The 1,153,433-nt window shown below is 47.0% G+C and overlaps 1 protein-coding gene across 1 annotated transcript; it reads right to left on the minus strand.

Annotated features, from left to right (window-relative positions):
* Positions 1-154,437: 154,437 nt before the first annotated feature.
* NALF2 (NALCN channel auxiliary factor 2) lies at positions 154,438-848,736 on the minus strand. Its single transcript, XM_086918334.1, has 3 exons — positions 847,589-848,736; positions 343,260-343,431; positions 154,438-155,791 (listed from the first exon to the last, which is right to left on the minus strand). The coding sequence occupies exons 1-3, from the start codon at positions 848,360-848,362 to the stop codon at positions 155,406-155,408; spliced, it is 1,332 nt and encodes a 443-aa protein (XP_086774460.1). The 5' UTR covers positions 848,363-848,736; the 3' UTR covers positions 154,438-155,405.
* Positions 848,737-1,153,433: the final 304,697 nt, after the last annotated feature.

Consider the following 1,153,433-nt stretch of genomic DNA (forward strand, 5'->3'; position numbering starts at 1 on the left):
TTTGCACGCTCTTCCTGATGCAGAGAAGAGCTGAGCCCCGCTGTCTATATTTGAACGCTCTCCCTGACACAGAGAGGAGCTGAGCCCCGCCGTCTGTGTTTGAACGCTCTCCCTGATACAGAGAGAGCTGAGCCCCGCTGCTTGTGTTTGAACGCTCTTCCGGATACAGAGAAGAGCTGAGCCCGCTGTCTGTGTTTGAACGCTCTCACTGATGCAGAGAAGAGCTGAGCCCCACTGTCTGTGTTTAAACGCTCTCCCTGATGCAGAGAAGAGCTGAGCCCCCCTGTCTGTGTTTGAAGGCTCTCCTTGACGCAGAGAAGAGCTGAGTCCAGCTGCATGTGTTTGAACACTCTCCCTGATGCAGAGGAGAGCTGAGCCCGCTGTCTGTGTTTGAACACTCTCCCTGATGCAGAGAAGAGCTGAGCCTCCTGTCTATGTTTGAACGCTCCCCCTGATGCAGAGAAGAGCTGAGTCCAGCTGCATGTGTTTGAACATTCTCCCTGATGCAGAGGAGAGCTGAGCCCGCTGTCTGTGTTTGAACACTCTCCCTGATGCAGAGAAGAGCTGAGCCCGCTGTCTGTGTTTGAACACTCTCCCTGACGCAGAGAAGAGCTGAGCCCCGCTGTCTGTGCTTGAACACTCTGCCTGATACAGGGTGTAGCTGAGCCTCGCAGTCTGTGTTTGAACGCTCTCCCTGATACAGAGAAGAGCTGAGCCCCGCCGTCTGTGTTTGAACGCTCTCCCTGATACAGAGAAGAGCTGAGTCCCACTGTCTGTGTTTGAACGCTCTCCCTGATGCAGAGAGGAGCTGAGCTCCGCTGTCTGTGTTTGAACGCTCTCCCGGATACAGAGAAGAGCCCCGCTGTCTGTGTTTGAACGCTCTCCCTGATCCAGAGAAGAGCTGAGCCCCCTGTCTATGTTTGAAGGCTCTCCTTGACACAGAGAAGAGCTGAGCCCGCTGTCTGTGTTTGAACGCTCCCCTTGATGCAGCGAGGAGCTGAGCCCCGCAGTCTGTGTTTGAACGCTCTCCCGGATACAGAGAAGAGCTGAGCCCCGCTGTCTGTGTTTGAACGCTCCCCCTGATGCAGAGAGGAGCTGAGACCCGCCGTCTGTGTTTGAACGCTCTCCCTGATACAGCGAGAAGCTGAGTCCAGCTGCATGTGTTGGAACACTCTCCCTGATGCAGAAGAGAGTTGAGCCCCGCTATCTGTGTCTGAACGCTCTCCCTGATACAGAGAGGTGCTGAGCCCCGCTGTCTGTGTTTGAACGCTCTCCCTGATGCAGAGAAGAGCTGAGTCCAGCTGCATGTGTTTGAACACTCTCCCTGATGCAGAGGAGAGCTGAGCCCGCTGTCTGTGTTTGAACACTCTCCCTGATGCAGAGGAGAGCTGAGCCCGCTGTCTGTGTTTGAACGCTCTCCCTGATGCAGAGAGGAGCTGAGCTCCGCTGTCTGTGTTTGAATGCTCTCCCTGATACAGAGAGGTGCTGAGCCCCGCTGTCTGTGTTTGAACGCTCTCCCTGATGCAGAGAAGAGCTGAGTCCAGCTGCATGTGTTTGAACACTCTCCCTGATGCAGAGGAGAGCTGAGCCCGCTGTCTGTGTTTGAACACTCTCCCTGATGCAAGGAGAGCTGAGCCCGCTGTCTGCGTTTGAACACTCTCCCTGACGCAGAGAAGAGCTGAGCCCCGCTGTCTGTGCTTGAACACTCTGCCTGATACAGGGTGTAGCTGAGCCTCGCAGTCTGTGTTTGAACGCTCTCCCTGATACAGAGAAGAGCTGAGCCCCGCCGTCTGTGTTTGAACGCTCTCCCTGATACAGAGAAGAGCTGAGCCCCACTGTCTGTGTTTGAACGCTCTCCCGGATACAGAGAAGAGCCCCGCTGTCTGTGTTTGAACGCTCTCCTTGATGCAGAGGAGAGCTGAGCCCGCTGTCTGTGTTTGAACACTCTCCCTGATGCAGAGGAGAGCTGAGCCCGCTGTCTGTGTTTGAACGCTCTCCCTGATGCAGAGAGCAGCTGAGCTCCGCTGTCTGTGTTTGAATGCTCTCCCTGATGCAGAGGAGAGCTGAGCCCTCTGTCTGTGTTTGAACACTCTCCCTGATGCAAGGAGAGCTGAGCCCGCTGTCTGTGTTTGAACACTCTCCCTGACGCAGAGAAGAGCTGAGCCCCGCTGTCTGTGCTTGAACACTCTGCCTGATACAGGGTGTAGCTGAGCCTCGCAGTCTGTGTTTGAACGCTCTCCCTGATACAGAGAAGAGCTGAGCCCCGCCGTCTGTGTTTGAATGCTCTCCCTGATACAGAGAAGAGCTGAGCCCCACTGTCTGTGTTTGAACGCTCTCCCTGATGCAGAGAGGAGCTGAGCTCCGCTGTCTGTGTTTGAACGCTCTCCCGGATACAGAGAAGAGCCCCGCTGTCTGTGTTTGAACGCTCTCCCTAATGCAGAGAAGAGCTGAGCCCGCTGTCTGTGTTTGAACGCTCTCCCGGATACAGAGAAGAGCTGAGCCCCGCTGTCTGTGTTTGAACGCTCCCCCTGATGCATTGAGGAGCTGAGACCCGCTGTCTGTGTTTGAACGCTCTCCCTGATGCAGAAGAGAGTTGAGCCCCGCTATCTGTGTCTGAACGCTCTCCCTGATGCAGAGAAGAGCTGAGCCCCGCTGTCTGTGTTTGAATGCTCTCCCTGATACAGAGAGGTGCTGAGCCCCGCTGTCTGTGTTTGAACGCTCTCCCTGATGCAGAGAAGAGCTGAGTCCAGCTGCATGTGTTTGAACACTCTCCCTGATGCAGAGGAGAGCTGAGCCCGCTGTCTGTGTTTGAACGCTCTCCCTGATGCAGAGAGGAGCTGAGCTCCGCTGTCTGTGTTTGAATGCTCTCCCTGATACAGAGAGGTGCTGAGCCCCGCTGTCTGTGTTTGAACGCTCTCCCTGATGCAGAGAATAGCTGAGTCCAGCTGCATGTGTTTGAACACTCTCCCTGATGCAAGGAGAGCTGAGCCCGCTGTCTGTGTTTGAACACTCTCCCTGACGCAGAGAAGAGCTGAGCCCCGCTGTCTGTGCTTGAACACTCTGCCTGATACAGGGTGTAGCTGAGCCTCACAGTCTGTGTTTGAACGCTCTCCCTGATACAGAGAAGAGCTGAGCCCCGCTGTCTATGTTTGAACACTCTCCCTGATGCAGAGAAGAGCTGAGTCCAGCTGCATGTGTTTGAACACTCTCCCTGATGCAGAGGAGAGCTGAGTCCAGCTGTCTGTGTTTGAATGCTCTCCCTGATACAGAGAGGGGCTGAGCCCCGCTGTCTGTGTTTGAACACTCTCCCTGATGCAGAGAAGAGCTGAGCCCCGCTGTCTGTGTTTGAACGCTCTCCCTGATGCAGAGAAGAGCTGAGCCCCGCTGTCTTTGTTTGCACGCTCTTCCTGATGCAGAGAAGAGCTGAGCCCCGCTGTCTATATTTGAACGCTCTCCCTGACACAGAGAAGAGCTGAGCCCGCTGTCTGTGTTTGAACGCTCTTCCGGATACAGAGAAGAGCTGAGCCCGCTGTCTGTGTTTGAACACTCTCCCTAATACAGCGAGAAGCTGAATCTAGCTGCATGTGTTTGAACACTCTCCCTGATGCAGAGGAGAGCTGAGCCCCGCTGTCTGTGTTTGAACGCTCTCCCTGATGCAGAGAAGAGCTGTGCCCTGCTGTCTGTGTTTGAACGCTCTCCCTGATACAGAGAAGAGCTGAGCCCCGCTGTCTGTGTTTGAATGCTCTCCCTGATGCAGAGAAGAGCTGAGCCCCGCTGTCTGTGTTTGAACGCTCTCCCTGATACAGAGAAGAGCTGAGCCTGCTGTCTGTGTTTTAACGCTCTCCCTGACACAGAGAGGAGCTGAGCCCCGCCGTCTGTGTTTGAACGCTCTCCCTGATACAGGGAGAGCTGAGCCCCGCTGTCTGTGTTTGAACACTCTCCCTGATGCAGAGAAGAGCTGAGCCCCGCTGTCTGTGTTTCGCTGAAGTCTGATAACCACAACTGATCCACTGTAAACAGGTATGCAGTGAGCTGAGCCCAAGAATCTCTACAGGCAGGTTAGCTACTCCATGTGCTCATAGTATGGCACATAGAAGTAGTCTTCAGGGCGTTAGACAGCTAGGAACATTCTAACAATGTAAGAATTTTTCATATTTTTTTCGTTGCTAGCAATATGCATTTTTACTGTTTTAATTGCACTAGAAATAGGATGTGACTGTTGACATAAATACTTTTAAACATATATAGTGCCTTTTGTTAGTACAGTGCTTGAGTGTGCTATTCTAAAGAAGGGAATTGAGTTTGAATTACCTCTTTATCCCTGACCTTTTACAGGACTTTTGGTAAGCCGGAAAGCACAGACACCACACCCGCATGTATGCTCAATGGGGTTGACCTGGTCTTCTCCGCTCAAGAGATGATGCAATGATCTCTGTCCAGGCAACCGTAGGTGGGAAAGCCAAACCTTTTAGACCTGGGTGAGTGTCCTAGGTGACGCAACCCACAGCAGTGAAGCTGATTGATTTATGCATTCGAACTGCTGTGAAGTTGATTGATATCTGCAGTTCCGCAGCCATGAGACCACACAGTGTAGATTCATTTGCATGATACAGGGAAAGGTTGTTTCTCATCCAGATTTAGGGGAAAACATTGTATCTGGATCAGCTGCCCCAGCACCTGGGAAACATAAAGATGAAATAATAGCATGGTGAGGACATTTGCCTAATTCACACTTGCGTGGCAGACCATGCTATATGCAATGTACGCAGCATCCACCATCAATCACTTCTTTCTCCAGAATATCAAAAGAAAATCAGCATTACCTCAATAAAGACCTTTAGCTCCCACAGCCTCATTACATATTCTTGTATTCTTTCCCACAAAGTGTCAGACATAGGATTTTAGGGTTCCATTTTTTAGAGTAACTAGTGGACCAGCACTTCAGAGTTGTTCTTGTAGGTAAAGTCATTCCTTCTTGTAATGCAACTCCACCATTAGACGGGGGGAAGCAGCACCTATCTTTTCTCTTACAGTAGTCAGCAAAGAAATTTGAAGACTTTTGCTTCAGGTGCCTCAGTGTCACTAAAGGGTCAGGACCCAAAGGTTGTGGTGATCCACATGATTTCACTTTTCCAGCCATATGCTGCTCAGAGATTCTTCCCTACCAGTTTATTCCCAGAATCTGGCTTAACATAATAGCTGGAAGCAGCCTGATTAAGCAGAGCATGCTCTGCATGCTTTGATGTTACTTTCCTCTGCAGCATCTGCTAACAATAGGCAACTGACAAACAGCATAAGAGCAAGGCACTTGTCTTGATGCCTGCACCGCTGCTGCGATACAGCTGTGCAACTTGGCTGTTCTGGCAGCTGGTTAGGATGTAAGACATATGCTGAGGCCTACAATGCACCCCGAATGCTGTACAAATGCCACTCTCCTGCCGTTCAAAGTAAGCTGCTCATGAAAAATAGCTTGGCAGAAACACAAAAATTCAAAACAAAGTTCCACAACATCATGTTAGCATGGATTAAATGACTTGTATGACATAGGATATGTCAAAAGCCTAAAGATGATCAGGGCCAGATAAATATTTGAAAGATGTGTTATTATCCCTGCTGCCCAAACCTCTAATGGAGGCCAGCTTGGGGGGCCTGTCTTGGGATAAATATGTTATTAAATGGTTTGGGGAAAGGCCAGACTTTTGAACTTTCCTTGTGAAATGCAGAAGAAATAAGAGACCACGCGTTATCACCTGCTATGCCAAAAATAATTATGAACAATAAATGAAATCACTAGTGCTGTCTGTTGTAATGGAAGTCATGTCAACTCCACATCAGTTTGCTGGGGTTGAGGGTGATTCGCTTGGCGTTGAAGGTTTTCATCCCCCGCATGAGAGGATCGCTGGTGCAGGTGCTCATGGGCGACACCACTGCCATGTGGTACTGCAACAAGCAGGGCAAGCTAGGGTCCTGGGTCCTGTGCCAGGAGGTTTTATAGCTCTGGAGGAGGTTGGATTGCTGGGAAGACTCCACATGACACAAACTGGTGACTTCAGGTGCATTCACAGTTATGTTATGTTATGTTATGTTAAAATAGTTTTATATAGCGCACAGCTACTCCGGAGAGTGTCCCGGCGCTTTAATAGAAACTAAGAAACAGACATCGGGGGCGAAAAGGGACCGAGCATAGGACCTACTGGACAAAGAGCCAGGACTTTAGCTCCCTCCTGAAACCCAGTAGACTCGCGTTGAGTCTCATGGACACTGGCAGGGTGTTCCAGAGCTTGGGAGCCAGAGAGCGGAAAGAACGTCCACCAATCCTGGCCCGTCTAATTGATGGAACTTGAGCCAGAGCCAAGGAAGCTGACCTTAACATCCTCGAAGGCAAATAGAAAGCCAAACGGGTTCTAACATATTTAGCTCCTGTGCCACGGAGCGCCTTGAAGGTCAGTGTGAGAGGCTTAAAGGCTACTCGTTTTTTATTAATGGGGAGCCAATGAAGATTTTTTAATAAGATAGCCGCACTGGTTCTGCGATGAAGCCCGTAAATGGCTCTAGCAGCAGCATTCTGCACGACCTGCAGGCGAGAAAGAAGAAACTACGGCAGGCCCAGGTAGAGGACGTTGGAATAGTCCAAACGTGAACCAATGAGATCCTGGACAGTAAGAAAAGGTACACAGGAAAACAGTAAGGTTGCAGCAAGTGGAGGCGAATTAATTGATATCTTGCCATGATCAGTTACCCATCACAGGTTTCACCACTCTCATCCATGCCACCTCTCCATCCAGCCACCAGCTTTAGCAACTACTGTTATAGCAGAGCACTCAGAAGTAGAGAAGCATGTCCCAAGACCCACTGCCCCCATTTAATGACTTGCAGAAGGAGGGGCACCACCCCTCAGCACCCGTAGTAAAATATATGCCAAAGCGGGTACCACAAGATACAGAGGGAAATGACTACCAGGAAGTTGTGGTAACGCACATTCATCCTCCTTCCCTCTACTTGAATCATACCACCCTAAACCACTCAAGGTATGCCACATGCCAACAATATTGTTGACATCCTTATGTCTTACTAAATCACTATGAATTGATTATGTGCAAAAAATGTAATGTGCTACTGTGTGTCACACTCTTTTAATCAGGGCATCTTGTGTGTCAGTTGGTAGCATGCATCCCTGCACCACACTCTGCCTCCCTGGTAAGTGCTAGCTCACAGGAGGAGGCCTCACCCTTCTGCGGTAAACCCATGTGATTACGCTCGCTTTACTGTTTCTTTCCTTGTATGCACGAGTGTGCAGGTTTGGGAGGTGCCTGACTCCCCGGTAACCATACTTGGGTGGCTCGACTTCACAGTATTTTAAATGGTTTTATGCCTTATCAGGATTTCTCACATTTCTTTTAATCTGTGTTTGGTTACCAGTAGTTGTTTCCTTACAGGGGAGCCTGTGAGGGACAGCAGGAGTTGCTGGACCCCAGTTTGTGTATTTCTTTGGCCGCATGTTATTTAGTTAACCATAGCCCTCGCGCTCTAGTGTGCTTCCTGACACACCCCTATGTCGGGCTTTATTGCCGGCTTCACAACACACCCGCACATAGTGGGCATGCCACTGGTGAGCTGAACGCAAGCCCGTCTGCACCTGTCCATAATCGGACCGCATCCGCGACAGTCCTCCTACTCTTTTTTACTCCTGTCCGCTACTCACCCACTGAGCTGCTAACTTTGAGAACTACAGGTAGGAGCTGCCCTGGGCCCATCTTCTCTCTGCCTGATTTAAGGAAGGCAAGTGTTTTTCATACATGTCAACTTCCTCTATTGTGGTAAAAGGTTCACATGATCAGTTCTTCAGAGCCCTCACACCTCCCACTCCCTATAGGGAGTTTAATTGTGGTTTGGTAAATGCAAGGTCCCTTTCTAAGAACACAATGGATTTCAGAATCTTTTTAGAAACCCAAATGGTTAGACTTGGCATTTGTGACTGAAACTTGGGCAAATGCGGAGGGCAATCGTGACATTAAATGGGCTACCCGATTGTGTTATGCAACTTCCAGACTTGTCAGACCTGGAAGAAGAAGTGGAGACCTTGCTATCTTTTATCTTGAGCATCTTAAGGTCTCTTACGCACCGATCTTGGTGACTCTAGATCACAAAGCTCTCACTTTAAAATTCTAATTACTCGCCAGTACTCCTTCAACGGAGTCCTGATCTTCAGGCCACCGGGCCTAGGTCATCCTTTATACAAAATAGTGAGCAGACCTGGGATAGTAAAGCTAACCAATGCGATTTCACCATTCTCAGTGATTTTAATTTTCATCTTGAGAACTTCTTAGGCAAGGATTCTTCTCAGCTTCTGGGCAACTAGGCCTGACCCAATTGGTCCTTTTCAGATAATCCATATCTTCAATTTTACCTCTCTGCTTCCACTACTCTGGTCTGACCTTTTTGCGATCATGTTGCACCTGAAACTGGAAGAGAAAGTTTCTCCCTCCCTCCAGCTTTTGGATTCGGCTTCTTCACATCCTTGGCACAAAATTAATGCTGATTGCCCCAATATATGTTTAGGGGAATGTAGGCCAGAAATCACTTCTGACTTAGACTTGGATATTGAAAACTATCATAGTTGGATTGACTCCGTATTTCTTCTCTGGCCCGACCTAAAAAAAAGGACAAACCGCAGAAATTACCTCTCTGAACAACGTGCGTGCATAGTGAATTAAGACTGACAAGGGGTAACCTATAAACGGCTATATTGATGCAGTAACCCTCTTGGCAGAATAAAAACTCTTAATTAGAGTATAATCCCCAATGGCGCATTAAGCCTAGGTTTCATAAAAATGGTCAACATGTTTCGCGCCTCTGTTGCCGCTAAGGGCAATGGGGCTTCTTCAGGACCAGGATATAAGAAGAATAGTGAAGTGCATGTGAATAGGGAGATAGAAAATAAATACCCAAAATACTTGTCAGGGTGGGCCATTGTAAATTAGATTTAGGAACAGCCATACGAGATGTGCCTAGGTTTCCAGATGATCGGTCAGGCGATGGAGCCGAGATTGGGCTCCAGTCGCCTCTTTCAAAGACTTCAACTCAGCTTCCATATAAGGTAGCACAGGATAGACGATGTCGGTGATGGAACGTGCGCCCCCCCCCCCCGCTTCGGTATGCATTTGGAGCGGGGCAACCAGGCTTGATCCAACATGTTTGGCTCAGCACCCAGTGATTAGGAGCGAATCACGTAATCACCCACGGGACTAACACTAAGGAAGGTGCCCCGTTCTATAATGCTGCTGTGCGCGTAAAAAAAAATGCTTTCATACCCGCGGGCTGAGTCCACACCAGATATAGCTGTGCACTCCTACGCATTGGAGGTAAGACTACAATGCAAAAAAAAAAATAAGAATAGGAGTGGAAAGATTCATGCTAATCTCCTGAGTGTCGGGTATAACCACTTAATCTCCTGGTGAGGGGGATTTGATAGGCAGAAGGGAGCCTCAAAGACTTTTACCATGTCCTGAGTGCGACAGGATAGAGTTAAATGAAAAGAGCGTGGGAGAGGTGTGGCGCATGCCCAGAGTTGCTGAGTCCGGAGTGCAAGGCTCGCGGTTCAATCCCCACATATGCTGATCTGATGTACTAAAGGTGCAGTCAAATTCAGTGATATCGAAAGGGAGGCACAGTAAAATAAAATAATTGCCTAGGAGCTCACAGGCCGGTCAGGGGTGACAAAGCCGGGACCGCGCAGAGGTTTCTGCATTACATCTACATCAGTCAGCTGGTCTGGTTAGGGCTGTACGTAAAGACATGAAAGGTGAGGGACTGCAAATGGACGGAATGAGGTAAACAAAGAACAAGAGCGGCAACGTATGAATAATTAGGGGAGGAGAAGCCGCAGAGCACACGCTGGGAGAAGCCCTTTGATGTGGTGGCGGCCGTGAAAAAATGCAATTAGGAGGGAGGGAGGGAGGCTGATGCGCGTGCTTGTTTGGTCACGTGATTCACGTGAACTCGAAGAAAACCGCACGAAAAAACCCATGGTTTCACGAGTATTTTGAGCACTTGAATTTTCGCCATTTCCCATTCCTTCGGAATGAAAAGGCGAGACCTAAAAAGCAGCCCAAAGCAGGCACTCGGACACCGGCCCCTCGGGGATAGCCCACATGCCCGCGTTACCAATCCCACGCTGTCTGTGCCCCCGTTACATCCCGTAAATGCTGCAGCGTCACGTAAGGCCGTGTATTTTAAGGGAAGATACACTCTTGCGTACACGTGACCAGGGGGCCACAGTTTGTAACAAGTGCTGCCAGACACCGAGTCACACGCTGCGTGCGAGTTTCGGGCAGCTGTTTTTTTTTTGTGGAGAGCTTCCGGTTAAACAAACAGTGCCGCTTTGAGCAATTCCAAAGCATCGGATTCATCTGGCCCACACAGCTGTTTGTTTTCCGTCTCCTCTCTCCCTTTTCCTGTCCCGTCCCCGTTTGTGTTTTTTAAGTGGACCGCGGCACCGTGTGGAAGTCAGGCATGTTTGAATGGATGGTCGAAGGAACACTGACAACAATTTAGAGGAAAAACCTTATATTGTAAAAGCATCAGAACTGAGAGGTCCATCCCTTTGCTTTAAAAAAACAGAAGCAGCACCTGACGTTTTACCCATGCTTCTCTCGCAAAACATGTGAAAGAAAATATTTTTAGCACGTCAGTGGGACGTTTGTGGTATTTAATTCACAGCGCTTCATGTTGGCTTCTAAGCACTCGACGGTGTGGAGATATCGAGAGTTATGGCACAGCCTTCATTCCGCTCGGACTATATCAACTCTATAACTCGGCCATGACCTTCGACTTGTTTATCATCGGGCTATGTGTTCAGAAGTGGCAGATAACATCATAGCGCTCTACAAAGCACCCATAGTAAAGAGACATCAATATAAACTTGCCTCTGGTTTATTACACCTCTGTAGTTGTATCGTGCTGGAGGACGCTGGGATCAAAACTGTTTTTAGTTTGATTGGATTGAACAGAGGAGAATGTGCTGCACACGTTGCGTCGTAATTGAAACCCACATCAAACTATATTGAATCAGCAGGTTTAAGAAAGCTGATTTTTATGTTAAACAGTCCTGAGAAGAATAGCAAGCACTCTTTTCTCACATCCTCCCACAGTAACATTAATTGATGCATTGTAGGGATTGCTTGTTATGGGGATTTTTCCCACGTGAGAAGCACATTTCCTCATAGTCTTGTGCTGTTGACGTTTTCCTCTACTCATCAGACTCGCAACGAGCTACGTTTATTTGCTCCGTAAGGTGCAGTCTCACGGCCACCAGAAGATGTCGCTGTGGTCATGGCACGGAGGAGACGAGTGCAGGGAAATGAAACCCGCAAGATGTAAACCACAAGAGACCCTGTTGTTTGGGATGGTCACGAGCTGAGTGCAGGGAAATGAAACCCGCAAGATGTAAACCACAAGAGACCCTGTTGTTTGGGATGGTCACGAGCTGTGGTTGGACTTGAACATGCAGCAAGCAAGAGCATGTTAGAGAGCATATTGCTTATAATGCAAATACCGCTTTTAATAATGCAAACCGTTACTCGGTGAACATCATGTAGGATTACCACCTTCTTAGAACAAAATGTGTTTACCTTTTGATGTCAAGTAACGCATAATAAGAACTGTTATGTAGAAAAAAATCGAACAAAGAACAAGAGCGGCAGGGAAACTGAAAGTACGGCCGGCCACCGGCCAGCCATGAATAATTAGGGGAGGAGAAGCCGCAGAGCACACGCTGGGAGAAGCCCTTTGATGTGGTGGCGGCCGTGAAAAAATGCAATTAGGAGGGAGGGAGGGAGGCTGATGCGCGTGCTTGTTTGGTCACGTGATTCACGTGAACTCGAAGAAAACCGCACGAAAAAACCCGTGGTTTCACGAGTATATTGAGCACTTGAATTCTTGCCATTTCCCATTCCTTCGGAATTGAAAAGGCGAGACCTAAAAAGGATCAAGCAGATGGCCTAATTTGTGAGTGGGGCCAGTCACAATTTGCTTAAATTTAAAACTTTCCAAGCCTATTGTAAGGTCCTGTGCAGGGGAAGAGTCAGGATCATCAAAGTGGCAACATGTGAACACATTGTTAAACTGGATCTCCCCTTCACATTGCAGAGGGACAATCAACACCTCCTGCAGAGCAGCCCGACCCTGCCCTCTCTGATGATGAAGAGAACCACCACAGCTTCGACTCCGACGCCCTCCAAGAGTTCATTGACAGCCTCCGCAGCCCACCTCCAGGAGCAGGGCAGTCCAGCTGCAACGAGGACACCCCACCCCCTGCACAGATCACACAGCAGGCAGCACCCACCACCACGGCTGCCTCCCAGGACTCCCACAAAGAACACATGGCCTTCCAACACGGTATGTTGGGCTGCCAGGAGCAGCTGCCTGAACAGGTGCGGTTGGGCTTCGACCGCATGGCAGACAAACTAGATGCTATACGTAGGTGTCTAAGTCCCATCAGGGACCACTCACAGTCCCTAACGGACACACACAGTCCGCTCCATGGTCTCCAACGAACCATGGCTGACATCACCCGAGTCCTGACTCAGTGACAAGAACAACTGACTAGTCAGAGTGGCTCCATCAAACTCGCCCGTGGGAAACATGCGGAGGCTCATTGAGACCATGGAGCGGGTCAATGCAAAAAAGAGCAGCTGCCACGGCTGCACACCAGCGAATGGTAGCTGCGTTCCTCAATTACCTCAAAACCATCCTTATGGCATTGCTGCCACAAGGCCTGGCGCTGATGCATGCTGTTGCTACCACTACATCCACATCTCCGCCCCCTGAAGTGTCAGTGCCACACAGTGCGGCTGCCATTCCATCTCCAGCCCCCGAGGTGTCACTGTCACGCAGTGCTGGAGAAAGGCCAGCACCACCCACACGTAAGGCACATGGAACAGCAGAGGATGAAGAGGCGGATGAAAGCGCCATTGTGGTAAGAAGGACGCAGTAGGATTCATCTCCGCAAAATGGCCGGTTTCAGCTTGGTTCTGCCCTCTGCATCATCACCTTCCACTGTCCCCCGATACGCTCTGCGACACTCACCTTGGACCTCGCAATGGACTGCAATATTCTATTTGATCGCCAATGACACAGCAAACAGACTGAACTCTTCCTCATCCTTTGGACTTGTCCTTCCCTGAAGGATTCTGGCTGGCCCTCCACAGGCCAACATTGTAAAATGGGGTTTGCATGGCCCTGTACTGCTCCAGATGCAACACTCCTCTGAATGTGCATTAAACATTCCGACTCACACAGATGTGTCGTGTCTATGGTCTTTCATGTGTGGTAGTATTGTTTGATGTAGGATCAGTCAATTCCCTCTTCGTCCATGTGGCTCATGTCGTTGGACTTGGGCCACAGGGTGACACATTGCCGAATGTAGTCCGAGCGGCGCCGACGCAACAACAGCGACACGCGCATTTGTTACTTCCTTGTCCAGCCCCGTACGTAACCACGCCCAGAGCACAGGGTCATTGTTCAAACCCTTACGCCGGGCTGGACTGGCATACGCCAGGCCAGCCCACTACGCTTACGCTCTAGGGGGGGACAACAACGCCACATGTGCCAGGACTCCCCTGTAGTGATCTGCTGCTCACAGGTCTAGTTGTCAGCATGCCATGGCCACTCCGTCATGGCTGGTTTACACCCACACCACACCCATCCAGCACACGCGTCACAGCATATGTGACCCTGCCAATAAAAGGGCCGGGCGCACATGCAGGACGCCATTTCCAACCTCTTTTGGGTGTATCCGTGTGGTGTGCATGTAGGCATGGGGGCACAGGGGCCTGCGACATCACATTCCGCCGGCCCGGAGGTGACATGATGGTGTCCACACCACGATACCCAATCATAGAGGTTCCTTGACTAGCGGGGCACAGACTTGGTAGCACCGGATACACTGTGGCCAGCACAGGTACACCGCCACCGGACGGTGACTTTCGGTGCACTGAGGTAGGGGCACCTTAAGTACAGAGCGGGTGTGCAGCCTGCGATGATGCCCCGTCCCAGTGGTTCGGACGGCTCAGGTTTTGTGTGCCCTGCTGGACCACGATGTAGGCCTGAACTAGCGGGCTGCGTGGGCATACCACCACATGGAGTCGCCTCTTGGATCACAGAGTTAGTGGCACCTCGAAGGCTGAGCGGGTGTGCAGCCTGCGATGATGCCGGGTGCACTGATATGTCCTCTTCCATTGAGAAATCATGAACCAGCACCAAATGTGAGACCTGGGGGCCTGCGGAGCGGAGCTGCATGATGTGGAGGGTGCCATGTTTGCGGGCCCCGGGCTTGGGGCTTGCACAGGTACATTGGGGGCCCTCAGTTAAACACACCGGTGGCGGAAGGTGAGCAGTGAGGCCTGGGTGCGCAGGGGCGGGCATGCACCGCTGGGCGGCGGGAGGGGCTGAGGTGCAGCTGCCTGGGTGCTCAGGGGCGGGCATGCACCGCTGGGCGGCGGGAGGGTTTGGGCTGCAGCAGCCTGGGTGCGCAGTGGCGGACAGGCGATGATGTCGCGTGCAATTGTATGTACTTTGCCATTCAGGTATCTGGACTCTGTTTCAGATGACAGGTCTGTTTCAGATGAGGGACCTGGTGAACTGCACTACACACCCGCACATGGTCTTAGACACAATGGTGGCACCAGGTGAGCAGTGTGGCCTGGGTGCGCAGTATCGGCACTCTCTCTCCCTGTCCTTCTCTTCTTTTCTCTGTGTCTCTCTCCCCCTCTCTGTCCATCTATCTCTCTTCCCCTCTCTGTCCATCTATCTCTCTCTCCCTCCCTCTTTTCGTCTAGCTCTCTCTCTCTCTCCTTCGCTCTCTCTCTGTCCCTTGATGTGTGCAGGACACACCTTCTCATCATGATTTTTGTCTTGTAGGCTGTGACCTACGGAGTGTCCCGAGGGGTGCCGCCATGTGTCTTCCGTTTGTGGTGCAGGCTGTGGTCCGACTTTACACCAGGTCAGAGCAAGTGTTAGTTTCTTGCTGCTAACGCGCCTTATCACATGTTTTGTGATCTTATCGCTGATCTGGCTGGTCGGTGAGAATGTTGGGGAGTGGTGTTGTTGCAGCTTTTTGCTCTGGAACGCCTACTCTGCATCTCATTAGCGATAGTTGCGGGGGTCATCTGTGGCGTATTTTTTTACGGCTGCTATCGCAGGTAAACTGGTGATATGGGCTGTTAGCACCAGCTTGTGACAGGGGTAATACATTTATCGTGACTTTGGCTGTGATAAAGTGCTCGGCGATAGCTCCTTGAGAATATTCCCCTTCGTATCTTGTGTGGTAGTTTTATTCTGTAGGCTTACTTCACCCTCAATCATTCATTATCCCATGACCCAATTTTTATTATGCATGCCGAACCACACTCCACCATTCTGGGTATCTTGAATGCTAATTTGCAACGTGAATCCTTGTAACACACTCATCTATGCTAAGTATTTTGCATTCCAGAAGCTGTGCCACTCGCTTAATGCTACCCCACTGTAGGCATCTTGAATGCACAGAACATAATGTGCCACCTACTCATTTATTAAACCAAAACTTCATGCCACAATAGACACTACCTAATAGGTGATTCATGCACTAACAGACCCATGTTACAATCAGAAATATTATGTAAGTCATATGTGCTGTCTATGGTCTAGACACTTGCACATGAACTGCAATGAATTGTGCCTCCTTCCCCTACTAATCAGGATGCCCTTTGCATACAACCATAAACATGCACAGTAACTACCCTCAACTGAAGAAATAAGATAATGTACATATGTAGTTTGTGTACAGTGAACACTTCGCCAAAGAACAGTGGAATACTGTACAGCGTCAAAGGCAAGTATACAGTAAACAAGTGATTGGAAAGGTAGCTAGATTCTGGAAGCAGAGTATCCTGATCCTGCTCTTTAAAGATGTGTGTCTTCATATCTCCTAAACAGCAGCAGGGCTCAGGTCATCCTGTCCAGTTCATAGGCCGCTGGGTTGAGTGTCTCCACAATTTAATGCAAAAGTACAGGGTTTGAACAGCAGTTCTGCAATTGCTTTGTGGGAGGAATTATCTCACTTTCTTGAGAGGGGTGGGTCAGGCCATCTATGATTTTTTGACAATGAATTTCTGGAGAGTAATGCTGATGACCAGGCTAAATTCAAGTGACTTACCATTAGGAGAACGTTGGAGTTTGAAGCTATCATGTTTCATGCAATTGAGCAGGTTTGGACTATTTCTTTCTTGTCTTGGCAGATAACAGGAATTCTGCCTTGGGGGCATTGAGGTCCTGGAAATGTAGGACTGGATGAGGTGCAGGCAGTGTTGGAGACACCGGATGTCTGCAATGGGGGATATTTTCAAGTCGAGGAGTGTGTTATTGGCATACTTTGATTCTACTATCAGTGAGTAAAACCACGAGTTCCATGTTGAAGCTGGAGATGATAGGGACATGGTGGGACCCTGCGAGACTTCACAGATGATAATGACAAAGCCTTATGTGCTTGATCTGAAGACCCCTACTTATCAGTACATGTCAATGCTCTGTTTCACAAGAATTTACATGCCCTGCACACTCCTGTTATGGACAGATAACAAAGTACACCCAGTACCACCTGTGACCCCCTTTGGTTTGTGTGGTACAAACACAGCAGAGTATCTAGCAATAGATGTTAAATAACTATGGAGTGACCTTGTGTGCCTCAAGCTCTGGGTATTGTATACTGCACATCCAAAAACAAATTCTGTCAGAGCTGTACAACTTATACTTTACAAAGTTTCTTACATGGTTAAATTCCCTGCTTTAGTTGAGGAAAAAGCAGTGAGGTTGAGATAATTCAATTACTGAGAATACAATGTATTTGGTAAATTACAAAGAAGTCAATTCTATAAATCAAACATTAAGGTGCTCTGATTGGTGATAAGTGCAAAAAAAAGTGATGAAACATTTTTACATTAACCAATGCAAATCTTGACTGAGCCAATCTGATAAGTATAAACCTCTAGTTTCCCATTGATGCGCTAAGTTCATTAGTCCTTATTTTGCCCACGGTCCAGAATGTATTAGTACAGGCTGAATATAGAACCGTTGACGTTTCAACCCTCTTAAGAAGCATGTGGTATCTTTACGTCATGGTGAGTCTTCATCAGGACTGTGTATGGAACAACCTGTGTGTTAGAATGTGTCATGTAAGACCTCATGAATAGTAAAATCAGCAAATAACAGTAATGGACTCAGGATGTGACTAACCTGGAGTCATATATGGGTTGGATGTGACCTTATCTCCTTTTAAAAAGGTTCCCCTATATGTGGAAAACAGAGTGTTTTAATGGGTCTAGCTCATGTAGCAATCAAGGCGGTAAATATATAAGAAAATATAAAAAACCATCTATATATTTATGTTTGTAATTTCTCACATTTTCCCGAAGTGATGGGGTCTACTGCTCATCAAGCGCATTCTTATAACCTTTAAATATTGGAAGGGTGAGACAAAATATCAATAAATGCCCCCACCCTCCCCGACGGCACTCACCAGATTCAAAAGGATTGTGTACTGTTGTATTGATCACCATTTTTCCTTGATGCACTGCACAAGCCCTTTTTTCACCTATCACCAAGGGAGTACCTCAATATTTGATTATTGGGCTTGTCATCTTTGTTACTTTCCGAATACATTGTATTCTCAGTAATTACGTTGTTTGTACCTCTGTGCTTTTTTCTCTCCCTATGTAGCAAATTTGTTTAGTATAAATTGTACAACTAATCCGACAGAACCAATGTTTTGTCTGTACAGAATCTCTAGAAATAAGCAGTCAGACCACACTCACTATCATTGCCTCTAATGGTCTGGCTCCAAGAGGTATTCGTTGGGGCTCTTGTGAATACCGCTCTGACTGATCATGGTACATGCTTCTTCATTCAGCTCCAAGCAGCCATGCATGTGGTTTTGGGCAGAGACAGCCCTGCGTTACTCTGGACCCCTCTACCCTAGATGCCTGCTCAGCGCCCTTCCTCCGGTGCAGGGTGTAGTTTGAGTTGGACCCACCCAGGCAGCCCAGGTTTTTTTTAACTGACCTAAACAATATGATATAAGAATTTTTTTTCAGGTATATTGAAAACACAATCCGTCAGAAATTATGGTACTATTGAGTCATTAGGAGCCTTGGCTGGCTGGTTGGATGAATCAGTCTTTACACTGGCCTCACATACTGTTCTGTTATTCATTTACAGGTGTCAGAAAAGGCTGTAGTTCTGCTTATGGTTCATTAAAACATGTACATGCTCAGAAGTCCATTAAAAAACCTCCTTCAGTGGGCCCCACCTGTAGTTAAAGGTCAGCTGCCTGAACATTCTTGTGCACTTTGCTTCTGCCTCTGGTCTGTCCTACTGTCAGTAGCAGTCACGGACAGGGTTCCCTTTTTAGGTCTCGGCCAGCATAGACTGCGCTTGCGCAGTCTCGCCGGCGAGATTTTATGTTTTCCAGAGTGGGGGCTTGAACCCGCCCCTCTTCTCCTTTTGCTGGCTTCCTAAACGGAGGCCAGCCATTGGAGAAGAGGGGCGTCTGTCCATTTAAGCCCTGTATTTTTCGGATTGAGGGGCGTGTTTTTTTAGGTTCTATCACTCCTCTTCCCATTGGCTGGAATTTTACATTCCAGCCAATGGGAAGAGGAGAGAAAGAAAAACACCCCCTCCCAGTAGGAAAATGACGGCGCGTTTCTCCGAGGCATTTCTGCTTGACCTCGGAGAAACATGGTGGTGTTTGACTGCCCTCCTGACGGCTTCTTTACTTTTCTCTATCACGGGGGCTGTCGGTCAGCTAGAAAGCCTCATCCTTCAAGCCTATTGCGCCCTTGCTTTGTAAGTGCACAGTAAAGGCATGCAGGGAGCCTCCTTGACGATGAAAGGAAAAGGAGCGACATGGTAAGCACTGCAGGGTGTTCAGAGCAGCTACCTCAGCCTGGCTAATATCGGACACGGCGCTGTAAGTGTAAACTCAGTGCATTCCTGGCATAGACCATACCTCGCCCCATGCCAGCTCGCACCTGGCACAGACCATGGCTGCCCCCTGGCACCCTTGCACCCGAGCCCCAGCAGCTTACCTGGGCCACGCTTGGTGGAGTGGATCATTTCCGCGGGTGAAACAGGCGCCTCCCGGACCGCCGGAGCAGCGGTCAGGACCCCGTGGGCCTCATGCAGAGGTGGGCAGATCAGGAGCCATGCACCGTCAGTCCCAGGCCGTCGTCACTGTGCAGCACTTTGGACCTGCACACGGCGGACGCTGCCAACACTTCTCAAAACACCCCGCCGGAAGTGACAGGAGAGCGCTCTGCTCCCACAACCTTGGCGCAGGATGCCAGGGCTGGGAAAACAGGTTCAAAGACGACCAGAAACCAGTGTGCCCATTCATGTGCGCGTTGCCAGGGTGAACGAGGCCTTCCTAAAACAAACGCGGGCCTGTGCCTGCTGACACGATTGTTTCATATCACTCCGTGCGGTCCAGCTAAACTTGACCCGCGCCCGTCAATTATTAACTCTCCTCTCCTGGTACCTTCAAAGTTCGAAAGTTTTTTTTATCTGCTAAAAACATATTTGATTGACGTAGTGAACATTCTTAATTTAAGCAGTAGCCACGACGACGTAATCCTAATCAATGGCGCAGTTCTTCTCCTGGTCCTTTTTGCACATGCGTACTGCACTTCTTAAAAGTTTGTTTGGGATCGCTTTTTTATGGTTCTGTTCCCCAGCGGCTCACCCGTGTTCTCGCAACAACGACAAAGTCTTCGAGGGAGGAGGTCAGGAGCCCATCCCGCCTCCTCGAGTGCCGCTAGGAAAAGTCCCGGGTCCCAGGAGGGGGCTGGGTGAAGGCAGGGAAGCAGCGTGATTGTTCCGTGGGCTCCCATGCACTGGAGAGAGCCCCGGAAGAAGAGAGAGCCCTGCCGCCTATTGCTGCAGAGGGGGCGCGTATGTGTGTTTTGGGCTGTGTGTGTGTGTGTGTGTGTGTGTTGGGCTCTGTGTGTGTGTGTGTGTGTGTTGGGCTCTGTCTGTGTGTGTGTGTTGGGCTCTGTGTGTGTGTGTGTTGGGCTCTGTGTGTGTGTGTGTTGGGCTCTGTGTGTGTGTGTGTGTGTTGGGCTCTGTGTGTGTGTGTGTGTGTGTGTGTGTGTGTTGGGCTCTGTGTGTGTGTGTTGGGCTCTGTGTGTGTGTGTGTGTTTGGCTCTGTGTGTGTGTGTGTTGGGCTGTGTGTGTGTGTGGCTCTGTGTGTGTGTGGGGCTATGTGTGTGTGGGGGTCTCTGTGTGTCTGTGTGGCTCTGTGTGTGTGTGTGGCTCTGTGTGTGTGTGGCTCTGTGTGTGTGGCTCCGTGTGCTCTGTGTGTGTGGCTGTGACTCTGTATGTGTGGCTGTGGCTCTGTGTGTGTGGCTCTGTGTGTGTGGCTCTGTGTGTGTGGCTGTGTGTGGCTCTGTGTGTGTGTGTGGGTGGGTGCGTGTGGCTCTGTGTATGTGTGGGTGCGTGTGGCTCTGTTTGTGGCTCTGTGTGTGTGGGTGCAAATGCAATAGGTCTCGCATTTGTGAGCGATTAAGCTATTGGCATTGTAAATGACAATGCCATTTATTTATATGTTTTAAAAACAAAAATAATGTCATGAGCAATGCCAATAGCTCTAACTTTAACAAAGACGAGACCATTGCATTGTGAATGCTTGTGCTGACATTTACTGTCAGTAGCTTGGGAGACTGTAAAATGGTCAGTAGGGGTGGGCAGCAAACTCTGCTCTGCTGGAGGAGTTTTCAGCGTTTTCGCATGTTGTTCTGCCACCCAACTCTCAATTCACTCCTTTCCAAGGCCTTTACCTGGACATGGACTTTGGTGTTTTGTGGGGCCTTGGTCACCCTTTCATGTGCATCTTTTTCTTGTCTGTGTCTGGTGTTGATTAGGGGCTGTCTCTTTTTGGGGCTGCTTGTTGACTTCTTCGGGATTCTTTGTGGGTCTATGTTCAGGCCCGCCTAGGTCTGACTCCCAGGTTGAGGGGTTCTGGGATGTCTTTTTCTGATTGTTCAATGTGTGGGTCTTCTTGTGCGCCCCTTGGGATTATGGATGGCACCAGAGGTCCTCCATTGGGTTTGCCTACACCTGGGCTGTTGCTCCTCCTTCAGGTTTTTGTTTACAGGGTCGCTGGGCACTGTCCTATTGGAGCAACTCATCTTGGAGTGGGGCCTCCCCGAGCTCCTGTGGTGTAGGTTGCTGTTGTTTGCTTATCAGATTGGGGCACATTTTGGGCCATTCTTGGTTTTGGCAGGTAATAGTCATTCTTAACGTATATTGAATTAATAATTAACTGTTGTTGAGCCTTTCTCTAAATTTAGCCAGACAGCGCCACGAGAGAGACTGTCAGAAGTGCCGGTGTTGACAATTAAGTGCCGATGCCGAACACCAGAAACCACTGGCTCAAATTAAGCACTGTGAAGGGGTTTCTGTGGGGAAACATATCTAACCTATGGAGAAAAAAAGAAAAGAAAGCTATGTGCCTTTGCATTTTGGGAATCATTTCCTCAGTGGTTAAGTCTGTGCTATGCAGGTTTATGCACTTAGCAGTGGGAGCCTGTGGATTATGCTCCTGGTGCAGCTTTCTAGGTGTACTGCTGAAAATGCTTGTGAATCCCACAAATGTGTAATGCTGCTCCCATTTATAGGACTACTGTAAAGGGTGCAGATTCACTACTGTTTTTTTTAAAAGTCACCTCCTCAGTGTATTTCAACCATGTCCATGCCTGAATTAGCAAAATAAAAGCAGAATTTCACTGTGCAAAAGAGCGGGAGACCAAAAGTTCCCAAATGATATTCATTCATTGCAATATAGTGTGTGGTGTTGATCTGGTAAAAATTCCATCTACGGCTTATTTCTACTCATTTTTCTCGCATTCTGAGGTAGCCAAAGGGGCAATGACATTTGTATGTTAATCAATCCATCAATCAATTAATCCATCAATCAATATTTGTAAAGAGCTGCTAATCACCTGTGAGGGTATCCAGGCACTAGGTTGCTGGGCTCTGTCAAAAAGCCAGGGCTTGAGTCTCTTCCTGAATTCCACCAGCGGGGATGATGTCTGTAGGTGGGTGGGGGGGGGGGGGGTTAGGGGGAAGGTTCGTGGACTTGACGGCGAGTTTGGAGAAGGATCAGCCTCCGCTGTGGCGTCCGCGGATCTGTGGTGTCGGTGCGAGGGAGGCGGAACGAAGGTCTCTGGATGGTTAGTGGAAGTTCATGCATGTGCTCATCTGCTCCTTTGAAATGCTAAAACAACAATTGATGGACAGAATGTTGCACAATGGCAAAACATTCACCCCCAGTCACAGATCTGGGTTTAATCCATCGTTATTTTGCTCACCACCCCACCCCAGTTCAGACATGGTCATATGCAAATCAGTCTTGACCCTGTGCCTCATGGGAACAGTCCAGCCCGAACTGCCAAGCCATGTCTTCCCTGGACTGGAATCAAGCATCCTAGGACCGGTTTCTGGCTATCAGCCGTCATCCGCCAGGAGAGCTTGATTCCAGTGGCATGGAGATCACCGGACTCGTGTCAGAGCATACCCGTTCCACTCAGGGTGACAAATGCAAAAACAACAATTGATGGACGGTATGTTGCACAATGGCAAAACATTCACCCCCAGTCACAGATCTGGGTTTAATCCATCGTTATTTTGCTCACCACCCCACCCCAGTTCAGACATGGTCATATGCAAATCAGTCTTGACCCTGTGCCTCATGGGAACAGTCCAGCCCGAACTGCCAAGCCATGTATTCCCTGGACTGGAATCAAGCATCCTAGGACCGGTTTCTGGCTATCAGCCTTCATCCGCCAGGAGAGCTTGATTCCAGTGGCATGGAGATCACCGGACTCGTGTCTGAGCATACCCGTTCCACTCGGGGTGACAAATGCAAAAACAACAATTGATGGACGGTATGTTGCACAATGGCAAAACATTCACCCCCAGTCACAGATCTGGGTTTAATCCATCGTTATTTTGCTCACCACACCATCCCAGTTCAGACACGGCCATATGCAAATCAGTCTTGACTCTGTGCCTAGGGTGACCAACCGTCCGTAAATTTCACGGACTGTCCGTAAATTGGGGCGTATGTCCGTTGTCCGTGATGAATGTTTTAACGGACGGCATTTGTCCATAATTTTAGCTTGCCAGATAATTAGAATACATTATTTTCCACAGTTTAGATTCCCCAGCTGAAGTGCAGGCGATCTCCCATGCTGCATTCCGGAGGGAGGGGCAGCCGGCTGAAAGAAATAAGCCCAGGGTGTCTGCTTCTCCAAAGAAATACACATTTTGGTTAATGGTTACTTCGCAAAGGTAAAGGCTGCTTGATAGGTGCTAACTGCTGGAATCCTTGGAGCTTCCTGATGACAAGACATTTACAGAGTTCATGAACTAGAAAAACTATTGAAAGACCAAGAGATTAGGTCAAAGCAAGCCAAGGAAGATGAGTTCAAGACACACAGAGAGGCACACTGCAAAGTTGAAACAGAAAAGAAAGGGCACTGAGATCGAACATCTTAAAACCGGTGATGCATCATTTATTTTCAACTGCTGTATGGCAAGCAGTGGGCAGCCACTTAGAAGTTTGGCAAAGAGCAGTTAGTATGCATAAGTGTTTAATAGCACCGTAAAGGTTTGAGTAAGCACAGTTTTGTGTCACTTCAGCGTACGTTATTTCTTGGATATTCTGATGATTTCCTCTGTTTGATTAGGAACTTCAACAATTAGTTTAGAAACATAAACTTTCTTCTGCAGTTTTGTTAACAGCTTTTTTGTTTCTCCTGTGATTCCTACATCTGGAATTGCCACCCTTTGATATGCAGGTGTAAATTTTAAATGTATGTACCACAGGACCTTTTAATTTTGGTCATCTCGTATAGTGCCACCTGAAAGCAGAAGCATTTGATTTTTTTTCCCTAAGACCTGAGGGGCCATATTGTCCATCAAGTTCTGACCTGCTACTTAGACCTCACATTTGTTTGATTGTGTTCTCATGTGCTTTCTTTGTTGCTCTTTGCTGTAGTTGTTGAAGTGGTTGACACACCAGATTTTATGGGGGCAGGACTGCAAGCTTCAGCTCCCACCAGCACACTTGCGGCCAGAAAGCAGGGTCCTGAAACTTTAACCAGTTGGGCACATAAACAACGGATCTTTCACCCAATGTGCAGGATACTCCCAGGCAAAGACCGGGCTTGTTTGCGCCCAGAAGAGATTGGGCTTGGCCATCGCCCTTGTTTTACGGCTAGGGGAATTGTCATTTCGGACTACAAGCCTGTAATGAGCTTGACCTGCGACTTTAATCAGTTGTAATTGTCTATTAAAAGCACCTTAGCTTATCTTGTTTTCCCTCCGCTAGCATTGTTGGATGGCTAAGCGAAGCTAGGTCCTAACATGGAGGGAGCCACTTCCAAAAAAAAAGATCAGTACACTAGATTTGTATATTAAAAAGGAATGACGATTCCCTGACTTAAATATATCAAGCTGGAACTGACGATTCTGGGAAGGCCGGCCCTCTTCTCTAATCCAACAGCCATGACTAAATCAGATATAGTCTGGCCTAAAATATTTTTTTACAGCATTGTGGCACTGCCAAAGGGAGGAACCCAAAAACTACCATTGGGGAGTATGTTATGTTACAAACCTCACCAACCTTGGAGCCGTATCTTGAGTGGGTGGATAAACTGAGACAGATTGCTCTTAATTTGGTTTAGACTGGGCTTTGTGAGATGGCACCCCGGTTTCCCCCTATTTTGCTCAAATTTTTTTTTTATATATCATTGATGTGATTTTCGACACAATTTATAGTTACTTTTGAGCCGAAATAAAGTTTTTTGACTGACTAACTGGCTAAACATGTGACTATTTGTTAGCGTTAACAAAATATGTTTGCTTTTGAGAAGGAGTGTAGTGGCTGAATGGTGTGTAGCCTGTCGGTGTGGAATCTGAGGTGCTTTTTGAGGTGTTAACCCCTTCCATGCTCATGACGAGCCCAGCTGGTCATGAGTCACAGTGGAGCTGTGCTCGTCATAAGGGCCGCGGCCCGCCCACGCGCAATTGATTCCCCGCCTGTGTGGGAGAATTAATCAGTGGGCGGGGTCGTTACGAGCCCAGCTCGTCATGAGCACAGGTCCACTGTGATTCACGACGAGCACTGCGGCGCCGCGGGCCCACCCCCGTGCCATGTTATGTTATGTTAAGTAATTTTATAGAGTGCGTAGCTGCCCCAGCAAAGGGGCGTCCCGGCGCTGAAAGCGGGCTCAAAAAGGCAGCGGGACTAGCCCACAGGGAACAAATAGGTTTTAATTGCCTTACGGAAAGAAAGTAGGCCATCCAGGAGGCGGGTCTGAGCGGGGAGAGAATTCCACAGCTTAGCGGCTAGATAGCGGAAAGGCCGGCCCGGCTCTAGTCCGTTTTACACGGGGGACCACCGCCAACAGATGCTCATCAGAACGTAACTGACGCTTGGGGACATAAGGGGTCAACAGAGTGGATAGAATCTCGGGGGTCGAGAGTTTGAGGATTTTAAAAGCAAGACAGAGTGCTTTAAATTCGATCCTTTTAGGAACAGGTAGCCAGTGAAGGTGCCTAACGGCACCCGACGTGGAACAAGTTCTAGAGAGCCTGAGCAGGACTCGTGCAGCAGCATTTTGGACTCGCTGCAGGCGGTTCACCTCAGCCTTTTTGGTGCCTAGCAACAAAGAGTTGGCGTAGTCTATTCGCGACAGAATAGTCGCCTGGATGATTAGTTGACGCGTGGCAGGAATGGGGGATTTACCCCCACGGAGAAGGGGTTAAGGGTTAGAAACACTGTACAACAGAAAATTAAGTGCGCTAAAAAAATAGAACTTTTATTGGGAGACAGGTGAACAAACCTATTGTATAAGTAAACATGAACATCCTAGCCTTTTCTGGTGCAAAATAAGACCACAAAGGTTTTTATAACTCTTTAGCACTTGGTGCAATACTTTTCTATGAGTTTGGCAGGCCATTGTTAGTAGAGTTGACTTCTTTGGGTGGATTTAGGTTCTCTACACTAATCAGGCCGTACCTACTGCAAGTGTTTGTCCTTGCAGTTGATACAGTTTTCTGGTATGTGTGCAGGAAGCACTGCCAATAACCAGGCCCTTGCATTGGTCCTTCTCATGTTCTTCTAACCCATGTAGGCAAATCTGTGCTTAACATACTGTCGAAACAAGCAGGCCTAAAGCAAGTGACTAGTTCTAAAATTACACACCAAGCAAAACTGGAACAGAATTCTACTCAATGTTATTTTATTGTTTGGTACTACAGGGCACCCTCCGTTTTTAGTTTAGTTAACTGGTCACTGATATTTAATGAACCACTGTCTCACAGTGAGTTCACCTGAGCTTCCAAACTGGGCCCTCCAATGTCTTTGAGTTTCTTTTTTGGCAAAGGTATTTTAATTATTTTAATCAACTATATGATCATGGAAATACCATAAAGCAATAGAATAAAATGTAAATATCATTATTGGATGCGGACAGAAGCGTTAATATGTATGTAAAATATATGGGATAAAGATTGAAAAGGGCATCCTGTTCAGGTTTGTGAAACACAAGAGGTCTGTAACCCAACTAATATCTCCTTTATTTTCGAGTGGTTATCAGACATCTCTGATTTAATGCGCTTCTGATATATTTCTTATACGCTTCCCTGAATAGCACTGTTGTAAAGAGTTTTTATTCTGCAACTTATGGTTCTTAATGGTTATAATGTTGAAACACCTCTGTAAAGCGCTCTGATACCCCTCGCAGGGTCATGTTTGCGCTATAGAAAACACGAAATAAATAAATAAAATATCTCGCACTACTCTTATAAGTCATTGTGTACTTTTATCATCTGTCTGCAACATTCTCACCGGGATCTCCTCAGCTAGTAGTCACTCAGATGTCCTGGTACCACTACCGCAAGGAGGGGCTCTGTGGTCATCCAGTGGATTATTATAATCCTGCAATTGGCTAGTAATAATAACAATAAGAACATGTAGAAAATATTCCCTTTCTTAAACTTTGGACGTAATATTAATATGCAATAGTGTGTGAATTTATCCACTGCACTACCGGTGCTGAGGTCAGTGCCTCTACCACCCCTCACCAGTGTTCGCTGACCACCGGGCAAGCCCAAATCTAATGGAGATGGTCGCCCCATTCTGTCAACATTGGGGACATTAATCCATCCATGTTGAATATATTTTGCTGAGTGTTTGTGGTGTAATGTAGGGCCAATGTGGTATCTTAAATGGACTAGACTGAAGTGGACGTCACTGGATACTGTTTTATGATACGTGAATACTTTGTCCCAATCTGAATCGGTTTAGTGGGGTAGCCAGGTAACATTCCCTCCTACCTTGGATGGCTAATGGTCCTGTCACTCTGATTTGTAACAGAGCCCTATTATAATAGACACCTGCCTACCACCCTCTAAGTTTGGTGTTTGTTTGAAGTGCAGTCGATTCCAGGTGGTTGTACCAGGAAACTCACCCAACACAGCTCAAACATGGTTGGCCATAAACCATTTGAAACTAAACTCTGTCAAAACAGAATTCTTCTTAATCACCCTCCCCCTTCCCACGCCCCCCCCACCAAATCGTCCAGCATCCTAGGCTGGATGAAGCACCCAACCGCACTCAAAGGGCAACCTCTCATTGTCGTATCAGCGAAATCGCTGGGTGTGACACTGGTCAGAAACCTAAAGATGCAGAAACATATCAGCGCCTCCACAAAAGGAGCACATTTCCATATGAAAACCCTGGGAAGACTGAACCCCTTCCTGCCAGCAAACAACTTCAAACAAGCAGTTCAAGCCCTTGTAATCCCAAGAGTGGAATATGGGGCGGTAGCCCTATGCAGCCTCCCCAGATAGACGACATCCCTGCTAAGAGCCTCTATCAACTCAGCTGCGAGACTCATCACAGGTTAAAAACAGAAACTCCACATTTCTCCAGACCGTAAAGCCCTCAACTGGCTACCATTGGAAGCTAGAATTCATCTGAAAATCGCATGTATGATGCACAAGGCCTTGCATCACAACACTCTGAACTATCTAGCTCAGAAACTGGTACTCTCGTCTGGTAATAGAGCCTTCAGGAGCTCCAGGAATCTTCTACTGAAACCACAACGATTTGTCAAGAAGAAAACGTACAACCGGACCTTCTCTGGAATGGCTCCCAGGATCTGGAATGCTTTGCCCACAGAAACAAGACTGAACCCTTCTACTGTCTCTGTCAAAAAGAAGTGAAAGTGATTCTCATGGCTAAATTCACTTGAATTACTTACTTATTACTGTAATGTAATGACTAGTCTGTATTAGTGATCACCATGTATCGGAATCAACTATATTTTTATTTTTCTATACTTGTACCTCTTTTTAACATCTTCCATGCAAAGTGCTCTGATACCTGCAAGGGTCTTGTTCGCGCTATATAAAGCCTTCAAATAAATAAGATGACTCAGTGAGCCAAAGTCCGGTTGCTGACTTCCATATATCCTGCAGCACACAGGTCTGAATACTGTCAGAGCTTGTTCAGCTATTCATCCTTCCAAGTCCAATAAACTGATTACAACTCAGTTCGGCTAAAATAAACCATGTAAATAAGAAGTTATTCTTGTTATATGTTCTTCTGTCTTTATCCACACTGTTGATAGAGAAACACTTGGTTTGATGCTAATGCCTCCTTCCGCCCAAGAAAAGAAGACTATAACAACTTCATGGCATTTGCATAATGGGGACATAAGGTGCTTCGTTTCAAAAAGATTATACTTTCTGCATCTTGCCTTGCCTCCTATAATAAGATTCCAGTACTTAAAATGTAGACTAATGGGTCTTTCTCGAAGTAGATGCTAAAAGTCTTAGAATGTAAGTCACCGAAAAGCGGAATAAGTGAACATGATGATCGGATCCAGCAAAGAATCCCTAACCCATTTTGCCTTTTGTGTCCATTTAATTTTTGTTTTGTGTCGGACCTTATGCCATGTATCAGAGGTATGTGCTAATGTCATGTCGAGGCACTTTTGACCTGAAGGTAGTATGAGTTGCCAGATTTATAGGGAACCCCTGGCCCAGAAGGGGATCCCAATTAAATAACTTTGGATTATCATATACAAAATGCTCATTGAAGATATTGTGGGTTATGATAAAAATTCAACAGCGACATTGTTGCCCGGTAGCATTTATTGCTGAATGCATGTTGCTATAATTTGATAATAGCTGGTTGCCACATTGTGTGGGTAATGAAATTTAGTTAATGTGGGCCCGCTGGTGGCAGAATTATCACAGCGTCAACACTTCATCCCCACAGGTTTTTGTCTCTGATGTTATATAATCATTGACAACCTGACATACTTTAAAGAGAGTTCATGTATATTCCATACAATGAAATACAATCTCATATATAATGATATGCCCTCTGTGGTGAGAGGCGATATGTCCTTTTTGTTGAAGGGTCATAAGAGGCACACACATCCTAGCCCTTTGCAGTGCATTGCCGCTGACTTAGGGTGGCTCTCATCCTGAAAGGCTGCTATGGTCTCGCAGCACTCTCAGGCCTTTTCCGAATATGTCCTCTTTTGTATCCCACCCCTGGCATAGTGAGTCCGGGTCCGACAGAAGTTCACACTAGTTCACACAGCTTTTCTCTCCTTCAGTCGGAATCCATGGGCTGATAATGCCATTCTGGAGTTCATCCTCATCTGAATTATATACTATTGTGTGACCTCCTCTGATGTGTCTGTAAAACGTACTTTTAGTCCCAAATTTTTTGTCCTGAATTTTGACCTTCTGTTCTGAATTTCTGTCCTGAATTTTGACCCTTTGTCCTGAATTTTTACACTCACCGTCCTGAATTTGCACCCATGCCAGTTGGTCACCCTACCTGTGTCTCATGAGAATAGTCCAGTCCGAACTGCCAAGCCATGTCTTCCCTGGACCGGAATGAAGCATCCTAGCACCAGTTTCTGGCTATCAGCCGCCATCAGCCAGGATAGCTTGATTCCAGTGGCATGGAGAGCACGAGACTGAAGTCTGATCATATCCGTCCCATTGGGGTGACAAATGCAACAACAACAATTGATGGACTGAATGTTGCACAATGGCAAAACATTCACCCCCAGTCACAGATCTGGGTTTAATCCTTCGTTATTTTGCTCACCACACCACCCCAGTTCAGACATGGCCGTATGCAAATCAGTCTTGATCCTGTGCCTCATGGGAACAGTCCAGCCCGAACTGCCAAGCCATGTCTTCTCTGGACCGGAATCAAGCATCCTAGGACCGGTTTCTGGCTATCAGCCGTCATCAGCAAGGATAGCTTGATTCTAGTGGCATGAAGAGCACGGGACTCACGTCTGAGCATACCCGTCCCACTCGGGGTGACAAATGCAAAAACAACAATTGATGGACGGAATGTTGCACAATGGCATGTGATCAGTGATGTCATGAGTGATGACACTGACCATGTCATGAGTGATGTAATATGTGATGTCATCAGCAGTGCATTGCGGGCGCGCGAGTTATAGTTAGCTGAACTAACTATAACGGGGGAATTTCAATGGTTTTGTACAAGTGAAATGTCCAGCTAACTATAACGCCCCTGAAGACTATGGTTTTTTCAGTGAATTTCTAAGTATTTTTAAATGCTAATTCCTAACTATAACGTGCCTCAAACCTATGTTTTTTTCAGTGAATGTCAAAGGTTTTTTAAATGCTAATGTGTAACTGTGCCAACAGAGATAGGACATGTGAAGATAAAAGAAAAAACGCACAGAAAGGAAAAAAAAAGAAATGCTGAAAGAAGCAACAGAAGTCCTCAAAGACGAACAAAAGAGCAGGAAGATGGAAAACGTGCAGAAAGAACAAACAGAAGAGAAGAAAGAACCCTTATTGCAAAATCATGCTGTACACTCAGATGGATACTAGTGGTAACTGAGTCTGACTAACCAATCCTAGAGCCTGTACTATGTTAAAAGACACTTATAATACAGTGAAAACACCTACATACACTAGGGAACACTATGCGCTGGGGTCCCCCTGTGATTAGCATGACCTCCTCTGTAAGCCCCTAGTATATAATAGGGCAGGGGGATTAAAATTACCTCTTAAAACGCGCCACAAGGCGTTTGCATACGTCACCTCAGACCCCGTCCGCTCCCTACACCACTGTGTAAACACGCTCTGTGGCCGTTTTAAGCTGGGAGATTAAGTCTCCTTGAATCCTGAGGGTCCCTAGGGTCCAACTAGCCCACTAGGTACCTCCAGTAAGCGCCACAGAGCTGTGTTGCAGAGAGGTGTAAAAAGTGTCACGGCCTGGACCACCTCTCTGCAACCCAGCACACTGGCGCTTACTGGAAGCACCTGGTGGGCTAGTTGTCCCTCAGGGTCCCTCAGGATTCAAGAGGAATTATTTCCCCAACTTAAAACTCACCACAGGGCGTGTTTGCGCACGTCACCTCAGGCCCCATCCCCTCTCTTCACCACTGTGTAAACGCGGCCTGTGACCGTTCTAAGTTGAGAGATTAAGTCTCCTTGAATCCTAAGGGTCCCTAGGGTCAAACTAGCCCACTAGGTACCTCCAGTAAGCGCCACAGAGCTGCGTTGCAGAGAGGTGTAAAAAGGGGTGTGGGCTCTGAACACCTGTCTGCAATGCAGCTCCCTGGCGCATACTGGAGATACCTGTTTCGTGAAGATCCGTCAACCGGCGCCAAAATTATTGGGAATAGAATGTTGCTGATTTCCTATGGAAAATAGGTCCTAACTATAACTACTTACTGGCGACCGCCAGTCGGTTATATATATATATATATATATATATATATATATATATAACTACCTACTGGCGACCGCACATGTGACCAAGGGCCCACGGGCCCGAAACGCGTCGTGCAGTTGTTGCCTCACCTGCACATTAAAACTTAACCCGAAGTCAGATCCTGTGGTCCGTCTTTCTCTTTGTGCTTCGTCAATCCTGGGTGATTGTAAGTAGCGTGTGTGGAGACACTTGGTGCATATATATATTTATATATATATATATATATATATATTTTTTTTTTTTTTTTTTTTTCAATTTCACACAATGTGGTCTGCTCACAGGATCGCTCCACAGCGGGTACTGGCGTTGGGCCAGACCAATGGCCAAAAGACAATTTTTTGCAGTACGCCGTACACAGCAACTTCTTTTTTACTGATTTATTTCAGTGCTCAGTCTAACACCAACGCGTTTCATCCTGACGGCCTTGCTCACGGTAAGTGCAACTACTTTCTTGCAACTGTTTATACTCTTTTTTGATTTCTACTATCCCCATAGACTTCAAGGATATGTAGTCCATGTTAACATACAAGAATACACTTTCTGTTAGACATTGATTTCATGGGATATTTTTGTCGCAATGCATTTAAAAAAACAAGTGTGCATTAGGTCAGACATTTTTGCATGCATGTCAAAAAACGTTAGTATGTCAATGCTGTTGAATACATGTAGCATTGTCGCATTTACGTATTTTCAAAGCATTTTTTGTGAGTATCTGAGACCAGCTCATTGCAACTTATATCTATGTATATGTCCTACATTATGGTATAGTACCCATATCAGATTACTTATACATGATATTTCCATGCTTAATGTCCTTTATCTCTTATGAAGGTAGATATTTTTAGGGCCTCCTGTCTCTGCTTGTTACTCCAAATGCACATAGAGCTCCTCGTCGAAGTTCATGCCTCCAGGTATTTTAGTTCTTAGTCTTATATTGTACCTTGATTCCAACTGTCGGAGTTTCTTTTTCCGATCTCCCATCCTCTTGTGTTCCTCCACAGAGTCAATTGCAAAGTAAGACATTTTTCTCCAGTCTCCTCCTTGGCAAGTTGAAAGATGTTTCGCTGTGGCGTATGCCATATCTTTATTTTTGACTGCCCTGATGTGCTCCAGGATCCGTTTTTCAAATTACAGATTGTACTTCCTATATAGAGCATTCCGCTGTTACACTGGATGGCATATACCACAAATTGCGTCGAGCATGTGATTTTTTTCTGGTTTTCAATCAGTCTTCCTTCTGGATCTCTGATGTTTTTCTTATTTATGCCGATTTTGCATGCTTTGCAGACTTGACATTTGGTAAAGCCGTTTTGTTGTTTCTCCAGCCAGTTTGGATTTTTGCTCTTTTGTTGTTTTCTTTGGTTGAAGTGGCTCTGAACTATTGTGTCTTTTATAGATGGTACTTTTTTTAAAGTAATCAGAGGATTCGGCCCCATTAACTTAGCCATGTCTGTGTCCTGTTTGAGGATGTGCCAGTATTTTTGTACTGCCTGACGTATTTTGTGAGACTCTTTACTGTATGTTAATATCAGTCTTGGAATTTGTTGAGTTTTTTCCTCTGCTTTTTGTTTCATGGTTTTGTTTATTAGGATTTCTGTGCGTGATATTCTCTCAATCTTATTTGTACATTTTTTTAGGACACGTTCTCGGTATCTTCTTCCTCTTAGTCTTTTTGTGCTTTCTGCAATTTCTTTTTTCACATTCTTGTCATCTGAGCAGTTTCGTTTCATCCTCACGAATTCCCCATATGGAATATTTTGAATCACTGATTGGGGGTGAAAGCTCTTAGCATGTAAAATGCTGTTTGTTGCAGTATTTTTCCTATATAGGGTTGTTTGAAGCTGATCATTTTCTATGTATACACAGATGTCCAGGAAGTCAATTTTTTGGCGACTCATTTTGTAGGTAAAAGACAGCCCAATGTCATTGTTGTTTAGCTGATCAAAGTATTTGACAAAGTCTTCCTTAGTTCCATTCCAGATTAGGAACAGATCGTCTATGTATCTGGTCCATAGTACGATTTTTTCTAAAGTGTCGCTGTGCTCTGTGTTCCAGGCTATCTCCTTCTCCCACCAACCCATGGTTAAATTGGCGTAGTTGGGGGAGAACGCCATGCCCATGGCACATCCGCATATTTGATGGTACATTTCATGGTTAAATAGAAAGATGTTATTATTTAAGCACATTTTTATCATGGTTAACAACATCGCAGAATGTTCCAATTCATTGATGCTCCTCTGTTACAAAAAATACGCACATGCATTTAGGCCGATTGAATGTTCAATGGACGTATATAGAGAGACCACGTCAATTGTGACCATTAGATACGATGAGTTCCATGACATGTTTGAAAGAGTTCGTAGGAAGTCTCCCGTGTCTTGGATATATGAGCTAAGTGTAGCTACCATGGGAGCTAGGTAGTGATCCACATAGGATGCGATATTTTCATATGCAGAATCGCATGAGGACAGGATTGGTCTTCCTGGTGGGTTTATCATAGTCTTATGCACTTTAGGCAAAAAATAGATTGTTGGAATAGTATGATTCTCTTTTAGTAGAAATTTATGTTCATCCGTATTGAGCAGTTTGTGATTGTGCCATTCGTCAAGATTTTTCCGAATATCAAAAAGCATCTTATGTATCGGATTAGATGTCAATTTCCTATATTTTGTTTCATCTTGAAGTTGACGATAGGCCTCTTTTTTTGTAATTTTCAATGTTTTGTATCACAATGTTGCCGCCTTTGTCCGCGGGCTTAATTATTATTTTCGTGTTATTTGCAAGATCTTGAAGCGCTTTATTCTCAGCGTTTGACAGATTTTCTCTTGTTTTGTTCGAGTTCCTTACTTTTTCAATTTTGCTTATCTCATCCATGATGGCATTGAGAAGGAGTCAATTTTATTTCCAGGGTTTAGCTGTGGACAATATTTGGATTTCTTTTTATATCGGCTGCTTGTGTGCTTTTTGATGTTTATTTCTTCATTTTCCAATATAGAAATCGATGTGCTTTTATCGTCTGATAAGTCATTTGCCAGGTCATACAGATTCTTCAAGTGTAGTATCATCTCTATTGTTAGACCTTCATTTTCATTTGTAGATGTTCCTTCAGTTATGGCAGCTTCTGTACTCGATATTTGTTTATTTTGTTGGTTTGCAAAGATCTTAGCAAGCTTTAATTTGCGAACATATTTATAAATGTCTATTTTGGTGTCCACGTGATTGAAGTGTTTTTGTGGGCAGAAGTAGAGGCCCTTATTTAGTACTTGATGTTCTGTTGTTGTTAGATTATGGTCTGATAAATTTATTACCAGATCCTCCACCATTATGTTCTCTTGGTGCGGTTCCTCAGAGGGTATGATCTTTTTATGGTTTGATCTTCTGGTTTTCCGGTGGCTTCTGAAGATTTTGTAGCGTTTGTTCCAAACCCTCTGCCTCTGCCTCTTCCTCGGCCCCTGTTTTGTCCCCGGTTCCGTGACATGCTCTGGTCCAAATTGACCAGTTCCATCTCCTCTAAAAAAGAACGAGAAAAAGTAGATGCTGCAGTTGATATTCCTCCTTTTTGGCTTCTGCCAGTATCACCATTTGTTACGCTTACATCCGATTCGCTACCAGATTCAGGTTGGCACAATCCCTTTACATAGTTTCTTTTTAAAGCATCGAATCTCCTCGCAAAGGTTAAAATTTGACCGTTTTTATAGTCTGATTCGTCTCTCAGGAATTTTCGCTGCTTACGTTGCTGGATTTCGTCCTCATATTTTTCCAAACGTTCTTCCATTTCTTTGCGTAGCTTGTCTGAATCGTTTTTTTCTTTTTTTGAAATTATTTTCTCTTCTATTTCTTTTATTAGAGTGTGTATTTCCTCTAAGTCCTTCTCAGAATGCTTTATTAAGATGCGCATCATGTTTTTGCTGCATTCCATGTTATTTATTCCCCATTCCTCTAACAGATCCCTTCGTGTGTCTGGGTGTGTTGGCATTATGAATATCCGTAGCCCCCGTGGGATTCTATCCACTTCTAAGTACTTTTGTAACGTTAGGATTTCCCAGCTCTTATTTATTTCCCGTTTATATTGTTTTTCTGCTTGAAAATACAATTGTTTTAAATTGGGATCTAGAGTTGTTTGCTCCGCACCTTCCGTGTTTCTTACTGCCCGGCTCTCATTTCCAGGCATGAAAATCGCTGCAGCCTTCTGTGCACGTTTCACTTTGCGAGCCTCCATTATTTCAAAAACACACACAGCCCTTATTTCCTCGTGTTCACATTCTAGTTAGAAACTCCGACAGTTGGAATCAAGGTACATTATAAGACTAAGAACCAAAATACCTGGAGGCATGAACTTCGACGAGGAGTTCTATGTGCATTTGGAGTAACAAGCAGAGTAACAAGCAGAGACAGGAGGCCCTAAACATATCTACCTTCATAAGAGATAAAGGACATTAAGCATGGAAATATCATGTATAAGTAATCTGATATGGGTACTATACCATAATGTAGGACATATACATAGATATAAGTTGCAATGAGCTGGTCTCAGATACTCACAAAAAAATGCTTTGAAAATACGTAAATGCGACAATGCTACATGTATTCAACAGCATTGACATACTAAAGTTTTTTGACATGCATGCAAAAATGTCTGACCTAATGCACACTTGTTTTTTTAAATGCATTGCGACAAAAATATCCCATGAAATCAATTTGAGAACAATGTCTAACAGAAAGTGTATTCTTGTATGTTAACATGGACTACATATCCCAGAAGTCTATGAGAATAGTAGAAATCAAAAAAGAGTATAAACAGTTGCAAGAAAGTAGTTGCACTTACCGTGAGCAAGGCCGTCAGGCTGAAACGCGTTGGTGTTAGACTGGGTACTGAAATAAATCAGTAAAAAAGAAGTTGCTGTGTGCGGCGTCCTTTGTGCAAAAAAAAAAAAAATTATATATATATATTTATATATATATATGTATCCAACTGGCGGTAGGTTTTATATATATATATATATATATATATATATATATATATATATATATATATATATATATATATATATATATATATATATATATATATTCCAAAACAAAAGTTCACTTGCTTCGAGAACGCCAGGACACAGTGGAAGCATATTCATTCTTTATTGCAGGTAAGCGGAAAGCGCGTTACTCCCTCCATATTCAAAAGTACGCCATACATGTTTCGGGCCAATGCCCTTGATCACTGGTCTTTAATACAGACGCCCACAGCTGCGCTTTACAAGTCACTCTCTCTGCCCTTCTAACGACAGTGCATTCTGGGCCACCGAGTTCTTTACCTTAGTGGAATTCTTGTTCAAAGTGATGGCAGCCGGTTCTGTATTATTGTTGTGCATTCCCCATAGTGGGCTGAACTGGGGAAAAAACCGCAGTGTTTCGCTCAATCACCATGCCTACAATGAAACTTCCAACTCCACGAAACCTTTGGTAAGTGGGTCCGTGACCACCAAAGTAGAGGGGGGCGTTCTCGCAACGAGGAGCGCCGCATTTCATACTCCAAAACAAAAGTTCACTTGCTTCGAGAACGCCAGGACACAGTGGAAGCATATTCATTCTTTATTGCAGGTAAGCGGAATGCGCGTTACTCCCTCCATATTCAAAAGTACGCCATACACGTTTCGGGCCAATACCCTTGATCATTGTTCCTGGATTGTCCAATGTGAATTATGCCAACACATCGTTTTCAAAATTGATATCCACGTGCTATTTTTTGTATTTTAAGAGGACTACATTACTTGGGATCAAATCTTTTAAATTGTCTAACAATGTGTTATCTGCCATAGAACTACTTTTTTAAAAAAGAAATATGAATATGGGTTACAACAATACCTTTGAGGAAATTCATTTTATTTTTGTATATAGATATAATAAGAGTATCTGTTTACAAGCGTATTTGCACAAGTTGAATTTTGCGTATTTGCACAGTAAAATATTTGCACTGTTATAATATTCATGCATTTGCACTTTACAATTGAAATTTCCCTATATTTAAGTACCCATTTCAATAATGCCTTTGTGAAACCTAGAGTTCCAGTCACATTATGTATTGGGCAGTAACAACAGCTTTTGATGCGAATTATCACCATTCCAATATGGCAGACAAAAATGTAAGGTGTATACTCACCTAGCGATCAATGCAGTCCTCTGTTTATGTCATTTAGCCTTTGGTGGAGTTTTGGCGTGATGTGGCAATTAAGCAATGTATTATTTAAACTGACATCTAACCGCTTACCCGCTGACAGTGAGCAAGGGCGTTCACGCCCGAAACGCGTCTGTTTGGCAGTGTGTTGCACCTCTGCACTTTGAAATGCAATAAAGGAAGAAGAATATCCAAGTAAGACTGGCTGTGGATTCATTCACCTGTGTCTGCGCACTGGGTTTCGTGCGAAGGCGCTGCACGGATTTTCTGGTTGGAGTGTATATATATATATATATATATATATATCAGCTCCACTCGCACCAGCCTGTCGCACTCACAGGCGGGTGCCTGCCAGTCGGGGGTGCACCCGACTCGAATATCTGCTCCAACAGTCCCTCCCCAAATCCTTGGGAATCAGGAGGCAGCACTCCAAAGGCAGGTACACAAATTAAGTTTATTCTCTCAAAGCGCTTTCGGCACTCGGCCTTCGTCAGTGATGAGACGCTGACCAACTACATTAACGTGTATTTTAAACACCCGCGTTGCTCGGGTAATCAACACAAAGATAGGACTTTCATATCTCAAAATTAAAGAGAATACACAATGCGCAAATGCAAAGCAAATCATAATCGCGCCCTGAATGGGCCAATGCAGTGACTGTCCAGCCACAATGAATACAGTTATCGTATGTAAGAAAACGGGAAATCAAGATAAATCCCATGCGCCAATTAGCAGTATCTTAGCATAGACAATAGTCCCATGTTCATCTTTATGTTATCAAGCCCTGGATGGGCAAAAGTTCATAGTCATATATGCAACAAAACATAATCACCATAGAAAAGGTTCAGTGGTTATTCATCAAACTTATATACACAAATTCATGAACGTGAAGCAATGTTACTATCAATTCAAATCATCCCAAGTGCACTGCTAGATCCTCATGCATGTTCAGACCTGTTGGTGTTTTGCTCAATAAGTCTATATATATAAGAATATATATATATATATATATATATTCCAAAACAAAAGTTAACTTGCTTCGAGAACGCCAGGACACAGTGGAAGCATATTCATTCTTTATTGCAGGTAAGCGGAAAGCGCGTTACTCCCTCCATATTCAAAAGTACGCCATACATGTTTCGGGCCAATGCCCTTGATCACTGGTCTTTAATACAGACGCCCACAGCTGCGCTTTACAAGTCACTCTCTCCGCCCTTCTAACGACAGTGCATTCTGGGCCACCGAGTTCTTTACCTTGGTGGAATTCTTGTTCAAAGTGATGGCAGCCGGTTCTGTATTATTGTTGTGCATTCCCCATAGTGGGCTGAACTGGGGAAAAAACCGCAGTGTTTGGCTTAATCACCATGCCTACAATGAAACTTCCAACTCCACGAAACCTTTGGTAAGTGGGTCCGTGGCCACCAAAGTAGAGGGGGGCGTTCTCGCAACGAGGAGCGCCGCATTTCATACTCCAAAACAAAAGTTCACTTGCTTCGAGAACGCCAGGACACAGTGGAAGCATATTCATTCTTTATTGCAGGTAAGCGGAAAGCGCGTTACTCCCTCCATATTCAAAAGTACGCCATACATGTTTTGGGCCAATGCCCTTGATCACTGGTCTTTAATACAGACGCCCACAGCTGCGCTTTACAAGTCACTCTCTCCGCCCTTCTAAGGACAGTGCATTCTGGGCCACAGAGCTCTTTACCTTGGTGGAATTCTTGTTCAAAGTGATGGCAGCCGGTTCTGTATTATTGTTGTGCATTCCCCATAGTGGGCTGAACTGGGGAAAAAACCGCAGTGTTTCGCTTAATCACCATGCCTGCAATGAAACTTCCAACTCCACGAAACACTTGGTAAGTGGGTCCGTGGCCACCAAAGTAGAGGGGGGCGTTCTCGCGACGAGGAGCGCCGCATTTCATAGTCCAAAACAAAAGTTCACTTGCTTCGAGAATGCCAGGACACAGTGGAAGCATATTCATTCTTTATTGCAGGTAAGCGGAAAGCGCGTTACTCCCTCCATATTCAAAAGTACGCCATACATGTTTCGGGCCAATGTCCTTGATCACTGGTCTTTAAAACAGACGCCCACAGCTGCGCTTTACAAGTCACTCTCTCCGCCCTTCTAACGACAGTGCATTCTGGGCCACAGAGTTCTTTACCTTGGTGGAATTCTTGTTCAAAGTGATGGCAGCCGGTTCTGTATTATTGTTGTGCATTCCCCATAGTGGGCTGAACTGGGGAAAAAAATGCAGCGTTTCGCTTAATCACCATGCCTGCAATGAAACTTCCAACTCCACGAAAGCCTTGGTAAGTGGGTCCGTGGCCACCAAAGTAGAGGGGGGCGTTCTCGCGATGAGGAGCGCCGCATTTCATAGTCCAAAACAAAAGTTCACTTGCTTCGAGAACGCCAGGAGACAGTGGAAGCATATTCATTCTTTATTGCAGGTAAGCTCAAAGCGCGTTACTCCCTCCATATTTAAAAGTACGCCATACATGTTTCGGGCCAATGCCCTTGATCACTGGTCTTTAATACAGACGCCCACAGCTGCGCTTTACAAGTCACTCTCTCCGCCCTTCTAACGACAGTGCATTCTGGGCCACAGAGTTCTTTACCTTGGTGGAATTCTTGTTCAAAGTGATGGCAGCCGGTTCTGTATTATTGTTGTGCATTCCCCATAGTGGGCTGAAGTGGGGAAAAAAACGCAGCGTTTCGCTTAATCACCATGCCTGCAATGAAACCAATATGATTCTTGCCATGGAGTGTCCAGCAGTGTTCGTAGTAGGTCACTTGTGTCCTGTATGTAGGAATTCAATTTTACAACAGAAGGTTTTAGGAAGTGATCGATATATTCCGCCATCGGCTCCAGTAATGATCCCTTTGCGGATATTATCGGTCTTCCAGGTGGATTTTTTTGGTCCTTATGAATCTTAGGCAAGAAGTAAATGGTTGCCATTATTGGATGAGTCACAGTCAGAAATTTTTGTTCCATCTAGTCAATTAATCCTTTAGTCCATGCAGTTAATTTGTCATCAATTTTTGTCTTTATCTCCATGATTGGGTTCTGTTTCAACTTTTCATAGTGCATATGGTTTCTTAGTTGTCGGTTAGCTTCTTTTGCATATGCCCTCCGATCCATGATTATCACGTTGCCGCCCTTATCAGCAACTTTTATTTCTATTTTGTCATCCTCTGATAGATTCTTTAGTGCCAATCGTTCCTCTTTTGTTAGATTGTCTTGGCCATAATTCCACTTCAATTTATACAAGTCCTGTATTACAGCTTCCTGAAACAAGTCAACTTTATTGCCAGGTGTCAGTTGTGGGTAGAATTTTGATTTTGGTTTTTTCCCACTCAATCCTGCCCCACCTTGTTTTACGGCCTGTGATAGAGTCACTTCTTGCATAGGGTCTTGAGTTAGGTTCATTAGAGTCAGAAAGCCTTCTGCATCTTTAAGTTGTAGGTTTTCCTCAGTTGTTTCAGATTGGATGGTATTTATCTCTTTCAATGTTTTTTCTCTGAAAGCTTTTGCTAATTTGATTTTCCTGATGTACAGGTATAGATCTATTCTCACCTGTGCCAGGTTCATGTGGCTTTTAGGACAAAAGTTTATTACCCTCTTAAGTAGGGATGTTTCCGTTGTTGTCAATTGTCTGCCTGATAAGTTTATTACTTGCAATTCATCTGTCATTTCCGTTTCTGCCTCATGGTTCGTGTTTCCACTCCTGTTCTTTCTGTTCCACCACTTGCTCCTTTTTCCTCTTCTGTTACATGTCTTCCCGGCCATTGCCTGCCTCTTCCCCTTCCTCTGCGTGGTTGGAATTGTGGAGTTGGGCGATTCCGCTCCCAATACCGTTGTTGTAAGATGAGGCGCATGTCCCCTAAAAAAGGAATCCTCCTGTTGGTCTCATTTTCATCACTAGGTGTTTGTTCATTGGATACTGTCGAGGATGCTGAGCTCGACATGCTTGACATACTTGTCCAGGCCATTTGTTCTTTTAGTCCATCAAATTTTCTAGCAAACGAGAATATGCGGCCTTCTGCATAATCATTCGTATCTCTAATGAATTTAGAGTGTTTCTGGTCCATCACCGTTTCTTCATGTTTATCTATTTCTGTTTCCAGATCCTCTTTGAATTTTGTCATTTCAGATGTTAACTTCAGGGTGGTTATGTCTTTTTCCACTTCCTGCAATTCTTCCTTGAGTTTTTCCAGAGCTATTTCGATGTGTTTAATTAGAATCACAAACCCAGCTGGTTGTGCGACCCGTTGTTTTCCCCTTTGGGGAATAGTTGTGGAGATATATATATATATATATATATATACATATATATATATATATATATATATATATATATATATATTTTCATACAAAGGAGGCGGCACAGCCAGGGTACTTTGTCAAGCCTTATTTATTTTCCACTTCACCCCACCAACGTGTTTCAGCCACAACTGGCCTTGCTCACGGTCGGTTAGTCCCTCCACAGTGTTTCTTTTTGTACTATCCCATACATGGCAATTAGGAAGCATTCTGGGAATCGTAGTTACAAACATTTTGAAATAATAAAAAAAGAAAAGAAAGACATTGTGTGTGTTTCTTCGTTACACCATTCGTATGACGTGACTTATTGCCCACTGTGGCATGTAGATTAGTGTTTATCATTGTCATTTATTGGGTATAGTACCCTTTTCATGATCAGTTTTTGAACATTTATTCCAGATGAACATGGAGGTCCTCCCGAAAGTTCATGCCTCTGGGGTGTTTTGTTCTGAGTCTGACTATCATTCGAGACTCCATTTGACGGAGTTTTCGAACTGTATCACCACCTCGTTCCATTTTGTCCAGCATCTTTGCTCCGTAGAAGTGCATTTGTCTCCAATCTCCATTTTGGCAACTACTCAGATGTTTCGCGGTAGCATATTGCATGTTTGAGTTTTTTACCGCACGGATATGTTCCAATATCCTCTTTCTCAGCATACATGTGGTGCACCCAACATACTTCATGCCACATTTACACTCCACAATGTATACCACATTTTTTGAGGTACAAGTAATCTGTTGATCGATTTTTATTTGTTTGCCATCTGGTTCTTGAATCACTTTCATATTTTTGCCGATCTTACAGGCTTTGCATGTGTTGCATGGTTGAAAACCTTTCCGCTGATTTTGCAGCCAGTTCGATTTTGGTTCTACCTGAAAGTAACTCTTGACCAGCAAATCTTTCAGAGATGTATTTTTCTTGTACGTTATAGAAGGTACTTCACCAAGTGTTGCTCCAATATCAGGATCCCCTGATAGGAGATGCCAGTATTTCCTCATTATACGGGCAATGTTCCCACTTTCTTTGCTGAAGGTTGTTATGAATCTGGGTGGGGCATTTGTTTCAGTTTTTTTCGGTTGTTCAATTAATGTCTGTGTCCTGGTTTTTTTATCTATTTTTCTCTTGCATTTGTTCAGAACACGTTCCTCATATCCTCTTGCTTTGAATCTTCGCTTGCTTTCTTGAATTACTTTTTCCGCATCTTCGTGTATGGAACAATTTCTCTTTAACCGTGTAAATTCTCCGTATGGTATACTGTGTAGGAGGGATTTGGGATGAAAACTGGTCCCGTGTAGCACACTGTTTGTTGCAGTCTTTTTGCGAAATAGAGTAGATTCCAATTTGCCATCAGACACATATATTTTAGTGTCTAGGAAATCTATTTCTTTTGTGCTTGTTGTGCATGTGAATTGTAGACCTAGATCATTTTCATTCAGCTTTCTGAAATAGTTTTGAAACTGAGAGTTTGTGCCATTCCGAATAATAAACAGGTCGTCGATATAACGTACCCACAATATTATTCGATCCAGATCCAGTTGATTGTCTTGATTCCATGCTATAGTCTTTTCCCACCACCCCATGGTGACGTTTGCATAATTGGGAGATAGAGAAATGCCCATGGCAGTACCGCATACTTGTTTATACAGTTGCTTGATGAAGAGAAATATATTGTTCGTCAGTCATAGATCAATCATCTTTATCAACATTCTTGAGTGATCTAGTTGTGTGATGCTACGCTGTTTGAGATAGTATTCACATGCGTTCATCCCGACCTCATGGCGAATCGATGTGTAAAGTGAGACCACATCAATAGTGGCTAAAAGATATTCAGAGTTCCAGGTTACATTCATCAGGATTCTTAGGAAATCCCCGGTGTCTTTGATGTAGGAGGGTAGACTTTGGGCGATGGGAGCCAAGAATGTGTCCACATAATTGGAGATGTTTTCATACAATGAGCCGCAGGAGGAGACAATTGGTCTACCTGGAGGGTTTATTAAAGTCTTGTGAATTTTAGGTAGAAAATATATACAAGGTGTTATAGGATGATCAATGGTTAAGTATCTTTTTTCATCATCATCGATCAAACCTTTTGTGTGCCACATTTCTAGGTATTCTTGCAATTCCTTTTTCATATTCACATAAGGATTTGTCTCCAATTTTTTATAGTTATTTTCTTGATTCAATTGTCTTGCAGCTTCCGACATGTAGTCTGATGTTTTCATAAGCACAATGTTGTCCCCCTTGTCCGCCAGTTTTATGGTGATTTTGTCATTTTCAATCAATGTTTTGATGGCATTGCATTCTGTTTTTGAGAGATTTTCGTGTGAATTGTTTCTTACTTTAGAAAGATTGTCTAATTCTTTTGTTATCGCATCCAAGAACAAATCTATTTTGTTTCCTGGTGATAAAATAGGATAATATCTTGATTTTCTTTTCAATCCAGTGCTTGGTCTCTCATTCGTTTGAATATTCAATTCTTCCAAAATTTCTGAATCCGATAATGAAGTGCCATTTGAATCGAACAGCGTTTCAAAACTGTGCTTCAGATCTGGTAGCTCTGCTATCGTAGTGAACATGATATCATCCATGTTTACATTCACTGTGTTCTCAGATTCCATTGGTTTTCCAGCATGCACTTTTGCTAGTTTTAGCTTTCTGACGTACTTGTAAAAGTCTATTTGTGTTTCCGTGTAATCAAAATGTGACTCAGGACAGAATGATAATCCTTTGTTTAAAACGCTTTGTTCGGTTTCTGTTAATTGATGGTCTGAAAGATTAACGATTAGGTTTGTTTCCGATTGCGATTGCGAAGGGGGTACTGTCTTCTTTCTCCGCTTGGACCTGCGGGTTTTTCTGGTGCTGGTGAGGGGGTTGTTTGATTCTGTGTCCCCCTTCCTCTTCCTCTGTATCCTCTGTTGGAGTATGGTCGCATTCCCCTTCCCCTTCCTCCGCTTCTCGCAATGCTTTTCTCCAGATTGATTAATTCGACTTCCTCTAAAACAGACCAGTTTTTTGCCTGGTAAGCGCTGCGTGTTGATTCATTGTCACTTATGCTTGATTCACTAGCACTGGATGCCAGTTTGTGCATTGGGTAATTCTTTTTCAAATTATCATAACGTCTGGCAAACGTGAGAATCCTGCCATGAAGATAATCTTGTTCATCCCTTTGAAATTTGCGCTCTTATCGCTCTTCAATTTCTTTTTCATAGGAATCTAATCGTGCTTCCATTTCTTGGCGTAGTTTAGTAACTTCTTCTTGGTTGCTTTCATCTGATAATTTTTCTTCCAATTCCTTGATCTTTTGAGTGATGTCATCCACATCAATTCGCGCATGTTTGACCAGAATGCGCATCATATTTAGCGAGCATTGTGTGTTATTTTCGATCCATTCATCTATTAAGTCTTTTTTCACTTCTGTATGCGTAGGCATAGTGAAAATCCTCAAGCCTCAAGGAATGCGCTTAACTTCCACGTATTTTTCAAGCGCTATTGCTTCCCAACTTTTGTTTATTTCTTTTCTGTACAATTTCTCTAAAGCATTTATTCGTTGCTTTAAGGTATTGTCAGTTGTTGTCGGTGTTTTTGAAGCTGTTGGTGTTTCATCTGGTTTCGCCCCAGTTTGGAACATTGTTGTCACTTTTGAAGCTCTTGAAATAAAGAGAGAGCCCAAACCTTTGAGGCGGGTAATCTCAGGAACCACAGCACCAATCACAACACCCAATACAGCGTTGAAAAGGGCAGTTGCAGCAGAAGGAAATAGTCTATGCAGACGCCCACCATATACATTTAAAAGGTAAAAGAACCGTGCCAGCAAAGTAGTCCCTTGTGGGCGTGTCTGCGTTGTGCTGTGGGCGTGTGCTGGGGGCGTGACAAATGCTGGGGGAATGTGGTATGTTCCGCCCTTCATGCCATGTCTCAAATCGTGTGCTAATCCCACCCTGCCCCTTTAAATACCCCTGCACCCCATAATCATAACCCACCCTTACTCCTTAAAATACCCCAACACCCTTAAACACTAACCCATCTTATACCTATAAATATACCCTGCACCCCAAAACCCAAACCTATCCCTAAATCCTAAAAATACCCCTGTACCCCAAAACCCAAACCTAGCCCTGAACCTAAAATTACCCATGTACCCCAAAAACCAAACCTAGCCCCGAACCCTAAAAATACCACTGTACCCCAAAACCCAAACCTACCCCTGAACCCTAAAATACCCCAAAACCCAAACCTAGCCCTGAACCCTTAAAATACCCCTGTACCCCAAAAGCCAAACCTACCCCTAAACTCTAAAAATACCCCTGTACCCCAAAACCCAATCCTAGCCCTGAACCCTAAAAATACCCTGTTCCCCGAAACCCAAACCTACCCCTGAACCCTAAAATACTCCTGTACACCAAATACCAAACCTAGCCCTGAACCCTACAAATACCCCGGTACCCCAAAACCCAAACCTAGCCCTGAACCCTTAAAATACCCCTGTACCCCAAAACCCAAACCTACCCCTGAATCCTAAAAATACCCCTATACCCCAAAACCCAAACCTAGCCCTGAACCCTAAAAATACCCCTGTACCCCATAACACAACACTATATCTGAACCTTTAAAATACCCAAACACCCCAAAACATATACCTCAGTACCCCCAAACATATACCTTTACGTACCTTATCCAAACATTGAAAAAAACATGCTTTTACCATTCATGCATTTACATTGAATGTCGTTGTAAATGTATGCGCGGTAAAAGCATATAAAGTGTAACGCCATGCGTTATAATGGCATTGCGGAGTCATGGTACTTTCGTAATGAAAGTATGCGGAGTGATGGTATGCGGAAAGAAAGTTGCGGAATAATGTGTGTTAACCCTCCCCCCGTAAGTACATTGGTGACACGGCGGCCCACATCTCCGGCAACTTTCTCATATTTTTTCACCACCCATTTGAAAAATGCACAGGTCTCTCTTATTGATGACCAGCACCGACATACACTTTTAGACACACCTCCCGCCACAAGTTCTAGAATTGCGAACTTTAGAGCTGGGGAGCTACGTTCGAATCTCAGCATCAGCTTAACATCCTGTGATTCCAGGCAAATCGCTTTGTCTCCCCGTGCTTACCACAAATGAATGTGTTCTTCTGTAATGTAAATTGTGTTCATGCCATGTTGTCGAGTTCACGCTATATAATATTGCAAGGAAAAATAAAGTAGGGAAATTCGAGTTCACACACTTCTGAACGCGCACTCTTAAGTGCATCAGCAGTGCACTGTGAATCGGAGCGTTTCACAGGCCTGTCACAGATAAGAAATGCTATCAAAACGAAATCCTACAAAAGAATATACTACTGTCCGGCAGCAATTCATACCCGGGCAACGTCGGGCCGGGCTGCTAGTATATATATATAAATAATATCCAACAAAAGAAATGTACTTGTATCTTTGTTGCACTTTATTAAAGCACAATTATCACCACCACCATCACCGAAGTTTCGACCAAGAAATGGACTTGTTCACGGTTTTCATGAGTCCATGCTCACTTTCACCTATTTATAGTTCAGCCATATTAGCCCATTATGAGGCGGTATGGGACTTGTATTTCCTTCTGATCACGAAAGTCTTTCTTGTGAATGATCATCTGTTTATTTTATTATTCCGTCTTTTTGATCATTGCCAAATAAGTCTGAAGCACATCCTGTCTTGTCCAAGAGTTTCCTTGATCATATTTTTTTCAAGTTTGACGTGTATGCGCTCCTTTAGCGCCCCGTTCCTTTGGCGCAATATGAAAACATCGCAAGAAAGTGACACATGGAATGCTGTTTTTCGTTAAGATGGATTAATGGGCACATGGGATTGTGGGTGTTGTAGTTGTTTAGTGAAACTGAGGGTGGCACGTTATGTTTTCTTTTTTCTTAAAGGCACGTTTTGAATCTCTGGAGAGGTGGGGCACGTGAACCACGGGACACGGGTTGAATAGAGGGAGGGACGCCAAAGTTTCGAATAAAATGAGTGATAGAGGGAGATCATGTTCAGTATAACACGCTGGTTCATGGGGACAGGATGTCGTGGGTGAAACTGCAAGTTTTTACAGGTATATATTGGGGATTGCAATGTCTCTTTATTGAAGATTTGAGTGAAATCGGGCAACTTGTTAGATGAAAAGGAGAGAAGAAGGGTTATGGGAGGTTTAATCTTTAGATGGTTTAAGGGAGATAATTAGGTTCACTATGGTGGAGTCCGTAGTATTTGAGTCAATGTGGTTGCAGGTTTGTTTTTGCGGGGGACGTGGGTGATGAGGTATCGTGCTGATATCATTCATTTATTTAGTTTAGAGGGGAGGGCCAAGATACATCATGTTTTAAGAGTCAAAAATGTGCGCTTTTGCAGCTGGTATGCTAATTGCGTGTGATTAACCCATGTTTTTTAAACTATTTCAGATACTCCTGACGAAGGTTTTTATATAACCGAAATGCATTGGGTGAACTGTATTAGAGGGAGCAATGAAGTTGATATGTGCCTGTGAATAGGCCCGGATGGGCAATTCCTGTGCAAATAAAACGCATGAAAAGAGAAAACTTTATTTCTTTGACGTGACGGACAAACATGGAAAAACATTGAGAATAAAATGGATGAACTTTGAGACTACCATAGAGAATGTTGTTATTTTGTTCACAAAAGTGTATCAGGCTGTGCAGCTCTTCTGTGACAGGCAAAGTTGCGTGTCACTTTCTTGCGATGTTTTCCGATCATTGCTGCAGTATCGTACCAAAGTAGATATTGTTCTGCAAACAGAGTTTGATGATATTGTAATTAGATAGTAGTTTCAATTCCATTAGTGGATTTTCATCAATATAATGGTTATATTTTAACTTTATTCGTGAGTTTGTCTCAATATGTGGCAGGCAGTTCCATATTTTACTGAATATGCCCAAAGGCTCAATTTCATTTCCTAGTTATCCCAGTCCCTGGCCAGATGGTACATTTGCCGCCTATGTATCCTATTTTGAATTTCTCAGTGGTACAGTTCGGGTTTGTACCCTTTTGGAGTTTCGGAACTCTGGCCGGAAAGAAACTTCACCTCCTGTTTTGCCTGTTGTTAATTCCTCAGATGTTCGATTTGGGTCCGTACGCTGATTCTCATGTCTTTTCCACTCCCTTCCCGTGATGCAATTTCTTGTTTTTGCAGAACAATTAGGATACTTCTATTTCTGTTATAGATGAATGTGTAGCTCTTCGTCTCCGTTCAAGCCATACGGAGTCTTGGTCTTGAATCTGTTGATCAAACGCGACTCTAATCTTCTTAGGATTCACATTTCAAGAACTGACTAGAGCAAATTGTCAGACGGATGAAAGATACCTACCTGAAATTAAACTCTGATAACACTGAGGTATTCCTATTCAGCAAAGATATGTCCTTTTTGATTGTCTACTGTTGGCCTCGAAACCTCGGCCTACTTCTTTCTCCATTAATAAAAATCTAAAAACCTAGGTGTCCTCTTTGACTGAAAATTAGCTTTCTCTTATCAAATCAATCAGGTCACTTCATCTCGGCTGCCAGCGAATAACCCTTTCCATATCTGTGCATAATCTGCATAGAGCCAGCATACACTAGCCTGCCTGGACGGTACTGTGCCTGCAGAGTGCTTTGCGGCTAATTCTGGTGCCAAACTAAGCCCACAAAGCATGACACTGGCAGGGACCTGGGAGCCTCGTGGGGATGTGGACATGGCCAACTGGACCGCAGAGGCCTGATCAGGACTGGCGGGGCTGAGTCATGGCACCACTGGTGGTAAACTATGTAAGAAAAGGCTGCTGGAAGTGGAAGAAGGGCCAGTGCAGAGGTGACACTGCAAATGAGCGGTAAGTGGAGACAGACTGAGGCCATGCTGACAGACCTGTGACGAGGCCGGAGGGCAGCGGGAAAGAGCGATGGCCTGGCATGGGCCCTTCTGCTCCGTGGAACGAAGATGTCTACACCCCCAATATGAGTCAGTGATGCAGCAAGGTCCGGCGGCGCAGTGGAAATGTCGGAGGCACAAGTGCGCTGTAGGTCATGTACTGTTTTGACGGCACCAGAGAAACTGGGGAGATTCGACGGCCCGCATTTCTTGCAGTGGTGCCCAGGGAGGAAGCTAGATGGCGGATGACTGGGGGACAGCCTAACTCCACTGTTGGTCATGTGATTTGCGTTTGCTAATGTGAAGAGTGAGCCCCAGTGACAATGTGAGCTGTGAGAGACTGGAGAATAGCAGCTGGTGAGGGACATGGACACTCACCTTGTTGGATGACCAGCGAATTGTGAAGGAGTGGGGTCTGCTTTAGCCATGTCCTGAGAAGGATAGAACTTGGTCCATGATAGTATCCGTCTGATTATATTCTAGTTCGTCAATCCCTGCACCAGACATGAATATATGCAGGGTCCTCGCTGGTAGGAGGTGAGCAGGACCACGGAGGTGGGGGCTCTGATCTAGGCCACTTGGGTCTGCTGAGGAGGAAAATATCTTTGCTGTCGGCCCCTCCAATAAATGCACCTGTCTCCTAAGAAAAGTTGAGTGCTCAATATTAGTAGACAAGGATTATTAAATAATAAACATCCTCAATGAAAAGCCTGACATATTGGGCACTCAGTAGTCCTGTAAGCAGCCAATACAGGAAGTTGCAACAACAACAGCAACTACTGTAGCTTCTTGAGGGGAGAGGCATTGGGGGACATGGTCTGGAACCGTGGTCCTAAACCCTCACAATCAAACAACTTGGATGAATACTCTGTAGTAGTGTCCACCACAGCTGGAACCTTGCAGAATATAATTGGGCATGACAGACAAATAAGTGAGCCTACTGAGGAACCATCCCTCATAGAGATAATGGCCATGATCCAAGCCCTACAGAACACAATCAAGCCAAAATTGGATGTAGTCACTATAGAGGTCAACCTCCTGAGGATGGATTTGGTAATATATCAGAATTGGTCAAGATTGAGGAGTCCAGGATCAGCGGACGGCAATCCACAACAAAAAGACTTGAAGAACAGGTCCAAACTTTTACAAACAAAATGCAGTCATCATGGGAAACTGAAGAATCTGGAAGGACAGTCCAGAAGAAATAACATTAGAGTGGTGGGGGTTCCCGAAGGGGCAGAGGGGCCCAGTATCGAACTCTACTTGGAAGGCTTGAGCCTCAATACCCTCTGTCCCAAAAGGTTGTCTAAGTTCTTCTCAATTGGTGGTCGCCACCGAGCGCTGGTCTCCAGCTTAAACCAGGGGCACCCCTGTGCACTATTATAGCCAGAGTTGTTAACTATAGAGATTGAGACACAATCCTCCAAGCAGCTCGAGTACATGGAGACCTACGCATAAACAAAGCAAATATAAGATTTTTCACAGACTTCACCCTGCAAGTGCAGAGGCATAGACATCATTTTGAAGAGGTCAACAGAGAGATGAGAGGATGCAGCCTTACGGCTAGAGCGGTCGACCTCGAAGCTGGTGTACCGGGTTCAAGTCTCGTCAGGGGCGCTCAACATCCTGTGATTCTGGACAAATCACTTAATCTCCCCACGCCTAACAAAAATGAATGTGTCCTTGTGTAATGAAAATGGTGTTCATGTAAAGTGCTCTGATACCTGATATCTCCGGGTCGAGTTTACGCTATATAAAACTTAAATTAAATATATGATGCTCTACCCAGCCAAGCTACGTGTCATTTTGGATGGCAAGACATGGCACTTTACCTCTCCTGAGGAGGTGTGGAGCTGGATTGAGCGTTGGTGCACCATGCGATGCAAAGTGGCAAAGGTGAACAAAACTGGATACTAGGAGGCAGAGCAAGATTTAAGTCACCCTGCATCCCCAGGATGACGGCAACTCCAAGCGTCTGATCTGGACACGTGAGCACAATGGTGAGGGTGGACCTTATAGTATTATTGCTAAGGAGGGTGATGATGGACTAAATACTATACCTGCAATACAACCTGGGTGGGAATGGTTCTGATGGGGAGGGTGGAAAGGATATATATCGAAATGAGCTGGGCTTTAGATATCACTCATTGAGATTTTGGTATTGAACATTTAGGATGCATTTATTTGGTAAGGGTTCTATAGAAAGGATAACGCCACTTCCAGCAGGCTGAGCGGGCTGAGCAGATCGTAGCTGCGGGAGAAAACAGCCTGACAAAACAGCCTGACCGGCCATTAGCCAACCCTTGCCTCAGCTGTGGAGAGCCCCTCCCGGGGCCACTTGAAGCCGCATAAGGCCCTGCAGACCGCCCTGAAGCCCCTTGACCCTCCGTGGCCCACCGAAATGTGCCGCTGCCTCTTCCGTCCTCGGTCCGGGAGATGGAGCAGCCGTGAGGGCCGCGTGGAGAAGAGGTTACGGCCCCGCCCTGGTGCCTGTAACCGTGGGGGGCCCTGAGCTGGACAGGTGAAAGCTGGACTGGACTGTCACCGTGACTGCCTGGATCCCCTGGTCCGCCTGCCCGTTGGAGTAGTGGCCGCAGCAGGGGCGATCCTAGCGGTATGCGGAGTGTGGAGTGCAAAGGGTGGATTGCTCCTAGCGGCGGACTGCATTGGACCGGAACTAGGGGCGAGCATAGCAGTTTGTCAGCAGCGGCAACAGTAGCTGGTGACCAGTAACAAGCAACCAGCAACCATGCTCCCGTGGTGGCGCTGAGGAATTGCGCGTCCGGCCAAACAGAAACAGTAACAGAGGGAATTGAACCACTGCTCGCGGCTCACCATCCACCGGCCCGACTGAGAACCGTGAGCCGTGTCCCCACCCTGAGCCCAGGAGCCCAGGCGCCCGGAGCCCAGGAGACCAGGTGGATCGGCGTAGGCTGCAGGGAGCAGCAGGCGCTGCGCGTATAACACAAGCGCAGAAGGAAGCGCAGGAGGTAAAGGGAGTGATTCAACAGGCGGTCTCGAAGGAGAGGGTGGAAGGAGAGGGTGTGAGCCCCCACTGCATGCTGCAAACTGTAACAGCCCCCTCCCCCTCACCTAGCTCTTACAAACTTCACTTTCACCAGCAGTCGTAGGGAAAAGGGGAGAGGCGGGGTCTCACTCAGCAGCCTCCATCGCCACTAACACCTCAGAGCAAAGCCCAAGTAACTTCATAAGCAGCCAATAACTAGTTAACATCTACTCCGCGTGGGCACGGGTAATCACCCCTCCCAACCTTTAACAAACCTGAAGACAAAGGACCTCTTTTGTTGTGTAGCTCATACTGCTTCCGGCCCTGACCAAGGAACAAAAGGAAAAAAGGGAAGAGGGGAAAAATAAATATACGCAATCAGCCATACCCACATAACTACTTCAAAACACAACAGAATGAGATCTGGAACAAAGCGGAAAACAACTCTAAGCAAGAAGCAGAAAAAATCTAATCCAAAACCCGGGTGACCCACCAATGACGCCTCTAATCCTTCAACAGACGGTGAGTCTGTGGCACAGGGAGAAATGGAGGGGTTGGACACAGGAAGTTTGGTTCCACTACCTGAGAATCCCGGCCCAGCGACAGGAAAACAACAGCAGCAAAAAATAAACAAATTCTTTTTTCTAAAAGACCCGGTCTGTGCGATTTTTGCACCGACAAAGGAGGTGCAATATCTCCCGAGCCCAATTCAGACGGATATGACTAAAACGTTACTCCCCCTAGGGACACTCTATAAAGACAAAAAGCAAATGGACCCCCCTCCCATTGGGAGTTCAACTAATCCGTCCAGCCTAAAGGGTCAGACAGAAAAAATCAGCATCTCGAAAAAAACAAACGGAAATTGTGTTGGCCCAAGTTCACAAAACACCTGGTAACCTCAAGAACACAGATCCTAAAACGGACACGGATACTAAAACACTAAGCCCACTAAGAAGACAAGACATAAAGGGCATGCACACATCTGCATCACATCTCACGGCATCACAAGGCCAGGAGTCGCTTGAAAATATTTTTGCAATCACAGGGTCCCAAAACCTTAGCAATATTGACCACTCTAAGTTGAACAAAACAATTCAAGGGAACGAACCAGGTGGCATGTTTAACCATACATACAAAAGGGCGGATGGAAATGCAGACCCTCCATTACCTTCAAAACAGATATCAACAACTAATAAAAAAACAAGGAGAGCATTACAACTCGGGCAGCCTACAATGGAACAGTCCACCATAAAGGAATACAGGCAAGAGCCACTGGCGTCAACTCCGCGAAATTTAGAGGTTCGCAGCAGCAGCCACAGAATCCTAATCGACGACACTGCTAGCCAAGGTAGCGACGTAAAGGAGAACCCCGCCTTGTAACCTATTTTAACACAAAATGGGGGAAGGCCCTAATAAGCAGGTTAGACCAGGCAATAAGAGCATTAAACTTCCAATCCGACAAAATGGAGGTTCAAATAGCCTTAATAAACATCATCGCTGAGCATATATCTAAAATAAGTCTCAAGACCGACACAATAATGATCCTACTGGTCAAAAAGGAAAATGCTGACAAAATAAAATCCACAAATATAGACCGGCTAAGCCAAGGAAACAGACTTCTAACCCAAAACAATGCAAAACAAAACATCTGTAACTGTGGGAGCATAATTGTAAAATTGGCATCCCTCCCAGATATTCTAAACGACATTCTAGGAGTGGTGAAATCTTCATGTGATCTAAAGGGAAATCGGGAACATACCGACAACTCCTTGAATAAAGAAATTTCAATAGCTCCTAATGGCCAATCAAAAAGGAACTCTCCAAAAAAAGGGGCTCGAAGGTCACAAGTACAGAGTCCGAAGAAGGGGTAATGGAAAACCAAGTTGAACAAATAAACGACGGTCCGCCATCCCCTCCATCTGTACATTAGGACAACCTAACAAAACGGCAAACGAAGAGAGCCAAGAAGGGAAGGCCAAAACAAAAAATATATATAACGCAATCTTCATAAAGAACGTAAGTCAAGGACACGAAATAAACAAAGACACGTCGAAATCCCCCAACAACAGACAGGATCAATGGCTCTCGGAAAGGGTGAGTTTCTCGTTTGAGAACTCAATAACGTGGAATCCACACATAAATTAGATTCAATATCCTCCGACGGGCCAAGGCCGACCAACCAACTAACAGTAGGCCCACACAAATCCAGTCAGACAACTAAGCAAACAGTACAGCCAAGAAAACCTGTGGACAAGCACTCAAATGAATGCGTAAAGGTACCGGCTCTTCAAGACGCATCCCGCTACACAGAGGTTAGCCCTCCCTCACTACAAACAAATGAAAGAGAGAAAGTACAAAAAAGAACCAATGGGCCCGTGAGCGAAAAAACAAATCAAAACAGGAAACCAAAAACCTCTCACTTGGGAAAAGACCAGATGGCACTAAAGATCACCACAAACGGTCTAAGTAGGAGTGTTACAATAAAGAGTGGTTCCCAAGAATACAAACAACAACCACAACACATATCACCCAGATTTGTGAAGACATTAGAAAAGAGTACCGTGACAAGTAAAGACCAAGCAAAAGACACCAATACAGATAAAGGGTCCACACGTACAAAAGACTTCCCAACGAACCGGGAAGGAAAACACATACCAGAACTGGACGAGATCGAACCAGTTGTGACATTTATCCCGGAATATGCAACAAAGGGAAGACAAGACATCCTTAACAGAGGAAACATTCTAAAACTAGTTAAGGAAATTCCGGAACTAAATGGAATAGTCTCTCAAGACATGGAAGTGGTAGAGTTCAAGCAAAACAAAGCTAGGCCGGATACCGAAAACTCTGTCACCACCTGGAAATCAAAAGAACTAGCAGTAAACAATTTACTCTCACAGAGCAACATTCGAGAGTTGGGGAATCACATTGCTGCAACATAAAAAACCAAGATACCCCTACCCCCTCTACAACAATTCAGACCATCAAATAGACGTAGAATCACAAAGTCCCAAGGTAAAAAAGTGCCTACACGCAGCCCGAGCAACATCTCTGGACAAAAGAACAGACATTAAAACCATCTCAAAAAGCCAAACTGTCAATTACCGGCTTCACTGTAGCAATCAAGACTGGTCATGGATCCCGTCAGCACTAAGCAAAAAGAGTTCGTAGAAAAGACACAAACACCACTGTCAGAGAACAAACAAAAGGACAGCACATGGAAGATTCATACTCGGAAACAATCAAACTATGTTTTTGGAATGTGCATGGGTTAGTAGCATGGAGCAGGACCGTGAAACCCAATTATTTTTTGAGGGACAAGACATAATACTTTTACAAGAGACCTGGAACTCGTCCCATCTAGGAATTCCTGGCTACACAGATTACCACATACTCACAGAGAGGCATTCAAAATACGGGAACCCACGAGGAGGCCTGACAACCCTGATTTCACAAAAATATAAGTGGGACCAAGAGGAACTGGACGCTGGGCTAAACTGGGTCCAAGCTATAAAAATTACAATAAAGCCCCAGCACCAATTACTACTATTAAATATTTATATACACCCAGAACGAAAAGCAAAAAAGGAAAAATTGGGAACACTAATCCAACTTATTAAAACTCTTCAAAAACTAACAAACTCAGCTCTATGATCATCTCGGGAGATTTCAATTGTAACTTACTCAGCCCCGACAAGGGTAGACCAAACAGGGAAAAAAGGCCAGTACAAGGGTCCTACCAAGCACAATGGGGCAATTTAATCTCAATGAGCCTAACAATTTTAAACAGTAAGAAAAAAGGTCACTCCCTGCCATGCCCCACTTACATGAGCGGCAAGGTCAAATCGACCATTGACTTCAAAATTGTAAGCGCAAGCATGATAAAATCTATATTAGAATACTCAATAGTTCGGCGTTTGGAAAGTGACCACTTCCCGCACATTTTATGGATGACCATCGCAGTTCCAAGAGCAGAAACGTTATGTTCACTACAGTTACATCCAGAAAAATGTAACCTACGGAAAATAAAATGGAGGGGAGGAGAAACAAAGAAAATCATGACAAAAGCTAGCAATTTTGTGGCAAATCTAGGGAGCCTTGAAGACGGAGATCCTGTAAATAACTGGGAAAACTTAATGGAGGAACTTAAAGAAAAACCCTCAGTTAAGTCGAGGGCGATTAGAGACGGAAAAGGAATGGCAGCACCATGGTTAAACGCGGAACTTAAACAAGAAAAAAGAAAATTAGCCAGGACCCAAAGATCGGCCGCCAAGGGATACATCTCAAACAACATAGAAATTAGATCCATGAGAAAAAAAAAAAAAAAATTATGGACGGCGAAGGAACAATACAAAGCACAGACTTGGGAGAAAGTACTGATTACAAGCAAAAAAGCATCTTCCAGAGAGTTCTGGGCCCTCATTAATTAATTAAACTCAGGAGCAACACTACAACAGGACCCTGGGATTAGTGATGAGGCTTGGGGAAATCATGTAAAGAATTTATACTTAAAAAAAGGAACCCAACAAAAACAAAAACAAACAAGGCTCACCAAACAACATTGAAGATGACCGTTTTAAACATACACACATTAGTTCAAGACTGCATGACAATGCAAACTTAGAAATAAATTCCCCTTACCAAGACGTTTTGACCACCCGTGCCCAAATAAAAAATGCAAATTCAAAAATTAAAGCCAGAGGGGGCACCCGGACCAAATGGCCTTCCAACAGCAGTTTACAAAACAGACGAAGACTTTGGGCTGATCACTTAACAGAGCTATTCAACCACATTTTCACAAAGGGAATCCTTCCGGCCACCTTGAAAGGGAACATTATCCATCCAATCTACAAGAAAGGAGATCGAAAAAATCCAGGGAATTATCGACTGATCTCCCTAATTGACGTCGAAGCCTAGTTATAAGCTTCGTGCCTACTGGAAGAGCTGTAGGACTGGGAAAAATCAACCAATAAAATTCCTAGGTTCCAAACCGGTTTCAGATCAGGGATGGGGACATCCACAAATTTGACCATCTTGGGCCTGCTAATGGAAAACGCCCCCCAAAAAAATCAACAGCTATACGGATGTTTCGTAGACATAAAATCAGCCTTTGACCACGTAAGCAGGTCAAGGCTTTGGAGCAAGCTAAGAAAATGGGGGAGGCCAGAAAATCTAATAAATGCTTTATCCGGCTTGCACAGCGAAACATGGGCAAAGGTCAAATAAGGGAACGGGACCAGCCTCACAAAAAAAATTGAGACACAGGACGGCTTAAAACAAGGCTGTGTCCTTGCCCCCAGCCTCTTTAACCTATATCTAGCAGATATCGGACATAACATAGACGTATTGGAGAGCCACGCCCCGAAACTCGGCAACACCCCGGTCCCTATCATGCAGTACTCCGATGATATAGTACTACTAAGTAAAACCCCAATTGGTCTGCAACGCCTGGTAAATACATTATCGTCCTACCTTTCACAAGAAAAATTGGAACTCAATAAAGAAAAAACAAAAGTGCTCCGGCTTGTGGAGGGGAAGAAACTGAATTTCAGATGGTCAATTAACAACTCAGTCCTTGAAGAGCAGGTCTCATACAAATACCTGGGGATGACCATTGAGCAGGGCAACACAAAAAAAGGCACATTCTGGTATTAATAGGGAAGGCGCAATCTCTAATTTACGCATACAGGCAACTGCAAAAAACAGTGGGTGGCCCAAATTACACGCACTTACTCAAAGTAATGGCCTCACAAATAATACCCACCTTATCATACGGGTTAACTGCTTGGCTAGGAGGGGAATCAACAATCCTAAACAAGTTACAAAACAAAATATATAAGGTAGTGTTTAATTTGCCACTCTCAGCTGCGCCCGCCCAAGTTCGTTTAGAATTTGGTTTGCAGAACCAAGAAATCCGGTCTATGTCCACGTTTGCAAAACTGTGTCATAAGCTCCGCTCTGCCCAAAGCGAGTCAATGGACAACATTTGCTGGAAGGAAATAAACTACCAGGAATTCCAGTCCAACACCACTCAATGGGGAAAATATCTTAGCAAAAGTCTGACTACACTGGCCCTACACGAAGTATGGAAAAAAAATATCGACCATGTGCAATTTTGTAAAGTTGCAAACGGACTTGCAAAAAGGATTTCTTTGCTAAAAGACAAAACAATCTTAACTAAACGGCGACACGCCTGGACAGTAATTAACTCATACATCAACCAAAAACCACAAGGATACTTAGCTTCGCATTATAGCCAACACCTAAAAAAAGCTTTCATAGCATACCGAATGGGGATGCACCACTCAAAAGATCTACGGCCCTCGTGGAAATCGCAACTTGAAAGTGCCAACTGTAGACTATGCGGATATCAAAAGGAAACACTGATCCATTTGTTATGTGCATGTCCGGCCCTACTGGCTTTAAGAAGAAGGCATCTACGGGCAATTTTTATCACATTAAAGATTCGCACATGCAGGCAAGCAGTGATAAGCTGGCTAGGAGGTGCCTCACCCATTCTGTCAAGCCGGGGAGTTAAATTTATGGCGAGGTAATAAAACTGACACAAGAAACTGAACAGACACCCACCACTTAGCATACACAGTGGTCATGGGAAGGAAGAACGCGGTGGTAGACCGGTCATGCTGTGAAAACTCCGCCACGGACACACACATTGTGTTTTAATGAATGAAACACGTACAGAGAGGTCCTTTCCTGGGACAGAACTTTTAGACTCTATTTAGTCCTGAAAACAGGTTATTTTACTTTTTCCTTCTTTTCTGTTTTCTTCTTTTGTTTTTATCCTATTCGAATATTGTAAAGATTTTTACTAATGAAACAATAAAAAAATGATGATGATGATGATGATGATGGTGATGATGATGATATGGATCTGTATATTCTAGGTGGCGACGGTGTAGCCTGCCTGCATTTCTAGTTGTTTATCATGGGGCGACAGGGACTCTGTGAGTTGGGCTGGTGGGCGGTTCTAGGCTCACGATGCAGGGATGCAAGGCGGAAGAAGTTAGGGGATTTTTTGTATATTATGTGGTTTATTGACCACCACCCATCCCTCTAAAGGGAAGCTATGAAGATTTATGCTTCTACATTTTTATTATTGTTCTGTTAATTGTACAAGTTTATTTGATGATCTGCGGGAGAATTGAATGCATTGAGACAGCTTCTTGAAGTGTGGGAGGGAGTGGAGGGGCTAGTCAGACAATGGGTGTATGGAGGGCCTTACAGAGACAGAACCTTCACTAATGGTTGGTTATAGTAAGAATAAGCTAAATAACTGGATCTAGAACATTAACGGTTTGGGGTATAAGATTAAGTGAGCACTAGTGCTTCAGCACCTATGACGGCACACCCCAGACCTCATCCTACTCTAGGAGACACACCTTTGGAGGAATAAATACAGAGCTCTTGATAGATTTGGCTATAAACTAATTTTGCATGCAGGAATTCTACTTGAGCAATCAGTTCCCACAGTGGTCCACCTTATAAGACAAAGACCCCGGAGGCCGTACCATCGCTGTGTATGGAGCAAGGGAAGGGAATATCTTAAACATTTGTCACTGTACATCCCGCTGCGTCTTCACGGTGCTTCACTCCCAGAAGTGAATGCCATGCTGTTGGACATGCCAGACGGGATTTGGATCCTGGGAGGTGATATGAATGTGGTGTTGTATTTCTATCTAGGACCCTAATTCGATATTCCCGATTCATGCTCTTATGTGGTTATAGTAAATAGTATCCTTATAAAGGCATAAGAATCATATCCATATTTACTAATAGCCCATGCAGTCCAATGCACGGCAAGGCTACTCCCATAGACTCCTAGAAAGCACAACGTGTTCTTTAAACAAACCAAGCCTCCAGCAGCCCGGGAATGCCCCCTGCTTTTGTTTTGATTTGCACAAGAACTCCTGTAGTCCAGAAAGAACTGTTAGTTCTTAGTGACGTCTTATGTCCAACCTTACGTCAAACCCGGCACCTTTCAGGTATAAATATACCAACGTTGCCTTAAGCAAACACACGGTGGTGGGGAGCAGAGCGACGTTCTACTTGTCCGAGAGCCCTGCTGTTGCCAGAGCCGAAGGAAGCCGCCCCTCTCTTTTTTGACGCGCTGGAGAAGCTGCCTTTTCTCACGCAGAGAAATCCAGCTCCGGTGTTCCCGAGTCACCCTCGCGGGTTGCTGGGAGATCGAGTCCTGAGAAACGAGATACAAGACCTCCTTCATTCTATAACCAAGGTACGGAGCTGATTAAAACTTTAGAGAGAATTCTTGATTCCGGTACTTGTCAAAAACCTAACTTAACTTAAAACTGCAACTCCCTTACTCCTTCCCACGTATTAGGCTTAGGTCAGGTACACCGGGGTAGGCGTATCTTAGAAGCACCAGTTAAGTTCATTAGTCAATGTTTTTATGTATGTATATATTTTATCCATTTTAAAGTATCATATGGCTAAGAAACCATATCAATGCTTTTACAGTAATATTTCATAATACTACTTTTACTGTACACACTTTACTTTATGATAAGTATTGCAATTGTGGCAATTCATTTCTCTTGCATGAGAAAGAAGACTGCTCAATAAAATAACAACTTTTATTGAAAACGCTGTCTTTCTATTTCTCTGCACTCTGGTGAAATTAAGCATGCACGATTGACTGAGTGAAATAGTTGTCTATTGTTTTCACACGACTCTAGAGATACACTCTTTATTCTGAGGGAGCAAAGTTGTCATGTTTATGCGGTTGTCAGAAACTAATCCCTTCTTGTCTAAATCAGGACGGTTACCCCTTTCCTGAACATTCAAGAAAGTTTCTAGTGACCTCTGAGCTAGCTGGCAAAACTAATTAAGTCTAACATAGTCAGTAGAGACCTAGATGATCTCAGTCCTACGTCTACACTGCTGTTTATGTTATTCCAATGCGCAGAGCCTATTGGGAATGTAGGAACTACACTAGAGTGGTAATGGACTTCAGCTTAGATAGGGACACTAGGGTGACTACACTAGTTGATGAGGGATCCCTGACACCTTTCTTAGAGGCAATGGGGATGGTAGACCTCTGGCAATTACACCACCCAAAGCTGAGCCAATAGCAATATTTCTTCCCTACCCATGGAGGTTTCTCTCGGTTAGACTATATATGCATTCATCTCAGAAATGCAGGTACATTTCAAGCAGTCACACCTTATGCAATGGATATATCAGATCATTCACTGGTTGGAGTGATCCTGGAGGGACCTAAAAGGGAATGTGTACTGCCCCCAAGGATACACCCAGGGTATTTGAAAGATAAGGGGCTTAAAGAAAAACTGAGATAGAGAATAGAACAATACTTTACTGAGAACATTGGGACAGTGGATTCTGTGTGTGGCCTATGGGAAGCTTTAACAGTGGTTCTGCGGGGTTAGGCCCTGACGCTGATTGGGGGGTGGGGTGAAAAAGGAGCATCGACTTAGCTGCTCTGCTATTGAGGAGGAGATCGCAAAACTGGAAGCCAGAATGGTGACTGAAAGGGCTCTGCAATTATAACCCCAGTTGCGTCTCTGACCGTGTGATCTAAGACCTTAGCGGAGCATGCAGCCCGGAGTAATGTACTGGTGGCACAATGTTGCTTATATGATATTGACGATAAAGCAAATAAGTTACTAGATTGGCTTGAGAAAAGAGACGGGGCAGATCTTGAGTCCTAGAAATAATAGATTGGGACAACAAATTCTAAACCACTAGTGCTGCCATTGCGGACACGTGTGCAGCTTACTATGTGCAGCCCTATAGCTCCGCTGAGTTCAGGTCCCAAGGTGATTGTGCAGGCCGGCTTAGAGACTTGCCTTTAGATACACTCACTAGGGACAACAGGAAGGCACTAGAGGCACCGACCTAACAGAGGACAAGCTAGTGGCTAAGGGAGCTCCAATCTGGGAAGGCAGTTGGGCCTAATGGCCTTCAAAAGGAATTGTATGAAGGGATGGTAGACAAGATAGCCCCACATATGTTGGCTATGTCTCAAGGGGCGTGTGAATAGGGGTGTATGTCACCAGACCAAAAGACAGCCATGATTGTAGTCATTCATAAAAAGGGAAACTTTCAAAGGAATGTAGTTCGTATAGGCTAATATCATTGCTAAATATAGAAGTTATGGTACTGGCAACAATATTAGCGTCCAGATTACCTACAGTCTTAACAGCTAGTGTACATCCGGACCAATCAGGCTTTATATCCATAGGAGTACTCTCTTAGCTCTGCATCGCCTGTTTGGTGTGATGCAAATGACTGGACGCTCGGATGCAGACCCGGCTGTGGGGATGTCCTCAGATGCCAGAATGTCGATTGATGATATTGAATGGAACTACCTCTTTGCCACTCCGACAAGACTGGGCTTTGGACCGAAGTTCTGTGGTTTGGTCCGAGTTCTTTATCAAAAACCATAATCAAGGGTGCGAGTTAATGGAGCGATTTCACAAGGCTTTTCCCTACAGAGGGGTACTAGGCAGGGTTGCACCCTTTCCATGAACTTTGCCCTGGCCCTTGAACACCTTGCCGCCTGGATCCGGCAAGACTCGCTGCTGCGTGGATTGAGACGCGATGGAGACTGAGAGGAGCGTATGACATTATAACCCAATGACATTATATTGTATTTCTCCAATCCTACTTGTTCTATAGAAAGTTGGCAGTATGGCAGTTACTCAGGTATTGCATTATTTGTTAATTGGTCCAAATCACTGATCACCCCGCTGGCTGGAGAGAATGTGAGACTCACCCAATCCTGTATGGCCCCTTTGGTGACAGGTAGTTTTCGATTCCTGGGGAGCCATGTAACTAGAGACCCCTCAGAAATGTTTAATAAAAATCTCCTACTGCAGCTGGAGAGATTGGGAGGGGATGTCAAACTTTGAGACACGCTACCGCTCTCCCTCATGGGTAAAGCGGCGTTAGACAAAATGGTGACACTCCCACGGTTGATCTATGTGCTCCAAAATACTCATATAGAGTTCCACAGGAGTTTTCCCAGAAATTTTAATGTGAAGTCGGTACAGTGTTGTGGCAAGAAGGAGCACTGCCTATAGCACTTGCTAAGCTTCAGAGAGGGGTCTATGAGTGCAGATTGGCAATTCCAAATATTACTAAATACTCCTGGGCACCCAGCTGCTGGTAGTAAATGATTGGGACTTTGCAGATGGCCAAGAACCGGCGTATGGAGTGGATAGACAGGTGACGGGATGCAGAGGTCACAAAGTGCTCCTCTACCAGAAGGGAAGAGAGAAAGGGCCAACACTTCACACCCAAAGAGTAGTTAGAGTATGGAGAGAGGCCCCGAGATTCCTGGGTTGGAACAGGAGACTTACAAATATGACACCATTATGGAACAGTGACTTTCATAGTGAGGTGGGTGGCCTGCAGTGCTTCTCAAATTCGGAACTATTAGGCATAGAACATTTGGGAGATATTTGGCGGGACCATGTCCACATAACATTTGCAACCTAAGCCAAGAATTTGAGCTGAAGGAAACAGAAAGGCCAAGATATCTGCAGTTGTGGCAGGCCCTACAAAGGCATATATGAGAGGGGAAAAAAAGGTTGGAGGCTTCTCCCCTGGAGAACCAGCTCCTAACTGAACATATCCCAGATAAGGTGATCTCGATCATATATCGGAAAGTGTTTAATAATTCCCCTGACCCGTTGGTGGTGTTTCTGGCGGTCTGGGTTGAGGCTCTCTGTAACTTAGAGGATGATGACTTGCAAGAGGCCATTCAAAGCCCACGTGAGATTGCAATACGAGCCAGATTTCCCCTAGTCCAGCTTGGAATTTTGTATCGCTCCTATTAGGCAAGAACCAGGCTAGTGAACATTGGGAAATTGTCCTCACCGGAGAATCTCCCGGGATGTGGTTAGGAGGGTATGTTTTTCACATTCTTTGAGAGTGCCTGACAATACAGGCGTACTGGAGAGGAGTCACAGAGGTTACGTCCTGGGTGCTGCCGTTAGAGGTCCCGATGGATACGAATTAATAATGATATGAGGGAAGGGAAACAGGCCAAATATCAGAGCATCTGGTTGTTGCTGGCAGCAGGGGTAACCAAGCGAAACATAGCAAGATCATGGGGCAGTGTGGATCCACCCATAATAACCAACTGGAAATCCGATCTAGATTCTGGATCCTAGTTCATGCCTGAGGGCGTAAAAGGTGGTCTATCAAAGCTGAGGCTGTCCCAGGACATGGTAGAAAGTAAGGGGAGCCTGGAAAACCTACAGGGGAAACTGAGAGAAAAGTTTAGGAATGTGAGGGTTCATGACTTTGAATGTGAGAGGAGGGCAGATAACTGGCCGGCTCAAATTGATGGGTCGTAATAGCTCCCCTATGGTTTTGATTGATGTTCTGCTTTGCAATACTGCCTTCTTCCACATATCATATGTATTGAGATATACGTCATGTCCTGAATTGAGAAAAATATTTTCCCTTCATCTCTCCTGAGCTTCAAAAAATGGTCATCATGGCCTTAGTCATCTCTAGGATTGACTATTGCAACGCTCTTTATGTGGGTACCCAACAGCGTCTGTCGAGCAAACTCCAGACTCTCCAAAATGCGGCAGCTCCTCTACTTATGAAAATTCCTAAATTCAGTCTGTGTTTCTAGCTCTAATTAAGCTTCATTGGCTTCCAGTTCGTGAGCGAGTCCATTTTAAAATTCTAATGCTTGGCACATAAAGCCCTTCTCAATGCTTCCAAAGGATCTTCCATTGGTATGCTCCCAATCGTATGCTTCGATCCGCTTCAGCCAAAAAGGTGGCTATCTCCAGAATCAATAAGGCTCGCTGGGGCAGTCAAAGTTTCTCTTTCTTCACCTGCAAATTGTGGAACTCCTTACCATTCAGCTTAGAGCCCAATCCAACCAAATATAATTTAGTTTGCTTAAAACCTGGCTTTTTTCGTGCTATCTTTTCTAATAGGTTTTCTCAGATGGTTTCATGTTGTTCACTAGCCGCGTCTTGGTGCTAGCGTCTGACATAAAACCATCTGCGCCATGACTTCCTCAAGCATATGCATGCTCTACAAGACTTTTACTTACATATACTTACCCACTTACTTTCTTCCTCCTTCTGTCTTTCTGGCCTTTTTTCTTGCCTCCCTTATTTCTTGTTGCCCCCCTTGTTGCCTACTTTCTTTATTGCCTGCTTTCTTTCTTTCTTTCTTTCTTTCCTTCTTTTCTTTCTTTCTTTCTTTCTTTCTTTCTTTCTTTCTTTCTTTCTCTCTTTCTTTCTTTCTCTCTTTCTTTCTTTCTCTCTTTCTTTCTTTCTTTCTTTCTTTCTTTCTTTCTTTCTTTCTTACTTTCTTTCTTTCTTATTTCTTGCCTTTTTTCCTGCCTTTTTATTTCTTCATGTCTTTCTTTCCTGTCTTCTTTCTTGTGTACCTCCTTTCTTTCCTGCTTTCTTTCTTTTCTGTTTCCCTCTTTCTTTCTTTCCTTTTTTCTTGACTTCTTTCTTTCTTGCCTCCCTTCTTTTTTGCCTCCTTTGTTACTCCCTTTCTTGAAGCTTCCTGCCAATGCCAGACTGATTGCCTTTTTTTCAGATCTGTTAGCAAAGACCTTGTGAGTTAACTAATATTGCGTGTACAACATAGTTACTTAGAGGGGTTTCAGGCAGACATCATCCATTGGTTTGTGGTTGGTTTCATTCACATTTGTCGTCCACCCACTCCAGCATGCATTACGTGGCAATGTACCAGCCCCCTTCAGCCATTGGCTGACTTCACTATGAGGAACAGCATGTCACCCTTCCACAAGGGATACATCCACACGCAAAGTAGTTCTCTTCAGTGCCACGGAGTACTACGGTAACGGGTATGGTTTTTTTTTTAGACAAAACATCGTTTGTTGCGTGCGTCAAATGCTTATTTTTTTTTATATTGATGCGGGCCTGAATATTCCCAAATATTAAAGTTTTGCAGAAACAATGACAAAAGACAACAAATTTGCCAAAAGGCAGGTGGACTTTATCATATCGGCTTTACCAACACTTGTTCTATTTGTGGTTCCACTCTGCCGTCCCCATCTCCATCGCCTTCGACCAGCGATTACTCCATTATTATGCGAGACAAGTTGCATCTGGTTGCCACAGAATGCAGTGTGAAGCAAAACGTGCAACACAACACAACGATGCAACAGATCATTTCTGGAAAAACAACAGTTGATGGACAGAATGCAGAACAATGTCATACATTCACCCCAGTACAGAGATCTGGGCCCAAATCCATCGATTTTTTGCACTCCACACCACCCCAGTTCAGACATGGTCATATGCAAATCAGCCTTGACCCTGTGCCTCATGGGAACAGTCCAGCCCGAACTGCCAAGCCATGTCTTTCCTGGACCGGAGTCAAGCATCCTAGGACCGGTTTCTGGCTATCAGCCGTCTTCAGCCAGAATAGCTTGACTCCAGTGGTGTGGAAAGCATGGGACTCATGTCTGAGCATGCCCATCCCACTCGGGTGACAAATGCAAAAACAACAGTTGATGGACAGAATGCAGAACAATGTCATAAATTCACCCCAGCACAAAGATCTGGGCCTAAATCCATCGTTTTTTTGCACTCCACACCACACTGGAGACAAACATTGAAATGGGCTTTTATCAACACAAAGGTTCTTTCATTGTTATTCCTCATTTTAAATGGACTCTGTTGTATAATCCTGATCTTTGTGGAGTCATAGAGAGGCCCCGTCACCTGTATGGGAAAGGTAAGCAATTCTTATTAAGGTGCACCTGCATTGTGATGCAACAACCACGTCATTGTGAGCCGTAGCAGGAAACCCCAAATGAATGGAGTGGCAGGGGTGTCTGAAACATATCACTGCCACATTCAGATGCATGGGATAGGATTCCACACTGGGAGCATACATGTACCTCCCCCACTCGGGAGCTGCTCTGCTGCACGCCTCTTGCAGGAGTGGAACTCTGCTGCTCCGTAGAACATGTGTCACGCGAGGACCCTGGAAACCTCGCCGAGCAGTCGAATAGAACAAGCGTTGGCACCGACACTGTGGCGTTCTCTGTCGGCCTTTTGGCAATTCTTGCTTCCTTTTGTCACGGTTTTTGCAAAACTTTATTGTTTGGGAATATGCCAGGCCCTCATCAATCTAAAAAAAGCATCTTCTGCATTCAAACAAGCTTTTTAGTGATGATTAACTCTGAATCACAAATCAATTGCACATTCAAAGATTATTTTACTTTCCTGTTGCGAAACGTTTGTTTTTTTTGCTTTTAAAGGGATGACCTAGATGAGGAAATGAAGCCCAGGCGTAGAAAGCTGCTTTTGACAGCCCTCTGCTCATCTTTGCCTGTGGATGATGAGGACTGTGCTGTAGGAGAGCTCTGCATGTCTCTTCTTTAGTTTTCACCCCCTGGAGGATGTCTACTTTGGACTGTTTCATCAGATTTCATATTCTAACTCTATCTTCCTTTCTCCTCCTCTGTCTACTGCTGGCACCGGGTGTCTGCTCTTCGAAGTCGGTCGCCTTGTGTCCTCTCATGTAGTATACAAGAATTGGCAAAGCCAATAGGTCTCGCCAAGGTAAGAGCTATTTGCTTTGACAATGAGTTTTAGCAATGTTGTACCCCAGTGTGATTGCTGTTCAGCATGGCTTACAGTTAGTGGCAAAGAGTAGAGCGGCGTGAAGTGTCGTAGAGTGGAAAGACAAAGAGTGGAGTAGAGTAGCTGAGTGTGTGTTAAAAAAAAAAAAACTAAATCAGAACAAAACCCAGATTATAATTAATAGCAAATGTAACTTTCAAGATGATAGGGTGATGGATAAGGCGATGTATCTTGGTGTTAATTTCACTTCTAACCTAAACAATCTGGTAAAACTTAACGTGAATCCACTAATTAAACAAACAGAAAAAAGTTTAAGAAAGTTGCATAACCTACACTTAACAATCATAGAAGATGCAATCTAATTAAAATGTTATTTTTTCCAAAATTTTTATATTTTTTCCGTACAATCTGTTTAAACTTTGACCCACTGATATTTAAAGAAATAGATGGTATTTTTGCCCGTTTTATATGGGCGTACAGAAGAACCCGCAGAGCCAATAGATTTATTACCCTACCGACAGACAGAGTAGGTCTTGCGCTACCTAATCGAGAGAGACTGACAGAGAGAGAGAGAGACTGACTGAGAGGGGGACTGACAGGGAGAGAGAGAGACTGACTGAGGTAGAGAGAGAATGACTGACTGAGAGAGACTGACTGACTCGGAGAGAGAGAGACTGACTGGGAGAGAGCGAGACTGGCTGACAGAGAGAGAGACTAAGAGAGAGAGAGAGAGACTGGGAGACTTACTGGCTGAGAGAGAGACTGTCAGAGAGAGATAGACTGACAGAGAGAGAGATTGACTGACAGAGACTGACAGAGAGAGAGAGACTGACTGACAGAGAGAGACTGACTGAGAGAGACTCACAGAGAGAGACTGATTGACAGAGAGACTGACTGACACAGAGAGAGACTGACAGAGAGAGTCACTGACTAAGAGAGAGATAGACAGACTGAGAGAGACTGGCTGACTGCGAGAGAGAGAATACCTAACTGAGAGAGACTGACAGAGGGAGAGAGAGACTGTCTGGAAGACTGACTGACTGAGAGAGAGAGAGACTAAGAGAGAGACTGACAGACAGAGAGACTGGCTGAGAGAGAGACTGACTCACTGAGAGAGACTGACAGAAAGAGAGAGATAGAAAGACTGACAGAGAGAGAGAGAGACTGCGAGAGAGACTGACAGACAGAGGGACTGACAGGGAGAGAGACTGAGAGAGAGACTGACAGAGAGCGGGACTGACTGAGATAGACTGACAGAGAGTGAGAGAGAGACCGACTGACTGACAGACTGACAGAGAGAGAGAGACGGACTGACTGACAGACTGACTGACTGACAGAGACTGACTGACTGAGAGAGACTAAATGACAGAGAGAGATAGACTGACTGACTGAGAGAGAGAGAGACTGACTGACTGAGAGACTGACAGAAAGAGAGAGATAGAGAGACTGACAGAGAGAGAGAGAGAGACCGACTGACGGACAGACTGACAGAGAGAGACTGAATGACAGAGAGAGATAGACTGACTGACTGAGAGAGAGAGACTGACTGACTGAGAGAGAGAGAGAGAGACTGAAAGAGAGAGACTGACTGACTGAGCGAGAGAGAGAGAGAGAGAGAGAGACTGTGATGGAATTGAGGTCACAGTGTGTATGAAGCTATGCAATGGCTCCTAAGATTACTATTGTCTACTAATAAAAATGTATTATCAAAATGTGCTCTTTATAGTTACATCTGCTTTTGAAATACTGCATTGTCGCTTTGTCTAATGATTTAAAACAGAAATGAGAAGGAGCAGTGGATGCACTTTTTTCAAAACTGAGTGATGAGTGAGCCCGGTGTTGTATATCATGACTGGAGTCTGCATCAGGAAACCCACCTAAAATTGGGCAAACTTCCCCGGCCTACTGATGGCAGGGACCCTGTAATGAATGGACCACCACCTATGATAGCCTGCGGGCAGACTAAGCCCAACCTTTAACTCCACCATCTAGTGTTACTTATAACGGCTGTATTGGTGACAGTGGCGTAACAATCGCCCCGCATCCCCTGCAGTATGGCGGGTCGCTGGCCTGAGAGCTCTAGACTGGCACGGAGAATGGGGGGCCCCCTCCATGAAGTTTGCAGGGGGGCCCCCTCAAGTTTCGTTACGCCACTGACTGTGATCCGGGTAATGCATCCTGCTTTAGTGTCCAGAATCTGCTAAATGCCAGAGCCCCGGCTGCTTGAATAAATTGTGTGATTGTGGGCAATAGTTCAAAGTCTGGTAAATACTGTGAAAGCTGAGAGGCCTGGCTAAGTTTGCACTGCCCGTCATACAAGAAACACTGCTCTCCACTGATGTGGCTCCTTTTTTTAATGCTTAGCCAAGGGATACGTAGCCCCCCCCACACATACAAACCCCTTTCTTTGCATAACGCTGGCACACACTTGGACAAAACTCTAGCCTTTCCACACTCTGGTATAGTATCAAGCCATGGCACGTAAAGGAGTGTTTGTCATTAAGTCGAGGGAACCTACAATAAATCAAATATTTGAAATAGAGGATGAATCATTTCCTTTTACTATTTATTGACTGTTCAGGTATCTTAGTTCACAGGATTCCACCATAAAAGGGCACCAGGTTGCACCCAGAGTACTCCAAAATTGGGGCGCTGCTAGGCGAGAGGGGAGAGGCAAATTGGCTAAATTAAATTTTATCTGTGGCTCTGAAAACCTTTCCACCAAAGATGGGAATAGCCAGAATGCTACGGCAAGGAATATTCTAAATCTCTGGATATTTGACTCATGTTCTCAATATTTTTCATATTGTTTTCCAATTCACTGCCGCATTATAGTTAAGTTCGCCGTGCAGTGTTTGGCATTGCGCCCTAATTTTCCCCAAAAGAAGCTTTGGCTATTTTCCAACCCATTTTCTGCATTTCTAGAAACTTGCAACTACTATGTGTTCATGTACAGGACCTGGTGGAAGACCCTTATCGCTCCTTCTGCATGAAATACTCGGCTCCCCCACCCACCCCACGACCCTTTTAACCTCTCTTTCAGTAAAAAAATGAAAACATTTTCCTTCATTTGTCAGCGTAGGTAAATCCACAGTTTGATATCTCCACGCCACCAAACCCTTAGTGTTACACATTTTGCCAAGAAACTCTAAATTGAATAATAGAAAACAAAATAATAATACAAAGCAACATTTAGGCTTGGATAACTATTCAGAGATAGACCTCCTTTAACATTTCTATAGAAATCTGAGCTAATGGCCCTAGATTTTTTCTCTTTTGCATTACATGTTTCAAATCATGTACAGAAAAGCTCTGTGATGCAATATCAATGGGAAACTGCGCGCTATAAAAAAACAAGCATTTGCAATGCAATAGGTATCGCATTATTAAAGTTTGAGCTATTGGTGTTCCATTCTTTAGCAATGCCAATAGCTAAAACTTTAATAATGCGAGACCTATTGAATTGCAAATGCTTGTTACCAATTGCCTCTATTGTGTGCATGCCTTCTGTGGCCTCTTTTTATAAGTTTTAATACACAATGGGATTGTGCAGCAGAAGAACACTACGAGCTGTGAAGTGCTTATGCAGAACCGTTTATTGCAGCGAGCAGTGCCCGCTCTTTTCAGGGAACGTTGTCACCAATGCAGTGCAGGGAGCAGTGCTCATGCACGGCAGGCAATGGTCACTACAAGAACACTGCCCCTTAACTGCGTAGTCGGGTGTCTACTCTCTTTAGGAAGCCAGGCCAAATCACTACTGGTGGCAGTGCACGTGCACTGATGATGTGAGCTCAAATGCACCTCGTGGTCTTGTATCGATTTACTGCTGGGACGGCTTTATTTCACTTAAGGAAATACTGGCCATAGCAGTGCAGGGCTGAGTGTTCCTTCACAACAGGGGGCAGTGCCTGTTTACTACGAGGGGCAGTGTGAATTTATGCAGGGTGTAGTTCCAGATTTACCGTATGCATTGTCCTAAATTGTTGACATAATACAGAATATTGACTTATACGGCCAGAAGGTGATTGCTCGGTGTCGTTGGGGTGCCAGTCCCACAGAACGTTAGAGCAGTGCCAGCGATGGTTTTTCAGTGCCAGGGGTTTTCTGTGCTATTTGGAGATGTTTCAGCCTGGTGCTCTGTCAGAAGCTGCCTAAACGCAGCAAGGTATTTTCGTCAGAAGTTACGCTTTATCTTGCCTACAGAACTTCGCAGTTTTTATGTGAAATGCCAGATTTATTTTTACTCCATAAGCACCAACCCATTTTTTTCAGTGTATACAGAATCCCGTTTGTACACAGATAATAAGATGCTTTCGAGGTTCAACAACGCAGCCAACGCTGTTGGCGCATTTCGAATGTCAAAATCGATGCATATCCCATTGTAACTTTTTTTTGCAGAACGTGTTGTATGTTATTGTTCGTATGTTGCCATTTTCATGTTTTAATGCCCCATTAAAGTTGTTGAACAGAGTGGGCCTGTGGTATGCTCACTACTACCTCTTCTTGTTTTCTCTGCCATTTGTCTCATTGTTTGTCTGTAAGTGAATGTCATCACCCCGAGCAACACACGCACGGCTTCAGTTGTGCTGTAAACGTGTAATCACATAGGGCCCTATTCACAGAACTAACTTAAGACAAAATCCTAAACTTACTACTTTTGTAAGACAAACTTAAGACAGACTTAAGACAGACTTAAGTTAGGATTTTGTCTTAAGTCTGTCTTAAGACAAACTTAAGACAAATTTCTAACTTCTGTGAATACCAAAAGTAGTAAGTTTAGGATTTTGTCTTAAGTTAGTTCTGTGAATCGCCCCCATAGTGCACACCTTGGTCTGAGGCTTCTCTTGAGCCAGACATAGCAGGAACCCGGAGCGTCGCTGCCATTACCTGATCCAGACTGCACTGAATACGCGCTGCATTTACAACTCTACAGGTCGAAGTGCAGAGCAGTAAGCATGAGCGCAGGGGCGGGGGTAAAAGGTGAGGATATCGGGCGACCACTAAATTGCATTAGAACACCTGTTCTGTTGCACCGCCTGCCCTTCGCGCACTTGCGCATGCGTCGGCTGTACACTTGTATACGTCAGGGCAATTTATGATTAACGAGTCTGAAAAGAGACTTTACTATCGAGAGCAGTGTTGGTTTCCTGACAAAGAGATTGGGAGAGAGTGGAAGCGAGAGATAGACATGGATGACATTTTGGGGGTGCCCAGAGAAAGCACCTGCTACAGTGTGTTGCCTTTTGACCTCCACCTTGCCCTTTGGTGACCGGTCTCCTTAGCAAAGTCCTTCCCCCGTCCCCTACGTTTACCGCTCCCCCAACCACACACACACACACACCACACACATTCAGCTCATGAAGAGAGAGAGATAAGAACAGAAACTAAAGAGGGCCCATGGAGCTTTGTTTACTTTTCTGTTGTCTCCATTTCTTGCTCTTTCCATAACACCTCAAGCAGTAAATAAGAGGACGTCGAAAGTTCAAGGTTAGACACGCCTGTGATGTCACTGGGTGTGAAAGGGAGTGACATGTCGCTTTTGTCACCCATAACATTTTGGCGAATCGATGTCCATGAGGGTCCGGACCCCCTCTTCCGGGGCCCCCACCTACGCTCCCTGCACAGGGCAACCATGAGCCTAGAGCCGGCCCTGCTTAAAGCCTACTGGTGGGCGTCAATCCTTAAATATAGTAGATTGCTGTTAATTTCAAACCAAGAGGATATTTTAGAAAGATCCATCCCAACCCCTCAGGATCTTATTCTTGGCAAAGCAGCGGGTGATCATCTGTGGCGACTGACCTATGACTGTCATTTTAAGATAGTGCGCTTCAAAACCCTTAAAGGAATCTACTCTGCCTGGAATCAGGTTCGCAAACATTTGGGGATAGGCCGGTTCTCGTATTATACTACCTACATCTGTAATAAAAGTCTCCCCGAGATTTTCTCTGACACTTGTATGAAGCGGTGGATCAGGTTAGGAATATCCCAATTTGGCTCTCTGTATGAACCAGTAGACTTTAGCTCATTTGAATTCTTAAAAAATAAATTTGGTTTAGAACACCGGGACCTTTTTAATTATCTACAGGTTAGGGACTTTATATTGAAAAAGGGGGGTGGTAGGGTAGTATTTCAGAGGATTGAGCTAATCGAAACATTGATTCATTGTAGCAGAGTAAAAATCGGGGCATTATATAACAATTTAATCACTGGTTTTCACGACGACCTGGATAAACATATATATAATTGGCAGAACAAACTCGGTACCCCAGTTATCTCTATCCAGAAGGCATTTCAATTTTCTCAGTCGCTATTAATGTCTCCTAAATTGCAAGCTCAGTTCTACAAAACCTTTTTTCATTTATATTACACCCCCTATAAGTTAGCAAATTGGAGTACAGGCAAAGGGACATCATGCCCAAGATGCGCGATGCCAGAAGCAGATTTAATACATATGTTTGCTACATGCGGGGCACTTGGCACCCTTAGACGAGAAATCTCTACTTTTCTTTCAGAAATATTTGAGACACAGATAGAGATTACAACCGCAGAAATAATATTGGGGGTAGATATGGATATTCAAGTAGATAATAGAAAGGGACTTTTGTTTGTTTCAATGGCAGTGCTTAGAATCTGTCTGGCCTCGTCTTGGCTAGACCCAGATCCCACGACCTTCCAGCAATGGCGGGCGCGATTGCTATCAAGCTATAGCCTGGAAATAGCTATATACAGTAGGAAGGGTATTAATAAGAAAAAGAAAGGATTAGAAATTTGGTACCCGCTTAACCGCATGCGCGCTATTTCAATTCCGCTCCTGTGCTGAGTTTTTTAAAACCGCACTTTACGTGACGAGCTGGGCTCGTCATCAGCGTGCGAGGAGGCTACGCCATGATGAGCCCAGCTCGTCATGAGCGTGGAAGGGGTTAAGCATTGGATAGAATGTCTAGAACAGTAATGTCTCTAATTGCCAAGATGGTATTATCAGTATGGTTTTTCTTGTTACAGTTTTTCATTTTGTTTGTATACTCAAATGTAAGCTGATCTTGATATTAGTTCGATGTAAACTTGCCTGTATTGGGGTGGGTGGGGAGAACAAATTTTCAAGAAAATTTCCTTCAATAAAGAATGGTTTAAAAAAAATAAATAAAAAAAGCACCCTTTCCTACCCCCGGTATCAAGCAAGATTGTCTCATAAATCCTCTCACTTTTAAGTCAGAGAAAGATAAGTAAACATGGAGCATAGAGTCAGACATTTTACCCCTGTCTCTGAATGTACAACTAATGTTACAAGATTAGAACAAGATTTACAGGCCTGTTTACAAATTACAAAAAGGCGCATGGAAGAATACAAGGAGAGGTAGTGTGAAAATGCTTTATTCCTTGCTAGGAGAGAAATCACACTGGACAGCCAAAAACAAATAATGCCAGCAAACAGAAAGCCAGAAAATGTGAGTTACAAACCACAAAGCCAATGGTAACCTGACATTAGACCCCTGTCTTTGAATGCCCAGAATAGTTGGCAAGATTAGAACAGGATTTACAGGCCTGTTTACAGAAAGGAGCACTCATGGAAGTATACCTCAGGTAGTGTGAAGACCTTACACTGGACAGCCACAAACAAATAATGCCAGCAAACAGAAAGCCAGAAAATCTGAGTTACAAACCACAAAGCCAATGGTCAGCAATGGACGAATGCATTCCTGAACATCCCCAAGCTGTCTTTAGCACACCAGCCAGCAGCACTGTCTTTTATGCTTCGACCTAAAAACTGCTGCAGTGTTCTCACGGGCCAAGAAAGTATTGTTATAAATCAGATGCGGTGCCTGTGTGTAGTCCCATATGAGAGGGGAAGTGTATCAATACTTCTTCTTTGATGACGGCCTGGTTAGATCAACTTCGGTGCAGGTTAGAGACAGCCAGAACCAATCCTGCTGAACCACAAATGACTTGCAATCTGTGTGTAAAACGTATATGAAATAAAGAATATTATAGTAAGTTAAAACATGAATATATCTTTAAAAAACAAATGTGCAGACAGAGAGTTTGACGGGGAAACATCATACATCACCACAATGCTGAATCTTAAATCTGGGCCTAAGTACATCAAACTTATTGCTTATCCGGCCTCTGTGAGTCGGTTGACAGTTTTCTGTGCCATTTAGAACTTTACATGCCAGTCAAAAACCTGTGAATCGAGCAACAGTCTTACATTTTGTTGATCATTTAGCGCCCTCTTGTGGTGACTATTTTCTAGTTAACCGAACTTTTTTTTATAATAGCCACCCTTATTTTCTGCATGAAGCACTTTTTTTATTTTTTATGTCCATAAGTCCTTTTTATTGCCTCTGTTGTTTATGACTAATGATTATCACAAGTTTGTTCTACCATGAGTAACGCATCTGTCTTTTAAGTTGCCAAGTGAAGCAATTTTATAGCATGCATTTTATATATGATTTTGTGTAGAATCTTTGTGGTCTAATCATACTGTATTTTTTATTCAAAGTGTAATACATTTCTACAAACAGAAAGAAACATGCCAGTATGTACCTGTGGAACAGAGTGGAATCGATACCACTCCTGAAAGAGAGAAACTGTCAGACCTCCAACTCAATCAGAGTTTTTCATTGATGAAACCGACCAGCAAATCGCTTTCTATGTTTTCAAGAATTACACAAGGCGGCTTATTTACAAGCCCCTTGCATCGCTGGTGCGTCACTTTTCAAATGGTAAAAAGTGACGCACCGGCGGTGCAAGGACCTTGTAAATATACCCCAAGCTTACGCACAAGGCCGGCTTTAGGGCAGTGCGACTGGTGCGGCTGCACTGGGTGCTGACCTGTGGAGGGGGCGCCGACTTCAGGGGGCGTTGGGTTTAGCAATATCTTATGATTGGAGAGAGGAGGGGCACTTTTGACCAGTGGTAGTGAGAGACTCTGAGGAGGCGGTCTTGGGGGGGGGGGGGGGGGGGGGGCGCCAAAAGTAATTGTCGCACCTGCCGCCACCAGCGCTAAAGCCGGCCCTGCTTACGCACATGACAGAAGAGGGTTGCGTTAGCAAGAGAGAAGTACTGAGAGATGTTTTACGTATATTTAGGGCCTCATTTATAGGGGATTGGCATCGGGCAGTGCTGCAAGACTTCTTGATGCGCTGCCCTACGCCAATGTGTAAGGGCAGGAAATGAATGCACTGTATTTATGAACTATGATGCATTTCTGTCCTTTCCCCCTGCTCTGGTGCACAATATGCTACCCAAGGCCAGCACAGACACCCTTGCACCATGATGCAAGAGTCTCTACATTGCATGCAGGATTGTTTTTGTGCAGGACCGGCCTCCTTCCTGCACAAAAACAATTCCGAGAGGCGTTTCCCTCTTTCTATTTGTGCTGCAGGATGTAGCACACATGGGAGGAGGATACAAATATTTCTCCTCGTTACGCCGGCTCTGGGGAGGTGTAATGTTTAGGCGCTGCCCCAGGTTTACGGGATCAAGTAAATCTGGAGCAATGTCAAAATCCGTGGGTGCTGCATGGGTACACCCACCACAACACCCATGGATGCCTCCCTGGTGCAGAGTAAGGCAACACAGTGACTTACGCTGCTTTGTCTTACTCCATATCTATGAAGCCATGCAGAGCCACGCAGAGTTGCTTTGCGTCTACTCATGGATATGACTGAGAGGCTTATGCCGCTGGAGAGTAAAAAAAAGCGTCGCTCTGGCAGCGTACGCCTCTCATAAGTAAGTCCTTAGTGTAAACTAAGCTGTGCCGCAGCAGGTTGCTGTTCATAGCTGGGTTGCAATAGGAGGAGGATGGGAACAGACCTGGTCACTGCAGATTTTATGATAGATATTTGATACGGGCTGGACCCGGCACTAAGAACAGTGGGCCCTTTACAGTAAACGTTTCTATTGGAGTCGACACATCTCGATCAAGGGGTGCTGCACATCGAACAGTAGGTTATGGTAAACTCTCTTGCTTAGTGCAGTGTTTGCCAGTTGCTTTCCCTCTTGGCACGGATGGTTACAGCTGTCTCCTGCAAGTGGTGGTCTGCCCACTGGTGCAGCCTCCGCAGTGTCTTTCACCTACCCACACCCCCTGAGGCCAGTTTCGGATTGCCAAATAGGCAAAGTAGGCACCGGCCTATGAGCCCCACCCCTTTTAGGGGCCCCGACAACGGATCAAAATTCAAGTTAAAGTACACAAACCCGGGACATCAGGGGGCACATGTAAAAGCCCCCATCGCCATCACAACGTCACTCTTACCAACGTTGGTGTTCCACCACAATACCCATTGCTTGTGATGCTGCCCCTATGTACAAGGGTGGCATAGATTGGAGGCAGCGCCAAAATTAAGACCAGGAAAAACCTGCTCTTAAGTTGGTGAAACAAGGAGAAATGCAGTATTTCTCCTAGTTTTTGCTTTTTCCATGTGTGCTGCTTTGTACAGCATCACATGGAAAAAGCAACATGAGAGGGATTGTCTATGTGCAGAAGCTCCCCCTTCCCGTACATAAATAATCTTTTTTTTAAAATGCCATTTTGTGACTTTCATGTGTGCTGCATTAAGCAGCACATATGAAAGTGACAAAATGGCATTTCAGGAGTGTTTATGTACAGGAAGGGACTTCTTCCTACACATAAACAATCCTCCCCTGCACTATTGTGCAAGGGTGCCTGCGTTGGTGCTGCACTGCTAAGTGTTGTGCCTTCACAGGGAAATGCAAGGCTGCACCATATCGTTGTAAATATGGTGCTGCCTTGCGTTTCAGAAGTGGCGGAGTGAGGTGTTAAGCCATGACGGCTAATACCTCTCTCCATCACTTCCTTGTGAATATCCCCTCCCGGTTCACATAAGAGTTTGTCTCTTAAAAGCTCATCTTTGGGGGAGGAGCCTAACCAGTGACCAAGATGGCCGCTTAGAGAGTCGGCTCCGCCGATCTCCTTCACCCCCGGCATAATCCTGTTCCTCAACCCCACTCCCCGGTGTCGGATTCGAAGTGAACTCGGCCATGCTTCGAACGACTCTCCTCCGATGTACTGGGGCGAAGTAACATCGACGGACATATTGGGGCCTACTCCCATGGTCGGACCGGGACCTGTGGCTCTTGGCTAACTGGAAGGTAAATGCAACAACATCGGCTGCCGGAGACCGGACGTTCCCGATGCCCCCCGACTCAATTTTGAAAATTGCCCCCGGTTTTTAGACGTTTCACTGTGGTGCACGGTGGTCGTCCCCGGATCGTGGGAGTTGTTGGGAGAGGCCTACCGAGACGCATGCATGCGACTGGACCCTCAGTATCGAGCGGCGGAGCAGAGATGTGGCAGACATGGGATGTTCTGAGTCTTCCCTACCCACTCCCTGGAGCCCACGGACTTGCGGATGAGGGTCGTCCTAACCATTTGAGTCATTTCGGTGCTGGTGAATGGCCTACTGGAGTGGCGGGAGCGGTGTTGAGTGTTCGATCGCCCCGATGAAGGCCTGACCGATAGTCTTGGTGCACATCGCCTAGAAAAATCTGGTGAGAGGTGGTGATAAAGTGTGTGAGTCCCGATGGCGTCGGAATCGGATCAGGATAAGACCTTGCCGCGGTCCTCTAGGACGCCCAGACACGTGCAGACTAACACTCTGGAGAGATACACTCAACCAAAAGGATCGCCAGCGGATCCTAAGAAATCGCAAGTGGAGGTGGAAAGAGGAGCCTCTATGGCAGAGGCACCCAACTTATCAGATCTTATGGTGGCCATCACTGGTGTACAGACGACATTGGGCCAGAAAATGGAGGCCCTCAACCATAAGATCGACACTGTAACAGTCGAGGTTGGGCTAATAAGAGCAGATCTCAATAAGGCGAGCGAGAAGGTGAAAACGCTTGAGATCAAAACCGCTAGCCTTGTCTATGATGTACATCTTCTGCAGCAAGAGGTGCGTGACCTCAAAACATCGACTGACTGATCAGAAGCTGGACGAATTTGAAGGGAGAGCACGGCGCAATAATATCCGCATACTGGGGGTGCCTGAGCGGTCAGAGGGTCCCACACCGGACCTGTTCGTGGAAAACATTGTTCTTAAACATCTGCAGCCCAAAGGCCTCAGTAACATTTTTACGATTGAACGTGCCCATAGAGTTCCGGGGGGTAGGCCTCGAGTCGGGGCTCCCCCTCGTCCTATGATCGCAAGGGTTCTCAAATTTCGAGACCGTGATGTGATATTGCAGGCGGCCCACTCTGGGCCCCCGTTACAATTTGAAAATGTGAAACTGTCCTTGTATCCGGACTTCACTCAATCTGTACAGAAACAGAGGCAGAGATTGCTTGCAGTGAAGAAGAGATTGCGGTACAAAGGCATGAAGTATGCCATGATGTTTCCGGGCCGGCTACGAGTGGAACATAATGGCAGTGCTGTGTTCTTTGATAATTCTGAAGTAGCAGCGGACTTGTTGGGCAATACTTGCGAGGCTGAAGCTGAGGCCCAAAACAATGATGCGTCGGAGGAGCAGTAATCGTCCAGGTATTATTTTGTGGGGGTGGGGTGAAGCAACGATAAAACATTATAACGTATGTCAGTAACATTTCGTATAGGGGTTAGTCCATTAAGAAATGCCGTGGTGGAGGGGGCGAACTTGGCTTGAGGTCCTCCTCCATTTACTACTTTTAGTTAGCTGTAGTGTAGTTTTGGGGCGACAGGCACACTGCTGGTTGGGGATGCGCGCTGGCTGCAGGCAGGGGTTCAGGGTGGGGGGTGGAGTAAGAGGATGTTCGGGGAGATTTGAAAATTCGCTTTTGTGTAAAATGATTGTTATGTTGCCGATTGTTGTTTGTTTTTGTTGTGTTTCACAAGCATCGGGAGACTTTGATAGGAGTTACCACCAAATTACGCCTGTTAAACAGGGTATGGGGATTACCGCACTCAGCTGGAACGTTAATGGAGTGGGTGACAAGATAAAGCGAGGAATGGTCAACCAACTGGTTAGGAGACACGCAACGGATGTTGTATTATTACAGGAAACGCATCTTGTTGGGAATCGTTGTATGACGTTGCATAGGGGAGGTTATAAAATGGTCTCTCATGCTGGATTCACCTCGGGATCCAGAGGGGTAGGGATTTTAATGAGAAAGTCTTTTCCAATGACGATTCAGGCTACCTGGACAGATTGCCGTGGTAGATATGTTGGGGTATCAGGGCTGTGGGAGGGAAAAACGGGGACTTTATTGTCTGTATATGTCCTGCCCGCCCTCCGAACTGAAACCTTTAGAGATCTGTCTAGGATTTTTCTGACTTCGCCCCTTGGGATTTTAATTGTCGGGGGTGACTACAATGCAGTTATGAATGGTGGGATGGATAGATTTTCTTCCCGGGTGTTGCCACTTTCTAGACGATGGTTGAGTGATTTTGTGGAGACGACTGGTTTGATTGATGGTTGGAGGCTACGGAATCCACTTGAGGTACACTTCACCCACTCCTTGGCCACCCATGGCTCACTCTCTAGAATAGATTACGTCCTAGTTCCTGTGTCGCAGTCAGATGGAGTCAGGGAGGTGCAACACTTGGGCAGAGGGATCTCCGATCACTCGCCAGTCTGGATTCGCATAGAAACGGGTCAAGGGGACGTGGGTAGAGTAGCCCCCATAAACTCGTGGCATTTAAAAGACCCGGCCATTGAGAAAGCGATCGGCAAAGCTACAGATTGGTATTTTCAATCTAATGTAGGGACAGTATAATCGGGAAGTATCCTGTGGGAGGCATATAAGGCGGTGATCCGGGGGGAGGCGCTGTCTCTGCTTTCAGCAAAGAAGAAAAAAAGTTGAGCGGATGTAGACAGAGTAGAGGCGGAACTAGCTAGAATGGAGGGAGAGGAGTAGTCAAATGAGGTGACGGAGAGGAGCCACAGACTGAAACTACTTAGGGATGAATATAAGGGCTTGGCAAGGGGGAAGGCAAAGGAGCAATGCGTAGACACCCAAAGTAGGATCTATGAACATGGGGATAAGGCGGGGAAGTTGATTTCCTGGTTCGAAATTGGGGAGAGGTCAACCAGACTGGTGCCGGAATTACACACGGAGGATCTGGGCAAAATCATGAACCCTCAAGAAATTGCGGAGGTGTTCTCATCCTACTATAGTCGGGTTTATACAGCAGCGAATACGTACACGGAGAATGAGAATGCGGATATGCTGCGAGATATCCAAATGCCGTCGCTGTCCGAGGAAGACAGGAAATTCTTAGATTCTCCCCTGACTAATGATGAAGTCGCTCAGGCAGTCAGAGGGATGAAGTCGGGTAAAGCCACCGGCCCTAACGGGATCCCCATTGAGCTATACAAACCATATGCCAACAAGTTGGCACCTTTCCTGCGTGATATGTATCAGGAAAGCAGGGAGGAAGGCCAACTTCCGTATGACCAGCGCATAGCCAACATTGTGGTTATTCACAAAGAGGGTGAGCCCTGGGAGGTCTGCTCCTCCTATCGGCGATTTCGCTACTTAACGCAGAGCCTAAAATCCTGGCCAAACTGCTGGCTAACAGATTGGTTAAAGTCATAACGGCCCTGATACATTCAGATCAGTCAGGCTTCATGCCTCGCCGGAATACAGCATCGAACATACGGAGACTCCACGGAATTATGGCTAGTGCCTCTTATATTCATGAGCCAGCTGTCATTTTGTCATTGGATGCCGCGATGGCCTTTGATAGAGTTGAGTGGCCGTATTTGTTCGCAGCTCTTAGTAAATTGGGCTTTGGGACAAGATTTATTGGATGGGTTCGCCTAATATACTCGAACCCCTCGCCCGAGTCGTAGTAAACAATCACAGATCTGCTGATTTCCCATTGGGACGTGGTACGAGGCAGGGATGCCCACTTTCCCCACTGTTGTTTGAATTGGCGCTAGAGCCGCTTGCGGCTTGGGTTAGATGGGATCGATCAGTTAGAGGTTTGAGATGGTCGCCAGACTGGGAGGACAAGATATCGTTGCACGCTGATGATATACTGCTCTATTTTACTGCCCCAGTGCTTCCCTGATTGAATTCTTGGACATCCTCTCAATATTTGGGAGATATTTGGGATTCGCCATTAATTGGACGACGTCGGTTCTCTTCGCTCTCACCGGAGATCCACCCATTGTCCCGAGTTCACGGCCCCTGCGGATAGAGACTGCGGGCTTTAGATATCTGGGGATATACATTACATTGGACCCTACAGTGCAATACGACAATAATCTGGGTCCCCCACTGGCCTGGCTCCGCTGAGATGTGGACAAATGGAAAGAGTTGCCACCTTCTCTGCTGGGTCGTGCCACATTGTTCAAAGTATTGCCGCTTCCCAGATTTTTGTATGCACTTCAAAATAGTATAGACCCTCCTTCATGCTTCAGAGAGATAGAGTCGCTCCAGCGACGGCTCCTTTGGGAGGGAAGGCCACGTATTGCATTCTCCAAACTTACATTGCCCTGGTATGACGGGGGAATCGGTCTGCCGGATCTCCGTAAATATTACTGGGCCTCCCAACTTGCGTCGATTAACCATGCAATATATGGATCACCCCTTGACCCCGGATATGCGATGGACAGTGGCCAGATGCCCGGGCGAGATTATATGAGATATCTATATGCCAAACCGGGTGGGGTTCCTCTCATTGGACCGGCGGCACACGCGGTCGGGGTATGGCACGCAGCTAATCGACATCTCAAGTGGGCTGGAAGGATTATATTGGCCACCCCCCTGTGGAGCTCAGAGGCTCTGGGGAACCTATGGGGATCGAAGGGCTTTGACCGGTGTGATCTCATTGGGATCTCGCGGGTTAAAGATGTTTGGGGGAAGGACGGGGTCCTTTCATTTGAGGTGATGCAGCAAAATTACCAATTAAATGAGAGTGAAAAATTCAGATATCTCCAGATGAGACACGCTTTAATGGCCACCATCCCCCGGGGTACCGAGCCGCCTGAGGCTTCCCCGCTGGAAGACAAAATATTAGATGGACACCTCCCTGCTAAAATCATATCACTGATCTACAGAAAATTAATTAATCATATGGAGGATCCGTTGGTGGTGCTTAGAGAACAGTGGAGCGCGGATGGTCTGGTCATTGATGATGAGGACTGGAGAGAGGCTGTGCCATTCCCCAAGATAGTGGCTATCCCCATGAGGTTGTGATTGGTGCAATTGAAAATCCTACACAGATACTGTATGACAGGTCCAAGATTGGTGCGAATGGGTCTGGCTGAAGATGAAAGGTGTCAAAGAGGATGTGGAGAGATAGGATCATTCCTACATATATTGTGGCACTGCCCCGAAATACAGCAATACTGGGTCAAGATCCATGAGAAGTTGCGGGAGGTGTTGGGAGTGGAAGTACACATAGAGGCTAGACGTTGTCTTCTGAATGTCTGGGCGCCCTCTGACCTCACTACACACGGGAAACAATGGGTGACTCTGGCATGCATGATCGCAAAACGTAATATTGCACAATTATAGGGTGCTACTCAGGTGCCTCAAATAGGGAAATGGATGGAGGACCTTGACTGGAACATGTTTAGAGAAAGATCGGTGCATGTGGCTAGGGGTCGTCCCGGGAAGTGGGGGAAGATCTGGGGTCAATGGAATAGTTACAGAGGAGATATCTGTGCCCCTCCTACTGTGTGGACCAAAGTTGAAGTGTTGGAATCTCCGTAGTTACCTTTAACATCAGCAATGAATAACGTGTTGGTTGGTAATGCATATATAATGTATGTATTTTTACTCATGTATCAAAGTGTACAGTCACCAGATGCTTGTGTTATTATTTTTGTTTATAAATAAAAAGATAGTTAAAAAAAAAAGCTCATCTTCTGGCAGCTGGCAGTTTGTAATCAAATGGGTATTAAGAGATTATTTGCGAAGGGCCCCCGGAAATTTTGACTGCCTAGGGGGGCCTCCCCTGGGTTTAATCTGGCACTGCCTGAGGAAGTGTTGTTGTGATCACACTGATTGTGTGCTTGGGTGGCCCTAGTAGAACTGCGTCATAGAGTGTCTGATCTTGCAGCTTTCTCCTGAAAACATGTGTATGGATTATAAAGCAAGGGTGTCCCATCAACAGATTAAGTTTATTTAACATTTCTCGACTATATGGACTCACATGGTTAACTTTAATACATTAGAAATTCAGAGGAAGAGAAGAGAGTTGTAGGGTGGAAAGTCCCTGGTGCAGTTGACTTTTGTCATCCTGCTCTTTATTTTCTCATACTGGTCAACTTGGTAAGTTTTTCAGTGCTCTCTTGATATAGAAATGTTGTTTACAGAGGACTGGCATTAAGCAGCACATATGAAAGTGACAAAATGGCATTTTAGGATTGTTTATGTGCAGGAAGGGACACCTTTCTAGACATAAACAATCCTCCCCTGCACGCAGACACCCTTGCACTATGGTGAAAGGGTGTCTGCGTTGATGCTACACTGCTAAGTGTAGCACCATTCCAGGGGGAAACGCAAGGCTGCACATTATCATTGTAAATATGATGCAGCCTTGTGTTTCAGAAGTGGCGGAGAGAGGAGTTAAGCCAGGAAGGCTAACGCCTCTCTCCGCCACTTCCTAGTATATATCCCCTCAGGTTCACATAACAGTTTGCCTCTTAAAAGCTCATCTTCTGATTAAGTTTATTTAACATTTCTAGACTTGATGGCTGATAGGGGCTCACCCAAACTCTCACTCCATTTACAAGGCATTACTGGCATTCACGTGACCAAGCCATAACATGACGAACAATTGGTGGTGGCTGATTGAAAGCATGGGGGTGTAGACCTTTATTGAGTACAGTGCTTTGCACCCCAGGCTGCTTACGTGCTCTCTCTGTTCAAATCCATGTCCTCTGTCATGACTGGGCCTTGTGTATGTGTGTGGTGTTTGTGCAGCTAACATCCAGCAGCACACACTACAGAGCTGAAGGTGCAGCCTGACTATATGCCAGGTGTAAGAGGTGTTTAACTTCAAATTGTGTGGGGGTGTCCCTTGGTTAAGGTCAAACCTGTAACTTCTTAGCCTTGAAGCTTGTAGACTCCTCCATAAGGTCTGGTGGTGGTCCAGCTCTCTTGTGTGAGGCTGCCCACTGGCTGTCCTCTTCCCTGTAACTTCTTAGCCCCTAAGCCTGTAGATTGCTCCATAAGATGTAGTTATGGTCCAGCTCTCTTGTGTGAGGCTGCCCACTGGCTATGCCCTTCCCTGCAAGTTCTTAGGCCCTAAGCTGGTAGATTGCTCCATAAGGTCCAGTGGTGGTCCATCTCTCTTGTGCCAAGACCCATTGGCTATAGCTTCTTAGCCCCTAAGCTTGTAGATTGATCCTTAAGAACTAGTGGTGGTCCACCTCTCTTGTGAGGGGTGCCCATTGGTCAAGACCTTCCCTATAACTTTCTTCTCCTAAGCTTGTAGATTTCTCCGTGAGGTCTAGTGCTCGTCCATCTCTCTCAGTCCATTCCTTTCCTTCTACGCTCCTCTTGAATGGCAAATTAATCAATCTCAGTAATCCTACGCCCTGGATGAAGCCATTTCCAACTGATTAACCTATAGTTTGAGCGGTGCAGACCCAGATCACAGAACTGTGGCCATGTGTGACCGAGAAGATGGCCACAGCTGCAAACTGGTGAACAGACAAGGTCTGCAGACACAGCCCCGGCATCCTGGGTCTACCCTGCTCAAGAAGCCAAGCACAACCAGGCCACCTGATGATAGAGGTGTTGTCTGGCCCCAATCTAAGAAATCAGAGTGACATTTCAAGAGACAGTTCATCGTGGAACCATATCAAACAGGCGTGAGATTCCCCTCTTCATGCTTGCAGGGTTGGGAGGAAGTTTAAACTGGACTGGTCAGTTGGCTGGAGCCTAGCTACCAGTGCTTCTGAGTGTCAGGTGGCCTGTTTGGCTGATTCAGAGTTCATATTTTGGCTGGAAAGCACTTAGCACACACTTGGTTAGAAAGGCTGGTTGGAGGGAAATTAAACTTTGGCTGTTTATTGAAGACATCAGCGGGGGAGCGTTGCCCCCCCCCCCCAACTACTGTGAGGGTAGGGCAGGACCATTGCGTCACTGATGCCAATCATTGGCAGCAGTGAGGAGGGGCCACTAAATTTAAGCCATTGCTGCAGTACCCCAGGCACCAAGGCAATGCTATTACTAATAAGACTTCCCAATGCCGCATGCACTAACACCTTTGAGTCTCATGACGAGCTGAGCTTGTCATGACCGTTAGAACACTCGCATGCTGGGCAAATTCCCCAGCTGTGCGAGCGTTCTAAAGAAACGGGTGTGGTTTATGACGAGCTCACACGACCACCGTGGCTCATGACGAGCTGAGCTCATCATGAGCACGGGTCGCTGTGTGCGCCCCCCACCCCCCAGCACAGCAGGGTAATTTGCCCAGCTTTGAAGGGGTTAAATATATTTTGGAAATACATTTTTCTCTGAACATCATTTTATGAGTTCTAAAACTGCATTCATTTTCATCTCAAATACCAATTTTCCAGTTTTGGAACACATGTATTAATTCAACCAAGCAAAAGCTTCTAATTTATTAATCTGGATTGCTTACTGTAGAGCTGCTTACAGGTAGCTGGAGAGCTACCATCGGCTCACAAGCTGCTCGTTGGAGTAGCCTGCTCTAGAATCTGATAAATCCTTTCAGTCTCTTTGTCTGTCTCTGGGTGAGAACTAGCAGAAGGTTTTGTGCTAATGGCCAGTTGTTCATTGAAGGAATTTCGGAAACAATACAAATTGTGAGCGAAACCCCATGTAACTTAAGTAGTTTTCCCACAAATAGCCCTATTTGTCAGATTGTTGGAATGAAGTGACTGAGTCTGGTAAGTGTCTGGACAACAGCTAATATAGTTCTGGAACCTTGGCTGGATTTAATAGAGTCAGCAAAATACACACCAACAGTGATGGCTTGTTGCCATATGTGCTAAGCATAGGAATAGGGAGTCCTTAATAGCAAATCTTAACAAATTGCAAATGTGGATACCAACCAGAGTCTTGACTAATAACAAACTGGTATGATTTACATTTCAAAATATTAAATCCCTATTGAGAAATTTTGAAGAGTGATTGCCGCACAATGGCAGTGACTGATCACCTTACAAACAGGAAATGCACCTTTACGTGCTGCGTAGATGGCTGAAGGGTAGAGACGAAGACAGCCCACCCGAGAGGAACACACTCTGGGTCATATTTATGGGATACATGGGAATTGTGGCGCAGAGCAGCACAGCAGGTTACCTTGCTGCGCTGCCCTGCGTCACAGGGAAAGGGCAGGACTGCGCTGTATTTATCCAGTACGGTGCATTCCTGTCCTTTCCTCCTGCGCTGTTGCCTTTCTGGCAGCCTAGCGCCAGCGCAGGCACCCGTGCACTATTGTGCAAGGATGCCTGTGTGGTGTGCAGGGAGGGGCACCTTCCTGAATAAAAACAACCCATAGCGGTGTTTGCCCCTTTCTGTGCGTGCTGCAGAATGCATAAAGAAAACAAAGCAAAATAAAGATATTTCTCCTCGTTACTCCTCACCTGGGGGTGGCGTATCTTTTTGGCGCATTCCCAGGATTACCTGGTTTGGTAAATCTGGGAATGCGTCAAAAACCATGGGATTTGGGTGGTAACACCCACTGCAATGCCCATGAACCCTCCCCCCCCCCTTTGCACAGAGTAATGCTGCGCAGCGGTGTGAGCGGTGTCGCTTTACTCCATATTTACGAAGCCGTTCCAAGCCATGCAACGAGACCTTGTGTGGCTTCATAAATATGACTTGTCGCTTTACTGTGCACCATGGAGGCATTCCATGGGTGTTGCAGTGGGTTTTCCCATGCACCACCCACAGCATTTGATGTTGGCCCGGATTTACAAAGGGATGTATACTTGGGAAAGCATCATGTCCGTATGCCTACAACGCATACATTCACAACGCATACCATTACAACAAACTTTTACAACACAGGATCCATTACAATGCATTCCATTACAACGCATGCCATGGATCTATGACAGAATTTCGACAGACAGAATTTCGACCTACACAAATATCGGCGTAATTATATCGATAGCAAAAATATCGACGCCCTATGTACAACATGGTAAGTACCAAAATATCGAAAAAATAATATCGATCTTGAAAATATCGTTGTTAAATATATCGATTTTTTTAAAATTTAAAATAACATAAAAAATACTATAAATAATACTTATTAATTACTTAAACATATTTAAATATATGTAATAATGGTAAAAAAAATAATAATACATATTTAATTTAAAAAAAATAATTAAAAATCATATATAATATATAATTACTTAACAATAATTACTATTCCCACTCCAGTGGGTGCAACAGTAGGGAAAACTGACCCTGAACCCTAAAAATACCCCTTTACCCAAAAACTGACCCTGAACCCTAAAAATACCCCTTTACCCAAAAACTGAAAACTGACCCTGAACCCAAAAAATACCCCTTTACCCAAGAACTGAAAATTGAACCTGAACCCAAAAAATACCCCTTTACCCAAAAACTGAAAACTGACCCTGAACCCTAAAAATACCCCTTTACCCAAAAACTGAAAACTGACCCTGAACCCTAAAAACACCCCTTTACCCAAAAACTGAAAACTGACCCTGAACCCTAAAAATACCCCTTTACCCAAAAACTGAAAACTGACCCTGAATCCTAAAAATACCTCTTTACCCCAAAAACCAAAACTGACCCAGAACACTAAAAATACCCCTTTACCCAAAAACCCAAAACTGACCCTGAACCCTAAAAATACTCCTTTACCCAAAATTAATTAATATTACAATTAAATTACTTCCCACCCTATTCCCCTATAAACCCACAACCCGCTCCAAAAAATAATTCATTGCCAATTAATATTGAATTGCAAAATAAATTAATCATTGAAAAATAATTATTTAATTACAAATAAATTACTTCCCACCCTATTCCCCTATAAACCCACAACCCGCTCCAGTAGTAAAACATATAATTTACTTAAAAATATACATAAATTATCAATTAATTAATTAATTAATCAATTAAAATAATTCATTGCCAATTAATATTTAATTGCAAAATAAATTAATCATTGAAAAATAATTATTTAATTACAAATAAATTACTTCTCACCCTATTCCCCTAAAAACCCACAACCCGCTCCAGTAGTAAAACATATAATTTACTTAAAAATATACATAAATTATCAATTAATTAATCAATTAAAATAATTCATTGCCAATTAATATTTAATTGCAAAATAAATTAATCATTAAAAAATAATTATTTAATTACAAATAAATTACTTCCTACCCTATTCCCCTAAAAACCCACAGCCCGCTCTGGTAGTAAAACATATTATTTATTTTTATATATTTTTTATTTATAAAAACATATTAAACACATATTATAACAATTAATTTAAATACTTAACTAAAATTTCTAACACATATTAGTAAATCGAAATTACTTACATCGATATATATGCTATCGATATAAGTAATTTCGATATTACTTACCTTAGGGTCGATATTCTGGCCATCGATATTCTGGACATCGATATTCTGTCCCATCGATATTAGCAACTCGATATAAGTGTAAGTCGAAATTAAAAAATCGATATTTTGACTGTTTACCGCATGCCATTACAACGCAGATGCTATTACAAAGCATGCCATTACAACATAAGTATGGGTAAGTATTTTTTTTATATTAAATAGTGGGAATGTAATAGTAGGGTAAGTGTTGGATAGTGAAGCGGTTAAAATTACTATTCTAACTCCAGGGGGGTGTAATAGTAGGGTAAGTGTTGGATAGTGAAGCGGTTAAAATTAAATTAAATACTTACCCATACTTACGTTGTAATGGCATGCGTTGTAATAGCATCTGCGTCCTCCCTGAATTGCTGGAGCAATGGTGATGCTCTGAGGTGATGGGGGAGGGCGTTCCAGGTCTTGGCCACCAAATGAGAGAAGGAGCTTTCTCCGCTGTTTGCCCAGTGGATGCAACGGGGGAGGGATCCAGATCTGATATTCACAGTTGGCTGGTGAAAAGTCACACGTTGGTTGAGGTATGTGGGTGCTTCGTTGTGTAGCGCCGTGTGTGTGTGGATGAGTAGCTTGTACTGGCATCTCTTCATGACTGGAAGCCAGTAGAGTTTCCTGAGGTGAGGAGTCAATCTGGGTAGGTTGAGGATGAGCCTGGTCGATGTGTTCTGCATCATCTGGAGTTTCTTCATGAGTTGGGCTGTTATTTTTACCTAGTGGGAGCTGCCGTAGTTGAGTCTGCTTGTGGTGAGAGGCTGCGTGACAGTTAACCTGTTGTAGGTCGGGAGCCATCTGAAAACCTACGTGAGAATGCGGAGCATGAGATAGCAGGCGGTGGTGACGGCACATACTTGCTTCTTCATGGAAAGCTGTTTGTCGTGGATGATGCTGGGGTTGCGGGCATGTTCTGTGGGTATCGGGGTTGGGGCCAGCTCTGGGGGCCACCATTTGGTGTTCCAGTGTGCATCCTTGCCTTTCTTGAAGATGAGTATATCTTTCTTGTCAGTGTTGAGTTTGAGACAGATGTTGTTCATCCAGCTGGCAACATCTTTCATACATCTTTGGAATTTTTGAAGATATGTGTCCTGGAACTGTAAAGCTGAAGCTTTTCACTGCTGTTTCCACCCTGCCCCAGTCTTTCAACCTGCTTGTATTTCTGTCAGTACACACCCAGTTAGGACCCAGTCAGAGAGCTCTTCTTTGCAGAAGCATTAACAGGCAAACCGAAGCAGAAAGCAGGGGACCCATGTGCAACCACAGAGATGCCTGAAGTCATGTTAGAATCCTTCATGAAGGAACTCACAATTACCTATTGGCAAAGTGGACTCAAATATCCCAAACATTGGTATGGTCATACCATCTGTCAGGGAAGACACTGAGACATTCAACAAACAACTAGTTTTGGCAGTACAGAGACTAACAACAATGGAAGATACTCTGAAGAGCTCACATGATGAGGGCACCAATGTCTAGCACCAGCGTAAGAAGACTGAGTGAAGGTGTAGAATACTGTAGTAGAAGGGACAACGTATGAATTTTAAGAAGACCAGGAATAACTGAGGTATTACCTTCAATCCACTTTGGAATTCCAGAGAACACATATAGTCTGTAGCCGACTTACCTCCAAGCAAATCACTCTGCGCCAAATGAGAACAGCCCCACTTGGGCATCAGCAGGACATATGCGTCCACTGTAGGGGCCTTTGTTCGACCTCATGGTGACAGCTTCAATTCCTGATGGGTACATTCAGTCTTTTATCCTTCTGAGGCCGATAAAATGAGTACCATTGAGTAGGGTAACAATAAACATCTGTTATTCAGCGCCATGATACCCTTGGGTGAACATGCGCTTCACAAATACACATTATTTTATGTTATGTTATGTTAAGAAGCATTGCTCATTCCAGTTTGGATAACACGGTCGAGATGCTAAGAGACAGATGTAAAGAGGATGCGCTTGCTGACTCCAAGACTGAGACTTTGGACATGGTGCTACGCTTTGGCCTCCTTGATCCAGCATGGATGGAAAGCCATAGAAATACTGTGACTAGGAGGAGCTGGGGCGATTCTGGAACGGTTGGAGATGGAAGTCGCTCATGCGGTTTGCAGTCGTGACACCTCACACACGACAGATGTGCTACCTGACTCCAGGTAGGTGAATAGAGGAAGCAACACTTGAGTCAGAAACAAGACTCTTGGGGTCCAAGACCCAGAACAATGGGAAGCTGACCCTTTGACCCGGAGACAAATCCAAACCTCTCCTAAGGACTTCTAGATGACCCCGATTGGATGTCCACCAGTGGGACGCCATGCAGGGTATGACATCCATCCCCAAGGGAGGGCGGTGAACTCTTTCTAACACAGGTGATCCTGTGGACTCAAGCAAGAGAAGTGCACTCAAGCGGCATGTGTTCTATCACAAGCATCAGGGGGATACCCCACCCTCTCAGGGTTGCCCATATGATCAGATGTGAACATTTACAGTAGTGAGGGGCTCTTGTGAGGGTTGTTCTTGTTAAGCTGACGGGGTCTTGCATATGTAAGTCTTTCTATCAGATCTATCGGGCTGCAGATGGGGGGCCCAAGGGCCCTCTGTGGTTTGAATTCCTACGTGTGTCTTGGTATAATTGATCACTCGCACTCCTGGACAGGGGGGCCGGGGATGGCTAGAGGCCCCCAAAGGCTTGCACGTTGCATACATGCTGACATTTTTTTATTAAAAGTGGGAGATTTTGGAAATAAATCAGGGAATGCATTTTCTCCATTGACATATTGAAGCAAAGCCAATTTTAGGCGGGAAACAGCTAAAATGATTCCGTTTTTGGCTAAAACAATTGTGAAGCTGACACCGGAATTGGTTCTGTTGGCATGTATGCAGTTGGCTTACCAGCTTAAAGTTTGCTGGTCTACCATTAGGTGTGAGTGATGGTTTGTCTCAAGTCTTTAATAGCCACTTTCTCTGCCTCCTTCATAGCTTAAGGAGCATTAATATTACATATGGTAGAGCACAACTCCTTCAGCAAACTACTGTTTGCCAAACCTGACTGCTTGGTGCACTGCACTAGAACTCACCTTGACTAAGTTCCTGTATTCTCACTGAAGGGAGAATTGTAAAGATCTTCCCTTTAAGGGCTACCGGCTCCCTCTGAGCACGACTCTTGCTGCCTCAGTTCTTCTGTCACCTTCACAACCTTCCCCAAGCCATCAACCTTTCATGCAGTGCACGACCCCTTGACCCCTTTCATCGTCACAGCCATCACACCCAGGCAGGTCCTGGCCTCACTCCTGTCTCTCTTCAGGTCAATGGGCTGAGACTAGATCAGCAGAAAAGCGGTCCTTAATTGTTTAAGAAACAAACGCCCAGATGTAGCCCCAGTATAGTGAGCCCAGCTGCCATCGCTTGCATGTGAAATGCTGACGTGGCAGTGGGTAAGCAGAGTGGTATTGCTTGCATATCTCAGCCTTCCAACCCAGGTCCATCAACTTCACCCTCTAGGAGAGAAAGGGGGAGATTTACAAACATTTTGTGCTGGATTAGCATGACAAAAGTGACACCAACCAATGCAAAATGTATTTTTGCTATTTACTTTCCAGCACAAAACTTGCACCTTCAAAGCAGCGCGAAGCAACGCTTTGCGTTAGCGCCCCAGGAGGCGTTACATGGGTGGAACATAAGCGTTCCCAGGCTGCCACCCATGTCTTTTGACGCAAAACTAGATTTGTGGACATGGTTTTGTGTCAAAAGTGAACGCCCCTTCAAGGGAGGCGCTAACAGGAGAAATGCTTTCATTTCTCGTGCTGTTCCGACATTGCATGCCCGCTGCGCTGTGAGGCTCACATACAAAGTGGGAAAAGCTTTCCATCGAGTCAAGGCATAGTATTTTGTACAAGAAGGGGACCCTTCCCCCACAAAACCTATGCTAGACTTATGCACACACCCTAGCGCTATGGGGCTAAAGTGCGTGCATGGCGCACGGCTGCTGAAATCAGCGCCGGCGCAAGGGAAAGGGGAGGAGGGAGCCATATCTTTAAAAATAAGAGCTCTCCTGCTCCTTCCCTGTCACGCAACGCAGCGCAGGCTCTCGGGAGGCGCAGCGCAGGCTCTCAGGGGCGCAGCGCAGGCTCTCGGGAGGCGCAGCGCAGGCTCTCGGGAGGCGCAGCGCAGGCTCTCGGAGGCGCAGCGCAGGCTCTCGGAGGCGCAGCGCAGGCTCTCAGGGGCGCAGCGCAGGCTCTCGGGAGGCGCAGCGCAGGCTCTCGGGAGGCGCAGCGCAGGCTCTCGGAGGCGCAGCGCAGGCTCTCGGAGGCGCAGCGCAGGCTCTTGGAAGCTGCGTTGTGTTGTGTTGCCTGACTTCTTTGTACATCTCCCCCGAGGTGTTTAAGAGGTCATTTCCAATCTTGAAATCCAGGTCAGATCCAGCGGGTCACTATGTCTTTGTCAAATTCGAACTACAAGACACAATGTTGATCCTGGGATCTGTCCACACCCCAGGAGGGGACAAAAGAGAAATCCTTACTGATATTTATAGACAATTTCTAGCTTTTGTGATACCTGGAGTACTCTTGGGGGGGGGGGGGGGGTGGTGGTGGGGGTAAGGGGTGACTAGACTCTTACAATTGACCCTATCCTTGATGCTTTGATAATAATAGAGTTAGACACCTCCTGATGGTCTTATGGCACACCAGGCCTTAATTGAGCCATGCTGTGGTTTTTATCTCATTGAAAGGAATGATACCTATACTGCTTGTGCCCATGGAACTCACTCCCGCATTGAAGTCTGTATTTCATTAAGTTCTTAGCTTATAAAAAGATCAGTGCCAGGGCCCTCGTCAGGAGGCCACTGCAGCTTGCACCACACATTGCCCCTGCCAGCGCTGCCAATGATAGTACCAACACAACTATTAACCATCACACTTCTACAAGTTTGACAATTCTATCTATTCCAGACTCCCAAAGCTATACGATTGGCTTAGGCATTAGTTATTTGTAATTGATAGTGAATTAATAAACAACTATTGTGGTGCACATCTCGAAATTAGTTAGACAGCTCCACAATTTGACAAACCATCATAAGTGTCGGTGTTGACAATTAAGCGCCAGCGCCACGCACCGGACACCACTGGCTCAAATTAAGCACCACATGATCTGCCTCCCTGCTTCAAAGATCTCCTGAACTAGAACACCGACAGGTAATGTGCCACACCATGACCTCGTAGAAAGATGTTTACATCTCTGACGAAGCCTCCATTAACCAAGTGTTGATTGATCATGTTGACATACACTGCCTGAGCATAAAACAAAAGTAATGCCAATTCCTGCGATCATTTTTAGACCCCCAATGAAGGTTCAGGTGGATAAGCTCAAGTTCTGTGGGTAGCTGGTAAGGCATAAATAGGTGGTGAGATAATGCGGAGCGCAGCCATGGCTAAGAAGAAATTATTAGCTTCCCAGCTTCCTGTTGAAGACGCAATTCAATTACTTCTCTCCACTTACAACTCAAACCGATCCCCAATGTCTCTGAGCACCCTTATGAAACCCCCATAGGACCTCAACATCTTATGCATTATCCATGCAGGACACACACTTGTAATCTACAAGATGTAGATATGACCTTGTGGGAAAACCAGCAGACTGTTATCAACACAACTCAACTAGAGGGATTCCCACCACCTTATTCTATGACACACCCATGTGGGACCACCTCAGAGTTCACCTCCTACCTCAGAACCCTTGATGACTCTCCGCATGCCGACACGGCAACCGCAGAAGAAAACTTCATGCCAAAGGCCAACCTTCTATCCTTGATACAGGGTTGCGTTCCAGGTGGCTCATGTAGTCACCATTTGTGAATCTGCTCACATTTGTTGGGGCAGGTCAAGGATGATGCAGGTGACAAGCTTGACATCTCTTTAGATATGGAAAAAGCATAGGACAGGATGGACTGGGGGTGCTAGGGTGATGGGTAGATTGGGCCCGGGTGTCGCCTGACAGAGTCAGATGGTGTAACAGTGCTCCTTCGGTGCAGATCAACTGTGGGCGATTTCTCTCCCAGTCATTCCCTGTACTGAGAGGGTTTGGACAGGATGACCCTGCCCCTGTTTCTACTGGTATTAGGGCCTCTATCAACAGCATTATGACAAAACCAACAGTTCCCTACTCCTGCAGGATAACCTCAATTACTACATTATTCAGAAAACATACTGGTTACATGGATGGCCCTCAAAGTCTCGACACTGGCGTTGATTTGACAACATCCCTCAGTCTCTGAGGTTTCAGGATAAACATGTCTAAAGGTGAGGCCGTGCAAGTGACCAAGGCCATGGCTCTGGCCTCATTCGGGAGGACCCCCCTTCCGCTGGGTACCATACCGCGTGCAATATCCTTGCATTTATAGGATTTATGTCCGAGAGGATCTGATCAAAAATAATCCGACTCCATTGTTGGAAAACAGCTTGGTAACTCTGTATTCTGGTCCACATTACGCTATATATACGTGGCAAGGATCGAGACTCTGACATGACGACAGCGCCAGAGTTTAATTACGTCTTTAGCATGATCCCTCCTGAAGAAAACACTAGCTCTAATGCAATTGATCAATGGGAAAATCAAATTGTAAATATGAGGAAATGCCAGGGCTGGACTGGGGTTGTCAAACTCTAGGCAACCACCGGGGCCGGTGGACCTCGACTAGCGGATATGGCCTCATACCGTCTGGCCCACCAGCTTGCCTTTGCCAGATACATGCTTCTTTTATCACTGCAAGGGGTAAGTGAGACTCCTTCAATTTTTTTAATTTCAAAACCCTTCATGCATGATGTTGGTCACCAGGCAGTCTGAAGGCTGACCGCATCCTCAGAATCCCTGCAATGTCTGCAGCCTGAGGTGACACAGGGCACATTCTATGGAATGTCAAACTTTGCCAGAGTCCAGGGCATGGGTCTTGGCGGCCACTGTGCCATGTTTCGGGTACGATACATCACTCACTGTGCAAGCTGCAGCGCCCATGACATCAGTGACTCAATGAACCTCCCATTTCAGACCTGGAGATGGTTCACCTCATTGGCAGCAGCCAAACTAGGCTCATTGAGACACAGGGAGACAAACCATCTACCCACGCATGAGACATGTTTGAAAGACACGTGAGACATGCATCCTATGAACAGATCATATACACAACTAATGGCAATCTGGCCACATTTGACGCAGTGTGTACTGAATGCATTGAAGCCCTTTGGTACTCCTCTTCTCTGCTGAGACGTTATACTCTGTACGTCGTGGGCCTCATCAGATGAATATGTAGTCCTTTCTTGGTGACGACTGCATTGTCAGGTTCAATGAACCAACCCTGAAGGAAGGGCAGGAAAGGCACCCCAGAGGGAGGTGGAAGGGAAAGGTCCCGATGAATAGTGGGGTGCTGTCAGGGTGGGGAGTTGCTCAACCTTTAGCTTCGTCTGTCTTCTGTCTAATTTTGCTCTAGCTCGAATATCTCGCTATCTGTTGTTCCAGAGGAAGTTTACCTGAGTCTGTGACAACAGCAAACCTTTATGATGCGCAGTTGGAGCTATTCCTGCTGACAAGGGTCCTAAAAACGGGCCAGTTGAATGCATTGCCGTCTTCCTTGTTGTCTGTCCGTGCCTGCAACTGAAAGCATTTAAAGGCCAAAGTAAGTGGGTTGAGGCATACAGAGCACGTATGGACCGATCCCGGGCAGAGCAGAGGAGGGGAACCAGTCCCTGGAGGATAAGATGGAGGCGATAACGGAGACACTGAGACACCCTGTGCTGCAGAAGGAGTCAATCCTTCCTGCTTGGATGCATCTGGTGGATTCTGCAGCTGCCTGGAGATGCTGCTGCTTTACTCAAGGTGTGCAGGTATAGATGGGCTATCAAAGGGGCGCTTGAGCTCTGGCCCTGGTTCAGGTGACCGCTGTCTTTGAAGAGCTGCAGACCAGACAGCAAGGGGGAGTCAAGGGTCAAAGCCAGAGAGTGAAGAGACTTCCAGCCTCAATAGCCTTTCTGTCCAAGAACAACAAGCGGACAACTCGTGGGAGCTCTGGTGGTGGGGATGATGGCTCAGATGCCTGCGGAGGGGGCAACGACTCAGAGGGCCTTGCATCCCAAGAGAAGAAAAGGGATGGAAAAATATTAAGTTATTGTAACTTTGGTATTGTATCATCTCTTTATTTTTTGTATATTGGGCATCCTTGGTCGATGACATTATAGATCACGTGCAAGGAACGCAAATGCTATGTTTCCTTTTTAGGTCTTGGCTCGTGGGCTGCGCACATGCGCAGTCTCGCTGGCGAGATTTAATGATTTAGAGGGCTTTCAGTATCGGGCTTTAAGCCCTGCCCCTCTTTCCCATTATGCTAATAATTTTCCTGATGTGGACTTTTCTCTCTTTCAGACGGCCCACTTGGACGGGCTCATCTGATTTCCGTTCGTCGCAAAAGGTTTCTTATCTTTATGGGGCCCTGTGTTTCAAACACATGGCCCCATAAAGACAAGAAATCGCTTTGCAACGCACGGAAGTGAAAGCGGACCGTGCATGTTTATTTTAGTTTCTTTCTTATTTTAAACTGCGTTTTTCTAGTCTGAACCTTGAAATTTGCTATTTAGCGCCCCCTACATTGATTTTTTACCTGAACAGATTTGATCTAAATACCTAGCGCACTTTTTACCTTAACCATTTGTTAAAGACACTTCTCTAGGAAATGTCTTCGGTCGTTGTCTGTGTTTTTGAGGTGAAACGTCCATCTTGAAATGACAGGTCCTGCTCATGATACGACCTCGGTGTGTGTTGGATGCTCACCCAATGTTTTCCGTTCTCCAACTGTGAGCAGAGGGCTTTTGAAGGACAAACGTCTGAATCACACGCAGTGATCCGAACAATGTGTTAGATTTGCATGTTGTGGTTTATTTTTACTACTGCTGAGCCTGTGCGCCTCACCACCTCTTTGTGCGCAGCTTCGAGAGTGCAGCCTGGAAGCTGCCATATTTAAACAGCTGGTGCTGCCCTCACAAAAGGCTCTAGGGGCAAGACAATGCCATCAAAATCCAAGCCATACTGTTTGTTGCAGTGTGTACACACCCCTATGTGCAGTTTGTAACCGGGAGGCCCTCAGCGACCTCTGTTCCTGTTATTGTAGTGAAATTTAGATGCCAGAATTGTTGAACATGTGATGGTTTATTTTGAATCTCAAACAATGAGTCGAACACAAAATGGCTATTAAGAGAACTCGTTTGTGTCCCGGTGGTAGACATTATGTGCAACTTGTATGTCAGTTTCACATGCAGGTGGGGGGGGCATGCAAGCATGCGTAATGCCGCACTCGTCCCTTCAAAGCTATGTAAATAAAAGGCATTTCCTTTAACCAGTTGTAATGGTCCTAAGTTTAGTTACTTTGGAAGGCTGGGTCGACCCTCCAGAGTTTGAAATCGTTGCCCTCAGACGCTTCATTTTTCAGTGGAGAGCACGATTTAACTCACTGAGCCATCCTGCAGCCCATTGTTTTCCTGCGGTTGACTTTTTCTGCGCTTGCTACTCATCGACTTCCCATTAGTTGCTGAAGCTGCATGGAGAAGATAAGAAGGGAATATAAATTTACCATTTTAAATCTCTGCCTGTTTTATGTTCACTCAGCGAGTAATCCTAGCGAAGTGTATGTACCAAAGGGCAAGAAAGGTGTAGCATGCTGCTCCGTTATGGACGTATGTGATGGAAAAGTGTCCCCCCGAGTTTGGTCGTACATGCCACGCTCGTCCAATATTATGGAGAGCTCTGTGCTTTTCAGAAGCAGTTTCTAAATACTAAGGAGTATGCTTTTGTGTGGTTTGAAAATGAGTTTAGTTCGTGCCTCAACTGGGATCCTGTCCCTTCTTTGGTAACATGATTTCCTCCCCCGAGGCCTCCTGCCAGACGTACCACACCTTTATGTCCCAATTGCAGTGTTAAAGATATGTTTTAGCCATGTCTATTAGATTGTGCATTCGTGTCATCTATTCTGGGATTCACCGCGGAGCCTGTAATCGTAGCTGAATGTGCAAATCAGTAAACTTTTTTTTGACGACGGATATAGTACATGTTTTTTAGAAACAAGTTTATCTCTGGTGAGGGGAGCTCAGAAAGTCTCATCAAAACACAGCTACAAGGGGCCAGCTTAGAAAATGTTTTCTTTTAGAAACTGTTTTTGTGCACATCATAGGCGCAACGTTCCCCTGAAGTTCAGGATTCATCATAGGAACGCGCTTTTTCTCATCTTCCGAGAAGGAGGACTGTAGGACATGGCTTCAATCTTTGGCTCATTCAGTACCAGCCAGCTGATTGCTTCAGCAGCTTTTTAGTAGCAGGCAGTTCTAAAAGTGAGTGGCCAACCTTCTATTTTAATTTTTAAAAATTTTTTTTAGCACTTGTGTTTCTGGATAGTCTCCTGACATTGACCATGCAAGGGCAAATTGTTTTTGAAGCGCTGCACGTTTTAAAAGTGAGTGTAGTGTCCGTTGTAGCCCTTTGTAGCCTGTTTTGTCAAAAAGATTAATAAAATGCCATTTCAACATGATCTACTTGTTGAAATGAAGTTTGGACCCGGAAGCACTATCAGGTGTTTGGTATCCTTCAGCTGTTATATTAATATAGGTAGACGTAACCACCTCCATCGGTCATCACAATCTATGTATTTTATGTACATTTAGATTGGCACTAGCCAACACCTTTTGATTCTTACTACAATTATATTTATAATGTACTTGTCTAATGATAGGTAATTTCATCCAGCCCTGTTCATCTGTTTGTCTGTTGTTGTCTCATTCACGTGCCACTCCCCCTCTCCCCCCCTCACAGCTTGCAGCATGGTGCAAAGGGTCTGCCCTTTCCAACTATTGGCTAATCTCACTGAAAGTGACTGGATCCTGCCCTCGTCTACACAAAATAGTTTAAGTTAAAGCCATTTGCTTTTCTATACAATACCAATAGCAAAGCAAATGGCTTTAACTTAATCACAGGCGAGACGTATTGCATTTTCAATGCTTGTTTGTTTTGCTCCTGGAAAAAAAGCAGCAAATCATTGTAAAAAAGTCATTGTTACTGTGGTCACACTAACCACAAAAGCCACTTCTTGTGATAAGTCTCCGTTGTGCTCTACCTTCTGCCACCTCAGCTGCCTCCTGCCTCTGCTGTGGTGGGGGAGGGGGAGGCGTGGGTGAGGTGGGGGGGTTAAGGGTCAGAGTCTTGAGGCAATGTCGTTTCAATGTTGTATAAAACAGCACAAGTGGCAGCAATCATGCATAAGGGTCCAGCTGTGTACCGCAGTGCACCACAAAAGGCACACGCCACCAGGGCCGGACTGGGAACCAAGATCGACCCTGGCAAAGAGCTCGGCCGCCCCCCCCCCCCTTCTCCTCCCCGGGGGTTGTGGGTGCAGCCGAGCTCTTTGCCAGGGCCGGTTTTCGGCCGATTTTGTTACAGGACCGATTTTGCAGCTATGCTGCAAAAATGGCCCTGTAAGAAAAACGGCCCCCAGGGGCCCCAAACCGGCCTCCAGCTGTGTGGCGCACCGGGGAATTGCCCGGTGCCCGCTACGGCAAGTCCGGGCCTGCACGCCACATCAGGGTGGGTTCTGTGTTGTCAAGGGCGGCCTTAGGCATGTGCAAGCTGTGCACCTGCACAGGGCCACCAAACCCCAGGGGCCACCACACCGATATATTTCCCTAATATAATAATCCTCTGAGGATGGATACATATTTGCGTGGCTGCCCCTGGCAGGGATTTGGCGGCCTCTGGCTCTGTTCCACTTCCAAACACCTTCTTGAGCTCCGGGGAAGGGGGGGGGTGCTCTGCCCCGCCATGACTTCCTATTCCGGGGCCCCCTACCTATGCTCCCTGCCCAGGGTCTCCATGAGCCTAGAGCAGCCCCTGGTGGTGTGCATTATTGCACCCGTGTTCACCTACGGTGTGACTACAAATGTATGTAGGGTATAGGCACTGTTACCTACAGCCGATGAAGCTGCACATGGCACATGTAATAGTTGCGCGATTAACCTGCCTCCTCAAGGCCTCCCTTGCTCGGTGGTTGTAGAGTCCACTGTGCCTAAACAGGTAGGAGTCATGGCCCTGCCTGGAAACCTGCTGCAAGGGCTATAGACAGACAGACACCCTGCATCATACAAACCCTGCATGTTGAGTGGGTGTTGATTTCTGTGGTCATGGCACATGTCTTTCACTGATGGTGGGTGTATTAGAACATATGTCTCACCAACACATTCTATCACAAGGGAGAATTATTGAATTTTACAAAATCACAATTTGGTGTTCTGCTATTCCTGTGAGGACTTGGGAAATACTATGTGTGGACAACATGTGTCAGACCATACTATTCCAGGGTAGGAGGTGGCCCTATGTGGCATCTACTGTGGTGGTGGCTTGATTTGCCTCTGTATCCTAGGGTCCCCCTGCTACGGATCTGCAAACTGGGCCAAGTACACCCCTTCTGATTTTCTAGGTAGCGAGGGCTAGCAGTCCAAGGAGTCTCTGCAAGGTAGTGTGGGAGGAAGAAAGTCAGAAATCAAACAGACAAAGAAAAACACAATAGGGCTTATTTACGAGTTCTGGCGCATCTCTGGATATCAGCAGAGATACGCCAGAACAAATGCGTTACGCAAAACTACCCTTGCGTCACGGCAGATGCGCCACATTTACAATGCGGTGCGCCGTGGCGCAAGGGTAGGCAGATGCGTGACGCATCTCGTGGCGTAAGGGCGGCGCATTGCTGGAGTCGCGTCGCAAGCGCCACGCCAATACTTAACATGCTGCGTCAGTCCTTACGCCTGCTTCAAGCAGGCGTAAGGAATTGACGTAGCAGCGTCGCGGAAGTGCCTGCGTGAAATCTTGTAGATTTCACGCAGGCACTTTTGCGAGGCGAACAGGTGCTGGAATGCCCACCCTGCGTGGGAACGCCCCCATTGTGGCGCTGGGCTTTATAACGTGACGCATCTCCCTAGATGCGTCACGTTGTAAATGCCTTGCAGGGATGCACCACGTTTACGCCGCTGTTGCGTCACGTAAGGCGGCATAAACGTGGCGCGGGGGCTTGTAAATCTGCCCCAATAAGTAAACATCCAGCCCAGTGTTTGTTGTGAGAAAACAGAAGTGCTTTAATCACACCACAATTCAACCTTATACATGAGGATATGCAGCACTAAAGGGAAGGCTGTCTATGGATGCTGTTAATACACAAAAAAGATGAACTTTAGATTTGAGCACAGGTGACCGTGGTGAAATGAAACATCTTTTCTGGGTTCTGTGGCTTGTAGTTTTTACTAGGCAGTTCTTGTAAATGGGTTGCAATCTCAACACCCCCCCCCCCACTAAACTTGTGGTCTCCAAGTGTGGCTATGCAGACCTGAATTTTATGGTGCGAGCAATTGCACTCGCAGGGGCTTGGTCGAAAAGCTGTCGCGAGCTCCTCTCCTCATGGGGCCACTGGAGCAGCAGCACAGGCAAATTCACTGCGATTAGGTAGATCCAGCACCGTTGCTCGGGCATTCCTTCCTCTGGTCAGGGGCGCAGCTTGCTTTCTTTGGGGTGCAACAAAGACAGAGTCACCACCACTAACATTACATGTCCCAAATGACGTAGATGCTTGTCGCATGTTGTTGGAAATGGGGGACTCGGGTTGGCGCAGGTAAGTACCAGCGATAAGCAGGGACTCTCACCTCCAGTCAGGGTGGGAGATTACCCCTGGGAATAACCCTTGCTCACCCTCTATGTGAGTGACGCGAGCAGACAGGGCTAAACTTCGGGGCGCTACAGTTAAGCATTTATGATTATCCACAGTAAGAATAATGACCCACCACAAATTGACACTAGGCTGTAATTTATGTAAAAATACTGGTACTTTATGTGAAAATATAGAATTCAAGGCAGTTACTACTATAAGACGAATAACGCTATCACAATATGGCCACAGTGCTTAGTTATTAATAAGAGTTCCTTCGTGGGTTTTACCAAGGCTTGTTGATGGGTCTCGTGTGCTCCGCAGGCACTGGCGATTTAACCCGCTGATTCATGTATGCACAAACAGGGAAACAAAACGGTGCGGACCCTGGATCCGGTGGTTGTGTACTGTTCCGTTGTGGATGATGCTCCGGGCGCTCCAGGCGCGAGCCTTACTCTTCAGGTACACCGGAATAGGACAAACGTACAGTTGCGATGGAATGCGCCCAGCGGACGCGGCGTCTCCTGGTGTACGCGCTGAGGATACAAGCGTACTGTAGGGGATGGAAGGCGCCCAGCGGACATAGCGTACTCCTGGTGTACGCACTGAGGATACAAGCATACAGCGGCTGCTGAATGACAAGTGTACAGCGGCGGGTGTAGACAAGCGTACTCTTTGGCGTATGCGCTGGCAAGATCAAGCGCCCAGCGGATGTGGCATATGGGGGAGAGCACGATTCTTTAAGGTTGGAGGTCAAGCCTAGGCGTCCAACACAGGCACCTAGGCCGCGGGTACTCGGCCAGTACCGGCGGCGGAATCAGGTGCGGTGCAGACGCTATTTTCTACGCGCCGTACCTTCCGTCGTATTTACAGGGGATCAAAAAGCGGGTGACCTCTCAGTATCCCGGAGTGGTGCGGCCGGTAGTCTACAGGCGTACGGGCAGGCTGCGCCTCACACGAGACTCCGGCTTCCAGCGGCGGGGGCGGCCAAAGGCAGTGCGGCCCGAGGGGAACAAAGGGTGCAGGATGCGGGCGGCCCAGCGGAGCGGGACACGGCTCAGCGAGGAGCGGTGCAGCTCGAGGCGGGGGTGGCGAGGCACGAGCTGCCAAGGGGAGTCGAGGCGCACTTCAGGCGAGGCCCCGGCGGCAAGGAGAGGTCAGGCTGATCGTAGTAAATCGTCAGGGAAGGCAGGATGAGCCCAATGGTCCCGGGGCTCAGGTCAGGGGGCAGGCTCTGGTTCCAGCCCTTGGAGATCAGATCCAGGCACAAATCTGCAAAGTCCCTTTGGGTCTTATCCTCTGCTTCAGTGTCGCAAGGCACCAGCTGCAGTCCAAGTCCCCAGGTTAGGGACAGTCCTTCTTCTTTTAGCTTCTCAGGGTCCTTCTCGTCAGGCAGAGGTTTGTCGTAGTTAGTACAGGATCTGAGTTCTTAGGAGCAGGGCTCCTACATTCTGAGGTTCCGTGAATTCTGAACCTGGGTCATAAAGGTTATGGTTCCGTTACGATTTTGGTAACATTGAATCGTAAACAGTGAGCTCAGCAAGCATGAGTGTTTTCGTCATGTTACACCAATGGATTCTCTGTGTATTTGACGATTTCGTTCTGAAACCCTTGGGTTCCATTTTGTGCACGGCAGCCATTTTGTGGATTGCCCTCACATAGGCTTATGACTGTAGCTGAACAAGTCTCTGGGACACGTGCACCTTAGCTTGAGTTTGTGCTGACTTCTGTTTGACCTGAGTGAACTGACCCTGTTGCCTGAAGCCAAACCTGCCAAACCAGTTCTTGCCCTTTAGCTGATCAAGATTACGATCAAAGAGCAGGACATTGTTGAGTTTATTGTACACGCACACACCCCTTTATCTTGCTTCTCATCTGTTTCTGTTTCCATCTTTATGGTCTATTTATGACGTGGGCTGCGGGCCTTTTATTATGGATTTTGTCCAGAAAAGAATGTTTATCTTGGGTTTGTTTGATGGTTAATTATGGGCTGGACAAACTGGAAAATGGGTTTGTCATCATGCAAATGCTTTTGTCGTGGAAACATGTGAGTGGTCAAACTGTAAATAAGGAATGTTTGCCTGAAGCAGAATTTTTGGTATAAAAAGGGACGACCTGCTTTGTAAAGTTGATCAGTCTCCTGAGAACATACACCGTGTTGTACTTCTAGGACCTCTGTTACTGGCTGCAGCTAATAAATTTGATCTTTGACGCCACCAAGAAGTATCCCGTGTCTCTGTTTGCCAAGACAGGAGAATCCGAAGACTTTGGGCGTGCCCCTGGTGCCGCTGGGTTTAAATCCCGGTTCCTCAATTTCTAGTCACTTTCTTTTGTCTTCTCAGGCCAGGGGGGCCTTCGCATAGTCCTTTTCAGCTCTGGAGCACTTTGTTGTGCAGTCTCTGCCTTCTCCTTTCGGTGTGTGGGGCAGGGACAGCAGACGCTCCGCAGGAGGTGGAGCCAGCATTGTAGTGGCAGAGCACAGCCCGATTCAGAGTCAAGGGGCACTCCCATCACCTACCTTGGTGTAATCCCTCCATTCACCACCTGTCATCCCCAGCCCTGTCACTCACAGAACCCAGACAGCAGATACACATCCTGGCAGAGGCGGGCTGAAATGGTTAGGCCAGCAAATGCTAACTTTCTAAAAGTAGCATTTACACACAGGATATTATAATAAACTTTACTAAAAGAAGTATTTTATTATTCTGAGTTCAGGCATACCTAACTTGACTTTCTACCATGCTCCCTGAGTCTGTTGGGATTATATAGTGTAATTATTCCAGCAGCCCATTCTGGCCTATGGAGAGTAGGTAGCCTTACAATAGTGAAAAACGAAAATGGCTGTAATTCACTATTAGGACATGCCACACACATCAGGGCATGTCCTACCTTATGCTACAATGCACCCTGCCCTTGGGCCTACCATAGGGGTGACTAACATGAAGTTAAGGGAAGGTTTAGGGACTGGCAAGTAGGTGTACATGCACAGTTAGCATGACAGTACCAGACTGCACGCAGGTCTTGCAATGGCAGACCTCAGACACATTTTAAAGGGCTGCTTCTGTGGGTAGCGCCACCAGCGCTGCAGGCCCACTAGCAGTATTGGTATTTACAAGCCCTGGCACTCCTGGTGCACTTTACTGGGGACTGACAGTAAATCCAATGAGCCAATCATGGAAATCAATCACATATACACTTTACAGTAGGGAGAGCATATGCACTTTAGCACTGGTCAGCACTGGTAAAGATCCCAGAGTCCTGATACCAACAAAAACAGGTCAGAGAGAATATTGGAGGAAGGTAAAAAGTTCAGGGATGACCCTGCCAAGAGGGCCAAGTCCAGCACAACCCCCTTCAAGTCAAAACGCAGGGTAGACCAATCACTATTGTGATGGGCTTCCCTGCTTAGCGCGACAGAACATGGACCTGGCCTGCACAGCAGGGGCATATTCCAGTTCTAAGCCAATCTGAACCTATTTCAAATCCTCTGTCCATACTCTCAGGGTCCACCAAGCCACTCCATGGGAAATCCTTCTCTACACCTGTGGACACCACCTGTGTAGCACCTAACCTTAACTTACTCACAGGTGTGTCCCAACAGACAGACATCAAGGCATAGCGGCCACTGACAGTAGTCAGGGATGAGACCCAGGCCTCATGCCTCTCAGGGCTCTCAAACCTCTGTGGTGTTAGGGAACAGAGGGGCAGTATCCCCAGGTGCCTGGCACCTTTTATCCACTCTCCCTCCTGTCAGGTCAGGTATGACATCCTGGCACTGACCCACCAGCCCCAGGCCTGTACCCGGCGGCGGGACTAAAGATGGGGGTGGGCTCTCCCACACCCGGTCCTCCTCCTTGGGGCTCTGTACCCTCCCACTTGGAGTGGTACCCCCTTCCAGAATTGTCAGGGCACCTGTGGCAGGTGATCTGCACACATCGTCCACCAGTTCAGGGGTGCTATCCTGCAACTGGGGTACCAGGTCACAGGGGACACCCTGCACCTGGCCCTCAAACCTAGGGTCTAAACCCTCAAGCTGCACCAGGGTCAGAGGCGAGGACTCCCTCCCTCTGCATCCTCTTCCAGTTGGCTGTACCCTCCTACCTGGAGTGGTGCACCAAAAAGACAGACTGATAGGGACACTGATTACAGATGTCCCTCCCTCAAGGTCAGGCAATCCCTTCCCCTAGCTTCCCAACTCAGGGACCCAACCCTGCAGTTGCACACTTGCCTGGCACACCAGGACTTCCTTGGGAGCACGCATGCCCCCCTGAGGGTAACACATACTTCCTGTGTTGTGTGACAGTCTGCCTGGTGCAGATCTCCCGTCCCCTCTCCATCCGACAGTGCGCGAAGATACCCTAGGACAGAAGGGGTTTCACCATGGTCATTCCCTGGGGACGCAGCCCTTCTGGCTGGCCTCTGACCCACTGGTTCTTCCACTGGGGACTCTCTCCCCCTCTCACCCATCCATCTGGACCTCTGCACCCTCCCAACTGGAGCGGTACTTATAGCCTCTCCACGTTCCCTAGCCACTGGGAGATCCTCCTCAAATGGCCTACAAGTACAGCCTAGGCCCCCGGCCTGATGTCCCTTAAGAAACCAACCAGGCCCTGAGACTGGGTTTTGGGTACCTTGGGACAGAACCCACACTCACTCCTTCTCCTCAGAGACAGGACGTGAGCCCCTACACCCCTCCAACTACACTGAGACCTAGCTGGGCAACACTGAACCTCTTCCATCACACAGGACTGGAAGTTACCTGAGCCACTCTTGTTGGAATCACTCCTAAGCATGGGCGGAAAATCCGTTCCGCTCGCGGATTTTGCGGATTTTCTGTAAATTCGCGATCCGCGAACGCTCGCGAATTTACCGAAAATCCGCAAATTCGCACGCAGTGGATATTTTTTTCTTGGTGATACAATTTTGCGGCGTATGGCGTAAGTTCGCAATTGCGAACATGTAGGTGCGGCGGGCAGCAACAATCTCGCACTCGCGAAATTACAAAATTTGCAATTCTGCACAAGAAATCCACTAGCAAGCAGCATAGACCTTCTGAAAATGATGATTTTTATCAGAATAACTCCTCAGGTTGACATTTGCCTGCCCTTTTTGGGATTTGAGGCCTTTTGACTTTCTTTGAATCACTTTTGGATTAGAAATCAACTTTCACAAGTAAGTTTGTTTGGGGCATTACATTTGCTGTTCTGCAGAAAAACGAGTTTTGCTAAACTGTAAGCACTCAGCAGGTGCAAAAGTTCAAATTCATCATTAGTAACCATTCCCTGTAGTGCTTCCTGACTGGGGGCCCTCCAGAGTTCAGTTGCTAGTTGCAACAATTGTATGACCCTGCTCTGACCCTCACAGACGGATCATAGAATAGCTACAAGTAGGCCACAAAGGTCCTGGATAAAAAATTGCACTGCAACAGAAAGCAAATTACAGATAAGGAAGCAAGTGCCAGACTGGAATTTTAAAACAGTGACACATTAATAAATCAACCCCAAATTAATTCATGTCAGTTGAAGCAGGGCAGGTGTGCTTGCTTTTTCCCCCCATAATCTGCAGTGATGATGATGAACCAGAGGGTGGCATTGATGTACCAGAGGGTGGCATGGGTGAAACAGAGGGTGGCAGTGTTGAAACAGAGGGTGCTGTGAACCTGTGATGATGAACCAGACGTAGAAACAACATAGTCGCGACCGTTGCGTGCCGACAAGTAAGTTCGCAATTGCGAACTGGTACAAAATCCTCGCGAACTGGCAGAAACCCTTGCGAACACTATAAAAACAAAAAAATCCGCAGATTCGTACGAATTCGCAGATTTTGCGGATTGCGAGTTCGCAAATACGCAAATTCGCGAACGCCAGATTCGCAAAATTCGCCCATGCTTAATCACTCCCCAATGCTGCTTCAGACCCTCTGGAATCCGCCAAAGGGTCAGCCTCCAATGTGAGCTCCCTGGGGTCAGAGAACAAACTCTCAAACAGGTGTTAGCATAGCTCTGGAAAACAGGGACTTAAAATATGCTCTCCCAGAATTGGATCTCACAGCCCCCTACAAGGGTCAATCAAACTATCCTTCCCCTCACCATCCAGTGCCTCACACACATACTCCACATCACTCTCTTGAGACTGGCAAGACAGTATCTGACTGTCTTTGTCCCACAACCCACACTCTTCTGGGCGGTCTCCATACTCACATTCCAGGACCTCAACTTTGGGGGATCCCCTCTCCCTGTACCTCTCATCTAGAGTCAGTAGAGTGTGCCTCCTACTACTAGGACCATGAACCCCTACGCCAGCTACCCTATTTCCTTCAGGGACGCTGCACACTACTGGAGCTACCTCATGCCCTTGAATCTCCTGGTGTATGTTAACCCCCTCCAAGTCAGATGCCACATATCTGGGTGTGTGTACTACTCTCTCAGCACTAGATACCTGAATGTTGCTGTCACCATCTGAGCTGGACTCCACCTCCAAAACAGCAAAGCTCAATCTCAGAGCTACACACATTTCTTGTTGCTGGGCTGAAACACTTATGGCCTCAAGCCCCTTGAGCTCCAAAGCAATTTTCCTCATTTTCAAGTCATGCTCAAGCTGAATTTTCTTTTCTTTCAGGGCCAATTTCCTAGCTTCTAGCTCCAGTTGTATATTGAGTTTGGCCATCTTCATTTCATGTCTCCTGGTCTCCTCCCTGTCTGCCAACTCCTCTGGCGACAAACCTCTGGATGCTGCCTTTTCCATTCTCACTGACCAGGCATGACTTTTCAAAACATATGTAGATTTCCAGCAAAAATAACAATCAATAAAACTGTGGCTTCGTTATAGGTCTGCTCTCACTATGTGGTGATCAATAATTTACTGTACATAAAGCACAAATGCAAATTCGAAAATCCTCACCGCTGCCTCCAACGTTGGAAATGGGGGGCTCTGGTTGGTGCAGGTAAGTACCAGCAACAAGCAGGGACCCTCACCTTCAGTCAGGGTGGGAGATTACCCCTGGGAATAACCCTTGCTCACCCTCTAGGTGCTTGGCGCGAGCAGACAAGGCTAAACTTCGGGGCGCTACAGTTAAGCATTTATGATTATCCACAGTAAGAATAATGACCCACCACAAATGGACACTAGGCTGTAATGTATGCAAAAATACTGGTACTTTATGTGAAAATATAGAATTCAAGGCAGTTACGACTACAAGACGAATAACGCTATCACAATATGGCCACAGTGCTTACAGCCTGATTCATCATAGTGCCGTTTTGCGAGTTGGAAATAGCGATTCATAAGGAATCGCTATTCCAGACTCGCAAAACGGCATTCATGTAGGAATCGCAAAAACAAATGCGATTCCTACATATTCCTTATTTGCGATTAGCAAATTGCTAATCGCAAATAAGGAATAACTCCCTATTCATTCCTATGGGCCAAAAGGCCCATAGGAATGAATGGGGAGTATTCCTTATTTGCGATTAGCAATTTGCTAAACGCAAATAAGATAGCGATTTAAAGGGTGCCAGGGGTGTCCAAAGGACACCCTGTAGCACCCCTTAAAAGTAAATATGAACAGGTGTTGCGCACACACATGTCCAAAGGACATGTGTCTGTGTAACATGCAACTTAGAAAAATGCTTTTAAAAGCATTTTTCTAAGTTTTCGCTATTTACTACGAGGTTTGACCTCGCGGTAAATAGCGGGCCGAAATTGCGAATTCGCAATTTTAAAAAGGATGATGAATTGCATTTAAGGAATCTCAAATAGAGATTCCTTAAATGTAATTCCTCGCAAAATTGCGAAATCGCTATTACCGTTTTTTGCATTTGGGATGATGAATCCCAAATGCAAAAATAGCGCTCGCAAAGGGCCAGATTCTAGAATCTGGCCCTTTGCGAGCCCATTTCGGCTTCATGAATTAGGCTGCAAGTTATTAATAGGAGTTCCTTCGTGGGTTTTACCAAGGTTTGTTGATGGGTCTCGTGTGCTCCACAGGCACTGGCGATTTGACCCGCTGGTTCGTGTGTGCACAAACAGGGAAACAAAATGGTGCGGACCCTGGATCCGGTGGTTGTGCCCTGTTCTGTTGTGGATGATGCTCCGGGTGCTCCAGGCGCGGGGCGTATGCTTCAGGTACACCGGAATAGGACAAACGTACGGTTGCGATGGAATGCGCCCAGCAGACGCGGCGTACTCCTGGTGCACGCGCTGAGGATACAAGCGTACTGTAGGGGATGGAAGGCGCCCAGCGGACGCGGCGTACTCCTGGTGTACGCGCTGAGGATACAAGTGTACAGCGGCTACTGAATGACAAGCATACAGCGGCGGGTGAAGACAAGCGTACTCTTTGGCGTGCTCTCGGTGTACGCGCTGGCAAGATCAAGCGCCCAGTGGACATGGCGTATGGGGGGAGAGCACGATTCTTTAAGGTTGGAGGACAAGCATAGGCGTCCAACACAGGCACCTAAGCGGCGGGTACCGGCGGCGGAATCAGGTGCGGTGCGGACGCTTTTCAGGCATACCAAACTTGACTTTCTACCATGCTCCCTGAGTCTGTTGGGATTATATAGTGTAATTATTCCAGCAGCCCATTCTGGCCTATGGAGAGTAGGTAGCCTTACAATAGTGAAAAACGAAAATGGCTGTAATTCACTATTAGGACATGCCACACACATCAGGGCATGTCCTACCTTATGCTACAATGCACCCTGCCCTTGGGCCTACCATAGGGGTGACTAACATGAAGTTAAGGGAAGGTTTAGGAACTGGCAAGTAGGTGTACTTGCGCAGTTAGCATGACAGTACCAGACTGCACGCAGGTCTTGCAATGGCAGACCTCAGACACATTTTAAAGGGCTGCTTCTGTGGGTGGCACAACCAGCGCTGCAGGCCCACTAGCAGTATTGGTATTTACAAGCCCTGGCACTCCTGGTGCACTTTACTGGGGACTGACAGTAAATCCAATGAACCAATCATGGAAATCAATCACATACACACTTTACAGTAGGGAGAGCATATGCACTTTAGCACTAGCCAGCGGTGGTAAAAGTGTCCAGAGTCCTTATACCAACAAAAACAGGTCAGAAAGAATATTGGAGGAAGGCAAAAGGTTCAGGGACGACCCTGCCAAGAGGGCCAAGTCCAACACATCTATATCTATCTATATCAATCTATACTATTATAATAAAGAGAGAGACCAAACCTTTGAGGCGGGTAATCTCAGGAACCACATCACCAATCACAGCACTCAATACAGCGTTGGAAAGGGCAGTTGCAGCAGAAGGACAAAGGCTATGCAGACGCCCACCATATACATTTAGAATGTAAAAGAACAGTGCCAGCAAAGTAGTCCCTTGTGTGCGTGTCTGCGTTGTGCTGTGGGCGTGTGCTGGGGGCGTGACAAACGCTGGGGGCGTGTGGTACGTTCCGCCCTTCATGCCATGTCTCATATTGTGTGCTGTGGGCGTGTGCGAGGCGCGGGATTACGGAAAAAAAAGCGAGCGTTGTGCCCAATATTTCATAGTTTTTTCTTCCCAGGTTCTGTACATTCCAGCTCCGGATGTCCACCCTGCTCCCTTTAAATACCCCTGCACCCCTTAATCATAACCCACCCTTACTCCTTAAAATACCCCAACACCCTTAAACACTAACCCATCTTAACCCTATAGATATACCCTGTACCCCAAAACCCAAACCTATCCCTGAACCCTAAAAATACCCCTGTACCCCAAAACCCAAACCTAGCCTGAACCCTATAAATACCACTGTACCTCAACACCCAAACCTACCCCTCAACCCTAAAAATACCCCTGTACCCCAAAACCCAAACCTAGCCCTGAACCCTAAAAAAATACCCCTGTACCCCAAAACCCAAACCTACCCCTGAACCCTAAAATACCCCTGTACCCCAAAACCCAAACCTTGCCCTGAACCATTAAAATACCCCTGTACCCCAATCCCAAACCTACCACTGAACCATAAAAATATCACTGTACCCCAAAACCCAAACCTAGCCCTGAACCATAAAAAAATAACCCTGTACCCCAAAACCCAAACCTACCCCTGAACCCTAAAATACCCCTGTACCACAAAACCCAAACCTAGCCCTGAACCCTTAAAATACCCCTGTACCCCAAAACCCAAATCTACCCCTGAACCCCAAAAAATACCCCTATACCCCAAAACCCAAACCTAGCACTGAACCCTAAATATACCCCTGTACCCCAAAACCCATACCTATCCCTAAACCCTAAAACTACCCCTGTACCCAATAACCCAAAACTATATCTGAACCCTTAAAATACGAATTTCGTTGTAAATGTTTGCGTGGTAAAAGCATATAAAGTGTAATGCCATGCGTTATAATGGCTTTGCGGAGTCATGATACTTTCATAATGAAAGTATGCGGAGTGATGGTATGCGGAAAGAAAGTTGCGGAATAATGGGTGTTTACCCTCCCCCGGTAAGTACATTGGTGGCACGGAGGCCCACATCTCCAGCAACATACTCATATTTTTTCACTACCGATTTGAAAAATACACAGGTCTCTCTCATTGATGGCCAGCACCGACATACACTTTTAGACACACCTCCCGCCACAAGTTCTAGAATTGCAAATTTTAGAGCTGGGGAGCTACGTTCGAATCTCGGCATCAGCTCAACATCCTGTGATTCCAGGCAAATCGCTTTGTCTCCCTGTGCCTACCACAAATGAATGTGTTCTTCTGAAATGTAAATTGTGCTCATGCCATGTTGTCGAGTTTGTGCTATATAATATTGCAAGGAAAAATAAAGAAGGGAAACTCGAGTTCACACACTACTGAAGTTCACTCTTAAGTGCATTAGCAGTGCACTGTGAATCGGAGCGTTTTACAGGCCTGTCACAGATAAGAAATGCTATCAAAACGAAATCCTACAAAACAATATACTACTGGCTGGCAGCAATTCATACCCGGACAACGTCGGGACGGGCTGCTAGTGTCTAATAAAGAGTGTGCTCTTGGAGTCTGTTAGACCTGTCAGCCTTAGGGTGGTCTCCCCTACATTTTTTACCTTGTTGCCTCGCATTTTTACCTTACATTTTGTTGGACTTAAGACTCTGGGTGCCTCACCACTGCTAAACAGTGCTGAGGTGCGTGTGATCTCCCCTAAAACCTTGTGAGGCTGGCATATCTGCCACAAGCCACTGCTAACGCAGTAAGGCTTAACACCTTAAATGCGGCGCAAATATCCCTCCCCTGTGCTGCGCTGTCCATTGGAACTAGTGCTGAATGGACGTCCAATGGTCGTGCGCAGCACTGCGGAGGTAGTTCTGCCGTCGGCCAACGCCCCGACGCAGCACTTAAGAGGTTAATCCTCCATAGGCTAACATTGGAAACTCACCCTTATGGGATAACTTCTGACAGGGACCTAATAAGTCTGTCATGTTTGGTCTTGTTGGACTCGGGGCGGGGAACCCTTTCCAATGATATATGGGGTTTGGGCACTACTACGCTAGGGATCCCACTTTTATAAAGTGGGCCTTTTCCTGCCTACACTTAGATTAGGCTCTGCAGACACCCCGCTCCCCTCTGCATACTGATAGCCTGCCTGGGTTGGGAGGTGGGAGTGGTGATTCACACCTTCTTACCTGGAATGAGCTTTGATGGGCTGCCCACTGTAGCCTTAACGGCCTGTCTCTCGTCACTGTGACAGCTAGGTCAGGGAAGGCAGAGAACATACCAGAACTCCCTGGACTCTTCCAGAAGCCCCTGCCCCCAGACCCTTCCAGAGACTTCTACCACGTTATAGCCCTTAGACTGAAATATATATAAGGGAGGGTCCTGGCCTCATTTCTTTTGTACACTGCTGGACTTGGAAGAATCCCTGCTGGAGTGAGGTATGCTGCGCAAGAGGATTGCCACTGGGAAGGAGGCTGACTGCTCCAAGGAACTGATGCCCCACAACCTGCTGAGCTGCCCTACTGTCTGCTGATCCTGCCCTGCATGGGAGACTGCAACATCACCACCAGAGTGTCTCCACAACATTCCAAAGGAACTACTTTTCTGTGAACCACATTTTAAAGAGTCTTCAACCTTTTAAAGATTGCCTTTTTGGGACTGCACCCTTTTTAAGCTAAAGGAAACTACCTGTCCTTGGACCACAGCGTTTTAAAGACTGCCCTTTGGAACAGCAGAACAGCACTCTCAAGATTTGCTCTGCAACGCTGTGCCTGCCCTCAGCACTGCTTGCCCCGTGATCTTCCCGAGGGCTCTGTGATTGCCTCTGCTTCTGGCGCAAGCAGACTAAAACTGGCCCTGAGGTCACCGCCACTGGAACCGGAGCGCGCAGTGTACCGCTGAGAAGCGAAGCGCGGCGTGGCAGGAGGCTCCATCGTTGCCCCGGACTTGAAGGCACTGTTAAGCACTGTGCTAAAGGAGCGCTGTGTGGCCGTGACCCCCACCCGTGCAGCACCTGCTGAGCCCGAGGCCCCAGGGGGAGAGGAGCCTCGCACCCGCGCCCGCAACCACCATCCCAGGTAATGCCTCAGTGCAACCAGGCTGCTGCGAGGGGGCGGGGTGCAGGTTGGCCGGGTACCTGGAGTATGAGCTTTGTGCTTGGCTGGGAACCGTCCTTCACTGACCGGCTTACGGAGGCATAATTACTTGGTAATTGACACTGGGGCATTTTTTAGCATTACCAGCAGCGCCTGGGCAGCCGCACTTCCTACGCTGGGAGCATCATTTCTATGAGAGGCACACTTATTACGCTACAAGGGAACTTTGGCCTAAGAACCTTCCCCCAGTGAATTTTGACCATAAGAACCTACCTCAAGTGAACTTTTGCCATCCAAGGACACTGTGAGAAAGACATTACCAGCAGGAGCTCTTGGCACACCTGAGCTTTTGGTGATTTGATCAGGCCTGGGAACTGGATTCATTCTTATTGGTTATTGATCTTGCTTGGAAACTGGAATCCTTTTTATTATTGATCAGGCCTGGGAACTGGATTCCTTCTTATTGATTATTGATCTTGCTTGGAAACTGGAATCCTTTTTATTATTGATCTTGCCTGGAGCTGGATTTACCTGCTTTTGGTTCTCGCATATCTTTTAGATAAAGAAATTCTTATTCTTATACAAAACTGGTGTGGTGTTCCTTTTGTAAGTGTTTTTACAGTCTCATCACCGTTGTGTGTTGCACAAATACTTTACACATTTCCTCTGAGGTTACGCCTTTGCTGCTCTGCGCCAAGCTACCAGGTCGGAAGCGGTGGTCCCTACTTGGACTAGGGTGCATACCCCTGCCAACTAGAGACCCCGGTTCTAACAGAGTCCCTCTTAGCCTCAGAGTCAGGCCAAGTCTACCATGGTCAGTTTTGGGCCTTGGCCTCAGTGGGCTTGCAGAAGTTCAGCTCTGTTGGGGCCACCAGAAAATAAGAATACCAGGTTCACGTGTAGTAAGGTTACTCAGGGTAGCAGTGGGCGTAAGTTTACCATGTAGGAGACATTCTCATCCCAATCAATCAGTCAATCAATCACGGAAGTGTAAGTGCAGCACTCAGCGGTGAGGGTCTCAAGGCGCTGGGGGAAGGCTGGCCCCTGATCTGTTTAGCCGTAGAGCCAGGTCTTGAGGGTCTTCCTGAAGGCGCTCAGGGAGGGGGTGCATCTGGTGTCTGCCGGTAGCTCAATCCAGGTCTTGGCTGCAATGTGAGAGAGGATCTTCAACCTGCTCTGGCTCTGTGGATGCGCGGGATTTCGGCCAGTGCGGGGTTGGAAGATCGGAGGGTTCTTTTGGGTATGTGGAAGTTGATTTGTTCATTGAGGTATTTGGGTCCGTTGTCGTGTAGGCATTTGTAGGTGTGAGTGAGGATTTTGAAAGTGACTCTTTTCTCCATGGGGAGCCAGTGGAGACTTCCTAGGTGTTGAATGGTGTGTTCGTGTCAGGGGATGCCAACGATGAGTCTGGCGATGGTGTTCTGTATTGTCTGGAGTTTACGGAGTAGGGACTTGTTGATGCTAGCATAGAGCGCGTTTCCATAGTCCAGTCTTCTGGTGATGAGTGCGTGGGTGACTGTCTTCCTTGACTCAGGGGATCCCCTTGAAGGTCTTGCGGAGGATGCAGATGGTGTTGAAGCAGCTGGAGGTGACAGCGTTGACCTGTTGGTTCATGGTGAGTGATGAGTTGAGTACAATGCAGACGTTCTTGGCGTGGTCTGAGGGGGTAGGATGGCTTCAGAGGGCAGTTGTCCACCAGGTGCTGGACGAGGACTTCTGTCTTCTCAGCGTTGAGCTTCAGGCAGCTGTTGGTGAGCCAGCCTGCGACGTCTTGCATTCCTTTCTGGAAGTTGAGTTTGGCAGTGTTGGGGTCTTTAGTGAAGGAGAGAATGAGCTGGGTGTTGTCGGCGTAGGATACGATGTTGAGGCTGTGTTGTCGGGCGATGGCTGGGAGGGGGCCAAATAGATGTTGAAGAGGGTGGGGCTCAGAGATGAACCCTATGGGACTCCGCAGGGGATATTTATGGGGTCGGAGAGGAAGGGTGGGAGTCTGATCCTTTGGCCTCTTCCGGTGAGGAATGATCGGATCCAGCCCAGGGCTGTTCCTTGTATGCCTGTGTCGTGTAGTTTTGTGACTAGTGTGCGGTGGGAGACGGTATTGAAGGCCGCTGATAGGTCGAGTAGGATGAGGGCTGTGGAGTGGCCTTGGTCCAGGAGGGTGCGGATGTCATCTGTGACGGCGAGTAGGGCGGTCTCTGTGCTGTGGTTGCTTCGGTATCCGGATTGAGACGGGTCGAGGATGGCGTTCTCTTCAATGAATCGTCTCAGTTTCCTGTTGACTGTTTTCTCTGCAACTTTGGCTGTGAAGGGGAGTAGCGAGATGGGCCGATAGTTCTTGAGGTCGGTGGGGTTAGCTGTAGGCTTCTTGAGCAGAGGTATGACTTCTGCATGCTTCCAGTCATCTGGGAAGGTGCATGTTTTGAAGGTGGTGTTGATGGTGCGTTGTAGATCGGGTGCGATGGCGGCCGTGGCTCTGTGGTAGATGTGAGGGGGCAGGGGTTGGTGGGGGCCCCCGAGTGGATGCTTTTCATGGTCGAGGCGGTGTCTTCGGCCGTGATCGGTGTCCAGTTGGAGATGGTGGCCTGGCTGGTGTTCTGGGGGAGGGTGGCCATCTGTGGCATCTGGTGGATGGTCGATGAAGTTGTTGTAGAGGTTTTTGATCTTGAGGTGGAAATAGGTTCCAAGCTTGTCGCAGAGGTCTTGGGATGGGGTAATGTCTGTTGCTTCGCTGCATGGGTTGGTGAATTCTTGAATGACACTGAACAGTTCCTGGGAGTTGGCCAGGATTTTGTTGTGGATGAAGTTCCTCTTGGTGGCTCTGGTCTGGTTGTGGTAGTCTGTCATCGTTCCCCTGTAGGTGGTGTAGTTTTCGGTTGTCTTGGTGCTTCTCCAGGCATCTGCAGGTGCGTCTGGCTTCTTGGAGAGAGGTGGTGAACCAGGCGGCTTTCCTCGGGCGTTGTTTTTCGGGGTTGCGGGGCGAACTCGTCTGCACAGTCAGAGATCCAGGTGTGGAGCTCTCTAGCTGCGTCGTTTGCGTCGGGGGCCCAGGTGTGGTTGTCTCGGGTGAGGGTGGAGTTAAGATGCTCGTCGGTAACCTTGCTCCAGTTCCTTTGTGGGGGACGTGGGGCTGGTTTGGGTGCCTTGGGTTTGTTGATGGCGAAGTGTATGCAGTGGTGGTCGGTCCATGGCGGCTGCATTATGTGACTGAATTGGGCGCTGTTTCCTGCCGCGAAGATGGGCCGAGGGTGTGTCCTGCTCTGTGGGTGGGTGTGTTGACGAATTGTTTAAGTCCGATGCTGACGAGGTTGTCACGAAGGATAGTGGAGTTGGGGCCACTGGGGTTGTCGAGGTGGAAGCTCAGGTCTCCAATGCGTACATAGTTTGTTGATGCGATGGCGTGGGGTGCAATGAAGCCGGTGATGGTATGTGGCGAAGGGTGTTCGGGCTCTGTGGGGGGTCTGTAGATGAACGTTCCTCGGAGTGTGGCTTTGGGGGTGGTCTGGATCTGCAAGTGCAAATGTTTGGTGGAGGGGAAGGTTTCGCTGGAGGTGGTGAGGCAGAGGGTGCTCTTGTGGGCGATGGCGATGGCCCCCTCCTGGGTGGTTGGGGCAGTCTTTTCTCTGGATCTTGTATCCATCTGGGATGGTGGTGCTGATGTCGGGGGCGGAGGATGCATTGGTCCAGGTCTCTGTGAAGAAGGCGATGTTGGGCGAGAGAGAGTTGAGCAGGTTCCAGATTTCCATGGCGTGTTTGTGTACGGAGCGTACATTGAGGAGTATGCATTTTAGTTTGTCGCCGGTGCTGGCGTCGGCGGTGTTGGAGGCTGGGGTGGCGGTGAGGGTCTGGTGGCAGTGGAGGCAGGAGAACTGCCTGTGGGTCGTGTTCGGCGAGGCCTGTGGCATTTTCTTAGTCTTCCAGGGTTGAGTGCGAGGAGGTTAGTGGTGTTGTAGCAATGGGTAGAGGGAGGTCCAGGGTTCCTGGCGCTGGCTGCGGATGGGTGCAGACAAGCTTACCTATGGCGAGCCTTCAGCACGCCTGCGGCATGCCCGCTGCTCAACCGCTCAGTGGCTGCCATTAATTAGGTGGGGTGGGAGGGAGGAGAGGCTGGGAGGCGGGAGCAGGAGGATTCCGGGGGGGAATTCTGGGGGGGAGGGACCGCAGGGGCAGCAGCGGCAGAAGGAACAGGCAGGCACGAGAAAATAAAAAGAGTGGTGGAATTAGAGCAACAAGGGGTGGTGAGGGACAGAGTCTCTGAATTAAACAGAATACTCTCACCCAGTCAAGAGATCAGGGCTAGATCCAACACCGTTTTTTAGCTCACTGCACCATCCCAGTTTCAGAACCTGGCTGTATGCAAATTAGTCTGTTCCTGTCCCAGTGCATGATGGGAACAGGGCAAACCAAACTACAAAAGCCAATTCTTACACTGGGAAGGAAACAAGCTACCGGGGACCGGTTTCTGGCATTTCAGCCTCTTCGGCCCGGCTTGCTTGAATCCTGATGGTGCAATGAGCAAGGGACTCACATCTGAGTATACCCTTCCACGCTTAGGGTGGACAAAAATATTTACAACAAGGGGTGGTGAGGGACAGAGTCTCTGAATTAAACAGAATACTCTCACCCAGTCAAGAGATCAGGGCTAGATCCAACACCGTTTTTTAGCTCACTGCACCATCCCAGTTTCAGAACCTGGCTGTATGCAAATTAGTCTGTTCCTGTCCCAGTGCATGATGGGAACAGGGCAAACCAAACTACAAAAGCCAATTCTTACACTGGGAAGGAAACAAGCTACCGGGGACCGGTTTCTGGCATTTCAGCCTCTTCGGCCCGGCTTGCTTGAATCCTGATGGTGCAATGAGCAAGGGACTCACATCTGAGTATACCCTTCCACGCTTAGGGTGGACAAAAATATTTACAACAGTGGCACAACAGGGAAATATTAAGAAGCAAAACGGCTGAGAAAGGTTACGGTGGTTGCAGGCAGTCTGGTCCCATTTGGAGCAGGCAACAGGCATAGGAGCGGATAGTAGCCTCGGACCTTCCAAGGAGGAGGTCGGGGTCTGGAGGCAAGAGACGGCACAGCAGAGCGGGGAAATGCGGGGAGAGAGTGGACCTAGACTGTGGGCATTAAGGTAATTAGAAGAAACCATGCATGTCAGTTTCAAGAAGAGTTTTAGGGGATATTCAACAGAAGTCGAATAGTCCAGTCAATTGGCGACAACTAGTTTGAGTTAATTCATAAAAGAATGAGTGTCGGTGCCCAAAGCTGTGCTCACAAGCCCGCAGACAGCGCTATTAAAAGTTGGGCCTCCTTAATTCACTACCAGACACTGCCTGCCCTCTAACCTCTCAATTGGTGACTCCTTGCACTTACAATGAGCCCATTGTGACTCCTGTACAGAGGAGTATAAATCCAAGAAACAAAATACTAGACATGATAGCTTTGAGGATAGATGTCCATACTGTTTTAGCCTCATAAGTTTGATCCTAAAAGTTATCAGTAGTACCAGAATCGGTCAGAATAGATACGATGGACAACTCCTATTCCCTGAACTACAAGGCCATGGGTGGGATCAACTGTGAAGCACAAGACTGCAAGGGACTCGCAACACTTTGAGTTTCTGGACTTTTTAGTGTTTTCGTATGCACTTGTCTGAACAACTCCTACGCCTTACCATCTGACGCAGTGTCACCATCATTTATTTGTGCTTAATGAAAAGCTAATCTGTAATCCGCATAACCACCACTCACATGATTTGCCTATTATATACACATGACTTATTCATTTCCATATATTATTTCATGCATTGTTTTACACGGTGCTGTATATTTAGGTTCAGTAAACTAAATGTACAACATATTTTAATTAACTTTAGTTTAGCATAGGTACATCTTCACATTTTCGTGAGTAGGTTTATGTGTTTTACTCTATTCTGAAATAAAAATATTTCTGCTTAATGTGTATAACACTCTTTTCGGTTTCAAGCACACAAGTCACAGTGTTCTCATTTAGAAATGTTGGTCTTCGTTACCTTACATTTTGAAGGTCGTAAGTTAGCAATTAGTTAGGTTTTACTAAGATTCCCAGCACCAGGAGGAGAGGAGGTGAATACTCCTTTGTGACAAATCGTGAAGGCCATGATCGAATAAGTTGGGATTGGCGAGAACCTGATGAATGCATCTAAAGTTTCATGCTGTGTCCAAGTGAATTTGAATTTAAATCTAATTGATCTGATTGGAGATTGTAACTTTACTAATTTGTCAATAAACCCTTATAGTTTGCAGACTTACTCCTCTCTTCGTTTATGTGGGGTGAAATCTGCTTCACTGTCATTGAAATGTTATTGAATTTGGTATTTCCGCTTTAGTTTGAGAAAAAGATCCATCTAAGTGGACATAGCGGAGTTCCGGGTTTGTGCCTAGTTAGCATGATGCAAATACCATCCTTTTCTACCCCACTATAAGTCTCTTTCCTTTAGAAGGTCCTCTGGGTTTATTTGGGCATTCTTTAATAGGTGCTCACCCCCTCCGCCATAGACAATCTTGTCTTTCGTTAAAGGGCCCTTGCCCCTTTGAGGTTCTGTAAATTCTGAACCTGGGTCATAAAGGTCGTGGTTCTGTTACGATTTTGGTAACAGCGAACCATAAACAGTGAGTTTAGCAAGTATGAGTGTTTTCGTTATGTTACAGACATGGATTCACTATGTATTTGAAGATTTCGTTCTGAGCCCTTGGGTTGCATTTTGTGCAAGGCATCCATTTTGTGGTTGCCCTCACATAGGCCGATGACTTTAGCTGACTTTTGAATGACCTGAGTGAACTGACCCTGTTGCCTAAAGCTGACCTTGTTAGACAAGTTCCTTGCCCAGTAGTTGATCAAGATTAAGGATCAGAGCACAGGAGATTGTAAAGTTTGGTATGCACATACACACCCCTTATCCTACTTCTCATCTGTTTCTGTTCCTTCTTTTACGGCTTGTTTACGATATGGGTTGTGGTCTTTTATTATGGGTTTGTCCGGCTTGTGTAAGAAGGAATGTGGGGTTTTTTGCATGCTTGCAAAAGCTAGGATTGCCCCTTATTTTTATGCTGAGTTTTGTAACCCTAAGCATATAAAAGGCCTCTGTTCTCTGTATTCCTCAGACTGCCTCATTCCATTGCTAAGGCAGCTGGGTGACGTAGCCTCACTTAATTAAGTTTATTAAAGATGTATTTTTCATATTTCAGCTTCTGTGCCAAGTTCTTTATTGATATTAGTAAGACCCCTGAGTATGAAGATGTTTGGATTTCCTCAAATGGCGCAGCCAACGCGGGGCTCATCAGAGAAGTGACTTTCTGTGGGAGTGATCTTGTCAGGAGACTGAAATCTACTGAGGAGGACAGAACAGGATTCTACTAAGAAGGTACTCTGTGCACAGGGATTCTGGAGATTCTTTGTTTCCGCAGCCCAGTATATTTCTGATCTTCCTGATTTTGATCCTCCTTTCCTGACTGAGAACCTTTTTGGCGTGAGTATTCTAAAAAGACCGTTAGGTCATGTAGAACTTGACAGTTAGAATTTGAATAACCTTTTAATTAGTAAAAGTTAAGTATAAGTGGGTCGCTCCCAGTCCTTAATTTTTGGTCTTTGATTTGGTTATTGCAATTACCAAAGCCCAGGGATTGGTTTCTTGGTTTTTGATTTGGTTATTGCAATTACCATAGCCGAGGGGCTCGTATATTTGCGAGTGTATTGGTAGAGATAACCCCTTGAAGTTTGAAGCTAGATTAGTGAGCTATAAGATGCCTGATCTTAGCAAATTTGGAAATGTAGCTTTGGAACTTTGGAATTTGTGTTGGCCAACTTTTGGTTTGTATAGGTTTGGATATGCGAATTGCAATTTGTGTAGACAGGTAATGAGGAGAATTTTCTCTATTTGGTCCTTAGGAACGGTGCACGTACGAAAAGTACCTTAAGCACTACTTTGATTATAATACTTGCGTATTCCGCAGTATTTTTGGCATGCCTGTTTTAAGCTCACATGAAAAATGTGTTGCTTTTTTTGAAAGGTACCATAGTATGATGTGAAGTACATTAGCCGGCTTCCCCTAAAGGGAATATCTAAATAGGTTAGATGTAAAAACATATTTCTTCCTTGGTGATTTTGTATCCCCAGGGAATTAAAATATGACATAATACAAAGCAAGGATTCTTTGTTCTACGCAGTCTTATGAATGAAGATATGCAGAACGAATTTGTTTAGGTGTTCTGCTAGCCAAAGCTAGTGAATTGAGTGTATTTTTGCTTTTTGGACATACATCAGTCTGTTGGGATGTTTTTGCAGTCTTTTGGAACACTATTGAGAAGCGTTTCTTGTAAACATGACTTACAACTAGTACTTGCAAATGGTTTGGTTCAAGTACAGTCTGTGGGCTGTTCTTTGTTTTTGTTCTGAGTATTAATTTGTGGGTCAAATGTGTGTTTAAATGTCTATGTGGTTTTCCCATTAGTGCAACTTCTGTACGTGAATAGTGATGGCGCAATTCATGAAATGCAAGGCTAAAGCGCGCTGTATTGTGTGTCCTGAGTGTTTTTGACCCCTTTTCTGTTTATGTCTGAAACAAGCTCAAATGTGTGTTTGTGGTTTTTTATGTTTTCAGTCTATTAAGCAAAATTTTGTAAGCATATTCTTGGGTCTGTTGCTAATTAAAAATTGTCCTTTTAAAGTGGTGCAAACATTTTGTCATGTTATAAATTAGGCTTCCGTGCTTAGGCTTATAAATGAATGCGTCTAAAATGATAGGCAAGGGATGCAGCTCGCTTTTATATGTGGAATTATCAAAAATGATTGGGTTTATTAAAAATAAGTGCTACAAAATTCGTTTTTTACTATTCATAAAGCTTAATGCTCATACTGTGACCTCCTAGCATTATAATTTAATTTAAGTTGTGTTACACTGCATAATAAGAACATTAGCATATGGAATTTCACTTAGCGCAGGTGTACAAAACTCATTTTTCTAAGGATTTACATGAGATTTGTCTAATGTCCAATCTCTGCAGTTTGTAAAGAACATTCTGAGGATGATTAATATGTAACACAATTATAGAATATTTATTTTTAAGTGCCCCTAATATCAAAGTCGAATTTGGGTAAAATAGACCATTTAAAACAGCATTCTTGCCATTTTTAATAGCTTTAAAGTGCTTTAGGCTTCAGTAAATGCATACATTTAGGTATAATACAAATTTGCAGGTTGCCCCCATTTGGGTTTACTTTTAAATAGCCCAGTGAGATCCATTTAATGAGTACCATTGCAACAAGCATTTGTTCTAAAAACTGGTATGTGTGTTATTGGGTTCTGTGAATTATTCACAGTAAATGTGGTTTAATAATCTGGGAACAGAGATAATTTTTTTAGCGCCTAAAAAGGAGAAATTATTTTTTTCAAAATAGAGTGAATTATTGCAGGTTAAAAAAATTAGAAAGGCTTTTTGACTTTGTCAGCCTCACAGTGAACAGAAGCTGGGGGCTGGGAGAAGCTGCAGAGGCCAGCTCAAGTCACGCTGAGATGCTATCTTTAGTTTTCCTGTAAACAATGGAAGGAGGCTCTCATGTTGACATTTGTGTCCTTTTAAATTAGGGCCTTGTCTCTGTGGAATGCAGAATGACTTTGCTAAACAGGCCTCTGAAAGGTGGGATTTCTGGTTTCTCCACAAGAACATCAATACAATTAAAGAACTTAATTCCAAAGGGAAAATATAAAACATGGTTTCTTTGAAAGTCCCAACATCATGTTAAATGCTCTGCAGAACTGATACATTTGTGTCTCTGCTCTAAAAAAAATGTCTGCTAGTTGCTTTTATTTGACAGAAAATGAAGTGTTGCATTAAGTCTTAGACAAAAAAATAAGATACAGCCCTTTACTAAAATTTTGAAGGCTACATGCCTAAGTGAGAACGATTTGCCAATTAAGAATTATTTTTTACAGTGGGAAATTGTAGGTGCCAAATTAATCTGGGGTGTCAGTGTAACAATTTTACTTTTAAAAAGGCAAAACTAAGTTGACTTGATGTTGCAAGCTGACTGACAAGATGGTAACAGTTAAGTAATGGAAATTTATTTTTGTGTTTGTTAATATGTATCAGGTTTTGCCTTCTGATTAAAAGTTATAATTGATATTTGTTTGTTATGAGACATGTCTCTCTTTTGTGTGTTGTGTATGTTTTTTTTGTTTCTGCCTACAGATCATTCATGGATTGTTCTGGGTGATTTTAAGGAAGTCAAGACACGTGAGTTTGGTTGGTTGAAAGGAGTTGTGTTTTTGCGTAACTCCTTTGGAAAGAAATGTTCATGTATTTTTTATGTTTGTGTATGTGGTCCTATCATAAATTGTTCTTGCTGGTCCTGTATGTTAGAAAGTTGTATTTGACAGCAGATGTCCGCTAACTGGTGATCTACTGTCAAAAGGAGGGTAAGGATTTTAAACCTGACAAATTAAGCAGGCCCAAATTTCACAGTAACATAAAGTACATGACATGGTGTTGTGTGTCACCGCTCATTCACATATGTTATTGTTTTGTCTATGCTTTTTGTGCTTGATATACAGCAAGTAAATCTGTCATCCACATATGTTATTGTTTTGTCTATGCTTTTTGTGCTTGATATACAGCAAGTATATCTGGTGGCTGTTTTATGTTGCTGCTTTTGATACTATTACAAGTTTACCTGTGTTGTGAATGGATATACATGACGATGCGTATCGCTGGACAACAGTTGGGTTGATTTGCTAAATTTCACAAATATGATATTTTCATTTTTGTGAACGCGACACAGACAACACTTCATCAGTGTATGTCAATATTGGCTATGAATAGTATTAAAAAAATAAATAAAAAAGATATACAGGATCAAAGTGTGTCACAGTCATTTTCCGCCTCTTCCCTTAAAGGAACAGGCAGCCCTAAATTTATGTATCCTGATTGGACGTAAGGATAAATTATAGATTTGTGACTCTTGTACATGGTGACCTAATTTCTATATTGCATTAGTCAGTTTTGTTCTGCTTCCTAAGTAGTGTATGGCTTTGTACCATAAAGGAAACCAGGTTTAATTTTTTTCCCTGAAGAAGGAACTGGAACATTAGCTGAGGTTACTGTATATGGTGTCGCGGCCAGCGGTAGAGTTAAATTTTTAAACTATTGTGATTTTTTTTTTGTATCACTCACACTCTTGGTATTGTTTCACATGCTTGACTATTACCCAAGTGATTTCTTGTTCTTCCTATACATTTTTCTTTTGTCACTTCTCCCCTGACCGATGTCGCATCATGCCTAGTTATTGGGGATTTTAGCTGTGACCTAGTCCCATTTCTCTTTTCCATATTTCTTTCACTAGTCAGCTTTTATTATTTGTTGATGTATTGTTCAGGTTCACACTTCCAGATTGCAGTAATGTACCAGAGACCCCCATATTATGTATAATCCCCTTTTGTATGACGAGACTGGTTTTTAAAGAATTTTCTTTAGTCAAGTCAAGTCAAGTCAAGAGATTTATATAGCGCGCTACATACCCATAGGGTCTCAAGGCGCTTGAGGAAGGGTGGGGAATTACTTGTCGAATATCCAAGTTTTGAGTTGCTTTCTGAATGCTAGGTGGTTCTGAGTAATGCGAAGGTGAGTGGGAAGAGAGTTCCAAGTTTTAGCTGCCAGGTAGGAGAAGGATCTACCTCCCATGGTGGTTTTGTTGATGCGAGGTACAGTGGCAAGGGCTTGGTTGGAGGAGGATCGTAGCTGACGGGAGGGGGTGTAGAAGGACAGTCGTGTGTTGAGGCATTCGGGTCCAAGTTCGTAAAGTGCTTTGTGTGCGTGGGTTAGGAGGCGGAAAGTAATCCTCTTGTTTACGGGGAGCCAGTGGAGGTTGTTCAGGTGACCAGAGATGTGTTCTTTACGTGGGATGTCTAGTATGAGCCTGGCTGAAGCGTTCTGGATGCGTTGGAGTTTTTTCTGGAGTTTTGCGGTGGTACCGGCGTATAGGGTGTTTCCGTAGTCCAGGCGGCTCGTGATTAGTGCGTTGGTGACCGTTTTTCTAGTTTCGGTGGGGATCCATAGAAATGTTTTTTTGAGCATGCGAAGAATGTTGAAGCAAGATGATGAGACGGCGTTGACTTGTCTGGTCATCGAGAGTGAGGAGTCCAGGATGACGCCCAGGTTCCGTGCGTGGTCTGTTGGGATGGGTGCTTTACCATGGGTCTCTGGCCACCAAGAGTCATCCCAGGCGGAGGGGGAGGTGCCTAAGATGAGGACTTCTGTTTTGTCAGAGTTCAGTTTCAGACGGCTGTGTTTCATCCACTCGGCTACTTTTTTCATTCCTTCGTGTAAGTTGGTTTTGGGGGTGTTAGGGTCTTTGGTGAGTGAGAGGATCAGTTGAGTGTCGTCAGCGTAGGAGATGATGTTGAGGTTGTGTTGGCGAGCGATGGCCGCAAGGGGGCTCATGTATACATTGAAGAGGGTGGGGCTGAGTGAAGATCCTTGTGGCACGCCACAAATGACTTCCGTGGCTTCTGACTTGAATGGTGGGAGGCGGACTCTCTGGGTTCTTCCGGTGAGGAACGAGGGGATCCATTCCAGTGCTTTTCCTTGGATTCCGACGTTTCTGAGGCGCTGTAGAAGGGTGCTATGACAGACTGTGTCGAAGGCAGCGGAGAGGTCGAGGAGGATGAGGGCGACTGTGTCTCCGTTGTCCAGTAGAGTTCGAATGTCGTCTGTTGCAGCTATGAGTGCGGTCTCAGTGCTGTGTTTGGCTCGGAATCCGGACTGTGAGGTGTCGAGGGATTTTTTGGTTTCGAGGAAGGCTGTGAGCTGGTTGTTGACAGCTTTCTCGATGACTTTGGCCGGGAATGGAAGGAGCGAGATGGGGCGGTAGTTTTTGAGTTCGGTGGGGTCAGCTGTGGGTTTTTTCAGAAGGGCGCTGAGTTCTGCGTGTTTCCAGCTTTCCGGAAAGGTGGCAGAGTTGAGGGAGCAGTTGATGACATCTCGGAGGTGTGGTGCTATGGTGGAGTCTGCTTTGTTGAAGATGTGGTGAGGGCATGGGTCAGTTGGGGATCCTGAGTGGATGGAGTTCATCAGGCGGATGGTGTCCTCAGTGGAGATTGGGTTCCAGTCTTTAAGGATGTTCAAGGGGGGTGAAGGTCCTGCAGAAGGTTGGGTGGGTTGGTCTCCGGGTCGGTTGTCGAAGCTGTTGTGGATTTCTGCGATTTTGTTGTGGAAGAAGGAAGCAAGGGAGTCGCAGAGGGCTTGGGAGGGGGTGATGTCGTTGGAGTTGGCTGATGGGTTTGTAAATTCTTTGACGATGTTGAATAATTCCTTGCTGTTGATGGCGTTGTTGTCTAGTCGGTCTTTGAATGCGGCTTTCTTGGCAGATCGGATTAGTTGGTGGTGTATGCGGGTGGCGTTTTTGAAGGCGTCCCTGGTGCTGGTGTTTGGGTCTTTTTTCCAAGTCTTCTCGAGGGAGCGACAGAGTTTTTTCGATTTCTTAAGATCATCGTTGAACCAGGAGGCGTTTTTGCTGCCTAGTTTGATTTGACGTTTTTTCAACGGTGCTAGGATGTCGGCGCTGTTGGATAGCCATTGGGTGAGGTTAGTGGCTGCTTGGTCGGGGTTTGAGGAGTGGGCGGGGGGGTTTAGAAGAAGCGATGAGGAGATCTGGTCGATGGTGATTTTGTTCCAATTGCTTCGCAGGGTGGGTTGAAGATGGTTGTGGATTGTGGTCTTATTGTAGATAAAGTGAACACAGCTGTGGTCCGTCCAATGAAGAGCTGTGGTGTGACTGAATGAGACATGTTTGCTGGAGGTGAAGATAGGGTCGAGTGTGTGACCTGCGATGTGGGTGGGCGTAGAGACAAGTTGTTTGAGTCCGAGGTCGGCGAGATTGTCCAGAAGGGTAGTGGCGCTGCTGTCATAGCTCTTTTCCAGGTGAAAATTGAGGTCTCCCAGTAGAATGTAGTCCTCGGAGGGGAGGGCGTGTGGGGTGATAAAGTCAATGATGTCGTCACTGAATTGTGCACGGGGTCCTGGGGGCCGGTAGAGGAGGGTGCCTCTGAGTGTGGTTTTGGGGTCGGTGTGGATCTGGAAGTGGAGGTGTTCTGCGCTGGCAAGGTTGACGTCAGAGTTGGTTGAGATGCGGATGGAGTTCTTATGGACGATAGCGATGCCTCCTCCTGTTTGCTTGATGCGGTCCTTACGGATGATCTTGTATCCTTCCGGGATGGCAATGGTGATGTCTGGGGCTGAGGAAGCATTCATCCATGTTTCAGTTAGGAAGGCGACGTCCGGAGAAATGGTGTCTAGTAGATTCCAGAGGTCGATGGCGTGTCTGTGGACCGAGCGGGTGTTGAGCAGGATGCATTTTAGGTGGTTGGGGTTAGGTCTCTGTTTGGTGTTGGTGGATGAGGAGAAGGTTTTGGTGCCGTCGAACTTGCAGGAGTTGCAAGAGAAGGGTCCATGGGTGTGTCCAGGAGCGGCTTGGACGCAGTTGGGGGAACGGCCGGGGTTAAGGGCTAGGAGGGTGGTGGCATCGTAAGTGATGCGAGTGGGCTGGGCATTGCGGGAACCAGGGGGTCTGGCGCTGGGGGCGCGGTCCAGGCGCTGACGGGCGTAGACGGGCTTACCTTTGGCGCACCTTCGGCGCGGCCGTAGCGCGTGGACGCTGCACGTTGGGACGTCTATCTTAAATGGATAGTGGAGGGGGCGGAGCGTGGGAGGAGCCGCTGGGAGGCGGGAGCGAGGTCGAGGGAGGGCTCTGGTCAACTAGGAAAATGGCCGCAACAACAACAACAAGGAGCAATGGGGCGCTATGAGGTCCAAAATATGTTACAGATACTGTTGTGGTGGGAGCAGGTTCGAGCGCGGAGACAGAGCAAATAGTGAGGCAGTCCAGAGTTAAACACAGCCAGAGTAATCACGGACAATGAGCAGCCAATGATATCACAGGTAATGCACAGCAAATATAAAACAATGCACAGTCAGCCAAAGCGCTTTGAAAATATTTAAACAAACGTGCGCGTTAGCTGAAAGGCAGATGCAGAGGTCAGCGCTACAGTCAGCCAAAGCGCTATGATAATGTTTAAGCAAACGTGCGCGCTAGCTGAAAGGCAGATGCAGAGGTCAGCGCTACAGTCAGCCAAAGCACTATGATAATATTTAAACAAACAAACGAGCGCGCCAGCTGAAAGGCAGATGCAGAGGTCAGCGCTACGATACCACAGGTGAGGGTGAGGGAGGAAGCGAGGGGAGCGACCATTCGCGTTGGAGGCAAGATGGTCACAGCTCTCTGTGTGGGTGAGGACGGACTGTAGCTCTCGTGGGTGGGAGGGGCCGCTGGGAGGCGGGAGCGAGGTCGAGGGAGGGCTCTGGTCAACCAGGAAAATCGCCGCAACAACAACAACAAGGAGCAATGGGGCGCTATGAGGTCCAAAATATGTTACAGATACTGTTGTGGTGGGAGCAGGTTCGAGCGCGAGACAGAGCAAATAGTGAGGCAGTCTCGAGTTAAACACAGCCAGAGTAATCACGGACAATGACCAGCCAATGATATCACAGGTAATGCACAGCAAATATAAAACAATGCACAGTCAGCCAAAGCGCTATGAAAATATTTAAACAAACGTGCACGCTAGCTGAAAGGCAGATGCAGAGGTCAGCGCTACAGTCAGCCAAAGCGCTATGATAATGTTTAAGCAAACGTGCGCGCTAGCTGAAAGGCAGATGCAGAGGTCAGCGCTACAGTCAGCCAAAGCGCTATGATAATATTTAAACAAACAAACGAGCGCGCCAGCTGAAAGGCAGATGCAGAGGTCAGCGCTACGATACCACAGGTGAGGGTGAGGGAGGAAGCGAGGGGAGCGACCACTCGCGTTGGAGGCAAGATGGTCTTGCCTTAATCATGTCGCTATCTACCCTTAGATGATGGAGGATATGCTCTCACATGGAAACCCAATTGAAAAGCCTAGAGGCACTGTTTTGCCTACTGCCTTTTTATTTGTATTGCTTTTTGAAAATGACAGTGTATTCTAGACCAGAATTGTCCCATGGCGTGTGGCCACTCCTTTGAAGATCGCAGGCTACCTGTTTGCAGTCCCCTTGTTATACAATGAACTGTTTAAAGCATCGCACTTGCTCCATCAGACGGCATTGGACATCACAGAACCAGAATTTCAGTGCAAAAGAGCGCCTGTCATGTGCTGGTAACCTCTGACAGTGTGCAGTCCCTTGAGCCCCTTGGCCTGAGTTTTGGCCACAGGCACCCTCCTTTTCATTTGCTCCAATGGAAGTGCAGTGCACCGGCGGATCCAAGATTGGCAAAAGGCACTACATTCTGGTGCCCATGAAAGAGCAGCCTGAGCGTCCTCAGACACTGAATGATGAGTGTTGGAGCCTGAGAATGTTCCCGGGTCTGAACGAGATGATCTGTGCCCATGACCAATGAAGAGCACAATATCTGTAGTGTCTGCCGCAGAGGAGAGATACTGGTGCACTGCATTGAGACATTGAGACTTTTAAGTGAGCTATGAGTGTTTGCAAGGAGGGCACTCCAACGGATAGTGAGAAGCACCATTTACATGAAAGGCCTGAATGAAGAGGCCCATCCAAAAGAAAACAACAAAAGAAGATTTGATGGACAATAGAAGCCTGCCAGAGAGGCTTTTGAACGGACTCTGGGCATAGTTTGTTTCACAAGAGGTTTCTGTGTGATTGATTAGACTAGGTGTTACCAGGGTTCAATTCCCTGCCTCGGCGGGTCTTGGGCTCAAAAATTCCACGGACTTGATAATTCTCGCTCCGGTGCCTTCTCAACTCATGGGTTCACACTCTGTGACTCTGGGCAATAGCTTGCTTAATCTCCACAACGGCCCCTCGCGGCGGGATGCCTGGCTTTCACCTTGTGGATACCCTGCCGGGGTTATCTCACAGGGGAATACCAGGACGGGTTCCCTAAGCAAGCGCCGGGAAACCCTTTGTGGGTAGCTGTGCGCTATATAAGCTCAAATACATTTACATTTACATTGTTTTGCTGGCATTATTTTAAAGTAGTATTCTGTTTAGTAAAAGCAGAATAAAGTCCATTTTCTGTGGGAAAGTATCCCCTTTTTCACCTCAGAGCATTGATGAGGATCACCACTATTTCACCTGAACATAGAATAAGTTACTGAAATGCATAGGAGCCATAAAACGTTACTAGATAATTTTAGGATTTGCTTTCTGCTTAGGGTTGTGAAAAATTATAATTTCGTTTGTAATAGAGGTCATTACTTTCTCCTATTGTCTATCTGTTCTTAATGAAGTGTTTTCTAGTGTTTTTTTTTAACATGACGTTGTCATTTATGGGTGGGATTGTTTTTTCTACTCAATTGACTTCTGCACCCACTTCCCAACCTATGTCTTTTCCTACTACTGCTTCTTTGCATTCCTTTCACCCTTTTCCTGAACATGAGCAGGTTAGAAGATCAGAATTCGTAAACAATTCTTTTGTACAGCTTCTGCATCAACAACAGTTAGTAGTGAACATCACTAATTGTTGGGTGTGTGGTCTTATGCCACATACTACAGATAGAGGTATTCTCTATTTGGTCCTGCCATATGTGGCCTTTGTGCTACCACGTGTGTAAGGAGACCTGTCCCAAGAGAGTTGCTAAGTAATAGGATTATGCTCCAGCAACATCTTGATAATCTGATGAATATAGACCTGGATTCAGATTGACGCGAGTTTAGGTTATTGCCTAAGTAAGGGCAAAAGGAGGGTCTGAGGTTCTGTAAATTCTGAACCTGGGTCATAAAGGTCGTGGTTCTGTTACGATTTTGGTAACAGCGAACCGTAAACAGTGAGTTCAGCAAGTATGAGTGTTTTTGTTATGTTACACACATGGATTCACTATGTATTTGAAGATTTCGTTCTGAACCCTTGGGTTCCATTTTGTGCATGGCAGCCATTTTGTGGTTGCCTTTACATAGGCCGATGACTTTAGCTGACTTTTGGATGACCTGAGGGAACTGACCCTGTTGCCTGAAGCTGACCTTGTTAGACCAGTTCCTTGCCCAGTAGCTGATCAAGATTAAGGATCAGAGCACAGGAGATTGTAATGTTTGGTATGCACATACACACCCCTTATCCTACTTCTCATCTGTTTCTGTTCCTTCCTTTTATGGCTTGTTTACGATATGGGTTGTGGTCTTTTGTTATGGGTTTGTCCTGCTTGTGTAAGAAGGAATGTTGGGTTTTTTGCATGCTTGCAAAAGCTAGGACTGCCCCTTATTTTTATGCTGAGTTTTGTAACCCTAAGCATATAAAAGGCCTTTGTTCTCTGTATTCCTCAGACTGCCTCATTCAATTGCTAAGGCAGCTGGGTGACGTAGCCTCACTTAATTAAGTTTAATAAAGATGTCTTTTTCATATTTCAGCTTCTCTGCCAAGTTCTTTATTGATATTAGTAAGACCCCTGAGAATGAAGATTTTTGGATTTCCTCACCTTCCTAAGAATTAAGGGACTCTGATACTAACTATTTTCTTGGGTTCTGTTCATTATGTTGTTGTTGTTAGATGGCCCCTCACCACAAGCTTTGTGGAAATAATGCACTGAATACCCAACTCAAACCTTCGCTTCCCCCTACGCATTGATGGTCAAATTGCAATACTAAGTCGATTAAGGCTAAGACATCAGTTAAATGATTTGTGATATGTGCAAGAGCATCTTTTATTGTGTCCCACAGTCCATTGTAAAAGAGGGCAGGCTGCACGTTTCACCTTTTGCCACCCAGTATCCACTATGAATTAATATAAACGGTTACGCAAGTTACCAATTCCCTACTCCCAGGTTTTAAGTTGATCAAGCTGTCGTCAATTGACCGGGCCACTGTACTTCTGTCAAATATCCCTGGAAACTCCCCTTGAAAGTGACATGTTTTTGCAGTTTGGGACCAGGAAGGCACATTTTCCTTTGGGTATAGGAGAATAAATGCCACCTTAGACTATTCACCAGGAAATCCCAGAGCTCAACAAAGAATATTCAGAGTGCATTGCATCAAAGATATCTGAATTTAGTCAGGGTCTCCAAATAAGTACTCTAGTGGTGCCGGAGCAGTGTCATTACACTGTGTCTGTGTTACTTGAGTGCTAGTCTGATTGGTGCAGTGGAATGGAGGTGCTGCTGTGATGCCCCAAGATGTGGTGCCCTGACACAAGGATGCTGCTCTTACTTCCAAGCTTTGTACTTTGTCAGCCTGTGAGCCTGTTGGTAATCTGAAAGCCGCCGCCCCTTTACCTTCTGCATTCGAAGCGATGATTTCCCACAGCCAGATGAGAACATTTAGTGATGCATTCTGCATCACGCATAGAAAGAGGAAGATTTCTTACAAGATTGTTTTTGTGCAGGAAGATGTAACTTCCTCCTCAAAAACAATCCTGCCCGTAATGCAGGCGCCCATGCACCATAGTACAAGGTGGCCTGCGTTGGCGCTTCATAAGCCACAAGTGCGCCAACACAGGGAGAGATCTGAAGAGCACCGCAGCTCAGCATATACAGCGCTTTATGGCTCTCGCCTTCATGCAAAGCAGCTTGAGGTCCAGGCTGCTCATTGCAGAACAACCATACACGTACTCTGAGTTTCACTTTTCCAATGCCCAATCAATGCTTGTTTGCCTCGTCCTCAGACTTGTGATTCCACACTTGTCTTGTGGACTGTTACGTGAGCTACACAAGTGTCCCACTTCTTTCACTTACCTTTTCTTTTCAACATGGAGAAACCAACCCGCAGGTGCAGGTCAGGGTGCTAATTGTCTGGGAGCAGTTGACTTACTTATGTGGATTGTTGCGTGACGAAGAAGACTGGAAACCTTTTGCGAACTTAGCCAAATCTTTCATCCCTTGCAGATGAAGCTGGCAGTTCAAGGATGCTTTGAGGCATGTGCTGATTTTGGCTGCATCCTTGCTTTCATGCTTGCCATGGCTGCTGCTTTGATCTTCTTCCACCCATGCCGTCCAGATCTCCGTGCCTCGATTGATGTACCCACCAGGGACTTGGATTTATTGTTTTGTCTGCATTGAGGTGCGTCTTTGGGTCATGTTTTACTATTTGCCACAGGCAGGAGTGGTGTCACCAAAGAAAACTACATTTTGCTTTCCTCAGACCCAAGTAAGGCTGTATCAAGCTGTATACGGACCGGGCCCCTATCTCCTCCAGACACTGACAATACAGTTTTAAGCTCTCTCCAAGTCCCTTAAATTCTATACTAATCACTTTCGAGATCTAAACTCTTTCCAGACCCAGTAATAAGTGTTATAATAGGCTCTTTCCCATCCAGAATATTGCTTTATTGTGTTCTCTCCATCACAGAGCATCCGTAATCCTTAATGGAGAAGGTTTTCTTTTTGTGTTTTAAGAAAAAAAATTCCAGACCCAGATTCCATTTCTGTGCGGCTTGGGTCCCCCCTGCTCTAAACATCTCGGTATAAACCATGTGAGGCCAACCTGGACGCGTTGCAACACTAGCAGCGATAATTCCACCAGAAGCTTGAGACACGTCCAAGGTTCCTCTTCAGGAATGACGCGGCCTTGCAGCCCCAGCTGGACCAACCATCTTGGCTTGGGTCAAAGATTGACTTCAATCAATCAATCAATCAAAACATTTGTATAGCGCGCTACTCACCCGGAAGTGTCTCAAGGCGCTTGGGGGAGGGGACCCGCTACTGCTCGAACAGCCAGGTCTTGAGTTGTCTCCTGAAGGCGAGGTGGTCCTGGGTCAGCCGAAGGTGGATGGGGAGGGAGTTCCATGTCTTGCCGCCAAGTAAGAGAAGGATCTGCCTCCGGCGGTGGCTCTTCGGATGCGTGGTACGGCGGCGAGGCTAGCGGATCGTAGCTGGCGGGTGGGCGTGTGGAAGGTCAGGCGGTCGTTGAGGTACTTGGGGCCCAGGTTGTGGAGAGACTTGTGTGCGTGGGTGAGAAGTCTGAACATGATCCTCTTGTTGACGGGGAGCCAGTGCAGGTTCCTCAGGTGGCTGGAGATGTGGCTGCGTCGAGGGATGTCCAGGATGAGTCGGGCGGAGGCGTTCTGGATTCGTTGTAGTCTTTTCTGTAGCTTGGCTGTGGTTCCGGCGTAGAGGGTGTTTCCTTAGTCCAGCCGGCTGGTGACGAGGGTCTGGGTGACCGTCTTCCTGGTTTCGATCGGGATCCATCGGAAGATCTTGAGGAGCACGCGGAGGGTGTGAAAGCATGAAGAGGAAACGGCGTTGACTTGTCTGGTCATCGAGAGGGAGGAGTCCAGGATGAACCCCAGGTTGCGTGCGTGGTCTGTCAGCTTGGGGGCGGTGCCCAGGGCTGGGGGCCACCAGGAGTCGTCCCAGGCGGAGGGTGATGGTCCAAGGATGAGGACTTCCGTCTTGTCTGAGTTCAGTTTCAAGCGGCTGTTCTTCATCCACTCGGCGACGTCTTTCATCCCTTCGTGGAGGCTGGCTCTGGTGGTTTCGGGGTCTCTGGTGAGGGAGAGGATCAGCTGGGTGTCGTCGGCGTAGGAGATGATGTTGAGGTTGTGTTGGCGTGCAATGGCTGCGAGAGGTCTCATGTAGACGTTGAAGAGGGTGGGGCTGAGTGATGATCCTTGCGGGACGCCACAGATGACTCCGGTGGCTTCGGAACGAAACGGGGGGAGGCGGACTCTCTGTGTTCTTCCAGCAAGGAACGAGATGATCCACTTCAATGCCTTCTCTTGGATGCCGGTGTTGCTGAGGCGTTGGACTAGGGTGCGGTGGCAGACAGTGTCGAACGCGGCGGAGAGGTCCAGGAGGATGAGTGCCACTGTTTCCCCGTTGTCGAGAAGGGCTCGGATGTCGTTGGTGGCTGCGATGAGGGCGGTCTCGGTGCTGTGGTTGGCTCTGAAACCGGACTGCGAGGGGTTGAGGGATCCATTCGTCTCGAGGAAGGCGGCAAGCTGTCTGTTGGCGATCTTCTCGATGACTTTGGCAGGAAAAGGGAGGAGCGAGATGGGGCGGAAGTTTTTGGGGTCGGTGGGGTCCGCTGTTGGTTTCTTCAGTAGGGCGCTGAGCTCGGCATGCTTCCAGCTCTCCGGGAAGGTGGCGGTGTAGAAGGAGGTGTTGTTGACGTCTCGGAGTTGGGGTGCGATGGTGGAGTCGGCCTTGTTGTAGACGTGTTGGGGGCAGGGGTCAGTCGGAGAACCGGAGTGGATAGTGTTCATCGTGTGGGCTGTGTCTTCGGTGGTCACTGCGGTCCAGGTGCGGAGGGTCATTGTGGGGTGCGTTGGTTTGACGGTTGGGTGCGAGGATGGTGTGCCAAAGCTGTTGTGGATATCGGCAATCTTGCGGTGGAAGAACGAGGCGAGGGAGTCGCAGAGGTCTTGTGAGGGGGTGAAGTCGTTGTTGCCAGTGCTGGGGTTGGAGAACTCCTTGACGATGCTGAAGAGTTCCTTGCTGTCATGGGCGTTGTTGTCCAGTCGCTCCTTCAGTGATTTCTTCTTGGTGGTGCGGATGAGCTGGTGGTGCTTGCAGGTCGCGTGTTTGAGGGCGGTCAATTTGTCAGTGGTCCGGTCGAGTAGCCACGCTTTCTCGAGGGTGCGGCAGGTCTTTTTGGAGTCCTTGAGATCGTCGGTGAACTAGGGGGCCTTCTTGCCTCTGGGTTTGCTGGGAGGGTTCTTCAGTGGTGCGAGGTCGTCGGCGCAGGCTGTCAGCCATAGCGTGAAGTTGCAGGCAGCTTCTATGGGGTCCGGTGTGCTGCAGGTGGGTTCGGGCTGAGGGAGGTGGTGAGCTGGTCGGCGGTGATCTTGCTCTAGCTTCTGTGGGGAAACTGTTGCGGGTGGTGGTGGGTGGTGGTTTTTCTGAAGCTGAAGTGGACGCAGCTGTGGTCGGTCCAGTGAAGTCTGGTAGAGTGGTTGAAGGCGATGTGCTTGCTGGATGAGAAGACGGGGTCAAGCGTGTGGCCGGCATAGTGGGTGGGGGTGTTGACCAGTTGCTTGAGTCCGAGGTTGACGAGGTTGTCCAGCAGGGCGACGGTGTTGCGGTCCTTGTTGTTCTCCAGGTGTAAGTTGAGGTCCCCTAGGAGGATTTGTCGGCGGAGGGGAGGGCGCGTGGGCTGATGAAGTCCGTGATGTCTTCGCTGAATTGTGTGCGTGGTCCCGGGGGTCTGTAGATGAGGGTGCCTCTGAGGGTTGTCTTTGGGTCGGTGTGGATCTGGAAGTGGAGGTAGTCGGCGGCGGTGAAGGTGGCGTCGGCGTCGGTCGTGATGCGTATGGTGTTCTTGTGGACGATGGCGATGCCTCCTCCGGTCTGGTTGACGCGGTCCCTCCTGATGATCTTGTATCCATCCGGGATGGCGATGGCGATGTCTGGGGCTGAGGAGGCGTTCATCCAAGTTTCAGTGAGGAACGCGACGTCTGGTGATGTTGTGTCGAGCAGGTTCCAGAGTTCGACGGCGTGTCTGTGGACGGAGCGGGTGTTGAGCGGGATGCACTTGAGGTGATTATTGCTGGTGCTTGGCTTGGCGGGTGCGGTGCAGGTTCGGAGGCAGGTGAACTTGCAGGTAGTGCAGGTGAAGGGTCCGTGGAAGCGTTTGGGGGCGGCTCGGCAGCAGGCGGGGTTCCGGCCGGTGTTGAGTGCGTTGAGGGCGGCGGCGTCGTAGGTCCTTTGGTTCGTCTTGCGTCGGTGGGGGCCAGGGGTCCTGGCGCTGGGCGCGGTCCAGGTGCGGGTGGGCGCAGACTGGCCTACCTTTGGCGTGCCTTCGGCGCACAATCGGCGTGCCCGCTGCTCGTGACCGCTGCGCGTACGCGCGGTCGCCATTTATGCGAAGTGGGAGGGAGGGAGGAGCAGCTGGGAGGTGGGAGCGGGAAGGGCACAGGGGGATGAACAACAATGAAGTGAAAAAACACACGCACGAGGAAGGAAACAGCTGAAAACAAATCTAGGTTAAAAACAGAAGGCAGTGATACACGCACGAGGATGTGGTTGGTCCATGGAAGATGCCCAGAGCAATTCTCATGGCTCATATTGATTGGATCATGTCCACCCATCACTTGTGCTCTGAGGGCGTCATCTGAACGATGTTGGGTAAGTGTAGACTGGGGTCTGAGATCGCGTGCCCTGGGACCTAAAAATATGCCTCACTTATGATGCGAGAGAAGGAAAAACGTGTTTGAAGTTGCTTGTGCTCCCGGTTAGAAGAGGCAAATGTGAGAAGTGTTTGCTAAGGCCAGGGCTGGTTTTCATATGGTTGGTCCATTTCTACAATGGCACAGACTAGGAAAAAAACACAGTTAAAGCAACAATCCGAGTCATTTCCAGCACTTCTGAATGCCTGCAGTCACTCCCTGGTTTAGGGATTTAGGGGAAAGGATAATGCTCTGATTGTTCCCTTCCACACTTTACTCAGGCGAACAAAACCTCAGAACAACGTGCAGAGTTATCATCAATTAGTAACATTTTAATTTCTTAACTGGGTTAAAGAGGGAGCCGAGAACACCTCTGTCCCAAAATACAACAGAACATAAAGCATTACAGGTACAAGAAGGACTAGTGAAACACAGAGAGAGCATTAGTATCCGAGTCTTTTTCAATACAACTGAATGACAGCATGTTTTTTTCAATTTCAAACCATCCTGGAAAACGAAAGTAATAGGAACTAGTGCAAAAAAGTTCTAAACATTAAGCACAGTGTATAAAACAGCAAAAGGTGCCTGGCCCCTCTCGAGGACGAGGGTGCAGGCACCTCATGATGGAGAGGAGGAGAGAGCAAAGAACAGAGGGAGAGAGAGGTGGTGGGGTGGACCAGAGGAAAGAAGGCTGGAAGGAGAGGATGGTGGAAACTCAGGAGTAAACGTAAAATAGGAATGAAAGAACTAAGGAGAGAATGAAATGCTGCAGGAAAGAGGAGATGATCAGAAGAAAGAAAAATGGCAGTGGGAATGGAGGGAAAAGGAGAAAATAGGAACATAAGAGGGGTGAAGAGGTCAGCATGAAAATCAAGGTGAAAAGAGAGAACGAAAAAAGGAAGGTGAAAGACGAAGAACTGGCAAGAGAAAGATAAGGTAGAGTAGAAAGACTTCTGAAGGCTGAGTTCAGCATCGCTCTTTTTTTTAACTCTTCACTTTGTGAAAACAACTTTTGTAAGTGTGGTCAGCCGCGAGTGACCACTGGTGTCCTGCGGGCACTTAGGAAGGGTTTGGTCACAAGCAGCCACTCAAAATGTACGCAGGAACGCACACGAGGCATAGTGGTGTGTGTGCACGCGACTGCACACATGTGAGGGGGTAGATGGCCATCTGACCGATTAGCGCCACGCCCCAACATTGCTGCCCTAAACATGTGAAATGTGGTTGCATTTCTCTGGACAGATAACTTATCAATATGAAAATACAGGTTAAGTATCTGAAAACAAGGCCTCTACTCTGGCAGATTCCCTCTCTCGACCCTCATAGTAAAGCTACTTCTTTCCCATGATGACATTAAGCGCACATGCTGTCTCGCAATCCTGCGACATTCTTACTTCCATGAATGGTTTTGCTAGTAACATTACTCTTAAATAGTTATTTCTCAGCCAAGTGACTTGCTTGAAAAATACCACAACATGGAGTAATGACACAGAGAGACAGAAGCACTTGTAGTTTTTCTCCAAAGTGAGCCAATGTCATTATAAAGATGTGGACAGGTTAAACAATGTAGGGTGCCTGAATAACAATATCCCACGTGGTGGCAGTGTTGAGCTCACAGGCAGCATGCAACATTCAGACCTCAATCAACCAGGAAATGTACACACAGGGAACTCCAACCAGAATCCTATTAACGAGGGTGCCACATGGTAACCTGTACAGGGTGAGAGGTGAAAGTTCACATGGATGGATTCAGAACAGCAGGGTCAAATTGCATGCACAATCGGAATACCCACACCATGTTTTAATGTTGTGAGTGGGGCAGGACCTCATGTATGGGCCACAATAGGGTGAGAAGTTTGAATGTAGTCTCATATTAATTTTGATATGTGGAGAGCTCTGAGGATAATGCCTTAAACAGGCCTCCTGATGATGTTTTGGAAAATGAGAGTTAAATGATTTTTAGGGACTAAAAAGTAATTTTCATTCCAAATGGGAATATTTTTAAGCAGGCACATCATTCTAAACCTAATTTAATTTTAAACCATGGGTATTTATTTTATTGTAGTTAGTCATTGCTTTCTTTGTAGCAGAAATGATTATTTTAGGGTGTAGCATTGTGTGTCCCTTGTTGCCTATTATGTTTTGTGCCTCTTCATATTGAGTAAAAAGAACCAATATGTCGTCTATCTGGATGGCTTGACAACATATTGAGGAAGTGTGAAGGCACTATCTTCTATTTATGCCAGAATTGGTCTTTATGGGTTGATTTTAGGGATGTATGGCCCTTATTTCTGCAAGGATAGGAGTACAGGTGGGAGGGCAGATTCCAACTTATATTTCAGGATAGGGGGAGGTTTTATATGGCAGGCTGGTGGGGCGGGGTCTGCCCAGTGCCACAGTGGTCTTCAACCCTGCGAACTGCTCACACACATACATTTCCTGTCCTGTAATATTCACCCAGAGCTCAGTGTATCGTATCACAGCATCTTGCAATATTTGTCTTGGATCCTTGTGATTAGAAGAGTAAAAAAGTACAAGCCATGGGAAGATCATCAAATAAGACAACCTTCTCCTTCTGTGCCACTCAAGTGCACCAGTCAGAGAGCTACACATCTGGAAACTGTAAACATCTTCAGCCCTTATGTAGGTTACTGTGGAACCTCAGGAGATAGGGAGTTTTTATCGAAGTGATGGGCATAGTGGGACAGCACAAACTATTGTCTCTGGTCTGTGTCGGGATGGATAGGGCCCCTCCCCCGGATCTACGGGAACCTTGTCTTCTTGCTGGCCCACTCACATGTTAGGGATCTGATCCATCAATGTTCTAGGGTGACTAGTGTATGTTAGATACAATAAGCTTCTTTCTACATGTCGTCATATGGTCTATGTTCTTCATTCAGACTGGAAATTTCTGTATTTTGAGTTTATTTCTCAAGGTAAACCCATTACTCTCTAGTTATGGCACCGGCACAGATGCTGACCTCAGTGGGGCATATTGCACAAAAACACCCTTATGGATGCCAGATGTGGGGTAGGATGACCATGTTAATTGGGCAGAATGAAGGTGGACTCTGCCCACAATATTGGAAACCAATAGCTGTATCAATGCAAGAATAATAGGTGAGTGCAAAGTTATTTGTTGCAACAGTTACAAAGACCTATGGAGAATGTTGCAAATTTGCTAGTTTTGCAAGTTTTTTTACTTAGGGATGTCCATGTGCAGATCATGTGCCGATGTATGCCACAGAATTAAATGGTTAATTACCGGTAGTAGAAGTTTTGCAGATTCAAGAATTTTCTGGATTCACATGCTGTGCATTATTCTGCCATCTAGGGGTTGGGTCTGGAACTTTTTGTATATATTAGTTATTTTTTTTGTTTTTTTGCTGGGCGTCAACAGTCCCCACCATTTAGTGCTTGTTCCATCTTATTCTGGTGTCAGACGCCCTCCTCGGAAGTCTCACTCTTGGTTGCCATCTTCAGATTCTTTTTTGTGAACTTCCTGTTAGTGTTTTGTATGATTGTGCTCTGTTTACTCGTGTCACCTCTTTTCTTGGGGAGGTGGGTGGGTCACTTGTGAATCCAGCAAAATTCTTCATGCTGCAAAACTACTCTTACTGGTAAGTAACCATTTTGTTTTGCAGAGTGAATCTTTTCTGGATTCACATGCTGTGTAATGATTTTGTAGCGGTTTTATTCATTGTGGTGGTTGGGTTTAAGATGAGGTTGGGCTTGTAAATAGATATTTCAGAACCATTTGTCCCATTGGTGCTTCTCTGTTTACTTGATCATCAATGCAATAGTGTTTTGTGAATGTGTGCATTGATGACCATGTGGCCACCATGCAAATGCTATTAAGCGGAATGTTCGATAGAAAGGCTGTTATTGCTCCTGTCGTCCTTGTTGAGTGTGCTGTTGGTTTTGAATGCCACATTTTTGGGACATCTTTCAATTGTCTGTTTTATCCATCTTGCAATGGGATTCTTTGTAACTAGTTCTCATGTGTTTGGTATTTCTGATTGATATGAAGAGTTGTTTTCCTTTCCTGGTGGACTGAGGGTATGGATGTCTGGATGCAAAGTACTGGCATTTTGCGTTTAGTGGTGTTGTGAACAAGTCTATTTTTGGAGTTCCCCTCTTTTGGAATACTCTATCAATGTTTGGTTCAGTTCTCACTCGTGTGAGATGGATGCTTGTCTGCTCAGTTTGATTCCTACCACATTGTTTACTCCTGGTAGGTATATCACTGTTATTGTTATCCTTCTTTGAATGGCCCATCTCCATGTCTGCTGTGCCAACTATGAGAGGAGAAATGGTTTTGTTCCTCCCTGCTTGTTGAGGTAAAACATTGTTGTTGTATTGTCTGTTCGTATTTTTATTGACTTGTTCCACAGTTGATGTTGAAAGACTTTTAGAGCTACGAACACTGCTTTCCACTCCAGTAGATTTATATGTTGGACTCATTCTTGTGGTTTCCATATTCCTCTGACATTGAGTTTCCCCGTGTGAGCTTCCTACCTGATATCTGAGGTGTCTGTGATAATGATCACTCTTGGAGCTGTAGCCATTAAGGGTCTACCTGCTGTAACATTTGTCTTGTTCCACCAATTCATTCAATCTGTATTTTGATGGGTGACAACCACTAGCTCCCCGTCGCTTGTGCCATCAGCTCTGTATCCATTCTTGGATTTGTTCTCTTGTGAAGCCTTGCATGTGGTATTAATGGAAGCAATCATTCCTAACAATTCCCCCACAGTCCTCACTGTCAGAGACTGACACTTCCATTACCGGGGAGCTTCTTGTGTTATGGCTTGGACTCTTTTCTCGCATGGAAAACCGTTTCCCTGAATTGTGTTTATTTTCACTCCCAAGAAGAATTTCTGTTGTTCTGGCGTTAGTTCTTTGCACTTATGTGCTGAGCTTGCTCTTACCATCCAGTCATCTAAGTATGAGTAACATGTATTCCCTCACTTCTTAGATGCTTGGCTACAGCCACCAAGCACTATGTGAATACCCTTGGAGCTGATTTTATGCCAAAGGGTGGTTCTTTGAATTGGTAATGTGTCTTCTTTATTACAACCCATAAGAACTTCTTGTGTCTTGGATTCATTGGATTGTGTAGGAAGGCATCCTTTAGGTCTATGATTGGCGTAAAATCCCCCTGTTGGAGTTGAGGTATGACTTCCTGTAGTGCTGTCATTTTGTGTTCTTATAAACTTGTTTACAAAATGGAGGTCTAGTATTGCCTGCAGTGTCTTGTCTGGTTTTGGAATTAGGAAGTATGTTGAACAGACAGCCCGATTTTTCTCCTTGGAGGATACTTTTTCTGCTTCCTATTTTTGAAGCAGTTCCTTTATTTTCCTTTTGAAGACATCTCTCCCTGTGTGTGTGTTTTTCATCTTGGGTTGCGTGTTGGTGGTTGCTTTTCTAACTCTATGCAGTATCTGTGTTGGATTATATTGAGAACCCCTTTGTCTGATATTACCATCCTCGACTCTTGGAGGAAGTCTCTTATTCTTCCCCCCACAGGTGTTGTGTGTCGGTGGAAGTCCTTGACGGCAGGCTTCTTTCTCATGTTCGACCACAAAAGGTATGTCTTTATAATGTTTGAATTGTCACGAATGTGATGTTGATAGTGGCTGTATCGTGCTTTGAAAACTTTGTTGAGATGTCCCTGTCTGACCCCTAAACTGTAGGGCATCCTTCGACTTGGCCGTATCATTCGCAAGCAAGTGTTCACCATCAAATGGGCTGTTGACTCTGTTGGCTTGCACCTCATTCTTGAAGCCTGACACCATTTGCCGTGCATGGCGTCTTAATATTATTCCTGTCACCAACTGTCTTGCTGCCGTATCTGCAGCATCCAATGCTGAGTTTATGCATTTGTTGGTGATACCTTTTTCTTCTTCAGCTAGGGCTTTTGCTCTTTTTTGATAGGGTTCTGGCAGGTGCTTCATTAACTCTTTCATCTCTTCCCAGTTTTGATGGGCATAGCTATCTATTCAGCAATGCGCTAGAGTTTGCTATTATCCAGTGAGTTGCTGTCCTCTTTCAAATTTTCTTCCCACCATTTCTATCCTCTTGCTTTCTGTATCTAGAGGAGGTCCAGTGGTGGTTGGAATATTTGCTCACTTTCTGGCTGTGGCTACGATGATGGAGTCTGCCGCCAAATTACTCCGAATGTATAGAGGGTCTTAAGAGGCGTGCCTATATTTTTTCTCCGGCGTGGGAGTCACTGCCATGCAGGTTGCTGGCTCCTTAAATGCCCCTCTCCCCTGATACGTGATACTTGGGAGCATTGGAAAGAACTGGCTTTTGTTTTATGAAGGCCTCAGTGTCTCCAGTAAGAATCAGGATTGAGCCTTTTCCTCGTCCAGCTGTACTCCATACCATTCAGCTGCCTTTTGACCTACTGATTGTACATGCGCACATCATCTGGAGGCGATGGACTCGAAGGGTATATGTCTATGGTTTCTGCTTCAAGATAATGCCACTGGTCTTCTATGCCTTCTGATTCTTCAATGTCCTGGTACAGACTCTACGGCATATTTAGAATAAACTGGCATAGGGCAGGGCCGCAAGTCTTCTTGCTGTGCTGTCCTATGTTAATTCAAAAGGACAGAAATGCACTGTATTTACAAGATACAGTGCATTCCTTTACTTTCAACCAGCGCCCTCGCAATAATTGCAGCCGTGCGCCAATGCAAGCACCCTTGCACCATAGTGCAATGGTGGATGTGTTGTTGGCAGGGTTGTTTTTGTGCAGGAAGGGACGCCTTCCTGCACAAAAACAATCATGAGAGGTGTTTTCCTCATTATGTGTCCTGCAGAATGCAGCAAATATGGGAAGAGGAAAAAATTAACAGAAATGTAAACATTTCTCTTCGTATGCCTGCCTTGGGGAGGAGTGCTGCCCCAGATTCACACTATGTTTTTAAATTTGGGGCAGTGTCGAAATTCATGGGTTTTGCGTGGGAACACCCACAGGAACACCCATGGCATACCTCCCTATGCAATCTAAAGCAACGCAGCAACTTGCACTGTGAGGTCTTAAACCTTATCAACGAAGCCATGAAAAGCCACGCAATGTGGCTTTGCATGATAGCCCTGCTCTGTGCACATTGTAGCATTAAAAGAAAGTGATGCTCTGGTGGCACAAGGGGCTTGTAAATACGCCCCTCTGTCCTTCTGTCTCTTCTTCTTCAAACAAGAATTCCTTTTCCTCTTCTTCCTGAGGCTGAGGTGTTACTAGGGTTTCTAATTCCCCTGATTCCTTCTCCTCTCTTGAGCCTTTTGCCAAACGTTTTGATGGAATCCTAAAAGCCTGTAGAGTTTGTGTCAAATTCCTTTTCTTTGTAAGATAGCCACCATTTCAGCCTCAAGCCATCTTTCCTTGCACTCTATTTTGAGGGTTCGTTCCTCTGCATCGAGTGCAGACGTTGTTCTCTTTTTCGGCTGCTGTTGGTATGGCCGCCATTTTATTCTCTGTGTCTCGACTGCGAATATCTTTCTATGTCGGGGTTATTTCATCAGTTTTCCCACCTGCTGGTATCCTGTGTATGGGACTCAAGGGGATCTTTGTGCCTGGTCTTGCCATCAGCCAGCAAGGTTTTACAGCACTGAGGCAGACTTATCTTTTCTGGAGTCTGCAGTTTTCAACTCAACCACTATTTTCTTTTTCACAGTTACCTGTCTGTGCATTTCTTCCGCCTTCCTATGTTCTTTTTTTAATCTGATGATGTTCCTTTCAACATCAGAGTCTTCTCCTTCTGCATCTTTGGCAGCACTAGCTTCTTTTTTACTCGACAACCTCTCTGAGTGAGTTTGGTTCCTTTTGCCCCTGCATAGCATATGTGTGCACCTCTGTTTCTCTAGAGCCTGCAGTGTCTTAACCTTAAACTCGGCACAGGCCTTGCAGGATGTGAATTGTGGGTACTTGCCTAACAAAGGCTCCCATTAGGGTGGCGGGCGGACTTTGCCCGCCCGCCATCCTCACGGTACTAGGGACCGCCCGCCGTAAGGGTGGGGGTCCCGTGCATGGGATTAGGATGCGCCCGCCACAGTGGCGGGCGCATCCTGTATGTTTACCATTGCGGCGGGCGGTGCTGAAAGCACGCCCGCCGCAATGGTAAAGATACATGTCGTGCATTTCAAAACACAACGTGACAGGCACCGCGCGGTGCCTGCCACGTTGATCTTTGAAATGCTGAGTACCCTCCATGTGCACCCCCCCGGAGTCCCTGGGGGCCCGCAACGGGCCCCCGCAGGGAGTCTCTGCATGCCTTTTCGTGGCGGCATTGCCCCAAAGAGTGCAGACCTGATGGCTGTCCATCTGTGCGAATATATGGTGGCACTCGGGGTGAAAAATGGCTGTCCTTATGTGCAAATTTCATGGTGGCACTCTGGGCGAAAACACGATGATGTCTTCTTCATTTCACGACCAGCAGGGATCTCCCTGTCCACGCATTCTCCCTTGATTAAAAAACTCAACTTACTTTGAGTTTTGCTTGGAGTTCACTAAGTTCTTCCTATAACACTTCTTTCAAAATCCTGAAGTTTTTATTCTTTTTTCTTTGACAATTCAAAAAAAACTTTACTCCTTCTTATTACTCCTTTAGCTTGGAGATCTTCCTGATGTTTCCAGACCCAACGGCGGATAAAGGAATCTGAAGATGTCGACTAAGAGTGAGACAACCGGGGATGTCAGACTAAGAGTCTGACATCAGAAAAGGATGGAACAAGCTTCATTTGGTGTAGACCGTTGCTGCCCAGCAAAAAAAAAAACAAAAAAAAAACTACCATATACAAAAAGTTCCAGACCCAACCACTAGACGGCGCAATAATACACACCATGAGAATCAGAAACAATTCATGCTGCAAATATTTATCTTCCAGTAGAAAATATTATTCTTAGGTACAGTTTAATACTTTTCTAAGTTTGTATGTGTGCTTTACAGGGCAGCACACATGCAAAGATGGAAAAGTTTGCGAACAGAAAACTTTTCCGCAATATTACACCTACCTGGGAGAGGTGTAAATTGTTAACACAAATCTGTCTACATTGTTAGTAGGTCGGGATTTGTGGGAGGTTTTATGGGAGTGACCATGTACCCCCTCGGCCCACCGCCTGGAGTTGGACTACTTTTCCGCGCAAAACACATACATCGCATTTCTACGCAAACTTGGCGCAGCTGCCTTAACTCCTATACACGATGGGGCGTATTTACAAGCGCCTTGCGCCGCCAGTGCGCCTGTTTTTTGCTATAATAAAAGTGACGCACCGGTGGCGCAAGGGGCTTGTGATTAAGCCCCTATGGGCCTTATTTATGAAGGCCTTGTGCCACTGGTGTGTCACTTTTTCCCATTTTAAAAGTGACGCACCGCCGGCGCAAGACCTTCATAAGTAAGGCCCCATATGTATATTTATCTCGTATAAAGGGTGCGCTATATCTCCCACCGTCCGCCTCTGTAGGTTTACAGACGCACATCTGCCGCCCCCACCCTCGCCAAAAGCTGATTAACTCACATCATATGTTGGTGAAACAGAATGTAGTAATTACCTCCGAATGGCGGGGGTGCTGCAGGCAGCATTAATCCCGCATTACCTCGACATTAGGGCCTGATTAGGCCGTCAAAGGCTGTCAGGGCCGAGCTGTGTTCAAAGCCAGGCGCCGAGAGATTAAAATGCGATTACGCCGTGATCAGAGGCAGCCCTGGCGCCTGTGTTGTGGTCAGAGGCGCGGCGCGGACGGCACGTCTGATCCTGGGCCCGGCAGAGGGGGGGCTCCAAGGCCAGGAGCCCTCTGCAGGACGCCCGCCAAGGTCGTGTCAGCGGTGGGCGGGCCACCGGCCTCAGGGGGTCACCCCCTGATAAAAGAGCTCACCTCGGTCGATGGCCCACGTGCAGGGACAGGTGTGAGGTGAATCTCTGCAAGTGTGCGTGAGGTTGTGCATGTGTGTGCAAGATGTGGGCTTGAATGGGTGTCTGTGTGTGCACTTTCATTTACATACGTGTGGGTGTGCGTATGTCTCTGTCCAGGTGTGGGCTGAATGTGTGCGTACATCCATGTGGACCGATGTATGTGTACATGCATTTATGTTAATATGAGGATGCGCTGCGCATGCATGTGTACATGTCTGTCTACAAGTGTCAGAATGTGTTAGCTCGTGTATGCACGCATGTAAATGAACGTCGAAGTGCATTGATGTGCTTGCATGGTGTGTGCGTGGTGTGCCTGCGTGGGTTTATGGATGTGTGGATGGCTCTCCTTGTGTGTGCGCTCATGCATGCATGCGTACGAGTGGATGGTGTGCTTTCTTCCTTGTACACACTACAGTGAGTGGTCATTAGCCCTTGCATAAGAATCAACAGGCTGACTTTACCATCTACTGGGGTGTGAGGTGAAATCACCTCTCAGGGGTGTGTGAGGCAACGTCACGTCTGGGCTAGTGTGTGGACACGTCGCCAGATGTGTAGAACGAGAAGTCGGAACTCGCGTAATGGACACGGCACCAGATGCGTGGAACGTGAAGTCTTGACTCGTGCATGGACACGGCACCAGATGCGTGGAATGAGAAGTCTGGACTCGTGCATGGACACGGCACCAGATGCGTGGAATGTGTTGTCTGGACTAGTGTATTGTCACGGCACCAGATGCGTGGAACGTGTAGTCTGGACTAGTGTATGGACACGGCACCAGATGCGTGGAACGTGAAGTCTTGATTCGTGCATGGACACGGCGCCAAATGCGTGGAACAAAAAGTCTGGACTAGTGTATGGACACGGCACCAGATGCTTGGAACGAGAAGTCTGGACTAGTGTATGGACACGGCACCAGATGCTTGGAACGAGAAGTCTGGTCACGGCGCCAGATGCGTGGAACGAGAAGTCGGGACTAGGGTATGGACATTGCACCAGATGCGTGGAACGAGAAGTCTGGACTAGTGTATGGACACATGGCCAGATGGGTAGAACGTGAAGTCTGGACTAGTGTATGGACATGGCGCCAAATGCGTGGAACAAGAAGTCTGGACTAGTGTATGGCCACGGCGCCAGATGTGTGGAATGTTTAGTCTGGACTAGTGTACGGACACGGTGCCAGATGTGTGGAACGTGTAGTCTGGACTAGTGTATGGACACGGCACCAGATGCGTGGAACGAGATGTCTGGACTAGTATATGGACCCGGCGCCAGATGCGTGGAACGTGTAGTCTGGACTAGTGCATGGACACTGCGCCAGATGTGTGGAGCGTGTAGTCTGGACTAGTGTATGGACACGGCACCATTTGCGTGGAACGAGAAGTCTGGACTAGTATATGGACCTGGCGCCAGATGCGTGGAACGTGTAGTCTGGACTAGTGCATGGACACTGCGCCAGATGTGTGGAGAGTGTAGTCTGGACTAGTGTATGGACACGGCACCAGATGCGTGGAACGAGAAGTCTGGACTAGTATATGGACCCGGCGCCAGATGCGTGGAACGTGTAGTCTGGACAAGTGTATGGACACGGTGCCAGATGTGTGGAATGAGAAGTCTGGACTCGTGCATGGACACGGCCCCAGATGCGTGGAAGGAGACACGTCACACACCTGCGGTACGGTGGAGGAAGGTACGCCGGCACCTCGCTGTATTCAGACCTTGGGTATAAGGCACTATATGCATTGTTCTACTCAGCTACAAGAGCTTGTGACCACGTGACGTCCTCGTACTAGTGACATCCTTTTCACAGGTAGCAATGAAGCCCACTGACGTTGGTCAAGACTGTGTGCCCACTGCACTGCGGGTCCTTGGTCAGGCTTGGCCCAGTTTTAATGTAGAATTTATGAGCCCGCTTCGAGGCACTTTCACTGTTGGCAGAAAAGCCTGGCCTAGGGCAGAGGGCTGACTGACAGCGGGTTGGACACATTGCACGGTACTTCGCAGATGCACTTTTTAGAGGCGGCTGTGCAGTAAATTGAAGGATGCCACACTTGCAAGATAATCGCCAACTGGGCGAGCTGGCTTGAGATGCATTGTGTGACATTCCTCTCATCTAGCAGCTCTGAGGCACCATGGTTGATCAGTCCCTGCATTGGACACCGCTGCCTGGCAATGTCTACCTTCGGGTGAGATGAGGGGCATTAACGTGTGATTGTATTGTGACGAAGGAGAGGGGTGGCAGGGTTGGCGTGCACACCAACCCTGCCACCATGTGACTGGTGGAGCTTGTGCTACAGTAGCGTCTGCACACCTGTCCATCACCTTTGCTCACTGTTGTCCTCCATCTGAATGTGTTGACTGGGAAGGCTGCTCCAGTGTTTGAGGTACCCACAGGCTTGACTGCCAAATATAGGTCATTTGATTGTATTTCTGGCACCAGACCGAGAATTTCAATGAAGAATCTGCCTTCAAACCTCTTCACACCTAAACATGGGCACTGTCCACACAGCTCACACCCTGGCCGTCCTTGACTCCATCTGTAGATTTGAACCTAGGCATCCAGACATAATTAACAAACTAAGCCTCAACTTCCTCCTGCTTTAGGTCCCATGACTTCCAGCTGTGGGAATACTGTGAAATCTGAAATCTTATTTTGTTTGTGTTAGTTTTATACTGACTTCCTGTTTTAAGTTCCTAGTAGTAACATCACTTCCTGTTTAATATCATATGTCATGAGACCTTAGCAAAGGCGGCAGGGGTTGAATATTTTTACTGGGCAGTTTGCACAATGATCCCTTTTCCCATTAACAGGAACACTCATGGCGGGCACCACGGTTTAACTCTTGAAGTCACGTGTGCAATTGAAGCAAATTCGGGTAAACACATCATTCGGGGAGCGCATACCGTCTTACTCTTCAGTGATGTCACTCTCGCAACCACCAGACTCTTGCTTTGATAAACATGTCATTTCCTATGATTTACGACTTTCTGCAAACAATTATACCTAGTTGTGTTCTTCTTGTCATTATTAACAAGATTTTTTTAGCTGTCACTCATCATTCCTGCTCCAAATACCAACACACTACATCACTTCCTGTCATAATTGACACATTTCCGCTTCCTGCCACTTCCTGTCATATGCTATGGTACTTCCTGTTTTTAGAAACAGTCAGCCATTTCTCCTCCGGCCCTCTGTGATAACTCATACTTGGCTGTTCTACTCCACGTGCAGCAAATGGTATCACAAATGATTTTGTTGATTAGCTTTCTTTGTGTGGTTCACAGTTGCTAATACTTTATGACACCAAGGTAAACAGTATTTCTCAGCCAACATTTGTCAACTGTTGAGACCGAAAATTACAATAACATGTCAGGAAGTGGCAGGAAGCCTTGTGCCTGTGAGCTCTTGGTAAAATTTAATTTAATTAAATTTTCTCCCTGTGATATTACATTACTCTACCCTTCCCCAACTGCTGTGTGTCACAAACACTTTGATGACCATTTGCAATGAACCCTTCTTGAAACAGTGTCCCGCGGCCCCTCAGTCAGAGAGGGTGTTTTTGTTCCCACCAGGTTGCCCAGTGGCGGGCTGCTCCCGGCAGTTCCATCCTCAACATCTTGGCTTCTGGTGAGGAATGCGCATGCCGTGTGGAGCGACGCTTCACGGTGCTCCGCTGGGAGCCATCTTTCCTCCCCACCTCTATTGTCACTCTTCCCTCGCCGTGTTCTCGTCCAGGGCAGGCAAGGCCTCCAGGCTCATCCCGTTGTTGCTTTGCACAGTTGAAAAGGAGGTCATGGTGTGCAGTAGCACCAGCACCAACACGCACAGTCTGAGCTTGCTATGGCCCAGGCGGGAGCCCGCCGAGACCGGTAGCAAGGAAGGGTGGTGGTGGTGGTGGTAAGGGTGGAGGTGATCGTGGCGGTGGTGGTGGTGCTGCTGACGGTGGCGGGAGCGGTGTTGGTAGTAAAACGACTCTGAGTCCTTGGGTTTGGCCGTTGTGTTGAACTCCCCTTCTGCCGCCATGTTGCATGAGCGCCACCGGACATCACAGCACTGCGGCTCCGCATTGGGCAATTGGTTTTCTAGCAACCCTGCCAAAACAAAAGGAAAAATACTCATAAGTCATAAAATCAAAAGAAACATACGAGTTGATTACATTATTCATACTTAATAATTCTAGTCACAGTAGGCACGCGGGGAACAAGACTGCAAAAATTGAACTACTAGTTTCTTTGATGCTAATGCTGCATGATGGCATTAATAAAGTCCTTCCAGCGGCATCATGCTTATCCCAATGCCCCTCGCTTGGATGGACTACTCAGGTTTACATACAACATACCCCAAAACCAAGTCTTGGAACAGCCCTATGTATAAACAGTTGCTCTACTCTCTTTGCAGTTATGTTCTGGTGCAAGCTGTTATCAAATAGAGAAAATAAATTATTTTTAGTTTTTTTGTTTTTATGGAGAAATATTGATATGTACGACCGCACGGACTGTCTATTGCTGTAAAGCACATAAGTACAATCGGAAGAGGGGCCTGAAAACCCCTGCACAGTTACGGATGTGTACTATATATAAACTGTGAAAAGCAATAAACAAATGTAAAAAAGGTATAAACAGTTGCTCTGACGATAATGCGCATCTTTTGCATCTCACTCTCTTACTACCCGCTCCCCCAGGATAACTCTCTGGTTATCGTTAAAGAATCTGGTGATGTGACTCTCTGGAGGTGGTGCCTAGAACCATCGTTTGAAGAATCAGGTTTAGATGGAAGACCCTTCATGAAGGAGTTCACCGCCTCTACTATTAGTCCTAATAGTCACTTTACAAGAGAAGGTATACGTTCTTCCGCCTCTTGGGGGCCATTGCCATTCTTTTGCACAGCTCAGTGGGGTAGACATCACCTGACAACCCAAAATCTGCATATTTAAATCTAGCAGCGAGAGAAAGAAGAGCATTTTAACTCCTGGGTACAAAATCAGAGGGCAGAGCGATCTTCAATGCATCAGAACCTCCTACATGTTGGACTTGGCTATGCACCTTCGATGTGTCCGAAACGCCCTCCCGCCAACTTTACTCTAAGCGAGAAACTTAGGGCCACATGTACAAAACCGTTTTTGAGGTCACAAATGGCCAGATTAACAGAATCGGTCCGCTTGAGACAGCAAAAAAGTTTTTTTAAATATAAAAAGCCAAATTGCGATTCAGTAACCTGTTACCAAATGGCAATTCAAGTTTGCGACTCAGTATCTGGAAGGAGCGTGTTTAGGGAATCCCTTTCAAGCACCAATATGTAGTGGTCTGTATGAATGTTATGCAATCATATTATGGCCGTAAAAGATAAATGTTTTTACCGACATCTCAAGGGTGGTGGTAACCATTTGCAAATGGGAAGGGGTCCTAATGGGATCCCCTTCCCCTTCATGAATGTTGATACAACTTTTTTTAGAGCAGGCAGTGACCCCACGGATCACTGCCTACTCCTAAAAAATCAAACTTAAACTTTTTATTTTTTTGTTTTTACACACATCTCGTTTTCCTTTAAAGAAAAATGGCTGCATAAAATAAAAATAAAAGAATGCAATCACAGACATGGTGGTCTGCTGACCCCAGCAGGCTGCCATTCTTGTGATGACTGCAATTCCTAATGGGATGTAAATTGCGACCTACCTCATTAATATTCATGACGGAGGTCTATTAGCCCCCCATTAGGAATCGCTATTACTAACTTGTACATTTTTGTACATTAGGAATTATGATTTCCTAACTGCAATTGGAAAACAATCGCAATTAGGAAGTTACAATCCCTAAATTCTGTACTTATGGACCTTAAAGTGGGTGTGAGAGAAATAGGGTTTTCGGAGGTGATGTGCGACTTTCACAAACTACTATGCCAAGAACTCAACTTTAAAACATACCACATTCCTGTAATAATAAAATAACTCATGTAATAAAATGGTCTGAATCGCAACATAATCCCATTTGCACTCTGTTTAAACCCATATGGTGTGTAAGTGTAAGAATTAAGATGCAGAAACCAGATATTTCTCAGTAAATACTAAATCACAGTGCATTGTATTGCAATTTAGGGAAACCTTAAGCTCACTGGGCCATAGGTGTCTTTTGCTTGCAGAAAATGCCTGATGCAGAAAAAAAAGTGCCTGTGCCTCCCCACTTGCAACCACTGGCTCAAATTAAGCACTGCGTGAATGTAACTCGTAAGCAGGGAATGTTTCCACAACAGTCCATGCTCTGAAAGTAAATCCGCAGCAAAATGGTAGATACTTCCTGCTAGGAGCCTGTTGCACGTGTCAGCCATATTGCAATTTGGGAACTCTGAATTCTTTGTGACGTGAGCGCTGACTGAGGAATGTTACTAGAAACTGTCGTGCCTACCAAGTGAGGGGTAGAAGTAACAGTAATACATTGGAAGGGGAGGGGCCTCTGAAAGCACTCTACTTCCTTGTGTGTTATTTACATTTAATGTATACCCTCAGCAGAATTCAATGCCCCTTTGAGTGCTCTGGAAAAGTGAAATGTTGATTGGTATCATTGTCTGTTGTATGATACACTTCACATTACCAACCCTTTGCCTCCACTGGGACCAGACGGAGTTGGTGGTTCTCCATAGGCCTCCATACCCCAAAGTTGATACGAGTTAGCTTCTTCCTGGTACCACCCTTCTAAGCTTTACACGTGGCAAACTTTAGTCTGGATCCGATCCCAGCTGTGTCATTCAAGAGTATTGTTTCATTGGTGAACTTGTCTGAACCCAACAACGTCACCAGAGGTTTTCTCGAGGAAGACTTCTTAACCAAGCGACAGTGTGTTTACAACCCAATATTTTGTCCAAACTCCATCTAAAGGCAATAAACCAGGCCCTCTGCAGCCGGGTTCTCAAAAGAACTAAACATGAAAGAAGACCATTTCAACACACTGAATGAAAATGCAGGAAACCCCATCATCTACTATTCTGACTATACTAAGATCAATTAGAGGAATCGATAAGCAACACATCTTTGAAGCCAAACACAAGTTTAACAACAAACAACTAGGCAGAGCAAAGAACTGACACAGGAATTGAGATAGTGGAAGATCCATGTGACCACCCAACTTAACAATAACTAATGCATCCAAAGGAAAGAGGAAAGAATTCCCCATATTTTTCCTGGTAAAAAAAAAAGTCTAGAAAACTCCTAAGACAACTTGCACAAAGTCCAAGACAGCTTTGGACTTGATTATGACTTTGGTGCAGTTGCGCCGGCTCTCTGCCGGCACGGCTGCGCCAAAGCCACGCGAGCACCGCCCGCCTTATTACGAGTTTAACTCATGTAAGGCAGCCGGTCCTTTGCCTTTCCCATGGCAGTGCGAGAAAAACAGCCACAGCAATGAGAATGGAAAAAATGTCCCAGCATGGCATGGACGATGACATTCTGCCATGCTGGAACTGGGGGTGCATGTTGTACCCCCCTAAATGCATTCCCATGGCGGTGTTCCTGCACCGCTAGCCTTTTCCTGGTAGGGCTCCCACCAAGAAATAGCTGGCGGTGCAGGAATTCGTAATATGCTAAGCAGGACTGCGCCAGTCCCACTGAGCATGTTACATTGTGGCGCAGTTCCACCGCCGCCAGGGAAAAACTGTTTCCTGGCGCAGGCGGCAGTCCACCACCGGTATGACTTTCAAAGTTGTAATTGGCAGACGGTGGACTGCCACTGCTGTGATGACCACCGCACTCATAATCAGACCCTTTATACTGACCAGAAAGCCCAACAAAATTGGAGAAGCTTCTAATAAACCAGACAATCATCCCACTCCTCGGAAACCATTCCCTCCTCCTTTCTGAAAAAAGTCAAATGACCAATACCTCCAACCAAGCTGAACATCATCAACTAACTCAAATTTGGAAACGTCAAAGACATCCTCCAATTCTTGGATGAAGGGGTAGCCTGTCCAAGTGCTCTTACTTATGTCACCAAATCATAACTCTAGTCTGACTATTTGTGTAGACAGGATAGACGTCAATGGTCTAGTTCTTAAATGGTTCACATAATTTCTGGAAAAACGTACCCAACAATTCTAGATAAACAACTGCTTCTCTGAAAAAAGAAGCTCTGTAAAAAGGAGTTCCCCAAGGCTCAATTTTGTCTCTCACCCTTTTCAATATCTACTTGGAACTGTTAGTCTACATCCTGAGCCTATCCAACTTCAACTACCATTTCAATGCCTGTGTTACACAGTAATGATTGTGAAAATATCAGGAGCAAAAATATAGCAATATATAGAAATATTTACAAAGAAAATATTAGGAACCAAAATATTGGGCCTCATTACAATGTCGGGCAGACTACACCGTTGCGTTTTGGAACCGCCTGACGTTAGGTCGGCGGTTCTGACTGCAATATTAGGATGCGACTGCCCATAAGGCGGTCGCAAACATCCATTTTCCAATGGAAGCTTGTGCGGTGGGCGGAAAAGGCCCGCAGCACAGGCTTCCATTGGAAAATGGATGTTTGTAAACACAATTTAATAAACATGTATATAAAAAAATAAAAACATCCATCACAATTTATAAAAATAATAAAACAAATACCAAATTTAACATATCAAATTAAAAATTTTAAATTTTAAAATATAAATAATTTAAAATACATATTTAAAAAATGAAGAAAACAATCTAAATAATTATTTCCAATCCTAAGTAAGCAATAGTAAGGTAAGTGCTGGATATTTCAGGGACCAGATTTACTATTCCAACTCCAATTTAGGGGCTCATTGCGATGGCGGTCAGTGAGACCACCATTGTTTCGGGCAGGAATGTCCGACAAGGAGTCGGCGGTCTCGCCCGCCATATCAGGATAGGACTGCTGTGGAGGCGGTCCTAAAATGCTTTTTCATACTGTTGGTTGTGCTGTGGCCCAGGAAAAGGGCCGCAGCACAAGCCGCTGTAGAAAAAGGCACTTTGTGTACATCCATGCACCATGTGTCAGGAATGTGTGTGTGGGAGAGGGCACTACATGTGCCCCCCAAGCACTTAACAGTAGCCCATGGGGAATGGGGGCCCTGATTGGGGCCCCTAAAGTCCTTTTCCATCTGCCTATTCATGGCAGTCGGACCGCCATGAACAGGGAGTCTGAAAGGGATACGCTAATCCCTACGGTGGTGCCTGTGCATTTCCTCCATTGTAGGGTTAGGAATCTTTTATCCTGTTGGAGGCATCGGTCTTTCCCCCTGACATTATCTCTCCAACCACCTTCATCGTAATGCGGCAGTCAGAGTGATGCCCTGGATGTCAGGCGGACTGCCATCGACAGCATGTCAGCGGCGGTCCATCTGGCATTCATAAAGAGGGCCTTAGCAGATTTATAATTCCCACTCCAACATAAATGAATGAATGAAATGAAATTTGATTTGTAGAGCGCATGGCTGCCCGGAAGCGCCCCAGTGCTTGCTTAGGGAACCCGTCCTGGTATTCCCCTGCGAGATAACCCATTACTGGGCATCCCCAAGGTGAAAGCCAGGTATCCCGCTGCGAGGGGCCATTGTGGAGATTAAGCAAGCTATTGCCCAGAGTTACAGAGTGGGACTCCATGATTGGAATAGGCACCGAGGCGAGAATTGTCAGGTCCGGGGAAATTTGAGCCCAAGACCCGCCGAGGTGGGGAATTGAACCCTGGTCCGGGCCAGATCTCTGCATCAGGGTCTGCCGCTCCATCCACTTGAGCCACACTTCTCCATAACATCAGGAGGAACATTATTGGATTCTGGAGGTGTAGATTTACTATTCCTTCCCCCAATGTAAGCAAAAGCAAGGAAGCATTTGGACTTTTGAGGGTTTGAATTTACTATTCCCACTCCAACATAAGCAAAAGTATGAAAATTGTTGAATTTTGGAGAGGCCAGATTTACTATCACTACTCAAACGAAATCAGCAGTAGGGAAAGTGTTGGACTTTGGAGGGGTCAAATTTACTGAATCCCTCCAACAAAAACAAAGGTAGGGAAAGCTTTGGATTTCTGTGTAGGTAGATTTACAATTCCTACTCCAACATAAGCAAAAGTAGGGAAAATGTTGACTTTGGAGGTGTAAGGTTTACTAGTCTCACTCCAAAGTAAGCAAAAGTAGGGAAAGTGTTGGACTTTCAAGGTGCCATATTTACTATTCCCACTCCAAAATTAGCAAAAGTGAGAAAAGTATTGGACTTTGAAAGAGTTAGATTTACTATTCCCACACCAATCTAAGCAAACAGATTAAAAGTGTTGGACTTTGGAACGGGTCAGATTTACTATTCCCGGTTGTTTTTTGTTGTTATTTTTTTTAAAATAAATATGAACCAAAAATATAATTTTAAATAATAAATGTATACATTAAATATAAAAAATAACATTACATTTTTTAAAATACACATCTCAATTTTCAAATAAAAAAATCAAATTACGAAAAATATAAAAAATATTCAGAGTTCTCTCCTTTCCTCCCTTAAAAAATGAACACCAACTATTAAAATTAACAACATAAAAATATTATTAAAATGAAAAAGTAGTGCTATTAAATTGATTCTTAATAAAATAATTAAAATGACCACAATTCAATAATACAATTGCTCAACCAATTAACAATTGCAAACTATGCTAAAGCAAATTAAGCAGAAATAATATTATTATATTACTAATAACCTATGATATTTAAATACCTTATCTTTATCAAACTAATAAAAAAAAAGATATAGCATTTTATTAAATCAAACAAAATTCTATACAATTGCATTTACAAACATTATATTAAATACCTAAAAACAAAATTCTTGCGATCATTATTAAGTCCCAGGATATTTTTGGCATCACTCTATTCTGGTGGTATGTTGGAGACTATATTTTGATAAAACACACACAGCAATACAGTAAAAATCTCCTCCCCCGAAGATATGAGAAACCTATCAGAAACCTTCAATATATTGTATGCCTGGACCACTGCACATGACGTGAAAGTTAACCCTCCCTCGTTCCCGGCGAAACAGAAAATACGGCCGATAGATTCAAAAACTGCATGCTTGAAGTTGGCCGCTGGATGGCACAAAGCTGCCTTAAGCTGAATTCCTCGAAGACTGAGGTTCTGCTCTTTGGTAACAGGGACAACTTCTGGTCCCCGAGATGGTGGCCAGACGAAATGGGACCTCTCCCAGAACCAGTGGACAAAGTGAAAAATCTTGGTATACTGGTGGATACCACCCTGAACTTCAAATCCCAGGTGAGCGCCCTCTCCTCCTCCCTTCATTTTATACTCAAGACCATCAGAAAAATTCTACCTTATCTGGAAAAGAAACACAGGAAAACTATAGTCACTGGTCTAGTGCTCTCACGCCTAGATTATTGCAACAGCCTGATGTTAAACGCCCAGCAGAGCGTACTTAATAAACTCCAACTTCTGCAAAACGCAGCCGCTCGCCTAATCACTGACACTCCTAAATTTGCCTCGGTATCTCAGGAACTGGTTAAGTTACATTGGCTACCCATTCGTAAAAGAATCACTTTCAAGGCAGTATGCATGGTCTTCAAGGCCCTCCACGACTCAGGTCCTAGGCACTTGAAGTCTCTATTCTGCTGGCATAAACCAACAAGAACACTGAGATCAGGACAACTGGCCCTGGTTGCGGTCCCCAGAATTAAAAAAGTCCGCTGGGGAGGCAGGAGCTTCTCTCTTGGGGCGGCCGAGGCTTGGAACAAACTTCCTCTCGCGCTCAGACAAACCCAGAATCTGATGGCCTTTAGAAGAGGTCTAAAAACATGGCTCTTCACCCAGTAAGCTCGCTCCCTCACACCAGTCTATCCTCCAGCGCCAGGACACCTCCGGGTATTAGAGCGCTCTATAAATTTGCAAATAAATAAATAAATAAACCCCACAAAATTGAATTCCTCTTTATGTCGTCCCACGGCTGTAATCTCCTAACTCATGCATAGCTCAAAGATGTCTCTCTTCTGAGCACCACTCCAAACATCTCAACCTGCCGAATCACATTGTCTACAGAGCAAAGTGCGTCCAACTCTATCTCTGATTTCGAAGAGGTATTAACACTACGTCCCAGAACAAGACTTTACATAAATCACACAGACCTGGTCCTCTCAAGATTGGGCTACTCTTACTCCATCCTAGTTCAGTTTCCAAAAACCCAACAGGTACCCGTCAAAGCTGCTCTGCATGCTGCTCCCAAACCGTTCTTGGGCACCCAGAAATGTGAACTTATCGCCCCCATCCTACTTTCCCTGAACTGACTTCCAACTGAATCAAGAGCTGGTTTCATTTGGTTTGCATCATGCTCAGAACTGTTTGGAGGGCCCTCCCAGCGATCGAGCAGGAAACTGCGGGGCTTCTTAATGAGAGGGTTGCACCGCTGGTGCGTCACTTCTTCTGATGTTCAGGCAATGTAAACTTCCCAAGGATATCTAGTTAGCCACTCAAAGCCACTTTGCTTGGCCTCATAGATATGGAGTAAGACAAAGCAGCGCGAGCCGCTGCCTCGCCTTACTCTGTGCCATGGAGGTGTTCCATGAGCGCTGCAGTGGGTTTTCCCACGCAACGCCCATGGATTTTGATACTGCCCCAGATTTACTAAACCACGTAAACCTGGAGCAGGGCCAAAACCTTACACCTCCCCAGAGCAGGTGTAACAACGAGAAATATGTTAATTTCTCCTCGTTGTTTGCCTCTTTCCATGTGTGCTGTCAGAAAGAAGAAAACGCCTCTGTGGATTGTTTTTGCGTAGGAAGGTGCCCCTTGCTGCACAAAATCAATCCTGCATGCACCAGAGACACCCTTGCACCAGGGTGCAAAGGTGCCCGTGTAGTACGAGGCAGCAAATTGTGCACCAGCACAGAGGTAAAGGACAGGAATACACTGTATTTCATTAATACGGGGGCTTATTTATGGGAACCCTGCATCTCTTTTGTACCACTTACATTGGAACATGCAGGGCTCTCATAAAGTTTTTTTAAGCCACACAAAGCCACACGGCATGGCTCTGAGTGGCCTCATGAATCATGTGTAAGGCAAAGCATCACATTGGTGTCTCCAGAGGTGAGACGTAACAAGGAGAAATATGTGCATTTCTCCTCATTGTTCCCTCTTTCATGTGTGCTGCATTCTGCAGCACACATTGAAAGGAAAATACCTTGTACAATTGTTTTTGTGCAGCAAGGTACCCCTTCCTGCATAAATAAAAACAGGAATGTGCCCCTTCCTGCACAAAACAATTCTGTATGCAACGGAGGCACCCTTGCAGCGTATGGTGCAAGGACGCCTGCATTGGCGCTAGCTGCCGAAAGTATGCCAGTGCAGGCAGGAAGGACAGGAATGCGCCGTATTGATTCAGTCGGGTGCATTCCTGCCCATTCTCTTTGGTGTTGGGAAGTGCGCCTACATACCTCAGGAGGGCAAAGACACTGAAGGAGTGCAAAACACCTTCTGCTTGAAACTCAAGAGGGTGAAATAAAACTGAAACGACAAAGCAATCCTCCTCAGGAAAATGCCCCAGTCTCATACCCCTACAGATGAAAACAATTACCTCCATAAGGCTGTGAAAAAAAGCTAAAAACCCTTATATTTAAAGACCAACTTTCACTGAGGGGCCAATCCACCCCCAACGACAGGACAAACTGACTGTTATGAATCTCACGTTGACATGTTTATCGTAACCTTCATTTTTTCAGATTTTAATCCGTGTGTTTACTTATCTTTAAACTGCTGTTCACCTTCTTTCAATTATAAAGAGCTCTGGTGCCCTAGGGTCTTGTAAGAAACGAAATAAATAAAAACCAGAAAACTGACTCTACCGGGAAGCGCAAGATGCAGGGATAAGTGCCAATGCAAGGATGAGTGGATGCAAGGATGAGTGTCGATGCAAGGATGAGTGCGCCAATGCAAGGATGAGTGGATGCAAGGATGAGTGTCGATGCAAGTATGAGTGCGCCAATGCAAGGATGAGTGGATGCAAGGATGAGTGTCAATGCAAGGATGAGTGCGCCAATGCAAGGATGAGTGTCGATGCAAGGATGAGTGGATGCAAGGATGAGTGTCGATGCAAGGATGAGTGCGCCAATGCAAGGATGAGTGTCGATGCAAGGATGAGTGGATGCAAGGATGAGTGTCGATGCAAGGATGAGTGCGCCAATGCATTGATGAGTGGATGCAAGGATAAGTGTTGATGCAAGGATGAGTGCGCCAATGCAAGGATGAGTGGATGCAAGGATGCGTGCCAATGCAAGGATGAGTGGATTCAAGGATGAGTGTCGATGCAAGGATGAGTGTCAATGCAAGGATGAGTACGCCAATGCAAGTATGAGTACGCCAATGCAAGGATGAGTGGATGCATGGATGAGTGCGCCAATGCAAGGATGAGTGGATGCAAGGATGAGTGTTGATGCAAGGATGAGTGCGCCAATGCAAGGATGAGTGGATGCAAGGATGAGTGTCGATGCAAGGATGAGTGCGCCAATGCAAGGATGAGTGTCGATGCAAGGATGAGTGGATGCAAGGATGAGTGTCGATGCAAGGATGAGTGCGCCAATGCAAGGATGAGTGGATGCAAGGATGAGTGTTGATGCAAGGATGAGTGCGCCAATGCAAGGATGAGTGGATGCAAGGATGCGTGCCAATGCAAGGATGAGTGGATTCAAGGATGAGTGTCGATGCAAGGATGAGTGTCAATGCAAGGATGAGTACGCCAATGCAAGTATGAGTACGCCAATGCAAGGATGAGTGGATGCAAGGATGAGTGCGCCAATGCAAGGATGAGTGGATACAAGGATGAGTGTTGATGCAAGGATTAGTGTCAATGCATGGATGAGTGTCGATGCAAGGATGAGTGTGCTGATGCAAGGATGAGTGGATGCAAGGATGAGTGTCGATGCAAGGATGAGTGCGCCAATGCAAGGATGAGTGGATGCAAGAATGAGTGTCAATGCATGAATGAGTGTCAATGCAAGGATGAGTGCACCGATGCATGGATGAGTGGATGCAAGGATGCGTGCCTATGCAAGGATGAGTGGATGCAAGGATGAGTGTCGATGCAAGGATGAGTGTCAATGCAAGGATGAGTACGCCAATGCAAGTATGAGTACGCCAATGCAAGGATGAGTGGATGCAAGGATGAGTGTCGATGCAAGGATGAGTGCGCCAATGCAAGGATGAGTGGATGCAAGAATGAGTGTCAATGCATGGATGAATGCCAATGCAAGGATGAGTGTTGATGCATTGATGAGTGGGCCGACGCAAGGATGAGTGCCAATGCAAGGATGAGTACCAACTCAAGGATGAGTGCCGATGCAGGGATTAGTGCCGATACAAGGATGAGGGTCGATGCAAGGATGAGTGCCAATGCAAGGATGAGTGTGCCGATGCATGGATGAGTGCGCCGATGCAAGGATTATTATTATTATTATTATTATTATTGCATTTATTACACGCGACAGCTACCCGCTAATGGTTTCCCGGCGCGAAATAATTTGTAAAGAGATCATAACACTGATAGTACACGGTCTAGATGTTAAATAGCCAGGTTTTTAGGCTTTTGCAAAATCTGCCGTATTTGTCTTCCAAACGAATTGCAATGGGCATTGAGTTCCACAGCGTAGGGCCTTGATACTAAAAAGATTTCCCTCCCACGCGGGAAAGCTTAAATCTGGGAATCGCAAATTTCTTTTGGGTCGAGGACCGCAATGATCGTGACGGCTGGTAAGGGAGGACCAATGACATCAGATATTTAGGGGCTTTAGCAGCATTTATTTTATGCATAATGCAGAATGGGATGCATAAGGATGAGTGCCAATGCAAGGATGAGTACCGATGCAAGGATGAGTGGATGCAAGGATGAGTGCCGATGCAAGGTTGAGTACCGATGCAAGGATGAGTGGATGCAAGGATGAGTGCCGATGCAAGGAAGAGTGCCGATGCAAGGATGAGTGTCGATGGAAGGATGAGTGCCGATGGAAGGATGAGTGCCGATGCATGGATGACTGTCGATGCAAGGATGAGTGCGCCAATGCAAGGATGAGTGCCAATGCAAGTATGAGTGCCGATGCAAGGATGAGTGGATGCAAGGATGAGTGCCAATACAAGGATGAGTGGATGCAAGGATGAGTGGATACAAGGATGAGTGTCAATACAAGGATGAGTGCCAATGCAAGGATGAGTGTCGATGCAAGGATGAGTGGATGCGAGGGTGAGTGTCGATGCAAGGATGAGTGCGCCAGTTCAAGGATGCGTGCCAACTCAAGGATGAGTGCCAATGCACGGATGAATGTCGATGCATGGATGAGTGCCAATGCAAGGATGAGTGCGAATGAAAGGATGAATGGATGCAAGGATGAGTGCGCCAATGCAAGGATGAGTGCCAATGCAAGGATGAGTACCGATGCAAGGATGAGTGCAAATGCAAGGATGAGTGTCGATGCATGGAGGAGTGCGCTGATGCAAGGATGAGTGCCAATGCAAGGATGAGTACCGATGCAAGGATGAGTGCCGATGCAAGGATGAGTGTCGATGCATGGATGAGTGCACTGATGCAAGGATGAGTGCCAATGCAAGGATGAGTGGATGCAAGGATGAGTGTCGATGCAAGGATGAGTGTCGATGCAAGAATGAGTGCCGATGCAAGGATGTGTGCCGATGCAAAGATGAGTGGATGCAAGGATGAGTGCCGATGCAAGGATGAGTACCAATGCAAGGATGAGTGGATGCAAGGATGAGTGGATGCAAGGATGAGTGCCGATGCAAGGACGAGTACCAATGCAAGGATGAGTGGATGCAAGGATGAGTGCTGATGCAAGGATGAGTGCCAATGCAAGGATGAGTGCCGATGGAAAAATGAGTGCCAATGCAAAGATGTGTGCCGATGCAAGGATGAGTGATTGCAAGGATGAGTGCCAATGCAAGGATGAGTGTTGATGCATGGATGAGTGCGCCGATGCAAGGATGAGTGCCAATGCAAGGATGAGTCTAGATGCAAGGATGAGTGCTGATGCAAGGATGAGTGTTGATGCATGGATGAGTGCGCCAATGCAAGGATGACAGCCAATGCAGGGATGAGTGTTGATGCATGGATGAGAGCCAATGCAGGGATGAGTACCAATGCAAGCATGAGTGCTGATGCATGGATGAGTGTCAATGCAGGGATGAGTACCAATGCAAGGATGAGTGTTGATGCAAGAATGAGTGGATGCAAGGATGAGTGTCGATGCAAGGATGAGTGCGCCAATGCAAGGATGAGTGCGCCAATGCAAGGATGCGTGCCAATGCAAGGATGAGTGCCAATGCAAGGCTGAGTGTCGATGCATGGATAAGTGCCAATGCAAGGATGAGTGGATGCAACGATGAGTGTTGATGCAAGGATGAGTGTGCCAATGCAAGGATGGGTGCCAATGCAAGGATGAGTACCAATGCAAAGATGAGTGCCAATGCAAGGATAAGTGTTGATGCATGGATGAGTGCGCTGATGCAAGGATGAGGGCCAATGCAAGGATGAGTTCCGATGCAAGGATGAGTGCCAATGCTTGGATGAGTGTCGTTGTAAGAATGAGTGCCGATGCAAGGATGTGTGCAGATGCAAGGATGAGTGGATGCAAGGATGAGTGCCAATGCAAGGATGAGTGCCGCTGCAGGGATGAGTGCCAATGCAAAGATGTGTGCCGATGCAAGGATGAGTGGATGCAAGGATGAGTGCCAATGCAAGCATGAGTGTCGATGCATGGATGAGTGCGCCGATGCAAGGATGAGTGCCAATGCAAAGATGAGTACTGATGCAAGGATGAGTGCTGATGCTAGGATGAGTGTCGATGCATGGATGAGTGCGCCAATGCAAGGATGAGAGCCAATGCAAGGATGAGTGTCGATGCATGGATGAGTGTCAATGCAGGGATGAGTACCAATGCAAGGATGAGTCCCGATGCAAGGATGAGTGCCAATGCAAGGATGAGTGGATGTAAGGATGAGTGTTGAGGCAAGGATGAGTGGCCAATGCAGGGATGAGTGCCAATGCAAGGATGAGTGTTGAGGCAAGGATGAGTGGCCAATGCAAGGATGAGTGCCAATGCAAGGATGAGTGTTGATGCATGGATAGTACACCGATGCAAGGATGAGTGTCAATGAAAGGATGAGTGTTGATGTATGGATGTGTGTGCCAATGCATGGATGAGTGCGACAATGCATGGATCAGTGCACCAATGCATGGATGAGTGCCAATGCAAGTATGAGTGGATGCAAGGATGAGTGTTGATGCAAGATGAGTGCCGATTCAAGGATGAGTGTCGATGCAAGTCTTTGTGTCGATGCAAGGATGAGTTTCAATGCAACGATGAGTGTCAATGCATGGATGAGTGCCAATGCAAGGATGAGTGTTGATGAATGGATGAGTGCACCGGTGCAAGGATGAGTGCCAATGCAAGGATGAGTACCGATGCAAGGATGAGGGCTGATGCAAGGTTAAGTGCCAATGCAAGGATGAGTGTCGTTGCAAGGATTAGTACCAATGCAAGGATGAGTGTCGATGCATATATGAGTGCGCCGATGCAAGGATGAGTGGCGATACAAGGATGAGTGCTAATGCAAGGATGAGTGGATGCAAGGATGTGGGTCGATGCAAGGATGAGTGCCAATGCAAGGATGAGTGTCAATGCATGCATGAGTGCGTAGATTCAAGGATGAGTGCGCCAGATGAAAGGATGAGTGATGATGCAAGGATGAGTGCTGATGCATGGATAGTACACCGATGCAAGGATGAGTGTCAATGAAAGGATGAGTGTTGATGCATGGATGTGTGCGCCAATGCATGGATGAGTGCGCCAATGCATGGATGAGTGCACCAATGCATGGCTGAGTGCCAATGCAAGTATGAGTGGATGCAAGGATGAGTGTTGATGCAAGATTAGTGCCGATTCAAGGATGAGTGTCAATGCAAGTCTTTGTGTCAATGCAAGGATGAGTTTCAATGCAACGATGAGTGTCAATGCATGGATGAGTGCCAATGCAAGGATGAGTGTTGATGAATGGATGAGTGCACCGGTGCAAGGATGAGTGCCAATGCAAGGATGAGTACCGATGCAAGGATGAGGGCTGATGCAAGGTTAAGTGCCAATGCAAGGATGAGTATCGTTGCAAGGATTAGTGCCAATGCAAGGATGAGTGTCGATGCATGTATGAGTGCGCCGATGCAAGGATGAGTGTCGATACAAGGATGAGTGCTAATGCAAGGATGAGTGGATGCAAGGATGTGGGTCGATGCAAGGATGAGTGCAAATGCAAGGATGAGTGTCAATGCATGGATGAGTGCATCGATGCAAGGATGAGTGTTGATTCAAGGATGAGTGCTGATGCAAGGATGAGTGCTGATGCAAGGATGAGTGCCAATGCAAGGATGAGTGCCGATGCAAGGATGAGTGTTGATGCAAGGATGAGTGTTCATGCAAGCAATAGTGCCCATGAATGGATGATTGCCGATGCAAGGATGAGTGTCGATGAAAGGATGAGTGCCGGTACAAGGATGAGTTTTGATTCAAGGATGAGTGGGCCGTCGCAAGGATGAGTGCAGATACAAGGTTGAGTGAGCCAGATGCAAGGATGAGTGCGCTGATGCAAGGATGAGTGCAGATGTAAGAATGAGTGTTGATGCAAGGATGAGGGCCGATGCAAGGATGTGTGTTGATACAAAGATGAGTACACCGATGCAAAGATGAGTGCACCGATGCAAAGATGAGTGAAGATGCAAGGATGAGTGCCGATGCAAGAATGAGTGTGCCAGATGCAAGGATGAGTGCGCCGATGCAAAGATGAGTGCAGATACAAGGATGAAAGCTGATGCAAGGATGAGTGTTGATGCAAGGATGAGTGCCAATAAGAGGATGGGTGTCGATGCAAGAATGAGTGTTGATGCAAGGATGAGTGCAGATGCCAGGATGAGTGCTAATGCAAGGATGAGTGTGCCAGATGCAAGGATGAGTGCCGATGTAAGGATGAGTGCAGATGCCAGGATGAGTGCAGATGCAAGGATGAGTGGATGGAAGGATGAGTGTCGATGCAAGGATGAGTGTGCCGATGCAAGTATAAGTGTGCCAATGCAAGGATGAGTGCAGATGCAAGGATGAGTGGATGCAAGGATGAGTGCCAATTCAAGGATGGGTGCGAATGCAATGACGAGCGCGTCATTGCAAGGATGAAAGCGCCAAAACAAGGATGAGTGGATGCAAGGATGAGTGTCGATACATGGATGAGTGCGCAGATGCAAGGATGAGTGCGCCTATGCATGGATGAGTGACAATGCAAGGATGAGTGGAGGCAAGAATGAGTGGAAGCAAGGGTGAGTGGATGCAAGGATGAGTGGAAATGCAAGGATGAGTGGATGCAAGGATGAGTGTTGATGCAAGGATGAGTGCAGATGCAAGGATGAGTGGATGGAAGATTGAGTGGAGGAAAGGGTGAGTGGAAGCAAGGGTGAGTGGATGCAAGGATGAGTGCGAATGCAAGGATGAGTGGATGCAAGGATGAGTGTTGATGCAAGGATGAGTGCAGATGCAAGGAGAGGAGACGTGTGGCTCACTGGTTAGAGGCGGCAGACCTGTAAGCAGAGAACGGCCTGGGACCAGGGTTCAATTCTCGACGCGGCAGGGTTGTGGACCAGGGGTCGTCCACAACCCTGCCGCGCCTCAGTGCCTACTCTAACCTGGGAACACACTCGGTAACTCTGGGCATTAAGCTTGCCTCATCTCTACAACGGCCCCCCACAGACGCCAGGGATGCCTGGTTTCGCCCTGGAGATACCCAGTAAGGGACCATCTCACAGGGAAAACCAGGACGGGTTCCCCAGCGGTCTACAGCACCAGGACACTCGGGTAGAGTAACAGTGCGCTTTACAAATATCCCACATTTACATTTACATTTACAAGGATGAGTGGATGGAAGGATGAGTGTCGATGCAAGGATGAGTGTCGATGCAAGTATAAGTGTGCCAATTCAAGGATGGGTGCGAATGCAATGATGAGTGCGCCATTGCAAAGATGAAAGCGCCAAAGCAAGGATGAGTGTTGATACAAGGATGAGTGCGCATTTGCATGGATCAGTCAGTGCGCCTATGCATGGATGAGTGACAATGCAAGGATGAGTGGAGGCAAGAATGAGTGGAAGCAAGGGTGAGTGGATGCAAGGATGAGTGCGAATGCAAGGATGAGTGGATGCAAGGATGAGTGTGAATACAAGGATGAGTGTTGATGCAAAGGTGAGTGCTGATGCAAGGATGAATGGATGCAAGGATGAGTGCGAATGCAAGGATGAGTGGATGCATGGATGAGTGTGAATACAATGATGAGTGTCGCTGCAAGGATGAGTGCTGATGCAAAGATGAGTGCCGATGTAAGGATGAGCGTCAATGTAAGGATGAGTGCCAATGCAAGGATGAGTGTCGATTCAAGGATGAATGTATCGTTGCAATGAAGAGCGATGGTGCAAGGATGAGCGCCTGTGCAAGGATGAGCATCGAAGTAAGGATGAGTGGATGCAAGGATGAGTGCGCTGATGCAAGGATGAGTGTTGGTGCAAGGATGAGCGCTGATGCAAGTATGAGCGCCAAATACAAGGATGAGTGTGCAGATGCAAGGATGAGCACTGGTTCAATGATGAGTGCCGATGGAAGGACGAGTGTGCTGAGGCAAGGATGAGTGCCGGTGGAAGGCGTCAGTGCAAGGATGAGCGCATGTGCAAGGATGAACGCCGGTGCAATGCTGAACGCCTGTGCAAGGATGGGCGCCGGTGCAAGGCGTCGATGCAAGGATGAGCGCCGGTGCAATGCTGAATGCCTGTGCAAGGATGAGCGCCGGTGCAATGCTGAACGTCTGTGCAAGGATGAACGCCGGTGCAATGCTGAGCGCCTGTGCAAGGATGGGCGCCGGTGCAAGGCGTCGATGCAAGGATGAGCGCCGGTGCAATGCTGAACGTCTGTGCAAGGATGAACGCCGGTGCAATGCTGAGCGCCTGTGCAAGGATAAGCATCGGTGCAATGATAAGCATCGATGCAAGGGAGCAGACATGGGCAACAGGAGACAGGGAGATATATTAATCAAAAAGGATGTAAGCCGTAAGGAAGGGCGCGCAGATAATAAGGAGGGGCGCGGTGCACAGGGGATGGCAGTGTGCGGAGGCACCGAACTGTGGGAGGGGGAGGAGCAATCCACTGTCTGAGAGCACATTGCGCAGAAGGGGAGGGCATGGGAAGTACACACTAAGAGGGAGTGGGCATCTGCTGCAAAGAGGAGTGCTGGGGGCTGGGGGATGGGGGCTGGGAGGAGTAGCAGGGGGGAGTGCAGTGCTTGGGTGGGAATAGCAGGGGCAGTGCTTGGGCCTGGGAGGAGTAGAGGGGGAGGTGCTGGGGCCTGGGAGGAGAGGGGGTGCTGGGGCCTGGGAGGAGTAGAGAGGGAGGTGCTAGGGACTGGGAGTAGTAGCAGGGTGAGGGCTGAGGCCTGGGCGTGAGTAGCAGGGGGCAGTGCTGGGGCATGGCAGGAGTAGAGAGGGAGGTGCTAGGGACTGGGAGTAGTAGCAGGGGGAGTGCTGAGGCCTGGGCGTGAGTAGCAGGGGGCAATGCTGGGGCATGGCAGGAGTAGAGGGGGAGGTGCTAGGGCCTGGGACTAGTAGCAGGGGGAGTTCTGAGGCCTGGGCGTGAGTAGAAGGGGGCAGTGCTGGGGCCTGGGAGGAGAACTGGAGGGAGAAGAGGGGAGCTGGGGGCAATGAAGCAGAGGGGAGTGCTGGGGGCTGGGAGGCGTAGCAAGGAGGAGAGCCGCAGGCTGGTGGCGCATCAAGGAGGAGTACTGGGGCCTGGGAGGAGAAGCAAGTGAGCAGGGGGTAGTTCTGGGGCCTGGGCAGAGTAGCAGGGAATTGTGCCCGGGCTAGGGAGGAGTAGCAGAGTGGAGGGCTGGGGCCTGGTAGAAGTTGCAGGGGGGAGTGCTGGCTCTGGGAGAAGTAGCAGGGAGAAGTGCTGGGACCTGGGAGGAAAGGCAGGAGGAGGGCTGTTGGAGCCTGGAAGGAGTAGAAGGGAGGAGTGCTGGGGCCTGGGAGGAGTAGAAGGTCCTGGGGCCTGGGAGGAGTAGCAGGGAGGAGTGATGGGGCCTGGGAGGAGTAGCAGGGAGGAGTGCTGGGGCCTGGGAGGAGTAGCAGGGTGAGTGCTGGGGCCTAGGAGGAGTAGCAGGGAGGAGTGATGGGGCCTGGGAGGAGTAGCAGGGAGGAGTGCTGGGACCTGGGAGGAGTAGCAAGGTGAGTGCTGTGGCGTGCTGGGGCGTAGGAGGAGTAGCAGGGGGCAGTGCTGGGGCTGGGAGGAGTTCTGGAGGGGTGCTGGGGCCTGGGGGGGGGGGGGTATCAGGGCCTGGGAGGATTAGCAGGGAGTACTGGGGCTTGGGAGGGAAAGCAGGAGGACGTGCTTGGAGGAGTAGCCTGGAGGAGGTCTGGGGCCTGGAGGGGGTAGTAGGGTGGAGTGCTGGGGCCTGAGATGACTAGCAGGGGCAGTGCTGGGGCCTGTGAAAAGTAGCAGGGAGGAGTGCTGGGTCATGGGAAGAGTAGCAGGGAGGACTGTAGGGCCTGGGAAAAGAAGCAGGGAAGCAGAGGGGAGTTTAAAGAGGAGTACCAGAGAGAACAGTGCTGGGGCCTGCAAGGAGAAGCAGGGTGGAGTTCTGGGGCCTGGGAGGAGTAGCAGGGATGGTGTGTGGCCCGGTTGGAGTAGCAAAGGGGAGTGCAGGGGCCTTGGGAGAAAAAGCAGTGGTGCAGGGGGTAGTTCTCGGGCCTGGGCAGAGTAGCAAGGAATAGTGCTGGGGCCAGAGAGGAGTAGCAGAGTGGAGGGCTATGGCCTGGTAGAAGTAGTGGGGTGCTGGGGCCTGGTAGAAGTAGCAGGAAAGCAGGGGGAGTGCTGGGGCCTGGTAGAAATAGCAAGGGGCCTGTCCTTGGTTGTTAGCGCAAAATCCGTTCCGCTCGCGGATTTTCGGTAAATCCGCAATCCGCGAACTCCCGCGAATTTACCGAAAATCCGCGAATCCGCGAGCGGCGGATTCGGGGGGGCAAAAGTTCAAGCCTTCAAGCTTGAAGTTGTAACTATTTTAGGATGGCGCCGGCAAGCTGCCAGCGCCATCCTAAAATAGTTACTAAGTTAGCTTCAACAGGAAGCACTAATAGATAAAATAAAGCAGGTGCTCGAGCAGTTCTGGGGCCCGGGCAGAGTAGCAGGGAGTAGTGCCCGGGCTAGGGAGGAGTAGCAGAGTGGAGGGCTGGGGCCTGGTAGAAGTAGCAGGGAGAAGTGCTGGGACCTGGGAGGAGAAGCAGGAGGGGGGGGGTGTTGGAGCCTGGAATGAGTAGAAGGGAGGAGTGCTGGGGCCTGGGATGAGTGTGCAGATGCAAGGATGAGCACTGGTGCAACGATGAGTGCCGATGGAAGGACGAGTCTGCCGATGCAAGGATGAGCGCCGGTGCAATGCTGAATGCCTGTGCAAGGATGAGCGTTGGTGCAATGCTGAACGCCTGTGCAAGGATGAGCGCCGGTGCAATGCTGAATGCCTGTGCAAGGATGATCGTCGGTGCAATGCTGAACGCCTGTGCAAGGATGAGCGCCGGTGCAATGCTGAGCACCTGTGCAAGGATAAGCATTGGTGCAATGATGAGCATCGATGCAAGGGAGCAGACATCGGCAACAGATGACAGGGAGATATTTTAATAAGAAAGGATGTAAGCCGTAGGTCAGGGGCACGCAGATAGTAAGGAGGGCGCGGTGCGCAGGGGATGGCAGTGTGCGGAGGCACAGGAATTGTGGGATGCTGGGGCCTGAGATGACTAGCAGGGGCAGTGCTGGGGCCTGTGAGAAGTAGCAGGGAGAACTGCGGGGCCTGGGAAAAGAAGCAGGGAAGCAGAGGGGAGTTCAAAGAGGAGATATGGGAAAGGGAGGAGCAAGCCATTGTCTGAGAGCCCATTGTGCAGAAGGGGAGGGCACAGAGCATGAGAAGTACACACTGAGAGGGAGTGGGCATGTGCTGCAAAGAGGAGTGCTGAAGGCTGGGAGGAGTAGCCGGGGGAGTGCAGGGGCTTGGGTGGGAATAGCAGGGGTTAGTGCTGGGGCCTGGGAGGAGTAGAGGGGGGGTGCTGGGGCCTGGGAGGAGTAGAAGGGGAAGTGCTGGGGCCAGGCAGGAGTAGAGGGGGCAGGGCTGGGGCCTGGGAGGAGCAGAGGGTCGGGTGCTGGGGCCTGGGAGGAGTAGATGGGGCAGGGCTGGGGCCTGGGAGTAGTAGAGGGGGGGGTGCTGGGGCCTGGGAGGAGTAGAGGGGGCAGGGCTGGGGCCCGGGAGGAGTAGAGGGTCGGGTGCAGGGGCCTGGGAGGAGTAGAGGGGAGGTGCTGGGGCCTGGGAGGAGTAGAGGGGAGGTGCTGGGGCCTGGGAGTAGTAGCAGGGGGAGTGCTGAGGCCTGGGCGTGAGTAGCAGGGGGCAGTGCTGGGGCATGGGAGGAGTAGAGGGGGAGGTACTGGGGCCTGGTAGGAGTAGAGGTGGCAGGGCTGGGGCCTGGGAGGAGAAGCAAGAGAGCAGGGGGTAGTTCTGGGGCCCGGGCAGAGTAGCAGGGAGTAGTGCCCGGGCTAGGGAGGAGTAGCAGAGTGGAGGGCTGGGGCCTGGTAGAAGTAGCAGGGAGAAGTGCTGGGACCTGGGAGGAGAAGCAGGAGGGGGGGGGTGTTGGAGCCTGGAATGAGTAGAAGGGAGGAGTGCTGGGGCCTGGGAGGAGTTGAAGGACCTGGGGCCTGGGAGGAGTAGCAGGGTGAGTGCTGGGGCCTGGGAGGATTAGCAGTGAGGAGTGCTGGGGCCTGGGAGGAGTAGCAGGGTGAGTGCTGGGGCCTAGGAGGAGTAGCAGGGTGAGTGCTGGGGCCTAGGAGGAGTAGCAGGGTAAGTGATGTGGCCTGGGAGGAGAAGCAGGGAGGAGTGCTGGGGCCTGGGAGGAGTAGCATGGTGAGTGCTGGGACCTAGGAGGAGTAGCAGGGTGAGTGCTGGGGCCTAGGAGGAGTAGCAGGGTGAGTGATGTGGCTTGGGAGGAGTAGCAGGGAAGAGTGCTGGGGCCTGTGAGGAGTAGCAGGGTGAGTGCTGAGGCCAGGGAGGCGTAGCGGGGAGGAGTGCTGGGACCTGGGAGGAGTAGCAGGGTGGGTGATGTGGCTTGGGAGGAGTAGCGGGGAGGATTGCTGGGGCCTGGGAGGAGTAGCAGGGAGGAGTGCTGGGGCCTGAGAGGAGTAGCAGGGTGAGTGCTGGGACCTAGGAGGAGTAGCAGGGTGAGTGCTGGGGCCTGGGAGGAGTAGCAGGGTGAGTGCTAGGGCCTAGGAGGAGTAGCAGGGTGAGTGCTGGGGCCTGGGAGGAGTAGCAGGGTGGGTGCTGGGGCCTAGGAGGAGTAGCAGGGGGCAGTGCTGGGGGCTGGGAGGAGTTCTGGAGGGGGGTGCTGGGGCCTGGGGGGGGAGTAGCAGGGAGTAGTGCTGGGGCCTGGGAGGATTAGCAGGGAGTACTGGGGCTTGGGAGGAAAAGCAGGGGGACGTGCTGGGAGGAGTAGCCTGGAGGAGTTCTGGGGCCTGGAGGGGGTAGTAGGGTGGAGTGCTGGGGCCTGAGATGACTAGCAGGGGCAGGGCTGGGGCCTGTGAGAAGTAGCAGGGAGGAGTGCTGGGTCATTGGAGGAGGAGCAGGGAGGACTGGGGGGCCTGGGAAAAGAAGCAGGGAAGCAGAGGGGAGTTCAAAGAGGAGTACCAGAGATCAGTGCTGGTGCCTGCAAGGAGAAGCAGGGTGGAGTTCTGGGGCCTGGGAGGAGTAGCAGGGAGGGTGCGGGCCCGGTTGGAGTAGCAAAGGGGAGTGCAGGGGCCTTGGGAGAAGAAGAAGTGGAACAGGGGGTAATTCTGGGGCCTGGGCAGAGTAGCAGGGAATAGTGCTGGGGCCAGGGAGGAGTAGCAGAGTGGAGGGCTGGGGCCTGGCAGAAGTATGATGGGATATAAATACGATAAATACATGTTATTGGCCTAATATATATAATATAACCCTATAACCGCACGTCAGCTTTGCATTATTCACACTGTATTTTTAAAGTTAGGAACGATTCACTTTAATGTAGCCTAAACCTATTGGTGTGACCGGAGCCATTTTGTTTCGTTTCTCCATGTCAAGCACAGTTTCCCTGAAACCACGTGATTGGGCTTTCTGCATGAAACCACGATGCCAGACTTAGCTGTCTGCTCTGATTGCTAGTTTGCAGCTCAGGGAAACCCAAGGTCACACCTTCCCTTCTTGTGGGATGCGCACATTATAGCAGAGTCCGTTCCTGTACTCCCCGAGCTACAGATAGAAAGGGTGGCACCTCACTGACCTGCCCCCGGAAAAGCTTAGGTCTAGCTGCTAGCAATCAATTGTGCCTTATATGGGTCTTCCTGTTGGCTCACTGACAAGTTGTATCTTTCCTAGTAAGGTGACATGGTGCTGTGTGTGAAATGTATATATGCTTTGCTCTGTTTGTATGTAATCAGTCTCCTCTGCGCACCTCCAAGGGTCGTGTAGACTAAGGCTCCCCTGTCAGGGCTTGTATCTGCAGAATAAACGATTGAACCTTCTCCATTGCCGACTGACTTATTATTCACGAATGAGGTATATGGCCTATTGGTGAGTATAGTCCAGTAGTATAATATTGTGGTTCCTTCAAGTAGTGGTGCTGGGGCCTGCGAGAAGTAGCAGGGAAGCAGGGGAGTGCTGGGGCCTGGTAGAAGTAGCAAGGGGTGTGTGCTGAGGCTTAGGAGGAGTTCTGGGTCCTGGGAGGAGAAGCAGGGAAGCGGGGAGGAGTGCTGGAGCCCGGGAGCAGTAGCGGGGACGAGTCCCGGGGCCTGGTGGGAGTGGCCAGGGGGCAGTGCTGTGACCTGGGAGGAGTAGCATGGAGGAGTTCTGGGGCCTGGGAGGTGATGTAGGGAGGAGTGCTGGGGCCGGGGACGGGAGTGCTGGGGCCGGGGAGGAGAAGCAGGAAACCGGGGGGAGTGCTGGGGCCTGGAAGGAGTAGCAGGGAAGCAGGGGAGTGCTGGAGACTTGGAGGAGTTACAGGAAGGAGTGCTGGGACTTGGAAGGAGTAGCAGGGAGGAGTGCTGGGTCCTGAGAGGAGTACTGGAGGGGGTGCTGGGGCTTGGGAGGGGTAGCAGGGAGGAGTGCTGGAGCCAGGGAGGATAAGCAGGGAAGTGGGGGAGTGCTGGAGACTTGGAGGAGTTGCAGCAAGGAGTGCTGGGGCCTGGGAGGAGTAGTGGGGAGGAGTGCTGGGGCATGGGAAGAGTAGCGGGGGAGTGCTGGGGCCTGGGAGGAGTAGCGGGGAGGAGTGCTGGGGCCTGGGAGGTGATGTAGGGAGGAGTGCTGGGGCCGGGGACGGGAGTGCTGGGGCCGGGGAGGAGAAGCAGGAAACCGGGGGGAGTGCTGGGGCCTGGAAGGAGTAGCAGGGAAGCAGGGGAGTGCTGGAGACTTGGAGGAGTTACAGGAAGGAGTGCTGGGACTTGGAAGGAGTAGCAGGGAGGAGTGCTGGGTCCTGAGAGGAGTACTGGAGGGGGTGCTGGGGCTTGGGAGGGGTAGCAGGGAGGAGTGCTGGAGCCAGGGAGGATAAGCAGGGAAGTGGGGGAGTGCTGGAGACTTGGAGGAGTTGCAGCAAGGAGTGCTGGGGCCTGGGAGGAGTAGTGGGGAGGAGTGCTGGGGCATGGGAAGAGTAGCGGGGGAGTGCTGGGGCCTGGGAGGAGTAGAAGGGAGGAGTGCTGGGGCCTGGGCCTGGGAGGAGTATCGGGGAGGAGTGCTGGGGCCTGGGCCTGGGAGGCGTAGTGGGTGGAGTGCTGGGGCCTGGGAGGAGAAGCGGGGAGGAGTGCTGGAGCCTGGGCCTGGGAGGAGTAGCGGGAGGAGTGCTGGCGCCTGGGAGGAGTAGCGCTGAGAGTGCTGGGGCCTGGGAGGAGTAGCGGGGAGGAGTCCTGGGGCCGGGGAGGAGTGCTGGGGCCTGGGAGGAGGAGCGGGAGGAGTGCTGGGGCCTGGGAGGAGTAGCCGGTAGGAGTGCTGGGGCCTGGGAGGTGATGTAGGGAGGAGTGCTGGGGCCGGGGACGGGAGTGCTGGGGCCGGGGAGGAGAAGCACGAAACCGGGGGGAGTGCTGGGGCCTGGAAGGAGTAGCAGGGAAGCAGGGGAGTGCTGGAGACTTGGAGGAGTTACAGGAAGGAGTGCTGGGACTTGGAAGGAGTAGCAGGGAGGAGTGCTGGGTCCTGAGAGGAGTACTGGAGGGGGTGCTGGGGCTTGGGAGGGGTAGCAGGGAGGAGTGCTGGAGCCAGGGAGGATAAGCAGGGAAGTGGGGGAGTGCTGGAGACTTGGAGGAGTTGTAGCAAGGAGTGCTGGGGCCTGGGAGGAGTAGTGGGGAGGAGTGCTGGGGCATGGGAAGAGTAGCGGGGGGAGTGCTGGGGCCTGGGAGGAGTAGAAGGGAGGAGTGCTGGGGCCTGGGCCTGGGAGGAGTATCGGGGAGGAGTGCTGGGGCCTGGGCCTGGGAGGCGTAGCGGGGGGAGTGCTGGGGCCTGGGAGGAGTAGCGGGGAGGAGTGCTGGAGCCCAGGCCTGGGAGGAGTAGCGGGGAGGAGTGCTGGGGCCTGGGTCTGGGAGGAGTAGCAGGAGGAGTGCTGGCGCCTGGGAGGAGTAGCGCGGAGAGTGCTGGGGCCTGGGAGGAGTAGCGGGGAGGAGTCCTGGGGCCTGGGAGGAGTAGCGGGGAGGAGTGCTGGGGCCTGGGTCTGGGAAGAGTAGCAGGAGGAGTGCTGGGGCCTGGGAGGAGGAGCGGGAGGAGTGCTGGGCCTGGGAGGAGTAGCAGGTAGGAGTGCTGGGGCCTGGGAGGAGTAGCGGGGAGGAGTGCTGGAGCCAGGGCCCGGGAGGGAGCCTGGGCCTGGGAGGAGTAGCGGGGAGGAGTGCTGGGGCCTGGGTCTGGGAGGAGTAGCAGAAGAAGTGCTGGGGCCTGGGAGGAGTAGCGCGGAGAGTGCTGGAGCCTGGGAGGAGTAGCGGGGAGGAGTGTTGGGGCCTGGGAGGAGTAGCGGGAGGAGTGCTTGGGCCTGGGAGGAGTAGCAGGAGGAGTGCAGGGGCCTGGGAGGAGTAGCAGGGAGGAGTGCTGGGGCCTAGGAGGAGTACCGGGGAGGAGTGCTGGGGCCTGGGAGGAGTAGCAGGAGGAGTGCTGGGGCCTAGGAGGTGTACCAGGGAGGAGTGCTGGGGCCTGGGAGGATTAGCGAGGAAGAGTGCTGGGGCCTAGGAGGAGTACCGGGGAGGAGTGCTGGGGCCTGGGAGGAGTAGCAGGAGGAATGGTGGGGCCTGGGAGGAGTAGCGGGAGGAGTGCTGGGGCCTGGGAGTAGTAGCGGGAGGAGTGCTGGGGCTTGGGAGACGTAGCGGGAGGAGTGCTGGGGCCTGGGAGGAGTAGCGGGGAGGAGTGCTGAGGCCTGGGAGGAGTAGCGGGGAGGATTGCTGGGGCCTGGGAGGAGTAGCGGGAAGGAGTGCTGAGGCCTGGGAGGAGTAGCGGGGAGGAGTGCTGGGGTCTGGGAGGCGTAGCGGAGAAGTGTGGCTCAGGTGGAGAAGTGTGGCTCAAGTGGTTGGAGCGGCAGACCCTGATGCAGAGGTCTGGCCCGGACCAGGGTTCAATTCCCCGCCCCGGCGGGTCTTGGGCTCAAATTTCCCCGGACCTGACAATTCTCGCCTCGGTGCCTATTCCAATCATGGAGTCCCACTCTGTAACTCTGGGCAATAGCTTGCTTAATCTCCACAACGGCCCCTCGCAGCGGGATGCCTGGCTTTCACCTTGGGGATGCCCAGTAATGGGTTATCTCGCAGGGGAATACCAGGACGGGTTCCCTAAGCAAGCACTGGGACGCTTTTGGGCAGCCATGCGCTCTACAAATCAAATTTCATTTCATTTCATTTCATTTGTAGCGGGAGGAGTGCTGGGGCCTGGGAGGCGTAGCGGGGAGGAGTGCTGGGGCTTGGGGGGTGTAGCGGGGAGGAGTGCTGGGGCTTGGGAGGCGTAGCGCGGAGGAGTGCTGGGGCCTGAGAGGAGTAGCGGGAGGAGTGTTGGGGCCTGGGAGGAGTAGCGCGGAGGAGTGCTGGGGCCTGGGACGAATAGCGCGGAGGAGTGCTGGGGCCTGAGAGGAGTAGCGGGGAGGAATGCTGGGGCCTGGGAGGAGTAGCGGTAGGAGTGCTGGGGCCTGGGAGGCATAGCGGGGAGGAATGCTGGGGCCTGGGAGGAGTAGCGGGGAGGAATGCTGGGGCCTGGGAGGAGAAGCAGGAGGGGGGTGTTGGGGCCTGGAAGGAGTAGTAGGTGAAAGGGGAGTGCTGGATGTGAGGAGCACCTCAAGGTGCAAGGGGGGCTCGTGGTGAAAGAGTGAATGAAGACTGCAAAGGGAGGGGCATGGAATAGTGCAGAGACCAGGTCAAATAGGCAGGGGAGAGCAGGTGAAATTGGAGAGTGCAGTGTAGAAGAGACATTTCAGGTCTGAATATGCTAACATTTTGTTACTGCAGATCAGAACAAGCATTTACAATGCAATGGTTTCGCCTTTGGAAAAGTTAGAGTTATTGGCATTGCTCATGACATTTCTTTTTTTTTTAACTTATAAATAAATGGCATTGTTATTTACATTGCCAACAGCTCTCACAGCCCACACAGCCCACACAGCTCTCTCAGCCCACACAGCTCTCTCAGCCCACACAGCCCTCTCAGCCCACACAGTTCTCACAGCCCACACAGCCCACACAGCCCACACAGCCCACACAGCCCACACAGCCCACACAGCTCTCACAGCTCTCACAGCTCTCACAGCTCTCACAGCCCTCACAGCCCACACAGCCCACACAGCCACACAGCTCTCACAGCCCACACAGCCACACAGCCCACACAGCTCTCACAGCCCACACAGCTCTCACAGCCCACACAGCCCACACAGCCCACACAGCCCTCACAGCCCACACAGCTCTCACAGCCCACAGCTCTCACAGCCATCCGCCCACACAGCTGTCACAGCACAGCAGTTGCTCTCAGTGCAAGTGTGCACTGAAGCAGGTACTGTAGTATAATTGGCCTATACCATGTACTGCACTGTGACATGTGTTTTGGAGATGTGTCGTGCTCGTGGGTGGTGGTCCACAGTGGATGCCCCTGCCAGAATCACCCTCGTTTGTCATCTTCCTTGCAGGAACTGGAATATGGTTGTGGTGCTTTAACATGCTTTGTGCAGACTGTGCCTTTAGCGGTGGTGGAGGCCTTGGAAACACAATGGTTAAACACTCCCGCCATTACCTGTTCCCCACATCCATGGAAACAACAATCCACAGACAGGATTCATGGAGCAGACTGAACAGGTATTGTGTGCGAAAGCTCAGCTTCCCGCCTCTGGCTGGCGTCCATGCTCACTGCTCGGAACAATGAGTCTCTCTAACCGTGGGGACCCAGGTTGGGCATTTTTGCATCATGCTATTTTACGAGAGGCACAAAGAAGGCCTGTGTGCGCGGGCTCCACTACAGAAAGAGCAGTACCACACACAGGCGCATAGTGCACAAATACATTCTTCCATATCTTCCACTGTATCTCTTCACCAGGCAGCATGAAACATTTTTTTTAAAGGTAGAGGTACAATATTCTGCATGGTCTTTTGCCTCCTTCGCTTACAAACATTAATTACACAAAAAGAAATTTAACCAACAGTGAAATAGAAACAAAAATGATATCATTTAACATCGTCCACAGTACACCAGTGACAACTCCAAGGCTTCGTAAAACAAATGCAAGAAAAATACTAGAAAATGCGCAATAAACAGAAAGAAACAAAATAAGTCTATGCGCTCACTGGATACATCCAGCACGTGTCAAATGTACCTTTTGTTACATGCACACCTGTGCATTCTAGTGTTGAGAAAGCAGACAATGCCAAGGGCCAGTGAGACACCACAGTTTACTTAGACGTGCACATCTGTGTCGCAATCAATGGCAGTCGCCGTGGTTAGCTATGCACGTCAGCAGGACAGGGTAGAATGTGGACTGGTTTATTGTGAATATCTCTTCTTCCCCTTGATGGGTCCATACATCTGTCAGTCCCAAACACACAGGGTGCAGCAGGGGCTCAAACTCTGTATTATTTCACCCAATTAAAGAGCATGTTCCTGTGGTTGCATCACAGAGGAATACGTTTAAGTCAAGGAACCCATCTTCCCACGCGGGACTAGTTACCTGTCTGCACTGATTCAACATGTGTTCTGATACTGCACAAGATTTTTAAAGTCCGCTGTCTTTGAAGGATGCTCTAAATACAAAACGAACATAATGATTCTTTACTCGTAGCCTGATATGTGTATAGGGTACTGATAGTGGCGGCTGCTATCGAACGGCGGATGTGGGGAGGGCAAGTGGGTGGATTTGGGGGCAGGAATAAACAAGCATTTACAAGTACAGCCCCCCCCCCCCATCCCCCCTCTTTGAAAGCACCCGCACTCACCGGCTGTCTTCTGGCGGGCGGGGCTAACCTCCTCACACGGGAGCCTTGCTCCCTGCAGCACTCCTCCGGCGGTCGTTTTGGGGCCGCGGGCGGGGTTCCTCTCCTCCTGGGCTCTCCTAGATGCAGCAGGGCTCCCTCGCATCACGGGAGCCCTGCAAACCGGCCGCCAGGCTTCTTCTTTCTTCCCCCCGGGCTGCGGGGGCGGGCACTTCCGGCCAACCACTTCCGGGTCACTGCGGGCAGCCCAGCGGCCCTTCTCCTTAGGCAGGCAGGCGGGGGCTTATTTTATCGGGCAAATGCCGGGTGGGCACCGAAGCTGGCGCCATGATGACAAAATAACATTAAAGCAGTGGCGGACGGCGGTTCTTCCCCCCGGGCTGCGGGGGCGGGCACTTCCGGCCAACCACTTCCGGGTCGCTGCGGGCAGCGCAGCGGCCCTTCTCCTTAGGCAGGCAGGAGGGGACTGATTTTATCGGGCAAATGCCGGGTGGGCACCGAAGCTGGCGCCATGATGACAAAATAACATTAAAGCAGTGGCGGACGGCGGGAGGGGGCGGGAGAGGACACAGGGGGCGTGAGGGGGGCGGGAGAGAACACGAACGGCGGGAGAACGTGCCGGGGAAAAACACTCACGATGCCCAGGACAGCAGCAAGCACGGCCCGGCCGGAGGAGACTCAGGGGCGTTCCCGGCTTTTGGCTGACGTATCATGACGTAGCCAAAAGCCAAAGAATCTCGGGAACGCCCCCGAGTCTCCTCCGGCCATGACGGACGCCTCTCTGTTCCAATGGCTAGCCTCCATTTATGGAGCTAGCCAATGGGACGGGGGGCGTGTTCCAGAGTGCTTACTGTAATCAATAGATTTCTCTGGAGGCGGAGCCTAACGGCTCCGTTCCCCAGCGAAACCTAAAAAGGAAAGACATATGTGTCTTTAAACGGTCCTCCTCGGTTATTTTAATGTTTACGTGCATCTCTCCTTTACTTTTGATCGAGGAAGTGTCCTTTCAACGCACTCCCTTTTCAACGCGAGTTGAAGGCAGGTGGGGTGTCCCCTGGCTGCCACAGAGAGGACATTCACCCATATCTGACCCTCAGGCCCCTCGATCTGTAATTTGAATTGGTCGGTAACGCCCTGCCCTCCCTGAATCTCTCCACGCTGCCCACTGGCATCCGATGCCCCTCATGGCATGGTTCTGTCTGGCCTCTCCCTAAGGCCCATGCCTTATAACTAACTCCCCAGCCGCCAGGGACCTTAGACCAGTGCCAGCTCAAGGGGCAGGTGGGAACCCGCCTGGAATGGGAAGGTTAAACTACAAGTCCCAGCATGCAATGGGCACTTGACGGTTCGGTAATTTGCTGCTCTGTATGCGAACTCCGACAAAGTACCAAAGCGCCACCACTCCAATATGTACAAAGTTGGGAGTAATACCCAGTGGCACATTTCTTTAAAAAAAATGTGGCACCAAGGTCTTTTATCACCCACCAAACAATGCCACATCCTGGATCCGTGAAAGGTTGGCACTCTGGGGCTGTGGCTCCCACAGACCATGCTTTCCAGCTGATGCCATTTGTAAACATTCTGGTGGCTGCTGTCACTCTGATAACACCCCAGGCGTCCTTATGCACATGTGATGCTGCATTCTGCTGGTGCACAGCCTCTGAGTATCTCAGGCCTGAGCAATGCATGTACGAGGAGTGTCTGACACTGTTGCATGCCTCTGACGTGCAATGCATTCAGGGCAGAATAGCAGGTCAAAGTTAGTTCCACCTGTCTGGACAGCTTCTTCAACCCACTGTCTCATTTGTTCAGATTTCACAGACATGTACACTATGGTATGGGGCCTTACTAATGGCAATAAGGCGCTGGACGAACCTCTGTTAACTAAATATAACATATCGAACCTGCTACAGATTCATTGATTAAAATCAGCCTTCCTCGGTCTGTGTAAGTCACTCCGAGAGCTGAAGCAGCCGTGGACACATCTGGGAGACTCATGTGCAGAGGATCACAAGTGCATATTCCGATTATTGGGGACGCCAGCACCTCGGAGTCAACCCCTAGGGGTTCATAGGCCCCTGTGGCGGGGGCTTTATTACATGATTTACTTCAAGCAGAAGTTACATATGTATTGTTAACAAACACGTGTTTTTGAACTGAAGCAGGTGGTTTTGATTGGATGTTCCCTCGAAATGTGGCCACGAGCATATTTTGCACATTTTCTGCCACATTTGAATGTACAGATTTTTTAAATCTTGTGATGTGTGATAAAAAGTGCTGTGATAAACTTTTTTGGAAATGTTCTTCGGATTTTATCGTGGATGATGTCGATATATTGTTTTGTCTATTATGAATTTTGTGTGACTATAAATAATATATATAAGTGTGTGTTGATGTTTTCCGTATACATTTCTGCACAGTTGCACTTTTATAGCTGTCTTGGCTTCGCGGAGCTCTATTTTGTTCTTAGCTCGAGGACGCCCAGGGATACACTTTACTAGAACGCCTTTGATGCCGACATTAATCAAAGCCAGAAACAAAGACAACGATGGCATTATAAGAGTTTACAAATGGTGTAAACACATGGATTCGCTCTGCCCCAATCTGCGGCCCTGCGTTCCTGTTACATGCACAGATGCTATGCATTAACACCTAACCCTTCCTTTTGAGCCATGGACGCAGAACTGCTTGGATTCAACCTGGAGAGTCCACAGTCCACCGGAATCAGTGTTACACGGAATGCGGTAAAACACGTGGAATTCTTGTACCTTTCCCTGGACATATTTCATTAGATAAAAGCTTTCAGCATTCAGATCTTCCAGACAATAGACCAGAAATAGGAATGCAGCTGAGGAAAGTGGTGCCACAGGGGGTTGAGCAATGCTAAGGTCTTCTGGCCACCAGTTCGAGCCCACCGGTTCGAGGCCTTCCCAAATACATCAACTCACAAATAAATATATTTTATTTATTTTATAGTCACTCAAAATTCATAAACGACAAAAAAAATACATCAACATCATCCAACTTTCTGTTACTAGGTTGGAATCTCAGTCAAAGGAAATCAAAACGCTGGGTATCAACCGCGTAAGAGTACAGATCCACTCTCCGGGCTAGAGGTGCCACATATATATAACACAGTGTGGGGCTCAACCAGGAGCCCTGGGAACACCTTTATCCAACAAAACAGTGCAAGGTCTGTAAGATCCCAGAGAAATGGGGTGAGCTCTATTAGTGAGGGAATCCTCAAACCAACTCCAAGGTGGACCACAAATGCCACTCTCTGAGCCGCCCGAAAGGGCAAGAGTGTGACACTGTGTCAAATGCTGCAGTTAAAATCCAGAAAAACCAACATAATCGGGTTGTTGATGTCTTAGCACATCTAATGTGATCTGTAACAGCCACCAGAATAGATCTATGATAAGGCCCAAACCCAAATTGAGAGGGATCTAGACGCTGATTGGTCTCCAATTAGGTCATAAGTTGACGATTTCCCTGGCCTTCGAGTAGCTTACCCAACTGGGGGCGCAATGAGATGGGGCGATAGTTGATTAAATCATTAAACGGCACAGTGGGTTCTTCTGGATAGGAATCACCTGTGCAGCTTTCCCAGCTGAAGGGATTTTCCTCCTGTGATAGATGGGTTGAACAGGGAACATACTGCAGGAGCAAGAATTTCCAAAGAGAGGCTAAGATCCTAGGTAGACAGATGTCTAAAGGAGACTCTGATTTGGCCAAGGCTAGGGCTCGCTGAGTGGCTTCAACCATCAAACTAGTAAAGTGATAAAGACTGCATGTACATCTGCTGTTGAAACTATCGGGAACTGAATTTTCCACAGTCTGAGGCTTTACATCTGAGAAGTTCTCATATATCATGCTCATTTTTTCCACAAGGTGATTGGCTCGTGAATTGCACAAGGCTTGAGATGCATGAAAACTTTAAAGCAGATTTACATGGCTCTTGTAACACTTTTGCACCGGTGTTGCATCACTTTTGTGACTCAGCTGTGGTGTAAACAATGCGCCACGTTGCGACACATTTACAACGTGACGCATCTAGAGTGATGTGTCTAGTTGTAAAGCCCTGCGCCACATTATAACTGTGTCAGGTATATTGTATGCAGGGTGGGCGGTCGGATGCAAGAAAGCCTTGTAAAAGTGATGCAGTGAAATCTACAAGATTTCACTGCACCACTTCTACAATGCCACTGCGTCAAAACCTTACGCCTGCTTCAAGCAGGGGTATGGAGTGATGCAACACAATAGGTATAGGCCTTCCTGAGCATTGCTGGAGTTGCGTCGTGCTCGCAAAACGACTCCAGCACTGACCTTTGTGCCAACTGATGCATGATGCATCTGTCAATCCTTGCACCTTGGTGCGTCGTATTGTAAATGAGACGCATCCGTGGTGGTATAAGTGTTTTTTTGAGTAACACAAGTAAACTGTCGCATCTACACTGTGATGCAGAGATGCACCAGTTTCTTGATAATCTGCCCCTTTGAGTGCAAGCTGAGGGGTTACTAAAGCACTTTAGAACTGGAAGCAGTTCTTTCGAGGAATTACCTGCATTAGTAATTAGATTCGATATATGCAGCTTTCTTGCCATTTCAAATTATGGTGATAACTGGTCAAAGTCGTCCTATGCTGTCCTTTGGAAGCTGTGTTTTTTGCTTGACGCCATCACCCTATCCTAAGGTTTGCATAGTGTTTTCTCCATGTGCAATTCTGTTGTGAATCATCGGGCATAAGCGTTGCAGGTCTATTTTTTTAAAAGGTGCCATTTTATCCATTGCAAGCATTGATGCACTCTCATGTTCAGGCAGCCTCCTTCACTGTCAGTTACCTTAACCAATGAGGGAGGATTGTACAAGCCGGCAAAATCTTCCTCCATTGTCCAGTGATTTTTGACTCAGTGCAATTTGCTATATTGGGTCTCAGTTTCTAGGTGTGGAATCTGAAAGTGAATGATGGCAGAATCTGACCAGAGAAGCTGTTTCGGACTGTCACACGTCAAAAAAGTAGAGTTGGTAAAAATCAAATCCAAGGTATTGCCAGCAGTATGAGTAGGGCCAATGACTTTTTGAGTTAAGCCAATAATGGCTAAATCAGCCATAAGCTGCGAGACCACTAAGCCTTAAAGATTTTCCCCATGATAATTAAACACCCAGCTCTAAAAACTGCTGGGAAGACAGAACATGGGGGGAAATAAACTCCATAAACCGATGACTGAAGTTTTGTTTTAGGCCAGGCGGCTGGTAAATTAAGGCCCCATGCCCACATTAGTTGGGGAAAGCTGAAATTTGAAAACACAAGTCTCCATCCAATCAGAGACAAAAGAGTCAAATAGTGACATTTTAACTGTATCTTTTAAAACAACTGAGATCCCCCCCACTGGCCTGTCTTCTCTATTCAGCCTTAACCCTTTCGCTGCGGCGGAATAGCTAAGGGCTAAGGGGCGCGGGAGCCGCGCGGCGCTCCAACGCTGGTGACGGAACCGCTCCGTCACGCCCCTTGGGTGAGCTGTGCTTGTGACGGAACGGTTCCGTCACCACCCCACCCACTCAATAGAACACGCCGCGCAGGCGTGGCGAGCGGGCCGTGACGGAACTGTTCCGTCACCAGCACAGCCCACCCGAGGGGAATGACGGAGCGGTTCCGTCACCAGCGTGGGAGGGTTTAACATACAATAGTCTTCAGGAAGAGCAGTGGCAACGGCAGGTAACACAGTTGAGTTTAGCAATGCTTCATTAAAAATCCAATTTCTGGTAACAAGGAATCTAGCAAGTCCCACAATTCAGTTACATGTTTGGGCAATGACCTAACATTTAACAAACAAGCATTTGCAATACAATAGGTCTCACATTAGGAAAGTTTGCGCTATTGGTATTGTAAATAACACATTTTATATTTATGTGTTGGTTTTGAAAATAGCGAAATTAATAGCTTTGTCATTTACAATGCCAATAGTTATAACCTTCGCAAATGTGACACCTATAGCATTTGTAATGCAATATGCATTGTATTTACGTGACTTAGATGTATTGATATTACAAATAACAATGCTTTCTATTTTTTTAAATAATTAATACCTAAATAAAAGTTATTGTAATTTAGAATTGCAATAGCTTAAACTTTTGTAAATAATTTTTGTGAAGATTATGTTCAGTGTATTTTATTGTGATGAAAATCCAAGAACAGAAGTGAAATATTAACATCTTTTTGTGACATTTGTAATAAAGCTTGAAACATTGAGAGAACATATTTGAACCAGTTGTTGTTGAATGGTTGCACAGATTGATGCTGTGGTGGAGCTGAGTGATGTTGTGGTGGCGACGAATGATGCTGTGGCGTTCAGAGATGCTGTGGTAGCGCATAGTGATGTTGTGGTGCCCCTGAGTGAGGCTGTGGTGGTGCTGAGTAATGCTGTGGTGATGTGATAGATAGAGTGAGTTCGATAGATAGAGTGAGTGCAATAGATAGATAGAGTGAGAGCAATAGATAGATAGATAGATAGATAGATAGATAGATAGATAGATAGATAGATAGATAGACAGATAGATAGGGTGATGGCGATAGATAGAGTCAGGGCGATAGATAGATAGAGAGATAGAGATTTAGAGTCAGGGCAATAGAGAGATAGAGTCAGGGCGATAGATAGATAGAGAGATAGAGATTTAGAGTCAGGGCAATAGAGAGATAGAGTCAGGGCGATAGATAGATAGATAGATAGATAGATAGATAGATAGATAGATAGATAGATAGATAGATAGATAGATAGATAGATACATAGATAGATAGATAGATAGATAGATAGATAGATAGATAGATAGATAGATAGATAGATAGATAGATAGATAGATAGATAGATAGATAGAGTCAGGGCAATAGATAGAGAGATGGAGTGAGGGCAATAGATAGAGAGATAGAGTGAGGGCAATAGATAGATAGAGAGATAGAGTGAGGGCGATAGATAGATTGAGAGATAGATAGATAGATAGATAGATACATAGATAGATAGATAGATAGATAGATAGATAGAGTGTGGGAGATAGACAGATAGACAGACAGACAGACAGACAGACAGACAGATAGATAGAGTGCGGGCGATAGATAGAGTGAGGGCGATAGATAGATAGATAGAGTGAGGGCGATAGATAGATAGATAGACAGACTGAATGTGATAGATAGAGTGCGGGCGATAGATAGATAGAGTGAGGGCGATAGATAGAGTGAGGGCAATAGATAGATAGAATGAGGGCGATAGATATATAGAGTGAGGGCGATAGATAGAGTGAGGGCGATAGATAGAGTGAGGGCAATAGATAGAGTGAGGGCGATAGATAGATAGATAGAGTGAGGGCGATAGATAGATAGACAGACTGAATGTGATAGATAGATAGAGTGCGGTCGATAGATAGATAGAGTGAGGGCGATAGATAGAGTGAGGGCGATAGGTAGAGAGATAGAGTGAGTGCGATAGACATATAGATAGATAGATAGATAACTAGATAGATAGATAGATAGATAGATAAATAGATAGATGGTTGTGTGTGTGGTTGTGTGTGTGGTTGTGTGAGTGGTTGTGTGTTTATGGTTGTGGTTGTGTGTGTGGTTGTGTGTGTGGATGTGGTTGTGTGTGTGGTTGTGTGTTGTTATGGTTGTGTGTGTGTTGTGTGTAGTTGTGTGTGTGTGCTTGTGTGTGTGGGGTTGTGTGTATTGTGTGTGTGGTTGTATGTGGTTGTGTGTTTATGGGTGTGGTTGTGTGTCTGGTTGTGTGTGCGGTTTTGTGTGGTTGTGTGTGTGTTGTGTGTGGTTGTGTGTGCGTGCTTGTGTGTATGGGGTTGTGTGTGTGGGGTTGTGTGTGTTGTTGTGTCTGTTGTGTTTGGGGTTATGTGTGGTTGTGTGTTGTGTTTGGAGTTGTGTGTGTGGTTGTGTGTTGTGTTTGGGGTTGTGTGTGTGGTTGTGTGATTGAGTGTGTTGTGTGTGGTTGTGCGTGCTTGTGGTTGTGTGCTTGTGGTTGTGCGTGTGGTTGTGTGTGTGGTTGTGTGTGTGGTTGTGTGTGTGTAGTGTGTGTGGTTGTGTGTGTGGTTGTGTGTGTGTGGTTGTGTGTGTGGGGGCTGTGTGTGTGGTTGTGTGTGTGTGTGGTTATGTGCTTGTAGTTGTGTGTGTGGAGGTTGTGTTTGTGGGGTTGTGTGTGGGGGGGTTGTGTGTGGGGGGGGTTGTGTGTGTGTGGTTGTGTGTGGGGGGGGTTGTGTGTGTGGAGGGGTTGTGTGTGGGGGGTTGTGTGTGTGCAGGGTTGTGTGTGTGGGGTTGTGTGTGTGGTATGTGTGTGTGGGGGTGTGTGGGATTGTGTGTGTGGGGTTGTCTGTGTGGGGTTGTGTGTGTGGGGTTGTGTGTGTGCGGGGTTGTGTGTGGAGGTTTGTGTGTGGGGGGCTGTGTCTGTAGAGTTGTGTTTGTGGGGGGAGTGTGTGTGGGGGGAGTGTCTGTGTGTGGGTGTGTGTGTGGGGGGTGTCTATGTGTAGGGTGTGTGTCTGTGTGTGGGGTTGTGTCTGTGTGGGGTTGTGTGTGTGGAGTTGCGTGTGTGTAGGGATGTGTGTGTGGGGTTGTGTGTGTGTGGGGTGTGTGTGTGTGAGGATGTGTGTGGGGGGTTGTATGTTTGGGGGGGTTGTGTGTGGGGCTGTGTGTGTGGGTGGTTGTGTGTGGAGGGGTTTGTGTGTGGGGGGATTGTGTGTCTGGGGGGTTGTGTGTGTGTGGGTGTGTGGGGGTTATGTGTGTGTGTGTTGGGGTGTGTGTGGGTGGTTGTGTGTGTGTGTGTGGGGTGTGTGTGTGTGGGGCTGTGTGTGTGGGGGTGGAGCTTGGCTAGCACAGGGCACAAGATGCAAACAGTCGGAACCTGTGTGTGCGGGGTTGTGTGTGTGGGGGTTTGTGTGTGTGGGGGGAGTGTCGGTGTGTGTGTGCGTGGGGGGTGTCTGTGAGTGGGGTTGTGTCTGTGTGGGGTTGTGTGTGTGTGGAGTTGTGTGTGTGTGTGGGGTTGTGTGGGTGGGGTTGTGTGTGTGTGTGGGGTTGTGTGGGTGGGGTTGTGTGTGTGTGGGTGTGTGTGTGGGGGGGTTGTGTGTGGGGTTTGTGTGTGTGGAGGGTTGTGTGTAGGGGTTGTGTGTGGGGGTTTTGTGTGTTGGGGGTTTGTGTTTGTGGGGTTGTGTGTGTGTGTGGGGGGGGGTTGTGTGTGGGGGGTTTGTGTGTGGGGGGTTGTGTGTGTGGGGGGGTGTGGGGGGTGGTTGTGTGTGTGTGTGGGTGTGTGTGTGTGTGTGTGTGGGGTGGTGTGTGTGGGGGGAGTGTGTGCGTGGGGTTGTGTGTGTGGGGGAGTGAGCTTGGCTAGCACAGGGCATAAGATGCAAACAGTCGGAACCTGTTCTAACACATTTCCTAGAGTGACAAGACTGGTGACGGGACAGTTGTCGTCACGCACGCATGTAAAGAAGCAACCTCCATCCTGCCTCTGTGCGAGCCAAGTATTTTCATGGAATGAGTCCCTCTGAATATGCCAGCAGTTATTCAGTAAAAAAACAAATGTTTATATGCATGTGTTATATATGCATGTGTTTATGGTATTTGCATAGCGCGAACCTCGCCAAAAGGCAGCATGACAATTAGCAGAATAGCTTGTGAAACTATTGAGGTATCAGCATAAGACTTTTGAAGGGATTACTAAGAAACGGGAGGGGAAGGGATCCCCACGGCGGTCTGCTCTGGTGATTTGCTGGACCTTGCCACAGTGCCATCCAACCCGGCGATAAGCACCTGCAGAGAGCATTTTTCCGTGAAGCCCAACAGCGAGAAAAAAAAAGGTCTCCAGCATTGGTGCTATTGGAGGAGGAATTCTATCAGCATTACCGCGCAAGAGCAGCAAAGGCATCCATCGCACCTGTAAAGATAAATTTTTTTGAGAGAAAAATACAAAATAGTATTTTGGATTCCAGATTTATTCACGCTCAACTTGTATGTTGCCATGAGCAGAAATATTTCCTTTTGTGGTTGTGGAACTGTGTTAGTTAGCCACACGAGCAGGAAAGATCCGGAAATGCGCATAGGCTGACAGAAACAGATACTAGCACGAAGCGATGGGCACGGTGTGCATTATGGACGTACAGGCCCGATGTGGAGGTAAATAGGATGTCCTTCATTATGCCACCTGCAATAACAATATCGCCGGAGCCCTCGTGGGACCAGATCAAAGGGCTCAAAGTGATCATTTAAACGGAGCGTTTCCCAAAACCATGGAAAAGATATAACAGTGTGTTCGCTCCATTTTAGAGTAACCACTAGGTGGCGTGCCCCCCCCCTTGGTAATGAAGACAGCAACAAATTGCGGTCTGGATTTTGTGCAGTCTGTGAGGTGACTTTGTGGTGTAAGAGGCTATTGTATTAGTGCTCAAACTGTACCTCTGGGTTTTTCAAATACACCAAGTTCCTTCCGTCTAAGACTTCAGCAGTGCCCAGACTCCGGAAGTCGAGGAGGCTGCTGGTGAAATCTTGCAGCAGATGCCCCACAATGGCAGATCGTGTACCGGTGAGCTTGCAGACTAGAAGCGAGAGAAGCCGTGCAGGAGTGAATAACTCAATATGATTTGATAAGCGCGCGCGCTGTAAGGGTGTCCGCAAGCAATGCATACGGCATGAGAGCTGTAACTGAAAGAAAACATTGCCTCAAGCGAAATGCAAAAGTAAACAAGCTCTCGGCATTGCTGTGGCGGGGGGCGGGGAGCGAATTCCTATGAAGTCTGATGGGGTGGGAGCTTGTGACGTGATGCGAGGCACAGACAAATGGTGGAATGTTGGTGTGCGAGTGACTTCCTTTGAAGTCAGATAGGGGGGAGGGGGAGCAACAGGCGAGCGCGCGCACGAAGCACATGCACTGTCCATAATCCGCATTCAAAAGCCCTCTTGGTAAGCTTTCCCGGAGCAGCTCTCTATATCTCTCACATAGTGATTGCTTACCCAATACGCTAGGCGAGACCTAAAAACACTTTAAATCAGCTGACGCTACAGACCCAAGGTAACTGGAGCTGCATTTTGAGAAGTCGTATCAGCAGAAAAATATGTTATCATCTGGCAAACCGCTGAAGGCGACTCACCTGATTCCATCTTAAAATCATTACCCAAGCTTTGCCAACTATAACACAAACAAACAATTGGATCTTCCAAGTTTTTAGGAAGCACGTTCATCAGTTAAAGGATGGCAGGGTTAAAAGACCATTAATCCAGGTGAACTTGTACATAAAATATTTACTCTTTTTGTGGAAACGAGGGAGAAAGACGAAAAGGGTCTTCTGGAGATGTTATACTTGCACTTTTTGGGTCTGGCTTGAAAGTGCAGATGTCTGATAGCTGGCCTTGGCTCCACCCAGAGCAATACTGCTCTTGTACCTCATGCTATTGGCTGTAGGATATATCATTCCGCCTTCTACAGAGTGCTTGCTCTACAATGCATGAGGGACTATTTTATATTTCAAAGGTTCTTTATTTCACACGCCTCATATTCAAAGAGAAATCATTTGCATTTTCACTGCAAGGAACAGTCAGGATGTGTGTGTGAGTCACACATACATGTACATATATGTTTACTGACTCTTACACCTGCATAAGGGCTCACAAAGCAGCTGCTTAGAGCACAACAAGCATTGACAATATCTCTGGCTTTAAAGTGGTAACACATGAAGACATAGGTATAAAAAGGGCCAGACTTGGGCATTTTCAAAACTAGTTAGTCAGTCATTTCAGCGGCTGGCTGGAAAGTTCCACTGTGATCAGTCAGTTGGAGGTGGTGAAAAAGGGGTGTCTCAAAACGCGTTTCCCCAATACAATTTTGCCATAGGGATTTTAGACACGACTACAGCACAAACCGTCGGATTAAATTAAGCCAAATTTGGTAGAAAGCTAGATCACGGTCCAGAAAGAGTGCTTCTAGTAATTTGAGTAGTTTTGGAGTCATTAAAGTAAAAATGTTTATGCGGACCTACCACAGCAGATCCGCGGATCCATGCACCAACGGAATTGCCAAGATTGGCTGGCTGCAACCTGAGAGGAAAGTTGCGTCCACTGTTTTGTGCATGAGGACTCAGGTCCGGGGGAGAATAAAATGTAAAGGTGATATAAGGGGTCAGGGTAGAGGTACCTTGACCCCATGGGATTGATGGAGGGGTCTGTGAGTGACCACTCATAAGCAAGAAATTGTCCAAAAATGTTTTGTTTTAACGCATGAGGGTCAGCGGATCCACCGCAGCACCCAGTGCAACCCCCTGGGTACCCTCCCGGCAGATCCGAGGATACAGACCCCAATTAAAAAACACATACACCTCCTCAAGGCCCACATAACTAGTCACACACTCACTCACAAATCCACTTACACACTCACACAACCATACAGCCACTCACCGGCCCATAAAACTACTCAGACACCCTCTTACAGGCCCATACAGCCACTCTAAAACTCACACAACCACTTACAAACCTACTCACGCACCCATCTAGCCATTCACACACCCACTCACAGACCCCAAAACCACTCACACAGGATATCACCTCTTTTGATTTTTTTTTTTCAGGAAGGTGTCCCTTCCTACACAAAAACAATCATCCCCGCAAGGCAGGCAACCTTGCACCATGGTGCAAGGGTGCCTGCGTCGGCGCATGGCAGCCCATTGTGTGCCAACTTAGAAGGGAGCTAAGGGACCTGTAATATCGTTGTAAATATGACGCATCACTTTGCTTCCAAAGTAACACATCATGGCTCAGCAAAATGGCTTGCGCCACCGTGCTGCATTACTTTGTTGTAGATAAGGCCCCAAGTTCAAGTCGTTTTGATTGAAAGCTGTACCTGACCTTGCAGTTTGATGTGAAAGCAGTCTGCGGCATGAGTCCAGGCCTGCTGTTAGAACAATTTTGCATCTACTGCACACGCAGTGAGCTCCGTTATTTACCATTTCTTGACTTTCACAATAAGAAAAGCAGGTTTGCTTAACAAGGTGTCTATGGGCCCAATTCACAGAACTAACTTAAGACAAAATCCTAAACTTACTACCATTTTGGTATTCACAGAAGGCACATACTCATTTTGGTATTCACAGAAGGCACTTACTAGTTTCGGTATTCACAGAAGTTAGGAGTTCTAACCTTACTACCTCTAAACTGAGAAAAATCCTAACTTTAAGACTTTCGGCAGTCACAGAAGGCATTTAGGACTCCTAAAGTTAGGACTACTAACTTCTGTGAATATTAAAATAAGTAAGTGCCTTCTGTGAATACCAAAATGAGTAAGTGCCTTCTGTGAATACCAAAATGGTAGTAAGTTTAGGATTTTGTCTTAAGTTAGTTCTGTGAATCGGGCCCATTGTTTCCCATTAGCTAGAAATCTGTGAGGAGACTAGTGTGTAATGGAAGAATTCATTACATTTCCAGATTGGTTTCCCTTTCGAATCGTATTTCATTAGGGGAGAGGAACCTTTTACTCCTTGTCTGTCAGTGTCTAGAGAGGTCTGAACTCTTTTCTAATGCGCATTGTGTCCCTTTGTTGATGAAGACTTCTAAAGGCCAGCAACACTGCAATCGAAGCAGAGCGCCTCAGATCTCGACGCGACATATAACATGGGCAGAGCCTAATTCCTTAATCCCTTTCTCCCGGCAGGCTCCCAAAGGGTAATCCCATCAACAATGACAATAAGCTCTGACGCCTCCTCGCACAGAAGCTACAACACCTTAACTGGTTTGTGGAAGGATGGCAAAGGAGGACGGGAGGGGCAGTGAATGGGAAGGCCATTTTGGAGCACTTTTAATAGGACAGCCATGTTTAACAAAACACGCATTGGCAAAGTGGAGAAGTGTGGCTCACTAGTTAGAGGAGGCAGAGTGGAGAAGTGTGGCTCACTGGTTAGAGGAGGCAGACCTGGAAGCAGAGGTCAGCCCGGGACCAGGGTTCAATTCTTGGCTCCGTGGGGTCTTGAGTCCTAAAAATGTCCATGGACTCGACAATTCTCGCTCCGGTGCCTACTCGATTCACGGGTTCACACTCTGCGACTCTGGGCAATAGCTTGCTTAATCTCCACAACGGCCCTTCGCGGCGGGATGCCTGGCTTTCACCTTGCGGATACCCTGCCGGGGTTATCTCACAGGGGAATACCGGGACGGGTTCCCTAAGCAAGCGCTTAGAAACCGCTGGGTGATTTGCGCTATATAAATTCCTGTACATTTACATTTACATTTACATTTACGAAGCCTATAGGTCTCGCCTATGCAAGATCTAGTGTCTTTGCATATAGGTTTTAGCCATGTTCTACACCAGTGCAGCTGATGTTCAGCATGGCTAAAAGTTAGTGGGGTAAAGGACAGTGGTGTGCAGTGGAGTTTCGTAAAGTGGAGTACAGTGGAATGTTATGGAGTGGGTAGAGTTGAGTAGGGTGGAGTTGAGTGGAGAGAAGTGGAGTGGCTATGAGTGGTGTAGAGTGTTGTAGAGTGTTGTGGTGGGAGTAGAGTGTTGAAGAGTAAAAGGGTTTAGAGTGCAGTAGAGTTAAGTAGCATTGAGTGGAGTAGAGTGTCCTAGAATGGAGTGGCATAGAGTGTTGTGGAGTGGTACAGAGAAGAGTGGAGTGTTGTGTAGTGGAACAGAGTGCTGAAGTGTAGAGTGGTATAGAGTGGAGTAGATTGTTGTAGAGTGGATTGGGACAGAGTAGATAAGTGAAGTAGAGTGGAGTAGTGTGTCACAGAATAGAGTGGGGTAAAGTGGCATAAAAGGAGTTGCGTAGAGTGGCACAGAGTGGAGTAGAGTGTTGTAGAGTGGAGTGTCATAGAGTGAGTAGCGTATCATAAAGTGAAGTAGAGTTTAATGGAGTAGGGCGCCATAGAGTGAAGTATCGCAGAGTGTAGTGTGATAAAGTGGGGTGTCATAGTGTGGCCTAGAGAGAAGTGGCATGAAACTATAGTGGTGTGGAGTAGATTAGGTAGAGTGCAGTGGCAAAGAGTGCACTGGATTTGAGTGAAGTGGTTTAGAGTGCATTGGCATAGAGTGCAATGAAGCAGAGTAGTGTTGCATGGAGTGCTATGGCTTAGAGTGATGACGAGTAGATTTCAGTGTCGTAGAGTAGATTGTGTCAGAGTAGAGTGGAGTGGTGCAGGGTAGAGTACAATGGTGTGGAGCAAAGTGATGTAGAGTACTGTGGTGTAGAGTGCAGCAGCGTGCAGTGCGGTGGTTCAGAATTGATTAAAGTGGCATGGAATGATGCAGAGTGTAATGGTGTAGCGTGCATTGGTGTAGAGTTCGGTTGAGTGGTGTAGAATACAGCTGAGTGTCATAGAGTGCAGTGATATAGAGTGCAATGGTGCAGAGTAGAGTGGTGAAGAAAACAGTTGTGCAGAGAGCAGTGGCATAGAGTACAGTGGTGCAGAGTAGAACAGTAACTTAGAGTGCAGTTACAGAGTGCAATGTTGTAGGATGCTGTTGCGTGCAGTGGTGCAGAGTAGTGTGATGTTGAGTTCAGTGATGGAGAGTGCAGTCTTTTGGAGTAGAGAGCCATAGAGTGCAGCGACGTAGAGTAGAGTGCTGCCGAGTAGAGTGCTGCAGAGAGCAGTGGCCTTGAGTACAATGGTGCAGAGTAGAATAGAGTGGCATGGAGTGCAGTGATGTAGAGCACAATGGTGTAGAGTGGTGTAGAATGCAGTGGAATGGAGAGCAGTGGTGTAGAGTGTTGCATAGTAGAATACAGTGCCATAGAGTCTATTGGTGCAGAATAGTTGATGTAGAGTGCAGTGGCATAGAGAGCATTGGTTTTGAGTAAAGTGGTGTTGACTGCATTGGCCTAGGGTGCAGAGGTTTAGAGTAAAGTGGCGTAGACCGCAGTGCCATAGAGTCGAGTGGTGCAGAGTAGAGTAGCATAGGGTGGCACAGCTTAGAGTGGAGGGGCATAGAGTGGAGTAGTGCAGAGTGGAATAGAGTGCAAGTGCATAGAGTAGATTGTTTCAGAGTAAAGTGGAGTGGCGCAGGGTAGAGTGGAGTGGTGTAGGGCAGAGTACAGTGCATAGACTAGTGGCATAAAATGCAGTGGCGTAGAGTAGATTGTTTCAGAGCAGAGTGAAGTGTTGTGGAGTGGTACAGGGTACAGCGAGGTGGCGTAGAGTGGAGTAGAGCAGGGTAGAGTGGAGTGGAGTGGTCTAGGGTAGAGTGCAGTGGCATAGAGTACAGTGTTGCAGAGTAGATTGGCATAGAGCAAAGTGGTGTAGAGTAGAGTGGTGCAGAGTAGAGTAAAGTAAGAAGAGTGCAATGGGGTAGAGATGTGGCGCAGCTGAGTAGAGGTGAGGCGCAACGGCCAGGGAAGCTGACTCTGGAGCACAGGGCTCACCGTTCGATCCCTATCTCCGGCGGCAGCTCAGCTCTGGGCAATAGCTCACTTATTCTCCACGACAGCCCCCAGCGCCTTGAGACCCCTAGGAGTGAGTAGTTCACACTTTACAAATACCGGATTGACAGATTTTACAGATTTACAGATAGAGTTGCATAGAGTAGAGTGTTACAGTGTACAGTATAGTGGTGTACAGTGTAGTAGTGCAGAGTAGATTAGTGTACAGTTCAATGACATAGAGTGTATTAATTTTGAATAAAGTGGTGTAGACAGCATTGGCGTTGAGTGCAGTGACAGAGTGCAACGGCGTAGAATACAGTGGCTCAGAATGGGATGGTGACGGGTAGATTGCAGTGGCATAGCGTGGAGTGGCATAGAGTGGAATAGTGCAGAGTGGAGTAGAGTGCAGTGGCATACAGTACATTGTTTCAGAGTATAGTGCAATGTCGTAGAGAGCAGTTGCGTAGAGTGAAGTGGAATAAAACAGATTTGAGTGGCTTGGAGTGGATTGGTGTAGAGTGCAGTGGCATAGAGTGGAGCAATGCAGAGTATAGTAGCTTAGAGTGTAGTGGCGTACAGTGCATTGGGTAGGGTGCAGTAAAGTGGCATAGTGCAGAGTGCTGGGGTGCAGAGAAGAGTGGTGTAGAGTTCAGTGGTGGAGAGTGTGGAGTTATAGAGTAGACTTGTTTAGAGGGCATTCTTTTTGAGTAAAGTAGTGTAGAGTGCATTGGCATAGAGTACACTGGTGTGGAATAGAGTGCTACAGAGCAGAGTAGCACAGGGTAGAGTGTAGTGGCATAGAGTGGAGTGGTGCAGAGTAGAGTGCAGTGGAATAGAGTGGTGTAGAGTTCAGAGGCACAGAGTGCAGTATTGCAGAGTAGATTGCTGCACAGTGGAGTGGTGTACAGTAGAGTGGCGTGGAGTGCATTGGTGTGGGGCCTACTGGAGTAGATTGGTGTCGAGTAATGTGGTATAGAGGGCAGTGGTATAGGGTGCAGCGATGCTGACTAGAATGGAGTTGCGTAGAGTGCAGTGACATAGAGTACAATGCCATAGGGTGCAGTGGTATAAAATGTTGCAGATTAGAGTGGCGTAGAGTGCAGTAGTGGAGAGTAGATTGGTGGAGAGTGAATTGGTTTTGAGTAAATTGGTGTAGAGTGAACTGGCACATAATGCAGTGATACAGGGTAGAGTTCACAGACACAGATTGGAGTGGTGCTGAGTGAAGAGGCTACGAGTGCAGTGGCGCTAAGTAGATTGTTTCAGAGTAGAGTGGAGTGGTGCATGGTGGAGTTCAGTGGCTTAGAGTAGAGTGGTGAAGAGTGCAGACTGGATTGGAGTGCCTTAGAGTGGATTGGCATAGAGTGCACTGGCATAGAATACAATGCTATACAGTAGAGTGCAATAGCAGAGTCCAGTGTTGTAGAGTAGAGTGGCATACATTGGAGTGGCACAGAGTTAAGTGGAATAGAGTACAGTGGCAGAGAGCGCAGTGGAGCATAGTAGAGTAGTGTAGGGTAGAGTGCATTGGAATAGAGTAGAGTGGTGTAGAGTAGAGAGGTGTAGAGTGAAGTGGCTTAGGGTGGAGTGGTGCAGAGTAGAGTGCAGTGGTGTGGAGTTGTGCAGAGAAGAGTGAAATGGGGTAAAGTTGAGAATGCATGGTGTGGTAGCGCATTTCCATTACAGACAATTCATCTTCAATTGAAATGACCATTGCATTTGCACATACATATAGCTTTACTGATAAAAGTATACAGTGCACAAACAATGTGCGTAAACGTCATAGCCTCAGGCATTGATTGACTTTGATCATAATAAAATATTTGTTTCCACCATTCTTCAGAATTACCAACAATGTGCTTCACTTGTGTTTTAATAACTCCAATATATACTGAAATATCTACACAGTTAATTTACAAACATTTAAATGTTGTTGTGTACTAGAAAAAAAAGAACATCGTACAGCTTTCCTCAAGCACACCCTTAGTAGCCAGCATGATTGTAACAAAAATCCCCTAACTTTGAAGCCAGAGAAAGAAAAGTAAACACAAAGGGGCATATTATCAACAAATAGCGATATTTATCGCTAAGTAGAGTTAGCGGCAATTTTTTTTTCGCTGCGCATCACCGGATTCTATCGCTGAGATAACGTGCTATTAGCAACGTTTATCTCAAAAGCGATAAAATTTCCGGCGATAGCGGCGAAATCCGTGAATATCGCTGAGAATACAGCAATGTTCACGCATTATCGCTAACAGGGACATAGCCATTATATCCACCTCCCATTGGATATATCAGCTAAGAACTGGTCAGGGCAGGCGTTAGTTTTTGGGGATATTCGCGCTTAGCGCGAATATTTCCATCGCTACGCCTGTGTTGGTAATAGGCGATAGCGATGTTAGCGACTGCTATCAGTCGCTAACAGGTTGGGTACGTCCACTTTGCATGTCATTAGCGATAAATATCGCTGACATGAAAAGCGGGCCCCAAACCGCTCGCTATCGCATATAAGCTGTCGCTAAGTGCTGTTAGCGACAGCTTGCTAATAGGGCGATAGAATTATCGCCCCCCTTGATAATGTGCCCCAAAGTTCCTTGGAAGACACTGTGTGACATTAGATCTTTGAATGCACAGCAAATGTTACAAGATAAGAACAAGATTTAAATTGAGCTATGGTGCAAGAATACAGTAAACAGGGTTTGGGCAACGGAAGGGGCAAACTCAAACTAGACAGCCTCAAACAAACAGAGCCCGCAAATAGAAAGCAAGCAAATGCGGTTACAAACCACAACGTTAATGGTAAGGAATGGGTGGAATGCATTCCCATGGAAGCTTTTCGAGTGTCCCCAAGATGCCGGTATCTAAGCAGACAGCTGAGCTTTCTGGTAGGCATCGACCTAAAATAGCGCTATGAAGGGAGCAGCAGGCAGGAGAAAAGGGGGAAGGGGGAAGAAATAGTACCTCAATCATGTCAGGAGCAGCGGATGGGCACTGATTAACTTAAATAAATTTGTGCTTGGTCCGTGCTCAACAGAAAGGATCACATAAGACGTTTGGCCTGCACTGGCCAATTAAGGAAACTGCAAAGAAGAGGGACACTGAAGCCAACAGAAGGTAAGCAACGGGCAGACTCCAAAACCTCTCCGTAAACAATAGTGTGTCGCATGCGAGAGCACATGCGCAAGCGCATGCTCCCGCAGGCTCGGCTCGGATGAATTTTTTGGGGGTTGAGCACGTGACTCAGCATCCAGCAGCAGTTTACCTGTTGTTAAATATTAAATTCTGGAGCAAAATGGTAAATAAAAATTTTATGACCATACAATATTAAAATTGACAATCATGATGTTGTTCAATGACAGTGGTGCTAGGAATGTAAAACAAGCATTGGCAAAGCCAATAGGTCGGGCCATGACAAGATCAGAATTATTTCTAGTCATTCATATGTCTAGAATTGATACAAATATAAATGTATTCGTGCTTAAATGCACTATAATATATATAACCCTTATCACCAGGAATAAGTATTCTTCGTTTACCAACAATGGTGCACGAAAAACATAGGGCCATAATTAACAGTACAAAACGTTAAAGACTGCTGTAGGAAATACTACACATGAAAGGGTTCCTCATGGCTGAGAGGTGCCTTTCATACAGTGAATATAAAAGGGCATCCCAAAGAATATATGTAAGAAGTGCAACTTGAATTATGCGGTATAGAAGGGCTAATTTATGTAGCGGGGTTCACTCCTCTGTGCAGCAAGATTAGGTGACATAATGTGGCACGTTCTTTGGCAGTCTTTTGTCACTATTTTGTAATTTTAGCAAAAATTGTTGCTGAATTCTGCAAATTATCCAATAGATGATGTATTATGTGGCAAGTGCTTTAAATCCAGAACAATGCGAAAAATTGCATAATTCCAGTGGCCTTGGCAATACGATTAAACAAGAAGTGTGCAGGTTCTTAACTCCATCTTTATTGTTAAATGTGTGCTCACAGCAAGCTGCTAGAGAGGTCAATCATTGCTTAAACACCAATCTTTGCATGAAATGTTATATACCATTGATGGAGGACATGGTTCGATTTTCAGATCAAATTATTGACTCTGGGGCATATATACCCGAAAGTGATACAGCGCAACGCTGCAAACGCCGTAAAGTGCAGGAATGCAGTGTATTTACAGCAATACCATGCATCGCTGTGCTTTCCTCTGTCACACAATTGGGTGCCTAGCGCCAACGCAGGCACCCTTGGTGCAAAGGTGCCTGCGATGCAGGGATGATTGTTTTTCCCCCTTCTATGAGTGCTTCAGAATGCAGCTCACATAGAAAGAGCAAAAAACGAGGAGAAATAAAGGTATTTCTCCTCATTAGGCCACTTTAACACCTCCCCTGGAGAAGAGTTAGAATCTGATGCATTCCCAGGTGTATGAAACCTTGTAAATCTGGGAATAAATCGGAATCCATGGGTGTTGCGTTGAAACACCCACTGCAACAACCATGGAACGCCCCTTTCCCGCAGAGTAATCCGTGAAAGGGGGCCATATTTACAAGGCAATGAAAAGCCACACAGGGTGGCTTTGCTTGTCCGTGTAAATATGGCTCAGCATTGTGCGCCACCGGAGCGTCATAAAAAGTGACTCTCCAGTGGCGCAGGGGCCTTGTAAATATACCTTTTTGGGGCATATTTACAAGAACTGACACATCGGCATCGATGGATCAGATTTCTTGCGCCTGCCACAAATGCCCTAACGATGTCATGGATGCGCTGTATTTACAATACAGTGCTCCATGGCATAAGGATTCACGGATGCATAAGAAATTCACCGCATCCTTTGCTACTAAAGTGACGGATTGCTGGAGTTGGCCGTAAGACTGACGCAACTCCAGCAATGCATCAGAACACAGAGTCGAGTCCCATGTTAATAGTCCTGCTTCAATCCTTATGCCTGGTTTGAGAAGGCGTACGGATTTTGACGCAGTCAAGTCGTAGAGAAAAGTTGTAAATTTCACTGCGTCAGTTCTATGTGGCTTTTAACATGGGGACGCCAACCCTCCATACATTATCTAGAATACCGGGGCAGACTTTGTTGAAAGCCCAAGGGAGTGGGGAGATAAACCAAGACTTACCAACTTTGCTACCCCTCCCACGGAAGATCTTCTAAAAATCTGTAGGTCGGTGAAGTCGGGCTCTCCTCGAGACCCAACCACACCCAAACGCCTGATTGATAGTCTAAGGGTACTAGAACCATACATCAGACATCTACTCGATGTATCTTTTAGCACCAAGACAGTACCTAGGGATTGGAAAAAGGCGGTTGTTCTGCCCCTAAGGAAGAAACCTACCATCAGTTTTGAGAAACTTGACAATCTCCGCCCAATTTCACTCCTGCCCTACCTGGCCAAGGTGGCTGAAAAAACAGTCAATATACAACTAATGGACTTCGTGGAAAAGGCTGCCCTATTGCACGACACCCAATTCGGATTCCGCCCCGCCACTCTACAGAGCCCGCACTGCTTACTGCAGTTGAGACCCTACGTCAGGGGGTGGATGAGGGACACACCATGGCCCTCATCCTATTGGACCTGAGTGCAGCTTTCGACACTGTGGCGCACGACAACTTGCTACAGTGTCTGAACAACGGAGGAATATCTGAAGCTGCACTCCAATGGTTACAATCCTTCCTGACAGGGAGAAGCTTCCAGGTTCGCCAGGGCGACCACTACTCGAGAGACATAGGTTTGGGACAGGGCGTTCCCCAGGGTTCGTCCCTGAGCCCAACCTTGTTTAATCTCTATGTCTCTCCAGTGGCTTCAATTGCCGTGAGTCACGGATTGAGCATCGTGTCATACGCCGATGACACGCAGCTGGCTATCTCCCTATCGCGTGCACCCGGTCTTGCGATGGACAGTTTCAGGGATTGCATGCAAGAACTTGCAACCTGGATGTCCACCAACTGCCTTAAATTAAACGGCAACAAGACCGAGGTGCTCGTTGTGGGGAGGAACCCATCTGTTTGGTCATCGGCGTGGTGGCCTCCATGCCTGGGTGAAGCTCCCATACCCCGCCAGGGAGTAAAAAACCTTGGCGTATGGCTCGACGCTGACCTATCTTTTAGACCCCAAATAGACTGAGTTGCAGGTGTCTGTTTTGGTGTCCTAAAAACCATAAGGAAGGTCCTTGACCTCCTTCCTATGAAAACACTGGTACACGCCCTTGTGACATCACGCCTAGACTACGGCAACCTACTTTATCTGGGTACCACCTGCAAAGCTATGAATCGCCTTCAGGTAATACAGAACACGGCAGCCCGTCTCATCCTAAAAATCCCTTAACGATCAGACACCAAAGCCGCTCTCAAAACCCTCCACTGGTTGCCAGTAAAAAGCAGAGTGGAATTCAAAGCCCTCTGTACATGCCACCGCATCCTGGCTAAGAAATCACCTATCCCACTCCAGAACTTAGTGACAAGGTATACACCTGCACGCGATCTGCGCTCCTCATATGGGGGCCTACTTCAGGTTCCTAGGGTCAAAAGGGCCCGTATGGGCGGACGCTCCTTCCGTCATCTGGCAGCGAAAAGCTGGAATTCCCTCCCTCTTCATCTTCGTCTGAATCCATCCGAATCCAGCTTCCGCAAGAACCTAAAAACATACCTGTTCTCCAGATAACTGATCACTGGTCTCCACCTCGCACAGAGTTCTTCAGTAGCAGCGCGGGGACACGCTTCTGCGTAACCAAGCGCTTTATAAGCTACCCTTATATATTATTTATTTATATACCTGGCGCAGGTATAATGTGCTACAGGCCTCCACAAACTGACGCTTTGGGCCCAATGCGTCAGGTTAAAAATAAGGGTTAGTGTGGAGCACTGATTGCGCTGCCGCAGCGTCAAACAATTGATGCTGAGACAGTGCTAGTTTCTTGTAAATATGCCCCCCAGTCTGTTAAAAATATTAGAATAAAATGAATAAACTGGGTGAGACTGAAGTGGGGTCCTCGTAGACTGCAAACATACATGCCATGAAGGTCCATGCTAATATTTAGTTCACATAGTGAAACACAGTTAAAGAACGTGAATTATTTTAGGTGAATTATTTGGATTCTTTGTGGCAGTTGGGTAAAATCTAACAGTGACGTCGATAGCAAGGCTGCCGCAGTGAAGCCTTGCTGGGCCTAAAAATCAGGACTTTACAGAAAGTTACACATGTTTTGCAAATGTCACTTACAGAATGTAAAAATGAAACTAAAATTCAGCAGCAGAGTTCTTTCATGCGGCATAGGAGTGTCAACATTGAGGGGGTGGGTCAAGTGGTCAATTTTGTCCTAACCTTCAAGCTGGAACTTACACCCCACATTGTGCTGTTGGGTTTCATGGAGAAGGTGGCGCCAGGGCTGAGGGAATCTTTTTAGGGGTGGCCTGTTTGGTCGCCAAGTGGGACGTAGCTTGTGCCTGGAAACAGCCAAAAACACGACTGTCTGTTGGTGGTGCATGGGGATGGACTGGTGCTAGAAACACAAAAGAAGGGGTGAGGGTTCAGTGCAGTGATAAATGAGTTAAAACGCGCTCTGAAGTGTCGCTGTGACTGTGGGGCAGATTTATGATAACTGGCGCATCCCCAGGGATGCGCCAGTTATTTTGCCCCGCTGCTCCGCCACCCATGGTGCGCCGCATTTACAATGCGGCGCATCATGGGGCAAAAACGGCACAGATGCGTGACGCATCTGTGCCGTAAAGGTGGCGCATTGCTGGAGTTGCGTCGCAAGCGCAACGCAGCTCCAGCAAGGCTCGGGGGTGCCCCATCTTTACAATGCTGCGTCAAGACCTACGCCTGCTTCAAGCAGGCGCAGGGTTTTGACGCAGCATTGGCCTGAAAGTGACTGAGTGCAATCTTATAAATTTCACTCAGCCACTTTTGCGAGGCGCAGCTGCCCCGGAACGCCCACCCTGCGCCGGAACGCCACAAGTGGCGCAGGGCTTTACAACGTGACGCATCTGCCTAGATGCGTCACGTTGTAAATGGGTCGTAGGGATGCGCCACGTTTACGCCGCAGTTGCGTGACGCAAACGTGGCGCATTCCCAACATAAATCTGCCCCTAAGACTTTTATTCCTGAACCCTTTGGCTAGAGTTAAAAATGTAAGGATGGTGGTGCGTGGGCGATGTTATGAACTCCTAACACCCCTCCTTTACTGCCAGGTAGTCAACATGTTTCGGCCGTGTGTGTGTGTGCCATGTGTAGGGTCACGCCAGTCTTCCTCAGGACCCTACCTGTCCCAGTTTATCAATAAATACTCACACCTCCTGTTGAGATACGAGAGTATGATAAAAGCCAGATAATCTGTGTAGAGGTATTTCCTCTAGTAAGTAGTAGGATTACGAGTTCACCCCTATTTCAAGTTAGAACTGGCGGCGGGCAAGAAGAGACACCCTCTAGTCACACTTACTCCAAGGGTGGTGCTCCTCTGAAGCTGCTCGCCTTCATTCGGCCTGGGGCTGCGCCTAGAAGCATAGCTGAATATGGGGGAAATGGTGTAGCTGTTATGGCTTGTCGATTTGACATTGTAATGCTTTGAATTACTGGGCTTGTTCTACAATAATGCATGTACATCGAACGTTCTTGAACTGTGATAATATGTGCCTTGCCACAAAATCTTTTCTAAAGTAGGGGAAAAAATGATGTACTTAGTTGGGTGTCTGGCGAACATTTAAATGCCCTCTGACTTGCGGAAAGAACTGTGTTTACATTAATATGGCAAACTGATCGCAGATCCTTTTCAGAATTATTACATGGAGAAATATACATATATATATATATTTGAAGGAATGAATGGACAAAAGACGAAACCAATGTATATATAAATATATACAATAGTGTGGCGAAACAACCAAACTCGTCTCTAAGGGCAGACCCCAAAAATGCCAGTTAATGAATGCTGTTCTTGCAAACAACGAACACCTGTGACGCATAACGCTTGGCTTGCAAGACTGACAAAGAGCCTTCCCGCCGCCACATTATAAGCAAGCCTGGGTGGCGCCTATTACGTTCGAACCTGCGGGTTTAAAATACATTTCTACAGTTCATTTTCCGTTTATTCGTGAGACAGGGTGGTCCATTCGCTGTAAAGTGATCTGGATGTAAGATGTCTGGGCAACAGTGACATCTTGCGTTCGTATTTGAATTCTGCAACTTTTTAAGATCGTTTACTTAAAAGGAATATTTCAGTTTACTTCTATTATTTTATTTTATTTATTTTATTTTATTTAATGCGATTTTATATAGCGCTAACATTACCCGAAGGTGTCAGAGCGCTTTACATAAGAACTAGTTGTGCACAACATAAGGACTTAGGATTACATGCGTTACATAAAAGATACAAACAGAAAAAAATTGAAAATGTACAAGATGTAAAGCCACACAAAGAAGAGGCTAGTGATTAGAGTTATCCCTATATACATAGGGAAGGGATACGAATGGATATACTCTAAGAGCCACATAGTAATGGTAGAGTACAAAGGTCTACTGCATATACTAGTGATTAAAGTTATCTCTATATACATAGGGAAGCGATACGAATGGATATACTCTAAGAGTCACATAGGAATGGTAGAGAGTACAAAGGTCCACCGCATATACTAGTGATTAGAATTATCTCTATATACATAGGGAAGCGATACGAATGGATATACTCTAAGAGTCACATAGGAATGGTAGAGAGTACAAAGGTCTACTGCATATACTAGTGATTAGAGTTATCTCTATATACATAGGGAAGCGATACGAATGGATATACTCTAAGAGTCACATAGGAATGGTAGAGAGTACAAAGGTCCACCGCATATACTAGTGATTAGAATTATCTCTATATACATAGGGAAGGGATACGGATGGATATACTCCAAGAGTCACATAGGAATGGTAGAGAGAACGAAGGTCTACTGCATATACCAGTGATTCGTCAGAGCAAAACGTACTCCCATCCACCGACCTCCTGGTCAACATGGGGACTCCAGGAACTCGACTCCTTTCTTATCACAAAGCTGATACTTCTTCAACTTAACACTGAGACACAATTCAAAACAACCCTCTTCACACAACTTGACCCTACTCACCTGCCAGGATGATCTCACACTCATTTCTCATTTCGTTTCCCCCTCCAGATGCTCTCTCTCTGCTTCTCTATGAAACAAAGACCTTCTTCAACTCCCTGCCTACTCTCCCTACTCTTCCTGAAGACTCTGTCTCCAGAAGGAAACACCTCCAGCAATCCTACGTGTCCCCCACACTGACCCGCGTCCAATCCCATATAACTCCCTCTCGGCTGTTTCTATGATGCGTTCAGATGGTTCATAACTTACATTCCCCTTAAGGCACTTCCACTGTACCTACACCTAACCCTCTACCTTGGGTAACACCTGATATTAGGATCCTTAAAATTATAGCGGCAGATTTACAAAAAAGACATCTAGCTGTGCCGCACTGCATTAGTTTCGAAATTCAGGAATGCGACATATTTACAACAGTATGTCGCATATCTGTGCTCCCCCCTGCGCTGGTGCACAAACCACTGCCATGCGCCGACGCAGGCACCCTTGCACCATGGTGCAAGGATGCCTGCGTCGTGGGGAGATTGTTTATGTACAGGAAAGGTTCCCATTTTGCACATAAACAATCACCAGAGGTGATTTCCTCGTTCTATGTGTACTGCAGGATTGCAGCATGCATAGAAAGAGGAAAACAATGAGGAGAAATGAACACATTTCTCCTCGTTGCGCCTCCCTACACCTCCCCTGGAGAGGCGTAGCATTCAGATGCATTTCCAAAGTTACAACTTCTTGTAAATCTGGAAACGTGTCAGGTTCCGTGGGTGTTGCGTGAGAACACCCACAGCAACAACCATGGAACGCCCCTTTCACGCAACGTGCTGCATGTAAAGGGGCTGTATTTACAAAGACAGAAAAAGTAATACAGGGTGACTTTTCCTGTTCTTGTAAATATGGGTCAGCAAAATGCGCTGCTGGTGCGTCACAAAAAGTGGAGCACTGGTGGCGCAAGGGGCTTGTAAATCTGCCCAGGGCCGGCTTTAGTGCTGGAGGCGCCCTGTGCCACGATGTTTGTTGGCACCCCCAATAATTACCTCCAGTTCGGATTTTGTCACTCGCACCCTTTAACAGTGACCAAGTCTCCATAACCACTCTCTCGAATGCATTGAATGGTTATATAGCGCCACTCATACCAGTGTAGGGTGTCTGAGCACTTTGCATCACACACACATTACACAGAGACAATCAATCATACGTGTGTAAATCAGTGAATAGGAAATGATACATAAGCCAAAGGAGTAAAAGTGTAGGAGTCACATGTCATCCATACTGGAAGGCAGTATAGTTTGAGTGCTTGGTGTAGAGAAGCACAAACTCAGAGTCGAAAAAGAAACAGCATAGTTGGGACTTTTCTTTCATAATAAGAATCAATTTCTAGCCAAATTAACCCTTTTTGAAACATTAATACATGTTCTAATGTATACTTTGCAGTGTGTATGAGTTCTATGATGGAAGCTAATAGCTCACTGTTCTATTTAGGACTTTACGTTCTAAATTGCAAGTAACAAAAGGCTGTCTCTTTTAAAAGCAGTAACCTGCTGATCTGTTTACATTATATGCACTCTGCAATCTACTTGGTACACGTTTTTTGCAGCAGGCATTTTAACCCTCTGCATTAACTTCCCATAAGCCAAAACCTCAACTATACAAAACGCTGATCTCTTGCCAGGAAGATAATTAATCACACCAGTTATCTTGACATTTTTGTGGGGGCTGGTAATTGCCGGAGGAAAGGGACACTGCAGCAGGTGCTTTAAAAACATAATAAACTTGCAAACACTGTGCCCCCAGGAGGCCAGCACCCGGTGCTGTGGCACCGGTTGCACCGCCCTAGAGCCGGCCCTGAATCTGCCCCATAATGAGGGCAATGCTGTCCAAGAAGCACATAAACAAGACCTCCACCAACCGGTAGGACCACAAACAACCCCCAGACTCTCTCTGTGATACCCTGTAAAGTCTTGAATTTATCCCTCACTCCACCCTACTCTCCTCTCTGGACTCTGTAGCCCTGAAGGGCAGACCCTCAGCTGGTGTGAGTCCGACCTCTCCCGTTGCTCCTACATGGTCTCATTCAAGAATGAGCGCTCACTGAACTCCAGGGAGGCGAACCCCAGCGATCATCCCTGGACTCATTTCTCCTCTGTCACACTACTGCCCCTGCTCTCCCAATGCTGCTGCATAGCGCTTGCCTTTTCCCCACTTCTAGAGTGCCTTCTCCTTTTTTCCCGCTCATTTTCACTGCTTTCTCCTTATTTTCCCCACATTTGTTGAGTGCCTTCTCCTTGCTTTCTCATCATTTTCATACAACAATGAATAAAATAAAAAACAGTTAGCAACTCCAGCACCTTGAGACCCCACAGGTGTTTTGCCGCACTTTATAAATCCTGATTGATTGGTGACATTCCCTCTACCATGGATTTTTCCAAATAGCTTATCCCTCTCTGGTGTCCAGTAGAATTCATCAATGAAAAAACCTACTAGTGGGCCTACATAACAACTCTAATGCTCAACTGGAGAAAGTTATTTACTTCAACAAGCGTAGTGTCCTTGTTATGTTATGTTATGTTAATATGACTTTTAAAGCACACGAATACCCGAAGGTGTCTTGGCACTGGACCCAGGTAGCCATGACAGAAGGAGAAGAAAATAGCATAGATTCAATGGATTTTATTAAGTGAAGTAGTGTGGCTCACTGGTTAGAGGCGGCAGACCCGAGAGCAGAGGACGGCCCGGGACCAGGGTTCAATTCCCGGCGCGGCAGGTTTCTGGACCAGGGTCAGCGGACTCGATAATTCTCCCGCCTCGGTGCCCACTCTGATCAGCGATCACACTCGGCAACTCTGGGCATTAGCTTGCCTCATCTTCACTAACGGCCCCACCAGACCGCCGGGGATGCCTGGTCTCACCCTGGAGATACCCATTAAGGGACCATCTCTCAGGGAAGCCAGGAAGGGTTTCGCAGCGGTCGAAGCGCCTTGGGACCCTCCGGGTAAGTAGTGCGCTATATAAATGCCTATACATACATTAAACAACCAGGTTTTCAAACTTTTTCTGAAGGTAATGAGAGAGTTGGCTGCTCGAATATCAACTGGGAGAGTGTTCCAGAGTTTAGCTGTACTGTAGCTTATACTTCGGCCTCCCAAGTTTGTCGCATGAATTTTAGGTACCAGCATCAACCTGGCGTTAGTAGACCGTAAACATCTACCTGGGTGGTACCATGTGAACAAACTTTTTAGTGGCTCAGGCCCAATATTGTTCAACGCCTTGTTCGCAAGGCAAAGTACTTTAAACTTGATACGCTGAGTTACTGGTAACCAGTGGAGTTTCCACACGTCATTGGAAACAGATTGAAATTTTGGTACATCCAGCAAAAGCCGCCTAGCAGCGGCATTCTGTACCATTTGTAGTTTTTTCAAATGTTGCTTCTGTAACCCGGGATAAAGGCCATTGCAATATTGTAATTTCGATAGCACTAACATTGTTACCACCGTCCTCCTAAGGTCTGAAGGGATGAAGGGTATAATCTTCCTCAGTTTTCTTATCAGGTAAAAAGCATTTTACTCTGTTGCGTCAGTTTGATGAAAAAATCTTCCTTGGCACCGTGCCACCTCTACACCCCATCAGAAAGTCAGCTGGCTCGATGCCAAGACAAGATGCTAAAACTGATGTTTAGATACATAAACAACCTGGGCCTCTGACACACTCTCTCACCACAGTCCAACCCACAGCCTGAGATCATTACACCACAGCTCCTGTCATCACCCAAAACACCATGTGACCCTCCAAAGTTTCAGGCAGTCTACCTTGCGCACCCCTCTACTGGAACTCCCTTCCTCGCAGTGGGAGTGCCTGCCCCTCCTCCATGGGCTTTTAAGCAGCATTGAAAAGTCACCTGTGCAATGAGTAATAGGATCATTCACCTGCAATAAGTATGTATGTTCTTATCCCGTGTGTGTGTGTCCTCTTCTTCTTATTACCTCCAAGATCCATGTTCATTTGTTTGCCTGTCCACGCCCCCCCTCCCACCGATTCCTTCATTGGAATACTTTTTCAAGCATGTACTGATTTTGCCCTTCACTGTGTTACTACTAATTAACCACTTCTTATGTATCAACGTTGTTGCTATGTAAAACATGTCTATTCAAAATGTTTTCCTGTGAACTGATGAATATATTGCACGTCTAAACAGACTTCCACCTGGATAATCCAGGCTCTGATGGCACTTGTAATCTAGACAACATATATAATAACCCAACATTTAGGTTTGTGCTTGAGAAGACAAGAAATATGAAATTATGAAATATACAAAAACATCTTACATTTGAAAAGTGCCTAAGGCGAGGTCCTGATTCAAGGTTAATATAGGCACTGTCTCCAGTCCTGAACATTCTACCTACAAATCACTGATTTCAGATGTCTTAGTCCAATTGCTGCAAGGGAAACAAACAAAACTACAACACCCAGAAGGCTTTAGACTATGACACTAAAGTCAAAGAATGGAAACGGTGGGGCATATTTACAAGGGGTTATTGCCACCAGAACGTCACTTTTTTTGATGTTCTGGTGGCAATAACCCCTTCGCCTTATTTACAAGGAGGCGTTAAACCACTTAACGTGTCTTAATGCCGCCTTGTAAATAATGCCTCTATTCATGCAGCACTTAGCGTGAAAGGGGCAGGCAATGGGTGTTGCAGTGGGTGTTCCGCCACAACACCCATTGCTTTTTTACACTGCTCCCTATTTACAAGGGTGGCGTAAATATGGGGCAGCACCAAAAATAAGACCAGGGAAAACCTGGTCGTAAACTGGCGCAATGATTAATTTCTCCTTGTGTTTGCTGTTTCTTTGTGTGCTGCATTGTGCAGCACACTAAGAAAGAGCAAATCGCCAATAGTGATTTTTTATGTGCAGGAAGGGACACCTCCCTGCACATGAACAATCATTCCCTGCAATGCAGGCACCCTTGCACTATGGTGCAAGGGTACCTGCGTTGGCACTAGGCAGCTAAATTTAGCGCCAGCATTTGGGCAAACGTAGGGGTGCACCGTATTATTGAAAATACAGAGCCTCCATGCATTTTCAGAATAATAGAGCGCCCCGTAACCAATTATGGCATGACACCGTGCTCCACCATTCTGTTGTAAATATACCCCAGTGTCTGTGATGACCTGGAGGGAGGTGGCTGTCCTACTTGTACTCTAACTCTGCATTTGCGTATTTTAATTGACTTATGCCTTGATTTTGTGTGATTAGGAGATGGTTGTAGGCATACACTTGCTCATGCTCTTCCACCAACATACAATCGGCGAGATTAACAACTTCTTTGTGAATCTGACCCATTGATATTAATAAGTAGGTATAACATTGTGGCTGTCCGTGAGGTGAGAACATGAGTGAGCTCCTGGCACTTGTGTGAATGAACTCACAACTCCTCCGTGAATGGCGACTTGCTGGTGATTTTACATGACATGAAATGTTTTGCTTTACCTCTATCATAGAGGGAAAATTTAACTTTGGGGCCCTTTCACAAACTGCATTTTGGAATATGTTTTGTAGTAATGCAATCATACTACTAAGAAACTACAAAAGGCTATTCAGCCATCTAGGAGTGGGGTTTCCAACTCCACCTCTCCTGTCTTTTTCTCTGCAAATATCTCTGCCGCGACCGAGAAGTCTCCACACACCTAATGTATGTGATTTAATAATAATTGTGGGAGGGATTGAGGAAGTGGCTGGAAAATGGGGACTACTTACTTCTAAAGGGGAGGGGATTGGGGAGTAGTAAGGAGGGTTAAGGGGGGGTGAGGGAGGACGGTTGGAGAGGGACCAATGCCCACCCACAAAAGAGTAAACCCATTGCTATTCAGAAACTGCACTTGCAAAGTGACTGCAGCCAAAAAAGGCCCCTGAATGATGGTAAATGACTCCAACTTAGAGCTGAAGTAAGTCCAGGACCACACATGGCTCCTCTGGTCCTGCAACCCTCTCAAAGATACTATTGGAGGTAGGGACTTAAAATAAAAGCCCAAGAATAGTGTTAAATTAAAATAAATGAAAATATTTAAAATAGCTACAAATATAAATACATGTAATTTAGTGTTGAAAATATAAAACTAGTACATTTTGTTTCATTTAAATTTCAAATGTTTTCATAATCGTGTGTACATCTAAAAAGAAAATGTAAAAATACATTGTATTAAATGTAAAGACATTACATTTAATTGTGTACACCACTTTTAATACTTATTAGTGTATAATAAAAATATTTAAGATGGTAATTAATCTTTTTCATTTAAACTTGAGAAAAAATAATGTAATATATTTATTTTAATTAAAGATTTAATTTGCAAACATTTTAGTTGATAGTGCGGTAGCATTTTTCCTTAGACCCCCCTCCATCATCCCTTCCCCTACCACCTCCCTATCGCATAACAACACCTTAGTCTTCCCACTACCCTGTACATCCCCTCACGCTCCCTGTACAGTAGGCGCCCCTGCTCTGGCTACAAACAAAGACCATTCCCCTCCCACTGAATCCCCCAAGAACCATTCACAGTAGTCGTTCCCCCTCTGGCTCCAAATAGAAACCATTCCCCTCCTACCGAATCCCCTCACCCACCCTACACAGGAGTCGCTCCACCACTGACTCCAAGTTGTGACCACCCTCTGCCCAATAATATTCCTACCATCATACCTCCCCCCTTCATTAGCCATTTCCACCTCCCTTGCACCTTTGCCTACATTGTGCACTACCTTACAAACATCTTCCCCCCATCTGCCTTCATCTGATTTCACTCCTAACCAAATCACACCCACCCAACCCATTTCTCACTCCAACACACCTCTACCGTTCCAATCGACACCTTAGATAAGATTATGACAACTCTTCTTCAGATCAAAGACGATCTCCACTCCTTCAAAGAGTTATTCTCGAATCAAACCCTGTCATCTTTTTCCCCCAAGAAACTCCTTACCCTACAAGCGCCTCTCCCAACCCCCACCTCCTTGCAAACAGAATCCTCCTTATTGGACATCCATCCCCTCGTGTAATTCTTCCACCCGTCCTCTCCGCACCACCAACCCACTCTCGGCATACGACATTCAATCTCTCCTACACTCATATGATCTCTCACCCTTGACCCACACAGGGCCCACATATCTCCCCATCCCTACTATTCCTCTCAATCCCCACAGGTCCTCCAAACAGAACGATAGAGGTATCGTTGCCGATAATCTAAAAAAATTCACACTCACCATCGACCCCTCCTCCTCCCTTGTCAATCCTAGGCTTAAATGCACTCTTCTGAATTGTAGATCGGCCCCCAGACATGCCTCAGACATTGCAGACCTCATTATCGCACATAACCTAGACTTGATCATACTCACCGAAACCTGGTTAACAGACTCCTCCTTACCACTCATTGACATTCTAGTTCCTCCTAATTACAACATCATTAGGCTAGACAGGGTTGGCAAAACAGGAGGTGGACTTGCATGTATTCACCGTAGCAATCTCGCAATCAGTAGAGCCAGCTCACCTTTATTCTCCTCCTGTGAACACCTCTGCCTTGATATCATCAGCGAAGCTACCCCTGTTTGCTCCCTACATATTATCTACCACCCTCCAGGAGACAACCTCACCTTTACTGAACACCTCATGGATCTGATCACAACGAACACTGGACGTCAACATACACAGATTTTCCTGGAGGATTTCAACCTTCATTGGAACGACCACAACGACTCTGTGGTCAAGGGTCTCAAAAACATCCACATCGACCTAGACCTCACACAAATTTGCAACAGCCCCACCCACGACAAAGGCTCCATCCTGGATCTTATCATCTCCAAAGCTGACTCCATCCAACTCGACTCAATCCAACCCTGTGATTGGTCTGACCACTTCATTATCACTTTCTTCATTATCGAAAAAACGAAACTCATTCCGGCTCAATCCACCAGACCTAAGGTCTTGAAGAGAGACCTGAAGAAACTCAACCCCAACTCACTACCCTCCCTCAACCACAATCTTCTCTTACCCCCCTTTGGCATCGTTGATGTACATGCTCTTACAGACCACTACCTTAAGTTGATGTCCTCAATTATCAACGCAGCTGCCCCCCTTCAATTAAAGAATGTTTCCTCAAAAATCTCTAAACCATGGTATGACGGGATTCTTAATGATGAAGGACAAGCAATGAGACTGGCAGAACGTAACTGGAGATCTGTCCCGTCAGCTTTACACCTCAAAACGCTTAAGAAAAAGAGAAACGCTTACTTCAGAAAAATCAAACGCTCGAAAACTGTTTTCTTTAGCCTCCAGCTTGATCAAGCAAAAAAACGACCAAAAAAACTGTTTGAATTAATAAAAACTCAATCTAGAGATGTACCTCAAACTCTCTCAAACACCTCTAATGCACTGCTGTCCTGTGAAGAATTCTCTTCCTTCTTTAACTTAAAGTCAGACAACATCAGGAATGACCTCCTCACTGATCTAAATCTCTACTCCAACCCTGACAGTAAAACGCCCATTGAGTTAAAAAACAATGCTTCGTGGACATCTTTTGAAATATCCTCGGAAGAAAAAATTGCCAAGATTCTTAGCACACTGAAGCCTTCCAATCACCTCACTGACCCTCTACCCGGTAACGCTGTAAAGGACTTTATCCCATCACTTCTCCCCCTATGGACCAAAATCATTAATAGCTCACTCCAACAAGGATACATCCCGGATTCCCTCAAAGTGGGACAGGTTTCGCCCATTTTAAAGAAACCCACAGCCGACCCTTCCGAACTTAACAACTATCGCCCTATCACCAATATCCCTACCCTTGCCAAACTACTAGAAAAATGCGTGCACCTTCAACTGACTAAACACATCGAGCACTCTCACCTCCTCAACCCATATCAATCAGGTTTTCCGAGCAGGCCACAGTACTGAATCTGCTATGACCCACATCATTGATGATGCACTTCAAATACTTGATCAGAATGGTTCTTGCCTCCTCATATTACTCGATCTCTCCTCAGCCTTCGATACGGTCAAACATGAGAATTTACTTGATCTGCTGAATCTCAGAATGGGTATCTCAGGGACAGTTCTCAATTGGTTTACGTCCTTTCTCCACAACAGGACCCAAAAATTCAAGATCAACAATACTCTGTCCACTCCAGTCCCTGTAACACTTGGTGTCCCTCAAGGATCCTCCCTCTCACCTACTCTGTTTAACCTAGTCATGGAACCACTTACTGTACTACTCCAAGCATCCAATGTTCGATTCCACATGTATGCTGATGACACCCAACTCTACCTTAAAATACACACCCTCGATGACATCAAAATACTCAACTCAACGCTTAGGAACACACAGACCTGGCTAGCAGAGAATCACCTCAAACTTAACGCGCTAAAAACAGAATTCCTCTTAATAGCTCCTCCCTCCAAAATACCCATCACTCAGGCCTGGCTTAACCAGCTCACTGCTCTCAACATTCAACCTACTATTGTGGACTCTACTAAATCCTTAGGCATTACCCTTGACAGCAATCTCAACATGCATCATCACATCAGCAATGCAACAAAGGGAGGTAATTTCCACATCAATACATTGCGTAAATTGAAACCTTTCCTCCCTCCCAAGGATATCAAAACTGCAGTCCAAGCCTTGGTCATCCCACGGGTGGAATATGGAAGTGCTGTCCTATGTGGTCTCCCCCTATCAACTATCGCACCATTGAAAGCCACTATTAATGCTGCAGCCAGACTTATCACAGGCTCGAAAAAAAGATCACACATCACTCCCGATCTAAAAACTCTAAACTGGCTGCCCTACGAAGCCAGAATACATCTGAAAATCGCCTGTATGACCTACAAAGCTTTACACCATAATTCCCCCAGCTATCTGGCGCAGAAACTGACAATTTCTGGTGGATCAAGAGCAACAAGAAGTGCAGACACTCTTGTTTTGAAACCCAGGAGATTCCACAAGGAAAGAAAACGTATAAACGCTCTTTCTCAGGAATGGCGCCCAGGATATGGAATGCCCTCCCTCCAGAAATCCGACTTATCTCTTCCACGGCATCCTTCAAAAAAGAAGTAAAAGCTCTCCTTTTAGACAAATTTACCTGAACTTTTTGACTATGGTAATATTATAACTCAATACCTCTACTCCAAACATTATTTATATTGTTCTTTGTATGTTTATTGACCACCTTGCATCGTCGCCACCTATATTGATACTCTCTATTTTGGAACCATATATACCTTTCTTTTCTCAAATGTTTTTGTTTAATTATTATTCTTTTCCATGCTTATTTCTCACTATGATTGTAAAGCGCTCTGATATCAGTAAGGATCTTGTTCGCGCTCTATAAAACTTTCAAAATAAATAAATAAATACAAATAATTTACATTAGTATTTAACATTAAAATACTTCTACAAACTTTTTCCAAGTTTAATAAACATTTTTTTACTTTTCTCTATATTTTACCATAGGAAGATTCCAAAGTTGGGGCAGAGATCTCCATATGGTAAAATATTCGGAAATGTTCTATACACTTTACCATATAGAGAGCTCCATAATACCTTTCAAAGTGAAATGTCATTTGGATGATGGTGTGTGCTTGCTCTCAAACCTCTGTAATCAAAACATCAGAATGAAAATAAAGTAGGGAAGGAGCGGGTATTACAGCAGGATAGCCATAGCTTGGGAGGACCTGAGTTAAAGAGAATTTCTGGGAACAAGATGACATCTAACTAAATAGAGAACCCATGCAATACTACTACAGCTCTGGCGCCCTCATCCGCACCTTCACTGCCAAGGGAGTCGTTTGAGCTGTTCTTCCCACACAGACATCGTCCATTGAATAAATCCTCACTTGCAGATAGAAGTGTGGCCAAGGAATTTGTAATGCTGTGCTATACAAAATGTATAACATGAGACACAAGCATTGACACAGCCAACAGGTCTTGCCTTAGCGAGAACTATTGGCTTTGCCAATGTGTTTTAGCCATGTTGTACACCAGCAGCTGTTCAGCATGGCAAAAGTTAGTGGCACAGAGGAGATTAGCCTGGCATGGAGTGGAGTGTCATAGAGTGGAGTGTGTAGCATGGCGCAGAGTGGCGTAGAGGTGAGAAAAGAAGAGTATAGTTGAGTGGAGTAGCATAGAATGGAGGTTAGTTGATTTGAGGGGAGTGAAGTAGAGTGAATGGAGTAGAGTGAAGTGTCATAGAGAGGAGTGGCATAGAATGGAGTAACGTAGAATGTCATAGTGGGAAGTGGCGTGGCGTAGATCATGGCCTCACAAAGCCTATGCGACTTCTCAACGCCTTCTTTATTAATAAGATCCAGCTCATCAAAAAGAGCATTCCTCCCTGCCCCTCGCACAATACTCTGTCTCTCGGCGATACAAACCTAAGCACCCTTTCATCCTTTCCTGTGATAAGTCAAGAAGACCTAGCAAAGAAATGACCTTATGCATAGGCTTCATTTGATTCAAAATCAGGCCACTCTGCTAATTTACCAACTTCCCAAACATTGTCACATTTCCCAGGTGACGAAAGAGCTCCATTGGCTCCCAGTCGCACAGAGATCCACATTCAAAGTATGTTGTACCATGTTTAAGGCCCTGCCTCTGGAGAGTGCAGCCTTCATCAAATCTCGGATCATTAAATCTTCCCCTACTAGAGACCTGCAATCCACTCATCTTCACTATTTAGCCATCCCTCAATTTAAGGGGAACAGGACAGGTGGCATCACTGTTCCCCGAGCTTGGAACCTGTTGCGTCTAGAATGTAGGACCATCTCCAATTATGTAAAATTCAGACAATTATTGAAGTCCTGTCTCTTTAAGCAGGCCTATCATTAAATATCCTGAGCAGTGCTGATTCAGTTACTCAGCGCCAGGAGATCATTTTGGGAAAGTGCGCTCTATAAGCTACATTAACATAACATAGAGTGTTGTGGAATGGAGTGTAGAATAGAATGGCATAGTGTCCCTGGTTTGGCAACTTGCAATCATCTCCTTCAAATATTAAGGACTTACGAAATGTACAAAAGAACAGGATATCTGAACTTCTCAAACCCAGTGTTGGCTGGTGGATTTTCAAAATGGTGAGGGGGAATTTTATACCCGAGTTTAATAAGAGAGCGAGGGAAGCGAGTAAACCTGAAAAATCAAAGGCTGGTGCAGTGCTGTTCTTCCCCTGCAAGAACATTTTGAAAAAAAGTCTTCCAATTGTGGATTTTACACCACATATTTACTGCAAATTGTTGAAAAAAAGCATTTGAAAGCACAAGTTTGAGGAATACATTAGAAACAAGTAAAAAATGTGCCCAATAGAGCCCTCATTTGCTATTGGTTTCCCGTCCTCCTCCTGCCCGTCGCTCCTTGCCCTGCTGAACCCGGTTGCACATAACCCCTTCTCCGCGACTCTGCTATTCACATTTTTTTTGGTGCAGTTTTATATAGCGCCAACACCAACCGAAGGCATTGGACTGCTTAATATTAGCACCAGTTACTTTTATTTGTGCAGTTTTATTTAGTGCCAACACCACCATAATGTATTGGAGCGCTTTACATTAGCACCAGTTACTTTACACAAGGACACATCCATTTTTGTAGGCACAGTGAGATTAAGTGATTTGCCCAAAATCAAGGATGTGAAGCAGATGCTAAAACTCAAATCCGGTTTACCAGCTCCACAGCCTACAGCTCAGTCCCTTACATCACATCCTCTACCGAAAGGACGGCATATCACCCCCCTAGCCTTGCGCTCAGTTCCACATTTTGTGATTACGGATAATTCACTTACTCTCCCCATTTCTAAACACAAAAAGCATTGGCAAAGCCAGTAGGTGAAGGATCCCAAGGCCTAACCAGTGCGCCAGGTTCTACAATCACACGTGCTAGATGCCATGTGTGCGGCTACTGTAGGACTGAGAACGAGAGGGCTTCACGCGAAGGAAGGCAGGGTGAACCGCAGCAGGCCAAAACAAAACTTCACACAAAACTCACTCACCTACATAATAATTGTCCTCGGGCCTGGTGACTGGACTACAGTAGCACAAACTATTAACCCACTCTGTAAAAGAACCTGGAAGGAAGCTGCTGGAATCCTCCCCCAGACCCCAGCCAACCTATCAACGAAATCAACAGGAGTGGCTGGGACTCGGTGGAAGAGGCAGAGGCCACTGACACCCCCCTCTTACATTGTTTCAGACAACCTACCCTGCCCTGGCCGCGACCGGTAGTGGGAGTACCTACCGGGTGGTGACATGGGGAGGGGGAGGGGCAGGGTGGGAGTAGTAATGTATGGATTACGGAGTTTAACAGGTAAGTAAACCTATAAATAAATAAAATTAATTTCGTTGCGCGCACCGCACCCACCAGTGTGGTCATCACTGCCCTGATCTATGCCTCCAGTTCGAGAGAAACCTCGTCCAGCCAACGCATGCGCAGGGCCAAGGGCCACCCTCCCCTATTCCATAAACAGCCCCCCCCCCCAGATTTACACATCTTTGTCACAGAGCAGCAAGCACAATGTATTGCTGGCTGCTCGGTGTTTCTTCTCACCCTTTTGTTACTCCCCCAGAGTGGTAGGGAGATGCCCATCTCGCCCCTTGGCACACCGGCTGTCCCTGCACACACCTGACCTAAAATAAGCAGATCTTTTTGCATTTGCTTGTGAAGAAGAAACTAAAGAAAACTTGTGAAAAGGGAGTATTTTTTCAAATGGATAGATTTGTATAAAAACACAGGTTACTATTCCCCACTGTGAAAACCAGGATTCAATTTTGTGACTCTCTGGTCAGACACACAAATCTGAATTGATTGCATTAGCTAATTGAGGATTGTAATGTAAGAGAGTATGGGCCATATGTATGAAAATGTCCATTTGCGATTCTCAAACAGCGATTTTTTGCGAATCACTATTTGAGAATCGCAAAACGCTATGTATGTAGGATTTGCAATAAATGTGGTGAATCTTACATATTCCTTAATTGCGAATCGCAAATTGTGATTTGCAATTAAGGAATACCTCCCCATTCATTCCTATGAGCCCAGAGGCCCAGAGGAATGAATGGGAAGACATTCTCAATTCGCAATTCTCAATTTGAGAATCACAAATTGAGAATCCAATTTCAAGTGTGCCAGGGTGTCAAATGGACACCCTGTTGCACCCCTGAAATGAGCATAGGTGCAGATGTGGTGCATATACATGCCCTAAGGCATGTATGTGAGTCACATGGCACTTTGAAAAATGCAAAAAAGTTAATTTTTCAAAGAAATCACAAATTACCATCAACTTGAAGTTGGTGGTAATTTGCGATTCCTTAAGTCCAAATTGCACTTTTTTTCGGTGCTTCTTACATTGCATTTAAGGAATCGCAATTTGCATTCCTTAAATGCAATCACAAAATAGGGAATCGCAAAATTTGCGATTCCTTCTTTTGCAAGGGGTCTTTTGTGTCATACATTGGACACTGCTGATTTGCGATCGCAAAATTGCCTTCATACATATGGCCCTTAATTTTACAAAAAAAGAGTTTAATTTTCTTTGTTTTTAATATGCAATTATCTAAAGGTGAAAAAATGACATAGTTACTTAATTTATATGTTTTAGTCTTGAGCCCCATCACCCTACTTACTGACTGCCCTAGGGTACTCGTTATTTCAGTTGCACACGTTCTATGCAGTTTAACCTCTGCATAGAAATGAAGACAGCTCGGAAAGGTGCAGAAAAACGTTGCTGCGTCTAGGCCATCTTCATTCCTAAGTCCTTCCTTGCAAGTGCAGTTGCGCCCCCTGGCAATGCAGTCATGTACCCCCAGGGGACGCGACCCACAGTTTGGAGGCCTGTGGTCTAGACTCATTTGAATAAATGGACTAGAGACAGATGCGGGACTCGACGTACCTGTGCTTTGAAACATTCCAAGGGTCTGGGCTTGGCAGTCCGTCTTCTCTCCGGCAGACCCGGATTTCCAGGGCGCTAATTAGGTAGCGGTGTGCGTTTATTTGAACACACAACATTTGTAGGAAAAGACTTTCTTGGCAGAAGTGCAAACATGCGTGCTTACCCCTGCTTCATTTTAAAATCCTGATAGACACTTGGGGTACTTGCTGTTTATATTTTTATGATCATGCTTTGTATGACGATCAGCATGTGCTGGCCAATTAGGAGGCAGCAAAAAAGAATGGCACTGAAGTCAACAAATGTTAGCGAAGGAGAGTTCCAACCCCTTTAATATAAACAATAGTCTCGCAAGCGAGAGCGCATGCAGTGCATGTGCTGTCGCAGGTCCGACCTAAAAATTACATGAAAAAGTAACATCAATCCAGGAATTTAGGGCCATATGTATCAAGGCAAAATGGGTTCGCAAACGCCGAAATTCGCAGAATTCCGGCGTTTGCGAACCCATTTTCGCTAAATAGTATGTATGAAACATTTTTGGTGCAAAATAAGGAATCGCTAAATTTGCCATTCCTTAGTTAGCGATTGCATTTAAGGAATTGCACATTTTGCGATTCCTTAAATGCAATGTATCAAGGAAAAAAACATTCCAAAATGCCATTAAGGAATCACAAATTACCACCAACTTCTAGTTGGTGGTAAGTTGCGAATTCTTTTAAAAAGCATTTTTTTTTAAATCAAAAGGTGCCCTGTGACGCTCATACATGCCCTTAGGGCATGTATGTGCGCCATATGCGCACACATGCCATTTTCAAGGGTTCAGCATGTTGTTTTTGAGACACCCCTGCACCCTTGAAAATATTCACAATTTGCGATTAGCAAATTGCGATTCGCAATTTCCCCTTCATTCCTATGGGCCTCCTGGCCCATAGAAATGAATGGGAAATTATTTCTTAATTGCGATTAGTAATTTGCTAATCGCAATTATGGAATTTTAAGGAATCGCGAAAAAGAAGTGATTTTCTACATACATACCATTTTGCGATTTCTAAATAGCGATTCCTTAAAAATCGCTATTTAGGATTCGCAAAACGGAATGTTGATACATATGGCCATTAAAGAGTTACCAATATTTCTCAATTAGACTTGGAAATATGCGAGGGTTTGGTTAAACGTTTTATTTAAGAAAATTCACAAAGTTCTCTAAAACCAGGAACTAACACATTTCACTGTGCTTAATAATTCCTGCTTACCGGAAGAAGTCCCTTTGTGGCACTACTTTTTCCATTCAAGTCGCAGTCACAAAATAAATCCCCTGCCAAGATCAGAGCCACTGAGTACTTCTCAGTAGGGAGAATAAGACCCTGTTTTTGCAAACAAGATCCTGTGAAACCTGGGCCGATAATCGTGAACATTGCCTGCGCCATCTTGCCCAATGATCCTTTTCTACGCGCACATAGGCCGCAGCCATTTTGATCGACCGCAACCATTTTGTGTTCTGTTGTTCACCTCTGTTTCACCTGCACTCCCACAAGTATCTGCATAAACCTCTGACCGACTTGGTATGTGTGCTAAGGGCCATAATCTAGCGGACATGCCCTCGTTTGATGTCAGCTTCAAAGGGACATTCTGTTGCCACCACAAACCTCTGCCCTCCTTGTTCCTCCCCATCCCTGTGCAGATAACCAAAGATTGTAGATACCAAAAGGTCCCGCACTAACCTGGTTTATTGCATCCCGAAGAATGCACCTCCCAATGGACAATAGAACTTGTAAAAGACAACAGTAAAAGACGTTAAAACCTGACCAGCGAATACGCCTTACAAAAAATGAAAGGCCGCCACTATGAACAAGGAGAAAAAGCTGGTCGCTTATTGGCTGCACAATTGCGTCAAAGGGAGGCCTCTATGGCGATTCCAGCAATAAGATCAAGCGGTGGTGATATCCTTACTCGGCCACAAGAGATTGTTGAAGAGTTCGCTTCTTTTTATAGATCTTTATATTCCCCAGGCACTCAGGTGGATATGATGGCGATGTCAACATTTTTGGATGGAGTTCATCTTCCGCGGCTTTTCGATGATGGCTGGGCTCTACTTGAGGGACCTATTACGAAGGACGAAATCTCCTCAGCTATATCTGCCTTACCGTACCATAAAGCCCCGGGGGATGATGGCTTTCCTCCTGAATTTTTTTAATGGACTGGTCAGAATATGCTTGATACTCTTCATGCTGCCTTTGGGGAAGCCGTGGAGGAGTCCTCTCTTGGTTCTATCTCTAATAAAGACATCATTGCAGTTTTACCAAAACCGGGTAAGGATCCTCTGTTGTGTAGTAGTTATCGTCCTATATCTCTTTTAAATTCTGATGTTAAAATTCTTGCCAGCATTCTAGCATCAAGACTCCGCAAGGTTTTGCCCTCTTTAATCCATAACTCCCAAGTAGGTTTTGTTCCTGGTCGTTCCTCCCGCAATCATTTACGTACTCTTTTCCATGCCCTATGGTCCGCTAAACATCTTTCCAGTGATGCCCTCCTTCTTTCTTTGTATGCTGAAAAAGCATTTGACCGTATTGAGTGGGAATACCTTTTTACCATAATGCAAAAATTTGGACTAGGTGACCAGTTCATAGCTAAAGTACGACTACTCTATGATAGCCCATCTGCCCAAGTTAATTGTGGAGGTTTTCTATCTACTCCATTTCCCATTCGGCGGGGTACTCGTAAAGGTTGTCCACTTTCTCCTCTTCTTTTCCTTTTGGCTATGGAACCTCTAGCTGCTACAATTCGTCAATCGGCTGCTGTGGTGGGCGTTCTTCTTCCAATTGGTCACTCAAAGATTTATTTATATGCGGACGATATTCTTCTTATACCTACTAATCTTCCCCGCTCTCTCCCTGCTCTCCTCCATATCATTGACGAATTTTCTTCTTTTTCCGGTTATAAAATAAACTGGGACAAGTGCGAAGCCTTACCTATGTCCCTTGGCACTACAAAGGATGCAATCTCTGGTTTTCCATTTCACTGGCAACCTTCTCGGTTTAAATACTTGGGGATACTTCTCAATAGAGGATTAGATAACGTTGTCATTGACAATCTCACTCACTTGATTGCGCAAATGCAAAGAGACTTCGATAAATAGAAGGCCCTTGGTTTATCCCTTTGGTGGCGGGTTCAGGCGATTAAGATGGTCACCTTGCCGCGTTTTCTTTATGTTCTGGGTATGCTCCCTTTGACTATTCCTCTGGGTACTCTTCGGTCTATTGATTCAAAATTAAAAATTTTATATGGGGTGCAGCTAAACCGCGTCTCGCCTTTGCCAAATTAATGTCCCATCAATTGCATGGAGGTTTAGGTCTTCCCTCTATTGAGCACTATTCCCTTGCTCTTCATCTTTCTCATCTCTCTTTCTTTTTACCTAAATCTAAGGACATCCCCCAATGGGTTCCACTTGAACGTCATTTATTTGCTTCTGGCACTGGTTTGTCCCTTCTATATGGCAAGGGATCCAGTTCTCTTGACCCTAAAAATCCTATTTTATCTGCCATGTTTAAGTCTTGGCAAAGAAGCCACCGTCTCCTCAAATCTAACTCGCGGCTTCATTTTACTGCTCCTATATGGTCTAACTCGGCTATTCGGATTTGTGGTCGCGTTGTCTCCTGGCCTTTGTGGCAGGAAGCTGGTATTCATTCCCTGGAACAACTGTTTCATGGTGATAATTTTAAATCTTTTCCCCAATTGAGTGAGGAATTTCACCTCCCACCCACGCAATCCTGTAAATATTCTCATCTTCAACAAGCTATCATAAAACATCTAGGTTCCCCACCTGATCTATTATCCGCTTCTCCTATTTTATCTTATCTGAATTTATGGGGCACTTTTAAGGGAGTCACCTCTGGTCTTTATAAGACTTTCCTACACCCTTTATTCTCACAACTCCTTTCAAAAACCCTTCAATTAAAATGGCAAACACGCCTCTCTGTAACATGCTCAGATACTCAATGGGATCTCATTTTGGAAGGTTTGCATAAGGGTGTTCGAGAAGCTCGTCTTAAATTTTGTATTTTAAAAATTCTACATGAATGGCACTGGTCCCCGGTCAAATTACATCATGCCAAGCTACTTTCCCATTCCTTGTGTTGGAGATGCTCTGCTTCCGGTTGTGATATAACGCACATCATATGTGAGTGCCCTTGTACCAGATCATTTTGGATCTTTGTACGAAGTACCTTGGCTCATTCTATGCCACTATCCCTACCCTTTACCTCTGCGAATATAATTTTACATGACTTTCGTGGCCTTTCAAAGTTTACTAAACCACAGACCCGTCTCCTCCATACTGCTTTAGCTACGGCGAAAATTTGTATACTGCGTCATTGGAAGTCTTCATTGCCTCCTTCCCAGGAGGAGTGGTTGGTGGCAATGATACAAACAGCTTCTTATGAACGTATAATTTATAATCTACAGGACCAAGCTTCCGTCTCTCTTCAAGTTTGGTCCCCATTCCTAGAGACCACAGTGGATAATGACCCTGTCTCTACTTCTTCTTCTTCTACGGCTCCTCCTCCTTCTTAATTTCTCTTCCACAAATCTTTTTTCCGTTTCTTACCATTCTTCTTACTCCCATTTTTCTCTTCATAACCAGTTTGTTACTCTGGGGCCCACCTTTTTTTTTTTTCTCCTTCCCCCTTCTTCCCTTTCTCTCTTTTCTTCTCTTTTTCACTTCCATTTTCTGCCTTATGAATTCCAGAGGATGTATTGTTTTATGTCTTCTTTATTATACTTAATTCATGTATGGTTTCCTCATTTATATTATGTTTCATTTTTTCCTCTGCATTTGTATCTATCTTTGCAATTTATTTATAATTTTCTTAATAAAAATTTCAACACAAAACCTGACCAGCCTCGCATGTTCTCGACCTTAAGGCAAAGCCAGCTGCCCGATAAGCATCATATGTCCGACTGTTTATGATTGGGAGGGTATGAACCAACTTGTCTGGAATGTATGGCATCTTGTCCAGGGTGGGGGGTACTAAGTTTACATGACACCGCTCATAAAGATTGTATCGTCGAAACACTGTATAAAAGTGGCCTGTTGAAGAGTTGAAGTTGGAACACCTCCCTGAGAGACATCCCAGTGTCTGCAGTAGACGTGCTCCCCTCTGGAGAAATAAACATTGTTCTTGTCTTTCAGTTTCCAGCGCCTGCCTTGTTATTTTCATACATTCGAAGGTGAATTAAATTTGACAAGCCAAGCAGTTTCAGGGGTGTCAAAGGGGGCTGCTTTTCCATAATTGGCGTCCCAAATGTGGGGCCCATCAGTGACTCGCCGTTCCAAGTAAGAGAGGTCCCAACGACGGAGTGAACAACTAACCGATTGGGGTTAACCTGCCTTGAGAGGACCCTCGTCGGGCTGCCGATCAACCTGAACTTCACCAGTTCTGAACGGACTTCTCTCTCGAGTGACCTGCGGTCCTGACTGGGACCCTAAAGGATTGCTGTATCGATATCGGAGTGAGGGGACAATCGGGCGCTGGAAGGGGAAGACGAAGAACTGTCCATACGGTCCGGGTAAGGTCGTAAAATACAACAAAATTGACTGTCTGATTGTATTGAATTGTTTGGTCGAATACTAGTATTCCGTTCTTTGAAGTTATTGGTAGTAATTGAGACATTCCCTGCTTGCAAACAACGTAGAATAGGAATATTCCCTCTTTGCAGTCAGCGAAGGACAGGTAGTGCGGACCTTTGTCCACGACCTATTGAGATTTTTTATTGACCGCTTGTACGTAATGCCTGTCTTCTCAAAATTGTTTGATTGTTTTGGACCGGACCGTTTGTTAGAGGTCAGTCATCCAGCACCACTGGAAGGCACCCCTAACAAGGAAATGCATGTTAAATATGAGGTAGCCATCGTTGCTTATAGCAAACTGTGGCACAAATATACTAGGAAGGACCGGGTGAATCAGTGGCCACTGACGGGATCTTTTGATCTCACTAAAATAGAAATATTAGAAATATGTGCTTGACAACTTTAGCCTCTGGCGAAAAGAAGCAACCCAACTAAAGAAAAGAGATGAAGCCAGGCAGGATGAAGAAATACGAACGTCTGCTTACCAGACCTGTAAAAAGCTAGAAGATGAAATAAAAGAAAGGGAAAACGATAAAAATGAACAAGAATCAAAAATATCAGGCCAGTACCCTGTTAGAACGTCTTCAACCCTTTACCCCGAGTTACCGGCTAAACAGAGAGCCACAAACAATTCTTCATTGTGCGCTTCTGCTACTACACACTTACTGCCTATGAAGAGAAATATCAGGATATAGGGCCCGGGAGGCTAATGGCTCTTTATAGAAAAGTTGACATAGGAGAAAAAAATGACAACGATGTAGCAGAACTCTTTTCGTCCACGTTAGAAGTATTCCGCCACCTCATAGAACAAGGGCGGATAGATACAGACAGAGCATCGAAGCTAGTAACACCCCCAATAGAGAAGCTAGATAGCATGATGCCGATAAAGGAAGCCGAACCGTATTGGGTTCCCCCTAAGAGACAAGGGACTAATGACGACATAAACCATCAGGACGCTAAAGGGAGGGTGGTCTACAATTGGGTGTATCAGCCATGGGACAGACAGGACATCCTGACGTTCCGTAAATCTCTGCCAGATTTACGAAAGAATCCCACAGCCTTTTACACAGAACTAGGTACCGCTCTGGGGTCCACAATAATGACACTTGCCGACATCGACTTGTTCTTCGGGTTATGTTTTGCCAGCCGATGTGTGGAAGTAGATTAGGAGGATAGACCACACAGAATTGCTCGGTCATACCTGGGAACAACTCAGCGCATTAGACAAACAGCGGAATCCTGGCCAAATACCAGTTAAAGCTATATTGGACCTCCCTGAGGCTGCTTTTCCATAATTGGCATCCCAAATGTGGGGCCCATCAGTGACTCGCCGTTCCAAGTAAGAGAGGTTCCAACGACGGAGTGAACAACTAACCGATTGGGGTTAACCTGCCTTGAGAGGACCCTCGTCGGGCTGCCGATCAACCTGAACTTCACCAGTTCTGAACGGACCTCTCTCTCGAGTGACCTGCGGTCCTGACTGGGACCCTAAAGGATTGCTGTATCCATATCGGAGTGGAGGGACAATCGGGCGCTGGAAGGGGAAGACGAAGAACTGTCCATACGGTCCGGGTAAGGTCCTAAAATACGACAAAATTGACTGTCTGATTGTATTGAATTGTTTGGTCGAATACTAGTATTCCGTTCTTTGAAGTTATTGGTAGTAATTGAGACATTCCCTGCTTGCAAACAATGTAGAATAGGAATATTCCCTCTTTGCAGTCAGCGAAGGACAGGTAGTGCGGACCTTTGTCCACGACCTATTGAGATTTTTTATTGACCGCTTGTACGTAATGCCTGTCTTCTCAAAATTGTTTGATTGTTTTGGACCGGACCGTTTGTTAGAGGTCAGTCATCCAGCACCGCTGGAAGGCACCCCTAACAAGGAAATGCATGTTAAATATGAGGTTGTCATCGTTGCTTATAGCAAACTGTGGCACAAATACACTAGGAAGGACCGGGTGAATCAGTGGCCACTGACGGGATCTTTTGATCTCACTAAAATAGAAATATTAGAAATATGTGCTTGACAACTTTGGCCTCTGGCGAAAAGAAGCAACCCAACTAAAGAAAAGAGATGAAGCCTGGCAGGATGAAGAAATACAAACGTCTGCTTACCAGACCTGTAAAAAGTTAGAAGATGAAATAAAAGAAAGGGAAAACGATAAAAACGAACAAGAATCAAAAATATCAGGCCAGTACCCTGTTAGAACGTCTTCAACCCTTTACCCCGAGTTACCGGCTAAACAGAGAGCCACAAACAATTCTTCATTGTGCGCTTCTGCTACTACACACTTACTGCCTATGAAGAGAAATATCAGGATATAGGGCCCGGGAGGCTAATGGCTCTTTATAGAAAAGTTGACATAGGAGAAAAAAACGACAACGATGTAGCAGAACTCTTTTCGTCCACGTTAGAAGTATTCCGCCACCTCATAGAACAAGGGCGGATAGATACAGACAGAGCATCGAAGCTAGTAACACCCCCAATAGAGAAGCTAGATAGCATGATGCCGATAAAGGAAGCTGAACCGTATTGGGTTCCCCCTAGGGGACAAGGGACTAATGACGACATAAACCATCAGGACGCTAAAGGGAGGGTGGTCTACAATTGGGTGCATCAGCCATAGGACAGACAGGACATCCTGACGTTCCGTAAATCTCTGCCAGATTTACGAAAGAATCCCACCGCCTTTTACACAGAACTAGGTACCGCTCTGGGGTCCACAATAATGACACTTGCCGACATCGACTTGTTCTTCGCAGTGGCGTAACGATACTTGAGGGGGCCCCCCTGCAATGTACATGGAGGGGGCCCCCCACACTCTGGGCCCCAAGCTCAGCCCTGTCCCTCGGTGGACTCAGACCCTCATCCGTCAGCGGGACCCCAGGCCTAGCCCCACCCTAATCCTCACTGGACTCAGACCCCAAGCCCCGCCCTGACCCTCACTGGACTCAGACCTCTCACCCCTCAGCCAGACCCCCGGCCTAGCCCCACTTTGACCCTCACTAGACTCAGAGCCCTCATCCCTCAGCCAGACCCCAAGACCCCGCCATTACCTTCACTGGACTCAGACCCTCATCCCTCAGGCCCCACCCTGACCCTCACTGGACTCAGACCCCAATCCCTCAGACCCCAGGCCCGCTCTGACCCTCACTGGACTCAGACCTCTCATCCCTCAGACCCCAGCCCTAGCCCCACCCTGACCCTCACTGGACTCAGACGTCTCATCCATCAGCCAGACCCCACGCCCCGCCCTGACCCTCACTGGACTCTGACCCCAAGCCCCGCCCTGACCTTCACTGGACTCAGACCTCTCATCACTCAGCCAGCCCCCGGCCTAGCCCCACCCTGACCCTCACTGGACTCAGACCTCTCATCCCTCAGCCAGACCCAGGTCTAGCCCTGCCCTGACCCTCACTGGACTCAGACCTCTCATCCCTCAGCCAGACCCCTGGCCTAGCCCCACCCTGACCCTCACTGGACTCAGACCTCTCATCCCTCAGCCAGACCCCCGGCCTAGCCCCACTCTGACCCTCACTGGACTCAGACCTCTCATCCCTCAGCCAGACCCAGGTCTAGCCCTGCCCTGACCCTCACTGGACTCAGACCCTCATCCCTCAGACCCCAGGCCTAGCCCCACCCTGACCCTCACTGGACTTAGACCTCTCATCCCTCAGACCCCAGGCCTAGCCCCACCCTGACCCTCACTGGACTCAGACCTCTCATCCCTCAGGCCCCGCCCATACCCTCACTGGACTCAGACCTCTCATCCCTCAGACCCCAGGCCTAGCCCCACCCTGACCCTCACTGGACTCAGACATCTCATCCCTCAGACCCCAGGCCCCACCCTGACCCTCACTGGACTCAGACCTCTCATCCCTCAGACCCCGCACTGACCCTCACTGGACTCAGATCTCTCATCCCTCAGACCCCACCCTGACCCTCACTGGACTCAGACCTCTGATCCCTCAGCAAGACCCCCGGCCTAGCCCCACCCTGACCCTCACTGGACTCAGACCTCTCATCCCTCAGACCCCAGGCCCCACCCTGACCCTCACTGGACTCAGACCTCTCATCCCTCAGACCCCGCACTGACCCTCACTGGACTCAGATCTCTCATCCCTCAGACCCCACCCTGACCCTCACTGGACTCAGACCTCTCATCCCTCAGCAAGGCCCCCGGCCTAGCCCCACCCTGACCCTCACTGGACTCAGACCTCTCATCCCTCAGACCCCCGGCCTAGCCCCACCCTGACCCTCACTGGACTCAGACCTTTCATCCCTCAGACCCCGCACTGACCCTCACTGGACTCAGATCTCTCATCCCTCAGACCCCACCCTGACCCTCACTGGACTCAGACCTCTCATCCCTCAGCAAGACCCCCGGCCTAGCCCCACCCTGACCCTCACTGGACTCAGACCTCTCATCCCTCAGACCCCCGGCCTAGCCCCACCCTGACTCTCACTGGACTCAGACCTCTCATCCCTCAGACCCCGGGCCTAGCCCCACACTGACCCTCACTGGACTCAAACCCTCATCCCTCAGACCCCAGGCCCCGTCCTGACCCTCACTGGACTCAGACCTCTCATCCCTCAGACCCCAGGCCTAGCCCTGCCCTGACCCTCACTGGACTCAGACCCCTCATCCCTCAGACCCCAGGCCTAGCCCAGCTCTGACCCTCACTGGACTCAGACCCTCATCCGACTCAGACCCTCATCCCTCAGACCCCAGGCCCCGCCCTGACCCTCACTGGACTCAGACCTCTCACCCCTCAGGCCTCGCCCTGACCCTCACTGGACTCAGACTTCTCATCCCTCAGACCCCAGGCCCCACCCTGACCCTCACTGGACTCAGACATCTCATCCCTCAGACCCCAGGCCTAGCCCCGCCCTGACCCTCACTGGACTCAGACCTCTCACCCCTCAGGCCTCGCCCTGACCCTCACTGGACTCAGACCTCTCATGCCTCAGACCCCAGGCCTAGCCCTGCCCTGACCCTCACTGGACTCAGACCCCTCATCCCTCAGACCCCAGGCCTAGCCCAGCTCTGACCCTCACTGGACTCAGACCCTCATCCGACTCAGACCCTCATCCCTCAGACCCCAGGCCCCGCCCTGACCCTCACTGGACTCAGACCTCTCACCCCTCAGGCCTCGCCCTGACCCTCACTGGACTCAGACCTCTCATCCCTCAGACCCCAGGCCCCACCCTGACCCTCACTGGACTCAGACATCTCATCCCTCAGACCCCAGGCCTAGCCCCGCCCTGACCCTCACTGGACTCAGACCCTCATCCCTCAGACCCCTGGCCCCTCCCTGACCCTCACTGAACTCAGACCTCTCATCCCTCAGACCCCAGGCCCCGCCCTGACCCTCGCTGGACTCAGACCTCTCACCCCTCAGGCCTCGCCCTGACCCTCACTGGATTCAGACCCCTCATCCCTCAGACCCCAGGCCTAGCCCAGCTCTGACCCTCACTGGACTCAGACCCTCATCCGACTCAGACCCTCATCCCTCAGACCCCAGGCCCCGCCCTGACATGCTAAGAGACTGCAATTATCTGTTTCAACTATCTGTTCAAACACATCTTTTTTTTTAAAACGGCTATAATTTGCCAAGTGCGCTTGATTTTATTTTAATGCAAACATTTTTGTAGAAAACTTCTCACCTTTTCCGGTATTCGGTGTATTGCACAAGGAGGGCAAGAGGAGGGGTGTAACCTGATGTACTGGTCAATATATAGGCATAGAAAGCCCAGAAGGATTACCTGACATTTCAGACTGTCTTTGTTGCTCAGCTACTTGTTTCCAAACGCAGTCCATTAATTGAATTTCGAAAAACAACTTACTTGTAACATCAGTCTGAAAGTCGACAAACTTCTTCGGAGTAGGCACCTGGGCAAGGCTAAATTATGCCTGCCGACCACACAGTGAAAGTCCTTCTCAGTACGGAGTCTCTGGCTGGCCAGGCACGCTGCACACGCACATTTAATTGAGCTGCTCAATGGTCACAGGCCCCCACCAGAATGCCCGGCCCACCCTGACGTGCAGACATGCCTGCAGAGACAACTGCGCGCCACCGCTCACTATTGAATTATGAAGAGGCCCGGCTGGGGCCCGGGGTGTGCATGCGCAACCAAGCAGACTTGGAGAGGCTTGTTTGCTGGCTCGGTGAGGGGCCCCCTGGAGGCCAGAGCCCCCCCCTTCAGGCAAGAGCGCGGCCCCCTCGCGCTGCGGGGGGCCTGTGTTACTCCCCAGGTCGTGTGCAGTGCCAGTGTGCAGTGCACCAATTCATTTATTAAGAGGCGAGTTTTAAATCTTCTTTATGAAACGAGGGGGCCCGAGGGGCCCCCTGGAGCACGAGGCCCCCCCGCAATGCGGGGGCTGCGGGGGCCTGTGTTACGCCCCTGGTTCTTCGGGTTATGTTTGCCAGCCGATGTGTGGAAGTAGATTAGGAGGATAGACCACACAGAATTGCTCGGTCATACCTGGGAACAACTCAGCGCATTAGACAAACAGCGGAATCCTGGCCAAATACCAGTTAAAGCTATATTGGTCCTCCCTGATAAAATAATGCAGAAGGTAAAAACACTGATACCGGAGAAAAAGATAGATTGGTCCATAGTAACAGCGTGCCGCCAGAAACCACAAGAGGATGTCTCCGAGTATTTCTCGAGATTCTAAACAGTGTTCTCCGATTACAGTGGACAGGACATGTCCACTGCAACCGGACACCTCTTATGGTGCAAAATTACATCAAAGGACTGCTGCCGGAGGTATCCCAGAAACTACAAACTATCGAAAGTAGTTGGGCAGCATCTAAACCAGCGGCTATTCTCCAAATGGCCCAGTATTATGAACATCAGAAAACGAGAATGATAGGGCTACAGAAAAGAAAAAGAAGGACTTGAAGGAAAGAGTAATGATAGCCCAACTCCAAGGGGTGAATAAAGGGCGGGACAATATAAGGGAGGATGCCAACAGAATGTCCCTAGAGTACAGCCACCTAGAAATGACTCATTGACACCATATGTACGACGCCAGGACTTAGGACAAGATCAATGCGCATTTTGCAAGGAATATGGACACTGGAGATCCCAATGCCCAGCCTTATCACGAGCTGGTAGGGGCGGAGGGATAAGGGAAATAGCAAATGAACAGAGAGGAAAAGGACGTGGGAGAGGGTACGCAAGTGAAGCAAGCAAAGGAAAGCTAGGAAGAGTAAACGCATTTGACTGCCCTAGACAGAACCAGTGTCAACAGACAGATTACGACAACATGTATGACTTTGCATAGGACAGTCAGGGGCAAGGGAGGGATCCAGTCGAGCTCTATGTTGATCAGCAAGGCCCTTATGTTACCGCAAAGGTCCTGGGCACAAAGTCGCCATTTTTGGTGGACACTGGAGCAACACGTAGTGCACTATCCAAATAACTGATTCCAAGGGCACCCTTGACTGGCTCACATGTGACCTCAATAGGGTTTGATGGTATGCCCTCCACCAACCATTTGTCCAGACCGATCCCTTTCAACCTTGACAACAATAGCGTTAAAACAACATTTCTCCTCTCTTCAAACACCCCAGACGCCATTATGGGTCTCAACCTTTTGAAGCACTTTCATGCGACAATCAGGTGCTCACCAGACTGAGTGCGTGTCATTCTATATGACAACCGCCAGCACCATAGACATAGCCCTTCCCAGCACATGTATCCCATCTCTGAGACTGACACATCCCTACTGGACACTTTGCCATCACACTTATGGGCTAGAGCTGATTCAGACGTAGGACGAATGATGATTGACCCAGTACACGTGACGATACGACCAGACGCAATCCTACCAAAGGTACCACAGTACAAAATCTCACCAGAGGGTGAGAAGGCACTGACGGACATCATACACTCTTTGATGGAGGCAGGGGTGGTAGAGGAAGATAGTGAGCAACGTTTGTAACAGCCCCATACTACCGATAATAAAGAGACAGGGAGAGGGACATGGAAAAGCCTACCGCTTCATCATTGTCCTGCGGGAAGTAAACAAAATTGTAGTATCACAGTACCAAGTAGTTACCGACATCACTACCATTCTGACCTTAATTCCCTCAACTGCTACCACCTTTACTGTAATCAACCTAAAAAATGTGTTCTTCTACATACCAATTCACCAAGACAGCCGCTATCTATTGGGATTTACCCTAAATTCTCGCTCATATAGATTTTGTAGAGCACCCCAGGGGTACACAGAAAGCCCGAGCATCTATAGCCAAGCGCTCAAAAGACAGTTGGACGCCATACAATTACCAGACTGCGTGACTCTAATACAATATGTAGATTACATCCTTCTAGCGGCAGACACCGCACCATTAGCTGTCACAGCCACAATCAAACTGCTCCATTTTCTTGCCGGGAATGGTCACAAGGTCTCCCGAAAGAAATTGCAATTTTGTAAATCACAAGTAACCTATCTAGGCCACCTCTTATCCAAAGAAGGGAGGAACTCACACCCGACAGAATACAGACAATCCTAAACACTCCTGTCCCCAGCAGTCAGAAGCAGGTCCGTTCCTTGATAGGGCTAACCTCCTTTTGCCGACAGTGGTTGCCAAACTTCAGCCTCATCGTCAAACCCCTTCTCTCCCTCCTAGCTAAAGATATCCCCTCACCTCTCCCCTGGACCCCTAAATGTCAAACTGCTTTTAAAGAGCTATGTGATGCACTCTTTTCGGCCCCTGTCCTAGGAACCCCAGATTACTCCAAACCATTCTCCCTCTACACACACGAGAAGGAGGGATGTGCATTGTCTGTCCTAACGCAATCAATTGGTACCAAACAGCACCCTTGCGCATATTTCTCTGCCACCCTCGACCCAGTAGCCAGAGCTCTGCCAGCGTGTTTGCGTGCTGTAGCAGCCGCAGCAGTATCAATACGACAAAGTGAAGGAATAGTGCTCTCGAATCCCATCACTGTGTTAGTACCCCATGCGGTCGACACACTCCTGAACCAGACCAAGACCCAACATTTGACTAGCGCCTGACTGACAGGATATGAGCTGACCTTGCTAGCACCACACATTACCCTGAAACTGTGCACCACCCTCCATCCGGCCACTCTGTTACCACTACCTGAAAACGATCCTGGTGTGACTCCACTACACGACTGTGTGACACTGACAGACGAACAGACAAAGAGTAGAGTAGACCTTAGAAACACTGCCTTTTTAGAACCAGACGGAGAACTGTGGGTGGACGGTTCCTGTATCAAACTCCCTGATGGCACCACCTCAGTCGCACACGCTGTCACCACAGGCTGAACCATTCTAGAGACAGCCCGTATTGCTCAACGCACTGCCCAGGCAGCGGAGCTCATCGCACTCAAACAAGCTTGTATTTAAGCAGCAGGTACGACAGTCAACATATACACCGACAGCCAGTATGCCTTTGGGAGCTGGTTCTCCATTTTGGGATCCTGTGGAGGGAAAGAGGGTTCCTGACTTCACTTGGTACACCCATCCTACATGGAGATTTAGTCTCTGCATTGACAGAAGCAGTCCTCCTCACCAAGAAGTTAGTGGTGATAAAATTCCAAGCACATAAGAAAGTGACTGATCTTATTGGACAGGGAAACGCACTAGCTGACATTACTGCCAGAGCCACGGCAGAAGACAGGACTACGACACGAATGTATGTAACCAGGTTGCAAGCCGAACAATGGACGGACGCTAGAACCACTGTAAGAGACATGCAAATGACAGGCACGCAGGACAAACTGACTGAGTGGGAAAGGGTGGGACTGAAGGACGAGGAAAATTGCTGGAGAACTAAAGATGGGAATAAATGGCTGTTGCCTAATGCCTACTTAATCCCTATATTGGCCATGGCACATTTACCCGCACACATAGGCTCCTCCCCCATGATTGAACTGATCACCAGAGTGTGGCATAACGCCAAGATAGCTGAATCTTTCAAACGCCTAGTGCAACAATGTATAGTCTGCCTACAACACAACCCAGGGAAGGGGACAGTAGTGCCACGGGGAGGGTTTGGAGTCCCTGACCACCCCTTTGAAGTCCTACAAATGGATTACATCCAACTAGAAAGGAGCCATGGTCTGAAATATGTCCTAGTGGTTGTGTGCGCTTTTAGCAGATGGGTGGAGGCATACAATACCGCCTTATCAACTGCAAAGGTATTGCTCAAAGAATTCTTCCCTCGCTATGACCTTTGTAGAATTTTATGGAGTGAAAACGGCCCCCACTTCATAGCCGAGCTGATACAGAACATTCTGAGAGGGTTGGGGGTAAAACAGAAGTTTCATGCCGTCTTCCACCCCCCAATCAGCGGGCCTGGTAGAAAGACACAATGCAACCCTGAAGCTAAAACTGGCCAAAAATAGTTGCCACAACCGGGTTAAAAAGGCCCGACGCCCTCCCATTGGCATTACTATCGATGCGCTCCACCCCAACCAAGCACAGACTAACTCCTTATGAGGTTGTCTTCGGGAGGCCTATGAGCATTTGGGCAGCTAAAAAACTAACCTCCTTTAACGATGTCCTGGATATGCTAATGTCCGGTTATTTGTATAAACTGATAAACGAGCTAACACTTATTCACCAACAGGTGCAGCAAGACTTGCCAGATGTATCCAGGGGCCTAGGACATGAGATAAAGCCCGGAGAACATGTCCTCGTGAAGAACTTCCAGAGGACCAAGAGTCTGGAGCCAAGGTGGACGGGCCCCTGGCAAGTCTTGATCACCACCCAAACTGCCCTTCGAGTGGAAGGGAAGCGGAATTGGCTGCATGCCTACCACAGCAAGAAAATCCCTCCGACGCTGGCAACCCGCGAAGAGGTGGAGGTGCTCGAGGAAGTTCTAACGAAAGACCGACCAGCTCTGAGTTGCTATCCACAAGAAGACACACTGCAACTCAAAGAAGTTCCTGACCCCACAGTGCCGTCCAAGAAGGGGTGCAACCTGCTATCAACAAAAGGAGGGTGCTCCGACAACCAGGCCATTTACTGAGTCGAAAACCTCAGATTGGTAGCACAGCCAACGCTACCAGGGTAAAACGCTAAGACAAAGTCTGTGGTCCTGCCAGTCACTGAGCCCCTTGAAAATGATGGAAGATATCGAACACGGGAAGAACAATCGCAAGGCCTCCAAGACCGCCAACTTGCCCAGCACAAAGACAATTGTATTTGCAGCAGCATTTCTCACCTGTATCCTGCTAATGATAACAGTCTGGATCATTGAAGAGAATGCTCCCGCACACAGAACAATGTTTCCGATCTTGCAACCTACCACCCAGAAAGAACATTATCTGGTATCACTGTCGCCGCACCTCCGAGAACGGTGCAAAGAATTTTGGAACAACTCATTTGTACAACTGTTGCACCAGCACAGTCTTGCCACAAATGTCATCAACTGCTGGGTCTGTGGACTGCTACCACATGCCACTGAACGATCTATCCCATTCATCCCTTCACCCTTTTCCGATCATGGAACTTGCCTTGCTTGGATGATGCTCCTCCAAGAAAGTTACAGAGACAATGCCACTTCCGATGAAACAATTGCTCATTTCTACACTGAGTTCTGGCTGAACAAAACAGGAAGAACAGCAGCTCCTTTCTGTCCTCACTCCACCAGCGCGACATTCCCAATATATGTCCCTTCCAAAGAGCAAGTGGAAATCCAAGTTTTCAACAATCCTGTCAGAACAACCTTTTCCTACCTCAAGAAAAGAACCGCTGCAACGTTGACTGTGGCCCTATCTGTGATGAATGTCTCAGGCCTTGTGTGCATCAAAGGTCATGGGACTAAAAATGTGGGACACAGCACGTGCAATATCACAAGGACTCTGAACACTGCCGACCCTCCAGCAATTGTGGCCTCACCCAACATGTAGTTTGTCTGCGGAACCAAGGCCTACACATGGCTCCCACGAGGCTGGGGAGGCACATTCTACATCGTCTTTGTTCTACCACCAACCTACACGGCCCCTGCAGAGCATCCTCGAGAAAGGCATTCCAAAGATACTGACCAAGCAGACTCTTCTGCTTCACAATTCCTTGATGCTGCGAAAGGGCTTGTTCCGCTATGGAGACCAATGGCAAACAGCCGAGCCATCACGCACCTGACTCAGCTGTTGAAACTGCCCTGAACATCACAGCTGGCATCCTCACCAACAACACTGCCGAGCTTCAGGCAGTCAGGCAGTCCGTCTGGTGGCCCTACAAAATCGTATGGTCCTAGACGTGGTACTAGCAGACCGTGGAGGAGCATGTCGCATCATCTGTGCCAGCTGTTGCACATACGTCCCTGACACTTCACCTTCTGTTTATGAAGCTATTGAGCATCTCCACAGCCTGTCTTCGGAAATCCATCAAGGAACAGAGACTTGGACACTCGGAAATTGGCTTTGGGGTATCTTAAGGGAATGGGGTTGGAAGTTATCAATGATCCTCTTGATCCCAGTATTGGCAATATGTGGTTGTTGTTTATGTGCGCACTGTATACCGCCTCTGTGTTCCCTTTTTATAAGCACCTTGCACCCTAAGACTGTGGACACTCAGCTGACTAAAATGAGAGTGTTATATGAGCAAGAGATACAGGACATTATGGGGATTGAAATAAACTGACAATCTGACTAGTCATGTTCAAAGGGCGGACTGTGAAACCTGGGCCGATAATCGTGAACATTACCTGCGCCATCTTGCCCGATGATCCTTTTCTATGCGCACTTAGGCCGCAGCCATTTTGATTGACCGCAACCATTTTGTGTTCTGTTGTTCACCTCTGTTTCACCTGCACTCCCACAAGTATCTGTATAAACCTCTGACCAACTTGGTATGTGTGCTAAGGGCCATAATCTAGCGGATATGCCCTCGTTTGTTGTCAGCTTCAAAGGGTCATTCTGTTGCCACCACAAACCTCTGCCCTCCTTGTTCCTCCCTATCCCTGTGCAGATAACCAAAGATTGTAGATACCAAAAGGTCCCACACTAACCTGGTTTATTGCACCCCGAAGAATGCACCTCCCGATGGACAATAGAACTTGTTTCCCTATCAGCAGTAAAAGGCGTTAAAACCTGACCAGCCTCGCATGTTCTCGACCCTAAGGCAGAGGCCAGCTGACCGATAAGCATCATACGTCCGACTGTTTATGATTGGGAGGGTACAAACCAACTTGTCCGGAATGTATGGCATCTTGTCCGGGCCGGGGGGTACTATGTTTACATGACACCGCTCATAAAGATTGCATTGTCGAAACACTGTATAAAAGTGGCCCATTGAAGAGTTGAAGTTAGAACACCTCCCTGAGAGACATCCCGGTGTCTGCAGTAGACGTACTCCCCTCTGGAGAAATAAACCTTGTTCTAGTCTTTCAGTTGCCAGCGCCTGCCTCATTATTTTCATAGAATCGAAGGTGAATTAAAGGTGACAAGCCAAGCAGTTTTGGGGGTCTCAAAGGGGGCTGCTTTTCCATAATCGAAGAAAGACTTCAAATTAGCTCAATTGGTCTCGATGGAGAGATCCCTCCAGGACCCTCCAGGATGCTCTAAGATCAAGGAAGGGCCAAGTCAGCTGACTCCCTTTAAAAACAAACCTACCTGCATGGAGAACCCATCCTCCTAGAACATACCAGCCATGCTTCTGTCTCAAACTAACACATAACGGAATGATCAAAGCAAACCCGGGGACTGTCCACTTCTTCAAATTTGACAAAAGTATGCAACCCGCAATCCAGATATACCACATAACTCCGTACATCACAATAAATGTGAAAGTACAATGTCAAACAATTTAAATAATGTTCAGTATTTATGTAAAAACAGGACCAAAGGTGCAATAGCATGTGTCACCTGACACAGGTGAACAACTTTCAGTCATTCTTTCTAGTCCTTCCCCAGATTGCATTCATAGAGCATGGTCAACCCGACAACCATCAGATTTACAAGAAGAACTAATAACCACTGGGCTAACCATTACCTTTTGGTGCCAGAGTAGCGCACTATCTGCTATAAAGCGCTTCAACACTCCGTTTTTGATCTTACAATTCATTATATTGAGATTAGTTATCCTTTTGTTCGAATTACCTTTACTGAAGCTGAGAATCTGCTTTCATCACCTGTGTTTTCTGAGAACTTCATTGTGTTTTCTTACCCGAATAATTAGACATTGATCAGAATCTATTCTAACTTCTTGTAAGATCCTGAAATTATTGTTTGTCAACTTTCAATGTACCAATATTCATTTAAATCACAGTTCCACCATTTTTCTAATGTCCACCAGAGAACCTCTTATTATGCGAATAAAGTTCAAGAAAGTGTTCACTCATTACAATAGATTGTCTGCTGCTCAGTAACATATAAATGGCAAATTATTTGTCAATGCTTGATCTGGCTGTCTGCCTGACCTAGTAAATGCAGAAGGGGAAAGTCAGAATAGGTTTGTGGTTTGCATAAAGGAATTAGACAAATACAATCTGCCTGAAATGAGTCCTGCTCTCGAGGGACATCATTATGGCAGGGGCGGGAGCGCTTCTTCGGGCATTAAGGCGGTGAGCATCTACCTGAGACCTGAGCCAAGCACAGAAGAGAGGATTAGAGAGCAGCTCATAATGAGATGCAGGAATGACGAACGAGAGGGCGCAGCCGGTGCTTAAGCATAAGCCACATTTACATAAAGTTTAGTGGCTGCTGAGCCGGTCCTTAGTATGAGTAGAACAGAGACTAAATAAAGCACAGTATAAAATATCATGAAATGTGTGTGCAAGTAGTTTATATTAAAAAAATGGAAAAAGAGTAAACAATAGGATAACATCATACAAAAATTAATGGGATTAGTTTTAGAAGCTGCCATGTGGGGCGCAAGGACAAGAGCAAACATGCCCAGGAGTAAAAGCAGTTTGTAGAAAGTGCAGTTGGAAAGGGCGCTTCGCTAAGCGATGCAGAGGTGGAAGATATCATTTGAAAGTACAAGAAGAGCAGGAAGAAACCTTAGCTTAGTAGACTAATGCGCCCACCGTAAGGCCAAATCCCAGCGGGACCACTGAGCCTTTCATCCTTCTGAGGTCGATAACATGAGTACCGTTGAGTTGGGTTACAATAAATAGCTGTTATCCTGTGCCTAGATACCGCTTTACAAATACACACGTTATTTGTAAGAATTGAAGATATTGTTTAGCAGGTGTGTAGTAATCCCGAGATTTCTAAAAGTTTTTATGCTTTTGGTGACCTGAAGACAAAAGAAGTGAAAGTTGAGATGATGATGGACTGGGCGTGCATTTGACCCTCAAATCTAAGAAATTTTAAAGCAAGATGGTTCTTAAAATATCTGATGTGAGACTGAATGAATATTGTGGAAACCCCGTTGAACAGAGGATATTTCCAGAGTAAGATGGAGTGTGGAGGGAGGCACATTTAGGGAAAGGCTTCTGTTCCTGTGAAAGGGGACAGTGTTCACGAATGGTTCAATCAGAAACATCTTGGTACTGTGCTGAATCCCAGGGTTATTCCGGTAACAGATGAACAGTGTAGGCGAGAGCATGAATACATTTGTTGTGGAATTCCTGGAGGTATTTGTTCAAAAGACTGGCTATTTAGGCAAGAAATGTGAATATAAGTTTGAGACCAAAAGTAAGTGAAGCATCAACTGTTCTCATTCATCTTGGAATTGGAGATCAGGGTGAGCCAGAAAAACTGTGTGAAGAAGGTACCATGGAACCGGTGGAGGTGGCAGGATTGTACGCTTCAGAGGTGGCGCGCAAACCCAGTGTTGACGAGATAATGCAAGGATCTGAGAGCTTCCAATAGATGTGTGGTTGCCAATAAATATCCTGTTTCCAATTTTGTTGAGATTGCCAGTATGTTGGCAAAGACTAAGGTATTTTAGCAGCTCCCCACATGTGGGAACAGTGTGGGCTCCTGCTGGAGAGCCAGCGGGGACTGCGGGGGCATTCAGGCTCCCTCGCGGTCCACATTGTAGTACACTGGGTGCCCGGGTGGGCTCCTGGTCACCCAGCAGCAGGAGGCCTGGTCTCGGGATACGGTACACAGGCTCAAAATCAGCCTGGGGAGCCACGTAGCCCCTGTCCCCCAATACATATTGGTGGCCCATACTGGCCCTGATGCTTAGAAATTAAACCTCAATGGGGTGCACTAATAAACATATACATAGCAGGTGTCCCATTTGAAGCAAACACAACAAGAGGATGGACGGAGTGCTGAGACTTTTCAACCACTCATTCCCACTCCAGAGATCTGGGTTTAATCCATATTCTTTTGCTCACTATGCCACCCCAGTTTGGATCCAGTCCTATTCAAATCAGTCTTGACCCTGCTCCTGATGGGAACAGTCCATCACAAACTGCCAGGCCAGGTCTTCCCTGGACCAGAAACAAGCATCCTGGGACCCAGTTTTGTGGTATCACCCCTCAACAGCCAGACTAGCTTGAATCCAGCGGCATGGGGAGCAAGGGACCTACGTCCCAGTTGAAGCTCCGCTTCTGTAAAGTGACAAATGATCCTAACTCCCGGGCTTGGTGATGGCAATTTCACGTCAAAAGACGATCTGAAATGCTTCATCAAGGTGAATGCATCGTTGATCTTTTGGAGTGTAATGCGTAGTGACTGTTACGAGTGGGTTCTTTCTTGTCCTTACTTGGTGACAGCAGAGTCCATGGTTTTCCCTTTAAATTACTATGAGTATTCAAATGTGAAAATCATTTGAAAACTTCGCCCATTTGTCCCTGCCCATCTTAGTAGTATGCAAAGGATGATGGATGGACAAGTTAATAAGCGTCCCCCTAGCGCATGTCCCACTGATTTTGGCGAGGTGTTCTTGATGCAGAGGAATATGAGAACATCTCGACCAAACAAAGAAGCACTTACTTTATATTGTTAAGAAGATAGACCCTTGTTTGGAGGAGATTTACCTATTTGAAGTCTCGTTCTCTTCTCTATAGGAGGACCATGTTATCACAGATTTCTGGATAAAGATGCACCAGGAATAATCATATTGCCAAAACTCACACAAGGTCACTGGTGACATTTCCTTATGCAGCTGTAGTGTAATGAACTGAAATGAAAATAAGTTTTATAAAGTGTTCGAAAGTCCGAAGGCGTCTTGTCGCTGGTAGCACAGCAGATGGATAATTATGAGAACTAGTTTTTAAGCTATAAGTTAAAAAACAGGTATTAAGATTCTTTCTGAAAACTAATAGGGAAGAACTGGTCATTAAGTTGAGAAGTAGGGTAATCCACTGTTTGGTTGTGCAATACTTGAATCCCCCTCAACTCATTCTTCTGACCTTGGGCACTGTAAGGTTGGCTGCTGAGGATGATCGAAGTGGCCTAGCAGCAATATATCTCTTTTATTTATTTTTAAAATGATAAGGCCTAAAGGCGATGCATAGCGCCTTAAAGTGTATCCTCTCATCAACTGGCAGCCAGTCAAGTTCCAATAGAGCCTTAGCTACTGAGCTTTGTCTAGGTATTCCGAGCAATAGGCGAGCTGCCAAGTTCTTCAGCATTTGTAGTTTGCTAAGAAGTTGTTTCTGTATATTGACATACAGACCATTACAATAATCTATTTTGGATAGTGTGAGGGCAGCTACCACCAGTTTCTTCAGCTCCAAACGAATAAAAGGTAAGATCTTTTTTCAGAATTTTGAACGTGAAAAAGGCGCTTGAAGTAATGGCATTCACCTGTTTGTCAAACGACAGATGGTTATCAAAAATCACTCCCAGATTTTTCACCTTAGTGACCGGGGTTGGAATGGATCCAAGCTCCTCTGGCTACCAATCCGGTGACCAAAACAAAGTATTATTTCACAGCAATAGCACCTCGGTTTTATTAGAATTCAACTTCAGACAGTTGCACATCATCCAGTTGTTAACTTGTTGCATGCAATTGCAGAAGGTGGGTGCTGACTCTTCAAGGTTGCCAGCACCTGAGACAATAATTTGCATGTTATCAGCAAAGCAGACAACCGAAAAACCCACATTGCCAAATAATATTGCTAGCGGAGCCACATAGAGATTAAACAGGGTTGGGCTCAGCGATGATCCCTGCGGGACCCCACACGGGAGAAAAAAGAATCTGAGCAGTAGCCATCCCAAGACACTGACTGCACTCTGTGAGAAAAGAGGCTAGTAATGATAGAGCTGACCTACGAATACCCAGGGATTCCACACGGTCAATCAGCATCTTATGATTGACCGTGTCGAATGCTGCTGAAAGGTCAAGAAGGATAAGCGGTGCAGAGTTTCCCTCATCAAGCGATGCCCTTAATTCCTCTGTGGCAGTAATTAGAGCCAGCTCCATACTGTGTTGGCAGCGAAACTCAAACTGTGAATGATCTAGTAGATCATTTGATTGCAGGAATAAGGTAACCTCTTTATTAATTGCCTTATCTGCAATTTTGGCCGTAAAGGAGAGCTTGGAAATAGGGCGATAATTATTAGCAACGGAAGGGTCCAACTGGGGTTTCTTTAACAATGGGAGCACTGAAGCAACTTACATAATTGATGGAAGGGCACCCCATCTAAACATTTCATTAATAATTGGCATTAATACACCCACTATAGTTCCAGAAACCGGGTGTAGGGTATCTGCAGGACAGGGATCCAATGGAGACCCCGAGTGGGTGTTAAGAATTAATTCATGCACTTGTTCTGTTGATAGTGGTGAAAATGCTCAGAAAGACAGAAAAGTATAATTGACAGTGCTGAGTGAGGGAGTAAGCTGGAAGTGTAGAATATGTACTGGAGATTTACCCAAGGAGGTAGCACTTAGTAAATAACCAGTAGAAAGTACTCCACTTGGGTGGGTCCACTGTGAACTCTTGTTGGATGAAGGGACAGGAGCGGTTATGTTGTGGCCCAGTCACACACAGCTACTGACATACCCACACAGACACTAAGACACCCACTCAGACACTCACACACCCACTGACAGGCCCACTCAGACAATGAAACACCCACTCACAGACCCACTCAGACGATCACACACCCCCTCACAGACCCACTCACACATCCACTCACAGACTTACTCAGACACTCTTACACACACTCATAGACCCACACAGACACTTATGCACCTACTCACAGATACACCCAGACACTCACGCCAACTCACAAACCAACTCAGGCACTCATGCACCCACTCACACAACCACTCAGACACTCTCAGAGCGACTCACAGACCAACTCAGACATGTACACCCTCTCACTGACCCACGCAGACTCTGATGCAGTAACTTATTGAACCACTCATACTCTCACACTCACAGACCTACTCATAGACTCAGGCCCTGACTCACAGACCCACTCAGAGCCTACCGCACCCACTCACAGGTCCACTCAGATATTCACACACCCACTCGCAGACTCATTCAGATACTTATGCACTCACTCACAGACTGGCTCACACACTCATGGATGCACTCACAGACCCACTCAGATACTCATGCACCCACTCAAACACCCACAAATATGCTTACACACCCATTCAGACACCCACTCAGGCACTCACACACACACTCACAGACCGATACAGCCAATCACACCCACAAAACCACTCACACACCCACTTAGCAACCCATACAGCCACTCACACACACACTCTCAAAGCTTACAGGTTAGAGTTAGGAAATACATTTTTTTAAAACCTTCGATATTCACAAAAAAACAAAGGTTACAGGGATGTTACAATTAGGAATTACCATTAAAAGACCTTTATAAAACTACTAAAAAAGCAAGATTTATAATTGAAGAGAAGTAAACAATTTAATTAATAAAATAAAAAATTTGTAGCGCACCCTGCATCGCAAAATGCGATGCAGGGTGCGCTACGAAATTCATTTTATTTATTAAATTGTTTACTTACCTTCAATTATCCATACTCCAGTTTTTAGCACCCCCCCACCCTGCCCCTCCCCCGCCCCGCCTCTCCGCCCCACCGAAACTCCCTCCACGAACCGTGGCTGGTCAGGGGGGCAGATTTGAGCAGTGTCTCTGTTGTTCGGATACAGTCAGCAGCCCAGTGGGTGTCTAAATGACCTTTCTGGAGGCAGATGGGCGTCATTACCTCACGTTTAGCAACAGGCAGAGGTGTCACTTTCTTTCTCTTGCTGGGCCGGTCCATTAATGTATGCATACCTAGCAGGGCAGGGGGCCTAAGCAGAAGTGACCTCACTTGTTTTCAAGTCACCAGTATAAATGAATCAGTGTTTTTTTTTGTATCTCTCCCACCCCCCCTTTTTTAAAATAAAATTTTGCCGAAGCAGTGTTTTGAGGAAAGGCAATATGTAAATGTGGGCCACTTTTTTTTTAGCGTGCCTAGGCCGATTTTGAATCCTAATCCAACCCTGCTCTGCCTTTACTAATTCTGTACTATCTTTCAGATGTGGGAGCTTGAGAGTACCAATAGGTCGCGGCACGAAGTTGAAGACAGAGTGGTGGCATAAAGGTAAGCTGTGACGGTTTTGTACACAGTGTGGGCACTCAGTATTCCTCCTCATCTCTTTCTTTCTCTCCCTCAAACTCTTTCTATCTCCCTCTTCCTCTTACACTGTTTGTCTCTTTCTCTCTCTCTCTCTCTTCCTCTCTCTCTGTTTCTCTCTCTCTCTCACTCTTCTTCTGTTTCTCTGTTCCTCTTTCTCACTCTTTCCCTCTTTCTCTCTCTCTCTCTTCCTCTCTCTTTCACTGTTTCTCTCTCTCTCTTCGTCTTTCTCACTCTTTCTCTCTGTGTTCCTCTCACTTTCTTTTCTCTCTCTCTTCCTCTCACTATTTCTCTCTTTCTCTGTCTTCTGCTCACTCTTTCTTTCTTTCTCTCTCTCTTCCTCTCTCCTTTGATGGAGGCATGACACACAATCTTATCTTGCTTTTTATCTAAGAGGCTGAGAATCACGAATCAACGTTCACCCCCCCCACCCAACACCAACAGAGCTAAACGTGCGAAAACGCTGCGATGATGCGCGGCCATCCTGACAATCAACACGCACTCTGAATTGTGCACTCGGCTTTACAGCGAGTACACAACGCCTGAAAAGGTTGCTTCGGCACGTGGTGGACCCTCTTACACACAAGCCGGTGGCGGAAGGTGAGCAGAGAGACTTTTTCCGCATCAGCGGGTAGTCACCTCTGGGCGGTGGGAGTGGATAGTGTGCAGCAGTCTGGGCGCACAAAAGCACACAGACACCTACAATCAGTGGTAGTGGATGGGGTGCACCAGCCTCATTGCGCACTAGCAAAACAGAGAATTATGCATGTGCAGTTGTATGCGCTCTGCAATTACTAATTCTATACTATCTTTCAGATCACTAAACTTGAGGGCTGCACTATCTCCAGGAATGTGGTTGGAGACACACCGGTGGCACAAAGGTGAGCTGCGAAGATTCTCTCCAGTGTCAACACTCCCTCTCCCTCTCCATCTCTTTCTCTCTCTCTCTCACACTTTCTCTCTTTCTCTGTCTCATGCTTTCTTTCTCTCTTCCTCTCTCTCACTCTTTATCTCTCCCTCTCTTCCTCTCTCTCATTGTTTCACTTTTTATCTTTCTCTCTTCCTGTCTCTCACACTGTTTCTCTCATTGTCTTCCTCTCTGTTTCACTCTTTCTCTCTTTGTCTGGCTTCCTCTCTCTCACTCTTTCTCTCTCCTTCTCTCACTCTTTCTCTCTCTCTCTCTCTCTCTTCCTCTCTCTCACTCTTTCTCTCTCTCTTCCTCCCTCTAACACTGATTCTCTCCGGCTCTCTCAGTCTTTCTCTCTCTCTTCCTCTCTTTCACTCTTTCTCTCTCTCACACTGATTCTCTCTTTATCTCTTCCGCGTATCTTACTCTTTCTCTCTCTTTCTCTGTCTTCCTCTCTCTCACACTGTTTCTCTCTTCCTGGTAGCTCACTCTTTCTCTATTCCTCTCTCTCACTCTTTCTCTCTCTGTCTTCTTCTCTCTCACACTGTTTCTCTTTCTCTCTTCCTTGTATCTTACTCTTTCTCTCTCTTACTCTGTCTCTCTTTCTCTGTCTTCCTCTCTCTCACTCTTTCTCTGTCTTATTCTCTCTCACACTGTTTCTCTCTTCCTTGTAGCTCACTCTTTCTCTCTTCTTCTCTCACTCTTTCTCTCTCTGTCTTCCCCTCTCTCACACTGTTTCTCTTTCACTCTTCCTTGTATCTTACTCTTTATCTCTATCTCTCTCTTACTCAATCTCTCTTTCTCTGTCGTCCTCTCTCACTCTTTCTCTCTTCCTCTCCCTCTCTCTCTCACTCTTTCTGTCTCTCTCTATCTCCTTTGCTGGACGCATGACTCACCATCTTATCTTTCTTTTTGTCTTGCAGGCTGTGAATCACAAATGATCCAGCAATGACACGCTACGGCTGTACATAGTTTTATTTGTTGCTGTTTTGCTTAATTAATTTTTTTTATTTGTAAATCTATACATGACTAAGATTCTTATTTGTCCAACCGCACAGGGACACTTCCGGGCCCAAGAAGGTTGTTGGGGGTATGCTGGTGATGTGGGAAGAGGGTGTGCTATCTGCTAATGTGGGGAGATGCAGCGTGAAAGGGGAATCTCTCACAGAAAAAACTCTGGTATGTTTTCAGAAATGCCTCGGACAGATGCCAGCTAACGCACTGAATCACAAAATGGCTTTTCAATGCTCATGTAGTGTGACTTATGAACAGTTCCCACCCAGGCTCACAGAGGGACAACTGCGGCCTGTCTGCTCGACTCACAGACGCAGAACTACGAGCCGTTGGCTCCCAAAGGAACAGCAGCGTAGTAGCTCGCAGAGGTACAGGCATAGCAGCATACTAGCTCGCAAAGGTAGAGAGCAGCGAGCCAACGGACTAGCTTCTAACGGCATAGCTGCGAAGTGGTGATGTTGGGCACAAGAAGCATGAAAGGGTTATCTTCCTACTGGTGTCCTGGAGTGGAAGACGTGCTGCCTGGCGCTCACCAGTTTCTCCTTTATTGTTAATAAATCTTAAACCTTCACTGAATCCAAATCATCATTACACAGAGCTCTGCTATATTAAATTGCCCCGGAACCTTTCTTTTATATTTTCACTCGATGCGAGGCACAAGATGGCTGCTAACACTTCCTGGTTTGAAGTGTAAGTTGCCAATCAGAGGCAAGCTCGTGCTCAGCAGTTAGGCACCGACCAGATATATATAATTTTTTCCTTTAATATCTCAAAACACTACTGAACGGATTTACATAATTTCTACAAAAGCGCGCTTTCTGCACCAAGACCTTTCACCCTGCCAAATTTGGCGTAATTCCGTTCAGCAGTTTCACCTGTAGCCTTGTGTAAAGTTTTGTATGGAAAATGCATTGAGAAAACACGTTTTGGGACCCCCCTTTTTTCTCAAACCCCCCTTGGCCAATCACCCCTAAACTTTCAAGATAGGAGATGATCAAAAAGGAGAAACTTTTTGGAAAATCTCGTAGACATTTGCCAAAGACGCCAAAGTTATAAGCACATGGAGGGTTCCAGGAGAGGGGTCGCGCAACACCCCTCCCAACATGAGTGAAGCCCTGGGTCTGCGGGGACAACAGCGGGCCCCCGCAGCCCTAGCAAGCCCCCACTATTTTTCTAAAAAAAAAAAAACCCGGGACCTAGCCCATCCCAGGGTCTCATGAAAATAAAACGCAGGAACCCGTGAAAAGCTATAAACATGTGGAGGGCTCCAGGAGAGGGCCTGCGCAACACCCCTCCCAACCGGAGTAAAGCCCCGGGAATGTGGGGACTCAAGCGAGCCCCGGGACTGCGGGGACCCCAGCAGGCCCCCGCAGCCCCTGCGAGCCCCCACTATTTTTGGGAAAAAAATTCCCCTGAGACCTAGCCCACCCCAGGGTATTATTAAAATAAAACGCAGGAACCTGTGACCCCAGCGCGAATTGCGCCGATTTCTTTTTTTTCTGGGACCCACTGAGCAGGCCTAGGGGGTCAAGGTGTATCTACCCTGCCCCCTTATCGTGTTTTCTACCTTTGTTTCTCTGTTTTCTGGTGACTCGCTTCTACTGACACACAAGATGGCTGCCAACACTTTCTGGTTTGGAGTGTTGGCAGCCAATCACAGGGAAGCTCGTGCACTGGACTTGGGCTCCGCCAAGTTATCAAAACTTGTATTTTTCTAATTTCTCAGCAACTACTGAACGGATTTACACCATTTAAAAAAAGTTGCTTTCTGACCCACACACTACCTTTGTGCCAAATTTGGGGTATTTCCGTTCAGTAGTTTCAGCTGTAACCTTGCACAAAGTTTCCTAGGGGAAATTGATTTTTTGACTCTTATGTTTTGAATTTCTCAAAGACTACTGAACGGATTTACACCATTTACCCTGCTCCTTCCTAGGCCTGGTCGCCCCCACGCTCCTCTTGCCTTCTGCTACCTGGTTTTGCCGCTGACTGCTTTTGACGCCGACTTCATTTCCTGCAGGCGCCCGAGCCGCCGCTGAGCCGCCCGCCAGCCCGCACTCGATTTTCCCGCCGCTGCCTCCCTGCAGCCCCGCCCCCCGCCAGCCGATTGGCTCCCACACTCCCGCCACCCAGTGGACCCTCCCTCCCGGCTCCCTTCTTATGACGCCCCCACGCACGCGCAGTGTTGACGCGTAGCGGGCGCGCTGATTGTGCGCTGAAGGCGCACCAAAGGCAAGCCCGTCTGTGCCCGTCCGCGCCTGGACCGCGCCCAGCACCAGGACCCCTGGCCCCCGCCGATGCAAGACTACCCGACGGACCTACGACGCCGCCACCCTCTACGCACTCAACGCCGGCCGGAACCCTGCCTGCTACTGAGCCACCCCGAGACGCACCCACGGACCCTTCACCTGCCACTCCTGCAAGTTCTCCGGCATCCGGACCTGCACTGCACCCGCCAAGCCGACCCCCAGCAGCAACCACCTCAAGGGGATCCTGCTCAACACCCGCTCCATCCACAGACACACCGTGGAGCTCTGGAACCTCCTCGACTCGACAGCTCCAGACGTCGCCTTCCTCACGGAAACATGGTTGAACGCCTCCTCAGCGCCCGACATCGCCATCGCCATCGCCATCCCGGACGGCTACAAAATCACCCGGAGGGACTAAGTCAACCAGACGGGAGGAGGCATCGCCATCGCCCACAAGAACACCATCCGCATCACGACCAACACCGACGACACCCTCACAGCCGCCGAACACCTGCACTTCCAGATCCACACCGACCCCAAGACCACCCTCAGAGGCAACCTCATCTACAGACCCCGGGACCGCGCACACAATTCAGCGAAGACATCGCCGACTTCATCAGCCCGCACGCCCTCCCCTCCGCCGACTACATCCTCCTCGGGGACCTTAACTTCCACCTGGAGAACAACAACGACCGCAACACCACCACCCTGCTGGACAACCTTGCCAACCTCGGACTCAAGCAGCTGGTGACCACCCCCACCCACTACGCGGGCCACGCGCTTGACCCCGTCTTCTCCTCCAGCAAGGACATCTCCTTCAGCCACGCCACCGGACTCCACTGGACGGACCACAGCTGCGTCCACTTCAGCTTCAGAAGGAACACGATCCACCACCACCAGCAACAGGCTCCACGCAGAAACTGGAACAAGATCACAGCCGACCAGCTCACAGCATCCCTGAGGCAGAGCCCTCCCGCCGGCTCAGCGAACCCCAACCATGCCGCCATCAACCTCTCGAGGTGGATCAACAACTGCGCTGACGACCACGCCCCACTGAGGACCCCTCCCAGCAGTCCCGGCAGCAAGAAAGCATCCTGGTTCACCGACGAACTCAAGAGCTCCAAGAAGTACTGCCGAGCCCTCGAGAAAGACTGTCGCAGAGACCCGACACCAGACAACATGACCACCCTCAAGCTCGCCACTCAAAAACACCACCATCTGATCCACACCACCAAGAAAACAGCATTCAAGGAATGACTGGACAACAACGCCCACAACAGCAAGGAACTCTTCAACATCGTCAAAGAGCTCTCCAACCCCAGTGCCGGAAACAACAACATCACCCCATCGCAAGACCTCTGCAACTCATTCGCCTCGTACTTCCACAACAAGATCGCAGACATACACAACAGCTTCAGCACACAGCCGACGCACCCTACGACCGCACCAGCGCCCCCCACCACCACCCTCCGCTCCTGGACCCCGATCAACACCGAAGAGACCATACGCATGATGAACTCCATCCACTCCGGATCTCCAACCGACCCCTGCCCTCATCACATCTTCAACAAGGCCGCCTCCGTCATCGCACCCCATCTCCGGGATATCATCAACGCCTCCTTCGACACCGCAACCTTCCCAGAGAGCTGGAAGCATGCCGAACTCAGCGCCCTCCTAAAGAAACCATCAGCCGACCCCACCGACCTCAAGAACTACCGCCCCATCTCACTGCTCCCGTTTCCTGCCAAAGTCATCGAGAAGACCGTCAACAGACAGCTGGCCGCCTTCCTCGAGACGAATGGTTCCCTCGACCCCTCACAGTCCGGCTTCCGGGCGAATCACAGTACCGAGATCGCCCTCATTTCAGCCACTGACGACATCCGAGCCCTGCTCGACAATGGCGAAACAGCGGCCCTCATCCTCCTGGACCTCTCCGCGGCGTTCGACACTGTCTGCCACTGCACCCTAGTGCAACGCCTCAGCAACGTCGGAATCCAAGAGAAGGCACTGGAATGGATCGTCTCCTTCCTCGCCGGAAGGACACAGAGAGTCCGCCTCCCCCGTTCAGATCAGAAGCCACCGAAGTCATCTGCGGCATACCACAAGGATCTTCACTCAGCCCCACGCTATTCAACATCTACATGAGCCCCCTTGCGTCCATCGCACGCCAACACAACCTCAACATCATCTCCTACGCGGACGACACCCAGTTGATCCTCTCCCTCACCAACGACCCCGCCACCGCCAGAACCAACCTACACGAAGGGATGAAAGACGTAGCCGAGTGGATGAGGAACAGCCGCCTGAAACTGAATTCGGATAAGACGGAAGTCCTCACCCTGGGATCGTCGCCATCCGCCTGGGACGACTCCTGGTGGCCCCTTGCCCTGGGCAGCGCACCCAAACCAACGGACCACGCACGCAACCTGGGCTTCATCCTGGACTCCTCCCTCTCCATGACCAGACAAGTCAACGCCGTCTCCTCGTCATGCTTCAACATCCTACGCATGCTATGGAAGATCTTCCGGTGGATCCCCACCGAAACCAGGAAGACGGTCACCCAGGCCCTCGTCACCAGCCGACTGGACTACGGCAACTCCCTCTACGCCGGAACCACTGCCAAACTCTATTTGAGATTCCTTAAATGCAATTCATCATCCATTTCCAAATTGCGAATTCGCAATTTCGGGCCGCTATTTACCGCGAGGTCAAACCTCGTGGTAAATAGCGAAAACTTAGAAAAATGCTTTTAAAAGCATTTTTCTAAGTTGCATGTTGCACACAAACATGTCCTTTGGACATGTGTGTGCGCAACACCTGTTTAAATTTGCATTTAAGGGGTGCTATAGGGTGTCCTTTGGACACCCCTGGCACCCTTTAAATCACTATCTTATTTGCGATTCGCTAATTGCGAATCGAAATAAGGAATACTCCCCATTCATTCCTATGGGCCTTTTGGCCCATTGGAATGAATGGGGAGTTATTCCTTATTTGCGATTAGCAATTTGCTAATCGCAAATAAGGAATATGTAGGAATCGCATTTTTTTTTGCGATACCTACATGAATCCCGTTTTGCGAGTCTGTAATAACGATTCCCTATGAATCGCTATTATAGACTCGCAAAACGGGTCTTTGTTGAATCAGGCTGATAGATACCTCAACGACAGCCTCAACTTCTACACTCCCACCCGCCAGCTTCGATCGACCAGCCACGCCCTCGCCGCCGTCCCCCGCATCCGAAGAGCCACAACGGGAGGAAGATCCTTCTCCTACCTGGCCGCCAAGACGTGGAACTCCCTCCCCACCCACCTCCGCCTGACCCAAGACCACCTCGCCTTCAGGAAGCAACTCAAGACCTGGCTGTTCGAGCAGTAGCAGGCCCCTCCTCCACATGCGCCTTGAGACCCTCCGGGTGAGTAGCGCGCTATACAAATGCTTTGATTGATTGATTGATTGACCATTTATAAAAAAAGGTCGCTTTCTGAACCAAGCTCTACCTTTCTGACAAATTTGGCGTAATTCCGTTCAGCAGTTCGGACTGTAGCACGTCGCAAAATTTCATATGGAAATTAAAATGAGGGTAAAGCGTTTTGGGACCCCCTTTTTTTCACAGCCCCCCCTTGACGAATCACCCCTAAACTTTCAGGATAGGAGCTGACCTGGATAGACTTTGTTTTTGGAGAATTTTGCTAAGATTCATCACAAGACGCCAAAGGTTTTAGAAAATCAAAAAAAGGCTTTTCCTATGGAAACTAGGTTGTAACTATAACTACCTACTGGCGACCGCCAGTAGGTAATATATATATATATATATATATATATATATATATATATATATATATATATATATATATATATATATATATATATATATATATATATATATATATATATATATATATATATATATATATATATATATATATATATATATATATATGTATATGTATATATATGTATATATATATATATATATATATATATATATATATATATATCTATATCTATCTATATATAAAATATATATATATACATTTCGATCTATCTATATATCTATCTATATCTATCTATCTATCTATCTATCTATCTATCTATCTATCTATCTATATATATATATATATATACATATATATATATATATATATATATTATCCACAAAGTTGAGAAATTACACAGCACTCTACTTGGCTTGTAAAACCGGTTTATATAGACCATTCCTCTCATGTTCCTACGCGTTTCGAGCGTCAAGTTCTTGACCATGGTAGTTAAACAGAGTCCTTTCTTCATTTCTGCTTTTTATACTAGACATCTATTAGTGCCTATAATGAAGCATTATGGGGCTAGCAGTTTTAACATTATTACCAGTTAATATGTACTTCCAATCCTACTGATTGCATCTATTTTGTTGTACTTGGCTGGTCTCGCGCAGTGCCCCTGGTGTAAATCTGACACTATGAACGTCATTCACCGTAACTCACATGTGCTATTCTGTGTAGCGTAACATATTATGCATCAACTGCACCGTTAGAACGCGAAATGCGTTACATTAATGATTACTGTGTTCCCAACAAAAGTTGTCACAGACATTGTGTAATCAGTTCAATTCAGTTCAGAGTCAGTGGGGCCTCCCTCCCCACCCTACTTAGGGCGCCAGGGACCCCATGCCCCTTGACTGGGTATATTACAGGGGAGGGGACACGTGGCCCCCCCTCCCTGGGCCATTTGTAGTCCTATGGGTCCCATTCCTGGGGCCCAATGTACTTATTAAGGGGAGGTGGGCTGTGAAACCCCACTACCACAGCGCCGTTAGTTAAATTAAATGGGAGGAGTGCTGCGCGATCCCCCTCTCCAAGCTTTTAAAGGCCCCCGGGGCCCCATCACTTACTGTGTTCCGGGGAGCCCATACCTCGGGACACATTTGGGGGCATATTAACAAGGACAGGTGATAATTATCGCTAAGCTCACTTAGCGCTAGGATAAATATCGCCGCCAACTCTGAATTTTATCGTAGCAACGCTTATCTACAAAGCGATAAAATTCAGAGCGCAAGCTGCTAATAGGGAGATTATCACTGGAAATATAGTGATAATCCCACAAGGTTTGACGATAGCTTGCGGATAGGGATAGACATACTTGGCCATGATATCCACCTTACATAGGATATCATGGCTAAGTCAGAGGACTCCTCTGAGGATACAGAATGAATTTACACTTTAATTCAGGAACCGGAATGTGTGAGTTCCAGCACAGGATCTATACAGTCCAATATACGCCAACTACTTTACGCAGCAAAAAGGGAGATCAACCAGCGCCTACACGCTAGTACACTTATCCGCTACCACAAAGTATCACGCATACCAAGAGGTTTACGTATCCCACTAAAATCGACGCTGTGTAAGAACAACATGAAATTTACTGAGAGATGGTATGGGATACTCAACAAGTGTTCACTTGACTTGATCCTACTCATAGTGAAAGAACTGTCTAAAATGTTAGAAGACCTTACTACTGAAGTTAATCAACTCAAAGAAGAACTTAGCACTAAACTCACTGGAGAAGAGTTAGGACAAACCTTAACAGACATCAACACTCAATTGGAAAAATATACCAAAGAAATAAATGAACGGAAACTACGCAAATTCAAACGAGACACCGTAGATTATAAACTTGGGGAGGTGTACAATTGGGCTGAAATCTACGCAGCTAGGCGACAACAAAGAACGCAGTACAACAAATCCACCGATGGAGATACATCTTCTTCAGATGGTTCAACACGCTTCCGACAACCCAGACAAGAAGCTAGACAACCACCTCAGACAGCTGCTAACCAACAAGGAAGTGCTCCTGCCAGTCAACCATCACAGAGTACGGCATCAACAAGCCAAAGCACAGCACCGAGCACTGGACCGGTGCCTTTTTTAGGGGTAGGCACAGATGCAACCGGAGATCCCGGAGAACAAAATATCAGAGAGCAACCACGTCCCATAGCACAATCGACGAGGAGCCACAGAACCTAATTATAAACATTTCGAAGATGACTATCACCCCTACTCAAAACAAGGTTCTACAAAAAGGGATTTCGTTCGTTCCTACTCACAATATGAATGACCTCGAAATTCAAACCAGCTTATACAAATTCATGCGTAATTTACGTTTACGACACTTTTTTTCCAATGTTTGTCCTACCCCTCCTATGACCGAGGAACACACAATCTTGGATCTACGTCCCAAAAGTACCTATATGGCCCCAATGAGCCATAAAACTTTGGACCTTTTTGAAGCCTTAGTACAAAAAGACATTGACAAAATACGTCAACTACCTACAAGACACAAACAAAACTTGAATAAACAAGAAAGAATTGCTTTGAAACAACTAGCTACCAATGATACCATCAGGATTAGCCCTGCCGACAAGGGCGGATCACTCGTGATCATGGACTCCCAATTCTACCTAGACAGTGTACAGAAACATCTTGAAGAGACTAACACCTATATGGAAATCCAATCTGATCCCACAAAGGAATATGCTACCATCCTCCAGACAATCGTTGATAGAACTGTACTCAATGGAACCATCACCACCAAAGACCGTAGTTACCTTATCAAAAACCATCCCAGCGTTCCATACCTATACATGATTCCCAAAATCCACAAACACCCAGCAAAACCACCATTCAGACCCATTGTCAGTACCATCAATTCAATTCATGAACCGATTGGGACCTATATCGACCGTCACTTACAACCATCTGTGAAACTCACGGCTAGTTTCCTACAAGACACGACAGATTTTCTAGTCAAACTTAATCAAGTCATCATTGATCCCAACACACCTACCCTGCTATGTACGATTGATGTTAATGCACTTTACACCTCCATCCCGCACAACCTAGGAATACAGGCTGCAGAGGCAGCATTGCTTAAAACGGACAAACCAGCCAATCTACAAATTTTTCTGATGGAACTTATCGAATTCATCCTGATGCACAGTTACTTTAAATACAATGACAAATACTACAGCCAACTATCCGGAGTAGCCATGGGCAACTGTGCTGCTCCGGCATACGCTAACCTTTTCATGCAGGACTTTGAAAATGAACACATTCTCTCTTCTCCACATTGGAAAAATCACCTTCAAACATACTATCGTTACATAGACGATATTTTTGCAATTTGGACAGGCACAGAAGAACAACTAACCTTTGCCATTACAAACTTGAATAACATTGATGAAAGAATCCAGTTTACCCACCAATACAATAGTTCCAATATCACCTTCTTGGATGTCAACATCACCCTGAAAGATCACAAACTTGAAACATCCATACACACCAAACCCACCGATCGCAATAACTATTTACACTATTCCAGTTTCCACCAACCCAGTCTCAAAACTCATCTACCATATTCACAACTCTTAAGAGCCAAAAGAATAGCTTCTACTGAAGACTTATTCATACAGGACAGCACCATCATCATGAAAAAATGTGCTAAACGAGGATACCCACAGAAGATCATTAACACTGCATACCAACGTGTCACTACAATTGCCCGATCAACATTATTGCAACCCAAGAGAAAAACTAATCCGGATACACAACCCAACGTGTTCGTATCCAAATTCTCTACCAAGAGCCACTTGATCAAAAAAACCATTAAAACCCACTGGCAAATGTTACAACTAGAAACGGACAGTGTTTTCAACGATATGCCGATATTCGCATACCAACGTTCTAGCAATCTACGGTCCCTGATCAAACCACGTAACATTGAACCTACCATATACAAAGGAACCATTCCATGCCACAATTGCCAAAATTGCCATAACATTATCCCAGGAACCAGTATCAGTCATCCAAGTTCGGGCAAACAAATTCCACTGAAAACCAATGCTACCTGCAACTCTACCAATGTGGTGTATCTTTTAAAATGTCCATGCGGACTATCATACGTTGGCAAAACGGAGCGCAAGATAAAAACACGCCTAAACGAACATAGAAGCAATATCAGAAAAGGCAATCTTAAATCATGCGTATCTGCACATTTCACTCAAGAAAAGCACACGAACAGTCAAATCCGTTTCCTAGTTCTGGAAATTGTACCCAAACCAGAGGGCACTGACCCCAAAAAACATTTACTACAAAGGGAACTATTCTGGATTTTCAAATTGAGAACGATTGCGCCACAAGGCCTCAACGAACGTTTGGAGTATAGTAGCTTCCTTTGATACGACTAATTCATATTGATTATGTGCTGTTTGCTGGCTGATCAAACTTTTGTGCATGCCTTTACCCTTTCAGGCGTTTAAAAAATGTGTGTATTGATCCTATTCCTTTCCATGTACCAGCTTTGGTTCATTTTTTCCATCTTTTCTTGCATGCAATCTTAATTTCCATTTCATATTCTTTTCCCAGTTTTGTTCCCATATTATTCCTGTGACTTCATTCTTCCATTTATTTTTTACCTCCTATGCCACTTTGCTTAGATTTTCTGTTCCGTTTAGACTCTTTTCATTTTGTCTTTTTATCCACTTTGGCTACATTTTCCACCTCAGGGCACTCTTTCACCGCTTTTAACTATGTCTATTAACTTTCCCGGAAGGCTTGTTCACCTCAGTCCTTTTTCGGTGTTCACCTATGCGGCTACACTACGCAGTCCGTTTTCTATTGCCCTCACTATCTTAAACTTCATCGCGTCTGCCGAGACCATCTACACCCGCGGGTTCTGGCGTTTTCCGCTGTCGTTTCACCTGGTCACACCGGCGTTTGTACTTCTTCACACATCTTTTCTCGGTAAGTGCACACGGACTCAGAGTTAAATCCATGAAGGTATAGGCGTAGTTTAAACGGGTGTTCAGATGTTTGGTTACATCACCATGTTACTGCGGTGCACCAACGGATAACGGGAACCTCATAGAACACACCGGCTATCCTTTCCACACTTATAAATCTTTTGAACTGTGGGTAATGTGTACTCTTTAAGTTCTGTGCACCAACGGTCACCGTAAAACATCCAACGACTTTTCATCTCAATTCACTTCTTCGTATTTTCATAGCACCTTCTGTTTATAGCATGCGCCCACGCTCACTCCCCTTCTTTCATTTTTTATTTAACGTGCGAGCACAACACGGTATCCGTTAAGATTTCTTTTCTTTTCCCTTTCTTCATACTTGTTAGTAGACACCCACCTCCGGCTCCTGACTTATACCTCTTTTTTTACTTATTTACAGTATGTACCCCCTGACGAAGAGCCCCTCGGCTCGAAATGCATCGGGGTGAGGACATATGTATTTGATGTCACCAAATTGAACTTGATCTACTTTGGAAAAGTCATATGATTTGAAAACATGATCTTCAGTTCTTACTAATTCGCTGAACATTTTGAACATTAATATGAAGATATCTACATAAATGAAAAAGTGAATAAAACTTTTTTGCATTTCTACTTTGGATCACTCTGTGCTCATTATAGCATATAGGTGTGCTCAGGTCCACCACCTTGTGCCTACAAGGTTCCCCCCTTGCATTTTTCACGTCTGCCCTTCCCGGACAGTAAGGGCTTTACCCTGAGCACCCTAAAAGACTTAACTTTCTCCCTTCAAATTTTAAAACAGAACTTTGATAACCCAGGAGTGCAGCGGACCCCCCTCTTTTTCTAAGTCAGAACAATACCAGACGTAAAAAAGCAGCGTTAACCGCGCTTAGCGTTGTTTTTTTTTATTGCTGACAGGGTTAGCGATATCCTTGATAATAGGAAAAATGTCCCTTAGCGACATTTCTCCTATTATTTTACTCTGGAACGCCCCCTTTGCATCTCATTAGAGATGCAAGGGGAAGCATAGAGTAAAAGGGTGCTAACATGCAAAGTTGCATGTTAGCAGCCTGTTGCTGATAGCAGAGATAAAGCCTTTGTTAATATGCCCCGTGTTTCCTTACTGTACTACTGTGGGGAGGGAAAAAAGTGTTTGCTCCCATCTGGCTGGAGCATCTTTATATCTCGACCGAGACCAGGAAGACGATCACCCAGGCACTCGTCACCAGCCGACTGGACTACGGAAACGCCCTCTACGCCGGAACCACAGCCAAGATACAGAAAAGACTCCAACGCATCCAGAACGCCTCCGCCCGTCTCATCCTGAACATCCCCCGACGCAGCCACATCTCCAGCCACCTGAAGGACCTGCACTGGCTCCCCGTCAGCAAGAGGGTCACGTTCAGGCTCCTCACCCACGCACACAAATCTCTCCACAACCTGGGACCCAAGTACCTCAACGACCGCCTGACCTTCTATGCGCCCACCCACCAGCTACGTTCGACAAGCCTCGCCCTCGCCGCCGTACCACGCATCCGAAGAGCCATTGCTGGTGGCAGATCCTTCTCCTACCTGGCGGCCAAGACATGGAACTCCCTCCCCATCCATCTTCGGCTGACCCAGGACCATCTCGCCTTCAGGAGACAACTCAAGACCTGGTTGTTCGAGCAATAGCAGTCCCCTTCCCCCAAGCACCTTGAGACCCTGCCGGGTGAGTAGCGCGCTATACAAATGCTATGATTGATTGATTGATTGCCAAAAGAGAATTTGTAAAAGGTCTTCTCCTGTTTCTTCATTTCTGTTTGGACGTTTAATAACTTTTCTTAATCTCAGTAAAGATGAAGTAGTGTAGGATTATATCGATTCATCGCATAATTTGGGGGCATATTAACAAGGCCAGGTGATAATTATCGCTAAGCGCACTTAGCGCTAGGATAATTATCTCCGGCCAACTCTGAATTTTATCACGGCAATAGCGTGCTATCAGCAACGCTTATCTACAAAGCGATAAAATTCAGAGTGCAAGCAGCCAATTGTGTGATTATCGCCGGAAATACAGCCATAATCCAACAAGGTTTAGCAATTGCTTGCTGATAGGGCAAGACATACTTAGCCATGATATCCACCTTACGTAGGATATCATGGCTTACCAGACGTAAAAAAGCAGCGTTAACCGCGGTTAGCGCTGCTTTTTTATCGCTAACAGGGTTAACGATATCCTTGATAATAGGAGAAATGTCGCTTAGCGACATTTCTCCTATTATTTTACTCTGCAACGCCCCCTTCGCATCTCATTAGAGATGCAAGGGGAAGCGTAGAGTAAAAGGGTGCTAACATACAAATTTGCGTGTTAACAGCTTGTTGCTGATAGGGCGCTAGTTTTATCTCTGCTTTTTTGGCTTTTAAAGCCAAAAAAGCAGAGATAAAGCCCTTGTTAATATGCCCCTTAATGCTTTCTATACATTTTGAGTTGATCCCTGTTTCCTGCCTCTCTTCTTGTTATCACTTCCCTCTGCGGTTCTACTGGTCTCCTGACCTCTGCCTCTTCGACTGGCTTTGCATTCTAGACCTCATTTTGCTCTTCCTCTATTTCCTCTGTTTTTCAGAAGTCTCCTGGTAGTTCTTTTGCTGCTGACTCACCAGCTTGCTTCCAGCTTGGCTCAGTTTCGCCATCATCCCGAAAATGAACAAACTCGTTATTGTAACACCAACACTGCAGAACACTTTAATGATTATCGTGGGTTCTACAATCCTGTGTGTTCTAGTCATGTTTAGTGAATTGTTAACCTCCTGAGGAACAGGTTTGCATAACCATGCTGTGGTCAAGACTTTAAACAGTGGAGAAGTGACCGCCCTCCCGTTAGCATCTGAGAAGGGGGCTGGCACTTGGCTAGTGACCACCTGGGTCCTTCTAAAACATAGGCTGGTTCTTTATGGGGCTCGTCTGTCTGCAGACAAAATGTTCATAAATCACAATGGTGAGGGATATCAAGACAGCCATGTGTGTGCAAGGGACTGGCATGCACATTTAAGGAAACAGAGAAAGGGAAAGGAAGAAAAGAGGAGAAAACGGAGAATACCAAATAACAAAAAAAGTGAACATTTAGTGAGAAAGAAAATGTAAGCTTGAGAAAAGAGATGGCGAGATAGATGAAAGAACGGGAGAAGGAAGAAAGGGTAGTGGGGAAAAAAGGTGAAAGGGTAGGATGGAAGAAGGAAAGAAGGATGAAAGAAAGAGTGCATGGAAGGGTGAGAGGATGGAAGGATGAAAAGAAGAATTGATGGAAGGACGAAAGGATGAATGGAAGAGTGAAAGGATGAAACGGTGAAAGGGTTAATAAATGGAAGGAAGAATTCACTGATCGGTGAAAGGATGGAGGAAGGCAGAATGAAAAGGTAAATGGAAAAAGGAAGTATGGCTGATGGATGGAATGGCGAGGCATGGACAGATGGGGGTATGAATAGCTGGGAGGATGAAAGGATGAATGGATGGATGGAACGGCAAGGCATGGACAGATGGGGTTATGAATAGCTGGGAGGATGAAAGGATGAATGGATGGATGGAACGGCAAGGCATGGACAGATGGGGTTATGAATAGCTGGGAGGATGAAAGGATGGATGGATAGAACGCCTAGGGCATGGTAAGATGAGGGTATGAATAGCTGGAAGGATGAAAGGATGAATGAATGGATGGAAGTGCGAGGGCATGGACAGATGAGGGTATGAATAGCTGGGAGGATGAAAGGATGAATCGGTGGATGGAACGGCAAGGCATGGACAGATGGGGTTATGAATAGCTGGGAGGATGAAAGGATGAATGGATGGATGGAACGGCAAGGCATGGACAGATGGGGTTATGAATAGCTAGGAGGATGAAAGGATGAATGGATGGATGGAACGGCAAGGCATGGACAGATCGGGTTATGAATAGCTGGGAGGATGAAAGGATGGATGGATGGATGGAAGTGCAAGGGCATGGACAGATGAGGGTATGAATAGCTGGGAGGATGAAAGGATGGATGGATGGATGGAAGTGCGAGGGCATGGACAGATGAGGGTATGAATAGCTGGAAGGATGAAAGGATGAATGGATGGATGGAACGGCTGGGGCATGGACAGATGAGGGTATGAATAGCTGGGAGGATGAAAGGATGAATGGATGGATGGAACGGCAAGGCATGGACAGATGGGGTTATGAATAGCTGGGAGGATGAAAGGATGAATGGATGGATAGAACGGCAAGGCATGGACAGATGGGGTTATGAATAGCTGGGAGGATGAAAGGATGGATGGATAGAACGCCTAGGGCATGGTAAGATGAGGGTATGAATAGCTGGAAGGATGAAAGGATGAATGAATGGATGGAAGTGCGAGGGCATGGACAGATGAGGGTATGAATAGCTGGGAGGATGAAAGGATGAATGGATGGATGGAACGGCAAGGCATGGACAGATGGGGTTATGAATAGCTGGGAGGATGAAAGGATGTATGGATGGATGGAAGTGCGAGGGTATGGACAGATGAGGGTATGAATAGCTGGGAGGATGAAAGGATGAATGGATGGATGGAACGGCAAGGCATGGACAGATGGGGTTATGAATAGCTGGGAGGATGAAAGGATGAATGGATGGATGGAACGGCAAGGCATGGACAGATGGGGTTATGAATAGCTAGGAGGATGAAAGGATGAATGGATGGATGGAACGGCAAGGCATGGACAGATCGGGTTATGAATAGCTGGAAGGATGAAAGGATGAATGGATGGATGGAAGTGCGAGGGCATGGACAGATGATGGTATGAATAGCTGGGAGGATGAAAGGATGAATGGATGGATGGAACGGCAAGGCATGGACAGATGAGGGTATGAATACCTGGGAGGATGAAAGGATGGATGGAAGTGCGAGGGCATGGACAGACGAGGGTATGAATAGCTCGGAGGATGAAAGGATGGATGGATGGATGGAAGTGCGAGGGCATGGACAGATGAGAGTATGAATAGCTGGAAGGATGAAAGGATGAATGGATGGATGGAACGGCAAGGCATGGACAGATGAGGGTATGAATAGCTGGAAGGATGAAAGGATGAATGGATGGATGGAACGGCTGGGGCATGGAGAGACGAGGGTATGAATAGCTGGAAGGATGAAAGGATGAATGGATCACTAGGCAGTAGGAGAGTGAAAAGGTGTAGAGAACTATTTCATGGAAGCTCGGGTTTGCTCGCTCCACATGCTTGTGTGTTTAGAAGGGCGGTTTAACAGGGGGTATTTCATTTTCTGGCCACTGCATTGACTTCAAACCTAAGACAGCGGCTCCTAAGAAGACCCTGGCCTTGTGGCCGCCTCTCCCACTCTCATTGCCCCTTCCCACAGGTACTCCGTTCTGCTCTCTGCTGCCTCACTCTGGAGAGTGGGGCGATGGCCCCAGACCCTGTCCGCTGACCCGTCCCGAAGATGCCAGCTGTAAGGCTAGAATGACTCTGGAGTAGGGGAACTCTTAGTGGCCCATTGTCTACTGATGGAGAAGAAAGGTGAATGCCATTCAGGAGAGACCCACATGCCCAGGAATGTCCTACCTACGAGACAACTCTTCACGCTTCTGGCATCTGGAAGATTCTGATAGGGAAGGTGCAAGGACCAAGACGCGGGGTAGCCTCGGTGACATGGCGGTGCCTCCGAGATTCATGAACATATAACCCATATTTGCGGATACCAACAGGGCCCATGTGGCTTTATTTTCCTTTATGCTTGATGGTTACACATATATGGCCATAGGCCAGTTCCTGGAGGTCGGGGTTAGCCTCACCCCCTCTTCCTGAACAGGATCTCCCCAATGCTTCCTTGAGGAGAGCTGCACACAGCCAGTTGTGTAACACTCTGGACACAGATTATTGGCTACAGCTCCTGACCGCTAGTGAGATCACTAGCGGTTTCATGGACTGAGCACCGCCCTGAGGACATCTCCCGCTGCTATCGCCCCGAAGCGCGCAGAGCAAGTCCACTGCTTCCAGGTCAGCACTGGTCACCTTTGTTCACTCAGTGGGCGCCGGTCTAAGATACACACATTCACTACTGTGGGCCTGTAGAGACACTGAGGGGCAGATTTATGAGTTATGGCGCATCTCTGCAAACCAGCAGGGATGCGCCAGAACAGATTTGACACGCAATTCCCTCCCTGCGCCACCACAAATGTGTCACATTTATAAAACAGTGCACCGTGGTGCAAGGATAAGGCGATGTATGTCGCATCCTGTGGCGTAAGTGTGGCGCATTGCTGGAGTTGTGTCGCAAGCGCAACGCGGCTTCAGCAATGCTCAGGGACGCCGTATGCGTAACATGCTGCGTCACTCTTTACGCTTGCTTCAAGCAGGCGCAGGGTATGGACGTAAAAGTGACTCAGTAAAATCTTGTAGATTTCACTGCGTCACTTTTACGAGGCGTTCCTGCGATGGAACGCCCACCCTGCGCCGGAGCACCCATATGAAACCAAATGCAGGTTTCATGTGGCGCAGGGCTTTACAATGTGACGCATCTCCCCTAGATGCGTCACTTTGTAAATAAGGTACAACGTGGCGTATGGTTTTCGTCGCTGCTGAATCACAGAAGTGATGCAAAGGCGGCGAAAATGTGGCGCATGGGGCTTGTAAATCTGCCCAGAGTGATTTCTTGTAGCTACAAAGCCGAAACCTTGACACAAAGCGAGAGCCTTCTTCAGGTGCGTCAGACGCAGGTCCGCTGCTGGGTCATCATTTTTCCCTGAACTCCTCAATCCTATAGTATCTCTTACTTGGAACCCCATTTTCTAATAGTGATCACATCAGAGAGAAAGGCTAGTGAATGTCATATTCGGCCTCCCTAAAAACCTCATAAGCTGTTCATTAGAACCCTTTTAGTTTCAGATTTTTTCCGCACCCAGGATCCCAGCTACAATTACCTTTTCTTTCGTTCCAAAGATTCATTTGAGCAGATCTGGAAAGACTGCCTTTAACCAAAAATGTAATGTAGGTGCTCACTACAGGGCAATCACTTTCTGCAGTAGGAAAACTAGCAAACACGACTTTCTCCTTGCCTCTCTTTTCCTAAAGAGATGTCGCCCTGTGCACAAAAGCTCACAGGTCCTCTCCAGGCATTTCAAAGCCCCCTTTATGGCTCAGTCTTATAAAATAAAGGTTAATGTTTCCCAGCAGGAACAATGGTCACGTCACCTCAGCCAAAGCAGCAAAGACAGCTTTTAAAAGTGTACATTTCAATACGCAGGTGGGCATTCCATTAAGAAATACATATTGTTTCAAACAAATTAACTAATTATCCCATGAGAGCGATATATGGACAATAAAGGCATGTTCATAAATCAAGGCAAAGTCAATTAAGAGTTTAATTAACTGGTGCAGAACACTCATTAGCCCTTTCTGGCAGTCAATATGAGCTCCTGGAAATGTGAAGTCCTTCTAGTGGAACATAAAAGAAAGACACTGAAACGCATCTACTCCTGAAATGAATCTTCTGAGTTGTCAGTTTGAGAGAGGCCTCATGCATCTCCACTCTGCTCTCAGGTGAAAGATTCCAGATCCAGAAGCACAGCTTTCTTTCGAAATAAAGCATTACATACACACAACAGGCTGGTGTGATGGCTCAGTGAGTTAATGCTCACTGCTGAGACATGCCATGACCTGGAGTTACACGAGTCTGATTCCCAGGAAAAGAGATTGAGTCAGTCAGTGAGAAACAGCCGAAGTGGGGTAGTAAGTGCAACATAAAAACAAGTTAGCATTATAAAGCCAGCCTCTGCTTTTCATCATAGTAGATGCATACAACAAAAAATAGAACACTACAGGGATTTTACCATAACTGCCTGACAGATGACCAATGCATTAGTGATTATAACAGACTAGATTATATTACATCCTGAAGAAGGCTGAATAAACAACTGTAACTAACCGAAACACTGAGGGCTTGGCAAATATGTGATGCAAGGAACTTTCAGCCACAGTACAAACTATAATGTTCTAGCATCCAAGAAGTATTCAGAGGTGTGTTTGGTGCTTGGTGCTTAAATTAATATTGCCTTCTTTTTTTATATCTTTGTGTATATGTCACTTCAACATCTGGCACCTTAACGCAGATATCAATAGAAAATCTATTCTAAAATGCTTGAACATACTTTATATGAACAGGCTAATTTAAATAAAGTTGTTTTCTTTTCTCATAAGGGTCTACTTTGATAATAGAGTTTGTTTGGCATTTGTTTTCTTATGAGAATGTAAAACACATTTGACCCATGTTTGCTTCCATCTCTAGATTCAACCATGCAGGCACGTGCACTCGGTGAATTAAGCATCCAATACTGACACCTGCATGTCCTGAAGGGTGGAAGCTTGGATCCTATCATACCTGACTTTACCATTTATCCTTCCAAGGTCATTACAATAGAACCCATCTAACAGAGTGATAGTACAAACTATTATTTACAGCACTTCCACATACCACGTCTGCAGCACCACGGGCTGTATGAAACACATATCTCACAATCATGATTCTGATCAGAAGTATTTGAATCCCTCACACAGCTGCTTCTAGTGGGATCTAAACAAGTCTTTCACTAATCCTAATACAAGTGATCATGATTTATAATCTGAAAACTTTTCACCAGCTAGGCCTAGATGTCAACTCTGAATATTGCCCCTGCAATGGTGGTTGTTTCCTACTCGAATACTCTGTGTTCCTGGAGGGGGCAGGGCAAAAAGTATTTCAAGACAAACTCAAAAGTTCCTTCCTCTGTCATGGATTCCTTAAAACTAACAATGTAGACATCTTTGGGGCATATTATCAAGCGGCAGCGATAATTATTGTTAGCCGCTCTCAGCGAGAACTCATTTATCACTGGCTATCGCTGGCAATTATCGCCATGCTATTGCTGTATTAACAACGCATAGCGCAATGGCGATGATTTTCCAGCGATAGCGATGTTTTCCATGGAACATTGCTAGTTTTCCAGCGATGTTCCATGGTAAACAGCGATAACCTTGCTGATATGACCCTGTGGTCGTATCAGCATAATCCACCCACATTGTTAGGTATAGGTAAGTCAACATTTTAGCAAATGTTAGTTTTTGGCAAAAAGCGCGGTTTTCGCCAAAAACTAACATCTGCTAAAATGGGTGTGCCACCTTGTAAATATTGCGATGTACATATAGCGATATTTTACAAGGTAGTCCGTCAGGAGTTCGCCCAGTGATGCACACTTTGCATCTCTTTAGAGATGCACAGCGAGGCTTCGGGAAACGGGTGCTAACATGCGCTAATGCATATTAGCACCACCTTGTAAATAGAGCGATGAAAATATTGTCGCTTTAGCGGCAAAAAGTGCTGCTAAAGCGGCGAAATTGCCCTTGCTAATATGCCCCCACGTGAGCCTCGCATAAGATTACCCTTAGGATTCGAGTCTCACAGATGGTTCCTCTCTATGCTGAGCTGCTGACTGCAACCTATTGCTGGAACCCAAATGTATCCCAAGCTGTCGTCACCTGGCATTCTGTTACAGAAAAGAGCTTTGGATGAGGTGTGCTGCTGCAAGTTTCCAGTCACAGTTACATTCATAGGGTCTGCCGGTAAATGGTATATACCAGCGCTCTGGCGCCCCCTTGCCCACACCTCAGCGCTTTGCCTCTTCTCCTCCACCTGCCTTCCTTTAGACAGACATCTTTGAAGCTCAAAGGTAGGGCTGTAGGCCAGGTGTGGAGGAAAGGTAGGTAACTGGACAGAAAATACACATGTGCAGCTGCAAGCAGGTTCCAAGTATCTCTCAGGGTCAGGAACCTCCCAGTGGCCGGGCCATGACGGATCATAAGACCTCAGAAGATCTACCCAACTAAAGCGAGTAACTTGTGTCTATAATGGGCTTGTAAATGTAAATGTACAGGAATTTATAGAGCGCAAATCACCACTGGTTTCTAAGCGCTTGCTTAGGGAACCCGTCCTAGTATTCCCCTGTGAGATAACCCCGGCAGGGTATCCGCAAGGTGAAAGCCAGGCATCCCGCCGCGAGGGGCCGTTGTGGAGATTAAGCAAGCTATTGCCCAGAGTCACAGAGTGTGAACCCATGAATCGAGTAGGCACCGGAGCGAGAATTGTCGAGTCCATGTACATTTTAGGACTCAAGACCCCACTGAGCCAGGAATTGAACCCTGGTCCCGGGCTGACCTCTGCTTCCAGGTCTGCCTCCTCTAATCAGTGAGCCACACTTCTCCACTTGACTGTATGCTCTGCTGTGCCTCACCTTCTTAAAGTCATTGGTAATATTTCTAACCCTAGTCATTTTGAGCTAGGCAGGAAATAATAAATAAGTATTATATCAGGTAATAAATCAGTATTTACGGTGGCTGATGAGGGACATCTGTCTTTGATACTTCTTCATTAGGACCTCTGCTGTCAAGGTGGCTCAGAAGACTCATATCTCTAGATTTGTTTAAGGAAGGGCTTGTGTTGTGGCCTCACTCGATGCTCCGCTGTACTGTGGCATTTCGTGGGTGCTGGGTTGGGAGTGAGGTATCTGTGGTGATCGGTGCTGAATATCAAAGAATTTAGGGGCATATCATCAAGGCCAGGTGATAAACTTATCACTGCTTTAATTAGCGTCCGTTTTTGGACGAAAAGAGGCAATAAGTATATTGCCTTATCAGCAAAGACACGCTATCGCGTGTTTTGCTGACTTAGCGCCCATAACATCAACACCCAACTCGCCAATGAGATGCAAATTGGGCGTATCACTCTGAAATTACCAGGGAAATGTCGCTAAGCGACATAATGTCTATTAGCAATCTGCACACTAACCTGTGCAGCGATGTTAAAAGGAGCGCTAACCACGCTCATCGCAGGTTTCCGTACACCTGCTTTTCTTCTTACTAAACAATGTTTACCTATGGGTGGTGGTTCATAGGGCTGAGACCACCCAGTCCTATTAACAAGGTATTGCCTGTCGTTCTGCATTTATCGCTGGATTTCCAGCGATAAACATACCTTTTGGCAACTATTGCTGGTTTATATAGGGCATCAGAGATAAGCGTTGCTGATATCACGCTATCTCGGCGATATAAGCCAGCAATAGCCGGTGATAATTATCCTAGTGCTAACTGCCCTTAGCGATCATTATCGCCTGGCCTTGCTGATATGCCCCTTCATCCTTAGGTGATGACGCAAAAGACAGGCAACCAGTCTTATTCTGAGCCTGACCGTGGGTAGGCGGCCTGCTTGCTCAAAGCTCCTTTTTACCTAGGACTTTTTGGAATTTTCTAGACTCATTTCAGACCCCACTCATGGGCTGGCCACGTCATTGATTAGGTATTGAAATCTGATATTTTCATAACCCTATGTCAGGTAGCCTGGGCTGGCCATGTTCCAGTCCCATGTTCTATGATTCATTGGAATATAGGACCGAAGACACATAGCCGGTTCCTCAAATACCATTGAAATGTCCTTCCAAGAGATGCCTGCCCTGGAACCTCTTTCTGACCAGTCTTCTCTTCCACAGCTCTTAAAAAGCACTTTGACCAACATTTTAATGACTGGGCTCCCTTCATACTGTTAGAGTCATGTGTGCATGTTTATTTTAAAGCTTAATAGTTCACAATGTATAATGATTTGGAGATGAAATGGTGGAATCAAGCATTGAAGATGATAAACGTCCTTATACAGCCCCTAGGAGAAGCGCGTCATCGCTCTATAAAAAGCTTCTTATGGTGCTCACGGCAACTCTCTACAGCTTCTTGCAACAGCTTCTTCTACCCGTACACAAGATCTTGGAGGAGCTTCTCACGTCTGTGCACACTCAGAGTAGCTCCTCATACCTCTATAAAGCCTCTTAGAAGAGCTTCATTTATCTTTACCCACTGCCTCAGAGGAGCTCCTCATACCTCTATAAAGCCTCTTAGAAGAGCTTCATATATCTTTACCCACTGCCTCAGATGAGCTCCTCATACCTCTATAAAGCCTCTTAGAAGAGCTTCATATACCTTTACCCACTGCCTCAGAGGAGCGCCTCATACCTCTATAAAGCCTCTTAGAAGAGCTTTAAATACCTTTACCCACTGCCTCAGAGTAGCGCCTCATACCTCTATAAAGCCTCTTAGAAAAGCTTTGCATACCTTTACCCACTGCCTCAGAGTAGAGCCTCATACCTCTATAAAGCCTCTTAGAAAAGCTTTGCATACCTTTACCCACTGCCTCAGAGTAGAGCCTCATACCTCTATAAAGCCTCTTAGAAGAGCTTTGCATACCTTTACCCACTGCCTCAGAGTAGCGCCTCATACCTCTATAAAGCCTCTTAGAAGAGCTTTGCATACCTTTACCCACTGCCTCAGAGTAGCGCCTCATACCTCTATAAAGCCTCTTAGAAAAGCTTTGCATACCTTTACCCACTGCCTCAGAGTAGCGCCTCATACCTCTATAAAGCCTCTTAGAAAAGCTTTGCATACCTTTACCCACTGCCTCAGAGTAGAGCCTCATACCTCTATAAAGCCTCTTAGAAGAGCTTTATATACCTTTACCCACTGCCTCAGAGTAGCGCCTCATACCTCTATAAAGCCTCTTAGAAAAGCCTTGCATACCTTTACCCACTGCCTCAGAGTAGAGCCTCATACCTCTATAAAGCCTCTTAGAAAAGCTTTGCATACCTTTACCCACTGCCTCAGAATAGCGCCTCATACCTCTATAAAGCCTCTTAGAAAAGCTTTGCATACCTTTACCCACTGCCTCAGAGTAGAGCCTCATACCTCTATAAAGCCTCTTAGAAGAGCTTTGCATACCTTTACCCACTGCCTCAGAGGAGCGCCTCATACCTCTATAAAGCCTCTTAGAAGAGCTTCGTATACCTTTACCCACTGCCTCAGAGGAGCGCCTCATACCTCTATAAAGCCTCTTAGAAGAGCTTTATATACCTTTACCCACTGCCTCAGAGTAGCACCTCATACCTCTATAAAGCCTCTTAGAAAAGCTTTGCATACCTTTACCCACTGCCTCAGAGTAGCGCCTCATACCTCTATAAAGCCTCTTAGAAAAGCTTTGCATACCTTTACCCACTGCCTCAGAGTAGCGCCTCATACCTCTATAAAGCCTCTTAGAAAAGCTTTGCATACCTTTACCCACTGCCTCAGAGTAGCACCTCATACCTCTATAAAGCCTCTTAGAAAAGCTTTGCATACCTTTACCCACTGCCTCAGAGTAGCGCCTCATACCTCTATAAAGCCTCTTAGAAAAGCTTTGCATACCTTTACCCACTGCCTCAGAGTAGCGCCTCATACCTCTATAAAGCCTCTTAGAAAAGCTTTGCATACCTTTACCCACTGCCTCAGAGTAGCGCCTCATACCTCTATAAAGCCTCTTAGAAAAGCTTTGCATACCTTTACCCACTGCCTCAGAGTAGCGCCTCATACCTCTATAAAGCCTCTTAGAAAAGCTTTGCATACCTTTACCCAATGCTTCAGAGTAGCGCCTCATACCTCTATAAAGCCTCTTAGAAAAGCTTTGCATACCTTTACCCACTGCCTCAGAGTAGTGACTCATACCTCTATAAAGCCTCTTAGAAGAGCTTTGCATACCTTTACCCACTGCCTCAGAGTAGCGCCTCATACCTCTATAAAGCCTCTTAGAAGAGCTTTGCATACCTTTACCCACTGCCTCAGAGTAGCACCTCATACCTCTATAAAGCCTCTTAGAAAAGCTTTGCATACCTTTACCCACTGCCTCAGAGTAGCGCCTCATACCTCTATAAAGCCTCTTAGAAAAGCTTTGCATACCTTTACCCACTGCCTCAGAGTAGCGCCTCATACCTCTATAAAGCCTCTTAGAAAAGCTTTGTATACCTTTACCCACTGCCTCAGAGTAGCACCTCATACCTCTATAAAGCCTCTTAGAAGAGCTTCATATACCTTTACCCACTGCCTCAGAGTAGCACCTCATACCTCTATAAAGCCTCTTAGAAGAGCTTTATATACCTTTACCCACTGCCTCAGAGGAGCGCCTCATACCTCTATAAAGCCTCTTAGAAGAGCTTTATATACCTTTACCCACTGCCTCAGAGTAGCGCCTCATACCTCTATAAAGCCTCTTAGAAAAGCTTTGCATACCTTTACCCACTGCCTCAGAGTAGAGCCTCATACCTCTATAAAGCCTCTTAGAAGAGCTTCGCATACCTTTACCCACTGCCTCAGAGTAGCGCCTCATACCTCTATAAAGCCTCTTAGAAGAGCTTCATATACCTTTACCCACTGCCTCAGAGGAGCGCCTCATACCTCTATAAAGCCTCTTAGAAGAGCTTCGTATACCTTTACCCACTGCCTCAGAGTAGCACCTCATACCTCTATAAAGCCTCTTAGAAAAGCTTTGCATACCTTTACCCACTGCCTCAGAGTAGAGCCTCATACCTCTATAAAGCCTCTTAGAAAAGCTTTGCATACCTTTACCCACTGCCTCAGAGTAGCGCCTCATACCTCTATAAAGCCTCTTAGAAAAGCTTTGCATACCTTTACCCACTGCCTCAGAGTAGCGCCTCATACCTCTATAAAGCCTCTTAGAAAAGCTTTGCATACCTTTACCCACTGCCTCAGAGTAGCGCCTCATACCTCTATAAAGCCTCTTAGAAAAGCTTTGCATACCTTTACCCACTGCCTCAGAGTAGCGCCTCATACCTCTATAAAGCCTCTTAGAAAAGCTTTGCATACCTTTACCCACTGCCTCAGAGTAGCGCCTCATACCTCTATAAAGCCTCTTAGAAAAGCTTTGCATACCTTTACCCACTGCCTCAGAGTAGCGCCTCATACCTCTATAAAGCCTCTTAGAAAAGCTTTGCATACCTTTACCCACTGCCTCAGAGTAGCGCCTCATACCTCTATAAAGCCTCTTAGAAAAGCTTTGCATACCTTTACCCACTGCCTCAGAGTAGCGCCTCATACCTCTATAAAGCCTCTTAGAAAAGCTTTGCATACCTTTACCCACTGCCTCAGAGTAGCGCCTCATACCTCTATAAAGCCTCTTAGAAAAGCTTTGCATACCTTTACCCACTGCCTCAGAGTAGCACCTCATACCTCTATAAAGCCTCTTAGAAAAGCTTTGCATACCTTTACCCACTGCCTCAGAGTAGCACCTCATACCTCTATAAAGCCTCTTAGAAAAGCTTTGCATACCTTTACCCACTGCCTCAGAGTAGCACCTCATACCTCTATAAAGCCTCTTAGAAAAGTTTTGCATACCTTTACCCACTGCCTCAGAGTAGCACCTCATACCTCTATAAAGCCTCTTAGAAAAGCTTTGCATACCTTTACCCACTGCCTCAGAGTAGCACCTCATACCTCTATAAAGCCTCTTAGAAAAGCTTTGCATACCTTTACCCACTGCCTCAGAGTAGCGCCTCATACCTCTATAAAGCCTCTTAGAAAAGCTTTGCATACCTTTACGCACTGCCTCAGAGTAGCGCCTCATACCTCTATAAAGCCTCTTAGAAAAGCTTTGCATACCTTTACCCACTGCCTCAGAGTAGCACCTCATACCTCTATAAAGCCTCTTAGAAGAGCTTTATATACCCTTACCCACTGCCTCAGAGTAGCGCCTCATACCTCTATAAAGCCTCTTAGAAGAGCTTTGCATACCTTTACCCACTGCCTCAGAGTAGCACCTCATACCTCTATAAAGCCTCTTAGAAAAGCTTTGCATACCTTTACCCACTGCCTCAGAGTAGCGCCTCATACCTCTATAAAGCCTCTTAGAAAAGCTTTGCATACCTTTACCCACTGCCTCAGAGTAGCGCCTCATACCTCTATAAAGCCTCTTAGAAAAGCTTTGCATACCCTTACCCACTGCCTCAGAGTAGCGCCTCATACCTCTATAAAGCCTCTTAGAAAAGCTTTGCATACCCTTACCCACTGCCTCAGAGTAGCGCCTCATACCTCTATAAAGCCTCTTAGAAAAGCTTTGCATACCCTTACCCACTGCCTCAGAGTAGCGCCTCATACTTTTATAAAGCCTCTTAGAAAAGCTTTGCATACCTTTACCCACTGCCTCAGAGTAGCGCCTCATACCTCTATAAAGCCTCTTAGAAAAGCTTTGCATACCTTTACCCACTGCCTCAGAGTAGCGCCTCATACCTCTATAAAGCCTCTTAGAAAAGCTTTGCATACCTTTACCCACTGCCTCAGAGTAGCACCTCATACCTCTATAAAGCCTCTTAGAAAAGCTTTGCATACCTTTACCCACTGCCTCAGAGTAGCACCTCATACCTCTATAAAGCCTCTTAGAAAAGTTTTGCATACCTTTACCCACTGCCTCAGAGTAGCACCTCATACCTCTATAAAGCCTCTTAGAAAAGCTTTGCATACCTTTACCCACTGCCTCAGAGTAGCACCTCATACCTCTATAAAGCCTCTTAGAAAAGCTTTGCATACCTTTACCCACTGCCTCAGAGTAGCGCCTCATACCTCTATAAAGCCTCTTAGAAAAGCTTTGCATACCTTTACGCACTGCCTCAGAGTAGCGCCTCATACCTCTATAAAGCCTCTTAGAAAAGCTTTGCATACCTTTACCCACTGCCTCAGAGTAGCACCTCATACCTCTATAAAGCCTCTTAGAAGAGCTTTATATACCCTTACCCACTGCCTCAGAGTAGCGCCTCATACCTCTATAAAGCCTCTTAGAAGAGCTTTATATACCTTTACCCACTGCCTCAGAGTAGCACCTCATACCTCTATAAAGCCTCTTAGAAAAGCTTTGCATACCTTTACCCACTGCCTCAGAGTAGCGCCTCATACCTCTATAAAGCCTCTTAGAAAAGCTTTGCATACCTTTACCCACTGCCTCAGAGTAGCGCCTCATACCTCTATAAAGCCTCTTAGAAAAGCTTTGCATACCCTTACCCACTGCCTCAGAGTAGCGCCTCATACCTCTATAAAGCCTCTTAGAAAAGCTTTGCATACCCTTACCCACTGCCTCAGAGTAGCGCCTCATACCTCTATAAAGCCTCTTAGAAAAGCTTTGCATACCCTTACCCACTGCCTCAGAGTAGCGCCTCATACCTCTATAAAGCCTCTTAGAAAAGCTTTGCATACCCTTACCCACTGCCTCAGAGTAGCGCCTCATACTTCTATAAAGCCTCTTAGAAAAGCTTTGCATACCTTTACCCACTGCCTCAGAGTAGCGCCTCATACCTCTATAAAGCCTCTTAGAAAAGCTTTGCATACCTTTACCCACTGCCTCAGAGTAGCGCCTCATACCTCTATAAAGCCTCTTAGAAAAGCTTTGCATACCTTTACCCACTGCCTCAGAGTAGCGCCTCATACCTCTATAAAGCCTCTTAGAAAAGCTTTGCATACCTTTACCCACTGCCTCAGAGTAGCGCCTCATACCTCTATAAAGCCTCTTAGAAAAGCTTTGCATACCCTTACCCACTGCCTCAGAGTAGCGCCTCATACCTCTATAAAGCCTCTTAGAAAAGCTTTGCATACCTTTACCCACTGCCTCAGAGTAGCGCCTCATACCTCTATAAAGCCTCTTAGAAAAGCTTTGCATACCTTTACCCACTGCCTCAGAGTAGCGCCTCATACCTCTATAAAGCCTCTTAGAAAAGCTTTGCATACCTTTACCCACTGCCTCAGAGTAGCGCCTCATACCTCTATAAAGCCTCTTAGAAGAGCTTCATATACCTTTACCCACTGCCTCGGAGTAGCACCTCATACCTCTATAAAGCCTCTTAGAAGAGCTTCATTTATCTTTACCCACTGCCTCAGAGTAGCACCTCATACCTCTATAAAGCCTCTTAGAAGAGCTTCCTATACCTTTACCCACTGCCTCAGAGGAGCTCCTCATACCTCTATAAAGCCTCTTAGAAGAGCTTCCTATACCTTTACCCACTGCCTCAGAGGAGCTCCTCATACCTCTATAAAGCCTCTTAGAAGAGCTTCATATACCTTTACCCACTGCCTCAGAGTAGCACCTCATACCTCTATAAAGCCTCATAGAAAAGCTTTGCATACCTTTACCCACTGCCTCAGAGTAGCGCCTCATACCTCTATAAAGCCTCTTAGAAGAGCTTCATTTATCTTTACCCACTGCCTCAGAGGAGCTCCTCATACCTCTATAAAGCCTCTTAGAAGAGCTTCATATACCTTTACCCACTGCCTCAGAGTAGCACCTCATACCTCTATAAAGCCTCTTAGAAGAGCTTTATATACCTTTACCCACTGCCTCAGAGTAGCACCTCCTACCTCTATAAAGACTCTTAGAAGAGCTTCATTTATCTTTACCCACTGCCTCAGAGTAGCACCTCCTACCTCTATAAAGCCTCTTAGAAGAGCTTTGCATACCTTTACCCACTGCCTCAGAGTAGCGCCTCATACCTCTATAAAGCCTCTTAGAAAAGCTTTGCATACCTTTACCCACTGCCTCAGAGTAGCGCCTCATACCTCTATAAAGCCTCTTAGAAAAGCTTTGCATACCTTTACCCACTGCCTCAGAGTAGCGCCTCAGTCCTCTATAAAGCCTCTTAGAAAAGCTTTGCATACCCTTACCCACTGCCTCAGAGTAGCACCTCATACCTCTATAAAGCCTCTTAGAAAAGCTTTGCATACCTTTACCCACTGCCTCAGAGTAGCGCCTCATACCTCTATAAAGCCTCTTAGAAAAGCTTTGCATACCTTTACCCACTGCCTCAGAGTAGCGCCTCATACCTCTATAAAGCCTCTTAGAAAAGCTTTGCATACCTTCACCCACTGCCTCAGAGTAGCGCCTCATACCTCTATAAAGCCTCTTAGAAAAGCTTTGCATACCTTTACCCACTGCCTCAGAGTAGCGCCTCATACCTCTATAAAGCCTCTTAGAAAAGCTTTGCATACCTTTACCCACTGCCTCAGAGTAGCACCTCATACCTCTATAAAGCCTCTTAGAAGAGCTTCATATACCTTTACCCACTGCCTCGGAGTAGCACCTCATACCTCTATAAAGCCTCTTAGAAGAGCTTCATTTATCTTTACCCACTGCCTCAGAGTAGCACCTCATACCTCTATAAAGCCTCTTAGAAGAGCTTCCTATACCTTTACCCACTGCCTCAGAGGAGCTCCTCATACCTCTATAAAGCCTCTTAGAAGAGCTTCATATACCTTTACCCACTGCCTCAGAGGAGCTCCTCATACCTCTATAAAGCCTCTTAGAAGAGCTTCATATACCTTTACCCACTGCCTCAGAGTAGCACCTCATACCTCTATAAAGCCTCATAGAAAAGCTTTGCATACCTTTACCCACTGCCTCAGAGTAGCGCCTCATACCTCTATAAAGCCTCTTAGAAGAGCTTCATTTATCTTTACCCACTGCCTCAGAGGAGCTCCTCATACCTCTATAAAGCCTCTTAGAAGAGCTTCATATACCTTTACCCACTGCCTCAGAGTAGCACCTCATACCTCTATAAAGCCTCTTAGAAGAGCTTTATATACCTTTACCCACTGCCTCAGAGTAGCACCTCCTACCTCTATAAAGCCTCTTAGAAGAGCTTCATATACCTTTACCCACTGCCTCAGAGTAGCACCTCATACCTCTATAAAGCCTCTTAGAAGAGCTTCATTTACCTTTACCCACTGCCTCAGAGTAGCACCTCCTACCTCTATAAAGACTCTTAGAAGAGCTTCATATACCTTTACCCACTGCCTCAGAGTAGCACCTCATACCTCTATAAGGCCTCTTAGAAGAGCTTCATTTATCTTTACCCACTGCCTCAGATGAGCTCCTCATACCTCTATAAAGCCTCTTAGAAGAGCTTCATATACCTTTACCCACTGCCTCAGATGAGCTCCTCATACCTCTATAAAGCCTCTTAGAAGAGCTTCATATACCTTTACCCACTGCCTCAGATGAGCTCCTCATACCTCGATAAAGCCTCTTAGAAGAGCTTCATTTATCTTTACCCACTGCCTCAGAGGAGCTCCTCATACCTCTATAAAGCCTCTTAGAAGAGCTTCATATACCTTTACCCACTGCCTCAGAGGAGCTCCTCATACCTCTATAAAGCCTCTTAGAAGAGCTTCATATACCTTTACCCACTGCCTCAGAGGAGCGCCTCATACCTCTATAAAGCCTCTTAGAAGAGCTTTAAATACCTTTACCCACTGCCTCAGAGTAGCGCCTCATACCTCTATAAAGCCTCTTAGAAAAGCTTTGTATACCTTTACCCACTGCCTCAGATGAGCTCCTCATACCTCTATAAAGCCTCTTAGAAGAGCTTCATATACCTTTACCCACTGCCTCAGAGTAGCACCTCATACCTCTATAAAGCCTCTTAGAAGAGCTTTATATACCTTTACCCACTGCCTCAGAGTAGCACCTCATACCTCTATAAAGCCTCTTAGAAGAGCTTTGTATACCTTTACCCACTGCCTCAGATGAGCTCCTCATACCTCTATAAAGCCTCTTAGAAGAGCTTCATTTATCTTTACCCACTGCCTCAGAGTAGCACCTCCTACCTCTATAAAGCCTCTTAGAAGAGCTTTGTATACCTTTACCCACTGCCTCAGATGAGCTCCTCACACCTCTCTACAGCATCTTTCAGGAGCTTCTCACACTTGTTAAGATGGCCTTGGAGGAGCTTTCGGTACCTGTTTACCGCACCTCCAAGGATCTCTCCATGAGCATACAGTCTGCCATCTCATGAAAGCTCTATGTTCTAATCTTTCCTTTCAGGTCCAGTTATAACATGTCTCTGAACACTTTAAACTCATCACATCTCACTGTAGCATCTCTCTGTGAGGAAATGGCCAATTCTACCACTTTGCTAGGTAGTAAACACAAATGACCCTGCACTCGAAAAACACAAGTGAACTATTTGTGAAGGCAATTATACACCATAATATGAAAACAGAACAGAGTATAAAAAATTGCTTCTCAAATGAAAAGGAAAACGGTCGATTTTTTGATTGTAAAAACGTTGTCTTTATTCTTTTAATCCATAAACGTCATTCTTTAAAATACAGATCCACACTGGACAAGACTGCCAACGCGTTTTGGCCCTCTAGGGACTTCTTCAGGGCTCAAAAAATGCCGTATTTTCTGTATTTTATCATTTGCATATGATGTTGGGATCAGCAGAAGTACAATGATTGGTTTGGCGTTTTTCTTTTTATTCAGTATCACATATCTATGAGCAAAAGGAGCCAGGCATCCACCAGACGCACTGTACTAGGCTCTCCCGACGTAGCAATATGGGATAGGTGTCTCCCTCCGCGTGCGTGCGGTTGTCCGGTTCAATGAAATAAAAAAGCAGCGCATCTGGGGCAGGAACCCTCTCTCACCTAAAGCATAGCATGAAGGCTTCACTCTGCCTCGGTGTGGTTTGTGTCTTGACCACGAGTAGGCATTTCATCAGTGGCTGTCTGGGCTCCCCCTCTTGCTTACAGAAGAGGAGCGTTAGCCCAATTGGCACAGAGTAGCAGAAAAAGCTAAACAAACACATGCATTTGTTTACACTTTTCTACTTTTCTTTGGTTGATTGGGCTTTTCCTTCAGCAAAAGAAGGAGACCAGACACCTGTGTCAGGGCACAAGTCCTAAAAAAAGAAGTGGGGGGATGCTGTCACCGGAAGTGACGTCACAACAGGAATCTCATGGGTATTCATATGCCTTTAGATGAAAGGTGGTCTGCACCCTGCCTCGCGGGGGCTACGTTTAATCCCCCGCAGTGAATACAGGTAGACAGATGTTCTGAATGAGCTCCGATCTCGATCCAGAGAGGCCAAAGAGTGAAGTCCAGCTTTTGGGCAGGGGGAACGGCGTCCGCCCGGTAAAATAAGTGGGGGGACAACGTACACCCTCGTGGTACCCCAACTCGAGCCCTGACCTGTGTCGAGAATGGCTACTTCTGTTAGGGAACTAACCCAGCTGCGCCTACCGTGCCGATACATGGACCGACAAATCCCATGATGCCTGGTTTCTGGGAGGGGAGACATTAGGAATGACGCACGTCGGACGGTGTGCGTAATTCAGAGTACTTGCTCTCTCTCGGCCGAGAGGGAGGCTGTGGCGGTCGGATGCCGCATTGGATTCCAGGGAATGATTTGGAGACCTGCCATGGCATTGAGAATACTTTGGAGGCGGGAACTCCATTTCCAGATTCCAAAGCTGTATACTTCGGAGTATTTCATTTCGTGAGTAGGACGCTGCGTGTCGCGGTAAGGCTTCCCGTGAACACAATCCGTTCTTAGTTCAGTGACTTCTTGTGCTCGGCAGTGGCCGTAGCTTTTCCTGTTTTATATTTTCGAGTCAAGTCAAGTCAAGTCAAGTCAAAAAGATTTATATAGCGCGCTACATACCCGGAGGGTCTCAAGGCGCTTGAAGAAGGGTGGGGAGTTACTTGTCGAATATCCAAGTTTTAAGTTGCTTTCTGAATGCTAGATGGTTCTGAGTGAGACGAAGGTGAGTGGGGAGTGAGTTCCAGGTTTTAGCTGCGAGGTAGGAGAAGGATCTACCGCCCATGGTGGTTTTATTGATGCGAGGTACGGTAGCAAGGGCTTGGTTGGAGGATCGTAGCTGGCGGGAGGGGGTGTAGAAGGAAAGTCGTGTGTTGAGGCATTCGGGTCCAAGTTCGTAAAGTGCTTTGTGTGCGTGGGTTAGGAGTCGGAAAGTAATCCTCTTATTGACGGGGAGCCAGTGAAGGTTTTTCAGGTGACTAGAGATGTGGTCTTTACGCGGGATGTCTAGTATGAGTCTGGCTGATGCGTTCTGGATGCGTTGAAGTTTTTTCTGGAGTTTTGCGGTGATACCGGCGTATAGGGTGTTTCCGTAGCCCAGGCGGCTAGTAACCAATGCATGGGTGACCGTTTTTCTGGTTTCGGTGGGGATCCAGCGAAATGTTTTTTTGAGCATGCGAAGAATGTTGAAGCAAGATGATGAAACGGCGTTGACTTGTCTGTTCATAGAGAGTGAGGAGTCCAGGATGACGCCCAGGTTCCGTGCGTGGTCCGTCGGGATGGGTGCTTTTCCAAGGGCCTCTGGCCACCAAGAGTCGTCCCAGGCGGAGGGGGAGGTGCCTAAGATAAGGACTTCTGTTTTGTCTGAGTTCAGTTTCAGACGGCTGTGCTTCATCCACTCGGCTACTTCTTTCATTCCTTCATGTAGGTTGGTTTTGGCGGTGTTGGGGTCTTTGGTGAGTGATAGGATCAGTTGAGTGTCATCCGCGTAGGAGATGATGTTGAGGTTGTGTTGGCGCGCGATGGTCGCGAGGGGGCTCATGTATACGTTGAAGAGGGTGGGACTGAGTGAGGACCCTTGGGGTACGCCGCAGATGACTTCAGTGGCCTCTGAGTTGAATGGTGGGAGGCGGACTCTCTGGGTTCTTCCAGTGAGGAACGAGGTGATCCATTCCAGAGCTTTTCCTTGGATTCCGATGTTTCTGAGGCGTTGTAAAAGGGTGTTATGGCAGACTGTGTCGAAGGCAGCGGAGAGGTCGAGGAGGATGAGGGCGACTGTGTCTCCATTGTCCAGAAGAGTTCGAATGTCGTCTGTTGCTGCGATGAGGGCGGTCTCCGTGCTGTGTTTGGCTCGGAAGCCGGACTGTGAGGAGTCGAGGGATTTGTTGGTTTCGAGGAAGGCGGCGAGCTGGTTGTTGACGGCTTTCTCAATGACTTTGGCCGGAAATGGAAGGAGCGAGATGGGGCGGTAGTTTTTGAGTTCGGTGGGGTCCGCTGTGGGTTTTTTCAGAAGGGCGCTAAGTTCTGCGTGTTTCCAGCTTTCCGGGAAGGTGGCGGAGTTGAGGGAGCAGTTGATGACGTCTCGGAGGTGTGGTGCTATGATGGAGTCTGCTTTGTTGAAGATGTGGTGAGGGCAGGGGTCTGTGGGGGATCCTGAATGGATGGAGTTCATCAGGCGGATGGTGTCATCAGTGGAGATTGGGTTCCAGTCATTAAGGATGTTCAGGGGGGGTGAAAGTCCTGCAGAAGGTTGGGTGGGTTGGTCTCCGGGTCGGTTGTCGAAGCTGTTGTGGATGTCTGCGATTTTGTTGTGGAAGAACGAAGCTAGGGAGTCGCAGAGGGCTTGAGAGGGGGTGATGTCGTTGGAGTTGGCTGAGGGGTTGGTAAATTCTTTGACGATGTTGAATAATTCCTTGCTGTTGTGGGCGTTGTTGTCTAGTCGGTCTTTGAACGCGGCTTTCTTGGCAGATCGGATTAGTTGGTGGTGTATGCGGGTGGCGTTTTTGAAGGCGTCCTTGGTGTTGGTGTTTGGGTCTTTTTTCCAGGCCTTCTCGAGGGAGCGACAGAGTTTCTTCGATTTCTTAAGATCCTCGTTGAACCAGGAGGCGTTTTTGCTGCCTAGTTTGATTTGACGTTTTTTCAACGGTGCTAGGATGTCGGCGCTGTTGGATAGCCATTGGGTGAGGTTAATGGCTGCTTGGTCGGGGTTTGAGGAGTGGGCAGGTGGGTTTTGAAGAAGCGATGAGGATATCTGGTCGATGGTGATTTTGTTCCAGTTTCTTCGCAGAGTAGGTTGAGGATGGTTGTGAGTTGTGGTCTTATTGTAGATAAAGTGTACGCAGCTGTGGTCCGTCCAATGGAGAGTGGTGGTGTGACTGAAGGAGACATGTTTGCTGGAGGTGAAGATAGGGTCGAGTGTGTGACCTGCGATGTGGTTGGGCGTAGTGACAAGTTGTTTGAGTCCGAGTTTGGCGAGATTGTCCAGAAGGGAGGTGGCGTTGCTGTCATTGTTCTTTTCCAGATGAAAGTTGAGGTCTCCCAGCAGAATGTATTCCTCGGAGGGGAGGGCGTGTGGGGTGATAAAGTCAGTGATAACGTCGCTGAATTGTGCACGGGGTCCTGGAGGTCGGTAGAGGAGTGTGCCTCTGAGTGTGGTTTTGGGGTCGGTGTGGATCTGGAAGTGAAGGTGTTCGGCGCTGGTAAGGTTGACGTCTGAGCTGGTTGAGATGCGGATGGAGTTCTTATGGACGATAGCGATGCCTCCTCCTGTTTGGTCAGTGCGGTCCTTACGGATGATCTTGTATCCTTCCGGGATGGCAATGGTGATGTCTGGGGTTGATGAGGCGTTCATCCATGTTTCTGTTAGGAAGGCGACGTCGGGAGACATGGTGTCTAGTAGGTTCCAGAGGTCGATGGCGTGTCTGTGGACTGAGCGGGTGTTGAGCAGGATGCATTTTAGTTGGTTGGAGTCAGATATGCATTGTAATGCATTGGTGTTGTTACCATGCATTACCGTTTCTGGAGTGCACCAAATACTATTGAAACAGCTCGGCGGGAGTTCAGAGCCCTTTTCTGGCAGTACCAGAGTGGAACGCAGTGGTGAGTCAGCCACGCTTTGCCGTGTCTGAGTTGTCTACAGGACTTTATTGAATCTGTTCCCAAGTACCAGAGCGCAACGCGGTGGTGAGGTTAACCACGCCTTACCGTGACTGGGATACAATCTGGAGTACTTTGTTTCTTTTAGACTTTGTTGTTTCTTCAACAAGGATTTTTGGCATGGAGATATGCTAAGGAACTTCGTTATATCATTTATTTAGGAACAGCGTGGTTTTTGGTTCTCTTTGGATCGAACTCCTGATCTTGGGGGACTTCTATTCTCCTCTTGGATTTGTACTATTCTGCATTTACTGCCTATGAAAACATTGGTATGTATGGGTATGCCTGTAGGAAATATGCTATGATGATAAATGACATACCAAGCTTTACTAATAGTGTAAATTCTCTGTTATGGATGCTGAGAGTGACCAGAGTCATTTCCTAGTGGCTTTAGTTTAGCGGAACTGCTGTCATTAGCAGGGTACAGAAAGGGTTTAGTGAGACTCTATGAGAGTAGCCTTTTACATACAGTGTTCATAACCTTGTTCTACAGCTTCTTTTTCCCCGCTGTTCCTTCCCGATCCTTTCCCTTGCCTGATCGCTCGAATACTCTGTGGGTTTATTAGGGTGTTGGTGAGATCAGGAGGTGGACCCTCTCTTGCTACAACTGGATTCTGCGGAGTGAACCTATATGCTTCCCAGGTGGCAGCAGAAGTTGAGCCAAAGGAGGATGGAGACTTTTTAGGACGAACCCAATCAGACAGCGCAGCTGTCTGGTTTGCTGACGACATCTTGGGGACATTCATAAAGGTTCCCTGGGAATGCGTTCCACACATTGCTTACCATTGGCTTTGTGGTTTGTAACTCACATTTCCTTGCTTTCTATTTGCTGGCTCAATTTGTTTTAGGCTGTCCAGCTCGAGTTTGTCCTTCCCTTGCCCAAACCTTTGTTTACTGTATCCTTCTGAGAATTCACTTTCTGTAAACAGGCCAGGGCCGGACTGGCCATAGTGAGCACCAGGCGTTTCCCCGGTTGACCACTAAGGTTGGGGCCGGTTTTGGGTCCCTGGGGGGCCGTTTTTGTTACCGAGGGTTGGCAATATCGGCCCCCTGTAACAAAATCGTCCGAAACCGGCCCTCGCAAACTGCTTGGCTGCACTCTCCCTCGCCCCAGGGGGCGCCGGCTGAGCAGTTTGCCATGGACGGTTTCTGTTGCCGGTCCGGCCCTGAAACAGGGCTTTAAAGATTGTTCTTGTCACATTTTCTGTGCATTTAAACACACCTCAAAGAGAGAGATTAGTGTTTACTTTTCTTTCTGTGATTTCAAAGTGAAAGCGTTTATAGGAAAGCAATAAGAATTCAGATTACTCTCCCCATGGAGCCCGCTCGTGCCCCTCCTGGGTTCCAGTTTACGAGACTGTAAAATAACCCTTAAAACAGGCCTGCGGCGAGGAGGTTCACGCACATTAAGTGGCAACAAATATTCATGTCAAGGTTCCTAATCAAAGCACTGTTGGCTTTTCCTTAATGTGGCCCTCTAGTGAATGTCTAATGATCTTTCTGTCTACAGTCAGCAAGACCGAGAAACAAACCCTTTTAATAATACGAATTGGCAAGCCAAAAGGTGTAGCCTACACAACTGCACTTAGTGAGCAATATCCTCAGTTTATGACACCATGCCATGAAACCTAGACTACACAGGTTACTGCTTTCCAGAAAACTACAAACAGAAGCCCAGAAATAAACTACAATATTTACACTCCAGCCTTAAACACCCTCCCTGTGTCAAAACACAGTTTTTATACTGTGCGGTGGAGATGTGTGTTGTCAACAATTAAATAGGTAAACATGTTCCACTGAAACAACAATGGCATACCATCAGTTTCAGCTTTAGCACTGCTGGTGTCTGGTGCAGTACTCTACACCACTTGACTCTATGCCTCGCTACTCTATGCTGCACCACTCTCCTCCAGACCACTGCACTCTATGCCAATTGTCTCAACACCACTTTACTCAAAACCAATGCACTCTACTCACTGCATGCTACGCCACTCTGTTCCAATCTGCACTACTCTACTCTGCAAGCCTGCACTCTCGCCCACTGAACTCAATGTCACTCTACTCTGCACTACTGTACTCTGTATAACGGCACCCTCAGCCACTCTGTCACTGCACTCTGTGCCACTTTGTTCTACTCTGTACCACTGTATTCTACACCACTCTACTCTGCACCACTCTACACTGCAGCACTCTACACTGCAGCACTGCACTCTGACACTCGACTCTACAAGACTTTACTCTCTGCCACTGAACTAAACACCACTGTACTCTGCACCACAGCACTCTACACCATTGCACTCTATGTCACTTGCACTCTACTCTATGCCACTGCTCTCTGCACCACTCTACTTTGCACCACTCTACTCTGCACCACACAACTTCATGTCACTCTACGCCACTACCCTCTGCATCACTCCACCCCACTCTAATCTATTTTGCACCACTCCACTCCACTCTACATCTCTGAACTGTACCCTGCACCACTCCACTCTACCCTGAACCACTTCACTCTACGCCACTTCACTCTACTCATAAATGATCTACTTTATGGCATTTCACTCTATGCCACTGCAATCTATTCTGCACCACTCTAATCTACGCCACTCTACTCTACGTCAGTGCATTATACACAGCTTTAGTCAAAACCAATGCCCTCTATGCCACGGCACTCTGGGCCAATCTTCTCTGCATCCCGGTACTTCCCACCACTTCACTCAAGACCACTCTATGGCACTCCACTCTACGATACTCCACTCTATGACACACTACTCCATTAAACCATAATCCATTTACTCCACTCTACAATACTCTACTCCACTCCATGCCACTCTATAACACAACTCCCCTCTACAAAGCTCTACGTAATTCCCTCTATGCCATTCCATGACACTTTACTCTATTCTATTCTATGACACACTATTCATCTCAATGCTACTCCACTCTACTCTATGCCACTCGACTCTACAACACTCTTTTCCGCTCAATGCCATTCCACTTTCCTACACTACTCTACTCTATGCCAATTCACTCGATGTCAAACTACTCTGCTCTACGACACTCTACTCCACTCTATGTAACACCCTCTATACCACTCCACCCTGCTCTACATCACTCCAATGCACTCCTTGCACCTACACGACACTCCACTCCACTCTAATACTCTACACCACTCAACTCTACTCCACTCTACGCCCTTCCACTCTATGACACTCTACACCCTTGATGACACTTCCACCACTCCATGACACTTTACTTCACTCTACTCCACGGCACTCAACTCTACGCCACTCCATGTCACCCCACTGTACTCTACTTTACGACACTTCACTCAACGCCACTCTTCTTTACCCCCTAACATTTAGCCATACTGTTGTGCAACAGGGCTAAAACATATTGACAAAGCCAATAGTTGTTGCATAAGTGAGCCCTATTGACTTTGCGAAAGCTTATTGTCCATTTGTGCTCCAGGTGAGAGGCAGCTACTGCTCCAGTTGTGTTTCCTATTTCGCCAGCAACAGCTCCTAGGCTCTGGGGAATTGCAGGAGGCAATCAGGGTGGCCCACCAGCACACGAGGAGCTGGAAGCAGAGTATACTCCCTAAGAGGCAATAGAGTGGTAGCTATAGCCTGCAAAGGGGGCATTCTGATTGGCTGTCATCCTGCCAATGCTCCAGCGAGGGAACACATGAATATTGGTTACTGTGCCAATGCGTATATCATCAGGATTCATGTGACAGTAAATTGTGCATCCTCAGAAATGAAGTCCTGCTCTACCAATGTGTTCCTCTGCCTGTCCTGTCAGCTGCCCCTGCTTGTTACCCAGATGTTCCTGGTGTTTTTGATTGTCTTTCCCTGTGCCGGTCTCAGAGCATCATTCCCCCACCTAGCCTCTGCTGCCCAGTGTTCATCAGTTCCTACTGTTCCTGTTTTCTACTATACCTTTGCCTCACTGCATTATTCTCTGTGCAGAGCTTCCTGCACTATTCATACTAGTAGTCCCTGCTCTCTATGCGTATCAGGTTCTTCTGCACATACATTTCCAGCAGTTCTTGCGGTGGGAGGGTCATTGTTAGAAATCTCAACCTGCAACTATATTGTTTCCATAGTACTGACTACCACTACACTGCCAAGGTAAGTACAAGGTGGAGTTAGGAACACTTACCTACATGACGCAGTGGTAATAAATACTATGGCCATAGTATTTTTATTTTGCAATATTTCATTCTCAGTATTGTGACATACATGCATGCTTGCTCTTCCAGCTTTTCTATTCATCTCATCTCATCTATTCAGTTTCTTTTGCCTAATTATTTTCAGGATTCCTTGCTGTACCTGCTTCCCTCTTTCTTCTGCCTTGTCTCCTTTCAATACTTCTTTTTCTACAGACTTCTCTGTGTTATTGATCCACTGATAACAAGGAGCCACTGCTGACGATGAGCCACTGATAACAATGAGCCACTGATGACAAAGGGCCCGATTCACAGAATGAACTTAAGACTCAATACTAAACTTACTACTATTTTGATATTCACAGAATGAACTTACTACTTTTGGTATTCACAGAAGTTAGGATTTTGTCTTAAGTTTGTCTTCAGACAAACTTAAGACAGACTTAAGAATGACTTAAGACACAATCCTAACTTAAGTCTGTCTTAAGTCTGTCTTAAGTTTGTCTTATGATAAACTTAAGACAACATCCTAACTTCTGTGAATGCCAGAAGTAGTAAGTGCATTCTGTGAATGCCAAAATAGTAGTAAGTATAGGATTGAGTCTTATATTCAGTCTGTGAATCGGGCCCAATGAGCCACTGATAACGATGAGCCACTGATGACAATGAGCCACTGATGACAATGGGCCACTGATGACAATGAACCAAACAAAAGAAAGTGCCGGACAGTCTGAATGAATACAAACAAATGCACACCTAGTATAATTAATTGCTAGGCGGACAAACCATTTGTGATTGATCACTTGTATTTTTATGAAAAAGTTTTTTGAAACGTTTTTTTTGGCATCAAGGGATGCACACCACATTCACAGAAGTACACAAATGCATTGAAACCAAAAAAACAATACATAAAATTACAATGAACACATATAACAATTGTGATTACAATAAACAACTGTGCTATGCCTCAAAATATAACGTTGTGCTGAGGCACCAATCCTAAATGCAAAATGAACAAGTGGACAGAAAAATAAAATACTAGCCTACTTGTTTCCACCACCACTAGATACGTATTAATTTTGACATGTGGTACAACGGAATAGGAACACACAAAACTAAGCGGAAGTGTAGAATTTGTGCGAATTATGTTCCTATTGTGCCCTGGTGTTTGCAGTATCTGGGTGGAGCAGGACGCCAACGCGTTTCGAACCCATTGAATAAGTTGAGGGTTCTCCTCAGGACAAGGATTGGGGGGTCGTTGTTGCTGTGAATTTAAAAAGATTGGTATCAATAGGATGTTGACTACCACCTCACTGAAACTGAAGCACTGTACATAAACATATGAGTACCTTGTACTTGAAATGTCAGGATACTCCTTGTGGGAGTCTGAAGTGGACAATCCTAGCAAACATCAAGAATACTCCGGGAGCTGGAGGGGACCCCGATGTCCGCCTCGCTCAGAAAGAGGCCTACCTCATCCTGAGGTTCAACACTGCTATGGTGGGACTGAATGATCTTAATGAACTGAGTAATCTCTAGATAGCCTGCCTTCAGCCGTTGTCTGCTTTTGCTGCTTGTCGCTCATGTGTCTATAAATATCCTCACTCCTAAACGTATTGATGTACCCATAACCCCCGCCTCCCCTTATATGATCATACAAGGGTCGGATTGCCATAAATACATGACACCTTGGAGTGACAATTTAGTCCACATACTATGCTCCAGCTGCCCTCTTTCCGAATCATGTCCTTTTTAGTTTCACAATTGCACTTGTGGGTGTCTGGGTTTCAGCGGACCACATGTTTAACCAGATCATCACTAACGCATCACGCGTTAAAACATTGGGACATGCCCTCTACTCACTCGCGTTACAGCGGACTACATGTCCCATCATACCTTTGCTCACGCATTACGCGTTAAAAAGATCGGGACACGCCCCCAACTCACTCGCGTTGCCTGTCCATTGCAGCTTGTGTGTCCGACGTGCAGACCGATTGAATCGCCAAAAATGTAAGTCCCGCTCCACCACGACGTTTCTAATAGAGAGCCAGTGAACGCCTTCCCGGCCCTTTACTGATCACCGCTTCCCTTTGTCCCCACAGTTTCCGAACTGCAGCGGCGGCTGCCGCTCGAGTTCGTGCACAGTCACGAACGTCTACCCAACAAGGTAGGAGCCTCTTTTACCTTTGTGGCAGTGATAGCTACATGTGCGAAACTAAACCAGGGCGCTTGGAGTCTGGTTACTGATACATAGTGTTGTTTATCTCCCCAGGCATAATCCTCGTAATCTTTGATTTTATGCACATCGGCACCCCTTACACTTTGTAGTGTTGTATCCATCAAGGTACGTGTCTACCTTCCCTTGATCATTTGGAGGCCCACGTGTTGTATATGGCAAAGTGACTAATTGGGGTTTATATCATCTTACCCACAGGGAATACCCACAGGGAGTATCCTGACATTTCAAGTACAAGGTACTCATATGTTTATGTACAGTGCTTCAGTTTCAGTGAGGTGGTAGTCAACATCCTATTGATACCAATCTTTTTAAATTCACAGCAACAACGACCCCCCAATCCTTGTCCTGAGGAGAACCCTCAACTTATTCAATGGGTTCGAAACGCGTCGGCGTCCTGCTCCACCCAGATACTGCAAACACCAGGGCACAATAGGAACATAATTTGCACAAATTCTACACTTCCGCTTAGTTTTGTGTGTTCCTATTCCGTTGTACCACATGTCAAAATTAATACGTATCTAGTGGTGGTGGAAACAAGTAGGCTAGTATTTTATTTTTCTGTCCACTTGTTCATTTTGCATTTAGGATTGGTGCCTCAGCACAACGTTATATTTTGAGGCATAGCACAGTTGTTTATTGTAATCACAATTGTTATATGTGTTCATTGTAATTTTATGTATTGTTTTTTTGGTTTCAATGCATTTGTGTACTTCTGTGAATGTGGTGTGCATCCCTTGATGCCAAAAAAAACGTTTCAAAAAACTTTTTCATAAAAATACAAGTGATCAATCACAAATGGTTTGTCCGCCTAGCAATTAATTATACTAGGTGTGCATTTGTTTGTATTCATTCAGACTGTCCGGCACTTTCTTTTGTTTGGTTTATAAGAGTGGTCCAAGCCGGTCAGAGACAGGACCCAGCCTTTCCCTCTTCTCTACTGATGACAATGAGCCACTACTAACAGCGAAACACTAATAACAATGAGCCACTGATGACAATGAGCCACTGATGACAATGAGCCACTGATGATAATGAGCCACTGATAACGATGAGCCACTGATAACGATGAGCCACTGATGACAATGAGCCACTGATGACAATGAGACACTGATGACAATGAGCCTCTGATGACAATGAGCCACTTCTAACAGCGAAACACTAATAACAATGAGCCACTGATAACGATGAGCCACTGATAACGATGAGCCACTGATAACGATGAGCCACTGATTACAATGAGCCACATTGTAAAAGTACATTATTAAAACATCAAATATATGTATGTATATATATATTCACTGAAAAAAACATAGGTTTCACACCAGTTATAGTTAACTGGAAATTTTACTGACATAAAACCATTGAAAATCCCACGTTATGGTTAGTTGGACTCACTATAACTTGCGCGTGTAATGCACTGCTGATGACATCACATATTACATCACTCATGACATGGTCAGTGGCATCACTCATGACATCACTGATGACACCATCCAGTGAATGTGTGCCTTTCTGAAAAATAAACATGTTTTATATATGTATATGTAAAGGTCCATGGAAGAATAAATGTTTAAATAAGTGTCTTAATGGATATTTTTTTTTAAAAAAAATGATTGGTTAACTGGCTTATTAAGTGTATCATAGTGAATAGATATATTAGCGAGTATTGTTTCAATATTTAAATGTTTGTATCAGTGTTTCACTTTGTGTATAAGTGGGTGCATGGGTTGGTGAGTAGCTACATGTGTGTTTCTATGGGTTATTAAATGTTTTTCTTAGTATCAGTATAAATGTCTGTATGATTTGGTGGGGGTGTTACTTAGCACACAGATGCATCAATGACTGACTCACTGTTTGTATGTGTTTTGAAGACAGCATATGTGCCGGACTGTATGGGTGAATGAGTGTGTATATGTATATGTTAGTAAGTGAATGACTGTCTTACTAGTGTCTTTATCAGTAACTTCATATGTTTTAATCTAGTATATGTGAGTATTGGTGTATATAAGTGAGTATATGTGAGAGTCAGAGATTGAAAGAGTTCTTGTTTAAATAAGTATGTGTTTCTATAAATGATTCTTTAAGAGAGTAAGTATGTGTAAGTTTCCTTAGAAGTAAGGTGGTAGTGTGTGTATAGCTGTATATGCCAAAAAATGAATGTTCAATATTTTATTTGCATGTGTGAATATGTGTGTTAGCAACTTATGGAAGACTGTCGGTGTGTTAACGGATGTATAGGTGTCTCACTACATATGATGAGTGAGTATATGTATGACTGACTATATAGAACTGTTGGTGAATGAGTGCATGTGTATATAAATGGTGGAATTACTTAATTGGTTGTTGTAACTGGTATAGGTATCTCCACTTTTTTGAAAATGTTAGTTTCTATTTTTTAATATGTGTTTCAAGGGTTACTTTACAGTGAAAGGAGGTCAGTCTCTCTGTCACAAGGATGGTGTCATCAGTGATGTCATGAGTGATGTCACTGACCATGTCATCAGTGATGTAATATGTGATGTCATCAGCAGTGCATTACACGCGCAAGTTATAGTGAGTCCAACTAACTATAACGTGGGAATTTCAATGGTTTCCAGTTAACTATAACTGGTGTGAAACCTATGGTTTTTTCAGTGAATTTAATAGGTTTTTTTAAATGCTAATTCCTAACTATAACTGGTGTGTGAAACCTATGGTTTTTTCAGTGAATTTCAAAGTTTTTTTTAATGCTAATTCCTAACTAAAAGTCTCACTTTATAAGTAAGATTGTTAGCGCTCTAGTTGTTCTTTAGAACACTCTGGTACATACTATCATTGGGCTATAGTTGCGCTACATCTGGCAGATATTTGGGCTACATTTGTATTTTTTTGTCTCTGGTGGCCATATTGGGGCTACATTGGGCTACATTGGGCTACATTGGGCTACATTTGGGCTACATTTGGGCTCTAACATATATAAAGCCCAAAGTAGGCCAATATATATTTTTTTAAAGTTAATTTTCTTAAAAACAACTGGAGCATATATCTTGAGACATAGCAAACGCACATCGGGCTACCAGTCCTTACAATTTTTCAAATTTTTTTTAAAATAATTTTTTTTTGTCTTGGAGCGCTCCCGGTGCGCGCCCCGGTGAGCGCTCCGGAAAGCGTAGTATTTTGAAGCGCCCCGGTGCGAGAACCGGGAAGCGTCCCGTTAGCGCCAATGTCGCGATCGAAAACAACATTGTGACGCGTCCCGTAAGTGTGACGTATCGCGTAGCCGCATGATGCGTCTTATGACGCTCTGCGTAAATGCACCCAGAAGCGCTCCGCGGCACGGCCCGGAGCGCGTAACGTAAGCGCGCCGGAGCGCGTAACGTAAGCGCATCGGGTCATGTGACTTGAAAATAACACTTTTTATTGGTTCTCATCATTTTTTTTCTCCAAATAATGAAAGCCCCCTCTTTTTTTCCTCATTCTTACTTTCTTCATTGAGAGAGCAAGAGCTATTTTGGAGGAAACAATGGCATCACTTGTTGCTGCAGCTGGTGCACCCCCACCACCAAGAAAAGAAGGTCCACCACCACAGTTTCTTGGAGGACAAGAAGAAGAGGAGGAAGAAGAGGAGGAGGATCAACAACGAAGGCGCTTCCTCCCAGAAGAACCAAGACAAAGGCACGTTAAAGTGCACTTCATTTGGCAATTTTTTTCTTTTCCAGATGACCAAAAAACGGTGAACGCCCCCAAAGTCACCTGTCTTATTTGTGACAAAGTTCTCTCCAGGGGCAATCCCTCAAAGAAATATTCTTTTGGTAATTATACCATGATCCGCCACATGGAGAGGTGGCATCCCAATAATTTAGCCCAGGCTGAAGTCCAGGAACTTCGGACCAACCCACCCCCTGTGGCCAGCACTTCCTCTTCAGTACCCTCACTTTCTGGTCCTGAAGAACGCCAAATGGTGCCAAATATTCAGCCAAAATTTGGCAAGGTCAAATTTCTTTGCATTTTCTGTGGCCAAACATTATGCTATGGTGAACTTAGCGTCACCTTGATAAATAATGCTATAGACAACCACAAATGCAGCAAGGAAAGAAAACAGTAATTCTTTTCTTTTTTTTTGCTCCTGTTGAGCCATTTCCAATTCCCTGTTTTTTGTTTGTTCCCTTAAAAACCCCCCCAAAAATATAAAATTGTTCAAAAACACAAAAAAATGAAAAAATGTTCAGAAAAATAATAAAAAAATATAAAACAACAAAAAGAATAAAAAAAAGTTCCTTTCAGAACTACCTCCCATTTATAAAATAGTGCCAAAAATGTTTAAACTCTGGCATTCTTTTTTCTCTGTTGTGAGCTTCCCAGTGCGCTCCCCGGTGCGCGTACCAGGCGCTCCCTCCGCGACAATCGGAAAAAAAATATTATTTTTTTTGCCCCGCGAGGCCTTTTTAGAGCCCCCACATCAAACCTAGGGGATCAGGGGGGGTCTACCCTGCCCCCTTATAGTCATTTCCCCCTTTGTTTTGGCCACCTCTTGTGTCTCGATCCTACCGAGACACAAGATGGCAGCCGCTTCGGGCTGTTTCGAATGTTTACAGACACCCAAGAACCAATCAGCTTTCTGCCCGCGAGTCGCGTGGCGCGCCCGGAGCGCTCCCCGGAGCGCGTACCGGGGCGCTGTCATAGTTATATATTTTTTTGGAACCTAAATTACTCAAAATCCACTGAAGCACATATCTTGAGACATAGCAAAGGCACATAGGGCTACCAGTCCCTACAATTTTGCCAAGTTTGGTGGAAATCCATTCAGCCATTCGGGCTAAAAGTGAGGTCGACCGCCCTATGGAAATTAACATGGGGAAAACACGTTTTGGGACCCCCCTTTTATCTCAGCCCCCGCTTCACAAATCCCCCCCCAAACTTTCAGGGAAGGACCAGGGCGCCGCAAGGCCATTTTGAGGCAGATTAGTCAACCGGCGCCAAAGTTATTCCAAATAGAATTTTGAGATTTAACATTGAAAAAAATCCTAACTATAACTACCTACTGGCAACCGCCAGTAGGTAATATATATATATATATATATATATATATATACATATATACATTTTTTAATTTAAACATTTATCCTTTTAAATTGCATTATATATATTATTTTTATTTATTATTTTATTTTATTACCCTTTACACCCTAAAAACTAATCCCACCCTGTTCCCTTTAAATACCCCTGTACCCCATAATCATAACCCACCCTTACTCCTTAAAATACCCCAACACCCTTAAACACTAACCCATCTTAACCCTATAAATATACCATGTACCCCAAAACCCAAACCTATCCCTAAACCCAAAACATACCCCTGTACCCCAAAACCCAAACCTAGCCCTGAACCCTATAAATACCCCTGTACCTCAAAACCCAAACCTACCCCTGAACCCTAAAAATACCCCTTTACCCAAAAACCCAAACCTAGCCCTGAACCCTAAAAATACCCCTGTGCCCCAAAACCCAAACCTACCCCTGAACCCTAAAATACCCATGTAACCCAAAACCCAAACCTAGCCCTGAACCCTTAAAATACCCCTGTACCCAAAACCCCAAACCTACCCCTGAACCCTAAAATTACCCCTGTACCCCAAAACCCAAAGCTAGCCCTGTACCCTAAAAATAACCCTGTACCCCAAAACCCAAACCTACCCCATAACCCTAAAATACCCCTGTACCCCAAAACCCAAACCTAGCCCTGAACCCGAAATACCCCTGTACCCCAAAACCTAAACCTAGCCCTGAACCCTTAAAATACCCCTGTACCCAAACCCCAAACCTACCCCTGAACCCTAAAAATACCCCTATACCCCAAAACCCAAACCTAGCTCTGAACCCTAAAAATACCACTGCACTCCAAAACCCATACCTATCCCTAAACCCTAAAACTACCCCTGTACCCCATGACCCTAAACTATATCTAAAACTTTAAAACACCCAAACACCCCAAAACATATACCTCAGTACCCCAAAACATATACCCCTATTCCCATACTTACCTTAACCAAACATTTAAAAAAAACATGCTTTTGCCGTTCATGCATTTACAACGAATTTCGTTGAAAATGCATGCACGGTAAAAGCATAAAAAATGTAATGCCATGCGTTATAATGGCATTGCGGAGTTATTGTACTTTCCTAATGAAAGTATGCAGAGTGATGGTATGCGGAAAAAAAGTTGCGGAATAATGGGTGTTTACCCTCCCCTGGTAAGTACATAGGTGGCACGGCGGCCCACATCTCCAGCAACATACTCATATTTTTTCACCACCCATTTGAAAAATGGACAGGTCTCTCTCATTGATGGCCAGCACCGACATACACTTTTAGACACACCTCCCGCCACAAGTTCTAGAATTGCGAACTTTAGAGCTGGGGAGATACGTTTGAATGTCGGCATCAGCTCAACATCCTGCGATTCGAGGCAAACCGATTTGTCTCCCAGTGCCTACCACAAATGAATGTGTTCTTCTGTAATGTAAATTGTGCTCTTGCCATGTTGTCGAGTTCGCGCTATATAATATTGCAAGGAAAAATAAAGTAGGGAAACTCGAGTTCACACACAACTGAACGCCCACTCTTAAGTGCATCAGCAGTGCACTGTGAATCGAAGCGTCTCACAGGCCTGTCACAGATAAGAAATGCTATCAAAACGAAATCCTACAAAACAATATACTACTGGCCGGCAGCAATTCATACCCGGACAACGTCGGGACGGGCTGCTAGTTATATATATATATGTATATATATATATTACCATTCTTCTCCTCTTCTTTATTCAAAGTGTAGCTGAAATGTTGCCTGCTGATTTTGAATATCATATAATTCAAATCAGATGCAATATGTATTTCTCTTATGACGATCAGCTGCCCACAGTTCACGGTTTCTCCATTTCATCCACACCAGTGACTTGCAGGTCTCACGGTGGGAAGCAAACAGGAGTATCTCAGAGCCAAGGACCACTGGGGTGTGGACGCTGCACTTCCACAGAGGGTCAGATCCATAGAAAGAATGCCATTACTCCTGCGGACTCCCACAAGTGATCTTTATTCCAAAGAATGGGACACACCTGTGCTATGGAGGCAGCACTCCCAAAGAATGAATGCCAGCCTGCGAGGTCAAACTAGGTTGTGGCATAAAGTTAGAAAAGGCAGGAAACTTTGCAAACTATGGGGATCCAAATACTTGGGATCTACGTGAGACCTGACTATAATTGCTTACCCATCTCTACAGGGTGCGAAGACCGCAGTCAAAGCATGCCAGGCCTGCCATCTCTTTCACACTGTCACCCTCTAAAAATCTATTCCAAATCCAATCCAAGAACAATTGAATGTTGGGAGCTTCATTGAAAACAATGGAGTGCTCTGGGCTTATATTGGCTGGTATAAGCCTGGAGCTCCAACATTCCAATGTTTCTTTGTTCACAGCTCTGGCTGTGAACAAAGGCTTCAGGGAGTCTGAGGAGATTCCAATCCCCTCGCACTCCCTGAAGGCTTTGTTTTATTTGTTAGAACATTCTGCCCTCTAGTGGAAGAATGTTCTAATAGCCTTATAGCCCTTCGTATCTGGGCTATACCGGCTATTGCCTTTAACGCTGGAGAGGGCCTTTAATAGCCGGTATAGCCCTCTATGGCGGGCTATAAGGCTATAGTAAAGCTAAGCAGTGGGGGGCCTTCTTTGCATGTCCGTCAAATAGAACTGCAGAGAATCTTCATAAGTGTGTGGAATGTTTGTTTACTAATGCCCACACCCCATGAATGAGATAGTTATCATACAGCAAGGTTGGTGGAAATGAGATAGTTCTGATTCAGCAAGGCTGGTGGATGGATTGTGTATTCAGCAGTTTTACGTTGCAGTCCTTTATGACCCATAATGGCCGCTTTTAGAGGGAGAGATGGCGCAAGGGGCTTCTGGCTGCTGTAATATGGGGGCATATTAGCAACAAATAGCGATAATTATCGCTAAATGCGCTTAGCGCATTTTTTTTTCATCGCCGGATATTATTAGAGAGATGACGTGCTATTAGCAATGTTTATCTCCAAAGCGATTAAATATCCGGCGATATCTGCTCAATGCGTGAATATCGCTGAAAATCCAGCGATATTCAGGCATTATCGCTAATGGGGACTTAACCTGAATATCCACCTCCCATTGGATAGACAGGTTAAGTCATGGTCTGAGCAGGCGTTAGGTTCTGGCGATATTCGCGCTTAGCTCAATTTTTTAAATCGCTTCGACAGCCTTGCAAATAGGCGATAGCTGTGTTAGTGACTGCTTTCAGTCGCTAACCGGTTGGGTACGCCCACTTTGCATGTCATTAGCGATAAATATCGCTAACATGCAAAGCGGGTCCCAAACCTGCAGCTATCGCCTATAAGCTGTCGCTAACTGCTGTTAGCGACAGCTTGCTAATAGGGCGATAAAAATATTGCTGCTTTAGCGGGAAAAAGTCCTGCTAAAGCGGCTATATTGCCCTTGCTAATATACGCCATGGTGATTTCAAACAGGAACCTTAGGTTGAGGTGTAAGTATGGTCGATAAGAGTGGAAAAAAAGGATATTGTGCCTGTTCACCTTTAAAAGCAGTAAATATGACGCACCGTGTGAGAGTGGGCGTGTCAGAAAGGCTCTCCATGAATGGGTGTGCGTAGCTTCTGCTGGCGCAAAGCCGCCCTAGCGCTCCGGGGTGACGAGGGATGTATTTACTGTCTTCTAATGCACTGCGCTAATGTTCCCTACACTCCTAATGAGAGGCTTTGAACATTATGGCGAGGCACAGAGTGAGTGCATCAGAGAGCCAGGGTGCCAGGGTGTTTGTTGTCTGCAGGCCCCTGCACCAGCCTCCTCCAGATAAACTTCAAAGACGGGATTGGTGCCCAAGGCGATGACTCTCAGGCACTTTCAAGGAATCAGTGTTCATGGCGGTGAATGACACGCTAGCGATAACCTTTAGCCGTGTGTAAGTTATTCCACTATATCAGTCTTAGTACTTCTGCAGGTTCGCATTTTTAAGGAGCCAATGACTTCATTAATAAACAAAATGGAAGCCAAAAGTTAGGTGAGGCTGCTGCTCCATCCCTCAAGTTTGAAGATAAAATGGATACCAGCTGCCAATCAAAGGGGGGCGGTGCATGGAGGCTTTAAATGGAGCTGAGATTAGCACTCAGTGACGTACTGATGCCCCACAGCGGGAATGAGTATTATAACCCTACTGTAATATGTGTAAGACTTTCACGTCCTGGCCGGATCCCTATTTATGGATTTTTTTGGGGGGGGGGCTTTAGAAACCTCCGGCTGGGACTAGACTGAAGCATTGACCCTCACGATGACCAACTTGCTCATGGCCAGGAAAGTCTTGATGGATGGCCGCGATCAGTGTTAGAAGTGGAGCGCCCATGTAGACGCTTCCTTGTGTTCTACCTTAAACCTCATAAAAACTACTGATCCTACAGATGGTGCACGGTAGCTCCACTCTTGATTCATTTGTAAGAAAAATGGTACTCTAGATCTGTACCAGAGTATGGAATGCTTGTGAGATACCTAGAAAGGCAGTAAGACAAGAAGATACGGTACAAATCCAGTTTCAGAGATCTTGCAAGACATTTCTGATTCAAAGCTAGTCTTGCGAGAGAATATTTACAATCAGCAAAGACTTTACAAACAGGCGTAACCGTGTGCACTACGAATAGCCAGATAGTCGTGACTGATGCAAAACCATGCTCGCGTAATAAAACTGTGTCCACCTCTAGCCAATGGACGGTAAATCAAGCTTATTTTGCTGGGTACCAAACATAGACTATCAAAACGAGTCCCGGCCTAAGACATCATCCTACTGCCTAGGAAAGAAGACGCTCTCCTTGGATGCATGTCGTTACAACGCATACTTTTACAACGCATACCTTTACAACGCATTTTTTACACAGCAACATCCATTACAACGCATTCCATTACAACGCATGCCATTACAATGAATTCTTTGAAACTACCTATACAACACATTCCACTACAACGCATACTGCATTTACAACGCATAAAATTACAACGCATACCATTACATTGCATGTATGGTAAGTATTGGATAGTGTAGGGGTAAAAATTATTATTCTAACTCCAGGGGGTGCAGCAGTAGGGTAAGTGTTGGATAGTGTAGGGGTAAAAATTACTATTCTAACTCCAGGGGGTGCAACAGTAGGGTAAGTGTTGGATAGTGTAGGTATGCTTTGTAATGGTATGCGTTGTAATGACTGCGTTGTAATGACATGCGTTGTAGTGGTATGCGTTGTAGTGACATGCGTTGTAATGGTTGCGTTGTAATGGTATGCGTTGTAATGGATGTTGCTTGTAAAAGTTTTGTTGTAAAGGTAGTGCGTTGTAAAAGTTGCGTTGTAAGTGTTGTTTCCCTCTCTCCTTGAACCCTTCATCGCTATAGACCCCAAAATATACACAAGAGCAAATCTGAAGCCACTCTCTTTTCCTACTCCAGAAAATTCAACCATTGCTTAGAGTAAATGAAAAAGAAACCATCGTCAGGAGCCATATCCTCCTCCAAAATGGTCTAGTTTGACCTCCTGTATCTCAGATTCTTAAAAGCTTGCTCCTCGCCCTTTTGAAAGCCCAAAGCCAAGCTGCTGCGGAAGGATAAAATCAGACAACTAACCCCCATATCTTCAATCCTAACTCAGATTTATTAGTTACCTATTTCAGGCACTGGAAGGGAAAATTAACAGGGCAGTAGACATGCCATAATGTAAGCCAGGACTATGCTTAGTCAACTTCACGATTTTTTGTCAAGTACCTTAAACACAACAATAGTGCAGGGTGTGTGTCTCTAAATTAACTGAGAAAGTAGATGCAGACAGCAAGGGTTCCCTAAATAAGATTGGTGGAGCTCCAGGTTTAATTCTGAATGAGTTTACAAGGGATGCCCAACCCAACAGACACAATTTATGATGGTGGAGCGTATTTACTAGAAACTGGTGGAGCGCCGTTTTATGCCAAAATTGGTAACTCCGCACTCTGACAGTTTCAAAACTCAGGGATGCGCTGTATTTACAAGAACGTGGTACACCCCTGCGTTTCCCCTAGCACTGCTGCCTAGCGCCAGTGCACGCACCCTTACGCCATGTTGCAAGGTGTCCCTTCCTGCACATAAACAATCTTAACAGGTAATTTGCTCTATCCTTGTGTGCTGCATAGACAGAGAAAGAGCAAAATACGAGGAGAAATTAAACATTTCTTCTCATATTGCCTGCTTAAGGCCAGGTTTTGCCTGGTGGTATTTTTGGCGCTGCCCCATACCTTGTAAATCTAGAACAGCGTCAAAAAGCAATGGGTGTCGCAGCGGAATGCCTCTGCAACACCCATTGCACACTCCGTTCACACTAAGAGCTGCATGAATAGGGTCATTATTTACAAAGTGGTGTTGAACCACGTTAAGAGGCTTCACGCCACCTTGTAAATAAGGCAAAGGAGTTAACGCCACCAGAATGTCAGAAAAAGTGACATCCTGGTAGCGTTAACTCCTTGTAAATATGCACCGAAATGTCCAATCCAACACATTACAAAGCATAAAAAGTTCTTAACTGGACACCACTAAATATCAATAAAACCTCAAGCAGAGGCCAGCAATACGTTTCTGTTATTGATGTCAATGGAGGCACAAAGCTCAAGAAAAAATGGAATGTTCTGATTAAGAGTTTGGTGGTCACTGAAGATCCCACCATTTGTCCGTGAAGTGGGAAATCGTCCTCTGGTTCATCCTTTACCAGAGGAGAATCTTCTGAAGGAATAACCACTCCCTTTGGGATAGCCCAGCACCAGTAACTCAAAGAAGAATCGTCTAACAGGGGAAGTACCACTTTCTCCATTGATTGAAAGAGTTTCTGTTATTATTATTATTTGAATTTGTAACGCGCACAGCTTCTCCAGGGAGTGTCCCGGCGCGAGCCAGAGAAGCGGTTGAAAGTTGAAGGACACCTTAAAAGAGAAAGGTTTTGAGCTTTTTCTTAAAAGTGACTAAATCTTGAATGCTACGCAGGGCCAACAGGAGGGCGTTCCAAGCGAGAGCAGCTTTCCAAACAGCGGAGTTCCCGCCAGCCTTTGGCGGTTGAAGCAAACTGTCTGCGCAAACCTTTGAGAAGAAGAGCGCAGTTGACAACCTGGAACATAAAAGGAAAATCTCCTCTGGAGATAAGTGGGACCCCGGCCGTAAAGAGCACTGTGGGCGATCGTGAGAATTTTAAATTTTACTCGAGCCGCCACCGACAGCCAATGCAGAGAGCGCAGATGAACGTGCACACTACTCCTGCTGGAGAGACCCAGCAGGAGTCTGGCAGGCGAGTTTTGAACCATCTGAAGTTTTTTCAAAAGATAGTTTGGAATGCCAGCGTACAATGCATTGGCATAATCCAGGCGGGAGAGGATCATAGCACAAACAACAGTTTCCCTAGCCGCCTTAGGGAGAAGAGGAAGAAATTCCCCTAATGTTTCCAAGACACCAAAACATGTCCCCGCTAGCTTTTCAAGCTGGACAGAAAAGGTCAGGTTCTCCTCAAACCATACCCTCAAATTCTTAGCTCAGCCCGCTTTTGTACTAGGCAGGGGGGAACCAGGCAGCCAAAGTTTCTCGTGAAAGTTAGCCGGGAAATTACCGTACAAGAGTATCTCGGATTTCTCCTCATTACATTTAAGCTGTGCATGAGCCAGCCAATAAAAAATGTAAGAAAGACAGTGTTGGGCAGAGGAGACCGAATCGTCATCCTTGCCCCAGGTAAATAAAAGCTGGGTGTCATCCACGTAGGCTATCACCCTAGCCCCTAGTGACTCCGCTAAATAAGTCAGCAGAGTAACATAGATGTTAAACAAAAGGGGACTAACGAATTACCCCTGCGAGACACCCATAGCCATAGGTTGGGGAGTAGAGGCAAAAGGAGGCAGCCAGACCTGCTGCGATCGGCTATCGAGAATGGACCTAATCCAGCCCAATGCTGACCCCGATATGCCAATCTCCGAAAGAGGGTCAAGAAGCAGGGAATGATGCACCGTATCAAATGGCGTTGAGAGGTCGGGCATAACCAAGGCCACCCTCCCACCGGCATCCAAATAATCCCGAATAACCTCCGACAACTCCAAGAGTGCTGACTCCGTGCTGTACGAAGCTCGAAAACCAGACTGAGCAGGATGGAGCAGACCCATGGCCTCAACATACTCTGTAAGTTGGTTAGTGACCACCTTCTCACATACCTTAGCCAAACTGGGTAGGAGAGAGATTGGGTGGTAATTTCCAGGAACCAAAGGGTCTAAGGTTTAATCCTTTCAAGATTTTAAGAGTGCAGGACAGATCAACAGGCAAGAAGTTTGGCAGTGAATGGAGGGGGCAGGCTGCGGGCAAAAAGGAAGGAGGGACCGACGATAAACTGAGACAGGAAGGAAGGATCGTCTGAATGCCACAGATCTTCTCAAGGAAGAACTTGGCAAGGGTTTTGCAGACTGATCAATACGCAATGAAAAATAATGCCCTTTTGCTAGAGCTATAGCAGTATAATAGTTCCTTTGTTCGATTCTGAGTGTGTGTTTAGCATCAGAGCGGTAACCGCTGGACCTCCATGCTCTCCCCAGCATCTTACACTCATGTTTCAGTACTTTGAGCTCTGGCGAAAACCAGGGTTTAGAGGGAGACTCCCTGTAAACTTAGGCTGGCGTGGAAAAGCTACCATGGCCCCTTAGTCAGAGATCCACTCAGAGAAGCCCAACACACTCGTTAGAAGATCTTTCTGAAGAAGAGGCCGAGAGGCAACCAAAATACTATTAAACAGCAAAGGATCAATTTTGCGAAATGTTAGCATCGCATTGTAAACCAGGGCTTTGGTGTGGGACTTTTCAGGTGGATCATGTCTGCGGAAAAGGACTGGTCAGCAACCATGACCAGCTTGCCCCTATGTGTGAAGTGCAGAGCACAGGCAGCAGGACCAGCTCAATCTTCCATTCAACTGAGATCAATACACTCGCCTAACACTGTATTTGACAGGTGATGCAGATGGCAGAAACATTGATGCATGATACCAGGACCATGGTCCACATGGCAGTCTATTCACCTCAGACACTTCTACAGATGCTGCAGATGGTGGTGAGGAGGAAGCTGTTGAGAGATGTTGCCCTTTGATGATCTCTCTGGCTTCAACAGCATGTATGACGTCTGCTTATCCTCAATGCCAAGTGCTATCCTTGAGTCACCCACTCTGGTCTTCCGCAACAAACAATAAATCAAGGCCGATGAACAAATGCCATCCTCTTTCAGCATTTATCACTAATGGCAATAACATCAAAACACAACATCTCTAGGCCCATCACACTCAGTGCTGTTTCAACAACGACTCATGTTATTGTAATGCAAACATGCATTGACAATATCCAACGCGTTATTGAACTACAATACGGCATTGGCCATGACTCTAACTCAACATTATGCTACACAGTCAAAATATCGAGTATTAAATATCGACCTACCAAAATATCGTGTTTGAAATTTCGAAGGTGCAGAATATCGATGTCAAGAATATCGTTGGACAGAATATCGACCCTAAGGTAAGTAATATCGAAATTCTTTATATCGATGTAAGTAATATCGAAGTTAGTAATATCGATAGCAAATATATCAATGTCACTAATTTCGATGAAACTAATATCGATATTTGTATTATTTTTTAGTTTTTTATTATGTATGTGTTATATGTTTAACTTAAGTATTTAAAATAATTAATATTATATGTGTATTCATTTTATATATTAATAAATGTATTTATAAGCAAATTATATGTTTTAGTACCGGAGCGGGTTGTGGGCTTATAGTGGAATAGGGTGGAAAGTAATTTAATTATGTTAAATTGATTATTAATTAGTATGATTTATTAATAAAATGTAATTAATTGGTAAATATTTTTAATTAATTGGAAATTAATTTTAATTAATTGATTAATTGATAAATATGTTCTGTAGCGGGTTGTGGGTTTATAGGGGAATAGGGTGGGAAGTAATTTAATTATGTTAAATTGAATATTAATTAGTAGGATTAATTAATAAATTGTAATTAATTGGTAATTATTTTTAATTAATTGGAAATTAATTGTAATTAATTGATTAATTGATAAATATGTTCTGTAGCGGGTTGTGGGTTTATAGGGGAATAGGGTGGGAAGTAATTTAATTATGTTTAATTAATTATTAATTAGTAGTTATAATTAAATAAATTTAAATAATTGGTAAATAAATTTAATTAATTGGTATTTTATTTTGATTAATTGATATATATGTTCTGAAGCGGGTTGTGGGTTTATAGGGGAATAGGGTGGGAAGTATTTTAATTATGTTTAATTAATTATTAATTAGTTGGAATTATAAATTAATTTTAATTAATTGGTAATTTTAAATAGTTGGTAAATAATTTTAATTAATTCATAAATAGATAAATGTGTTCTGTTGCGGGTAGTGGGTTTATAGGGGAATATGGTGGGAAGTAATTTAAATGTAATTAAGTAATAATGTTTTTAAAATAATTGTTTTGTTAATAATATAATTGTTAAATAATAATTAATTGGTAAATACATCTTATAAAATGGTATTTTTTTATATTTATTTTTGGTTAAATATATTTAGCTAATCATGTTTTTATAATTATGTATATGTATTGTATATGGTTTATATTTATTTATTAGTTTATATTTGTATTATTAAAAAAAGCTTTTATTTATAAGTATGTTATTTTAAACCCTAGGCTATCCAACACTTTCCCTACTGTTGCACTCTCTGGAGTTGGAATAGTAATTGTTACCCCTATGCTATCCAATGCTTTCCCTACTGTTGCACTCTCTGGAGTGGGAATAGTAATTTTTACCCCTTCGCTATCCAACGCTTTCCCTACAGTTGCACTCTCTGGAGTGGGAATAGTAATTGTTACCCCTACGCTATCCAACACTTTCCCTACTGTTGCACTCTCTGGAGTGGGAATAGTAGTTTTTACTCCTACGCTATCCAACGCGTTCCCTACTGTTGCACTCGCTGGAGTGGGAATAGTAATTTTTACCCCTACGCTATCCAACGCTTTCCCTACTGTTGCACTCTCTGGAGTGGGAATAGTAATTTTTACCCCTACGCTGTCCAACGCTTTCCCTACTGTTGCACTCTCTGGAGTGGGAATAGTAATTTTTACTCCTACGCTATCCAACGCTTTCCCTACTGTTGCACTCTCTGGAGTGGGAATAGTAATTTTTACTCCTACGCTATCCAACGCTTTCCCTCCTACGCTATCCAACGCTTTCCCTACTGTTGCACTCTCTGGAGTGGGAATAGTAATTTTTACCCCTACGCTATCCAACGCTTTCCCTACTGTTGAACTCCCTGGAGTGGGAATAGTAATTTTTACCCCTACGCTATCCAACGCTTTCCCTACTGTTGCACTCTCTGGAGTGGGAATAGTATTTTTACCCCTACGCTATCCAACACTTTCCCTACTGTTGCACTCTCTGGAGTGGGAATAGTAATTTTTACTCCTACGCTATCCAACGCTTTCCCTACTGTTGCACTCTCTGGCGTGGGAATAGTAATTTTTACTCCTACGCTATCCAACGCTTTCCCTACTGTTGCACTCTCTGGAGTGGGAATAGTAATTTTGACCCCTACGCTATCCAACGCTTTCCCTACTGTTGCACTCTCTGGAGTGGGAATAGTAATTTTTACTCCTACGCTATCCAACGCTTTCCCTACTGTTGCACTCTGTGGAGTGGGAATAGTAATTTTTACTCCTACCTATCCAACTCTTTCCCTACTGTTGCACTCTCTGGAGTGGGAATAGTAATTTATACTCCTACGCTATCCAACGCTTTCCCTACTGCTGCACTCTCTGCAGTGGGAATAGTAATTTTTACCCCTACGCTATCCAAAGCTTTCCCTACTGTTGCACTCTCTGGAGTGGGAATAGTAATTTTTACCCCTACGCTATCCAACGCTTTCCCTACTGTTGCACTCTCTGGAGTGGGAATAGTAATTTTTACTCCTACCCTATGCAACTCTTTCCCTACTGTTGCACTCTCTGGAGTGGGAATAGTAATTTTTACTCCTACGCTATCCAACGCTTTCCCTACTGTTGCACTCTCTGGAGAGGGAATAGTAACTTTTACCCCTACGCTATCCAACGCTTTCTCTACTGTTGCACTCTCTGGAGTGGGAATAGTACTTTTTACTCCTACGCTATCCAACGCTTTCCCTACTGTTGCACTCTGTGGAGTGGGAATAGTAATTTTTACTCTTATGCTATCCAATGCTTTCCCTACTGTTGCACTCTCTGGAGTGGGAATAGTAATTTTTACTCCTACGGTATCCAACACTTTCCCTACTGTTGCACTCTCTGGAGTGGGAATAGTAATTTTTACCCCTACGCTATCCAACGCTTTTCCTACTGTTGTACTCTCTGGAGTGGGAATAGTAATTTTTACTCCTACGCTATCCAACGCTTTCCCTACTGTTGCACTCTGTGGAGTGGGAATAGTAATTTTTACTCTTACGCTATCCAACACTTTCCCTACTGTTGCACTCTCTGGAGTGGGAATAGTAATTTATACTCCTACGCTATCCAACGTTTTATATATTTAATTTAATTTTTATATTTTTTACATTTATTTATGTTATTGTTTTATGTTTGTTAATGTATTTGTAATTTAGATATGTTTTATTAATGTATAAATTAGTAAAATACATATTACAACTTATTGTTCAGTACATATATATTATATATTTACTGTATATATTTAATTAATGTATTATTATTATATATGTATTATTTATTAATTTTAAACATTATTAGATACTTTTAACTATTTAGATTTTATTTATTAGTGTTATTCACTTTATTTTACATTTATATTTTAAAAGAAAAAAACGATATTTTTAACATCGATATTTTTAACATCTATATTATTTTTTCGATATTTTTGTACTTACCATATTGTAGATAGGATGTCGATATTCTTGCCATCGATATTTTTGACTCGATATTCCTGTAGGTCGATATTTTGTAGGTCGATATTTTGTCAGTGATCTCACCATTATATAAGACATGAAGGGCCCCGCATGAGTTCGACAGACCACAACACACTCCGCTGTGTCTCAGGCAAGATGATAAATTTCATATCAGCATCACTGAGCGGCTGTTAGCAATGATTCCATCGACCCACACCAAGCCTCAAATTCATAGCAAAAGTTATGTTAAGTATAGTTGTTGGTCGATGGGTACGGTACAAAAATATGGTCAACAAAATATCATGTGACCGAAATACCCAGTCCTAAATAAAGATTACAAAAACATTGCCCTATTGGAGGTAAGATAAACTACACACCAGAGGACGATATTTCGGGAAACTCTATTTAGGACACAATATTTCTGTCGGAGGATATTTTTGCTAATGATATTCACACATGCAACCAAAAATCAGAGTAATTAATGATCTTCCACCTAGGAGCATCCTAAAACACAATCCAGCTGGGCTTATCCAAGCTTTACTTCCTAATACAGCAATCTCACTCCACAGGACATCATACCTGCCGCTGCCCAAGGGATAAGGTCATGGCAGATGTGGCAGCAAGGGGCTAACTTGCTGGCCAAGGAACATGTTTGTTAGATCTGACCTCTTTGGTGTGGTCTTCACCCAAACCTTTTGCCTTTGCCACTCCAGTTTTCAAAAAATTCGTTTTTGTTGGCACTAGGACTCTGTGCACTTTACCATTCCCAACCAGGGCTAAAGTGCTCTCTCCGTAAAACATGGTAAAATTGGCCTACACCTATTTGGCACATTTATGTTACTTATAAGTCCCTAGTGTATGGTACTCCATGTACACATGGCCTGAAATGCTCAATGTTTTGTATACTTATTGTATTGGCCTAAGTGGGACAGGTATGCCCGACATGGGTACCGTGCACACTGTGAAACTGGAATGAAGCTGTACCCGGCTGATGAACCCTAATTAGAGTGAAACCAGTCCTAGGTTGCTTGTGTTCTGGTTCAGGGAGGACCTGGCTTGGCAGTACAGGCTGGACTGTTCCTATTGGAGCAGGGTCAAGAATGATTTGCATACAGCTACGTCCAAACTGAGGTGGCATGGTATGCAAAATAATGATGGATTTGGATGCAGCCCGGGTGATGACCAGTGGCTGAGATTAATTCAAGCATTTCATCCATCAATGTTTTGTATACATATTAGTACTCATTGTCCTACACAATGAGGTAGCATTTTAAAACATGTCTCAGGCCATCTATTGCAGCATGTAGTGCAGTTTTAAACTGCTGATTTTCCCTGGCAAAATAAACCTTTTGCCAGGCCTAAACCTTTGTTTTTAAAACATATAAGTCACCCCTAAGGGAGGACCTAGAATGCCCTTATGGCAGAGTGCATTGTTTTTAAAAAGCAGGACACATGCTTTTTAAGTTTTACATGTCCTGATAGTGAAAACTCCTAAATTCGTTTTTCCTACCTCTACAATAGGATAACATTAGGTTACCTTAATACATTTAAATACGTGCTAACATTTGCTTGGGATCAGGTAGAAATGTCATGTTAGTACGAAAAGCGGCGATAATTTTATCGCCTAATCAGCAAGGTCACTCTATCGCGTGAAACTTTGCATCAGCGCCTGTTTACTAAACGCCCAGCTTTGCATCTCTAATGAGATGCAAAGTGGGCGTTCCTGCCCAGACGCTAACCTGCAGAGCGACAAGCAAGGTAGTGATAACCTCTGTAATTGCTACTTTCCTTACGCCTGCTTCGAGACTGACTTAGTCATGATGGGGCATATTACCAAGGGGGGCGATAGGCAATTATCGCCGGTTTAGCGGCCGTTTTCGGCCACTAAGCGGCGATAATTCTATCGCTATAATAGTAAGATGTCGCTAACTGATGTTAGCGACAGCTTTTAGGCGATAGTGAGCGGTTTGGGGCCCGCTTTGCATGTCAGCGATATTTATCGCTAATGACATGCAAAGTGGGCGTACCCAACCTGTTATCGACTGAAAGCAGTCGCTAACGTCGCTATCGCCTATTAGCAAGGCAGGCGTAGCGTTGGAAATATTCCTGCTATCGCCAAAAACTAACGCCTGCTCAGACCAGTTCTTAGCCATGTTATCCAACGGGAGGTGGATAACACGGCTAAGAGCATTTTGTCGCTAATGCGTGAATATCGCTGTATTCTCAGCGATATTCACGCTATCGGCGGAAAAATTATCGCTTTGGAGATAAACGTTACTAATAGCACGATATCTCAGCGATAATTTCCGGCAATGCTTAGAGATAAAAAAATTGTTGCTAAGCCTAGTTAGCGATAAATATCGCTACTCATTGGTAATATGCCCCGATATCCTATGTAAGGTGGATATCATGCTAAGTATGCCTTGCCCTATCATCAAGCTAATGCCAAACTTTGTGAGATAATCGCTGGATTTCTAGCGATAATCTCACATTTGGCAGTTAGCGCTTGGAATTTTATCGCTTTTGAGATAAGCGTTGCTAATAGCACGCTATCTCAGAGATAAAATTCCACATTACCCGGCGATAATTATCCTCGTGCTAAGTGCGCTTAGCGATGATTATCGCCAGTCCTTGATGCCCCCTTATGTGCGCAGAATCTTCAAAATCTAAGGAGGACATTACGTATTTATGAAAGAGTTTGTGGACTCAAAAGATCTCTATGTCAACACTAGGTGGCGCCCTCAGACTATTAAAGAGCAAACAGCAGAGACGTGCTATGAGACGGGTAAAAATCACATTATCAAAAAATCTCAGTGTAATACAATAGCTAAAAGGAATTTCTGAATTAGCACATTAAAGCAGAAGACAATTGAACTCCTTGAGATCAGGGACACAGCGACTGCTGTAAGAATGGGCCTCCCAAGACATGAAAACATTTAAACTAGCATAACTCGGAGATGACCTGAAGGCCTCCCTGTCTCAACAGGTTCGTTGCATTTACTTTGAATTCCACTTAACCAGTGCTTTCAAACTTGTGAGCTTGAACCCAGGTCAACACTAGGGTCATCACGATAGTATTGTTTGAGTGCGTTTCAAATAAATGCGGCATGTGTTTCAGAGTTAACATACTCGAGCTGCCTTTTTCTTGTTCCAGACCCCCTTCACTGCTGCCCCTCCCAAACCCCCTTCCCCAAGTCTGGAACCCCTTGAACCCCAGTAGTGAGAGCGCTGAGGCGGTGGGGCTGGAAGACAGGGGCGTAGCTCAAGCCCCTGCAGCCAGCCAGTGTGGTGCAAGCCCCCCCCGCCCCAACCCTCCAGGTAGCCCCCAACCCTTCAGGAGGCCCCAACCCTCCAGGGAGCCCCCAACCCTCCAGGAGGCCCCAACCTTCCAGGGAGCCCCCAACCCTCCAGGAGGCCCCAGCCCTCCAGGAGGCCCCAACCCTCCAGGGAGCCCCCAACCCTCCAGAATGCCCCCAACCCTCCAGGTAGCCCCCAACCCTTCAGGAGGCCCCAACCCTCCAGGGAGCCCCCAACCCTTCAGGAGGCCCCAACCCTCCAGGGAGCCCCAAACCCTCCAGGAGGCCCCAGCCCTCCAGGAGGCCCCAACCCTCCAGGGAGCCCCCAACCCTTCAGGAGGCCCCAACCCTCCAGGGAGCCCCCAACCCTTCAGGAGGCCCCAACCCTCCAGGGAGCCCCAAACCCTCCAGGAGGCCCCAACCTTCCAGGGAGCCCCCAGCCCTCCAGGAGGCCCCAGCCCTCCAGGAGGCCCCAACCCTCCAGGGAGCCCCCAACCCTCCAGGAGGCCCCCAACCCTCCAGGGAGCCCCTAACCCTTCAAGGGGACCCCCAACCCTCCAGGGAGCCCCCAACCCTCCAGGGAGCCCCCAACCCTCCAGGGATCCCCCAACCCTTCATGAGGTCCCAATCCACCAGAGAGACCCCAACCCTCCAGGAGGCCCCAACCCTCCAGGGAGACCCCAACCCTCCAGGAGGCCCCAACCCTCCAGGGAGCCCCCAACCCTTCAAGGGGGCCCCATGCAGCTCAACCCAGCCCATGTTCAATGAATATCGGTGAGACATGGGAGACTCGGGCCCCTCATCACATTCTGTGGGGAAGCGGGCATCATCATGCGTGACAATACTGCGGGAAGGTGGGTCTCTGGAGCTGCATTGCCCCTGAGGGCTTGTACCAGGGCCAAACTGGCCGTAGCGGGCATCGGGCATTTCCCTGGAAGGCTGGAAGGGTGGGGTTGGTTTTGCAGCAGTGGGGGCCTGTTTTGTTATTGGGGGCCAGTTTTGTTATTGGGGGCCAGTTTTGCAGCAGCACTTGACCTCCCCCTCCAACCCCCCGCCTCCACAGGGGGTGGGGGCCGGTCCAACAATATTTCCAGAGCTGCTTTGTGTTCCCAGTCCAGCCCTGATTTGGACCTGACATAATGTATAACAAGCATTTGCAATGCAAAAGGTCTCGCATTTGAGAGAGTTTAAGCTATTGGCATTGTTAATGACAACGCATTTTATTTATGTCTTTTCAAAACCAAAACTTATATAAAAGGCATTGCCATTTCTAATGCCAATAGCTTAAACTCTCGCAAAGGTGAGACCACTTTCATAGTGGCCGTGCCCCATTCTTTAGATGCCGCTCACCGTATTCAGGTTACAGCAAGCCATGTCTAAAGAAAGGGGTGTGGTAGTTCGGGCTGGACTGTTGGCACAGGGTCAAGGCTGATATGCATGTAGCTATTGTCTGACCTAGGGTGGTGTGGAGTGCAAAAAAACGATGGATTTAGGCCCAGATCTTTGTACTGGGGTGAATGTAAGACATTGTTCTGCATTCTGTCCATCAACTGTGTTTTTTGCAATGTTCACCCCGAGTGGGCTGGGTATGCTCAGACATGAGTCCCTGGCTCTCCACATCACTGGCGTCAAGCTATCCAGGCTGAAGAAGGCTGATAGCCAGAAACCGGGCCTTGGATGCTTGATTCAAGTCTAGGAAAGACATGGCTTGGTAGTTCGGGCTGGACTGTTCCCATGAGGCACAGGGTCAAGGCTGATTTGCATATAGCCATTGTCTGACCTAGGGTGGTGTGGAGTGCAAAAAAACGATGGATTTAGGCCCAGATCTTTGTACTGGGATGAATGTAAGACATTGTTCTGCATTCTGTCCATCAACTGTGTTTTTTGCAATTTTCGCCCCGAGTGGGCTGGGTATGCTCAGACGTGAGTCCCAGCCTCTCCACATCACTGGAGTCAAGCTATCCAGGCTGAAGAAGGCTGATAGCCAGAAACCGGTCCTTGGATGCTTGATTGCGATCTAGGAAAGACATGGCTTGGTAGTTCGGGCTGGACTGTTCCCATGAGGCACAGGGTCAAGGCTGATTTGCATATAGCCATTGTCTGACCTTGGGTGGTGTGGAGTGCAAACAAATGATGGATTTAGGCCCAGATCTTTGTACTGGGGTGAATGTAAGACATTGTTCTGCATTCTGTCCATCAACTGTGTTTTTTGCAATTTTCACCCCGAGTGGGCTGGGTATGCTCAGGCATGAGTACCAGGCTCTCCACATCACTGGAGTCAAGCTATCCAGGCTGAAGAAGGCTGATAGCCAGAAACCGGTCCTTGGATGCTTGATTCCGGTCTAGGAAAGACGTGGCTTGGTAGTTCGGGCTGGACTGTTCCCATGAGGCACAGGGTCAAGGCTGATTTGCATATAGCCATTGTCTGACCTTGGGTGGTGTGGAGTGCAAAAAAACGATGGATTTAGGCCCAGATCTTTGTACTGGGGTGAATGTAAGACATTGTTTTTTTTTTTTTTTTTTTTTTTTTTTTGGTAGACCTTTATTGTACATTATACATTTACACAGCGGTGTGCCTACAACCCACTGATTGGGCCGGCCGCAATCAGAGCACCACAGATTAGACAGGGCAAGCAATACATCGTGTCAGTTCAGTTCAAACGCATATGCAGTGTATGCTAAGCCCGTGAAGGCACCACAAATGTTCCAGAAACGTTGTCCAAGGTGCACTATCAATTCCGGCCGTATAGCCCTTATGTGATCTCGGTATTTTTCCATTTTTGTAGAACTAAAGATAACCAACATCCAACCCCAACACCCTCCCTCCCCTCACCATCCTGGTCCTAACGAAGATACCAAAGCAAATCAGTGTGTGGAATATATGTCAACCGGTTCAACAGGGTACAAAAAGTATACGAATGAGTTGGGCAATATCTCACAGTTTCTGTTTCAGCACTCACATTAGTACGGAGCAACAAAGGCCAGCAAATTCCCGACTTTTCTCAGGGCAAAGGCGAGAGCCCCAGGGGGCAGTACTAGTCATACCTCCCACATAGCAGGGACGTCTCACACAGAGTGCGGCCGCATTCAAGCAGACTCCTGGACCCCCCTCGGCAACTCAACTGTCTCACTCCTTTCGCTATCAGAATCATCCAATGACAGCACGTAGAGCGTAAACGGCTCCCACACATCCTTCGGACGAGATCTCTCTGGCAGCCCCTCATAATAGCAGTGCAATTGGTCTCTACAGTAGGCCATGTCTTTCAGCCACAGCTGTACATCAGGCGCCCGTCTCCCCCCCCATCCAACCGCGACTCTTCTTTTAGCCAACTGCAGAGCCAGGACCACAAGCCGTCTCGATTGGGCTGGTACCCCAGAAGCGATGCCCAAGAGGCAGAGACGCACATCCAATTTTACCTCGCTAGAGATCATAACAGTCAGTCTTTCGGTCACCTCCTTCCAAAAATCATACACACGCGGACAACCCCATGCCAGGTGTATAAAATCGGCGTCGTCAGCTCCACATCGAACACATTGGGCACCAGACCGGAGCCCATATCTGACCAGCTGGACCGGTGTGTAATACCATTGGTGCAGAAATTTAAAGTGCAGAAGGCGAAAATTGCCATTAATCACGCACCCCCCAGTCATGCTACAGCATTCTTCCCATTCATCATCGCTCAGAGGGTCTGGTAAACTCCTATCCCAGCGCGCCCTGGCCAAGACCGCCCCTCCTCCCTCATCCTCCTGGGCAGCCTTATAAAGTCTAGAGAGTAATTTAGTTCTATCTTTGGCTGTGTAGAGCAGCTGTAATGCCCCAAGTGTCGCCGGTTCCGCCGGATATGATGGAAACAAATCTCGTACTGCTGCCCTCAATCGTGCATAAACAAAGGTAGCCATAGTTGCGTTGGTGGGGCCTGCTGTCATGTCTTGTAAAGAAAGAAAGGACGCCCCTGGGAAGAGATCCCCCATGGTCTGAACTCCAGCTTCCCTCAAAACCTGCAATCCCCCGGGTTCACTGGTCACTGAAATATCTGAGTGGTACAACAGAGGCATAGCCGGGGCATATAGCGGCAATCTGGCAGCTCGTCTACCAAGTTCCTCCCAGGCGGATGCTGTGCGCCGCACAGTATCGATCTCCCCTTTCTCAAATATCGAATGTTTGTTAGTTATCATCGCCCTAAGCGGATACGGCAAGACTGCACTAGCTTCAAGCGCCACATGTGGTGTATACGGCGGAGCCTGTATCCAATAACTAGCAAATTGCGCTTGCGCGCATAGATAGTACAGCTTCATGTCCAGTAAGGCGAACCCACCCAGTGCATGCGGCTTGATCATGACGTCCCAAGTCACACGTGGTTTCTTGCCGGCCCAGGTGAGCGAGATCAGAAGAGACTTCAGTCTCGCAAAAAAGTGCGACTTTAACTGTACAGGGATATTTACGAATAGATAAAGAAACTTCGGCAGAACCACCATTTTAATTAAAGAGGTGCGATCGGCCAGCGTTAGAGGGAGCCGAGTCCATCTCGCCACCTGATCCTCCAACTTAGATATGGCGACCCCGTAGTTAGCCCTTATGACCTCCTGGCAATCCCTATGTACCCAGACGCCCAGATAGCGAACTGACTCCGTTGCCCACTCCAGAGGGAATTCCAGCGGTATCTGGCTAGTCGCATCCGTGAGTGGGAGTATCACCGATTTGTCCCAATTGATAGTCAACCCGGAGTGCCGACCAAACTTAATGAATTTGCGGAGCATATTTTCGAGATGAAGCCCCGGGTCTCTTACATACAGGACCATGTCGTCCGCATACATCGACACAGCCAGCGTTCTGAGGGGGAATTTTAACGTTGCTTCCGCGTATCTTTGCCGCAGAATACAGGCCAAAGGTTCCATCATGATGGCAAATAGGAGTGGTGATAGAGGACACCCCTGCCTTGTCCCCCTCTGGATCGGGAACGACGAGGAGACATGCCCGTTGACCCTGACTCTCGCAGTCGGCGCAGTGTACAATAGAGCAATAAGGGAAGTGAAGAAAAAAGGCACCCCCATCCGGTGAAGGACAGTTATCATATATTTCCATGCCACCGAATCAAAGGCCTTAGCCGCATCCAGCAGGACTGCAGCTGCAGGGAGGTCCGGCTTAAGCAGGTGTAATACGGCAAAAAGGGTCCGCAGATTATGCGACGTGGACCTGAGAGGGATGAATCCTGATTGGTCCGGTAGTACCATGACCGGCAGGAGGAGACGCAGTCTTGTAGCTAAGACTTTGGCAATGATCTTGACATCAGTGTTCATAAGCGATAGGGGACGATAGGAATCGCATTTATCTGGCGGTTTCCCAGGTTTGGGCAGTGCCACCAAGAGTGCCTCTCTCATGGTCGCTGGGAGTCGCCCGCGCTCAAACGCTTCTTCCAAGACCTGCGCCAGCTGCGGAATCAGGATATCAGCATATTTTTTATAAAATTCGGAGCATAGGCCATCCGTTCCGGCTGCCTTCCCATTCGGAAGTGCCGCAATAGCATCCCTAAACTCAGCTTCCGTAATATGGTGCATCAGGAATTCTTGCTGTCCTCTGGAGAGCCACACCAAGGCAACACCCTCTAAGTAACGGTTCACCTCTTCCTCATCAGCCGTGTCCCTTCGCTCATAGAGTTGCGCATAATGCTTCGAGAAGCAAGCCAAGATGCCTTCAGTATTAGTCACTACTTCCCCTTGGTCCTCGATCTCGTGCACCGTGCAGTGACGTGCCCACGGCTCTCTGATGCGATCCGCCAGTCCCTTTCCCGGCCTGCCCCCTTCTCCATAATATCTAGCAGTAGCATGTTTAGCCATGAATTTCACCTCTTGCTCCGCCAACTCGTTGTACTCAGTGACCTTCAGCCTGATATCTGCAAGTATCGTGCCCTCCGCACCCTCTTCCAACCGTCGCTCAAGTGATGATAACTCCCTTTCTAGCCTGGACATGGAGTCCCTGATGGACGTGAGCACCCCCGATCTTAAACCTATACATGCACCTCTCACCGTCACCTTAAAGGCCTCCCACACCGTACCTATATCTTCAACAGATCCCACGTTATTAACAAAGAAATCCTCCACTATCTGCCCCAGGCGTTCGGAAAGCACCTGATCGGTCAGCATCCCGGGGGAGAGTCTCCAAGTGAAAGGGGGCGGAGCATGCGATGGGATCCGCAATACCAGTGTAGTAGGTGCATGATCTGAAATAGTGCGAGGCAAATGAGCAGCGTCCACCACCCATCCACTCACATCCCTAGTCGCCAGCCAGAAGTCTAGTCTCGACCACGTGTCGTGTGCCGATGTGTAACAAGTACCCACTCGTGCAGTCGGATTTCGCAGTCTCCATACATCCAGCAAGTGCAGCCCAGCCATACCCTCGCTCACCGCTTCCGCCGCCCTCTTGTGCACAACAGGTCTATCATGTTTCTTGTCTAGCTCCGAATCCAGCGTGACATTCCAATCCCCCCCGCATAAAATAGCTGACGGAGCTAGCAGATAAAGTTTGTTCCAGAGCATAACATAGAAATCAGGATCGTCAATATTTGGACCATATACATTAAGCAAAGTAATCAGCGTACCACATAATTTGCCCTGCACAATAATAAACCTTCCTTCCTGGTCTATTTCCTCATGGACCACTTCAAAGGGTATATTTCTCTTGATCAAAATCATCACCCCCCGTGCATAGGAAGAGTACGTAGTGGCCAAGCGCACCCCTGCCCATTGTCTGCCCACCATTTCAGCCGCCCTGCCCTGAAGGTGTGTTTCCTGCAGGAACACCACTTGTGCGCCATGTCGATTCAAAAATGCAAGCATTTGTCTTGTCTTCTGCGGCCTATTAAGACCCCGTACATTCCAAGTTACGCATGTGATCTTACCCCCCCTATCCATATCTCCCGTTCTGTAAGCCTCCCAAAAGCCAGTAGAGCAGCCCCCCTGTCCACCCCGAGGACCACACCTCTGCACCCCGCATCCCACGGACAACAGGAATATCTTCATTTAGAAGGCCGACCCCCAACCAATGGAGTCGAACACCCATTACCAGCATCACAGATCCCTCATCCCAGACCAGGAAAGAAAACAATCCCCCAACAACCCTCAAATCCCCGTCCCCCATCCCACCACCCACTTCAGCGCACCCAATTTGCCAAAGCCATCCCAAACCCCAACACCGCACAACCCTCAACAAGTCAACCAACAGTGTGTGGGGATCTCCCATATCGGGGGGCGTAGAGGCACACTTCCCCCGCCAAGAAGTGACGGGAGCGTGGACCACTCTAAATAAGAACACCTCCAACCTTGCAACCCTTACGTCGTAAGCAAAACACCCAATGGTAAGTCAAACATTTGCAGTACATTGCCAGAAAAACCCCGGGCTTGTCCACAACCAGCAGCGCTATAAACATAACCCAGAGCACAGGCGGCCCCAGTACCAGCCCCCCCCCGTGCCCACCGCCCGATAAAGCTTTCAATCTTGTGCAGTGGGGACAGAGCCAGCAAACCGTAAGTCCACAGCAGATGTAAAAATGCCACTCGCCGGCTCCTTCCTCATTCCGCAATGTACATGTTCTCGCTCTGAAATTCTCCAGGCCTCAGTGGGTCGCTCAACATTGTTAGAAAATAAGCAGATGAAAGACCACAGGGGAGAGCTCAGCACAGCGCCCCGCAGCAGCGCCCCTGTCGCAGTCAATCAGTCCAAACACAGCTCATGCGGCCTCTTCCAGCCCCTCATTCTCAGCCGCATGTCTCCCGTCCGGTTCCTTGGCGCGCTTTTTCAATTTTTTAGCGTAGTCCATTGCTGCTTTGGGGGAGGAGAAGATCTTGTTGTCCGACGGTGGCCCTATCCTCAGGCGCGCAGGATACAACATGGCGTATGCAACTTCATTAGTCCTCAGCAGTTGTTTCACCGGGGCGAATTCTTTACGGGCTGTTTGCACCGCCATGGTGAAGTCGGGGTAGAACTCTAGCCTGTTGCCCCGATAGTCAATGGCCCCTTTCTCCCTGGCGAGCCGAAGTATAGTGTCCCTGTCCCTATAGTTCAGAATTCTGGCTACTATCGGCCGCGGCGGCGCCCCAGGTGGCGGACGTTTGGCCAGCGAACGATGGGCGCGCTCCACTATAAATACTCTAGACAACTGATCTGCTCCAAATATGTCAATGAGCATCCTTTCCATATAGTCCTCCATGCGTCCTACATTCGTGGATTCCGGCAGGCCCGTGACCCTTACGTTGTTCCTCCTGGACCTCCCTTCCAACTCCTCGTTCTTCGCCTGTATGACCGCCAGCACCCTCTCCATGCTGAATACTTTAGATGAGACAGTGGCCAGGCCGTCCTCTGTGGCAGACACTCTCTGCTCCACCTCCCCCATGCGCTCATTTTGGCGGTCAAATTGCGTCGCCATTTGATCGAGACGGTGATTGACTGACTCCATGGTGCCCTCGATGGATTGTAGGGTTTTCTGCATGGCCACTAACGTGGATTCCAGATTCGGGGCGCCCCCCACGGCCCCCCCCTGGTCAGCGTCCACCTGAGCCTGGGAGGACGAGAGTGCAGTTTGTTTTGCCTCGAATGTGATTTTCGGCTGGCTTCTGTCTGTTCGGCCCATGGTTGCAGAGCACTCAGCACTATCAAGTACACAAGCCAGCAGTTCCGACGTGCCAGCCGAGTGGGTCCGTTGCAACTGTCAGGCGGGCTCCGCAGCGTCAGCCCACTTTAATGTACCTGTCCGAAGTTCAGGCAAGGTCACCACTCCCAACAGGAACCAGTACCCCAATCGAGTCTAGGTACTCTCAACGCTCCCCTCCAAAGCAGCTGGCCGCAGCACCCCACTCAGGGACCGATAGCCTTAAGCCTGCAGCGTGAAAAAGTGAATTGGCGGGCTCCCCATAGATCTCTCAAGCATCCAGCATGGTCATGAAGGTATCAGTGTAGAGGCGGCCAAACTAGCGCCCATTTGTTGTCCAGGGTGCAGGCGCTGCATTCAGTGGTGGCCCCTCTCCGCTATACTGCTCCGCCTGCCCCCTCCCCCTGCCCCCACCGAAATCGGCTCACGCGGCGCGGCCTCAGCAGGCCCAGCGCCACCTCCGCAGCCCCGGGCTTGCGTAGCGCCCCGCCCCACTCACCAACTCCGGCGGAGCCGGGTTCAGGCTGCTCTCTGCTCCGGCGCCTCTCCGGGGACACACCGAGGGACGACTCCGCTCCGCCCCGCTTCCGCCGGTCCCAGTCCCCGTCTCCGCCGGCCGGCAGCGTCAGGATCCAGCGGGTGCCCAAGTCAGCCAGCAGCGGCAATCCGGGTCCACGAGGTGCGATCGTTGCAGGCGGCAGGTTCCCGGCTCGCAGCGCTCCTCTCCAATCGCGCTCAGGACAGCCTCAGATTCCGGCCAAAGGGTATGCAGCAGTCCCCCGATGTCAGCGGGCCCCCCCAGCTCTATTACAGGGTGAAGGTTGCTAGGTAAGCAGGATTAATGGGCGAATATTGTGTGGTCCCGACAGAGCCTCACGCAAGTGCGGCCATCTTGTCCGGCGCCCTCTAGCGCCCCCCCAATGTAAGACATTGTTCTGCATTCTGTCCATCAACTGTGTTTTTTGCAATTTTCACCCCGAGTGGGCTGGGTATGCTCAGACGTGAGTCCCAGGCTCTCCACATCACTGGAGTCAAGCTATCCAGGCTGAAGAAGGCTGATAGCCAGAAACCGGTCCTTGGATGCTTGATTCCGATCTAGGAAAGACATGGCTTGGTAGTTCGGGCTGGACTGTTCCCATGAGGCACAGGGTCAAGGCTGATTTGCATATAGCCATTGTCTGACCTAGGGTGGTGTTGAGTGCAAAAAAACAATAGATTTAGGCCCAGATCTTTGTACTGGGGTGAATGTAAGACATTGTTCTGCATTCTGTCCATCAACTGTGTTTTTTGCAATTTTTACCCCGAGTGGGCTGGGTATGCTCAGACGTGAGTCCCAGGCTCTCCACATCACTGGAGTCAAGCTATCCAGGCTGAAGAAGGCTGATAGCCAGAAACCGGTCCTTGGATGCTTATTTCCTGTCTAGGAAAGACATGGCTTGGTAGTTCTGGCTGGACTGTTCCCATGAGGCACAGGGTCAAGGCTGATTTGCATATAGTCATTGTCTGACCTAGGGTGGTGTGGAGTGCAAAAAAACGATGGATTTAGGCCCAGATCTTTGTACTGGGGTGAATGTAAGACATTGTTCTGCATTCTGTCCATCAACTGTGTTTTTTGCAATTTTGTGTTTTTTACCATTAAAGTGACAGCACGGTATGGGGCGCTTTTACCCAAAAAATAATTTGTTCGCAAACAAATGTTTTGGGGGTAAAAAGCGCCCCATGCTGAGCTTTCACTTTAATGGTGGGAATGCCCCTTTCTTTAGAAGTGGCTTGCTGTAACTCAAATACGGCAGCAGGGTCTAAAGTAAGGGGCGCGGCCACTATGTAAGTGAACGCATGGTATGGAGGCTTTCACTGCAAAAAAAAGAAAAAAATGTTTTGTAGGCCAGCCGCTATAGTTAAAGCGGGCTGCACTGCCAATTTAAATAAATAAAGAATCGAGGCCGCGATACTTAAAGCGGACCCCACTGCTAAAGTAAATAAATAAAGAAACACGGGCACTATACTTGAAGCAGACCGCCATTAGTAATTAAAATAAAAGGGTGGCGTGCTGCTTGTAAGAAAGCATGTATTGGGTGGAATAGGGGCAAATCATTGAAGAAAATAGTGCTCCCAGCCTAGATAAAGCAGACCAAGTAACAACACAAGTAAAAAGTCTAATACTGATGGGATGTTATAAATGAAGAGAAGGTGGTACCAAGGAGGGACTACTAAGCACATTCGTGAACGAAAAGCAACAATTTAAAAAGGACAGTTACAGGAGCCAATTGAAAATATGGGCGGGAAATGGGTGGAGCTTCAAGTCCCTATCTGATTACAGCATGCCTCGCAGAGCAGCGCGTACGCTGCCCAGGCGCAACCTAAAAAGGAGATCTGTGGTGGGTTTAACCACTTCTTGGTCCTCAATAAGAGTAGTGTAGAGCGAGGGCGGTAAATGCTGTTAACTCTGTTGGTGCGAAATTATCAATTAAACTCTGAAACTGACCTTACAAATTAGGAGGTGTTAATTCTGGGTCCAATTCCTCTGGTAATTCCTCCTTGTGCCCCAGTGTTTCACCTATAGATTTTGCCTGCTTTCAGCTGCAGAAATCTCTGGGAGAAAGAAGGCAGGACCAGTACTGACTAACTATACTTCTTAATATGCCAAGCTCTCCATGGGAGAAGGTTTTGATGCTGCAGTTTGCTTCGTAGAAGCTCAGTGACCTCCTAATGATGCCCTGGGGTGTTTATAACGTGGACATGGTGTCTGGGTATGCCTTGCACATTGACTCGAAATACTTTCTTAGCTGATTTTGAAGTGATGGTTCTGGGATAAAGGATTTTATTATTCTCCACTTCCTTTCTTTCAGGTGAGTGCAGGGTTAAGTATTCAGGGACTTGTTGAGGGTTTGCTGGGACACGAGGGAGCAGTGGACATGAAGATCAGTGGAATAAAAGCCAAGGCAAGGCCTTCGATGAAAGAGAAGCAGCAATTCCAAGGCATGAAACTCAAGGTAAACTATAAGTTTGGGCGATTGAATGTAAGTGAACAGCTACTACGAATGCTGCAGGACAGAAATGAAAACCTACAGGTCAAAGTAGATGTATAAAAGAAAGAGACCAGTTCTGGTCAAAGATAAATCTAATGTTCTGAGCACAAGGGGGGAAGGGAGCGAGTGGGTGGGGCAAAGAAAATGGAGGCAGAAAAGTAGCTTGAGGGTAAGGTGAGGGGCAGAGTACAACTTACCTTAGGCAAATTGAGGCTCAAAGAGACAAAAGACATTAAGGTACAGACTAAAGAAAGATATTTAAAACTAGTATCATAAAGGGAAGTAGGAAGGAAAGGAAGGAAATATATTTTGGAATGACGATTCATCCTCACTGACAGATATTACACTTCAGTCCATCCAATATTCCTTCTACTTAGGTTGTAGGTATGAGCAGTCATTTTTCCACTCGTAGGAAGAAAAGTAGGACAAATCTGCTTTTAAATTGTGATGCTTTGCATATATTCTCCTTGCTACTCAGATGGAAGTTCATGAAACTGAAACTTGTTCAGCCCAGTGCCTGGTTTTTAGGTCGAGCCTAGCACAGCGCGCATGCGCTGCTCTGCGAGGCTTCTTGTAACTACTCTGTGTGGGTCTGACTCCCGCCACGCATTGGGTTGGCTTTTGCGGGTGTCATTTTCTAACGGTAGCCTGCAAATGGCTAAATGTGGGTGCAGGTCCCACCTCTTCTGAAAAGGTTTACTCCCACAGCGTCTTGCCGTGGGAGCGAGCAGCGGCTTGCAGGGCGGCAGCTGCAGTGCCTCCTTGTCTCCCCTGCACCACTCCCCTTTCTCTCCCTGTGCCCACCCCCACCACTCCTCTTGAGCTGCTTGTTTGTTTATATGAAGTCTGCACGCTCCCTCCCCTCCCTGCATCACGGCCGGCCGCGGGTCATGATCCGTGTAGCAGGCGCCTTGTTGTTAAAATAAATCTGCCCCTTCCTCCGAGGTGCCATTATCCCCCATCTCCCCACCTATGCCCTTCGTGTTGTTTGTTTTTTGTTTTTGGCAGGGGGCAGCATGTGTTAATGTGCATGTGTGAAAAGCCAGCGCAGTAACATGCACCTAGAAAGTGCTTGTTTTTATTGCGTGCTATGCATAGCACCAATTAAGAGTTTATTCACTAAATTGGGTTAAAACATGTAGATTTTGACGATTAACTCAGCAAATCCACATGTTCTGGTACTATACAGGCCTTTGTCTACCTTTGTTGAGTCCTATGAAGATTATCGGTAAGTAATTGAAGGATTATCTTTGGCACCACTGTATTTTTATAAGGTGTTTTTAGCGCTTTATTGTGAGGATGTTAGGTATGGCACACTGCATTCTCGGACTTGTGGTTTTGATTTTAATTTTGTACCTATGGGCTGTGCAATTCAAGCGTTCAAAATGCGATTGGCTACAAAGTTAGGAGCGGTGGAGGGTGCCCCACATAACACTGAAGCTATGCTCATCCTACCCAGGGTAAACATGAGCATTTGAGAGTTTATTTGAACCAGCCATAGGCAAGCACTGAAGCTCAGACTCGCAAACCTTTTCCAAGCATTTCCTGTAGGAGTAACAGACCACAGGCTAACTTCTCCAGTATAAACATATAGGTAGGTGGCTTTACATTTTTTTTTAACTCCTGCCAGGCGCTCTGGAGCATACTAGAAAGTGTATGTTTTCCTAGAATTTCAATTTAAAAATAGAGAATTGATTGTTGTCAACCAGAAGACAAGTTGTATTTAGATCCTGCACGTCCCACGTCAGCAGCAGCGTCAACACAGGGCAGCAGTAACTTGAAACTGCAGCCAGTCCAACTGCGTTTGTGCTGCTGCCAACATGGCAGGCAAGTTGTGTCAAGACACGCATATGTGAGGAATGGCAGGATAGGAGACGTAGCAAAATACAAGCTACTGTTCTGAGGGAGACGTTTTAGGTTGAGCCTGGGCAGCGCGTGCGCTGCTCTGAGAAGTACCGCCCACATTTTTAATTTGATTAGGTCATTGTCCTTCCTAAATGCTGACTTCTGATTCGTTATTAGTCTTGTTAGTCCCTCCTTAGAACTGCCTTGTCTTCATTTGTAACCTCCCATGCCGACTGGCCCTTTTACTTCTGTTGCGACATGGTATGTCTTATTTAGTCTGTAAGCACTATTTTCTTTAATGAGTTTCTCCTACTGCAGGCATGACCTGCTTTCTTTACATTCAGCATGCCATGCACGCTTTTACGTTCAAGCAGCCCCGGGCAATGGCGTCCGCTTCTTTGAAGTGAAATAAATCTGTCATTCACAAGAGTTTGAGTTATTGCCATTGTAAATTGACAATAGCTTAAACTCTCGTAAATGCGAGACCTATTGCATTGCAAATGCTTGTTAGATTCCAGCTGTGCTAACATGTGTAACATGCATAGTCTTTAGCAGCGTGGTGTAGACCACTGCTAATGTGTATAAAATTACAAGCTACCAGGAACATGTTTCATCTTAGATTGGCTTGTGTAAAGAATACTTTTAATGATGGGCACACATCTTCAAGTACTGGAATTCAACAAACCTACTTCAATCCAACTACTCTATTTTGTGATAGTGTCCATTAAATCACATATTTTTTGGGGGGCCCGATTTGCAACTATATGATGAACCTTCCTCTTTCTTGAACCCTTCAGATTATATGATTGCAAATGAAGGTATATTCGATTCAGATGCTGTAAGACATGTTTTTACAACTTCTGACATGTCCTTCTAGTAGAGAGTAATGAAGCATTGCAAGGGATTTAAGACATTCAGATGTTTTGCCAAATTCCTTAGACGTCACAGTATATTTTTGACACAAAATAATTTTGGGGCATGTTAAAAATCTTACTGGGCTGGTTCACCTCCTTGATAAGCTCTGATTCAATTAATTATCAGTTCCCTATGTCTGTTAGGTTGAGGAATGTTTAAGTCACTCCAAGACCTCCTACCCCGGAGGTAGATCAGCAGGACGAAGGCCACCATGATGAGAGGTACCCTCGCTCCTATGGACTTTGATGCTCGTGGGCGCTTATGGCACCCAAAGCTAAGACCTTTGAAGGACGTCTGGATTCCAGACTTCTTTCTCTGAATCACAGAGGCCTGGGAGGGCTTTCACCAGTAAAAATGGAAATCAGAATGTACTGATTAACAAAATGTTCCAGACTAAACAGTCTCTTTGCATGCCAACCATCCCCTACTCATCTAACTGCAAACTAACTTTTCTTGTGGCCAGGTCTGGTGGCTCAGTGGACTAATGCATCCACTGAAGGTTCGAATTCCGGCGGGTTCACTCAGCCTTTCATCCATCTGAGGTTGATAAAATGAGTACTATTGAGTTGGGTAACAATAAACATCTGTTATTCAGCGCCAAGAAACCCTGTTGGGGTGAACGTGCGCTTTACAAATACACATGTTATGTTATGGTGTAGGCTTACTTTGTTGCTGGTCTTTTCCATTCTGAATTTAAAATGGGTGTGTATTTGCAACATTTCTATGACTGCTAATTTTCAACTACATTTGTTGATGACAATCAACAGATTAATTTAGAAGTCTAAATGGATTGCACCAATGTTCACTATGGAATGTTGTGTTCTTAACACACAGGAAAGCATTCAGAATTATTGTGTAGTGATGGCACGGCTAAGAAGACAGAGGGGCATATTTACAAGGTCTGGCGCATCTCTGCAAATCGATTTTGGAAAAGGTGATGGACAGAGTTTCTGAATGATGGAGAATACTCCTACCCAGTCAAGAGATCAGGGCTTAATCCATTACCGTTTTTTAGCTCACTGCACCATCCCAGCTCAGAACCTGGCTACATGCAAATTAGTCTGTTCCTGTCCCAGTGCATGATGGGAACAGGGCAAACCAAACTACCAAGCCAATTCTTATACTGGGAAGGAGACAAGCTTCCGGGGACCGGTTTCTGGCATTTCAGCCGTCATCGGCCCGGCTTGCTTGAATCCTGATGGTGCAATGAGCAAGGGACTCACGTCTGAGTATACCCTCCCACACTTAGTGTGGATAAAATCGATTTTGGAAAAGGTGATGGACAGAGTTTCTGAATGATGCAGAATACTCCTACCCAGTCAAGAGATCAGGGCTTGATCCATCACCGTTTTTTAGCTCACTGCACCATCCCAGCTCAGAACCTGGCTACATGCAAATGAGTCTGTTCCTGTCCCAGTGCATAATGGGAACAGGGCAAACCAAACTACCAAGCCAATTCTTATACTGGGAAGGAGACAAGCTTCCGGGGACCGGTTTCTGGCATTTCAGCCGTCATCGGCCCGGCTTGCTTGAATTCTGATGGTGCAATGAGCAAGATACTCACGTCTGAGTATACCCTCCCACACTTAGTGTGGATAAAATCGATTTTGGAAAAGGTGATGGACAGAGTTTCTGAATGATGCAGAATACTCCTACCCAGTCAAGAGATCAGGGCTTGATCCATCACCGTTTTTTAGCTCACTGCACCATCCCAGCTCAGAACCTGGCTACATGGAAATTAGTCTGTTCCTGTCCCAGTGCATGATGGGAACAGGGCAAACCAAACTACCAAGCCAATTCTTATACTGGGAAGGAGACAAGCATCTCTGCAAATCAGCAGGGATGCGCCTGAACAGATGTGTCACGCAATACCCCCCTTGCACCACCACAGATGCGTCGCATTTACAATGCAGCGCACCATGGTGCAAAGAGGGACAGATGCGTGACGCATCTTGTGACGTAAGGGCATCGCATTGCTGGAGTCGCGTCACAAGCGCGATGCATCTCCAGCAATGCACAGGGCCCGTCCATACATAATATGGTGCGTCACTCTTTATGCTTGTTTCGAGCAGGCATAAGGGTTTGACGCAGTAGCACTGTAAAAGTGACTCAGTAAAACCTTGTAGATTTCTCTGCGTCAGTTTTATGGGGCTTTCCTGCGAGGGAACGCCCACCCTGCGACAGAACGCCCACATGAAACCTGACGCATGTTTTATGTGGTGCAGTTCTTTACAACATGAAACATCTGCCTAGATGCGTCACGTTGTAAATAAGTCGCAATGGCGGCGCAAATGTGTTGCAAGGGGCTTGTAAATCTGCCCCTGAGTTCCTTGTGATTCTCGCCTCACTGTTTGGAAGCTTTTATTTTGGCATTCCTGGACTGCCTCAAGGTTGTTGGAAGAACCATTGCTAGATAGTGTGTTGTGTGAAGTATGTCTTGTGTATTTCTGTTCAAACCTTTTCAGACCTTTGCCTTTGACAATAACTTTTTTGAGGTTCAAAACATCCACTGGTGAGTGGCGGGGAACGTAGACTGGTATGGTGTGGTCCGGGGGCATTAGGTGATCACATGCAATCATTCAAATCAAATCTATTCAGCAACAAGACGCAAAGTGTGAGTGAAAGACAAGACTGTTTACTCTTTACCTTGGGAGAAATATTGTAACCTTATCTTCTTACCAATGCACTACTGGTGACTGTGTAAGGTCTAGAGTTTGAGTGTTGCTGAAGAGAAGGCACTTGGAGAGGGATGAGATTTCACAGAGAGTATGCACAAGGGAGGAAAGGTTAGTGTTAGTGATTTCTTGATCAGTTCAACTCTTGACTACTATCTGTAAGTGGCTAGTGATGTGTGGCAGTTTCCAAGTGTTGGTCGCTCTCATTTTGAGGGTGGCGGCAGCGACGGTGCTGGCGTGTCTGGCGGCAGCGACGGTTCTGGCGTGTCTGGCGGCAGCGACGGTACTGGTGTGTCCAGCGACAGCGACGGTACTGGCTTGTCCGGCTGCAGCGACGGTGCTGGCATGTCCGGCGGCAGCGACGGTGCTGGCGTGTCCGGCGGCAGCGACGGTGCTGGCGTGTCCCCAGATCCATCCTGGCTAAGATTCAATTTGAAGCAATAGGCTAATTTGCTTCAATGGAGGCTTCCTCACTTAAGGAAGAATTAGAGAAAGTCCCTCATGACAATTAATAAAAAGCAATAAAGTACTCTTTATTTAGTCCAAGCCTACTATGATAGCATACTCTCTACACAAAATCAAATCACAACGTTGTAGGTTCGAAGACCATCTGTGAGAAGGGGGACCTTGTTGGTGCGATTCGCGCTTTCGGGAAGTTGTTAATAAATGAGCTTCTACGAGACCACCATAAATATCTCAGTAATTTGATATTGTGAGAAGTTATTCTGAGCATAGGTGCCAAGTGTATTTCAGATTTGCCCAGTTATTTCTTCACGAATTTACAGTGTTTTACTCTCGATTTCATTGGGACCTCCCTGGGCATCTTGGACATGCTTATCTGCCAACAGGATTTGCCAATAATGTGATCTACTATTTCCTGAATATGGTTCATCTATATCTACAACTTTCATTTGTGCCAGTGCAAGTCGAACAGATGGGATTGTAAAATCTGCATTCCATATGTCACCGTTTTGTATGCTTATTGTGTTTGCCCTAAGTGGGATGTGTATACCCAGACGTGGGTCCTGGGTTCACTGTGTCACTGGAACCAAGCTGTACCCGGCAGATGAGCCCATAACTGGGGTGAAACAGGTCTTGGGTTGTTTGTGTTCCGGTTCAGGGAGGACGTGGCAGGGCAGTATGGCTGGACTATTCCTAATGGAGCAGGGTTGAGACTGATTTGTATACAGCTGGTTCCAAACTGAGGAGGCACAGCGCGCACAATAACAACGGATTGAGATGCGGCCTGAGTGATTACCAGTGACTGAGATTAATTCAAGCATTCATCCATCTCTGTTCTGTAAACTTATAGTAAAACCTGAGACACACTTAGGCACTTCCTCATTTTCTTCTGAAGATGTCCCATATAAAGAAGCTCCCCTTTCACCCCCAACTGCTGACAAACCGTAGGCAACAAACATTTTCCTTACTCATAGACGGGTGCCATGAAACATACCTTTCCAGAGTGCCCAAACCTCAACTGTCTCCATTTATTTATTTCTTTTACCTTTTTCGTGGTACAGTGGTGCCAAAAGCCATCCGTAAATTACAGAGGAAAATATCAGAAAGTTGAACGTGGAGAGCACTTTCAGTTGAAACACTTCAAAGAACTGATACCAAGCGAAGTTGGAGCACTTCAGAGATGAATGAGAATTTCGATCTCCCTAAGGAATGAGGGTCATCTAGGTTGTATTATCGAAAGGGCATCGGGGTGCAACGGGGGTTTATGCCCACTTTTTAGCACCCAATGGGCATTTTGGTATTTTAGAAGAGGCCACAGTGATTTTGTGGCACCTTCTGTAATATTGATGGCGCCGTCGCTATATCTGTGCTGGTGCAGTCGCAAGTTGGCGTGCCCTCATTTGCAGTCGGGCAATGCATCATACAAATGAAGGAATTAATTTCCTTTGCACCAGTGCCATATTACAGACCTGAACACAGAGGCAAAGAGATAGTTAGTAGGAGCTCCAAGTGTGTGCCACAAAGAGGTAGCACACCGTCCATGCACTCCCAAAGCGTCATCTTTGAAAGGCGGGACCTTCAAGGCATCTGCATGCAGGCCGGTGCAGTCACTCACTGCATCCCCCTTTCAAATGCAGGACTGGCCGCCTTCTACAATAAAAGGTGGACCGGCGACTTCAAGCAGCGGCCCAATTTTTACTAACGTTATGTTCCTAGTGCAGGTGCAAGTTCATGCCTGCACTGACAACAGCACAAACTACGAGTGTAGTTGTATGTGCAGTATTTTTACGACTGCAGGGAATGTCCTATCTTTTACAATGTGGAGTTCTCCATAGTTGTAAAGGTACTACACGTAAAACTACACTCGTAGTTTGTGAATAGCAAAAAAATAGTAAACTCACACAAAAAGTGTACGTTTACCTTTGTGAATCAGGCCCTTAGTGTAACGTAGCTCACTGTCCCATTCTGCCCTGCGCACCCCAGTAATGGTGCGTTGTGGTGCAGATTGTGGTGGTGCACCTATCTGTAATTTGGGCCCAAGCATCAGGGTAAGCCTGTCATTCCATTCCACTGGCAGCACGCTACCTCCCGCCAAGTGAAATACTATGAAGTTTTTCCGTAAAGCAAAATTTGAGCAGCCTATTCACATCTATCGGGTGATTAGCCGCGCTTTATAAATTCTGATTGATCGATTGACTGACCGTCTGCACAAAACCTTTTCAGTCAGTGGGAAGAAAGTGAATTTACAATCCCAAATATTCTGCGTCCTTAAATCAGAAAAACCTCTGCTCCTTCCATAATACTACTGCTTGCAATCTTGAGACGCGAAGTGCAGTGTTTTAGAGAGGAGGACATAAAATTCGAAGCCATACTTTCTTGGAAATGCAAATACTCCATAAATAAAGGGCTCAAAAAGTCTACAGGGGGGGGGGGGGTCATGAACTAGTACTGTTACAAAGGTGAGCTTACTTTAACTTGCCATTTAGAGGCACAAGGCTAGTGTTTCATGAGTGTCACACTGTCAGTCCAGGGTTCATCAAAACAATTAGGGTGTCTTTCAGAGTTTGGCGGATAGGGGGCATCTACCAAGAAAAGTGCCCGATTTCAGACGGCAGATCTTCAGCTGCCACAGGTGGACACCTTTGGCCAATAACTATTCCATCGCAGGGCTGTCCATCAATGTGGAACCGAACATCCACTCTGTGTAGGGTGGTCATTCTGCTGTTCAAGGGGCCACCAGTGAAGACCGAGCAGTTTCAAACTGGAACCAAGAGAAGCCCATGCATTTTTTGTTTTTGTTTTTCCAGTTTTGGGAGTTTGTTATTGGAAAACAAAAAAGCTTTACTCTGCGTGCGCATTAAAAATGGCAGCCCTGCTGAAGGCACAGTAGCCAACGGCTACATGGCGGGCTCTTTAAATATGGTGGTGGTCTTCTGCTAGAGGAATTGGATGCCATCGCCACAGCTAACCTGGTGGACTGCCTGCCAGACTCTAAAAGAGGCCTTCAGGAGGGTATTGTTGGATGTTCCGTCTGTCCTCTTTAGAATCCACACCCAGGTATACGCTCTGCCGAAGGCGGATCAGACATACCAAAGAATACAATCTAAGGTGCAAACTCTAAAGGGGGCAGACGTGGTATACCCATGTATACACCCCAATAGGGAAAGATTAGAAATACAATTGTACACATTCTAAAGGAAGGGGGGAATAATATACCCATATAAACAGCCCAACAGGGGGAAAGAGGGTGGACACAACATACTCATGTATACACTCTAGAGAGGAGGATGGGATATACCCATGTACACCCTCTAACGAGGGCGGGCATGAAATACCCATGTATACACCCTAACGGGGGAAGATGTGAAATATCCGCATACACACACTAAAGAAGGCGGAAATAATTACACATGTATACACCAAAAACTGGAAGAAAACAACCACCTCCAAAATCAGCTCTCAAGTAGAGTCGACCACACAATGCATCTACTGCACAACCAAAGTAAAATCAAAAACATGTATTTCTTTTTTTTAAACTTCATCAGTTTTTACTTATTTGTTTTTATCAAAATAGATTATACATAGACTAGATCAAACAATTGTATGTTTATCAACGGTTTGAATACCTCCTAACCTTCACATACAAATCTTTCCAACACTCATCCTATAGCATACCATTCATACCCAATAACTTCATTCATGTATTCATACTAAAAGCAAAGGTTACAATAAGCCTTTAGGTGGTTCCTCTTGACTTGAATGATTGTAATTTTAGATTTTGCAAATATACTGAGAAATCAAAATCTGAACTCTGTCTTAACTTCATTAAGCATGTCAGTATAATATTTTTATTATACATATACCATTATTTTCATCAAATGCACTTGCTGAAGATTTATTATAGATTTAAATTCTTGACAGGTATCCCCAAGGCTTCATGCTGGGGCGCGTTTCGGTGCTAGTGGTCAAAGACCACTCACCTTCTTCAGGGCACACTATGATGGAATGCAAATGCAACCTCAATAAAACAAGGAAAGGAGGGAGCAACACAAAGTGACCATGAAATAGGAGCAATCTTAAATAGGCTGAGTTACATCATAGACATGAACAGGGCAAAGCGGAACCAGGCTAAGGATATCCATATTACCAGCTCTAGCATCGGAAAAAAAACACACTGAGCTTGATATCCTCTCATAAGTAAGTTAATTTATTACGGCAATAATCGCTACAGGCAATATGTCCTGTACTGGAGGGGTCAGCAAGCTCCCTAATCTCAAAATCCTGGAGAAAGTGCATAAGGGCGGTCCGATCTCAATATTTGAAATTTGGTCGGGGTAAGTCAAACAAAGCCTCCTCCGTGGGCTTATCCTGTCTGATGAGGGCTCACACCTGCTTCAGACAAATGAAGTCCAATGTATACACCCTAACGGGGGCGATGGGAAATACCCACATATACACTCCAAAGAGGGCAGATGCAATATACTTATATATACACTCTAGAGCAGAGGTCTTCAATCTGTTGGGGGCGACCTCCAGGGGGGCCGTGGAGTCATGGGAAGGATGGGCGCGCATTCCTCAGCCTTACATCAGCCTGGAATCCAAAACGTTTGCTCTTCATTTTAACAAAAGACAACCGTCCCCAGACGGTTAATTCCAATAGTTAAAATGCTTCCGCTGGAGTGCCACCGAAGCCAGACAGACAGCTAAACACACCTTTCTGCCAGTGTGCTGCTTGCCTGAAAGAAATGCAAATGTGCACAATGAGCTGATCTGCAAATGTAAAGGGCCCTCTGCAAAAGTAAAGATACTTAGGAGCCGGTACGGGCTTTAATGATGAATAACTGGAAGCTTTGTGATGACAAAGATTTATTCTTTTCGAGTGGTAGTACAAAGAATTAACAACTGAGCTGTGAAGTGCCTGCTTTTAATTGTCATTGTATTTACATTGCACTTACTTTCCCTGAGGAGGTGTTGAAGGGACAGTTATGTAAAGAAAATGCATTACGTACAGTCTGAGTATTACTAAATCTATATTTTGGAAGCAACATTTTATCGTAAAACGTTTTGTGCATTTTGTAGCAGTCTACCTTCTACTGTGTGTAATGCAAGTATACATATTCACATTGCTTTCTGTCACAAGCTTTGACCTCGTAGCACTAAAAATACACAAGTCACTATTCTCCACTGCACCAACCAAGATTTAAGACAGTGGCTCTCTGGTTACACACAGACATTTGCAGTGCATTAACTAATACAGGCTTCATGATGGAATCAAGTGCCTTACACACTGAATAACAACTTTTAAAATGTATTTATGTTTTATGCAAGCTGCCCGTTATTTTATATGTAGCTGCCTGATGGTGTAAGACCTAAAAAACGTTCAGAATATTTTATTTTTAGCCATACCTTTGACCCCGCCCCCATGTACAGACTCTGAAGGCCCTCCAGTCCCCCAAAACATGACTGACGTCAACAACAGCAGCAAACTAATGTAACCAGGAGTCCGTTTTTACTAAAATAGAAGCGTATGGTTTTATCATGGTAAAAATAAAAATCCTTTCAGAAAAACAGTATGAAAGAAGATTAAGGGACCACTTCCTCCCCTAGAATTAAAGAAAGCATCCTACTTCGACCTTGCAGGTCATCATTAATGATTATAAATGGTCTGTTTTAATTATGATGAATGATGTTCAGCAACCTCCAGTACCATGTATCTGTAAAAGCCAAGCCGTCAGAACCTCACGAAATATAGTATGGTTCTCCTCGGATGCCTTGCACTAAAGTTGCAGCCCATGCATTACAGCCATTATACTGAGGGAAAATGGAATTCTGCGACTCTGCGGACGCAGCAATTTTAGAATAATTATAGATTTGCCGCATTTGCCACATAATCCATCATCTGCCGCATAATTTGCAGATTTTAACAAAAGAAAATGTTTTATTACTCAAACTGTTGAAAAGTTACTAAAAAAGCGACAAGTGTTGCCACACAGTAGAAGGCCTTTTGCAAAGCTGGACTGGTCACCTTTTTTGGCTTATTGCTGTATCTGAGCATTAAACTAGCATTAATGAGGTGTAACCACAGATTGGAGAAAAACAGGCGCACCCATCACATGAGTTCAGAAAGGAGTTATCATCCAAATAAGTTTTGTTAAATTATGTTTTGTTTGTAAAAAATAAAGAACCATTGTGCATTTTTGGGTAATTTATTTTGGAGACTTTTTGTTTGAACTGTGTGGTAAGCCTCTGACACTGCACCAGAGTCACCCACAAATATCTGGTTTGCTAAACACTGTTGAATATTATTTCACCACCGTAAAAAATTATTTCCAGTGGAAATTGGGGACATTTATGGTTGTTGATGGTTGTCGATGATGAGTACCAGATTCTAGAAATGACGGGCATGAGATACCCATGTATACAGTCAAATGGGGGAAAATGGGAAATACCCACAGATACACTCAAAAGAGGGTGGCTTCAACATACTCATGTACACACTCTAGAGAAGGAGGATGGTATATACCAATTATTTCTGCTAAAGAAAGTGGGCATGGTATACCCAAGTACATACTCTAAAGAGGATGGAAGGGACATACTCATATAGGCCCTTAAGAGAGGACGGAGGGAACATACCTTTGGACGCACTAAAACGAGGATGGATTGGATATACCCTTGTATGCACTCTCTCGTGTTTGGCAGACATCCCACATCCCCCAAACACTAAATAACACTGTAAGTGTTAATGCCGTTTGCCAAATGTACCAAGATCGTGGGCACAGCACTTAATGCCAGATCACCTGCTGCCTGGCCTCAGCATCCTACACCACCCTCAGCCTTTCCCACCCCCCATCTTCTTGATCTACCTGTACAGATGAAGCCCGGCAATCCCCCGTAGATAAGGTCGTCGTTGTCAGGTAACACGAAGGGGCACCTGGTCTGCACCTCCAGGCAGTATTGCTTGCACGGGATGCGGTGGCTGCACTGCTGCTGCGTCACGTTGAAGTACTCGGAGCACAGCCACGCTTTGTACACAGCCTACGGACAAAGGGGAGGGGCGAGAGAATGTTAGCACGTCACCAGTGGCGGCCTTAGCGCATGCGCAACACATCAAGGATGGCTGAAGTACACATATTTATTTATAAAGTTTTATATAGCGCGAACAAGATCCAGAGGGATAACAGAGTGCTTTACAATATGATGGGAGGAAGGACAAAAGCAATATCTATAACAATATCCATAAGAGGAAGGGAGGGAAAGAAAATACAGTGGAAAATACAATTAGTTCAGAACAAAAGTTCAGGAAAAGACAGCAGCCACCAAGAGAGGTCTGATCTCTCTGGCCAATCAGAAATAATATTCATGACTATTTTTAACTAACAACAGTATTATTAGGTGAACTTCAAATTAAAACAATGTATTATTTCTTCAGCACCAAAATTTAAAATAATTCAGAGTGTGGGAATTTGCTGCAGAAGAGGATACTGGTATCACCCATGTTAACCTTCCTCATTGTACTCTGCCTCACAGGGGCACGGATAGATTTTGTTACAAACTAAGACAGCATACAGGGGGCCCTGGTTGGGCACCACAATGTACATATTCAAATATGTATTCTGAGATATGCAAAATATCCTGTGCTTTTTCATGTGCCAATTCTTCTGCAGAGAGCCCAGATGAATTTTGCAGAAAAATAGGAGTGTAATGACAAAACAGTGCAAAAATAAAATACTGCAAATATAAACTAAAGAGATGAAACAAAGCCATATGTGTGGTATTCTGCTTGAGATGATCACACGCTCCAAAGTATTACAGGTTACAACAACCACTGGCAAAATCAATATGTCTGACGTTTAATGTCATCCTTTCAGCTTTGTCTATGCTTGTTTTGTTTTTTCACTGTTTTTGCCAAACGTTTTTGTTGGGGAAGCTGCCAGGCCATCGTCAATCTAAAAAATAAAAACTCTGGCTAAAAGCAAAAATATTGTTTGGTGTAAAATCACACTACTCTTAAAGTTAGTAAAATGTTTTAAACGAATCCTGTTTTCCTTTAACTGGCTGCAATAACCAACAAGCATTTACAATGCAATGGTTTTGCCTTTGTTAAAGTTAGAGCTATTGGCATTGCTCTTGACATTTTTATTTATGTTTTTTTTAACATAAATAAATGGCATTGTCATTTACAATGCCAATAGCTTAATCTCTCGCAAATGCCACACACAAACACCCACAGAGAGCCCCCCCACACACACAGAGCCCCCCCCTGCACACACAGCCACACAGAGCCCCCCACACACACAGCCACACAGAGACCCCCCCCACACAGAGCCCCCCCACCCACACCCACACAGAGCCCCCCTGTCCTGTCCCAGTAGCAGTCCCAGGTGGTGTCCCGTGTAGACGTACCCTTCCCGGAATCTGGTCCCCATACCTGAGCGTTCCCATGTCTGAAGTTCTTCCCGAACCCTGATCTAGGTAAATATGATAGATAGGGATTAACCATATGTTTTCAATGTTTTCAGGTGACGTGCCTAACCAATATTTGCTTCCTCCTAGGAAATGTCATTATATGTTTTCCTGCATATTATAACTTTTGAGAATCCATCAGTGCCGGGGTATGGGACCCAGGCTAAAGTCGGCCTGTGGAGGACTATGATGCAATCTTGCTTGCCCCAAAGATAAGGCTGTTTCATGCTAAGTACAAACCGGCGGAAGCGCTCTCCCATTTTCCCAGCTAATGGACCTCCAAACACAACCATTTCGGCACAACAAAGGAAAGAGGCAACTTCTTGATAAAGAAAATACCCTAGGTGGTCGAGGGCACACCCACTGCATTGCAAATGTAAAAAAACGTATGGGGACAGGAGGGGGCCCAAATACAATGGTGTGATTAATTTATATTCACATACTGCAGGGTGCGTGAAGAACACAAAATCGGTAGCAACCGGTTCCTTAATGTATTGCGCCTTTTTCAACAGGATATGGGCGTTACATTCCTTTTGTCAATTTACCCAAAAATTCAACCGGGCGCCGGTAAAAACACAGCAGCTGAAGATGTATTATTTTAAAATGCACAGATTGGATTATTATGCCGAAGTTTTCCTTTAAAGAGTACTAAAGGCGAGAATTATCATAATTTGTTCGGCCTCATTTGAGTTTTAAAAATGCACAAAATCCTTCACCAGAGAAAAATAGAACGTTCACACAATGTCCTCCAAAGTAAAATATAAATTGTCAGGTTAGGAAAATATATCACCCGAACAAAAAGTTATTAATTCCGTAAATATGCTACTCTTGCATATCTGATCAAAGGTACTTGCTTACGTAATACAATTCTAAAGAGCAGCAAACTGTATGTATGGCCAGTTTTATAGTTCGTTAAACTTCAAATTCAATTAAGTTGACTAACATTGCAAGCGCCACGACAGTATTCGTGCTGCAGAAAAATAATCAGCAGCCCAGCCTCACATGAGGATTTCCTGTTTCCTTCACTCGAGGCGCATTGACCCCGCTGCATACATTTTTGTAATATAGATCTTTCCTCCAAAATTGTGCTGCTGCGGAACTTGGAAAGGGATAATTCCATTAGACAAAACGTTATTTGTTTCAATCACAGAAAGTTACACTTATTTTACAGAGTTTAGAAGAAATGGCTCAGTGTGCGGTTGTTTTCAAGCATACAGAGAAAGTACATTAATGGCGTATGTATACAAGTACTTGGAAAATATTTGCTAAATGTTTATTTTAGCATTTCTGTGAGAGCTTTCCTGCCTAATTTTCTTGCCTCTCGGGTCGTTTGCTTCCATGTGTCTAAAGCCAGGTTTCAACGATTCGGACTTCTCCACCCTCTTTGAGCTTTTATTCCTTAAATGCATGAGTTTTAGAGAAAAGAGGGACTATAATGACCCAAAGGAAGACAGAAGGAAACACGGTCAAAAAGTGTCCATGTGTGATAACTTTAATCAATCCTGATATGTTAGTCAACAGAACTTTGCATGTTGGGACTTGTAGTTTCGCTTTTAACATCGCACTGTGGCAATATTTAAATGCGAAAATGCTACAGGCTAAAAAGGTTCACTGGCACCGCCGCATATAATAGTGGGCATCTAACCCGCATGCACACACTTGTCGCCTCTTTAGACGCACTTGGTTGTGTTGAGGAGGCATTAAACGTGAGTTGAAGGCAGGGGGATCTCCCCCACCCCCTCTGCAAACTGGACGCAGCAGCCCAAGAGACACACGTGGCCATCTTCTCTCCACACACTTTGCTTTACAAATTAACCAGGGTGGGGTCACATGCGTTAGGAGATTACGCCCCCTCTCCCCAAGTACTCAAAACACACACTGCCAGGACCGACCTTAAGAAAATATTGATGCAAAAGCAGATTGTAGCGAATGCATCTGATGTTCCATCACACCCACCCATCTTCGCACTGTACTACTGCCAGCCCTCATGCAGGACCCTGCTTGGATTCTGCTATGTATGTACCGACACTACACCCACCTTAGTATCATCCAAGCACCTCAAGGCTGCCGACATCAGTAGCAACCGGTTATTCACAAACGTCAGCATACTACCATAATTACACCCTTGTGTTCCTGATACTGTACGGAGTAAAGGAGGCTGCGTAGGGTTCAAGACAGGATCACAGACACTCAGCAGAACATCACACACCTCAGCAGTAACAACAGACACTCACCTGCTCTTCCTGGAGCAGCAGAGGGAGCTCGACTAGGCACAGATGCTCCGGTAAATTCCAGTGCGTGGAGGGAGTTCAGTTGACTGCATCAGTCTGTCCGCGCTTCACCCGCCTGCCCTACCCCGGCTGCTCTTAGCGCCAGCAGGAGTTTTGACCCCTGCGGATCGCCGTCTTCCCCCTCTCTCTGCCTGCTGAGCTTCACTGGGGCGTTACCGGCCGCCGGGCCGGCTTCTCCTCCGTGCTGGGGAGATTCAGTAAGAGGTCAGCCCTCTGTCTGTCTGTCCTCCTGTGCCCCGTCCCACGTTGCTCTAGGCTCAGTAGGAGTCTACGTTGCGTCTGTCTATCTTCCCTCCTCTGTTGCCCTACACCAGGACCTCTGAGGCAGCAACAGCTTCGCATATCACAGGTGCATTCTGGTACACGTGGTCCAGCTGCTCGCTGTTAAAGCCTCGGTACACCTGGCAGAGGCGAGGCTGCAAAGTTAGATATTGGACAACACAGCGTATTGGTGTCACCCGGTACGGTCCGCACCCCCAAGTGACGCCACTGCTACTACCGTGGGCTGACAAAGGAGAAATCGTACAAGTTCTACTTAGGACTTAATTTCCGTTACGTCTTTTTGTTAAGAGTGGCAACACAGGCTATACATTTGATATTGTAGAGCGTGTTGATTGTTGGCACAGAATTGAGACGCCTCCGGCCCCCACATACCCTCTACTAGCCCTTTGACCCTCCTACAGTGTCACTTGGGAAGTGTGAACAGTATGGAATGGGCACTTCCATGTCACATTTTCTTGGTAGTCACATATTGCTAAAACGTAGCTGTAGCAGGTGCCCAGCAGTTCTACATGTTGTGGTTTAAGGACACCTGACCATTTGCTGATTGCAGGGCCTTGTGTGGATAGGTAGTGATGCATTCCATGTGGACATCCCATTTGATGACATCAGGTTGCAATGGTATGGACCAAGGGCCTAGTTTGACAGGATGATGATATCTACTACTACCCACAAGAGGCTGGATTTGGGATAAGGTCACACATGCAGTTGGAAAAGACTCTGGTTATGACACCATTATGTGTGACTGTGCGGGGGCGGAGTTAGTCACAACGAAGATGGCTGCTTCTTGAGCGAGCTCCTTTGGTCAAGGTAATATCCTGCAACTATCCTGCACTCCCTGCACTCACTGAGACTGTAGAAGACTACAATTATGAAATAAGATCCCCAGAAAATTGAGGCTACCTGCGGACCCCTTTATTGCTACCTGAGTCGGCTCAGAACTGCTTGTGGAGTGACTCGGGCAAACTGAGGAGGTGGGGCTACGTCTGGGATCAAGAGGTGAAGCCACGGGGTTGCGCAGCGGCTGGCTGTGGCGTGGAGCATGTGTGGCAGCGGTGGCTGTCCTGCTGTGATTGAGGGCTGTGCTACCCCGGAAAGAACAAGCGCACAGCAGACCAACCACCCTCGGACTGAGGCGGCTCACCTGAGGGGCGGCCCGAGCAGACCTGAAGCAGAGTACTCGGCACCGGGATCCCTGCTCACTGGGAGGTGAGAGCGTCGCTGAGTGGGAGCTCCCGGCTGCATGTCTAGTCGGGTACCGGAGAGTGCTCTGGGGGGGCGGGACGGCTGCTGCGGGACGCTGGGATTCGGTGTGTCGGGACCAGACTTTGCACTACTGCCCAAAGGAGGACACTTAAATACGGCCAGGGGACGCCTGCAAAGTAACGGCGGGCTGTGCTTTGTGGTATACCTGCGGGGAAAACAGAATAAGCCTGAGATCTGCACTGCTGGGGAGTCGGAGTGCAACAGAGAGACGGCGGAATTTTCCAGAGGTCAGCACCGCTGTGGCCCTGTGCACGCAATATTTGCCCTAAACTGCACTTTGCAGCGAAGAGCGTGGGGATTCTGCTGGCAGACTGGGAAGAATGAAGGTTGCAACAGCCAGTTGGACACTATACTATAGCCCAGCAGCGGCCTGCATGGGATAAAAAAGCTGAATTTGTGCCACGCACTGTGACTGCTTGTGACACCCCGGTGGGCGCTCCCACCGATATTGCTGCACAGCGCAGCTACCATAGGGCCTGTGCAGTGCGCATGCTGTGAGCAGGAATTCCAATTTCTGTGCTGTCGAATATGGGTGGTCTATGGGGATACCCACCCGCACGATTAGTTCACCCCACTAAAGTGTAACTGCGGCTCCCCTGACGAAACTTAGCTGTTCAAATACCTGTTAACCTTGCCTGAACGGTTACGGGAATAGCTGACTCTCAACCCAGCGGACGAAGGAACAGTCTGAGACTCTTCTAAACTCAAGCAGTACTCACAACATACGGACTACACCTGGAGGATGATACTGGGTTTCTCCTAAGGTCGCACCATTGGCAAACGTGACAGGAACCAACCCAACTCAACTTCGAATAGACGAAAAAATCAACTGGGACTAGCCCGGATGTACAACAGTCCACACAGCCAGCAGACGGAGCTGAGAGTGGAGTAACCAATAGCGATGTGCAGGCCATGTTCTCGTCCATACAAAATTCCCCCTCTAACATCAATGGTGAATAGACTCTTTAACCTATAGAGTGGAACCGCATGTCTGAGCGCCTAGACAAGCACACGAAGCGGATTGATATGATGGAGCGCCGCATCTTTGAAGCATATGGAACGGACACACGGAGAGGGGGGGGGGGCAGGGGCCGGAACGGACACACGGGTAGCGGGAGGGAGCCTCCCCTAGCCCCAGCAAACAAAGCACTCACCTGGACTTCGTTCCGGGGCCGAGGCGGGACCTGCTCTCCACTCCTCCTCCTCCCGATGACACGTCGGAGGCTCGGCCGGCTGGGCCAATCCCAGCGCGGCCCTGGCTGTAGACGGACGGCTGCTTCCTTCGGCAGGAAGGCGGGTGTCGGCTCAATGCAGGACCAGATTCGGGGGCGTTCCCGAGAACAGGCTTTCGGCTGACGTAGCCAAAAGCCAAAAATTCTCGGAAACGCCCCCGAATCTGGTCCGAGATTGACGGGCGTCCCCTCCTCCCAATGGCTAGCCTCTATTTATGGAGCTATCCAATGGGAGGAGGGGGCGTAGACCCGACTGCACATACAACTCATAAGGTTTTTTGGCGCATGCGTACTGAAGTACGTATCGCCAGTCAAAACCTAAAAATGGCTTTATTTAAAAGTAATCGCAGACATGCTAACCTTAGAATAATGCCATCCCTGTGATGTCTGCAATTCAATGTGCTTATTATTCATGAGGTAGGTTGAATTGCGACCCACTAGGAATCTGTATTTTGCAAACTGACCTTTTAGTACAGGCCGGTTCCCAAACTAGCACACTGGTCAGGAAAATACTCATCACAAATTACGACCAATATTTTGCAGCCAGTGCTACGTCCATCTGGCCCTGTGTGCCTTGAAACTCTAAAATTACACAAAAAGCAGAATGTCATCAATTAACAAAAAATGTATAAAGTTCACCATAACATTCTCTTATACTCGGCTACTGATGATGTCAAACAAGGCGATTTTAGTATAGTCTCTCAGTTGTTAGTAAATAATCTGTGCCTTTCAAGTTTAAAAATATAATCACAGGGATGTGGCCAATCAAAACACGGATATTGAGTACACATAAGGGACATCACAAGCAGAAAGCACCTAGACCTGCTAAACATTATTACATTCCCAGAGAAAGGTATGAAAGCACTCAAAAGTTGTGAAAACAAAACCTTCTTCACAATTGGTATACTGACTATGTAGATTTATAGATGGGTAAGAGTGAATTATGGGGGTGTTTTTCACCAAGAGTTTCTGAGTGACATCGAATAGACAACGAGAGTGAAGCTCCAGTTGTGTATGATGTCACCGTAATTCAGTTTGACCCATCTATAATGTTATGTTATGTATGGTCCCCAAAATCATCTGCCCCAGCTTCCAACTGCTATGTAGGGTAGAGGAGTAATGTGGGAGCCGTACATAACATAGTCTCTCCTCCATGACACAAATGTTTAAACCTTACTTGCCTTCCCCCTCCTGCAGCTGTGCTTTCTGGTTCCAGTCAAAGCAGACACGCAGCGCTGTGCAGTGAAAGAAATAACAAATAGAATGATAATAACTCGGGTTTTTCGGAGCGGGCGGGGTGGTTTGCCCACTCCAAGTACGCAATGACTCGGGCAGGTCAAACATTCATGCGCACTTCGCTTGTTCTCCATGCAGGCTGCATTACAGCCTGTGTGGAGAACATGCCCAGGCCCCCATTCCCTGGCTGAGCAATGATCCAAAGCACTCAGACCAATCACAACGCTGCATTGCAGTGTTGTGGTTGGCTTCAGGGAGGGAGCTTGGCTACTTTCGGCTCCGACCCCAGATAGACTGGTACGACATGGGAAAGAGCAGGAAAGCAGTGAGGAGGTAAGGTTTTTTTTTTACATCCCCCACTCCCAATTCCCTGGCCTACGCGCCACCCTCCATCCGTGCCAGCTGTGTCTACCTGTCGCTATGCCCCTTTGCTGACAAGCTCTCAGAGAGCTCTGTCAGCCTGGCCTGGAAGGCCTTTATGACATCACAACAGTGGGTAAACAGTTTTGTTATCAAATGGTGCCGTGCCACAGCCGCAATTTAGAATCTGGTGTAAATGATAGAGACTTCCTATGGAAGCCATGCATAACAAAACAATTAAACACAAACATTGCTCCCAACAAGATTTGTTGCCCAATCAGGCAAGCTCTTCCTCTCTCTTAAAGCAAGTTAGAAAAACATTTCAAAGACTGTCTGTCTCATGTTCAAGGCCCTTCACGGACAAGCGGCACTTTCTTTACCAAGTTTTTGGTTCCATACGAGTACAATTCAAGCTGATGGCTCCTCCAGTGGGGCTAGGGTCCCCACAAACCGTGTGTACCCGCGCTCAGACCTGGATCTCTTTCTTGAATGATGCAAAATGTTTTATCACTTTCTGCCCTTCTTACTGGGGAAATGTAACTATACCCAGACTGTGGTCCTCAATCCGCTTTCGAGAACTGGGAGGTACTAAGAGACTACACGCTGATAGGAACCAGGAGACATGGACATAGAAGACAAGCTTCCACTTACCCACATTCCTGCCCCAACCACCAATGCATATCCGCAACCCTCTTCTCGCTCTCCTCATCCCAGAGCAATCAGAAGCATTCCTTGGTCCACCTCGCACAGCATGGCCACACAAGCTTCATTCACCTCCGCGTCATGCAGCCACCTACCCACATGCACACACCACGACCGCTAGAGGACAACATGGGTGCATGCCGCACTGACCACACAAGCATGGATTCTGGAAAAATTGTAAATCACGTCTCACCGTAGGGACCCCACACCATGGGGATGTCCCACCCGCTACTGGAGGATATAAAAGAAAGTCTCATTGAGGGTTAGAGCTTGTCGGTGTTTTACGCAGTCTTCATTTACAGGGCGCTGGTGGCGCCCAATGCAGCAATCTTTATTAGCGTCCCTTCAAAAAAACACATTCTCCATTAATTCCCATGCATTTCATTTATTGTATAGCGCTACTCATACCAGTGTAGGGTGTCATTGCACTTTACATCACATTATATACAACCCGTGAATCATACTATGTAAATTACTCTATAGGAAAAGTTACATAAGACAAAGAGGCCTACAAGGCGTAGGAGTCACATTCCATCCATACTGGTAGGCAGTATATTTTAGGAGTGTTTGGTCTGGAGAAGCACAGATTCAGGATTTAAAATGTACCACAATGGTTGGTTTTACCAATAAAAATGTATTTATATCCAAATTAACCCTTTATAGCAACATCAGGCTAATGAAAGACTAGGGGGAAAAAAACATAACATTTAAACTGTACCGTACAGTTTGCATGAAGCTCTTTGATGACAGTTCATAGCGCACTGTGCTTGGGGATATTGTAGACTGTAGTTGTTGGAGGAGCTGATTACTGTAGGGCTGCAGGTATTGTAGATAGTAGTTATTGCAGGCGCTGATTACTGTAGACATGTAGTTATTGTGGGACTGTAGTTGTTGGAGGAGCTGATTACTGTAGGGCCACAGGACAGACACAGGCTACTAGTCCCCGATCGTAGTGGCTGAGGGTGTTTGACGTGGGTGGCCTAGGACCCACGCTACTTTGGTCTGCAAAGGGGGCCAATTTCCCCCTTTCCACACATGACTCCAGGGTAGTGAGGACGAGCCGTCAAAGGCTTCCCAGGGAGTTAGTGTAGGGGGCAAGAGCTTAAAACTCAACCCTCAAACAACAGACTTGTCTTAGTGAAAAGAAAATAGTTTAAGAACACAGGGAAATGTAACACTACATAATTCAATGGGTTCAGCTGCGAAGTTGTGGTTCAACTAAGGGTCCAAGTAAGCATTTATATCCCCACGTGTGCCCCCCTCTGGTCTAGAAGCTTCTCTAATGTCCATGTACTTCTACCCCAGGTGTAGATATAAGCACAGATAAGGAGTATGTGTAAGTCATTAGATGTCTGCTCACACAGTTTATTTTGTAGTTCAGTTCAACAATTTATACCCAGAATGAGATTGTGTCAGTAAAATTCAATAGTCCTGTTGCAGAACACGGCCTGTGCACCTAGCTCAGTCTGTCTTGTGAGACGGCCCATTGGGTGCTCGCGTTGCTGCCGACGAGCGGCACTGACAGACATTCTCCTGGCCACAGTGGCGTAGCTAGACATTGGACCGCCCGGGGCGGTCCCTGCATATGCTGCCCCGCAGCAGCCGCATTGAAGAGAGTGGCAGGGTGCTGTCAATTCCTCCGATTACCGCCCCGCGACAGCCGCACTGAAGAGTGAGGGGAAGGGGAGGGGGCTGACAATTGCAGCTCCAAGCCTCGACATAATTAATGTATTGACTACTGTACGTTGATTTTCCTTAGGTAAAAACTGTAAGATTTTCTTGCATGTTCTAAGAGCAAATGTGGTGGCCGAGACCACTGAATTAACTTGGTCCTCAAAATTTAGTTTGTCATCAATCAGGACTCCCAGGATTTTTACTTTCCTAGTGGGGATCGGAAGCAAGAACTTAGAATCTGGCCACCAACTTGAGGTCCAGAGCTTGGGGTCATTACCAAACAGAATAACTTCCATCTTACCAGAGTTGAGTTTTAAACAGTTTTGGGACATCCATTTACCCACTGCTTCCATGCAATTGTGAAATCGTTTTGCTGTCCCCATCTCTTGCCCTGGTAGCAGAGACACCACCGTACTGGACCAGGGAGGTAAAGCTGCAATGATCATGATGGACCGTGCCAAAGGCCGCGGACAGGTCCAGCATGATCATTGCAGCTTTACCTCCCTGGTCCAGTACGGCCCTAATTTCCTCTGTAGATTTTAAGACAGTGGACTGCGTACTGTGCCCCTCTCTGAACCCGTATACTTGCTCTTCTCGTAGGTATGTGCTTAACTGTGCATTCATGCTTTTCTCCACCAGTTTAGCTGCCAGGGGGAAACGCAAGATGGGCCGAAAGTTATTAGGATCCTTCGGGTCCAAGCTAGGCTACTTGAGCAGAGGTAATATTGATGCGATTTTCCAAGCTGTGGTAAAGCATTCTTCCTTGAACACTTATGAATATCCCTGGTGGATAAAGGTACAAACTCTTCAAATATCGGGTGGAGAACCGACCGAGATTTGTATCTCTCCCTGACGTCCAGTATTCCATCTGTTCTTGGACCATTAAATGTGGTGAAAATAGCCCCCACTTTATTACCAAAGAATCTGGCTATTTAATCACAGAGCTCCTGATTCGAGGAAATACTAGGTGTACGAGGGTGCGCCAGGTTGGTGACTATTTTGAAGAGTTCTTTAGCCGAATTTATGGCAGAATTAATTCGGTTAGCGAAAACATCTTTCTTAGTTGTAAGGAGTAGGTGTTTATAAGCCACCAGGCTTTGTTTATATGCCTCTTTTTCTGCTGCCTCATATCCCTTCCTCCACTTCCTCTCTAACAGTTTACACTTCAATTTCTGATCTTTAAGTTCCTGAGAGTACCATGGGGCAGAGGTCCGTGCTCTATTAGAGTATAAGACCTTTTTGGGCGCTAACTTATTGCCGGCTGCCTCAAGCCAGTTGGTATGTTGAGTGGTTGCCTCCTCTATGTCTGCGGGCATTTGAAATGAGGTGGAGTTCAAGAAATCTTCTAACTCTTTGGCCTCAATTTTATTACATGCTCTGGAGACCCTTTGCTTCAGGATAACATAGGGTTGCCTGTCTGGCAGGTGCAGCCCCGGGGTCCGTGACCAGGCTTCTGCTTCGGCAAGGCAAACTCCCCAAGTTCCTTCAGTGAGTTCACCTGGAGTTGGGCAGTAGCAGCACATGGCCTTTGTGCATTGCAGTGGGGCTGGACAGCAAGTGGTTACTTCTTGGCCTTGATTTCTGTATGCAGTCCACTGTGGTTACTGTGCTGAGAAACCAAGAGACCACCTTGTGACACAGGAGGACACTATTTTCTCTCCCAAATGCAGTCAGCAACTGTGTATTGCACTTGCCAGGAATACATCTGGCTTCTCCTCCTGGTCGGTCTCCACTCCTTCAGGGCTGGGTTCTCTCCATCCCGCTCTGAGCAGACAGGCGTTAGGCTCTAAACAGACCTCCAGCTTCTCCAGCACGTTGTGCAGACTCAACGTGGTTTCCATTCACCGCTCGGAGACTGGGTGTCAACGATACACCGGCCCTAGTCACACAGCAGTCCTTTGAGTACTCTGTGGAGCAGCCCCCTCCTTGGCCATCAAGAACTTGGGAATGGAACAAAGTGGGGTGGTTAGGATCCCACTGTTATACACATTTTCCAGATTGGAGTTGTGAATCCACAATCTAAGGTCTCAGAACTGGTTTTGGTTGGTCTCTTTCAATTGCCATTTTCTGACTGTTCCTGACAGTAGTCCTTCTGCAAGGTGATGGTTCTCACCGTGGGTAGCAATGCAGCCGGCACCAAGCAGGAGTACCCAAACCAAGGGCACAACCAAGCAAGAGATCTTTTCACCTGATTGTGCTAAATTTGGAGGTGATACAGAGCACAGCTGGAGCCCAATATCTTGAGTAAGATGCACTCAGCATGACCCTTCACAAGGTACCATAAGATAAACTGTGATATTTACGCTTTTTAAGACTTTCTTGAGATCAGCATGTAAGTAAGATATCTGGGTGTCTGCATGTTCCGGAAGATCAGGCATGCTCGTCTGTGTGTAGAAGCACACTCGTAAAAAGCATTCCGCCAGGACTGTGTGACCTGCAGATAACATATGGATCGCTGCAGCACAGCCCACATATTACATTGTGTGTTCTGAGGCAGACACATTATACCTCTATGCACTTTTATGATATATAACAACTTTTGTCCAGAGATAATGCACATAACTCTTCAGCAAATGCATTAACCACCAGCCTTAATTCACAACTATCACACCCTGAAGCGTGCTGGACACGCATCGATTTCTGCTGCAGGCACCGTAACCCCATTGTTTTCAATGGTTGGTGTTGTTGGTGCATTGCACCATCTAAGAAAAACAGATTTGCTGAAACGGGTCACAGCTGGGCCCTTCTTTTCTCCCCAGACTGGCTCCCTGGCCCAGAGAACTCCTAAAACTGCTGAAAACAAAAAAACACAAAAGCAGGAAAGACAGTCTTGGACGGGACACTTGGCTGATCTGCGGGTGGGGGAGAAGGAGGATGAAAGTAGGAGGGGTACCAGATGGAGGAGCAGGATCTCCATTAGGATCAGGACCACAAGAGGACCAGGACGACCAGGAGAACTAGAACCAAGAATACAAACAGCACCAGGAACAAGAGGACCAGAGCCAGAGGTTTCAAGAGGGCCAGGGCCAGGAGAACTAGAACTGGGATCATCAAAACCAGGAAGACCAAAAGGACCAGGACCTGATGGCCGGAAGGACGAAGACTAGTATTTGTGGCTTTATTTGTTTTAGGATGTCCCGCTGGAGTTCGTACCTTTCCTTGCCCAAACCTTGTTTACTGTATTCTTCCACAAACTCGCTTTCTGTAAACAGGCCTGAAATTCTTGTTCTTATCTTGTCACATTTGCTGTGCATTCAAAGACCGAGGTCAAATCTCAGCTACTGTCTTTCTCTGACTTCAAATTAAGAGGATTTATGTGACAATCTTGCTGGACAAGATTTTTTTCTAACACATGACAACATTTAAATGAACTGTGTAAGTATTATTGAATGTACCAGAATTAGGAAAACAAATGAAGCTCATTTTTGTTATTTCTGAAGTGTGTTGGAAACAAATGCTTTATTATGATTAAGGTGCCTTCAAGGGAATTTATTTCAAAAGTCTTTCTGATTCAAAAAATGATTAAAGGGATAAATAAATATACCTTGTCAACAATCAATTGTGCAAAATTAAGTCTTTGATTAGATATGAAAACCTTGGTTAGGTCAAAACATATAGACAACATATAAACTACAGACACAAAGGTGTATTCAAAAGATATAGTTTTATCAAAAAGTCATTTTCGCTTCCAGCTCGTTGGCATGCTGCATTGCACAGCGTCAGAAATCGCGATATCAGAGCAACCACCTTTTGTCTAACTGCAGTTTGGTTCAAAATTACTCCACGCTTGCGGCTCAATTAATTACTCCACGCTTGCGGCTTTAATTAGACTGTGCTGTATTGCCCGATAAATAACCCCGTGTCTCACGAAAATTACTCCTTTTTGAAACAAATCAATCCTCGCCATTGCCGAACTATAGTTTACTAGGTTGCGGTACAAAATTGACAAACCCGAATAATAGAATCAGGAGCCACACGCATTCGAAATAGGAGCAGTACAAGTACCTTGTCCCTCCCTGATGATACTGTGATCGAGTTTAGATCCACCTTAGACCTGCAGCTTGACAATTGAGATTGCAACTTTTCTATACAGATTACAATTGACATCAGTCCTGAAGATGGTTTCTGAAAGTGCTATTTAGGAAACCGAAACGTCGACCTTTCATCTTATCCCTGTCTTGTTTGATTCATTTTGATTTGGGATAGGTGTTCTTAGATTCTGTTGAGACACCAATTAATTTATTTGTGTGTGTACCCACAGGCCTAAGTATTTTATGTATTTTCACTTATCTGTATACGAATTTATCTTTCCAAATGACTTTTTGATAAAACTATATCTTTTGAATACACCTTTGTGTCTGTTGTTTATATGTTGTCTATATGTTTTGACCTAACAGAGGTTTCATATCTAATCAAAGACTTAATTTTGCACAATTGATTGTTGACAAGGTATATTTATTTATCCCTTCAATCATTTTTTGAATCAGAAACACTTTTGAAACAAATTCCCTTGAAGGCACCTTTACCCTTCTTCATAATCACCCAAGCCCTCAAGGGTATTTTGGGTTGCTCACTTTTTGTTGATCATTATTATGATTATGGCTCCCTGTTTTCCGTTTTTACTGATTTTTACAGATAAATAGTATAAATACGGACAGAAAACATTTATATATTGTATTTATTTCTAAATGTGGATAAAAACGGAAATTGGGTTGCTTTTTGAGTAATTCTAAATACAATTTGCCATGACTTCCAGGCCAATAGCTGTGTGGATTGATAGGTAAGGGGGTTACAAAAGAAAGGACTTTTAGTAAAGAGACTTTACCAGCAGTAGATAAATATACAGAATGTTGCTACTGAAATATGCACCTTTTCAAATAAGTGCATTGATGTATCTTCTGTGGGTGTTCACAGCATTGAAACCAAGCAGGCCTTCAGGCATGAGGACATATTTATCGGTTAAATACATGTGGAAAAATACTAATTTCAGTTTCATTGTTTCACAAACCCCAAAATAAATATGATTAAATACAGATACAATTGGCAAAAAATAAATATGGATAAATACAGACGGAGATGTGAAATAAATAAATACCATAAAATGGGAACCCTAATTATGATCCAAACAAATCATTAAACTGGGTGATGCAATTTCCAAACATTATCGTTTGTGTGCAGTATAGTTTATTAGTAAATCTATATAGCTGTGCAAATGTAATGGTCATTTCAATTGAAAATGTGTTGTCTGTAATGGCAGAGCACTGCCACACCATGAATATTCCATGCTACGCCACTCCACTTTACTCTGCACCATCCACAGCACTGCACTCTACTCTGCACAACTCCACTTTACACCACTCTTCAACACTTCACTCCACACCACTGCACTCTATGCTAATACACTCTGCGCCAATGCACTTTACTCTTTAACACTCAACTCTATGTTCCTGCACTCTACACTAATCCATTGCACGTCATTCTAATCTACTCTGCCTCACTGCACTCTATGACACTGCACTCCACACCACTTTACTTTATGCCATTACACTCTATGCCACTCTGTGCAACTGCCCTCTTTTGTGCGCTACTCCACTCTATGCCACTTTACTCTACTCTGAAACAATCTACTCTACACATCTGCATTCTATGCCACTCTACTCCTCTCAGCGCCACGGCATTCTATGCCACACCACTGTATGCACACTGCACTCTACAAAACTGCACCCTGTCACTGCACTCTACTCTGCATCACTGTACTCTACCCCAGTCTACTCCTCTGCACTCTAACACTCTACTCTGCAATACTGCACTCTGTGCCACTGAACTCTATGCCACTCTACTCTGCCCATCTCCACTCTACGCTCCTCCATTCTATGCCACTGCACTCTGGGCCACTGCACTTTATGCCAGTGCACTCTACTGCACTATACTTTAATCTGCACCACTCTATGCTACTCTACGCTACTCAATCAATCAATCATGGATTTATAAAGCGCTGCAAGTCACCCATGAGGCTCTCCAGGCACTGGCGTTGCTAACTGCTTCGTGGGGATCTATTCATTCTAACAGCTAGGTCTAGAGTACTTTCCTGAATTGCAGGAACGATGGGGCGGTCCTGAGGTGCAGGGGAAGGTTATTACAAGCTTTGGCCACCAGGTGTGAGAAGAAACAGCCTCTGCTATAGCCTCGGTGGAAACGGGGGTGTCTGTGAGGAAGAGGGAGGCGGATCGAATGTGTGTGGTTGATTGGTGGAAGATCAGGCATTTGTTGATGTATGCCGGTCCTTCATTGTGCAGGGCTTTGTAAGCTTGGGTCAGCCTCGTGAACTGGCATCTCTTCTGGATCGGGAGCCAGTACGGCTTCTTGAGGTGGGGTGGGATGTGGGACCGTCTCTGGAGTTGGAGGATGAGTCTTGCCGCTGACTTTTGTATTGTCTGTAGTCTCTTCAGGAGGTCTGCAGTGCTTCCTACCTAGAGTGTGCTCCCGTAGTTCAGCCTGCTGGTGACGAGGGCCTGTGTGGCGGTCTTTCTGGTGTTTACTGGGAGTCACCGGAAGATCTTGTGGAGCAGACGAAGGGTGTGGAAGCAGGTAGATGAGATTGTGTTTACCTGTTTCTTCATAGATAGTTTGTTGTCGAAGATGATGGCAAAGTTGTGGGCGTGGTGTATCGGGACCACTGCACTCTACGTCACTGCACTCCACTCCGCTCCACTCTGTGCCACTGCACTCTAAAGTATGCCAACTCATTCTACAGCGCTGCATTGTGCGCCGCTGAATTCAATGACACTTCACTCAATGCCACTGTACTGTACGCCACTATAGACTCTGTAACACTCTACACCAGTCTACTCTACTCTATGCCACTCTAGTGTATGCCACTTTATGTGACTCCACACTATGCCACTCCAATACATGACACTTTCTGCCACTCACTCTACAACACTCTACTCCACTCTTCGCCATTCCACTCTCCAACACTCCACACCACACTCTTCCATGCTGCTAACGTTTAGCCATGCTGCACAGTAGCTCTGCTGGTGTACAACATGGCTAAACACATTGGCAAAGCCAAAAGCTCTTGCATAGGCAAGACCTATTGGCTTTGCCAGTGCTTGTTTGTTTTGTTTTTACAGTCAGTGAGCTTCGCACTTTGTGAAGCTCTCAGTGTGCCAAGACATCTTTTCTGACTGGAATTAGATACCAGCTATCACCGCCTAAAACCACAGGGCATGCAAGATGCCCACCTCGAGGCTCGCGCCTGTGCGCGTCTTCTAGCTGCTAGAAGACCCCAGCAACTCAAGCCACACTAGCGCCTCGCCCCTTCCTTCTGCTGTGAAAACTGCCTTTTGATGCTTGTAATGTGGGTTGGACAAGGATGCGGTGACGGGAACTGAGAGCCGAGTTTCCATCAGCGACCTTAACGCAGTCATTAGCCCAGGACCAGGGAGGGCTTGTTTCACCCACAGTCAGGAGAAGGGCGATGTGTAACGCGTTACAACAACAGGAGTGAGGCCCTAATCACTGTAGTAAAAGACATGGCAGCGACCTTTCCGTTCTTCCACCGGAGACCGCTGAAGACTCCGGGACATTCCGTGAACGAGGCCAGGATTTAATGGTGTCACGTGACTGCCATTAAATCTACCACTGTCCCTGTGCAGTGCCACGCGCCAGGCAGCAGCCTCGGCAAAACCTTCCCTGATGAGGCCCTGTGCCCCGAGACTGCTGGAAAGGGCGGCGGGCCTTCCTTCACTTGTATATGGTTAATTTATCTGATAAAGCACCCGAAATGGCCTTTAGCAAGCTGGAATCTTGCAGCCTTCAGTACCCCGCAGAACACTTACAGAGCGAGCCTTTACGAGCTCAGTTTGCAATCATGGGCAGCGTTTTAGCTACTTAAATCACTAATGGGCAGGCACTTTTATCTTGGCGTGGGGGGGGGTCCATTTCTGTCCCAGTCCGCCCCTAGTTTTTAGCTGTGTGACTGTCAGTAACTTTCTTTGCTGGCCGGATTACTGTGTTCTTTCCCAAGGGTCTCCCTGTTTGCGAGGATGGCGGGTCCAATGTGTTGCATCAACAGGCATTCGAGGTTTCATGCATGCATCCACGTCTGGGACCACACTCTAGACGCCAGAAGAAAGCTGGGCGTCTCCAGGCCTATCATATCCCGCTGGCTTGAAAGTGCAGACGGGGTTTTGTGCTTTCACTCCTGGCTTTTAAGTGGCTCTTGTTCTGTTTTCCAATCACCCATGTTGGTGGAAGCAACTTGGCTCACAGGAAAAGGTGCAACATATCAAGAAATGAGCAAGAAAAAAATAAACTGCCCACATTACTAACAACACCAACAAAACATAGAAGCATTCACCAACAAGCCACCAACTAATAAACTACCAACTTCACCCACAGCACGCATAGAACCTGCACGGTTTCACTAAGAAGCCAGCAAGCAACAAACTCCCAACTTTACCCATAGCACCAATAGAACCTGCAAGCTTTCACTGTAACACCACCAACCAACATACTGCCAACTCCACTCGAGGCACCCAGAAAACCTACAAGCATTCACTAACATGCCAGCAAGAAGTTGGTCCATAGAACCTACAATTTCACTAATATATCACCAACTAACAAACTTCCAAATTCCTCCATAGCACCCGGAAAACCTCCAAGCATTTACTGACAACCCACCAGTTAACAAACCGTCACCTTCACCCAAAGCACATACAAAACTTACAAGCATTCACCAACAACTGACCAACTAACAAACTGCCAACTTCACCCACAGCACCCACAAAACCTGCAAGTTATTACTAACAATCCATCAACTAACTGCCAACTTCACCCACAGCACGCACAAAACCTACAAGCATTCACCAACAATCCAACAACTAACAAACTGCCAACTTCAACCACATGACCCATAAAACCTTCAAGCATTCACTTACAAACCACCAATTAACAAACTATCAACTTTACCCACAACACCCCTAAAACCTGCAATGTGTCACTAATAACCCACCAACTAACAAACTACTAAATTCACCCAAAGCACCCATAGAACCTGTCAGCTTTAATTAATTAGCCAGCAACTAATACTTCCAACTTCACCCTTGGAACCTGCAAGCTTTAATTAATAAGCCAGAAACGAATACTTCCAACTTCACCTACTTCACCCATAGAACCTACAAGCTTTCACTAACACACCACCAACTAACAAACTACCACCTTCACTCACGGCACCCACAAAACTTACAAGCATTCACTAACAAGCCACCAACTTGTTAGTCCATAGAACCTTCCAGCGTTCACTAACAAAGCACCAACCAACAAACTGGTAACGTCCCCCACAGCCCCCAGAAAACCTGCAAGATTTCACTGACAAACCACTAACTAAAAACTGCCAACTTCACCTACAAAAACAACAGTTGAGGAACAAAATGCAGAACAATGTCATACATTCACCCCAGTAAAGAGATCTGGGCCTAAATCCATCGTTTTTTTGCTCACCATGCCATTCCACTTTGAACCCAGCCATATGCAAATCAGGCTTGCCCCTGTGCCCCATGGGAACAGTCCAGCCCGAACTGCCAAGCCAGGTCCTCCCTGGACTAGAAACAAGCATCCTAGGACCGGTTCCGGGCTTTCAGCCCTCATCAGCCAGGATAGCTTGGTTCCAGTGGCATGGAGAGCACGGGACTCACGTCTGAGCATACCCGTCCCACTCGGGGTGACAAATGCAAAAACAACAGTTGATAGACAGAATGCAACACCTTGTGTGTTTTGCTGTTAGAAATAACTATGGATTAAACCCAGATTTGTGACTGGGGGTGAATGTTTTGCCAATGCGCAACATTCCGTCCATCACCTTGAGTGTTTTGCTGTTCGCCCTAGGTGGGAAGGGTATGCCCAGACGTGGGTCCCGTGCTCACTACGCCACTGGAGTCAAGCTCTCCTGGCTGATGACGGCTGATAGACAGAAACCGGTCCTAGGATGCTTGATTCCTGTCCAGGGACGACATGGTTTGGCAGTTCGGACTGGACTGTTCCCATGAAGCACATGGTCAAAACTGATTTATATACGACCATGTCTGAACTGGGGTGGGGTGGTGAGCAAAATAGCGATGGTTTAAACCCAGATCTGTGACTGGGGTGAATGTTTTGCCAATGTGCAACATTCCGTCCATCACGTTGTGTGTTTTGCAACTTCACCTACAGCACTCACAAAACCTACCAGCATTCCCCAACAAGTGACCAACTTGCAAACTTTCAACTTCCCCCACAGCCCCATAAAACCTTCAAGCGTTCACTAACAAACCACCAACTAACAAACTGGTAACTTCCCCCACAGCCCCCAGAAAACCTGCGAGTTTTCACAAACAATCCACCAACTAACTGCCTACTTTACCCACAGCGCCCGCAGAACCTACAAGCATTCACTAACAACACACCAACTAATAAAATAAACTACCTACTTCACACACAGCTCCTACACAATCTGCAACCTTTCACTGCAGAGGCACAAATGCTGCCGCTTTGCCCCCCTTCTACCAAACCTTCAGGTGTTTGTTTTACAGCCACAGAATTACTCAGTCTTCACAAGTTGACCAAAAAGAGGGCATTTTTCCATCTCACCTCGGAACCAGAGGCATCGGTTCTCTCTGACTTATTCACCTATTTATCCACGTGGGGCAGGGCCCAGCAGAGCCGCTGCTGCTGGTATGGTTCCTAAGGTCAGATCTTGCAATGAACCTTTCTGCGATTCTCTCTCCAGCACAGGACGGGTCCCAGGCACCGAAGCCTCGTGTCCAGACGCACACGCCTCATTCTCTCTCCAGCACAGGACGGGTCCCAGGCACCGAAGCCTCGTGTCCAGACGCACACGCCTCCACATTTACTGTGAGGTACCTCCGTTGTGGGATTCAAAATGACCTCTAACCTCTGAAGGGTGTTTTTTAAAGCACCTAGCTGCATTTGTGGTTTAAGCACTCAGTGACAAGACTTGTCATGGTAACTAGAAGCGTCACCCCCATAACCCCCATATTAAGCCACCTTATGACGACAGTCATCGGAAACAACCCACTTTTTGGCCCCTGCACTCCCCACTTCCGCTGACCAAAGGGGCACATCTGCAAACTTGGAAATCCACATCTGTCAAAGTTCAGGTCAAGTCTTTCCCTGGAGTAACAACCGCCTTAAAAACTCTCTGCCCGTCCACTTTCTTTCTGGAAACACTTCTTGCCGCCACTTCTTGGAATAAGTGCTGATTTTTTTTATGCCACTCCTTGCTAAGACTTTCTACCCGGATTAGATTGCAAATGTTCACCAATCCACTTCTGTATACTGTTATTACGTTTTCTGTAAAGTGCCTACTAGCGTGTGGCAAATAAGCGCTCCAAAAAGTTTTAAAACAAAATAAACATGCCTTGGACAATTTGCATTTCCACTGAAAACAGTGGTTATAACCTACTTCTGGGTCTAAGGTCAGGGCCAACTATCTACAGCTCACCTTTTTTAATCGTATGGGAGTTTTCTTGTTAAAATCAAGTGTATGGAACTGGGCAACCATGTTCGAGTCCCAGCGTCTGCTCAACATCCTGTGATTCTGGGCAAATCACTTAGGCTCAGATTTCATGCAAAGTGACACAAGGACCACACAAATGCTTTAGTAATATATACAAAGCCAAAGAAAAGTGCTGCAACACAGCTGCGTGTGCTGCTTTATGTTACATGTAATACTGGGAGGCATTCCATGGTTGCAGCATGGGCGTTCCCATGCATCGGCATTCCATGAGTTGCATCATGGGCGTTCCCATGCATCGGCATTCTATGAGTTGCATCATGGGCGTTCCTACGCATTGGCATTCCATGCTTGCAGCATGGGCGTTCCCATGCATCGGCATTCCATGGTTGCAGCATGGGCGTTCCCATGCATCGGCATTCCATGAGTTGCATCATGGGCGTTCCTTCGCATTGGCATTCCATGGTTGCAGCATGGGCGTTCCCATGCATCGGCATTCCATGGTTGCAGCATGGGCGTTCCCATGCATCAGCATTCCATGGTTGCAGCATGGGCGTTCCCACGCATCAGCATTCCATGAGTTGCATTATGGGTGTTCCCATGCATTGGCATTCCATGGTTGCAGCATGGGCGTTCCCACGCATTGGCATTCCATGGTTGCATTATGGGCGTTCCCACGCATTGGCATTCCATGGTTGCAGCATGGGCTTTCCCATGCATCGGCATTCCATGGTTGCAGCATGGGCGTTCCCTTGCATCGGCATTCCATGGTTGCAGCATGGGCTTTCCCACGCATCGGCATTCCGTGGTTGCAGCATGGGCGTTCCCATGCATCGGCGTTCCATGGTTGCAGCATGGGCGTTCCCACGCATCAGCATTCCATGAGTTGCAGCATGGGCGTTCCCATGCATCGGCATTCCATGAGTTGCAGCATGGGCGTTCCTACGCATCGGCATTCCATGAGTTGCATCATGGGCGTTCCCACGCATCGGCATTCCATGGTTGCAGCATGGGCGTTCCCACGCATCGGCATTCCATGGTTGCAGCATGGGTGTTCCCAAGCATCAGCATTCCATGGTTGCAGCATGGGCGTTCCCATGCATCGGCATTCCATGGTTGCAGCATGGGCGTTCCCACTCATCAGCATTCCATTGTTGCAGCATGGGCGTTCCCATGCATCGGCATTCCATTGTTGCAGCATGGGCGTTCCCATGCATCGGCATTCCGTGGTTGCAGAATGGGCGTTCCCCCGCATCGGCATTCCATGGTTGCAGCATGGGCGTTCCCACGCATCGGCATTCCATGGTTGCAGCATGGGCGTTCCCCCGCATCGGCATTCCATGGTTGCAGCATGGGCGTTCTCTCGCATTCACCCAGGGGTTTTGGAGCATTCCCAGAATTACTAAAGCTAGTAAATAAGGAATGTGTCAAAATGCTGTGCCTATCCCAGTGAGCCTAAATGAGGAGATATATCTTAACTTCCCCATTCTACGTGTGCTGCATTAGCACACATGAATGCAGCAGACATAGAAACAGGTCATGCCTTTAAGGAGTGTTTTTGTGCAGATAATTGCCCCTTACTCCATGAAAACAATCCTACCCATGAGGCTGTGAGTGTAAGATGCCTACGGTGGCACTATGCTGCACAGATTGTGCCAGCGCAACAAGCGAGCAGAAGTACTTCATATCTTTGTGAATATGGAGCCTTTTGCTCTCTCTGTTTAACGCAATGCAGCGCAGCTACTTTGCCCGCTGTCCTGCCTTTTGCGAAAGATGACTAAATATGCCCCTTCATGTCTCCGTGCCTAAAAGAAAGTAAACAAATCTGACCTTGTGTATTGTAATCTGATGCTCATGTAGCGTGCTCCCTGCCCTTGCATCGAGTTTGTACCACTTCACAAGTGCATAAGATAAAAAAACACTTTATAAGAAGATTGTGGCGCAGGGCAGCGCCTTAAGACAGTTTGCTGCGCTGCCCTGCGTCAGTGGAAAGATCAGGAGTGCACCACGTTTATCAAAAACAGCACATTCCTGTTCTTTCCTCTTGCACTTGTACCATTTTGGCAGCCTAGCACCAACGCAGGCACCCTTGCACCAGACCCTTGCATCAGACCCTTGCACCAGGTGCAAGGGTGTCTCCATTGCATGCAGGAGTGTTTCTGTGCAGGAAGGTAGACCTTTCTGCACAAAACAATCCTGAGGGGCTTATTCCTCTTTCTCTGTGTGCTGAATGCAGCACGTGTAGAAAGAGTGAAAAACGAGGAGACATAAAGTCATTTCTCCTGGTTGCGCCTCACCTCGGGAGGGGTAAGATGTTGGCGCAGTCCCAGGATTACAAATCCTTGTAAATCTGCGAATGCGTCAAAAATCATGTCAGTGGCGTGGGAGCTCCCACCGCAACACCCATGCAACGCCACCATTGTCCGAGTGAGGCAACGCAGCAATTTGCGCTGCGTTGCCTCACTCCGGATTTATGAAGCCGCTCCGAGTCATGCGGGGTGACTTGAGCGGCTTCATAAATCGGATTTAGAGGCTCGGGTCATGAATGTACCAGTTGGTGCGGTGCAAATGTGATGCAAGTCTCTCTTACAGCAGGCAGGCAATACAGATCTAACATAGCACAGCACAGTATAACACAGCACAACATAACATAACATAATTGGTGAGACTGGTTAGGCCTGGGGTCACGTGCAGTCATTGTTCCCTCTATGAACTTATCCATGTGACTATAAACGATAATTAACGTGCAGTGTGGACAATACTTCAGTTTATTAGGTGATCTAAGCCCTTCCGTGGATGAAGCCTGAGCAGAGAGTGCTTTGCTGTTGCAGTTCAGAGCTGCGTGGGATTCCCCGAATCTCAACATAATCAGATAGAAACGTCTGGGTTGGGGTGAAATAACACATTGCGCCGCTAGAGGGCAGGATAGAACAGCATTAGTGTGGGGAGCCAGCAAGGCTGACTGGAAACCGAAAGCAGCCCTGGCACGTCTTATTACACTGGACCCCAAACAACAAGGCGGCTGCAAAAACAATGAGAGACACCTTTTTTCACAAGGGAGGAGGCGCGGGGGGAGCTCTCCTGCCCCCAGACATGTTTAAACATTAGTCAAACGATGCATTTAACAAACCTTTTTTATTATTTACTAAAATGCTGCAACTTTTAAATCGTAATAATTATATTGCTTCCATCCTTCCTTATAATATCTGCTGTTTTCTCAGACGCCCCTCCCTCTTTTTAAACTCATCTTCTTTTTCTCAAGCAGCGCTTCGAAGCAGGCAGCATAAGTATTATCAGGGGTGATGGAACAATTTTCAGAGTGGGGGTGCTGCCATTAATGTTATATCACTTAAGTCATGCGGCAGAAAAACCAGTGCCAGTAGGCCACGCCCATCCGCAGGAGAGCATGGGGTGGGGGATATGTGGCCAGTGGTGCATTTCGGAGCACTGGTGAGGTAGTGCGCTGTCGCTTCCTGACAGCACAGTTTCAATTGAAATGGCCACTACATGTGCCGACGTGCAGTTTTACTGGTTGAACTTTATAGCACAAAAACTATAATATGTGGAAATCGGGTTTCAGTGAATATTTATAATTTGCCTTGATTTGTTCTGAATATATTAAAATCTTTGTTTGCGTTACACTTCAGAATTACAAACAAGGGCTTTATTTGTGTTTTCCTAATTGCTGATAGAATTTGAAATATGTGTATAGTATATTTCCCAGTATTTAAATGTTGCTGTGTGTTAGAAAAAACTGACACACTACAACCTTTCCTTTCTCACTCCCTGTACCCCGGCCAGTGCTTAATTTGAACCAGTGGTTTCCCGTGCTCGTCACCAGTATTTAATTGTCAGCACCGGGGCTTGTGACAGTCTGCCTCATGGTGGTGCTGTCTGGCTAATTTAGATATGACCACAACAACAGTAAATTATTAATTCGATATACATTAAAAATGACTATTACCTGCCACTCAAGTCATTCTTATAGCTTCAGGGGAGTGGAATAATCTGAATTGTCCCACTTGTAGGAGTGTGATGTTTAGTAGGTGAGTTAGTACTGTCATTGGCAACGCTGGCAGGGGCAGTGTGTGGTGGAAACTGCAGCGGCCTTCTAGCGACAGCCCTGGCAGATATTTTTTTACAATTTAAGCCCTGACCCCAACAGTCACCTAGGTCACTTTACCAAAATCCTCCACTTTGCAGTCAGAGAATATAAAAGTGCACTCTAATTTCCGAATAAGCAGAAGTTTTGTCAGAAGACCAAGTTTGATATTTGACCTTTGTCTTTGAATGTGCAGCAAATAAGACAAGATAAACACAATACTTAAAGTTCTCTTTATTTCTCATCCACTCTCTAAACTCCAGCATGGTTATTTCTGGGGTCCACCACTTGTTCCCTGTAAGTCAGGGCAGTGAACTCTGCCCGGCTCGTGGAGTTTGCGGAGTTTTTCGCACTCCACATCACGAAGAGCTTGCGGAGTTACGAAAAACTCCACTCCGTGTAGCTCGCTCACGTTTGTCAACGTCAAGTTGGCGAGTGCGAGCGTGGAAAATCAACCTCCCTGCGAGATTTCTCAACGTGGGCAGTCAGATTTCTCATTGCTCGCTTTAAGAAACCATCCTTTCACGCTGAGAAAGCTGCTGCTCGAGTAAAAATCTACTCGAGCGGCAGAAAGGAACAGCGCCCACTCACGCCGTGCATGGTGCCGTTCGCGATGACTGCACACTGCGGACAAGCACCTGGCACTGAAAATCACTGTGAACGGCATTTATTGAACGACATCCACTGCCCATTTTGTTTACACTACCTGCAAACTCCACCTAGGCTTAGTTCCCTGCAACTCTTTGCAGAGGCCTGAGGTGGGCATAACGGCTAGGTAAACAGCCATACAGCATACAACTGTTTCCAACTTCTCTCTCGTGTCCTTCCCTTATTGCTTGTGTGCCCCTCAGCACACTGAAGCATCTTGAAGTGCTGCATAGGAGCTATAAAACAACAATGCCCCCTCTGCACTGGCTGTGTGTTTTCAGTCCCTCCATCTCAGTATCTCTCTCTTTCTCCTGCAGCGCTGCAAAGCGAGCCAAGGGCATGTTCATTATAATGAATTTATAATGTGCTGCGTGCTAATGAAATCATCTCAAGGCGCTTTACAGGTAGCAAACATGGCATGATTCCCGGATATTAGACTCCATTAAAAGGTAAGGGCGTTACTGCAAATACTGCATTTAGTGACAAATGTTTATTATTGGAGGATCTAAGCTTAGGAAACTGAGAGTGGAGTCCACGCCCATTGGTCTATTAAAAAATCTGAATAATTACAGGAAATGATGTCAGACGCTGACCTTTGACATGATAATACAGGTTTCTTTGAGCTTAAATGGTTACTGGTCTGTTTGCGTTTTAGAATTTTGTATGAAAATCGACATGTATTATCGTATACGGTATAATAGGAGTGAATATGGTGGAAACTCGAGGTTGTGTTGTTTATGTATTTTCGAGGAATTGCAAGGAATAGGTAAGAACAGATGTAGGAGTTTGACGTCAAAGAGATTTTTTAAGTTGAAATGGTTCTCAATAAAAACAGTAATTTCTTTTCTTTTATGCTGCGTAGAGACCACATTGTAACTCCCTGAAGATTTGCCATGGAGGATTAATAGTATATGGTGTTTTAAATGAGTATATCTTCTGGCATCAGAGATTTGAAACTTATGAAGTGTGGCTACTGATGTTCCTCTTGGTAACTTGAAAAAACGGTGAGGTTTTATCTTTTTGTATTACTCTTTTTATCTTTGTTTGTATTTCGATTTCTTGTTTTCTCTTTCTAATGTCTTTCTGTTTCCTCTAATTCTAATTGGGAAATAAGTTATTTCAAAAGAAACACTCTTCGGATGTTGTGTCAGTTTTAATATATGAAATTATGTTTCAGTATATTTGTATTAAGGGATCGTTTTGTGTTAATATTGCTACAGAGGTATCTCTCCTCTTCTCTAAACTATTTTGCACAATCCTTTTCAGTTCAATGTAGAGCTCCTAAAATAGGATAGTGTATCTTGTTACTTAGTTGTAATGTGTTGCCTTACAGCCCTGAAGAAGCAGTGATACATACTGCGAAACACGTGTTGGCTGTCGATGTGCGGCATTTTGTAGGAACAATGGACTTTCTTATCAATAATGTCTGAAAAGTCACACGGACATTGAAATACCCATTGATTACACAGTTCATCATTATTTTAGACAGAAATGGACTTTGATTGTCCTCCTTACGAGCGGTTTTACAGTTTCGAATTATGAACTGTGGATGATGAATGGAATAAAAATGTGCTTGATCAATACTTATGAGCAATTGACGAATACATGCGTTCTTATGTTTTATAAATACAGTAGGAGGTGATGTGTAATGTGAATATTCTCCCCACACCCTGTGGTTGAAGGGAGGTACTGCCATTGGACAAAAAGTGTGAGACTCACCCTCCATGCGTGAGGTTTGACGTTTCCGAGTCTCTGCATTGATAATCAGGCTTAGAGTCCATAGGAGTCAGCAGTGAGGGGCACAGATTATTGTAAAAAAGAAAAAAACCTTTCCCAGGCCTGGGAATGCGTGTGCAACTGACTGTGCCCCAACCCTATCGTTCGGTCTGCAGATTATCCAGATTGCTAGATAGAAAGTCTGCCTGGGGAAATCAATGGCTTTTCACAAGGAACCAGTAGATATGTCGTCCACACATTCAAACATATTTTAGACACTAAACAAAGCCATATGTCATGCCGGCCATTTGGGATAGAAAACCCTCGGATTTTCACCAGTTTGATGAGTGACCATTTTCTTGGGTTTTTTGGTCAATGCTTGGGCCTCTCTCCTGTGGCCACCCAGCGTTAGAGGAGACCTCTGTATCTGTGCCCATACTGTCTTTGGTCTCTGCAGTGGCACTTACAGGGAAAGAGCGGATATCTGTGCCATTTGGCCACTCTAAAATGACGTTGGGTCAGTGTTGGGCCAGTGACACTGGGTGAGAGACCCCTCAAACAGATTATTATCCCCCAAAGATGATAATCTTGTTATTGGTCCATTCCTAAGAAAAAAAAGTTCATGTTTTGTGAGTGAAGTTGTGGTCCTCGGCCTCGTCTTGCTGATGGGCGGTCCAACTGAGCAGTCACTGCCTCGACATGGCAGTGACACAGGTCCCTGCCCCGAAATGGAAAATGCACCAGTTCAAGCATGCATGTACGTATGTACATGGTATTTCTATAGTAAGAACCTATCCAAAAGGCAGAGCACTACACAAGGTCACCAAGTCATAGGAGAGATTGCTGGTTTGTTGGCTGGTTATGCATTATGATGTTGTGTTCTTTAAAGAGGTATGTCCTCAACTCTTTTCTTCATTGGAGCAGAGCTGCTGCGGTCCTGATGGATTCAGGGATCGGGTTCCAAATCCTGGGTGCATGGATGGAAATGGTCTATTACCTTGGTTTGTTTTTTTACATCTCATAATCTATGTTGATTGATGGTCATGGCTGCGAGTGTGCTGAGACCCACCAGAGTTGGCGAGCTTGTCGCCAAGATAAGCGAGGTGCTGGCTGTGATGGCCTCGTAAATGATGCCTCCGATTTTGAAGATGGTGCGAGATGGCAAGGGGAGGCAATGAAGTTTAATCAGGAGGGGGGTGATGTGATCATAGACGTGCTGCAGCGGGTAGGATACGTTAAGTGGTGCCAGTGTGGCATCTGGATGGTACCACTATTCAGAAGTGAGCAAGCGAGGGCTTGAAATGCAGTTCTGAAGTCGCTTCCTGGAAGAAAAATTTCGCTTTAGATGAGAGGCTTGGCATTAGACCGTCATTGTTTTTTGGCAATGTGGTCCTTGTGGTGTTCCTTGTGGTGTTCAGGTGAATGCAAGGGGCTTGGCATTCAGTGAAAGTTGGGGGCTGAAGCCTTGAGGTTTGTGTCATTGAGCCAGCATCATACCTAGTCATGTGCTGGACACCCATGCCATCTTAGGGGTGTGGTTAACCTGGGTGAGAGGGGGAAAGGGTGGCAAAAAGTGCAGGTGACTTCCGATGAATACACAGAGTGAGTAGGTACTGACGTCACCAATCTAATGACTGGATTCAGAGCCACTGCGTCATCACTTCAAAGCATATAGACCTTCATTTCATGTGGTGAAAGTTCACCTTGAGCAATAAGTCCGCTTGACACTTCACCGGTCACAATTCTAAGATTCTCTGACCCGAGTTATCAGGTCCACAAACTCTGGTCCTGGAGAGATTGGACTTTTCTTTGAAGCTGGAGGTGTTGAGGACAGCAGCATAGCCAGGCACAAAGTGGAGTCTACTGTGGAGGGCGGCCTCAATGGGCCACTTTCACATGTTGATTCTTTGTGGCACTTCCTCCTGTGTAGTCGATGCGTACCTGGAAAGTGCGAGCTGACATTCATTCCACATCACTACTAGCCATGTTTCGAAACGCCTGGGTGTAAACCTGACGAACTGCTGAACATATGTTGCTTGATGGAACCGAACCATAGCTAAAAACTGAAGAGCACTTTGCGCAGGGTGGGAAGTCTCAACAGAATACAGTCATTCCACAGACATGCGCTTGCATAGAACATATGCCCAAGAGCACTGATGACAACAGTGATTGCACTGCAGATGGCATCTAGGTGCATCACATATTTAAGCAACAAGTGGCGATATGTTTTGCATGCACACTAAGAACTACTATTGCAAAATATTCAGGCCCAGGCATTAAAAGAAAAACCGGTCGCAAAGAGACAGATTCTGAGAATCTTTTTGGGATGCATCATCCCAAATGCAAAAATCGCAATTTAAGCAATCTCTAAATTGCTATTACTTAAATTGCGATTGCATTTAAGGAATCGTAAGATTCGTAATTTGAGATTCCTTAAATGCAATGCATTAAAGTAAAATAAATTGCAATTTCGCTAATAGGGGGCGCAAATTACAGTGAAGTTGAACTTCATGGTAATTTGCAAAAACTTTGAAAAATGCACTTTTGTTCATTTTCAAACTTTCATGTTGCGCTCACACATGCCCTTAGGGTATGTGTGTGAGCAACTTATGTGCAGAGATCAATTTTAGGGGTGCAACAGGGTGTCCTTTTGACACCCTTGCACCCTGAAATTGCAGACCTATTGGTACTTGCTAATTGCGGATGGAATTTCCCATTCATTCCTATGGGCCTCTAGGCCCATAGGCCTGAATGGGAAGCCATTCCATATTTACGACTCACAATTTGCGAGTTGCAAATAAGGAATGTGTAGGAATCGCTATTTTTACAGTGATTTCTACATGCATAGGCTTTTGCGAGTACTTAATTGAGATTCCTTAATTATCACAATTAAGGACTCGCAAAATCCTACCTTGATGCATGTGTCTGATTATGTGGTGTTTCAACTAACAAAGACTCTCAGCACAAAGAAAAAACTTGCATGGATCATGATTCTGTACACAAGCTTTGATTTGAAGGTCAAAAGTGGGCTTCAGTACTCACAAGGAGCTTGCAATTAAGGTACTCCTTGGGCCAAAAGGAATTTACCAAGTCAGCTGAGCCGTCTTTGTGGGGGTGGGGTCAGAAGTTATCCATCTCCGAAAGAGGAGTGGGACTAAGAGGTCTTCTAAATGTTGATTTATTGTACATACACAGTAGAGCCCACACAACGCAGGGTGCAGCCACCTCATGCAGGAGCTCGAATCAATAGATGGAGGTGTTCCAAATGATGACACGTAGAAATCATGCTTTAACAGAATTGAGGCATGTCTTAACAGAGGAAATCATGTGAATACATTTTTTAAATAAGAAACTGTACCAAGTGGTCTAGAACAGTGGTTCTTAACCTTTTGACTTCTGTGGACCACCACTTAATCATTCCTAGATTCTGTTGAACCCCACTGAGTCATTACTGAAATCCGTTGACCTCAGCGATGATTTGAACTGCAAAATAGTACGCAAAATTATGAAAGCGAGCATTCATCAAATAAATAAATTATGAAGGGCCAGATGTAGGAAGCCAATTTTCGGCCGTTACCGACCGGTATTAGGCATTTGAGATGTAGGGGCCTAATGTAAGATTCGGAAATTTACCGAATCGGTAATTTAAGGAATCAGTAAATTACCGAATTCTTAAATACCGATTCGGTAAATTACCGAATCCTTAATGTAGGAAGCACTCAAGTGAGTGCTTTTCACTTTTAAGGATTCGTTATTTACCACCAACTACAAGTTGGTGGTAAATAACGAAAAACTTTAAAAAAGGAATTTTGTGCTTTTTTAACAGTGCCATGTGGCAGACATACATGCCCTTAGGGCATGTATGTCTGCCACATGTGCACCCATACACTATTCAGGGGTGCAACAGGGTGTCAATGTGACACCCTGCCACCCTTGTAGGTCTTCCCCCTCCTACCGATTCGGTATTTACCGATTCCGTAATTCCCATTCATTCCTAGGGGCCTCCAGGCCCATAGGAATGAATGGGGAATACCGAATCGGTAAATACCAAATCGGTATTTACCGAATTTACCGATTCGGTAAAAATTACCGAATGAATACCTACATACCGTTTACCCATTCTAAAATACCGAATCAGTAAAATTCGGTATTTTAGAATCGGTAAATAGTATTTACCTACATCTGGCCCGAAATATTTTATTGAATTCACAAACACAAAATATTTTTAAAAATCAGCGTGTACATTTTTTATATTGTCATTTTACTGAGAAAGTTGGAGCTTTTCTAAATTCAGTTGTGGCTACCTATCGTCCATACTATATTCTATCTGATGCTCTTGCACTACTCATAGGACTCCAACTTAATTTATAGCTTTTTAGTCTCTAATTTAAAATTCCTTCACATTTGCACAGCATTTCAAAAATGTAATTGTTACATTTTTCTATATACACCTAATTAATCTGTTAATATTATTTAATTTTCCAACTAGTGGCAGACCCTCAGGGATCCCTGCATCATAGCTTAAGAACCGTGTTGTAGAGGAAACATTGAGCATTGATCCTTAACCCTGACGTTGGTACCTCAACCAACAATTGTATTAGTTAAATACAGATAGGTAGCTGTGACAATTACTAAAAGATGCTGCACAGTACTCAACTAATCAGGGTAGAAAGTCTACAGAAAGAATACTTGTTATATTCTTACAGTATATTGTTTTGCAAAAATGTTATTACCTTTGGCAAATCGCTTGATTTTACGGAGTTTCAAATTTAAAGAAACAAGCACTGGCAAAGCCAGGTCTCTCCTTTGGGACCTATTCGCTTTTCCATTGGTTCTAGCAATGCTGTACAACATCCAAAAAGAAAAGCCATACTTTGCCGGCTGCGCCATTTTTTTGGAACGCACATGTGTGTGCCTTCAAAATGACGCAAACTCTTTTTTTCTGTTAGCCGATCCGTGATGGAGTGGTGAACAAAAAAAAGTAGCACAGGTGAGGGGAAGCAACATCGGGAAGAAGCAACGAGGGTGGGGGCAGCACAGAGGGGGTGAAACAACACAAAGAGGGGAGCAACAGGAAGGGTGTATGAAGCAATGCATGGGTGAACAACGAAGGGGGGGCAGAACCAAAGGAGGGGAGCAACACGGAGGGGGAAGCTATAGAAGGGGCGGTGTAAAACAACATGTGGGCACAGGTGAGAGAAAGCAACGCTGAGGGCTTGGGAAAGTACTACAAAGGAGGAAATGAATGAATGAACACAAGGACGTGGGGAGAAGCATTCAGGTGAATAAGTAAAATTAATGGGTACTAATGAAAAAAATGAAAAGGGAGTGCAGTTGACACGGAGATAGCTGGGAAACACATGAATTGTCATAGAGTGCTTAACTACAAAGAAACAAAGAGTCCATCAAACATTAGCTGAGGAAGGACACAAGTAGTGCAGCCATGCTCTAGGACAGGCGTTACATGTAAGGGGGGTTGAACCCATGCAGTCGCGGGGACCTGGGCGTTATATGGTATGTGTAAAGAGGGTCCCCGCAAGGAATTAGTGTTATGTGCACCATACACCACAAACAAAACTAAGTTATATTTTTCAAACTCTATAGACAATAATCAGAACTACTGAAAAGCGGTATTGATATTTATTTTCCAATACCCATCGTAAAACAATTAACAGTACATTCATAAATCATTTCAGAAAGCCCCAAAGTTGGGGGAGGAGAGGGGTGAAAAGTGGAGGAGGGGGGATGTGCTCAGGGCAGGATAAAGTCAAAAGGAGTAAACGTAATCACAATGAACACAATCAGAATTGATAACACATGAATCAAAACAAATTTGATACCATTGCCTAAGAAATTATGGCATTCAATATAGATATGATACAAAGGAAACCTTCAACGGTCACACATGAAATATTAGAGCTATTTAAAGGGCAGGTGCCGGAGGTCTGTGTTGGAGAGAAAAGCCGTCGACGTTTCGACCCCTGGCCGTAGGCTAAGTTAGGTCCTTTAACGGGGTCTTCATCAGGACAAAAGGGGGCAAGGTGGGAAGGGGCAACGCTATATCACTTATCTACCAATCAGCCGATTGGTGAGATTTGCTGTTATCAACCCACACGGGGGATTAGGATACCAAGCAGTGTTCTTGAATTAAAAAGAGGGAAGGCAACCCTGGTGTCACCGTAGGTCTATACCTGGGAGGCTCGCTTATTCTTCAAGCTTTGAAGGAGCAAATTGTTGCACTAAAGATGGTCTGTCACTCACACAATGGTGTCGAGTGGCATCAGAAACTCATCGTAGGTCGGAATAAATCAATGTGGACGCTTTGAGCACGTAATGGTGCTCGTCTATTCAAAATCGTGCAGCATAACCCCTTTATTCGTTAGAGTCAGCGCCGAGTTGATGCCGGGATTGCCTTTGAAATATTTCGCGGGAGAGTCGGTCCTGTAAAGGCTGACGATTACAGCCGCCGGCTGTACGCATCCAAGGTAAATCTGCAAGTCCGCTACTTGAATAGACGAGCACCATTACGTGCTCAAAGCGTCCACATTGATTTATTCCGACCTACGATGAGTAACAGCAAATCTCACCAATCGGCTGATTGGTAGATAAGTGATATAGCGTTGCCCCTTCCCACCTTGCCCCCTTTTGTCCTGATGAAGACCCCGTTAAAGGACCTAACTTAGCCTACGGCCAGGGGTCGAAACGTGGCTTTTCTCTCCAACACAGACCTCCGGCACCTGCCCTTTAAATAGCTCTAATATTTCATGTGTGACCGTTGAAGGTTTCCTTTGTATCATATCTATATTGAATGCCATAATTTCTTAGGCAATGGTATCAAATTTGTTTTGATTCATGTGTTATCAATTCTGATTGTGTTCATTGTGATTACGTTTACTCCTTTTGACTTTATCCTGCCCTGAGCACATCCCCCCTCCTCCACTTTTCACCCCTCTCCTCCCCAGACTTTGGGGCTTTCTGAAATGATTTATGAATGTACTGTTAATTGTTTTACGATGGGTATTGGAAAATAAATATCAATACCGCTTTTCAGTAGTTCTGATTATTGTCTATAGAGTTTGAAAAATATAACTTAGTTTTGTTTGTGGTGTATGGTGCACATAACACTAATTCCTTGCGGGGACCCTCTTTACACATACCATGCTCTAGGACAGGGACACACTTTCACAGTGAAAGTAAAGCCCGCACAAATGCCATCAAGAAAGCAAAGTGTAAATGTAAATGTATGAAGCTTATATAGCGCATGACTTACCCTGGGGCATCTCCGCGCTTGCTTAGGGAACCCGTCCTGGTATTACCCTGTGAGATAACCCTGGCAGGGTATCCACAAGGTGAAAGCCAGGCATCGCACCGCGAGGGGCTGATGTGGAGATTAAGCAAGCTATTGCCCAGAGTCGCAGAGTGTGAACCCATGAGTTGAGAAGGCACCGGAGCGAGAATTATTGAGTCTGTGGAATTATTGAGCCCAAGACCCGGCGAGGCGGGGAATCGAACCCTGGTCCAGGGCCGAACTCAAGCTCCAGGTCTGCCGCCTCTAACCCCTGAGCCACACTTCTCCACAAAGGAGAATGACACTGAAAGCAACCAGTAGTACGCAATGGGCGGTCTCTAATCCACTGTAAAGTAACAGAAGGTCTCGCTGAAGATAGCACCTGCACTGTTTTAGGAAAGAAAAAATAAAAAATAACTGTTCAGCACACTGTCCTGATCAGACACCACTTCATTGCATCCTGAGTTCTATAGTCCAATCTTACACACATGTTACACACTTGATTAACTTAATTGAGAAATATTTAGTTTATGTGTAATCCTTGTTCCTGCTTTTGTGGCTGGAGTGTGATGATGAATGTGAGGCATAGGCTGATGATTGGTGGGTTAAATTGTCTCTTACTGTATTATTTTGATATAGAATTGTTGTTTTTTCAGTCAGATTTATATATAAAGTTTTGGGGTCGTTTTACGCATTATATGCAGATGAACAGAGATAACAAACTATTATGAATTACATGACAGTGAGAAAACAAGTAAATAATGATAAACTAAATAAAATCTTGAATGAATATGTCTGGGTCAGACTTGTTTGATTAGTTCCAATTCTGGAATTGTCTGTCCTGTTTGTGGCTGGACCATCCGTGTTTCCGAATACCTTTGTTCCACGCAGCTGTACGGTGTTTTTGTTCTATGTACTACACTGACTCAAGACGTACTCCAGCCTCCATCCTCCGCCCATCCACAGGTCAGCGCCATGTGTATATCAAGGATAAAATATAATAAATAAAACATGTCAGTGTCACAATAAAAAGATTTTATACACAGTGTTCCCACGCTCCTTTAAGCTTGTCTTAACTATACGTATTTATAGATATTGCTCCCAGTTTTATGGTTCTAAGGTCTGGCTTGACAGCGCAGCTGTCAGCAGAGAGTATGTGAGCATTACTAGTTACAGATAAATACAAACAGAATACAGAATACAAACAGAAAACAATGTGCTTATTGTGTGTATTATAGCCCGCTGCCGAGGGCTATACTGGTTGTTAAATGCTTTGAACCTCTGCGACGAGGGCCTATAATGAGGGAGAGGTTATTTAACAACCGGCATAGCCTGTGGCAGAAGGGCTATACGGTTATTAGAAAATGCCACCCACTGAGGGTGGCATGTTCTAAATTTAAAAAGGGAGAAACATTAAGACAAACATCAGAATGTTGAGCTCTGAGCTTATACCAGCCATTATAAGCCCGGAAGCCCAGAGCTACTCCGTTGTCTTCAATGAAGCTCTCAACATTCCAATGTTCTAATATAGCCTTATAGCCTGCCATAGTGGGCTATGTCAACCATTAAAGGGCAGTCTAATGTTAAAGGCCCGAGCTGAAGGCGAGGGCCTTTAACAAGGGAGCGGGACTTTAATGATGGGATAGCCCAGCTACGGAGGGCTATAAGGCTTCTGCAGGAGGGCAGAATGTTCTAACAAATGTAAAAAAGGCCTCCGTGAGCCAGAGGGGGTTGAAATCACCCCGGGCTCTGTGAAGCCTCTGTTCATAGCAACAGCTGCGAAGGACAACATTGGAATGTTGAGCTCTGGGCTTCCACCCGCCATTAGAAGCCCAGAGCACTCCATTGTCTTCAATGGAGCCTCAACATTCCAATGCTCTCATTATTTTTAAAAGCAGAGAAATACAGGACGTTGGACTTCTTTTATGGGACTGTCCATGGCGTCATTCGTGAGTTCCAGGCCACTGGCCGGGCATGTTGCCCACACTGGGAGTTAATGAAACAAAGTGAGATGCACTTAACTATCTGCAGTTCTCAACATATGCTTGAGCTATTATCCTAATATGTTCCTATAGGGGGACCGTTTCATTATGCTTGGCTGTGTAATGTGCTAACACTGGCCATGCATTAAAGTATAAGTGCCAATTTATTGGTTAAATAAACCTGGAAGAATACGAGGCTCCGACTTCATTTATTCACAAAATACGAATTAAATATAGATAAATACCAATCAGAAGGCAAAAAATAAATATGGATAAATGCAGACAGAAATGTTGAAAAAACAATTAAAACAGCCGTATTTATAGTTTTTGTATAGTGCTACATATTATTTTCTTAATTCAGAGCACTAGGAGAAATGACTAAACATTAAAGAAGATTAAAGAAAATGAGAAAGTATGTTTGTTTGGTTAATTGGAAGCCAGGAGTGTGTGTCTGCCTCGGACTCTCGTCTCCTCGAGGGCCAGAGAGGTCTTTGTGCTCAGTGGCGCGTAATCACCTGTGTTTCCTCTCACAGCGGCGCGAGGCCTTTCTGAGACGGGAAGTGGCGTACACAAAACGGGCTATTATTCATAATTATGAGGCGCGTGTGATTCACGGTGATTGTGGCGAGTGGAGGGCGGGGGCTCGGGGTGAGGTCTACAAATGTGCTACTTATCCGCGAGCTCCCCCCTCCCCCTCCGCGGGGGAGATTAAAGTGCCTAATTGGAACTGAGACTAAAAATGAAATGCAGACTCTGGCATCCTCATTAGGAGCGAAAGTAGGCTATCAATAAAAGTGATTAATTATAATTAGTGTCCTTTGGAGCCCACGGAACAATCGCAAACTCATCTTTAGAGACCGCAGCAGCACTATCGGATTCAAGGCGCTAGACAGAAAAGGAACACAGAGAAACGATTAGTACTTCACCAATTTATCAGCGGTCCGAAGCAAGAGCGAACCACTAGAAGATAACAAGATTTGCCGAGGATCACACAGTTTTGGTTAGGCGGGGAAGCTAGGATTAAAAGTTGAGCAATTCAGTTTCAGAGTTGATGCTATTAGGCGGCATCACCAGAGTATTGTATCTGCACACACTCCTTTAACTTGACAACCCACTGTTGGGAAGCAGTGCAACGGTGTGATGGCGCCTGCTTCACAACCGCGTGCACTAGTGACCAGCCAGGGCCCTACTCACACAGGCACTTAAAAAGATAGGAAGGACCGTCTTATCTTTGTATGTGCGGAGACTCTGCAGTCGTAAAGATACTACTAGTAACATACATTTGTGGTAACAGTCGTTAATTTACACAAAAGTGCAAGTTTACCTTTGCGATTCAGGCCCCAAGTCTACATCATGCCTGTCATTGCCTCACTCTATGCACGAGGGCCGCTGCATGTTCACTGCAGCGCCTTTCCAACCCTCACGCGTGGCCGCAAACCAACCCCGTGATAAACCCACCCTGTCAACCACACAAGCAGTGCAGTCAATTCTTACTCATCCACTCCCAGCGCTTTGGGGCCTTATCGGAAGAATAGAGCGCTGTAGAGATGGCACAATGAGACGCAGTCGAATAAGCAGCTAAACATGTCTGCAATGTGAAGACTTGCAAGTGTGCAGGGAGGGAAAGACGTGATTCCACAATGTTTTTAAAGCATGTTGTTTAAACTGACAGCAATGAAACAAAAGTATTTTGACAGGTTTTATTGCTGCTTCATAAGTGATAATTGGGTTGAAATTATGAAGTGAGTCATAACAATGGAGCAAAATCTCTGCAATACTGACAGCTTCAAGGGGGTGAAGAGGTTTCATGGTGTGCTGATGCAAACACTACACAAGGGGGGCTGGTGTGTAGGGAAACGGAGAAGTCTGAAAACTGCAGCCCTGGGGCAGAGTCAGTCATGTCACGTGACTGACATCATCGCCATGAATACAAGATGCAGGATCAGTTTCATATCGACACAAACTGCTATGTGTGAAAGTGCAGCATTCAGATAAACAAAGGTCACTCCAAACAGATTCACCACAGCATTAGCAAGGGACAGGAACTGGTGAAACCACAAAACTGGAATGTGTCCTGTGCTCACAACAAAAGCAGCTACTAAAAAGCATCTTGTTGTCTCACCAGGATCTAAACACAAAGGCAACACTAAAGTAATTATCAAGTAACCAGAAAACAGTCACTGAAGGGAACTACCTTGTGTGTGGCTGTGCTCCTTATGAAAGAGCAAAATGCAGTCACTCAAAGTGAAGTTAGCCAGTGGCTGAAGTGGGCGGACCGACTGCTCTACACTGGAATGGACGGTAGCAAAATGTGAATGACACAACAGACCTATGGATGAAGAAATAGAGATGACCATTTAAGTACGTGTATTATACGCATCCTTTTAGTAAAATCAAACGGTTTTGGCTAAGACCAGACCTAATCATGCGTTCACATAACATAGGCACGCCGTATGTTTTAAAGGTGTGGCACCACATGTGCTGACATGCCCTGCTGCGGTACCTTTATTCCAGAGCTCTCGAGTAATACCGCGATTTTCGTCACTCATTTTCCTTCTTTGATGGTGAACACGCACAGTCAGTGGTAGCCATCTGCATGCCATGACCTTCGTAACAGACATAGTGGGCTCACTGACCCACCAATAAATCAAAACCACAAAGCGCTATGCAAATAATCTTTACTACAATACATTGCATGCCAATGCACCTCATTCATATCCTTTCTGGACACCGTGAGGACTGCTCTGGATTTTACTCTTTCCCATGGAAGCCGATTCACCAAAATGCCAGGGTTAGCGGATGTGTTATCAAAAACTCCTTGCCCTCAATAGCATCACAGGAAGTGACATCATATGACCTTTGACCTTGAACCTTCCCAGGAAAGGATGTCATGTGACCTTAATTCTGGTGATATCTCAATAACTGACAACGCTGACGTTCCATAATACCTGCATGATTACTGTAAGAAGAACACAACACGGAGAGCCGTCTATTTGAGATACCACCTATGTTAGAGTGCTAACATGATATGCTCAGGAAACATTACTCAGTTCTCTTAGTATTACATGAAAATGTATGTGTTCGTTTGAAGAGGATATTCATACCAAAAATATAGAACAGCGTTGGGAAACTAAATTATTTATACCACAAACTGTCATGATTTAAACGTTCCCCTAGTGTATACCACAACGAGAAATGTATTGATAATTCTTATGGCGAGGAAAAGTGAGTAATAAAAACAATAGTAGATATGTCCACATGTAATAATTGATATACACCATATATTGAAGATAAACTATGCTATTGGCTTGAAGTATTCTTAATGTTGTGACATTTTGATTTATGATCATTTGCAAGGCACTATCACGCATGAGAAGCACAGAGGTGAAGGTCTTATTTAAATAAATCAATGTTTATGTATTAACAATAATGAAAGATTGCAGGTACTTGTTTAAAATGTTTGTTTTAGTTCATTTTTTATTAGACAAGAAAAATGAAAATTGCATTTTTGAATTTATTTATTTTATAACACTTGAAGTGAAATGTCCCAGTGGAAACTGCAGAAAGTAAAGAGTGCTCATCAAGACACTGTTTACCTTATCCTCTTGCAGTGGCAGCTGGTACAGGATGCTAGCACCAACATTTCGTCATGTGTGGCCCATATACCAAATATTACAGACAGCAGTGGGTCTTAACCGTCTGAATTCTCTGGACTTCTACTAAATCATTACTGAAAGCCGGTGACCTCGGCCTGAGCAAATTCTTTGATTTGAGCCTCAAAACAGCACACAAAAATACAGAAACAAGTATACATGAAACAACTGCCCAAAAATATGGAATACTGTATTTAGTTCAGAAACAAAAAATTTACAGAATTGAAATTTGAATTTGAATGGGAAGGTTGGAGCGTTTCAAAAAGACAAGCTCAGCATGGCAGCACAAGTCAACACTGTGAGAACTGCCTGCATCCACATCCAATGCATGCCCGAAAGATCTTCAAATGGCTGCCAAAGAGTACCAGTTGAACCATCATACAATAACTCATCACGAGCAGACTCGACTACGGCAATGCACCCTATGCCTGAATCTCCAAGCAGTTCACACACTCAGACTCCAGAAAATCCAGAACGCTGCCGCAAGACTCATCCTCAACTTCCACACTGCACTCACAACCCACCACAAAGAGCTCCACTGGCTCCCCATTCACAAATGCAACCCGTTTAAGCTCCTCATGCCCAAATACAAAGCCTTGCATAACACCTGGCCAGCATACCTGAACAACCGAATACACCTCCACCAGCCAGACAGAAAGACAGCTACGCTCACCCTCACTCGCACACACCCCATCCGTTTCCAAAAGCACAGCAGGAGTGCAAGACCTGCCCCCAGTTTTCCAGTGCCAGCAGTCTCGCTCACTTAGACTAAGTCATACTCACTGACACTCAATCTCACTCGTTTGCACTCGCTAACTGCCACTCACTCACTCTCACTCACAATCAATCATGCATGATCACACATACAGACAGATGCAAATTCTCCCACATGCACATTCTTACCCACACACTCCTGCAAAGCTTTCCACGACCAAGGAGCAGCATACATGAACCACCGCCTGAACTTCTACCAACCATCCAGAAACCTTTGCTATGCCTCCCTTGCAGAGACACTGCAAATTCGCCATAGCCGCCACATAGGAGGCTGCTTCTACTCCCACCTCGCCACCAAGTCCTGGAACAAGCACTAAACCTTCCCAGCCCCTGGGCCCTGCTAGTTGAAGCAGAGTGTACGGAGGCGGCCCCCCGACCGGTTGCAAAATAATTGTACATTCCCCTGAGACTCACCATTAGGAAGGGACGCCCTGGGCACGCCCCTTTCTAATAGCAACTCGCAAACCCTATTTTGCGAGTCTGTAATAGGTTACCGACTCGCAAAATAGGGTTTGTACACCTGCATCCCTTTTTAGCGGTCACAAGCGCCCCGATTTTCCTTTTGCAACTGCTAAAAACAGTCGTACATCTGGCCCCTTGCAGCATATGTTATACATGCATTTACACCTATCATTTACAATGTACGTTTTCCAAATATACACCACATCAGGGATCTAGAAGGATTGTTATCATATATGTTTTTGAATAGTGCCCTGAAGAGGCTCCTGCTTGTAGGCACTATACAGAATCAATCAACTGCATGCCATCACAAACAGACGTGTGATAAAAGCATTTCAAAGTTATTATGAACTGAATACATATTGTCCATAAACTAAGAAAGAGGTGACCTTATAAATGACTCAAAATGAGAACAATATAAAAGGAAGGGGTTCTCTCTTACTTGGTGCCGTTTAAAAGGGTGTTTATTAAACCGGTTAAACAACTGCTCTGTGTTGAATATTTGGGGGGGGGTGGAATCTGCCGGTTCCAATTTCAGTTTTATGTTCGTCTCTGACTCCCCCCCCCCCAACTCCCTTTAGATATGTGGTTCACTTTGTATTTCAGCTCGTCTTTCTGAAAACAAGCGCTTGGTAACACATAACATATAAGTATTACGCACACCTGATAAAAAGGGGGCATATTACCAACAACTAGTGATAATTATCGCTATGTTGGTTTAGCGGCGATATTTTTATTGCTGAGCTGCGGCGATTTTTATCGCTTAGGAGCCTTGCAATTATCAAGGTATATCTCCTAAGCGATAAAAATCGGCCGAAATGCATGAATATCGCTGAAAAGTCAGCGATATTCATGCATTACCGAGCTAATGCTCTTAGCCATGTTATCCACCTACCATTGGATAACAGGGCTAAGAACTGCTCAGGGGCAGGTGTTAGCTTTTGGAGATATTCGCGCTTAGCGCGAATATCTCCAAAAGTTGGTAATAGGAGATAGCGATGTTAGCGACTGTTTCCAGTCGCTAACATCTTGGCACACCCACTTTGCATGTCATTAGTGATAAATATCACTGACATGCAAAGTGGGGCCCAAGATGGTCGCTATCTCCTACTAGCTGTCGCTAACTGGTGTTAGCGACAGCTAGGTAATAGGGAGATAATTTTATCTCCGCTTTCTTGGCTTTTAAAGTCAAAAAAGCGGAGATAAACCCCCTTGATAATATGCCCCAAGATTTGGCAATGCAATAGGTCTCGTATTGCTGAAAGTTGGAGCAATTGGCGGTGATAATAATAATGAAACGCCAATATCGCAAACTTTCAGCAATGCGAGAGCACTTGCATTGCAAATCTTTTATTCCCTAGCAATTTTTGTGTTCTTGTGTTTATTCTAAATGCGCAAACTATTGTGGATGCCAAACGCAAGTAGCACAGGCTGTTACTAAGGGTTCCTGTGGCTGCAGTGCCTTATCGTGCTAATGGAGGTCCATTTATAACTCCACAGGGACACCTAGTAACAGCCTGTGGTACTGCACCGTTTCCTTGCTTTGTGGATGGGGGAGATGCAGCACCGAAGCTGCAAGCAAAAGAAAGTGCGCCGCTCGTTAAAAGGGGCGCCACGCTAAAAGTATGCATTGGTTATGTAAAAGCGAAGCATATAATTTATTTAGGAACATTTGGAAAAATAAACACTAAAATTGACTTTTGAAAACAAATGGTTAACTAGTGAATTACAATGTTTCGTAGTTTATAGTAAATAAAATGTAAATAAATGAAGATGTAACGAACCAAAATGAGGAATGCTAAAGCAGGGAGGATGGGAGGTGGTAGTGTGGGGACGGCACTGGGGAGAGAGGGAGGGGAGTGCAAGCGAGAAGTAACAGTCGTTATGGGAGGTTACAAATGCAGACAAGGGGGTACCAAGGAGGGACTACAAAGCCCATTCACAAATGGAAAGCAATGATTTTGCAAGGCTGTAACAGGAGCCAATTGAAAAGATGGGCGGGAAATGGGCGGAACTTCTATGCCGTACCCCAATACAGCATGCCTTGCAGAGCAGCGCATGTGCTGCCCAGGCTTGAACTAAAAACCAAAGTGCTCAAGGTGCTAAAGAAACTCCGGCCGGACTGGGAACAGAAACCGGCCCTGGCAAACTGCTCAACCGGCCCCCCTGGGGTGAGGAGGAGTGCAGCCCAGAAGTTAGCGAGGGCCGGTTTCGGCCAATTTTGTTACAGGGGACGGCCCCCGGTAACAAAAACGGCCCTGCAGGGGCCTGAAGTCGGCCCCCAACCACGAAATGCCCTGTGCCTGCTATGGCCAGTCCGACCCTGATAGAAACAGGTCTGATGATTGACAGCACCAAGTCACAAGATGTACTCCACATCTGCCTTTCACTTTTCTAAAACAGCATAAGCCTGGAACTTTACTTGGGAAAATACTTGTGGGTCTTAAATTAGGTTTTCTTTAAAGAGCAACTCTTCCCCATTGTAAAGAGGCAACTACTAACGACGTGGAAACTACAACCTTTTCCCCTTAGGTTCCAAGCATGTTCCCTGCTCGTGATTTTCTACTTGGCCCGTGTTTAAATTTATATATTTTTATGATGCACATACATTTTTTCACAAATTATGCAGACTAATTAAAGAACTGTCGACATGATTCTGAAAAAAAGAGTTAATTCTACGGTCACTGGTTTACATCCAGGTGAGGTGAAGTTTACACACCATTTAAAAAAAATTAAAACAAATATAGAAATAATTAGAGAAAGTTCTGGCAACTGCAGCTTTCCAGGAGTACCTGCATGTGTAGTATTTTAGACGTATGTAAAGGTACTTTGGGGCTTATTTATGAGAGCCCTGCGTCACGTTTGCACCACGTAAAGTGGTACATGCATGATGCTGGGCTCTCGTTTCGATTTATGAAGCCACTCAAAGCCGCCCTGCGTCGCTTTGAAAGGCCCCATAAATCACGAGTAAGGCCGACGCTGAGTAAACCTCTGCGTCGCCTCACTCTGCGCCCGCGAGGAGTTCCATGGGCGTTGGAGCGGGTTTTCCCACGCAACAACCATGGAATCTGACGCTGCGCCACATTTACAAGGGGATGTAAACCTGGGGAGGCGTCAAATCCATGTGCTTCCCGAGGTGAGGCGTAACGAGAAATATGTTTATTTCTCCTCGTTTTTCCCTCTTTCCATGCATGTTGCATTCTGCAGCAGACATAGAACGAGGAAAACAGCTCTACGGATTGTTTTTGTGCAGGAAAGTGCCCTATCCTGCATAAAACAATCCTGCATGCAACGGGCACCAGGGTGCAAGGGTGCCTGCGTTGGCGCTAGGCTGCCAAAACAGCGCCACTGAAGTCAGAAAGGACAGGAATGACCCATACAGCTTAAATACGATGCATTCCTGCCCTTTCCCTTTGGCGTTGGTCAGTGAAGCGTGGAGCCTCGCCCCGCTGCTCTACACCAAAATTCCATGAGTCAGCACCATGGAGATTATTTACAAGCCCAGTGTGCTGCAGGAACGTTCCTTTTTTGACATTCCGGTGGCACATTGGGCTTAATGGTATCTACGAGGCAACGCAAAGCCAACCTGCGCGGCTTTTCATGGCCTCGTAGATATGGTGTGAGGCAACGCAGTGCAAGTTGCTGCGCTGCCCACACTGCGATAGGGAGTTGTGCCATGGGCCCTATAGAGGGCATTCACATGTAACACGCATGGCATTTGACACATTCCCAGATTTACAACATACTGGTACCTGGGAATGTGTCAAGAGGCTATGCCTCCCAGGGCTGGCATAAGGATTGTTTCTGTGAAGGAAGGTGTCCCTCACTCCACAAAACAACCAGATTTCAACACAGGCACCCTGGCAAGGATGCCTGTGTTGACGGTGGTGTGGAGTGCAACAAAACGATGGATTTAGCCCAGATCTCTGTCCTGGGGTGAATGTATGACATTGCTCTGCATTCTGTCCATCAGTTGTTGTTTTTGCATGTGTTGACGCATGGCAGCCATTTATGCGCCAGCGCTATGATAGAGGACAGAAATGTGCTGTGTATGATAGATACCGCACATTCCTGCCCTTTTCTCTTGACTTCGGGCAGCGCATCAGGAAGGCTTGCAGCGCTACCCTACGCCACAAATAAGCAAAGGAGGCCATTAGCGTATATTGGTGCCGGATCCTCCATAGGAATAACACTTCTCCCAGTCCTTAAACTCCTCTCACTCACCCAACAATCTTGGGGGTATTCCCTCTCGATTCCCATGATGGGTATTAATTAATTAATTATTATTATAAAAGGGATTCATCATCTTCCAACAGATCACAGTGAGGACGCCAGTCTAGTGTGTCCTCCCCCAGCAGATCATACAGGGCATATTCAAAAGGGACAGCTCTTCTAATAGATCACAGTGAGACTGTCACAGAAGGGAATCATATGCCTTTAGATTCCCATGAGATTTTAACTTTTTTAGAGTTTTATATAGCGCGAACTAGACCCGAAGATATCAGGCATCAGAGCGCTTTACATAGCACCAGTTACGTTACATGAGGACACACATTCATTTTTGAGAGGCACTGGGAGATGATGTGATTTGCCCAGAATCATGGGATGTTCAGCGTTGTTGCCGAGACTCGAACCCGATTCGAAAAGCTTCAACGTCGACCGCTCTAGCCCTTAGGCTACATCCTCTCCCCAAGATTCATTTACCAGTAGATTCCCACGAGAATGTCACTAAAGGGAGTTCGTCGTTCCTGTGACATGGAATAGATTTATTTCCTTATACATAGATTACAATCAGAGTGCCAGAAGAGGGGTTCACCTCGCGCTAGATCCGAAAGGGGATCCATTTTCCGATAGACGACTCTCTCGAGAGAATAGTCAGAAACCGGATGCATCTCCCAGCAGCTGTGGCGAGGACGCCGGAAAAGAGATTCCTCTGGCACTGGCAGCTCTGAAACTGAGCGGGAAGAGCAGTTTGATATCTTTATTTTGAAAGATATGTCCTCGGGGGCTCCAAGATGAAAGCCTTGACGTCCCAGAGGACAAGAGAGCCCCGCCCCCTTCGACAGGCGCACACACCCTGCTTGGAAAAAACCCATCAATGGAAGGGCGATTCATCTTCTAATGTATGCAAATGAGCTGACGAGGGCACTGCAAGGTTAGCCGCACAACACACAGCTCGTCGGGATGGGGCGTGGCCTACAGCTCCCAGCTTGAACCTCTTCATCAGCCTCACAAACGCATCAGAGCTATTTACTAAATTCTGCACCGGTGCTCAACTCGGTTTACTTGCTTGCTATTAAAATAACGGTGGGTGCAAAACTCTAAGAAAATGCCCAGGGCCACCAGGGCTCGAGTTGGGGTACCACGTGGGTGGACAGCGTCCGCCCACTTATTTTAACAGGTGGATGCCGTACCCCCTGCAAAACAGCTGGACTTCACTCTTTGGCCTCTCTGGGGCGAGATCAGAGCTCACTCAGCACACTGCTCACGCGCTGGCTTCTCTGATGCAATCGCATCTAAGGGGTGAGTGAGGGGAGGCAATGAGCCTGATGGTTCAAGTCACCTTTTGTGACGTCACTTCCTGTCGTGACGTCACTTCCGGCGATTGTGGCTGCGGAGTTTTCCGCATAATTATGGATTTACGACATATTCCAACATCTGCTGCATAATCTTCAGATTTTAACAAAAAATACTAAAAACTCAGCAACAAGTGTTGCCGCAGAAGTGGATGGCTGTTTGCAAAGAATGACTGGTCACTTTGTGTTATTGTTTATTGCTTTATTTAGGTGTTAAACTGGTACACATGAGGTACAATTTATGCCCAGATAGAGGTAACAAGTGTAAAAATGTCAAAATAATGAAGTAATACTATTGCCAAATGTGGCACATTATGCCGCTTAATGTGCCTTTGTGTGCCGCATAATTTAGTCAACACTGTCACATAATTTGGCCCTCCACTGCGCTATAATTTTGGATTCCCTGAAAATAACCCTTTCTGGGTCACATTCGAGAACCTGATTATCTCCATGGGGAGAGGCTGGGGCCAGATTTAAAAATATCGACTGGCATTTCCCGTGATATAACTGGGATTGCAACTCCCCCCCCTAGAATGGGGAATAACATGCGGACCCAGTAATAGAGAGGTAAATAACAGGCCCAAATCTGCAAGCATTTACCCTTGCTTGGAGCAGGTGATAAATGTCATGGGTGCTTTTCTGCTGTCTGTGTGGATTTGTTTTGGGGTGTGGGGGCAGTAGTGGGGCAGCCAGGGAAGCTTTTTCTGCCCACCTCCAGTCAGTGGCGCTGGTACAGTGGGGGTGCTGCTATCCATGTTATGTCACTGAAGTCACAGGGATTGTGAAAAATCCAAGCGTCACAAAAAGAACAGGTGTAGCAAATGTGCCACGCCCATTCAGCAGGAGAGTGGTGAGGGTGCGATATGTAGCCGGGGGTGCATTTTGGTGCACTGGTGTGCTAGTGCACTGTCATTCACAGACATCACATTTTACTGCAGTTTTACTGGTAATATTATGTAGAGCACAAACAATGTGTTGTAATCTAGTTTCAGTGACTATTTATCATTTGTGCATCACCAAGTCAAGTGTCTTGATTTGTTTTGATCCTTTTAAAATCTTTGTTTCCATCAGAGAGCTGAACAATCGCAACAATGGACAGCCATCGAGCTTCGGATCCGCGGCTGAACGTGCACCGCTACCCTCCTCTGAGTGAAACTCTTCCTGATCCATTTCGACATCGCCAAAATCAGATCCTCCTTACTACTGTATAAGATCCGTCCATTGTTGCAATTGTTAAGCTCATTCCGAGCCTCCTTGCACCCCTTGTGAGCCCGCACGTAACTTACAAGGCACTATTTAATTAAGGCTTGTAATTCACCCGTCCTAATGATGATCCTATTATTGTTTTAAAAGGATCTAAAGGTCGTCGACCAGTGTCAACAGTATGCACATTAATCCAATGTGATACAAGAAGTGCATTAACTGTTTTTCTAAGCTTGTTACAATTATCCTTAAATTCCACAAGCTATTTTTGTCTTGCCTGAAATTTTTTTGTCCAAATGTATTTGTCATGTGTTTGTGGAGGGTGCATGATTGTGTCCCACTGTATTGATGTGCTCCTATTTGTTTTTTGCCTCTATTGATTTATTAAATTGGTTGTCCGGTTGGACACTCTCAATATAGCACTGATTCTAGTCTATATTTATCTTATCCGTACTGTTTTGTTTAAGGACCACTGTTTCAATATAAAACTGATACCCAAGGTCCTTATCTACCTTGTGGGTTCCCTTGTTCTTTTGAGACTATCTGTCTATGTTAACAACACCACAGTATTCCTATCAGGGTAACCTTTCCTAAGCCCCTCAAACCCTGGTGTGATGTACAGGGGTGTAGCTTGGTCAGTAAGATTGGGGGTGAGTTTCAGAATTTTCAACAATCTCGTTGGCATATCATGTTAAAATTAATTACACCACAAGCAGGGTACATGAGGGGGGCTTAGGGTGCAGTGGAAAGGGAGAGGGGACACCGATTTGTAGGGGTACTCAGTGAGATAATACACAGTATTTTGTAAAATAACCAAAATCTCTGAAGATTTTTAAAACAGACAGTCAAACATGTGGGATTCCCTAGACAACTACCTATCCTCGCATAAACCCCGTAGGCAACACAGCCAGGTACCCAACCCGACAGGTGCCAACAGTACCCAGCCCACTTGATAGTGCAAACCCCAAAAAGCCTGCGCTGCTCCTTCTCTCTCTTTCTTTCCTATCCACGGTCGGGGCGAGGGATTAAGAGTGACAATCGATGCAAGACAAGGGGACGGAGGACCCAAACGACAAGGTCGAGCTCAAACGACTGGTGGTCGGACTAACGCCAATAAGACTAAAAAGCTGAAAGTGAAGCAGATCCCATCGGGGGCGTTTCTTTTTCTCCTTTTTTTCCCCTTCTTTTTCTCTTCTTCCTCCCATGTATATGTTATGCTCCATGTAAATATATCTTTTTTCAATAAAAAATTACAGAAATTAAAAAAAAAAACAGAGAGGAGGAGAGTGTGTGTGCACTTTTATCTGTGTGTATGCAAACGTTCCTGGTGAATTTCGACATACACTTCACCATACCCAACTGAAAGCAGCTATACACAATTATTCACCAGAAAATAAATTTATTAGGGGGATGCAACACCCCAACTAACCCACCAAGAGCTTTGACCCTGGTTATGTAGAACATGGCAAAGTGCCTCGACGACAACGGAGGCTCCTGAATGAGTACAGAACTATCCTCACAATTAACTATTAGGGAATACAATTCTTAGAATGAGGTCGGGCCCAATTGATTCTAGTCCTGGATTCATTGCACTGTCTATTAATCAAATGTAAGGGAAATATTCAAAGTCTTTTGTTAAAAGATTGGCACAGCACCGATTCCGGCTCCTGGATTGTGCCATTTCAAAATCAGCACCCTCCTCCCCTACCTGAGGTCCTCTTCGTGCCTTAAAAAGTGATTGAGGGCTACTGCCACTCTATGCTTCGCCTAAGCCTACAGGACAAGACCCCTGATAATCGAAGATTTACTGATAATTCCTTGTATTTCAGTCCAAGGTTCAAGGCTTGTTCTAGGCGCTGTTGGGGGCCTCTCGGTTTCACACTGTGGTATCATTTGATAGTTCAGCCTTTCAGCACCCTTCTTGCTCTGAAACAACCACCCTAAAAAGACTCAGTGCATCAATGAACACACAATCATTGTAACACAACATGGCACACAAAGACATAACATGGAATGGCTGCACCATAGCACTGCATAACACAGTATAACATAATCACAGAGGCATAGCAAGAGTGTCACACGCTGATCTGACGTAGACATGGGCGGAACTTGCAGAGTTTCACTCTACGGACTACCGCGGAGTTACCCAAACACTTTGCGATATTCCACAGAGTTCCGCGAGTGGTGGAGTTGTGGTACATCGCGCTGCTCGTGCTGATTTTTACCTTGTCCTGCTCTGTAAAATCAGCGCAAATTACACTACACAGTGTGCCAGAGGGTGCTGCTTCATTTTGCCACTCAAGTACATTTTCTAATCAAGCTGCAGCCATCTCAGTGCGAGCAGTAGTGACCGGGCGCAACGGCTCATGTTGAGAAATCTCACCGGGAGGTGCTCTAGCACTTGATTTTCTTGCTCATGCTTGCCAAATTCGAATTAGCAAGCCGCACATGAGAAAAAAACACTCCACCACACGGCAGTTGGCTGAGTTTTCCTGAAACTATGCGCTTCAAGAGGAGGAAAAGACTCTATAAACTCCGCCAGAGGAGCAGAGTTTTCCGCCCACCTCTAATTTGACCCTCCCCCAGCCTGAGGACATGACAGCCTTGTTGTGCTTCTTGATATAGTTGTTCTGTATGCTTCAAATTGGCCTGCATAATTCCATGAGAAGTTCTGTGCTGTTCAGTTACCGGTACACTTAGCAATGCCTATGGAATTAATCATTTCCCACCCTTAATATCTCACAATCGGATTATTGATGCCTGATTCTTTCAGGGTAAGCATGGGCGAATTTTGCGAATTCGCAATCCGCGAATTTTCGGATTTGCTAATTCGCAATCTGCAAAATTTGCGAATTCGTGCAAATTTGCAGATTTTTTTATTTTTGCGAGTTCGCGGGTGTTCGCAGGGCACTTTGCGTGTTCGCGAGGCGCTTTGCGTTTTCGCAGGGGTTTTTTTTTGCTAGTTAATCACTGCCACCCTCTCGTTTTTTATGCCCATCTGCCCTCTGTACCACTCGTTTCTGTGCTTTTCTGCCCTCTGCCCCACTCATTTTTTGTCCCCTTCTGCCCTCTGTCCCACTTTTGTGCCCTTCTGCCTCAGCCCCACTTAGAATTGCACCGGCAAGTTGCCTGCGCCATTCTAAAATAACTGCAAATAGCTTCAACAGGAAGCACTAATAGATAAAGTAAAGCAGGTGCTGGAGTTGAAGGTCAAATTAAGTTACACAATCATTAATCACCCCAAGTTTGGGGTGATTAATGATTGTGTAACTGAATTTGAGCAGCACCTGCTTTACTTTATCTATTAGACCTTCCTGTTGAAGCTGACTTTTGTAACTATTTTAGAATGGCTCTGGCAGCTTGCCGGAGCCATTCTTAAAGAGTTACAAAAGTCAGCTTGAACTTTTGACCCAATCCGTTCCGCTCGCGGATTTTGCGGGAAATTCGCGAATCTCGCGGATTGCGAATCTACCGAAAATCCGCAAAATCCGCGAGCGGAACGGATTTTCCGCCCATGCTTATTTCAGAGCGCACTGAGGTAATGCTCATTTGTTTTATGTTCGTTATCTGCTAACCCACATCCTTTATAACTGTGTGTTCCTGCTCTCATTTCTCCAATGCCCTGATGATGACCCTGTAGTAGCGTACAGGTCGAAACGCAATAAGCCATGCCAGCTACCAGACTACGAATTTGATGTTGGCCATAATTTCAACTGCTGATTGATTCTCTATAAACACTTGTTATAACATTCAGTCTGGTACCAGTCCCTTTTTTATTTTAGATATCCATATGAATAAAATTCTGTTTTTATTTTACTTTATTTACTAGGTGATCACCTATTTCACTGAGCGTGTTTTCTTCAAAATACTTTTCCCATTTTTTCATATAGATCCACTCATGTATAATACATTCCAGCTTGTTGTCATTATGATTAAATGGCGTTCTAGAGTGTTCATTTCCGTATTACATCAGTAATTAATTAACGTTCAACTTGAGGATTATTAATGACACCTCCTTGAACCACTTGAATAAATATGCTTTTGCAAATAGCTACTTCCACAGAACATTGTAGAGTATTACATGGGCCCTAGTGCAAGCATGAACGATTGTTGAGTATTACATGGACCCTAGTGCAAGCATGAAAGATTGTTGAGTATTACATGGGTCCTAGTGCAAGCATGAAAGATTGTTCAGTATTACATGGAACCTAGTGCAAACATGAAACATTGTTGAGTTTCACATGGGTCCTAGTGCAAGCATGAAACATTGCTGAGTATTACATGAGCCCTAATGCAAGCATGAAAGATTGTTGAGTATTACCTGGGCCCTAGTGCAAGCATGTAAGATTGTTGAGTATTACCTGGGCCCTAGTGCAAGCATGAACGATTGTTGAGTATTACATGGACCCTAGTGCAAGCATGAAACATTGTTGAACATGAAACATTGTTGAGTATTACATGAGCCCTAATGCAAGCATGAAAGATTGTTGAGTATTACATGGGTCCTAGTGCAAGCATGAAACATTGTTGAGTTTCACATGTGTCCTAGTGCAAGCATGAAACATTGTTGAGTTTCACATGTGTCCTAGTGCAAGCATGAAACATTGTTGAGTTTCACATGGGTCCAAGGGTGAGCATGAAACATTGCTGAGTATTACATGGGCCCTAGTGCAAATATGAAACATTGTTGAGTTACACATGGGTCCTAGTGCAAGCATGAAACATTGCTGAGTATTACATGAGCCCTAATGCAAGCATGAAATATTTTTGAGTATTACCTGGGCCCTAGTGCAAGCATGAAAGATTGTTGAGTATTACCTGGGCCCTAGTGCAAGCATGTAAGATTGTTGAGTATTACCTGGGCCCTAGTGCAAGCATGAACGATTGTTGAGTATTACATGGACCCTAGTGCAAGCATGAAACATTGTTGAACATGAAACATTGTTGAGTATTACATGAGCCCTAATGCAAGCATGAGAGATTGTTGAGTATTACATGGGTCCTAGTGCAAATATGAAACATTGTTGAGTTACACATGGGTCCTAGTGCAAGCATGAAACATTGCTGAGTATTACATGAGCCCTAATGCAAGCATGAAAGATTTTTGAGTAGTACCTGGGCCCTAGTGCAAGCATGAAAGATTGTTGAGTATTACATGGACCCTAGTGCAAGCATGAAACATTGTTGAACATGAAAAATTGTTGAGTATTACATGAGCCCTAATGCAAGCATGAAAGATTGTTGAGTATTACATGGACCCTAGTGCAAGCATGAAACATTGTTGAACATGAAACATTGTTGAGTATTACATGAGCCCTAATGCAAGCATGAACGATTGTTGAGTATTACATGGGTCCTAGTGCAAGCATGAAACATTGCTGAGTATTATATGAGCCCTAATGCAAGCATGAAAGATTGTTGAGTATTACATGTGTCCTAGTGCAAGCATGAAACATTGCTGAATATTACATGAGCCCTAATGCAAGCATGAAAGATTGTTGAGTATTACATGGACCCTAGTGCAAGCATGAAACATTGTTGAACATGAAACATTGTTGAGTATTAAATGAGCCCTAATGCAAGCATGAAAGATTGTTGAGTATTACATGGGCCCTAGTGCAAGCATGAAAGATTGTTGAGTATTACATGGACCCTAGTGCAAGCATGAAACATTGCTGAGTATTACATGAGCCCTAATGCAAGCATGAAAGATTGTTGAGTATTACATGGACCCTAGTGCAAGCATGAAATATTGTTGAACATGAAACATTGTTGAGTATTACATGAGCCCTAATGCAAGCATGAAAGATTGTTGAGTATTACATGGGTCCTAGTGCAAGCATGAAACATTGCTGAGTATTACATGAGCCCTAATGCAAGCATGACAGATTGTTGAGTATTACCTGGGCCCTAGTGCAAGAATGAAACATTGTTGAACATGGAACATTGTTGAGTATTACATGAGCCCTAATGCAAGCATGAAAGATTGTTGAGTATTACATGGGTCCTAGGGCGAGCATTAAACATTGCTGAGTACTACATGGGCCCTAGTGCAAGCATGAAACATTGCTGAGTTTTACATGAGCCCTAATGCAAGCATGAAAGATTGTTGAGTATTACTTGGGTCCTAGTGCAAGCATGAAATATTGTTGAGTATTACATGGACCCTAGTGCAAGCATGAAATATTGTTGAGTATTACATGGACCCTAGTGCAAGCATGAAACATTGTTGAACATGAAACATTGTTGAGTATTACATGAGCCCTAATGAAAGCATGAAAGATTGTTGCGTATTACATGGGCCCTAGTGCAAGCATGAAACATTGTTGAGTTTCACATGGGTCCAAGTGCGAGCATGAAACATTGCTGAGCATTACATGGGCCCTAGTGCAAGCATGAAACATTGTTGAGTTTCACATGTGTCCTAGTGCAAGCATGAAACATTGTTGAGTTTCACATGGGTCCAAGGGTGAGCATGAAACATTGCTGAGTATTACATGGGCCCTAGTGCAAGCATGAAACTTTGCTGAGTATTACATGGGCCCAAGTGCAAGCATGAAACTTTGTTGAACATGAAACATTGTTGAGTATTACATGAGCCCTAATGCAAGCATGAAAGATTGTTGAGTATTACATGGGTCCTAGTGCAAGCATGAAACATTGTTAAGTTTCACATGGATCCAAGGGCGAGCATGAAACATTGCTGAGTATTACATGGGCCCTAGTGCAAGCATGAAACATTGTTGAGTTTCACATGTGTCCTTGTGCAAACATGAAACATTGTTGAGTTTCACATGGGTCCAAGGGCGAGCATGAAACATTGCTGAGTATTACATGGGCCCTAGTACAAGCATGAAACATTGTTGAGTTTCACATGTGTCCTAGTGCAAGCATGAAACATTGCTGAATATTACATGAGCCCTAATGCAAGCATGAAAGATTGTTGAGTATTACATGGACCCTAGTGCAAGCATGAAACATTGTTGAACATGAAACATTGTTGAGTATTAAATGAGCCCTAATGCAAGCATGAAAGATTGTTGAGTATTACATGGGTCCTAGTGCAAGCATGAAAGATTGTTGAGTATTACATGGACCCTAGTGCAAGCATGAAACATTGCAGAGTATTATATGAGCCCTAATGCAAGCATGAAAGATTGTTGAGTATTACATGGACCCTAGGGCAAGCATGAAATATTGTTGAACATGAAACATTGTTGAGTATTGCATGAGCCCTAATGCAAGCATGAAAGATTGTTGAGTATTACATGGGTCCTAGTGCAAGCATGAAACATTGCTGAGTATTACATGAGCCCTAATGCAAGCATGAAAGATTGTTGAGTATTACCTGGGCCCTAGTGCAAGAATGAAACATTGTTGAACATGAAACATTGTTGAGTATTACATGAGCCCTAATGCAAGCATGAAAGATTGTTGAGTATTACATGGGTCCTAGGGCGAGCATTAAACATTGCTGAGTACTACATGGGCCCTAGTGCAAGCATGAAACATTGTTGAGTTTCACATGGGTCCTAGTGCAAGCATGAAACATTGCTGAGTTTTACATGAGCCCTAATGCAAGCATGAAAGATTGTTGAGTATTACATGGGTCCTAGTGCAAGCATGAAATATTGTTGAGTATTACATGGACCCTAGTGCAAGCATGAAACATTGTTGAACATGAAACATTGTTGAGTATTACATGAGCCCTAATGAAAGCATGAAAGATTGTTGAGTATTACATGGGTCCTAGTGCAAGCATGAAATATTGTTGAGTATTACATGGACCCTAGTGCAAGCATGAAACATTGTTGAACATGAAACATTGTTGAGTATTACATGAGCCCTAATGCAAGCATGAACGATTGTTGAGTATTACATGGGTCCTAGTGCAAGCATGAAATATTGTTGAGTATTACATGGACCCTAGTGCAAGCATGAAACATTGTTGAACATGAAACATTGTTGAGTATTACATGAGCCCTAATGCAAGCATGAAAGATTGTTGAGTAATACATGGGTCCTAGTGCAAACATGAAACATTATTGAGTTACACATGGGTCCTAGTGCAAGCATGAAACATTGCTGAGTATTACATGAGCCCTAATGCAAGCATGAAAGATTGTTGAGTATTACCTGGGCCCTAGTGCAAGCATGAAAGATTGTTGAGTATTACCTGGGCCCTAGTGCAAACATGAAAGATTGTTGAGTATTACATGGACCCTAGTGCAAGCATGAAACATTGTTGAACATGAAACATTGTTGAGTATTACATGAGCCCTAATGCAAGCATGAACGATTGTTGAGTATTACATGGGTCCTAGTGCAAGCATGAAATATTGTTGAGTATTACATGGACCCTAGTGCAAGCATGAAACATTGTTGAACATGAAACATTGTTGAGTATTACATGAGCCCTAATGCAAGCATGAAAGATTGTTGAGTAATACATGGGTCCTAGTGCAAGCATGAAACATTGCTGAGTATTACATGAGCCCTAGTGCAAGCATGAAACATTGTTAAACATGAAACATTGTTGAGTATTACATGAGCCCTAATGCAAGCATGAACGATTGTTGAGTATTACATGGGTCCTAGTGCAAGCATGAAATATTGTTGAGTATTACATGGACCCTAGTGCAAGCATGAAACATTGTTGAACATGAAACATTGTTGAGTATTACATGAGCCCTAATGCAAGCATGAAAGATTGTTGAGTAATACATGGGTCCTAGTGCAAGCATGAAACATTGCTGAGTATTACATGAGCCCTAGTGCAAGCATGAAACATTTTTGAACATGAAACATTGTTGAGTATTACATGAGCCCTAATGCAAGCATGAACGATTGTTGAGTATTACATGGCTCCTAGTGCAAGCATGAAATATTGTTGAGTATTACATGGACCCTAGTGCAAGCATGAAACATTGTTGAACATGAAACATTGTTGAGTATTACCTGGGCCCTAGTGCAAACATGAAAGATTGTTGAGTATTACATGGACCCTAGTGCAAGCATGAAACATTGTTGAACATGAAACATTGTTGAGTATTACATGAGCCCTAATGCAAGCATGAACGATTGTTGAGTATTACATGGGTCCTAGTGCAAGCATGAAATATTGTTGAGTATTACATGGACCCTAGTGCAAGCATGAAGCATTGTTGAACATGAAACATTGTTGAGTATTACATGAGCCCTAATGCAAGCATGAAAGATTGTTGAGTAATACATGGGTCCTAGTGCAAACATGAAACATTATTGAGTTACACATGGGTCCTAATGCAAGCATGAAACATTGCTGAGTATTACATGAGCCCTAATGCAAGCATGAAAGATTGTTGAGTATTACCTGGGCCCTAGTGCAAGCATGAAAGATTGTTGAGTATTACTTGGGCCCTAGTGCAAACATGAAAGATTGTTGAGTATTACATGATCCCTAATGCAAGCATGAAAGATTGTTGAGTAATACATGGGTCCTAGTGCAAACATGAAACATTATTGAGTTACACATGGGTCCTAATGCAAGCATGAAACATTGCTGAGTATTACATGAGCCCTAATGCAAGCATGAAAGATTGTTGAGTATTACTTGGGCCCTAGTGCAAACATGAAAGATTGTTGAGTATTACATGGGCCCTAGTGCAAGCATGAAAGATTGTTGAGTATTACCTGGGCCCTAGTGCAAACATGAAAGATTGTTGAGTATTACATGGGTCCTAGTGCAAGCATGAAACATTGCTGAGTATTACATGAGCCCTAATGCAAGCATGAAAGATTGTTGAGTACTACATGTGTCCTAGTGCAAGCATGAAACATTCTTGAGTTTCACATGTGTCCTTGTGCAAGCATGGGACATAGGTCCCACTAGTCCTGTGCCGAGTAGGAAAAGAAATCCATCATTTGGCTGCACAGGGGGCACTGGGCTCTATGAACCCCCACCCACTGCACCTTCCGCTCCATTGAAAACTACACTCCGGCATTATCACTTCCAAATTAGTCACTCAACACTAGGGAAGAAAGTTCACAGTTAAAATAATTGTAAACCTAGGAGATTCTCAGTAGACGTAGGAGGGTTATTCTAGCAACCCTTAACTCAAAGCATGTGTGATATCAACATACAACCAGCTCCATGACCCTTATTTGGGGTCTTTCTTCTCATTTTCAGATCAGGTCTTACATACTTGCACACAAGTTTACACATACACAGTGCTAGGGGGTCAGAACCGCAGAAACTCGTCTGCCCGATTAGCACCTCACCAACGTAAAATGCATATCCGAATATTTTCAGGACTTACTAAATGGTAGCTGGCTCATTAAATACATTGAAAGGTAATATAGGATTCCTCATGGCAGTGTGTGTACTATGGACCCCTCTCCCCTCCTTGACAGTATTTTTCTTTAAAACTCTTTTTTATTAAATAATTATCTGGCACCTGGCGGTACATTGAACACATATATAATACCATACTTTTACATTATTGCCATCTCTACGCCTCATCCCTTGTTGCATAAAGTGTGAAACGTGGTGTAAAACATAACATACAGAGCTGCCCTGACAAAGTACATTTGAAACCACATATTTCCCCCCCATAGTTCCCTTGGCTCGTGGCTCCCCCACAAATTCAAAGACCTCTATATAGCACCCATTTCCCCCAGATTTTGTCCCATTTTTTCGGGTAACCCTTCGCTTGGAACACCACTTTCTCTGTGCTGCAACACCAGTCCATATCTTCTTTCCATTTTGCGACACTTGGCGGTTGGTCAGCCCCCCACTCCCTTGCAATATTTCGTTTAGTCACAAACCTGCTGTCTTGAGCCATGGCTTCTCATGTTTTGTTCATTTCGCTTCCCCCGACACACAGGTAATATGCCATTTGACTTCGCTGGGCACCTCCCCCCCACTACCTCCGACATAATTCAAAATACTTTCTCCCAGACGTGCTGTATACGTGGACTTGCCCACAGAATATGGAAGAAGGCGCCTATCTCTCCACAACCACGCATGCATTTGTCAGTGTCACTACGTCCTATCAGGTGTAGGAATACTCTGGAAGCATACGATCTGTGCAGCACCCGTAGCTGTAACAATCTGAAGTGTGCTCTAATCGCCACCTCCCTCGGGCTCTTTAACATAGCATGACATAACATGTGTATTTGTAAAGCGCACGTTCACCACTACGGGTATCTTGGTGCTGAATAACAGATGTTTGTTGCTATCCAACTCAATGGTACTCATTTTATCGACCTCAGATGGATGTAAGGCTGAGTGGACCCGTCGGGATTTGAACCTGTGACCATGAGGTCGAACACAGGCCCCTGCAGTAGACACATTAGTCCACTGAGCCACAAGACCCGACTTTATCACCTCTGTCCAGCCCTCCTCATCTAATGTCCCTAGATCTTTTGTCCAGGCAGTGTTGCTAGAGGATCGGGGGAATTGTTCATTATTTTTTTACACACCAATGAGACAGCTTTCTCGAGCATAGGTTCGATGAGTAATCTGTCTTCCAATGGGGCATACGCTGGCATTTGCTCCCCTCTGGGACGTGTCCACCTCAAGAATGTGTTGCTTCCCTCCACACCTGTAGTGTTGTTTGTGTATATGTGGTTAGTTCAGTGCTCAATCTCCGGTGATACAACGCAGAGAGGTATCCTCCCGCCCCCATATAGTAATGGTCAGCTCTATATGCTGGTTCTTCTCTCCCCGCAAATACCCACTCCTTATTGGTCATGAGTTGCGCTGACCAATAATATTTTTTAATATCTGGAATTGCCAGTCCCCCCTCATAAACACTGCGCTGTAACTTTTGTAAGGCTATCGTAGCCTGTCCCCCGTCCCACAATAGCAGCGTTCTGCGTCAATCTATTTAAAAAAAATCAGGGGTATCTTACATGGGGTATTTTGCAGCGTATACAGGAATCTGGGCAGTGCGATCATTTTGAATAGGGCTGCGTGTCCCATCAACGTCAATGGGAGCTTTCTCCAGTGTTTCACGTCACTGCGCAGTCTCTCCAATTGGGGGTGCAGGCTATCGTCCATAAGTGTATTATCTCCCTTTGATATTATTATGCCCAGATACTTAAATGTGTCTCAAATTGTTAGGGAGCCTACACTGCTCGGTAAGATCGGGGTCTTCCCGGCTAGCAGGTAGAGAAGGGACTTATGCCAATTGATTTCGTATCTGAATAGGTTCCGAATAGATGGAATAGGTGAGTAATTCTGTTTTCGATTACCTAAGTTGGTTGACATCTAACAATATATCATCCGCATACAGGGATATTGGGGAATATTATCAAGGGGGTTTAAAAGCCAAGAAAGCGGAGATAAAATGATCTCCCTATTACCTAGCTGTCGCTAACACCAGTTAGCGACAGCTAGTAGGAGATAGCGACCATCTTGGGCCCCGCTTTGCATGTCAGTGATATCTATCACTAATGACATGCAAAATGGGCGTGCCAAGATAGAACTACTGGAAACAGTCGCTAACATCGCTATTTCCTATTACCAACTTTTGGAGATATTCGCGCTAAGCGCGAATTTCTCCAAAAGCTAACACCTGCCCCTGAGCAGTTCTTAGCCATGTTATCCAATGGTAGGTGGATAACATGGCTAAGAGCATTAGCTCGGTAATGCATGAATATCGCTGACTTTTCAGCGATATTCATGCATTTCGGCCGATTTTTATCGCTTAGGAGATAAACCTTGATAATAGCAAGGTTCCGAAGCGATAAAATTCGCCGCAGCTCGGCGATAAAAAAATTGCTGCTAAACCAACATAGCGATAATTATCGCTAGTTGTTGGTAATATGCCCCATTGTTCCCACCCATTGTCCCCCTTCATTTATTCCTCGGATTAACAGGTCCATTCTGACCCACGCCGGCAACTGTGCCAGCGCGAAGAGCATGGCCGAGAACGGGCATCCCTGCGTTATAACTTTATAAATTTGCAGCGTCCTTGATATCACCCCCTTTACCTGGACTCTAGCTAATGGATTCGTGTATAGGAGTTGTACCCATGCTCGAAACCCTGGACTTAGACCGACTCTTTCCAACACTGCCTGTAGGTATGGCCATTCTATATCTCCTTCACTGTGTGCGTCGGCCAACGGCCATCGCGAGCACTACCTCGGTAGTGCTGCGCACGTCCGTTGGCTGACGCAGCCCCGCCCACTCGTTTAAACCACCGCACCGTGGCGGAATTCGCGCCGCAGTTAAGCGTATATTGACGAACGCCATCAGTGCATCCAGGGTCAGTAATTTCGCCTCCTCATCTGGTTGGTCTTAGTCATGTGTATCACTCCATAGAGCCTGCACAGGTTCAGCCTAGTGCACCTATGTCGCATAAACCCTGACTGGTCCGGGTGTATCACCAAGGCAATAACCTTACTCAACCTGTTTGCCAGCACCTTTGCTAGCACCTTGGCTTCAACATTAAGCAATGATATTGGTCAATATGATCCACAGTCTTCCGGCGGTTTCCTAGATTTCAGAATCGCCACAACCACCGCTAATCTTTGGTCCATTAGCAGTTCTCCTTGTTCAAGAGCTTCCTTAAACATATCTAACTTATGTGGCGCCACTTTCGATTCCACCCCTTCATAAAGCTCCACTGGTATGCCATTAGGACCAGCTGCTTTCCCTGATTGTAAGTCTTGTAACGCTCTTTCTATATCCTCTGTCGTGAATTCCTCATCAAGCGCTTTGCTATCCTCCCTAGATAGGCATGTAACCAGGATATCTCTGAGCAATTCCACACAGTTCTCCCTTGTTCTGGTGGATGTGGGCTTGTATAGGGCTTCGTAATAGTCCGCAAACACGTCAGCAATTTCCTCGCCTGTCTTTTTTTTCTCTGCTTGCGGGGTGTTTATCTTCCAACTCTGTTCCTTATCCCTTTTTTCCAACCAGGCCAAAAGCTTATTTGCATTTTCCCCCACTTCATACAGTCGCCTTTGAGTTGATCTTGCATATTTTTTAGCCACCTCCTCTACTGTATCTTTCATGGCAATTTTGGGGCTAACTAAAAATAAAGCACCTGGTCCTGGCGGCATACCCCCTGACCTTTACCTAAGCAACATGGAACTGTGGGCTCCCATTCTCACGAGGGTCTTGAACGAGGCAGTTGTGGCAGGGCTGCCTCGCTCCTGGTCTTCGGCGACCATTGTACCAATCTTCAAAAAAGGGAATCGGGACGACCCCCAATGTTACCGTCCCATATCTCTAATTGATGTTACAGCGAAGGTGCTGGGTCGTGCCATTTTAAACCGCCTACAAGATTGGGCAGAGGATAACCACATAATTACAGGTATTCAATACGGGTTTAGGGAGGGAAGGTCAACCACTGATCAGTGCCTGAGCCTATACCTCCTGATCGCTAAGTATACCATTGCCAGTAAGGGGGCTATCCACTTGGGGTTAATGGACCTTTCCGCGGCCTTCGACTGCGTGAACAGGGACAAATTATGGGCACTGATGACAAGCCTAGGGGTGGAGCAAGAGCTAGTTGACATCCTTAAGGCCCTACACTGTAACACATCGGCAACGGTCCGTTATAATCAAGATGGAAGTAAGACCACACCATTCCTATGTACGAGCGGAGTGCGGCAGGGCTGCATTTTAGCGCCATTTTTATTTTCCTTATACATTAATAATTTGGATAGGGAACTATCAAAATTGAGTGTGGATTCCCCCCAAATAGTTCATCGTCCGGTCCCCGTCCTGCTTTACGCAGATGACGCGGTGTTGCTAGCTCGAACACCGCGGGGGCTGCAGAGGCTGATCGATGGGTTTGTTAACTTCATGGCCACACTTGACCTGTCAGCTAACCTGGAAAAGTCTTATGTTATGTCAGCTGGGGTAAGATCAAACAGGAAATTTGTCTTTAAGATAGGCTCCTATAAAATAGGTCTGGTCCAGTCCTTTTCCTACCTAGGCGTATTATTTGACGAGCGCTTAGATTTTAAATCCCTGACAGACAAACACGCAGCAAAATTGGTGGCGTCGTCAGGGGCCATAATGGTTTATGGGAGAAGACTGGGCAGATGGTCGCCGGAGCAAGTACTAAATTTGTATAGGTCGATATGCTGCGCTAAAGCAGCCTATGGGTCAGAAGTGTGGGGCTTTACAAACATACACCAGATTCAGGTGGAGGAAAAAAAGTTTTTTAAAAGGATACTGATAGTGCCACAGAGTACCCCATCTTACATTACACATGAAGAGCTGGGAGAACCCTACATTGGAGACCGAATAAAGATCAGGCCGCTCCTGGCCTGGATCAAAATCTGGACTAATCCAGAGGCCGGCCTCAGTAGACAAATTATTAAAGACTGTCTGATTCGTGACAGAGGGAGTCACATCCCCTGGATAAAATACGTAAAAGACACTTTGGAGGCAATCGGCTGCAAGAATTTTTACACCGCACCTGAAACCCTAAATGCCCAGAATAAGACTTTGGTCAAAAAACTGTTTGGAGAATGGACATCCACAAGCAGGGCTGTCACTGAAAAGCGCAAATCTACAGTTTTGTCCTAAAGATTATTGAAAACGGAACATGGAATGGAACCTTATTTATCAGTGATGTACAACGCACAGGACAGATTTTATATGACTCATTTTAGACTTAATATGTTACATCACTTACTGTCTGTCCCCTCTGGATTTACCTTATCAGTGGAGTTGAAGGGTACCTGCGGCTGTGACAGTAGGTCTCCGCAGGATACCCTTCACTTTGTATTATTATGTTCATTTTATTCGGCCCCTAGACGTAAGTTCCTGTTGGGGATTCTCAAAAAAGCTAAATTCAAACAGGCAAAAGCAGCTCTACTGTTCGTGCAGAAGGCCCCAGACGCTCACACACTGTTTTGTATAATAAGTTTTATTAAGGTGGCTGTGAGGTTAAGGAATACAAGAGAAGTAAATGATTGTAATGCCCTGTAAATAGAGACTGATAACAGAAAATCATAGCTATGTATTTAATGCCCTTTCTTTTTTTAATCATTTTAATGTGGTTTTTAAATGTTTTTATGTACTTTTATGGTATCTTTTTAAGTGCCGAATAAAGCTATTTGAATGAATGACTATCTTTCATTTCTTTTTGCCTCCTTGACAGTATTAAGCTGATGTTTAGCATTGAAAGATGCTAAACATCAGCTTAATACTGTCAAGGAGACAAGAGCCTGTCAAATGGGTTAATTTGACAGAGTAGGCTGCAGGTTTAAACTGCAGCTGTCAGGCTACAGTGGTAGACCTGAAGCCATGCTTTCTTCGGCATACTAGTGAATGGCAGAATAAGTGCCGCAGTCCAAAGGTGACATTTAACTTTCTATGCCACAGGCATATTTTCTACACCATACACTATGGCATTATAGGAAAGGTAAATAGGTCAGTTAGGAGTTAGTCAATTTAACCTTATTTTAGGCGGGTCATAGAGCATGCGCACTGGGTTCTAGACTGCTGTGTCCCAGAGCACAGAGTAAAAAAACCTGCAATAAAATACAGCAAAAAATGGGAGTGACCAAGCAAAAAGAGGCATTTTCTCACACCAGGCAAGCAAGGTGGAATGTATGATGTTACAACGCATACATTTAGAACGCAGTTTTTACATCGCAACATCCTTTACAACTCATTCTTTTACATCGCATGGCACTACATCACATTTTCAGAAACTATCTTTACAACGTATTCCATTACATCGCATTATACCTTTACAACGCAAACCATCACAATGCATGCCATTACATTGCATTTAAGGTAAGTGTTGGATAGCATAGGGGTAATAATTACTACTTTAACTCCAGTGAGTACAACAGTAGGGAAAGTGTTGGATAGTGTAGGGGTAAAAATGACTATTCTAGCTCCAGTGAGTGCAACAGTACGGTACGTTTTGGATAGTGTAAGGGTACTATGCGTTGTAATGGTATGCATTGTAATGACTTGCAATGTAATGCCTGCGTTGTAGTGACATGCGTTGTAATGGCATACATTGTAGTGACATGCGGTGTAAAGGATGTTGTGATGTAATGACTGCTATGTAAATGTAGTCCGATGTAATGACTGCGTTGTAAAGGTTGTTTGCCGCAAAGCGATAGTCCAAACTGGCAAAGCGGTTGTCCCGGCTCATGATGTGTTAGTCCTGTCTGGCGATATAGTGTTTGTGGCTGATGAACTGCAGAGATGGTGCACAACTGGTGTTGTTCTCACACCCTTATCCAGAGTCACCTATAACATGGATTAGTGATATGACTGTTGGACATGCATCAGACCTGATCCTGTACTAATTCAAAAGTTTAGAATCTGGCAACGCACACAGTCCTGTGTGCCATGCCCCCATACACTGCAAGAGGTATCGATAAGTCACCCCTACTAGTGCCCTCACTGGCAGGGTGCACTATATTCCATGTGTGGTCATATTTGCATGAACAGATGTGAACCTATAATATCTAAGTCCATTCTTGGATATTTTAAGTGCACAGGGAAGCCATAGAGAGTACATGGGCTGGATACTTGTCATCACGAGTTTCCTTGCTCCATGATGGCTTCACTGTACCCTAAGATGTTTGGTACAAAACATCTCATCTTAATAATGGCTCACTGATGCCAGTGTTGGATTTATTAATAAATGCACATGGAAGATGGCTTAGAGGGTTCCATGAAAACCTACCAAGCATTGGTGTGGTCCCTGACTCGTCTTAGCAAGCCTGTCACCACCAGACACGCTTCTGACCTCTAGGCGTGAGAGCCAGCCCTCTCAGAGGCCAGGAACAAAGCCTGCTCTGGACGGAGGTGCTCCACACCTCCCCAAGGCCAGGATGGCCTTCCAGGCAGCAAGCTTCAAAGGTGATAAGGTGATGCCACCTCTGAAATGAGACCCGGGCATCTCCAGATTGTGGCCCACATTCAGCCATCACCAACCTTAAGGTAGGGCAGGTGATGTGGGCGTGACTTTTCCAATTCCTCCATCGTGGGATGGCAGGAATTAACCTATCAGGGATAGGGGAGTGCCCCTTCCTACAGAAAGTGGTCACTTAGAGGGCACAGACAGCCTTATGGTAGGTAGCCCGTTGGCTACTACATGCCACCCCTATAACTACCCTACCTTTAGTATTTAGGTGGTGTAGGAGAGTAGGGTCTGCAATCCTATGATCACCCAGATTTTTTGCTTTTGTTTCACTGGTTTACGACTTTCTCTGGCTGTGGGCCTGCTAATCAGACCCACAGCCTGGCTGTTCTCTTTCTAAATTACGATATGTACCCTAGGTGCATTTACCAATTGGTACTGGGCCACCTTATCAGACCCCGTAACGCAGGGCATAGGTGTACCCAGGGCCGCCAGGGGCTGCAGCATGTATTATGCCACCCCTGGCTGGCCTCTTAAATTTGACACAACTGGCTGCACGACAGCTGGGGCGAAGACGTGTAACCACCCTTCGCTTTAGGTATAGTAGCCCTATATCTAACCATACAATGGACACCCGAGTCCCTATCAGTCACTCCTATGGCAGGCCTTATCAATCCTGAAGGCAGAGTGCGTGGGCTCGTGTGAGCTAGGTTCAGGCCCGAGCCGAGCCCGGCTGCAGCTTGCGGAATCAAGACCCAATAGCTGTTCCATGATAACGCGTACCACATCGGTAACTCCGGTATCGCGTTATCAAAGCATGTCGAGTAAGGTGTCATACGAATCGGGGTGCTGCCCTCTCACCAATTCTGGCGATGAGGTTAGTATCCCACCCTTCTAGAGGGACACGACATGTACGTAACTGTGAACCCCGGTTAAAGTTAACTGAAGCCTCAGCTCCACAAAATGGATGCTGCCACCACAGACACAAGTCTGACCTCCTGCTGCTGGGAGTCCTTCCAGCGAGGAGCACTTGGACAAAGGGTTTCCTGTCGAGGGCGCTGTTCGCACCGTCCCAGACAGGGTTTGTGTATTCTGGGTAGGTAGGGCTTTGGCGAGAAGGTGACTGCGGAGTGGCACCCCGGTGCTCACTAAGCATCTGCCGGTTAGAACCAGTTCCAGGGGCGACAGCCCTGGCCTGGGGAAAGTCCGGCAGGGGAGAGGGGCGTAACTACCCCCCTTCCTGGTCCCACCCTTAGGGCAGGACCTAGTCATGTACCCACCCCTTTCTTTAGGATAAAGACCGGAGCGGGGACCCTTCCAAATTAGATCATCTTTGAATCAAGAACTACTTTCTACGAAAGGACACTCAAGACTCTTCTCAAGATTTCTCCCTTGTGGCTAAGGAGTAGTCACCCTGCATCAGCGGGCACCAACTAAGAACTCTGCGGTTTGCTGCAAGTCCTTCCTCAAGGATCCGACGGCCCAGCTCGACGAGAACCGGCTTCCCTGGCACCTCTGACCTCTACCCACGTCATCAGCTCAGCTGTGATCTGTGGGTGCGACGAGACCTCGAGGGACCGGCCCTCATCAGAACCTGCACGCTCTTAAAAACCAGCACGACCATCGAGGTAACTCTCTGGTGAGTGCTCTGGGGTCCGAGAAGCCCCGACCCTGAGCCGCTCTAGCACCGAAGTGCAGTCTCCCAGCATCTCCACGATCTGCGTGGGGCCCTTCTGCTCGCTGCTCAGCACGTTGTCTGGTCACTCGCCGCTGGCTTGTGCCCTTCTGTGACGACATCCGAGAATCATCACTGCTGGTCTGGTTGCTCCAGACTGGCCCTTGCTTCCATCTTTGCGAGAAGCACCCCGGACCCTCCTGGTCCACTCAAGACGCCATCTTAAGCCCACCCCGTGGCCCTGAGATCTGCCAAGGCTTGTTGCCCCATCCTGGGCCCAGCGACGCCAACAGCATCATCCTTCGTGGGACAGCTCGCACCTCCACCGTGGTCGCCGACAACGCCTCCTGGTCCGTGAGACTGCAGAGCCTAGCGTCGCCCACTCACCTAGTCGAGGTGACGGCCAACCGGTGCCTTCCTGGTACCCTCTAACTACTGGCTAGTAGTACGAACTTGGTCCCCTCTGCTTTCAGGTTTCATCAATCTCCGATCCAGGCTTGGATCTCTACGAACTGTTCAGCACTGGTCGCCGGCCAGCAACTCCTTCCTTCCGGCTCCTGGCTCGTCAGCGAAGACCCCGACGCCTGTAAGACTTGTGCAGCCGCAGCCCTCGTGGCTAGGTAACTCGGCATTTCGGTGCCTGCATAGCCTCCTTACTCTAGGGTCCCGAGTCCCTCGCTTCCGACTTGCCTTATCGGGTCCGCCCGAGACCTTAACCTTTCCGTGTCCTCGGACACTTGTTTTAAACTGTGCACTTGAAGTATTTGCTAAAGAGATTTGGTTTGTGCTTAGTACCCTGTCCTCATAAAGAGTACAGGGCTGTTGTGATTCTTAATAAATATCCTGTTTATTTTCATAACACTTGTGTGGTGTCCTTTCACTGGGTGTTCAAGGGGTACATGTGTGGTAAACAGCTGGCTTAACACGCCCTCTCGAGTCTTTAGCCTTAGACTGCTCGTATCCACGCTACTAGGATAGCTGGTCTATAGGTTGACTTACAACCAAACACCATAAGGGTCGTTGGAACGATACATAGCGGTCGCTAGAATAGCGAACGTTGCATATCGGGCCAACTTCTCACATTGGTGAGCAGCGGTTGGGATTTGAGCTTGCTGTTGTTTTACCACACGTATCCTAAGAATATCTTGTTGAAAGATCGCACAAGTACTGTTAGTACATATAACTAAAAGCTTAGAATACTCTGAGTTCTACTGAACCAGCTGTTGTAGCTCCTCAAGGCTTAGCACACCTTGGCTACAACTCTTAGCAAGGGAACAGTAGGTAAACACATAGTGTAGGTAGGTGCATCACTTACACCACACTAGAAACAGTATGTCGGACAAAGGAGGAAACTCTGGGTCTCCCCTTGTGTCAGTTGACCCTCCACAGGTCATCCCTTCAGGATATACTGTGCTGAGCTTCAAGGAGTTGAGACGGTTGTGTCACTCCAGGAAGATTCAGCAGGGGTCTAACCCCACAACATCCTTTCTGATTGGTCTCTTGGAGACTTATGATGCCAGAAGAGCTGAGAAACTTCGTAGCTCTTCTAATCCAGAAGGAGACATGCCTCCCCTCGAGGGAACCCGAGACGATCCTGACCTCATTCACCTCGCAACCGAGAACGAGGATGTGGAGGAGGATGAGGATGAGGATCTCTCTGGGGATGAGGCAGATAAGGGACAGGTAGAAGTCGTCAGACTAAGCAGGTCCAACTTAAGCAAACATGATAGCGGTACTGGGGGACCCCTGGGGCCACTATCAGGTCAGCTTAACATTGGGAATGGACGAGCCAGATCTCTGTCAAGAGGCTCTGGCAGATCCCTTCAAACCAATGGCTCTCACAACTCGTCTCAGAGAGGGATGACGTCCCCCCAGAGGAGAGTGTACGAAGCTAAGGAAAGGGCAGCTAATCTAAGGATCGAAAGGGAAGAACTTGCCCTGGCCAAAGAAAGGCTTGCCTTTGCAAGAGAGCAACAGTTAAGTGGGGTAGTCCCCACTGGTGGCAGCAATGTACCTAGTAATAGGGAAAAGAGTTTCGATACGAAACACCTTGGTAAGATAGTGCCCCCCTTTAAACAAGGGGACGACATCCACAAATGGATTACTGCTCTGGAGAGGGCCTGCACTGTGCAGGGCGTTCCCCAGAGTCAGTGGGCAGCTATCTTGTGGCTCTCCTTTGAAGGAAAAGGAAGAGACAAGCTCCTCACCACAAGGGTAGAGGATGCTAACAATTACCAAATCTTGAAAAATACACTCGTTGAAGGGTTCGGCCTAACCACTGAGCAGTACAGGGTGCTGTTCAGGGATACCCAGAAAACGCAGTCTCAAGATTGGTCTGATTTTGTCGATTGTGCCACTAAGGCTTTTGAGGGCTGGTTGCTGGGCAGTAAGGTTACTGATTACGAAGGATTGTATAATTTGATGATGAGAGAGCAAATTTTAAACAATTGTCAGAACCAGTTGTTGCATCAGCATCTTGTCGACTCGGATCTGACCTCTCCCCAAGAATTGGGAAAGAAGGCAGACAGATGGGTTCGAACAAGAGTTAAACAGAACCAGGGCCAGAATCAAGGTGGTCAGAAGAAAGCAGACCAGAAGGGTAAAGATTTGAAAGGGGAACAAAGTGACCAGAAGTCTTCGACAGGTCCCCAACAACCCAAAGAGGGTGGGGGTCAGGCTCCCCAAAAGAAGAAAGAAGGCCAATCCAAAAGATGGTGCCAGTACTGTAAAAGTAAATCTCACTGGTTTAGTGAGTGCACCAAGAAAGGAGGAGGGCAGACTCCTGCCACTGCAGCCCCTAAGGCACCTGTGCCCCCTAGTACAGTCAGCAGTGGTAGTGCGCCTCCCAAGGGTTTAGTAGGGTTAACCCTGGGTTCTGAGGGGCGTGACAACTTAGTTGGCACACTCACTCATGCTGTCCTTGTCAGTACAGGGGACGTGGACGTGTCCCCTGACGTAAGCCCCAATTCCTTGGGCAAATACCGACAGACGCCTTTCATAAATGGAAAGATGGCTCAGGCCTATAGGGACACTTGTGCCAGCGTCACCATGGTGACGCCTAACTTTGTGGACCCTGGACAGATCATGCCAGGTACAGAGTTCCTGGTGACCAATGCAAGCAATGTCACTACCAATCACAGTATGGCAATTGTAGCTTTCTCCTGGGGAGGGGTAACTGGCCAAAAGAAGGTTGTAGTTAGTCCAGACCTCCCAGTGGATTGTTTGTTAGGCAATGATTTGGAGTCGTCACAATGGTCAGAAGTGGAGCACCGGACTCACATGGAAATGTTAGGTTTGCCAGCACATGTGTTCGCCGTGACTAGGTCACAGGTCAGGAAATGCCCCACTGAACAGGTGCTGGATCCTGGAACAACGGACCAGACACCTCCCAAGAAAAAGAGCAGTAGGGTTAAGGCTGCGCCTTCCCCCTTGCCCCAGGTCGAGGATCAAGTCTCAGAGGAGGCTGACCTACAGGAATTGCGGGAAACTGAGCCTAGGGAATTCGAACTTGATCAAGTTGAATTCTTGGGTTCAGGGGGACCCTCAAGGGAAGACCTGGGGAAGGACCAGTTAGACTGCCCTTCTCTTGAACCCCTCAGACAGCAGGCTGCTGCTGAGGCTGCTGGGAACGCCACAGGTACCCACAAGGTATACTGGGAAGATGGACTCCTGTACACTGAGTCAAGAGACCCCAAGCCTGGCATGACCAGGAGGCTGGTTGTACCCTTGTCTCAGCGTGGTTTCCTACTTACCTTGGCCCACGAGATTCCCTTAGCAGGTCACTTGGGCCAGACGAAAACGTGGGACAGGCTTGTCTCACACTTTCACTGGCCACACATGAACGAAGATACCAAGGAGTTTTGCCGCTCCTGTGTCACTTGCCAAGCCAGTGGTAAGTCAGGTGGCACGACAAAGGCCCCCCTTATACCATTGCCTGTGGTGGGGGTACCCTTTGAACGGGTGGGGATCGACATCGTCGGTCCCATGGAACCACCTACAGCATCAGGGCACAAGTTTATACTGGTGGTAGTGGATCATGCCACCAGGTATCCTGAAGCTATTCCCCTTAGGACCACTACAGCACCTGTTGTGGCAAGAGCCCTAGTTGGAGTGTTCTCCAGAGTAGGCTTCCCTAAGGAGGTCGTCTCCGACAGAGGTGCAAACTTTATGTCGAGCTACTTAACTGCTATGTGGAATGAATGTGGTGTTAACTACAAGTTCACTACACCCTATCACCCACAATGCAATGGGCTTGTTGAGAGATTCAACAGGACCCTAAAAGGGATGATTCATGGACTACCGGAAAAGCTTCGGCGTAGATGGGACGTCCTGATCCCCTGCCTCTTGTTCGCCTACAGAGAAGTCCCACAGAAGGGGGTTGGCTACAGCCCTTTTGAACTTTTGTACGGGCATCCTGTAAGGGGACCACTGTGTTTGGTGAAGGAAGGATGGGAGAGACCTCTCAAAAAGCCTGCAACCAACATAGTGGACTATGTGCTCGGCCTCCGCTCGCGGATGGCGGAATACATGGAAAAGGCATCTGAAAACCTTAAGGCCAGCCAAGAACTCCAAAAAGCTTGGCATGACCAAAAGGCTGTCTTGACTGTTTACCAGCCCGGACAGAAGGTGTGGGTGTTGGAGCCAGTGGCCCCAGCAGCACTCAAGGACAAGTGGTCCGGGCCCTACACCATCCTGGAGAAAAAGGGAGAGGTCACCTACCTGGTCGACCTGGGAACTCCCCGGAGCCCCCACAGGGTGCTCCATGTCAACAGGCTAAAAGCATATGTCGACAGGAAGGACATGAGTTTGCTCATGGCCCTAGATGAGGGACAGGAGGAGGAGAGTGACCCTCTCCCCGACCTGCTCACTCAGAATCCTGACGATGGATCGGTAGATGGTGTTGTCTTTTGTGGCAGCCTCTCCGAACATCAACAGAGCGACTGTAAACAGGTTCTTCAGTCGTTCAGACATATGTTTTCTCTAACACCCAGCCAGACCGATTGGTGTACCCATGAGGTTGACACTGGTGACAGCCTGCCCGTGAAGAGTAAAATCTACCGGCAGCCTGATCACGTTAGAGACTGCATCAAGAGTGAAGTGCAGAAAATGTTGGAGCTGGGAGTCATTGAACCCTCGGATAGCCCTTGGGCTAGTCCCGTAGTTCTAGTGCCGAAACCTCACACCCAGGGTGGTAAGAGAGAGATGAGGTTTTGCGTAGACTACAGGGGTCTCAATGCAGTCACTAAGACTGACGCCCACCCAATACCAAGGGCAGACGAGCTTATCGATAGATTGGCTTCGGCCAACTACCTAAGTACGTTTGACCTGACAGCTGGGTATTGGCAAATCAGGTTAGCTGAGGACGCCAAACCTAAAACCGCATTTTCAACCCCTGGTGGGCATTATCAGTTCGTGGTGATGCCCTTCGGTCTGAAAAATGCACCTGCCACCTTCCAACGGTTGGTGAATCAAGTCCTTACTGGGCTGGATGACTTCTGTGCGGCGTATCTAGACGATATCGCTGTCTTTAGCTCCACCTGGGAGGATCACCTGGTCCACCTGCGGAAGACGTTAGAGGCACTGCAAGCAGCAGGTCTCACTATCAAGGCCACCAAGTGCCAGATAGGGCAGACACAGGTTGTATACCTGGGCCACCTTGTAGGTGGAGGCCAGGTTCAGCCACTGGAGAGCAAGATACAGTCAATCAGGGACTGGGCTCCTCCAACCACCCAGACTCAGGTTCGAGCTTTCTTGGGCCTGACTGGATACTACCGGAAGTTTGTCAGGAACTATGGTTCCATCGTGACACCATTAAACGAACTGACAAGCAAGAAAATGCCAAAAAAGGTTCAGTGGACAGCGAGCTGTCAAAAAGCATTCGATGACCTAAAGCAGGCCATGTGCACGGCGCCTATCCTCAAGAGTCCGGACTACTCCAAACCATTCATTGTCCAAACAGATGCTTCTGAGTTGGGTGTGGGAGCTGTTCTTTCTCAACTGAATTTTGATGGTCAAGACCAGCCCATTGCTTTTATAAGTAGAAGGCTGACCCCTAGAGAGAAGAATTGGTCAGCTATTGAGAGGGAGGCCTTTGCTGTGGTTTGGGCCCTGAAGAAGCTGAGGCCATACTTGTTTGGCACTCACTTCAAGATTCAGACCGACCATAAGCCCCACTTGTGGCTAAATCAGATGAAGGGTGAAAACCCCAAACTGCTTAGGTGGTCCATTTCCCTACAGGGGATGGACTTTACAGTGGAACACAGACCTGGTACTGATCATGGCAATGCCGATGGGCTCTCCAGATATTTCCACTTAGAACAAGAAGACTCACCTGGTCAAGGTTAGCTTAGTGTTCCGACGTTTGGGGGGGGGGTCATGTAGGAGAGTAGGGTCTGCAATCCTATGATCACCCAGATTTTTTGCTTTTGTTTCACTGGTTTACGACTTTCTCTGGCTGTGGGCCTGCTAATCAGACCCACAGCCTGGCTGTTCTCTTTCTAAATTACGATATGTACCCTAGGTGCATTTACCAATTGGTACTGGGCCACCTTATCAGACCCCGTAACGCAGGGCATAGGTGTACCCAGGGCCGCCAGAGGCTGCAGCATGTATTATGCCACCCCTGGCTGGCCTCTTAAATTTGACACAACTGGCTGCACGACAGCTGGGGCGAAGACGTGTAACCACCCTTCGCTTTAGGTATAGTAGCCCTATATCTAACCATACAATGGACACCCGAGTCCCTATCAGTCACTCCTATGGCAGGCCTTATCAATCCTGAAGGCAGAGTGCGTGGGCTCGTGTGAGCTAGGTTCAGGCCCGAGCCGAGCCCGGCTGCAGCTTGCGGAATCAAGACCCAATAGCTGTTCCATGATAACGCGTACCACATCGGTAACTCCGGTATCGCGTTATCAAAGCATGTCGAGTAAGGTGTCATACGAATCGGGGTGCTGCCCTCTCACCAATTCTGGCGATGAGGTTAGTATCCCACCCTTCTAGAGGGACACGACATGTACGTAACTGTGAACCCCGGTTAAAGTTAACTGAAGCCTCAGCTCCACAAAATGGATGCTGCCACCACAGACACAAGTCTGACCTCCTGCTGCTGGGAGTCCTTCCAGCGAGGAGCACTTGGACAAAGGGTTTCCTGTCGAGGGCGCTGTTCGCACCGTCCCAGACAGGGTTTGTGTATTCTGGGTAGGTAGGGCTTTGGCGAGAAGGTGACTGCGGAGTGGCACCCCGGTGCTCACTAAGCATCTGCCGGTTAGAACCAGTTCCAGGGGCGACAGCCCTGGCCTGGGGAAAGTCCGGCAGGGGAGAGGGGCGTAACTACCCCCCTTCCTGGTCCCACCCTTAGGGCAGGACCTAGTCATGTACCCACCCCTTTCTTTAGGATAAAGACCGGAGCGGGGACCCTTCCAAATTAGATCATCTTTGAATCAAGAACTACTTTCTACGAAAGGACACTCAAGACTCTTCTCAAGATTTCTCCCTTGTGGCTAAGGAGTAGTCACCCTGCATCAGCGGGCACCAACTAAGAACTCTGCGGTTTGCTGCAAGTCCTTCCTCAAGGATCCGACGGCCCAGCTCGACGAGAACCGGCTTCCCTGGCACCTCTGACCTCTACCCACGTCATCAGCTCAGCTGTGATCTGTGGGTGCGACGGGACCTCGAGGGACCGGCCCTCATCAGAACCTGCACGCTCTTAAAAACCAGCACGACCATCGAGGTAACTCTCTGGTGAGTGCTCTGGGGTCCGAGAAGCCCCGACCCTGAGCCGCTCTAGCACCGAAGTGCAGTCTCCCAGCATCTCCACGATCTGCGTGGGGCCCTTCTGCTCGCTGCTCAGCACGTTGTCTGGTCACTCGCCGCTGGCTTGTGCCCTTCTGTGACGACATCCGAGAATCATCACTGCTGGTCTGGTTGCTCCAGACTGGCCCTTGCTTCCATCTTTGCGAGAAGCACCCCGGACCCTCCTGGTCCACTCAAGACGCCATCTTAGGCCCACCCCGTGGCCCTGAGATCTGCCAAGGCTTGTTGCCCCATCCTGGGCCCAGCGACGCCGACAGCATCATCCTTCGTGGGACAGCTCGCACCTCCACCGTGGTCGCCGACAACGCCTCCTGGTCCGTGAGACTGCAGAGCCTAGCGTCGCCCACTCACCTAGTCGAGGTGACGGCCAACTGGTGCCTTCCTGGTACCCTCTAACTACTGGCTAGTAGTACGAACTTGGTCCCCTCTGCTTTCAGGTTTCATCAATCTCCGATCCAGGCTTGGATCTCTACGAACTGTTCAGCACTGGTCGCCGGCCAGCAACTCCTTCCTTCCGGCTCCTGGCTCGTCAGCGAAGACCCCGACGCCTGTAAGACTTGTGCAGCCGCAGCCCTCGTGGCTAGGTAACTCGGCATTTCGGTGCCTGCATAGCCTCCTTACTCTAGGGTCCCGAGTCCCTCGCTTCCGACTTGCCTTATCGGGTCCGCCCGAGACCTTAACCTTTCCGTGTCCTCGGACACTTGTTTTAAACTGTGCACTTGAAGTATTTGCTAAAGAGATTTGGTTTGTGCTTAGTACCCTGTCCTCATAAAGAGTACAGGGCTGTTGTGATTCTTAATAAATATCCTGTTTATTTTCATAACACTTGTGTGGTGTCCTTTCACTGGGTGTTCAAGGGGTACATGTGTGGTAAACAGCTGGCTTAACACGCCCTCTCGAGTCTTTAGCCTTAGACTGCTCGTATCCACGCTACTAGGATAGCTGGTCTATAGGTTGACTTACAACCAAACACCATAAGGGTCGTTGGAACGATACATAGCGGTCGCTAGAATAGCGAACGTTGCATATCGGGCCAACTTCTCACAGGTGGTATCCCTGCACCCTGAATTTCAGATTAGATGAACACGCAGAAGATACTGACAAAGAAGAGCTTCTGACCCTAGAACAGAAGATCTGCTGCAGAATCTTTGCCCAAAACCCTGCCTGCTGCTTCCAGGACTTGACAATCGTGGTGTGCTGTCTTGTCCTGCTGCTGAGAGGACTCCAAGACCCCGGAGCACCCCTGGCCCTTCGCTAATCACCAAAGCACTACTCCCCTGCAGACCGCAGGCTCTGAAAATGCAGAGTCTGGTTTACAGACTTGCTGCTCCCTGGCAACTCTGCGCAGCATCTCAGCAAAACAAGGCAAATCAGCTCTGGAGGGTCTGATCTGTCTCCCCACTAAGTGTGAAGACACCAGGACGTACTGGAGCCGTGCCGCACCAATACCCGGGGTACGGGTCCCCCTGCAACCTACACCGAGACAAAGAGTGTATTCTAGACTGCAACTGTCCTGGAAACAAGCATTTGTTGAGTGACATCAAGACCCCTGAGACTAAGTGAGTGACTCAGGTGTCCCGGCATTGTGCCTGTAACCTGCCTCCCCCTGACTGCGAAGACATCTTGACTCACAGCCTGTATTTGACCTTATGGTCAGATGTTCGAATCCCGGCGGGTTCACTCAGCCTTTTATCCTTCTGAGGTCGATAAAATGAGTACCATTGAGTAACAATACACATCTGTTATTCAGCGCCAAGATACTCTTCAGGGTGACCGTGCGCATACACATGTTATGTTATCCATAGTAAGGCTGCGCAGTGATTGGCCATGACCTACTTCCCTGAGAAATGGGTTGAAGCTGAGGTTGCTAAATATATTCCCTTTATTGATTGCTTTGAGTGTGTGGCTGGTATTGTTCACAGCCCAGGATTATGTTAATTTCTCTGCCACTGTTTAGGTTGTGCTTGGTCCTCCGACACCTCCCTGTGTTTGTCATTCAGAGATGAGACACACACACATGTATCCATCTGCAGATAATGGTGGGGACACTCGGAAACGCACTTGGTGGCACTTAGACAAAACCAATACTTCTCGGGTCGCGCACTCCCCTGAGTGCCAGTCACTCTCTACCCCTCCCCCAGAGAGGATACAGAGTGGGAAACTCTCCATCCCCTGTCTTTCCCAGAGAGTGCCAACCTCCTGCTGCATACCGGTGTCCAAAGCGTGCACATCGTATACATGAGTCCCCTCGCATCCATCGCGCGCCAGTCACACTCTACCCCTCCCCCAGAGAGGATACAGAGTGGGAAACTCTCCATCCCCCGTCTTTCCTAGAGAGTGGCAACCTCCTGCTGCACACCGGTGTCCAAAGCGTGCACATCCCTGCCGCCTGGTTCACTCCCTCAGATTCCATGAGACAGCCTCAACCAACAGGCACAGCTACCTGCAAAGCATGACAAGACCCTACAGCAGCCATCTCTCCCCCTTCAACCCCGTCCTATCCACTGCCTTTACCAGCAACATCTAGGTAAAAAAATGTGGTTGGCACTTTTATCCACTCAAATCACCCCAGCTAATAAAATGTCCAGGGAACCAGGCAAGCTGCCAGCTAATATAAAATACATACAAATAAAAGAGAAGAAGCGTTGAAGGACTCCGGGAGAAGACCTACAGCAACAAATGAAAGGATACCCTGCAACACCGCCCCAGAAATTAAAAAGCAACCAAGAAGAAAGACAAGAAACAACACTACACCCACCACACCTCAGCAGCAGCATGCCCAACCAAGTGATTCTATAAATGTATAAACGAATTTCAGAAGCCACAAGGGACAACAAAACTACTGAGTCACAGGAACAACGTGATACTCTTTGAAACCACCATCATCAAAAAGGCAAATCACCATAAACCTATCTGGAGAAGAGAGCACCTTCTAACCAACTCCACCCAACCCGAAGGCCAACCTCACACCACACCATGGCTTCTTTTAACCCTCTCACATCTTTTCCAGTGCAGCAAATGATTTTGGCTCACCAAGCTCACGAGCAAATCCATGCCCAGAACACGTTTCCAAGGATATATTCCTAGACAGTTCAGCGATCACACCCGGCCAGAGCCGTAGGTAGTCACTTTCTAGCTTTTGGATCCTTCCCGAGAGATCTCAAAATAATTTAAATCACACCAATAATTAAAAAAAATCTGATCCTGCCAATTCTAATAACTATTCGTGAATAGCAAATTGCCTTTTTCGATGACGGCTGGTCCAACAAATATTGGCGTGCATTCAACATAATAACCTGCTTCGGATTACGAAAATGGACTTGGCGGCAGCTGTGACACTGAGGCATCACTGATGGAAACATTGAATGAGATCCAATCTACAGCAGACTCCAGTGGACTACTGCCATCACTAGAGCTTTAATTCACCTTTGACGTGGTAGATCACCACGCTCTCCTCCTTCGACTTTACGATCTCGGAATTGAAGGACGCAGCCTCAAATGGATTGCATCTCACCTCAATGACAGCAGGATCCGCTTCGCTCTATGTCTTCTTTTCTATTCTGCTCCACAGTCGGCGCGCAAAAGGCTCGATTATTTCTCCCCTCTTGTAGAATATCCACCTCGATCCACTACCAGACCTCGTATCCTCCTTTAATCTCACGGCTATAATTATGCTGATGGCAATGAAATCTGTCTGAAGCTTGAAGGCTGAGCAGCTCTTGGCACATGCACCATTGAGAAATGCCTACAATCAGTGGGAGTTTGTTAACCATCTCAAGGTCAACATCTCAAATATGGACACTCTTGTTTATGGCAACTGGATCAATCATCAACCTTTAACCATCTGGCCTCAGGAATAAGGTCACCCATAAATTGAAGTCACCTGAAATGAGAGTCTCAGGTGTGATCTTGGGTCCCATACTGTCTCTAACACCACAAGTAAGTCAAGTGTTCCAACAAAGCTTCCACGTGATGAGATGTCTTCAACAAATTTTTCCATGGGTAAGGTTCTTATAAAAGGTTCAAGCTTCGATCACATCAGTCCTCTCCCACCTCGACTTTGCAAATGTACTGTGCCTTGGAGCACTGCATGTTATACTGTGGGATCAGCAGGGAACTCGAAATGCAGCCACCAGACAGCTTCTTAAACTAAAGATCTGCACCCACATCATAACTAGGCTCCGTTTCCTGGCATTCTCTGGAACTCAGTGACCGCTAGAAGATGAACTATTGACAATCACCCCCAGTTCAAAAATGTGTTGACAACATGGCTTTTCTGGTCATTGTAGGTCCAAAATGCAGACTATGACACATACAATTTTCAATACCTCATATGCAACATCGCCATCACAGATCTTACCATATCCAACACCTCCATAACCAAACACCTCCGAAAAGACACACAGGAACCACATGAAAATGGGAGTGCTTTGTGGACGGGCCAGGAGTATGAAGCGCTACACACATGCTTTAATACAGGAGTCTTCAAAGCGTGAGGCGAGCCCCTCTTGGAGGCCATAACTCGATCTCCCAACATAGTTGTGGATCACTGCACTTTAGTGAGGGGGGGAAGGGCAGTGTATTAAAACTGCTTGGGAATCGCACACTTCTTTTGTGCATTACGCCATTGTCTCTGTTTAAGATGTCACAGATGAGGACTCAGTGAAGATTCATGCTGGGGAGGGTGTTCATATACAGGGCCACCCAGTGCCCTCACTCCAGGGGGGCTGTCCAAGCCCAAGGACGATTTAAGGAAGTGAGGTACAGGGCCCAATTCTTTACTTAAAGGCTCGGAAAGGACAGATAGCCGGAGGCTTTTCTGCTAAAGCCCATGAGAGGGAGGCCAGGCGCATTTATTTCACTCGGAGCCCAGAGGGCGCAGACTGCTAGAGTAGCACTCCTATTTCCCCAGGTCTATGTGTGAGTAACTTATCCAGTCCATGTGTATTTTTTTCTCTGCCTTCAGACATGTCTAGTCCTGTTTACCGCATTATTGAGGCAGGACTACAAGTCCTAGAATGCAAATAAAAAACACCTGCACTGGATGAGGTGCTCAAGTATGTGCCTGGGACATTTGAGAGTTGTCTTGGGGTCCTCTGAGCCATAGCCCAGGGAAGGGAATTGAGCTGCCAATTCCAAAATGTGGTGCCAAAAGACAACTGCCTGAAACTCAACCCTGAAAAAACTGAAGTACTGCTCTTCAGGAACAACACCTCCCCATGAAGTGACTCCTGGTGGCCTTACAAACTGGGTATGCCGTATGACCATGGCTGCAACCTCGGCATCATCCTGAACAGCAAACTCACCATGAAAGACCAGATCAACGCAGTCTCCTCCACCTGTTTTCTCACTCTTTGTTTTCTCTGCAGGATCTTCAAATAGCTCCCGGCCAACACCAGACGAACCACCACCCAAACCCTAGTCAGCAGCCTGCTGGACTACAGCAACGCACTCTACACAGGAATCACCTCGCACCTCCTGTCGAGACTGCCGACCATACAGAATTCTGCGGCCAGACTCATCCTCGACATCCCTAAAAGGACCCACACCACACCCATCCTCAGGAAGCTCCACTAGCTTCCCATGTAGAAGAGATGCCACTTCAAGATACTGACCACACATATGAAGCCCTGCACAACCAAGGACCAGCACACATCAAACACCACCTGAACTTCAACCAACCCTCCAGACTACTGCGCTCCACCTTCCTTCACCTCGCTGAATCCCCTCGCATATGCTGAAGCCACGGCAGAGGCTGTTCCTTCTCCTATCCTGCCACCAAGGCCTGGAATGACCTCCCTCTGCACCTCCAGACCACTCCCTCGCTGCTGGAGTCCAGGAAAGGGCTCAAGTCCTGGCTGTTCGACCAGCTTCACCTCCGCAGCAGAATCGTCAGCACCTGGACACCCTCACGGGGGATTGGGCGCCCTTCAGAAGCCATGTTTGATTGATTGAGGTGTGGGGCTAAGTTGATATTTGTTTTTACTTAAAAGTGCCTGAGGAAGCAGACTTCTGGGGGCTGCAGCGATGGCCCAGGGAAGGGGGTGAAACCCAGGAAGGGGGAGACTGCTCGGGAAGCACCCTCACGTTTCTAAGATCCATGCGCATACAGCTGATCCAGTCCAGTTTTTTTCTTTGCATTCTGGAACTTGAAGTCCTGGTTTATTACTTTAGTAAATGAGAAATGCAAGTCGGAGTCCCAGAATAAATAAAAAAACTGGACACTAGATGCATGTACCTAAGACACTTTGGAGCCTTTTAGATTGCACAGGAGCTGTTCTAACCATGGGGCCGGGGCAGGGGCGGATTGGCAAGGCGGGCATTCGGGAATGGGCCGAAGGGCCGGTGCCTCAGTGCCCTCTGTGGGCCGTTTTTTTTCTCCCCTGTCCCAGTCCACAGAGAGTGGACTAGGAAAGGGGAGAAAGAAAAACGGCCCACAGTGTACGGAGACAGAGAAAATTAAAGCAGCCTCGCTGTGCGGCCAGACAGCGATTGTCAGCTGTGGCCTCACCTTCACCCCTGCCCTGCCAAGCAATCAAGCTGAGGCTGGGCTGGGGAGGGGTGATTGTTTGCAATAAGCAGCCTCCCTGGGGGCCAGGAGTTTCTCAGGCCTATGAGCCATTTGCACCTCGGCCCCCTGGCGCCCATGCAGCCCAGAAACGGTGTTAGTCTTAACACCTCGCCCACAGCCCTTCACATTCAGGGCATAGTGGGCGAGGAAGAATGGGTCTTGCTGTGGGGGCCTGGTGATGATTGGAATTTTTTTGTTTTATTTATTTCCCGAAGGTGTCAGAGCGCTTCACAATAGGAACAGCAATAATACATGAGGAGAAAATTATAAGTGGACCAATTACAAAAGCAAACGTTAAGTCACATGAATCAAAAGTGACAATAGTGAGCAACCAAAACACAAGAGGAGCAAACGATACATTACAGGAGGAAAAAGAGATATGTGTGCAGGTTACAAAAGCGTACAAAATACAAGTAGAGGTATAATACTGCAATTAATGCAGACACTCCAGCACAAGAACAAACGTTACGTAGGCAATGGTGGAACTTGTGCAAGTATCTAAAGCAAACAAAAGTGAGAGGTAGCAAACAGTGTGTTACAAGAGAAAAGTGACTTGTGCAAGTTACAAAAGGGTACCATACACAGGTACAAGGGTAATACTACAGTAAATGGTAAATACTCAAACTGCCAGAACACACTGGGAAGGCACTTCCCATGCACCAGCTTCACCTCAGCCTCCCCCCTGGCTACCTGGCTACCTTGGATGACCCAGAAAGCTGTGTTTTGTGCTCCCCTGCCAGGACATTTTCCCGAGGCCTGGAGGGCTGATTAATTTACTAATTGCAGGGGCCTTACCTCTGTTCATGTGCTCCTGAGATCAAGGTCTGGGGAGGGCTAAGTAGGTTAGTAATAGCAGGGGCTTTGCTGCTTTTCAGGTTCTCCTGTGCTGGAGGGCTGGAATAATTTTGTGACAAAAAGGGGCCTTGCTATTTTTTTTAGTTTCTCAGCATGTAGGCCATTGTCACCTAGGCCCTGTGCCGTGTGCAAGAACAGTATCCTCCTACTTTCATTCCTTGTCTGTGCAAATGGTGTTTCATGAAAGGGCACGCCCCTTGAATGTGGGCCACGCCCCTTAAATATGGGCCACGCCTCTTGAATGTGGGCCACTTTTTTCGTCAGTGCCCGGGCCGAATTGTGATCCCAATCCGACCCTGGGCCGGGGGTAGGGGCTTGGGGGGGCGAGGTGCAGACTATGGGGCAGCAATTTTAGTTTCCTAGGTCCTTGTTCAAGTCCAACTTTCTTTCTATGCTTTCTGGGATTTGTAGTTCTGTTTATGATCTCCAGTACATTATCAAAAATGCAAGGAGTCGGTGAGACAGTCACGCATGTACCTTGGAAACTGGGGAGCACTTTTCGCAGCCTCGTCGCCAATGCCTTGGCGATCATTTTTTCAACAAAAATACTGCTGATTTTAAAAGACCCATGGATCCCGTGTGGGGACGTGTGGGCTCCTTCCAGCCTCCTCCGCCTCGTTTAGTGGCACCTGAGGCTGTGGTGACATAGATGCCACCTGCTGGAGTTATGTCACATCTGCAGTTGTGGTGCAGACAGTGTGATTTTCACATTAATTGCGATCTTCAGGCTGTGACTCTGCAGTGACATCGCATGGAAGCCTCCGCTTTGCACACCTTCGGCTCCATTTCCGGTCTCCTGCAGCCCCCACCTCACCAGCTGCCTTGGATTCCTCGATTGAAGCTGTAAACGCGTCTCTCCTGGTGGCTGCTGGGGGGTTGGGGGGGGGGGCTCACTGCTGGTGAGTAATACCTGCCGTGACTCAGCTTCTCGCAGCCTGGTCACCTCGGGCTAATGAGCTGCGTCTTAACAGGGGGCTCTGACTCACTCGGTGGAAGGGGGACTGCGACGGGGTCCCACGGGGGCTGCCATACAGCAAAACAGGCCCGGCACCGCCGCCTTCACCTCCACAGCCCCCACGAGAAATGAAGGAGGAGGAGACACACGGGGACGGTGGAGAGCAAACTTAGCGCCTCAGGTGAGCTACAGAACAAAAGAGAGGACGGGTCCTGAGGGGTGGAGGAAAACAGGCCTAGCCCCTCTCGCGAGCTGAGGTGAGGATGAGGTACTGAGGGGTGGAGGAAAACAGGCCCTGCGTCTCTCGCGAGCTGAAGTCAGGGCAAAGTACTGAGGGGTGGAGGAAAACAGGCCTAGCGCCTCTCATGAGCTGAAGTGAGGACGAGGTGCTGAGGGGTGGAGGAAAACAGGCCTAGCGCCTCTCGAGAGCGGAAGTGAGGGCGAGGTACTGAGGGGTGGAGGAAAACAGGCCTAGCGCCTCTCGAGAGCGGAAGTGAGGGCGAGGTACTGAGGGGTGGAGGAAAACAGGCCTAGCGCCTCTCGAGAGCGGAAGTGAGGACGAGGTACTGAGGGGTGGAGGAAAACAGGCCTAGCGCCTCTCGAGAGCGGAAGTGAGGGCGAGGTACTGAGGGGTGGAGGAAAACAGGCCTAGCGCCTCTCGAGAGCGGAAGTGAGGACGAGGTACTGAGGGGTGGAGGAAAACAGGCCTAGCGCCTCTCATGAGCTGAAGTGAGGACGAGGTACTGAGGGGTGGAGGAAAATAGGCCTAGTGATTCTCGCGCGCGGAAGTGAGGACGAGGTACTGAGGGGTGGAGGAAAACAGGCCTAGCGCCTCTCGAGAGCGGAAGTGAGGACGAGGTACTGAGGGGTGGAGGAAAACAGGCCTAGCGCCTCTCGAGAGCGGAAGTGAGGGCGAGGTACTGAGGGGTGGAGGAAAACAGGCCTAGCACCTCTCGAGAGCGGAAGTGAGGGCGAGGTACTGAGGGGTGGAGGAAAATAGGCCTAGTGATTCTCGCGAGCGGAAGTGAGGACGAGGTACTGAGGGGTGGAGGAAAACAGGCCTAGTGATTCTCGCGAGCGGAAGTGAGGACGAGGTACTGAGGGGTGGAGGAAAATATGCCTAGTGATTCTCGCGAGCGGAAGTGAGGACGACGTACTGAGGGGTGGAGGAAAACAGGCCTAGCGCCTCTCGAGAGCGGAAGTGAGGACGAGGTACTGAGGGGTGGAGGAAAACAGGCCTAGCGCCTCTCGAGAGCGGAAGTGAGGACGAGGTACTGAGGGGTGGAGGAAAACAGGCCTAGCGCCTCTCATGAGCTGAAGTGAGGACGAGGTACTGAGGGGTGGAGGAAACAGGCCTAGCCCCTTTTTTGAGCTGAAGTGAGGACGAGGTACTAAGGGATGGAGGAAAACAAGCCTAGCGATTCTCATGAGCTGAAGTGAGGACGAGGTATGGAGGGGTGGAGAAAAACAGGCCTAGCGCCTCCCGTGAGCGCAAGTGAGGACGAGGTACTGAGGGGTGGAGGAAAACAGGCCTAGCGATTCTCGTGAGCTGAAGTGAGGACGAGGTACTGAGGGGTGGAGGAAAACAGGCCGAGTGATTCTCGTGAGCTGAAGTGAGGACGAGGTACTGAGGGGTGGAGGAAATAGGCCTAGCGCCTCTCATGAGCTGAAGTGAGGACGAGGTACTGAGGGATGGATGAAAACAAGCCTAGCGATTCTCGTGAGCTGAAGTGAGGACGAGGTACGAAGGGGTGTAGGAAAACAGGCCTAGCGCCTCTCGTGAGCTCAAGTGAGGACGAGGTACTGAGGGGTGGAGGAAAACAGGGCTAGCGATTCTCATGAGCTGAAGTGAGAACGAGGTACTGAGGGGTGAAGGAAAACAGGCCTAGCGATTTGTGTGAGCTGAATTGAGGATGAGGTACTGAGGGATGGAAAAAACAGGCCTAGCGCCTCCCGGGAGCTGAAGTGAGGACGAGGTACTGATGGATTGAGGAAAACAGGCCTAGCGCCTCTCGTGAGCTGAAGTGAGGACGAGGTACTGAGGAGTGGAGGAAAACAGACCTAGCGCCTCTCGTGAGCTGAAGTGAGGACGAGGTACTGAGGGGTGGAGGAAAACAGGCCGAGCGCCTCTCGTGAGCTGAAGTGAGGACGAGGTACTGAGGGGTGGAGGAAAACAGGCCTAGTGATTCTCGAGAGCTGAAGTGAGGACAAGGTACTGAGAGGTGGAGGAAACAGGCCTAGCGCCTCTTGTGAGCTGAAGTGAGGACGAGGTACTAAGGGATGGAGGAAATCAAGCCTAGCGATTCTTGTGAGCTGAAGTGAGGACGAGGTATGGAGGGGTGGAGGAAAACAGACCTAGCGCCTCTCGTGATCTCAAGTGAGGATGAGGTACCCAGGGATGGATGAAAACAGGCCTAGCGCCTCTCGTGCGGTGAAGTGAGGACGAGGTACTGAGGGGTGGAGAAAAACAGGCCTAGCGATTCTCATGAGCTGAAGTGAGGACGAGGTACTGAGGGGTGGAGGAAAACAGGCCTAGCGATTCTCATGAGCCGAAGTGAGGACGAGGTACTGAGGGATTGAGGAAAACAAGCCTAGCGAATCTTGTGAGCTTAAGTGAGGACGAGGTACTGAGGGGTGGAGGAAAACAGGCCTAGTGATTCTCATGAGCTGAAGTGAGGACAAGGTACTGAGGGGTGGAGGAAAACAAGCCTAGCAATTTTCGTGAGCTGAACTGAGGACTAGGTACGAAGGGGTGTAGGAAAACAGGCCTAGCGTCTCCCGTGAGCTGAAGTGAGGACGAGGTACTGAGGGGTGGAGAAAAACAGGCCTAGCGCCTCTCATGAGCTGAAGTGAGGACGAGGTACTGAGGGATGGAGGAAAACAAGCCTAGCGATTCTCGTGAGCTGAAGTGAGGACGAGGTAAGAAAGGGGTGAAGGAAAATAGGCCTAGCGCCTATCGTGAGCTGAAGTGAGGACAAGGTACTGAGGGGTGGAGGAAACAGGCCTAGCGCCTCTCGTGAGTTGAAGTGAGAACAAGGTACTGAGGGATGGAGGAAAACAAGCCTAGCGATTCTCATGAGCTGAAGTGAGGACGAGGTACGGAGGGGTGGAGGGGTGGAGAAAAACAAGCTTAGCGATTCTCGTGAGCTGAAGTGAGGACGAGGTAGTGAGGGGTGGAGGAAAACAGGCCTAGCGCCTCCCGTGAGCTTAAGTGAGGACGAGGCACTGAGGGATGGAGGAAAATAGGCCTAGCAATTCTCGTGAGCTTAAGTGAGGACGAGGTACAGAGGGATGGAAAAAAACAGGACTAGCGCCTCCCGTGAGCTGAAGTGAGGACGAGGTACTGAGGGATGGAGGAAAACAGGCCTAGCGCCTCTCATAGGCCAAAGCAGGACGCGGTACCGAGGGATGGAGGAAAACAAGCATAGCTCCTCTCATGGGATAAAGAACGGATGAGGTACTGAGGGATGGAGAAAAACACACCTAACAACTCTCATAGGCTGAAGAGAGGATGAGGTACTGGGTGATGAAAGAAAATAGGCTTATGCCTCTCATGAGCTGAAGAGAGGATGAGGTACTGAAGGATGGAGAAAAACAGGCCTTGTGCCCCCTGTGGGCAGAACCAGGCTAAGGTACTGAGGGAGGGAGGAAATCAAGCCTAGCTCCCCTCATGGGATAAAGAGAAGACAAGGCACTGAGGGATGGAGAAAAAGAAGCCTAGCGCCTGCCCTGGGCTGGAGCAGGATGAGGTACCGAGGGAATTGAGGAAAGCACTACTCCTAAGCGGAGAATATTCCTAACTTTAGGACTGTCGGTATTCACAGAAGGCATTTAGGAGTTCTACAGTTAGGAGTCCTAACTTCTGTCAATACCAAAATGAGTAAGTGCCTTCTGTGAATACCAAAATGGTAGTAAGTTTAGGATTGTGTCTTAAGTTAGTTCTGTGAATCAGGCCCTCAGTTACTTTTAAGGGGGCAGGGATTTAGGCCACCATAAAGGTCTGCGGCACCAAAGACTTGGCAGAGCTGGTTTGGTGGAGAGACATGGGGCCCTGAGACCTGTTATAGACAATGCTCTCCTAAATTCTGTGCTATGTCTCCCCGAAGGTACCTTACTGCTCCCAGGATATTGGAATTTTGACCATGACGCTATTCCCGAGAGAATATGCTTGAAACCACCATGGTTTTGGGTAAGAGTCTGGACTTCGCCTTCCCATGTTCTTTTTAGATCAGCTCTAGAGGGTCCTCTTGAAGATGAAAGAATTGAGCGCTCACCCGGGTTCATGCATGTCAGAAATATGTTGCCAGGTGTTGGGCGGGAAGATACTTGGGAGATTTCTGACAGTGCCTAAAAGCCATTATTATCTGAGACTGAGGAAGATTGATGGAGGTCTGTGGCCCTTATTTCCACAAATCTGAGACAATGTTTCCGATAAAGCTATTTCTGGAAGCAATATTCATGGAATACATCCTTTTTAGGTCTCGCCTGTCGATGCGCATGCGCATCGAGCAAGCGAGACTATAGGGGCTCATCTACTCTTTATCTAACTTGCAAGGAATCGTGGCGATTCCTTGCAGTGCACGCGAAATTTAAGCTCAATGCGCATGCGCATTGAGCTTAAATGCGCGTGCACATGCCCCCAGCCGCCTACTCTCTCTCACAGCCTCCCCCAGCTCCGCCCCCTCACTACTTGATTGCAAGGCCGCTAGGCCGTGCCCCCCTACTCTCCTCCCCCCTCCTCCCCTCCCCTGCCTGCCTGCCGCATTTCTCCTCCCCCTCCCCTCTCTCCCCTCCGTCTCGTTTCACACACACCCTCTCCCCCGCTCCGCCCCCTCCCCGCCAACACCGCCTCGCGAGCTCGTCATTCCAAACCCGCCCTCCCCCGCCTGACCCCAGCGCATTTCTCCTCCCCCTCATTGCTCCTACTACAAGCCTTTTCTAATGGATCATCAGAATCACGTTTGCGACTACTTTCTTCTTCCTGTTTCTTGGGGAGTCTGACTTCATGTTGGTGGCAGAAGTGGTGACAATCTTCATCTCGATTCAGGTACGTTCGCTTGGGAGAAATATGGCATTAAATGGCCCAGATGGACTGTCACACTTTATGGAATGGATAGTCGAAATAGAACTTGCCTCCCAGCAGTCGAATCACAGAATTTTCTCATAAAATTTTGTGAATATTGTTCAAAATCACAAGACATTATGCAATTGGCTAGAAATTTGGTTTGCGATTATATCTCTTATTAATTTTTAGGACAAAGTCATGCTTTGCATTTGTGTGAACGTAAAACAAACAAGCTGCGTGGGCTAAAGTTGCACGTTTGTTTATGACGAAGCCCTGCTCGGGTGTGGGGGACGGGCCTCATACATGCCATGCCTGCACGGTCGGGAACGAAGCCCGTATCCCCCCCCCCCCACCCCCCACCCCACCCCAGAGCACAGCCACCTGGCACCCCGCGGGCTCCGATCCTGGCATAACTTGCGATGCTTCATGCTCTGCACACCGCCTGCCGAGAAATCCCCAAGACACGCCCCTCTGCCACACCAGTTTTGAACCCGGCCTACAAAGTATCCACACCCTCTCCCCCGCTCCGCCCCCTCCCCGCCAACACCGCCTCGCGAGCTCGTCATTCCAAACCCGCCCTCCCCCGCCTGACCCCAGCGCATTTCTCCTCCCCCTCATTGCTCCTACTACAAGCCTTTTCTAATGGATCATCAGAATCACGTTTGCGACTACTTTCTTCTTCCTGTTTCTTGGGGAGTCTGACTTCATGTTGGTGGCAGAAGTGGTGACAATCTTCATCTCGATTCAGGTACGTTCGCTTGGGAGAAATATGGCATTAAATGGCCCAGATGGACTGTCACACTTTATGGAATGGATAGTCGAAATAGAACTTGCCTCCCAGCAGTCGAATCACAGAATTTTCTCATAAAATTTTGTGAATATTGTTCAAAATCACAAGACATTATGCAATTGGCTAGAAATTTGGTTTGCGATTATATCTCTTATTAATTTTTAGGACAAAGTCATGCTTTGCATTTGTGTGAACGTAAAACAAACAAGCTGCGTGGGCTAAAGTTGCACGTTTGTTTATGACGAAGCCCTGCTCGGGTGTGGGGGACGGGCCTCATACATGCCATGCCTGCACGGTCGGGAACGAAGCCCGTATCCCCCCCCCCCCACCCCAGAGCACAGCCACCTGGCACCCCGCGGGCTCCGATCCTGGCATAACTTGCGATGCTTCATGCTCTGCACACCGCCTGCCGAGAAATCCCCAAGACACGCCCCTCTGCCACACCAGTTTTGAACCCGGCCTACAAAGTATCGCTGGCGGGAGACTGGTCTCCTGCCCCCGCAACTAGATTAACCCAAAGGACACCAATAACCCCCCCCCCCCAAACTCAACTGCCCTTGACAAAAGGCAGGCGCCGTCAAAATCTCCCGTGGTCCGAAATTTGCCAGCCGATCGGGCGCAAGTCAACCTACAGCTCTAACGTTCCTCTCCAGCCAGCATGATGAAGAAATGGTGGAGCGCATGACTGGTGGCATTTGGGCTGACTGGCATGCGGAGAGCATAAGGACAACAGGGTGGTGCAAGCGCATGTGAGTGACTTAGAATCAAGGGCAGCCGCAGCCTCCAGGCAACTTTCCGGCGTCTCCTGTAAAGTCCTTTACACCCTCCCACTCTCCTCGTGTTCAATGACTTTGGGCGGGAACGCAGACTGGGGCTCGCTTTCTTTCAAGTTGGGATACAGACCGTCTGCTCAGCCTTTCTCGCACCGGAGGGGAGCAGCAGGGGCTGTCTTTCCAGGTATTACTTGCACCGTCAACACCGCAGCAATTAGCACACTAGGGCCCGCTTTGCCGGTCCAAACCCATCCTTCCCCCACCCAGGGGGAGGGGGCGCCAAACACCCACTGCAAGCCCCCACCGTCCCACGGCACACTCCCAACTCCACTAACCACTGGGCCAGCACCCCCCCCCTCCATTTCCTTCCGACCCACTGCAGCCCTATGAGAAATGCCAGTCCTCTATCCGTACCGCCCAACCGCCATCCCCCCGCACTCGACCCCCACAAACAACTTGTGCCCACTCTGGTAATCATGACGCCCCCTGCTGCGTGCATTTACAATGTGATGCGTTCCTTCCGCTGGAGGGCAGATTCGACCACACACTGTTCACAATCACAAGCAGGCTCTGTTCTGCAAGGTGCCGGGGGACCTTCCTGCAGCCCACGCGTTTCTAAAATGTCAGTTCCGTAGGTGTTTCCGACAGCCCTCCCCGCGGCTCACAGCACGTAACTTTCCTTAAGGGATGTTGTTTATCTCGTGTTTTGTTTTCTTTTTATAGGGATATGTTTTTATGCATTTATGACAAGGTCTCGTGGCGGTGTCACCTCGCATCCCAAAATACCTACCCCCTCACCCTCAACCCCTCACCCTCACTCACCCTCACTCACCCTCAACCCCTCAACCCCTCACCCTCCCTCACCCTCATTCACCCTCAACCCCTCACCCTCACTCACCCTCAACCCCTCACCCTCACTCACCCTCAACCCCTCACCCTCAATCCCTCACCCTCACCCACACTCACCCACACTCACCCCCACTCACACTCACCCCCACTCACCCTCACTCACACTCACCCACCCTCACTCACCCTCACCCTCACCCTCACTCACCCTCACTCACTCACCCTCACTCACCCTCACTCACCCTCAACCTCATGCTAAAGATTTACAAAAAAAACCCATTAACAATTCTAAAAGCACTAACTCTAATGCTGCGAGACCTATTGCATTTCTAATGCTTGTATCTTACTGGAGACCGCTCTGAATAGGAACTGGGGGGCAGGATTCCCCCCAGCTTCCAATATTTGCGCCTTACTCTGGAGGTAGATGAATCTTTTGTTCACTTTATTATCTAAATTCTGACTAGTTCCTTTTTTTGTGTCTTTGGGGATACACTCCACCATGGAGCCATAGAGCTGTGTAAATCTGGCTTCCTGGGTTTCTGGGACATTAAAGAATACACCTGGCTCTGGCCCTTGATTGGCCATTCATCTGGCAGGCTGTTGAGGATGCTGTGTCCTGATCAGCCAGGTTGATTCGGCACCCACTTGACTTTCTTTAGTACCTCACAAGTGTGATTGTTGTTCCGCTGTGACCCCACGTGTGCATTTTAAAGATGAAAGCGGGCAGACTGGGTTACCTGGCTCTAGCGCTTTGACTATAGCATTAGTTGGCTTCAAGCCGCGCCTTATTATTTCTTTCATTGTGTATTGGCCGATCATTGTTGTTGACTGTGATGTCAATTCTAGGGGTTAACCGGGATGTTAGTGTGATGACGATGATGAAGGCCAGATGAGGTACTCAGTGCAGGAGGATGGGTTGGTACCTCTCATGCATAAGAAGAGAGTATGAGGTCAGGGCCGGACTGAGAACAGAAACCGGCCCCAGCAAACTGCTCAGCCGGCCCCCCCTGGGGTCAGGGGGAGTGCAGGTGAGCAGTTTGCGATGGCCGGTTTCGAACGATTTTGTTACCGAGGGCTGACATTGCGACCCCCGGTAACAAAAATGGCCCCCAGGGGCCCAAACCATGCCCCCACCCTAGCGGCCTACCGGGGAAATGTCCGGTGCCCGCTATGGCCAGTCCGGCCCTGTATGAGTTAGGAACTGATGGTGAGAAAGAAGCCCACCACTGTCCGGAATTAGAATTCGACATGACGTGCTGAGGGATGGTAGATGTAGCCTAGCGCCACTCGTGAGCAAGGAGCTAGAATGAGATACTACCGACTGGAGGGTGGCCTAGACGATCTAATGAGACAGAAGAGAGGATGAGGTAGAACTACCTCGACCCTTAATTAGAATTGAACATGACGTACTGAGGGATGGGTAGTGTAACCATAGCGTCGCTTATAAGCAAGGATCTAGAATGAGATACTAGCGATTGTAGGGAGGCCTAGTGCATTTAGGGCGACAGAAGAGAGTTTTCTTTTTAAAAAAAAGTTTATAAAGTTTTATATAGCGTGAACTTGACTCTAGAAGGGTATCAGAGCGCTTTACAAATAGTTCAATAAGTAGAAAATAGATAAGCAAGAAACATAAACACCGACACTGTCCGTTGCAAATCAGGAGTGGGACAGTGAGTTATAAACCAAGGGGCAGATTTACTAGCCCCTTGAGCTGCAAGTACGTCACTTTTTGTGACGCACTGGCAGCGCATTACACTGCCCCATATTTACAAGGACAGGAAAAGCCGTGAAAGCCCTGATGAAGGTGCGCCCGTAGATCTGGGCCTTGGCACCGAAACGCGCGTTGGCGTTACCGGACTGTGGGCTTCTATTTGATCGATCTGGACTCTCGGGCTGTGTGCTACGAAGGCTCCGCTGGATCCCACCCTTGTGTCACTCTGGGAATTACGTTGAGGAAGTCTTATTGAGTGTGGTACTTGTGTGTATGTATGTGCATGATTGAAGGACAAGTTAGTGTATGGTTGTGTTGAGGTTGATGTGGGGAAACTATGTTATATTATGTATATGTTCTATTGTAATTTTCTACCTATTTATTGAGTTGTTATGGTATCTGATATTTTGAATAACAAGTCAATTAATTAAATATGAAAAAAAGAAAATAAAGACTTTACATACTTATAGTTGAAATTTACTTTATCCTGTGACCTTTCTGTTGCCCCTTTTTGGTGAGCTCCTTGCTATGTATGGAAATTAGTGGACTCTTTATGAGCCATTGTTGAATATACCTGGGTGGACTTCTCCCTGAACTATTGTGTTCTTTTCCCCTGACGTCTGCCCTTATTCGTTGCAGGGGGCCCCTCCTTTATTGGCCCATTAGCGCATTACACTGCCCCATATTTACAAGGACAGGAAAAGCCACGCTGCATGGTTTTTCCTGTACTTGTAAATATGGCCCCTTTACACGCAGCACTTTGCGTGAAAGGGGAGTTCCATGGGCGTTGCTGTGGGTGTTCCCATGCAACACCCATGGAACCCTAACACATTTCCAGATTTACGAGGATTCGTAAACCTGGAAATGCGTCAGTATGCTACGCCACCATAGGGGTGGCGTAGCGAGGCACAACGAGGAGAAATGTTTTCATTTGTCCTCGTTTTTTTCCTATTTCAATGCGTTCTGCATTCTACAGCAGGCATTGAAAGAGGAAAATGCCTGTAGTGATTGTTTTTGTGTAGGAAGGGGCACCTTCTTACACAAAAACAATCTCCCTGTGACGTTTTGGTGGGGCAATTAAGAGGAATTCGGTTTTGAGCTAGATGAGTTTAAGGTGGTTTCTGGTTAGGCAGTTTGGGGTTTTTAGCAGAGTTGTGTTGAGTAGACAGATTTCCACAGGGGAGGAGATTTTAAGGTATAGTTGGGTGTCATCTGCATACATGTGGTATTATACATTGGAAAATTTAAGAATTTCGGTTGGAGGCTCCATGAAAAGGTTAAAGAGAGTAGGTGATAGGGTGAACCCCTGAGGGACCCCTAAAGTGACCAGAGTGGTAGTGGACCAGGATTGGTTAACCTTAATATTTTGAGTTCTGTTGTGTAGAAATAAGGCGAACCAATTCAGAACAAGCCCTGGTAATCCCATTCTGTGTTCAAGTAATTCAAGTTGGCTGTCATGTTTGACTATGCCGAAGGCTGAGGATATGTCTAGGAGGATTAAGAGGCGAGATTTGTTCTGATCTAGCATTTTAAGCGCATCATCAACTGTTTCCATGCTGTGACCGTCATGGAAAATGGATTGGAATTGCTCAATAAGGTGGAACTGAACAATGTGATTGCAAAGGTGTGTATGTACGCATTTCTCCAGGAGCTTGAATGGTGGGGATAGAACTGAAGTTATCTGGGTTCAAATGGCATACTCCCTGATTTTAGGCAGTCTGGTAAAGTCCCTTGGAGTAGTGTAAAAGTCACTATCTTAGTCCATAGAGGGAGTAAAGATGTTTTAATGTTATTAAAGACATTAGCTGGTAGATGGTCGCAGAAGTGGTTTGACGGTTAAAGTGTTGTTAAGATATTGAGAATGGCATTTTCATCAAAGGTTTTGAAAGTGTGCCACGATGCATTGCTTTTGAGTGTCAGTCCTTGTAGGTCTGGGGGCTGAATGATCATATGCAGGCGTGAGCTATTTGGAGGTGTCGTCTGAGCAGCTCAATTGCTGTTTGGCGATTACTTTCAATCTTTTTAGACTTTTCAAGAAAGAAAGAGGCTAATATGTTGCAGTTTGGCAGCGGAAGGGATCCTATTGTGCAGGGGTTGGGTTTTTGAGTAGATTGATGTTTGATTATTTCGAATAGTTTTCTTGGACGATTTCTGGCTTTGTCTAGTTGAGCTCTGAAGAAATTTGGGTTTGAGTTTCTGATGTGATTATTGTAAGTGTTCCTCAGTGATCGCAGGTGTTCTAGGGACGGCGAGGATCTCCACACTCGTTTGGCTAGTCTCAAATCGTATCTTTCCTCATTTAGGCTCCCATTGTACCATGGCTTAGAGTCTGTAGTGGACAGTCTTTTTAGCTGTAAGGGCACATCTGTATCAAGAATGGTTGTCATGGAGTTGTTGTAGTGGTTTGTACGGTCATAGACATCTGACATGTCCGCTGGAGGAGGCATGACGTTATTGCAGAGGGATGTCAAGTCATTAAGGTCTATGTCGTGAGTGATCCTTTTCCATTGTCTGGGGTTCTTAAACTGTGCTTTGTGTCAACACTGATTCGGTGAATAGAAAGGTGATGTAGTGGTGATCCATCCAGTCGCATGGGACAATGGATTTGAATTCAATGGAGTTTGCTTTAGCAATGTCTAGGTCCAGTGCCGCACCCAGGTTGTGAGCAGGGCTGTCGCAGATGTGGTCCAGGTTAAGGTCCGCTAGAAAGGATTTTAGGCTATTAACTGAGGGGTTGTTTGGGTAGTTCCAGTGAAGGTTGAAGTCCCCGGGGAAGATCTGGGAGCAGTGTTGTCCTACGTTGGCTGTGATAATTCCCATGATTTGTTCGATGAATGAGAGGTTGTCGAGTGGAGGGTGGTAGCCAACTTATAGTGCACATAGTGGTTTGTTGTTATTCGCAATGTTTATGCACAGATTTTCACAAGTTTGAGGTACAGAAACAGAAGCTTAGCGCCTCTCAACTGCAAGAAGACAGGGCGGGTACTGTATGATGGGATGGTGAAAGGTTAGTGCCTCTCTTGCGCACAGATCTAGCATGAAGAACTGAAAGGCGGGAGCTGGTCTTCTGCCTCTTTCGACCATTCAGAAAGCAGGAGGTATTGAGGGATGAAAAACCATGTCTTACGCGCCTCTCATGAGCTAGAACAAAGAATAAAGAAATCAAGGAGAAGGATGGAAGATTCTCTCTTGAGTAAGACACCGTAAAGTGGGCCCTGGAGGTAAACTTCAAAAAGACCAAAATAAGGATTTTCCAGAATAAGATAAAAGTACAGAAACAAGTTCAAATACTTTCTTAATGCAACAGACGTTGAGCAGTCCACAGACAAAACCTACCAGGAGTTCAGAATAAGGGCATGCAGAACTTTTCAGTGGCAATTAAGACACTTTTAGGAACAGTCAACTAGCAAACGTCAACTACCATACTTCAAGTATCATACATCAACAGGCATACTTCAGCCAGCATACTTCAACTTGACTTCAAATAGCATACGTAAACTAGCATACTTGAAATTACATACTTCAACGAGCATACTTCAACTAGAATACTTCAACTTGCATACCACATTTTGCATACGTCAACTAGCATACGTAAACTAGCATACTTCCACTATCATACATCAACAGGCATTCTTCAGCCAGCATACTTCAACTTGACTTCAAATAGCATACGTCAACTAGCATAGGTAAACTAGCATACTAAAAATTACATACTTCAAAGAGCATACTTCAACTTGCATACGTCAACTAGCATACTTCCACTATCATACATCAACAGGCATACTTCAACCAGCATACTTGAACTTGACTTCAAATAGCATACTTGAACTAGCATATGCTGACTGGTATACTTCAATTAGCATATATCATCTTGCATGCTTGAAATTGCATACTTAATCTAGCATACATCAACCAGCATACTTCATCTAGCATACGTCAACTAGCATACTTCAACTAGCATACATCAACTAGCATGCTTCAACTAGCATACATCAACTAGCATGCTTCAACTAGCATAATTCAACTAGCATACATCAGCTAGCATACGTCAACTAGAATACTTGAATTTACATACTTCAACTAGCATTCTTCAACTTGCATACTGCAACTAGCATACTTCAAATAGCATATGTCAACTAGTATACTTCAACTAGCATACATTTTCTTGCATACTTGAACTTGCATACTCCATCTAGCATAAATCAACTAGCATGCGCAAACAGCATACTTCAACTAGCACACGCAAAGACCATTCTTCAACTAGCATACGTCAAAGAGCATACTTAACCTTGCATACTTCAACTAGCATACTTCGACAATTTCTTTATTTATTTAACTTATAACGCGCACTGTCACCTTGCAGGCATCCTGGCGCTGACTGGCTCAGCAGACAGACAAGTATCAGACAGGACACGACCAAGCGGTAGGCTACTTGGGAAACAGCCAAGTTTTAATCTTTCTCCTAAACGGGAGGAGTTCCGTGGTTTGCCTGATCTCAAGCGGGAGCTGATTCCATAACTTGGCAGAGGCCACCTCAAAGGTTCTGCCCCCTACTCTGGCCTTCCTGAATCTAAGTACCTTCACCAACCTAGCTGCCGAAGATCGGAGCAGCCTTGCCGGCGTGTACCAAACGAATTTTGATTGCAAGGAAACAGGGCCGATTCCATGGAGGGCCCTGAAAACCAGGCAAAGGGCTTTGAATTGTATCCTCTGTTGCAAAGGTAGCCAGTGCAATTTGGCAAGGGCAGTCGGTCCATGTGCTCTTCGAGGAAGCCCCAGAGCCAACCTAGCAGCCGCTGATTGCATCCTTTGGAGCCTATCCAGCAGAAACTCAGGGGACCCCAGCAGAAGGGCATTGCAATAATCCAATCTGCTGAGGATTGTACACCTTGCCACTTGAGTACGTGCCTGAAATGGTAAAAGTGGCAAGACTTTCCTCAAGGATCGCAAGATAACAAAGCAGCAGGCAGTAGTTCTTTTGACATGAGTCTCCATACTAAGCTTTTGATAAAGCATGACTCCTAAATTACGGACTGAAGCCACAGGCCGTACTTTAGTCACTGTTTCAGGAGGCCAAAAGTTTTCTGGAAACGGGCGGGAGATCTTATTCCCAGTGCTAAAAAGCACCTCCGTCTTCCCAGCATTAAACTGAAGAGAGTTATCCTTTAGCCACCGTGACGTATCCCACAGACAATTGTGGAAAAGTTCCATCGATGTTGAATCCTCACCCTCAAATGAGAGGATCATCTGCGTATCATCAGCATAATTTACAGTCCTGATGTTATAGGATTTGATAAGCGAGATCAAGGGTTTTAAGTAAAGATTTAAAAGTAGGGGACTAACTGCTGAGCCCTGTGGGACCCCATGAGGCACCTGAGAGAACGCCGATTGAAAAGGGGGCAAAGACACCGCCTGCTGCCTATCCTGCAAAAATGATCGAAACCACATCAAGGCATTACCTCTCACCCCAGCCTCAGATAGCCGGTTCAGCAAGATCTTATGGTTAACCGTATCAAAGGCGGCAGACATGTCTAGCATGATCAGAAACGCTGTCTGCACGCCTCTGAAGCTCGTCCACGGCGGTGATTAAGGCCGTTTCGGTCCCATGAGCTGGCCGGAAACCAAATTGATCTTCTTCCAATAAATGATACTGTTCAGATGTTTAGAGAGGGTTACACTGACCAGGCGCTCGACAACCTTAGCAGGGAACGGCGGCAGGGAAATAGGTCTGTAATTTCTGGAGCAGTCTGGATCTAAAGAGGGCTTTTTCAGCAGGGGAGATATCACCGCTTGTTTCCACTGGACTGGAACAGTACCAGTAGCAAGGGATTGGTTACAAATTAGGCGGAGTGTAGGGAATAATTCCTCCTCATATTCCTTCCAGATTTTGTGTGGCACGGGGTCCAAAGGAGACCCGGAGGAAATCCCCCTAGCTAGCCCACTGAAGGCATCTTCCGTGAAGAATGGGAACTCAACTAATGGTTCCCCAAGCTCCCAGGCTGGTTCAATAGTCCTGTCCCCGTCACCCTAAGTATGGTATCACGGGGGGAACCTCCAGATCCTCAATAATTTGCTCAATTTTTTCTTTAACCTCATAGGAGCGTCGAACGTTCAGCGCCCAGTGCTGAACGTTCGAAGAACGAATGCTGGCCCGTCGGCCAACGGTCGTGCGCAGCACTGGCAAGGTAGTGCTCGCGACGACCGTTGGCCGACGGCAGCACTTAAGGGGTTAAAGAATTTGGCCAGGTTCTCACAAAGTTCTTGAGACGGGACAATGGCATTTTTAGAGCATTCTGGGTTAGTAAGACTGTTTAGTATATTGAAGATACTCCTGGAGCTATTAGTCGTCTTGCAGATCAAGGAGGAATAAAAGTCTGCCTTGGATTTTCTAATCAGACTCTTATATTCTGAGACTTTGTTTTTCCAAAGCACCCTAGATGCTTCTTCATAATCCCGCCTCCATCTTCTTTCTGCTTGTTTACAGCCCAGAAATATTCCTCTTACAACTATGTGTTTTTATGGGAGCATAAGCGTCTAGCACAGCGGTGATCCCCGAGCAGAGTGAAGTATAATTCTCCTCGACTTGCTTATCCAAGCCGAAGGACATACTCACATTAAATACCCCCTCCGAGGATTTCAAACGGGCAAGAGCCTTCCAGTCTCGGCACCGAAATTCTTTAGTAACCGTTGGAGCCCTAAAATAGGCACCCTTAATAGTTACAAAGAATTTAACAAGGAAATGGTCTGACCAGTCCATAGGCAGGGTTTCACCCATAGTCAGCAGGTCAGAAACCGCGAACACGTCAACTAGCATACATCAACTAGCATACATCAATGAGCGATCTTCAACTAGCATACGTCAACAAGCATATGTCAACTAGCATACGTCAATGAGCATACATCAACAAACATACCTCAACTAGCATACGTCAACGAGGTTACTTCAATTCGCATTAGCCAACTAGCATACATCAACGAGCATACATCAATGAGCATACATCAATGAGCATACATCAATTAGCATACATTAACTAGCATACATCAACGAGCATACTTCAACTCGCATACGTCAACGAGCATATGTCAACGAGGATGCTGCAACTGTTTGGCAGCCGCACACCCCAGTTTGTTGTTATGAAGTGGAGTGTGGGGCCGCGCAGCACACCAAGAGACCAATCCCCACCACCAACTCTTAGGATACAGCTCTTCAAACAAGTCCTCTGTGTGCACAGAAACGACCCAAACTGTGCAGCAGTAACTACAGCCCCCCCTGCTCATTACCCAAACAGTCATCTTTAAATCCTGGCGCCACACCAGGGGGCGGGACCCATGTCCTCCTCTGACCGGTCTGAAAGTTCACAGCCAGTCCACATAGAATGCTGTCTCACTCCCTAAGATGTACCTGGAGCCAGAATCCTAAACAGGGGACCACACGCAGGAGGCTGGACCCCTCAGGGACTTCGAGGGGCCCCGCGGTGAACAGGCACACACACCTGGAACAGATCATTCAACACATCACTGGTGACCACACGCAGGAGGCTGGACCCCCAGGGACTTAGAGGGGCCCGCGGTTAACAGGCACACACACCTGGAACAGATCATTCAACACATCACTGGTGACCACACGCAGGAGGCTGGACCCCCCAGGGACCTAGAGAGGCCCGCGGTGAACAGGCACACACACCTGGAACGGATCATTCAACACATCACAGGGGACCACACACAGGAGGCTGGACCTCCAGGGACTTGGAGGGGCCCGCGGTGAACAGGCACACACCTGGAACAGATCATTCAACACATCACTGGGGACCACACGCAGGAGGCTGGATCCCTCAGGGACTTAGAGGGGCCGGCGGTGAACAGGCACACACCTGGAACAGATCATTCAACACATCACTGGGGACCACACGCAGGAGGCTGGACCTCCAGGGACTTGGAGGGGCCCGCGGTGAACAGGCACACACCTGGAACAGATCATTCAACACATCACTGGGGACCACACGCAGGAGGCTGGACCCCCAGGGACTTAGAGGGGTCGGCGGTGAACAGGCACACACCTGGAACAGATCATTCAACACATCACTGGGGACCACACGCAGGAGGCTGGACCCCCAGGGACTTAGAGGGGTCGGCGGTGAACAGGCACACACCTGGAACAGATCATTCAACACATCACTGGGGACCACACGCAGGAGGCTGGACCTCCAGGGACTTGGAGGGGCCCGCGGTGAACAGGCACACACCTGGAACAGATCATTCAACACATCACTGGGGACCACACGCAGGAGGCTGGACCCCCAGGGACTTGGAGGGGCCCGCGGTGAACAGGCACACACCTGGAACAGATTCAACACATCACTGGGGACCACACGCAGGAGGCTGGACCTCCAGGGACTTAGAGGGGCCCGCGGTGAACAGGCACACACACCTGGAACAGATCATTCAACACATCACTGGGAAGAAACGCCAGCCTTGCTGGACACCTCATTGTGATGAAAAACCAAAACACCACCTCAAATGCAGACTGAGGGACCCAAGCTGAAACAGAGGCTGGGCAGCACGGGTCACACCACAAACGAGAGGACAGAATCTACCAAGCGTGAGTCCTGGCAGAAAGAGAGAGGTGTCTCCTGCTGCACTGCCTGCCTGCACGGACACTCAGGGCGCCTGCTTTCCTACATCGGCGAGGGAAAGAAAGAAGAAGTGAAACACTGCTTCATCCGAGCAAACCGACCGGAAATAGTGCCAAGAGGAGGAAAAGCGGTCCATGCATGGCACCAAAAGCAAAGCGCCTAAAACATGGATTCCTGGCACCTGAGACAAGCACTACAGAACAGGCTATAATATAGCATTTATTTTAGGACGTTACTTTGGCAACGAGTGTCTAATTTACCAATCCAATGAAGTGTCTTTACTGGTCAATGTGGCTCAATGTTTGAGGCCACGCTAAGAGCGATGGGCCATTCCCCAGCACTGCTTCGTGTACTAAAACAGGCACTTTCACTGCCCTTCAGGGCACTGGCGCTGTATAACAAACCCTCTCACTGCCCTCTTGGGCTCTGGCGCTTTCTTACACTCACCGCTGCAATGAAGGGCTCTGTCACTTCCTAACAGACATAGGGGCCCTGTATCTCATCTTTGGGGAACACCCTCTCTGTACCTGTGTGATGGAGTATGGAGTGGGGGGGGAGTTAGTAGCAGCAGGTTCTGGGGACTCTCTCTCTGCAACTCTAGCAACTCTGTAGCATCAGATATTTGGGGAACAACACCCTCACCGACCCCTGGGGGCCAGCAGCAGCACCTCCTTGGGGAACACCCTCACCCCCCACCCCACCCCCCGGCTCCTGTAGCAGCGGGTCCTTGAGAGACACCCTCACTGCCCCCCGGGGTCCTGCAGCAGCAGCTTCTTGGGGGACCCCTTCTCGACCCCCCAGGCTCAGGCAGCAGCGGGGCATCCTGGGAGGTTCACCTGGAAACCCCGGGTTCCCACCAGGGATGCTGGCCCCGCGCTCACAAAGCCCTTTGTATTAATTAAAGACCATGAGATCGGCTAATGGTTACCATGGCGACCATGGAGCAGCCTGGTCCATGCAGGAAACGAGGGCTACACATCCAGGAGAGCTGCGAGGGCACAAGAAACACCTCATCACCCTCTCACACACGCTCTCTCTCTCACACACACACGCACCCACTCTCACACTTACACTCACACAGTCACACTTACACTCACACACACGCACACTCACACACCCCCACACTTACACTCACATACATACACTCACACACACGCACTCACACACGCATACACTCTCACACTTACACTCACATACATGCACACTCACACACACACGCACACTAACACACATACACTCTCACACTTACACTCACATACATGCACGCACACACAAACCCGCGCACACACGCACTCACACACACATACACTCTCACACGTACACTCGCACACTTACCCTCACATACACACACATTCACACACACACACACACACTATCTCTCAGACACATGCACTTACACACATACACAGACCGGCACATACACAGACGCGCGCGGAGGCAGCAGGAACCACCTCATCACACTCATACATACACTCGCACACATACACGCACAACGCACAACGCACAACGCACACACGCACACACACACACTCATAGACTCCCACACTTACACTCACACACGCACACTCACACACATACACCCACTCACACACACACTTCCACTCACTCACACACTCACAAACACATACACACTTTCTCTCACACACATACACGGACCGGCACATTCACAGGTGCGTGCGGAGGCAGCAGGAAACACCTCATCACACACACATACTCTCACACACACACACACGCGGAGGCAGCAGGGGATACCTATTCAACGAAGCAGCAAGGAAAGCCTCATATATACTTGCACACGTGTGCACATAAACAAACACAGGAAGCAGGGAATACTCACTCACATACACTCAGACACGCGCACAAAGTCATGGGAGAACACAGACATACATACACGAAAACACACATACATCTATTAAAGAAGCAGGGAAACAATGCTCCATACATGCAAACACAGACACACCCTCCCCAACCCCCCGCACTCGGACAAGCGCACAGACACACATACACAGCAGGTACACACACGCACAGAAGCAGCTAGGAATATAAGTGTACACCCCCTTCCCTCAGGAACATACAGATACACACACGCGGAGCACGTGGAATCCTGACACCGCGCTCGCGCGCACAGACTGCAGAACACTCAATGGTGGGGAGGGGGGTGGGGGGGTGAGCTGATCCGGAGGTTGGAGGACATGGGCTCCGTGCCCCAGGGCACTCGTCGAGTCTGACAGGCAGCAAACTCTGTCATTATCATATAGTGAGTGTGGAAAATGAACCGTGAGCACAGGCCGGACCATTGGCAACACCCACCTTTGGGATCGAGCGGAAACCTGGTTGCGGAGGGAGCTCAGATGGCCTGAACAAGGAGAACTGACCAATCCACACCAGCCCGTGGAGATCCAAGGGGCAAAGGCCTCAGGGACACCGGTGGCAGAGGGTCCCGACACGAGAGATGGATCCATCGCCGTCTCACCTGCACATCCCAGGAAGAATAGGAACTTGTGTGCAAAGGCAGGAGTCAACAACTACTCTTCAGGTGGAGCTACGGACTTTGTGAGGTAGTACCCTCATCGTCTCCTCCATTCACACGGAGACTGTGAAGTTGGAGCAACGCTGTGGAATAATACCCGGCCCAGTGGAAACCTGATGTAAAGGGCCTCCGGTACATCTCGTGCAGGGCCGGACTGGGAACCAAAACCGGCACTGGCAAAGTGCTCGGCCGGCCCCCCCTCCCCACTGGGGGCGGGGGGGGGGTGTTGGAGGTGCCGCCGAGCGCTTTGCTAGGGCCGGTTTTCGGCCGATTTTGTTGCAGGGCCGATTTTGCAGCTATACTGCACAAACGGCCCTGTAACAAAATCGTCCCCCAGGGGCTCAAAACCGTCCCCCACCCTTGCGGCGCACCGGGGGATTGCCCGGTGCCCTCTATAGCCAGTCCAGGCCTGATCTCGTGGCAGGAGAACACCCGAGGGAGGGGCGTCCTAGTGAGAAGAATGTCCTTCAAACACTCCATCCTTTGTAATGTGAAGCCAAGCTGCTGACAGTGAAGAAACCAACGGACCAGAGGAAGACAACATCATCCCAGTCCAACATCTGGTCATCCTGTTTGACGTCATCCTCAAAAACAAGATCTCAGTGGACTGACCAACACACTTCCACGGCGCAAGCCCACAAGCGCACGCCCACCAAGAACCAAGACGTCAAGCCAAGAAGAACTAAAGTTTCAGCAGCAATTTCCACCGTCGTTATCAAGCAAGCCGCTGAAGAGACTCATTGTAAATTTGTAATTACTGTACATTTATGTACTTCCTCCCACAGGTTCGGACTTTTTGTCTTTCCTTAATTTTTATCAAATTTTGGGAGGAATGTTGTGTCCTAGTGGACACAGTCTAAGGGTTAATGTTGTAAGCCTACACTAAACACCCACCCACCACTGATGTCACGAGGCACGTGACATCAGTCAATAAAAGGAGCCGAGCACACGTGCTCGAGGCTCATTAACCGTCTATCTATCCAGTGTCTGCGTCCAGTTCCTATCAGCATGAGGGCCTAGAGCCCAGAACACAGCAGCGGTCACTGCTCCTAAAGCCGTGCATAAAGGAACTGCTTGACCCACACGTGAATGACATCAGAAAGATGAATAATAAACAAGATATCGAAAGCAAAACTTAGTTTTACAAAACAAAAGTCTGAAGTGTATGAATATGTGTGAGGGTATACACAACTATAATAGAGCCAGCAGCCAGGATCAGACAGTGCTGGTCCTCTGTGCGGCGGTAAACCATCACAAAAATCATGTAAAAGAGAACAATGTCTTTCTTAGGATCCCACGGCCAGCGCCTAATCTCATAACTACCTAGACGAGATTCCACCTAATACCTAGGGCCATTGGGATTATGCGGCAGGGGAAGACTGAATTATGTGGTAGGATGGCTAAATTATGTGGCAAGGAAGGGCAATTTATGATGCCCCCCAGTACGGCACATTTTGCGGTAGTTGTATTTCATTATCTTGTCATTTCTTCATATGGTAACAGTGTCTGGGAAACATTTCACTCTATTAGTATCATCTTAATCAGTGGCGGCTCGCAGTGGGAGTGCTGCGGGGTGGGGAGGGGCAAGGATGGGGGGGTAGTGGAGTTGGACATATGACGTCCATGAGTAAAGTAAGTAAATACATAAATAAAACAATTTACCTCGCGCTTGCTGCATCGCCAACTCATAGTGGTGGGACATAGAACGAAGAATGCAGAGTGTTGTTTTGGAAGTAAATGGGTGAGAATGTCTGCGAGGGCGCCAGTGGATGGGGTGTCTTGATGGGAATAAAGTTACCTCTCATTTCACCTAGTGTTTCCAGACTCTTCAGTCCTACCGAAACAATACCACATATTTGGTGATCAGGATGAAAATGCTGTGTTTCATAAGAATAGTGGCGGGAGGGGATGAGCAAATACTTGGAGATCCAAGAACAGAAAACATCAGGTGGGGCAACAAAGTTTTTGGGACTGCCAGGGAGGATTTATCTTTGTAAGGCATGTTTTTATTTAGAGGCACGCTAAACGTTCCTAAACACTAAACGCTAAAGTTCCCTGACCACTGAGGTCAGGGAATGTTTGGTTACTTTAACACACTCTTCCCTAGGAAGAAGTATCTGATGAAACATCCTGGGTCCCATTCAGGGGAGATGATCCCTTAGTACATCTTGGTATTGATGGACATGACTTCCCGGTTGCCAGAGGGAGCAGTAGTGGGGCCAATAAATACCAGGACAGCCATAAAATGCTAAAATCGAGCGCTCTGGAGAGATGATAATCTCAGTACTATTTTGGTGGAAAAGGTGCTCACATCCTGTGAAATGGAGGATTTTCTAGTTAACAAGGGGATCATTTACAAGAAATGCTTGTTTTATAATCCTGAGACCAACTGAATAATAGAAAGATTCAATAGGAATCAAAAGGACAGCATACGATTGGTGAGAAATGGTGGAAGCTGCTGGCAATGTACAGATTTTCTCCACATTTCACAAAGTCGTTCAGAGATAGAAAGGCAAGTACGGATGCTTTACCCAGCTTGTATGAAAAGGCATGAATGTTGGGAGTGGGTTTGAGTTGAGCATGAGCAGCAGAAAAAGAAAGCTATGTAAGACTGGCTTTGACACTTGCAAGGCAGTGGGTTGTGACTAACGTCGAAGTGAATGATCTATGGTTATGAGAGCACCGGTGAGTCCCAAGACTGAGTTATAGTTTGGTAGACCCTTGAAAGCGGCAAAGTTGATCAGGAGTACAAAGGTGTTTTCATTTGGGACCTCAACTGTGCCTCACTCTTTAAAGGTGGTGCTAGGGATTGTGACAAAAGCCTCTTGGAAGTGGTCAAGAGAGAAAACATTTAGTGAAGCCTCTTGCACTCCTGCAAGCATGTAGGAAAGGTGTAAGAATGAGTTACAAGAGCTTGTCTGAGAGCTTCCCAAATAAAGGACTGTGTTTTTGAGACTTTGTCTTTGAATTTAGTTGACTGATGTTGCCTGCGGGAAAAATAATAATGTCACTTTTGTGGGAAGGAAAATTCTTATTTTATTATGTTATATTTCTTCTTTTTTTAAATTTGCCTCTGAACTTGTTACTTTTTGGGTTTTCTGTACCAGGGGAGATTTATGGTGGTGGAGCATACAATGAAGAAGGTGGAGTGTTTATGTGGGTGTATGATTAAATGGCTGAAAGGATTCTTAGGAAGTAGTAGGCCAAAGACGAAGAGTGGATTGTGCGTCTTGTCAGGAATAACGTTATCTCTTACTTATTCTGCAATTTAAAGATTAGTTTATTCCAAAGGAACAATTCAACAAGAATCTTAACCTTTCTCTGTCTCTTGAAAGGAAAACACTAATTTTATTTTTCTCTCTTGTACAGACCCCCCACCCACACACACACAGAAATAGAATCTGGTTTATCAATATTCTCTCTACTTACCTCAGAAGCTACACCAATAACACCCCAAGGATAAGCAAAGGTCAGTCAACCAACAAAGATTTTCCAGATGACACAAGCAATGGTAAGTTGTTCTACCTGGATCCATGGCTTGGTTACATGCACTCCTGTAGTGTAGTTTCAAGTAATCCATTGGATCTGTGCATTGTTTGGACAACATAAACTAAGAGCTTGGTGTCTATACTGGTTTCGGACACCCCGCGGGATATGTTGGCCTATAGACTAGCTAACTCACAGTGTCACCGTAAGCCCCACTAGCTTACCAAGGAGTGAACAGTTTCTGACAACCACTGAACATGACAACCCTGATTCCGCAGGAATAGTGTAAACAGTACAGAACCTTTTGCTGAGTCACTCGTGCTCACTTGCTCTCAGAGAAATATACAGAGAATGCACAGTGGGGCATTTTCAATAATATTTAATGAACCAATGTTATTCTTGCATAAAATTTGTGTCCTTGAATTATTAAGAGACAGCAGCTAATAAAGGAGATTACAAGCACCGAAAGAGTAAACAGTAGAGACATTTCTACCATGGCGGTGAAGCAATGGATATATGCACGCATATATGCAAAATGGTAATCCAACGTACTCCTACGATGCGAACTGTACTCTAAGTGTACCTAGAATGTCTGTATGGGTAGAGCCAAGATTCCCCCTAAGGATGATCCAACCCCATTACCTGATGGGAGAGAGTGAATGACCCTGTCTTGGTCTCGAGTTGGACACCCCTCACGGAATGGGATGATGATTTCTCATCAGGCAGAGATATTCGATGTCAGCAGAAGTGCCTCCTCTATCAATCTATCCGGATGCCTATTATTCATAATAGAAAGCAGCCTTTGGGATGTGCGCGCTCGATTAGTGATGTTATCAATATGTGGATAGCGCTGTCGCCTCGTGGATGAAGATAGGACGACTTTTGTACCTAGTGTGTAGAGAGGCCTAGTACATGATGTTCAAGGCATCTTGATAATTTTGCACAAAGCTGGAAGTGTAAACAAAGTGGTTTCAGAGAAACGAATCCAACATTGTCGTGCATGCAAATGTGTACAAACGGTCACAGCTGAAACTTTATTTTCTTGGACAATGTAAGGAATAAGCTGCCTTGATACATGGGCCTAACTCGGGAATACATCACTCCTATTACTGCTACTTATTAATGCGACCTTCCTTTATGATTACAAATTGCATGGTAAAAATGTGACAGCCTTAATTACGGGTACTGTGTGGAAACACCTTACCAGTACAGTGCAATTAAGAGTTAGGCATCTCAGAATGGGGAATACTGTTTTGGCATGGACTTGCTGTGCAGACACTGGATTCTGCATCTCTTTCCTTATTTTGAGGGGGTTGGCGCTCTCAATTACCACATGCTCCGCTCGGGTGGTAAATGGAAGCAAAGATTCTTCTCCCAGTGTTGATGGGGGGATTGTGGTTGGCGGTGTTCTGGAGGGAAATAACAAAATGACCATGCTGGGGAAGCATTGCAACTTCCCCCCTCGTTGTAAAGGCCAGGCTAGAATTGGGGACTAGAATCGGCACTAGGAGAATACGGTGTGAGAACACTAGGCCACTCGCTATCAGGTGCAACGAAACTCCACATCCGATTTCTGCTCCCCCCACCCATAATAAAGGCCTATGACTCTTGACTTTACTTCAAGTTTATTGTGACACGGTCACACCACCGTGTAGATATTTGTTATATTCATTCAAACCATTTAGAAGTTTAAAAATAAATTTACATGTGTGAAATTGGGTGACTGGTTGAGGAGGGGACCCTACTGAAACACCAACCACAATCGCTGCCACGTTGAGGCACACGCAAACCCTAAATTTACCTGTGCTCAACCCTCTGGTTGCTTGGCACAGAACAGTTATGCTTAACTTAGAGGCTATGAGTAAAGTATTTAAGCAAACAGTAATAAAGTGATAGCACAGCACAAGATGAATACTACAACACTCTACCGGACTAGAGTACATTTTAATAAATAAATCATAACCAAAACGACAAAAATCCAATCAGTAGAACAGGAGATATACAATATAAAGGTTTATGTCAAAATAAAACCAGTAAGCACAAAACGCCAACTGTGGATATCTGGTTGCGCCGGACCAGGACAAAGTCAGAAGTTCAGGTCGGCTGCGATTTTACAAAACCTATTTTCTTTACTTATTAAGTTTACTTTGATACCTGGCGGATTTTAAAGCGATAGCTCTCTTTTAATATACAGTTGACGGCAAGTTTACCAGCTGAAGCCTTTTTATCGTGTTTGTTTTTTACCAGTTGAAGGGCATCGCTGGTAATCTCTTTTCTAAGTTCTGTTGATAGAAATGTGGTGGAAGAGGCAGCTGGAGAAGGAGCTGCTTCTCATTTGGTGATGATAACAATATCACTGGTGTGTTTGTTGGGATTTCATTACACATCTCCTTGTTTTTATCATCTGGGGCGTGGCTAGAATTGATTGTTTTTTCCTTCCAGGCCTCACATGGTCATGGCTAGAGTAGTCTTCTCAATTGCAACTTCCATGGATTTATTTTCTTTTTTCTTTTTTTTTGGACTTGTGGACATTTTTGTAGAAATTTTCTGCTTAGTTGTACTTCATGAGGAGCTTGTAAAAGTGCTCCAGGCGGTATCCCCTGTTAATTATTGGCATTTTTTCAAACGTATTTTTTAGATTCCTTTTTTCATTTGATTGTTTACAAACATTTTATAGGTTAACAAATATAGTAAAAACAATGTCCAGATGTACTCTCAATGCTACATTTTTACCAGCAACATACTTATACGTAGAGGATCTGGTTCCGCAGTGAGTATCTCGACCAATGAGCCCATTATTTCCAAAGCCAAACACAATTTAAAACTGTGACAATGACTCTCTGAGCAGTACCTGCTTAATTTGAGCCAGTGGTTTCTGGTGCTCAGCACTGCCACTTGTCAGCACCTGCTCTAGTGATAGTCCACCACATGGTGGCACTGTCTGTCAGGTGTTAAGATGAGCACAATAACAGTGCTAGATAAGTCAATATTAATTAAAAAAAGAATAATTCCTGCTGCTCATGCCGTTACATTTTATTTTATTTTATTTATATCATTTGTAGTGCGCCTGAATCACCCCAAATGGGGTATCTCTGCGCTGAGGATGTATAGAGGTGAGGCATGCAGTATTTAGAAAAGTTGGGTTTTAAGTTTTTTCCTAAAGCCTAGATAATTAGTGGAGAGGCTGATATCCAGGGGTAGTTGGTTCCATAGTTTGGGGGCCAGGTAAAAGAACTTCTGTACAAACCATTATTTGTTTATTATTGCACTAATATGATGTACCTGTTGTTTTAATCATGAGAATTTGTATGTATATTGTACTTTTATGGACGTTTTTTTACTCCGAATAAAGATCATTTGACTTGACTTGAAAAGAACGATTTTCCTCCCAATCTGGTTGGCTTGATATGGGGGATGACAGGAAGGCATTTCCCTTCAGAGTGAAGGGTACAAGATGGTGTGTATTTGACCAGTTTGTCGGCCAGTTATGAGGGATCCATCTGGTTTAAGCCTTTGAACACTATGCAGCAGATTTTGAAATGGATTATTTTACGTATGGGTAACTTTGGGCTGCCTGGAATAGTTTGAATTGTCTCGCTTGTAGAAGTGTGATGCTTGGTAGTTGTGTTTGCAGAGCCGTCGGCAGTGCTTGCAGGGGCAATGGGTGGTTTTGGCTGCAGTGGCCTCCCAAGGAGGGCCCTGGCACGTACTTTTCATTTTTTGTACAAATGAAGCCCTGGAGCAGTGGCTGTCTATGCTGCACAGCCTCCCCTTGAGGTCACTGGACATACAGCCTCCAGGAGAGGGTCCCTTACACTGGACGAAGGAGCATCCATCGACTAATGGAGAATAAACACAAACAATGGGGCTCTGGAAGTATCTATTCTACATTTCGAAACCCAACCCTACTAAAAGACAGACATATGGGAATATAAATATGGGCGCACAAAGCCAAACATTACTTAAAGCCCCAACACAGGCTGCCCTACCTCACAGAGGACAAGTGGGATCCAAGACAACCAAGCAGATGTGGGCATGAAGTGCAGGCAACATCCTTCCCTGTCCAGAGAAGATCCCAGGAAGAAAGGAGCCTAAGTCTTGTAGACTAAGCGGTACCCCCTGCAAACCCACCCACAGCCCTAAGTAATCCCTTACTGAGACATTGCCACAGCAGAATGTCAAAGTATATTAAGGGAACTGAGGGAGCAGTAAAATGTGTTCCTCTGGCTGAGGGGGATTTGGGAGGGTCACACACACCTCTGCCAGGTGCCACTGAGGGGAATCACCATATGGGCGACCCATTGGGCTGGGAGTCACGTCCCTAAGGCTGAGCATGAAAGGAAGGGTCTACCCTCCCCCTCCTTCATGGAATCCATTTTGTCACCTCAGTGGATAGGGGATTTTGCATACTCAAAAGAGAGACATGGCCCAGAACACCAAACAGCCTCAACAAACCCCCTGACGTCCACCTATCCAACCCCAGCTCTCAGTGCATTCCACACGTAACAGGGGAGACCCATGGACAATCCAAAGTGGACAGTCGATAGAGAATAAACAACCTTCCAGACACAGCTCAGACATACAACCATGCAGGGTCCGAAATGACAACAACAATTGAATCCACCGCGTTTCCAGTTATGTGTCGCCACACGTACCCACTTCTGCTGTCACGTTTTCTGTTTATCGTCAATGTTGCCATAGACTCCAACTCTAGGTATCACCCGCAGGAAGCCCAAATGTATTCAACATTTTGGGACAGTCCCTATTCCTACATAACATTTGTTCCATGGATCAGCTCATTTTCTGTGATATTACTTTCTTAAATTGTGTTTCTTATTTTTGGGGTCAGTTTTCTGGTTTTTCATATGCTTTGTAATTGTCTATTGAGGGACTTCCACTCCCTGATGAAAATATCTATTACATTTTAAAACACTGTCTCTTTATTTCTGGGGTTGAATAGTGGGTAGTGCTTGATTCGATGTGAGTAACTCTTGCTTTTTCAGTGACTGATTTACAAAGCATTATCTGTGTCTAACTTCTGTCTTGGGTGTGAATTGCTCCTGAAATCCCAGGTCTTCTTCACAAAGTGGTGTGTGGGGTGTGTGTGTGTGTGTGTGTGTGCGTGTGTCTTACTCTATAGCTACGTTTAGAATATGTCTATAAATCAAGTACAAAATTCAAAAGTAGGTCACACAAAAGATGAGTAACAGAACTACTCACAAAAACAGCTTTGTGAAAAATAGTCAGGGATCTATTCACAAACTGCAATTTGGAGTATATTGAGTGGTACTAGGGTAGTTCTACTCACATATTACAAAATGCTACTCACTAACTTATATGCAGAGGTCTCCGCCTCCACTACCATTTATGTACGGAGATCTGACAGCCAAGATCTGGGCGCCCATAGGTATACGTTTCAGTAGTAATTGTGGGAGGAACAGAGTTAGTTGCTTGGAAAATTGTACATTTTTACCAATAAATGGCAGCCATGTAAGGGTGAATAAGAACAGACTAAGGGGTAGTTAGGGATGGGTTTTAGGAGCGACATGCACCTCCCACAAAAGAATAAGCCCATTGCTATTCGCAAACTGTACCCATGAGTTAGTACTGCCCAAAAAAAAAACCAAAACGGTAAAAGTACTCCAGCCCAGAGCTCCAGTAAGCCTCACACCACGGATGCCAACAACCACTAGTACTGCAATACCTTCCTATACAAAATAACAGAAGTAGGGACTTAATATATATACTCATAGGCAATAATGTTATAAAAATGTATTTCTTTTGCCTTGTTAAAAATATTAATTGATCTGGTTTCATATTAAAAAATTAAATACACATTTTTTATAAAAGGACATAAGTACGTTTTATTTTATTTTAAAAATATTTTATTTATTTTTTAAGTTATATAATACTGTTTTATGAAATTGAATACATTTATAAAAATGAATTCTATAGATAACGTTTAGTAACATTTAACATATTAAAAATATAGAGCATTTACTTTAGGTGCACGTTTTAAAATAACTATTTTTACTGGAAGACCAGGCCATTTTCTCTGCTGAGAAACGCATCCCTTTATAAGACAACGGCACTAACCCGATTCCTTTATATCCTTAATAACACACCATACTTAGTCCCACTCTCATACTATCTGGCAGTCGAGGCGGTGGTAAAAATGCTCTTTTGGGATGGGGATGATCCTAGAATAGCCCTTCAAAAACTAATGAGGAACTGGTATGAGGGGATTGCACTCCCAGTCCTTCAGTACTACTACTCGGCAGCCTAGTTCACGGTCATTAACCACTGGGTTCATCGACCACAGTATGAACCGGCTTATGGGATGGACAGGAGGAACATGCTTCCAGAGGGCTATTCCAGGGTCATCTATGGGGGAAAATCTGATACACCGCTGTGCACCCCGACAACAGTAACTATCAAACTCTGGCACGTGGCAACGGCGGCTATGGGATGGCTCAGTAAGATTACCTGGGCCATGCCATTGTGGGACACAGTACAGTCGGGCCTCCTGGTGACACACCATGGATTAGATAATGGGACCTTATAGGCATATCCTGCGTTGGCGACCTGTGGGCGAAGGGGAAGCCTTTCGCTGACTTACAGAAGGAATACCAGTTAACCCCACAGAAACTTTCGGATACCTCCAGATAAGGCATGCGCTGGGGGTGGGAGCAATCCTGGGTGGGGTTGGGAGGGGAACCTCCCTGAATCCTCTCCATTGGAAGACCAGCTAGTAGATGGTTTCATGCAGGCAAAAGCAATCTCCCTGATTTACAAATCTGAATAATGCCCCTGACACCATGAGGGAAGTGCGGGAGTAATGAATGGCTGGCCTAGGGCAGTTGAAAGATGACGAGTGGCAGGAGGTGCTGGCGACCCCTTAGGAAGTGGCCGTTCGTTCCCGCTTTAATCTGGTGCAATTTAAACATGTTCATAGAAAGTATTACGTATGCACAACACTGGCCAAAATGGCAGACTTGAGTCATCACTATGCCCGGGGCGGAGGTGTGGCCAGGAGGGCACCTTTTTAGGTTTCGCTGGGGGGCGGAGCCGTTAGGCTCCTCCTCCAGAGAAATCTTATGTTTCTTAGTGTGTACTCTTAGTCCCTCCCTCTGTTTAATTGGCTAGCTCCATAAATGGAGCCTAGCCATTGGACTAGGGGCCTGTCCATCAATGCCGGACCAGACACGGGGGCGTTCCCGAGATTCTTTGGCTTTTGCCGACGTCACGCGACGCCGGGAACGCCCCCGAGTCTGTTCCGGCATTGCCGGCACCTCCCTTGCTGCGATCGCTGTGCTCATCGGCACAGATTCAGGGGTGAGGGGAGACCCGTGGTGTTTCCCTGTGCCTTATAATCCCCCGTGTCGATCTTCTGGCGAGGAAGCAGGCTGACCGCGATCTGCGGCCCGAAAATCTCTGGCCGCTAAATCACCGTCGCGGCCCGGGGCCAGAAACACCCTCTGCAAGCTGTGTTCGTGACCGGGAGCTGCGGTAGCTGAGATCGAAGCCGCCGCGCTCCCATTGGCCACAGGAGTCGAGCCCCCTCACTGACGCCGCGACGGGATTGGCCCGTGCGCCGTCGCGTCACTACTGAAGCTGTGCAGGGATTGGCCGCTCAAGGTTCGTCATCGTGGGTTGCCCCGGGAGCCGCACTGCCGTTGGCTGACTCCCGGGTGGTTGTGAGGGCTCGCCTGCAAAGCAGCGACCTGATTGGGCAATCGGCGGAGGAGCTGCACCTGAAGCACGACGAAGAGCCTCCCGGAGGAGACCCATCCCCGCCGAGGAGACCGTGAGTGCCCCTGTGCCCCCGGCCTGCCGTCCCAAACGTCTTGACGAAAGAGAGCAGAGAGGCCAGCGTGTTAAAATAAATGACGAGCCCTGAAGTGCATGGGTTGCTGAAATTGTTTCAGATGGTGGGCCTGCGATTGTGGCAGGGCAGAGGGTTAACTTATGGCAGTGAAAACGTCATTCTACTTTCACGTGTTTGAAAAACAGCTGGAGGCTAAAAGGATCGATTTAACCACTGGCCGACTTTCTTGTATAAAACGCGCATGCAATGGGAATGTGAAATACAGGTAAATGTCGGGACAGTTAAACAGCTGTGCATAATAAAATCATCAACGGCTGGAAATGGAGCACTCCTACAGCCAAATCTTTATTAAGATTCAGTGGACTAGCCGTAGCGGGGCTAAAATTAGCAGGAGTACACGCCCATGGGCTCTGCCCGAGGAAACAATGGGAAGAAGCTCTCCTCAGACAGTCATACTGTCTCAGGCGGCAGACACACGCACTGTATCTCAGACTGTCACCGTCTCCGAATCAGTCACAACGGCATATAGCCACTTCAGATACGATAAGTATAAATTGTGCGTCAGACTTACCAAACATAGTCAGTGCCATGGTAAGGCTTTAGGTTCAGCGCGTGAAGACCAGCTGCCAATGCGCAAAAAAGCGGTCTCCGCAGGAAATGCTGCACCAACACAAAGTTAAGGGCAAGTCAGCCCACAAAGGCGTGCTCTTGACTGTAAGCACCGCACGCTCAGCTGTGCCACGGGAAGCCGGTCCTCATGGCGGCAGCGTCAGGGGCAGACTCGGGATACTGTAAGCGCCTGGAGCGGTGCGGTCACGGTGGCCGGGGTCAGGCAATCACTCTCGGGCTGAGGCTTGCACATGCGCTCAGACAGCATCCTCCGGACTCCGGGCAGCCATCTTGCCTTAGCACATGACCCGCCTCACATCCTGCAGCGGCGCTGCTGCTGCTTCGTTTCCATGACAACAGCGTACGGCTCCACTCCCATCCCCTGCCCAAAGCCACCGGCTGTCCACGCTGCTTCTCACGATTCTAGAAACTACAGTGGAACCGTAAGATTCCGGTGCGAATGAAAACAAAAATGTTTCAGTAGAACGTTTTAGAAACATTTTAAACGTGTTTTACTGTACAACGACGGTCCGTGGTAAGTGAGAAACGCAGATGCGTCATGCATCAAATGTTATTTATTGGGCGTGAGTTGCACCCCTTGTCCAGTTGTGTTACTGAATGGTGGCCAATGCCAGTGCCGTGGTTGTTGGATAGTGATAGTCTTGATGGAATTTTGTGCTCACCTACCTCGGATTGAATGTCATATACTCCACACATTCATGTATTTCAGTGCACATCTGTCAGCTTTAAACGCACGTTGCATTTAATATTGTTTAACATATATGCCATTTAACATTCGCGTAAATAAGGACACTCCACAGGAGCACAACATTTCCATGCTCCCCCCATCTGACCAAAGCTTCCATTCCAGACGACAGACCCCGGTATCTCACAGAGGATCACACAACACCACATACATAAGACCACACACACACCACACAAACACCCCACACAAACTCACCAGGCACACAACCACACACACACACACACACACACACCCAGCCGTCAGTGCACACTTTCAACAGGCACACACAACACCAGTCGTCACTGCACGCTTTCGCCAGGAACACCAACACACACCCACACACACACCACCAGCTGTCATTGCACGCTTTCACTAAGCACATACAATACCAGCCGTCATTGCACGCTTTCACCAGGCACACACACCACCAGACGTTTGTGCACGCTTTCACCAGGCACACACACCACCAGTTGTCAGTGCACGCTTCCACCAGGCACACACACCTCCAGCCGGCAGTGCACGCTTCCACCAGGCGCACACACCACCAGCCATCAGTGCACAATTTCTACAGGCACACACACCACCAGCGATCAGTACACACATCAATTGTTAATGCATCCACAATTAACTATTGGAGCATCGCAGTATGGCACACTTTACTTTTAAACATTTTCATCTAAAGCGCAGCATGCCACCATTGCTACAATTCCAATCATACCCACATAATTCTACTACACACCACATGCATACACTCCATAACACATGGCGAAAAGACATTGCCATTTACAATGCCACTCTTCTGTTATCTCTCTCTTCTGCCTTCTTAGTCTCGACTGCCCTCCCTTTTCCACCTCTTTCTTTCACCTTCCTGTCCTCCATCTCCCTCTCCATTTACAATGCCACTCTTCTGTTATCTCTCTCTTCTGCCTTCTTAGTCTCGACTGCCCTCCCTTTTCCACCTCTTTCTTTCACCTTCCTGTCCTCCATCTCCCTCTCTCTCCTCCTCTAGCCCTCCTTCTCCTTTCCGCCCTCCCTCTCTTACCTGCCGCCCTCTCCTTTCTGCCTTTCTCACACTTTCCTACCTTCCCTCATGCCCTCACACTCCTTTATGCCCTCCCTCTCTCCTGCGTCTATTCCTTCCCTCCTGCCCTCCCTCTCTATCCTGCACTCGCTTCCTTTTGAGCTTTCTTACTCCTGGCCTCTTTCATCCCTTCCCTCTCTCTACAAATAATTGCATTATAAATGCACTCCAGATTTCTGTGTAAAGTAAAACACATCAACGTTTTACACATATTTCAATGAAGATACAAAACACCATTTATCAAAAGCTCAAACTTTAACAAAGGGAGTGCAGAGTAGGGAGTGCATAGAGCAGGGGGAGTGCAGAGTGCATAGAGTGCAGAGTGCGTGCAGAGTGCATAGAGGGTGCAAAGTGCATAGGCAGTGCAGAGTACATAGGGAATGCAGAGTCCAGAGAGAGTGCATAAAGAGTGCATACAAAGTGCATAGGGAATGTATACAAAGTGCAGAGTGCATAGGGAATGCAGAGTGCATAGGGAGTGAATAAGGAGTGCAGAGTGCATAAGGAGTGCAGAGAGAGAGTGCATAAAAAGTGCAGAATGTATAGAGAGTGCAGAGTGCATAAGGAGTGCAAAGTGCATAGAGAGTGCATAGGTAATGCAGAGTGCATAGGGAGTGCATAGACAGTGCAAAGTGCAGAGAGAGTACATAGGGAGTGCAGAGTGTATAGAGAGTGCAAAGTGCATAGGAAGTGCAGAGTGCATAAGGAATGCAGAGAGTGCATAGGGAGTGCAGAGTGCATAAGAAGTGCAGAGTGCACAGTGCATAGACAGTGCACAGTGCATAGGTAATGCAGAATGCATACAGAGTGCATAGGGAGTGCAGAGTGCGTAGGGAGTGCATAGGGAGTGCAGAGTGCGTAGGGAGTGCAGAGTGCATAGGGAGTGCAGAGTGCATAGGGAGTGCAGAGTGCATAGACAGTGCAGAGTGCATAGGGAGTGCACTCTGCACTCTTTAGGCACTCTGCACTCTCTATGCACTCTGCACTCTCTATGCACTCTGCACTCTCTATGCAAAGTGCTGCATAGGGAGTGCATGATAAGTGCAGAGTGCATAGGGAGTGCAGAGTGCATAGGAAGTGTGGAGTGCATACAAAGTGCACAGTGCATACAGAGTGCTGCATAAAAAGTGCAGAGTGCATAGGAAGTGGAGCGTGCAGGGTGCATATAGAGTACAGAGTGCATACAGAGTGCTGCATAGGGAGTGCAGAGTGCACAGGGAGTGCATATGAAATGCAGAGTGCATAAGAAATGCAGAGTGCATAAAGAGTACTAGGGAGTGCTAGAGAGTGCCAAGTGACTGCAAAAAAAAAGGTAATGGCAATGTAAATGACAATGCCATTTACTTATCTGTTTTCGAAACAAAAACATAAATACAAATTTTGGCATATACAATGCCAATAACTCTAACTTTTCCAAAGGCGAAACCATTGCATTGTAAATGCTTGTTTCACATGTGGTGGGATTGTCCCGGGATTCAGGAATACTGGAGGGCGGTGATAGCCAGCATGATGGCACTGTGTACATGAAATATAACGGCCTCGCCTCAGTGGTGCTTGTTGAATGGCTGGGAAGCAATAGACTTAACATCGGGGACGTCTGCGGGTCAAACTAGGCCTCGTGGTAGCTAAATGCAACATCGCCAGGACGTGGCGAGCTTCCTCAACACAGACGTTAAGAGACTGGAAGGAGGGCATGGATTGGTGCATGCAGGCAGAAAGGGTGATAAATGTGAGCAGAGGGCGCCCACAGAAAAGGACGAGGATTTATAGGAGTTGGAATGAACATAGGGGAATACTTTGCGCCCCAGTTGTCGGAGTGGATCCGATGAAAGAGGAGTAAGTGCAAATGTTGGACGGTTCATCCCCATGAGAAGTGGCGGAAGGGGATGAGTTGACTGAGCGATAATAGGGATATAAATGTCATGATGATGGATATAATGTACCATGCTATGATATATGCGGCCCATGGTTGCCACTGTCATGTGTTTATGTACTGAAATAAATAGATTTACAACTAAAATTACTCTCTAAAAAGTATTTTAATTTAATTTAATATACTTACATTGAATAAAGTTTTAATCCAAAGTTAAGTTACTAGTGCTGCAACTTTCTGTAAATTGGCCTACTTTTAAAATAAAAGATATATTTTATTTACATTAACCTTTAACATAAAAAGGTAATTTTTTTAACTTGATTAAACATTTACAAATGTCCTTATAATTTACAATCGGCCAAGTTAGCGGAACATAAAATATGGTCATGAAGTCACTACTAGTAGTAATGTTACGGTAGTCCATAATGTTTTTACTGACTTCACCCCATCTTTCAGGGGGAAGGGACATGTAAATTTACAGTTTCAAGTAATTTTACAGGTGTAAATGGTGAATACTCAAAAGTAGTAAAGTTACTCAAAAGTGTCAGAGTAAGCATACATGTCTTGATTTACTCATGCCACAGTTTACCTTTGTGACCCTCCCCCTGAGGTTTAGGGTTTGCAGTAAAGTAGGCGTGTTAGGTTGCGTACAATTTCTTATAATGCCAAGTAGTGGGTTTGCAGCAATGACCTTTCTGATGTAAGAATATATGTGGACCGCCGCTGCACCCCGCGCAGTGGTGGTACCTTCTGCTGCGACACAAGTCGTAGGACCCAAGATGAATCTAGCAGCATTATTCCCAGTAGTGATAAGCCTCATCTCACTTGCAAAGCCTGGTGCCAGACAGCCCTTCCACACAACTGGGATGTGACAAGATTCACGCTTTCTTCATTAACAAGGCCACTTTTATCAGAAACCAGAAACCAGGTCAGTCCCAAGCATTGGAAGAGAAGACGGCTCTTACAGACCCAGGAAACCAGAGTCAAATAAATATAGCCTTTCGGTAAGGTCGCATATTGCTTTTTTGGCAAAATCTTACGCCTCCTTTAGGTAGGTGCAACGAGGAGAAATGTTTTCATTCCTCCTCTTTTTTTCTAGGTCGCATGCATTCTGCATTGGCACAGCACGCGTTCAAAGTAAAAGACGGAAAAGTGTTAAAGATAGTTTTTGTACTGAAATGTCCCCTTCCAGTACAAAAACGATTCCTTACCGAATGCCACCAGCCTTGCACTATGGCGCAAGGGGGTGCGATGGCGCATAAAATGTGCCAGCAGAGGAAGAAAGGAAAACAGTTCTGTAGCTTAGTAGATATGGCAGCCACGGCCCATGGAGTGAGTTGCGGTGGGGCAGAAAGGCGGAGCGGGGGAGGGGCAGGGTGGGGGTGCTAAGAACCGGAATATGGATAATTGGAGGTAAGTAAACAATTTAATAAATTAAACGAATTTCGTAGCAGACCCTGCATCGCAAAATGTGAAATTTGTTTTATTATTTACATTGTTTACTTACCTCCAATTATCCATATTCCGGTTCTTAGCACCCCCCACCCTGCCCCTCCTCCGCCCGCCTTTCTGCCCCTCCGCAACTCCCTCCACAGGCTGCCGCTGAGATCTAGGGCCAGATGTATCAAAGGGTTTTGCCCATTGTGTGTCTATGGGGAAATGTGTTGATACATATGGCCCTTGGTGCTGTTTTGCTCTCTTCCTATCACACACTGCAGCAACTTTAGTTTCTGCACTGTATTGTGTGAATTTTTCATACATCTGGGCCTTACAGTGCATAGAAAAATAGGTTTTGCGTTGGTTACTTTCACAAAGTAACGCAAAGTTGTGCTATGTGCAGCTTTGTGTTACTTTGTGTCGAGGGGGCATTTCAGGGGTGGTACATGGGCATTCTTCTAAAACCACTAATACGGTTTGACGCAAATTCCTCTTTACAATCCTACGCCTTCTCGTTCCTTCTTTGCATGCGTGCTGTATTGTAATGCACAAATGCAAAGCACTAAAGGCGTCAAAGGATAGTTTTTGTGATGGAAGGTTACCCTCTTCTTTCATCCATTCCCTCTCTTTTTGCATATCTTTTCTTCCTTAGTTCCTCCAATTCTACTATTTATGTCACTTACATCCTTCTTAAAACGCTTCCTTCCCTTTTCTTTCATTCTTTCCCTACCTATTAATACATTTCTTCCTTGCTTCTGATATGTTTTCCCTACTTTTGAATACAGTACTAACCATCTCTTCTTCTGAATAGATTCCTCTATTCTTACAATGCTCGACTATTTCTTCATACATTCTTTCCCTTCCTCTTCTTATACTGTTTTCTTTTGTCGTTTTACATTAATCCTTTTTCCATTTCAATGCAAATTCATCTTACATTCCATCCCTTTCTCTTCTTACTGTCTTCCCTTCCCCCTCACCCTCCTTCTTCTACATTCCTCCTGCCTTCTTACATTCCTTCACTTCCTCTCACTACCCTCCCTCCTTTTTATATTCCCCCACACCTGCTGTTATATTCCTTCCTTCTTCTTCTTACGTTCCCTCCACCTATTCTTACTCCTTCCTGTCCTGTTTCTTACTCTCCTCATCAGCTCTTATTATACTCCCTCTTTTTAGTCATTCCTCTGCTCCTTCTACCTGCATTTGTCCTCATCCTTTCCCTAACTCCTTCAATCCCTTTTCTTGCATGCCTTTCCTTCCACTTCTTAAACTTTCCATTTGTTAGATTTAAATTCTGTTCAGGACCTATAGTTGTGTTCCTTGCTCCCTCCTCCTATGCTTCTTTACCCACTTTATACATGCCTTCCCACTTATTCCACCTGACTTGCCTGTCCTCTCAAGTTCCTTCCTTCACTTTTCTTGCATTCCTTCTTTACACATTGTGCATTCTTTCCTCCTGTTATATTCCTTTATCCTCTTATTGTTTCCTTTTGCTTCCTAAACTCCTTTCCCCTCTATTTACGTTCCTTCATCCTTCTTATGTTCTTTCACTTCTTACATTGCTTCCTTGCTCTTCCTAAATTCTTTCTTCTTCTCCTTTTATTTATTCCCCATCTTCTCATGCTTTTTTCATCTATTCCATTTGCACCCTTTATTTCTTACATTCCTTCCTCTTCTTATGTTCCTTTCCCATTGTCTTTGGTTCTCTCCCCCTCTTCTTTCATTCTTTAAGTCCTCTTCCTGAGTAACGTGCTGCTATTCCTATATCCCTTCCCAGAGTTTTGTTACATTCCTTTAAGGCAGAAAGGAACATTCTTTCCACCGATAACATTTCTTCCTCCTCCTCCTATGTTTTATACCTTTCTTCTAACATTCCTTTCCCCTTCTTATGTTCCCTTTCACACGTTTCATCTTTCTCTTCTTGCATTCTTACCCTCTCTCTTTACATTTATTCCCCATCTACTTATATTCCTTTCACCTCTTCTTATGTGCCTTCCCCTCTCTTCTAATATTAGTTCCTCCTCTTCTTATGTTCCTTGCCCCTCTGCTTATGTTTCTGATGTTCCTTCCTGCCTCTCCTTATGCTCATCACCCCTCTTTTTATGTTCCTTCCCCTCTTCTTCTATTCATTACACCTCTTCTTCCTTCCTTCTCCCCTCTTATTTTCTTTGCACCTGTTCTTTCATTCCTTCTCATCTCCTTTGGGTTTTCGCCCTAATCTTACTTTTCCTTCTTCCTACAATCCATCTCCCCTCTTCCTACATTATCTTTCATTACTTCCATTCCGACCCTTCCTACTTCCCTGTCCCATTTTGTTATCTTCTTTCTCCATCTTTTAACTTTCTTACTCCCCTCTTACTAGTTCCCTTCCAGCTGTTTTTGATTTTCTTCTCCCAATTTACTTTATTCCCCATTTTATTTTGTAAAGTCCCTCTTCTTACTCCCCTTTCTTCCTTCTTTCTTTCTCCCCTCTTCTTTTCCCCACTCCTCTCTTCTTACATTCATTCTCTTTTCCCTTATGCCCTTCACTCTCCCTTACTTTCCTTCTCCTCTCTTCTGAAGTTCCTTTCTCACCATTTGCATGCTCTCTCTTTGTCTTTTGGGGCTCCTTCATTCACCATTGGGTTTCTTTCCCTCACTCCAAGTGGCATCTCTAGAAGTCATATATATGGGGGAAGCACACATTGGGCCACAGATAAAACTGGTGCAGCCACCTACAAATGAAAATTGCAAATATATATATTCACTGAAAAAAACAAGGGTTAAAGTTTCGTTGAGTTTTGTTCTGTAGTAATATAAAAACTAACTTAAAAAAACATAAACTACTAAAATTCACCGGTTATAGTTTACTAAGCTAACTATAACTAGCAAGCCCATCATGCCCTGCATTTGACCTCCCATGTTGCATCGCTTATGACATTTTAAATGACATCATCGATGACACCACTGGTGACATCTCAAATGACATCATAGACGACATATCATCTCAAATCAACCTCAGTCCCTGCTGTGCAGCCAGAGGTTGTTGGACAAACTACTGTGTTAGGTACGTGCAGCGTCTGGTTTTCTGTGCTGCTTCCTATAAGTTCAGAAGCTGTAGTAGTAGGGCAGCGGGATGTGAGGGGGAGGGTAGTATGGCACAGGGTTGTGAGGGGGAGGATAGTAGGGCATAGGGATCTGAGCGGGAGGATAGTAGGGCATAGGGATGTGAGGGGGGCAGGATAGTAGATCACAGGGATGTGAGGGGGCAGGATAGTAGGGCACAGGGATTTATTTATGTATGTATTTATTTTAAATGTTTTCTATAGCTCCAACATGACTACCGAGGGTATCAGAACACTTTACCGTTTATAAATCAAGAAACGATACTAGGAGTAAAAAACAGAGCATTGGAAGCTAGGATTCAACGGCAAAAGTTCCTTCATCTGTACCGTTTTGGCTTCCTCATAAAAGGCAGTAGAGGGATTCAGTCTATGAAGAGAACAAGGCCACAGGGGGTGTCATAGCAGTGTACAGTATAACAGTAGCGAACGGAAGAAGCAGAGGTCACAGAGGACCAACAGATCCACAAAACAGTCTTCACAGTCTAAAATCAGCTAGGGTGTCCTCTAGTGCCTTGAAAGCTCCATTTCTATGGCAAAACATTTCTTCATCAGTATGACTTTAACTCCTTTCCTGCGGCCGCGATTTTGCGGCAGTGCGGCACTTTCGCAAAATTGGAGACCGTGTCGGCCGTTGGCCGACTGCAGCACTAGCGAGGTAGTGCTCCCGTCGGCCAACGCCTGACAGAAGCACGCAAGGGGTCAACTTCCTTTTTGAAATGGGAAATAATAATAATAATAATAATCCACATTTGTAAAGCGCGAACAATCACCCGTAAGGGTCTCTAGGCGCTAGGGGCCGTCAGGAAGATTAAGCAAGCTATTGCCCAGAGTCACATGGTGCTGGGCTAATCTGCCGCCGGCGCTGGGGATTGAACCGTGATCCCCAGAGTCCAGCGTCAGTCGCTCTGGCCGCGGCGCCGAACCTCTCCTAACCTGACTTCAGGGGGTATAGAGTTCCATATCCTCGGAGCAATACCCGAGAAGGCTCGATTGATGCTTTTTTTTTAATGAATTTTTGTGGTTTGAGCAGTAATGTGCTGGCCATACTAAAGGATCTCCATCCACCCAAGAGCTCCAGTTGTGAATGGTTTTATGTGCCGTACCTGCAATTTTGTGTTGTATCTTAGCTTCATAAGGGAGCCAATTTAGGGATATCAGCTCTGGCGTGATATTATTGATTCTCTTAGTGCCTGTTAAGAGCCTTGCAGCAGAATTGAGGGCAGCTATGAGTGGAGCGGTCTTCGATCTAGGAAGGCCACAAAGTGTTGTGCTGCCATAATCAAGTTTCAGATCACTAGGGCTTGCACGCAACCTTTAAGTCATGTGAAACGAGGAAAGGTTTTATTTTCCTTAAGATCCTGAGTTGGAAGTTCGCTTCTTTGGTGAAGATACTAATATGCTTCTGCATGTTCAGACTCTTGTCTAGCATTATTCCCAAAGAGCTTGTTGAATCAATGATGTGTGGTGTGCAATTAAGAGCTGTTAGTTGATTCAGCCATTGTTCAATGACTGGAGACTGCTTGGGTGGTGCGATTAAGAGGAATTCAGTTTTCAGAGCATTTAGCTTCAGGTGGTTATGTGTCAACTAACTTTGCGTTTTCAGTAAGACTGAGTGGAGGGATCTGATGTCCTCAGGGGAGGCGACCTTCAGGTAAAGTTGGGTATCATCTGCATATGTGTGATAGTGAATGCTGGATGATTTCAGAATTTCTGTTAAAGGCTCAATGAACAGTTTGAGGAGAGTGGGTGAGAGTGCGGATCCCTGTGGAACCCCCGGAGTGACTGGTGAGGGATGAGACAGGCACTGGTTCACCTTGAAGCTTTGGGTTCCATTGTGGAGAAATGAGGAGAAGCAGTTTAGAACAGGCAGAGAGAGCCCATCCTGTGCTCCAAGAGGTCAATCAGGTTGTCATGCATAACGGAATCAAACGCTGACAAAAGGTCGAGGAGGATCAGTAGGCAAGATTAGTTTTGATTTAGCATTCTTAGAGCAACATCTACAATGTGAGTGGGCGCAGATTCTGTGTTATGATCCTGGCGGAAACCAGATTGAAATTGGTCCAGGGGTCAGAATTGTTCAATGTGGTCGCAAAGCTGGATGTGCATACATTTCTCTAGGAGCTTTGCCAACGTAGGGATGATAGAAATTGAGCGGAAATGTGTAGGTCAGAGGGATCTGCAGATGGCTTCTTTAGTATAGGGATAACTTGCCCAGACTTTAGGATGTCCAGAATAGCACTTTGCAGAAGTGAAGCATTGACAATCTTAGTCCAGAGCGCGAATATGGAGGCTCTGATCTCAGAGAAGAAGTTCAATGGCAAGGGGTCGTTGAAGTGGTTAGATTGTTTCAGAGAAGCCTGCGTTTTGAGTACAGGACTTTCATCCAAAGTTTTTAATATGCTCCAAGAGGCGTTGTTTTTTGGAGGGGCAGAGCCGAACAGGCAGGACGACATCCGTACATGGAGGAAGGAGGGTGTTAGAAGGTGCGATCAAAAGGTGCGCCAAGGTTGACTGTAGTTCAGCTTCCATCTTATTAGTCTTATCAGAGAGGTCAGCAAAATCTTTGCAGTTAGACTGCGGACCTAGGCCCAATGAGGAAAGGTTAGGTTGACTGTTTGATTGAAGCTTGATGTTGTTTTGGACTTTTTTTGCTTGCTCTAAATGGTTGCTGAAAAGGGGGCTTCGGAGCATCTGATGCGTTTGTTATAGATGTTTCTTAAAGAACTCAGCTGGTTGAGATGTTCAAGGGAGGGAGAGGATCTCCACAGTCTTTCCACTAGTCTCAAATTACATCTTTCAGTATTTAGACAATCGTTGTACCAAGGTTTGGAGACTTTGGAGGACAATCTTTTTAGCTGTAGAGGCGCCATGAAGTCTAGAACACTTGTCATGGGCGGTTATAGTGGTCAGTGAGGTCATGGACATCAGACATGTGCACAGGAGGGGGCAGGACGAGAGCAGTCAGACCACTCAAGTTGATGTTTCGTAGACATCTTTTCCAGTGCCTGAGGTTCTTAGGCTGGACTCTGTTAGCTCTCACAGAATCTGAGATGAGGAAGGTGATGCAGTGGTGGTCAGTTCAGTCACACAGGACGATAGATTCCAGGTGAATGGAGTTGAATTTACCTATGACTAGATCTATGGTAACTCCTCTAATGTGAGTTGGGCTCTCACAAATTTGGAATAGGTTGAGGTCTAACAGGAAGGATTTAAGGCTATTGACAGCCCCATCATGTCGTTCCAGTGGAAGCTGAAATCTCCCAGGAAGATCTGAGTGCCAAGAAGATCTGCGTTCGATGATAACCATGATCTGTTCTATAAAGGGTAGTTTGTCACTTGACGGTTGGTAGAACGTGTGCAATTTGCATAGATGATTATTGCTACAATTGGATGACGGCAAACTTTCTAAAGATTAACCCAGATAAGACGGAGGTGCTTGCAATTACGACATCATCTAGCCCTTGGAGTGACCTCTTATGGCCCACTGAATTAGGAAACCCCCCAGTACCGGCAGAAACAGTAAAAAGCCTAGGCATAGTTATCGATGCCAACCTCACTATGTCAGCCCAGGTCTCAGCGGTGGTGGGCACATGTGTAGGCTTATTGAGACAACTGCGCAAACTGTCTCCCATCCTGAAGGCGGACACTCTCAGGAGAGCAGTATCAGCATTAATCCTGGCACGGCTGGACTACGGCAACGTCATGTATTTCGGCACTCCGAAAAAATTAATGAACAGACTTCAGATTGTCATGAATGACGCAGCCAGACTCATCTTTAATAAACCAAGAAGGACCCATGCCACCCCCCTTCTTCGTGAACTTCACTGGTTGCCAGTGAATCAACGGGCTAAGTTCAAGGGCCTATGCATCACGCAGAAAGCCTTATATGGGCAAGCCCCTAAATACATTAAAAAACGTCTTGTCCCGTATGCCCCTAGCAGGAACTTACGATCAGCAGAGGCTGCACTATTGATCTGCCCACGGTTTAAACTGTCCTCTCTAGGAGGACGTACGTTCTCCCACACAATTCCCAAAGCATGGAATCAATTGCCTGAGAACCTGCGCAAAGAAACAAATCTCCTGCCCTTCAGGAAGAGGTAAAAACCGTGCTATTCCAGGAGGCATGGGGTACCATCTAGCCTGTTGCCCTCAACAACTTTGTGTCCACTCGCCGCTAAGCGCTTAGAGACCCCTGGGTGATAAGGCGCTCTACAAATCAAAAATACAAATACAAATACAAGTAATGTGAGGGGGCAGGATAGTAGGGCACAGGGATGTGAGGGGGCAGGATAGTAGCGCACAGGGATGTGAGGGGACAGGATAGTAGCAGCATGTCTCAGATCACTGCACTGGCTCCCCGTAAAAAAACGTATAAAGTTCAAGCTCTGCTGCCTAGTCCATAAGGCAGTAAATGGACATGGACCTGCTTATCTGGAACGGAAACTCAAGGCTCATATCCCTAACAGGACCCTACGCTTCTCCAGCAAAGCCTTTCTCTCCGTTCCCAGAGTTCGAACTGTCAGAAACGGAGACAGAGCTTTCAGCAAAACCGCCCCAGAAGCATGGAATTCCCTCCCCATCCCACTGAGAGAAGAGCCAGATCATGCTAAATTCTGAAAACTACTAAAAACCTGCCTTTTTAACCCCTAGCTAATTGAGCCCTCGACCCCCTGAATCTCTTGAATTTTAAGGATCCTTGTCTGCTCCCAGCGCTCTGAGACCTTTTACACGCTATACAAGTGAAATAAAATGGAAATGGAAAAATAGGGCAGAGGGATGTGAGGGGGCAGGATATTAGGGCACAGGAATGTGAGGGGGCAGCATAGTACGGCACAGGGTTGTGAGGGGGCAGGATAGTAGGGATCAGCAGTGTGAGGGGCCACAATAGTAGGGTACAGGGATGTGAAGGGGCAGGATAGTAGGGCGGAGGGATGTGAGGGGATAGGATAGTAGGGCACAGGAATGTGAGGGGGCAGCATAGTACGGCACAGGGTTGTGAGGGGGCAGGATAGTAGGGATCAGCAGTGTGAGGGGCCACAATAGTAGGGTACAGGGATGTGAAGGGGCAGGATAGTAGGGCGGAGGGATGTGAGGGGATAGGATATTAGGGCACAGGAATGTGAGGGGGAAGGATAGTAAAGCACAGGGACTTGAGGAGCAGGATAGTAGGGCACAGGGACATGAGGGGCAGGATAGTAGGGCACAGGGACATGAGGGGGCAGGATAGTAGGGCACAGGGACAAGTGGGGCAGGATAGTAGGGATCAGTGATGTGAAGGGCCACAATAGTAGAGTACAGGGATGTGAGGGGATAGGATATTAGGGCACAGGGATGTGAGGGGGCAAGATAGTAGGGCACAGGGCTGTGAGGGGGCAGGATAGTAGGGATCGGGGACATGAGGGGGCAGGATGTTAGGGCACAGGGACGTGAGGGGGCAGTATAGTAGGGCACAGGGATGTGAGGGGGCAGGATAGTAGGGCATGGGGACGTGAGGGGGCAGGATAGTAGGGCACGGGGACGTGAGGGGGCAGGATAGTTGGGCACAGGGATGTGAGGGGGCAGGTTAGCAGGGCACAGTGATGAGACGGGCAGGATAGTACGGCACAGGGATGTGAGGGGGGCAGGACAAACGAAGCTGGAGTACGGGACCCATCTGACGCCCCTCTAGAGACGCCATTGATTCACTCTTCCTAAACCCCTTCACCCCTCGTTCCAGGCTCTCACTACTTCTCATTAGTCCCAGGTAGTTGTTGATGACTAAACTAGCTTGAATGCGCCTGGTTCTGCAGCAGCTCCGCTCCGGCGCGTGGAGGGGGCGGTGGGGGTGACCAGCTGCGACAGCGTAGGACGCGAGCACCAGGTGTGCTACCTCCTAATTATTTTAAGATGGAAATGAGGTTTTCGAACTGTTCATTAGGAGACAGGAGTGTACGTCAAGAGCCCTCTCATCATACCTGTGGCCGGCAGGGACCTGGGATGAACTCTAGATAGACCCAGCCTTTCCCTGGTGAAGTGGCTCAGACAAACAGCCGCAGTAATGGGGCTGGAAAAAAGGACACTTAAAGATGAGAAGAAACAGTCTCTTCCACCACCGCCAGGCTAATGAGAGGTGGGAGAGGTTCTTCCATTACAGCCTCGCTACGGGGGAGAGACTTCCCCATCAAAGCCTCACTAAAGGGGGGAGGGGGAGACTTCCCCATCACAGCCTCGCTACAGGGAGGGGGACTTCCCTATCAAAGCCTCGCACAAGGGAGGGGGGGGAGACTTCCCCATCAAAGCCTCGCTGAAGGGGGGAGGGGGAGACTTCCCCATCACAGCCTCGCCACAGAGGGGAAAGACGTCCCCATCACAGCCTGGCTACGGGGGATAGACTTCCCCATCACAGCCTCGCCACAGAGGGGGGGGGGGGGAGAGACGTCTCCATCACAGCTTCACTACAGAGGGGGGGGGGGACTTCCCCATCACAGCCTCGCTACAGGGGGGGGGGGGACTTACCCATCACAGCCTCGCCACAGAGGGGAAAGACGTCCCCATCACAGCCTCGCTACGAGGGAGAGACTTCCCCATCACAGCCTGGCTACGGGGGATAGACTTCCCCATCACAGCCTCGCCACAGAGGGGGGGGAGAGACGTCTCCATCACAGCTTCACTACAGAGGGGGGGGGGGACTTCCCCATCACTGCCTCGCTACGGGGGAGAGGGGGGAGACGTCTCCATCAAAGCCTCACTACAGAGGGGGAGATGTCTCCATCACAGCCTCACTACAGGGGGGGGGAGACCTCTCCATCACAGCCTCGCTTTCGGGGGGGTTGGGGGAGATGTCTCCATCACAGCCTCACTACAGAGGGGGAGAAGTCTCCATCACAGCCTCACTACAGAGGCGGGGAGATGTCTCCATCACAGCCTCACCACAGAGGGGGAGACCTCTCCATCACAACCTCGCTACAGGGGGGGAGACGTCTCCATCACAGCCTCACTACAGAGGGGGAGATGTCTCCATCACAGCCTCACTACAGGGGGGGGGGAGACCTCTCCATCACAGCCTCGCTTTCGGGGGGGTTGGGGGAGATGTCTCCATCACAGCCTCGCTGCAGAGGGGGAGACGTCTCCATCACAGCCTCACTACAGAGGGGGAGATGTCTCCATCAGAGCCTCACTGCAGAGGGGGAGATGTCTCCATCACAGCCTCACTACAGAGGGGTAGACGTCTCCATCACAGCATCACTACAGAGGGGGAGAGACGTCTCCATCTCAGCCTCACCACAGAGGGGGAGACGTCTCCATCACAGCCTCGCTACAAGGGGGAGGGGGGAGACGTCTCCATCACAGCCTCACTACAGAGGGGGAGACGTCTCCATCACAGCCTCACTACAGAGGGGGAGAGACGTCTCCATCACAGCCTCACCACAGAGGGGGAGAGATGTCTCCATCACAGCCTCACCACAGAGGGGGGGAGACCGCTCCATCACAGCCTCACCACAGAGGGAGAGTGATGTCTCCATCACAGCCTCACTACAGAGGGGGGGAGACATCTCCATCACAGCCTCACTACAGAGAGAGGATACGTCTCCATCACAGCCTCACTACAGAGGGGGAGACGTCTCCATCACAGCCTCACTACAGAGGGGGAGACGTCTCCATCACAGCCTCACTGCAGAGGGGGAGACATCTCCATCACAGCCTCACCACAGAGGGGGGAGACGTCTCCATCACAGCCTCACTACAGAGAGGGAGACGTCTCCATCACAGCCTCACTATAGAGGGGGAGACGTCTCCATCACAGCCTCACCACAGAGGGGGAGACGTCTCCATCACAGCCTCACTACAGAGGGGGAGACGTCTCCATCACACCCTCACTATAGAGGGGGAGACGTCTCCATCACAGCCTCACTGCAGAGGGGGAGACATCTCCATCACAGCCCCACTGCAGAGGGGGAGAGACGTCTCAATCACAGCCTCACTACAGAGAGAGGATAAGAGTATACATCTCCATCACAGCCTCACTACAGAGGGGGAGACGTCTCCATCACAGCCTCACTACAGTGGGGAAGACGTCTCCATCACAGCCTCACTACAGAGGGGGAGAGACGTCTCCATCACAGCCTCACTACAGAGGGGGAGACATCTCCATCACAGCCTCACTACAGATGGGGAGATGTCTCCATCACAGCCTCACTGCAGAGGGGGAGACACGTCTCCATCACAGCCTCAATACAGAGGGAGAGAGACGTCTCCATCACAGCCTCACTACAGAGAGAGGATACGTCTCTATCACAGCCTCACTACAGAGGGGGGGGGACATCTCCATCACAGCCTCACTACAGAGGGGGAGACGTCTCCATCACAGCCTCACTACAGAGGGGGAGATGTCTCCATTACAGCCTCACTACAGAGAGAGGATACGTCTCCATCGCAGCCTCACTACAGAGGGGGAGAAGTCTCCATCACAGCCTCACTGCAGAGGGGGAGATGTCTCCATCACAGCCTAACTGCAGAGGGGGAGACGTCTCCATCACAGCCTCCCTGAAGAGGCGGAGAGACGCCTCCATCACAGCCTCACTACAGAGAGAGGATACGTCTCCATCACAGCCTCACTACAGAGGGGGAACCGTCTCCATCACAGCCTCACTACAGAGGGGGAGACGACTACATCACAGCCTCACTACAGAGGGGGAGACGTCTCCATCACAGCCTCACTGCAGAGGGGGAGACGTCTCCTTCACAGCCTCACTACACAGGGGGAGACATCTCCATCGCAGCCTCACTACAGAGGAGGAGAGACGTCTCCATCACAGCCTCACTACAGAGGGGGAGATGTCTCCATCACAGCCTCACTGCAGAGGGGTAGACGTCTCCATCACAGCCTCACTGCAGAGGGGGGAAGACATCTCCATCACAGCCTCACTACAGAGAGAGGATATGTCTCCATCACAGCCTCACTGCAGAGGGGGAGACACGTCTCCATCACAGCCTCAATACAGAGGGAGAGAGACGTCTCCATCACAGCCTCACTACAGAGAGAGGATACGTCTCTATCACAGCCTCACTACAGAGGGGGGGGACATCTCCATCACAGCCTCACTACAGAGGGGGAGACGTCTCCATCACAGCCTCACTACAGAGGGGGAGATGTCTCCATTACAGCCTCACTACAGAGAGAGGATACGTCTCCATCGCAGCCTCACTACAGAGGGGGAGAAGTCTCCATCACAGCCTCACTGCAGAGGGGGAGATGTCTCCATCACAGCCTAACTGCAGAGGGGGAGACGTCTCCATCACAGCCTCCCTGAAGAGGCGGAGAGACGCCTCCATCACAGCCTCACTACAGAGAGAGGATACGTCTCCATCACAGCCTCACTACAGAGGGGGAACCGTCTCCATCACAGCCTCACTACAGAGGGGGAGACGACTACATCACAGCCTCACTACAGAGGGGGAGACGTCTCCATCACAGCCTCACTGCAGAGGGGGAGACGTCTCCTTCACAGCCTCACTACACAGGGGGAGACATCTCCATCGCAGCCTCACTACAGAGGAGGAGAGACGTCTCCATCACAGCCTCACTACAGAGGGGGAGATGTCTCCATCACAGCCTCACTGCAGAGGGGTAGACGTCTCCATCACAGCCTCACTGCAGAGGGGGGAAGACATCTCCATCACAGCCTCACTACAGAGAGAGGATATGTCTCCATCACAGCCTCACTGCAGAGGGGGAGACACGTCTCCATCACAGCCTCAATACAGAGGGAGAGAGACGTCTCCATCACAGCCTCACTACAGAGAGAGGATACGTCTCTATCACAGCCTCACTACAGAGGGGGGGGGACATCTCCATCACAGCCTCACTACAGAGGGGGAGACGTCTCCATCACAGCCTCACTACAGAGGGGGAGATGTCTCCATTACAGCCTCACTACAGAGAGAGGATACGTCTCCATCGCAGCCTCACTACAGAGGGGGAGAAGTCTCCATCACAGCCTCACTGCAGAGGGGGAGATGTCTCCATCACAGCCTAACTGCAGAGGGGGAGACGTCTCCATCACAGCCTCCCTGAAGAGGCGGAGAGACGCCTCCATCACAGCCTCACTACAGAGAGAGGATACGTCTCCATCACAGCCTCACTACAGAGGGGGAACCGTCTCCATCACAGCCTCACTACAGAGGGGGAGACGACTACATCACAGCCTCACTACAGAGGGGGAGACGTCTCCATCACAGCCTCACTGCAGAGGGGGAGACGTCTCCTTCACAGCCTCACTACACAGGGGGAGACATCTCCATCGCAGCCTCACTACAGAGGGGGAGAGACGTCTCCATCACAGCCTCACTACAGAGGGGGAGATGTCTCCATCACAGCCTCACTGCAGAGGGGTAGACGTCTCCATCACAGCCTCACTGCAGAGGGGGGAAGACATCTCCATCACAGCCTCACTACAGAGAGAGGATATGTCTCCATCACAGCCTCACTACAGAGGGGGAGACGACTACATCACAGCCTCACTACAGAGGGGGAGACGTCTCCATCACAGCCTCACTGCAGGGGGGGAGACATCTCCATCACAGCCTCACTACACAGGGGGAGACATCTCCATCGCAGCCTCCCTACACAGGGAGAGAGACGTCTCCAACACAGCCTCACTGCAGAGGGGGAGAGACATCTCCATCACTGCCTCACTACAGAGAGAGGATATGTCTCCATCACAGCCTCACTACAGAGGGGGAGACGTCTCCATCACAGCCTCACTGCAGAGGGGGAGACGTCTCCAACACAGCCTCACTGCAGAGGGGGAGAGACGTCTCCATCACAGCCTCACTGCAGAGGGGGAGACATCTCCATCACAGCCTCACTGCAGAGGTGGAGAGACGTCTCCATCACTGCTTTACCACAGGAGAGAGAGACACCTCTCCATTACAGCTTCACTACAGAGGTGGGAGGCGTCTCCATCACAGCCTCACCACAGGAGAGAGAGACACCTCTCCATTACAGCTTCACTACAGAGGTGGGAGGCGTCTCCATCACAGCCTCACTACAGGGGTGGAGACGTCTCCATCACAGCCTCTCCACAGAGGGGGGGGAGACGTCTCCATCACAGCCTCACTACAGAGGGGAGGAGACCTCTTCATCACAGCCTCACTACAGAGGGGGAGAGACGTCTCCATCACAGCCTCTCCACAGAGGGGGGGGGAGACGTCTCCATCACAGCCTCACTACAGAGGGGAGGAGACCTCTTCATCAAAGCCTCGTCACGGGGAGGGAGGGGAGACGTCTCCATCACAGCCTCACTACAGAGGGAGGATACGTCTCCATCATAGCCTCACTGCAGAGGGGGAGAGACGTCTCCATCACTGCCTCACCACAGGAGAGTGATGTCTCCAGTGCAGCATCACTACAGAGGTGGGATACGCCTCCATCACATACTCGCCACGGGGGATACGTCTCCATCACAGCCTCGTCACAGGGGGGGGGGGAGACATCTCCATCACAGCCTCACTACAGAGAGAGGATACGTCTCCATCACAGCCTCACTACAGAGGGGGAGACGTCTCCATCACAGCCTCACTACAGAGGGGGAGACGTCTCCATCACAGCCTCACTGCAGAGGGGGAGACATCTCCATCACAGCCTCACCACAGAGGGGGAGACGTCTCCATCACAGCCTCACTACAGAGAGGGAGACGTCTCCATCACAGCCTCACTATAGAGGGGGAGACGTCTCCATCACAGCCTCACCACAGAGGGGGAGACGTCTCCATCACAGCCTCACTACAGAGGGGGAGACGTCTCCATCACACCTTCACTATAGAGGGGGAGACGTCTCCATCACAGCCTCACTGCAGAGGGGGAGACATCTCCATCACAGCCCCACTGCAGAGGGGGAGAGACGTCTCAATCACAGCCTCACTACAGAGAGAGGATAAGAGGATACATCTCCATCACAGCCTCACTACAGAGGGGGAGACGTCTCCATCACAGCCTCACTGCAGAGGGGGAGACACGTCTCCATCACAGCCTCAATACAGAGGGAGAGAGACGTCTCCATCACAGCCTCACTACAGAGAGAGGATACGTCTCTATCACAGCCTCACTACAGAGGGGGGGGACATCTCCATCACAGCCTCACTACAGAGGGGGAGACGTCTCCATCACAGCCTCACTACAGAGGGGGAGATGTCTCCATCACAGCCTCACTACAGAGAGAGGATACGTCTCCATCGCAGCCTTACTACAGAGGGGGAGAAGTCTCCATCACAGCCTCACTGCAGAGGGGGAGACGTCTCCATCACAGCCTCACTACAGAGGGGGAGAGACGTCTCCATCACAGCCTCACTACAGAGGGGGAGATGTCTCCATCACAGCCTAACTGCAGAGGGGGAGACGTCTCCATCACAGCCTCCCTGCAGAGGCGGAGAGACGCCTCCATCACAGACTCACTACAGAAAGAGGATACGTCTCCATCACAGCCTCACTACAGAGGGGGAGCCGTCTCCATCACAGCCTCACTACAGAGGGGGAGACGACTACATCACAGCCTCACTACAGAGGGGGAGACGTCTCCATCACAGCCTCACTGCAGAGGGGGAGACGTCTCCTTCACAGCCTCACTACACAGGGGGAGATATCTCCATCGCAGCCTCACTACAGAGGGGGAGAGACGTCTCCATCACAGCCTCACTACAGAGGGGGAGATGTCTCCATCACAGCCTCACTGCAGAGGGGTAGACGTCTCCATCACAGCCTCACTGCAGAGGGGGGAAGACATCTCCATCACAGCCTCACTACAGAGAGAGGATATGTCTCCATCACAGCCTCACTACAGAGGGGGAGACGACTACATCACAGCCTCACTACAGAGGGGGAGACGTCTCCATCACAGCCTCACTGCAGTGGGGGAGACATCTCCATCACAGCCTCACTACACAGGGGGAGACATCTCCATCGCAGCCTCCCTACACAGGGGGAGAGACGTCTCCAACACAGCCTCACTGCAGAGGGGGAGAGACATCTCCATCACTGCCTCACTACAGAGAGAGGATATGTCTCCATCACAGCCTCACTACAGAGGGGGAGACGTCTCCATCACAGCCTCACTGCAGAGGGGGAGACGTCTCCATCACAGCCTCACTGCAGAGGGGGAGAGACGTCTCCATCACAGCCTCACTGCAGAGGGGGAGACATCTCCATCACAGCCTCACTGCAGAGGTGGAGAGACGTCTCCATCACTGCTTTACCACAGGAGAGAGAGACACCTCTCCATTACAGCTTCACTACAGAGGTGGGAGGCGTCTCCATCACAGCCTCACTACAGGGGGAGAGACGTCTCCATCACTGCCTCACCACAGGAGAGAGAGACACCTCTCCATTACAGCTTCACTACAGAGGTGGGAGGCGTCTCCATCACAGCCTCACTACAGGGGTGGGGACGTCTCCATCACAGCCTCTCCACAGAGGGGGGGGAGACGTCTCCATCACAGCCTCACTACAGAGGGGAGGAGACCTCTTCATCACAGCCTCACTACAGAGGGGGAGAGACGTCTCCATCACAGCCTCTCCACAGAGGGGGGGGAGACGTCTCCATCACAGCCTCACTACAGAGGGGAGGAGACCTCTTCATCAAAGCCTCGTCACGGGGGAGGGAGGGGAGACGTCTCCATCACAGCCTCACTACAGAGGGAGGATACGTCTCCATCACAGCCTCACTGCAGAGGGGGAGAGACGTCACCATCACTGCCTCACCACAGGAGAGTGATGTCTCCAGTGCAGCATCACTACAGAGGTGGGATACGTCTCCATCACATACTCGCCACGGGGGGATACGTCTCCATCACAGCCTCGTCACAGGGGGGGGGGGGGACATCTCCATCACAGCCTGACTGTAGTGGAAGTGGGCGCGGTTTCATCATAGCAAAGGTGAGAGGGCCTATTCCATCATTCGTTGACATGGAGAGATGAGAAAGGTTATTTCATCAGAACCTAACTATAGTGGTAGAGACACCCCCATCACAGTCTGCTTAAACAGAGGAGAGAGCAAAGGGTGGGGCTCTTTCGTCATAGTATAAGAAAGAGGGAGGGATTTACCACTCCAGCCTGACTAAAAAGAGGAGGAAGGAGACAGAAAGAGAGCGAAGGAAAGAGAAAGCAAAAGAGCGAGTGAGAAAGACGGAAGTTGGATGAGAGGGACAGGGCTTAGTGTGCACGTGACAGCCTGCTCCTCATTTTAACATCTTCTAGCACGAGCACTCTGTTATTATGGAATGCTGCAGAGCAGCGAAATGCTAGACTATGTAGGGTATTCGTGTTCATCCAAAAGAGGTCTCTTTCTATCCATATCCCAGGGGAAACTAGCTACTGGGTTCACCAGGTAAACCCATGTTAACCTTTTAAATGACCCCTGCAATGTTCCCTAATTCACTATGTACCATGTATACCTCATGAGCTTTGTCTTCCTCTTGTACATGTAACTTCTACATTAATAGGGTACCATATAGAATTGCTGGTAGGGTGTGCTGTATCCTGCCTTCCTGCATGCCTCGGGCACTGCTCCCCTCCATTCACCCCCTCTCTAGAGGCCACCTTCCACCCGTTGGCTCCCTCTACTCATGATGAAGGAAGGACGAGAGACATTTTGTTGTTCACTGGGATGAGCTAAGTCAGTCCCAGCCAGCGAGCCTGCGGGCTGGCTTAAGCAACGAGTGTCTGCCCATAGAAATGACCAGAATGGAGGCCAGCCTAGACAGACAAGAGGGACACAGACAAAAAGCAAAGCAAGGCCAGCCTAGACAGAGAAGAGGGACACAGACAAAAAGCAAAGCAAGGCCAGCCTAGACAGAGAAGAGGGACACAGACAAAAAGCAAGGCCAGCCTAGACAGAGAAGAGGGACATACACCAAAAGCAAAGCAAGGCCAGCTTAGACAGAGAAGAGGGACACAGACCAAAAGCAAAGCAAGGCCAGCCTAGACAGAGAAGAGGGACACAGACAAAAAGCAAGGCCAGCCTAGACAGAGAAGAGGGACACAGACCAAAAGCAAGGCCAGCCTAGACAGAGAATAAAAAATTAGCTAGCATTTGCGCCAAGAATTTTCAATTCTATTAAGGACACAGAGCCAAAAGCAAGGCCAGCCTAGACAGTGAAGAGGGACATAGACCAAAAGCAAGGCCAGCCTAGACAGCGAAGAGGGACACAGACCAAAAACAAGGCCAGCCTAGACAGAGAATAGGAACACAGACCAAAAGCAAGGCCAGTCTAGACAGTGAATAGGGACACAGACCAAAAGCAAGTCCAGCCTAGACAGTGAAGAGGGACACAGACCAAAAACAAGGCCAGCCTAGACAGTGACGAGGGACATACACCAAAAGCAAAGGAAGCACAGACAGTGAAGAGGGACATAGACCAAAAGCAAGGCCTGCATAGACACTGAAGAGGGACACAAACCAAGAAGCAAACCCAGCCTAGACAGTGAAGAGGGACATAGGCCAAAAGCAAGGCCAGCATAGACACTGACGGGGGACATACACCAGAAGCAAAGGAAGCACAGACAGTGAAGAGGGACATAGACCAAAAAGCAAGGCCAGCATAGACACTGAAGAGGGACACAAACCAAGAAGCAAAGCCAGCCTAGACATTGAAGAGGGACATAGGCCAAAAGCAAGGCAAGCATATACGCTGAAGAAGTGACTACCTACCCACTCCTTATTGTGGGCTTTGTGCTGAGAGGCAATGGTTGTCTGATCTGAGTTCATTACACCGACGCAGGAGCGTATGTGGTTCATATGTTGATGTGGAAACTTGAACATTCGTTCTGCTAAATGTTTGGGGCTCATTTGGAATTTGATTGGTCAGCTGGATCAGGTAAGATGCCACATAATTGAGTATCAGACCCCTGCACAATATCCAGTATTCACCTTTTCCCTCTTGAGCTGTGCACACCAATGTGCAGAAATGTGGGGACCATAGACAGGGTCATGGCTGTCTCTCAAGGGCAAGATTCATGGCCCCAGAACTGAGAAAGAAACTGTGCACTGCTGCTGAAGGACCCAGGGGTGGGCTGCCCAAGAGAAGACTGAGGCATTTTGTTCAGCAAGACCACATGTTCAGCAGCTGTGAGGAGGTCTGAAGTATAGAGCCTGCAAAGAGTGGGTGCCCCCGCCAGTGCACCTCTTGTCAGAAACACCCCCAAAGCCGGGGGCCTTCCTGCTGCTGGTGTGTGTGATAAACCTAGCTTAGGTGATGGTTTTGAAAGCAGATGTATGGCCTTGTAAGCGTACGCCTGGCAGGTGCCGCACACAAGCTCCTCATTCTAGTGTTGAGGATCAGCAGAACTTTTCAGAAAGTTAGAGTTTCAAATTATCTGTGGTGTTTCATAGATTGTGTGGTGTTTTATGGATTTTTTGGCGTTTCATAGATTGTGTGGCGTTTTATAGATTCTGTGGGGTTTCATTGATTGTGTGGCGTTTCGTAGATTGTGTGGCGTTTCATAGATTGCATGGCGTTTCATAGATTGTGTTCCGTTTCATAGATTGCGTGGCGTTTCATAGATTGTTGGCGTTCCAAAGATTGTGTGGTGTTTCATGGATTGTGTGGTGTTTCTTAGATTGTGTGGCGTTTCGTAAATTGTGTGACGTTTCGTAGATTGTGTGACTTTTCGTAGATTGTGTGACTTTTCGTAGATTGTGTGGCGTTTCGTAGATTGTGTGGCGTTTCGTAAATTGTGTGACGTTTCGTAGATTGTGTGACTTTTCGTAGATTGTGTGACTTTTCGTAGATTGTGTGGCGTTTCGTAGATTGTGTGGCGTTTCGTAGATTGTGTGGCGTTCCAAAGATTGTGTGGTGTTTCATGGATTGTGTGGTGTTTCTTAGAACTATCACATTTGGAAATATTGTCATCTAGTCGTGATCCAATCTTTCCCTTTAACCAATGAGGGGCTGCAGGCTGAAGGCAGAAGGGAGCTCTGACTGCCCACTGCACTGAGTTATCTTAATCCCGGCCTTCTCAAGGGCGCTGCTTGTGAACTCAACAAAAAATAATACAACTGCAAAGAGGGGTCTATGCTGCTGAGGTATGTAATGTCCCTCTAAACAGCCTGAGCATGTATTCATTTCTCAGCAGGCATTGATTGCTAAATTGATATTTCTTGTTGAAATATAATTCAAACCCTGATAGAGCGCGGATCTATTATTTGGTCTGTATGCTATGTGATACCTAACATTTTAAGTCCGCTTCTCTGTTACTTCCTTCCCACTCTTAGTCCTTCTCTTGGGTCATTTTTTTCCCTCCTCCATCCCTTCTTAGAAGGCCTTAAAGTTCGAATATAAATATCAATATAACATATTTAATTGTGCAACATCAATGGCGAAGTATGCTCTGTGCGTCTCAAGCATAAATCAATCAAGAAACCAGTCAATCACTGTATCAAACACCTTTACTGACAAGTAACAAGCCCACAAAGATAACCAACCAACAGCTAAACAAATGCTCGATCAATTAACTACCCCGCCCATGAGTCAAGGTTCTAGCCAGCCAAACGCCATCTGAACACCCAACCCCCCAACTCACCAATCATAAAACAAACTAAGCAGCTGACTAAGGAATCCAAACAGCAACAAATAAGCCAAACAATCAATCAAGTCATCGACGAACAAACAAAACAAAACAAAAAAACTATCAGCCAATCAACCAACTTAGATGTCACCCAAGCCACCAACCAAAAATTCAACCAACCATCTCATCTAACAAGCAAAAACGCCAGTACCTAGTCAGCTTTCAACCAGCCTACAAATTAACCAATTAACAAAGCAATAATCATTCAGTAGATGAATCCATGGCTATATTGGCCAAGACATCATTTATTTGGTCCAAACAGTCAGTCACGTAATGAGCCAGGAAATAAACCAGTGAATGAATACAGTGAGTGGTTAATAAAAACCATCACCCAACGACTTGGTCATAAATACATAATCATCCCCGGGGACAAAACCATAACTGTCGGACATGAACTATCCTTTGAAGATTGGGCTTGTCTTATGCTGAAAGGGGGCACTGGTGTGTGAGTGAATATATGTATATATGTGAAATGTATAGAGCACAAACTAGTTGAAATGTTTGAGACTTGTGTACAAGGTTCAAAGACAAGGATACAATCAATATGTGACAGGGGGGGGTGGGTTGGTTTGTGTACTGCTATGGTATCAGGATGTACTGTTCTTTCGAGAAGCGTCTTCGCCTCTTAAATTAGAGCGCGGTGAAAGCCCTCCTGACAGATGCAAGGATATGACTCCAGATCCTGGGTGTATAAAGGGAGGAGGCCCATTGCCTGTCCTTTTTCATTTTTTACACCTCCATGACTCCAGTCGGATGGTGTCCTGGCAGTGGGTGTGTCTAGGCAGGTGTGCCACTGGACTCCAGCTGCACCTGACTGACGAGCCCCAGTCACCGCTCAACCGGCCCTAGGCTGCTTGTGTGCTGGGTCAGAGAGGACCTGGCCGGGCAGTTTGGGCTGGAGTGTTCCTATTGGAGCCGGGATCAAGACTGATTTGCATATGTCTGGGTCTAAACTGAGGTGGCACGGTGGGCGGAAACCCATGGACTGTGATGCAGCTGAGTAATTGCCAGTGGCTGAGATTAAATCACCTTTTTGTCTTCTTCTAGGGCGGCATCCCTAGAGCCGTTGGAAGCCACACGGGACCGGTTCTTATGGGCTTGTATATGATGCCGCTGGTTTTGAGGATGGTGCCGAGTGATATTAGAGAGCGAATGCCCACCCCGTGGGCGTGGACGTCGGCATTTACTCTAATAGAGGATCGGAGGGTGGTGCGTAATGTGAGGAAGAGGACTGAGTGAGGGGCCCTCTTGGGAAGAGAGTGTGGTACACCCTCCCAGGTAGTGAGTAAGTGGCCCTCCCGGCAGGAGAGTGCAGCACTCCCAGGCAGTGAGTGAGTGACCCTCCCGGGAGGAGAGAGCAGCACTCCCAGGCAGTGAGTGAGTGATACTCCCAAGAGGGGAGTGCAGCACTCCCAGGCTGTGAGTGAGTGACCCTCCCAAGAGGAGAGTGCAGCACTCCCAGGCTGTGAGTGAGTGAGTGACCCTCCCGGTAGGAGAGAGCAGCACTCCCAGGCAGTGAGTGAGTGGCCCTCCCAGGATGAGAGAGCAGCACTCCCAGGCAGTGAGTGAGTGGCCCTCCCGGGAGGAGAGAGAGCAAGACTCCCAGGCAGTGAGTGAGTGACCCTCCCAAGAGGAGAGTGCAGCACTCCCAGGCTGTGAGTGAGTGAGTGGCCCTCCCTTGAGGAGAGTGCAGCACTCCCAGGCAGTGAGTGAGTGATTGGCCCTCCCGGGAGGAGAGTGCAGCACTCCCAGGCAGTGAGTGAGTGAGTGACCCTCCCGGGAGGAGAGACCAGCACTCCCAGGCAGTGAGTGAGTGACCCTCCCGGGAGGAGAGGGCAGCACTCCCAGGCAGTGAGTGAGTGAGTGGCCGTCCCGGGAGGAGATTGCAGCACTCACTCCCAGGCAGTGAGTGAGTGGCCCTCTAGGGAGGAGAGTGCAGCACTCACTCCACAGGCAGTGAGTGAGTGAGTGGCCCTTTCAGGAGGAGAGGGCAGCACTCACTCCCAGGCAGTGAGTGAGTGGCCCTCCTGGGAGGAGAGTGCAGCATTCACTCCCAGGCAGTGAGAGAGTGAGTGGCCCTTTCAGGAGGAGAGTGCAGCACTCACTCCCAGGCAGTGAGAGGCCCTTCCGGGAGGAGAGTGCATCACTCACTCCCAGGCAGTGAGTGAGTGGCCCTCCCTTGAGGAGAGTGCAGCGCTCACTCCAAGGCAGGTAGTGAGTGAGTGGCCCTTTCAGGAGGAGAGTGCAGCACTCCAAGGCAGTGAGTGAGTGAGTGGCCCTCTTGGGAGGAGAGTGCAGCACTCCCAGGCAGTGAGTGAGTGGCCCTCCCGGGAGGAGAGTGCAGCGCTCACTCCCAGGCAGTGAGTGAGTGGCCCTCCCGGAAGGAGAGTGCAGCACTCCCAGGCAGTGAGTGAGTGAGTGGCCCTCCTGGGAGGAGAGTGCAGCGCTCACTACCAGGCAGCGAGTGAGTGGCCCTCCCGGGAGGAGAGTGCTGCACTCACTCCCAGGCAGTGAGTGAGTGAGTGGCCCTCCCGGGAGGAGAGTGCAGCACTCCCAGGCTGTGAGTGGCCATCCCTTGAGGAGAGTGCAGCACTCCCAGGCAGTGAGTGAGTGATACTCCCAAGAGGAGAGTGCAGCACTCCCAGGCTGTGAGTGAGTGACCCTCCCAAGAGGAGAGTGCAGCACTCCCAGGCTGTGAGTGAGTGAGTGACCCTCCCGGTAGGAGAGAGCAGCACTCCCAGGCAGTGAGTGAGTGGCCCTCCCAGGATGAGAGAGCAGCACTCCCAGGCAGTGAGTGAGTGGCCCTCCCGGGAGGAGAGAGAGCAAGACTCCCAGGCAGTGAGTGAGTGACCCTCCCAAGAGGAGAGTGCAGCACTCCCAGGCTGTGAGTGAGTGAGTGGCCCTCCCTTGAGGAGAGTGCAGCACTCCCAGGCAGTGAGTGAGTGATACTCCCAAGAGGAGAGTGCAGCACTCCCAGGCTGTGAGTGAGTGATACTCCCAAGAGGAGAGTGCAGCACTCCCAGGCAGTGAGTGAGTGATACTCCCAAGAGGAGAGTGCAGCACTCCCAGGCTGTGAGTGAGTGACCCTCCCAAGAGGAGAGTGCAGCACTCCCAGGCTGTGAGTGAGTGAGTGACCCTCCCGGTAGGAGAGAGCAGCACTCCCAGGCAGTGAGTGAGTGGCCCTCCCAGGATGAGAGAGCAGCACTCCCAGGCAGTGAGTGAGTGGCCCTCCCGGGAGGAGAGAGAGCAAGACTCCCAGGCAGTGAGTGAGTGACCCTCCCAAGAGGAGAGTGCAGCACTCCCAGGCTGTGAGTGAGTGAGTGGCCCTCCCTTGAGGAGAGTGCAGCACTCCCAGGCAGTGAGTGAGTGATTGGCCCTCCCGGGAGGAGAGTGCAGCACTCCCAGGCAGTGAGTGAGTGAGGGACCCTCCCGGGAGGAGAGACCAGCACTCCCAGGCAGTGAGTGAGTGACCCTCCTGGGAGGAGAGGGCAGCACTCCCAGGCAGTGAGTGAGTGAGTGAGTGGCCGTCCCGGGAGGAGATTGCAGCACTCACTCCCAGGCAGTGAGTGAGTGGCCCTCTAGGGAGGAGAGTGCAGCACTCACTCCACAGGCAGTGAGTGAGTGAGTGGCCCTTTCAGGAGGAGAGGGCAGCACTCACTCCCAGGCAGTGAGTGAGTGGCCCTCCTGGGAGGAGAGTGCAGCACTCACTCCCAGGCAGTGAGGGAGTGAGTGGCCCTTTCAGGAGGAGAGTGCAGCACTCACTCCCAGGCAGTGAGTGGCCCTCCCGGGAGGAGAGTGCATCACTCACTCCCAGGCAGTGAGTGAGTGGCCCTCCCTTGAGGAGAGTGCAGCGCTCACTCCAAGGCAGGTAGTGAGTGAGTGGCCCTTTCAGGAGGAGAGTGCAGCACTCCAAGGCAGTGAGTGAGTGAGTGGCCCTCTTGGGAGGAGAGTGCAGCACTCCCAGGCAGTGAGTGAGTGGCCCTCCCGGGAGGAGAGTGCAGCGCTCACTCCCAGGCAGTGAGTGAGTGAGTGGCCCTCCCGGAAGGAGAGTGCAGCACTCCCAGGCAGTGAGTGGCCCTCCCGGGAGGAGAGTGCAGCACTCACTCCCAGGCAGTGAGTGAGTGAGTGGCCCTCCTGGGAGGAGAGTGCAGCGCTCACTACCAGGCAGCGAGTGAGTGGCCCTCCCGGGAGGAGAGTGCTGCGCTCACTCCCAGGCAGTGAGTGAGTGAGTGGCCCTCCCGGGAGGAGAGTGCAGCGCTCACTCCCAGGCAGTGAGTGAGTGAGTGGCCCTCCCCGGAGGAGAGTGCAGCACTCACTCCCAGGCATTGAGGGAGTGAGTGGCCATCCCGGGAGGAGAGTGCAGCGCTCACTCCCAGGCAGTGAGTGAGGGAGTGGCCCTCCCTTGAGGAGAGTGCAGCACTCACTCCCAGGCAGTGAGTGAGTGAGTGGCCTCCCGGGAGGAGAGTGCAGCGCTCACTCCCGGGCAGTGAGTGAGTGAGTAGCCCTCCCTTGAGGAGAGTGCAGCACTCACTCCCAGGCAGTGAGTGAGTGAGTGGACTCCCGGGAGGGGAGTGCAGTGCTCACTCCCAGGCAGTGAGTGAGTGAGTAGCCCTCCCTTGAGGAGAGTGCAGCCCTCACTCCCAGGCAGTGAGTGAGTGAGTGGACTCCCGGGAGGAGAGTGCAGCACTCACTCTCAGGCAGTGAGTGAGTGAGTGGCCTCCCGGGAGGAGAGTGCAGCACTCCCAGGCAGTGAGTGAGTGAGTGGCCTCCCGGGAGGAGAGTGCAGCACTCCCAGGCAGTGAGTGAGTGAGTGGCCCTCCCAGAAGGAGAGTACAGCACTCCCAGTCAGTGAGTGAGTGAGTGGCCCTCCCGGGAGGAGAGTGCAGCGCTCACTCCCAGGCAGTGAGTAAGTGAGTGGTTCTCCCGGGAGGAGAGTGCAGCGCTCACTCCCAGGCAGTGAGTGAGTGAGTGGCCCTCCCGGGAGGAGAGTGTAGCACTCACTCCCAGGCAGTGAGTGAGTGAGTGGCCCCCCCGGGAGGAGAGTGCAGCACTCACTCCCAGGCAGTGAGTGAGTGAGTGGCCCTCCCGGGAGGAGTGAAGTGAGTGAGTGACCCTCCCGGGAGGAGAGTGCAGCGCTCACTCCCAGGCAGTGAGTGAGTGAGTGGCCCTCCCGGGAGGAGAGTGCAGCACTCACTCCCAGGCAGTGAGTGAGTGAGTGGCCCTCCGGGGAGGAGAGTGCAGTGCTCACTCCCAGGCAGTGAGTGAGTGAGTGGCACTCCCGGGAGGAGAGTGCAGCGCTCACTCCCAGGCAGTGAGTGAGTGAGTGGCCCTCCCGGGAGGAGAGTGCAGCACTCACTCCCAGGCAGTGAGTGAGTGAGTGGCCCTCCGGGGAGGAGAGTGCAGCGCTCACTCCCAGGCAGTGAGTGAGTGAGTGGCCCTCCCGGGAGGAGAGTGCAGCACTCACTCCCAGGCAGTGAGTGAGTGAGTGGCCCTCCGGGGAGGAGAGTGCAGCACTCACTCCCAGGCAGTGAGTGAGTGAGTGGCCCTCCGGGGAGGAGAGTGCAGCGCTCACTCCCAGGCAGTGAGTGAGTGAGTGGCCCTCCCGGGAGGAGAGTGCAGCACTCACTCCCAGGCAGTGAGTGAGTGAGTGGCCCTCCTGGGAGGAGAGTGCAGCGCTCACTCCCAGGCAGTGAGTGAGTGAGTGGCCGTCCTGGGAGGAGAGTGTAGCGCTCACTCCCCGGTCCGCCACCAGAGCTGAGACCTGGCCTGCCTCCACCGAAAGAGCAGTCCCTCATCCGCTTTGCAGCCTGAGCCTCTAACGGGATGAGTCTGCCGGTCACACGCAGGGACGCGGATTAACCCAGAAAGGACGGCGGCCGGCTGCAGCCAAGAGTAATCATTCTGAAAACGCCGTTTCTTTTCAGGGTGTTTCTAGGGGGCCGGGCCCCGCCCCGCTCCCAGGCCCAGGGTTACCTACTGTACCCCGGGGTCCCTGCTCGGCTGAGGCCAGGGGCTGCAGGTGGGTAACGCGCCTTTGTCTGTACGCGCACGGTGCTTTGTTTATTGTCACTCCATCCGTTGTACATCGCGTTCCTGCCACTTATGTCAGACAGTGTCTGTCTGATGCTGAGTCTGACGCCTGTCAGTGCCACACACAGATCCACACACACGACGGGCACTGGTGCAGTGCCAGCAGCGCCTTGATGCCGGCCCGTCCTTCCTAAGCGCTGCACCCGGCCCCAGTGGTCTTTGCGTAACACGACAGCATTTCTCTTTAACTCTAAGACTGGAGGAGAGGCGGACCCAAGATGGCGCCTGCTGGAGAGGGAGGGCCAGAGAGGACGGGGGGAGGTCAAGGGGAAGAGAGAGTGCACACAACCCCGCCACGGACTGACCCTATCTGTGCTGACGTGTTGTTTGCTGGGGCCTCCCTTCTGGTGTGAGCAAAGCTGTGGCTTTAGCACGGGACACGCCTGCCCAGGATGGACAGGACGGGAGGAGCCTGCAGGGGGGCACCGTCCACGAGGGTCCTTCCTGGGACAGGCTCGTTTAGCAAAACGCCAGTTGAGTTGTTTGTCTTGGTGGGTTCCTGTGGATCTGCGTCTGCCATCTGGAGAAAGCTGATGGTGAGCCCCCACTGGGGGCCCTCTGCAGTGCCAGCCTCTGAGCCTCTTTGCTATGGGTGAGCCCCCTCTGGGACCCTCTGCAGTGCCAGCCTCAGCACCTCTTTGCTGTGGGTGAGCCCCCTTTGGGACCCTCTGCAGTGCCAGCCTCAGCACCTCTTTGCTGTGGGTGAGCCGCCTCTGGGACCCTCTGCGGTGCCAGCCTCAGCACCTCTTTGCTGTGGGTGAGCCCCCTCTGGGGCCCTCTGCAGTGCCAGCCTCAGCACCTCTTTGCTGTGGGTGAGCCCCCTTTGGGACCCTCTGCAGTGCCAGCCTCAGCGCCTCTTTGCTGAGGGTGAGCCCCCTCTGGGACCCTCTGCAGTGCCAGCCTCTGCATCTCTTTGCTGTGGGTGAGCCCCCAATGGGGGCCCTCTGCAGTGCCAGCCTCTGCACCTCTTTGCTGTGGGTGAGCCCCCTCTGGGACCCTCTGCAGTGCCAGACTCAGCAACTCTTTGCTGTGGGTGAGCCCCCTCTGGGACCCTCTTCAGTGCCAGCCTCAGCACCTCTTTGCTGTGGGTGAGCCCCCTTTGGGACCCTCTGCAGTGCCAGCCTCAGCACCTCTTTGCTGTGGGTGAGCCCCCTCTGGGGCCCTCTGCAGTGCCAGCCTCAGCGCCTCTTTGCTGTGGGTGAGCCCCCTCTGGGACCCTCTGCAGTGCCAGCCTCTGCATCTCTTTGCTGTGGGTGAGCCCCCAATGGGGGCCCTCTGCAGTGCCAGCCTCTGCACCTCTTTGCTGTGGGTGAGCCCCCTCTGGGACCCTCTGCAGTGCCAGACTCAGCAACTCTTTGCTGTGGGTGAGCCCCCTCTGGGACCCTCTTCAGTGCCAGCCTCAGCACCTCTTTGCTGTGGGTGAGCCCCCTTTGGGACCCTCTGCAGTGCCAGCCTCAGCACCTCTTTGCTGTGGGTGAGCCCCACTGGGACCCTCTGCAGTGCCAGCCTCAGCACCTCTTTGCTGTGGGTGAGCCCCCTTTGGGACCCTCTGCAGTGCCAGCCTCAGCACCTCTTTGCTGTGGGTGAGCCCCCACTGGGGCCCTCTGCAGTGCCAGCCTCAGCACCTCTTTGCTGTGGGTGAGCCCCCTTTGGGACCCTCTGCAGTGCCAGCCTCAGCACCTCTTTGCTGTGGGTGAGCCGCCTCTGGGACCCTCTGCGGTGCCAGCCTCCGCACCTCTTTGCTGTGGGTGAGCCCCCTCTGGGGCCCTCTGCAGTGCCAGCCTCAGCACCTCTTTGCTGTGGGTGAGCCCCCTTTGGGACCCTCTGCAGTGCCAGCCTCAGCACCTCTTTGCTGTGGGTGAGCCCCCTCTGGGGCCCTCTGCAGTGCCAGCCTCAGCGCCTCTTTGCTGTGGGTGAGCCCCCTCTGGGACCCTCTGCAGTGCCAGCCTCTGCATCTCTTTGCTGTGGGTGAGCCCCCAATGGGGGCCCTCTGCAGTGCCAGCCTCTGCACCTCTTTGCTGTGGGTGAGCCCCCTCTGGGACCCTCTGCAGTGCCAGACTCAGCAACTCTTTGCTGTGGGTGAGCCCCCTCTGGGACCCTCTTCAGTGCCAGCCTCAGCACCTCTTTGCTGTGGGTGAGCCCCCTTTGGGACCCTCTGCAGTGCCAGCCTCAGCACCTCTTTGCTGTGGGTGAGCCCCCTCTGGGGCCCTCTGCAGTGCCAGCCTCAGCGCCTCTTTGCTGTGGGTGAGCCCCCTCTGGGACCCTCTGCAGTGCCAGCCTCTGCATCTCTTTGCTGTGGGTGAGCCCCCAATGGGGGCCCTCTGCAGTGCCAGCCTCTGCACCTCTTTGCTGTGGGTGAGCCCCCTCTGGGACCCTCTGCAGTGCCAGACTCAGCAACTCTTTGCTGTGGGTGAGCCCCCTCTGGGACCCTCTTCAGTGCCAGCCTCAGCACCTCTTTGCTGTGGGTGAGCCCCCTTTGGGACCCTCTGCAGTGCCAGCCTCAGCACCTCTTTGCTGTGGGTGAGCCCCACTGGGACCCTCTGCAGTGCCAGCCTCAGCACCTCTTTGCTGTGGGTGAGCCCCCTTTGGGACCCTCTGCAGTGCCAGCCTCAGCACCTCTTTGCTGTGGGTGAGCCCCACTGGGACCCTCTGCAGTGCCAGCCTCAGCGCCTCTTTGCTGTGGGTGAGCCCCCTCTGGGACCCTCTTCAGTGCCAGCCTCTGCATCTCTTTGCTGTGGGTGAGCCCTCTCTGGGACCCTCTGCAGTGCCAGCTCAGCACCTCTTTGCTGTGGGTGAGCCCCCTCTGGGGCCCTCTGCAGTGCCAGCCTCAGCGCCTCTTTGCTGTGGGTGAGCCCCCTCTGGGACCCTCTGCAGTGCCAGCCTCTGCATCTCTTTGCTGTGGGTGAGCCCCCTCTGGGACCCTCTGCAGTGCCAGACTCAGCAACTCTTTGCTGTGGGTGAGCCCCCTCTGGGACCCTCTTCAGTGCCAGCCTCAGCACCTCTTTGCTGTGGGTGAGCCCCCTTTGGGACCCTCTGCAGTGCCAGCCTCAGCACCTCTTTGCTGTGGGTGAGCCCCACTGGGACCCTCTGCAGTGCCAGCCTCAGCACCTCTTTGCTGTGGGTGAGCCCCCTTTGGGACCCTCTGCAGTGCCAGCCTCAGCACCTCTTTGCTGTGGGTGAGCCCCACTGGGACCCTCTGCAGTGCCAGCCTCAGCGCCTCTTTGCTGTGGGTGAGCCCCCTCTGGGACCCTCTTCAGTGCCAGCCTCTGCATCTCTTTGCTGTGGGTGAGCCCTCTCTGGGACCCTCTGCAGTGCCAGCCTCAGCACCTCTTTGCTGTGGGTGAGCCCCCTCTGGGGCCCTCTGCAGTGCCAGCCTCAGCGCCTCTTTGCTGTGGGTGAGCCCCCTCTGGGACCCTCTGCAGTGCCAGCCTCTGCATCTCTTTGCTGTGGGTGAGCCCCCTCTGGGACCCTCTGCAGTGCCAGCCTCTGCGCCTCTTTGCTGTGGGTGAGCCCCCTCTGGGACCCTCTGCAGTGCCAGCCTCAGCGCCTCTTTGCTGTGGGTGAGCCCCCACTGGGACCCTCTGCAGTGCCAGACTCCCCTCCTCTTTGGTGTGGGTGAGCCCCCTCTGGGACCCTCTGCAGTGCCAGCCTCAGCGCCTCTTTGCTGTGGGTGAGCCCCCTCTGGGACCCTCTGCAGTGCCAGCCTCTTTGCTGTGGGTGAGACCCACTGGGACCCTCTGCAGTGCCAGACTCCCCTCCTCTTTGCTGTGGGTGAGCCCCCTCTGGGACCCTCTGCAGTGCCAGACTCACCTCATCTTTCCTGTGGGTGAGCCCCCTCTGGGGCCCTCAGCAGTGCCAGCCTCAGCACCTCTTTGCTGTGGGTGAGCCCCCTCTGGGGCCCTCTGCAGTGCCAGACTCCCCTCCTCTTTGCTGTGGGTGAGCCCCCTCTGGGACCCTCTGCAGTGCCAGCCTCTGCACCTCTTTGCTGTGGGTGAGCCCCCTCTGGGACTCTCTGCAGTGCCAGCCTCTGCATCTCTTTGCTGTGGGTGAGCCCCCTCTGGGACCCTCTGCAGTGCCAGCCTCTGCATCTCTTTGCTGTGGGTGAGCCCCCTCTGGGACCCTCTGCAGTGCCAGCCTCTGCATCTCTTTGCTGTGGGTGAGCCCCCTTTGGGACCCTCTGCAGTGCCAACCTGTGCACCTCTTTGCTGTGGGTGAGCCCCCTTTGGGACCCTCAGCAGTGCCAGCCTGTGCACCTCTTTGCTGTGGGTGAACCCCCTCTGGGACCCTCTGCAGTGCCAGCCTCTGCACCTCTTTGCTGTGGGTGAACCCCCTCTGGGACCCTCTGCAGTGCCAGCCTCTGCATCTCTTTGCTGTGGGTGTGCCCCCACTGGGACCCTCTTCAGTGCCAGCCTCTGCACATCTTTGCTGTGGGTGAGCCCTCTCTGGGACCCTCTGCAGTGCCAGCCTCTGCACATCTTTGCTGAGGGTGAGCCCCTTCTGGGACCCTCTGCAGTGCCAGATTCACCTCCTCTTTGCTATGGGTGAGCCCCCTCTGGGACCCTCTGCAGTGCCAGCCTTTGTACCTCTTTGCTATGGGTGAGCCCCCTCTGGGACCCTCTGCAGTGCCAGATTCACCTCCTCTTTGCTATGGGTGAGCCCCCTCTGGGACCCTCTGCAGTGCCAGCCTTTGTACCTCTTTGCTATGGGTGAACCCCCTCTGGGACCCTCTGCAGTGCCAGCCTCAGCGCCTCTTTGCTGTGGGTGAGCCCCCTCTGGGACCCTCTTCAGTGCCAGCCTCTGCATCTCTTTGCTGTGGGTGAGCCCTCTCTGGGACCCTCTGCAGTGCCAGCCTCTGCACCTCTTTGCTGTGGGTGAACCCCCTCTGGGACCCTCTGCAGTGCCAGCCTCTGCACATCTTTGCTGTGGGTGAGCCCCCTCTGGGACCCTCTGCAGTGCCAGCCTCTGCATCTCTTTGCTGTGGGTGAGCCCTCTCTGGGACCCTCTGCAGTGCCAGCCTCTGCACCTCTTTGCTGTGGGTGAACTCCCTCTGGGACCCTCTGCAGTGCCAGCCTCTGCATCTCTTTGCTGTGGGTGAGCCCTCTCTGGGACCCTCTGCGGTGCCAGCCTCTGCACCTCTTTGCTGTGGGTGAACCCCCTCTGGGACCCTCTACAGTGCCAGCGTCAGCGCCTCTTTGCTGTGGGTGAGCCCCCTCTGGGACCCTCTGCAGTGCCAGCCTCTGCATCTCTTTGCTGTGGGTGAGCCCCCTCTGGGACCCTCTGCAGTGCCAGCCTCTGCATCTCTTTGCTGTGGGTGAGCCCCTTCTGGGACTCTCTGCAGTGCCAGCCTCTGCATCTCTTTGCTGTGGGTGAGCCCCCTCTGGGACCCGCTGCAGTGCCAGCCTCTGCATCTCTTTGCTGTGGGTGAGCCCTCTCTGGGACCCTCTACAGTGCCAGCCTTTGCATCTCTTTGCTGTGGGTGAGCCCCCTTTGGGACCCTCTGCAGTGCCAACCTGTGCACCTCTTTGCTGTGGGTGAGCCCCCTCTGGGACCCTCTGCAGTGCCAGCCTCTGCATCTCTTTGCTGTGGGTGAGCCCCCTCTGGGACCCTCTGCAGTGCCAGCCTCTGCATCTCTTTGCTGTGGGTGAGCCCCCTCTGGGACCCTCTGCAGTGCCAGCCTCTGCATCTCTTTGCTGTGGGTGAGCCCCTTCTGGGACTCTCTGCAGTGCCAGCCTCTGCATCTCTTTGCTGTGGGTGAGCCCCCTCTGGGACCCGCTGCAGTGCCAGCCTCTGCATCTCTTTGCTGTGGGTGAGCCCTCTCTGGGACCCTCTACAGTGCCAGCCTCTGCATCTCTTTGCTGTGGGTGAGCCCCCTCTGGGACCCTCTGCGGTGCCAGCCTCTGCACATCTTTGCTGTGGGTGAGCCCCCTCTGGGACCCTCTTCAGTGCCAGCGTCAGCGCCTCTTTGCTGTGGGTGAGCCCCCTCTGGGACCCTCTGCAGTGCCAGCCTCTGCACATCTTTGCTGTGGGTGAGCCCCCTCTGGGACCCTCTGCAGTGCCAGCCTCTGCATCTCTTTGCTGTGGGTGAGCCCCCTCTGGGACCCTCTTCAGTGCCAGCCTCTGCACCTCTTTCTTTGTCGAACTCCATTGGAGATCAGCTGCGGTGTAAGGATTTTGGGAGCCCCAACCAAAATACAATCCCCGCTCCCTCAGACGCTGCACCACTGTCCCAATGCTCAGGGGCTCTGTACACAGCACTGTCCCCTCAGACGCTGCCCCACTGTCCCAATGCTCAGGGGCTCTGGACACAGCACTGTCCCCTCAGACGCTGTCCCACTGTCCCAATGCTCAGGGGCTCTGGACACAGCACTGTCCCATCAGACGCTGTCCCACTGTCCCAATGCCCAGGGGCTCTGGACACAGCACTGTCCCCTCAGACGCTGTCCCACTGTCCCAATGCTCAGGGGCTCTGGACACAGCACTGTCCCCTCGGACGCTGCCCCACTGTCCCAATGCTCAGGGGCTCTGTACACATCACTGTCCCCTCAGACGCTGTCCCACTGTCCCAATGCTCAGGGGCTCTGGACACAGCACTGTCCCCCCAGACACTGTCCCAATGTCCCAGTGCTCAGGGACTCTGGACACAGCCCTGTCCCCTCGGACGCTGCCCCACTGTCCCAATGCTCAGGGGCTCTGGACACAGCACTGTCCCCTCGGACGCTGCCCCACTGTCCCAATGCTCATGGGCTCTTTACACAGCACTGTCCCCTCAGACGCTGCCCCACTGTCCCAATGCTCAGGGGCTCTGGACACAGCACTGTCCCCTCAGACGCTGCCCCACTGTCTCAATGCTCAGGGGCTCTGTACACAGCACTGTCCCCTCAGACGCTGCTCAGGTGCTCTGGACACAGCACTGTCCCCTCAGACGCGGTCCCACTGTCCCAATGCTCAGGTGCTCTGTACACAGCACTGTCCCCTCCGACGCTGTCCCACGTTTCCAAAGCTCTGGAATTACGTTTTTTCCCGATGGTATTTGGGAAAGGGAAAGAGTTGGTGACGAGCTCACTCCTGACGCTGTTCATCAGTGTCCACGGGTCCTTCGTTTTACAGTTTCGCAGGGTGTTCTATTATCCTCTATAGCGCCATGAGGCATCTGCTTCCGTGTGCTCAAACATAGCACTTACATAACTAACGTGGTAGCGCGGCTGGCTCATTTCTAACTCCCTTCTCCAAGAACATCGGACCTGTTGGCAGCCGGTCAGGAGACGTCATCAGCAGACGTCATCAGCAGCTCCACTAGCAGGCGCTTGCCTGAGGCAAGCAGCGAGGTGCTCCTGTCTAGAGCTGCATGACTAATTATTCAGAAACACATTTAATTAACACATGAGTGTGTTCTGTAGGGTCATGGTTACAATATGTACTTGGGTCGCCCGCCCCCGCCTAGCACGTCACGGTGATGACTTTACTATAAATGTTCGTCGTTCCTTTGGGATTCATTCTAGCGTCTCTTGCAGTGACCGCGCACTTTACAAACATACGTAACATACGGTTTGGGGTGCATAATGGAACAATGCAAAGAAATAATTTGCATGCCTTTACAACGCATTTTTTACCCAGCATAATATTAGAACGCAAATGCTTTTACAACGCATTCCATTAACACACATTATGTATATAAATATACACATATATATATATATATATATATATATATATATATATATATATATATATAGAGAGAGAGAGAGAGAGAGAGAGAGAGAGAGAGAGAGAGAGAGAGATAGATAGATAGATAGATAGATAGATAGATAGTATTTGTGGAGGGAGACTCCCAACTTACCCTAAATGCGTTGTAAAGGTATGTGTTGTAAAGGCTTATACATGGTAAAAACATGTGTGTCATAAAATGCATGGTAAAGGCACAATGTGGTAACAACCTCGTCATAAAGATGTCTCTCACCGTATGGTGCATCCATTATTTGCTTGACACAGTTTGCTGGAGAAGTGTTCTGAGTGGCTGCGCTGCCATCAATGTTACACCACTAAACCCACGGGGATTGTGAAAAACCCAAGCGCCGTACAGAGAACGCGTGTCACGAATGAGCCGCGCCCACTCCGCAGGAGAGTGGGGACTGTGTGGCATGAAACTGGTGTTGCACTTGGAGTCACTGTCACAAATGTCATTTTCAGACTGAATGTTCCTTTTCTATTGAAATGGCCGCTAAAGTTGCAGACATCCAGTTCTACGGATAAAATGAGAGCGTGCACAAATGGTATTGTGTGGAAGATGTGTTTCACTGAATATTATCATTTGCGCGTCACAAAGTGTCTTGATTTGATCCTAATATAATCCATCACACGAATCACAAAAGAAAGTGCTTCATTTGTGCTTGCTTAACTGCTGATATATTTTGGCATATGTGCACAGGGCAAGTGTTGTTGTGTGTGTGAAAATAAATGAACACCCTGCAGCCTTTCCCTTCACACACAGCAAGATTTCAATAGTTCACACTATAAAATCATCTCATATTGCAGTCAGAGAAAGCAAAGTAACCCCCAATTTCCATGTTTAAAGAATTAGCAGCAAGGTGTAATAAAACTGAACTGTGACCTCTGTCACACGATAAAAGCAACATTTAAAAGCATCTGTATTGCTCATTCACCTTCTGAATTCCAACATGCTTATTTTGGGGGGTGCTGCAGCACCTCTGCACCCCTATTTCCACCACCTATAGCTTGACAAATTTTGAAAAAACTTACCATCTGATTCATGATGTTAGTATGTCAAATTCAAGCTGGTGCTCTGTTTATTTGAAAAAAACACTGGAGGCGTGTCCACTTATGAGGGGCGGGGCTCATCAGGGGTTCTGCAGTTAGAGAATAGATTACGGCAGAGTTACCTGTACGTTCTGTCTCCCGTCACCCACCGGGGCATGAAGCTCTTTCCACGCTCCTCGAGGTCACTGTAAGAGGGGTGTGGAAAGAGAGCACATCGGACATTGAGGGGGCTAAGCACGTGCAGGGCAGGTTGGCAAGGAGTAGTCCTGCTCCAAGGCTTAATTTGAGCCTGTTGTTTCCACTGCTTGACACCAGCACTTAACTGACAACACCAGCACTTATGACAGTCTGCCACACGGTGGCACTGTCAGTCCATTTCCGACATGAGCACAATAGCTGATTATTAATTCAATACACAATAAAAAATACTCTGCTACTTATCACCCAGGCTGTTTTTATAGCTTGGGGGGCCTGGAATTGTCACACTTTTAGAGTGTGATGGTTGGTAGTGTGTTTGTGCTGGCATTGGCAGCGCTGGCAGGGGCAACGGGTGGTGCAAGCTGCAGTGGCCTCCTGAAGAGGGCCCTGGGGCTTATCTTTTTTTATTTTTTTTACAAATTAAGGACTGTCCTGCTCTCCATGCAGAGACCTCTCCTCTACTCCAAGACGGGGGAGGCTAAAAATGGAGAGGCATCATGGGCGATGGAGCGGTTCACAGGTCACCATCCCTGCATCATGACGCCACCTACTGGGGACTTTGAGTCGCGGTCACTCAGCCCCTACTTTCATTGTTTATACATTTTTATTGTCAATCACCGCAGAACAGTACATTTCATAGGCTCACTTCTGACACAAACTCCTTTTTTAAAGTAAACAATCTTCTCCTGCAACAATCCTGCATTTCAGCTTCTTGAGAAATCCCAAACTCTCCCAGAAAGAATTGAATTGAAGAAGCTTTTATATAGCTCGATGGCTACCCTTAGGCATCCCAGCGCCGGGGTTGGACACGTGCAGGGAGAGACCAGGATTAGGTGGAGTTTTGGAAGGACCAAGTTTTGAGCAGTTTCTGGGAGGGCAGCAGGTTGGATTCCTTAAGGAGGGAGAGTGTTCCAAAGTTTGGCAGCATTGTAGGCAAAAGAGCGTCCACCACATCTAACTCTCTTTATTTTTGGGAGCGTGGCGGGAGAGAGGGACGCGGAACGGAGAGTTCTGCTTGGCTGGTATGGAGTGATTGTGGGCTGACTGATTGCTGGCTCCTGTCCCCAGAAGGCGTTGGGCCCGAATCACAGAACTAACTTAAGACAAAATCGTAAACTTACTACTTTTGGTATTCCAGAAGTTAGGATTTTGTCTTAAGACAGACTTAAGACAGACATAAGACAGAATCCTAACTTAAGTCTGTCTTAAGTCTCTCTTAAGGCAAAATCCTAACTTCTGAGAATCCCAAAAGTAGTAAGTTTAGGATTTTGTCTTAAATTAGTTCTGTGAATTGGGCCCAGTGTGTGTGATACACATGGCCTTAAATTGGAGTCTCTCCCTGACAGGTAGCCAATGAAGACCCCTTAATGCGGGTTTTGCAGATTGGCGATGAGGGATTTGGGGAAGCAGACGAGCTGCACAATTTTGAAGAGTCTGAAGCTTGGAGATTGTGAATTGGGGGGCTCCTAGGTAGAGGGCATTTCCGTAATCTAGGCGAGAAAGTATAAGAGCCTGAATCTTACCTCTTCTTGCCTGGAATGGGAGGAGAGGGAGTATCTTGCGAAGCATCATCAGTAGGCCGTAACAGGTGGATGATAGTTTTGTCGCCTGATGCTCAAATGCTCGAAACCTAGTTCTTTTCTACATATCCATTAGTATTCCTTCTTTCAAAAACCTACCAGTAGAGAGACTCAGTAAAATTTGCATGACCAAATCATGCAGACAGTAGGTATTTGCATGTTGACCCCTCGCCCCGTCCTACAAGGTACACACCTCTTCCTGTGGAGGCACCCCCCCCCGCACCCCCAGGAAGGATGGCCATGAGTGATATTCAGTGTTTAAATAGAGCTGGATCAAGGAAGTGGCCCTGAGAAAGCCCTTATTTGCACCTTGGTAGGGGTAGTTTTACATACATTGTACAACATGGTCAGCCTCATTAGTTTGTGGCTGGACACAGCATTTTCCAAGGCCACGCCCTTGTCTTTTTTTGCAATTATGGCCTCATTACAAGTTCGGTGAAATGGGTGATGCATTTTCCACTCCATTACCCCAGAGTGAGGAATGTACCACTCCATTACCCCAGAGTGAAGAATTTACCACTCCATTACCCCAGAGTGAGGAATTTACCACCCCATTACCCCAGAGTGAGGAATTTACCACCCCATTAGGAATTTACCACTCCATTACCCAAGAGTGAGGCATTTACCACTCCATTACCCCAGAGTGAGGAATGTACCACTCCATTAGGAATTTACCACTCCATTACCCCAGAGTGAGGCATTTACCACTCCATTACCCCAGAGTGAGGAATTTACCACTCCATTACCCCAGAGTGAGGAATTTACCACCCCATTAGGAATTTACCACTCCATTACCCCAGAGTGAGGCATTTACCACTCCATTACCCCAGAGTGAGGAATGTACCACTCCATTAGGAATTTACCACTCCATTACCCCAGAGTGAGGCATTTACCACTCCATTACCCCAGAGTGAGGCATTTACCACTCTATTACCCCAGAGTGAGGAATGTACCACTCCATTAGGAATTTACCACTCCATTACCCCAGAGTGAGGCATTTACCACTCCATTACCCCAGAGTGAGGAATTTACCACTCCATTACCCCAGAGTGAGGCATTTACCACTCCATTACCCCAGAGTGACCAATTTACCACTCCATTACCCCAGAGTGAGGAATTTACCACTCCATTACCCAAGAGTGAGGCATTTACCACTCCATTAACCCAGAGTGAGGCATTTACCACTCCATTACCCCAGAGTGAGGAATTTTCCACTCCATTACCCCAGAGTGAGGAATTTACCACTCCATTACCCCAGAGTGAGGCATTTACCACACCATTACCCTAGAGTGAGGCATTTACCGCACCATTACCCTAGAGTGAGGCATTTACCGCACCATTTCCCCAGAGTGAGGCATTTACCGCACCATTACCCTAGAGTGAGGCATTTACCGCACCATTACCCTAGAGTGAGGCATTTACCACTCCATTACCCCAGAGTGAGAAATTTACCACTCCATTACCCCAGAGTGAGGCATTTACCACACCATTACCCTAGAGTGAGGCATTTACCGCACCATTACCCTAGAGTGAGGCATTTACCGCACCATTTCCCCAGAGTGAGGCATTTACCGCACCATTACCCTAGAGTGAGGCATTTACCGCACCATTACCCTAGAGTGAGGCATTTACCGCACCATTTCCCCAGAGTGAGGCATTTACCGCACCATAACCCTAGAGTGAGGTATTTACCGCACCATTTCCCCAGAATGACATATTGTCCACACCATTTCCCCAGAGTGATGTATTTACCAAGTGTAGTAAATACCTCTAGTACCACATTTTCAACAGGAAAAGAAGGCATAAAATGTGGGATCATTTTTTAACACTCCAAATGACACTTGTTTTAACTTTTCTCCAGGCCTGTGCCTCACTCACACCCTAGTCACCAGCAAGTTGCACCCAAGGAGCGGCCTCTGTGCCGGGATCACCAAACATCTCACTCGAAATCTACAAACCGTCGAGAAGTCGGCAGCCAGACTCATCCTCAAAACCCCACACAGAACTCGCATCTCATCACACCACACCTCGGGACACACAAACACACTCATTTCAAACTCTTCACACAAATATTCAGGGCATTACACAACTTAGGCCCCACCTACCTGAACAGTTGCATCTATCTCCATTCACCGACCACCCAGACACTTCCGCTCCACAGGACTCACACACGTCCCACACATACAGGAACCCAGATCAGGAGGACGGGCGTCCTCCACCGTCACTCCTAAAGTGTGGAACAATCTCCCACTCCACGGCCTCCTCGTCTCTTCTTGAATTCTGCAAGATGCTGAAGACCTGGCTTCAGGCAGGGCTAATCACACACACCTGCTCAGTGCCAGGATACCCACATGGGTGATAATGCACTTTACAAATGCACCTAAAATAACTGTCCTGGGCCTGTGCTCACACTGACTGCTGTTACACTCTGCCCTAACTGTCTGCCCTGGCCCTCTACCCTCGCTGTCTGCCCTGGCCCTCTACCCTCGCTGTCTGCCCTGGCCCTCTGCCCTAACTGTCTGCCCTGGCCCTCTGCCCTCGCTGTCTGCACTGGCCCTCTGCCCTCGCTGTCTGCCCTGGCCCTCGGCCCTCGCTGTCTGCACTGGCCCTCTGCCCTCGCTGTCTTCCCTGGCCCTCTTCCCTCACTGCTCGCCCTGGCCCTCTGCCCTCACTGCCTGGCCTGTCCTGGCCCTCTGCCCCCCCTGTCCACCCTGGCCCTCTACCCTCACTGTCTGCCCTCGGCCATCACTGTCCACCCTGTCCCTCTGCCCTTACTGTCCACCCTGTCCCTCTGCTCTACTGTCCACCCTGGCCCTCAGCTCTCCCTGTCAGCCCTTGCCCTCACTGTCCGCCCTGGCCCTCAGCCTTCACTGTCCACCCTGGCCCTGTGCCCGCCTTCCTTACACCCCCTCGCTGCCCCTCTCGTGGCACATTTTTTGTGAATGGGCCTCGCTGGCTGAGCGCGGGTTTTCCACTACGATGGCGGATGCCTCCTCGCCGGATTGGTCGCTGCCAGTCTCCGTCTCCATGGAGACGGGAAGCCCTGAGTGCCTGAGGCTGCCGCTGCAGTGGTCCCCTCATCACATGCACAGGCTCTCTCATCCCTGTGTGCTGTCAGCCCCAGTGGCGTGTCTGTGTGTCTGCCCGGCTGTCGTTCCATGTGAGCTGTGCCCCCATGTCTGCACGTGCCATGCCCACGATCCTGCGCAGCACTAGCGCCTCCTGGCGGCGGTGCTCGCGTGTGCCACCCGCTCTGATGCTGCCACCGTGTTTGCATTTTCTACGTCTCTGCCTGCATGTCGGGCTGTCTGTCCTGTGTGGTTGTGGCGTTTGTCCCATCCAGCTGTCTGTCTGTCTCCTGTTCCAGGTCCAACCTCCACCGTCTGCCTGATTGTCTTCAGTCGCCCTCTGTCCTCCTTGCACCCGCCTGTCTGCCTGTCTGTCTTGTATGCCTGGCCTGAAAAACCTGTGCAGGCAGGAGGCAGCAGAGGTGAATACAGCAGGCAGACATGGAGCTGCCATTATTCTTAACCAATCACAGGGGGGCTGAGAGGCAGAGGTGGCTTAAGGTCAAACAGTGCCACCCACCTCCTTTTTATTCAGTCGAACAACAAATGGGTGTGCAGTTGCAGTCTTGAGGGCAAGGACGTGTTTATTTTACTAAGTCCTTCTCGTGAATTGGCTGTACAAGGCTGTTCCTGAAAGGATGCCGGGCCCTCCCCACCACCAGGAGGCCTGCGTCCTCGCTGAGTCCGCTCATCTCTCTGTAACACTGCCCACTTCTGCCTCACCCTTAGGGCCTTATGCTATTGTCTCAAGGTGAGACGTACACACCTATTCGCGAAAGGTGTTCGGTGGTTTCATGTTACGGGGATCTTCTACCTTATAAAACTGCACTGTGGTACACGTCATCAGGTTTACTCAGCCCTCCCTAACAAAGATTAAAAGACCTTCATGCCTCTGTTACATGTGTTAACGTGTTTCGACCCACACTTTGAGCTCTTTAGGTCTGGGTTTGTTTTCAGGACTGTACTCCTGAGTCTTCCAAATACTGTTCTCTTTCTCTGTGGGTCGTGTAAGGTGAAAACCCTTTATATAGCCAACCTTAAGACCAGAGTTAAGCTTGTGGCGGGTTTCCCTAATCAATGAACAAGGGTTTTCATAAAAATTGCCTCATGCTGACATGGCAGACGGGGCTTGTACATGGTAAATAATGTTTTTGTTATGTGCATTTACCCACTGCCGGGGATTGGTTGATTGTCGAATTGGGGCGACTGGTCCCTAGTAGGCAAAGAACGAGAAAGAGAAGTTGATCAACCATGTCTGAGCCCCCAAACTGCACCACCACCACCATGAGACAGTCAGTACCTATGATAACCATTGCCCATTGGCCAAGGAGCGACGCACAATCTTGTATTTGTTCTAAAGTATCATCCTCAGTGTACACCGAGTGAGGAGCGACTCAATGGAGAACCACATCTGCAAGTGGGAATGAGTCCAGCCTCTTTTACAACTCATCCTGTGCAGTGAATTCATTTCAAAAAGACGGTTTCGGGGATGGCTGGGAGAGTTCCCACAGTTCTACTCCGCTGTCTGGTCCCTCCTCTCCAGCAGGGTGATATGAGGTGGTGTGACGGGGCACCTGAATGAGGTGGGGCATTGGTGGGTTTGCAAGAATGAGAATCTTAAAACTGAGATGTGCATAACACAACTGTTCACAATCTCTGTGTATTCTGCATAGTATGGTCACCCTACCCTAAATAAGGCAGTGAGAACAGCACTTTAGCCACCCATACAGGGGCTAAGCTACAACCTCCAAATATTTATTTTGAGCTGGTGGTTTCCGGCGCTGAGCAGCGGCACTTAATCATCAACACCGGTGCTTTTCATGAGTACCAGTTAAAGACACATTCATTTATGGTAGGCACAGGGAGATTAAGGGATTTGCCCAGAATCGGAGGATGTGGAGCGAGACTCGAACCTGGATCCCCTGCTCCGAAGTCAGCAGCTCCGGCCATTACGCCACATCCTCGCTCCACTTTCATGGTTAGTAGTTGGTTCTGTTTTAGGCAGCGGTAACAGAAGAAATGGGCTGGTGCATGCTACCTCCTGACAAGAGCTCCGGCACTTATGTTTTTTACAGATTAACCGCCGCAACCTCTACGTCCCTCCCTTGCTTGATTCATTACGACGTGAGGCGTGTATGCCTCCTCCCAGACGTACCAATCCCGTAACCAAATCTCAACCATATACAATAAAGGCCCCTCCCCCATCACACATCATAATTTAACTGAGCTACAGACTAACCAGAGTCCGATTGGACAGAAAGCGGTTGAAGGGAGAGAATAATGAATCAAGCGAGGAGGGAGGACTCCAAGTAATGCAATTACCGGTAAGTAATTGAAGACACCGCCTCTTCAGCCCTCCCTCGCTTGATTCATGACAAACGGAAATGGACCGAAGCTCGAAATGGGACGACTCAAGCAACGAATGCAGTAAAAATTCACCCATTGTGCGACAAGCCCACAAAACAAAGGAAATCATCATATATACACATAAAACTGAACGTTTTATTCAAAAATCTCCCTCAATCCTGGACCTTGCTTTATCCTGTAATACTTAATGAAAGTGGAGGAATAGCCGACATGGCTGCCACACAAATGTCCTTCAGTGATTTTCCTTGAAATTCGGGTTAGGAAGCTGACATGCCCCTTCTGGAACTACCCTGGACACCCACTGGAAAAAGTGAGCGAGAAACCCTGTGTGTTGATGAGAACAAAGGCTGACCTTTCTGCTTAGGTGTAACACGGTCATTACTGGAGAGGAGAAGGTACCAATCTCAAGTATTAATCACTATCCATGTCAAGGTGAACCACAAAAGTTACTAATTAAACTTGAGCTCACCTCCCTAGTAGGTATGGCAGAGAGCAAACAGGCTTAATTTAGAGGTAATTTGTAAAGTATATATGCAACACTTAAACAGTAGTAAAGTCAAAATGCAAAACAAGAAAATCCCGAAAATACATTCAAAAGTGGAGTAACATTTACTAAACAAAATGGCACCAAAAGGGCAAAAACCCAATGCGGGGACCCAGAGTTATGAAGTTTTAAGTAGAAATAGCACCAAGAAGCACAAGGTGCGAATGACATTCAATGGTCGTAGTAGAACAGGATGTAGAAGCAATGTGATGCTTACATGGGTCGTACACACTCACCAGGTTTGGACTGGGTAAAAAAAGTTTACGACTTTAAGTCTAAACTCAATGGATGTCAGGCAAAAGCCAACAGCAAGGTCCAGCCCAGGCCCAGATGCCACTGGTTAGCTGGGCAGTTGTGGTAAAGGCCTCTTGTAGCTTGTTGTCTCCCTGTAGTTTGAGCGGGAGGTCAGCCTTGTAACCCTACAAGAGGGAGAACAGGTCCAGTCTTCGAGGCTCCTCTCAGGTCAGTCCACTGAGCTCTTCTCAGGTCTAAGACAGCAGGTTCAGTCCTTTTCGGACCTTTCACCGGTCCAGGAGCTTTCCATAGTGCATGGCTGAAGATGCTACATTCATGCCTGGCACGAGCCAGTGGGTGGAAATGATCTTGGAGGATGTCCTAACCAAAAGAGTGAAGTTTCCCAGGGTTAAACCTACTCACAGTGGACTTTTTCAGGGTGGGACAGTATTCAGTCACACTATACTTGGGGTCTGAGGGTGGGATGTGTGTGTGTGAGGAGTGTACTATGGTAATCCTAGTGTCCTTCCACATGTAACATTAAATCTAGTTTGAAGCAGCCCCTACACCCACAACAACCTTAGAGACAGAAGTCTGGGAGAACAGAAACTGAGTTTCCAGCAACCTTTCGCAGTATCTAACACAGCAAATGCAGCCAGTTCAGTGGTGCACCGATCACAGCTAAATCTAACACAGAAAATGCAGCGAGTACAGCAGTATAGGGATTCATAGCACAAGCCAACACAGAGAATTGAACAAATACAGAAGTATATCCACTAGTTGCAGATTCTAAAGAGACGACCACAGATTGATAGCGACTTATAGCAGTATCGAAGACAGCACAGCAAAGTGTAATGCAACAATCACAGCAGAATCTAACACAGATAATGCACCGACTCGAGCAGAATAGTAATACATAGTAGAATCTAACACAGACTATACAACAAACGCAGAGGTACAGTTACAGACGCAATCACTGCAGAATCTAACCCCGATAATGCAGCACGAAAAGTAGCATAGTAGCCCATAGCAGGATCAATCATAGATAATGTATTGTATTCAGAAGCAGCAAATTAGCATCATAATCTAAAGCAGACGAAGTGGTGACTACAGCATTATAGTGACTCTTCGCAGTACCTAAGACAGCAACAGAAAAATATAATGCAGATAATTAATCAATCACAGCAGAATCTAACACAGATAATGCAACAGAAGCAGACGGAGAGTGACCCATAGCAGAATCTGACAAAGATCATTTATTTATTTATTTATTTATTTTTTGCATTTATAATGCTCGCAGATACCCACAAAGGGTTTCCCAGCGCCAGGACTAAGAGACCGACAACACAGAAAGCAGCACTATCAAAGCCCACAATTATTTATTGAAAAGCCAGGTTTTAATGCTTTTCTTAAAGATGGCAAAGTTTTCCTCTTTTCGTAAAGTTGAAGGAAGGGAATTCCAAAGGACTGGTCCCAGATGGGAAAAGGATTTCCCTCCCACTCGGGCCAGTTTAAATCTAGGAACCACGAAATTTGCTCCATTTGAAGAACGGAGATTGCGAGTAGGAGCATAGGGCCTAACTAGTTTTTGCAGATATTTTGGTGCGGTTCCTGCCTTGATTTTAAACATAAAAGTCAAAGCTTTGAACCAAACCCGGTTCTCAACCCTGAGCCAGTGCAGGTCCTTGAGGTGCTTCGAAATCCTTGCTGTCCTGGGGATTTTGCACAGCAACCTGGCTGCGGAGTTCTGGACGAGCTGAAGCCGCCTGGTCATGGCTAGGTTGGAACCCAGGTATAAGATGTTACCGTAGTCAAGCCTAGATGTAATAAGTGCATTGACTACGGTCTTCTGGGTATCCACAGGCAGCATCCAGATAATCTTCCGCAGCCATTTAAGGATAGTGAAGCAAGTGCCAGCCACTTTATTGACCTGCTGTTTCATCGATAGTGACTCATCGATGCACACCCCTAAATTTCTGACCTGGGTAGCCGGGATAGGAAAAGCGCCCAAGGATGGCGGCCAATGGATATCCTGCCACAGATCTCTGTTTTTACCTAGGAGAAGGATCTCCGTCTTCTCCCCGTTGAGTTTCAGCTGGTTCATTGACATCCAGCTGAAGATCTCATGAAGACCTAGTTTCAGCGCAGAGGGAGATGAGGGCTCTGAGTTGGTAAGAGAAAAAATGATCTGTGAATCATCCGCGTAGGTCATAAGTTCTAGACCTACTCGCTCTGCTAGATCAGCGAGAGGGCGGAGATACAGGTTAAAAAATAGCGGACTCAATATTGAGCCCTGAGGCACGCCATGGGAAGAAACAAAGGTGTCAGACTGAGCCTGAGAGGACGAGATCTGAAACGTCCGGTTGTTCAAATAGGACCTGATCCAGTCCAGTGCTGTCCCTCCGACACCATCCTCACTCAGCCTGGTAAGCAGTCTGTTGTGTGAGATGGTGTCGAAGGCCGCGCTTAGATCAAGCAGGACAAGCGCAACCGTTTGCCCATCGTCCAAGAGCCCCCTGATCTTCTCGGTGACCCCCAGGAGGGCAGACTCGGTGGAATAGCCTGCCCTGAAACCTGACTGGGAGAAATGGAGTAAGTTGTTATTCTCCGTGTATGTTGAAAGTACACCATGAATGTGCTTCTCCAAGATTTTTGAGAAAGCAGGCAACAGGGAGATAGGGCGATAGTTGGCCAACACCTCAGGGTCCGCAGACGGCTTTTTCAACAGAGGGCTGACCATGGCATGCTTCCAGGACGAAGGGACTGTGGCCAGATGAATAGAGGCATTTAATGTCTCAGAAATGATCCTCAGAGCGGAGTCGTCAAGTTGGCTCAGAATGCTAATGGGGAGCGGGTCACAGGGAGAGCCTGACTTAATAGAAGTAGCCAAGGATTTCAGAGTGTCCAAGGAAATGGATGGCCAAGAGTCAAGCCGGCATTCTATTGAGTTTGCTGGAGACGGAACTTCTCTGCCATCCCTCACCGGGGGATTGATGTTGGCAATAATAGTCTCAATCTTTTCCACAAAATAGGTGGCAAGATCTTGACATTTTTGAGTGGTAAGGGGGCGTGCGGCCGCCATAGAATTGGCTCCAGCCAATTCTTTGACTGTATTGAAAAGAGTCCGTGCTTTATTAGCAGCCGTATTAATAGTCTCTGTTACATAACAGGCTTTGGCTCTTGTGCAGGCTGAGTGATAAAGATTTCTGGCCTTACGGTATGTTTCTTTTTTTAAAGGATCATATTGCTTGCGCCATTTCCTCTCAAGTGCCTTACACTTTGTTTTTTCTATTTTAAGTTCTTCAGTATACCAGGGAGCCGGTGGGCGGTGAACATTCCCTCTGCACCTGGCAGCAGGCAGACAAATATCAACTGCTCTCTCCAGCCACATGAGAGTTTCCTGCGCATTTCTTTCCATATCACCACTCAAAACAGGGGGGGATATCTTTAATGCATTCTGCAGGTCAGTCAGGTCCAGCAATTTCCAATTTCTCATAAGAGTCGGAGGCCGGGTGGAGCGTGACTGCTTAAGTTCTCTAAGGGTGATACTAAAAAGAGTTAAAAATGGTCAGACCAGCAGATAGGGTCAGTTTTTAGCCATTTTAACTCCTGTATGTTGGATATAATAGGGTCCAGCAAATGTCCAGCTTTGTGAGTAGGGCCCTCATTACGCAGTGTCATATTCAAAGTAGTAAAATCCTCCAAGAGGTTGGCAGCTATGCTATTTGATTTGTCCTCCAAATGGAGATTAAAATCCCCCAGTATAGTCAGGTTTTGGGCATTAAGAAAGTAAGGCGAGATGAGATTAACCAAATTCGCAGCCCAAACGCTACTATTTCCAGGCGGGCGATAAATCAAAAAACCAGAAAACATAAAATTTGGATTCAATGAAATTTAAAAAAATGCAGCTTCGCATCCGGGAATGTTGACCATTTCAAAGTCACAATTAAAGTCCCTATTAAAAATCACAGCAATTCCCCCGCCTACCTGTCTTTCTCTGTCTACTCTAACGATAGCATAGTTAGAGGGCAAGGCGGCGGCTACATCGGGACCTGCACTGTCATGCAGCCAGGTCTCCGTTAAAAATACCGCACTTGGCTTTTCTTCAACTAAGAGATGGTAAATGTCTGCTTTATGTTGGGGCAGAGATCTACAATTAACAGTGTAGAAATTGAAGGTATCGGGGTTTTGAATAGGGGATTGAGTAGGTGACTTACGATTGTGTAAGCCCTCTGGATACGGCTGAACATTAGATAGGGCAAACGCAAAATGAGGACATGTTTGTGTACCCGTTAAGGTAGGAATTAGGACGGAACATTTACGGTTGCTACTGGGGCGCATAGCCCTTAACTGAACAGCAGACAACATACCAGAAGCAGCTTTTCCAGCCCCGTGACCCGGCCTGGCCCGGACGGGCACAGACGGGCTGGTCTTAGGCTCGTCTTCGGCGGGGTCAAAGGCGCCTACCCTGCGCGCCATCGCTGCGCGCTGGGGCCACCGAGTGGCTAAATACCCTCCAGGAAGCGGAGGTCTAGAGCGCTAACCGCTCGACGCTCCGTGAGGTGCCGCCCCTGTCCCGCCCTTGACAACCGGGATTGGCTGGAGTGCCGGTTGCCTTTGAACTAGGCGGAAACAGTCCTCGGGTGAAAGTTAAGGAACGCTGGTGAGTGCGAGTAAGTGCTCAAATTTGTCAGAGTGATAATTAAAACAACATACAATCACTACATCAGTTAGAATTGATTATTAAAATTGGAGCTTCAGCTCTAGTGCACAGTGCAAAATGCGTTAAAACAATTAACAGCCTCTGAACACGGGCTGCTTTCAAAGTGTATAGTGCTCGGCGCCCAGCGGGGAGTAGCTGCCACCAACTCTTACCGCCACAGATGCAGACGGAGAGTGACCCAGCACAGAATCTAACACAGATCATGCAGCAACAGATGCAGACGTACAGTGACCCATAGCAGAATCTATCACAGATAATGCAACAGTTGCAGACTTAGTGACCCATAGCAGAATCTATCACAGATAATGCAACAGATGCAGACGGAGAGTGACCCATAGCAGAATCTAACACAGATAATGCAACAGATGCAGACGGAGAGTGACCCATAGCAGAATCTAACACAGATAATGCAACAGATGCAGACGTAGAGTGACCCATAACAGAATCTATCACAGATAATGCAACAGATGCAGACGTAGAGTGACCCATAGCAGAATCTATCACAGATAATGCAACAGATGCAGACGGAGAGTGACCCATAGCAGAATCTATCACAGATAATGCAACAGATGCAGACGTAGAGTGACCCATAGCAGAATCTATCACAGATAATGCAACAGATGCAGACGTAGAGTGACCATAGCAGAATCTATCACAGATAATGCAACAGATGCAGACGGAGAGTGACCCATAGCAGAATCTATCACAGATAATGCAACAGATGCAGACGTAGAGTGACCCATAGCAGAATCCAACACAGATAATGCAACAGATGCAGACGTAGAGTGACCCATAGCAGAATCTATCACAGATAATGCAACAGATGCAGACGTAGAGTGACCCATAGCAGAATCTATCACAGATAATGCAACAGATGCAGACGGAGAGTGACCCATAGCAGAATCTATCACAGATAATGCAACAGATGCAGACGTAGAGTGACCCATAGTAGAATCTGACACAGATAATGCAACAGATGCAGACGTAGAGTGACCCATAGCAGAATCAAACACAGATACTGCAACAGATGCAGACGCAGAGTGACCCATAGCAGAATCTGACACAGATAATGCAACAGATGCAGATGGAGAGTGACCGATAGCAGAATATGACACAGATAAAGCAGCAGATGCAGACGGAGAGTGACCCATAGCAGAATCTGTCACAGATAAAGCAACAGATGCAGACGGAGAGTGACCCATAGCAGAATCTAACATAGATAAGGCAACAGATGCAAACGGAGAGTGACCCTTATCAGAATCTGACACAGATAATGCAACAGATGCAGACGTAGAGTGACCCATAGCAGAATCTAACATAGATAAGGCAACAGATGCAAACGGAGAGTGACCCATATCAGAATCTGACACAGATAATGCAACAGATGCAGACGGAGAGTGACCCATAGCAGAATCTATCACAGAAAATGCAACAGATGCAGATGGAGAGTGACCCATAGCAGAATCTATCACAGATACTGCAACAGATGCAGATGTAGAGTGACCCCTAGCAGAATCTAGCACAGATAATGCAACAGATACAAACAGAGTGACCCATAGCAGAATCTATCACAGATAATGAAACAGATGCAGACGGAGAGTGTCCCATAGCAGAATCTAACACAGATCATGCAACAGATGCAGACGGAGAGTGACCCATAGCAGAATCTATCACAGATAATGCAACAGATGCAGACGGAGAGTGTCCCATAGCAGAATCTAACACAGATCATGCAACAGATGCAGACGTAGAGTGACCCATAGCAGAATCTAACACAGATAATGCAACAGTTGCAGACGTAGTGACCCATAGCAGAATCTAACACAGATAATGCAACAGATGCAGATGGAGAGTGACCCATAGCAGAATCTAACACAGATAATGTAACAGATGCAGACTGAGAGTGTCCCATAGCAGAATCTAACACAGATCATGCAACAGATGCAGACGTAGAGTGACCCATAGCAGAATCTCTCACAGATAATACAACAGATGCAGACGTAGAGTGACCCATAGCAGAATCTGACACAGATAATGCAACAGAATTTCCTTAGAGGCTCACCGCTGTATTTGGACGCCCTACTGTGTGAAGAGAGGGATTTCTGCTGCTGTCCGGACCGCCCGCCTCCCGTCGCCCGCCTTGGGAACCTAGCACTAACACCGGGTCCGGCTGTCGAGCGGAGAGCGGCGCTGGTTCCTCTGAGCAAACTTCAACTCCCAGCAGGCTTTGAGACGCTTCCTGCGTCAATTACGCGCCAGGCGGCGCTTAAAGCAGCTGCAACCCCGGCCGAGAGGGGGAATTTCCTTAGAGGCTCACCGCTGTATTTGGACGCCCTACTGTGTGAAGAGAGGGATTTCTGCTGCTGTCCGGACCGCCCGCCTCCCGTCTCCCGCCGTGGGACCCTAGCACTAACACCGGGTCCGGCTGTCGAGCGGAGAGCGGCGCTGGTTCCTCTGAGCAAACTTCAACTCCCAGCAGGCTTTGAGACGCTTCCTGCGTCAATTACGCGCCAGGCGGCGCTTAAAGCAGCTGCAACCCCGGCCGAGAGGGGGAATTTCCTTAGAGGCTCACCGCTGTATTTGGACGCCCTACTGTGTGAAGAGAGGGATTTCTGCTGCTGTCCGGACCGCCCGCCTCCCGTCTCCCGCCGTGGGACCCTAGCACTAACACCGGGTCGGGCTGTCGAGCGGAGAGCGGCGCCGGTTCCTCTGAGCAAACTTCAACTCCCAGCAGGCTTTGAGACGCTTCCTGCGTCAATTACGCGCCAGGCGGAGCTTAAAGCAGCTGCAACCCCGGCCGAGAGGGGGAATTTCCTTAGAGGCTCACCGCTGTATTTGGACGCCCTACTGTGTGAAGAGAGGGATTTCTGCTGCTGTCCGGACCGCCCGCCTCCCGTCTCCTGCCGTGGGACCCTAGCACTAACACCGGGTCCGGCTGTCGAGCGGAGAGCGGCGCTGGTTCCTCTGAGCAAACTTCAACTCCCAGCAGGCTTTGAGACGCTTCCTGCGTCAATTACGCGCCAGGCGGCGCTTAAAGCAGCTGCAACCCCGGCCGAGAGGGGGAATTTCCTTAGAGGCTCACCGCTGTATTTGGACGCCCTACTGTGTGAAGAGAGGGATTTCTGCTGCTGTCCGGACCGCCCGCCTCCCGTCTCCCGCCGTGGGACCCTAGCACTAACACCGGGTCCGGCTGTCGAGCGGAGAGTGGCGCTGGTTCCTCTGAGCAAACTTCAACTCCCAGCAGGCTTTGAGACGCTTCCTGCGTCAATTACGCGCCAGGCGGCGCTTAAAGCAGCTGCAACCCCGGCCGAGAGGGGGAATTTCCTTAGAGGCTCACCGCTGTATTTGGACGCCCTACTGTGTGAAGAGAGGGATTTCTGCTGCTGTCCGGACCGCCCGCCTCCCGTCTCCCGCCGTGGGACCCTAGCACTAACACCGGGTCCGGCTGTCGAGCGGAGAGCGGCGCTGGTTCCTCTGAGCAAACTTCAACTCCCAGCAGGCTTTGAGACGCTTCCTGCGTCAATTACGCGCCAGGCGGCGCTTAAAGCAGCTGCAACCCCCGCCTCGCGGGACGCCCGGGGCGAAGCCCGGGCAAAGGGCGGGCCGTCTGAGGCCGTCCGAGGTTGGCCAAGGTTGGGTTGGGCCTGGTCTCTTGGTTTACTGTCCTGAAAACGACGCTTCTGCGTATCAACTCATCTCTGCTGATTGCTACGTAAGTTATATTATCTTTGGTTGTGTTCAAAGAGTATAATGCCTCCTAAAAAGTTAACCACTCCTAGCAACTCTATTGAGAACTATCTGGTACAAGTTGTTGAAAAAATTAACAATGACAGAAGAGCTTCTTTGGGAATAGACTCATCTACCCAATCTCCCTTTATTGACATCGAGGCAGATGACCCCTTTGGCCTTCAAATCAATAATAGCACTAATTGTGCTACACTTGACTCATTTCCGGATACTATCATTATACAGCCTAGTGGTACTGTTGCTGGACCTGAAGACCCTAGCGTCAACGAAGTACTAATTGATATAATTATTGGTCATGATCTCTCGACCTCCCCTCCAGCACCCGTTCCGGGTAAACGGGAGTGTCTCAGGTCAGCTAAGAACAAAGTTGCAAACCTCCCGAGGAAACACTCTGAGGAAGAGGAGCCTGACCTGACTAATGAGGCTTATGTCACACTTTCAAATGTCCAATTTAATAAACTACTGACTCTGATGGATACTAAAATCAAAGGTGTGGTCAAACCTCTGTTCAGTAAAATAGATAAGTTAACCTCTGAGGTTAACCGCCTGGAATGTCTACTGCAAAAAATCATGGGTGAAATAGGGAAACTTCCTGAAAATGTCTCTGCCAATATAGAGGAATCTCTAAACAAATCAGTAACTACAGCTATCAGCGGACTCATCCCTACCCCTGTATCAAACCCCCTAATGGCAAGCAATAGTACTCTCCCTGGTGATTCTCATATTGCCCCGATCCCTGCTCCAGTTACTGAAGACCCATTCACTGAAAAAGGGACTTTCGAGCTTGTGGTCGAAGCCTCCCCATTGGTACTTGTCCTTGCTAACGTTCCTCCCTTGGCTCAAGGTGAGCGGGAAACACCATCTTCTCTAATAAACAAATCCTTATCATGGCTAACCAACAACATGGTAATCACTCCCTGGGGAAAGCAGCAACTTTCTGAAGAGCTCGTCAATGCAAGAAGGGTTCAGTGGATCGGGGACAGGGTGAAAAAGTTCAAAGGGGAGTGCGTCGTTCTTCACTTCTCTGACCCTGGGGTCTTGCCTAACATCTTACCTAACATTCTACCACCACAAAGGCGAACAACTTCAATTGTTCCATTGACTTTGGACTTCTTCTATCCTAGAAAGGGAAGTGGCCCAAACTCAAGTATTTTGAGAACCAAATGGAACATTGTGACCAAGAGGGGGAGAAAGGACGTCGCTTCAGTGGACTGGGGTTTGGGGTTGGAAAATCGTTTCTCTGCATTGTCTAACTTAAACGATTGCGATTGACAACCATCCATTTGTAATTCTATCCCCTTGCCCCTCTGTGGCAAAAGAACTTCTGATTTAGACTGTAATCTAATAACAAATAGTACCCAGGGGTTTCCGACCGATGATTCACCAGGGCTATTCAACGTTACAACTATTAATCAGGTCACTGGGGGTAGGATGCCACACAAGCCTATTACAAACCCCTGTTCTCTTACGACGCCTAATTCAGGGAATCTTTTGTCCTGGAATGTGGCTGGAATATCTTCCAAAATGGATTGCGCTGACTGGTTTGAATTTATTAACAAGTACGACCTTTGTATCTTTCAAGAGACTTGGGCGTGCGAACCTATTTTTGCATTGGGGTATGTAAATTTTCATGTTCCTGCTATTAAGGGACCAAAAGGGAGGCCGATGGGGGGCCTTATGATATGGATAAGGCAGTCTTTAAAAATTGCTGTAAAATGTGTGGAACTTGACCAAAAAGATATCCAGCTCATCAGATTGACTAGTGATCTATCCATCTCTATAGACATTTATAATATCTATGTTAGAGGTGGCAGTAAAGGCAAATCTGAGGTTCTTATGAGTCTTTTTACTCTTCTTGAGACACAATCTGCAGGGAAAAACATTTTAATTGCAGGTGATTTAAACCGGACCTTTGAACCTCTCCTCACTGGTGATTCTCCTCTGGGAGCAGAGGAAGATAAGCTTTGGGACATCCCCACACTAGATTCCCCACCGATAACTCGGTGGACGGCTGACATCCTAAGCCTAAACGCTATGTGTTTGGAGCACGGGCTACGAGCCCTGAATGGCCGAACCCAATCAGATCGTGTTCCCGCCATGACGTTTAACAACAGGCGAAGTAAAAGTCGCATTGACTATGTCATCTGTAGTATATCGATTTGGTCATCTCTCAGTGACATGGTAGTAACAGCTAGGCCAGAAAGCGACCATGACCCGCTATGTGTTTCACATAACTGGTGGACACCTAACGTAATTGCTCCAAACCCTTGTGACCAACTTGTGCCCCCGACGATCACACCATCCAATAACATGCGTAGGTTAAGGTGGTCTGGTGTCAAGACTGACCAGCAGGCCCTGGAAAAGATAGGAGCAGCGGCAGATAAGGCCATTCTGGCACTGGAGAATACTGCCGGGTATGCACAGGGACATGAAGACATCACTATAGTTCATACGACTCTTTTTAATGAAGTCAAAAATTTCTTCTTAAAACCCGCACATAATATTAGGGCCCGTCCACATAAATCAGCAAAGTGGTACAATCAAGATTGCAGGGCAGCAAGATTTAAATTAGGAGCCGCAATCAAAAGTAATAATTTGAGTGAGATTCGGTCTGCCAGGAAGCACTATAAAAACTGCATTGCCAGGGCAAAAAGAGATTGGGACGAAGACCACTGGCAGAAACTGAGATGTGCAAGTGAATGTAAACACTCTAGACTATTTTGGCATATTGTCAAATGGGGCCACGATAGATCTCCAGAGACTCCCAATAATAATGTCCCTCATGATGCATGGGTTAAATTTTTTAGCGAGCAGTACTCTTCCAGGGATCAGTCCGTTAACAGCTCTAGCCCAATATACCTGTTCGCAGACGAAGACATCTTTATGCAGAGCGAAGTCCTGACTGCCCTGAAATCTGTGCATAGGGGCCGTGCCCCGGGTAATGATGGAGTCCCGGCGGATGTCTTTTTAAATGACACCGACAGGTGGAGCAAGTACATCTGCCTACTACTAAACCATATTGCCAGGGGCGCTGAAATCCCGGTATCCTGGCGGGGTGCTGTTATTATCCCAGTTTATAAAAAGGGGGATCGTGCCCAACCCTGTAATTACCGCCCAATCAGCCTAATAGACACGGTTCAAAAAGTGGTAGGACGTGTAATCATTAATAACTTGCTTGATTGGGCTGAGGAGCAGAACGTCTTATCTCCTTTTCAGGCTGGGTTTCGCAGAGCAACCAGCACTGTGGACCAGGTCTTCCGTTTCCAATTGATACAATGGCGGACTGTGGTCCTGGGCGGATGCAGTCTCTACGCAGCTTTTGTTGACCTACGGGCTGCATTCGACCTGGTGCCGAGGGCAAAATTGTGGGAGGTGCTGGCAGCTCTGGGGGTCCCGATGACTATTTTAACTCTGATCATGAGACTCCATGAGGGCACTTATGCTAAGATCCAATGGGGTGGGTACGGCAACGATACTATTGACTTCCCTGTCGAGCGTGGGGTTCGACAGGGCTGTTCAATGGCACCGACATTGTTTACTCTTTTCATAAATGGAATTGTTCCCCGCATGCAAGCTGAGCCCGTAGATGCTCCCTCACTCGCAGGTGCAAAAGTTCCTATTTTAATGTTCGCAGACGACACCTTAATTTTATCAAAATCCCCTAGCGGTCTGCAAAAGGCATTGGTAATTTTTGACAAATTTTGTAGTGATCACGGCTTGAAGGTAAACGCAGCTAAAACAAAACTCATGGCTTTTAATCCATGCAAGAATTTCAAATCCAAAATATCCATGAGTGGGCGTTGCCTCGAAGTAGTGAATTCTTTTACTTATCTGGGGATACACATTTCAAATGATAACAGATGGAACCACCACTTAAATCTTGCAGTATTAAGACATAAACAATTGGCTGGTACCATCATTAAGGAGCACAGTAAATCCTTAACCAAACCAATCAAACCTCCATTAATCATATATGAGGCTAAGGCAATAGGGTCAGCACTGTATGGGGCAGAGATGTGGGGGCAAGAAAACCTCCAGGAGTTACAGACGTCAGAGAATAACTTCCTCCGAAAACTAACTGGCACCCCACAGAGCAGCCCCCTTTTGCCTCTTAGATATGACCTTGGCAGGAAGGAAATCTCGGCAATGTGCAAACTTCGACCGATATTATATTGGCGTAGAATCTGGACCACCCCTGAGTTGTCACAATATGCAGAAGGATTTGCTGATGTCATCAAAGCAGACCGATTCCATAAAATCAGATGGTTTAGATCATTAAAAATAGCATTAGGTGAACTAGGGTTAAGCAAACTGTGGTCCGATCCAACCGGGTCATCCTTCCCATCCAAGTTGTTCATAAAAAACCTTTTCTGGGAACAGGCTGAAAATAAGTGTCTCCTTAGCAATAACAATGGGTCTATGATGACTGCTTTCCTTGAAGCTAAACTGTTTCCGATGTTTGAAATTTATTGGGACCTTATAACTAAACCCATGGATAGGAAACTGTTTTTTCAAATGAGGGCTGGCTCTCTACCTCTGAGTAATTTAACATCAAAATGGAGAAATGGAGGTCCAGCTATTTGCCCAGTTTGTGGAGAAGGAAAGGAAACGTTGGGTCACTTCTTGTTTGCCTGTCATGCATATTCTGCTCCTAGACGTGTTTGGTTGGCTCCCATGTGCAGAAATCTGGGTACTAAAAGCAGCATGGTAGCTCTACGCATTGTTAAATCTACCTCCTTAAACTGGATTATTATAGCGACTGCCAAGTACTTGGGGTGGGCGTGGGTAATTAGGCAGAGATTGCTAGTAGGGTGACTACTCTCTGCCTAGCTGAACAGAGACTGCTAGATTATCTATTCTCTGTTCCCATGCGAGGTGTCTATCTGACGAACAATTTTTACATTGTTTTTTAACTGTGATACAGGATCGCTTCTAAATATGACTTTTTACTATATGAACTTTGCACCTTTGATTGTAAATAACAGGATGAAATGTTATTTTAAACTGTCTTTTTAACGTGTATCGTGCTTAAGTCATGTCTGACTTTGTAATTTAATTGTATTTTATTATGTGTTTGTTTGTCTGCTTTTATGAGTAATACTCGAATAAAGCACTTTTTGAATTGAATTGCAACAGATGCAGACGTAGTGACCCATAGCAGAATCTAACACAGATAATGCAACAGATGCAGACGGAGAGTGTCCCATAGCAGAATCCAACTCAGATAATGCAACAGATGCAGACTGAGAGTGACCGATAGCAGAATCTGGCACAGATAATGCAACAGATGCAGACGGAGAGTGACCGATAGCAGAATATGACACAGATAAAGCAGCAGATGCAGACGGAGAGTGACCCATAGCAGAATCTGTCACAGATAAAGCAACAGATGCAAACGGAGAGTGACCCTTATCAGAATCTGACACAGATAATGCAACAGATGCAGACGGAGAGTGACCCATAGCAGAATCAAACACAGATAATGCAACAGATGCAGACGTAGAGTGACCCATAGCAGAATCTAACACAGATAATGTAACAGATGCAGACTGAGAGTGTCCCATAGCAGAATCTAACACAGATCATGCAACAGATGCAGATGTAGAGTGACCCATAGCAGTATCTAACACAGATAATGCAACAGATGCAGACGTAGAGTGACCCATAGTAGAATCTGACACAGATAATGCAACAGATGCAGACGGAGAGTGACCCATAGCAGAATCTATCACAGATAATGCAACAGATGCAGATGGAGAGTGACCCCTAGCAGAATCTAGCACAGATAATGCAACAGATGCAGACGTAGTGACCCATAGCAACATCTGACACAGATAATGCAACAGATGTAGACAGAGAGTGACCCATAGCAGAATCTATCACAGATAATGCAACAGATGCAGACGTAGTGACCCATAGCAACATCTGACACAGATAATGCAACAGATGCAGACGTAGAGAGACCTATAGCAGAATCTAACACAGATAAGGCAACAGATGCAAACGGAGAGTGACCCTTATCAGAATCTGACACAGATAATGCAACAGATGCAGACGGAGAGTGACCCATAGCAGAATCTAACACAGATAATGCAACAGATGCAGACGTAGAGTGACCCATAGTAGAATCCAACACAGATAATGCAACAGATGCAGACGGAGAGTGACCCATAGCAGAATCTAACACAGATAATGCAACAGATGCAGACGTAGAGTGACCCATAGCAGAATCTATCACAGATAATGCAACAGATGCAGACGTAGAGTGACCCATAGCAGAATCTATCACAGATAATGCAACAGATGCAGACGTAGAGTGACCCATAGTAGAATCTAACACAGATAAGGCAACAGATGCAAAGGGAGAGTGACCCTTATCAGAATCTGACACAGATAATGCAACAGATGCAGATGTAGAGTGACCCATAGCAGAATCTAACACAGATAATGCAACAGATGCAGACGGAGAGTGACCCATAGCAGAATCTATCACAGATAATGCAACAGATGCAGATGGAGAGTGACCCCTAGCAGAACCTAGCACAGATAATGCAACAGATGCAGACGTAGTGACCCATAGCAACATCTGACACAGATAATGCAACAGATGTAGACAGAGAGTGACCCATAGCAGAATCTATCACAGATAATGCAACAGATGCAGACGTAGTGACCCATAGCAACATCTGACACAGATAATGCAACAGATGTAGACAGAGAGTGACCCATAGCAGAATCTATCACAGATAATGCAACAGATGCAGACGTAGTGACCCATAGCAACATCTGACACAGATAATGCAACAGATGCAGACATAGAGAGATCCATAGCAGAATCTGACACAGATAATGCAACAGACGCAGATGTAGAGGGACCCCTAGCAGAATCTATCACAGATAATGCAACAGATGCTGGCGGAGAGTGACCCATAGCAGAATCTAACACAGATAATGTAACAGATGCAGACAGAGAGTGACCCATAGCATAATCTAACACAGATAATGCAACAGATGCAGACGTAGTGACCCATAGCAACATCTGACACAGATAATGCAACAGATGTAGACAGAGAGTGACCCATAGCAGAATCTATCACAGATAATGCAGCAGATGCAGACGTAGTGACCCATAGCAACATCTGACACAGATAATGCAACAGATGCAGACGTAGAGAGACCCATAGCAGAATCTGACACAGATAATGCAACAGACGCAGATGTAGAGTGACCCCTAGCAGAATCTAGCACAGATAATGCAACAGATACAAACAGAGTGACCCATAGCAGAATCTAACACAGATAATGCAACAGAGGCAGACGTAGTGACCCATAGCAACATCTGACACAGATAATGCAACAGATGCAGACGTAGAGTGACCCATAGTAGAATCTGACACAGATAATGCAACAGATGCAGACGGAGAGTGACCCATAGCAGAATCAAACACAGATAATGCAACAGATGCAGATGGAGAGTGACCCATAGCAGAATCTGACACAGATACTGCAACAGATGCAGATGTAGAGTGACCCCTAGCAGAATCTAGCACAGATAATGCAACAGATACAAACAGAGTGACCTATAGCAGAATCTGACACAGATAATTCAACAGATGGAGACGGAGAGTGACCCATAGCAGAATCTAACATAGATGATGCAACAGATGCAGACGGATAGTAACCCATAGCAGAATCTGACGCAGATAATGCAACAGATGCTGGCGGAGAGTGACCCATAGCAGAATCTAACACAGATAATGTAACAGATGCAGACGGAGAGTGACCCATAGCAGAATCTAACACAGATAATGCAACAGATGCAGACGTAGTGACCCATAGCAGAATCTATCACAGATAATACAACAGATGCAGACGTAGAGTGACTCATAGCAGAATCTGACACAGATAATGCAACAGATGCAGACGTAGAGTGCCCCATAGCAGAATCTAACTCAGATAATCTAACAGATGCAGACGGAGAGTGTCCCATAGCAGAATCTAACACAGATCATGCAACAGATGCAGACGTAGAGTGACCCATAGCAGAATCTAACACAGATAATGCAACAGTTGCAGACGTAGTGACCCATAGCAGAATCTAACACAGATAATGCAACAGATGCAGACGGAGAGTGACCCATAGCAGAATCTAACACAGATAATGTAACAGATGCAGACGTAGAGTGACCCATAGCAGAATCTCTCACAGATAATACAACAGATGCACACGTAGAGTGACCCATAGCAGAATCTAACACAGATAATGCAACAGTTGCAGACGTAGTGACCCTTAGCAGAATCTAACACAGATAATGCAATAGATGCTGGCGGAGAGTGACCCATAGCAGAATCTAACACAGATAATGTAACAGATGCAGGCTGAGAGTGTCCCATAGCAGAATCTAACACAGATCATGCAACAGATGCAGACGTAGAGTGACCCATAGCAGAATCTCTCACAGATAATACAACAGATGCAGACGTAGAGGGACCCATAGCAGAATCTGACACAGATAATGCAACAGATGCAGACGTAGTGACCCATAGCAGAATCCAACTCAGATAATGCAACAGATGCAGACGGAGAGTGACCGATAGCAGAATCTGGCACAGATAATGCAACAGATGCAGACGGAGAGTGACCGATAGCAGAATATGACACAGATAAAGCAGCAGATGCAGACGGAGAGTGACCCATAGCAGAATCTGTCACAGATAAAGCAACAGATGCAGACGGAGAGTGACCCATAGCAGAATCAAACACAGATAATGCAACAGATGCAGACGTAGAGTGACCCATAGCAGAATCTAACACAGATAAGGCAACAGATGCAAACGGAGAGTGACCCTTATCAGAATCTGACACAGATAATGCAACAGATGCAGATGTAGAGTGACCCATAGCAGTATCTAACACAGATAATGCAACAGATGCAGACGTAGAGTGACCCATAGTAGAATCTGACACAGATAATGCAACAGATGCAGACGGAGAGTAACCCATAGCAGAATCTGACACAGATACTGCAACAGATGCAGACGTAGAGTGGCCCATAGCAGAATCTAACACAGATAAAGCAACAGATGCAGATGTAGAGTGACCCATAGCAGTATCTAACACAGATAATGCAACAGATGCAGACGGAGAGTGACCCATAGCAGAATCTATCACAGATAATGCAACAGATGCAGATGTAGAGTGACCCATAGCAGTATCTAACACAGATAATGCAACAGATGCAGACGTAGAGTGACCCTAGTAGAATCTGACACAGATAATGCAACAGATGCAGACGGAGAGTGACCCACAGCAGAATCTATCACAGATAATGCAACAGATGCAGATGTAGAGTGACCCATAGCAACATCTGACACAGATAATGCAACAGATGTAGACAGAGACTGACCCATAGCAGAATCTATCACAGATAATGCAACAGATGCAGATGGAGAGTGACCCATAGCAGAATCTATCACAGATACTGCAACAGATGCAGATGTAGAGTGACCCCTAGCAGAATCTAGCACAGATAATGCAACAGATACAAACAGAGTGACCCATAGCAGAATATATCACAGATAATGCAACAGATGCTGGCGGAGAGTGACCCATAGCAGAATCTAACACAGATAATGTAACAGATGCAGATGGAGATTGACCCATAGCATAATCTAACACAGATAATGCAACAGATGCAGACGTAGTGACCCATAGCAACATCTGACACAGATAATGCAACAGATGTAGACAGAGACTGACCCATAGCAGAATCTATCACAGATAATGCAACAGATGCAGATGGAGAGTGACCCATAGCAGAACCTAACACAGATAATCTAACAGATGCAGACAGAGAGTGTCCCATAGCAGAATCTAACACAGATCATGCAACAGATGCAGACGTAGAGTGACCCATAGCAGAATCTCTCACAGATAATACAACAGATGCAGACGTAGAGTGACCCACAGCAGAATCTAACACAGATAATGCAACAGTTGCAGACGTAGTGACCCATAGCAGAATCTAACACAGATAATGCAACAGATGCAGACGGAGAGTGACCCATAGCAGAATCTATCACAGATAATGCAACAGATGCAGACGTAGAGTGACCCATAGCAGAATCTAACACAGATCATGCAACAGATGCAGACGTAGAGTGACCCATAGCAGAATCTCTCACAGATAATACAACAGATGCAGATGGAGAGTGACCCATAGCAGAATCTGACACAGATAATGCAACAGATGCAGACGTAGTGACCCATAGCAGAATCTAACACAGATAATGCAACAGATGCAGACGGAGAGTGTCCCATAGCAGAATCCAACTCAGATAATGCAACAGATGCAGACGGAGAGTGACCCATAGCAGAATCTATCACAGATAATGCAACAGATGCAGATGGAGAGTGACCCATAGCAGAATCTGACACAGATACTGCAACAGATGCAGATGGAGAGTGACCCATAGCAGAATCTGACACAGATACTGCAACAGATGCAGATGTAGAGTGACCCCAAGCAGAATCTAGCACAGATAATGCAACAGATACAAACAGAGTGACCCATAGCAGAATATATCACAGATAATGCAACAGATGCTGGCGGAGAGTGACCCATAGCAGAATCTAACACAGATAATGTAACAGATGCAGATTGACCCATTGCATAATCTAACACAGATAATGCAACAGATGCAGACGTAGTGACCCATAGCAACATCTGACACAGATAATGCAACAGATGTAGACAGAGAGTGACCCATAGCAGAATCCGACACAGATAATGCAACAGATGCAGACGTAGAGTGCCCCATAGCAGAATCTAACACAGATAATCTAACAGATGCAGACGGAGAGTGTCCCATAGTAGAATCTAACACAGATCATGCAACAGATGCAGACGTAGAGTGACCCATAGCAGAATCTCTCACAGATAATACAACAGATGCAGACGTAGAGTGACCCATAGTAGAATCTAACACAGATAATGCAACAGATGCAGATGGAGAGTAACCCATAGCAGAATCTGAAACAGATACTGCAACAGACGCAGATGTAGAGTGACCCCTAGCAGAATCTAGCACAGATAATGCAACAGATACAAACAGAGTGACCCATAGCAGAATCTAACACAGATAATGCAACAGATGCAGACGTAGTCCCCATAGCAACATCTGACATAGATAATGCAACAGATGCAGATGTAGAGTGACCCATAGTAGAATCTGACACAGATAATGCAACAGATGCAGACGGAGAGTGACCCACAGCAGAATCAAGCACAGATAATGCAACAGATGCAGATGGAGAGTGACCCATAGCAGAATCAAACACTGATAATGCAACAGATGCAGATGGAGAGTGACCCATAGCAGAATCTGACACATATACTGCAACAGATGCAGATGTAGAGTGACCCCTAGCAGAATCTAGCACAGATAATGCAACAGATACAAACAGAGTCACCCATAGCAGAATCTGACACAGATAATGCAACAGATGCAGACGGAGATTGACCCATAGCAGAATCTAACATAGATGATGCAACAGATGCAGACGGAGAGTAACCCATAGCAGAATCTGACGCAGATAATGCAACAGATGCTAGCGGAGAGTGACCCATAGCAGAATCTAACACAGATAATGCAACAGATGCAGACGTAGTGACCCATAGCAGAATCTATCACAGATAATACAACAGATGCAGACGTAGAGTGACCCATAGCAGAATCTGACACAGATAATGCAACAGATGCAGACGTAGAGTGCCCCATAGCAGAATCTAACACAGATAATCTAACAGATGCAGACGGAGAGTGTCCCATAGCAGAATCTAACACAGATAATGTAACAGATGCAGACTGAGAGTGTCCCATAGCAGAATCTAACACAGATCATGCAACAGATGCAGACGTAGAGTGACCCATAGCAGAATCTCTCACAGATAATACAACAGATGCAGACGTAGAGTGACCCATAGCAGAATCTAACACAGATAATGCAACAGTTGCAGACGTAGTGACCCATAGCAGAATCTAACACAGATAATGCAACAGATGCAGACGGAGAGTGACCCATATCAGAATCTATCACAGATAATGCAACAGATGCAAACAGAGAGTGACCCTTACCAGAATCTGACACAGATAATGCAACAGATGCAGATGTAGAGTGACCCATAGCAGAATCTATCACAGATAATGCAACAGATGCAGATGTAGAGTGACTCATAGCAGAATCTGAGACAGATAATGCAACAGATGCAGACGTAGAGTGACACATAGCAGAATCTAACACAGATAATGCAACAGATGCAGACGTAGAGTGACCCATATCAGAATCTATCACAGATAATGCAACAGATGCAGACGTAGAGTGACCCATAGCAGAATCTGACAAAGATAATGCACCAGATGCAGACATAGAGTGCCTCATAGCAGAATCTAACACAGATAATGCAACAGATGCAGACGTCTAGTGTCCCATAGCAGAATCTAACACAGATAATGCAACAGATGCAGACGGAGAGTGACCCATAGCAGAATCTAACACAGATCATGAAACAGATGCAGACGTAGAGTGACCCATAGCAGAATCTCTCACAGATAATACAACAGATGCAGACGTAGAGTGACTCATAGCAGAATCTGAGACAGATAATGCAACAGTTGCAGACGTAGTGACCCATAGCAGAATCTAACACAGATAATGCAACAGATGCAGACGGAGAGTGACCCACATCAGAATCTATCACAGATAATGCAACAGATGCAGACGTAGAGTGACCCATAGCAGAATCTGACACAGATAATGCAACAGATGCAGACGTAGAGTGACACATAGCAGAATCTAACACAGATCATGCAACAGATGCAGACGTAGAGTGACCCATAGCAGAATCTCTCACAGATAATACAACAGATGCAGACGTAGAGTGACCCATAGTAGAATCTAACACAGATAATGCAACAGATGCAGATGGAGAGTGACCCATAGCAGAATCTGAAACAGATACTGCAACAGACGCAGATGTAGAGTAACCCCTAGCAGAATCTAGCACAGATAATGCAACAGATACAAACAGAGTGACCCATAGCAGAATCTAACACAGATAATGCAACAGATGCAGACGTAGTGACCCATAGCAACATCTGACACAGATAATGCAACAGATGCAGACGTAGAGTGACCCATAGTAGAATCTGACACAGATAATGCAACAGATGCAGACGGAGAGTGACCCACAGCAGAATCAAGCACAGATAATGCAACAGATGCAGATGGAGAGTGACCCATAGCAGAATCAAACACTGATAATGCAACAGATGCAGACGGAGAGAGACCCATAGCAGAATCTGACACAGATACTGCAACAGATGCAGATGTAGAGGGACCCCTAGCAGAATCTAGCACAGATAATGCAACAGATACAAACAGAGTGACCCATAGCAGAATCTGACACAGATAATGCAACAGATGCAGACGGAGATTGACCCATAGCAGAATCTAACATAGATGATGCAACAGATGCAGACGGAGAGTAACCCATAGCAGAATCTGACGCAGATAATGCAACAGATGCTGGCGGAGAGTGACCCATAGCAGAATCTAACACAGATAATGCAACAGAAGCAGACGTAGTGACCCATAGCAGAATCTATCACAGATAATACAACAGATGCAGACGTAGAGTGACCCATAGCAGAATCTGACACAGATAATGCAACAGATGCAGACGTAGAGTGCCCCATAGCAGAATCTAACACAGATAATCTAACAGATGCAGACGGAGAGTGTCCCATAGCAGAATCTAACACAGATAATGTAACAGATGCAGACTGAGAGTGTCCCATAGCAGAATCTAACACAGATCATGCAACAGATGCAGACGTAGAGTGACCCATAGCAGAATCTCTCACAGATAATACAACAGATGCAGACATAGAGTGACCCATAGCAGAATCTAACACAGATAATGCAACAGTTGCAGACGTAGGGACACATAGCAGAATCTAACACAGATAATGCAACAGATGCAGACGGAGAGTGACCCATATCAGAATCTATCACAGATAATGCAACAGATGCAAACGGAGAGTGACCCTTACCAGAATCTGACACAGATAATGCAACAGATGCAGATGTAGAGTGACCCATAGCAGTATCTAACACAGATAATGCAACAGATGCAGACGTAGAGTGACACATAGCAGAATCTAACACAGATAATGCAACAGATGCAGACGTAGAGTGACCCATATCAGAATCTATCACAGATAATGCAACAGATGCAGACGTAGAGTGACCCATAGCAGAATCTGACAAAGATAATGCACCAGATGCAGACATAGAGTGCCTCATAGCAGAATCTAACACAGATAATGCAACAGATGCAGACGTAGAGTGTCCCATAGCAGAATCTAACACAGATAATGCAACAGATGCAGACGGAGAGTGACCCATAGCAGAATCTAACACAGATCATGCAACAGATGCAGACGTAGAGTGACCCATAGCAGAATCTCTCACAGATAATACAACAGATGCAGACGTAGAGTGACTCATAGCAGAATCTGAGACAGATAATGCAACAGTTGCAGACGTAGTGACCCATAGCAGAATCTAACACAGATAATGCAACAGATGCAGACGGAGAGTGACCCATATCAGAATCTATCACAGATAATGCAACAGATGCAGATGGAGAGTGACCCATAGCAGAATCTGACACAGATAATGCAACAGATGCAGACGTAGAGTGACCCATAGCAGAATCTAACACAGATAATGTAACAGATGCAGATGGAGATTGACCCATAGCATAATCTAACACAGATAATGCAACAGATGCAGACGTAGTGACCCATAGCAACATCTGACACAGATAATGCAACAGATGTAGACAGAGAGTGACCCATAGCAGAATCTAACACAGATAATGCAACAGATGCAGACGGAGAGTGACCCTTAGCAGAATCTAACACAGATGATGCAAAAGATGCAGACGTAGAGTGTCCCATAGAAGAATCTTACACAGGTGATGCAACAGATGCAGTCTGAGAGTGACCCATAGCAGAATCTTACACAGATGATGCAACAGATGCAGTCGGACAGTAACCCATAGCAGACTCTAACACAGATAATGCAACATATGCAAACGTAGAGTGTCCCATAGCAGAATCTAACACAGATAATGCAACAGATGCAGACGGAGAATGACCCATAGCAGAATCTAACACAGATAATGTAACAGATGCAGAGGGAGAGTGTCCCATAGCAGAATCTAACACAGATAATGCAACAGATGCAGACGTAGAGTGTCCCATAGCAGAATCTAATACAGATAATGCAACAGATGCAGACGGAGAGTGTCCCATAGCAGAATCTAACACAGATAATGCAACAGATGCAGACGTAGAGTGTCCCATAGCAGAATCTAACACAGATAATGCAACAGATGCAGACGTAGAGTGTCCCATAGCAGAATCTAACACAGATAATGCAACAGATGCAGACGGAGAGTGACCCATAGCAGAATCTTACACAGATAATGTAACAGATGCAGACGGAGAGTGTCCCATAGCAGAATCCAACTCAGATAATGCAACAGATGCAGACGGAGAGTGACCCATAGCAGAATCTAACACAGATAATGTAACAGATGCAGACTGAGAGTGTCCCGTAGCAGAATCTAACACAGATCATGCAACAGATGCATACGTAGAGTGACCCATAGCAGCATCTATCACAGATAATGCAACAGATGCAGACGTAGAGTGACCCATAGCAGAATCTAACACAGATAATGCAACAGATGCAGACGTAGTGACCCATAGCAGAATCTGACGCAGATAATGCAACAGATGCAGACGGAGAGTGACCCATAGCAGAATCTGATGCAGATAATGCAACAGATGCAGACAGAGAGTGACCCATAGCAGAATCTAACACAGATCATGCAACAGATGCAGACGTAGAGTGCCCCATAGCAGAATCTTACACAGATGATGCAACAGATGCAGACGGAGAGTGACCCATAGCAGAATATGACACAGATAAAGCAGCAGATGCAGACGGAGAGTAACCCATAGCAGAATCTAACACAGATAATGCAACAGATGCAGACGGAGAGTGACCCATAGCAGAATCTAACACAGATAATGTAACAGATGCAGACTGAGAGTGTCCCATAGCAGAATCTAACACAGATCATGCAACAGATGCAGACGTAGAGTGACCCATAGCAGAATCTATCACAGATAATACAACATATGCAGACGTAGAGTGTCCCATAGCAGAATATGACACAGATAATGCAACAGATGCAGACGTAGAGTGACCCATAGCAGAATCTATTACAGATAATGCAACAGATGCAAATGGCGAGTGACCCATAGCAGAATCTAACACAGATAATGCAACAGATGCAGACGTAGAGTGACCCGTAGCAGAATCTAACACAGATAATGCAACAGATGCAGACGTAGAGTGACCCATAGCAGAATCTAACACAGATAATGTAACAGATGCAGACTGAGAGTGTCCCATAGCAGAATCTAACACAGATCATGCAACAGATGCAGACATAGAGTGACCCATAGCAGAATCTATCACAGATAATACAACAGATGCAGACGTAGAGTGACCCATAGCAGAATCTAACACAGATAATGCAACAGATGCCGACGTAGTGACCCATAGCAGAATCTGACACAGATAATGCAACAGATGCAGACGTAGAGTGACCCATAGCAAAATCAAACACAGATAATGCAACAGATGCAGACGCAGAGTGACCCATAGCATAATCTGACACAGATAATGCAACAGATGCAGACGGAGAGTGACCCATAGCAGAATATGACACAGATGAAGCAGCAGATGCAGACGGAGAGTGACACATAGCACAATCTAACACAGATAATGCAACAGATATAGATGTGGAGTGACCCATAGAGGAATCTAACACGAAATAATGCAACAGATGCAGACAGAGAGTGACCCATAGCAGAATCTGTCACAGATAATGCAACAGATGCAGACGCAGAGTGACCCATAGCAGAATCTATCATAGTCAATTCTACAGATGCAGACTGTTAGAATAGGGACCTTTGCTTTTAGATAACCCCTGTACACCCCCTGTGAGCCCATGTGTCCTCATTTCCAGGTGACCTGTCTACCTGAAAATGTGTGGTCTATGGTACGACTGAGCTGCCTTTGTCCCTTTTGTGCCTGGCCCACCCTGGAGATGTGATTCTGCATTGCTGTGAAGTGCTGGGACTGCTGACTTCACTGGAAGGCTGCAGGAGCGGGACAGGGACATCTACTTTCTCCCTGCCTTCCATGCATCCTTCCTGCAGAATCCACTGGTAGCCGGCCCACTATGGACCAACTAACAATGAGCTCACAGGAAAACATGGCGGCCGGAAGGAAGCTGAAACCTGATTGGAAGGCACGCAGAACCTGTGTATTCTTGTTGGCCTCTGACGTTAGCCTCTGTCTGGAGAACCAAACTTGCTGAGGTACAGAATAGATGTATGATTTGTAGATGTGTGAATCGTTAAGTTAAACATACCTATTCCTCAGCCCCCCCCCTGCTATGCCAATATTCCCTTTTTTCAGAGTCTAACCATAGTGTAATGTATTTAACTGGAGAAGGCTTCTCACTCCTTTGCCAGTGGGCAATAATAAGTCATCCTGAGCATTTCTCAGAGGAATAATTCAGCAACCTTGGCCAAATTCATCTTCTTTTCCTGAGTTTAAACCAGGATTAGGTTTCAGCCCATAATAAACAGAAAACAGTGGAGGCACTATGTTGGTACTAAGGGCCATATTTCTCATTTTTTCATGCAACGCAACTCAACAGAATGGAAATGCAGCAAGAGACCAGCTGCTTTGCTCGGCCTGGTCGGGAGAGTGCAGGAATGCCCAAAATCTATCAAGATATGACTCATTCCTGCTCTCTCCTTGCGTTGGTGCACTTTTGTCAGCGTAGCGCCAACTCAGGCACCTTTGCTCCAGGGTGCAATGAAGCAGAAGGCAGCACATGTAGAAAGAGAAAAAAACAAGGAGAAATGAGGATATTATTCCTCGTTATGCCTCCCCAGGGAAGGCGTAGCATTTTGATAAATTTCCAGTTCTGCCACTCATCGTAAATCGGGGAATGCACCACAATCCATGGGCGAATGCGTGGGAGCACCCGCGCTCCGTTCATGGAACTTCTCCCTGGGACAGAGTAATGCAGGACAGCGGCTCGGGCCGGGTTGCATTGCTCCAGATCTACCAATGGTCGAAGTTACATTGGCACTGGGTCACGTGGTTGACACTTCACACATTAACACCCGAAGATTGTTAGCCACTTCCTAGGTCCCTTCTGAGAGTGTTACTTTGTCAGCCCCAGGGCCAGGCTGAGCATCTTCTGTCTATCATCAGTACATACCCTGCTACTGTTCACTGAGTGACTGACAGCCTTTTTCTGTGGACTACAGTAACTGATTCAGATCCGCCACAAGCAGAAACCTAATAATCCGGATCCGAATGGAGGAGTCAACACAATGGTGAACACCTCTAAAAATGACACAGTCCAAGTACCTTTAGGGAACCCTGCAGAACCTGAGCTAGGAACCCCCTTCTTATATTCCTCTAGCACTTCTGAGCCTAAATGGAGATTTTACATTTTGATTTAAACTTTCTATTGGGAAACCACAGTCCTCTTTTCCAGTGTGTACACTTTTCTCCAGAGTGGATGGGAATTTCCAGGTACTCGGTGTATCTGAAATCTGAAAATATCAAAGTGACTCTCAGGTACCTGCTCATTTATCCTGTCCTACCTGCTGATGTCTGGTCAGAGTTAGGTAAACCTTCTTTCAGTGCTCCTCAAAAGGTGCTCTGGTGGTTCACCTGAACACCAGGTCCACCGTCGAACATTAATGCCACACTTAAGCAAGGGCTCAGTGTCACCAAAACAGGTCATTATTTTGGGTTCCTGGAGCCTCTCCCGGCCTAAACCTAAAGAGCGACCTTGAGAAGCAATCTGGAATTAAGAACTACCTTCACCTAATCTCAAGACATATTTCATGAAACTTGGGACAGAAACCCCCCACCTGCTGGCCCTATTCGTAGAAGCACTTGTCTCCTACAAGTGTCAATGGCTGTCTCTAACTCCACTCTTGCACACACTACTTCTCTCAGCACCAACCACAACATTCCATGATGACGTCACAGGCTGAAGCTTTCCTGCATGAAGCACTCTTCACACACTAGACTGAAACCTCAACACCCTAATCCACCGCACTCCTAAAACACATACTTCTGGTTTGAAAGCGTACTCAGACCTAGCCGACACCCAAGCACTGCTTCCACTGCCGGGTCCCACTGCACTGAGCTGCATCTGTAAACAAATGGCTTAAACATAATTCTCACATGGGTTACTTTTGCATAAGGCTTCCAGTTTTCCATTTTTACTGATTTTTACAGATAAATACAGACAGAAAACAATCTGTTTATTTTCTGTATTTATTTTTAAAGTCGAAAAATACAGAAAATTGTGCTCCTTGTTAGTGACTCTCCTTGTTGTCCTTCGTGGATTCCGGTATGACTATTAGGCAGATAGACGCCATGGGGATTTAAAAACAGGATGATATTCTCTTAAATACAGGCATATGTTAACATATATTTGTATTTAATACTCATATTTACCTATCAGAGTAGTATTTTGTTATATTTGCCCGCTTTGTTTTCTAAAACGTGACAGCATTCAAAGTACGAGTGCATGTTTATCAGTTAAATAAATGTGGAAATATACCATTTTATGGCCTCATTTATTCTCAAAACATAAAATAAATGTGAATAAATACCAATAAAACGGCCCAAAAATAAATATTATGGATAAATATGGATAAATACAGACGGAAATGTTAAAAAATAAATACCACAAAACTGTGAGCCCTACTTATGCATTAGAAAGCAGATACTGAATACACTCTACAACAATGATAAGCCATAAATGAAGACGCATAAAGAGTGGGTGCCCCCCCCCTCCCCCGGCAAGCTATAGTTTGGATGCCCCTATGCAGAACCAGATTTTTTTTTTAATTATTTCCTCGTTTTAGCTAATTCAAGCCCTACTGATGCCAAACAGTATTGTATCATACGTGAGTACAGCTGAGCGCTCATATTGTCCAGTGGACGCAAATCAAATAGTACCAAAAAAGTGCAATCAAGCATTGGCATATTTATTTGTCTCCCAAGAGGAAAGTTTTATGCACAATTCAATGTCCAGCCAGCCAGCCTGTTGCAATATTTCACAGGGAAGCGTGTGCCCAACTAGCCTGTTCCTCTCATTCTAGGAAAGATATGGTAAAGCCTTGGTGGCTTAGTGCAAGTTTAAAGGACTAATGTGTCATATCAAACTAAGATGTATGCACACAGGGCTTGAAATTGTAGTTTAAAATGCCAAATGTTCCTAATTACAAATAAATGATGGTTCACAACTTGCACTCTCGCTGCAAAGGGAAAATCAAAGCACTGCTCTGTGGAATTTCACTGTAGCACTGGGAGAAATCGAATAATGTCCTCCTTAACCCCTTCATGTCTAGGCATCTTATGATGTATTTATGTCTTGATGGCAGTGAAAGGCTTAATTCTCTCACTGCTTCTGGGCCCTCCTGTCCTCTTTCAAGGTGTACACTTCTCTGGCTGGGCAATGACCTCAGACTATGTGGATTAGGAGAAATGGTAGGCGCTATGAGAAGTGAGTGGTGCAATGAAACAGGTGAAGTGGAGGGAAAGGGAAGGTAGAGGAAATGTAGACAGTTGCGGTAGGGCAGGGCAGGGCTCAAGTTCAAAAAAAAGAAGTGGGGGGCTCTCCAAGCGAGGCAGAATGGGTGTGATATCACCGGGCGTGATATCACAGCAAATGACATCACAGGAAGGGACATCACTGCCTTTGCATCAAAGGAAGAGACATCACTGCGTCTGGCACAGGAAGTGACACCACAGGAAGTGATATCACAGGAAGTAACATCACGGCGTCTGACATCGCATGTGGCATCACAGGAAGTGGCATCACAGGAAGTGGCATCACAACTAATGACCTCAAAGGAATTGACATCAGATCTTAAGACCTCACATATGATTAGCAGGTCTATCGTGAGTACATTTGAGCACATTGCAATATTTAACAAATTAGACCTTGCATTGGGGTTGTGCCAAAAAATGGACACAAACTAGACACAAAATATGGGCCTCAACTTCTACAGGTTTTTTAAAACACTGCCACAAAGAAATTGGCGACAAGGGGAAATATGGCAGGACATCTGTTCTGCTTAATTGGTTGCAATGTCTGTATTTAAAAATATTTTATGGGGTTAAGGCACCTCCTGCAGAGATCTTTGTGAGCCAGATAAATCTCAGGGAATGATAATAATGGTAAGATCATTCTGGAGGTTGACGCGTTTGCTGGAGAGATCTGTATTTTGCCGAGTCCAAGTACAAAATCAAAGTAGCATAGAGGGTTAAGCACAGTATGTAACACGCAGATGACACGTTTTAATTTGATGTAAATGGGTGAGTGGGTCGCTGCTTTTAACTCGTGTGTTACCTGCAGTTCATAACCTCTAGTCCTTCTCATATAGCACAGTGAGCTATCAAGGACATGTGGCCTCCACACCTTGTAACCCTCACCGTCTTGTGCAGCATCTTGTCTATTGTTGCACACATGACTTATTCTCAATTTGTAATCTGTGCCTGTGATGTAAAGCGCTCGGACGCCCTGCATTGGAATGAGTAGTGGCCAACGCAGCATGTCAGAGCGCTTTACATCACAAGTTCATCAATAACAATTCAATTACCAATATTTTGTTTTATTTCTTTTATAGCGCTTTACCACTACTTTAGTTCTAAAGTGCTTTGAAAGAAATAAAACGAAATAGCGGTATTTAAATTGTTATTTGTGTAAATACCGGGGCGAGCAATACATCCAACACTCTTACAGTGCATGCATATCTCTTACATACAGGGACTGAACAAAGTCAAAAGCATTTATCTTTTAAATTCCTGTGAAGTGATGTCTATGTTTCCCCTGCATTGCATCTAGGTGTGAGACTCCCGATACCTCCCAGCCAGGATACTCCAACAAAAAGAGGCCAAATGGCCCTTTAACTTCGGCCTTTGTTATGGGCCCACTTGCACCTGACAAGTCCCTTCCCCACCTGCACCTTGCTGCTCCGAATAAAAGCAGGCCAGGCGCTGCTGAGTGTGTCCCGGGGCCAGAAAACAACACAAGGACCAGTTCAGCACATGTCTGTAAATCCGGGAGAAGTAGCAAAGGAACAAATGACACAGGAACGAGTTCAGCATATTTCTGTAAATCCGGGAGAAGTAGGAAAGGAACAAATGACACAGGAACGAGTTCAGCATATGTCTGTAAATCCGAGAGAAGTAGCAAAGGAACAAATGACACAGGAACGAGTTCAGCATATTTCTGTAAATCCGGGAAAAGTAGGAAAGGAACAAATGACACAGGAACGAGTTTAGCATATTTCTGGAAATCTGGGAGAAGTAGGAAAGGAACAAATGACACAGGAACGAGTTCAGCATATTTCTGTAAATCGGGGAGAAGTAGGAAAGGATCAAATGACACAGGAACGAGTTCAGCATATGTCTGTAAATCCGGGAGAAGTAGGAAAGGAACAAATGACACAGGAACGAGTTCAGCATATGTCTGTAAATCCGGGAGAACTAGGAAAGGAACAAATGACACAGGAACGAGTTCAACATATTTCTGTAAATCCGGGAGAAGTAGGAAAGGAACAAATGACACAGGAACGAGTTCAGCATATTTCTGTAAATCCGGGAGAAGTAGGAAAGGAACAAATGACACAGGAACGAGTTCAGCATATTTCTGTAAATCCGGGAGAAGTAGGAAAGGAACAAATGACACAGGAACGAGTTCAGCATATGTCTGTAAATCCGGGAGAAGTAGGAAAGGAACAAATGACACAGGAACGAGTTCAGCATATTTCTGTTAATCCGGGAAATGTAGGAAAGGAACAAATGACACAGGAACGAGTTCAGCATATTTCTGTAAATCCGGGAGAAGTAGCAAAGGAACAAATGACACAGGAACGAGTTCAGCATATGTCTGTAAATCCGAGAGAAGTAGCAAAGGAACAAATGACACAGGAACGAGTTCAGCATATTTCTGTAAATCGGGGAGAAGTAGGAAAGGATCAAATGACACAGGAACGAGTTCAGCATATGTCTGTAAATCCGGGAGAAGTAGGAAAGGAACAAATGACACAGGAACGAGTTCAGCATATGTCTGTAAATCCGGGAGAAGTAGGAAAGGAACAAATGACACAGGAACGAGTTCAACATATATCTGTAAATCCGGGAGAAGTAGGAAAGGAACAAATGACACAGGAACGAGTTCAGCATATTTCTGTAAATCCGGGAGAAGTAGGAAAGGAACAAATGACACAGGAACGAGTTCAGCATATTTCTGTAAATCCGGGAGAAGTAGGAAAGGAACAAATGACACAGGAACGAGTTCAGCATATGTCTGTAAATCCGGGAGAAGTAGGAAAGGAACAAATGACACAGGAACGAGTTCAGCATATTTCTGTTAATCCGGGAGATGTAGGAAAGGAACAAATGACACAGGAACGAGTTCAGCATATTTCTGTAAATCCGGGAGAAGTAGCAAAGGAACAAATGACACAGGAACGAGTTCAGCATATGTCTGTAAATCCGAGAGAAGTAGCAAAGGAACAAATGACACAGGAACGAGTTCAGCATATTTCTGTAAATCCGGGAGAAGTAGGAAAGAAACATGGCACTCCACTGAAAACATCCAGCTTTGCAGCAGAGTAGCCACCACCTACCCTCTGAAATGAGTGGGTAGATGGCGTCTACCCTCGACTCGAGCCCTGCGGTAGGGACAGAAATAAGGTAAAGCTTGAAAGGTGAGGTCACCAGAGAGACAGGTGCAGAGAGGTAAAAAGGGGAAGAGATTGGTAGAGAAGAGAAGTAAAGATTTAGGTAATGTTTTAGAGGGAGTCAGAAAGAGATAGAGAGAGAGAAGGAAATGTAGCGTGAAGGGGGAGGGTGGGATGTACTCAGGGGTGAGACAGAGAGAGAAATAAGTTGAAAGAGACAGAGGCAGAAATATGGAGAAGTAGACAAGTGAGGTAGTAGGGGAAAATGCAAGGTACAGAGAGAGATTGATGAGTTAGAAAGGAGCAAAGAGAGAATTAGAGAGAGTTGGGTGAAGGGCAAGAAAGAGGAAAGAGAAGAGATACATAAAGAGAGATGATGTTGAGGACAGAAACTAAAGTAAGAAGGAAGAGCGGAGAGAGGTGAGAGTGGAAGTATTGATAGAGACAAAGAGCTAGGAAAAGAAAGGCATCAAGAAAGGAGTGAGGTGGCGAGAGAGGTGAGATAGAAGGAACAAAAGTAGAAAGGGAGAGAGAGGGAAGGCGGGGAGGCGAGGTAACAAATGAATGATTAGGTAAACTGAGATGTTTAGTAGTGAAAAAGAGAGAGAGGTGGGTGAGCCATGGTAGTCAGAGAGATAGGGTAACAGGATGAGTGAGGGAGGCTGGTGAGGCAAAGAGTATTGAGATGGTTGACAGAGGGAGGTAGAGGCAGTTGAGGCAAAGATAGAGAGAAAAAGAGAATGGGGGGTGGGTCAAAGAGGGACATGAGGTTGAGAGCCTGATACACAGTGGTGTACCAAGGGGGGGGAGGGGCGTTCCGCCCCGGGCGGCATGGGTTTCGGGGGCGGCCTCCCCCACGCTCTTTCCTGCAGCCACATGGGGCGCGAATGCCGGATTCTTTCGCCAGCACCCCTTCACTTTTGGCCACCACAGGGCAGCAAAGGCTGGGACCACCACAGCGGCAAAAGGCCTAGCTACGCAACTGCCAATACAGTACATGGTGGAAAGAGGTAGAGAAATGAGACGGAAACAGAGCAGGGGGATTCAGCGAAAGAGGGGAGGTAGCGAAATAGTTATGTTCTTGTCTAACTATCTGGTGGTGTTATGAATTTCCCCTCAATTTCAGGCTGTGGTTCCTTAAACTCTCTCACCCTCTGAGGATACAGTCGTGACCAACAGACAGAAACCTTTTCAACACACGTGAAATGTACACATTTGTATAACATAAAGTAAACCTCCATTCAAAGACGCTCGGCGAGTTCTTTTTCAAGAGATAATGGTTTGTGTACAAGAGATTTCTTCCTGAGGGTGTTTTTGAGCCGGAGCCAAAGCACAAATGCACCTCATTAAGCGGTGGAAGGGCGAATGGTGACCAGATACCCCGAAGGTTGGAGCTCGAAAGCCCACCCTGCCTTGGTCCATGCCTAGTGCTGGGGGGTATTAAAAAGCACCTCGTGACGCCAGACCTAAAGCGTCTGCAACATTTAATGAGCACTCTTGCAAGCAGCCGTGGCGAGGACCTCAGGCTAAGGGGAAGCGCAGGATTGGCTTTGGTGGTGCCCAGTGCGACAATCTTTGTATGACCCCGACCCCCCCCTCAGAAACCTCCTTCTCCACGAATTCCCTCACTACCACACTCCATCAGTGCCCTTCTCTAATATGCATTTAATTGGTTGTATAGTGCAGTGGCGGTTCCTCCGCCATGGCGGAGGAGAGACACCCCACTGCTTTTAAGCAGTGTGAAGAAGAAACATAAAATGATCACAACTTTTAAGTTATTATCAATTTATGCTTCGTGTCCTGCTGCTTTGTGGGTGGCGCTCCTCTACTCTCGGAGCAGGGGAGGAGTGGTGTGCCCACTCCTAAGTGTACAATGACTGTTTGGTCGGCCATGTCGGGCCGCCCAAACAGTCATGAGCACTTTCCCCTGTTCTCCATGCAGACTGCATTACAGCATTCATGGAGAACATACCCGCCCCTCCAGCCCATGGCTGAGAGCCGTGTCATGGCGCTCAGACCACTCACAACGCAGCATTGCAGATTTACTAACATTTTGCGTCAGGAGTTGCAACATCTGTGTGATGCAGCCCGATGCAAAATCTATTTTGGCATTTACTAAGCCCCACTGTCGACTTGCGTGGCTTTGCATGATTTAGTAAATACAAAGTAACGTAAGGCCTGCTGCCGTGTGTTACTTTGCATCAGGTAGGCATTACATGAGTGGACCATGGGTGTTCCAGCGCTTCGACCCATGTATTTTAACACAAACCTAGGTTTACAAAGACTTGTACACCTGGCGTTGTGCCAAAAAGGTGCGTCCACTCGACAGAGGCGTAACAGGGAGAAATATGTCTCCTCGTTACTTTCTCTTTTAACATTTGCAGCATTATGCAGCACACATGCATAATGCTTTTAAGTTTTTGTGTTTTTCTGCACAAAAACAATCCTGCCCTTAATGCAGACATCCTAGTGCCATTACACACGGGTACCTGCTGGGCGCTAGGCTGCCGAAAGTGCCCCGGCGCTGGAAGCGAGTAGAAGAGTGCCATATTATAGACATGGTGCATTTCTCTTCTCTCCCTTCACGCAACGCAGTGCAGCGCAGCGCAGCAACTTCCCTCGCAGCGCTGTGTGAAAGAACAGTCGTTCGGCTCCCAGTCTTTTAGAGTCTCCAGACCGACATCCTCCGTTTACACAGTTCTTGGGTTCTTGACGACTCTTAACATCTGATGGTCTTAACTACCAAACACAGGGTCCCCCCCCAAATCAATACTGTAAGGTTCAGGAAAGGGGGAAAACAACACCAATCAATAATAAAACTTCCATTTTAACCTATCTGCATTTTCAATGAAATTAAACCAATATGGAGAGACCCCAAAAATGTAATTCACATTTTACATGACTTATTTTCTGACAATTTTTCTTATATTTATATATTTCATTCTTACATAAACTTTCTTTATATAAATACAGTGCTATAAAAACTCATACATAGATGTAACAAACAATACTACAGTGAATACTATATCTAGACAATACATCACGATACAACGTTTTAGTCTCCCACCTCACCGTCTCTCACTCATGCACTCACAGGTTAAACATCTTCAAACAGGCCGCCACAAGGACCATTTTTCTTTAGCCGTCCATTGATGCGTTTTGACTTGGGTTTTCCAAAAAGTTGCTCTTTGGAGTGCCTGTCAGATGGACAGCCAGCGCCAAGGTGCCCCTCTCCCTTTATTTTGTAGGTGGATGGATTTTTTTGCAGATTTGTAAGCAGTGCAGTTTCTTAGTCTTTCTTTCTTTGGTGATAGCGACCTCCAGAGGCTTGGGTCCTCATTTACTGCTGATTGGCGTAGAGAAGCAACACAAGTCTATTTGCTGCGCTGCCCAACCTCTAAAGGAAAGGGCAGAAATGCACTGTATTTTGAAATACGGCGCATTCCTGTCCTCTCTGCCTGCGCTGGTGCACACATTGGTGCCTGGCACCAGCGCAGGCACCGATGTCTGCGTTGTTGGCAAGATTGTTTGTGTAGTAAGGGACACCTTCCTGCACTAGAGCAATCAATGGAGACATGCAGCACATATAGAAAGAGGAAAAAACGAGGAGAAATAAAGTTACTTCTCCTGGTTACGCCTCTCCTGGGGAGACGCACAGTTTTGACGCCTGCCCAGGTGTACCGATCCTTGTAACTCGGGGAATGTGTAAAAACACGTGGGTGTCGCATGGTAAAACCCACAGAAATGTCCATGGAACTCCTCCTTGATGTAGAGTACGGCAACGCAGTGCTTTGCGCTGCCGTACCTTACTCCATATCTATGAAGGCATGCAAAAACACGCAGGGTGGCTTTGCATCACCTAGTAGATCTGATTGAGAGGCCTGCGCCACCAGAGTGTCATGAAAAGTGATGCTCGGTGGCACAGGCCTCTTGTAAATGAGGCCCCTGGGTGCTGTTTTACAAGAAACTGCCATAGGTCAGCACGGCAAGACTTAATACTGCGCTGTCCTCTGCCAATTCAAAAGGGCAGGAATGCACCATATTTACAAGATACGGATTCAGCCAGCGCTGGCGCACAATTATCAACTGTGCACCAACACAGGCAACCTTGCACCACAGCGCAAGGGTGTCTGTGTTGTTGGCACAATTGTTTTTGTGCAGGAAAGGGTAGCCATGGATGCGTTTTCCTCGTTCTATCTGTGCTGCAGAATGCAGCACCTACAGAAAGAGGACAAAACATGGAGAAATGTAAACATTTCTCGTTGTTACGCTGCCACAGGCTTACAAGATGTTGTAAATATGGGGCAGTGACAAATTCCATGGGCGTTGAGTGGGAACACCCTCAGCAACACCCATGGAACGCCTCTTTGAACCAGAGTAAGGCGAGGCAGCGTCTTGCGCTGTGTTGCCTCACTTCATATCTACGAGGCCATGAAAAGACATGCAGGATGGCTTTACGTGGCCCTGCTGATATAGTTAAGGCCACACTTCAGATCATGGTGCAGGTGGCGCCAGGCTCACTAGTCCTGGGCCAGCAGTTACAGCTAGTCGGGCGTAGGGGGCATTAGTGCAGCAGGTGCAGATACCGCTGGGGCCAGAAGTCTGAATCCGAAGGGGAGTGGGGGTACCGTTATCAGTGCCCATGAGGGTTTGGCCGGCCATCTCAGGTTGGCCAAACCATCATGCGCACTGAAGCTTTATCCAACCCGAGCTGCATTGCCAGGTTGGAGACAGCAGGCACGGGCTCCCTGTCTGTGTGGGAGTGCAAATTCACGGTGCTCAGACCAATCATGAAGCTTCTCTCATGCATGAAAGCTGCTTCAGGGTTGGCTGCAAGGCAGTCTGGGAGCCCGTGCCTGCAGTGAAGAGGAGCAGAAGAGCTCAATGCTGGAGGGTGGCAAGTAAGTTCTGTTTTATTTTTTCTCGATTGCCCCCATCCACCTCCTGCCCCACATCTTTTCCTTGACACGAGCCGCTCCTGCACTACTTCCTCATTATGGTTGCATTCAGCAGGGATGGATGAGGCCGGTTTTCCTTGCTTGCATTAGGGCCCTTGGCACACTGGCTGCACCACTGGTGGGGTCTTATCTGCCTCTGTGGTGGGCAGGTGCTGTAAACGAGGCATGACCCCATAACAGGGTGTCTTCTTATGGTGGCCTCTTCCATTAATAATGTTGGGGTGCTGGGTGGACAATAGGCTCCATAAGTGACAGGCATCACCGACACACAGAAATAGATCACCAGATTGCGTAGGAGTGCGTGAGAGAGGACACTTGTGTAGCGCACAAATACAGCCTGATGCCTCAAGCCGCTTGATCTGATATTGTCCTGCCTACAATAAGCAGAAGGTGAAAGGGAATAGTGTAAGGCCTGGTTCCTGGAATAGCACAGCCCTTCACCATAATGTCTTGGTGTTGTAATCTAGATTTAATTTGTGTATGCTTTGCATAGTTTACAATTTACTCACCAGTGCGTGGGCGCCTAAATGCAGATTGTATATATTTTTATACATGCTCCGCGTCAGCCTCAATTATTTCATCGGTCTAGTGGCAAGCCCGTCAAAACAGTGACTGTATCCAGCCAGGAGACTCTTTGTAACAAAAGGAAACCTGCCTCTGCAGCTAAACCAATGATCAAAATACCATGTACAGCAATCGCGAGGAATACCCAGCCAGGCTTCATTACTAAAGAGGATACAAGTGTAACTGAAGCAACCGTCATCACATCAATAACACTAAACCAAAGGCAACCCACCTCTGCAGCTACATCAAATATCAAATACAGCAACCTCGGGGTATTTCCAGGCACACCTCATAAGCAAAGACAACACATGTGCAACTGGAGGAATCAATAGAGCATCACTGACAACAAACCAAAGACAACCCGCCTCTGCACCTACACCAACAATCAAAATACCAGATACAGCAACCTCAGGGTATATCCAGGCACACCTCATAAGCAAAGACAACACATGTGCAACTGGAGGAACCAATAGAACATCACTGACAGCAAACCAAAGACAACCCGCCTCTGCAGCTACATCAAATATCAAATACAGCAACCTCAGGGTATTTACAGGCACACCTCATAAGCAAAGACAACACATGCAACTGGAGGAACCAATAGAGCATCACTGACAACAAACCAAAGACAACCAGCCTCTGCAGCTACACCAACAATCAAAATACCAGATACAGCAACCTCAGGGTACATCCAGGCACACATCATGAGCAAATACAACACATGTGCAACTGGAGGAACCAATATAACATCACTGACAGCAAACCAAAGACAACCCGCCTCTGCAGCTACATCAAATATCAAATACAGCAACCTCAGGGTATTTCCAGGCACACCTCATAAGCAAAGACAACACATGCAACTGGAGGAACCAATAGAGCATCACTGACAACAAACCAAAGACAACCCGCCTCTGCACCTACACCAACAATCAAAATACCAGATACAGCAACCTCAGGGTATATCCAGGCACACCTCATAAGCAAAGACAACACATGTGCAACTGGAGGAACCAATAGAACATCACTGACAGCAAACCAAAGACAACCCGCCTCTGCAGCTACATCAAATATCAAATACAGCAACCTCAGGGTATTTCCAGGCACACCTCATAAGCAAAGACAACACATGCAACTGGAGGAACCAATAGAGCATCACTGACAACAAACCAAAGACAACCCGCCTCTGCACCTACACCAACAATCAAAATACCAGATACAGCAACCTCAGGGTATATCCAGGCACACCTCATAAGCAAAGACAACACATGTGCAACTGGAGGAACCAATAGAACATCACTGACAGCAAACCAAAGACAACCCGCCTCTGCAGCTACATCAAATATCAAATACAGCAACCTCAGGGTATTTCCAGGCACACCTCATAAGCAAAGACAACACATGCAACTGGAGGAACCAATAGAGCATCACTGACAACAAACCAAAGACAACCCGCCTCTGCACCTACACCAACAATCAAAATACCAGATACAGCAACCTCAGGGTATATCCAGGCACACCTCATAAGCAAAGACAACACATGTGCAACTGGAGGAACCAATAGAACATCACTGACAGCAAACCAAAGACAACCCGCCTCTGCAGCTACATCAAATATCAAATACAGCAACCTCAGGGTATTTCCAGGCACACCTCATAAGCAAAGACAACACATGCAACTGGAGGAACCAATAGAGCATCACTGACAACAAACCAAAGACAACCCGCCTCTGCACCTACACCAACAATCAAAATACCAGATACAGCAACCTCAGGGTAGATCCAGGCACACAACATGAGCAAATACAACACATGTGCAACTGGAGGAACCAATAGAACATCACTGACAGCAAACCAAAGACAACCCGCCTCTGCAGCTACATCAAATATCAGATACAGCAACCTCAGGGTAGATCCAGGCACACATCATGAGCAAATACAACATATGTGCAGCTGAAGGAACCAATATAATATCACTGACAGCAAACCAAAGACATTCACCCTCTGCAGCTGCAACAACGGTCAAAATATCACCACAGCAAACTTGAGGTATATCCAGCCACGCTTCATAACTAAAGATAATGCAAGTGCAACGGAAGCACCTTTCATAACATCAATCCCAGCAAACCAAAGACAACCTGCCTCTGGAGCTACACCAACAATCAAAACACCAGATACAGCAAACTCGAGGTATATCCAGCCACGCTTCATTACTAAAGACTATACAAGTGCAACTGAAGCACCTATCATAACATCAATCACAGCAAACCAAAGACAACCTACCTCTGGAGCTACACCAGCAATCAAAACACCAGATACAGCAAACTCGAGGGTTATCCAGCCACGCTTCATTACTAAAGACAATACAAGTGCAACTGAAGCAACCATCATCACATCTGTCACAGCAAATCAGAGACAATCTGCCTCTGTACTTACACTAACAATGAAAATATAAAATTCAGCAAACCTAATATATAACCAGGCACACCTCTAAAGTAAAAGCAACATGTGCAAGTGAAGGAACCATCACAACATCAATCACGGAAAACCCTGTGTTTCCACAATCAGCAGACACTTCATAACAACAGAAAACCTGCCTCTGCAGCGAAACCAATGAATAAACTAAATATAAGATACAGCAAACTCAGGGTAAGACGACTGCCCTGAGTTTATCTCTTCATGCATTCATAGGTAGGTTCCTCCTTTTTAATGGAGGTCCTCACATCTCAGTCTTCTGGCCATTACCCCTTTTAGGAAGAAGAAGCTAGGAGGTGCTAGAGTCTCCGTACCAGCCCCTCGATTCTGGAACCCCGTTCCATCTAATATCAAATCCACGGCCAGTTACTCCAGATTCAGACAACTACGGAAACCATGGCTGTTCACTCAAGCAAATACATTTGTTTATGAGCTGCACGTTATGTTCCTCAATCAGTGCCATGAAACCAGTGGGTGTATGTGTGCTTTATAAGTATTTTTAACATAACATAACACATATCACATACTGCAAACTCAGGGTATGCCCAGCCACCAGATTCTTCACAACCAAAGGCGCCCAGTGGAATCTCACAAACAATCACAATACCAAACTTGGCAAACTTTGGGTCTTTTTTTACAAGCCCATTGCGCTGCTGGTGCGTCACTTTTTTGATGCACCAGTGGCACAGTGTGCCATATTTACAAGGCCACGTAAAACCACCCTGCATGGCTTTTCATGGTCTTTTAAATATGGCCCCCTTTCACGCATTACTCAATGTGAAAGGGGCGTTCCATGGGTGTTGCTGTGGGTGTTCCCATGCAACATCCATGAAACCTGACGTATTCCTAGATTTACAAGGTTTTGAAAACCTGGGTATGTTTCAGATTCCAACACCTCTCCACGGGAGGCGTAAGGCAGGCGCAATGAGGAGACATACCTTTATTTCTCCTCGTTTCCCCTTTTTCTATGTGTGCTGCATTCTGCCGCATACATGGAAAGAGGAAAACACCTCTTGTGATTGCTTTTGTGCAGGCAGGTGTACCTGACCCCATAGATGCAGAGACCCTTGCGCCATGGCGCAAGGGGTGCATGTGTTGGCACATGGCAGCCCATCGTGCACCAGTGCAGGGGAAAAGGACGGGAACGCACTGTGTCTTGTAGAAATTGCACATTCCTGCCCTTTACTTTTGATGCGCGGCAGCGCAGCAGTCCTTTATCAAAATATTGCAAATGAGGCCCCAAATGTATACCCAGACACTCAGGGGCTTCTTTACAAGCCCCGATCGCCACCACAACGTCACTTTCAGTGACATTGTGATAGCGATAGGGACCTCGCCTTATTTACAAGGCAGCGTTAAACCACTTAACGAGGCATAACGCGGCCTTGTAAATAATGTGCCCTTTCACGCTGTATTAAGCGTGAAAGGGGAGGGCAATGGGTGTTGCGGTGGGCGGACCACCCCAAAATCCATTGATTTTGACGCTACCTCCTATTTACAAGGGAGGCGTAAATAGGAGACAGTGCCAAAATTAAAACCAGGGAAAACCTGGTCTCAAACAGGCGAAACAAGGAGAAATGCTTTATTTCTCCTCGTTTTTGCTGTTTCCATGTGCGCTGCTATGTGCAGCACACATGGAAACAGCAAATTGCCTGTTATTGTTTATGTGCAGGAGGGTCTCCTTCCTGCACCTAAACAATGATTTAAAAAAATGCTGTTTTGCAACTTCTATGTGTGGTGCATTAAGAAGTGCACACATAAGATACCAAACGGCATTTCAAGATTGTTTTGTGCCTCAATATCATTTTCAAAAAACATGCCTTATTGAAGTTTGCAATAGAAAATCTACACCCAATGGAACAATATTTTTGTAAACAATACTGTGTGTTCAATATTTCTGTCACTCATATCCTTGCTGATAATATTCTGATGAACAAACCTCTCTATAGATCTAAATTAACAACCAGAATACAAAGCACAGGAAACCCAGTATGTATCCAGCCACGTGAAACGTCTTAGTCAATGTCAACCAAGTGTATCTAAATCAACCATCAAACTAAAAATCAATCAATACATTTTGAAACAAAGCAAACCTTGGGTGTTCCCACCTGCTAGACATTCATAACCAAAAACCAACATGTGACCATTTAAATCAACCATCAAAATATCAAACAGAAAACCTTACCAACACACATGATATGCAGCCAATGTCAAACAGAGCAAACCAGGAAGGCACTCAGCCACCAGGAATCAAACAGAGCCTCAGAACAGCCAGCCACCTGAGAGCAAATGGCAACCACTGAGCCTGTAATCTGAGCTCCTACAAAAGAAACAGAACATCAATGAGAGCCTACCCACCAGATGATCCATAACACCTGCCCATGCAGTTAAAGCGACCATCACAACATGAAATGGAGTTGCCCTGGTTGTACACACCGCCCAGACACTGCGGAACGAAAGGCGACCTGGTTATGTGACTAAACCGACAATTACAATATATAATACAGGAAACTCAGAGGTTACCGCATCCACCAGAAACATTATAACTAAAGGCATCATTTGGGATCTAAACAAACAATAACACATCACCCACGCTAACCAGAAACATGCCAACACATAAACCAACAGTCACAACATCAAGAAAATCAGATTCTCAGTGTCTCAAGTGACCTGACACTGAACAACTTAAGGCCAACCATGAACATCTAGCCAACAAACAAAACATCAGAAAAGGCAAACGCTGTAGGTATGTACATGGTTTATGTATAGCACGAACCTAGACACCCCTGAGTAAACCTTGTAAACCCTCAGTATACCCCATCCCAAGACACACCTTACTCTGGGCCAGCAGGTGCAATTAAACAACCTGTCACAACATGAAACAGAGTCAACAGTCTGGGCCTGATTCACAAAGGAAACTTACACTTTTGTGGAAGTTTATTATTGTTTGCTATTCACAAAGGTATTTTACGAGTAGTATCTCTATGACGGTGTAGTCTACACACACAAAAAAATAAGATTGTGCATATATTAGTATAATTGCTCTAAATAACGTGTTATTATTTTGCACTTTAATTTTCATTATAATGCAAAAAATATAGATATGTAAACAGTGAGTTTCTTTATTTCACGCATGTTTCTGCATGAAAATACATATTTCACAGGTTTCTGTGAAATGTGGGTTTCATCATCATAATAAGAGTCTCAAACCACTCTGCACAGCTTCACTGTTGTCCATTTTTCCATCAACATTCGACTAATAAAAGGTAAACCTGAACATTGTAATTCTCATCAGTGCTCATTGCTATCTGCCCTTTCAACAATGTCTCTCTTTGCAGATAGCAAAATGTATTCATTTTTAGCATATTTTTCTATAGATGACAAAACAGTATAGCCCGATTTTTATTTAATTTTATTTTTTTCAATAAACATTTTCCCTCTGAGAGATATTTTTTAACCTGTTTTAAAGCTAAGGGCCACACAATAAATATGTAAGATACAAAATGCAGGTGCAACATAAAGTCAAGAAAGATTGCAAATTTAGAGGTTAGAGTCGTATTGTTGACTTAATTCCATCTTCACCATCATGAGTGAAAGGTGGAAATTAGATTTTAATAATAGATTATATGCATATCTGCTGACACCTGAAAATGTGACTATGTAATTTCTGGAGACTGCAGTTTGAATAAGTTTGAATTTTAATATTAATTGCACAATTGTTTATTTGGCTTGGAAAATCATGTTGGTTCCTTTGTGCACTTGAGATTGAGGACTTGAGCAGTGGGTTTGTTGTTATGATTGTTAAGTATTTTTTTACATTGTTACATGTTCCTTATTTATCAGTGTGAGTACTTTGGCCATTGTGTAGGTATTTTTGTCATTTAAAAATATGGTAACATCCTTGTGTAATCATTATGATGTCATAAGCGATTTGGAAGTTCTTGTAATGTTGTATAGTAAGTGTGAATTCATGCTGAACATGGGTAAGAATATATGGTAGTGAGGAAGTTAAGGTTACCGTACTGCAACAAGTGGAGGGTTTGACGTCCTTTCAGGTATTGTTTTGTACTGAGTATTGATAACCTGTCAACAACCACCTTAGAAAGAGAAAGAAACTATCTTCTGCACCTTAATACTTTCAATACAGTCTCAGAAAAAAATATTTCTCGACATGATCTTCGCAAGCGCCTTAAGTGAGTGTGACGTGTCCCATGGACGGAGGAATGGACTCACGCGAGGACCCATCCGGGTACTCACAGTGAAGAAAGTTCTGTGAAGCTGGTTCTTAGGGTAATATACTGGGGGGCTCTTTCAATGCCCTGCTACCTTCGTAGCAATATATTCTTTAAATTAACACTGGATTACCCTGAGAGCTGGCTTTACAGAACTTTCTTCACTGTGAGTACCCAGCTGGGTCCTCACGCGAGTCCATTCCTCCTTCCTTTTCACTACACATGGGACACGTCACACTCACTTAAGCTGCGCCCTTTAAGATCCAGATGTCTCCACATTATCAGTTCTGAGGAGACCCCCACATCCACAGGAGGGTTGAAACGTCGTCGACAAGTTTACAGAAAGGACCATTACACAACCAGTGTCACCACACACTTAGGCTCATCACCAGGCATAACTGAATGGTCGCTTCTTTTTAAATTGCTCACTGTATATGGTCACTTATGGCTCCATGCTTCACTTGGGGACACACCGCACAAATTATACCGCTTTTTGAAGTTAAGAAAGTGTTTTATACCATCACTTTGTGTATCTATAAAAATGCTAAATGAACAAACTGTGCAGAGAGTTCTTTTTGCCCCCTGACATTACCTGGTCCTTTACAAACCTATCGCCATTGTGCATGCATATTGCTTAAATTGTTTGTCTATTTTCTCCACTGGAACCGTTGTTTTCCTATATAAAAGCAGTTCCAATGTAAACGGAGACGTGCGTGCCGTCGACGGAACACTGCCCATGGAGTGTAAAACGAGCACAGGCATGGTACACATGCGCACACTATAAAATCATTATAAAAGCAATCTTTTTTCAAACTCTTCGGGAAGCTTGTGGGCACTCGATTTGGAAACTTATTGGATTTTTTTAAAGCGCACACACGCTTGCTGAAGATGCACACACTGTCCTTCAGCAATAGAAACAAATCTTTTTTTCAAACGCTCTGGGAAACTTGTGCGTGCTTTGGAAAATAACAAAATAGGGGCCAGATGTAGGTCGGCCGGTAACAGCCGAAAATTGGTATTTTCGGCCGTTACCGATCGGTAAATAGGTGATCGCTATGTAGGGGGCATTATTTTACCGAATCGGTAAAATTACCGATTCGGTAATTTTACCGATTCGGTAAAATAAAAAATCGGTAAATTTACCGAATGTGAGCCACCCAGATGTAGGTGGGACTCTTCAGAGTCCCAAAGGCCTTACCGAATCGGTATTTTACCATCAAATCCAATTTGATGGTAAAATACCGATTCCGGTGTGCATGCACATGTGTGCATGCACACCTATGCCATGTGACTGGCAGACCTGCCCTTAGGGCATGTATGCCTGCCACATGGCACCCGAGCCTGTTTTGGGGGTGCCAGAGGGTGTCAAAGTGACACCCCCTGCACCCTTGTGAAATTCGGTATTTACCGATTCGGTAAATACCGAATCGGTAATGCCCATTCATTCCTATGGGCTTCAAAGCCCATAGGAATGAATGGGCATTACCGATTCGGTATTTACCGATTCGGTAAATACCGAAATCATCCGATTCGGTATTCCAGCACATCTGGAATACCTACATGTTCTCCCCATAGATTTACCGATTTTTAATTACTGAATCAGTAAAATTCGGTAATTGAAAATCGGTAAATCTATTTCACCTACATCGAGCCCTTGGTTTCCAAAGTGCATACGCATGCATCACAAAGCCATAGTAAGTTGGTGTAGTGTGCAGCTGTAGGCACATCGATTTGAGTACACTGTGCTTCTGAACTGTGTAGTCAGCAATCTGGAACACGTTGTGACGGACAACCAGGTGGAACCTGAATGCGTAATGGCCAAACTGAAGGATTGCTTAGTCAAGTTGCCATGGAAGATAACAATTATACATGAAAAGACCAATAAAAAGCAAGCACTTCAGAATGCCACAGAAAACAACCAATGGCAATCGATGGGCATGCCAAAAGCCCTCAGAAGAGAAACAACATGTCTTGCAGACAGTGCATGCGCTGTCTAGTATCGACCTAAAAACTGCTACAGACTCATGCTCATCACCCAGTGCTGTACCAGTCTATAGTAATAAACCATTGAAGTACTTCAGAACCCCACATCGGGATAGAAAGCGTTATATAAATGTTAATATACAATACAGCACAATATTATATCTTTGTAGTTAAATATTTAGGGCTGTTCTAAAACTGAAGCGTGACATTTAGGCTTCTTTTATAATGTTTAAATTGTGTTCACAAATAAAGGGTTAATTTATTTTTGTTTACAAATTGTATCTCATTTATGTTTTTGTCATTGTTGTACCAGGGTGTTGCAAGGTGTTCTTTTCCTTGATCTTGAAATGTTTGAGAATATTATTAAAATTAGCTTATTGCCTTCAACGAGTTACTAGAGTTTACAAAAGGCACTTTGCAGTCTCTTCTGTATACGTTTTAGATGCCTCATTGGTGGACACAGATGGTGTTTCGTTGTTTAATTGGGAGTTCGTGCAAATTTAATTTTTTGCGTAATGCCACAAAAACTGGTGAGTGAAAATTCACCAAAGAAAAGGAAACACATGCTGCCACGCACTGTATGTCCCCAAAATGTATTCATCTTTAAAAAAAAAAAAATTGCAATGGAAGCAAATGGATATCCACATTTTTTTTTTAACTCACTGGATTTTTGACCCCCTCCCCTCTATAACATTTGACTCTCTGATCAATGTGAGCCAAAGTTGTCAGTTTGAAAGACCTAAGCAAATCGACTGGCTTTAGTAAATATATTGCTGTTCTGCTCTCTGTTCTCATGTCCTTGATTTTCGATGAACAGCCACCCAGAGATGTATTCTGCACCCTAACCATTGTGTGGCCATATCCTACAGCCAGGTGAGTGTCTCCCTGGAGCAGCCGCCACCCTCCCTCTTAGGCCTGTGCCAAATATACATGGTGGCAGCTGGTTGGCGGCGCGGTTGGGATCCGGTGGTGTTGCAAATTAGTAAGCTTACTGCGCTCCTTTCTGTCTCATTTCTCTCTTTTATGTGCCAATTTTCAATCTGTTTCCTTCCTGCGTGAATTAGTCATTGCAAAAGCACGAACAAGCTGCAAAGATAAACACATTAATTGGATGAATGAATAACATCCGCGACGGCGTCATCAGAGGTCTTGCAGGCGCACAGGTAGGGCGCGAGGTGCTCCATCGAACTGCCCTGAGACGCGAGCAGCAGAGATCCAGGGGGCAACATGGCGGATGCTGTAGAAACCACCAAGACAGGACAGAGCTATTGTCCCATTTTTGCCCTTAGAGGCATAAAACAGAACTACAGTTGGCAAGATGGCAGCCATACAGATGCTGATTGGTTAGGAGGGGATGATGCTGCCCAAATCTGCCCCAAGAGGAAACAGCAGAACTGCAGGTGACAAGATGGCAGCCATTGCAGATGTTGATAGGTTATAAGGTGATGATATTGCGCCTATCTGCCCCAAGAGGCAGAAAGCAGAACTGCAGGTGACAAGATGGTAGCCATTGCAAATGCTGACAGGTTAGGAGGGGCTGATACTGCGCCTATGTGCCCCAGGAGGCAGGCATCAGAACTGCAACTGACAAGATGGCTGCCATTGCAGATGCTGACAGGTTAGGCAGGGATGATACTGCGCCTATGTGCCCCAGGAGGCAGGCATCAGAACTGCAACTGACAAGATGGCTGCCATTGCAGATGCTGACAGGTTAGGCAGGGATGATACTGCGCCTATGTGCCCCAAGAGGCAGAAAGCAGAACTGCAGGTGACAAGATGGCAGCCATTGCAAATGCTGACAGGTTAGGAGGGGATGATACTGCGCCTATGTGCCCCAGGAGGCAGGCATCAGAACTGCAACTGACAAGATGGCTGCCATTGCAGATGCTGACAGGTTAGGCAGGGATGATACTGCGCCTATGTGCCCCAGGAGGCAGGCATCAGAACTGCAACTGACAAGAAGGCTGCCATTGCAGATGCTGACAGGTTAGGCAGGGATGATATGGCGCCTATGTGCACCAAGAGGCAGACAGCAGAACTGCAGGTGACAAGATGGCAGCCATTGCAAATGCTGACAGGTTAGGAGGGGATGATACTGCGCCTATGTGCCCCAGGAGGCAGGCATCAGAACTGCAACTGACAAGATGGCTGCCATTGCAGATGCTGAGAGGTTAGGCAGGGATGATATGGCGCCTATGTGCACCAAGAGGCAGACAGCAGAACTGCAGATGACAAGATGGCAGCCATTACAGATGTTGACAGGTTAGGGGGAGTTGATACTGCACACATCTGCCCCAAGAGGCGGGTAGCAAAACTGCAGGTGACAAGATGACAGCCATTGCAGATGTTATAAGGGGATGATATGGCGCCTATCTGCCCCAAGAGGCAGGCAACAGAACTGCAGGTCTCGAGATGGCAGCCAGTGCAAATGCTGACAGGTTAGGAAGGGCTGATATTGCACCTATCTGTCCCAAGACCCAGGTGACAAGATGGCAGCCATTGCAGATGCTGACAGGTTAAGAGGGGATGATACTGCATCAATCTGCCCCCAGAGGCAGACAGCAGGACCGCAGATGAGAAGACGGCAGCCATTGTACACTCTGCCAGGATAAGAGAGAGCTATTGCACATTTCTACCCTTAGATGCATAGAGCAAAACCGCAGGTGAGAAGACCGAAGCTATGGAAGACGCGGCCTGAGCGAAAGAAGCCAGCACTACACCTATCTGCCCCTAGAGTCAGGGAGCAGAACTGCTGGTGTCAAAAGCAGCCATTGCTAGACTTTCTTAATATGAGAGAAATACTTTACCTGTCTGCTTCTAGAGGCAGGAAGCATAGCTGTAGGTGGCCCAGTGACAGTTACTGTAGACACAGACACTGTATGGATGGGAGAGACATACCTATTGAAACCTCAAGGCAGTGAGCAGCCCTGCAGATAATCAGTCAGCCATTTCAGATTCTGCTGGGTTGGAAGTGTGAGGCCCTGGGGGCCAACACTGGCACAGCAGCATGATGACCTCAGGAAATGGGGCCTTTGATGACTGGAGGTGGGCTGTGATTAGGACAGGGAGCTGCCTGAAGGGTGTAGCAGTAGTGATTGGAGGAGGTTGAGACAATAAACATAAACGCATTACAATGCTGCTCCCTGCAGGCAGGAGCAAAACCTGTTTCCCTGCCTGCTTCAGTGCGGGCAGGGAAACAGAAGAAAAGTCAGCTCTGAGCATGCAGGAGTATTTTTCATGCTCCCACCTCCTGGGAAAGGACTTGGGGGCATATTATCAAGAAACGGCTTTAGAATTATCGCCGCTTTAGCGGCAGGAAACTGCTGCTAAAACGGGTGATAATGGGCTTGATAATATGCCGTAGAGAATTCCAATATAAGCCCATGTTAATAAGAGAACCTGGGCTTCTATTGGAATTCTCAAAGGCATATTATCAAGCCCATTATCGCTGCTTTAGCGGCAGTTTCCTGCCGCCAAAGCGGCGATAATTTTAATGCCGTTCCTTTATAATATGCCTTTTAGTGTTTGCTATTGCTTGGCGGGAGCAATGAAATTGCTTCCGCCAAGTGAGAGCAAACACAGGTTTCCCTGCCTGCGTCACTGTGGGCAAAAGAAACCACTATGTCCAGGAGGTTGGCATCCCAGGACATACCTGGGGGAGTGAGTGCCAAGGGCCATTAATGGCTCCTCCTGGAGGATGGGTCCCTGAGGCGGAAATGTTACTGGGGAGGGGAATGCCTGACCTCCCTCCTCATTAGTATTATGGATGGGGTCCCAAGGGAGGGTGACTGCACACCCGCTCCCCCGTTTTACATAATGGCCAGGCCCCAGGGGATGGGGTCGCCAGGACCGGATTCGGCCCGGAAAGGGGCTGCATGCTACCCTCCCTTTAAAAGAACACGTCCAGGGGATGCAGTCGAGGCTGCAAGCCACCCTCCCTTTCTTCTATTCAGCCAGGCCTGAGGGGTGGGGTCCCTGGGGCTGAAAGTAGCCCAGGGAGGGTGACTGCGTGTCCGCCCTTCCCCTCACCTATATATTGAATAATCAATTCCCCCGGGACCCGGCTCACCCGAGGAAAACCACCCTTGTGTTTTAAAAAAAAAATCTTTCCAGGGAATCCATTATTTCAACGTGAATTTGCAGGAATTTTTTTTGTGGAAAAACATTTTGGACCCCCAGCAGGGTCCCTGAGGGGCAGGGAATTTGTGCCAAGCCCCTTTGCCTGTTTTTAAATATTTTTTCTTGGGACTCGGCTGAGTTTGCGTCCCAAGATGGCTACCACCACTTCCTGGTTGAAGTGGTGGCTGCCAACCAGATCTCACAATGAGATCTGTCAGATCTGTGGAGGGTCTGCATCTTTAGATATACATGGATCTTTTTTCTTCAATAACGCCAAAAGTAATGAACGGATTTACACTAAATTACAAAGAGGGCTCTTTCTGGACCAAGCGATAGCTTTCTGCCAAATTTTGTGCAATTCCATTCAGCGCTTCGTGCTAATATCCATCTAAAACCCTATGGAAAATTGCATGGGAAAACACGTTTTGGGATCTCCCCATTTTTCTTGGCCCCCGCTTTAAAAATCCCCTGACACTTTACAAGCAGCAGCTGAAGTGAATGGCAAGCTAGTTTGGAAAATGATGTGAAGATTTGTCAAATGGTGCCAAAGTTATTAGTAATACAAAAAACGCTCCTATGGAAACCAGGTCCTAACTATAACAGCCTACTGGCGACCGCCAGTAGGTAATAGATAGATAGACAGATAGATAGATAGATAGATAGATAGATAGATAGATAGATAGATAGATAGATAGATAGATAGATAGATAGATAGATAGATAGATAGATAGATAGAAAGGCTATTACAGGATAGCGGATTACTGCGTAATATGGTATAACATTGCAATTGAAGAGCTCTGATGACATCATTAACCAGAAGGCCGAAAAATTGAGTGGTTTGTAATTCCCACCAGAACCCTGAAATACTGAGGCAAGATTATATTATATATGTTGTCTGTCATGTATTTTTATATGGCATGTTTATTTTAGAGCAGTTAGTTGTACAATTTTTTTTTCCAAAGTGCAGTTAACAATCGTCACTGTTTGGTGTTAACATTTCTGGACTTTGTTTACCTTTTTTGAATTAACGGTGAAACAAAACAATGGGCAATGGGGAAGTCAGTCAGTGGAATTGGGTAATTCTGTGGTTGTAGTGCTTACTGCATAATTAAGAATTTACTGCGTTTGCCACATAATTTACAGCATAAGTTGCCAAATTTGCAGATTTTGCCTAAAATCTTCTATCACAGAAGGATAAAAACAATATTGACAGCGAATGTACAGAAACATTTGCATTTTGGTTGCATAATTTAAATGAGTGATGCAAATGTTGGCATTCAAAACGGCATAATCCTGGTAGCCGTGACAACTTTAAAGACTTGTTGAGTAGTTTTGGGTTCTCAATATGATGATAAAATGTATCTTTCACAGGCAACCATAAAATATTTCCCGTATTTCACAGTTCTCTGTCATTGGATTTTGTGTAGTAAACGCACTAAAACTTATATAATACGTCTATGGCCAACCCCCTGCTGTGCACAGCCTTCTGGCGTGTACAAAGATGATTGGCTGCAGGGCCATTCCCTGGGCTCAAAACCCCATGGGAGGCCGGCACCCCACTGCACAAGGGATAAGTCTGTGAGGTTGGCAGCAAAGACTGGTCTGCAGTAAGGCCCTGTCACCAGCCCACTGTGCACGGATGAAGGCCGTCCACAACAGGGTGCTGGAGGCAAGGCCTGGACTGCGGCCAGGTCCAGCCGCCCAAGCCACCAGGCAGCCAACTTGATGTTACGAATGGCTGAAGGCCAGGCCCTGCGTCCCACTCCCCAGGCGGACAAGCCCCCTTCAGCCAGAAACTCGCCACCTTCTTTCTTCTTTTTGGGCCAACGGGACTCACGCAGGAGTACAGGGGTCCATGCTGGTTCCCATAAGTCGTGTGGGACCGAAAGTGGGCTACGCTGTGTCTCGCTGGACTCTCGTTGGAGCTGTCAAAATCTCATGTGATGGTCCCACAGGACCAGCAGATTGAATATTCTTTTATTTTTACCCAGGGTGGGGGGTTGGTTCCTCTTGGGACCCCCCATAAGGGCCAGGGGATAAGATTACCCTTATCCTGCCCTACTACCTCCTTTCATTTTAAGCTTCAGGACACTGGGCCGAGTCTCTGTGTTTTGTAATGGCAGCCACAACATTTTATTTCATTTTGCGGCTAGCCAATTAGAGCCTTCTGACCTCAGGACCGAACTGTCCGATGGGCAGCGCAGGATTTACGTTTAAGCTACACAAGCTATAGCTTGGGGCCCCCACTTTCTTGGGGGCCCCCAAAAAATATTATTAGTCCCAATGCTGCACGTCCAGGATGTCCCATACTCTTCACCGATATTTTTAGCGCGTCTTTTCGAAGAACAAAGCGCTATTTGCCTAGAGCAGGGTAGGGTCTCCAACTCCAACCGGTCGATCGCGAGCTACTGGTAGTAGCTCGCTGACCCTCTGAGAGTAGCTCGCGCTGCTATCTAATTATTGGGACGTCATATAAGGCTTTATAAGCATTGTATTTTGTAATCCTTCATCATCTTTCACAGCTATCCTCGCCCTTGCCCGCCCTCACACAAACCAGCTGCTCCGATTGGCTGAAATGAGCTTAGCTGGGGCGGGGCGGGCTGAAGAACATGATGTTCTTCCTCTTAGTCATGCGCCACCTGTCATTTCCGGGCTGGCGCCGCGATTTGCAGCCTGAAACAGTACTTCGCAGCCTGGAACCGCACTTCGCATTTGTTTTCGATCTGGGCCTCCCGGAGCAGCTGTGAGTTAAGTGGGACCCTAATCGAGCAGTTGCAGAGTCTGTAAAATCGGGCAGTTATGAGGTAAGTGGGCCTGTAACTCAGCCGTAGCAGCGTTGATAAAATTGAAGGAATGCCTGAAAGACCCCTTGATTTTAACGTTGGCTGCCTCTGTGCTTTAGATCTGCCTTCAGTAATAGAGCGCAGGGGCAGGCAACGTTAAAATTAAAAGTCCTTTTAGGTACTGGACATCCAATGTTAAATGCAAGTTTCTTGCCTGCACTAATCCTCTTTCACTTAACCTCGCTTTCATTTGCCTTTGCGTAGTAGTCGGTGAAAGCGGCTCAGTGCATGCAAGTACCTTGGATTTTAACATCGGCTGCCCTTCCACCATGCATTACATCTGCGTTAAGGAATAAAGCATGGTGGAAGCAGAGGTTAAAATCAAAGGTCCTTACAGCCAGGCACTTTCCGTTAACACGGTGGACGCCAATGTTAAATTCAAAGTGCTTTTTTTTGTCAATCCAAAGTGCTTTTTTTGTCAGTATAATAACAAAGTGTAAGTTTAATATATAAACTTACAGTTTGTTATTATTAAATATATATTTGAAAGAACTGCACATTAAAAAATACATATTATTTTGTTTTGATTGTATTAAATTAAGTATTAATGAATATGTTAATTGTTTCTTTTCTTCGTTAATTTAATTAATTAAACTAATATTAAAACTTGAGAGGATATTGTTAATTTTCTCTTTGCATGTTTAATTATTATAAAAATATCGCTTGCTGGTAAGAAGTGGTAATATCACAGGAAATTTTCAATGAAAAAAATGTCATGCATTATATTACTTTTAAATGTAGTATGTTTATAGTTATATTAAATATTCTGCCCACAGTTTGCAAGATGTCAACCAGAAGTTATAAAAGTGGAGCTCAAAAGAGGAAAAAGAAGCAGAGAGCTGAAGAAGAGCTTAGCAAGTTAACAACATTAGATAGTTTCTTAACAAAGAAGAAGATAGATATGGGGCCTGATGAACCAAAAGCCTCTACCACAGTGAGTCAGTCACGGGATATTCACCCTATTCCTGATACAGACCCTGGTACATCTAGTTGTATAGAATCTACTTCAACGAATGAAGCAACAAATATTAAGATTTATAAACCAGAGAGTAGTACAAGCACAGAAGATTCAGCATCAAAAAAGAAACAGAATGATGTTGGGGTATGGGGTGATTTAAGTAAAGATGAGATTTTAAACTGGGTAGAAAAAGGTCCGTCAGAATGTCAGCACTCAAATGGCTCATTTGAAAAATCAAAGAAGCTTTTTGCAAACTAAGACAGATATTGCTCGAAAAGCTTGTTCTATCAAACGGGTTAATGGTGAAAAATATTGCAGAGAATGGTTAGTATATTCACCAGCAACTGGTTGTGTATACTGTTTAGTGTGTAAACTCTTTTAAAATTCTTCTACACCATTATCATCCGATGGATTTTCTGAATGGCGCACCACGTATTTCAAAGTCATGAAAACTCTTTAGCCCATAGAACAGCTTCGGTAAAATATCTTACAAGAAAACGTGGCTCAACAATTGGCTGCCAACTAGTAGAACAGATAAATAATAGACAGCAGTACTGGAAAAATGTTCTTGAACGACTTGTGGCAGTCATAATTACTATGGCAGAGCGTGGTTTACCTTTCAGAGGAGATAAGGAAACATTCGGTTCTCCTCATAATGGCATGGGTCGTGGAATAGGGTCAGCGGACTCGATAATTCTCACCTCGGTGCCTTTTCTAACCAGGGATCACACTCGGCAACTCTGGGCATTAGCTTGCCTCATCTCCACTACGGCCCCCCACAAACGCCGGGGATGCCTGTTTTCACCTTGGAGATACCCAGTAGGGACCATCTCACAGGGAAAGCCAGGACGGGTTCCCCAGCGGTCTATTGCGCAGAGATACTCCTTCAGGAGTCGATTCTAGCGCGCTAGAAACCCGCAAATTTAAATTTAAATTTCCTTGGATTACTCGAACTTATAGCAAAATGTGATCCTTTTATAGCAACCCATATAAAAACATTTGGGAATAAAGAATCAGGTGTCACATCTTATCTTTCTAAAACAATATGTGATGAATTTATCCAAATTATGGCACATAAAGTAAGAGACTCAATCTTGGATGATTTAAGAACTGCGAGGTACTTCAGTTTATCTGTAGATTCCACTCCAGACCGGTCCCATATTGATCAGCTCACTATTATTGTGAGGTATGTTTAACCAAATGATGGCTCCCTATTGAACATTTTCTAACATTCCTAGAGATGGGTAGCCACACAGTGGAAAGTATGGCTACGATGGTGCAAAACTACCTTACAAATGAGTGCAAATAGATTTTAGAAAGTGTAGAGGCCAGTCATATGATAATGCTGCCAATATGTCTGGCAAATACAAGAAATAATATTGAAGATTAACAAGTATGCTATGTATATTCCATGTGCTGGTCATTCCCTGAATCTTGTTGGTAGAGCAGCAGTTGACTGTTGTTTAGATGCAGTAAACTTTTTTGGAATTGTTCAAGAAATGTATAATTTCTTTTCATCATCTACACATAGATGGGCAGTACTGTTGTCATTCTTCAAAGATGATTCAAAAGTTCCAAAGTCTTTGTCAAAGACTAGATGGGAAGCACATTCAATGGCCACAAGTGCAATACTTGATAGTTATGATGGAATAATTTCTGCATTGCATCAGCTGCATATTGATACTACAGAGCAAGGCGAAACAAGAAATCTAGCCATAAACATTTTGAATAAAATAGAGGAGTTTGAATTTATGGTATTGTTATATTTGTGGAGTTACTTGCTGGATGAATTTCACAAGACAAGTCAATCACTGCAAGACCTCCAAATTAGTCTAGATGTATGTAGGAAATTGTATGCTTCACTTTCGGATTTTGTTAAAGGTTCCAGTGATCTTTTCGATCATTTTGAAGAAGCAAAGAAAAAATTGCCTGATGTTGATTACAAGAAAAGAAGATATAGAAGAAGGCATATCAATGATGATGAAGATGATGCTTTAGAGAACCTTGAGCCAAGAGACAACTTCAGAATCAAAACATTTATACCTTTGATGGATGCGTTAGAGTCAAGTCTGGCACAGAGGGCCTCGGGATACAATGATGCTGCAAAAAAGTTTTCATTCTTAACAAAACTAGAAGCTACAGAAGAAGAGATTCATGAAGGAGTTAGTGCTTTATGCCAAACATATCCTGAAGATGTGGACATGAATCTTGTAGGAGAAGTCAAGCATTTTCATCAATATGTTAGACATAGTCAAGCCCATGGTTCAGCGGAACAAGATAGTCTGACACATCAGGATCTGTATAGGGTAATATTTAACGATCGTGCCCAATCAGCATTCCCTAATGTAGAAGCAATTTTGAGATTGTTTCTTAGTATGATGGTTGCAAATTGCTCTGGAGAAAGATCTTTTTCTCAGCTGAAGAGGATAAACAATGAATTTAGAACAACAATGACTCAAGATAAATTATGTTCCGTCAGTCTCATGTGCATAGAAAGCGACAAACTACGCAGTTTATCATTTGATGATGTCATCAGTGACTTTGCTCTGGCAAAGGCAAGAAAGAAAATATTTTAGTTTAATATAATTCCTTAATCCATATAGCATGTTTCAAGAGATTAGATAATAAGCCTTTGTAAATTGTGCCTTTTAAAAGAACTTTTGTTTCTTTTTACCAGAGTTTGCATTTTTAAGTTTGTTATGAATAAAAATGATTTTAAGTTAAAGATTTAATATTTCACTATCAATATACTTCTTAATTGTATTTCAGTTTAACCCTCTAGGTATCCGAAAATCATATTTGTCACTGACATAGTCACATAGAATATCTGGATTTATAAAGGGTCCAATATTTCACATAACTTAGGGCCTTATCAAGTCTAAATCCGGCGCTGCCGATGGGGTAAAAAAAACCCTCGCAACCAATCAGATTGTTCTAAAAAAATATATTCATGGTCCTGCTGGACTTCCGTAGATATTCAGAGGTACCAACCATCCAGATATCTTTAATTTTTTCAGCTTAATTTCTTCAAAACAGAGGAATGGATCTACACCAAAATCACTAAACACAAGTTTTTTGAGTAAAGATCTAGCTTTCTGACCAATTTGGTGTAATTTTGTTCAGTGATATTTTCTGTATCATCTACCTTTTCCTATAGAAAATATTTAGGGAGTTTTGGGATCTCCCCTTTTTCTTCGTTCCTGTATGAAGAACTGCCGGTCCATCTCTCTCCTCCCCTTCGCAGCCAAAGTCACCGAAAGACTTGTGAACGCCCAGCTGACCGTCGTCATCGAAGAAAACGCCATCCTAGATGCATCCAGTCTAGCTTCCACAGCAACCACAGCACCATGACCGCCCTCCTTGCCGCCACTGATGGCATCTGCCTGCTAGACCAGGGTCACACCGCTGCCCTCATCCTGCTAGACCTCTCTGCAGCCTTTGACAGCGTCTCACATCGCACAAGCCGCCAGACTCCACAACGCAGGAATACAGGGATCTGTCCTCAAGTGGATCCAATCCTTCCTCTCTGACAGAACCCAGAGGATCAGACCCCCCCTTCCACTCTGACCCCACTGACATCATCTGCGGAGTACCTCAGCGATCTTCAATAAGCCCGACACTCTTCAACATTTACAAGGCCCCAATCGCCGCCATCGTCAGACAGCACAGGCTCAGCATCGTATCCTACGCCAATGACACACAACTCCTCTCCCTCTCCAAGAACCCAGAAATCACCAGACTCAGCTTCCAGGAAGGAATGAGAAATGTAGCAGCCTGGATGAAGGACAGCTGCCTGAAGCGCAAATCAGAGAAGATCGAGGTCCTCATCCTCGGACCCTGCACCTCCGCCTGGGACAACACCTGGTGGCCCTCTGCCCTCGGGGGCCCACCCACGGGGGCCCACCCACCCCGATAGACCACGCTTGGAACCTCGGCATAATCCTCGAATCCTTCCTCTCCATGAACCGCCAGATCAACGCCGTCGTGTACACCAGTTTCAACTGCCTCTGCATCCTCCATAAGACCTTCAAATGGATCCCCCACCCGACTGCAAAAAAACCGTCATCCACGCACTCATTACCAGCAGACTAGACTATGGCAATGCCCTCTACGCCGGAATCAACAGAACCCTTCTACACAAGCTCCAACCCATCCAGAATGCCGCAGCCAGGCTCATTCTAGGGACACCCCGCCACAAACAGATGAACCAGCACCTACAGAGCCTCCACTGGCTCCCCATCGAGAAGAGGGTCACCTTCAAACTCCTCACCCACGCCTACAAATCCCACAACAACATTTGACAAAAATACCTCAACAACCGAGAATGTTTCCACGTACCCAAGAGGAACCTCTGCTCCACTGACCTCGCCCTGACTGAGGTCCCCCGCATTCACAGAAACAGAACCAGCAGGAGAGCTTTCTCCTACATGGCAGGCAAAACATGGAACGAGCTCCCGGTCAACATCAGACGCTCCCCAACCCTCCACACATTCAGGAAGGACCTCAAGACCTGGCTCTTCAACTGACCCGGAGCTGCTCCCCTTTCCCCCCAACCCCCAGCACCTTGAGACCCTCACAAGTGAGTAGCACGCTCTATAAACCACTGATTGATTGATTGATTGATTGATTGACACCGTGTGTCATGAACAACTTTTGTCGCGGTTGAGGTCTTTTGGTATCAGAGGTACAGCCCTGGCATGGCTTGCATCATTCCTGCAGGGCAGGACACAAAGAGTCCAACTGGGGGCATGCTTTCCACCTCCGCGCCTATTACCTGCGGGGTCCCACAGGGTTCTGCTTTGTCGCCCCTGCTCTTTAACATCTACCTGCAGCCTTTGATTGCTCTCCTGAACAGGATGGACTGCCTAGTCTATAACTACGCTGATGACACCCAGATCATCATCCGGCTGGAGGAAGGGCCAGGAGCGTCTACCAGGCTACAGGACATACTTAAAGCCACGGTTAATTGGATGTCTAAAAACTCCCTAAAAATTAACCCGGAGAAGACGGAAGTGTTGCCCATTTCCATCACGGGCAACCCCTGGAACGAGAGTTTCTGGCCGGTAGAGCTGGGTGCACCACCGAAACCAGCGGTAGCAGTCAAAAGTTTGGGTCTGCACCTGGATGGGAAACTATCCATGGAAAAACAGGTTACGTCTGTAGTAGGAACCTGCATTGGTTTAATGCGGCAATTGAGAAAAATATCGGCACTACTATCGTTCTCTACCCTGAAACAGGTGGTTTCAGCTACCATACTGGCCAGATTGGATTATGGAAACTCCCTGTACATAGGGCTACCCCAGCGGCTGCTGGATAAGCTACAGGGGGTTATGAACGACGCGGCCAGGTTGATCTATAAGAAACCCAGGATGACCCACTCATCCCCGCTGATGCAGGAGCTTCATTGGCTCCCAATTCGGCAGAGAGTAGTTTTCAAGGGACTGTGTATAGTGCATAAGACGTTGTACGGAAATGCACCAAAATACCTGAAGTCCAGAATTTCACTCTATACACCGAGCAGGACTTTACGCTCTTCGGATGCTACTCTTCTATCCCAACCCCGATTTAAACTGGCCACGGTAGGGGGGCGTGCTTTCTCTAAAACACTCCCGGCTCTGTGGAATAAATTGACCCCAGATCTAAGGAAGGAGCGCAATTTGTTAACTTTTAGGAAAAAGTTAAAAACTGTCTTATTCAAACAGGCATGGAGTAGTCACTAAGCGCCCTCCAAGATTAAGTAATATGCTCAGCCCTACTAGTTAAATTTGGACAACCAGCGCTTAGAGGCCCCGGTGGCTATAACGCGCGATACAAATCAAATAAATAAAAATAAATAAATAAATAAATTGAAGGATCACCCTGATATTTTCCATTTGACAAGCCAGACCCTGATCCCAGCCTCACACTGCACACGGCTAAACACCATGCACAGCAGGGATTGGGGGGAGTGCTTACGGGGTTGGGCATCTGTGAGCGGTTGGGCACCCAGTGATCGATATCTTACTTTATGTTTAATAAACCATAGCATTTCATGAATACACACAATGGTTAAAGTGACGTTATATTTAATAACTGTAATAATATTTTACTTCACATTTAAGAAAACCGTAGAAATTTACTGAAAAATCCAAAGGTTAAAAGAGCGTTATAGTTATCCCACTGAAATTCATCAATTATAGTTATCTCAAGTAGCTATAACTCATGCCCTAAAGTAACTATAACCTGCTCCCTATCCATGCACTGCTAATTACCTCAACTATTACATCACTCATGACAGGTTCTAAGACAACATTGATAACATCACTGCAACATCTGGAATTACATCATTGATGACAAGACTGTGAATGGCGGAGGTGCAAGTTATAGTTATTTTAGGGCACAAGTTACAGTTACTACTGTACTGCTACTTTATGTAATATAAAATGTAGTTTGCGAATAGGTGCTTGGATGTTGTTATTCTCTGTATTCTCTCCTGACGCACCCCGCCCCCCCCCCCTCCCCTGGTGAAAATGAAGCAAGGCCGGGTAGCACAGTGAAGAGGAAGGAACCAGTGTACATATTTAGAGGTATATCATGCAGATGGAGCAGTTATGTATTGTTATGTATTGCAAAGATCTCATCTGGAATTCTGTGTCCAGTCCAGGGGTGACGTGTACTGGTAATAAGAACTCCCCAGGGGTGCAGAGGCCGCGTCAGAAACCTTATGAGAGATATGTGAACATAAATATGGAGGAGGTTTAGAAGAGAGCGTTAAATATCACTGCTGCATAAATAAAGCGCGAGGCAAGATATGAGCACAATGAGGGGTGGCGGGGGGAATACGGGAGAGCTCAGCCTCTGGGTGCAGTTGCAGTGCGGGTGTGACAGCGAGCTGGGGCACATAAGAATAAAATGGTAGAAAAATGGAAATCTCAGAAAAGGGCAAAGCCCAGAGGTGTGATTCTAGAAGAAAAGGAAGCCCCGGGGATCAGAAGAGGCCGGCATTGGCAGCGGTAAGTATTCTTAGAGTAGGAGGAAAAAGAGAGCAGAGGTAAGTGCAGTGTACAGTTCATATATCAGATAATAGGAGAGCTAAACTGTGAAAACTAGCCTTCACCAGAATCTGCACAACTCTTTTTAAAGTCTCCTCTGCTTCAGCCATGCAGTGTCTGAAACTCTGCACACATCATTCAGACCTGGATGTCCACCGGCAACATGAAGCTCAACCCAACCACAGCAGTATTCCTGTCATTCGCCAAGAACAACAACAACAACGAAACAGTACAAACCTGGCCCAATGACATGAACCTTGATGGCTTCGAACCCCAGGTTTCACTGAATGCCAAGCCACTTGGATTCACCCTGGAGACCACCCTCCCCCTCAAGGACACATTGCCAGAGAAGCGAAGAAGGTTCTGGTGCAAGGGGTCTCTGCTAAAGGAAGTCAAACATTTCTTCAAGAAAGTGACTTCCGAACTGCAGTTCAAACACTCGTACTCTCATATTTGAATTGTGGTAACATGGAAGCCATGGTGCAAGGGTGCCTGCGTTGGCGCTAGGTAGCTATCCCATGGAAGGCACAGGAATACCCTATATGATGGTATCCACTGCTGATTCTTGCCCTGCCCTTTTCGGGCAGCACAGCATGCTGGTTTGCTGCGTTGAACTGAGTAAAAATGTGATACCTTTTGCCCCTTAGAGTGCTCAGCGGCCCCTCCTGCTATGTAGATATTTACAAATCTGTTCATATTACCTTTCGGCCAGGGGGTAATCTCGTGTCTATGGGGAGTCCGTATTACCACTGCTGACGTGGCATTACCACTAGTAGTAAACTGTAAACCCAAAAAGCACTGCTAATTGCTACGGGTAAAAAAACAGCTAACAGTCCACACCTTTTCCTGCTTTCAGCAGATAGAACAACAGCATTTCTTTTTATCAGCAGTGGTACATTTGTTCTCTAAGTGCAATCTGCTTTCCTGGATAAAAATAAAAACGTGTGAACTAAAGAAAGACTGAGGCAAACACCATTCCCTGTCATTACCTGCGTGAAGTAATTATTACTTGCAGGTACTTCAGCCACAAGAGGCTGAGTCATGATTTTAGTGGTAAACATTACCCTTTCAGACAGGATTACTTCCTGTAGGAGGAGAGCCGGTGAGACTGCATTTACCCCTGGTAGTACTCGGAGAAGAGCCGGTGGGACTGGATTTACCACTGGTGGTACTTGGAGAAGAACGGGTGAGACAGTGTTTACCCCTGGTGGTAAACGGAGAAGAGCCAGTGAGATTGCGTTTACCCCAGGCGGCACTCGGAGAAGACCCGTGAGACTGCATTTACCCCCTGAGGTACTCGGAGAAGAGCCGGTGAGACTGCGTTTACCCCTGGTTGTACTCGGAGAAGAGCCGGTGAGACTGCGTTTACCCCTGGTTGTACTCGGAGAAAAACCGGTGAGACTGCATTTACCCCTGGTTGTACTCGGAGAGGAGCCCCGGACTGCATTTACCCCGGTGGTACTGGGAGAAGAGCCGCCGAGACTGCATTTACCCCTGGTGGTACTCAGAGAAGAGCCGGTGAGACGGCATGTACCCTTTGTAGTACTTGGAGAAGACCCAGTGAGACTGCGTTTACCCCAGGTGGTACCCGGAGAAGACCCAGTGAGACTGCATTTACCCCCTATGGTACTCGGAGGAGAGCCGGTGAGACTGTGTTTACCCCTGGTTGTACTCGGAGAAAAGCTGGTGGGACTGCATTTACCCTTGGTTGTCCTCGGAACGGAGCCCGTGAGACTGCATTTACCCAGGTGGTACTCGGAGAAGAGCCGCAGAGACTGCATTTACCCCTGGTGGTACTCCGAGAAGAGCCGGTGAGACTGCATGTACCCTTTGTAGTACTCTGAGAAGAACCGATGAGGCTGCATTTACCCCAGGTGGTACTCGGAGAAGAACTGGTGAGACAGTGTTTACCCCTGGCAGTACTTGGAGAAGACCCAGTGAGACTGCGTTTACCCCAGGTGGTACTCGGAGAAGACCCGGTGAGACTGCATTTACCCCCTGTGGTACTTGGAGAAAAGCCGGTGGGACTGCATTTACCCCTGGTTGTACTCGGAGAAGAGCTGGTGAGACTGCGTTTACCCCTGGTTGTACTCGGAGAAGAGCCGGTGAAACTGCATTTACCCCAGGTTGTACTCGGAGAAGAGCATGTGAGACTGCGTTTACCCCTGGTTGTACTCGTAGAGGAGCTGGTGAGACTACATTTACCCCTGATGGTACTCGGAGACGAGCCGGTGAGACTGCATTTACCCCTGCTGGTACTCAGAGAAGAGCTGGTGAGACTGCGTTTACCCCTGGTTGTACTCGGAGAAGACCCATGAGACTGCATTTACCCCTGGTGGTGCTCAGAGAAGAGCTGGTGAGACTGCATTTACCCCTGGTCGTACTAGAAGAAGAGCCGGTAAGACTGCGTTTACCCCTGGCGGTACTAAGAGAAGAGCCGGTGAGACTGCGTTCACCCCTGGTTGTACTCGAAGAGCGGGTGAGACTGCATTTACCCCTCGTGATACTAGGAGAAGAGTCGGTGAGACTGCGTTTACCCCTGGTGGTACTAGGAAAGGAGCCGGTGAGACTGCGTGTACCCCTGGTGGTGCTCTGGCGGGGTTGTGTCAAGGTGCTTCAGCAGCAGTTGCTGTATCCTTACCTTCTGGAAGGGGTTTCAGTATTTTCTGTTTCCCCCCAGAGTTAAAATGATCACTCTTTAAGCACTGGTGTGATGGTGATACCCAGTCACTGAGGATGGACAATCCAGCAAGCAGTGCAGCCACTGAACCCGGCAGAGGCGCCTCTGGCCCTGTACTTTCAGTATTCCCTCCCTAATAGGTATGGAACACTCCCAGAACCGCCCCATTAGCAAGCGATGCCCCTTTAAACTAGTCCCTGCAGCCCAGTCCTGCTGAGACGAAAAGGCACGGCTATGTAAGGCATACATTTCCTCTAAAGGCTCTGCAGCTTTTAATGTGGTGGAGGGGCGGTGTACCTATCATCCATGACCTTCTACCACATGGAGAAATGTGGTACCTGCAGAGAAGTGCTTGTTTTGTAAAAGAACAACAGAAGCACACTCGAAAACTCTGTAAAACCATGCAGAGACGCAATTGTGGGAGCTCCCCATCCCCCATTCAATATCAGAGCCTTGATGCTAAACACAGGAGCTATCTTTGGAAATGCAGGAGCAGCAGCAACCTGATTCTGGCCCTTTAAACAGCTAGCTGTTTTATACAGGAAGCTTCAAAGGGGCGCCTTGGTGAAGAATATCACAATAGATTTAAAGAACCATCTAGACAAGAAACAAAGGATATTCTGGAATTTAAAACCTTTCCAGATATTATGATGAAACAAAGAGGCACGTTGAGCAATCTAAAACACAAGGATCAATCTGGAATCCAAAACACGAGGATCAGCCTGGAATCCCAAACAAGAGGATCAGTCTGGAATCCAAAACATGAGGATCAGTCTGGAATCCAAAACACGAGGATCAGTCTGGAATCCAAAACACGAGTATCAGTCTGGAATCCAAAACACGAGGATCAGTCTGGAATCCAAAACACAAGGGTTCGTCTGGAATCCAAAACACGAGGATCAGTCTGGAATCTGAAACACGAGGATCAGTCTGGAATCCAAAACACGAGTATCAGTCTGGAATCCAAAACACAAGGATCAGTCTGGAATCCAAAACACAAAGAATTCAAAACAGAAGGATCAGTCTGGAATCCATAACACAAGGATCAATCTGGAATCCAAAACACAAGGATCGTCTGGAATTCAAAACACGAGGATCCGCCTGGAATCCAAAACACAGGGATCAGTCTGGAATCCCAGAAACGAGGATAAGTCTGCAATCCAAAACACGTGGATCAGTCTGGAATCCCAAAGACGGGGATACGTCTGCAATCCAAAACACAAGGATCAGTCTGGAATCCCAAACATGAGGATCAGTCTGGAATCCCAAACACGCAAGGCTCAGTCTGGAATCCAATACACAAGGATCAGTATGGAATCCCAAACACAAGGTTCAGTCGGGAATCAATCTGGAATCCAAAGCACGAGGATCAATCTGGAATCCAAAACACAAGGATCAATCTGGAATCCAAAATACGAAGATCAATCTGGAATGCAAAACACGAGGATTAGTCTGAAATCCAAAACACGAAGATCAATCTGGTATCCAAAACACGAAGATCAATCTAGTATCCAAAACACTAGGATCAGTCTGGAATCCAAAACACGAGGATCAGTCTGTAATCCAAAACACGAGGATCACTCTGGAATCCAAAACACGAGGATCAGTCTGCAATCCAAAACACGAGGATCAGTCTGCATTCCAATACACGAGGATCAGTCTGGAATCCAAAACACAAGGATCAGTCTGGAATCCAAAACACAAGGATCAGTCTGCAATCCAAAACACAAGGATCAGTCTGCAATCCAAAACACAGGGATCCGTCTGGAATCCAAAACACGAGGATCAGTCTGGAATCCAAAACACAAGGATCAGTCTGGAATCCAAAACGCAAGGATCCGCCTGGAATCCAAAACACGAGGAAAAATCTGGAACTCAAAACATGAGGATCAATCTGGAATCCAAAACACAATGATCAGTCTGGAATCCAAAACACGAGAATCAGTCTGAAATCCAAAACATGAGGATCAGTCTGGGATCTAAAACACAAGGATCGGTATGGAACTCAAAACACGAGGATCAGTCTGGAACGCAAAATACGAGGATCCATCTGGAATCCAAAACACAAGGATCAGTCTGGATTCCAAAACACGAGGATCAATCTTGAATGGAAAACTTGAGGATCAATCTGGAATCCAAACACGAGGATCAGTCTGGAATCCAAAACACGAGGATCAATCTGGAATCCAAAACATGAGGATCAGTCTGTAATCCAAAACACGAGGATCAGTCTGAAATCCAAAACACGAGGAGTCTGGAATCCAAAACACGAGGATCAATCTGGAACGCAAAACACGAGGATCATCCTGTAATCCAAAACACGATGATCAGTCTGGAATCCAAAACACGAGGATCAGTCTGGAATCCAAAACACAAGGCTCAGTCTGGAATCCAAAACACAATGCTCAGTCTGGAATCCAAAACACGAGGATCAGTCTGCAATCCAAAACACGAGGATCAGTCTGGAATCCAAAACACGAGGCTCAGCCTGGAATCCAAAACACAAGGCTCAAAAACACAAGGATCAGTCTGGAATCGAAAACACAAGGATCAGTCTGGAATCCAAAACACAAGGATCAGTCTGGAATCCAAAACACAAGGATTAGTCTGGAAGCAAAAACACAAGGAATCCATAACAAAAGGATCAGTCTGGAATCCAAAACACAAGGATTAGTCTGGAATCCAAAACTCAAGGATCAGTCTGGAAGCCAAAACACGAGGTTGAGTCTGGAATCCAAAACACAAGGATCAGCCTGGAATCCAAAACACAAGAATCAGTCTGGAAGCCAAAACACAAGGAATCCAAAAGAAAAGGATCAGTCTGGAATCCAAAACACAAGGATCAGTCTGGAAGCCAAAATACTAGGATCAGTCTGATATCCAGAACACAAGGATCATTCTGGAATCCAAAACACAAGGATCAGTCTGGAAGCCAAAACACAAGGAATTCAAAAGAAAAGGATCAGTCTGGAATCCAAAACACAGGGATCAGTCTGGAATCCAAAACACAAGGATCAGTCTGGAAGCCAAAACACGAGGAGTCTGGCAATCCAAAACACAAGGATCAGTCTGGAATCCAAAACACGAGGAGCAGTCTGGAATCCAAAATACGAGGATCAGTCTGGAATCCAAAACACGAGGAGTCTGGAATCCAAAACACAAGGATCAGTCTGGAATCCAAAACACAAGGATCAGTCTGGAATCCAAAACACAAGGATCAGTTTGGAATCCAAAACACAAGGATCAGTCTGGAATCCCAAACAGTTACACACCCCCAAACAACGAGACTATCTGGATTTCCAAAAATAACTAGAAGACATCAAACAAAGAAGCATTCCAGAACTGTAAAACCCACCTGACGTCATCAGACAATGGCACATGATTTATTAGAAAGTTTTGTATAGCGCGAACAAGACCCGTGGGTATCAGAGCGCTTAACATATAGGCGTATGCGAAAGACAATATATATCAGACAGTTATACGGGCATCGGAACGAATAACATATGAGGCGTGGAAGAAAGACATATATATCAAACAGTTATACAGACAACAAATATGAGGTAGATGATAAGAGGTAGGTAATAAATATAGTCAGTGTTGGATATACTTCAATCACAAGAAAATGTGTAAGCAAGTAAGACTAGTTGGGTCATTGACATTTCGTGACTAATCTATTCTAGGTAGACAAATATGTCCAACAGTTATACTGACAACAAATATGAGGTAGATGATAGGAGGTAGATGATAAATAAAGTCAGAGGTGGATATATTTCTATCATAGGTAGAGTGTGTAAACAAGTATGATATTTAGTTCATTGTCAGTTCGTGACTGATCTATTCTAGGTAGTGTATTTCTTCATCAGAAAGCTCTTTAACTCTCGCTTAAATGCTGCCACATTTTGGATCTTCCTGATGATAGGAGGAATTGAGTTCCATATTCTGGGGGCAGCTCCTGAGAACGCTATGTCATAGGTTTTTTTCTTGTGGAAAAAGGCTGGCCGTAGTAGAAATTCTTCAGTACTCCTCGCTGGTCGATTCCCTCCCGATAGCTGGAGTTTCTTCGCTAGGTATCCTGGGGTGTTGTGGTGTAGCGCTTTATGGGTGATACAAGCTATCTTCATTTGGATTCTTGCTTCATAGGGTAGCCAACTTAAAGCTTTCAAGTGTGGCGATATATGGTCGTATTTCCTGGATCCGGTGATAATTCTTGCCGCAGCGTTTAGGCATGCTTTCAATGGTGCTGTGGACATTTTTGGTAAGCCCGCTAAGGTGGTGCAGCCATATTCAATCCTAGAGATAACTAAGGATTGGATAGCCAATTTGAGATCCGCCTCTGAGATGAAAGGTTTCAGTTTTCTTAAGTAGTTCAGGTGGAATCGAGCATTCTTGGCCATTGAGTTGATGTGGGCTTTCATGTCTAAATTCTCGTCCAGAGTGATTCCTAGGGATTTCGCTGACTTGATTAATGTTGGGGTGCAGTTTAGCGCAGTCACCACTTTCGTCCACTCCTTTATTTCCGTACGGCTCCTTGCTGGTGAGATTAGTAGGAACTCCGTTTTGTTGGCGTTAAGCTTCAGTTGGTTGGTAGTTAACCATTGCAGAGCCATTTTTAAAGCCTTGTTCCCTCGTTCCAAGTCTTTTAGAGAAGAGATCTTTAGATATATTTGTGTGTCATCTGCATACATGTGATACGATATCTCTGCTTTTTGGATAATTTCTGTAAGCGGCTCAACGTAAAGGTTAAACAGATCTGGGGATAACGTTGATCCTTGAGGGACTCCGATTGAAATAGGACATGGAGGTGAAATTGACTGGTTGACCAGGAATCGTTGTGATCTGTTCTGTAGAAAAGAGATGAACCATTTCAGCACAGTTCCTGACAGACCCATCCTGTCCCGTAACCTGGACAATAATGCTTCGTGATTTACGGTGTCGAAGGCCGACGACAGATCGAGGAGAATCAGTAGGCATGCTTTGTTTTGGTCAAGTGCCTGTAGCGCATCGTCAACAATATGGAGGATCGCTGTTTCAGTACTGTGACCTGTTCTGAATCCTGATTGGCATTCATCAAGCAATGAGAACTTGGTGATGTGTCGGCTTAGTTGGTTCTGTATGCATTTTTCAATTAGTTTGGCCAGTAGCGGGATGTTGGTCACTGGGCGAAAGTTGTTTGGGTCTGATCTATCTGCTGTAGGTTTTTTGATTATGGGGGCAACTTGACCTGTTTTTAGGCAGTCCGGGAGGATCCCTTGTGATAGTGAGGCATTTATAATTTCGGTCCATATTGGAATCAAAACGTGATTGATTTCTTTTACACATTTTGCGGGAAGGGGATCTTGATAGTGATTGTTTGGTTTAATTTTGGAAAGCGTTTTGGCGATACTGTGCTGGTCATACAGTTCGAACGTATCCCAACTTGCCTCATTTTTTGTTATGGTACTCTCCGTTGTCACGGCGGTATCTATTGTAGGCATTTGTTCAGTGGGAATGTTTGCCACGGCGTCTTTGAGCTCAGCTTCTAGTGATTTCGCCTTCTCTGTGAAGAATGTAGAAAATTCTCCGCAATTTAGGGGTGTTTTTGAGTTCTCATGGGCAGATTTGTCTAACTTGTTTGATTGTTGCTTTAGGATTTCAAATAGTTTTCATGGTCTGTTTTTGGCACTCTCCAGTTCTGACCGTATGAATTCCTGTTTTGATTTGATGATCATTTTATTATATTGGCCTCTAATTTCTCTGAGTGCTTTCAGCTCTGGGGATGAAGGGTGTTGTCTCCATTTTCTTTCGGCCATTCTCAATTTACGCCTTTCTTCATTTAGCGATTCATTAAACCATGGGTTTTTTGTCTTCTCCGAGATGTTTTTCAGTTTTAATGGCATGGTGTTATTGATAATAGTTTCGACCGTTGTTATATAGTGTTCGGTCAGTTCGTTTACGTTCTGCAGGTTGTTATGAGGTTTTAGGTCTCTTTCACAGCTTTCCACTTGTAGCTCTAAGTTTGCATCTCTTGTGTCTCTAACCCATTTTTTGGTCTTGAGGGGTTGTCTTGTTGTGCCTTTTTCCATTATAGGTATCGTGAATGTAATGGCATGATGATCCGACCAGTCACATGGTGTTATAGAGAGGATTGCTGCATCTTTGTTTCGCGCAATAATCCAGTCTAACGTCGCTCCTTTCGAATGTGTGGGTTGTGTGCATAGTTGAGTAAGGTTCAGTTCAGCAAGGAAATCTTTCAGCGATTTGACCAGTTTGTCGTTGTGGTCCTCCCAATGTAAGTTGAAGTCGCCAAGAAATATATTATTGACGCCGTCATTAGAGTTGGTCGTTATGATCTCCATTAGCTCCTCTGTAAACTTGATGATAATCATTATCGGACAAAGAGATGTTCCCTGATTGAAAACCAACCTGGTATCATCAGACACCCTCAGACAAAGAGGCGTTCTGGAATTTAAAACCATTCAGACATCTAGAAACAAGGCTACATTCAGGAATCCGAATCACAATCACACGTCATCAAACAGAAGAGCAGGCTAGAAGTCAAAGTAAGACTGGAGCACATCAAACTAAGACGCATGCCTGAATATTAAATGTTACTAGACTGCATGAAAAGCCAATTATACAATGCAAAGCAGTCTGTATCAAATAATAGGATGTTCTGGATGCAAAAACCAACCAAAGATTGTGAAACAAAAACACTTTTAAGAATGTAACAATGCAACAACTCATCATGAAACAAAGATCAGTTCCGGAATCCAAAACACAAGTAGAAACCATAAAATAGAGGGGTGTTTTAGAGTCTAAACCCAACCAGACATCATTAGACAAAGACATGTTCTGGAATCCAAACTCCAACCATGCATCTTGTGACAAAGGAACATTCTGAAATCCAAAAGACAACCACGCATCATGAAACAAAAGGATATTCTTGAATACAAAACACATTTCAAAATCATCAGACGGATGGACTTTCTAAATTTTAAAACCTGCCAGATATTATCAAATAAAATTTAAAACCCTGCCATCCATCACCAAATAAAGACACATTACATAATCTAAAACCAACCAGATTTCATCATAGATTCATTCTGAAATCCTAATCCTAATCTGATTTCGTAAAACAAAAATCTATTCTGAAAGCTAAAACCATTTCAGATACCATCATCTCTTCGCTCCCAAAATTCACCTTAGGGTAAAGGTTGGGCTATGGGTGTAGACTCGCATCAAAGGACTGCCGCTTTGTTCTGCTGGTGGCGCTTTGACAGCAGTCATGCTGTGTGCCAACATCGCTTCTCACCGGGCGGACGGCTGGCGGCCAACGGAGTTGGGGTCGCCTATTTTCCCTTATCAGCTGGCAGGGCAGTGCCAGGGAGGATCAAGGGGTGTGTTTCAGAAGGAGAAGCAGCCTGTGGAGCTGCCGCAGGAAGCAACTCTTCACTGCCCCTAAGTGAGATGGGGAACTGAGGGCTGGGTGGGCAGGGAGTGCACTTTGGCAGCATCTCAATGGGACCCTTCGTTCCTTCCAGGGTCTGGACTTGCGGTCTCTTGGTTTGCCTGTGGGAATCTGATCAGTTCTTTCATGACAATGGCTTTCCATCTTTTCTAGCAAAAAAACACAGATGGAAGAAGTCCAGGGGTGCTTATGGAAACCCTGCACCAGGGAGCAAGGCTCAGGATTTCCCCATTTATTGACTTGATGTTATGCTATGTTGATGACTTCTACGGTCTTAGCAGAGACCCTTCCAGCTGCCAGAAAAATATCCGCAATTGCCAATATTGATCACTTAATACTAATAAGAAATCCACGTTTGTCATTGAAACGGAACGAAGTAACTAGTTGAGTTCATTAAACATACACAATATGCCCTGATATAAATATAGTATTACATGGTATAACTTGCAGCACGATGTATTTTGGTGAGTAACCAGGATGAACGCAGCCCTTAGCGCCAAGCAGCCGCACTATGTGCCCTGATGGCCAATCTGTCTACTTAGAACTCCAGGATGCCCAGAAAAACACATGGGTCAAGGGGCTGACCCGCTGGTCACCCTAGAGAAGCCAGGATATCTGCGCAGGATACCTGAGTCCATCATTCTCTGAGTCCGCTTCTGTTCAGGTAGACAAAGCAGGGCTTAGTTTGTAAAAACATAGGTGCCAGGCCCCTCGTCAGGAGGCCATCGCAGCTTGTACCGCCCACTGACTCAGCCAGCGCCGCCAATGACAGCACTCGCAGAACTACTATCCATTACACTTCTACACGTCTGAGAATTCAGAATATTCCAGGCCCCCAAAGCTGTAAGAATGTCTTGGGCGGCAACCATTAGTCATTTTAATGTATATTGAATTAATAAATAACTTTTGTTGTGATTGTCTCTAAATTAGACAAACTGCGCCACCATGTGGAAGACAGTCATGAGTGCTGGTGTTGACAGCTAACGGAAACCACTGGCTCAAATTAAGGACTGGTTCACAGACTACCACACAGGTGACCCCAGAATAGTCCAGGCTTAAGGAGAAGAGCTAGGGAAGGCACTGCCTTAAAGGAGAGGCAGATAGAAGAAAGGAATTCTTCCCTAGGAAGAATGAACAAAGATTCCTAATCGATAAGACTCCGGTTTTAAAATATTGGTAGTTATGTTAATGGTAATGCTAATTAGTATTTATGCAGTGTGGCATTCACCCGCACGTCTCTTGGCACTATAGAATCTCAGGAACTTCAGCAAAGATAGTTATTGAGAGTAGAACAGACTTTTATGGTTTTTCTGGAAATCAAAGTAAGTGGAAGCAGCCTCAAGTCCTGAAGGGAAGGTTATTCCAAAGATGGGAAGCAAGCACAAAAAATAGATTCGCCTTCTGCAGATACTTTTAGAAACAAGGAGAGGCTACCAAATTAGGTGGAAGACACACCAAGAGTAGGCATGTATTTAGTGAACTTAAACCTATGAAAAAGAGGAGTGAGTCCATTCTGGCTTTTGTGGACGCGGCAGAGAGCTTTAAGATGGGCAACCAGTGTCTTTGTGTTAAAACTGGCCTGCCCAAAGGGGGCAGAGGAGCAAGGGTGAGGAATCTGGCAGACTTATTCTGAATAACATGGATTTTCTGACTGTAAATGCCAAGATATTGTGAATTACAGTAATAAAGGCTAACAAGACCATGGCTGAGTAGCATCTGCCTGCCATCCTTGGAAAGAAGGGGAGACTAGGTCTCAGCCTGTGAAGGGGGAGCACACACAATGACGGGGCTGCTGAGATTTGAGGCTCCAACCTAAGTTTGAAGCCAAGCTTCACGCTCTTCAACTAACTCTTTAACAGACTCAGCAGCAGGGAAAGGGCCAAGTCCACATGGCCAGATGGAGCGAGAGCTAACTTGAGGATTACTGACAATTGCTAAGACTTCAGTCTTCTCTAGATTGATTTTTGATCCTTTCGACATCCATGCATTCCTTCACCTTGCTTGAGTGGACCATTGAACCTTGGCGATGAGTGGTCGGCTCACTTAGATGAAATGTTAGCTGTGTGTCATTGCTGCATCTGTAAAGAGAGCATCCTTACTGCAAAGGGACATACATATATATTAAACATATAAGGTGAAAGCATAGAGCCCTGACCCCCCCCTTCCAATGACATGGGGTAGAAGGCGAAAGAGAGTTGCTGACGGGCACATTTTTACAATGTCCTTCTGAGAGAGGAAGAAAACCATTCCAGGACCTTCCCAGTGATGTCACATTACTCAGGCTTATTGTATAAAATGTTGTGGTCCGCTGTATCAAATCCACAAGCCCACATTCAGAGGATGCACAGGGCTAAACCCTGAAAGACTGTGCAAATTCTGAAAAAATGGCAACTGTAATTTGCAATCAAAAACAGGGGGAGGTAGAGGTTAAGATTAGGTTCACCCTCCTTACTGAATATAGTTACACAACCTTCGGAATACCGAAATTGGAAACCTAACCATAGGGGGAAAAGAGAAGCAGGATTCCACAGCAAATGTAGGAGAACCCTCTTTCCAGAAAGAAAACCCTTTTCTAGAGGCCCCTCACCCATCAGGGTTACCCCTGGGTGGCATGCTTCATCAGTGGGGTCATCTCGACCCGCTACGGATTGAGGCCCCGCACCCATCAGGGTTACCCCTGGGTGGCATGCTTCCTCAGTGGGGTCATCTCGATCCGCTACGGATTGAGGCCCCTCACCCACCAGGGTTACCCCTGGGTGGCATGCTTCCTCAGTGGGGTCATCTCGATCCGCTACGGATTGAGGACCCGCACCCATCAGGGTTACCCCTAGGTGGCATGCTTCCTCAGTGGGGTCATCTCGATCTGCTACGGATGGAGGCCCCGCACCCACCAGGGTTACCCCTAGGTGGCATGCTTCATCCGTGGGGTCATCTCGATCCGCTACGGATTGAGTCGTGCTTCGACTTGCGAGCTACGTCGGAGCACTTAGTGAAATTATGTGTGGCGCAGTGAAGTGGAGTGGAAGAAAAATACTTAAAAATACCCAGCTAGTTAGCTCATGTTTTATTCCTGCACCTAGTTGGTATGTTTAAAAACAGAGGTCTGCCTCATGGTCTGCAGGGGTAGAGGGGCTTGTAGTCACACCCAAGAACAGTAAATGGGACATAGTGCACATGTCGTTAGTGTACCTGCAAAATAAAGGGTAGAAGAAACCTGGGAGACTGGTTGTCTCCCTGTGTCAGGACGCGTCCTCGACATGTAAAAGGAGACTCGGTGCTCAAAAGCATTGTAAAAGGGAGCGTATGTCTCAACAACACGGATTGCATGTATATGTTGCCAAGTGGTGTCTCTTTCACGAGTGTTTTGTTTTTCAGTATTAACGTTTATTTCTCACTTCTTCACGGACATCGTATGTGACATTTTTTTTCTCCACATTTGATGACCAATTAATATAGATGATATGTTCACTCACTACAGCGGAGCACAGTGATCGAGGCAAGTTGCCAGATGTATATAGGGCCTGCCAGCCTGGGGGGTGGGGGGTCTCTAGAACAGATTTTTTCTTTCTGGAAAGAGGGTACTCATACATTTGGCGTGGAATCCTACTGATCTCTTCCCCCTATGGTTAGGTTTCCAATTTCGGTATTCCAAAGGTTGTGTAACAATTTAATTTGCAGCCAGTTCTTATTTCACGTCATTCTGTGACAGACTCTCACATCCCACCACTTGCAGGGTGACCGTCGAGATAGTGTGAATAGCTCTTTTGTTGATTCAGTTACTTATTTCAGGGTTTTCTACAGCTCGACACGTCACCCGAGCTAGCTACTGCACAAAATTACTTTTTACAGTCCTGCCCGCGAGCGTGCTGGTCATGGTCACAGTAAACACACGTGACCGACGGAAAACGCAACCCTCTTTTGTCCAAAAGTGCACTTCCTTGAGCCGCTCATCTCCAAGGAACTCTACGAAGCACATTGAGTCAGGTGCGTCAATGACGTTTGATCGCGGTCAAACACTGTGCCGCGCACGCGCCGCGCACGCGCTGCTTTGTGAATGGACGTTTGACTCAGCACCAGCATTACCAATGAACAATAGCTGCTGCTCGCTTCCCAAGCGCTGACATACAAAAGGCTGCCTTTTGCTATGAAGGCACCTGACAATGGTGCAAAGTGTGTGTGTGATGTCTAGCATAGGTTTTGTACTGCAACAGGAGCCTTCACTACAGAATCCTACGCTTTACGGTTTAATTAACATTTGACAATCGTAGGAGATCTGGCTTTGCATCAAACACCATGGGTGGTCGTGTGGTAGTTTGGGCGCGCCCAAATAATATTGGAGGCTCCAAACGAGTCTTGTGTATTCACCGCTTTTATCAATTCACAGCATGCTGTCCGGGCAGACCCACCCTCTGTTCAAAGGTGCTATAAATACTTACACGTCCTTGCTAATTGTCAATAAAAGCAGTCCCGCAGATGCACCGCTTCTGAAATCCTGCTGCAAATTAAAACATATATCCCATGATTTTTATTCAATTAGAATGCATTTAATGTATTCCATCACGATTGTGTTAACTATCACAACATGGTGTTTTTTATTTGTGTATCACGATCTTCATGGTTTTCATCACCAACATAGTCTTGCACGGATGTGTTTGTATACTCATTATTATTCATCCCTCGATGCCTTTTGGACAGATTGCCTTCATCAAGTTTTTTTTAATTCGTCCCTGAATACAATGTAAATAACTGTGCCCCATATCAGTGGCAGGTGGCAATTTGAGCGGGCGAGGGGGAGGGGTGGAGGTTGGTGGATACCAAACCCACACACATACATACTCACACTCACCCATCTACTTGCACACTCACTCACACCCATACATTCACAAGCATGCACACATGTACCCACCATTCAAAAGCACACATGCAGTAATACACATACATTCATACATACACATACATGCACACATGCACACACCAAACCTTAGAAAAGAAGAAAAACGTACCGGGCAGCAGCGGTGATTTCGGGTGGTGGGAGGGAAGCCTCAGGTTCCTAGAGCATTGGGACCTTTTTAATGGATCAGCCAATGAGAGGAGGGAGCAGTCCCTTACCTACCAGAGTGGGATGGAGTCAGTGAGGCTGCTGACCCCACCTCAATCCGTGATGAGGCATCAGTGATAAACACTCTGCCCTGGGCACGTCAGAGCTTCAAATCTGAAAGGCCCAGGTCCGAGCCTATCTGTGACGCGCCCGCTCTTCATGAGGGGAGGACCTCAAGGAGCTATGCCACGCTGAGGAGGTCTCGCCCACAGGGCAGCTCAGTTCACCTCAACCAGCCAGGAGTCTGCACATTTAGCGCATGTATAGCGCCGAGCTGCCTGATGTACACAAAAAGAGTGTCCGCCAGGCTGGCCTTTGCTGAGCCTGACAGACACTCTTCGTGTCTGTAAAAAGGTGAGGGGCGGGTCCTCGCCGCCACTAAGGATGGGCTGGTTAGGCCAATCAATGTAGCAGAATTACCCCGAATTCAGAGCAGCATGGCGCCTCTAATGTCAGGTCACCTCTGTGCCAGGGACCTAACCACGCTGCCTCTCAGTCTTCTGAAACTTAAGGTTTATTATTACAGGAATAATTCTTGCAAGGCTACAGAATCTTGATTGGACGGTGGAGGGGCTGGGCCAGGGTCAACTGCACATCTCTGCAGGACCTTCATACTGCCATGCAGCACCTTCAGTGACAACGCACTGGCACCTCTTCGAAGGTACATTGTCTGCACTGCCATCTCTCCCTGTGACACTCCTGGAGCAGATTTTGCAGAGGAGCCCACAAAGTTCTATATGAGCCCTCCACGACTGCTTCCTAAGGACGATTTCAGAACTGAGCACAAGGCACCTAGAACCGAACACAATGATCTCCCTGCGCGCTCCAGTACAGCCACAGTACACTAGTTGTGGCCTCCAGAACTGGACAATGTGCTCCAGTTGTGGCCTCCAGACTGGACAAGGTGCTCCAGTTGTGGCCTCCAGAACTGGACAATGTGCTCCAGTTGTGGCCTCCAGACTGGACAATGTGCTCCAGTTGTGGGCTCCAGACTGGACAAGGTGACCCAGTTGTGGGCTTCAGACTGGACACAGTGCTCCAGTTGTGGGCTCCAGAACTGGACACGGTGATTCAGTTGTGGCCTCAGGAACTGGACAAGGTGCTCCAGGTGGCCTAACCAATTATGTACACAGTGAACTTTGTTTTTGGGGATTTACATCTTAACCTGACAAATGGTCTAATTTATTTTATTAAGAGCAAGAGGTAAATTATGTGTATTATTTATGCATTTATTCATTGTTTGTTTATTCGTTCATTAGCCGTTTTATGGGGCATGCACCGTCCCCAGCAGACCCAGAGTGGTTTACAGGCGTAAATACTACGAAGGTAAAATTCAACAGATGCCGCCTCAGGGAGTCTCATCATGAGACAGAAAGAAGTATCCGCGAGAATGCGCAGAGTAAGGTGATAGATCATCAAATGTTCTTCACAAGGTCCCGGGCCGAACCTAAAAGCAAAATGTAGGAGAGAGGGTTGTAGAGAAGAACGACTTGAGGTGGTAGTAGATGTCCCTCGATAGTTGATGAATACAGAGGTGCAGAGAAAGACCTCCAACTGATAACTCCATGACTGACCTCCCAAGCCCAGCAACCTTCCCAGAGCAGGGCTCCACATTCAGAGTCTCTACAAACTAAGGCTTACACTACGTGCTGCCTACACAATAAAGACACTGTGGTACCACTCATGTACCTATGTAGAGGGGAGAAGATAGCCTGCTAGGTCCTGTGTGGGCAGAAAGACCTGCATTGTCCACGGTGAGGCCACCCATGGGGGTATCATTGGAGCAGGAGGTGTTTGCAGTCCTTTTGACTATTTAAATGGAGGGATTTGTGGGAATGGCAGGTCATTGTTGTGGCTTTTGCTGCAAAGGATCTTTGATCCTTAAACTAAGACTGTTTCAGAAGCGTAGGTTCACAACTATGTAGTCAGCAGCTACTACTACCACCTGCCGCGCCATGATGCTGGCTCCAGGCTCTGTTTTAAAATACTTTTCTGACACATTGAGGGTGCTGGGCTTCCAAACCCATGGGCTTCTCTTGCACTGACCCCCAAACACTACACTCTGGGGTATCACTTCTGCCCCATATCTTAGTGTCCTCTACAGAGATGCCTACGACACCCTCCTCCAGCCTGCCTGCAATGCCAAGGCTGAGGGCACAGCTGCTCTTCCTAGATGTTAGGTTATATATTATATCATCCTACATTTTATGTTTAGTTCTGTTGTGGTCAGTGGTGGAGCTGGGGGGAGCAGGGGTGTGGTCCGCCATGGGTGGCATGAGTTTTGGGGGCAGCGGTCTCCCCTCGCTATTACCTGCCATCTTGGGGCGGGAACAATAAGCCTCCCCCACTCCTCAATGCACCCCCACCCCCGCTCTTCACTGTCCCCACCGCGGGGCAGGGCAAACGCAAGGACCACCACGGGCGGCCAGAGGGCTAGCTACGCTACTGGTTGTGATGTGTTTTGTGATACAATAGGTCATGTTCTTATATATGCGATAAACTACTCCCTGCTGTAAGTTATAAAGATATTGCAAGTTGACTTGGTCCCCATGGCCAACTAGTTGAACGAATAACAGAAAGCTCCTGTATAAATAAACGCAAAGGCAACTTGCAGAATCATTTTATCGTAGTGGGTATTTTATTCTTTATAATGGATAGTCACAATGTCACCCCTTGCCCCAAACTCTGGTGTATCCTTGTTCTCTTGCTTCTTCTAATAAAAAAGAACTTTTAGTCGCAGATACATTGAATTAATTGTGGCATCTATAGTGTTAAAGAAAATACTTCAAGAAGCAACTTGAAATGTCCTGCAAAGTTACTTTTAAGACATTTGATGCTAGTATGTATCAAATTTATTTTTGGTCTGCAGAATGTATGGGTAACGCACAGCTTTAGTCCTTCTCGCCTGTATGAAAACATTTACTATAAACAACTAAGAACTGGATTGTAAGAATGGAACGTTTATATAAAAAAGGAGGATGCAGAAGCTAGTCGTACATTTCATTTTGGAAGTGCCAGTTAAAGGTTCTTCTCCAGGACTATCTGCCGAGCTGGCTTGGGCACTGTGATGTTACAGTCCCACTGTAAATTATATTACAGTAGAATATTGAGGCAGTTTTCCTATTACAGGTGACCAGTGGTGTCACAACTTGATGCTATAGGAAAACTAGAGGTAGGCTTGTAAACAGGAAATACAGGCTTGCATATATTATAGTTTGCTATAATGGTCTTTTACGATCTCTATGGTTATGGTTTATTTTGTTTGTTGTTGTGTTAATTTACAATTTTATGTTTTCATGTTATGTTTTGTTGTGCTAAAGTATGGCACGCGCTCCTACTGCATAGGACCATTATTCATTGTAAGCGACGCGAAGTTACGGTACGTTTTGATATGATATACTATGGTATGTTATGCTCCCCTACGTTTTGCTGCAGGTATGCTATGTTGCTTTTGGATTTTATTAGCATCTTATGTTTGATTTCTCAAGACTTTTTTACAGTATGATATAGTTCCACCAGTTACATTACAGTATGCTATGTTGTTTTGAATTTTAACAGCATCCTATATTATGTTTGATTTCTGTAGACTTTGTTACAGTATGCTGTCCCTACTCTAGTTACATCACAGTATGCTATGCTGTTGTGATATGTTTTGTTGTGGTAAAGAACGCTATTGCTTTTTATGTTAGTCTGTGATGCATTTCTTCTAATATCTTAAGGCATGCTGTGCTGTGTTTTGTTCAGGAATGTTTTCTTATGGTATGTTTTGCTTTGCTGTTGAGTTACAATGTGTGAGGCCTCTAGGATATGGTCTTTTAATTTGTTACATAGTTTTACTTTATAGTTTGCCATTCTTTACACCTCTGTTGTGCCAGATGGTTCGAGGTTATAGAGTTTGGAGTATTGTGACATAGTTCCACTCCCTGCTCTGTATATATCGTATTCGCCTCACTTGATCTGTCTTGTTTACCCCAGGCAGGAGCAGCTCTTGACCAGGTCTTCACCTCGGATTGGTTCTCACATTGGAACAGGCTAGGATCTGACATCCAGTCCAGAAGGAGGTGCTCCTCACTTCTGTCTCAGTGAGATCAGATGCTGAATACTAGTGGACCCACCTCCATCTTTGTACCCCAAGGACCCATCAATTCCCCGATATTGCTCAATGTGTCCCTAGATCCACTGAAGGAGTTGTGCGTCTCCATCCATCTAGTCACGGAGGACAACCAGGCAGACCTCCAGATGTGGTGCACCTACCAGGAGCCATTCCACAGGCCTGTCTGGGGGAGCTCCAGGAGTGGAGGTTGGACAACTTCCTGCTGCTAAACCTTCAAAAATACACATTTCTCCTCTTCCCTGCCAAAATGATCCGCATTCCTGTTAAAGCGAACCTAGATGCTTCCTCCCCAGTCCAGACTCCCTTGGTAAAATCATTGGGCTTCATCCTGGACGACGCGCTGTCATTACTACATCATAATAAGTATCCTAGGCACATCTAAGGTCTGCCTCCGCTCCCGAATGGAAATCAAAAACCCGCCGCCCCAGAACATCTGAATACGGGCGCGCGTCTTCTGTATCACCCAGCTCGACTTTGGCAGTGCCATTCTTTCATCACCCCAGACCTCTGAGCTTCAAGCACTTATAGAGCACGGCAAATCACCCGTGAGGGTCTGGAGCACTGGAGTGGTCGGCTGCCGTGCGGATGTCTGATCAATCAAACATACAGCTCTCCAGCTCCCTTCTGAATTGCTGCAGTGATGGAGCAATCCTGGGGTACATGGGGGGTTGTTCCAAGCCTTGGCTGCCAGGTGCGAGAAGGATCATCCTCCGATGTTGCTTCGTCATCCACAGTTCCAGAGCCACAAGTGCGGCTCTGGAACTGTGGATGATGAAGCAACATCGGAGGATGTTCCAGAGCTGCACTTGTGTTGGCCACCAGGACGTTTGAGCGCACCTCCCCGATCCGGAGGAACGTTTACTGGTTGCCTTTTGGAGCAAGGGTGGCATTTAAAATGGTCTGTCTTGTGTGAACGACCATCTGTTGAAAATGCCAACCATACCAAGCTGAATCTATTCTATGGACTATCTTAGGTGGACAATGGATGTGGCTTAACGGCTATAGCGGCTGACATTGAATCTGGAGAACCAGGTTCGACTCTGGCTCTGCTGAAACATCCTGTGATTCTGGGCAAATCACTTAGGGGAAGATTTACAAGCCACTTGCGCTGCTTTTACGCCGCCGTTGCATCACTTTTGCGACGCAGCGGCGGCACAAAAGATGCACCATAGTGCGGGCTATTTACAACGCAACGCATCTCCCAGATGCGTCACGTTGTAAAGCCATGCGCCAGAAGAGGCGTACCATCGCAGGGGGAGGCGTTACGGCGCAGGAACGCCTCCCAAAAGCTCAAAAACTCAGTCACTTTTGGGCCCATGCTGCGTCAAAACCCTGCGCCTGCTTGTAGCAGGCGTAAGGATTGACGCAGCATTGTACACATAGGGCCCCCCTGATCATTGCTAGAGCTGCGTCGCGCTTGTGATACAACTCCAGCAATGCGACGCTTTTACAGCACAGATGCGTGGCGCATCTGTGCCGTTTTTCCCATGGTGCGCCGCATTGTAAATGCGGCGCATCAAGGGTGGCGGAGCTGCGGCACACAATTACTGGCGAATCCCTGCCGATATGCCTGGATGCGCCAGTTATTGTAAATCTGTCTCTTAATCTCCCCATGCCTAACAAAAATGAATATGTCCGTCTGTAATGCAACTGGTGCTCAGGTAAAGGGGTCTGATACCTTCGGGTCGAGTTCGCGCTCTATGAAAACTGCAAAAACAAAAACAAAAATGGGGTTTGTGGAGCATTGCAGTGCAAGTCCTCTCCACAACTAGCAAAACATCTCAGCTGAGCAGCATTCCTTCAATGGAGCCCCAACACCTCACGAAACTTCCCTCCGCATAGCTGCAAGCTCAACCCACCGTGCTTTCCAAAGCTACTAACAGCTAGCCCTGGGCGAAGGTTTTAATTACGAACATGAAAGTTACAAAATTCATGAAGTTCGTGTTACATAAAATTCGTGCAATTGCACGAAATTTCACATTCCGCGATCTTGTGTGGTTTTTTTTTTTCGCCTTATCACGGAGCTTGCATTAGGAAGCCTCGTGACATATCAGTGGTGAAAATAAAATGTCTCCCCAAGAGACATTTCCGGCTCGGCCCAACTCTTGATGGTATCAGGTCAGATTAGTTTACACAATGTGGTGAAAAGTGGCGGCAGATTAGGTCAACTCACATTTTTGCTACGAAAGCGTTTTTTAAACGTTTACCACCAGTATTAATTCTTCACCAGACAAGGTGCCTCGGGGAGCGGGTCCACGCGCATGTAGACGGTGTAGGCTCTGCGATGGCGGAGTCAGACTTCGAAGCGCGCGCACTCTGGCTAGATAGCACAGTGGCTTAATGCGCGCGCTGCATGCACCTGAATGTAACTCCCAGTGCACATATCGCATCCTTTGGTATCAACTCCGACTCCTGGAACCACTGACGTGAGTCTGCACTGTTATAGCGCCGACGGGAATCGTGCTGTGCGCAGCGCTCCAGAATGCAACCCGCAGCGCTGTTTCTTTACCTTCCTGGATTATCTGCCGCAGAAGTGTTGGAAACAGTCCCCCGCCCCCCTCCACCCCACACACGCACACCTTCCACATTCGCACAGTTTATTTTTCGAAAACCCATCATGAACTGCTGCTTTGCGGCTCTTTGCCCCAGCCCCTCCTCCCCCTGCCCCCTGCGCTCCCTGGCCGGTCCTCCTCCCCATCTCCCATTGTGCAGGCGAAAATCCTGCATCTGTCAAGGCTTCCTCCCGTGTCCATGGCAACAAGCAGGGCCTGGAGACGCCATGCACAGTGATGGAGGCGGGGAGCCTGGAGGGGGCCTTGGAGGCACGGGGACAGACGACCTCTGCTTGCCATCTCCCCCTTCCACCCCGAGCTCTGGGGCACCCTCACATGGAGGGGTGGAGCAGGCGGGCACCCTCCCAAACATGCCGGATCTAGTGGTGTTTTGATACAGCGCCTGCTGCTGTAGGCTCGGCGCTCAGCAGCGCTGTACATAATGATTGTCATTTCATCGAGCTTGGAAGGATGAAAGGCTAAGTCAGTCAAGCCTGGAACCCAATCTGCAGGTAAGTCAGTCAAGCCTGGAACCCAATCTGCAGCTTGTACATAGAGGCTTTTACAAAATGCATTCTTATTTTGCCAATTACCTATACATTAAAAGGTCGTTTAAAAGGGAAACATCGTTTACATCGCAGTGTTTACACCGCAATACCTTTACAACGCAGGTATTACAACGCAAGTCATTACAATGACTTGCCCTGGATGGCGCTCTAACCCAAGGAATAGTATGATTTACTATTCCAACACTTTCCCTACTGTACGTAGACTGGAGTTGGAATAGAAAAATCATACTACTCCTAAATCCAGCGCCCTCCAGCAAAAGTCGTTGTAACGACTGTTAAAATCTGGTTTACGATGTCAACATAATCGGTGCCACCTTGTCCCCTCTCAGGCCCGTACGCTCTAGTAAGCAGTAGCCATTTTGAATGCACCATAGCCCCTCTGCCCCTCACCGATCACCAGCGCGTTCCCCTGGCACTGCGAACATTCCCCACACTCTCTGACCACCCCTGCTCTTTCGTATATGGACCATGCACCCCCTCCCAGCGCGACCCTACCCCGGAGGCGCATTTCGCCCCCGGCCAACACCTCCCTGTCCTTTGATGAACCCCCTTCCTCTGCCCTGCCCCGCTCCCAGGCCGCCCCCTGGCTCCGAGCTGCCATTTATTGGCCCCCTTACTGTAAGCAGTTGCCCCGATTCAAAGGATCTCCGACTAATCAAAGGCCCCCCCCACCCCGTGCGATCCGATCAGATACACCCGTTCCGGGAATCGACAGAGTATCCTGCTGTGGAATAGTCATCACTTACTGTAGATATGTGTGGGAACGGGCTCAAACTGGGGATTCCAAGGATGTCTTTCCGTACATCAAAGCCTTAACAAGAATGTGTCACATGTAATAAAGCTATAAACCTGTGTATTAGAGGCCAGGCCTCAGAGATGCAGTTATAGCACCTTCCGAAGACATTCTGTGTGAGTGTCCGAAATGACAGGCTCTCCTCATGAGAAATAAACCCTGTTCTTGCGTGCCAGCTCCCAGCGCCTGTCACTTTATTTGGTACTATTTGCTATGGAAATTAGAGGCGTCTTGCGCCGACAGCCCGGGCATTCGACATTAACTGGCTGCTTTTCCTCAACGACTTGCGTTTTAATGCCAGCATTGTAAAGGCATCGTGGTGTAAACACCTCGATGGAACATCATATATTCATTTAAAAATCATACAGAATCATAATGGGTAATAATTTGGCCTACCTCATAAATATTAATGAGCTATGTCACAAACTTCGACCCACTATGATTGCATACATTCGTAGGCTTGTGGGTCCTGGGATCGGCAGACTATTACGTCTGTGATTGCTTTTAAATAAAGCATTTTTTTAAAAATGCGGCTTGTTTAACTAAAAGGAAAACGGAAGGGGTTAATCCAAAACAAATGAAAATATTTACAGACTTGTTTCAAGAATAGGCGGTAATCCATAAGTCCTCTGCAAGCTTAAAAACACTCTTTTCCCTCCATTCATGTAGGGGAAGTGGTCCCTTGTGAACCCTTTCCCATTTGTGAAAGGGTTACCACCTCCTTTGCGTTGGTGGTGAAATATTAATGGTTTGCGCCCAGAGTCTGTCTCAAAACATTACTGCAAACTTTCAGTGATCAGTATTTGGAAGGAAGACCCTTAACATGCTGCTTCCAAACAGATTCCTTCATGGCGCATAAACCCCTTTAACGATTCAGAAACCCTTTTCTGAATCATTAAATTGGTTTAATACATGTAAAAAAGGTGTTTTAGAAGTCACACACCCTCAGAGTAACCACATTTGAGGAGTAGTGACCGTTCTGCATGTATGCCACAGCCAGGCAGATTATCACGATGAGCCGTCCCGAGACAGAGCCATGCTGGCTGGTACTATACAGATGTGACTAGCATTGCATTTTACTTGTATTGTAATTGAATTTATATAGTGCTTTCTATTCCTGAAGAGGTGTTTGCACTCTACTCTGGGCTGACTGATCCATTGGTTGTTATTGGGTATTGGGATCAGCCTTGTGCTCTCTAGGAGACCAGTGCAGCACAACACAACACACCGGCAAAGGCCACGGCGCCATTGGATTACTGCAGTGAAGAAACACACAGCAACACTCACTCCAGTGTCAGGAGTCCATGAGCTGCCTCTAAAGCAGCCAGGTGATCACACTCTGAGCATCTCTTTCTGCAGTGACATCGACAGTAAGTGTCGTCACACTCCGAGCGTGCCTTGCTGCAGCGACATCGACAGTAAGCGTCCCTGACTGCAGTGACATCACACTCCGAGCGGCCCTTGCTGCAGCGTCATGGAGAGTAAGCGTTTCATACTGCTGTGACACCAGACTCTGAGGGGCCCTTGCTGCAGCGTCATGGAGAGTAAGCGTCCCTTACTGCAGTGACATCACACTCCGAGCGGCCCTTGCTGCAGCCACATCCAGAGTAAGCGTCCCATACTGCAGTGACACCAGACTCCGAGCGGCCCTTGCTGCAGCGACATCCAGAGTAAGTGTCCCTTACTGCAGTGACATCACACTCCGAGCGGCCCTTGCTGCAGCCACATCCAGAGTAAGCGTCCCTTACTGCAGTGACACCAGACTCTGAGTGGCCCTTGCTGCAGCGTCATGGAGAGTAAGCGTCCCATACTGCAGTGACATCATACTCTGAGGGTCCCTTGCTGCAGCGACATCCAGAGTAAGTGTCCCTTACTGCAGTGACATCGCACTCCGAGTGGCCCTTGCTGCAGCGACATCGACAGTAAGTGTCCCTTACTGCAGTGACACCAGACTCTGAGGGGCCCTTGCTGCAGCGACATCGACAGTAAGCGTCCCTTACTGCAGTGACATCACACTCTGAGGGGCCCTTGCTGCAGCGACATCGACAGTAAGTGTCCCTTACTGCAGTGACATCGCACTCTGAGGGGCCCTTGCTGCAGCGACATCGACAGTAAGTGTCCCTTACTGCAGTGACATCGCACTCTGAGGGGCCCTTGCTGCAGCGACATCGACAGTAAGTGTCCCTTACTGCAGTGACATCGCACTCAGAGCGGCACTTACTGCAGCGACATCGACAGTAAGTGTCCCTTACTGCAGTGACATCGCACTCTGAGCGGCACTTGCTGCAGCGACATCGACAGCAAGTGTCCCTTACTGCAGTGACATCGCACTCTGAGGGGCCCTTGCTGCAGCGACATCGACAGTAAGCGTCCCTTACTGCAGTGACATCACACTCTGAGGGGCCCTTGCTGCAGCGACATCGACAGTAAGCGTCCCTTACTGCAGTGACATCACACTCTGAGGGGCCCTTACTGCAGTGACATCGCACTCCGAGTGGCCCTTGCTGCAGCCACATCCAGAGTAAGCGTCCCTTACTGCAGTGACACCAGACTCTGAGTGGCCCTTGCTGCAGCGTCATGGAGAGTAAGCGTCCCATACTGCAGTGACATCATACTCTGAGGGTCCCTTGCTGCAGCGACATCCAGAGTAAGTGTCCCTTACTGCAGTGACATCGCACTCTGAGTGGCCCTTGCTGCAGCGACATCGACAGTAAGTGTCCCTTACTGCAGTGACACCAGACTCTGAGGGGCCCTTGCTGCAGCGACATCGACAGTAAGCGTCCCTTACTGCAGTGACATCACACTCTGAGGGGCCCTTGCTGCAGCGACATCGACAGTAAGCGTCCCTTACTGCAGTGACATCACACTCTGAGGGGCCCTTGCTGCAGCGACATCGACAGTAAGCGTCCCTTACTGCAGTGACATCACACTCCGAGCGGCCCTTGCTGCAGCGACATCCAGAGTAAGTGTCCCTTACTGCAGTGACATCACACTCTGAGTGGCCCTTGCTGCAGCGACATCGACAGTAAGCGTCCCTTACTGCAGTGACATCACACTCTGAGGGGCCTTGCTGCAGCGACATCGACAGTAAGCGTCCCTTACTGCAGTGACATCACACTCCGAGCGGCCCTTGCTGCAGCGACATCCAGAGTAAGTGTCCCTTACTGCAGTGACATCACACTCCGAGCGGCCCTTGCTGCAGCGACATCCAGAGTAAGCGTCCCTTACTGCAGTGACATCACACTCCGAGCGGCCCTTGCTGCAGCGACATCCAGAGTAAGTGTCCCTTACTGCAGTGACATCACACTCCGAGCGGCCCTTGCTGCAGCGACATCCAGAGTAAGCGTCCCTTACTGCAGTGACATCGCACTCCGAGTGGCCCTTGCAGCAGCGACATCCATGGGTAAGCGTCCCATACTGCAGTGACATCACACTCCGAGTGGCCCTTGCTGCAGCGACATCGACAGTAAGTGTCCCTTACTGCAGTGACACCAGACTCTGAGTGGCCCTTGCTGCAGCGTCATGGAGAGTAAGCGTCCCATACTGCAGTGACATCATACTCTGAGGGTCCCTTGCTGCAGCGACATCCAGAGTAAGTGTCCCTTACTGCAGTGACATCGCACTCTGAGTGGCCCTTGCTGCAGCGACATCGACAGTAAGTGTCCCTTACTGCAGTGACACCAGACTCTGAGGGGCCCTTGCTGCAGCGACATCGACAGTAAGCGTCCCTTACTGCAGTGACATCACACTCTGAGGGGCCCTTGCTGCAGCGACATCGACAGTAAGCGTCCCTTACTGCAGTGACATCACACTCTGAGGGGCCCTTGCTGCAGCGACATCGACAGTAAGCGTCCCTTACTGCAGTGACATCACACTCCGAGCGGCCCTTGCTGCAGCGACATCCAGAGTAAGTGTCCCTTACTGCAGTGACATCACACTCTGAGTGGCCCTTGCTGCAGCGACATCGACAGTAAGCGTCCCTTACTGCAGTGACATCACACTCTGAGGGGCCTTGCTGCAGCGACATCGACAGTAAGCGTCCCTTACTGCAGTGACATCACACTCCGAGCGGCCCTTGCTGCAGCGACATCCAGAGTAAGTGTCCCTTACTGCAGTGACATCACACTCCGAGCGGCCCTTGCTGCAGCGACATCCAGAGTAAGCGTCCCTTACTGCAGTGACATCACACTCCGAGCGGCCCTTGCTGCAGCGACATCCAGAGTAAGTGTCCCTTACTGCAGTGACATCACACTCCGAGCGGCCCTTGCTGCAGCGACATCCAGAGTAAGCGTCCCTTACTGCAGTGACATCGCACTCCGAGTGGCCCTTGCAGCAGCGACATCCATGGGTAAGCGTCCCATACTGCAGTGACATCACACTCCGAGTGGCCCTTGCTGCAGCGACATCGACAGTAAGTGTCCCTTACTGCAGTGACATCATACTCCGAGTGGCCCTTGCTGCAGCGACATCGACAGTAAGTGTCCCTTACTGCAGTGACATCGCACTCTGAGGGGCCCTTGCTGCAGCGACATCGACAGTAAGTGTCCCTTACTGCAGTGACATCGCACTCTGAGGGGCCCTTGCTGCAGCGACATCGACAGTAAGTGTCCCTTACTGCAGTGACATCGCACTCAGAGCGGCACTTACTGCAGCGACATCGACAGTAAGTGTCCCTTACTGCAGTGACATCGCACTCTGAGCGGCACTTGCTGCAGCGACATCGACAGCAAGTGTCCCTTACTGCAGTGACATCGCACTCTGAGGGGCCCTTGCTGCAGCGACATCGACAGTAAGTGTCCCTTACTGCAGTGACATCGCACTCTGAGGGGCCCTTGCTGCAGCGACATCGACAGTAAGTGTCCCTTACTGCAGTGACATCGCACTCTGAGGGGCCCTTGCTGCAGCGACATCGACAGTAAGTGTCCCATACTGCAGTGACATCACACTCCGAGTGGCCCTTGCTGCAGCGACATCGACAGTAAGTGTCCCTTACTGCAGTGACATCATACTCCGAGTGGCCCTTGCTGCAGCGACATCGACAGTAAGTGTCCCTTACTGCAGTGACATCGCACTCTGAGGGGCCCTTGCTGCAGCGACATCGACAGTAAGTGTCCCTTACTGCAGTGACATCGCACTCTGAGGGGCCCTTGCTGCAGCGACATCGACAGTAAGTGTCCCTTACTGCAGTGACATCGCACTCTGAGGGGCCCTTGCTGCAGCGACATCGACAGTAAGTGTCCCTTACTGCAGTGACATCGCACTCTGAGGGGCCCTTGCTGCAGCGACATCGACAGTAAGTGTCCCTTACTGCAGTGACATCGCACTCTGAGTGGCACTTGCTGCAGCGACATCGACAGTAAGAGTCCCTTACTGCAGTGACATCGCACTCTGAGGGGCCCTTGCTGCAGCGACATCGACAGTAAGTGTCCCTTACTGCAGTGACATCGCACTCCGAGCGGCCCTTGCTGCAGCGACATCCAGAGTAAATGTCCCTTACTGCAGTGACATCATACTCTGAGGGGCCCATGCTGCAGCGTCATGGAGAGTAAGCGTCCCTTACTGCATTGACGTTACAATCTGAGGGGACCTTCCTGCAGAGACATCAAGAGTAAGCGTCCCTTACTGCAGTGACATCACACTCAGAGCGGCCCTTGCTGCAGCGTCATGGAGAGTAAGCGTCCCATACTGCAGTGACATCACACTCCGAGCGGCCCTTGCTGCAGCCACATACGGAGTAAGCGTCCCTTACTGCAGTGACATCACACTCTGAGGGTCCCTTGCTGCAGCGTCATGGAGAGTAAGCGTCCCTCACTGCAGTGACATCACATTCCGAGCGGCCCTTGCTGCAGCCACATCGGGAGTAAGTGTCCCTTACTGCAGTGCAGTAGCAGACCATGGTGGGAGTGCTGCCGGGTGCTGACGTGGGGCGGGGAAGCGGCAGGGTGAGGAGTAGTAAACTCTGAAATACTACCGCACAGAGGTAAGTACACAAACAAACAAATAAATAAAACAAATTTTGTCGCACGCTCTGCATCACATTTGGAGCAAAATACAATGTCTAACATTTTGAAACTTTTCTAACTTTGTATGTGTGTGGTACAGCACACATACAAAGTTTAAAAAGTATGAAGAAAAACTTTTAAAAAACATTATGTCTGCCTTAAGATGTACAGTTTTGGTGCAAAGCCATGCAACCTACTTTAGTAGATAGTGCTTTGCATCAAAATCCACAGGTGACTGCTTGGGAACGCCCATGTACCCCCAAAAGATGGCCCCTTTACACGAAGTAGCCGAAAGCGATATATCATGTTACTTTAGGGCTACTTTCCAGCACCCATCAAAAGTAAATCCCAATTTAAGACTTGGCGCTGGTTTGCTTCATTTTTTGTAACCGGTGCACCAATGCAAAGCCTAGATAAATGTTACTGTAGTGTGCGTGCATGGCCTGTCCAGACTTAACACTAGTGCTCTCAGACACTGAGTGACATTTACATTGAAAACAGTCTTTAAATACCGTTTCTCCGTACTTATTTCACCTTACCTCTCCTACCTTCACCCTCTCTTCTAACCTCTCTTTATGTCTACATTATTGAGTACCTTCATCCCCTCTTTATCAACCCCCCACCTCACCTTTGTGTACCTCACCTCTTTGTCAATATACCCAATATAACTCACTCCATTCCATCTCTGTCTACCTCTCTCTCAAAATCATGCTGCTCTCTCCTTCGCTTTCTCTGCCTGACTCAATAGCAATCATCTCCGCTCTACCTCAGCTCTGTCACGATTGGCTCCATGTGCTCCCATGCCCACCAACTGGGGGCTGATTTGTGGGACTCCAGTGTTCTAATCTGATTTCCTCACTCTTGGACACTATTCAAAACGTCCTATCCATTCCGGATCCATGACAGGTTTTGTCGTAGCTCTTGCTGTAGCTTAAAACACTCCGTTACCTAGAATTCCCTGCTCACTGCTGCATCATCACCCCTGCAGGCCAAGGACGGGTGGAGGAATTCAGCACACCTGTGGCTAGCAGGTTCTGGCCTGCTTACGCCTGAGGATTGTGATTACTGTGGTCTGTTTTAAGCCCCAGCAGCCTTCAGTCCAGCGTTTGTCATTGTAGCTGTGTTACTTTTAGGCTGACCCCTTGTTTACTGAGCTTTTGCTGTGCTTGTTTCCAGAGTTCCTGCACTATAGTTATTCCTTGTTTCCTGTTCTTGAGCTGTAGCTAATTCCTTTGTTCCTGAAGTAGCGCTGCCTGCGGTGCCCCCTTAATCCCTGAGCTGCAGCTAATCCTTGTCCCTGAACTAGCGCGGCCTGCAGTGCTACTTTGATTCCTGAGCTGCAGCTAATCTTTGTTCCTGAGCTAGCGCTGCTTGCAGTGCTCCTTTATATCCTGAGCTGTAGCTAATCCTTGTCCCTGAGCTAGCGCTGCCTGCAGTGCTACTTTATATCCTGAGCTGTAGCTAATCCTTGTCCCTGAGCTAGCGCTGCCTGCAGTGCTACTTTGATTCCTGAGCTGCAGCTAATCCTTGTTCCTGAGCTAGCGCTGCCTGCAGTGCTCCTTTATATCCTGAGCTGTAGCTAATCCTTGTCCCTGAGCTAGCGCTGCCTGCAGTGCTTCTTTGATTCCTGAGCTGTAGCTAATCCTTGTCCCTGAGCTAGCGCTGCCTGCAGTGCCCCCTTAATCCCTGAGCTGCAGATAATCCTTGTCCCTGAACTAGCGCTGCCTACAGGGCTCCCTTGATTCCTGAGCTGCAGCTAATCCTTGTCCCTGAACTAGCGCTGCCTGCAGTGCTACTTTGATTCCTGAGCTGCAGCTAATCCTTGTTCCTGAGCTAGCGCTGCTTGCAGTGCTCCTTTATATCCTGAGCTGTAGCTAATCCTTGTCCCTGAGCTAGCACTGCCTGCAGTGCTACTTTGATTCCTGAGCTGCAGCTAATCCTTGTTCCTGAGCTAGCGCTGCCTGCAGTGCTACTTTATATCCTGAGCTGTAGCTAATCCTTGTCCCTGAGCTAGCGCTGCCTGCAGTGCTACTTTGATTCCTGAGCTGCAGCTAATCCTTGTTCCTGAGCTAGCGCTGCCTGCAGTGCTCCTTTATATCCTGAGCTGTAGCTAATCCTTGTCCCTGAGCTAGCGCTGCCTGCAGTGCTTCTTTGATTCCTGAGCTGTAGCTAATCCTTGTCCCTGAGCTAGCGCTGCCTGCAGTGCTCCTTTATATCCTGAGCTGTAGCTAATCCTTGTCCCTGAGCTAGCGCTGCCTGCAGTGCCCCCTTAATCCCTGAGCTGCAGCTAATCCTTGTCCCTGAACTAGCGCTGCCTACAGGGCTCCCTGGATTCCTGAGCTGCAGCTAATCCTTGTCCCTGAACTAGCGCTGCCTGCAGTGCTACTTTGATTCCTGAGCTGCAGCTAATCCTTGTTCCTGAGCTAGCGCTGCCTGCAGTGCTCCTTTATATCCTGAGCTGTAGCTAATCCTTGTCCCTGAGCTAGCGCTGCCTGCAGTGCTTCTTTGATTCCTGAGCTGTAGCTAATCCTTGTCCCTGAGCTAGCGCTGCCTGCAGTGCTCCTTTATATCCTGAGCTGTAGCTAATCCTTGTCCCTGAGCTAGCGCTGCCTGCAGTGCTCCTTTATATCCTGAGCTGTAGCTAATCCTTGTACCCGAGCTAGCACTGCCTGCAGTGCTACTTTGATTCCTGAGCTGCAGCTAATCCTTGTCCCTGAACTAGCGCTGCCTGCAGTGCTACTTTGATTCCTGAGCTGCAGCTAATCCTTGTTCCTGAGCTAGCGCTGCCTGCAGTGCTCCTTTATATCCTGAGCTGTAGCTAATCCTTGTCCCTGAGCTAGCGCTGCCTGCAGTGCTTCTTTGATTCCTGAGCTGCAGCTAATCCTTGTTCCTGAGCTAGCGCTGCCTGCAGTGCTCCTTTATATCCTGGGCTGTAGCTAATTCCTTTGTTCCTGAAGTAGCGCTGCCTGCAGTGCTCCTTTATATCCTGAGCTGTAGCTAATCCTTGTCCCTGAGCTAGCGCTGCCTGCAGTGCTTCTTTGATTCCTGAGCTGCAGCTAATCCTTGTCCCTGAGCTAGCACTGCCTGCAGTGCTCCCTTGATTCCAGAGCTGTAGCTAATCCTTGTCCCTGAGCTAGCACTGCCTGCAGTGCTCCCTTGATTCCTGAGCTGTAGCTAATCCTTATCCCTGAGCTAGCACTGCCTGCAGTGCTCCCTTGATTCCAGAGCTGAAGCTGATCCTTGTCCCTGAGCTAGCACTGTCTGCTGTGCTTCCTTGATTCCAGAGCTGTAGCTAATCCTTGTTCCTGTGCTAGTGTTGCCTGCAGTGCTCCCTTCATTCCTGAGCTGCAGCTAATCCTTGTTCATGAGCTAGCACTGTCTGCAGTGCTTCCTTGATTCCTGAGCTGTAGCTAATCCTTGTTCCAGAGCTAGCACTGCCTGCAGTGCTCCCTTGATTCCTGAGCTGTAGCTAATCCTTGTTCATGAGCTAGCACTGTCTGCAGTGCTCCCTTGATTCCTGAGCTGTAGATAATCCTTGTCCCTGAGCTAGCGCTGCCTGCAGTGCTCCCTTGATTCCAGAGCCGTAGCTAATCCTTGTTCCTGAGCTAGCACTGCCTGCAGTGCTCCCTTGATTCCAGAGCTGTAGCTAATCATTTTCCCTGAGCTAGCGCTGCCTGCAGTGCTACTTTATATCCTGAGCTGTAGCTAATCCTTGTCCCTGAGCTAGCGCTGCCTGCAGTGCTACTTTGATTCCTGAGCTGTAGCTAATCCTTGTCCCTGAGCTAGCGCTGCCTGCAGTGCTACTTTATATCCTGAGCTGTAGCTAATCCTTGTCCCTGAGCTAGCGCTGCCTGCAGTGCTACTTTGATTCCTGAGCTGTAGCTAATCCTTGTCCCTGAGCTAGCGCTGCCTGCAGTGCTCCTTTATATCCTGAGCTGTAGCTAATCCTTGTCCCTGAGCTAGCGCTGCCTGCAGTGCTACTTTATATCCTGAGCTGTAGCTAATCCTTGTTCCTGAGCTAGCGCTGCCTGCAGTGCTTCTTTGATTCCTGAGCTGTAGCTAATCCTTGTCCCTGAGCTAGCGCTGCCTGCAGTGCTCCTTTATATCCTGAACTGTAGCTAATCCTTGTCCCTGAGCTAGCACTGCCTGCAGTGCTCCTTTATATCCTGAGCTGTAGCTAATCCTTGTACCCGAGCTAGCACTGCCTACAGTGCTACTTTGATTCCTGAGCTGCAGCTAATCCTTGTCCCTGAACTAGCGCTGCCTGCAGTGCTTCTTTGATTCCTGAGCTGCAGCTAATCCTTGTCCCTGAGCTAGCACTGCCTGCAGTGCTACTTTGATTCCGGAGCTGTAGCTAATCCTTGTTCCTGAGCTAGCACTATCTGCAGTGCTACTTTGATTCCAGAGCTGTAGCTAATCCTTGTTCCTGAGCTAGCGCTGCCTGCAGTGCTCCTTTATATCCTGAACTGTAGCTAATCCTTGTCCCTGAGCTAGCGCTGCCTACAGTGCTTCTTTGATTCCTGAGCTGCAGCTAATCCTTGTTCCTGAGCTAGCGCTGCCTGCAGTGCTCCTTTATATCCTGAGCTGTAGCTAATTCCTTTGTTCCTGAAGTAGCGCTGCCTGCAGTGCTCCTTTATATCCCGAGCTGTAGCTAATCCTTGTCCCTGAGCTAGCGCTGCCTGCAGTGCTTCTTTGATTCCTGAGCTGTAGCTAATCCTTGTCCCTGAGCTAGCGCTGCCTGCAGTGATTCTTTGATTCCTGAGCTGCAGCTAATCCTTGTCCCTGAGCTAGCACTGCCTGCAGTGCTCCCTTGATTCCAGAGCTGTAGCTAATCCTTGTCCCTGAGCTAGCACTGCCTGCAGTGCTCCCTTGATTCCTGAGCTGTAGCTAATCCTTATCCCTGAGCTAGCACTGCCTGCAGTGCTCCCTTGATTCCAGAGCTGTAGCTAATCCTTGTCCCTGAGCTAGCACTGTCTGCTGTGCTTCCTTGATTCCAGAGCTGTAGCTAATCCTTGTTCCTGTGCTAGTGTTGCCTGCAGTGCTCCCTTCATTCCTGAGCTGCAGCTAATCCTTGTTCATGAGCTAGCACTGTCTGCAGTGCTTCCTTGATTCCTGAGCTGTAGCTAATCCTTGTTCCAGAGCTAGCACTGCCTGCAGTGCTCCCTTCATTCCTGAGCTGCAGCTAATCCTTGTTCATGAGCTAGCCCTGCCTGCAGTGCTCCCTTGATTCCTGAGCTGTAGCTAATCCTTGTTCATGAGCTAGCACTGTCTGCAGTGCTCCCTTGATTCCTGAGCTGTAGATAATCCTTGTCCCTGAGCTAGCGCTGCCTGCAGTGCTCCCTTGATTCCAGAGCCGTAGCTAATCCTTGTTCCCGAGCTAGCACTGCCTGCAGTGCTCCCTTGATTCCAGAGCTGTAGCTAATCATTTTCCCTGAGCTAGCGCTGCCTGCAGTGCTCCCTTGATTCCAGAGCCGTAGCTAATCCTTGTTCCTGAGCTAGCACTGCCTGCAGTGCTCCTTTGATTCCAGAGCTGTAGCTAATCATTTTCCCTGAGCTAGCGCTGCCTGCAGTGCTCCCTTGATTCCTGAGCTGTAGCTAATCCTTGTTCCTGAGCTAGTGCTGCCTGCAGTGCTACTTTGAATCCTGAGCTGTAGCTAATCCTTGTTCCTGAGTTGCTGCCGCCTGCAGTGCTCCCTTGATTCCTGAGCTGTAGCTAATCCTTGTTCCTGAGGTAGCGCTGCCTGCAGTGCTCCCTTCATTCCTGAGCTGCAGCTAATCCTTGTTCATGAGCTAGCCCTGCCTGCAGTGCTCCCTTGATTCCTGAGCTGTGGCTAATCCTTGTTCATGAGCTAGCGCTGCCTGCAGTGATACTTTGATTCCAGAGCTGTAGATAATCCTTGTCCCTGAGCTAGCGCTGCCTGTAGTGCTCCCCTGATTCCAGAGCTGTAGCTAATCCCTGTTCCTGAGCTAGCGTTGCCTGCAGTGCTCCCTTGATTCCTGAGCTGTAGCTAATCCTTGTTCCTTGATTCCTGAGCTGTAGTTAATTCTTGTTCCTGAGTTACCGCTGCCTGTAGTGCTCCCTTGATTTTGGAGCTGTAGCTAACCCTTGTTCCTGAGCTAACACTAATAATTCAATCCAACCACACCCTGTTCCTGGACGCTAAAGATATTGGAGTGAGCTAGCCCTGCCAGCAGTGCTACTTTGATTCCGGAGTTGTGGCTATTTCTCTTTGTTACTGAGCTAGTACTGCCTGCAGTGCTCTCTTGATTCCTGAGATGTAGGTAATCCTTGTTTCCGAGCTGCTATTATGCACTCCTCTTTGCTTGCTCCTTGTCTTTTGTGGCTGTGTGTTTAGTTCTACGCCTTTGCTGTTACCGCCTTGTGTGTTCCTGTTTGATCGCAAGGATCCGTAGACACAGTTAGCTGCCTAGGAGGGGTTTCTTGCAAATATCGCTGATGTTGACATCGCAATATTTACAAGGCTGCCCCAGCATTTTAGCACACGTTAGTTTTTGGAGAAAACTGCTTTTTTCTCCAAAAATTAACATCTGCTAAAATGCAGACTTACCTATCCCTAATATTGGGGTGGATTAAGCTGATACGACCCTGTCAGTCGTATCAGCAAGGTTATTGCCGTTTTGCAGGGAACATCGCTGGAAAACCAGCAATGTTCCCTGCAAAACGGCGATAACCTCGCTATCTCTGGAACTTTTATCGCCCTGGAGAAACGCGTTGCTAATAACATGCTACTAGGGCGATAAATTCCAGCAATAGCCTGCGATAATAAAATTATTGCTAATCGCTGGCCGTTGATAATATGCCACGAAGTTTTTATTTAGGGTGCTAACATGCATAATCGCATGTTATCACCCTTTTTCCTAACGCCTCCCTTTGCATCTCTAATGAGATGCAAAGTGTACGTCACCGGGCGCACCCCAGGTGGACAACCTTGCAAATAGTCTAACCTAGTAGTTAGTTTAAGTCATTCAAAATGAATGCTCCAAATTTCATGATATTTTTTTTTTACATTTCCTTCTGTATTTATCCATGTTTATTTTCTACCCATTTTATCTGTATTTATCCATATTTACTTTGTGTTTTTCATATAAATGAAGTTGTAAAATTGTGCATTTCCATATTTATTTAATTGATTGATAGATGCGCAATAATACTTTGATGTCTGTCATGTTTTAGCAATTTGAACTGTCAAATATTACATAACAACACATCGACTGGTAAATATTAGCATTATACCACAAATTTATGTTGACATATGCCGTTATAAATGCCATCCTGTTTTTTTAATTTCCCAGGCTGTCCATCTGCTCAGCTGTTAAGCTATAATTCATGAAAGACGGCATGGAAAGTCACCTAAAAGAAGCACAATTTTCTGTATTTATCCACTATAAAAAATAAATGGTTACAGAAAGCATGTTTTTTCTGCATGTATTTATCTGTAAAAATCTGCAAAAAAGTGGAAAACAGGGAGCCTTAGTCATAATCCGTGAGATTCTCTGTAACAACCTACAAACCTAAATGCTTTAGCACAGTGTAATAACAATCCACCGTTGAAAGTCTATTGCCCTCAACACATGCTTTTCACAATAAGTGAGTCAGGCCTACTGGCTTTGTCATACTTTCTTAAAATAAACAGATCAAACCAATGAAATCTGACATAACTTTCCAGATGAACCAATAAGGCCTTCAGTCTTTACAATGGGCTTGACACCACATCCAGCGCAGACCTGAAGTGTGCATGAACTGGCAACCAGCATGCATACCGTCCTAAAACTGCAAATACAATTGAAATACAAATACAATTGACAAAACAATATACAAAAATTCTAAATTATTCTAAAAAGGAATCTCACAGTGAAAACCTTCCACCCCAGGTTTATTAGAGGGGGTGATCAACAACAAAACTGTTTCCTACTAAATACTTTGTAAGATTTAATGTCTACGGCCTGTCTGTGACGGAGTGTGATAACGCTCCACAGTTAAAGGCCTTTTTGCTTTCCACAATACATAAGGGAGGGGCCCTACTACCTTTGTCATAACTTTCCATAATAAGCAGCTCAAAGTTATGGGATAAGACATAACTTTCTTCAGCGAATCAATCAGACCTACAGACTTTATCTTTGGCTTATCACCATAGCTAGTTCCGGCCTACTGTATTGGGCATAATCAGGGGTGGAGGCCTGCTACTGCTCGAATAGCCAGGTCTTGAGCTTCTTCCTGAAGGAGAGGTGGTCTTGGGTCAGACGCAGGTCGGTCGGTAGGGAGTTCCACGTCTTGGCGGCCAGGTAGGAGAAGGACCTTCCTCCTGTTGTCGTTCTTCGGATGCGGGGAACGGCGGCGAGGGCGTGGCTGGCTGATCGGAGATGTCGTTTGGGAGCGTAGAAGTTGATGCGGTTGTTGAGGTAGCTCGGGCCTTGATCGTGCAGGGCTTTGTGTGCGTGGGTGAGGAGGCGGAAGGTGATTCTTTTGTTGACGGGGAGCCAATGCAGGTCTCTCAGATGTCCGGAGATGTGGCTGTGTCGTGGGATGTCGAGGATGAGTCTGGCTGAGGCGTTCTGGATCCGCTGGAGTCTCTTCTGGAGCTTGGCGGTGGTTCCGGCGTAGAGGGCGTTGCCGTAGTCCAGTCGGCTGGTGACGAGGGCCTGGGTGATCATCTTCCTGGTCTCGGTGGGGATCCACCGGAAGATCTTCTGTAGCATGCGCAGGATGTTGAAGCATGACGAGGAGACGGCGTTGACTTGTCTGGTCATGGTGAGGGAGGAGTCCAAGATGAAGCCCAGGTTGCGTGCGTGGTCTGTCGGTTTGGGTGCGCTGCCCAGGGCGGGGGGCCACCAGGAGTCGTCCCAGGCGGAGGGCGAGGAACCCGGGATGAGGACTTCCGTCTTGTCTGAGTTCAGTTTCAGGCGGCTGGTCGTCATCCACTCGGCTACGTCTTTCATCCCTTCGTGAAGGTTGGCTCTGGCGGCGGCGGGGTCGTTGGTCAGGGAGAGGATCAGCTGGGTGTCGTCAGCGTAGGAGATGATGTTGAGGTTGTGTTAGCGTGCGATGGCCGCGAGGGGGCTCATGTAGACGTTGAAGAGGGTGGGGCTCAGCGAGGATCCTTGAGGGACGCCGCAGATGACTTCGGTGGCCTCTGACGGACTCTCTGTGTTCTTCCGTCGAGGCAGGAGATGATCCATTCCAGTGCCTTCTCCTGGATTCTGACGTTGCTGAGGCGCTGCACTAGGGTGCGGTGGCAGACAGTGTCGAATGCCGCGGAGAGGTCTAGGAGGATGAGGGCCGCTGTTTCTCCGTTGTCCATCAGGGCTCGGATGTCATCGGTGGCAGCGATGAGGGCGGTCTCGGTGCTGTGGTTGGCTCGGAAGCCAGACTGTGAGGGGTCGAGGGATCCATTCGTCTCGAGGAAGGCGGCCAGCTGCTTGTTGCATAAGGTTTCACATATGCGGTATATAGTCCTAAATATTACAAATCTATACAAAATTACATTTGCCATAGCAAATTCTCATTCTCTCTCTCCTAATAAGGATTATCACTTCGCAAATCTTCTGTACCCACCGTATGCCAGAGGGGTAACCAACACGAACACCTTTACCTAGGACGGTGAACTGTGAGATTCCGTGTAACAAGATACCTGTCTGCGGGCTTCGGTACAGATGAATAACTATACACCCTTAAATGCCCATCAGTTTTAAAGTGCAATGCTCACAATACATTTATCAGGCCTGCTGCCTTTATTGTAACTTTTCATAATAAACATATCAGGTCTTGAGCCTTGATCGTTGGTTTGCCACCATAACGAGCCCAGGCCTGCTGTATTGGGCATACACTTTCCCACAAGTCAAAATGTGCAATACAGGCACTCTTTTAAAGTGGAAGTACACAAGTTACGACCACAGAAACGATGCACTCGAGGAACCAACATGGGTGGAGGCTGAGGCCCTCTCTCAGGAGCACTTCTGGAAGCCTTGTTTCTGTTCATCACATAAGGTATTGTGATAGCTGTGCTGTCAAGCCAGACCTAAAAAGGGAGGAGCAGGAAAGGGGGCAAAGTGAGTTGCAGACTACGGCAGGTGTTAAGGCGAACTGCGAATGAGAAAGTGAACCTCAGTGTGACGTCTGTCGCAAAGATGCTGGGGGCACAGGAAGCGAGGTCACCTGGAAGCAGGGAACACTAGTGGGGGTCATCGGGGCTAGTATCAGCCTGTGCTGGAGCTGCAGCTGTACTGGGCTTCTTGCAGTACAGAATTCTGCTTGCACTCGGCTTCTCTTAGACCTGTGGTGTCAAGCCTTGGTCCAGGACAGCTGCACTCGTGAGATTAAAGACAGCCACATATGGTGCATTTATGCAAAGAAATCTTAAATGAGATAATTTATGGAGCTTTTTTACAGTTTCAAAGTCAGCCGAGGATCCAGCTCTCCTGGACCTATGCTGGACACCCCATCTTAGAAGCCATGGGCATCCCCAGACTGCATCACGTGCAGGGGTGGCAAGTAAGATCCGAGGTTCTTAAGGTACTCCTATTGTACTTAGAACACTCTTTGGGGTTTGAGCCCCTTATCACTTCTTACAGCGCTGGGATATCCTCACGGGTGACAAGTAGCGCTATACAAATCTACTGATTGGTTGATTGATGGCCCTGAGCGTACCCACAAGATGTAAACAGAACAGGTTGGTGTTTGCTTCACCTGACTACCCACCGGCAGCAGTGCAGGGGGATCACAGAGGGACCCTCAAACCCAATGCCACCATTCACTGTGACACAGGCTCGTCGGCACAGCCTGGTCCCACCTAGCGTCTCATTGATGGTCTTTTTTTTTTATCCTCAGTTACTACCCTGGTCAAGCTGTTAAAGTCTAACAGAGGGGGGACACACCATCTCAGACATCTGGGTGACACGGCCTTAGATCAAGATAGGCAATGCCAATAGTTGTGTCACAGAACCCCAACAGACCTACGTGCAGAGCGTTGTATCTAGCCCACATACAGGACGCTGCCTGTTAGAACAGGGAGAAGGGCGAGGGCAGCTTAATCATCGGACCGGGAAAAAAAAAAAAACATCAGAGACTCTCGGTATTAACCCCAATTCGAAAGATGTCAAAAGGCTCTCTTATTCTGATTCCCCGGCCTTGTTAGATCCAACTTGGAGACTTGTAGCATCGATGTTGGCCAGTCCTGTAAGGTAGGAGGTGAGGAGTCTTTCCACTTTTTGCAAATTTCTCTCCTAGCCAGCAAAATAGAGTAAAACAAAAGATTCTTGGCTGGACCTGAGACTTCGTTTACTAATCCAAAGATTATATGTGTTGGATTTAAAATGATTTGCCGATCAAGAGAAGTTGACAAAAAGCTGCTTACAGAACCCCCAAAGAGGACAGAATTGGGCAATCAAAGAACATGTGCAGGTCCGAGGCCGCACTTTCTCCGCATCTCAAACAGGATACCGCCGAACCTTGTGAATATTTGTAGAGCCTCTGTGGTGAATAGTAGGCCCTATGCAATGTAAAGAGATGGTTACGACGTAGCCAAGCTGGTTTTACAATATCCCACAGTGTTTTGAAAGAGTCCAACCAAAGATTGGTAACATCCTGGGCTAAAAAAGAACTTCCCCAGAGTTTATCCGCGAGTTGACATTCGCCGTCCATCTCCTCTAACATTGTATGGTTCCAGAAGGAGACCTCCTTTTTAACACGGCTTTTCTCTAGTAGCTGGAGCTCAACTGGTTACCTCCACCCACTGTGAATCTACTCTTAGATACGGACTGTGCCTGACCCCAGCTAGCCATTTGCAGGTATTTGAACCTTGAAAGATCTAATCCAGTCCTGTCCTTAAGAGAGTTCCACGGTAAGAGATCCCCTTCTAAAAACAGGTCACCCCATACTTTAACCCCTGCTTCCCTCAAGGGTAAAGCAAGGCTATCCTTAAGCCATCCCGGGGGCCCCGGTGAATCCCAAACACCTGCTTTACTAGAGAAATAGCCCAATGAAGCTGAACTACCGAGTTTAAACCAGGTTTTAGTCATTCCTTGTAGGACTTTCAGTTTTATTTTCTTAAAGAATTTAGGGGCCCCGAATTTAAACAAAAAACCCTCCACTAAGCATGGCTCTAAACATGCAGCCTATCCCACTGTTGGGCGGCATCTTTAATAGCATGCGGGAGTGGGTACGTTGAAATGCCCATGCATACAATTGAAGATCGGGGGCTGCTAAGCCCCCCTTCTCCCTACGACGCCTCAGTTTTTTCCAGGCAATCCTGGGTGTGTGTTCTGCCCAAATAAATGAATGAATGTATCTGGTATCTATGTTGATAAGCAGCGCTGTGAAAACCTTGGTTAGGTAGCCATGCGCTTTATAAATCTCGTTAATAATAATAATAAAATACAACATCTACGCGGGTTATTTATCAATCAAAAATAACCCAGGTGGGCTCCAGAGTGATAAACTGCATGCAGGGGCATGACCTAAATACAATTATGTGGCAGCCGCGATCGATGCAGGTAAGAGCAGTAGGGCGGTGGGGCCAGGTGAGGGGGGATTTCGAGAGTCGACCACAATGGAAAGTTAATTATTTATTTAATTTCCCCTTGTGGTCGTCTCTCGGAATCCCCCCTCACCTGGTCCCCTTTTCTTACCTGCAGCTGCTGCGGCAGTTATGCGGTGAGTGAGACACCAGACCTCTACGATTCTGCAGACAAAGGCTTTCCCACATAATCACAATTTTAATGTACTTGCCACATGACTCACCATCTGCTGCATAACTTGCATATTTCAACACAAAACAAATTGCTTCTACTTCATGCAAATCAAAAGTTACTTAACAAGTGCAACAGGTAAAATCCTTTGCCAGACAGTAACTCATGAGTTCACTTTCACCAGGTGTAGATGTGACTGCGTCCATGTGTGAAAGGGGTGTTGAGGCCCGACTCCCTGAAGGGTCACCTGCCCTCCTGGCATCAGAGATGTTTAAGGGTTTGAGCTCCTGTAACTGGAATCTGTTTGCGTTGGTCCAGTGCCAAGACACCCCTAGGAGTGACTGCACTTTACAAATGCTGTTTGATTGATTGGTAACTACCTGGATGTGGTAACTGAGGGGAGGTTTTTGGTGAGGTTGGAAGCCAGGGGATTTTCTGGGGGTGGCACCTTTGTGTGTCTGCACCATGGGTTGTTTTAAACCAGTACCACCATAAGTTTTTAGGTTGAGCATTCGAGACCTCTTGTATATACTTTAGTATATACTTATATGTGTGTGTACTTGTGGGATCGGGAGATCAGACTTTTCGCCTTCAACTTAGGGACTTTTTTCTGTCCAACTGCCTCTATTTAACTGTCTTGATAGAAAACAACCAGTAGAGGTCAGTAAAATACCAGAATTGCTTTCTGCTGAGGGACTTTCTTTTTTTATTTTTCTGGCAACTGCCTCTATTTAACTTTCTTGATAGAAATGACCAGCAGAGGTCAGTAAAATACCAGAATCATTTTTGCATTCTCTAGATTCCAGTCCATAGAAATTGTCTTCCACGAGCATCCGTAGAGAATAATATTTTTTTCAAATCTTGTATTTTCAGTGATATGACCACTGAAGGCCCTCATTTTATATTAAAAAAACAGAGCTTTGGACTATACCATTTCCTGCTGAAAGGCAACGTTTCTCTCCATGTGTTCCCATACCTGCCATGTCACACAGTTTGGTGCTTACTTTTTAAGAACAGTAGATGTTTCAGCACCCAGGCTAATGTGCTGCATAGCTAAATACATATAAGGTCCCAAAGGCGAGACCGATTGCATTGCAAATGCTTCTTATTGCTTGGAATGAGAAGCTGAGTTCTGATATGAGGACATTACTTTTCTGTGTTTTTGCTCCAGCCCGGTCCAGTTTCCTGCCTCTCCGCCCCTGCCTGTACTGTATGCTTTCCCTCCTACGCTGTTTCCTGCCCCTTCTCTGCCCCAGGTTCTGTATGTTCTGTCCTGTTTCTTACCCCACCTCCCCTGCATGTACGGGGTGTGTTTGTCTCTAGCTCTGTCCTTCCAATCTGGCACTGTCCCTTGCCTCTGCTTCCCATGCTGTCCTCTCTCGTGCCTCTCTTCCCACACTGCACAGCTCCCGCCCCCCTCTCCCTCCCTGCCCCCCTCTCACCGATGAACGTCCACATCTCCATTAGCCCCTCTCTGCCGTCACCGCGCTCTGGCCCTGAAAGGCCATTACAGCTCAAGTGGCCAGAAGGGCCACTGCGGCAGACCTGGCAGCCCGCTGATAGCCCACTCCAGCCGGCTCACCATCACTGCTGAGGCCTGAGTGTTTACCAGGCACCACTGCGCAAGAGGCCAGGCAGATGCATCAAATGCACACTGAACAGTGCTTTAAATGGGAAAAAATAAGCGCAGGTACTCATTAAAATAGAGGTGTGGCAAGTGGGCGGGGCTAGGGGCAAAATATGATCATACATAATGACTTCTGTACCAGTTGCAGCACAAATCAAAACACATGAGAAATGTGTTTATGTAAAAAAAAAAAGATAAACTCATTGCACAAATGAAAGCCATGATGGCACTTTCACCCCAATGGTCGCTGCGCACCTGATTGACAGTACGGGGTCTGTCTAGAGACCCCGTCCTATTAATCACAGCGCGACACAAGCCCTCTCAAACCCATGCAGTTTGGGGACATTCAAATGGGCGCTGCTGGAATCGTCACCAGCAACTCTGCAAAAGGCTACTTCACGGCTCGGTTAATTACAAGCTCCTCGGAAGCCGAGCGACCTCTGCCCTGCACTGGAGAAGAAAGCTAACCTGAACCTGCCGTGCCCTGGATCAGGGTCCCGGTACTCTCCCTGGCTACAGACAGTGGTCAAAGTGGGGGAAACAAAGGTAGGGGAACTGTGGGCGGAGAATCAGAGGGCGGGACTAACCTGTGTGTTGGGTCAGTGAGCGGAGTCAGAGGTGTGGCAGAAAGAGCAAAATATCCCAATTTTTAGTATTTGTTTCCCATTTCACTAACCGGTTACAGCTTATTACGTTATTCAATTTAACCAATGGTTACACATGTTTATTTAAGGTGTAATATGAGTTATTGATATTCAATACATTCACAAAATGGGATTAGTTTCCAATCACAGAATGTCCCACATTTTAACTACATTTGTCTTTCGTTAGGTTGGCTTAGCACCCAGGATAATGTGTTGCATGGCAAAAAACTTTTAAGGTCCCTCAAGCGAGACCTATTGGCCATGCCAATGCTTGTTTGGGATCTATCCTGACACAGTCCCTGGCCTTGAGCCTACCACTGGTCCTTTCTCTGGCCCCATTATTGGTTCTGTCTGGGATTCTGTCTCTTCTCGTGTCACCGGTGCTATGTTCCAGTCCTTGACAGAATCTAAGATTGCGCCTCGAACCCTCGGCCCGTCCATGGTTCCCTCAATGGCTCATCAATTGCTTATGTTCCAGTTAGGCTCTGTGACTGGCTCTATTTCTAGCTTGTCCTGACTTCCATTTGGGGGTACTCTGAGAAATTGTGAGCGGAGATAGGGGTGAGGGAGGCAGGCATAAGCAGGCTAGGGATGGACGAGAGTAGGAAGGGTGGGTTGGGAGGAGGGAGAGAGAGAAAAGCACGGGATTAACAGAAAAAGATGAGACGGTAGGGGAAGGAGCAATGGAGGAAAGAGTGAGAGATTGTTGCGCTAATAGAGAGAGTGGTTAGAGGAAGATATGAAAGGCAAGAAAGAGTTGATGGGTGGAAATGAAAAGGGTAATATAATGAGGAAATGAGGTAGAGTGATGGGGTGACAGAGGGATGGAGTAAGGAGGAAGGTAAAGGGAGTGGAGAGAGTGATTTGAAGACAGGGGCAGGGGTAGGTATGGGTAGTGGAGTCGGGGAAGGAACGGGGAAGGAACGGGGTTGGAAGTTGCATAATCCATCGAAATAACTGATGGTAAAAAATAGGGACAGAGAGGGTAGGCTTCACAGTTCAGCAGATAGTGATGGCAGGGGTACAGGGACTTCCTGAAAGATGGAGAGGAGAGTGATGAAGCCGGAGAGGATGTGGTGTCTTGGGGGCGTGGCATGGTTCCTCACCGCGCTAATGATTCGGGTCCCAGTCTATGGCTGCCGAGGAGACCTTGCAGTCCTTCACTCCAACTTGTACACAGCAACACACATCAGTTGCCACCAATGTGGATATGAGCATCCAACGCACAGATGTGCAATGCTCTTCACATACAAGGACATCTATCGACATAAAGATTGGTGATGCCATAGTGGCCATATGCGAAAGTACACACAAACAGCATCATTGCAATAACTGACACTGAGGAGTCATTTTCACTCAATAGCTACATTCAGATTTCAAGCCCCCCACATTCAAACTGAATGAGGGACATATGGGATAAAACCACGAACGTTTCAAAAAGCAAGACAAGCACCCAGGGTGTCTACTGAAATCCGGACTAATGTTAGGAAACACACTCTTGTGCCCAAATGATAAATTGGAAGGGGCAGTGTGCCTGGGTGGGATATTGTTAACTTCCACCCAATTATAACCTTCACCCGGGTTTCCCAGGTGTGAGAACAACAGAACTGATTTTACTTGCCGGTAAAATCACACCAGGGTTAGGCTGCAAGCACAATCTGGCCTTGGCTCCTGGTCCTCGCCTGCCTGACCCTCCCCCACTATCTTTTCATGTCACAGGGCACCAAGGAACGCTCACCACTGCCAGCATACAGGCCCTGTTGTGTCCTTACACCATCCCCACCTCAGCTTCTCAGAGCAGTTGGTTACAGTACGCACATTTGTCCCCTGCCACTCCTCCCCATCCTGTGTGTCAGCCCGGGCTGAGACAGCTCCGGGGCTGGCTGGTGACGTCTAATTGCAGCCGCACCCAAGCACTTCACAGGTCTTTAACCCCTTCCATGCTGATGACGAACCCCAGCCGTCATGCACTACGGTGCTCGTGTGCTGATGACGGCTGGGGTTCGTCACGGCCCGCCCCTGTTTGTGTTGTTTACAGCACACCAGGGGAATCGCGGCCGCATGGAAGGGGTTAAAAGACTGTGTACTTGTAAATGAGGCTTTTGTTGTATTTTCATGCACTTTTTTAACGTGGCTTTGTGTGGGGGAACAATGAGAGGGGGTGGGGCAACTACCAGCCACAGGAGAACTTGACACTGTCCTGGTCTTCTAAGGGCATGGAGGAAAAGACAGAGCCATTTACTTCTCTGCCTGTTCCACCCTTCCCTAAAAGCAGAGCGTTAACTATCGGCCTTGGTATTTCTGCAGTCCGGGACGCATGTTTAAAAGAAGAAAGTATGGGAACGGAATCTATAAAATTCAAGAAGTAGGGGCACGCCGTGCCCTCCCGATCCCGTCCACTTCCACCACTGGCTACAGAGAAGTGCTGGTACTGATGGCAAAAAAATTTGGAAGTGCAGGTACTCAGTACCGGTGAGTACCGGCCCATTTAAAGCACTCACAGAGAGCGAAGGCCTGAGACAAGAGTGCTGCTTCAGGCGAGATGTAAAACATCCAATTATGCATGCTAAGGTACGGGGTCCGCCGCTAAACCCAGAGATCTTTATTTTCTAACCGCTTAGCTTCAGTAGTGGTGTAGGGGTTACGCAGATCTGTCATATAACATGACAGTGCTCTTTAACAAATATGGTTTATTAACCATGCTGATCACATTAGTGACATGTTTTATCGAATATCGTGCAATTATCAAATTTTAGAGCACAATAGTTTAAATGAATATTGTGTAAACTTCTTTTGTGTCTCTTTTCTATTTTATTGTGTGCAAGTATGAGTGAGAGAGCGAAAGGGTGTGTCCTGTCACCACGATCCCTGAGAGAGTCAAGAGTGTTGTGTTCTACGGTGCCAATTCCCTTGCTTCTCTGGAAAGGTTAGGAGGGAAGTGAGGCACTATAGCTAGTTGGACTCTGGCTCATAGATACTGAGGTGGTATGGTGACTCAGTCCCTATCTACTAATGTTGTGTGGTCCCAAGCATAGTTCTGTTCCAGAGCAGAATCCCTGCAACACTTCCTCCAAAAAAGCCAGTGTTTCACCAAACCCACCATTGTTTTCCAAAACAATCGATCCAACTTTCAAATGGCTGATCTGGAAGAACCTTTCCTCTAAAAGAACATGCAGGGCAGGTGAGGGGTTTATTTTAAGGATCTCCAGTCAAAATGGAAATCTTCCCCAGCCTCAAAAGGAAACCACCAGCTACTTCGTGCTTCGAAGCCTCGGATACTTCCCAAAGAAGTAGGACCTCACCCAACCACCAGCACTTGCTCTAAGGTAAGGCATCCATGAAAGACACCATCACACACACATCAACCACAGAAAGTCCTGAGCCAAACCCTCTCATTGAAGCCCTCGGCGATTTCGATGCAGACTCCCTAGTACAGAAACAAATAATAAGGGTGGACATCAACATAAGCGGAGCCGCAAACACCTCCGCAACAAACCATACACACAAGATTTCAGGTACGAGCAGAGTACATTTTAGCTCTATCCTTACACGTTTAGCTAGGTCTCATATTTTCGATAGCCGTATGTGTCCGTATGATGCTGTAATACTAATGAAATATGGTGCACTGAATCATTGATTGTGTCTTTTATACATGTGTGTGTCCACTAATGGTTTCCTTTTCAGGAATGTTTTCCATAGGTTTAGATTGTAAGGTAGTGCTTGAAAATACATTTTATGCAATGCATTTGCAGGGATAAGTGAAATGATTGACATTTTTTTGTTTAATAACACATGTATTATTTATGGTACACCATATGAGAGTACATGATAAGATGATTTATTTTAAGTTAAAGATTTCATTTATGGGGATTTTATGTAGGTTGTAGGATTAATATGCACCTAAAGAAGAACAATTAAATTAGCACGATAAGTAGGCCTTAAGCTTACAGGGGTGACCTTTAATACTAATGTGAAGGTGGCTTTTTGTATATTTTCTCCTCTGCAGGTGCAGACCAAAGGCATGTATTAGTTAGTTAAAGGCACATTATATGAATGAGATAGTGAGGTGAAGAAGCACAAAGGGAGTGTTAGTGTTGCCGGTTAGTGATGTGTGATGAAGGGAGTGACTCAAGAATGCTTTGGAAGCGCAGAACGGAAGATGGGAGTAATGTTCCAGGTGCCAACTTCTTTCCTGAGAACTGAAAGATATTGAGAAACTTATGAGATCATACCCTTCTTGAATGTTTTTTTTGCATTTTAATTAGTGAACCCACCTTGGAGTTAGTCAAATTTCATTCAGACCTAGTGAGGTGCAGACCTCTCTTGACTTCTTTGGTTGTGTGGCTTCATGCCACAGAGTTTCTGAGGCTGATCCATTTCTTGCTTTTTTGATTCTATAGGGTTTTCCCTATCCCTAAGTTAGTGTAGGGTTGTTAGATTCTGCAATCTTTTTCATGTACGGGGAGAAGGATCTCAATTCTTCATCTAGCCATCAAGTTCTCTTTCTCATTTTTTGTATCGTTGCCACAGAGATTCTTATATGTTCTTTGCTGTTGAGGACCAACATTGTAAGAGGTTTTGATCTTTCTTTGATAATCTTGCATTTTATAGTATGTTACTGAGAATGATTTATATCAGTCTGGCTTTGAGTTTATAATAAATCTTTTAACTTCAGGTTACGGACTCAGAGCTTTATTGTGTGATCTTAAGGGTCACACTGTATTCAGAGATATAAATTGTTGTTAACCCCTTTTCCTCTTAGGCTACTACAAAGGTCTACTGAGAAGACCCAAAATGGAGAAAGTGACCCAGAGCGTTCTCACGGGGACTCATCTGTCACAGAGCAGCGCATTGACAACAAACCGCAAAGCCAGAAATTCTGACTTGTACATAGAAAGATATTGGCATTGAAGTAATCACCAGCCCGAATCACCTGAATAGAAATGTAAACCTGCTGAAAAATACAAGACCCAAGATAATCTCTATGTCTGAGAACAGAAACACAAACGGAAACACAAAACAAGTAAATTAACATCGATACTGACATCACGAATCAAGGGCCTGGTTTAGACCTTGGCGAAGACGGTGCTCCGTTTCAATGGCGATGGAAGACCCTCTCGGCCACAGCGAAGTTCGGCCTGGCTAATTTTGAGTCAGGAGTAACTTCAGTATGAAGAGAGCAGAGGCAACGCCATCTCTACCACCTACATTCAATTCCAGTGCCCGACAAAGGTTCGGCTTCGTCAACGCCAGCACTATTTAGAGTGGGGTGAACACACGGCCAGTTTTCGCTGTCTGACAGTTAAACTGCTAAAATGACCACCATGACAAGGGAGATATCTACCATGGCGAGGGGTTATTGTTTATTTGTTTATTTATTTTTTTAATCCAGCTTTGGGATTTTCTCTTTGAAAATAAAAAAAGTTGAAAGGTTGCCACCGGGGTCCGTCATGTTGACTCATGTTCTCTCTTGCTGCCCCTGTGCCTGCTGCAGTTATTCTGGTGGATCTGGGGAAAGTGGTAGAATCTCCAGCAGTGGTTCTGGCCTGTCCAAACTGGACTCCAAGGGCAAGGGAAATGCCCGGTGGAATAAAAGCCAGTCAAGTCTGGCACTCAGCCGCAGAGGCAGCAGAGAGGCAATAGCTGTCTTTCAACTCACATTCTCAAATAATAAACACAAGTGAAGCTGGATTTGTGTACAGCAAAGACTTGAGTACAGTTCCCGACTGGAATATGCAGCGTACTCCGCTTACCTCTGCCAATGGGTAAGTCCTTTCTTCAATGCAAGTTGTAAGTGCCTTTCTTGTTGTAAATTAATAATCCCTCTCCTTGATAACCTAACCCTATCATTAGCAAATCCTACTTGCCTATTGGCTGTGCTCTGAGACATAAAAAGTATGTTTTTGGATCATGGTTGTGACCGAGAGGTTTCCGAGCTTCAAGCCTTGTTCCGTTCTTGGTTTCTAGGGTGACCATCACACTCCAGATCCTTGTGGACTTCTTCCTGTTCTGAACATTTCATCTACAAATCATTGATTTTGTGTGTGTGAATACAATTATTTTGCATTGAAGACCACAACACCCAGAGTGCATTGGGCTATCATACAAAACTCCAGGACTGTAAACATTGTCCCAAATGACTTTGTAGGAGTTAGTCATCCTACTGGACACACCTACCAGTTTGGACATGGAGTGCTACATACATCACTCACCAGGCGCGCAACACCCATTGGGCTCACCGGGCTTCAGCCCCCGTTGTGTGTGTCAGCCTGGGCTGAGACAGCTTGTTGGGCTGGCCACCCTCTAATTGCAGCTGCATCCGAGTACTTCACAGGTCTTTAAAAGACCATTTACTTGTTAATGAGGCTTTTATTGTGTTTTCGCACCTTCTTAGAGCCACTCTGCCAATGGCTGGAAGAATTAGCCTCCCCACCCCCGAAATCTTTTTCAGTCCCCCCCCCCCGAAATTTGGCTCTAGTTGCCCGCTGGTCACTCACACATGCCATCCTCATCAGAAAAAGGCCTAAGATTTAAATCTAAACTTGGTAGGAGGTAGGGCTGGTAGATGACCAGTAGCCTCCAACCTGAATGGGTAGGGTTTGAAAGTAGGCACTCATCGCTGCAGCAGCTGTATCTGTAGAGGGTGCACTGTTGGTCTGCCTGGACCTGGAATCAGCCACGCGGCTGCTCTGGCCTGCACCTCTTCTGCTGCAGAACAGGGAAAGAAGCCATTGGCTCCCACCGGTACCTATCAAGCCGCTCAAATATGATTCAGCCGTGCGGGCTCAGATCTATATGCTCTGTTTCTAGCCATGAGCTATCTGGGGTGAGGGAAGCAGATACTGAGCTAAGACTAAGCAACTGATGCACTAATCACAACTTCTGCCTTTGTGAAGGCTTCTAACATGGCCGCCATGCACTCCTCACTGGAGAGTGGAGAGGCGGGGATCTTTCAGTCCCCAATATTAAGATGCTTTCCCCTTCTTTGTTTCCCTGTTTATCATTTTTCTTTCTCCAATATATCCTCAAATATTGAATCTTATGCTTTCTAGACATACAATGTTTGTATGTATATGCCCCTCCCCAAGATCCGCCTCCTCCCGGATCATTTTTTTAGGTCTTGCCTACCATACAATGCAAGCTTCCTCGTTGTGATAGACCTATTGTGAACTTACAGCAGGCCGATTACTTTCAATTGGTTGGCATTATTGTCACTCCCATTTGCTTCCTCTTGGCTGAAGACTTACTTTCCTGATCTTCTGTTTTCACTTCCCCTGTATGTAGCCTAATTAGCATCATTTTGATTGGCTGACTTGTATCCTTTGTTCATTTTAAAGGAACTACTTTTTTATTTTTTGTTCAGCACTCAGTGAGTGCACATGTGTTCTCTAGTTCTCTCCCTCATGTGCTGTCTCCCCTCCAATAGCTCCCCCCACAGCCCTCCCAATTTGGCTGTATAAGTACAGTAACAGGGCTATTTTCGCTGGGGTATGGCTGGAGAGCAGATTTTAAGGGTTGTCACGCCTGCATTCCACATATTTCATGAAAGCTTAAACTTTGCCACACAAAGGTTTTTGTGGCTCTGGTGGAAGGGCAATCTGCTGTATTCACAAGGCTGGCATCTGAGGCACATAGTGTGCTTAGCATGACACTTCACCTCAAGGTCATTAAATCCGCTTCCTGGGCTACTACAGAGTACCAAATGGCCGAATCCTGTGGAAAGTTAATTAGTCCCTGGAAAGTGTTTCCCTTTACATTTTGACACTTCTTTACTCTTGGTAAATTATGTTTAAAATGTCCTCAGTGAAAGTATTTGTAAAAGTTAACCATGCCATTTATAAAGATTAAAAACATAGACTTCATTGTACAGATTGTAGATATCATAAGATAAATGTGCCCTTTTCCTCCGGTATTTTGAAATGTTTTTTTCTTTAAACAATAAAAATATGTAAGCAATATAAAGCATAGCCAACAGCTAGGCATTATAAAGGAAAGACTGATTGGGTTTACCAATGCTCATTCTACTTAGTCGCATTTGTTTTCTTACAGTTGCCCATTTCTCTCTCTCAGTTGAAAAAATGATGTTGATTTTTTCTCTGCACATTCACAGTGTGCTGCTTTTCCCTGCATGATGGAGTTTCTAAGGAGGAGAACAGTATGTTCGAGGCATGTGGGCTGCTGCATTCATATCTTAGCATAGATCGCCGCCTAGTGTTGGGTCCGGATGTTTGCACCTTGTTGTCTTGGAAGAGTCTTCGAAGTATCACGAGATAGGTGACTCCTCCCTTGGACTACAGTGCGCATGGGCATCTTCTCCATCTTCAGATTGTTTTTCTCTGCCATTGGGTTCGGATGCACTTCGACAACTCCAACTTCGGGATCAAAGTTTTCCAACTTTCTAAGGCCAAAAACCTTATACTTTCGACGGTATTGATTCTGCTCGGTATCCCTCGAATCGACAACTCTTTCCATCTACCTCTGGTAGTCGACGCGGGCAGTTGGGCCTTTTCAACGCCACGTGGGCCTCCTGCCGGTGGAAAGGACTCAGTTCAAAAGATGCCCACAATGTCGATCCAAGTTTCCTCATAGCGACAAGCAAACAGTATGCAACAGGTGCCTATTTCCGGAGCACAACAAATAAAACTGTCCAGCTTGTGCTCAGTTCCGGTCGAAGAAAACTAACCGGAACCGAAGAGCTGCTCGACAAGAGATGCAGCGACAGGCACCTGAACCGGAAAACATTTTTTACGACGAACATGAACTCCCAGAGGCAGTGGACTCCAGCCTAGAACTAGTCACAGTAGAAGACCAGTCGGACTCCGATGACGACATCCCACCGGGGCAAACCGTGAGAACCAAAGCCCCTACCCTGCCCTCACCTCCAGACAAGGCTCCGGTCAAAGCATTGCCTAAAAGCCTTAGCCGCGACCGAAACACCGCTTCAGAAGCCCCACCTACCGGCTCGGCTCCGAAAACCATACCTAATCCTTCCGGTACCCCGGGACCGAGCAAAAAACTTACCAAGAAGGCCGTCGACTCAAAAACGTCTGCAGAGCCAAGAACGGGCGCCGATATTAAAAAAGTCATAGATCCGAAAAAGGCCGTCGAGCCAAAGAAGGTTGTCGATCCGAAAAAGACCGTCGACCCGAAGAAGAAGTCGTCGATCCACAGAAGACTGTCGAACCAAAGAAGGTCTTCGATTCAAAGAAGACTGTTGCCCCGAAAAAGGTCATTGACCAGAAAAAAGGAATCGACCCAAAGAAAGGTGTCGATCCGAAGACTACCACTACTGCACCAAGCCGAAGAAGGCCGTCGAACCGAAAAAGGCAGGCGAACCGAAAAAAGTTGTCGAGACGAAAAAACACTTCAAGCCGAAAACGGCTGTCGACCAAAAAAAGACCGTCAAACCGAAGAAGGACTTTGAGTCGAACAAGGCCGTCGAGCTGAAAAGAGCCGTCGAGCCGACAAAGGACGTTGAGCCGAAAAAAACTCCACAGAAAAATAAAAACAAGCAAGCGACCGATTCAAAAACATCGGCGCCGAAGCCATGGACAGTGGAAGAATAACTTTTTCATCCTCATCCAGTAAGCCCAGACCAAAATAGACTGTATATAGAACCTGATACAGGACATATATCAGTTTACAATAAGAACAAGAGAAGACTGGACACCGAAGCTCCTTCTCTTGTTCCTCCTACGAAAAAGGACTTTGGGACATCCCCTTCTAGACCTTTCACACCACCTCCTTTCACTCCTAACATGCCTTATGTTCCATATTCTCTTACACCTCCACATTATGATGAGGCAGAAGACATGGGTGAAGATCCTCAACAGGATTTTATAGACCCTGATGATCAAGGAAACCAGGATCACACATGGGATGATCAGACCCAGATGACCCATATGATACACAACCCATACCCGATCTCTCACCATACCCCACTATACCATCTCCTTCAGACGGCACTGTCGCTTTTAACTAGCTAGTGGACAGGGCATCTCAGAATCATGGGATAAGCATGCACGCTGACCGTATAGAGGAGGATTTCCTATTTAACACCTTCCCAACATCAGAGAAAAGCGTACGTATACTCCCTATGCTGAAGGGAGTACTAAAGCATGCACCAGACATCTTTAAAGACCCAGCCAGGGTGCGTGTCCTTAATCCAAGAATTGAAAAGAAATATAAACCATCCCCTACAGACCCTTCTTTTATCAAGTCTCAGCTACCACTAGACTCTCTAGTTGTGTCTAATGCTAGGAAAAGGGCAAATTCACAAACAACAGGTGATGCCCCGCCTCCTGACAAGGAGTCAAACATTTTAGAAGCCTCAGGGAAAAGAGTGGCCTCTCAGGCAGCAAATACCTGGAGAATTGCCAATAATCAAGCTCTCCTAGCACGCTATGACAGAGCACACTATAATGAACTGGAGGGATTATTACAACACCTACCAGAACCCTATAAGGCAAAAGCAAATGACCTAATACAGGAAGGGAAATTCATCACTAATGCATCCATAAAATGCGCCCTTGATGCAGCTGATACAGCCTCTAGGTCTGTCAACACTAGTGTGTTGCTACCCCGGCATGCCAGGCTCCGCATCTCCGGTTTTAAAAATGAGGTGCCATCTACAATACTAAATCAACCATTTAACCAGGATTTGTAGTTTGGCCCTGCCGTTGATACCATCTCAGAAAAGATGAAAAAAGATACTGACACCGCTAAGTCCATGGGTGCACTTCAATTTCAACAGTCTAGGAGCTCCTTTCGTCGCTGCTCTTTTCGAGGCTCAGGCAGAGGCAACACATCCCAAACCTCTTCATCATTTAAAAGTACTACACAAGGCACCTTTAATAAAGGCTCCAACAGAGGAGGTTATAGAGGAAACAATAACAAGGGCAGAGGACGTGGTGGTAATAACACCAGAGCCTCCACCGCCAACAAACAGTGACTAGTTCACACTCCCTCCAGACCACTTAACACCAGTCGGAGGCAGAATAACACAATTCCTAAAAGTCTGGAACGCCATTACGACAGGTGGGTGAGACAAATTATCCAGTATGGTTACTGCCTGGAACTAACTTCTACTCCACCCAACATACCGCCCAAACATCGTCCAATGTCCAAAGAACACATCACGCTGTTAGAACAAGAGGTGCTATCCATGCTAGAAAAGGGTGCCATAGAACCAGTACCGTTTCAACATCAAGGGACAGGAGTATACTCTCTTTACATCCTCATTCCCAAAAAGGACGTATTCCTCAGACCAATATTGGACCTCAGACCTCTGAACCAATACATACTCTCAGAGCATTTCCATATGATCACTCTACAACAAGTACTCCCACTACTCCAGCAAGGCGACTTCCTTGCTACATTAGACCTCAAAGATTCATACTTTCACATCCCTATACATTCAGCTCACAGGAAATACCTCAGGTTCACAATAGAAGGTCTCCACTATCAATTCAAAGTTCTCCCCTTCGGGGTAACTACAGCACCAAGGGTTTTTTACAAAATGCCTAGCAGTAGTAGTAGCACACCTCAGAAGGCAACACATCCATGTGTTCCCCTACCTCGAGGATTGTCTCATAAAAGCCAACTCATACGCACAGTGTGCAAGCCATACGTCGCAGACAATCCAGCTACTGCACAGTCTAGGATTTTCCATAAATTTCCCGAAATCACATCTGCAACCCTCCCACATACAACAATATCTGGGCGCAACAATAAATACCTCAGTCAGCCAGGATAGCCAACATACAGTCTCTCATTCAAAGATTTCGGCCACAACACTCCCTGCCAGCTTGAGTGTTCATGCAGCTTCTAGACATGCTGGCCTCCTGCATATTCATCGTCCCTCATGCTCGGCTTCGAATGCGTCCCTTACAGGAATGCCTAGCACGGCAAAGGAACCAAGCTCAAGGACAATTAAAAGACCTAGGGCCCGATGTAGGTAATCCCAGATTACCGATTCTTAAATACCGAATCATACCGATTCGGCAAATGGGATGTAGGTATTTTTACCGAAAAAATTATCGAATCAGTAAGTTTCGGTAAGTACCGAATCGGTAAATACCGATTCGGTAATTGCCATTCATTCCTATGGGCCTAGAGGCCCATAGGAATGAATTCCAATTACCGAATCAGTATTTACCGATTCGGTAAAAGGGGGAAACATTGAAGGGTGGCAGGGTGTCAATTTGACACCCTGTTGCACCCCTCAATTGTGTATGGGTGCACATGTTGCAGACATACATGCCCTCAGGGCATGTATGTCTGCAACATGGCACTGTTGGAAAAGCAAAAAAAATGCTTTTTCCAAGGTTTTCATTATTTACCACCAACTTGTAGTTGGTGGTAAATAACGAATCCTACAAGTGGAAAAGCACTCATTTGAGTGCTCCCTACATAGCAAAATTGGTAATTTACCGATTCGGTAATTTACCGAATTAGTAAAATGCCCACCTACATCTCTTTTTCCAAATACCGGTCGGTAACGGACGAAATTACCGAATTTCGGCAGTTACCGACCGGTATTTGACTACCTACATCGGGCCCTTAGTGTTGGTAGACAGTCGCACTTACAACTCTCTGCAGTGGTGGAACCCACAAAACCTTTCCAAGGGGCGACTGTTCCAAGAGCCGGCTCCACTAGTAGTATTGTGTTGGCATTTATATAGCGCACTGCTACCCGTAGGCGTCCTGGCGCTTCGACCGCTGCGAAACCCTTCCTGGCTTCCCTGAGAGATGGTCCCTTAATGGGTATCTCCAGGGTGCGACCAGGCATCCCCGGCGGTCTGGGGGGCCGTTAGTGAAGATGAGGCAAGCTAATGCCCAGAGTTGCCGAGTGTGACCGCTGATCAGAGTGGGCACCGAGGCGAGAGAATTATCGAGTCCGCTGACCCTGGTCCAGAAACCTGCCGCGCCGGGAATCGAACCCTGGTCCCAGGCCGTCCTCTGCTCTCGGGTCTGCCGCCTCTAACCAGTGAGCCACACTACTTCACTGCAGACGCATCACTGACAGGTTGGGGAGCCCATCTCCTTCAATACACAGTTCAAGGTCTCTGTACAGTCAAGCAAAAGACACTACATATAAATCACTTAGAGTTACTAGCAGTATTTCTAGCAATGAAAGCCTTTCAGAAATACTTGCACAACAAGGCTGTGTTAATCCGGACGGACAACATGACAGACATGTACTACATCCAAAAACAGGGAGGGACACACTCTCTGCAGCTATCTCACCTAGCACAGAGCATATGGAGGTGGGCAAATCCAAAGAACATTTTTCTCCCGGCAGAACACCTCCCAGGGATAGACAATCAGATCGCAGATCTACTAAGCCGGCACAGTCAACAAATACACGAATGGGAGATTCACCCTCAAGTTCTACAACCATTCTTCCAAAAGTGGGGACATCCAGAAATAGATCTCTTTGCCACAAAAGAAAACTCAAAATGCCTGTCCTTCGCCGCCAGGTTCCCACACCCGTTGTCACAAGGCAATGCGATATGGATGAACTGGTCAGGCAGATTTGCGTACGCTTTTCCACCAACCCCACTGATTCCATTTGTGGCACGCAAACTAAGGCAACGGTCACTCACAATGATCCTGGTTGCTCCCACATGGGCAAGACAGCCATGGTACACAACGCTCCTAGAACTCTCAGTAGTTCCTCACCAAAGACTGCGCCTTTCGCCACAATTGCTAACACAGAACCATGGATAAATCAGGCACCCAGATCCCAATCAGATGAACCTAGTGCTCTGGCTCCTGAGGTCTTAGAGTTCGGATATCTTAACTTGCCTCCGAGTTGCATGAACATTATCAAGGAAGCAAGGCGCCCCACTACCAGAGCATGCTATGCAGCTAAATGGAAAAGATTTGTAATTTATAGTAATAATAACCAAATCAATCCATTAGATGCCTCCTTCCAAAACATAACCCGTTACCTGCTACATCTTCAAAGATGTATTCTAGCATACTCATCCATAAGGCTACACCTTGCTGCTATAGCAGCATATCTTCAAAACAAACAACACGTGTCCCTGTTCAGAATACCACCTATCATAGCTTTTATGGAAGGACTTAAAAGAATTATCCCTCCAAAGCATCCACCTTCGCCAGTCTGGAGCTTTAACATAGTACTTACCAGACTCATGGGACCACCCTTCGAACCAATTCATTCATGTGAACTACAATTCTTAACATGAAAGGTGGCATTTTTAATTGCCATTACCTCCCTCAGGCAAGTGAGTGAGCTCCAGGCACTAACCATTCAGGAACCCTTCATGCAAATACAAAACAATAAGCTAGTGCTTCGTACAAACCCTAAATTTATTCCAAAAGTTATCTCCACTTTCCACATCAATCAGTCCATAGAATTGCCAGTTTTCTTTCAAAACCCGCAGTCAGTGGCTGAAAGAGCCCTAAACACACTAGACGTTAAAAGAGCCCTGCTATATTACGTTGACAGAACTAAATCATTCAGAAAGACAAAGTAACTATTTGTTGCCTTTTCACCACAACATAAGGGTAATCCCATTTCTAAGACAGGAATAGCCAGATGGATAGTTAAATGCATTCAAATATGCTATCACAAGGCAAAGCACACTTTAACAGTTCCCTCAAAAGTCCACTCAACGCGCAAAATGGGGGCATCCATGGCTTTCCTAGGAAATGTTCCCCTAGAAGACATATGTAGGGCAGCTACATGGTCTACCATACACACTTTCACTAAACTCTACTGTGTTGACATGCAAGCTAAGCAACAAGCTGCTGTGGGCCAGGCTGTCCTTAAAACTCCTTTTCAAACCACTGCAGCTGGTTGAGGCGACGACCGTAGAGGAGAAACTGCTATACAGTCTATGCTAAGATATGAATTCAGCAGCCCACATGCCTCGAACGGAAAATGCTACTTACCAGTATGCATCTGTTCTTGGCATGTAGGGCTGCTGACATTCATATCGCCCACCCTCCTCCCTGGTGCCTGTCACAGCTGCAGGGTTATCTTCTTTACATACATTTACATGGTCATCCCTTACTTTCCTATACTCCATCTCTGCCACAATGGCGAAAAACAATCTGAGGATGGAGTCGATGCCCATGAGCACTGTAGTCCAGGGGAGGAGTCACCTATCTTGTGATACTTCGAAGACTCTTGCAAGACAACAAGGTGCAAACATCCGGACCCAACACTAGGCAGCGATCTATGCTAAGATATGAATTTCAGCAGCCCTACATGCCAAGAACGGATGCATACTGGTAAGTAGAATTTTCCTTTCTCTGTATGTGAGTGATGGATACTTGCAAGAGTCAAGATGTCCGCACAGATTTGACAAAGTGAAAAACAAAGCAAACTTTGTCAAGATGCAAGGCTGGCACAAAACTTGACAAAGGCTCCCATAAACTATTTGTATCTGTGCATTCCCCTCTTATCCACCTCTTACTCTGTCCCTAAGCTCCTCCATGTGCCTCGGTGCTAAGATGGCGCTTCTAGGCACCTTCTACATTCCGTTTGCTTCTCTACCCACTGGCAGCCTGTGCTTAAGGCATCTGCTGCTCTGCATCTGGTGATGGTTTGTCAACCTTCACGGTGTGCTTGATGAGGAAAGAACAATGCCACACAGCAAAACATGAAATGGCACAGCATGGCATAGCACGACGTGGCATACCATAGCAGAGCATGAAGTGACGTAGTAGGACAGAGCATGAAAGGGCATAGCATGACAGAGCATGAAGTGGCATAGCATGACAGAGCATGAAGTGTTATTGCATGACAGAGCATGAATTGGCATAGCATGACATATCATGAAATTGCGCAGCATGATAGAGCATGAAGTGGCATACCACGACACAGCACGAAGTGGCATAGAATGACAGAGCACAAAGTGGCGTAGCATGATAGAGCATGAAGTAGCATAGCATGACAGAGCTTGAAGTGACATTGCATGACAGAGCATGAATTGGCATAGCATGACATATCATGAAATTTCGTAGCATGACAGAGTATGAAGCGGCATACCATGACACAGCACGAAGTGGCTTAGAATGACAGAGCACAAAGTGGCGTAGCATGATAGAGCATGAAGTGGCATAGCATGACAGAGCATGAAGTGGCACAGCATAACAGAGCATGAAGTAGCATAGCATGACACAGGATGAAGTGGCATAGCATGACAGAGCACGAAGTGGCATAGCATGACAGAGCATGAAGCGGCATAGTATGAAGTGGCATAGCATGTTATAGCATGAAGAGGCATAGCATGTTAGAGCATGGAGCAGCATGGCAGAGCATGAAGCAGCATAGCATGTTGGAGCATGAAGCAGTATAGCATGTTAGACCATAAAGCGTCATGGCAGAGCATGAAGAAGCATGGCAGAGCATGAATTGGCATAGCATGACAGAGCATCAAATGGCTCACGTGGTAAAAACAGAAACATTCCCACGGCTCTGCGGAAAATAGGGTTTCAGGTAACGCCAGTATTGAGCACGACAACCTCAGGAGCGTAGCCCCTTTATGTGTCATGGGTTTTGTACATTCATACCATTGGGACTAACTTTTACTCACTCACTAACACTAGGCCTTAGGTAGAGACTACTTCACCGACTGTTGACGTTTGGTGTGAGCACCGTCTGGATTGCTATTGGTCTGAGCAAAAGAGAGAGGATGCAGTTTTAGGTGAATTGGAAATGTTTTATCCAATATTCCACCATTTATGCCTCTTTGTGTACTTACGCGCCAAATATTTACAAACACCACGGGAAACAACAACGCAAATAGATGTTGAATGCATTGTTTTGGTTTTTTGCCCTATTTTTTAGCTCTGAATTGGTCTTTGTGCCAACTATTGAGTCGAGGACACGTGAATGACTAAAAGATAGCGGAATCGCACTTCATGTTATTGCACACAATTTTGCTGATGTTTCACGTAATTACGCAAAAACGAATTAAACAAACAAATCCAAATAACGGGTTAATGTCATAGACATCATGTGAATTTGCATGGAAAGCTACAGTGATTCTTATTGGATTGGATTGGAAAAAAGAAAGCCCAGGTCTGGTTCTGATGCCCTTGGGTTGAGTGACATGATGAAGGCCTCTGAGAGCTCCGGTACCAGTACTTCCGGAAACAATATACAAGCAAAGACCCTCTGGTAGTTCCAGCCCTACATGGACATAAAGGTCATCGACAGACTTCAGCCTTATTTCCATCCAACATTCGCGCCTCAGTACAGACAGCACCGGAAGCGGAAACTCTGCATCAAAACTGGGCCAAGGAGGCCATGGCATGGCGGTGTTGGGAGTGGGACAGCCCCATAACCCCGGATACCACGAGTCAACCCCAATCTTTCATCAAACAACATTTCGATACTTGGTGGGAGTTTTAGTCAGTTGAATAAACTGGGCGATGCCCATGGCAAGGATATTTTATGAAAGGAAAGCTCAAGGCTGGAAGCAGGGTGTCCTGGCGGCAGCCACGGGAGAGCCCTTCCATGCACCACCCAGGAGGCACCCCGGGGGCACCAGAGAGAGAGTGTCGCCAGGCAGTCATCACAATGGCATCATCTTTATAAGAGAGACTGGGGTTTGAGCCACAAAACCCGTAGAAAAAAGTCAATAATGCACTCCTGTAGGCTTACACCTAAATATAGAGTAAACGTTGATATTTTGGGGACCTCCCAAATTCCTAAGCACTAGTTATCCTTATGCAGTACTCGTGGAAGTGTAACCGGTGTACATTTCCACGCGGAGACAAGTGACACAAAAGTATATTTGCACCTCCAAACATATTTCTTCTTTTCCTATATAGAGAGTAATATTTCTCTGTGTGGAGATCTTCCCCTTTAGCCCTTCCTAAGTTTGGAAGTGTTGTGTTCCCTGTCATTCTGATGGCAAAAACACACTAACTTGTGCTCTTAACAGGAGTAAAGGTTTCCACGTTGTCGCACTGGCGCGTGCACCCGGTACAGGCCTGCACTGCGAACCAGCTAGGTTTGTGCTTTAGAAATAACAAAACATACAAACATGTATACGGTCATACGTGGGCAAGTGAATTCAGGGTGAGAAACTACCGTGAACGTTCGGTGACCGCCAACAATCTTGTACATTTGGCAGTGGTCGAAGTGGGGGAAAAAAAGTCGGAGAACTGTGGGCGGAGCATCAAAGGGCAGGAATAACCACTGGATTGGGTCAGTGGGCGGAGTCAGAAGTGTGGCAGAAAGAGCAAAATATCCCACTTTTTTGTTTTTTTTCCCATTTTACTAATTTAACCGATAAATACACATGTTTATTTAAGATTTAATATGAGTTATTGACATGAAAATACATTCACAAAGTGGGATACGTATACAATCCCAGAATGTCTCAAATATCCTTATAAATTGAATCGCATGCTATTTGTCTCCCAGCCATGGAATTTCCGTCTACAGCACTTCTCCTCCCTTTTTCCACAAGAGCAGTTCAAACATGATTGGCAAAATATCCTAGTTTGCAAAATATTTTCCCCATAACAATGGCTTGCCATATTTGCCACATAATACATCATCCGCTGCATAATCTGATGATTTTACCTAATAAATTGTTTATAGCTCAAAAGTTACTAACAAATGTGACTTGTGTTGCTGCAAAGTGCATGGCCATTTGCAAAGGTTGACTGGTCACCTTTCTCACTGCTGCATTTGTATGTTCCACTGGTAATGAGGCAAAATCTTTGCAGAGACTGTTAGCTTGTGTAAACATTTAAAAATAATAAAGTATCAGAAAATATACTGCACCACTAATACCAGTGTATGGTGTCAGAGCACTTTACATCACACACATTACACAGAGACAATCATTCATAAGTGTGTAAATCACTGTATAGGAAAGGTTACAGAAGACAAAGGACTACAAGGTGTAGGAGTCTCATAACAACCATACTAGTAGGCAGCATAGTTTAATAGTGATTAATCTGGAGAAACACAAACTCAGAATTTAAAACGTAATACCATGGTTGGGGGTTCTCTTTAATAATCAGAATTGATTTCTATCCAAATGAACACTTTTTTGCAACATTAGGATAATCAAAGACTGGGGAAAACCATAACGCTCTAATTTATACCTTGCAATTTTCATGCAGCTCTTACATGCCAGTTAATAGCTCACTGTTTTATGCTAGGATTTTAATTTATTAACTGCAAGTACCAATAGGGTCTCTCTGACAAAAGCAGGAACCCACTGACCTATTTACATTATGTGCACTTTGTGATCTGCATCATACATGTTCTTAGCAGCAGGTACGTTAAACCTCTGAGCTTCCTTTCCATGAGTCAAAAACTTCCACTAGATAAAACACCATCTCTCTCTACCAAGAACATTAATCACTGGAGTTATCATAACATTATCATTGTTGCCAAAATTGTTGGAGGCCAGGAAGAAGGCAGCAAGTGCTTTTAAAACCATGTTATGCTTACAAACACGGCGGCCCCACCTGCAGTCAGCACCCGTGCAGTCACATTGCCCTAGAGCACCCTGCTCAAGGGTCCTGTGACCTCAGTGGCAGAGTCACTGTCACTCTATGGTGTGCTGCTTAATAGTCCTGCCCGCAAGACTGGAGGTGAACTTCATGGATTTTGGTGGACAGCCCTTCAAGGTCAACCCACACCTGCCACCGCTAGGGTCAACCTGCTGGTGCTGTGACACCAGGTCTTCTAAGGTCTTGCATGGAATGTGCTCCCTCAGGAGAGTGGTCTTGGAGCCTGGTCATTAAGGCTGAACCTGGTTCCCCAGTTCCAAATCCAGCAGCTCTGACCATAGTGCCACATCCTGTCCCCCACTGAACACCATACTGTCCCACTTAGAGAAACTTGCACTGCACTGACCCGCAATAAACAACTGGATGTGACTTAATTCAAATTGCGCACTAGACAAGAGTAATATGCTGCCTAAAAAAAATGTAACATTCTAGAAAAAGTAAATACTCATAGGGAATGCAAGATTAAGTAAATCATGTGAAATGTAGGCAAGGACAACATGGTTACCTTTTTCCTTTTACACTCATTATTCAGAAATTAGTGAGTGCTTTTACATGAAAAGTTAAGGCCATGACTACGGGCCCGGAAGGGACCCGTTTCAGTGCCCATTGCATATATCTTTTCAAAACATAGGCAGTATGGTTTAAAGACACCACACTTCCATCTGGAGAACAACAACGACCGCAACACCAGCACCCTGCTCGACAACCTCGCCAACCTGGGACTCAAGCAACTGGTGTCCACCCCCACCCACCTCGCCGGACACACACTCGACGCAGTCTTCTCTTCCAGCACAGACATCGACTTCAGCCACGCCACTGAGCTTCAATGGACGGACCACAGCTGCGTCCACTTCACCTTCAAGAGAACGACGACCCACCACCACCAGCAACATGCCACCCGCAGAAGCTGGAACAAGATCACAGCAGACCAGCTCGCCACCTCCCTGAGCCAGCACCCTCCTGCCAGCTCAGCGAACCCCAGCCAGGCCGCCGACAACCTCGCGAAGTGGATCAGCAACTGCGCGGACGAACTCGCCCCACTGAGGACCCCGCCTAGCAGACCCGGCAGCAAGAAGGCCCCATGGTTCACCGACGAACTCAAGAGCTCCAAGAAGAACTGCCGAGCCCTCGAGAAAGTCTGGAGAAGGGAACCGACACCGGACAACAGGACCTCCTTCAAACTTGCCACCCGGAAACACCACCAGCTGATCCGCGCCGCCAAGAAAACAGCATTCAAGGACCGGTTGGACAACAACGCACACAACTGCAAGGAACTCTTCAACATCGTGAAAGAGCTTTCCAACCCCAGCGCAGGAAACAACGACATCACCCCATCGCAAGACCTCTGCAACTCCCTCGCCTCATACTTCCACAACAAGATCGCAGACATACACAACAGCTTCAACAACCAACCAACGCACACCATGACCAGACAACCACCCCCCACCACCACCCTCCACGCCTGGACCCCGATCAGCACCGAAGACACCATCCGCACGATGAACTCCATCCACTCCGGATCACCGACCGACCCCTGCCCTCACCACGTCTTCAACAAGGCCGACGCTGTCATCGCACCCCACCTGCGAGACATCATCAACACATCCTTCGACACCGCCACCTTCCCTGAGAGCTGGAAGCACGCCGAACTCAGCGCTCTACTCAAGAAACCCACAGCGGACCCCACCGAACTCAAGAACTACCGCCCCATCTCGCTCCTCCCGTTTCCAGCCAAAGTCATCGAGAAGACCGTCAACAAGCAGATGGCCGCCTTCCTCGAGACGAACGGATCCCTCGACCCCTCACAGTCCGGCTTCCGAGCCAACCACAGCACCGAGACCGCCCTCATCGCCGCCACCGATGACATCCGAGCCCTGATGGACAATGGAGAAACAGCGGCCCTCATCCTCCTAGACCTCTCCGCGGCATTCGACACGGTCCCTAGTACGGCGCCTCAGCAACATCGGCATCCAGGACAAGGCTCTGGAATGGATCATCTCCTTCCTCGACGGAAGAACACAGAGAGTCCGCCTACCACCGTACAAGTCAGAGGCCTCCGAAGTCATCTGCGGCGTCCCCCAAGGATCATCTCTGAGCCCCACCCTCTTCAACGTCTACATGAGCCCCCTCGCGGCCATCGTACGCAAACACAACCTCAGCATAATCTCCTACGCCGACGACACCCAGCTGATCCTCTCCTTGACCAACGACCCCGCCGCCGCCAGAGCAAACCTGCACGAAGGGATGAAAGAGGTAGCCGAGTGGATGACGACCAGCCGCCTGAAACTGAACTCGGACAAGACGGAGGTCCTCATCCTGGGCTCCTCACCCTCCGCCTGGGACGACTCCTGGTGGCCTCCCGCCCTGGGCACCGCACCCAAACCGACAGACCATGCACGAAACCTGGGCTTCATCCTGGACTCCTCCCTCTCCATGACCAGGCAAGTCAACAACGTCTCCTCGGCGTGCTTCAACATCCTACGCATGCTACGGAAGATCTTCTGGTGGATCCCCACCGAGACCAGGAAGACCGTCACCCAGGCCCTCGTCACCAGCCGACTGGACTACGGCAACACCCTCTACGCCGGTACCACCGCCAAGCTCCAGAAGAGACTCCAGCGGATCCAGAACGCCTCAGCCAGACTCATCCTCGACATCCCACGAACCAGCCACATCTCCGGACATCTGAGAGACCTTCACTGGCTCCCGGTCAACAAAAGAATCACCTTCCGCCTCCTCACCCACGCACACAAAGCCCTACACGACCAAGGCCCGAGCTACCTCAACAGCCGAGTCAACTTCTACGCTCCCAAACGCCACCTCCGATCAGCCAACCACGCCCTCGCCACCGTCCCCCGCATCCGAAGAGCGACTACAGGAGGAAGGTCCTTCTCCTACCTGACCGCCAAGACCTGGAACTCCCTCCCGACCGACCTGCGCCTGACCCAAGACCACCTCTCCTTCAGGAAGAAGCTGAAGACCTGGCTGTTCGAGCAGTAGCGGCACCCCCCCCCCCCCCCTCCGAGCGCCTTGAGACCCTACGGGTATGTAGCGCGCTTTATAAGTGTCACTGATTGATTGATTGATTCGTGAACACACAGCCGCTGTACTAATTTTGTTTTCCAATTCACCCATCAAACAGGTATTTCAGTACCTCCAGGAAAGGTGCACTTTCCCACCAAGGGAACACAATGTTGAAAGAGAGAGGAGAAAACAAAAGTAGCGCTTCACTGGCAAACACTGTAAAGTGGGGCTAATGTGTTTAGGTGGGAATACATCAATATGGTCACCTTGCAACCACTCTGTCTTGCTTTAATTAGTTGGTTATCTATTTTTAATATTTGGAAAGTTGTATTTCTCTCCACCCCGAGACTGCACTTAGATTTTCAAAAATGTGAGTAAAGGACAATCTTTCCAGTAAAAATGTTTTTCTTTTTTGGATCCATTTCAAAGGGGAGCAAATAAATGAAAGGAGGAAAGAGAGGGTAATACCCGTTTCTTGAAGTATAGGGTTTTAGCTAACTGAAGAGGAGCAAGACAGAAAGAGAGGGAAGAGGGGAAACAAAGAAGGGGGGGGGGGGGGGCAGTTGCCAGCGGCAGAAGAACTGGACACTGTCCTTGTCTTCTGTGGGCATGAAGGAAAAGCCAAAGTCCTTTTCCTCCTCTGCCCGTTCCGCCTGCCCACAAAAGCTGAGGCTTAACTTGGCAATTTCTGCCATCCGGGAGGCAGGGTCGGATTGGGATGAAAAAGTGGCCCGTGCACCCCAAAAAAAAGTGGCCCACAATTGCAGTTCGCAAACCTTCATGGCTAAAAAGGCATCCGTTACGAGTCAGATTTGTTTTTAAATTGAAAAGTTAATTAAAACTTTAGTGTTTCTTGTTCCCTGCTCTCATTCCATTGTACAGTATTTAAATGAAACTCCTAACCTCAATCTGAGAAAACTGGCAGCAGGCACCCGGGGCTCGTCTGTCTGATAGACCTGAGGCGTGTCTGTCTGATCCTTGTGACCTGCTGTGGAGGACAAAAGCTTCCTCCTCTCACTAGCGACTTGTTAACCGCATCGCTGCTGCGGCGATTTTTGCGCTGTGCGGCTGTTTTCCCTTTTCCGCGATACATGACGAGCTCAGCTCGTCATCAGCACACGCCACCCGTGGGTGATGACGAGCTGAGCTCGTCATCAGCATGGAAGGGGTTAATTGCACTGCTGAAAAGACCCCCTCTCTCAAAGGCTCACGGACACCTTCCGGGGGCCCCGGTATGAAAGAGGTGCACCGGGTGATGAGCGTCCTCCTGATGTCTACTGTAATTCCACAAGTTGCAACAAATGGCATCCTCAAATTACCCTTACGCTGGGAAAAGGTTAGAAAGTTGAACCCAGTTATACAGGGTTGCTTGAGCCACAAACTAAGAAAAGCGGCCACACGCTTGCCTCTGCCACAGGCCCCTCGGGCACGATTGTCTGCCCTGCCACTTCGACCCTGCTGGGAGGCATGTTTAAAATAAGAAAGCAGGGGAACGAAATCTGTGAAATTCGAGAAGTAGGGGCACGCCGTGCCCTGCCGATCCCGCCCACTTCAACCACTGACATTTGGTAGATGCAGTGCTTAATTTGTAAAAAACATAAGTGTCAAGGCTCTCGTCAGGCGGTCACTGCAGCTTGCACCACACATCAGGAGGTCACTGCAGCTTGCACCATACATCAGGAAGCCACTCTGGAGGCCACTGCAGCATGCACCACACGTCAGGAGGTCACTGCAGCTTGCACCACACATCAGGAGGTCACTGCAGCTTGTACCACACATCAGGAAGCCACTGTGGAGGCCACTGCAGCTTGCACCACACGTCAGGAGGTCACTGCAGCTTGCACCACACATTGCCCCTGACAGCGCTGCCAGTGATGGTAACATAACAATTACTAACCATCACACTCCTGAAAGTGTGACAATGGTACTATTCCAGGCCCCCAAAGCTATAAGATTGGCCTCAGTGGCAGTTAATAGTCATTTCAATGTATATTGAATTAATAATTGACTGTTGTTGTCCTCATCTCTAAATTAGCCAGACAGCACCACCTTGTGGCAGGCTGTCAAAGGCGCTGGTGTGGAGAATTAAATGCTGTTGCCGAGCACCGGAAACCAGCGGCTCAAATTAAGCACTGCACTCCTAATACTAGCATACCCAGTCAGGAACGTCCCGTGTGAGCCAGTTCTATTCCTGAGGGCAAACACCCACCAGGAATGAGAAGAATAGAGTTTAGGAGAGAAAATATTAATTTGTTATGCTTGTCTGCCAACGGTATTCAAAGGATCCCATGTTAGAGGATCACTGTTTCCAGTCCTAGTCTTTTCTTTAACAGATCAGTGCATTCTGGGAGTTGCAGCTTTTCCAAACTTCACTTGAACCATTTGTGATAAAACCAATTGGGTAAAGGGAGTACTCATAACTAAAAAAAATGTCTCCTTGAGCCCATAACCTCTGCTGGCTCCCGAGAGGCCCCACGCGATGCCCAGCACCCTCCCTCATCCAGTCCTGACTTTTCATCCAGCATCATTCTGTACACTCCCGGGGAACAATCGATGCACGTGACCAGCGACACATTTCTAAGTTTTTCTCAATGGCCTCCAAGATCCTTTGAAGTTATTGCAATGAAATATTTGTGTAAATTCTCACTGGGTCCGTGGTGGCTGGGGGCGCAGGAGGGGCTGGTGGGGTTAACTCGATGAGCCCCGGGATTGCAGCTCAACGAGAAACTGAATTATTTCTGCGGCTGAATTATTCAGCGCTGAAATCTTTGATGTAAAGACTCCTTCTGCATCAGTCATGGCGCTCCTGGGCGCTCGTCACGCGCTGCCAGCTCCGATTTCATCGCTGGACTCAGTTTCAGTCGCAGCTTTTGAAGCTGATGGGGGGTTTGCTTAGGAACCAAGGGGCAGATTTACAAGCCTCTTACATCACGTTTACGCCGGCTTGCATGACGCAACAGCGGCGTAAACGTTGCGCATCCCTGCGAGGCATTTACAACGTGACGCATCTAGGGAGATGCGTCACGTTATAAAGCCCAGCGCCACAATGAGGGCGTTCCCACGCAGGGTGGGCATTCAGGCGCCTCGCAAAAGTGGCTGCGTGAAATCTACAAGATTTTACGCAGGCACTTCCGTGACGCTGCTACGTCAATTCCTTACGCCTGCTTGAAGCAGGCGTAAGGACTGACGCAGCATGTTAAGTATTGGGCGTCCCTGAGCATTGCTGGAGTTGTGTCGCGCTTGCGACGCGACTCCAATGATGCGCCGCCCTTACGTCCCGAGATGTGTCATGCATTTGCCTACCCTTGCACCACGGCGTGTCGCATTGTAAATGCGGCGCATCTGCCGTGATGCAAGGGTAGTTTTGCGTGACACATTTGTTCTGGCGTATCTCTGCTGATATGCAGAGATGTGCCAGAACTCGTAAATATGCGGCCAAGTATGCTAGGGTTTGAAACTTTAAGGAACTACGTCACCCGTGGCGCCATAAAGCCATTGGTGCAAACAAATGGTACTGCAGAAAAACATCCCACATCAAACAATATGATTTTGCTCCTCAAAGCCAATGTGAGTAGAAAAACTCTGCTAATGCAAACTTGCAGGGGAAATGTCTGCATCTGTTTTACTACGCTGAATTACCTGCAGATACACAAGAGGCGTGAACCCCACATTGTGTCTGGGTGAGGTCTGGTAGCATGAAAATGATCTCTCCATGGGAAACATCCTTTACCCTGCAGTCTTCACATTGACTAGCCTTTACAATGAAGTCAGTACCCCGCATGCAACTTTACCACACGTTACTGTACCACACGTTACTTAACCACACAAGTCGTTACATCGACTGGCCAGAGGGGGCACATTGTTGGACTGGTGTTGGATGTTTAAGTCCAACACAGTGCCTACTCTTGCATAGACTGGAGTTGGAATAGTAATTTATACTATTCCAAAGTCTAGCGCCCCCTAAAGGTAGTCAACGTAATTGCATGCTGAAGTAACGCATGGTTACGTCGCAGGTGGGGTAGTGACTGCGTTGTAAAGGCATGCAGGGTAAATGCCTGCGGGATTCCATCATACAACCCTCTCCATGAAGAGGTCAAAGGTGAAGAAAAACTTGGTATCTTCACGAAAATAGCGAACTTCGCAAACGTTTGTTGCAGTACTAGTTGTCTCCCTCACCCGAAATAAGTGTTCTTAACTTCAGCTAGGCCCGTGCCTTAGTAACGTGGCCCACTGGATGGCAGACTGCTCCCTGCAACTAAACGGAGACAAGACTGAACTGATGTACTGGGAAATAACCGACCCCCAGTGACCCTGCTGGAATGGTCAAACAGTCTAGGAAGGCTACCCATTCCGTCCTCCCCTATAAAAAGTTTGGGCATGGGGATGGTCAATTCTTTGTTGATGGAAGTCCAAGCCAAAAACTGACCAGTTCCTGCTTCGCTATATTGAGGACCGTGAGGAAAAATCAGGATCGTCTGCCCATCCCTTGCAGAAGAGTGATAGTCCATGCATTGATCTCTTCTCGACTGGACTACGGCAACTCTCTACACCTCGGCTCCCCCAAAGCAGTCCAAAAACGACAACTGCTTCAGAGCGCTGCAGCCAGAACCATTTATACGATACCTAAAGGCTCCTCAGCGAAGAAAACCTGACCTCATTACACTGACTCCCGGTGGAATATAAAATGTAATTCAAAGCTCTATGTCTAACTCAATGGGCAATACATGAGAAGGGCCCTCGTATGATCAGAACCCTACTGACCGCCTACAGCCCAAGCAGGACTTTAAGATCCTCTAACATGAGTCTTTTAACAGTTCCACGCGCTCAGAAGGTCAAATGGGACAGACGCGAGTTAGGGTAACAATAGCAAGAAGCTGTAGTGTAAGGTACCTAAGACCTTTTTTTTTGGGACATCTCAGTACCTACTCTCCCAAGCAGACTTACAGGGTTTGTACAAAACTCTCAAACATATATTAGGGCCTTACCTTTATTTAGGGCCACCATTTGACTCCAGGCGTGACACACACAACTTTCAGAGTCCTGGATTTATTCCTCAGGGTTTAGTCAGCAGTAGATTTCTGGGAAGGGTTTAGATTCCAGTTTAGCGCCATGATTAACTAGAGGGTAAGGGTTAGGGCTAGTCTTATGGTTTGGGTTATAGGCAAGAATAGGTTTGGGTAGGATTATGGTTCAAGTTAGTATTTGAGCACCACAAAGTTTAAGACTAGGGCAATCCTAACTGTAATCCTAATCCTAGCCGCACAAAAAGCTAAACCTAACATTAATATAATGGTTAAGGGTGGTCCTAGTGTTCTGTTTCTGGATAAGAATGTTTATTATAATTAAGGTTAGGAAACACTTTGAGATTATGGTATAGTTGTCATTAGGTAAGATTAGGTTAAAGTTAAGTTATAGGGTAAGGACACTAATTTACTTCCTTTCCAGTAGTGATGTTCTAGACAGCTGTGATTTCGATGGAGCGGCATCTGTTTAGCAGTACCTCGTGCTCTCATTACACGAAGGTAGAGCGGTCGACCTCGGACGTGGGGAACCGGGTTCGAGTCTCAGCAACGACGCTCAACATCCTGTCATTCTGGGCCAAGCACTTAATCTCCTTGTGCCTCACAAAAATGAATGTGTTCATCTGTAAGGAAACTGGTGTCCATGTAAAGCGCTCTGATACCTGATGTCTCGGGTCTAGATAACAAACCATGAGCTAAATTTAACCAGAAATTAATGTTTCATTTAGACCACAGTGAATTTCTAGCAACAGATGGGTATTAGCGTATAATGGATATTCTGTTTGGTGAAACAACAGAGACTCTTGTTTGGTTGTTCTAGGTTAAACACTGACACACAAGAGAACAAGAAAGAAAGAAAACTGTTCCTGCGTCAGACTCCAGTTTCAGAGTCTGCATCTTTGTGGGCGAAGTTCCCAACACTTAGAAGTATCCCTGGTGTCTTTGCACCGCTGTTTCAGATGCCAGAAGTGACCCACAGACCAAAGCTCTAAGCGTGCAGAGCAGCTGGGCACCCTCTACGGGCAAATCCAGGTCCAGCTGCCCCCACTAAATGAAGCCTGTGTCTGCGGTGGGCCCTGGAGGGAGGTGCTCTTGAAGAGATTGAGGCGACGGGAGGAGCCATCGCAGGATGAACCATCTGTATCCAGGTGCTCTTGAAGAGATTGAGGCAACGGGAGGAGAGATTAAGGTGACGGGAGGAGCCATCCCAGGATGAACCATCTGTATCCAGGTGCTCTTGAAGAGATTGAGGCGACAGGAGGAGCCATCGCAGGATGAACCATCTGTATCCAGGTGCTCTTGAAGAGATTGAGGCGACGGGAGGAGCCATCGCAGGATGAACCATCTGTATCCAGGTGCTCTTGAAGAGATTGAGGCGACGGGAGGAGAGATTGAGGTGACGGGAGGAGCCATCCCAGGATGAACCATCTGTATCCAGGTGCTCTTGAAGAGATTGAGGCGACGGGAGGAGCCATCGCAGGATGAACCATCTGTATCCAGGTGCTCTTGAAGAGATTGAGGCGACGGGAGGAGCCATCGCAGGATGAACCATCTGTATCCAGGTGCTCTTGAAGAGATTGAGGCGACAGGAGGAGCCATCGCAGGATGAACCATCTGTATCCAGGTGCTCTTGAAGAGATTGAAGCGACGGGAGGAGCCATCGCAGGATGAACCATCTGTATCCAGGTGCTCTTGAAGAGATTGAGGCGACAGGAGGAGCCATCCCAGGATGAACCATCTGTATCCAGGTGCTCTTGAAGAGATTGAGGCGACGGGAGGAGCCATCCCAGGATGAACCAGCTGTATCCAGGTGCTCTTGAAGAGATTGAGGCGACAGGATGAGCCATCCCAGGATGAACCATCTGTATCCAGGTGCTCTTGAAGAGATTGAGGCGACGGGAGGAGCCATCGCAGGATGAACCATCTGTATCCAGGTGCTCTTGAAGAGATTGAGGCGACGGGAGGAGCCATCGCAGGATGAACCATCTGTATCCAGGTGCTCTTGAAGAGATTGAGGTGACCGGAGGAGCCATCGCAGGATGAACCATCTGTATCCAGGTGCTCTTGAAGAGATTGAGGCGACGGGAGAGCCATCCCAGGATGAACCATCTGTATCCAGGTGCTCTTGAAGAGATTGAGGCGACGGGAGGAGCCATCGCAGGGTGAACCATCTGTATCCAGGTGCTCTTGAAGAGATTGAGGCGACGGGAGAGCCATTCCAGGATGAACCATCTGTATCCAGGTGCTCTTGAAGAGATTGAGGCGACGGGAGGAGCCATCGCAGGGTGAACCATCTGTATCCAGGTGCTCTTGAAGAGATTGAGGCGACGGGAGGAGCCATCGCAGGATGAACCATCTGTATCCAGGTGCTCTTGAAGAGATTGAGGCGACAGGAGGAGCCATCGCAGGATGAACCATCTGTATCCAGGTGCTCTTGAAGAGATTGAAGCGACGGGAGGAGCCATCGCAGGATGAACCATCTGTATCCAGGTGCTCTTGAAGAGATTGAGGCGATGGGAGGAGCCATTGCACGATGAACCATCTGTATCCAGGTGCTCTTGAAGAGATTGAGGCGACGGGAGGAGAGATTGAGGCGACGGGAGGAGCCATCCCAGGATGAACCATCTGTATCCAGGCGCTCTTGAAGAGATTGAGGCGACAGGAGGAGCCATCCCAGGATGAACCATCTGTATCCAGGTGCTCTTGAAGAGATTGAGGCGACGGGAGGAGCCATCCCAGGATGAACCAGCTGTATCCAGGTGCTCTTGAAGAGATTGAGGCGACAGGATGAGCCATCCCAGGATGAACCATCTGTATCCAGGTGCTCTTGAAGAGATTGAGGCGACGGGAGGAGCCATCGCAGGATGAACCATCTGTATCCAGGTGCTCTTGAAGAGATTGAGGCGACAGGAGGAGCCATCGCAGGATGAACCATCTGTATCCAGGTGCTCTTGAAGAGATTGAGGTGACCGGAGGAGCCATCGCAGGATGAACCATCTGTATCCAGGTGCTCTTGAAGAGATTGAGGTGACCGGAGGAGCCTTCGCAGGATGAACCATCTGTATCCAGGTGCTCTTGAAGAGATTGAGGCGACGGGAGGAGCCATCGCAGGGTGAACCATCTGTATCCAGGTGCTCTTGAAGAGATTGAGGCGACGGGAGGAGCCATCGCAGGATGAACCATCTGTATCCAGGTGCTCTTGAAGAGATTGAGGCGACAGGAGGAGCCATCGCAGGATGAACCATCTGTATCCAGGTGCTCTTGAAGAGATTGAAGCGACGGGAGGAGCCATCGCAGGATGAACCATCTGTATCCAGGTGCTCTTGAAGAGATTGAGGCAATGGGAGGAGCCATTGCACGATGAACCATCTGTATCCAGGTGCTCTTGAAGAGATTGAGGCGACGGGAGGAGAGATTGAGGCGACGGGAGGAGCCATCCCAGGATGAACCATCTGTATCCAGGCGCTCTTGAAGAGATTGAGGCGACAGGAGGAGCCATCCCAGGATGAACCATCTGTATCCAGGTGCTCTTGAAGAGATTGAGGCGACGGGAGGAGCCATCCCAGGATGAACCAGCTGTATCCAGGTGCTCTTGAAGAGATTGAGGCGACAGGATGAGCCATCCCAGGATGAACCATCTGTATCCAGGTGCTCTTGAAGAGATTGAGGCGACGGGAGGAGCCATCGCAGGATGAACCATCTGTATCCAGGTGCTCTTGAAGAGATTGAGGCGACGGGAGGAGCCATCGCAGGATGAACCATCTGTATCCAGGTGCTCTTGAAGAGATTGAGGTGACCGGAGGAGCCATCCCAGGATGAACCATCTGTATCAATGACGTAAATAATTAATTTACTCTCTTAATTTCTATGCAGGTAGGTACTTAATCAATAATAACTCAATCAAAATGAAGGAAAACAGAGTCCGTGGTGTAAGAGTTTCTAAGGGGTTTATTCCTCATAAAGGAATCAGGATATCATGTTCTGACCACCACACAGGGTGTCAGAAGGGATAGAGCGCTCCATTTTATTAACAGTACATAGCTTATATACTTATTTCATTCCATAAGTCACAGTGCAAGAGGCGTAACAGCTGAGAGAAGACAAGATAACAATATTACACGTGGTACATGTACGTAATCAAGAGGCGTGAACTAGAGGTGTGTTCTGGAAAACGTCACTGATAGGTGTCACAAAGGGGTGGCACTAACAGAAAATGTGGCAATGTCAGCAGAAATCGGAAGCTTGGATGCGCGCGCAGCTGGATGACGTATAACTGGAGGGGTGCAGGGGACTTGACATTTACACTGACGGAAAGAGACAGAAGTCTGGCATGTCAGATCAACTTGTGCTTCTATCATATCTGATATCTGATGTTTGGGAACTAAGCTATCTGGGCAGAAAGGTCTCTAGAGCAGAAGCTATTCTATACTTGCTGTGAGTGCGTGTATAAGCGCCTGGGTGTCTGTATGAGAAGCGTGGGGCAAGGGGCCTTCCATGAAAGCATGGCAACGGAGCTATGAATTACTTGCACAGAGACAGGTCGGCCCTTTAGCCCTGTAGCTGAGGAAGGATGTTTACTGAAACTAGCAGGAAGGAATGTATTTTCGGGGAGGGAAACAGATAACTCGAAGGTTATAGTCAATCTTGGCAGGCAGCAGGCTGAGCTGAGCACGGAGGGCCGCGCTAGAAGTAAGTCAGAGTTCACGGATACGGGGGCTGCCTGGGCAGAGATTTCTCGGAGTCAGAAGCCAGAAAAGAGGCTCGGTGGCAGAGATTCAGGGCCTACTTCAGCCAGGGCTGAAAAACGTAGGAGTACACTACAAAAAGACGTTGGCATAGCATACTTAGGAACGGACCATCCAACCCATTCATGGTGGGTCTGAAAGAGGACAAGTTAACGTTGGACGCAAATGTATTTGCGTCTTCATAGCTGGTACAGGAGGGAAGTTTCATGCACTTTAACTCGTACATGGAGTCGGTGGGGTACGCGCTAGGGAACATAACTTGACCATAAAATTTATATTACCTCATCCAGGTGCTCTTGAAGAGATTGAGGCGACGGGAGGAGCCATCGCAGGGTGAACCATCTGTATCCAGGTGCTCTTGAAGAGATTGAGGTGACCGGAGGAGCCATCCCAGGATGAACCATCTGTATCCAGGTGCTCTTGAAAAGATCGAGGCGACGGGAGGAGCCATCGCAGGATGAACCATCTGTATCCAGGTGCTCTTGAAGAGATTGAGGTGACAGGAGGAGCCATCGCAGGATGAACCATCTGTATCCAGGTGCTCTTGAAGAGATTGAGGTGACCGGAGGAGCCATCCCAGTATGAACCATCTGTATCCAGGTGCTCTTGAAGAGATTGAGGTGACGAGAGGAGCCATCCCAGGATGAACCATCTGTATCCAGGTGCTCTTGAAGAGATTGAGGCGACAGGATGAGCCATCCCAGGATGAACCATCTGTATCCAGGTGCTCTTGAAGAGATTGAGGCGACGGGAGGAGCCATCGTAGGATGAACCATCTGTATCCAGGTGCTCTTGAAGAGATTGAGGCGACGGGAGGAGCCATCGCAGGGTGAACCATCTGTATCCAGGTGCTCTTGAAGAGATTGAGGTGACCGGAGGAGCCATCCCAGGATGAACCATCTGTATCCAGGTGCTCTTGAAAAGATCGAGGCGACGGGAGAAGCCATCGCAGGATGAACCATCTGTATCCAGGTGCTCTTGAAGAGATTGAGGCGACAGGAGGAGCCATCCCAGGATGAACCATCTGTATCCAGGTGCTCTTGAAAAGATCGAGGCGACGGGAGAAGCCATCGCAGGATGAACCATCTGTATCCAGGTGCTCTTGAAGAGATTGAGGCGACGGGAGGAGCCATCGCAGGATGAACCATGTGTATCCAGGTGCTCTTGAAGGGATTGAGGCGACGGGAGGAGCCATCCCAGGATGAACCATCTGTATCCAGCTGCTCTTGAAGAGATTGAGGCGACGGGAGGAGCCATCGCAGGATGAACCATCTGTATCCAGGTGCTCTTGAAGAGATTGAGGCGACGGGAGGAGCCATCGCAGGATGAACCATCTGTATCCAGGTGCTCTTGAAGAGATTGAGGCGACGGGAGGAGCCATCGCAGGATGAACCATCTGTATCCAGGTGCTCTTGAAGAGATTGAGGCGACGGGAGGAGCCATCGCAGGATGAACCATCTGTATCCAGGTGCTCTTGAAGAGATTGAGGTGACAGGAGGAGCCATCGCAGGATGAACCATCTGTATCCAGGTGCTCTTGAAGAGATTGAGGCGACGGGAGGAGGAGCCATCGCAGGATGAACCATCTGTATCCAGGTGCTCTTGAAGAGATTGAGGCGACGGGAGGAGCCATCCCAGGATGAACCATCTGTATCCAGGTGCTCAGTCCAGGACAGCCCCTAAAGGTGAGATTTAGAAGCCTGGACCGCTTCTTCTCCTACCACTCCATCGCAGTATTAATGAGCCGCTACTTGAGATGAAAAACACCTGAGACGCCCGACAGCCACCAAACATCTTTTCTTCTCTAAGGGCTCTAGGAGGCCCAGGGCAGCCACATGCGACTTGACCAACCTGCAGCTAGTTTAGCAGCCGTAAATAGTTCCCCTCTTCCAGGATACCAGAGACCTCTTAGTTATCTTCACTCACTTCCATTTCACTTGCTTGCGGTTCATAGCGCAGTCTGATGTCTCAGCTGCAGTGCTTAATTTTAGCTGGTGGTTTCCTGTGCTCAGCACCAGCACTTAGTTGTCGAAACTGGTGCTTGGAACAGTCTGCCACAAGATGATGCTGTCTGGCTAATTTAGAGAAGACCACAACAACCGTTAATTGTTAATTACATATATACAGGAAATGACTGTTCCCTGCCACCCAATGCATTCTTATAGCTTTAGGGCCCTGAAATAGTCTAAATTGTCACCCTTGTGTGATGGGTAGCAGTTGTGTTGTTACTATCGTTGGCACCATGGCAGAGGCAATGTGCGGTACAAGCTGCAGTGGGCGCCTGACACTTCTTTTTTTACAAATAAAGCACTGCTGAGCTGTTCAGATAAACTGACCAAAGAGCTGCTTTTATTCCTTGGTCCTTCTTCTCTTTCTTCAAAGAACACAGGATCTGCCATTTTCCCACAGATGTTTTCTTCCTCTTTGGGGAACAGCATCTGTAGGCTCTGCTCTGAGTGACCACTGGGGCTCAGGGAGGACCTGTCTGGCTATTCATGAGGATTTCAATGAGGACATCACACAAGCTCGCCTTGGTAGACACACCTGCTGCAGCTCAGGGCCAGGAGAACCTCGGGGTGCACTTTACTGAGAGCCTACACCGATCAGGCAACAGCAGCTCAGTTATTCAGAATACTCGCACTGCTTCATTGGTCAGGAGAAACCCCCTGGAGCACCACTGTCAAACTAGAAATCACATGACCGGAATTAAAGTTCGGCTGCGTACATTCTGTTCATCAAGGGAACAGCATTCTGGTTCTGGTCGCTCAGTGGACCAATGCATCCACTGCAGGGACCTGTGTTTGACCTCATGGTCACAGGTTTCAATCCCGGTGGGTCCACTCAGCCTTTCATCCATCTGAGGTCGATAAAATGAGTACCATTGAGTTTGGTAACAATAAACATCTGTTATTCAGAGCCAAGATGGCCTGTCAGGGGTGAACGTGCACTTTATAAGTACACATGTTATGGTATGTTATAATTCAATGCTTCTAAAAACAGCAATATATTAAAATATACCTTAAATGATGTATAAGTCGATTTAGAGTTGGCGGCGTGGCACACCGTCTTGATGGGGTACACACTCGGCCAAACCCTTGTTCCGCCGGCCTCATTTAGAGACGGGGGGGGGGGGTAGGAGACCTTAAGCCAACATGGGATCCATCAATGGAAAACTTCCTCCGGCAGTCTGACGCAGAAGGGGTCGTCGGAGGAAGGACATTACACCACCCATCCTATTTAGTGTGGACGGTGTACTGTTGTTTGTTTGTCTGTCTGTCACCGCCAGTAAAAACATGGTGGTGAGGCAAAGAAAAAAAAATGACCTCCCAACCTTGGGAAAAACTCCCAGATTGTGGGCATCATTAGTTTGTTTGTTTTACTCAATCAAAAACCGCCTGCTTTGTGAGTTTGTTTCAGAAAAACAAACGTTTTGTGAACGGCCGTTAAAACCGATGGCGGAAAACCATTAAACCTTTTGTACATTGGAAGGAACCACCATGCTTGCATGGCACAAATTAGAGTCATCTGTGATGCTATTGCGGGGGAAGAGAAGGCGTTTATTGGCATCTAAGAATTGGGCTCCTTTCGCAGATTGGTTATCTCAGTAATTGTGTTATCATTCTATGTCAAATTGTGTCATGTATTTATTTGTTAATGTATTTACATTTCTTTTTTGTTTTGTATCAACATGTGTTCCCAAACTGTGTATTCTGTTTTATTTTCTCCTGATGTCCTCTGTTTCTTTGAAAATCTAAAAATAAAATAAAAAAAAAAAAAAAAAAAGGAAGGAACCACCATGACAGCGCTTCCTTTCAATGCAGAGATGACCTTTCAGCCAATGTTCATCTGTAAATCTGATGGACGATGGTCCTTCAAGATGGTGGAGGTAATTCCCTGGCGGACGGAGTACCATCCGTCAAATCCTATATCAGGCCCCTAGTCTATCATAAATACGTCATTGCAGTATTTCAGGGATTTCTAGTCACATGTTTGGAAAGAGGACCAATATACTTATTCCTATATCTATAAAGCAATTCCAAGGAAAACAACACATGACAGTGAGAAGCAGTTTCCATATCGCATAAATTGCATAATCTTGGCTCACATTGGACCCGATTCACAGAACTAACTTAAGACAAAATCCTAAACTTACTACTTTTGGTAGTTTGCCTTAAGACTAACTTAAGACAAAATCCTAACTTCTGTGATTACCAAAAGGAGTAAGTTTAGGATTTTGTCTTAAATTTGTTCTGTGAATCGGGCCCAGAGTGTCTAGTGCCTGGATACCCTTGCGGGTGATACACTGCGCTCTACAAACACTGAGTGATTGATTGACAGAATATCCATCACAAGTTGTGACAAATATCGAAACATCGCGTAGCCACTATTTTAAAATATTCCACGAATGTTATAAGGCAGCTTGGTAGATGAATACCGGGCAATCTAATGTGTCCCCCAAATGTAACCATCTTTTCGAATCCCACCATATATATTTTTATACCCACTACAGTATCATGAAGCACCTACCAGTGTGGATTTAGTTACCCGAACGTTAAAAATGATCTGAGGAAATATATGCTGTTTGCACCACATTCGACGAACCAGTGTAGGACAAGGGACCCGTGGCTAGGAAGACGGCTCAGCGGGTTAATACCAGCTGCTGACTCAGGGATATCTAGAACCTTGTGAACTTTATTCCAGGTAGGGGTAGCTTCAATTTCCTTCACTCCATTGTTGAGAAATTAAATACCATTTGTACATTGTGTGGTAGCAACTCCTAGCATTTAATTATAAAGAAGAAAACTTTGCTACTGTAACCTAAAAGCTATTTATTATTTGAGAGGTTGCAGAGAGAAAGAGGAGTGGTTAAACACTTTAGGGCTCTTCTCACCATCGGGAGCTCCTGATGAGATTTCTGCTTCTTTCACTTCAGTATTGCAAAGCTGGGCATTGCTGCAGAGCTGACATGTCAATACCTTCTTCCTCTGAAGCACTCCAGAAATCAAGTTAATATGAAAATGCTCTTCCCGACAACCTGGATGGAAGTGAGAATCCTTAAAGTTCATGTGGTCCGGGTAGAAGTCTCACTTCATGTTCTTAACTTCCTGGAATTTACAATCTTTGAAATGAAGAGGGTTTGGCTGCAGTTTCACTCACCATCTTTAACTACCAGATCTGAGATTTCACAGTTTTAACTCCCTTGAAGTGAGAATCTTCGAGGCTGAAGTAATTTGGGCAGGTCTTTTCACTCACAAAAACTGGCACCTGAGAATTTTTTTAATTAAGGAGACTTGTACTGCAGTTTATCTAACCTCAGACCTTTAATTTCCAGGACATCAGAATAGTTGAGTTTAAGAAGCTCTGAGCAACTGTTTCACCTCACACCTTTAACCTCAAGGACCTCAGAACATTTTGAGTTAATGAGGTACGTCCAGGAGCCTTATCTCATACCTTTCATTTTCCGAACCCAAGATTCTATCAAATAAAGAGGGATTTTATAGGAATTCAACGTCACACTTTTATTTTCCTGGGCCTAAGAATTTTTTAAGTCAAGGAGTTTTAGGGTAGCAAACCCACTTCACATGTAAAACTCTTTCACCTCACACTTAAAGCTTCCTGGCCTGAGAATCTTTGAAGTTAATTAGGGTTGAGTGGTGGTCTCAACTCACAGCTTTAACTTCCCGAAGCTGAGACTTTTTGAAGTTAATGAGGGCTGAGTATGAATGAATGAATATAAGATTTATAGAGCGCTAACTTAGCCCAAGGGTGTCAAGGCGCTAAAGCAGAACGATGTACAGACAGGAGAGGTCTTGCTCAAACAGGGGTATATATGAAAAGCCAGGTCTTCAAGGCCTCGCGGAAGAGGGAATGTGACACTTGCCCAGTTAGTTCCTCCGGGAGGGAGTTCCACAGCTTCGCCGCAGCAGTAGAGAAGGCTCTACCTCCCCATTTCGCCTTTTTAAACCTCAGCACTGTTAGTAGGTTTTTGTTTGCGGACCTAAGTTCCCTAGTGGGAACATAACGTTGGAATATGGGTGAATACCATCAGGGCCCAAGCCCTAGTAAGCATTGTGGATCAGACAGAGGGTTTTAAAGAGGATTCTACGGTCCAGATGAAGCCAATGCAGTGTGAGGAGAGAGGCCGAAACTGGGTGGTATTTTGGCAGATCCATTACCAGCCTGGCAGCAGCATTCTGCACAAGCTGCAGGTGTCGCACCAGTCCCTTGTTAATACCCAGTTAGAGGGCATTACAGTAATCCAATTTGGACATTACTAGGGCGATGACAGCCTGTTTACGTGAGGCAAATGAAAGGAACTGGGAAATTTTCCTAAGGATCCTAATTATCCAAAAACAAGTGGACACTGTCCTGCTAATCTGCAGGCTCAAAGACAGAGAATTGTCCACTAAGACCCCTAGACTCTTCACGTGGGAAACACAGGCCTAACACAGGCCCCCGCAGCACCCACGGTGCAGGGGGGCCCCAAGCTCCAGGGGCCCGCTTGGCACTGCACTCAGGCTGATTGAGCCTGGAGGGGGCCCCTCTGCGTACCGTGCAGGGAGGCCCCTCCATTTTCGTTACGCCAGTGGTGGGAAACAGGGCACGGGCAATTACCCGCATGTCCGGCCACCAATTGCTGGACCAGATGTCCAATTGGTTACCAAATATCAAGACTTCAGTATTCTCACCATTCAATTTCATAAAATTTTTCACCATCCAGGATAAAGCTGCTTGCATACAGTTGTTAAAATTTGTGGCGGAGTCCCTAATGCTGTGAGTAATGGACACCATTATTTGTGTGTCGTCAGCATATCACAACACCTCCTGCCCAAAAGATCTCACCACATTTGCCAGCGGGGCAACGTAGATATTAAAAGGTGTCGGGCTCAAGGAGGAGCCCTGACGGTCTTCTCACAAAAGGGAATTTGGAGCCAAGTAGAATTGGCCCATTTTCACTGTTTGTGTCCGATCACTAAAGAGGTGAGTAGCCCCAGGGCCGAGTGACCGACCCCTATCTCCCCGAGTAGCGGTCTCACTGCACATCTCCAACTTGCCGAACCTGAGAAGTTAAGGCGGTTTGGACGACAGTTTTGCCTCACACTGCTAATATTTTATATTATCTACCTTGGCGGCCCAAAGACTTCCTTTGTCTGTATTTATGCGTGTACTTCGTTCATATGACTTTGTATTATATGTAAAGCGCTCTGATACCTTTTAGTCTAGCTACCGCTATATAAAACTCATATATAAATAAATAAATAAACAAACAAACAAATAAATAAATATTTTGGTCCTTAGAATCTTTGAATTAAGGAGTTTTGTGCAACAGTCTCAGACCACATGTTTAATTAACTCTCCTTAGAATCTCTTCTGGTTCCCTGGGCATGAATCCCAGATCCACCCGCCATTGCTGGTCCGCTCTACCGCCTCGCTGTCCCGCTCGCCAGTGACGCTAGTCTAGGCGCTTCCTCTTCATGCGCACTCTTGTGGTTCACCCTCAGCACTGCTCCTGTTGAAATGGTTTCACTCAACAAGCCCCTACAGGCCATGCTCACTCGGGGGAAGGATTTTTTTTCACCTCTCACATTTTTCGAAGTTATCGATTTTCACACTCCTCAAAGGATACAAATTTCCCAATTTTCCTGTGCGCATGCAAAAAAAAAGTCAGCATGATGAGGTTGGTTTCATGCTAATGAAGCACAGGAAAGCCAAACACGAACTATGGGCGGCGATTAACCCTAATACCATATTTGTGCATCATTCCAGGCTTCCAAAAGCAGGCAGCAGTTTTCTCAGAAAATGTACATTTGCTGAGGTGTTCTGTGCTCCCCGGCATTCTGAAGGAGAAGACGGGTTCCAACATAACCAACAGGTTTAGTGTTAAGCAAAGCTATATGTGACATAATTGTTTGTTTTGTGTAAAGTGATAATTTTTGCACAGATGTCCTAAGGCAAAAACTTTGCAAACCTTGTGAAGGTTTCTATAGATTTTTGGGATGTAGATTAAAATCAAAACTTTGCAACTTTAAACTTATCACTTTCTGAGTTACTGCAGAAAAGTGGGGTCAAGTCCTTAACGATTCAATAACTGAACTCGTTGGTCAAAACGTTTGTAGGTGAATAAAACCAGGTCGAGTGTACACGAGTCTGACTGTTTTATGCAAAGAGTGACCTGCATCTGCCCCTCTCTGTCTCTATAGCGCTGCGCACAATTTCAAGTTCTGCCAGTGGAGATGCGACAAGCTGACTGCTTTGTAATTTCTGAAGTTGCCAAAGTCCCTGCCGGGAAAAAGTCTCTCACAAAATAAATACATAAATAAATAAATAAATAAATCCATAAATAAGTAAATACAATTTACGTGAGAAATGTCCTTACTAATACGTTTTCTTTTTGCAGAAAAATTCCCAGTACATATATATTTTGGAGAGAGAATCCTACTGCTAACAGTTTGAATGTTTTTGGTTTTGTGGAACAACAGGGTTTGTGATTGTTTTCAACTGCTTTAATTACGGGTGCGCAAAATTCATGTAATTTGCTTCTGCATAATTATGCAAACTCCAACTTTCAGGGCTACGCAACATTACGTGTAAAATCAATCATGTGGAATGTAAATTATTTATGAAGGCCTTGCGCCGCCGGTGCGTCACTTTTAACATGGGAAAAAGTGACGCACCCGTGGCGCAAGGCCTTCATAAATGAGGCCCTATTTAGCGCGAAATGCATCCTCGCAGCTATTGTGAGCAAGAGGATGATTTTTACAGTATAAAGCATGCTCCAAAAACACAAAGTATGCGAACAACTGCGTGCTAGCCATTCACATAGTTCCCGCGCTCCGGTAGTACCATTTGCAGCAATTTTCCCCAAAATTACGCGAATTAAGCAGGCGTAATTAAAATTTCGCCAGGGCCTAGCTGGTTTATCTTCAGCAAATCCGTGATATTGGAGAAGCTGAGAAAGTTTTTAAAAAAACACTCTGAAAGTTGGCACAATCAGAGCCGCACAGATGCCGTCTCCTATTTAACGCTGGTTTATAGAGGTTTGTCCGGACCCCAGAGGAAACTGTCGAACTGCAAGTCAAGAGGATGACTGACTATGGCAGGAGACAGGTTTCACTCCCTGTCATTTCTAGAGTTTAGAGAGAAAACGACATTTGAGAGGTTTAAAACTTTGTTTGCGTTGGTTTGCGCTGTTCCTTGCGAAATAAGTAAAGTAGACAGGGGTGTATCTTGGTCAGTAAGATTGGGGGGGGGGGGCACCTTCAGATTTCCCAACATTCATGCTGTCATGTAAGGTTATGATACACTATACGACAAGCTAGGAGCACAAGAGGGGCTCAAGGGGAAGCAGGAAGGGACAGGGGCATGGATAGGTACCAGTGGCGGCCCCTCTGCTATGGGGGAGGAGCGGCGCCTCACTGCTGAAATGCAGCAATAAGAAGAAAAATAACATGACAATAAAACTATTTTATTGTCATTTTATTTTTACTTCCAGGCCACCACGGGCTGGGTGGGGCCATGTTGCAGCGTCACACAGCAGGGGGAGGAGCTGTAGTAGGCACTGAAAGTGCGCATGTCGGTTTGGCTGGCCATTTTAGGACAGCCAAACCGACATGCGTGTTAAAATCTAGTTTGCAGTGTCAACATTATCAGCGCCATCTTATCCCCTTTTTGGGCCCATTCGTGCGCGTAAGCGGCAGCCATTTTAAATGTCATGGCCTCTCTGCCCACCGCCGATAGCCAGCGCGTCTCTCTCTCTCTCTCTCCTGACCTCGCAGGCATCCCCCGCGCGCTGACAGCCCCCGCTCTCACATGCTTGGGCCATAAACCTATCTTCAACGCAACCCTGCCTCGGAACCCCATCCTGTTCCCAGCTCAACACCTCCCTCCATTCCTTTCATGATCCCGGGCCTTTTGATAACCCCCCCCCCCTTGCCTCTGTGCCCGATTGTCCTGCTCGTTCCCAGGCCGCCACCTTGCCCTGCGGATGCTGTTTATTGCCCCCATACAGTAGGAAGCTTCTTCCATCAAAGGATCCACGAGTTGATCAAAGCCCCCACCCCATGAGATCCGATCGACCACATGCATTCCGTGAATCGGCGAAATGCCCAGCTGCGCGACAATCGTCACCTGTCGTGACCGGGGTGGGGACTTCTACTGTAAATGTGTGTGGGAACGGGCTTGAAGCGGGGATTCCGAGGATGCCTTTCCGTACTTCAAAGTATTTGCAAGAATGTGCCACATGCAATAAACTGTAATAAAGATCATAAACCTGTGTATAAGAGGCCAGGCCTCAGAGATGCGGAGAGAGCACCTCGAGAAGATACCCTGTTGTCTGAGTTGATGTGTTCTACTCCGTCGGAATAAAACTTCTGTTTCCTGCCTTCCAGTCTCCAGCGCCTGCCTCTTAGTTTGGTAACTTGAGTGGTATTAGAGGCGGTTAGCGCCGGGCAACTCTGAAAAAGGTCATCGGCCCTACCTTTTTCCACAATTGGCGTCCCAAACGTGGGGCCCATCAGTGACTCGTGGATCCAGTGGGAGAGGTCCTGACGACAGAGTGAACGACTGCAACAATCGGGAGAGCTCCTGTCCGATAGACCCTCGTCTGACAGCCGATCATCCGAACTTCACTGGTTCCGAACAGACCTCTCTCGAGTGATCTACGGTCCTGACTGGGAACCATCAGGAGTGCCGCGACGGTCACGAAGAATAGAGGACGATCGGGCGCTGGATTCGGAAGACAAGAAACTGTCCATGCGGTCTGGGTAAGGTCGTGTAACACGACAAATTGCGAAATGATTGTTTGATTGTTTGGAAAATACTAGTATTACTCTTTGAATTGTTGGTTCTTTTTGGAGATTCGCTGTCTGCAAACGGAGAAGAACAAGTTCTCTCTTTGCAGATAGTGAAGGATAGGTAACGCAGACTTTTGTCCCCATTTTAATCCATCGTGCCTATCTTTCTCCCCCACTGATTGATTGTTTGGCCCGAACATTGTTGTTCGCGGATTGTTTTCTGGAGATTCTCTGTCTGCAAACAGGGAAGAACAGGTTCTCTCTTTGCAGGTAGTGAAAGGGTAGGTAACGCAGACTTTTGTCCCCGTTGTAACCCGTCGTGCCTACTTATTCTCCCCATTGATTGTTTGATTGACCGAACATTGACTGTTCGATATTGGTTCTTTTGAGGTATTCTCTGCCTGCAAATAACGAAGAATAGAAATATTCTGTCTAGTCTTTGCACGCAGTGATAAGATAGGTAGTGCAGACTTTTGTCCCCTTTGTAATCCGTCATGCCTATCTTCTCCCCACTGATTGGTAGCCTGTTTAGCCCGGACCGCTTATTAGAGATGAACCATCCGGCTCCACTGGAAGACACCCCTAATAAGGACATGTTTATGAAGCATGGATTGATCGCCATAGCCTATAGCAAGCTGTGGCATGAATATACGAAGAAGGATCAGAAAAGTCAGTGGCCACTGATAGGATCCTTCGATGAGGATAAAATAAGCGCGCTAGAAACAGCCCTTGGGAACCACAAGACAACGCCCACTATGCTTGATAGTCTCGGCATGTGGCGCAAAGAAACAGAACAACGTAAAAAGAGAAATGAAATTAGGTTGGAGAAAGAGCTGCGAAAGGCAGCCCACCTAGCTGCTAGGAATTTAGAAGAAGAGATTAAGGAGAGAGAAGAAGCCAAACAGAAACAAGAATTAGCGACATCAAGTCAGTGTCCGGTTAGAACACCCTCTACGCTCTACCCTGAATTACCCTCGAAACAGCGAGCCAACGATGATCTTTTGTTAGGTCCTCCGATCATCTACATGCCCCCTCCAAATGCCCCTTCCCAACCTTTAGCACAGCACCCACTACCCCCAAGCACAGGCGAGAAGAGTACCAGAGCTTCGGTCCCCATGGCCTCCGCGCCGGCCGAACCCCTTGTACTAGATACAGCACAAGCGACAGTGTTAGATGACCCTAAGGCCCGAAAGACAGATTCCGCAAGAACGAACAGGTTAAGCAAAGATGAGCGAGCGGGGATTGGCAAGATAGTGAGGACATTGGTAGAAAGAAAGGAGAGTGAGGAGCACATCACGGATATGTTCAACTCATATGCGGGGAGCCACAGACGACACTTTGCCGTACGATTGTGTTATCATGCCCTGAATGCGTATGAGGACCGATATCGAGACAAAGGTCCCGAGAGCCTAACGACTCTGTATAGAAAGGTCGATATCGGGGATGAGGGCGAGTGTGACGTGACGGACCTCCTCATGCGTACGCTCGAGGTTTTCCGCCACCTCACTGAACAAGAATCGGAAGCTAAACCTACGACCCCCGTAGCGACCGAATCACGAACTGAGCAAGCTAGCACCATGATGCCAATAAGAGAGGCTGCCCCCTACTGGGTTCCCCCACGAGGTCTGGGAACACACAATGACGTCAACCACCAAGATGCAAGAGGGAGGGTACTGTACAACTGGGTCTACCAGCCATGGGATCGGCAAGATATTCTGACGTTCCGGAAGTCTCTGCCCGATTTGCGTAAAAACCCCACTGCCTTCTACACTGAATTAGGTACAGCCCTAGGTTCAACGATTATGACCCTAGCTGACATTGACTTGTTTTTCGGGTTATGTCTGCCAGCTGATTTGTGGAAGCAAATCCGGAAAGTCGACCACCTTGAGCTGTTTGGACATACCTGGTCACAACTCGATGGCATAGATAGACAGCGAGAGCCTGGACAGAAGCCTTTGAAATCCATTTTAGAACTCCCAGACAAAATTGTACAGAAACTGAAAACCCTGATCCCAGAAAAGAAAGTGGACTGGTCGATAGTAACAGCCTGTCGTCAGAAACCCCAGGAAGACGTATCAGAATACTTCTCCCGGTTTGAAACGGTGTTCTCTGATTACAGCGGCCAGGACATGACCACTGCAACCGGACACCATCTGTTTGTCCAGAATTATGTAAAAGGTCTGTTGCAGGAGGTCTCTCAGAAACTACAGGCCAGCGAGAGTAGTTGGGCAGCCTCCAAACCCGCGGCTATCCTCCAGATGGCCCAATATTACGAGCACCAGAAAAATGAAAACGATAGAGTGACAGAGAAAAAGAAGAAAGACTTAAAAGAAAGGGTGATGATAGCACAATTGCAAGGGGCGACTACAGGACGAGAGCAGTACAAAGGGAACTACCAGACAAATGTCCCTAGGAACGCACCTCCTAAAGACCGTACTCCGACACCCCATGTTGGACGTAGAGACATTAGCGAGGACCAGTGTGCATTCTGCAAGGGATTCGGCCATTGGAAATCCCAGTGTCCGGTTCTGTTGGAGATGAACAGAAATAGGGACCCCAAAGACGTAGCGGGTGGACCGAGAAATAGAGGACAGCAACGGGGGTCCACGAATGACACGAATAACGATAGATCAAACAGACCAAATACATTTGACCGTCCCCGACAGAACCAGTACCAGCAGTCTGACTGCGACGATGCCCGCGACTTCGCATAGGACTGCCTAGGGCAAGGGAGGGATCCAGTCGAGCTCTATGTTGACCAGCAAGGTCCTTATGTCACCGCTAAGGTCCTAGGTACGAAGTCTCCATTCCTGGTAGACACTGGCGCAACACATAGTGCGTTATCTAAACGACTGATTCCAAGGGCACCCTTGTCTGGCTCACTTGTAACATCGATAGGTTTCGATGGAACGCCCTCCACTAACCCTTTATCCACACCGATCTCCTTCGACTTAGAGAACAACACCACTGACACGACGTTTCTGCTTTCCTCCAATACTCCTGGCGCCATTATGGGACTCGACTTGCTGAAACATTTCCGAGCTACTATTAGATGTTCACAAGACGGAGTTCGAGTTTTTCTGTACGACAACCCAGCTCTGCTCAGATATTGCCCTTCCCGACGCATGTTTTCCATCACTGACACTGACTCGTCCCTACTTGACACTCTACCTCCGTATCTGTGGGCCAAGACAGATTCGGACGTAGGACGCATGATGATTGACCCAGTGCACATCACTGTTCGACCAGACGCAATACTCCCGAAACTCCCACAATATCGGATATCGCCCGAGGGCGAGAAGGCACTGGTAAAGATTATTCAGTCACTGATAGACGCAGGAGTGGTAGAAGAAGTAGTTAGCAATGTTTGCAACAGCCCTATCTTACCCATCATAAAGAAACAAGGAGAGGGAGATGAGAAAGCGTACCGCTTCATCATCGACCTTCGAGAGATCAACAAAGTAGTTGTACCCCAGTACCCCGTGGTCTCAGACATCACCACTATCCTGACTTTGATTCCTTCTACTGCCACCACCTTCACTGTCATTGACCTCAAAAATGCTTTCTTCTCTATCCCCATCCATCCAGACAGCCGATACCTCTTTGGCTTCACCCTAACAGCCCGCTCGTGTAGATTCTGTCGAGCACCCCAAGGCTACACAGAAAGCCCCAGCATCTACAGTCAGGCCCTCAAGAGACAACTGGACGAAGTCCAGTTACCCAATGGAGTGGTGTTGATACAATACGTCGATGACATCCTTTTGGCGGCCGATACCACTCCACTTGCAGTCACGGCCACCATTCAACTCCTGCACTTCCTTGCGGAAAATGGCCACAAGGTCTCCAAAAATAAGCTGCAATTCTGCCAACCCCAGGTCACTTACTTAGGCCACCTTTTGTCCAAAGACGGAAGGAAACTTACTCCCGACCGGATCCAAACCATTCTAGAGACCCCTGTCCCTAAGACGCAGAAACAAGTCCGCTCCCTACTAGGCCTCACCTCCTTCTGTCGGCAGTGTTTGCCAAACTTCAGCCTCATTGTAAAACCGCTGCTTTCTCTGCTAGCTAAAGATGTCCCCTTCCCACTCCCTTGGACCCCTGAATGCCAAACCACCTTCATAGAACTACGAGATGCCCTTTGTTCAGTCCCTGTCCTAGGAACCCCCGATTATACGAAGCCCATCTCCCTCTACACCCACGAAAGGGAGGGATGTGCTTTATCTGTCTTGACCCAGTCCATTGGCCCAAAGCAACGACCATGCGCTTACTTCTCTGCCACTCTTGACCCCGTAGCCAGAGCCTTGCCTGCCTGCCTTCGAGCTGTAGCTGCCGCTGCTATCTCTATCCGACAAAGTGAGGGGATCGTGCTCTCGAATTCCCTTACGGTATTAGTACCCCATGCAGTTGACACCCTCCTGAACCAAACTAAGACGCAACACCTGACGAGTGCACGACTGACTGGATACGAACTGACTCTGCTTGCACCCCACATCACCCTGAAAAGATGCACCACACTGAACCCGGCAACTTTGTTGCCCCTACCGGAGAACGATCCCAATGTGTCCCCTGTACATGACTGTGTGACCCTCACGGACGAACAGACTAGGAGTAGGGTTGACCTCAGAGACACAGCTTTTTCTGACCCTGATGGAGAGCTGTGGGTGGACGGCTCTTGCATCAAACTCCCTGATGGCACCACCTCAGCTGCTTATGCGGTCACCACAGCCCGAACTGTAGTAGAGACAGCCCGCATCACACAAAGATCTGCCCAGGCAGCAGAACTAATTGCCCTGACACGAGAATGCATCCTAGCAGCAGGAACCATAGCAAACATTTACACCGACAGCCAGTATGCCTTCGGGGTGGCTCACCATTTTGGGCTCCTTTGGAAGGAGAGGGAATTCTTAACCTCACACGGCACCCCCATCTTACACGGAGATCTAGTCTCCGCCCTGATCGAAGCCGTCCTCCTCCCCAAACGACTTGCAGTCATCAAATGCCAGGCACACAAGAAAGTGACAGACATTATTGGACAGGGAAATGCACTAGCCGACATCACTGCTCGGACCACGGCTGAGAATAGGACGACGACACGCATGTACGTGAACAGGTCACAAGCAGAGAAATGGACAGACGCTAGGGAAACTATTAGGGACATCCAAATGGCCAGCTCACAACACGAATTGACTGAATGGGCACGGGTGGGACTGAAAGACGATGAAGGCTGCTAGCGAACAAAAGACACGAACAAATGGTTGCTACCTGACTCATATCTGATTCCCATATTGACTATGGCACACTCCCCTGCACACATAGGATCAGCCCCCATGATCGAACTTGTCTCCAGAGTTTGGCACAACGACAAAATCACAGACTCCGCCAAACGTCTGGTCCAACAATGCTTGATATGTTTGCAACATAACCCTGGGAAAGGAACTGTAGTACCCCGGGGAGGGTTTGGGGTTCCCAATCACCCATTTGAAGTCCTGCAGATGGACTACATCCAGCTAGAAAGATGCCAAGGCCTGAAATACGTACTTGTTGTGGTGTGTGCATTTAGCAAATGGGTGGAAGCCTATCCAACCCGCGACAACACTGCTATGGCCACTGCAAAGGTACTATTAAAGGAATTCTTCCCTCGCTACGGCCTTTGCCGAATTTTATGGAGCGACAATGGCCCCCACTTCATAGCCGAAGTTATCCAGCTCATCTTGAAGGGGCTGGGGGTTAAACAGAAGTTCCACGCAGTCTTCCACCCCCAATCTGCTGGACTTGTTGAGCGACACAATGCCACACTAAAACTAAAACTAGCTAAGATAGTGGCTACCACAGGACTGAAATGGCCAGACGCTCTCCCACTGGCATTGCTATTGATGCGTTCCACCCCCACCAAACACCGCTTGACACCTTACGAGGTCGTTTTCGGCTGACCCATGAGCATCTGGTCTGCACCAAAACCAACTTCCATTCATGACGTCCCGGACGTCCTAATGTCTGATTACTTGTATAAATTGACTGAAACCCTGTCTGTTATTCACCAACAGGTGCTGCATGCCATCCCTGACGCTTCCAGGGGTCCCGGACACAACCTGCAACCCGGGGACTATGTCCTAATAAGAAACTTCCAGCGTGCCAAGAGTCTGGAACCCCGGTGGACGGGCCACTGGCAAGTCCTCCTCACCACCCGAACAGCTCTTCGAGTGGAGGGAAAGCGCAACTGGGTACATGCACACCACTGCAAGCGGATCTCCTCGACTCTGACGACGACCGAAGGCGTGACCACCCAGGAAGAGCTCCTGAACAAAGACCGACCATCACTGAACTGCTATCCGGACACAGAGACACTCGAACTGGCCTGACCCCACTGTGCCATCCAGAGAAGGGTATAACCTGCGACGAAAGGAGGGAGTTTCGGCTAAGCAGACCATTGACTAAGTCATAATTCTCAGATTGGTGGCCTAACACTACAAAGGCTGTCAGGAGAGAAAGCCAGTCCGAAGTTTTAGTTCTGCCCGCTACCGAGCTCCCTTGAAGGTGATGGAAGCGCCCGATAAGAAGATGATGGAAGCAGCCGGACCTCTGAAGATACACTACAGAAACCCAAAGACTGACAAAATCCACAGTTCAAAGACAATTGCACTCTTTATTGCGATCCTCTTTTGCCTCCTCCTCATGACCACCCTCTGGATTGTGGAAGTAAGCGCACCCGCTCATGAGGCATTCCTGACCACTGCGCAGCCTACCACCATGAAGGAACATTATCTGATTTCTCTTTCACCCCAACTCAGAGAAAGGCGAAAGGAGTTTTGGAACAACTCCTTCGTGCAACTGCTGCACCAGCACAATCTTGCTACCAATGCCACCAACTGCTGAATCTGTGGGTTGCTACCCCACGCCACTGGACATTCAATACCATTTATCCCTTCACCCTTCTCAATTCACGGCTCCTGCCTTGCTTGGCTGATCCTCTTGCAAGAGAACTATAGGGATAATGCCACCTCCAGCAAAACTATGACGCATTTCTTTCATGAGGTCTGGCGGAACAAAACGAAGACACACTTCTGCCCACAGACCTCCAATGACTCTATCCACATGGACATCCCTGTCAAAGAACGAATCGAAATGCAGGTGTTTAACAATCCGACCAGACCCACCTTCTCCTACCTCCGGAAACGAACAGCTGCCACCCTGACTGTGGCCCTATCCGTCGTCAACGTCACAGGCCTTATGTGCATAGAAGGGCTTGGGACACAGCTGGTGGGCCGCAGTACTTGCCGCATCACCAGAACTTTGGACTCCACCGATCCACCCTCTTTTGTCTCCTCTCCAAACATGTACTTTGTTTGTGGAACAAAGGCCTACACCTGGCTCCCCAAAGGCTGGGGGGGGCACCTGTTTTATCTCCTTCATCCTTCCTCCGACCTATGTGGCTCCAGCGAATCACCATAGACAGAAACGAGCCAAGGACATTGAACAAGCCGACTCCACAGGAGCACAGTTCCTCGATGCAATGAAGGGACTTGTTCCACTCTGGGGCCCGATGGCGAACAGCCGTGCCATCCGACATTTGACCCAGGCAGTCGAGACAACAATGAACATCACAGCTGGCATCCTTGCAAACAATACAGCCGAGCTTCAAGCGGTCCGCCTGGTGGCTCTCCAGAACCGCCTTGTTCTAGATGTGGTTCTAGCGGATCGTGGTGGAGCATGCCGCATTATTGGGTCCAGTTGCTGTACATATATACCGGACAATTCACCCTCGGTGTACAAAGCCATCGAACATCTCCACAGACTCTCCTCAGAAGTTCACCAGGAGCAAGAAGAATGGTCGCTTGGTGGATGGTTCTGGAGTACTGTTAAGAACTGGGGCTGGAGACTGTTTACTATTATCCTGATTCCTGTGGTTGTAATATGTGGGTTCTGCTTAGGAATTCAATGCCTGCCGCCTCTGTGTTCACTATGTGCGAATTGTATCTGCCCTAAGACTGTGGACTTTGAAAAAGAACGCATGAGAGCACTGTATGATGTCGAGGTTAGGAATCTGATGAAGATAGACATCGATTAGATAAGCTGGCTAGATATGTTGAAAAGGGAGGACTGTTAAAATCTAGTTTGCAGTGTCAACATTATCGGCGCCATCTTATCCCCTTTTTGGGCCCATTCGTGCGCGTAAGCGGCAGCCATTTTAAATGTCATGGCCTCTCTGCCCACCGCCGATAGCCAGCGCGTCTCTCTCTCTCTCTCCTGACCTCGCAGGCATCCCCCGCGCGCTGACAGCCCCCGCTCTCACATGCTTGGGCCATAAACCCCTCTTCAACGCAACCCTGCCTCGGAACCCCATCCTGTTCCCAGCTCAACACCTCCCTCCATTCCTTTCATGATCCCGGGCCTTTTGATAAACTCCCCCCCTTCCCTCTGTGCCCGATTGTCCTGCTCGTTCCCAGGCCGCCACCTGGCCCTGCGGATGCTGTTTATTGCCCCCATACAGTAGGAAGCTTCTTCCATCAAAGGATCCACGAGTTGATCAAAGCTCCCACCCCATGAGATCCGATCGACCACATGCATTCCGTGAATCGGCGGAATGCCCAGCTGCGCGACAATCGTCACCTGTTGTGACCGGGGTGGGGACTTCTACTGTAAATGTGTGTGGGAACGGGCTTGAAGCGGGGATTCCGAGGATGCCTTTCCGTACTTCAAAGTATTTGCAAGAATGTGCCACATGCAATAAACTGTAATAAAGATCATAAACCTGTGTATAAGAGGCCAGGCCTCAGAGATGCGGAGAGAGCACCTCGAGAAGATACCCTGTTGTCTGAGTTGATGTGTTCTGCTCCGTCGGAATAAAACTTCTGTTTCCTGCCTTTCAGTCTCCAGCGCCTGCCTCTTTGTTTGGTAACTTGAGTGGTATTAGAGGCGGTTAACGCCGGGCAACTCTGAAAAAGGTCATCGGCCCTACCTTTTTCCACATGCGCACTCGGATATCTCCAGGCTGTTCCTTGAGATATCTGCAGTGCTCAGGGGCACAGGCTTCCTGATCCAACAGGAGTGCAAAACCGTCCTGCACCACCCAATCCCAACGCTTCTCTCATGCTCGGAGTAATAGTATGAGAGAAGTGCTGGGATTACGTGGGGTCTAGGAGACTGTCCCCGTGGGAATTGCAGTGCCGGGACAGGAGCAGAGGAGCCGCGAGGTGCCGCTGCCAGCAGGAAAGGTAAGTTTATATTTTTATTATTATGATTCCCTCCCACCTCAGATTGGCAACATGCGTCACAGATTGGTAGTAGTACTAAGTGAGGTCAAACACAAAATTGTAATAAAAAAATTAAAAATGTTAAAGTCTTGAAAAACAGAGAGACGGGAGAGCGCGTGTGGGTTTTTCTGTGTGTGTGTGTGTGTCTGTGTGTGTTTAAAAAGTCCTGTGGAAATCCAGCAGACACCTCACCATACCCGACTGAAAGGGCCAGCACTCAACTATTTATCACAAAATACATGTATTAGGGGGGAGTAACTCCCCTGAAGCTAAGCCCCTGAAACTAGATCTTTATGACAAGCAGCTTTTCAGTCCTGTTTACCTAGGTTGCTGAATATCCAAACACAGCTGTATTTTTCGTAGTATTTCGTACGTGGATGTTCTTTTTACCTTTGTATCAAGCTCATTGTGTGTCCACGTTTGTCACCGCCATGGAAATCCTTAACCGAACGCTCCCGGGCCACCTTCAGATGCCTTATCACACGTCACGGACTTAGTGTCCTCAAACATACCTCTGCTCTTCATCATTCATTAACCCCTTGCCCGCGGCCGGGATTCCGCTCCTGTGCGGCACATTCCGATCGCGGGCGTGGTCATGACGGCTGGAAGCCGTCATCAGCACACGAGCACTGTGTGCTATGACGGCTGCCAGCCGTCATCACCATGGAAGGGGTTAAACCACCTGTTGTAATTTCACCAGGGTTTCTAAGCCAGCTGCTTGCTTCAGATGCTAGAGATGAGGTATTTTTTTTGTATTTTCAATATAAATGCCAAGCAATGCACTCTTAGATGAGTACACGATGGAGGTTTTAATGGCATTTTTTAGAAAATTCTCTATATCATTTGCTGCTGTAATTTACTTGCGTAGAATCCTGTATGTGTTGTGTGTCATATAAAGAGTGTTAAAAAGTTTTCAAAAGTTTACAAACTTTGCATTTTACAAAGGGTGTAAGGTCTCATAACTTTGAAAAACTTTGCTTATGAACAAACAATAATGTCATTTATTTTTCTGAACGGAGGAGCTTTTTCCAAGATTAGAACCCCATTTAAAGTGAGATTTTGCAATCATGATACAGATTGCAAAGCGTACAGAGTTTAAAAGAAAACTTCATAAGTTTTGAGGAGGAAACATCACAACTGTGCCCAGACCTAATGATCTATGTAAATATAACTCACCATTAGAAGACACAAAAGTAGGTGTGTAGGATCTCTTTTGTTCAGTATCTATTTCCTGTGATAATTTTTTGTTAAAACTGCTATGTACAGTGCTAACATTGCTAATATTTGCTGATAATTAATACATATTCTCACATTCAAAAATGTTTAAGTAAGTTATAGTCACCTTTGATGTTTGCTTAAAAAACTACAGTCCAAGGGTTGCTGTGGTTACAATGCAAAACCTAAAAGCTATGAAATTGCCCAGCTATTTTCAAACCATAACATACAAGGCAACGTGCCCGGCTTGTAACTTCACGCATGACGTCAATGATGACAAGCCAAATTACATGATTGTTGCCATCGCTGATGACATCTCAAATTACACCATTGCTGACATCACTGATAAATGTTTGACCAATGATAATGTGTGATCTGTAGAGTGTGCACGAGCCCAGTACGGACAAAGCAGTGGTTTAGTGGAAGGCCTTGCACCAGGTTAAGCTGTGGACCCAGTCCCTGTGCGGACAAAAGCACTGGTGATCAGCCGGGCATTGAAGCCTCCACTGGGTCCTTTGGTTTAGAAGACTGTGGCCAGGCCCTGCACAGGGTCAAGACTGATTTGCATATGGCTGTGTCTGATCTGAGGTGGCGAGGTGAGCTAAAGAACGATGATGGATTCAACCCAGATCCGTGACTGGGGGTGAGTGTCTGAAAAGTTTCAGCGCTCCGTCCATCATCTCCTTGTGCTAACCCGTATAAAAAGTAAAAAATATGGCCCCAAAGAAGGCGGTTCCTGTCAAGAAAGGGGCCAGTGAGGAGAGAAGAGTTCTGCTGCTACTACCACAGCTGGCATCAAGCCATCCTCATTTTTCTGGAATCGTAACTACCTGCTGCAGCCTCCTCTGGGCATGATGGGGATGATAAGCACATGATTGATGACATCACCACCCAAACCAAAGGCTGCGTTTCTCAGTCTTGCAGTGACTGAAGTCATGGAGAGAAGTGAGTCTGAGACTGAATAGTCCAAGCAGCAAACAGTATATTCACAGGAAAGTCAACAAGATCTTGCGGAAGCTAGAGCAGAGCAGGAAGATAAACTTGCTGCAGAGGATGATATCGTTGTGGCTTCTCGTCCATCAGAGAATCAGCTTCATGATCTTTGGCAAGGAAAAGAAAGTGCCCTCGCCCATATTTCCAACGATATTCATATGGGTTGAAACACAACTGTGACCCACCACTAGAGATGAAGGAAAAAGAAGTTCCCAGAAAGGCTTGGAAAGGAGGAAGGTGATGATGAGCCAGTGGTTGTTAGTGTGGGGAGTGGCACAGAGAAAGGACTGCTCACCTCTGTTAAACCTACTTTTAGTCATATAGTTCCATCAAAGCACAAGAAGCCCTTGTGGACTTGCAGCCCACCATGAAGAAAGGACAACAGAACTGCCTAGCTGCACCTCAACAAGCTCTTCAGATATCAAACCCCCCCCCCCTTCCCAACCCTCCCAGTTTTGGACTTCTCCACACTCGAGGAAACACTGCAGAAAGCTCACTTTGCAAAAATAAAGTTCATCATGCAAAGTCACGTGGCCATTCTACTACCGGGGGTCAATATGCCCATCTGAAAAATCAACATACAATTATGAAAGAAGAACACCTCAAAAGCATAGCTCCTGGTGACGAAAGAAGGAGAAGAAGAAGGAAGAAGAAGAAAGAAGGGGAAAGAGGAGGAGAAGTAGAAGGACAAGAAGGAGAAGGAGAATGAGAAGAAGAAGAAAGAATGGAGAAAGAGAAGTAGAAGGACAAGCAGATGAAGAAGAAGAAGATGAAGGAGAAGATGAAGAAGGAGAAGATGAAGAAGGAGAAGAAGAAGAAAGAAGGGGAAAGGGGAAAGAATGGAGAAACAGAAGGAGAAGAATAAGTAGAAAGACAAGAAGGAGAAGGAGAAGAACAAGAAGGAGAAGAAGAAGGAGAAGATGGAGAAGGAGATGATGGAGAAGGAGAAGAAGAAGAAGACTGATAGTGTGAAGTCAGCACTGGCAGCAACCTCAGATTGGTACCTTTCCACTGCTCAGTGGCGACATTAGACAGGCCTTGCCTGAGTGGGAACAGATCTTGATTATGAGCAACAGATAGTGAAAAAATAATCTGGGAGTCATCCGCGTACGGCAATACGGTGAGGTCAGACTCTTCAATCACTTCCATAAAGAGGTGAAGGTAAATGTTAGAAAGCAGGGGACTCAATATAGATCCCTTGGAACCCCCGAGGTCAGTGTTAGTCGTGGATGTATTGTTAGCTGATAAGACCTGAAATGTTTGTTGCTTGATCTTTCAGAAAGGACGATAGCCACCTCAAGGCAATTTCAACAATGCCTGATGCCTCCAATCTGTCCATAAGAATGGAGTGTGAAACTGTATCGAAAGCTGCACTCAGATCCAGAAGGTTAAGGGTGGCGGTCCTACCAGAATCGAGTTCTTGCCTAAGGACTTGTGTGACTCCTAGTACGGTGGATTTGATGCTGTGGCCTGCCCTAAATCCAGACAGGGACGGATGCAGCAGTATATGAGCAGTGACGAAGGAGGAGAGGTGAGTGTTAACGTTTTTTTTCAGACATTTTGGAAAAAACAGAAATGAGAGAAGTTGGCCTAAAGTTTGACCAACAATAAGGGTCACAGTCATTCTTCCTGAGCGGAGGGAGTACCAAGGCATGCTTCCAGTTCTGAGGTACCACACCCGTTATCAAGGAGGAATTATGGAGATCCAGAACCACTGTGAGGGCAGCCTCCTCCAACAATATAAGTTTAGATGGTGAGAGGGGATCAAGCGGAGAGCCAGACTTGATGGTGGACAGTAGAGTCTGCAGTAGTGCAAAGTCCAAAAGGGGCCCGGCCCTGACTTCCAAGGGCTTGTTTGACTTACTTGTGCGCTGACAGTCAAAGGGATGTGGGTACAATGGCACAAGCGATTGGATGTCAGTGACTGACGGTGTCACTTACATGAGAGCATCTGCTTCTAATTGCCGGTGAATTAGCTCTACCTTGCTAAGAATAAAGGAGTCAAGCTCGTCACACTGTTGTTGAGAGAGGGAGATGGTGTGAACGTGCTAGCTGCAGAAAAATCATTTACTACTTTAAACTGAGTCTTTTGACAGTGTTGGGCATTGGTAATCAGTTCTGTATAGTAACCTGCCAGGGCAGATTTGCACGAGGTGTGATATTTTTTCAAGGCAGCTGCATATTCAGCCTTGGCCTCGGGTGCATAGTGCTTTCTCCAACTCCTTAAGAGGGATTTACAACCCTTTTTTCCAAGTGAAGGGTTTCATTAAACCATTACTGGCTCCACGGTACAAAAGAGCACTGGCCACTTTCACTCCTTCCTTAGAATTGGATGTCTCAATTTCCAGGACTGGATTGTCAGGAAATTATTGAATTATAAGCCTGGGCGGAGCTCGTGGAGTTACACTCCGTGGAATTCCACGGAGTCACCAAAAAACTCCATTGAATTCTCCAGAGTGCTGTGACTGGGCGGAGTATACTTGTATTTCTCAAATACTCGTGGTGCTATAGTGGTGAATTTATCTTTGCACATCGATACCTATCACGTACACTAAGCATGAATCGGTGTGTGGTGGGCGACGCACTGAGCCCATCAAATCGGATGGATACTTGAACTGCATGACAGTTGCATAGGCACATCTTTGCATGCGTGAAGAAGCCAGCCCCACACTTGTTTCCCATTCACTGGAAACGAACACCCCACCATTACCTCATCACAAATGTTACAGTTGCCCACCTTGGCTTAGTCCTTGCGGAGTGCAGACCCCAAGTTTGTAGTGCCTCCAGTTCTTTCTCTGTTGTTTTTTAAATTGCTCCCAGCTTGTTTGATGACAGCTATTTTCCCCTTCTGTTTCCTAATGAACACCCTGTCCAAGAATGACCTCGTTTTTTGGGGCCCGTGGAACGGCAGTAGCTTCTGTTTTTTATCGCGTTCTCGGTCCACGTTTCAGACTATGCACATTGTCTTTCCAACATAGATTCGCATTTAATAAGTTTCTTTTATTCATTATTTTCTTATGTCTTCTCAGTTCAACGCACTGACTGAGTCATAGTTCCATACACCACAAAGTTTTGGTAAGACGAAAAGGCTGAATCAATTTTTTTCCTGAATCCACTGTCTCTCCACTGATTGTCATTGCTCTGTTCTCCATGATCTAGCCTCCCGCCCCAACCTCCCTGTTAGGCATTAGCAGTGATCAGCGGTGCAGTAAAAGGAAGTGGTTTATTGGCCGACTCTTCACCATTGTTATATTATTATATTGTTATATTCTAAAAAACCACCAGGTGTTAATGTTGCATCAAAGATACCCATTTTTTATAGTAGGGACAGTCACAGCCTAAATTTATTAGGCGTGGGCTCCGTTAAACTGTGCTCTTCGGCGGTTGGCGGAGTTTTGCAGAACTCTGCATTCTAAGCAGAGCGCGAAGTAGCATACACTCCGCAAACTCCGCTGGCGGGGTGGAGTTTGCCACCCAGTATTCATAACCTGTAAATTGGAGGCCAGCATAGAACTGAAGTGCAGTCTCCTGAGGTGGTGATGTTGTTGGCTCTGAGTGTCTGCAGCAGCAACTAACATCATCACTGGCTGCTACTAAACCTGCAGCAATAACAGCTTCAAGTTCACTGCCAACCTCTGCAATGAGTTGGTTTTTCCGAGGGCAGGACTTTAGTCAAGTGCACAGGGAAGGCAAAGTAGGCACAGCAAGTGGCAGCACCTCTGACACTTTAGAAAAACGGTCCAAGACTATCTGAATGACCCAAAAGAGGTGTACCTGGATCAATAAAGTACCTAGCATGTCTAGTAGCCAGTGTATCTCTGGACTATGTGTTCAGTGCAGCGGGGCAGATGTCAAAGTCAAAAGAGCAGCCGCTGTCCTCAAAATGTGCAGAGATTGACAATGATTAAAATGAATAAACTCTACATACTAAATAATGATAATGCTCCTGAAGCCACAACCTTCATACTAAAAAAATTGATAATGATCCTGAAGGCACAGATGAGGGCAGTTGGTCTGACATTACAAGTGTGGTGAGTGATCACCCTTCAGATGACACCCCAGAGTTTGAGGACGAACTGTATTTAATTGAGTAAATACATAACACAACAACAGAACAGATATTACATAGCTTACAGATACTCCTTAGCTTACGTAGACTCTTGTAAATTAATTTAAATGGACCAGTGTGCATAGCACAGATAGTCAGTCAAGGGCAACACAGCAATTGTTTTGACAGGGCAGACTGTGCAGTGAGAGGTGAGAAAGACTAATTTAGCCTTCGGTTGAAGTGTAGACTATGAAATGATTACTGGTATCAGTCTACCATGGAAGCCTTCATTTGATATAAAGAACAAGAACACGCCTCCCATCCCTTACATTCCCATGTTGGTCTGCCAATGAGAATTTAAAAGACTGCACTGTATTGTGTATCACTTTCATGAAAAAGAAAAGAGAGGTGCATAGGTAAACAAACACCATACGTGGAACAGGCAACTAGCTCCAATCAGTACCAAAACAAGATGACTCCTGTGCTGGCTAAAAGGGTCTTTGCATTGGAACTAAAGTTGATATGTAATGTTTGGCGGATCTTTATGGATTCATGCTTGCCTTCCACAGCTTGATTGTCTTTTTTATTAACTTTAGTTAACTTAAGAGAAGTCCATCATCTCTAGGTTCTACAGACAGCACTCAGTTTGCCTAGACAAAACTAAGACTTGATTTCTTTTAATTCTCTTATTCAATAGGCTGATCTCTTTTTGGATGAAATCTTAAAGTACCATTGACAACAACCAGAAGGACCAATGCTTATCTGCTGCTCTGGGAAACAACAGGACTCAAGAAGACCTATCTGTGTAGACTTGACAGAGGTGCATTGATTAGGAAAATGCAGATTAGAATAAGTGTCAACCTCTAATTAGGTGGCTGTTGTCTGGACATGTCACACGAGGAGCACAGCTAAATTGTTTCATTGGTTGGGTAACCACTAATAAGACTTGTAGATGCAGCCAGCTTCTTATATGGTTGTCTGGGCTCTGGGATCAATATAAGATTGGCTCAGACAGTGACACTTCATGAACTATGCTTGGCTTAACTTTCAATATTATTATCTTTTTGCATTCCACATACCTTCTCTTATGCAAGGAACCTCCATGGTGCTCCTGTTCCGTGATTCAGCCTGGCCTACACCCAAGATGGATGATGCCAGAAGAATACAGAGGAACAATCCATTTGTATATAGCATCATATTTCTTTTATTATAATTTCTTTTTTTAAGTGTTGTGAGGTCCTGCCCTATTTTACATTTTCCTGCCTAAGTAACAAATAGCTAACTCTGGTGCTGCTAAAGAAAAGACTGTTTGAATTTGGCATCTGAATTGTCATCTTCCTTCCATGACAAATGTGACGTCATGTGCTGCTCATGGACTGGATGAATGTTGTGCTTGCCTATCTCTCACCTTTCCCTATTTCCCCGATCTATCCATACATGAAACCCCTAACACTCGGCCCACAGGTTGTGCGACCGGTTGTGCTGTTAATTTCCATCATCAGTAGATCTCAGACTTGGTGGGGTCGATGGGGTGAAAGCCACCCCAATTGTGACTAGAAAAGGAGGCTACCAAAAATGGCAAATTTTCCAACACCAAAACTTACCAGGCAAGTAGGTAAATCATAGTGCAGAGAATACATGACAACAATGATTGTGCGAAGATAGGTAGTCACTTCGTTTTTTACATCTTATGCCCCATGCATTCAACTGAAGTAACCATCTCCTGAGTCTTGAAACTTGAGGGTTTCATTATGCTTACATTAGTAAACAAATCTATACTATGATGCTAAGTGATGTTTTATCATGATTCTTGGGTTTTCTACTCACTCTGTGATTTCTTCTAGTCCAGTTGCCTGTGATGAGATAGAGAATCCTGTGGTTGGTTCACCAGCATCAATCAGTATCGTTCTGTCTGCTGTCAGCATGAGGGGGATGTTGTGCTGTATAAAAATAATTACTGGTACTAGCACGTTTGCCTCACTGAAAGTGTGGCAGGGCATTACCCCTTCCTGCTGCTGTTGCCCGCCAGAAGTGTAGCGATCAGAGAGTGGCACTCGCTGCCTCTGCCATAGATGGGAACAGTGGAATGGGGATGTCTACAAAAAAGGAGCTAAAAATGAAAATAAACACACATGGGAGTGACAACCTACCAAAAAGTGAAAATACAGTTAAATAACAGGGGAGAGGTGGGCCAGAATGGGCTGGAGGCAGTTGGGCGGGGCCTATGGAGCTGGAAACACTATTATCAGACACTGGCCTTGTACATGATGTCCACTAATGTAAAAAAGAAAAAAAAAACACTAATGTAAGTGAACATCTTGCACCAGTCCAAACAACACTTATGTTGATTTAAGAGGTCTTAGACAACCATAGAAAGCTCTATAAATGGTAGCTGTGGAGACCAGCCTTCAGGCTTAGTCCAGAAGAAGTGTAAAGCAGCTTGATTCACCAGAATGCATTCTTATAGTATTGATTAAGTGAAAAAGAACCACACAAGGTATTTGTAAAAATATGTATTTATTATATAATATTAGTTTAGATATCTCCTACCTGGAGATAATCACAATGCACACAGTACTTTGCAAAGAAACACAGTAAATAGCACATAATACACAGTGGGCTCCGGCGGGAACTAAACCCTATACTAAGAAAGTGGGTAGTAGTGTTCCCATATAGGGAAACGTCCGCATATTCGGAAGCAACAATTTTGTTTTATACGTGAAATATATAAATATTCTTCATAGAAGCCTAAATCTAATGTCCTTCAACACCAACTACCCAATGGTGTTACTTACACACAAAGTGTGCATTATTAGACAGAAAAACAAAGGACTTGGACAGCACACCTCTTATTAGTTAGCGGTTTCGTAACCTTCAATCACAATTATGGGTATATATGTCCCTATTTACTTAAGATACAGGGGCAACAACATCAACTTTAAACAAACATAGAGATCCAAAGCATGTATTGAGTCTTAATATTCTTTTATTCCAAAAATTTGACTCCTGTAAAAGTTCCCAGCACACAGCCGTGTGCTGAGAACGTTTACTGGAGTCAACTTTTTGGAATAATAGAATATCAAGACTCAATACATGCTTTGGATCTCTATGTTTGTTTAATGTTGATGTTGTTGCCCCTGTATCTTAAGTAAATAGGGACATATATACCCATAATTGTGATTGAAGGGTACGAAACCGCTAACTAATAAGAGGTGTGCTGTCCAAGTCCTTCGTTTTTCTGTCTACTAAGATAATGGTATAGGAACCACAACTCGGATTAAGACAGTGTTGAGAGGACATAGAAATGCTGGGGACCCAAGGAACCACCCATGGTGAGTAGATAGGGACCTCATGGAGAGCATGTGCAGTGTGGGAACACGACAACATGCTCCGCTCAACTCTACGGGTAAGTTGTGGTTGGATCTCTAAAGATTAAGGACCCTTCCCAGTGGACCGTGTAAGACAGAAGGTTGGGATCCACCCCACTTGTGGATTCCCTAGTACCCACGTTACCTACACCAGGGAAGCTGGGTGCATAGGTGTGAAGTGGTGTCAGAAACCGCTGTCGAACCCAATAGAGGACTTCAGGAGAGTGCTGCTGCAGAAAAAATAGAAAGTGCCCATGAGAATCCGAAGGTGGATTCTGGATGAGAGGTACCTGCAAGCAGAGGGGACAGAGTTTATGTCACTCAGGAGTGACCAGGAGACTTGGAAGACAGATGGCCTCTGATGTTGCAGGATGGATGATAATGGTCTTGACTCAGCAGCTGTGAGAACCAGGTGATGCTATGGAAGACCAGGAGCCGTGCACAAGCTGTCCCACGTCGGTTGTCAATTTCTGAGGGATTGGTGTCCGGCAGGAGCACCAACAAGCCTTGGCGAACGCAACCCATACAGAAGTCAAAGAAGGTGCAATGTCGGGACCAGCAAGGTCCAGGGGACTCACCAAATGCAGGGGAGTCAGGGCAGGGTAGCCCAAAAGAATTGATGACCCTGAAATAGACCCACAGGCCGGTGGCACTGGAGTCTCGAGAGGACCTCAAGCAGCTCACCAAAAAATGCAGGCCAAAATGCAGGTGATTCGGTATGGCTGCAGATTCCTGTCACCTGGTGTGCTAGAGGTTGGGGCTACTTGGAGCCCGAAGATCTTCTTGGAAGGAAGCCAACAAGCCTTTGCAACTACAAGTTGATGCAGTGCACAGGGGTTCGGTTAATGCAACCCCAACAAGGGATACTGGCCTCAAACTTGGTGAGAGGGGAGGGCGGGTCTTGGGAGCTGTGGAAAACCATCACTTGTTTTGCAAAACTTTACGGAGTCTGGAGGAGCTCAGAACCAGCAGACCGATCAACTTAGTTGCGGTGCCTGCGAATGCAGGGGAGTGACTCCTTCACTCCAAGGGAGATTCCTTCAGGTTTCTTTAACAATGCATGCTTCAGCCCATGGAGACCTCTGAGATACCTATACCCTAGGTACCTTAGTACCATAAACTAGGTACAGATAAGGGTACCCCAGTATCCAATCTGGGATGTACCTAAGTACTGAACATACCAATTTTAAGGGAGTAAGTAGATAGACTGAGGTCCTGATTAGCAGGATCCCAGTGAGACTAGTCAGTAACAGCTTAGCACCAGGCAGGAAAATGGGGGTAGCCATGCAGAAGGATCTTACCTTCCTACAACTATGGATAGCGAGGCAGGAGCAGGCTGGAGCAAATCAAAAATCAAGAAAGACGGTCACCCATGCACTGGTCACAAGCCGACTGGACTACGGAAACACCCTTTACGCCGGAACCACAGCCAAAATACAGAAAAAACTCCAATGCATCCAAAACGCATCAGCCAGACTCATCCTAGACATCCCCCGCCAAGCTCACATTTCCGGTCACCTGAAAGACCTCCACTGGCTCCCCGTCAACAAGAGAATAACGTTCCATCTCCTCACCCATGCACACAAAGCCCTCTACGACCTAGGACCCGAACACCTCAACACGCGCCTGTCCTTTTACACCCTCACCCGCCAACTACGATCGCCCAATCATGCCCTCGCCACAATTCCTCGCATCCAAAGATCCACCATGGGGGGAAAGATCCTTCTCCTACTTAGTGGCCAAGACCTGGAATTCTCTCCCCATCCACCTCCGCCTTACACAGAACCACCTCTCCTTCAGAAAACAACTAAAAACTTGGATATTCGATAAGTAAAGTACCTCCCATCCCTCAAGCGCCTTGAGATCCTCTGGGTGAGTAGTGCGCTATACAAATTTTAAACTTGAACTTGAACTTGAACTTGAGTGCGTACTGCCATCCATGATCGTTTTTGGATGCAAAATGTATCTCCAGTGTCATTTATTTGACTTGAGGCACCGGAGACATATTTAGTGTAATATGTGTAATTTTGCGTAATTTAACATAATTTTGCAAAAGGAATTTAAGCAGATTTCGTGCACCCTATTTCTGGTTCTGGAGTCTACATCTGGTGTGCTTTGCCAAGCTCTCAGGGTGTCATCTGGAGTATTTCAACAAGTTATTGAAGTTACATTTGAAGTAATGAGTCTATTTTTCACTACCTTGAAGAAAATGACAACAGTGGAATACTTTGTAAATAATGAGGCAAGTTTAGGAGATAGCATCATTTCATTCTTTTTATGACAAGCTAAGACTGGTTGGTGTAACCTTCAATGGAGTGCCAGTAACGAACACGGCCGCCATCGCTAATGTATCAGTCAGAATGGAAGTTGACTGGACTGCAATCAGAAATAACGTACCCACACACTTCCACTTGTTCTGTAGTTGGTGAACTGGTGTTTTTGAAGGATGCTAGCACAGATTTGGTGAACAATCAAGGAACGTGAAAATAAGGTACAATGGCTAAGCAATACTCAGTACTTGTTGAGAACAGCATCTAGAGTAACAAAATATTGATCTAATCTTATCATTAGGAACATGATGCCCTTTGTGGACTGGCAACATTTTAGCTGATATGAAGTGAATCTATTCCTTCAACATCAGCCAGGCCATGGGCACATGTGGAGCAGGCTTGAAGGGAGGCATCATTCCATGTATGGGTTAGATGTATGGAGGAACCTTGATGGAATGCATAATTCAAGGCATGGTTCAGATGTATGGAGCAGGCTCAATAGAAGGTACCATTCAATGCCTGGACAGAAGTATAGGTCCCTAAATTATCATCTCAGTCGATCAATCTGCTCCGGCTCCTTTTGAAATATTCTAATCCTGCATGAGGATCTCCATGTGGCTCACCCAGAATATTTTAAGGTGAATGGAGATAAGACGGAGGTCCTCTGTTACTCCAGAGAAAAGGTACCACTGCCCCTACCTGCTGATTTCTAGGGCCAGATGTACGACACTACCAATTTGCAAGCCGCAAATTGCGCTGTTTTGCAACTCGCAATTTGCAACTCGCACATAGGAATGTACAACAGTGTCTCAGACACTCTTTGTGATTCCTATTGGGGCCGTAAATTTCCTGCATCATTAATATTAATGAGCAAGTGCAATTTGCAATCCCATTAGGAATAGCAAGCACTCCCAGGGATGGTGGCCTGCTGGGGTCAGCAGACCACATTGTCTGTGACTGCTTTTCAAATAAAGCAGTTTTTTTAAAAATGCAGTCTGTTTTCCTTGAAGGAAAACGGGATGTAATTAAAAAAGACAAATGATCCGTTACTGTTTAATTTTTTAAGAGTAGGCAGTGGTCCGTGGGACCACTGCCTGCTCGTAAACAATATTTTGAATGACAGTTACAAAGGGGATGGGGTCCCCTGGGGACCCCTTCCCATTTAAGAATGGCTTACCACATACTTGAAATAGGTGGTAAACTGCGAGTGTTTCGCGACTGCAAAACATTGATACATACCATTATGGACTTGCTATTAGGAAGGGACGTCCCTGGCACAGCCCTTCTAATAGTGAGTCGCAAACCCTATTTTGTGAGATTGGAATAGGTTACCATCTCATAAAATAGGGTTTGTACGTGGGCCACACATGGGCCAGACCTATTTTGCAGTTGCATACAGGCCGATTTCCCTTTTGCGACAGCAAAAAATGGTTGTACATCTGGCCCTGTTGTTGGCCAAAGGAGGCTCCCATCTTTGCTCTGGTAGTAAGGAATCTGTTGTTCCAATATGACACAGACCTCTAACTGACATCACAGGTCAACAAACTCTCTTTCCATGATTTGCCCTTTTAAAAACACTTCTTAACCCAACTTCTGACACACACACGCCCATTGGAGGTTCAGGCATGATTCTAAGTAGATTGGATTATGGTAACTCTTTATCGCGTGGGTCCTCTGACGACTTCCTTATGCGGATTACAGGATCCAGACTGATGCAGAGCGGCCTTTGCCTGGCTTTCGTCAGCCACTGAAGCTTTAAATACATTTCACTGACTTCCTGTGCTGAAAAAGGATTATATCTAAATCTCTTGGCTTGGTGCACAAGGCCATTCATGGAGCAGGGGCGTAAAACGTTTCTATTGTATCATCCGTATGTAGATTGCGTTACTCAAACTCTACTCTTCTTGAGGTGCTAAAATTCATTCAATCTCAAACTGGAGGTAGACTTTTTCGGATCCTGGAATCTCGCATGCGAATAATCTTCCTTTTACCTCGTGCTCTATCTCAGAATGGTTGTGGTTCAGGAAATAATTGAAGCCCTGGCTCTAGCCCGCTAAGTACGGCATAGTATTCAACTAATAGACTCTCCGTAGCAGTCAGAGCACCTTTCTACATAGCAGTTTCACTCTATAAAAGCAACACTAAATAAATAGATGAAGAATAGAGCAGGTTGGAAAGGAGGCATCCTTCAAAGTATGCACCAGAGGTAGGGAGAAAACATGGTCCAAACATATGTATCAGGCTTGGATGGAGACCTCTTTGAACTCATGACCCAGCGGTACGGAAGGTGCTTGAAGGGGGTATTTTTCAATAGATGGATCATAGAGGCGTGGAGCAGACTTGAAGGGAGGCGTCGTGCAATTCCTGGACTAGTCGGCTTGAATGGAGCCATCATTCATCACATGGACCAGCAGTGGGGAGGAGGCTTGTAGGGAGGCATCTCGCCCCTCTCTTTCTACACTATCTTCCTCTGTTTCATACCTCTCTTCCTATAGCACACTTTGATCTGAAGCATCTTGCTGTAGCAGATCCTGGTCTGAAGAAAGCGTACTACAGCGAGGGTGAGATTTGGAGAATGCCTATTATTGAATTATGCATGCAGTGATAAGACATATTGCGGCAATGTTTGGCCGGATTGATTGTTCTGGAGAAAGCCCGGATAGACCTCTGTGAAGGCGGGAAAATAATTTCTACAGCATTTTGAGGGCCTGGGCAATGCTTACTAAAGATAACATTGATCGATCAGAAGAAAGCTGATTAAATGACTACATAAACTGGACTTGGCACAACACTGATCCTTCTAGATTGTTCTGTAAGTGGCATTGCTTGGTCTGGAGGAATATTCTATAGTACGATTCAGTTTGGAGAACGTTTACCACAGCATTGTTATTATTTTGAGAAAGATGTCTATATTATTGTTTGGACACAAAGAAGTCTTACTAGAGAATAGCTTGGATCTGGAAAAAACATTGCCAGATCTGTGGAAATCATCCTGCAGAACATTTCACATCTGGAGAAAACCCACTAAAATACTTTAGACCTTCAGAAATCTTACTCTAGCGCTGTATGATCTGGAGAATGTTGACTATGGGCCAGGTTTAGCTTTTGGCAGACAGGCGACTCCATCACAACGGTGACTGATATCCTGTCCAAAAAAACATAAATCCCATTATATCCTATTGGATTTATATTTCAGCAGACGGGATATCTGGCACCGCTGTGGGGAAGTAACCCGGCTGCCAAGATCTAAATCAAAAACAATTTGCTTACAAATACAATGTTTACACACAAATCTAGATCACAAACAGAACTGATAAGCAATTATAAAAGGTGAAAATGCCCATATGCAAGAGACAATTTCTGAAAAATTATAACAAATTTATTACATATTATAAAACAATTAAGACAAAAAGCGCTCAATACAGTACGCTGGTATACAAACAATACATATCACAAACCAGACAGGTGGCAAACGAGAAAATACACGTTACAATAAAGGAGCAACATAGAAAATGAACGTGTCCTTCGTTAATTTTATGGCCACATAAGTGTCAACGGCGTCAAGTCCTTTGGTGCTGCAGTACGGACGTGACCGCCTATTGCTGTCTGGAAGCATATTGGTGATTTGCTCACCTGGCTCCGGACATAATCTTCCTAATCATAAGGGTAGACACAGCCAATTTGAAATTAACCTTTTTTTGGGACAGATTGAACTTATACTCGCCCATTTTAATGATTTTTTGGAATTCTTCCTCAACCAACTCATGTATATACGGTTGGACTGCTCTTTTAAATAGAATTGTTTGTGACGCTCAATGGAATCCTCAGTCCTGATGATGACCGTGTAACTCTAGAGTGGTCGAAACGCCGTTGACGCTTATGTGGCCATAAAATTAACGAAGGACACATTCATTTTTGTCTATGTTGTTCTTTTATTATAACGTGTATTTTCTCATTTGCCACCTGTCTGGTTTGTGATATGTATTGTTTGTATACCAGCATACTATATTGAGCGCTATTTGTCTTAATTGTTTTGTAATATGTAATAAATTTGTTATAATTTTCCAGTAATTGTTTCTTGGATATGGGCATTTTCACTCCTTTTATAATTGCTTATCTGTTCTGTTTGTGATCTAGATTAGTGTGTAAACATTGTATTTGTAAGCAAATTGCTTCTTGAACCATTGTTAGGACTACACACTGACTGCCCCTGGTTCAGGTGTGTTGGGCTGCCCCTCTGGTTGGTAAGGAAGATCTAAATTAGGCCCCATTTATTGCTAGAGCCTGCAGATATCTTACTGCAGTACAGTCTGCAGAAAGCTGATAATGGCACTGTTCAGACATGCAGATATAACTGTACAGTTCAGATTTGGCAAAAACTGTCAATGGCATTGCTCGGACCTTGCAGATACCTTATAATAATACAGTTCAGATCTGGAAAAAGCTGTCAATGGCATTGTTCGGTTCTGCAGATATCATATAATACTACAGTTCTGATCTCTAGAACGCTGTCCATAGCATTGTTCAGACCGGCACATATCTTTTAATAGGAAAGTCCAAAGTTGGAGAAAGCTGGATATAACATTGTTCCAACCTGCAGATGTCTTACAAGGGAACAGTATGGATCTGGAAAAACCTCATTATAGGATTGTTCTGATCTGCAGATATTTTACTTGTGCACAGTTTAGTATTCGGATATGAAGATATCTTAGTACACAGTTTAGTATTCGGAACAGAAGATATCTTATTAGAGAACAGTTCGGATCTGGAGAAACCTCAGTATAAGTTTGTTCTGATCTGCAGATATCTTACTAGTGCACAGTTTAGTATTCGGATCTGAAGATATCTTATTAGAGAACAGTTCAGATCTGGAAAAAACTCACTATAGGATTGCCCTGATCTGCAGACATCTTGCTAGAGAACAAGGCATTGTTTAGATCGGCAGATATCTTATTAGAGAACAATTCATTGTTCGGATCTGCAGATATCTTACTAGAGAACAAGTCATTGTTCGGATCTGCAGATATCTTATTAGAGAACAAGTCATTGTTCGGATCTGCAGATATCTTATTAGAGAACAAGTCAATGTTCGGATCTGCAGATATCTTATTAGAGAACAAGTCATTGTTCGGATCGGCAGATAGCTTATTAAAGAGCAATTTATTGTTCGGCTCTGCAGATATCTTACTGGAGAACAGTTTATGTTCTGTTCTGCAGATATGTTAGTGGGCAATATTTATTGTTTGTTTCTGCAGATATATCACAAGAAAAGTTTGTATCTGTAGAAAGCTGTCTACAGCACTGTTCAGACCTGCAGATATCGTACAATAGTTTTGTTTGGATCTGGGGAAAAAGGTCTATAGCATTGTTCGGACCTAGAGCTATCTTATAATAGTACAGTTTGGATCTGGCAAGAGCTGTCTATAGCATTGTTTGAACTTGCAAGGACCTTTTAATAGTGCAGCTCGGATTGTTCGGATCTGCGGATATCGTATAATAGTACAGTTTGGATCTTGAGAAAGCTGCCTAGCTCATTTATATTTGAAGACAGCACATTTTCCATTGAAATGGTCACTAAATGTGCACAGACATACAGTTTTAAAGATAAAACTATATTGCACACCATTGATAATGTGTGCAAATTGAGTTTCAGTGAATATGTGCTATGTGTTCATCACCAGGTAAAGTATCTTGATTTGTGCTGATCATACTAAAATCTTTTTTTCCATCAAACTTCAGAAGTACTATCAAAATGAGCCTTAGTTTGCTTTCCTAACTGCTGAATGTGTACAGTTCATTTACAAGTATTCACATTTTGTTGTGTGTTACAACACAAAATACATTTTATTTTTTATTTTATTTTGGCAAAGTGAGAGAAGTTCATAAACAACAGTCTCTGTGATAAAATTAGCAGCAGATAATATAGCCTGACATTTGTCCTCAGTCTTTGAATTGCAGAAAATGTGACATGATAAATACAGAATTTATAGTCACTTTTATTTATAGCCTCGACTTTGGCAACTCACCAAAAACCAGCTCGCAACCCACAGTTTGGGAAACACTGTACTAGAGAATAGTCTATTGTCCGGATCTTCGGATTTCTTACTAGAGAACAGTTCATTGTTTGGATCTGAGCTATTTTACTAGAAAACAGTCCGGATTTGGAGAAATCTGTCCATAGCATTGTGCAGACCTGCAAATTATCTTACTAGAGAAGCATTCTTTGTTCAAGTCTGCGGATATCCTACTGCAGATCAGTTCATTGTGTAGATCCGAGGTTATCTTACTTGAGAACAGTTCATTGTTCGGATTTACTGATATCCTACTAGAAAAAGTTAATTGCTCTGATCAGCAGATATCTTACTAGATAACAGTTAATTGTTCAGATCGGCATATATCTTAATAGAGAAGAGTTCATTGTTTGGATCTGCAGATATCTTACTAGTGAACAGTATATTGTTCGGCTCTGCGGATGTCTTACTAGAGAAGAGTTTATTGTTCAGATCTGCGGATATCTTACTAGAGAAGAGTTGATTGTTCGGATCTGCGTATATCTTACTAGAGAAGAGTTGATTGTTCGGATCTGCGGATGTCTTACTAGAGAAGAGTTTATTGTTCAGATCTGCGGATATCTTACTAGAGAAGAGTTGATTGTTCGGGTCTGCGGATATCTTACTAGAGAAGAGTTGATTAATCGACTCTGCCTATATTTTACTAGAGAATAATTGATTGTTCGGCTCTGCGGATATCTTACTAGAGAAGAGGTGATTGTTCGGGTCTGCGGATATCTTACTAGAGAAGAGTTGATTGTTCGGATCTGCGGATATCTTACAAGAGAAGAGTTGATTGTTCGGATCTGCGGATATCTCACTAGAGAAGAGTTGATTGTTCGGGTCTGTTGATATCTTACTAGAGAAGACTTGATTGTTCGGATCTGCAGATATCTTACTAGAGAAGAGTTGATTAATCGACTCTGCCTATATTTTACTAGAGAATAATTGATTGTTCGGCTCTGCGGATATCTTACTAGAGAAGAGTTGATTGTTCGGGTCTGCGGATATTTTACTAGAGAAGAGTTGATTGTTCGGATCTAGAGAAGAGTTGATTGTTCTGCTCTGCGGATATCTTACAAGAGAAGAGTTGATTGTTCTGGTCTGCGGATATCTTACTAGAGAAGAGTTGATTGTTCGGCTCTGCGGATATCTTACAAGAGAAGAGTTGATTGTTCTGGTCTGCGGATATCTTACTAGAGAAGAGTTGATTGTTCGGATCTGAGGATATCTTACTAAAGAAGAGTTGATTAATCGACTCTGCCTATATTTTACTAGAGAATAATTGATTGTTCTGCTCTGCGGATATCTTACAAGAGAAGAGTTGATTGTTCTGGTCTGCGGATATCTTACTAGAGAAGAGTTGATTGTTCGGCTCTGCGGATATCTTACAAGAGAAGAGTTGATTGTTCTGGTCTGCGGATATCTTACTAGAGAAGAGTTGATTGTTCGGATCTGCGGATATCTTACTAGAGAAGAGTTTGGAACTGGGGAAAGCTTTTCATTGCATTGTTTGGTCTGAAGAAAGATGACTCTAATCATTGTTCAGAGCTGGCTTGAATGAAAGATGCTTTTCCTAACCAGCAGTATGCAGGCACACAGGGCAACGTGAGAAAGGAAATAGAACGTTGAGGTTTGTGTCTTATTTTTTCCAAAAAAATATTGGTGCACGGACCTAAAATATTCTTACAAGATTTTGTGTCCGCTAGTGAATACCGAGACTGCAGCATCTCAAGGCGGCCTAGCCTTGCTTCCTTTCTTGCACTGCCTTACTATGTGTGCCTCTAGGCGCTAGGAAAGGCAGAGCTCTTCATCTACAGGGCTGAGTGCACCTGCTTGTTCCGCTGACGCGCGCAGCGCTATCGGTGGCTGGGTATCACGTGTCCGGGCGCGGAGGACAGGTGAGCCCCAACCGGGGTACAGGTGCGCCCAGGTCGGGGACAGGTGAGCCCAGGTCGGGGACAGGTGCGCGTAGTCAGTGGGACAGGTGCGCCTTGCACGGAGGGCCGGAAGAGCACGTCTCGCTGTGACTGATCCCTTTCCGCTTCGTCGCCAGGCTGCCGGCTCTGACGCCATCAGTGAAAAGCATCCCCCGGCCCGTGCGCCGGCCCACCACGCCCCCCCCGTCCGCTGCCTCCTGTCTTTCATTCACAGAATCTCTGCCACGCCGCAGATAAATCATTTCCCTGAGTCAGTGCCCTTGGAAGGAGAGCTCCTGACGCCTCACATAGGCCCTGAGAAGATGGGCAGGCACTCCACCTCGCTGTATCCGAAACAGCATCCCGGCCGACCAATCAGAGCCCTGGCCAGCATCCGCGGCCGCGCGCGACTGGTCCATGTGCCCCGTTTTCAGCAGCCTATGGCTGAGGCTGTGGGTGCGAGGGGGAGCAGAGCGGGGAAGCAGTTGTGGCTGAGGAGAAGGGTCGGGGGCGCGGTGCGCGCGCCTGGACTCCCTCCTTAGTATTCCGTTGGAGAGCCCTTCAGCCGCAGCTTTAATGCACTGAACACCTCAGTGATGCCTGAAGCAGTGAGCGCATCCCAGACCGAGCCCGTGACAGGCACGGGCTGTCAGCGGCCGGGGTAGTGTCGGGGGTTCATGCCCTACTGCGGACCGCCTCTGAAACCAGCAGGCCACAGGTTACCATAGCATGTCATCCTTCCAAGGTCGATGGAATAAGCCCCACTATCTTTAGTGCCGGCGTCACGGGATTTATCTGTGTTTCCTGCTATCATAAATCTAGCCTTCCATCCGTCATCCATTCATTCGCCCATCCATCCACCCACCCACCCACCCATCCATCCATCCATCCATCCATCCATCCATCCATCCATCCATCCATCCATCCACCCCTCCATCCACCCCTCCATCCATCCATGCATCCATTCCTCCTTCCCTCCGCTCCCTCCCCCCTCCCATCCATCCATCCATCCACCCCTCCATCCATCCACCCCTCCATCCATCCATCCATCCATCCATCCATCCATCCATCCATCCATCCATCCATCCATCCATCTCTCCCTCCCTCCATCCATCCATCCATCCACCCAGCCCGTCCATCCATCCATCCATCCATCCATCCATCCATCCATCCATCCATCCATCCATCCATCCATCCCTCCACCCCTCCACCCCTCCATCCATCCAGCCATCCATCCATCCATCCATCCATCCATCCATCTTTGTGTCTGTTTCTCTGTTTATCTGCTTACATTTGTCTTACCCAAATGTAAGTTTGTTCTTTCGATCCCTCACACGGTGAGATGATCTCGGGGAGGGGGCGAAGTCATGTGAAGAATGATGACGTGGCATGTTACCCACAGTGATTGGCGGCCACTTAGATGACCTGGCTCAAGGTTTCCATGCACTTCTCGCTGTCCTCGTACCCCTCTGATGGCGTCCGCAGCGTGGCATGTGATGCCTCAGATACTTAGAATGTGCCATGCCAGGGTGAGTGCAGGCCTCTGTTGATGGAAGGCCTTGTCCCTGTGACGTTCCCGCTACCCTGCTGGCACCAGGCCTGTTGGCATCGGCTCTATTCATTGGTCCAGCCATGTAACTTCCAGGTGTGTCACAGACTGCGTGCCCAGCAGTCTCTCAGAAATGGTGACCTAGAGCCAAGAAGACCCTTGTGCATCACCACAGCTGCTTGGTAATATATATTAAGGGCGAGGGTGGGGGCCAGAGATGGAACCATGCAAAACCAGCAGGTTTTAATGCAAAACCACGTCTTCATTTTTTTTCCTAATACTGCAGCTGGGGTTGGTAGTTTAGTGCCAGGACTCAGGAACCTCATTAAAGCTTTGCCTGATCAGCAGCGATGAAGCGTAGGCAGGGCGGACCCTACCCTTGCCCCCTCCCAGGATTTGGGTAACTAGGGGATGCCTGGATATTCCAGATTCAAATCTTTTATAATGAGGCACTGTTGGACTTGCATCTTTGGCATGGTTTCCCTTGACTTTTTGCCCCTACCCCCTGTACTTTAAATGCTGTGCTGGATTTAGTTTTTGCTGGCTTAGATGCTTTGGGCACTTTGCCACTGCTGATCAGTGCCAAAGTGCAAGTGCTCCCTGTGTAACATGTTGTTACAATTGGTTTTCCCTGATTGGCATATTTGATTTACTGGTAAGTCCCTAGTAAAGTGCACTGAAGTGTGCCAGGGCCTGTAAATCAAATGCTACTAGTGGGCCTGCAGCACTGATTGTGCCACCCACATGAGTAGCTCTGAAAAGGTAACTCTGACCAGCCACTGCAGTGTGTGTGTGCAGTTGTTAACTGCTATGTCAATCTGGCAAGTGTACCCACTTGCGAGGCCCTAACCTTCTGTTTTCTTACATGTAAGGCACCCCTATGGTAGGCCCAAGGCAGAGTGCAGTGCATGTGAAAGGTAGGACATGTACTGGTGTGTGTGACATGTCCTGCTAGTGAAATACTGCCAATTTAGTTTTTCTCTAAGGAAAGGTTACCTTGCCCCATAGGATAGAATGAGAAATGCTTTGTAAAATCTTACAAGTATAACTTCCCTTTGGGACAAGATAGAAAAATAAAGTTTAGGCTCTCTGAACTCAGAATTTAATAACTCATCTTTAAGTAAAGATGGTTTTTAAATTGTGTGTTTGAAAATGCCACTTTGAGAAAGTAGGCATTTTTTGCCTAACCATACTGTGTGTATTGACTGTCTAGTTTTGGAGTGGCTGGGGATGTGCATTCACTGTAGACAGCCATTGTGGTTGGGGGCAGGGGGTTTGAGGTGTGCCGGGCCCTTCCTCTATGACTCAGAGCTGAGCTGAATAGACCTTGGCTGAGTTTAGAGTAGTGGGAGGAGGATTCCTTGCACCTTATAGGGCCTGTCTCCCTTACACACTGCTGTCTCCACCCCCTGTGGTCATACTGCACCAGTGAGGATGGAACTGGCTTGGTCTCGGCTCAGAGACTCTTGCACAAAGAGAAAAAGACATTTTGGCGAAGAAGTATTAGACCTAAAATCTCAGAACTTTACACTACGTCTGGAATCAAGAGGAACCTTTGCCAAAGAGAAGAGCTGGAGAAACTGGAGGAGGAGTACTGCCCCTTTGCTGTGTGCTGTCTGGGGTTGGCTTACAGTAGCTGTTTCTGCCAAGGAAAGGACAGGGTCTTGCTGTGTGCTGTGTCCCCCTGCTTGAGGAAGATCTCCAAGGGCTTGAGTAAAGCTTGCCTCCTATTTTGAAATGTCAGGAACCCAAATACTTCACCCCCAACTCCCATGAACTTCCTTGCTGGTAATTGTGACCTGCCTAGAGGTGCCTGTGACTGTGTTAGGCCTCTGGAGGTTGTTCCTTCTGTTAGGAAGTGGAAAAGCAATGCAACTACAAGAAAATTGAAGCATTGCTCTTCTTGCGGCCATTTTCCCGACACAGCGCCGTTGTGTGAGAAGAATCTCCACGCATTGCTTAGCTGCTGCCGAAACTGACGCAGCGCCTGTTGCCGCTGCACGAACCAGCGCATTGAGGATTCTCAGCTGAAGAAACCGACGCAGCGCCGCTCGACACCGCTGCATCCATCGCTGACCCAACCCTGATTTCCACATATCGTACCTGTGGGGCAAGTTTTCCCGATGCATCACCAGTGGACCAGATACCATCTGGAAGTCAACGCATCACTTCCCCCTACAGACCGCATCACTTCTCCTGTGTGCAGCAGAACTGTTGCATCGCTTCCCCATGTTCTCAGGAACTGACGCATCTCTTTTTGTTCTCTGCGCTTCCCATCTCTGTGGCTGTTTGGCCTTGTGAATTTTGTCGCAACTACAGGTTCTTTGAGAGAAATCATGCATCCATAGTTTTCTACGGACCCAGTTGCCTAAAACCTTTTAAAAATCATATTCTTAATACTTGTATGTTGGATTTTTGTTGTTTTGGTCTTGTTAAGTTTAGATAAAAAGACTTTATTTTTCTAAACTGGTCTTGTGCTAATTTGTGGTGTTATCACTGTATTACTGTATATTTGGAGAACAAATACTTTACACATTACCTTTGGGATAGGCCTGTCTGCTCGTGCCAAACTACCCAATGGGTCAGCAGGGGTTATCTACAATGTGTATCCCCCTTACCCTGACTAGAAGCAAGGGTCTCTATTTGAACAAACGTACCTACCTCTGCCAACTAGAGACCCCCATTCTGAACAGGCACAATACATCCTAGAGCTACAGTGGCGGAAATCTGCATTTCCAACATGAAAGTGGCATCATGGACTTTGCAGTTGGAGGGAGGTGACATCACTGTCAGCCACGCGAAGAGGGTGCTTTAAATACTGCAGGCAGGCACGTGGACACTTTATACTACGGATGCATCCACCGGGAGTGCTGCACTGCTGAAAATTGAATAATGAAAATTATGGTTCCCCACAAAATGTGAAGTGGGGGTGAGGGAAACAAGACCGGTGCCTGAACAAACACAGAGGGGATACTAGAAACAAAGGGGACGTGGGCATGCGGAGCTCCTTACAAACATATTCATCCCTTCTCCACCAATAACCCCATCCCTGCAACTCACAGTGAGGCCCCTGCACCCTGGAGTCAGAGCTCTGGACGAATGAGAAATTTCACTTATTGCACCGTAGAGCCCCAAAACAGAGCAGTCAGCCACGGCGCGTGATCTCAAAACAGAGCAGTCACCCACGGCAAGTGATATCATAGCAGAGCAGTCAGCCACGGCGCGTGATCTCAAAACAGAGCAGTCAGCCACGGCGAGTGATCTCAAAACAGAGCAGTCAGCCAAGGCGAGTGATCTCAAAACAGAGCAGTCAGCCACGGCAAGTGATCTCAAAACAGAGCAGTCAGTCACGGCGAGTGATCTCAAAACAGAGCAGTCAGCCACGGCACGTGATCTCAAAACAGAGCAGTCAGCCACGGCAAGTGATCTCAAAACAGAGCAGTCAGCCACAGTAAGTGATCTCAAAACGTGAGCCATCAGCCACGGAGAGTGATCCTAAAACATAGCAGTCAACTACGGCAAGTGATATCATAGCAGAGCAGCTAGTCGAAGGATATCAAAACTGAGCAGTCAGTCATAGTGAGTGATATCAAAAATGATCCGCCAGCCACAGTGAGTGATCTCAAAACAGAGCAGTCAACCTCGGCGAGTGATCCTAAAACATAGCAGTCAGCCACGGCGAGTGATCCTAAAACATAGCAGTCAGTCACAGTGAGTGATCTCAAAACAGATCAGTCAGCCACTGCGAGGCAATCTCAAAATAGAGCAGTCAGCCACAGCAAGTGATCTCAGAACAGTCAGCCACGGCGAGTGATCTCCAAACAGAGCAACCAGCTATGGTTAGTAACATCAAAACAGAGCAGTCGACCACGGCAAGTGATATCATAGCAGAGCAGTCAGTCACGGCGAAGGATATCAAAACAGAGCAGTCAGTCACAGTGAGCAATATCAAAACAGAGCAGTCAGCTTCGGCAAGTGATCTCCAAACAGAGCAGTCAGCCATGGTGAGTGATATCAAAACAGAGCAGTCATCCACTGTGACTGATCCTAAAACATAGCAGTCAGTCACAGCGAGTGATATCATAGCAGAGCAGTCAGTCATGGCGAGAGATATCAAAATAGAGCAGTAAACCATGGCGAGTGATCTCAAAACAGAGCAGTCAGCCACAGTGAGTGATCTCAGAGCAGTCAGCCACAGCGAGCAATCTCGAAATCGAGCAGTCAACCATGTTGAGTGATATCAAAACAGAGCAGTAAACCACGGCAAGTGATCTCAAAATAGAGCAGTCAGTCACTGGGAGCCATCTCTAAACAGAGCATTCAGCCACGGTGAATGATCTCAAAACAGAGCAGTCATCCACTGCGACTTATCTCAAAACAGACCAGTGAGCAATGACAAGTGATGTAAAAAAAGAGCAGTAATCCACTGCAAAGGATCTCAAAACAGAGTAGTCCTCCACGGATAGTGATATCAAAACAGGGCAGTCAGCAATGGAGAGTGATATAAAAACAGCAGTCAGTCACAGCAAGGCGGTCTCAAAACAGAACAGTCAGTCACGGCGAGGGATCTTAAAATAGAGCAGTCAGCCAGTGCGAGTGATATCAAAACGGAGCAGTTAGCCACGGTAAGCGATCTCAAAACAGAGCAGTCAGCCATGGCGAGCGATCTTAAAACAGAGGAGTCAGCCATGGCGAGCGATCTTAAAACAGGGCAGTCAGCCATGGCGACCGACCTTAAAACACAGCAGTCAGCCATGGCAAGCGACCTGAAAACAGAGCAGTCAGCCATGGCAAGCGAACCATAAACAGAGCAGTCAGTCATGGCGAGCGATCTTAAAACAGAGCAGTCAGCCACGGCAAGTGATCTAAAAACAGAGCAGTCAGCCAAGGTGAGTGATCTCAAAACAGAGCAGTCAGCCATGGCGAGTGATCTAAAAACAGAGCAGTCAGCCATGGCGAGCGATCTTAAAATGGAGCAGTCAACCATGGCGAGCGATCTTAAAAGAGAGCAGTCAGCCATGGCGAGCAATCTTAAAAGAGAGCAGTCAGCCATGGCGAGCGATCTTAAAACAGAGCAGTCAGCCATGGCCAGCGATCTTAAAATAGAGCAGTCAACCATGGCGAGCGATCTTAAAACAGAACAGTTAGCCATGGCGAGCGATCTTAAAACAGAGCAGTCAGCCATGGCGAGCAATCTTAAAAGAGAGCAGTCAGCCATGGCGAGCGATCTTAAAACAGAGCAGTCAGCCATGGCGAGCAATCTTAAAAGAGAGCAGTCAGCCATGGCGAGCGATCTTAAAACAGATCAGTCATCCAAAGCAAGTGAAATTAAAAGAGAGCAGTCAGTCATGGTGAGCGATCTTAAAGCAGAGCAGTCATCCACGGCGAGTGATCTTAAAACAGAGTAGTCAGACATGGCGAGTGATTTTAAAACAGAGCAGTCAGCCATGGCGAGTTAGACTAAAACAGAGCAGTCAACCATGGCGAGTGATCTAAAAACAGAGCAGTCATCCACAGCAAGTGAAATTAAAAGAGAGCAGTCAGCCATGGCGAGCGATCTTAAAGCAGAGCAGTCAGCCATGGCGAGCGATTTTAAAACAGATCAGTCAGCCATGGCGAGTCTTCTCAAACCAGAGCAGTCAACCACGGTAAGTGATATTAAAACAGAGCAGTCAGCCACAGCCAGAGACCTGAAAACAGAGAAGTCAGCCACAGTGAGCTATTTTAAGACAGAGCAGTCATCCATGGCGAGTGATCTTAAAACAGAGCAGTCAGTCATAGCGAGTGATCTAAAAACAGCAGTCAGCCATAGCGAGTGATCTAAAAACAGCAGTCAGCCATGGCGAGTGATCTAAAAACAGCAGTCAGCCATGGCGAGTGATATCATAACAGAGAAGTCAGCCCCGGTGAATGATCTATAAACAGAGCAGTCAGTCACAGTGATTGATCTAAAATTAGAGCAGTCAGTCACAGTGATTGATCTAACAACAGAGCAGTCAGCCACATCGATTGATATTGGTGGTACCCTTGGTATGAGTATAAAATACTAGTACTAGGAGACAACCTTCAGAGGATGTTATTGGGTGTCAAGGCCAGCACGTACCTCTGTGGTGCTGACACGATTCTGCCCATGAAGCAGCCTAAATAAAGTTCTTAGACATTCATCAGGTCTTTTAGGATCCCTATATTATTTGTGAATATTCAGGGAAGGACCTACCTTTCCTTGTTAAGTTACAGTTAAAATAATCTAAACCAGAGAGCCCCCTCGCTGCATGGTCTATGTGGGGGCGTCCACTCCTATTAACACACTTTCATCATGGAGATTCACCCTCCGTGTTCTTACTCTGCCCTCAGGCACAGCCGGCTGGTAGTCAGCAACCACTGAGCGATCTCAAAACAGAGCAGGCAGCCACTACAAGGGAATGCAAAATAGAGCAGGCAGCCACCGCGAGGGATTTCAAAATAGAGCAGGCGGCCACCGTGAGGTCTTTCAAAACAGAGGAGGCAGCCATGGTGAGTGATCTCCAAACAGAGCAGTCAGCCATGGTGAGTGACCAGGGTCTCTGTGATCCAAGTGGCCCAAAATGTCTCTGCACTCTAAGGAGGCCGAGGTGGGTCCCTGCACTCCACGGTTGCCCGGCAGGGTCTCTGCGCTCCACGGAGGCCGAGGACGGTCTATGCATTCCATGAAGGCCTAGCAGGGTCTCTGCACTCCACGGAGGCCGAGGTGGGTCTCTGCACTCCACGGAGGCCGAGCAGGGTCTCTGCGCTCCACAGAGGCCGAGCTGAGTCTCTGCACTCCACGGAGGCCGAGGTGGGTGTCTGTACTCCATGGAGGCCGAGCAGGGTCTCTGCCCTCCACCAGAGGCCGAGCAGGGTCTCTGCTCTCCATGGAGGCCGAGCTGGGTCTCTGCGCTCCACGGAGGCCGAGGTGGGTCTCTGTACTCCGCAGGGGCTGAGAAGGGTCTCTGCACTCCACAGACACGAGCAGGGTCTCTGCACTCCACGCAGGCCAAGCAGGGTCTCTGCACTCCACGGAGGCCGAGCAGGGTCTCTGCACTCCGCAGAGGCCGAGCAGGGTCTCTGCACTCCATGGAGGCCGAGCGGGTCTCTGCACTCCGCAGAGGCCAAGCAGGGTCTCTGCACTCCATGGAGGCCGAGCAGGGTCTCTGCGCTCCACAGAGGTCGAGGTGGGTCTTTCCGCTCCACGGAGGCCGAGGTGGGTCTCTGTACTCAGTGGGAGCCGAGCAGGGTCTCTGCACTCCATGAAGGTCAAGCAGGGTCTCTGCACTCCACCGAGGCCGAGCGGGTCTCTGCACTCAACGGAGGCCAAGCAGGGTCTCTGCACTCCACGGAGGCCGAGCAGGGTCTCTGCACTCCACGGAGGCCGAGCAGGGTCTCTGCGCTCCACAGAGGCCGAGCTGGGTCTCTGCACTCCACCGAGGCCGAGCGGGTCTCTGCAGTCCACGGAGGCCGAGCAGGGTCTCTGCACTCCATGGAGGCTGAGCAGGGTCTCTGCACTCCATGGAGGCCGAGCAGGGTCTCTGCACTCCACGGAGGCCGAGCAGGGTCTCTGCACTCCACGAAGGCTGAGCAGGGTCTCTGCACTCCACGGAGGCCGAGCAGGTCTCTGCACTCCATGGTGGCCGAGCGGGTCTCTGCACTCCGCAGAGGCCAAGCAGGGTCTCTGCACTCCATGGAGGCCGAGCAGGGCCTCTGCGCTCCACAGAGGTCGAGGTGGGTCTTTCCGCTCCACGGAGGCCGAGCAGCCTCTCTGCACTCAGTGGGAGCCGAGCAGGGTCTCTGCACTCCATGAAGGTCAAGCAGGGTCTCTGCACTCCACCGAGGCCGAGCGGGTCTCTGCAGTCCACGGAGGCCGAGCAGGGTCTCTGCACTCCACGAAGGCTGAGCTGAGTCTCTGCACTCCATGGAGGCTGAGCAGGGTCTCTGCACTCCATGGAGGCCGAGCAGGGTCTCTGCACTCCACGGAGGCCGAGCAGGGTCTCTGCACTCCACGGAGGCCGAGCAGGGTCTCTGCGCTCCACAGAGGCCGAGCTGGGTCTCTGCACTCCTCGGAGGCCGAGGTGGGTCTCTGTACTCCATGGAGGCCGAGCAGGGTCTCTGCACTCCACGGAGGCCGAGCAGGGTCTCTGCACTCCACGGAGGCCGAGGTGGGTCTCTGTACTCCATAGAGGCCAAGCAGGGTCTCTGCACTCAGTGGGAGCCGAGCAGGCTCTCTGCACTCCACGGAGGTCAAGCAGGGTCTCTGCACTACACGGAGGCTGAGCAGGGTCTCTGCACTCCATGGAGGCCGAGCGGGTCTCTGCACTACACGGAGGTCAAGCAGGGTCTCTGCACTCCACGCAGGCCAAGCAGGGTCTCTGCACTCCATGGAGGTCAAGCAGGGTCTCTGCACTACACGGAGGTCAAGCAGGGTCTCTGCATTCCACGCAGGCCAAGCAGGGTCTCTGCACTCCACGGAGGCCGAGCAGGGTCTCTGCACTCCGCAGAGGCCGAGCAGGGTCTCTGCACTCCATGAAGGCCGAGCAGGGTCTCTGCACTCCATGGAGGCCGAGCGGGTCTCTCCACTCCGCAGAGGCCGAGCAGGGTCTCTGCACTCCATGGAGGCCGAGCGGGTCTCTCCACTCCGCAGAGGCCGAGCAGGGTCTCTGCACTCCATGAAGGCCAAGCAGGGTCTCTGCACTCCACGCAGGCCAAGCAGGGTCTCTGCACTCCACGGAGGCCGAGCAGGGTCTCTGCACTCCGCAGAGGCCGAGCAGGGTCTCTGCACTCCATGAAGGCCAAGCAGGGTCTCTGCACTCCACGGAGGCCGAGCAGGGTCTCTGCACTCCGCAGAGGCCGAGCAGGGTCTCTGCACTCCATGAAGGCCGAGCAGGGTCTCTGCACTCCATGGAGGCCGAGCGGGTCTCTCCACTCCGCAGAGGCCGAGCAGGGTCTCTGCACTCCATGGAGGCCGAGCAGGGCCTCTGCGCTCCACAGAGGTCGAGGTGGGTCTTTCCGCTCCACGGAGGCCGAGCAGCCTCTCTGCACTCAGTGGGAGCCGAGCAGGGTCTCTGCACTCCATGGAGGTCAAGCAGGGTCTCTGCACTCCACCGAGGCCGAGCGGGTCTCTGCACTCCACGGAGGCCAAGCAGGGTCTCTGCGCTCCATGGAGGCCGAGGTGGGTCTCTGCACTCCACGGAGGCCGAGCAGGGTCTCTGCACTCCACGGATGCCGAGCAGGGTCTCTGCGCTCCATGAAGGCCGAGCAGGGTCTCTGCACTCCACGGACGCCGAGGTGGGTCTCTGCACTTCAAGGAGGCCGAGCAGGGTCTCTGCACTCCACGGAGGCCGAGCAGGGTCTCTGCGCTCCATGAAGGCCGAGCAGGGTCTCTGCACTCCACGGACGCCGAGGTGGGTCTCTGCACTTCAAGGAGGCCGAGGTGGGTCTCTGCACTCCACGGAGGCCGAGCAGGGTCTCTGCACTCCACGGATGCCGAGCAGGGTCTCTGCGCTCCATGAAGGCCGAGCAGGGTCTCTGCACTCCACGGACGCCGAGGTGGGTCTCTGCACTCCACGGAGGCCGAGCAGGGTCTCTGCACTCCACAAAGGCTGAGCTGGGGGTCTGCACTCCATGAAGGTCGAGCAGGGTCTCTGCATGCCACGGAGGCCGAGCAGGTTCTCTGCACTCCACGGATGCCCAACAGGGTCTCTGCACTCCACCGAGGCTGAGCAGGGTCTCTGCGCTCCACGAAGGCCGATCAGGGTCTCTACGTTCCGCGGAGGCCAAGCTGGGGCTCTGCACTCCGCGGAAGCCTAGCAGGGTCTCTGGTCTCGACGGAGGTTTGAGGTTCCGTGACAATTGTAAGTGGTGTTTCTAGCTCGTACGAATATGGTCGAGTCTGGTATCTGTGAACCGCAAATGACGAGTTTAGTAAGTGTGCGCAGTTTCGCTGTGCTAACTTAAACCGTTCGTTTGTTACGTGGGTTTCTCATCTGTACCCACGGGTTCCATCTTAGATACGGCATCCATTTTGTCTCTTGCCCTCAAGTAGTCAGCGGACGGACGCTGTCCGCTTCGCGACCCTGGGACTCCCAAGATATTTGCGGAAGACACATGTTCTTTGAAAGTGTTTTTATGACAAGGGGGTTGCTACTGTAAGACAGGTGGTGCCGCTCGAGGCTCATCTTGCCGCACGGACTTATTGTCTCAGCCGTGCATCTCATTAGGCACGTCCCTTTGATGCCTGTATCTCGTGCTTCCCGACACCTCCCCTTTTACACCCTTTCCGATCTCCCCACTGTCTCCGTCTTCCTCTGCACCTGTCTTCGTTCCTGTTTCGATCTACTTGATTGCTGATTGGAATTTGCTAATGGTGGGAAGATGGGTTTTTACAGTTGGGAACCGCCAAATGTTTCCGCACTTATGTTCCGGACCTTATGTGTTTCAAAGCGACCAAAGCGACCCCTCTGGGAGCCAGATGTGGGAACTGAGTTGTAAACCTTTGTGTTCAATGTTAGCCTATGGGTAAAAACTGTATAAAAGGAGCGATCCACAAAACCAATTTGAAGCAGTCTCCCCGAACTACACTCGATGTACTTCCTGTGACTTCTGTGTTCCCTGCAGTAAATAAACCTTGACTCTTTGACGCCGAAGGAAGTGTCCCGTGTCTCTGTGACTTGTACGCCGGAACAGGTTACCCACGAAGGTTTCAGGTGTTGTGCCCTGGCACCGCTGGGTCCAAAAGAACCCAGTCCTTCAGTTGGCGCCCAACGTGGGGCTGCATCAGTGGTACCGGTCCAAGCCCGACGATCGTGAGGAACTTCGTGTGAAATCTCCGAGGGAAGGTGCACCCCGCTTCATCGATCCCGTTGTCGAAATAAGTGGCCCGAAGACTTTTCCCGCGAAGATTCCCGCCTCCTAACGGCTGCGACGGACTGCTGCCCTGACTGTAGACCTGTTTTGGCGCCTGGCGTAGACCTTGGTATAGCGAGACGATTGACGGGCCTTCCTGAGGACGCCATTGATCTTTGAGTTAAGTATTTGTGGGTCGCTCCCAGAGTCCTTGGTTGTAAACACTTTAGCGAGTGTTTTTGTTGTAGACACTTTAGCAAGTGTCCTTGTTGTAAACACTAGTGGCTTTTGTTGTACACGCTGTGTGAGTGTTTTTGTCGGTGACACTTTGCTAGCGTACTTTGTTGTTGTATCTGTTTGACGACTGCAGCCGCCAAAGACCGAGGGTTTTGTTCTTGCTGGGACTTGGTAAATCCCGTAACCCTTGAAGTTTGTGAAACTCGGCTAGTGTGCAAGATGCCTGGTCGCAGTACTTTGTTCAGTTGTTGTAGACCTTGTGGTGCGGATTCCCTGCTGGAGGACTCGTGTCCGATACCTCCGGTTGGAACTCCTACTTATGACTTATATAGCAAACATGGGCTAGGCCCTATTGCTTTTAACGATTACTGGATAAAATATACAAAGAAAGACGGCGATCTTCGTTGGCCACCTCACGGTAGCTTCGAAGCGTCGATCTTAGATAATTTGGAAATAAAGTTGTTCGAACGTAAATCTAGGCCGGCCATGTTTGATGCCTTTCGGTTGTGGCGCAAAGAAGCCCGACAGAAGGAAATCAGACAGAATAAACGTAGTGAGCGAGATAATGTTGCTACCATAGTGAAGAAAGCTGAGCAGTTTCAGCGTGATAAGGAGGATAAGGATAAGGAAGTGTTTGAGAGGTTACAACGTATGACCATAGATAAATGCTATCCTGTTTTGCCTACGGAGTCGGATAAGACGGAAGAGGCAGTTGAGGATCCTTTAATGTCCTATCTTATGAAGTCGCCACCTCCGTACGTACAGGGTACCGCAGCTCCTGTGGTCCCTGCCGTACCTGTTCCTCCACTTGTTATTCCTCCACCCGTTCCTCAACCTGCACCCGCTCTTCCGACTGTTCCTGCTCCTGTGCCTGTTTCTATTCCTACTGCTCCTCCGCTTCCACATACTCCTACTCACGCTACTGCTCCTGTGTTGTTAACCCCTGTTGTTGCTAACGTTTCTACCCCTCCTCTTGTTAGTCCTGTGTCTTACTCTTGTCCCTCTACTCGTAACCGTAATTCTCCCATTGCGACAAACTTTTTTCAGTCGCTCGGACCTGTTTTTGGGTCCGCTGGTTCTGATGGTCCACCGCAGAGGCGTAGTCAGCTTCCTGGTAATAGGGAACGCGCTGCGCTATATAATATGGCGATGGGTTGGATGGACAATCCGCAGAGAAATCCACCCCGAGTTGTTCTTGAAACATTTAGTCAATTCAACGTACCGACTCAGAGATATGTGTTTGACGAAATGTGTAAACTCCTACATGATCAGATAGCGGCCGTTGCGCCTGACGAGGTGCTGACCGCCCTGTCTAATCTTCGGCTTCAGTTCGCAACTGGACTGATAGTCGATACTAATGTCCGACGTGCTATTGAGCAGTTGCTGTCTTTTCGCCTCGCTCCTATTCCTCACGCACTGTTTGTTGAGGATCTTGAGCGCCAACAAGCCGAGTCTGGCCAATATCCTATGCGTGAAGTTCCGCCGGTTTGGATACCAGCTGATAATACTAATGTTAATGCTCCAGTGGCGGCACATTTCCAGAGAGTGTGGATACATCTCCCATGGAAACGATCGGAAGTGCTTCAGGTGAAACAATCTTTGCCCGATCCTCGTAAAAATCCAGCTGGGTATTATAAGGAATTATCGCAGCTCGTAGATGCTACGGTAATGAATCTTGCCGATATCGACATGTTGTTTGGCAACGTCGTACCACAACCGGTATGGGCTAAGATTCGTCACCAAGATCACGCAAATGAATTAGGTGGTGACTGGAATGCCATTACAGCGGCAGATGCTGGACAAGTGGCTGCTACTAAACCCGATCAGTTGATTGAACTTCTTCCTCAGCGAATCATTACATTAATGAAAACGCTTATGCCAGCTATGAGGGTAAATTGGGACAAGTTGTCAGCCTGTAAACAGAAGAAAGATGAGAGTGTATCAGACTTCTTTACAAGGTTTGAGGAAACATTCGTCGATCATAGTGGACAGGATCTGGGTACTGAGGGTGGACAGAGGTTGTTTGTGGATAAATTTGTATCGAACTTATTGCCCGATTTGTGCAATAAATTGAAGAATTCAGAAAGTGCATGGGCCGTCTCTACCTCAGCTCAGATTCTGGCTACGGCACAATATTATGAAAATAGAGAGAAAGAAGAAAATGACCGAGCTGATAAAAAGACAAAAGAGCTGAAAGCTAAAGTGTTGTTACAACAAGCGTATCCGCCGCGTTCTAATCAGAATGCGTCTCAGCAGAATAGATCACAGTCGCAATCGAATCGATCGCAGTCGCGTAACGATTCCTCTTTCCAAAGATCTTCGTTGGGGTACAATCAATGTGCTTATTGTAGACAGGAGGGACACATTAAATTCAATTGTCCCGCTTTGAACGAACGTAATAGTGGTAATTCGTCTAGAGGAGGCCGTGGTGGTTCACAGAATGCATCACGTGGTAGAGGTCGTGGTGCTCAGAACGACCGTTCTGACAACTCATCAAATTCTAATAATTGTTTCGACCAACGTGGATCATCGCAAGGACGATCTGCGCAGTACAATGTAGACGATTATTACGTCGATCAGGGGACTGACGACAGTAATTACTAGGACAGCCAAAGGCAAGGAGAGGGAGTGGTATCAGTTCCGGTTGATCAGAGAGGGCCTTACGTCGCAGTTGCTACATCGGGCGTCGTTGAGCCTTTTCTGTTGGACACTGGTGCAGCGAAAAGTTCCATCATGCATTCGAAACTCCCTGGCGCACCTTTGTCTGGCTTAACAAATGTATCCGTTGGATTCTCTGGCGCCCCCGTTAGCAATCCAGTTTCACGCCCTTTGCCCCTTCAAATTGGGCCGCGTGAGCTTGAAGCTCCGTTGATTTTGACCACTGGTTGTGGCGAAAATCTTTTGGGTCTGGATTTGCTTAAACGTTTGTATGCAACTTTGTATTGTTCTCCTACGGGTGTAAAGCTTACGTTAGGTGAGAGGGTTGTCTCTCCTATGTATTTGTCTCTCGATAAGCTTCCACCGGAATTGGACTCTCTTCCTGCGTCTTTGTGGGCAACGGGTCCAAATGATGTGGGCCTACTTGATATCTCCCCTTATGTTGTTCAGTTGAAAGCTAATGTGCGATTGCCACGTATTCCCCAATATCGTATCTCCCTTGATGGTGAACGAGCACTGTTAGCGATCATTTATGATTTGATCGAGAAAGATGTTATTGAGGAGACTCGGGGAAACGTGTGCAACAGCCCTGTACTGCCCATTCTTAAACGTACTGATCCTACCAAACCGCCTGTTTATCGTTTTGTTATCGATTTACGGGAGGTAAATAAAATTGTGGTTCCTCAATTTCCTGTTGTGCCTGACATCACGGCGCTACTGACTCTGATTCCAGCTACTGCATCATGGTTTTCGGTGATTGATTTGAAAAACGCCTTTTTCAGCATCCCGATTGCCGAAGAGAGCAGGGACCTTTTCGGTTTCTCTCTTGGTGGACGTAGCTTCCGGTTCAAACGCGCTCCTCAGGGCTACTGTGAAAGTCCGTCTATTTACAGTCAAGCCTTGAAGGGTCAACTGGATGCGTTTAGGTTGCCGATTGGTGCGGCCTTAATCCAATACGTCGACGACTTATTGGTGGCTGCTGATACTCAGGACATTTGCAAAATTGCTACGGTGTCGTTGCTGCAACATCTCTGTGAGTTAAATCACAAGGTGTCACCTTCTAAACTCCAATATTGTTGTCAAGAAGTAACCTATTTAGGTCACTTATTGTCAAAGGAGGGAAGGAGATTGACCCCAGAGAGAATTGCAGCGATTGCGCGAATGGCTGTGCCACAAACCCAAAGAGATGTGCGTGCCTTTTTAGGTATCACATCGTACTGCAGGCAGTGGATTCCTAATTTTTCATTGCTAGCGAAACCATTGGTGGCTCTTACGTGCAAGGATGTTTCAACTCCTTTACCATGGACGGAAGAATGTCAGAAAAGTTTTTCTGAACTGCGTGATTCATTGTGTTCGGCTCCTGTGTTAGGTACCCCTGACTACAGTAAGCCGTTTACGTTATATGTTCACGAGAGGGAAGGTTGTGCTTTAAGTGTTTTAACGCAACCTTTTGGTGGTAAGCAACGTCCATGTGCATATTTTTCCTCGACCTTAGACCCAGTAGCTAGAGCATTGCCGAGTTGTTTGAGAGCAACTGCGGCAGCTGCGGTCTCCATCCGACAATCAGCAGGATTGGTCATGGATAATATGCTTACGGTGATGGTTCCGCATGCAGTCGACACTCTGTTAAATCGTACGAAAACTCAGCACTTGACGAGTGCGAGGTTGTCTGGGTACGAATTGACGCTCTTGGCAAGCCACATTCAGATAAAACGTTGTAATGTCCTAAATCCGGCAACTTTGTTACCGATTAGTGCAGAGTCAGATCAAGTAACAGAACATGACTGCTACTTGCGGACAGAAGAGGAAACAAAAGGTCGAGTGGACCTTAAAAACACCGCATTGGAAGACCCTGACGGCACTCTGTATGTGGATGGGTCATGTTTTAAATTGCCAAATGGTGATGTGACTACTGCTTATGCTGTTGTGACGTTGAATACTGTTGTTGAGACTGCGAGATTGAATCAGAATTCTGCCCAAGCTGCAGAGCTGATTGCTCTTACTAGAGCATGTGTATTAGCGAAAGGGAAACGTGTGAATGTGTACACCGATAGCCAGTATGCTTTCGGTGTAGCGCATAGTTTTGGACGATTGTGGCGAGAGCGTGGTTTCTTCACGTCACACGGTACGAAAATACAGCATGGCCAGCTTGTGAATGATCTTTTGGATGCGTTGACGTTGCCTGCTCAAGTTGCGATTGTCAAGTGTAGTGCGCATCGTAAAGTGACGGATGATGTTGGTCGTGGTAATGCGTTTGCAGATGAGATTGCTAAGGAGACTGCCCGGAATCTTAGTACTCGAATGTATGTGACGAGTTCGGTTAGGTGGCCTACAGAATCAAGTATGTGTGTAGATACTTTTGAGAGTGTGAAAGCAATTCAGAATGAGGCCACTGAGACTGAAAAGACGAAGTGGAAAGAAAGTACGGGAAAGTTGGATGCGAATGGTTGTTGGATTGATTTGTCGGATCAGAAAAGATGGTTGTTGCCTGATGCGTATGTACTGGCCGTTGTGACAATGGCACATGGGTTAGCACATATTAGCGCGAAAGGCATTTGCAAGTTGTTGTCGCCTGTGTGGAAGAATGATGGAATTACGAAGTGTGCTGAACGTCTGGTGAAGAATTGTATGGTGTGTATAATGTACAATCCTGGCAAAGGAACCCCAACTCCCCCTGGCAGTTTTGCTCCTCCTTCGTATCCCTTTGAGGTGATTCAATTGGACTTCATCCATATGGAGCGATGCAATAACTTGAAATATGTTTTGGTTGTGGTTTGCGCATTCTCCCGATGGATTGAGGCCTATCCCCTCAAAGACAATACTGCTTTGTCTACTGCGAAAATCCTACTGAAGGAATACTTTCCTCGGTATGGAATGCCTAGAGTCGTGTGGTCAGATAACGGAAGTGAGTTTGTTGGAAGTGTGATGAAGAGTGTGTGTAAGGGCCTTGGAATTAATCAGAAATTCCATAGCGCCAATCATCCCCAGTCAGCTGGATTGGTTGAAGGTTACAATGGTACCCTTAAACTAAAGCTAGCGAAGATTCAGGCTACGACTGGACTTTCGTGGCCTGACGCTTTGCCTCTAGCATTACTGTCAACTAGGGCGACTGTACACTCCCGAATAGGGCTTAGTCCCTACGAAATAGTGTTCGGCCGTTCTGCGAATGTGTGGGGGGTTCCTAGGCCAGGTATATTCGTTGATCTTGAGTATCCGATGTTGATTGACTACTTACATGACTTGACTGCTAAACTGAGGTTAATTCATCAACAGGTTTACGACGCCTTGCCGACGCAGACGGAGGGTCCAGGCCACCAGCTCCAGCCCGGTGATTGGGTAGTTACCCGTAACTTCTCACGCAAGAAAAATCTGGACCCCCGCTTTGTTGGACCTTACCAGGTGCTCCTGGCCACGAGGACTGCCGTTCGTCTTGAGGGGCGGAAGAATTGGGTACATGCTACCCATTGTAAGCGAGTCCCTATTCCTTTGCCGGCAGACCCGTGGGTAAGGAAAGGCATTGCGTCAATAGAAGCAGAGACATTGCCGGCGTTTGTACCTTTTAGCGACGCACAGCTTGTTGGAGAAACCTCAGCGCAGCAGAGAGCCACTGTTGAAACATTGTCAGCAAAAGACTCGAGACCAGATCAACAAACTGATCAGCAGGACGCTGTCTCTTCAACGGATCCTTTGTTCGACGAGCAGACACGTCCCGGGAAACATCGATATTCTTTGCGTTCTCACATTAAGGACAAATAAAGTTTTTCTTGCTTTGCTGTAATTGACAACTGCAATATCTTCGTTTCCCCTGATCAACTTTTAACATTCGTATCGTTGACACTTGTTTTGTACATATATCAAGCTTCTTCCTTGTATCTTTTTCCTTCCACAGCAGAGAAATATTGTGCTAAAATATATACATATTGTGTATTGAGGGCCGTAGGGCCGCGCGCGTACTTCCTTCTGGACAGTAGGTCTTGACGTTAGGTTAAAGGCCGTCGGTTCCTAGGAACTCCTGGGGATTGACTATTGCTGCACAGAACAAAGTGCGTCAAGAAACGTTGCGGACGGTCGTAGGGAAATGGCATTTTCGAAGCTGAACGATTTGGAAGGAGCTCAGGCGTATAGAGTCAAACTGCAGAAACTCAGTCGTACTAAATGTTTTGTATTCCAATTGTTTGTATTGTTTTTAACTGCTTCTGCATTCTTGGCGGGTGGGGTGTATTACGCTATGTCTCACTTCTTACTTGCTACCCCTACTCCTACTTCTTACCCTAACCTTACTTTTTCTACTACTACTGCTTCTCCCCATTCTTTTCATATTTTACCGGAACACGAACAGGCTAGACGTGTGGAATTCCGCAACAATTCCTTTATCCAGCTCCTCCATCAGCATCAGTTAGTGGTTAACACTACTAATTGTTGGGTGTGTGGATTGATGCCACATACTACGGGTAAGGGAATCCCATATCTGGTGTTACCGTATAGTTCCCAAGGGTCAGCTCGAGCATTCCAAACAATGCTTCGAAGCGCACTGGGTTTCCACCCCACTCCAGAACAACGTTCCCCCAACTCTGGTCCTACCTCGTATCAGTGGGTGCTATCGATGGCAATAGAGGATATGGAAGATGAGATCCATGATGCTTTCCTCATCCCTAAAGAAGAGGTACAAGCCTATAGGGTCCTGAGTAGAGGGGAATATAGTATGTTCACTAATGAAAAGCAGCTTAAAAGCTTGCCTCCAATATGGGTCGTACCCCACACTGGTAATCTTTGTCTCGTGGGTCGTGGTTCGCAAGCCTCACTTGGAGCAAGTGCTTGCACTGAAAGTTACGTTCTGCCAATGTCCCCGTCCCCTGTGTTTCTGGCTGCCAAGGGTACGTACTTCATCTGTCATGATCGTGCATACACATGGTTGCCCGTAGACTTCATGGGCTCATGTTTTGTTGCAAATCTGTTGCCTCCGACGTTCACTGTAGATGCCGATTATCATAAGACTAGAGTTGTACGAGGCGTAATTAGCGAAGAGGACACTGCCGGTCAAGAGACAGGAGACTTTTTCAAGGGTTTCCTCCCGTTTTGGGGACCTATGGGTAATAGTAGGAACCTGAGACATTTGACTCGAGTGGTAGAATCGACAGCTAATGTTACTGCTAGTGCCCTTGGTAATATCACCACAGAACTTCAGGCGGAGAGACTTATGACGTTACAAAACCGTATGGTTTTAGATGTCGTCTTGGCAGATCGCGGTGGGGTGTGTAAAGTGATCCATTCGAGCTGTTGCATTTTCATTCCAGATAATGCTCCTACTGTCTATCAAGCCATCTCGAAGTTGCATAAGATCTCCGAATCCATACACGTGGATGTAGGGGATTGGACGCTACTCGGTTGGTTTTGGGGCCTGATGTCGACTTGGGGTTGGAAGATTCTGATGATCATCGGAGTTGTGGTAGTGTTCCTGTTCACGTGCTGCCTTTGTGTGCAGTGTGGTCCTGCCTTATGTGGCCTCTGTGCTACAACGTGTATGAGACAACCACCTGTTACCAAGGGGACTCGGTTGGACAGAGCTATGCTACAACGACATCTTGATGGTCTGATGAATATCGAATATGATTCCGACTAGTGCTTGCCTACATGAGGGCAAAAGGAGCGTCTGAGGTTCCGTGACAATTGTAAGTGGTGTTTCTAGCTCGTACGAATATGGTCGAGTCTGGTATCTGTGAACCGCAAATGACGAGTTTAGTAAGTGTGCGCAGTTTCGCTGTGCTAACTTAAACCGTTCGTTTGTTACGTGGGTTTCTCATCTGTACCCACGGGTTCCATCTTAGATACGGCATCCATTTTGTCTCTTGCCCTCAAGTAGTCAGCGGACGGACGCTGTCCGCTTCGCGACCCTGGGACTCCCAAGATATTTGCGGAAGACACATGTTCTTTGAAAGTGTTTTTATGACAAGGGGGTTGCTACTGTAAGACAGGTGGTGCCGCTCGAGGCTCATCTTGCCGCACGGACTTATTGTCTCAGCTGTGCATCTCATTAGGCACGTCCCTTTGATGCCTGTATCTCGTGCTTCCCGACACCTCCCCTTTTACACCCTTTCCGATCTCCCCACTGTCTCCGTCTTCCTCTGCACCTGTCTTCGTTCCTGTTTCGATCTACTTGATTGCTGATTGGAATTTGCTAATGGTGGGAAGATGGGTTTTTACAGTTGGGAACCGCCAAATGTTTCCGCACTTATGTTCCGGACCTTATGTGTTTCAAAGCGACCAAAGCGACCCCTCTGGGAGCCAGATGTGGGAACTGAGTTGTAAACCTTTGTGTTCAATGTTAGCCTATGGGTAAAAACTGTATAAAAGGAGCGATCCACAAAACCAATTTGAAGCAGTCTCCCCGAACTACACTCGATGTACTTCCTGTGACTTCTGTGTTCCCTGCAGTAAATAAACCTTGACTCTTTGACGCCGAAGGAAGTGTCCCGTGTCTCTGTGACTTGTACGCCGGAACAGGTTACCCACGAAGGTTTCAGGTGTTGTGCCCTGGCACCGCTGGGTCCAAAAGAACCCAGTCCTTCAGGTTGAGCAGGGTCTCTGCACTCCAAGGTGATCCAGCAGGGTCTCTTTGCTCCATGGAGGCCGAGCTGGGTCTCTGCACTCAACGGAGGCCGAGCAGGGACTCTGCACTCTACGGAGGCCGAGCAGGGTCTCTGCGCTCCACGGTGGCCCAGCAGGGTCTCTGCGCTCCATGGAGGCCGAGCTGGGTCTCTGCACTCCATGGAGGCCGAGCAGGGTCTCTGCACTCCACGGAGGCCGAGCAGGGTCTCTGCACTCCACGGTGACCCAGCAGGGACTCTTCGCTACACGAAGGCCAAGCTGGGTCTCAGCACTCTACGGAGGCCGAGCAGGGTTTCTGCACTCCACGGAATATGAGCAGGGTCTCTACACTTCACGGAGGCTGAGGTTGGTCTCTGCGCTCCACGGAGGCCGAGGTGGGTCTCTGCGCTCCATAGAGGCCGAAGTGGGTCTCTGCGCTCCACGGTGGCCCAGCAGAGTCTCCTTGCTCCACGGTGGCCCGCCAGGGTCTCTGCACTCCATGGTGGCCCGGCAGGGTCTCCTTGATCCACGGTGGCCTGGCAGGGTCTCTGCACTCCACGGTGGCCCGGCAGGGACTCTGCACTCTACGGTGGCCGGGCAGGGTCTTTGCACTCCACGGTGGCCCGGGAGGGTCTCTGCACTCCACGGTGGTCTGGCACGGTCTCCGCGTGCTCCACGGTGGCCCAGCAGGGTCTCTGCGCGCTCCACGGTGGCACGACAGGGTCTCTGCACTCCATGGTGGCCCGGCAGGGTCTCCTTGCTCCACGGTGGCCCAGCAGGGTCTCTGCGCTCCACGGTGGCACGACAGGCTCTCTGCGCTCCACGGTGGCCCGCCAGGGTCTCTGCGCTCCATGGTGGCATGGCAGGGTCTCCTTGCTCCACGGTGGCCCGGCAGGGTCTCTGCACTCCACGGTAGCCCAGCAGGGTCTCTGCGCTCCACGGGGCAGAGCAGGGTCTCTGCGCTTTACGGTGGCCCGGCAGGGTCTCTGCGCTCCACGGAGGCCGAGCAGGGTCTCTGCGCTCCGCATTAGCAGACCTGCGCTCAAGTCTTTTCACAATATTCTCATGTGTACATTTTAATCACTTTCTCACTCACTACCCATAGACAGCCCAAATCTGTGGATAAATATCTTGAGAAATATTTTCAAATCCATCTGGGAAAAGGCGGTAAAATATGTGGAAACGAGAGTTAAAAATCATACTGTGTTTTAGACAAATGGAAAAAATAACGAGACAGTTCATCAGGCGGCACCCGCTCCAGAGGGTTCAGAAACACAGAATCCACAGATGTGTTGTTTGTTTCCGTCTTGTGCAGATCTCTCTTCTGCCACAACCTGCGAGTCCGTGTGTCAAGGGCCTCGCTTCTCACACACCTCCCACAGCGGTCGCACCTCTCAGCGCGGCGTGGGTGGCCCGCATGGCTGCACCCCGCAGACCTTTCACTGCCCCTCCCCCATTGCCTGTTCAGGGGCAGCGCAGGCATGCTTCGCACTGGGTGTTAAGAGACAGGAGACAGTGGGTGCCTGGCCGGCAGCTTCCCTGCACAGACACGTGCCCACGGGTGGGTGCCCACCGCCCAGCCCTGCCAGCAACTCCCCAGAGGTGCTCTTAACATGAACAAGTACCTCAGTCAGCAAGAGCCGGGTTTTTGTGTCTGCCTTGTAGGCCTCAGACACCCCCTTTCTTTCTGATCAGAAAGAAAAACACGGGAGAAAGAAGAAAAAGTAAGAAGGAAAAAAAGAAAGCGTGAGAAGCCAGAAGGAAGAAAAAAGAAGAAGCACAAGTGGAAAGAAAAGGTGAGAGTACAGGAATAAAAAGTGAGAGAAAGAAAAGAGAAACAGGCAGTCTCCAGACCATCACGAGTGTAATTGTGGCCATAGAGTCCGGCGCCTTCCTTGGCATCCCTTCAGCATCCTTGCATTATCTGGACCAGTCCCTCTCTAGAATCCGGATCCTTCCTTGGCATCCCTTCAGCATCCTTGCATCATCTGGACCAGTCCCTCTCTAGAATCCGGATCCTTCCTTGGCATCCCTTTAGCATCCTTGCATCATCTGGACCAGTCCCTCTCTGGAATCCGGCGCCTTCCTTGGCATCCCTTCAGCATCCTTGCATCATCTGGACCAGTCCCTCTCTGGAATCCGGCGCCTTCCTTGGCATCCCTTCAGCATCCTTGCATCATCTGGACCAGTCCCTCTCTGGAATACGGCGCCTTCCTTGGCATCCTTCAGCATCCTTGCATCATCTGGACCAGTCCCTCTCTGGAATACGGCGCCTTCCTTGGCATCCTTCAGCATCCTTGCATCATCTGGACCAGTCCCTCTCTGGAGTCCGGGGCCTTCCTTGGCATCCCTTCAGCATCCTTGCATCATCTGGACCAGTCCCTCTCTGGAATACGGGCTCTACCCATGGCTTCTTATGGGCCCCCTGGCGCAAAGGGGCTGATCTGCTAAATTGAGTGGGTACCATTCTCAGATGACGTATTTATGTTAAGTACTAGCAGATTTATATAGTGCCTCTTTTAATCAGATCATGTCCCTGTCACAAAGAGTATCCACAGTGCAGTCTCTTTCACTGAGTGCTGTCTCTGTTCTACATGGCATGTCCCGATCCGCAGTGCAGTCTCTTCGATTGAGTGCTGCCCATGTGCTGCAGAGCATGCGTCTTATTCGCAGTGCAGTCTCTTTGACTGAGTGCTGTCTCTTGCCTGCAGAGCATGTCTCCAATCTACAGCGCTGCCTCTTGGCTGCAGAGCATGTCTTCAATCTACAGTGCTGTCTCTTGGCTGCAGAGCATGTCTCCCATCCCCAGTACAGTCTCTGTCACTCAGTGCTGTCTCTTGGCTGCAGAGCATGTCTCCCCTCCCCAGTGCAGTCTCTATGAGCGAGTGCCGTCTCTTGGCTGCAGAGCATGTCTCCCCTCCCCCGTGCAGTCTCTATGAGCGAGTGCCGTCTCTTGGCTGCAGAGCATGTCTCCCCTCCCCAGTGCAGTCTCTCTGAATGAGTGCCGTCTCTTGGCTGCAGAGCATGTCTCCCCTCCCCAGTGCAGTCTCTCTGAATGAGTGCCGTCTCTTGGCTGCAGAGAATGTCTCCCATCCCCAGTACAGTTTCTGTCACTCAGCGCTGTCTCTTGGCTGCAGAAAATGTCTCCCATCCCCAGTACAGTCTCTGTCGCTCAGTGCTGTCTCTTGGCTGCAGTCAGAGCATGTCTCCCATCCCCAGTACAGTCTCTGTCGCTCAGTGCTGTCTCTTGGCTGCAGTCAGAGCATGTCTCCCATCCCCAGTACAGTCTCTGTCGCTCAGCGCTGTCTCTTGGCTGCAGAGAATGTCTTCCATCCCCAGTACAGTCTCTGTCACTCAGTGCTGTCTCTTGGCTGCAGTCAGGGCATGTCTCCCATCCCCAGTACAGTCTCTGTCGCTCAGCGCTGTCTCTTGGCTGCAGAGAATGTCTTCCATCCCCAGTACAGTCTCTGTCACTCAGTGCTGTCTCTTGGCTGCAGTCAGAGCATGTCTCCCATCCCCAGTGCCGTCTCTTGGCTGCAGAACATGTCTCCCATCCTCAGTGCTGTCTCTTGGCTGCAGTCAGAGCATGTCTCCCATCCCCAGTACAGTCTCTGTCACTCAGTGCTGTCTCTTGGCTGCAGTCAGACCATATCTCCCATCCCCAGTGCCGTCTCTTGGCTGCAGAGCATATCTCCCATCCCCAGTGCCGTCTCTTGGCTGCAGAGCATGTCTCCCATCCCCAGTGCTGTCTCTTGGATGCAGTCAGAGCATGTCTCCCATCCCCAGTGCTGTCTCTTGGATGCAGTCAGAGCAGGTCTCCCATCCCCAGTACAGTCTCTGTCGCTCAGTGCTGTCTCTTGGCTGCAGTCAGAGCATGTCTCCCATCCCCAGTGCCGTCTCTTGGCTGCAGAGCATGTCTCCCATCCCCAGTGCTGTCTCTTGGATGCAGTCAGAGCAGGTCTCCCATCCCCAGTACAGTCTCTGTCGCTCAGTGCTGTCTCTTGGCTGCAGTCAGAGCATGTCTCCCATCCCCAGTGCCGTCTCTTGGCTGCAGAGCATGTCTCCCATCCCCAGTGCTGTCTCTTGACTGCAGTCAGAGCATGTCTCCCATCCCAAGTACAGTCTCTGTCGCTCAGTGCTGTCTCTTGGCTGCAGTCAGAGCATGTCTCCCATCCCAAGTACAGGCTCTGTCGCTCAGCGCTGTCTCTTGGCTGCTGAAAATGTCTTCCATCCCCAGTACAGTCTCTGTCACTCAGTGCTGTCTCTTGGCTGCAGAACATGTCTCCCATCCCCAGTGCCGTCTCTTGGCTGCAGAGCATGTCTCCCATCCTCAGTGCTGTCTCTTGGCTGCAGTCAGAGCATGTCTCCCATCCCCAGTACAGTCTCTGTCACTCAGTGCTGTCTCTTGGCTGCAGAGCATGTCTCCCATCCCCAGTGCTGTCTCTTGACTGCAGTCAGAGCATGTCTCCCATCCCCAGTGCTGTCTCTTGGATGCAGTCAGAGCATGTCTACCATCCCCAGTACAGTCTCTGTCGCTCAGTGCTGTCTCTTGGCTGCAGTCAGACCATATCTCCCATCCCCAGTGCCGTCTCTTGGCTGCAGAAAATGTCTTCCATCCCCAGTACAGTCTCTGTCACTCAGTGCCGTCTCTTGGCTGCAGAGCATGTCTCCCATCCCCTGTGCCGTCTCTTGGCTGCAGAGCATATCTCCCATCCCCAGTGCTGTCTCTTGGCTGCAGAGAATGTCTCCCATCCCCAGTGCCGTCTCGTGGCTGCAGAGCATGTCTCCCATCCCCAGTGCTGTCTCTTGGCTGCAGAGAATGTCTCCCATCCCCAGTGCTGTCTCTTGGCTGCAGTCAGAGCATGTCTCCCATCCCCAGTACAGTCTCTGTCGCTCAGTGCTGTCTCTTGGCTGCAGTCAGAGCATGTCTCCCATCCCCAGTGCTGTCTCTTGGCTGCAGTCAGAGCATGTCTCCCATCCCCAGTACAGTCTCTGTCACTCAGTGCTGTCTCTTGGCTGCAGTCAGAGCATGTCTCCCATCCCCAGTGCTGTCTCTCTGAGTGAGTGCCGTCTCTTGGCTGCAGAGCATGTCTCCCATCCCCAGTACAGTCTCTGCCACTCAGTGCTGTCTCTTGGCTGCAGTCAGAACATGTCTCCCATCCCCAGTGCTGTCTCTTGGCTAAGAGCATGTCTCCCATCCCTAGTGCTGTCTCTTCGATGCAGAGCATGTCTCCCATCCCCAGTACAGTCTCTGCCACTCAGTGCTGTCTCTTGGCTGCAGTCAGAGCATGTCTCCCATCCCCAGTGCCGTCTCTTGGCTGCAGAGCATGTCTCCCATCCCCAGTGCCGTCTCTTGGATGCAGAGCATGTCTCCCATCCCCAGTACAGTCTCTGTCACTCAGTGCTGTCTCTTGGCTGCAGTCAGAGCATGTCTCCCATCCCCAGTGCCGTCTCTTGGCTGCAGAGCATGTCTCCCATCCCCAGTGCAGTCTCTTGGATGCAGAGCATGTCTCCCATCCCCAGTGCTGTCTCTTGGCTGCAGTCAGAGCATGTCTCCCATCCCCAGTGCAGTCTCTTGGATGCAGAGCATGTCTCCCATCCCCAGTGCTGTCTCTTGGCTAAGAGCATGTCTCCCATCCCCAGTGCTGTCTCTCTGAGTGAGTGCCGTCTCTTGGCTGCAGAGCATGTCTCCCATCCCCAGTACAGTCTCTGCCACTCAGTGCTGTCTCTTGGCTGCAGTCAGAACATGTCTCCCATCCCCAGTGCTGTCTCTTGGCTAAGAGCATGTCTCCCATCCCTAGTGCTGTCTCTTCGATGCAGAGCATGTCTCCCATCCCCAGTACAGTCTCTGCCACTCAGTGCTGTCTCTTGGCTGCAGAACATGTCTCCCATCCCCAGTGCCGTCTCTTGGCTAAGAGCATGTCTCCCATCCCCAGTGCCGTCTCTTGGATGCAGAGCATGTCTCCCATCCCCAGTACAGTCTCTGTCACTCAGTGCTGTCTCTTGGCTGCAGTCAGAGCATGTCTCCCATCCCCAGTGCCGTCTCTTGGCTAAGAGCATGTCTCCCATCCCCAGTGCCGTCTCTTGGATGCAGAGCATGTCTCCCATCCCCAGTACAGTCTCTGTCACTCAGTGCTGTCTCTTGGCTGCAGTCAGAGCATGTCTCCCATCCCCAGTGCTGTCTCTTGGCTAAGAGCATGTCTCCCATCCCCAGTGACGTCTCTTGGCTGCAGTCAGAGCATGTCTCCCATCCCCAGTACAGTCTCTGTCACTCAGTGCTGTCTCTTGGCTGCAGTCAGAGCATGTCTCCCATCCCCAGTACAGTCTCTGTCACTCAGTGCTGTCTCTTGGCTGCAGTCAGAGCATGTCTCCCATCCCCAGTGCCGTCTCTTGGCTAAGAGCATGTCTCCCATCCCCAGTGCCGTCTCTTGGATGCAGAGCATGTCTCCCATCCCCAGTACAGTCTCTGTCACTCAGTGCTGTCTCTTGGCTGCAGTCAGAGCATGTCTCCCATCCCCAGTGCTGTCTCTTGGCTAAGAGCATGTCTCCCATCCCCAGTGACGTCTCTTGGCTGCAGTCAGAGCATGTCTCCCATCCCCAGTACAGTCTCTGTCACTCAGTGCTGTCTCTTGGCTGCAGTCAGAGCATGTCTCCCATCCCCAGTGCCGTCTCTTGGCTTCAGAGCATGTCTCCCATCCCCAGTACAGTCTCTGTCACTCAGTGCTGTCTCTTGGCTGCAGTCAGAGCATGTCTCCCATCCCCAGTGCCGTCTCTTGGCTGCAGAGCATGTCTCCCATCCCCAGTGCTGTCTCTTGGCTAAGAGCAGGTCTCCCATCCCCAGTGCCGTCTCTCCCCTCTCGCTGGTCCTCTGCCGCAGAAGATGCTGCATGCCCCTCTTGCAGGCGCTGCTCGTTGCCATGGTTACCGTAGTAGCCCGGCAGCTGCCAGATTAGAGCAGAGATGCTAATTTCCCGGCGCGGATGGGCCGGGAGCCGCTGGGGTCTTCCCATTCACCACAAACAACTGTCAACAGCAGGGGAGACCACGTCCGTCCGACGACCGGAGGTGGAGACTGCAGATGTGTGTGTGTGGGGTAGAAGAGAGAGAGGGGGCAGCCCCACCTCTTCAGCACAGCACTAACCGGGCTCCTGCCCAGCCTCTGGAGTGGGGGAGGGGCTGGGGACAGCACACTTGCCACCTACACGTGACAGACAGGCACCCACACACCCCTCTCTGTGCACCGTGCGGCGGACCGCTATCGGGATGCGGCATTACGTCATTATAGAGGACAGGATGAACGAATACTACCCCTGTCTGTGAGGTCATCATAACCTCAGCACTGAGCTGACGGGGAGCCACGTGCCCACCTCACTGAGGCAGTAACATCACTCCAGGAAGGAGGCGGCAAGGAATACAGGCCGCCCTTAACCGCGGTGCCAAAGTAAGAAGGGGCCACACACCAGAGCCGGTGGGGCCCCCATAACCTCAGCAGAGGGGTGGTGGGGAACGACAGACCTCCCTTTACGCGGGGTACCATAAATGCAGCATAGATGCGACATGAAACCTCACGCCAACCTTTCTGTGGGGCCACCGGTAACTTCAGTACGAAAGAGAAGCCACCCACATACCACCGTCTGCGGCACCGACACAGATTCGAACCACAGCTGACGGCGAGTGAACCACACACCGTCTTGTCTCGGGGGTCACGTAGTTACTACGTAAAGGGCAGCGACGCAATGCAACATGTAGGGGCCCCATGCGGAATGTCACAGATAAGCATTGGGCTGCTTGAGGGCCCCTCAGAGGCTGGGGTCCCCTGCAGTCCCCAGGCTTTGGGCTGAATGGGGGCCCCTCAGAGGCTGGGGTCCCCTGCAGTCCCTAGGCATTGGGTGAATGGGGGCCCCTCAGAGGCTGGGGTCCCCTGCAGTCCCCAGGCATAGGGCTGAATGGGGGCCCCTCAGAGGCTGGGGCCCCTGCAGTCCCTAGGCATTGGGCTGAATGAGGCCCCCTCAGAGGCTGGGGCCCCCTGCGCCTCAATGCTGCAGGGGCCTGCATTATGCACCTGGTACAGGTGATCAGTTACCACATACCACCGCATGGCCGTGCTGATGGGATCATTGTCAGAGTGGGGGCGCTGTTACCAATGAACATCCCTGAAGCCACAGGGATTGAGAAACGTCCAAGGTCACACAAAGAGCGAGTGCGCGAATGAGCCGCGCCCGCCCTGCAGGAGAGCGGCGAGGTGTGGCCGGTGGGGCCTTCTTGAGCAGCTGTCACACATACATTAGGGTCATTTCGAAACTGCTCATTTCCTTTTGAAGTGGGCGCTACATTTGCACAGACAGTGCTACTGGTGAAGCTGCATCGCGCACAAACAATGTGTATGAATCGGTTTATCGTGAATATGTAATTTGTGCATTGATTTGTTTTAATCCTAGTAAACATGTGCTTCCATCACACTTCAGAATTCCAAAGAAAGGGGCTTCCTTTGTGTCTTCCTAACTGCTGATATCTTCTGAAATATTTGTACAGTCCATTTTAAAGAATTTACATTTCGTTGTCCATTAGAAGCCTTTCTTCCACACCCCTGCACCCCAGCAGGACAATCCGCGACGGCTCCCTGCACCCCAGCAGGACGGCCCGCGACGGCCCCCTGCACCCCAGCAGGACGGTCCGCGACGGCCCCCTGCACCCCAGCAGGACGGCCCGCGACGGCCCCCTGCACCCCAGCAGGACGGTCCACGACGGCCCCCTGCACCCCAGCAGGACGGTCCGCGACGGCCCCCTGCACCCCAGCAGGACGGCCCGCGACGGCCCCCTGCACCCCAGCAGGACGGTCCGCGACGGCCCCCTGCACCCCAGCAGGACGGTCCGCGACGGCCCCCTGCACCCCAGCAGGACAGCCCGCGACGGCCCCCTGCACCCCAGCAGGATAGCCCGCGACGGCCCCCTGCACCCCAGCAGGATAGCCCGCGACGGCCCCCTGCACCCCAGCAGGATAGCCCGAGACGGCCCCTGCACCCCAGCAGGACGGCCCGCGACGGCCCCCTGCACCCCAGTAGGACGGCCCGCGACGGCCCCCTGCACCCCAGCAGGACGGCCCGCGACGGCCCCTGCACCCCAGCAGGATAGCCCGCGACGGCTTGCTTCAGAGTCCGCCGGATTGGGGCTCCTTCACACATGTGATGGTGATCTCCTGCCTGCTTTACTTCGAATGCTGTAGGATCAAATGCACTTGCAATAAGACTGACCGGATATCCGTCGTGTTTGTGATGGAGTCACCTCTCCGCCACATTCTAAATCAGGACAATAGTTCACTTTTCAAAATCGTCTCACTTCGCAGTCAGATGAAGAAAAGGAAACTCCAATCCCCATGTTCAAAGAATAGGCAGCAATTTGTCAGAAGCCAGTCTGCCCTTTGACCTCTGTCTTTGAACAAACAGCAAATGTGACAAGATAAACACACAATTTAAAGGGATCTTTATTGCTCATTTACCTTCTGAGGTCAACCATGTTTATTACGGGGCCCATATTTCCAGTGCCTATGTCACCCAGGGTCCCCATAACTACAGCATAGAGAAGAACTAAGGGGCATATTATCAAGCAGGTGAAGAACCGGGTTTTAGAACCCAGCAGCACCAGGGGCATGCCCAAAGTCTTCGGGTTCACCTGTCTTAGAATACAGAGACACGGGATACTTCTCGGTGACGTCAAAGGTCAAATTTATTGGCTGCAACCAGGAACAGAAGTCTACGAAGTACGACACAAGTAGTTTCGCTAGAGACTGCTCAATTTTCGTATTGCGAGACATCGTCTTTTATACTAAAAATCACATTCCTGACAAACACCCATTATTTACGAATTGTCCAATCATAGATAACATTACAAAAAGTATTGCATGACAACAAACCCACTTTTCAGTTGCCCAGCCCACCATCAATTACATGGGAAAGCCCAACATTCTTGCTCGGACAGGCCGGACAAACCCATAATAACAGACCACAACCCAAACCATAAACAGGCCATAAAAGAAGGAACAGAAACAGATATGAAACAAGATAGAGGGGTGTGTGCGTGTACAATAAACTCAACAATGTCCTGCTCTTTGATCTCTATCTCGACCAGCTACCAGACAAGGAACTGGCTCGGCAAGGTTAGCTTCAGGCAACAAGGTCAGTTCACTTAGGTCATCTAGAAGTCAGCTAAAGGTGTACGTGTCCCAAAGACTCGTTCGGCCGTAGTCATCGGCCTATGTGAGGGCAACCACAAAATGGCTGCCGTACACAAAATGGAACCAGAGGGTTCAGAACGAAATCCCTAAATACGTAGTGAATCCATCGATCGAACATGACGAAAACACTTGTACTTGCCATACTCGCCATTTACGGTTCACTACTACCAAATTTGTAACGATACCATGACCTTTATGAAACGGGTTCAGAATTCACGGAACCTCACAGGGCGTTAAAAATTATCGCCGGTTTAGCAGCAGTAAACTGCTGCTAAAGCGGCGATAATGAGCTTGATAATACGCCCTTTAGATTTCAAATAGAAGCCCAGGTGTGAACCTGGGCTTCTATTGGAATTCTCAAGGGCATATTATCAAGGCCATTATCGCCGCTTTAGCAGCAGTTTCCTGCCCCTAAAGCTGAGATAATTTTAACGCCTTTCTTGATAATATGCCCTTACAACTTCAAGATAAAGGGCGTGGGGATGACGCACCACCCAGACTGTGGGGCCATCAGAAATGTTCCTTCAATGGTACTCCGTACCAAAAATACCCCCCTGCCTTTGGGACCACCCTGGCTGTCATGCAGGGTGATGGAAACCGCATATCTTTCTGTTTGTGGCGCCACAGTAATTGCTGTATTAAAGCAACGAGAAACCACAGACTGTCCGTTGAACGACCGTGAGAATGATGGAGAACAACATACCACTGTGTGTGAGGCTACCATCATTTCAGTGCAGAGGAGGCAGAGAACCACATATCACCGGTCTGTGGGAGGAGTGCGCATTATAGGGGGGTTTAGGGCTACCCACCATGGCCTGAGGTGCTACCGACCTGCAGCATGTGGGGCACAGTGCCCATGGCCACCCTGTCAGTGAGGCTACATAACTGCACCGTATTGGATGCAGGAATTGCTAACCACCAAACCTTTCAAGCCACAATAACTGCAGCATAGAGGGGGCACTTAATCGCATACCATTTTGCCTACGGAGCCACCAAAACTACCCGCTGGAAGTGCTGGACAACCACACATTTCCTTACATGCAAAGCCACCACCGACGTGGTGAAAAGCAAATCAGGAACCGCACACAACCCAACCTGTGAGGCCACCATAATGTCAATGTTAGAGCTCTCTTATAAAGCGCATCCCTCCCAACAAGAGTCTGTTGACGCAGATGGCACGCGCGTCAGACTGCGGAGCTGCCACGGCCTGGATTTACAAAGGCTTTGCATTGCTTATTTAACACAGACTTGATGCAAAGTGTTGGGTTGATGTGTGCAATCACAACTACAATAATGACCTAGGTCTAGGGCAATCAATTTCAATTGAGCTGGGGTATCACATGTCGTAATCCATTACAAACAGCCTCCCAATCCTTATGAATGTAGGGTAGGGTATACGCCAGTCAGTAGCCCACCTTTAAAAAGCCAGTCCCCTTATCTAGACAGAGAAGAAACCCACACCAACATGTGATTGGAAAACAAAATGTGCAAAAGCAAGATAGCACCTCACGGGCGCACCACCAATGGGACCCCTGTTAGGTACTCACCAGGACGGCCCTGTTATCATCATTGGTGCCATCTAGCTTAAAAGAAAGGTGTCCAAGTGAAAACGACTGTGTTATCAGTGATAAGTGCAGTGGAGACAGTACAAGTAACATATAAAGTGATGTCACACAACATATAACATACAACATAAACCCACGCATACAGTACTAACAGATAACTTTATTCTTGTTCTTTTGTGCTGGTTGCGTGTATTAAAAAGTGAATATGGCCACTACCTATAGAACCATATTCTACTTGCCAACATGTTTCATTGCCATGGTACGTGTCAGGCAATTTCTTCAGGGCATAGACTTTTTACACCACTGCATTAGACACCAGGGTTTCAAACACTGTCACAGAAAAAAAGAGAGATAAAATCGAGTTTTACTTCAATGCCAAACGTGCATTCTAGTGTACCACTGCACAAGCCAAGTAAATGATGCCATATTTACCCTCTAACAGCAGATATCTCTCATAGCAGCCGAGGGACCATAAAAACAAGTGAATGTCGACTCCTTCTGTGAGTCATGTATCACCTCCTTCCGTTATCTTTAACTGAAAAACAACATCACAATTCTGTAAGCACTACTCACTTACCCTGTTTCTTGGTATAACTATCTACTCCTCTAAGACCCATTTCGTTAGCCCCTCTTACTCTACTTTACCGGTATTAGGGTTGTTGTCGGCCTTATCTCATCCCTCGATCACAGTCCCCATCTGTTCCTCTGTATTTACGTACTTCCGAGATTGAACCGGTGGGCTCGGCTACTCTCGCGCTATTTGGCGGCCATCTTAGATAGGGTTAAACCACATAGAGTAAAGTAGAGGCTGTGGTGTACTGTCATCTTCTCGCGAGATCTCGCACCTAGCAGGTCTCGAAGTGTTCTCTTATTGTATGTGTGTTAATATCGGGATATATTCAGTTTGCAAATAGCGGTACCGCTACAAATGAAATTTCGTGCATCGAGTATACCCTATTGCATATTTAATTCTGATCATACGCCAGCACTGCTCTCTATATTCAGACGAATTTAGGACCAATCTGTACCTTTTGTTGTGCAAGGTGTACTGGTGTGAGTTCAGAATAGCTGTACAAGAACTATACGCCATCTTAGATACTTGTCTGACCTAGCCGTTCCGTACGAGCCTAACAGAACCCTTCGCTCCATGGGAACAGGCCTTCTCAAGATCCCCCGAACAAAAAAATCTAGAATGGGAGGTCGCTCCTTTCGTGCGCTGGCAGCCAACAAATGGAACACCCTTCCCACCAATATTAGGCTAGCGAACAATGAATCCACATTCAGAAAACTCTTAAAGACTTACCTATTTGCCCTTTAGCTCCTCTCCCTCCTCCTGTACTCTGACCCTTCTCCACAGCGCGGGGATACGTCGGGAGGCGTCACCAGGCGCTTTATAAGCCCCTTTATTATTATTATTATTATTATAGATAGGGTTAAACAACATAGAGCAAAGTAGAGGCTATGATGTACTGTACAGCAAATGCGCAGACGAACTCGCCCCTCTGAGGATCCCGCCCAGCAGACCCGGCAGTAAGAGAGCCCCATGGTTCACCGACGAACTCAAGAGCTCCAAGAAGAACTGCCGAGCCCTCGAGAAAGCCTGGAGAAAGGAACCCACGCCGGACAACAGGACCACCCTCAAGCTCGCCACCCGGAAACACCACCAACTGATCCGCACCGCCAAGAAAACGGCTTTCAAGAACCGACTGGACAACAACGCACACAACTGCAAGGAACTCTTCAACATCGTGAAAGAGCTCTCCAACCCCAACGCCGGAAAAAACGACATCACCCCATCGCAAGACCTCTGCAACTCCCTCGCCTCCTACTTCCACAACAAGATCGCGGACATACACAACAGCTTCAGCACTCAACCGACGCACGCCACGACCGCAGCAATGCCACCCACCACCACCCTCCGCGCCTGGACCCCGGTCAACACCGAAGACGCCGTCCACATGATCCACTCCGTCCACTCCGGATCTCCGACCGACCCCTGCCCTCACCACGTCTTCAACAAAGCCGACGCTGTCATTGCACCCCACCTGCGGGACATCATCAACACCTCATTCGACACCGCCACCTTCCCCGAGAGCTGGAAGCACGCCGAACTCAGCGCTCTACTCAAGAAACGTACAGCAGACCCCACCGAACTCAAGAATTACCGCCCCATCTCTCTACTCCCGTTCCCAGCCAAAGTCATCGAGAAGACCGTCAACAAACAGCTGGCCGCCTTCCTCGAGACGAATGGATCACTCGACCCATCGCAGTCCGGATTCCGTGCCAACCACAGCACCGAGACCGCCCTCATCGCCGCCACCGACGACATCCGAACCCTGATGGACAACGGAGAAACAGCGGCCCTCATCCGCCTAGACTTCTCCGCGGTTTTCGACACGGTCTGCCACCGCACCCTAGTGCAGCGCCTCAGCAACGTCGGAATCCAGGAGAAGGCACTGGAATGGATCGTCTCCTTCCTCGACGGAAGAACACAGAGAGTCCGCCTACCACCGTACAAGTCAGAGGCCACCGAAGTCATCTGCGGCGTCCCTCAAGGATCCTCGCTGAGCCCTACTCTCTTCAACGTCTACATGAGCCCCCTCGCGGCCATCGCACGCCAACACAACCTCAACATAATCTCCTACGCCGACGACACCCAGCTGATCCTCTCCCTGACCAATGACCCCGCCGCCGCCAGAGCCAACCTGCACGAAGGGATGAAAGAGGTAGCCGAGTGGATGACGACGAGCCGCCTGAAACTGAACTCAGATAAGACGGAGGTCCTCATCCTGGGCTCCTCGCCCTCCGCCTGGGACGACTCTTGGTGGCCCCCCGCCCTGGGCACCGCACCCAAACCGACGAACCACGCACGCAACCTGGGCTTCATCCTGGACTCCTCCCTCTCCATGACCAGGCAAGTCAACGCCGTCTCCTCGTCGTGCTTCAACATCCTGCGCATGCTTCGGAAGATCTTCTGGTGGATCCCCACGGAGACCAGGAAGACCGTCACCCAGGCCCTCGTCACCAGCCGACTGGACTACGGCAACGCACTCTATGCCGGAACCACCGCCAAGATCCAGAAGAGACTCCAGCGCATCCAGAAAGCCTCAACCAGACTCATCCTCGACATCCCACGACACAACCACATCTCCGGACACCTAAGAGACCTGCACTGGCTCCCGGTCAACAAGAGAATCACCTTCCGCCTCCTCACCCACGCACACAAAGCCCTCCACGATCAAGGCCCGAGCTACCTCAACAACCGCATCAACTTCTACGCTCCCAAACGCCACCTCCGATCTGCCAGCCACGCCCTCGCCCCCGTCCCACGCATCCGAAGAGCCACTACAGGAGGAAGGTCCTTCTCCTACCTGGCCGCCAAGACCTGGAACTCCCTCCCGGCCGACCTGCGCCTGACCCAAGACCACCTCTCCTTCAGGAAGAAGCTCAAGACCTGGCTGTTCGAGCAGTAGCGGCACCCCCCCCCCCCCAAGCGCCTCGAGACCCTACGGGTAGGTAGTGTGCTCTATAAATGTCTTTGATTGATTGATTGATTGATTGATTGATTGACTGTAATCTTCTCGCGAGATCTCGCAACTAGCAGGTCTCGAAGTATTCTTTTTCTGTATGTGTGTTCATATCAGGGTATATTCAATTTGCAAATAGCGGTACCGCTACAAATGACATTTTGTGCATCGAGTATACCCTATTGCATATTTAATTCTGATCATACGCCAGCAATGCTCTCTATATCCAGGCGAATTTAGGACCAATCTGTACCTTTTGTTGTGCAAGGTATACTGATGTGAGTTCAGCTATACAAGAACTTAATTGTGCTATACTGTATATTCACTCCCAGCCTCATGATCATTCGCCTACACTACTCGCTATAATCAGACGAATGTGAAATCAATCAGTCCCCTCTGTTGTGTGTGGTGTACTGGTGTATATTTACACTCACTGTATATTAAAGGCCAGACTATCTAGAGCCAAAATGTAGTTTATGATGTCCCCATCACTCTTATTTATTCATATCTAAGGGGTATTCAAGTTCTTTTGTCAGGTTGCTTCAATGACTACATTTCTAGGGGGGTTAAGTTATCGTAAAGCATTGTCGTGAGACACCCCCACCGACGAAAGGGGACCAACTCAGTGTAATTTGTTCCATTCCAGGAGCTTATTCAATCCTCTTTGTTCACTTCTCTCCTTATAGATCCATCTGGCTTCTTTGGTTATTAGTAGTCTTTCGACTGTTTGCGCATCTCCAGGCACTTTTTCCAGTACCACCCACGTGAAGGTGTGATTGTTCCTGTGGCAATGTTGTACTAACTTTGTTGTGAGCTTTCCTGCCCTGATAGTGCTCAGATGCTCCTGTTTCCTCAGTTTTATTTTGCGTGTTGTTAACCCGATATATTCCAACCCACATTGACATTGGAGTCTGTATACCACATTAGTGGTGTTACAGTTGCTAAATTGTCTCAACTACCATATTTTTCCTGACTGTAATGTTTTGGTCGATGTTTTGGCAGTTAGTGGGCAAACGGAACAGTTTCCACAGGGATAGTGGCCATTAGGAATTGTATTGCTTTTAGGATCAGTAGATGGCTTGACCCTCGTATGTACCAACTTGTCTTTCAAATTGCAAGCTCTCTTGAAAGCAAAACGTGGTGGAGGCATCTTAAATTCATTATTTGATAATAGCGACCAATGTTTTCTAATAGACTGTCGTATTTTTGTAGCAAGAGGGTCAAATGTCATTACAACAGGAATACATTCATCTTTCTTTTTTGTGTTGGTTTCTAACAAGGCACTTCTCGGGGTATTGAGGGCCCTCTTTCTGGCTTGTTTAATCACCTTGACAGGGTATTTCCTGGCTTCCAATTTCTCACTCAGGATTTTCGATTGTTCATTATATCCAGCAGTGGAATAACAGTTCCTCCGGTAGCGGAGGAACTGACCCACCGGCAGATTGTCTCTCAAGGCCCTGGGATGGTATGACTCATATGAGAGCAAAGAGTTTCTGTCGGTGTGCTTCTGATGCACACTTGTTTTAAGGCCATTTTCTGTGGCTTCAATGTCTAGATCGAGATACACAGCCTTATTTCTGTTGTATGACCAGGTAAAGCGAAGGCTTTGATCCTGATTGTTTAGCCAGTTTAGAAATTCAAGAAGAGCAGTTTCATCTCCAGTCCGGACGCAGAACACATCATCGATATACCTCTTCCAAAGGCGTAGATTGCCCTTGAAGGGGTTGGTGTTAGAATCGATGACGTGTTCCTCGAACTGGCCTACATAGATGCAGGCCAAGCGCGGTGCCATGGTTGCACCCATTGAAGTGCCCGTTACATGTTCTCCTTGTAACTGAAAAAAATCCTGGTTAGTGCCAGTTCTAAACTGAACAATGCGGTGAGGGGTACCTATTGACCTGCACTTTACGAGATTAATCTATTCGTAATCACAATAGTGAAATTTAAGCTAGATACTCAAATCGGAGTGGTTCACCGCTAAGCATGGGCGAATTTTGCGAATCTCGCGTTCGCGAATTTTGCGGATTTGCGAACTCGCAATCTGCAAAATCCGTGAATTCTCGCGAATTTGCGGATTTTTTTTTTTGTGTTTGCTCGGGTTTCTGCCAGTTCGCGAGGGTTTTGTACAATGTCGCAAATTGCAAACTTACCTGTCGGGTCGCAAGTTTCGCGAACTTGTTGTTTCTACGTGTCCAGCCTGTTTGGGACACTCTTCTTCATCACTGCCACTCTCTGTCACCACTGCCACTCTCTGACTACTCATGCCACCCTCTGGCCCACCCATGCCACCCTCTGTTTCATCACAGCACCCTCTGGTTGTCCCGTCAGTGTACATTATTGTGGCAACGCAAGCACACCTTCCCTGCCTCAAGTGACCTGAATTAATTTGGGGCTGATTAATGTGTCACAGAATATTTTTTTAGCTGGCACCTGCTTCCTTAGTGCTTCCTGATTAGTGATCTTTTGCACTTGCTAAGTGCTTTCATTGTTGCAAAATTAGTTACAACACCTGCCCTGCCCCAACTGACAATAATGAATTAGGGGCTGATTAATGGATTTGAACTTCCAGCCTGGCTCCTGCTTGTCTCCCTTAGCTGTAATTCAGGACCTTTGTGGCATATGTGTAACTATTCTGAGGTTCAGAGCAGGGTCACATAATAGTTGCAACTGGCAACTGAACTCTGGAGGGGCCCCTCAGGAAGCACTACAGGAAATGGCTACTAATGATGAGCCTGAAATTTTGAACCTGGTAAGTAGTTTCAGTTTTGCTAAGATCGTATTTCTGGAATTTTGCACTTATTCGCGGGGCGCAAAGTTGTACTGGGAAGCCGCGAACTCACGCGAACAGTGCGAGCAAAATCCGCTGCTCGCGGATTTGCGGATTTTGCGGGAGATTTGCAAATCTCGCGGATTGCGAATTTACCGAAAATCCGCAAAATCCGCAAGCGAAACGGATTTTCCGCCCATGCTTATTCACCGCAAAAGCCACTACAACAAAACTGTATTTACACAAAACCAAGGAGTATCAATATTTTTTAAACAGTGTATTTTCATATTATCAAAAAAGTTCTTTGTGAATAAAGTTCATATAAAGAAAACTCTATGAAAGCAGGCTTTACTTCTTCTTCTCAGTTTATTATTTGTTCTTGTTCTGTAATTCCCAATCAAAAAAGTGTTTCAAATACAGCCACTTCAGTTGATGATCACATATGTTAAACAGCCTACGCGTTTCGTCCTCACTAGGACATCATCAGGGCTGTAAAAAGTAAGAAAGAAGAAAAACAATTTACAAAAAAGAAGAGGGAATTTTTATGTTTTGACCCATCACCAAACCCTCTAAACACTGTCACATGATATGGACATTTTTTATGGTGAAACAGTTTTATATGCTCTTGTTCTGCACGTTGCTGCCTCTTTTGTCATCTGAGCTTGTGCTCTAAGAAAGCCTGCCTAATTAACAATCTAATTCACAAAATCATCATTAATCCGAGAAATATTGACAGAACTGCTACTCACACATATGATAAACCTTGTCTGTTAGACATTAATACCTTTAACATTATTTACCATGCACGAAAAGTTCAATAATTATACTCCTTTATATTGAATGGGTACCCCCTGTTTGGATGCTGCATTACATATTGGACCTTCTTATAGGAAAGTGATAATATAAGCTCACCTAAAATATATGTAGATTATTATCTAGGAAAGTCCTCCTTTAGAAACAAATAGTGGGAACGGATGTGGTGAAAAGGCTCTTTCGCAATAGTAGCATATGAAACAAGCGTCCAGAAATCTAAACAAAGAAAAAATGACTGATTTGTAAATTCATGGATTAATCTTTAACAGAAAAGGGGAGAGATGCAGTCACTAAATCCAATGAGGTGATAGCATAGCCAAGCTATCTGATACTGATATGACTATGTTAAGTCATAGGGGCCAAAAAAATAAACTATAAAACATACCATTCAGAATTCATCCAATGCTGTTAGATTACTGCCATTATCTTGCAATTGGTCTTAGTAAGGATAGGGTTTCACCAAGTATAATTCTATGAAGAAAAAATGTAAAGCAAAACTTCAATGGAAATCCCCTAGTTATAAGCTCAAAAGACGTCTATTTCAAAAAACAGGCAGACTCCACAAGGGAGTATTGGTTCTACGCCTACCTCCATCTGTGAAGTACAGCTTCACCCGCATCCGCATCCAGCGACGACTCGCCTGGTAAAGAGTCGACAAATCCAAGTGAACGAGTAACGTTATTTAAATATGTCCTGAACCAATCAGAACCTGACATGCTTCGCGCCAAAAGGTCTGTTGAATTAAGCGTCATGGGTTCCCTACAAGGTCCGCATATCAGTTTGCGTAATTTTCTTATAACCATTCCCCGCTATGTTTAAAGCGGAAATCGTTATAGTATTTCCGGTGGGTGCTACGGCCAATCAGAATATTAAAGTCTGCTCGATAGTGCGTCCTGCGTTCCCTACCGCATCCCATATTAGTCCTCTATGTTCAAAGCGGAAATTCCCTAAATATTTCCGGTATATTCCGCAACCAATGAAAATGTTAGCTAATGCTTAGCCCGAGCACCAATGTGATAGGGTAACATGAGTTCCCCGCTAGGTCCGCTTAGTGAGATGCGTTTGAATAATTTAGAAGTCAGTCCCGTGAGATTGTAACCGGAAATCTAGGTAATGTTTCCGGTTTGTGCGGCAGCCAATATGATTGGTGCTGCCAATCAAAGGTAAATTTCTCCGTGAAATACATATAACGTGACACGATAATTGTGTGTTAAACTGCTGTATATGCCAATGCTAAAATAAACATACGAAACGTCTCGGCGAATTTGATTGGCCGTTTATATTCCCTACTTCAAATGTCTATCATAATGACATGGCTTAAACTGATCACATTAGGTTCAAGATAGGAATCTACATAATGATTCCGCAAATAAGGCTATTAAAGTATATACAAAATCGCATCCAAACTGGGGGTGGCCAAACTGTTAGATCTCTTCAAATACCATAATTTAGAATGCATGTACCCAATAACACATATTCTATCACAATGGTTAAATCAACTTTGTACATGATATGATACCACTTATCCACAAATATTATCTATATCTAACATCTTGACTGGATATATAAATGAATATAGTTATTTTCAACTTATAAAGTCTACTATTTACACTTATTCGAAATCAATTTTGATCTGTATCCACTGAGTTAAATACTAACTCTATTTAGCCACTTGACATACTATATGAGTCGGATCCTTTTTGTAAATGTATTCTTCTATAGTGAACTACAGTATTCTTTTTATAACTTATATTTCACTCTTATGGTCCAATAGTATTGGATACATGACCTGAGTAAAACCACATTGGTAAACATTCCACTCAACAGAAACTGCCGCTGTGCTAATTTTTTGCTAATTTTTGCAGAACTAACTGTGGGGGTGATCTTACAAGAAATAATGCATTTCCGAATCAGTATTTAATCCCTCTTTTACTGTTCTACATCGACTGATCCATCTCGCTTCCTCTTTCCTGATGTGTAGTTCCCAGTCTCCCCCTCTCACACCAGGTTCAATTTTTTGAAGGCCATGAAACTTGAAATCTTTTTGTCCTCCGTGGCATCTTTTAATGTGAACAAAGATTGGTGATTTTACATCTTGGTTAAGAATGGCCCTTCTATGTTCTTGCATGCTGATTTTGAGAGCTCTTTTAGTGCTCCCTATGTAAATTTTATTGCATGCACAAATCAATGCATAAACCACTCCTGTGCTATTACAGTTAATGAATTGTTTTATCTGATATGTTTGTTTACTGTTATATCGAAATTCCTTGGTCTTATTCATCCCCCAAGGACACATGTTGCACCCCACACATGTATAAAAACCATTCGGGGTGACAGGCATCCTGTTAGGTTTAAATAATTTAGTAGGTTGAACGTAATTTCTGGTGATAAGATTGCTTATTGTGGGGCCATGCCTATACACTACTTTTGGTGTCACTCCGATTTGTCCCATAAGACCGGGTACCCCCAATAGTAAGTGCCAATGTTTTTTAAGAATCCTGAAAATTTTGTCTTTGTCTGAGTTATATGTTGTTACAAATGCCAAAGGCATCTTTTTCTCCTTGTCTTCAGGTTTAGGTATTAAAGTTGCATGCCTATCTATTTGACTTACTTTCTTGCATGCAGAATCTAGAAGTTTGTTAGAGTAGGACCAATATTTTAGCCTGTTCCTAAGCTTGTTAATTTCAATTTTAAAATCTCCATCATCACTACAATTTCACCTGATTCTAACCATTTCGCCATATGGTATACCCTTGATAACTGATACTGGATGTGAGCTGTCTGCCCTCAAAACGGAATTAGTTGCGGTCTCTTTTCTGAAAAGTTTACTTCTAACAGAATCTCCCACTACAAAGAGTTCCACGTCCAGATATTCGATCTTTTCATGTTGGAAATTCATAGTTAAGAAAATAATTATTGTTGAGTATGAGGGAGCTCATGGCCACGAGCATTTCAGAATGCTTGGTCATTCTGAAATGCTCGTGGCCATGAGCTCCCTCATACTCAACAATAATTATTTTCTTTTTCAAAACGAATGGTACCATCAAATCAGGGGGACGGCGATGGGATCCAGGTTTGCTCCTTCTTATGCCAACCTTTTCATGGGTTGGTATGAGAGGGAGCATGCCTGGAGCCGAAGAGCCGCTAATTGGACTGACCATATACTCTTCTGGGGTCGTTTCATAGACGACATTCTAATTCTTTGGAGAGATACTGAGCAACAGATGGAAGAGTATTTGGTCTTTTTGAATAATAATTTGTTCGATGTGACATTAACTATGAATTTCCAACATGAAAAGATCGAATATCTGGACGTGGAACTCTTTGTAGTGGGAGATTCTGTTAGAAGTAAACTTTTTTTTTTTTTTTGGTTTAAAGTATTTTATTGAAGCAGGGTGGGGTAGGACACAAGGGGGCAGGGAACAAATGAACCACAGGAACCGCACATCAGTTCGCATTATACAGCAAGCACAACAATGCAGTCACAATTTTGCAAGGGGCTCCATCCGACTCGGGAGCATAGCTTTCGCACCTGTGGGCACGTACAGACAACGAGGGGGGGGGGGAGGGGAGAAAGGGAGGGAGGGACGGGATGGGGGGAAGGAAAGAAAGTCAGGAGGGGAGGGACAAAGGAGAGAACGAATGAAAGAAAAAGGGGGGGTAAGGAAAAAAAAGGGGGGGGAAGGGAAGGGAAGAGAGGAAAAGAGAGAAGAAAAAAAGGGGGGGGGAGGGGTGAAGGGAGGAGAAACAACCCCGCTCCAAAAACCTACCTAACCAAACAAAACCCCCAACTACCATATCCCAACCCACCCCCTGTACTGTGCCAATTTCTACAGTCTCCACTACTGCGAACTCTCCGTGAATCCCTGCTATACAATACCGACCCCACCCAATCAAGCAGGCGGGTCCGGTGGCGGCGTCAGCCTCAACAACCGAAGGTATCTAGGGCAGGTGATCTCTCGAAACTCGGAACGTAACAGGCAGTGAAAGGGCTCCCACAATTCCTCAAAGGTATCAGTATCCCCCAGGGCTACTAAGGACATCTTCTCCATTCCAAGAACGTGCCATAATCTGTGCAGCCAACCAACTACAGAGGGAAGTGTTGTGGTGCGCCAGTGTATGAGAATATTCTGCACCGCTGACCCCAGCGCAATCGCTATCTGTCTACCTCTCTTAGACCTAAGGGGGTACATCAGCCCATTCGGCAGCCCTAGCAGGACATAGGCCGGGAATCTAGGCAGTTCTATCCCAAAGCATTTGTCCACCTCGCCCAAGACCTCTTCCCAGTAAGGAGCCAGCAGGGGGCATTCCCATAGAATGTGTGTTAGTGTACCAGTGTTGCCACAGTTGCGCCAGCACGTCCCTGGTATTGCCCTGTCCATCTCGTGCAGTTTCTTCGGAGTACGGTACCAGTAGGTCGAGATTTTAGTGAAGGTCTCTGTAAGACCCGTGTGGTAAGCCGAATGGCGTGCGCGGAAGGAGATGTGTTCCCATTCTTTATGGCTCAGCTCGCGCCCGAGCTCTCGCTCCCAACGTTCCAGACCGGGGTTGTGAATATGAAAGGAGGGGGGCTGCAGCATTCTATACAGGTCTGAGATCAGTTTAGCGTCCGACGTGCGAGTAATTAACCAACGCTCATACGCCGTGATTTCCCGGTGTGCCGCGTCGCGCACTTGGGGTTGTAGTGCCCAGTGGCGCGCCTGCATGTATCGCATGCGCTCCGTTCCCGGGAGGCCATAATCCCGTCTCAAGTCCTGGAAGGAGACAACCCCCTCAGGGGAGTACAAGTGATACAGAGTGCAGCAGCGGGCCACCCGCCAGCGCTCATATGCACCCGGTTCCATCCCAGGGCCGAAGTCCGGGTTGCCAATGAGCGGCGTAAAGGGAGAGGGGAAGGTAGTAAGCTCGCATCTGGCAGCCACCGAGTCCCACGTCTGGAGCGGGACCCGCGTTACCAAGGACGCATAAAGATTGGGGGGCCGATGGGCCCGCCTCAAGAATGGCACTTCCTGCAGCGTCCTACCCGCCACCGCCTGATCCTGGAACAGCCAATGCTTATCAGACTCCCACCGGCTCCATTCCACGAGATAGCGGAGCTGAGCGGCCTGGAAATATTTCCGCAAGTCCGGTATCCCCAGCCCTCCGGATTCCGGTTACAGCATAGCGATGCCTCTCTTGATCCTCGGCCTGCAGCCCTGCCACACGAACCGTGCAATGGCAGTCTGAGTCTCCGCAAGCCACCCCGCGGGGGGCTGGAGCGGTAACGCTCTGAAGAGGTAAAGCACCTGAGGCAGGAGGGTCATCTTCACCGCGGCCACCCTACCCAGTAGCGACAGCGTGCCCTTATCCCACCGGCCCAGTTCCTCCCTGATTTTCGCGCCCAGAGCCGCGTAATTGGCCGTGACCATCTCCGGGAGGGAGGGCGCCAACAGGATCCCCAAGTACGGGATCTGGTCCCTGGACCAGCTCAGAGGGTAAAGCCTCTGCAGTTCCACCCTAGTGGCAGCAGTAAGCGAGATGTCCAGGGCGGCTGACTTACCCAGGTTCACCTTGAAACCCGCCACGTCAGCGAATAAGTTCAGTTCCTCCACACAGGCCGGCAGCGATCTCCGCGGGTCATCCAGCGTCAGAATGACATCATCAGCGTACAGGCTAATCGCATGACGGAACCCACCCATCTGGACGCCGATAATGTCAGGGTTCTGCCTAACCCTCTGGGCAAATGGCTCCATGTACAGGGCAAAGAGCAAAGGGGAGAGCGGGCACCCCTGTCTCGTGCCCCGCTCAATGGGGAAGGGCCGAGAGCTGCCGCCGTTCACCCGGACCACCACAGATGGGAACCGGTAACAGTTGAAGATCAAATGACGGAACCTCTCCCCTATCCCGAATTTGCTCAGGACTTTCTCCAGGTAGGGCCAATGCACCCTGTCAAAAGCCTTCTCCGCGTCGATGGACAGGAGCATCCTCTCCCCAGGGATCCCGGAAGCCTTCTCGAGAATGTGCGTCACCCTTTTCGTGTTATCTACCGTTTGCCTACCGGGCACGAAGCCCGCTAGGTCCGAGTCAACCATGCCGGGGAGGTGCAACGCCAGGCGTGCGGCTAATATACTGGTGAACACCTTCAAATCAGTGTTCAGCAGCGAAATGGGACGGTAGGACCCACAAGCGGCCCTATCCTTGCCCGGCTTCGGAATCACTGAAACCGTGGCCTGGAGAAATTCGGAGGGGATGGCTCCCGGCTCTGCGAAGGAGTTAAAGAGGCGAGTCAGCAGAGGCGCCAGCTCCTGACAGAAGGTTTTGTAGAACAGCGGGATAAAGCCATCCGGACCCGGGGCCTTGCCCAGTTTGAGCCGGGATATCGCCGTGACCACTTCCTCGATACGTATGTCGCGCTCCAGATACTGAGCCTGATCCTGTGTCAGCGACGGGAGCGGGACCGAGTCCAGATAGTCCACCTCAGCCTGGGCCGAAGGGGCCTCCCCGGAGTAGAGGTCAGCATAAAAGCTGCGAAAGACGTCTGCTATCTGCTCATCGGTCGTGACTCTACCTCCGGCCGGGTCCAATAGTTCTTTCACTCGGTGCTGCTGGTGCTGCACCCTAAGTTTGTTAGCCAGGAGCCGCCCACACCGATCGCCCCCAGTGTAATATTTGTGTTTCAGGCGAAGCATCGCATACTCCGCTCGGTCCGTGTCGAGGGCCGCCAGGAGCTTCCGCGCCGCCTTCAGCTGCCTCCACACCCTGGGGGCCCCTGTCCTGTGATGAACCTGCTCCAGCTCCCTCACCTGCCGGGTGAGCTCATCCCTCTTGAGTTGTCGTTCCCTATTCTCGGCCGAGGAAATCGCGATAAATTCGCCTCGGAGCACGGCCTTGAGGGCCGCCCACTGTGTCGCACGAGAAGTATCCCCATTATCGTTCACGGTCTGAAAAGCCAAAATGGCCGCCCGGATCTGATCCACCACCGACCGCCTGTGCAAAAGCGTGTCTCGGAGCCTCCAGACCCCTCTCGGCCGAGCCACCGGCGGAAGAGTGAAAACGCCCTCCACCGGGGCGTGGTCAGAAAGAGAGAGGACCCCCATGTCCGCACTCGAAGCCAAAAGGAGCATTGGGCCCGACACTAGGAGATGGTCTAAGCGCGCATAAGATCTATGGGCGTGTGAGAAATAAGAGTATGCGCGGGTGGTGGGGTGGAGGCGGCGCCACATGTCATGCAAGTCCAGCTCCTCAAGTCGAGTTCGAATCGAGCCCGAAAGCTCACCCAACTGATGGCGCCGCTGCACAGACCTGTCCAGTGCCGCGTCGAAAACCAGGTTCAAATCACCCCCCAACACTATGTGCCTATCAGAGGTGGATGCAACGTCGTCCAAAGCCCTGTGCAAGAATTGATCCTGATGATCATTGGGGCAATAGACGGTGCCGACAGTCAGTGCCAATCCCCCCATCTTAATCTTGTATACTAGAAGTCTCCCTTTCTGTTCTGCTACCTTGCACACAACCTCCCCCCTGAACCCCTAGAAAACAAGATGGCCACCCCCGCCGTCTTGGAGGTGCTAGAGGAGAATAGCTGCGTGGGGAACTTAGGGGTACGCATCCGCGAGCAATCCTTAGCCAGCAAATGGGTCTCCTGCAACAGGCAGATATCCGCTTGTGAGTTCTCCAGCAAGGATAACACTGCCCGCCGCTTAACCGGATTGTTCAGCCCTTTCACATTGATAGTAAGCACCTTAAGAGCCATCAAGGAGGGAGTTCAAGGAGCACACATCAAGAAGCAAAGCCCCGCAATCAAACACAGAAGGCACCATTCGAGGCCTCAAAACAGAGCAACTTTGAACCACCCACTGGCACAGTACAGTCCCCGTACCCCAACACCCCACAACTAGAAACCCCCCCCCCCTGCCCCCACACAACCAAATCTACACCACCCCCCGCTACTGGTCCCCCTTCTAGGTCCCAGAATCAAAACATCTGCCCGCCTGTCCCAACCCCATTCCCCGCTTCCCAAACTTTCCAAAAAAGACATTGTCCCAGTCCGGCCCGAAACGGGCAAGGCCGTGGTAAGTCAATCTAGTGGACGTCCAGCCACCACCACCAGCACTCGCCCTTCCTCCCAGCCCACCCCCCGGATCCCCGCACCTGCAATAAGAATGAGCTAGAGTAGACTCCCCCCGGAGTGAGTTCAGGCCGTCAAGGCCACTTCGCCGTTCGTCGCCACTCTGGAGGCCTCCTGGATGGCAGCCGCCATGTCCGCCCGGATTGCAGGCGAGCCCGGACGCTCCGCCGGAGGAGAGGCCCCCCCCTCAGCTTGTCGCCATCCGTTACGAGTGCTGCGCCTCCGCCGTGGGGCCGGGGTATCTGTGTCCGATGCTGTGAGGCCCAACACCGCGCAGACATCCTGGAGGGACCGAAGCTGATGCAAGACACCGTTCCACCTGAAGATCAGACGGAAGGGGTGTCCCCAGGAATACTGTGTCTCATGCTCTCGAAGGAAGTCCGTGGCGATCTTGAAGGATTTCCTCTTCTGTAGCGTGACTGTGGATAAGTCCTGAAACAGGGTCACAGGGTGGTCCCGGAATCGGAAGGGTTGCTGCCCTTGTGCCTCACGGAGGATCCGCTCCTTCAAGGGAAAGTTCGGGAGGAAGGCCAGAATGTCCGGAGCGGGCGCCGTAGCTCTGCGGGGGCGACCCACCCGGTGTGCCCGGTCTATGCGAATCCGAAAGTCCTCCGACTCCCCCAGGATCGCCCGGAAGAGGGCCACCAGATACGCAGTCACGTCCTCACCCTCCTCACCAGACGGCACACCGCGGACCCGTATGTTGTTTCGCCTGGACCGATTTTCAAGGTCCTCGGCGTGGGCCTGTAACTCAATCTGATGCTCCCGCAGCCGCAGGACTTCCTGCTGCAGATGGGCGATCTCCTCATCTCTGGAGTGACCCGCTTCCTCCACAGTGTTCACACGGTCCCCCAGGGAGTCCATCTCCCTCCTTACTTCACGGACCTCCCCGGCCACCTCACTCTTGAGCGTTTGAAAGTCCTCCCGAAGGGAGCTAAACAGCGATTCGAGAAACGATCTCGTCACCGGGGGCTCTCCACCATCCGCCCCCCTGGTCGGCGCCTGGGAGGTCGCGGCAGGTTGGGCTCCTCCGCTGCGTAGGGAGCCCCGTCCCAGCATTTCCGGCAAGGTCCGGTCGCCCCGTCGCTGTCCCCTAGCATTCGACATTGTAGCTCAATAAAGGACGCTGAGGCTCACTGTCCAGCAAAGAAAGCAGCTATATGCCATCCGGGAGCAGCCCACACAGAGAGCACCGGGAGGCCCGGCCGCGCTTCACAAAATGGCCGCTCAGTAAAGTCGAGGGGCCAACGCCCAAGATGGAGATTCCTTCTCCGATCGGAGAGCCAAAAATCCGGCCAGTGGGCAGAGTCACAGTGCAACGTTCGCCGAGGTCCACGGCTTCAGGGAAAGATCTTCCCCGGGAGACTCGTTCTTCAGTCCCACACAGACAACCAGCCGAGGCGATCTCCTCCAGCGGGCCTCCTCAAGCCACGGGCTGGCGTAGTGAGGCGATGCCGACTCCGCCTCCGCTCTGCACCTCCGCTCCGTTCCGCTCCGTACAGCCGCCGTCGGACAACTCCGAGCCGCTCGCGAAGCTGCTGCCGACTCCCACTCCAACAGCTCATGCACCGCTGCGGGCTTCACCCCACAGAGGCCGGTCGCTCCGTCGCGCGTCGAGGGTCGGGAGACTCGCGGCCTCGGGCTTACACTCGGGCCGTTCAGCGGGGTCTGACCCGGGCCGTACCGGTCAGAATCTCATCCCCGACGGCGCAAACCAGGCTCAGCAGGCTCTCCGCACCTCCACCGTAAGCACCAGGCTCAGTTGCCGCTTGATCCGGGGGGAATCAGCGGTTACAAGCGGTGCAGGAATTCAGGGGTCCGGGAGCTCTCGGCAAGTGCGACCGCTCAGCCCGCCATCTTGGCCACGCCCCCAAGTAAACTTTTCAGAAAAGAGACCGCAACTAATTCCGTTTTGAGGGCAGACAGCTCACATCCAGTATCAGTTATCAAGGGTATACCATATGGCGAAATGGTTAGAATCAGGTGAAATTGTAGTGATGATGGAGATTTTAAAATTGAAATTAACAAGCTTAGGAACAGGCTAAAATATTGGTCCTACTCTAACAAACTTCTAGATTCTGCATGCAAGAAAGTAAGTCAAATAGATAGGCATGCAACTTTAATACCTAAACCTAAAGACAAGGAGAAAAAGATGCCTTAGGCATTTGTAACAACATATAACTCAGACAAAGACAACATTTTCAGGATTCTTAAAAAACATTGGCACTTACTATTGGGGGTACCCGGTCTTATGGGACAAATCGGAGTGACACCAAAAGTAGTGTATAGGCGTGGCCCCACAATAAGCAATCTTATCACCAGAAATTACGTATAACCTACTAAATTATTTAAACCTAACTGGATGCCTGTCCCCCGAATGGTTTTTATACATGTGTGGGGTGCAACATGTGTCCTTGGGGGATGAATAAGACCAAGGAATTTCGATATAACAGTAAACAAACATATCAGATAAAACAATTCATTAACTGTAATAGCACAGGAGTGGTTTATGCATTGATTTGTGCATGCAATAAAATTTACATAGGGAGCACTAAAAGAGCTCTCAAAATCAGCATGCAAGAACATAGAAGGGCCATTCTTAACCAAGATGTAAAATCACCAATCTTTGTTCACATTAAAAGATGCCACGGAGGACAAAAAGATTTCAAGTTTCATGGCCTTCAAAAAATTGAACCTGGTGTGAGAGGGGGAGACTGGGAACTACACATCAGGAAAGAGGAAGCGAGATGGATCAGTCGATGTAGAACAGTAAAAGAGGGATTAAATACTGATTCGGAAATGCATTATTTCTTGTAAGATCACCCCCACAGTTAGTTCTGCAAAAATTAGCAAAAAATTTGCACAGCTGCAGTTTCTGTTGAGTGGAATGTTTACCAATGTAGTTTTACTCAGGTCATGTATCCAATACTATTGGACCATAAGAGTGAAATATAAGTTATAAAAAGAATACTGTAGTTCACTATAGAAGAATACATTTACAAAAAGGATCCGACTCATATAGTATGTCAAGAGGCTAAATAGAGTTAGTATTTAACTCAGTGGATACAGATCAAAATTGATTTCGAATAAGTGTAAATAGAAGACTTTGTAAGTTGAAAATAACTATATTAATTTATATATCCAGTCAAGATGTTAGATATAGATAATATTTGTGGATAAGTGGTATCATATCATGTACAAAGTTGATTTAACCATTGTGATAGAATATGTGTTATTGGGTACATGCATTCTAAATTATGGTATTTGAAGAGATCTAACAGTTTGGCCACCCCCAGTTTGGATACAATTTTGTATATACTTTAATAGCCTTATTTGCGGAATCATTACGTAGATTCCTATCTTGAACCTAATGTGACCAGTTTAAGCCATGTCATTACGATAGACATTTGAAGTAGGGAATATAAACGGCCAATCAAATTCACCGAGACGTTTTGTATGTTTATTTTAGCATTGGCATATACAGCAGTTTAACACACAATTATCCTGTCATGTTATATGTATTTCACGGAGAAATTTACCTTTGATTGGCAGCACCAATCATATTGACTGCCGCACAAACCGGAAACATTACCTAGATTTCCGGTTACAATCTCACGGGACTGACTTCTAAATTATTCAAACGCATCTCACTAAGCGGACCTAGCGGGGAACTCATGTTACCCTATCACATTGGCGCTCGGGCTAAGCATTAGCTAACATTTCCATTGGTTGCGGAATATACCGGAAATATTAAGGGAATTTCCGCTTTGAACATAGCGGACTAATATGGGATGCGGTAGGGAACGCAGGACGCACTATAGAGCAGACTTTAATATTCTGATTGGCCGTAGCACCCACCGGAAATACTATAACGATTTCCGCTTTAAACATAGCGGGGAATGGTTATAAAAAAATTACGCAAACTGATATGCGGACTTTGTAGGGAACCCATGACGCTTAATTGAACAGACCTTTTGGCGCGAAGCATGTCAGGTTCTGATTGGTTCAGGACATATTTAAATAACGTTACTCGTTCACTTGGATTTGTCGACTCTTTACCAGGCGAGTCGTCGCTGGATGCGGATGCGGGTGAAGCTGTACTTTACAGATGGGGGTAGGCGTAGAACCAATACTCCCTTGTGGAGTCTGCCTGTTTTTTGAAATAGACGTCTTTTGGGCTTATAACCAGGGGATTTACATTGAAGTTTTGCTTTACATTTTTTCTTCATAGAATTATACTTGGTGAAACCCTATCCTTACTAAGACCCTATCCTTACTAAGACCAATTGCAAGATAATGGCAGTAATCTAACAGCATTGGATGAATTCTGAATGGTATGTTTTATAGTTTATTTTGTTGGCCCCTATGACTTAACATAGTCATATCAGTATCAGATAGCTTGGCTATGCTATCACCTCATTGCATTTAGTGACTGCATCTCTCCCCTTTTCTGTTAAAGATTAATCCATGAATTTACAAATCAGTCATTTTTTCTTTGTTTAGATTTCTGGACGCTTGTTTCATATGCTACTATTGCGAAAGAGCCTTTTCACCACATCCGTTCCCACTATTTGTTTCTAAAGGAGGACTTTCCTAGATAATAATCTACATATATTTTAGGTGAGCTTATATTATCACTTTCCTATAAGAAGGTCCAATATGTAATGCAGCATCCAAACAGGGGGTACCCATTCAATATAAAGGAGTATAATTATTGAACTTTTCGTGCATGGTAAATAATGTTAAAGGTATTAATGTCTAACAGACAAGGTTTATCATATGTGTGAGTAGCAGTTCTGTCAATATTTCTCGGATTAATGATGATTTTGTGAATTAGATTGTTAATTAGGCAGGCTTTCTTAGAGCACAAGCTCAGATGACAAAAGAGGCAGCAACGTGCAGAACAAGAGCATATAAAACTGTTTCACTATAAAAAATGTCCATATCATGTGACAGTGTTTAGAGGGTTTGGTGATGGGTCAAAACATAAAAATTCCCTCTTCTTTTTTGTAAATTGTTTTTCTTCTTTCTTACTTTTTACAGCCCTGATGATGTCCTAGTGAGGACGAAACGCGTAGGCTGTTTAACATATGTGATCATCAACTGAAGTGGCTGTATTTGAAACACTTTTTTGATTGGGAATTACAGAACAAGAACAAATAATAAACTGAGAAGAAGAAGTAAAGCCTGCTTTCATAGAGTTTTCTTTATATGAACTTTATTCACAAAGAACTTTTTTGATAATATGAAAATACACTGTTTTAAAAATATTGATACTCCTTGGTTTTGTGTATATTTAGTGCCAGTTCTATACACTGTAGGATAAAACTTTGGGGGGCATCATAGAACCACTCTTGTTTTGCTAATGCCCGCGCAGCCGCCACAAGCGCGGCATCCTGAGGGATACATGTGTATAGTGACTCAATGTCGATGGTCACTAACATTTCGATTGATGAATCAAATGTCATTTCATTCAGTATGTTAAGAATATCCATTGTGTCCTTAACGAAGGAGTTTTGAGTAATCACTGATTCACGTAGGAAATAATCCGCAAACTGAGATAGTGGCTCCAACACCGTTTGTATTCCGAACACAATCGGGCGACCCGGGGTGGGGGGGACGGGTCGGCAGGTGTATTTTCTGTAAAATATAAAAGGCCGGAGTCCTGGGGCTGGTGTTCACAAGAAACTCCGCCTCCTTAGATGTTATCCACTTGTTCTCTTTTGCTTTGCCTACCAAATCCTTAATAATTTCCAGTAGTTCTGATGTAGGATCCTTTCTCAGTGGTTGATAGTAAGGGTGTGTGTGAAATCCGTTTCGCGGGCGAATTTGCGGATTTTCTGCGATTTCGCGATCTGCGAATCTCGCGAAATCGCGGTAAAATCCGCGAATCAGTGGGGACGAATTTTCAGCCAAGCAAGGGTTACAGCAGCAGGTGCAAAAGTTGAACCTAATTTCTTTGTAACCTTTTACAAAAGGGTTACAAACAAATTAACTTCAACTTGGACACCTGCTGCTAATTGCTTCCTGGCGCCTCGTTGCCTACTTGCAACTATTCTCTGACCCTGCTCTGACCCTTGAAGCAGCGTCAGAGAATAGTTACAAGTAGGCAACGAGGCACCTGTCCAAGGAATTAAACCTCATCAGGAAGCACTTACAGATATAAAAAACAGGAAGAATGGAGAGGATGGCAAATACACCCATTTTGAGTTGTCAGGAGGGGTTAAACTAAAAGAGACCTTTACAGCACAATTTTCATACGCATTTTGCTAAAAATAAAAAGCTGTATGTTCTGTAGGGGCAACTCAGGAATCTGGCCCTTCATAGATCCAGCCTCTCTTTCTTTCTCTCGTTCTCTCTCTCCCTCTCTCTTTCCCTCTCTTTCTCTCTCTTTCTATCTATCTATCTATCTATCTATCTCTCTCTCCCTCTCCCATAAACGACTGCATGGGTAACTTCGCTATGCAAGCGGCTCGCGAAGACGCAAAAATCCCCGCGAACACGCAAAAAACCCGCAAACACGCAAAAAAACTAAAATCTGCAAATTCGCACAAATTCGCGAATTTTGCGGATCGCGAATTCGCAAATCCGCAAATTCACGGATCGCAAATTCGCAAAATTCGCCCATGCTTAGTTGATAGTTGGTACGCATGTTCAATAGTCGATAGACTTCTGCCTCATAGTCGCTGGTATTCAATACGACCACCACTCCACCCTTGTCGGCACTTTTTATTGTAATGTCAGCATTATTCTGAAGGGAATGGACTGCTTCCCAATCAGCTTTGGACATGTTCTTAAATACTTTTTTGTTGTTATTTAATTCCAAAGATTCGATATCTTGTAAAACCTTTGACTCAAAAACAGCCACCTATGGTCCTGCTGCTCCACTCGGAGGACAGAAGGTCGAGGTTTTTTTTAGGTTGGTGTGGAAGCCACCTTTCTCTTCAAATGGTTGTTTCGCGAAGAATTTTTTAAGTTGTATTTTTCTTACAGTCTCGTGGAATTCCACTCTACATTTAAAAGCATCGTGGGTAGGGGTCTGGACAAATCCTAAGCCCTTGTTTAAGACTCGCTCTTCATTTACAGACAAGGGATGGCTCGATAGGTTGACCACAATGCTCGTCACAGGGGTTTCTTCCCTCTGCTTCGAGTTTGCCGAGGGGAGTAAGTTTGCCATTGTGGTGGAGGGCGGTTGCCTCGTCCTCTCGCCCGTCCCTGTTGGCCAGTCTCCCTGGTCCCTCCTTGGCCCTGCTTGATGTGTGCAATCACAATTTTCACTGGATTGTACCCCAGAGTAATGCAACAGAGTGCAATGCACTGCAGAGAGTTTCTTCACGTGAATTGGGTGTTACATGGGTGGTGCATGGACGTTCCCATCCAACCACCAATGTACTTTGATGCAAATCCCGATCTACACATAATTTTAGACCTGGATTTGCACCAAAATCCTGTGTCTCTTTGGGATACGCACTACGGGCCAGATTCACAGAACTAACTTATGTCAAAAACCTAAACTTACTACCATTTTGGTATTCAGAGAAGGCACTTACTCCTTTTGGTATTCACAGAAGGCACTTACTCATTTCGGTATTCACAGAAGTTAGGAGTCCTAACTTTAGGACTCCTAAATGCCTTCTGTGCATACCGAAAGTCTTAAAGTTAGGATTTTTCTCAGTTTAGGAGTAGCAAAGTTAGGACTCCTAACTTCTGTGAATACCGAAATGGAAGTAAGTTTAGGATTTTGTCTTTAGTTAGTTCTGTGAATCGGGCCTAACAATAAGAAATAGTTTCAGTTCTCCTCACATTTTCCTCTTTACATGTGGGTTGAATTCTACCGGACACAAAGAGGAACATGCCTTAAAGCAAAGCACAAGATTTATGCTGATCACAATGCAGATAACATTGAACTATCCTGCCTGCACTGGTCCTGCCTGCTCTGGTCCTGCCTGCGATGGTTCTGCCTGCGCTGGTCCTGCCTGCGATGGTCCTGCCTGCGATGGTCCTGCCTGCGATGGTCCTGCCTGCGCTGGTCCTGCCTGCGATGGTCGTGCCTGCGTGGGTCCTGCCTGCACTGGTCCTGCCTGCGCTGGTCGTGCCTGCGATGGTCCTGCCTGCGCTGGTCCTGCCTGCGCCGGTCCTGCCTGCGCTGGTCCTGCCTGCACTGGTCCTGCCTGCTCTGGTCCTGCCTGCGATGGTTCTGCCTGCACTAGACCCAGGCAACCTCAAGTGCGCCGGTGCAGAGAGAGCACAGACGAATGTCACATCTGAGTAGATTTGGAGCTGCTCTGCTCCCTCCGTTCACACAAAGAAGTGCAGCAACTTGACTTTGTGTGCTCTGTTGTGTAAGTCCTTTGTAAAGCTGGCACAAAGTCTGCAATGCAGGCTCATGTGGAACCTCAGGAGTCTGGAGCAGACAGAGTGTGCCAAAGAAGGGGGGGGAGGGGCTGCCCAGCGAAGGCTCGGAGCCCGGATCTGGACTTCCAGAAGGCCCAGGAGTCAGCCTTCTGCCCAGTTTACCTCTTACACCGCTCCTCGCTCAAGCACAGCTACTAATCCTCTGACATGATAGGAGCACCCTGTCCTTCATGCACGACCCCAAATCTCTTCCCAAGTAGGCTGCATTAGACCCCACACCTTACCAACCAGCTATAATAGAGCAGGATCCTACTCGTGCAACAAGAAGTGCTTCAGGGCCTTGTCAAGGGAGCCAAGGAACTGCATAAATGTCCCTTTAGTGCATAATAAGATCCCTACCCACTGGCACTACCAACCGGCATGCCGTGACATGGCATGGCCCCGGCAGGACCCTTCTGCATTCTGGTCATGGCCGCGTGTTGCTGTCGCTGCATCCTTCGTAGGCTGATGGGAGCCCATAAAGGCTGCAGGTGTAATCAGTCATTGGAAGGGTGAGGAGATCCCTCACTAATGACATTGGATCCTCGATGTAGATCCAGATCTTCTGCGCTCGAGACCACGCGTCTTGCGTTCAAGAATCCTGGAGCCAGCCGGCGTGTCAGATGCATGGTTCCATATTCTGTAGGTGATTTGAGGTATGCATGGGCCCCCTGCAGTGAGAGGCTCTCATAGATTCCTGCCTGGCTCCTCCTTGATTCAATAGTTACGTTCAATCCCTCTATCTGTTGGTTCATACAGTGCATAGATGCTCTATCTGGCTTTGTTGGCACTATAAACTGTTGATGACAATGGTGATGGAATTCACCCCCAGCACCTAGGTATGCTAATTAAGCCCTGCTTGAAGGAGCAACTCCTAGAAGTAGTGGGATTCTGATCCTGAATATGGACCAGTGATGAGCAGGTCCTGCCGCTAGGTTTGTCAAAGTGTCCCGTGCTTCCCATCCTTCGCCCCATCTAGAACGTGCCAGAAATAGCAAGAACAACCATTACCTCCAGAGTCACACCATCAACTCACCCCTGCAAGGAAATCCGTGAATTTAAAACTGTGAGTGGATATGGGAGTGAATAATGTATTTTAAGGTGGATTTGTTGAGTGCTGCTTGTTACCCGAGAGGGTATCCAGTCGCTAAGTAGGTGAGCATAGACTTGCGGTGAGGCAGGGTCTGAGTACAGGTGGCCTCGATGGTTTAGCAAGAAGACTGGAGGAATAGCCAGTCTTGAGCTTCTTGCGGAGTTCAAGAAGTGAGAAGGAGGCCCTGATGTGTTATGGGAAGTCGTTCCAGGATGTGGCAGCTTGGTAGAAGAAAGATCGACCTCCCATTCTGCTTCTGTGGATGCAGGGTCTGTGTGCACGTGAGATTATGCTGCATGAAATTCCCTGGTGGAAGTCAAGCTAGTGACTGAGGTATGCAGCTCCCGTGCTGTGTAGTGATTTGAATGCTTGAACTAGCGGGTTTTAATGGGAAGCCAGTGGAGCTCTGTGAGGAGTGGTGTGGTACGGGTTTGGCACGGGAGGTCAAGGAGGAGTCTGGTGGCAGCGTTTTGGTTGCTTTGAAGTCTGTGAAGGAGATGGGTTGGACGCCACTGTAGAGTGCATTGCCATAGTCCAGTTCGCTTGTGATTAGGACCTGCGTGGCGGTATGTCTGGTGTCCAGTGGGAGCTAATTGAGGATTTTATGTATGCGGAGGATGTGGAAGAAGGAGGAGGTGACAGCATTAACTTGAGACTTCATGGTGAGGTGGGTGTCCAGGATGGGGCCTAGGTTCCTAGCATAGTCGGCTGGTGTGGGTCCAAGATCGGTGGACCACCAGGTGGAGTCCTATTCCTGGAGATCAGCACTTCAGTTTTGTCAGTGTTGAGCTTGAGGCAGATTTCTTTCATCCAACTGACCACGCTGGTCATACATTGTTTGAAGTTTGTCTTGGAGGCGATGGTGTCGTCTGAGAGGAAATAAATAAGCTGAGTGTCGACAGTGTAGGATGATGTTGATTTCGTGGGATCTAATGATGATGCTAGATGAAAGATGAAAGTTGAGATCGCCTATGAGTCGGAAGTCTACTGTACCCATAGTGACGGGTGTAGTGAGGTCAGAGAGGAGGTTGGTGAAGTGGGTGTGAGGTACTGGGGGCTGGTAGGTGAGGGTGCCTTTAATAGTGGTTTTGCTGTCTGTCTGAAGCTTGAAGAGCATGTGTTCTATAAAAGGGACTTCTGGGTCATTGTAATAGGTACATTTGATGGTGTCTCTATGGATGTTGGCAAGTCCGCCTCCTGCTTTATGCGGTCGGCCATGATGCTGGACTTTGTATCCAATAGGGATGTCTGCAGCGATGTCCGCCATTGATGTGGGGTTGAGCCAGATTTCGTTGAAGTCGATGAGGTCCCAAATCTTGGTGGAATGCTTACAGAGCGAGCGTGTGTTGTGCGTGGTGGGTGTGTGGTGCTATGTGAGTGCCGGTTTGAGTTCTGACTTGGTGGAGGGTGTGGTGTGTGTGGGCAGTTGGTACAGGTGTGTGGAGGCAGGTGAAGAGGCAATCCGAACAGGGAAGGGGCCACTGTGGACTCGTTCGTGCTCGTGAAGGCACCCAGCAGTGAGCAGGTGGAGTTAGTCAGTGATGTAGCTATGGGAGGCTTTTGGACCAGAATGCCTGGTGCTGGGCGTGGCCCAGGCACAGACAGGCTTGACTTTGGCATGCCTTTAGTGTGCTTGTGGTGCACCCTCTGCGTCTGCAGCCTAGTTGTGCTGCAGCCTTTTTAAAGTAGCGCCTTGGAGATTGATATGGGGTGGTGAGTGGGCTCAGGAAAAGGGGAAAGTCCAGCAGGGAGAGCGGAAAACCCGGTACGAGTGGCAAAGCTGGATAGAGTGATCGACGGAGCAAGAGGAACAAAGGATGCAAAAAAGTAGTAGTAGTGATGGGGTAAGATGGAGCAGATGGCACAAAAAAGAAAGAGCGGTTACCGACTCGGGGACAGAACAATCAGCTAACAAGAAAAACTGCAGGAGACAGACACCAACCCGAGTCAGACAGACGAGGTGAGGTCAAGGTTGCACTGAAGCAGGAGACACCTAAGCACCTACTATGGGCACATTGGGTTTTGTGGCTAGGGCACAGTGATGTCCAAACCATCCATAAGTGTGTGACATCATTCTGATGATCTGCCACTTAAAGGAGCCATTCAATGAATAAAGTCTCAGTAGGACTCAAAACACCAGCAGACGTCATCAAACAAAGCAACATTCTAGAATGCTTATTGTTGGTGGTTGTGAAAGATGCAGGTCTGAGAAAAGAGAACTGAATGGGCCCCTTAATACATTATTGAGAGTTAGGTGGTAATGGAAATTCATATAGTTAATGTAAGAGATGTAAAGCCTGGAGGAGAATCCACTGATGGGATTTGTACCGCCAAAGAGATAGAACAGCGGAGGAAATAGACCTGGTGGATTCTTATCTGTATCGAGTAATTCCTCCAGAATTTGCATTATTTCCCATTTCCAACAAATTCTCAGTCAGGCTTTTACCTGGAAGGACAGGCCGTCAGAGGTGCCTTCAGGATACCGTCTCGGGTCAAGGCGTGCTCAGTCCCTCTGGTCTGCCCCCTGCTCCATGAGCACACTTACAGCAGGACTTGTACGTTTGATTTACAGACGTAGGCATTAGAGCTTGTTTTATTGAGCAGCTTTGTGCTGAAATTACAGTGGTTTGCCGCACAATGCTGCAGCATCCTGTGGAGCTGACAAGTATAATAGAAATCTTAAGAAACCTCCAATGAGCGCCGCCAGCAAATGTTGCCGTCAAACTCTTCGAGCGGTTAACAAAACCCACGGAGAAATTCTAAGGCACTGCACAGCGAGGGGTTCCCACGCTGCGTCTGTGGGTTTGGAGCGGCGGAAGACCAGTGTATAGGGAAAGGAGGTGATTCCCTTGCAGCCCTGTTCTCATGCTCCTTGATAAACCATGGTTATCTGTGATTCCTGGTGGTCGAACATGATCTGACCAACCATGATTATCTGTGAATCCTGCGTGGTCGAACATGATCTGACCAACCATGGTTATCTGTGATTCCTGCGTGGCTGAACATGATCTGACCAACCATGGTTATCTGTGATTCTTGCGGGGTCGAACATGATCTGATCAACCATGGTTATCGCTGAATCGTGTATGGTCGAACATGATCTGACCAACCATGGTTATCTGTGATTCTTGCGGGGTCAAACATGATCTGATCAACCATGGTTATCTGTGATTCCTGCGTGGCTGAACATGATCTGACCAACCATGGTTATCTGTGATTCCTGCGTGGCTGAACATGATCTGACCAACCATGGTTATCTGTGATTCTTGCGGGGTCGAACATGATCTGATCAACCATGGTTATCGCTGAATCGTGTATGATTGAACATGATCTGACCAACCATGGTTATCTGTGATCTCTGCGTGGTCGAACATGATCTGACCATGCTTTTTATTGTGTCTTTTCCCAGGATGTTGGGGCTTCTGCAAGGTCAGTAGGGCTGCAGTTCATGCCTGACCAGTAGCAGACACTGGGCTAGCTCTGCTGGACTTATACAGATGGGACTCAGAAATGATTTTGGTGACCTTTGTGCCATACAATATGGACTCCTCTTCCTCTGGAGCTCTTGGTGAGAAGGGTCTTTGGCAGGTAATGCTACTGATGCCTTCACTCCACACACCGGTGCGTGTGATGGTATTTTGTGTAGGAGACCATTATCTTTAATGGAAGAAGGTTTACCAGCCACTGGGCATGTCCGAAGACTAATGTTCAAGCTATGCAGAGATCTTTCCAGGATGTCATATTGGTAATAGGGAGAGATAAACAAGAACAATAAAAATATTCTGTGTTAGTGAGATATTAGCTAGTGTATGGCAATGGAGAATTTCAGGCAGTACCTCTTTGGTTCAAGATTAAGCCTGAGCAGAGTGACAAAAAAAAAAGCACTGCCAAACTGCGCAGAGTTCCATGAGCAGCAGATTGGGTTACCTCGTGTCGTTTGCACTGATTTTTAGTGCTTGTTTGTCCCGTGCTGTAAAATCAGTGCAAACTGCATCTTGCATAGTGCAAGAGGGCGCAACTTCTTTCTGCTGCTTGAGTAGAAGTTCCACTCGAGCGTCAGCTTCCTCAACGTGAATGGAAGGTTTCTAAACGCAAGCTGTAGCGACCACCTGCAACTGCCTGCATAGAGAAATCTCACAGTGAAGCGGGCTAGCATTGGATTTTCCTTGCTGGCGCTTTGCAACTTACTGTTGGGGAGTGCGAGCGAGGAAAAAACTGTGCGAGCTCTGCGGAGTGTGTAGTGCGAAAAACTTTGCAAACTCCGTGAAGGGAGCGGAGTTCACTGCCCAGGCCTATTCAAGATTCACATTGTGTACAGATCATAAGCCACTGATGAAAGTCTTCACGCCGAAGGGTATAATTAAGACAACCCCCTGCATCACCAGGATGTCCCTAAGGCTTCTGGACCTTCTTATGATGTTGAGCATTTACTAGGGAACAAAAACAGGGTGGCAGATTACTTGAGCAGATCGCCTTTGCCTTTGAAAGCACATGCATCGAGCGACTGCGATGAGTACTGTGTAGCAATTGTGGATAATAATTATGCAATTGTGCGAGAGGACTGGAAGTCTGGATACAAATGTGACAATACTCTGTGTGAAGTGAGGACAAACTTTACACTAGGGTTGCCCAGCAAAAGTAGGCTGACGCGAGAAAGCAAAAAGTTTTGGAGACTGAAGGATGAACTATCTGTGGGCGTTCATTGATTCCTCCAAAGATGTGATAGGGTAATCCCCCAAGTCCCCTTTGGCAGAGGATTTTTAGCATAATGCACGAGGGGCCTATGGGCATTGGAAAGTCTCAAAAAGAGTAAAATTTTTATTTCTAGACAGGGATAGATTCTGGCATGGAGACATGTGTGAGTTCCTGTGCGCATACTGCTAACTCTGACCAATCTCGATCTGTTTTCAGACCTCCCATAGGTCTTATGCAATGTCCTGACCACACCTGGGAGGCATTGGCTCTTAATATTCCAGGTCCCATTCTGAATTCTAAGGGAGCACCAAAGTATATATTTCTTCTCTTAGACATGTGCTCCAAGTGGCTGAAATTGATATTCAAACCAAGGTTGATTTTATTGTTGTTGTTTCTTTCCCTGAAAGGGTTTTCAAGAGAGATGTTCCACTGAGTGACAATGGTCCTCAATTTACAGATGAGAAGTTGAAGGGGTTACTAGTCAGCAAAAGCTAAACATACTTCCCTATCTCACCCTGAAGGGAATGGTGCAGTGGAATGCCTCAACAGAGTGATCATGGGAAACTTTCAGGCTGCTATAAATTCTGGGAGGTCTTGGGAGTTAAAACGTGGCAAACTAGTTTGAGCTTACAGAATTGCCCCTATCTTTATTTGGTAAGTCTCTTCAGAGAGCTAAAGGGACACCAAGGACAATAAGGCAACGGTCTCCTGCAGTCAAGGTAAAATTGATGGAAGTGCAAAGGGTTTATACAGAATACGGTGATGTGATGCATGATGTGACGGGGACGTCGACCTAGAATGGGGTGACTGGGTGCAACTGGAACTGGGTCTCAAAATTAGGAAGGGGAACAGTAAGTTCACTGAATGATGTGAAGGATTTCTATTCACGTTCTGCCCTACTTATGTTATGTTCTATTGATTTATATAGCACACTAATCAGGCGCTTCAGCAGCTGTGTAGGTTTGTGGTCCCCGAGGTGCTTTTCCGAAGAGCCATTTCTTCAGCTTTTTGCGGAACTCAAGAAGTGAGGAGGAGGATCTGATGTGTGGAGGGAGGTTGTTCGGTGTCTTGGGTGTGATGTAGGAGAATGAGCGACCTCCAGTTTTGCTTTTGCAGATGCAAGGAATGTGTGCGAGTGAGACCGAGCGTAGGTGTCTGGTGGGTTGGTGAAAATGTATGCAGCTGTTCACGTATTCTGGTCCTGTGCTGTGTAGGGCTTTTTATGTGTGCTCGAGAAGTTTGAACCGGCTGCACTTGTGAATGGGGAGCCAGTGAAGCTCCCTGAGGTGCGGTGTGATGTGGGTGTAGCGTGGGAGGTCCAGTATGAGACTTGCAGCAGCTTGCAGCAGCTTACAGTCTTTGTAGGAGTAGTTTGGAGATTGCGATGTGGAGTGTGTTCAAGTTCAAGTTCAATAATTTGTATAGCGCACTACTCACCCAGAGGGTCTCAAGGCACTTGTGGGAGTGTGGGTGCATTACTTATCGAATAGCCAGGTTTTTAGCTGCTTTCTGAAGGAGAGATGGTTCTGTGTAAGGCGGAGGTGAGTGGGGAGAGAATTCCAGGTTTTGGCCGCTAAGTAGGAGAAAGATCTTCCTCCCATGGTGGATCTATTGATGCGCGGAATTGCGGCGAGGGCTTCATTGGATGAACGTAGTTGGCGGGTGGGTGTGTAGAAGGACATTCGTTTGTTGAGGCATTCAGGTCCGAGGTCGTAGAGGGCCTTGTGTGCGTGGGTGAGGAGACAGAACGTTACTCTCTTGTTGACGGGAAGCCGGTGTAGATCTTTCAGGTGACCGGAGATGTGGGCTTGACGGGGGATGCCCAGTATGAGTCTGGCTGAGGCGTTTTGGATACGTTGGAGTTTTTTCTGTAATTTGGCTGTGGTTCCGGCGTAAAGGGTGTTTCCATAATCTAGACGGCTAGTGACTAATGAGTGGGTGACTGTTTTTCTTGTTTCGGTGGGGATCCAGCAGAAGATTTTTTTGAGCATGCGTAGGATGTTGAAGCATGATGATGAAACGGCGTTGACTTGTCTGGACATCGAGAGGGAGGAGTCTAATATGAAGCCCAGGTTCCATGCGTGATCTGTGGGTATGGGTGCTGTGCCCAGAGCCGGTGGCCACCAAGAATCGTCCCATGCAGAGGGGGACGATCCTAAGATGAGGACTTCCGTTTTGTCCGAGTTTAGTTTTAAACGGCTGTTCTTCATCCATTCGGCTACTTCTTTCATTCCTTCGTGTAGATTGGTTTTGGCGGTGTTGGGGTCTTTGGTGAGGGAAAGGATTAGCTGGGTGTCGTCAGCGTAGGAGATGATGTTGAGGTCGTGTTGTCGCGCGATGGTTGCGAGGGGACTCATGTACACGTTGAAGAGGGTGGGACTGAGTGATGATCCTTGTGGTACGCCACAGATGACTTCAGTGGCCTCTGATTTGAATGGTGGGAGGCGGACTAGGACTCTCTGTGTTCTTCCGGCGAGGAACGAGATGATCCAGTCCAACGCTTTTCCTTGCATTCCGACGTTGCTGAGGCGTTGTATAAGGGTGTTATGACAGACTGTGTCGAAGGCGGCGGAGAGGCCAAGTAGGATGAGGGCAACTGATTCTCCGTTGTCCGGTAGCGTTCGGATGTCATCCGTAACAGCGATGAGGGCGGTTTCGGTGCTGTGTTTGGCTCGAAAGCCGGACTGTGAGGGGTCGAGTGAATTGTTGGATTCAAGGAAGGCGGGGAGCTGGCTATTGACGGCTTTCTCGATGACTTTGGCCGGGAAGGAGAGGAGTGAGATTGGGCGGTAGTTCTTAAGTTCAGAGGGGTCCGGTGTGGGTTTCTTCAGAAGGGCGCTGAGTTCGACATGTTTCCAGCTTTCTGGGAAGGTGGCGGAGTTGAGGGAGCAGTTGATGACATCGTGGAGATGGGGTGCGATGATGGAGTCTGCTTTGTTGAAGATGTGGTGGGGGCATGGGTCAGTTGGTGAACCTGAGTGGATGGAGTTCATCAGACGGATGGTGTCTTCAGTAGTGATTGGGTTCCAGGCGCAAAGGTTGTGAGAGTGCTGTTTTGGTTCGGAGGTGGGTGGAGTGGGTTGTTCTTCGGGCAGGTTTTCAAAGCTGTTATGAATGTCGGCGATTTTGTTGTGGAAGAAAGAGGATAGAGAGTCGCAGAGGTCTTGGGAGGGAGTGATGTCGTTGGTGCCGGCGGTGGGGTTGGTAAATTCTTTGACGATGTTGAATAGTTCTTTGCTGTTGCTGTGGTCCAGCCTGCTGGTGATGGGTGCGTGCATGACTGTGCATCTGGTGGTCTGAGATAACCGTTTGAAGATGTTTCACAGCATGCTTAGGATGTGGAAGCAGGAGGTACACACTGCATTGACTTGAGCCGTGAAGTTGAGCTTGTCGCCTAGGGTGATCCCTAGATTTCTTGCTTGGTCTGTGTGTGTGGGTGTTGGTCCTACCTCAGATTGATACCAGGGGGAGTCCCATGGGTAGCTCTTGTTGCCGAAGACCAGTACATCTGTCTTGTAGGAGCAGAGCTGCAGGCAGTTGGTTCGCATCCAATCTGCTATCTTGGTCATGCAGTTGGGGAAGGTGGATTTGTTGGTGGTTGTTTTTTCTGTCGGGGAGGGGATGAGTTGGGTGACATCAGCGTAGGAGATAAGGGTGATGTCTTGCGATCGGATGATGTTCGTGAGCGGAGTTATGTATATGTTGAAAAAGGATGAGGCTGAGGAACTATCCCTGTGGGGCACCGAAAATCATTTTATTTTGCTCTCTGATGTGACGGCTGGCAACCTGTGAGGAAGCAACAGATCCATTTGAGAGTGGATCCTTTTACATCAAACTTCTGGAGTCTTCTGATGAGGGTGTTAAGGGAGAAGGTGTTGAAGACCACAGAGAGGTTGAGCAGGATGAGAGCTGCAGTTTCTTCTTGGTCCTGGATGTTTCAAATGTCGCCGTGACTGGCTGTTTCGGTTCTCTGTTGGTACTGTGGTTCTTTCTGAATCCTGATTGTTTGTTGTCTAGAAGTTGGTGAATTTCAAGATGGGTTGTGAGTTGCTTGTTATTGGCCTTCTCAATCACTTTAGTTGAACGGGGGCGCAGGGATATGGGTTTGAAGTTGCTCAGTTGATTCAGATTGGCTGCGGGCTTCTTGAGGCAGGCATTGATTTCTGGAAGTTTGAATTCATACGGGAAAGTGGCGGATGTGATGGAGGTGTTGATGATGTGGGTCAGTGTGCTGCAGATTGGTGATGTTCCCATGGTGTAGATGTGGTGGGGGAATAGGTCCATTGTGGCCTCTGAGTGGATGTCCACATGATTGCTGCTTTGTCATTTCTGGTGAGGGTTGTCCATTCGATCAGGTGGCTTAATACCAGGTTCACAGTTATCATAGAGGCTGACTGTCACTTGGCACCACTTTATCCAAATCATACTTTTTTTTTTTAGGAAAGATTACAGCTAAACCTACACAGACAAGTTTGATTTACAAGTGCAATTTTACTATTTACAAAAGGTGAATTTGCACTTGTAACAGGATTTATTTATGTGTGGCATCATCCCAGACCAAGCGTAGAGGAATCAGATGCATGAGTAATCTCCATGTCTAGTTCCTCCCCCAGGGTGGGCGGTGGATACTCCAGGGTGGGGATGACCAGGCCCTGCATACATAACTGCCCTTGCACGTTTAGAAATAGTATTCCTGAAAACCTGTGACAGAAGAGATCTGTGTGTAGTATGTAGGAGTCAATTTTGGATTCCCATAAAATAGGTCAGACTGTTAAGGTGTCTGCTGCAGAGCAATGCGTGTTTTCTCTAGGTCACAGGATTGAATAATAGTAGGATGGCCCTTTGTTGTTATTTTTTATTTTGCAGTGATCCATGTGTAGCGCAGAGATCACAAGTGTCAGTCAGTTAAAAGTTAGTAGGTTATGAGTCTCATGCAATGATATGCATGTAACGTGAGGTGCCTGTGCTTGAATTCTTGCAGCGTTAATGAAAAAAGCTCATTATCTGAGCATGACAAATTAAGCACCGCTGTGTTAGAATGTGTTAGAATGTTCTAAAGCCCAGAAAAGGTTTTCCATATTTGATAAAGATCTTTTGTCAGTTTCCGAGCCGCAACTAGGAGGGCGAGTCAGTGGCGGCCAGTAATTGGAACATTGGGGCACACACATGCACATTCACACCCATGCAGTCACACACACCCATTCACATCACATCACACACTCACATATGCACATGCATATATACATACATACATACACACACGAAGCAAACATTAAATTAAGAACATAACACCAACCTTCTGCAGCGTCTATGAAGGGAAGCATCAGAGGTTCCAGGAGGGTTGGGACTGCTACCTCCTTTCATTGGCTGACCTTAGGCTAGGGAGAAGGCAGCATTCCCTGCCTCCTCATAGTCGAATGGGGTCAGTGAGATTTACAAACCCCAACCCACCCTGTGACGAGGTGTCAGGGATAGACACTGCCCTGGGCACAGGGCTTAAAACTGAAGAGCCAAGGTCCGAGGCTATCTTTGACGCTACTCCTCATCATGAGTGTACGGTCCTCCAGGCACTTTGCCAGGTTGAGGCGGTCATGGCCACAGGAGTTGTGACATCTTCGCCTGGCAAAGGTTCAGCTCAAGCGCCAAGAGCCTGCGCATTTAGAGAATGTATAGCGCCTGGCTGCCCGACCTGAAAACTTGGGGCCTCATTTATGAGAAATGACGCATCGCTGTGTGAAAGCAGCGATGCGTCACTTCTCAGTGCGCACTCCTTGCGACATTCCTGATGCGTCATATTTAATGTATGACGCATCATGGCGCAAGGAGTTACAGATACGTCAGTATTTCTGACGTATCTGTAAGCGCAAAAGTGACGCATTGCTAGAGTGTGTCACAAAAGTGACGCAACTCCAGCAATGCGTCCTTTCACATGGGGCAAGCCCTATTTCAAATGTGACTGCATCAGTCTTACGCCTGCTGTGAGGCAGGTGCAAGATTTTGATGCAACGGCGTCCTAAAAGTGACGCAGTGAAACCTCATAGATTTCACTGCGTCACTTCTACGACCCTTCCTTGCGTCAATACGCCCCCCCTTGCATCCATTATACCTGGCGCATGTGGCGCAGGGGTTTACAAATTGACACATCTGCCTAGATGCGTCACTTTGTAAATATGGCGCAACAAGGCGCATTTTTTACGCCACTGGTGCGTCACAAAAAGTGATGCACCGGCGGCGTAAAAGTGACGCACAGCCTCATAAATGAGGCCCTAAGAACCTTTCCCCAGCCTGACAGACACTCTTTATGTTCATGAAAAAGGGAGGGGACGTGGCTCCTCTGGCGTGGCCCCTCCACCCTGGGGTGCGTGAGAAGTGTCCCTTCCTATTTGTAAGTTATGTATTAACAGTTTGTGACTGCAATTGCAATTCCAGACCTCTGACCTCCTTCCAACCCTTAAGCTGGTAACTGAAAGGAGGGAAACTACCCCCACAGATACCCTTGTGGGAATAGTGCTTGTGGCCTCGGGTGGAGGAGCTAGTGGTCAAAATATTGCTCCCCGACGTGTTGCTAAAAGGAAAGAATTTATTTTTTGAAAGCAGCATCTGTCCCGTTAATGGTCGCTGGCTGCTTTTTAACCCGTTAGTTGCGTCGAACGTTCAGCTCCAGTGCTGAACGTTCTAAAAACGGGTGGGGCTGCGTCGGCCAACGGATGTGCGCAGCACTACCAAGGTAGTGCTCGCGACGACCGTCACCGACGGCAGCAGCCAACGGGTTAAAAAAAGAATTGAAGCTCTCTGATTGGGTCTGCTGTCCCTTGCAGGCATCCGTCCCTGCATTCACAGCCAATCACAGGAAGTCACAAATTGCAGCGTGCCTAATAATCGTTGATTGGAAGCAGTGCTTAATTTGTAAAATATTAAGTGCCAGGGCTCTAGCCAGGAGACCACTGCAGCTTGCACCACCCATCGCCCTTGTCATCGCTGCCAAAACAACTAACCATCTCTCTCGCATGAAAAGCTGAAGGAATGGCAGGGTAGGCAGGTATTAGTAATTTTAATGTATATTGTATTCATAAACTAGTTGTTCTGCTCATCTCTAAATGAGATGACCAGCGCCACCATGTGGTAGACTGTTCTAAGTATGGTGTTGACAATTAGGTGCCGGCGCTGAGCACCGGAAAGCGCCGGCTCAAATTAGGCACTGATTGGAAGGTCTTTTTGTGACTCGCTGCGAATGAGCAGTGAGTGACACAACCTGTTAGTACACGGGGTGCATCGCAGAATGCATTGCTATTCTCAAAGCAGCTGGCGTGTCAATTGCAGGGGAATAGCGCCCTAGGCGAATACCATTGTTACTGTACTACACACTCACTTAATAAAGTACATTATACGTAATGTGTTTGAATGGACACTGTCCGCCTTGACTAGCTGTGAGACAGGATGCAACAGGCATCACAGTTATCCGTGCCTTCGCCACTGTTCTCCAACATGTTCTTCAATATTTCTTTGAAGTTATTCGTCCTTGCAGGGAGACTGGGAAAGCAGGCCACCTTCATGCTAACGTTAATGTCAGAAAAATTTGGAAGTGCCAGGTTTGCTAAAACTTTTTTTAATCAAACACCCACCTCACATACAAAAGCCTTGTGAAATGCTAGCAGGATACAGCAGTTCGAACTAAGAGACATTTTCTGCTTGAACTAGCATCCATTCTGTGCCCCACAAGTATTTTTGTCATGCTACCTATGCACTTAAAAAAATCATGTGACACTGGTAAACCACATTTCGCTACACATGCATAATTTTGTATTATTTCATTAAACTTTTATAAAATTTTGAGAGAAACATTGTAGCATTTTCCACACTCACAAATGACGAACTAGAACTTAAACAAGCACTGACAATGCCACTAGTTATAGTTTGTCAATGCACTATTAAGCCAGACCTAAAATTCTATGTAGGCTAATGACTGCCCTCCTCCCATCTGTGCTGCTGCAAGAGAAAAACACCATCAATTATATATTTATTTAAGACACTTTAATAGCATAACAGTGTCATGTGTGGGCCTCTGAAAGTTCAACCTCAGGCAGCTGGATAAATGAACTAAATAATCATAGCCCTGTGGAGGGCGCACACTTTTTTGTGGAAGCACACATCTTTCACCCAATCAAACCATGTACTCCTGACTCCCAACATGTGGGAGGAGTCAAAGCCCCTCTCTAGTGATGCTCATATAATGTCTGGTGACAGCTTACCTGTCAAGCCAGACATAAAAAAGCGGGAGTTGGATAAATATGGAAATACAGGCATGATGTTCGGACAGCGCAGCCGGGTGGGCATCTAAGACCTGGGCAAGAAGAACCAAGGATACCGAGAGAGAATTGCTGGTACTGGTCGTGGGCACGATAACTCTCCACCGACGACCAATTGGGCTCTCCTACTCACAAATTCAACAACAGATGGGGTCACTTCTGGCCTGTGACTTAAAGGATAAGGAAATTATCAATGTCCATGTGATATTGACATTTTCACCTCTCTTCCTCTCTCACTTCTTCCTTATCCTCTTTTAAATATGCATGTTTTGGAACTACTTATTGCATTTTGTAGCTGTTAGAAATGTTATCAGCGAAATTGTCTACATAAATTCATAGCAGTACAAAGGTTTTTTAAAAAATGAATATAAGAAACACACTTTTTTGTATCATAAAGAGAGGTGGAGATTAGGGTGGGCGAATGTGGGGGGTATATTATCAAGAAACCTCGTTAAAATTATCGCTGCTTTAGCGGCAGGAAACTGCTGCTAAAGCGGCGATAATGGGCTTGATAATATGCCCTTGTGAATTCCCATAGAAGCCCATGTTCTGGTGTGAACCTGGGCTTCTACGGAAATTTTCTACGGTATATTATCAAGCAAATTATCGCTGCTTTAGCGGCAATAATTTTAACGCACTTGTTGATAATATGCCCAGTATTTCTTCCCGAAACAATGTATATCCTGTTTCACATTTTCACATGCATACAAAGTTGTCGTAAGACACTGATATGTGAAAAGATACTAACCTGGCAAAACTATTCCATCTTCAGAAGCAATCTGGGAGGGGCGTGAAAGTGCTATAAATATTACATGGAGATTCATCAACAAGGATTTAATGATCTGAAAACACAAGAAGCCTGGCCTCAGTAGGGCCTACTTTGAGGAGGTGCACATTTTTGGCGCAAAGCCCTGACTACATTGTTTAGTAAATAGAACCTTGCATGGGGATGCACATGTACCACCCACGGGACGCTTAGTGTCCAACCCCTGCTGTGGTGCAAGAACGATTACTACTGACTCACTAGGACCCAAAAGATAATCATGACCCACTTTATACTGGTGCAAGGATCAGGTGTGCACTGACGAATCATTCACCCAGAACACATTAAGTCCTAGAGACACAGAGAAGGAAGGGGCCCTGAATCATAGGGTTCAAACCCCTGCTGTGGTGCAAGAACCCTCACTGTACTGAATCACTAGGACCCAAGGGAGAATCATGCCTCACTTTATGATGGTGCAAGAACCAAGAGTAAACTGACAAACCATTCACCATTAGAAGGAAGGGGCTCTCCTGAATCATAGGGTTCAAACCCCTGCTGTTGTGCAAGAACCCTCACTGTACTGACTCACTAGTATGATGGTACAAGAACCAAGAGTGAACTGGTGAACCATCCACCCTGAGAAGGAAGGGGCTCTCCTGAATCATAGGGTGCAAACCCCTGCTGTGGTGCAAGAACCCTCACTATACTGACTCACTAGGACCCAAGGGAGAATCATGCCTCACTTTATGATGGTGCAAGAACCAGGAGTGAACTGATGAACCTTTCACCATTAGAAGGAAGGGGCTCTCCTGAATCATAGTGTTCAAACCCCTGCTGTGGTGCAAGAACCCTCACTGTACTGAATCGCTAGGACCCAAGGGAGAATCATGCCTCACTTTATGATGGTGCAAGAATCAAGAGTGAACTGGTGAACCATCCACCCTGAGAAGGAAGGGGCTCTCCTGAATCATAGTGTTCAAACCCCTGCTGTTGAGCAAGAACCCTCACTGTACTGAATCACTAGGACCCAAGGACCTCATTTATGAAGGCCTTGCGCCACGGGTGCGTCACTTTTAAAATGGGAAAAAGTGACGCACCGGTGGCGCAAGGCCTTCATAAATGAGGCCCCAAGTGTTTATCATGCCTCACTTTATACTGGTGCAAGAATCAGGTGTGCACTGATGAACCATCCACCCTGGACAGATGAGTTGCTAGAGACACAGAGAAGGAAGGGGTCCCTGAATCATAGTGTTCAAACCCCTGCTGTGGTGCAAGAACCCTCACTGTACTGAATCACTAAGACCCAAGGATTATCATGCCTCATTTTATACAGGTGCACAAAGACCAAGGGGTATATTTATCAAATATTCATGCAGTACAATGCAGCAAGCCACCTTCCTGCCCTCCGTGGCATGAAAGGGAGAGGGCAGGAAAGTACCATATCTATCCAAATATGGTGCATTCCTGCTCTCTGCCTGCGCTGGTGCACAAACTGCTGCCTAGCACCAATGCAGACACGCTTGCACCGTGGTGCATTGGTTGTCAGAACACTAATTTACCAGGTACCTTGGTATATCATGTCCCCCAATACTGTTGTGCGTTGACCGCCTGAGCACTAATTTACCATGTCATCTTGGTACATCATGTCTCGCCTGACCCTGTTGTCCATCGACCGACAGAGCAATTATTTACCATCATATCACGTCTGGTGCTGTTGTGAAAGGACAGTCGGAGCACTAATGCACCAGGGCACCCTGGTATATCAGGTTTACTCAGTACCCTTAGCAGAGATTTGCTGGTGTATTGGTGCATCATGTCCCCCTGCCACTGTTAGCACTAACTTACCGGTGCAGCTTTACTATTGTGCCTCACCCATACTGTAGTGCAAGGACCATCACGGCAGGGATACACCAGTGCCCCCTCGAGCACACTTTATATGGACATGCATATCACTTGTATCCAGAGGCCTCCGCAGTGGACTCGAATGAACAGCAGTGTTAGCCGTGCGAGGAGTCACACCTAGGCAGGCGCTCATCCCACGAGCCCTCTGGCCAGTGAAGGTGCAAGCTCTTGTGCAAATCACCAGAAAGAGAAATAATACTTCCAAAGAAAGAGTCGTGGCTATTTGAAAAGGACCTGATTGTGTTTGAAAATACAGCGGTAACGAGGCACCAAAGCCCATTTGCAGACGGGAAGCAGGCTAATCCATGGGAGAGCTAGGATTGGACGCTTGCATGTCAATAATGTGGACAAGGTGGGTTGTGTTTTGATGCTGTGCACGAGGGCCAAAATTGCACTCTTATCGTGACTTGCCCCTGCGCTTCAATCAATCAATTTAATCAATCAATCAATATTTATAAAGCACGGCAAATCACCCGTGAGGGTCTCGAGGTGCTTCATTGTGGAGACGAGCTGAAAGAGAGCGAGGGAGAGGATGCTGAAATATCGACCCCGGCAAAGGGTTAGTGAGTGCACTGCGGCACGTTTGGGAGCTGCTTTCATGACCTGCATGTATGACAGGGAAGCCTCAACCCGTGTGGCCGAAAGCATCAGGCTCTGAACACGAAGCGTGCAGAGATAGACCCATGCATGCACGTGCCCGCCATTTTACAATGGTCTCGCGCAAACAGAGAACCACATTGAGTATCAGTGCCCTCAGTAGCCATGCTTCCTATGACTATAGAAAAGTCCCAGCAATCCTGCACACGTGTGATAGTGGCAAACCCAAGTGCAGTCATGATACTGATGGAGCAAGGATTTGCACGTGAAGCGCCTTGCCCCGTGCAAGAACCTCGCCAAATGTATAACATTACTAAAAATCATTATTGTCGTGTATTTCACGTTTTTCCAAAACACACGGGTGTCCCCGGATGCTTGCCTGTATGTCTTTTCCATATTAACGAAGCTTGCGCTAAGGAAAATGGCTGCTTCGCTGAAATTCAGTCTGCGCATGCGTCGGTCATACCCATGTGATGTGACGCACTCGCATTCTGGAGGGAGTTCTGTGCACATGCGCATTGTTGCTAAAATGGCCGCTTGACTCTCACCACGCTCTCTGCTATTGCTGCTGCTTCAGCCTATCTGTCCTTTCGCACTAAAACAGTAACGCTATAGTCATTATAAAATAAGGGATGTTTAGAATTTCATCATGGTATACAGTGTGATCATTCTGGATGTGATATTAATTTGTTTTCGCTTACTTTTCATGTACCGCGTCTTTGTGGGCTGGGGCATACATGAGCAACGCCATGCTGAGGCTCCTCTGAACCCCGTCACGTGACTGGGGAAATTCCTAACTGCGCAGAAGCTGAAACCAGCCAGCTGGCTCCTGAAGCCCGATGCACCTGGGAACCCGTCCTGAAGATGCAGTCTTGCACCTTGAACTATTATACACTGTTGCTATATGCTGTACACTTGTATTGTATTGTGTATTCCTATGCCTGGGAACGTGAACCCAAGGGGCGGGTGTCCAAAACTGAATATTGATGATGAGAAAGCCGAACTCTAGGAGGTGGTAATGACCGCACCACCTCTCCTGACCAATCATAATATGGGAAACTGTCACTTGCAACATTAGTGGGTGGTCTGAGGGTCCCCAGAACTGTATAATTACTCCAGTTTAGCTTATGGAAATTGTCCGACTTGTCCGAGTAGCAGACCTGTCACTGACCCTACGATCTCAATAGGTGTCCAAACTGAAAGTGCTGCGGAGCACTTTGTCCATATTTTCCACAAGCTCCTAAGGGGTGGAAATTCCTAAGTGCTGGCGAAGCACTTTGCTGGGAGATTCGAAAATCCAATCGGGGTTTCTGGCGGATTACTTGCAGAAAGGGGTAACGCAGGCGTTGCTGGCCGAAGCTGTGGGTGTTGGTCGTTCCCTGGGAGGCCCAGTCCTTTGACCCGAACCTGAGGGGAATCCTGTCCTGATCTGCCCGTGGGTTGTACCTGTTCGCACTCTGGTGTGCCTTTCTGTGGGTCCTTGTCCCCGTCTTCCCATCTGACCCGTGGCCAGGGTTAGACTTCAAATCTGAATTAGGTAAATATTACTTGTGGGTTTGCGTATTTTCTGTAGCCTGTTTTCTCTCTCTCCTTTCTCTCTTTCGTATGATCTATTAAAGCACTATTACCTGTGATATTGCTCTATTGCCGTTGCTGATTTAGTTTGATTCCTTCTCTCTCCCCCTCCCTTTAGGAGCTCATTGATTTTATCATAAATAATAGTATGTTCCCGTTTTTCCCTTTCCTTTAGTTGATTGCAGTGAACTTTAGAAAGAATAGTTTAAGGATTAAGTACATGTTTAGGTCCCAACCTTATACCTCGTGTCCTAGTATAACGTTGCAGTGATTAGTTCTGTTTCAAACCCTACCTCTAGTTTTTCCCATATATCTTAATGGTCGTGATTTTCTTTGTGCAAAGTTACCTTTTGATGTTGATATTAATGTTTGACATAGTGTTCTGCATATCACTTATTGTCTTGGCATCTTCCTTTTGAACTTTATATAAAGAGTCAAAACTTCATCAGGTGTCTGTGGTCATTTTACAGAAAGTGGATAAAATATATGGAAGTAAAGAAATGTTTTAAGGTCCTGTCTACTATTTTCCCTTTTAGCTCCAGGTCCATCGAAAGTTTGTGCCTGTGGTAAATTAGGTGCATGGTAAGCAGAGGAAATTCTGAACCATTTAATTACTCATAGGAGCGTGCCAGGATTTCACCCGGTTCACGAGAATCACTGATTGAAAACTAAAAAGGCACGCCGGGGCCCAGTGCGTGTAAGAAATTGGTGACCCGGGTGAACTGCGCGCTCTATCAATACCACCAGTCTTATTATAGAGTCTGCAAGCAGAGATGCAACCCATGTGAAGTCATTATACCACCAGTCACAGTATATGCTCTGGGGTCCATGAAAGAGCATAGATGCAACCCATGCGAAGTCATTATACCACCAGTCGTAGTATAGACTCTGGAGTCCATGGAAGGAAAGCGATGCAACCCATGTGAAGTCATTATACCACCAGTCACAGTATATGCTCTGGGGTCCATGAAAGAGCAGATATGCAACCCATGGGAAGTCATTATACCACCAGTCGCAGTATAGACTCTGGGGTCCATGGAAGGAAAGAGATGCAACCCATGTAAAGTCATTATACTACCAGTCATAGTATATACTCCGGGGTCCATGGAAGGACAGAGATGCAACCCATGTTAAGTCATTATACCACCAGTCGTAGTATAGAGTCTGCAAGCAGAGATGCAACCCATGTGAAGTCATTATACCATCAGTTGTAGTATAGACTCTGGGGTCCATGGAAGGAAAAAGATGCAACTCATGTGAAGTCATTATACCACCAGTCGTAGTATAGAGTCTGCAAGCAGAGATGCAACACATGTGAGGTCATTATACCACCAGTCATAGTATATGTTCTGGGGTCCATGGAAGGACAGAGATACAACCCATGTGCAGTCAATGTACCACCAGTCGTAGTATAGACTCTGGGGTCAATGGAAGGACAGAGATGCAACCCATGTGAAGTAATTATACCACCAGTCATAGTATAGACTCTGGGGTCCATGGAAGCACAGAGATGCAACCCATGCAAAGACATTATACCACCAGTTGTAGAATAGAGTCTAGAGTCTATGGAAGGACAGAGATGCAACCCATGTGCAGTCATTATACCACCAGTCGTAGTGTAGACTCTGGGGTTCCTGAAAGAGTCGAGATGGAACCCATGTGAAATAATTTTACCACCAGTCATAGTATAAACACTGTGTTCCATGGAAGGATAGAGATGCAACCCGTGGGAAGCCATTATACTACCAGTCATAGTATATGCTCTGGGGTCCATGGAAGATCAGAGATGCAACACATGTAAAGTCTTTATAATACCACCAGTCATAGGAAATGCTCTGGGGGCCATGAAAGAACAGAGACGCAACCCATGTGCAGTCATGATACCATAGTATATTTATTTATTTATTTTCTTACCTCCGTTTGGCCGTATGCCGGAGTTTACCACCCTCCACCCTCGCCTCTCCCCCACCCCACAGCACTCCCTCCAGGAGTTGCTACTGATTCTATACCATCGGTTGATTTAATGGACATATCCTTTTGCAAAAAGCAAAAAAAGCAGAACAAGCATATAGGTGAGATCACCCACATAACGTAATATTAGGCACTTTTTTTTACTAGTATTAAAGTGCGTAGGAAATCTAATATCTTTGTAGACATTAAGGACATCCGCAACATATTAAACCTTGAATGCTGTTCTAAAACAGAGTTTGTTTATTATTTACCTTCATGAGATGTGTCTGTTAAATATCTCATCTGACATCATTTTAAGTCAACAACTTCCCTTCTGTATATTAGTCAATTTAAAAATGATATGGCGTGCACTACCAGGCACCCTCTGTAGTGTGTGAAAGTACCTTACACATATTGCTGAAAAGACCAGAGTGGTCGCCCCTATTTTAACAACGCTTACAGTCATACTGTGATTGGAACCTTCTGTAAGTGAGCCTCCATACAATATACATTCTGAAACAATAGGTCTCAGAATTTTCCCAGAACCTTTGAAAATAAAAATCTGTACTTTATACATCTCCAGCTTTTATAAAAGGTATTATCTATAACAGTAAAAGACAACTCTTTAACATCATCATGTACACAGACCTCAACAGGAAAGTAATGTATTATGAGGAGAAGCATTTTTTTAATTATATATTTTTAGTTAGAGGCATTTGAATTAAGGAACAACCGATCTGAAACGTGCGTCTGCAAATCATATAGTTGCGTTCAGTCTCTACCTTGCTTTAATGAAGTGCTGCGTGCACTTAAAACTTCCCTGATAGCTAAATTGTGTGCACTATTTACATTTTACCATATAAGACTTGTCCCCTGTTTTGTATTGATTTAGATTCTGTATAAGTTTCCCGATTCATGCCCTTATATAGGTACAATCCACATTGCCCTTATTTATGCATAGAAACCCAGCCCATATGTAGGCATAGTCCAAGCTGCCCAAATGCAGGCATGGCTACTTACATCCGTTCATCTACCTCACAACGAGTTCCTGGAAAACCAGACTCTTAAGCCGTTAGAACTTCCCCTTGCTTGAATATTCTCCAAGAACTCATTTCTTATGCATGAACATCTATTCCATAGGGGTTCATTCATGACGTTCCTATGCCTGACTTTTACGTCAATATTGGCATTCCTAAATACCTTCAAGGTTTAAATATACCTTCACTTGCTATGGCAAGGCACGGTGTGGTTCGGCTACCTACTTGAATGACGCGGCTCGCCACAGCAAGTCCCAGGAACGCCTTCCTGCACAAAAACAAGGAATGGAGGTGATTCCCTCTTTCCATGTTTGCTGCAGAGCAGAGCACACGTAGACAGAGGATTTTTTTTATTTCTTCTCGTTGCACCTTCCCTTGCACCTCCCCTGGGTCAGCGAAGGCTTTTGACAGTTTCCCAGTTTTACAAAATCTCATAAATCAGGGAATGTGTCAAAAGTCATGGGTGTTACGTGGGAGCACCCACCATAACACGGAGGGCACGCCTCCCTATCGCAGGGCGAGACAACACAGAGACGTATGCCGCATTGCCTCAGTCCATATCTACAAGGCCATGAAAAGACATGCAGGGGGGCTGTACGTGGCCGTGTAGATATGGCCCTGCAGGGTGCGACGCCGGACCGCGTCTAAAAGTGACATTCTGCCGGCGCAGGGGCCGTGTAAATAAGGCCCTGTGTGTCTCTCGCGCCCTTGTCTGTCACTCTATTTCTGCCCCCCGCAGCTCTCCTGTTCTCTTTCTCTGTCATTCTATCTCACTCTCTTCTCCATTTCCAGGAACTACGGCTCCTCTTGTTTCTCCGGGACCGCCTCTGATTACGCACAGGGAAGAAGCAGCCTGCATAATGCACAGTAACAAGCACCGCACCTGTCCCTGCTCAGATCTCTTCGTGAAGATTAGCACAGAGAAGCCATGCACTGAAGGGGCGGGCGTCCATGAGAGGCCATCAGTCCAGGGGTCCCTCTGTAGGCCTGGGGTCCTGCTCTGCCTGCATCCTGCAGCCCAGTGTCCAGCGCTTTATAAGCCTGGTGGCTGCGGGGTACCAATATTGTCTCCTAGATGCTACAGCGCAGTCTGTCCGCCACTGTGCAGGCATGGGACGTGTGGAAACAACTGGAAACAACTGGATCCCCTGATGCTGCAGCACAGTGTCTGCGGCACTGTGCAGGCATGGGAAACACCGTTACCAATGCGGGGGTTACATCGTGATGCTATTACATCGCTGGATGGCGCTCTAGGACAAGGAATAGTATAATTTACTATCCAACACCTCCCCTACTGTATGTAGACTGGTGTTGGAATAGTAAATTATACTACTCCTTAGTCCAGCACCCTCCAACGCAGGTTGTTGTAATGACTTGCATTGTAAATACCGCAATGAAATGTACCACCATATACATGTATGCGTTGTAACGTCATACACTCTGCAGGCTTGGGGTGTGTGGGTAGAGAACCTGTTCTCCTTGATGCTGCAGCGCAGTCTATGCGGCACGATGCAGGCATAGGGCATGTGGGGTATGCGCCTGCTCTCCCTGATGCTGCAGCGCATTGTGTGCGGCGCGGTGCAGGCATGGGGTGTCTGGGGTATGAACCTGTTCCCCCGGTCTGGCACTGTGCAGGCATGGGCCATTTGGAGGTATGAACCTGCTCTCCCTGCATGCTGTAACGCAGTCTTTCTAGCACTGTGCAGGCATAGGGCATGTGAGGTATGAACCTGCTCTCCCTGCATGCTGCAACGCAGTCTTTCTAGCACTGTGCAGGCATAGGGCATGTGAGGTATGAACCTGCTCTCCCTGCATGCTGCAACGCAGTCTTTCTAGCACTGTGCAGGCATAGGGCATGTGGGGTATGAACCTGCTCTCCCTGCATGCTGCAGCGCAGTCTTTCTTGCATTATGCAGGCATAGGGCATGCGGGTATGAACCTGCTCTCCCAGATGCTGCAGTGCAGCCTGTCCAGCACTGTGCAGGGGTGGGGTGTGCGGGGCACAAACCTGCTCTGCCTGCATGCTGCAGCGCAGCCTGTCCAGCACTGTGCAGGGGTGGGGTGTGCGGGGCACAAACCTGCTCTCCCTGCATGCTGCAGCGCAGTCTTTCTTGCATTATGCAGGCATAGGGCATGCGGGGTATGAACCTGCTCTCCCAGATGCTGCAGCGCAGCCTGTCCAGCACTGTGCAGGGGTGGGGTGTGTGGGGCACAAACCTGCTCTGCCTGCATGCTGCAGCGCAGCCTGTCCAGCACTGTGCAGGGGTGGGGTGTGCGGGGCACAAACCTGCTCTCCCTGCATGCTGCAGCGCAGTCTTTCTTGCATTATGCAGGCATAGGGCATGCGGGGTATGAACCTGCTCTCCCAGATGCTGCAGCGCAGCCTGTCCAGCACTGTGCAGGGGTGGGGTGTGCGGGGCACAAACCTGCTCTGTCTGCATGCTGCAGCGCAGTCTGTCAGTGCTGTGTAGGCCTGCAGAGCATGGAGTAGTAGCCTGCTCTGCCTTCATGCTTCAGTGCAGTCTGCACAGCACTGCCTGGGCTTAAGGCCCAGTATATGTTAAACAACAAAAGAGTGTCAAGCAAAATATATGTATAAGCACAGGGACCGAGAAGGAATCAACCTGAAACATTCACACTGGAAATCATTAGGGATTTCTTTTGGAAGCCCTCACTCACAACCCTGGGTGGTGACATGCTTCCTCATCACGCACGATATTCAGGCCCAGAAGACAGATCAAAACGATGGATTTAGGCCCAGACCTCTGTACTGGGGTGAATGCAGGACATTGTTCAACATTCTGTCCATCAATTGCTCTTTTTGCAGCTGTCTCGGTCCTGTGCAGCTGTTCACAGCACTCTCTATAGATCTGTAACTTATGCAGAGAGAACTGCGCCCTGTATACAGCACTGCAGTCTTAGAGCTCTCTTTAGTCCAGGCACCTTTAAGATGTCTGACTGCTCTGCCCTGCAGTCCAGAGAGCTCTTAAAAGCACCAGGGTGTGTAGGGTAGGGACCAGCTGTGTCCCCACTGCCCAGCGCTCATAGAGCGCTCTACAGCCTGAAGTCCAGATCGAAGGGACGTGCCGCGTCTGTACTATCAACAGGCCCGTGACCTCTTTTTGGGCCAAGGAAGGGTCTTTAGCATAAGAAGTAGCTATATCTGTGTACTGCATCACAATCTGATAGCCTCAAACAACTTGTAGGCCATGTTGGTCTTTGGCAGAAAAGGGTGGTTTGGTTGAATTGCCCATTCACAGCTGCAGATGTTGGTGAAGTGTTCGGAATTCTGGAAGCTAAAGTACCCAGCAGGCTTTATTTTCCTGTGATAGAATACACATTTGTAGAATTTGGAAGTACAGTGCCAAGCAGGCTGTACACAGAAGGCTGTGTTCTCCTGTGATTGGGTACGCGCTCATAGACTTTGGAAATGCAGTACCCAGCAGGCGGTGTACTGCTGTGAAAGAGTATACAATAGTATATTTTGGAACTACAGTACCCAGCAGGCTGTAATCTCCTGTGATAGGGTACCCGTTTGTAGACTTTCGAACTGCAGTACCTAGCAGGCTGTTTTCTCCTGTGATAGGGTACGCATTTGTCGACTTTGGAACTACAGTAGCCAGCCGGCTGTGCTCTCCTGTGATGGGGTACGCATTTCTAAACTTTGGAACTGCAGTACCCATCAGGCTGTGTTCTCCTGTGATAGGGTATGCATTCGTAGACTTTGGAACTACAGTACCCATCAGGCTGTGTTCTCCTGTGATAGGGTACGCCTCTGTAGACGTTCTCCTGTGATAGGGTACGCCTCTGTAGACTTTGGAACTGCAATACCTAGCAGGCTGTGTTCTTCTGTGATAGGGTACACATTCGTAGACTTTGGAACTGCAGTACCTAGAAGGCTGTAATCTCCTGTGATAGGGTACGCCTCTGTAGACTTTGGAACTGCAGTACCCAGCTGTCAGTGTTCTTCTGTGAACCGGTACGCATTCGTAGACTTTGGAACTACAGTACCCATCAGGCTGTGTTCTCCTGTGATAGGGTACGCCTCTGTAGACGTTCTCCTGTGATAGGGTACGCCTCTGTAGACTTTGGAACTGCAGTACCTACCAGGCTGTGTTCTCCTGTGATACGGTATGCATTCGTAGACTTTGGAACTGCAGTGCCCAGCTGTCTGTGTTCTTCTGTGATACTGTATGCATTCGTAGACTATGGAACTACAGCACCCTGCAGGCTGTGTTCTACTGTGATAGTTTACGCATTTGTAGACTTTGGAACTGCAGTACCCAGCTGTCTGTGTTCTTCTTTGATACGGTAAGCATTCGTAGAATTTGGCACTACAGCACCCAGCAGGCTGTGTTCTCCTGTGATAGGGTACGCATTTGTAGACTTTGGAACTGCAGTACCCAGCAGGTTGTGTTCTTCTGTGATACCATATGCATTCGTAGACTTTGTAACTACAGTACCCAGCTGCCTGTGTTCTCCTGTGATAGGGTACGCGCTCATAGACGTTGGAACAACTGTACGCAGCAGGCTGTGTTCTCCTTTGGTAGGGTACACATTCATAGACTTTGGAACTGCAGTACCCAGCTGTCTGTGTTCTTCTGTGATACTGTATGCATTCGTAGACTATGGAACTACAGCACCCAGCAGGCTGTGTTCTTCTGTGATACCATATGCATTCGTAGACCTTGTAACTACAGTACCCAGCAGGCTGTGTTTTCCTGTGATAGGGTAGGCATTCGTGGACCTTGGAACTGCAATTGCCGGCATACTGAGTCTTCTGGTAATATACCAGACAATTCCATAAGAAACTCACAGAAGAGTATGTAATATTCGTTAAGAGGAAGAGGCAGTGTCTAATATACAACTGGGCCCATGCTGGTCAAACTGGTTATTTGGAGTTTCGGCCACTTTCTGCACATGTCCATTTCTTATCTCAGCGAAGGATTCCCCACTGCTGATGAGAAAGTTTTGCACTTCCATACCTGTCTCTTATGACTATTTGGAATTTCCACTTGAGTTACTAAGTACTGGTTAGGATTAGAAAGTGTAGTTAAAGTCTCGAAACTATACTTTTCCATTGTTCAACATTAGCCTGGACATAGGTTTGAACTATTTCTTAAGAATACACATCTTGTTCGATTCTAGGAGTATATTTTCAGGATGTGCAGAATATCCTTGGGATGTGGCGAAAGCGAGTGGGGGTGACATGCTCTTCTGAAGATCCCCGTTGGCCACTGCCAGGTTCTAGTTAGGTGCATATATTTAGATTATGCTTTTATAGCACTCTGGGACACACTATGGGCAGATTAATTAATTCTTGTCTTTTTTTCTTATACAGATATCTCTATTATGCTACTGAAGATTATTCTGAAGGAGATGAGGTTCCAGCCTAACACTCTCCCCTGAAATGACACGAAACAATGCCATATGATACAATGCGATACCATATGATATGAGATGATATGATACGGTATTATACAATACCATATGATATGATACGATATGATACAATACCATACGATACAATACCATACAATATGATATGATATAATACAATATAATATGATATGAGTGAAATGTATAGAGCACAACAAATGCCCTTCAGCGTCAAGGGCCCTACCCGGTGTCACCCTCCTCTATGCCAGTAGTAGTGGTGGGATTGGCGGTCTCTGCTGCCAGAGTCACAGTCACTATGATGATCTGCCAGGCGCCATCTGTAGCACTAACAGGCATGTAGCCTGGGCACTCCCTGTGAAGTTATAAATGGATTGACAAGCCTTAAAAACCCAATTAAATTAAAAGAAATAACATTACAATGAGTCGAGTAATCCTATTGTAGACCTCATGTGAACAATAATTGTTAGCAGACTTTGATAGAGCAGCTTAATATGTTTTAAAGAAACTACCATGGGACTGTACACGAAGGGCGTCTTTGAGGGCTTCCCAGTCCATACATTGAGGTTTTAAGAGCCAAGGAACCATCTTAAGTCATCTGGAGTCGCTGACGGGTTTGGATGCCTGCACACACCTTACGATCGGACTGTCCCCATTGCATGAGCAATATCTCCTGGCACTGCCATCCATGACCCCTGACCTTCACTTGACATGTTTATGTGCCGAAGATCAACGCAATAGCATTGGCTCCTTTAAGTTATAGGGTCATGAAGTGTCCAAAGGAGGCCGTGACCCTGGGACAACCCTTACTTGACCTTCTGTCTGTTTCCTGCTTTTGGAGCTGGCTTCTGTGTTGGGGTTGGTTCAACCACCCAGGAAGAAACAGAATTACTACTTGGAGGGCTGATGCGCCATTCCTAACTGGCGCTACTTGTAACAATGTGGTACAAACCTCAGGCTCAGTATGGTTTGAAGTTATATATTCATTCCACTGTTCAGGAAATGCTGTGCCTGGTTTTGAATGGGCTGCATCTACCACCAGGGGCTCGCGTCTTTAGTACGGTCCTGTGCGTTACTGTGAGATCGAAAGGTTAGTTTATTCCCTTCTGTGGGTGGACATGATCAACCTGGGCTGCTGAGCTCTGTCATTGGTACCTTCTGGCCGAGACCAGCTTCTGTGTATGGTGTAGCAAAGTCACTTCAAACCTATCCGAGTCCAACATATCTATGGGTCTGATTTAGATCTTGGCGGAGGGGTCAAATATTTATCCCATAGGATATAATGAGATTTATATTTCAGCGGGCAGGATATCCATCGCCGTTGTGGTGGAGTAACCCGTCCTTAGACATCTAAATTAGGCCCTAGGTCACTCCATCTCTGACTTGATAAAGTAAGTCATTAAAGCTATTTGGGCCTGGCAATATCCCAAAATCCCAGATCCCGGCTTCATCAAGAACACGTCTCTCCAGCAGCAGTAAATCATGATAAAGGTTTAAAGAGTTCCTTTGATGGGAAGAGAGAGATCTTATACATTTCCTCCACACCTACAAGGCAAAGGTGCCCACCGCCCTTTCATATGGGATACAAAGAATCCCTTTTAAGGATATTTTTCTTAACAAAGTAGAGCGGATCATCTTAAAGTCCTTTCCTGGTACAAGCCCCTCCCTCCAGCCTGGAGGCGCAGGCTCCTTTTATGAAGCACTGGGGGCCACTCTCCCTGGGTGGGATTTAAATGGCCCAGGCTGGTGAAAATCCCTTAGATCGGGAGATAATAAGGAGGTAGGTGGCTGCAAATTACTCTGTCACATTTTCAGTGCTTGAAAATTATAGTAAGGCTGGTAAAATACGCGCTTTAAGGCTGCAGGATTCGCTTTTAGACCCAGATCTACAATATGGAAAGCTGTGAATAAAAAAGATGCAAGTCTGAATGAAGAGAGAAACTGGTGAATTTGAATGTGGTATCTAAAGCAGGGATTCTGAGAATAACACACAGATACTTGTTGATGTTTCAAGAGCACCTTTTACATAGATTGTTTCTAAGTCTCAGGACTGGGGGTTTCTGTCGCTGAAAAATACAGGGAAGTGGGAAGGCCTCAGTGGGCCGATCTACTAACATTTGACGCAGTGCAACGCACCAAGACACTCTGCTGCGATGTGTGAAAGGGAGAGGGTAGGAATATGTCTTCTCTACTGAGATATGGGCCATTCCTGCGCCCTCTCTGCGCTGGTGCACTAGTGGCTGCCTAGCCCCAGTGCAGGCACCCTTGCACCACAGTGCAAGGGTGTACCAGGGTGTACCACGGTACAAGGGTGCCAGCATTACAGGCAGGATTGTTTTTGTGCTGCAAGGGACATCTTCCCGCACAAAGGTGATCCTTTGAGGTCGTTCCGCCTTTCTACGTGTGCTACAGAATGCAGCACATGTAGAAACTAGAAAAAACGAGTAGAAATAAATATTTGTCCTCGTTACGCTTCTCCTGGGAAGGTGTAGCATTTTCACACATTCTGTGGTGTACTATTGTTGGTAAATCTGGAAATGTGGCCAAACCATGGGTAGATCCGTGGGAACGCCCACTCTTCACCCATGGAGTGCCTTCCCATGGCAGAGTGACGCAAGGCAGCGACTTGCTCTGCCTTGCGATCCTCCAGATTTACTACACCACGCAGAGACATGCATGGCGGCTCCCCGCCGCATAGTAAATGTCACTTAAGGAAGTGCGTTGCCCTTGCGCCTCCTTGGGAGACGTAAGGGCAATGGAATACCTTCGTAAATCTGGGCCAATGCATATATGCACTTCGTATGAACGGGATTCAGGATGCTAAACATGTTCTTTTGCCTGGCCCGTGTTGCTAAATCTCACACGTGAATACCTTTGACTGATGTTTCTACGTCCTAATGTAAGATCAGCTCCAAAGAATTGTCCTTCAAATACAACCCTCCAAGAGTGGCTGATGGCTATGAGATTTGTAAACTCTTAAAAACATTTTAGATGAATAGATTGTTAATTCTGTACGATATTTCTGAAGGGAGTTTTCATTTTGTAAATTTGTTGATCTTGATAAGATCAATATGAAATTTAGAAAAACAAACTTCTCATCTATCTACTAGTCAAAGGGCCTGATTTGGATTTCTTAGGAGGGATGCTCCGTCACAAACATGAATGATGCCGTGTTCGCTGTCTTACAAGTGCATTATATGCAATGGCACTTTTAACACAGCAAATGGGATATCCCGTCAAATTTGTGATGAAGTAATCCATCTGCCGAACTCCAAATCAGGCCCTAGTCTCTATCTATCTATCTATCTATCTATCTATCTATCTATCTATCTATCTATCTATCTATCTATCTATCTATCTATCTATCTATCTATCTATCTATCTATCTATCTATCTATCTATCTATCTATCTATCTATCTATCTATCTATCTATCTATCTATCTATCTATCTATCTATCTATCTATCTATCTATCCATCTATCTATCTATCTATCTATCTATCTATATATTCATCTGACTTTCTACCCAGTGACCTACCTGTGCGTCAGCCCATCTAACCCTATTTATTTATAAAGCTATCAGTCTGTGCATTTATTTATGTAACAGTCCATCCACCTATTTATCTATCCGTTTCTCCATCCATCTACCTGGCTATCCATCTGTCCGTCTAGTAACAGACCTATTTGTCTATTTTCCTGTCTGTTCTTTTATGTATCCATCTACTTATTAATCAATGCATCATTTTATCTGTATTCTCTCTGTCTATGTCTACCCAAATATAAATGTATCTATCTATCTATCTATCTATCTATCTATCTATCTATCTATCTATCTATCTATCTATCTATCTATCTATCTATCTATCTATCTATCTATCTATCATCTATCTATCATCTATCTATCTATCTATCTATCTATCTATCTATCTATCTCTCTATCATCTATCTATCTATCTATCTATCTATCTATCTATCTATCTATCTATCTATCATCTATCTATCAATCTATCTATCTATCTATCTATCTATCTATCTATCATCTATCTATCAATCTATCTATCTATCTATCTATCTATCTATCTATCTATCTATCTATCTATCTATCTATCTATCTGTCTATCTATCTATCTATCTATCTATCTATCTATCATCTATCTATCATCTATCTATCTATCTATCTATCTATCTATCTATCTATCTATCTATCTATCTATCTATCATCTATCTTTCAATCAATCAATCAATCTATCTATCTATCTATCTATCTATCTATCTATCTATCTATCTATCTATCTATCTATCTATCTATCTATCTATCTATCTATCTATCATCTATCTATCATCTATCTATCTATCTATCTATCATCTATCTATCTATCTATCTATCTATCTATCTATCTATCTATCTATCTATCTATCTATCTATCTATCTATCTATCTATCTATCTATCTATCTATCTATCTATCATCTATCTATCATCTATCTATCTATCTATCTATCTATCTATCTATCATCTATCTATCTATCTATCTATCTATCTATCTATCTATCTATCTATCTATCTATCTATCATCTATCTATCTATCAATCTATCTATCTATCTATCTATCTATCTATCTATCTATCTATCTATCTATCTATCTATCTATCTATCTATCTATCTATCTATCTATCTATCTATCTATCTCCCTCACTCTATCTATCTATCTATCTATCTATCTATCTATCTATCTATCTATCTATCTATCTATCTATCTATCTATCTATCTATCTATCTATCTATCTATCTATCTATCTATCTATCTATCTATCTATCTATCTATCTATCTATCTATCTATCTATCTATCTATCTATCTATCTATTTATCTATCTATCTATCTATCTATCTATCTATCTATCTATCTATCTATCTATCTATCTATCTATCTATCTATCTATCTATCTATCTATCTATCTATCTATCTATCTATCTAATGGGGGGGTGCTTGAGTTAATCCCTGCAACTGGTAATTACTCAGGACAATGGGTGTGCCCAGGTGTGGGTCCCACACCCACTGTGCCCCAGGAATCCGGCTGCACCTCACTGACGAGGCCCAACGGGGCTGCACCTGGTCTGGGCTGCTTCTTTCCTGTTCAGAGACAATCTGGCCTTCCTAGGGGAGCAGGACCAGGTCTGTTCAGCATGAGGGTGGTTCTTGTCTGAGTGGCATAGAGGGCAAAATTCAATGGTGTGCAATGTGGCCCAGGGTAGATACCAGAGGCTGATGCTGAGGTCAGCATTCCATCCATCACCTTTCTGTTTTACTCTGTGCAAGGGCTGGAGAGGCCCTGAAGAAGGAAGAGCCCAGAGCTGGAATAGATGGATGAAAATGACTTCACACTTTATACAAACTGGAGCTCTGGAGAGGTGGGTAGAGTCTGTGGGGAGGACAGAGGTGGGGCCAGAGGGCCAGGTGGTAGGGAGAAAGGAAGGAAGGAGGGAGACAGCGTGGCACGGGCCCTAAAACAGAGAAGCAAAATGCCCTCACTTGCACTTTTTGGTTGGATAGTTAAAGTCAGCCATTATCAGGGTGCAAGGAACACCTCAAATTACCCCAAACCCCCCATGGGCCTTGGCGCCTCTGCACCTGCCACAGTAATGGCAGCCCTGCCCATGACCTGAGGTTGGATAGAAGGGGGTCTCAGGACAGTGCTACACCTCAAGTGGCAGGTGTAGGACCAACGAAGGGGCAGGGGCCCAGAGTTAGAAATAAGACAAGGGAAAGAAAACAGAGATGGACAGAGATGCATGCTCAGGGAATAAAGAAAGTGAAGCCATGTGTTTTATCATCATACAATGGTCTGAATGAGAGCCATGTGCTCCAAGACAACCCGGAAAACTGGCGGTCCTGCCCAGTCTGAAAGTGAAAGACAGCCATATTTGGGGTATTGTGACCTCCTCGTACCTCCCGCCGCCTGAGTGAATGATTTAAAGCACCTGGAAGACAGTGAGGTGGGATAGTCTAACACGTGAGGACGTGCGCCGCAGGGACACAGATGGCCAAAGGCGACATCAAGTCAGCAGTCCAGCTGCTGCCGGGGCACCCTGAGGACTTCAAGATGCTGGCCATGCAGTCTGGAGGAAAGATTTATGTGGACAAGGCCATGCTGATGGGGTGTTTGGTGCAGTGCCATGCACATTCCTTGAGAGGGTCAGCACATTTTCGCAAAGGGTATTTCAGTTAAAGGTGGCTTCAGTACATGTCACTCATCATTTGCAGAACTCTTCGTTTCTGGGCAGAAAGGAACAAGAATGGAAATTCAAGGTTGTGCAGAGAGCATTCAGTGACTTACAGACCAGCTGAGGAGGCCTCCTGGCTCGGGGAACACTCATTGTTCATCCAAAAAGACCATCCGTACAACATTGGGACAGTGGATAGGACAAAGGAGGTACAGAAACTCCGGCGACACCAACATTTTGTGTGCTAAGTAGTTACACTGGGTGATGCTTTTTCCAGATAAATATTAGTGAAATTGTAATGGTTGGGAACCACATCACATGGTGTCTGTTCCCAGCTCACCTGAGGTAGAGGTTTCTAATAGGGAATGGTCTGGTGTATCCTCTCACCAATGGACAAACCAATTGCTCTATAATAAGGTAAATGTATCACATGAACACGGCATAGCATCAAATCCACATAATGGGCTAAATGACCTCCAAGCATAGCAGCCTCCCGGGGGCAAGCAATGGACAAATGTACACTCCGGATAAATGAAATGAGAGACACAGCCCATCAAGACTCTTCATGCTCCCTGCGGATGCATAACAGGATCTAGCCAACTACTGCCTAATATCAGTGCTTAATTTGTAAAAATATACATGCTAGGGTCCTCATCAGAAGTCCACTGCAACTTGTACTACCCATTTCCCCTGCCAGCGCTGCCTAAGAAACTACAAACACAACTACTAACCATCCCACTCCACAAGTGTGACAATTACAACTATTCCAGGCTCCCAAAGCTATAAGAATGGCTTGGGAGGCAGGTATTAGTCATTTCGATGTATACTGAATTAATATACAACTGCTGTTATGCTCATCTGTAAATTAGCAGACAACCCCACCCTGTGGCAGACAGTCATAAGCGCAAGTGTTGACAATTAAGTGCCAATGGCGAGCACCTGAAACCACCAGCACAAATTAAGCACTGAATATAATCCTTCACTACCCTCTACATCCACTACCAGGCATGACTTCTCTCGAACAATAAGAAGCACAAATAAGTGCAAACAGACCACTTCGGCTCAGGAGAAGGAGTATCCCATAACCATAAATGCCACCTAGATTCTGAAAGTGCTACAGAACCACACAAAGGTAGGAAAGTGCCATGCAAAGGCACATAATAAAGCATAATATGGGTGCGATGAAAGCCCCCTGCAGAAATACTGAAAATTATTTCAAGTACAGTGGGGAAACATGTTCTCTAGTACAGTTTGAGGGCCACTGATTTGAAGAAATGGGAAGAGGTCACCAAAATTATTAACGTCCAAACTGAGCCCTGATTTTTTTAAATTGTTTTTGTTGATGCTGTTAGTGAGCATCAGGGCATTTCTTTGAATGAGGACACGAAGGAGCTGCAGTCCTCCTAAGGTCGCGACCTTAGAAGGTTTTATCACTGCTCAGGGTATTCCTATTAGGATATCAGTTCAACGACAATGTTCAGAGCAATTCATATACACGGCTTGGATTATAAAGTTGCTGACACCCTGTCTCGTTCGCAGTGGAGAAGGTTCCGTGGTTGACTTTGGTTATGGACGCCTCCTGACTTGGACGTCAACCTTGGAGAATGAGGATGCTCAAACTGGAACAATCATTGTCAGTGTTTACCAAAACATGCTGATCGCCTGGTTCTAACGGTGCATGGTGGGGCAGCGCGGGAACTGTGGGGTTCAAATGTTTGCTACAAAGGAAAGGGGAGTGGCCAGTTTTCTGCTTCATTTCATGACAAAGGTGGACCCCTGTGATGACCTCTGGTAGGGTAGCAGGAAAATGCTCCATGGTTGGTGTGATAGGGGCAACAAGCCCAGGAGCTTGGCCAAAGAATAAGTGTGGAGCGGGCCAGGAAGAGAGAGACAAGCAGGAGGGACCACAGGTCAACAGTGGTAGAACTAACAATGCGCCTCACAAGAGTGAGATGCAGTTGGTTGAAACCTGTGCTACACAAAGGCTGTGGTCCAGGTCACGTGCAGGAGTTAAGAGTCAGGAATCAGAGAAGCCTTGGGTGAAAGGGTAGGTCACTGCAGGAGATGTTGAGTAGAGATTGGAACTGATCTGGTGCACATTTTAATGAAGCCACAGGGAGAGGGAGGTCACCCTTTCATCAATGCATAGATGTCTGGTCTAATCGTGGTCACAGCCGGGTCTCCATCAATGTCCACGGATGCGGCATGCTCAATGCTAGGGATTCTCTGGAAGTGCATGAGAAGTCGCAACTAGAACCTTCCCTCTGTGGACCCTTCTTTTCCAGATCAGGGCACTGCTACTTAAGGCCTTGGCCAGGTCTTAGGACAGAGGCCACAGCCACTTCCTAGGGGGTAATGGGGTATCCCAGATTAAGGACTGGGGAGAGCTCTAAATTAGATACAGGGGGCTCACACACCTTGTTCGGATCCCTCTACTGCCCAGGAGGAGAGTGGTGTGTTTACCAGTGGTTGACAATAGACAGAAGACCCCCACACCCCTTGCAGATTTTACTTGCCCTTCCCCTCAGCTCTTTAAAAAGATCCTATGTCATGATCCTGGCCACTGGTTCGACAGCTCTTCGATGCCCGCGGCTAGGATGGCGCTCAATGTACCCGCATACATAGAAACATGCAGATCAGTGACTACACGCTAGCAGGGATGTGCCTGGGGTTTCAACAGGATCATTTCAGTGTCCAGGGTTCAGTGCTTGGTGTTTGAATGAAACACACCCAGGGTGTGTAGATGGGGGGCGGGGCACCTGTCAGTGACTGGGAAGGATGAACCTCTGGGTAACATGCTGGAGTTGTGTACAAAGTGCAGAAGGGTGTGTTTTACTATTATCAGAGCTGTTTGGATTAAATCTGATAATTTAAGAAAAGTAACTGAGAGGGGTTGGCATTGTTTCGGTCTGGACAGCTACCCCAAGGACTGTCCATATTTTGGAGTGGACAGGCTATCAGGGGCCTCTCCTTTCACTGTGGACAGGCCCGGGAGGGTCAGAAGGTTGGGAGGATTGATTAGTGTGACTTACCCAACAAAAGTAGATATTTGTTTAAGATTTAGGTTCAATGCTAACAAAAAAAAACAAGGCCCCACACTTTTCAGAATCCTGGGTAAGTCACTGAAGAGCTACTATGTTAAAGCCACGTTTTTCACATACATTTTCCTCTTTTTGCGCCGTTTCCTTAAAGCCTTTTTCATTTCTGCTCCAGTTCAGTGTAGAATCACTTTTTCTGATCTGTCATTGAGGGCTCTTCAGAGACTTGGCCCTTTGGTAGGGTCAGAGACAGCCGGTTTCCTAGGTTCAGGGGTCAGGACTGACAGACTCATGCCCAGCAATGGAACCTCTGAGGCCAGTAGGAGATGGGGCTCCTGTTTCCAGAGGCTCCACCCTCCTGGTGAGGTGGGTTTATCCACACACAGGCAGAGTGTGGCATCAACAGGAAGCTATCCTAGTGAATAACGGGGGCGGAATAGGATGGAAATGGAACACTCCTGCTTCCTATAAGTCTCCTGCCCAGGGATCCAGCCAAAGGTATAGATTTCCGGCCTTTCCTTACAAACACCGGCAAAGAAATCATATGAAACGCTGTTAGAAATGGGATTTCTGGTTGGCTGAGGCTTGCGCCAAAGCCAGGCAGAAACCACCATTCTAAGTCATGGCAAGGAAGTCACCCGCCAAGATAACCCCTGCTCACCCTCTTGGTAGCTTGGCACGAGCAGTCAGGCTTATCTCAGAGGCGATGTGTAAAGCATTTGCGCACGCACCCACCAGCAACAACAACCCAGGCCCCCCACAAAAGGAACTCCACACAAGCTTATATCAAAAATAGCCTTTGTATTATACCAAACACATTAGATAAGCAACACACACTTTACAATGTGCCATAGGCACGGGCAGAATTTACAAGGGATTATATACATGGGACAGGGCCACGTGGACCACTGTCAGGAATATGCACTTTGTAGGAATAACACTTAGAACATAGAACAAGTAGAAGCTTCACACATGATGCATAAAAACACATTAGGAGGTGTCAGGAGGACACATGATGCATACGAACACATTCAGCGGTTTCAGGAGGACACATGATGCATAAAAACACATTCAGGGGTGTCAGGAGGACACATGATGCATAAGAACACATTCAGCGGTGTAGGGAAAACACATGATGCATAAAAACACATTCAGCGGTGTCAGGAGGACACATGATGCATAAGAACACATTCAGCGGTGTAGGGAGAACACATGACGCATAAAAACACATTCAGCAGTGTCAGAAGGACACATGACGCATAAATACACATTCAGCGGTGTAGGAAAAACACATGATGCATAAAACACATTCAGCGGTGTAGGGAAGACACATGATGCATAAAACACATTCAGCGGTGTAGGTAAAACACATGATGCATAAAACACATTAAGCGGTGTAGAAAAGCAACTTTGTACATGATGCATAAAAACACATTCAGAGGTACCAGAACACAGGGTGCGCAAAACATACAACATACAGTACATTTTCTAGCACCCTAAGAAGCACATAACTCACAACAAAGTCCAGGTTGCGCCACTGCGCCAAAAACCTAAACGTAGCAGCTGCCCACTACTTGCTGGGCAGCTGAGGACAGGGACAGAACAGGGCTTAAACGCTGCAGCTGGCCCTAAGTGCTGCTAAGCTGGGGAAGGCCAGGAAGGAGTGAAGGAGTGCGACTCACTCCTGAGTCCAAAGTACATGTCCCTAAAACGAAAGAACCTAAACGGTGCAGCTGCCCACTACTTGTTGGGCAGCTAGGAAACAAATTGCGACAGGGGCTCTCACTAGCCCCTCAGGAACCAACCACTGCGCCAAACTGAGCCATCTGGCTCTGGGAATACATGTAGCACACTTTTAGAGCCCTCTAGGCTCTGGAAGAACCAGACTGCACATTTTAGAGCCTTCTAGGCTCTAGGAATGAAAATAGGGGCTTCTTGGGAGCAAAACAGTGCCAAACATGGCCTAAAAACAGCCCTTAAAACAACTGGGGAGCCTCGTGGGCTCAAGGCACAAAATGTCCCCAAATTAGCCTGGGAGCCCGCAGGCTCTAAATACACAAATGCCCCTTTGGAGCCTCTCGTGGGCTCGGAAGAAATGCGGCCGCTTCGTTGGAGCCAAAGGCAAGCCCGTCTGCGCCCGTCCGCGACCGGACGGGGCCAGGGGCCACGACCCCTGTCCATTCACTGGGCCCCCATATAAGATACAACTCTAACAAGCTGTTTAGATTGAGACCCCTCGTAAAAAAGGAGTGTGACCATTCACATCACCCTCTAAACTTGCCCTTTCAGTGCCGACACTGTCATCTTCACCCAAGAGGCATTTTGACTATGGAACATCAGAAATCCTTTAAAATGTTTCTCTTAAATTGTAGATCGATGCCCAAGCATCAAACTGAAATACCCATATTGCTTGAAGAGCATAATCCGGATGCGGTTTTTTTCACGGAGACATGGTTAACCGCATCGTCGGTGCCTGACCTTGTCCAAGCATTACCACATGGCTATCAAATAGCCAGAACAGACCGTATCTCAGGAAAGGGAGGAGGCTTAGCAATTGTGTTCAAAGATAGTTACACCTGTCGATGCAACTCCACCTCTGTTTTGGACTGTGAAAGCGTGTCGTTCAATTTGGAATTTTCACCTAAACTACATTTTTCTGGAATTCTGGCCTACCGCCCCCCTGGCTCGGCCATACAGTTTCTAGACTCTGCGCCCGCAGTAATTGCAGATTTGGCTATTACATCGGCCAACTTCACACTGTAGGGCAATTTAAACATGCACTTTGAAGACACTGCTGATCACGCTGCCCAAGAACTAATTGCCGGCCTATCTGCACTACAGCTGGTCCAACTCGTCTCTTCACCTACACATGTGAAAGGACATCTACTAGACCCAGTATTTAGCAACTGCCCGGGTCTAGTGACAGAGCCCCCTATTGTTCTTCCGTGGACAGATCATCAACTTATCCCGCTAACCTGGTGCATCCCCAAACCGCCTGCTCTTTTGACAGGTTTACGGGAGGCTCGAGATTGGCCGAAACTGTCAACTGATGAGTGGGCTCGCGAACTTCAAGCCACAATCCCCCTAATTACTACAGATCCTATAGGAGCAAATTATACTTTCAATGACTGGATAACCCAGTCATTGGATACTATTCTCCCAATAGTAAAATCACGGACCAAAAGATCTAGGACGTCAGCCCCTTGGTATACCATAGAGCTTAGGGAGATTAAACGCAAATGTAAAAGGCTGGAAAGAAAGTGGCGTCTGGGCTATACAGACCCCGATAAAACAGCATATAGAAATTCCATCAGGAACTATAAGCTAGAGATCAAAAAAGCTCAATCTCAGCACTACATGCAAAAGATCAATGATGCTAGGTCCAATTCGAGGGAAATATATAGGATAGTAAAAAGTCTTACTGTACTTCCCCAGCCTCCGATAAACAGTGAGGGTTTACAAGCTCGCTGTAATGAGCTGGCAGAATATTTTTTTAACAAAATAGACTGTATCTACTCTGCTTTTCCAACTATTCAATCAAAGAACCAGGTAGCCATTTCTGGCCTCCCCAATCATGGGGTAGCAGATAACAAATCTCCAGTACTGGAGAATATCCCATTGCTGCAGTCGGACTTACTAGCCAGTCTAATGACCCAGGTAAAATCGGGCTCTCCCAGCGACTCTGCTCCCCCTAGCTTTTTAAGGACCGTTAGTCTGACCATTCTTCCGGTTATGCTAAAGGTACTCAATGCCTCAATTTCCACCAATATAGTCCCTCCTAAGTGGAAAGAAGCCAGGGTGAAGGCCCTTGCTAAGAAGCCTAATATGAGCGTTACTAATCTTAGTAATGATCGTCCAATCTCCTTGCTCCCCTGGGCCAGTAAGCTACTGGAAAAATATATCAACAGCCTCCTGACCAATTTCCTAGAAGAAAATAGTCTCCTTGATCCCTCGCAGACCGGTTTCCGCCCCAAGCATGGGACGGAGTCAGCTCTGTTGGCGGTCCTGGAGGAAACAAGGGGCATCTTGGATCGGGGAGGATCGGTGGCAGTCATCCTCCTCGATCTCAGTGCCGCTTTTGACACTGTAAATCACACCATCTTGTTGCAGCGCCTCCGGGAAATTGGGATTCAAGGAGGAGCGCTGGAGTGGATCTGTTCATTCCTATCTAGTAGACAATTTCAGGTCTTTGAGGGAGCAACCATCTCCACAACAAGCCCTTGGACTGCGGAGTTCCGCAGGGCTCCTCATTAAGCCCGACGTTGTTTAACGTCTATATGAGACCACTGGCTGGGGTCGTTCGTCCGTATGGTATTAAGATCGTTACCTACGCGGACGATACCCAGCTGGTGGTCTCCCTCACGCGGGCTGGAGACCCTGTGGGTACAGTGGACCTGGCGCGATGTCTGAGCGAGGTCAGTAGATGGATGACCATGTCTTGTCTTAAACTTAATGGGGACAAGACAGAGGTCATGATGTTGGGACATCTAGCACCATCTACGATCAATCAGATCTGGCCAGCGTGCCTGGGCACCCCCCCAGTCCCAAGGGATGCCATCAAGAGCTTGGGGGTCTGGTTGGACAAGTCCCTGACGTTTGACCATCAGGCCGTTGTATTATCTGCCACCTGTTTTGGCCTCATTAGAGTATTGAAGAAGATTCTTCCATTATTACCATTTGAGGCAAGACAAATTGTGGTCCAGGGACTGATACTTGCGAGGCTGGACTTTGGAAATGCGCTTTACCTTGGGGCCCCAGATTCCACACTAAAAAAGTTGCAGGTAATTCAGAATTGTGCGGCTCGGACCCTGCTCCAGCTCCCCCGCAGGACCTCTGTGAAGGCTGGACTGATAAGGTTACATTGGCTTCCGGTGAAAGAGAGGATTAGCTTTAAATCCCTTTGTGTTGCCCATCAATCTTTTTGGGAAACTGGGCCATTGATCAGTCGCCCTTTAATTACTCCCTATCTTCCCAGCAGACAGCTCCGGTCTACTAATGCCTTACTGGCTGTTGTGCCAAAGGTCAAAAGGTCTATATCAGGAGGTCGCTCCTTCTCTTTGAATGCGGCTAAATTGTGGAACAGTTTACCTTTTCATCTCAGGTCCAACTCGGACCTCTCCTCTTTTAGGAAAAATCTAAAAACTTTTCTGTTCAATAAATAGTTGTCCTTCTATATTCAGCCCTACTGAGAACACTTGTTAGCTTTCAGCGCTGGGACGCCTCCGGGCAGCTATTCTGCGCTTTACAAAACTCATTTTCATTTCATTAATTTCCCTCATGGACTCTGAGGAAATGCCCCCACTGGCGGAGCCTCTCGGGCTCAAACAAAGATTGCTCTCGGAGCCCTCATGGGCGAAATCAGGAATGCCCATGGGCAACGTTAGAGTATGTCTCGGGGGACTTGAGATACAAAATGCCCCCTCACGAAAATAGCACACTGAAGGGGGGCGGGCACCAGCAATGTGCCCCGACGCCCCCTCTACCACTAACAACACCGGGCCCCACTCACCGGCTCTCTAGGACTCCTCATCCGGTCCCGCTTCTGGGGCCGGGTGTCCTCCCTGGCGGCGGGCCTTCTCCTCGGCTGCAGGCAAAAGGCAGGGCTCTCTCAAAGCCACATGAGAGCCTCGCTGACCTCCGGAACACTTCTCCTGGGGCTCCCTCCATAGCTCACGGAGCCCCGGGCCGCGGGAGGGCCTTGCTTCTCCTCTCGGGGCTCGGGGAGGCGGGGTAGGCTCCTGACCTCCTCCCTGGCCATACCACTTCCGGGCACACTCGGGACTTCCGTCGACGGCCCCGCCCACAACCAGGCAGGCCGCAGACAGAGCGGACATTTTGTTCAACGCGGCTCGGGCCCCGGCGAGGATTCTCTCGGGGGCAAGAGGGGTAGGCACCCTCGTAATTAAAAAGTAAATAGCAGGGTGAGTACCCACTTTGGAGCACATCAAAACGGGGTGGGCAGTCACCCGTAATAATAATAAAAACATGCAAATAAAGACGCAGGGTGGCACCTGCGCACTCGGTGCACAAAAAGGGCAGGAGCACTTCCCTCCGAGGGAAAACAACAGCGCTCTGCCCAGGGACGAAAAGATAAAGCGCTTTAAAGACGCTGGGGGCACAGGCATCACAACAAGGCCCCAGAAAGGACCCCCACAGTAAGGAGGGTCCCAGCAGCAAGCAGCGCATTACAGGACAAGGCGTCTAGGGTGAGGGAAGAGTCACCCAGTCATCCACAGGCCAGGCAGCAGGGGCCCCAGAAAGAAGTCCTCCAGGCATCCAGGGGCTGGGCAGGGCCCAGGGAGGCAAGCCTTCCCCTGGGCCCCAGCATCAGCACGCCCCTGGTAGATTCAAGTCTGCAAACAAGAACATTTCACAAGAGGTCACAGCCTCTTTTTATACACACAATTCCTTTGTCTAAAGGTGCAGACAAGGGGCGAACCAGATACAAATGGTTCCTGAGCACTTTGTTTTTGCTCAGCCCCTCTCTATTCACAGGATGGGTCAGGGACATCAGACACACCACAGGGGGTGGAGCCAGCATTGTGAGGGGAAAGCCCAGCCCTATTCAGGTCCCAGGTGCAGCCCCTCTCTCACATCAGCATGTTAATCTCAACACTCACCACCGGGGCAGACCCATCCTGATTCCTGAGCCAGGCTCACCAGCCAGCTCCAGCCAATCACACGCCAGACACAAATTACACAAACATGCCAACTTCTAGAAGTGGCACTTCCACACTAGACACAATCACGCGGCATACATCATTGCGCAGCATTTAATCACACGAGTCCGCACATACCAAACTCGCACCTGCACTCCCCACGCATCAGGAACTACCAGGGACACACACATTCCCCATGCATTCCTATGGAAGGGCAGGTAAATCTCACACACGCACTTAGAGCACACACACTTTACACTGCGCCACAGTGCTAAAGTGCGCCAAGACCAGAAATCATTATAATTATTTCAGAGTTAAAATGCAAAAAGTTCAGGGGTGAACCTGCCAGAAGGGCCAAGTCCAACAAACGCTTTTTCACTTTTCCAATCCAGGGCCCCGCGAGACAACAAAAAACTAAGAGGCAGCGGCTGTTTTGAAAGACAAAGGGGCATAATATCAAGACAATTATAGCCACTTTAGCGGAAGTTTTCGGGAGGAAAGCGGCGATAATTCTATCACAGTATTAACAAGGACACACTGACAGGCATTAGCGTGTGTTTCCTTGTGTTAGCACCCATTTCATTAATGCCTTGCATCTCATCGCTAATGAGATGCAAAGTAGGTGTTCCTCACATTCACTACATGGGAAAACATCGCTAACGCAGCTTCGCGCTATTAACAACGATTCCCCATACCCACGTGGCGACATTAGAAATCGTGCTAAGACCCCATTAACGCTGGATTTTAACGTGAGAAAAATTTCTGACTTAGCTAAGATCACAGGCACAAATATGGTGACAATCACATAGAGATGCTGCAACATGCACCTCCAGACAACAAATGGCATCAGATTTCACGCGAAACATACAGACCAGGTCAGCCTTGGAGTGGAACAGCCACAACCATCACACCATCATGGGAGGTGGATTGTCATCCTAAATCCACCATGGCTTATTATCTAGGAATTCCCTATCACTGAAATGTTATCGCTGGATTACCAGTGATATTCCAGCATTTCGCAGCTATCGCTGGAATTTTTATCGCCTTGGAGACAGCCGTTGATAATAATGCACTATCTCAGCGATGAAATCCAGTGATAGCCGGCGATGACTAAAATTGCTGTCAGTTGATAATATGCCCCTGTATGCAGGACAGGTCATGTGATTTGCAGAAGTCACGCACCTCCTTTCAGACTTTGTCTGCGTCTCTCACATCTCTGCCTCATAGTTCTACAACTGCACCCTTCGAGGTTTTTAGGTCTCTACTACCAAAAGCTATTCACGTTTCTAGGTGAAAAGCTTCACATGGACCATGCCCACTGCTTACAGAAGGCGTAGGGCTGCCCACAGCTTACTATTGGTTAACTTACTTGTAACTTTCATTGGCCGCTTTGCATTTGATGGATTGACTTCCTCTTCCTGTGTTTGGCCCGCCTCTGGAGCAAAGCCTCTGTACCATTCTTTAGATTGTCTAACTGGTATCTTTCCAGAGCTCACAGTAAGGGAACTACTATTTCTTCGTTCAGCACGCCATGAGAGTGCATGCATTTTCTTACTCTCTCCCTTGTGAGCTGTTTCCCCCATGTAACCTTCATCCCTCGGGCCCTCTGTTGCTCCCCACACCTCCCAGCTTGTCAGTAAAAGCCCAGAAACAGATGTGTTTTTACCAGGGTATGACTAAAGAGCAGTCTTTAAGGGTTGTATTTGCTTTACACCTTATATTCCACATATTGCACAAAAGCTGAAGAGTTGGCACACAAAGGCTTTGGTACTCGGGAGGGGTTGGATGTTTCACCCAGTTGGTGTTTGAGGCAGAAGGTGTAATTAGCATGACTCAGAAGGAGATGCCATTTCTCCTAGAACCCCATAAATCTGATCCATGGGCTCCTGTAGAGGACCACATGGCTGGAGCATGTTTCATATCTGAGTCCTGTGTAAAGTAAAAAACAAAGGCTTTGTCAAGCATGTTTTTTTTTACATTTTCTTAATCTTTTTCAATTCTTTTGAGAATTTCCTGAGTGAAAATTATTTGAAAAGTAAACCATGCTATTTAGAAATATGGAAAACATTGAATTCAGTGTACAGTTTTGAGATACACAGTAATATGGGTTTGTTTTTTGTGCAGTATTTTTCTTTTAAAAATAATGATTTACAAACAAGCATTAGCAAAGCCAGTAGTTTGGCACTCTCATTAAAAAAGGCAAGACATGTTTGCTTTGCTAGTTCTTAAATAGTTTGAGTTGTAACATTTCCTAGGGCCTTCCATTGTAACCATTCTAACACCCCTAGTCATTCTGACTGGACATTAAATGTGTTTGCTACAAGTGTGTCCGTGAAAGCTTCTCAGAGCCGTGCACGGTTACCCAAGTGTACGGATGATCCACTGTAGCACTTGTCCCTGTGCTACACTGCGGGCAACTGATCAGCCCCCTACCTTGGTAGAGTTCATTTCAAGGAAGTTAATAAAGAACAGTATATGCAGTGCCCCCCAGTGGTGCAACGTAAAATAGTGGTCCCCCGCAGAATGGGCTCAATGTGGCCTCCCAGAACGGTTGGCCCCCACGGTACAGCAGAGTGGTTTTTCCAAGCGTTTAACTCTTTCTTATTCCATGCCATTGTACGCATTCTGCTAGACATGCAATTTCATGTCTTAGGCGGTGAGGGGAGCACCTCCAAAAAAAGAAACCCTGGCCCCTCCCCCACACCCCGGGGGCTGTGGGTTCCTCTGTTACCTCCCTGGTGCCCCAGTAGTGCTCAGACCTGCGTGCAAAGGAAGGGAGTTCCACACAGTCCCTGAACATAGGGATTACATTGAAGGGTTATTAGAGTATCAAATTGTAGCCCTGTTTTTCTTGCGCTCAAACCAATTTGACCATTTTTCTCTTAATAATAACATTTCCTTTTGATGTTCTTGCTGTTGTCAATCCCTGCCAGCAGCGTGGAGGTGGGACGCGTCAACCAAGACTGCGCGAAAGAAGGTCCTGCGCAAGGTTGTTCAGCATCACCCCCCCCCTACCGAGCTGTGGAGCTGAGAATAGGCCCAGAGGTAGAAGATGTCCTCAGTCAAGTAGGCGGCTGAAAAGGCAGAATGGCCTGAGGTTGAACCAATTATCACCTGATCCAGACCACCGGTTGATGCTCCTTCTGGAGCCGCCTACGCGGAGCTGTTGGCCATTTCTTGCTGCCCTCCTCCCCCATGAAAGATTTCAAGGAGATGTGAGGGGGCTGGACCAGAGCAGCCCTGGAAGCGGGCTGGGTCTGGTGTGGACGGCCCATGCTCCTGGGGGCAGGAGATGGGTCGGCCAAGTGGCTGAGCATGGAGAAAGGTGAGAGAGGGCACGTTGGCGTTGAGACTGCCTCTCATTATGGAACTCTCCGCGGAAGGATACTGAGCCTGAGCACCGCCCAACACTCCATCTGAAGGCAAGACGCTGAAGAGGAGCGCTCTTCAGAAGGCCCGCTGCGTCGAGGCTTGCCTGCAGGACCGCGCGCTACGCGGGCGCGTCTCAGACACACATCCTGGATACGCGCTCATCTGACGCTTCAAGGGCCGCCAGGGCTCCTGGCTGGGGACTTGAAGACGTGGGCAGACTCGACAGTACAGGCGCAGGTCAGCATGGAGGCCATCTCTTCCTGGGCTTTGAGAAAACACAGCTCAATCTCGGGTCAGGGTCAGACTGGCCTAGAGGGCAACCAGGCAGTACCGGAAGGAATGGCCTGACAGGTCAGCGTGTCGGCTGCCATTTTCTTTTACTTTTTGCGGGCCTACTCTATTGTCTGGAGAGCCGGTTGCTTTTTACTGCTGATTACAATAATGTTCTCACAAAAATTGGCTGCAACAAACACATATGCGCGCAGTGTCCACACATTGCAAACCACCTCTACAGTCTGCTTTTTAAATTCAAAGGCACCCCGATTTGCAAATGGTGGGTCATTTTTTTTAGCTATTTGATTCACTAAAGGGCGGCCACTTGACATTTTGGAGCCCGGGCTTATTTTGTGCCCCAGTCTGACGCTGTGTCTGGTCCAATCACAAGCAGGGAACAGAAGATTACTTCATTAAACAGTAAAATGGGTTCATTATGCTCAATTTCCCGTTGACAAACGCCCTATCCTATGTTTGCAAACAATTTTGACAATGGAACTCAACAAAAGCAAATAATTGTTTTTAATCAAATTAGAGTTGACATTCGTACATAGGAAACTGACCAGTCTTGCGACTGAACTATCCAGTTATATGCTTCATGCCACGAAAATGAACTGTCTTTCTGAGATTAAAACTGTGCGTTCTTAGAAGAGGTGTGTGAAAATCGTGTGCTCACGTTTGGGTAATTAGGCAAAATGTTGCAAACAATGATGCAAAATTATGTGGGAAATTACATATAAAGCCATACAATTAAATGCAGCATTTAGTTCTATTTTTTATCACAAAATGTATCGCTGCATTCACTTTGGAAGCGCAAATGCATTTGGCGCAAAAAAAACACGAACGCTGCGAACAACATCCGCTCGTGTTGTCATCCTTTGCGCTGTTCCCGTGATCCGGCACTAAAAGTTTGTGACCTGGTTAATGGCCTAATTTGGGGTAGTTCATGTAATAGACGGACTGTGAAATTCGTGAAATTATGGGAATTACGCTGGAGTAATTGAACATTTATCCAGGCCTAGGTATTAGTACTTAACTAGATTTCAGATTGAATCAACCTTAGAAGGATGATTGTCAGGGAGGATTCTGCAGTGGTCATTTACACATCTCAACACACACCGCCAAACTGTTTCCTATAGAAATCGAACAGCGAGTGTTTTGAAAGATATGCAGTCCATTTCAGATTATAAACATTGGGCCTTCTGGAGATTTTCTTTCCCTGGTGGCAACTTCAGGATCAAGGCTGTAAACTGGGGGCAGAGAATTGGGGAGAACCGGCCACCAATGGCTGTCCAGCAGGGCGCCAAACTTGGACCCACACCCAGGCCAGGAACATTGGAATCATCATCGAAAGCAAACTGGACAAGACCGCACAAGTCAACGCCATTACTGCTCCCCATTTCCACACCCTGAAAATGAAGCGGATGTCCATACAGTTCCCAAGCAACACTAGAAAAACTGTCACTCACGCCCTCGTTGCCAGCAAGTTGGATCACGGGAAAACACTCTATGCCACGATCAACAAGCAACTCATGTGATGACTCCAAACAATGCAGAACTCACCATCAACGTCCCACACTGCATTAACACCCCCTCAGGTAGCTCCACTGGCTCTCAACACACAAACATGCTCATTTCAAACACCTCAGACACACATTCAAGGCACTACACAACTTAGGCCTCACCTACCTGAGCAGTCGCATCTCCTTCCACCAATCACGCAGATACCTCCGCTTCGCAGAACTCCTACGCGTCCACACAGAAGCGGATCAAGAGGACGTGCGTTCTCTTACATCACTCCTAAAGTGTGGACCGGCCTCACAAACCACAACAGAGCCTCCTCCTCCTCTTCTTGAACTCTGCAGGAAGCCGAAGAGCTGGCATTTCAATGAACTGTAGGCAGGGCTAGGGCCACACATGCTCAGCACCAGGATGCCCTTGTGGGTGATAATACACTTAACATAATGGAGCGTAACGTGACATAACACCAGACCCATCTCTTTTGAAACCGAGCACTTGTGGGAAAGAGATAGTCTATGAGAAACCTGGGACTTGCGAATGTGAGCCGTGGAGCTGTGGACCTCTCTGACCAATGGCCATTGAGCGTCAAAACCAAGGCGTACATATGTTGACAGCTAAAGATATGTCTGCTCTCTGCTTCCAATGCTCCAGATCCATTCTGGAACTCATTAATGACCCTCAGTAGGTTCAGTAGCTCCAAACACTTCATCTTCTAAGCATTTACCATCTTTGTAGAGCTTTCCAGCAAGGCTCCCGCCACTCTACAAGAGCCTCTGAGATGGTCAAGTGATGCCATGGTGCCAGAATGCCAGGGTCCCCAGAAGGCAGTCTGTGGCTGTGCCTCATTGTAAGCCCTGTGCAGTCAGCAGATGGTTCCATGTCTCCACGGTGTCAGACTTCCAATCAGGGCTTCTCTTTTACAACCAGGAGTTAGCACCCTGTAGTCAGCAGATGGTTCCATGTCTCCACGGTGTCAGACTTCCAATCAGGGCTTCTCTTTTACAACCAGGAGTTAGCACCCTGTAGTCAGCAGATGGTTCCATGTCTCCATGGTCTCTGGCTTCCAATCAGGGCTTCTCTTTTACAACCAGGAGTTAGCACCCTGTAGTCAGCAGATGGTTCCATGTCTCCATGGTCTCTGGCTTCCAATCAGGGCTTCTCTTTTACAACCAGGAGTGAGCCCCCTGTAGTCAGCAGATGGTTCCATATCTCCACGGTGTCAGACTTCCAATCAGGGCTCCTCTTTTACAGGAGTAAGCCCCCTGTAGTCAGCAGATGGTTCCATGTCTCCACGGTGTCAGGCTTCCTGTCTGGGCCTATCCTTTACAACCAGGAGTGAGCCCCCTGTAGTCAGCAGATGGTTCCATGTCTCCACTGTGTCAGACTTCCAATCAGGGCTTCTCTTTTACAACCAGGAGTTAGCACCCTGTAGTCAGCAGATGGTTCCATGTCTCCATGGTCTCTGGCTTCCAATCAGGGCTTCTCTTTTACAACCAGGAGTGAGCCCCCTGTAGTCAGCAGATGGTTCCATATCTCCACGGTGTCAGACTTCCAATCAGGGCTCCTCTTTTACAGGAGTAAGCCCCCTGTAGTCAGCAGATGGTTCCATGTCTCCACGGTGTCAGACTTCCTGTCTGGGCCTATCCTTTACAACCAGGAGTGAGCCCCCTGTAGTCAGCAGATGGTTCCATGTCTCCACGGTGTCAGACTTCCAATCAGGGCTTCTCTTTTGCAACCAGGAGTCAGCCCCCTGTAGTCAGCAGATGGTTCCATGTCTCCACGGTGTCAGACTTCCTGTCCTACTGATACATTTGTCCTCCATAATCTCATCCTCCGCTTTACTACAAGGTGATCTTATGTTCACATGACATGACCTTCCGTATAGAAAAAGTCAAATCGAATTAAAACATAAATACATATAGGACGCTCTATAAATATTATCCATTGCCCTTTTATGCAAGTGTTTCTAAGCATTGCAAAAACTCGGCATACCAAAGTGCTCCATCCTGATGTGCACAGCTGCAGAAGCCCAGGCTACTAACAACTTCTAGGAAATCAGCACAACAGGAAACACTGTCCCTAGGAAGGAGGTACCCTGCACACCTATAGCACAGGGCCCCTCTGAGCCCCACCCCTTGTACAGTACCCGTGCACCCCAACTCCTCTCGAACAAACATTGAACCCATCCAGGGCACAATACCAACCAGAAACACCGATATCTACACAAGAAACACTGTCCCTAGGAAGGAGGTACCCTGCACACCTATAGCACAGGGCCCCTCTGAGCCCCACCCCTTGTACAGTACCCGTGCACCCCAACTCCTCTCGAACAAACATTGAACCCATCCAGGGCACAATACCAACCAGAAACACCGATATCTACACAGGAAACACTGTCCCTAGGAAGGAGGTACCCTGCACACCTATAGCGCAGGGCCCCTCTGAGCCCCACCCCTTGTACAGTACCCGTGCACCCCAACTCCTCTCGAACAAACATTGAACCCATCCAGGGCACAATACCAACCAGAAACACCGATATCTACACAAGAAACACTGTCCCTAGGAAGGAGGTACCCTGCACACCTATAGCGCAGGGCCCCTCTGAGCCCCACCCCTTGTACAGTACCCGTGCACCCCAACTCCTCTCGAACAAACATTGAACCCATCCAGGGCACAATACCAACCAGAAACACCGATATCTACACAAGAAACACTGTCCCTAGGAAGGAGGTACCCTGCACACCTATAGCGCAGGGCCCCTCTGAGCCCCACCCCTTGTACAGTACCCGTGCACCCCAACTCCTCTCGAACAAACATTGAACCCATCCAGGGCACAATACCAACCAGAAACACCGATATCTACACAAGAAACACTGTCCCTAGGAAGGAGGTACCCTGCACACCTATAGCGCAGGGCCCCTCTGAGCCCCACCCCTTGTACAGTACCCGTGCACCCCAACTCCTCTCGAACAAATATTCAACACACCCAAGACACTATACCAACAATATCTCTAACTACACAGGAAACGTCCTCCCACTGACAGCAACACACTGTGCATCCAGGGCACCCTACCCATAAACAATACCACCTAAGGAACACACTCACCCCTCTTAGGGCTCACTGGTTAGAGGAGGCAGACCTGGAAGCAGAGGTCAGCCCGGGACCAGGGTTCAATTCCCGGCTCAGCGGGGTCTTGAGTCCTAAAATGTCCATGGACTCGACAAGTCTCGCCCCGGTGCCTACTCGATTCACGGGTTCACACTCGGCGACTCTGGGCAATAGCTTGCTTAATCTCCACAACGGCCCCTCGCGGCGGGATGCCTGGCCTCCACCTTGCGGATACCCTGCTGGGGATATCTCACAGGGGAATACTAGGACGGGTTCCCTAAGCAAGCGCTTAGAAACCGCTCGGTGATTTGTGCTATATAAATTCCTGTACATTTACATCACTATACATCGAGGACACAATACCCACGAGCAGCCAGTACCTATATACCTATGCAGGACGATCTATACCCTCTGAAGGCAAAACCCTGCGCACCCATTACACAGCATCCCTTATATAACACGTTGCATATAAGAGCACACTACTCTCTTGAGGGAAATACACTGCATTTAAGGGCAACTTAACCCCTCAGCATGCAAATATATGCGGGCACTTCAACATCGAAAATAAAGCCACGTGAGCAGCACTACAGAAGCCAAAGACACTACAGAGCCGAGGCACCCATAGGTCTTGAATTGACCCCCGGGATTTTGGATATGTCAATGTTTGTTTTGATTTGGTTTGCACAAAACGTTATTTTTCGTAAAGCTGCCTGACCCTCTTCAATCTAAAAGAAACACTGGTTACAAACAAAAATATTCTGGCCTCTTTAAGCACACATTGCTGTTGCAGTCACTGGCACTTTAGGGAGCTACTTCGTGGATGGATACAAACCTTGTGAAAGAGCAGAAGGCCATCCCTCAGAGTGAAGTTAGCCAATGGCTGAAGTGGGCTGAGCCACTACCCCTTCTATGCACAGTATTGGAGGAAGACAAATGTAAATGGCACAGTAACAAACCAATGGATGAAGAGGACTGGCAGAAAGCCCGTAAATGTAAATATATTATAAACATCATTTCAGTAAAATCACAGTTCTTGGCTAGCACTAGCCACAACAAGCACTGGCAGAGCAAATACATCTCGCATTGGCCACCAGCGTTTTGACTTTGTCAATATTGTTTTGTTTCATGATAGTGTTTGCAAATGTTTATTTTGGTGTAGCTGTGAGTCAAGTGGCAGGTGAGAGCCTGACAGGATTATGTGAGTATGTCAGTGAGCACAGGTGAGAACCTGCCAGGTGTCAGGGAGTATGTAAGTGAGCACAGGTGAGAGCCTGCCAGGATTATGTGAGTATGTCAGTGAGCACAGGTGAGAACCTGCCAGGTGTCAGGGAGTATGTAAGTGAGCACAGGTGAGAGCCTGCCAGGATTATGTGAGTATGTCAGTGAGCACAGGTGAGAACCTGCCAGGTGTCAGGGAGTATGTAAGTGAGCACAGGTGAGAGCCTGCTAGGATTATGTGAGTATGTCAGTGAGCACAGGTGAGAACCTGCCAGGTGTCAGGGAGTATGTAAGTGAGCACAGGTGAGAGCCTGCCAGGATTTCGTGAGTATGTCAGTGAGCACAGGTGAGAGCCTGACAGGATTTTGTGAGTATGTCAGTGAGCACAGGTGAGAGCCTGACAGGATTTAGTGAGTATGTAAGTGAGCACAGATGAGAGCCTGCCAGGATTATGTGAGTATGTGAGTGAGCACAGGTGAGAGGAGAGCCTGCCAACATTTCGTGAGTATGTAAGTGAGCACACGTGAGAGCCTGCCAAGATTATGTAAGTGAGCACACGTGAGAGCATGCCAAGATTTCGTGAGTATGTAAGTGAGCACAGGTAAGAGCCTGCCAGGATTTTGTGAATATGTAAGTGTGCACACGCAAGAGTCTGCCAGGATTTAGTGAGTTTGTAAGTGAGCACACGTGAGAGCCTGCCAAGATTATGTAAGTGAGCACACGCGAGAGCCTGCCAAGATTTCGTGAGTATGTAAGTGAGCACAGGTGAGAGGAGAGCCTGCCAAGATTTCGTGAGTATGTAAGTGAGCACACGTGAGAGCCTGCCAAGATTATGTAAGTGAGCACACGTGAGAGCATGCCAAGATTTCGTGAGTATGTAAGTGAGCACACGCAAGAGCCTGAAATGATTACGTGAGTATGTAAGTGAGCACACGTGAGAGCCTGCCAAGATTTCGTGAGTATGTAAGTGAGCACACGCGAGAGCCTGACATGATTACGTGAGTATGTAAGTGAGCACACGCGAGAGCCTGCCAGGATTTCGTGAGTGTGTAAGTGAGCACAGGTGAGAACCTGCCAGGTGTCAGGGAGTATGTAAGTGAGCACAGGTGAGAGCCTGCCAGGATTATGTGAGTATGTCAGTGAGCACAGGTGAGAACCTGCCAGGTGTCAGGGAGTATGTAAGTGAGCACAGGTGAGAGCCTGCCAGGATTATGTGAGTATGTCAGTGAGCACAGGTGAGAACCTGCCAGGTGTCAGGGAGTATGTAAGTGAGCACAGGTGAGAGCCTGCTAGGATTATGTGAGTATGTCAGTGAGCACAGGTGAGAACCTGCCAGGTGTCAGGGAGTATGTAAGTGAGCACAGGTGAGAGCCTGCCAGGATTTCGTGAGTATGTCAGTGAGCACAGGTGAGAGCCTGACAGGATTTTGTGAGTATGTCAGTGAGCACAGGTGAGAGCCTGACAGGATTTAGTGAGTATGTAAGTGAGCACAGATGAGAGCCTGCCAGGATTATGTGAGTATGTGAGTGAGCACAGGTGAGAGGAGAGCCTGCCAACATTTCGTGAGTATGTAAGTGAGCACACGTGAGAGCCTGCCAAGATTATGTAAGTGAGCACACGTGAGAGCATGCCAAGATTTCGTGAGTATGTAAGTGAGCACAGGTAAGAGCCTGCCAGGATTTTGTGAATATGTAAGTGTGCACACGCAAGAGTCTGCCAGGATTTAGTGAGTTTGTAAGTGAGCACACGTGAGAGCCTGCCAAGATTATGTAAGTGAGCACACGCGAGAGCCTGCCAAGATTTCGTGAGTATGTAAGTGAGCACAGGTGAGAGGAGAGCCTGCCAAGATTTCGTGAGTATGTAAGTGAGCACACGTGAGAGCCTGCCAAGATTATGTAAGTGAGCACACGTGAGAGCATGCCAAGATTTCGTGAGTATGTAAGTGAGCACACGCAAGAGCCTGAAATGATTACGTGAGTATGTAAGTGAGCACACGTGAGAGCCTGCCAAGATTTCGTGAGTATGTAAGTGAGCACACGCGAGAGCCTGACATGATTACGTGAGTATGTAAGTGAGCACACGCGAGAGCCTGCCAGGATTTCGTGAGTGTGTAAGTGAGCACACGCAAGTGCCTGCCAGGATTTTGTGAGTATGTAAGTGAGCACAGGTGAGAGGAGAGCCTGCCAAGATTTTGTGAGTATGTGAGTGAGCACAGGTAAGAGCCTGCGAGGATTTTGTGAATATGTAAGTGTGCACACGCAAGAGTCTGCCAGGATTTAGTGAGTTTGTCAGTGAGCACAGGCAAGAGCCTGCCAGGATTCCGTGAGTATTTAAGTGAGCACAGGGGCGAACGTGGCAAGATTCCGTGAGTATGTAAGTGAGCACAGGTGAGAGCCTGCCAGGATTTAGTGGGTTTGTCAGTGAGCACACGCGAGAGCCTGCCAGGATTCCGTGAGTATGTAAGTGAGCACAGGGGCAAACCTGCCAGGATTCCGTGAGTATGTAAGTGAGCACAGGTGAGAGCCTGCCAGGATTTCGTGAGTATGTTAGTGAGCACAGGTGAGAGCCTGCCAGGATTTCGTGAGCATGCAAGTGAGTACAGGTGAGAGCCTGACAGAATTTCGTGAGTATGTAAGTGAGCACATGGGCGAACCTGCCAGGATTCCGTGAGTATGTAAGTGAGCACAGGTGAGAGCCTGCCAGGATTTCGTGAGCATGCAAGTGAGTACAGGTGAGAGTCTGCCAGGGTTTCGTGAGTATGCAAGTGAGTACAGGTGAGAGTCTGCCAGGATTTCGTGAGTATGTAAGTGAGCACAGATGAGAGTAGAGCCTTCCAGGATTTCGTGCGTATGTAAGTGAGCACAGATGGGAGTCTGCCAGGATTTCGTGAGTATGTAACGGAGCACAGTTGAGAGCCTGACAGGATTATGTGAGTATGTAAGGGAGCACAGGTGAGAGCCTGCCATGATTTGTTGAGCATGTAAGTGAGTACAGATGAGAGCCTGACAGAATTACCTGAGTATGTAAGTGAGCACATGTGTGAGCCTGCCAGAATTTCGTCAGTATGTAAATGAGCACAGGTGAGACTAGAGCCTTCCAGGATTTCGTGAGTATGTATGTGAGCACAGGTGAGAGTCTGACAGGATGATGTGAGTATGCAAGTTAGCACAGGTGAGAGTCTGCCAGGATTTCGTGAGAGTGTAAGTGAGCACAAGTGACAGCCTGCAAGTATTTGGTGAGTACTTAAGTGAGCACAGGTGAGAGCCTGCCAGAATTATCTGAGTATGTAAGTGAGCACAAGCGAGAGCCTTCTAGGATTTCATAAGTATGTGAGTGAGCACAGGTGTGAGCCTGCCAGAATTTCGTGAGTATGTAAGTGAGCACAGGTGAGAGCCTGACAGGATTATGTGAGGATGTGAGTGAGCACAAGTGAGAGCCTGCTAGGATTTTGTGTGTGTGTAAGTGAGCACAGGTGAGAGTAGAGCCTTCCAGGATTTTGTGAGTATGTAAGTGAACACAGGTGACAGTCTGCCAGGATTTCGTGAGTATGTAATTGAGCACAGGTGAGAGTCTGCCAGGATTTTGTGAGAGTGTAAGTGAGCACAGGTGACAGCCTGCCAGTATTTGGTGAGTATGTAAGTGAGTACAGATGAGCGCCTGCCAGAAGTACCTGAGTATGTAAGTGATCACAGGTGAGAGCCTTCTAGGATTTAGTGTGTGTGTAAGTGAGCACAGGTGAGAGCTTGCCGGGATTACATGATTATGTGAGTCAGCACTGGTGACAGTCTGCCAGGATTTCGTGAGTATGTAAGTGAGCACACACGAGAACCTGCCAGGATTCCGAGAGTATGTAAGTGAGCACACACGAGAACCGGCCAGGATTTCGTGAGTATGTAAGTGAGCACACGCGAGAGCCTGCCAGGATTCCATGAGTATGTAAGTGAGCACACACGAGAACCGGCCAGGATTTCGTGAGTATGTAAGTGAGCACACACAAGAGCCTGCCAGGATTCCATGAGTATGTAAGTGAGCACACGCGAGAGCCTGCCAGGATTTCGTGAGTATGTAAGTGAGCACAGGTGAGAGCCTTCCAGGATTTCGTGAGTATGTAAGTGAGCACAGGTGAGAGCCTTCCAGGATTTCATGAGTATGTAAGTGAGCACAGGTGAGAGTCTTCCAGGATTTCATGAGTATGGAAGTGAGCACAGGTGAGAGCCTTCCAGGATTATGTGAGTATGTATTTGAGCACAGGAGAGAGCCTGCCAGGATTTAGTGAATATGTAAGTGAGCCCTGGTGAAAGCCTGCTATGATTTTGTGAGTATGTAATTGAGCAGCGAGAGCCTCCTAGGATTTAGTGTGTTTGTGTAAGTGAGCACAGGTGAGAGGAGAGACTTCTAGGATTTCATGAGTATATCCATGATCACAGGCGAGAGTCTGCCAGGATTTTGTGAGTATATAAGTGAGCACACAAGAGAACCTGCGAGGATTTCAAGAATATGTAAATGAGCACACAAGAGAACCTGCCAGGATTTTGTGAATATGTAAGTGAGCACAGGTGAGAGCCTGCCAGGATTACACGAGTATGTAAGTGAGCACACATGAGAGGTTACCAAGATTTCGTGAGTATGTGAGTGAGCACATGTGAGGGACCGGCCAGGGTTATATGAGTATGTAAGTTAGCATAGGTGAAAGCCTGCCAGCAGTGCCAGAATTTCGTGAGAGTTTTAAGTGAGCACACACAAGAGCCTGCCAGGATTTTGTGAATATGTAAGTGAGCACACAAGTCCTAAAGAAGACCCGCTGTGACTCATCTTGAATCACGCACTCCTTGGGTCAAAACGTCGACGTGCACAATCTATTCCCTACTCTCTCCACTCCATGTGAAAAGCAAAACTGTATATGGACTGGGATTCATGTGCATAGGGATTGATGTCCACTGAATGAACATTTTAGATACATCTTGTACAGCGCTGTATATATTTCAGGCACTTAAAGCACTCTGTAACTTCTAGATCACCTAATCACAGATTAGTTTGCCTTGCATCGTTTCTCAATATTGGTTTGTTTTGTGACAACTGGACTATGTTACAACCAGATAAAATTATATAAAGAAAAATGAATTAAGTTGCAAATACAATTTCTTTTGATTACGTCAAACTAGGTGTGTTCTTTCTTCATTCATAAATGTTTATGGTAAGTTTAACATAATTATTCTTCTCCCGACAGAACCTACTTTAGTATATATTACAGAAGGGTGAAAGGCTGAGTGGACCCACCGGAATTCGACTCTGTGATAATGAGGTCACACACAGGCCCCTGCATTGGACGCATCAGACCACTAAGCCACCAGACCCGGGCTGGTTAGGTGGCGGTCTGTTCTCTTATTGTTTCCAGTAGGAGGCCAAGTTTGTAAATGCCGTTTAGGACACAATGGGGCCGATTCACAGAACTAACTTAAGACAAAATCCTAAACTTACTACTTTTGGTATTCACAGAAGTTAGGATTTTGTCTTAAGTTTGTCTTAAGACAAACTTAAGATAGACTTAAGACAAAATCCTAACTTAAGTCTGTCTTAGATTCGTCTTAAGACAAACTTAAGACAAAATCCTAACTTCTGTGAATACCAAAAGTAGTAGGTTTAGGATTTTGTCTTAAGTTAGTTCTGTGAATCGGGCCCTCAATGTATGACAGACAATATTCTGAATAAAATATTTTGGTTCCATACCCCCTCATACTGTGGCAGTTGCAATGCACATGCGCACACAAATCGTTTTAGTGTATGCCGATGCGCAGGCACTGCCGAAGGGCTACTTACCGACTCAACCAAAAGGCGCAGATGCGATGTGGTTAGGATGCTTTGGAACTGAGGCCTGGGCTCAAATGTCAGTTCCTCATTTGATCCAGTTCTACATTGTTTCCTCGTTGCTATTCCACACGTGTGGCAGGATGGCTCCTAAAGCGAGACCCCACCTCCTTGCTGTCTTTCTTTAGGTGGAAGGAGGTAATCCTATAGAATCTATGGAACCCTATAGAATCTTTTGTGATACAAGTACAGGCTTGAACAGAAAAAAGAGCGCACATAGATTAGATGCACTCCGAGCCACGACCCAAAACAGCACCGACTGAGCTATTGCAAAAATAATAGCATTCTGCTGAATTTCGATAGTAGCCGGAGAATAATTAATCACAAATTCTTTGTTCAGCCAGATGCAGAAGTAATTGAGCGCCAATCTAGGCATTAATCAAACTGAAATGTAAAAGCAAAGTGCTGTAAAGTATTGTATTGTATTGTAATTGCATTTATATAGCGCTTACTACCCCTGACTAGGCGTCGAAGTGCTTTTTCAGCGAGTAGCACGCTACTCCGGGACCCAGAGGATTAGTGTTGAATTAGTATAGTGGAACATGCAAGTACATTTTGAGTGGTGGATAGGTTAGTCAGTTATTTGGATTTGGAATGATAGCAGAAGGATAGAGGAGGACAAAGGTTTGTATTTATATAGCGCTTGTTGACGCACGCTATTCAGGAAGCCTATAAAGGATTAGTGGTGAATTAATATGGTGAAATATGAAGTAATTTCAGTGGTGGATATTAGTCTGTTACTTGGAGTGAGAAGGATGGCAGAGGGATAAAAGGGGAAGAAAGATGTGCATTCATATAGCACTTGTTACATCTGATGGGTGTTGAAGCGCTTTTCTGGCGAGTAGCACGCTACTCCAGAACCCATAAAGGATTAGTGTTGAAAATGAGTATAGTATAAATATGAAGTAATTTGAGTAGTGGATATGTTATTCAGTTATTTGGGCAGTATATTAGTATAGTTGAATATGGAATTTGAGAAGTGAACGTTAGTCTGTTAATTTCGATTGAAAAGGATAGTGGAGGGATAAAAGAGGGAAGGATATATATATATATATATATATTTTTTATTATTAAACATTTTTTTGGTCTTAGCAGTAGGAGGAGGCTTTTGGATGAGTAAAAAGGAGTTTTGGAGGGGAGGAGTCAGAGGGAAGAGTTTAGAAAGGTTTGTTTTATGGGGATCGGTATAGTAAAAAGAGATGTCAGATGATGCAAGGAGGGGTAGAGCAGGAGAGAGTCTAGAAAGGGTTATTTTGGCGGTCACGGTCATAGTAGTGGTATGGGGTTTGGGATAAATGAGAGAGGGGATGTAGAGGATGTATTGATAGATGTATAGGATGAGAGATAGGGTAGTGCATTGGAAGGAGTAGTAGAAAGAAGTTTGAGATGAGTCAGGAGGTTGGGCTAGAAGATGTATTGAGCGAAGTATAGGCTGCGAAATAAGGTAGTGCATTGGAAATGCTAAATTAGAAGAAAGTGATAAATATATAGATCCATAAGTACATTGAAAGTATATAGATACATAAAGGAGGTAAGTATATGTAGATTAAAGATATTGATAGAGACACAGGATGAGAAATAGGGTAGTGCATTGGATATGCTTTTTCAGGAGAAAAGTAACAGACACGCAGATCCAAGTACATGGAAGGTACATAGATGCGCAATGGAAGTATGTACATGTAGACCAAAGATGATTTTTATTTTTTTATTATTAATATTATTACTATTTTTTCTCTTAACAACATAATTATTTTGCATGTTAATACAAAGTAATACACAAAGAAAAGTACATATCTATAGTGAAAACAAATGCTTATATACAGAGGAATATGCTGTAAATTTCTGTTTGCGTATGGCGCTTATGTGGGGAAGAGCCAAATCTTGAGTAGTTTTCTGAAGATAAGGTGGTTGTCAGTGGAACTTATGTTGGGGGGTAAAGAGTTCCAAAGTTTGGCTGCTTGAACAGTGAAGGATGTGCCACCCATGGTTTTTTTCTTGTATGGCGGGATTTTGAGGCGAGATGCTCCTTTAGAGCGGAGGTTCCTTTGTTGAATGTGTTTGGTGATTTTATTCCTGATGAAGAGTGGTCCTATTCCATGTATTGCATTGTGAGTGATACAAAGCAGCTTGAACGTGGATCTTCTGGCAACCGGTAACCAATGCAGGGCTTTCAAGGCAGAGGAAATGTGGTTTGATATGCAAGAGTAGTCTGGCAGGCGAGTTCTGAATCCATTGTAGTCTTTTCATGGTCGTTAAATTCGTGGTAGAGGCTACTGGCGTGATCGAGTTTTGACAGAACAAGGGAGATGGTAGCTTGGACCTTGTGTGAAAATCCCAAATGAGGGAAAATTTGTTGCAGCATTTTTATAGTAGCAAAGCTTGATCTTGCATTCTTACCAGGATAGCTCAGTGGACATTGCGCCTGCTGTTGGGTAACCCTGGGCGTACTGGGCGTTGCGGGGCTACGCGGAGGTCCACTGAGTTGCAAAGAAATTCCGTGGAAATCTGCTACACTACGCTATGCCACCCTCCTCCACCCTCCCTATATTATCAGTTAAATCTACATTACGTACTATTGAATTAAAACCACTTACCTGGTATGCGGGGTCCCCAGGCCACCCTCCTTCTCTTCCTTGCAGTATCGATAATGCTTGACAAAACTGCACATGCGCGCCCGCGCTTGTGCATTTCTTGCAAGAACGGGGTTTCGTTGGGGTCTGTGTTTGATAAGAACCATCATTTGTTTGACAACATTTAAGCATCGTGCTCCTGGCCTTCAAAAATGGGTAGGTTGAGGGGCTTGAGAGAAGGAAGGCAAGAAACTGTGGGCGGTAGGCCATAGCGGAAGGGGAACAGGTGGATGGACAGACAGACATACAGGAAAAGGGAACTGACATTTACAGACAGGTGAATGAGCCGGGGGAAGGCGACGGACAGACAGCTCCTTGGGTTGGATTCCAGGAGTTTGCTCGTCCCGCACAAGAAATCAATTTGCACCTTGAGGGCGGACCGTACCACTCGTCAGCGCAGGTTTAAAATGGCAACTGTTTAGGACTGTTTCCACACAACACAAATTACTCTGGTTTTACAGAATTATTGTGTCTCCTTCAGCTGAACAAACAAAAGCAGCGAAGCAGACTTAAGTAATTGGAAGGCGCGTGAACTCTGCGCTGCACACGTCTCCTCTCTGGATAGCTATTGTTACACCGCTGTGTGACAAGGACAATTAGACTCCCAGACACCCCTTCTCCTTTCTCACCCCAGAGTGAGCGGCTCCTTCCGCTGCCGGGCCTGGCACTCGCACTGGGACGCGAGCACAGTGCTGCGAGCCACAACCAAGCACGTGTGGGGGAGGGAAGTGGTCACAGAGCCTGGCAGATCTACGGTGGCCCCCGGCTGAGTTCGGGGCCCTATTGAAAGCGCTGTACGTTATACACAAAGACCACCGAAGCAAGGGGCCCTTAGAGTCAGGCACACAAGTACTCTCCACCAAGACCCCACAATACTCCCTGTGCCACGCAAGCCAGCGACTTCCTCATAAGAGACTCAAGTATGCAGGAAGCCCCCTGGGGGCCCTGGGGCTGACACCTTAGAATAGTCTCTGCCGCTGAGGGTCCGCGGGCTGCAGCTCCTGGAAACTAACTCTACACAGGGTTTTCAGTGAAGACCTACCTTACCTCAGAAGCCGCTGTGCGCTGTCTGATCTAGGGTCACCCTATCGCAGGAGCCGCTGAGAGATGTCTGATCTAGGTTCACCCTATTTATTGAAGGACTAGGATCAGCCTATACATGGGGATGGACTAGGATCACCCTATGCATGGGGATGGACTAGGATTACCCTATGCATTGGATGGACTAGGATCACTCTATGCATCCGATGGACGAGGATCACCCTGGGCATCGGGATGGACTAGGATCACCCTATGCATCGGATGGACTCGAATCAACCTACGCATCGGATGAACTAGGATCACCCTACGCATCGGATGGGCTAGGATCACCCTACGCATTGAATGGAGTAGGATCACCCTATGCATCGGATGAACTAGGATCTCCCTATGCATCAGGTGGACTAGGATCTCTCTATGCATCAGATGGACTAGGATCACCGTACGCATCAGATGGACTAGGATCACCCTAGGCATCGGATGGGCTAGGATCATCCTATGCATCGGGGTGGACTAGGGTCACCATACGCATCAGATGGACTAGGATCCGTCTATGCATCGGATGGACTAGGGTCACCCTAGGCTTCGGGATGGACAACGATCACCCTATGCATCGGATGGACTAAGATCACCCTACGCATCGGATGGACTAGGATCACCCTGCGCATCGAATGGAGTAGGATCACCATATGCATCGGATGGACTAGGATCTCCCTATGCATCAGATGGACTAGTAACCCTCTATGAATCAGATGGACTAGGATCACCCTTGGCATCGGATGAGTTAGGATCACCCTATGCATCGGGGTGGACTAGGATCACCCAACGCATCAGATGGACTAGGATCACCCTACGCATCAGATGGACTAGGATCCTTCTATGCATCAGATGGACTAGGGTCACCCTTATCTTAGGTGAAATTTGTAAAGCGCACTGACGCCGAAGCTTCCTGGCGCTGATAGACAGAGTGAGTGAGGAGGGAGCGTGAGTAGCGGAATTCTAGCTAAGGGGAGGGAAGAGGTGAGTTTTTAGCAATTTTCTGAAATTCAGAAGGGAAGAGGAGGATTTGATTGAGAGAGGAAGGAGGTTCCAAAGCCCGGGAGCTAGATAGGAAAAACGGCGACCGCCGAATTTCTTGGTTTTGTTTTTTGGAGTGACTAGCAGATGACGGTGGGATGAACGGAGGTTTCGCATTGGGCAGTGAGGGCGGATAAGAGATTTCAGAAACGCAGGGCCGGAACAGAGGAGGGCTTTGAATGTGAGACATGCCACCTTGAAGGCTGCCCTTTGGTCTATTGGGAGCCAATGGAGGCTGTGGAGTAGAGGCTTGGCCGATTGCCATCTGGGGGTTTTATGAATTAAGTGGGCCGCTTGATTCTGGACGACTTGGAGGCGGTGTAACAGGAATTGTGGGAGACAGAAGTAGATGGAATTTGAAAAGTCCAGACGGGAGAGCACAAGTGAGATGACAGCTTGGGTAAGTGCCGCCGGGGGAAGTAAGTGGCGGACTTTACGGATCTTCCGAAGCTGGTACATGCAGGATGAGACTACCGCTCCCACTTGGGCTCTGAGTGAGAGTTCGGCGTCAATGATCACTCCCAGACTCTTTACTGCTTTTGCCGGGACTGGGGGAGAGCCTAGCTCCGGAGGCCAGAACTGCGGGCCCCAGTGAGCGTGACTGAGTCCAGGTTGGAGGAGCTCAGTTTTCCCGGGGTTTAGCTTCAATTGGTTCTGGGGTATCCAGAGTTGGATGTGAATCATGACTGCATGGAACGTATTGATGGCATGTGGTGAGTTGAGTGAAAGGATGATCTGTAAGTCGTTGGCGTAGTTGTAGACGATGATGTCCCATTTCTGAAGAGATTGGATCAGTGGCCGGAGGTATAGATTGAATAGGAGCGGTGAAAGGGAGAAGCCCTGAGGGACTCCGCAGGACGTGGGAGTTTTTTTGGCAGTGTAGGGTCCCAGGTGGACGGCCTGTGTTCTTCCAGTGAGGAAGGAATTGACCCACTCAAGAGCAGTACCCTGGATGCCTGCCTGCTCGACACGGTGAAGGAGGATGTTGTGGTCCACCGTGTCGAACGCGGCCGACAGGTCCAGGAGAACGAGGGCTTGGGGGGACCCAGCGTCCGCGTTGCTCCTGAGTGTGTCCAGAACTGCCAGGATGACGGACTCCGTAGAGTGGGCAGGTCTGAAGCCGGCCTGATTAGGCTCAAGATGACAGGAAGATTCGATAAAGTTTGACAGGTACCGGGTGACGTGGGCCTCCATTAGTTTTGAGAAGTACGGGAGGAGGTAAATGGGGCGATAATTTGACGGCTCCGCGGGGTCGGCGCTGGGTTTTTTGAGGAGGGGCACTAGGATGGCCTCCTTGAGAGAAGTGGGAAAGATGCTGCTACTAAGTGACCCGTTAAGTAGAGGTAGGATACAATCTGGCAGGTTAAAGCATATACTCCGCAGGACAAATGGTGGACAGCAGTCGTTCGGGAGCCAGATTTCACGCGGGTGGCGGGTTCCGCTAGGGAAATGGGTCTAGAGCGGAGAAAGTGGTGAAAGTTGAGGGGTTGTTAGAGGAAGTATCCGGTGGATGTGACTGGGGAGGGGGAGGGATAGACTTTTTGGTTTGGTCCTTCATTGTGTTGTGTTGTACTGTCCATCATAGCGCTGGGACGCCACTTGGCTGTGGCAGCTACGCGCTTTATAAATATAATAACATAACATAATATAACTTTTTAATTTTTGTGATTTTTTCCAAAAAGAAAGAGTTGAGGGTGTTGCATGCCTCTTGAGTGGGGGTCTGGGCTGGGAGGGTTCTGTCATCTGTAGTAAGTTCGTTCAAGACTCTGAACACCTCCTTAGATTTGTCGACCGCAGACGAGATCCTGTTAGAGAAGTGTTCCATTTTGGCTAGACTGATGGCTGCTTTATATTCTTTTCGCGCAGCCAGATAGGACTGTCGGGCTGAATCGGAATAATCGCGTCTCCAGGTGCGTTCAAACTGGCGCGTTTTTAATTTCTGAGCCTTAAGGTTGTCAGAGAACCACCTATGGGAGATACGATGCCTAGTGCGAGGGGAATTTGACTAGGGGAGCAAATAGGTCACTGGCCTATTCCAACCATGAGCCGATGTCGTGTTCTAGTCCGTCGATGTCATTGGAGGGGTGAAGGGCTGGGCGGGTGTCGGCCAGGGCAGTGAGGAAGCCCTGAGAGTCAAAAGTACTCCATTTCTGTGAAAGGCCACCAGCCATCAGGGGGGCAGGAATCTGACCGGTGACAGTGATGGTGGTGTCAACTAGGCTGTGGTCAGACCAGACACAGGGGAGTATGTCTGGTGGAGACAAGGCCAGATTGCAGGTCCAAATCTGGTCCAGGATGTGGCCCTTAATATGGGTGGGTTGGGTGACATGTTGAATAAGATTCAGACTATTAAGAGTCTTGAAGAGCTCTGTGGCATGGGGGCCGGCATTGGTGTCGTTAAACCAATAGTTTAGGTCGCCAAAAATGGCGAAGCTAGAGTGCAGCGTTAGCAGATTAGACAGCTGTTCACTCATGATGGTGGAGAAGGATGGCATAGGATAAGGAGGCCGATATAAGAGGAGGAAGGTAAGGGTACCGGTATCAGTTTGCACACTGATGAGTAAGTTCTCCACCTCAGGGAAGGGGAGAGAATAAGAGGAGATGGAGTTCAAACGTTTAGATATGATGGCTGCCACTCCGCCCCCGGGCCGATCACCGGGGCGATCGGCGTGAAGAATGTAATAATCAGGGGGAAGGGCAGCCAGGATATCTGGGAGGGACTCTGATGTTAACCAAGTTTCCGTGAACAGGAGCATGTCAGGATTGGTATTAGATAACAGGATGAAAATGTCTTCAGAGTGTTTCACTAATGAGCGAGTGTTCAGATATGACACCCTGATGGACGTGGTGTTCCTGATCGGCATAGCTAATGGTGTGCGTCCACATAGATGGTGTTGGTCAGGGCGCGTAAGGCCGGCTGTAAGTATGCGGCGAATGGCCCTATGCATCAGATGGACAAGGATCACCCTACTTATCGGATGGAGTAGGACCACCCTATGCATCAGATGGAGTAGGATCCTCCTATGCATCAGATGGACAAGGATCTTTCTATGCATCAGATGGACTAGGGTTACCCTATTGTGGAGTGGTGTGGCTCACTGGTTAGAGGCGGCAGACCCGGAAGCAGAGGACGGCCCGGGACCAGGGTTCAATCCCCGACGTGGCAGGGTCGTGAACCAGGGTCAGCGGACTCGATAATTCTCGCCTCGGTGCCTACTCTAACCAGGGATCACACTCTGCAACTCTGGGCATCAGCTTGCCTCATCTCCACAAAGGCCCCCCACAAACGCCGGGGATGCCTGGTTTCACCTTGGAGATACCCAGGAGGGAACATCTCACAGGGAAAGCCAGGACGGGTTCCCCAGCGGTCTATAGCGCCAGGACACCTCCGGGTAGCAGTGCGCTTTACAAGACACATGCATTTACATTTACACACATATGCATCAGATGGACTAGGATCACCCTACGCATTGGATGGACTAGGATCACCCTATGGATCGGATGGACTAGGATCACCCTACACATCAATGGACTAGGATCACCCTATGCATCGGATGGAAAAGGATCACCCTACAGATCGGATGGACTAGGATCACACAATGCATTGGATGCACTAGGGTCACCCTAGGCATCGGATGGACTAGGATCGCCCTACACATCAGATGGACTAGGATCACCCTACGCATCGGATGGACTAAGATCACCCTACGCATCGGATGGGCTAGGAACGCCCTGCGCATCTAACGGAGTAGGAGCACCCTGCGTATTGGAAGGTACAGGATCACCCTATGCATCGGATGGACTAGGATCTCCCTATGCATCAGATGGACTAGGATCCCTCTATGTATTGGATGGACTAGGGTTCCCCTATGCATCAGATGGACTAGGATCACTGTACGCATCAGATGGACTAGGATCACAGTATGCATTGGGCGGGACTAGGATCACTCTGCAAATCGGATGGACTAGGATCACCCTATGCATTGGATGGACTAGGATCACCTTAGCCATCGGACGGACTAGGATCACCTTAGCCATCGGACGGACTAGGATCACCGTAAGCATCGGATGGAGTAGGATCTCCCTACGCATCGGATGGACTAGGATCACCCTACGCTTTGGATGGACTAGGATCACCCTATGCATCTGATGACCTAGATTCACCCTATGCATCGGATGGACTAGGATCACCCTAGGCATCAGATGGAATAGGATCACCCCAGGCATCAGATGGACTAGGATCACCCTCCTCATTGGATGGACAAGGATCACCCTATGCATCGGATGGACTAAGATCACCGTATGCATCGGATGGACTAGGAGCACCCTACACATCAATGGACTAGAATCACCCTATGCATTGGATGGACTAGGATCCCCATACACATCGATGGACTAGGATCACCCTGCAAATCAGATGGACTCGGATCACCCTGCGCATCGGGTGGACTAGGATCACCTACACATCGAATGGACTAGGATCACCTACACATCGAATGGACTAGGATCTACCTATGCATCAGATGGACTAGGATCACCCTACACATCGATGGAGTAGTATTACCCTACACATCGATGGACAAGGATCACCCTACGTATCGGAAGGACTAGGATCACTCTACACATTGATGGACTAGGATCACCCTAGGCATCGGATGCCCTAGGATCACCCTACACATCGGATGAACTACGATCACCCTAGGCATAGGATTGACTAGGATCACCCTAAGTATTGGATGGACTAGGATCACCCTACGCATCGGATGGACTAGGATCACCCAGTGCATCGGATGGACTAGGATCACTGTACACATTGATGGACTAGGATCACCCTGCACATCAGATGGACTAGGACTACCCTACTCATTGATGGACTAGGATCACCCTGCGAATCGGATAGACTAGGATCATCCTATGCATCGGATGGACTAGGATCTCCCCACGCATTGGACTTTGATCACCCTAGGCATCAGATGGACTAGGATAACCCTACGCATCACATGGACTAGGATCTCCCTATGCATTGGATAGACTAGGATCACCCTACACATCGATGGCCTAGAATCACCCTATGCATCAGATGGACTAGAATCACCCTACACATCGATGGAATAGGATCACCCTATGCATTGGATGGGCTAGGATCACCCTATGCATTGGATGGGCTAGGATCCCCCTACGCATCAGATGGACTAGAATCAACCTAGGCATAGGATGGACTAGGATCACCCTAGGCATCAGATGGACTAGGATCACCCTACGCACTGGATGGACTAGGATTATCCCTACACATCGGATGGACTAGGATCACCCGATACATAGGATGGACTAGGAGCACCCAATGAATCAGATGGACTAGGATCACCCTACACATCGATGGACTCGGATCACCCTACGCATCGGATGGACTCGGATCACCCTAGGCATCAGATGGGCCAGGATCACCCTATGCATCGGATGGACTAGGATCACCTTAGACATAGGATGGACTAGGATTACCCTAGGCATAGCATGGACTAGGATCACCCTAGGAATCGGATGGACTAGAACCACCCTACACACTGGATGGACTAGGATCACTCTGCACATCGGATGGATTAGGATCACCCTACACATCGATGGACTAGGATCACCTACACATCGAATGGACTAGGATCTACCTATGCATCGGATGGACTAGGATCACCCTACACATCGATGGACTAGTATCACCCTACACATCGATGGACAAGGATCACCCTAGGCATCGGATGGACTAGGATACCCCTACACATCGATGGACTAGGATCTCCCTATGCATCGGATGGACTAGGATCACCCTACACATTGATGGACTAGGATCACCCTAGGCATTGGATGCACTAGGATCACCCTACACATCGGATGAACTACGATCACCCTAGGCATAGGATGGACTCGGATCACCCTAAGTATTTGATGGACTAGGATCACCCTACGCATCGGATGGACTCGGATCACCCTATGCATCGGATGGAATAGGATCACCCTACAGATTGATGGATTAGGATCAACCTATGCCTCGTATGGACTAAGATCACCCTACACATCGATGTACTAGGATCACCCTGTGCATCGGATGGACTAGGATCACTGTAAACATTGATGGACTAGGATTACCCTACGCATCGGATGGACTAGGATCACCCTACACATCAGATGGACTAGGATCACCCTGCACATCGGAAGGACTAGGACCACCCTACTCATCGATGGACTAGGATCACCCGGCGAATCGGATAGACTAGGATCATCCTATGCATCGGATGGACTAGGATCTCCATACGCATTGCATAGACTAGGATCACCCTATACATCAATGGAGTTTGATCACCCTAGGCATCAGATGGACTAGGATCACCCTACGCATCACATGGACTAGGATCTCCCTACGCATCGATTAGACTAGGATCACCCTACACATCGATGGCCTAGAATCACCCTATGCATCAGATGGACTAGATGGACTAGGATCACCCTACGCATTGGATGGGCTAGGATCACCCTATGCATCCCATGGACTAGGATCCCCCTACGCATCGGATGGACTAGAATCACCCTAGGCATAGGATGGACTAGGATCACCCTAGGCATCAGATGGACTAGGATCACCCTACGCATTGGATGGGCTAGGATCACCCTATGCATCCCATGGACTAGGATCCCCCTACGCATCGGATGGACTAGGATCACCCAATGCATGGGATGGACTAGGAGCACCCAATGCATCAGATGGACTAGGATCACCCTAAATATCGATGGACTAGGATCACCCTAAATATCGATGGACTAGGATCACCCTACGCATCGGATGGACTCGGATCACCCTAGGCATCGGATCGGCTAGGATCACCCTATGCATCGGATGGACTCTTAGACATAGGATGGACTAGGATTACCCTAGGCATAGCATGGTCTAGGATCACCCTAGGCATCGGATGGACTAGGACCACCCTACACACTGGATGGACTAGGATCACCCTACGCATCGGATAGACTAGGGTCACCCTATGCATCGGATGGACTAGGATCACCCTACACATCGATGGACTAGGATCACCCTATGCATCGGATGGACTAGGATCACTCTACACATTGATGGACTAGGATTACCCTACGCATCGGATGGACTAGGATCACCCTACACACCAGATGAACTAGGATCACCCTGCACATCGGATAGACTAGGATCACCCTACACATCGATGGCCTAGAATCACTCTATGCATCAGATGGACTAGAATCACCCTACGCATTGGATGGGCTAGGATCACCCTATGCATTGGATGGACTAGGATCCCCCTACGCATCGGATGGACTAGAATCACCCTAGGCATAGGATGGACTAGAATCACCGTAGGCATCAGATGGACTAGGATCACCCTACGCACTGGATGGACTAGGATTATCCCTACACATCGGATGGACTAGGATCACCCGATGCATGGGATGGACTAGAAGCAACCAATGCATCAGATGGACTAGGATCACCCTACACATCGATGGACTAGGATCACCCTACGCATCGGATGGACTCGGATCACCCTAGGCATCGGATGGGCTAGGATCACACTATGCATCGAATGGACTAGGATAACTTTAGAAATAGTATAGACTAGGATTACCCTAGGTATAGCATGGACTAGGATCACCCTAGGCATCGGATGGACTAGGACCACCCTACACACTGGATGGACTAGGATCACCCTACGCATCGAATAGACTAGGGTCACCCTATGCATCGGATGGACTAGGATCACCCTATGCATCGGATGGACTAGAATCACCTTAGACATAGGATGGACTAGGATCACCCTAGGCATAGGTTGGACTAGGATCACCCTAGGCATCGGATGGACTAGGACCACCCTACACACTGGATGGACTAGGACCAGCCTACTCATCGGATGGACTAGGGTCACCCTAAGCATCGGATGGACTAGGATCACTCTATGCATCAAATGGACTAGGATCACCATATGCATCGGATGGACTAGGATCACCTTAGACATAGGATGGACTAGGATCTTCCTATGCATCGGATGGACTTGGATCACCCTAGGAATCGGATGGGCTAAGATCACCCTGTGCATCGGATGGACTAGGATCACCGTAGACATAGGATGGACTAGGATCACCCTATGCATCGGATGGACTAGGATCAACCTACACATCGATGGACTAGGATCACCCTAAGCATTGGATGGACTAGGATCTCCCTACACATCGATGGACTAGGATCAACCTGCGAACCGGATGGACTAGGATCATCCTGCGCATCGGATGGACTAGGATCACCCTACACATCGATGGACTAGGATCACACTATGCATTGGATGGATTACGATCACCCTACGCATCAATGGACCATGATCTCGCTATGCATCAGATGTACTAGGATCACCCTACACATCGATGGACTAGGATCACCCTAGGCATCGGATGGACTAGGATCACCATACACATTGATGGACTTGGATTACCCTAGACATCGAATGGACTAGGATCTCCCTACGTATCGTATGGAGTAGGATCACCCTAGGCAACGGATGGACTAGGATCCCCCTATGCATCGGATGGACTAGGATCACCCTAAACATCGGATGGACTAGGATCACCCTAGGCATCGGATGGACTAGGATCACTCTACACATTGATGGACTAGGATCTCCTTACGCATCGGATGGAGTAGGATCACCCTACACATCGAAGGACTAGCATCACCATAAGCATCGGATGGACTAGGATCACCCTACGCATCGGATGGACTAGGATCACCCTAGGCATAGAATGGACTAGGATCACCCTACGTATCGGATGGACTAGGATCTCCCTACGCATCATATGGACTAGGATCACCCTAGGCATCGGATGGACTAGGATCACCCTATGTATCAGCTGGACTAGGATCAACCTAGGTATCGGATGGACTAGGATCACCATCGACATAGAATGGACTAGAATCAGCCTAGGCATAGGATAGTCTAGGATCGCCCTTTGACATTCCTGGGGCAAGAATGGAGGCTTGTGTGTTGTTTGAAGAGCCTGGTTGGGCATCTTTCTGCCAGAAGCATCTGAAGGAGCGGCGTGAAAGGCTTCATCCTATGCCAGAACAGAGAGTGCAGAGGGGGGGGGGGTGAGTGGGCCTTTGTGCTCTGGAATGAAGCCTTTCCTTCTAAGGTCAGTAAATTATGTTGAATTTCTGGAGCTTGCAGTGGGTTCCAAGCAATTCCATGGCAAACCATTGAAAGGAAGTGAGAGGTAAGGGCTTAAAAAAGTGCATGTCAGAGTGTCCACCTTTGGGACTAATTTGTAGCGATCAGAGAAACTAAGATCGAACAGTGTGTGGAAGGTGGGACCGAGCCAGTTCTCAATACGTGGTCATATGGAGAGACTGCAGCCAACGATCAGGGCATATGGAGCGGGCCGTTTTGAGGCCAATGTTCGACAGTTTAGAAGGGAATGGTTTAGAGAGGCCAATGTTTGAGGACAAAAAGTCAGTTTGATGACTGAATTTATTTAGATTGTTAGTCTGAGATTTATCTGGGGGGAATCTGGTCTTTGGATAGGAAGAGGAGTTTTACGTGTGAGGTTATGTGTTGTAAGGACAGAAGTAGCACTGTTTGGGGGGTTATTGATTATCAGTAGTTATATAGTCTGTGGTCAGCAATAGGCAAAATGGCGCTCTAAGGTCTATCACAAGTACAAATCACTTATGGCAGGTAATCTGGCACGGTGCATAAGGTAGAGAAAAAACACCAGATCCCCACGTGTGTGGCCAGCAGACCACTTATGCTATATATACAAATCCTCTACACACATTCAAAAGTAAATACATACAGTTACATAAAATATCACAATGATGCTTGTCTTTATATTTTCAGATGTCTTTAATTCAGGATCTTTAAGCTTTCTTAACCAACACGTGTTTCGTAGCTTTTACGGGGAATTACTCAGTGACTTCTTCAGGGCTGAGGTCAGTTTCAAGTAGTCTCTCAGGTACGGTGATAATTCCAACCCTGAAGGGGTTTCTATAAGTTCTACTCCTGGAAAGGTAGATTAATTATTCTTGTGTCCGAAAAGTTAAATATGCTTCCAAATATAAGGGAATTTATTTTACAAGAGCTGCCCCATCCGGTAATATTAGGTAGAACCCTTTGGATCTCCAGGCCATGGCACGTTCGCCGTGCAAACAGTCAAGACTTCACACATTTTTAGACTTGACACATTTTTAGCTTTGAAAAGGAAGGAGGATACCATATTCAGGTAGGGTTCAGGGAAAGGGTTTCCCTGATCCCCCCCTTGCACATGGAAATGCCCATTCTGCTGTGCATGCTCCTACAGAGGGTTTCCCTACCGGATTGGGAAGCAGCAGAACTGCTCACCTGGGGTTTTTATTAAAGTGGGTGATGTTGCAAATAGAGATGGAAACTGACACACTTTACTTTGAGAAACCTTCGGAGTCAAGTTGGACAACAGAAAGGGGGTGGAGTCATATAAAGAAGTCTGACAGTCAACTTATACATTTGCTTTTTTTTAAAAACTCTGGCGCAAAGAAAGTGGCACCAAGGAAAAACGTGACAGTAAATATGTTCTGGCTTAATTGGTTGTAAAGGATGCAATGTAGAATGTCTCATCGACTTAAATCTGCTTTATAGAATTTCAATCGAAGCCCAGGTTAGATGTCCTGCACATCTAACCCGGACTTCTATTGGAACTCGATAACGCATATTAGCGAGCCCATTATCGCCGTTTTAGTGGCAGTTTCCTGCCGCTAAAACAGCGATAATTTTAAGGAGGTTCTTGCTACTATGGCCCATATTGTGTAACATGCAGATGACAGAGTATTATGTTATGTAGACAGGTGAGTGGGTCACTGCCTTTGACACAGAGATCCGTTCATTACTTCCCGTTCGTAAATAGGAGTCCTTTTAATATAGCACAGTGAGCTATGAACCCGCATCAAGGATCTACAAGCAAACTGCAAGACACGTGCTAACAACATTATGGATTATTATTCTCAATCTGTTAGTAAAAAGCTGCTAAAAGGGATCTCTTTGGGTAGCAATAAAAGACAACCCCAAGCACTCTCAGGTGTTAAATCCTGACTTTGTGTTTCTCCCAGCTATAGAATCTAAACGTATAATCTCTAACAGTTAAGACAATGTATGGCTCCTACACCTTAAAATTCCCTTTCTCATATGTAACACACCCCGTACATTGATTTACACCACACACTTGTATACTTTAATGTCCATGAGTAATGTCTGCGTGTTATGTATAGCGCTCTGGCACCCTGCGGTGGGGTGAGTAGTGCTATAAAAGTATTAAATAAATAAAAATAGCAAGTGCTATTTGAATTGTGTCATTTAAATAAACATAATAATAATACATGTGATATTCATAAAGCGCATGCATATCTCTCATATATAGGGGTCGCATAAACTCAAAAAATGGACTCAAACTCTGGTCAGTACTTAAGTTTCTCTTAAGTACTTGTGAAGTGATAACAAGCTATGTGCCTTTGTTTCCTCACTACATGCACATCTAGGTGTTAGGCTTCTGATAGCTCCCAGCTAGGATTCTACTCCAACAAAGGAGGGCTGATGGCCCTCTAAATTATCCTTTGTTTTGGACCCAAGCTGGAAGAGAAAAAAAAGCCCCTTCTCCTCCTTTACTTTGAGACAATGCGCAATGCTGCTGAATTGTGTCCAGTGTCCACATATTTCAGAGGGGCCAGTTCGGCTGAATAATAGCTGCCGGATCGAGGGATCTGGCTGGCTCCTCCTTCATTCCAGCCAGGGATAGACTGGTCATACCGGGCATCGGGCGTTTCCCCAGGAGACTGGAAGGGAGAGTGTCGGCTTGCAGAGGTGGAGTCAGTTTTGCTTTTGGGGGCTGGTTTTACAGCAGTGTAAAATTCTAAGGGCCTCATTTATGAGGCTGTGCGTCACTTTTACGCCGCTGGCGAGTCACTTTTTGTGACGAACCAGTTGGGTAAAAAATGCGCCTTGTTGCGCCATATTAACAAAGTGACGCATCTAGGTAGATGCGTCACTTTGTAAACCCCTGCACCACATTATACCTGTGCCAGGTATAATGTATGCAAGGGGGGCATTTTGACATAAGAAAGGGTCATGGAAGTAACGCAGTGAAATCTATAAGTTTTCACTGCGCCATTTCTTGGCCGCTAATGTGTCAAAATCTTACGCCTGCTTCATGGCAGGCGTAAGACTGACGCAGGCACTAACAACATGGGACTTGCCCATGTGAAACTACACATTGCTGGAGCTGAGTCACTTTTGTGACACACTCCAGCAATGCGTCACTTTTGCGCTTACAGATACGTCAGAAATACTGACGTATCTGTAACTCCTTGCGCCATGATGCGTCATATTATAAATATGATGCATCAATCATGACGCAAGGAATGCGCACTGAGAAGTGACTCATCGCTGCTTTCACGCAGCGAAGCGCCATTTCTCATAAATGATGCCCTAAATGTCTAAATTCAGAAAACTTTTCTCACTCTTGCAAGGGTGAAGTTCCACAACGTCTGATTTTGCAGGCAGCGTTGGTAACTGTTCCAAACTTTAAACGGTGTAATCTACATTAGTCAATCATGCATCTCGTTAAACGCAGAAGGAAACTGACAGAAGAAAATGTCTAACTTTTTAAGAGACGTTTGAGTATCTGAGCCTTGGAGACGTTTCTAATCTTCCATGAGAATCCAATAGAAATCGACTTGACGTCCTATGAGAAAGACTACAGTGTAACCCCATGGACGTCATTTAGGGGTCGCTGCTGAGACCCGTGGGTTGCCCTCTGAGACCCCTGGCACTGCCTGTGCGACCCTTGCATCGGAGGTGGCAAAATCAGTGCCAGGAACACAGGCGCTGCCCGCCCTTATGGACGTCGGTTGGGGTTCACTGTCCTTGTTTTCTGTCTTCTTTTAATACTAATAGTGAATATTGCCGTATTCACTATTAGTGTAATAAAACAATGGAGTAGAAATAGCTGAAATATGACCTTCCTTGCAGCTGAGGTAAGTAAAAATAAATGCCTCTAAATGTATGTTATGTGCAAGCTTGCAGGTTTGAGTGGTTTATCTAAGAGAGTGTGTGTGTGCGTATGCATGTGTGAGCAGTGTGTGTGTGTGAGTGTGTGTGTGTGAAAGTGAAGGTCAAAGGGCACCTGATGTCACTTCCGCTACCCCTGGCATTTTGGTGAATTGACGTCCAAGCACAAACCGTCAGTAACTCATTCCAACTTTACAGCTCTATTGCACCCATAGGATTAGATTTGAGTAGTGCTTTAGTGACGTCCTTGCAGTGGCTAGTGGTTGTTGGAAGACCTTTGTTCATCCCTGTTCGGCGCACAGCTTGTTCAGCATCAGGACTTCATCTTCAGAGGCAACCAGGCCACACAATGAGTGCCAGGCACCAGGTGTGGGCAGAGAACATGGCTGCCAATCACAGAGCCATTGACAATTCGAAACAAATTCCAATAAAGAACCGTTTTGACTTTTTGATTAGTGTCTACGGGCCTGATTTAAACTATGGGGGTATGGCCCCTCTCCGTCAGTGGGGGTAGGCATTAGGGCCACCACCCTGATGAACACTGCGACAAAGATCACGCCAGCCCAGCGCCCAACTCTGCACCTTCAGGGACATCGCCTCTGATGGCAACAAGCTTGCTGGACGTCCGCTGTCAGTTTAGATGGCCGCCTACCAAACTCCTTGCTTATCGAAAACAAACTCTCAGAGTGGAAGTTTGTTTAACGCCTTGGGCGCGGCCGCGATTCTGCACCTGTGCGGCTGTTTTAAAGAGTGGGCGGGTTCATGACGACCCCCAGCCGTCATCAGCACACGCCCACCGTGATGCATGACGGCTGAGGGCCGTCATCAGCATGCAAGGGGTTAAATGTCTAATGAGCCCCCACGCCCAAGGAGTTTTTCCCTGGGTATTGGGAGTCATTATTTGAATGTTCATCACTGCCAGCTTTCCCTGGAGGTGATGGACGGAAAATAGGGCACCAGACCATTAGCCCTAAACAGGGTCAGATTGGTAAGGCGGGCACTTGGCAATGGCCGAGGGGCCGGTATCCGAGTTCCAGCTGTGGGCTGCTTTTTTGAACAGCCTGGGCTGCCGATCTGGGTAGTGTCTGGTGTGTTCTAATGCCGCCAGTGGCCTGTGGGCTCCTGAGTGGCTTTTCTGGAGGCAGATGGGCGTCCATTGCCTCCCTTTTATCAACGGGCAGGGGTGTCACTCCCTTATTTTCAATGGTCCGGCCCATTAATGTGTGCATACTGAGGGGGGGGGGGCAGGAGGCCTGAGCAGCAGTGGCCTCACTTCTTTTCAGGTGTGTTTTTTTTAAATCTAAGTAAAGATGTCTCTGTCAGAGACCAACCCCCCCCTACACTTCTTTTAATAAAAATTCGCCGAAGCAGTGTTTCATGGAAAAGCAATATGCAAATGTGGGCCAATTTTTTTAGCGTGCCTGGGCCTATTTTTAATCCCAATCCAACCCTGGCCCTAAGCATGGTTGGCGGTGTGATGCCCTTACTCCAAAACTCCGCCAGGCCACGGAGTAACCTCCCTGTGGGAGGAGCCAGCGAGGGCACCCCTGACAGAATGTGGACGGACCACAACATTTTTTTACCTTGGTTGGCAGACAGGGAACTTCATCACGTTGTACCCATCTCTGCTCTTCTCTGAATACGCCCCGAAGTGGTTGGCGATGAAAGTCATCTGTAGAATGAGTGACCTAGAACTGTGGGGCATATTACCAACAACTAGCGATAATTATCGCAATGTTGGCTTAGCGGCAATATTTTTATCGCCGAGCTGCGGCGATTTTTATCGCTTAGGAACCTTGCTATTATCAAGGTTTATCTCCTAAGCGATAAAAATTGGCCGAAAGGCATGAATATCGCTGAAAAGTCAGCGATATTCATGCATTACCGAGCTAATGCTCTTAGCCATGTTATCCACCTCCCATTGGATAACAAGGCTAAGAACTGCTCTGGGCAGGTATTAGCTTTTGGAGATAATCGCGCTTAGCGCGAATATCTCCAAAAGTTGGTAATAGGAGATAGCGATGTTAGCGATTGTTTCCAGTCGCTAACATCTTGGCACGCCCACTTTGCATGTCATTAGTGATAAATTTCACTGACATGCAAAGCGGGGCCCAAGATGGTCGCTATCTCCTACTAGCAGTCGCTAACTGGTGTTAGCGACAGCTAGGTAATAGGGAGATAATTTTATCTCTGCTTTCTTGGCTTTTAAAGCCAAAAAAGCGGAGATAAACCCCCTTGATAATATGCCCCTGTGTTCTACAAAACATCTCTTTTTTTTAAATTGCTGCCTTTCGTTTTAATGCTTCTGCTAAACTTGCCAAGTGGCTACTTAATCCTTCTTTAAGGACTGGAAATCTCTCCCACGTCAGGTTAGGCCACCAAATAGTAAAATGAATTGGGTTTTCAGAAGGACTAAAAAAAGTATAAAACTGGGCATACATGAACTTTAATATATTTAAATGTTCATAAAATCTATTCATTCTGGATCTCAAGAAAATGATGCCGGCGGCTACGGTTTGTACCCTCCCAACCTCTTAAACTGGCTAGCATCTTGGGCTATCAGCACGGCGGCTTCCAACCAAAAAACAATGGGCCTCATTTATGAAGCCGCGCGTCACTTTTACGCTGCCGGTGCGTCACTTTTTGTGACGCACCAGCAGTGTAAAAAATGTGCCTTGTTGCACCATATTTACAAAGTGACACATCTACCTAGATGCGTCCCTTTGTAAACCCCTGCGCTACATTATACCTACGCCAGGTATAATATATGCAGAGGGAGCGTTCTGACGCAAGAAAGGATCATGAAAGTGACGCAGTGAAATCTAAAAGATTTCACTGCGCCACTTCTAGGACGCAAATGCATCAATTTCTTATGCCTACCTAACAGCAGGCGTAAGATGAGGCAGACCCTTTCACATGGGGCATGCCCCATGTGAAAGGACACATTGCTGGATTTGCATCACTTTTGTGACACACTCCAGCAATGCGTCACTTTTGCGCCTACAGATACGTCAGAAATACTGACGTATCTGTAACTCCTTGCGACATGATGCATCATACTGTAAATATGACGCATCATTGGTCTCGCAAGGAGGGCGCAGTGAAAAGTGAAGCATCGCTGTTTTCACGCAGCGATGTGTCACTTTTCATAAATGAGGCCCAATACTTTTGGCTGCTTCACTGTTCTATTGTTCAGTAAACGAAGTAAGACCCCTGTCTCGTTATTTCACACCTCTAGGAATATTTCCTCTCAAATGTCGTCAATTAACTTTTCAATTAACTTCTCCTTCCCTGTGTGGGATTTGAAACCGGAAGCTTTAATCATCTCTGCAGGAAATAGATTTACACATGTTTGAATGATGTCAAAATAGCTTTTTTTTCATTCTTTTCTCAGAAAATGCTCTCTTCGAAATGTCTTCAACAACCTCCAAGCAGAGACGGTAAAGCGAATACAGCTGGAAAGGAAAGGTTTAGCCCGGCAAATGAAGCAAACACAGGGAAACCCACGACGGACACTGAAAAAGATACCACTGCCGGCCGAGGCACGAGGGCGGTCAGAGCAACGAAGCAAAGCTACGAGAAAGCGCTGCATCGTAATCGGGCTGAATAACGCCCGCAGCACTATTACCGAAAATAAAAGAGAGTGTTAAATGAAGGTTAGAGGGGGGAGGGGGGGCATGCTCTGAGTCTTACAGTGGGTCTCCGGGTTAGTTCTGGTTGCTTTACATATATCGATTATGGTCTCAAATGTGGCATTCGTCACTGACTAGGGGGTTTTTGATTATTTTTTTCTCATGTTGTTATGTGTTGGGAGATCTAATCGGTTTAAAGACTTTGGGGCATATTATCAAGGGAGTTTATCTTTGCTTTTTTGGCTTTAAAAGCCAAGAAAACAGAGATAAAATTATCTCCATATTACATAGCTGTTGCTAACACCAGTTAGCGACAGCTAGTAGGAGATAGCGACCATCTTGGGCCCCACTTTGTATGTCAGTGATATTTATCACTAATGACATGCAAAGTGGGTGTGCCAAGATGTTAGCGACTGGAAACAGTCGCTAACATCGCTATCTCCTATTACCAACTTTTGGAGATATTCGCGCTAAGCGCAAATATCTCCAAAAGCTAACACCTGCCCCTGAGCAGTTCTTAGCCATGTTATCCAATGGGAGGTGGATAACATGGCTAAGAGCATTAGCTCGGTAATGCATGAATATCCCTGACTTTTCAGCAATATTCATGCTTTGCGGCCGATTTTTATTGCATTTGCGCTAAACCTTGGTAATACCAAGGTTTATTTGCGTTAAAAATCGCCGCAGCTCAGCCGTAAATTTTTGTCTCTAACCAAGCAATAGCGATAATTATCGCTATTGCTTGGTAATATGCCCCTATATTCGTATATGTTATGTATTATGTGTCTTTAGGGGAAATATTCCTTGCATGTTTGTTTTCCTATTGTTTTTGATGTCATCCTTTTAGCAGTTTTAACACACATATTACATGTTAGTGTTTGGTGTAAGCATTTCACAGAATAACTAAAACTAATATTATGTGGTATACGGATTATCATATGTCTGGTAGAGGAACCAAGATGTCAGGGCAGGTTTACTGCCTGCCTGGCTTATGTACGTGGACAAAAGTTATCTTCAATTGACGACTCCCAAACCGAAAACTTAATGTAACCTCAAGATGGACTCAGCTGTCAATGAAGTGCAGTGAAAGGCAGATCCTTTTTATCCTTCCACTCGCCCACCGCGTTTTTCCTCCTCCTACTTTTGTCTCCTCCCCCACACACTCACCACAGCCGAGAGACACCCTGACATCAGAGGCATGCATATAGCGCTACGAGGACTTGATGACGCGCCTAGACCACTCATGATATCAAATATTTAAAACTCATGCAGTTTTATTATATCATGCAGCCTGTCTACTTCGTTGGACTTCAGAACACTCAAGGTCTCAGTTATGCATGTGCCCCCCACATGATGTCAGACATAGCATCACAGGATACATCATCGATGACATCACCAGTGACATCAGACGTCAAATCGAAAGGGAAACCACCAGTGACATCACCGAACATTTGACCCCCAAAACTCCATCTTTGGTCATAACTAGAAGGCTCTGGGTGCAGGGACTGGCCAGTGCTGAAAAGGAAAAGATGCTGAGACTGACTAGCTCATACTTCCGGCCTGACCGGAAGCCTCGGGATGCAGAGCCTGACCTTCAAGTAGGCCCAGAGCTCGAGAGTCTAGCTCTAGGAAGCCATTAAGCACAGCCTTTATCCAGCAGGACTTGGCCTTTGGCCATTCCTTGCACTTTGACCCTGTGTTCAATAACCTTTTCTTCCAGAACCCCTGGACACAGAGTTCCACCAATCCCAGCATTCTCAGGGTGAAAGTATTGCACCTACTCCCTGCACCCAGTATCTCTTTCCTCTGCACCCAGCACCACTTTTACCTGCACCCAGAACCTCTTTTACTTACACCTAGCACCACTTTCCACTACACGCAGCTCCACTTTGCCCTGCACCCAGCACCTCTTTCCCCTGCACCCAGAACCTCTTTGCCCTGCACCCAGCACCTCTTTCCTCACGCACTGGGCCCCTGCCCCTTGCCAACGCCAGTACATTTCAGGTGCTGGTCCTGGCTTTTGAAGCAAAAAGAACAAATGATGGACGGAATGCTGAACAATGCGAACATTCACCCCCAGTCACAAAGATCTGGGTTGAATCCATCTTTTTTTTGCCCCCCAAGCCACCCCAGTTTGGACCCAGCCACATGCAAATCAGTCTTGACCCTGTGCATCATGGGAACAGTCCAGCCCGGAATACCTAGTCTGGTCCTCCCCAGACCGGAAAGAAGCATCCTAGGACCGGTTTTGAGGTAGCACCCTTCATCAGTCAGGTCAGCTTGAATCCAGTGGTAAAGTGAGCACGGGACCCGCATCTGGCTTTTGGTCAAGTCCGAACGTCAGCGCACCAGCTCCAGTAGCAGGTTCAGTGATGTCATTGCTGATGTCAGTGATCTGATATGTCTGTTACTTGTAGTGTAACGTATGACTTCCTTCGTGATGCCATATATGGAAGTGTAGTTGTCTGATCAGGTTGAACATACACAAAGGTGGGGATCATTTTTCTAATGCAAAATCTAGGGCCCTTTGCATTGAGAAAATGGCATCTGCAGAAAACGTTGGGCTCGGAAATCAGAACTTGAGGGACATTAAACTCCTCTAGAGACTGCGGGCCCTGAAATGGTTAATGGGAAAAGCACTTTCTGTATCTCTCTGCCAACCAGATTATTTTTTTTATTTAAATTCTGTCTGTGGACTGTTTAGTGAGTGAGCGGATTGCAAACCTAATGATCCAATTTTGTATAAAATTAACTTTTCACAGTCCATCTGGAATATATCTTACTTCAAACACCTCAAACACTGCTAAATGGATTTACACCAAACCAACTTATTGAGTGCAGCCTCAGTCTCTGTTTATTAGCACAGCGCAAATTGCATGATATTCAGACGCGGTCCGTGCAGGCAACAGCGGTGAGGCGGTGATGCAGTGTGGCCGTGACGCGGTGGGGCGGTGATGTGGTGGGGCCGCGTGCAGAGGGATTTCGAGGGACGACCCTGAGGGAAAATTAAATAATTAATTAATCCTACTTCAGCATCGTACCTCAAAATCCCCCTGCACGCGGCCCTGCCGCTGTTACCTGGACGGACCACGGCTGATGATGTTATATTTGTAGGACCGCCTTACTTCCTCTGATATCCCTCCTTGCTTCCAGGTTCCATGCCGCAGTTATTTTATAAGGAGATAAGACCTGGCCCCACACTCACAAAGCCTCTTTAACTTTATCTCTGTGTGCAGATGTAACCCCAGTATTCTATTGTGGAGAAGTGTGGCTCACTGGTTAGAAGCGGCAGACTCTGAAGCAGAGATCCGGCCCGGGACCAGGGTTCAAGTCCTGACGCGGCAGGGTCTTGGGCTCAGTGTCCGCGGACTCGATAATTCTCATCTCAGCGCCTACTCTAATCATGGGTCCCACGCTGCAACTCTGGGCAATAGCTTGCTTAATCTCCACAACGGCCCCAACAACACTGGGATGCCTGGCTTCACCTTGGGGTGCCCAGGAGGGGGCATCTCACAGGGAGAGCCAAGAAGGGTTCCACAGCATTATACAGCACCGGGATGCCCCATTGGGGCAGCTGTGCGCTTTACAAAATACACTACATTTACATTTACATTCTGGTTCATGGTAAATACTTTTGATTGGAGCTACTCTACATGAGAGACAGCTAGACAAAACCACGCCTGCAGATCTGCAGGGGTTAAAATACCATGTATTACCTCTCTTGAGTGACCTACTCAAGGCTCACCACACAGGGGGTTGCCATGTTGTCTGAGCTCAGGCACAGACCAGATGCTCGAGCCCAGAGCTGTACTCTGCTTCTCCCATGGCTTGCTGCACTGGTCGTTGCCCAGTACACTCTGAGTGCAACACAAGGCCTTGCCCTCACCATGGCCTCAATACCACAGCACTAGCACAGACTTCATGGATGGTATAAATGGTGCCATTAGTCAGGCCATCTATTACATCATGTATGAGGCCAGGAGCAGGGCAGGCAGGGCATCTATTGCATCATGTATGAGGTCAGGATAAGAGCACGCCGGCCGTCTATTACATCATGTATGAGGTCAGGAGCAGGGAACGCTGGCCGTCTATTACATCATGTATGAGGTCAGGAGCGGGGGACACAGGCCAACAAATACATCATGTATGAGGTCTGGAGCAGGCAACGCCGGCCGTCTATTACATCATATATGAGGTCAGGATCAGGGAACGTCTGCCATCTATTGCATCATGTATGAGGCCAGGACCAGGGCAGACAGGCCATGTATTATATCATGTATGAGGTCAGAAGCAGGGCAGGCAGGACACCTATTACATCATGTATGAGGTCAGGAGCGGGGGATGCTGGCCACCTATTACATTATGTATGAGGAAAAGAGAAGAGCCCACAGGGCTTCTTTTACATCATATATGAGGTCAGGAGCAGGGCACCCAGGCCATCTATTGCATCATGTATGAGGTGTGGAGCAGAGCACCCAGGCCATCTATTGCATCATATATGAGGTGTGGAGCAGAGCACCCAGGCCATCTATTGCATCATATATGAGGTGTGGAGCAGGGCACCAAATACATCATGTATGAGGTCTGGAGCAGGGAACGCCGGCCGTCTATTACATCATATATGAGGTCAGGATCACTATTGCATCATGTATGAGGCCAGGACCAGGGCACACAGGCCATGTATTATATCATGTATAAGGTCAGGAGCAGGGCATGCAGGACACCTATTACATCATGTATGAGGTCAGGAGCGGGGGATTCCGGCCACCTATTACATCATGTATGAGGTAAAGAGAAGAGCCCACAGGGCTTCTATTACATCATATATGAGGTGTGGAGCAGAGCACCCAGGCCATCTATTGCATCATGTATGAGGTGTGGAGCAGAGCACCCAGGCCATCTATTGCATCATGTATGAGGTGTGGAGCAGAGCACCCAGGCCATCTATTGCATCATGTATGAGGTGTGGAGCAGGGCACCCAGGCCATCTATTGCATCATGTATGAGGTGTGGAGCAGAGCACCCAGGCCATCTATTGCATCATGTATGAGGTGTGGAGCAGAGCACCCAGGCCATCTATTGCATCATGTATGAGGTGTGGAGCAGAGCACCCAGGCCATCTATTGCATCATGTATGAGGTGTGGAGCAGAGCACCCAGGCCATCTATTACATCATTCACGAGGTCAGGAGCAGAGCACCCAGGCCATCTATTGCATCATGTATGAGGTGTGGAGCAGGGCACCCAGGCCATCTATTGCATCATGTATGAGGTGTGGAGCAGAGCACCCAGGCCATCTATTGCATCGTGTATGAGGTGTGGAGCAGAGCACCCAGGCCATCTATTGCATCGTGTATGAGGTGTGGAGCAGAGCACCCAGGCCATCTATTGCATCATGTATGAGGTGTGGAGCAGAGCACCCAGGCCATCTATTGCATCATGTATGAGGTGTGGAGCAGAGCACCCAGGCCATCTATTGCATCGTGTATGAGGTGTGGAGCAGAGCACCCAGGCCATCTATTGCATCGTGTATGAGGTGTGGAGCAGAGCACCCAGGCCATCTATTGCATCATGTATGAGGTGTGGAGCAGAGCACCCAGGCCATCTATTACATCATTCACGAGGTCAGGAGCAGAGCACCCAGGCCATCTATTGCATCATGTATGAGGTCAGGAGCAGGGCAGGCAGGGCATCTATTACATCATGTATGAGGTCAGAAGCATGGCGCGCAGTGCATTTTGGCTGAACCGCTTAAATAACTGGCAAATTGACATGGTTTTAGGTTTTGTATCGGAGCCACTTCTTCCTGTCATCTGAACCTGCGGAGAGATTCCGCCCTGTGAATTACCCACAAATGGGGAAGATCACTTCATCCCTAAGGTTCCTTTCTGCCACCCTTCTTCCTCTCCCTACTTTCATTTCTCCTGGTCCACTTCGTTTCATACCCTGCCTTTCAACACTCTGTGACCATTCAGGTGGCTTAAATCACTTTTAAACTGATCAACATTTCATTATAATTAAGGCTCCCTGTTTTCCGTTTTTACAGATAAATACAGACAGAAAACCATGTATTTTCCTGTCTGTATTTATTTTTAAATGTGAATAAAAGCGGAAATTGGGTTGTTTTTGAGTGATTCTAAATGCTGTCAATTATGACTGACAGGCCAAAAGCTATGCGGATTGACAGGCAAGGGATTAAAAAAAGGAAGGAACTTTAGTAAAGAGCCTTAAACAGCAGTAGATTTGCACAACCTTGATACTAAAATGTGCACATTTTCTTATAAGTGCATATTTTTTAATCTGAGCGTGTATATATCTTTGAAACCGTTCAGGCACGAGTGTACATTAAATAGTTAAATAAATGCAAGCATATGCACATTTCAGCTTCATTTTTTCACAAAACCTAAAATAAATATTGATAAATACAAGTCAAATTAGCAAATAATAAATATGGATGAATACAGACTGAAATGACTAAAATATAAATACCATAAAACTGGGAGCCCGAATTATAATGAATGATAACTTGACTTTCATAAAGCACTTTATAATACAGGTTAGCTGTCTTTTACAAATAGTGGTACCAAACCTCGCAGCATTCAGTTTATCAGGGTTGGAAGGGTGACTTGGCCTTGCCAGGATTTGAATTTGTAGATGTTTTGATATATACATATTTAAAACATGTCTGCAATATGATAGTTGAAAATAATCACACACAGCTAAAGAAGCAAACATAACAACTTCACCATAACATAGCCATAATCTATGGGTGAAATATGATTTTGACTGGTGAACATCGTAATACCAGGCCAGATGCAAAAGGTTTTTACCATTTATAACTGAAATATCCAGTATGTTTTTCATTTTAATTTGCTCGTTGATTTTAGGGGGTTTTGACATGATACAAAAGCCCATTTAGAGTTTGAGCACGAATCCTATCTACATATGAAGGACTCACACCTTGCCATCCTTATGCCCCACCCACATTTATAGATGGAGGACGTGGTAGGGTTCCTCCTGCTGAGCCTGACGTGCCCAATAGAAACCTTTGACCCAGTGGCCCATCAGTGAAACAGCTTGCCCTGTGATGGTGCATTTTCTGACGCATATTTTTCTATGGCAGACCTGGGCAACAAAGATGAATTAACCAGGGATTGCCCCTCCCCTAAGGCGGATGAGTGTATCCCAACTGAGCAGGTAAAAAAATAAAATATAAACTGATAATAACTCATTGTTATTATCATTTTATTTTTCCGTTCTTGCTGAGCTGGGTAGGGACGGGGTGCTCTGCTCATAGAGTAGGGCAGCGGAGGAGTGGTTTGCCCACTCCAAGTGTGCATGAGGCTTTGGCCGGCCGTCTTGCACTGGGCCAAACCATCGTGCACACTTCCATGTTCTCCACACAGGCTGCATTACAGCCTGGGTAGAGAACATGCCCAGGCTCCCATTGCCTGGCTGAGCGCTGAACCATGGTGCTCAGACCAATCACAACGCTGCATTGCAGCATTGTGATTGGCTATGGGGAGCCTGGGAGCCAGGCGCTTCCTGCCATGGAGTCCTAGAAGGGGGTGAAGAAGGACCGAGAGGCTGCGGCGGTACACAGGTAAGTGTTTCATTTTTTATTCCAATCCCCCCTCCCCATTCCCCACCACCCCACTGCTGTTAAATACTGGCTACCACTGGTATTAACCACCCCTGTGTGTATGGGAAAAAGGACCTGATTATGAGCACCAATGGGGTTTAGCATTACTTAAACAAACCACCACTTCTGGAGTTGACATAAGTGCTTTAAGTTTGAAAGCAGAAGCACTTTTGATGAAGCATCCCTGGTGGTTTCCGGCGCTCGGCACCGGTACTTAATTGTCTACACCAAGGGAGCTGTTTGGCTAATTTCTAGATGACCATGAAAACAGATCATTATTAATTCAATATACATAGGTTGTCCTATTTTTGGTTTAAGCCTATAATAACCGATAAAACCCCACCGAAAGGGAAATAGCCCTCACCAGTGTAAACATATATACACTGAAGTAACACCTGCAGAATCACAAACTAATTGCCATTCAAAGAAAAGGAAAGGAGAGTGAGTCATTTTTATTTCTTCCTGAAAGGGCAAGTACACTGTAACTTTGGTATACTCGGGTGTAGCAAGAAAGGCTGGGCTAGCTTCATTCTGGTTGAGTTTTGATTTTTAGGGAGGTCACATTTGCAATTTGGAGTTTTGGGGTATTTGGTCTAAAGTTACAGGGTTTAGAAGCATGTTTTAGGTCATATTTGATTCTTTTATAAACTGTAGATAATCAGGAAATATCAAAAGCATATTTGATATTTGGGCTACATTTGTTTCTTTCACTGATATGTAAAATGGCTGGTTTCATAAGAATATTCCCAATATGTGCCATCATATTTTCCCAGAGACAGCGAATGGCTGAAACCCTTTGATACATCAACCCCCCTTTTCTAGCGAGTCAGGGGCTTATTTACAAGCCCCTTGCACCACTGGTGCATCACTTTTAAAATGTTAAAAAGTCGTGCACTTTTTCCCCGCCTCGGCGGGTCTTGGGCTCAAAAATTCCATGGACCTGATAATTCTCTCTTCGGTGCCTATTCCAATCATGGAGTCCCACTCTGCAACTCTGGGCAATAGCTTGCTTAATCTCCACAACGGCCCCCACAATGCTAAGGATGCCTGGCCTCCACCTAGGGGTGCCCAGGAGTGGATGCCTCACAGGGAAAGCCAGGATGGGTTCCACAGCGGTACTCGTACAAGCGCCTTGAGACCCTTGTGGGTGAGTAGTGCACTATACAAGTATCAATTTACATTTACATTTACAGTAGGTGAATTGCCAAACGCCCTAGGCTTTAAACATTCAATGCAATGTGCAGTGACAAGTGTATGTGAAAAGAGTGCTGTCACCAAGCATCTGGGATTGAAGTGAAAACATGGCACCAGACTTTTGGAAAACATGGAAAACTGTCACTTGGAATGCTGCTTCAAAAAGTTCTTACCAAATTCAAACAAGATTGGAGAGATACTGTTTCTATTTGCAGTGATTCAGCTATGTATACGAAAAAGTTGTGTGATGACCTGTCAACATCGATACCTGAGCTGAAGTGCTTCACTGTAAGAGATCCTTGCCACTTCCTATATGATATGCTGAAAGCATATTTACAATCTTCAGAGTTAATGAAGAATGCTATTGAATACTAGTAAGGGTGGACGGAATTTGCGTAGTCGCGCTACACAAAGCTCCGTGAAACGGTAAAAAAATCTCTGCGAGCACGCGAAAAGTTTTTCGAACACGCGGAATTGTTTGTTCTGCTCGGTCGCAATGCTTTTTCCTGTTGGTGAATGCTGTTTGCGTGCTCTGGGGGAAATATCTCACAAACACGCATTTTGAAAGCGCGAACAAGCAAAAAATTCCGCGAACCCGCAGAATTTAATTACCCAAATTCCGCAAATTCCACGAGCGAAATGGAATTTACTGCCCAGGCCTACTTTTTATTCCATTCTGGTCCGTTATGAGTAGGAATTGTTTATATGTAGTTTTTTAAAGTTGGCAGTTAAATTCAGAAACAGTATGGAAGGATAATAACACTGATATATGAATTGTTATTTATATTTTTTCTTAAAGGAATTCTATTTTTAAACGGTCTTCAATGTCTGATATAGTCTAGTGCTCTTACTCTTGTGATTTTAATTACAATTGAACTCTCTTTTTTAATGAATATGTGTTCTATTAATTGTAATGTAAATACTTTTATGGTTGTCAATATGAACAACCGAATAAAGTTTATTGACTTGACTTGACTTGAGTAGGAATTGAAATGCAAATATTTCTCATGTTGTGCTTTTGTGGCATCAAAGAAAGATTTGTCCCAACTGAGTGACTTAGCCACTGGTTCTTAGTCCTAGGGGCTGTTTATGCTATTTTGTCCATTTGCCAAACGTTTACAGAATTTTTGCTTAGTGATGATGCCAAAGGCAAGAAATGTGAGGATCTTCGGTCACATATTGATAGTGATGTGAAAGAAAGTACACTCTCCTGCATTCTTACATTTTTACAGGTAAACATGACTGCTGTTTTGGACATATAAAAAAACTAGAGTCTGAAAACACCCTTGTCTACCAAGTGTAAGCATAATTGATGTAGATGTGAAACATCTCCTTTAGACGAGGCTGGATGTCACTTTTAGTGACTTTGGCACTTTAACATGTTCCATGTTAGAATGCTTGACACTTGTTAAGCAAAGAAATGTTTATCAGCAATTCAGGAAATGTTATTTTACAATGCATGAGAAATAGATTGCAATGATGCATAGAAATGTCCCTTCACCAACCGTGGCATTTGGAGTCAACGAAGCGTCACTGTGGTACTCTACACAAGTTCTAGATCTCTTCTGTAAAGGGGATTTTTCTCCGGGCTTTGAAAGTACTGCTACATTTTTTACCTCTTCAATAACTCTGAGGGCATATGCACCTGGTTCAATGCATTTGTTGCAGAACCTGTCCCAGAGAATCACAATATTCAGGTGTACCAGTATTGGCATGGAATGTTACGTAGGTGGCCAGAGTTTGCAAATTGTGTACTGGTTACTTTGGCATTGCCTGTTTCAAGTGCCAATGTGGAGAAGGCTTTTTCACAAATAAAAGTTTACATGGTATGGAAAGAGCGATTGCACATGACCAAAGACTCACTGAAGAAGTATTGTATGGTTTAGTACAATAAGCCTGTTTTGCAAAAATGTGTTTGAAACTCATATACACTATATGGCACACAGTCTATATACCATCCACTATCAGTACAGAAAGAAAACAAATATTGAAAGCAAAATGTTCCATAAACACCGTAAGAACACTGTTTCTGTTGTTTTTAATAGTGTAGAAATGTGTAACCACTGATAACCACTGTTTTTAAAAGTACTGAAATCACTGGAAAAAATGCCACCAGAATTTACCAAAAATAGAAACTGAAAACAGGAAAACAGCCTAAATATACATTAAAAATGACTATTAGACGTTCCCTAAGCCATCCTTATAGCTTTGGGGGCCTGGAATAATCTGAATTGTCACGCTTCTAGTAGTGGATGGTTGGTGATTGGTTGTTACTATCATTGGCAGCGGTGGGAGGAGCAATATGTGGCACAAGCTGCAGGACCTGCCTAAGAGGGCCCTAGCGCTTATTTTTTTCACAAATTGGGCAGGTAGCATCTGGTCCTCTGTCATGTTGGATGATTTGTGGACCTCCTGTCATTCTCTAAGAAACAGCCATGGTTGGACTTGTTTTCCACTTCCTCTAATTTGCCATTTTGTCATTTTTGACACAGTTGTGGTCTTTTTTAGGATATATAAACTAAGAAGACACATTGATTCATCAAATATTTATTTTGTGTTGTGTGATGACATGAGCTGTCGCCAGGCAGCTCATTGTGTCTGTAGGCGAGACCTAAAAATGAATTGTTGAACAATATTCCAATGGTGTTTACTACCAAACTAGGATGTGCCCTAGGGCCAGCTGTGTTTGGTATCACAGACACACATAGAGACTTATGAATGAAGTGTATTTATCGAACACAAGTTCCAAAAACTATGGACATACATGTATGTGAGCAGAACACCTGGTGCATGACCGCAGGATGTGCATTCAGTGTAACACATACATGCATAAAACATGGTCTGCGGCTGAAATCTGAATGTTTCAAATATGCACAAATTGCCAAAAGCAGCGAGACACAGTGCATGTGCCTGAGTGATACAAATCACTGTGTGCACAAGACACATGCATGAAATATGGTGCTCGCCCAGTGTCTGAGGGCTGCGATTGGTGGACCACAGAATGTTCACTGAATACCCCTCAGACACACACACACACACACACACATATATACACACACAAATACACACGCCCACATATATACACACACACATACACACACACACACACACACACACACATATATACACACACACATACACACACACACATATACACACACACACACAAACACACACACACACACACACATACACAGACACAGAAGGCATACCGTGTTTATAGTGCTAAAACACAAAAAGGGCATGCACTACACGCACTACTTGGATGCACTAAACACAGTCAGCAGCTGCAAATTGCTGCTATGTTGACTGGAGAAGCACAGTCATGCACTGCCACAGTACATCACTACAAAACACATGAAATGCAATGAAAATAATGTGGATGTCTGCAAGTTTGACTTGCATTGAAGCAAAGGGACTAGGCATTACTAATGAAAAAAAGAATTGTTATGAAAAGGCTGAATGGTGCAGCCAGTGCTTGGTGACAGGAGGTGCTGTCAAAGTACAGAACACTATCACAACCCAAAGACTGCCTTTGGGACATCTGAATGGAACACACAGTATACAATACACTGCCAGCAGTTAACAGCGCTGGATTTATATCATATTATGTGTCTATGTGGGGGCATTTATGTGTGTGTGTGTGTGCATGTGTGTTTTTCTTTGGGTGTGGCTCTGTCTCTATGGGTATGTGTGTTTGTGTGTCTCTGTGGGTATGTGTATTTGTGTGTGTACATAGGGATATGTATGTGTGTGTGTTTCTGTGTGTATGTGTGTCTGTAGGTTTGTTTGTGTGTGTGTGGCTTTGTGTGTATATGCTTTGCGAGTGTTTGTGGGTATGTGTTTGTATCTCAATAAGTATGTGTGTATTGCATTAATCTCTAACCATATGAGTTTTGATGTGTGGGTATGTGTGTTTTTATGAATGTGTCTGTGGGCATGTGTCTGTGTGTGCTTGTGGGTGTGAGTGTTTTTGTGGGTGTTTCTGTATGCATTTGTATGTTTTGTGTATCTTGTTTGTTTTGTATGTGTGTTTTTGGGTGTGTATGGATGCGTTTGTATGTAGGTATGTGTATTTTTGTGTGGGAGTGGGTGGGCATGTGTTTGTCTGTGGGGGGTTCTGTGGGTATGTGTGTATGTCTGGTTATGTGTATTTGTGTCAAGCATGTGTGTTGTTGAGCATTTGTGTGTGTTAGACCTGCCAGCCTTAGGTTAGCTTCAACCAAACACTTTGCCTTACTCCTCCTGTTTTTACTAAATTTGGTTTTGTAAGCTCTAAGACTCTACACTTTACCACTGCTAATGAGTACTAAAGTTCCTGTGTTCTCTCCTTTAAACATGGCGAAATGGGCTTACACCCAATTGGCACATTTCGTTTACCTGTAAGTCTCTAGTAAAGTAGTACTAGATGTACCTAAGGCCTGTAAATGAAATGCCACAAGTGGACCTGCAGCATTGATTATGCCACCCCCTTAAGTGGCCTTTTAAATATGTCTGAGGTTGCCATTGGAGCCTGTGTTTAGTTTTAAATTGCTATTTCGACCAGGCAAACTAACCATTTTGGCAGGCCCAAACCTTCCTTTTAATACATATAAATCACCTCTAGGGTCTTCCCTAAACAGCCCACAGGACAGGGTGCAGCTTATTCAAAAAGTTTGAAATGAACTTTTACCTTTCACATGCCCTGGTTGTGAAGCACTCGTACATTCATTTTTCACTACTGCAAGGCCTAACTCTCTCATAGGATAACATTGGAATATCTCATTACATTTAATACGTGACAATTTTCAATTGGGAGCAGATAGCAATGTCGAGTTTAGTGTCTCGAGAATTGTAATTTTAAACCCTCTTTAATGGTAAAGTTGGATTGTAAGTCACAATTCTGAAAATGACACTTTTAGAAGTGTTGCCGGCAGCCTGTATCCTGGGTCACATGACTAGGTGTAGCTGGCAGTTGGTCTTTGTGTATTGCTTCCAGACAGTGAGATAAAGGGGGGTTTGGTTTTGGCAGGATGGGCCAACCCTTACTTGATAGTGGGGAGGCACTGTCACCCACCACACTTGCACATCACAGAACACTTACAGAGGTTTTTTACATTAGTCTTTTGTGTCCCCAGGCAGGCTGGGGCCAGGGCATGGCGGAAGGAAATTCCAAACACCTTTGGGGTTGAACCCTCTGGCAACTTCTACTACTTAAAAGCTGGACCCATCTATTAAGCAGAACCTCGCATAGCAGCCCGCAACTTCATTAGAACCTCCGCTGCGCAACACATCCTCGACACAAAATAACGCAACCCTCCACAACCAGGATTTAAGGCCCCCGGCTCATGCTCTACTGCAGTCAGCCTGAACTTGTGACTTTGTCCTGGTTACTGCACTACCAGATAACCACAATTGGCGCATTGCGTTTTACGCTCTATTTCTACTGAATTACTTTAAATTTCCTATCTCAGGATCTACTGATTGGATTTTTGTCAATTTGGTATCAAATAATTTATTACATGTTGCTCTATTTTTCTAAATTGGTGTATGATTTTTCTTGTGTTGTGTTTTCACTTTAATATGGTTTGAAGTGGTACAATACTTTACACATTGCCTCTAAGTTAAGCCTGACTGTTTTTCTGCCAAGCTACCAGAGGGTTGAGCACAGATTCATTTGGGGTTTGCCTGTGCCTCACCCTGATGAAAATGATGGTTGCTGCTTGAGTAGCTCAACCAGTAACCCAGTTTCCTACAGTGTGTGTTTCTGCGTGTGTCTGGGGTTATGTGTGTATGTGTGCACCGATGTTTGTGTATGTATGTTTATTTGTGTGTGTGTCTGTGGGTATGTGTGTTTGTGTGTGTGTCTGTGGTTATGTGTGTTTGTGTGTATGTGTCTTTGTGCGTAGGGGTATGTGCGTGAGTGTGTATTTCTCTGTGTTTCTGTGGGTACGTGTGTGGATACATATGTGTTTGTATGTGTGGGCTTGTGTGTGTGTCTGTGGCTATGTGTGTGTTCGTGTGAGTATCTAAGCACAGGCATGAAGCACGGTCTGCAGCTGCATGCTCCTGACTGTGGTCACTGAGTGTACATGTGCATCACTCAAACTTACATAAATACAACATGTAACAAAGGATGGGCCCTGAGTTTACTGCAGCGCTTTAGGATTTGCCGACATGGCTCATCATGACAAATGTCATGAACCTCTCCAAATATGTGCTAAGGGAGAACACGTCAAATACCTCTGCACAAAAAGACACTCGCTACGTTGATTACAAAAAAAGTAGACAATCTAGGAAAACAATGAGAGCTCCTAAGTGTGCAAAAAAGTATCAGACAACATCTGCTGCACCTTACATGTGCACACGTGTCCGCCACGTACATGTATGAAATACTACAAAGAGGCAGAGGATGTAGCCTTTATATCCCATTGGCACATACTGTGTAGAGCTGCTGTCTCTGCAACACGTATGTGTAAAGCATGATGCACAGTTGCAAGCTGCAGCATGTGTTTGCTATATTGTATTACATACTATGTGGAGCTGCAGACCATGCACTGTCTGCCACACACATGTACGAAACACATCACACAGCTGAAGCCTGTAATTTGTGTTTGTTGTTTTGTAAGCAGTATACACTGTGCAGAGCTGTAGACCATGTATCTGTCACATACATGTCTGAAGCACAACACACAGTCGACGCCTGTAACTTTTGTTTGTTACATTGTACGCGGTATACTCTGTGCAGAGCTGTAGACCATGAACTGTAGCTGTCACACACATGTATGCTGCATGACACACAGCAGAAGCCTGTAACCTGTGTTTGTTGTATTCTAAGTGGTATAAACTGCACGGAGCTGCTGGCCGTGCGCTGTATATGTCAAATACATGTATGAAGTATGACACAGCTGAAGCCTGTAACCGGTGTTTGATATATTACAAGTGGTGTATCTCTCACACTCATGTATGAAGCATGACACACATCAAAAACCTGTCACCTGTGTTTGTTATATTCTAAGGGGCATAAACAGTGCAGAGCTGCAGGTCGTGGACTTTACCCGTTACATACATGTATAAAGCATGAAACAGTCAAAGCCTGTAACCTGTGTTTGTTATATTGGACGCGATATAAACTGTGAAGAGCTGCCGACCGTGCACTGTATCTGTCATATACATGTATGAAGCACGACACACAGCCGAAGCTTGTAACCTGTGTTTGTTACATTATAAGCAGTATAACCTGCTGAGGGCTGCAGGCTGTGCACTGCACAGGTTACACAAATATACGAAACATGACACACAGCACAAGACAATTGTCTGTGTGAGCTATAGTAGAAGCACTACATACTGTGTGGAGCTGAAGGCATGGCAGTGAGTGTGCAACACACATGTATGAAACATAACACACAGACCAAGACAGTAGTCTGTGTTTGTTATATTGTAGATACTACATACTGAGAAGAGCAGCAGGTCTTGCATTGCGTGTGCAACACACGTATGAAACATGACACAGAGCCCAGATGTAGTTGGTGGTTGTTATACTGTAAATATTACATACGACAGGCCCTGCACCGTATATCCAACACACATGGTATATTGGATTAGATACTGTGTAGAGCTGCAGGCCTTGGAATGTTTCTGCAACACAAATGTATGGATCGCAGGACAAAGTCATGGGGTATCCTATATTTGTTATATTGTAAACATAACATAATGTTGGTCGTGCACTGTGTCTACAACACACATGAAACATGACATACAGCCAAAGCTGTAGCCTGTATTTGTATTGTTTAACATGCTATGTCATTGTAAAACGCATGGCATTCAATGAAGTGTGTCAGTAAAAATTAGCATTAAAGTTACAATACAAAATCTAATAAAACCTAAGGTTGTGAGAGCTATGCAAACCTGACTCCCCAAAAGCAGTGCTCTTGTACTCACCCAGGACACCACAAAGGACTTCTATATAACGCCACTGATTGCATCACGCGTGAGCACACCGTAGCTATAATAATTGATTCCTTCCACATTAAGGAATGGGTTTTCTCATAAGTACCAGGTTTGGCCCCATGGACACATAGATGCTGAGGATCCGCACACAGGTGCTCTACATGGATACATGATACACATGTTCCAGGCTTGGACACATGAGCACATAGGTGCTCAACATGAGCACGCATGCGCTCTTCATGGATTCATGACTCATAGGTTCCGGGCTTGGACTCATGGACACATAGGTAAAGTGATTAGCATGACCACACTGGTGCTCTACATTGATAAATGACACATAGGTCTGGACTTAGACAAATGGACACACAGGTGAGGTGATTAGCATGACCACACAGGTGTTCTACGTGGATACATGACACATAGGTCCCGGGCTTGGATGCATGGAAACATAGGTGAGGTGCTTAGCATTAGCACACAGGTGCATAACATTGATAAATGACACATGGGTTGGAAGTATAGGTGCTTAGCATGAGCGCATAGGTGCCCTACACAGATACATAATACAAATGTTCCGGGCTTGGATGTATTGGTGCTTAGCATGAACACACAGATGACGCATATTTTCCGGGCTTGGACGCATAGGCACATAAGCTGAGATGCATAGAACCAAAGGTGAGGTACTTAGCATGAGCACACCGGTGCTCTACACGGATACATGACACATAGGTTTGAAGGCTTAGATGCATGGGCATGTAGGTGCTTGGCATTAGCACACCGGTGCTCTACGTGGGCCCATGCCAGTTTCTGGGCTCGGGCACATAGGTGCTCAGCATGAGCACACAGGTGCTTTAAATGGATAAATGGCACATAGGTTATGGGCTGGGACGCATGGGCACATAGATGCTCTACAGTTATACATGACACATAGGTTCCGGGCTTGGACGCATGGACGTATAGGTGCTTAGCATGACCGCACAGGTGCTCTATATGGATATATGAGCCATAGGTTCCCGGCCAGGATGCATTGAAGCATAGGTGAGGTGCTGAGCATGAGCACACAGGTACCTTACATGGATACATGACACATAGGTTCCAAATTTGGATGCAAGGGCACATAGGTGATCAGCATGACACATGTGCTTTGAACAGATCCATGACACGTAGGTTCTGGGCTTGGATGCATTAGCACGTAAGCACTTAGCAAATGCACACAGGTGCTCTACATGGATGCAGGACAAATAGGTTATGGCATGGATACATAGGTGTTTAGCATGAGCACACAGGTGCTCTACACAGATACATGACACATAGGTTCAAGGCTTGGATGAGTGGGCACATAGGTGCTCAGCTTGACCACACAGGTGCTCTACACGGATACATGACACATAGGTTCCAGGCATGGAAACATGGGCACATAGGTGCTTAGCATGACCACACAGGAGCTCTACAAGGATACATGACACATAGGTTCTGGGCTTGGACGCATGGGCACATAGGTGCTCAGCATTACCACGCAGATGCTCTACATGGATGCATGACACATAGGTTCCGGACTTGGATGGATGGGCACATGGATGCTTATCATGAGCACAAACGTTCTGTACACGGATTGAAGACACATAAGTTCTGGGTGTTGATGCATGGGCACATAGGTGCTCAGCATGAGCACAGAGGTGCTCTACACAGATACATGACACATAGGTTCCGGGCTTGGATGCATGGGCACGTAGGTACTCAGCATGACCATACAGGTGCTCTACATGGATACATAACACATAGGTTCTGGATTTAGACGCATGGCAACATAAGTACTTATCCGGAGCGCATAGGTGCTTAGCAAGAGCACACATGTGCTCTATATGGATACATGACACATAGGTTCCAGACTTGGATGCATGGGCACATAGGTGCTTAGCCTGTGCACACATGTGATCTACACGGATATAAGACACATATGTTTTGGGCATTGATGAATGGGCACATAGGTGCTCAGCATGACTGCACAGGTGCTCTACATTGATAAATGACACATAGGTTCAGGACTTGGACGAATGGACACATAGGTGAGGTGATTAGCATGAGCAAACAGGTGCTCTACACGGATACATTACATATAGGTTCTGGGCTTGGATGCTTGGGCACACAGACACTCTGCATGAGTGCACAGGTGCGATACACAGATACATGACACATAGGTTCTGTGCTCCGACCCATGAGCACACAATTGCTTAGCATGAGAACACAGGAGCTCTACGTTGATAAATGACACACATGTTCCAGGCTTGGACGCATGAACACATAGGGGAGGTGGTTAGCATTAGCACACAGGGGTTCTACATGGATACATGACACATAGGTTCCGAGCTTGGACCAATGGGCACATAGGTGTTCAGCATGACCACACATGTGCACTACATTGATAAATGACACATAGGTTCTGGGTTTGGACACATACATTCTAAGCTTAGACACAAAGTAGCTAAGTTTGGCTACACACATCCAAAGGTGAAAGCAGGTGCTCTGTATGCATACGTGACACATAGGTTCCAGGTTTGGATGCATGGACGCATAGGTGTTTGCATGAGTACACAGGTGCTCTAGATGGATACATGACACATAGGTTCTGGGCTTGGACGCATGGGCATATAGATGCTCAGCATGACCACATAGGTGCTCTACTTGGATAGATTACACATAGGTCTGGGCATGGACACATGGGCACATAGGTGCTCAGCATGACGATACAGGTGATCTGCACAGATACATAACACATAGGTTCTGGGCTTGGACCCATGGGCACAAAGGCGCTCTACATTGATAAATGACACATACGTTTCGGGCTTGAATTCATGAACACATAGGTGAGGTGGTTAGCACAAGCACACAGGTCCTCTACATGAATACATGACACATAGGTTCCAGACTTGGATGCATGGGCACATAGGTGCTTAGCATGTGCACACATGTGATCTACACGGATACAAGACAGGTATGTTTTGGGCATTGATGAATGGGCACATAGGTGCTCAGCATGACCACACAGGTGCTCTACATGGTTTGATTACACATAGGTGTGGGTCTGGGCACATAGGTGCTCAGCATGACGATACAGGTGCTCTGCACAGATACATAACACATCGGTTCTGGGCTTGGATGCTTGCATGAGAACAAAGGTGCTCTACGTTGATAAATGACACATGTTCCAGGTTTGGATGTATGAACACATAAGTGAGGTGGTTAGCATGAGCACACAGGTGCTCTGCATGGATACATGACACATAGGTTCTGGGTTTGGACACAAAGTAGCTAAGCTTTACTACACGCATCCAAAGGTGAAAGCAGGTGCTCTGCAGGCATACGTGACACATAGGTTCCGGGTTTGGATGAATGAGCGCATAGGTGCTTAGCATGAGTACACAGGTGTTCAACACAGATACATGTCACTGTACCAACGCAAGGGCTGACGGAGCAGTCCTGCTCCTGCTATCATCGTAAAAGAATCATCCAGAAACGCGGTCACTGCCCACGAGCACCCGCAAACTATATCATTATTAGGCGATAAGAAACACATCGGAATACAGCTCCTTTAAGAGAGCGGAAAGCCACTGTGCGCCCTCCTGGAGTCGCCAGACACACACCCTCATAAGGGAACCCGGCCGGGTTTCCTAGTGAGTACTTTTATTTCACCCTTACACAGTTTGCACGCACACCCCCAGTAATCTAGCGCTCCTGGAAGACAGAGGTCCCACATCGTAGGTCCTGAAGATACCCTACAACCACATTAGGGTCGAAACGCCGTCGACTATTGAGAAAAGCGAACCTTTTGAGAAATAGCATTCTATGATTGCATAGATGTTATGTAATTGTATGAAAGACTTATGTTATTCTAATGCTTTGGTTCATATTTTCACTTGGGACACTTTACATAACTGTAAATAATTTTGCTTTATGTATGAAAGTATTTAATACAATTCAAAATGTGTTTCAATACAACTCATTGAAAGCGTCTATTGGTATATTAAAGTTCTTTCTCTTTGACATCTCACTTAACTCCTGTTTTAACTATATACATATTTTACGTCCTTTTATAAATCATTATCAAGTATCTATCCCACAGGAACCATTGTTCTTCTTTAACCCGTTGCATGCTCATGACGGAGCCGCTCCGTCATGAGCCGCGGTTGCGCTGTGCTCATGACGGAGCGGTTCCGTCACGAGCATGCGAGCGCTGCTCGGCAACCCCCCCCCCCCCCCCCCCCACCCCCAGCGCTGCGGCGGAATTGCCGCCGCAGCGAAGGGGTTAAATACATGAATCACCCTGGTTCCATTGTGAGTAGGTTCCCCTTGTTTTTCCTTTACAACTTTACAACACAGATACATGACACATAGACTCCGCGCTTGGATGCATGGGCACATAAGTGCTCAGTAGGAGCCCACAGGTGCTCTAGATCAGGGGTCTCCAAACCGGTCCTGGAGGGCTGGATCCATGCCAGATTTTTAAAATTCTAGATGGATACATGACACAAAGGTATTGGCTTGAACGATTAGGCACATAGGTGCACTACGTGGATACATAACACTTAGGTTTTGGGTTTAGACACTTGGGAGCATGAGTACTTAGCAGGAGCCCATAGGTGCTTAGCATGAGCACACATGTGCTCTACATGGATACATGATACATAGGTTCCGGACTTGGATGCATGGGCATATAGGTGCTCAGCATGACCACACAGGTGCACTCCATGGATACATGATACATAGGTTCTGGGTTTAGACACTTGGGAGCATAATTACTTAGCATGAACACATAAGTACTAGCCCATAGGTGCTCAGCATGACCACACAGGTGCACTACATGGATACATGATACATAGGTACCAGACGTGGATGCATGGGCATATAGGTGCTTGGCATGAGCACACAGGTGCTCTACACTGGTACATGTCACACAGTTTCCGGGCTTGGACACATGGGCACATAGATGCTTAGCATGAGCACACATCTGCTCTACACAGATACATGACACATATGTTCTGGGCTTGGATGCATAGGTGCTTCGTGTGAGCACACGTCTGCTCTACACAAATACATGACACATATGTTCTGGGCTTGGATGCATAGGTGCTTAGCATGAGCACACACGTACTCTACACAGATACATGACACATATGTTCTGGGCTTGGATGCATAGGTGCTTAGCGTGAGCACACATCTGCTCTACACAGATACATGACACATATGTTCTGGGCTTGGATGCATAGGTGCTTACCGTGAGCACACACGTACTCTACACAGATACATGACACACAGGTTCTGTGCTTGGATGCATAGGTGCTTATGAAGAGCACAGAGTTTCATTACATGGATAAAAGACACTTCGGTTCCGGGCGTGGGCACATAGGTGCTTAGCATGAGCACAGAGGTGCTCCACATGGGTACATGACACATAGTTTCTAGGCATGGACGCATACATTCTAGTCTTGGACACCTCTAAAAGAAATGTATGTGAAATATTCCCCTGTGGTACTCCTGCAATACTCCTGTAATACTCCTGTAGTACTCCTTAGTACCCCTGTGATACTCCAGTGGTACTCATTCGTGCACTGTTAAGTCCCTTGGTAAAATTGACTCCAAAACACCTAAAAAAGGAAATGGAAAACAATTGGAATATTCAGGAATCATTCCTATACGATCCTGCGAATAGAAAGCACTGTTCCCTCCTGGCATGTTTTCTGACCGTTCTTATGTCCTTTCAGGGCCCAGTGACGTAGGCGTTTATGGGTACCGAAGTATGACATCACACACTCATAAAGGCCTGCACACGTTGGTGCCCGGCCCTCATGACCACAATGACGTGTCTAGTAAGACAAGTTACAAAACAGCAGCGTCCATGTGCACCCTACCATGGGGCCCCACCCCCGCCCTGGCCCCCCGAGGCGCGCGCGCAGGCCCGGGACCCCTTACCTTGCAGTCTCCCACGCAGGACCGCACCGAATACTCCTGTGACTGCAAGTACTTGTCCAACACCGAGTCGAACTCGTCAAACTTTTCCTGAGCGTGTTGGTCCAGCCTCTGGAAGGCCCTGACGCAGCTGCCGCACACCTCGCCCTCCATGGGCCCGGCGGGGGAGGACGAGAGGGAGGCGGCGGCCGCAGCAAAGTCCCTCATGAGGCTGTCGAGGCCGCAGTCCAGGCTCTCCGGGGCGGCCATCCCCAGCAAGATGTCTGCCATGCTGTACGAGTCGCAGAAGGGGAGGCTGAAGTTGCGGAAGTAGGCCTTTAAAAAGTTCCTCTTGGAGGAGAAGGAGAAGACGGACGAGGTGGGCGCGGAGGGGGGCGAGAGGGCTTCCCACAGTCTCTGCAGGGAGTACAATTTGGTGCAAGCTGAGTCCAAGGGGGCCCCCGGGCAGGGCAGTGTGTGGGGGGCAGCAGCAGCGGCGGGCCTGCTCAGGTTGCCCAGCAGCAGGGGGTCACAGAGAGAGTTCCGGTTGGATGGGGTCCCTGCGCCCAGGAGGGCCTCGTGGCCCAGACCCCGGGCTTTATCGCGTTGCCTGGCCCCGGTGCAGAGCCAGAGCCGGTCAGAGAGCAGGGCGGTGAGGAAGAGGAGGTAGGCCGGGGACAGGCGCCATCTCTGCGCCCGCTCGGGGCCGGTGCGGGGCGCTGCACTCTCTCGGGGGTCTCGGCAGATTCTCAAGGCAGCCTCATCTTCCCTTGGAAACATCCAAGTGCCACTGATCATATTTTAGGGGGTGCAGGCAGCGGGCGGTCTCTGGTGGGGCCCTTCTCCTGTCCCCGCCGCCACCACCTTATGTTTTTTAGTCCTGGTGGGTGAATGTGTGGGCCTTCCCTCCCCCCCGGCCGGTGCGCCCTCCTTCTCCACGATGTCACCTACCTGGCCTGGTGGGGGGCATCATGGCGGGGAGGGCTGGAAGTGTCCAGGGGACAGAGGCCCTCCCCACTCCGCCAGCGCCTGGCGTGTTCCGCTCTCAGGAGCCTAGCATCCATTCATGGCCGGGTACCAGGGGGTGGCACCTGGGTGGCAGTGGCAGATGGAGCGAGGGTGCCCACCCCGAGGGACAGCCACCGTGGAATCATCAGGGCGAGGACACTCACCCCACCTGGTGAGGGGGGGGGGCAGCAGTACTGCAAAAACCAACCTGCCACCCACACCCACCGAGCAGCCCTTAGCTCCAGGCAGGTTCCGTAGGGGTCATCCCGAAGCAGCTCCGGGGGTCACCATCCCCCCTGAGGTCGTCCGGGTCCAACTGTGGCCCTCAGCCGCTCCTGGCGGGCTCCAGCGCGCCTCTCCGACCTGCAATCCCCGCTGTCCCCGCTACCCCTGGTGTAAAACCCCCGTTGTCCTCAGTGCATCCGTGAGGTACCCCGGGTCCCTCTTCTTGCTGTAGCGGCCACCTCGAGCGCCTCGAAGCTTGGCCAGCACCACCTCGGTGCCCAGTCCTTGCGCGATGCCTGCTCTGAGGAGAGGCGCCGCTCTACAGCTGCCGGCCCTCACCGAGGGCCCAAACCTTGCATGCGGTGGCCCTTCGCGCACCAGGCCTCAGCCAGCCAGGCTCATGGTCGCGTGAACATCCTGGGTGCCTCCGCCGCCCCTCGCGGTCCTCCTTCGCCGCTCACCTGCTGCAGCCTGCGGTGCCCTCAGCCCCTCACGGTTCACCGTCTCCGAGCCCTCGTGTTTTCCCTCAGAAGCCCGAGTCTGTGCGCTGCGTCGCTGGCTCCTCCCCCTCTGGTTATCGGCGGCGGAAAGACCCCGGCCCTGCGCATCTCCTGGATGGGGAGGTGGGCTGCGGGCACCCCTGGCTCTGTGCCTGGTGCCCTCTGTGCCGCCGGGATGCCACCCTCTTCCCGCGCGCCACAGGTCCTCGCGGAGAGGCCCCCTCTTCCCCGGAGCAGTCCACAGGTCCTCGCAGGCAGCCTCAGCCTCCTCTGGGTCTCCTCATCAGTACACTCGGGGCTGCTCTGCCCCCTGGCGGCGTCTGGTGCTCCTCTCAGGCTCTGCCAGGCAGTCTCAGCAGCAGCATCCCCTGGTCCTCAGCGTCTCCCGGCACTCACAGAGGCCCCGAGGGCTGCTGCATCGGGCCGCGCCTGGTACCTGTCTGGCCTCGGAGAGACCCCCTCTTTGTGCACCCCAACCTCACTGTTTCCTATTGATCTTCTGAGGGGCTGTCTCGTGCTGGCTTGGCGTCTCTTCTTTCCCATGCCCTCCCATCTGGGCTCTCTCGCCTTCTCGCTCTCCCTCTCTCTCTTCTTTTCACCTCCTCCTCCCGCCTTTTCCTCCCACCCACTTCTTTCAATCTGTCGCCATCTTCAGCTGTGCAAAGAACACCTTGAGGGGAGGCTCAGATGAGAGAGAGAGAGGGGCAGAGATATGCGCGTGACCGACGGCGCGTCCCCGCCGCTGTGAACGAGCGCCACCTCTCCGCTCGTGGTTTGACTATAGTGCCCCTGCGCCCCCTCCCTTCATTCACCCCGTGCAGAGCTCCATTCATCCGGCGTGTGCTCATTCACTCCGCAGTCCCTCCTCCCGCAGCACTGCCACCCCCTCCCCCCCGCTGCCAATCACACGTGCACACCCCGGAGCCCTTAATGGGGAGACAGGCAGCCATGCCCCGTGTCAGAGGCTGACAGCTGGGCTTGCAATAATGGGGCGCCGCGCCCCCTCTACAGCTGCACAGGCTTGGAGATATCCTCAGACACCATGTGGCTCCACAAACACCCCTTTGCAAGGACCCCCCCCCAAAAAACGCAGTGCTGTAGAGCTCCCCAAATCATCTGGTGCCAAATCAGGGCACACGCCCAATAGCACCCCAAAACTCCGCGTACCTCGTGACCCCAACACCTTGTGCCAAGCATTCCTCATACGTCCTGTGACATTGGCACCCTGTTTCGCCACCCCCATACATAAACGAGGCATCGCCGCTGGAGCGAACCCCTCCGCGAGGCAGTGTCCCGACACCCGGGCAGCGTGGGCTGAGACGCCGCGCGAGCCGTCCTCACACGGTGTGTGCCACGCGTGAGCTCCGAACACCCCACGCCGCACTGACACAGCACCCCAAAACGAGAATAGAACGCCCTGTGTGGAATACCTGCCTTACACCCCCGAAGCATCCCAGCGCTTCTAAGCACCCGTGGGCAGGGGGGCTTCTCAAACACCACGTGCCAAGGGGCTCCCAAAACCCTACTAACCCAGGGGCCCTCAAAGCACCCCCAGACAAGAAGCTACTCAAACACCACGTGTCAAGGGGCTCCCCAAAACACTACTAGCCCAGCGCCCCCTCAGAGCACCCCTGGACAAGGACCTTCACAAACACCACGTGTCAAGGGGCTCCCCAAAACACTACTAGCCCAGGGCCCCCCTCAGAGCACCCCGGGACAAGTACCTTCACAAACACCACGTGTCAAGGGGCTCCCTATGACGCTACTAGCCCAGCGCCCCTTCAGAGCACCCTGGAGAAGGAACATCACAAACACCACGTGTCAAGGGGCTCCCCAAAACACTACTAGGCAAGGGGCCCCTCAAATCACCCCCGGACAAGGAGCTTCACAAACCCCACGCGACAAGAAGCTTCCGTAAGCATTCGATGGCAATCCCCCACCCCAAAAAAGCACCCCAGGTGCCAAGCTCTCCACAGCACACTACACGCAGCTCGCCAAACCACCCGGTGGGCAGCAGTGGCCCTCATACTCAGCATGAGTGGAAGCTTGAATCAGTCTTAGCCACTGGCGATCACTGCCAGCCCGGGCCCGGAGGCTGCCATTGGAGCAGGGCCAGGGCTGATTTGCATAAGAATGGCTCCTCTCTGTAGAGGTAGAATGAACACAAATCTAGCGGAATGCGGCCAAGAGTAATTACCAGTGGCTGACATTAATTCAAGCATTCAACCAGTCCCTTTTTTTTTGTTCTGTTAGTGAGTCACTGCACATGGGCTCCGTGCAGTGCCCTGCATAGGTCGCACGCTCACTGCGTCATAGGCCTCGAGTTGCACCTTACCAGTGAGACGGGCCCAATAAAACAGAAAGTTGTCTGCTGGTTGTGTGCTTGCTCAGATGGGACGCAGGAGAGTGTGCGGGGGGCTTTAGGATAAATATAGCAGGGCCATTGGAATTATGCGGCAGGAGAGGACCAAATAACGCGGCAGTGTTGAGAACATTATGCAGCAAGAACAAGCAAATAATGTGATGTAATGCAGCACATTTTTTTGTACAGAATTACATCCTTACTGTTTTTACTTTTTACACTAGCTAAAGCTGTTTGGGCATTGGGTGCCCCTAATCAGTGCCAGTTTAAAACCGAAATAGAGCAAAAGCAGAAAGGTGGCTAGTGAACCTCTGGAAATGGTTTTCCACTGCGCAGCAACACGCGCCTCTGTGATTTTAGGAACAATTGAACTGTTTGAGGCAGAAACACATTTTTGTTGTTGTTAAAATGTGCAGATTATGCATCAGATGAGGGATTATGTGGCAAAGGCGGCATATCTATAATAATGCGAAAAATCGAAGCGGCCGCACAATTCCCGTGGCCCTGCTATACAGGCAGATGAGGAAAGGGTCTGGCGCTGAGAACAGCTCCCAGGCTGGGGAGGGGAGGCGCTGCTAAAGACAGCTCCCAGGCCAGGGGTGATGGTGATGGACAGCTCCAGGCTGGGGAGGCGGTCTGATGCTGAGAGACTGAGTGCTCCGAAACTGGGGAGGGGTGCCAGTGATATATAGCTCCCTTACAGGGAGTGCGTTGCTTGAATGGACAGCTCCCAGGCAAAGCAGGGGGTTGGTGCTGAAGGACAGCTCCCAGAAAAGGGAGTCAGACCAGTGCTGAAGGACAGCTCCCGGAGAAGGGAGTGAGACAGGTGCTGAAGGACAGCTCCCAAAGAAGGGAGTGAGGCAGGTGCTGAAGGACAGCTCCAGAGAAGGGAGTGAGGCAGGTGCTGAAGGACAGCTCCCAGAGAAGGGAGTGAGGCAGGTGCTGAAGGACAGCTCCCAGAGAAGGGAGTGAGACAGGTGCTGAAGGACAGCTCCCAGAGAAGGGAGTGAGGCCGGTGCTGAAGGACAGCTCCCAGAGAAGAGAGTGAGACAGGTGCTGAAGGACAGCTCCTAGAGAAGGGAGTGAGTCAGGTGCTGAAGGACAGCTCCCAGAGAAGGGAGTGAGGCAGGTGCTGAAGGACAGCGCCAGAGAAGGGAGTCAGGCAGGTGCTGAAGGACAGCTCCCAGAGAAGGAAGTGAGAGAGGTGGTGAAGGACAGCGCCTATAGAAGGGAGTGAGGCAGGTGCTGAAGGACAGCGCCTAGAGAAGGGAGTGAGGCAGGTGTTGAAGGACAGCGCCTAGAGAAGGGAATCAGACTTGTGCCGATGGACAGCAGATGGATAAGGGGGTGAGACTGGTGCTGAAGGATAACGGATAGACAGGGGGCGAGACTGGTGTTCTGGTGCTGAAGGAAGGCATCTAGAGAGGGGACTTGGGGGTAGGGCTGAAGGACAGCGCTAGAGAGGCGAGGGGGAGAGGTTTTAATGCCGAATACAGCTCCCCGATAAGGGGCAAGTGCCGAAGTGTAGCACCTAGAAAGGAGACAGCGCTACTGCTGGACAGCGCCTAGACAGAGGGATGAGGCTCCTGCTAATGGACAGCTCCAGACAGGAGTGTGAGGCTCATGCTGAAGGACTGTTATCGGAGGGGGGGGGGGGGGGGGGGGGGTTGAAGCTAGTGCTGAAAGACAGCGCCTAGCTGAACTCTACAGTGCACCTTTATAGACCTGCCTAACGGAAGTGGCTCCTGGATCTTAAAAAACAAGCAGTGCCTTCACACACTTTCACCTATTCAAAATTTGCTGCTTCCGTCTCAAAGAGAATTCCACCCGGTCGCCTGTAGCGTACACTCCGTACAGCATTATTTCTGCAGCAGTTGCGTTACCCACCCGAGCTACCCTACGAAGCTTCGAGGACAATTCCGTCACCTTCACCCCTTCAAGCTGGCGCGCCCGATCAATTCCTAAGCCCCGGTTATACAACGCGGCATTTCGTTACGTTTTAAGGGCATTAAAATCGATTTTTCTCCCAGGGCTCCTTCAAATTGCTTATCTTTCTCTCCCATTGCACACACACACACAGACGCACGCACTCGTACGCACGGGCGCGCACGCACACGCGTAAAGTTTTACTATTGAGGAGAACGAACCCAGTGTTTCACTAGGAGACTCCCAAAGCCAATGCACTTTATTTAAATATGAGTTTTATAGAGTGTCAACCCAGCAGCATGGGCAGCTTCAAAGCGCTAGAAACCAGAGAGCAATGTGAGAACAAAGACGGGGTACATATGAGACATAAGGCACATCTAGTTCTCTGAGCTCCACGGGTCTAGTTTTGTATACTGTCCTATGGCTGCTTTCCAGCTGCTTCGAACAGGGCCGGCCTTTGGCATGGGCGCGCTGGGCCTTGGCCCAGGGCGCCAATATTCCGAGGGGCGCACGAGCTGCCTGCATGAAGGTTATGCCAACAGCAGCCCCCTTGTCGTCTTGCTCCAACCTGGCCCATACCTGTTCGCTCCTGTCTGATTCGTCAGTTTAAAGTGATTTTATTCCTTCATTATCTTATGAAAGGTGATGTTTTTAACACCCCTTTAGCCTCCTTCCTCGCCCTCCCTTCACCCTCTGACCCCTGGAGGCACACATCATCAAAACCATCATCCTTGAGCAGCTCAGCTACTGGTCATTTAGGTGAGCTGGGGGTGGTCCGGGGGTGTTTTTGTTCAGGGCACAGTTCCTGCTTATCCAGGTACTGGACCACTGAACACAAAAAGAAACTCCTGCTGCCTCATTTAATTCACTACCTCAGCCAGGGCGCCAACCATCTCCCCGTCCACGCCCAGGGGGCTATGTTAGAAACGGGCGGCTCTGGCTTCGAGGCACGTGGAGACGAAAGCCCCTCATTCAACGGGAATTACATTTGTGCCCTGGCGCCTTTGAACACACTGGAGAAGTCCCCACAGGAACCATTCTAGGATTTCCGTAACTCCAGGCATAAACATATTTTGCCTGTTGGAGCATTCCCCATACACTGAAAAAACACAGTTTTAATCACAGGTTGAAATGTTTGTAGGGAGATATTTATGTAAGGTTCAGACTTTGGCAGTCTATGTTTTAAACCTTCGCGCCCCCTCCCCTGCTTGAGCCACAGTTGAGGGAAATGCTGACATGACCCACTGACCTGGTGGCCTGTCTTCAAGGGGAAGACAGCCGAGGCTCTTTGTTCTGGCGTCCGCTTTTTGGGGCCCCACAGTCGAACTGTTGTTACAAAATGTGACAACATTTTAAAAGTTCAGGCCTTACCTATGTTTCAAAGCAGCAAATTCGGACTCGGCACCAACCCCAGCCTTGCAACGTGGTAATTCTCCGGTCCAGTGTTTCCCTATATAAAAAACTTAAAGAAAAACAACTTACTTTTAATTAACGAAAAAGCAAATTACTACACACTACAATAATGCTGGAATCCCGGATTTGCGGGTGTGAGTCTTAATCTACAGAGTGGGACTCCCCTGCTAAGCACTCCACCCACATTTACCGCCCTTTCCCTCCGTCCCAAGGTGGATGTAGTGTGGTTTCTAGTGTGGGCGCAGCATCCTCACCCACTTCTCTCAGCATGCAGTCCAACAGTCTCCAAGCCTGTTTCAGTCGGGAAACTTCCTTTACAACGCAACCATTACATCGCACTACACTTACAATGCAGCCATTACATAGCAACATCCTTTATAACGCATGTCACTACAACGCAGGCATTACAACGCATGACATTCCTTGCATGACACTACATCGCATGTCACTACATCGCAGGCATTACAACGCATACCATTACGATGCATACCATTACAACGCAAAGTAACCCTACACTATCCAAAACCTACCCTACTGTTGCACCCCCTGGAGTTAGAATAGTAATTTTTTCCCCTACACTATCCAACACTTACCCTACTGTTGCACCCCTGAATTTAGAATAGTATATTTTACCCCTATACTATCCAATACTTACCTGAAATGCAATGTAATGGTAGTAGTTGTAATGGTGTGCATTGTAAAGGTATAATGCGATGTAATGGAATGTGTTGTAAAGGTAGTTTCTAAAAATGAGATGTAATATCATGCGATGTAATGGAGTGCATTGTAAAGGATGTTGCGATGTAAAAAATGCGTTGTAAAGGCATGAATTGTAAATATATGTGTTGTAATGTCATACATTTGTTTCAATCTGTCACCCGTATGTGGTGGCACGGCTTGGGTGCCTCGTTGAACCTTGCCACTGCAGCTGGTTCATGGTGGTGGATGGGGTCTTCCCTCATGCCATGCGACCGTCCCTCAGGAGGTGAGCTACTGCCAGCCACATGTCTGCAGGGGTCCGGCAGGAGCACATGCTCCTGGCATAGGATATCTTGTTGGCTTAGACAATCGCTTGCCACATGCGGGCATGAAGGATTTGGCAGGCCTGGTACCATCCCTCAGTGAATCTTAGGACAGTGGCGCTGAGGCCTCCCTGGGTGGAGGTGGTTGGCAGTCCTCTTTTCCAAGTGCAGGTTTCCAGGGACACTCTTCCAGGCAATGTCAGGGTTACGGTGGCAGTACCACAATCGGGGGCTCATGTCTTCAGGGTCATGGCTGCCAGGCATGTAGTGCAATGAGGCAACAGCTTCAGAGGTGTTCGAAGTAGGGCTTGTGTTGGACCTTACATCCTTGGAATGATTTTCCCTCAACGTTTTGCCTTCCATACAGCTGCTAACCAGTGCTGAAGTACTTGTGCTCTCTCCCTTAAACACGGTAAAATTGGCTTATACCTAATATGGCCATTCATTTACTTGTAAGTTCCTAGTAAAGTGGTACTACATTTATACAGGGTCTGTAAAATATATGCTACTAGTGGGGCTGCAGCACTGATTGTGCCACCCATTTGATGAGCCTTTTGAACATGTCTCTGATCTGCCATTGTAGCCTGTGAGTGCAGTTTAAACTGGCATTGCAACCTGGAAAAATTAACCTTTTATTAAGCTTAAACCTTCCCTTTTAATTTACATAAGGCACCCCTGGGGTAAGCTGTGAACAGCCCAGAAGGCAAGGTGGCATGTATCTAAAAAGTTGGAAACATAATTTTAAGTTTTACATGTACTGATAGTGAAAAACTCTTTTAAATTCGTTTTTCTCTACTGTAAGGCCTACCTCTCCCATAGGATAATATCGGGTCATCTTATTGCATTTAATAAGTGATACCTTTCAGTTGGGAGCATATAGTAATGTCGAGTTTGGTGTCCAAAGAATTGTATTTAAAAACATCTTCAATGGTAAAGTCGGATTTTAAGTCACAAATCTGAAAATACCAATTTTAGAAATTTGGCATTTCCTTGTCTTAACCATTTGATGCCTGTAGCCTGCATTCTGGGTCACATGATTAGGTATATATGGCAGTAGGTCTTGGTGTATTGCAGTGATATTAAGGAGGAATATGTAATGGCAGGATGGGCCATTTTTGACTTTATGAGGAGCTGTCATGTACTGCCTTTGCACATCACAAAGGCTCGGTCTGACCACACTCACAAATGGCCCAAACTAGTATTTTGTGACCCCCAGACAAGCTAGGGCCTGGTCAGGGAGGCAGGGAATTCCAAATACCTCTAGGGGTGGAAGAATCTAGAAACTTCAAAGTGGTCCCCAGGTATTAATAGTGGACCTGCAGACCCACCTCATCAGTACACTTCTGGACCTGTGGAAGATCCAGAAGGGCTGCTGTGCAGCTCTGCAAGGACTGCTACTCTGTTGCCCTGATGCATTGCCGCCCTGCTGCCTGAGTGAGACGGACTGGACCTGCATCTTAAACAAAAGCACACCGAATGGCTCCAAGGGATAGTTGAGTGGCCTCCTGATGAGACCCTCGGGGACAGATAGGTTCCAATCACCTTGCACTTAGCACCTAGCCTCTGTCTGCTGTGAGTCCTACCCCCTCCAACTGGTGCCACCCTAGAAATGGACCCTTGGAAGTGGGCCTGAAGGTGCTCTCCCAGCCCAGCTGTGGTGCTGTGGGCAGAAACAATGAAGGGTGATGCATCTCCTCCCAGCTCTGCTTCAGAACCACCGCAGTGGGATGCATCCACGACGCCGGACCTCGCATCGCAGCCTGCAGTCCCTTTAGGTCCACTGCTGCAAGACACATCCTCAATGCAAACCTTCACTCCCTAGCCACTCATCGACAGCAACCTCAACTACAAAGCTGGACTCTGAATCCCAGCCGGCAGCTCATTTGGAATTACTGGTGTGCAATGCATCTTCGACGTAGGACTTTGCATCGTATACCCCATGTCAACGGCATTCTGAATGGTGATGCAGGTATCCACAATGCAGTCCCACAGCTTCCTCAGCATAGCTGTTGCTTTACATGGCCTTGACACAGAATCTCGCTCTGCTCTGCAAACCAGGATTTAAGCTACTTTGTTCAGTGGGCCTAACTTGGTCCCTGTATTTGGCCCATACTCCTTTTCTGTTGACCTGAACTTGTGACTTTGTTGTGGTGTGGTGTGACCATATAACCACAGTTGACGCTTTGTGCTTCTAGGCACTATTTTTACTTAAAACATTGCAATTGCATCTCTCCAATTCTACACTTTGAATTTTTTTTTAAATTGTGGTCTCAAGTCATTTATTACATTTTATTTTATTTTATTTCTCTAAAATGAAGTGGGATTTTTCTTGTGTTGTGTTTTCACTTCATTACTGCTTGAAGTTTTGCATAAATACTTTAAACATTGCCTGTTCGTTAAGCCTGGCTGCTTTTTGCCAAGCTACCAGAAGGTAGAGCACAGGTTAATTATGGGGTTGCTTATGTTTCACCCTGATACAGATTGTGGTTGCTGCTTGGGTAGGTTTCCTCCCCTCTCAACTTGTAACCCAATTTCCTTCAACTTGCTTCCGGCCATGTCTTAATCAGTGCCAGATTTTCTGTTCACAGAGGGTTCCCCTGGACGGGCACCTCTGCAGTACTTATTTCCTTTAGGCAATTGGGGCCACGCTGCACGAATTGGCAGTGCCACAGTCATACTGTTTACATCCAGGGGCACCCAGCAGGTGCCACAGGCAGATACCTATATCTGCTTCTGTTGGGCCAGGCAACATCACACACAAACTCCAGTGTCTTTGCAGTGATGACAGACATATTTCATGGACACCACTGGGCACCATTTGGCAGGGTTATGATTCCTCTAATGAAACTGTTCAGCTTAAGCAGCACGCTTGACTGTGATAACTCCAGTTCTAAGTCTGTGTTGGGTGGACTGTTGCACCAGGGTCAATGCTTCAGCCCCTTCAAGTGGTCTGCTTATAATACATGACTGGGTCTTTCCTTCCCTCTCAATCAGGCATGGCTCGTTGGGCCCCAGGATGGGTCAGCAATTCTTCCTTCAGATTGGACTCCAGGTGATCTGTCCTCACCTAAGAGGACTTCTCTGATTGGTAGACACCAGCAGCTGGTTGCTCAGTGGTCATCTCTATACCGCCTCGTCGGCTAAAGAGAACTTGGAACTAGTATAACAAGTGGGTCGACTGCTCCCACTTTTATACAAAGGTGGCAGGCATGTATGGGGATCCGATTCTGTCTTTTCAGTGCCAGTTTGGGTTGGTTCGCTTTCCATGTGTCTTTCATAAGCTAGAGTCAGACTTTGCCTTAAATGAGGCTCCTCGCTGCAGGCTGTCTCCAGACTGGAGCACCCACAACAGAGGTACACAGAGGTGCACAGTCTGCACCTTGACTATTAACGGCCACCACCTCTGATGGTGATCAGGAGGAGAGACAAATGCCTGAAGACCACTCACACACTGACCACAGACACTACAGTCCCACCTGCACCCCAGCAATCCACCGAATGGCAGTTCCACGAAGACTGATCAACAACACTCTGCATCAGAAATAACCCAATTGAATTTCCCAGGGGAAGCCTGTCTCCTCCTTCCCCACTTCAGTGTCTGTGTTCCCTCTGTCCAGTCTCAGGAATGTCAACAATACACTTCCACTCTCTGGGGAGGAAACCTCCTCTCTATCTTGTAAGAGGAAGGGCTTCCAAAATGGAACCCACAGGCCTGTGTCTCTCTGGTTCACTCATATTCCCATGTGCTGCTTTCTTCTCCACTTTCCTAAAGGTATCTGCTCAAGTGCGCGGGCTCTTGGTGCCAGAACTCTGGGCTCACCATGAGCAGTGGAAGGTTACGGTGAGAGGGCCAGTAGGCTCCCACTCACACAGGCAAGAAATCCTACTCAGACTGTAAGTCCTACAAAACATAGAATGCTGCAACCACCACGCTACATTTGTGAAATCAATGACAGGGCAAGAGCATGGCTGTCACTATGAGGGGCCACTTGGTGGACCCTTCTGAGGTTCCGTGATGATTTGAACCCGTGTTTTCAACATTGTCGTAAACTCATAATTTTGGTACCGATGAACCGCAAATGATCCATTTAGTATATCCTGGTGTTTTCGCTATGCTACGAGCAAGAGCACTCCTGTTATAACCACATTTCCGATACACCGATGGCATCCATTTTAGATCATGGTATCCATCTTGTATTCTTGCCCTCACATAGTCAATGGACACGCAGTGACCTCTGATTTCACTTAAGGACACGTAGGCTTTAGCCGGCGATTCACCTTGCTAGTGACACGTGCACCTTAGGACAGAAACGCTGTGGCCGCATGACTCGGCAGAAGCTGCCTCCTCTGCCCGAGGCTAGTCCTGCTATACTGGTTCTCGTGTTCGTTGGCCTGATCATGATTAGGCGGCCGAAGCTGGTAGCCTTGCCCATTTACGACCCACAACATCTCTTATCCTGTTTTTCTATCTTCTGCACCTGGCTCTGCTCCTTTCCTTCTGGGCCTTTATTAGGGGGAGGTAACGAAATTTACGATGAGGCGGTCCGGATCTTGAATGGAAAGCTGACATGGGATTATGATGGAACAGTGGGAACCTCTCGTTCGTAAATGTTTTGACATCAGATATTGTTGACGATTCCTGTGTAACGCCAAATATTTATTGTTTAGGACATAAAGTTTGAGAAACACACTAGTATGTGGAGAATGTTGCCCGCAGCTAAATATTCTGTATTTAAGGAGCAACCACTTAATGCAAATCGAACAGGCTCCTAGAATCTGCCCGTGTGTAGTTTCTGTGACTTCTGTGTCCCTGCAGTAATAAACCTTTGGTCTTTGACGCCACCATCGAGAAGCCCGTGTTTCTGTTCATTTGTGCACCGAGACAGGTAGAACTCAGGGGTCTTCGGGTGTTGTCCCTGACACCTCTGGACCGTAATTAAAAGTCCAGAACTCCAATTGGCGCCCAACGTGGGGCGTCGTCATTCGGTACCGGTCCAAAAGCCTGAAGAGTTCGAGAAGCTTCGTGTGAAGATTCCGGAGGGAGGCACCCCACTTCATCGATCCCGGCATATCGCAAAAGTGGCCTGACGTTCTCTTCCACGAGGGTTCCCGTTCGGACGGCTGCAGTGGTCCGTTGCCTTGACCGTCGCCCTGTCTTGGACCCGAGGTGCAGACCTTAGTACAGCGAGACGTGACGGGTTTCTCCTTGGTGATGTCTTCAGTGCCTCAGTTAAGTATTAAGTGGTTGCTAGTTGTTTGGTTACTTCGTAAGGGTTTGGATAATCCTTTTAGTTCCTTGGTTTGGTTTGGTTTTGTAAGATTATCACTGGTTGCTCTAGTTACGATAATCTTTTGGTTTAGTTTGGGTATCGATACATTTGTTCACTTTGGTAGGCCTAAGTTCGAGTGCGCACTGTTGTTTGTGTTTGTTCTGTGTTCCGGTTTCTAAAATGGTAAGTCGGAAAAGTTGTATGTTTTCATGTTTTGGTTGCAACAGGGATTCCCGGTTGGAGGACTCGTGTTCGGTTCCTCCGATTGGAACTCCTCTTTATGATCTTTATTGCAAGTTCGGTGTGGGCCCTATCTCTTATAACGAGGTATGGATCCGCTACACGGAGAAAGATGGTGTCCTTAGTTGGCCACTACATGGTAGTTTCGAACCTGAAATTCTCGATAATCTAGAAAGAAAGTTGTTTAAAAAGAAAGCCCGGCCGGCAATGTTTGATTCTTTCCGTTGTTGGCGAAAAGAATCCAAACAGAGAGAGACTAAAAAGTTGAAGAAAGAACAGAAAGAACAAGAGTTGACTTTAGAACAGTCTGCTAAGCAGCTGCAACTTAATGAATCTGAGAAAGCGATAGAGGTAGCCGATAGAGAGCGTAATTTAGCGATAGACAAGTGCTACCCTGCTTTGCCATCGAGTACAGCTAAGATAGTGGAGGACTCTGAAAACGATCCTCTGTTGTCTTACTTGTTGAGGTCACCTCCACCGTATGCACAGGGTGCTACGGCTCCACCTCTGCCGAATGTTGTGTTACCGGTTGCTGGACAGCCTGGTATACCTGCTCCTGCTCCCCTGAATCAAGCTCCTGCACTCCCTGTGGTTATCAATGTTGCTCCGGCACCCCCTCTTCCAGGGTTGCCAGCTCCTTTGCCTATGCCTGTACCGCTGATACCTGTTGTTTCGCAAGCTACTTTGCCTCCTACACCTACTGGTACTGTTTCTTCTGTCCCAACTACCACTCTACTTCAAACTTCCTCTAGCTATATGACTCCGCTTTCTGTTCGTCGGAGAATCACTGAATCTGTCTCTAATATTCTCTCTCCCTTCTACAAAACTTTGATTAAAAGTCCTGCCTCTGAATCTGTTCAGAGACGTAGTCAGCTTCCTAACATTGAAGAACGAGGAATATTAGATTCCACTGCTCTCAGGTGGATTTCGAAAATTGGAAGGTATAATGTACGAGATGCATTAGATACATTTATGCAATGGAATGAACCGACACAACGCTATGTCTTTGATGTTATGTGTTCCCTATTGCGTGAGGAATGGGATAAGAATGATTCCGAACAAGTTCCAGACGAATTAATTCATATTCAACAAAAATTTGCTGCAGGTATGATAGTTGGTCAGGAGATAAAAGAAGCAATGGAACTGATTTTAGATTTTAGGGTTGATCCTTCCCTTCGTTCACCAAGAGATTTGGAGAAAGGCAGCACAAATAAAGGTCGCCAATATCCTATGAGGGAGGTTCCACCAATATGGCGCGAAGCCATTCAAGCTGACGCAGTGAATGGTATCGTAGCCGCTCCAGCGCAATTCCAGAGAGTGTGGATACACATTCCGTGGAAGCGAGCTGAAGTTTTAGCAGTAAAACAGGCCTTGCCAGATCCGCGTAAAAATCCCGCTGGATATTACAAAGAGTTGGCTCAGACGGTTGAAGCTTGTGTAATGAATCTAGCGGACATTGATATGCTATTTGGCAATGTAGTACCGCAACCAATCTGGGCTAAAATTCGTAGAGAAAATCATCCAGTTGCTCTAGGTGGTGATTGGGCAGCTATTATTGCGGCAGATGGTCAACAAATTGGGGGTTCTAAACCTGAACCTTTGATTGCTAATTTGCCCGGTAGAATAATCGATTTAATGAAAACTCTGATGCCAGCATTGCGTGTTAACTGGGACAAGTTGTCCGCATGCAGGCAGAAGAAAGACGAAAGCGTCTCCGATTTCTTCACTAGATTCGAGGAAACTTTCGTAGATCACAGTGGTCAGGATATGAGCACGGAAGGAGGTCAGAGATTATTTGTTGATAAATTTGTGCACAATCTGTTACCAGAGCTCAGTAATAAACTAAAGAATTCTGAAAGTGCGTGGGCTGTCTCTACGACTGCACAGATACTTGCAACTGCCCAGTACTATGAAAATAGGGATAAAGAAGAAAACGAAAAATCAGATAAGAAAACGAAAGATTTAAAAACTAAAGTCCTTTTGCAACAAGCATATCCGCCTCGCACGAATCAAACAAATACACAGCAAGGGCCATATCAGAGGACCGACTATGGTTCACAGAGACCGCAGTACCAATGGAATCAATGTGCTTATTACAAGAATGAGTGTCCGATACTGGCACAAAATAATGCTGCTGCAGCTCAGAGAGGTCGTGGTGGTTCTATGCAAAATTCTAGAGGTCGAGGACGAGGTGGTATGCCTCCACAAACGAATGATCGCCCTTCTAATTATTTTGATCAACGAAATGGTCAGTCTACACAGCCAGCTAGATCTCAACAGTATCATGTTGAAGATTACTGTGAAGTTGGTGAGGAATTTCAGCAACACGAGTACTAGGACAGCCTTGGACAAAGAGAGAGAGTAGTATCAGTTCCAGTAGACCAGAGTGGGCCTTATGTCGCAGTAGCCACATCAGGTGTAGTCGAACCGTTTCTGTTGGATACTGGTGCAGCAAAAAGTTCTATCATTCATGCAAAACTCCCTGGCGCACCTTTGTCCAGCTTAACAAATGTTTCTGTAGGTTTTTCAGGCGCCCCTGTTCACAACCCTGTTTCTGGTCCTTTGTCTATTTCTGTTGGGCCTCGTCAACTGAAAGCACCCTTGATTTTGACGACTGGTTGTAATGAAAATCTGCTTGGTTTAGACTTGTTAAAACGCCTATATGCGACATTGTACTGTTCTCCTTCAGGAGTACAGCTTACATTAGGTAGAAGAATCATCTCACCGATGTATTTGTCAATGGATGCGCTCCCACTGGAGCTGCGTTCTCTCCCTGATACTCTTTGGGCGACTGGTCCTAACGATGTAGGTCTTTTGGAAATCCCACCATATGTAGTGACTTTGAAGGCAAATGTCAAATTTCCACAAATCCCACAATACAAAATTTCTAGTGAAGGTGAGCGTGCGCTCCTATTGATAGTACAAGATTTGATCAAGAAAGACGTAATAGAAGAAACTAGAGGAAATGTCTGTAATAGCCCTGTACTGCCTATTCTAAAACGCACTGATCCCTCAAAACCTCCAGTCTATAGATTTGTAATTGACCTTAGAGAGGTTAACAAAATTGTGATTCCACAGTTTCCTGTGGTTCCAGACATTACTGCATTGTTAACGTTGATTCCTGCTACAGCCACGTGGTTCTCAGTGATCGACTTGAAGAATGCCTTTTTCAGCATTCCGATAGCCGAAGAAAGCAGAGATATTTTTGGCTTCTCTCTAGGAGGACGAAGCTTCAGGTTTAAACGTGCTCCACAAGGCTATTGTGAAAGCCCATCCATTTACAGTCAGGCATTAAAAAGTCAGTTGGATTCTTTTGTACTTCCTCCTGGTTCTGCCTTGGTGCAATATGTAGATGATCTTCTAGTGGCTGCCGATGACAAGGAAACTTGCAAAGCAGCTACAATTTCTTTATTGCATCATTTGTCTGATTTGAATCACAAGGTGTCACCTTCCAAAATGCGATACTGTTGTCAAGAAGGGACCTACCTAGGTCATCTCTTGTCAAAGGAGGGAAGAAGGTTGACCCCAGAGAGAATAAAAGCAATTACGCAGATGAATGTTCCTAGCACACAGAGAGAAGTGCGTGCGTTCTTGGGTATTACCTCATACTGCAGGCAATGGATCCCAAATTTTTCTCTCTTGGCAAAACCGTTGGTGGCTTTGACTGGGAAAGGTGTTCCGAATCCAGTGCCATGGTCTGACGAATGTCAGCAAAGCTTTTCTGAGTTACGAAACGCACTATGTTCAGCTCCTGTGTTGGGTACACCTGACTACAGCAAGCCATTTACACTCTATGTCCACGAGAGAGAAGGTTGCGCGTTGAGTGTCTTGACGCAACAATTTGGTGATAAACAACGCCCTTGTGCGTATTTTTCATCAACATTAGATCCGGTAGCCAGAGCGTTGCCTAGTTGCTTGAGAGCTACAGCGGCAGCTGCAGCGTCCATTCGACAATCTGCTGGTTTGGTCATGAACAACATGCTAGTGGTCATGGTTCCACATGCCGTGGATACACTCATGAACCGAACCAAGACGCAGCACCTTACCAGTGCTAGATTATCAGGCTATGAGCTGACACTGTTAGCGAGTCATATTCAGATCAAAAGATGCAATGTGTTGAATCCAGCAACATTGTTGCCAACTAGTCAGGAGTCGAGTGATTCTGAACCACATGACTGTTGTTTTAGAACTGAGGAAGAGACAAAAGGACGAATTGATCTAAAAGACACTCCGTTGTCAGATCCAGATGGTACGTTGTATGTTGACGGGTCCTGCTTTAAGTTGGAGAATGGCGATGTAACAGCTGCCTATGCAGTAACGACTTTGAGCACGATTGTGGAGACTGCAAGAGTGAGTCAGAATTCTGCCCAAGCTGCAGAATTAATTGCATTGACCAGAGCGTGTGTTTTAGCTAAGGGAAAGAGAGTGAATGTGTTCACAGATAGTCAGTACGCGTTCTGCGTAGCCCATAGTTTTGGCCGATTGTGGAAGGAAAGAGGTTTTATTACGTCCCATGGGACTAAGATCCAGCATGGTCAGCTAGTTAATGACTTGTTGGAATCTCTAACCTTACCAATGGAAGTTGCGATTGTGAAGTGCAGTGCTCATCGAGCAATCACGGATGATGTTGGTCGAGGAAATGCCTTTGCTGATGAGACAGCAAAACAGACAGCTAGGAATCCGATGAGTGGGATGTATGTTGCAACGTCTGCAAGATGGGTTACTGATTCGGGAATGTGTGAGGACACAATGGAAAGTGTGAGAACGATTCAGGAAGAAGCGACTGAAGAGGAAAAACTTGCATGGAAAGAGAAAACGGGTAAATTGGACTTGAATGGATGTTGGATTGATTTGACGGAACAACAGCGTTGGATGTTGCCTGATGCGTATGTGCTTGCGGTAGTAACGATGGCGCATGGAGCAGCGCACATCAGTTCTAAAGGGATTTGTAAAATGTTGGCTCCAGTCTGGAAGAATGATGGAATTAGTAAGTGTGCAGAAAGAGTGGTGAGAAACTGCATGATATGCCTGATGCATAATCCTGGCAAGGGAACCCCCACACCTGCTGGTCACTTCGCTCCTCCTTCTTGCCCCTTCGAAGTGATTCAGTTAGACTTCATTCACATGGATCGATGTTATAACCTCAAATACGTTTAAGTGGTAGTCTGTGCTTTTTCAAGGTGGATCGAAGCATATCCACTCAAAGATAATACTGCTTTGTCCACTGCCAAAATTCTTCTAAAAGAATACTTCCCCAGGTTCGGCATGCCACGGATTGTATGGTCAGATAATGGAAGTGAATTCGTAGGGAAAGTTATGCAGAGTGTGTGTGCAGGCTTAGGGATAAAACAAAAGTTCCACAGTGCGAATCACCCCCAGTCAGCAGGTTTAGTTGAAGGCTATAATGGCACCCTCAAGCTGAAACTGGCTAAGATACAAGCCTCCACGGGCTTGTCCTGGCCAGATGCATTACCTTTGGCCCTGTTATCCACAAGAGCGACTGTGCATTCCCGAGTAGGGCTTAGTCCCTACGAGATTGTGTTCGGTCGCCCTGCTAATATTTGGGGGGTACCAAGACCTAGAGAGTTTAGGCAGCTGGAATACCCAATGTTAATCGATTACCTTTTTGACTTGACTGCTAAATTGAGTCTCATTCACCAACAGGTTTTCGATGCATTGCCAAAGCCTCCGGAAAGTCCAGGTCATCAGCTGAAACCCGGCGACTTTGTCGTTATAAGGAACTTTGGACGGACCAGAAATCTTCAACCCAAGTTCGTTGGACCATTCCAGGTGCTGTTGGCAACAAGGACTGCTGTACGAGTGGCTGGAAGAAAAAACTGGGTCCATGCGACGCATACGAAGCGTGTACCCCTACCACTCCCTTATGATAATTGGATTAGAAAAGGAATTGGTGCCTCAGAAACAGAACCGGTTCCGAAATATGTTCCTTTTAGTGATGCAGAACTAATAACTGATCCACCGAACTCTGACTCTTTTTCTGAAGCTGCTCCTTTGATCACTGACCAGAACACTGCATCAAACGAACATTTACCCTCTGCGAACTCGAACATTGTCACTCCTGCTGAACACAGTCTATTTCCGGATCAAACTACGCCAGGAAAACTGAGATACAACCTACGTTCTCGATTTAAGGACAAATAAAGCAGGAAACTGCCTATTTTTAATTATTTTGCTCTGATACATTGCCTCCAGCCAGGAAGTTTGCTAAACATTTTGCATTTCTCTGTATATTTCCATTGTACTTAATACCTTGCCGTCTGGGTAGCCGTAGGGTCGTGGCTTTGTGCCTAGTTGAATCTGCGGGGGCCAGACACAAGGTCGGTCTTTCTGTTAGTTCTGGGAACTCCCAGGGCTGGTAGAGGCATTTTCAACTACGTACATACCATCAGTGGTCGCGAGCGGTTGTAGAAGATGGAGCTTCCTGGGCTGCACCGAGAGAATGTAATTTATGTTCGCAGAAATAGACTGTATAAGATTCTTCATAACAAATGTTTTATGATGCAATGTGCAGTTACGTTTTTAATTGTTTTAATAATGTTGGTGGGTGGAATCGTCTTTGGTATCCATTTGATTTTTGCACCGATAACAACTACAGTACCTCCCCTTGATCCTGTTTCTTCTACTATTGCTTCTTATCATTCCTTTCATCCGTTTCCCGAACACGAGCAAGCTCGACGCTCAGAATTCATAAATAACACTTTTGTACAGCTCTTGCATCAACACCAACTGGTAGTTAACACAACAGACTGCTGGGTATGTGGTCTGATACCACACACTATGGATAAAGGCATTCCCATCTGGTCTTGCCTTTTAGCTATAATGGATCATTTCAGGCCTTTCAGACTATATTTGTTTATGCCCTTGAGACCTATCCCCCGCGTCCACCACATTTCGCTAAGTATAACTCCGCTAATAAAGCTTTAGTCAAGGGAATCATTGACATGATTAAAGACGTCAATAACACCCCATCTTATCCTAGGGATGAACTACGAGTATATCTGAGTTGGAATTCTACGGAGTATCGTATTAGTTTGGGTGAAAGCAAGCGTAAGAGCTCCACTCCAGTTTGGGTCGTGCCTCACCGAGGTCAAGTCTGTTTGCAAGGTAATGGGAGAAATCCAAGAGCTCGGCTAGGGAAGAGTGACTGCGTTGAGACTTATGTGTATCCGTCTAACTCTTCCCCTGCCTTTCTAACTGCTAAGGGTACCTACTTCATTTGTCAGGATAGGGCATATACATGGTTGCCTGCTGACTTTTCAGGTTCATGTTATATTGTCCGACTATTGCCTCCAACATACACTGCTTCCCCAGATTATCACAAAACCAGAGTAGCAAGAGGTGTTTTCAGCAAAGAAGATACCGCTGGTCAGGAAGCCGGAGACTTTTTCAAAGGTTTCCTTCCGTTCTGGGGGCCTATGGCCAATAGTAGAAACCTACGTCAACTAACACGGGTAGTTGAATCTACTATTACAGAAACTGCGGGTGCCCTTAATAATTTAACAGCTGAGCTCCAGGCGGATCGTCTCATGACGTTACAGAATCGTATGGTTCTTGACGTAATACTTGCAGATCGAGGTGGGGTATGCAGAATGATCCAATCAAGCTGCTGTGTTTTTATCCCCAATAATGCTCCGACAGTGTATGAAGCGATCTCTAAGCTACACAAGATTTCCGACTCTATCCACGTAGACAAGGGAAACTGGTCCTTAATGGACTGGCTCTGGACTTTACTATCAGCGTGGGGATGGAAGGTTCTGATGGTCGTTGGTATTATCTTAGTATTCCTATTCTCGTGCTGCCTTATTATCCAATGTGGTCCCGCTTTGTGTAGCCTCTGTTCTGCAACCTGTCTTAGAAAACCGCCTGTATTTGGAGACAAGGTGCGAGAAAGGATGATGATGCAACAACATATCACTGACCTAATGAACATCGAGATAGATTCTGACATAGACTGAGTAATTGCCTATGTAAGGGCAAAAGGAGGGTCTGAGGTTCCGTGATGATTTGAACCCGTGTTTTCAACATTGTCGTAAACTCATAATTTTGGTACCGATGAACCACAAATGATCCATTTAGTATATCCTGGTGTTTTCGCTATGCTACGAGCAAGAGCACTCCTGTTATAACCACATTTCCGATACCCCGATGGCATCCATTTTAGATCATGGCATCCATCTTGTATTCTTGCCCTCACATAGTCAATGGACACGCAGTGACCTCTGATTACCTCATTTTCACTTAAGGACACGTAGGCTTTAGCCGGCGATTCACCTTGCTAGTGACACGTGCACCTCAGGACAGAAACGCTGTGGCCGCATGACTCGGCAGAAGCTGCCTCCTCTGCCCGAGACTAGTCCTGCTATACTGGTTCTCGTGTTCGTTGGCCTGATCATGATTAGGCGGCCGAAGCTGGTAGCCTTGCCCATTTACGACCCACAACATCTCTTATCCTGTTTTTCTATCTTCTGCACCTGGCTCTGCTCCTTTCTTTCTGGGCCTTTATTAGGGGGAGGTAACGAAATTTACGATGAGGCGGTCCGGCTCTTGAATGGAAAGCTGACATGGGATTATGATGGAACAGTGGGAACCTCTCGTTCGTAAATGTTTTGACATCAGATATTGTTGACGATTCCTGTGTAACGCCAAATATTTATTGTTTAGGACATAAAGTTTGAGAAACACACTAGTATGTGGAGAATGTTGCCCCCAGCTAAATATTCTGTATTTAAGGAGCAACCACTTAATGCAAATCAAACAGGCTCCTAGAATCTGCCCGTGTGTAGTTTCTGTGACTTCTGTGTCCCTGCAGTAATAAACCTTTGGTCTTTGACGCCACCATCGAGAAGCCTGTGTTTCTGTTCATTTGTGCACCGAGACAGGTAGAACTCAGGGGTCTTCGGGTGTTGTCCCTGACACCTCTGGACCGTAATTAAAAGTCCAGAACTCCACTTCCAGGTTCAGGACAAGTCCAAAACCCCTCCATATTCAAGGACAGGTCAGGCCTAGGCCCCTACATGCACTGCATAAATCTGAGGCTGGGGCCGAAGTCCGGCAACGAGGATAACAGGTACTCACAGTTCGGGCACACAGGCCAGGGGACACGAGTGTGCACCACGCAGGGGCAGTCACTTTCCAACAGCCCCGCTTAAGCTTCTGACAGTAATGGCCACTAGTGACAGTGAAAGTGAAAACAAATCTTTATTGTATAGTTAGTTAAAACCGTCACAATGTTCCAATACATAAGATCCAATTTCTCTGCATTTTAAAAATACCCCAATGTTACAAAGGTAAGGTAAAAGGAGGAGTACATGAAAACAACTAGTCCACCACATCTTTGTGCAATACATTACAATGTTGATTCATTATTTCTATTTACAACTGTATAACTCTAAGAAGACTGCGAGGGACAACTAAGGGATGTTTGTGGCTGCATCATTGTTTCATTAAGTTCTCAAAGCAGGTTAAAAATGTTATCAGTTTGCAGATTAATTGGGGATGCTTTGAGTCCAGACTTCTTAGTATTGCAGATCTGCAGGTGCGGACACCTCCTTCATTAAACTGCCACTAGGGACAGTGATGTTCACTACATCCTATTTAGGGCAGGGTGACCATCAGCTGGTTGTCAGTACCCAGAAGAAGGGAGTACGTGGTGTTCCCAGTTAACAAAATTGTACAATGGCCCCCACATGCAGAAAAAACACTCCATAAAAGTCAGGGCTATTTTTTTCTTCCAGAAACAAAAACTTCCCGGTTTAGGAGTTTGTGTTAAAAGAAAACACTTTGCTGAGTGGGCAAATCAAACATGCACCGATTAAATAAAGTATCAGTACCTTCAATGTAACTGCCTCGGGAGTAGCTCTGAAGGTATAGATATCTGAGCAACACTACTTACTACAAGGAAAAATACTCATTGACTGACACCAAGGCACATTGTACACTGAGCAACACTAATTACTACAAGGAAAAAATACTCATTGACTGACATCACAGCACAGCGTGCACTGAGCAACACCACTTACAATAAGGGAAGAGCTATCTATCGAATGACACCACAGCACAGCGTGCACTGAGCAACACTACTAACTACATGGGAAAAGCTACTCATTGGCTGACACCAAGGTCAGCATGCACTGAACAACATTACTCAATGTAAGGAAGAGCTACTCATTGACTGAAACCACTGCACAGCACGCACTGAACCACACTACTCAATGTAAGGAAGAGCTACTCATTGACTGACACCACAGCACAGCGTGCACTGAGCAACACTACTCAATGTAAGGAAGATCTACTCATTGACTGACACCACAGCACAGCGTGCACTGAGCAACACTACTCAATGTAAGGAATAGCTACTCATTGACTGACACCACAGCACAGCGTGCACTGAACAACATTACTCAATGTAAGGAAGAGCTACTCATTGACTGACACCACAGCACAGCGTGCACTGAGCAACACTACTCAATGTAAGGAAGATCTACTCATTGACTGACACCACAGCACAGCGTGCACTGAGCAACACTACTCAATGTAAGGAAGAGCTACTCATTGACTGAAACCACTGCACAGCACGCACTGAACCACACTACTCAATGTAAGGAAGAGCTACTCATTGACTGACACCACAGCACAGCGTGCACTGAGCAACACTACTCAATGTAAGGAAGATCTACTCATTGACTGACACCACAGCACAGCGTGCACTGAGCAACACTACTCAATGTAAGGAAGATCTACTCATTGACTGACACCTCGGCACAGCGTACACTGAGCAACACTACTCAATGTAAGGAAGAGCTACTCATTGACTGACACCACAGCACAGCGTGCACTGAACAACACTACTCAATGTAAGGAAGAGCTACTCATTGACTGACACCACAGCACAGCGTGCACTGAGCAACACTACTCAATGTAAGGAAGATCTACTCATTGACTGACACCACAGCACAGCGTGCACTGAGCAACACTACTCAATGTAAGGAAGATCTACTCATTGACTGACACCTCGGCACAGCGTACACTGAGCAACACAACTCAATGTAAGGAAGAGCTACTCATTGACTGACCCCATGTCACAGCGTACACTGAGCAACACTACTCAATGTAAGGAAGATCTACTCATTGACTGACCCCATGTCACAGCGTGCACTGAGCAACACTACTCAATGTAAGGAAGATCTACTCATTGACTGACACCACAGCACAGCATGACTGAACAACACTACTCAATGTAAGGAAGATCTACTCATTGACTGACCCCATGTCACAGCGTACACTGAGCAACACTACTCAATGTAAGGAAGAGCTACTCATTGACTGACACCACAGCACAGCGTGCACTGAGCAACATTACTCAATGTAAGGAAGATCTACTCATTGACTGACTGCACCGCACAGCATGACTGAACAACACTACTCAATGTAAGGAAGAGCTACTCATTGAATGTCGCCAAGGCACAGCGTGCACTAAGCAACACTACTCAATGTAAGGAAGAGCTACTCATTGACTGACACCACAGCACAGCATGACTGAACAACACTACTCAATGTAAGGAATAGCTACTCATTGACTGACACCACAGCACAGCGTGCACTGAACAACATTACTCAATGTAAGGAAGAGCTACTCATTGACTGACACCACAGCACAGCGTGCACTGAGCAACACTACTCAATGTAAGGAAGATCTACTCATTGACTGACACCACAGCACAGCGTGTACTGAGCAACACTACTCAATGTAAGGAAGAGCTACTCATTGACTGAAACCACTGCACAGCACGCACTGAACCACACTACTCAATGTAAGGAAGAGCTACTCATTGACTGAAACCACTGCACAGCACGCACTGAACCACACTACTCAATGTAAGGAAGAGCTACTCATTGACTGACACCACAGCACAGCGTGCACTGAGCAACACTACTCAATGTAAGGAAGATCTACTCATTGACTGACACCACTGCACAGCGTGCACTGAGCAACACTACTCAATGTAAGGAAGATCTACTCATTGACTGACACCTCGGCACAGCGTACACTGAGCAACACTACTCAATGTAAGGAAGAGCTACTCATTGACTGACACCACAGCACAGCGTGCACTGAACAACACTACTCAATGTAAGGAAGAGCTACTCATTGACTGACACCACAGCACAGCGTGCACTAAGCAACACTACTCAATGTAAGGAAGATCTACTCATTGACTGACACCACAGCACAGCGTGCACTGAGCAACACTACTCAATGTAAGGAAGATCTACTCATTGACTGACACCTCGGCACAGCGTACACTGAGCAACACAACTCAATGTAAGGAAGAGCTACTCATTGACTGACCCCATGTCACAGCGTACACTGAGCAACACTACTCAATGTAAGGAAGATCTTCTCATTGACTGACCCCATGTCACAGCGTGCACTGAGCAACACTACTCAATGTAAGGAAGATCTACACATTGACTGACACCACAGCACAGCATGACTGAACAACACTACTCAATGTAAGGAAGATCTACTCATTGACTGACCCCATGTCACAGCGTACACTGAGCAACACTACTCAATGTAAGGAAGAGCTACTCATTGACTGACACCACAGCACAGCGTGCACTGAGCAACATTACTCAATGTAAGGAAGATCTACTCATTGACTGACTGCACCGCACAGCATGACTGAACAACACTACTCAATGTAAGGAAGAGCTACTCATTGACTGTCGCCAAGGCACAGCGTGCACTAAGCAACACTACTCAATGTAAGGAAGAGCTACTCATTGACTGACACCACAGCACAGCATGACTGAACAACACTACTCAATGTAAGGAAGAGCTACTCATTGACTGTCACCAAGGCACAGCGTGCACTAAGCAACACTACTCAATGTAAGGAAGAGCTACTCATTGACTGACACCACAGCACAGCATGACTGAACAACACTACTCAATGTAAGGAAGAGCTACTCATTGACTGTCACCAAGGCACAGCGTGCACTAAGCAACACTACTCAATGTAAGGAAGAGCTACTCATTGACTGACACCACAGCACAGCGTGCACTGAACAACACTACTCAATTTTTAGTAAGAGCTACTCATTGACTGACTGCACAGCACAGCGTGCACTGAACAACACTACTCAATGTAAGGATGGAAGAGCTACTCAAAGGCTGACACAAAGGCACAGCGCGCACTAAACAACACTACTCAATGTAAGGATGGAAGAGCTACTCATAGACTGACACCAAGGCACAGTATGCACTGAGCACCACTACTCAATGTAAGGAAGAGCTACTCATTGACTGACACCACAGCACAGCATGACTGAACAACACTACTCAATGTAAGGAAGAGCTACTCATTGACTGACACCAAGGCACAGCGCGCACTGAACCTCACTACTCAATGTAAGGAAGAGCTACTCATTGACTGACACCACAGCACAGCGTGCACTGAGCAACACTACTCAATGTAAGGAGCAGCTAATCATTGACTGACACCAGGGCACAGCGTGCACTGAACAACACTACTCAATGTAAGGAAGAGCTACTCATTGACTGACACCACGGCACAGCACGCACTGAGCAACTGTTACAATCTAGTTTGCGACATCAACATTATCGGCGCCATCTTGTCCCTTTTCAGGCTTGTATGTGCGTGTAAGTAGCAGCCATTTTTGAATGCCATGGCCTCTCTGCCCACTGCCGATAGCCAGCGCGTCTCTCTCTCTCCCTCTAACCTCGCAAGCATCCCCCCGCACGCTGACAGCCCACGCTCTCACATGCTTGGGCCATAAACCTCCCCTTCAGCGCAACCCTGCCTCGGAACCACATCCCGTTCCCAGCTAAACACCTCCCTTGATCCCTTTCATGATCCCGTATCCTTTGATAAACCCCCTTTCCTCTGTGCCCGATTGTCCTGCTCGTTCCCAGGCCGCCACCTGGCCCTGCGGATGCAGTTTATTGCCCCCATACAGTAGGAAGCTTCTCCCATCAAAGGATCCACAACTGATCAAAGCCCCCACCTCATGAGATCCGATCAGCCGCACGCATTCCGGGAATCGGCGGAATGTCCAGCTGCGCGACAGTCATCACAGTCATCACCTGTTGAGACCGGGGTGGAGACTTCTACTGTAAATGTGTGTGGGAACGGGCATGAAACGGGGATTCCGAGGATGTCTTTCCGTATTTGCAAGAATGTGCCACATGTAATAAACTGCAATAAAGACCATAAACCTGTGTATAAGAGGCCAGGCTTCAGAGATGCGGTTAGAGCACCTCGAGAAGATACCCTGTTGTCTGATTTGATGTGTTCTGCTCCATCGGAATAAACTCCTGTTTCCTGCCTTCCAGTCTCCAGCGCCTGCCTCTTTGTTCGATAGATTCAAGTGGTATCAGAGGCGGTTAGCGCCGGGCAATACTTAAAACGGTTCTTGGTCGACATCGGCCCTACCCTTTTCTACAATTAGCTTCCCAAACGTGGGGCCCATCAGTGACAAGTGGATCCAGTGGGAGAGGTCCTGACGACAGAGTGAAAGACTGCAACGATCGGGAGAGCTCCTGTCCGATAGACCCTCGTCTGACAGCCGATCATCCGAACTTCACCGGTTCCGAACAGACCTCTCTCGAGTGATCTACGGTCCTGACTGGGAAAAATCAGGAGTACCGCGACAGTTACGGAGAATAGAGGACGATCGGGCGCTGGATGCGGAAGACGAGATATGTCCATGCGGTCGTGTAACATGATGAATTGCGAAACGATTGTTTGATTGTTTGGAAAATACTAGTATTACTCTTCGATTGTTTGTTCTTTTGAGATATTCTCTGTCTGCAAACGGGGAAGAATAGAAATATTCTCTCTTCCTTTGCAGATAGTGAAGGGCAGATAACGCGGACTTTTGTCCCCTGTTGTAATCCGTCGTGCCTATTTTTCTCCCTACTGATTGATTGATTGTCCGAACATTGACTGTTCGAAGTTGGTTCCTTTGAGATATTCTCTGTTTGCATATAACGTAGAATAGAAATATTCTGTCTAGTCTTTGCAAGTAGTGAAGGATAGGTAGTGCGGACCTTTGTCCCCCGTTGTAATCTGTCATGCCTATCTTCTCCCCACTGATTGGTAGTTGGTTCAGCCTGGACCGCTTATTAGAGGTGAACCATCCAGCTCCACTGGAATGCACCCCTAATAAGGACATGTTCATGAAGCATGGACTAATCGCTATAGCCTATAGCAAGCTATGGCATAAATATACAAGAAATGATCAGGAAAGTCAGTGGCCACTGATAGTATCCTTCGATGATGATAAAATAAACGCGCTGGAAACAGCCCTTTGTAACAATAAGACAACGCCCACTATGCTTGATATTCTCGGCATGTGGCGCAAAGAAACAGAACAGCGTAAAAAGAGAAACATAGTCAGATTGGAGAAAGAACTACGAAAAGCAGCTCACCTAGCTGCCAGAAATTTAGAGGAAGAGATAAAGGAGAGAGAGGAAGCCAAACAGAAGCAAGAGTCCGAAACATCGAGTCAGTGTCCTGTCAGAACACCCTCTACGTTCTACCCTGAGTTACCCTTGAAACAACGAGCGGACGATGACCTATTACTAGGTCATCCGATTATCTACATGCCCCCTCCATATGCCCCTTCCCGACCCCTAGTACAACACCCGCCACCCCCAAGCACAGATGAGAATAGCACCAGGGCCTCGGTCCTCATGGCCTCCGCGCCGACCAAACCCCTTGTACTCGATGCCACACAAGCAGCGGTATTAGATGACCCTGAGGCCCGAAAGAAAGATTCCACTAGAATAAACAGGTTGAGCAAGGATGAGCGAGCAGGGATCGCCAAGATAGTAAAGACACTAGTGGAACGGAAGGAGAGTGAGGAGTACGTAATGGATATGTACAACTCATATGCTGAGAGCCACAGACGGCACTTTGTTGTGCGATTGTGTTACCATACCCTAAATGCTTATGAGGACCGATACCGAGACAAAGGTCCCGAGAGCCTAACGACTCTATATAGAAAGTTTGACATCGGGGATGAGGGCGAGTGTGACGTGACGGACCTCCTCGCGGTACGCTTAAAGTTTTCCACCACCTCACTGAACAGGGGTCAGAAACTAAACCTACGGCTCCTGTAGCGACCGAACCTCGAATAGAACAAGCTAGCGCCATGATGCCTATAAGGGAGGCCGCTCCCTACTGGGTTCCCCCACGAGGTCTGGGAACGCACGATGATGTTAACCATCAAGATGCAAAAGGGAGGGTAGTTTATAACTGGGTCTACCAACCATGGGACCGACAAGACATTCTGACGTTCCGAAAATCCCTGCCCGATTTACGAAAAAACCCCACTGCCTTTTATACTGAATTAGGTACTGCCTTAGGTTCAACGATTATGACCCTAGCTGACATCGATTTGTTTTTCGGGTTATGTCTGCCAGCTGATGTGTGAAAGCAAATCCGGAAAGTCGACCACCTTGAGCTGTTCGGACATACCTGGTCACAACTCGATGGCGTGGACAGACAACGAGAGCCTGGACAGAAACCTCTGAAGCCCATTTTAGAACTCCCAGACAAAATTGTACAGAAACTGAAAACCTTGATCCCAGAAAAGAAGGTGGACTGGTCGATAGTAACGGCCTGCCGCCAGAAACCCCAGGAAGACGTGTCAGAATACTTCTCCTGGTTTGCCACAGTGTTTTCCGATTACAGCGGCCAGGACATGACCACTGCAACCGGACATCATCTGTTTGTCCAGAACTAAGTTAAAGGTCTGTCGCAGGAGGTCTCTCAGAAACTACAGGCTAGCAAGAGTAGTTGGGCAGCCTCCAAACCCGCGGCTATCCTCCAGATGGCCCAGTATTATGAGCATCAGAAAAATTAAAACGATAGGGCGACCGAGAAAAAGAAAAAGGACTTGAAGGAGAGGGTGATGATCGCACAGTTGCAGGGGGTGACTATAGGACGAGAGCAATACAAGGGAAATTACCAGTCAAATGCTCCTAGAAACCCACCCCCTAAAGACCATACACCCGCACCCTATGTTGGACGTAAAGATATTGGTGAGGACCAGTGTGCATTTTGCAAGGGATTCGGCCATTGGAAATCCCAGTGTCCGGTCCTGTTAGAAATGAATAAGAATAGGGACACCAGAGATGTAGCGGGTGGACCGAGAAATAGAGGACAGGGACGAGGGTCCACGAATGACACAAATAACGACAGACCAGGCACACGAACACATTTGACCATCCCCGACAGAATCAGTACCAACAGTCTGACTGTGACGACACCCACGACTTCGCATAGGACTGCCAGGGGCAAGGGAGGGATCCAGTCGAGCTCAATGTTGACCAGCAAGGTCTTTATGTCACCGCTAAGGTCCTGGGTACGAAGTCTCCATTTCTGGTAGACACTGGCAAAACACGTAGTGCGTTATCTAAACAACTGATTCCAAGGGCACCCTTGTCTGGCTCACTCGTAACATCGATATGTTTCGATGGAACGCCCTCCACCAATCCCTTGTCCACACCGATCTCCTTTGACTTAGAGAATAACACCACTGACAGGACGTTTTTGCTCTCATCCAACACCCCTGATGCCATTATGGGACTTGACTTACTGAAGCATTTCCGAGCTACCATTAGGTGTTCGCAAGATGGAGTTTGGGTCTTTCTGTACGATAACCCGGCTCTGCTCGGACTTTGTCCTTCCCGACGCATGTTTTCCATCTCTGACGCTGACTCGTCCCTACTTGACACTGATCCAGCTCTACCTCCATATCTGTGGGCCAAGACTGACTCAGACGTAGGACGCATGATGATCGATCCAGTGCACATAACTGTTCGACAGGACGCAATACTCCCAAAACTTCCACAATATCGGATATCGCCCGAGGGCGAGAAGGCATTGGTAAAGATTATCCAGTCCCTGATAGATGCAGGAGTGGTAGAGGAAGTAGTTAGCAATGTTTGCAACAGCCCTATCCTACCCATTATAAAAAAGCAAGGTGAGGGAGATGAGAAAGCGTACCACTTCATCATCGACCTACGAGAGGTCAACAAAGTAGTTGTACCCCAGTACCCCGTAGTCTCAGACATTACCACTATTCTGACTCTGATTCCTTCCACTGCTACCACCTTCACTGTCATTGATCTCAAGAACGCTTTCTTCTCTATCCCCATCCACCCAGACAGCCGATACCTCTTTGGCTTCACCCTAAAAGCCCGCTCAAATTGATTCTGTCGAGCACCCCAAGGCTACACTGAAAGTCCCAGCATCTACAGCCAGGCCCTCAAGAGACAACTGGACGTAGTCCGGTTACCCGATGGAGTGGTGTTGATACAGTATGTTGATGATATCCTTTTGACGGCCGACACCACTCCACTTGCAGTCACAACCACCATCCAACTCCTGCACTTCCTTGTGAAAAATGGCCACAAGGTCTCCAAAAAGAAGTTGCAATTCTGCCAACCTCAGGTCACTTACCTAGGCCACCTCTTGTCCAAAGACGGGAGAAAGCTTACACCCGATCGAATTCAGACCATTCTAGAAACCCCTATCCCTAAAACCCAGAAACAAGTCCGCTCCCTGCTAGGCCTCACTTCCTTCTGCCGACAGTGGTTGCCAAATTTCAGCCTCATTGTGAAACCACTGCTTTCTCTGCTGGCTAAAGATGTCCCCTTCCCACTCCTTTGGACCCCTGAGTGCCAATCCTCCTTCATAGAACTACGAGATGCCCTCTGTTCAGCCCCCGTCCTAGGAACCCCCGATTACACGAAGCCCTTCTCCCTCTACACCCACGAAAGGGAGGGATGCGCTTTGTCTGTCTTGACCCAATCCATTGGCCCAAAACAACGCCCATGTGCCTACTTCTCTGCCACTCTTGACCCCGTAGCCAGAGCTTTGCCTGCCTGCCTTCGAGCTGTAGCTGCCGCTGCTATCTCTATCCGGCAAAGTGAGGGGATCGTACTCTCGAACTCCCTCACGGTGTTAGTGCCCCATGCGGTTGACACCCTCCTGAACCAAACTAAGACGCAACATCTGACTAGTGGACGACTGACTGGGTACGAACTGACTCTGCTTGCCCCCCACATCACCCTGAAAAGATGCACCATGCTGAATCTAGCAACTTTGTTGCCCCTACCAGAGAACGACCCCAATGTGTCCCCTGTACATGACTGTGTGACCCTCACGGACGAACAGACTAGGAGTAGGGTTGACCTCCGAGACACTGCCTTCCCAGACCCTGACGGAGAGCTGTGGGTGGACGGCTCTTGCATCAAACTCCCCGACGGCACCACCTATGCTGCCTATGCAGTTACCACAGCCGGAACTGTAGTAGAGACAGCCCGCATCACACAACAATCTGCATCGGGAGCAGAACTGATTGCCCTCACACAAGCATGTATCCTAGCAGCAGGAACCACAGCAAACATTTACACCGAGAGCCAGTATGCCTTCGGGGTGGTTCATCATTTTGGGCTCCTACGGAAGGAGAGGGGATTCCTGACCTCACACGGCACACCCATCTTACACGGAGATCTAGTCTCTGCTCTGACTGAAGTGGTCCTCCTTCCTAAGCAACTTGCAGTAATCAAATGCCATGCACACAAAAAGGTGACAGACATCATTGGGCAGGGGAATGCACTGGCCGACATCACTGCCCGAACCACAGCCGAGAATAGGACAACGACACGCATGTATGTGACCAGGTCACAAGCAGAAAAATGGACGGACGCTAGGGAAACTATTAGAGACATCCAAATGGCCAGCTTACGACACAAATTGACTGAATGGGCACGGGTGGGACTGAAAGACGATGAAGGCTGCTGGCGGACAAAAGACACGAACAAATGGTTGCTACCCAATTCATACCTGATCCCCATACTGACCATGGCACACTCTCCTGCACACATAGGATCTGCCCCTATGACCGAACTTGTCTCCAAAGTTTGGCACAACGACAAGATCGCAGACTCTGCTAAACGTCTGGTCCAACAATGTCTGATATGCCTGCAACACAACCCTGGGAAAGGAACTGTAGTACCACGGGGAGGGTTTGGGGTTCCCAATCATCCATTTGAAGTCCTTCAAATGGACTACATCCAACTAGAAAGATGCCAAGGTCTGAAGTATGTACTTGTTGTTGTGTGCGCATTTAGCAAGTGGGTGGAAGCCTATCCAACTCGCGACAACACTGCCATTGCCACTGCAAAGGTACTACTGAAAGAATTCTTCCCTCGTTACGGCCTTTGTCGAATTTTGTGGAGCGACAATGGCACCCACTTCGTAGCCGAAGTTATCCAACTCATCTTGAAGGGGTTGGGTGTAAAACAAAAATTCCACGCAGTCTTTCACCCCCAATCGGCTGGACTAGTTGAGCGACATAATGCCACACTGAAGCTCCAACTAGCTAAAATAGTGGCTACCACGGGATTGAAATGGCCAGACGCTCTCCCACTGGCATTGCTATCAATGCGTTCCACCCCCACCAAACACCATTTGAAACCTTACGAGGTCATTTTCGGCCTGCCCATGAGCGTCTGGTCTGCACCAAAACCAACTTCCATTCACGACGTCCCGGACGTCCTAATTTCTGATTACTTGTACAACCTTACTAAGACATTGTCTGTTATCCATCAAATGGTACTGCATGCCATTCCTGATGCTTCCAGGGGCCCCGGACACGATATCCAACCCGGTGACTATGTATTAGTCAAGAATTTCCAGCGTGCAAAGAGTCTGGAACCTCGGTGGACGGGCCCCTGGCAAGTCTTGATCACCACCCGAACAGCTCTTCGAGTGGAGGGGAAGCGCAACTGGCTGCATGCACACCACTGTAAAAAGATCTCCTCAACCCTGACGACAACCGAAGACGTGAATACCCAAGAAGAGCTCCTGAACAAAGATCAACCATCCCTGAACTGTTACCCTGATAAACAGGTGCTTGAGCGGACAGAATTTCCCGATCCCACTGTGCCGTCCAGAGAAGGGTATAACCTGCGACGAAAGGAGGGAGCTTTGGCTAAGCAGACCACTGACTAAGCTATAATTCTCAGAGCGGTGGCCTAACACTACTAAGGCTGCCGGGAGAGAAGCCAAACGAAGTTTGTGGTTCTGCCCGCTACCGAGCCCCTTGAAGATGATTTAAGCGCCCGATATGAAGATGATAGAAGCCCCCGGCACGAAGATGATGGAAGCAACCGGACATCCGAAGATTCACTACAGAAACCCAAAGACTGACAAAATCCACAGCTCAAAGACTATTGCTCTATTTATCACCCTTCTCTTTTGCTTCCTCCTCATGACCACCCTCTGGATCGTGGAAGAGAGCGCACCAGCTCATAAGACATTTCTGACCACTGCACAGCCTACCACAATGAAAGAACATTACCTGGTTTCTCTTTCACCTCAACTCTGAGAAAGACGTAAGGAGTTTTGGAACAACTCCTTTGTGCAACTACTACATCAGCACAATCTTGCCACCAATGCCACCAACTCCTGGATATGTGGGTTGTTACCCCACGCCACTGGACATTCCATCCCCTTCATCCCTTCACCTTTATCAGTTCACGGCTCCTGCCTTGCTTGGCTGATCCTCTTGCAAGAAAGCTACAGGGACAATGCCACTTCCAGCAGAACTATGACACATTTCTTTCATGGGGTCTGGCAGAACAAAACAGGGAGAACTGCTGAACACTTTTGCCCCGTGACATCCAACAACTCTATTCATATGGACATCCCTGTCAAAGAACGGATTAAAATGCAGGTGTTCAACAACCCAACCAGACCCACCTTCTCCTACCTCCGGAAACGAACAGCTGCCACCCTGACTGTGGCCCTATCCGTCGTCAATGTCTCAGGCCTTATGTGCATCGAAGGGTTTGGGACACAGCTGGTAGGCCACAGCGCTTGCCGCATCATCAGAATTTGAACTCAACAGATCCACCCTCCTTTGTCACTTCTACGAATATGTACTTTGTTTGTGGTACGAAAGCCTACACCTGGCTCCCCAAAGGCTGGGGGGGTACCTGTTACATTGCCTTCATCCTTCCTCCGACCTATGTGGCTCCAGCAAACCATCACCAACAAAAACAAGCAAAAGACATTGAGCAAGCCGACTCCACCGGAGCACAGTTCCTCGATGCAAAGAAGGGACTTGTTCCACTCTGGGGTCCGATGGCGAACAGCCGTGCCATCCGACATTTGACCCAGGCAGTTGAAACGACAATGAACATTACAGCTGGCATCCTCACGAACAATACAGCTGAGCTTTAAGCGGTCTGCCTGGTGGCTCTTCAGAACTGCCTTGTTCTAGCTGTGGTTCTAGCAGATCGTGGAGGAGCATGCCGCATTATTGGGTCCATCTGTTGCACCTATATACCGGACAATTCACCCTCAGTGTACAAAGCCATTGAACACCTCCACAGACTTTCCTCAGAAGTTCACCAGGAACAAGAAGAATGGTCGCTTGGGGGTTGGTTCTGGAGTACCGTGAAGAACTCGGGGTGGAGGTTATTTATGATCATACTGATACCGATTGTCATAATATGTGGATTCTGCCTGGGTATTCAATGCTTGCCGCCTCTGTGTTCTCTATGTGCAAACTGTATCTGTCCTAAGACTCTGGACTTTGAAAAGGAACGCATGAAAGCATTGTACGAAGTCGAGGTTAGGAATATAATGGGGATAGACATTGACTAACAAGCTGGCTAGATATGTTGAAAAGGGAGGACTGTTAAAATCTAGTTTGCGACATCAACATTATCAGCGCCATCTTGTCTTTTTTCAGGCTTGTATGTGCGCGTAAGTAGCAGCCATTTTTGAATGCCATGGCTTCTCTGCCCACTGCCGATAGCCAGCGCGTCTCTCTCTCTCCCTCTAACCTCGCAAGTATCTAAGCATGGGCGGAAAATCCGTTTCGCTCGCGGATTTTGCGGATTTTCGGTAAATTCGCAATCCGCGAGATCCGCGAATCTCCCGCAAAATCCGCAAATCCGCGAGCAGCGGATTTTATGGCTTGCTCGCACTGTTCGCGTGAGTTCGCGGCTTGCCAGTACAACTTCGCACCCCGCGAGTAAGTGCTAAATTGCAGAAATACGATCTTAGCAAAACTGAAACTACTTACCAGGTTCAAAAGTTCAGGCTCATCATTAGTAGCCATTTCCTGTAGTGCTTCCTGAGGGGCCCCTCCAGAGTTCAGTTGCCAGTTGCAACTATTATGTGACCCTGCTCTGAACCTCAGAATAGTTACACATATGCCACAAAGGTCCTGAATTACAGCTAAGGGAGACAAGCAGGAGCCAGGCTGGAAGTTAAAATCCATTAATCAGCCCCTAATTCATTATTGTCAGTTGGGGCAGGGCAGGTGTTGTAACTAATTTTGCAACAATGAAAGCACTTAGCAAGTGCAAAAGATCACTAATCAGGAAGCACTAAGGAAGCAGGTGCCAGCTAAAAAAATATTCTGTGACACATTAATCAGCCCCAAATTAATTCAGGTCACTTGAGGCAGGGAAGGTGTGCTTTGCCGAAAATAATGTACACTGGACAACCAGAGGGTGTGGTGATGAAACAGAGGGTGGCATGGGTGGGCCAGAGGGTGGCATGAGTAGTCAGAGAGTGGCAGTGGTGACAGAGAGTGGCAGTGATGAAGAAGAGTGTCCCAAACAGGCTGGACACGTAGAAACAACAAGTTCGCAAAACTTGCGACCCGACAGGTAAGTTCGCAAATTACGAAATTGTAAAAACCCTCGCGAACTGGCAGAAACACGCACGAACACAAAAAAAAAAAATCCGCAAATTCGCGGGAATTCGCGGATTTTGCAGATTGCGAGTTCGCAAATCCGCAAAATTCGCGAACGCGAGATTCGCAAAATTCACCCATGCTTACAAGTATCCCCCGGCACGCTGACAGCCCACGCTCTCACATGCTTGGGCCATAAACCTACACTTCAGCGCAACCCTGCCTCGGAACCACATCCCGTTCCCAGCTAAGCACCTCCCTCCATCCCTTTCATGATCCTGTATCCTTTGATAAACCCCCTTTCCTCTGTGCCCGATTGTCCTGCTCGTTCCCAGGCCGCCACCTGGCCCTGCGGATGCAGTTTATTGCCCCCATACAGTAGGAAGCTTCTCCCATCAAAGGATCCACAACTGATCAAAGCCCCCACCCCATGAGATCCGATCAGCCGCACGCATTACGGGAATTGGCGGAATGTCCAGCTGCGCGACAGTCATCACCTGTTGAGACCGGGGTGGAGACTTCTACTGTAAATATGTGTGGGAACGGGCATGAAGCGGGGATTCCGAGGATGTCTTTCCGTACATCAAAGTATTTGCAAGAATGTGCCACATGTAATAAACTGCAATAAAGACCATAAACCTGTGTATAAGAGGCCAGGCCTCAGAGATGCGGTTAGAGAACCTCAAGAAGATACCCTGTGGTCTGATTTGATGTGTTCTGCTCCGTCGGAATAATCTCCTGTTTCCTGCCTTCCAGTCTCCAGCGCCTGCCTCTTTGTTTGATAGATTTGAGTGGTATGAGAGGCGGTTAGCGCCGGGCAATACTTAAAAAGGTTCTTGGTCAACATCGGCCCTATCCTTTTCTACACAACACTACTCAATGTAAGGAAGAGCTGCTCATTGACTGACACCATAGCACAGCATGCACTGAGCAACATTCCACTACACACTGTAAAGAAGAGCTACTCATTGACTGACACCACGGCACAGCATACACTGGACAACACTGCTCAAGGTAAGGAAGAGCTACTCATTGACTGACACCTCGGCACAGCACACACTGGACAACACTACTCAAGGTAAAGAAGATCTACTCATTGACTGACTGCACCGCACAGCGTGCACTGAACAACACTACTCAATGTAAGGAAGATCCACTCATTGACTGACCCCATGTCACAGCTTGCACTGAGCAACACGAGTCAACGTAATGGAAGTGCTGCTGAAGACACTGCATGCTCTGAACAAAACTACTCAATGGAAGGAAGAGCTACTCATTGCGTCACACCACTGTGCCGCACCTACTGAACAACTTTAGCCAATGTAAAGGAAGATCTACTGAAGTATCTGCACGCACTGAGCAACACTACCCAATGTAAGGAAGAGCTACTCATTGACTGACATCACCTCTAGGGCTTGTCGGAATTAGTGGAATTTGATTAAGCAGAACTCCGGGACATGACAGAGTGGGCATTTGGCACTATATTCTTAGTTGTGGAAAAAGGTAGGGCCGATGACCTTTTTCGGAGTTGCCCGGCGTTAACCGCCTCTATACCCACTCAAGTTACCAAACAAAGAGGCAGGCGCTGGAGACTGGAAGGCAGGAAACAGAAGTTTTATTCCGACGGAGCAGAACACATCAAATCAGACAACAGGGTATCTTCTCGAGGTGCTCTAACCGCATCTCTGAGGCCTGGCCTCTTATACACAAGTTTATTGCTCTATTATGTGAAACACATCTCTGTCAATACTTTGATGTACGGAAAGACATCCTCGGAATCCCCGCTTCAGGCCCGTTCCCACACACATTTACAGTTGGAGTCTCCACCCCGGTCACAACAGGTGATGATTATCGCGCAGCTGGACATTCCGCCGATTCACGGAATGTGTGAGATTGATCGGATCTCATAGGGTGGGGGCTTTGATCAGTTTGTGGATCCTTTGATGGGGAAGCTTCCTACTGTACAGGGGGGGGGGGGCAATAAACAGTATCCGCAGGGCCAGGTGGCGGCCTGGGAACGAGTAAAACGGGCACACAGGAAAGGGGGTTTTATCAAAGGACCCGGGACCATGAAAGGAATGAAGGGAGGTGTCGCGCTGGGAACAGGATGGGGTTCCGAGGCAGAGCTGCGCTGAAGAGGGGTTTATGACCCAAGGCATGTGAGAGCGGGGGCTGTCAGTGTGCGGGGGATGCTTGCAGGGTCGGGAGAGGGAGAGAGAGACGCGCTGGCTATCAGCGATGGGCAGAGAGGCCATGGTACTCAAAATGGCTGCCGCTTACGCGCATGAATGGGCTCGAAAAGGGGGCAAGATGGCGCCGATAATGTTGACGCTGCAGCCTAAGTTTTAACAGTCCTCCCTTTTCAACATATCTAGCCAGCTTGTCTACTCAATGTCGATCTTCATTAAATTCCTAACCTCGGCATCATATAATGCTCCCATGCGTTCATTTCCAAAGTCCACAGTCTTAGGGCAAATACAACTCGTACATAATGAACACAGAGGCGGCAGGCATTGAATTCCTAAGCATAATCCACATATTACAACTACAGGAATCAGAATAATGGTAAACAGTCAACAGCCCCAGTTCTTAACAGTACTCCAGAACCATCCACCAAGCGACCATTCTTCCTGCTCCTGGTGGACTTCTGAAGACAGTCTGTGGAGGTGTACGATGGCCTTGTACACTGAGGGTGAGTTGTCCGGTATATATGTACAGCAGCTGGACCCAATAATGCGGCATGCTCCACCACGGTCCGCAAGAACCACATCTAGAATAAGGCGGTTCTGGAGAGCCACCAGACGGACCGCTTGAAGCTCGGCTGTGTTGTTAGCAAGGATACCAGCTGTGATGTTCATTGTTGTCTCGACTGCCTGAGTCAGATGTCGGATGGCACGGCTGTTTGCCATCGGGCCCCAGAGTGGAACAAGTCCCTTCATAGCATCGAGGAACTGTGCTCCTGTTGAGTCGGCTTGTTCAATGTCCTTGGCTCGCTTTTGTCTATGGTGATTTGCTGGGGCCACATAGGTCGGAGGAAGGATGAAGGAGATGAAACAAGTGCCCCCCAGCCTTTGGGGAGCCAGGTATAAGCCTTTGTGCCGCAAATGAAGTACATATTTGGAGAAGATACAAAGGAAGGTGGATCGGTAGAGTCCAAAGTTCTGGTGAAACGGCAAGTACTGCGGCCTACCAGTTGTGTCCCAAGCCCTTCTATGCACATGTGGCCTGTGACGTTGATGACAGATAGAGCCACAGTCAGAGTGGCAGCCGTTCGTTTCCGTAGGTAGGAGAAGGTGGGTCTGGTTGGATTGTTGAACACCTGCATTTCAATTCGTTCTTTAGCGGGGATGTCCATGTGGATAGAGTCGTTGGAGGTCTGCGGGCAGAAATGTGTCTTTGTTTTGTTTCGCCAGACCTCATGAAAGAAATGCGTCATGGTTTTGCTGGAGGTGGCATTGTCCTTATAGCTCTCTTGCAAGAGGATCAGCCAAGCAAGGCAGGAGCCGTGAATTGAGAAGGGTGAAGGGATGAAAGGTATCGAATGTCCAGTGGCGTGGGATAGCAACCCACAGATCCAGCAGTTGGTGGCATTGTTGGCGAGATTGTGCTGGTGCAGTAGTTGTTCCAGAACTCCTTTCGCCTTTCTCTGAGTTGAGGAGAGAGCGAGATCAAATAATGTTCTTTCATGGTAGTAGGCTGCGCAGTGGTTAGCAATATCTGATGAGCAGGTGTGCTTTCCTCCAAGATCCAGAAGGAAGTCATGAGGAGGAGGCAAAAGAGGAAGACAATGAAGAAGGCGATTGTCTTTGATTTGTGCATATTGTCAGTCTTTGGGTTCCTGTAGTGGGTATTTCCAGTTGCTTCCATCATCTTCTTATTTGCTGCTTCCATCATCTTCAAGGTGCTCGGTAGCGGGCAGAACCACAGACATCGTTTAGTTTCTCTCCGGGTAACCCTTGGTGGTGTTTAGGTCACCGTTCTGAGATTTAACTTAGTCCGTGGTCTACTTAGCCGAAGCTACCTCCTTTCGACGCAGAAAATACCCTTCTCTGGATGGCACAGTGGGATCAGAGAATTTTGCAAGTTCAAGTGCCTCGGTATCGGGATAGCAGTTCAGTGATGGTCGATCATTGTTCAGGAGCTCTTCCTGGTTGTCGATGTTTTCTGTTGTGGTCAGGGTCGAGGAGACCTTCTTGCAGTGGTGCGCGTGCAGCCAGTGCCGTTTCCCCTCCACTCGAAGAGCCGTCCGGGTGGTGATCAGTACTTGCCAGGGGCCCGTCCACCGGGGTTCCAAACTCTTCGCCCGTTGAAAATTCCGGACTAGCACATAGTCCCCCGGTTGGATGTCGTGGCCTGGACCCCTGGAAGCATCGGGGATGGCCTGCTGCACCTGCTGATGAATGACAGACAGAGTTTCAGTCAACTTATACAAATAATCAGACATTAGGACGTCCGGTACGTCATGAATGGAAGTCGGTTTTGGTGCAGACTAGACGCTCATGGGTCGGCCGAAAACAACCTCATAAGGTGTCAAGTGGTGTTTGGTGGGGGTGGAACGCATCGATAGCAATGCCAGTGGGAGAGCGTCTGGCAATTTCAGTCCCGTAGTAGCCACTATTTTGGCCAGTTTGAGCTTTAGTGTGGCATTGTGTCGCTCGACAAGTCCAGCGGACTGGGGTGGAAGACTGCGTGGAACTTTTGCTTGATACCCAGCCCTTTTAAGATGAGCTGGATGACATCAGCTATGAAGTGGGGGCCATTGTCGCTCCATAAAATTCGACAAAGGCCGTAGCGAGGGAAGAATTCTTTTAGCAGTACTTTTGCAGTGGCCATAGCAGTGTTATCACGGGTTGGGTATGCTTCCACCCATTTGCTAAATGCACACACTACTACAAGCACATATTTCAGGCCTTGGCATCTGTCTAGTTTTATGTAGTCCATCTGTAGGACTTCAAACGGGTGATTGGGAACCCCAAACCCTCCCCGGGGGACCACAGTTCCTTTCCCAGGGTTATGTTGTAGGCATATCAGGCATTGTTGGACCAGACGTTTGGCGGAGTCTGTGATTTTATCGTTGTGCCAAACTCTGGAGACAAGTTCAATCATGGGGGCCGATCCTATGTGAGCAGGGGAGTGTGCCATAGTCAGTATGGGAATCAGGTATGAGTCGGGTAGCAACCATTTGTTTGTGTCTTTTGTCCGCCAGCAGCCTTCGTCATCTTTCAATCCCACCCGTGCCCATTCAGTCAATTCGTGTTGTGTGCTAGCCATTTGAATGTCTCTAATAGTGTCCCTAGCGTTGGTCCATTTCTCTGCTTGTGACCTGGTCACGTACATGCGTGTTGTCGTCCTATTTTCAGCTGTCGTTCGAGCAGTGAGGTCGGCTAGTGCATTTCCCTGCCCAATAATGTCTGTCACTTTCTTGTGTGCCTGGCATTTGATGACCGCAAGTCTTTTGGGGAGAGGGACAGCTTCGATCAAGGCGGAGACTAGATCTCCATGTAGGATGGGAGTGCCGTGTGAGGTCAGGAATCCCCTTTCCTTCCAAAGGAGCCCAAAATGGTGAACCACCCCGAAGGCATACTGGCTGTCAGTGTAAATGTTCGCTGTGGTTCCTGCTGCTAGGATGCAGGCTCGTGTCAGGGCAATCAGTTCCGCTGCCTGTGCACATCGTTGCGTAATGCGGGCTGTCTCTACTACAGTTCGGGCTGTGGTGACTGCATAGGCAGCTGAAGTGGTGCCATCGGGGAGTTTGATGCAAGAGCCGTCCACCCAGAGCTCTTCGTCAGGGTCAGGAAAAGCTGTGTCTCTGAGGTCAACTCTACTTCTAGTCTGTTCGTCCGTGAGGGTCACACAGTCGTGTACAGGGGGCACATCGGGATCATTCTCTGGTAGGGGTAACAGAGTTGCTGGGTTCAGTGTGGTGCATCTTTTTAGGGTGATGTGGGGTGCGAGCAGAGTTAGTTCGTATCCAGTCAGTCGTGCACTCGTCAGGTGTTGCGTCTTGGTTTGGTTCAGGAGGGTGTCAACTGCATGGGGTACTAATACCGTGAGGGAATTCGATAGCACGATCCCCTCACTCTGTTGGATAGAGATAGCAGCGGCAGCTACAGCTCGAAGGCAGGCAGGTAAGGCTCTGGCTACGGGGTCAAGAGTGGCAGAGAAGTAAGCGCACGGTCGTTGCTTTGGGCCAATAGACTGGGTCAGGACAGATAAAGCGCACCCCTCCCTTTCGTGAGTGTAGAGGGAGAAGGGCTTTGTGTAATCGGGGGTACCTAGGACAGGGGCCGAACAAAGGGCATCTCGTAGTTCCGTGAAGGAGGATTGGCATTCAGTGGTCCAAGGGAGGGGGAAAGGGACATCTTTAGCTAGCAGAGAAAGCAGCGATTTCACAATGAGGCTGAAGTTTGGTAACCACTGTCGGCAGAAGAAGGTGAGGCCTAGTAGGGAGCGGACCTGTTTCTGAGTCTTAGGGACAGGGGTGTCAAGAATGGTTTGGATCCGGTTGGGAGTAAGTTTCCTTCCGTCTTTGGACAGGAGGTGGCCTAAGTAAGTGACCTGGGGTTGGCAGAATTGCAACTTCTTTTTGGAGACCTTGTGGCCATTTTCCGCAAGGAAGTGCAGGAGTTGAATGGTGGCTGTGACTGCTTGTGGAGTGGTGTCGGCCGCCAAAAGGATGTCATCGACGTATTGTACTAACACCACTCCATCGGGTAACTGGACCTGATCCAGCTGTCTTTTGAGGGCCTGACTGTAGATGCTGGGGCTTTCTGTGTAGCCTTGGGGTGCTCGGTAGAACCTATATGAGCGGGCTTTTAGGGTGAAGCCGAAGAGATATCGGCTGTCTGGGTGGATGGGGATAGAGAAAAATGCGTTTTTGAGGTCGATGACAGTGAAGGTGGTGGCAGTAGAAGGAATCAAAGTCAGGATAGTGGTGATGTCTGAGACCACGGGGTACTGGGGTACAACCACCTTGTTTATCTCTCGAAGGTCAATGATGAAGCGGTATGCTTTCTCATCTCCCTCTCCTTGTTTCTTGATGATGGGTAAGATAGGGCTGTTACAAACGTTGCTAACCACTTCCTCTACCACTCCTGCGTCTATCAGTGACTGAATAATCTTTACCAATGCCTTCTCGCCCTCGGGCGATATCCGATATTGTGGAAGTTTTGGGAGTATTGCGTCCGGCCGGACAGTAATGTGCACTGGGTCAATCATCATGTGCCCTATGTCCGAATCTGTCTTGGCCCACAGATACGGAGGCAGAGTGTCAAGCAGGGACATGTCAGCGTCATTGATAGAAAACATGCGTCGGGAGGGGCAATGTCTGAGCAGAATGGGGTTGTCATACAGGAAAACTCGAACTCCGTCTTGGGAACATCTAATAGTCGCACGGAAGTGCTTCAGTAAGTCAAGTCCCATAATGGCGTCAGGGGTATTGGTGGAAAGCAAAAACGTCGTGTCAGTGAGATTGTTTTCTAAGTCGAAGGAGATTGGAGTGGACAAAGGGTTAGTGGAGGGCGTTCCATCGAAACCTATCGATGTCACAAGTGAGCCAGACAAGGGTGCCCTTGGAATCAGTCGTTTAGATAACGCACTACGTGTTGCGCCAGTGTCTACCAGAAATGGAGACTTTGTACCCAGGACCTTAGCGGTGACATAAGGACCTTGCTGGTCAACATAGAGCTCGACTGGATCCCTCCCTTGCCCTTGGCAGTCCTATGCGAAGTCGCGGGCATCGTCGCAGTCAGATTGCTGGTACTGGTTCTGGCTGGGTCGGTCAAATGTATTTGGTCTGTTTGATCTATCGTTAGTCGTGTCATTTGTGGGCCCCCGTTGCTGTCCTCTATTTCTTGGTCCACCCGCTACGTCCTTGGGGTCCCTATTTCTGTTCATTTCCAAAAGAACCGGGCACTGGGATTTCCAATGGCCGAATCCTTTACAGAAGGCGCACTGGTCCTCTCTAATGTCTGTACGTCCAATGTGGGGTGTTGAGGCGCGGTCTTTAAGAGGTGCGTTCTTAGGGACATTCGTCTGATAGTTTCCTTTGTATTGCTCTCGTCCTATAGTCACCTCTTGCAATTGTGCGATCATCACCCTCTCTTTTAAGTCCCTTTTCTTTTTCTCTGTTGCTCTATCGTTTTCATTTTTCTGGTGCTCGTAATATTGGGCCATCTGAAGGATAGCCGCAGGTTTGGAGGCCGCCCAACTACTCTCGCTGGCCTGTAGTTTCTGGGAGACCTCCGGTGACAAACCCTTAACATAATTCTGGACAAACAGATGGTGTCCGGTTGCAGTGGTCATGTCCTGGCCGCTGTAATCGGAGAACACCGTTTCAAACCGGGAGAAGTAGTCTGATACGTCCTCCTGGGGTTTCTGACGGCAAGCCGTTACTATCGACCAGTCCACTTTCTTTTCTGGAATCAGGGTTTTCAATTTCTGTACGATTTTATCTGGGAGGTCTAAAATGGATTTCAAAGGTTTCTGTCCAGGCTCTCGTTGTTTATCTATGCCATCGAGTTGTGACCAGGTATGTCCGAACAGCTCAAGGTGGTCGACTTTCCGGATTTGCTTCCACACATCAGCTGGTAGACATAACCCGAAAAACAAGTCGATGTCAGCCAGGGTCATAATCGTTGAACCTAGGGCTGTACCTAATTCAGTATAGAAGGCAGTGGGGTTTTTACGTAAATCAGGCAGAGATTTCCGAAACGTCAGAATATCTTGCCGATCCCATGGCTGGTAGACCCAGTTGTACACAACCCTCCCTCTTGCATCTTGGTGGTTGACGTCATTGTGAGTTCCTAGACCTCGTGGAGGAACCCAATAAGGGGCAGCCTCTCTTATTGGCGTCATGGCGCTAGCTCGCTCAGTTTGTGATTCGGTTGCTACAGGTGTCGTGGGTTTAGCTTCCGATTCCTGTTCAGTGAGGTGGCGGAAAACCTCAAGCGTACGTGTAAGGAGGTCCGTCACATCACACTCGCCCTCATCCCGGATATCGACCTTCCTGTACAGAGTCGTTAGGCTCTCGGGACCTTTATCTCGATATCGGTCCTCGTACGCATTCAAGACATAGTAACACAGTCGTACGGCAAAATGTCGTCTGTGACTCCCTGCATATGAGTTGAACATATCCGTGATGTGCTCCTCACTCTCCTTTCTTTCTACCAATGTCCTCACTATCTTGTCAATCCCTGCTCGCTCATCCTTGCTTAATCTGTTCGTTCTTGTGGAATCTGCCTTCCGAGTCTCTGGGTTATCTAATGCTGTCGCTTGTGCTGTATCTAATACAAGGGGTTCGGCCGGCACAGAGGCCATGGGGGCCGAAGCTCTGGTATTACTCTCGTCTGTGCTTGGGGGTGGCGGGTGCTGTGCTAAGGGTTGGGAAGGGGCATATGGAGGGGGCATGTAGATGATCGGAGGACCTAACAAAAGATCATCGTTGGCTCGCTGTTTCAAGGGCAATTCAGGATAGAGCGTAGAGGGCGTTCTAACCGGACACTGGCTTGATGTTTCTACCTCTAGTTTCTGTTTGGCTTCCTCTCTTTCCTTAATCTCTTCTTCTAGTTTCTTAGCAGCTAGGTGGGCTGCCTTTCGCAGCTCTTTTCCCAACCTACTCTCATTTCTCTTTTTACTCTGTTCGGTTTCTTTGCGCCACATGCAGAGACTATCAAGCATAGTGGGCGTTGTCTTGTGTTTCCCAAGGGCTGTTTCTAGCGCGCTTATTTTATCCTCATCGAAGGATCCTATCAGTGGCCACTGACTATCTCGATCCTTTTTCGTATATTCATGCCACAGCTTGCTATACGCTATAGCGGTCAATCCATGCTTCATGAACATGTCCTTATTAGGGGTGCCTTCCAGTGGAGCCGGATGGTTCATCTCTAATAAGCGGTCCGGGCTAAACAGGCTACCAATCAGTGGGTAGAAGACAGGCATGACGGATTACACCGGGGACAAAAGTCTGCACTACCTATCTTATCACTGCGTGCAAAGACTAGACAGAATATTTCTATTCTTCGTTGTTTGCAGGCGGTGAATACCTCAAAAGAACCAATATCGAACAGTCAATGTTCGGTCAATCAAACAATCAATGGGGAGAATAAGTAGGCACAACGGGTTACAACGGGGACAAAAGTCTGCGTTACCTACCCTTTCACTACCTGCAAAGAGAGAACCTGTTCTTCCCTGTTTGCAGACAGAGAATCTCCAGAGAACAATCCGGGAACAACAGTTCGGGCCAAACAATCAATCAGTGGGGGAGGAAGATAGGCACGACGGATTACAATGGGGACAAAAGTCTGCGTTACCTATCCTTCACTGCTTGCAAAGAGAGAGCCTGTTGTTTCTCCGTTTGCAGACAGTGAATCTCCAAACAAATCAACAAAAGAGTAATACTAGTATTTTCCAAACAATCAAACAATCATTTCGCAATTCGTCGTGTTTACACGACCTTAGCCGGACCGCATGGGCAGTTTCTTGTCTTCCGAATCCAGCGCCCGATCGTCCTCTATTCTTCGTGATCCTCGCGGCACTCCTGATGGTTCCCAGTCAGGACCGTAGATCACTCGAGAGAGAGGTCTGTTCGGAACCAGTGAAGTTCGGATGATCGGCTGTCAGACGAGGGTCTATCGGACAGGAGCTCTCCCGATCGTTGCAGTCGTTCACTCTGTCGTCGGGACCTCTCCCACTGGATCCACGAGTCGCTGATGGGCCCCACGTTTGGGACGCCAATTGTGGAAAAAGGTAGGGCCGATGACCTTTTTCGGAGTTGCCCGGCGTTAACCGCCTCTATACCCACTCAAGTTACCAAACAAAGAGGCAGGCGCTGGAGACTGGAAGGCAGGAAACAGAAGTTTTATTCCGATGGAGCAGAACACATCAAATCAGACAACAGGGTATCTTCTCGAGGTGCTCTAACCGCATCTCTGAGGCCTGGCCTCTTATACACAAGTTTATTGCTTTATTATGTGAAACACATCTCTGTCAATACTTTGATGTACGGAAAGACATCCTCGGAATCCCCGCTTCAGGCCCGTTCCCACTCACATTTACAGTTGGAGTCCCCACCCCGGTCACAAAGGGTGATGATTATCGCGCAGCTGGACATTCCGCCGATTCACGGAATGTGTGAGATTGATCGGATCTCATAGGGTGGGGGCTTTGATCAGTTCGTGGATCCTTTGATGGGGGAAGCTTCCTACTGTACAGGGGGGGGGGCAATAAACAGTATCTGCAGGGCCAGGTGGCGGCCTGGGAACGAGTAAAACGGGCACACAGGAAAGGGGGTTTTATCAAAGGACCCGGGACCATGAAAGGAATGAAGGGAGGTGTCGCGCTGGGAACAGGATGGGGTTCCGAGGCAGAGCTGCGCTGAAGAGGGGTTTATGACCCAAGGCATGTGAGAGCGGGGGCTGTCAGAGTGCGGGGGATGCTTGCAGGGTTGGGAGAGGGAGAGAGAGACGCGCTGGCTATCAGCGATGGGCAGAGAGGCCATGGTACTCAAAATGGCTGCCGCTTACGCGCATGAATGGGCTCGAAAAGGGGGCAAGATGGCGCCGATAATGTTGACGCTGCAGCCTAAGTTTTAACATAGTGTGAAATGCACCCTTGCATCCTAACGTGGAATTGAGGATGCATTTTGCGCTGAGAAATCGCGCTACCAAATACCAACTGCACTAAAATGTATACCCCTTGGCATGAAACACTGCATAGTATGTAAGTGCGCCGAGGGGTATGCACTGTGAGTGCATGCACCAAGGGGTATGCACTGTAGGTGCATTGAATATTTGGCACAATTGTGCACACCCTTTGGTGCCCTTACATACTCTGCAGTAATGACTATGGTATGCACTGGCAGGATGAGAGGGAGGAGCTCAGCAAGCAATCAATCAATCAATCAAAGCATTTATATAGCGCACTACTCACCCAGAGGGTCTCAAGGCGCTAGGGGAGGGGGGTCCGCTACTGCTCGAACAGCCAGGTCTTGAGTTGCTTCCTGAAGGTGAGGTGGTCCTGGGTCAGGCGGAGGTGGGTCGGGAGGGAGTTCCATGTCTTGGTGGCGAGGTAGGAGAAGGATCGTCCCCCTGTGGTGGCTCTTCGGATGCGGGGGATGGTGGCGAGGGCGTGGCCGGTCGATCGAAGCTGGCGTTTGGGAGCGTAGAAGTTGAGGCGGCTGTTGAGGTATCCTGGTCCTTGGTTGTGTAGGGCTTTGTGTGCGTGGGTGAGGAGTCGGAAGTTGATTCTTTTGTTGACCGGGAGCCAGTGCAGGTCTCTCAGGTGTCCGGAGATGTGGCTGCGGCGGGGGATGTCCAGGATGAGTCGTGCTGAGGCGTTCTGGATCCGCTGAAGTCTTTTCTGGAGTTTGGCGGTGGTGCCGGCGTACAGGGAGTTGCCGTAGTCCAGACGGCTGGTGACGAGGGCCTGGGTGACCGTCTTCCTGGTCTCGGTGGGGATCCACTGGAAGATCATTCGTAGCATGCGCAGGATGTTGAAGCACGACGAGGAGACGGCGTTGACTTGTCTGGTCATGGAGAGGGAGGAGTCCAGGATGAAGCCCAGGTTGCGTGCGTGGTCTGTTGGTTTGGGTGCATTGCCTAGGGCAGGGGGGCCACCAGGAGTCGTCCCAGGTGGAGGGTGAGGCTCCCAGGATGAGGACTTCCGTCTTGTCCAAATTCAGTTTCAGGCGGCTGTTCTTCATCCATTCGGCTACCTCTTTCATCCCTTCGTGGAGGTTGGCTCTGGCGGTGGCGGGGTCGTTGGTGAGGGAGAGAATCAGCTGGGTGTCGTCGGCGTAGGAGATGATGTTGAGGTTGTGCTGGCGTGTGATGTCTGCGAGGGGGCTCATGTACACGTTGAAGAGGGTTGGGCTGAGCAAGGAGCCTTGAGGAACGCCGCAGATGACTTCGGTGGCTTCAGATCTGAACTGGGGGAGGCGGACTCTCTGTGTCCTGCCGACGAGGAAGGAGATGATCCACTCCAGTGCCTTCTCCTGGATTCCGACGTTGCTGAGTCGCTGCACTAGTGTACGGTGGCAGACAGTGTCGAAGGCCGCGGAGAGGTGTAGGAGGATGAGGGCCGCTGTTTCTCCGTTGTCAAGCAGAGCTCGGATGTCATCGGTGGCTGCGATCAGGGAGGTCTCGGTGCTGAGGTTCGCCCGGAAGCCAGACTGGGAGAGGTCGAGGGATCCGTTCGTCTCGAGGAAGGCGGCCAGCTGTTGTTGACGGTCTTCTCAATGACTTTTGCAGGAAACGGGAGCAGCGAGATGGGGCGGTAGTTTTTGAGGTCGGTGGGGTCGGCTGATGGCTTCTTTAGTAGAGCGCTGAGTTCGGCGTGCTTCCAGCTCTCCAGGAAGGTAGCAGTGTCGAAGGAGGTGTTGATGATGTCCCGCAGGTGGGGTGCGATGACAGCGTCGGCCTTGTTGAAGACGTGGTGAGGGCAGGGGTCGGTAGGAGATCCGGAGTGGATGGAGTTCATTGTGCGGACGGTGTCTTCGGTGCTGATCGGGGTCCAGGCGCGGAGGGTGGTGGTGGGGGGCGGTGGTTCGGATGTGGCGTGCGTCGGTTGGGAGCTGAAGCTGTTGTGTATGTCCGCGATCATGTTGTGGAAGTAGGAGGCGAGGGAGTTGCAGAGGTCTTGCGAAGGGGTGATGTCGTTGTTTCTGGCGTTGGGGTTGGAGAGCTCTTTAACAAGGTTGAAGAGTTCCTTGCTGTTGTGTGCGTTGTTGTCCAGTCGTTCCTTGAATGCGGTTTTCTTGGTGGTGCGGATGAGTTGGTGGTGTTTACGGGTGGCGAGCTTGAGGGCAGTCATGTTGTCCGGTGTTGGGTCTCTGCGCCAGGTTCTCTCGAGGGCTCAGCAGTTCTTCTTGGAGCTCTTGAGTTCGTCGGTGAACCATGGGGCTTTCTTGCTACCGGGTCTGCTAGGCGGGGTCTTCAGAGGGGCGAGGTCGTCTGCGCAGTCTCTGATCCACTTTGTGAGGTTGGTGGCCGCTTGGCTGGGGTTCGTTGCGCTGGTGGGTGGGTTCTTGCTCAGGGCGGTCGCGATCTGGTTGGCTGTGATCTTGTTCCAGCTTCTGCGTGCAACCTGTTGCTGGTGATGGTGGGTCGTGGTCCTTCTGAAGCTGAAGTTGACGCAGCTGTGGTCCATCCAGTGGAGTCCGGTGCCGTGGCTGAAGGCGATGTCCTTGCTGGATGAGAAGACGGGGTCGAGCACAGCACAGCCCCATGTATGCCTGAATTGGCTGCATACCCCGGTAGTTATTCTGGAGGCAGTACAGGGAAGGCAGGATGTCTGGGGACTTCTAAGGGAAACTTCTAGAAGCGTCTCTCCCTTCAAAGGCACAACTGGATATAAACACTGGACCTCAGACACCAACTCTTCAGTACACTTCTGGACCTGTGGATCCTATGCTAGGAAGAATGACTTTTGTACTCCTGAAGGATTGCTGGTCTACTGGACTGCTTCCCTGGTGGACTACTGCCTTGCTAGACTGCTGCCTTGCTGTGCAGACGTGCTGCTTGCTGCCCTCTTGCCTAGGTGAGACGCACTGGGCCTTCATTCCTTGAACCCACTAACCCAGAGTGACTCCAAGGGCTTGTTGGCTGGGATCCTGACTTGAACCTCAGGGAGAGCAGGCTCCAACAACATTGAACCAGCAGTTGAACTCTACCATCTGTGAGTCTACACTGCCGAGTGGTGTACGCCCAGCCTCTGTGGATCAAGCAGAACCGAAGCGTCTCCTCTGCAGCATTGCGCAACCCTGAGCAGAACCGAGCCATCGCCACTGCTGCATGCATCGGAATGGCCACAAAGACTTTCATTGCATCACAGCCCATCACTGCATGAAATACGGCGCTGCTCGACACATCCTTAGCACAGTCCCTCACATTCCTCATCAACAGCAGCCTCAATGATGACATCAGACTCCGCATCGCAGCCTTGCAGCTCCCCAAATCCGACGCATCGCCCCGACTGCGCGGCACATCCTCAACTCATTTATTTGCATTTCAAGCCCTGGTCGATTGGATCCAGCGACGATGATAACAGACCTCACACCACAGCCTTACAACATCAATTCGGCTGCACAACGCATCTTTGATACAGATCCACGCAATTCTCCTCAAACAAGGATTTAAGATACTCTGTTCTGCGAGCCTAACTGTGTCCCTGTAGTCAGTCCACATTCCATCACGGTCAGCCTGAGCTTGTAACTTTGTCCCGAACTGGCGCCATTTGGTACTATTTTTACTAAAATTGAAAATCTCCGGTTCTACTGATTGGATATTTGTGGTTTTGGTATTGTTTTATTTATTCAAAGTTAGGCTATTTTCCTAAATCTGTTGTTGGGTCCTTTTTGTGGTGTGTTTTCACAGTGATACTGCTTAAAGTGTTGCACAAATACTTTAAAGATTGCCTCTGAATTATGCCTGGCTGCTCTGTGCCAAGCTACCCGAGGGTTGAGCACAGGTTAAAGCCCTGGAGCCTGGACAGAGGTCCACCAGCTGAAGAAAAGCAGGATGATGATGAGGAGCAAGACCAGGATCTGGACATCAGCAGAGAAATTCAGTCTACAGTGGAGGAGGATGACCCAACTTCTGAGTTAGTGCTAGAACAGGAAACAGTGTGTCCTGGCATAGCCTGACCCCAGAGGAGCTGGCAGAAAGGAAGACAGATTGGGAGTTCAGGCTGCAAATGACTCAACTCAGGATGGATGAAAATAAGTTGTCCATGGAAGGAAAGACGTTGGCTCAGAGAGCTGGAACTCAAGGCAAAGAGTCAGATTCCAGCAATGGTGGCAACGTTTCCGCAGTGTCTGAATGAGATGAAAAGGCCCTAATCCCGAAAGACCTGGTACTCACTTATGTGGTGGGAAATAACATTGATAAATGGTTTTCAGCAAATGAAGTGACCTTGAGAGCATACAAAATCCCAGAGGAGCACAGGGGGCTGGTTTGTGGAAGCATATGCCTCTAGTGGGCAGGGAAACACTTCTGCCCTAGAAGGAGTAGACCAAACAAAGTACAATTCATGAAAGCTATCCTTTTAGCTAAATTTAGACTGACCTATGCAAAGTATCACCAGAGATTCAAGGAAGCCACTAACTCCCCAATCAGTCTTTGGTGGATTTCCTGGACTATTCTAACAAGGCACACAATGGCTGGGTGAGAGGCAGCCAAGTTAATAATTACAATGGGATTTACTACCTGATTCCTAGGGAGCACATGTTCAATACTTGCTTTACAGAGCTGCTCCAGCACCAAGTGGACAGTAAGCTGACTGATTCCAGGAAGCTAGTTGAGGAGGCGGACCTCTTGTTTAGCACCAGGGTATCTGTAAAGGTATCTGGGGGGACTCTCAAAAGTGTGGTCAGGGGTTCCACCAGAAGAAAGAGGGCAAAGAAAAACGTAAACGTAAGGAGTTCTCAAAAGCTAGAGCTCAGGTCACACTTGGCAATGTTGGGGGTGCCTGAATGGGTTTGTATGACCACAAGGTCCATGGCTGCCCAGAAGGGCAGTCAAGGGTGCCTAGAGCCTGGATAATGGCCCAAGCATCTGCTACGAAGAGATGAGGAAAGGAGCATTAAAACCAGCCCCTGAAATTACACTGTGCAGGTTGATGGGGCACCCAAGGAGGATGCCCATGAGCCAATCTAGGAGGAAATATCCACCCTGAGTGACCTGCCTGTGAGCTTCATGGTTGGCAAGTTGGTGGTGGGCGCGCTACAAATTAAATATACTCTTCAATGCTTTTTCAAGTTTGATTTTAGTATTTTTTCAACAATAGTTTCCAAACATTACAAATAAACACAACGTATTTTCGTTTTGTGTCAAAACACAACATATGATTATAATACAATATTCAAAAAAACTTCAAAATCAGTTTCTTTTCCGATTATAACATTTCATCTGTATATGCCCAATGCATTTCGAGCTGTGGGCAGCTCTTCGTCGGGGGCCTGTAGAAAAATGATGCGGAAAACAATACTATCACTCAAGGGTCTTAAAGCACAAGAAATGTTGAAGAATAATAAAGTGGAGCTAGTCACTCCAAAAGAAAAAACCTTCACCCCCACCTAGGTGCACGTGTTGAGAAAAGCTGAAAATGCAACTTACTACTATCGCGCTCCTCAAGCGCTAAATCATTCTGTGAAAACAAAACCAGAACATATCCTCAAACTCATGTGTCTACCGAGATGGCTAGAACGAGATCTAAACTCTAAATAATCAGCCCAATTAACTAGAGCAACACGTTAACTTGTCTTCAACTCCACTAATCAAAATACTGTATTCCCCGTGCTCCTGTTTTCAACCTGCAAAATAACAGAGAGACCCATATCTATCAGTCGGGAGACTGGCTCACCCTGACCGATGTCGCTGACACCGCTGCTGTAGCGCAGCACGCTCACCTCATAAAGCTTCCTCTGAGCGTCTATCAAAACTCCTCTCAGTTGAATCCCTCACACGTTCTTCTCTCGAAACAGTGGATGCGAGACAACAAACCTCGCCGGTTCTAAAACACAAGCTGCGTCCAACAACATGAAAGACGGACTAGCGTCTCCAAGATTCCACTAGCTAAATCGCGCCATCTTGTAATGGCAAAAAATAACCATCGAAGTGAAAGAAAGGTAGTGAAAGGAAAATGTATGGTAATGGGTGATGAATAGTGACTAAAAACAAAAACAGTGTGCCTCAAGATACAAGAAATTAAATACAAATGCAATGTGACAATATAAGTTACAAACAGCATACTCAGGTACATGGACAAAGTCAAGAGTCATCATAGAAAACATGAAAAATCTATTTTTTCATTGAGGCCTTTAGGTTCTTGTGTCAATAGAAATTTAATCCAGTGAATTTCTCTCTGGAGGAGGGATCTGGTGAGATCAACCCCCTCGTATGGTTTAACTACCTCTAGGATGGAATACCTTATCTGAGCAATGCTATGGTTATTATCATTCCAATGTCTAGCTAAATTGCTTTTGGTGTTTTTGTTCCTGATCGTGCTTTTGTGTTCTGAAATTCTAGTTTTCAGTTTCCTTTCTGTTTTTCCTGTGTAGATTTTGCCACACGGGCATTTAATGTAGTAAATCACATTTTTTGTGTTACAATCTCCGTTGTAATGTAATTTTATTTCTTTACCAGTTTGCGGATGGTTTAGTATGTTACCTACAATAACATTAGAGCAATGTACGCAGTTTTGGCACTTCTTCATGCCTCTGTTGATTTCTTCAGTTGCCCTGACTGGGGTCATAAGTAACTCTTTCAGATTTTTTGAGCGCTTGTAAGCAAAGATGGGTGTGTTGTTGAATATTCCATTAAAATCAACTTCATTTCTCAAGAGAGTCCAATGTTTGTTTATTATAGTTTTCAGTTTGTTTGATGTTGTAGAAAATTTAGATACAAACACCTGTCTGTCTTGAAGTTTCTTGGGTTTTTGAATGAGTAAATTCTCTCTGCTGCAAACTTTGATGCGGTCTTCAGCTTTCTTTAATACTTCCTCTGGATATCCTCTATCTTTATAGCGTTGGTGTTGCGAGTCAAGATTCTTTTTGCATTCATCCTCTTCAGAGCAAATCCTCTTGATTCTCATGTATTGAGATACCGGGAGGTTATCCTTCAAGTGTTGGGTGTGAAAACTTTGGTATAGTAGTGAATTGTTGACATCAGTCTGTTTTCTGTATATGGTGGTGGAAATTTGTTGTTCATCAATTTTAACTAATACATCCAAGAAAGGGAGTTCTTTTTCACTTATGGCATGCGTAAATTCAATGTGTTCTGAGCATGAGTTTAACCTTTTTATCTCTAGTTCCAAATTTTGTCTCGTTCCTGACCACATCAGAAAAATGTCGTCAATAAACCTCCTGTACAAGGTTGTATGATCATTCCAACCTTGTACAGGAGGTTTATTGACTCAGAACACATTGAATTTACGCATGCCATAAGTGAAAAAGAACTCCCTTTCTTGGATGTATTAGTTAAAATTGATGAACAACAAATTTCCACCACCATATACAGAAAACAGACTGATGTCAACAATTCACTACTATACCAAAGTTTTCACACCCAACACTTGAAGGATAACCTCCCGGTATCTCAATACATGAGAATCAAGAGGATTTGCTCTGAAGAGGATGAATGCAAAAAGAATCTTGACTCGCAACACCAACGCTATAAAGATAGAGGATACCCAGAGGAAGTATTAAAGAAAGCTGAAGACCGCATCAAAGTTTGCAGCAGAGAGAATTTACTCATTCAAAAACCCAAGAAACTTCAAGACAGACAGGTGTTTGTATCTAAATTTTCTACAACATCAAACAAACTGAAAACTATAATAAACAAACATTGGACTCTCTTGAGAAATGAAGTTGATTTTAATGGAATATTCAACAACACACCCATCTTTGCTTACAAGCGCTCAAAAAATCTGAAAGAGTTACTTATGACCCCAGTCAGGGCAACTGAAGAAATCAACAGAGGCATGAAGAAGTGCCAAAACTGCGTACATTGCTCTAATGTTATTGTAGGTAACATACTAAACCATCCGCAAACTGGTAAAGAAATAAAATTACATTACAACGGAGATTGTAACACAAAAAATGTGATTTACTACATTAAATGCCCGTGTGGCAAAATCTACACAGGAAAAACAGAAAGGAAACTGAAAACTAGAATTTCAGAACACAAAAGCACGATCAGGAACAAAAACACCAAAAGCAATTTAGCTAGACATTGGAATGATAATAACCATGGCATTGCTCAGATAAGGTATTCCATCCTAGAGGTAGTTAAACCATACGAGGGGGTTGATCTCACCAGATCCCTCCTCCAGAGAGAAATTCACTGGATTAAATTTCTATTGACACAAGAACCTAAAGGCCTCAATGAAAAAATAGATTTTTCATGTTTTCTATGATGACTCTTGACTTTGTCCATGTACCTGAGTATGCTGTTTGTAACTTATATTGTCACATTGCATTTGTATTTAATTTCTTGTATCTTGAGGCACACTGTTTTTGTTTTTAGTCACTATTCATCACCCATTACCATACATTTTCCTTTCACTACCTTTCTTTCACTTCGATGGTTATTTTTTGCCATTACAAGATGGCGCGATTTAGCTAGTGGAATCTTGGAGACGCTAGTCCGTCTTTCATGTTGTTGGACGCAGCTTGTGTTTTAGAACCGGCGAGGTTTGTTGTCTCGCATCCACTGTTTCGCGAGAAGAACGTGTGAGGGATTCAACTGAGAGGAGTTTTGATAGACGCTCAGAGGAAGCTTTATGAGGTGAGCGTGCTGCGCTACAGCAGCGGTGTCAGCGACATCGGTCAGGGTGAGCCAGTCTCCCGACTGATAGATATGGGTCTCTCTGTTATTTTGCAGGTTGAAAACAGGAGCACGGGGAATACAGTATTTTGATTAGTGGAGTTGAAGACAAGGTAACGTGTTGCTCTAGTTAATTGGGCTGATTATTTAGAGTTTAGATCTCGTTCTAGCCATCTCGGTAGACACATGAGTTTGAGGATATGTTCTGGTTTTGTTTTCACAGAATGATTTAGCGCTTGAGGAGCGCGATAGTAGTAAGTTGCATTTTCAGCTTTTCTCAACACGTGCACCTAGGTGGGGGTGAAGGTTTTTTCTTTTGGAGTGACTAGCTCCACTTTATTATTCTTCAACATTTCTTGTGCTTTAAGACCCTTGAGTGATAGTATTGTTTTCCGCATCAGTTTTCTACAGGCCCCCGACGAAGAGCTGCCCACAGCTCGAAATGCATTGGGCATATACAGATGAAATGTTATAATCGGAAAAGAAACTGATTTTGAAGTTTTTTTGAATATTGTATTATAATCATATGTTGTGTTTTGACACAAAACGAAAATACGTTGTGTTTATTTGTAATGTTTGGAAACTATTGTTGAAAAAATACTAAAATCAAACTTGAAAAAGCATTGAAGAGTATATTTAATTTGTAGCGCGTTCAGCGCTTGAGCAACAGTGCGCTAAGGTTAAGTGTCATTCACACTTAAGATAAGGTTGTCTAAGTTTTGGCACGTGATAGGGCAGACGTGCTACCTTAGCTGCACGCTTTGAGGTGAACAAAGTTTAAACAGTAACCTAAGTTCAATTAAGAATAATAAATAAAGTGAGTGCTCCTCTAATCACACAAAGTAACAAGTTGGTGGTGGGCCCATCAGGGAGGAGTTCTGCAAAGTGCAGAAAGAGAGCCCCACTCTAAAGGGCTTGAGGTGGCAGGTTGAGGTCCAGGCAGCAGGTGATACCTCTGGAAATCACCATATCTATTGGGGTAATGACCTCCTATGTAGTGAGCTTAAGAATCCTGGACCTGAGGCAGCCCGTGTGCTGGTGATCCTCTGGTGTTACATGGTCTTCCTACTGGTGTTGGCTCATGACATTCCCATACCAGGACATCTGGGGCAAGACTAGACCTTCCCCATGCTTGTTGCCTATTTCTATTGGCCCTGGATAAAGATGGCCTCAGATGCATTCTGTAGGCCCTGTCCAAGCTGCCAGGCCAGTGGGGAGTCAGGGAAAAAGCCCAAAGCTCCCTGGAATCCATTACCAGTTGGCACACCTTTTGAGAGGGTGGGCATGGACATTGTTGGACCCTTAAAGTAAACCCCAAGACCGCTTTAAGCAACATGTTCATCCTGGTCTTGGTGGACAAGCCCACTCGCTACCTAAGGGCCATCCGTCTAAGGTCCGTGATTGCACCTGCAGTGGCCAGGGCCCTGATGGGGATTTCTACCCTTGTGGGGTTCCCCAAAGTGATAGTGTCAGACAGTGGCACTAACTTTATGTCAGCATAAATGAAGTCCACGTGGGATGAGCGTGGAGTAACTTATAAGTTCAAAAAACAAAGGGGAATGAATCACATGGAATTTATGGCTTTACAATGCAAACTATTACAACACATACTTACACATGGCAGTTTTTATAATGCAAATACCATTACAACGCATGTTTTTACTACAAAGCCATTACAACGCATGTTCATTGAGATATAATAAAACTACCATTACAATACATTCCATTACAATGCATAGCAATACAACGCATACCATTACAACGCATAATGTGTTTTGATTATTTATTACTAACATTTCAGTAAGTTTAATTTTTTGCATTCATTCCCTGGGACGGGATGCAAGGGATATAGGTTTTTTTTGTGGGGGAGATTATTAATACCCATGTATTCATTTTAATACTCTGGTATTTATATAGTACCTATCCATAAAAATACCAGGGTATTAATAATAAAATCACAAAATATGTTTGGAAAAAATGGCAAAATTTACATGTATTTCTACAGCATTTTTGATAAAATACACACTAATGTCAGAGGCAAAAAGAGATTATACAAACAATCAATTGGAAACACATAAAACAGCAGTCATTCAACTATTTTTTTTTACAGCCCCAGACCCACCATCTACTCATGGGTGACATTCCGAGAAGGAACATATTAACGAACATTTTTACACAAGACAAAATAAATATACATTCTGTCAGGTTGTAAATAACACGAAAAAATTGGTTCCAAAACATATTTTCTTTTAAATTCTTGTTTACCCCCAAAAAACGTATAAAAGAAGCCGTCCACCATTTTGTGCTCAGTGGTACACTGCCTTCCATGGTGACCACACGGAGCAGGAGTAGCAGGATAATTTTTCCAACTTTTCAGTTGAACACTGCCATGTACAGACTGAAGTAAGTGTACGTTTATAAGCAAACAGCTATCAAATGATTACACCTAATTCTCAAGTACTTACAATATATTTTTAACTTATTTACAACATTTACTGTATTTGAAAAGCATCACCTAGTCTCCTGCAGATATTCCTGAAACTATCTTTCCTTTGAAAAGTAAGTGACTAAATGAACAAAATGTATTTAAAAGTAAAAAGCCCATAAGCAAAACAAATAGAATTAAGATTTTCCTTTTGATATTAGCAGAGATTAGGCATACAGCAACACCAAATACCAACCTAGAACAAACAAACATTTACAGAATCAACTGTAAGTAAACTGTAAAAAATTATCTGAACCAAAGAAACAAAAAAACATTAATATCAGAAATAATGTAATGACAGGCACTGATCCGTGATATATTACACAAGGAAAGCGGCGACACCACAAAGCAGGTACAGGGATTGCCTAATATTTCCTTAAACGAGAATGTGAAAAAAACTGGGCAGACTTCTGGTAAAGCCGCAGCTAAAAATAATTTAACGACAAAAGAATGTGCAAACGGGGGAGATCTTATAAATGCAATTCAGGCAACAGTGTATGGGGAAGCAACTACCTCAACTGGGGTCCAAGAAGCCAACATGATAGTGAGGCATATAACTGCAGAGGAGAACTGCTATGAGGGGCCAGCGACTAAAGAGCTAACTACTTCAAAAGTGGTAGAACCTTTAAACAAACCAAGCCCTAACCTGAGTACGGGTATTCAGAATATTTCCGGAGAGGAGAACATTGATATAACAGACCCAACAGCTAACACAGACTTAGGAACCACGGCTCCTATAACTGAACTAATGGATGGTGGGTTAGCGGCAGAATTGGCGACAGAGCTAATGGATCTCACTGAGCAAGGCTCTTTTGAGAAACAGAAGATGAGACAGGAGAGAAAGAGGACAATTCTGGCATTGTAACAAAAATAAGAATAAAGAAAGGACGCAAACAAAAAAACAAATCTAGGGCAAAGAAATGTGTCAAGACTGGTCCATTGATAAATAGATCCATCACCAGTAATAGCCAAATTTCGATAAAGGCTTTGCAGGACAAAAGCCCATTAAGAAGATGGATTGAGGCAAAAGGTCTAGTAAAAAACATGACACAAAGACTATCAGGGGCAAGCCCTACAGAGCTATTATCTAACAAAACTGCACAGAGCAACACAAATGACACTAATAATGTGGAAAATTGTTCCCCAACTACCTCGCCTAAATCATCCAATACGCCACCTAGCATACTATTAGATAATTTCTCTGAGCGAATATTATCATTATCAATGTTGCATGAATCGCATGATTCTACTGTAGATATACCAATAATAGAAGTTGAGACGTCTGAACCGCAAATACCTTTCTCGGCCACAACTACTACAATTATTACAATTACTGCCGCTATTCCCCCTTCTCTTGGGGACTCCCCCTACGAACTTTCATCTCCCCACACCATTCTGGAGACAAACAGGCATATAACTGTCTCTGAAGAGGAATCAAATCCAAGACGAGAACCAACTGATGCTTCTCCATTGGATATAATATTGCAACTACTAGGCAATCAACGGGCTGAGGCTCAGGAACATTATCTACAACTGAGAGAAGATAATAGCAAGGTACAATCATCCTTACAAGAACTGACTGCTAAGTTTGGAGGAGTCTCACAAGACATTGTGGAATTACAACAAAGGGTAGTTGAACTGGAAGAAACAAGCACCAAAACATCATCCTCAGCTGACAAACATGAAACACAGCTTGCGACTCTGCAACAAAAAGTTGAAGATTTGGAGAATCGCCAGAGACGCTCAAATTTAAGACTTTTTGGCATACCGGAGGGGGCGGAAGGATCTGACCCGAGGGCCTACTTAGTGGGACTGTTTCAGAAATCTTTTCCTGATCTAGCAGATTGGGACTGGGACTCACAAATTCAGAGAGCACACCGTCTTCCTCTGGTACAGAGAAACAGAGGGGGCCAATTTCCACGCCCTTTCTTGGTTTTTTTTGGTAACTTCTTACTTCGTCAGGCTATTTGGCAGAGAGCCCATCCCAATACCCCTGTAACCATTGGTGAGATTTCAATCTTTGCTCGTTCCGATCTTAGTAAAGAAACTATGGACAGACGATGGCTGCTACGCAAATTGATAGACCCAATTAAATCCAGTGGAGGCCAGGCCTTTCTTCAAGAACCAGCACGCTTAAAGGTAATAAAAGGGGGACGCACCTATTTCTTCACGGATGTAAAAGAAGCAGAAGCGTACCTAGCAGACATTGGCGCTGGTACAAGCAAGACTAGCACTAAAACTAAGAACTAATATAAACTAAGACACTGTCCAAATAAAAAAATCCTATTTCCACTAGAAATCTACTCATACAAGTATATGTATAAGCAAACTTGGCTCCAATCCTTACTTTAGGTTATACGCATCATAATGTATTAGCCTAATATCAAGCTTACTTCTTACGCATTTTTTTATGGACTGTCTAAGTGAAGAGAGGGTGGGGGTCTCCGGTGTCGACCTGCCAGCCAGCTGCCCATCCAGCAGCAGCAGATGCAGAGGGATGGCTCTTCCCCGGCTGGGGAGAGAGCTAGGGGGGAGAGGGGCGGCGGGAGGATGTTCTTCGCACTATGGGGGGTTGAGGGGGGTAGGTAAAAATAAAGAAAATCGTTCACAGGCTGAGGGGGAGGATTTAAATAATGATACTGGAATTTCTTTGCATATTGAATGTATCCGAAAAACACAATACATGAGGACAAGTGGTTATCATGGACAATACTTTGATCAATTCAAGATAAGCTCCAAATGTAAGGCTTAAATTTTGTCTTTTCTCTCTATTCTTTTTTTCTTTAGATGTATGAAATAAAGTGTTTAGCCTGGAATGTTGCAGGGTTAAATAGCAAGAACAAACGAATCTTGATAAAAGAAGATATATTACACAATTACTATTTTATCACCTTCATGTGTTTGCCTCAGGGAAGATGTTCAGGGAAACTGCTGGATGGTGGTGGGGGTAAATTAATATTACAACACCGACCGGTGCTTGCCTCAGGGAAAGTTCTGGATGGTAGTGAGGGCAAATTTACTATTCCTACTCCAACAGGTGCCTCTCTCAACCTGGTCAGCAACTGTCCACAGATCTTCCTTGGTGACTTCAACCTTCACTGGAATGACCCTCATGATCAGGCGGTTAACACTCTCAAGAACTTCCTATCAGACCTCTCCCTAATTCAATTCTGTGACTACCCCACTCACAACTTAGGCTCAACATTGGATCTAATCATTTCCAACCCCAACACCATTCATCTCGACTCTATTCTTCCCTGTGACTGGTCGGACCATCATTATATCAGCTTCCGTATCCTTGAAGACTGGATACCCTACAGATCACAACCACTAAAATTAAAACATTGGAAAAGATCGCTTCTCAACATTAGCGCTATTGAGCTCATAGCGCACTGCAATGACTCCCTATCACCACCTGCAAATATGACCGACGTGCACGACCTCACTGTGCACTATAACAATGCCATGCTTGAAGTGCGGAATGCTGCGGCCCCCTACAACTAAAAAGAATACCAGCCAAGGACTCCAAACCTTGGTTCAACGACACCATAAACGCAGACAGGCGTAGCCTCAGACTTGCGGAACGCTCCTGGAGAGCCACTCCCTCCACGGAGCTGCTAAAAATCCTTAGACTAAAAATAAGTAGATACAACAAACTTATTAGAACCACAAATCTCAATTTCTTCAAAGCGCAACTTGACAATGCAAGAAATCGCCCAAAACGACTATTTGAGCTGATTAAAACACAATCCAACAATGCACCCACCCAATCTCAACCAGCTGCGCGCTCACAGCCTAATTGCAAAGCGGTTGCTGACTTCTTCCTAGAAAAGTCGAATAAGATCCAATCTGACCTGAGGTTGGCTGCACTCTTACTCTCTCCCCTTCCTGCCTCCTCCCACTCCACGCCAGCGCCCAGCCAGTATGTTATCTCTCGCAAAAACAATGCCTCTTGGAGCCTATTCACACCCCTTGATGACATTACCATCCTCAACACTCTCTCGACCGTTAAACCTTCAAACCACTTCAATGACCCCCTCCCTCCCTACTTCTTTAAAGAAATGATATGCTCATTAGCACCGCTCTGGTCCAAGATTATCAACGCCTCTCTCCGTCAAGGCGAGATCCCGGACTGCCTGAAGGAGGGCCTAGTGCTACCCATCCTAAAAAACCCTTGGCTGACCCTGAAGACCTGAATAATTTCAGACCAATCACAAACATTCCTACCCTGGCTAAACTACTGGAGAAGTGTGTTCATGAGCAACTAGGTAGACACATTGAACAATTCCAGCTCCTCGACCAATTCCAATCGGGTTTCCGCACTGGCCACAGCACCAAAACAGCCATTACTCACATTGTAGATGACGCTCTCACTTTACTGGACCAGAATGAAGCCTGTCTACTAATTCTTCTTGATCTTTCATCTGCATTCGACACGGTCAAGCACGACAATCTTCTCCACCTCCTTGAATGCAGAATGGGCCTGTCTGGCACGGTCCTTAAATGGTTTGCCTCTTTCCTCAACAATAGAACTCAAAGAATCAAATCCAATCAGTCTCTATCCAACCCTAGTCCCTGCATGCTGGGTGTTCCACAAGGGTTCTCACCCCCCCCCATGCTTTTTAACCTCTTCCTCGAACCACTGACATTAATTCTTAAAGCCTCCAACATCCAATACCACGCTGATGACACCCAACTTTACATGAAAATATCCTCTCCGAAGACATCAATGCTCTCAACAGAACAATGCTCAAAACCCTAAACTGGCTTACCGCCAACCACCTCAAACTAAACGCCCTCAAGACGGAATTCCTTCTTATTGCACCGGCTAGGCAAACCCCCACTGTTGTGAAATATCTCTCTAATCTCTCTGCCCTCAACTGCACACCTCACCTCATTGACTCCACAAAATCACTTGGAATTCTGCTTGATAAAAACCTAAACATGCAAGAGCACATCAGAGCATCTACCAAAGGAGCGAATTTCCAGCTGTGCATCCTAAGAAAGCTCAAACCCTACCTACTCCAAGAGGACATCAAATCTGCAGTGCAGGCACTGGTCATCTCCAGACTAGAATATGGCAGTGCTACTTTATGCGGACTACCAAAACTCAGTTTAGCCCCTATCCGAGCTTCGCTAAATGCGGCTACGAGACTCATCACGGGTTCTAAGAAAACCAACCACATTTCACCCGACCTGAAATCACTCAACTGGCTTCCCTTTGAGGCAAGAATCCAATTAAAGATTGCCTGTATGACCCATAGAGCTCTTCACTTCAATACCCCTCTCTACTTGGCAAATAAACTGGAACTCTCTGGCGGCTCCCGAACCACGAGGAGCACCGACACCTTACGGCTCAAGCCAAAGAAGTTCAACAAGCTTAAAACCTACAACCGTACATTCTCAGGCATTGCCCCGAGAATCTGGAACGCCCTTCCAGTGGAGACAAGGCTTATTCCATCCACCTTTGTCTTCAAAAGGGAAATAAAAAAACTACTAATGAACAAGGTGCTGATCTAGAAACTTTGCTACTCAAACCTCGAGACTTTTTGGTTATCCTAGCTATATCATGTCATATGTGGCAACCTATTGTTCCCTGCTTCAATGTCCCTTTTGCACCTGATGAATATGCTGCAATAGCCTGCTACCCATTGCCCTCAACTATGTTATTGTTACTCTTGTGACACATTGTACAAGTAACTGGGTGTCTTTTTGAACTATATGTATTTCTCTTAGTCATCCTTATTTAAAGCGCTCTGATACCCACTTGGGTCATGATCGCGCTCTACAAAACTTAAAAAATAAATAAATACAAATAAAATAAATAAATAAAGTGCTGCATGGTGATGGGGCAAATTTACTATTCCTACTCGGACTGGTGCTTGCCTCATGGAAAGTGTTGGAAGGAGGTGGGGGGAAATTTATTGTACTTAAATTAAAAATTTTAACTGTAAATTTCACATTTTCATTTCTGTTTTTTGTCAAGCATGCAATTAAACAGTATTTTCTTTTTACAATTCTCAGCAGATAAAATCATACTAACCCACCAGTGTAGAGGAACACATCCTTTACCACAATATTCCAATCAAGCCCATCAACACTGAAGAAGCCAAACTATACAAGGTAAAAATGATCACTAGCCACACTTATTAATTTGTTTTTGCAGGTTTCAAGTTAAGAAGCATTTTATTTGAAAAAGTGTCTTTGCATTCAAGTTTAGAGCCTCACAAACAAAACCAAAATAACTTTTTTCCTAGTACATAAGGACTAAACTTTTTCTTTGCAGGCTATTTACAAAACTAACATTTTCAAAGCAAAAAACAAAGACATTTATTTTTCACTATTTTCAGAACCAAGGGCCAGATGTAGGTAGCCCAATACTGGTCGGTAACGGCAGAAATGACCGAATTTCGGCCGTTACCGGCCAGTATTTAGGGTTTGAGATGTAGGAGGCAGGTTTAAGGATTCAGTAATTTACCGAACGGTAATTTAAGGAATAAGTAAATTACCGAATTCTTAAAATACTGATTCGGTAAATTACCGAATGCTTAATGTAGGGAACACTCAAGTGAGTGCATTTTTTATTTAAGGATTCGTTATTTACCACCAACTACAAGTTGGTGGTAAATACCGAATACCTTTAAAAAAGCAAATATTCGCTTTTTTAAAAGTGCCATGTGGCAGACATGTATGTGTGCCACATGTGCACCCATGCACTATTCAGGGGTGCAACAGGGTGTCAATGTGACACCCTGCCACCCTTGAAAATGTTCCCCCTATTACCGATTCGGTATTTACCCATAGGCACATAGGAATGAATGGGAATTACCAATTCGGTAAATACCGAATCAGTAATACCGAATTTTACCGATTCGGTAAAATTTACCGAATAATTACCTACATACTATTTACCTATTCTTAAATACCGAATCGGTAAAATTTGGTATTTAAGAATCAGTAAATAGTATTTACCTACATCTGGCCCCAAAGATGCTTAAGCTCCAAACACGACAGAAAGAACAACTTAAAGAAAAATTCAATGAAAACCAGCACCTACACCAGGACTTTCTGACCATACAACAGAAAAACCTAATAAAGGTAACCTGTTTCATTCTGTCAAGTCTCTCTAACAATAACCTTTTTTTTTAAGGTATCAAGGCAGCAAGCAATTCCTAACCAACATTAATAAGCCAATGCAATTAAATCCTGGTACAATTTTGTTTAAAAAAGCTGTAAAATAATTAATGTACACTAACTTTACCCTTGTAGGCAAAATATTTTTAAAAGCAACCACACACGGGACGTGGCCAAGATGGCGACTTGAGAGGACGTGGGTCTCACAGGCTCCCTGTACCGCACCCTCTCCACCGGCTAAATATAGCACAAAAGTCCCATTGGAGCGCTAAACTTGGTGGGGGGCTGAGGTGAAGAGCAGAGCTTGATCCGCAAGCAGAACCGGGGCTCGAAAGTTGCAGAGGGAGCCTGCTGCGGTCCGACGCTGTGGCCGCAAAATGGCACCTTAGCCATGGAAGCCCCGCAACGGACGAGGCCAGGACCAGCGAAAGAGGCCCTCGGGCTCCAGTGGCCTAGCGGATCCTGTAGCGATGTGCCACCTGCCCCGGTGAGCTGTTTTGGGGCAGGAGCAGCGGGGGACCTGCAGAGGTCCTGCAGACGGTGGGCTTCTGAAAGGCTGCAGCGCGCATGGAGGCGCAAAAAATGAGGGCGGGGCTGCAGGACCCAGTTTCACACACACAGACGCCGCTCCCCTCGGTGGCGGGACAGAGGCCCCGTGTTGACCCCTGATGAGGACTGCTGGCGTTAGCGCCCATAATCGATGGTGTGCAAAGGAGAGCTGTGCACAAGGCCTGGAAGGAAGATGAGGTGGCCGCAGGGCTTGGACGCTCAGGCACCAGCGCGCATCTCGGCACCCGCGGGTGTATTTAGCGCTCACCAAAGAGGGAGAGAGGCCACACCAGCAGCGGCCACAACGGGACAATTTGCAAGAGACAGGGGGAGAAAAGGTGGGGCCCCAGGGCTCAGAAAAGAAACCTGAGTGCAGGGCCCACCCCACGATTGCTTCTTCGCAGACCTTGGCAAGCGGGCCCCCCATAAACACTCTCTAAGGAAAACAGTGGGGTAGGCCCCCATAAGCACACACCCGGGGAATGGACTGGGCCTACGTTTCCCCTCAGTACAGGGGGGCCTAAACCACAGTGGTGGAGCTTGAGGCACGATCTCCCGTGCCAAGTCCAGGTGGGAAGTGGTGACGCCTGGGGGTGGATACCAGGCCCACGTGCGCCAGCGGCAAACACCGAGGGGCCGACACAGGAATGTGGGGCCCAGACAGGAGCCTCAGAGACAGCGGAGCGGAGGCAAGGTGGAGGAACCGGTAAAGAGAGAGTGGGGGTTTAAGGCGGTTGGTTCTTCTCCCCCTACACCGCAACACAGATATTGGGGAGCTCAAACCGGCCACGCTGCGAGGGCGGGAGACATTGGACCAGCGCTGGGGGAGCAGGGGAGAGGCAATGCACGGAGGCCTCAGCATACAGCATATTTGAGAGCACGGGCGCTCTGGGCGAGCGAGCAGAAGAGACAGCGAGGTTGTGTTGCTGGGGCCCAGTGTGACAGCAGCAAGCAGGAGTCGGCGGAAGGGAGCGTGCCGGAGTTGGGGGCCCACAGAGACAACAAGGCAGCGGCGACGCATTGGGCCGGGAAAGGCTAGGGGTTTAGCACGCCGGCCCTACACAAGCTAGACAAGAAGCCTGGTCCCAAGCGATCCGCGGCAACTCAGGGGGCACGAGGGTGGCGACGAGCGACAGAGCATGGCCAGCACGAGGAAGAAGGGGAAGCGCACGCTCACAGACATGCTCATTAAAGGCACGCCAAAGGGGGACAGAGGGCCTCCCTCCCCAGTAACTGCGAAGCAACACACAGAAATGGGAGACGGTGAGGTGCCTATCACAAAATCATTCCTAGAAACTTTGTTCAACTCCCTACGGGAAGACTTCCAAACACTAAAGCAGGAGGTAGCTGGGGAGATTCAAGAGATACGCCGGGAAGTGGATGGCCTGGGCGAGAGAGTGGTGGCCATTGAAGACGCGGACCAGACCAGAAGCGAGGAAGTTGAGCAGCTCCAAAAGAACTCTTCCCCCTCAAGGACCAACAAGTTGATCTACAGGCACACGTGGAAGATCTAGAGAATAGATCTAGACACAACAACATTCGGGTCCGAGGCGCCCCATCCAAAGAGGAAGGAGCAAACATTACAGGGTATCTACAGGGCTTGTTTCGCGATGTTCTGGGGGAATCTGCAGACTTCGACATTCAAATTGACAGAGCACGCAGGGTAGGGTTGGCACGGCATGCACCTGCTCCCCCCAGATATTCTGGCCTTTCTACCGGACTTTCCACTAAAAGAAAGGATCTTTTGGGAAGCACACCAGAAGCAACCTCTTCAATATCAGTGCCATCCGGTGGCATTGTACCAAGACCTGTCAGCCATCACGCTTCAAAAAAGAAAGGCGTTCAGAGTCACCACAGACTTCTTGCGAGACAAGGGGATCCCATACTCATGGGGCCAACCCTTTTGACTGATATTCAAATGGAACGGTACTCTGCACCAACTGAGATCACTTCAGGACACCTGCCCCCTGCTGGGCATTGAGCAGGCGGAGGGGCCCGCTTCACCAGGGGCATCCCGGTGATCCACCAGGGAAGAATGGCAAAGAGTCAACCGCAGACGTTCTCCTGCCACAGATCTGAAACCAGACTCAAACATCATATCTCAGGAACGGGCCTTAGCCATCCAGGAGGTATCCAAGATTTGTTCAAGAGAAGGGGACTCTTTAGCACATCTGCAATGCTGGGTCAGGGGGGAGGGCGTGCGGGGGGCCGAAGAAGGCGCCACGGCTGCACGTTCCACCAGGTAACTTCACCACAGGCCTGCGATGCGGGCTTGCAGGCTTGGGACTATGATCACATGTTGGGGTTCGTGGGGGGGTTGGGGGAGGGTGGAGGGTGCGCCTGCGACACACCTACTATGTGGGAGGCGATAAGACCGGGCACCTGTTAGCGAGCAAGCTTAGAGCTCGAGTCCACAGGTCTAAAATGACCACTATTCAGGGCTAAAATAGCGGAAGCCTTTCGGGCATTCTATGCCTTCCTTTACAGTGCGGATCCATCTCTAGACTCTGAGGGGGACGCTTACCTCAGCGAGGCAGTGGTCACAGCACTTAATGAGGCAGGTGCAAATTCCTTAGATGCCCCAATACGGACGGAGGAAGTGGTCTCCACGATAGCGAGCCTCAAGCCTCTGAAAGCACCAGGGCCTGGAGACTTCTCCAACGGTTTTTATAAGACCTTTTGCCCTCTGTTAGCGCCACTCCTCTCTAAGATATTTAGGGCCCGATGTAGGTAATTTTTTTTTACCGGTTCATAAATACCGAACGATACCGAATCGGTATTTCTGAACCGGAAAACGCAATGTAGGTAAAAAGTCGGAAAACAATACCGATTCTGTACCAATCGGTATCCTAAATCGGTAAATACCGAATCGGTATTGTCCGATTCGGAAAACTCCGATTCGGTAACACCCATACACCCCAATGGACCTACAGTCCCATAGGAATGAATGGGAGTTACCGAATCGGAGAATACCGAATCGGACATTACCGAATCGGTATTTACTGATTCGGTAAAATCCGCTCTGGAAAATTCAAAAACAGACATGTGAGCACAGTGAACCAATCAGGGAGACCCACCACACCCAACAACAAAGCCTCAGGGAATCCAACCAATCAGAAGCAAGTACCACACCCCAGTACCTGTAGCAGGCCACACCCATGCTGGTTCAGAGCAACAGAACAGCAGAGAGAGCTGGAGGTGAGACAGAGGAGCAGGCTGAACAGAGCCCAGCACAGCAAACCCATGGAGGGCCAGGAGGCACAGAAGGATGGAGGTGACAGGAAGAGAAAGATCAAATTCAGCCCCACAGAGCTCCAGGTGCTGGTGGAGGAGGTCGTGCAGCACTACAGTCAGCTGTTTGGGAGACATTCACTGCAAGTACCAGAGTCCATCAAGAGGAGCACCTGGCTGGAAATACAGAGCAAGGTGAATGCGCTGGGAGTGACTCACCGTGGAATAGATGACATGAAGAAAAGGTGGTATGATCTGAGGATCACCACCAAAAAGAAGCTTGCCAGCCAGAGGAAGGAATCAGGACTCACAGGTGGGGGGAGTAACCGTGCACCAAGCCTGACTGAATTGGAGCAGCTTGTTGAATCCACCATGGAGTCAGAGAGCATACATGGGATCGGGGATGCAGATAGCACAGACAGAGCTGCAAGGAAGAAAGGTAAGATGCATGTCAATGCACCCTACACATTCCCTGTCCCCTTGCCCAATGTAGGTGAATCACTCACAATCCAGTACACATCACAGTAGTCAGCAGCAATGCATCATGGTAGTTGTAGGCGTAGACATAAACATAAAAGCTGCCAATAATGAACACAGCATGCCATTCCACACACACCAAACACAACCAGTTGAGTGACAGATTAATGTGTAGCCGGAATATGTGTGATGAGAACACACATCTGATCATTGTCCATGTCTCTCCACAGGAGAGACATCGCGCAGAGCAGCGCAGGGAGGAGAGTCAAGAGCACCAACAATGGCACAGAGAGAAAAAAGCACAGACACTGCAGGACCTAGCACTGTCCCAGAGGACACGGAGACCACGCAAGCACCCACACCAACGGAGGAAGACGCCAATGCACAGCCACTGTCGCCTCTCCTTTTCGAGACACAGCCAGCAGCACCACCTGCAGGTGCCACAACACCGAGCTCCGGTTCCCCAGTGCTTGTGAGGCCAAGGAGGCAGGACGTACTGCCATTGCACATAATGGACAGCTCTGATGAGGAAGTGCTGCAGGTACCCAGACCAAGCACACCACCACCGGCTAGCAACGCAGGCCAACAGGGGTCAATGGGGAGTGGCGGTGAAAGAGACCGTGGCCGTAGGGCACGTCAGCAGGATGAGGGGCAGAATGAGCAGGGCGTATTTGCCGGGCTGGAAGCCACAATGGTGAGGGTGCAACGCATACAGGCAAAGGGTATCCTGGCCGTGCATAGACAGGTGCGCATCCTGAACAAAAGGATGTCGGACATCGATCGGGGGATAGGTGCCATGGCGAAGGGAATGGAGGCCATGGGCAAAGGAATGGAGTCAATGGGCAAAGCAATGGAGTCAATGGGCAAAGGAATTGAGTCCATGGCAGAGTGGGTGAGGGACATGGGAGCGCGCATGGGCACCCTCTGTGACACTCTGGAGACTGACCACCAGGAAAGACGCAGGTACAGGCGCAAGGTACAGGAGCTGAGCCAGTCCATTGACCGTCTGGCTACTTCTAACACACTGCCATGCCGCCGGTCTGTGACCATGCAGAGTAAAATTGTTCACTGCTGCAGTGACATGTCCAGGGGGATGAGGAGGGTGACCTCTGCCATGGAGGTATTGCTGACACAGCAGACAGCCACTGCTGGGGGTACGTGTGTACTGGACACAGAGGAGTCCACAAGCAGGAGTGAGGCAAGCACACCAGTGCAGGACATTCGTCGGAGCAGCAGACTCAATGCTGATGACACGGTTCCCACTGCGCAGGTTGAACCCCAGCCCCGTGGCTCACTCCACACCACACGCAAGCACAAGCATTGAGGGAATATAACATTAAAGGGACTGCTCATCTTGAATTCAACTTTGGCAACCCAGTGTGCATGGTGAATTTATTTTTGTTTTTTTGTGGTCTAGAATAGTGCAGTTGTGCACATTAAAGTTAGTGTTACAAGACATGGACATGCCTGTGTGTCTTCTGTGATTCAAAAGTATCTATTGGTTATTTCTGCGCGTCGTAGTCTTCCATCTGTTGCAGGTGCTGCTCCTGCTGCAGCGTGATCGGCTTGTTCAGGCACGTCATCTATGTCCTCATGATAGGTTATTTCGATGTCTGTGCCCTCCTTCGTTGCAAGATTGTGCAGCATGGCGCAGGTAGCTATTATCTTGCAACAGATAATTGGTGTATATTGGCGTGCACCCCCACTCTTATGGAGGCACCTGAATCTGCTTTTCAGAAGTCCGAATGTGCGTTCAACAACGCTACGTGTTTTTCGGTGTGCCATGTTGTATCTCCTTTCTCTCATGTTGGATGGGTTCAGGTACGGGGTGAGTACAAATGACCGTAGGGCATATGCACTGTCACCTAGGTGGGTAATGAGAATTTTATTAGTCACATACTCTCAATGTTTCCTTCAGCATGGACTATCATGGTGTCTTGCACATACTTACCCAGCAGGTATCCATCACCAAAGTCGCCAGCCACAAGGCGTCTATAAATCCCACTGTTGGTGAATATGTAGGAGTCATGGCTGCTCCCAGGATATTTTGCAACAATGTCCGTTATTATGTTGCCAGCGTTGCAGATCACCTGCACATTGAGTGAATGTGTGGATTTCCTGTTTCTGTAAATATGTTCCGTGCCTGCAGGTGGGCATAGTGGGATGTGTGTCCCATCGATGCAGCCTATGATGTGCGGAAACTGGGCGAGTTGATAGAACTCGGTCTTGGTCCGAGCGAGTTCTGCCAGTGTCTCAGGGAACTCTATGTAGTGCTCCATCCTGTTCATCATGGCGTTTAAGAATTTCCTGAAAAACCTTGATAGGCAGCTCTGAGACACACCACCTACAGCGGCTATGACGTGCTGGTAGCTACCAGAGGCGAGGAGGTGCAGGCAGCACAGCACCTGCACATGTGGTGGGATTGCATGTGCTCTTGGGGTTGGGTGTTCCAAATATGGCTGGAGGTCCCCAATCAAGTCCAGTATGGTCCTGGGGTGCAGTCTGTACCTTTGCAGGATTTCAGCTTCTGTCAATTGGAAGAGGGTGATCCTCTGTCTATATACCAGCTCCTCCCTTAGCCAGACCCTCTGTCCTGCTGCCTGTATCCGTAGACGCCTGGCTATTACATAAAATGCCGCCATTGTGGTTGCACTGTTGCATTTTGGATCCTACTTTTATATCCTGTTCCTGATTTCCACCTGCTCCCAGTCCATGGTAATTACAGATTCTTAAATACCGAATTCCATGTAAATCGGTATTTTTAGTTTTTGCTACATCTCAATAGGCATTTTTTACCACTTGTTATTTACCGAGTCGGTAAATGTGAATTCGGTGATTTCCGATTCGGATTTTTACCGATTCTTGTTTTCCGATTCGGAAAATATGAATTCGGTAAAATCCGATTCGGATACTACCGATTCGGTGTTTTACCGACAGGTATTTACCGATTCGGTACCTTTTCCCACTCTTACATCTCGATTCTCTTTTACCGGTCGGTAATGGCCGGAATTACCGGATTCCGGCCGTTTTACCGACCGGTATTTGGCTACCTAAATCGGGCCCTTAATTCCTTTCAGGGGCCAGGCTCAATCCCCCCGACATGCTCGCGGCCGACATCATAATATTGCCTAAGCTTGGCAAGGATGCCACGCAGTGTGCCGCCTACAGACCCATATCCTTGCTCAATTTAGATCTTAAGCTTTTCACAGGGATTGTGGGAACGAGACTGGGACTGTGTTTACCGGTGAACAGCCATTACTGCGTGGCTGTTTGTACGCATACTGTTACTTCGCAAGCGTTACTACGCATGCGATGTAACAACGCATTCTGTTACATCGCATGCGTAGTAACGCCCATGCGTAGGGGGCGTGTGCCGCTCTTTGAGCTCCTCACGGCGGACATTTGCTGCTGCTTTTCCGGGTGCCACTCTCTGCGCCTGCCCATGACGGAGGAAGCCGGAAGGGGGAGAACATTTGATCAAAGCGTGTTGAGAGGTAAGTGGGGCTTGTGTTTTTGTAGTGTAGAATTGTGGGTTGTGTACTTGTGTTAGTGAAGAGTTGTGGGTTGTTTACTTGTGTTAGTGTAGTGTACAGTAGTGTCGGGGGTTGTGGGGGTAGTGTATTAGGTTTAGGGTAGTGTTGTGAGGATAGTGTATTGTAGGGTTTTAGGGTTTAGGGTAGTGTTGTGGGGTTAGTGTAGTGTAGTTTACTGATTTAGTGTTTAGTGTAGTGTCGGGGGGTTGTGATGGGTAGTGAATGAGTGTAGGGAGCGGAGTAGGGGAATGTGTATGTTAGTGCAGGGGGTAGTGATTTAAGGTTTAGGGTAGTGTAGTGGTGTTTCTGTAGTGTAGGGTAATGTAGTGTTTAGGTAGTGTTTTAGTTTTTAGCTGTGCAGGGTAGTGAACTTTAAATAGTGTTGTGTTGTTGCAGTGTGTACAATGTCTCTGAATGCACCTCGTCTCTCCAGTAAAATTCTCGACACTGCAGTAGTGTAACCAGAAACCCATCAAAAAATGCAAAATTAAAAATGCGCAATTCATGTACAAAAACATTAGACAATGGATGTCAAAATTAGGCTTTGGAAGGAAGGGAATATGCCAGAAATTATCGGAAACGCAATGATTCTGTTTTATTTATTGGTGCGCATAATACGGACTAGCAATGACTGGGGGGATGGGCGGGGAGTGGTCGAGTAGTGGGGAAAATGCAACCAGAAAGGACAGAAAGTAATTGAATTTTTTTTTTTTTAAATGACATGTTATCTCGCATACCGTTATTATTACTATACAAGTTTTTACTTTGCATAGACTTTCAATGTAATGGTATGCAAAGTAAAAACTTGCGTAGTAACGGGTATTGCTAAGTAATAACCGTGTTGTAATAGCATGCAAAGTAATGGCATGCGAAATAATATCACATATTCGTGTTTACCGGGCATAATAGAGCCCGATCAGTCGGGATTCATCCCCAATAGGCAGTGCAGTGACAATACCAAGCGTCTTTTACATGTCATCAATAAGGCCCACTTCAACAAATCCAACGCTGCGCTACTCTCTGTCGACGCTGAGAAAGCGTTCAACAGGGTGGATTGGGGCTTTTTAGATAGGACCCTGGTGCGCTTCGGTATAGGGGATCGCTTCTGGGCATGGGCCGCCAGCTGCTATGACACACCCCAGGCAGCGATTCGCGTCAAACGCATTGGCTCACAACCATTTGACATCTGGCGGGGCACCAGACAAGGGTGCCCACTCTCGCCCTTACTCTTTGCACTCTACATAGAGCCGTTTGCACAAAGAATACGGGACAACCCGGATATAACTGGAATCACCTTCGGGGGGGAGCCACATATCATCAGCCTATACGCCGACGATATCTTGGTGGCTTTAGACAACCCCAACCAGTCCGTGACAGCTTTCCAGGCTGAAATGGAGGCCTTCAGGAATTTATCGGAGTTCAAAATGAACATAGGGAAATTCATGATCCTCCCGCTGGGCCGTAACGCTCGTAAGTCCGCTGGCGTTCTCAGGTCATTCGGGGGACTGTCCTCTCTTACTTCAATCCCATACCTGGGAATCACCTTGACACCAAGCACTATGCAGGCGGTCGATCAGAATTACTTGGTTTTGTATACTCAAATTCAAGGAGACCTTAGGAGATGGCGGCAAAAACCACTCTCCTTGCTGGGGCACGTTGCGGCGGTTTAAAATGTCCTTGCTACCCAAGGTCCTATATGTGTTCCAAAACATTCCGGTGACTCCATCAATAGGAATGCTAAAGAAACTTCAAGACACAATACAGCAGTTCATATGGGTCAGGAAGCACCCACGGATCCGTAGAGACCTGGCTCGGGGCGCTCCACAGGAGGGGGGTTTCGGGATTTCTGACTTGTTGAGGTATTTCCAGGCGACACAGCTCTGCTACCTCCTGGAATGGAACCGCCCAGAGTCAGAGAAGAGTGGCTTTTCCAGGACAGCGAGATGGCCCAAATGTCACTTTGGAAAGTCCCCTTTTTGAAATGTTCAGATAGACCGGCATACCTTAAGAAGTCACCCATCACACGCTCGATACTCAAAGTATGGAACGCGGTGGCAGTCCGCGGGGGCCTCACTACCTTCCCCTTGTCTATCACACCGCTCTTCGACAACCCTGCCTTCGCCCCGGGGATGGAGCCACAGGCATTCGACCAGTGGAAAAACTCAGATTGCAGGTCCGCGGGACACATGTTTGACTTAGATGGCTTTATTCAGCTTGACGCCCTAATAGAGATGTATAATCTAACTGCACCTCGGCGCTACTAGTACTTTCAGATTAGATACTGGCTGATGCAACCGGACACATGACCGTTAGTGGACCGGCGACTCACAGCCTTTGAGAAATGGCTCATCACGAAAACAACTGACAGACAAGCGATCACGGACCTCTATAAAATGATCAGCCCACCTCCGCTCCCATTACTCTCTGCTGGTTAGAGAAGATGGGAATCTGAGATAGGGAGAAGTTTTACAGACAAATAATGGCAAGATATATATCACAGGGCCCACCACACCACCAGGAAAACGTCCAGTAGGGAGTCTGCAGTTGAGATTATGTCTTTCTGGTACCTGACGCCTGCTCGACTGAATAAAGGTAACCCAAACCGCAGCCCCACATGCTGGAGGGGTTGCGACTCACCTGCTGTGGGTATGCGTGGAGGTGACGGACTATTGGAAGGTAGTTCTGGACGATATCAACACACACTTCGACACAGCGATTCCCCGCTTCCCAGCCTATACTCCCAAATGCACTCACATTAAAGTCGATTAGAGGGAAACAAATGGGGTTGGCAATGGGGGGGTGGTTCAGCATATCCTCTCGCTCTGGGGCACCACGAGGCGAACTACACACACAGGCTGGCTCCACAGACTCTGGTATATATTGGGCATGGAGCAGATTCAGGCAACCTTCACGCAGTCCACGGAGTCATTTAACACCATCTGGCAGCCTTTCCTTACTTTGCTAGCCACGGAATTTAACAAACGTACTTGTCCAAAATACCTTAGATTGCTGCGGCTCAAGTCAAGTCAAGTCAAGTCAGAGCATTTATATAGCGCACTACATACCCAGAGGGTCTCAAGGCGCTAAGGAAGGGGAGGAGGATTACTTGTCAAATATCCACGTTTTAAGTTGCTTTCTGAATGCTAGGTGATTCTGGGTAAGGCGAAGGTAAGCGGGGAGTGAGTTCCATGTTTTAGCAGCCAGGTAAGAGAAGGATCTGCCTCCCATGGTGGTCTTGTTGATGCGAGGTACAGTGGCGAGGGCTTGGCTGGAAGAACGTAGTTGGCGGGAGGGGGTGTAGAAGGACAGTCGTGAGTTTAGGCATTCTGGTCCGATGTCGTAGAGTGATTTGTGTGCGTGGGTTAGCAGCCGGAAAGTGATTCTCTTATTGACGAGTAGCCAGTGGAGGTCTTTCAGGTGACCAGAGATGTGTTTGTTGCGCGTGATGTCTAATATGATCCTGGCTGAGGCGTTTTGGATTCGTTGGAGTTTCTTCTGGAGTTTAGCGGTAGTACCTGCGTAGAGGGTGTTTCCGTAGTCCAGTCGGCTCGTGACCAGAGCATGTGTGACTGTTTTTCTGGTTTCGGTGGGGATCCAGCGAAATGTTTTTTTGAGCATGCGAAGAATGTTGAAGCAGGATGAGGATACGGCGCTGACTTGTCTGTTCATTGAGAGTGAAGAGTCCAGGATGACGCCTAGGTTCCATGCGTGGTCTGTCGGGATGGGTGCTTTTCCAAGGGCTTCCGGCCACCAAGAGTCGTCCCATGCAGAGGGGGATGTACCTAAGATGAGGACTTCTGTTTTGTCTGAGTTCAGTTTCAGACGGCTTTGTTTCATCCATTCGGCGACTTCTTTCATTCCATCGTGTAGGTTAGTTTTGGCGGTGCTGGGGTCATTGGTGAGAGAAAGGATTAGTTGAGTGTCATCCGCGTAAGAGATGATGTTGAGGTTGTGTTGGCGGGCGATGGCCGCGAGGGGGCTCATGTATACGTTGAAGAGGGTGAGGCTGAGTGAGGATCCTTGTGGTACGCCACAGATGACTTCAGTGGCCTCGGACTTGAATGGTGGAAGGCGGACTCTCTGGGTTCATCCGGTGAGGAACGAGGTGATCCATTCCAGTGCTTTTCCTTGTATTCCGATGTTATTGAGGCGTTGTAGAAGGGTGCTGTGGCAGACTGTGTCGAATGCTGCAGAGAGGTCGAGGAGGATGAGGGCGACTGTGTCTCCATTGTCCAGTAGAGTTCGAATGTCGTCTGTTGCTGCGATGAGGGCGGTCTCAGTGCTGTGTTTTGCTCGGAAGCCAGACTGTGAGGAGTCGAGGGATTTGTTGGCTTCGAGGAAAGCGGCGAGCTGGTTGTTGACAGCTTTCTCGATGACTTTGGCCGGGAATGGAAGGAGCGAAATGGGGCGGTAATTTTTGAGTTCGGTGGGGTCCGCTGTGGGTTTTTTGAGAAGGGCGGTGAGTTCAGCGTGTTTCCAGTCTTCCGGGAAGGTGGCGGAGTTGAAGGAGCAGTTGATGACATCTCGGAGGTGCGGTGCTATGACGGAGTCTGCTTTGTTGAAGATGTGGTGAGGACAAGGGTCTGTGGGGGATCCTGAGTGGATGGAATTCATCAGGCGGATGGTGTCCTCAGTGGAGATTGGGTTCCAGTTGTTAAGGGTGTTCACGGGGGGAGAATGTTCAGCAAATGGTTGGGTGGGATGGTCTCCGGGTTGGTTGTCGAAGCTGTTGTGGATGTCTGCAATCTTGTTGTGGAAGAATGAGGCTAGGGAGGCGCAGAGGGCTTGAGAGGGGGTGATGTCGTTGGAGTTGGCCGAGGGATTGGAAAATTCCTTGATGATGTTGAAAAGTTCCTTGCTGTTGTGGGCGTTGTTGTCAAGTCGATCCTTGAATGCTGTTTTCTTGGCCTTTCGGATTACTTGGTGGTGAGTGCGGGTGGCGTTTTTGAAGGCGTCCTTGGTGCTGGTGGTTGGGTCTTTTTTCCAGGCCTTTTCAAGGGAGCGGCAGAGTTTCTTGGACTTCTTAAGATCATCGTTGAACCATGAGGCCTTCTTGCTGCCTGGTTTGCTTTGACGTTTTTTCAGAGGTGCTAAGGTGTCGGCGGTGTTGGATAACCATAGGGTGAGGTTGGCGGCGGCTTGGTTTGGGTTAGAAGAGTGGGCTGGGGTGTTTAGAAGGAGCGATGCGGAGATCTGGTCGGTGGTGATTTTGTTCCAGTTTCTTTGCAGAGTTGGTTGGAGGTGGTTGGTGGGTTTTGGCTTGTTGTAGGTGAAGTGAACGCAGCTGTGGTCAGTCCAGAGGAGATCCGTAGTGTGGCTGAAGGAGACATGATTGCTGGAGGTGAAGATGGGGTCGAGTGTGTGACCTGCGATGTGGGTGGGGGAAGTGACTAGTTGTTTAAGTCCGAGGTTGGCGAGGTTGTCCAAGAGGGTGGTGGTGTTGCGGTCGTTGTTCTGTTCAAGGTGAAAGTTGAGGTCTCCCAGAAGGATGTAGTCTTTGGAGGGGAGCGCGTGTGGAGTGATGAAGTCCGTGATGTCTTCACTGAATTTTGCGCGGGGTCCTGGTGGTCTGTAGAGGAGGGTGCCTCTGAGTGTGGTCTTGGGGTCGATGTGGATCTGGAGGTGAAGGTGTTCAGAGTTGGCGAGGTTGGTGTCAGAGCTGGTTGAGATGCGGATTGATTTCTTATGGACGATAGCGATTCCTCCTCCTGTGTGGCCGGTACGGTCCTTGCGTGTGATCGTGTAGTCTTCAGGGATGGCAATGGTGATGTCTGGGGCGGAGGAAGCGTTCATCCATGTTTCTGTTAGGAAGGCGACGTCTGGAGAGATGGTGTCTAGTAGATTCCATAGGTCAATGGCGTGCCTGTGGACCGATCGGGTGTTGAGTAAGATGCATTGTAGGTGGTTGGGGTCGGGAATCTGTGGTGTGGTCGTAGCGGCGATGTTGTCGGTGCCGCTGAATTTGCAGGAGTAGCATGAGAAAGGTCCATGGGTGTGTCCAGGAGCGGCTTGGACGCAGTTGGGTGAACGGCCGGGGTTAAGGGCTAGGAGGGTGGTGGCATCGTAGGTAATGCGGGAGGGCTGGGCAGCGCGAGGGGCAGGGGGTCTGGCGCTGGGCGCGGTCCAGGCGCGGACGGGCGTAGACGGGCTCACAGAAGCAACCTTCACAGGGGCCACACCCACATGAGTGGGAATGCGCATGCATGCTATCTCTGCGCCTACACAAGGTGAAGAAGCGACACACCGGTTGGGGAGGGAGGGGGGATGAGGATGGGGGAGTTGGGGGTTTTGGGGGGGTTGTTACTTCAATGGGGGCTTGGGCACGCCGATTGTTGAAACCTACTCTCGACACGCTCTCATGGACACACTACTCCCATACGTCTCTTGAGCGTATACACCTTTGTCGATCGGGGGCGGTAAGACATTTGAAGTTGGGAGTTCAAAAAGAGCCTGTGTTCATTGTATGGTACCATGCCTGATGCACCTGGAAGATAATAAAGCAAGTTAAACAAAAAAAGCAACCACACAAAATCACTAAAACAATGTTTTCTCCTTTTCTTCTTTCTACAGAGAATGGCAGCAAGAAACCAAGAAAAATATTTGAAATCAAGCAGGGGAAATAAACTATTAAGTTACAGTGGCCACGTTTATTGTAAGGAGAGATTAACTGAGCCCAGGTGTCATTGGAAGTGTGTGCATTATTACTCATCCCATTGCACAGGCAGAATGGTAACTCTTGGTGACACTGTTGAAAGGACCACCGAGCATAACCACTCTGCCTCTGCAATGGAGATAGAGGTACGAGAAAATATAAATGAAATGAAAGCCCTGGCATCCACCTCCAATGAACCCTGTGGCTCAGTTTTGAGGGCAGTGACAGAAAACATTCCTACACATGAAGCAAGTTGTATGCCCACAATCCCCAACTTACACAGAATTATTCAGCATAAAAAACAGGCAAGTAACCCCCTACCTGCAACACCCCAAACCTTTTCTGACATTAACATTCCACCTGCACTTTCTGTAACCGCTACTAATTAACCCTTTGCATGCAACAAAAACCCTCTTAAAAGAATTCTAATCTTTAGCACACCCGATAAAATTGTTAAGTTAGAGAGGAGTGATATTTGGATGATGGATGGGACGTTTAAATCCACACCTCACCCACAAATTAATCATACAGTAGTGCCCTTAGTGTAAAGTTTACTCTCTGATAAACAAACCTCAACATACACTGAATTTTTGTCAGTGATAAAAGCAAAAACCAAGAACAAAAGTCCTAGAAAAGTGTTAATGGACTTGAATTGCCTATTATTAACACAATTTCCAAAATGTACATGCATACCCAAATTCAAGGATGTTTTTTTCACTTTTCACAGGCTTATTGGAGAAAAATTACAAAAAACATCCTTAGTTGAGGATTACATATCAGACAGTAAACTGCAATTTGAATTGAAGAAACTAACAGCACTTTGCTTTGTTCCTCCTGCAAGTGTAGATGAATACTACATATCTATTGCAGAATCTGACTATTTTACTGCAAACAAGGACAAACTGGCACCCCTCCTAAATTACTTTGAAGACACATGGATTGGCCATCTATGCAAGTCAGGTCGCAGGAGGAAGTCACGTTTCCATGTGAAGTGGTGGAACTGCTACTCGACCTCCTTAGAGTGAGGAGCAAAAACAAATAATGCCATAGAGGGATGGCACAACTCCTTCAACAAATCTATAGGTAAACCACATCATAACTTATATCATTTTTTGGACATTTTGAAGAAGGAACAACGTTTCCAAGAAATGTGAATTGCGCAATCATTGACTAGTAGTCTGAACCCACGAATTTCAAAAAGAAATGTCCGAGCGACTATTGGGTGTAATTCAACAATTTTCGTTGATGGTGGCTTCAGACTACCTAGACAATATTGCACACATCCTACATTTCTAATCTACACTAACCCCTAAACCACATTACTTGCCTGTTTTGACAATGAATTTCCCTAATTTAATTGTCAGTTTTCTAATGATTTTTTAATTATATATTAAAAATCGGGTTTCTTAACTTCAGTTGTCTTCTTTTTTCAGCTCTTGGACTAGTGTACAATCCCACATTTCACCAAGAGTCTTGTGCAGTCCAATAATCCATAGTAAATAATCCATAATCCATGATGCAAGCCATGTCCCGAGTTAAACTAACCAAAAGTTTGGTAAAGCCATTATTTTACAGGGAAAATTTTGCTGAAAACTATACTGTGCTCACCTACGAAAAACGCATCCCCCCAAAAAAATCCTGAAAAATAAAACTTGTTTGCCAAAAAAACACAACAAGAAATCCATCGTTGCAATCCTCTCTCGATCGAAATCAAGCAAAAAGAACATAAAAAAGGAAAAAACTTTTGAAAGATTTGCTACAAATAAATCCATCAATGCAATCCTCTCTCAACCAAAATCCAAAATAAGTGGCCGATTAGGATGGCGGACAGACTTTGCCCATCAGCCATCCCTGTGGAAAATGTGACCGTTCCCGACGTGAGCGGTGGTCCAGCCATGCCAATTATGATGCGCCCGCCACACTGGTGGGCGCATCATGCATTTTTAACATTGTGGCGGGCGGTGCCTGCCGCTTTGTGTATGCAAATGCAGGGGGGTACCACAGGTACCCCCCATGTCCACCCCACTCTCACCTTCACCATGGGGGCCCACAGGGGGCCCTCAAAATAAAGACCGCATGCCTTTCCGTGGCGGCATTACCACCACGGAAAGGCATCTGCACAAGGTCATCGTAATATGGCTGGCAGTGTCTGGAAGACACCGCCAGCCATATGAACCCTTTTCCACCCCGGCCGCAAGGCGACAGGGGCGGAAAAGCAGCAGACGGTGTTTCTGCCAGACGCGGCCCCCCGCCATTGTAATATGGCGGGGGGGAATTAGGTGGCGTGCGGTCACAGATGTCGGGCGGATCGCCACCACCTGCATGGCTGTGGTGATCCGCCGATAGCCTAATGGGCCCCTAAGTTCCAAAAACCATATACCAATGTTTTAAAAATGTCCCAAAAAGTATTTCTGCGATCCATGAAACCTGTGTCCAAGTTCCTTCGATCTATCCGGAAAACCACGAATACCTTAATTTCAAAACCTGGCGCATCAAAAATGTTTAAAAAATATTGCTCTCATAACACTATGGGTAAATAGAAAATGTTATCATTCTTTTTAAATAATTCTATTAAACCAAAAGTGTTACTAAAGCAATCAACACGACGTGGGCCTACAACTGCTACGTGCATAGGAATTTTGTTTTTGGCTTAAAACATACAAAAATATCAAAATACAACAACCCTAGTTCTTACAACCTCCCTCCTCTCTCCTTACAATAAACTATGCCACCCGTAATCTATTTTTAATAATTTAAATTTACCTTACCTGTACAAAGCTCTTCTTTGCTTCTGATCCTGACTGCGATGTTTCTTGCACTGACGAAACTACATAAAAGCGTCAACGTCATCTCTTTTTGTAAAAAGGAAAAAAGGACAGTTTCTCTCATTTATTCCAATGAGAAACCGTGGGAAAACCTACAAAAATTAGTTAAAAGTATATGTTACAATACAGTTTAAAATCCATGTTTTTAAAAATTTATATATATCTTTACTAAAGTTTTTTGTTTTTTTGATTCGTTTTTTAAAATTGTATTATAATTTCTTTAATGTAATAAAGTTTCCTACAATACGATTATTGTGTCATGTTTTTGTTTTGGAAAATATTAAATAGTTTATTAGTTATAGTTATGTTTTTAAACATTTTCTATGTCTATTTATGCTAACCTATGTTTCACATATGTTCTTTTTGAACTTTTAAATTATATTAATATACTTTTTAAGAATTATAAAATTGAATTGAATAAAAAATTAAAATTTATATATATTTATTAATGAGAGCTTATAATTACACCTTGATAATAAATCACACCATTGCCAAAAAATCCAGTGTTTGGCTGCATATCCCTTTTATTAATTTTAATGACTGAGTATTAATACACTCCCCACCCAAAACCCCTGTTTCCGATGCATCCTGTTCCATAGGATTGATGCCAAACCCTTTTTAGGGGTTGGCACCCTAAAAAAAGTATTTTTAAAATGTTCTACCAGTAAAACTAAATATTAATTAATACTCAAGTATTAAAATGAATACCTGAGTATTAATACACTCCACTGCCCAAAACCCCTGTTTCCCAATCATCCCGTCTCAAGCGATAAGTGCAAAGCACATGAAATAATTTTTTTAAATATATATAATATTTTTGCTATATATTATTTAAAAAAAATAATAACTAAACTAAATTTTTAATAATACTCAATTATTAAAAGTAATACCTGAGCATTAATACACTACCCTACCCCAAACCCCTGTTTCCCATTCACCCCATCACAGAAAATGGGTGGCAATCCCTTTTAATGAATTTTCTTGCTATATTTATATTTTTTAAACTACAAACTTGTAAACTAAATATGAATTCATTCTCATAAATTTATTCCTGAGCATTATTGCACTCCCCATTGAAAAACTTCAGTTTTTCAAGCCCTCGTAATTAATTTATTGCATATATATATATATATATATATATATATATATATATATATATATATATATATATATATATATATATATATATATATATATATATATATATATATATATATATATATATATATATATATATATATATATACATATATTCACTGAAAAAACCATAGGTTATAGACCATATATAGCTAGGGATTAGCATTTACAAAACCTTATTTTACTCGCACAAAACCATTGAAATTCGCATATATAGTTAGTTGCACTAACTATATATCGCGCACCCGCAATCCACTGCTGATGATGTCACATATTACATCATTCATGACATTGTCAGTGACATCACTGATTACATCACTGATGACATCTCAAATGACATCACTGATGACATCTCAAATGACATCACTGACGACATCACTGATGACATCATTCATGTGATAATACGATGAACCTCTTCAGACTCTAATATAACCTTAGATACACTCAGTGTAAACAGATACTCACAGACTGTCACTCATCCATGGAGTTACTCATACACTTAGTCAGTCATGCAAAGAATCAATCACACCTCCATTTCCTCAACTATACAGTTATACACACCTTACTTATTCAAACATATACTAACACATATTTACTCTTTTATACAATCCTTGATTGAAGTTCACAATGATTCATACAGCCACTCACACATTCACTGACTCTTATGCACAGTTATTTATATTTGCCAACTCTCACATGTACTGTGTTTTACATATGTACTTACTTTGACATGTAGCACTGAGATATCCATTCACTCACCAATACACTCATGCACACAGTCAACTGCCCATACAGCTGTTTCCACATGCACTTTTGAACCCATACATCTAGTGAATCAACTGCTCACACATCTATGCACAGAGTCATACACCTCCCAGCCACCCACACACATACTCAGTCTCCCATACAAATACTTGGGCAACCAATCAATAACCCATATAGTTACTCATATAGCTACTGATTAACACATGCAGCAGTTTACAGAACAACAGATATAATGATGCACAAATTAAGACAGTTTAGTCACTAACCCATGCACTCAGTGAGACACATTTAATCACTCTCTCATACAGTCAGTCATGCACCTACTAAATCCTTAATCCAGACACTTATACATCCACTCATTCTTCAATATGTAAGACATATTTTAACTTTACAGAAACATACAGTCACTGGATGATGTCATCAGTGATGTCATCAGTGATGTCACTGACCATGTCATGAATGATGTAATATGTGACATCATCAGCAGTGGATTGCGGGTGCGCGATATATAGTTAGTGCAACTAACTATATATGCGAATTTCAATGGTTTTGTGCGAGTAAAATAAGGTTTTGTAAATGCTAATCCCTAACTATATATGGTCTATAACCTATGGTTTTTTCAGTGAATTTTTAAGGTTTTGTAAATGCTAATTCCTAACTATATATGGTCTATAACCTATGGTTTTTTCAGTGAATTTCAATGGTTTTTTAATAGCAAATATCAAAAGCGGTAAAATGTATTCTTATTTTAATGCAAAAATATATTTTATATGTTTGTAACATAATTTTTTTATTATTTTTTTTTATTTATTTTTTTGTTTCGCTACCGGGTAGCTTCCCATTAGCTCAATTTGGTGCTGCGACCCGGTCCGCAAACCGGGAAACGTTCCGTTAGTGCAACTGCCGCGCAAGAAAACAACATCGTGACGCGTCGCGTAAATGCGACGTATCGCATTGCCGCGTAATGCGTCTTATGATGCTCCGCGTTAGCGCACCCGGAAGTGCTCCGGAGGGCGAACCGAGGCGCGAAGCGCAGCGCCTCGGAAGCGCTCCGGGTGCGTAGCGGGATGCGTAACGTAAGCATAACAGGTCATGTGACTTGTTCATAAAACTTTTCATTGGTTCATTTTACTTTTGGTTTCCTAATGATGTAAGGCTAGGTCATATGACCTAAAAATAACACTTTTGATTGGTTTAGAATTTTTTTTTTCCCAAATGATGAAAGGCCTCACCTTTTTTCTCACTCTGACTTTCAACTTTCTGAGAGGAAGACCTATTTTGATTCTAAAGAAATGGCTTCATTAGTAGCTGCAGCTGGTGGACCCCCACCACCACCTCCTAGGAAGAGAGGACCACCTCCTGCAGGTTATCCTTCAGCAAGAGGAGGAAGAAGAGGAGCAGCAAGGGACTAGGGAGTTTTTACAGGAACAGCCGAGGAGGTCCCATGTGAAAGAAAACTACATCTGGCAAATTTTCACGTTTCCCCGGGGCCAAAAAAAGGTAAATGCCCGCTACGTTACCTGTCTGATCTGCAAAAAAGATCTGTCAGGAGGGACTGATAAGAAATACAGCTATGTCAATTATACCATGCATCAGCACATGGACAGGTGGCAACCTATAAATTATAGTGCTGCGCAAGTACGTGACCTGCAGGATAACCCCCCACCTGTGGTCAGTACATCCAATGAAGAGGCACTGACGGGACCAGAGGCAAGGGAGACGGTCCCAAATATCCAACTGAAGTTTGGGAATGTGAAGCATGTGTGCATTTTTTGTGGACAATTGATTTGCTACAGGGAGAGTAGCATACATTTAATCAACACAGCTATTGACAATCACAAATGTCCAAAACGCCCCAGAAAATAAATTATATATTTTTTTGTTGCTCCTGTTGAGCCCTTTATAATGAATAATTTTCGTTTCCCCCCCCAAAAAAAACAAAAAAATATAAAACCGTTCAAAAAATACAAAAAAAGTAAACAAATGTTCAGAAAAATAATAAAAAAAATATAAAACAACAAAAATAATTAAAAAAAAGTTCTTTTCAGAACTACCTCCCCTTTATAAGAAATTGCTAGAATGTTTAGCACTCTGGCAACCTCTATTTCTTTTGGTTCGCTTCCCGGTTCGCACGCCGGTACGCGAACCGGAAGCGAACCAGAATTTTTTTTTTTTTTAAAAGAAGAGTAAGTATAAGAAAAGTAAACAGAGAGTAATGTTAAAAGAAAGACAGCTAGAGGGAGTAACACAGAGATACTGTTTAAAGATGGACTGAGAAAAGGAGTGGTAGGAGTAGAGTAAGTAAGTAATAGAAAAAGGAATGAGCGAAGTAGCAAAGGCAGGAAACTGAGGGTTAAAGAAATGAAGCAGTGGAACTAATAGAAATTAAATGTGATAGAGATGTAACGGAAAGAGTACAAAACACTTACCTTATAATTGTCGTTAACTTAGTCACTTGTTATTTTTATACTTTCAATCTGTGAAAGAAAGAACAAAAATTTAAAAATTAATAGAAAGTAGTAAAAGATGAGTGAGCATGAGACAAGATGAGTACATATTAAAAATCACAATTCAAAGTACAGAATTAATTATACATATTAAATGGTTTATTTTTGCTGTTCTCAGAATATATCAAATTTCACTAAAAACAGTGAGTTGAAGGTATTCATCCTATAACAGCGGGGAAAAAAACCACAATCATAATGATTGTGTTTAAAAAACCCATATAATATAACCAATCAGAAATCAGAACTCCCCAAAAGTAACTTACTTTCCATGACGTCAAACGATGTCCTGTGAACAGCTTATACCCTGTTGTGCTGTTATTATTTTCTGCCCGCCACTTTCTGAAAGAGAATGCTCCATCGTTTTAAGAAAAATTAGACATACAAAGCAATTTAAAACAGCACACTAAATTATATCAACACCTAGAATCATTATAGTCCAGTTACCTACCCTGAATTCTCACTTCTGAAAACAAGTCAAAAGGCAACATTGCTTCCTAGTCAAATGGAAATCATTGCCGAAAGACCAGCATTTTTTACATTTAAAATAAGCTGTGTAATATCCTGATGTTGTCAAAGGACCATCATGTCATATAATAGCAGCAGTTACAAATGTTCTTCCTGAAATCGACGACTGTGTAGCCAAAACATTTTTAATTAAACTTGACAACTTATTTACATCCGGTTTATTTAGTTGGAATTGCAAAATTAAATTTCACCCATAAGTTTCTATTAATAATGTGGACAACATTGCAGACTTACATTACCTCTACTCCTTGTTTTGATCTGCTGCTTGAATTAGCTTATTAAAACAAACAGTTTTCGCTCTGTACTACACTTATCTACAAGGCTATATAGTGTAGGAGCCATTAGAACCTCTTGAAATTTCTCAGAACAAATCCCGAGATTTCTTCCCTAAAATTTTGGTTGTAAGAACACCAGGTAAGAATTTTTAAGGTGAAAAGGCAATCTTTTTTTGAAAGTTAAAACAGAATCATTGCAGAATGACCAGCCGTTTCCAGACTTCAAATAAGTTGTGTAATGTCCTGATGTTGTTGAAAGACCCTCATGATATATAATTGCTGCAGTTAGAAAAGTCCTTCCTGATATTGACAACTGAGAAGCCACAAAATTTTTCAATTAAAGTTGTCAATTTTGTTCCATCAGGCCTACATCGTTGGAACATTAAAATGACATACTGGCCATATCTTCGTATAAATAATGTGGATAGCATTGCAGACTTACATTGGCTACACTCCATGTTTTGATCGGCTGCTTTTACTAGCTTATTCAAGGATACTGATTTAGTGTCTGGCAAAGTTAAATATATAAATCTTTCTGAGTCTACACTAGTAGTACTTGATAATGTACAATTCTCGCAGTCATGCTGCCATTGATAAGAAAGGCCAAACAGATGATCTACATCTACACCTTCATCTTGCAATACATTAAGCATATACATTAAAAACCCCTGACAATCTTGCTGAATATTTTGAGAGAATTGTGTTTGACCTGAACATTTGTCTAACAGATTTCGAATTTCAGACACACTTTCTACTCTTGTTCTATCAGTGCTACATTTCTCTAACACAGAATTCAACAAACAGCAAAAACTTTGATCCGAATTGATCACAATCTGTTCTTTTAAAGTTTCTAGAGAAAAGACAACATTAACCACTACATTAGCATAGCAGTTGACACCAGAACTATTTTCAAATTGAAAACCAACAACATCTTCAACAGAATTCATTTTCTTTCTGCTTACAATTTTGGGTTCATCGACTTTTGGTCTTTTTGCTACGACCTCCCTACTATTACTGATATTTCTTCATTTCCGGCCTACCACACGTTTCTCAAACAAAGGATATTGAGGCAAATGTGGCGCATACTCTCTTCTTAACCTATTGTATTCCATAACACAATCTAGATCCGCACAAATGTTTGTGACATCACACTCAATCAAGTACAATCCCGATAAAGTTCTGACTTGTGACAATGCTACATAAGCCATACCCTCCTTGAACACAGAACTGCCAATATTCACCAAAGCACTGTCTACACTTAAACCTTGTGATTTATGGATTGTCACCGCATATGCCAAGCAAACAGGAAATTGCTTACGGCGAACATATACGTCTTTTACAAGCAAAAACCTAGCTGTGCAACGACCAATTAGCTGTACTTCCTCAATGCCATCAAATTTAATTTTTAAAAATTCAATTCCATCTCTATTTCTGTATTTCTCAAAATCAACAACATTACCCATTGATCCATTTACCAGACCTCTTTCAACATGTAAATTCCTTCTCAAAATGATACGGCAATTTAAGCACACATTTAGAGTCTTTTCAAAACCAGCAGTTTTAGATAGAGTCTTCTCTAATGAATCCAATTTAGATTTCAAATTCTCAGACAAAACAATTGTTGCACCCATATGCTCTATTCTGTCAATAGCTTCCAGTTTCACAATCTCTTGGTTTTCTAAATTCAACATTTTGTTGTTGAAGATGGAACATTCTGCAAGAGTTGGCATCAAACATATTCCCGATTTCTTCTCAGTAATTTTCTGAAAAATATTCTCTGGCAGAACGTCTTCTTCTGGATACAAATTTGACAGTAATCGTGCATGTAAAGCTTCTTTCCCACGCTCAGTCACTTTCCCGATTCTAACATCTTGTAGAATATTCTTGTAATCTTCATCCTTCGCCTGACGCATATTTTCACGCAGCTCAGCATAATTGAAGTTTAACCATATGTTAATGTTGCCAATGCTCCCTAGGCACTTCCTGGTATCTTCATGCGTAAGCAGTTTAAACACTGGTTGTCCTTTCACTGGTGTCAGCTGCAGAAGATCACCGAAAACAATGATGTGTTTGCCACCAAATAACACATCATACTCTGTTTTAAGAACTTCCTGCATTCTCAAATGCACAAAGGCAAGCATGACATTGGAAACCATGCTTACTTCGTCAATGATAAGAAGTTTCATCTTCTTCAGGACTCTAGATACTTCACAACAAGCATCTCCCAATAACTTGTGGTACTGTAATTTGTTTTCATGCTCCACTGGCAGCATCAGTAGCCGATGCAAAGTAATACCTTTAATATTATGTGCTGCCAGTCCAGTTGGAGCGGTGACAACACAAGACAGTGATGACTCAGTTCTTTTCTGCAGATAACATGAAATTGCTTTAATGAGGAAACTTTTTCCAGTTCCTCCTTCTCCACTTACGTACAGTCGGACAGTCTTCAATGACGTACATGAGCACTCTTTCTTCTCATGACTTAATCCATGATCAATTTGGCTGGTAACTTCGTCATATATTTTCCTCTGCTCAACGTTGAGTTGTCTTTCCAAATCTTCTAAGTTAACAACATCCTCCTGAGCATGTGCCATGGCTCTTTCCACTTCAATCATGGCAGTGGCAGCTTCATTTTCGATAACTGGTCCTCCTAGTGGATCCTGACTCAATGAAACAGAACTCTGACTGTCCTGAGAACTGTCTCTAGCAATCTCGGCTGCAATTGTTGCTTCCTGCTCGATTTCTGCATTCAACATTTCTAGATATTTTGGAAAAACAGGACATTCTATGGACTCCTTGGCTGCATTGAAAGAGTCTTCGTAACAGAGGAAATCTCCAAGCAGTTCCTCTTATGCACGCCAAGGCTTGAAAAGTTGCAAAAGAGCTAAATAGAAAAACTCTTTTCTTTCTGGAGATTCGCAATCCAATTTTCGATGATTTACCAATAGACATTTTTTTTGCTTGACCAGACATCCCTCACTTCCAATTGCAGCATACACTCCTTTATCAATATCTTCTGTGATGTTCCTCTTGAAAATGTAATTTTGTAGAACCTCATACAAACAAACATTCTCCAGGTGACTGCTTCTATTTGGATAATATGTATCCAACATGTTGGTCTTCAAAATATCTGTACTACTTGGCTCCTTCTCCCCCAAATACTCAATTTCCCGTACAGGTTTGAGAACTCGATTACGCGTTGCAGCAAGACCAAGACATGCCCAAATGATACTCCTAGATTTGGCATAGAGACTTGCTGAAGATAACCGGTCAGAACATTTGTAAGCTCCGATTTCTCAATGCGACAACATCTTCAGACTGAAACTGTACAACTTCTTACTGAGGCTCTTTTCATGGGAAATGTCCTCCCACGTATCCTTGAGTTCAGTCTTTTCTTTTTTTGTGATGTAAGACGTCACATACCGAGCCACAGCCATACAGTTGTCAGCCACAAACTGTATATCCATGTTAGCATTCCCCATGGACAAAATCACTGGGTTGTAGTCATTGATGTTCTTGGACTCTTCGTTTCTCTTCAAATTGTATGTATTTTTGGGTGATTTCCTCATGACATAATGTCGCAGCGAAGACATCAAATTGTTCACTCTTCCTTTAGATATCACCAATCGTGGAAATCCAAAACGACATTTTGCATAGTACTTGTTCTTGTTTCTGAATTTACGACGACTGTACTTTCCACAACGATGGCTTTGAAACCGTAAAGCTTGTTCTCTTAGACTTTTGTTTTCCTTTGTCTTTGGAACAGCACATGTAGAATACTGTTCTATGAAATTCATCACTAAGTCATCCGGATCTGTTCCAAATTTGGGTGCATCTTTGATCCATAGCAGCATATGTATATGAGGAGCACCTCATGCTTGATACTCCTTTCTCCAGAAGAAATCCAACACCTCTCCAAGAGGTGGATTTTTCTTGTTCGTGATGAAAGACATCATAGCTTCAAATCTATGATTGAAGTACCTGCACATATTCACTGGATCCAAAGAGCACAGTTCTCCGGGTGTCTTGAATTCAATATTTTTAATGTTTCCATTTGCCTCTCGTAGAAATTCAAGTAAGTCTTCCCAGCCATTCTCAGCACAGCTGAGAGTGAGGAACCATGTGGGAGTTCCTAAGTTCCTCAGCATACATTTTAAGTCACCATGACGACGGTACCAATACTCATTAGTACCACGCTGACATGCCATCAGATTAATCAGGTGGGAATCCAAAATACTGTCTTGCACATTGACTTTATCCATAAAGTCCCTTGCTGAGATATTTCGCAGTTGTACACCACTTTTCAGGATGTGGTTCACTGCATAAGACAGTCCAGAAAGATCACTTTCAAACAATAGATGAAACAAATAGGGAATGCATTGACGAAACCTAGGATCTTCTGCATACAATCGTAAAGTCCGGTATTCAGAAGCAGGAATTTGATCAGGTCGCTCATCATATCGTCCTCCTCGACCTGTGGGAAATAACTGTGGGAAACACCGAGCTTCCAAACTTTCCTCCCAAACACTAATGGGACTCCCTTTGGCTTGTTTCATTTGAAACAACTCAATAGCATTCCCCATGACTTCCTTGGAATGCAAAGGATGAACACTATAATGTTCATATAGTTCTTCATTTTTAGAGGCTTCTACTTTCTCAATTTGTCCAACACACAATTCACTGTCTTCTTCTTCACTTACTTCCTCTTCTGCAACACATACATTTTTGTAGTACTCATTGTTTTTTTATCAAATACAATGTTGCCTTTTTGACTTTCCTAACATCCACCAAATCTTGCCAGATTTTCTTACTCTTTGTCGGAACCCCATTAACTAGGATAACCAGAGGTTCCTCTTCCACTTTCTCTACTCCAATTGTATTAATGTTTTTCTTCAAATCTAAAGGCAAATAAACAACTCTTCCCTTTAATCCTGTCTGTAAATCTGATGGAGGCAATTTCCCTGTCTTTGGCTCCATTTGTACAATAGCCTGAAAAGGATGCACACTTTGAATCAAAATAGATTCATAAGTATTTAAATCCTTCAGTTCAGAAGGAATGTCAACCAATTCCAGATTATTATAAACCACTCTAGCAGGCATCCTGTTTTGGTGTAATTTGTTAAAACAATAAGTACACATACGTTGGTCCGATCCCAAATCAAAAAAAATTCTACCATCAAGTATGTGGCAAAATCCTTCCATTCACTATTGTTTTCCATTTCACTATTGGCATATAAATCCACTAACTTAGTCTGATTCTTATAATAAGTCCGTCGACAACACACACAAGTGAAATTAGGCCTCTCACTTGATTTCACCTGAAAGATGGAAATTTCCTTGTGAAACTTATCTATATTAGAAATCTGTACACTCTCTTTCACATTACCTTCTTCTACTGGGTCAATTTCAACATTGTTCTCTTTACTAGCAAAGTAACAGGACTCAATTTCTTCACAAATATTCTTCACATGTAGTTCTGAACCATGCAAAAGAGCACTGCTCAATTGTTTAAGCATAATTGCTGGACTTTTAGCATAATACAACATTCTCACTAATTTCCTCACTTTATTATGATGCACTGCAAGCATCCTGAAATGATGAAAAACACTCTGGCATACTCTTCTGGAAAGACAAGCCAGTGAATGCCCATGCAAACCTGTTACTTCTCTCACTCTGCAAGGATCTAATTCTTGCAACAACTTCATTCTCTGTTTTAAACTTTTCTTATTAAATGTACAAACAAAATCACAAAGCAAATTGATGGAATCCTGTCGCACACTACAAATACTACTACATTTCCAGGTGTAGACTGGTCCCTTAGGACATCTTCCTAAAACCTCATCACCTAACATCTCTTCTGCATCTGCATACACAAGTTTTTCTTTTTCAACCGGACAACCATCTTTTACCTCATATGCTCGACCACTGGTGTCAACTGCATGCACCAAATCATTGTCCTGATAGTAACTCTCCTCATTGAAAAATGCCTCACAACTTGAACTATGCATCCATTCTCCTGAGAAAACTTCACAAAAATTACTACGATTAACTACTCTCTTCCATCTACTATTTGATTTGAAATCAGAAATTACCTTGTTTAGTTTCCTAATTCTATTGATTACCAAAATAAATAACTTTCGCTTAATTTCGAAAGCCTGATCAATAATTTTCTCTACATTTTTCTTTTTCTTATAAAATGTCACTTTCTGTTGGCCTTTCTTAAAATTTTTTAACAAATTGACAATTATCCTGTTGCGGAACATTCGCCTACGAATGTCCCTGAATTGATTTTCCCTTCTACTGCCATGCACAGACTTATCTCCTGCTCTAGCAGAAACTTTTTTGACGGGCCTTTCCTTTTCCTTTAAATTGTCTCTCTTCTTATGCACTAAAACATGTTCAATACTGGTATTTTTTTGTCTGCTAATTCTTTTTAAAAATGATTTTATTTTCTTACCCGTAGCTTTTTTGGCGACTTGATACGATTTAATAGTAGAGGACTGCTGCAAATCTTTACCAAGGTGGAGTGTAAGTCGCTTTGCTTCTTTTTGTTTTCTCTGCCTTGAGGGCATTTTTAAAGTTTTCTAAAGATCTTCAGTTAAATCTGTGGAAAAAATTGTAAAAAATTGATATTAACCACTATTACCAAACAGTAAACCAATAACAGAAGTCAAACAATTAACACACTAGTTGTCAATTCTATCTACAGTAATTTAACAACATAGACAAAGGGGGCGTATTTACAAAGCACTTGCACCATGGGGGAAGTGATTTAAAATTCCAAGAACACATAGGGTCGTATTTACAAGGCCCTTGTACCAGGAGAAAGTGACTTAAAATTGCCAAGCAGACATGAGGGCGTATTTACCACACCCATGCACCAGAGGGAAGTGAGTTAAAATTGCCAAGCACACATGAGAGCGTATTTACAAGGCCATTGCACCAGGAGGAAGTGACTTGAAATGGCCAAGCACACATGAAGGTGTATTTACAAGACCCTTGCACCAGGGGGAAGTGACTTAAAATTACCAAGCAGACATGAGGGCATATTTACCACACCCATGCACCAGGGGGAAGTGAGTTAAAATTGCCAAGCACACATGAGGGCATATTTACAAGGCCCTTGCACCAGCAGGAAGTGACTTAAAATTGCCAAGCAGACATGAGGGCGTATTTACCACACCCATGCACCAGGGGGAAGTGAATTAAAATTGCCAAGCACACATGAGGGCGTATTTACCACACCCATGCACCAGGGGGAAGTGACTTAAAATTGCCAAGCACATATGAGGGCGTATTTACAAGGCCCTTGCACCAGGAGGAAGTGAGTTGAAATGGCCAAGCACACATAAGGGTGTATTTACAAGACCCTTGCACCAGGGGGAAGTGACTAAAAATTACCAAGCACACATGAGGGCGTATTTACAAGGCCCTTGCACCAGCATAAGGTGTGATCTATCCAGAGGTATGCTGGATTGTCTGGCAGCCATGGTAAAACCAAAAAATATCTAGGAGCAAAAAGGCAGGTCTTGCAGTCACAGACGTTTGTTTGAGGTGAGGCCTACTCAGGGTTGCAGATGAAATTTTGGCTTGTTGAAGAGTACAGAGGACATAATACATGTGCAGGCCAACAGATGAAGTGAGTCATGTCCACTGCACACTTCAAACAAGCATTTACAATGCAACGGTCTCGCCTTTGCAAAAGTTAGCGCTTTTGGCATTGTAAATGACAAATGTTTTATTTATGTGTTGGTTTTGGAAACAGATAAATAAATGGCATTGTCATGAGCAGTAGAGAGTGAGTAGTAGAGAGTGAGTAGTAGAGAGAGTAGTAGAGAGAGTAGTAGTGAGTAGTAGAGAGAGTAGTAGTGAGTAGTAGAGAGTGAGTAGAGAGTAGTAAGTGAGTAGTAGAGTGTGTAGTAGAGAGTAGTGAGTGTGTAGTAGAGAGTAGTGAGTGTGTAGTAGAGAGTGTGTAGTAGAGAGTGTGTAGTAGAGAGTGTGTAGTAGAGAGTGAGCAGTAGAGACTAGTGAGTGTGTAGTAGAGTGGTGAGTGTGTAGTAGAGTGGTGAGTGTGTAGTAGAGTGTGTAGTAGAGTGTGTAGGAGAATGTGTAGTAGGGAGTGTAGTAGAGTGTGTAGTAGGGAGTGTGTAGTAGAGAGTAGTGAGTGTGTAGTAGAGAGTGTGTAATACAGAATGTGAAGTAGAGAGATTGAAGTAGAGAGATTGAAGTAGAGAGATTGAAGTAGAGAGATTGAGGTAGAGAGATTGAATTAGAGAGATTGAGGTAGAGAGATTGAAGTAGAGAGTGTGGAGTAGAGAGTGTGGAGTAGAGAGTGGAGAGTCTGTAGTAGAGTGTAGTAGAAAGTAGTGAGTGTGTAGTAGAGTAGTAGAGAATGTGTAGTAGAGTAGTAGAGAGTAGTAGAGGGTGTGTAGTAGAGTGTGTAGTAGAGCGTGTGTGTAGCAGAGTGTGTAGTAGAGTGTAGTAGAGTGTGTAGTGTAGAGTGTGTAGTAGAGAGTGTGTAGTAGAGAGTGTGTAATGTAGAGTGTGTAATGTAGAGTGTGTAATGTAGAGTGTGTAGTAGAGTGTGTAGTAGAGTGTGTAGTAGAGTGTGTAGTAGAGAGTGTAGTAAGTAGTGACTGTAGTAGATAGTGTGTAGTAGAGAGTGTCTAGTATAGAGTGTGTCGAAGAGAGTAGTGGCTGTAGTAGTGAGTGTGTAGTGAGTGTGTAGTAGAGTGTGTAGTAGAGAGTAGTGACTGTAGTAGAGAGTGTGTAGTAGTGTGTAGTAGAGAGTAGTGACTGTAGTAGAGTGTGTAGTACAGTGTGTAGTAGAGAGTAGTGACTGTAGTAGATAGTGTGTAGTAGAGAGTGTCTAGTATAGAGTGTGTCGAAGAGAGTAGTGGCTGTAGTAGTGAGTGTGTAGTGAGTGTGTAGTAGAGAGTAGTGACTGTAGTAGAGAGTGTGTAGTAGTGTGTAGTAGAGAGTAGTGACTGTAGTAGAGTGTGTAGTACAGTGTGTAGTAGAGAGTAGCGACTGTAGTAGAGAGTGTGTAGTAGAGAGTGTGTAGTAGAGTGTGTAGTAGAGAGTAGAGTGCGTAGCAGAGAGTAGTGACTGTAGTAGAGAGTGTGTAGTAGAGTGTGTAGTAGAGAGTGTGTAGTAGAGTGTAGTAGAGAGTAGAGTGCGTAGCAGAGAGTAGTGACTGTAGTAGAGAGTGTGTAGCAGAATGTGTAGCAGAGAGTAGTGACTGTAGTAGGGAGTGTGTAGTAGAGAGTAGTGACTGTAGTAGAGAGTGTGTAGTAGAGAGTGTGTAGTAGAGAGTGTGTAGTAGAGAGTGTGCAGTGATTTGAGTTTTACATCAAATTAAAAACGGGAACGGAACAAACTCATCCTATACATTATTGTGGTAGGTGCCCACGCATATAGGGTTAAATGATGCGTTAGATGCCACAGGTCCCACCAACACGCTTCCTTTATGATAGGAGAATGCCCAACATCGCGGAGATTTGCTCTCTGCTCTTCCCGGATATTTGTATTTTCAAATGTATAATGTTATCCTGCTAAACGAAGACGATGCTCAAACTATAAAAGAAGAGGGTTTCACAGATATGTTAGTCCTTCCGGGCAAACGAAATGACCCAAAGAAAGATCAAGTGACAGTTTAGAGCTCCACGTGAGTCTTAATAAAATCAGTGTCTGGAACGCATAGCATCAAAAAACGAGCGGGGCATCAAACTGCAGTGTCATTCAATCAAAGCTTCAAGGCTTATGAGCGCTAGCCGAGAATTATTTTTTGTGAAGCACTAATCACTGTGGAAGGTGCCCCTGCTATCCCAGATGTGAGAAGTCAGTCTGATATGAAAATAAGCAGTATTTGGAATGAATGTATTTGGCAGGGGGAAGGTGGGGCGGCGCAAGACCGTACTGACGAGTGAACAGGAGCCATTTTGTACCGAGTGATTCTACCTGTGTGCATGTAGACAAACCAGGCAGCAGCATGAGCATGTGATTCGGTAAAATAACAAGCATTTACAATGCAATGGTTTTGCCTTTGTTAAAGTTAGAGCTATTGGCATTGCTCTTGACACTCTGAAGCTCCACTCTGCATTCTGAAGCTCCACTCTGCACTCTGAAGCTCCACTCTGCACTCTGAAGCTCCACTCTGCACTCTGAAGCTCCACTCTGAAGCTCCACTCTGAAGCTCCACTCAGAAGCTCCACTCTGAAGCTCCACTCTACACTCTGAAGCTCCACTCTGAATCTGAACTCTGAAGCTCCACTCTGAATCTGCACTCTGAAGCTCCACTCTGCACTCTGAAGCTCCACTCTGAATCTGAACTCTGAAGCTCCACTCTGAATCTGCACTCTGCACTCTGAATCTGCACTCTGAATCTCCACTCTGCACTCTGAATCTCCACTCTGCACTCTGAAGCTCCACTCTGCACTCTGAAGCTCCACTCTGAATCTCCACTCTGCACTTTGAAGCTCCACTCTGAATCTCCACTCTGCACTCTGAAGCTCCACTCTGAAGCTCCACTCTGCACTCTGAATCTCAACTCTGAAGCTCCACTCTCCACTCTGAATCTCCACTCTGAAGCTCCACTCTCCACTCTGAATCTCCACTCTCCACTCTGAAGCTCCACTCTGAAGCTCCACTCTGAAGCTCCACTCTGAAGCTCCACTCTGCACTCTGAATCTGCACTCTGAAGCTCCACTCTCCACTCTGAATCTGCACTCTGAAGCTCCACTCTGAAGCTCCACTCTGAAGCTCCACTCTGAAGCTCCACTCTGAAGCTCCACTCTGAAGCTCCACTCTGAAGCTCCACTCTGAAGCTCCACTTTGAAGCTCCACTCTGAAGCTCCACTCTGAAGCTCCACTCTGAAGCTCCACTCTGCACTCTGAATCTGCACTCTGAATCTCCACTCTGCACTCTGAATCTCCACTCTGCACTCTGAATCTCCACTCTGCACTCTGAAGCTCCACTCTGAATCTGCACTCTGAATCTGCACTCTGAATCTGCACTCTGAAGCTCCACTCTGAAGCTCCACTCTGAAGCTCCACTCTGAAGCTCCACTCTGAAGCTCCACTCTGAAGCTCCACTCTGCACTCTGAAGCTCCACTCTGAAGCTCCACTCTGCACTCTGAAGCTCCACTCTGAAGCTCCACTCTGAAGCTCCACTCTGAAGCTCCACTCTGCACTCTGAAGCTCCACTCTGAAGCTCCGCTCTGAAGCTCCGCTCTGAAGCTCCGCTCTGAAGCTCCACTCTGAAGCTCCGCTCTGAAGCTCCACTCTGAAGCTCCACTCTGAAGCTCCACTCTGCACTCTGAAGCTCCACTCTGAAGCTCCACTCTGCACTCTGAAGCTCCACTCTGAAGCTCCACTCTGCACTCTGAAGCTCCACTCTGAAGCTCCACTCTGCACTCTGAAGCTCCACTCTGAATCTGCACTCTGAATCTGCACTCTGAAGCTCCACTCTGCACTCTGAAGCTCCACTCTGAAGCTCCACTCTGCACTCTGAAGCTCCACTCTGAAGCTCCACTCTGCACTCTGAAGCTCCACTCTGAAGCTCCACTCTGAAGCTCCACTCTGCACTCTGAAGCTCCGCTCTGAAGCTCCACTCTGAAGCTCCACTCTGAAGCTCCACTCTGAAGCTCCACTCTGAAGCTCCGCTCTGAAGCTCCACTCTGAAGCTCCACTCTGAAGCTCCACTCTGAAGCTCCACTCTGCACTCCGAAGCTCCACTCTGAAGCTCCACTCTGCACTCTGAAGCTCCACTCTGAAGCTCCACTCTGCACTCTGAAGCTCCACTCTGAAGCTCCACTCTGCACTCTGAAGCTCCACTCTGAATCTGCACTCTGAATCTGCACTCTGAAGCTCCACTCTGCACTCTGAAGCTCCACTCTGAAGCTCCACTCTGCACTCTGAAGCTCCACTCTGAAGCTCCACTCTGCACTCTGAAGCTCCACTCCGCACTCTGAAGCTCCACTCTGAAGCTCCACTCTGAAGCTCCACTCTGAAGCTCCACTCTGCACTCTGAAGCTCCACTCTGAAGCTCCACTCTGCACTCTGAAGCTCCACTCTGAAGCTCCACTCTGAAGCTCCACTCTGAATCTGCACTCTGAAGCTCCACTCTGAAGCTCCACTCTGAAGCTCCACTCTGAAGCTCCACTCTGCACTCTGAAGCTCCACTCTGAAGCTCCACTCTGAATCTGCACTCTGAATCTGCACTCTGAAGCTCCACTCTGCACTCTGAAGCTCCACTCTGAAGCTCCACTCTGCACTCTGAAGCTCCACTCTGAAGCTCCACTCTGCACTCTGAAGCTCCACTCTGAAGCTCCACTCTGCACTCTGAAGCTGCACTCTGAAGCTCCACTCTGCACTCTGAAGCTCCACTCTGAAGCTCCACTCTGAAGCTGCACTCTGAAGCTCCACTCTGAAGCTCCACTCTGAAGCTCTACTCTGCACTCTGAAGCTCCACTCTGAAGCTCCACTCTGAAGCTCCACTCTGAAGCTCCACTCTGCACTCTGAAGCTCCACTCTGAAGCTCCACTCTGAAGCTCCACTCTGAAGCTCCACTCTGAAGCTCCACTCTGAAGCTCTACTCTGCACTCTGAAGCTCCACTCTGCACTCTGAAGCTCCACTCTAAAGCTCCACTCTGAAGCTCCACTCTGAAGCTCCACTCTGAAGCTCCACTCTGAAGCTCCACTCTGCACTCTGAAGCTCCACTCTGAAGCTCCACTCTGAAGCTCCACTCTGAAGCTCCACTCTGAAGCTCCACTCTGAAGCTCTACTCTGCACTCTGAAGCTCCACTCTGAAGCTCCACTCTGAAGCTCCACTCTGAAGCTCTACTCTGCACTCTGAAGCTCCACTCTGAAGCTCCACTCTGAAGCTCTACTCTGCACTCTGAAGCTCCACTCTGAAGCTCCACTCTGCACTCTGAAGCTCCACTCTGAAGCTCCACTCTGCACTCTGAAGCTCCACTCTGAAGCTCCACTCTGAAGCTCCACTCTGCACTCTGAAGCTCCACTCTGAAGCTCCACTCTGAAGCTCCACTCTGAAGCTCCACTCTGAAGCTCCACTCTGCACTCTGAAGCTCCACTCTGAAGCTCCACTCTGAAGCTCCACTCTGAAGCTCCACTCTGAAGCTCCACTCTGCACTCTGAAGCTCCACTCTGAAGCTCCACTCTGAAGCTCCACTCTGAAGCTCCACTCTGAAGCTCCACTCTGAAGCTCCACTCTGCACTCTGAAGCTCCACTCTGAAGCGCCACTCTGAAGCTCCACTCTGAATCTGCACTCTGAAGCTCCACTCTGAAGCTCCACTCGGAAGCTCCACTCGGAAGCTCCACTCTGCACTCTGAAGCTCCACTCTGAAGCTCCACTCTGAAGCTCCACTCTGAAGCTCCACTCTGCACTCTGAAGCTCCACTCTGAAGCTCCACTCTGAAGCTCCACTCTGAAGCTCCACTCTGAAGCTCCACTCTGAAGCTCTACTCTGCACTCTGAAGCTCCACTCTGAAGCTCCACTCTGAAGCTCCACTCTGAAGCTCCACTCTGCACTCTGAAGCTCTACTCTGAAGCTCCACTCTGCACTCTGAAGCTCCACTCTGAAGCTCCACTCTGCACTCTGAAGCTCCACTCTGAAGCTCTACTCTGAAGCTCCACTCTGCACTCTGAAGCTCCACTCTGAAGCTCCACTCTGCACTCTGAAGCTCCACTCTGAAGCTCCACTCGGAAGCTCCACTCGGAAGCTCCACTCTGAAGCTCCACTCTGCACTCTGAAGCTCCACTCTGAAGCTCCACTCTGCACTCTGAAGCTCCACTCTGAAGCTCCACTCTGCACTCTGAAGCTCCACTCTGAAGCTCCACTCTGCACTCTGAAGCTCCACTCTGAAGCTCCACTCTGCACTCTGAAGCTCCACACTGCACTCTGAAGCTCCACTCTGAAGCTCCACTCTGCACTCTGAAGCTCCACTCTGACGCTCCACTCTGAAGCTCCACTCTGCACTCTGAAGCTCCACTCTGAAGCTCCACTCTGCACTCTGAAGCTCCACTCTGAAGCTCCACTCTGAAGCTCCACTCTGAAGCTCCACTCTGCACTCTGAAGCTCCACTCTGAAGCTCCACTCTGAAGCTCCACTCTGAAGCTCCACTCTGAAGCTCCACTCTGCACTCTGAAGCTCCACTCTGAAGCTCCACTCTGCACTCTGAAGCTCCACTCTGAAGCTCCACTCTGCACTCTGAAGCTCCACTCTGAATCTGCACTCTGAAGCTCCACTCTGAAGCTCCACTCTGAAGCTCCACTCTGAAGCTCCACTCTGAAGCTCCACTCTGCACTCTGAAGCTCCACTCTGCACTCTGAAGCTCCACTCTGAAGCTCCACTCTGCACTCTGAAGCTCCACTCTGAAGCTCCACTCTGAAGCTCCACTCTGAAGCTCCACTCTGCACTCTGAACGGTCAGACTCCAAAAATCGGCCCTAATCACAATAGTATTATTTCACCTGCGTGAATATAAGTCTTTGAAATTCTGGCCAGTGGTAATACACACAAGTAATATAAAATTGTTGTTCCAAAGAGCATTAAATGGAAATAAAACAAGTACCAGACCCATTGACACCTGCACCTCAAAAGCGAAACTGACTGAAGCAAGCGCCCGGCCACGTTGAAAAAAAAAGCCACACACATTAGATGCAGTCAAGGCGCGCTCACGAACTCAGAAGGCACTCCACATGAACAACTACCAGACACATTGACGCCTGCACTTTGAAATGAAACAAAGTGAAACTGACTAAAGGAAGCGCACGGCCCATTAGATGCAGTCAAGGCGCGCTCACGAGGTCAAATCTCCAAAGGAGAAGCTCGTGACAGCCTGACTACAGCAGAAAAAGCTCGTAACAGTCTGATGTCCACAATATTCCCAGAAAAGTGGCAACATAAGTTGTCTCGCATAGACAGCAAAAGCTTCGCTTTTGCTTTCGTCTAGGCGAGACCTAAAAAGGCCAGACCTCCTCTGTCTCCCTGGACAGGCCTAAACCTCATCTGCACAATGTGATTAGTAATGTTAGGAAACACAGGTGATGTAATTGAAAAACGTGCAAATATTTTTGCTCATTTCACAATCACATCACCTGTGTTTCCTCAGCTTAGGTATCTCATTGAGCAGATATAGTCTAGCATATCCAAGAGTACGCAGAAGGTGAGGACTGTATGCAGCAGTGCAATGTACATAATTCTCCTCCTTTGACAATTACAGAAGCCTCAGCATAACCATGCCCCCTAAACAGTCCTAAATGTATATCATTATTATCATAGTGACTATGAAACTCTAGCAGTACATATTGTGAAACCTAAATTTATTTTTATTTATTTATTTGCGTGCTTATATAGCGCTATGAATAAACCCCCGAAGGAGTATCTCCGCGCTTATGACACCTGGGATGAGAAACTTAAAAGAGCTACATGGAATATGATTTATAATCAAGGGCTTTGTATGAACCAGCAGATAATTGTTCAGCATGAACTAAACAAAAAAGTTTTCAGGCATTTTCTAAACTTAAGGTGATTCCTACACTGTTTTAGGGAAAGCGGGAGGGAGTTCCATAAACTGGGGCCTACCACAGACAGCGCCCTACCTCCTTGCCTGGACTTGTTAATTTTGGGAATTTTTAGCAAAAGTTGTTCGCCAGACCTGAGGGTGCGGGTAGGAGCGTATGGAGCAAATTTTTTAGCTAAATACTCTGGTCCCAATTCATTAAGGCCTTTGTGAATAATACAGCAGGTCTTAAACTTTACTCGTTGCCGTATGGGCAACCAGTGTAGTTTATGCAACAAAGGTCTGGAAGGAGACCTCGGAGGTGCATTCAGCACCAACCTCGCTGCTGTATTTTGTACCACCTGTAGGCGGTTAAGAACCTCTTCGTTAGCTCCTGCCAGAAGACCGTTACAGTAATCAAGACGGCTGATAATCAGAGCCTGAACCAGGGTTCTCCTATAAGAATCAGGGAGGAAAGGAAAAATCCTCCGAAGGAGACCTATTACGTGAAAGCATGTTCCTACAGTAATGGTGACGTGATGTTTCATAGTCAACTCTGGTTCCAATCTAACTCCTAGATTCTTGATCACTGTTTTGGGCTCAGGAACCGGGCCCAAATCAGGAGGCCACCAGTCAGGAGACCATTGGACCTTTACATCGCCGAAAAGCATCACCTCCGTTTTTCCAACGTTGCATTGAAGGAAATTGGAGGACATCCACCTTGCAACTGCCTTCATTCCATCGGAGAAAGATTGTATTATCTCCGATGTAAGATGTTTAAAAGGGAAGAGCAGCTGCGTATCATCAGCATATGATACTGGGTGGAATCCATAAGCTCTGGTTACAGCTGCCAAGGGGGCCACATAGGTGTTAAACAAAGTCGGGCTCAAACATGAGCCCTGTGGAACCCCCTTGGAGATGTTAACCTCCTCCGACCTAAAATCACCCATGGTGACAGATTGGGTGCGGTTGGAGAGAAAGCTTCTGATCCAATCCAATGCAGTACCACCGATTCCACTCTCAGACAGGCGTTCGATAAGGATGTTATGGGAAACAGTATCGAACGCTGCCGATAAATCTAGCAGTACCAGGATTACAGAGTAACCTTTGTCCTGGTACAGCCGAAGATTGTCTGTTATCGACAGCAAGGCTGTTTCCATGCTGAATTTTGGCCTAAAGCCTGACTGGGATGGATCGAGGCAGCCTGATTGTTCCAAATAGGTGGAAAGATGTTTATTAGCATGTTTTTCGGTGATTTTCCCCAAGAAAGGTAAAAGGGGAATAGGTCTAAGATTAGACAAATTGGTCCAAGGAATAGATGAATTCTTCCTGATCGGTCTGACAAGAGCTTTTTTCCAACACTGTGGAACTACTCCAGATGTTAATGAGAGGTTTACTAGCCTCTGAACGTCAGGGCCCAGTGTGCTCCCTAGTGGACCCATGAGTCTGGCTGGAAGCCGGTCTGCCGGGCTTCCACTTTTAATATCCGTGAGTAGTCTTTGGACCTCACTCAGTGAGATTTCCGGAAAGTCATTAAATGAATGAGATTTTATAGCTTTGGTAGATGGCATGTACACCAGAGCAGAAAGATCCTGGTTACTGCCATCAGTATTTGTCATCTCTATTCTCCTGTAGATAGCGTCAATTTTGTCAGAGAAGAAGCTCGATATACTGTCACAAAGATATTGTGAGGCCATGTCTGCGCTCTCGCACGCTGCGGGTTTCAGAAAAGTGTTGACAATCTGGTACAAGGTCTTTGAGTCATTACCCGCTGCCTCTAACTGGACAGTAATATGTTGTTTACGAGCAGATTGTATGGCTTTATGATAAGTATTAAGAGCTCTCTTATAATTAACTTTATCTCCTTCCAAATGAGAGGTTCTCCATGTCTTTTCAAATTTCCTGGCTATACGTTTAAGACTACGCAAATCCTCCGAATACCAGACTTCATGTTTCTTCGTGGGGCTCGTTTTGAAGGTCTTTATTGGGGCAAGTAGTTCTACTGTATCACCAACAGCGAAATCCCACTTCAAAAGAGCACTATCAATGTCGTCTGTACATACGACTAGAGGGGGTAGATAACTTTGTTCGAAGGTGATGTTGGTAATTTTATGCCACTGCCTTCGTTTAGAAGGAATGTGGGCATGTGCAGTGGATCGCGGAGCATTTATTGGCATGAGAAACTCAAGCAGAAAATGATCTGTCCAGGGATATTGTTTGGGTACCTTACATTCAATACCAAAAAAATTGGTTATAATCATGTCCAGAGTATGTCCCGCTTGATGTGTAGGTCCACTATTAATTTGTTTTAGTCCCAGAAGAGAGATATCGGTCATAAAAGATTGTACCTCATTGTTATTTTCCTCCTCACTATGAATATTAAAATCTCCAAGTAATAAAAAGTCTTTATCTGGGCTTATATGTGGTGCTATTGTTTCAACTAGCAATTTTGACATATTTTTCAAAGGGCCAGGCGGGCGGTAAACCAGGGCTCCTTTCCTACTACATTTAGTGGAGGAATCAATCCTAAATATAATCATCTCAAAGTCAGATGTACAGCATTGATCCAAGACAGCGACCGAAATCTCGTCCTTAAATACAATTGCTATCCCTCCACCAATCTTTTTCGGTCTGTCCTGTCTAACAATTTTATAGCCCATCGGTATGCCAAGGGTAATGGCAGGGGTGGTGTGAGGCTTAAGCCACGTTTCGGTTAAGAAACACATATCTGGCTTGTAGGTGGATATAAGGTCCCAAACCTCGGTTGAATGCTTCACTAAAGATCTCACGTTGCACAATAGGTTGCTACCCCCAAAAAGCTGAGTAGTCATACTGTTATCAAAGCATTGGTGATAGCAAACACTATGCGACAAAAATTGTGTATGGCAGGATCTACACGAAAAAGGCCCTTCAGGGCTGAAATGCAATGAAGGAGAACACATTGGCGACAACACAATGGGGCGTAGATGACGTAAAGTATGAGATGAATATACCAGCCTAGTACCTGTAGTATCACCAGGCGGGAGTGCCATAGCCCCTAGCCACGTCCTGTCGCGGACGGGCGCAGACGAGCTTCTCTCTGGCGCGTCTCAGGCGCTTCACTGCGCGCGACCGCTGCGCGCTTTTAGTGACGAGGGGGCTAAATACCTTCAGGTTACAGCAACTAGAGCGCTGACCGCTCTGGCAGATGCGGAAGTGACCTGGCTCTGCCTGACCCGCCCTCCGCTCAACGGCACTGGTTGCCGAGTCGGACCGGGGCGGGCAGGACGCGATATCGAGCACAGGCTATGCCCAGATATATTTTATTCTTATTGCCCCAATAGCGAGTAGCGCTTTAATGCTAACAGAACTAATTAGGTTTAAAATGCAGCGTTAGTGAAATGCGTACGTTTAAAAACACAAGTAACATACAAGATAGTATGCAAGCATGCAAGCATGCAAGATTAAAAATCATTAGCTGCGGTGTCAATTTCTGTGTACCAGTGCGCCAGTTTTTAAACTAAAAAAGCAAATTATTCTTCCATATTCATGGTGGGAAGTGAAATATTTATTTAAAAAAGCAAACCCCATGTTGTCCTACTCATAAATATGAAAAGTATTTCTTTTTAAAAAAAACGTTTTTTTGGTCATAATTTGAAAACACAGCACAGCTCCTATGTACAAGCACACCCTAGCTGGCTTCCTTATTTTCTCCAAAAAGCATACTAATCTCTTTCTAAATTAAAGAAACATTTTCTCACCTTAGCACAATTTTTAAACACATCATGTAAGCAGATTAATCTCCCAGATTCATGGGAGAAGTAACTTAAAATTGTCTAGCACACATAGGGGCGTATTTACAAGGCACATGCACAAGGGGAAAATGACTTAAATTTGCAAAGCACTCATGAGGGTGTATTTACAAAGATTTTGCACCACATTTAAAGTCACTTTTAAAATGGGGAAAATGATGTGAATGTGGCTCATAAGCCTTGTAAATATGCCCCCATGTTGACTATGTAACTCTTGCACAACATATTGTGAAACCTAAATGACTTCTAGAAACGAGTTTTTAAACCAACAAACAAGCAAATTATTCTTCCATATTCATGGTGGGAAGTGAAATATTTATTTAAAAAAGCAGACCCCATGTTGTCCTACTCATAAATGTGAAAAGCATTTATTTTTTAAAAAAAACGATTTTCTGGTCATAAATTGAAAACACAGCACAGCTCCTATGTACAAGCACGCCCTGTCAGTACTAATACTTCACATTATCTATAATTATAATTTGTCAAATAAGCAAAATCTTTTTGTAAAACACTTGACACAAAGCAACATTTTAAATGCACAGCTGGCTTCCTTATTTTCTCCATAAACTATACTAGTCTCTATCTAAATTAGATGAATTTTTTCTCACCTTAGCAAATGCTTTTTGAATTTCAAAACAGTCTCAGAAACACACCAATTTTTCTTTAGCAGAGCAAAAGGTATGCACTCCAGAGGCTGCAACCAACAAAGGCACAGACATGCTGAAATTCATCACACATATCTCTCATGTGACCCAATCAAAACTCTTCCCTCACTTTTTTCAAAATCAACACCCTTCTCCCCTCTGCCCTTTCTGTCCTTGTTCCATAGCAACTACCTCCTGCCAGACCTCTCATGTTTACAAGTTCACACAACAATGTTTCAAATGAACTCTGAACTCTCAGTACACCTTCTAATCCACTGCAATGTTTCTTAAAATCATGTTAACCAGCCTAACCATTCAAATTACATGTTTCAAAGAACACATCCATGCACCCTAACTTTCTGTTTTCAGCAATGGAAATCCACCAATCACTGCTACTGAATCATTAGCACTGAAACTCCACAGTTTTTTTTCTTTACAAACTCCTACTGTTTCAACTGCCATTTCATTCCCACACTTCATCTGACTGCAGCAGAACCTCCTCTCACCATGTTTTCTGTCTGGATTCTTGGACATAGTTACATCCACTGGGCTCACAGGTATGCTGATAACAGAAATGTACACAACCTCAATTTACAAAATGTGGAAATCAAATGGATTGGCCAAAGAGGATTGAGATGTCACCAATTGATACCATTGGTGAAAACCTTTTTACATTTGCCAAACCCTGACCTCATAATAGTGCACTGTGGAGGAAATGATTTGGGCACTTTGACTGGGGTAGGTCTGGAAATGCTCTTAAAGGACACCTTTGAGCAATTGATGTCACTTTTTCCTCAAACTGCCTTGGTGTATTCTAATATATGCCAAAGACAGAAATGAAGGTAGTCCAATCAAAGTTTGTCCACAAATTGAGAAAGCGAGGAAGCATGTAATAAGTCTGTTTCAGCTTATATGAGAGACCATGGAATGGGCGCCATCTACAACAATAACTTGCGTTACTACATGCAAGATATCTACAGAGGAGATGGTGTGCACTTCTCAGATGAGGGCAACAGAGTTTTCATACAAAATTTAAGACTGTGTATTGGTACCTACTTATAAGTACCTAGAACTTACACAGAACCCAAAAGCTCTTTACAGAGCTATCTTAACTATAATTACTCTTTTAAAATTTCGAATGTACTTTTTTTCACTAATTTTCACTTATGTTCGCTTCCCGGTTAGCGACCCGGTTCGCGTACCGGCAGCTAACCGTGCGAAAAATTCAAATTTTTTTTCCCGACATATATGAGCCTCCTCAGCTACCCTCAGAAAACCTAGGGGGTCAGGATACGTCTCCCGTGCCCCCTTATACCCATTTCCCACATTGTTATTCCTCCATCTTGTGATTAAATTTGTCCGAAACACAAAATGGCGAACTCATGTTACGCTACCGGTGAGCGACCCGGTTCGCGTACCGGGAAGCGCTTCTACCGCGAAAAATCGATTTTTTTTTTAATTGTTTGCCCCACGGGACCCTTTAATAGCCCCCACATCATTCCTAGGGGGTCAGGAGGGGTCTACCTTGCCCCCTTTCATTAATTTTCCCCTTCGTTTTTCTCCACCTCTTGTCTCTCGATCCTACCGAGAGACAAGATGGCGGCCGATCCGGACTGTTTAGAATGTTGACAGACACCGGAGAGCCAATCAGCTTCGCTTCGCGAAGTTCCGTTACGCGTCAAGTACGCGAACCGGAGCGCTAACCGGAGCGCTTTTACAGATATATCTGTTTTTTTAAACTTTAATTTCTCAGAATCCACTGGAGCACATATATTGAGACATAGCAAAGGCACGTCGGGCAAACCATATCTACAATTTTGCCAAGTTTCGTGTAAATCCATTCAGCCGTTCGAGCTAAAAGTGATTCCAACCGCCCTATGGAAAAATGAATGGGAAAAATGTGTTTTGGGACCCCCCTTTTTTCTCGGCCCCCCCTTGACGAAACCCCCCAAATTTTCAGGGGCTGCTCAGAAACAAAATGTGCCATTTTCCTGAAAACTTCAGCCAATTCCGTCCACAAACGCCAAAGTTATTCGACATAGAATTTTCAGAAATCCCATAGGAAAAAAATCCTAACTATATATACCTACTGGCGACCGCCAGTAGGTAATATATATATATATATACCACAACAATGGCGAATTGAGCCCGCGCCACTTTTATCTGGCGGGCTCCAACAGGGTTTCGCCTTACCCCTATACATCCGCCGAAAACGTTGTCATATCCTTGTCAAAAGACAACAAGTTGAGGCCCATATGCATTTCACGGTGAAGTTTTATTTGCGCTCACACCCAACGCGTTTGGCAGCCGCAGCCGCTTGATCACGAGTGAGTTCCAGTGTTCAATCAATAAAGTTATATACAAGTGAAAAAACATTCATCATGTGACATAAATCAACAGTGAAAACATACTCTCTCACATCTGATTATTGCCGATACCTAATCACTTCTTGTCATAAGCTGTCTTAATTAATCAAAACATATGCATTCCTCCAAGTATTTCTGGTTTATCAATGTCATTACATTCTTGACTGTTTTAGGTGATCGTTTCAATCAGGAACTACAAGTCCAATAACACCCAGGCCGGTTGCATCATTAGGCTATCCTTTGAGTAATCTTAAACAATCCAGTGTTTTTAATCCAATGGCACTTTGTATAAATAAAGTACGTTCTCCTTGATGAACCCAAACGACCGGTTACAAATGTCTCTTCGTTACGACAGCTGTCAACAACCGTTTCGTCACTGCGCCCCAGTGGGCTTACACTCGTTGTGCCTTTGACCTCATTGGAACCCCTGGTGCACATTCCAAATACCCATTACTAACGTCAACTGACATCCACTCATGATTGCGCCCCAGTGGGCTTTCGTTCATTGTACTTTTCTGCCTCATTGGCACAATAACTGGGCATTCGGCTAAAATTCAGGCACAAATCTTTGTTCCAAAATTCATTAGTCCCTTAATCCATTATTCCATCCATGGATTTATAATGACCCATATTTCTCAGTGGTGTCATCGAAAGAAAAATATAAGCAACAAAATATCGCCCCAGTGGGCATGAATCAATTTGATCTCATTCATCATGATTGCCTTTTGTAACCGTAATACACTCGTAGAAGGTTGCCCTCGTAGGAGAATGCCACACATCAGGATTTTTCACCATTTTCTTTTAGGCAAACACAGCTTGATGACTTACATGCTCCCCTTTAAAAATGAGTCCAGCCCAACGCGTTTCGAACAACGATGTGTTCTTGTTCACGGGCAACAACAGTTAGAAACAACCGGCAATTTCAGAGGAGCCTTATTAGTAATTTGAGTCCCGCCCGCAAGGGCGTATGCAAGAGAGCATGCTGGTGCTCGTGGTTCCTCCATCAATACCCCACGGGGTGCTCGGCCAACGTTTACACAACTGTTGAAAAGTGTTCCCCAAGTGGGTTAAGCGGGAGCTTCACAACCCACCTAGCTGTAAGTGTTCAGACACTCAATTCGGCAGCCCTGTTCCTAGGTGTAAGAAACTTCCGTCACCGGGTCCGCTTGGGTTGCAGCAGGGCGTCTCCACGACCTGGACTTGGCCGCATATATACACTCGTAGAAGGTTGCCCTCGTAGGAGAATGCCACACATCAGGATTTTTCACCATTTTATTTGAGGCAAACACAGCTTGATGACTTGCATGCTCCCCTTTAAAAATTAGTCCAGCTCAACTCGTTTCGAACAACGATGTGTTCTTGTTCACGGGCAACAACAGTTAGAAACAACCGGCAATTTCAGAGGAGCCTTATTAGTAATTTGAGTCCCGCCCCGCAAGGGCGTATGCAAGAGAGCATGCTGGTACTCGTGGTTCCTCCATCAATACCCTAGTGGGTGCTCGGCAAACGTTTACACAACTGTTGAAAAGTGTTCCCCAAGTGGGTTAAGCGGGAGCTTCACAACCCACCTAGCTGTAAGTGTTCAGACACTCAATTCGGCAGTCCTGATCCTAGGTGTAAGAAACTTCCGACACCGGGTCCGCTTGGGTTGCAGCAGGGCGTCTCCCCGACCTGGACTTGGCCACATATATACACTCGTAGAAGGACTCTGTATCCCAGCAAGCATCAATGGAGATTGCACCGAGCACACGCCCTCTGTGGGCTGAAACGGAAACAAATAAAGCCGGAAATAATAATGTGAGCCTCAATGTGATGTTTTTGGCAGCCCATGAAGAAGGGGCCTGTTGGCCTTGAAACGCGTAGGCATGATGATTAATGTTGGAGCAGGAAAGCAGGTTGCATCGTAATGCCAGAAGTCCAGAATGCTGTTGTGTGCCCTCTCGCTGCTTTAGGGCATTTGGTTTGGAAAAATTTAACACGCCAGCCTGGTCGTGGAGAGGAGCACCATCGCCACCTGGGAGTGAGTACTTCGCCAGTTGGAAGAGGCTGCAGTTTCATACGTATTGACACAGGCACAGCACAGCGTTCTTTATGCTAATTGAACTTGCCGAAATGCACCGAATCCTACTACAGAAAATTAAATTAGCCTTAAAGTGAAACACACATTGAACTTACCAAAGTAAAGACTCACGCTCGCATTAAGGACTCTGTATCCCAGCAAGCATCAATGGAGATTGCACCGAGCACACGCCCTCTGTGGGCTGAAACGGAAACAAATAAAGCCGGAAATAATAATGTGAGCCTCAATGTGATGTTTTTGGCAGCCCATGAAGAAGGGGCCTGTTGACCTTGAAACGCGTAGGCATGATGCTTATTGTTGGAGCAGGAAGGCAGGTTGCATCGTGATGCCAGATGGCCAGAATGCTGTTGTGTGCCCTCTCGCTGCTTTAGGGAATTTGGTTTTGAAATATATATATATATATATATATATATATATATATATATATATATATATATATATATCGAAAGCGAAGCACTGGGTCCTGCTGGGATTCTTCTCCCGGGCCAGGTGGCGCATAGAAATCGGCGGACCACAGAGAGCCGATATTGCATAATCCAGGGATCGCCTCACGGCAACAAACACTGCGCACTCAGGAATCCATATTAGCATCAAAGGTTTATTCTCAGGTTAACACGCTACGCGTTTCGACAGCAATGTGTCTTGATCACACGTGAACCACCCTGCTCGGTGTGGTTAGTTATGCATAACAAACATAGAAGAGGTGACCAACATTGTTACAGCGCCATGTCATTTCTACAAAAACGGTACCGAATGGATTGTTTGTTTCCCAAAAAAAGTTTTGTGAAAGACTGGTTTATATCTAAACCCGACCTTACTCTGAGGCACTACACCAGATTGAGAGTAAAAGGTAGTTATGAATGCAATTTGCCGGATTCAAATGCAATGTATTGTAATAAGTAATGGCAATGCTTTTTAATATAACTAAGCAACAGCGCGTGATTACCCATTCCAAGATGGCGGTACCGTTTTTGTGGAAATGACATGGCGCTGTAACAATGTTGGTCACCTCTTCTATGTTTGTTACGCATAACTAACCACACCGAGCAGGGTGGTTCACGTGTGATCAAGACACATTGGTGTCGAAACGCGTAGCGTGTTAACCTGAGAATAAACCTTTGATGCTAATATGGATTCCTGAGTGCGCAGTGTTTGTTGCCGTGAGGCGATCCCTGGATTATATATATATATATATATATATATATATATATATATATATATATATATATATATATATATATATATATATATATATATATATATATATATATATAAAATCCAAAGAGCACCTCTGTGGGGTATCGCTCGTCTCGTGGGGGTGGCGCGCTGCCGGTGAGGTAACCGGTAACCATATAATTCCAAAACGGCGTGCCAGGCGCGCACTCAGGTACTAAGAATCCACACCAGTCAGCAGGTTAGTCAAATAAGTAGGGTTTATTCACGCCATAAGCCCTAAGTGACGCGTTTCGCACTCCATGAGTGCTTGTTCACACAAAATGCTCACAAAGTTTGTTGTATTTACCGTGTGCTTTCAATAAACATAAACATAGGACTATCATGCCATAGTGAAATTATATGGGCGCCATCTTGTAGTGGGTATAAATTGTAACCATACCAGGTTTGGTGTAATTTAAACAATGAACATATTGTCACAAAGCAGGCCCTGATAGCCGGGCAGCCCCAAAGAAAATACTGGACATTAGCAACATATTATGTTGAAATTATAAAATATCTTTGAATAAAATCATATTGATGTCACAACTGAAAACTCGAGAGTAGATATTGTGAACTCATGGATACTGAAGTTCGTATCCCAGGTAATCGTATGCAATAGCGTGCCATAGTTCTAAAATACATTGGTGCCGTCTTCCAATCCGAAGCGGGACACACAGCACGTGATCATCATCGCGTCCCCTGGAGGTTACTATGGAGACGTTGTAAGCCTTGCCGTACCTACGTGTAACAGTACATGTAGAATCAATTCCCCCTAGTTAGTGGGTGGGTGCATGGCATACAAATGTAATTACATATCCCCTGGTTAGTGGAGGAGCTCAGAGTGACATTACTTTAGTCCAGCAAATACAGTCTTTTGATGTTCACACGGTCTCGGAGTGAGCAATAAGTGAAGGGTCAACCACGGAACAACCCCGTTCCAAAATCCATAAATAATAAGGTGCACAGAAATACAAATATAAGAAACATACTTCATCTGGAGAATGGAGAAGGCCAGAGTTGAAAAGTACACGGTTGCTGTAATCACAAGCCTGTGATACAGTCCTACTGTTTCAACCTGTGGGGATAAGAATAAAGGGGCTGCAATCAGGCTGAGAGTGATCTTAAATGAATATAAAACAACATGAACGATATACAGTCAATAAAACAATATTCATTATTGCTGTAAATGCACATTGTATTCCTCATCAAGATTGTGTCCATTAGGAAAACGTGTACAGAGACCAATGATGTGTCTCGACTCTCGTTGTCTCAGTCTTAGAGCACGATTGCCTCCCCTGGTGGAGAGCATTACCTGTTCGATAACATAGTACTTGAGAAGTTTGGCATTCGAGAAATGGTGGCTTTCAAAGTGCCTAGCAATAGGATACTGTTTATCTCTATTGGTAATGGCTCTGGTATGTTCCAGTATACGTTGTTTTGCCATTTCCGTGGTGCTACCCACATACTTTAGTTCGCAAGGGCATACTAATACATACACCACGAAAGTGGTGGTACACGTTAAGAATTGTTTTATGGTTTCCATTTTGTTGGTACTCGGATTCCAATATTCTTTAACCATGTGGCTGTTTGCACATGCTTTGCAATGGCCACATGGAAAGAAACCAGGGAGATCAACCCCCCGTGGTACGATGTCACTGATCACATTATGTACTAGTAGATCACTCAGACTACGTCCCCTGCGATAAGTTATGCTAGGTCTTTTCAACCTATTCATGGGGGCATGGGAAAATGACATCAGAAACAGATTGGATTTACAGGAAGATTTTCACAATGTCACTATGTGGCTAAGATACATAGATGACATTTTTGTGATTTGGAAGGGCAGTAAGAACTCAGCCATCGATTTCATCTCCAAATTAAACATGAATAACAACAATATCATACTCACAAGTAACATCAGTGACAAGGAGATTGAATACTTGGACATTAAGGTGAGAGTCCAAGATAATAAACTCACTACAGTACTATTTCGGAAAGAAACAGCAGGAAACACCTTACTGCATGCCCTGAGTAGCCATCCAGAACCCCTTAAATGGAGTATCCCCTACGGGGAGCTACTCAGGGCCAAACGTAACTGTAGCACTGTCGCAGACTATGCCAAGGAAGAAAAAATCATGGTCCAACGGTTCACCGACAGGGGTTACCCCAAATGGGTCATCAAAAGAGCTATCGAGAAAGTCAAGTTAGTAGAACGTGTGAATTTACTAACTACTGAAAGAAAAGATGAAAAGATGCAAGATGATAACAAGGTTACCCGCATCATTCTTGACTATAATGGCAATCAAAAACAAATAAAGAAAAGCATCACAAAAAATTGGGACATTCTCAAAAACGATCCCATCATAGGAAAGACCATACCAGCAAGACCTAGCATAACTTATCGCAGGGGACGTAGTCTGAGTGATCTACTAGTACATAATGTGATCAGTGACATCGTACCACGGGGGGTTGATCTCCCTGGTTTCTTTCCATGTGGCCATTGCAAAGCATGTGCATACAGCCACATGGTTAAAGAATATTGGAATCCGAGTACCAACAAAATGGAAACCATAAAACAATTCTTAACGTGTACCACCACTTTCGTGGTGTATGTATTAGTATGCCCTTGCGAACTAAAGTATGTGGGTAGCACCACGAAAATGGCAAAACAACGTATACTGGAACATACCAGAGCCATTACCAATAGAGATAAACAGTATCCTATTGCTAGGCACTTTGAAAGCCATCATTTCTCGAATGCCAAACTTCTCAAGTACTATGTTATCGAACAGGTAATGCTCTCCACCAGGGGAGGCAATCGTGCTCTAAGACTGAGACAACGAGAGTCGAGACACATCATTGGTCTCTGTACACGTTTTCCTAATGGACACAATCTTGATGAGGAATACAATGTGCATTTACAGCAATAATGAATATTGTTTTATTGACTGTATATCGTTCATGTTGTTTTATATTCATTTAAGATCACTCTCAGCCTGATTGCAGCCCCTTTATTCTTATCCCCACAGGTTGAAACAGTAGGACTGTATCACAGGCTTGTGATTACAGCAACCGTGTACTTTTCAACTCTGGCCTTCTCCATTCTCCAGATGAAGTATGTTTCTTATATTTGTATTTCTGTGCACCTTATTATTTATGGATTTTGGAACGGGGTTGTTCCGTGGTTGACCCTTCACTTATTGCTCACTCCGAGACCGTGTGAACATCAAAAGACTGTATTTGCTGGACTAAAGTAATGTCACTCTGAGCTCCTCCACTAACAAGGGGATATGTAATTACATTTGTATGCCATGCACCCACCCACTAACTAGGGGGAATTGATTCTACATGTACTGTTACACGTAGGTACGGCAAGGCTTACAACGTCTCCATAGTAACCTCCAGGGGACGCGATGATGATCACGTGCTGTGTGTCCCGCTTCGGATTGGAAGACGGCACCAATGTATTTTAGAACTATGGCACGCTATTGCATACGATTACCTGGGATACGAACTTCAGTATCCATGAGTTCACAATATCTACTCTCGAGTTTTCAGTTGTGACATCAATATGATTTTATTCAAAGATATTTTATAATTTCAACATAATATGTTGCTAATGTCCAGTATTTTCTTTGGGGCTGCCCGGCTATCAGGGCCTGCTTTGTGACAATATGTTCATTGTTTAAATTACACCAAACCTGGTATGGTTACAATTTATACCCACTACAAGATGGCGCCCATATAATTTCACTATGGCATGATAGTCCTATGTTTATGTTTATTGAAAGCACACGGTAAATACGACACTTTGTGAGCATTTTGTGTGAACAAGCACTCATGGAGTGCGAAACGCGTCACGTAGGGCTTATGGCGTGAATAAACCCTACTTATTTGACTAACCTGCTGACTGGTGTGGATTCTTAGTACCTGAGTGCGCGCCTGGCACGCCGTTTTGGAATTATATATATATATATATATATATATATATATATATATATATATATATATATATATATATATATATATATATATATATATATAACGTTTATAAAAATTAAAACAACTAAACTAAATATTAATTGATACTCAAATATTAAAATTAATAACTAGGTATTAATACACTCCCCCACCCAAAACCACAGTTTCCCAAGCATCCCGTCCCAAGGGATGGGTGCCATGCTCTTTTAATTATTTTTAAAAAAAGCACATTAGTTAATATTTGTGAATTAATATATTTTTTCAACTTGTATAATACCCATATATATATAAAAAACAAAAATAAAAACTTACCTCACTTACCTCCATTACTCACCTTACAATGCGTTGTAATGGCATGCTTTGTAATGACATGCGTTGTAATGGCACATGCGTTGTAATGTCATGCTTTGCAATGTCACCTGCATTGTAAAGGATGCGTTGTAAAGGCATTACAATGTAATGCCTGCGCTGTAATGAACGTTTCCCAATCACATGTCCTGTTCTTACCAGGGTCTAGGGTTCTTCTATGGTGAAGACCCTTATTCAGATTAAGCATAAGGTGAGGTATATCTTTATTCTTCTCTCTGTTGTAAAGTGAGTAGCATCATCATTGGGTCTTTTATCACTTGAGTTTACGGTTTTCCAAGTGATCCCCTTATCCTCCCACCAATTTTAGGACATTGACACTTCCACTAGAGCGCCACCAATTCACCATTTTAATCTAGCCCCATGTTTAGCAAATAAAAGATTTAACTTCGGACAGGAGGCAATTTTAACCTCACTCTTCACAACACACCTTCGCACGCACTTTTCACAACTGTCGAAAAACCAGATGGTCTACCTCCAGTTGGAGGATAAGGAGATCATTTGGAGAGCCGAGCACTCAAGTGATAAAAGACCCAATGATGATACTACTCACTTAACAACAGAGCGGAGACTCAAGATATATACTGCTCTGTATGCTTAATGTGAATGAGGGTCTTCACCATACAAGAACCCTAGACCCTGGTAAAAACAGGACGTGTGATTAATTCCACTTAGGTTTTTGTCTATATCCAAAGGAAGCTGAATGAATCTCTGCTTCTTCCTCCATCCTTTGGCTAAACAACATAACTTGTAAGTTCTCCACAACCTAACACCCCAAACAAACGGTTGTAAGGAGGGATTCAATAAGACCCTCAAAGGCATAATAATGTGCCTACCTGAGCCCATGAGGAGTAAGTGGGACATCCTCTTGCCATGCCTACTCTTTGCCTAAGGGAGGTGCCACAAAAAGGGTTTGGGTTTAATACTTTCAAACTCCTCTATGGCCTCCCTTTTTGGGGACCTCTTAGCCTTGCAAGAGAGGGGTGGGGGCAAGCTCCCAGGAAGCCCCTCAGGATGTGGTCAGCTACATTCTGGCCTTCGACAACCAGATGCACCACTCCTGAAAGAAGGAGAAAAGCAATCTTGAGGCCAGTCAAGAAGTTATGAAACTCTGGTATGACTAGAAGACAACTCTGGTAGAGTTTCAACCTGGCCAGAACGTGTTGTTCATGGAGCCTATGGAGCCCAAAGCTCTCCAGTATCGCTGGACAAGCCCATACATGGTGAAGGAGCAGAAGGGGGAGTCCACCTACCAGATGCATCTGAAGACCCCCAGAAACCCCTCAAGAATGCTTTACATTAAAAGCCTTAAAACCTCCCTTTGAGAGGTCCGAAGTGAGCGTGCTCCTGGTGACAGACAAAGGAGTGGAAGAGGACAGCAAGCTTCTCCTTGACCTACTGTCTACACCAGAGCATGATGGATCAGTGGAGGGTGTCAACCTCTCCCCTGCTCTGACCCAAGAACAGCAGAGTGACTGTTGCTTGCTGAAGGCAGTTTTTTCCCTGTTCTCCCTCACCACTGGACTCAACAACTGTACGTCCATGACATTGACACTGGAGACAGTCTACCACTTAAAAATAAGATTCACAGGCTGTCAGATAAGGTGAGGCCCAGTATCAAGGAGAAAGTCTCTAAGATGCTGGTGTTAGGGGGCAATTGAGCCCTCCAACAGTCCCAAGTCCAATCCTGTCCGCTTGTACGCAGTGCTGCTCCACTGGGGACCTCTCGAGAACGTAGGTTCTGTGTGGAATTTAGGAGACTCAATTCAATCATGACAACTGATGTACACCCTATCTCCCAAGATGATGAGTTCATTGACAGGCTGGGCACTGAAAAAAGTTCTTGAGTACCCTTGATCTTACATTAGGGTACTGGCAAACCACTTTGACTGAGGGAGGCGAAACAGAGGTTTACATTCTCAACCTCGGAGGGCCTCTTCCAGTTTAGGGAGAAGCCTGTTGGCTTAAAGACTGGCCCTGCCACATTTCAGAAGTTGGTCAACAGGGTCCTGGCTGGGAAGGAGGCATTCTGCGCCATCTACCTAGATGATATAGCTGTCTAGATCGCCGGCTTCGAGGAACACCTGGACCACACTCAGGAGGTGCTTCAGGTCGTGCAGCCAGCGGCCCTGACTATCAAGGCCAGTAAGTGCAAGGCAACCCCCTAATGCACAGACTGAAGTGAGAGCCCTCCTGGGCCTCACAGGATACAATAGTAGGTTTGTTAAGGGATATTGCAACACTGTTGCCCACTTAACAGAGCTGATTTCGAAAAAGCAGCCCAGAAAGTGATCTGGAGATAAGGTGGTCAGAAAGCCTTTGATATGCTCAAGGAGGCCATATGAACAGCACCCATACTCGTAGATCCTGACTTCTTAAGGAGTTCATAGTGCAGGCAGATGCTTCAGAGTATGACAAAGCAGCTGTCTTATCACAGTCAAATGAGTAGGACTTAGACCTACTTTCACTGGCAGAAGGTTACCGCCATGGTAACAGAGGTGGAGTGCATATGAAAGGGAGGCCTTTGCTGCGGTCTGGACACTGAAGAAGCTGACACCATACCTGTTTGGGACTCACTTCTGGGTTCAGACAGACCACAGGCCCCTCCGATTGATCTTGCAAATGAGGGGTGAAAATTCCAAACTGTTGAGATGGTCCATTTCCCTAAAGGGAATGGACTTTATGGTGGAACACCATCCTGAGGCAGCCCACGTCTATCCAGGTTCTACCTCCTAAGTAATGAGAGCTCACAAGGGTTTGGGTAGTTCCCACCACTTTCACCTGGGGGACATATGTTAGACCGGTCAGCCTTGGGGTGCTCTTCCATCAGTTTATTTGCCTTCCTGCTCCATTTTTGCTGATCTCATTTTTTGTTGGCCTTATGACTCTGCTCACTTTACCACTGCTAAAGTGCATTTGCTCACTCTTTAAAATGTGGTAACATTGGCTTAGCCTCAGTTGGCATATTTAATTTACTTGTAAGTACCTAGTAAAGTGGCATGCCATGTACCAAGGGCCCATAAATTAAATGCTACTAGTAGGCATGCAGCCCTTAAACATGCCTCAGGCCTGCCATTGCCGCCGGTGCACGCAGTTTTTAACTGCCATTTTAACCTGGCAAAGTAACCCTTTTGCCAAAGCCTAAACCTAAAAGTAGAACATGTCATTTTGAGCTTAATAGGTCCTGGTGGTGAAAAGCTCTTACATGTGTTTTTCACTACTTCAAGACCTACCTCTCCTATTGGAATTACCTTATTACATGTAATAAGCTGTAATGTCCAAATAGGAACAGGTAATCAGTTCATATTTGGTGTCTTTAGAATTGTAATGAACAATCCTAACTTATGGTAAAGTCGGATTTTAAGTTACAGTTTTGAAAATGCCACTTTTAAAAAGTTGTCAATTTCCTGCCTTTGTCACTTAGTGCCTGTAGCATGTCCCTGGGGCACATGACTGGGTGTAGTTGACGGTTGGGCTTTGTGTATTTCTCCTTGACAGCCACACACAATAGGCAGCTTAAGTGTGCGTGGATGGGCCATCACTGGAAGGATGGGGGGAGGAGCTAGGCACAGACCCACTTACATCTGAATAGGCTCTGTTCTGCCTCCACACAAAGGGCTGCACACTCCCTGCAGTTAGTCTGGAGCCAGGACAGGGAAGTCAGGATGCCTGGGGACTTCAAAGGTAAAAATCTAGAAGCTTCTCACCCACTTTAAAGGCTCAATTGGGTATAAATGTTACACCCTGGAGATCAACTCTTCAGTACACTTTTGGGCCTGTGGATACTCTGCCAGAAAGAAGGCCTGCTGTGCCGCTGAAGGACTGCCACTCTGCTGACTACTGCCCTGCTGGACTACTGCCTTGCTGGACTGCTGCCTTGCTGTGCTGACCAGCGGCCCCCTTGCCTGGGTGAGAAGGATATACCTGAACCTCTTGAATCCAGAACCCCAGAGTAACTACAAGGGCTTGTTGACTGGCCTCCTGACTTGAAGCTCAGGGACAGAAGGATCCAACAACCTTGACACATCACCTGGACTCTGCCATTTGCGAGTCTATCCTGCTAAGTGGGTGCATCCCAGTTTTGAACTCTTGGAAGTGGGCCTAAGGTGCTCTGCTAACCTCTGTAGCTCCCGCAAAACCCACAAATCTCCTCTGCTGTACAGTGCAACCCTGAGAAGAACCTTCGCATTGCCACTGTTGCCTGGATCGGAACTTCTGCAAAGACCTGCATCACATCACAGAACAATGCTACATTGGAACCGCCAATGTGCGACGCATCCTTGGCACAGGCCCTCACATCTCTCATCAACGACAGCCTCGACGATGATGATGGAGACCGCATCACAGCTTTGCAGCTCCTTGGAACAGACGCATCGCCCTAACTGTGTGGTGCATCCTCAACTCTGGAGTTCATATAGCAAGTCCTGGACAACAGTATTTTCGATGATCATGCAGGATCTCGCACCGCAGCCTCACTGCATCTCAGAACCGACGCATCGCTTTCAGGGCCGGACTGGGAACCAGAACCGGCCCTGGCAAAGTGCTCTGCCGGCCCCCCTCTCCCCCTCCGGGAGGAGAGGGGAGGGGGAGAGGTGCGACCGCGCTCTGTGACAGGGCCGGTTTTCGGCCGTTTTTTTGTTACAGGGCCGTTTTTGCAGCATAACGCCCCTGTAACAAAAACGGCCCCAGGGGCCCAAAACCGGCCCCCAACCATGCGGCCCACCAGGGAATTGCCCGGTGCCCTCAACGGCCAGTCCGGGCCTGATCGCTTTCGCTGCACAACGCATCTTTGACGCGGATCCTCGGAACACTCTGCAAACTAGGATTTAAGTGACTCTGCTCAGGCGGACTAACTGGGTCCCTGTAGCCGGCCCACGCTCTTTTGCGGTTGGACTAAAGTTGTGACTCTGTCCCTGTCCAGCATGACCAGATAGCCACAGTTGGCGTTTTTTGACATTTAGTGCTATTTTTATCATAACAAGTTAAATTGATTATCTCTGGTTCTACTATTTGAATATTTGTCATTTTGGTCTTGTTATATTTATTTAAAATTGCTCTATGTATCTAAATCTGTTGTGGGATCCTTTTTTGGTGTGGTTGCATTGTGATTCTGTTTAAAGTGTTGCAAAAATACTTTACACTTTGGGGCCCATTATGATCTCGGATGGATCGCCACCGCTCCCGCATGGCGGTGGCGATCCACCCGAGATCCGACCCCGCCCGCCACCCATTTCCCCCTCCGCGTCAGACGGAAAGACCGTCCACAGCTTTTCCGCCGGTCAACAAGTCGACCGGGCGGAAAAGAGTTTAATATGGTGGCGGTGTCTGTTAGACACCGCCAGCCATATTACTATGTGGGTGGAAACATGCCTTTCTGTGGAGGCATTGCCGCCACGGAAAGGCATGCAGGATTTGCTGGCAGGGGCCCATTGCGGGCCCCCAGGGACTCTGGGGGATGGGGGGTGCACATGATGGGTACCTATGGTACCCCCCTGCAGTTCCATGCACAACATGGCGGGCACCACGCGGTGCCACCATGTTGTGCATAGAAGTGCACGACATACCTTCCTGGCATTGTGGCGGGCGGTGCTGAGTGCACCGCCCGCCACAATGTCAGGAATGCATGGCGATCCCATTTCATGATAGGATGGCGGGCGGACTTTGTCCGCCTGCCATCCTAATGACCCCCTTTCTCTCTAAATTATGCCTGACTGCGCTGTGCTAAGCTACCCAAGCATTGAGCACAGGTTGATTTAGGGTTTGCTTGTGACTTCACCATAAGAAGATATGTGGGCACTGCTTGAGAAGGGTTTCACACCCCTCAACCAGTAATCCAATTTCTTACAACAACCTTTTCTTGAGCAGTTACCATTTCTGGCAACCAGGCATGGGGTGTCATGACGAGTTTGGCAGAGTGAGAAACCCATCTGAAACTGGCGGGCATTGTCCCTGCCAAAGCAATGTTTTCCCACTTAATTTAGAATCAGAACTGCTAGGTTTCAGATATTGGAGTCTCTGTTGCCTCTGCCATTGCAAACCTAGAACCAGGCAGTGGATCTTCCTCTTGACCCCTGGGTCACAAGTTCAAAGGCCTGTCCCAAATAGGGCAGACCCAGCAACATATATTCTCTCAGCCTGAGGCTGTCAAGCTAGGCATGGTGGTATCAGGCAAGAAAAATAATCACCAGGATCTCATGGGCAGCAAGATATGTTGAGGTGTTGGTTCTGGGAAATAGTCATATTGCCAAGGGGGCTGCCATTATAGCTCCCCCAGGACGGGTACTCACCAATGACTACGGCACACATGGAGCTTAGTATAACACGTCTTTATCCTTCTTCGTGTAACTGCGAACTCAATATTCTAGACACACATTTCACTTCACTAGGCTCTAACGCTTACGTCACAGTGCTCCGGAGTCCATCAATAGCCAACAGGGTTCTGTCATTACAAACTCACACAACACTACAGCCAGGACATGGCAGCTCGGTCCATCAAGGATTTTCCACCACAAGTGCTCCCTCCATCAGCAAGATCACTTTGGGATGAAGATTCGTTAGTTGGTTCCCTTCCAGGCCTGCAGAGGTGGACCCCTCTGCAGTTCCTTTGAAATCACAGAGCACCCATGGGCCCCAGCGAGTGACAGATTGGGAGGCAGTGAGCATGCAAGAGAGAGGGAGTCAAGAGTGAGATAGGGCATCAGTCTTTGAGTGACATAGATGATTCAATGCAAAACACAGAAACACTGGGGTAGATTTTCAAGCCCCTGCGCCACCGGTATGTCACTTTTTGGGATGTACTGGTGGCATATTTCACTGCTCCATATTTACAAGGACAGGAAAAGCCACCCTACATGGCTTTTCCTGGCCCCTTTACACGCAGCAGTTTGCGTGAAAATGGGTTCCATGGGTGTTGCTGTGGGTGTTCCCACGCAACATCCTTGGAACCCTAATACATTTCCAGATTTACGAGGAATCGTAAATAATCTGGAAATGGAGGTGCGGGGGCGGGATTTTGATCGCTATCTTATCACCCTTGATCTAAACCCCGTTCTGGTCGACTGAACCTTTATTGCCTGTCATTGAGGGAAAAAGTGCATCTCTTACCAGATTAGTTCAATCAATAATGGACCCAGCTCGGAAAGACCACAAACCACTTCTAGCTTTCAAAGGTTTATTATAAAGTTAGGATTAATTGCAGATACAGGCATCTCAAAATGAGATTCACAAGATATACGGGCCCAACTACATACATATGCTCTCTGAAAGCCCTCAGACGAGCAAAGGAAACGACAAGTACCAGTTCTAAAATTAACAGAGCGGCAAGCATGGACACGTATTGTGATCTCTCCGTCATTTAAGGCTGGAGGGAAAATGCAGGTTAGGCTGTCCCTACCCTGTTCTGGATGGTATCCCTACTTAACAAAATCTCAACCTATCAAAAGGTGTCAGCTGTGAATGACTTCCTAGGAAGATCACCCACTCTTAGTCTCTTGGTGAAAACCTATAATCCTCCAGTCATGACCCCTCTCTGCCTACCCATCCGCTCTCTAGAGGGTCCTCAGGCATCTGCTCTAACTCCACCCAGGGGTGCTGTCCCTAATACCAAACACACAATAACATTTGAGACGCCCCTCGTGAGACGCCCCTCACGTGGTGTTGCCACTGGCTTTTTCCATGCTGTTCTTCATGTGGGCCTCGTGCGTTAGAGTTGACCTTGCTTCTCAGACTCTTCTCCGGCCCGCCGACACCCCTTAAACATTCCTGAATCCTCCTCCGTGTCTGTGCCAGTCTCCTGAACAACCCTCTATTCATTCGGAGTATAATTGGATCCCCCCTCTAACTTGCAGACAGACATCTGCAGCTAGGATCCCAATTCCCATAAACTTCTAACAGAAGTTTGCAACACCATTTCTCGGCACAGACTAATACGTGTAAATCAGAGTCCTTTAAACATTTCAGGCCTATAACACTTCTCATAATGAGTATTTTCTTCAAACATTTCGTTAATCAATATCATGTTAATACTCTGCTTTAGGACTATGTAAACATATCTATAGAATATAAATCTATTGAAATCAGAATTACTAAATAACATTAGTGCAATCCATGTCAATGCAAGTGGACCCCTTTTCCAACTCTTTCAGCTCTGGCCATGAGGCCTGTTCCGTTCTGTGCTTGACATCCCTTCATTAGCAGCTACACAATATGGATCAGGATTAATCACTCCTAATAAAGTTATACATTTTCACACATTTCTGCATTAGTTCCACTTCTATATAACATCTCTAGATTAACTACACATTTCAGAATATAGGTGAATATAATATCCGCACTCATGGCATTTCTCTTCATGACTTGTGCGTACTACATGTAGGTGTGGTGCATTCATACATTTTGGTCAGTTTGCGCTCTCTCAGTTCCCCCCTTTGATGACCTCTCGGGGTCATCACTAACATTTAAACTGAAGTGATTGCTAATGTACCTCGTTTCTGCGTTTCTAGAGCCCTCAGGCTCCTGTACTGATTGTCTTGTATGGCAGCTAATCTCTGTAGCTGTTCTCTCTGGGCTCTTTCAAATCTCCTTGCTCTATACCATTTGAATGCCCTCACCAATCCCCACAACATGATCACACAGATCAATATTATGATGATAGGTTTCAACACATACCACACGAAGCTCTTTCCTAAGGTAGTGAACCAACCTCCAACTTCACCCATTCCATGGCCCACTTTTTCCCACACATTTTCTCTACTCAGGTCTTCGATCTCCTTGTGGATATTGGTTATGTTCATGATAACCTTCTCCAGGGGCTTCGAATTGTCTGGAATGTAAGTGCGCCATTCCTGGACCTTCAAAGCCTTACAGACTCCGCCCTCTTTTGCTAGCAGGACGTCTAATGCAAGACGGTTCTGAAGCACCATGGCCCTTATCGATTGCATCTCTCCTTCCACCAGCATTAAGGACCTAGCAGTGCTGGCAGACAATCTGTCTACGACTGTTGCCAGTCGCCTAATTTTGACATCATTGAGGATCAGTCCTAAAAGAGGAAAAACAGCTCCAAATACATCTCCGACCATTTCTTCTCCCCCTCGCTGAAGCCTTGCCCTCGATGATCTCTAAGTCTTGGGCATGATTATATTTTGGGGAAGATGATTGCCAGGTAACATGATCCATACCAGTTGTCAGGCAATCTCACGTAGGCATTTCTTCCACACACAAAATATACATTTGGAATTACTTGCATTCCTTTCAGGAAATCCTTTGTATAATATTCTAAATTGAAAGCATGTTCACAACTGACTTCTCCTACGTATACATTTTCATAATACGTTTTGGCTCTGTGAAGACATAACTTCCCTCTCTGCGTTTTATCCAAAGCTATTGGACCACTACTACCCATTCTCTTGTGTGCCTTCTCTTCCTCGGTCCAATCTGTCTTCCATTGTCCTGATTTTTTCAAAATCTTTTGTCTCCTGTATCGATCATCCACTTGCCCTATAAACTTCTTCTCGACTTCTGACACCTTGCATGTCAGGTTATTTCTGCGGGCATGTGAAGTATCTAAGGTAATCCAAGGAATGAAGAACTTGGCCAATCTGTCTTCACTCTTCCAGTAGTCCCATTTGTTCATCTGCTTATAATTTGGGACTTCTGGTAACACCGAATCATAATTGGAGAAATAGTATTCAAAACTATCTCTCCCATAAAATATACTAAGCAATAAGCTACATGTAATGCCATATGTCAGCGGGAGGTGATGATATCTAATGCCTTCGTCTACAGACGCCGGCAACTGCATGCAGACGTAGCAGTCCTTAACCTCCATGGCATCCACGTATTCATACAAAAGTTTAGCATAAGCATTTGACCTATAGTCGCCTTGGGACTCATCCATATGTAACCTACGGGCTTCTGCTGCTAATAGCGCTTTCTCCTGTTTGTTTTCTCCTTTCTCACTAGCCACACTGGGTTTCGGTGTCACTACAGGTTTTTCATCGGTTACCTTTACCTCACTCTCATGTCCCATAACATACGATACTGTAACTACTAAAGCTATTAGAAGTATCACTCCTACTATTAGTGTGCCTATTATACATTTGGCTCTACGGTTTGGGGTGCCGGCCTCCATTTCGTCAGACAGTAGGATTCTCTCTTTTCCTTCAACGCAAGTTCTTTTCTTCTCGTTCCTTTACAGTCTTTTTGCTCCTTCAGTCTTTAGAACCCCACAACTGGAAGCTGACAACCTCCTTTGAAAAAGTCCTTTTAGAGCTTTAACACAGACAACCCTAGCCCTTCTCCGTCAACTTATAGGAAAGTCCCTAAGATTCTCCGCTTCCTAGGCGCTAGGTAATCTTCTTTTTCTTGCTTATTTACAAAGTCTCTAAGCATCCACAATCAGGCTTGAGCCTGCGGCTTGGACAGCATAGTTCAATATTTCCAAACGAAGAACGTGCTCTTCATGGCTAGTTATCTTTGTTCCAAAGTCGGGGAATTGCAATTCTGTGAAAAACATGTGCTTTAACTTGCTGAGGCGGGGAGGGTTGGGGAGTGTGAACGTTAGTGACCCTTCTGCTTCGACTCCGGGCACTAACAGCTGTGCTTCCACTGTGATGATTGGTTCAGAGCTGGACACCAGCACCGCTCTGATCCTCCCTGTCGCTCGTTCCCAAGACATCTGTCGCCAGATATGTCCACTCAGGGGTGGCGTATCTTCTATTAGGCACACGCACTCTTCTTGACCTTCTTAGATCTGGTGCTTCAGCGCCCTGAGCACCTTCTTCCAGGTCTGAGTCTTCGGATATTGGAGGAAGGGTTCTCTCTGGAGTCGACCTCAGGCTTGAACTCCGTCTTTGAGGCCAGCTGGCTTCTCCACGTCTTACCCTTCTACTCCTTGTCCTTCTGCTTTGCTCTCGCTCTCTTTCAGCCTGGTCAGTGTCTGATTCGTACTCCCAGCTGCTTTCTCCTTCTGTAGCGTCGTCCGTTTCGCTGTTGTACTGACCGTCCTCAGGCTGGTCAGACTCGTTCCCTGCTTCTTCTGGCACCTCTACAGCTTGGCTGGCCCCCTCTATGGCTTCTCGGTCCACAGCTGGACTTCTATCCGAGAGAGGAGCTGTTTCTTCCAGAGGTGCTGGAACCCTCCGCGTATGCGACGCGTGGATCCAATTGGGCAGGCCTCCCACCTTCACTGCAGTGTTCGTGATCAGGATAATCTGGTAGGGCCCACGCCAACGAACATCCAGGCAGCTTCTTCTTACATGCTTCCGCACAAGCACCCAATCACCAGGGCACAGGTCATGGCACAGATCCTGGCACGACGAAACCTCTGCAGCCTGCACCTGAAGGGACACAGAATGAATGGCGTCAGACAGCCCCTTACAATAGTCCAGGATCATATCATCTGTGATGTTTAACAGTGCAGCAGCTGGTACAGACGGCAACCTCATTGCTCTCCCCATTAACACCTCGTGCGGTGATAGTCCCGTTCTTCCGTCTGGGGTACTACGGAGGCTCATAAGGACCAATGGCAGAGCATCAGGCCAACTCAGGGAAGTTGATGAACACATCTTTGCAATTCGGGCCTTAATAGTACTATTTATCTGCTCCACGATTCCTGATGCTTCGGGTCGGTAACTGCAATGCAATTTCTGGTCTATATTCAGGGCCGCACAGATCATCTTCACAAGCTCGCTGTTGAAATGCGTTCCCCTATCTGATTCCAAAGAGGCCAGCACCCCAAATCTAGGGATGAGTTCCCTAAGCAGTAACTTGGCTACGGTGAGGGTGTCGCACCTGCGTGTAGGGTATGCCTCGACCCATCTGGAAAATACGCAAACAACCACCAAGACATAACGAATTGCAGTTGCACCTTGGCAGTTCAATAAAGTCTAACTGCATCCTGTTGAATGGACCTCCAGACCTCCCTATGCGCTCAATGTAACTGGTGTTCTCTTCCCTACGTTCAACTGCTGACATGTCACACAACGCTGGCACACCGCTTCGGCTGCTACTCTGAACTTAGGGTTATATCAGGTCTGTCTGAATACCCTCAGCATAGCGTCTCTCCCTAAGTGTACTGGACCATGGATTTGTCTAGCCATTGGGCTCACCATCTCATTGGGTAACACTGCCCTTCCATCTGCCGAAACCCAGAAATGAGCCTCACCCACCACACATCCTGCCTTTTCCCATGTTTGCTTTTCAAAATCGGGTGCGTTCTCTTGCATACATTTCCGCTCATCCCAAGAGTCGACAGTTTCCAGTATCATGGCTAATTCAGTTCTTACATTTATTCCGCCCACTTCCACCTCTGTGAAAGAGTACCCTTGTTTCGCACAATACCTCGCAACTTCGTCTGCATATCTATTGCCTTGCGACACGAAGTCCATGTTCCTAGTATGTGCGGTACATTTTACAACTGCGATACCTGCTGGACATTGCAAAGCCTCTAACAGCAAACGCACAAACTCTCCATTGCGAATAGGAGAGCCCGAAGAGGTCATATAACCTCTTTGAGACCACAACTGCCCGTAATCATGAACTACCCCGTAACCATATTGGCTGTCGGTGTATATGGTGACTCGAATCTGGTTGCTTGCCAGGCAGGCACGCGTCAATGCAATAATCTCGGCTACCTGAGCGGAGTGTACTCCTTCCAGGCATCCAGCTTCCACAACTCCAGTAATCGTACATACAGCGTAAGCTGCTCTTAATTGCCCAACTTCGTCTCTTACACATGAGCCATCGACAAAGAAAACTTCATCGGGGTCAGTCAGTGGCTCATCCACGATGTCGGGTCTCGGTTTGGTGCATAGTTCAGTCACATCAAGGCAGTCATGGTCTGTACATTCATCATCATCGATATCATTTGGGAGTGGCATCAAAGTGGCAGGGTTCAAAACAGAGCATCTCTTGAGGGTCACGTTCTCTGCAGCAAGAATGACTTGCTCATAGCGCGTGAGCCTGCTATTGGTCAGATGCTGTGTTTTGGTCCTGGTCATCAACAGTTCAACAGAATGGGGCACGTATACCTCTAACGGGTGCCCCATTACGATGTTTTCACAGCGCTCAATACTGACACCTGTTGCAGCAACGGACTTGAGACATCCGGGCAACGCTGCGGCTACTGGGTCTAGAGTAGCCGAGAAATAGGCAACTGGTCTACGGGCATTCCCATGGATCTGGACCAACACAGACAAAGCACAACCCTCTTTTTCACAACAGTAAAGCAAGAATATTTTATCGTAATCAGGCATTCCCAGAGCAGGAGCACGACACAGGTCCTCTCTCAGCTGCAAGAACGCCATCAAACAGTCCTTGTCCCATGGTACAGGATCGCTCACATCCTTGTGCGTCAGTTTTTGCAAGGGTTTTGCTTTCAGTGAAAAGTTCGCGATCCACTGTCGGCAATAACCCACCATCCCTAGAAACATCCTGACTTCTCTCTGTGTTTTAGGCGCATTCATTTTCATGATCGCCTCTATCCGGTCTGGGGACACTTTTCGCTTGCCTTTCTCAATTCTGTGCCCCAAGTACTGCACCTCTGTCAGGCAGTACTGCAATTTTCCCGGGGACACCTTGTGCCCATTCTCAGCTAGGTGATTTAACAAGGCAATGGAGTCCTCCCTGCAAGCCTCCTCTGTTTCTGACGCCACAAGTAGGTCGTCTATGTACTGGACCAGAACTGACTTCTGGGGCAGCACTAGACTTTCAAGATTTTTCTTCAGAAGCTGATTGAAGATCGATGGGCTCTCTGTATACCCCTGGGGGATACGACACCATGTTAGGACGCGACCTTCCAGCTTAAATGCGAAAAGAAAATGGCTCTCCTCGTCCAGAGGGATCGAAAAGAAAGCCTGGCAAAGATCTATTACAGTGAACCATTCGGCTTGAAACGGTATCTGAAACAGTATCACTGATGGATTCGGTACCACTGGACAACATGAGACAACTATGTTATTAATCTTTCGGAGGTCCTGCACTATCCTGAATTTCCCATTTGGTTTCTGCAAACCCATTATCGGGGAGTTACATGGACTACCCACGATTTCCTTCAGTATTCCCTGCTTAATCATAGACTCGATCACGGGCTTTATACCTGCAATCGTTTCTGGAGTTAATTTATATTGGGGTGTTTTTGGAAACTCAGCATGCGGTTTCACTACGATTTTCACTGGGTCCACCCCCTTGACCAGTCCAATCTCCTCCCCAGTGAAATCCCACACTTCTGGTGCCACTGTCTCTCTCAAATCCCAAGGAAGCTCATCCACGGTCAAAGTGGGATATAGCTCCACACATATTCTCGAGTTTGCGACTTTAAAGTCAGCATCGTCATCATTGGTCAATACCTCCACTCCCTGAGGTGTGCAGTATATTGTACAATTTAATTTGCACAAAAGGTCTCTTCCTAGCAAACATACAGGACTAGAATCGCAAACTACAAACTGATGTTCATCGCTGTATTTCCCTATTTTCACCTGTACTGGTTCGGTCAATGGGCTAGTTATTCTTCTGTTTGCGACCCCCACCACTTGTATTGTCTCCCCCGACATGGGCAAGCCTGGAACTGCGGCTGATCTGATCGTGGATCGAGTGGCTCCTGTGTCCACTAGGAAGGTCGTGGGGCACCCTGCCACTTCGGCCTCGACATAGGGTCCCCTTTGGTCCACTTCTAAGGCTGCCCCGAGGGTACAGTCTTCCCTTTCCACTCTCCGTCCAGTCAGTGGATCAACGTAATAGCATTCCTCTCCTCCTACAAACAGGGGCATCTGTCTATATGTCTTTCCCATGGTCCCTACTCTGGGTGGCTGAGGGAACTGGGCTCGTGGGGGTGGGGTCCCCCCTTTGAGCACCTTCCCTGGGTATGGCGTTACCCCCCTTCCTGGAGTGCCTTGAACCTCTTCCTCCTCTACTTCTTGTTCTCCAATTTCCACGTTGTAGGGACACTCGCGTTTCCAATGCCCCACCTCGTTACACTGGTGGCACCGGGTCGTCTTTTTCAATGTGGCTATGTCTACCCTAGGTCTAAAGGTGGAATTCTCCTCATTGCCCTTGTTCTGACTATACTGTTTCTTTCCCCCAGTTCCTGTTCCCTGTTGCTGTTGCTGTTGTCCACCCTTGGCAGCTGACTGCATCTGCACCACCATCAATTTCTCCTTTAGCTTCTTTGCCTTTGAGTCAATCTCCTCCCAGCAATACCTAGCATATCGCAGGATTTCGTCCAGCGGTTTACTTTGCCAACAAATCGAATGTTGCTGAATCATCAAACTAATATCCGGTCTCAGACCCAATACAAATTTAGACACAAACTGCCCTATGTCTTTTGGGTCCATTACGTCCAACCCACTATACTGTTTAAACGCTTTCAGCAATCTCTCATAATATTCATGAACTGTTTCTTTGGGTTCCTGTCTGGTTCGATCTATTTTGACCCAGTGTATGTCCTGCATTGGCACCTTGTCCTTTAGCCACGTCATCACTCTCTCATATTTCACCATGACTGTCTCGGACGGGCCATTAGTCCGTGCATCTCTCTCTGGTTCAGCTGTGGGCCACTCGGCACTAACCTTACATGCGGTCCACAAATCTCCGGGTACCACAATGTCAAACAGAGTGTTCAGATCTATCCATAAGACCTTGGAGATTTTTACAAACCTCTCCACTTGTTTATACCACTCGACTGGGTTCTCCCTCAATTTGGGGAAGGAATTAGTAAAGGCTGCTAAATCCCCCCTACTCCATGGCACATGCACATAGTTCCCGTTTGCAACCTCACGCAAAGGGTATGCCTCTATTCTCTGCAATCCTCCAGGTGTCATACCAAGCATGCTTCTCCTGACGGTCCCTTTCTTGGACCACCTTTCTTCCCATTTATCTAGTGCCCTCCATGTCCTTATTCCTGTGATCAGTTCCCTTATGTGTGTTTTTAACCCTATTGTTCTTCTCTCATCCAAGTCTCGATCTGTATAATGTAGCCTGTGGTTACCCTGTAATGCTTTGGTCCTCGATAGGTCTACCATATATTTGCCTGCTAGTTCAACTAATTTCTCATGGATTGTTCTCACCTTTCGAGTGACGTCCTTTGCCATGAACAGTATTTCATCCTGCTCATACATCTCCATTCTTTCTAGAGGCAAGGTACCATCCACCATGTCATCCAGATCTGACTTTAAGCTGGCGACATCAAGTCTCTTGGCTTTTATCTCAGCTCGCAGTATGTCTTTCGGAGGGGGATCACTGATCTCTCTACCGTCCCAACTCCGAGTCCTACGCTTGGGCTCAGGAGAGTTAAGGAGAGTTCTCCCCTGCTCCCATCTCTCTAGGTCCCATGCTCGGCCATCCGATCTTGGAAGGTGATGGAACACGGGCCTGTTACCCCCAATCTTATTTTGTCCACTCTCTCTTTCTTCTCTCTCTCCATGGTAGGATTCCCTGCTATTCTCCCTCTGGTCGCCATTCTCTCTCTGTCTAGTGTCACTCAGTACCTGGTAGGATCCTTCTCGGTTCCCCATATCCCCTGGACTGCGTTCTTGTCCGTAATCACAGGGGGTATGGCGAGGCCTCTCGCAACTCCCTCTCTGTTCACCATTGCCGGGCACATAGTGGGTACACTTAAAGCTGTCTCGGTACTCCTGCGTTCTCCTGTCTCCTTCACTGTGTATTGGGCGGGACACCCCCCCACACTCAGGGTTCCTGTTTTCCAGGTCTGGTCTACCTCCACTCCTGTCATGATGGGTGTCCCCCCTACTGTCCTGACCCCTCCCGTCCCACTCCGGACTGCTTTCATCAGCCCCGCAGTGAGTCCGGGTCCTGCTGTCCTGGCTTTCCCTTCCAGGTTCCACAGCTATGATGCTTTTGTGAGCCTCTACTGCCTCGTCCCACTTCTTCATGTACTCATTAAACTCCTGGAAGGATGGCGGTCTTGCCCCCCTTAGATCCATCGGCCATCTGGGGCCCCCCTGTTCTCCTGTTGGATCTACTGCTGTGTGTACTGGGGTGCTCCAATCTCTCGGTCTGGGCAACTGACTTGAGGAAGTAATGGTATCGTTCCTCCTTGCCATCTCTGCTCTCTCCCTGTCCCTTCGTACCTGTTCCTCCCCTCTTGCTCTCTCTGGGTCATAAATCGATACTATAGGGCCTATAGTCACAGGTACTTGCAGGGCATCTGGTAGTGCGTAGGATGTGGCACACTCCGTTTCTGGCACCCTTTGCACCACGAACCTTCCGACCACCTGTTGCACCGGACTAGGCTGGGACAGTTCTTTCTTAGCAGTGGGATCCCAATCTGTAATGGGAAGCGGTCCATACTCCCCTATGCTAGCCCCCCCTTCTCGGCTTGGCTCATCTTTACCTGACTCTTTGTTGTACGGGGGTGGCCTATCTGTTAGTAACCTATTTATCAGGCTGTCCTCTGTCTCGCTCTCATCATCTTCTTCTAGTGGGCTTTTGTTTCCGGGCGCTTCTAGCACTGGGTACAATTTATTTACTTCAATGTTATGCACTCTCCATCTTTTAGCATCCGCATCCCATTTTGCATCCTGCACTGCTCTTACCGATCGTTTCACCCTTTCTTGTCGTCTATTCAGGTTCCTCTCGTGCGCCGCCCTAATCCAGGCATTGAGAGCTTCAAACTGGGTCGGTCTAGGCATAGGTCTCATTGAGGTCATAACTGCTTTTAATCGGTGTAGCACCTCTAATCTGAACGTCCCGTACTTCGGAAACGTCAGTTCCTCATTTCCTTCTGTAATCTTACTCCACTCTGAGATCCACATTATTGTGTGTAGCCCCACATTCACCGCCATATAATAAGCCGGCGTACCCTCCGGCGGGGCTTCTTCCCCTTCATAAGATCTCCGCCTCTCTCTTTTAAAAGCCGCTCTTAACCATTTAAAACATTTCATGATTACACGCACAATTTCCAGCCTCGCTATACTGTTTACTCCCTGATGACAATCCACCAATCCTAGCGCGGCTTTGCTAGCTGGCCTATCACAGCGCGGTCTTGCTCCGGCCGGCCAATCCCAGCGCGGCACTTTCTGACGTCACTGGTCTCCGCTTCGCAGCAGCACCCCTCCTTTCTCAGCTCGTCTCCCGGTCATGCATGCGTCCCATTCATACACTGAAAAATGACTACTTCCGACCAAGCGGTCACTTCTCCCGACTGTACGTCCACAGTCTATCTGTAATTGTCACCACAACTGACGAAACGTCTATCGTCTCTCTGATAGGTTGCTTACACACACAGTAACTTCCGACCAGCGTCCGTTACTCACGCACTCACCCTTACGTTCCCCCTATCTCGGTCCTGCGGGCGATCAATGGTACCTCATGACCCCCTTCACACTGGTTGACAATTACTCTGGATGTCCGATACACCCAAACCACTTTAGCTCTCCTTGAACTTAAGATTTCCACCGGTTGCGCGCGCTCACAACCTGTTCCACAGTCACTCTACAGGCATTCAACTCCGCCAGACATTACAACATAGATACAATACAAAAACACCGCAATCTAACACGCATGACCCTTTATACTCACTCTCGACCGATACTGCTGCTTTTCTGTCTCACGTCATCCGGACCTTCTTCGGCGGGCGGTTCTTCTGATCATCGATCTCTAGGGGCCTTGGGGTAATCTAACCTGGCCTAGATCACCTTCCTCAAGAAGGCAACCATCCTCTGCTACCAACTGCGGGGGCGGGATTTTGATCGCTATCTTATCACCCTTGATCTAAACCCCGTTCTGGTCGTCTGAACCTTTATTGCCTGTCATTGAGGGAAAAAGTGCATCTCTTACCAGATTAGTTCAATCAATAATGGACCCAGCTCGGAAAGACCACAAACCACTTCTAGCTTTCAAAGGTTTATTATAAAGTTAGGATTAATTGCAGATACAGGCATCTCAAAATGAGATTCACAAGATATACGGGCCCAACTACATACATATGCTCTCTGAAAGCCCTCAGACGAGCAAAGGAAACGACAAGTACCAGTTCTAAAATTAACAGAGCGGCAAGCATGGACACGTATTGTGATCTCTCCGTCATTTAAGGCTGGAGGGAAAATGCAGGTTAGGCTGTCCCTACCCTGTTCTGGATGGTATCCCTACTTAACAAAATCTCAACCTATCAAAAGGTGTCAGCTGTGAATGACTTCCTAGGAAGATCACCCACTCTTAGTCTCTTGGTGAAAACCTATAATCCTCCAGTCATGACCCCTCTCTGCCTACCCATCCGCTCTCTAGAGGGTCCTCAGGCATCTGCTCTAACTCCACCCAGGGGTGCTGTCCCTAATACCAAACACACAATAACATTTGAGACGCCCCTCGTGAGACGCCCCTCACGTGGTGTTGCCACTGGCTTTTTCCATGCTGTTCTTCATGTGGGCCTCGTGCGTTAGAGTTGACCTTGCTTCTCAGACTCTTCTCCGGCCCGCCGACACCCCTTAAACATTCCTGAATCCTCCTCCGTGTCTGTGCCAGTCTCCTGAACAACCCTCTATTCATTCGGAGTATAATTGGATCCCCCCTCTAACTTGCAGACAGACATCTGCAGCTAGGATCCCAATTCCCATAAACTTCTAACAGAAGTTTGCAACACCATTTCTCGGCACAGACTAATACGTGTAAATCAGAGTCCTTTAAACATTTCAGGCCTATAACACTTCTCATAATGAGTATTTTCTTCAAACATTTCGTTAATCAATATCATGTTAATACTCTGCTTTAGGACTATGTAAACATATCTATAGAATATAAATCTATTGAAATCAGAATTACTAAATAACATTAGTGCAATCCATGTCAATGCAAGTGGACCCCTTTTCCAACTCTTTCAGCTCTGGCCATGAGGCCTGTTCCGTTCTGTGCTTGACATCCCTTCATTAGCAGCTACACAATATGGATCAGGATTAATCACTCCTAATAAAGTTATACATTTTCACACATTTCTGCATTAGTTCCACTTCTATATAACATCTCTAGATTAACTACACATTTCAGAATATAGGTGAATATAATATCCGCACTCATGGCATTTCTCTTCATGACTTGTGCGTACTACATGTAGGTGTGGTGCATTCATACATTTTGGTCAGTTTGCGCTCTCTCAGTTGCGTAACAAGGAGAAATTAAAACATGTATCCTTTTTTTCCCTCTTTCTATGCGTGCTGCATTCTACAGCAAGCATTGAAACAGGAAAAAGCTTGTAGTGATTGTTTTCGTGCAGGTAGGTGCCCCTTCCTGCTCAAAAACAATCTCCCCACGACGCAGGCATCCTTGCACCATGGTGCAAGGGGGCCTCTGCCAGTGCATGGCAGCAGTTTGTGCACCAGTGCAGGGGCACAGGAATGCGACATTTTATTGTAAATATGTTTCTCGTAAACCTGCCCCACGGAGCCTAGCACACTGCTACAAGCCCTCTGCACCCCCCAAAGAAGGAAGCAGTGTCTATCCTGCAATATTACTTCCACAAGTGAGATCTGCATGCATAAAAACGTGGCCATAAGACCAAGATATTTTGTTGATGCTACAAAACACATTTTGTGTTTATTTTTTTACAGTGAAATACGTTTAAATTGCTTTTTTCTGACTTGATTGTGTCAGGAAAGTCCTGATTGTATCAAAGACGTGGAGGGAAGTCCTGCGCATCCAGTCTCGCTTTAATTCATTTACCCGCCAAGAGTTAAAAAGGAAAAAAAGAAGAAATAGAATATCAAGCTTCACCAGGGGAGTACAAACGTAAAAACACAATATCCAGCCCTGCTCGCAATATAGTTAGTAAGAAGGTCTTGGCTGAACGCGCGAAGCCTCGTTTCTTGCACCGAGCTGACTTCAAGGATAAAACACTGAAAAGGCAGAAGAACGAGGGACAAGATGAGAAGAGAACCCTGCTGCTTCACACCTCTTTGAGCCCGGCTTCTCCCGTCTGCAGATGCCGGATCGTTGGGTCAGAGGCGCCTCGTCAATCAATGGAGGTTCTCTCTTCAAGGCGCGTGTTTCTCCTTCTTTTCTGTGCTAACACCGGGACTTTCCCGACTCAGCCCCGTTGGTGAGACCTGCTTTTCATGGAGATTTCCGGCATGGTGTTAGTTTAAAGCGTGGCTGCTGTGTATGGAAAAGCCGGAGGCACCAGCCTGCACAAAGACGAGGGTAAAGTCGGGTCTCAGAACCGTGGTGAGCTTCCAGAGTGTCTCCCAGACTGGCACCGGCTGAAGAGACCTTTGACCCCATAGAGCCCCAGGAGCGTGTGCCCAGGTATCAATGCCCGATGAAAGGCAGGGCACTTCTAACCCATCTTAAGAGTGGGCGAAGAAACTGGATAGTGGGGTTTTGAAAGAACATCCAATGTTGGGACAGTGAAGACTTTCTGAAAGTAGTACTACGACAAAAAAAATGTTAAGTGCAAAAAAACAACAACACGTGGGATCATATTTATCAACATTTCACGCAACGCAGCGACCACCTTGCTGCTCTGCGCTGCACTGGATGAAAGGGTATTTAACATAAAAAGGCGCATTCCTGCTCTCTGCCTGTGCTGACGCACAAACTGTTGCCTGGTGCCAACGCGGGCTCTCTTGGGCCATGGTGCAAGGGTGTCTGTGTTACAGACAGGATTGTTTTTGTGCAGGAAGTGACACCTCCCAGCGCAAAAGCAGGCCTCAGAGGCATTTTTTCTTTCTACGTGTGTTGCAGAAAAATAAAAAAACAATGAGAAATAAAGATATTAGTCCTCATTACACCTCCCCTAGGGAGGCGTGGCATTCTGAAACATTCCTAGGTCTCTTTTACATTATGGAGGGCGAGAGAAAGTCCGGTCAGTTGCACTCTCCCGTTTACGATGCTATCACATACAAGCAACGGCTGCCTTGGAAGTTCTGCTGAGGAATCTGGGCTTCGTACTCGGTCAGGATATTGTGTTATCCCTCTGCCCTATCCTGAAGGATGGGGGTATCCAAAGATATTGGAGTAGATGCCTCACTCACTTATGGTGACATGCTTCATCATTGGCGCCTATCCACACCTGGGTAAGGTGATACTTCTCGGGCGGACTCAACCATGGATGGAATGGGAGTTCTTAGATAAAGCAAAACTGGATAAGCAGGGATAAGAATCAGTGATATGTTAAAAATACCTCAAGGTATACCCAAATGCTATGCTTTATTCGGGGTGTACCTGGGGTATGGATAGAATGTGAATTTGTTGGGTTTTACTGGATTCAATCATTCAGTTGTACCCTTGTCACTGTGCCAACATGTTTCGACCCTCTCAATGAGCCCATGAGGTTCTGTGGCCTTTGTCAGGGCTATATTTATTGTTTTATCCTTTTTTTTTTTTTTAATTTTTAAAACCTTTATTGTAAGAAAGCACACAGCTATTCAGCCTAACATCCCGGAGGCAAGGCAGCAAAGTATCAGAACGGTCATAGTGCCCAGCGATTCATGTCAGAACAATGCAGGTTGTTTTTTTATTTTTACACACAGAAACAGAAACGAAAGCGCCCGAGGGCGCGGAAAAGGCAATGGAAGAAAAAGAAGACCATGAGTCGGTAGGAGGCGGCAGAGGCTAGAGAAGTTGTAGTAAGAACTGAGGCAGAATGTAGCAAAAAGCGGGGGGGGGGAAGGAAGAACAGGAGATTCAGTACAAGAGTCACATAGCTGTTGTCAACGTCTATGGCGACAAGCGTTCATCCCGTGGCAACGGTGCAGGTGGTAGGCACAAATCCCCTCTGTAGGCGTTCCAGGCTCCCCATACCTTGTTCCATGTCTGAGGCCGCCCCCTGGCAGTATACACAGTCTTTTCGCGCAACATACACCAGTCCATGTTGGCCTTCCATTGTACCACCAGGGGGGCCACATTAGAGCCCCACCTCTGTGCTATGTCACGTTTAGCGACCATATTGCCCAGTGTAGCCCATCGGGTCTGCGCCGTATCATAGTCATTAGGCTCCCAAACATTTAGGAGGCACCTACGCGCCTCCGCAGCTAACTCCACTCCAGTCACCTCCCGCATCACTCTATGGACCCTCTCCCAGTAAGGGGCAATAACGGGACACTCCCACAATATGTGCAGAAAGGTGGCAAGGGCTCCGCATCCACGACGACAGAGGCCATCCGGCGAGAAGCCCATATGCACCAGCCTGGGGCCGGTGACATATACTCGGTGAAGAATTTTAAACTGGACCAGTCTCAGACGTGAGGAAATGGCGACCTCCTTAGGGGAGGACACAGCACTCTGCCAGTCCTCATCGTCCAGTTCCAACCCATCGGCCACCCACTGCTCCCGCAAGCGCTGGAGGAGGTCCACCTGAACGTTGATCAGCTTCTTGTAGGACAGAGAGATGGCGCTATCCGGCATATGCCTGTCCAACACCCTGTCCTCCAAAGGCGAGCTCTCGGGGATGTCACCCTCCTCCGGTCTGGCGGCAGTTATTGCGTGTTGCAGCTGGGCGTAGCGGAAGAACTCCGTATCACTCAATTTATACTCCGCCTGCAGCTGTGGGAAAGTCTTGACCACCCCCCTAGAGAGCATGTCCTCAACCCTCGAGATGCTTATGAGATCCCACTTCTCAAAGCCCTTGGTGTGCCAAAGCTTGCCCAAAATGTCGGAATCAAAGAGAGGGGTAAATCTCGTCAGTCTGCCCTGCCAGCCCTGTATCTTAGTGACCGTTCGCCACGTATGGACCGCCGCCTTGGTCGGGCCCGTGAGGTTCCGATCAAAGGATCTAGAGTATAGGGCGCGATAGTAATTGCCTCCGTGTAAAAGCCAGCGGTCCATGGCGTAGCCGGGGCTGTCCACGGGACCGTAAAAACCATGAATGATAGCGGTAAGTTGAGAGGCCCAGTAGTATCTCCGCACGTCTGGCAACGCAATGCCCCCGTCATACCATGGCATGGTAAGCTTCCAGACAGCGACACGAGGTCGTCCATCCCAAAGAAGGGCACGCTGCAGGCTCTCAACCTCCCTGAAGTAGCGGGCCGGGACAAGGTCCTGAGTATTCTGCAAGGCATACAGGAACCTGGGCAGGGACATCATTTTAAATAACGCCGCCCGGCCCAGCAACGAGAGAGGGAGCTTACGCCAACTCTCCACATCCCGCCGCAGTCGGTGGAGCGGGGGGAGCAAGTTGTGGTCGTACCTTGCCTTAGGGCTGTGTGAAATGTAAATCCCCAAGTACTTAAAGCCTTGTCCCGCCAGTTGGATGTTGCAACCTCTAGGGAGGCGCGGCGTGTCACCCTTGAGGATATAAAGGGAGGATTTGGCCCAGTTAATAATCAGGCCGGAGTAGCGCCCAAACAGCCTGAGCACATCACACGCCACGATAAGCGACTTGCAAGGGGAGGTGAGGTAAAGCAGGATGTCGTCTGCGTACAGGGAGACCCTGTCCTCAAAGCCCGGGGACCAGGAGATCCCATGCAAGTCAGGGTGCGAGCGCAGCATCGCCGCGAGGGGCTCTAGAGCCAGCGCAAACAGGAGCGGAGACAAGGGACAGCCCTGTCTGGTGCCGCGTTGAAGCGCGAAGGGAGCAGACATGCGACCGTTCACCGTAACAGCAGCCAGGGGGCTGGCATAAAGGAGTTGCACCCAGCCCAGGAAACCTGGTCCAAATCCAAGTTTCGTCAATACTGCCCACAAATAATTCCATTCCAGGGAATCAAAGGCCATTGTGGCATCAAGGGAGGCCAGCACCGCCGGTTCCATGATGGCGTGAACTCTGGCCATAACCCCGTGCAAGCGTCTCAGGTTAAGGGCAGTATTGCGGCGGGGTATAAAACCGGACTGGTCCGGGTGCACCAGGTCGCTAATAACCCCAATCAATCGATTAGGCAACAGTTTGGCCAGGATCTTGGGTTCAGCATTGAGGAGAGAAATAGGGCGGTAGGACCTACAAACATCCCGCGGCTTGCCATCCTTGTGAATAACCACTATAGTGGCCAGTCGCTGGTCCAGGGGGAAGACGCCATCTTCACGGGCACGGAGGAACATATCCTTCAGGTGAGGGGAGATCACGCCCGGCCGGATCTTGTATAGTTCAACCGGTATGCCATTGGGTCCGGTTGCTTTACCCGCACGCAGTGCGCGGATCGCCAGGGCGATCTCGTCCGCAGTGATGTCCCGGTCAATGTCTACCCTATCCTCCTCAGAGAGGCGAGGAAGGTCTATCGCCGAGAGGAATTCAGCTGAGTCAGCCTCGGAGCGATCCGAACCGGAGGTATAAACCCCCCGGAAGTAGTCAGCAAAAGACTCGGCGATGGCGCTCGGATCAGTAACCACCACTCCGTCCTCACACAGGATCTCCGGAACCACCCGGCTTGCCATTTCCCGCCTGTTCAGCCAGGCCAGCAATTTTCCAGCCTTGTCCCCGACATCATAAATGCGGCCCTGCTGCTCCTTCGCTAAGATCAGAGCTGCGTTCGTGGCGAGATCGTGGTACTCCGATTGTTTCAGAGAGAGTGCATGCAGGAGAGAGGGTTCGGGCTCGGGCCCCAGACGGGACTCGAGATCCAAGACCTCCTCCTCAACTTGCATGAGATCCGCATCACGAGTTCGTTTAGCCGCCGCGATGAGAGCCAGGGCTTCACCCCGCAACACCGTTTTGAAGGCCTCCCAAAGGGTGACCGCAGAGCCCACTGAGCCAGTATTTTCTGTAAAATATAGGTCGATGGCCTTGGCCAAAAGTGCTCGTGTGTCGTGGTTGCGGAAATACCAGGGATTTACCGCTGCCGGGCGGCTGGACAAAAGGACACCGAAGTCAAATGAGATCCACAGCGGCGAGTGATCGGAAACGCCCCTCGCCAAAAAACGCGCCTCAGAGACGGCAGGCGATTGCGCCGCCAGGGTGAGGACATAGTCCAGTCGGGACAGACTTCCATGGGCACCGGAGAGGAACGAAAACTGGCGAAGCGCCGGATGTAATAGTCGCCAACAATCCACCAGACCCATAGAGTCAAGGAAGGTCGGCAGCCACGTTTGGGAACCCGGGAGGTCTCTCGGTGGCTGACGGTCTAGAGCGCCAGAGCAGACTGAATTGAAATCACCCCCTAGGATCAACAGGCCCGAAGGCAGGGACAAAATGGCGCCACCAAGGTCCCGGAAGGTGCTAGATTGGAGGCCAGGGGGAACATAAACCGATAGCAGGGCCAGGGAACGCCCCTCCCACCTTCCCGCCACAGCTGCGTAGCGTCCCCTATCATCTAGCAGGGTGACGTCTATCTCAAGAGGGAGGGACGCACGTACAAGGATGCCCGCCCCCCGGGAGCCCGAGGAGAACCCAGAGTGGGCGACCATTTTGTAACCCTTACGATTCAGGGCCCTACAAGAGTTACCCACTAAGTGCGTTTCCTGCAGTAACACAATATCAGGCATGTTCCTTTTTATCAGCTGGAGCACCACCCCTCTCTTAACCCTATCACCTAAGCCATTGACATTCCAGCTAAGCACTTTTAATTTCCTACCCCCCATCCCCGAGCAACCCGCCCCACCCGACTCCATCCAACCCAAACGTCCATTGTACAGTAAAACACACAGTCCATTGCCTCAAGGAAGAAAAAGAGATAGAACAAACAATCAACAAAACCCGCAAAATTGCACCCCCCACCCTGCACCCCTGCATGTGACTAAAAAGCCCCCCCAACCAGCAGTGTGCCTGTCGCCCCATAACTACTCTACAAAAAGACACCCAGGGGAGTAAGGAATCTCCGCGGACACCTCCCGCCACCCTCCATGTACTGACAGGAAAGATAGTACGGCATCTAAAAGCAACATTTAGATAGCCACTGAGGCAAGCAAGAGAATAAATTCGTCACCCATTACAGAACCAAGTCTCATAGGTCCGAGCCGCCAGCCGCGCCACCCTCATGGTCCTCCTGTGCGTCTCGGCGCGGTGGTAGAGTGTCCAGCCAGTCACTGACGTTCTCAGCGAAGTCAAAGAACAGGGCACGGCCCTCGTATTCGACCCGGAGCTTAGCAGGGAACATCATAGAGTACTTGAGGCCAAGGTCCCGTAGTCGTCGCTTCACCCCAGAATAGCTTTGGCGCTGTCGCTGAACCGTCCTGGTGAAATCCGGGTAGAAATGGACATCAGCATTTTGAAATTTAAGTGGGCCATGTCGCCTGGAAGCCTGCAGGACAGCATCCCTGTCGCGGAAGTTAAGCAGCCGGGCCACGATGGGTCTTGGTGCCACGCCAGTCTTCGGTGGGCCACCCGGTACCCGGTGGGCACGCTCCACCGAGAAAAAGTTGCTGAGGCCAGGCGGGGCCAGATGAGTCCTGATCAATTCTTCAACGAGGAGGTCCGTCGCCGCCTCCTCCGAACCCTCCGGTACGCCGACAATGCGGACGTTTTGCCGCCTGGCCCGACTTTCGAAATCATCCAGCCGCCTCGCGAAGTGCTCCGCTGTCCTCTGCAGGTTCCGGACCTCCGTTTGCAAATCCGAAACGTCTACCGTAAGGCTGGCCGTCTTGATGTCCAGATTCTTAACCCTGTCATTGGTTTTGCCCAAGTCGGCTCTGATGAGGGACAGATCAACGGCCATGCCATCCACCTTGTGCGTGAGGACTTCATGTTGTTGCTGCATGTCCGCCCGGAAACTTGTAATGGCTCCCAAAATGTCGGTCAAAGTGGGCTCAGAGCCGTCAGGCGAGCCCGAATGTGGGATACCCTTGGCAGAGGGACCAGTAACAGGCGGTGTTTTCGGCTGAGTGTAGCGCTCAATCCGATTCTGCTGCTGTTGTTGCGATTTACTGCGCACTCCTCTATTAGATGGCTTGTCGAGGTCCCCCTTGCCCGCCATGTTAGGTCCCAGAGAACAAAGGGCTATGCCAGGCAAGTCCAAGCCCCGAGACCCGAAGTGATCCTCGGGACGTCAATGGGAGACCGTTTCAGGTGTGCCCCGCCGTCCCAATAGCACCGCTGTCCGGTACACTTCTCCGTAGACGAAGGCAGGCTGGCACTCCGCAGATCAGCAAGGCGTAGCAGCGGAGTCCACAGAGACAATGGCACCGAGCTGGCACGGAGTCCCACTCGACGTAGCTCCGCGTAGGAGACACCGATTCGAATTCTGAAAACGGTGCTCGCCTCAGGGGGCCATCAGCAACGAGTATCCACCCTCGTGGATCAGGATTACGGGCAGGATAGTTGCGGAGGATCGGAAGGTCCGCGGAGCTCCGGGCTTACGCGGCCATCTTGGTTGCCCGCGAAGCTCCTCCCCTATTGTTTTATCCTTGCTTCTTTATTGTGCACGCACACCATGCACATACGTGAGGCCTAATGCTCTCACCTGTCTTGGTTTTGTCTTCAGTTGATTTTGTAAGAAAGGAGAGAGAAAGAGAGACCAACATTACTTCTCTCACCCATCCTGACTTCTTAATTGTATCTCATACATTCATAATGTTAGACTGTGTTATAGTGCTTTATACATATCTTGGATTAGAGATTTACTCTCTGAAAATAATCTTCCCTGTAAATCTCTCTTTAAACTCATTGTGTGATTTAGTGATCCTGTGACTTTTTCGTTGTTGTGGTTTGTGATCTAATTCTATACAAGTATGCATTTCTAATAGTTGGTGACCTATATGTTAGGTCCGGATGCATTCTTAAGTGTGGTGGTTTGTCTGTGCTGTTCATATTCTATGCATTCCCCTCTGGATCACCTCCATGTTGTGTCAACAATACTTAGACACGCTAGTGCTTACCCGCCAGTTACTACTTTCCAAGGGGCATGCGGTTCAGGCAGGAGGTGCCGTCTTGTAGTCAAACACTTCAGGAGAGAGAACAATGGTGTTAAAATATGACAAGTTTTATGGACGATATACATACAAGATGTTTTACATTCCTAGTCTTTTTGTTAGAGTCCTATTTCATTTATTTCTTGTTGATAAACTTGGTAACTTTTACATTAGTGACCCGCTCCTGGCGACCCTCATCCTGGGGACTGGCAATATACCAAAAGAACAGCCACCGATGTCCCACACACATATTCATGTTATTACAAAAGATTTATTCGCACTTCAAGGAGTTATTTGAAAGTTAAGGAGAAGCAAAAAAGGTGGATATCGCTCTCCTCCGTGTGGAGCCCGTATATGGTCAGGTGGCAAGCATGTTTCTCCCTCTCACAAAGAGGACTAGTGGTGTCCTGTATGGACAACCGCCGCGTTCCCTCGCAAATACTCAATTCATCACTGACTTCATCAAAGATTCCAGCACCCCTGGATTACCTTGGTGTCTCCGCTCAGACTGCCGCAGAGTGCTGGGTTTGGCGATTTGGGTCTATTTTTGAAGCGCAGTCTCGCTGTTTGTTGCTGGTCATTTCGAACGTGTCTTTTTTTCCCACTGAATGTTCGGAAATAGAGTTTTGTACATGGAAAGGGTGGGGTTTAGAGGACGGAACTCGGGTCTTTACTGTTTTGGGCATTCCCATGCGATATCTGAAAACCGCAATGTGGTCTCCTTTGTCTTTCTAAATATTCGTTTGCAAAATTGATTTTTTTTTACTGACGTATCTGTAAGTCTCTGCGACATGATGCGTCATACATTAAATATGACGCATCATTGGTGTCGCAAGAAGTGCGCAGTGAAAAGTGACGCATCGCTGTTTTCACGCAGCGATGCGTCACTTTTCATAAATGAGGCCCCTTGTATGTATATCGTCCGTAAAACTCGTCATATTTTAAAACCATTGTTCTCTCTCTCCTGAAGTGTTTGACTACAAGACGGCACCTCCCGCCTGAATCGCATGCCCCTTGGAAAGTAGTAACCGGTGGGTAAGCACTAGCGTGTCTAAGTATGGTTGACACAACATGGAGGTGATCCAGAGAGGAATGCATAGAATATGAACAGCACAGACAAACCACCACACTTAATAATGCATCCGGACCTAACATATAGTTCACCACCCATTAGAAGCACATAGTTGTACAGAATTAGATCACAAACCACAGCAACAAAAAAAGTCAAGGGATCACTAAATCACACTGATTTTAAAGAGAGATTTACAGGGAAGTTTGTTGCCAGAGAGTAAATCACTAATCTAAGATATGTATAAAACAGTTTAACAAGGTCCAACATTATGAATGTATGGGACACAATTAAGAAGTCAGGATGGGTGAGAGAAGTAATATTGGTCTCTCTATCTCTCTCCTTTCTTACAAAATCCACTGAGGACAAAACCAAGACAAATGAGAGCATTAGGCCTCACGTATATGCATGGTGTGTGCACAAAAATGAAGCAGGGATAAAACAATACATATAGCCTTGACGAATGCCCCAGACCCACGTGGGCTCCTTGAGAGGACCGAAACATGTTGGCACAGTATCAACATGAACTATTGGGATTCAGTAAAACCCAACAAATTCACATTCTATCCATACCCCAGGTACACCCCGAATAAAGCATAGCATTTGGGTATACCGTGAGGCATTTTTAACATATCACTGATCCGGATCCCTGCTTATCCAGTTTTGCTTTATCTAAGAACTCCCATTCCATCCATGGTTGAGTCCGCCCGTGAAGTATCACCTTACCTGGTTGTAGACAGGCGCCAAATATGATGACGCATGTCATGATAAGTGAGTGAGGCGCTTACTCCAATATCCTTGGATACCCCCATCCTTCAGGATAGGGCAGAGGGAGAACACAACATCCTGATCCAGTGAGAAGCCCAGAGTTCCTCAGCAGAACTTCCAGGGCAGCAGTTGCTTGTATGTGAGAGCATTCCTAGATCTAACTGTATTAGTGAATCTGGGAATGCTTCAGAAACCCCGCACTCTACCCATCCCATGGAACGTCTCCCTGCTGCAGAGTAAGGTAAGGCAGCAACTTGCAATGCCTTACCGTACTCCAGATTTACCAAGCCATGCAGAGCTGCACAAGGTGGCCTTGTGTGGCTTGGTAAATCTCATCTAGGTTTTGCATCGCCCTTGCACCCCCTTACGTGGCGCAAGGGCGATGCAAAACATTCATAAATATGCCCCATAGTTTTATTGATCCTGAAAATAAAAGCGGACAATACGCACTGCATTAGTCTTTCTGTAAAACTAGAAACAAACTTGTAAATGTAAGAATTGCCTCATAGTAATACCCAAGGACTTTACATCTGAGCCTCTTTCACATGAATTCAGGTAAAATAAAATAGAACTTTTGCTGATCACAAGTTAATGGACTTGGAAGAATTATCTGGACAATTCAAATGTTTCAGAGTGAAGGATGTTTAGGCTTTGGAGGAGTACTGAGTAAATACTGCTCAACAGTCTACAGACACTCTGATTCTCTCGTAGTGGTTTACAATCTATTCCCAAACGGGAGCAGAAATATCAGAGTCATAAAAGTTTGTTGGCATGTAGATCAGTCCTTTAGATTCCAGGTCCCTTTATAAAGAGGAAATAAAACATGATCTCTAGTGGTATTATTAGTGCTTTCCATGAACAAGACACACCAAATGTGAGGATCCAAGGTTCCCCTCTCAGGATTCAATTTGAAGGATAAGAATCTCAACTGATACTCATAGAGCCCTCCATGGCCTTGGACCATCATATATCAGGAAGCGCTTTGCTTTTTATGTCCCCAGCAGATCTTTGCGATCAGCCACTCAACGTTGTACGGCAATCCCTCGGTTCCGTAGGACGCGGTTGGGGGGTCAGTCCCTTTCCGTTAAAGCAGCAATTGCCTGGAATACCCTCCCCATTGATCTACATCACAACCAGGACTTCGGACTTTTTTTAAAAACAACTTAAAACCTACCTCTTTAATCAGCCAATTTAATAAACTTTGCTCCACTCTACCACGATCAATATATACGCCCCAGGACACTCGAGTATTTGAACGCGATATACATTTTCTATAACATAACATAATTGTAGGCAGTGACAGGAACCTGACTTGAGACTTGTAAAGTGGAGCCCAGAAGTTGGGAGAAGAAGATTGACTGATAGTCTCTGAAGGTGAACCTGACACACGAAGATCATCACAAAAGGAAGAAAAGCATTATTTAACCTTTGAGACCTGGTCTGCAGAAAAGCATTTCACGCCCATGCCTCTGGGTCTGATTTCCAGCCGAAGAACTGCGTTGAGAGTTCAAGCGAGAGGCAAACTGGTCTATTAAAAACAGGCTTCTGAGAAAGGTGAACATTTTTACAATAACACAGGTAGGCCCCAGTCACTAAAGAGCAGGGAATGACTAAAAGGCCAATCCCTTTCTGTGTCATGAATACCTGGGAGATATTCTGTTATTGCGGAAATGTGATTCCGAACATAGATCTCCCGTACGCTTCACTAGCAGAGTGAAAGGGCAGGATGTTTGACTCCCTGGATGTTATTGTAAAGAGCCCCAGATTGCCTATTGTCAGAAATATGGAGCTCTTGCACTTTCCCTTTAGAATCTCTTTACAGTAAAGAAATTATCCAACGAGAAACTCTGAACAGTTGGGGGCATATTTACCAAAAAGTCATGCAGTGCAGCACAGTGAAGCAAGTCACCTTGCTGTGCTTCCTGAGAGGGAAGGGGTAGGATTGTGCTGTATTTAAAATAACATGGTGCATTCCTGTCTTTTCCCAGCGCTGGCGCACAATGTGCTGCTTGTACCCGCCCAGGCACCCTTGCACCAAGGTTGCCTGTGCTGTGAGCAGGATTGTTTCTGTGCAGGAAAGGGCATCTTACTGCACAACAACAATCCCCTGAAGCACGTTCCTCTCTCTAAGTGTGCTGCGGAATGCAGACTCATTATCAAATGGCTTTACATTTCCTTCGATCCAATGGTTTGGGGGAAATGATTAGCAGGATGGTTACAGCTAGTTCCACTCATGGTATTTCAGGAAAAAGGCTTTATTTGAGATATTAGGGGTACATAGGCCCACCCACAGCCCAGTAACTGGTGTTTCTCCCTCCCCTTCTCTGGAGGGCAGGCAACATGAAGCAAAAATGGCACCTTTATGGCTCCTCAATATTCCTCTTTCAGAAGGTTGCGCAACACCCACTCTGTTGTGTTGAATGTGTGATGTTGTGTCTTTGCATCCTTATAAATTACAACAGTCGTGTACTCCCCGCAGGTTCTTTATTTTATTCCCCCCATGCAGAGGGATGTCTTGTAATGTCAGTTACCTTCCCTGCTTTTACTTGTGTAATGGTCTGTCCCACCCACCCCCTGCATAGGCTCCTCTTTGCACTCACCCTTCCCTTCCCTTGCAGCAGGTAGAGTTTGCAATCCTTCCTAAACCTGGACTCAGGAGGCCAGAGCAGCTGATGGTCCCCTCTTCTTGATGGAACAAACCTCTTCACCTTTCACCTGAGTGCCTGGGATTCCATCACTACAATAGCACCCCTCTTGGAAGCACCCCCACAAGGCCACCATGGATGCACCCCTGCTGGGAGCCTTCCTGATGCTGCATCAGATGTCCTTGCTGCTGCAGCAGGCATGTGTCACCCAGCAGGGATGCAGGCAGAGCAGGATGTTTCAAGGGCTCAGAGACACAGAGGAATGTCCAGGACACCAGGACAAAGCTCCAGTTCCTCAGTAGGGCATGGGCAGAGGCCCTCCTCAGATCAAGACTGGAATGGGACACTGTCCAGTGCTTGTTTGACTCATTAGGAAACGTGCTGGGGCCCAAGGTAGGCTGCCACGCCCCTTTCTGAGAATGCCAGAGTGATTGATGTCTTGCAGGTCGCTGCACACAGTGTTCATGGTGCATGGGACGCCTCAACCTACATTTTCCAGGAACCTCCAGCAGGCGGAGGAAGTGCTGCTCAGCGTCTCACTCCCAATGACGCGTGCACGCCATGTCAGCGTTTCTCCCTCTCCTTCTGTACCTGCCTGCTGAGCACTTGGAAGATGCCTGTGCGGCTGCGCAGACATAGGTCACATGAGCAGAGGTCGAAGTGGGCATGACATCCTCATACTTTTTAAATTTATGAACAAACATTCCCCTACTTTTTGCGGAGCTTCAACCGTTCGGCTATTTGAGGAGTCCAACTAATTTAAGTTTGGTTAAAAGTTATAGGTGCACATAATTAAATGAGAGAGAGCTGTGACACCTCTTGCGCGAAGGGGACAACCTCAGATTGTATCATTCAGATTGATGAGTATACATGAGTACACATAATTGTTAGGGCATTGTATATGTTGTAGATATTGTGTATATGTACATTTGCATGTTAGTTTGTGAAATTGATCAATGTGTTATTATATTTTTTGATTTCTTTATATATTTTTTTTGTGTTAATGTTTAATTCATGTTTAATCAATTGATGTGCCAGAGGCCTGCCTAATGGTATGTGTACCCAACAGAATAATGAGTATTTGTTGCCACATAAAATTTTGAGAACGTCAAGGTAATTAATGGTGCCTTAGACGAAAATAAAAGAGTGATTTATTCCTTCATACTTCTTTGTTTTACATCCTTCAGATGTCCTATGCCCATGTATAGGAGGATCATTTGGGCATACCCCTTTAGTTGTACCTTACTCCAACTGTTCGGGACGGGTAATTCTGATACATTCCGAGAGCTGAAATGCTTCAGCCGAAGGGCCATTCAGGGAGTTTCCTGTGCTGTGAAACGGAAGGCTGATACAGAAAAGGGGGTGGTGATGAACAGAGTGTCTGAATTAAGCAGACCACTCTTACCCAGTCCAAAGATCCGGGCTTGATCCATCACCGTTATTTATCTCACTGCCCCATCCCAGCTCAGAACCTGGCTATATGCAAATTAGTCTGTCCCTGGCCCAGTGCATCATGGGAACAGGGCAGACCAAACTACCAAGCCAATTCTTCACCAGAAAGGAGACAAGCTACCAGGGACCGGTTTCTGGCATTTCAGCCTCTTCGGCCCGGCTTGCTTGAATCGGAAGGCTGGCAGACAGCTAAACAAGCCTTACTGCCAGGGTGCTGCTTGCCTGAAAGAAATGTAAATTTGTGCAACTGGTTTATCTGCAAATGTAAAGGGTGATTGGGGGTGGTACTGGCTTTACTTGATGGAATCACTTGAAGCTTTGTGATGACAAAGTGGTAGTGCACAGGAGGGACTTGTACAGACGCTTAAGGCTGCTCCCGAGCGGTCGCTCTTTTAAAACTTTTAAAACTTTAATATTGCTATTGTTCAATAGAATTTCGCCTTGTGTCCGTCCCCCCCCCTCGAGCCAGATTTTGCACACCTTAGGGGCTGATATTAATTTTTAGGACACGCTAGCACCTTCATCATTCTTCCCCGCTTCCCAGGTGGGGCTTGGCCGTCCTCGAGGCTAAGTTCACCGGGTCCCGGGTTGCTGTAGTTGGCAGCCATCTTAGGTTGGGCGCTATTGGACGAGCGCTCTAGTCGCTCTACTTAAGGAGGGGCTCTCTACCAAATCAGGAGATTACCTTGTACAGACGCTTAAGGCTGCTCCCGAGCGGTCGCTCTTTTAAAACTTTTAAAACTTTAATATTGCTATTGTTCAATAGAATTTCCCCTTGTGTCCGTCCCCCCCCCTCGAGCCAGATTTTGCACACCTTAGGGGCTGATATTAATTTTTAGGACACGCTAGCACCTTCATCATTCTTCCCCGCTTCCCAGGTGGGGCTTGGCCGTCCTCGAGGCTAAGTTCACCGGGTCCCGGGTTGCTGTAGTTGGCGGCCATCTTAGGTTGGGCGCTATTGGACGAGCGCTCTAGTCGCTCTACTTAAACGGTCAGTCATGCTTCCGCGCAGCGGACGCGGGCAGCGGACGCGCCGGACCTGCGCCGGAGGTGCGCCAGAGGTAAGCCCGTTTGCGCCCGTTCGCGCTCGGTCGGGCTCAGGGACCCGATCTTCCAGCTGTTTACAGACTTACTCTCGCCTGACTCTCCTTGCACTTAAGAGTGTCCTGCCACCCTCTTGCACTCATTCTATAAACCTAGCGACGTGTCGTCCCTCCTGTCAACACTGCCCGTTTAGAACTACGGAAGCGGATATTAATACAACTAAAGCAGAAGGCATCTTGAAAATGGCTTTGGTCAATTGCCGCTCATTACCTAAACATGCTACTGAAATTTCCTTGCTAATTCAAGATCTTGGACTTGACATTCTCTTTTTAACTGAAACGTGGTAGGGATCCACGTCTGGCCCAGATATCGTCCAGGCCCTTCCTCCGGGATATCTGATCCAACGCAGGGACAGACAACTTAAAGTTGGAGGAGGGATAGCCATAGTATATAGGGAGCACTTAATCTGCCGTATGATCGACAGCTCCATCCCTGACTGTGAAAGTGCACAATTTGCTATCACTTTATCCCCAGAAGTGTCATTTTCTGGACTTTTAATTTACCGTCCACCTGGCGCTATTGGACAATTTCTGGAAGGAATTATCGAATCAACTATAGAGTTGGCTAGCAGGGTCTCAAATTTCATAGTACTGGGAGACTTGAATCTTCATTTCAATAATCCCTCAGATACTATTGCCACAGAATTAACCAAGGATCTTGCGGCATGTGAACTGAATCTGATAGTCTCACATCCCACCCACTCTAAAGGGAACCTTCTAGACCCCATATTTTCAAACATTGTGGACTTAACATCAGCCGAGCCATACCCTATTCCTTGGACAGATCATATGGTCATTCCCTTCATATGGAATACGCCCATACCCGGTCCAGCAAAACTGCCCAGTAAAACTCTGAGTAGGCGGTGGACGAAATTAGAAATGAATGAATGGGTAGAGGCACTGAACGCAAGCGAACCCCAGGCCAATCAGGACATTGACAGGGCTAATGTGGACTTCAACCAATGGATTGAATCATCATTGGATAAGGTGCTTCCAAAAATAAACATCTCCAAAAAGAAAGGCTCCACTAAACAACCTTGGTTTACTTCTGAGCTAAGGTCCCTAAAACAAGAATGTAAACGGTTGGAGAGACAGTGGCGAAAACATTTTGAGGAAGAGAAAAAAAACAAATATAGACTCTCTCTAAAAAAATATAAATCTGCTCTTAACGTGGCCAAATCCATCTTTTACGCAGAAAAAATAGAGATCTCTGCCAATGCCCCAAGAGAGATGTTTAAGATAGCTAAATCTCTGTTAAAAGCCCCCGACCCGACATCATCACCACTCTGTACGGAGGAGGCTGACGCTCACTGCAACAATCTGGCGAATTTTTTTGCTGAAAAAATTCAAAAGATCCACCTGTCCCTCCCTCCTCTACCTTTGGAAGAACCTATCCTTCCTTTGCCAGACGATACTGACATTATTCTGCCTTGCCTCTCTTTCTTTTCCCCCCTCAGTACTGAACTTCTACCCTCGCTTTTCAACTCTGTAAAAAGCGGCTCTCCGCTAGACCCTGCCCCTATGAATATTCTAAAGCTAGCCCTGCCTAATATCAGTACATACATCATCCATCTAGTTAACACTTCACTTGAATCAGGAAGGGTACCTCAAGACTGGAAACTGGCCATGGTTAGGGCCTTGTTAAAAAAGCCACATCTCGACCCCCAGGACTTTTCCAACTACCGTCCCATTTCCCTGCTCCCTGGCATTAGTAAACTTGCTGAGAAATGGGTAAATAAACAATTAGCATCCTTTCTGGAGACCCATAACCTGCTCCATCCAACCCAAACCGGGTTCCGGAGAGGACAGGGAATGGAGACGGCACTGTTGAGGGTGGTAGAGGATTCCAGGAGGATTCTGGACGCAGGTGGCAGCGCGGCCATTATCCTCCTGGACCTCAGTGCCGCCTTTGACACGGTGAACCACCGTGTCCTTCTGTCTCGTCTCAGAAAGCTGGGCGTCAAAGGCAGGGCACTCATGTGGCTGGAGGCCTTTCTTGGCGATAGATTCTTTAAGGTCTTTTCAGAAAATAGCTGCTCCCCATCAATGCCATTACAGTGTGGGGTGCCACAGGGTTCCTCCCTTAGCCCCACACTGTTTAATGTTTATATGGCGCCCCTGGCGGAAGTAGTAGCTCCCTTTGGGATCCAACTGGTAAGCTATGCTGACGACACCCAGCTAGTTGTCTCTCTCAATCAGGTGGAGTCCCCCCCCTCCAGGCTTTGCGGTTGCCTGGAGGCGGTAGCAAACTGGATGGACTTGTCCCACCTGAAACTGAACGGAGGAAAAATGGAGCTGATGCTTCTAGGAAAAGGAGCCATATTTAACAACGTGACACATTGGCCCTCCTGTATGGGCCCAGGACCCACTCCAAAGACCGAGATAAAGAGTCTCGGGTTTTGGTTGGACGCAGAGTTGTCATTTAAGATCCAGGCAAGGAAGACAGTGGCCACCTGCTTCGGACTGCTGAAAACAATTCGGAAAATCCTTCCTCAGCTACCCGAAACAGCAAAGAAAACCATAGTCCAGTCCCTTGTTTTATCCAGGCTGGATTATGGAAATGCGCTCTATCTTGGAGCCCCCGTGTCGGTTATCCGGCAACTTCAGGTTGTCCAGAATTCCGCAGCACGGCTACTCACGGGCACTAGCCATCGTACATCAGCCAGGCCCGCACTCTGCACCTTGCACTGGCTCCCTATAAAGGAGCGAATCCATTTCAAGACACTCTGCACGGTCCATAAAACACTCTATGGGAGTGGCCCCCCCATTCTAGATGACATGATCAGACCATACAAACCTACTAGGAATCTTCGCTCGAACCAAGAAAACCTGCTGATAGCTCCTAGGATCAGCAGAGCCCGCACAGGAGGTCGTCTGTTCTCGCACAATGCGGTTGGGTTGTGGAATGCTCTTCCTCCACCTCTTCGCCAAGAGCCTAACCTCCTTGTCTTCCGGAAAAAGTTAAAAACTCTTCTGTTTCCAAAAACTAGATAATACAGATCTGCATTTTTAATCCACCTCTGTCTGGTCAGTCTTAAGCGCTGGGATGCTCCCTAGTGGCCATGCGCTATAGAAGAGCCTTTTAATAATAATAATAAATAATAATAATAATAATAACTAGCTGAGCTGTGAAGTGTGTGCTTTTAAGGGACAATTATATAATACAAAATTGTATTACATACAATCTGGCCATTACTAAAATCTACATTTTGAAAACATAATTTTATCTTAAACCTTTTTGCACATTTTGCTGCAGTCTCTCTTATACTGTGTGTAATGCAAGTTTAAATAATGACTTACATATTCACAGTGCTTTCTGTTACAGGCTGGGACATCGTAGCACTAAAAATACACAAGTCACTATTCTCCACTGCATCAACCAAGATTTACTTCTGTCTCTCTCTGGTTACAGACACAGACCTCTGCAGTGCATTAACTGCATTTTGCACTAATTAGCTTAACTTTCTTGCTTTATTTTTAGCTGCATATTATTTTAAAGAAATCTACCTGAAGGTTAAAGACCAAAACACTTTCCAGAATATTATGTTTTTTAGACACAGCTTTGTCCCAGCTCCACGCTTACTGACCCAGCCCCTACTGCATGCAGCATCACAGTTCCCATACTTTTTTTAATGCATTTCGACCGCTGCACATGAGTGAATACAGATGAGGTTAATCCCATGATGGGATATAAGAACCACAAATGTGCTAATTATGGTACCAGACTTACCAAGTCAATGCATTATGTGAAATGTTGTTGTGTGGGCTCTATGACAAACAAATTAAAATATCTACGCATAGCAGGATTCATAGCCTCTAACTGCTAAGCATGATCAATAAAAAAGACAAAATGTATCTGAATCCTAGATTCCGCTTCAGTTTCTGTGTATTTTCACTGGCCATGAACAACAGTGCCATGTGAATGTACATTAGACAACTTCCTTCTTTAACTGTGTGTTAACTCTGCATTAACTGTCCAACTACAACCATTTTAATGCTCCAAAATGCACCCAGGGGGATTCATGACACCCCCTGGGTGCACCCACGCTGTTTCGCCAAAGTAGCCCAGCTGTATTATTGGCCTGACCTGTACTTCAGCAGAGCGAGCCAGGAAGGCTCTGCCACCGTCACGGACTCCCGCGCTGTAGAGACCCCCCACCGCCTCTCCACCGCCGTCCTGCTGTTTGCTGCCATCTGACAGCGGGGCCGCCGAGTGGAGCGAGGCGAGGGGCTGCCTACAACTCCCGGCAGCCCTCGAGGTCTCCAGCCACACCCCCTTGACGACGCGCTAGGAGGCGCATAAAGGGCGTCACTCCTACAAGGAAATTGACACACGCTGTTTCGCCAAAGTAGCCCAGCTGTATTATTGGCCTGACCTGTACTTCAGCAGAGCGAGCGAGGAAGGCTCTGCCACCGTCACGGACTCCCGCGCTGTAGAGACCCCCCACCGCCTCTCCACCGCCGTCCTGCTGTTTGCTGCCATCTGACAGCGGGGCCGCCGAGTGGAGCGAGGCGAGGGGCTGCCTACAACTCCCGACAGCCCTCGAGGTCTCCAGCCACACCCCCTTGACGACGCGCTAGGAGGCGCATAAAGGGCGTCACTCCCACAAGGAAATTGACACACGCTGTTTCGCCAAAGTAGCCCAGCTGTATTATTGGCCTGACCTGTACTTCAGCAGAGCGAGCGAGGAAGGCTCTGCCACCGTCACGGACTCCCGCGCTGTAGAGACCCCCCACCGCCTCTCCACCGCCGTCCTGCTGTTTGCTGCCATCTGACAGCTGGGCCGCCGAGTGGAGTGAGGCGAGGGGCTGCCTACAACTCCCGGCAGCCCTCGAGGTCTCCAGCCACACCCCCTTGACGACGCGCTAGGAGGCGCATAAAGGGCGTCACTCCCACAAGGAAATTGACACACGCTGTTTCGCCAAAGTAGCCCAGCTGTGTTATTGGCCTGACCTGTACTTCAGCAGAGCGAGCGAGGAAGGCTTGCCACCGCCACGGACTCCCGCGCTGTAGAGACCCCCCACCGCCTCTCCACCGCCGTCCTGCTGTTTGCTGCCATCTGACAGCGGGGCCGCCGAGTGGAGCGAGGCGAGGGGCTGCCTACAACTCCCGGCAGCCCTCGAGGTCTCCAGCCACACCCCCTTCACGACGCGCTAGGAGGCGTATAAAGGGCGTCATCGCCCCCCTCGCGGGACGCGAGCGGGACGCTGGGCGAAGCCTGGGCCAAGGGTGGGCCCGTCCAAGCCCTTCACAGACCGGAGGAGACCGGGCCGGGCGCACCCCCCTAACAACTAAGTAAAGGTAAATCACAGAGGAAAGGCTCCTCAATAAAAAGTATAAGCACTCCTCCTTACGAACCAAAATCAATCAAGGTTACTACCTCTGCTCCACACCCGGTCAACAAACATACAATGACCACGAGAGGCTCCAGAAGCAAAACCATGAAAAAAAACGTAACAACTACTGTCGGTCCAATAGAACAATTCCTACACAAAGTAAACGAAACCATAGATCAAACAGTTCTGTTGATTGACCGTCGCGTATCATACGAGCTAGACCAAGCACGGCGCTCATCAATGGGTATCTTGGCACAGGCTCAAACTCCAAATGCGATACCCCTAAATAAATCTACCATAGATACAAATGTTGAAATACACGCCTTACCTAACACCGTTGACCTATCGGTAACCACACAATTGTCACAACTGTCAAACTCACAATCCTCACAGGATCTTGAACTGACCCCCGATATCTTTGCAAGCCTTCAACCAACAACCAACGATCCAACGCAATTAGAACAAAGAGGCATAAGGGAAGGAGCAATCCCAAAACAGAACCCCTTACAACCACGATCTAATAGTCCAGTTCACATAAGAGCCACTAATTCAGATACTGCTAATCAACAAATTCAGGAGAACATCGTTATCACAGATTCCTCTAAGAATATCTTATCCGATGTCCTCATAGTCGAAGACCACGCAAATAGATCCACTGCCAATAAGATTCGTCAAGACAAACCAATTCCTCGAGCAGAAAAAGGCACAAATCATTCTAAAGTAGACATATCTCTGTTAAACAAAATCGCGGAAATAATAAAACACCAACTACAACCTTTACAAAAAAGCCTTGAGGTAATAGAAAAACAAGTGGCCATATTAATAGCCTCCGCAAAAACAACCACCAACCCAAAGAAAAACGATCCTCCTGTTCCTCTAGGCGCTGCCATTGACTCAGGAAAAAGAAATGCAACAAACCCTCCAAAACAAACAGTTAACAAACCAGTCCATACCACCACCACAAAAACTACAACGAAAACAGTGACAGAACCAGAAAAAAAATCTACCAATCAAACCAACACCGTAAAAACAAAGACCGATCAAAATAAACCAATACTCAACTCAGGCACTCAAAACCAACCAAATACAGATTCCAACTCAGCAAATGCTGCACAGACAAATAAACCTTCCAAACCACCAACTGAAACTACTCCAAGACTCGAACAAACACAGACCCACATTAGCAAAACAGGACAACCTAACAAGAGATGGAGAAAGGTAGTAAATCTCCCTCCTGAGGCAACTCCGTTTGTAGCCATTCTAACGGGTGTCCCCGAATTAGGCAGAGACTCAGACGAACCTACATGGTCCTTACTAAATAAAGTATGTTACTGGTTGAATATCAACAGGCCCAACCACCCTAACAACATTTCCAGAATAACCACGGTAAGAAGGGTCTCGTGGATTGGCCACCAGCCTAAAACAATCCCAGGAGACTGCATAATCGTAAATTTTGAAAATCCACGGGCAGTCGACTACACTTGCTCCTGGGATACTCCAGAATACAATGAAGGAATAAGTGTCAAACGCTTATCCTTTTTCTACCCCCGACAATCCCATCGCTCCGAGGACCCCACTTGGCCATCAAATTGGTCCTGGAGCCAACCCGAGCAAGGACCAAGAAATTGGCACCAGGGAAACAGGGGACAAGGATATAGCCAGAGGTTCCATCCACAGGGAGACTGGGGATACGAATCCAGCGACCGAGGTGACTGGAATTCCGGCAGAAGATCACATCATCAAATGTATAACGAACCATGGTCGGGAATTCCGACATTTAACCATTTCAGCTGTCTAGATATGGTAGACTGACCACCATCTCAGTCCCTTTCTCCAAGTCCCCCGCATAAAACCACCACGCTACCATTCTTGTCACCTACTGCTTCTAAAACAAATACCACAGGAAAAATTCAGTCTGTAACAAAGCTAAGAATAAATGAGGATACATCAAAACAGGGAAAATCAAACGGAGCCTGTCAGACTGAAATTAGACAACAACATGGTAATTTGGTCCCGGTTGCGCAGACACTGTCATCATCACCTTTAAATAAGTGTTTGCCTAAAACAAATCAGATAACTGATCATCCAAACTCAACGGCACAAGAAAAATCCGTCCACCCTAAGAATCATCTCATAGACAAAGTAGAGCGGAACCTGTTGTTCTGGAACGTGGCGGGTCTTGCAACAAAGCACCAAGAAAAAGCCTTCTTGGAACTGGTCCACACACAAGATTTAATATGTCTACAGGAGACATGGCTGAATGACCCAGTCCATCTAGTGGGATACAGAACATATTTTTCGAAAGCTACAAAATCGCAATCAGGGAGAAGCAAAGGAGGCCTAATAACATACATCTCGAATCTTTGGCCCTGTCAAGATATAACACCTGTAGTTCTTCATCAGAACTATCAAATAATCAATATCAAAGTTACTATCAATATTTCTTATACAATAGTAAATTTCTATAACAACACGAGCTCAGAGGACCTAACCAAAATACTAAGTGAAATAACTGAAACAATAAATATGCAAAAAATCAAATTTGCAAAAACTACACACTCAATAATCTGGGGAGGAGACTTTAACTTACACATCTGCGGCCAAAGTAATGCATCCACCTGTGGGATCATTGACGAACACGATAATCCCTTAACTCATTTTGTACATACGGAAGAAGGAAATAATACACAAGCCACTATCTTCGAGTTAGATCTAGGGTTTGCAAATATGATAATGACACCCACAACCCCATTCAAGTCAACCTTTCACGGAAGAGGGGCACAAACATTAATTGACTACATCCTGGTTTCAACCATCAACGCAGACTCTATAAAGCAGTTCGAAGTGGTTAATAACGTACTTAGTGACCACTATCCCCTTAAATTACCATACCTTGAACCTGATCGCCACAAGAATCGAGTAAAAGACAACCATACTCTATTACAACAAGATAATCTCATGCTAAACAGGTCGAATGGCTTCACCTTAAAATGGGGCACCCTAGATCAAGAACTTACCACCAAAAGAATAGTGGACAAATGCAGGCCACTCATTGAAAACTGCCTAAATCCTTCAGCGGGTGCTGACGAAATCCTGAACGACTATGACAGAATAGTGAAAACCATAGGAAATGAATTAACCAAGCCTAGAAAACAAAACAACACACAAAGAAAAGGATGGTTTAACACCAAGTGTACAAAAGCCTACTCTACCCTAAAGAAAGCCCTAGCAAAGAAAGAACGAAACAGGGAAGAGATAGCCAAACTATGGAAAAGTTATGCGCAAGCACTCAAAGAACGGAAAAAAGAGATACAACGTAATCTCTGGACTCAGCTTTTAAATAGTAGTTTGCAAAAAGACAACATAGCATTCTGGAGAATAGTCAAGACTCCTTTTCTAGTTGGGAATAAGGAGGGTCCATCCTTAGACGTAGCAATTAATGCGGAAGACTGGGTGGTGTATTTTTCAGAAGTCTTTGGAGAGGCAAGAACCGGAGTTCCACCCACTGGACCAGCGCTCCCAGCGGTGAAGTACCCGTTAGATATACACTTTACCATCAACGAGACACAGAAAGCCATTAACTCGGCAAAAAATGGTAAAGCGCCAGGCCCAGACTCCGTTCCAATGGACCTCTATAAATTTCTTCCTGACCTCTGGTCCCCACTCTTAACAAAAGTACTGAATGCAGCTAAAGAAAGCACCCTCCCTAAATCTTGGTCAACATCAATCCTAATTCCCATCTTCAAGAAAGGCAACAGAGACAGTCCTTCCTGCTACCGACCCATCTCACTTCTGGACTCTGTGGGTAAGATGGCAGGAAGGATCCTCCTCGATCGTCTACAGGAATGGTCCCAGGAACACGGGGTCCTCTCAGATCTTCAGTACGGGTTCAGGGCCGGCTTGAGCACTGTGGACCAAGTTCTGAACCTAACTCTACTGGCCGCAAAATATACAACTGTCAAAAAAACCAGTCTCCACCTAGTCTACGTTGACCTTACGGCAGCGTTTGACTGTGTGGTACACACAAAACTATGGCGAATAATGCTGGACATGGGGATCGACCCCCCAATCGTAGATTTTTTACGTGAGTTATACTCGAACGCCACAGGCAAGGTAAGATACGGGCTGGATGAACAACTCACAGACAGCGTCCCAATACAGAAGGGGGTCAGGCAGGGGTGTGTACTGGCCCCCTTCTTATGTTATGTTATGTTATGTTAACTATTTTTTATATAGCGCACGGATGCCGCAGCCAAGAGGCGTCCCGGCGCTTTGGAGATCTGAAAAACACAACACGATAAAAATAGCTGGACAAGAAGCAGACTAAACTGTGGAGAAAAGGAAAGTCTTCAAGGTCTTCCTAAAAAGAAGCAGATCTGAAATTGAGCGGAGAGGAGCTGGAAGAGAATTCCAAAGAGCAGCCGCCAGCACTGAAAACGAGCGACCACCCACTCTAGCCCTTTTAAAACGAGGCACTATGGCAAGGTTGAGACTAGCAGAGCGAAGAGCTCTGGTAGGAGCATAGTGCAGAATAGTCTGTGCAAGGATCGGGGGAGAGGCTAGGTTAAGGATTTTAAAAGTTAAGCAGAGGGCTTTAAACTTAACTCTTTGCTCAATCGGGAGCCAATGAAGATTGTGGATGGTTTGGCGAGCTGAGACAAATTTCGGGAGGCCGACAAGCATCCTGGCCGCCGCGTTCTGAACCCTCTGGAGACGGGACAGTTCGGCCTGGTTTAAGCCCAAAAACAGAGAGTTGGCATAGTCCAGTCTGGTAAGAACCAGAGCCTGGACCATAATCTGTCTTGTCTCAGCATCGAAAAATTTAAAAATGGGTCTCAGACCATGCAAAGTACCAAAACATACGCCAGCCACGCGTTTGGTATGGGAAATAAACGAAAGCTTGTCGTCAAACCACACCCCAAGGTTTCTGACTTCACTCACAGGGGTAGGCACAGGGCCAAGATCAGTAGGCCACCATTGATCTCCCCATAGACCACTTTCCTTACCGAAAATAATGACCTCGGTCTTAGAGGCATTTAGTTGTAATCGGTTGTCCGCCATCCAGCCAGCAACCGCTTTTAACGCTGACTGGAAGGTGGGGGCGTCCATACTGGAGTCTCCATTCAGTGCCACCGCCAGCTGCGTGTCATCGGCGTATGACACTAAGGAAAGACCAAAACTATGGGCAACCTCCGCCAAAGGCTGAACATACAAATTAAATAAAGTGGGACTAAGAGCCGAACCTTGGGGAACACCCTGAAGAATAGAACGTGACGCAGAAACAAAAGGGGGGGTGGACACTTTAAAACCTCGATCCTTAAGAAAAGAGCGAAACCACTCAAGTGCCGTCTCTCCGACTCCAGCCTCCATCAGACGATGTAATAAAATCTGATGGGACACCGTGTCGAAAGCGGCACTGAGGTCTAAAAGAATCAGCGCCGCCGTCTGACCCTGATCCAGCATCTTCCTTATGTGTTCCACCACAGCCAAGAGAGCTGTTTCAGTGCTATGACCTGCACGGAATCCATTCTGGGAATTATCCAGTAGATTCGTTTCATGCAGGTGAGCAGATAAAATGCGGTTAGCATGAGCTTCCGCTAACTTGGCTGGCCAAGGAAGAAGGGAAATGGGCCGGTAGTGTTCTGATTTGGTCGGATCGAGGGTAGGTTTCTTAAGGATCGGAATGACCATGGCCTGTTTCCAGGCCTTGGGAACACTGCCGGAGCTGAAAGATATGTTGATAAGATCATGAAGAGCAGGATAGCAACATTCAGCAAGTTCCCGAAATTGAGCGGGTCGCAAAGGATCATCCGGAGAGCCGGATTTAACTTTTGTTGTCAGAGCTAAAAACTCTTCCCTGGTCGGACTAGGGATGGTTAGCAATGATTTAGGGGCCGTAGAAGTGGGCATTTCCTCCCTGATGGGAAGCTGAGAAAATGACCTATAGATGGCCTCCACCTTTTCAACAAAAAACGAGGCTAGATCCTCGCAATGTGCCAAGGAGGGCTCAATAGTAACAGTGTCCGTCCTCTTGCTGGTAAGGTCCTTACATACCCTGAAGATGACCTTGGAGGGGTTAGTACTATTTTTTATCTCCTGAGCGTAAAAAGCAGCCCTAGCAGTGCAAATGGCCCGATGATACACTCTAGTGCAAGCCCTATAGGCCGCCTTGAGGTCAGTATCATACGCTTTACGCCAAGCGCGTTCTGCTTTTTTACAGGAGACTTTAAGAGCTTTCAATGATTCATCATACCAAGGGCTTGAAGGGCTCGATTTGGTCTTACACCACTTGGCCGGAATGAGTTTATCTAAAGATTGATTGAGCCATTCACAGAAAGTGTCATAGCCCTGGGAGACTTCAGTAGGAGGTGAAGGATGGTGTTTCATCAGTAGCTGATGGAAGTGCTCCAGATTCAAATTTCTCCAGGGACGTCTGAAACAGGCTGGAATCTTCTTTACCGGGAAAGAAGAAGTAGTGGCAATAAGGATCTCAATCAAATGGTGATCAGTCCATGCCATTGGTCTAGGAGGCTGCACTGAAATATTGGTAACCAGGTTCGTTATAACGGGATCTAGTATGTGGCCACCCGTATGGGTCGGTAGTTGGACCAGTTGAGTCATTTGGAGAGCTTCCAGATCCTCCAATAGGGTATGTACCGAGTTGGAGAGTGGAGCGTCCATATGGAGGTTAAGGTCACCTAGGATTGTAAAATTCGCCGATTTCAGAGCTAGGGAGGAAATCACCTCCGGGAGGCTTTGGCGAAAGGCACCATCGGGACCAGGGGGCCGATATATCAGAAGTCCCGTAAACGTAAAGTGGGGATTAACTGAGATGTTACAAAGGGCACTCTCACATCCTGGCACTGAGATGGGTTTCCAAATGCAGGGGTAGCATGATTTCACCGCAACTGCTATACCTCCGCCTCTGGCGTTACGGGGAAGGGAGTGCATAGTATATCCCACAGGCAAGGCTAGGTTCATAACCGCCATAGACTGGTCATTTACGCTGTATACCAACGGACTAGAGGCAGCAATGCTGCAGGGTACAAAAGACTTTCCAACAGCAGGACGGCGACCAATTCCAGCATTGCTATACGCCGACGATGCGGTGATTCTCGCTCGAACTCCAATACAGCTGCAAAAAGCTGTAAACAACTACTGTACCTTCATGACCAACCTCAATCTGAAAGTTAATATAAAGAAAACTTTCGTGATGCATGTCGGCAGTAAAGGGAAAAGGACGAAAACAATCTTAGTAGATAACACACCACTCGAAACAACAAAAACCTACCCATACCTTGGAATTACCATCGACGAGGAGTTCAAATGGAAAGACGCAATTAATTCCCGTAAGTTATCGCTCATACGAACAGTCAGCGCTCTAAAAGCTTTTTCTCTCCGCCTAGGGAAAAAAACCCTGGCAGAGATGTTAAAGATTTATAATGCAAAGTGCATCACCACGGCTATCTTTGGAGCAGGAGTTTGGGGAACGGCAAACGCTGAACAAATCCAAAAGATCGAAAACACCTTCCTCAAATTTTTACTAGCAGTCCCTAAGAGTACGACCACCCTTGGATGCCATTTAGAACTTGGACTAGAATATATCTCAGATCTGATCAAGATCCAACCCATAATGCTATGGCGCAGAATATGGGCAACGGAAGAATGCACACTCACAAGAGCAATCATTGAGGACTGCATGAACCTAGAACATATGGAAAAGATCAGGTGGCTTCATTATGTAAAAACCTTCCTCACAGATATTGGCCTACTGAGGTTTTTTAACGACCCACAGTCAGTCACAGACATAGCAAAAAAGGAACTAAAAAAGATATGTCTGTCCCACTTAAACCAACTAAGACTGATGTCAGAAATAGGCAAACCATCGGTACAACATAGCCTCATGATACAATCTGTTCCATCTATACAACCATATCTACAGGAAGACCTGACACATTTTGAAAAGCTACTGTTAACCCGTTTCAGGTTCAATCTTTTCCACATCATGGTTTCATTCCCCACCCAAAACAACTGGACATATACTACAACACCATGCCCCTGTGACTCAAATTCTTCCCAGTCCACAATCCATGTCCTCTTCTTCTGTACCTTTTACACTCCATTCCGGAAGAGATGGATTTTACCAATCCTAAAAGCAATGAAGGTCAGAAGATGTCGCCCAGCATTTTTGGCATTGCAGCTCTTGGACAATCTACTAGTCTCAAGATCCGTGGCACACTACCTTAGAGTGTGCCTTAAGCACCGTACGAACTTATGAGCACCCTGTAAATCCGTCTTAACATAGCCTCTAGTAAACGCATTGCACAGTATACAGTGAACTAATTTTTTTAATTCATACCATGTACTTTTTACACGTATCTTTTTTAATCAGTGTTTTTTACAGTATAAATTTGTACTTTTGTGGTTTTCATATTGAAATCCGAATAAAGTTAATTTTGAATTTGAATTTGAATTTGACACCCCCTGAACCCCTGGCTAATGACCCTGTACAAGTCCCAGCCAAAGTGCATCAGCCCCTGGCCAATGACCCTGCACTAGTCCTAGCCACAACCATAGCACATCGGAGCCTGGCTACTGGCTTATACAAGTCCCAGCCACAGCACGTCAGCCCCTGGCCAATTACCCCGTGCAAGTGTCCGCCACAGATCATCAGCCCCTGGCTAATAACATTTACAAGTCCCAGCCACAGCACTTCAGCCCCTGGCTAATGACATTTACAAGTCCCAGCCACAGCGCATCAGCCCCTGGCTACTGACCTGCACAAGTCCCAGCCACAGCGCATCAGCCCCTGGCTAATGACATTTACAAGTCCCAGCCACAGCGCTTCAGCCCCTGGCTAATGACCTGTAGAAATCCCAGCCACAGCGCATCAGCCCCTGGCTAAAACCTGCACAAGTCCCAGCCACAGCGCATCAGCTCCTGGCTAATGACCTGTAGAAATCCCAGCCACAGAGCATCAGCCCCTGGCTAATGACCGCACAAGTCCCTGCCACAGCGCATCAGCCCCTGGCTAATGACATTTACAAGTCCCAGCCACAGCACATCATCCCCTGGCTAATGGCCTGTACAAATCCCAACCACAGATATTCAGCCCCGGGCTAATGACCTGTACAAATCCCAGCCACAGCGCATCAGCCCCTGGCAAATGACCTATGCAAGTCCCAGCCACAGCTCATCAGCCCCTGGCTTACGACCCCCGTAGAAGTCCCAGGATCCAAGCATCAGCATATGGCTAAGACCTGTACAAATCCAAGCCACAGCACGTCAGCCCCTGGCCAATCCCTCTACAAGTTCCAGCCACAGCGCCTCAGCCTTAGCTCCCTTAGCCCCCCTCATTTTAATATCTATATATCTATGTGACTCCGCTGATACATCTGGCCAACGTTGGGGGCCAACGTGATGGCCTATGCTGACGAGGGCTTTCTTCAACATCCCAGTGTGGTTGTTTTCTGTGCTCCCAAGAACGGCTTAGCCTTTCCTGTAGACACTCTTTTTTTGATTATTGACTATGCTGACGACACCCAGCTTCTTTTTACTTGGGACAAAGATGTAGATTCTATGCTTCTGGTCCAACACAGTCTTTCCTCTATTTGTAAAGGGTTGGCAGGTGCACAGCTCAAGTGCAATGAAGTGATGTCCAAGATTTTGCTGTTTGTAAAACTCCCTCCTAACTTTCGAGAACACCTTTGGCCTCCTGAGTTTCCATTGCCTACCTCACAGGGAAGCCCACTAAAAATCTGGGGGTATGGTTTGATGAGGGTTTCTCCATTTCAACACACATTACGAAGCCGGCCGGCTGCTGTTTCGGCCTTATCAAAACTCTCAGTAGATTCTTTCCCATTTTACCTCAGGCAGCGAGGAAAATGGTTACTTGTGCACTGATCCTGTCGTGGCTGGACTATGCCAATGCCCTTTTTGCTGGCATTCCAGGCTACCTGTTGAAGAAGCTACAGGTGGTTCAGAATGTGGCAGCCAGACTCTTACTGGGCACTTCGGCTGGGAACAGCGCTCGACTTCAGTTGTGATCCCTCCACTGGCTCCCAGTGGCAGAGAGTCAAATTTAACTCACTGTTTCTGGCCCATCGCGCCCTTCATGGCCGTGACCCTCTTTACTTGCAGAGACGCTTTTCGTTCTATGCTCCTGTGCACTCCCTTCATTCCTCATCTCTACGTTTTTCTCAGATTCCCCCGCTTCGAGCTTCAGAGGCTTGGGGGCAGATCCTTTGCAGTGAAGGCTGCTGCTGCCTGGAATGCTCTTCCTCTTGCCCCGCGTAGTTTTTTCAGGATCCAGTGGCCTTTAAGAGGAAACTAAAAACACATTTCTTTGCTTGATTCACGTTCCATACCCTGCTAGGCACCGTGCCGGGATCCTCATGAGTAGCTGTGCGCGTTACAAATTTATATAACATAACATAAAATAACATCTCTAATAATACCACTGAATGACCCTTTGGACTGCGGAAGCCCAGTATTGATGGCTGCATTGCAATGGAGGAGCCCTGGATTACACTGCAGACAAGGTGCATGATACAACAGAGTGTAGTGGTGAGGTGGCCCATGCCCTCACCTCATGAAACAGAGGATGGGAGAGATAGCAAAAATGATGACTCGCAAGAGGAGGCACAGCCAGTGACACCAAGGACAGTCTGGTCATCATTATTTTTGAAAACCTATATGTCCACCTGATGTCCCACATTGATATTAAGTGAGCAGACAGGCCCATGCAATGCAGCACATCAATGTTTCTTCCAGATCTGCAAGAGTGCTCATAGCTGTCAAGTGAGCCATAAGATGGACTAAAACCTGAGGTGTCTCTAGTCATCTTTCTTTGGTTCGGGCTTCCCTGGGGTATGAAGAATATAGACCACAGTGGAGGGCTGCCTTCTACTTCTCTGGGAGGGTCTGTGTGCAGGGTGGTGTTGATGAAGTGGGTGGGACACTGGATGAGTGGTCCTGGGCTTGACAGCAAAGTTTGTCATTTGAGATATCTGCTTCTGATTAAAGCCCTTCTGCTTGTCCAACCTTCCACATCTGCCTCTGAATAAAGCCCTTCTTCCTGTCCAACCTTCCACATCTGCCACTGAATACAGCTTTTCTTCCTGTCCAACCTTCACATCTGCCTTTGAATAAAACCCTTCTTCCTGTCCAACCTTCCACATCTGCCCCTGAATAAAGCCCTTTTCCCTGTCCAACCTTCCACATATGCCTTTGAATAAAGCCCTTCTTCCTGTCCAACCTTCCACCTTTGCCTCTGAATAAAGTCCTTCTTCTTGTCCAACGTTCCACACCTGCCTCTGAATAAAGCCCTTCTTCCTGTCCAACCTTCTACATCTGCCTCTGAATCAAGCCCTTCTTCCTGTCCAACCTTCCACATCTGCCTCTGAATAAAGCCCTTCTTCCTGTCCATCCTTCCACATCTGCCTCTGAATAAAGCCCTTCTTCCTATCCAACCTTCCACATCCGCCTCTGAATCAAGCCCTTCTTCCTGTCCAACCTTCCACATCTGCCTCGGAATAGAGCCCATATGATTTTCCAACCTTCCACATCTGCATCTGAATAAAGCCCTTCTTCCTGTCCAACCTTCCACATCTGCCCCTGAATTAAGCCCTTCTGCTTCTCCAACCTTCCACATCTGCCGTCAAAAGGTGAAGCCTGAGGCTGGATGGAAGCAGATTCAGAGCACATGGATTGGACTGTGCTTGCTGCCTCTGTTACTCCTTGTTCTGGCGTGTCTACTCCTCAGCCCACTGCCAGATTTCCCTCATCTGAATGATGGCCGACAAACTCTCATCTTGTTTGTCTGATGTGCTAAGTAAAGGCTCTTGCCGTTTTGCCAAATTTGGTAGTGCAGCAAACAAACACATGCATCTTAAACTGACCAGAGCGCTGGCCAGAAAAAGGGTCAGTTGGAGTTTAATACTACAATACTTGACTTTTCATATCCTATTTGCTTTCCCTAAACGCAAGCCTGTGGAACCTAAATATGTGACAAGAGTTTGTTACTCTTTATTTGATTACAAAATATATTGATACATTGTTATGTAGATTTATATATGTGAAAAAACAATAATGAAGTACATAAGAACGAATCACTGACATAATATCGATAGACATAATATTGACATACACATATATCGACACAAAAATATCGGAAGTAATAATATCGACTTCCTATACATAACTAAAAACTTACAAAAATATCGGATATTAAATATCGACCTACAAAAACATCGATCTCACTGTTATCAACAACATACATATCGAAATATTTAAATATCGACTACTAAATAAAATACACAATAAGTAAAAAATATCGAGAGTAACAATATCGACAACAATAATATCGTTATTTTAGAAATATCGAAAATAATTATTATTATACATTTACACTTTTGATCATTTAAAAATACAATTAACACAACATACACAACTCTCATAACAAACTATAATTAAAATTATATTTCACAATGTAAATATATTACATTCTATTGAAATTTAACTAAAAAAATTTAAATAAATTAAATAAAATTATCTAACCAGAAAATTAATTAGCATTTCCCTTATATGTAAAATAAATACCAAAACATATTTTCAAAAATACTAAGTAACCAATAAAAGCACTACAAATACAAATTGACCAATAGCAAACTAATTACTAATTCCAAACCACTATATAAACAATTAAACACTAAACACGAACCACCTGGAAAAAATACGACAGGAGAAAATACTGTGGATTAATTCGACGACACCTACAAGAACATCAAGATTCAACCTACAATTCAAAGGATAAAAGGTAAGTAACTTAAAAAAAGTAAATGAAGCTAACTGCTAAAATGTTAAATAAAAAAACATGATCCAATTACTAAAACATATGTATTTGTTATTTTCTCCTACTTCTACAGAATACACTACAGACAAAGAACATAGAACAGAACTCAGAACACCAAGATACAAGTAACAAAGTAAGTATGTCCCAAGCTTTTTATAACAACATAAAATAAGTTTAAACTAAAACGTATAGGAAGAAAATTAACTGCAACCTAAAACATTATTTCCAAACAGTTAACAAAAATAAATGCATTATTTTTACAGATAAACAAAATACAGAAAATAAAGGGAACAACTAAACATTGGATACATCTGACTACACCTACAAGAACTTCAAAACCCAACCTAAAATTCAGTGATTAAAAAGTAAGTAAATAAAATGAAGTAAAGAAAACAAAGTGCTACATTGTAAAAAATAACTAACATGAACAAATTACTAATGCATATCTACTTTTTATTTTCTAGCACCAGAAAAGAATACTCTACTAACAAACAACATAAAACAGAACTCTGAAAACCAAGATACAACTAACATAGTAAGTATATCCTAATACTTTTATTAAAACATAAAATAAGTGTAAGCTAAAACTTATAGCAAAAACTGTAACTCCAACTTAAAAAATGTATCAGAACAATTAACACAAATAAATGCTTTTATTTTTCAGGTAAAGAAAACACAGAAAACACAGACCCCAACTAAACAGAAAACAACATCAAAATCAAAGACTGAATTTCCAAAAAGGTAAGCATGCACAATAGAAATGTTACTAATTTTAAGTTAATATACATAAATTTTTATTTTAAATAACTATAAAATATATCTCTTATAGATTAACAAACAACAAAATGACAGAAGAAGCTGAATTTGTTACCAGCCAGAAAGGAAAACTATTACTCTGCTACATGGGTTACACTTATACCCAAGAGAAACAGTTTGGGAGGAAAGTTAATTGGAAATGTTGCAAATAGTACTCCAACAAATGTTATGGAAGGGCAACAACTAGGGAAGCAACAGTCCTTTATACCAGGGAACACAACCACCCACCAAACATAACCGAAATAGAAGTTAGAACAGCATTAGAAAACATTAAAGAAGCAAGTACAGGTTCCCAAAAACTAACAAGCGTAATTTTAAAAGAACAGATACCCCAAATACCTAAAATAGCCATTACCCAAATGCCAAATATAGTTTCCCTCAAAAGAACAATATCACGTACCAAAAGAACAACTACCACTACCACTCTACCTCCTAGAACATATAGCGATATAAATTAAAATCCTGACCAAACTAGAACTTTAAACAAACGACCTTTTGTCATTTACGACAACGAAAACAATGAAAAAAGACTAATACAATACTAATCACAAGCATATGTTATATCTGGAAAATAATTAATGTGTGCAATATATATTATATATTTTTTAATATATATACACACATTAATAATATTTGAAATAAATAAAACATAACAATATTCATAATAACATTACCCACCCACAATAAATAAAATGTAAAACACTTTCCAAACATATCCCAAAGGCTGTAGAATCCTTTTACACCAAAACAATCCAGTTTAGAAAAATTATACCCCAAAAAAATGAAAAAATACAACGGTTCCAGAACAGAATAGTCCATTCCACGAAGGTATTTCGAAAAACCATAAAAACCCCGAAAAATGATAAAAAATAGAAGAAACGCTCCAGGAAAACCGAAAAATTACCTACATAACACATACATTCCCACCCACACAAAACAACACGTAAACTCCTACTAACAGTAATAATAACATTAGATTTCACTTAATAAACTTTAAACATCGAAACACTAACTCTACAAACAAGCCTATACAACGCTAACAATTGCGTACATCTACCGTAGGTAAATACAACATATCAAAACGCCTAATACAACTAACTTACTTTTAACCACACTAAATTATACCAAACTACTATCAAAAATAATTTAAAACACACTTAAAACATATAAAACAAACCTTACCTTCAGCGACGTGAAGTGTCTCCCAACCGCAAGCTAGTCTTCATCCAAATGACACAAAACGACCCAAAGTGGTTACAAAATACAAGACCCAAAACTAAATAAAAAGATTAACATAAAAAGATATTATTTAATGTTTGAAAATATTCCTTTACAGAGTAAAAAATGAATACTATGTATTATAAAAATTGTGATTTTTTACTTGTATGAAAATACTTAACAATATCTACATATTTTGTGAAATTATAAAATAAATATTATAAAATACATAATATTTATTATTATAATTATTAAAAACAGGAACATTTGTAAAAAATTCTTTCAAAATGTTTTTCAAAATGTATTTAAATAAAGCTGTGTTAAAAAAACGTATTTAAATATATTGTTAAAAAATGATTATGATTTTTTTACATATTATTAAAAAATATTATGTACAACCAACATGTATGACAATATAAAATTTGTATATAATTTGTGAAAATATTTACCTTTTTTAAAAAATTTCAAACCACACTTACAAGTACATAAATTAACCATGAAATGTTATAACAAATATATGACTAAATATATTTGTATGAAATAAAAATATATTACTAATGTTTTTTGTTTATTTTTTGTCATGTTAATAAAAAAATCAAATTATACACAATTAGTATGAATTTTTATTTTCAGAAATAATGGACTTTTCCAACTCTACTCTACATTCATTTCAGGTAAGTACTGGACAGTATTTAAATATAATTTAATATTCCAACTGCAGTCTACATAAATTTGGGGTAGGTGCTGGACACTAATTAAATATAATTTACTATTCCCACTCCAGTCGACATTAATTTGAGGTAGGTGCTGGACACTAATTATATATAATTTACTGTTCCCACTCCAATCTACATTATTTTGGGGTAGGTGCTGGACACTGATTACATATAATTTACTATTCCCACTCCAATCTACATTAATTTGGGGTAGGTGCTGGACACTAATTAAATAAAATGTACTATTCCTACTCCAATCTACATTAATTTGGGGTAGGTGCTGGACACTAATTAAATATAATTTACTATTCACACTCCAATCTACATTAATTTGGTGTAGGTGCTGGACACTAATTACATATAATTTACTATTCCCACTCTAGTCTACATTAAGGGGGTCATTAGGATGTCGGGCGGATTTGCTCCGCCAGGGTGGCGGTGGCCACCGCCACCCTGGCGGAGCAAATCCGCCCGACATCCACAGCCCAATTCCCCCCCGCCATATTAGTATGGCGGGGGGGACCGCGGCGGTGCAAAACACCGCCCGCATGTTTTCCGCCCCGGTCGCCTTGCGGCCGGGGCGGAAAACCAGTAACATGCTGGCGGTGTCTGTTAGACACCGCCCGCCATATTACCATGGGCATTTGTCAATGCCTTTCCGTGGCGGCAATGCCGCCACGGAAAGGCATGCGGAGACTCCCTGCGGGGGCCCGTTGCGGGCCCCCTGGGAGTCCGGGGCTTGGGGGGTGCACATTGGGGGTACCTATGGTACCCCCCCGCATTTGAATGTGCAACACGGCAGGCACCGCGCGGTGCCTGTCATGTTGTGCTTTGAAATGCACAACGTGCATTTTTACCATTGCGGCGGGCGGAGATTTCAGCTCCGCCCGCCGCAATGGTAAATATACAGGATGCGCCCGCCTGTGTGGCGGGCGCATCCTAATGCCCATTTCGGGACCCCCGCCCTGTAGGCGGGTGGTCCACATCCCCGGTAGGGTGGCGGGCGGCCAAAGCCCGCCCGCCATCCTAATGACCCCCTAAATTTGGGTAGGTGCTGGACACTAATTACATATAATTTACTATTCCCACTCTAGTCTACATTAAAATTGGGTAGGTGCTGGACACTAATTACATATAATTTACGATTCCCACTCTAGTCTACATTAAATTTGGGTAGGTGCTGGACACTAATTACATATAATTTACTATTCCCACTCCAGTCTACATTAATTTGGGGTAGATGCTGGACACTAATTTAATATCATTTACTATTCCCACTCCAATCTACATTAATTTGGGGTGGGTGCTAGACACTAATTACATATAATTTACTATTCCCATTCCAATCTACATTAATTTGTGGTAGATGCTAGACACTAATTACATATAATGTACTATTCCCACTCCAATCTACATTAATTTGGGGTAGATGCTAGACACTAATTACATATAATTTACGATTCCCACTCCAATCTACATTAAATTGGGGTAGATGATGGACAATAATTACATATAATTTACTATTCCCACTCCAATCTACATTAATTTGAGGTAGATGCTGGAAACTAATTACATATAATTTACTATTCCCACTCCAGTGTACATTAAATTGGGGTAGTTGCTGGACACTAATTACATATAATTTAGTATTCCCACTCCAGTCTACATTAATTTGTTTGTAGGTGCTGGACACTAATTAAATATAATTTACTATTCCCACTCCAATCTACATTAATTTAGGTTAGGTGCTGGACACTAATTACATATAATTCACTATTCCCACACCATTCTACAATAATTTGGAGTAAATGCAGTACAAAAGTAAAAGATTAATAATAAAAAAATACTTAATATAAAATAAAAATAAATAATACAATAACATTAAATATTCCTTTTTTTAAAAAACATTTTTTATTTGTAAATTTAAAATTAGAAATCTATTTTTTTAAATTTTAAAAAAAACATTGACATTTTTTCCTATAATATGAACTTTTCAATTACAAAAACAAACCTTAACCACTATAAACAGTACCACTCAATCCTACATTTTAAAAATGTATTTAGAAATTTAAAATTACATTTTTTTAAATTGTATTTATAAATTTTAAATTATAAAAATGTGTCCTATAGTATGTACTTTTTACAAACAAACACAACCCTTATACTCTATAAACACAACAACTAAATCCTAAATTTAAATAATTTATTTCAAATTTTAAAATTCAATTTTTTTAATTTTTTTAAAATAAATTTTAAAGTTAAAATTGTTCCTATAGTATGTACTTTTTACAAACAAACACAACCCTTAGACACTTTATACATGACAACTCAATCCTAAATGGAAAAATAAAGTTCTCAAATTTAAATTTTTTGAATTTTTTTAATATTATCCTAAATATTTTACTTTTAATTAAAAAAAGTAACATTATCCTCTATAAACACTACAACTCATTCATATTTTTATTAAAATTAGTTTTTTAAAATTTTTATTTCTTTTTCAAAATTTTGTTTAATTTTTTTAAAATTTAAATATACTTTTTTAAAACATTCCCCATCCTTATCCCCTATAACCCAACATCCCGCTCCTAAAATATCTAGTAAATTAATACATAAAAAATATTGATTTTTTAGAAAAATTTATATATTACATTTTTTTAAGATATAAAATTTGTATTATACATTTTTAAAACACTCCCGACCTTTATCCCCTATAAATCCAACATCCCGCTCCTAAATTTATATATGATTTTTAAAAAAACATACATTTTTAAAAATTAATTAACTCATTAACATTACTAATTTAAAATATAAAAAAAATGTAAAACATAAATATACACATATTACTAAAAACTACACAAAATCGATATTTTAACACAACGATATTTTATCATTCAATATTTTTACTTTCGATATTAAAACACACATACTACTTAAGATATTTTTGTAATCGATATTAAACATTTCGATATATATCACCATTGATATTATAACATTGAGATTCTGTCACATCGATATTTTAATTTCGATATAATGTCTACTTACCGGCTCCTACATGGGGGTCTCCTGCAGACACTCACCAGGCAATGGGACATGTCCTCTTGTCTGATATGGGCTGCAGCCCCTGCAGGAGCTTCCAGGGCCACCCCTGGTGGTGTTGCTAATGTTCCCAATCACTGACACATCAATGAAATGGAACTGTTGCAGAGTCAAATGCAAGCTACGACTAAAACACGCACCATGGGTATATCTGTTGTGGTAGCCAACATGTAGGTAAAGATGACAACAATGGTGCTGCTGGCAACAGCTTTACTGGAGGCCAGGCAGCAGTAGAGATGACTGTACTGGAGGCCAAGGCAGCAGTGGCAATGACTGTACTGGTGGCCAAGGCAGCAGTGGTGATGACAGTACTGGAGGCCAAGGTAGCAGTAAAGATGACTGTACTGGAGGCCAAGGCAGCAGTGGCGTTGACTGTACTGGTGGCCAAGGCAGCAGCAGTGATGACTGTACTGGAGGCCAAGGCAGCAGTAAAGATGACTGTACTGGAGGCCAAGGCAGCAGTGGCGATGACTGTACTGGAGGCCAAGGCAGCAGTGGTGATGACTGTGCTGGAGGCCAAGGCGGCAGTGGCGATGACTGTAGTAGAGGCGAAGGCAGCAGAGGCGATGACTTTACTGGAGGCCAAGGCAACAATAGAGATGACTGTGCTGGAGGCCAAGGCAGCAGTGGCGATGACTGTACTAGAGGCCAAGGCAGCAGTGGCGATGACTGTACTGGAGACCAAGGCAGCAATGGCGATGACTGTACTGGAGGCTAAGGCAGCAGTGGCGATGACTCTACTGCTGGCCAAGGCAGCAGTGACGATGACTGTACTGGAGGCCAAGGCAGCAGTGGCGATGACTGTACTGGTGGCCAAGGCAGCAGTGGCGATGTCTGTAATGGAGGCCAAGGCAGCAGTGGCGATGACTTGTCTGGAGGCCAAGGCAGCAGTGGCGATGACAGTACTGGTGGCCAAGGCAGCAGTGGCGATGATTGGGCTTTTAATGTCATCTATTCTTCCTGCTTTCTGGCCTGACATTAACAATTAATTATACGGCCATCCTTTCTCTCAGATCTTGATTGCCTTCTCTGCACAATTGAATAACAAATTGCATTGCTTACTTGACACCCCATTCCCCGTTCCGCCGCGGGAAGTCCCATTCGTAGCGGAGGGAATACAGGGCTGTTTTCCACATCATCTGGCCACAAGCCGCAATCTTAGGTGTTGGGGTCGGGTGCGACGCACTCTAGTTGCCGCCACTTCCGTGACACGAGCCTATTTAGCCCTATGTATTTCCGGAGGCGCAGCGGACACGCGCAGCGGGTGCGCCGGGGGCGCCAAAGGCGAGCCCATCTGCGCCCGTCTGCGCCGTACCTGCGCCCAGGGCCCAGACCCCTGCCCCTCACAATAAATACACCTACTCAAGAGAAGGATTAATGAGTCTAAGGCATAACGCCTGCCCGCATATGTCGCCGTTCCTCGGAAAGGACGAGCTGGGATCCTGCATATGCCCAGACTGTGGTATTATGAACAATGGTAGCCCATCTGGGGATCCATCCAACAAGCTGAGCCCGGGGATAGTGGCAAGTCGGCCCTCTATCCAAAGCTCGGATGCGAATAAACCGCGCAAACGTAATATCATGACTCTGAAAAATATCCTCATAAATGTTAGGTCAATGCCAAAACATAAGCACGAAATAGAAGCACTCATCTCTGACAAGGGGATAGAACTAGCTTTCTTAACGGAGACGTGGGTTACTGAAACTTCGGGGCCTGATTGGAGCACTGCAGTACCCACAAACTACTCTGTAGTCCATGCCGATAGACAGAGATCCATGGGAGGGGGAATAGCAATTTCCACCTAAAAGAAAATAACTCTAGGGAAACCACTTCCATGGTCTGACCATGCGGTCATCAATTTCAGTCTGAGTCTAGCACTGACGAATATTAGGCGGAAAGATCTATCCCTACCTAATAAAACACGCCCATGGAAGAATCTCGAAGCCACCCTACTCTCGAATTCACTTGCTAGGGATTTCCCTTCCTTTGCAAGTTGTGACAGTAATAGTGGAGCTCTTAAATACCACACGTGGCTTACCCGCGCCATAGACGAGCTAGCCCCAGTAGAAACAAAAAAACCCAGGATACATTCAGCCACTGCAAAATGGTATACTTAGGAGGTCAAATTGATTAAGCAAAAATGCCGGCGCTATGAAAGACTATGGCGGGCCGACTACAGTCCACATACCAGAAAGGAATACACAGCAGTCCTACAAGAATATAAGCTTAAGATTGAACAAGCTTAGGCGACCTTCTACTCAAAGAAAATTCTTGAATCCTCAAACTCCCCAAAAGAACTGTTCAAGATGGTTGCTTATCTAGCCAAAAGCCCCAGGGATGTTATATTTACGCCCGATCAGGACTTTGTGGAGCATTTAGCCCAATTCTTCCAGCAATAAGTCCAGGTGGTTTATGACGATCTCCGCTCGTCATCCGGAAACCGGGAAACCGGCCATACAACCGACCAGACATCTGTCATCTCTGAACTCTCCCAATTCTCACCGCTAAACAACATGCAGGTCACCACTGTGCTTCTACATACCAAATCTGGATCTCCAATGGATCCCTGCCCCCCGTACATATTACATGCGATCCTGGAAACAATTAGTCTGGCTCTTACCCCGCTTCTTAACATTGTCTTAAGTTCAGGACTTTTCCCCAGTAGCTGAAGGAAAGCATGCATCAGACCCATCCTCAAAAGGAATCATTGGACCCGATGGAAACCAAACATTATCGGCCAATTTCCTGCTTGCCCCTTCCAGCTAAAATGCTTGAGAGTGCCATGAATCAGGAGCTCACAAAACACTTAGAGTAATCACCTATTGGACCCCACACAACACGGCTTCAGGGCCAATCACTCCACTGAATCCGCGCTGATCATAGCCACTGAAGAAATCCGTAGGACCATGGATGATGGGATTGATTCTACTGGACTTAACGGCGGCGTTTGACACCGTTAACCATAGGGTCCTAGTGAACAGGTTGCGGATGCTGGGCATTACAAACACTGCCCTAGCTCTGCTTGAGTCTTTTCTAAATGCCCGTACTCACCAGATCCACCGTGGTGGCCTCCAATCGGATGAGTTCCATCTCCCATGCGGTGTCCCTCAGGGATCAGCCATTTCACCCACTCTTTTTAATCTTTATGTGACTCCCCTTGCTGCATTGATAAAATCCCATGGCCTGCACCTGGTATCATACACCGATGATACACAACTGGCTGTCTCACTCACGCAGTCGGTGGAAGCCACTGCAGCCAGTTTCAGGAACTGTCTGTCAGATGAAATGTTTTGGATGAATGTTTATTTCTTAAAACTCAACACCGAGAAGACCGAGGTGATTGAGTTCGGTCAAAAATCATCCATATGGAGCCATCTATGGCGGCCCCCTCAGGCAAGCAGCTGTCCGGCCCCGGCAAACAAGGTTAGAAATCTAGGTTTCATAATCGATAAAGACCTATTCTGCATAGCTCACATCAGCCAGGTCACTTCAGCCTGTTTTTTCACACTGAAAATCCTCAGGAAAATTCTGCCTTACCTACCTTTTACCCTCAGGAAAACTGTGGTGGGAGCGCTGGTTATGTCCAAGGTGGACTATTGTAACGCCCTGTACATAGGAGCCGGCGAAACACAGCTCGCCAGGCTCCAGTCAATCCAGAATACAGGGGCCAGAGTCCTGCTAGACCTCCCCAAAAGACATCCTACCTCGAAAGCTATACGGGAACTTCATTGGCTCCCGATCAGGCGCAGAACCCAATTCAAGGCCATCTGCCTGGTTCATAAATCTCTTTACGGAAACTCCTCCAAGCAGCTTTCCGGCCTTCTTCCCCCTTATGTGCCGGCGCGCGCATTCAGATCCAGCTCCCTGGACTTAATTCAAATTCCCAGAATAAAAAGAGCCCGCTGGGGCGGCAGATCCTTTTCCTACCAAGCCCCTAAGCAATGGAACAGTCTGCCCAACACACTGCGCTCAGAAAAGAACTTAGCCAGGTTCAGAAGGGCCTTGAAGACCTGCATCTTTCTGCTACCGTAACCTCCCTTCGCTTCACTTGTGTTCTATAGCGCCAAGACGCCTCGGCATAAGAGCGCCTTATAAATGGTTCAGTCAGTCAGTCAGTCATCACTGCAATGGCAGAGTTGTGATTGGCTAGGACACCGTCCATACAGGCATCTGTGGGAAGGCCATTTTCTTCATGCAGTCTACGTGAAGAAAAGGTAGAGGGCTATGACTGGTTTGGTCAGCCCCAGGGCCAACCAAACAGTCAGTGCGCATAGTTTTGGGCTAGTCACTCCTCCCTGATCCATGCACCCCCCCCCCCCCCAACGAGGCATACCTTTTTTCTGCTTTCTTGCAGTGCCAGGAGCAGAATCGTAAAATGGTATTTGCTACGGCGCCCACGTGGAGAAGCTGCCCCTGGTCATTGGATGGGTCTAGGCGTGGGGCCCTGCTGCTAGTACCTAATGGTGTCATTGATGAGCTTGGAGTTGGGGCCTTTCCCCACTGCTTGGTCTTTTAAACTGCAGTGGCTAATGCAGATATGTCTTTTTGGTGAGTTGAGCATGTGGGTTCCTAATTTGTAAGAGAATAAGTGCCATGGCCTAAAGTTTTTCTCAGAAACCTGCAGACACTGCTGGCCACAATCGAGAGTGTCACATACCAAAGCTGGGTAGTCTGGATTTCACCTCACCCTCTTTCTTCTACTGCTACACACTCATTGCCTGTTTCTACTCTTGCTGGTTCTTTTTCATCCCTGCTTCGCCATTTGTTACTGTTTTTCTGTCTTGCTCTTCCTCTTCTTGTCCTTCGTTTGAGTTTTTCTCTCTCTTCCTCCTGGTCAAAGACTAATGAAGAACAATATGTGCTAGTCCCCACAAATGAGTGTGAGTGGGCCTTGCCTACAGCCACCGGCTGAAATTAAGCACCAGTCTCACTGCTCATGTTGTGAGTCACCTGCAGTGAAAGAAGGTGCAATGAGTCTTATATCTTTGGCACTTTTCTCTGCATCGTTTTCTCTCTAAAACACTGGAACCTTTTATTTTGCCTCAACACTTTTCTGGCGACTATTAATCTTTTTTTCCTGCCCAACCTGGTTGTCATCGTAGTTATTTCACGGAATCTTCAATTCTTTTTCTATCTGACACTCCACTTCACACACTTCAAAATAAAGAGTTTTCCATTGTTATTCTTCTCACCATCTCCATTGCTTTTGAGACACTAGATCGCTCTATTCCTTCATGCGGTTTCTCTGCTTCTGCTGCCAAGGCCTCCAGCTGGGAAACACTATGGGGGCTAATTCCACTGCTGAGTCACTTTTTTTGACGCTCCGGTGGTGCAAGCCTCTCAGCCATATCTATACGGTGACACAACGTCATTTTGCATGACTTTGCATGGCCTCATATATATGGTGCATGACAAAGCAGTGCAGGTCGCTGCCGTGCCTTCCTCCGGGACTGCGTCATGGAGTCGTTCCATGGGCTTTGCTGTGGGTTTTGCCTTGCAGCACCCATGGATGTTGACGCTGTCCCAGAGTTACTTAATCACATGAACTTGGGTCAGTGCCAAAACCCTACCCCTCCCCAGAGCAGGCGTACCCAGGAGAAATATTTTATATCTCCTCGTTTTTTCCTCTTTCCATGTGTGCTGCAACCTGCACCACACATGGAAAGAGGAAGATGCCTCCCAGCATTGTTTTTGTGCAGGAAGGTGCCCCTTCCTACACAAAAACAATCCTGACTGCAGCGGAGACACCCTTGCACGATGAGCATGGGTGCCTATGTTGGCTCTCGCTAGAAAATTGTGCAGCAGCACAAAGGGAAAGGACAGGAATGCACCATACTTCATAAATATGGGCATTCCTGTCCGTTCACATTGGTGCAGGACTCAGCAAGAGGCAGTGCCCTATGCCATTTCCTCATAAATAGGGTTTCCGCTGTTGTGGTATTTATTTTTTTAACATTTCCGTCTGTATTTATCCATATTTATTTTTTAGCCATCACATCAGTATTTATCCATATTTATTTAATGTCCTGTGAATGGAATGAAGTTGTAAAAGGGCATATCTCCACATTTATGTAACTAATAAACCTTCACTCATACTTTGAAGCCTGTTGTGTTTTAACAAATTAAGCAGCCAGATATAACATAACAATACACCCACAGGCAGGCCGGGCCCGTGCAGGGCGTTATACCTGGGCGGTGGGGGAGGGGAAAGGTGGGGGGGTTTAAAATGCGGGATATGGACCATTACAGGTAAGTAACGAAAAAATAAATAAAACGAATTTCGTTGCCTACGCTGCATCACATTTGGCGATGCAGCGCGGACAACGAAATTCGTTTTATTCATTTTTTTCGTTACTTACCTGTAATGGTCCATATCCCGCATTTTAAACCACCCCACCCTGCCCCTCCCCCGCCTGACGTCACCGCCCCGGTATAAAGCCCTGTACGGCGTGTATTCAACAAGGACCCCCTGAAGGTATGGATACAATGGTTCCTAGGTCAGGGAAAGCACATTTTATGACAAAAAACAACCTAGGCAACTAATGTTTGACAATGTAATAATCATAAGGACAATTGGCTACACATTATTATGAAAGTACATGTTTTATTTAAATTTTTTGAACATATAAAAAACAAATAGCGTAAGTATAAGGAAGACAATGACCACAATTAGAATCATACAGTATCAATAAAATTCATACATTTATAACGTTTTATGCAAACAAGGTTTAAAAGAATAAAAACAAATATTATAAGTGGCAGAATGGGTCTCTACGCGCGTTTCGGCGAGCCAGCGCCTTCTTCTGGAGTAGCCACACAACAAGTAAAAGATGAAAATACACCGGAGGTTGACAGAGAATTGGTTAGATGCCCGGGTTTTTTCAAAGTTGATGATAAATTATGGATCCTGATTCAATGCAGTTTTTCAATGTAGTTCTCGCCAGCCGGAGACTTGTCATAAGTTAATCGTTTTTGATAGTTTGGTATCGTCTTTTTCTGTATGACTGATATATCTTAGGGTTTAAGGAAGACGTTCCAAGAATTGTAAACAGTAAAATATGCGCGATTTGTTAAAAGATCTCCCTGCCCGAGATTTTCGGCAGAGCTCTTTATGTTGATGGTTTAAAAGGTCTCCCTGCCTGAAGATATTCGGCAGGGCTCCAAATGTCCGGCGGCGGGACAGCGAAAACGGTGCGACTTAATCGTGCCCACAGATAAATATTAGCATCATATTATAAATGGATGTTAACATATGTTGTTATTTTAGGAAATCTTACCCTGTTTTTTGACTCCCCTCACCATCTGTCTGCTCAGCTGTTAGCTTGGAATTGATGAAAGACAGTATGAAAAGTCACTCAAAAGAAGCCTGATTTTCTGTATTTTTATCCATTTTTAAAAATAAATACAGACAGGAAGCACATTGTCTTCTGTCTGTATTTATCTTAAAAAATCAGTAAAAATCGAAAACTGGGAGCCTTACTCATAAATGATTACCTACACAGGGGCGTAGTTTCAGGTTGTGTGTTTGGGGTGATACAACGCCCCCTAATAAATGTATTTTTGGGTAAATAGTTGGGTACAGGTGGTTTCAGTCTGGTCTAGTGAGGTGTCTGTCAGATTTCACCTGCAATGTGTACATAAACAGAGAGGCAAACACACTCTCCCTCTCTCTGTTTTGAAAGTCTTAAAAAATGAATTTCAAAAAATATTGCAATTTTCCTCACTTTGTACCCCTACTAATACACATTTCTTTCCCTTTCCACTGCCTCCTAAACCCTTTCATGTGCCCAAACTAGTCGTATAATGTATTTTAACATCATGTGCAAGCCTAATTGTTGGCAAATCTGAAGTTCGCCCCTCTGCCCCTATCTCACTGCCCACGCTCTGCCCCTGGCCCTACATTTATATTATCTGGACCTTCTGGGGCCCATGATGGTGATATGTTAGCTGTAGGTGCTTCTGTTGACAAGGACCCTGCCTGTGAAGCCCCCTGCAGGATCAGGCCATGAAGATGTCCACCTACTGATGTTATGCTGCAGCCCTGCATCTTCTGACCTCCAGGAGGGTTAGAATCACTTCCAGAGGAACTGTCCAATATGAGCCTCTACGTTGTCTTTATCATACCAACTGACACAAGATGTAGATTTCTGTGTGTTCTGCGCATGCAATATTTACAGGGTGTGATAAATATCAGATATCGATATTTACCATGGTTATCGGGTATGGTAAACATCATAACTCGCGGTCTTTTGAGCCCCAGTGGGCGCGTGATGGAGTGGGCGTGGTCCTCGGGGCTTATGGGAAATGTAGTTTCCCCCGCTCAGCGGCCGCTCGCGATGTCCAACAGCGGCAGCAGCGGGGGGAAACCAAACTGCAGACCAGAGAATCCGACCAGGGTGCAGAGAGAATCCTGGTGAGTCTTGCCCCAAACTGTGCAATGAAAACAGGAACAGACCTGCTTTGGGGTCAACAACGGCTTCTTGGCCCAACGGGAGGTTTCGCTGAACTCCGAGAAGTCTCATCGACGATGAAAAGCTCAGATGCATCAGCGACACGAACCTGGAGGAGCCGGATGTCGACGGCTTGACTCTGGAAGACGGGTCTGTCAACTTATGGAGCTTTATGGTCAAAATGCTCCAAATGATCACAAACTTCTGGAGATGCCTCCAGAAGGCCCTTTTGGGGGCCCAACGTGTCCAAAACAGCAAGCCAACATCCAAGTGCCAAATGAGTTCACTTGTGCTGTTCACAATAACCTTAATACTCAGAATACACTGCACAAAGTTGTAGAAAAAGGGTAGGGCTATGGCTTTTTCCAAGATTTGCCCGGCGCTAACCGCCTTTATACCATTCAAATTACCAAGCAATGAGGCAGGCGCCGGAGACCAGAAGGCAGGAAACAGAAGTTTATTCCGACGGAGCAGAACACATCAGATCAGACAACAAGGTATCGTCTCGAGGTGCTCTAACAGCCTCTCTGAGGCCTGGCCTCTTATACCCTGGTTTATGGCATGCGAGCATTCTTTATTGCATAAAAAGACTCTTTAAACTTATGAAATGACGTCCCCATAATCCTCGTGTCAAACCCACCCCACATACATCCACAATAGAGGTCCTCACCCTGCTGATAACAGGAGGGGGCTATCACGCGGCTGAGTGTTCCGCCGATTCTTAGGATGTGTGCGCCTGATCGTATCCCATGGGGTGGGGAGGCCATGATCAATAGTGGGTCCTTTGAAGAGGAGGACTCCATACAATAAGGGGCAGTAAACGGTATCTCCCGGCTTAGGCGATGGCCTCGGACCTGTGTGGACAGTCGGACTCGGGGGAAGGGGTCATCAAAGGAGTGGTATTCATGCCGCGTGGACAATCAAGCGCGGAGGGATGGTTCATCAACAGAGGGGTATTCATGGAAGGAGAGGAGGTGCTGGTCAGGCGCGGGCGTGACTCCCAAGGACAGGGTCATGCAGGAGGAGAAGGGTTATGCTTATGTGAGGGAGGGAGGGGGAGCCAGGGTGCGCGGGGGATGCTTGCAGGGTCGGAGGAGCGCGCTGGCGATCGATCGTGGACAGAGAGACCATGATACCTAAAATGGCTGTCGTGCACGTTGTACGTGGGTGACAAGCTGGCGCAGATGATGTTCAGCTCGTAAACTAAAATTCCACAGTCCTCCCTTTCAACATGTCTCGCCAACTTGTCAGTTCGGATTTATCCCCATAAGGCCACGTATTTCTACTTCATAGAGGGGACTCATGTGCTCATTTCGGAAGTCCAAAGTCTTTGGGCACATACAGTTAGAAACAAGGCCGAGTAAAGATGGTAGACATTGGATACCCAAACAACACCCACATAATATCACAACAGGTATCAGTATGAAGGAAAACAACCTCCAACCCCAGTCCTTCAACGTGTCCCAAAACCAGCTCCCAAGCGACCATCCTTCTTGTTCTTGGTGAACCTCTGAGGAAAGTCTGTGGAGGTGTTCAATTGCTTTGTAGACTGAGGGCGAGTTATCTGGCACGTAGGTGCAGCAGCTAGATCCGATGATGCGGCATGCTCCTCCTCGATCGGCTAGAACCACATCTAGAACAAGGCGGTTTTGAAGGGCCACAAGGCGGACCGCCTGAAGCTCAGCCGTGTTGTTAGCGAGGATGCCAGCCGTGATGTTGATCGTTGTTTCTACTGCCTGGGTCAGGTGTCGGATAGCGCGGCTGTTTGCCATTGGGCCCCACAGGGGAACGAGTCCCTTTGCTGCGTCCAGGAACTGCGCTCCAGTGGAGTCGGCTTGTCCAATGTCATCTGCACGCCTCTGCCGGTGATGGTTAGCAGGGGCTACATACGTGGGGGGGAGAACGAAGGCAATGTAGCAGATACCCTTCCAACCTTTCGGGAGCCAGGTGTAAGCTTTGGTGCCACACACGAAGTACATGTTTGGAGAAGCAACAAAGGAAGGGGGATCAACTGAGTCCAATGTTCTGATGATTCAGCAGGAACTGTGACCCACCAGCTGTGTTCCCTGGCCTTCGAGACACACAAGACCTGTGATATTGATAACAGACAGAGCCACAGTCAGAGTAGCGGTAGTTTGTTTTCGCAGATGAGAGAAGGTGGATCTAGCTGGATTGTGGAGCACCTGCATTTCGACACGTTCTTTGGCTGGAATGTTCTTAAGGAAGGTGGCGCCCGTGAGCGCAGGACACAGGGAGCAGAGGTCTTTCCGGTTTTGTTCAGCCAAAACCCAGAGTAGAAGTGCGACACTGTCTGGCTGGAAGTGGCGTTATCCTTGTGGCTCTCTTGCATGAGGATCAACCAGGCGAGGCAGGAGCCGTGAACTGAGAAAGGAGAAGGGATGAAGGGGGTGGAGTGTCCAGTGGCATGCGGGAGCAACCCGCAGATCCAGCAGTTCGTGGCATTTGCAGCAAGGTTGTGTTGGTGTAACAGTTGCACGAAGGAATTGTTCCAGAACTCCCTGCGTCTCTCTCGGAGCTGAGGCGACAGGGAGATCAGGTGGTGCTCTTTCATGGGGGTTGGTCGTGCAGTGGGCAGCAATGTCTGATGAGCCGGGGTGCTTTCCTCCAGGATCCAGAAGGAGGTCATGAGGAGGAGGCAAAAGAGGAAGACAATGAAGAAGGCGATTGTCTTTGATTGGTGCAGGTTGTCAGTCTTTGGGTTCCTGTAGTGGGTATTTCCGGTTGCTTCCATCATCTTCTCGACTGGCGCTTCCATCATCTTCTTATCTGGCGCTTCCATCATCTTCAAGGTGCTCGGTGGTGGGCAGAACCGCGGACTTCGTTTATCTTCCCTCCCGGTAACTCTTAGTTGTGTTTAGGTCACCGTTCTGGGATTCAACTTAGTCCGTGGCCTACTTAGCCGAAGCTCCCTCCTTTCGACGCAGGAAATACCCTTCTCTGGATGGCACAGTGGGATCAGAGAATTTTGCAAGTTCAAGTGCCTCAGTATCGGGATAACAGTTCAATGTCGGTCGGTCTTTGTTCAGGAGCTCTTCTTGGGTGTTGACGTTTTCTGTCGTGGCCAGGGTCGCGGAGACCTTCCGGCAGTGGTGTGCGTGCAGCCAGTGCCTCTTCCCCTCCACTCGAAGCGCCGTCCGTGTGGTGATCAGCACTTGCCAGGGGCCCGTCCACCGGGGTTCCAGACTCTTGGTCCGTTGGAAGTTTCGTATTAGAACGAAGTCTCCCGGTTGGATGTCGTGGCCTGGGCCCCTGGAAGCATCGGGGATGGCCTGCTGCACCTGTTGATGAATGACAGACAACGTTTTAGTTAACTTGCACAAATAATCAGATAGTAGGACGTCCGGGACGTCATGAATGGAGGTCGGTTTGGGAGCAGTCCAGAGGTTCATCGGTCGCCCGAATACAACCTCGTAGGGGGTCAAATGGTGTGTGGTGGGAGTGGAGCGCATCGATAGCAAGGCCAGTGGGAGGGCATCTGGCCATTTAAGTCCGGTGGTGGCCACTATTTTTGACAATTTCAACTTCAGTGTGGCATTATGGCGCTCCACCAGGCCGGCGGATTGGGGGTGGAAGACCGCGTGAAATCTCTGTTTCACCCCCAACCCCTTTAGGATTAGTTGGATAACCTCAGCTATGAAGTGGGGGGCATTGTCGCTCCATAAAATTCGACAAAGGCCATAGCGAGGAAAGAATTCTTTCAGTAGTACTTTGGCAGTAGTCATGGCAGTGTTGTCACGGGTTGGATAGGCCTCTACCCATTTGCTGAAGGCACATACAATGACTAGTACATACTTCAAGCCCTGACATCTTTCCAGCTGGATGTAATCCATCTGGAGGACCTCAAAGGGGTGATTGGGGGTCCCAAACCCTCCCCGGGGTACCACAGTTCCTTTCCCGGGGTTGTGTTGCAGACAGATAAGGCATTGCTGGACTAGGCGTCTGGCTGAGTCGGGGATTTTGTCGTTGTGCCAGACTTTGGAAATGAGTTCGATCATGGGTGCAGATCCTATGTGTGCAGGGGAATGAGCCATCGTCAGTATGGGGATCAGGTATGAGTCAGGCAGCAACCATTTGTTTGCATCTTTTGTTCGCCAGCAGCCCTCATCATCCTTCAAACCCTCCCCTGCCCACTTAGTCAGTTCGTGAGGGGTGCTGGCGGACTGGATGTCTCTAATCATTTCCCTTGCGTCAGTCCATTTCTCTGCTTGTGACCTGGTCACATACATGCGTGTCACCGTCCTATTCTCAGCTGTGGTTCGTGCAGTGATGTCGGCCAGTGCATTCCCTTGTCCGACTAAGTCTGTCACCTTCTTGTGTGCCTGGCATTTGATCACTGCTAGTCGTTTGGGGAGGAGAACCGCTTCAATCAGGGCAGAAACCAGATCTCCGTGAAGGATGGGGGTGCCGTGGGACGTCAGGAATCCCCTTTCCCTCCACAGGAGCCCAAAATGGTGAACCACCCCGAAGGCATACTGGCTGTCTGTATATACGTTCGCGGTGGTTCCCGTGGATATGATGCATGCTCGTGTGAGGGCTATGAGCTCTGCTGCCTGGGCAGATCGTTGTGTGATGCGGGCTGTCTCAACTACTGTTCGGGCTGTCGTTACTGCATAGGCAGCTGAAGTGGTGCCATCTGGGAGTTTGATGCATGAGCCGTCTACCCATAGCTCTCCATCGGGGTCTGTGAAAGCAGTGTCTCGGAGGTCAACTCTACTCCTAGTTTGCTCGTCCGTGAGGGTCACACAGTCGTGTATGGGAGGAATGTCGGGGTCATTTTCAGGCAGGGGCAACAATGTGGCAGGATTCAAAGTCGTGCATCTCTTTAGTGTGATGTGGGGTGCAAGTAGAGTCAATTCGTAACCTGTCAGTCGTGCGCTAGTCAGATGTTGAGTCTTGGTTTGGTTCAGAAGGGTGTCGACTGCATGGGGTACTAACACAGTGAGGGAGTTTGAAAGTACGATTCCCTCGCTCTGACGGATAGAGACAGCAGCGGCAGCTACTGCTCGAAGGCAGGCAGGCAAAGCTCTGGCTACAGGATCAAGAGTGGCGGAGAAGTAGGCACAAGGGCGCTGCTTTGGACCTATAGACTGGGTCAGGACAGACAATCCACACCCCTCCCTTTCGTGGGTGAAGAGGGAGAAGGGTTTGGAGTAATCCGGGGTTCCCAGGACGGGCGCTGAACAGAGGGCATCTCGTAATTCCTTAAAGGATGCTTGACACTCAGGGGTCCAAGGGAGCGGGAAGGGGGCATCTTTGGCCAACAGGGCAAGTAGGGGTTTTACAATGAGGCTAAAATTGGGTAACCATTGTCTGCAAAAAGAGGTAAGGCCAACCAAAGAGCGGACTTGCTTTTGTGTTTTTGGGACGGGGGTGTCTAGGATGGTTTGGATTCGGTCGGGTGTGAGTTTCCTCCCTTCTTTGGACAGGAGATGGCCTAGGTATGTCACTTGTGGCTGGCAGAACTGCAATTTCTTTTTGAAAACTTTGTGGCCATTTTCTGCAAGAAAGTGTAGGAGTTGAACAGTGGCTGTGATTGCAAGTGGGGTGGTGTCGGCCGCCAAAAGGATATCATCGACATATTGGATCAACACCACTCCATCCGGTAGCTGGACGGCGTCCAGCTGTCTTTTGAGGGCCTGGCTGTAAATACTGGGACTTTCAGTGTACCCCTGGGGAGCTCTACAAAATCGGTACGAGCGGGATTTCAGGGTGAAGCCGAAGAGATAACGGCTGTCTGGATGGATGGGGATAGAGAAGAACGCATTCTTGAGGTCGATAACAGTGAAGGTGGTGGCAGTGGACGGGATGAGGGTCAGAATGGTGGTGATATCTGAGACTACGGGGTATTGGGGTACAACCACTTTGTTGATCTCTCGCAGGTCGATGATGAAGCGGTACGCTTTCTCATCTCCCTCGCCTTGCTTCTTGACAATGGGTAGGATAGGGCTGTTGCAGACATTGCTAACCACTTCTTCGACTACTCCTGCATCTACCAGAGACTGAATGATCGCTACCAGTGCCTTCTCACCCTCGGGTGATATCCGATACTGCGGGAGTTTCGGGAGCATAGCGTCCTGTCTCACAGTTATATGAATAGGGTCAATCATCATTCGTCCCACATCAGAGTCATTTTTGGCCCATAGGTAAGGAGGCAGGGTATCAAGCAAGGATAGGTCAGCGTCAGTTATGGAGCACATGTGTCGTGCAGGGCAGGATTTGGGTATGTCTGGGTTGTCGTACAGGATGACTCGGACTCCGTCCGGGGAACACCTAATGGTAGCTCGAAAATGCTTCAGTAAGTCAATGCCCATAATGGCGTCAGGGGAGTTGGAGGAGAGCAGAAATGTTGTGTCAGTGGTGTTGCTTTCTAGGTCAAAGGTGACTGGTACGGACAGGGGGTTAGTGGAGGGCGTCCCATCAAAACCTATCGATGTAATGTGTGAGCCAGACAAGGGTGCCCTTGGAATCAGTCGTTTCGATAACACACTACGTGTCGCCCCAGTGTCTACCAAAAATGGAGACTCTGTACCCAAGACCTTAGCAGTGACATAAGGACCTTGCTGGTCAACACAGAGCTCGACTGGATCCCTCCCTTGCTCCTGGCAGTCCTATGCAAAATCGGGGGCATTCTCACCGTCGGATAGTTGATACTGATTCTGTCGGGGACGGTCAAATGTGTTCGATCTCCCTGATCTGTCATTGTTGGTGTCGTTTGTGTGCCCTCGTCCTTGTCCCCTATTTCTCGGTCCACCCGCTACATCCTTGGGGTCCCTATTCCTGTTCATTTCTAGCAGAACCGGACACTGGGATTTCCAATGGCCGAATCCTTCGCTAATGTCTCTACGTCCAGTGTGGGGTGTTGGGGTGTTGTCTTTAGGAGGTGGATTTCTAGGGATGGTCGATTGGTAGTTCCCCCTGTGGGGTTCCCGTCCGACCGCTATACCTTGTATCTGGGCTATCATCACCCTTTCTTTCAAATCTTTCTTCTTTTTCTCGGACGCCCTATCATTCTCATTCTTCTGGTGCTCATAATACTGAGCCATCTGAAGGATAGCTGCGGGTTTGGAGGCCCCCCAACTACTCTCACTCGTCTGCAGTTTTTGGGAGACCTCTTGTGATAGGCCCTTCACATAGTTTTGTACAAACAGGTGTTGTCCGGTTGCGGTGGTCATGTCTTGGCCACTGTAGTCGGAGAACACTGTCTCGAATCGGGAGAAGTATTCTGATACATCTTCCTGGGGTTTCTGACGACAGGCCGTGACTATCGACCAATCTACCTTTTTCTCTGGGATCAGTGTTTTTAACTTCTGAACTAATTTGTCAGGGAGTTCTAATATGTCCTTTACTGGTTTCCTTCCAGGCTCTCGCTGTCTATCTAGTTCACTGAGTTGGTTCCAGGTATGTCCAAACAGATCTGTGTGGTCAGCCTTCCGGATTTGCTTCCACACGTCAGCTGGCAGGCAAACCCGAAAAACAAGTCAATGTCCGCTAAAGTCATTATCGTCGAACCCAAGGCTGTGCCTAATTCGGTATAGAATGCTGTCGGGTTCTTTCTTAAGTCAGGTAGAGTTTGTCTAAAAGTTAGGATATCTTGTCGGTCCCATGGTTGGTAAACCCAATTGTACACAACCCTCCCTTTTGCATCTGCGTGATTAATATCATCGCTTGTTCCCTGACCACGTGGCGGAATCCAGTAAGGGGCCGCCTCTCTGATGGGCATCATAGTGTTGGCTATTTCTACTGAGGTCGTTTCAGGGACTGTAACCTTGGCTTCTGGTTTTTGTTCCGTGAGGTGGCGGAAGACCTCAAGCATCTGCATGAAGAGCTCCGTCGCCTCACATTCAGTCCCATCTCCAACATCAATCTTCCTATACAGCGTTGTCAGTTTAGCGGGGCCCTTACTCTGATACCTATCCTCATATGCGTTCAGGGTGTGGTAGCTGAATCGTAAAATGAAATGCCGTCTGTGGCTGTCGGCATGCGAATTATACATGTTCATTGTGTATTCTTCGCTCTCCCTTCGTTCTACTAATGTCTTTGCTATTTTGTCAATCCCATCCCGCTCATCTTTGCTCAACCTATTTGGTCTGGCTGGTGGGTGCTTGCTAGCCTCGGGGTCATCTGGTGGTGCTGCTAATGTGGCTGGTGCGGAGGCCGTGAGGGCTGGTGCACTAGCGCTAAGGTCGTTCTCGTTCGCACTCAGGGCCTGTAGGTGTTGTTGGCAGGGGGCATATGGAGGGGGCATGTAGATGATTGGGGGACCTAGCAGTAACTCATCGTTCGCCCGTTGTTTGGAGGGCAATTCAGGGTAGAGCGCAGAGGGGGTCCTAACGGGACATTGACCTGTTGATCCTGATTCTTGGTTTTGTGTAGCTTCCTTTCTTTCTTTTATTTCTTCTTCTAGTTGCTTAGCGGCTAGGTGGGCTGCCTTTCGTAATTCTTTCCCTATTTTTGCTTCTTCTCTTTTTCTTCGTTGTTCCGTTTCTTTGCGCCACATGCCGATACTATCGAGCATAGTGGGCGTGGTCTTATTTTTCTGGAGCGCTATTTCTAATGTTTTTATTTTATGATCATCAAAGGAACCTATCAGTGGCCACTGACTTTTGAGGTCCGTTTTTGTGTATTTATGCCATAACCTAGTATAGGCAATAGCGACTAGTCCATGCTTGGTGAACATGTCCTTATTAGGGGTGCCTTCCAGTGGAGCTGGATGGTTCATCTCTAATAAGCGGTCCGGGCTGAACAGGCTACCAATCAGTGGGGAGAAGATAGGCATGACGGGTTACAACGGGGACAAAGGTCTGCACTACCTATCTTATCACGGCGGGCAAAGACAAGACAGAATATTTCTATTCTCCGTTGTTTGCAGGCGGTGAATACCTCAAAAGAACCAATATCGAACAATCAATGTTCGGTCAATCAAACAATCAGTGGGGAGAATAAGTGGGTACGACGTGTTAAAGGTTTGCGTTACCCACTCTTTCTCTACCTGCAAAGAGAGACCTTGTTCTTCCCTGTTTGCAGACAGAGAATCTCCAGACAACAATCCACGAACGACAGTTCGGGAAAACAGTGGGGGGGGAAGATAGGCACGACGGATTACAATGGGGACAAAAGTCTGCGTTACCTATCCTTCACTGCTTGCAAAGAGAGAGCCTGTTGTTTCTCCGTTTGCAGACGGTGAATCTCCAGAGGGATCAACAAAAGAGTAATACTAGTATTATCCAAATCAAACAATCATTTCTCAATTTGTCGTGTTTACACGACCTTACCCGGACCGCATGGACGGTTTCCTGTCTTCCGAATCCAGCGCCCGATCGTCCTCTATTCTTCGTGATATTCGTGGCACTCCTGATGGTTCCCAGTCAGGACCGTAGATCACTCGAGAGAGGTCTGTTCGGAACTAGTGAAGGTCGGATGATCGGCTGTCAGACGAGGGTCTATCGGACACGAGCTCTCCCGATCGTTGCAGTCGTTCACTCTGTCGTCGGGACCTCTCCCACTGGATCCACGTGTCGCTGATGGGCCCACCCAGGGACGCCAATTGTAGAAAAAGGGTAGGGCTATGGCTTTTTCCAAGATTTGCCCGGCGCTAACCGCCTTTATACCATTCAAATTACCAAGCAATGAGGCAGGCGCCGGAGACCAGAAGGCAGGAAACAGAAGTTTATTCCGACGGAGCAGAACACATCAGATCAGACAACAAGGTATCGTCTCGAGGTGCTCTAACAGCCTCTCTGAGGCCTGGCCTCTTATACCCTGGTTTATGGCATGCGAGCATTCTTTATTGCATAAAAAGACTCTTTAAACTTATGAAATGACGTCCCCATAATCCTCGTGTCAAACCCACCCCCACATACATCCACAATAGAGGTCCTCACCCTGCTGATAACAGGAGGGGGCTATCACGCGGCTGAGTGTTCCGCCGATTCTTAGGATGTGTGCGCCTGATCGTATCCCATGGGGTGGGGAGGCCATGATCAATAGTGGGTCCTTTGAAGAGGAGGACTCCATACAATAAGGGGCAGTAAACGGTATCTCCCGGCTTAGGCGATGGCCTCGGACCTGTGTGGACAGTCGGACTCGGGGGAAGGGGTCATCAAAGGAGTGGTATTCATGCCGCGTGGACAATCAAGCGCGGAGGGATGGTTCATCAACAGAGGGGTATTCATGGAAGGAGAGGAGGTGCTGGTCAGGCGCGGGCGTGACTCCCAAGGACAGGGTCATGCAGGAGGAGAAGGGTTATGCTCATGTGAGGGAGGGAGGGGGATCCAGGGTGCGCGGGGGATGCTTGCAGGGTCGGAGGAGCGCGCTGGCGATCGATCGTGGACAGAGAGACCATGATACCTAAAATGGCTGTCGTGCACGTTGTACGTGGGTGACAAGCTGGCGCAGATGATGTTCAGCTCGTAAACTAAAATTCCACAAAGTATTCAAGTTTAGAGTGTTTTTAGTGCATGTACTACTCAGCTCCAGTGGATCTAGTGCTGCAGATTTCAATACCTTCAGTACTTCTAATACACTGCACATAGTTTTCAAGTTTATAATGCTTTTAGTACTAGTATCAGTTCACATATTTCGCAGCTCCAGTGCATTCAGTGCAGATCACTGACATAATATTGATGCATACAATATTGAAACATAAAACTATTGAAAAGTAAATATTGTTAACAAACATATCACCTTCCTATGCTTAACCAATATGACCACAAATATTGAGAACACAAATATTGTTGTTAAAAATAACTGTTTTACTTATATCAAAACCAAAAATATTGGAAACATAAATATAGTCACCTTTAAGTACACATGTCTAAATAATAATTCTGACAATATCAACTACAATAATATCAACAAAATAGTTACATTATCATAAGTATTTTTTAAAATGCTTTTTACATAAAACAATTATTTAAAATAAATATAAAAAGTTCTACACATGTTTAAATTAAAAATAAATGTATTACATCACCCAAATGTGTACAATGCACTCCAATAAACTATATAAGAAAATTAATAACAATTTAACAAAAATTGCATAAACTACAAACATTTATACAACTTAAGAATTAATAAATATATACATATAAATAAAAGTATCCTTAAAACTATCAAAATTTTTTATTTATTTATTTTGAAAGTTTTATATAGCGTAAACATGACCACCGAGGGTATCAGAGTGCTTTACAGATTATGCATCACGAGGTAATAAGCAAACAAAACAGAATAAAACAGGCAACAAAATCAAAGTCTAATAGACAAACCTTATTCTAAGGGAAAAAAACAGACTCAACAGAATCGACAGCGTAGCAGGTCACAATCTAGAATTGTCCAAGAAACTTGTGAACCAAGTGGTTGTGCCTGATTCAACAGGTATGGACCCAAAACCAAATGAAGGAGCCATGCTAAGGAAGTCATTTCTTCATCAAGAGCCCTTTGACTTCTTTTTTGAGGTAGAAAGTGGAGGTGTTCACCCTGACTTCCGGTGGAAGGGAGTTCCAGATCCTCTGAGCAGTCCCTGAGAAGGTTCGGTTATAGATCTTTTTTTTCTTGAATTTTTGTGGTTTTAGCAAAAGGGTGCTGGCACCTCTGGAGGCTCTAGAACCGCAGGAGAGCTCCAGTTTTCGAGCAAGGTACAGCGGGGTCTTAAAGTGGATGGCCTTATGAGCCATGCATGCAATTTTTAACTGTATCTGACCTTTGTATGGAAGCCAATTCAGGTCCTGCAAGTCCAGAGAGATGTGGTGGTATTTTTTTGTGCCAGTTACGAGCCTAGCAGTGGAGTTTAGGGAAGTCCTAAAAGGAGTCGTCATCACTCTAGGCAGGCCGCATAGTGTTGCGAACCATAATCCAGCTTTGAGATCACTAATGCTTCTACTGCAACCTTTATGTCATGAACAGGGAGAAAGGGTTTGAGTTTCCTGAGTAGGCTGGGTTGGAAGTTAGCTCCTTGGTGAGGGAACTGATGTGCTTCTGCATGTTCGGACTTTTGTCCAGAATGATACCCAGAGAAGATGTTGAGTCCACAAGGTGCGGTCTTCAGTTAAGAGCAGTCAGCTGATTCAGCCATTTCTCCATGCCCCGAGATTGGTTGTGGAGTGAGATCAGTAAGAATTCTGTTTTAAGAGCATTTAACTTCAGGTGATTACTTGTCAACCAGCTTTGTGTTTCCAGCAGGACTGAATTGAGGGACTGAATATCTTCAGGGGAGGCGATCTTCAGGTATAGTTGGGTATCATCCGTGTACATATGATAATGAATGCTGGGTGATTTTAGAATTTCTGTCAGGGGTTCCATGAAGAGGTTAAAGGGCGGTGGGGGACAATGCTGATCCTTGGGGAACCCCCAAGGTGACGGGTGCAGGATGTGACAAGGAGTGGTTCACCTTGAAGCTTTGGGATCTGTTGTGAAGGAACAAAGAGAACCAGTTTAAACCGTTCCAGACAGCCCCATCCCATGTTCCAGGAGGTCAATTAGGTGATTGTGTTTGACAGTATCAAATGCTGATGAGAGGTCCAGAAGGATTAATAGGCATGCATCATTGGGATCCAGAATTCTAAGCGCATAATCCACAATGTGTGTTAGCGCCAACTCTATACTGTGACCTGGGCAAAAACCAGATTGGCATTGGTCCAGGAGCTGGAAGTGGTCGATGTTATGATAGAGTTGGGCGAGCACATATTTCTCCAGGAGTTTTGGTAAGGTGGCGATGTTGGTGATTGAGCGAAAGTTAAGAAGTTCTGTGGAATCAGCATTTGGTTTCTTTATGATTGGGGTAACTTGACCTGGTTTAAGGCAATCAGGAATAGCACCTTGCATAATAGAAGCATTGATGATAGTCTGCCAGAGTGTTAGTAAGGAGGATCTCACTTCCAGAAACAGGTTCGATGGCAAAGGGTCGTTGTAGTGATTGGAAGGTTTCAACGTCAACAACATTTTGCATATAGTGGGATCATCCAAGGTATGGAACAGACTCCAAGATGCATTGTTTTTGGGGAGGAAGGGCTATGAAGGGTCAGTGTTAGTCAACTCCGAAGGGTGTTCACAGGACCACTCTGGAGGAGAACACGGGCCAAGCTTAATTTCCTCTCAATCTTAGTAGACTTATCAGTGAAGAAAACATGGAATTCTTCGCAGTTCGGGAGTGTCACTTGACCCGGAGAGGAGAGGTTAGGATTATTGTTAGCTTGGGATTTGATGAGTTTGAACTCTATTTTAGTATGGTTTTTTGATTGATCTAGTTGAGTTCTGAAGAAGGTGGCCTTCGAGCATCTGATGCGTTTATTTTATGAGCTTCCTAAGGATCTCAAGTGACAAAGATGTTCAAGGGAGGGATACGATCACCATTTCCTTTCTGCAAGTCTTAGATTTCTTTTTTAAGCATTAAGACTCTCATTGAACCACGGTTTGGAGCATTTGGAGGACACTCGTTTAATCTGAAGTGATGCTACTGAGTCAAGTACATTAAGCATTGTGTGGTGATAGTGGGCCGTCAGGTCATGGACATCCGACATGTTCAAGGGGGTAGCAAGATGCTATCACAGAGCGCCGTAAGGTCTTACGAGTTGATGTTTGTAAGAAATGGGGTTACCAAATCTCCAACAATGTTCCTTAAACATCTTTTGAACTGTTTTGGGTTCTTAGGTTGGGATCTGCTTGCTCTTAACGATTCGAGGAGAAGGAAGGTGATGCAAGTGGTCCGTCCAGTCACATGGAAGGATCGACTCCAGGAGGAGAGAATTGGGCTTACCAATGACCAGATCTAGCGTGGCTCCTTTGTTATGCGTTGGGCTGTCACATAATTGGGTACGGTTAAGGTCAAGTAGGAAGGATTTTAGGCTGTTGACAGACACATCGTTCATATCATTCCAGTGGAGGTTGAAGTCTCCCAGGAAGATCTGGGTGCCCTGGAAATCTGCATTAGATGAAATAATATCCATGATCTGTTCTGTGAAGGGAAGGTTGTTGCGTGGGGGGTGGTATAACATATGCAGTTTGCATGTGTGATTGCAGCCCCCAATCACTTCAATGCATAGATATTCACAAGACAGCAGGTCAGCATGAATAACTTTCACTGTTAGATTATTACGATGTAGGCATGCAGTGCCTCTCCCTTGACCACTAGTTCTATCCAGCCTAATGATATCAAAGTTGGGAGGCATTAAAAGGTCCAGGATAGGAGCGGTTGAGTCACTTAGCCAAGTTTCCGTCAGCATTAAAGGTCAAGATCTTGGACAAGGATGAGGTCAGCAATATCCACAGCGTGTTTAACAGCCGATCTGCAGTTTAGGAGCACACATTTGAGACTAACGGGGGTGTCAGTTGATGCAGCATGGTGGTGACTATCATGAGGTTGTTCATGTTTAAAGTTCTTGTATTTGGCTTAGGTTCCCTGAAGGGATCAGTGGGGATTGATTCAATTAGATGCGAGTTAGAAGGGATGGAAGGAAGTGGTATATCATAAGACAGTAGTAGAGATTGAATATCACTCTCAGACCGTGAGTATCTACAACTGGGGGGGGCGAGAAGAGTTATTAGGGTGCATAGCGGAGGCTCAACTATAGGGTGTGTGGGTAGAGTGGAATGTGGTTCACCTAGGATAGAGGGGGAACGGCGCCAGGTACAACCGCAGTAAGGGAAACTATGGGCTATATGTAGGCAAATAGTATTTACCGATTCGTAAATACCGAATTTGACCGATTTGGTATTTATGAATCGGTAAATGCTACGTAGCTAATAATTCGGTAAAAATGACCGAATCGTTAAAATTCGGTATTTACCGAATCTATATTTACGAACCGGTAAATGCTATGTAGCTAATAATGCGGTAAAAATTACTGAATCGTTAAGATTCGGTATTTACCGAATCGTTAAGATTCGGTATTTACCGAATCAGTATTTACCGATTTGGTAATTGCCATTCATTCCTATGGGCCTGGAGGCCCATAGGAACGAATGTCAATTACCGAATCGGTAAATACCGATTTGGTAAAAGGGGGAAAACATTGAAGGGTGGCAGGGTGGCACTTCGACACCCTGTTGCACCCCTCAATTGTTTATGGGTGCACATGTTGCAGACATACATGCCCTAAGGGCATGTATGTCTGCAACATGGCACTGAAGCAATTTGCATTGAATTGCTTTTTTTTCCTTTTTCGTTATTTACCACCAACTTGTAGTTGGTGGTAAATAACAAATCCTAACATGGGATAAGCACTCATTTAGGTGCCCCCTACATTAGGAATTCGGTAATTTACCGAATCGGTATTTAAGAAATCAGTAATTTACAGATTCCTTAAATTACTGATTCGGAAAAATTATGGAATTCTTAATTTTGCCCCCCTACATAAGAAAAGCCTATTACCAGTCGGTAACGGACGAAATTCATTAATTTCGGCCGTTACCAACTGGTAATGGGCCACCTACATCTGGCCCTTTATCTCAAACATTATAAATGAAAGCTAAATTAGCGTTTACCATAGAAGGATATAACTGTTAAAAAAAATCAAACTAAAACTAAACTAACCAATAAAATTAAACTATAAAAACTTTGACAAATAAAATCATACAAACAATTAAATCAACAATATAAATCAACTTAATATATACAAAATGACAAATCCTGCAAGACAAGAAAACTCTGCCAGATGCTCTGGCCAGACCATTATAAAAGAAATATATACATCTCGAAAACTACCTAACCACGCAAGTAAAACATATACTTAAACTAAAAGTCACTTGTAAATAAAGATAAAAATGTATAATAGCAAATAATTTGCAAAACACTCTTCAACTTCTATTTCTTTATATGAACTTCCTAAAAGAAAACACTATTACTTTGAAAGTGATAAGCTACCAGAAAAAAACACCTATCGCAAGCCAGCAAAAAGACATAAAGTGAGAGTACATACATTATTAAAAAATATGAACTCATCTCCATTGTGCATAAAAATGAACCTAACGACCTCAACAAACATATAAACATTTAAAATGGGTATTTATTTCTACTATTACACTACTTTCAGATACAATGACGGAGGGAGCCAAATGCATAACATCTGAGTTACCAGATCCAGGTTTGAGAAAAGAAATCCTAAGATTTTGGGTGGGATGTAATCCAATTTATTCATCCCACCCATACAAGACAGGGGTGCAAAATAATAGTGGTGTATGTCCCTGCCTTTTAAAAGCCAAATGCACTATTACGCATATTCTTATGGACTGCGCTTTTTATCTTGCAAATCGGATTAGGTTTTTAAGACCTCTGTTTTTTAAATATGATGCTCTTCATAGGAACAAGGCGGTGGAGTTACTGTCTGAGATGCGAAATTTAGATGTGGCAGTTGGGATTGCTCGGTTCCTATGATCTGTTAAACAGAATTTTAAAAAATGAAATGTAATGGGGATGGGGTGGTGAGGAGGGGGGGTCATTTAAAGGTTTTAATTAATATGTATTTTTTAGAATGTTTTATGGACAATTGTCTTAATAAACTTGTTTTTGAACCTGAACCTGAAGCATAACATCCAAGAAAGGAAAGCAATTACTAGGTCACATAGGTTACACCTATAACCAAGCAAGTGCATCAACAGAAATTGTAAAATGGAAACGTATCAAATATTATTCTAATGCATGCTATGGAAGGACCACTACAAAAGGTGATGTTGTAATTCATGTAAAGGAACACAATCACCCCCTCCCTCAAATTTGACAGAAGTATGGGAGATATTACAGGATATATGAGAGTCAAGCAGTAGCTCCAAGAAACCCAAAAACAAAACTCTAAATGATATACTATCTAAAAGTACCCAAACACACCACAGGCCAACTCCACCTATACTCACTTTAAAAGATTTATTTGCATGAACTAAAAAAGCCACCAGCAATACTCCTCCTGCACCTAGAAGATACCAAGACATAGAAATAACTGATACTTAACAATGACACCCAAGGAGGAACTTTAACTTTAAATGAAAACCTAAAAAATGAAAATCGGATGTTAATATTCTCGTCAGCAAATAACTTACTAAACCTATGCCATTGTCAAACCTAGATGATGGATGCAGCCTTCAAAATGTGTCAGAAGCCATTCACCCAGATATACACCAATTACTGTGCATATAAAAACACAAATGTCTATTTTATCTATGTCCTGTTACCAAAAAGGCAATGCAGCGCTTACTATGAACTCTTGAACCACATTAAACATAAAACAAATAACAACTACCCACAAAAAATACTCAGACTTTGAACAAGCCATAATTCAAACCATTTTAAAATTTTACCCTCCCCCCCACAGCCATACAAGTTTGTTGCTATGATTTCAATCAAAGCATATAGAGACACCTCCAACAATCTGCTCTAAATGTAGAATATGGTACAAACAGCCAATATGCATTTGAAATTTAAAAAAAGTATAGCAGTAGCCTATGTCTCTGCCACTGAGGTAGCTAACTAATACAATTTACTAATTGAAATCCATTTCTACCAACAAAATGAAGCTAAACTAAGACCCCTAATGGATTATTTCAAAGACACTTGGGTTGGCAGACTGCATTGCTCCAGAAACAGATGCCAAACGAATTCTAAATACTATGGTGGAATGTCTTTGACAGCACCTTGGCACAGGAAGCCAAAACAAACAACGCAGTAAAAGGATGGAACAATGGCGTCCAATCCACACAAAGGGGGACCCAACCTACACTGTATATATTTATAGAAGCAATATAAAAACTGCATACCTACCAACAACTATGAAGGAGGAATCTGTAACACAAATAACTCCTACACTTAGCAAACAAACCAAAAGAAAGCATGACATACTACAATTTAAACTCAAAATCCTCATAAACATCAAAGTGATAGATTGCTTAGAAATAATAGCCAAAACATATTGTAAAAGAAATAATAACCTACAAAAGTCCCAAAGAACGTTTTTTTGTGGAGTAGTATTTACTTTTTGCTTTGATTACATTGTCTTCCTTTTTTTTCATCAATTTTTCCTGATTTTTTTCGAATGTACTTGATTGTATTGTATACATGCCATGTTCACTGGTTATTTTTTTCTATTCTCTTCTCTGTATCCTGCTTGTTCCTTGCATAAAAAATACAATTATAAATAAATAAATAAAAAAAGAATGTCACAAAATATAAACCAACATGATTTTTTATATCAATAATGCATATAATATTTTATTACATCAGTATTAACATTAAATAAAACTCCATTGTTAAATAAGACTCAGATAATAAAATAATATATAAATTATTTATGCGAAAAATTTAAACCTCATCAGCCAAAAAGCACAAAGAACAAACTCAGTCCATCACACAAAATAAATACTACATATAAAACACGCATCACTTGGCCCTCTGCTCTCACTAGTTCACTATTGTAGTTCGCCCAGTTCTGTCTTCACAGCGCGGGGACACACTGTTCTTTGTGTAACCAGGCGCTTTATAAACTTTGTTATTAATATTATTATTATTTCCAAATAACAATAACATAATTTTTGCATAAACAACAAAAGGTCTTTTCCCAGCCCAAATAATTAAATGATTAAGTCTTACTGTTTTGTGGCTGCAGATCTTCCTCTGTAGAAACACAGTAAAAAAGAATAACCGCCCAAAAATGGGAAAAATATTTTCCAAAAAGCTCCCCCAAAAATGCTAAAATAAAACAAATTCAATAGATTCCCCTCGAAGCAACCCAAAGTTTCTTGGAACCATAGAAAACCTGCAAAAAAGTGTTTAAAAATCATAAATGGTCCTGGAAACCTGAAAAAAGGAAATCAACAATGAAAACATTGGTTTGTTATAAGCCAAATGTGATTTCTTTAAAAACAAGTGTTGGCAAAGCCAATCGATCTCGGCAATGCGAGAGGTATTGGCTTTGTCAATGTCTTTTAGCCATGCTATGTAGAAGCCTGGAGTAGAAAGTGACGTTTATAGTTTTCCCTTAATATATATCGGGTAAATTACTGGGAAATGTTCGATTTAGCAACTATTACATAAATGCAATTACAATATAAAATAACACATTACCAGCAGGCCTCTAATTCAGGGAGAGAATGTAGCCTTAAGGCTAGAGTAGTTGACCTTGAAGCTTGAGAACCGGTTTCGAGTCTCAGCAATGACGCTCAACATCCTGTGATTCTGGGCAAATCACTTAATCTCCTTGTGCCTAATAAAATGAATGTGTCTTTCTGTAATTAAACTGGTCCTCATGTAAAGTGCTCTGATACCCGATTTCTCGAATCTAGTTTGCGCAATATAAAACTCTAAAAAGAACTACATAACTTCCCCCACGCCAAAAAAAAACAGCCCAAATAGTTTGGATTTGCCCAATAATCTTCCTCCAAGGAGCTCCACCCAAGTATATGATAAAAGAGCAGGGTAGAATGGTTTAATGCGTCTGCTGTAGCCAGATACTTTAAATTGTGGCGGCTTGCTAATGGTGCTTTAAAGCACAAATATACACAGAAAGGAGGAGAATTTTTACTTTGGATGATTATATTTAATGGTACACATGATTACATTTTTCTAATTGAGTGATAAGGAAAAGAAGCATTGACCTAATGTAAAATGACAGTGAATCGCAATGCAGCATGTTCCATTGTGTCAAGTAAGCAGGAGAAGACAGCTAAGCTTTTGCTGGCATTGGAAGATCTCAGGTGAGCAAATTTACTATATTATCATATGTTTATATGTCCCTATGTGTGTCAGTCAAAGTTACATTCTGTTATTACGAAACCCCCAAAAAACTGTGTTTTTCTGTTCAGCTCAAGTGATCCTGGAATGTTTTTGGCCAAATCAATAAAGATACAAAACTTGGAGGGTCAGACATGATGAGGGGAGTGGCAAACAGTTGATACATAAAGAACAAGGAGGGGGCAAGCAGCAATGAGGGCGGTGATGAGGGGACGGATCAAGGAGCAAAGCGGAAAGGGGTTGAGGGGCGTCAAATGTAAAATGACTTGTTCATAATGCAGCGTGTTCCATTAGAGCATCCCTACCTCCGCTGCACCCAAGATAAATTATACAGAGGGCCACTTCGACTGAGTGGCACTTGAAAGATTCTCTCTTACCACCAAAAGCACTGCTACAGCGAGAACTTTTTAACTACACTCACAAGACATGGACAAATATATAATACAAAGAAAAACCAGGGACCTTCCTCATTCCAACATGGCCATTGGGCAGTGGCAGGAAAGGAAATCCTTCTCTAAAACACCCCTCCCATATATATATATTTTTTCACTAGAGAAACACCCAGAAAGCACAGAGATTATTTCATAACTATTATCACAATAGTGAGGGCAAAGCAAGTGAACGAGCAAGAAAATAGTGATCGATTGTGAGCCTCTAGGAAAGCTCAAGTACATTCTAAGTCCATTAGAAATGTGCACCTGAAAATGACAGTGGTTCTTAATGCAGTGTGTTTCATCAGAGCATCCCTACCTCTGCTGCAAACATGAAAAATAATACCCAGGGTGACTGCAACTGAGCGGCGCTTGAAAGACACTCTCTTCCTACTAGCGCTGATGCACACATTTTTACCACCAGATACACTTCTACAGTGAGAATGTTTTTGACTACACTCAAAAGACATGGGCGAAGAAAAAATACAAAGGTAAACGACAGACCTTCCCCATTCCAAGATGGCAGCTGAACATGCGCAGGGAAGAAAATCCTTCTCTAAAACATGCCGTCATATATATATTCGCGAGAGACACACCCAGAATGCATCATGATTATTTCATAACTCTTATCATAATAGGCCTGGCAAGCAAACCAGGGGGCGGACAACAAGATGGTAATCGCTGGCGTGTGTCTAAGAAAGCTCAAGTAAGCGTGGCAACTGTTCTATTAGAGTCGACAAAGAACTACATTTGCATGCAGGAGCGGGCGGGAACAAGCCAGGAGTTGGGGGATGGAACAAATGCCCTTGGAAAACAGAAAATGTGATGAAATAAGGACAAGATTTACAGGGCTGTTTACAGAAATGGCGCTAGGAGCAAGCACTCATTTGAAGTGCTCAAAATCAATTGAAAAAGTGGTTTCAAAACCAGTGGAAATTGGCCCCTGCTCTCGGGGAGGGCAAAACACAGGTATGACACATGCAAGCTGTGGACAAACAGGGAGAAAGAATATGAGAGTGACGATGGAGCCGGAAAAACGGAAAACCTATGGGCAGGCGGAAGCCCGCAAAGTATATACAACATGTGTCTTCGAGACAGTGCATGCGCTATCTAGAGCCGATACCTAAAAAGGAAACTTCCAATGCCCATGGGACATGTTTGTTGACAAAAAACCTGTAAAGTAAATATGAAAATCCACCGGCAAAACACATTATATAGCGACAAATACATATAATTTACACTTAATCATCATAAAATAAGTAACATAATACAACGCAACATAATATAAAGGTATATTACTAAAACAGTATGAAAACCCCACACTACACACTAGTAAAACACATTATTAATGCAACTAACCGTACGAAAAACCCACAAACAAAACTATAACTAACCTCTAGAACTCCCCCCATAACCCTCCTACCCTCAGAACCCCTAAAAATACTTTTAAAATGACTTACCTATCCTGACAAACAGCAGCACCTTCCCGTGACCTGGATCCTGGAATATAGACTAAAAATGACACAAGCAGACTACAAAACAGAAGGTAGTGGTAAAAAAAAGGCTGCTAAATTAAACTAAAAAAAAAGACTATTGGCCCATTGAAATAAATGGGAAAAAATGTAAAAATGTTGAATAAATGTATTAAAATGTTTTAAATAATATTAAACATGTGAAACATGTCACAGTATAACATATGTACAAATATTTACTATATACTGAAAAAATATGTTAAAATGATGCTGAAAATATGTTTATAAAACAATATAATACATGTTAAAAAAATGTTAAACAATGAAAAAAGTGGAAAATGTAAAACATACAATACTATTTAAATATGAGTTACATTTCTTGTGCAATAAAAATGTATTAAAATGTTTCATTTATTTACTTCTATATAAATGTATGTCATTTTTAGTCTATATCAATGTTGATTTTTAGGTAGAATATATATGTTTAAAAACGTAAAACATATTCATTAAATGAAATGGAAAGAATAAATAAAATTAGAAAAATTAGTCACACGTCTTTATTCTCTACAAATATGTAATTGATTATAATATTTATTACAAATCTATAGTTAACTATTTTTATTATATTTGTAAACACCAAATATCCTAATTAAACTACAGAAACTATTTCTACTACACAAAAATACAGTCCAACCATTAAGGGAAGACATTTACTATTCCCACTCCAATCTAAACAAATTTGGGGAAGGTGTTGGACATTAAAAGTGTGGCATTTGCTATTCCCACTCCAATGTAGACCAATTTGGGGAAGGTGTTTATTTTTCCCATTCTAATCAATACGGATTTGGGGAAGATGTTGGACACTGAAGGGGTGACATTTTATATTCCTACTCCATTCTAAACCTATTTGAGGAGGGTGTTGGACACCAAAGGGGTGACATTTACTATTCCCGCTCCAATAAATACCAAGATGGAGAAGGTGTTGGACAATAAAATTGTGACATTTACCATTCCCACCCAATCTATTCCAATTGGGAAAGGTGTTGGACACTGAAGGCATGAAATTTACTATTCCCACACCAATGTACACCAACTGCGAAAGGTGATGGATAATAAAGGGGTTATATTTACTATTGCCACTCCAATCTAAAACAATTTGAGGATGTTGTTGGACACTAAAAGTGTCACATTTGCTATTCTCACTCCAATTTAGACCAATTTGGGAAAAGTGTTGGACAGTGAATGACTGACATTTATTATTCCGACTCCAATCTATATCAATCTGTGGCAGATGTTGGACACTAAAGTGGTGACATTCACTATTCCTACTTCAATCTTTACCAATTTGGGAAAGCTGTTGGACACTAAAGGGGTTCTATTTTCTATTCCCACTGCAATCTATACCAATTTGGTGAGGGTGTTGGACACTAAAAGGGAAATATTTTCTATTCCCACTCCAATTGAAACCAATTTGGGGAAGGTGTTCGACACTGAAGGGGTGGCATTTACTATTCAATCTTCAGTCTATACACATAATTTTCATCTATAATATGAACTAAGAATTGTTTAGAAAAGACACTAATCAAAGTACAAACGTATATATTCATATTTAAACATTAAAATATAAAATAATATTGTTATTACTATTAATAATTAATACAATTTTTAAAACATGTACTACCATTTCTAAACTTTGAACCATAAAATCGAAAATAAATTATTAAATATTAAAAATCAAAAATATATATATACATATAACCTATTTTCAAAATAAAATATATATTTTTTAAATGACAACGTTCAACATATTTTTTCATTATGATGATTATAGCTTAAAAACAATATCAAACCAATTTATATTTTTTTACCTAATTGGCCCCATTAAATTGTTTATATATTCTTAATTTTTTTAAACATATCTTAAATAGTGTTATCAATATTTACAATAAAGTAATTACTTTTAATGTGTATATAATTGATATATTTTAATTAATTCAACATTTTTATTTACAAAGCATTTGAATGTAACAAAGTAAATTTCAAAATGGCAAAATATTAATGTGCATACTATTAAAATAATTAACATTAAATTTACATTAACGTATCAACTTTTTAAAAATCTCCCTGCCCTTATCACTTGAGAACCCAAATGTTTAAAAGATTATGAATACATCATTTTTATATATTAATACAGCTAAAAACACACAATTTAACAATTTCATAATTAAGAAATTCTCTTACTAAAACAGAAATAAAAAATAATAAACATATCAAATCAAACAGACTTCTGTAAATTACATACAAAATTACTCTTACAAACGATATTACATTTAATGATATTTTCTAAATGGATATTTTTTAGTGACATTAAAAAACATATGATATTCCCGTCAATGATTTTAGTGACTTTAGTAATTAGAATCACACTGTTTTCAAGTTTACAGTGCTTTTAGTACTCGGGCCGACGCATCGATTACCTCAGATCTAGTGTACTCAGTGCTGCAGAGTTTCGCACTCAGAATGCACCACACTTGGGGACTTATTTACGAGCGGCCTGCAACGTCCGAACATCACTTTTTCTGATGCTCGGATGGGTAAAACCTCTCAACCACTTTGATGCCATTAAACCTCGTAGAGATGGAGTAAGACTAAGTAATGCAGGTCGCTGTGCTGCCTTACTCTGTGTCAAGGAGGCGTTCCATGGGCATTGCGGTGGGTTTTCCCACACAACACCCATGGATTTTGACAATTTCCCAGATCTACAGCATCATCATGTAAACCCGGGGCAGTGCCAAATTCTTATGCCTCCCTAGAGCAGGCAAAATGAGGAGAAATGTTTTAATTTCTCCCTGTTTTTTCCTCTTGCCATGTGTGCTGCATTTTACAGCACTCATGGAAAGAGGAAATCTCCTCTCAGGATTGTTTTTGTGCAGGAAGGTGTCTATTCCTGCATTAAATCAATCCGGCAAGCAATGCTGCCGCCCTGCAAGGGTGCCTGCGTTGGCGTGGGCAGCCCATTGTGCGCCCGCACAAGGGGAAAGGACAGGAATGCGCTGTATTTCCACTGGCGTAACGAAAAGTGAGGGGGCCTCCCTGCACGGTACTTAGAGGGGCCCCCTCTGGGCTCAATCAGGAGCTCTACGGCCAGAGTGCAGTGCCGAGGAGGCCCCTTGGAGCTAGAGGACCCCCGCACCGTAGGGGCTGCGGGGGCCTGCGTTACGCCCCTGTGTATTTCATAAAAACAGTGCTTTCTTGCCCTTTCAGTTGGCGTTGGTCAGTGTAGCATGAAGACCTGCAGCGCTGCCATACGTCAATTCCTCGTAAGTGAGGCGCATAGTTTTCAAGTTTAAAGTGCTGTCAGCCCCAGTGCCAGTGCGGGCATTACTTCCGCTTCAGTGCTGTCAGTGCTGCAGATGTCAGGGTCCAGGCACAAAGGCCCACCCCGCTGCTCTTGTCAATGGGCTAGCAGAGCGAGCCAGTGTAATAGGAAGATTCCCAGCAGGACAGAGGTTGCCCTCTGACCCCGGTAGTGTTCGGCTCACACCCCTGCTGGGAGAGCAGCATGAGTGCCATGGAGGTGAGCCCTTGGCCTGCTCGGTTCACTGCTTCGGTGGCTTCAGACACATTGCTGAGGTAATTCCGAAATCATTGTGGCCAAAGGGTACAAAAAGTAGTTATTTCCCTAGAAGTTCTATATTGGCATCCATGACCCACAGCTCTTCGACTGAGCCACAACGGATCAAGCGCCTTGAGCCCCTTTTGGGTGAGTAGTTGTGCTTTTAAAGACATTGATTGATTGATGAATTATTTAATGCTTACATCTTTCTTTCCATCTTTTTTGCCTCCATTCTTTAGCTTTGACATGTTTCTGTACTTGTTTCCATTTTACAACCTTTCGTTTCTTTCATCTCAGTGCCTCTCATAGAGTTTGCTGCACAGGGTATTACGTCACAAACACAGTGCCTCACCCGGTCCGTCAAACTGATGTTCTGACGGCTTTACGGAAAGACAGATGGACCATTATGTTTCAGTCTGCGGTGCCCCTGCTGGCTCCAGCGTTCGAAACCCGACCCTGATGGCCGTCGATGTCAGAACCTCAGACTATCCCACATCCTCACAGCGGATGGTTACATGTACTTGTTTCTCTTCCTGAACAGAAAAATTAGAAAGGACCCAAATATCCTGGGATAAAAGATCCAGGGTGCCAGGGTCCTCAGTTTTTTGCCTTTCAAAAAACCTCCCACTTTAGAAGTTTGTTTATAGAAAACAAAAATGTTTGCTGAGCGGTTACCTGAAACATGAGAGTCACTAGCCAAACTTGTACTGCCTTCAGAGGAGCTGTCACGGCGACGCATCCTTTGAAGGCACAGAGGTCACCCCAGGTCTGGTGGAGGTCGCCACATCTGATGGGCGATAGACTGGCCAGGGGCTGGAGGTCATGACCTTGATCACATTTTCAGATAGCTCGCTGTCAGCCACAGTATAATAAGGCTGTTCATTTCTATGCAGCTTTTCTTCTTCTTTACTTCATCTTTGTTCTTTTCTTCTTCTTTCCTTCATTGTCTTGCTTCCCATCTTGCTTCATTTGCATCCCCTTTCTTTCTTTTCCTTTCTTCTTTCCAGCTTTACTTCTTTCTTCAACTCACTCTTTTTCTCTTCATTCTTATCTTCCCTCCTTTTGCTCTCCATCTCCTCCTTTCTTTCCATTTTTGTTTTTATCTTTCATTCCTTTAATCCATCCTTCTCTTTGTATTTTATCCATCTTTCTTTCCTTCCTTCTTTACGTTAGCTATTCTTGTTTCTGACATTTTTAATCCTTCCATCCATTCTTCCTATCAATCATTCTTTCATGTATTTCCTTCCTTCCTTTCCTCCTTCCTGCTCTCATTAACCCATCCGTCTTTTTGTCTTTTTTCATCCATCCATCCCTCTATTTATCTTCCTTTTTCTCATTCACTTTCTTTCTACATCTACCCATTAATCCATCCACCCTTTCTTTATTTTCTCTATCTAGTATTCCTTCCGTTCTCTCCATACACCCTTCTTTCTATCCATTCTTCCATCCTCCCATCTTGCCATTACTGCACCTTCCTCTCTCTCAATCCATCCTTCCTTCTCCCCATCCACCTTTCCAAACTTGTCCACTCCTCCACCCTTTTTTGTCCATCCTTCTCTTCATTCTTACACTCATGCAAACATCATTTTCTCCATCCATCCATCCATCCATTCATCCTTTCATCCCCCAGAGCTCTATCATGCTATCCCAATTAGTGCTATTTATGAACTTCTGTTTGGAGACCAAGGTCTCCAATGAAAGTCAAACGAGCAATATACAACAGTTGTAGAGTTGTATGCTAGACAACCTCTCAATGACACCCATCCCCATTCTAGCTGCTAAAGTGGGAGTTTTATGACGCCTCTAGCTGCAGGACCCTATCAAAAACACATTCAGAAGCACTGTCTGTAGATAGAGGGGAGTGGCGCATTCTTCTAAGCAGAAGTGTGGTACAAAGGATCTGGTAATGTAGCTAACAAAGCTCAGGTCTTTTTAATTATCAAACAATACTCATGTGGACTTCCAAACAAGGCCCAGATCTGGTTAAGAATCTCTGCAAATAGCCACACTGAAATAATGGCATGCTCTGAAATACATGGACGGAGATGCACCACTGAAGTTATGGAGGCATAATCACAAAGGCATTTTGAAGTACATGAAGAAGGAATCCTGTAAGTGACCTTTTACACACTCATACACACCTTTGTGATTTGGCTTCAAAACTTCCAAAATTGGAATACATGGAGAATGATCAGTAAGTGTTCATATACAGATTGTATTAACAGAAAGGAATGTGTCCTCTTTGCACTTTTTAGATCTCGCCTAGCTAACGCGTGAGCGATGCTTTGCAAGATATTTAGTGGGGCTTTTAAAAGTGATCCCAAAGTCTGCAGGCGGATCGGGTACAGCGCAAGTGTGCCGGGCACGCGCACCATTTGTCAGCCTGCATGATCACTTTCGCGGTCGCTTTGATGTTCTCAGTGAGCCCCGGGGCCACTGAGAATATCAAAGCGCCAGCGAATGTGATCACAAGCATGTGCGCGGGGCGTGCGCACAATTTGTTAGCTTTAACAGTGCTTGGCTCACGGTACTAATTAAACAAAGCACAGCGCTTTCGCAGCTGCGCTTGTTTTTTTTATTTTTGTAGTTTTATAGCGCGATCTCGGCCCAAGGGCATCGGAGCGCTTAACATGAGTACAAGTTATATCGCACAAAGTTGGATTCATTCTTTACAGTCCATACCAGCAACCTGCCTACTGCGATGAATAACTACGTAATATCTCGCCACAAGCGGAAAGCTCTAGAAAGTGGCAGTCGAGACTTGTGATTCAAAAAACATTATATAACTCAGAACCTTTAATGTCAAAAAGTAATTTCAATTTAATCATATGGTCCTTATGATCCTCAAAGTTATTTGAGTGAGTCTGACTGAAACCCACAGCGGACCCCACCGAACTCAAGAATTACCACCCCATCTCACTCCTCCCGTTTCCAGCCAAAGTCATCGAGAAGACCGTCAACAAGCAGCTGGCCGCCTTCCTCGAGACGAATGGATCCCTCGACCCCTCACAGTCTGGCTTCCGAGCCAACCACAGCACCGAGACCGCCCTCATCGCTGCCACCGACGACATCCGAGCCCTGATGGACAACGGAGACACAGCGGCCCTCGTCCTCCTGGACCTCTCCGCGGCATTCGACACGGTCTACCACCGCACCCTAGTGCAGCACCTCAGCAACGTCGGAATCCAGGAGAAGGCACTGGAATGGATCATCTCCTTCCTCGACGGAAGAACACAGAGAGTCCGCCTACCACCGTACAAGTCAGAAGCCACCGAAGTCATCTGCGGCGTCCCCCAAGGATCCTCGCTGAGCCCCACGCTCTTCAACGTCTACATGAGCCCCCTCGCGGCCATCGCACGCCAACACAACCTCAACATCATCTCCTACGCCGACTACACCCAGCTGATCCTCTCCCTGACCAACGACCCCGCCGCCGCCAGAGCCAATCTGCACGAAGGGATGAAAGATGTAGCCGAGTGGATGACGACCAGCCGCCTGAAACTGAACTCAGACAAGACGGAGGTCCTCATTCTGGGCTCCTCGCCCTCCGCCTGGGACGACTCCTGGTGGCCCCCCGCCCTGGGCACCGCACCCAAACCGACAGACCACGCACGCAACCTGGGCTTCATCCTGGACTCCTCCCTCTCCATGACCAGGCAAGTCAACGCCGTCTCCTCGGCGTGCTTCAACATCCTACGCATGCTACGGAAGATCTTCTGGTGGATCCCCACCGAGACCAGGAAGACCGTCACCCAGGCCCTCGTCACCAGCTGACTGGACTACGGCAACGCCCTCTACGCCGGTACCACCGCCAAGCTCCAGAAGAGACTCCAGCGGATCCAGAACGCCTCAGCCAGACTCATCCTCGACATCCCACGAAACAGCCACATCTCCGGACATCTGAGAGACCTGCATTGGCTCCCCGTCAACAAAAGAATCACCTTCTGTCTCCTCATCCACGCACACAAAGCCCTACAGGACCAAGGCCCGAGCTACCTCAACAACCGAATCAACTTCTACGCTCCCAAACGCCACCTCCGATCAGCCAGCCACGCCCTCGCCGCCGTCCCCCACATCCGAAGAGCGGCAACAGGACGAAGGTCCTTCTCCTACCTGGCCGCCAAGACCTGGAACTCCCTCCCGACCGACCTGCGCCTGACCCAAGACCACCTCTCCTTCAGGAAGAAGCTGAAGACCTGGCTGTTCGAGCAGTAACGGCACCCCCCCCCCCCCCCCCCAAGCGCCTTGAGACCCTACGGGTAAGTAGTGCGCTCTATAAATGTCTTTGATTGATTGATTGATTTTGGGGGTGTGAGTAGGGTTTCTTTAGAGTGATATGTCTATATTTATTGTCTGCTCCTTATTGTTTTCTACACAATGGTCTGTGATCCCAAGGGACACGATTAAAACTGTTTATTATTTTGTGTTTCATATATTTGCGGAAATGAAGAGCATTTCGAATAAACTGAAATTACTTTTTGATATTAAAGGTTCTGAGTTATATACTTTTGTTTGATTCGCAAGGCTTGACTGTGAGATATACCTTAGTTATGTATCCTAGTAGGCAGGTTACTTGGTTCTATTGTATTCTGATTACCCCTGATCCATGCTTACTGTTTTGGTTTCAGGGGCCCTCTTTTTTCGGATGGAGAGAGAGTCATTTTTTTAGACCCCCCTCTCTTCTTTCTCTCCCGCTCTCTCTCGCTCCCTCTCCCACTGCCATTCCCTCTTCCCGCCCCTCCTTCCCTCACTCTCTCGCTCTCTTCCTTCTCTCTCTCTTTCTTTCTCTCCCTCTCTCCTCTTCCTTACCTTCCTCCCTCCTTCTCCTCTGTCTCTCTTTCTCCGCCTCCTTCTTACCTCCCCTCTCTCGCCCCTTCCTTCTCTCTCTCTTGCTCCCTCTCTCTTTCCCTCTTCCCTCCCTCCCCCCCTCCATCTCTCGGCCCTTCCTCTCTCTCTCTCTCTCTCTCTCTCTCTCTCTCTCTCTCTCTCCATCTTCCCTCCCTCTCCTCCCTCTCTCTCTCTCCCCCTTCCTTCTCTCTCTCTCTCGTCCTCTTGCCTCCCCTCACTACCTCACTCCCCCTCCCCCTTCCTTTTCTTTCTCTCTCCCTCCCCCTTCTCCCTTTCCTTCTCTCTATCTATGGTATATTCCGTGCTTTTCCGGCACATTTGCGAAATATACTTTTGTGACCTCTGTCACATGAAACTAGGGTGAATTTTCCCTTGTAGTTGCATACTTGATCTAACACCGTTGTTTTCTGTAGTGAGAAGATAAGAGAGCACCTTCCCCGAATGTCTGAGCTGGGTTCCAGGTCTTCCCGTCTGTGATTGGTTGTAAGGTGGAGCACAAACAGAGACAGAAGTTACACAGTGATGTTTCCCATATGCGGTTAAATGAGAAGGGGATGTTGATGAATAAACACATTACAAATCTGTCCCACTCCACGCAAATATTCGATAAACACATTGTTTAAATACATAGGGTAACCTTGGGGAGATACTAAAAAAATACACTATTAGGTAGAACTGAGGCGCTCAAACGCTTCAGTGATCAATGCTTTTCATCTTACTCCTTCTAAGGATAAAGAGGTAAGGAGGACGGAAGGAAGGTTACTGAAAAGGGGAGAAATTAAGACTGCAATTAACACTTTAGAAGCCAGCGGCATAACGAGAGAGCCTTGTTTTAAGGCATGCGATGTGCCCTGGACTCTGCCTTCCAACAAATCGACTCCCAGCCTCACTATCTCTCTCTTCTCCGTCTCCCCTTGCCCTGGTGGAGTCTTAATCAAATCTAGCACATCTTTGAAGAGTTGAGTACAGGCTGTTCCCTTTATCGCATCGCTGGGCCTCCTAACCTGAACCCAAGCTAACCCGGAACGGGCACCACCCCAGGCACAGAGTAGCTTCAGCAGAGCCAAATGGACTGCAAGGCTTCCCCCCTCCACTCAAGATGAACATGCCTATTTACAGCCTCCACTGCGTAGCTGGGTTTTTCATAAACTAACCCCGCCAGTGGCTGCCACACTGCTTGCGTTGTATTGCTATTGCAGCAGTTCTGTATATCGCAAAGAAACTGGTCGAAAGGCAGCTGCTGATGCCACAGCTGTTTTGTCACAGGGAAAGCCTCCACGTTCACTTCTCTAAAACGTGCATGCACTGAAACTAAAATCCCAGCTATTTTAGGGCAAAACACTGAACTAACTCATCTCAATTGAAGCAATTTCAATGCTTTGCTGCTGCCCGTTTGGCTTACAACGTGCTTTCTCTTTTCACAAACTCGATGTTTGTGTTCCTTTCTTTTGAGATTCTTTTAGTATTACAGTCACACACACAACCACAACCACACACACAACCACACATACAACTACACACACAACCACAGGCACAACCACAGGCACAACCGCACAACCACACACATCCGCACAACCACGCAAACAACCACACACACAACCACACACAATCACACACACAACCACACACGCAACCACACACATAAACAACCACACATAACCACACACACACAACCACACACAACCACACACACACAACCACACCCACATACACACAACCACACACAACCACAACCACACACAACCTCACACATAACCACACACAAACACAACCACACATACAACCACACATACAACCACACACACAACCACACACACAACCACACACAAAACCACACCTTCAGTGCACACTTTCACCAGACATAGACACCATAAGTCGTCAGTGCACGCTTTCACCGGGCACAAACACCACGAGCCATCAGTTCACGCTTTCACCGAGCACAAACACCACCAGCACTCAGTGCACGCTTCCACCAGGCACACACCACCAGATGTCAAGGCACGCTTTCACCAGGCGCACACACACCACCAGCCGTCAGTGCACACTTTCTCCAGGCACACACACACCACCAGCTGTCAGTGCATTCTTTCACCAGGCACACACACACCACCAGCCCTCAGTGCACGCTTTCACCAGGCACACACACCACCAGCCGTCAGTGCACGCTTCCACCAGGCACACACACCACCAGCCGGCAGTGCACACATCCACCAGGCACACACACCACCAGCCATCAGTGCACAATTTCTACAGGCGCACACACCACCAGCCATCAGTGCACACATCAATTGTTAACGCATCCACAATTAACTATTGTAGCAATGGCAGTATGGTGCACTTTACTTTAAACATATTCATCTAAAGCGCAGCATGCCACCATTGCTACAAAAATAAAAACACATTTTTTTGGCCTACAATTTATAGACTTTTGTTGCAATTGATGTTGCAATATTTAGCAATGCCAATAGCTCAAACATAATTAATGCGAGACCTACTGCATTGCAAATGCTTGTACTAATAGAGAGGGGAGGGTTCTAATTGACTCAGAAAGGCACGTGACATCACATAAGAGTGCTTCTGTTTACTACTTCCCATCCTTGTCAATGCTTTTGCGAATTGGACCCTTAGTCCTTCACTTCCTGTCTTCATGTGTATTTGGCTCTGACCTTTTACCGGTTTGGAAAACCCTTGGACCAGAAGCTCTTGCCTGCCTTGAGAAGCCCTCTTATGGACATCACCGGCACAAAATGAGCTTCTGAAAAAACACAAGAGTAAAGACACCTTTCCGACTTATCCCGTCTTCCTACCTAAAGCTACAGGGGTCCATCCTCATCGCTGCGTGCCCTTGACTGGCCTCCCTGAAAATAGCTACCAAGACACTTTGGGCATCACAATATATTTTTATGCCCTGGATGCAGAAGACATGGTGGGGGAAGCAGCACCTCCAGCAGACCGGCGGCAGCCAGGTGGCCAATTTTAAAGATCTCCACTGTTGCAACAGCTATATCTCCCACAAAGCTGTTTCCATGGAAATGGTGGAGCCTGATCATAGCAATTCAAAACATGCCAGTAGATCCACCTTGGCATGTTGGCCTACCCAAGCAGGTGGCGTAAATCAAAATGATGGCCCCCCTGCAAAATGGGATGAGGGGCCTGTCATCTCCCAAATTGCACAGATATTCATTGGTCTTGGGCTCATTAGGGTCCCCATGAAGGTTTGGGGTCCCCCTATGCTGCAGATGGCCAGCTTGGGAAATTAGAGTGACTTTCTAGAGCATTTACCTATTTCTGCAAGGCATGCAATGGCATAGATTTGGTGGGCTAGGTGGTCCCCTCCACAACAAGGAACCTTAGGGCCCCCACATTGCAAGGGGCGCGGGGGCCTCTGTTATGCACCTGACCTAAGCCACATATTTGATTCCGAGAGATGGACTGCCAAATTGGAGTCTCATGTCCAAGAAGAACATCACAAATGCCCCTGAGATACCAGGAGTTCTCTCTCAGTGCATGGACAGCATTTTAAAGGGTTTTCTGTCTGGGGCCACACAGTGGTCCAGGAGAGAAAGGATGCTCATGCCCAACTGGTTACACCATTAGGAACACTGCCTTCAGAATGGACCGTGGAACAGACAATTAGGTGGATGAAACTCCTGCTATTTCTTGGCAGGTATTGAGTCAATGTCGACATCTAAGTGAACACCTTGGTCTTTTTTGCAGGTTCTATAGAATTCAATAGGATTTTATAAACATTGATCTTACATAGTTACCCTCACAGAGAATCGCTGAAACCACTAACCTCACTTTTTCCTGATCCCAATTCTCTAATAGATTTTAGTACAAACAAATCTAGGCTTTTTTACTCAATCTTTTAATCGAAGAGCAAATAGCGTGTTTGCTTCTCCCTTACCTCACAACTCTGCCTGGGTTAAACCTTTTGAGTTGGCTTGTGCTAGGAACTGGTCATACAGGAAGATAACTGTAGGAGCCACCAGGTAGGTCTCTCACTCTAGAACCATCAAATAGGGCAAATATTGCCTCAATTCGAGGACAGAGGGCAGCAAAATGTCCTTTTATTGAGGGTGCAATAAACTTCTACCACCAGCTCCGAACTCCGAAAGTACTCTTGTTTTCTTCTGTCAAAATCTGAATTAAAGATTTCTTCAACTCAGTCACACAAAACATCATTTAGGAGTGTCAAAATAATAAACTCTTGCTCTATATTTCCTTCGTGGGAGCTCTGGCGTCAGCCACAACGCTACAAGTATCAGCTACCTCATGTACACTGGTGATGCCAAGATCAACCTCAAACTAGAAAGCTGAGCTAAGGAACAAGATAAGGAGGCAAACTACTTGAACATGGGCAACCTTGGTTTAAAATCAGACCAGAATTGTATACTGTTCAGCCAGCTGTTGTTGAAAGAACAGAAAACACCTAGTTGATTCATTAGATCTTCACCTAATGTAAGGATATTTAGTAGGCACTCTGGCCTCGCTGTTCAACAAAGATCTCTTGCTCACGTCCGATGTGAATAGTCACTAACAACATGTCTACCACTTACAACTGCTAAGAAAATTTCTTGTCCTACTGAATCTCACTCTAGAATTAACAATCACCATCACAATGATACCTCCCTGTTTAATTTAAAGACCATCTGCCAAAGTCCAATGGCTTCCACCCCAACAACTACCCTTGGTCATGAAGCCAAAAATGACTCCCCACCCAGCTGACCAGGTACAGGTTGCCGACATCCACCCATTCTCCCACACTGAAGACCAGAGGCCAATCTCCTTAAATTTCAGAGATGTTAAGGCACACATGTTTGAGTCTGTCTATCAACAAACAAACACTTCAAGCCCAAGCCTGCTTCCTTCTGAACCAAGCACCTGATCCTTATTCCTCACTGACTACCAATGCTCCTTGCGGTGGTCAGGCTTCTGTGACCTTCCGCCACACAAAGGTGTTCTCCATCCTTCACAAATGAGGTTCGCTCTCAAGTCGCACCTTACAGCCTGAACTACTTCAAACTGTCAGGACCTGTTCTTTTCCAAATCACTCTTTGGTAGCTGAAAAGGAGTGTGTAGTTGTGCATTACAAAACATCAAAATGTAATTTATAGATACATAAATGAATAAATAATATGTCTCCGTGTATTAAATTTTCTAACATCCTTCCATTTCATCCAGCTCATTCGGGAACAAGTACATTTCCATGGAAGTATGTAATTGCAAACCAAATCATATTCACAAATGTCCTCTGTTAGACTTGGCACCATTGGCGTGAGTCTGCCTTACACTTTTTGCTGTTGCCTCATCTGTTTTTTTTGGTCTAGATGCTTTGGGTACTGTGCCAAAGTGCACGTACTCCCTATTGTAAATTGTTGTACGGATTAGTGATCCCATGATTGTTTTTTTAATTTACTTGTCAGACACTAGCACAGTGCACCATGAGTGCCCAGGGCCTGTAAATCAAATGATGCTGGTAGGCTTGCAGCACTGATTGTGCCACCCACAGAAGCAGCTTGTAAAATGTGACTCAGGCTTGCCATTGCAGAGCCTGTGTGCAGTCTGGGACTGCCATGTCGACTCGGCAAGTGCACACACTTGCCAGTCCCTAAACCTTCCCTTTTCTACATGTTAGTCACAACTAAGGTAGGCCCAATGTACCCCTGTGGGCAGAGTGCATTGTATGTGAAAGGTAGGACGTGCTCTGATGTGTGCAGCACGTCCTGATAGTGAATTACTGCCAATTATGTTTTTCACTATTGCAAGGCTATCTGTTCCCATAGGCCAGAATGGGCAGTTAGTTTATAACATCGTATAAATATAACTGACTCAGGGAACAAGATAGGGAAAAAAAGTTTAGTATGCCTCAACTCAGAATGTTAAAGTGCATCTTTTAGTGTGGGTGATTTTAACTTTCTGTGTTTGAAAATACCACTTTAAGAAAATGTGTATTTTCTTGCCTAACTAACCAGTGTGCCTCTGCTAGGTTTGTGTATTGCATGTCTGGCTTGTGAGTGACAGGAGCTGGGAGAGGGCTGCGGCTCCAGCAGTCTGATGATTCACGGCTGGGCTGAATGGGACCTGGGTTGAATTTAGAGTAGGGAGAGGAGATTTCCGTTCACTTGCCCGAGCCTACATAGAATAAAGAGTAGGGGGAGGAGATTTCATTTCTGCAACATGGGCCAGGTCTGCTTTTAACAATGCTGTCTCCAACTCCTGCCAGGAAGCTGCGCCAGAGAGGACAGAACTGGCTTTGGCTGGGTACAGATACGCTCTGCCTTCGGAGACAAAGGAATTGTGTGTATAAAAATGGGGACCCAGACCCCAGAACTTTAGATTATGTCTGGGAAATCAAGAGGAACCTTTGCCAAGGAGAAGAACTGTAGAAATTGAAGGAGGATTACTGCCTGTGTGCTGTTTGCTGTTTGGGGTTGGCCTGCAGTGGTTACTTTTTGCCAAGGAAAGGAGAAAAGGACTTTGCTGTTTGCTTTGTCATCTTGAGGAGGATCTCCAAGGGCTTGAACTGAGCTTGCCTCCTGTCTGAAGTCTCAGGGACACAAAGACTTCATCAACAGTGCCCCTGAATTTCCTTGCTGGGAATTCTAACCTACAGAGAGGTGCCTTCAGCTGTTTAACACCTTGGCTGCTAGGGGGTTTTACCCTCCTGTGCTGCAGATCCTTCATTCCCATTGTTCATGACAAGGTCAGCTCGTCATAAGCACAGCGCAGGTAACACCCATGACAAGCTGACCTTGTCATTAGCATGGAAGGGGTTAAGACCTCTGGGAACTGTTTGTCGCTGGGAGTTGAAAGCACGTGCGCAACTAGGAAGAAGCGTGTCGCATCGCCTGAGAAGAGTGTCGCCACCACAGAGGTTGTTGTCGCATCACCGGAGAAGCGTAAAGGGGATCTCTAGTTGGCAATGGTTTGCACCTTTGTCCAAATAGGGACCCTTGCTTCTAGTCAGGTAGAGGGGGATCAAAATAATAATGATCAGATGAAGGAGCGGCTCCAAATTAAGGTTAAGGATTGGGTTGGGTTCTGGTTTAGAATTAGGGCAAAGGTCAGGGTTAGGGTAAGGCCCAAGGTTGGAACAAGTATCACGCACAGAGTAGAGGCAGGGGCTTGCAATACTTTAAAGTCAGAGAATGAATTATGATGAGGTTTGATGATTTTGTTGAGGTAAGGCCAAGGAACAAGGTTTTTGGATAATTATGGCTAGTTTGGGGATTTGATTTAGGGTAATATCATAGGTTTGGGTTAATATTGTGGTTAAGAGTATGGTCAAGGATAGGGTTAGGAACAAAGTTTAGGTGAGGTTAGAGGTATGTTCAGTTTTGGTTTAGAGTCAGGTGAACGTTAAGGGTAAGAAAAGAGTATCGCAAAGGATCGCATTGGGTTAGTGTTAGAAATTGGGTTACTGGTGAACCTGGTGACACCTTACTCAAGCAGTAACCACAATTCATGTCAGGGTGAAACACAAACAAACCCCAAATTAACCTGTGCTTAATGCTCTGGTAGCTTGGCACAAAAACAGTCATGATTAACTTGGAAGCATTGTGTAAGTATTTATGCAGTGCCTCAAACAATAATAAAGTGATAACACAACACCAAAAAACTCCCACACCAATTTAGTAAACTAGAATAAAATTTCGTAAATTATTTGAGACCAAAACTACAAAATTCCAAACATTAGAACCTGGAATATCCAATTTGAAAGATTTCACGGAAAACACTGCTTGGGAGCACAAAGAGGCAACTGTAGTTAACTGGTCACGCCAGACTGGGACAAAGTTACAAGTTCAGGCAGACCACGATGGAGCGTGGGGTGGGTAATGGGACCAAGTTAGGCCCACTGGACAAAGTAGCTTAATTCTGGGTTGCAGAGCATTGCGAGGTCCTGCACAGAGGCTGTGTCGTACAACAGAGGTTATGATTAGCTGCGGGGCTGCGATGAGAGGTCCTGATTCGAGATGCATGAGGAGTTGCGAGGCTACGATGTGAGCCCCTGCATTGAGATGTGTCACGGAGCTGTCGAGCAATGTGTCACTCAGAATCGGTTTGCAGGTACCACAGTTGGGCTGGCTGTGCACCTTCGGGCCCACTTCCAAAGATTCAGGACTTGATTGGCACCACTTGCGGGGCATGACTCACAAGAAGCAGAGTCCAGGTGCTGAGTTCAACATGCTTGGAACCTTTTTTGTCCCTGAAGCTCTGATCAGGAGGCCAGCCTACTAGGTCTTGGAGTCACTTTGGTGGTCCTGGGTTCAGATGCAGGTCCAGTCCTTTTCACCCAGGCAGCAGGATAGCAGAGTACCAGTTCTTCTTGCAGATCAGCACAGCAGTCCTTTGGAATCTTCCACAGGTCCATAGGTGTACTCCGTGGCGGTTGGTAGGGAAGGGTGGCAGGTGCTGGGTGGTTAGAAAAAAAAAGACTGCCCTGCTGGTCACCGGCAGCCAGCTGCCGCTTCTCATCAGTCCTCGCTGTTTTCCTCTCAGCAGCACCCAGGTTCCCAGACACCCCTAGGCAATCATGACACGGCTGTCACTAGCATGCTAGCAGCATCCTATTAATCAACAACATGCGGTGCTTAAAAGTAAATAAAGTTCTCAAAAGTGAATTTGCTAACACCATCATGCTACAACCAGTTACCCATAAAAGCTCCAAAGAATTGTGGAAAACTAAACAAAATGAAAAATATTCAGTACTAAATTATACGTGTTTTTACACCATTAACACAATGTGCCCCATACTAAGCACAATAATTGTGCATCAAACACTTGTGCAAAACCAGACATCATGTAAACAAAGCTCAAAAAATGCAATGTACTCAACTTGCTTCGTCTCTATAGTCAAGATCTTCAAAGGCTCACGGCCGCAGCCGGCAGCATGGATGCTTTATCTAACGCCTGAAAAAACAAGCATTTGCAATGCAATAGGTCTCGCATTAGGAAAGTTTGAGCTATTGGTATTGTAAATGACAAATTTTGTATTTATGTGTTGGTTTTCAAAAAAGCTAAATTAATAGCTTTGTCATTTACAATTCCAATAGTTTTGATTATGTGACTTAGATGTATTTATATTACAAATAACAATGGCTTTTAATTTTTTTTAAAATAATTAATACTTAAATAAAAGTTATTGTAATGTATAATGGCAATACCTTAAACTTTTGTAAATATCTTTTGTGAAGATTATGTTCAATGTATTTTATTGTTACAAAAATCAAAGAACAGAAGTGAGGGCCTGATTCACAGAACTAACTTAAGACAAAATCCTAAACTTACTACTATTTTGGCATTCACAGAAGGCACTTACTCATTTTGGTATTCACAGAAGGCACTTACTCATTTCGGTATTCACAAAAGGTAGGAGTCCTAACTTTAGGACTCCTAAATGCCTTCTGTGAATACCGAAAGTCTTAAAGTTAGGACTTTTCTCAATTTAGTAGTAGTAAAGTTAGGACTCCTAACTTTAGGACTCCTAAAAGCCTTCTGTGAATACCGAAAGTCTTAAAATTAGGATTTTTCTCAATTTACTAGTAGTAAAGTTAGGACTCCTAACTTTAAAACTCCTGAATGCCTTCTGTGAATACCGAAAGTCTTACATTTAGTATTTTTCTCAATTTAGTAGTAGTAAAGTTAGGACTCCTAACTTTCATACTCCTAAATGCCTTCTGTGAATACCGAAAGTCTTAAAATTTGAGTTTTTCTCAACTTTACTACTATTAAACTGAGAACAATCCTAATTTTAAGACTTTCGGTATTCAGAGAAGGCTTTTAGGAGTCCTAAAGTTAGGAGTCCTAACTTTACTGCTACTAAATTGAGAACAATCCTAATTTTAAGACTTTCGGTATTCACAGAAGGCATTTAGGAGTCCTAAAGTTAGTAGTCCTAACTTTACTACTCCTAAACTGAGAAAAATCCTAACTTTAGGACTTTCAGTATTCACAGAAGGCATTTAGGAGTCCTAAAGTTAGTAGTCCTAACTTTACTACACCTAAACTGAGAAAAATCTTAACTTTAGGACTTTCGGTATTCACAGAAGGCATTTAGGAGTCCTAAAGTTAGGACTCCTAACTTCTGTGAATACCGAAAAGAGTAAGTGTCTTCTGTGAATACCAAAATGAGTAAGTGCGGTCTGTGAATACAAAAATGGTAGTAAGTTTAGGATTTTGTCTTAATTTAGTTCTGTGAATCGTGCCCTGAGATATTAACATCTTTTTGTGACATTTTTAATAAAGCTTGAAACATTGAGAGAACATATTTGAACCAGCTGTTGTTGAATGATTGCACAGATTGATGCTGTGGTGGCGCTGAGTGATGTTGTGGTGGCAACGAGTGATGCTGTGGCGTTCAGTGATGCTGTGGTAGCGCATAGTGATGTTGTGGTGCTAAGTGATGCTGTGGTGATGCGATAGATAGAGTGAGTGCGATAGATAGATAGAGGGAGGGCAATAGATAGAGGGAGGGAGGGCGATAGCTAGAGGGAGACAGGGCGATAGATAGAGGGAGGGAGGGCGATAGATAGAGGGAGTGAGGTCGATAGATAGACAGATAGATTGAGGTAGTGCGATAGAGTGAGTGAGGGTGATAGATAGACAGATAGAGTGAGGTAATGCGATAGAGTGAGTGAGGGCGATAGAGTGAGGGCAATACAGTGAGTGAGGGCGATAGAGTGAGTGAGGGCGATAGAGTGAGTGAGGGCGATAGAGTGAGTGAGGGCGGTAGAGTGCTAGAGTGAGGGCGGTAGAGTGAGGGCGATAGAGTGGTAGAGTGGTGAAGTGAGGGCGGTAGAGTGAGGGCGGTAGAGTGGTAGACTGAGGGCGGTAGAGTGAAGGCAGTAGATTGAGGGCGGTAGAGTGAGGGCGGTAGATTGGTAGAGTGAGGAGGGTAGAGTGGTAGAATGAGGGCAGTAGAGTGGTAGAGTGAGGGCAGTAGATTGAGGGCGGTAGATTGGTATAGTGAGAGCAGTAGATTGGTAGAGTGAGGAGGGTAGAGTGGTAGAGTGAGGGGGCAGAGTGGTAGAGTGAGGGTGGTAGAGTGGTAGAGTGATGATGGTAGAGTGATGGCGGTAGAGTGGTAGAGTGAGAGTGGTAGAGTGAGGGCGGTAGAGTGAGGGCGGTAGATTGGTATAGTGAGGGCAGTAGATTGGTAGAGTGAGGAGGGTAGAGTGGTAGAGTGAGGGGGGTAGAGTGGTAGAGTGAGGGTGGTAGAGTGGTAGAGTGATGACGGTAGAATGATGGCGGTAGAGTGGTAGAGTGTGGGCGGTAGAGTGAGGGCGGTAGAGTGGCAGAGTGAGGGCGGTAGAGTGGTAGAGTGAGGGCAGTAGAGTGAGGGCGGTAGAGTGGTAGAGTGAGAGCAGTTGAGTGAGGGCGGTAGAGTGGTAGAGTGAGGGCAGTAGAGTGAGGGCGTGAGGGCGGTAGAGTGGTAGAGTGAGGGCGGTAGAGTGGTAGAGTGAGGGCTTCCTTTAAAGTCTGATGCTGAGTGTGAGAAGTTGGCCTGATATGTAGTGTTTCCAATTCTGGAACCAGTTGGTATCAGTCCAAACAAGCCCCAAAGATGTCTGGTTGTAAGTCAACCTTGTTAGACAAGCTATCCTAGAGGTAGCATGGACTAAGCAGCCTTAAAGGCTTAACTTAAGAGGTCGTGTTAAGCGAGCTGTTTTACCACATACAATCCTGTAATCAAATGAAAGGACACCACACAAGTATATATTATAAAAATATATGTATTTATTTCTAAATTACTCCCCAGTACTCTTTATGAGGAAAGGGGCACAAGCGTTAAATCAAAAGCACAGTATAACATACAAAGTTGCACAATTTTGGATGAGGGCCGGTGGCCACTCAAACCATATACTAAAAAAGTGGTATAAGAGATACCAATCGAACAGTGGTTAGGGCTAGGGCCTAGAGAATCGCTGGGAGCAGTCAGGACTAGCAATGCTGAAGTCGGGAGTAGCCCACGGGATTCAGGTGCAGCTCAGAAAGTGCGGCTTGCACCAATGCAATGTCAATGGTGCGTAAAAGTTACACAAAGTGAGTTTAAAGGGCACTTCCGCTGGACCTAGAGGAACAAAACTTAAGACACAGACCCTAGAGGTGTGTACCAACGTGGGCACACCGGCGTTGCAATGTTACCTCACCCACAGGAAGTGGGTGCACAGGGTCGAAGTGGCGTCGGGTTTTGACACACAGGTTCTTGGCGCTTGAAGCTGAAGATGCTGCAGGCGATGTGAAGGTGAAGTGTCCGGTGGATCCAAGGGTGGATCTGAAGTGGTGAAGACCTGAAAGCAGAGGGGACAATGTTCAAAGTCACTGACCAGTGACCACCGTGGAACCAGATTGGAACCAGGCAAAGTCAGGTGCAAACAGGTGATGAGGTGTTGCTTCTCTCTGCAGCCACGTGGACACGAAGAGGTCAAGGACGTCCAGGAGTCGATCACGAGCTGTCCCTCGAAGTTTCTAGCTGATGGCGGTGTTGGCAACTCGATTGAAGCAAACATGCCTTGGCTAATGCAAGCCACGGGGAAAGTGAAAAAGGCTTATTACTCGGACCAGCAAGGTCAGAGCGGGTACTCCTTTCTACAGGAGCGAGGGCAGGTCTGGAGCAACCAGACCCACAGTGTAAATTGTAGGTTTCGTCGCCAAGATGGCCGCTGACCACGTGACAAGCGGCCGGGATGGCGAGTCAAGTGGCACAAAACAAAAGGGCCCCACGCAGATTGTGGAGATGCTGGAGGGCTGATCTTTGGTGCAAATGCTGCTCGGTTGATGGGGCTTCTTAAACCTCAAAGCACAGAGTCGAGGGTGCCTCGGGTGCTGCGCAGTCAGCGTCTCGGGGGTCTTTCAAGATGTCCGCTCCCACGTCTCTCAATGCCTCCACGGGTCCCTTCTTTGCAGGGACTGTGGATCGGGCTGGGAGAAGTCTGGGAAGCTGGGTCTTGTCAGGCTCTGCACTCGGGCTCGGGCGGGAGGCGGCGGCAAAGCAGATGTCGAGGCGCTGGGTGTTGCCTGTGTTCACAGGGTGGCCCCTCCTAGGCCACAAGGGAGATGCTCTTCAGTCTTCTGTTCATCAGAATGTCGAAGTCCAGTCGTCTTCTTAGTTTAAAGGTGATTTCAGGATGATCTGAGTTGCATTGGCACTGCTCCCACTCTTATTCCAATCTGAGGGGTGGATCTCCTGCTAGGTCCCTCCCTATGGGTGGGACCAGGAAGGGGGGCGGTTACACCCCCTTTCCTTTGTCCAGGTCACACTGGAGCTGGGGCTGGGATGCCCCAGAACCGGTTTGACCGGATTATGCAAGGGGAAGCCTTGTGCTCCCCAGGCACTGTCTGGTTTCTTTCAAACCTCCCTGCTACAATCCACTATCTCCTGTCTGGGGTGGTGTGACACCTCCCTATGACAGGAAAGCCTTTGTCCAGGCCTCCTCTGCTGAGTTTCGGTCAGCAGCAGGAGGTCAGACATGTGTCTGTGGCAGAAGCATCCATTTTGTGGATCTGAGGCTCTTTTAAAAATCAACCGCGTTTTAGCAAAAGTAACATGTCGTCCCATCTAGAGGGGTGGAATGCTACCCCCGTCACCAGGACTGGCGAGGGGGTAGGATTCCAATTCGTATGACACCGTACACGACATGTTTTGATAAAGCCAAACCAAAGTTAACATATAACCGCGAGGATTATAATGCACTTAATAGTATATGGTTTGGCATTATCCCGGAACAGCTAAGGGAATTGGTCCCGACAGCTGCAGACAGGCTCAGCTCATGCTAGAGCACCACCTCACATTAAACCACGCACTCTGCCTTCAGGATTGTTAAGGCCTGCCATAGGAGTGGCTCACAGGTTTATATGTGTCCAGATAGGTTTAGATATAGGCATACTATATCTAAGCAAGGGGTGATTACACCACCTTGCCCCAGCTGAGTGATCAGCCAGTTGTGTCAATTTTAGATAGCCAGCCAGGGGTGGCAAAAGATATGCTGCAGCCCCTGGTAGGTCTTGGATGCACCTATGCCCTGGGCACCTATAGTGCTCTGTACAGGGGCTGATAAGGTGACCCAAGCCAATCTAGTTATGCACCTAGGGTACATGGAATCCATTTTACAGAGAGAGCAGATAGCCTGGGGCCCTGATTAGCAGGGAACCAGGCCAACTAAGTCGAAAACCAGCTAAACACAAGGCAAAAAATCTGGGGTAACCATAGTCAGGTAGCCACCTTCCTACACAACCCCCCCCCACCCCCCCCAACGAAAGGAGATAAGGCTATCCTTGGCCAGGTAAGCCTATATTGCCTGAGTGGCCATATAAGGAAGTACCTGCACTAGCATGGGTACCCCCTGTCTCATGGTCCACTAAGCAGTCCCTCACCCTAGGGGTATTAGAGGGTCTCCACCATAGGGAATCACTACCTTGGGTGTGTTTATACGAAGTTAAAGGCTGGTTTGGATATGGAGTATTGAAGTGAGGCTCCACTAATTTTGGGCTCAACTTCCTCCAATTATCTTCCACCATGTGTGCCTTTCTTTCTTCAACTGAGTTGCACTGAGCTCTCAAGGTCAACCTCTGGCTACCTAAAGCTGGACGCTGGGTCCCTCTGTGTGGCTTGCTGGAGGGACAGTTCAGGTTTGGGCCCTTTGGGTCCCAGGTTTGGCTGTGCCCAACAGAATCCATCTGTGGGAGGTCCCTAACTGTTTTTAAGGGGGCTCCCTCAGGAGTTTTTAAAGTTTTCACCTTACTAGGCCTACTAGTTTTGGTGCCCCTAATCTGTTGATGGGGGTGCTTTATTTGACAGGGGGCCCTCTGGGTCTCACTGTCCTTCTTGTCCTCTGCAGCCCTGGGCTGACTAAGGCAAGGTAGAGAGGGGCAGGTTACCTGCTCCAGACTGGATCCCACCTGAGAAGGGTCCACTGCCATCAGAGGCTCTGTCAGGCCAGGCCTAACAACCTCTGGGGCAGTTCCTTCATCAGGGGTAAGATCAGTTCCCTGAGGAGGCTGATCCTGTCCTACTGTCTGGTGAGGGGGAGATTTCTCTTCCTCCTCCATGCTCTCAGTTTGGGTGGAGTGATCCATCATTTCAGGCTTCACAACACACCTATCTGTTTGAGCTTGGGCTGTGGCCATCACAGCCCCACCAACCTTTTCAGGAGGAGACTCAGTTTGGGTTTCTGCTGTTATCATAACAGCTTTGCTATTCTGTTTTGGAAGAGCTCCTGGTAAAGATGGGGCAGAGAGTTGCTCAGCCCTACCAACCTTTTCAGGAAGGACATCTTGGGTTGGGGCTGTAGCTATTACAGCCCCACTAACCTTTCCATTGGAGTTTACCATTCTAGAATGGATTTCCTGTTCAACCTCAGCCCAGGCTGAGATTTCTAAATCATTACCCAGTAGACAGTCTACAGGCAAGTTTGGTGACACTGCCACTCTCTTTGGGCCAATGACACCTCCCCAGCTGAGACTTACTACTGCCATGGGATGATTTGTTTGGATGCCATCAATGTTTGTTACCTGGTATGTGGCACCAGGTAAAAGTTGCTTAGAGGGGACTATACAGTCAGCCACCAAGGTGATGCTAGCCCCTGTGTCTCTACAGGCTTCAACTTTCAAACCATTGATGATGGGTTCTTGTCTATATTTGCTCAAGGTATTTGGGCATTCAGAGAAGTTGGCAAACCCCATGCCAGTCTCATAAACAAGATCATTTGGGGATGGAGACCTGGATAGGCCAGGGTCCTCCTGGGCTCCAAAAGTAAACCCACCCAGATTCCTGGGTGTGCTCCCACTTCCTGGGGGATTACTGCTGACAGTAACAGGAGGTGTTGGAGCTAAGCATGGGCGAATTTTGCGAATCTCGCGTTCGCGAATTTTGCGGATTTGCGAACTCGCAATTCGCAAAATCCACGAATTCTCGCGAATTAGCGGATTTTTTTTTTGTGTGTGTTCGCGTGGGTTTCTGCCAGTTCGCGAGGGTTTTGTACAATTTCGCAAACGCGAACTTACCTGTCGGCTCGCAAGTTTTGCGAACTTGTTGTTTCTACGTGTCCAGCCTGTTTGGGACACTCTTCTTCATCACTGCCACTCTCTGTCACCACTGCCACTCTCTGACTACTCATGCCACCCTCTGGCCCACCCATGCCACCCTCTGTTTCATCACAGCACCCTCTGGTTGTCCAGTCAGTGTACATTATTGTGGCAAAGCAAAGCACACCTTCCCTGCCTCAAGTGACCTGAATTAATTTGGGGCTGATTAATGTGTCACAGAATATTTTTTTAGCTGGCACCTGCTTCCTTAGTGCTTCCTGATTAGTGATCTTTTGCACTTGCTAAGTGCTTTCATTGTTGCAAAATTAGTTACAACACCTGCCCTGCCACAACTGACAATAATGAATTAGGGGCTGATTAATGGATTTGAACTTCCAGCCTGGCTCCTGCTTGTCTCCCTTAGCTGTAATTCAGGACCTTTGTGGCATATGTGTAACTATTCTGAGGTTCAGAGCAGGGTCACATAATAGTTGCAAGTAGGCAACTGAACTCTGGAGGGGCCCTCAGGAAGCACTACAGGAAATGGCTACTAATGATGAGCCTGAACTTTTGAACCTGGTAAGTAGTTTCAGTTTTGCTAAGATCGTATTTCTGCAATTTAGCGCTTATTCGCGGGGCGCGAAGTTGTACTGGGAAGCCGCGAACTCACGCGAACAGTGCGAGCAAAACCCGCTGCTCGCAGATTTGCGGATTTTGCGGGAGATTCGCGAATCTCGCGGATTGCGAATTTACCGAAAATCCGCAAAATCCGCGAGCGAAACAGATTTTCCGCCCATGCTTAGTTGGAGCTGGCTTTGGAGGTATGTTTTCTTTATTGCCATTCTTGGGACAACAGCTGTCTGTTTTGTAATGCCCAACTTGTTTACAGGCATGACAATAAGGCTTTTTCTCTGTTGAAGAAGTGTCGCGGGGCCCACCCATTTCCTTGGAATTTTGGGGCCCTGGGGAAGTCTTTTCTTTACTTTTATCCCCACCCTTATCTTGAGGCTTGGTAGACTCCTTCTTCTGGTTATTGTCCTGATTCTTAGGCCTAATCCTGGTTCTGACCCACTTATCTGCCCTCTTTCCCAATTCTTGGGGAGAGGTCAAATCTGAGTCCACCAGGTGCTGGTGTAAGAGCTGGTTCTGACAATTACTTAGGATCTGCTCCCTCATAATCAAATTATACAATCCTGTGAAGTCATGTACTTTGCTGCCATTTAGCCAACCCTCCAGAGCCTTAGTTGCACAATCAACAAAATCAGTCCAGTCCTGAGTCTGTGTCTTTTGGGTGTCTCTGAACTTTAACCTGTACTGTTCAGTGGTTAAGCCAACCCCATCTATTAGAACACTCTTCAGGACTTTGTAATTGTTGGCATCCTCATGTCTGACAGTGAGGAGCCTATCTCTCCCTTTTTCTGAAAAGGAGTACCATAAGATTGCTGCCCACTGTTCCTCAGGAACCTGCTGTACCATGCAGGCTCTCTCCAGAGCAGTCATCCATTTGTGGATGTCATCCCCTTCCTTGTAGGGGGGCACAATCTTTGTCAGGTTTCTACTATCATAGGACCTGGGTTTCTCTTTAGGAATATTGCTGCCACCAGTGGCATCTAAGCCACACATTTTTCTTTCTCTTGCTAAAGCAAGTTTAGCTTGAGCTAAGGCTACCTCTTCCCTTTCTATTTGGAGTTGGACAGCCCTCATCCTGGCCCTATGCTCTTTCCTCTGGGAGGAAGTCGTTCCTCTTTGAGATTCTCTTGAGACACTAGAAACATGAGAGTCCCCTGATGGAGATCTCACCCTCCTGTTGCCTGGGAGAATTAGGTTATGGGATCTGGGGAGGTGCTGGCCCTCTCCACTCCCATGTAGGTCCAGATTGGCCTGGTTAAGCCTGCCAATCTGTACCTGGGTCACCCTCTGATCCTGATCTTCAGGCTCCTCTATTACTGAGCCATCCTCTTCCTCTTCCTCCTCCTCTTCTTCATCTGGAAGATCCTCATTCTCAGGGGAGTTCACCCCCTCACCTGAATCTAAGGGAGCCTGACTCACCTTATCTAAGTCATCCTTTTCCAGGATAGCTATCAGGGAAGGAATGGTAGGGCTTCTGCCCTTTTTTAGCCCCCTTGCTGTGCACAAGGCACCCAAGTCTTTGTGGGTAAGGTTGTCATATCTAGAAGTTGCCTTGGTAGGGTCAACTGCTACAGGAGCACAGCCTGAGGCTCCAGCTGTATCAGACATGACTGCTAGTGAGGTGTAAGTGGTGCACTTACCTACACTAAGTGTTTTCCTACTGTACCTTGCTAGTGAGTTGTAGTCAGGGTGTGCTAATCCCTTTAATCTACAACTACTAAGTTCAGTAGAACTTAATATGCTAAGCTTTTGATTTATATGTACCTAAGGTACTTGATGTGATCTTTCAATTTGATATAAAGATTGTAATGGTAAAACAAACAGCAAGCTCAAATCCGCACCGCTGCACACCAATGTGAGAAGTTGGCCTGATATGTAGTGTTTCCAATTCTGGAACCACTTGGTATCAGTCCAAACAAGCCCCAAAGATGTCTGGTTGTTAGTCAACCTTGTTAGACAAGCTTTCCAGTGACACAGGGGTTTTTAGAAGATAGGACAAAGGGCGCACTGCCTGGGGTAATACGTTACAAAAGTGTGTAAGATGCAAAGAAGTAGTTCATGTAGTGCGTAAAGAGCAGACGGCAAACACCCTTAACCGTCCAAACAAGTCAAAAGACAAAACATAAGTACATAGCAAGGCTCTCGCAACTACATTCATGTATGTTCCAACAAGGTACAATGACCAAAGTCTAAAGGAAGCGCAGAAGCAGGTTCTTTGATGTAGGTTTTCTTGTCACAGCAAGATGTTTATTTTCTCCAGACTTGAAATAATACAAACGCCGACACGTGTTTCGTCGTGTACGGTTGAGTCACACGACTCATCAGGGCTGGTGATACAAAATAATGTATGCAATTGTTAACTAAACATGTTCTGCTGTATACTGCATATGGTGACATTTGTGCACACGACATGCAGTTTGTGGTGTTGAAATGTGGTAAGGAAAACTTGCATGGTGGAGCAAGTGATTGGACTATGGTGTTAATGTGCACGTAGCGAGTGAAATGAATTTAAAAGACCCAAGTGTGGTCATGTGTCACTCGTACACAGTGGTCCTATAATTAAGAGGGTGTTCATAGTGATGGTGAGTGCAACGTGAAATGTCCTAAACATTTAATTTTTTAAGAGGATGTATATATTATACGTGAGGAGGTATGTGTCCGACAAGGCCTAGTTGTGGTGAAGATCCAGAGAGCACAAACACATGCAAATCCTTTTGTTTAAAGGCTGATAAATATTACCTTACACTCCGATCCAATTATGTGGATGGAGTAAGTCTGGACCTCTGAAAGCTCTGTGTCGAGCTAAAATGCAGTGAAGGAAAAAATTGTGGAAGAAAGAAAAAAGGGGACTCATAAGGAGGCTTGCATCGAAGGAAATGTTTACACATATGTTTTGAGTTTGGGCAATAAAGGAAGGACCAAATAGCCAAACAGTCTCTTACCAATGGTTTCACTAGGTGGTTATGCAACAGTAGGTGCTGTGTGGCATAATATTTGGTTGCAGTATAAGGATAATAGATGTCTTATCCTGCTGCTAATTTTCTATGTGGAATTAGCACTATGTCTGCAATAAAAGGGGGATGAGTAAATTTGTAAGTCTACTTTACATAGTGCCAATGAAAAGCTGAAGCACGTTAGCTTCGTCATAGGGATAGAAAAGAACACGCGTTCACCCGAACGTTTGTTCTATAATTATTGTGGTTGTCCGAATTGTGAAATATTACCTGCTATTCGTTCTGTGTTAAAACGGAAAGCCGGGAGGGGATTCCCTCCCGGCTTTCCGTTTTAACACAGAACGAATAGCAGGTAATATTTCACAATTCGGACAACCACAATAATTATAGAACAAACGTTCGGGTGAACGCGTGTTCTTTTCTATCCCTATGACGAAGCTAACGTGCTTCAGCTTTTCATTGGCACTATGTAAAGTAGACTTACAAATTTACTCATCCCCCTTTTATTGCAGACATAGTGCTATTTCCACATAGAAAATTACCAGCAGGATAAGACATCTATTATCCTTATACTGCAACCAAATATTATGCCACACAGCACCTACTGTTGCATAACCACCTAGTGAAACCATTGGTAAGAGACTGTTTGGCTATTTGGTCCTTCCTTTATTGCCCAAACTCAAAACATATGTGTAAACATTTCCTTCGATGCAAGCCTCCTTATGAGTCCCCTTTTTTCTTTCTTCCACAATTTTTTCCTTCACTGCATTTTAGCTCGACACAGAGCTTTCAGAGGTCCAGACTTACTCCATCCACATAATTGGATCGGAGTGTAAGGTAATATTTATCAGCCTTTAAACAAAAGGATTTGCATGTGTTTGTGCTCTCTGGATCTTCACCACAACTAGGCCTTGTCGGACACATACCTCCTCACGTATAATATATACATCCTCTTAAAAAATTAAATGTTTAGGACATTTCACGTTGCACTCACCATCACTATGAACACCCTCTTAATTATAGGACCACTGTGTACGAGTGACACATGACCACACTTGGGTCTTTTAAATTCATTTCACTCGCTACGTGCACATTAACACCATAGTCCAATCACTTGCTCCACCATGCAAGTTTTCCTTACCACATTTCAACACCACAAACTGCATGTCGTGTGCACAAATGTCACCATATGCAGTATACAGCAGAACATGTTTAGTTAACAATTGCATACATTATTTTGTATCACCAGCCCTGATGAGTCGTGTGACTCAACCGTACACGACGAAACACGTGTCGGCGTTTGTATTATTTCAAGTCTGGAGAAAATAAACATCTTGCTGTGACAAGAAAACCTACATCAAAGAACCTGCTTCTGCGCTTCCTTTAGACTTTGGTCATTGTACCTTGTTGGAACATACATGAATGTAGTTGCGAGAGCCTTGCTATGTACTTGTTAGACAAGCTATCCTAGAGGTAGCATGGACTAAGCAGCCTTAAAGGCTTAACTTAAGAGGTCGTGTTAAGCGAGCTGTTTTACCACATACAATCCTGTAATCAAATGAAAGGACACCACACAAGTATATATTATAAAAATATATGTATTTATTTCTAAATTACTCCCCAGTACTCTTTATGAGGAAAGGGGCACAAGCGTTAAATCAAAAGCACAGTATAACATACAAAGTTGCACAATTTTGGATGAGGGCCGGTGGCCACTCAAACCATATACTAAAAAAGTGGTATAAGAGATACCAATCGAACAGTGGTTAGGCCTAGGGCCTAGAGAATCGCTGGGAGCAGTCAGGACAAGCAATGCTGAAGTCGGGAGTAGCCCACGGGATTCGGGTGCAGCACGGAGAGTGCGGCTTGCACCAATGCAATGTCAATGGTGCGTAAAAGTTACACAAAGTGAGTTTAAAGGGCACTTCCGCTGGACCTAGAGGAACAAAACTTAAGACACAGACCCTAGAGGTGTGTACCAACGTGGGCACACCGGCGTTGCAATGTTACCTCACCCACAGGAAGTGGGTGCACAGGGTCGAAGTGGCGTCGGGTTTTGACACGCAGGTTCTTGGCGCTTGAAGCTGAAGATGCTGCAGGCGATGTGAAGGTGAAGTGTCCGGTGGATCCAAGGGTGGATCTGAAGTGGTGAAGACCTGAAAGCAGAGGGGACAATGTTCAAAGTCACTGACCAGTGACCACCGTGGAACCAGATTGGAACCAGGCAAAGTCAGGTGCAAACAGGTGATGAGGTGTTGCTTCTCTCTGCAGCCACGTGGACACGAAGAGGTCAAGGACGTCCAGGAGTCGATCACGAGCTGTCCCTTGAAGTTTCTAGCTGATGGCGGTGTCGGCAACTCGATTGAAGCAAACAAGCCTTGGCTAATGCACGCCATGGGGAAAGTAAAAAAGGCTTATTACTCGGACCAGCAAGGTTAGAGCGGGTACTCCTTTCTACAGGAGCGAGGGCAGGTCTAGAGCAACCAGAACCACAGTGTAAATTGTAGGTGTCGTTGCCAAGATGGCTGCTGACCACGTGACAAGCGGCCGGGATGGCGAGTCGAGTGGCACAAAACAAAAGGGCCCCACGCAGATTGTGGAGATGCTGGAGGGCTGATCTTTGGTGCAAATGTTGCTCGGTTGATGGGGCTTCTTAAACCCCAAAGCACAGAGTCGAGGGTGCCTCGGGTGCTGCGCAGTCAGCGTCTAGGGGGTCTTTCAAGATATCCGCTCCCATGTCTCTCGATGCCTCCACGGGTCCCTTCTTTGCAGGGACTGTGGATCGGGCTGTGAAAAGTCTGGGAAGCTGGGTCTTGTCAGGCTCTGCACTCGGGCTCCGGCGGGAGGCGGCGGCAAAGCAGACGTCGAGGTGCTTGGTGTTGCCTGTGTTCACAGGGTGGCCCCTCCTAGGCCACAAGGGAGATGCTCTTCAGTCTTCTGTTCATCAGAATGTTGAAGTCCAGTCGTCTTCTTAGTTTAAAGGTGATTTCAGGATGATCTGAGTTGCATTGGCACTGCTCCCACTCTTATTCCAATCTGAGGGGTGGATCTCCTGCTAGGTCCCTCCCTATGGGTGGGACCAGGAAGGGGGGCGGTTACACCCCCTTTCCTTTGTCCAGGTCACACTGGAGCTGGGGCTGGGATGCCCCAGAACCGGTTTGACCGGATTATGCAAGGGGAAGCCTTGTGCTCCCCAGGCACTGTCTGGTTTCTTTCAAACCTCCCTGCTACAATCCACTATCTCCTGTCTGGGGTGGTGTGACACCTCCCTGTGACAGGAAAGCCTTTGCCCAGGCTTCCTCTGCTGAGTTTCGGTCAGCAGCAGGAGGTCAGACATGTGTCTGTGGCAGAAGCATCCATTTTGTGGATCTGAGGCTCTTTTAAAAATCAACCGCGTTTTAGCAAAAGTAACATGTCGTCCCCTCTAGAGGGGTGGAATGCTACCCCCGTCGCCAGGACTGGCGAGGGGGTAGGATTCCAATTCGTATGACACCTTACACGGCATGTTTTGATAAAGCCAAACCAAAGTTAACATATAACCGCGAGGATTATAATGCACTTAATAGTATATGGTTTGGCATTATCCCGGAACAGCTAAGGGAATTGGTCCCGACAGCTGCAGACAGGCTCAGCTCATGCTAGAGCACCACCTCACATTAAACCACGCACTCTGCCTTCAGGATTGTTAAGGCCTGCCATAGGAGTGGCTCACAGGTTTATATGTGTCCAGATAGGTTTAGATATAGGCATACTATATCTAAGCAAGGGGTGATTACACCACCTTGCCCCAGCTGAGTGATCAGCCAGTTGTGTCAATTTTAGATAGCCAGCCAGGGGTGGCAAAAGATATGCTGCAGCCCCTGGTAGGTCTTGGATGCACCTATGCCCTGGGCACCTATAGTGCTCTGTACAGGGGCTGATAAGGTGACCCAAGCCAATCTAGTTATGCACCTAGGGTACACGGAATCCATTTTACAGAGAGAGCAGATAGCCTGGGGCCCTGATTAGCAGGGAACCAGGCCAACTAAGTCGAAAACCAGCTAAACACAAGGCAAAAAATCTGGGGTAACCATAGTCAGGTAGCCACCTTCCTACACTGAGGCTCAGACAAATGGTGAGGGATGTGGCTGGCAATGGTGTGGGTGTGCGATATGCACGTGCCTGGCTCACATGAACATGGAGAGGCAGGGTAGTATCGGTATAAGTGGAGGGGCGGGTGTAGGAATGAGGTGCTTTGGCAGAGTGGGGTTTGTGTCCTGGTAGTGGTAGAAGTGGAGGGGGTGTAGGATTGAGGTGCTTTGGATGGGCGGGGTTTTTGTTCCAGTAGCGGTATAAGTGGATGGGTGGGGGGTGTAGGACTGAGGTGCTTTGGCAGAGCGGGGTTTAGGTCCAAGTAGCAGTATACGTGGAGGTCCGGGGGTGAAGGTGTAGGACTGTAGGACGGTATAAGTGAAGGGGTGGTGGTGTGAGTGTAGGACTGAGGTGCTTTGGCAGAGTGGGGTTTGTGTCCCATTAGGGTATAAGTGGAGGGGCGGGGTGTAAGACTGAGGTGCTTTGGCAGAGCTGGTTGTATGTCCAAGTAGCAGTGTAAGTGGCGAGGCGGTGTAGTAGCGGTATAAGTGGTGGAGAGGGGGTGTAGGACTGAGGTACTTTGGCAGAGAAGGGCTTCTGTCCAAGTAGCGGTAGAAGTGGATTGGTGGGGGTGTAGGACTGAGGTGCTTTGGCAGAGCGGGGTTTGTGTCCCAGTTGCGGTGTAAGTGGAGGGCCGGGGGGGGGGGGTAGAACTGAGGTGCTTTGGCAGAGCGGGGCTTGTGACCCAGTAACGGTATAAGTAAAGGGGTGGGGGTTAGAGTGTAGGACTGAGGTGCTTTGGCAGAGCGGGGTTTGTGTCCCAGTAGCTGTAAAAGTGGAGGGGCGGGGGTGTAGGACTGAGGTACTTTGGCAGAGCAGGGTGTATGTCCAAGTAGCAGCATAAGTGGAGGGGTGGTGGGTGTAGGACTGAGGTGCTTTGGCAGAGCGGGGCTTATGTCCAAGCAGCAGTATAAATGGAGGGGCGGGGGTGTACGACTGAGGTGCTGTGGCAGAGTGAGGTTTGTGTCCCAGTTGCGATGTAAGTGGAGGTGCTGTGGAATTTTAGTTTACGAGCTAAACATCATCTGCGCCAGCTTGTCACCCACGTACGACGTGCACGACAGCCATTTTAGGTATCATGGTCTCCCTGTCCACGATCGATCGCCAGCGCGCCCCTCTGACCCAGCAAGCATCCTCCGCGCACCCTGGCTCCCCCTCCCTCCCTCTCATGAGCATAACCCTTCTGCATGACCCTGTCCTTGGGAGTCACGCCTGCGCCTGACCAGCATCTCCTCTCCTCCCATGAATGCCCCTCTGTTGATAAACCTTCCCTCCGCGCTCGATTATCCACGCGGCATGAATACCACTCCTTTGATGACCCCTTCCCCCGTGTCCAGCTGTCCACACAGGTCCGAGGCCATCGCCTAAGCCGGGAGATATCATTTACTGCCCCTTATTGTATGAAGTCGATCTTCTTCAAAGGACCCTCTATTGATCAAGACCTCCCCACCCCCTGGGATATGATCAGGCGCACACATCCTGAGACTCGGCAGAATACTCAGCTGCGTGATGACCCCCTCCTCTTATCAGCAGGTTGAGGACCTCTATTGTGGAGGTATATGGGGGTGGGATTGACACGAGGATTACGGGGATGTCTTTTTCCTTACTTCACAATGTTCTGATTGTAATAAAGAAAGGTCACATGCCATAAACCAGTGTATAAGAGGCCAGGCCTCCGAGAGGCTGTTAGAGCACCTCAAGACGATACCTTGTTGTCCGATCTGATGTGTTCTGCTCCGTCGGAATAAAACTTCTGTTTCCTGCCTTCTGGTCTCCGGCGCCTGCCTCATTGCTTGGTAATTTGAATGGTACAAAGGCGGTTAGCGCCGGGCAAATCTTGAAAAAGGTCATAGCCCTGCCTTTTTCCACAATTGGCGTCCCAAAGCGTGGGGCCCATCAGCGACACGTGGATCCAGTGGGAGAGGTCCCGACGACAGAGTGAACGACTGCAACGATCGGGAGAGCTCGTGTCCGATAGACCCTCGTCTGACAGCCGATCATCCGACCTTCACTAGTTCCGAACAGACCTCTCTCGAGTGATCTACGGTCCTGACTGGGAACCATCAGGAGTGCCACGAACATCACGAAGAAGAGAGGACGATCGGGCGCTGGATTCGGAAGACAGGAAACCGTCCATGCGGTCCGGGTAAGGTCGTGTGAACACGACAAACTGAGAAATGATTGTTTGGTTTGGATAATACTAGTATTACGCTTTGTTGATACCTCTGGAGATTCACCGTCTGCAAACGGAGAAAAACAACAGGCTCTCTCTTTGCAAGCAGTGAAGGATAGGTAACGCAGACTTTTGTCCCCATTGTAATCCGTCGTGCCTATCTTCCTCCCCCACTGTTTTCCCGAACTGTCGTTCGTGGATTGTTGTCTGGAGATTCTTTGTCTGCAAACAGGGAAGAACAAGGTCTCTCTTTGCAGGTAGAGAAAGAGTGGGTAACGCAAACCTTTTTCGTACCCACTTATTCTCCCCACTGATTGTTTGATTGACCGAACATTGATTGTTCGGTATTGGTTCTTTTGAGGTATTCACCGCCGGCAAACAACGGAGAATAGAAATATTCTGTCTAGTCTTTGCCCGCCGTGATAAGATAGGTAGTGCAGACCTTTGTCCCCGTTGTAACCCGTCATGCCTATCTTCTCCCCACTGATTGGTAGCCTGTTCAGCCCGGACCGCTTATTAGAGATGAACCATCCAGCTCCACTGGAAGGCACCCCTAATAAGGACATGTTCACTAAGCATGGACTAGTCGCTATAGCTTATACTAAGCTATGGCATAAATATACAAAGAAGAACCCTGAAAGTCAGTGGCCACTGATAGGTTCCTTTGATGAAAACAAAATAAAAACATTGGAAATAGCGCTCCAGAAAAATAAGACCACGCCCACTATGCTCGATAGTATAGGCATGTGGCGCAAAGAAACGGAACAACGAAAGAAAAGAGAAGAAGCAAAAATAGGGAAAGAATTACGAAAGGCAGCCCACCTAGCCGCTAAGCAACTAGAAGAAGAAATAAAAGAAAGAAAGGAAGCTACACAAAACCAAGAATCAGGGTTGACAGGTCAATGTCCTGTTAGGACCCCCTCTGCACTCTACCCTGAATTGCCCTCCAAACAACGGGCGAACGATGAGTTACTGCTAGGTCCCCCGATCATCTACATGCCCCCTCCATATGCCCTCTGCCAACAAAGCTTGCAAGCCCCAAGTGCGAGCGAAAGTGACCTTAGTGCTAGTACACCAGCCCTCACGGCCTCCGCACCAGCCACATTAACAACATCATCAGACGACCCCGAGGCTAGCAAACAACCACCAGCCAGACCAAATAGGTTGAGCAAAGATGAGCGGGATGGGATCGACAAAATAGCAAAGACATTAGTAGAACGAAGGGAGAGCGAAGAATACACAATGAGCATATATAATTCACATGCCGACAGCCACAGACGGCATTTCGTTTTGCGATTCAGCTACCACACCCTGAACGCATATGAAGATAGGTATCAAAGTAAGGGCCCCGCTAAACTAACAACGCTGTATAGGAAGATTGATGTTGGAGATGGGACTGAATGTGAGGCGACGGAGCTCTTCATGCAGATGCTTGAGGTCCTCCGCCACCTCACGGAACAAAAACCAGAAGCCAAGGTTACAGTCCCTGAAACGACCACAGTAGAAGTAGCCAATACTATGATGCCCATCAGAGAGGCGGCCCCTTACTGGATCCCGCCACGTGGCCAGGGAACAAGCGATGATATTAATCATGCAGATGCGAAAGGGAGGGTTGTGTACAATTGGGTTTACCAACCATGGGACCGACAAGATATCCTAACCTTTAAACAAACTCTGCCCGATTTAAGAAAGAACCCGACAGCATTCTATACCGAATTAGGCACAGCCTTGGGTTCGACGATAATGACTTTAGCGGACATTGACTTGTTCTTCGGGTTATGCCTGCCAGCTGACGTGTGGAAGCAAATCCGGAAGGCTGACCACACGGATCTGTTTGGACATACCTGGGACCAACTCGGTAAACTAGATAGACAGCGAGAGCCTGGAAGGAAACCAGTAAAGGACATACTAGAACTCCCAGACAAACTAGTTCAGAAGTTAAAGACACTGATCCCAGAAAGAAAGGTAGATTGGTCGATAGTCACGGCCTGTCGACAGAAACCCCAGGAGGATGTGTCAGAATACTTCTCCCGATTCGAGACAGTGTTCTCCGACTACAGTGGCCAAGACATGACCACCGCAACCGGACAGCACCTGTTCGTACAAAATTATGTAAAGGGCCTATCACAAGAAGTCTTCCAAAAACTGCAGAGTGAGAGTAGTTGGGGGCCTCCAAACCCGCAGCTATCCTTCAGACGGCTCAGTATTACGAGCACCAAAAGAATGAGAATGATAGGGCGTCCGAGAAAAAGAAGAAAGATTTTCCACAGTGCGGGGTGTAGAACTGAGGTGCTTTGGCAGAGCGGGGTTTGTGTCCCAGTAGTTGTAAAAGTATAGGGGGGTGTAGTACTAAGGTGCTGTGGCAGAGCGCAATTTGTGTCCCAGTAGCGGTATAAGTGGATGGGTGGGGGGTTTAGGACTGAGGGGCTTTGGCAGAGCGGGGTTTGTGTCCCAGTAGTTGTATAAGTGGAGGGGTGGGGGGTGTAGGACTGAGGGGCTTTGGCAGAGCGGGGTGTGTGTCCTAGTAGCGGTATAAGTGGATGGGTGGGGGGTGTAGGACTGAGGTGCTTTGGCAGAACGGGGTTTGTGTCCCAGTATCGGTATAAGTGGATGGGTGGGGGGTGTTGGACTAAGGTGCTTTGGCAGAGCAGGGTTTATGTCCAAGTAGCAGTATAAGTGGAGGGCGGGGGGTGTAGGACTGAGGTGCTTTGGCAGATCAGGGTTTATGTCCAAGTAGCAGTATAAGTGGAGGGGCGGGGTTAGTAGCGGTATAAGTGGAGGGGTGGGGGGGCTGTAGGATGGAGGTGCTTCGGCAGAGCAGGGTTTGAGTGTCCCAGAAGCATAGGGTGACCAGAATTTTAAAGCGTATGGCAGGCTGGAAGTGCTTGGCAGCCTATAATAATGTACATGACTGCAAAAATAACAAGTTAAGGTAAATGTTGACCAGGTGCATAAAGTAAGCTTTTGCTCAATCTATAGGGTGGAGATTAGGCTCACTTAAAAAAGCACATTTATCACCAATGTTTGAACGTTGAGTTAGATTTGAGTTACAGTTGAGGGGATTACAAACGTCTGCTGGGTACGAGCACAGCGTGCGACGTACTTTGAGCCTGAGGCTGCTCTGTGGTGGGGGAGAGTGAGGGGCAGGTGTGAGAGGCAGGAAAAGCAGATGTCCCCTTTGATGTTCTTGTCAGCTCTCGGCATTGCGCTGGCGGGCGGACGGGGGAGCGGGAGGCATTCCTTTGAAGTCTGAGACAAATGGTGGAATGGTGGTATGCGAGTGGCAAGCGCGAGCACCGAGCACATGCACTGTCCATAATCCGCATTCAAAAGCCCCTTGGAAAGCTTTCCTGGAGCAGCTCTCTATATCTCTCGCATAGCGATTGCTTAACAGCAATAGCTAGGCGAGACCTAACAAAGAGATTGTGCACCAAACACACTGGTCATTATTAGACCTGTTACCGGAAAGGGCAGTCTACGAGAGCTGAAGATGCCCCAGGAAGTGGGACCGAAAATGGGGTAAATGGAATGCCCACTGGGGTAATGCATGTGTCTCCCCCACCAATCAGATGAGTAGAGCTGACTTTGGAAGGACAGCTGTGGATGGAAATGACGTAGGATTGCAGTGGGTCACTAGTGGGTCTGACCTGAAATCTGTAAGGCAAACGGTACCCTGGCAACTCCTGATAAATGAATGCTGTTATAAGTTATCAAATTCTGTATGATTGAATAATGCTGAATAAAAAGAAACAATGAAAAATTGACCCGTTACCGTCACCTGAGGAGAAGCCCATTCCGGCCTTGCAATTCAAAACAAACGCGTGACTGTGCAAGCCGATCCGAGAAGAAAAATAACAAATGAAATACGTAAAACACAACATGGGTGCATAGAAATATAACCCATATGGGCCTCCACGGCATACAGATCGATTGTGCATACACTGTGAAATACATTATTGAAACAAGAATCCGCAAAGATCAATTATAAACTATAAACTAAACATAATGTGTAATGAAAAAACGTGATGTGTAATGAAAAAAAAGTGCATAATTCACACAAACTTGTTTGTATTGGAATACTGTCCTTGGCCTCAGAGCTGATGAACGTCTCAGAATTACCAAGAGGCCTTCAAGATGGCGTTTGACTTATTTTATTTGATTAAATCTTTGGTTCCTGGGGCAGACGATCAGTGGGATAGAAATAAACATTGTCAAAAGCAAATGATAGCATGCACTCCGTGTCTCATTGAATGAACGATATTTGTAGGATACTCACAGGCAGAATTTTGCTCTGCTGACTCATCTTGTGCTCTGCCCCCAAAGCACGTGATCAAACTGCCTGGTGCACCGTTTTGAAAACGTTTATTTTGCCAGGTCGAAATGGCGGTTTAAAACTGCACACCCAGGCTGAAATGGCTGGTTTAACTGACTACTTATGTGAAGGGCACAATCAGTGCTGCAGGCCCACTAGTCAAAGAATCAAAAGAGGGCCTTGACTCGTTACTCAGTGAGGCTGAGTCCAACTAATACTAATGACCAACACAAAAGCCAAAACTGGGGTTTCAATAATTAAATGAACTAGTTTTACTGAAGGTTGTTTAGATTGAATCAAACAACAACCGGTTAACTTGTTACACCGAGCAATTTTATTTTTGCAAACGGTCTTTTTTTCTTTTTTTCAACACATTATTCGTTGTGCGTGGAAAATACAAAATGTACAATGAAATACGTTTTATGTACAATATATACACACATCTAAATACAACATTTCATACACACTTGGCCATACATTCATACACAGATCATACAAACCAAATAATAATACAAAGAACACTTTGTCCAGGCATCTGTAATACAATCAGTGGAAAATGATTCTTTTCCTATGTTAAACTGTTGTTGTAATTATCATGAGATCCCTCATGAACCCAGATTAATGAAATAACTATTCCGACATGATAATAGTAGCCAGATGCGGGACTGAAAAGCTGGTCGACGCGTTTCAAACCCCTAGGAATTGGTGGGGTTCTCCTCAGGACCGGGTTTGGTTCTGAAATAATAAAGATAACTAGCTTAAGCAAGGTGTCATGGAGCAACTATCAAGTGGATTTGACAAGGGATCGACTACCAGAGTCCAGCTGACGCTCCCTACCTCAATCCAAAAGTTCGACCGACAACTTGAGAGTTTCCGATCAAAATCGTATTTCCCAACAGGTTTAGTTACAGCAGCTGTGCAAGAAACAAAAATACACGCGACAACATTTCAGTGTGGTGTAATGCTATCAGACAACAATCATACCGCTTGCAGAGGGGCGCGTAAACTTACCTGCGAGCGGGCGGTAGAAGTCTCGCTGCTCGGATATTTTCTTTGGCGGCTGCTCCTATTCTGTAGAAAGGGAGCGAAAGCGTTTGTTAGTGATGTGGCGGTTCCCCGTGTGCGGGTGGATTCCGTATAGAGCGAGTTCACATACCGGGACGGGAGCAAGGCGATGGTCCTTCTCCTTAGCTGGTGTACATGGTTCAACCGGCTGGAGTCCTCGAATGGGGGTGTGGCCTCAGTACTTCCTGGTTGGTGTTATGACGGAAGGATGGCCCGGGAATTCTGGGACTTGTAGTCTAGAGGTAATGTGCTGACGAAAAGCAGCAAAAAGGGTCTAAGCATTCGGCTTGTAGATTTCAGATATTTCATTAAGTCCTCGTGTGGCAGTATTGAACTTCATGATGAGCATTGCTTCACGTTGTGATAATCTTGCATCAATATCCCCTCCCCTAGGGTCATTTTCAATTTTAGACAAGACGGTCCAACGTAAGTCCGTGATCACATGTTTACACCTAGTCCAATGATTTACTAAAGGGGCATTCTCTACCCCTCTGCGGATGCGTGATTTGTGTTGCGTAATCCTGGTCCTGATTTCCTGTGTTGTTTTGCCAATGTAGACTGAAGGGCAAGGGCAAATGATTGCATATACCACGTTTTTTGATTTACAATTCGTAAAAGTCTCATGTTTCCAATGGGTATTCTCGAATGTAAACACTGTGTCCTCAATGGTCTCGATGCAACAGGTGCAAGTACCGCACTTATGATGTCCTTTTGGCGGAGGTAATCCAAAGATACTTTGCACTGTGGGGGCCCTTTTCATTGGTAACGCTGCCCTAACCACGTAGTTGGCGACACTTTTGTCTTTTTTATACGCGAATAGTGGTGGGGCTGAGAAATCCTCATGCAGATTTTTTAGTAAATGCCAGTTAGACATAATGATCTTTCTGTGTGCGTTGGCTGCCGAACAGAAGGTGGTAACGCACACCATCCTTTTGACTTCAGGTCTCATTCTTTTTTCTAACAATGTCTCTCGTGGGGTCCACCACGCTCGTTTGAGTGAGTTTTTTAGAAGTTTTTTAGGGTAACCCCTCTGAATCAAGCGATTCTTTAAACATTCCGCATGAATGAAGTACTCTTCCTTGCTCGAACAATTTCGATGTATTCTCAAAAACTGCCCATAAGGCAGGTTTTGTTTCAAGCTGCGGGGGTGGTTGCTATTAAAATGCAACGCTTTGTTCCTGTCCGAAGGTTTCCGGAAAAGTGTTGTGCTTAGGCCTCCCTCGAAGGGTGTCACTTTCACATCCAAAAAGTTGATGGATTCATGAGATGCTGTGACAGAGAACTGGATGTCTATTGTTCTCGAATTCAGCCAGCTTACGAATTGGCCAAGGTCTTCGTGTCCGCCAGTCCATACCATGAATATATCATCAATATATCGCATGTAATGCTAAATACTCTTGTCAAAAGGATTGGTTTGGTAGATGAATTTCTCCTCGAATAGCCCCATAAACATTATGGCTAGCTCCGGGGCAAAGGGGCAACCCATCGCCACCCCTTTGATTTGATAAAAAAATTCTGAATCAAATGTAAAAAAATTCTTCTGTAGCGCAAAGCGTGCAAGGTCAAGAATAAATTTGGTGGGGACTCTTACTGGTCTTTCTCTTTTGTCCAAAAACACTGTCAGAGTTTCCAGTGCTTGTTCTTGAGGGATCTGGGTGTATAGGGACACCACATCGAGTGTGACTAAGAGTTGACTGCTTTGGTCGAATTTGATGGTGGAAATGCGGTTAAGGAACGCAGTGGTGTCTTGGAGATGGGCGGGGATAGTTTCGATGAAGGGTTTAAAAAAATGGTCAATATATTTAGCCACAGGTTCAAACAGCGATTCGCATCCTGAAATGATAGGTCGCCCTGGGGGGAAATACGATTTTGATCGGAAACTCTCAAGTTGTCGGTCGAACTTTTGGATTGAGGTAGGGAGCGTCAGCTGGACTCTGGTAGTCGATCCCTTGTCAAATCCACTTGATAGTTGCTCCATGACACCTTGCTTAAGCTAGTTATCTTTATTATTTCAGAACCAAACCCGGTCCTGAGGAGAACCCCACCAATTCCTAGGGGTTTGAAACGCGTCGACCAGCTTTTCAGTCCCGCATCTGGCTACTATTATCATGTCGGAATAGTTATTTCATTAATCTGGGTTCATGAGGGATCTCATGATAATTACAACAACAGTTTAACATAGGAAAAGAATCATTTTCCACTGATTGTATTACAGATGCCTGGACAAAGTGTTCTTTGTATTATTATTTGGTTTGTATGATCTGTGTATGAATGTATGGCCAAGTGTGTATGAAATGTTGTATTTAGATGTGTGTATATATTGTACATAAAACGTATTTCATTGTACATTTTGTATTTTCCACGCACAACGAATAATGTGTTGAAAAAAAGAAAAAAAGACCGTTTGCAAAAATAAAATTGCTCGGTGTAACAAGTTAACCGGTTGTTGTTTGATTCAATCTAAACAACCTTCAGTAAAACTAGTTCATTTAATTATTGAAACCCCAGTTTTGGCTTTTGTGTTGGTCATTAGCAGGCCCACTAGTAGCATTTAATTGACAGACCCTGGATACATGTAGAGCCACTTTACAAAGGGTTTACAAGTAAATTAAATATGCCAATTGGGTGTAAACCAATTACACCCCATTTAAAGGAAAGAGCACAAGCACTTAAGCACTGGTAAGCAGTGGTAAAGGAGCAGATGTATCAAGCAGTTTTCCGGTCGCAAATGGCCGGATTTTCAGGATCGGGCTATTTGCGACCGGAAAAATGAAATTTTGTATGTATCACTGAATCGTAGTGGTATGTAAGATTGTTTAGCGACCGAAATGTGGTCGTTAAACATTCGTATTTTACTACCTACTTCAAGCAAGTGGTAACCCACTCGCAAATAGCAAGGGTCCCCAAGGGGCCCCTCCCTCTTTGTTACTGTTTGTAAAAACGTTTTTAAAAGCAAACAGTGGTCCCCTGGACCACTGCTTACTCTATACAATGAAAAGAAAACTTTTCATTTTTCTTTTTTAAACGCATTCAGTTTTCCGTTATGGAAAACGTGCTGCATTAAAAAAAAAATATTGCTTTATTTAAAAGCATTCACCGACATGGTGGTCTGCTGACCCCAGCAGGCCACCATCCCTATGATTTTAGTGATTCCTAATGGGTCAGAAATTGCTATTTAATATTCATGAAGTAGGTCTATTTGGGACCCGCTAGGTATCGCTAAATGAAACTATGAGTTTCATACATTAGGACTAGCTATTTCCCATTTGTGATTCACCGAGAATAACAATTAGATAATCACTCTTACCAATATTGATACATCTGGCCCAAAGTATGCAGAGTCCTAAGGCCAGCAAAAAAGATTATAGCAAAAACAGGAGGAATACGGCAACATTTTTGGGGCAAGACCACCCTAAGGCAGACAGGTATACCAGTCAGGTATAGAGTCTTCAAAGTTTTCCATCCAGTTACTTGGAACAAGTGTAGACTATTGTGCGCGAAGCACATGGGCTCTCAAGTCAGGCTGATAGCTAGCCTGCAGGGCCGGACTGGGAACCAAAACCGGCCCTGGTAAAGTACTCGGGGGTGCGGCTGAGCTCGTTGCCACGGCCGGTTTTCGGACGATTTTGTTACAGGGCCGATTGTGCAGCTAAAACGGCCCTCCACCCATGCGGAGCACCGGGGGATTTCCCGGTGCCTGCAATGGCCAGTCCGGGCCTGCTAGCCTGGTGGGGACTCTTTGAATTATTTGTAGTGTACCATGGTGGTAATCTGGTGCTAGTATAGCTGGTGTTAGCCTAGCTAAGATTTATACCCAGTACAGTTGCAGTGACTCCACTCAGGAGAGTTTCAGCTCTGTCGACAGCCTCAAGCTTTCCATTAGCTAATAGTTCAAAGTTAGATTACAGGTTAATGGAAGGGGACTGGGGACACTGGGAATGCAGTGTAGCAAGTTAGATGGAGAAGTGCATAGTTTGTAAACAAATAAGTGCCATGGCCCTAAGCTTTGCTCGGAAGTACACAGTTCAGTGATGGGTAGTGTATATGGGTGGTAATGGGTGTTGAGCTTCATTGCTGAGTAGCGTTTCGGGGTAGTATTGAGTTTTAAGGGTTCAGGGTGGGAAGTGTATAGAGGTAGTAAGGAGTTTTAGGGGTTAAGGAATGTGTAGGATTAGTAAGTGGTTTTTAGGGTTTGGCGATGGGTAGTGTGTGAGGTAATAAGGAGTTTTGTGGGATCATGGATAGGTAGCGTAGAGGAGTAGCAAGGAGATATTAATTGTAAGTTATTACATTTTAACTACATTACATTATTCATATATACTAAAACATACAAATGTAAATATACAAAAAATTCAACTTGTCATCTGACCTGCAAAATCACGATGTAAAGGACAGGGATATCTTACATTTATAAAGCCACAGGGGTGAGTGTGGAGGTCTGGTATACTGAAACACTGATGACACAGGCAGGTGGGCTAAGGTGTTGAGACATCTGACCATTTTATTCATCGGTGTCTATCAGAAAGGGCTGCTTTTTCCTGTTGATCTGGCTCTATTTGGCTACTCTCAACTATCTCACAAACAAGTTCCAGAGAATGTTTCAGATCCAGAGAGGGTTGAATGAGAGATAGTCAGTGAGTCTGAGAAACGTCTAGAGATTCTGTAGGGTGGTGGAGCAACGTAGTACTGGATTGAGTCTACCCACAAGTGACATGACCCTCATCCGCTGGTGTCACTGTGAAGCAACCTGGCAATATTCTATTGAGTCCTCCCAGAAGCGACAGAGACCCAATACCATGAACGCGAAGGTATAGCATTTCACTAGATAGGTTTGAAGTCTAGACTCCACCCTGGCTCATTCTAAGATGTCAACAAGTGTATCAGCTGACACGCAGTCTTTGGCGTCCTCCAGTGGTGGAGGGTAAGTAGTCAAAGTGAGTCGATCTTGGATTACGTAATCGTTGAATATTGCACCTTTTATCTCCTGAGAGATCTGGCGGTCACTCAGACTTTATTCAGTGACCATAAGGTGATCACTATAACTCTCTCCATATACCCTCCCAATGTTGACCCTTGGCCCCTCAATGGAGACTCGGTCAACTTTAGTAATAAAACAGGAAGATGTTTTTGGAACTCAAAAGCGATGAAGGGCCTGGAGCACATCCTGGAAAAAACAGTAAAAGATCTTCATAACTGGCAAGGGGCTGAATTACTACATTTTGTGGACTTTATGACGGTGGCCAGCTGGTTGACGGGGAACTGTCTCCAGCTCAATGCCACCAAGACAGAAGTCATGATTGTCGGAAAGAGAGTGGAATTATGGGGTGACCAATGGTGGCCGTCAGAGCTGGGACCGACTCCGACTCCGGTGTCGGAACTGAAAAACTTGGGAGTTTGGTTGGATGCTGGTCTCACCTTCGTTGGCCACACTAAGAAAACAGCAGCGTGCTGTTTTGGCCTCCTTCGGGGCTTAAGACCTATCCTCAAATTTTTTGATGCCCCAACCAGGCAGCTGGTAATCCAGGCCACTGTCATCTCTCGCCTGAATTACGCCAGCTCTCTCCTGGCGGGGGCCAACCTGGCAGAAATCACCCGCTTACAACGGGTACAAAATGCTGCGGCTAGAGCGATTGTCGGCCTGCCCAGATTTTGTCCTGTCGCAAATGTCCTCCGCTCCCTGCACTGGCTTCCAGTGAGGAAGCGAATCGATTTTAAGGTCCTTTGTCTGACCTTCAAAATTCTGAAGGGTATAGGTCCCCAGATCATGTCTTGCTTCTTGTCCTTTTATGTACCTACACGCACCCTGCGTTCTCAAGGCCAGGCTCTCGCTGTGGTCCCTAGATTCAGGCTCTGTCGTGCGGGTGGACGCTCCATTAGTGTCAAAGCTGCAACCATCTGGAACTCCCTTCCGGTTGAAATCCGCCTGTTGGAGGACCTTATGCTTTTTCGGAAACCTATTAAAACATTCTTGTTTTAGTTAGTCTTCTCAGTGGTCCTTCCCTGTTCAGTTCCTGTTATGTTATGTCCTACCTTGTCACTGCGCCAGGACGCTCCTTGGCTGGAGCAGCTGTGCGCATAACAAATACCGATAACATAACATAACATTAGGAAAGAGGTCACTTTAGTCGCTAGAAAATCCAATCTATCCACAAAAAAGACCATACTCCCCAGATCGATCATCCTCCTAAATAAGGAAATAAATAAGCTGGTGAGAGAATAATATTTGTCCAGATCCCCCGAAAGATACCGCAAAATAGTCCTCTTAAAAAGAAGGAGACGTTGGGTCAAGATTAAAATAAAAAAAGAAAAAGAGGATTCTCTTTGGATCAATTTGCGAGAGGCCGTAGTCAACGGTCATGCAAGATTATTCTGGTCTCTAATCGGGGAGGGCTGTGGAACAAGAGTCAGTCCCCGTCCAATCCCCATATCTGAACAAATTTGGGTCAAATATATTGTTAATTTATATGCCGGTAATGGGCCGGTGGCCGAGTATGAGGGATTCTGTAATGATAGTAATTTTACAATAGATTTCCCTTCTGAAAAAACTATCGAACTGGCCATAAAGGAACTGCGCCCTTCTGGCGCAATGGGGCCTGACGAGCTCCCAGTATCCGTATTGAAACAGGACTCAGTTGCCTGGAGCAAAATTCTTTTTCTTATATTTAGGTTTTGTTTTATAAGTAAAACTATTCCCTTGTCCTGGAAAGGGAGCATTTTGGTGCCATTGTTTAAGAAGGGCGATAGGAACGAACCCAAGAATTATCGCCAAATCGCCCTGCTCGACGCAACTGGTAAAGTCTTCTCTAAATGTCTCCTGTACTCGATTAATGATTGGGTTGATAGGAGTCACATATTACCCTTAGAACAGACAGGCTTTCGTAAGGACATGGCACCCTGGACAACCTTTCCGCTCTTCAGATAATCTCTGACAAATATGTAAGGGTTCGTGGGGGAAGAGTCTTTGCGGGGTTTATTGATTTTTCCACAGCGTTTGATAAAGTGGATCGGCCCTTGCTGTGGAGAAAGTTATCTGCCCTTGGCATGCCCCCTCTCTTGTTAGATTTGGTTTGGGCACTTCACTCAGACACATGGTGCCAAGTCCTTCAAGGAGGTGAAAGGGGGTTGTCTCAAGTCATTCCTACCATCAACGGACTAAAGCAGGGCTGTCTTTTGGCTTCTCTGCTTTTTTCCCTGTACATCTCAGATCTCCCTAAGTCTTTATCTGCTTTTGATGGTATCGCCCCAATATTGGGGGGAACCCCTATCTCCTGTTTGCTATATGCGGACGATATCCTTATATTGGACTTAACGCCCAAAGGGTTAAATAATCGTCTGCACACTCTGCACCTTTTTGCAGAATCCCACTACTTGAAGATAAACGCAGCTAAAAGTAAAGTTATGTGCATCTCAGGGAGGAAAAAATCAAAATATGAGAATTTTGGTTGGTCAGTAGGAGTAAGCGTGAGCGGGAAATCCGTTACGCTCGCGGATTTTGCGGATTTTTGGGAAATCCGCAATCCGCAAATTTTGCGGATTTCCCGCAAAATCTGCAAAAAAAAATCCGCGAGCGTAACGGGTTCAAAAGTTGAACCCCCACTCATGCAACTATTTTACAATGGCGCCAGCAAGCTGCCAGCGCCGTTGTAAAATAGTTACAAAGTTAGCTTGCACAGGAACCACTAGATAAAACGAAGCAGGTGCTGCTTTATTTTATCTAAGTGCTTCCTGTGCAAGCTAACTTTGTAACTATTTTACAACGGCGCTGGCAGCTTGCTGGCGCCATTGTAAAATAGTTACAGCTCACAGCTCACTCAAGGGACCCCTGCGCCCTTCAGGACGATTGCATAGTAACACACACATGGACGCTCGAACTAGTTGATGCTCAAATTCAGTGACTCATTCATTAGCCCAAAACCAATCGTGAGCGTCGTCGAGGCTGGACAGGTGTGCCTTCTTCCCAAATCTACCGTGGAAAATCAGCTGTGATGCTGGATAGGCTTTGCATCCTTGACTTTCACGAGCGCAATACCCGTGCTGTTCCTGTGACCAGGAGCTTCTTTCTCTTCATCTGCTGAACTGATCTTTCTCTGACCTTTTATTCACACAAGATGAGGCACATACCCTACTGGGCACATTGTGTTTGCACGGGTTTCTGGACGTTCGCACGCGTTTTGTACAATTTCGCAATTTGCGTAATTGTACAAAACTCTCGCGAACTTGCAGAAACCCGTGCGAACATAAAAAAAAAAAAATCTGCAAATTCGCGAACGCGAGATCCGCAAAATTCGCCCATGCTTAAGTAGGAGGTCATAAGCTAGAGGTGGTAAAGTCTTATGTCTTCCTGGGGAAAATAATATCTGATAACCTAAGTGACAAGGCCCACATTGAGAATAATACCAGAAAGGCCCTGTCTCAAGGTAAAAGCTTGAGCGCATTATACTCTGCCACTGGGAGAAGACATTTCTCTTACTTGCTAGAGGTCTTTCGGGCAAAAATCCCGTCATCCCTCTTGTATGGAATTGAAATAATCGATCTAGGGCAATGGGGTTTTTTACACGTCGCAGAAGGTAAAATTCTACGGTTTTTAGCCTCTACTGACACCGCCTGCACAGTGGTAGCCCTGAGACTTGAATTCGGCATCCGTATTAGTTGGGTGCAGGGCTTGGCAGGGTTAGTGCGTTGGGTAGCCAGTCTGGCTAGAGGGGAAGTGGGGACTCTCAGATACTTGATGAAGAATTAATTGCTGGGCACCCTAAGGGAGTTCTCCTTAATTGTAAAGAATTTTAGAAGGGCTGTTGCCCTCCTACAATAGGAGGAGAGTACGCTTTTTACTCTGTCTGCCGGCCAGTTAAAATCACTTCTGAAACAAGCCTCGTGGGATCTCAGTTTTAGGTTGGATAGGGAGTCCATTCTTGCAAAGAAGGGAGTCTCTCCTCTTACTGATACTTGTGTATTAAAGTATATGCAACCCTATGTCTCCTGGAACCTATCCCATGGCATACGGCGGTTCTGGCTTCTCCTGAGGCACGATCTGCTACCCTTAAATAATCTTATGGCTAGGTGGTATGGTTGTTCGGCAATTTGTAATTTTTGTAATTTGTTTACCCAGGACTGTATTCACGTTCTCTTTATATGCCCTGAACTTCGATCATTTCGGCGTAAGTAGCTGAGACAAATATGCCTGAAATTAAACATTCTTACTGCCAACTCTTTCTTACAAGCTTTATATAATCCCCCCAATGAAATGTTCTGTTTTAGTATTTTTAACTTTTTTAAAAGTTTCTTAAATATTTATTAGATGGTCTTATTAACTATATTGTGCTGATTATCTTGTATTTTGGTATTTTGGTAAAATTTCTAAATGTCATTTGCATTTGAACGAGTACTTTATATTGTGTATCTTTTTATGTGGACCTCTTAGGAGTTCCAAAACATAATAAAAAATAAACTTGAAACTTGAAACTAGTCAACAGGAGTATGAATTAGTAGGGAACAAGGGCCAGCTGGTATCAATCAATGATCCTATGTAGAATGTTGATAACTTTCCCAAAGCCGAGAAACACTGGGGGAGGTTCGGCAAAGGTTCGGGCCCTAAACCCTGACCATCTCTAAAAGGCACCACCAGGGAAAATGCCACCGGGAAATTAATTTAAGCTCTCATGCTTTAACCTGGATGCCAGGCTGTAGATCCTGAAAGGATGCATTACTTGGTTGTAGTACGTCAATCATCGGAAGGATGCTGAAGGGGCAATTTGGAGAAGCCCAAGTTACATGAAGAAAAATGGTCAATGGGGGAAAGCTAGGTCCTGTAGGTAGATCGCCTCTCTATGAAAGCATCGAACCCATCTCAGAAAACTCCCGCACCATTTCTCCGATGCTGGGACAAAATGTCTTGAGTAGTTTGGCAATGCATAGGTTAAAATGAAACCACAAATAACAAAGATTTATGTGTAGGGATACAAGTATTCATGGTTAGGAGAGAACCGGATCTGATGTGATTTCTGTGGTTTTTAATGGTAAATGGTGGTATCAAAAAGAGGAGTTTTACGTTCCTTACAAAATGCCAATACAAGGACTCAACATGTTTTGAGATTAAAAATTGTTACATAACATGACTGTTGAACATGGTCTTCTTACGGGAACATCCTCGAAACCTTTTGCATTTTTCTACCTCCTAGTCTTTGCCTGCTCTCTGTTCGTGAACCTAGAACTCGGAGCCTGTTCTTACTGTACTGCATTGGGAAGGTATGAGCACCCTCTCCAGATGGCCAGATGGGGTATGAGTTGAGTGCTCAAACAATTGGGTTAAGTGTCATCCCCGGGAGAACCTTATGGCGGGGTACACCACATACCCAGGGCGGGTACTGCATTGGCTATTCAGGGAAAGTGGCACTGATCTTGCCCTGCAAAACTCGACAGCCCATTCTGCCTACTACTTAGGTTGGCATTGCCACAGATGAGGCAAACCGGAGGAGGCCACCCCTACCATCAAATTGGCCTTAGAGTATGTCCCCAGGGGTGAAGCTTGTGGTAGGAGAGTGGCCTGGAGGGGACCCAAGTGGGACCACTGCCCGAACAGGGGGGAACCCATTGGTGAGTCCTTCTACCCATGAGGTCAGGGATCTCTATGGGACACCTCCCAAGGTTGCTGGGGCCCTTTGCGGCTGTAGGAACAGAGCCTTCCCCCACTGTGGATGCAGTGTGTGAGGGTTCACAACCTTCTGATATCCTGTAGGAGGTGGCGCTTAGCTGAGGGGGTGAAAAGTATCATCTGCCTGTCATGACAAGCGATGGGTGCGCTAGCAACAAAGTTGTGCTGGGCCCGTGTCCGGCCTGCTAGAGCCGGTCGGTCTGAGCCCTTGAGCCAGTGATGTTTCTAGATCCCTGCCACCAGCCTGCCAAAATGGAGCAGTGTGTGCTGTGGCACAATGGAAGTGCCTAGCATGTGTACGGACCGCAAATTGTCAGCCGTATGGCGCACAGACGCCACGGGTGTCCTGGAGACCCAGGCCGCTGCCCTGCCATGGCAAGCCGGTGTGCGTGCTGGATCTCATGTGGAGTCTTAAGGCTCCAGGCCCTTTCCCACTGCACTGCAGTGTGAAAGTGCGCGCACCCTTCCAACACATGTTAGGAAGTGGTACAGACATGATGTTTGTAAACTTAGGTCAGACAAGCCATTGCAGCATGGGTGCACGCTTACACCTCGGGTGTAGTTAACCTATGTGGCTGACCTGTTCTGGTAGGTCTGTGAGAGCGCTCTTGCGCACACACTCCGACTGGCCCATAGCATGCTCGGTCCATCTGGAGGAGGTCTTTCGCCTCCACTAAGATGCAGACCGAGGGCTGGGCAGGCCCCTACAAATGTTCGCTGCCCAGGTAGGAAGGAAGACTCAACAGGATTCTCCCATAGAGGAGGCTTGCTCTTCCCTTAAGTTAGCATGAGAAAGGGGTCATATATCTCAAGCTGCAATAAGAGATTGCTGTTGCGTAACCTCATGATGTTTTCTTTCAATGGATTCACTAGGCCAAAACCTTTCTGATGGTAACAGTGGGATGGACATATCTTGCGTGGAAATGCTACTTGTGGAAAGTAAATACTTTTATGCATCGAACTCTTTAACTGCCATGGTATTTTGCTCTGTTTAACACCGGAGTCTGGGGGGAGCACATCTGGGCTTTATTCTGCGACAGCTTGAAACCATTGGGCATCCACTTGAAATAGAAACCTCTGCCATTTGTGGGCCTGACGGAATGTATGGGGGGCAGAGATTGTGACACCTGCCCTCTGGGCCCATAAATATAGAGATCTGCATTCTGTGGCCTCGTGGCAGACAATATGGAAATGTAGGGGACACATCTGTGGTTCAATGAAATACCCTTTGAACTGTCCCCCAACTTCAAAAGCCCAATGGGGGATAACTACCCAGTGCCACGCCACCATCACGAGAGATCCACTTGTGGGTGCGCAGGACTGTAGAACCTGGTCTGCATGGTGCATGTTGCCAGAGGAATCTATTGTGCACATGGAGGCTAACTGTTGGTGAAAAGGACCGCATCCCTTCCTGAATAGTGGCTGGCCTGGGACAATGACCTGCTGATGTGTGGCACTCTGAAGGGGGGTCCCAAGGACCAGGCTGGTCTCCTGTTCTCTCAGAGGTCTCAGTGATATCAAAGATCTCCTAAGAGGTGCCCACACCATCTAGCAGTGACATCTGGAGAGTGGTGCTCTCTACGTACCCACATCGCCAGCTGAAAGCAGACAGCGAGGTGTGAGCTTGGAACTACAGAATCATGCCTGGACACCAGAATGCCTAGTGCAGAGCTCAAGAAATTGCCTGCATCTACGGTGAAGTGGTTCCTATACCGCAGGGACCTCGGCACGCATAAGTGTCTTGTTGGTGGTGAGCTGATTCACCTGTTGCAGTATCCAACATGGCCCACTTCATTGACTGTGCTGCATTTCTCTCAAGCGCCACGCCGACTGCATGCTCATTGCATGTGGTGTCTGATTCACAGGTTGCAACCATCGGAGGTGGGGGAAGCAACCATTGCAGAGTCTCATTCTACCTCGTAAGGCATTGCTGAACTTGTGCCTAAGTGTGTGACCGGAAATGTCTGGTGCAACCGACATCAGGGACCAAGGCCCAGATGTAGGTAATAGCAAATTACCGAATGGTAAATACCGAATTTTACCGATTCGGTATTTACTATTCGGTAATTGCTATGTAGGTAAAATATTCTGTAAAAATACCGAATCGGTAAGATTCGGTATTTACTGATTCGGTAAATACCGAATCGGTATTTGCTATTGAATCCTATGGGCCTTGCAGCCCATAGGATTCAATAGCAAATACCGATTCGGTATTTACCGAATCGGTAAAAATACCAAATTGGAAAGGGGGACAGGGTGTCACTTTGACACCCTGTTGCACCCCTGTAACTGGCTTGTGCGCCATGTGGCACACAGACATGCCCTTAGGGCATGTCTGTGTGCCACATGGCACAGGTGTACATGCACAGATGTGCATGTACGCAAGAATTCGTTATTTACCATGCAATTGTATTGCATGGTAAATACCGAATCCTGAAAGCCCTGTAGCAGTGTTAAAAGTGCTACCTACATAGGAAAATACAGATTCGGTAATTTTACCGATCTGTATATTTACCGAACCGGTAAAATTACCGAATCTCTATGTTTTCAGAGGCCCTACATACCAATTTCAAAATACCGGTCGGAAACGGACGAAAATGGGTATTTTCGGCCGATTCTGACTGATAGTTTGACACCTACATCTGGCCCCTAGTGACTAATTTCCAGGTATGTACAGAACTGCAACTCTACTTCATGTAACCTGAAGTGTCTGGTGTGACTCATTTCGTCGTGTGCCAGATCCTATGCCCAGATTGTCGGGGAACGACCCGGATCACGGTGTAACTGACAGGGTGCCTCCTCAAGCCGAGAAGCTCCCGTGTGGGGTTCCCCATTCACTACTTGTTGCCCCATGGCCCCATCACAATGGACCAACTGCTCTCCTCCCATCTGGCACTTCTGAATACTTTGTAGCATCGGGTAGGAATGAGAGGAGTTGACTAGGCCAGAGGGATGATTCTGAGAAGGTTTAGGAGCAGGTCAAGAGAATGTGTGACCCCCTCACCACCCTGTGCTTTGCAGAACAGGGATGGTGCCAGAAGGCCATGGTAGATCACTGTTTGTAACAAATTATTGCTCTTAGCCTGTTTCTGCTTCGCAACTTGTTGGTGAATTTCCTGGATGGCACCAAGATCCCCTTTACCTCTACCTCTTGTTTATGCTTACTGTCTATCCCCACCTGCTTTCCGGGGACCCAGATGGGGTGTGATTTCAGCCCTGGGTGGCCTTGTGTATGAGGGAGGAGGGCTGGTGAGCTTACATGGTGAATGTCTGGGACAGTGGGGGTGAATCGGATGGTGGAGGAAGGTTTGGAGCCACCAGGTCTGCAGTGTATTACCTATGGACCTGCTTGATATCAGTGGCACTGAATTAGGGTGTTGGGTGCGAAAGTGAGTAAAATTGCCCACACGGACCGGGCTGGTACCTGTTTGCATTGCGTAGTGGTGCAAAGTGAATGTGAGTGTGTGGGAGTGACTGTCTGTGAACCGCCTTGCTTTTTGACAATGCTCAGAGTTGTAGCATTATACGTGGTTCGTGTGGCAAAAGTAATTTACCGCTCAACATTTGGTTAATCTGGGTGCCCTTGTCCCGCAGTGCTGCTAAAAGTATTATAATTCTGAGTATGTACATATTACTGATACCGTTGTAGTACAGGGTAGCTGAGTGGCATAGCATTATTAGGATTGTGAAGGTGGGCCAGAGATGATAACGTGTTGCACCACATATGGGTGCTGTGGGGGGAGGATTAGCTTCAGAATTTTCCTATCTGTGCATATTGTCGAAAATTGACCAAAACGAACGGGGTCTAGTACAGCTAGTAATATTGTCAAGTGTGATTCATGCCAAAGATTCCCTGATCTTCATGTCACCTTGTTTAATGTGTGTATTGAATATAAATAAGGCTTCCAGTTTTCAGTTTTTACTGATTTGTACATATAAATGCAAACAGAGAACTATTTATTTTTCTGTCTGTATTGATTTTAAATACAGAAAAAAACAGAAAATAGACCTTCTTTGGATGATTTTTAGGCCTCCCCTAGAGATGCAGCGCTCATGCGCTGCACCGCTTTGCGAGACATGGTGTATATACTATAGCAGGGAAGCTTTGTGTAAGCTCCGTCCACTCTCTGCCCATTTTTTTGCTTAGCTTACAGCCTAAATGCTGCCTCCTGATTGGTTTCCGTCTTGTTAGTCCCTCCTCCTTTCGGCCATGGCATAATTTGTACGCTTCCGAGGCTATTGGCCCCTTTACTGAACACTATTTTTTCCCCTGTGTCCCCCTCACACAGTCCATGATTTTTCACCAACCCCCACCCCTCCCACTCCCATTCGTGCCTTCTTAGACACACGCACTCACATTTTTAATGCAATACGTCGCGCGTAAATGTGAGTCATTTTGCATTGCAAAGTTTGTTTTAAAATAGTGCACACGCATCCCAGTAGTGACGTCCCTCCGGTGCACTGGAAAAAAACCTTGGTTGCTCCGGAAGTCTTGTTAGCAAATAGGGCCACTGTTTTTTATTCTCGTTTTTTCCATGGGACGCAGTGTCCACTTTATAGTGTTTGCACATTTCGTTTGGTGCTCGCTGAGTCCACAAACCAACTGCGGAAATATAACTATCCACATCATTGTATCAAAGAGGGGGAACATTCAGTCCATTTTCTACAGGCGAATCACCTTGGCATAACAGTTGGGTTTTGGCGGAGTTGTGGTGATAATTTCAGCTGGTGTGTTTTTTGGAAACAGTAATACTCAGTGGGTATACATTTGTTTATTTATTTTTATTTTAAGAGTTTTCTAAAGCGCGAACAAGACCCTTAGGTAGCAGAGCGCTTCACATTAAATGAGGCAGTTATTGACAAGCATTGTTATAGTAAATGATCCCGGAGGTATGAGGTAGGACATAAACATCAATATAAAGATAATATCCATTAAAAGTTATACATAAGTTATATATAGAACATGACATAAGTTTAGTATACAATTAAATCTAAGTGTGCTTGAAGCGATAGTTCCTAAGTGTTTATATCCTGTGCATTTTTCCGTTGCCGTCCATGGCCGGATATTGTGTAGTCCCGAGCCTTGCTTATGGAAGGAACTTACTCATTAGGAAGATCTTAGTTTCCCTCTTAAATGCTGCTGTGTCTGGAATTTTTCTAATGCTTGGAGGAAGTGAGTTCCAGATTCTGGGGGCTGCTCCTGAGAAAGCTCTATCATATGTTTTCTTCTTCCGGAAGATGGCTGGTCTCAACAACAGTTCCTTTGCACTCCTTCCCGGTCTGTTTCCTCCAGATAGTTTAATTTTCTGCGCGAGGTAACTTGTTGTGTTGTAGTGGAGCGCTTTGTGGGTTATGCATGCCATTTTTAGCTGGATTATGGCCTCGTAAGGTAGCCAGTTTAATGCTTTCAGGTGGGGTGAGATATGGTTGAGTTTCCTTGATCCGGTGATAAGTCTTGCAGCTGCATTGAGGCATGCCTTTAGTGGTGCTGTTGAAATTTTGTAGCCCTGCTAGAGTTGTCCATCCATATTCAATCCTCGAGATAGCTAGTGATTGGATTGGCAGTTTGAGATCCGCCTTAGATATGAATGGTTTCACTTTTCTCATTGCTTTGATGTGGGCCTTTATGTTTAGGTTGCCATCTAGTGTAATTCCTAGTGATTTCGCTGAGACAACTAGGGAAGGGGTGCAGTTTAAACCTGTGATCATTTTGGACCATTCCTTCACTTCTGTGTGTTTCTTTGGTGGCGAGATTAGTAAGAATTCAGTTTTTTGCGCATTTAGTTTCAAATGATTGTTGGTTAGCCATTGTAGTGACGTTTTTAAGGCCTCGTTCATTTTTTTGATGTCTTCCAGGGATGTGATCTTGATGTAAATCTGTGTGTCATCCGCATACATGCGATAGGATATTTTAGATTTTCGGAGGATTTCTGTGAAAGGTTCGACGTACAGGTTAAACAGTGAAGGAGATAATGTAGAACCTTGAGGGACTCCGATTGAGTTAGGGCTTGACGGTGAGAGTGATTGGTTGACAAGGAATCTTTGCTTTCTATTTTGAAGGAATGATTCAAACCATTTTAGCACATTTCCAGACAGTCCCATCCGGTAATGGAGTCTGTTCAGTAGTTTTTCATGATTTACTGTGTCAAAAGCTGATGATAGGTCAAGGAGGATGAGTAGACATGTCTGATTAAGGTCTAAGGCCTGTAGTGCATCATCTACAATATGTAGGATCAATGTTTCTGTGCTGTGTCGTGTTCTGAATCTTGATTGGCAGTCGTCCAGTAGCAAGAAGTTAGCAATGTGTTGGCTTAGTTAGTTCTGTACACATTTCTCTATTAGTTTGGCAAGGATAGGAATGTTGGTCACTGGGCGAAAGTTGTTTGGGTCTGATGGGTCCGCAGTAGGTTTTTTGATGATGGGGACAACTTGACCTGTTTTTAGGCAATCTGGAAGGATCCCTTGGGATAGAGAGGCGTTTATTATTTTCGTCCATATGGGAATCACAATGTGGCCTATTTCTTTGAGGCATTTTGAGGGGAGTGGATCATTATAGTGGTTGTTAGGTTTGATGTCTGATAGTGTTTTGGTGATGGTATTCTGGTCAAGTAGTTTGAAGTTATACCATTGTGCTTTGTTTTTTGTCCTAATATGGGTAGTTTCCAATGTGTTATTGACCGCTGAGGGTGTTTGGTTGTCCGTATTGCCAATGTTGTCAGCTTCTTCCTTGAGCTCTTTTTCCAACAAGTTGGCCTTGTCGGTGAAGAATGTTGAGAACTCTTCACAACTTAGTTGAGTTTTTGTAGTTTCTTCGACAGTTTTGCCCAATTTATTGGATTGCTGTTTTAAAATCTCGAATAGTTTCCTAGGTCTGTTTTTGACGTTATCTAGTTCAGATCTAAAAAATTCATTTTTGGAGCTTAGGATCTTTTTGTTGTATTTGTTCCTGATTTTTCTGAGGGATTTCAGTTCGGGAGATGATGGGTGTTGTCTCCACTTTCTTTCAGCGAGTCTTAGTTTCCGTCTTTCTTCATTCAGTGTTCCACTGTACCATTGATTTTTCATCATCTCTGTGACTCTTTTCAGTTTTAGCGGCATGGTGGTGTTGACTATATTTGTTACCGTTGCAGTATAATGGTCTGTGGAGAAGCGTGACTCAGGGGTTAGAGGCGGCAGACCTGGAGCCTGAGTTCGGTCCGGGACCAGGGTTCGATTCCCCGCCTCGGCGGGTCTTGGGCTCAAAATTCCGCGGACTCGTTAATTCTCGCTCCAGTGCCTTCTCAGCTCACGGGTTCACACTCTGCGACTCTGGGCAATAGCTTGCTTAATCTCCACAACGGCCCCTCGCGGCGGGATGCCTGGCTTTCACCTTGTGGATACCCTGCCAGGGCTATCTCACAGGGGAATACCAGGACGGGTTCCCTATGCAAGCGCCGAGATGCCTCCGGGTAGTCGTGCGCTATATAAGTGCGTAATTTACATTTACATTTTTAAAATCCTCCACATTCTGCAGATTGTTCGGTGGATTTAGGTTCTTCTCGCATCTTTCTATTAGTAGTTCCATATTCAAATCTTTAGTATCTCGCATCCACTTCTTGTGTCTCATAGGTTGTAAAGTCTTGTTCTTTTTCACTGTGTTTATCAGGAAGGTAGGAATGGTGATCTGACCAGTCGCATGGTTCAATTGATAGGATTGAGGTGTTGTTAGTTTTTTTAGATTATCCAGGATAATGTGGCTCCTTTCACATGTGTTGGCTGTGTACATGCTTGGTGAAGGTTTAGCTCAGCTAGAAAGTCTTTAAGAGCATTAACCTGTTTGTCATCGTTGTCGTTCCAGTGTAAGTTAAAGTCCCCTAGAACAATATTATTAATTTCAGTATTGGAGTTGGTGGTGATGATTTCCATTAGCGGGTCTATAAAAGTCAGGTTATTTCCCGGTGGGTGGTAAAGCGCATGTAGGCTGCATCTTTGATTGTCTGCTGATCTTATCTTGAGACCTAGGTGTTCACAGGATTCGAGTGGTTCTGACAGAATTTGTAGTCAACTTTAAAGATTTGTTTGTCCAAGAAGTAAAAGTGAGTGTGCAAATAGGATTTCTTAAAAATAAAAAAAATTACTGGTCTTTCGTCGTAAGACTGCACATCGATTTTCACAGTATTCTTACTACACCCACCGAGCATTTTGCTACCTACCCAATCCACAGAGTCAGAGACCTCTGCAGCGCTTGCATTAAAAGCTGAGCAAGGCTAACGACATCCAGTTGTGTAACCAGAGGTTCTCAAACTGGTGGCTCAGAGTTATACGCCACATTGCTGCACCGTATTTTCACCCAACAGCACCATGAACACCAGTTTCTTTACAGATAGACACATTTATTTTAAGCACAGGGAGATTAGGTGATTTGGCAAAAATCACAGGATGTTCGAGCCTTCCTCCTGACTCAAACCTGCTTCCCCAGCTTCAAAGTCAGCCGTCCTAGCCATTAAGCCACCCCCTCTACATTCATTGTCAGTATCCTCTAACTTGGCAGTGGACAGACATTTTAAAAAGGGCCTCCATTACTGTAAACGCTGTGCTGCAGGTGTACAGTGCCCTTTGGACAGAAAGGGCTTCAACCCCTCCTAAAAGGGGCTTCAGCCCCCCCCCCCCTTCTTCATATGTATCGGCCCGGGCTGAGACAGCTTCCCGGGCTAACGACTGTCTTATTGCAGCCCCACACCCGAGTACTTCACAGGTCTTTAACCCCTCCCATGCTCATGACGAGCTGAGCTCGTCATGAGCCACGGCGCTCCGGTGTTCATGACGAGCTCAGCTCGTCCTGGCCCATGGAACGCTCAGGTGCGGGGAGAATTCCCCTGCTGTGCTGAGCGTTCCACGGGAGCCGGTGCACCTGTGACAAGCTCAGCTCATCATGAACACAGGAGCGCCGTGCCTCATGACGAGCTGAGCTCCTCATGAGCATGGCGGGAGCTGTGAGCTCCCCACCTCCCTCCCAGCCCAGCTGGGGAATAACCCCCGCAGCGAAGCGGTTAACAGACCATTTACTTGTTAATTAGGCTTTTGTTGTGTTTTCACCCCTTCTTAAAGCCACTCTGTCTATGGCTGGCAGAATTATGCACAGTTTACTAGGGGTCTGCAGGGCGTGGGCAGCGTGAGGGGAAGTCAGTATTTTAAGTGTGCATGTGGCTCTGCATTTTTAATTGTTTCCAGATGTGGGATTTTTATTTGGAGCATACATGCCAACATTTTAAAGCAGGAATGCGGGAGATTTAAAAAAAAAAAGAGTCAGGAGAATATCTTTTCCCCACTGACTTCTATTGAATCAGATCAATCTGCCTCAATCTGGTATTTTGGTATGTATGGTAACAATCAGCATTTCATTTTTGGCAATTTTAATTACATAGTGCAACTTAAAATAGAGTTCTAAACTCTGTTTTTGGTTCTGCTATGTAAAACTGCCAAAAATAAAATGTCAATGCCTGTCACATTCTCTTATATCCTCCTCCATGAATTAAGGATAAATCGTTAACCATTGATGTCAGAAGTAATTTTTGGAGGGAGAGATCGGTGCGTGTGTGACAGGCATCAACATTTTTTGGGCAGGTTTCCAAATCTCCAAATCGGGTTTCTGCATGCAAGAACCAGGAGGCTGGAGATTAGCCTTGAAATCGGTAGTCTCCCGCCTGAATCGGGAGGGTTGGTATGTATGTTGAGCTTCCGCCCAGAATCTCATTAAAAACTGTTGACATGCACACTTGAGCTCAATAACAACCACTTTTTTGCTTTGAAGCAAAAGCTCTAGCAGGTTCCTTTGCCAGCATAAGGCAGACATCTCCAAGAATGGGTCAATCGACAGCTAGCTACCCTCCCTTGATCCACGTAAAAATGCACGTCAAAACACCTGGGTGAAAAATTAAAATGTTCAAATGTATTCTCGACATTTATGGGAATATTTTCACGAAAAGGAATGTTGTATTATCTCTTTTCAACCAGGGGCGGCCTTAGGCATGTGCAAGCTGTGCACCTTCACAGGGCCACCAAACCCCAGGGGCCACCACGCCTGTATATATTCTTAATATAATAATCCTCTGAGGATGGATAGATATTTGCGTGGCGGCCCCTGGCAGGAATTTGGCAGCCTCGGGCTCTGTTCCACTTCTAAACACCCTGACCCCCCCGCCCCCTTCACTGGCCTCCGCGCTCCCCCCCACCCGGACCCCCTCTTCCGGGGCCCCCTACCTACGCTCCCTGCCCAGGGCCGCCATGAGCCCAGAGCCGCCCCTGTTTCAACAGCCCACTATTTGAAATATGTGTCCTGTGTCATGATCTAATCCCGTAACTCAAAAATATCTTTCGTCGGGTCCGTGTCATGCAATTTACTTTGCAGTCGCTCAGTTCAAGAGTTAAATAAAACGGACAGTGGCGTTTTTATGCTGCACAGTCCGCTTCCCTTGCTCAGAAAAGGGTCAATATAGTACAGAAAAACTAGGGGGCATATTAACAAGGCAGCGATGAATACATTATCGCCGCTTTAGCATTCTTTTTCTGACGCTAAGCAGCGATCATTTTATCGCTGTATCAACAAGGCCACTTAGCGTTGGTTTTCAACGCTTAGCGACCGGATTTTTTATCGCCAACCTTGCATCGCTAATGAGATGCAAGGTAGACGTGTGGTAGGAGTGTCTGGGAATACTTCAGGGAAATATATCCCTAACGGGGCTACGCAATATTAACAAATAGGCTCCGTCAGCGTTAGCGTTGCGATTTATATCACTATCACTAACAGGGGCTTAACTCAGGAATTTAACGTCTGCTAAATTCCTGATTTATCCATACCTGTAATGGGGGGTGGATTAAGTGGCTAAAACCACAGGCCCTATCAACAAGGATATTGCCATTTTCAATAGAATATCGCTGGAAAACCATGGCATTAACCCCTTCGATGCTGATGACGGAACAGTTCCGTCATCAGCGTCGGTTGAGCTGTGCTGATGACGGAACCGTTCCGTCATGACTCCGCCCACGCAAGGCGGAGTCAGCATGGGCGGGGAATTTGCGCCGCACGGATGCGGTTAAGCATTGTTAATACAAAGCTAACATGGAGATTATCACAAGCGATAGCCGGTGATAGATTTCCTCACGCTAACTGTGGTCAGCGATAATGATCGCTGCCGCTTGTTTTTATGCCCCCAGGGGGCTTATTTATAAGCCCCTTGCGCCACCGGTGTTTCACTTTTACCCATGTTAAAAGTGAGGCGCCAGTGGCGCAAGGGGCTTGAACCTACAGCGCAGCCTGGTTACTGGCCCCAGTGGCTACTGTCTTGATCGTTTCGAGCAGGCCTATATTGTGCCATGTTTGTTTATACTTTATATGCTCAGATTTCTTACATATCAAAAGATTTGAAACGGAATCCTGTGCAGTAACATTTTTATAATTATTTGGCACACAACCCAAAAAAATCATGTTGTGGAAAAAAATTAAGTCTGTGCCATCCTGTTATGTTGGACTTGGCTGTCAGCCTGTTTGTTGGCTAAAACCAAAAACAAAAGCTCCACTGTTTGGTTCAATTGTTTTAGTATTGTGTGCAAAGAAAAATCATTCGAGCACTATGGCATTTGAAACTAACTTGATACAAATGTTGGCTTCTAGCAAAAACTTGATATGAAGGGCATTAAGTGGTGATGTGTTTAACTCGGTCGCTTCCACTCTAACAGAGCCGCTGCGACTCTGTTGTAAATGTTATGATAAACATTGTATATTAATGTAATGTTCCTATTAGTGTATAAGTCTCCATGTTAAACAACAGTAGATATTACAACATAATATGCTGCATGGCTAAATACCTATAAGGTCCTAGAGGCGAGACCGATTTCATTGCAAATGCTTGTTTCTACTGTCAGTCATGAGTGCCAGGTCAGTAGGTGTACAGATTGAGAGGTAGATTCGATTAAAAAAGGCAATAGATTTCCTAATTAAGATTAATTAGGTGCAGATTTACATTTATTTATGCCATTTTATGATGTGCTTTCAGATGACGCGATTGCAGTGCATACTGCTGAAACCTTTTGGACATTCAAATGCGAACATACATTACTCAGTTAAATAAATGTGGAAAAATACCCATTGCAGGTTCATTTATACAGAAAACGCAAAATAAAAATGGATAAATACAGGAAAAATGAGCAAAAAAGAAATATGGGTAAGTACAGACGGAAATGTCAAAAAACATAAATACCAAAAACCAGGATCCCTAAATTTATTTATTTATTTATTTATTAAGCGATTTCTAAAGCGCCTGGTGACCCAAGGGCATCCCCGCGCTATGTAACTTGAATCCTATTGAGAGGGGAGGTAACCGAAGGGTATTATTTGGGAAACAGATGGGTCTTTAGTTTTTTGCGGAAAGCAAGGAAGTTGGATTCCAGTCTGAGGGCGCGAGGGAGTGCGTTCCAGCCCTTGGCCGCCTGCACGGAGAATTGTCGGCCTCCTGTGCGGGCTTTTTTGAATCTGGGGATGCGGACTAGATTCTCATTTTGAGATCGTAGCGATCTGGTTGCTGTATAAGGTGTGATCATTTTACTAAGGATCGCTGGACCAGATCCGTTGTAAAGCTTGTGTGTTGTACACATTGCTTTAAAGTGCACCCATTGGCGCACGGGGAGCCAATGCAGGGTTTTGAGGGCTGGCTTGGCGGATATTCTGGAGGGGGTGTTGGTAATCATGCGTGCTGCCGCGTTCTGTGTCCGCTGGAGTTTCGTGATGGTAGCCTCGGGGGCTCCCAAGTAGACCAGATTGCTGTAGTCCAAACGGGACAACACTAGGCCCTGGATAAGGAGCTTTCTGGACATAGGGGGGAGAAGGGGCAGGATTTTACGGGTCGTACGCATGAGCCCAAAACATGTGCCCGAGGTTTTGGTTGCCTGGGTTTTCATCGTAAGCTGTGGCTCTAGCCACACCCCGAGTGTCTTGATTTCAGATTTAGGGGGGGGAATTTCTCCGAACACATCGGGCCATATTGTAGGAGGGATAGTTGTCCATTGCTTGCCGAGTAACATTACCTCTGTCTTAGTCCCATTCAATTTCAATGATGATTCGTTCATCCAGTTGTGGATATTTATGAGGCAGTTAGTCAGATTTTCAGGGTGGTCAATCAGCTGGGACAGGGAGACGACTAGTTGGGTGTCGTCAGCGTAACTCACCATTTTGATGTTAAATGGTGTTACCACGTCCTCGAGGGGGGCCATATAGACATTAAAAAGCGTCAGGCTTAGGGAAGAGCCCTGGGGGACGCCGCTAGTGAGTGGGAGGGTGGATGAGTGGTGGCTGTCATCCCACACTTGAAAAGTGCGTCCTGTAAGATAGGATTCGATCCATTTGATAGCTGTCCCGGTAAGTCCTGCATTTGCCAGTCTACTCAGAAGGACACGGTGGTTGACCGTGTCAAAGGCTGCACTTAGATCCAGGAGGATCACTGCCACTGATCCTCCTGAATCTAGTAAACCCCTTGCCTCTTCAATCACTGCAAGGAGTGCGGTGTCCGTTCCGTGGCCTGGACGAAATCCGGTTTGGGATTGTCGGAGCAGTTTATTTGTTTCAAGGAACTGGGATAGTTGGATGTTTACCAATTTCTCGGTGACTTTACTAATGCCAGGGAGTAGGGATATTGGCCTATAGTTGGACAGGTCCGATGGATCTAGCTGGGGTTTTTTTAAGAGTGCTTTGACCACAGCACTCTTCCAGCTGTCGGGGACGGTTCCATGGGAAAACGAACAGTTGATAAGGTCCGTAATGGTAGGGACAATTACTGAAGCTACGGTCTTGAGGAACCTGATAGGGGCTGGGTCCAAAGGGGATCCACTTTTCATTTTTACTAGGGTTCGCTCAACCTCTGCGGGGGTGACAGGTCGGAAAGTCTGAAGCGATGGACGACAGATGCTTTCAGTCGGTTCGAGGGAAGTACTACTTTCCGTGAGGCTGGGGGAGCTGGGGGGAGGGAGGGAGGCCAGGATGCGGGTGATTTTCTCGTTGAAGAAGTTGGCTAGCTCATTACTTCTGTCAACTTTGGGGGTGTTGGAGGAGGAGGTGGTGGGGACCTTGGTCAGCTCTTTGACGATCAAAAAAGATTCTCGGGCTGAATTGGATGCTTCTTGTATTCGTGTGTTGTAGTAAGAAGCTTTGGCTGATTTGATAGCCTCTTTGTAGAGTTTGACCGCAGACTGGTAGGCTTCTTTGTTGGCATGTTGCCAAGTCTTTCTCCAGAGTCGTTCGGCCTTTTTGCAATTTTTGCGAAGTGTTCTTAGTTCTGCGGAGTACCATGGTGCTGAGCCATGTTTGCCGTTTTTATTTTCCCTATTTCTGAGTGGGAGTACAAGGTCTAGGGAGACGGTAATCCAGTCTCTGAATCTTCTGTCTGCCGTATTTGGGTCTTCGGCCTGAGCAGGGATGTTGTTTTCCAGGGTCTGAGCCCATTCGTCCGTGGAGAGTCTGGGCCAGGTCCTATCCTTACTGAAGGTAGGGGGTGTACGGTTTTTCGTGAAGGTTCCAGGTAATTGGAAAGGGACAAGGAAGTGGTCTGTCCAAGGGAGGGGAAAGGCCTCCTTTGCTAGCATTGAGGACGAGTTGGTAAATACGGGGTCTAAAAGGTGGCCCTTGGTGTGGGTGGCTCCGGAGTTTAATAGACGGATATCGAAAGCCGTTAGATCTTGAATCAGATCATAGGCTACCGAGTTGGCCGGGTCTTCTAGGTGGATGTTGAGGTCTCCAACTATCAAATAGTTTGATAAGGAGTGGGCCTGAGTTGTGACTAAGTCCAGAAGCGAACAGGTGAAGGGACCCGGGATGCCGGGAGGGCGGTAAATGAGGAGTCCTGTAAGAGAGGTGGTTGGGTTGAGTGTGACGGTAAAATGCAGACTTTCTGCGTCGGTAATCTGTGCGTCGTAGGTTTTGCAGTGGAGGTGTTCTCGATGGATGATGGCTACCCCGCCTCCTCTGCCTAGAGGACGGGGTAAGGATTGAATACAGTAGCCCTGTGGTGTTGCTAGGACCATGTCTGATTGTGAATGGGGGCCGAGCCATGTTTCCGTGAGGAAGAATTTATCAATTCCATGATCTTCTATGATATCGGCAATCTGAGTCGCATGTTTAGGAAGTGAACGGCAATTCAGAGAGGCAAAGTTAAGGGTGGCGGGTTTGCTGGGTTTAGTGGGTAGCGTGAGCTGCACTGGTTTGCATAAGGAGCAACGAGTGAAAGGTCCCTTGAGATTATAGATATAATCACAGGAGGGTGGGGGAGGTCTGAGGCTCAATAGATCTCTGCGGGTGTACTTTATAGTAGGGTGAAGGGATTCGGGCAGGGGTTCTGGCCCTAGGCCCGGTCGTGCGCGGATGGGCGCAGACGGGCTTGCCTTAGGCGCGCCTTCGGCGCGCAAACGGTGCTCCCGCTGCGCTCGTCCGCTGCGCTGGTGGGGGCGGCACATTTGTAGTGAATGGTAGAGGGCGTGGCCTCGCAGGGGGCGTGGCTACGCCTTTGCCGCGCTGGCGGAGAGGGCGTTTTCTAGCTCACTCTGGGGGTCTGGCTAAACTACATTTCTGGACGTCAAGTGTGAAGTCTCGTTTTTGTGTCGGTAGGAACATTTATTGTGTGCGTGTACTGTGCTCTTGCTTTACACATTGCTGTTGAAGGAGGTCTGACTGCTCACTGACAAGCTGCCCAAGGGATTACTGGCATGCACCACCGCGAGGCATGCACCACCATGAGGCATGCACCACCACGAGGCATGCACCACCACGAGGCATGCACCACCACGAGGCATTCACCACCATGAGGCATGCACCACCGTGAGGCATGCACCACCACGAGGTATGCACCACCATGAGGCATGCACCACCACGAGGTATGCACCACCATGAGGCATGCACCACCACGAGGTATGCACCACCATGAGGCATGCACCACTGTGAGGCATGCGCCACCATGAGGCATGCACCACCACGAGGCATGCACCACCATGAGGCATGCACCATCGTGAGGCATGCACCACCACGAGGCATGCACCACCACAAGGCATGCACCACTGAGGCATGCACCTCCACAAGGCATGCACCACCATGAGGCATGCACCCCCATGAGGCATGCACCACCGTGAGGCATGCACCTCCACAAGGCATGCACCACTGTGAGGCATGCACCACTGTGAGGCATGCACCACCATGAAGCTTGCACCTCCATGAGGCATGCACCACCACGAGGCATGCACCACCACAAGGCATGCACCACCACAAGGCATGCACCACCGTGAGGCATGCACCACCGTGAGGCATGCACCACTGTGAGGCATGCACCACCATGAAGCACGCACCACCATGAGGCATGCACCACTGTGAGGCATGCACCTCCACAAGGCATGCACCCCTGTGAGGCATGCACACCATGAAGCATGCACCACCATGAGGCATGCACCACCACGAGGTATGCACCACCATGAGGCATGCACCATCATGAAGCATGCACCACCGTGAGGCATGCACCACTGTGAGGCATGCACCACCATGAATCATGCACCACCATGAAGCATGCACCACCGTGAGGCATGCACCACTGTGAGGCATGCACCACCATGAGGCATGCACCACCACGAGGTATGCACCACCATGAGGCATGCACCACCACCGAGGCATGCACCTCCACGAGGCATGCACCACTGTGAGGCATGCACCACCATGTGGCATGCACCACCATGAGGCATGCACCACCGTGAGGCATGCACCACCATGAGGCATGCACCACCGTGAGGCATGCACCACCATGAGGTATGCACCACCATGAGGCATGCACCACCATGTGGCATGCACCACCGTGAGGCATGCACCACCGTGAGGCATGCACCACCATGAGGCATGCACCACCATGAGGCATGCACCACCATGAGGCATGCAGATGGGACTTCAGGAAGGTGATTGTACAACATTTGTGTGATATAATAGTTATGATGAACATACTGAAAAAAGATGTGTTCATATCATTGAGAGACAGGTTTCGTCAATTCAACTCATTGCTGTCTAAAGGAAGGTTTCTCAAAACTCATGTCCATTGACGTGTGTGTAGTGAGCACTCCTGTAATACCATATAACAACCTCTCTGACATTAGGCTCACGTCAGTCCTACAAGTTGCGTCATGTGTAGCTGAGTCGTAGTTAAAGTTAGCTAGAGTTGTATACATGCACCTCCTCATGTCTACTGTGTTGTGTTGAAATGGCTGTATCACTAGGGCGGATGTGAATATTTTCAACTAAAGGTGTAATGAAGGATTCACTATATCCTTATTACCATAACCTTGAAAGTGTGAGGAATATGATGAAAAGCAGCTATAAAATGCCGACTGTCTACCAAAACAAACAGGGGATATTATCAAGGGCCTTATCTCTGCTTTTTTTACTTTAAAAGCCAAAAAAGCAGAGATAATATTGTTGGACAGGCCACGTGGAAGGCCCGCTCCCTCCCCGCATGGCGAGGACCGAACCCCTGCTCTCCCTGTATCCCCGACAAGAACCATCCCGGCAACCCACTGGGGCAACCCACGACCCGTCCACAACGGAGCTCCAGCCCCGAACACCCCAGTACCGGCTGGCCCGGGCCCCCCGTCAGCACTACTGCCCCGGCCCAGTCGCCATCTTTGGACACTACCTGACAAGGACGCGTGGCCTCGGCTTGACCCCAACCCTGGGCCTGGCCAGGCCCCGACATTGAGGCACCACCATCCACCCAGGGGGTGAAGAGACCACTTGGCGGGTCAATGGGAGAAGGAGTGTCAATGGCTCCCCTCCGCCAGGTGTCGATCGCCCCCGGCCTCTCCGGGCGCTGGCTCCACCCCCCTGCTGGGTGTCTGGACTCCCTCATCCCGGACCTCCCGACCTCCAAGTGCGAGGGTCCGGACATCAAAGGAGACCAGACCTATAACTGGGGCAGCTCCAGAGCAGGAAGGCAGTTGTATCTTGGAGTCGAGAGACACCGTGAGGAACTCATCCTTGAAGGCCTGCTGGCGCTGCCGCGGCCCTTTCTTGTGAACCATCTCCGAAGCCTGCTGGCGCTGCCGCGGCCCTCTGCATCGTGAACCATCGTCTTGGCCTGCTGGCGCTGCCGCGGCCTTTCTCGTCGTGCACCATCTTCGTAGCCTGCTGGCGCTGCCGCGGCCTTCCTCGTTGTGAACAATCATCCTGGCCTGCTGGCGCTGCCGCGGTCCTCCAGGCAGTGAACCATCATCGTAGCCTGCTGGCGCTGCCGCGGCCCTCCTTGCTGTGAACCATCGACCTAAGCCTGCTGGCGCTGCCGCAGCCCATCTTTGCAGATCACCAAGCTCGAGGATTGTGAGCTTCCTTCTTGCCGCACTTGTACCGGACCGGTACTAAGACTGACCCGCTACCCCTCTCCCCTACAGAGACTAGAATTGAGAGGACCCCTGTGTCCTGACCCCACTGTACCGTATCACCTTGCTTCAAGATTCGTATATAAAGTGTGTTGAACTCATCCTGGTGTGGTGTCCATCTGTGGGGGGGGAGTTACTTGTCTGTACGATCGCTGGAGACGGCCCTCACCGGAGGCCTCTCCCCTGTGCTCGGCTGACCCTCCGGGTCTCCGTCTAACATTGGTGGCCAGCGGCGCGATCCGAGCCAACGCATAATCGTACAGAGAGTGACTCACCCCACGACACACGACCACCATGACAACAAAAGAGAGCGGAACAACGGAAAAATTCCAGATGGGGAAACTAGAAGAATACAACCACAGAGAACTAAAACAATTCTGCATAGAACTGGGCATTGCTACCACAGGACTGAGCACGAAAGAGGACTTCAAACACGCCCTAGAATCCTGGGCAGAGACGGGTACGACCGTACCCCAAAACCAAAGCCAAGAGACACCCGAAACCAGCCCCGCGCCGACAGAAGAAAGAAGACCGGGTCTCTCACCAGAGGAGGCCCGAGAACGAGAGAAAAGCAGGCTCCATGAATTGGAGCTAGCTCGACTTCGCTTGGATGGAGAACTCAAATTGGCGGAACAAAAAATAACTTTGGAACACTTACGGCTCCGAGAGGAGCGAGAAGAGAAACAAAGGTAGAGAGAGTTAGAAGAGAAGTAGCTAGCCTACGAGCATGAGCGCAACTTGAAGGAACTAGAGATTCGGAGGCATAACAAAGACCTCGGGGTCCCCGGACACCCCGAGCCCCCCTGTCCCTACGGACCCCAAGGTCCACATCCCCAAGGATGTCGTCAGAGAATATTACCGGAACGATGATATCCAGCAATGGTTCAAAGCCTACGAAGTAGCCATGACCTCCCACCGGATTCCCCGGAGCGACTGGGGGGCTGGGCTATGGGGGAGGTGTAATGGCTGGATTTTCTGAGTAGGTGGGATCAGCCCCCAGGGGCCCCTCCAACCCAGCCAGAACGTACTCACCTTCCGTCCTCAGGACTCCTCTCTGCTTGACTCCCCTCTGCTTGACTCCCCTCTGCTTGACTGACTGACTCCGCCTCTGCACTTCACAAATATAGAATGCTGTTTCCTCATGGAAAGTTCCATCCATCAGCCCGCCGCTTACCAGGTCTCTGCATCACCTCGCATCAAGGACACACACCCAGCCGGCCGGCCTTTTGTTGTGTCTTCTACACAGAGAATAATACAGCCTACCGATAAGGGCTGGCCCAGACCGGTTCTCTCCAAGTGAAAAACAGCCTTAACTATAAACTTCGCCTTTGCCCTAAAAAGCCTCCCTGCTTCCATCAAGATGGAGTCTCTCTAGCTTTAGGCCTGTAGGCCTGAAAGGGGTGAAATGCTCCTTAGCTCTGTCAGAATACCTACATAAACCATACCAATATGTCTAATATGTCAAAGCCAATAGGCAATAGACAGGTTAAAGTCAAGAATAAAGGCATATTAAGCAGCTATCCTCTTCTAGGTCTGGAAAAAAGGGCTTAAAAGGGCCAACACAGGCTAAGAATACCTATACTAGATGCGAGCAAGACTAATGATCTATATCACTGCTAAATAAAGCCAAAAACTCTGCCATTACACTGCACCCTAGATCCTTATCTTGCGAGCATCTTATAAACAACAACAACCATCTAAACAAACATCAACATAATCTATCCAACATAGGCTAAGAATACCTATCCTAGATGTGAACAAGATTAAGATCTATATCACTGCTAAATATCTCTGCCATCCACCCTTAGATCCTTATCTTGCGAACATCTGACAAACAATAACATCTAAATAAACAAACATCAAAACAATCTATCAACAAATCAAAACCTAAAAAAAAAACTCCCTAAAAACAATGACAACTCAAGAAAATTCCACCTGAAACTCAATTGTAGGAAATAGAAAAAACAAATCAAAGCACCCTTGACTTGAATGCTGAAACATATCTGAGATTGGATCTGATAACAACAGAAACTAACCAAAGCATCCTCAAACTAAATGTGCCTCAACTTCTAATGATAACTGGTGAAATCTAGTGATGTAGGACTTATGTGTTGAATGAAAACAGCAAGGGGCCTAAATGGGGCCTACTTCGGACAACTTAAGGCTAAATGAGGCCTACCTACAATTGTCAACTTAAGAACTAAATGTGTTTCAACTTCTAATGAGAAAATAAGAAAGGGCCTAAATGAGCCCTACATACTATAGGCAACTTAAGCTAATGATGACTCATGAAACTATTGGTGTAGGTGCTAGTATGTGAGATGAAAATAACAATAGGCCTAAATGAGGCCTACCTGCTGACATTTGTCAATTTAAAGTGAAATCTAAGAAATACAGTTGCAAGGTCTGGGCAAACATTAATACATAATCATACTAAAAGACACACCACCCAGAACAATCCAAATTTTAAGGTAACCACCCTTTGATCAATCAAGGTGAAAATGTAAGAACAGTAAAAAAAAAAAAAAAAAACATGTCAACAAGATAGCTGGTATAACATCAAACTTAGAACAACAAAAAAAAAACATTTTAAATCGCACGGTGAAACACATGTGCGCACCATCATTGAAAAAAAGTCCTTCATTGGCAAAAACTTGTGTTGAAGAAAACAGAAAAACTATAATAGGTGACATATTTTTTTAAAAGTGGGGCCTGCTTGTCCAAGGCATTATGCAACAAATTCTTTCATAAGACTGTGACAAATAAAACATTTTTTTAATTTTTTGTTCTTTAAAAGTGGGGCCTGATTGTCCAAGGGATTATTCAATGTCCAAATTCTTCAGTGTAGGCCACCACCCTGCATCCTCGGTACTTCCTCCAATGCGGCCATCCATCACCCTTTCGATCTGGTCTGGTCTGGTCTGGTTCCATCATCCAAAACAATAAACTAAAATAAAAACATGAAAATAAAAAGCTAAAACAAATAAAGGGAGTGGGAGGGGAGTGGGCCGAACCACACCCCAGCAACCTAGGAACAAGAGAACAAGTATCATTATTCTTGTAAAATAAAATTTTCCATTTAAAAAGCACCCCGGGTGCCTTTCATTATTGAAAAGAAAATATCCTAATTAATTAAAAACATTCAAAATTTAACTTTTAATAACTTTTGTACAGGGCCTAACATACCCTAATCCTAACTAAGCCAGTCCCACCCTTCAGGGCAGGAGCCATGCTACAGTGGGAAGCTACTTTTAGCTTTGGCTCATCTCAGATGATGAGCCTCTCTAAACCAACCCCTCCCTTCAGAGCAGGAGCCAGGCTACAGTGTGAAAAAAAAGAATTTGTATTAACGCCAAAGGATGAGTTCATAGCATCAGCAGGGCACTGCAAGCCTCCCATTTCCCTGGTCAGAGAAGTCCGCCCAGGCTCACTACACTAACTAACCCCAAGGGAAGAGCCAGGCCACCCCGCCCTTAAATAAACAAGCCGTGCGCGGAAGAAAATTGAACTGTAGCCAATCATAACACACTGGGACGTGATCGAAACTTGCAGAATGAAGGCACAAACCAGCTGGTCTGCCAAGGTCGAAAAACAAATTTCTCATGCCTTATTTTGTAACTAACGGAAGCTCGAATTTAACAAAAAACAATTCTGTTACAGTGTACTGCCAATTAAAAAAGCTCCAGTTTTTTTAAAAAGACGTTTGTCCAACTAACTCAACTAAAGGCAAGACATTTAAAATATGGGCACTTATTTAGAAAGGGGCAACTACCTTTGGCATACAATAATATACATTCTGCATTTGAGAAAAAAAAAACGAAGTAACCTGGTCCATTTGTCAAAGAGAAATAATTTGTAAAACAACATAAAATGCAGATACATTTCAACATTGTATTTAAGTTAATTTTTTTTATGACACATTTATAAAAGCATACATTTTAATTCACATTTGGGAAAATAATAATGTTGCATTTTAACTTTTTTCCCTCTTTCAAAGGCACATGGTTGCATTCCACTAATTAAAAGCACATGTTATCATGCACTATCGGGCAAGATTTATTAGTCTCAAACCAGCACATTCCTGTCTAGATGGAAACCCCTCACAGAAATAATTAATGAAAACAGCTCGTAGCGTGCACTCTAACGGGCTATCTTTTTAACATTTCACTCATTTTAAAAGAACACAGCTTTCTTCGTAATCCACTGGTTGATTTATAACCACATCAGTTCCAAGGTGAACCCACAGAAATTCGTAGACGCATTTCAAAAGGAATGTGAAATGAACAGAACCCTTCTCAAAACACAAGATGTTACCTTTCCGTCAAGAAACTGACAAAGCACGTAGGCTGACCAAGGAATCAAAAAAAAAAAAAAAGTCAAAATCAAACCATCAAAAAAATCCACTGACTTTTATAGTCAGGTCAGATAACCATGCATGTTGACAGCATGTAAAAAATAAAGGCTGCCATCTCAACTCAAGATATTAACCCTTTGGCAGCTCAAATAGAAACATTTCCCAACGTCCATTTATACATGGGAAAATCATTAGCACATTTCTTCACGTTTACAAATGACACGTACACATATTTTCAAAAACGTTATCCCCAAGCACCCGAGAAAGATCCAGCTCTCTCCTGCCAAACGTAATGATAACATGCCCTGTCCAAGCCATGACCACATGGCGCTATTCACAAGCCATATTTACAAGACAAGCCTTTCACAAACAACATTTCCAAGGCACAATGCACAAGGAACACAATAGATCAACATGAGAACATGCACCTCACAAGTCACAAAAATATGGCGCTATTCACAAGTCATATTTACAAGACAAGCTTTTCACAAACAATGTATCCAAGGCGCAATGCACAAGGAACACAGCAGATCAACATGAGAACATGCACCTCACAAGTCACAATAATATGGCGCTATTCACAAGTCATATTTACAAGGAGCTATATTCACAGAACTCCACAGATCATAGAACAATGAACACATTTCACATTGCACAGCATAAGCAGATGCAGCAAGCAATTGAATGGGCAATTTAAAAGCATTTTTTACACACATTTATACAATTGGACCATCACATAGATGTAACTGGCTTCCTCATGTAATGCCATCCTTCAACTCTGACAGTTTAAACACCAAGATGAAAACCATTCCTTCCACCCTGAATAAACCAAATGCCATGATGTAATGCAATCTCCTCACGCTGCAACTGTTCAAGCCAATAGTTCTAACACGCTACATAAACTGCAACATTACGCCAGATGGAACTAGCGTTCAGGGCACTCCCTCAGAACACATGGAGGTCACACAGGATTCGTAAGATGACGACTACGCCAAAATGTAATGGCTGGATTTTCTGAGTAGGTGGGATCAGCCCCCAGGGGCCCCTCCAACCCAGCCAGAACGTACTCACCTTCCGTCCTCAGGACTCCTCTCTGCTTGACTCCCCTCTGCTTGACTCCCCTCTGCTTGACTGACTGACTCCGCCTCTGCACTTCACAAATATAGAATGCTGTTTCCTCATGGAAAGTTCCATCCATCAGCCCGCCGCTTACCAGGTCTCTGTATCACCTCGCATCAAGGACACACACCCAGCCGGCCGGCCTTTTGTTTTGTCTTCTACACAGAGAATAATACAGCCTACCGATAAGGGCTGGCCCAGACCGGTTCTCTCCAAGTGAAAAACAGCCTTAACTATAAACTTCGCCTTTGCCCTAAAAAGCCTCCCTGCTTCCATCAAGATGGAGTCTCTCTAGCTTTAGGCCTGTAGGCCTGAAAGGGGTGAAATGCTCCTTAGCTCTGTCAGAATACCTACATAAACCATACCAATATGTCTAATATGTCAAAGCCAATAGGCAATAGACAGGTTAAAGTCAAGAATAAAGGCATATTAAGCAGCTATCCTCTTCTAGGTCTGGAAAAAAGGGCTTAAAAGGGCCAACACAGGCTAAGAATACCTATACTAGATGCGAGCAAGACTAATGATCTATATCACTGCTAAATAAAGCCAAAAACTCTGCCATTACAGGAGGTTTGTCAACGAAGGGCGAGACGCCCTGCTGCAACTCCCGGACCATCACATGACGTCCTACGACCACATGAAGGCCGCTCTCCTCACTCGATACGGACTCACGCCCAAGATGTACCGCCAGAGGTTCCGCGACTGCAAACGGATCCCGGGTACGACTTGGGTGGAGTACGTGAACTACTTTAGCCGAGCCTTCGAAGGGTGGATCAAGGGCAGCCAGGTGACCTCTTACGAACAACTCTTTGACCTTATCGTATGGGAACACCTCTCTAATAACTGCTTCGTCGAGCTCTGGCAGCACCTCCTTGATAGTAAACTGGCTGAATCTCGGCAACTCGCCGTTGAGGCTGACCGGTGGGAGAGCACCCGAGTTTCCCGAAACGGGCCCAGCGAACAGAACAGAGCCGCCCAAGGGTTCCATCACCCCGAGGGGGAGGGGGAGGCCAGGGTCGGGGAAGCGATACCGTCCCGGTGGTCCCCATCAGCAATACCCCGCCCCCGACAGGCCGAGGGAGCCTCCCGATGCGACCAGGTTTCCGCGCCAACGTTACCTGCCAGCGACCCGACAACTACGCCAATGATCCCAACTGCCTGAAAAACCAGAGCCCTATGCCCCGCCAGGTCGCTGCCGCCGCTCTGGGAGAAGAGCAAACACAAGAAGACACTGAAGAGTACGAGCCAGACCAGCCCGAGTGGGATCCCGCCGCCATGTCCCTGGTCTGCCTAGGGGACATAGGCCTCTGATGCCGCGGGCACCCCTTCCCGCCAACACGCAGAAGTACAGCCAGTGGGTCAACATTAACGGGAACCGGGCTGAAGCCCTCCGCGACACCGGGGCCAGTGTGACCGCAGTCCGCTGTCATCTGGTGACCCCGGACCAGATCTTGCCTAATATCCTTTGCCCCGTACGGTCGGCCGACAACTCAGAAAGCCTATGTTGGATGGCCTGCGTCCCCTTCGAGTGGGGGGGGGAGTATCCGGAATGCTAAAAGTGACTGTCCGCGATGATGCCCCTGTGGACTGCCTCCTGGGGAACGACCTCGAAAGTTCCCCCTGGTCAGCCGTCGAGAAAAGAGAGCACCTGGGGATGCTGGGCCTCCCTGAATGGGTCTGCGTCACGACCCGGTCCATGGCCGCCCGCACCATCCCCAGTCCAGAAGAACCCGAATGGCCAGCACCTCCTCCCCCGATCGTCCACGAGGGAGCCACCCTGGAAGCCAGTCCTCCGGAAAACAACAAAGAAGGACTCGATCGGCTCCGGGACCTTCCCGAACTGGCCCAGTGGCGTCAAGAGGGTGGCCCCACTCAGGAACAATTCCAACAGGAACAGAGATCATGTCCCTCCCTTGAGGGACTCGGCAGCAAGCCCTCGCCCAGAGCACAGGAGACACCTCGGGGGCCCACTGGATTTATTGGGACAATGACCTGCTCTACAGCGAGCAAAAGATTGCCGAGCTGGGGGCCAGCCGGGTGCTGGTGGTCCCCCTCCGCTTCAGAGACTTCCTCCTGAACCTAGCCCACGATGTGCCTCTTGCCGGACACCTGGGGCAAGACAAAACGTACAGCCGTCTGGTAACCCACTTCTACTGGCCGAAGATGCGAAATGATGTAGCCAACCACTGCCAGGCCTGCCCAACCTGCCAGGCCAGCGGGAAGAGCGGCCGAAAACTCAAAGCACCCCTGCAGCCTTTTCCCATCGTCACCACCCCGTTTGAACGGGTGGGAATAGACATTGTGGGGCCCCTGGACCCCCGAACAGCACAAGGGCACTGATTCATCCTGGTCCTGGTGGACCACGCCACCCGCTATCCCGAGGCCATCCCTCTCCGGACCGTGACGGCGCCCGTGGTAGGCCGGGCCCTAATGGGAATCTTCCCCCAGGAAGTCGTTAGCGACAGGGGCACGAACTTTATCTCTAAATACACGAAGTCTCTCTGGCAACAGTGCGGGGTCGCCTACAAATTCACGACCCCCTATCACCCGCAAGGAAATGGCCTGGTCGAGCGGTTTAACCGCACCCTCAAAGGGATGATCATGGGCCTAGAAGAACCTCTACGTCGCCAATGGGATGTGCTGCTCCCGTGCCTCCTGTTCGCCTACCGAGAAGTCCCCCAGAAATCCCTGGACTTCAGCCCATTCGAACTCCTATATGGACACCCCGTCCGGGCCCCCTCAGCCTGGTCAAAGAAGGGTGGGAGGTGGCCACCAAGAAGACTCCTCCGGATGTATACAAGTATCTCCTGACCCTCCGCAACCAGACCCGGCGATTCAGGGAACTCGCCAAGGCCAACCTGGAAGCCAGTCAGGAGGACATGAAGAAATGGTATGATCAGCATGCCTCCTCCATCGAGTTTGAGCCGGGACAACAAGTCTGGGTGATGTCCCCAGTTGAACCCAGCGCCTTACAAGACAAATGGACCGGGCCCTTCAAGGTGATAGAGCGCAAGGGTCCCGTCACCTACCTGATCGACATGGAGTCCCCCCGGAACCCCCTACGGGTCCTCCACGCCAACAGACTCAAACCACATTTTGTGCGCTCAGAACTCAGCCTCCTGATGGCTACCGATAGTGGGACGGAGGAGGACTCTGAGCCCCTTCCTGACCTGCTGAAGACCCTCGAGCAGGACGGCTCCGTGGAAGGGGTCAGACTCTCCGATGCCTTATCCCCAGAGCAACGCCAAGACTGCCGAGACCTCCTGCTACAATTTGCAGATCTGTTTTCCCTCATCCCCGGGGTCACCCCCTGGTGCCTTCACGACGTGGACACCGGGGATAGCCCCCCTATCCGACACAGGGCGTACCGAGTGCCGGATCGAGTGCGTACCTGCATCCAGAACGAAGTCTCCAAAATGCTGGCTCTGGGAGTGATCGAGCCATCTGACAGCCCCTGGGCCAGCCCCGTCGTACTGGTCCCCAAGGCGGCCGCCCCGAGCTTCGCCCCCTAGCTCCGGTTCTGTGTGGACTATCAGGGCCTGAACGCCGTTACCAGAACCGACGCTCACCCCATCCCCCGGGCGGATGAGTTGATTGACCGCACGGGGGCCGCCCGCTACTTGAGCATCTTCGATCTAACAGCGGGCTACTGGCAGATCGGCCTCACCCCCGGGGCCCAAGAGCGATCCGCCTTCTCTACCCCGCATGGCCACTACCACTTCAAAGTGATGCCGTTCGGCATGAAAAACGCCCCGCTACCTTCCAGAGACTCGTGAACAAGGTACTGGCGGGCCTTGAAGAATCAGCGCCGCCTATCTGGACGATATTGCTGTATACAATCGCCACTGGGCAGATCACCTCCACCACCTCCGGGCAGTCCTGCATGCCCTCCGGCAGGCCGGGCTCACCATCAAGGCCAGCAAATGCCAGATTGGCCAAGGGTCCGTGACCTACCTGGGACACCAAGTGGGAAGCGGTCTGGTGGCCCCCCTCCAGCTCAAGATCACTGCCATCCAGGCCTGGCAACCACCTGTCACCCAAACCGAGGTCCGAGCCTTCCTGGGGCTCACCGGGTACTACCGGCGGTTTGTGAAGGACTATGGCAGCATCGTGGGGCCCCTCACAGAACTCACATCCAAGAAAAACCCCAAAACCGTCAACTGACCCCGGACTGTCAAACAGCCTTTGAGAAATTGAAGGCCGCCATGTGCACCGCCCCCGTGCTCCAGGCCCCCGACTACAGCCGGGAGTTCATAGTGCAGACGGACGCCTCAGATCATGGAATTGGGGCCCTCCTCTCCCAGCTCAACTCCGAGGGAGTCGATCAGCCAGTGGCCTTCATCAGCCGACGCCTGCTGGCCCGAGAACAGCGCTGGAGCACCATCGAGCGCGAGGCCTTCGCTGTAGTGTGGGCCCTCAAGAAGCTCCGGCCCTATCTCTTCGGCACCCACTTCCGGGTACAAACAGATCACCGACCCCTGCAATGGCTAATGCAGATGCGGGGAGAGAACCCAAAACTGTTGCGCTGGTCCATCTCCCTGCAGGGGATGGACTTCACTGTGGAACATCGTCCAGGCCAGGACCACGCCAACGCAGACGGCCTGTCACGCTTCTACCGCCTCGGCGAGGAGAGTACCCAAGAGGATGGGTGACTCTCCCTGCCTTCAGCTGGGGGGGACGCATGTTGGACAGGCCTCGTGGAAGGCCCACTCCCTCCCCGCATGGCGAGGACCGAACCCCTGCTCTCCCTGTATCCCCGACAAGAACCATCCCGGCAACCCACTACCCGTCCACAACGGAGCTCCAGCCCCGAACACCCCAGTACCGGCTGGCCCGGGCCCCCCGTCAGCATCACTGCCCCGGCCCAGCCGCCATCTTTGGACACTACCTGACAAGGCCGCGTGGCCTCGGCTCGACCCCAACCCTGGGCCTGGCCAGGCCCCGACATCGAGGCACCACCATCCACCCAGGGGGTGAAGAGACCACTTGGCGGGTCAATGGGAGAAGGAGTGTCAATGGCTCCCCTCCGCCAGGTGTCGATCGCACCCGGCCTCCCCGGGCACTGGCTCCACCCCCCTGCTGGGTGTCTGGATTCCCTCATCCCGGACCTCCCGACCTCCAAGTGCGAGGGTCCGGACATCAAAGGAGACCAGACCTATAACTGGGGCAGCTCCAGAGCAGGAAGGCAGTTGTATCTTGGAGTCGAGAGACACCGTGAGGAACTCATCCTTGAAGGCCTGCTGGCGCTGCCGCGGCCCTTTCTTGTGAACCATCTCCGAAGCCTGCTGGCGCTGCCACGGCCCTCTGCATCGTGAACCATCGTCTTGGCCTGCTGGCGCTGCTGCGGCCTTTCTCGTCGTGCACCATCTTCGTAGCCTGCTGGCGCTGCCGCAGCCTTCCTCGTTGTGAACAATCATCCTGGCCTGCTGGCGCTGCCGCGGCCCTCCTCGCAGTGAACCATCATCATAGCCTGCTGGCGCTGCCGCGGCCCTCCTTGCTGTGAACCATCGACCTAAGCCTGCTGGCGCTGCCGCGGCCCATCTTTGCAGATCACCAAGCTTGAGGATTGTGAGCTTCCTTCTTGCCGCACCTGTACCAGACCGGTACTAAGACTGACCCGCTACCCCTCTCCCCTACAGAGACTAGAATTGAGAGGACCCTCGTGTCCTGACCCCACTGTACCGTATCACCTTGCTTCAAGATTCATATATAAAGTGTGTTGAACTCATCCTGGTGTGGTGTCCATCTGTGCGGGGGAAGTTACTTGTCTGTACGATCGCTGGAGACGGCCCTCACCAGAGGCCTCTCCCCTGTGCTCGGCTGACCCTCCGGGTCTCCGTCTAACAAATATTTTCGCCCAATTTACAAGGCGGTGCCAACATGCATTAGCGCATGTTAGCGGCCGATTTCCTGACGCCTCGCTCTCAATCTCTAATGAGATGCAAAGTGGGCGTCACTGGGCGTACCCCTCATGGAATACCATGCAAATTATCGCTATGTGCACATCGCGATATTTACAAGGCGGCCCACAACACGGTTAGCGATTTTAAAATCCGCGTTAACCTTGGTTTTCACCAAAAACTAGCGTCTGCTGAAAACCTGACTTACCTGCATTATCCAATGGCAGGTGGATCGTCAGGCTGAGTGCACCCAGCCTATCAACAACGTTTTCGCCATTCCTGTGGACTTTTCACTGGATTTCCAGCGATATCCACTCCTACAACGCCGTTATCGCTGGAATTTTATCGTCCTGGAGAAACACGTGGCTAATAACGCACTAACCGGGTGATAAATTCCAGCGATAGCAGGCAATAAATAAAAAAGCGCTGAGCGCGCTTTGTGATACATATCGCCGTCTGTTGCTGATATGCCCCACAATGTTTCCTGTAGCACAGTAATATTCACACTATGCTTATGTGGGTGAGGCATGATTTGCTTACCTTGACTTCTAGTTCATTTCTCACAGTAGTGTTTGCTATCTCTCATATTACAAGCAGGTTCTTTGCTCGACCTACTCCCTGAGCACAGGTGCATTGCTTTCCTCTAAACCTGCACTATTGTCTCATCGACCATCAACCCAACCATTAGATGTAACTACTAACATCCTCCACCTACCCACACTCAAAACAGTACCAAACAATGACATCAAACATGCTGTAAAAACATCAAAGCCATAGCACCCCGTCACGCGGATGCAGGACAGTTCATGGAAATTGTGGGTGCAAGATCTATTTACCACTAGTGTTTGGGCGCCTAACCTCACTGTTGAACCACAAACTCTTCACTAAGTACACCCCTTTAGCACTTGACTCTCAGGGTAGTGACGCCGAGCTGTCCAAGACTTGCTAAGAGAGTTTTAGTCGGGTTAGAACCTCAGCACTCAACAGTCTTTTAGTGACAAGTAATAAATCAATGTCCAACCAGCATTTTGATTTATTGAAAAGAAACAACTTTAATCTCATCACAATCAATAAACAAAAGGGATCGCTGTACACAATGTAGCAGAGGGCAGTTAATCAGGAACTTAGGGGTACAATACCCTTGGGGGTCTGTGTATGATGCCGTTTGCATCGCTCTTGTACCATGCAACCTGGTGCTAGAGCGACACAAACCTGATTTTTGAAGCCATGCAAAGTTACTCTGTGTGGCTTCAGCATTCTGGAGTAATGCAGCACGAATCGCTGCGTTACTCTGTCCTGGCGAGGCGTTTCACTGGCCTTGCGTAGGTGTTCCCATACAACTCTAGCCAGACCCTCTTGGCAGTCGTCCCAAGAATAAAGAGATCCAGAACAGGCGGGAGAACCTTCATGTACAACGCAGCGAAGGCCTGGAATGCCCTACCACTTCATCTTAGAGCCACCCAGAACCTTAACTTATTCCGCAAACAACTGAAGACCCATCTCTTCACATCTGTTTGCTAAACCCCGCTATCTTCTCTCCCCTCCATGTGCACTGTAGGTTTGCGATTTCCCTAGCGCTTGGACGCCCACGGGCAACAACTGCGCTCTACAAATCCCCAAGTTTTACTCCTGTTGATTTTGACGCATTCCTAGATTTACAAGCGCTTGTGAACCTAGGGATGTGTCAAAAGCTTACATCTTCCTAGGGGGGTACAACGAGGACAAAAATCTCTATGTCTCTTTGTTTCTTTCTCTTTCTGTGTGTGCTGCATTCAGCACACACAGAAAGAGGAATATGCTTGCTAGGATTCGTTTTGTGCAGGAAAGTACCCCTTCCCACACAAAAACAATTCTGAATGCAACAGATGCGCCCTTGCACCATGGTGCTAGGGTGGCTGCATTGGTGCTAGGCTGCCAAAAGGACTTCAGCACAAGAGAAATGGCAGGTATGTGCTGTATTGACTTAAATACTGTGCATTCCTGCCTTTTCCCTGCCCTACAGCACAGCAAGGTGCTGCACTGCACGACTTTCTCATACATGAGGCCCTTGGTATGTTTTGGGACTGTCTTTAGTGATGCAGTACATTGAACTTTGGTCCTGCGTGTGGGGGACTCCCACAGGGCTTGGACAGGGCTATCACCTGGTTCTCTGGTTATTCTGTTTCACAGATCTCTCAGTGAGCCCCGCCCGTCGGCGGAGGCTGCCCCGCTACAAGGGTGTGCATTAGGTATCGCCCACCAAGCAGGGATATTTCAGTTGGGGCTTCAGCCTAACAACAGAGTTCATGTCAGCACAGCTCACAGCATCACCAGCACAAGTGCGTTGGAGGTGCACAGGTGGCAGGTCACACCACGTGTTGTGTTGGTGCCTAAGCTTGCCTCAGTGCCTAAACTTGTCTCAACTCCTCAAAGTCTCTGCAGCTTGAAAGCAGCATTCTCTTCTTGCAAGGACACCCCCAATGCCCCTCCTAAGCAGTCATCTCTCTGCCTGAAAGTAGGATGCAGCCAGCCCTCTAGGCAAGTTCAAAAAATTCTTACGTGGTTGCTGGTTCCAAACCTGGAAAAGAGAGTTGGTGGTCACCCCTTCAACTCTGGAGCTCAAAGAAATGGACTTGCCATGTGCCAGAGTTAGGCCCTGTCGGAGTTAGTATCATTTTGCATGCATATGAATCCTTTTTCCTTAAAGTTGCCTTCTTTTTGTCGCATTAACGTTTGACACACATTTTGCATTGTGACTCTTGGATTGGTTTCCCGGAAACATCGACCTTGATCATAGAAAAAACTTCATGAGAATCCAATCACATGGCCTTGGCATTAGATGCAAGGCCTCTCACTTGCGTAATGCAAATGTGTTCTAATATTACATTCATATGGTGACACAGCTATCTGTGGAACACAATGGTTACCTGATCACAATCTCAGCCTAAGGCAAGGATGCCGTTTTCTATATATAGCCATTTGTTTCCTAACATAATCACAGGAGGCACTTCTGCTGATCTCGAGGGGTCCCTGCATGCTGAAGATTTTGCCTAGCAGCTGACTGAAATTTCTGTGAGGGGTGTCCAGTATGTGAGCAAGATGGGGTCCTACATTCTTACCCACCAGGTAAAGGCGTTAGGCCATCCAGATAGAGGTTTTCTTGGCAAACAATAAATTCATACCCTAGGCACATAGATTTGGGTTAGCATTGTAGGGTTAAAATAGATTATTATAATCCTTTACATGTATGCATATATAACTTGTCTCGACAAGATGGTGGAGGTCTTTGTTTTATTCCCTGTGTTGACACTCATTATAACTTTTATTTACTTCTGTTTATTAATTATCGCATCCCATACATTCTATACAAGAATCACTCTGGTTCAATAAATATTGAAAAAAAAACCTTGTGTATTCTTTGCATATTTCTCCAGGCAAAAAAAAGCACGAATGACTGAGCGAAAGTTTGAAGTCTGTCACCATGGTTGCTGAGAGAATAGAGTTGTCATGTTCACTGGCAGGGCCGGACTGGCCCCAGCGGGCATCGGGCATTTCCCCGGTGGGCCGCAAGGGTGGGGGCCGTTTTCGTTACCGGGGGCCGGGAATATCAGCCGCCGGTAACAAAATCGGCCGAAACCGGCCCTAGAAAACAGCTCGGCTGCACCCCCTCCCCCCTGGAGGAGGAGCAGGCCGAGCAGTTTGCCAGGGCCGGTTTCGGTTCCCAATCCGGCCCTTTTTACTGGTTGCCAGAACTGGTCAGGTTTAGGGGGCTAACCGTGGCACTGCGAACTAGTTGGTCCAAAGGACAACATATCCTTTGGGGTGCATGGAATCAGTCTGACACCATTCTAAGTGTATGTCGTCCGCAAATGTGCAGTTCCTCCTGATAGGAAATCTTCATGTGCTGACAGGAAGTTTATGTCCTATCTTTTTACTTAAATTGCCGACAGTCCTGGCCTTGGGTATCACATCTGTTCAGCTCTGTGACTGGTTCTGGGCAGTCCTGCTCATTTGCGAATTCTTTACAGACTGGCTGAGCCATGGCTTTTTCGACAAGTGTATTAAGGAAGTGAGATGGAGAGCTGTGAGTCTCCTCTAGGGAGCAACCCAAAACAAAAGCACAAAGGCAAGGGAGGCTGCCCCACTTAACTATCCTAGTAACTAGAAGCCTCTCCCAGAGAACAATGGGAAAGAGATGGACTGGGGAACTCCCTTGCTTCAAAGGGGCCCTCTGTCACCTTTCTAAATTCCGACAACACTTCACTGTCTCACGTTTTATAAGACAGCATAATACTGACAGAATAGGCAAGGAGAAATAACTGAAGATAAACTCCTAAGTGGCCTGGCATTGTGTACACCCTACTGACAATGTGCTGGTTTGGCAGTAAACTTTGTACCATATAGTATGTATGAGACCTGCACGGTTTGGGACAAGCAGGATAAACATTAATATCAAAGGTATATTTGTATCATTACCCATTTATTAGTTCAATACACAAATCAGTAAACAGAAAGAACAGAATTTGAAGTGCAAGTTACCCAACAGTGCAATGAGTGATGGTGCAAGTTCAGGACTAAAAGACTGTAGTAAAGTTCCAAACTTGGCAATCCTCTTGCAGGGCATCCTCTGGATTATCCAAAACAAAAAGTCTGATGTAGTTCCGAATCTAGGAGTTTCAGAGTTTGTAATCCTTTTTTAAAGATGCCTTCTTGTTCGTTTGTATCTCAATAGGCATTTCACGAATTGTAATTTAGTCGTGCATATTTGGTAGATTCGATCTCCAGTGTTCCTGGGAGTGGCTTTATTGGGCATTAAAGGCCTGATTCACAAAGGTAAAATTACACATATGTGTAAGTTTACATATTGTTGCCTGTCCAATCTTTTTCTGTGCAGGTTCCTCTGCTCCATCTGTGGAGTCTCGGTAGCCGTAAACCTACAATAAAGTCGTACTTTGTGAATCCCAGATAAAGTATCAACTTATTCAAAAGTGTAAGTTTACCTTTGTGAATCAGGCTCCAAATCTTCAATATGTACCATTGCATCCAGCCAACATGTGATAATAACCAGAGGACAATGTTATGGTGCTCCATTCTAGGAGTCTTTTGACTTTCTAGGGCCACTAGGGCCCTGGAGATATTGGGTATTGTATGTCAGAAGAGGAATAATCCTCTGGTAATTGTACCTCTTTCATACCAGTAAGATCCCAAGTGACGTCATCAAAGCCCTGAAAAAGCAGAAAGCCAATCCAGTGAAAGACATGTTGCCTGGCTGTAATGCTCACTATTTTCCTCAAATATCAATATATGCCTTTAGTTGGTGTCTGTTCATTGGTAAGTTAAGTAGAACTGCTCATGTTCAGACCTCCACAGCACAAGGTGAACTTAAATCCATACATTCACTTGAAGTAACATGGCATGCTTTATTTTTTGCTAGCTGAGAACAAATTGAAGGTGTTATAGGTTTCTACATTGCTTGAAGCTGGGGCATAAATTCTGGAAAAGCAGCACTTCGGCCCTTCACAATGTGTGGTTTTGCCTTATTGCATCACGCAGTTGCCTAGTCCCTGCACATCATTGGTATCCATAATGGTTCTCTAGAAGTATGTGGAAGGACTGGGAGTACTTATTCCTGACTAGTAGGCACTCCAGTGGCTCCCAGTGGTAGTGTAGGGCCATGTGGTGTGAGTGCTTCACTGCAGGATGACCTCCCACTTTGTATGACTGTCATGAGTAACCTTGGATTGAAGGTCCTTTGTCACGGAACTGTTTGGACTTGGGTTCCTCCTAAGGGTGGGCAGTGAACTCCGCTCCTCTGGTGGAGTTCACAGAGTTTTGCCCACTTTGAGTTCCACTTGGAGCTTTGGAGCAACTCCACCAACGGGCACATGGCGGAGTTTTTTCTCATGTGCAGCTTGCCAAAGTGAAATTCGCTAGTGCGAGCAAGAAAATTGAGCGCCAGTCCGCCTCCCAGTGAGATTTCTCAATGAGGGTGGTCTCACCTTGTCGCTACTGCCGCTTAAGTAGAAAATCTACTTCAGCGGCAGAAAGTAGCAGCCCCCTCTGGCATGCCGCGTGGTGCTGATCGCACTGATTTTACAGCACAGGACAAGTTCCCAGCCCTAAAAATCAACATGAGCAGCGTGATGTTCCGAACCCTGCCACTCGCAGAACTCTGCAGAATCTTGCTGTGTTTTTAGGTAACTCTGCAAGTACCGCCCACCCCTACCTCTTACCAGGGCTGACTGTAGGGCCTTGCTTTCAATAGTGTAGCCGATGCAGTGGCACTGGGGGCCAGTGGAGACAGGGGCCCTCCATCCTCAACTATGGCTTTATATTACTACCTAACGGAGGCAACAGAGGTCCATTTCCCCCTCTTGCATTAGGGCCCATTGCACACTTCCTACACCGCTGACTGCTACCTTGACTATATCTTCCTATCCTTGCATTCTTCGCCCTCTCCCCCTGTACTTTCTGCCTACATTCATGTCTCACTATCTTCGTCTCTAGTGTGGGTGTATTGAGAATGTTCTCACTTCACCTCCAGACACCCACAGACGGTATTGGAGAGTTGTCCGCCCACTCAACATATTGTCAGACACTCCTGAATGCCTGCCTCAGCATGTTTGTGCAAGGAAGGACGTTTTTTTTAAATGTTCGTTCAGTTTCCTACCCGGCCTGCACCCTTCTTTACCTCCTCACTCTGTTCACTACAGTGAGGCACATGATGGGCAAAGAAACACAAATGCATAGATGATCAGCAATGGAATCTCAGCATCAAGCAGTGAATGGTATATACTGTATAATCAGGCACCCTACACTCTTTGCTAAAGTCCACCAGAAATCAAACTAGACAACCTGTGCCCAGGGATGTGCTGGACAAAGGTACTGCACTAATGTGACCGCAGGGCTCCAATATGGCCGCCGCTGTCACCAACACCTCAGCATATCAGCAGCTGGACTTCCTTTACATGAAACCATATTGCTTCGTAACAATTTCATCAATCCTTTTAAAATATTTCACGGAGAGCTGGCAATGCACCCGTGGACCTCTGCCTGCTCTCACTTAAACTTTTATCAATACTCACATTATCATCCCAACTCGAGAGTCTGTAATTTTTCAATGTTTTGCGACCGGATTTCGGCCACAAAGCATTGTGACATCAAATACAGATGTGGCATTTAGAAGGGACGCCTACAACACACACCCTCCAAATACGTATGCCGTATCCATTCACGCTCCCATTTTAGGAGACAGTACAATGGGGAAATTATACGCAGATATCCAAGATGGCTGCCATGTCCTCACACTCAGCAAACGTTCTTGGGCTGCTGGGACCTGGAGTTCCTTGCTGGTATGCTGTCACATTGCATATGTCCGTGCATGCCAGGCCCCTGCCCAAGCTGCAATGATGGCAGGCTTTCCTTACCTGAAAGAAATCAGCGGGAGTGGATTTAGAGCATCACTGCCCAGTGCTCTTACAGTTCCAGTGGTAAGCAGTATCTCCAGCCCTACTTCCTGACACAAACCTTTTAACCTTGACATCAGGACTCACTGATTGTAGCTGAAGAGATCCTACATACAGAATTATCTTGTTTTCTACACATTCAGGAAGCATGAAAGTGAAATACCATGAGTGCAGTGTGATGTACTCTTCGTGTTATTTCTGGAAATGATCTAAGACAAATAATATGATTTTTTGCCATTATTCTGCAGACTTTACCACCTTGTCCCACAAAAATATGTAAATATGTTTGAAAATGTTGATATTTCCCTAAAGATTGAACTGCCTGTAGCATGGGTGCAAATTATTAGCACGACCTGAACTGGTGTTAGATTTGGGATTGATCACTGTGGGCTTACGCAAGTCAACTCAACCAATCTGTATGAGGTGAACTGAACTGTGATATTGATGCTCAGTGGATTTGCATCCACGTGTGAAGTCGTGTTTCGCACCCACTGGGTCAAGCTAAACCCACATCTTTGTGAGCAGCTAGTGAGAGGTTCACACATTTCACACATATGCGTAATCACATATCTTGGCGGGTTAGGCCAGGTATTCTTAGTCCCTTCCAGGAACCATGAACCAGAATTTACTAAGACCTCATGGTCTCTCCCAGATTTCTTTGTTGACGAGATCTCTACAGTGGTTTGTGGGAATCCTGGGTACTTGATTTAAAATCAGACCCTCTTTCACCAAATGTGCATCAGAACACTTATGAAAATAAAACAATTTTCTCCCAGCAATTCAACCAATTTCTACCAATAGACCACAGTCCTCACTTGTTGCCCTTCAGGAGAGAATTAAGTGCCAGATGTACGTACAAATATTGGACTTGCTAAAAGTGGTCTCAATTTGTGCACCAACTTTTAGCGAATCCAATGGCATTTTGCAAATGGACCTATGTACTAATAGGTCGATTCACAAAATACTGAATTACAGTGTTCACATTTTAACCTACCTCATGAACATTAATGAAGCAGGTCCCAGATTGAGACCCACTATAATTCGCTAAATAACAGACACCGTGTCATGCTGGGGTCAGCAGAACACCATGTCTGTGATTGCTTTTAAATAAAGTAATTTTTTTTAATTGCATAAACATAAATGTTTAGCAAATCGCTGTTTATATTAGCATGTATTTTGATTTTATATATATACATATATATATAGATTCCAACCGGAAAGTTTGTGCGATGCTTCCGCACCAAACCCAGTGCGCAGACACAGGTGAATAAATCCACAGCCAGACTTACTTAGGATATTCTTCGTCCTTTATTGCATATAAGGTGCAGAGGTGCAACACACTGCCAAACAGACGCGTTTCGGGCGTGAACGCCCTTGCTCACTGTCAGCGGGTAAGCGGTACATAACTCATTTAAATACATTGGTTAATTGCAATAACGCGCCAAAAAATCCTCTACAGTTTCATTGAGCTCAAAAGAGGACTATAGCAAGGACCCATACTCATTGTGCGTTATTATTAGTTCGGCCATTTTAAAACGGAGCAAAGGTGAAAACTTATATGACATTGCTTGGTAACTGCAATTTTTAGAGATATTAACACTCATGTTAGAATTATGGTATAACTCTTTACGGTAAACGCAGGGAATTCTTTGATATAAAGTGCAAATGCATAGCAGCCGTTATCGTGCAAATATTACAAGTGCAAATACGCAAAATTATTGACTGTGCAAATACGCAACATATTAATCGTACAAATACATTAATTGACCAATAATGGCATTTCATATATATACACAACTTTAAAATCCAGTCCCTGCATTCGTTCGCTTATACCATAGTATATGAGTTTCATATTGCTCTAACCAAAACATTTGGAAAATATATAAAGATTCCATAGTGTGTCAAAACTTCTTCGAATGAAAATTCATGTTTTCTATTACTAAGCTCTATTGGATGGGTTCCTATGGTTGTAATAGAGGATCATTACTTAAGCACGTGTGATGTATATCCAAATGACATTAGTGTAGTATTATACCGCTAGCATAAATGCAAATAAAAATAACTAGAAGGTGAGGGAGTGCTGAGATGTCCTACTTTCATAAACAAGAAGACATCAAGGGGTGAAGGGAACAAAATTCCATAACTAAACCGTTTCAGTGATTTAAAATATGCAAACGCATAAAATTTCATCATTGCCCACTTGTCAAACAGAATGACAAATACCATTTCATATATGATAGAAGCCCATAGTCCCTGACACAGACCATCGACTAACATCTAAAGTAGTAATGAAATGAGACAATCTGTTCTGAGTGGTGCCATTGGTGTGTATGGAACGAAAACAAATCCACTATCATACAGCTTCAGGTAGTTATATAATGACCAGGAAATGTCATGCATATAATTTACAGATTGACCACAAGGATTAAACCTGGGTGACATAACGATCAAGGTTTACAGAAAGGTGCTCAGATCTTCTCCCATGTTCAAACCTCCCGGGATCTTGGTATTGAGGCGAACTATATAAAGGGACTCCATCTGTCTTAATTGTTTTTCATAATCACCACCTTTCTTGCTGGTTCTAACCGCATCTATTACAAAGTAGCTCAGATGGGAAAGATTACGATTATGAAATTGATCGAAATGGCGGGCTACTGGATAACTTTTGTCACAGTTCACTATGGCTCTCAGGTGCTGTAGAATACGTTGGTGCACCGGCAATTTCGTGCTACCAACGTACCTCAAATTGCACGAGCATGTGAGAACATAAACTGCTAACTCGGTTTTGCAGTTGTAATGGGCTTTTATACTGATCGGTTTGTCATCAAATGGCGTCGTGTACAATTTGGTGTTAGTGCCAAATTTGCACGCTCTACACGATATGCAACGGAAGAAACCCTTCCGTGGTGACAACCATTCTGCCTTGTTCGCTGTTTCAGGAGAACTGGACACTAAAGCATTTCTCATGCTATAAGCTCGCCTGTAGGTCACCTCTGGTTTGTTGGGCATAATCTCTTTCAAAATGGGGTCAGTGAGTATAACTGACCACTGTTTCCTGACCAATTTGGAAATTTGGCTGGCCTGTCGGCTGAAGCCGGTGATCAATCTTAAGGCATTGCTGTTCCCATCTGGGCTGTCAACTGTGGACATGGCATTTGAGGGGGCCTGAAGGAGTTTGGATCTGTCAAGTTTATTAGCATTGTTCATTGCTAATCTGAGGGCGCTAGATTTGTAACCCCTAGCTTCCATCCTTTTCATAGCTTCCAATTGGTGTAAGTTCCTTTGTTCTAATGAACTACACGTCCTGTGTATTCTGAGGAACTCCCCATAGGGGATAGATCTAATCGTGTGTCCCGGATGAAAACTCTGCGCGTGCAAAATGGTATTACCCGCTGTACTCTTTCTATACAGGCCTGTTGTTATGGTACCATTGACTATACTGACTTGAACATCAAGAAAGCTAATGTTGGTTTTACTAATATCTGCACTAAAAATAAGGTTGGAATCATTAGCATTGATCGCATTGACAAAACTTTCTGCTTCTTCCCTGCTCCCTCTCCAAATGATGAAAATATCATCAATGTATCTCATGTACTTGATAATATTTTCCTGCCAAATAGTCGAATATTGTGTCCTGAGGACATGCTCCTCCCACCAACCCACGTGGAGCCCCGCGTAGGTCGGAGAGAAGCATGCCCCCATAGCCACTCCTCGTAACTGCCTGAACATTTTATCATCAAACAGGAAAACATTATTGTTGAGGCATAGTTCAACCATGGTTAACAACATTGCATTGTGGGGGGAGGAGCTTCGCGGGCAACCAAGATGGCCGCGTAAGCTCGGAGCTCCGCGGACCTTCCGATCCTCCGCAACTATCCTGCCCGTAATCCTGATCCACGAGGGTGGATACTCGCTGTTGGGGGCCCACTGAGGCGAGCACCGTTTTCAGACCTCGAATCGGTGTCTCCTACGCGGAGCTACGTCGAGTGGGACTCCGTGCCAGCTCAGTGCCATTGTCTCTGCGGACTCCGCCGCTACGCATTGCCGATCTGCGGAGTGCCTGCCTGCCTTCGCCAGCGACGCAGTGTACTGGACAGCGGTGCTATTTGGACTGCGGAGCGAACCTGGGACGGTATTCCATTGTCCTCCCGGACAAATCTCCGACTCTCTGGGCTTGGACTTGCCTGGCATAGCCCTTTGTTCTCTTGGACCTAACATGGCGGGCAAGGGGGACCTCGACAGGCCGTCTAACAGAGGAGTACGCAGTAAATCGCAACAGCAGCAGAATAGGATTGAGCGCTATACTCAACCGAAGACGCCGCCTGTTACTGGACCCTCTGCCAAGGGCATCCCACATTCGGGCTCGCCGGACGGCTCTGAGCCCACTTTGAGCGACATTCTGGGAGCCATTACAAACTTCCGGGCGGACATGCAGCAACAGCATGAAGTCCTCACGCACAAGGTGGATGGCATGGCCGTTGATCTGTCCCTCATTAGAGCCGACTTGGGCAAAACCAATGATCGGGTCAAGAATTTGGACATCAAGACGACCAGTCTTACGGGAGACGTCTCGGACTTGCAAACTGAAGTCCGGAACCTGCAGAGGACAGCGGAGCAATTCGCGAGGCGGCTGGATGACTTTGAAAGCCGGGCCAGGCGGCAGAACGTCCGCATTGTCGGTATACCGGAGGGTTCGGAGGAGGCGGCGACGGACCTCCTCGTTGAAGACCTAATCAGGACTCATCTGGCCCCGCCTGGCCTCAGCAACTTTTTCTCGGTGGAGCGTGCCCACCGAGTACCAGGTGGCCCGCCGAAGACGGGCGTGGCACCTAGACCCATCGTGGCCCGGCTGCTCAATTTCCGTGACAGGGATGCTGTCCTGCAGGCCTCCAGGCGACATGGACCGCTTAAATTCCAAAATGCTGATGTCCATTTCTATCCAGATTTCACCAGGACGGTTCAGCGACAGCGCCAAAGCTATGCAGGGGTGAAGCGACGACTACGGGACCTAGGCTTCAAGTACTCCATGATGTTCCCTGCTAAGCTCCGGATCGAACACGAAGGTCGTGCCCTGTTCTTTGACTTTGCTGAGAACGTTAGTGACTGGCTGGACACTCTATCGCCGCGCTGGGAAGCACAGGAGGACCATGAGGGTGGCGCTGCTGGCGGCTCGGACCTATGAGACTTGGTTCTATAGTGGGTGACTAATTGATTATCTTGCTTGCCTCAGTGGTCTATCAAATGTAGCTTTGAGATGCCGTATTATCTTTCCTGTCAGTACATGGAGGGTGGCGGGAGGTGTTCGCGGAGATTCCTCACTCCTCCGGGTGTCTTTTTGTAGAGTAGTTATGGGGCGACAGGCACACTGCTGGTTGGGGGGGCTTTTTAGTCACATGCAGGGGTGCAGGGTGGGGGGTGCAACTATGCAAGTTTTATCGTTTGTTTGTTCTATCTCTTTTTCTTCCTTGAGGCAATGGACTGTGTGTTTTAATGTGCAATTGACGTTTGAGTTGGATGGAGTCAGGCGGGGCGGGTTGTTCGGGGATGGGGGGTAGGAAATTGAAAGTGCTTAGCTGGAATGTCAATGGATTAGGTGACCGGGTTAAGAGAGGGTTGGTGATTCAGTTGATAAAGAGAAACATGCCTGATGTTGTACTATTACAAGAAACGCACTTAGTGGGGAACTCTTGTAGGGCCCTGAATCGTAAGGGTTCCAAAATGGTTGCCCACTCTGGGTTCTCCTCGGGCTCCCGGGGGGCGGGCATCCTTGTGCGTGCGTCCCTTCCTCTTGAAATAGACGTCACGCTACTTGATGATAGAGGACGCTACGCAGCTGTGGCGGGAAGATGGGAAGGGCGTCCCTTGGCCCTGCTTTCGGTTTATGTTCCCCCTGGCCTCCAATCTAGCACCTTCCAAGTCCTTGGTAGCGCCATCTTGTCCCTGCCTTCGGGCATGTTGATCCTAGGGGGTGATTTCAACCCAGTCTGCTCTGGCACTCTTGATCGCCAGCCACCGAGAGACCTCCTGGGTTCCCAAACGTGGCTGCCGACCTTCCTTGACTCTATGGGTCTGGTAGATTGTTGGCGGTTATTGCATCCTGCGCTTCGCCAGTTCTCATTCCTTTCCGGTGCCCATGGGAGCCTGTCCCGCTTAGATTATGTCCTCACCCTGGCGGCGCAGTCGCCTGCCATCTCTGAGGCGCGTTTTCTGGCGAGGGGCGTCTCCGACCACTCGCCGCTGTGGATCTCCTTTGATTTCGGTGTCATTCTGTCCAGCCGCCCGGCAGCGGTAAATCCCTGGTATTTCCGCAACCATAACACGCGAGCACTCCTGGCCAAGGCCATCGGCCTGTATTTTACTGAAAATACGGGATCCGTGGGCTCTGCGGTCACTCTGTGGGAGGCATTCAAAACGGTGCTGCGGGGTGAAGCCCTAGCTCTCATCGCAGCGGCTAAACGAGCTCGTGATGCTGATCTTCTGCATGTGGAGGAGGAGGTCTTGGATCTCGAGTCCCGTTTGGGGCCTGGGCCCGACCCTTCTCTCCTGCACGAACTCTCCCTGAAACAATCGGAGTATCACGATCTCGCCACGAACGCAGCCCTGATCTTGGCGAAGGAGCAGCAGGGCCGCATCTATGATGTCGGGGATAAGGCTGGTAAACTGCTGGCCTGGTTGGACAGACGGGAAATGGCAAGCCGGGTGGTCCCGGAGATCCTGGGCGAGGACGGAGTGGTGGTTACTGACCCGAGTGCCATTGCCGAGTCTTTTGCGGACTATTTTCGGGGGGTTTATACTTCCGGTTCGGACCGCTCCGAGGCCGACTCATCTGTATTCCTCTCGGCGATAGACCTTCCTTGTCTCTCGGAGGAAGACAGTGTTGACATGGACCGGGACATCACCGCGGATGAGATTGCTCTGGCGATCCGCGCTCTGCGTGCAGGCAAAGCAACCGGACCCAATGGCATACCGGTTGAACTGTACAAGATCCGACCGGATGTGATCTCCCCTTATTTGAGAGATATGTTCCTCCGTGCCCGTGAAGAGGGTGTCCTCCCCTTGGACCAGCGACTGGCCACCATAGTGGTTATCCATAAGGAAGGCAAGCCGCGGGATGTTTGTAGGTCCTATCGCCCCATTTCTCTCCTCAACGTTGAACCCAAGATCCTGGCCAAACTGCTGGCCAATCGGTTGGTCGGGGTTATAAGCGACTTGGTGCACCCGGACCAGTCTGGTTTTATTCCCCGCCGCAATACTGCCCTCAACCTGAGACGCCTGCACGGGGTTATGGCCAGGGTTCACGCCCTTACGGAACCGGCGGTACTGGCCTCCCTCGATGCCACGATGGCATATGATTCCCTGGAATGGAACTATTTATGGGCGGTGCTGACAAGATTTGGGTTTGGACCGGGTTTCCTGGGCTGGGTGCAACTTCTTTATGCTAGCCCTCTGGCTGCTGTCACGGTTAACGGTCGCATGTCTGCTCCCTTTGCACTCCACCGCGGCACCAGACAGGGCTGCCCCTTGTCTCCGCTCCTGTTTGCGCTGGCTCTGGAGCCTCTTGCGGCTATGCTACGCTCGCACCCTGACTTGCATGGGATCTCCTGGTCCCCGGGCTTTGAGGACAGGGTCTCCCTGTACGCAGACGACATCCTGCTCTACCTCACCTCCCCTTGCAAGTCGCTTATTGTGGCGTGTGACGTGCTCAGGTTGTTTGGGTGCTACTCCGGCCTGATTATTAACTGGGCCAAATCCTCCCTTTACATCCTCAAGGGCGACACGCCGCGCCTCCCCAGAGGTTGCAACATACAACTGGCCGGGCAAGGCTTTAAGTACTTGGGGATTTACATCTCACACAACCCTAAGGCGAGGTATGACCACAACTTACTCCCCCCGCTCCACCGGTTGCGGAGGGATGTGGAGAGTTGGCGTAAGCTCCCTCTCTCTCTTCTGGGTCGGGCGGCATTATTTAAAATGATGTCCCTGCCCAGGTTCCTGTATGCCTTGCAGAATACTCAGGACCTTGTTCCGGCCCGCTACTTCAGGGAGGTTGAGAGCCTGCAGCGTGCCCTTCTTTGGGATGGTCGGCCTCGTGTCGCTGTCCAGAAGCTTACCATGCCATGGTACGACGGGGGCATTGCGTTACCAGACATGCGGAGGTACTACTGGGCCTCTCAACTCACCGCTATCAACCATGGTTTTTACGGTCCCGTGGACAGCC

This window comes from Lissotriton vulgaris, chromosome 4_1 (genome assembly GCF_964263255.1).
Source record: "Lissotriton vulgaris chromosome 4_1, aLisVul1.2, whole genome shotgun sequence".
NCBI lineage: Eukaryota > Metazoa > Chordata > Amphibia > Caudata > Salamandridae > Lissotriton > Lissotriton vulgaris.

What these genes read in the sequence shown, in the direction of transcription:
- NALF2 (XM_086918334.1), bottom strand. Translation starts at nt 848,362, where the DNA reads ATGATCAGTGGCACTTGGATGTTTCCAAGGGAAGATGAGGCTGCCTTG. An exon ending in CCTGCGTGGGAGACTGCAAG is followed by an intron (nt 343,432 to 847,588) that starts GTAAGGGGTCCC and finishes CTTTGTCCGTAG; the next exon opens with GCTGTGTACAAAGCGTGGCT. An exon ending in GCCGGGCTTCATCTGTACAG is followed by an intron (nt 155,792 to 343,259) that starts GTAGATCAAGAA and finishes TTGTTTTGGCAG; the next exon opens with GGTTGCTAGAAAACCAATTG.